Genomic DNA, 1,152,961 nt, shown 5'->3' with positions numbered 1-1,152,961 from the left:
GAGGCTCACCGGCTTGGTTGTGCTACGTGCGACTGCCACGGTCAAATAGTGCTGGGAAAAGTAAAAGCCTAAGGCTACAAAAGAGGGCAATGCCTCCAGAAAAATGCTGTTTGCTCAAATTTGACTTAAGAAAAACGGTGTTGACTTTGTCTTAAGAAAAATGCTGTTCACTTAACTTTATGTCGATGCTATAAAAGTCGACAGATAACTAAGGGTGGGAGCTGAGAGCCTTGTGGCAGCGGAAACTGGTTTCCTAGATGAGAGGGAAACTACTAATCCACAGAAAGGGGATCACCAGAAATACCCACATCATACTCTGGCCCAGAAATACCTCTCCCTCTGCACTGGCTGCTGTTCCAGTTCTCTTTGTTACCCATCTACCAGGCACACCCAAGGCTCCTGCTGGTTCATTCCCGTATCAGGGTTTCTTTGCAGCAGTTTCTGTTCATCACTGCTTACTACGACCAGAACATCTACCTAAAACAAACTACAGCAAATGGAATGGTTCTGACCCTACTTCTAAACAAGGGGTGCCCAGACCTGAGGGAGCACAGACAGGCCAGCCAAGCACTCCCAAAACACACAGTTCACATCAGCAAACACCAAACCTCAGCCCTTAGACCTATGCTATACTTGAAGGAATGCCTCAAACTGAGGCTCACCCATCCGCACGCACTGATCTGGTGCGGATGCCACAGGAGTTTACACACACAGGTATTTAGCTCCATGTGTTTACTCTGCAAGTGTCCATTGCTTATTTTTCCCCTATAAAAAGCCGGTATTTATCCCCTACATAACGTGCTACTTTATTCTGAGGTCTGCTGCACACACAATACGTGGTTTTACTACCACATGTAGTTCACGCAGATGTAGATGTGACACTTGCTACCAGATGGAGAAAGGTGAAAACAATTCTCTCTCACATGTCAGCCTTTTAAAATGAGCAAAAAGGGAAAAGGAGGCAAGGTTGGGGAAGAAAAATAACCACCCATTTCCTTCAATATAACTCATATAAACAGAATTTCTGGATGAACTCCTGCATTTTAGACAGATTGCAAACGATCACCTCAGAGGAGTGTGTTTTGTGACTCCTGATATACCACACTGTGCAGATTAACATCAGGGAACATGAGCGATTTCCAGGTTGGAAGTACCTGTTTCAAAGCTGCTGTCAGCGAAGGCTAGGGCTGTGGGTGCTTCACACCGTGCACTACAGCATCACTGTTAAGTCTGCCTTACAGACACACAGGCTAAATCCTCCCTCCTAGGAGCACTGAATGAGTCACTTCCTGACAAAAAGCACATGTCCACCTGCAAACAGTTTCAAGATGATGAGTTTAGATAGCTGTCATCATCTCTTCCTGTAAGAGAGAGTGCTAGAACATCGCTCTGGAGACAGGAGTGGATTTGCTCTGTCCCACATGAGTGAAAAGCAAACAGGCTGAATGGCTGACTGTACTCTCGCACTTATCTAAGCCACAGCAAAAATACCAAGGTACTTTTTCTTCCCCCCTTTAAAACCCACCAGAGTAATTTCAGGCAGTCATTACTATTTTAGATGTTCTAACTGACTGCATTTTACAGAATTTCCCCCTGCTGACCGGAGCGTTAAAGTACAGCTAAAAAGCCCTTTCTGTGTTAGGGCTGCAAGAACATCATGTTATGTGCCTGTTCGCAGACACCTAAGCTAAACCACTGCACAGTCATTACAATATTCCCATTTGCCTTGGTGTCTGTGAATGGGGAAGGTGTTTTGGGTGAGCAGAGGAGGCAGGACACCTCTCCCTATCAGGGACTGTTTCCATGACTAAGCTGTTCCAGAGCTTAGGAGGTTGACACAGAAACTCCTCTTGATTCAGAATGATTCATACTGTGCTACTGCAGTATGAGAGTTTATGGTCTGCAGCATTAGAGCATGGTTAACATGCTGTGAATACAGTTGGGTTTTCGTTTGTTCCCCAGGTGAGAACTGGGACTTAAGCCCCCCCCCCCCCCCCGCTTTCCTTTACCCAGACTTGGAGCATTTCCCCATTGCTTTATGCTGCACAAATACAACTGCTGCCCTTAAGAGCTTACTTTAGAAGACAGAACAGAGAAGGATAGGATGTGAGTATTACGTGCTTTTCTCTCCACAACAGAGCTTGAGAACACACAGGATATATGCTGGACATGGAAGCTCTTCAGTCTCAAGATCACAAGATGCTTAATCTTCAGCCTCATTACACACAGGCTTAATCTGGTCCTATCTGTACAAATTAAAACCCCATTAAAAACAAAACTGGAAATACGACAGTGGCAGAACTGGATCCTTACTGTACCTGCAGGAGATTAGTACTGCTTAATTACAGAATACAGGCCACATCTTTAAGAGAGACATTTTATTTAACACACAAACCAGCTACTTTGCTGTTTAAGTTCTGGCTTTGATAGTGCATTAAAATCGACAAATTAGGCATCAAAAGCTCTGAGAAATGAGAAACATTACGCCCTGTTCTATGATTTGCTGACAAAGAAGAACATGGCAATAACGTTTGCACAAGCTCTCTTCTGGGTAGTCTGAGCCTGCCTGGAGGGGAATTTTGTCATCTATATGCTTGCAGGATCAGGCACTGTGTTACTTCATAACAGGGTAAAGAAAACCCAGTGATTTCAAACCCCTTTTTAAATCATGAGTGGGTCATTTCAATGACAGCAGGTTATCACTCCCCAGGAAAGCTGCAGAAATATTTTGCTAACTTACTTATTTTCAAGTTTTGAACCAGTAATATGAAGTTTATGATTAGATATAAGGAAGAAGTTCTTCCCTGTGAGGGTGCTGAGGCCCTGGCACAGGGTGCCCAGAGAAGCTGTGGCTGCCCCATCCCTGGCAGTGCTCAAGGCCAGGCTGGACACAGGGGCTTGGAGCAAGCTGCTCTAGAGGAACGTGTCCCTGCCCGTGGCAGAGGGTTGGAACTGGATGATCTTTAGGTTCTTTCCAACCTGAACCATTCCATGATTCTACAAACTTTACGGCTAGCATAAGCTGATCTGCACACCACAGAAAAATTTCTCCACTGACAAACCGACCCCGATTAGGGACTCAGTGGAATTAGGCTGGCAAGGAGTGAAAGACGGGCACATCCTGGGACCTTGCACACAAGGAATATGACTGTAACCAGAAGCCACATAACTGCAAACTCAGCTCGACTATGGCAGCAGAGACAAGAAGCAGTACTTCCATAGCAAAGCAGCTGGTAAAGCCAGGCACCAGGAAGAAATTAAGTCCTACACATTCCAGTAAACAGAGGTATTTGCAAAGCCCAATTTACGTATTTTCCATTGCAGAACAATAAATACTTCTCATCCCATAGTCGCTAAAAGCAGAACGTGTTTTGCTGTGCCACGTCTTTGCTTGCTCAGCCAGGGCAGCCAAGTTAGACACATGCTGCACTCTCTGGCACTGCAGAAGGAGCAAACAGGATATGGCATAGGTAAACACACTCATTTTCTTTGCTAGCCTACAAATGTAATTTGTGCCCTTAAGCACCACACATTCATCTTGATGTTGGAGCATTATGTTAAGAAACTATCTTTTGCAAGCTTAAACAGACCACTAATAGTGGCTGAACAATTTTACTGCTAAATAAGCTAATTAGTCTCTCCACTTACTAAACCTGATAAGGATCTCGATCTTCTAACATTTACTTTAAAAGATACAATTTTTATAACAAAACACGTTTTGTCTGCCTGTTGCTATTTGCACAGTGGGAGCAAGTGAGTAGGTAACTTTCCACAAGTGATGGCAACATCACAACCTCTAGAACAGTTGAGGTTTTGGGTTACTTTTCACACACACAAAAATCGTATGAAAAGCTTTTTAACAAGACTGGTTCAAATGAACATTCCTGAATTCCCCAGTTACAGAGCAAGGGCAGACAGCCCTGGTGAGCCCCATAAGGAGGTTTAGGGGAATAAACATGTAATATTTCTATTGCACAAAAAAAAAAGTCAGGCAAGAAACTTTACTTTGGCCTTTCAGTCTTGAGTTTTATATGAAAGAACATAGGAAAGACACATCATTTTTAAAGCCCATCATTTCTTGCTTAAGACATAGTACAAAGCAGAGCAAAAGGTTTCTTTTTTGAATGCAGGGCATTTAATAACTTAGTGGACAAATTGCTTAAACTGATGATACATTTTCGCAGATGTAAGAGTGAAACAGAAGGCAAATTTGGTTGTTCCTCAGCACAAGGATAGTTTACGTACACCAAGAGGTAACTACTTATTTGGCCACAGAGGATGCCAGCTCACGTAGAATTTGCTTCTTTCTCCACGTCATCATCGTCGTCAACAACCTGAAATCAGATCCAGAAGTAGTTTAGGTAAACAGTTTAAACTCTCAGTCCTGTCAGATTGCACAGAGAATTTATTACACTAAATCCTTGCTGGATGCAAGGGGAACAGCAGTTATTCTACATCACTGAACGACAATGGTCACGTGAAGAAGGTAAGAAACACTTGCTATCAATAATACCAGGAGGAAATGTGGCTATGAAATGTGGCTAAAGATTAATTCCAGATTAGGAGCTGGTGAATTTATTCCAGAGGCCACCAAACAATCACTACAGGGTATCAGATTTTTAATGAGAAAGGAAAAGACTGAGTCTTCCCTTATATGAAAGAACTTGTTCCTTACATCTAACCTGAACTTTCCCTGTTTCAGTTTGAACCCGTCACCCCTTGTCCCATCCCTACAGTCCCTGATGAAGAGCCCCTCGCCAGCATCATTGTAGCCCCCTTTCAGACACTGGAAGCTGCTCTGAGGTCTCCACGCAGCTTCTCTTCTCCAGGCTGAACAGCCCCAGTGTTCTCAGCCTGGCTCCATACGGGAGCTGCTCCAGCCCCTGAGCATCCTCGTGGCCTCCTCTGGACTTGCTCCAAGAAGTCCCCAGCACATGTTGGTGCTCCGAGCTGCACAGGACACTGCAGAGTTCTGTACCTTTAGCTAAGATACAGCTTCTGACTGGGAAAAACTGCATCTACAAATCCCCTACTTTTGCTTAAATGCTGGAAAGGGACAAAGACCTTTTCCGTTTGAGAGCACGCAGCTATTACCTCTGACCAACCCACCTGTTCCACGCCTTCTACTTCAGGGATGTAGAACTGGAGCATGTTCTGTATCCCATTCTTGAGGGTGATGATGGAACTGGGACAGCTGGTACATGAACCCTGCAACTTCAGCTGCACAATCCCATCCTCAAAGCCTTTATAAATAACATCACCACCATCTTCTTGCACTGTCGGCCTGGTGGAACATGATACTCAATTTAAAGCAAGTATAGCTGAAGTATGTTTCCTTCCAGAAATCTTTAGTAAAGCTAAATTTAATACACACAAAGAACTGCCAAGACATGGGAACTATAGCCCTTTTTCTCTAAAACCATCCGATTCAATGTCCAACAACTCATACTTTGCTGGACCTTCACTGCTGTTTTACCACAAAACATAAAGCAAAACATATCGGCAGCAGCAGCAGACAAAGGAATCTCTGAAATTCTAAGGCTGAGAGCAAGCACCTCAGAGTTGAGCTTGATTCAGTCTGCAAAGCCGTATGGGTTTGCCTTAAGGCCCTCCCCACACATAATGCTGATTGCCTCATTTATGTGCCAAATACAACAGAGGTGTGTCCTACCACACCATGTACGTGCATCTGGTACCTGAGCAGGGACAGTGATAAGAAGTCCTTAAGTGCTTCCATAAATAAATCCAGCATTCATCAGAGTTTACACAGGACAGGAAAAAGCTCCAACTAGGAAAGCTTAATCCTGCTAGCAGGTGAAGAAACCAGCATCTGAGAATACATCCCGGTACCATTAGCATTCTGCAGCAAGGGCTCCTTTTGCAAGCCACAAATGCCCAGCACTGTAACTGTATCCCCACAGGAACATTTCTCCAGACCAAGCTAAAACCATCAGGTTACTCTAACAGAAGCTCTTTATGCTGCTTTTCAAAGTCACTCTTTGTGAGCTACACTCCTAAGAGAATAATCTACACATTTATTAACAACTCACCATAGAAATTATCTCCATTCCAGAAAGCCAAAGACTAAAAATTCCATTTTTCTTACTTGAAATTAGGTTTTTTAAACACACCACGGGACCTTTGAGAGCTATATTCCCTCCATCCTGCACTTTCTGACAACTTCTTTGCACATATTATTGATCAACTAAATAATAAAAGCTTTGTGTGTACACTGGTGTATACATAGCTTCTGTAAACTATCCTGCTCTCAAAGTAAGAGACACTACTGCTAATGCTCTTATCAACAGCTTCTTAGTCCATTGAGGGGACAGGGGGAAGGAAGTGAAAGAAAAATGTGAGGAAAAGCAGAAATTTGGGCACGAATTCTGTGACCATTATGAAAGAGGAAATCAAGGCCTAACAGAATCATAGAATAGTTAGGGTTGGAAAAGACATACCTGAGGGAGCTTAACCAACCACATACCCAGCAGGAGCAGGGCCTCCCGAATGAGGCTTTATACGACAGTATAAAGTATATATACGACATATATAAAGCTTTATACAACAGTATACTTGGGATACATGCTTCAACACTCAATAAATATGTTTGGGAAAAGTGCTCCAGCTTATTCCTGCTTTTCTCCTCTTTCCTTGCAGGAACATTAACCAATACCATGTGTCAGCTGTGAGACAACCACATTTTGTCATTCATACCCCTTTAAAATGCAGCAGAATTAAATAAAAAGTCCAAGTTTGCCATAAATTCTGGAAAAATTAAACTGAATTCCACGATTTTGACGCACATACAACTTCCTGCCTCCTGTAATTTGTGAGCTGGGGAAGAAGTCACCAACAAGTATTCGACATGAGAAACATCAGACATTTTCCCCTGCATCTAAAATGTCAAGCTGCTTACTCCTTTCAGTTCACTTTGGAAGGCAATTAATGAGCATAAAAACACCCTTCAGGTACACATCATGATCCACAGCCCCCCATGAGACTTCATTAGTTACCACCAGTCTCTAAATTCAAGCCATGTTAAAACACCAACAAAACTGCAACAGAATGCAAGGACAAAAATCCATTGAAGCCCAGACAGTAAAGGAAACCCACTTGTAAATTCTCCTTTAGAGTACTATACAAGAATATAACCTAGTTTGGAATACTCGGAAGGGAAGGACATGTACAATTAAGACACAGACTAACACAACAGAGGAAAAAAATACCTTAATAGCAAAGACTGTGCTGTTTTCACTTTTTAAAAGTAAACCAGGTTAAACCAATGGACCTGCTCAAATGCATTACGGAGGGTAAGGCTATATACTGCTCTAAAGTCACTGAGCAATAAGGACTCTGTTCCACACATAGTTTGCTTAAACAGGGAAACTAGACGGAAAGCTTTCAACTAGACGAAACAGCACTCTCAACTCTGGCCCATTTTGCACTTTAACTGGATACTGGACGATGAAATCACACATATCCAGAGAAAAACACATTGTTCCCTAAATGAATCCAATCCCCAAGACTAACTCACTCCCATCTCACACTTATGTTCCCAGTTGTCGTGGTTTAAACCCAACCACAAACCTCGTTCACTCACTCCCCCCCCTTCTTGCCCTCCCCAGGACACCAGTTTACCTTATTCTTGTATCCAGCAGTTCTTTAATCATCAATACAACTTCATCATCATCTTCTGATGCACCTTGGGAAAGGCAAAAAGTGCAAATCAGAACTTGGAGAGAATTCTGATGATTACTAACAGTGTATATCCATTATGGCAGAATGGGAGAGCATAAACCCCATCACTGAGGTGACTGAAACCAAAAGGTATAAGTCTCAATTTAGAGCAGCTTCTTCTGCATTGTCCTTATTTACATCCCAGGCCTCCACCAACAAAAACCAGTATCAGTTCAGAGTTCTCAGCAGGCAAAGGCCATAACAGACAATAGCAGTCCCACCTTTTAAAGGAAGCAACAACTAACATTCAGTAAGGATTAATGGATCAAGGCAGGGTCCTCAAAAGGTTTTAGCACCAAGAAAACAAAGCAGGAGAAGAATTATGACCATGGCTGGCTTTAGCAGTCCTGGATGCAATTTTGAGCTCAGTGTTAGTCTCACAGAAGCATTTTTAGGACAACTTTTCCAAATAAAATAAAGCCTATGTGAATATTGAAATCCAATCCAGACATAAGAGAGGAACTCAATAGCCATAACCTTCCTTAAAACAGCGAGAAAATTGTTTTAAGTTGTTAAGTTGCAAATGAGAAAATAAATAGCAAAATACTGCCCCTGAGCTAAATATTCAGTTAGTTTCAGTTCCTCTCATTACGGTTTGGAAGAGACTTCTTACAATTTCTTGTTCATTTGAGACCATAAACCTACCATTAAGCTTGGGCACGCTTTTTGATTTAAGGAGGGAAATAAAACCCTTTGCAGGTGCCCATACAAGAAGGGTCTGCCACAAAACCCCACAGCTTTCTAAAGCCTCAAAAGTATTTCACACACAGGAAGTATATGTGAGGAACAAGCAGAGGCTCTTCTGGATGTCACATAAACTAACCCCAAAGCCAGATACCGGCCTCTTCCTGAGGAGTTTGATTTACCTGTATCTGCCCTAGGTGCCTCATCGGTGACTACAGGTAAGCCGGAGGCAAAGAAATCCATTATAGTTGCATAAATATCTGGTTTGAGTAAGTTCCAATCCAGGTCTTCGCTATCCTGTGAGAATCAGGTGAAGAAAGAAAGAAAGAGTAAAACCAGCCTCCTAAATTAAGCAGAGATTCTTATTTTAAAGATACCATAATGGGCTCTCACATTCAGTGCATGGATTTGACTTCATGGTTTTGTCAGGTCCAGGTACAGCTTGGCCAAAAAAGTCCAGTAAGACTCATCTTATAATGGTCAATAGAAAGGTTTCCTTGTTTGCAAGCAAAATGCTATTAAAGCATTAGCTAAAGAGGTGAAAGTCTCCTAAATACATTATTTAACACATATTTCTACCCAACCATTTCAGAGACTTGAGACTGTTTGGTCCCATTTTGAGCCAAATTATCATGCCTTGACTTAGCCTGTGCTCTTCACACAGTGAGAGGATACCTGCAGGGTTACTCCCACCACCTTATCTCTGTTGACATGAGCTCCACACCTTGGGTAAACACAGTGAGCTCTGAATCCATCCCCATCACACAGCCATTCACTTGGAAACCTTCTGGAGGTCATCCAGTCCCAATTCACATCTAACACTGAGCCAGCTTCCAAGCTACCATGTTGCACAGGGCCTCATGCTGACCATTTCCAAGATCAAGGACTCTACAGCTTTGGGCAACCTAATCCAGGGCTCATACACACTTTATCATGTGTTTTGCTTTTATACTAAAGGCAATTCCCTTTATGCTGCTTGTGAACATTGCCTCTGATACTTTCATGACACACACCCAGGAGTCTGACTGGATCTTCGCTATGGCCATTTCTTAAGACAGCTGGATCTCAGCTCATCTTTCAGCACATCCGAATCTCTGCTCTGCTTACCTTGGTGATCGTGATGAAGTCTGGTCCGAAGAAAACACTTTTAACTCCTTCAATTTTGAATAACTGTCTGTTAAGAAAACAAAAACCCAAGCCAACACACATTTCAGGCAAACTCCTAAGATTTATTTAATCTGTCAGAGAAAAAACGTTCTAGAATATACCTCTAGACAAAAATAAGCACTAAAATCAGAGCCATTAGGAGAAACAGTTACTTCACCTACAGCTTAGTAAAAGCCAGGAAATCCTGCTGTGAACCAGTGTATGAAGTAAGACTGAACACATCTCTTACAGGATCCGTGTTACTCTCTCTACAGTTCTTTGAAGGCAAAATCATAATCTGTATAAAAAGCTGTTTGCTCAGCATCAAACCCTGTAGGTACCTATTGTTTCAGAGAGGACTAGTGCAAATATAAGGAATGGTCCTGAGATTAAAGTTATTCAAAGTAACTGAGCTCAAAAAAAGCTCCCTTCAATTCTGATGCCATTAAATAAAAGGATTAGTGCCAAGCAGTCCACAAGGCTTTAACACCCAACTCACTTTGTGAGCAATCTTCAACAGTTTTAGTCATTCAGGTAGTAAAAGCTAAAGATTCATATTCAATTGCTTGAGAGGGCTCCATACAGCATCCAACAACCAGGTCATAAATTAGCACACAGCCAAAGCAACACAAGAGCTTAGATAGGAGGCAAGAGCAGATGTTTGACAATGAAGTGCAAAAAGCAGAATGAGAATGCAAAAGCCAATTTCCACAAATGGTTATATACACCCCAACAAATTCATCCACAAAATAAAGAAATGATGCTACTCCTGAAAAGGCATTTTTGTAACTCTGTGTGTGTGTGCACGCGTGTGTGTGTGAAATCTCCTGTAAAACATCAAAAATGCAATGAAGGAATTGGAAGTCTCATCACAAAGGTATGTGTGATGCAAAGAGATTTCACAATAGCCATCCGAAAGCATTTCTACACACGAAACAGTTACACATGTTCTGGGTTTTTACATCACTAAATCAACTGCATTTTAAGTTATTCAAACAATGACATTATGTAAGTGCACCAAATCACCCTGGATCAACCAAAATGATACTCCCCCATTCATCCCCTTCAGGAAGCTTTTAATACTTCTTTGGAAAATGAATATTCCCTATTAAAATAAATGAGTATTCCATTTACAAAAAACATAATCTGGGTTTTAAGGATATAGACAGTTTTTTCCCCATTAACCGGCATGATACACATAACCAAGCTGGTTTGCCAGGGTACACATTCTACCACATACATCCTCTTCAATGAAAATGTCTATTTGCAGGTACATGACAACAAAACACTCCTTTCTGACAGTTGACTGCACTCTGCAGCCTGATGTACTTTGGCACACCCTACAGCTTCAGCATCCCATCAACACGTGATGTCCTCACAACCCATTCACGCTGTACTTCTTTAATTAGCAGAGCTTCGCTCATAAATATCCTGTTTGTACAAACAGCTCTACAACAGTTGGAATCATCAGAGCTGCGTGTTTGATAACTCTACAGCTCCTGCAGAGTGCCATGTGAAACAGCTTCTACTTTTGCATATAATTCTTCCAACATATAAAGATGACTTAAACTGGGATCTCCAGAGGTAACCTACTGCAGCACCTCTGGGGCTCGGGCTCAGACTGAAGCCCTTCCACCCATATAATGGATAAGGGTTCTTTTCAGAGGCAAATGTGAAAGCAATGATGCAAAAGGGATGATTCCAAGTATTCCCAGAGAGACTTGTGAGGGTCTGTTTCCCAACTGTGAGAAGTTGCGTGATTTCCAAGTAACTACTTGAATTAAGAGTGTTCTGATGGGAATGATTTTGTGAACTCAGGGCCAGAGGTCTCACTGTTCAAGAATGCTGATTTATGATACCACTCAATCCAGCTACATGAACTAGAGCACAATGATACAGAAATGGGGAGTACAGACACAGGGAAGGACTCCTTTAGTAACAACAATCCTCCCAGCTTTAATTTTATGCACAAGGAAAGCATCATTAAAAACTGAAATCCAACGAAGCTGTTCCTGAGTATAAGGAGCAGAACGAGCTTAAAAACATCAGTTGTCACCACACAGCCCATAGTGATCCCCCCCCCCCTTCCCCATTTAATAATACCTTGCTAAAGGTGAGCAAAATGCTGCAGCTGGATTGGAAAACTCCATAGTCCTTGACCCCAGCACTTCCTTCCCAGGAATAAACTTCAAACTGTTTGGATTTGGTGTGTCCTGAGTTTGAATAAACATCCCTCTTACTGGAAATTAAAGCAAACAAACAAAACAAAAAACAGAAAGAAGAAAAACAGTGTAATCAAACCTAAGTAGCTTAAATGGAATCGAGGATCCTAATTCTTCAGCAAGCCAAGGGCAATGGCTGTGCTATAGCAAACAGCAGCAGTGACAGTTTAAAGCACAATGCAGTGGGTTCCACAAAAGCTTTCAGACACAAAGACTGATAAACACAGGAACATCATCTCATGGCAAACAAGATGATAAAGGGAAGCTTGTCTTTGCTCCTTTTGCTAGCTTTTTATTTACTAAAAGCCATCCTACTACAACAGCAGGAGGCCAGTCCCATCCTCCCTTCCTACTGAAGGCCAAGAGAAACAACCTTCACATCTGTTGTGTTCAGGTTTCTTAATTTTATGATGCTCAAATGCTGATCAGTCCCTCTTCCAGCATTATCATTTCCTCTTGAAAGCATAGTCAGTTTTATAAACCCTCTCTTGAAGACAGACATGATTTATGGGGTTTGGGCTTCATCTCATTTTTCAGCACTATAAAAAAGAAAACCAAGTGCAACAAGAGTTACAGCGAACCACCCCTGCCTATACTTTCCACAGTGAAAAACTATTCTAAGCGATCACTTATCCTCCAGAAACTGAACTGACCAAACAACTCAACATAAAATTACTTACAATTCACTGGCAAAGATGTTTAAAAGATTCATTTTTACTGAAGTTCCTTTTATGGAGTGGGTATGCCTTGCAACAGCTGAATGTAAATAAACTGGTCTTGACTGAAAGTTAATACTCTACATTTAATGGTCTACATTTAATAGTGTATTTTCCTGCAGACGTGTCCACTCAGCATATTCCTAATGGCCCACTGAAGCTGAACACCAGTTAGGGACAGTCTCTTGTCTTCTTTCTAGTTCTCCTCCTTCCTAACTCTCCCTGCACATCAAAGAACACAATGATAGCCAAACATTCAGGGAATAAAAACGCATTTTAAGCCAAAAAATCTCTAGGAACTAATATTTATAAACAAACACTAGTTGAGAAACAAACTCACAGAACTCAAAAACATGCAACAGGGATTTAGAGCAGCAAAAAGAGCTGACATTTTCATTTCTGCAAAGTGCCATTTTGCTCATGACTCTTTAGTATTAGATGACAAATGACACTACTTATAGGTTGCCAAATTGTTACTGTATGTGTCTGTCATGGTAACAACCCATCTGACTTCAACATGCACAGTGGCAAAGCACACACACGCATTTTCTAGCATGGATATTCTTAGTTTTAACATGGAAAGAATAATCCCAACGGAGCAAGCTTTACCCACAGGGATGGAAAAAGTACTCATCTTCCAAACCCAGCTGGCATCCAAAATCATATCCAGTGTAACAGTGTAGTTTACAAATGACCAACAATGGGGGATTTGGATGGTGTAAACTGAGTACAATGCCCAGTTTTTGAAAGCAATGGGTCACATTATTCATCTACCATCTCTAACACCCTGAAACACAAATGGCTGCTAAAAGGTATCTGTGTGGGGGGCCTCTGTATTTAGAATTGACTTCTGCAGTTGAGGATCTGCCTTCCTAAGACCAGGATTTTCAATCATGAATCAATCTGGAGAGTTCTTTGCACAGCTGTGAAAATAACTCATTTGGAATTTATTATTGCATACTTGGTAACTGCATTTACATCAAATATCTACAGTGCTTCTTTCAACCCTCTGTGAAACACTTGGTATATGCCCGTGCATGCGCCTAGAGCATCAGCCTAGAATCAGCTCAAGGTAAGAGGAAGATACCAGAGGCCACTGTTAGGATACTTGCAGAAGCAGGTAAAATCCTACATTTACTTGTCAGAGTCTGTCTGTTGAGTAAAACTGGGAGAGGAAAAATGGTGCTGGAGCTGATAAGACAGTACTTGTCTGCAATCAAAACCAAAAAGAACCTTCTGCCTGAGCAGACTCATTTAAATTAGATTTCCACTTGTGACTAATGCCATGCAACAGCACCTGCAGAACGTGTCTCACACTCTTCCTACTGGAACATTAGCCACGTTGTGGTAATGGCACATGACCACAGGCAATGTGCAGGCAGGTGCAAACCCACTGTTTTTCTGCACGGCAAATTTCAGACTATTGCTAATTTTTCTGAGCATCAGAGCCTATCCCCAAAACTGGCAGGAACAGCAAAGTCAGTCTGAAACATTGCTTTTTCAGGATAACACCAGGTTGCAGACAATTTTAGCGAAGCATGCCAAGACGGGGGGAAATTAAAACAAGAGAGTATTGCAGGCTTAGGAATGAAAAGCTTTGCCCCCATCCTTGCCAGGTTCTAGCTGGACAGCCAGCAGTTTTATCTGGCAGAACTCAGGAGCTGAAGCTGGACAGAAGGCAACGCAAAGTCTTTCACAACAGATACACTTACACTAAGAAATTAAATTAAGAAGGGCAGCAAAGCCCAAATAATACTTTGCACTAACAAAGCCCCTCGTAAGCCTTGGCAGCTGAATGACATAGAACAAACATGCATAATCAAGCACGAAGTGAGCCATCCAAACCTCTCCAAGCTCCAAATGCACTAAAACTGCATTAAAAACCACGTAGGAAATGTGACACCACTCGGCTTTCAGAAGGAGTAACAAACCATCATTACTGCCGCAAGACACAAAGCCACAGTACATTCATCTCTTCATTTTTAACCAGTATTTACCTGCATTATGCCACACTGCAGGTGGAAGAAATGTTTTCTTTTGCACAAGCTGGTGGAAACACTGTTGAGGTGTCAAATTGTGATCTTTCACCATCATACGACAGAACCTAGAGAAAAAGAATTTTACTAACAATTCCCAAATTGCACTACTCCACAGACAGAGCGTTTTGCATGCTTCTCTCTTGGATAATGTAGCAGGCTGGATCACAGAGACAGAGCTCGCAGGTTTTAGCCCCCTAAAACATTAATCCAGACTCCTTCAGTCTCTAAAGCCAGGCAAATCACCATACTTACTTGTGACAGAAGAGGACAAATCACCCTAAAGAAACCCTTTGTCATCTTCTTGACAGTAGCCAGTGCCTAGAAACGTAGCTTGGACTAAATACTTGATTTTCAGAAGATTACAGACAGCTGAGATGAATCCAGCATCAAGCACCCGAGGCTGAATCAAGGCCAGAATTCAATCCTATACTCTGTGGGTTTAGCTGGTCAAAGATAAGGGTCTCCTATGGGACTCTCAGAAGCTACAAGCAAGCTAAAAAGTTAATGCAATGGCTACCCTTACACTAATTGCCGTAAGAAAAACATAGCAGGACACTTGGATAAGAGATAAAACCCCTCTCAGCTACTCACACCAAGCCATACCTCACCCCTGTCCACCTCTATCCACTTCCTCCCTTGGAGGAATAAAGAAACTCAGTACATTCCTGTACAAGTATTGCTCCAGAATTAAAACAGACCAGTTATAAAGAGGCCCTGCTCCATGCTGGCCATTAGCAGCCAAAACAGGGGTGGTGTCATCTGCTCAGATGGGGTTAAGAGGGGGAAGAGCAGAGAGGAAAAGAACTATAAAAGAAAAAGGAAGGGGCAGCGATGGAGTAACAGGCCTAACTTTCATAGAATCATAGAATAGTTTGGGTTGGAAAGGACCTCAAAATCATCCAGTTCCAACCCCCCTGCCATGGGCAGGGACACCTCACACTAAACCATCCCACACAAGGCTTTGTCCAACCTGGCCCTGAACACTGCCAGGGATGGAGCACTCACAACCTCCCTGGGCAACCCATTCCAGTGCCTCACCACCCTCACAGGAAAGAATTTCCTCCTTAGATCCAATCTAAACTTCCCCTGTTTAAGTTTTAACCCGTTACCCCTTGTCCCGTCACTGCAGTCCCTGACAAAGAGTCCCTCCCCAGCATCCCTATAGGGCCCCTTCAGGTACTGGAAGGCTGCTCTGAGGTCCCCACGCAGCTTCTCTTCTCCAGGCTGAACAGCCCCAACTTCCTCAGCCTGGCTCCATACGGGAGGTGCTCCAGCCCCTGAGCAGCCTCGTGGCCTCCTCTGGACTTGTTCCAACAGTTCCATGTCCTTTTTATGCTGAGCACACCAGAACTGCACAGAGCTAAGGTATCTCAGAGCTAAGTGACAATCAGAAGATGAACCAAAATCCACCTTGTTTCACAGATACCATGTACTGAGGACTCATTACTTCTGGTTTCTCTCCTCCGTTTGGGATACAGGGGAGGGAAAGCAGGTAAACTAAATACATTACAGTAACAGGGGCTGGTAAGAGAGGCAGCGACTCTCTGAGGGGGTCATAAATCGGAGCACAAGCACAATACCAGGTCCAGATTCCTCAAACATGGGAACAGGAGGAAAGCTGTGTCAGGAATGCACCTCCTCACTGTGAGTGAATGAGCACGAACGCGGAAAAGGTCTGAATCATGTTGTTTGCTTACTTTCGCGGTCTTGATAGCAGGTAGCGAGGCCACAATGGGATGTGAGGAAGGGCCCTCAAGTTCTCCTTTCCCCCTTAGGTTTGGGGAATGACGATGAGTCCATTTCACACCAGATGTGCCCACAACTACACTGCCCTCTGATTTTCCCCTTATTACAGTCTCTAGCACTTGCGCTGGGGGGAATTTCCCCTTACTGCTTGGCCCTAAGGACACATAACACGGAAAGGGGGTCCAGTGCCCCTCACTACACGATCCTATGCACATATCGGGGCGAATGACTCCTTGTAGCCCTATGTGGGGAATTCCGCCTCATTCCTCACACCTTTGTGCGTAGGAGACCGGCAGACCCTCAGGGGAAGGCCCTCAGCACCTGGGTAGTGGGTAGCGGGGGGGGGGGGGCGGAATTAACCCCTCGCTGTTATAATGGTGTAGAGAGAAGAAACAGACTTTCACTCCCCGTCTGTAACGAGGGGAGGCAGGAAATAACTTCACCCTCCTCCGCGGCGCGGAAGGGAAGCGGAAGAGAGACCGCGGCCTGCGAGGTCGCGGTGCCGCTCGCTGCGACGCAGCCACCCCCAGCCGCGTGGGGCGAGGAGCGAGAGGGGACCCCTCGGGGGAATAAACCCGGGTTCCCTCCTCCGGGCCGGGGCAGCGCGGAGCCCCGCGGTCACCTACCGGGAGCCCAGCCCCGCAGCCGCGCCGAGCCACCGCGCGGCCGCCATCTTGCCTCTCCTCAGCGCCGCTCCCCGCAGGGCTGAGGCGCGGCGGCGGCCCCTGGCGGCGGCGGGCGGGCGGGCGGGCGGGAGTGGGGCCTTGTGCTGCCCCTCTGCGGCTTCGTGATCCGAGAGAAATTAACGTTTTTTAGCCCTCCAACCACCACTTTTCCCTTCTTTTTTAATATTTTATATCATTGCGGCGCATTCCAGAGCGATGAGGCCCCACTGTGCGCATCCCAGCCGCTGGCATCGCTTCAGCACCCTCTGCAAGCGGCGGGGTTACCACACACAGCGCTGGGCTGGGCTCACCGCAGGAACGCACGAAAAGACCCTTTTTCCCCCTCCCCAAATCTCACAAACCATCAAAAAACTGCGAATTCAGCCCCAAAACCTCCCAGACGGGGGAGGGTTGGGAAAACTAAAGGTGTGTTTGCTTCGATTAGGAGGCAGTTGAGGGAGAAGCTCTTGCTTTTGCGGTGCAGCCGCTGCCATCGCTCAGGGCTGTTGCACAAGAGGAATGAAGGGGAACTGAGCAAGACGAAGACTCCCCTTTAATCTGATTAATTCTGCCAATTTTGGACCAAAAAGTCCCTTAAATTAGGCCAGTCACAGCTTATTCTGTTAAAATTAACCAATTTCCTCTAAAAACGCAGCCCAGTTCTTTAAGCAACCCTCCAGTTCCAGCCGTTCCTCGCTGGATTCGCTGTTCCTTGGCACGCTGCTGCGCTCACATCCAACACGTTTTCCCTTGGCTTTGCCAAAACCTGTTCTTGGATCCCCCCCACCGTGTTCCCCCACAGCTCGGCACGGATCCCCTTTGGAATGAGCTCCGGCTGCCCCTCGTCTGGGTGTGCAGGGAGGGCTCCATAGCTCTTCATTGAGCCCCATCCAGCTCCATAGCGGTGAGCTGGATGTGACGGTTTCTCTGTGGTAAAGTGGGATATCCACTCCTAAAAGATCTTACGGCATTAGGATCAGTTTGACTTCCCAGCTGGTGGATAAAACACATTAAGTTCAATACCTCGGTGCGAAGAATTCCTTGTATCCCGGGTAACTATTGTGCACGGGGAGGGGAGAAGGAATGCACAGCGGAGATGCATTGCAACCAGATACAGCTTTAATAGAATGCACATAGGTTTACAACTCCCAACAGTTCTCCATAAGGATGACCAGGAACGCGGATGATCACCCCTGGAATGTGAACGTGACTCCATGGAATCTGCGAGCCAGATCCGGGTACTTCCAAGGATTGCCTCGATAACAGTGCGGGGTGAACGGGACACGATGCCTTGTCACAGCGGGGACCATGGATGCTCCCAGCTCCATGGGGAAGCAAGGGAGTTGCTCGCACTGTAGCATGGAGTAGCTGCATCCTACATCAGGGCAAGCCCCTGCCCGCCTCCACGCTGCGAGCAGTTAATCCTCTCTTTGGAGAGGAGGGATTGGGAATGGTGGAGCATCAATACCCCTCTAATAGGGGAGTATCTATAGGGGTGGTTGAGGGTATTTACCCTACCTACAATGGAAGCTGTAGGCCATGGCTTATCCTAGAAACACAGCTGGCCAGGTTTCAGGAATGGGGTTCAGAACTGGAACAAGATTTCATTGTCAAGATATAACTGCTGTAAAAATGCTTTGGAGTCTTCAGGTGCATTGAAAGGCCTTGATTTAACACCACGGGAATAAAAGAACCCAGCAAAAACCCCACAAGGATTCAATTCCCCAACGCAAGTCTTTGGTGGAAGCTGAGTTAAAGGTAACTGGTTACCGCTTTGGAGCAACGGAGGGTTCGGCCATTAACCACATCTCGCTCAGCCTTGCTCTGCGCATGGCTGACACGGGTTTGCTGTTCCAAGCCCCGGCTCACCCGCGTGCTCCATGCAGAGCGTGCATTCCAGATGGAGCGGGCGCTGGCTCCAGAAGGACTTCAGGTTGTAAATGTCACACCATGTGTGACCCGTGCGGAGCTGAACGGGAGGCAGAGACGTGGGGCAAGCCCCATCAATACTGTAGCATGTTAACAGAAGGGTGGCTGGTCGCTTATGTGCTGTCTGACCCCCGTGGCAGTGAGGCACACAGAGCCAAGCCAACCGGAGGTTTAGAAGCATAGAATCATAGTTCATTTTTCACAGGCAGAAACTCTGATGAAGCACTTCAACGAGAGGCTCCAGATGGGTAAGGACCAGTCCCTTTGTCAGCATGAGTGTAAGATTGTCCCAGGGCTGGGGCCCTCTGACCGTGCCTGAGGACCAGGGCAGTTAACAACATACTCCAGCTTTAAAACCAAGACATGACACCAATGGTTTGTTCAGCAAAGTGGCCTCAAAGCGCTGCAGGGAGGCTGGACCAATCTGGGTTCAGCAGTGGCAGTCATTTTGCTCCTTCTCAGTAGCTGGTGCAGCCTGAAAACAACGCTGATAACACGGATGTTCTGAGTTGTTGTTCCACAATGTTCACTCTGACCAAGGACATTGTGAGCTTCATGCTCTGCCAGGGAGGAGGGGAAATTGGGAGGAAGCAGAGACAGGACCCCTGACCCAAACTAGCCAAAGAAGCATTCCATACCACAGCACATCATGCCCACTATAGAAACTGGGAGCAATTACCCAGAAGGACTAGATCACTGCTCGGGTCGCGCTGGGTATCGGTCGGTGGGTGGTGAGCGGTTGTATTCTCTTCCCTTGTTATTCCCTTATCATTATTATTATAGGTGGTAGTATTGTGTTATACCTTAGTTACTGCACTGTTCTCATCTCAACCCATGGGATTTACATTCTTTCCATTCTCCTTCCCATCCCTCCAGGAGCAGGGGCATGAGAGTAAGCCAATGGCTGCGTGGTTCTGAGTTACCAGCTGGGCTTAAACCACGATGCAATCTGATTAAGATCACCAGCTGTGTGGCAAAGGAAGCAATTCCCATTATTCTTCCACATTCACTAAATCCAGTAAGCTCCAGAGAGCATGGAAATCACATTTCCACTTACAACTCATCACGCTGAAGCTGCAGCACTGGTAGTGTGGGCTGAGGAGGAAATCAGGCTGGAAATGAGATGGAGATCAACAGGCATTGAAATTCAGTTTTCTGCCCAGAACCAGAAGTCCCATCACTTTACAGGTCACATGCAGAGACACAAACAAGCTGCCTCCACCCCCCAGAATTGCTTTTAGACCAGTTAAGCACTGGATATACACTGGCTTTTGGGGCAGGGTTTGCTTGCTCTTTGTGTAAAGTGCTTGAAGTACATAAAAGCTGCCAAACCTGGAGATTCAGCCTGACCCGAGGTGAAGCAGGGCTGCAGCAAGCCCGCACACCCCACTGGGCCTTGCTGGGTTCTCCCTTCCACCCTTGGCTGGCAGGGCAGGAGAAGGGAGGGCTGAAGAACCCACAGCTCATCTCCACCTTGCCAACAAGGGGCAAGGAATCCGAGCATGAAGGGGAGCAGGATGCTGCTCCTCCAGCATCAGCTAAGGGAGGCCTGGACATGGCATCGAAGGACGTTTCACAGAATTACCCAAATGCAGGTTTTCAAGTAAAAAAGCAGGAAGGAGAACCTGGATCCAGTTTGCGGAGGTAATGCCTTGAACCCATCTCTTCTTTACACATGGGACCTGCTCACTCCCTTGTTGTATGGGCCTGATCTCCCTTCCAGCAGCTTCCAAAGCCAATTCTACAAGTCAAGGCCAAGTTCAGCCCCATGGCACGAGTTGTGTCCTCACACTCATTGTCCTCAGTACCCCCTGAATTCACAGCTTGCATCTCGCGCAGATCCAATCCAGCAACAAGCTACTTGGGGTGTGCATCATGTGTGTATTTAGAACAGAAACAACCACCTTCCGGGTATAGATTGAAACAGAAAGGCAACAACAAAACACAATCAACAACAGCCTCAGCATTGCTGAAGGAACATCTCCGGGGAAATCCAGGGAATTCTTTACAGTACTTCTCAAGGCATGGTGACAGAGGACACAAAACCCACCAGTGTGCATCAGTATTTCACTCCCAGTGCAGCAGAGCAGAACTGGACCTGACCTGGGCTCAGCAAGTTGCTATTTGCCAGCAATCAGGCTGTGCAAGCCCCCCTGCTTCCAAGTGTTCTCCCTCCCCATCCCAGGGCTGCAAGGGCTCGGCCCAAACTCCTTCCTCTCCCTTCCAGGCGATCCCCACGCCAGGCACGTCCAGCAGAACATTTGGCTCATCTCTTGCAATTGGAGATGGTTTGGAGGGGACGGAGTTTGGGGAGGGGAACGGAAACCTGGAGCAGTTGGTAACTCCTATTTGCACATGCTTTGCTAGTCAGCTCCTGGCATTCAGAGTTTTTCCATCCCTCCTCCCCTTACACTGTGGGGTTAGGAGTCAACCCTGGACTGTGCAGTGCTCTGCTTTGTTCCAGCGGCCTTCACTTGTATCTTCAATATGCCTGTTGCATTCCTCTAGGGCTTATTATTTGGACAAAGCTCTGTACTAGAGGTAGTATCAGGGGGTCTCTTCCCTGCCAAACTAGACTGAAGTCTGGTTTGAGCTGCAGAAGCTCTCCCGAGTGGGCCTCCAGTGAGTTAGGAGCAGCTGTACCTGATCCTTCCATCTCTTACAGGGACAGTAGTCCCAGTGCCATCGCATCAGCAAGTGGGCAGGGGAGGGACCTGCTCTACGTCCTGATCCCAGCAAGCCACCCATTGCTCGTGGGAGACCCCCAAAGGCGAGATACGTCCTTACCCACAGTGCAAGGCTCAGCTCACACCGTAATGAACAAACTCCCTTGGGAAATGGCCACCACGAGGCTTTTAAGAGGCTTGGCCAGATACCACTGGAGTCAAAGGGGATGTTTTCCATAGAAGTCCTTCAGATTAAACCCACCAAAATCTTCTCTTGGGAGACATTGTGCAGCACCAGCACCTCTCAGGGGAAGGATGACTGCACTGCGAAGATCCATCTGTTACTGGGAGCCCAAAGACTCCCTACACCTGGATCTTTGGGAGCCACTCCACACTTAAATAGCTTTTGAGGACCAGAAATTGAAGATCTGAGACAACTGCAACCAGCATTTTGCAGAATCAAGCTGGGAGGTTTCACTCTCATCCCTATCCTACCTCAGTGGAAGGAGAGGGGAGCACAGTCTGCTTGCTTTCTGCCCATCAGGGCTGGTTTTCCTCCAAACACTGTACCGAGATTCCTTACATCAATGACTGAACAACCAATAAGAAGTTGCCTTTCTCCTTGGGAATAGGGTAGAATGCACAGTATTTTGGAAGCAGAGCAAACATTCCCAAAGGAGCATGGATGGATTTTGTTCAGGTTCATCCTTTATCACCAGGAAAACAAAAGGCAGAGTTCACAAACAGAGGGGAGGTTCTCTATAGCTCAGTATAATCGGATTGCAGCCAGCGCTCAAGTGACCACATGAGGTATGGAGCTCAGGACAGCCAGGGAGGCGTTTGAACACTCAGCTGTTCGGTAAGGCTTACGTTTAATACTGTAAAACTGCTGCCCAGCTCCCTCCTGCAACACCACCATCAGCAGAGCCCTGCGCTGGCATAAACCAGACAGGGAGCATGCACATGAACTGAAAGAAATGGCTCTAACACAGACCTGGTGCCACCATCTCCTGCATGGCATCACCTATGGATGCACATGACAGACTCCGGAGCACGGCTGCCAGGTTTGCCATCGCGGCCAAGCAGCAGGAATATACAACATTGCTGTCTTGCACTGATAGGAAAGAGGGAAGAGGTCACAAGAACCCTTTAACCTGTGAAATCACTTCCTTTCCAGAGCACTAGCAAGTCCCGCTTGACTTGCTCTGTAATACATAAACCTTTTCATTCATCTTGTAATGCGTTTTCCCAGCCAGGACCAGAAAATATGGAATATTACTGGTTTGGGAAAGCATCTAAACAATAAATGGAGGGGAAGACAATGAGAGGAGGAAGGTAAGAAGCAACTGAAAAGGATATGAAGATCCTGAGAGCCAGGTCTGATGCTAACATAACTTAAAATGGTTCAGCTATATAGCACTGCAAATAGAGTTCTGACCCAAAAATAATCATTATTTATATATATATATTGCTATATCATTCATTTCAACTACGAGGTTCAAGGTCCTGTGGGAGGTGGTCCTAGGGAAGCACACCTCCCAAGCTCACAGCAGATTAAGGCTTTTGCTTTCCTGCTTTGGAAGGAAAGGGTGCTGCAGCAAAGGGATCCCCGCCGGGCAGCTCCGTAGTCCTGGAAGACAGAGGGACAACAGAGACAGATCCTGCTATCGCCTGTCTGTTGGTCTGGGAAACCACTTTGTAAGCAGCGATGGGCTTTACGTCGAGCCCCGGCCCATCTTCCGGGCTGTAATGACGGGAGTATTTGGACAGGGCTTGTGGACGGAAAGGCTTGGTACCCACAGAGCCCAGCACGGCCTCCTGCAGCAGCGCGGCTCCTCCCGGGCTCCTCTCGCCGGCAGTGCCACCCTGCTCTGGCGGCACACCGCCTTTAGCAGGGATGTGCTCCTGGGGCTCTGGGGCTCTGATGGAAGAGGGATGAAGGTTTCCTGGCTGATTAAAGCCAGCAGTGGGATACTGAGCTCTCGCTGAGGCTGTGGGATCCAGGCTTGGGATCATGGGGTTAGCTCGGTGTTGGCCATCGCCTCCCTGACTCAGGAGGATGGGAGGTGTGAATGACTCTTTAGATGTACTATGGGAAGTCAGCTCTTCCACGCTTTTCTTTTTAGTGAAAGGGGCTCTCAGAAACACGTCTGCTTCTTCGGGATGCCTCAGAGCCATGTTCCCCTTGGAGATAAAAGGAGCTTTGGTAAAGACATCCACCTCATCAGGCACTTTCCTCATGCTTCGGAAAGGAGCCGTGGCAAAGACATCCGGCTCATTAAAAACCTCCCCGGTGTGTGACTGGAAGGCAGGGAACAGCGACTCCCCTGCTCTAGGCTGGGAGCGGGGATCTTCTTTGGAGGCCTCATGCCTTTCCCTGGGCACAGACTGCAGGAACCCTGGGCACAACTTGCAGGTTTCTTCCTCCTCTTCCGAATCCATCAGCAAAGGCCTGGACCCGCTGCAATCCAGAATGTCCCCTTCATGGTCTGTCCCCTCTCCTTCGCTGCTGTAGAAGGAGCTGTTGCTTGAAGGACCATCTCTTGCCAAGTAGTCTGACTCCGAGTTGTGCTGCGTTTTCACCTCCCGCATCTCACACCGACCCTTGTACAAAGCCAGTCCATCACTGCCAGAAGGTCCTTTACAGAGTTCAAGAGCTACCACTGGGAATAGGGCTGGATCCCTCTGCAGACCTAAAAACGCAAGAGAAGAGTGTTACTCAACAAGCTCCATCTCCTCAGTCGTACATAAGAAGGGTACTTGTTACACAAGAAACATCATGCTGTTCAGATTTAAACCACCATCACGCGTGGAAAATGAGAAGGAGAAGGAGGGCAAATGAAAGAACATACAAATGCCAGGGAAGGGATTGAAGACACACGAAGTGACACAGCTCAGCACCGCTCACAACTCAGGGACACCGCTTCCCAGAAAGAGATGGAAGATGTCTGACACACGAATGGGCAACCCCAGCACCCTCTCAGCACCATTCCACAAGGTTTTCTCTCTGCCACCCACGACAACGACCACCACAGGAGAGGTTTTCACTTTATAACGTGCTGCTGGAGTGGAGCTGCAGCAAACAGCCACGTTCTGTCACCTCATTCTGCACTGGTGTTTGCTGACTGCCCTACAAGCAGATGTACAGCTTGGCATAGCCCCTGTTGCTGTGAGCCATCCCACGGGTACATGAATTACACTCACGTAGATAAAATACAAAGGGATGGATCCCTACAACCTGCAAAAATAACACACGTAGTTCAAAGGATGAAGGTCAGCCTGTAGCTTTTAATAAACCCTGCTAACTACAGCAGCATTATTTAAGTCACTGCAAGGCAAATGATCTTCAACACTCCATACCACAGCTTCAAATCAAGCATCTAACATAACCCTAACAACCTGGCTAGCTTCTGTGTTAGGGTAACAAGACGGGGTGGGGGGAGAGGCTTGCTGTTCTGGGCTCCTCCAGGTAGAAGAGCCCAAGATGGGGTTGGCTTTGCCTTACGACTCACACAGACAGAACACAAGATATCTTACCTTCAGAGAACTACTGGCAGGTTAGGAGTGTGTCATTGGGCTCTTGTTAGCAAGGGGACAGGAAAGAGGCATGTGAAAAAGAAGCAGTGTGAATCGCAGGAAGAATGAGGAGGGTAATGACGGTATCTGATGGGTAAGTGAGGTACTAACCAATACACCCTGCTATGACAAGAGAGCATCACCCGGTGAATCATTCCCATTTACAGCTTCTCCATCGCCTCCATAGCCTCCATAGCAAGTCAACCCCTTCTCACAAGTAAAGACACAGCAGTCATTCATTAGGCATCAAAACCGGTATTTATTGGGAAACTATTCACTTGGATACATTACACTGCTACGGAAAGACAGTGTAGAGATAGGAACATTCCATAAGCGACTCTACAAAAATACTATCGCTCATTCCTGAAGCCAATGGTGCCAGCAGCACTTTAAGCCCAGATGCTAACATCAGCCCTCAGGAACAGTACGTGCGTGGCAGGGTTTCCTTCCAGGAGGCTGGTTATGTATTTACCAGGTGTTACTGGGAGGGCTGGAGCACACAGGTTGAAGCAGAGCAAAACCGGTCACCGCATCACGCGCCCGCCTTGGAATGCCCCGGTTCTCACGGAAACACAGCGTGCAGGAACACAAGGGAAGGAACAAGGCATTCATCATGGGGAACCTTGACGCAAACCAGTGCCCCTCGGTGCACAAAACCAGTACAGACCAGTCATTTGAGCTGAATTCTCCTGTTTAAAGAGCTCCTTGCGTTAGTAGGTGCCTACATTTGTGCAAGCGATGACACTTAGGGCAAGAGGAGGGTTGACATGGTATGAGCCTGTTTGCGCAGGACAGAGCAGCACGTGTCTGACCTTGTGTAATAGGCAGAACGCTGGGTTTGGAAAAATGACTTTTCCCAATGCTTTCTTTGCCCATCCCGAGCGAGGAGGGAAGCGGTTTTCCTCCTCCCTGAGGCCAGAACTGGTGGCTGAATTACTCTGGGAGGAGAAAACAAAGTGATGCTTCAGTGGGAGCTCCTTCTGGCCTCCAGTGCTGAGCTGGTTTCAGAGCTGCCAGGCAACACAGCAGGAAGGGAAATGGCCACAGGAATAGCAACATGCACTGGGAAGCGTGGGGATCTACTGGCAAGAGAGGAGGAGCACCAGCTATAATCCACGTTCTGTTTTCCTGATGCTGAAGGAGAAGGACCTGGCTTCCAGATACCATCGCACAGCATCTGACCTCAGGCACCTTTCCCTTCCCATGCTCTTGGGTTCTCGTCTGCTTCCTTTGGCAGAAAGCAAAGGGACAGTCACAGAAGGAGCTGCAGCAGCATCGCTACAAGGAAGACATCCCCATGCCAGCATTTTCCTTTGGCTAACATCTGGGAGCATGCCTAGGCAATGGCTTAGACATCTCCTCTTACATGTTAGATAAAGGTCTGAGCTACGCTTAAGACACCAAAATATGCAATCCCATCATAAAAACCCCAAATCCCTTTGTGTAAAGGTCAGGTTAGAGCTAATGAGACACAATCGGTGCACTCCCTCCCACAAGCAGCCACAGCTACAGGCTTTGCAGAGGAGGTTTCAGAGGACAGGGAATTGGAATGAGCCAGCGCTGAGAGATGCTTCCGAGGTCTGAGCTCAGAGAGCCTGGGATGGTTCCACGTGAGAAGGGTACGTTTGTTCTGCACAGCACAGAAAGGGTCACTCCAGGGGCTGGTAAAGGACAAGCCCTGCGAGACAGTGCCTGTGTGTGTGCAGCCCTGCCCCTCCTCTGCCTGACTGCGCTCCCATTCACATCACGCAAGAGGCCTGAAAAGAGCCAGGCAGATGGTTTGCCTGAACGGACACACAAAGAGATGCCTCTTCTGCAGAGGCAGCACTTCCTAACATCTGCCTAGGCCAAGATGGACACAGGCAACGGGCAGCTGCCTCTTTTGTCCCCGCCTCCTCCTCTGGGCTCCAGGATCTGTGCGTGACTTCATGGGGAAGCATCCCTTAGGTTCTGAATGAACCCAGGTTGTATCACACAGACGCACTCCTGACACTACTTTACAGCACTAAATCTTTATTGAGCTTGAGCTTACAGCTTGGGTTCTGCCCTACCCCTGTGCCCATCAGTTTGGATTCCAGGCTCAGAGGTAAGTACTAAGGACAGGTACACTCCAGCTCCCTTTCTGCAGGGCAAACCTGAGCATTAAACCCACTTATCACCTGGTAACCTGGGAATGCCCCATCAGATAGCATTTACAAGACCATTTACCCCCAAGCTACAGCACTGACCCATGGAGTTCCCCCATCTCCTAAGGAAAACCATGCCCTGAAGAGGCCAAGTACTGGAATAAGTGACAGGAAAGCTGTACAACGCTTACTCTTTCTATGATGGGGCTGAAGGAGGCAGAGCAGCCACCGGGATGATGAGCTCATTGCTGGAGCAAAGCCCAGAACAAGAAAGGGGAGATGGAGGCATTCCTAGAGCCTAAAGCTGCTCTTCCACCTGATTTCAGCCAGCCAAAGTCAGGGAGGTTTCAACAGGCAGGAACAGGGATCTAAAACTCAGCACCATTACCAGCAAGCAGGATCACTGGTTTGGCATTTGGAAAGGGTCAAAGGACTCCTCATGCCTTTGTTCCTGAAATGCTGGAGTTTCTCCTTGCATTCCCATTCCTGGAAGCAACAACCCTCAAGACAGAGCATCCCCGTACAACGCTCTGAGAACACCAAAGCTCAGCATCACCATGACCGTGTCATCCGGGGAGCAGAATGAAGTGTTTGTACCCCCATTTGTACTGTGCACAAGCCACGTGTTCCAGCCACAAGAACACAAAGCGAGCTTCTAGGGGTTAAACCTCGAGAAAGGGCAGGAGCATGAGTCTCACGTGGGTACCATCCTGCCAACAACCCACCCCTCCGCCCGAGGCACAGCGATAGCCGATGCTGTGCAGAGAGCCCGTGCTTCGGTGCATTGGCACGGCTGTCCCAGAGCACAGCTCCTGCCAGGGCAAGAAATGAACACAAAGAAAACCCCTTCCCACCCCATCCCATGTTTCCTGCTGGGTGCTGCAGTTCTGACGGGCAGTGCCCATCACCTCAGCAAAGAGAAGTCACAGGAACTGGTATCACCCATCAACTTCATTCATCTGAGCCCTCCATCCCAGCACATCCACACCGACCATTCCCAACCCTCATCCCTGCGAGCTCCTGAACTAGGAAACGTAACGGCTAGAAAGGGAACGCCATGCTCCATGCAGACACACACACGCTGCAGCACGCCCCGTGCCTGATGACCTTCTGCAGTCAGAGGCCCACATGCTCCACACTGGTGTTTGCTTGGACACCCCAAAACTTGCTGAACTCTGGCCTGAATCGCATCTAAACCTTCACTGTAATAAGTATTTCTTTCTTTTCCAATCCACTGGGAAGGCAGGGGGGGTTGGAAAGTCTCTGGAGCCAACATCCTGCAAGCTTCCAGGCTGAAGGATGCCATCCTCATTCACTTGCCATCACTCATTCAAAAGAACTTTGCACAGATTCACTCCAGCTGCCTTTCACTTGTGTAAGTAAGTGGCCTGTGAGAGGCTGAAGTTCCAGCTACTCCATGCAGTACGGTGGTTGCAGCTGTAGTACCTACAGCTCCTACCCGGAGGATCCATCTGAACAGGTAATGCCAAGAACACCACCGTAAGCTCCAGCCTGTTAGGGCAGGAAGGAGCATCCACTGTGATTCTGCTGCCAGTCCACCTGTGTTAGGTTCCTTACCACCACCAACCCTGCGGCCCTCACACAAACATCTCCCACAGCTTCCACGAAGGCTCCAACCATCGCTATGAGCCTTAATCTGGCACCCCAATGTCTCCCAAGCAGACAAGTTCACTTTGTCCCTTTGCAGCAGCAGCAGCTTTCACATCCAGCAGCACACCAGCACCTATAGGGCAGCCACAGGGTTTGGAGAGCTTAAAACGAATCCCAAATCTCCACTCATTCCATCTCTCGTTTTCCATTCATTCCACAAGTCCTGTTGGATGAGGGAGGCCAAGATAACAGACACCTCTCAAAGGTAAGCTTCCACTGTACCGTTTCCCACCCAGCTCCAGGAACAGCTACTGGAAAAAGCAATAAAATAACCATTCACATCTGCTTATTTAATAGCATTATTCACAACCCAGTGCATTCAGAGTTCGTTCCAGGACAACTCCCTTGAACAAGTGCCATTCGATTTAAAACCTTAAACATTCTTTAAAAGTACTTTAATTCACAGAAATCTTTGTTTCTAATATACAGTAGATGGTTACTTTGTAAAATCCATTCTCTTTTCATATAATCTCAGTATCTGACTATACAATAACTTTCTATCTATAACATCTTCATGGGTTCCAGTCCAGCTCGCCTGTGCTTTAGGAATATAAACCCAAAAAAATAATGAAGTTTCTATCCACAATTGGACTAAGGTCATTTCCAACAGTTCTCATGTAAAGCTTCTCTTGGGAAGTGCAGTATACACAGGGAATGATACAACACACTTCAGCAATACTTTTATTAGTAAGTGTAAGGTCGGAAAAGAAGAGGAATGGAGAGCGGACACCATCCATGGTGGTTCTATGTACAGGATTTGTTCAACTAAGTGTCGGGGTGGGGAACAGCAGAGAGGCTGGAGATAGGAAAGGAGGAGTCACGAGCTTGGATTTCTTTCCTTCTTAGCAAGAGGTCAGTACATACAGGTTTCAGTCGTTCCTACTTTCGCACATGGGAAACTGCACTTAGTACTAATACAGCTACGTACACATACACAAGGTTAGCAGGAAGCTAGGAAGTATTCCACTACAGAGGAAGAGTCCTTCTGTTCAGAAAGAGCTTTCAAATACAAGATAGGAATTCCAGACTTCAGGACCAGAAGCCAATGAAACCCGGGTTAGTGTATCCAGCTGATGGACCAACTAAGCGTGGGAAGGGAAAAGGTAAAACCCCATCGAGTTGTAGCAGCACTGAACTTCAAACCATCCGAACCAAGTGCATGCTTGTTCCACACAGACTGAGGAGTGAAGTCCACAGTAATCTTTGTCTACTGAAACAAATGTGTTCCATACTCAACTGGTTTGCACTATATGCAGGTACAAAGATAACGGGGAACCCAGAACAGATACCAGATGCTTGACTAAAACCAGGATTAAAAATAGACAAATGACCGGAGGACGATTTGATTCATACACAATTTACAGGTGGTTGGGGGGGGGGGGGATTTGCTTTTTCTTCCAGTCTAACACAGGAAAGAAGTCACAGAGAATACATCTGCTGCTGCCACACTGCCCTTCTCATCCACATGAAGGTCAACAAAACGCAAGTCACAGCCATACTCACATGGATTCGGTTCAAAAACCTTCTGAGATCTCCCTTTGGGTCATTTCTGCAGCTTTACCAAGCAGGTTTGGGTGCGTTTTTCCCCTCCCCAGGGAAGTGCAGTTCATTCACAAGCAGGGCTGTTAAAGAGCTGGGGGCAGTCAGGAAAGCTCTCTTCAACGCACCATCACCAGAGGTACAAGGACAACTTCAGAGGAAGTAACTGCACCTCCTCCGTTGGCAACTGAGAAACCTGAGCTCTCCTAACCCGTGCTGTGCAGGAGAGGGACATCCCCCCTGCCTTCCCCTGCCCCCTTCCTCCTGCCCATTCAGCAGAAAACAGGAACGAACCAAAAACCAAACCCCAAACCCAAAGGCTGAAACACGCCCTGCTCTAAGGAGAAAGGAGTCTGTGGATCATACATCAGCTCCAGTTCTCTAATTCATGTAGTGAGGCTTTCCATGGTGCTATGTGGACATCTCAGCAGGGTGGCTAAGGATGGTGCTCCCTTTACACACAGGCTATAGAGACACGTGCAGAAGGAACCAGAACGGGCTTTGACCAGCTTTAGAGAGGATGGGGCTACCTGGAGACCTGAGACAGACTCTTTCCCAGGGCCCGGGGGGACGGGGGGAAAGGTGGGTGAGTGGCTCCTGTCGGCAGATTTGGTTTCCTTTGAATGGAGGAGAAAAAGAAAGCAACAAAAGAAGCAAAACCAAAAGGCCAAAAGAACCACGCGCGAAGGGAACTCTTCTGGAACTGAAAACGGAGGATTAGGTACGTTACAGAAACTGCGTCTGCTACTGTGTCACTGCTACAGGTCTATGAGCTGATCCACCAGCAGCAAAGACCTGGCTATGTTGGGAAGACTGGACTCAGAGCTTCCACTGTTGTTTCTAGAATGCCCACCTGAAAGTGTGAGAGATAGGAATTCAGTAGTGAACAGGACACGCACACACGACAGTTTCAGATGTTCAAGATCAAGCAAGCAAGACAAAAGTCAAAGCAAACCAGCAAACTTGCCCAAGCTCTTCTCACTGCTTGTATCACTTGTATCAGCATGCCCCTGCTCGCTCTTCCACCCGCTTCCCACCACCCAATCCTAACTGGCTTGCATGGCAAAACATCACAGCAGCAATCGTTTCCTCTTCCCAAGGCTTACATCTAAGCTGCAGAATTCTGTCCTCACTGAAGGATCTATCAAGTGAATACAACTCCCAGAGTCTATAGAAAGGACTATTAAAGGTTTTATATCTATAGAAAGGACTATTAAAGGTTTTATATCTATAGAAAGGACTATTAAAGGTTTTATATCTATAGAAAGGACTATTAAAGGTTTTTAATCTATAGAAAGGACCATTAAAGGTTTTAAATCTTGACATTTAGCTGCTGTTTGAAGAGCATCTTTAAGTTGGCAACCACTGCAAGGAGAGTAGAGCTGTCACGTGGCTTTCTCTAACTGGTACTTTGATACTGAAGGGGAGATGCTCCTCTTTATTCAAGGTATATATGTATATATGCCTTGTACATATACCAACGTATATATGGCCCAGCTTTGGTAGAAATCTCTGTCTTCCAGTAGGAGCAGGGTTTCTACCTAATGAGTGTCAGTCTTTGCAAGCTAGCAGTGGAAGCAGAGCAGGGGTATAGCACATTCCTGCTGCAAACAAAAAGGGGCCTTAGGGAAGTCAATGAACTTCTACAATCCAACTTAAAAACCCAACCAAACCAAAGACAGAATCAAAACAGGATCAAAAGGGAGCCCTGGAGTTTGGCTTTAAACCTGCATTAGCATAATCCAAACCTTTCAGCTGCAGAGAGACCTATTTGACTGATGGGACAGCAAAAGGCTGCCTGCTCCTGTCCCCAGAATAGCCAGGAGATGCAGCACTGTTATCTGCTGTAAGGGAACAGCGCTGCTTATGTTAACCCTAAGTAAGGCTGAAACTGGTTGCAAAGATCACAACAGCGTGATCCAGGCCACAGGAATGCTGTGAAATGAGAAACTTCCCAGTCTGTGGCCTAAGGACCCTGCTTAAAGCTCTTCAAAGGAGGGGGCTGGCATCTACCAAACTTCTTGCACCCGGCTCCCACAAACACCTTTGAAAGGCATCAGCATTCCCTTTCAGCAGGAGTCTGAGTGTTATAAAGGGTTATCATTATCTCCCTTCCTTGTGCCTCATGCCAACTTAGCTTAAAAGTCAAAGGGCCTCCTTCCATTGGCTTCAACAGTAGCTAAGGCATAGGAGAACGCTGTTGTGCTTTAGCCACAGAGGTATCTGTGCCCTGCCTGGCTTCATGGGCTCTAAAGATGCTCCCATGTCCATTGTCTTTTTGGGCATGCAGTCTTCTCACGGAGTCTGGACAAGCTTCAGGGCCAATGGACATCAGAGGAAGACTAAGCTCACTAAACCCTGCAGTGCTGGTCTCTTACACAGTTTATGATTCGAACTAGTTAATACGTGCTGCAGCACCACTGCCCCACAACTGATTTACAGTCATTGCTTTCCTTTTTCCTACCCTTTTCACCCCCATGGCCTGGCTTACCTTGTGAATTTTTGGATATCAACACTGGAATTGGGTCAAACTCATCTTCTGTCACCTTTTCAGAGCCCTCAGGAGCATCAAAGCCTGATATCAGGTTAGTATCTTCTGCAGCGTAAAGGAGAAACAGAGGTAAAGAAGCAAAGACAGCAGAGAAGGCTGGTTAGAATGGCTAAAAAGGGTTAGAGCATCTTTTATGTTTTCAGAGGCAGGGTTTAGAAGCAGGAGTTTCATTGAAAAGGTGAATAAAGCTGGTAAGCCTTTGGTAAACAAGGTAAAGAGTAAGAGACACGAGTGGAAGGCAGGCAAACCAAAAGCAAGCCAAGTCATGAGAGCCACAATAAAATGTGGCTAATCTGAAGGCTTAGCCATTGCCATAGTTCAAAGCTGTGGTAAAAGCCCAGGGCTTAAGCTCCTTAGGACTGAAGGTGTTCTCCATCCTCATCCAGTGGCTGTCAGGTATTAGGACAGCTTGAGAGCAGTCTGGCTACCAGCCCTCATAGAATCATTGAATAGGTAGGGTTGGAAGGGACCTTAAAATCATCCAATTCCAACCCCCATGCACAAGGAGAAGGAAAGGGCTGGAGGGGAAAAAGAAGCAAAGAGAACCATCATAGAAAACTCCAGTCATCTACATGAGACAAAAGCCCTGAGCTTTCAGCTGGGGTGATAAAACAAGCAGTGCAACGTGCAGTCAGATATAAAGTGCCTGAAGACATCACTAGAGAGGGTTTCAAGGCCTCAGGAGCAGCCCTGACACGTCAATTCCATTGATCCCAAACCACGTCAGCTGCACTGAGACACTTGGTGGGAGGCACTTTCAACCAGCTCCACAGTAGCTGAGACATTTATCTGCCTTATCAGGCAGTTACACACCTTTAGAGGCTCTCGCTGTGCATCACTGCATATTACACCTTAGACACCTAAAATACCTGCCAAAATCTGGTCCTCAATCACTACATGAAAGCCAAGCTGATGGTTTCTAAGGAACGATGAAATTGCTGTTTGACTCCCATCAAGAAGAGAAGCTCTTTACCTAAAGCTGACAAATCTGATAGGAGGTTTTAGGTGAGCTGAAGAAAGAAACCACTTGTGGAAATACCCTGTCCTCTGAAGGATGAGACCCAGAGAACCACCCCACACATCTGAGAGGAGCCTGGCCTGTGAGGTGTCGAAACCATGAAGATGCTTCATCTCAACACAAAGCCTCATCTTGCCATCACTCTGGCTCTGCCTCTTCTCAAGCTACCTGGGAGCCTTTGCAAGCCTCCTACTTCCATTTCCCTCTCTTTATCCACACAACAGCTCACAGTTTGCTGCACAAGAAGCTACTGAAGGGGCACTGAGCTGTGGGCTATAAGGAAGGAAAAGGCTGATGAGCGGCCCTGTTTGGGTAAAACTCCTCCATAGAATCATAGAATAGTTCGGGTTGGAAAGGACCTTAAGATCATCCAGTTCCAACCCCCCTGCCATGGACAGGGACACCTCACACTAAACCATGGCACCCAAGGCTTCATCCAACCTGGCCTTGAACACTGCCAGGGATGGAGCACTCACAACCTCCCTGGGCAACCCATTCCAGTGCCTCACCACCCTCACAGGAAAGAATTTCCTCCTTAGATCCAATCTAAACTTCCCCTGTTTCAGTTTTAACCCGTTACCCCTTGTCCTGTCACTGCAGTCCCTGATGAAGAGTCCCTCCCCAGCATCCCTATAGGCCCCCTTCAGGTACTGGAAGGCTGCTCTGAGGTCTCCACGCAGCCTTCTCTTCTCCAGGCTGAACAGCCCCAACTTCCTCAGCCTGTCTTCATATGGGAGGTGCTCCAGTCCCCTGAGCATCCTCGTGGCCTCCTCTGGACTTGTTCCAACAGTTCCATGTCCTTTTTATGCTGAGGACACCAGAACTGCACACAATGCCCCAGGTGAGGTCTCCCAAGAGCAGAGCAGAGGGGCAGGATCACCTCCTTCGCCCTGCTGGTTACGCTCCTTTGGAAGCGGCCCGGGATACGAAAAAAAGCCTCTGAGCTCTCCTCGGGGACTGAACCTCACCAGAAGGAAGAATTCTCCCTTCTCCCATACCTACAGCCTGTGCTGCACTTAGGAAATGAGAAGAGAAGGGGCCTAGTGAAGGACAGGGCACACTGTGGCTGCTCTTTCACATCCTCCTGGTCCCACCATAACCTGCAGCATTGCAGTGCCACAGGCTGGCTGTGCCCATGGACAGCAGCATCTGCCCCAGAGCTATCCTCCAAGCCAGGAGTGCACAGACAAAGCAAAGAGAAGGGGGCTGAGAGGGATGTGCAGTGAAGGATGACACCCAGAGCTGGGCTGGAAAACAAGCCAGAAATGAGATTTGGGAAGGTTTTAACATCTCAATGTTCCTTAGGAAATGCGAGTCCTCATCGCAGAGGGAACAGCAGAGCAGCTCAGGAGGTCCGTTCATTCCTTGCCTCATTAAGTCCCACCGATGGTGTTTGGGCTTTGCTGTGCTCCACACATGGAGGAATAACTGCTCCACGTACATTCCAAGCCATTTACTCACAGTGTATTACAGCAAGGAGCAGTTAGAACAAGTGCTTGTTTAAACCCAAAAGCTCTATGAAGAAAGCACGAGCTCATTTTCAAGTGCCATCAAGCGTAAGAACGGATTCCAGACTGGTTTTCCAGCTACCCTCCGAGCACAGACCATTCTCTGTTGCTATAGGGATACTCACCAAGTGAGCTAAGCAAAACCCAGCATCGAGGGGCACTCAGCAGTCAACATCTGTGCTGTGGGCCTCTGTTGAAGGCAGCAAATAGCACAGAAGTCCTGGTCTTCCCTCCCACCCGGGTAAGAAGCACCCCACAGTCACTACAAGCCTGGCTTTATGTCAGTCACCCCCTACCATCTGCCATTGCCCCCACTGCTCCCAACTGCGTTAGCCCATAATAGGCAGGTGCCACTTGGAGTTAGGACCCAGCTTCCCAGGGCCCTCTATTCTTGCTTGGTGGTGGAAAGAGAACTCCAGTCACTGCACAGTATTCCCACAGCTCCCCTCGAGCTCAAACACCGCAAGAGCTGATCCGCAGCTCCTGGGATGTGCCACACAGGGGTTGCTTCTCTTCTCCAGCTCCGCTTTCTTGGGTTCCTACAAAGCTGTTCCACTTTTCAGCTGGGTATTGCACTTGCAGGCCTGCTTTCACCACTGCTGCGAGGCTGAAGTTGGACTCGAGAGCCTTCTCCTGCTAACCTCTGAACAGGAAAGCAGCTTTGAGATCTGGAAGAGCTCAGTCCCATGCCTCACATGCTAACAAACCCCTTTAGTTTCACAAACCCGTGTCACTGGTACAGAGGGGTATCAGGCTCCCTTCCAGAATGAATAATGCAGCCCAAAATCAGGTCTTAAACACCATGTACAAAGAGCAAAACCAGAGTGCCTTCACTTATGAACGTGAAGAAGGGCTGCATACAAAAGCCTGCCCTTTAAACCTATTGTATCCCTTCTGCTGCATCCTTGCTTCATGGAAACCTTGTCTTTACAGTCAAGCTGAACGCTTTCATTTATCCTTTTCCCTTCGTACTTCAATGTGTGTTCCAAGTTTAACCAGCTTGGGAAGGAAACAAAGCAATGGCCTGGGGAAAAAGAAAAACCACCACCGGAACACGGATGAGAGCATCTGATTGTGTGAACTGGGAGCAGCTACAGAGCACGTCCCAGGACCAGGAGGTGTGAAGAGACAAAGGGACAGTTTTACCTTTGTGAGGTTGAGCTGCGAAAGCTACCGGAGCAAACTCATCCACGAGGTCAGCAGCAGGGTTAGAGAGCAGAGAACAGTCAAGCAGAGAGTCCTCCCCAGTGAGAGAGTCTGAATCCACGTTAGCATCCACAAGGCAGCATTAAACAGGACACAAACACTGTTAAAGCTCATGTTCCCACAGCCCTTTTCCCAGTACCATTTGTTGGGATGGAAACACTCCCTGCTGCTCCGCAGTGAGGGCAGGGGGGGTCCCAACACCTTTAGCGACATTCCCTGGGTCTCACTGCCCTCTAAAGCCCAGGACACAACCACGAGATCCCACACAAGTGACAGGTTAAAGTAGGGGCAGCGAAGGGGAGTTAGGGAAGGGAAGGGAAGAGAGATGCAGGCCAAAACTCTGGCAAAAAGAATGGATGTGCTGCTTATGTCATAGGAGATCTTTGAGAAGATGGACCTCCAGTCCACCTGCAGCCAGAGTAGGCAGATCCCAGAGTGGTTTGGGTTGGAAGGGAGCTTAAAGCTCCTCCAGCTCCAACCCTGCCATGGGCAGGGACCCCTTCCACTGGAGCAGCTTGCTCCAAGCCCCTGTGTCCAACCTGGCCTTGAGCACTGCCAGGGATGGGGCAGCCACAGCTTCTCTGGGCACCCTGTGCCAGCGCCTCAGCACCCTCACAGGGAAGAGCTTCTGCCTTATCTCCAACCTGAACTCCCCCTGTTTCAGTTTGAACCCATCACCCCTTGTCCCATCCCTACAGTCCCTGATGAAGAGCCCCTCTCCAGCATCCTTGTAGCCCCTTCAGACCCTGGAAGCTGCTCTGAGGTCTCCACGCAGCTTCTCTTCTCCAGGCTGAGCAGCCCCAGTGTTCTCAGCCTGGCTCCATACAGGAGCTGCTCCAGCCCCTTTATCATCTCTGTGCCTTTCTCCAGACTTGCTCCAATTCCATGGCCTTCCCGGGAACAAAGGGATAGGAACTGTTTCCCACAGCATCCCAATCCAACAGAAAAGTCAGTGACTGCTCCAGATTCCTAAAGCCCTTCATTGGAGCAACACTCCAGCACCGACAGCTCTGTAGTGGTGAGCTGAAGGAGTCCAGTACTGTTGTACAGGGAGACGAGCAACCCTGACCTCCAAGGAACCACGTAGCATCTGCTTACAAGACACAGAAGCAAGCCCAGTTTCCACTGGTGGGCAAAGCAGCAGGAGAAGGGGTGCTTATGCGATTCCCACAGCCCGCACCGGTACGACACAACCCTGTGCCCCCAGCACCCTCCTGCCTCACCAACCTGTTCTGTTGGAGGCCACTGACTCAGTCTGCGAGACGAGGCGCTGGGGCAGCGGAGCCTCCAGGCCCGGAATGAGACTCTCCACGGCTACGTCAGCTTTTCCTTTCCACACGTGCGGAGCAGCGGAGCAGAGGAGAAGCCAGAGGTCAGTTTGCAAGAGGCAGCACAAGGAGGAATGAAGGCAGCAGTTGTCTGAATCCTTTAGTGACCCTTGAACACATGGCAGCTATGCTGGCAGCAACACCAGGCTGAAGTTAGACCGATGCTAACGTAATCCTGAAGGAGGGCTCGGACACATCAGGGTTTGAAGGCCTGAGGCTGGGTAAATAACTAGATCTTTATCCAGCACAAGGGAAACATTGACCTTTAAAATGTCCCCTTGCATTAGAAGTAACAGATCATGCAAATTCCTACTGTAGAACCCTTAATGTATTCCCAGTTAAGCTTGTCAGAAGCCAAGATGTGGCATCTTTCTGTCCCATTTTGAGTGGAGCACCCTACAGAGAGGCGGTGAAGACCTGGAACTCAGTATCTCAGGGAGAACACAAGTCCCCAGCATCATTTAATGCTGGTGTCCATTCTGCAGATCCAAACTGAGATATTTATAGAGGCTGGATAGAAAGATTTGTTTTGATAGACACCATAAAGGGAAGGGATAACTGCCACAGCCCTACCTGTGTGGGTCTCCTCCGCCAGGACCAACATCAAGGTAATGACCAAGAAGTTAAAGAACAAGGATGCCCTCAAATGCTAGGACCAGAAACGGTCTGATTGCTCAGCCCAGGAGAGATTCACGACTCTTTCTGCTTGCATAGCAGTGTGTGTGATTTGCAGGGTCATTATCTAAGGGTATTCAGACAACTGCCCAAGACTGTAGAAGAGAGAAGAAGAAAGAACAGGACCCATTTCCCACCTTCCTATTCAGAGCTACAGAGGTTGCAACCAGCTAACCAGGGGACATGGCTGGGACCCAAACCCACAACAGGAGCTGGCTGCAACTGACTGCAGCTTGTGCTTGTCAGCCTTTAGTACATCTGGCAAGTAAAGACATGATTCTGAAACACATATGAAGCCAGTTGTGTCTGGGCACATCGATTCCCAGCATATGCCCCAGGCCAAAGGCAATGCTCCCTCCTCACCCTGCTGAGGGTTGATGGAGACATGGACCACGGTTCCACACTGAGCTTTTAGCAGAAACAGGGGAGTTTTTGTATCTTCTTCAGCCAGCTTTTAACTTTCATCAACCATGAGCAGGCAAACACCACAGGCACAGCCATGGCTCCTGTGCCACATCAGTCAGCTTAGACTTCAAAGGTAAACACCAAGTCTTTGCTGTGCTCACGGAGAAAAGGCACATCTGCCTTTGCAGCATGGAATGGGTTGGAAGGGACCTTAAAGCCCACCCAGTCCCAACCCCTGCCACAGGCAGGGACCCCTTCCACTGGAGCAGCTTGCTCCAAGCCCCTGTGTCCAACCTGGCCTTGAGCACTGCCAGGGATGGGGCAGCCACAGCTTCTCTGGGCACCCTGTGCCAGTGCCTCAGCACCCTCACATCATCCATAGCTTCCCATTGCATTGAGTTTCCCCAACAGCAGCGGCTGTTTGGGGAGCCCAGGGGGGTCAACACGCAGAGGCAGCATGCAGGACAAGACATGCTGTGTAAGACAGAAGGGAAGGGACACCCTGGGTTTATCTTTACCATTCACAGCATCTGAGGTGCTACCGAAGGGGTCAGCGAGAGGCAGGATATCAGGGAGCAGAAGCGCAGTCTCAGGAGATTTGAGTCCCTCAATCAGTTTTTCTGGGTTAAAGCAGGAAAAGGAGGAAAGCAACAGAGAAAGAGAAGCAAACAGAGGAGACAACGTTAATCAGGTGCTCAAAGTCCAGTGTGGCAGCCTCCAAAGAGCATCTGCACGGTGCTGTGGGCAAATACACTATCACTGAGAGATAGCAGAGGGCAGCTCTACACCAGCCATGGTCAAAGACAACTGAGGATATCCTCCTCCACTGTGCACTGCTCTCCCTAAGGAACATATTTGTTTGCTCAAGAATGGAATACTTACAGCTTAAGCAAAGGCAGGAATCCCGGACACACTGAAGTGCCAGACACTGGAACCTGCCCTTGGGTTAAACAGCTCTTTAGGTACCAATTCATTATGTCAATTATCAGGTTTCAAATCAGACGCATCGTTCTCAACAGCACGGCTCCTGTGGTTCCCATTATCCCTCACACACAGAAATGCAGATAGCTGGGCAAAAAGCTAATCTCAGTCATTAATCTGGGGGATGAGTGATTTCACCATCAAACTAAGCAGGTTTCCACGACCGAGATGAATGATTCAGCTTTCCCAAGGGACTCTTCACAAAGGAAGGAGATAAAGAATGTCCTGAGGGCTCGCTAGAAGGAATCACCTTCAGCAGAACACCTCTGATAAACTGTGCTCCAGATGGACACGCTCAACTTGTGGAAATGATGCATTTCCAATCCAACGTTAGAAGGAGCTGTGGCCCTGCCTCTCCTTTACAAAGCTTTTACATCCAGGGTCTGTGTTCTGAGTTCAGATGCTGGTGGTGTTATTTATTATCCATGTGCTCTTAACAGCTCAGGCTCTGGAATCCTGCTGTATAAAAGACAATGCTGAGAAAGCCAAAGAAGAGCTTAAGCTGCGCTGTTCCATACATGGCAATGTCATCCATCTTTTTTATTGCCCTATATAAGTAATAACACAGCCTTGTGGCTTTGGAGCTACTTAGTCAAAGCAGGACACCTTCTACTCCCCATGGAACACTTCACAAGCCACTAAAGCAACCAGGAAGGGAAGGAAATCTAACAGGCAACCCAAGAGGCAGCTGTTGAATCATTATGGGCCTGAAGAAGGTCAACTGAAAGGAAAAGCCTGATGTACTTGAATGTACTTGCACCCTTGGATGTACCTGCAACCTTCCCACCTCAGTGAGGAATACACAGTATTAAAGGTTGCATTTGCCAAAGAAAATGCACCCTAAGTGCATCCCATTGGATGAGCAAGCAGGCTGGGAGCAGGGGCTTGGCAACAAAGAGCGGTCTTAATGCTATCAAAAGGGGACTAAGAGGACGGAATTGATTATAGGGTGTTGGGAAAGCACAACACAACAGAGGAGAGAGGCCTGGTGACAACAAGGAACGTGCTCCGTTCCGTTGCCCGTAAGTGAAGCAGTAGGTAACAGGCATCCAGCTGGTATCAGTTAATCCGGAGAGCCAGGCACAGGACACAATGTGGGAGAACCTATGGACTGCCCCAGAGTTGAGCAGGTTCAGGCTGGGTTTGGCACCTACTTTGAGATGAAGTTTGTCAGCAATGAAGTGACACATGGGACACGGTGAACGCGTTCCCGTTTCAGGCCTAAGACAATCCTTTCAGAGCAGTATGCAGTCAGAGCACACGTACAGGAATCACCCCTTTTACCATCCCATTGCCAAGTGTCTTGCTCCTCTAAGGCCCTCTCCTTCCACCTTACCTCTCCAAACAGCTTCCTCATTTCCCATTACTGCAGAGTCCCCATTTAACACAGTGGATCTGCCTCTTGGTCAGGTACTAGATAGCTGCCTATTGAGCTCAGTCACATTATGAACATGCACAGACTGAGACCAAACAGGGTGCTCCCTTCTCCCTATGTGTTAGTTTTAAACCCTGGCCCCTGGGCTCAACAGGGTTTATGCAACGCTTTAGGCTGTCAGTGGTTCTTTGTGATATCTTGCCTCACGAGGCCTCCTTGCTTGTTTCCTCCATCGTAGCTGCTGTTACTGGCAGTCACCTCACCACGATTCAAGGAACTTTATCCCTTTTGAGTGTGGCTGGGAAGTCCAACAAGAACAAGGTGCCAGGATGGATGGGAAAGGAGATACCAAAAGCAGGAGAAAAATCAGAGGCCTCAAGTCTGCTTTGAGGCTTAGCAATTCATTCCCCTGCTTTACTTTGTGCTGCATCTTGTATTAACCTGAGGATGAAGAGATAAAGGAACAGCAGTTGCTTTAAGTAGTGGGGAAACTCACGTTCAACTAAGAGCAAAGGAGAAGCTAATGAAGGCCCTGTGAAATCCATGGCTCCACATTAGTCAGCAGGAACACCTCTACAAGAGCCAGGTTTGGTCTCTTTGGCGTGACACAGTTATTAAACACACACATGTGTCTTCTGAAGCCACATCGGACACTCAGGTCCAAGGACCCAACGTGCCTCTGCAGTGGCAAATAAACCCAGCTCTTGAGCCCCTGCTTCACCACTGCTCCAGTGACCAAAGCAGTGACTCAAGGAGGGCATGAATATCAGCTGCAGCTCAGCTCCAGGGAGCCCTAGAAAGAAAAGCCGCCTCCGTCATGATACTGAGCTGCAGTTTGGGTTCTGCCACCAAGGCAAGTCTCCAGCAGAAGTTTAACTTGTCATTTCCAAGGGAAAAGCTGCTCCACCTGCAAGTGAAGTCATGGCAGAGATGGTGAGCAGGTAGCAATGCTAACTAACCTGAATGAGTAAGGAATACAGCAGTGCAAGGCGAGAGGAAACTGGGGTAAGTAGTCTCCCTTCTGGTATCTGTACTAACCCTACAGTTCCAAGTCACGTACAGGTGAAGTGATCATCAACTGCAGAGCAGACTGCACCAACAAACTGAGGAATTTATGCCATCAGAGTCCATCTGCCTCAAACCCAATGGACAGATCCTGATTATTCCTATGGAGACAAATGCACAAGCCCAAGGACAAACAAGGTCAAGAAAATGTAACCCAATACAAAGGTGTTTTCTGTCATAGCGCTCCTGAAGGGCTTTTCTCAAACTCCAGGTGCTTTAACCGATACCTGTGCTCCCACATGAGGCTGCCTCTTGGAGACATCCTCTCCCCCAGGCTTTAGGGGTCATAGGGGAAGAAAGCTTGGTTCTGGTTCAGGACTGAGCTGACCATTCTCAGGCCCGACAGGATAGCAGCACGTTTTCCATGGCTTTGCACCAGCGAGTAAGGACAGGGGCTGAGTGAGCAAGAGTCAATAGCAAGCCTTAAGAAGGTGTCCGAGCTTGCAAGTGTGCAGGGGGGATTAAAAAGTGCCCCACCAGCCCTCCCCACAGCTGAAGCCCAGGCACACACTGCAGCCTTTGGACAAATGTTTCACGTTCTTCTGACGTTCCAGCTCCTCCCGGTAAGAAATGAGTGATTATTGCCTCTCAGAGTCACAGTAAGCAAAACCCACTGCAGAGAAAGCAAAGCAAGAGCCTACAGCTAACAGCTCTCACAGGCATCCCCATATGAGAGGTGCTGGTAGCTTCGGAGACTGCAAAACCAAATCAGTTCCTGCTGGAATGAAAGCAAGAGCCTTTCCTCTGCTTGGCACCAGCATAAGAAGGAGGTAATGCCATTTCCCATCAGCAGAATTAACTGTGATTTATACCACGGGACCAGCAAGCAGGTTCAAACCCCATGCGTAGGTTGGGAAGCACAGCTCTGGACAATCCAGGGAGAAAATCCTGACCTTTTCCTTCAGATCCTTTCTTTTCTAACACATGCAACAATGCGATCTTGGGGATTTTAGTCCATTTGCAGACTTTGCCTCTGCAAAGCCTCAGCTGGCATGCTGCATTTGTACTTGGCGAGAGTGATTTGTCAAGCAGGAAAGTATCTGCAGGAAGCATTTTAAGAAGGACAACAGTTATGAAAACCTATAAACCAAGAGCCAAGGGTGGCAAACGGGGTTTCAGTTAGAGCAGGGCATTAGAAAGAAGAAAGACTCCTGAAACACTCGAAGTTAAAAAGGGAACAGAGGGCAAAGCTCTGCCCTCAGCTGTAACACAGCCAACAGCCAAGATGCAACATCTCAAAGCCAAAGGAGATGCCACCAGCCAGGCACAGCACACAGCAAGAACGTTACTCACTCGTGTACTGGGGAGGAAGAGCAAAAAGAAAGACAGCTCAATAGAGCACACAGCAGAGGTCTTTTCTTCGGATGTCAACTGAGGAAGAAAGACAAGGGTGTGAAACTCCTGCCAAGTCAAGTGTGCTGCGAGTGGGAGGGCAAACCACCAAGGTGGGCAGGGATTAGTCAGATTCTGCCTATTGATTAGCCAAGGACTAAAGAGTAAAGGAGGCCCTGCATGTTATGCAGCAGCAGAGCGCTTGGACTCATCAAGGGAAGGCACTGGACTTTCATTTTCCTAATGGAGTTCTTGTGACACGGGATTGTTTCTTATACAGCAGAAACAGAAGGGTAACAAACAGGAGGAGTTGGCATGCTTTAAACATCACTTCGCAGCACCGCAGAGTGTAACAGGACAGCATTTAACAGCGGCTCCCTAAGAGATGAGAATCTATCTTAGGTTCTCTCTCCAGATCTCAATATCCCTTTGGATCAAACGGAAACCCCAACCAGAAACGATATTATGTGCACTTCTTTAGCTGGGATTCCTGTAGCCCATTGGCTTTGTTGCTCCAACTCATCCAAAACTCATATTGCACTCTCAGTTAATAACATGGCAACAAGTTCAAGTTCCTATATGAGTAGCTCCCCTTTTGCCTCTTCCCAACTCAAGATGTAAACTCAAATCCTTACACATCCATAAGTAACTCCTCCATCTCAGTGTGTCACAGAATCCCAGACTGGTTTGGGCTGAAGGGACCTTAAACTGTCCCTTTTCAACCCCTGCCCATAGCAGGGCGTTGGACCTGGATGATCTTGTTTTGAACCTGCACTGCAAGATACCTACTCCCTTAGCCCTTTGATGCGCATCCTCTCAGACTAACACCAAAACGCATCAGACCGTGAACATCTGAAGCAAATAAAAAGGCAAGAATCATCCTTAAGCGTTATTTAAAAGCTTTGGAGAACTCCAACATGACAATGACTCTATAATAAGCAACACTGTTTGCTTTCCCATCAGAAATGAGAACCAGCGTGGGCCCAGATGGCACAGGGATGCTTCCTTGGCCTGTGTTTCCTTCCCCAGCTCTATGTGTGTGTTTACTTAGCTGCGCCAGACATGGAACGCCTCTTGTCTCACTTTCTGTTATGGTCAAGACAATGTCACAGAGGGCTCTTGGTGGTGCTGTTCCTCAGACAAATAACTCCACTAAAGACACATTTGTCCCTCGGTTGCAGTTAAGCTGCTGAATTACTGCAGGGAGTAAATGGTTGTGTGAATGCACAAAGAAGGATTCATTCTCCTTTGAGAAGGGCTATAAAAGATGGGCTCATTGTGCAAAGATGGCACCGTAGTCAATTCTGATGCAGGGAGGCCCCCAGGGACTCAGCCTGTGCGATCCGCAGCACGGGGGAGTTTGTCCTCCAGCCAGAGCCGTGGGGGGGGCAGAGCTGCTGTTTCTCAGCTCTTACACCTCAGTGCTGCTGCTCCACAGCTTCCCCGTGCTTGCTCTGCTGCCAAGGACCCACTCCCACCACCTCATCTCTGCCTCTTCTGCAGAGAGAATGAGCTGGGAATGCTGACAGCACAGGGCACCCGCGGAAGGACACGTATCTGGAACTAGAGTGAGGAGGAGACAGGGCCCTCCCATCCCAACCAACCCTCAAGGCACTGGAAAGGCGTGGGTTTGGCAGGATCTCAGAGGACATTTCACTTACCTTGGTTATCTCCACACCTTTCTACACTAAGAGGATCTAAACCCTTTCTTGACACTAATGATGACTGCAGCATTCCAATTTCAGTGGTTAACAGGGGACATGGGCCAAAGCACAAGTATTCACACACTGGGTCAAACCTCCCATTAAACACCCCTGCAAAGCAGGCTTAAAACCCCAGATCTGGGACTATTCACAGAGCAAAACCTCAATGACAAAGGGAAAGAGCAGTCTGGAAGCTTCAGAACTCAGTTTGGTTTCAGGTCTCCTAAATACCTTGTGCAGGGTTTAGCAGTTAATTCCTCTCTTTAACCCCAAAGCAGGGTTTAGGGTTAAATTGTCCTGAATTCATAGCAATAGACATGAAGAAGCCACATGTAGCAGGAAAATCACTGTTCCCCATTCTGATTTATCAGCAGTGGAGCCTGCAATAAGCTTCTTAAGAAGAACTTAGCTGCCTTTCCTGCACATGCACAAGGAAAAATGTCTGCAGCAGGAATATTTCATTCTCCCTTATTTTAACAGATGTTTTGCCATATTTTTTTACATCCCTCTTGCCAGCTCCTCTTCCTAGTTACAATTCCATTAAGACTTGCAGCATTATATGCAGGAGAAGGAGGAATATATTGAAAACCATTCTACTTCCACTTGATTACTGGCCAGAGCTGGTATTTCTGCCTTCTGTGGGTGCTGTTACCTCTTCTCCAGAAGCACTTTATGAGAAACCTGGTACCCACAACAAATGAAAACCCATCTCCTCTAGGACACTGAGCATCTCCAGTGCTGTGACCCACACAAACACTCTGATAGGGCCAGCACTCCAGTTTGCCTCTGACTACACAGACCCCAACCTGTAATCTCACTAAAGCAAGCAGCCCTGCCTAGAATCACGGAATGGTTTGGGTTGGAAAGGACCTTAAAGCTCCTCCAGCTCCAACCCCTGCCACGGGCAGGGACCCCTTCCACTGGAGCAGCTTGCTCCAAGCCCCTGTGTCCAACCTGGCCTTGAGCACTGCCAGGGATGGGGCAGCCACAGCTTCTCTGGGCACCCTGTGCCAGCGCCTCAGCACCCTCACAGGGAAGAGCTTCTGCCTAAGAGCTCAGATCAGTCTCCCCTCGGGCAGGTTCAAGCCATTCCCCTTGGCCTGTCCCCACAGGCCCTTCTCCCAAGCCCCTCTCCAGGTTTCCTGCAGCCCCTTTAGGCACTGGAGCTGCTCTCAGGTCTCCCCTTCAGGAGCCTTCTCTTCTCCAGGCTGACCCAGCCCAGCTCTATCAGCCTGGCTCCAGAGCAGAGCTGCTCCAGCCCTCACAGCAGCTTCATGTTCCCCTATTAGGGCCACATCTGCTGGCTGCAGCTCCAGAGCTCCTCCATTCTGCAGGGGGGCTGCCTGCGGATGCACCCTATGGGTGTTCGTTGTGTTTTGGGCATCACAGAATCATAGAATAGTCAGGGTTGGAAAGGACCTCAAGATCATCCAGTTCCAACCCCCCTGCCATGGGCAGGGACACCTCACACTAAACCATGACATCCAAGGCTTCATCCAACCTGGCCTTGAACACTGCCAGGGATGGAGCACTCACAACCTCATTTGCTTGTTTCTCCTGAATCTGTTACAGGAAGGCTCATGTGCCCTTCCGAGCATCCTGAGGAAAGGTGGGAAAGCCTAAGGAGGTCCCTGGCCACCATTCAGGCAATGCCACCTGCACCCTCAGGTGCCAGCGAAGGGAACAAGTTCGTAGCATAAGCAGAAAAGGAAGCTGAGCCCTCAACAGCCCCTCAGCTGCCGCAGGTCTAGAGCTGACAACACGGGCTCTGTATGACAAATAGGGAAAATACCAGATAAAAGCCTTCCTTATGCCTGCACTGAAAGCCTTCCCGAACAACACTCCTCTTGTGAGCACAGGGTGAAGGCTCACACTCGCTCCTCAAAGGGCTCCGCGTGCTCCCAGTCTATGAACCAGACGTGCAATGGTTTCAAAGCAATGAGATTCACTGTCAAGGCTTGAGAAGAAACGAAAATATTCCAAACAGAAAGCAAGTACCCAGGCAGGAGCTCTTCCCTGTGAGGGTGCTGAGGCGCTGGCACAGGGTGCCCAGAGAAGCTGTGGCTGCCCCATCCCTGGCAGTGCTCAAGGCCAGGTTGGACACAGGGGCTTGGAGCAAGCTGCTCCAGTGGAAGGGGTCCCTGCCCGTGGCAGGGGTTGGAGCTGGGTGAGCTTTAAGCTCCCTTCATCCTAAACCAGGCTGGGATCCTGTGATTTAGAACTTGCAAAGAAATTGAGCTGCTTCTGCACATGACGAAGGCATCCTGGAACCATGCAACTGGAGATGCTGCTGTACGAAGAGACTGAAGCTCCACTAAAAGGATGCCTTTCACATGCAAGTCAGCACACCCCTCTCTTCCAAGACCTCTCTGCTTGCTGTGGGGATGTTTCTGCACAGGTAAAGTAGACACAGAGAAACAAAGATGAGCCTGTTCTGTGTGACAGACACAGACTGAAACCCCACATCCGTTCTGTTGAATTCACAAGCACACACAGCTCCCTCCCAAGCTAAGGAGAAATCTGTATCTCTGGTCCTTGAGAACATTTAGGAGCATCCGGCCTTAAGTTTCATATATATAAACCAGAGATGTCTTTGCAGGAAGCCAACAAACCCACATCTACACACACCACAAAACCTGCAGACCGGTTACTTGCACCCATGGGCAGGGTTGAAAGAAGCCACTGCAGAGGAACTGCCCCTGCTATGAAGAACTCCAGAGCTCCCACAGCCAAGGGTCCAAGTGCTGCTGCGTATGGCTGTGCTGTACCAAATGCAATAGGCAATAAGGAAAGCAACCACCTCAGCGTGCATCTGTCTGCATTGAACACACTGGCAGAGCTGACAGACTTCATGGCAGGAAAACCAATGTTTCCAATGGCATTTGGGGGGAAGAAGAGCATGCAGGCAGCTATCTGCCTTCTGTAGGCTTGTTTCACATAGGAGTTGGGCTGGTCAAGTGCCGTTAAGTTCTGTTTCTTCTCTCAACCTGCAGCATTTATGAGTAAAATCCCTTTGGAAGCAAACCATGTTTCTCGTGCTCTTTGAGCACCCACCAGAAGGAACCAAGCTCCACAGTCATGGAAAGAAACAGATACTTCTTTTTTTAACCCCGAATTGCTTAACTGTTCATGGAGAGATGCCACCTTTGCAAGCACAGCTTGAAAGCCGGTGTCCTCCACCATCAAACCACCAGGGAGCCACAGCTTGAGGGAAGGATGAGAGCAAGAGCTGTAACCAGCACTTGTCCACCAGGGCTAGCAGCCAACAAGGGACCCGAGACATACCCTGACAGGAGAAACTCCAAGGAAAAAACCAACATTCCCATATTCCAAACCCCACTGAGTCGCAAACAAGCTCCAAGGCACTTACATAATCTTGTGCTAAAAAGTGTTGGCAGAGATGCGCACATAGGAAAGGCTCTGAAGCAGCACCGCAAAGCAAATGGAAATAGCTACCAACTGCACCAGAGGCTTTTGCCAAATGAGGAAATGTTCCATGTTAAACTCGTGCATCTGCAAGAGACCCTGGAAGCTAAAGAACCACTGACTCTAATGGCAAAGAAAGAGGAGCAATAATAAAAACTACCCTTTCAAACCTGGAGCCTGATCGGAGCACAGCTTAGGTCAGAACAGGCAAATACCCAGGCATTATTTTTGCCTTTGAATGCTGAGCCTTTCAAGACACCAACACTGTTGGCATTAGAAACAAGGTGATAACCCTACAATCTGCCATGAAAACGAAGGGCTCTGCACTGCTCCCACTGATGAAAGGCTTACGCACCATTACAGCTTGTCAATGCCCAGCACTCCTGGCTGAGGACCAGGATTTCAAGTGTGCCTAGAAATAGCAGCAGATTAAGCATACAAAACAAAGACCACAAATGTGCCCCCCTCTATAAAGTCAGCTCCAGTTACCTGGCGTGTCGGATAATGGGAGAGGAATGAAAGGATCAGGCACAGTCAGAAGAGAAGGGCTAGCGTCCAAGCTCAGAATGTCTTTCGTTTTCTCAGCTGGTACCCAGGAAGAGAAAAGGCAGAGTGAAACAGAGCAGAGAAACAAGCAGAAAGCATTGAGCAAAATCTCAGTGTCAGAGTGCAGGCTGTGGCCTGACAAGAACACACACACTCAGAACCAGTTTGTGCTGCCAGGGAAAGGAAAGAAAGAGGGAAAACCCAACAACCCCAAACAGCTATTACCATGTAGCTCTCCAACACAGCTGAACTCACAGACCTCTAAACACTCCTTGAGAGGGAAGTACCATTCCCTCACTTTATAGCAGGACAAAAGGTGAAACGCCTTCACAAAGGCCACACAGCAGCCCCATATTGGGCCTCTTTGTCAGCAATATACAGCATCTTGCATCAGGCAAGCTGTATCTATCAGCAAAGAGAAAGAAAAGGGCTAGAAGTGCCTAGTGCCAAAAATACCTCCCAGACACCTTCCTATGAGAGAACTACTGAAAGAATCAAACATGCTGCAGCATCCAGAAAGCTCACAACATGCAGATGCTTCTCAGGCACATTACAGCTGAATCTGGAGCTGCTGCAATTCAACATCACTCCACAAAGGCTGATGGAACATCACAAACTGAGCACAGGGCACTGAAGAGCAGCCCCCCGGAGCACTCCTGCATCATGGACTTCAACTCCATTATTAGGTAAGAGTCAACAATACCAAGCTCAGTTATAAGCTCCTCTAAATCTCTTTTTATATATAGAAATAAGCACAAATGGATTTGTCACTTCCTCAGGGCTCCTGGAAGCAGGTTTCCAACAGTGAGAAGCGATGCTGAAGATGCAGAACCAAGCAGCAGCGCTCACTCAGCTTCTCAGCATAGAAGGGGCTGCTCATGGCAAAACCTTGGCACCATCAGATGAGGTCACACATGCAGAAGCCTCTGCATAAAAGCCTCTTAGACCAGCCAAGGACTTGTGGCCTTTGGACCCAGACAGCAGAACCAGGGCAAAACTTGCCTTCATCACCTAACGTGTCAGTTATGAGACCCACTGTGCTCTTCCCTGAGGATGTTCCCTGCTCAATCCTGGCTCTGCAATTCCTGCAGCAGAGACATTATCATCCCTGCTCCTCTCCTCCTCCATATAGCCAAAGAGCTGCAGGCATGTCTGTCCTATGGCTTCGAGTCCAATTCCCTTATTGCACACCCTGTATTTCACTTTTAATTAATGACTTACTTTTAATTAACACTTTTAGTTATGAGCTGCATGGAGCTGCAACACATGAAGAGTTTTTCTTGTGAGCTTAAGGGGCTCACTTGGTTTCCTCCCTTACCAAAAGCCTCACCTCTGCCTGCAGACAATGCCTCCTCTCTCTGCTACCCAACTGTGAGAAGCACACATCATTCCTACCTTCCCTTCTCCACTGAAGCACCAACCCTATCCTACAGCTCTCAAAGCCAAGGCCCAGCTCTATTTCTATCAGCTTTACCATCCTTTCAAAGAGGCTATGACAAAAAGTTGCTGTTTTCCTGCAGTGCTTCTGCAGGGCATCATCCTCTAGGACACATTCATACACTTACCTGGTCCAGCAGTGAAGGAAGAGCCACCAAATGCATCCGGCTGGGCCACAGATGAAGCCGGCTGGAAACCTGGAATCAAGTTCTCTGTGGAACTGCCCATCTTTTCTGGAGCTTTCCCTGAAATGCCAGGTGCACATTTAGGGATAAAACTTCCATTCCGAAGGTTGGGTCCTTCCCTAGACTTTTCATGATGCTACTGCAGGATGTGGCTTTAAGCCCCTTCCTGCAAATCCCAGCTCACAGATTAAGCAGAGTTTAAACTGTAGCTCCTACACCAACTGATCGGGGCTGCTTTGGAAGGGGTTAGTACCTCTGCCTTTGACAATCACGCTCATTTAATTGCAACGGCTCAGGAAAGAGGACGCGGACTGAAAAGGGAAACTGGAAGGATTTAGCTCTTACAGGCACAGAGGACCATGGTAATAAGGGAAAACCCCAGCAGCATCTGCCCAACAGCATCATCACTCCATGCTACCTTCTGTTCTGAGAGCAGGCGGGTATAAAACCATCTCCATGAACTTACCATCACCCAGCTTTGCAAAGTCCTTGTTCAGCAGCTCCTCAGCTGTGAGTTTGGAGAAGTTATCATCATCAAATGGATTCCACGTGGAGACATCGGGCGGGTTATAGACATTCTGCTGTGAGGTCCTTGGGGAACCCGAGGGTGTGGTGGAAGCAGATCTGGATGTGATCATCCCAACCAAACAACAGTCATTAATAACCCACCTGAAACCCTCTGGCCAGCACTAGGTGCTGGTCCAAGCTACTACATTAGAATTACTTCCTGCTTAAAACACAAGTCATTGTACTTGCACACTCAGGGACCTATTCTTAACATGGTTGTGCATCCTGGAATTGAGGATTAAAACCAGGATCAGCAGCACCCCATTTGAAACAGTTCCCTGCGATGCCCTCATGGAGACTTCCTGCCTGCAGACACTGTGAGAGGGAACTAGCAAGTATCCCAGGGGAGTGCTGATGCTAAGCAGCAAGCGTGAAGCATGCACCAGGGCTCCTGGTGGAAGAGCTGAGACATTAGCTTCTGTAATGCAGAGAAAGGCCCTGTCTGCTTAGCTTTTAGGAAGCATGGAAGCACTCAGGACTTCTGCCCTTGGGGAAGCTTTTCAGCCACTTTCTGCCAAGCCCTAAACTTCTGGTCTTCAGAAGACAAAGACTCATTTAGACCCCAGTTTGCTGCCTACCTTCATCTTTATGCCTAGGGAGTCTCAAGAACCTCACTTTCCCCCTCCCTCCGCACCCTTTGACACCAAGTGACCAAGCACCTACTTGGACTTGTTGAGACTGGCCTCAGCAGCAGCTGCCTGCAGGAGCTGGGTGGACTTGCTGGCTGGAACCCCGAATACCGCGCTGTGGGTCACGTCGCTCAGAATCCTCCTGTGTCCTGCACGCTGGGTCTTGGGGGAGGATGGAGGGGTGAGAGACCCCAGCTTCTGACCCTGCGCTGCTGGAGGGGGGGTCGTCTGAGGCTTTTGCTGTGGCCTCATTTGTGCCTGCATCTAGGAGAGAAAAGAAAGTAATATGTCCCTGTTCATGAAGAGCAGGCGCGATGAAAACGCAGCTCCGTGCTGAAGGATCTGAGCTTCAAGTCATGGATTGGGAATAGTGAGGAGGGGAACAAACACACGAAGTAACTGGGGACAAGGAGGAATTCACTGATCCACAGAATTCCAGTATTACAACTGCACAAGCAGAGGCTTTCTCCTCCTTCTATGGAACAGCTTCCATAGGCAAAGCCTCTGTTAGTGCTTGGCATTAAAGACCAGCTGGTCTCAGGAGCTTGAACATGGATGAAGGGGCTGAGATCCAGGGCAGAGGTAACAAAGCATCAGTTCAGAGTACGCAGGACTCCTGCTGTAAGGACACAAGGAGCGAAGAGCAGCGCTTCTTCCAGCGGATAATGTGTGACTGGGGTCAAATCCCTAAAGGGGACACAGGGTTTGTGCAGAAATCTTGTGTAAGAAGCTTTCTTTTAGGACAACCCCCCCAGCGACCACAGGAGCATCATTTGTCATTAAAACAATGGAGGAGAAACCCAGGCACGTTTGGTTTGAGTGTTTTAAAGTCAAGATAGCCAGCAACAAACCCTTTGGAAACTCCTCACACTGATCTTCTTCCATTCCCTTAGTCTTGTGTTAAACTCACATCCCTCTAAGTACTTTAAATACTGTTTGGTAGTGGCAAATAACAGCATCCCTTAGAGCTGTGTGAGCTTCCAGACTCTGCAGTGAGATATCATGGCTGGATTTAAAGCAGGAAAACTGGAATGCAAAGAGCTGTGCACATCACCTCCACTGCCTGGGCACTCCCTGTATCCTCTCTGACCATATCCAAGCAGGGAAGACAGAGGAAATACTTGGGAATACCTAAGAGGGCAATGAGAGTTATATCCCCAGCGTGGTACTTAACCACAGTGGGGCAAGGCAAACAAGTGGTTAGCTGCCTTGCTTTTCATCTGGCATCCTGTCCAATTCACTGAGGAGCAAGCTGACCTGCCTGCTCCTGATGCACCCACCTTGCATCTCGCTATATAGGTCACTGCAGAACAGTACATTTGGTGCTGAGAAATCAAAGGGCAGTGCCAAAAACCACCACAGAAATGAGCACAGAGCTGATTAAGCCGAAGTCTCACAACGTGAAAAGGTCCTGATGGGTCCTGGTGTGGTATCTTCTGCCCAAAGGCTCTGCAGAGACCATGTTTCAAGACCACTTTTTAAATGAGCCCATCACTGCTTTTGCCCTCCTGACTGCTGCAGGAGTGGAAAAGAGTCCAGATGCATCCATTCAGAGCAGCCCTCCAGGGGGATAAAGCTACCTTTCCATCTAGCTGATGGAATAACACTAAGGCCCTTTTTTGTGCTTGTGAATCACAGCAAAGCCCTTTAGAGATGCTCTTCATTATCATGTGTCCTGGGTTCAGCATTTCTCCTCTAAAAGGACCAGGATCATAATGGGCCTCATCCAAAACCTGCCTGCATGCACTGAAAATCTCCCACCACCTTTAAAGAACTGACTTGCCCCAGGTCATTCAAGAACAGCAACAAGCCCAGGAACACAACAGTTCCAAGGCTGTCACCTCCCCTAAGCACCAGCTTAGCACTAAGAATTACTATAAAACAAAGGGGTGAGTGTGACAGAGCCTTGAGACACATTGGAGGGTAAAATGATGCTTCCCCAGCACTGCACAGATCGCTGCTTATGGACTTTTATCAGTCAAACTAATCCCTGATGTTACTTCAAAGGAAACTTACTTGAGATTCATCAGGTCCTGAATACCTGGCAAGTCATGCACAAGCAATGACGCCTTAGTCTGGACTCAAGTTCTGTGCTCCTGAAGTGGTTCCTTATCTACTGCTTGCTTTGGTACAGCACTGGAACAGGCAGCTTCCTGTTGCTGCTGCCTGCACATGCTTTCTGTCCAGCACACAACTAGAGTTAGGGACATCCCTTTGCACTTCCAAAACCTGGGATTATGCAGGAATGAAAGGAAAATGCCCAGCTTCCTCCCATATGCACTGCAGAGACACTTTGGCAGAGGGGATCCTGCCCTCTGGCGCAGCTCCCTGCCTTTACCACTGCGGGCAGCTACTTCCCTGGAGCAGACAGACAGATTTGCTATTAAGTAAAGAGCATTTATTTTGGATGCACGTTCAGATGATTAAAATGGAGGATTTGTTTCTTTATTTTTAGGGTTTGGGAGTGGTGTTTTGAAAAGGCTCCTTTCCACAGCATTCATTTTGGAACAAAGTTATTCCAGCACCAGAAACAGCCAGGAAAGGCTGTTGAACCTCCCTCTGCATCAGAGCCCTGAATACAGGATGGAAGATATCCAAACAAGCAGCAACATAGAATCCCAGACTGGTTTGGGTTGGAAAGGGCCTTAAATCACCCAGTTCCAAGCCCCTGCCATGGGCAGGGACCCCTTCCACTGGAGCAGCTTGCTCCAAGCCCCTGTGTCCAACCTGGCCTTCAACACTGCCAGGGATGGGGCAGCCACAGCTGCTCTGGGCACCCTGTGCCAGCGCCTCAGCACCCTCACAGGGAAGAACTTCCTTGTATCTAACCTGAACCTCCCCTGTTTCAGTCTGAACGCATCACCCCTTGTCCTATCACTGCAGTCCCTGATGAAGAGCCCCTCTCCAGTATCCCTGGAGCCCCCTTCAGACACTGGAAGCTGCTCTGAGGTCTCCACGCAGCTTCTCTTCTCCAGGCTGAACAGCCCCAATGTTCTCAGCCTGGCTCCATACAGGAGCTGCTCCAGCCCCTGAGCATCCTTGTGGCCTCCTCTGGACTTGCTCCAACAGCTCCGTGCCCTTCTTATGTTGGGGACATGAACAATGTTGTTCTGTTGCCTAATGCTCTTCATGATGCATGAAGTACAAATAAGTTCTAGAAGTTTACTGCATAAGGCAGCATGAGAAGGGAAGGGTAGGGAAAGCTCCATTAAGCAGCTGCTTCTATATCTCAGTTGCTTTCTGGTCATTATCTACTCATCTTCTTCCTATGGACACAGAGAACAACTCCCATGTGCAGCATCCTGTTGCAAAGAGTAGTGCAACCAACTGTACAGGTGCCTGAGGCAGCAAGGTTAGCGCTGACATGTGCGCCCAGACACTATGGACACCACACTAGGGACCAGCAGGCCCCAGAGCACCCATTGCCTGGGCTCTGTGGGTCAGAAAAGCCCTGCTGGGCTGCTCCTGGGATGTAGGACCTGGCAGGAGAACACTCACCAGCAACTCCAAATGCCTTCCCACAGGGCTCTTACCACTTGCTCCTGCGGCTGCGCTGGCTGGGCTGCACTCTGCTGGGGCTGGGGCTGCGGCGGGGCTGGGGCTTGCTGCTTCTGCTGACCTGCTGCTCCTGCTGTCTTCTGCTGCATTGCTGCCTGCTGGGCCATCATCTGCTGCTGCTGCTGCTGTTGCTGCTGCTGGTAATAGTTCTGCATGAGCTGCTGCTGTGCTGGCGCTCCTTGCTGCATCACTGGGAACTGGGAAACGAGCAGTTGTAGAGCTGCTGGGTGAGCAGCTGGGGACTGGGGTACCACCACCCCAACTTGGGGCCAGCCACAGGAACAGTTACAGGCACTGTGAGTGGCAAAGCAGTCACAGGCTGTGATGGCTTGAAGGCCAAATACATGGTGGGAAGTGGCCTTCTGATCTAAGGACAGATGCTGAGTTACCCCCATAAGGTGCTCCCTCAGGACAGACTCTCCTGTGGTCCCAAACTCCTTTCTCCACTTTTATCAATTCTAAACCTTTCCCCAGGATAGGAAGATTTACCATCCCTTTGCTTCCACTGTTAAATATGCTTTAGCAGGGATCTCTGCTGCTATAAACACCTATAAACAGCATGCAAGTCTGTCATCTACACCCACCCCATCTAACACATCTCGCGTCCACAGGCCTCCTTATCACTGCTGGCTACCACAAACCCAGACCTGAATCTTACAATTCAGAAGACATGCCAGGCTCCTTGTATCACAAGAGCAGAAGAGAAATTGCACCCTTCTGTTCCTCAGCTGAACACTGACCTCAAGACTCCGAAACAGTTGGAGCTGTAAAACCTTCACTGCTTGTTTCATGTTTGTGTGTGACTAAACTATCGCAAGGCCTTTTAACATTACCAGTTAAAAATACCAGCCTTGTGTAGCAAAAAAATCTCACTAGAGAACTGCAGACACACTGGAAAATGTCCAAAACCTGCCCTTTCTCCCCCCCAAAACCAGAGGGCTTGCCCTAAATACACAGATGCAACCTCACAGGCCTCTAGCACAGTAAGCATGCGACAAACACAGCTGTGTCCATTTACCTGCTGCGCCTGCATCATCTGCTGCTGCTGCTGGTAATAGGCAGCCTGTTGTTGTTGCTGCTGCTGGAGCTGCTGCTTCAAGAAAAGCTGCTGTTGATGCTGAGGTGTGGCTTGTGGCTGAGTAGAGGGGACCTGGGGCTGCGCCTGCGGGGCTTGCTGCGGAGCCGGTGCTTGCTTGGCTTGTGGCTGTGCTGGAGCCTGTTGAGGTGCTGCTTTTTGCTGGGGAACGCTTGCAGGGAGCGAGGGCTGACTGCTGCCCAGGGCGGCAGGGCCTGCAACTGGTGGGCAGGGAGAAACAAGACAGCTCAGTTAGATCCAGGTGCACCACAGCCCCGTGGTACTGCACAGGGAACATCGCCTCACCTTGCGGCTGAATGGCTGCTGGAACCGTGGGTCTCTTCCTAGGTGTCAGGGCTGGCTGAATGGGCAGAATTCCAGGGTTGGGTTGTGTCTGTCCTGCTTTAGGTCTCTGGCGGGGTGCTATGGAAGTTTCTGTTGTAGGGATGGGATCTGTCAGCCTATAAGGTAAGGAATAAGAGTGGGAAAAGCACAGTCTTTGTTAGCCTGATAGCTGGTGCATGCAACACACGCTAGAGGTTTGAAATATGTGACGGATGATGGTGACATCCAGACACGCACACTGACTCTCTCCAGAAAGCTGCAAGCACAGTAAGACTGAACAGATGCATCTCCAACAATTGATCTAACACCGTCCTTTTGACTACTTTGCCAACTGTGGCATCTTCTCCCGTTGGACAGCTGGAAGCTGTTAAAACCACTCATTCAAATACTTGATACAACATATTGTTTAAATCCACTTCTGGATGAGCAAAGGAAGGGCATCATAAATCAGATTAAGAGCAGCTGGTACCTTTGGGCAGAGTTATCTAAATTGGCATCTTTAGAAGTATCTTAACTTTAGTACATCTGCCCCAGAATAGGTCACTGCACCTCTTCTGATCTCTGCTCAGCATTCGCTGAGCTCCAACAATGCACACAACAGAGCCAAGCAGCCAGACACCCCCCTGCCCTTCTGTGCATTGCTCATTAGGTCTCAAGTTGTTCTACTAATGTGGAAGTAACTGCACTCAGTTACAAACCCAAACGAAGCAGACTCCTGGGACTGACAGGCAGGAGGAGAGATTCCCTGCTCCAGAGTGAAGGAAGCTGCTGGGTTTGCAGAGCCCACTGCTGCACTGCTCACTTTGCAGGAAAACAAGGGGCAAGTTTTGTCCAAGAGCATTTCCAAGTCTCAATCACAGTATCATAAGCAGAGCAGCAGGAGCAGGAGAGGATTAAAACCACAGCAGTACAGTGGTTTCCTCACTAACTGGGTTCTTCAGATGGATGGAGCCTCCTTGGGCTTTCATGTGCGTCCCCCAGAAGAAATTATAGGGCTCTTGCAGAAATCACAGCAATTTCATCCAGTAAGTACTGGGTTTTATCATCTACCAAGGGTCAGACTCTAACAGCAACAGTCCCTGATGCAGTTTCTCGGCAGACTCCTGTTCTTTGGGCCAATTCCAAGCCCAGTGCAGGCCAGCTGCAGTCTGCCTCCTGACTTTGCTCTCAGGTACCCCGGAGGGATGACACACTACATTCATCTAAGTGCATGAACCTCAAGTGCTGCTGTCAAGCAGCGTCTCCAGTACAAAAAGCTAAGCTGTTGAGTCATGCTGAGTATCACCCAAGTCCTCCCCATGCAGAAAGATTTCCTCTAATATCTGCATTTTCTGCCTTTCAGGTCAATGGGATCAATAGTTATTTATGTCACTGAAGCAGAACCCTCAGGACTGCAGTGTAGATATAAGCCCCCAAGGAAGCAGCTAAATATAATAGGCACCCTTCCTAAAAGCAGAAGGACAACAGGCACTAAAAAGGGCTGAGCATAATGCAGATGTGGTTACCTGGCCTTGGGTTGACTCTTCTTTGCAGCAGCTTCACTTGCTTTAACCGGGTCTGGGAGTTTAGTGGGGATTGGCGAGTTCTGCAGATCCCAAAAGCACCACATTTAGTGTGAAAATAGAACCAGAAACCATTTGCACAATGAAACAGGCAGATTGGGGGAATCCCCAAAGCAACTGTTCCTCATGCTGGACAAAGGACAAAACCCCTCAATGTTAATGTCATGAGGAAACAGGAGTTTGGGAGAGTCTTTACAGGGGAAGAATACAGTTCAACTTTTTGGCCATTTCCTATAGGTGGACACAAAGCTTCATAGCACAACCTGGGGACAAGAGCAACAATACTTACTAATACTACTGTAAAAAATACAGGTAGAATAGTGCCATAACACCGTAAGAAAACACTTGTCAACCCTGTTTTTCAATTGAAGCCTATAAAGATAACACTAAGATGGTTGTGGAGGGTCTGGTGTAGTTCAAACAGAAGCAGACACAACCTGCTATGTCTAAACCCAACTGCAGCACAAATTACACACGCAATGATGAATGTGCCTGGAAATCCAATCAGCTGCACAAGCATGGCCTAATTTTCCATGCTCACATGCACAAGATCTCTTGCTTGACCTCACACTGGTAACTGGGTGAGGAGGTAAATCAGGGACAGAAATATACAACACAGGAAATGAAACCCTGATTCCTGCCCTTATTCCTCCCCAGAAATATGCCAAAATCCCAAATAGCTTTGCTAATTGAAAAAGAAAGACCCTCCTAACGTCAGAGCTTGGCAGAATCCAGCAGAATACTCAATATTCAGCAAATGCCACCCCCAGGCTGCTCCCACAAAGCCCTGCATCGACCCACTCCTTTGCCACTCACCTGGACGTTCTGGACTGGGCATTCCTTCTTTGCCAGTTTGAATGCAAAGTAGGAGACCTGATAAATATCAGGTCTCTTATCAGGGTCTGGTTCAAGCATATACCCTTTAAGAGATAGAGATGCTAACATCAGAGCAACAGAACAGACAGGTTGACAAGCCATTTGTGGCAGCGTATCAAGAATAGAGATAAGGAAGAGAGGTGGAACATGTCCCATCCCTGAAAACATTCAAGGTCACACTGGAGAGGGCTCTGAGCAATCTGATCTAGTTGAAGATGGCTCTGTTCATGGCAAGGGGGTTGGAGCAGATGACCTTGAAAGGTCCCTTCCAACCCAACCTATTCTGTGATTCTACATTTGGCACAACTGATGCTAACGGGGTGCTCTGCCTCTTACAAAGGGCACCTCAGCAGGGCTGAGCTGGTCACCAGTGGTAGCTCAAAGAGGGGCAAGACAGAGTCAGAACAGACTGGGCTATATCTTCCAATGCAGCTATGAACAACCTGTAGCTGCTATTGAAGGTTCTAGGGCAAAGAGGGAAAACACAGCCAGTCTAGTCAGGGAATAGCACTGGTTTTGACTTCTGCATTTCCAAGTGACCTTGCAGGAAAAGAGCTTGATGCCAGGCTGCTGTGTGAGCAGGGCAGGAAAACAGGCCAGCCACACACACCACTGCATATCCACCACACCACGTAAGCAAAGAAAATACCAGGCTGCTCTGCAAACACATCCAAGTCTGTATTAGTCAAGATTGTGGCCAGGCAAAGAAAAATAAACTCAAATGCTGTGCTGGAAACAAGAGAGCTGCCCCAGCTTTGCCAAGAGCAGCGCGCATTGTCCCCTTCATTCCACATTCACTCCAGTCAGTGGGTTATTTATAAATCATTTCAGTTCTGTTCCTCAGTTCACAGAAGATGAATTCTTATCGCTCGTCTTAAGTCACTGTGGGTCCTTTCAGTTCCTTATCCAAATAGATTTATTACTGGAGAAATACGTTTCGACATCAATGGGGTTATTGTGCAAGTTCCTGTGGGACTCCTAAACCAAATGGTTGTCTGTTTTCCTGTATTTCCAGAGCTCATGACAGCCTGGCCAAACAGCAACCTCTGTCACAGCCATCTGTCAAAGAGTGATCCCTAAGCTGCTAAAAGATCACTTCAACCACCCTTGTGTGCAAGGAAGTGTCTTAAAAGAAGACAAACACCAAGAGTTTCACTGTAGGGGCAGGAGATACAAGAACAAAAGACTTGAGTTGTGCAGAAGGGGATCAGAACTCACGGATGAGGCAGTGCATGTCTTGCGAGTGCCGGGAATTATCTGGAATGGTGAAGTTGCCATCACAGATTGCCACCTGACTCTCTCCAAAGGGCAAAGTGAAATAACACAGCTTGTACAGCAAACAGCCAAGGGCCTGAAGAGACAGAACAGAGCAATGGATTTAAACTGGGAATGCTACAATTCAAACACCCTCGTGGATAAGAGGGGAAGTCTCCAGCTCGCCCTGTTGCATGGGTCCCACGTGGTATCCTCTACACTTTAACATCCCTTTGATGCACTTGGAAACAAGCGGAGTTACACAGGTAGGTAAACACGTGAAGAGCTCTCCATCTCCAGGCTGAGACACCGTAACCTGGGGGACTGCGTGAGCAGCGTCACACAGAGAGCTCCAAATACCACTATACAGCATGACCATTCACATCATGAAACAGGCAAAGCCTGTTTCTGCCACATGCTGGGAGGAAAAGGCAAAGCAATAGCAAAAATAAATGGTACCCATCATCCTTAACACATTTTTTCTGACACAGAAAGATCCAAACTGTGTTCAAGCTGAAGTTCAACCTTTCAACCATTATAAATATGCTCCAGGGAGAGCCACACGCGTACGGCTGCAGGCTGCTAGGTTCTATCACCCTGCCATCTATTCCTATGCTGCTTCTGACAGCAAGAACCACCACCTATTGCAAAAGAAAAGCCACGTTTTGCACAAAAGGCTAATTATAAAACCCTCCCACCACCTCAGAGGGGAGAGGGGGAAGCATTTCCCCATCCCAAGCAACTCAGCAGCAGCTTCTATCTTTTGTCATAGGATTTCACAATCCAGCTGCACTCCGGTTTAAAATAACCTTGATAAGATTTAAGGAGAGGGAGGTTTCCAGCAGGACAAGCACTGCAACAGCCTTGAAGTCGAGGCCCCACTGTGCAGAGCACCACATGCTGGTTTGGAAACACTCAGTGGGTTACTGGAACAAAATTCCTTCCATGTCAGGAAGAGGAGAGCCTTTGGGTCTCCTCCCTTCCATGTTATCACAGGAAGGAGGGCGAATCCTAGTACCTTTGAGACCCTGGCAATCTTTCCATGCTGTTCTAGTTGTGAGTCCCTCTCCAGCCCTCTAACCCCAAGAGGAGTGACCCAGCACTGGTACAGAGCCTGGTCCTACAAACCTCCTGCTGAACCCAGGAGCCCCACAGGAGCTGCTGCTTTCCTGCCTCCAAGCTCAGCTCAAGAGAGGACAGAGGACTCTTCCCAGCAAGTTTCCCTCTTGTCTATGCAGATGCAGAGCTACAGAGGAGACATTAAACCTCTGCTTATACTGCTCCTGCCTTGTTACTTCCTAGCTCAAGGCCTCCTAAACCCTACAAACATGCTCTGAATTTAAACACCTCCCATGTGCTGAATCGCCACTGCACTACAAACAGCACAGACTTCTTTTCATCTCCAACCCTACTAAAGGGAAACCTTCCATCCTTCACCAGCTTAGCCAGGAATGGATTACACCCCAGCTGCATTTTACTCTCAACATGAAAAGCATGGCAAGACTGCACTAATCATTAGAAACAGCAGTGCAAAAGCTTGGTTGTTGGCCAGGTTTGACAAAGTAACTGTGTGACACTAGCCAGGATAAGCATACTATTGCTCCTGGGGGAAAGGTCTGTTTTCTCTGTTTTCTACTTAGCTCTAACCAGTAACTTTGCCTTCACATGCTTGCAAAGCAACTCAGGCACAAGTAGTCACAGTCCTCTGAATTTCCCATTTCAACTCCTGCTATGGAATCAGGTTTGCACTGTTCAGCCCTGGGATTTCATTCATCTCCAAATTAAAACCACACTGCAAGTAGCATGCGAAGAAGCACACATGTTTTATCCACACGGCATCCTACTCAGCAGTAACTGATGGGAAACATCAAGCAGAGAAACTCTGTACTCAGAAACTGTCCAGTCTCTTAAGGAAACTGGGTTAGCCCCAGCCAGAGAGTTACCCCGTCATTATGGTAATGAAAACAAGCTGCCGCCTGGCTGTATGATGGTAAGTGGGTTTGATACATACCCATATGTCTGCTTTTGTAGTAATAAGTTTGCCACTGTACAGGTTGACCATTTCTGGTGCTCTGTAGGACAACGTAGTGTACCTGTAGGAGAAAAGTCTATCAGCAAGTTGGAAATGGCTGGAAGATGCATTTGCACTGTGTCACATTTCCAGATGATTCCAAATTCACTCTTTCCCTATTCATTTTAAGGAAAGGGATAGTAAAGATGACCATCTATTGGAGAAATCTTTCAACAACTGCATCTGCTGCATCCCTCTAACAGTAAAATACCAAGCACTGCAAACTGCCCTGTGGAACCAAAGCAGAGACCAAGATCCTGCCTAAAGCGAGCAATGCACTCCTAAATCTGTGCAGTCATTTTAAGAACTAGAACAGGAATATCCAAGGATTCAGAGTATTAACAAGGTCAGCAGCCAAATGTCCTCTGCAATGTCCTCACTGATGGGGCTTTGGCCAAGTGAATTACAAAGATTGTAACTGGATATGTGGCTCCTGATAAATAGGCTTCCATACCCAGAGTCCTGCTCAGAGTCATTGTACACAAGGGAAAGGTTATTCTGCATCACAAACATAGGTAGAATCTGCCTCTTTTTAACAAACAGAAAAGCTGGAAACTGCACCACAGTTGAAGAGAGTCCTATGAGAAGATTTCCTATAATTTTGGCTGTGGCACCTCACATGCTCTTTACCTTGTTCACAAGAAAGCATTGCTAAAGGCAACGTTTCTATAGGTTTGTTAGTAAGTGTACAAGCCTATAGAAAAGGGCTCGAAAGGGGCTGCAATGTCAGACTAGCAGCTTCAGCCAAAGAAGCCTAAGAAATCCATGCAGGTGGAACTGAATCCTAACAAAAAGGAGGCATTTGCTCTTTTCTAACCAGAACATTGTATTAACAGAATTGGAACATCTGCAGCAGAGATGTTATACAACTAAAGCAAGACAAAGGACCCAGACAGTGCCCCATTCCTCACCTATGTCCTACTGAACTGCCACCTAAGGCCCCTTTTCAAAAGCATCAGGGTGCACCTCGTTGCTATCATACAGCTGGTTGTGCATGCAGCAAGAGAAAGAGCCAGATGAAACACCTCAAGGATCCTAGGGGCTGAGGAGTCAGGCCATGAGTTCCCTTAATCACTGCAAGGATTTATGCTTGTGGAGGACAGGGATTCTGTCATCTGCTGTATCACACAGCTCAAAGAAGCCAAGATAGAGGAAGGACAGAGACAGACCCCATACATAACAGAACAGGTCACTACCCCCTCAACGTGGGCAGCTTCTCTGCAGTAATGCCTCAGTCTTTCAGGTCCAAAGCAATTACATCAAGCTCAGTTTATTGTTTCACCTTCCCCCAGGCACTTACCTGCAGCAGATACTTCAAATACAAACTGTGTCTGAGTTGCAAAGGAAAAGCACGCTTACTTTTTGATCTCCTCCTCTACCGCATTCACCCCTTCTGTTTGAGGGTTCTGGAATTTGTTAGTAGCACTCCCAAAGTCACACAGGACATAGTGGCCACGGTCGTGCAGCAGGATGTTTTCAACCTACAAGCATCACAAAAAGACAAAAACTCATTGGTGTTCTTCAGATGAGCTTTTAGTGCCTGAAGACATAGGTATGTCTGACATAAAAGCATAACACGACAGCAAAGGAAACAGGCATCAAACCTCTGTCACATCTCCTGAAACAGAAGTCAAATCATGGAAGCATAGCTGTAACTAGGAACTGTCTTCCCTCTGCCACCTCTCCCCTCTCCTTTCGCAAGCACATTAGCTTGCCTCTGCTAAGACCACCAAGTGCTACTGAAAAGATAAGCCCTTTCTTTTCAGTATTGTTTGGAATGAGACAACTGAAACACATGCTGAAAGCAACACCTGGGAGAGCTGAAAGTCAAGAAATCAAGCCAGCAGCCACTGCCTTTCCCCTAAACACTCACACTTGACCATGCAGGAACAAAGGGTCAGTTTGCATCCACCTAGGAAAGCTGTCTGAATGGTTCACCACTGACCTAAGATGTGGAAAAACCTGGGTTCAGTCTTTGCTTTGGCAGAGCAGGCCTGTATTCCAGCTCCTCATCTGCACAGTGGCATTACCAAGATGCTCTCTCAAGGGAATACACCCAGGTTTGAATGTATTTCTCTTCAATCAATGTCAAATGCTCAGTTACAGCCACGAGATAAAACACACTGCTCAGCTATCTCCCCAAACCCACCCCAGAACTGCGGACTAACAAAAGCCTTTGGAAGCAGAGCTCCCCAGCAAGGCTGATCTTTACAAGAAGGAAAGAAAAAGAAGGAGTCAGCATTTGAAGCACCAGAAAACGCAGCCAAAGCAGAACAGCTGAGGGGGGAAAGGCTGGCTTGAAACCAAGGGTTAAACAACACCCCTTCCCCCTCCAGCATCCTTCTGCTTTGGATAAAGCACCATGCACAGATGTTCTCCCGAGATCAACACTGACAGTGTTATTCCCTATTCCCTGCAAACATTCCCTATTCCCTGCAAACACTTCCAGAAGAGCCCTTCCACTTTATCTGGCCGAGAAGTCCAACGTGACTTCTCAGTCACTTGCCAGCACTGCTCAACGCTTGCAACTCCAGCTGCAGTCTTTGATGTGCCGAATGTCAGGTTTTCATGCCTCTAAAAAACACCTTTAAGGGAAACTGTGAGTGTGCAGCTTCTGCCTTTACCCTCTGAAACAAATGATTTCCTTTGCTGAAACCTGAAGTCATAAGAAGACTCTTGGGGCTGTCAAGCTGGAGAAGATGAGCAAAGAACTCGGAGCAGCTTCCAGTGTCTGAAAGGGGCTATAAGGATGCTCGAGAGGGGCTCTTCATCAGGGACTGCAGGGATAGGACAAGGGGTGATGGGTTCAGACTGAAACAGGGGGAGTTCAGGTTGGAGGTAAGGCAGAAGCTCTTCCCTGTGAGGGTGCTGAGGCACTGGCACAGGGTGCCCAGAGAAGCTGTGGCTGCCCCATCCCTGGCAGTGCTCAAGGCCAGGTTGGACACAGGGGCTTGGAGCAAGCTGCTCCAGTGGAAGGGGTCCCTGCCTGTGGCAGGGGTTTGGAGCTGGATCAGCTTTGAGGTCCCTTCCAACCCAAACCAGGCTGGGGTTCTACAAGACTGTACAGACACACACTGGTGAGGGATAAGGAATAAAGCTGTCTTTAACTAGCAAAATCAACACTTATCATCTTCTCATGACAGCAATAGCTTCTAAGGCCAGTGCTTCTAAGCTCACATGATGATGTGGGTGGGATGCACAACCCAGGTACACTCTCAGCTTGCCCTCCTGCACCTTCCAGTCTCTAAAGAGACATTTCAACATCCCTTTCTCCTGTGGCACCATCCACTATTTGCTTCTGAAAGCTTATTTACTATTTCATAGCCAAGAAACGAATGCAATGTGACATCTAAGAGCACTGCCTGATTTTGGCACAGCCATATGCTTAACATGGCCGATACAAGGGTTTACCAATAGAGGACTCAAGAATTTTACATATCACACTCTGCACACAGATCCAGGCAAACACATTCCAGGCAGAAGCTTGTTGGTGGCATCAGGGCAAGACTTGGCATTACAAAGCAGGGTGATGGAAGACAGCGAGATAAGAGCAGCACAGCATGACTCCCTTATCACACCACAGAGAAGAGCAACACTGGGAAACGCTGCTGCTGCTGCAATAAAAGCAAAAGAAACTAAATCCTTAATGGGAGAGCACAAGATTCTTACTTCAGAAAGCAGAGAGAGGGAAGGACAAAGCTGTTTTGATCAACAGCATCCTCTGGGGTGACTGACAGAGTATTTTGGTGTATCCTGCTGGGTGTCTGCCGCAAGACAAATCAGCCACTCATCCACAAGCCACTCCTGGAGCAAGATGGGGTCAGACTTGAAGCAGCACAGGTAAAATGGGAGATGTCTCACTGTGGAAAGCTCCGAGCTGTAGAAATCAAAGCTGGCTCGAAGCTGGTGCTTTTAACAATGTGAGGTATAGGATGTGAGACTGGAAAGGTTAAATATAAACCACGTTACGCAAACAACTGCCACCAGGTAGACAGGAGCTGTGTAAATAGTTATCAGCAAGGATAGATAGATTTTGTGCTCCCCCCACTTCACTAACCCCCCTTCTCTGGGGCCTGACAGTTATAGTTTCTCTTACTAGATTCCAGCTTCAAAGCAGAGATTTCACAGCCAGGGTAATATTAACACACAGCCAGAAGAAGATTTGGCCATTTGTTCTCCACTATTAAAAGGCCTAACGTAAAGAAACGGGAATTCTTACTCCAGGGAAAGCTCTGCAGCAGCAATAGCCTGTGAACCCTGAGGGCAAGGAAAACACCTGCAAGAACAAGCAAAGGTAACCACACAAGGCAAGGCTGTAGGCTTACAGGGCCTCTTCTAGAGCTCCTAACTAGGGCAGGGGTAGCACGTGAGGGGCTTCCTAATTTCTAGGGAAAAAGCAGCATCAAAATACACCTGGTTCCATGGCAGTCAAAGCACATGGGAACAAGCATCACCCCCTGTACTGCACACCCTGCATCTCTAAGCACACAAGGACGGGCTGACACAGCTCCTCAGGGGTAGCCATTATCACTGTCTTCTGACAAGGGCCTGTAGGGACAGGCCAAGGGGAATGGCTTTAATCTGCCAGAGGGGAGACTGAGATGAGCTCTTAGGCAGAAGCACTTCCCTGTGAGGGCGCTGAGGTGCTGGCACAGGCTGCCCAGAGAAGCTGTGGCTGCCCCATCCCTGGCAGTGCTCAAGGCCAGGTTGGACACAGGGGCTTGGAGCAAGCTGCTCCAGTGGAAGGGGTCCCTGCCCGTGGCAGGGGTTGGAACTGGATGATCTTAAATTCCTTTCCAACCCAAACCATTCCATGATTGTATGATCAGGAAAGAAAACCTTAACACGCACCCTAGGGATCACACACTGTATTTTTCATGGCCGTTATTTGCAGTGAGTTGTCCATGTTTGCTTATAGGCAAGCTGCTCGAAGGTGTTGTCCCCAGCTGCTGGTTACATACCACCAGTTGGAGACTGTGCCAACAAGAGGTTGTTCTGCTTCAGGCAAAGCCTGTTGGGTTAATTCAGAATCACAGCTACAGGCCACTGAAGCTAATCCAGCTGCACTGAAAGGGCCTGGAGATTATTCACAGCTTCCCTTCTGCTGGCAGAGCTTTCTGGGCAGGAACCTCCAGCATTAGAACAACATCAAAGAGCTGGAAGGCAAAAAAAGCCCCCAGTCCCCAAAGTCAACATCTTCACCCTTCAACAGGGTTGTGTTCTCCCAGCAAAACACCTACCTGGGGATGCCTTTCCTTACACTCAGAACTCATACAAAGCTTTGCTGGCCCTAATGTCTCTCTTGGAATTACAGCTCCCTCTTGGCACTTGAGTTTGAACTCAAAGTGAAAACATATCTAAACCATTCATTTTGTGTTAGCACTTGGATTCCCAATTGTGGCAGGAGCTGCAGAGGCCATCCCAATAGAAATAACACAACAGTCAAGCGGGAAACATGCCACAAAGCAGAGAAGAGCCAACTCTTTTTCCTTGGGCACAGCCTACCAAGAGACAGGCCTTGCAGAAGCTTTACTGATCTAAGCACACAGCAGCAGGCTGGACATTAGACCATAACAGCCCCTTTCAATCACAGCTCAGTGTAGAAAGCAGCACTCAAGATCAGCTCATTAACCCACCACAGATGTCCCAGAATTCATTCACGTGCCACACAATGAGTTTGTTCCTTATGAACAGCAAAAGGTAACAGCAGGGTTAATATCATCTGAAGAGGTCCCTGTTCCCAAGCCTCATGAAACATGTTAAATCACACCAAATCCTGAGGATTTCCCCCCTCCCTGCACTACCTGGCTCTCGTTGGCACATGTGGGGTCTTTTGCTCCTATAACCAGCAGCACAAAGCAAACATCTGTTGAGGGCTCGGAAAGCAGAGCCTGACCTACAAAGCACATCTGAATTTCAAATGCACATGGGAGCCTCCTTCATGGCTGAATGTGTTATTCAGGCATTTTATGAGCTGCTCAAGAAGAAAGGGAACATCTTTCCGTTTGTTTGATGATAGGCATGGGATTTTTCCAAAGCAATCCCCTCTGTTCCCAGCTAAGCACACAAGAGCTTTACAATGCACTTTCATGGTCAACAGAGAGTTAGAGGCCAGTTTCAAAAGCTTCCAACGCCTCCTGCCCCAAGGCCAACATCTCCGGAGGGATCCTTTTAACGTGGGTCCAGGGAACAAATTTACAGCCTGCTTTTTGCTCCCTACCTTCTAACATCATTCCTGTTTCAGGTGGTAGAAAGTCTCCCTGAATAATTCATCCGCTACTTTCATCTGTGCAAACCAGAACTGTTCACCACCGTTTGTGTGCTTTAAGGAGATCTCTAGATGGCAAACATATGGTAAGGAGCAATGAGAGGCTCATCTCTGTTTTTATCTTCCAATACAGAGAGATATTTATGCCCGCTTTTCCTCACTGCTAACAGAAGCACAGCACCAGCATTCCAAGCCTGTCTGCCGTGGCGTAGGCAGCAGACAGACACGTGGAGGAGGATGCCCACTCCCTGCTGTACCAGTGGAATCCACAACTCACCTTCAAATCCCTGTGGATTATGGGTGTTTTACACTGGTGCAACCTGGCGACGGCCTCGCAGGTGTCGCAGAAGATCTGCAGGACCTCGGTCTCCGTGAAGCCTGTCTGCAGGCGCTGGTTCATGAGGTTCACCACCTGACCCCCTGAGCAGAAAGAGCACCAAGAGTGAGAGCAGGGACGGGGCTGGAACAAGGGAAACTGCAAGGAAAGCAAAGCAAAGCGAGGGCTGGCCTGGTCTAAGCCCCAGTCCTAGCAGACATCACCTGTCTTTATCTGCTCCCCACACTGTGGCTGTACAGTCAGTTCAAATGCCAAATTCACACCAAACCTTCCCCAGAAGCTTCTTATCTTGTGCTGTTCTCATGTCCTCATCTAAACCAAGGGGGGTCTGCATATCTGGCAGGAGGCGTTGCATCTCGTCTTCGAACAAGAGCAACAAGTTAGCTTCTAAGGCCCGCAGTCGCCTGGCTGCGTTAATGCTCAGATGTGATTCTAAGCCACATCTTTCCCTTTCTTCTTCAAAAGACTTCTTTTTGGCAGGCTAGAGAAATAAAAGGCTGAATATGGGGCACGCACAGTCCAAAGAGTAGTTTGCCACATATAAGCAAGAGGAGGGGGAAAGCGAGCTACTAAAATCCCCTATACACAACCAAGTGGCTTGGCTAAAGTCATAGAGTGGCAAAGCAAGCTTAAAATCCATCTGAACAAGGGAAACTCCAGACAAACCAAAGCAAGTTTTCCTGAATGAGTCCTGAATTTGCCTCAGATTTCAGGTTTTGTCGCTGCCAAGGCCTTTCCAAAACAATCCACTTCTTCCCCTCTCAAAGCACCCTATATACACAGGGGGAAAAAAATCTCCTTTCTGAACCTTTGGCAATGCAAAACCACATCATTTCACATCACAAGTGCCAGAAAAAGTCATTTGCATGGGACAAAAGGAAAGCTCAGCCTAATAAACAGCTGCGAACATTTCCCATTCCAAGCGAGCGCAGTTCTGCACACAAAGACACTGATTTGGTTTGGAAGCTGTTGGGACACAAAAGGGAAAAACCAACACGTAACAGCAATTCCTGTGCTTCAGTCTGAATGCTGGAGACAGAGGCAGATGTGTGCTGAGCAGGGCATCTGACAAAAGCAAACCATGTGAGAATCATGGAATCAACCAGGCTGGAAAAGACCTTTAAGCTCATCCAGTCCAACCACTCTCCAGCACTGCCAAGGGCACCACTAACCCATGGCATTAAGGGCCTCGCCTACAAGAAACAACCACCTTACAGCTCTCCGCCTTTCAGATGGAAGGAAACACCTTAGAAAGACACATTTTTAGGTCATTGTGGTACAGAGGGGAGGCTGATGTAGCTGCAGGGAGTGCATTCTCTTGCTATGGTTTGTACTTCCCTCCACCATGAGCTCTGCAACCTGGAGCAGAGTAAGGATTTACTAGCACTGCCCAGGCCTGTTTCTTACAGCTCTCCTTGTGATACTCAGGTTTAAGGCCTGCAGAGAGCTTAGGTAATGATTCCTTCAGCAAAACTCCACATAAGGCTCTTCCTTTTACCAGCAAACAAACCCAATGCAGTTAATCAAGATTCCTGCATCAAAATGAAGCAGCAAAGAGGTCATGGCAGAACACAAAGCTCTACCAGACATGCTTAAAAGCATTTTAGCATGTAGTTGTTCATGCTACAATGCACCTGGCTTGTGCATGGTGCCATGAATGCCTATTTCCATCAGCTGCAACCATCCAAAAGCAGCCACAGACTTGTGAAGTCACCTGGCCAAAACATTGGTTTTGCTTAACACTATTCCTGTGAGAGGCATTGGAACATGTTATTTTCCAACCACCACATCCTAGCCACAGGAGATCAAAGCTTTAGGACATCTGGAAAAGCCTGGAAGAGCCTGCCTGGCTAGAGACAGCCAAGCAAAAAGGTCAGAGGTAAAAGGAGTACTTCTTGGCTTCATGTTATTCGTTTCGTGCTTCTTCCAGAACAATCCTAAGTCAGGCTGAAGTGGAAAAAAGCTTGCAATCTGATATAAAGTGAAGGAGAATTTCATTCCACAGCCTGGCAGCTTTGTAACAGCTGCTTCCTGTGTAGATCAGCCTATGGAAAACAGCAATATATACATATTTAAGGATTGTCCTTCACAACAGAAAGGATTCAGGACCACCCTGGGCAGGGGCAAAGGCATTACAAATCCCATCAGCAGAGTCAACATCACCTCTTTTCCACCCCCAGTTTTAGCTTTGCATGGCAGTTCCTTGGGAGCCAAGGAAGGGCCAGGCCTAGGAAGAGGTTTGATTTTTTTACAGGAAGATGCTGTGCAAGTTTCTTGTAAGCACTGAAAAGAGGCAAATCCCCAAGGAACACCACTCACCTCGGCAGAAGTCCATCAGGATGAGCACTTCCCACACGTCCCCGCTGCTCACGGAGTTTATACTGGAGTCAATGTATCCCACAATGTTCTTGTGGCCAGACAGATCCCGCTGTAAGACAGATAAACTCAAAGGCCAAGCCAGCCATGTAGAGTGAGCAACCTTTCTACCTGGCTCCTCTACACTACTCAGCTTTCCCAGCTCTTCAGGACAGGCACAACTCTGGATTAATCATCATATGCGACTTAAACCTGAGGTCTATCACTACCTGTTCTCCTTCCAGAAGGATTTGAGGCAAACAGCCACCCTGCTGAACTAACTCATCCAAGGATCACTCCAGATCTCTGCATGCTCCCTTAGATGGCTCAGGCCAAGCCACCTGGAGCTGCTCCTCTTTCCCATAGCAGGGAGAACAAGGAAGGTGGTGGTGGTGGTGATGTGGACATGTTGTGCTTGCTTTTCTCATTGCCTTCCACTCTTCTGCTGGTGAACAGTATCTCAGATCTTCACACGCTCCAAAACCCCATTAGGGTAATAAACCTTAACCTTGGTTTTAGAAGAACCTTCAGTACTTCAATGGATCAAAGCACAAGTTCTCAGACCAATGACTTATTCATGACACATGCGGGGAAAAGTCGTTTCTTTGGGACACCTCCTTCACACACATTCAGCTTCACCAGCAAAAGATTCTGCTGGCCACGATCTGCTGTAATACTGTAGAGTTAAAGCTAAGTTTAAAGGAATTCTTTATTGCACAGAAGCAAGGAAAGAAGCAAATATTCCCTTTGAGTTATGTACTGGTTTCTTCAAGACAAAAGGTAAGTGCTTCTGATAGACTTCGGTATGGAAGCAAGTGGACCTGCCAAGTGAGAAGGATACTCCTCACCCTTGCCTTCCAGGTTAGCCACACATTCCTCATCTCACATGAAGGAGACAGCAGCAAGCAAAAGCAAAGAAGCTTTGAGAGCACAGCTCCAAGCTTTGATGTAAGATCTAATCTCAACTTTTCCCACATAGCATTAGCTACAGTGACAACAAACCATGCCCAAAAGCTCCACTGCGCTATCGCCCAACTCCAGAAGTTAAAGGTATTAACCTAATTTAAAGCTACTTCAAAACACAACCCAGAACTGCTACAGGTAAGAGCTGCTCTGAAGATCCTCTGCCCCAAACCTACACCTTGTGCTGTAAATGAGCAGAATCAGGACCTTAGATTCCATTCCCTGCCTCAGAGCTGCTCAAAGTGTTCATCAGGATCTCTGAATACAGCTTCAAATGGGGCACTTTCCATGTTTACCAGGCTCCAAGCAAGGCCAAGCAAATCTATGGGGACCATCTCAATTTCTTCTTTATTTAGAGATGTTAAGTTTAAAACAACTATTAAAAATATCTATAGCTCCTTGTATCCAATAATCTAGAGACACATCTCAGTGCTTATTATAAATAACTCCGTTTCACAAGGCCAGGCAGTAACCACCCCACAAACACTGTTTTAATCTATCAACCTCATCAATACAGAGATAACCATCCCAACCCCAAAGACAGGAGCTATCATGATACAAACTGATCTCGGGATGGAGGTCTCCCATTCACACACTGGCCGGAGTTCAGAGATGGTACATCAGCATCATCAGCCTTTTCTGATGAAGTCTAAAAGGGTGAAGACTTTAGCCCTGCCCTGAAGACTGTTAGACTGAAGTTTAACACCCCCTCTCAGCTCACCTCTTCAGCTCTTCCTTTTCCCAGGAAGAGGGAAAGGCTTTTCCTCCCCTCTTTTTCCTGAAATTCCCTCTGCTTTTTCACCTTCCATGATTTTCTTGTGCACTGAAACCATGTCCATTTTAAATAGGTCAAAAAGAGATTTCCACATAGCTGCTAACTGCAAGAGTTAGATCTTTCCAAAAGCAAGCCAATTCTGCTATGAAAACACACCGTTTGGGACAAGCTGCTACACAGATCACAGGCAGAATGTGACCCGGCTCTCACACCACCCCACACCCAGGCTGGGTGATGACTTACCATGATCTGGATCTCCCTTTTGCAGACCTGCAGGTCGTACTCGTTGTTGACGTACATCCGCTTGAGGGCACATTTCATCCCGTTGTTAGTCCTCACCAGAAACACTATTGCAAATCCACCTGGGGAAGACACAAACCGCCCCGTTCATTAGCAAAGAAACCTCTTGCTCCTTGCCTCCAACCCTGCCTCTGGAAGAGGGAGGACACGCAGCAGCCACCCTCACATGTCCTTAGCTCCCACTCTTCCTAAATGGTTATTTCTGGGAACCGAGAGGAATCCAAGGGGGAAAATCTTGAACCAAAGCTCACATTTAACATTACCCTAAACCCAAGCAATTACACTGGTTACTTGTCCTGCCAGACACTGCTCCATTAACTCCCATTATGAAGAAGAAAGCTGAAGTATAAACAGCAACGTTGCCTTGGACAGAAACCAGAGGCAGAGATCATCCACTGACTCACCAAAGGCCTGTACTTAAAAGGCTCCCCAGCTTTGGAAGCAAAGTCACATTACAGAGCTGGTTTGAGCCAGAAGCATTAGAAACTATCTCGCACCCATGGTTTGATGGCAGGGCTTTTAAGAAAGGCCAGAAGAACAAATCTCACACCCCAACCAACCGCAATTCATTCTGTGGGCATTGCTGGTAGCAATGTCAGGACTCCTGAGATGCTGGACTTGTTCAGGATGAAAGCTTTTCGCCTGGTAGCAATGCATCAAGATCTCAGGGTTTTAGGCCTGGATAGATGGAGGAAAAGCTGATGCAAGTATTCGGGTATCAAAGTTTCCCACCTGGCTTCAGAGACCCAAATACATCCAAAGAGTCTCATGTATCCAAGAAGTGCTGCACAACACTGTTGATGCCACAACCTAAGAGCACTTCATTTGCTCTGTTACCTTGTATGACAGCACATATTTCTTTGATGCTTAAGGACTTTTGAAGTCCCACTACACCAAAAGCTGCAGTTACAGACTAAAGAGCCAGTCACACCCCAAAGAATTCCCACTTTTAAAGTCTGAGCCCTTTGGAGAATCCCATTCTGTTGCCAGACACCATCAGGTAACAACACATACAGAGTTATATTGGACATGGTTGTACATAATTACTACGAAGGGTTATCTAACACTTAAATCATGTAAAACGGAACAAGCGAGAAAGCCACATTTGGGTAAAATTGAGTGTTAAAATAGGTTTAATTTGACAACTCCAGTCTTGCAGCAACTGGTGCTTAAAGCTGTTCACAAATCAATCACCAGAGCCTAAAGGCCCACTGAAGCTTTTACTAAAACTGGGATTTATTTTTACCAAGAAAAGACTGGAAAAGAGCAAACAACCAGACAGCACTGCTGTGCTCAAAGGACAGCCCTCCCCATCCCTCAGCACACAGCTCTACAGCATCCCATTAGAGCCAAAACAATCACAGGAGTTCCAGATGCAGATCCCATGCCTGTCAGCACAAGAGCTTTGAAGTAAAGAATCTCTCAGCATACAAACCCCCTAGTTTTACACATCATAGTTGGCCATAGGAAGTAGCCCGGGTTTGCCAAGGAAGCCCCATTGACTTTAAGGGGCAGAACTAACCCACAGCAGCCCCAGAGAAGTTGCAAAAGAATGCAATGGAGAGAATAAGAAGAAAGAAAAACAGGAGGGGGTTTCTTGCAGTCTCAGTTATCATTAAAACTGGGCAAGCACAACACTCTTCACTCTGTCTTTCACTGAAGGCAAAAGCCTCCTCTCCAGGGGTGCAGTTCCCTTCTCAGGGCTCCTCCTGCCAGGCCTGGAAGCCAGCAGGACACTGTACCTCTGTTTACACCACCCAGCAGAAGGAAACAAGAGCTGAGCAGCACAAAGAGCAATTCAACTTCCTTGAAACAGCAGATCCACTAAATTTAAGGCCCTTCTTCTTCAGCTGAAGTGGGACCAGTACCCAAGACCAACTGCTCATGTCTCATTAGCAAAGCGCCGGGCAAGGCACTTCTCTAGCCTGGATGCTGGGCTGATGAACAAAGTCACTCCTGGCAGTGCTCAAGGCCAGGTTGGATGGGGCTTGGAGCAAGCTGCTCCAGTGGAAGGGGTCCCTGCCCATGGTAGGGGGTTGGAACTTCATGATCGTACGGTCCTATCCAACCCTAACTATTCTATGATCCTATGTAATTTTCCTATGACTTTCCTATTGTGACAACTCTACAAATGTTGCAGGCATCCTCTTCCACCTGAAGGATTTGGCTCCTGCTTCTGTTTTGGAGACCATGGAATCCCAAACTGGTTTGGGTTGGAAGGGACCGTAAAGCTCATCCAGCTCCAGATGATAACTGAGACTGCAAGAAACCCCCTCCTGTTTTTCCTTCTTCTTAAACCATGTCACCCAAGGCTCTGTCCAACCTGGCCTTCCTTGTGTCCTCTCCCTTACCTTTAACTCATGCAGACTTCACGTGACGACACCACACACAGAAGCGCTGCAAAATCATTCAACTTCTTTTGTCTGCAAATACACCTACCCATTTGATTACTTCATTATTGAACTCCCACTGGCTGCAGATTAAAACATGACAACTTTGCTACTAGTAAAAGCGGCATGCTGCTCTGCAGAGAAAACAAGCATTGATTTCATCAGGGTGCACACAGCAGTTGTCACACAGCGACCTAGAGTAAGCGCCTGCCTTTGGAGAAGCAAAATTTGATGATCCACGTACACTCAAGAGAGGGTGCAAAGTCTTAACTATCCTGTAAAACTGCCCATGGCAGGGGGGTTGGAACTGCATGATCTTAAGGTCCTTTCCAACCTTAACTATTCTCTGTGTCATCCAGTCTGATTGTCTCAGTTAAACAGAGCACAATACTCCTTCCAAATTCCATTTACTGAGCCCAGTAAACAGTACCCAGAAAGGCACAACACAATCCCAGACTGGTTTGGGTTGGAATGGACCTTAAAGCTCATCCAGCTCCAATCCCTGCCACGGGCAGGGACCCCTTCCACTGGAGCAGCTTGCTCCAAGCCCGTGTCCAACCTGGCCTTGAGCACTGCCAGGGATGGGGCAGCCACAGCTTCTCTGGGCACCCTGTGCCAGCGCCTCAGCACCCTCACAGGGAAGAGCTTCTGCCTTATCTCCAACCTGAACTCCCCCTGTTTCATTCTGAACCCATCACCCCTTGTCCTATCTCTACAGTCCCTGATGAAGAGCCCCTCTCCAGCATCCTTGTAGCCCCCTTCAGACACTGGAAGCTGCTTTGAGGTCTCCATGCAGCTTCTCTTCTCAAGAGTGCCTCACTCCCCTCAGGTCGTCATTCCACATTTCAATCAGAGGAAGTGTGAAAAATACCACCTTCATTTGAATTTCTCTGCATTTATTACTCTTCCACTGCTAATTGGCTTCAGCACTCCCAGTTTTGCTGCAGAGAACAGGACTGCAGACAGTAAAACAGCAGGAGGATGAGGGAAAGGGATAGAGAAAGAGCACAAAGAACAGCAGCTTCTTGCCACACTCCTCATACACAAATGGCTCTAAAAAGCTCTGGTGGCTTTTCATAGCATCAAGCTGAAACTAAAACACTTACGTTAGCTTTTAACTCTCTTGTGAGAGCTGCTCCCCACTGGTTAACCCTTCCTCCTCGCACACCACCTAACTACAACATCACCACCTCCTCAGCCCCAAGGGCTGCTTTCAGCTTCCAGAGCCTCAGACCACAACCAATTTCTCCCTCATTATTCCAGTCCAACCCCCAACTTTCCAAATCTGGGCAAAGTTGAAAGGAACCAGATCAAAAGCAAATTGACAACAATTACGCTGAAACACTGCCAGATGCACATTACGAGACCATTTACTTCTATTCTCAGTGAGCAGCAAGCAAGGCAACCCTTCCAACAGGCACAGGCTGCCAGCTCTAATGCTCTATGCCAGCTCCAGTACAATAGACACGCCAGGATTTGGGTAACTCCAATCCAACCAAGGTCAAGAGTTGCCTCAAGTGAAGTCAGATATAACCGTGCTACACGCAGCCAAGGAGGGTGGGTCACACAAGGCAGAGCTTGGAAGCAAAGTGAGCCATGCACCGGGAATATCCTCTTTGCTGGTTGAGCCTTTTCCCCAGTATATGTATGGAAAGCAGAAGTCAAGAGATGAGTCCAGGCTTTAGATGCAATGGAGCAAATAAACCCACAGTGGCAGAGGGTTTGGAACTGGATTATTTAAGGTCCTTTCCAACCCAAACCATTCTATGAGTCTATGATTACCATCAGCTCAGAGTCAGCCACAGCCACAGGTCTCTTAGGAAACATTACTGCCTTTGGCTCTCAGGAATGCATCTACCTCTACAACAGCATAACACCACTTATCCTGCCACACACTTCTGCCCTGACTGTTGGTCTTGCTGAGGGGCTTCAGGATAAGCTGAAAATAAAAGGAGGTTCCAGTGATCTCCAGTGAATGCAGATGCCAGAGCCATTTTCCATGCAGGCTCCTGGCGGCGGGCTGGCCACCTTCCAGTGCTGGGAGTTGGATTCTCAGCCCTTCTGTAATTTCAGCAGGATGCAGAACTCCCCACAGCCGGGTGAGCACTTCTAAAGGAGGTAAAAGCAGCTGCACGTGATCCCCTCTCCTACCTCTGAGCAAGGGAAGAAGGTAGCACCCTGCTGCACTTGAGTGCCTGGAGGCCTCCCGCAGCCAGCACCACCAACCTGCAGACAGGCACAAGATGCTGCTTCCGAACAAGTTGCACTGATGCTGCGGTGAGGAAGTTCACACAGAGAAATGGGTTGCTCCTTCCATCACCCTTTTGTGAGGGCCTCTTCCAGAGCTGCCTTTCACTGTGGAACACACAAGTTAGCCAAGGTCAGTGGGTGCTGCAGCAGCAGATGAGCTGCACACCTTCATCCCGGATGGACGCCGCAAGCCTTCATCCCCGATGGACGCCGCACGCCTTCATCCTTGGACAGACACTGCACACCTTCATCCCCGATGGACGCCGCACGCCTTCATCCCCAATGGATGCCGCACGCCTTCATCCTTGGACGGACGCCGCACACCTTCATCCTTGGACGGACACAGCTGCTCTCCCACGCATCCCAGGTCTTCCAGAGCAACAAAGCCACCTTGCCCTGGGATGGCACCATTAGTGGTGGTGGTAAGGAACCATCAGAAATAGCTTGTCCTGAGAACCCCCTTCCTGCCCACACCGTTACTGTATCTTACCATCACTTACTCGGCTCTCTGAGCTGCATTTAAGTCCTGCTCCAAAGCTTCAAGCACATCCTATCAGGTAAGTATTTAAACACAGAGAAGGAAACAAGGTATTCCTGAAGGCAGGATTTGTGCCTGCAGACAACAGGCCCCCATAACAAAAGCCTGTTTTGTTCATGCTGAGTCAAAATAAACCAAGTTCAAGCAGAACCAGTGCTTGAAGCACCAGCTCAACGGATCACTTCACTCAAGTTAATCATAGTTCAGAAGAGGACGGGCTGGACTCTGCCCTGTACACACTGAGTAAAGCAGGTTGGATTTCACAGGATCTGCAGGACCAAAGGCCTTTTCACAGCCACCAGTGTCCCCAAAACACCTGCACTTTGTGCGTCACCCTGCTGTGCTGATCCACCACCCTCTACAGGAGACAGCAGGTACACTAACAAAGCAGAACCAGCATCTCCCTTTAAAATGCACACTGGAAGTACCTCCCAGAGACCTTAAGTGCTCTTTGCAGAGGTGGGAATGAGACAGGATGATCTTCCAGCTGCGTGCTTGAGCTCTGCAATCACAGCTACAAAAACATCTCCACCACTTGGATGCGTCTCCTCCCTGCAAACACTCTCAAGCTTTGCCTTAGATCACATCGCTTTCTCCACCTCCCCAGGGCTATGCTGAATAACCCAAAAGCAGCCCAGGTTTGAGGAGGAGGAATTACTCCCCTTATCAGTTAAGTTATTCAAATCATGGGGCTTCAAAGAGCCAAGTGCCAAATCATCAATTCCCACTTAAAAGAAACCAGAAAAATCACTTCTTCGTTTTGGATTTGCTCCACACCCTTCTACAAACAACCCAGCATTATCAGGAGTTCCCAGAGTTCCTGATAAACCTCCTGGATGCCACTAAAAACTCCGTTCTTCAGGGGTGAAATTCCTTCCCGAGCTGGACAAACAAGGCATGTGCTTTCCCACCAAATCGGTTCCAGCTTTCTGTGGTTCAGTTCTATCTCCTCCACCTTGAAGCTGAGGGACAGCCAAGTGCTTTTCAGACGTCCCCAACAACTGCCCTAGGGATACTGAGCCCCAGCCAACAGGGCATATTAAGCTCCAGTTGCACACTAGCACAAGGCACAAAGCCACTCCTCATCTGCACCACTGGAATACTTCCTGATCCTTATCCATCAAGAATGATGTCATGCTTTGCCTTATCTCCCAAGCTACAAGAGCTTCCGTAGCATTTAGTTTTCCTAAGTACAAGGGGCAGCCTCATTCCACTTTTTATTCCCCACCCTTCCCAAGTCAGGATGCTGTGATCCAGTTACAGGAAAATCATATCTATTCCCTTGCACGGGGTGTTTGCAATTCACCATTCCCAAAACAGACTTCCCAGCACTTATTTCTCCCCACAGGCATAGCCACAACCAGCCAACACAGACACTGCACATTACCCATCACTGAGCATCACCTCTTGGCAACACCAGCACCATTTTCACTGGGATGCTGTGCTGAGAAAGCCATCCTGCACCTCTGACACCTCCCTCCAGCTGGCATAACATGACACTGAACAAAATATAAGGTTTTCCCTAGCTGTATAGACACCATAATCATTCCTTCCAACCCAAACCATTCTAGAATACGATTCTGGATGATAAAGCACCAACACTATCAGGGCACAGTCCTTTATGCTCCATCCCTGGCAGTGTTCAAGGCCTTGGGTGACATGGTTTAGTGTGAAGTGCTCCTGCCCATGGCAGGAGGGTTGGAACTGGATGATCTTAAGCTCCTTTCCAACCCTAACTATGATTCTATTCTACGGTTTCAAAGGACAGAGATGGCTTCAGCAAACCTCAATTTTGGAGTCACCTCTTCTTCATCATAAAGAAAGAAGGCCAAGGAAAGCACTTTGGGTGAGGTTAAGCAATACAATAATCTGGTATTATTCTAGCTAACAGCCAAGTGCAGCTAGTGTTCGCACTGAGCTCTGCAAACAGGAGGGAAAAGCATCCACATGTGCCAGTGCCTCTCTCCCACAGCTCTGAGCACCAGTTCCCAACAAAGGTGAAGGAACAGCCCAGTCTCAGCTCTCCCCACCTATAAACCAAGGATGGACAAGTGACTTATCTGTAGGACAGGCAAAAACCACCAACGTGCCTTGGGATTTGCTCCTCGGGCCACACTGGGGCTGTTGAGATCTTCACAACCACTCCCTGTAACAGCTAGAAAGTGTCATTGTGCATCTCAACCTGAGTCCTGCTGTTCAGAGGATCCTTGCCTGGCAGCTCTTATAAAACACATCGCACTCAGCCCCAAGAACACAGCAACCTCCCTTAGTGGCCATGTCTCTTGGGTTACCCTCCCCACAGGCAAATATTTGCTGGTTAACTTTTATACAGGCTTTTTCTTTGAATTATAGCTCCCCTAGTCAGCTCTGGTGGGCATTAGGATTACAGGGCTATTTCTGTTGCTATTAATCTGCACTAATATATTCTTTCTGCTATCTTTTATTCCCCTCTTCCATTGCAGGGTATCACTGTGGCATAACTGCTAAAAATCCCATTTTTTCCCCTTTTGATGAAACTTCTCCATCACTTCAGAGCTCTGTGTTTCCAGGGCAGAATATTTCACCCCAAAGTAAGTTTTCTGTTCTAATATTACCCCTTTTATTACCAAATACACCCAGAAACTGGGATCAATATTGTGAAGTGTTCTGCTTTGATGTCTAACAAGGAATTGGAACCGTCAGGATCATTGCACGTTGTTTTTTTTCCGCCTTATGAAGCACCTACAACAGCTTTAGACAAAGATGTCAGCATTAACACCTTTAAAGAAAAATATAGCAACTCCCTCAAGATTTGCTTTTTCAAGTGGTTGGAGGTTTAATTAAGAAGCCACAGTAATGAGGCAGACTTTGCATTAGGGCTGCAACACCCAAGATCACAGCTCTATCAAAGACAACGTTGGTACCATCTATTTACCGAGTCCAGCCAGGAACGTTAACTCTGCTCCCACTTCCTTGAGGTGGAGCTTGTCACAAGCACAAGCAATTTGCAAGTAAATCCTCTGTTCTTTACATCATGGTCTTCAAAAGGGTGCTGCTAGGGTAGGAAAACCTGCAGTTAACAGAAAAGGCAGAGAAGAAAGCTGCCCAAAGACCATGCGGGTCAGTGGGCCAGCACACTGCTCACAGCAGCATGAAGGCACCGCTCACACAGCTCATGTCCCTGAGCTCTGCAGCCTGCCTCCAGAAAGCAAATCTCTGCTGCAAAGGCACCAGAAAAGACCCTTCAAACCACAGCATCTCATAGTAAAGATGTAGATATAGATAGATACAGATATAGATATATAAAGACATATAAGCTAAATCATCCTAACAGAATGGGACTACAGGTTTACCTTCTCATTACATTTGAGGTATGGCACCACACATTCCCAACAGGAAGAAACCCTTCTGGAGGTTTCCCAAAGGGCTCTGACTGTTGCCAAGAATCCAGTCTTAAAGTGAACATTAGCTCTGCTCCTCACCAGCTTGCTTTGGTCTGGTGGAAGATTAACCCTTGAGGGAGTCAAAGAGCATTTCCTACACCCTCTGCTTTTTAGAAGGCAGTAGAGTAGCTACTATACAGTAGAGTAGCTACTATAAAGCCTGGATGCAAAGGGCACTTCAGCCTTACCCCAGTGAAGACCCCAGCCTTGCTGCAGTTAAACTGGTAACTGCAGGATCACTACCATTCCTTCTCAATGGTCATCCCAAAATGCGAGAGCTTTGGGCCTTCACACTTACCTCTCCCTCCCCAGTAGCTTTACAGCTTTGTGACTAACATCCCAAATCCGCACAACATAGAGGATTTTCTTCTTGACCCAGTGGAGTTGAATGGACATAGGTGGAGGCTGACAAGACCAGCAGACAGAGGGAGGCTTTCTCCAGCCTCATTTCACCCTCTCCAAACAGCAAGAAGAGGCTGGTACGCAACACAGGGCCGTCCCAGTGTAAAACCATGGCCCTGTGTCACCACATCACTGCCTGCCACAGGATTTCACCTGACTCAGCGCCTTGCTTACAGGCAGGACTCACAATGCCCGCAGTCACTCCTGTCTAACCTGCTCTTTAACTACTCTGCTCACACATTCCCCACATGCTCTTGGAGCACTTTATTCCTGGGTTGCTGTTACAGTCAGGAAGTCTCACCAAATCCTCACTGACTTGATCTCAACCCCAGATTCTTACCCTCCACACCAGACATCAACTCACTGCCATCCTGCAGAGCTGGAGCTATGCTATCCAGAGCGTCTTTTCCAGGTTACCTAGCACAAAAAGGTTAAAAAGACTTGAAGCCAGTGATGGTTGTAACCAATCTGCTCCTTTGTGTTTGTATTTTACTGGTTGATTACTACACATCGGAGCGTTCATTGTCACACTTGGGGTTTGGGATTTAACTAATGCCTATGACTCACTCTGCCACCCGACTCCATAATCCTCTGGTTACATTAGGCTATTTCCATGTTGGTCTATATTGATAGAAGCAAAGATTATTCACCCTCAAGCTGCACGCACAGGAATCACACAGCTTGTCCTAGAAGCACAGGCTTGCATCACGTCTCCGGAGTACATGGAAATAACTGGTGAAACACAGGACACGCTGCACCCACAGCAGAACAAGCTGCAGGAGCAGGAAGGCCTGAAAATGGATCTCCTGGTTTTAGCACACCCAAGTTGCTCTAACTCCAACCAGAGCACATGTTCGTGTGTGTATAAACATGTGTGATAGAAACCACGGAGTCCAGCTCTGAGCAAGAACATAACAAAAGCCTTCATGCCCTGCCAAGAGGCTCTGCAACTGAGCAAAGCAGATAGGATAATGCTAAACTAAACAGGTCTGCTCTCAGCCCAGACTTTCTGACTCAAAGGAAATAACAAGCTTTACTTAGTTGGGTTTGGGGTTATTGTTTTAAGCTAGAGCTTAAGAGTGCCAAGTCTAAGGAACTACTTCAATCTAAAAGGCTCAGACCAGCATCTCTTAGACTAAGCTAAGCTCAGCTCTACATAGCAAGAATACAAACGACTGATCTCTGCAGGGTAGAAAGCAGGGCCTCTGTGCAGTACTGCAGGGGTTCTCCTTCAGCTCAAGGGCTCTAAAACACAAAGTCCTTATAGTCCATGCAGGCCTAATGGCTATGAAGGAAATAAGGCCACAGAAACCAAAGTACCAGGTTTCCTTTCATGCACTGGGAAGCTCCCCATGCTCATTTCCAAGAGCTCTCAGTTACCACATTCACCTGTGGCTGTAGGAATAAATCAGAGCTTCAGAAATGTGGGGAAAGTAGAGAGCACCTCGATAAAGTGTAAAGCACACTCAGGATTTCAAGACAGGAAACCTGAAGCAGGCACAAATAGCAGGAGAATCAGCTGAAACCTGAATCTCTCCACATGAGATACTAAGCTGATGGAAAACTCAGCTAAGCAGGTATATTTGCCGTAAGATCAGGAATTTAATAGTGATCCTATTCAAAAGGAGATTATAGCAGTGACACAACTGTAAAGAGTCAACAGAGCTCCGAGTTAAACTGAACTTACAGGAAATGCAGCTTCTCATTTGCTAAGTATTTCTAGTGATACTTTAACTAAAGAAACCAGACAAGGAACACGGGCACAGATCATGGGTCCAGGTGTGCGAGAGCAGCATCCTCCTGGTAACGGCACAGACCTTGAAGAACATTCAAACTTTGGTGGGCAGCAGCTCCATCACGTCACCCATAGCCTTCCCTCCTGCAGAGTGAACACACACACACACATACACACACACACACACACACACACCTGCTTCCTCCCAGCAAAGGCTGCAGCTTCACGGGTTGCATCCTACTGCCAGAGGAAAGCGGTGTTAGGAAATCATGGAATCATAGAATGGTTTGGCTTGAAAGGACCTTAAGATCACCCAGTCCCAACCCCTGCCACGGGCAGGGACCCCTTCCACTGGAGCAGCTTGCTCCAAGCCCCTGTGTCCAACCTGGCCTTCAACACTACCAGGGATAGGGCAGCCACAGCTTCTCTGGGCACCCCGTGCCAGCGCCTCAGCACCCTCACAGGGAAGAGCTTCTGCCTTAGATCTAACCTGAACCTCCCCTGTTTCAGTTTGAACCCATCACCCCTTGTCCTATCCCTACAGTCCCTGATGAAGAGCCCCTTTCCAGCATACAAAGGCAGGGTCTGCATTCACCTGGTTCAAATTCACATCAACACCAGTTCAGAGCCGAAGAGGTCACAAACTCACATTAATCCTCTGCTTCACACAGCCTGCGGCAGAGAGAATGCCACATGCAGCCCTACAGTTCCAGAGGTCTCCAGGTTTAGGTGTCAGGCTCTGCACTCCTGCACCGATAACCATTATAAGCAACAAGAAACCCTCCACTCAGCTCATGTTTGAGCTGGAAAGAATTGAGTCTTCACAAGGTAAATTTGCATGTCTGCAAGTAAATCATATGAGCAATTTGACTGTATGAGCAATCCGGTTTCCAGGTTCTACTGGCTTAAAAGAAACTTCATGCTGAGCAAATTCACCGGGCACGGAAAGCCCAGCACCCGTGGCAGCTTTGTGCTGGGTACCAAATGCATCCCAAATCACAACCGATGCAGTGGGAAGAGGGGGAAGAATAAAAGGAAACAAAACCCAAACAGCTATAAAGATACCTCTGGAGTCATGTGCACCCATTGACAACACCCCCGAGGCGAAGGTCTGCATCCAATACTGCAAAACAGTGCAAGGTGTGCAGGCAAAGCCCTGCTCTTTAGGGCTCCCAGCTCCAGCACTGCTTAAGCTCTTGTCTTTAAACATAATAAAACATCCAGCATATGTGACAGAGCAAAGGAATTCTCCCCCAGGTAAAGCAAAGGCTCTCGTAGAGCTCGTGGGTCAGGTTCTCAGCACGAATAAAGCAGGGACACTGATAGCCCTACAGATTTACCATAGCTGAGAATCCTAATGTGATTAGTCAATATTACCAACATAACTTAGCGACACTGCTGCAATATCTAGGCCATGACAACAGAGATTTAGATTTAGAGGCTCCACCCTCTTCAGGGTGCTTTTCCAACAGGCAGGATGGCACACTTCACATTAGTGTGGCCTAAACTGGGTGAAAGAACACAACCAGAAACATCCCCCACCACAGAACAGTAGCACAGGCTTTACCCCTCCTAATTGGAGGGGAGCAGGACTGGTTGGCTGAGGATTACTGTGGGGTTTGGGGGTGAATATTTCATTTCTTGGCTACGATGCTCACAACCACAAACAGCCCTGAATCCCAGAACCATTCCGGTTAGAAGGGCCCTCTGGAGATCACCCAGTGCAGGGGCACCCAGAGCAGGGCACACAGGAATGTGTCCATGGTGGGTTTGGGATGGCTCCAGAGAGGGAGACTCCACACCCGCCCTGGGCAGCCTGTGCCAGGGCTCTGACACCCTCAATGTAAAGAAGCTCTTGCTCGTGTTGAGGTGACACTCGTTGTGTTTTAGTTTACGGCCATTGCTCCTTGTCCTGTCACTGGGCACCACTGGGAAGCGTCTGTCCCCATCCTCCTGGCACTCACCTTTGAGCTATTGATCTACATTGATGGGATTCCCTCATATTTATATAGTCCCAGGCATTTTGCCTGCATTGATAACATGGAGAAAGCTTAACTGCCTCTTCCTTCTGTGGCGTTTATATAGGTCTGGTTTAAAACTGTTTCACTTTATCTCTTTGCACTTTCCAGGACCCTCTCTCAATACATGTCTTTAAGAGCTACTCCGCTCCCCTAGATGACACTTCAACACCTAACAGCTTCCATGGAGAAAGTCAAAAAGGAAGCTGTAAATCGTAATAGAGCAGAGAAATAAGGGGGGCAAATAAATGAAATTAATCTCTGCCATACAACAGCATATTAGAAGCCTAGAATCAATGAGCAAGACGCATCCTGTGCATTAACACTGCATTCCATTTTCAAAAGCTCTAGTTCAAAGGCAGCAATAGCTTGGTCACACTACCCCATCCTCCAAGCACACAGTCAGAGCACAGCCTGAGCACCTTCATTTAGGGGTATTAAAGTCTCACAGTACTTGTGACAGCAATATCATAGCAAACAGCAGCTCACTAAAGGCTGCGGAGCTGTACTGGCCTTCCCAGCAGGTTCAGATGTTCACGTGGGTAGGTTTGCCAGGCATGTGCTCTGCTTTACAGGCTTGTGCATCCACTCAAATTCCTCCCTGACAGACAGGCTTGGAAACCCAAAGCTGATAAAGCAGTGCTTTATTACTGCCTCCAAGCAGATTATTTGGCAAAGCAGAGTGAGTCCCTCTCTCCTGTGACAATTTTAGTCCTTGAACTTCCACTGTAAGACTGGAAAAAAAAAAAAGAAGAGTAATTACTGGGTCATGAATAACTCACAGCTTCAAAAAATACCATTTGTTTAGTTATCAGTCAGCCCTCTCCAAAGCACATTTCAGCTGCTATTATTCCAAGCAGCTGCTAATAGCATCTGAGACCTTGTTCATCTCCAAGTGAAATCAGCAGTGCCATAAACATGCTACAGAGCATGACTGTTCTGAGTGAACATGACTGGAAGTGCAACGCCAGCAAGAAGCTGCAGCTGAAAAGCTTCAGTGGAAAGGCAAGGAAGGGTGAATCACACTGACAGGAGAGGAGAGAAAACACAGGACTAGCTGAGCACAGAGCAGGTTGTAACTGGAGGTGCAGAGGAAGGAGAAAGCAAGACTAAGGTGGCCGGGCTGGGACTGGTTTTAATGGGACTTGCTTGCAAAGGCCAGCCAGCGTGGCTTTATGGAGACCTCAAGTGCTATGGTAACAGCAAACTCCATTTGGTAAGCAGTTATGCAAGGATCCAAAGATCATGGCAACAGCCAAGGCAGACATGAAGGAATTCTGATTACTATGGTAGCACTCAGACATCCCTGTGAGCAAAGCAGCATGGAAAACACAAGAGAAACCCTAATAAATACAAGTGTTGTAGGCAAAGCTCAGGTTTGCAGGTGACATGATACTGTACGAGCTTCACTACAGTGTATGCAGGCTTGTTTCAAACAAGGTTCTTCTGTTTAAACCCAGGAACCCAGGTTTCAGCCTTTTCAGGTCACCCAGCTACACACTTGAGCCACAGAAGTGAAACCTCACTAACAGGAAAACACACATTAAGGACTACATTATATTCCTCTAGAAGAGTATATGCTGATTGAAGGCTGAAGACAGCCATGAACTTTCCAGCTTCTCACAGCACAGAGACATCTATCACACCAGGCAGCTCTCAAGGGATTCAGTAACACTGGGTACAGCCAGGAGCACGCAGCAGCCATCGTTCAGCACAGGCAAAAAGCAAAACTAAATAAATAGTACAAGAAAATTAAGCCCTACATGAAACAGGCTTTGATTCCTTCCACATGTATGCAGGAGAAGAAGGAGAGAGATCATAGGATGGTTTGGATTAGAAGGGACCTTAAAGTTCACCCAGTTCCAACCCCCTGCCATGGGCAGGGACCCCTTCCACTGGAGCAGCTTGCTCCAAGCCCCTGTGTCCAACCTGGCCTTGAGCACTGCCAGGGATGGGGCAGCCACAGCTTCTCTGGGCACCCTGTGCCAGCGCCTCAGCACCCTCACAGGGAAGAGCTTCTGCCTTATCTCCAACCTGAATTTGCCCTGTTTCAGTTTGAACCCATCACCCCTTGTCCTACTGCGACAGTCCCTGAGGAAGGGTCCCTCCCCAGCATCCTTGCAGGCCCCTTTCAGACACTGGGAGGCTGCTAGGGACAGGCATATGCCTGTCTGTTCACTTGTCAGATGTCCAGAAAGGGCTGCGGGGATCCAGAACCTGCAGTCTTGTGCCCAGTACTCACAAGCGCCATGATTATCAGGGATTTAATTCATCAGCTCAAATGAACTTCCAGAATTGCTTGAGAACCCCAACTGCATACAATATATCGACAGATGTATTTCGAGGCTGCCTGGTAGCAGAAAAAGTTTCAAAGGTACAATTACCTGAAACTCCTGGCACTGGCTACAGCGGGGCTTCCCAGCTGGAAGTCTCAGCCTGGATGATGATTCAGTGGCAACTGGTGATGTATTTCTTCTTCATCTCTGTTCTCTCTATGCAGTAATGATTTGATACATTGCTAACATTCTTTGGTACTTTACTTATATACCTATATCACCGATTTGCTCTGATGTACTTATTCACTATATAGAGATATTTACCTAACTCACATCAGTGTGCTTGCTTAATAAACTCTGCATATTATACAGCTAGTGTGTGGTCACTCTGTGGCATACCCAGTCTGTCAGTACAACATGAATGCTGGGTGAGGAAGGACTTTGTGTGTCTCCTGGGGCCTGTGAATAACAGCAGCTCTGTAGAAGATACTGTGTGCTAATGATCAGCTGTAAGAGTACAGCTGCTTGTGTCTTTCTGAATGTGTTTCCTAAGGCAGCAGCACAGGAGCACACGCTGGTGCCAAACACAAGTGTTGAGCCTCAGCAGTCACTGACAAGGGCAGCCAGGCACCTCCCAGGAGCATTGGGAGTCTTTGGTCTACGTTTGCACTATGTGACACAGGGCCCTAGACCACGATAGAAGTTCCTCAGTACTATGGGGACATAATATTAATGACACCGTGGTTAAAACACCAGACAAGGACCTATTTGCATTTAACACAAGGCTTCCCTCCATAGCCCTTATCATCAAATCACTGCACCTTCATGGGCTTCAGTTTCTCAGTTGTGAAATACCTTCATATACCTTTATTCCACCATCTGTTTGTCTGCTCTGCAGAGAGAAGGGAACAGCCATGGGCAGAACCACAGGTTGTATGGGACACATAGGACACAGGGGTCTTCATGTTCACTGAGAGCAGAGGCTGCACAACAGCTCAAACTACAGCCAGTAATCGGGCATAGAAACAGAAGGGTAAACTCATATTCACAAATCTAAGTACATCTTCTAACTCCAAAGCAACAGGTAAGGGCCAAAAGAAGGGCTCTGACTTTCAGCGGAGCTTTTCTTGCCAGTCTGACCCATGTCTGCACTACCCCTTCCCTTTTCTCTCTGCCAGCCCCAATCCACACATCAGTGCTCTGGGATGCATTTCATTTCCTTGCAAACATAACCAGTACAAAGAGAACACCTGAACCATCATGATCTCACCAGTTGATAACTGGGACTGGATTCTTGTGTCATTTTACATCGACTGACTTCTGAAAGGGCTGTAGTGAGTATGCAGCCACCAAAGAGCTTAAGTCAGAACACACTCAACTTTGCAAGCAGCACTTGCTGAAATCCCCAGGGAACATTTCAGTGCACATCAGCTGCCCTCCAACACGGTCACAAGCATCCGGCTGACACTGCAAGGGGGAAATGAGGCATAGAGATGTTCCATGAGCGTAGCAGGCACCTCTCAAGTGTGTAAGTTGCCTAACGGGACTTTGACTCCAGTCAAAGCAACAGGGATCCTACAAAGAGGAAACCCCTCCATCCCAATCACTGAGCCATCCTTATCTCTGCTTACCTCCTACCCTTACCCCATCTCTCTCCCCACAGAGACATGGCACTGCCTCTTCCCTTCAGCTAACATTTCCTGTCTGTCACTGCTCAATCCCAGAGGGGTGGTTATTTCTTGTTACCCACCTAAACTCTACACATCACCCATATGCTGGCCTAACAAGAGATGCTACAACACCCAGGAGGAAAGGCAGGCATGACAGCACGCAGCACATGCACGCACAAACACAGATCCTTCTCTTAAAAGGATATTATTTTCTTTAGGAATTTTACCCTATCTTTCACCCCACTAATCAGTTACATACCCCCTGGTATCACTGACCATCAGAGCAGAACCCAAGGGCCAAGAGCAGCCACAAATATCTCCTTGTGACCACACTGCAGTTGTAAGGCAGGGATTTCCTAGTGCTCCAGCTCATCCCCCCAAAGCACCAACTCAACACCAGAGGGAAGGTCTTTATTTCTGAAGCACTTGCCAGTCAGAAGCAGTTAATCCTTCAAAGGCTTATGACAGGTAACTAAAGTATCACTGACTTAGCAGGTAGGCTGCATAGAGAAGGCACATAAAGCAATTGGTCTGTGCTACAGTGCTCCTCTCACATCAGCACTGGTTATTTGTGTTCATTTTAAGCATTTTAAGTCACTTCGAATGTCGGAGGTTGGTATCACTCACTCCCACAACATCCAAATAGCTTCCATCTCCATCCAGGACAGCAGTGAAGTCACAAACATAGGTGTATCCCATGAAACCAAGGGCTTCTCTTGCTTGCTACAGCACTTGGAAGAGAAAGAGCTGTTCAGGGAAAGCCCACACAAACCAGGCTACATCGTGCTTCTCCTGGAGCATCCTGTACTTGGGAGACAAGCTCTGGGTTTATTTTACTGCTGCCATTAGAGCTGTGCAGCAAAAGCACACGTCAACCTTGCAAGCATCATTTAGGTTACAGAAGTAAAGGAAAGACATGCTATCATCTGGTAACGTGCACTTAAACAGCTTCAGAAGACCACACGTTTTACTATCACACCCTTAAGAACAGCATGCCAGATTGCTTTTTAAGTTCACACAGGCACATCATGGGGTCAGCTCCCTATTAAAGCCCTACCAACATCAAATAAGAAGTAAGCCCAGCATATTTCTACTAGTGAATGAAAGAAGATCAGATCTACCTGTCCTCATTGCAGCTTCCAGCTCAGCTATAGGGCAGATGCATATGCATGCAAAGTCTGGCTTGGGGAGCTCAGTTGCTGATGGGTTCTTTTAATCTATGAAATCACCCATCCCTCGTACATGATTTGTTTCTGCAACATCATGAAGCAAACCAGATGCTATGAGCATCTTGTTCCAAAAGACGCCTTTAATGCAATCCTGTGACACACGGCCCAAGGTCCTGGTGTCAGCATGGGTTGTGCCACCCAGCAAGTGTAAATGTATGCCTAAATCACATGTGTGCCAAGAGCACCCCCATTGAAAACACACAGGCAGCACTGGAGGGAGAACACCGACTGCAATTAAAGCACTCAAGCTGGAAGGCCAGAGATCAATTCTGCACTTGGCCACACATACTCTTCACCTTCATATTTCGGTATATTATTTCCCAGCAGCCCTAAAAGGAACAGAAGGACATTTCCACCAACTGTGCCAGGGCTCAGATACTCTGGCAACAGGGTAGTGAGAGCTCCTCACGTTAGAGGAGCTGCAGCAGCTCTCTGCTTTCATGCTATGGCATCATACTGAGGCACCTACAGCAACCTTCACTTCATTTAGTGACACCTCCTACAAAAGGAGAAAAGGAAAATTTCCCTAATGCTAAAGCCCACAAATGAGAAAGAATTATCCTTCAACTGTGTTTCACTTAAGACTTTCCAAACCTTTTCCTTGTGCTTGTAAACCTCTGTCCGTATTGCTCCTACATTCAGGAAAGTACAACAGCCAGTACCTGGTTTAAGGAGGTGTTATTCCAGTATGGTATCCAGAGGGTATCCTGTGCTTCCCTTCATCCTTCCCTGGAAACAACTGGTTTGGTTACCTCTTGTTACCAGAGGAGAACTCCTCCATGAGCTCAGTTTGTTTAGGGCATGTTTCTCCTCAGAGAATTCCCATCTCCTTCCACATGTGAAACACGAGTAAACACTTTACAAAGAAAGGTAAACTGGTTGTGACTTCTCAGAGCAGCACTGAGTCCTACGGCTGCTTTTCCAACAGGCACAGCCTCAGTCTCTCCAAAGCACTATCTGCACTGGGAAAAGCCACCTTCCAAGGAAGCAGCTTCCAGTCGCAATGCAAGTGTGCAGCACCAAGTCAGTCCTGCCCTTATTAGCCATGATTAATGCAGGTGGGTGAACTTGGAAAGCAGCAAGTGCTAACCCCAAAGTGGATTCCAGCTTGTCTTCAGCACATTTATAACTTACCACCTGCTCTCTGCAACTGCTGACAAGCTCCTGTGCAAAGGAGAGAAGGGCCACAACACAATGAGAACATGCGCTGCCATGAGGTTTTCCTTAGATCCAAAGTGTCACTGCTGCGGTTGCAACCAGAGGTAACCTGTTCGTACATCACCACTAGAACACTCTGCAAGACCAGTGCTGGAGAGTTAAACCCTGTCATTTCCCCAGTCAGAATCCTAAACGTTTCTTACACTAAGGAACTGGCAACTTCCTAAGGCTGTTGTAGGACTGCTTGAATCAGAAACTATTTTGTTTTAACATGGAAAGCTCTTTCCTGGGAGAACAACTGCAAAAATCTCATCTCCCCATGACTGCAGAGGGCAATCCCTGCCATTAAATATACTGATGAAGTATATTTAAGTATATCTAAAGAGAAACCAACCACCCCCATGTACAATCCCAGACCCATTTTCTGACATGTTGCATAAAGCTTAGAAGTGAGGCTAGATGATGCCAGTCTCTATACTATAGAACTTCTTACACAGTTAAATCCATTAATATCTTCCTTTCCTTCCTGGCTACATCCAGGGACATGGCACATGCTCTAACCCAGCAAAATCTGTGCTGCTAAAAGCACCAAAGCACTTGGGACACCTCAACATTTACCAAGTAACTCACTGGGGATCCTTCACCAGTTTGCCTGGCTTGTACACTCAAGAAACCAGACTACTAAACCACAGAGGAGCCAGCATCCTCCCTAGCAGTGCAGAGCACACATGCCCTGCCCCACAAGGTACACAGGGAAAGCTAAATTAGAAGAATCCCACATCCCATTCCAAGAGGGGAAATAGTTTAATTCCTAACCCAAATGGCACTGGCCAGCTGCTTAGCAGCTGGCACTTGGCAGAAGCCAGAAGTGACAAAATGAACTTCAAAGTGATGCCTTCAACCCAACCACACTGCAAGTGGGGTGAGCCCTCTGCAGTTAAGCCCAACCGCACATTCAGGCAGCCCAGGGGATCACCTTCCCCTTTCGGTACAGGTTGTGCATGACCAGGCTCTTGATGAAACCTCCCCACAGAGCCCATCCTTTCAGCACAGAGTAAAACATACAGCTGGCAAATTGAAGCTGATTTTACATTGGTTTCTAAGGCCCACTATTGAACGCTTTGAAGTGGACATTAGCCAGCAGCACACACAAGGCATGTATCTGAAACCCATTCTGACACTTACTAACTGAATCTTATGTATTTTAAGGGGAAAAGACTGCAAGTAGCACCTTCAGAAGGATACTACTAAGGGAAAAAGTGACTTTTCACAGAGCTGAAGAAACAGCCTGCATCTTTTGCTGGGAATAGACCATGACTAACAAAATCCCAGCTCACACACACACCCCATCAATGCTTTCGTACCTTGGATCAATCCAGCACTCCCACACTATTGCATGTACAGAGGGTAACACAAAGCATAGCCCCCCAAAAACTGGATATTGGGGCAATCCCACTGGCTTGAGGCATCCAATTGGATCACACTGGTTTGGTTTCTTTTCACAAATGAAACAGTAAGATAGCAGCCTGACTCTCCTCCACACTCAAATACCTCCTGGGCATTCACCTCAGCTCCCTGAAACACCAGGCACCTTCCAAATGGGAACTCGAGTCCCCTTAGAGTTCCAGTATGGATGATGCCACTGACTTTAACCCTGACCTTGTAGAACTCCAAGGCCAGCAGTGCTGACTTCCCACAGCACGTAATCCTCATGCAAGCTTTGAGGGGAATTTCTCCAGGGTTCTGCTATTACATGGATCAGAGCAAGACACCTACAAAGACTCAACTAAGACTCATTTACTGCAATATACTTGTAAAAAGGCACTGATTCATCGGTATAACATCACCACAGACAAACAACCATTCAAGTTCCTGATGTATTATTCCCATCCACTTCCTCCCTGCCCAGGAAAGCAAGTATTCAGACAACTATTTTTAAGGGGGTGTGGAGCTGTACCTAACCGCAGCAGATATTTTGGGGGATCACGTGGAGACACTTGCCATCTGGCTCTGTGACTGCATCAAGAGCTCCCATCCTGGGCCAGGGAACGCTCATCCTCAGCAGGGTTGCTCAGCAGAATTGAGAGGGACCAGCCACAGCTTGACCAAGAGACGTAAATCCCAACACTTTAACTCCAAAAGCTCTGGTTCAAACAGATTCCTTGGCCTTGCAACTCAAATCTCCCCCACAGTATCTATCATTTCAGTTTCTTTTACATCTCATTTCTTTTCTAGACTCACATGATTTGGCAGGCCTGGGGTAACAGCTGGATTTGGTGATCTTAAAGGTCTTTTCCCAACCTAGTTGATTCTATGCTGCGCCAAAACACAGGCCTCTCCTCTCCCTTCTAAAGCAACAGAGAAGAGATGTGTCTCTTTCCCAGACATGATATTCCTCCTCCACCAAAGTGCTTCCCAGGAGACTTTTCCTTTTAGCAGAAATAGCCAAGACTTCACAAGTTGCCTTTTTAACACTGCTGAAGCACCAAAATTCACTGCAGACATGAGGAAGTTTTCCAGCCAAGGATTGGGGTATCAGTAATGCAGGGACCAGGTTGCCAGAGAACCCCTCAGGTCTCCAGCTGAGTCAATGGAAAAATGCTGTTTACCAGCACTTGGGGAGCACACAGAGCTACACCCAAAGGCCAAGAAGCGTGCAAAGCTGCTTTTAACCCATGCTGCCTCCCCAGATGACCTACCTTTCCATAAAGGAAATGGTATTTCACCCCTCTGTTCCCATCAACCTGCAAACCTACAAGCCACCCTGTTCCTGTCCCCTTGGAGACTTCATCGAGCACACAGAATGCTTTTGGACTGCACACACCAGGAGCCTAAGCATGAGGAAAACACCTGCATAGCACATTTCACCAGAAGAACTTCTTTTGCCTTGTAATGCAGCAAGGAAGAGAACATAGCACTCTTTTTACAGGCCTGTAGCTCGTCGCTTGGCTCGTGCACATAGATGTAATAGTTGCAGCCCACCCTAAGCCATGGTTTATCCCAAAGGCTGGCCAAGAAAGCAGGAATCATAGCGAAAAGCCCTCAACAAGCAGCAGCTCCTCTAGGACAACGAGGTATAGAGGGGAAGCACGTCTCCTGTGCAACCTGTGCTTTAGTGGCTGTAGCTTAGGGCTGTGGAGCAGAGAGCCCAGTGACACACGGGCTCACTTCCCAGTGCTGTCAGCACCAGGGCAGAACCTGCCAGCACATTATTCATCAGCAAAGAAAGCCTCTGGTTTCCCATGTTACCAGGCTGAGGCCAACGTGCGTTAAAGAAGACTGTGACAGCTTCTCAGGTTGAGCTCGTGTAGTTCTTAAGCTTCTAAGGCCTTGGAAATATCAGCCAAGGCAAACCTATATTGCAAATTTCAAGTCACGATGGAAAAGATCACTATAGTTACTAGCTGGAGGCCTGGTGTTGGTGCTCTTCTCAGCTCAGCACGCAGAACATATCAGAAACCATGTCTGAAAGATGGTCACAGCTCTATTTTCTTCTACACTGTGGCGGCTCTTTACAAACCTGAAGGCACACGGCGTACACAGAGTCCCTTTCCCATTTTAGGGCTTTCTCTCTGCAGAAGCCTACACAGGTCCTCCCACTCCGCTCTCACAAGCAGCTACCCCCTCCCTCACACTTACACCAGCAAAACATAACACTGTTTTGAGTGGAACTGCAAAGGAGATGGACCAGGAGGAGGCCAACGTCTCTCTGAAGGTCGAGGCTAAGGTTAGCAGCCAAAGCCATGCAGAAGGTTCCTTACATCCCAACCAAATGAAATGGAAAATGATAGTTACAGCAGCAGTGCTGGCCGCAGTTTAAAAGATACCACCACCAGCTTGCTGTGCACTGCAAGGACTGGACATGCAAAGAGTTTTATAACCTCTATTGCTCATTTTTAGTTCAATTGCTTGATTTTGACACCTCCTTAAAAAAACACCCAAATACACCCCAAAAACCCCCAAACAACTGGGATTACTGCAGAACCCCACACAAATGGAACCCCTCATCCCGAATCACAGGTAGCTCTACTCAGCCTACCTATGTGCATGACATTATCTACAAGGAATTTACTCCAGTGCTTTATTCCTCCCTGCTTAAGATAGGAAAGGAGGCTGAAGAAAGTTAGAATGAAGGCCACTGCTTGCTTTATTTACAGCACCTTGCTCTGCAGCGAAACATCTGCCATTTGATTTGGGTTTGGTTTGGCGGAGGGAAGGTGGGAAACAACTTCTGAAATCCCCCCAGTTTCTAAAGCACTTTAAATAAACCCCAGCAAACCAAAGCCAGCAAACCCACCCTGGGTTTCCATATGGGAAGACCACAAACGTCAGCTTGCAGGTGCCACTTCTGTCAAGGACAATACAATATATGGGGAGCTAGGGATAGAGGGGGAGGAGGAATGCCCAGGAAAGGCCAAAGCCTCCCGTTTCCAGCGTTGCGAAGGGAGAAGGAGCGGAGGCCTTGGGGTCTTACCTTCCGCCAGCACCTCGTCCACCGTCACCTGGTGCCGGCCGATGCTGAACACCCGCCCGATGTACCCGCTGCCCGGGCCGCCGCTGCCGCCGCCGCCGCCGCTGGTGCCCGATCCAGGGCCAGAGCCACCCTGCTCCCGACGCGAGTCGAAAAACTTCTTCATGTCTCAGGAGGCAGCAGCCGCCTGCGTGCGGGGCGATGCTGCTCTGACGGTCCCAAACCCCCTTCCCCGCTCCTGCTTCCTGCCGCCCGCCGAAGACGGGGGTCCGGGGCCGAGCGGAGCGGGCGCGCTGTCCTCCGGGGGGGGGCGAGGGATTCACCCCTGCGAAAGCACAGCGCGGAGAACGGGAAGGGGTTGGCAGCTCCCCCCCACAGCGCGGCCTGGGCCGCCGCAGCCCCCTCAGCGGAGGCCCGACTGACAGGGCCCCTGACACGGCCCCCGCCCGGTATCTCTGTGCGGGCGGGGGGGTGCCTCCATGCACCCCGCAGCGGCGCCCAGGGCCGGCCTAGCCGCAGCCCCAGCGGCTGCCCGCGGCGGGTCACGGCGGGGGCCGCCTGCCGGCAGGGCCCGGGGCCCGCATCGCTGCCTGGCGGCCACTGAGCCCGTCAAGGACCGACCCCGCCGCCCGCCGGCCCCATCCGACCAGGAAATGGGCTGTCACAGGAAGTCCCGGCTGCCGCCGGCAGCGCCGCCCCCTCGCCTCTCGGCCGAGCCCGGGGGACCCGGCCCGGCGCCGTCACCCCCGGGGGTCGCTGCCGCCGGCGGAGCCCCCGCTGCCCGGTAGCGCGGCCCCCACCCCACAGCGCGGCGGTGGGGAAAGTGCCCTCAGGCAGGGGAGGGTGGCGGAGTAGGCGGAATGGCGGCAGCGGCTCGCCGCACGGCACCGTGGGGGTTGTAGTTCGCAGTCGCAAAGCTATAGTGGCAGTGGGGGGGGCGATGCCGAGGTGAGGACTACAACTCCCACAGTGCAGCGCGGCTCTGCCAGGGCGGGGAAGCGGAGGGGGCGCAGGCGGGGGGCGACGTGTGGTGGGGCCGTGAGGGGAGACCCCGGTACCGAGCCCTCCCCTCAGTGCCCCCGGCCGCGATGGGGAGCCCGGCCGGTCCAGCGGCATCAAGGGGTGCCCGGGGGCCATTTCCCCCCTTCGCCGTGAGGGACGGGCGTTAAAATCCTGTCAGCGAGGAGCCGCGGCCCGTGTTGACGCCTCGCCTGGTGACGGTTCTTTACACTTATTTTACAGATAGCGCGCCTAAACTTAATAATGGTGATGATAATAGCAATAATAATAGCCCCCCCGTGGTGATATCTCCGAGTCTGGGTTGTCTTCACACAGGCCTTTCAAAATGCCTGGTTTGAGAGCTTCAAATTAAGTATAAACAAGATCCCGAGCCCTCTACACCCTTTGAGTGCTTTAAGCCTCGCAGTTGGGTTTATAAAGCCTTAAATTTACCCTAAATTACATCTTTCTCCTCACCTCCCAGAGCTGACAGCAAGATGCTCACAAGCAGCCACACCGCTCATCCAAAGAGCCCAAAGCCTTTGGGTCAAGCCTCAGAGCAGTTTAGCTTGAATCTGATGACATTTACTTTAAATGCACTTTGGTTTCTTTTCACCCTCTTTTTCCTTTAGAAGTGAGGAGATTTTTCCAGCCGACGGCATCCGCAGCAGCGGGCTCATTCCTGCTGGGAATGCCAGAGCTGGGATTCCAAACAGAAACATTCAAAGGGGGGGATTGGTTTTCCCAGCCTGCACCCCCGTGCATAAAGCCCTGCGGAGCAGCTGACTGCCACAGAAGTGCCTCCAGGACAGCACTGCTCCTTCCTCCCCTCCGACTGGGCAGAAGAGGAAAGCAGAGCACGCTGGTGCTTTCCCTATGACTATTATTTCCTGTATTATGGCAATAGCTACAGCCGTCCTGCTGACAAGCTCCTGTCCCAGGCGGATAAGAAAGGCAGGCCCTGCTTACTGTGGGATAGCAGAAATGTTTGCCCTTGTCCCTGCATTGCTCTTGGGCACAGGCTTCCTACAATGCCAGTAAGATTGGATCTTCATGTTGGAAACAGACCTAATTGTCCCCATCTCCCTCCCCCCTCCCTGTCTGGAGGCTTTTAAGAGGCATGTGGCTCTCTGAATAGGCAAAATGGCTGGTGGTAATAATCTTGAGCGTGTTGGATGTGCAGATGTAGAACTGCGTCGCTATACAGTTGCTTTTCTGCTGAGCCACCGTGCCTCTTCATCACAGTTAATGCTACAGCTCTTACCATCCTCCTTCTCAGCAGTTCTTGTATGCAAGGCTCCACAAACCCACTCTGCAGACCTCAAAGTCCTCTTTGACCACCGTCGTTCACCCACAGTTTGTGAGGGGCTGCAGAGTGGCTTCTATCTGCACTTCATTCCCAAGTCTCATATACATGGCACCCTACATCCACACAGCCACAACTGCAGTCATCTCAGCCAGCTAACACAAGGCTGAAAGCAGCCCTTTCTCATTTAATCTTCATTAAAGCTTGCTCAGCTGTGGTTTGGGGCTGCGTGATGAGGTGCCAGTGGTCAATACAGAAGGTTCACTTGCCCTTCAGATTAAACGTGAAGTGGGTAAAGGCTCAGTTGCTTCTATAGCTTTCCTTTTTTAATTACTCTGACCTGTGAAAGCTCCTTAGGGATCTATTAAGGCCGAGGTAAAACACCCAGTGCAAAATGAGAGTCCGGTAATCAGTGATTTTTGGGGACTCTGCAGAACTGAATGATTTCCAAGGAAATTGAGCATCTCAGTACAGTACAGGGAAATGACTCATTTCCAGCTAAAGGAGATAAAGCCTACTGCTGTGCAGACAGCTTGCAGATGCATTGCTGAACATCTAAGCTAGGCATTGAGAAGTACTTTTAAATGTACCTCGGAGTGCTGAACTGTAATGCAGATGAGTGTCAGACCCACACACAACTAATGTTCTCGCCAAAGGCACATAGTGACCATTCTGAGAAGCAAAAGCACAAAGCTGATCATCAGTTGCAGATGATATTCTTTATTCGAGAAGGCTGCACTGCTGCAATCCCAATGACCTTCATAGGGATCAGATAACTGACCCTGAAAGCTTTAAGTGAAAAAGCTAATCAATGACTGCAGGAGAGACATGGTCTGGTACTTCTGTGTTAGCCTGGAGCAACTCCATTGTGCTCACAGACAGATTTGTCCCACTGCAGAGAGAAACCTCACTCTGACTAATCCTGACAACCCTAAACACCAAATCTTAGCTGTTAGAATCCCATGATGCTGGGTTTAAAATATTCAAGGCCTGGTGATGTGGTCAGCAGAGGTGTTTGCATGCATATCATCTCCCTGAACCTTCTATGCTGCTAATAAAACGCATTCAAATCCCCAGGAAGCAGCACATGAATCCAGCTGCATCCCTACCCATCAAACTTTCCAGACAGCTCAGCATTTTCTAAATAAAACCAGACCTTTGGAAAGGTTTCAGGCTCTCAACCTAAAAGCGAGGGCACAGTGACCCCTCCCGAACAGTTTGGGAAGCGACAAGAAGGTAGAAAACAGCCTGCGCAAGCTTCCTGTGCTTGATTAACACAGAACTACCCACGGGCAACGAAGTAATGCACGTTTTCCTGTAGTCAGTGTGTAAGAATAAAATCTCGTCATTCAGTTATTTTTACCTTGATAAGCATTTCCCCTTCACCACACATATTTACTGCGAACATTTCTGTCAAGCTTCTCACCAGCTAAACAGTAGTAGAGCCACTATTTTATCCCATGAATTTCTTTTAAGTGCATAGCAGTGACCCACAAACACTATCAGCATGACCAGAAAAGCCATCGCTTTTCTTTACTACCCCCAAGAAAAAGTCGACTCTCAAGCATACCACCACATGGTCAGTAACTCAGCTAGGTTCCAAGCTCTGCAGAGACAAAAAGGCTCCAAAACATATATATACACATATACATATATACGCATGTTACCTGTTTAAAAACTCCCAATTCTTACATGCTTCTGATTACCCTTTTATGTAAGGCATACTCACTATATCCAGCAACAGCTCCACCTCCTACAGCTAAAAGCCATCCTCTTCCATCAGCAGGAATGGCGCATGGCCTATGTATGAATATAGAAGGCACACATGGAAATAATTGCCATCTAATTGCTGCAGGCTCCTGCATGTTTGATGCAATGCTACACACAGCCTGGATTGAGACTGACTGAGCACCAAGTCAACAAGAGCCATGCTTCTGGAGGAGCATGACTGTGCACTACAAAGAGATGCTCTTGTTTAAAGTAAGTTATTGTTACATTAAGAGAAATTTGTAGCTTGGATTATCACTGAGAAAGGATTTGTCAGCCGTGTTTCAAGTCTCAGGCTCTCATTGCCCCAAGCAGGCTCACCTGGGCCTCTACCCACCACCCTTTACTCATCAGCTATCACCTCTATTTAAGCACAGGCACAGGATAGTTATTCTCTTTAGAGCAGTTGTATGGGTGGTTTTGTTTTTGCTTGTAAAGCTCTGGACTTGTGTGTAAGTAGTGTTGTTCATTGGTGTTTATAAGTTGGCTTCCTGAGTAGGCTGTGGGCTTGTTGTCTTGGTTTGCCTCATGGTTACTGAGTGGTTGATGAAGCTGGTTATTGCTCCTGACTATCTTTAGGCATGGTAGGACTGGATCCTATTTGCAGGCTTATCCACAATGCTGTCAGCATCCTTTGCTCCTAGCTTGTTTTCTCTTGTGCAACAGTGCTGCTTGCTTTGCTTTCTAAGCACTAGATTCCTTATGTTAAGATCATAAGACTCCCAGGCTGGTTTAGTTAGAAGGGAACTTAAAGCTCATCAAGTTCCAACTTCCTACCACAGGCAGGGACACCTTCCACTAGAGCAGCTTGCTCCAAGCCCCTGTGTTAACCTGGCCTTGAACGCTGCCAGGGATGAGGCAGCCACAGCTTCTCTGGGCACCCTGTGCCAGCCCCTCAGCACCCTCACAGGGAAGAATTTCTGCCTTAGATCTAACCTGAACTTCCCCTGTTTATGTTTAAGATGCTTAACATGTCATCTCCTCTCTGAGTTCTCATCAGCTATCATGAGATTCTATTGTGTTTCCATCAAGGAATGAATACACATGTGCCTTAGAAGTCCCACTGAGCTGAGCAGTCACAGCCCTGTTTCCATCCCCTAGAGCTGTGTTAAAGCCAAATTACAGAGCAGACAAGAAAGATAAAGCTACATAGAAGCAGATATTAATTAAGAAGAAAAAAAAGAAAGATACTAATTTCCTCTTCAGATCTATATGTATGCTAATTAAAGCAAACATTCATTAAGCTCATTAAATGGAATTTAGGCTTGATAATGCATTTAAGGCTGCTAGAAGCAATGGTGTTCATAGCCTGCAGCTTTGGGGAAGGACAGTTTAGGTTGTACCATAGGGGCATTGGGAGTTTCCCTTACTGAATGTCTCCCTATGGAGCTGGCAAATATCCTAAGGCTTGGAGTTTAAATAATATCACTTACTCTTGATTTATTTGAAGAAAAATTAATATATTTGTACAAACTGTAATGTAAATGCAATTACAGTAGTCTAGTCTTGTCCTTAGTGTACATAAACTATACCATGATAAGCAGTGTTATCTCGATTGCACGGCATCCACACAATCCCAGCAAGGACTGGAAATGGCCCACTAAGACCAGGCAACCTTAGATCCTGTGAAGGCTCTTGTCTTAAGGCCACAGTCTGTGCCTTAAGCCCTGCTGTGGGTGTTGAAGCAGACCTGTTTTCCCCAGTTCAGTTTGAACAGTGGAAGGTGAGATAGCTGCAAGTTGTTCTGAAGGCAAAAGTGTCACCTACAAGTGCTTAACCTTCTTCACAAGCCCACTATAGAGGTGCTCACTGACGCCAGCCCCCCTTTGGATGGCATTCATTAACACAAGCAGCTGATGAGGCTGTCGGACAACCACTGGCCCAGGACTGTTTGTGCTCCCTGTTGTTCATAGCTTTAGTTAATAAAAGAAAACAGCAGACTGGGCTCATGGCCAAGTGCAGCCTGAAGTTTCTCTGTGAGAGGAAGGCAGAGTGTGTGGGCTCTTCTGAGATCGTGGCAGCACAGCATATGCTGTGGGACAGCAGTGTGGAAAGCGCTGAGTGTGGTAGCACCCCAGACGCTGTTATAGCTGTCACTTATAAATGGCAATAGCACCTAGGAGCTCCTCTCCTCGCTTGCAGAACATGCAAGCAGCCTTGTCTTAAAAAGTCTTGTGATTGAAGCACACTTGAAGTGAGGAGTTTGACTTGTGGCTCTTCTATACAGCTGCTCATCTCTGTCTCACCATACAGCTTACTTTGAGGTGTGTAGATCATTGTGTCTATGCAGTCTCTTGTTTTAAAGGCACATTAGGTTAAAGGGATTTTCTCAGATCAGTTCTGCTCCCCTGTTCCTTGGCCTTATGTGACATGCATGTTTATGTAATCAGCTTGGGTCTATGCAGAGAGCCCTTAACTTGCATGGCAGAAACTGGTTCAGGCCTTTGTGAAGCCCTCTCTGAATTGCTACAAGGTGGAGTGCTAAACATTCCCCTCATAACAATGTCTCTAATGGTCATGGTAAGTAATGAAGAGCTAAGAACACTTTAATTTCTTACATGAATTTGACTATTTCTGTTTTCCCACCTCAAATCAACACTGCTTACCTAGTTCTGGGAGTGTGTATGTCACCTTCCTTCCTCTCTTTGTGTTAAAGGGCTTCACTTCAGAACAAAAGCTTCAGGATGGCTGTTCCTAGGGTCTTTGCCAAAACACCACTGTTTCTACACCAAGGCTACCTCTGACACATGGAAATGGATGTTTCACCTTATACAATGCTGAACTGGAAGTAAGGAGTCAAAAGCACCCCTAAGCCTGTGCAGTGAGTCCTAATATCTGCAGTTAACTTTGAATAACCTGATATCAATATGCAGAAGGTGAGAATTCTTTACCCTCTTACAACCACAAGAAAATTGGCCCTTTAGAAAAGCAAGTGCTGGTTTTCAGCCTCCACCCCAACCTTGGCTACCCTGCTATAGAAACAGCAGAGCTACAGCATTGCTGCACAGCGCCAACAACACTTGTGCAACAGTTGAACAACCCCATCTTCGGGAGCTGCTGATTGCAATCTGCTGGTACTTGGGTATAAAAATGAACGTTCCCTTATGAACTTCCTGAGAACACCTGCATGATCCCCAAAGCTCCAAATTCTGGCCATCCTTAAACCCGTGGGAGATTGGCTGATGACTTCATTAGTGCCAGGATTTGGACCTCAGTGATTGAGGTGAGGCTGTTTCTCTAAAGCTAAAGGCAGGTATCTGCTAATCAGATTTCCCCTTCCAGCACCAGGCTCCTCTGCTCTGTGAGGTGCAGATTCGAAAGGGTAGGTCCTCAGGGCAAAAACACAAATGCTACCATTTTTCAGGAGATTCAGCTCTGTTCTCATTGTGGGACCTGGAATAAAAACCTCCTTCCTACCAGGCTGCTTGAACTCAGTTTATTTATCCATTACACACTGCCCTGTCTTTCTGTGACCTTTAATTTCTATTATGTCATTTGTAGAGCTGGGAGAACAGTAGGATGGAGAGGGAATACAGAGCAGGTATGCAACCACGGAAAGTCTGGAGTTTTGGAGAGCTTTGTAATAAGGGGGCTTAAAATAATCGATGGGACAAACAGGAGTTATCAGTGAAATGTGCTTTGTCACTTGCTACACTGATAAGAGCTATGGGCTTGTCCATTACTGTTGATGTAAGGACAGCAAAGCTGTGTTAGTGCTTCAGGCTGGAGATATTTAAGGATAGCTGTAACCTTTTCATCCTTTAAGAGATGAAGAGACATGCTGAAAGCTGAGCAGACCTGAGATAAAGAGCTCCTGGAGAGACAAAGCTTTGTCTCCTGAATCGTATATAGGAAATTTCTCCTACAGTAACAGCCCTTTGCCTTCCTGAAGGGAGCAGCTCATGGAGCAAGTTACAACAGGGTTCAGACAAACACTGCCCTACATCCCTCATCCTTCCATCCACCTTCCAGAACAGCTCCACAACTCTCAGCATGGTCAGAAGCTTTTGTACTTTGGTTTGGGCTTTTTTTTTTCCTCTCTTCTGTCTGAATAATTGAGATGATCTGAATTGGATAGCTATGGAGGCAGCATCCATAACCAGCCAAGGTTACAGGGAACTCAGGTGTGTGTTGGGTCAGGATCTGGCTTCTGAATGGACTACTTTTACATGACTAATTCCAGATGGCCAAAAGCATCCACACACTTTATCTTCAAACTTTCCTCTCTATTTAGAGCTTCTCCCAAGGGGAAAGCAAAAGTTGAATTATCCAAACCATAAATGGCAGGATTGGGGCAATATATAAAGGATAAATACAGAAATGCTGAATAACTTCTGGTCTTCACTAATTACTGTTGCATATAAATACTTACTGTTGCATGTAGCAGCGCTGCAGTGTCACAGCCAACCAGTCCTTGGGTTGAAGAGGCTGGAAAGCAGCAGAAGGAAACTTTGAAAATACACAGGCTAAAAAAAAAAAACCCAGGCAACATAAGATGGAGAAACAGCAGTTCTGGTGGTGGGTTAAAATGAGGGGTATGGGCTCAGAGCAGGAGACAGCTGACGTGAGAGGAAGGGCTGAGAATGGAAACTTTAACAGATGTAGGAAAGAGCAGAGCTTCTCCTTAGTGACTGTTGATAACATGCACTAATCCACACTGAATCCTGCACAGGGTGAAGTGCCAGGTTGTGCAAGGAAAAGGAATCTGCAATGGAAAAGGAGAGTGCTTCTGGCTTCAGCCTTGTTTTGTCTGTTCCCCTCTGCTCAGTGACCCCCTGCAGCAGCAGGGAGGGAGTAGATGCTCTTGGTGGCCTCTGTGGGGTTGTTTTTGGGAGCTGAGCTGCAGTGAGAGCTATAATAAGGCAGCTCACAGACATGCTCACAGGAGCACAGCCTGCATTCATCCCAGCTGCTAAATTTAGGTCTCTTGCAGCAGAAGAGCATGTGCAAAGAGGCACAGGGATGATTATAACTTGTACGAGTGGAAAAATGAACCTGAGAGGGTTGATTTACCCATTATAGTAACTGTACTTCTGGCATCAGAGGAGACCAAAGTCCCTGGGGATAAACACAAGGAAGAGCCGTATAACTGCAATGTTGATTTCCCTCCTTCAGCCTCATGATCTTGTCCATGGCTGTGTCACATAAGGGTAGTCCCTTTGCCTCCAAGTGTTTTGACGTTAAGGTGGTGCAATTTATTGAAGTCCCTTTGCCTCCAAGTGTTTTGACGTTAGGGTGGTGCAATTTATTGAGGCAAAAGTAATAAGCTGTATGAAAATAATCATTTTTCCAGAAATCACGGCTGTTACTCAGTTCTTAGACAAGGGGAAAAGGATGCTGAAGACCTAAGGAGGTGCTGTGGCAGGAAAGGAGGCACAATACAGGTAAGAAATCCCACAAACCACATGTAGGAATGAGCAGAACTTCTTACTGAGGGCTGTTTCTGCCTCTTGCTGTGTTCCATGCTGTCGTCCCCCTCAATCCCCCCCTTTGGGGTGCCCTGTTACAGGCAGCACAGTGAGACATCAGATGCGCTGGAAGGGTTTTGTGGAAGCCATCCCAGGCTGCCAGGCCACCTTTTACTTGCAAAAGTAACTTCCTAAAGGTGTGTGCTGCTTCCTAAGGAATCTCTCCCTGCTTTGGGTCACAAGCGCTTGGGGAAGGGCAGGGGAGGGCAGCGGAGCTGGATTGCCTTCCCGTCACGAGGGAGGAGTCCCTCTCTGCTCCAGGGCGGGGACTTCTCCATCCAGGATAAGCCCCGAGCACAGCTCTCCCATCCCTGCCAAGGCAGCCGCTGGAGGCATCAGGTGAGTGCTAAACCAAGCAGGGGTTCCCTCTGGCGTGGGGAAGGGGCTGCACCGCGAGAGGTGCCTGGGAAGGTGCCAAACTGGTCCCTGTTTGCCAGACGGCAGCGGCTGAAGTGCGGCTGTGCGGGAGCGAGAGCCCTTGGCTGGGTGGGTGCCCATCAAGGTCGTGATGCCAAGGCATTGGGGCAGCCCTAAAGGACACAAGCGTGGGGTGAGGAAGGACAAGGAAGGAAGGACTTCCTTTGGGAAGGAGGAAAATGGCTGACTCTTTCCAGGCACAGGTTTTGCTTCCTATGTCTGCCGTGCCCAAGCTGGCACGTCATCCTCGCTGGAGTATGAAGGGCATGGCAGAGGGTTGTGAAACGGCTTTGGGTGGGTGCACAGGCTGAAGTGAGGAGAACAAGGCTCTGCTACCTCACTGTTATGTTTGTATTCCTTATGAGGGCAGTGGCCAGGCAGAGGTCACAGTGTGGGAGGTGCTGGGATATTTTGGCTGGCTCGGGGCTCGCCAGCAGAAGGGAGATCCTTTCCTGAGCTGCAAACTGGTCTTGGGATCAGAGCCACTCACTCTGCTATGAGCCCCAGACTCAGGGGGCTACCCCAGGGCACTCTGCTGAAGCATAGCCAGCTGTGGAGGGAGCGGGCTGTATCCACACACTGGAAACCACTGGCGGTGACAGAGCCATGGAAAAGCTGAACAGGCACAGGGTGTGGGGCTGTGTTCCAGTAGATGAATGAAAGAACTAGCCAAACAAGTCCAGTGTTTGCCTTGCAAGGGGATGGGTCCCAAAACAGTGGTTTTCCACTCCAGGTCCTCGGTGTAGGACTGGAAACATGTCTATGAGCTTTTAGAGGAGATCGATGTGGGCTTATAACTGCCTGACTAGCTGATAGAGCCTGCCAGGAAACAGTCATCCATGGGAAAGATTTGAATAATGGGAGGGAAGCCTCATACACCTGCAGTCTGGCATCTGGGCACAGTGTTCTGAGCCTGTTCTAAGCCAGGTTTATTGTATTGTGGTAGTGCATCCTTCCCCCTCTTTCCTGGATCCAAGAATTCTTGTTAGCCTTTGCACAAATGCATGGAGTGGGTGGCAGGGAACCGCCTGACCATTAACTCTGATCACCCAGCAAAGGTGGGAAGGGTCACACAGTAACAGGAAGGCTGGATGCTCCCTTATCATATAACAATGGAAATCATTCCCTGGCAAAGATATGAGGCCAGGATGAAAATCTGCACTGATTTTCATCATCTCAAGACCCTATAAATAGTGGTCCTAAGAGAGAGTCCCGTTGAGCTCTCCTGGACACAGTTATCTCCCTCTGAGTGGGGCACCTCTCAGAGCCCCCAGACTCTCCATGTTTAGGAAATACGGGGATCATCTGCCTGGGCTGTTCCTGCTGCTCACTGGCACCCAACCCTGCTGAGGAAGCTGATGTATTTTATTAGTATAGGACAAGTATTGTGCTATATTTAACATTTATATGTGTATATATGTCTATCATCTATATATCCATTTATCTCCATCTCAGTGTGTTAGTTTAGCTACTTGTGAATGCATGTACCTTAGGTTCAATAAGCAAGTGTTGTTAGAAATCCTGTGATTCATTTTAACAATAGAAACTGCTGCTAAATGACATTTATTATGCTTTAAACATAAACCCTTGTCCAGGTCTGGGACTAAGTCTGGATTCACCTCTGAGAGGAGGCTTAGGAGGCAAAGTGGTCTAATCTGAACCTCATGAATCAATGTGGGGGGGGCGGTTCTCCTGTATTCCTTTGTATTTTCAGTTTCTATACACATCATTTCAATTCAATTCTGTATAAATCACTTCAGTCCTGTATAAATCATCGCCAGTTCTGACACAATCTCTTTTTTGTATCTAACAGAGTGAACCTTGCCGTTGAATTCTGTTGAATCACACATTTAGTATCTCTGACAGTGATTCCTTGAGCAACCTTAAACCCTTTGGTTTCCTGACATGTATCCACAAGCTCAGGCCTTTATTCTGGGCTGAAGCAAATAACACAAGGACAGGGATTAGCCAGGACACCTTAGCACTTGTGAGCTGCCTCTCTGCATGCATAGTTTAATTCTTCAGAACACAGTTAAGTGTTCCTATCCTGAAGCTGCTTTTCCCTATTTGAACCATGTTAAGCTGCAAAGTGCTGACAAATTTGGCTTTGTGTTCTTTATATGATGCTGAGGCTGGATGAAGAATTGGAATCTTACAGTCAATATTCTGTTGTGATTTGATATTGCAGGAGCATTTGGTCTATATCCAGCACACCCATCCTTTCCTCATGTGTTGGTTTGAACCAGCTCATTTGGACATAGGAATTTTCTGCCTCCCACCCCTTTTTCCTTGTTTATTGACCTTTCTTTTCCCTCTAAGCCAGGCTGTCAAATATTCCTGCTCCTGTGTACAAGCCAACTGAGTGGTAAAACTGCATCAGAAGCACATCTGTGAAATTCAGAGCCATTATTTAGTGTCTGGCTAAAGCAAACCAAGTTGGGTTTGTACTTAGAGAAGAGCAAAGATGACTTTTCTGTGGTCTAGATCAGGTTTTGACTGCTGAAATCTGTCAGCAAAGGAAAGAAAACAACACTAATAACACTAATAACTTTCCATATGTCGTCTGATTGCACTGGGTGGAATAAAGATGACCTAGAAAGCACTTGGGAGTGCCTGTGTGTAACACATCCATGGCAAATGTCACACTGAGCTGACTTGCCTAAACTGCACCCTCCCAGTGTGTTCTGGATTTGTAAGAGTCATGTGAGCTCTTACTCTTGCTCTTGCACAACTGTCTGGGCTCATTGATACCAGCTCTTACGCACCACTAGCAGGATTAAGGGGAGATGTCATCAGTGACTGGCATCACCCTTAATGGGAGAAGCTCAGCTCATGTTGGGCTGGATTTGAGGTGCAGGGAAGTGAACCTTGTCCTAGTACTGTTAACTGACCAGGCATGTGAGGAAGATGCTCTGGGGGTGTTCATGTGTAGGCCCTGTGCATGAAAGCCAAATCCTAAGCAGAAAAGATAACCCTGGGGAGATGGCAAGAAAGGGTTTGTCTCTCTTTTGAGGTCAGTTAAAGCTGTGGCCTACAAGGAATTACACATTACACCAACCTGAGCAAGGGTTGAATGCAGCAGATTTTAAGCAAGAGGGAAAATAGTTCTCCCATCCCACTCCTCAAGTGAAGGTATCCTTTGCATGCTCATCTACACTTTGATGCTGTCTCTGACTCCCAGGGAGTGTGTGTGGAGGCTGTCAGGACACCCTCACCCTAATTCATCCTTAACCTGACAAGGTCAAAGCCACGTATTTTGGAGGCCATGAGGATTGAGGCTCTTTGCTCCCAAGGCAATGCTACCTGCTTCTCCTTGTAGCCTCAGCCAGGCTGTCACACCAGTGATAAAAATGTCTTAGATCACTAGTGAGGGTCATCTGCCTGTGCACCACATCCTCCCTTCAGACAGGGCTGATACCCTGGCACTGATGTTGCAAGCAGCCTCTGTTCAGTACAAAGCAGAACTGGAAACACAGGGATGCTGCTACGGGAGTTCAGGTGTTGCTTTTAGTCCCCAGGGAAATGAGCTGGTTACTGAACCAGCCCCATTAGCTGGAGAGAGAAGGTATATCCTATTAATTATTTGCTAGAAAACTAACACTCCTCCTTTTTTATTACAGTTGTCAGCTGCCTGGAGACTCAGACAGTAACAGCCTGACCCCATCTGAGAGCCATGGTGAGTGTGTGTGTTGTGTACCATGCTGTGCCAAGCAGTTGCTCTCATCAGATAAAACATGGGGAGTGTAGCTCAGATAAGCACACAACAGGAAGCACACTATCACTGTTCCTTTATGGAGGGGGTGTTTATCACTTCTCTCTGCTTCCTTATTCTAGAGGAGAATGACCCACACAATTGGGCTTTCCCTGTTTGGGAGTTAATGGAAAATCCAATCAGATATTAATGCATGAATTTCTCCCGATAAACTTCCTGGGTATATTATTGTTTCCAGGTTCAAGCTGCAAGGTAGCCGTTTATAGGGTAGTTATCCCTGTTTCAGAAAGCCTATCCTACAGGAATATTAAGCAGTGTTTTGCAGATGGCTTTCCTGGGGCTATTAAGAGCTTTGGAAGAGACAGTGTAGTCCCACAGAAATGGCACTGGACAGGAGGCAGGAGAAACCTGTTTGTGAACCACTGTTTTGAGTAAAACGCTGTGCTTCCTGGCACCTGATGGCACAGAATGATGTTTCTCTTGGAGAAGTCAGGAATAGGGTAGGGCTTTGATGGGAGCAGCTTCATCTATGATTTACATGGAAAACTGCTGGGAAGAAGCCCCAGCCAGACTGAACAGAGATGTCAGGCTGTTTGCCATTGTCTCACTGGAAATCAGATACTCTGTGGGCAGCAAATGAAGTAGTGTCCCTGCAGCTTATTTCTTATGTGGCTGGGAGGTCCCTCTAGAACTGTCTCTTTTTAGGAATCCTGGTATAAAATCAGTCAGGCTTTGTCAGTCAACTTTAACAAAAAAAAAAAGGTTTTTTTAATTCAATTCTAATATGTGTGTGTCTCCCTTTAAGTCTGTTTTTCATATCTCCTCTACTGTGGGTTTAGGCAACAATCAAGGGGGTCTCAAGTTTCAGTGCTGAGCAAGAAGCACAGGCTCTAAGGAAGGCTATGAAGGGATTTGGTAAGTTGGTCTCCATCCACTATTAAACCTCTGTTTTTCCCCAAGCATTGGGAATGTTTTGTCTGCTGGTTTGTTAGAGGGGAAGTCCAGCCATTGTCATTGCCCCATGAGGGCACTGAAGGGAATTGAATGGCTTAAACCCAACTGGAAATCCAAGGCATGGCCACAAAACCATCCTTAGTCAGGCTCTTGTTCTTCCTGTGGTGTGGCACTGCCATGCTGCTGGCTGTGTCTGTGCACTGATCTAGGCCCCAGTGCCGTTGAGAACCAGTTGCGTGAGGAACAGAAGAGGTTGAAAACCAGTTGTGTGAGGAACAGAAGATACTGAGAACTAGGTTGTGTAAGGAATGGAAGATTAGGGCTAATGGCACACTCTGGACAAGACCAGATCGTGCATCTGGTTCTTGTGCAAGCAGCTTGACTGGTTTGCATTGCTTTCTTCCAGGCACAGATGAAGATGCCATCATTGACACCTTGACCAAACTAAACATTTCCCAACGTCAGCAAGTTCTGATCACGTACAAAAGCACTATTGGCAGGGTAGGTGGTCTTCAGAGATGTGTGTCTGTGGCTTTACCTGAGAGATGCAGGCATTCTGGGGTTATACCACTTGGGTGAAATGAAAGAAACATCCTAATTTCCACAACAGTAAGGTAAGCACAAGCTTTCCCTGGCCAAGTTTGGTTTGGCCTTGTTCTCTTCAGAGCAATCGTTCATCCAGGAAGTGTCAGAGCATGAAGAAAAGTGGTGAATGAGTTTGTTCTGTTCTCAAAAGCTGTTTTTCCCAACTCATTTCTCCTCTCTCCATCTTCCAGGATCTGATTGATGACTTGAAGTCTGAGCTGAGTGGGAACTTTGAAAGGGTCATTGTTGGTATGATGACTCCTGCCATCATGTATGACGTGCATGAACTGAGGAGGGCTATCAAGGTTTGGGATTCTCCCTTTTCTGTCGCCCTTTCTAGTCAGTTTAGTATGATAGGCCATAATTATACATTTAGCATCAATTTATTAGTATTAACTGCTATATAATTAGAGAAATATCCTAATGCTCATGGATCTTGTCTTTGCAACTCCCCAGGGAGCAGGAACAGATGAAGGCTGCCTGATTGAAATCCTGGCTTCTCGCTCCAATGAAGATATTCGGCGCATTAATGAGAACTACCAACTTGGTACATGGTGCACACTGCAAACCATCACCATACTGACTGAGAGTCACTGGTGTGCATGCATGGACATGTGTAGAGGAAGGAGAAAGGTCTGATAGCCTTTAGATGTGACAAATGAGCCAATACAGCTATTGCCATTTGTCCAGAGAGAATGCCTGAGTTAAACAAGTGTCAGCAGCAGCACTGCTAAAGCCTCAAGGGTTAGAATTTCACCCAGAAATTGAATTGGCATAAATAAAATGGGATGGAGCAGGGCAGGGATTGTCCCCCTGTGCTGGGCACTGGTGAGGCTGCACCTCGAATCCTGTGTTCAACTCTGGGCCCCTCACTACAAGAGAGACATTGAGGTGCTGGAGGGGGTCCAGAGAAGGGAATGGAGCTGGTGCAGGGCCTGGAGCACAGCAGTGATGGGGAACGGCTGAGGGACCTGGGGGGTTCAGTCTGGAGAAGAGAAGGCTCAGGGGGGACCTTATGGCTCCCTACAACTGCCTGACAGGAGGATGGAGCCAGGAGTGGGGGGTTGGTTTCTTCTCTCAAGTAAGAAGGGATAGGACAAGTGCTGGGTTAATGGTTGGACTTGATCTTAAAGCTCTTTTCCAACCTAAACAATTCTATGGTTCCATGATGTTTAGGGCCATGAGCAGATTGATATACTTACCTAGCTTACAGCTGGCAAATGCTGTGGACAAACACTGTCCAGGTGGTGGACCTGTTCCTAACAGATGTCATCTGTGTGTGCTCTTGCTAGAGTATGGCCGTACCCTTGAGGAGGACATTGTCTCTGACACATCTTCCATGTTTCGAAGAGTCCTCGTGTCCCTCTCAACTGTAAGTCCCAGCTAAGGGAAACAGGGAATCTTGCTGTTGCTGATGAATGTGCCTCTCATTTCAGTGAGGACGTGTTTCAGGCTGGCTCTTATTTCACTTACCTTGCTTTTCACCTCAGCTGTGTTTCACACATGCCTATTCCCCGCAGGGCTCTGGGTGTGCATTAATGCCATGTGCTCTTCATAAAATGGGCCAGTTAGAGTGTACTGCTGCTCATTTCAGAAGGACAAATCACATCTGAGCCAGACTTTGCTGTATTTGTAAGCCATCATTCCATTTTAAGGATCCCATTAAGCATCTCCAGTAACTTGTTTTGAACGGGGGATTTGCAGGATTTGCTTCCATTAGTTGTTCTGGTGAAGTGAGTTTTTCACCCTTCTGTCTCTGCAGGGCAATAGAGATGAGGGAACCTATGTGGATGATGCCCTTGCTCAACAAGATGCTCAGGTGTGTAACAACTTGCCTCCTTGCAAGAACTGCCTGTTCTTGTTCATGTGGTGTGTGATGAACCCCTGCTTTTTCTAGACCTCACATTTTTCAAGGTAGAAGAGTAAACCTGAAGCATCCAGAGCAGTGCCCTAGGTGGAGACCTGGGCTCTGTCCTCAGTTTTGACCCTTAGAGAAGCCGCTTTGCTGTTCTGACTCAGCTGATAAAATGGGGATAATGGTTCTAACCTCCTGTGCAACTCTGTGGTGAGAGGTCTCTACACAGGCTGGGGTTTTGGGAGGGGATGTGACACTTTGAGAGATGCTGTGCTTGGTTAGTAGTTGTTGGAAAAGATCTGTGCTCTGGACAAGCTTCAGGCCATCAGTGTTCAAGCACCAAGGATCTCCTCTGACAAGGTCATCTGCTTAGTGCAGGAGGGAAAGGCAGTGGATGTTGTCTACCTTGACTTTAGTCAAGCCTTTGACACTGTTTCCCAGAGCATTCTGCTGGAGAAACTGGCTGCTCATAACTTGGATGGGTGTGCTGTCACTGGGTAAATGGCCTAGGGACATGGTTTAGTGGTAGACTTGGCAGTGTCAGGTTAATGGTCTTTCTGGTCTCCTCAGTTAGGCTTACTTTGTCTATTCTTAATGTCTTCAAGTGCCTGTATGAAGCTGGGGAGCAGAAATGGGGGACAGATGAGGTACAATTCATGGCCATCCTCTGTACACGGAACAGATACCACCTACTAAGAGGTAGGATTCTCTGCAGTGTCCTGGATGTTTTTCGTTGTTTGAGGAAGATATTTTATACTTACTCATGAGCTGATTGTGAACAGCAGGTATCCTAGAGCCCAGTTGCGTTCAATTCCTTAAGATCATGTTATTCCCTCCTGAGACAAAAAGGGGCTGGAGAAAACTATTGATACAACCTGCCTCAGCCTATGAAGTGTAGAAGTTGAAGTGTGACTTCTTTTGGGGCAGAGCATTTAAACTGCCATCACTAACTAGCAGTTCTGTAGAATGCTAGCAGCAGTGGTAGGCCAATTAGCAAGGCTTGATTAATTAAAATGAGTTATTTCTGTGGGTCAAGCCCTGATTTAGCTTACGATGTTACAGTAATGGTACAGAGTGAGTATGAGGAGCTTGATCTTACAAAGTGATCCTCAATGGTTTACACACTGTATGCCCTGAAGCTCTTTTTGTCACTCCCTCTTCCTCCTAGTTTTTGATGCCTACAGAGGAATTGCTAATAAGGACATAACAGAGAGCATTAAATCTGAGATGTCAGGAGACCTGGAAGATGCTTTGTTGGCTGTGGGTGAGTTCCTTGCTTTTAAACTTTGGCTACAAAGTACTTAAGCAGTCAAAGATGTTGTATCTTTCCCTGGCTGGCTGCTTACACAGCTTCACAAGGCAGATCCATTTGGGGTTTTTTTGCAATCCACAGTGTTTTAATCTATGCAGATCTAATTGGGTGAGAAAATCCCATGCTTTATGACATTGTTTGCTTTCCCAAGTGAAGCTTTGGTAGCTGACATTTGCTGTCAGGAAGCATTAAAGCCTTGAGGAAAATATTACTGTACACTGGGCACAGAGACATCAATTTATAACAGGTCACTATGGATATCTGCATTGTCCTTGCTGTTTGTTGGCCTTGAATTGCATCTTTACAGAATAAACACCTGCACTGAGAAAGCACTGTAAATGTTTGGAAGATCCTCTCCTTCTGTTTTTATTAATTCTCTTGTTCTCATTCCCTTACAGTGAAGTGCATACGGAATAAACCTGCATATTTTGCTGAAAGGCTGTATAAATCCATGAAGGTAAAGAGCTTTTGGTGTCAGGTTATTTTCCCTTCCCTTTGCCTTTCCTTGCTCGAGTCAGTAGTATCACAACAATCCTGAGCTGCTAGTGGGTCACTCCATCAGTGCAAAGATGCTCTAACTAGGAACAGATCCCACAGAAGACCAAGTTATAAAACCTTTGTGTCTGTCACTGATTTATCCAAAATGCTTTGTACTTAGTTGTAAAGTTGGTTTATTTCTTTAGGGCTTGGGAACAGATGACAACACGCTGATCCGAGTGATGGTGTCCCGCTCGGAAATAGATATGCTGGATATCAGAAGGGAATTCCTGACTATGTACGGGAAATCCCTCTACTCCTTCATTAAGGTGAGCTTACCAGTGTTGGAAACAAGGAGCTGGATTTGCTAAGGAGCTTGAAGGAGACAGGTCCCTGCTTGACATCTATTGGGTGTTTCAGAGGAGGTGGACTTAAGGAGACTTTACATTTATGTACTGAAAATGTTCCTGAATGTTCTTAAATTGCCAAAGAGGACACAAACCCTACAACAGTCATATGTGCTGGGAAGAATCCAGCCTTGCAGGGAGATGTAAAACATAACCACGTTCCTTTTTCCTTCTCTTTCCAGGGAGACTGCTCAGGAGACTATAGGAAAGTGCTGCTCAGGCTCTGTGGTGGAGAGGATTAAAGGATGCCTGGTTACTGTCTGGGTGATGGGAAGTAACTGATCCTAAGGATTTATTTCTCTTAATTTTTTCCCAAATATCTTATTTGCAATGAGCATTGACCTGGGTTAATGTTCTGGTTAGATAATGGCCATTCCAGGTGACCCTTTCGATGTGCTTTTATGCTTGGAACACCCATTTGCCTACTACTTGGGCTAGTAAAGCCCATCTTAAACAGAATGCTGTAACCCTACATATAAAAGCTAAATCATTTCCTGACAAGCTGTCCCTTTGCTACTGCAAAAATTATCAACGGAGGCAAACTTCAATGCAGAATGTGAGAGGCAAAATGAACCTCACTAATGGAGAGTGCAGAATGCTTCAGTTCTTGCAAGATAATTAAACTACAACTCAATCATCTAAAATACAAGCATGTTTAGGTCTTAACTTGCCCTGTTAGTGTGGAGCATTATGCACTTAATGTATATATTGCCTATAGATCTGTAGGAAAGGAAGATGTCATGGGTGACATCAGAGGAATCTCTTGCTGCCCGGGTTATGCAGCAGCCCCACGTTCTTGGCCTGCCTTCCTTGATATAAATCAGGAGGGTTCTGTTACAGACCCTTCCTCTGGATAAAGTGATGCCATTAGAATGGTGCCTTTTAAGGACCAGCCTGTCCTCAAAAACCTCATCAGCACTCCCTGGTGCCTTAGAGGAGGTGCCTTGTCCTGGCCGGAGCCCTGTGTGATGCTGTTCTTAGAGGGTCCTGGTTTATATCTCCAGGCCAGCCCCTGGAAGAGGCTTTTCTCTCAGCCCCTACGCACCTGCCTGTTAAGCAGAGCATTGTTTTCACTACAAAAATGTGCTTCTTCCTTGGCTTAGCAATTCAAATAGCTTTTAAATAACCCCGTTTTGAAGGCATCAGACAGCGGTTGGAATTCAGAGGTACCAATACTACAGCCTACACCCAATTGGGACACTAATTTTCTTCTAACCTAGGCTACTGTTGGCTTGAATAGGAGATACTGCTGTGGCCTCAGCTAAAATCCTTTTCTTCCTTTCTGTGCTACAACTGGAGACACATTCCTTAGTTTTGGTGGGAACGGAGGCAGAGCTTCTTCCAATGGAACTTTGTCCAGTGCCACTGAAGCTCAGTGAAAGAAGAATTGTCTTACCCAGTGCTTACCAGATGTGCTCGAGCTTGGGTTTGTGTGTAAATGCCTTATGTTATGTTGCTGACTTTTTAATAAGGAATAAATGATTTGTTTCCATAGCTACTGCTGGGACTGTGCACGCTGGGGAGGTGATGGGGAAGTAACCACGGTCATCTCATTCTCAGCAACTTCCGTGCTCTGCAGGCACTTTCGTGGCCTCAGGCTGTGCTGGGACAGGTTTAGGCTGGATACTGGGAACAATTTCTTCACCAAGGGGTGGTCAGGTGTTGGAACAAGCTGGATCCATGAGCTGTGGGCAATGGGATGAGGTTCAACAAGGCAAAGGGCCGGGTCCTGCACTTGGGTCACAACAACCCCCTGCAGCGCTCCAGGCTTGGGGAATTGCGGCTGGGAACGGCTCACGGGAAAGGAGCTGATGGATGGAGCTGAGCATGAGCAGCTTGTGCCCAGGCAGCCCCCAGCATCCTGGCCTGGAGCAGCCCCGGTGCGGCAGCAGGGCCAGGGCAGGGATTGTGCCCCTGCACCGGGCACTGGGGAGGCCGCACCTCGAACCCTGTGCTCAGCTCTGGGCCCCTCACTGCAAGAGAGACATTGAGGGGCTGGAGCGGGGCCAGAGAAGGGAATGGAGCTGGTGCAGGGCCTGGAGCACAGCGGTGATGGGGAACGGCTGGGGGGTTCAGATGGAGAAGGGAAGGCTCTAACAGGGGTCAGCGGCGGCCGTGGCAGGGCCGGACCCGCTGACCCCAAGGCCTCCTCTCAGCCCGTTCCGCTCCAGGGCTGTGACAGCCCCGCCCCGCGCAGGCGCAGAGCCGCGGCGGCCGCCGAGGGCCTTGGTGGAGGCTCCGGTGCTCCTCCGCGGGCCGCGGCCATGGGCTCGGTGCTGAGCCGGGGCCTGCGGCGACACCGGGAGCTCCTCCCGCCAGCTGACGGGGAGCCCGGGGACAGCGGCGGCCGCGGCAGCAAGAGGGGCCGCGGGGACAGCGACAGCGACAGCGGGGACGAGCGGCTCCACAGCGGCCGCCGCAGGTCGGGGCTTGGGGGTAGCGGCCTGTGAGGGGGCAGCGGGCCTCGGTGAGGATCACCGCCGTGTTGGGTGCTCTGTGCTCGGTGGTGTTGATGGGTCTGCGTTTGCCGTTGTGTGCAGGAAGAAGTTCAAAAGCACGTCTGAGTACATCTACCTGACGCTGTTCTTGAACGGGGAGAACAGCGATATCAAAATCCGTGCCCTGGGAGAGGAGTGGAACTTGCACAAGATATATCTGTGCCAGGTGAGCGGCCCGCTACCCGCCGTAGAAGCTGTATAAAGGATGTCTGGGGAGCGTTAAGTGTGACTTGAGACAGTTTTGTGTCCTTTGTGTCCTGACGGGAGGTGGGAGTGAGCTGGGTCAGGCGCTGCTCCCGAGGAACAAGGGATGGGACAAGAGGAACCGGCCTCAAGCTGCACCAGGGCAGGTTTAGATGGAGCTGAGGAACAATTCCTGCCCCAGAGGGTGCTCAGGCACTGGAACAGGCTGCCCAGGGCAGGGCTGCAGGCACCGCCCCTGCGAGTGCTCACACACCCTCAGTGCCATTGGGGCAGTGGTGGCCTTGGCAGTGCTGCGTTAACGGTTGTACTGGATCTTAAAGCTCTTTTCCAACCTGGTTGATTCCATGATTCCATGATGTGTAGAACTTTGGAAAGGGCAGGAAAGGCATTTGTGTGTAGCCAAAGGTTGAGCAGGGGCAGCCAGCTCTGCATAGAACAGTGTTTGCCCAGGGGACAGCTGGCAGACACAGCTTTAGGTGTCTTTAATTGGCTTTAGTTGTGATTTTGCCTCTCCGTGCCAAAGGGAAGGTGTAAGTGGTTGGACAGCCTTGCCTGGTGCAGCATAAAGTAAGTCCGGTTGCTATTTCCACTTGTGTCTGTTATTGGAATGATGTGAGTACAGCGGAAATGTCTTTGGAGGTTAAATAACTCTCTGTGAATTACTCTGGATGAAGTGATGACTCCTCTTGTCTTGGTCTGAATGTTTCGGTGTCCCTCATCTCCCGCGTTACTGCATTGAGTTTGCTATATGATGGTAAGCATTTACTTGCTGCTCTTCCTATTGATGGCAGATCAACAGGTAGAGCCGATCCTCCAGAGATGGAGGATTTCCTTTTACTGATGCTCTTTAGTAAAACGATCATTCCTCGTGAAACTGAGGAGTTGATCTACGTGGCAAAGCTAATACAGCCTCATGAGCGTTGATTGATAAGATGGATAAGGCCCTGGCTTTGAGAGTAGGTTTGATTGTCATCATAGGTAGGGGATATGCTGAAGGTATAGAAGTATTTCCATCACTGGGTAAAATCAAAGTTGGATTGCATGTCACTTGCTGCCCTGAGGTGAAATGCTGAGGTAAGAGGTCAGGGAAGGTGGTGCTGTACAAATAGGCTTTATTGATCTCTCAGGTGAAGTTTGATGGGTGATAGCATCTCATAATGGGCACATCTGCTGCTGAGAAGGAGAATCATGACTCCTAGTAGAACAGTATGTTTCACTTCATTTGGTTGGAAACTATCTGATTCTAGTTCTACGTGCCTTACCCTTTAGAATAGAAGATCTCTCTATGTCAGTGCTGCATGTGTATGAGTCCTTGGTATGAGACTACAACCTTGTACCTTAGTTTGTATGTCTTGCATGCTTTCCTTTCCCCAGTACCCAAACTGGCATTCCCTAATGCCTGCAGGATTTGTTGTCCACCAGTAACATTAAGGACTTAGTTCTTGGACTAATTATATCCCTAATGGTGGTGTGATTCGAAGGAAAAGAGCTTATGTGGCTTTTCTGGCCCTTTAAAGCTCTTTACTTACTGTGATTACAGACATGGAGTCCAAATCTTCTATGCACGTTTTCACATTCAGAAACAGAGCAAACACAGTTCATCCTTTCTGAAGTATGTCAGAATGTTGGAGCTTGTGGAAAGTTCCCTTAATGCATTTTTGATCTGCATAAAGTTAATATTAACTGTTTTTCATTCCTTGTGCTGCTTTTAACAGCCTTAATTGGAATGAAATCTCTCACTTCAGTTCTTCTCTCATCTTCCCTCATAGTCAGGCTACTTTTCCAGCATGTTCAGTGGATCTTGGAAAGAGTCCAGCATGAACACCATAGAACTGGAGATTCCTGACCAAAATATTGATGTAGAAGGTGAGTGGGAACCTTTTATTCAAAGAAAACTCTGAAGCTAGAGGTTAAGTTGAACCTGGCAAAAACAACTGCAGATATATGCTTTATTTTTTAAGGATAACTTTGAAACTGGTAAGTAAGAAACTTGGGAGAATGAGTGCTGTGCTCATTCAGTTTTGAGCTGAACTGGGGTCACCAACAGAGTTGAATTAATTTCTGTACCTCCAAGCTGTGCGGAGCAACCACTTGTTTTGTTGTTTTGGCATCAGTGCTCTTGAGATCAGCTCTTGTGGAGACCCAGGTTTGAGGGTGAATCCCATCTTCCCCTCTGGTCTTGAAAAGCTCAATCAGGGCGAGTGGACAGAATGTTTTACTGTGATTCCAGTCACCATGGGGCAAGGAAGCAGTGTTTTTCAGAGGAGCAGCAGAGAAACTTGTAACATCATAGGAATGTCTCAATGTTCTGCTAGTGACTGGTTTCAGAGAAGGATCATGAGGTTTAACTTTATCTAGTTTTACTGCTCTCTTCGTTGCTTCGTGATGTGACTTTGTGGTTGGTTGAAGACAAGTATTTTGTTTAAGTAGTGAAAGGACAGGACAAGGGGAATGGCTTAAACCGGATAGAAGGGATAGTGAGATGTTCTTCCCTGTAAGGGTGCTGAGGTGCTGGCACAGGGTGCCCAGAGAAGCTGTGGCTGCCCCATCCCTGGCAGTGTTCAAAGCCAGGTTGGACACAGGGGCTTGGAGCAAGCTGCTCCAGTGGAAGGGGTCCCTGCCCGTGGCAGGGGGTTGGGACTAGATTATCTTAAGGTCCTTTCCAACCCAAACCAGGCTCAGATTCTGTATTTGATTGGTTAACACCAGGATTGTTTTCTGTTTCATGTGTGTTTGGGCTGGTAAAGACTCACTTTATATCTAGAGCAAATAAGATCGTAGAGAATGGGTGCACACAAGTGGTCTGGTTACATTTAAGGATGCTTTTATTTAACCTGTACTCAATGTCCTACCTTTGTTTGATGCTAGTACTCTTTTCAGCTCTACAGGTGGCTTTTGGCTCACTGTACAGAGATGAAGTGTTAATAAAACCCAGTCAAGTAGTTGCAGTTTCAGCAGCAGCCTGCATGCTGCAGCTGGTAAGTGATAAATATGCAACATTTTAATGCTTGTTTCTCAGATAAACAGTTGATAATGCACTTGGACGTGTGTACTGCTTCACCCAGAGAAATGAATCATCTTTTCAGACCAAGTAGGGGAAAAACCCCAAACATAATGCAGCGGTTTGATTACAAATGCTGTGACAAAGATCCTGTTGTAATATTAAGTGCTGCTCTGGGAGTCATATCTAGCAGTAGATTAAAACATGTTTTAACAGCTCATTTGTTCTGCCCTGAAGGTGTTCATTAAGCTTGTCTTTCACATGATGTATTCTTGAGAAAAATCTCTATTTCTGAGGAATGTTGGCTTAATATTTTGGATACTGGTCCTTGTAGCGTGTGTGACTTTGGTAACTGTTGAGGCATGGAAATCTGTATGAACTGACCAATCTTTGACACTTCCTGTTGGGAAATGTAAACTTTGCATTGTTTTTCTTCCCCGCAGGATGGCTTAATCCAGCAGTGTGGTGAAACAATGAAGGAAACCATTAATGCCAAAACTGTGTGTGGTTATTATAAGGCAGCAGAGACATACGGCTTGGACTCGGTGAAGAAAAAGTAAGGCTTGATTTCTCCAAGCTGCTTTGTCCATTGCTGTTTTAAAGTGTGAATTTACAATCAGTAGGATAACACCCAAGTTAATTGTTATTGGTTTAAAGCTCTCTGACTTGGGCTCTGCTTGTCCTACATGGTTTTCCAGTTTCTCCTAGGATAAATAACCTTAAAATTGGTGTAGATGAGCATAGATGGATTGGCTTTCGCTGTGAATAAATGGATTACTGAAGTATATTAGGCTTCAGTGTAAGACTGAAATAATGCGTCTGATCATTGACTGTTCTATCACAAAGCTGCTTTAACATGCAGAACTTAAGCTTAGCTCTGTTTAAATAGGGTGGATAATTACACACTGGGGAGCAGAATGCTGAGGTCAGTCCTAACTGCTTCCTTCTGCTGTGAATTACTATGCTCTCAGAGCTTTTTGTGCCATTATCAGGACTTCGAATTTAGCTTGCTTTCTACCCTGAGAGAAACTAAATGCAACTTTGAGAGTTTTAGAAAAAGTTGGAAAAATTGATGGTAAACTTCATGGGTTTTAAACACTTTGTCATGTTTTTATGCCCTCCTGCCTGGGGATTATGTGGTACATAACCAGGCTGCGTGAGCCTGAGCAGCTCTTGCAGGAATGTTGACATGTAATTAAAAATGCAGGTCTTAACTCCTTCTTTTTAATGTAGGTGCCTTGAATGGCTCTTGAATAACATGATGATTCACCAGAGTGTGGAACTCTTCAAAGGAATCAGGTATTGAGGCTTCAGTTAACTTGCAGTCATGAAGTACAATTCCTTCCAAAGTATACAGCTCACTACAAATAACTTCTTAGGCCGTTGGTGGTTGCTTGTCACCTAGCTAGCTTGCTTGGTTTTGTCTAGATTGTCTCATAGAACTCTGATGATTTTATGATCTTATTTGCTTGTTTTCAGCATAAACCTCATGAAACAGCTGATCAGCTCTTCAAACCTCTTTGTAATGCAGGTGGAGATGGATGTGTACACCATGCTCAAAAAGGTACTGTGCAAAGTGTCAGAATCTTTGTAGGAATGAATGCATGATGAAAATGTCCCTTTAATACCACATGTGTTCCTTACTTGAGAACTTCAATTCGCTCACTAGAGGCTGTTTATTTTACCTAGTGGATGTTCCTTCAGCTCGTGCCTTCTTGGAATGGGTCTTTGAAGCATCTCTTAGGCGAAGCCGATGCCTGGTTTGCTGAGCGTAGGAAAGGTAGGAGTAATTGCCATGGCCTTGGACTGGGGAATATGTGGGTTAGGAGTGAAATACATCTTCCTCCACTTGCAGGCTTTCTCTGTTTTCTCTGGGAAGGCTTGTCCCTGCCAGCACTGCCCAGCATCAGATTCTCAACAGCAGTAGCTTTTTCACTGCTTTGTCCACGTTTTCACGTGAGCAGAGATAGTCACTGGTTTTGCTTTGTTGCTCTTGCTGTTGTTCCATTAGGTTAACCTTTTGTTGCCTTCTCACTAGAAGGCACTAATGGAATTCAGAAAGGGAAAAGTTTGCTTTAACATTGCTGAAAGGATTTGGATGCAAGTGGTTTCATCATTTCAGCTGCAGAAAGTGGTTTGCCTGCCCGGAATAACTTTTCTCTGTTCAATGGCTTAAAACTCAATCTCAAATACAAATGGGGTCTGGAAAACAAATTGTAATACAGGTGCTGTGTCTTGCAGACTTTGACAATGACATTGCATTCCTGGAATCAGAAGAGGGGAATCAGTTCCTGTCAGTGTTCACACACTTGAGGTTACAGCATATCATCAGTGACTTGGCATCGGCCAGAATTCTTGAGAGAGATTCCCTCATACCCTCAGGTGAGTGAATGCTGGGCACTGGTGAGGCCGCACCTCGAATCCTGGGTTCAGCCCTGAGCCCCTCACTACGAGAGAGACATTGAGGGGCTGGAGCAGGGCCAGAGAAGGGAATGGAGCTGGTGCAGGGCCTGGAGCACAGCGGTGATGGGGAACGGCTGGGGGACCTGGGGGGTTCAGATGGAGAAGAGAAGGCTCAGGGGGAACCTGATCGCTCCCTACAAGTGCCTGACAGGAGGATGGAGCCAGGAGGGCTCTGCTCCCAAGGAACAAGGGATGGGACAAGAGGAACCGGCCTCAAGCTGCACCAGGGCAGGTTTAGATGGAGCTGAGGAACAATTCCTTCCCCAGAGGGTGCTCAGGCATTGGAACAGGCTGCCCAGGGCAGGGCTGCAGGCACCGTCCCTGCAAGTGTTCGCACATCGTGGAGACGAGGGCTCAATGCCATGGGTCAGTGGTGGCCTTGGCAGTGCTGGGTTAATGGTTGGACTTGATCTTAAACATCTTTTCCAACTTAAAGGAGCCTATAAATGTCATTTCACTCTGTTATAGATTACTGCCATTAACATCTTATTATCACTGAACAATAAAGGGCCTCATTCTCAGCTGGCTGCTGAAGTCTGAGTTCACAGAGCAGCTTTGTTCTCTGCTCAGAAGCTGTGTAAGCCCAGCTGCTGAGAGATGAGTAAGTCTGGAAGTGAGTTACCAAATTGGTCTCTCACTTGAAAATGTTTTCCCACTATCATTCATGTCTTTTACCATGGAAACCTGCCCTTTTTTCTCTATCTGTTTTGGGGTTTCTGTGGGCTTGGGTTTTTTCCCCTCCCCTCCCCTGAGTTAGCTGTGCTCCATGTAACAGTGTTTGGACTTATTGTGTTCTGCCTTTGAATATGGTTCCTGGTATCCTTGCTCCATATTTCCCTCTGTTCATTGTTCCTATATCATAGTTGAATCTTAGCACTGAATTTTGCCTCTTAACTCTGACAGGTTTTGTTCCTGGCTCTCATGTACTTTGGTTGACTTTAAGCACATCTGTCCGCACTATAACTGTCCATTCATCTGTGTCTCAGTGATGTCTCCTTATAGGTGCAATTCCCAAATGTCAACTAAGACTGCTTTTATTAGCTGTTTATCATTCTTGACGTCTGTGTTCTTGTCCATACTTGTAGCCTTGGGGTGTCCCTTTGGCCATACATTAATGCTTAACCTATCTTTGAGTTCCACTGCTGTCTCCTTGTAAAATGAAAACAGTTTTTCTTCATCTCATACTGGCTTTTTCCTTCGTGCTGCCATGGATGTCAACACAATGGTGATACAATGCCAAACCAGACTTGTCAGGGTGTTTCTTGTGAAGCTTGCTCAGGTTGTTAGATGGTGTTGAAACACTTTCCTTACCGTTAAGATAACACAGTGAGCATCACAGATTTGCCTTTCTTGTACTGCTGTATCCTGTCTCTGCTAGAAATAATGGTTTAGTTGCTCTTTGGAGATGAATGAATAACCTGAAGCAGCTCTTTCTCACACTTTAAAGCTGAATTGTAGCTCTTGATGATGGGGATAAGATCCTTTCCTCACTAGAAATGTCTTCTGAGTGAAAGGGAACAATTTCTGCTGCTTAAATGTACTGGTTTTCCATGCTCTGGTTTAAATTAAGACCTTAACGGATGGAGAAGAGAATCTTCTCCACTATTTCTGACACAGTGAAGTGCAAAGGAACTGGGTTATTCTATGCTCAAAATGTCTGTTGAAATGCCTTCTCTGAACAGTAGGTGGAGGCCGAGCATTAGACACCGCATCCAGCCCGGGCGCAGTGTGTGTGAGCAGCCTGCTCCATTATTGCCAGTAGATGGAGCAGGTTTTGACCTCAAGCAAGTGATAGCATCTGAGATGATGCCTTAAAATCCCGGCAGAACAGATCTGATTTTTGCTGTGTTGTATTTTACATGCTTAAGTGATGTATCAACTAAATACAATCCACCTTACTTAAGATTTATATTGGTACGGATCATAATCAAAGTGCAAATGCATCTTCATTCTGTAATAAACCAGAAGATAACTTGGTGGAAATGACTCTTTTAGATCCTGATTTACTGATAACACAGGAGAATTGTGGATTGTTTCCTGTTGAGGAGGAGATCATGTTGAATAGTTGAAGGAAATGGTGTAATTATTCATGTCTTCTATACCCTGTATGTACACAGGACCTGTGTTCGTGTTTGAATAGGAAAGATGTAAGAGACAGAAATGTGTCTGTCTGAAAGCCAAGTGTGTGTTGTTCTGTTTTACTTGGTAACTTCTGAACATTTCCTAAGCAGTATTTTCTCTCTTAATGTCTGCAAATTAACAGTTGAAATGTGCTGCATGAAATAGAAATAGAGAAGATGCTTTATCCTCCATTCTCTATTCTTTACCTGTGTAGTTTTCCTTAATTCATTTTTATACTTGTGCTTTGGTTAATTCCCATTTTGGCCCTATCACAGTCTGAATCTTAGCTCTAGAGTCAGTTGTCAAGTTTGCATCTGGGTCTTCTAAGACAATCTCACTTCTTCTCCCTTCTATCATATTCATCAACAACCTCTTGTTTTCATGGGAACTGTGGTTCTCACTGTTCCTCTCATCCATTCCTCCATAGAGTTTGTTCTGGAACGTGACCTTGCATACTTGCCCCCTTGCTTGACCAAGAAGAACGTGCTGTGCTTTTGGTTGCCTGTCATCCCTTTTGTGTAACTGACTTTAAGTTATGAGGTTTTGTTCCGCTTTATCTCTTGGTTGCAACTGTTACATTAATACAGCCAATAAAATCTTCCTGGTGCTGTCAGAGGAAGATGTGATTTATCTTTATTCCTGGTAGGAGACAATTTCTGCTTGTTTTTACCATATCCATTGTAAGTCGCTGTTTCCTTTTCTTTGATTCTGTTTTCTTCTTGTTTAACTCGTGCAGAATTCTGCTGAGGATTCAGAAAACAGCATCTTTTCCCAAGGGCTTTTAACAAGCTCCTTGGCTTAACAGAGCTTTGCTCACCAAGAAGATGTGTTGGGCTGCATCACTTCTGCCAATCGTGAATGCTTGATCAGATGAATACAGGGCTGAGTTATTTCGTGTTAGCTGTTTGTATGTTTTATCATGGAATCATAGGCTCAGCCAGGTTGGAAAAGAGCTTTAAGCTCATCAAGTTCAACTGTTCCCCAGCACTGCCAAGGCCACCACTAACCCATGGCACTGAGGGCCTCATCTACACAGTTCCTTGGGGAGCAGAGCCCAGCCCCCTCCTGGCTCCATCCTCCTGTCAGGCACTTGTAGGGAGCGATCAGGTCCCCCCTGAGCCTTCTCTTCTCCAGACTGAACCCCCCAGGTCCCGCAGCCGTTCCCCATCACCGCTGTGCTCCAGGCCCTGCACCAGCTCCACTTCATTCTCTGGCCCCGCTCCAGCCCCTCAATGTCTCTCTTGTAGTGAGGGGCCCAGAGCTGAACACAGGGTTTGAGGTGCGGCCTCACCAGTGCCCAGTGCAGGGGCACAACCACTGCCCTGGCTCTGCTGCCGCACTGGGGCTGCTCCAGGCCAGGATGCTGGGGGCTGCCTGGGCACAAGCTGCTCATGCTCAGCTCCATCAGTCAGCACCCCCAGCTCCTTTTCCATGAGCAGTTTTTCAGTTGCTCTTCCCCAGGCTTGGAGCATTGCATGGGGCTGTTTTGACCCAAGTGCAGGACCTGGCACTTGGCCTTCTTGAACCTCATATCAATAACACAAGTGTGTTACCAGGTGGTGGGTTTGCACTGGTTAATAAGTGTAACCTTATTATCTCACTGTGATTTTATTTCTCCATTTAACTGTTCATGAATGTCCCATTCCCAGCTCCAGAGACAACACCAAGCTTATTTATCCTATTATTGTTTTTAATTTTAGAATGGCTGTCCCCTGTTTACAAACAGCTGTGGTTTGCCATGCTCAGAGTAGAACAAGAGAATGATATTGGGTAGGTATATTACAGGCTTTCCTTTATTTATTTCTTTCTTAAATTAGAAACCTTCCTCTCCTATCAAATCTGACATGCTTAACTTCTGGAGATTAAGAAGAGCAGGGGAAAGGGGACTTCAGTGGTTTTAAACTCTGTTGCTCTTTGTGGAGCTCTGTGTTCCCTTGGGCTGGCTGATCTCCTTTCCTTTTAATAGTAGAACTCTGGAAAACTTGAGTAATGCAACCAGAGGTAAATGCTGGGAGGGATCTTCTGTATTGTCTTTTATGTTGGTTGCCTTGAAATACATGTCAAGGTTGTGAAGCAGTACTTCAGCCTTCCATGTTAAGGATGACTTTAGAAGTACTGCAGACAGAGAAGCCTCTTCTGTCCTGCTTCCTTCCTCCCTGGGCTGGGTGGACAAGAGGTTGTGGTGCAACGTAACTGTACTGGTGTAGAAGGCAATGTGTCATTTTTGGTTTAGGCAGGGATAACTCTACACTAACCTTTGCTCTGCCTCTCCCAGGCAGCGAGCAAGGGCCCAGCACCCAGCAGGGCTTGGCACCCTGGGACCTCTTTGCCTTGTTCCCTTCTAATATCACAGCCTTTTGCCCAGCCAGTGTTTAAGTTTGATACCACTCTGCACTGTCAGTGGCTCCAGCTTGTCCCAGCCACTGCATCCTTTGCCACTGCTAAGATGCTGCTCTCTCTCTAATCCTCCTATTTTACACCCCAACTTTCCTCCTTCCTAAACCAGATGCTGCATCATGGTGACATTGCATTGCCATTGAGGAAAATTCCATGGTGGCATTGCCATTGAGGAAAATTCCATGGTGCCATTGCCATTGAGGAAAATTCCATGGTGGCATTGCCGTTGAGGAAAATTCCATGGTGCCATTGCCATTGCCATTAAGGAAAATTCCATGGTGGCATTGCCATTAAGGAGTTTCCATGGCAGCTGTGAGCACACATGTCCTTTCTGTGTCCTTTCACAGATGTGCATGGAGCTGTGCTTTTTGTGACACCCTCACTGGTGTCTGTGTGTGTAAATGTGAGCCTGTGCCCCCCAGAAGTGGTGGTGGCTTGGGCAGCAAGGCGCGGTGATGATGTTACATGTGTGCATGTGATCGCGAACTGTTTGCCTTCCTTCTGCTTCATTTCTGTGTCTTGCATTGAGCCAGGTCCCGTGATCTCTTACAAAATACCGAAACTATGGCGAGATGCAGCTGGGGGAGTGTTTCCTGCCTTTGTCTTCTCTTCCTAGTTCTTAGTGTGCTTTGTGGACGAGGAACCTCACGTCAGGAAGCTGCAAAATGTTTGTTATCTTGCAAAAAACAATAAACCAACATCTTTATGTTCTGCCATCACTTCTGTTAGCCCAGCATTTGCTGCTCTGAAGATCAGACTGGTTTGGGTTGGAAGGGAGCTTAAAGCTCATCCAGCTCCAACCCCTGCCACGGGCAGGGACCCCTTCCACCGGAGCAGCTTGCTCCAAGCCCCTGTGTCCAACCTGGCCTTGAGCACTGCCAGGGATGGGGCAGCCACAGCTTCTCTGGGCACCTTGTGCCAGTGCCTCAGCACCCTCACAGGGAAGAGCTTCTGCCTAAGAGCTCAGCTCAGTCTCCCCTAAAGCCATTCCCCTTGGCCTGTCCCTACAGGCCCTTGTCCCAAGCCCCTCTCCAGGTTTCCTGCAGCCCCTTTAGGCACTGGAGCTGCTCTGAGGTCTGCCCTTCAGGAGCCTTCTCTTCTCCAGGCTGCCACTTGTCTGGCAAGTTGCCCTTCTCTGGACCTGCTCCAGCACCTCAGTATCTATCTTGTAGGGAGGGGCCCCGAAAAGGATCCTAAAGATCCAGCTCCTAAAGATCCATGTCGGGTGGTCACAGTTTGTTTCTGATACTACTGTTTTCTTGGGAAGACTTTGCTTGTAATGCTGTTGTTGATGGATTTAGCAGTAGGCGATTGGACATTGTGGGTTACTGCTAGCTCATATGGGAACCACAGTTAACATGGAAGTGAGGATTAGCATAGTCATCAAAGTTGCTTTTGCTTGTCCAGTTTTCTCTTTTGCAATATGGGATTTTCTTTATGTTTAAGACAGCTAAATCTGAAAATATTAGCTAGAGAAGGTTGTACTTAACAATAGACTGCGTTTGCCCAAACCTCTTATTCTGGCCTTCATTGCAAGGGCTTTCCTCAATAGCAATGGTAACAAGTGGGAGGGATATAGTGTTTCTTCTCAGTATGTCTTTGCTTCTGACTTCAGTAGTTTGCAAACTTACTGGTTCAAGGTGACATGCAGGTTACTGTTTGTTTAACAGTCGATAAGGGGTTGTCTTGGGACATGGTGTTCTCTGGAGTTGCACAGGAGGTGGTGGGAGTGCAGGCACGTGTGTGTGTAGCACTTCTCTGTAGCTATGCGCAGCTCGGCTCTAATGTGCCTAGTCCATAGCATGCAATCTCTTATTGAGGTCCCGAGATCCCTTCTCTGTATTCTGCCAAGCTGCAGTGCCACCCTGCAGCAGGATGCTGCTGGTTCCTCACTTGTGTCTTAGAAGGGAAGGCTTGAACTGTTCCATTGTATTAAAGCAAATACTTTGGGCATTTGACCAACCTGTGGTTGAAAGAAATGAGGTTTTATTAGACCATGCTGTTATCCAGATCTGCTGCCCTATCTCTTGTATTTACTGCCTCTTGGTTATCTTAACGCATTTTTCCCCTTAGAGATAAGGATGCAGACTTGGTAAGCTGAACAGGACGTGAAGTCTGGCTCCCAGCAAGCTGGAGTAAGCTCTGTTCTCACATCCCACCCTGGTGCACAGCATCATTGTACCTGCTTGTTCTAGGACTGCCAACAGGGAAATCAACGTTGCTTTGAAATGTGCAGTGGGGTTTCCTCTTTGATAACTGTAGAGAGGAAAAGCAAACGTTTCTCTCCTCCTTCATGTAGTTTGCATTTAAAAGGACTAAACATTTTATAGCTCTTCAGAATCGGAGAAGGTTTTAGTGTGACACTGGAGGTTTTGGCTTTGGGCTGCAGCTGCTCAAGGTTTACTTGATGTGCTCAAGTGGATCTGTCTGTTTTCGTAACTAAGCATCTGTACCAGATGCCAGACAGATCTTTCAAGGCCATGACTCGGTTCTGTAATAGGCATTTTGGCAGTGTTTAAGAATGGCATAGAATCACTTGCCTGTTCACTAAGCATATGGTAGGCCAGTGGAAGTGGCTAGAGCTGGAAATCCTGTATCTTCTGAGGCTTCTCAAGGGATTGAGTGAGGGGAATGCTGCTGTCTGGCTGAGCATTATCTACTGATGCTTCTGAAAGTTGGGACTCAACAGAAATATCACCATTTATCACCATTGCTGCATTTAGGCTACATAACCAGTTCAACTAGAAGATGTGGAAGGAGCAGACAGGAGGTTTTGGGATGAATTTGGTTAGCATGATTTGCTTAACTTCATACAATCCTTCATCTTCCAGGATTGGTTTGTACAGAAGCAGGGGGTGAAAAGACTCCAGACTGCGTTTGTAAAAGCTGTAGCTACAAGTGTGATGTGTGTACAGCAGGAAGAGAAGAGCTGCTGCTCCTTCTTGCTTCTCTAGCTTGAAGTGTATTGTTTGATATTGCAGGTTTGTAGTTTAATGTGGGGGGGATGTTGCCTTTCATTGTGAATTATAATACTCATTTTAAGTGTTCATCCTCAGTGTAACGTAAAGGCTTTCTGGCAGTAGTTGCTTCTTTGGTTGCTGATGTAATCCTGTCTAAAGTGAAGTGAGCAACTGGAAAAGTGGGGCTGATTTGACTTACACTGGCTCTGCAAGGCTTTGCTACACCTTGAAACGCCGCTGGCAAGTCGGGTGAAACAAGCTCATATTGATAGAGGATGACAGAACCAAGAGGCTTGTGGCACTTTGTGATCCTTGGGTGTAAACTTCGTTTAGACAAGTTGCATAACCAGGTACTTGAGAAATCATCTGCCTTCATGCTGCTGTTCTGCATCGGTTCCTTGGCTGCAGCACTCTCATGTCTGCACCTAGTAACTACGAGGTACAAGCTGTACCTGCTGTGTTTAAAAAGGACTTGGTTTGGGGCTTGGATTATGGATTTCATTGCAACAGCTATTGTTTTCTTATCTGGAAAGGTTCTTCTGTAAAACTCCTGCCTCTCACAGCTTCTCAGTTGTTGGAGTTGTTCAGCATGGAGAAGACTCCAGGGAAACCCTGTTGTGGCCTTTCAGTTCTTAAAAGATGGGAAAGGACTTTTTTGTTGTGACAGGATGAGGTGCGATGGTTTTAAACTAAAAGAGGGGGATTCAGGCTGGATGTGAGAAAGAAATTCTTTACAATGAGGGTGTTAAAACACTGGCACAGGTTGCCCAGAGAGGTGGTGGATGCCCCATCCCTGGAGGCATTGAAGAAGACCAGGCTGGATGTGGTTCTGCGCACCATGATGTAGTTGAAGATGTCCCTGCTCATTGCAGGCAGTTGGATGAGCTTTGAAGATCCCTTCCAACCCAAACTGTTCTGTGATTCTCCCTGAGGTGTCACAACCTGGTTTATAGGGCAGTTTTGTAGAGCAGTTGGGTGTTCATGGGACAATTTGGCTTGGAAGGGATCCTAAAAGGTTGCCTGGTCTAACCTCTACCCAGAGAAGGGTCAGTTGTATGGTCAGACCAGTTTGCTCAGGTCTGTTCACCTTTCCCACGTTGAAATTCCATCCAAAGCTGTTCAAGTGTCCTTAAAGATGCCCTTTTCTTTTTGTAGGCCTCAAGAAATAAATAAAGAGGAGCTGGAAGGAAACAGCATGAGGTGTGGCCGAAAGCTTGCCGAGGATGGTGATGTAAGTGTGGCACGTGGCTAACTGAGCACCACTTACGTGGCTTGGGCATGTTGGCTGTTTTCAAAACATGTTGCTCTTAATTGTCAAACTGCATCAAAAAGATGTGGTGGAGATGATACGTGCAAGAAATGAGTTTGTTCTCCCTGAAAGGATGAAAGAACTTTGCTGTCTTTGTGATGAATAAGGAATTAGTGGTTTAATTGTGCTCTTAGGCTGCAAGCAAGGCCATGTTTTGGGAAGACTTTAGGGTGTGAAAGGAGGGAATGGAGGCATGACTTGTTATTTGAGACTTGTAAAATACAGAGTTAAAATGTAGCTCTGATCCCTGATGAAAAAGACATTTTTAGCTGGAAAATGAAGTTTTCTAGATAAAAATGTGTAAAAGTCACAGCCAGAAGCCCTGTGTGTTCCATATCCATATGTATGTGCCTTTAGGTGATAGGGCCTGTGAAAAACCCCAAATTTTTTCCCTACTGAAGTTGCTTAACCTAAGGATTTTGTACTCCAACGAGTGCTTTAGGCATGAATAAGACCTGTAGTTAGGTGCTGCTCAGAACTCACAGAATAGTAGAATGGTTTGGGTTGGAAGGGACCTTAAAGCTCCTCCAGCTCCAACCCCTGCCACGGGCAGGTACCCCTTCCACTGGAGCAGCTTGCTCCAAGCCCCTGTGTCCAACCTGGCCTTGAGCACTGCCAGGGATGGGGCAGCCACAGCTTCTCTGGGCACCCTGTGCCAGCGCCTCAGCACCCTCACAGGGAAGAACTTGTGCCTTGGATTTTCTGTTGGAGAAGTGGTGCTTATCATTCGTGTTGTAGCCAATACTCAGACTGGTTTGTTTGGGTTTCTTTCTCTTCTTTTCTCCAGTACTGCTGGCGCTGGACTGGGTTCAACTTTGGCTTTGACCTCCTTGTGACTTACACAAATAGTTGCATCACCTTTAAGCGGAATACACTGAGTCAGCCATGCAGTGGATCAGTCAGTCTGCAGCCTCGGAGAAGCATAGCCTTCAGGTAAGCAGTAGCCAAGAAGCAGACCCTGTGTGTATGCCAGAATGTCTTAAGCATAACGAAGTTTTCCATCTGTGCTTGCAGTTTTGCTGCCTCCAAGTCAGTTAGGATTGAAAATGGTATTCTGTCTCCTTGGGAGAAACTCTTGGTGCTGGAAAAACTAAGTTATGGGAGACTTAAGTAATTTACCTGTTGTTACATCCCTAGGTTACATCTCGCCTCTTTCGACAGCACCGGAAGAGTTACTCGCAGTATAACAACAGGGTATCAGATCCTGAGCTTTGAGAAGGACCAGGTATGTTTGTGTGTTTTAGAGCTGTTGAACTTGAACTGTGGAGTCCAAAGCATGACAAAAATGCTGAGAAATCCACGAGGCTTTTGAAGAGCTGTTGTTGCTTATGTGGAATTTCAGGTATTCCTTTTATAGGTAGTGGATATGAAGCTGATTTGTGAAGTGTAACTAGAGTACGATAGCATGGGTTTCATTATTGATAATGATAGTCCCATGCAGCTGCTGAAGCTATCTGCTGCCAGTGTAGTGTTCTGCTGTGCTATTCCTTGCTTTCCCAGACTTCCAGCACTGAGTAATATGCCCATCAGACTCCTGCTTACTTAGAGGTGAATTTGGAGTTTGAAGACTCTCTTGTATTGGAAACTGAAGAGTTAAAAGAGTGTCTGCATATTGTTCAAGGCTGGCATTTATTGATTAATTAATTACTATTACAAAAATGAGATGAGAGCCTGTTACGTCAGCATTATTCTCAGACTAAAGCCAAAACACAGCACTTTAGGAAGAAAATTAACTCTATCACAGCCAAAAGCAGGACAAAGCCTCAGAGAAGAGTTTTCTTAAGAGAACTTGACCTTTTCTGCCCATCGGTGACAGCAGAATTCTATAAGGGATGTGAAAGACTTCATCATCAAGTCTCATAAATCCTCATCAGCAGTGGTAAATACATCATGAGTACCCAGAAAACTTCTCCTTGAAGCTTTATCCTACACTAGGGATGGCACGCACAGTTTTGCTACCCCAAACCCAGTTTCTAGGGTAAAACCCAACATTTCCTATCAAAAAGCTGTAACTTGCTTTAAAGTACATACTGCTCTGGGTTGCCTGGGTGGTTAAAGCTCTGGAAACTGATAAGAGGCAGAAAAGTCTCCAGTGTGCTTGAAGGGAAAGTTTGCTCAGCCATTTCGTATGCTTCTTATCTTGGGTGCAGCACTGGGTCAGAGGTTTATAAGCATGTTGAGAGTATCTTATCAGTGTTAATAACATAAAACATCTGCTGAAGGTGAATTACTGTCTTGGGTGATTTTTTTATCTTCTTTTTATTGTGTAGTTCATTAAAATATATGGAATATTGTCATCAATCTGGTTTTCTTTTTGATGTACTTCTCTCTAAGAGCATCACTTACTGTGCACATTCCCCTGTGTTTGCTTTGCAGGAGGAGGTAGTGATGTATTTGGACAGTAGACTCCTGATCTTCCCAGTCTATATCTGCTGTAACTTCTTGTACACATCACCAGAGAAGCAGTGAGGCACTGCCAGATCATTTGGGAGACCTCTTTGGTGGAATCCAGTAGCACTTCTCTAACTCTGCATGCCTGCTTCCCGTTAAACACCCTGCTGACGCACAAAGCTTGGCACCAACAAAGGCCTTACACTGTGGCAAAGATACATGGCCTTAGTATCCTCCTGTGCACTTCTGAAGAGCAGAAATTAGATAGGACCAAAACTAGTTCTCCCGTTCTTTTTTATTTATTTCTCTTCTGCATCTTCGAACAGGAGCCATTCCAGGTTTAAGGAATGTTACACTTCAGGCAAAAACTGAGCCAAATTGGAACTAGGGAATTTGTGTGAATGTCATCTTTAAATGGACCTGTTAAATCCTGAGCTCACATTGTAGGATGTGTAGGGTTTGTTACCATGTTTTGGCGGGATTTAATACCAGATCCATGTTACTTCCTTTTGTGCTCCTTTTCCATTAGGGTCAACCACGTCTGTCTTAAGTGTTGCCTGTACCTTCTGTTAGTTATTTAACTGTAGAGATTCTCAGTCTTTGGTTTTAAGCCTTTATTGCCTCTCATCCACATATATTTTTCTTGTTCTTGGGCTTCTTTTTAACATTGCAGCATATATTTCATTTTTTTAGCATGTAAATTTGCTATTGAGGATGTTCATAAGTGATTTGTTTTCCATGGACTGAAAACACTCTAATGTACTAAGCAGCATTTGAGTCTCAAGCAGCAGCTTACTCTGCTCACACAAACCAAGTACCAGTGTTTAAACGTTGCTTTTTGTGACTTGTTTTAACTGTTCTATTGGGATTACACCCTGGTTTAGCTCAGGAACCTGTGACCTTTGAGTGCCTTGGAGTTGTAAGTGTTAACCCAAACCTCACTTCACTTGAGCACGGTCACAGCATCCAAAGGAGGAGCTGGGAAGAAGGGATTCCTTCTGAGTTTTGATGAATGAGTCAAGTGTCAGAGGTACACTGTATCCTTGCTTTTTATGTGTTGAGTTTTATGTTTCTCTGTTGCAGTTTTGAATTCCTATCAACAGGATTTTTGGATTCAAAGGGAGAATTTTACCTCTTTAGTAGGCTTTTTTTTTTTTAATGTCAGAAAAGCAGAAACCCATTTGTACTTTTATAACAAGGATAAAAACGTGTTAGGCAAGATGGAAAAATGGGGCAACTTGTCAATAAAGAATTTCAAGTGGAATGCTCCCCCATGTCTACCCTTTTCTGCCATGACTAGCTTTTCCTATTGGATTCAGCCCTCGGATGCATCTCTGTATAATCTTGCCTTGTGTCATAGTTCAGAAGCAGGAAGCAAAAGGATGTTAAGGCATTTACCTGCTGTAGCATCAAACTTGGTACTTAGATACTTTAGTAAGCAGTTTTCTTGGGTTTAACTAGAAATACCAAGTCTTTAAAGCCAAGTCATGGGTTGAGTGGAAAGGAGTTTGCGCTGCTGGTTAATGGCAGAAATGGTACCTAAAACCCAGGTTGGTTTTAGAAACTCTGGTTTTTGTGTAATATAAAGGTTGAAATTTAAGCTTTGGTGGTGGGTTGTGCTCCACAGGGCTCCTGCTTTGTGCACAGGGCTCAGCACCACCCATTTCGGTCCAGATCCTGAGCTGCCTTTGCACTTTGCTGGCTCCCAGGGACAAGCCATTGCTGTGTGTGAACACATCTGGCCAACACATCTGCCCTGCAGCTGGGGAACCATCACCCTGTGGGGGAGTGAGGATGTGGAATGTGGAGCAAGAGCTTCCATGAAACTCATCTTGGTATTGTTTCTCAGATATGAATGAGTGTCCTGATCCTACCTGCACCCTCCCTCACCCTCCTGGTTGTGGAGGGACTGTCAGTGCAAGGGAACAAATCCCTTCCAAGCTTCAGTCCAGCGGGCAGGATGAGGGGTTTGGGATGAGGCAGTGGTGAAGGTGCCCTTCCTCAGGGGTAGCTAAGGAGGGAGAGGAGCCCAGAAACCAAAACACATCACAACTTACCCCAGAACATGGGTGGTTGGTTGGTTGTTTTTCTCTCTTTTATTTGTCACTGACTAGGAGCAGCAATCATGGCAAAGGGGGAGCTGAGAAGTACAACACCACACTCAGGAAAACGGTATGAAAAGTACAAAAATAAGGAAGCCTATTATATATAATATCATTGCAGTCAATTACTAAAAATAAATACTGTAAACACGACAGAACAACATCAGGTGAATCTACAGTCACTCGTTTCTGCTAGCAGCTGAACAGTCTTTGGCTTTACTTAACTCCCCTGCCCCGCACGGAGCCAACACCCACATTAAGATGCATTTTCTTTGCTTCAGGCCAGAAAGACTCCAGACTTGTCAGGAATGTGGCAATAACATGACTCTTCCTCACTCCAAATGCCCTTGTGACCAGGAATTGCCTCTTTTGTCTTCAGTGAGTGCTCTTCTACCAGAGCAAGCAAAAGAAGGTATTTCCCTTTCTATCTGCTGGGAAGGGAGGGGATTGAGGGGAGGTGGGGGACCAAGGATCCCCCCAGGCCAGTTTAGTTTGCTGCTGTGACCTCTTGCATGGGAAACTGTGGGGTTTGTCACTGATTTACACCTTTCCCTGCTCCCTTCACATGCACTTGGACCTTCACCCTCTTATCTCTGATAGCCTGGCTTGCTGATAAGAGATAAGATTGCCAGGGCAGCACCCAGGCTGCAAAAGCCTTTTGGGACAGGCTACCCCAGGGCTGCTTTCAGGCCAGAGTCCTCCACATCCCACATACTACTCATTATCTTGGGTGATGGAATACCAGCTTCTCCTGCTCTGCCTTTGAGAAGGAAAGAGGCAAATTCCTCTTGCAAGGCTCAGTAATTTGCTGTTTGTGTGTGTACACACATATACATTTATATATAACTTAAAATAAGCAGTACCAATAACATCCTGTCCAAACTACCAACAAATAGAGAATTGCCAGGGAGGAAAGGGCAGTGTCTCCAGTGTAGCAGCTACCACAGTGGAAGACACTGTTCTCCTGCTGCTTCTGGCCGAAGAAGGTGCCAGCACAAGGCCAAGAGTGCGAAGAAAATGCATCCTAATGGGAACAACCAAGCGAAACAAAAGCCATCCTAAATCCACAAAGCAGTGCTTCTTGCTGGAGAGAAGAGACAGCCTGGGCACATCCAGGTGATCAGTCTGTCTGTCTCTCCCTACATATAATAATTTGATCTTCCCTTCATATCAAGAGTTAGGATTTAATCTTCCCTTCTTCATTTTAAACACATTCACAGAACATCCCACGGCAACATTTTGGTGTGAGGTTACAGTCCCACCTAAGTTACAGTCAGACTGTACAGCAAACATCTCTGGTGCTCACCCCCTTTGAGACAAAAAGGAGCACAAACTTCTCCAAGTGTTGGATAAAACCCTTTCCTACAGCCACGGCCAAGGGCATAGCTGTGATCACAGGTTAACATGAGTGTCTTACAGCGCTTCAAGTATTACTCTTTAACTTAGGAACACTTCAGACCCTGCTTTATCTGAGCCAAAGCAAAAGGGAAGCAAAAGCTTTCAAGCTTTACAGGAGCCTCATGGATATCCAGGTGAGCATCCATCTGCCCAAGCCCAGCCAAAATCCCCCTTGACCTCACAGAAAGCTCAGATCCACATTGAGCTCCATGTGGGCTCCTTCCCTTTGTCAGCCCCGCAGAGCAGATGTTGCTCCAGGTAACTCATCCTGCCTTTACTTCCTCTGTTCCAGGAGAGGAGAAAGCACTCCATCACCACCCTGCAAGCACAGGGCTAATCCTTCCTGCTGCTGTAAAGTCCCAGCCCATCCCTGCTGCAGAGAAAGGGCACGAGGTTACCCTGCTCCTCCCGTCCTCGCTAACCAGGTACTTCACTACCCACGTTTCCTTCTCGCCCTTTCAGTCACCTGCTCCACCAATTCACTGAGCTGGAGCCTGACTCAGCTACCAAAGGGCTGCCCCTTGTCCCAACCCTTCCCACTTTCCCCCCAAAACTACCCTTGTATAGAATGCAGCTCGCTACCTGATGAAAACACTACCTACTTTAAAAGGGGTACAGCTGGATAAGAGTTTAAAAACAGCCACTAATGCAACCTCCTGCATGGTGCAGCAGGTAAAAAACCCATTTCTCCACGTTTTTCAGTAGGCAAAATGCTGGTTTTCTGGGGAAAGAATCACACACAACTGCTTGGTACCACGTTAGAGGGTTTCTGCATCAGCTTTCCAGATTTATTTAACATCTGCTTCAACTTCCACTAAACTTAGTCTCTTACATGGTTTCTATACACAGGCAGGTTCTATTGGTTAAAATTGTCTTGAGGCTTATAAAAAAATAAGCATTTAAAATGCCCAAAGAGTAATTTTGCTTTAAAGTTGTGCTGCTGAACTTGACCCTCGCCATTGAAGAGAGACTTTTGGTAATGAGGTTACCCCAAGCAGTAGAAAAATATCCATTAAAAATAGACAAAATCTCTATCCTCCAAACTGAAGGGCTCTTGGTGGGATTTAGGAGTTAAATTCTTTTTGTACATCACAGGAATTTCATTCTCTTCTGCTATATATTTACAGGAACATCCCCACCCCTATCTGAGCCTCTGCTCCCCCAGAGAACTGCAGCATCTCCTTCATCCATAGGCTTTTCTGTTGGCGAAAACGAATCTCTGGTTTTCCCCATGGCACACAAAGGGATGCTGTGGGCACGCACATCCCTGGGAATGCTCCCAAACAGCCCTGAGGATGCCAAATGGAACTGAGGTGACACCAGTTATTGCTGCTAACTTCATGGAATGAGTTGGGATCGCCTCTGCCTCGCCACATCACACTTGGGATGTGTGACCGGGATGGTGGCAGGAGGGATACAGAGTCCCTGCAGAGCTCTGGGATACTTCAAAGAGCAAAACGGCCCAGGTAGGGCAGGGGGACAAAATAAAACCTCTCCTTAGGCTAAACCCAGCCTCATTTCCCTGCACACAGCATCCCTGGCTTTCTGGTATCCCTTTTGTTGTGGTGGTAAATCCAGAATGGCCGAACCTCTGGTGTTCCTGCCCTCGGGAATTTGGGATCTCTTTGTCCAGTCTACCCCAAGAAAGTTTTAAATTAAAAAATAAAATAAGTACTCTGTACCCTTCTTAAACGACATTAAAAGGTGAAATCAAAACTAAGCAATATATCATCATCCCCCCCCCCCAGACTATATACATACAAAGACATAAGATCTCTTGCAACATAAATACACAGTGTTTGAATCCAGGTGTCACCTAAAAGGCTGAAGACACAGAACGATTTCACAGCCAAGAAGCAAACCCAACTCGCCACACAGGACCATGACATGGGGTGAGACCAACCCAGCTCGGTGGCGGCTCCCTCTGCCCGCACATGCACCATGGAAGGGTGCTAGTGGTTTCCAAGGGGGTGTAACACAACCCTAGACACATGCCACATTCCTACACTCTAGTCAGGGTACGGGAGAGAGGTTGGGAAATGGGATTAGACCCTGAGTCCCCAGTTATTTCCAGGCACATGCTCTGCCAGAGTGGTTAGAGGGGCACCTCTAACTTGGCCCAGCAGGTTCTTTATTATTGCTCACCACCAGAGATACTTGGTACCTCTCGGTGCAGACTCACGGTGGTTGAGGTTCTGCACCCTGTGCTTTTAAAAGTTACCATGACTTTCATGGAAATAATACAGCCTTGATCAGGGTAAAAGACTAATGGAGGTCTTTAGCCCAATCTTAAAGAGGTTTGCTTTCTACAGCACAGACACGCTAGGACTCCGACAGACATAAATAGGTACCAGTTAACAGTAAAGTGACAATGCAGCATCTCGATTATTCTAGCATTATCCTTTCTGCTGTTAGGGAAGATGTGAGAGCGGTTAGGAGATGTGGGGAGGAGAGCTGTGAGTGGAACAGGCCCAGCTCTAACTGGAAATGTAGGTAGACAGCCAAAAGACACTTTTAGCTTTACTTGAGAGGCGGTTTTATGGCATGCAATAAAACTCCTAAGACAACACTTTATACCAAAGCACACAGCGTCTCCAGTCCCACTTGGGAGGAGCTCGAGAGAACAAGTAAAGCTAAGAGTCTGCTTGCAGGGGGAGGCTGCACGTGTGTGTGTGTGTACGGAGGGAGGGAAGGAAGGGGAATGTCCTGCTTTGCTGACACCAAGCTCTTCGGCAACCCCTCCTTGCTCCTACCGCTGGCCAGCCTCCCGGATGCGGCATGCCACGGCCGTGATGAGCGCTGCGCCCTTGCCGCTGCCGTCCTCCGACTGCAGGAAGGTCACTTCGCACTTGGGGGACAACTGCTTCACTGTCTCGTGCATGACCGTGGAGAAGCTGCAAAGGGAGAGCTGGTGACTCAACCCGCCTCCGGTAAAGGTGCTTGCTCCATAAGGAGCAAAGCACATCACCCACCCCCATCGTGTTGTTCAGTCTCAGAGCTGCAGGGACTATGGGGTAGGACAAGGGGGAATGGTTTTAAACTTAATCAGGTTGGAGATAAGGCAGAAGCTCTTCCCTGTGAGGGTGCTGAGGCGCTGGCACAGGGTGCCCAGAGAAGCTGTGGCTGCCCCATCCCTGGCAGTGCTCAAGGCCAGGTTGGACACAGGGGCTTGGAGCAAGCTGCTCCAGTGGAAGGGGTCCCTGCCTGTGGCAGGGGTTGGAACTGGATGAGCTTTAAGGTCCCTTCATCCCAAACCATTCCAGGATTCTGCATACACAGAGGAGATGGATAGAGAAAGAGCTGCCAGATATGAGGCATTATAAAGCCGAAGTCTCCATGCTGCAGGCCAAGCCCACAGTTAGCACGATACAATCGTGCTCCCCCTCAGGACTAAACCAGCCCCTTCTCTAGTCCCACCAAGCCCTAATAAACCTTAATAGCCCTGACCAGCCTCACCTGGGGGATCTCCAGAGCCCTCCTTCTACCCTTGGGCCCTGAGCCCTATTTAGGGTCAGTCTGTGCCCTTAATCCCTGCTGACCGCCACTGTCCTACAAGTACCACCCTTCAGCTCAGGCATGGTTCTAGTATTGCTTGGCCATGAACCTTCCTGATCCAGATCATGGGTTGACTTCTCGGGTTAGATCTGGTTGAACCTGGTCACCATCATTGGGCCAACCCAGCCTTAGGTATGGTGGGGCTGGGTCCTGCCTGGTGCGGTGTTACCTGAGTGCCCCATCCTTTAGGCCCATCAGGCTGAGCACATAGCCCCGCATTAAACCCCCTTGCAGGACCCTATTGCTCAACTCACTGCGGGTGCAGCTTGTAGAGGGTCCCGTCCACGCCGACGGTGACCTTGAGGAAGTCGAGGCCGCGGTTCTCGCGGATCTTGTCCACCACGGCAGCCATGCCAGCGCCGCAGAGCTGCGCCGCGCGCCGCGCCACCACCGCGCACACCTCCTTCACGATGATGCTGTCGTCGCACGTGCTCTCCAGGCCGAGGTGCTGCAGGATGGAGCGGACCTGGAGCAGGGCTAAGCAGTCGCTATAGAGGATGCAAAGGGATGGGCAGTGTGAGGAGATGGAGCAACGTGGACGTGTGGCTTCACCTCCTCTTATCTACATCTTGTGTGGCTCTAACCGCTCCCCTTTAACTCGGCTTTCAGAGCTGGATGCGGATCTGATGTCACGTCCTAATCTGTGGGGCTATTCCAGGGCAGAGGATAAAGAGGCCTCTGTGTTGCCAACCCCAGGCACTTCCTCGTCTCTCAACACCGGTGCTGTCAGAACCACGTGGGTTTTGCTGCTGCATTGCACCCCCCTCTGCCATCCTGGCTCCGGGTTGAGCGCTTGGGACTTGTGCCGTGAGCCCTGGGAGTGCTTTCCCCCAACTCCATCTCTGATGCGCAGCTGGATCCCCCTGCCTCTCGGTCCTCACCTTTCAATCTGGGACAGGAACTTGGTCTCAAAGATCCCTCTGGTCTTGAGCCTCTCTGAGATCCGTCCCCGGAAGAGCAGCCCTCGCTTGGTGAAATCCATCAGGATGTTCCGGACGATCTCCCCCAGGTACATCCCACTGATCATCTTCTCAAACCTGCGGAGGAGAGGGCAAGGCTGGGCATCAGAAAGATGGGGACCGGCTGAGGGACCTGGGGGGGTTCAGATGGAGAAGAGAAGGCTCGGGGGGGGACCTGATCGCTCCCTACAAGTGCCTGCCAGGAGGATGGAGCCAGGAGGGGCTGGGCTCTGCTCCCCAAGGAACAAGGGATGGGACAAGAGGAACCGGCCTGGACACCCAGCCCTACAAAGCCACCACGCACCTTTGCTTCCCAGGGTTGAGAGAGAGCTCATCCACCGCCAGGTCGAACTCGGTCCGGATGTCATCCAAGCACCCATTGTCTCCGAACGCTCCCCACTCCATGTTGATGCACATCCTGCCCTCCTCCCCTTCCACCAGCTCCACGTTCCTCATCTCCTCCATGTAACAGGCGTTGCTGCCTGTGCCTGCAGAGAGAGCAGCAGCTTTCAATGGGGCTACTGAAGCGAGGAAAAAGCCCTCAGAGACTTCCTGCATCCAGGAACACCCCATGGGAGCAGGTTTGGGACCGCAACAAAGGAACTCCATGAGAACGTTTCATTCCTCACCAACAATCAGCCCAACTTCACAATACGGATCTTCATATCCACAGGTCATCATGGTGCCGACTGTGTCATTTACCACCGCCACCACATCCAGGTCAAATTCCTGCGGAGGGGTGGGATTGAATGGGGTTATTCCCGAAGGATATAGTGCATTACACCAGGAACAGCCCCCAGGGCATGCGCTTTGGGTGGTCTGCACTGAGGAAATGAGCTTTGGTGTCTCCCTGAGTCACATAGAGACAAGTCTGCTCCAGCCTTGGCCGGGAGCCACCTCTTAGCTCCGGGGTCTGGAAATCCAAGCTCTAGTGATGACTAAGGTTGTCTGTTGAAGCTCAGACACTCATTAGGCCTGTGCTCAGCCCATTAATTAGCTTTACAGGCCAATTAAAGATGCCAAAGACATCACCGGGGTGTGGGAGCGAGCAGCAGCCTCCTCGCAGCGATGGGGATGCTCACCTCCCTCCTGTGGATCGCCTCCTTCAGCAGGTTCACCACGTCCTCTCCTTCACACCCGGTCGCCTTGAAACCCTTTGTCCACTTGAGGAGAATTCCCTGCGGTGGGAATGCCCCGTGGTAAGTCAATCATCCCAGCTGATTGGAACAGCAGCCCCGTGCCCAGAGCAACCAGTGCCAGCCAGCCCTGGGTACCAGACACGTGTCCTACCCAGGTAGGTTGGGGTTACCTCATCCAGGCTGGTCTGCTGGCAAGGGAAGGAGAACGTGAATCCAAGCGGGAGCGATACGCCCTTCATTCCCATGTATTCCAGGAAGTCGGAGATGCAGTGGACAATGTGGTCAAAGAGCTGGGAGTGCAGAGCCGAAAGGAGAAGTTACCGTCACAGCAAGAAACTCAGCAGGATGCGGCCTGCCTGATCCATTCCCAACAGGGCTTTCAACAGAGCAGGATGCTGCCGTGTGAGGGGAGCAAGCCCAAACCAGCTCCTTTTCATCCCCTTCCCCAGCACCATGGTTGTATCCCTGTGATACCTCCCTGCAGGTCCCATCCTGCACCCCGAAGGGATGGAGGTGACCAGCTGGGAATAACGATTTCTAACCTGGAAACCAGCCTCAGGCTCCCTAAAGCTCATCTCAGACTGCAGAGCCTTGGGCAAAACTCGCTGCTCTAAAGGCAGGAGAGCAAAAGCCTTCCCCATCCAGTTGTCCACCTCGAGCTGCCCGTGCTCACCTCCTCTCCCGTCCCCTGCATGATCTCCACCGGGATGGAGTAGATCTTGTTGTGCATCTCCACGCCGCGCCTCATCCCGTTCCTCACGCGCACCAGCAGCACGCGGAAGTTGGTACCTCCCAGGTCCAGGGCAAGGAAATCTCCTTTCTCTGAAAGCCAAGGGGGAGCCATTAGGAGAGATCCCGACAACGATCCCAATGATCCCATCCTGAGCATGGCCCAAAGCTGATCCGATTCTTCCCTATTCCTGGGAAAGGACCAGAAACCACGACGTGGCTGGGAATGGAGAACGTCGGGTGCAGGCAGGAAGGTGATGGAGAGGTTTGCTCCGGACCCAGGCAGATCCCAGGGCTCCAGGCCAAGAGGCAGGAGCACACCCAAGCCACTGACGGAACAGGGAGCACAACCCAGGACAATGGTGGTGAGGAACCTGCGGTGGTGGTGAGACCACAGTGAAAGCCAGGCTTTGTGTTAAGGCAAGTGCAGAACGTCCTGGAGGCTCAGCTGCCTTTCCCAGTATCATACTGGAGGCTACAAAGCTTTGTGCCACTCCCAGCACAGAGGGAACCGGCCATGGCAAAGCTCCCAACCCTTCCCTACACGGATCGGATGCTGGGAGCAGCGATGCCACCTCTTTGCCCTATGCAAGGATGGGTTTATAACACACGAGGTGTTACCTGTGCCATCTGGGGTCGAGCACACGTAGGTGGGCAGCATCTTCACCGCCGCCTCTGCGTGTGTCTCCTTGCCCAGCCCCTTCTCCATCTCCATCCTCATCCTCTGCTTCACCTCCAGGAGCTGCTCGTGGCTCAGCTTGAGCGCCTCCAGGATCTTCTGCCGTGCCTTGTGCTGGGCAGCCAGTCTGTAGGCCACGGCCGTCACCATGGCGGCCCCTTTGCCGCTGCCATCCTCGGACCGCACGAAGCGGATCTCGCAATCGGGCAGCAGCTTCCGCACCGTCTTATGGAGGCGCCGGGCAAAGCTATGGAGGATGAGGGAGGATGCGGATTACAACCGGACCCTTTGGGGTTGTAACCGACTGCGGCCCCTTTGGCATCAGAGGGGTCCAGGGGAATAGTTGGAGATGCTCTGCTTGTGCCGAGCTTGACCCACTGCTGGCAGGAATAGACTGGGGGGGACCTGGTGGCTCCCTACAAGTGCCTGCCAGGAGGATGGAGCCAGGAGGGGCTGGGCTCTGCTCCCAAGGAACAAGGGATGGGACAAGAGGAACCGGCCTCAAGCTGCACCAGGGCAGGTTTAGATGGAGCTGAGGAACAATTCCTGCCCCAGAGGGTGCTCAGGCACTGGAACAGGCTGCCCAGGGCAGGGCTGCAGGCACCGGCCCTGCGAGTGCTCACACACCCTCAGTGCCATGGGGCAGTGGTGGCCTTGGCAGTGCTGGGTTAACTGCTGGATCTGATGCTCTTAAAGCTCTCTCCCAACCCCATTGGCTCTGTGGTGCTCTCACCCCCTCCCCATGGACTTACTGAGGATGCTTCTTGTAGACAGACCCATCCACGCCGACCGTGGACCGCAGCCGCTCCACGCCCTTGTTGTCCTTGATGCGCCGCAGCACGGCCGCCAGCGTGGCCCCGCACAGGTTGGCCGAGCGCGTGGACACGATCTGGCAGATGCGGAGCGTGGCCACGCAGTCCTCGTGCGACGGCTCCAGGCCCAGCTTGCTCAGGATCTCGTGGGCTTTCTGCAGCCCTTCCTTCTCCCTGCGCAGCGAAGGGCAGAGGAGCTGTGGCTGCCCCATCCCTGGCAGTGCTCAAGGCCAGGTTGGACACAGGGGCTTGGAGCAAGCTGCTCCAGTGGAAGGGGTCCCTGGGTTGGAACCGGATGAGCTTTACGGTCCCTTCCAACCCAACCCAGTCTGGGATTCTATGATTCCCTCGGCACAGGTGTCGGGATATGGGCTGGGATCCCAGGAAACCCTCTGGATCCTACTCACTTCTCAATAGCAGAGATGTATCTGGTCTCAAAGTGGCCGGTAGTGAGCAGATCCGGTGTGAGCCTTCCTCCAAACAGAAGCCCTTCCTTGGCCATCTTCACCAGGATGAGCCTCACCAGCTCTCCCATGTACATCCCACTGATCATCTTCTCAAACCTGGCGATGGGGGAAGCCCAAGGTGTGTTTGCTTGGCTGTGTGTGCCACGAGGTGGCCATAGTCAATACCATTTGCCAGCCCTCCAAACCCAAACGCCATCAGGTAATGTCTTTCCCTAGCTCTTTATCCCATCCCTGAGAAGATGAAGCCATGTTGACGTGGCCTTCATCCTGCAAGGACAACTTACGGCTACCTGAAGGGGTCAGTTTGCTGAGATACCCCCCAAATCCCACCCGTGCTGCCAGAATCCATCAGGAGAACGGGAGCTCGGTAGGACCTGGATGTGGACATTAGGTGGTGGTGTTTGCCGTGCCTGGCAGAACCCCTCACTGGCAGGGGGAAAGGGACAGGAATGAAGGCATTCAGCTCACGAGGGAAGCACGTGCCGAGTGGTTCGGCTGGGAGAACCAACCCAAGTGTGTGGCACGGCCCCTGTTTGCATCGGTGCAGCTGGCACGGGATGCGGTGACCCAGTTAGCTAGGACAGCCCCTGTGTGCTGCTGACGGCAGCGCGACGGGAGGATGGAGGACGGAGGGTGGAGGATAGAGAGGATGGGGGATGGAGGATGGAGGATGGAAGATGGAGAATGGAGGATGGAGGAGAGAGAAGATGGAGGATGGAAGATGGAGGATAGAGGACGGAGGATGGAGGATGGAGGATGGAGAATGGAGGATGGAGGATAGAGGATGGAGGATGGAGGATGGAGGATGGAGAATGGAGGATGGAGGAGAGAGAGGATGGAGGATGGAGGAGAGAGAGGATGGAGGATGGAGAATGCAGGATAGAGGATGGAGGATGCAGGGCAAACCCCGAGCTCAGCCAAGGCGCTGCTCACAGTTGCTTGCCGGGGTTGAGCGAGCCCATGTCGATCTCGTGGTCGAACTCGGTCCGGATGTCTTTGAGGACTCCATCGTCACCGAACGCTCCCCATTCCATGTTGATGCACATCCGGCCTTCGTCGCCTTCCACCAGGTCGATGTGCCTCATCTCCTCCATGTAACAGGCGTTGGTCCCGGTACCTGGACCGAGCACAGGGATGCAGTGAGAGGGGAGGCTGCCTTTCCCTTACTCCCCATAGTGATACAACCCCAGACTGGTTTGTGCTGGAAAGGAGCTTAAAGCTCCTCCAGCTCCAACCCCTGCCACGGGCAGGGACCCCTTCCACTGGAGCAGCTTGCTCCAAGCCCCTGTGTCCAACCTGGCCTTGAGCACTGCCAGGGATGGGGCAGCCACAGCTTCTCTGGGCACCCTGTGCCAGCGCCTCAGCACCCTCACAGGGAAGAGCTTCTGCCTAAGAGCTCATCTCAGTCTCCCCTCGGGCAGGTTCAAGCCATTCCCCTTGGCCTGTCCCTACAGGCCCTTGTCCCAAGCCCCTCTCCAGGTTTCCTGCAGCCCCTTTAGGCACTGGAGCTGCTCTCAGGTCTCCCCTTCAGGAGCCTTCTCTTCTCCAGGCTGCCCCAGCCCAGCTCCCCCAGCCTGGCTCCATCCATCCAAACACACCACAGAAAGCAAAGATGGGAGAAAACAGCCACTGGGCACTGCTGGGTTTTACCCCTCTCCCCTTCCTTCATCCCCACAGAAGCCCCTGAAACCTGCAAGAAGCATCCCCTCCTCGTGCAGTTCATAGGCAGACGGACCCCAATGCTCCCCCTTTGCTCACCAACAATGAGGCCAACTTCACAGTTATGATCATCATAGCCACAGGTCATCATGGTCCCCACGGTGTCGTTCACCACGGCCACGATGTCAATGTCAAAGTCCTGACGGAAGAAACTGCGTCACCAAAGCACCTCTGCTGCCCCACAGAGCCAAGCTGCAGGGCCTCAATGCCCACCCCACCGCCCCGGGGCTGATGGAGCTGCCCAGCCTCTCACCCCTCTCTTCTTGATGGACTTGCGCAGCATCGACACCACGTCCTTCCCCTCCACGCTGCTGCACTTGAACCCCTTCGTCCACGTAACGAGGATGCTCTGTGGAGGAACAGCAAGGAGGAAGGCTCAGAGGAGAGGCCCACCGAGAGCTGTGTCTTGAGGGCTTGGATGGATGGAGACGAAGCCGCGGGGCTGAGTCCCTCCCTGCTCCCAGCTGCGCTATCAGCAGTGATTTCCGCCTCTCTGTGCAGATAACGTTTATGGCTGTGCAACAGCCTGGGTGCAGCTCGTTGCTCCTGCCAGCAGCATGGAACCTGATTCCTGTGACTGGGTTTTATGGAGCCCCGGAGCAAAACCTGTTCCCAAGACTACAGAATGCTCCTTGACCCATCCCTGCGGATGGGGGTCCTGGAGGCACCCACTCAGCACAGCCCGGCCCGCGGCTGGGTGCAGGGAACGGGCTCCATCGCATCCGAAATCCCGCATCTGGGAGCCTTTAGCAAGGCAAACGCCTCCCTGCTTTACACATGGGGGAACCAAGGCACGGGGAGAAGCCGGGCAAGGTCACCGGGGACAGACGCTTCCTCTCCCGGCTTCTTTCTTTATGGTTTCACTTTTACAGCCCCGCAGCCACTACGAGCAAAGCTTCAACCTCCTTCCTCTCTTCAACCTCCTTCCTCCCTCTTCAACCTCCTTCCTCCCTCTTCAACCTCCTTCCTCACTCTTCAACCTCCTCCTGCATCACTTGAGCACCACCGGCCCCATCCCTGCTCACAAACGCCACCATCCCCGCTCTCCTGAGCGCTGCCAACGCTCCATGGAGCCGCTCTCCTGCCCGATCCCGGGAGCCGCGTGGGATAAGGGCAAGGAAAGCACCAACCCCAACCCCCCCGCGCCCCGCTGCAGCCCCCAACCGGGAGTAGGAGCGGGGCCACGTGGGATGCTGCATCCCGGCGCGCTGAGCGGAGCTGACGGCCCCGGCTCCCTGCTGCTCCATGCGGGATGTGATGCTCGGCACGTCCTGGCTGCCTCTGGCTGCTGGAGCTGCTCTCCTTGAGCTGCTGCTCCCTATGGAGGTGTCCATACAGAGCAGGGCAGGGAGCTCCTCCCATACCCCCCTGAGCCCCAGCGCTCGTCCTTTGCTCCCATCGGAGCCCTTGTGTGCTACCCAAACCCCATCAGCCATGGGGCACCTCCATCCCACCCATCCCATTGCATCCCAGGCTCGGCCACGAGGAGGTGAGACCTTCGCTCACCTCATCCAGCTTGGTCTGGTGGCACGGGAAGGAGAAGGTGAAGCCAAGGGGGAGTTTCTTGTCTTTGATTTTCAGCTTATCCATGAAGTTGGCCAAGCACTCGGCAATGTGGTCAAAGAGCTGCGGACAAGAGGGCAAAGAGTGAGCCCTTGTGCAGTGACCCTGACCGAGGTGATGCACCAGAGCAGTGCCTGCATCCTGGGACCAGTGTCTGCCACCCCCATCACACCTCTGTGGTCCTCACTGGGAACTGACAGCTCCAAAAGGAAGGGAAGGATTCCCTGGGATGCTGCAGCAATAGGATGCACAGCCCGGCTCCAGCCCCATTGCACAGCTCGGGGTCTAGGGAGGGATGCCCAGGAGAACGGGGATGGAAGGGAAGGGGTGAACCCACCTGCACCCCACTGCCTCGCATGAGCTCCTCGGGAATGGCGTAGATCTGATTCTCCATCTCCACCTTCTGCAGGCCGTTGTCCGACACCTTCACCCTCAGCACACGGAAATTGGTGCCTCCGAGATCCAGCGCCAGGAAGTCCCCATCCTCTGCGGGACAAGAGGAGCCGTTCAATGTGATGGATCTGCTGTAGGACAGACCCCGCCAGCCACATCCGCACGAGCCCGTGCCCAAATCCAAGCGAGAGGAGCTCCAACCTCAAGCTTCACAAGGAAGGAGGCAGCAGAGACCGCTCCTGACCCTATCGATGCTTGTGGAAGCTCCCACATCTCCCAAGTGAACGGTCCCCAGCGTGAGGACATGGAGCTGCTGGAGCGAGTGCAGAGGAGGCCACGGGGATGCTCAGGGGCTGGAGCAGCTCCCGTATGGAGCCAGGCTGAGAACACTGGGGCTGCTCAGCCTGGAGAAGAGAAGCTGCGTGGAGACCTCAGAGCAGCTTCCAGGGTCTGAAGGGGGCTACAAGGATGCTGGAGAGGGGCTCTGCATCAGGGACTGTAGGGATGGGACAAGGGGTGATGGGTTCAGACTGAAACAGGGGGGATCCAGATTGGGTGTAAGGAAGGAATTCTTCCCTGTGAGGGTGCTGAGGCGCTGGCACAGGGTGCCCAGAGAAGCTGTGGCTGCCCCATCCCTGGCAGTGCTCAAGGCCAGGTTGGACACAGGGGCTTTAAGGCCCCTTCATCCCAACCCATTCCATGATGAAACCCTGGGATCCGCTGCCTCCAAGACCCAAGGGCCGGGCCCGTCTCCTGTTTGTTGCTGTTTCACCAAGGCCGGGTTCCAAAGCCAGGATGTGGGAACAGAGCCAAGCTGCCTGCTCTAAACAGGGCGCAGCGTGGGGAGAGGCCCGGGGGAAAGCCCTCTCTCAGCACTGTTGCATTGCTGAATGCACTGAATGTGCTGTGCTGGCTGCCCCGGGGCCGATCACAGCCCCCGGGGGCCGCTTTGTGCCCGCCGATGCTTGCACAAAGGGGCTCCGGTTGGAACAAAACCGGTGGTTTATTGGTATTCCAATGGCACCAGGGCAGCATCCCCAGGGATTGAGCCGGCACGGCCCAAGGGGGTGTCCGGCTGTCCCGGGGCGAGGGAACTGGGACAGGGACGGACCCGGAGCCATCCCTCTGCAGCTGGAAAGCTCCATTAGAAGCAGCTCTGGTGCTCCAAGGAAAGGAGAAGATGGGGAACAAGAGGGGCTAGAGCAGGGTTAACAGCTTGGATGGAGGGCTGCGGGGTCAGCGCATCACCCCAGGGGGGATGCAGGGCAGGGTGGGTGCCAGCTCCCAGTGGTACCAGTCCCCAACTCATGCTCTGGCTTCAGTCCCATGGTTAGGGTTACACCATGAGATCAACCAGCCCCATGTCCCCACACAGCTCTGGCTGACCCTCACTTCATCTCTGGCCATGGGGTAGTGATGGGCTTGGCAGTGCTGGGGGTAACAGTTGGACTCAGTGAGCTTAAAGGTCTTTTCCAGCCCCATTGAATCTATGGGTAACACCCCCCCCCATCACCCAGAGCCACAGATCACCCCAAACCCGGCCCCCGTCAAAGCTTCGCAGCTCACCCCTCCTCAATAACACCCTCAGCATCGCCCCAAGCAAGGCAGCAAGGCCAAGAGATGTGCGAATCAGTGCTCGCAGGGCTGGAGAACGGCACCGATGCCCCAAGCATGAGAGCTCCAGCACTGGGGCAGCCGAGCCCTGCACATCCACTTCTCCTCCTCGCCTCCAGCCCACGCTGACCCTTTGCAGGGATGAGGTTTAAACCCGTTTGGCAGCTCCCTGTGCCTGCCAGCCACAGGGCATGTCCTGGCCACGTCTCTGCACATAGAGGCTGAAAACACCTCCGTGAAGCTCCTGTTGTCCTCGTATCCCTGGTGTGCCCACAGCAGGGATTTAACCTTGGCCGCGGGTGGGCAGAGCTGGATGGGATGCTCGGCTGGGTACCACTGGCTTCATGCTCTGCCCCTAACACGGGTCAAGCCGTGCTCCTGCTTCCCTTTGCTGCTGGCAGCGATGCTGTTCTGCTTGCTAGCAGAGCATGAAGAACACCTCAGAGCGCTGATAAATGCATTAGGGCTGGAGCCAAGAGCCTCAGGGGCTGCTCGGCTCCTTGGGGATAACTCAGGGAATCCAGGGATAACCACCCAAAAAGGCCAAGGAGCCATGGATGGGGATCCAGAATAACACCCAAACCCCCCTTGGAAGCGGCTCAACAGCCACGGGAGAGGTACAAGCGGTCTGAGTGGCACCTGCTGATGCCAAGGTGTGGATTCCCGGGATTTGCAGGAGGAAAAAAGGCAGCAAAATCTCCCTTGGAAAACCCCCGGGTGGAAGGGATGTGGTTGTGATGGGCTCCATTGGCTGGGCTCTGATTAGAGCTCCCTCGCTGTGTGATAACACAGAGGCGGTGATGCTGAGCTCCCAAACCAAACAGCGAGGGTAAACACGGAGCTCGGATTCGAGGTGTGTTTGCTCTTAGAAAACCACCCAGGGGGTGCGTTTGGTGCCTTTAGAAGTGGGAGAAAGCACGGGGATAGAACAGAATAACCCCTGGGTTGTGTTGGAAGGGACCTTAAATCCCAGCCAGTTCCAACCCCTGCCTAAGATCTAAACACAAGCAGGGCCAGGGGACCAGAGCATCACGTGTAGGATCATGCTCCAGCACCTTAGGGCTGCTCAGCCTGGACCAACCAGCCCAAACCTCATGCTCCCAACTGGCTGCAGCCCTGGTTTGGAAGGATCCTCACTCAAATTGGCTTAATAACTAAGGAGAGGAGAAGGAAAAGCAGGAGCAGCCCTTTGGGATGCAGGGGATGGAGGCAGAGCCCCCCGTGTTTCCCACTGCCTCCTTGCAGCAAGTTGAGCAGAAGGACCCTAAGAGCCCCGATGCATCAGCACCTCCACTAAATCAGTGCAGCAAAGGGGTTTATGATGGATTGGGTATGAAATTATGGGATGGCAGCAGCAAAAGAGTCAGGATTAACTTGGCAGCTTGGTTTTGGGTAGAATAAGGTCCAGCAAAGAGCAGCTCACACTGACCGCAGCGAGAGTCACCCAGTAGCGATTCCCAATGTGATTCCTTGCTGGGGAATGTGATAAATAACCAGGAGAGGGGCTCTGGGTGTGAAAAAGGTGCTTTCCTTAAGGCTTTAAGGACCATGGGTCATGTTTTCTTATAGAAGCAGCTGGTTATGGGCAGGAACGGAGCCCATAGCCCAAGGGAAGGGTGTTCCAAAGAACCATCCTTGGAATTCGCAGGGATCTGACCACCAAAGCGCTGCAGCAGCATCCTGAAAGCTGAGCCATGGATACCAGCTGCTGGGGCTCAGCAGAGGATGCGCCAGCAGATCCTTGTGTCAGCTTCAGCGTAGAGGAGGAACCGTGGTGACTCCGGCAAAGCCCAGGAAAACCAGGAGGGAAGCACGGAGAGCCCTTGCTCAGGATCACCCCCTTCCCAAGGAAAAGCTTGTTTGGGGCCTGTTTTCCCCCACCAGGAGCAGTGAAGGCACCAAGAGTGAACCCAAGGAGGAGCCAAGGAGGGGAAGAGCACTCGGGAGCAGGGGATGTGATGTGACTCCACGCTGCAGACGTGACCTTGGGTCTCCATGAGCTCCCCCCATCCGCCTGGATCCCAGGGAGCTGCCGGCTCTGTATGAGATCCCAAATCCCAATAATCCCAAAGCAGAGACAACTCCTGCTATGGCAATGAGAGGAAGAAGGGCAGGGATGCTCTGCAGGAGCCCCTGCAGCTGGGGTAGCATCGTGTTGGATGTGGCCACAAGCAAGAGCAGAGGAATAACCCATCTTTTGGGTGGGAACGGTGCCCATCCAAATGGAATGATGCCCAAAGCAGCCAAGGGCTGCTTCATATAAGAAGCATAAGCAGGAAGGACACTGAGCTGGACATTGAGCTCTTCCCATGCTGTTGTTACAAAGCAGTGAGCATCCAAGTGCCCCCTTCCAGTCCCTTCGCCTCCAAACCCAACAGCAGAGATGCTGATGCTGCGCGCATCCTGGATCCAGCTGGAGCCCATCGGGAATCCCAGGTCTTTATCCCCAGGACTTGCTTGGAAACCTCCTGCTTCCCAGCCTGGTGGCTGCCCCACCATCCCCTTTGCTTCCTGGTTTCCATGCTCGATTCCGGTGGGAAATGCCAGCCGGGACACCGGAGAAGCTGCAAACACGATGAGGGAAGCCGAGGATTGTCTTGGGAAGGCAGGGAGAGCGCCTGCACCTTCTCCCTACCACCTCCTGCCTCCGGAGAGCTGTGACACACGCTCCAGCACCTTTGGCTGCAATAGTTGCCATGCCCAGGGGCGGCATTCCGGCTATCCCCGTAATTACGAATATTCTCCACCATTTAAATAGATGGAAATCTCGATCCCGGGGCAGGGAGCCGGGGCCAGCTTTTGGGAGTCTGTGCAGCAGAGGGGCTGAGCACGAGGGATACAGCAGCAGGATGGCTCTGGGTGAAGGGATGCTCCAATACACATAAGAAAGATGGGGATGGAGGCTTTAGAAGGGCCTGTAGCTATAGGACAAGGGGTGATGGGTTTAAACTGGAAGAGGTGAGGAGTAGACTTCCTATAGGATATAAAGGAAGCCACGAGGGTGCTGAGGCACTGGATGGGGTCGATGAGAGCTGGCGATGGGGATGGGGAGGGCGGCGGGGTCTGTCCATCAGTGCCCTTCCTCTTTTCCCATCCTTTCCGCTGCCATCAGCACCGAGGTTCCGCAAGGAACCCCTTGGAGGTGCCAGCACTGGAGCAACTGCAGCCAATGGGACCTGGGGGCTTTGCAGGGGCTGCTGCCAGCCCAGCTGTGGAGCCAGGGGCAATGTTGGCTGCTCAGGGCGCTGTGTCCCTGACTCAGCAGGTCCTGGGCGCACCCACGTCCCATTCCCTGCAGTGGGAAAGAGGCGATGCTGCAGAGCACCCCCCCCTTCAAAGCCCCTTCCCAAAGCACCGAGAGGCAGACACCGGATTTCCCATAGGGATGCTTGGCATTTGGTGCTGAGAGGAGCCTGGAGCAGGGATGTGCCTGCAGGGAGCGTGCTGCAGGCAGGAGGAGCGGGCAGAAAGGCCGCATTGTGCGGAGCCGAGCGTGCAGAGCCCCTTCTCCTCCCGTGGCCCTGGTGCCATTCAGGCAGCAGCTGGCACTGCTCCCCCCTTCGCTGCCAGCGCAATCGGATGAGCTGGACCCGTGACTGTCGCTGTCCTGCCAGGGAGGGCACGGCAGGATCTGCCCCGCTCCCTCCCACCACTGGGAGCTGGGAGCCTCGCCATTCCCAGCACATGGGGGCTGGCCCCGCGCTGAGCACAAGCAGGGCGAAGCCCCAGGGATGAGCAGTGAAGGCAGCCCTGGTGCCAGCCCTGCCTGGGCACCGCCGTGAGGATGGGCGGCTGCAGACCTCGCTCCTGGCACGTGCTGGTACCAACCGAGACCTCCCTCTGCTGTGCCAGGAGGGAGCATCTCCCATCGTGATGGAGCAAGGCCACGAGGATGCTCAGGGGCTGGGGCAGCTCCCGTATGGAGCCAGGCTGAGAACACTGGGGCTGTTCAGCCTGGAGCAGAGAAGCTGCGTGGAGACCTCAGAGCAGCTTCCAGTGTCTGAAGGGGGCTACAAGGATGCTGGAGAGGAGCTCTGCATTAGGACTGCAGGGATGGGACAAGGGGTGATGGGTTCAGACTGAAACAGGGGGAGTTCAGGTTGGAGATAAGGCAGAAGCTCTTCCCTGTGAGGGTGCTGAGGCGCTGGCACAGGGTGCCCAGAGAAGCTGCGGCTGCCCCATCCCTGGCAGTGCTCAAGGCCAGGTTGGACACAGGGGCTTGGAGCAAGCTGCTCCAGTGGAAGGGGTCCCTGCCCATGGCAGGGGTTGGAGCTGGAGGAGCTTTAAGGTCCCTTCAACCCAACCCGTTCCATGCCCTCTCGGTACCTGTCCCATCCGGGGTGGATCTCACAAAGGTTGGCAGCATCTTCACCGAGGCAGTGGGGTTGGTGTCTGCTCCCAGCCCCTTCTCCATCTCCTTCCCGAAGCGCTGGGACACCTCCTGGAGGGTCTCCTCGGAGAGCCGCATGTGGTACAGGTACTTGTCAATCTGAAAGGACGGGATAAAGGAGCAAAGTCACCTGGAGGGCTGGAGACATGGGCAGAGCCCCTGTGACGCATCCAGCACCCTTCACGTCTGCGGGGGGTGATGCAAGAAGCACGTCATGCCCCATCCCAAAGGATGACAGCTTATCTACAGGCGCATCAGTGACACCCGCTGCTGCTCCTGCACCTGAGCATCCCCAGAGCTCACCGAGTGCCACCCCGCATCCCCCTCACCAGCATCCCCTTGGGTACCAGCTTGGGAACAGTGAACCCCGAGGAGCTCCGGATGCTCTTCCCCTCTCATTCACCTACGGGCACCCAAACAGGTTGTGACGGAAGGACCCAAACTGAGCCCAGCCCAGGCTGTGAGTCAGGAGGTTGTGGTGGAGCTTTTCCAGCTTCGGAGCTCTTCCTACGCCACGGTGGCAGCGCGCCTCGACCTTGACCCCCGGGGCCTCTTCCTACGTGAAGGATGCTGGGCAGCAATCCACTGCCCATTCATGTCTTTGCTGCTGAGATCACCCCTACAAAGGGTTACGGTGCCACTCAACCCCCTTGAGCAAACAACGCTGGGGTGACACAAGTGGGTGCTGTGGCTGGAAAGGGAAGAAATCCACCCCCTGCTCCTGGCCATCGCTTACACCCCGATGCTGAGGCTATGAGGATGCCCACCCCCTTCTATAAATGGCATCAAAGCATCGTGTCCTCCCAAGGAAAGGCACGGAAAAACCCCATCCCTTAGCACCGTGCGTGGCCGGAGCAGGGAAGGGGAGCGGGGATGCATGCAGGACAGGCACCAGCTCCCAACTATGCCCCCGTTGCCATTAACTTCACTCAACGTTAATTAAAGGGCAGCTGCAAAGTGGAGAGGAAAACTCCACCCAGGCAAGCTCACCTGTCTGCAGGCACGTAAGAGCGGGTCATCAGAAACCCAGCGTGATTGGGGCTCTTTTATAGGGCTACGCTATAGGAAATGGGCATTTTGTGGGCGAGTAATAGCGTGACCTCGCTCACGGATGCAGCCGCTCGGACCCAGCTCTGCTGTGGGTCAGGCTTGGGATGCTCCCGGTGTCCTTTTAACCCCCCACCTTATCCCCAGCTCTGTCCCTCTTTGCCCCGTGTGCTGCAGCGAGCTCAGAGGATGGGTTTGCTTTGTCCCCTGGGGAGCTGCACCCTGGTCAGTGCGATGGGGGCAGCCTCCTCCTTCCCATTAGTTGGGGATGGAAAGCAAGCAAGTGGCAGAGCAGGAAGGCGAGAGGGAACGGATCAGAACCAGGAACTCTGGATGTTTCCCGGTGCAGGCTGTTTACCAGCCTCTCCTTATCCACCGCAGCAGCAGGAAGTCAAACACTCCCCTCCTTCTCCTTCTATTTGCTTTCGCCTGCTGAACATTGCCACCCGTGTTCCAAGGTTCTGGCTATCGGTGCGGGAAAGGCGGCTGCTGCCGCAGCTTCCCAGGTCTGGAGCCCAGCTCCATCCCAGCCCCAAGGTTAGGAAATCTCCCATTGAGCCGCCCCGACAGTTATCAGTCAATGGCATCGACCCAGGACAGACGGCCCAGCCCCATTTCCAAGCTGTGAGACAGAGACAGCGCTATCTCTGCTTGCAAGGACCTTTCACAACCTCTTCTCAAGCCACCATCGCGCCCCTTTGGCACAGATCGGATCTCAGCCAGGCTCCCCCTGCCCTGCACCAGCACCTGAGCTGGCTGCTGGTCACAGGCAAACCCATTGGCACCGGGTGCTTTGCCTCCCTGCAGCATCCTGCCCCTATGAGATCTTCCTCCTTTGGTGATGAGGGGGGTCCTGGTGGGACCATCACACGTGGGGATGGGGTCCCAGTGAGGTGCTCCCCTTTCCGTCCCCTGGGTACCGCAGCAGCAGGGCTCAGCAGAGCTTCCCCTTGCACCAAACACGCGCCGGTGCTGTTCCTCTCCTGTCTGCCGCCCTTTGCTTGCTTTTCCTCCTGGACTCACAAGGTGCTGCCCCATCCCATGAGGATCTCATCCCAGAAGCTCAGAAGCACAAGAAACCATTGCTGTTTGCTCCTCCATTCCTGCCCAAGGCAAAGGGCAGTGAGGGTGCTGCCGAAACCACAGCAGGGGGGAACAAGGCAGAGGTTTCACTTCCTTTCTCCGGCGCAGGCCCTGCTCAGCACGTTCCCCATGCCAGGAATAACCAGCGCCATAAGAAACAGGGTGACCTTCTTCTAATCCCCAAAGCCCCTTTAAAACCTGGATCATCTCCTGCAAACACAGACGTCGTCCCACTCAGCAGCTAAGGCAGCTCAGGGCATCCTGCAGGAGCAGCTCAGCTCCTTCCTATGCGAGACCACCTTGACCCTCACCGAGGAAGAGCCACGGCCACCTTCATGCCCGAGGCTTCCCAACCCCATGGCCTGGTTCATTACTCCAGGTCCGCCCCCCCAGCACTGCACCCAAGCACACCTCAACCTGCAGCAAAGATTGAGTAAGACAAGGGAATTCAGTCTGTATCACCGGAGCACGAGCATCCTTCATCCTTCTCTGTTGTTTGACCTCTATTTAAGATCATTGACAGTCCCAAACAAATACACACACTGGGTTAAGAGCTGGAACTGGGATTTCTGGAAAGCTTCCACCCTAAATAATAGCGTTTCCCTGAGGAAATCTAAATAAACTGAATGGAAGAGGCAGGGATTTGAGTCTGGGCGCGCTCAGAGCCCAGGCCAGGGCACACAGGGCACCACAGTTCGTTAAAGAACTGGATCATTGGAGCGTGCTCGTAGGTGCAATGAGTTTGAAGGGATTTTGGAACTCGACCCAAGCAATTCCTGGCTCAGGGCTGTCTCCAAAGGCTCGGATAATTCCTGTGCCCAGCATCCGCTGCTGGAGAAGTGCCTGGTATTGCCCTTCCCAGCTGCAAGGCCACTGTTGGGCAAGCTCCGTCTGCCCCAAGGCTGAAGAAACCTCAAGTTGCCCAATTTCTGCCATCAGCTGGAAGAGGGAAGAGCTGAGTAACCCAAAAAGAGCTTAAAGTAACCCAAAAGCCAGCTTTGCTTTCGCATTGACGGTAACTTCCAGCTCCAGCACCAGCACTGCAGCTGGAGGATGCTCTTTTGCCTGAAGCCTCCCCTTTATCAGGACTAGACCCTAAGGGGCCGGTGCTGCAAAAGCATTGACTTGGGAGTAACTTCATCCCAACTCAATGCCACTCTCTATGGAGGAAAGAGTTAACCCTCATCGTATGTCTGCAGACGGTCCCATCAATGCAGCTGCTTGCAAGGCTGGATAAACCCACCCCAACAGATCTGTCCTGTATTGCTGCCCCCCTGCATCACGCACAGGCAGCGGAATGGCTCGAGAGCTCAGAAGCAGGGAGGATGAAGGATGCTCTTCCCCTTGCAGGGGTAGCTGGGACCCTTTGCCCCACCGCTAAGTGGGGATGCGGGGCAGGATTGCTCTTAGTGATGGAAATGGCAGCGTGACAGCGGCTTCCGGCAAAGCACAACCGTTTCCTGCCCAGCAAATGGCAGCGGGGCTGGGGGAAGGACTCGGGGTGGTTCATCCTCACGCACTAAGGTTTTGGCTGCATCTTCCCCATCGACGACCCCAGGCTCTGGAAACGGGAAGGGGCTCATCTTGAGCTTTAGTTTTGCTTTGGACCCCTCCAAACCCACGTGTCTGCTGAGGAGCAGACCCGGAGCAAACGTTTCCGGTCCCCTCTTATCTCCCCGCTGCAGTTTTGGGCTGAATGCGCCCGATTTCAGCAGCATCTGGGGGAAAAGCGTAAGGCTGGGAGGGGCTGGCTGTGTCCTGGGCCGGATTCTTTTCCTTTCTGGGAACGAAGTCAAGTATTTGTTGTGTATAAGAACAACAGGGAGATGTTCGAGTGTGGGGGGGGCTCAAACACTCCTAACCCACCACGTGCACGATCGAACCCTTCTCCAGGGCAATCTCTGCCTGAAATCATTTTCCCTTTAAATTCCTTCCCTCCCTATCCCAGTTTTCCACCTGAACCAAGGTGCTTTCCTGAAAACCGCGCCGTTTTCCCTGAACTCCAGCTCTCTCCCTGCTTCCCTCACAGGGGGATGGCTTTGCGAGCACCACCAGCCAGCAGCCGCGCTCCCATCCCGCCCGGGATACGATGGATTCAGGGCCACCGAGGTGAATCCGGGAACGCATCCAGCACACGGAGTGTTTCATTTCCTGGCTCGGGACTGTAACCCAGCACCCTGCAGCTTTATTGCCGGAGCGGGGCCGGGCAGCACGGGATGGAACCTGGGCCACGGCCGCAGCCCCTGCGCTCCCCGTGTCGCCGTTACCCAGCCCGGGCTGACTCAGTGCTGGCAACCGGCTCGTCCCCTTCCGCACCTCCGGTGACACAGGACTGATGCTGGGCCGCATCCCTGAGCCCACGGCAGCTCCCACCCCACGTCCTTGGCTGCTCTTGAGGGCTCTGCAGGCAATGAAGCCCCACGTGCCCTCCCCGCCGCAGCCAAGCCTCTGATGACACAGGCCCGGAGTCATCTCGAACCCAAGTGAGTCAGATGGTTTCCTGCTCAGCCGGTTCCTCCCCGTCCTCACAGCACATGAACCCCACGCTGGAGGTGGAGCCCAGCACCCATAGTGAAGAAGTCACCCAGGAACCCATCCCGGGCCGAGCCCGCAGCACACTGATCATCCCGGCTTCACCAGGGAAACGTTCCGGTGTCCAGCTCAGGAGCTGGAGACATCGAACTGCTCCCGACAGCCCCGAGCAGGCTTTGGGGCACTGCTCTAAAGCCAGGTCTCCGGAGCAGATGCGAGGCAGCATCTCCCCTTTGGGCGCTGTTTGATCACAAGCACTGGCACCAAGACCTCAACACCGGCAGCATCCCACCGTGGTTGGGGAAACCCGGGTCCTTGCAGCAGCTCAGCTGTGCGAGGAGATGGGAATGGGGAATGCTCCCCATAGGTGCTCCGGATGGGAAAGGCCGTCCTGCCACTGACCTTGGCAGGCCCTAGAGAAGCTGTTAAGTTGGTTTCCAGGAATTAGCAAGCAGGCGTCACTCCCACAGCCGCAGAGGAGCCGGGGAGGAATCAGCGAGACAAAACCAACCCCCCCAGCAAAGGAATGGGATAAAAAAGAGAGGAAAACCTGCCTGGGAACAGCCACAAACGCAGGAAAATCAACCCCATCGCCCATTCCTCCTCCGTTTGAAGGAGGAATTGCTGCCAGCCCGGTTACTGAGCTCGCTGGCCTCGCACGGCGAGGCTGAGATTTGGGGACCGGGAAAGCCGGCGTGAGCCGGCACATCCCGATGGAACACGGTTCATCCGCGGCGAACTGCCATCCCGGGATCTCAGGAGGATGCTGCTGAGGTCCGTTAAAGTCGGCACAATCCCATGGGGGTAGATAAGGGACGCCTGCAACCCACTGGGCAAAGCGAGGTTGGGGATGCGGGTGACATCCCCCGGTGTGGGCAGCGGAGCAGGTAAAGCCGCTCCGTGTTAATAGGGAAGGAAATCCCATTTTGGGGCTATTTTGAACGGACACGAATCACAGCTCCTAGAAAGGGCACTTTCTCCCCATGGCCGAGCTCCTTTTCTGCTCGATCTACAGCAAAATGATGCACGGTTCAAGCACACATCGCCCAAAAATCCCTTCCCAAACGGCCTCAAACTGGGGGTGAAAGCTTTGGGGTCGATACAACCCGAAACCACTGCTTGCCAGGGATTCCACCGCTCCCTGTGCTGGGGCCTCGGGAGATTTATAAGCCAGGAATCGTTTATGGAAGCATCCAGCTCGGAAACCCGTCTGCTTCCCCCCTTCTCCCCAGCTCCCGGGAGCGAAGCCGAGCTCTCGCTGGAGGCCAGCCCCAGCTTTGCCTTAGCAGGAGGATTCAGAGGCATCTGGTTATAAATAACCCAGTGAAATCCAGCGGTGGAAGCCGGGAGGGCAGAGCCGTCTCCCACAGCTTTTCCCTCCCCGCACGCACAATCTCAGCAACCCTTTCGGTTTGGGCTTTGGAGCCAGCTCCCGAGGCTTCGCACGCCCTTATCCCAATGGATAACGAAGGCGAAGATCCTAAACCAAAGCCTTCCCTCGCCCTTATTTCCAGCTCCCGATAAGGAACTCGTCAGCTGCCCCGAGCCCGAGCCCGGCCGCTGGCCTATTTCTGCCACCAGGTTACACAACCCCTTCCCGAGGCTGTTGCACAATCCCGGGACACTCGCGAGCGGAGGGAGAAGCCGAGCCCGTATTTCCTTACGGATTGCTTTGCATTGGGAAGTTATTTCTATGCACTTCGTTTGGGGTTTTTTTTCCCCTCTCTATGCCCTCTCCTGTTTTACTTCCTATTTAACGCAGGCGAAGGGCCAGCGTGCGGAGTTGCGTTTCTCCAGCGGCCTGATCCGATGGAGCAAGCCGGGGCTCTCCATGCGTTTGGGGTTTGGATTCGGGGTACTTTTAAAGGGAGTATTTGCAAATCCCAACCGTCTCACACCCGGCCTCTGCAACCACGGGAACAGGAATCACTGCACAGCCTCTGACATATCCTTAGATGCCCCAAACGCTGCCGGGAGGAGCCTGAGCTTCCACACTCCAGCATTATTTCCTTTTCCAGGAATGTTCCTGGTCGAACGCAGCCCAGCCACATCCCAGCAACCAGAGGAGCGCAGGAACTTGCCTTTCCCAAGTGCCTGAACTCTGGAATTATTGGCGACCAAAGCTCCGTGCATCCCAACGGGACGCTCGGACTTGCGTTTGCGGTCCACGGACAGGCTCTGGGCGTTCAGGACCCGTACATTAAGGACAAGGGGATGTTTTCCAGCTCCACCAGTGCAGGGGATGGGGGGACCCACACGCACAGAGCATGGGGTGCCCCATAGGGGACATGGGATGGGGGGAACGGGGGGGGGGGGGGTCCCGGTGCCGGGCTGGCTCCGCACCGCGCCGGCAGCACGTGCTGCGCGGGGGTCCCGAATCCCGAGGGAATGGGGGGGGGGGGGGGGGAGGGAGGGGGGACACGGACCCTTCCCCCCCCCCCCCCCCCCCCCATCCTCTTCCTCCTTCTCCTCCTCCTCCCCTGCTCGGCACCGCCGGCCCGCGGGGGGCGCCCGGCCACGCGGGGTCCCGCCGCCGCCCGCCCCGGCACGTACCGCACGGCGGCCCCGGCGGGGCTGCACCGGGGCCGGGGGGGCCACAGCGGAGCCTCCCGCACGCCCCTGCCCCCGCCCGCTGCTCCCCCCTCCCCCCCAACCCCGTTTTCCCTCTTTTCCTCGTTTTTTAAACTCTTTTCCCGTTCTTAGTTTTCCTTTTATTTGGGGGGGGGGGGGGGGTCGGGGGTTACCTTTTTCCCCCTTTTTCCCCCGTTTTTCCTTTTTTTCCCTTTTTCCTTTTATTTTCTTTTTTCCACTTTTCCTTTTTTCCTTTTTTTCTCCTTTTTCCTTTTTCTTTTGCCCCTTCGTCCTTTTTATTTTTCTTTTTTTCCCTTTTTCCCCCTTTTTCCTTTTTTCCCCCCACTTTTCCCTTTTATTTTCTTTTTTCCACTTTTCCTTTCCTTTTTTCTCCTTTTTCCTTTTTCTTTTTCCCCTTCTTCCTTTTTATTTTTCTTTTTTTCCCTTTTTCCTTTTCTTTTTTTCTCCTTTTTCCTTTTCCTTTTTTCCCTTTTTCCTTTTCTTTTTTCTCCTTTTTCCTTTTCCTTTTTTCCCTTTTTCCTTTTCTTTTTTCTCCTTTTTCCTTTTCCTTTTATCCCTTTTTCCTTTTCCTTTTATCCCTTTTTCCTTTTCTTTTTTTCTCCTTTTTCCTTTTCTTTTTTCCCTTTTCCCTTTTCTTTTTCTCTCCTTTTTCCTTTTCCTTTTTTCCCTTTTTCCTCTTCTTTTCCCTTTCCCCCCTTTTTCCTTTTTTCCCCCTTTTCCTCCTTTTTTCGGTTTCCTTTCCCCCTTTCCCTTTTTCTCCCCTTTCCTTCCCCCTCCCCCCTTTCCCCCCCATTTCCCCCTTCCTTTTTCCCCCTTTACCTCCCCCCTCTCCCCATTGCCCCCCTTGCCCCCGCTGCCCCCTCACCTTCTGCGCCTGGTCATGGTTGAGCTCGGTGAAGAAGTACGCGAGGAGGTGGGAGGCGATCATGGCGCGGGTGCGGAGCGGTGCGGGGCAGCGCGCGCCGCGGGGCTCCCGCGACAATGTGGCTCATTGAGGAGGTTCCCCCCGGCCCACGAGTGACGCGACGCCGCGGCGGCTGCTGATTGGCTGAGCCGCGAGGGTGTGTGGAAGTGTGTGAGAGAGGCGGGGGGGGGGAAAGGGGTGGGTGCGCGCCGCTAGGGGGCGCTACAGGAAGGGGGGTGAGGGGGGGGGTTGGGGGTGAATGGGAGAGCGGAGGGGGGGGGTCGGGTTGGGCATTGGGGGGAGCATTGGGGTGAAGGGGGGGTATTTGGGGGTGTGGTGGGGGGTGGGCATTGGGGGCTGTGGGTACAGTGGGGGGCACATTGGGGTGCGTTGAGTGCACCGGGGGGGGTGCATTGGGGTACACAAGGGGGGGACGCATTGAGGGGTTGTGAGTACTTTGGGGGGCTGGGGGTGCATTGGGGTGCACAAGGGGGGTACGCATTGGGGGGCTGTGGATACAGTGGGAGTGCATTGGGTGAACTGGGGGACTGGGGGTGCACTGGGGGGTGCATTGGGGGGCTGTAGGTACACTTGGGGGTGCACTGAGTACACTGGGGGGGTGCATTGGGGTACACAAGGGGGTTATGCACTGGGGGGTGTGAGTATACTGGGAGTACACTGGGGGTGCATTGGGGGTGCGTTGGGGGGCTCGGTGTGCACTCGGGGGGTGCATTGGGGTGCACAAGAGAGGTACACATTGGGGGCCTGTGGGTACAGTGGGGGTGCATTGGGCGTGCATTGGGTGAACTGGGGGACTGGGGGTGCACTGGGGGGGTGCATTGGGGGGCTGTAGGTACACTGGGGGTGTATTGGGTGCACTGGGGGGTGCATTGGGGAGCATAAGGGGGATATGCATTAGGGAGCTGTAGGCACACTGGGGGTGCATTGGGGGTGCATTGGGGGGCTGTAGGTACACTGGGATGCATTGGGTGCTCTGGGGGGCTGGGGGTGCGTTGGGGTGCAAAAGGGAGGGTGTTCATGGTGGGTGCACTGGGGGTGCATTGGAGTGAACAGGGGGGCATTTGGGGTTGTACTGGGTGTGTGCATTGGGGGGCTGTAGGTACATTGGGGGGCACATTGGGGTTGCATTGAGCGCACTGGGGTGCTATAGGTACACTGGGGGGCACATTGGGGTTGCATTGGGTGCACTGGGGGGCTTCATTGGGATGCACAAGGAGGGTATGCATTGGGAGTGCACTGGGGGTGCATTGGGATGCACGGGGAGGCTGGAGGTGCTTTGGGGGTGCATTGTGGGGCTGGAAGGGTGTGTGCATAGGGGGTGCACTGAAGGTGTGCTCCGGGAGGGGGGGTTAGAGTGCTCTGGGGGGGCGGTGTGCATTGGGGTGCACTGCAGGGTCATTTGAGGGTGCACTGGGGGGGGGGGCTATAGGTGCACTGGAGGAACTACTGGGGATTGCATTAGGTTGCATGGGGAGGCTGTGCATTGGGGGTGCAGGGGGGGGGTCGTGTATTGGGGCTGCACTGGGGGTTCTGCAGTGGGGACGGCTGCAGGTGCACTGGGGGTTGCATTGGGGGTGCACTGGGGGGGGGGTGTCCTGCAGTGGGGTGCGGAGCGGTGATGCATTGGGGGGTGCGCAGGCGGTGGTGGTTGCATGGCCTGGGGTTTGGGGGGGGGGGATATACACCCTGAAGGGGGGGGCACAGAGCATCATGCGTGTGAGCGCGTGTGCACGCGTGTTGCCGTGTGTCGGTAGCGTGTCCCCGCCATTGCCCTGCTCGCCTGCGTGCACGCGGGGCCCGTCACATTGCGCCTTAACGTGCGCATCCGTGCGCACCCGTCAGCGCGCATCCATCAGCGCACAGCCCCTGGCGGTCCCTGCGCCCGCACGCGTGACCTCCGCATCCGCGATGCTTCGGGAATCATCTCCCTGCGTTATCCCGGGGAAGAATAAACCGGGATGGGAAGGATGGATCCTTCCTCCCTCCATCCCCGCTCCATGTGGGAATGGAAGGGTCAAAGCGGAGGAGCCCTACGAGGGCCGTGGCACGTCCTAATCCCGCCTGGTCCTCCCAAAGAGTTCCTGCTGCCCGGATCCTGGCTCCCAGAAGAGCCGGTCCCAGCAGCCCTGGGGCAGGACTTACCCAACCCGTCTGCCTGCTCCCTGCCCCGCTTTCCCAACCAGTTCTGAGCAGCTCCAGCTCTTCACCTCGCAATGTTCCTATTCTAAGCGGTCATTTACATCATTCTCTTTCCAAGGAATTAAAACTCCATTTCAAAGAGAAGGAAGGGGGGGAAAACAACCAAAAAGAGAGGAAGAGAAGCGGAGACGAGACAACCCCATTCCCAGGCTCCTTTTCCCTTGGGTGACCCAGTCCTGCAGGACCCGGCCCATCCAGCCCCGGTTTGTCCCAGGTTTTGGTGCGAGCCCCGTTTCGGATGCTCTTTCACTCACCCTCTCCTCCTGCCTTTTTTTTTTTTCCCTTGTTAAATACCCAAATTCCCATGGGTTAAGATGAAATCAAAGCAGGATTTAGCCTAAAAATATCCGGGCACATCTGCCCACCTTCCCCATCTGCTTGGATGAAGGAAGGGATTGTATGAGCAGAATGAGGGGTCTGTCTCGTCCTTCTGTCCCGTTTGGGAGCCCGGTTCACATCAGGTTATTTAGGGAGGGACATTCCTTAAGATTCAGTGTGTTTGCTGGATAACCCCTTAGTCAAGGAGCAGGTCTCAGGGCATTGAACCAGCTTGGGCTTAAGGTGCTTTTTGACTGCAAAATGAGCTTTTATAACCTGTTTCCTAACGCCTTTCGAGCAAGAAACCTCAACATCTGAATGTTTCCAGGCCATCCCTCCCAGCTGCTTCCTGGCTTTTGTATGGACTTGTCCGAATCTATCGGCATTTGCGTTCCTTAGCAGAAGGAAATGGGCTGATTGCAGGCATTGAAGTTACAACCGGCTCTCATTTCTCTAATGGGATCCTTTCAAGGTGAATGACTGCGGTAATGACGAAGCCGGAGCTTGAAAGGAAGGGCCGTGCCCAGCGGCCGGAGAGCAGGGATGGAGCATCCCGGAGCCCCGGGATCGGCTACGGATGCCATCACATACAAGCAGCACAGTCAAGGATCCATAGGCAAAGCGCCATTAAGGGTGCACAAGGAGTTAATATCCCCCCTGTTAAAGGAGGCAACCATGGGATGGGGATGGTGGGATTGGGAAGCAGCCCCGGCGCAGGGACCGTCGGAGCTGGAGCTGCTCCGGGAGAGGCATTAATTCATCTGGGATCACCTGCCCCGTGACTCACGGCTCCATCGGTGCTCCACATAGTTTCCATCAACGTTTCATTTGACACACACACACACACACATCCCAACCGATCCCATGGGCAGCAGGGTGACACCGGTGACCATGTTATTTACCTTGCCTGCTCACCCAACGCACCGGAAACCTTGAACTGGGCCGGACCCAGCCCTGGCACAAGGTTGGGAATGGAAAACCGGTCGGAGAGCTTTTCCCTTCCCCGGCAGCCGTGGGACGGAGCGCGTGACCTTGGGGCTGAGCTGGGTGAAACAGCCTTCCCCCGGCTCCTCGGCAGGGAATGAGCGGTGCCCACTCCAAAGGGATCCGCAAAGGTGGAAGGAAAAGGGAGGAATGTGCCCTGTGTGTGCTGGGGGGGGGGGGGGGTGTCTGTGCATCCGACTGCTGCTCCTATGCGGATGGCAGGAGAAGCTGCCCATGACCCAGCACAGACCCCCCCACCCCGTGTGCTGGGCTGCACCCCAGAGTGTGAGCAGCAGCTCAGGGAGGGGATCCTGCCCCTCTGCTCTCATGAGACCCCCGCTGTGTGCACGATGCCCAGCATAAGGACATGGAGCTGGTGGAGCAGGTCCAGAGGAGGCCACGAGGATGCTCAAGGGCTGGAGCAGCTCCCGTATGGAGCCAGGCTGAGAGCATTGGGGCTGGAGAAGAGAAGCTGCGTGGAGACCTCAGAGCAGCTTCCAGGGTCTGAAGGGGGCTGCAAGGATGCTGGAGAGGGGCTCTGCATCAGGGACTGTAGGGATGGGACAAGGGGTGATGGGTTCAGACTGAAACAGGGGGAGTTCAGGTTGGAGATAAGGCAGAAGCTCTTCCCTGTGAGGGTGCTGAGGCACTGGCACAGGGTGCCCAGAGAAGCTGTGGCTGCCCCATCCCTGGCAGCCAGGTTGGACACAGGGGCTTGGAGCAAGCTGCTCCAGTGGAAGGGGTCCCTGCCCGTGGCAGGGGCTGGAGCTGGAGGAACTTTAAGGTCCCCTCCAACCCAAACCAGGCTGGGGTTCCATGATTCTATGATGCTCATAACCTTGGAGTTGACTCCCAAGCCATCCATCCTACAACATCCATCTGCATCCCAAGTCCATCCTTCCCTGAGCATCCCGTGCTCTCTAAAACAGCCAGAGGAATTCCTTACGGACCAAGCAGGGACCAGCAAACCAGATGCCCCTGGGCCTCGCACCGCACACAACCAGGGTAATCTCTGTCATACGGCCAGAAAAGGGCAGATTTAATTAGATCAGATGTACCTGCCTAATTTTAGCTCCCTCACATGCTTCAGGCATGCTGGTCCTGCTCTTCCCTTGCTCCTCTCAAAGCCATGGGGCCACCACCCAGGACAGGAGGAAACCAGACTGGCTTTGGCTGGGAAGTGGTACCCAGTGGTGTGATGTGCACTGGAGGTGGTGATGGTCACCCTGCACCGGTGGTGGCCATCCTCAGCCTTGGGAGCATCACCATTCCAAGCCCAGGGAATGCCTCCCTACCCATCCAGCCTGCCCCATTCATGCTGAGCTCCTGCTGCTGCTTTTCCCTCCACCTCCTGCTGAACTCCTGCAACGTGACAGGGACATTTGCTGTCCACTGCCTGCCCTGACCTCCCTCATGCCAGCCCTAAGCCCTTGTCTTGTCCTGCTGCCAGCTCCATCAAATGTCTCCTGATCCAAGGTGACATCTGATTCCTCATGGGACCAGCCTTGGATCAGCGCTGCGAGGCAACAGGGACAGAAGACATCTGAGCCCTGCGCTCATCATGAGCCGCACCATCCCCAGCATCCCAGCCGGGTCCCTACACCCTGGAAGGGGACGGGGAGGAAGGATGCTGTCCCCTAAAGCTATCATAGGCAAAGTGAGGGAGAGCTGGGGACCACCCCACATCCCAATGCGGGTCCTGGTGCTGGTGAGGGCTGTGCTGGGCATCACACAAGCCTGACAGAGCTCGGAGGTCAGAAGTCGCTGTGAGGACACAGGACCCTGAGTCACAGCATCCATCCCGGGATGAGTCAGTCCCGCGAGTGGCACTTTCTCAATCCCAGCGGAAGGAGGAGGTTTCTCCAGCATTCCCAAGGCGCTTTCCCAAAGGGGCAGAGCTGGGTCACAGCCACATCCCTGGTGTGGGGCGAGTGCACGTCCCCAGGGCCCCCACGCGGAGCTGGGGCATGAGGGCGCGCAGCAGCAGGCAGGGGAGGTGCTCAGTGCCGAGGGCTTTTCCTTCACCTCCTCCATGGGATCCCTGGTGCTTCCTCATGGATCAATGGGTGGCAGCAAGCCCAGGGGATCCATGCTAAGCATGTGGATGCTGTTTCTGTTTCTGATCCATGGATTTTGGGTGTTTAAAGGGACGCCCTTAAAGGCCTTTTCCAACCGAGTTGATTCTATGCTTCCAAGTGTCCCCTGTTTTGCTGCTACAGCAGGTTCCCAAAGCTGGATCTCAGGGATCCCATCCTGGAGCATGCCGGCAGTGGGATAACGCTGCCATTACCCCACAATGACCCTGTGCCACGGCCGCATCCAGCCCAGGCTTGGCAAGGGGTCAGTCCTCAGGCCCTGGCTTGCATAAGCTGGGAATGTGGGAAGTCTCTGGCTCTGTCGGGATGCTGCAGGGAAGGGCTGTGGAAGCAGCAGCCTGGAGCAGGTTGGAAGCTCAGGGGAAGCCGGTGGAGCAGGGTCCATGTCACCATGGCAAATCCATGTGCACCTCCAGGATGCACCTCCCCGCTCATCCTTGGTGTTCGGATGCGGCTCTTGAATCCCAGGTTGATTTGGGCACCTACCTCCTGCCCGTTCCAAAAGCCCATCCTAAGCACTAATAGAGGGATTAACACCCCACTGACCCCTCAAACCCAGAGCAATTCCTAGCCTGGATCATGGCCAGCTCTCCCCAGGATGCAGGAGCAGAACCGGGCTCTCCGCTGGACCATTGCTCACAAGCAGCATCTCGCATCCCTCCCTGCAGGGAGGACCACATCCCAGAGCACGAAACCACCCCCGATATTACATCCTACCTTGCTTCGACATCAGTCAGGGCCGGAGGATTGGGAAATAGCTTTCCAGCACCCTTCAATGGATTATTCCATGCATCCATCCTGTTATCCCACTCCCCACAGTTACTCCCCTTTCGATGAGCGGCAGCCGGATGAATTGGCCTCACATCCCTTTGTGCTCCATAGCCAGATACAAGGAGTAAAACCACCCCAAAATCCCAAATCCAGGGAGAAGATCCCCTTACCTGGCTGAAGCTCTCGCCATCCATCCCGTCCGCTGCGTGCTCGGGCATCATCCTTGGAGCATCCGAGATGGTTTGCTGGGACTGGGAGAGTTTTATCACCTCTGATCCCTGCGGAGGAAGGTCCCTGCCTGTCATTGGCTGGGCGCTGGGGATAAGTATGGGATTTTAGCAGCACTGCTGTAATCCCAGAGCTGTGGGATGAGCACAACGGAGCTGCCTGGGATGCGATGCTGATGGGGTTGGGTACCCACATTGCACAGTGTCACCATCACCGCTCATGGAGCATCCCTTTGCATGGCAAGAAATAGCTGCCGGACCACGGGTCACCCCCACAGTGTGCAGGCAGTTTTAGTGATGAACCCTCTCCCCTTTTTCCTAGGATTGGGAATCAAATGAGGAAATCAGTACTGGGATGGACGTGTTTGCAAAGGGAAGTTTGGGAGCTCCGAGCTGTGCTTGTGCATCCCCACACACGGGTAGATGCCACGCGTGTGCACGTGTGCGTGTTGCGTGTGCCCATGAGGCAGGCTCATGGCTCTTACCCGGCTTAACCGGGATCTGCTTAGACAGAGGTGGCTCCTCTGCTTATGCAGAGCTTCGGGAGCCCTTTAGAACCCCAAAACACCCTCACGGGGGTAAAACCAAGGGGGAAGAGCTGCAGTGGGAGCGCGGAGCCCCGTGGCTTTGTCCCTGTGTGCCCATGGGCATGCGAGTGCCCTCTCCCCCCTGCCCAGCAAAGAGGTTTAAGGCTGATGCACTTATTCCTTGTGTCGAGGGCAGATTATCCGGCTGGCGGGGCCGGAGCGCTGGCACGGAGCCCCGGAGCCCTTATCTGGGGCAGGCAGGGCAGGAGAGCTATGGGGAAGGAGGGGGGCAGAGCTGCAGCCCCACGGTGTCCTATGGCAGGTGGCTGGGCCATGATGGGGCTCGAGAGAAGGGACAGGGATTGGGTCTGGGGGCTGCAGCATCATTCCCCCCCCCCCCCCCCCCCCCCAGGGCTTGGGTACCTCCTGCATGTGCTGAAGGTTCAACCCAGCCTAAATCTCAGTCTGGCCTCTGGGCTCAGCACCTTCCCTTCACAAGGGGAGAGCCCCAGCCTCAGCCCTGTCCCCATCCTGCTCCCTATTCCATCCCTGTCCTCATCCTGCTCCCTATCTCATCCCTGACCCCAGCCCCATCCCATCCCTGTCCCCATCCTGCTCCCTATCCCATCCCTGACCCTCATCCTGGTCCCTGTCTCAGTCCTATTTTCATTCCCATCCCATCACATCCCTGTCCGCACCCTGGTCCTTGTCCCAATCCCATTCCCATCCCCATCCTCCCCCATCCCTGTCCCAATCCTATTCTCCTCCCTGTCCCTATCCCTTACCGCGCCCATGGCCCCATCCTGGTCCTTGTCCCAGTCCCATTCCTATACCCATCAAATCCTTGTCCCTTTCCTCATACCCTTCCCTGCCACCACCCCTATCTTGGTCCCCATCCTAGTCTCATCCTCATCCTGTCTCTGTTCCCATCCCATCCTTATCCCATCCCCACCCATTTCCCAGCCCCATCCCCATCAAATCCTTGTCCCTTTCCTCTTCCCTATCCCTGCCACCACCCCAGTCTTGGTCCTCATCCTAGTCTCATCTTCACCCCATCCCTGTTCCCATCCCATCCTTACCCCATCCCCACCCATTTCCCAGCCCCATCCCTATCCCTGTCCCCATCTCACCCCCACCCCATGGCTGACAGGGACAGCCCAGGACTATCCAGACTCCAACGGGAGCCGAGCCACGAGCTGCTCCGCTCACACCACGCGCTTGGCAGCACCTCCAGCCCACGGAAACTTCTTTTCTCTCCAAATCCTCCCCTTTAATCTCCAGAAAGATTCCTTTTATCTCCCCAAATCCCTTCGCTGCACAGGGAAAGCTCTGCCCGCTCCAGGCCGGGATCCTCCCTCCGCTGGCTTCTCCAAGCCGGGAAGGACAGAGCCACCTTTGTTCTGTCCCTGCTCCTATTGCTGCAGGAAATGTCACAGAGCCCGTGGCGCCGGCGGCCTTGCAATCCCTCTCCTGGCACGTCCGTGCTGGGAATCTCCAGGATAGGGAGAAGAAAAGGACCCACAAGCGCTGGGCGATGGGAGATGTGCTGGGGAGATGGGGTCAGGGCCATCGCTGCGTGTCCTGGCAGGGATTTGCTCCCCACATCAGGGCTTTAACTGTGATTTACATGGAACCAAGTCAGGGTTGTTCCATCTCCCGTCATCGCGGGGTCAATGGGATGCTGATCCCCACCCTCAGCCATTCCCAGCCTCCCCAAATCCTCCTTGCAGCAGGCACTGGATAAACCCCGTCATTGTCCCCCCTGCCTCATGTATAATTCAGCACATGGCAAGGGCAAGACCTGCCCTTTGCAATGTGGGACCCCCCCTTAGGGACCTCAGTGGGTGGCCGGGGACCATTCCCAACACAGCTTTATAAAGAGGCGATGGAGGAGCAGCCGGCTGGGATGCGAGCAGGAGGGTGATTCCCCATGGGATACCCCTTGGAACACACTCAGCTGCAGCTCCCATAGCGTTAGCCCCATGACTGGGTGTGAAAGCAGCCTCTGGACTTTCCCTCTCCAAGAGCTTCCCATTTCTGGCTCAAACAGGAGGGAAAACTCATCCAAGATGGAGCGCTCTGCATCCCGCCAGAGCGCGGTGATGCTGTACTGGGATAAGGCATTCAGACCCCGTATCCCCAGCAGCGCTGGTGGCAGGTGAAGAGGTGGTTTTATGGCTTTAATAGTGGGATAGAAGCTCTTAAGGAGGCCCCGATGGTTGTATGGCATTTCCCTGTGCTGGGAACCCATTGGAATTGGGATGTGTGGTCCCAGCGAGCCCAGAGAGTGGGATCTGCTAATTCAATGCAGCCCATCGAGGAATCCCAGCCTCAAACAATGCCTGAGTGCATTCCTCTTGGAGAGAGGGTGACTTGGGACACAATGGAACGGACATTGGAATAGTGGTGGAATCACTGTCCCTGGAAGCTATCACACACCACGTCTATGAGGCCCTCAGTGCCATGGGTTAGTGACGGCAGCGCTCGGGAATGCTTGGACTTGATGAGCTTAAAGCTCTTTTCCAACCTGATGGATTCCATGATTCCACGATTCTACGCCAGCAATAGGAGGAGGAGGGAGAGGTGCAACCCCTGCCCTTGCTCTGCCGCAGCCAGAGGTGAAGCCACCGCTCCCTAAGGCTTTCTAAGGCTCTCCCCAGGGATGGCCGGGATCCAGGCAGCAGCACATCACGGAGCCGGCACGAGGTCGGCAGCTCCGGCAGGGACCAGCTGCATCCGAGACGCCTGGGGCTGAGCCAGCAGAGATTGGGCTCAATCACATGTTAACAGCAGCCCCATGCCAGGATCCATCCCTCTTCCCTGACCTCCCTGGCTCCGGTAACCAGAAACCACCAGGGAATTTTTCCAGTCCCGTGATACCAGCAAATGTCAGATCCCAAAGGAGCACAGGCGTTGCCAGTTGGGTGGGATGGGGGGAAGCCAATGGGATGGAGCCGCACAGCTCCTGGAGGCATCCCGGGGACAGCAACCGGTGCCAGGGGTTTGGGATCCAAACCCGGATCTCGTTCCGGAGCGGGGAAAATGAAAGGGATAACTGGACCTAATGAGCTGGGAAACAGCCACGGCCTGAAGCATTCCCCATGGGAAAAGTATCCCCAGGCTGCTGTTTTCTAGGGATTCAGGCCTGGATGCTTCCCCAAGCACCATTGACCATAGTGAGGGGGAAATTGGGATGAAAACCCTAAAATGCATCAATCCTCGGGATACCCAAAGCATGGGTTGGATGTGGCGACTCCGAAAGAGGCTTTGCTGCTGGAGCTCTGGGACACGTTGGGCCCTCCTTTCGCTTCCTCTTTCCCTGGATCAGGCTGGCTCCAGGAGCAGCCCTATTGAGGGAGCTGTGTCCCAGCCCAGCAGCAGCAGAAATAGGGGAGGGGAAATGAAAATGAGCCCTGGTTGGCTTCAGAGCATCCTCAGCTGCGGCAGACGGGAGCAGGGGCTGATAAATCTGAGCCCTAAGAACTGCGGCCTGGAATAAACCATGGCCCCTACTAACAGCTGGGACCCCTAAAAGACAAGAACCCCCAAAACCATGGTCCCTAATAGCCATGACCCCTAATAACTGGGACCCCTAAAACCATTGTCCCTAATAGCCATGACCCTTAACAACTGGGACCCCCAAAACAGGGTCCCTAATAGCCATGACCCCTAATAACTGGGACCCCAAAACCATGGTCATAATACCCATGACTTCTAATAACTGGGACCTCAAAAACATAGTCCCTAATAGCCATGACCCCTAATAACTGGGATCCCCAGAACCATAGTCCCTAATAGCCATGACCCCTAATAACTGCGACCCCTAAAACCACTGTCCCTAATAGTCATGACATCTGATAACTGGGACCCACAAAACCATGGTCCCTAATAGCTATGACCCCTAATAACTGCGACCCCCAAAACAGGGTCCTTAAAAGCCATGACCCCTAATAACTGGGACCCCCAAAACCATGGTCCCTAATAGCCATGACCCCTAAGAACTGGGACCCCCAAAATCATTGTCCCTAATAGCCATGACCCCTAATAACTGGGACCCCCAAAACCATGGTCCCTAGTAGCCATGACCCTTAATAACTGGGACCCCCAAAACCATGGTCCCTAATAGCCATGACCCCTAACAACTGGGACCCCAAAAACATAGTCCCTAATAACCTAATAACCCAATAACCCTGACCCCTAATAACCCTGCCCTCCCCAAAGACATGGCCTTTAATAACCCCAATCCCTACTAACCCTGACCATAGCCATAGCCCCAATGAGTTTGACCCCTAATAACTATGACCCCTAATAAGCATAATCCCTAATAACCCCAACCCCTAATGATGCTGCCCCCAGGCCTTCTTGCTTCCCAGTGGGGTGAGATTCCTGCCAATCCTGGTTGCGCAAGCATCCCCCAAACCCCTCATCACCCTCTTCCATACTTCCCCTTTTCCCTTTGATTTGTCATCTACAAACACCCAATTTTCCCAGCTATAAAACAAGGGGAAAGGAGCACATCCCGGCTGCTGGGAGGTGGGAATTCTGCAGCCCTGATTCCCCCTTGGATACTTCCACCTTTGGGTTTGGGGGGGCTCTAAACCCACCTCCCCTCGGATTAATCCGTAAGATCCACTCCTCCGATGAGGGCAGTAATAATGGGATTATCCCGATCTGGCTGTGGGACAGGGAAGCTCATTATGAAGCATTAAAGAGGGGAAAATTGGGATTTCCGAGGTCTAATAAAAGCTCGTTTCCTTCCGGGCGCCTCCAAAGCTCATTTTGGGGCTCATTTGTGGGGTTTTTAACAGTTTGCCAGGATCTGGGAATGGTTTTCAGCCCATTCAGGTTTGGGGAAACTGAGGCACAGCAGCCACAGCGCTGCATGGGGACCACTTCCATGTCCCTCAGTGCATCCCATAGGGCAGCCCCCAGACCCAGTGGATAAAGTGGGGTGAGGCACTCTGGGGGGGCTTTTCCTTATGAAAACCAGGGAAAGGAGGATGGGGAGGGGGAAACCCCCCCTCAATGGGGGGCTTGGGATGGGGTCCCCCCCTAGAGACTGACCCAGCGTCACCGCTGGCCTCGGTTTTGATGGGGAAAGGGGAATTCGCCTCTTGTTCCAGCCGCCCTCTGGGTTCCAGCATCACGAGGACCAACAGTGCCACCTACCGAAACAGCCCTCGCTGCTCCTCAGCCCTCCCCGCTCCCTTTTCCCCATCCCAAAGCGCATTCCCACGTTTTCAGGGACGCGAGAACCCTCCCAGCCCATCCCCTGTTTGTCCCCATGGGGCAATGCCGGCTGCCCATCCCCATCGCATCAAGCCTTGCCCTTATAGGGGTCCCCTTTATAGTCCTGGGGCTGGTTTAGGTCCCTTTTAGGGCTTGGAAAGCTCCTTTGAACCCAAACCATTCCATGACCAAGTCTTTGCTGCCACTGACCCTGGGGGCTTGGCTCTTAGGGACACAAGAACCCCCCCAACCCATCCCCTGTTTGTCCCTATGGGGCAATGCCAGTTGCCCATCCCCATCACATCAAGCCTTTGCACTATAAGGATCCCCTTTATACTCCTGGGCCTGTTTTAGGTCCCTTTTAGGGCTTGGAAAGCTCTTTTCCAACCCAAACCATTCCATGACCAAGTCTTTGTGGCCACTGAGTCCCACACGTTCTTAGGGACACAAGAACCAACCCATCCCCTGTTTGTCCCCATGGGGCAATGCTGGCTGCCCATCCCCATCGCATCAAGCCTTGTCCCTTATAGGGGTCCCCTTTATAGTCCTGGGGCTGGTTTAGGTCTCTTTTAGGGCTTACAAACCTCTTTTCCAACCCAAACCATTCCATGACCAACTCTTTGTGGCCACTGACCCTGAGGGCTTGGCCACTGAGAGGGGAAACTGAGGCACACCCAGGCCTGTTCATTAGGCTGCAGCGAGCCCCACCTGCGGCTCATTGAGTACATCAGGGTCCCTATAGGAACCTATATAACCCCTTAACCCCTCTCAGCACCCGTTCTGCTTGACCCATGGCTACGGACGGAGCCGGGATGCAGCCGGCCCCGGGGGTCCTGCTGCCCACCCCGGCCCCGGAGGTGCTGGAGGGGGTGCTGAGGCAGCTCCATGGCCCCTTGCCCTGCGCTGCCTCCATCGCCCGCCTGCGGAAGGGGTCGGCCGGGGGGTACGAGCCGGCCGGGAATGCCGGGGATGCGCTGGAGCGGAGGCAGCTGGCGAATGCCAAGGAGCGGGAGAGGGTGAGGGAGGGACCCCGGCCCCACGCCTTGGGGGGGGGGATGCGGTGAGGGTGGGGGTGGCACCCGGGTCACTCCTGGGTGCTTGGGCCGTTGGCCTTAGGCCTGTGCTGGGGGTCATGGAAGTCTTTGCCTCTGGTTTTGGGGGGGTCTGGTTTCATATGGGGGGGGTATATAGCATATATATTATATTATGCTTATCATTCTTAATGCTATGTTATTAAATTCTTAATATAATATTTTATTACATTAATAGATTAATTAATGCTATTATAGTTAATATATACTATTATACTAAATATATTATTAATATTACCAATATATTATTATATTATTGTATTCAATATAACATTATTATATTGATACATTAATATATTAATAACATTAATATATTAATACATTATATTATTACTATATTTTCCTATAATATGGGGGTTCATATAGTTTAAGCCTAAAAGGACCTGTTTTAATCCTTGGGGCCTGGTCAGATCCCAGTTTAATCCTATGGGAGGCCAGGTTTAACCCTGGGAGGTTCTGGCTTAGTTTAGGGGGTGTCCTGATTTAATGAAGGGGGTTCCAGTTTAACCCTTCCAGAGCCCAGTTTAATCCTGAGGGACTGGGTTTAATCCTAGAGGGATCTGGCTTAATTCGGGGGGGCCTGGTGTGACCCTAGGAGGGCCTGTGTTAATGTGGGGGGGCCCTGGTTTGATCCTGGAGGACTCAGTTTAACCCTTACAGAGCCCAGTTTAATCCTATGGGGGGCCAGGTTCATCCTGAAAGGACCTGGTTTAAACTGGGAGGGAGCTGGTTTGATCCTAGGGGGGCCTGGTTCAGCCCTGGGGTGCCCAGTTTAATCCTGAGTAGAGGCTGGTTTAGTCCTAGGAGGACCTGGCTTCATTTGGGGGGGGCTGGTTTAATTCTGGGGTACCCAGATTCACCATAGGAAGGCCTGGGCTAAATTTGGAGAGCCCAATTTAATTCTGGGGGTGCCCAGTTTAATCCTAGCAGCACATGGCTTAATTTAGGAGGTGCCCAGTTTAATCCTAGCAACACAGGGCTTAATTCTGGGGGTGCCCAGTTTAATCCAAGGAGCACATGGCTTAATTCTGGGGGTGCCCAGTTTAATCCTAGCAGCACAGGGCTTAATTCTGGGGTCCCCAGTTTAACCTTAAAGGGTCCCAGTTTAATCCCATGGTGCCCAGTTCCCCCTTGGGGTCCCCCCCCCATGCACCCCAATGGGTTTTCCCTCTCTTTCTCTCTCTCCCCCTTGCAGATCAAGAACATCAACAGCGGCTTCTCCAAGCTCAAGGCCTTGGTGCCCCTGGTCCCTCGCGACCGCAAGCCCAGCAAAGTGGACACCCTGAAGGCAGCCACCGAGTACATCCGGCTGCTGCGGCTGGTGCTGGAGGAAACGGGGGGGCTCAAGGTAAAGGGGGGGGTCACCCCAACATCAACCTCCCCTGTTTCAGTCTGAACCCATCACCCCTTGTCCCATCCCTACAGCCCCTGATGCAGAGCCCCCCTCCAGCATCCTTGCAGCCCCCTTCAGACACTGGAAGATGCTCTGGGGGTGCAGCCCAGCGCATGGGGGGGTTCTCATTGAGCAACACCCCCAAGTCCTTGTCCTCAGGCTGCTCTCCATCACTTCTCTCCCCAGCCTGCACCTGGGGTTGCTCCAGTGCAGGAGCAATCCTTGCCCTTGGTCCAGTTGATCTCCATAGAGCTGGCATCGGGCACCCCTCAAGTGTGTCAATGGATGGGGGGACACACACAGAGCACCCCAGTTTGTGTTTTCTCCCCCCCTTCTCAAACCAGCAGGATGCTGATGCCAATCAGGAGCCGGGTGATGCCGCTGGGACCGGGCCTGGCACTGCCCCCCCATGTCCATGGGGTGCCCCTGTGCTGCCCCCCAACCCTGGGCTGCTACAGGAGAGTGGGGAGCTGGTGAGTTGGGGGTCAGGGTTGGGGTGACGGGGTTGGGTGCACCCAAGGGGGGACAAGAGGGGATGGGGGTACCCATGGGCCTTGCAGGGAGCTCCCACCCCTGAGCTCAGGCTTTGGGGAGCCTGTGATTGATATCAACACATCATATACATATATATGTACATACATATAGATATGCCCCAAAATACCCCAGAATGGGCAAAACTTTGTGTTCTGGGCCTTGTTTTTGAAGGTTTTGCCAGCCAATCCCTGAAAAACCCTGGAATCTCCTGCAGAGACCCGCGGGGGACCTGGTGTAACACCAAGTTTGATGCTCCAGTTCTTCTTTTGGGGGCTGCCACCCGTCCCATGGCCGGATCCAGCCCCACATCCCGTTACACTGCCCCTCAACCTGCCTATCCCCAAAACGGGGGGGGGTCCATCACTCCTAAACCACAATGGTGAGGCCAGAGCTGTAATTAATAGCTTTATGTGAATGTAATTAGCAATTAGCAGCACTGCTTCCCCCCCCCCCCCTTTTATTTAGTAGAACTCCCAATTCACCCTCTATCTCATAATAAAAGAGGATTTTGGGGGGTGTCCATGCTGCTCCTGTGTGCTTCCCACCGCGTTTATTTGCACACAGTAGGTGTCCCGGGGGGGTCTATGGGTCCCCCCCACCTCTATGGGGCGGAGCGTGTTGGCAGAAGGAGCTGGACCTGCGCGGGGCGGGGGGGGGGCCCTTTGTCAGGATGCTCTGAGGAGGAGGAGGATGCTCTGAGGAGGAGGTGGGTGATGGCAGCATCCTCCCGGCCGCAGCATCCCCGTGCATGGGAGGGTTTTGGGGGGGGGGGGACCACAACAAATTGGGTGACCCCCCATCCTTTTCCCCTCATTTCTCACCCTCCCTAAGCAGGCTGCATGCAGGTTTGGGGGGGGTTCATCTATTCCCACCCCCCCTTTTCCCCGGCCTTTATTCTCTGCGGGCGGTGGGTACCAATTCCCCCCCCTTTTCCCCCTTCAATCCGCATCCATGGGGGGTGCGATGCTGCATCCAGAACAAGGGAAATTCCCTGTTTTTCATCCTCATCCGCCATCCCTGCGGCTGCCGCAGCGGCGCTGGGTGCGGCGAGGGCGGAGGCGGCCGGGAATGTTGGATGGATGGATGGATGGATGGATGGATGCGGGGTGGGAGCATGGGGGTGTCGTTTATCCCCCTCCTGTTCCCGGCACGTTGTGATGCGGGGGGGCCTTTAGAGACCCCTCTGCTCTTCCTCCTTCCTCTTTGGGGGGGGGGGGGGGGAATTCCTGCTGGGATGCTCAGGATCCTGCCACCCCCTGACGTTCGCCCTTCGGTGGGGACCCTCCCAGGGAATTCAAGCCTGGAAAAGGCTCCCTGCTTCCCTGTGAGCCAGGTTGGTGTCGGAGCAGCAAAGCTGGGGCGGGGGGGGGGGGGGGACGACACACGACATAGGGGGGCTATGGAGGATGTGGGGGACTCTGCTTTTGCACTGGGGGAAGCACTGAGCGTTGGGGATGGGGGATGCTCTGTTTGGGGGGGTCCTCTGGGATTTGGGGGGAGCAGCTCAGGTTTGGACCACCCCTGCACCCCCTGTATGGGGGGCGAGCGGTGCCTTGTATTTGGGTCTATTTACCCCTTATTTCGGCGCAGCAGCACCCCTAAAACACCCCACTGAAGACTGTACAGGAAGGGGGGGTCATTGGTGGCGTTATGGGGTTAACAGCAGCAGGGCTCGGTCCCCAACAGTGGCACCGTGGCATCGATCCCAAATGCAATCGATCGGGGGCATCCCTCAGGGCAGATGCCATCTGTGCTGCTCCCATCAGTGCACTGAGCTGCCCGTTCTCAGCCACTGCTTGTTTTGGGGGGGGGGGGTGGTGTGTGTGTGATTTGGGAGGTTCACCCCCATCCCATCATGTCCTGAAGGTGCCAACTCATCGCACGGATGGGTTGTCCCTATGGGAAGGGCGGAGGCCGGATGGGGCTTATCTCCAGCGCGCAGCTTGGGGGTATCAGCGGTGCCTGCTTCCCAATCTGTATCTGCGGAGGGCGCTGGCGCTGACCCTGTCCCTGCGCTCCTGCTCAGGATGAGCTCCGTGGCCAGCCCCGAGCCCCTGCCCGAGCTCCCCGGCCCCGGGCCCCGCTACCTGGAGAGCTTGGCTGAGGAGGACCCCGAGTACCTGCGGGCGCGGAACATGGCCGCGGACCTGCGGCAGGACTTCAACATGATGGAGCAGAAGAAGAGGGTCACCATGATCCTGCAGAGCCCGGTAAGCGGTGGCACCTCCCGGGGTCTGAACCCCGGCCCTCTTTGTCCTCAAACCCCATCCCTCCTGGTCCCCAAATCCTATCCCTCCTGTGCCCCCAGACCCTGCCCCTCCTGTCTCCAACCTTGCTCCTCTTGCCCCTCTCCCTCCTATCTCCCTTTGGCCCCAAACTCTGTCCCTCCTTGTTCCCAAACCTTGTCCCTCCTTATCCCTAAACTCCATCCTTCCTGTCCTTAAATCCCATTACCCCTGTGCTCCAAACCTCATCCCTCCTTGTCCCCAAACCCCATCCCTCCTGTGCCCTCAAACCCCATCCCTCCTGTCTTCCAAACCCTATTCCTCCTTGTCCCCAAACCCCATCCCTCCTGTCCTCAAATCCCATCACTCCTGTGCTCCAAAACCCATTCCTATTTGTCCCCAAATCCCACCCATCCTGTGCCCAAACACCATCCCTCCTGTTCTCGGCCTTGTTCCTCCTGTCCCTCCTCGTCCCCAAATCCTATCTCTCCTCATCCCCCAGTGCCATCCCTCCTCATCCACAAACCCCATCCCTTCTGCCCTTACTCAGACCCTTCTGCCCCAACCCCATCCCTCCTCTCCCAAGCAAATGCCCATGTGTTGGATGGGGCACGTCCCTGGCTGCCTGGTAGCGCCACCACCGTGCCACCAAGCCAGCAATGTCACTGCCACTGAGCCCATGGGGCTGCTGTCACCGCATTATCAGTGGTGGCACTGCCAACGCGCTGCTCATGCCACCGAGCCAACGATGCTGCCACCGCCGATCCGGTGGTACCCGCACCCCCGGTGCCACCGGATGCTCCCTGTTTGGTCACCGCATCCCTGTGGTGATGGGGATGACACCGGTGGGGCCGGGGTGCTGCAGTCTTTCAGGGAGGAGCTGGAGAGCCTCATCCAGGAGCAGATGAAGAAGGGGAACAACTCGTCCCACATATGGGCCCTACGGCAGATCGCCGACTTCATGGCCACCACGTCCCCTGCCGTCCTCCCCACCTCCCCCATGGGTACGGCAGCAGCTTCTTTGGGGCAAAAAGGGAATAATTTGGTGAAATTCTTGAGTGTTTTCCTTAACTGATGGGTTTGGAGGTGAGGAAACGTCCCATAGCTCCATGCTCTCGTTCCCTGTAGAGAGGGGTGAGGGTGGAGGGAGGGGATCGAGGACCACAGGGACAAAGTGGGGATCACGCTGCAGACCCCAAGTAGCCTCTTCCAAAACCCTGGGATCCCCTAAAACCTTTGGGATCCTCCAAACCTTTGGGATGCCTTTATCTTCGGAACCACCAAACCTTTGGAAGCCATTCAACCTTTCGGGCCACCAAACTTTGGGATTCCCTTTACCTTTGGGATCCTCCAAACCTTTGGGATCCTCCAAACCTTTGGGATCCCGTTACCTTTGGGACCACCAAACCTTTGGGATCGTCCAAACCTTCAGAATCCCTCTACCTTTGGGACCACCAAACCTTTGGGATCTTCCAAACCTTTAGGATTCTCCAAACCTTTGGTATCCCTTTACCTTTGGGACCCCCAGACCTTTGGAATCCATTCAGTTTTCAGGACCACCAGACTTTGGGATTCTCCAAAGCTTTGGAATCCCTTTACCTTTGAGACCACCAAACCTTTAGGATCCTCCAAACCTTCGGAATCCCTCTACCTTTGGGACCACCAAACTTTGGGATCCTCCAGACCTTTGGGATCCCTTTACCTTTGAGACCCTCAGGCCTTTGGGATCCTCCAAACCTTCGGAATCCGTTTACCTTTGGGACCCCCAAACTTTGGGATTCTGCAAACCTTTGGGACCCCCAAACTTTGGGATTCTGCAAACCTTTGGGACCCCCAAAGCTTTGGATTCCCTTCAACCTTTGGGACCCCAAACCCAGCCCCATCACCCTCCACTCCCCAAGGGAACATCCCGGTGTTGGGAAGGGGGTTTCAAACCAATCCCCCCCCCCCCACTTCTCCCTCTCATTTTGGGGGTGACGCATCCCCAGGGCTGGCTTCTGTCACCCCCATCAATGACCTGCACGGCCCCGAGGCACCGGCGCTGGCCAAGGGCGAGCGGCTGATGCGCTGCAAGGTGGGCAGCATCCACCGGCTGCTGGACCTCTATGGCTGGGCCCAGCTGGGACACGCGGCTGTCACCGTGAGCATCCCAAAAACGGGGGGGGGGAGTTGTTATTTTGGGGGGGTTTGGGGCTTTTTTTGGGGTGCATTTGGGGTATTTTGGTCGGGTTTTGGGAGACAAAGGTTTTTTTGGGGGTTTGGGGCTTTTTTTGGGGTGCATTTGGGGTATTTGGTCGGGTTTTGGGAGAGGAAGATTTTGGGGGGATTCGGGGCTTTTTTGGGGTGTGGGAGGTGTTTGGGGGGGTGAGGGCTTTCAGGGCAGGGTGGGTTTGGGGGGTGCAGGGTTTTTTTGGGGGTGTTTTTAAGATTTCTCTCACTTTTTGATGTCTCTGTGGGCTTTTGGGGGAGGTATTTGAGGGTTTTGGTGGATTTGAGGACTTTCAGGGTGGGAGGGTTCATGGGGGGCTTTGGGCAGGGTAAGGTTTTGGGGGTACAGTGAGGGGTTTGGGGGTGATTTTAGGGTGTCTTTCCCACTCCTATACCCACATTGCTTTCTCCCTCCGCAGCTACGTGTCAGCAAGGAACAGGAGCATTTCTTGGTGGCCCCACAGGGGCTGGCATGCAGCGAGGTGACAGCGGCCAGCTTGGTGAGCCTCCCTGTTATCCCTATAGCATCACCCCCATCCGTGTTATTCCTATCCATCACCTCCATCCCTGTTACCTCTGTCCATTACGTCCATTCCTGTTATCTCCATCCATCACTTCCATTTGTGTTACCCCTATCCGTCACCCCCATTCCTCTTTTTCCTATAGCATCACCCCCATCCCTGTTATCCCTATCCATTACCTCCATCCCTGTTACCCATATCCATCACTCCCATCCCTGTTACCTCTGTAGCACCAACCCCATCCCTGTTATCTTTGTAGCATCAACCCCATCCCTGTTATCCCTGTAACATCACCCACATCCCTCTTATCCCTGTAGCATCACCCACATCCCTCTTATCCCTGTAGCATCACCCACATCCCTGTTATACCTGTAGCATCACCCCCATCCCTGTTATCCCTTATCCATCACCCCCATCCCTGTTACCCCTATCCATCACCCCCGTTGCCATCCCTGTCCATCACCCCCATCCCTGTTACCCCTATCCATCACCCCCATTGCCATTCCTGTCCATCACTCCCATCCCTGTTACCCCTATCCATCACCCCCATTCCCATCCGTGTCCACCACCCCAATCCCTGTTACCCTTTCCCATCACCCCCATCCCTGCCATCCCTTCCCATCACCCCCCCAACCTGGGATGCTGAAGGAGCTCCGAGCCCCCTCTCTGTCCCCCCAAGATCAAGGTGAACGTGCTGGGGGCCGTGGTGGAGCAGGGCAGCACCAACTTCACCCCGGACACGCGCAGCTTCAGCCTCCACGCCGCCATCTACGCCGCCCGCCCCAACACCCGCTGCATCATCCACCTGCACACCCCGGCCACGGCGGCAGTGAGATATCGGGGTGCAGGGGTGGGTTTTGGGGTGGGAGGGAGGGGTTTGTCACCCCCCGTGTCCTGCCGCAGGTATCGGCCATGCGCTGCGGGGTGCTGCCCATCTCCCGCGCCGCGCTGCTGCTGGGGGACGTCGCCTACTTCGACTTCAGAGGGGAGGTGGAGGAGGAAGCCGACCGCGTCGAGCTCCAGAAGTGCCTCGGTCCCACCTGCAAGGTGAGGGGACGGGGACACGGGCAAGGGGGGAGCCCATCGCGCTCGCCTCGTCCCGCTGATGGCCCCGTCGGTGCTGCAGATCCTGGTGCTGCGCAACCACGGGGTGCTGGCGCTGGGGGACACGGCCGAGGAGGCCTTCTACAGCATCTTCCACCTGCAGGCAGCCTGCGAGATCCAGGTGAGCACCCGGCCCTGCACCGAGCTGTGTGCGGCCTCAGCACTGAGCCTGTGGGGTTAAGCACTGAGCTGTGTATGGCCTCAGCATCGTGCCCATAGGGATAAGCACTGAGCTGTGTGCAGCCTCAGCATCGTGTCCATTGGGATAAGCACTGAGCTGTGTATGGCCTCAGCACCATGCCCATGGGGATAAGCACTGAGCTGTGTATGGCGTCAGCACCGTGCTCATGGGGATAAGCACTGAGCTGTGTATGGCGTCAGCACCATGCCCATGGGGATAAGCACTGAGCTGTGTATGGCCTCAGCACCGTGCCCATGGGGATAAGCACTGAGCTGTGCCAGGTGCCCGCTGTCCCCGTGGTGCCCAGCGCATCCACGGGTGCCGTGGGTGCTGTGGCCATGCCCAGCCCCACCAGCATCCCCCCCCTCCCTTGCTGTGCCGCAGGTGTCGGCGCTGGCGAGCGCGGGGGGCGCGGAGAACCTGATCGTGCTGGAGCGCAGCAAGCACCGCGCGCACGAGGTGGGCTCCGTGCGCTGGGCGGGCAGCACCTTCGGGCCCATGCAGAAGAGCCGCTTGGGCGAGCACGAGTTCGAAGCCCTGATGAGGATGCTGGACAACCTGGTGAGGATGCTGGGACGCCGCAACCCCAACCGCGCTCCCATCCCTGCCGTCGCATCCTGCATCTCACACCCCAACGCCGGGTCCTTCCGCAGGGGTACCGCACCGGGTACACCTACCGCTACCCGCTGGTGCAGGAGAAGAGCAAACCCAAAAGCGATGTGCTCATCCCCGCCACCGTGACCGCCTTCGTGTTCGAGGAGGAGGCCGCCCCTGTCCCTGCGCTGCGGCAGCATGCTCAGAAGCAGCAGAAGGAGAAGACGAGGTGGCTCAACACCCCCAACACCTACATGAGGGTCAACGTGGCTGAGGAGCAGCAGGGCAGCGCTGGCAGCCAGAAGACAAAGACGACGGTGAGGGGCTGCTGGGGCCGTAAATGTGGGGCTTGGGATGGTTTGGGAAGGGCGCTGGCTCTGGGAATGGCGTTAGCTTGGAGGGTGATGCATCTGTGATAAAGGGATGGATGGGGTCTCACCAGGAACGCACAGGGATCTGCGAGAAGCTGCAACTGCTGCTTTTGGTACCTTTATTAAGCACAAATTTCCTCCTCTATTCCCTGCCATAATAATAGCTATTGGAAAACCCCATCTGCCCAGCCTCACAGGGAAGAGCTTCTGCCTTACCCCCAACCTGAACCTCCCCTGTTCCAGTCTGAACCCATCACCCCTTGTCCCATCCCTACAGTCCCTGATGCAGAGCCCCTCTCCAGCATCCTTGTAGCCCCCTGCAGACACTGGAAGCTGCTCTGAGGTCTCCATGGGGTCTCCCCCCTTTGTGATGTGTTGTTTTTGGGGGTTTTCTCTCTGGATGCAGTGGCTGAAAGCAGACGAGGTGGAAAAAGGCAGCAGCGGGACCCCCATCCGCATCGAGAACCCCAACCAGTTCGTGCCCCTCTACACGGACCCACAGGAGGTGCTGGAGATGAGGAACAAGGTCCGGTCCTGGCCCCAAACACACAACCCCCCCGCACCGAGGCTTTGGGATGTGGGTGCAGGGCTCTTCCCAGACCCACGGGGAGGGGGCCAGCTGTTTCTCTGCCCCTAATCCCCATCTCACCCACAGATCCGGGAGCAGAACCGCCAGGATGTGAAGTCAGCCGGACCCCAATCCCAGCTTCTGGCCAGTGTGATCGCAGAGACCAGCCGCAGCCCCGTACGCCACCCCGCATCCCAGCCCCACATCCCCTCCCCACGGCATTCCACCCCTCACGGAGTGTAGGGGGGAGGTAACACTGCTCCGGGGCTGTTCCTTCAGTCCACAGAGAGCCATTTGGGAGATGCCGAAGCCAAAGAAGCATCCCGGGATGAGGCCCCCCCGGAGCCGGAACCCCCGAACCCCTTCAGCCAGCTGACGGACCAGGAGCTGGAGGAGTACAAGCAGGAGGTGGAGAGGAAAAAGCTGCAGGGTAGGAGGGGTAAAGGGGAGCCCTGATCCCAAATCCCATCCCATGGAGCCCGGAGCAGCTCCTGTCTCTGTTGGCAGGCGAGAAGGCTGCAGTGGCCGAGGAGAGCCAGGCTCCCCCTGCATCCCCACCGGCCCCGACGCCTGCGGAGCCCTCGGAGGGTGAGTGAGCCCATGGGGACACGTGGATGGGGTCTGCAGTGAGCAGGATGCGGGGTGGATGCAGCCGGACCCTGCTTGAACACGGATAAAGGTCTCCATCGGGCTGCCCGGCTCCAGCGGGGAGCAGCACTGATGGGGGCTCAACACCATAAAGGCAGCAAAGCCACCGCTCGCCCTGAATGTCACATCAGGAGCATCCACTGGTGGCTTTGCTGGGTGCAGGGGACGCCTCCATCCTGCTCCTAAGAGAATCAACCAGGATGGGAAAGAGCTTTAAGCTCATTGAGTCCATCCATTCCCAGCACTGCCAAGGCCACCACTGCCCCATGGCACTGAGGGTCTTGTCTACAAGGTTTGGGAACACTTCCAGCCCTGCCCTGGGCAGCCTGTTCCAATGCCTGAGCACCCTTTGGGCAAGGAATTGTTCCTCAGCTCCATCTAAACCTGCCCTGGGGCAGCTTGAGGCCGGTTCCTCTTGTCCCATCACCAAAGGATGCGGCATTCCCATTGTTATATGGTCCCAGGTTGTCACTTACAGCGGGTCTTGGGGGGGGGGGCATTGGGAGCTTCTGGCTTGCTCATCGTGTGCCGTGGTGTCTGTGTCTGTGTCCACAACCTCTTCCTTTCTCTTTCCTCCCCGTGTGGCTCTCACCCAAGGAGTTACCTCTGAATGCTTGTCACTGTAGTAAGTACGGAGAGGCCATCCTTAAGGAGGAGGGACACGGGTGCAGCTCGGGGTACCCTTGCTCTCCGTGGCCCCAGCGCTCTCCTGAGGGCTTTGCAGCAGGAAATGCCTTGGGTTTCCTTGTTCTCTTTGCTCCCTGCTTTCATTCCAGCCGCCAGGCCGGGATGGAGCCAGCCGCCCGCCCTGCCTGCCTCTTCCCGGCTCTCCATCCCACCTCTCCATCCCACCTCGCTTATCCTGCAGGGAAAGGGGGGGGAAGCTCAGGGAAGCAGCGCCTGAGGCAGGAGGGGATTGGGCCCCATTGTTCTCTATGCACAGAGGCCAAATCCTGCTCCTGCCCGGGGGGGGGGATTTAAACCTCCCCAGCACCGGGCAGTGATGCTCAAACCTCACCTCTCCTCTTTGCCGTTGCCAAGGTGACAAGAAGGAGGATGGGGACCAAGCGCCGGCTGATTCTGCTGTTGAGAAGGAGCCGCCAGCGGTGGTGAATGGGAAGGACGAGGAGCAAAGCACCGAGGAAAGCAAAGCCGGGGAGCGGACAACGTCCCCTGCCAACACCGACACGGATGCCCCTAAGGAGAAGGAGACGGTGACCAGCAGCCCCGTGTCCCCCGAAGGGTCCCCTTCCAAATCGCCCTCGAAGAAGAAGAAGAAATTCCGGACCCCGTCTTTTCTGAAAAAAGGCAAAAAGAAGGAAAAGATCGAATCCTGAGTGTCCTCCGAAGCCTCCAGCCCGGAATGCGCTCCGGATGGAGGCACCAAAGACACAGGGATGGCTCCTGCAGCTGAAAAGCCTGGAGATGAGCTGTTTCCTTGGGTATTCCCGGCACCAGGCACCTCGTCCCCTCGTCACCCGCTTACTGGAGGCGGTCACTGAGCTTAGGAAAGATTCGTGGCCCCTGTTTGCTGCTTGGGGAAACACCCGCTGCAATGTCCCTTCTCCCTTCTCCTTCCTGGGTACCAGCCCCTTTCCCAGTCCCGGATTGAGGGTTGCATTTGGGGGGTTTGTTCCCCCTTTGTGAATTGCAGGGCGCAGCTCGGATGCGCTCGGTTTGAGGAAGAAAAGGGTGGGTTTTGTTGTTCTTTTCCTACCTTCTTGTCCCAAGCTCCACTGGAATGGCTTCACCCCCCCACCCCGGGCAACATTGGGTGCTGCTTTGCCAAGGGAATTGGATCAGAATGGGGGGGGGGGGGGGATTGCTCTTCCTGAAGGAGAGGTCAGTGCCATGGCCTTGTGAGCCTTTCCTTTATGGATCGGAACCTTCCTCCTCTTGGGCTGGAGTCCCCTTCTCCTGGTGCTGCTGCCTCTGTGTGTGCGGGATGAGGAAGCGCAGCCGGATTCCCCATCACCAGACCTGCCCCGGAGAAGGGAGAAGGAAAAGGAGCCTCTGGGCAGGGTCTGTGCTATTAAAACTGAGCAAAACTTCACTAAGTGCTACTTCGGGATGAAGACGCTGCCACCTCACTGCCGATGCCGCCGTCCCCATCACGCCGTCCCCACTGGTCGTGCCACGCCGACACCATCCACACGCTTTTCCCGAGCTCTGGAATCCCAAGCACTCCTCCCTGGTTGTTTCCTTCCCACCCCGCCTCGCCTCCAGCTCTCCGTACAGCGACATGACCATCATTCCAACCTCCCGGCCGGGCCCAAAGGGAAGATGAGACCCAGCGATGCTTTGTCCTGACACTGCTCCAAGGCTGGTATTAAGGGGACAAAACCAATGGATCAGCCCCTATCCTGCTCCAACACCCAGGGATTTGCCATCTTCATGGGGACAGGGCTTCCTGCGGGTCCTGGATCCATGGGCTCTGTGTTTCCTCACCCCAATCCCATATTCCCACATGCCACCACCAGGTTTTCAAAGCCTTTTTGCTCTTGGCTTTCGTTTTCCCATCTGGAAGAGCAGAAAGCCAAAGGGAGGAGGTTTGGGAATGCAGGATGGGTTTTCCTTGCAGGGCAAGTGCGTTGGAGAGTGAAGCATCAGGCCCAGGGGTCAAAAGAGGGGACCCTGAGCTCCCACATACACCGTCCATGAGGACAAGCAGTGCCCATCACCTTTATATCAGCCTTTGAGATGCCCCCCGCAGCTCCATACCCATTTCCCATGGGATGCTGTTAACTGCCACTGGTTCTAAAGCTCTTTGGGGCCCCTTTTGCCATGGAGCTTGCATGTCCCAAGCCACAAAGCCCCATCGGGATGGCTGTGCTGCCTCTCGGGATGCCATGGTTGGTTCTTTACAACACTGCCGCACACCCCTGCGATGCTCTGTATCCATGGGCTGTGCAATTCCTTTTCTCCAGGGGTTTTTAGAGGAGACAGGGATTTATTTCCCCACTTGGAAGCCCGGGGTGTGTCAAGCATCTCAGGCAGCATAGGGAAGCAAGAGGTACTGGTGCCTTCACCAGGTCAAATAGCTGCCACCATGATGCTGGTCCTCGCTGCAGATACAGGGTTACATTGACATGACTTGTCAGGGCATCCCTCGGCCCATCCCATCCTCTGGATAACATGGATAACTCCCCCTCTATCCCCTACCAGCGTTTTACCCACTATTGCAGCCCATTGGCTTGCTGCTTCCTCCTCCTTCCAGCCCCAGGCTGGGCTCTGGATGTGGGAATCTTGTGGCAGGGAACCGGGAATGCATCCCTGGATGCAAACCATCGCTCCAAGAGGCGCCCATTGCTGCCCATGCAGCTTGTGCCCATCGCCCTCCACGCCTGCATCCCAACTGGAGAGGAGAGGCCAGTTCCACCGTGGGCAATGAGGAGGATGATGATGATGATGATGGGGTCCTATGGACCGGGGAGGGTCCCATCGAGGATGCGCGCGATGAAGCCGAGAGGGGGCTCTGCCGGGGGGGACCAGGGGGAGGGCAAGCGCCGGTGTCCGACAATCGCTGTGTGTAAATAAACCCCGTGTTTGGCACCTCCAGCGCTGCGGAGCTTCGGGGGGCGGCCCCGTTGTGGGGCTGGGGTTGTGGGGCTGGGGCTCGCACCCTGCTCGGGATGGGGATGGGGATGGGGTCAGCCCCGCTGCCATGGGGAGGTTGTTAGAGGGGGCGGGGGGTGCGGAACGTTTTGGCTGCGGAACCAAAAGGCGGTGGCACCGGTTGCCGGAGGAGCCGGAAGTGAAGGCGCTGAGGGGCGGCCATGGGCCGCAGCCGCTCCCGCTCGCCGCCGCGGCGCGGTGAGGAGGGGACCGGGATCGGGACCGGGATCGGGACCGGGCTGGGGGCTCTCGGAGCGGGTGGAGGCCGGGGGTGTGTGCATGGATCCGGGCGAGGAATGGGCATCCATGGGCAGCGCGGAGAGCGGGGCTGCGGCCCCGCTGGGCCCCGCTGGGCCCCGTTGCCCTGCTCCTGCCGCACGCACCGGCCCCGCGGGGAGCGGCCTGCGGGGGGGCGAGCACCGCGGGCCTGGGGCAGGGGCGTTCCTGCCGCCGTTCCCGGCTGTGGGGGGCTGGAGGGTGCTGGGGGGTGGAGCTGGCACTGCACAGCCTGGGCTGGGGGGAGGGGAGCTCAAAGCGCACCCAGCTCCAGCCCCTGCCACGGGCAGGGACCCCTTCCACTGGAGCAGCTTGCTCCAAGCCCCTGTGTCCAACCTGGCCTTGAGCACTGCCGGGGATGGGGCAGCCACAGCTTCTCTGGGCACCCTGTGCCAGCGCCTCAGCACCCTCACAGGGGAGAGCTTCTGCCTTATCTCCAACCTGAACCCCCCCTGTTTCAGTCTGAACCCATCACCCCTTGTCCCATCCCTACAGTCATAGAATCATAGAATAGTTCGGGTTGGAAAGGACCTCAAGATCATCCAGTTCCAACCCCCTGCCATGGGCAGGGACACCTCACACTAAACAATCCCACCCAAGGCTTCATCCAACCTGGCCTTGAACACTGCCAGGGATGGAGCATTCACAACCTCCCTGGGCAACCCATTCCAGTGCCTCAGCACCCTCACAGGGAAGAGCTTCTGCCTTATCTCCACCCTGAACTCCCCCTGTTTCATTCTGAACCCATCACCCCTTGTCCCATCCCTACAGTCCGTGATGCAGAGCCCCTCTCCTGCATCCTTGTAGCCCCCTTCAGACACTGGAAGCTGCTCTGAGGTCTCCACGCAGCTTCTCTTCTCCAGCCCCAATGCTCCCAGCCGGGCTCCTGGGGGATCCCGTCAGTGGGGTTTGCACCCAGGAGGGCTGAGGAAGCAGGAACTCACCCAGGCTTTTCCCAGCGCAGAGCGCAGGCGTTCCCGATCCGCCTCCCGGGACAGGGAGCGGCGGCGCAGGGAGCGATCCCGGTCGCGGGATAGGGACAGGAGGAGGAGCCGCTCTCGCTCCCCGCACCGGCGACGCTCCAGGTGAGAGGCAGGAACGGTGGGGCTGGGATGCGGGGCCGCGCCGGGAAGCGGGATCTGGGTAACGTCGCGGTGACGCCGCAGCCGGGCCGGCGCGAACCCGCCTGCGTTTGTCTCGTCAGGTCACCGCGACGGCACCGCTCCAGCTCGTCCTCCCCCCCGCGGCTCAAGGAGAGGCGGGATGAGGAGAAGAAGGAGATAAAAGACTCCAAAGGCAAAGAGCGGCAGATCACGGGTAAGGGAATTGGGTTTTCCTCTTTAAATATGGCCCCAGTGAGGCTGGGATTGGTGCTGCTTTAACGTGGTCTTGTCACAGCCTGATGGCTGCTTTTATCCAGCTCTTTCATTCCATTGCCTTGGCAGAGGAGGATCTGCAGGGCAAGACGGAAGAGGAGATCGAGATGATGAAAATGATGGGGTTTGCGTCCTTTGACACTACAAAAGTGAGTGTGGATGAGCACAATGGAACCTGCAGCCACCTCTTGACGCGCTCATTGTGCCCTTTTGGGGGATACTCAGAATAGAATCACGGAATCAGCCAGGTTGGAAAAGAGCTTTAAGATCCAGTCCAACCATTCCCAGCACTGCCAAGGCCACCACTGCCCCATGGCACTGAGGGTGTGTGAGCACTCGCAGGGCCAGTGCCTGCAGCCCTGCCCTGGGCAGCCTGTTCCAGTGCCTGAGCACCCTCTGGGGCAGGAATTGTTCCTCAGCTCCATCTAAACCTGCCCTGGTGCAGCTTGAGGCCGGTTCCTCTTGTCCCATCCCTTGTTCCTTGGGAGCAGAGCCCAGCCCCTCCTGGCTCCATCCTCCTGTCAGGCACTTGTAGGGAGCCATCAGGTCCCCCCTGAGCCTTCTCTTCTCCATCCAAACCCCCCAGGTCCCTCAGCGGTTCCCCATCACCGCTGTGCTCCAGGCCCTGCACCAGCTCCATTGTCCTAACCCATTGTTTTAGAACCTCTTTTTACTTCATCCCTTGCAGGGGAAGAAGGTGGACGGCGCCGCGAACGCGTACGCCATCAATGTGTCGCAGAAGCGGAAATACAGGTTCGTGCACCGCGAGGCTTTCCTTCTTCCAGTTGGGAATCCCAATTGGACATTCCCCCGGGGTCCTCAGACAACCCCGGCGCTGCCTTGGTGGGAGGTTTCCTGCCCTCGTGTGTGTAAATCCACAGGGAATTCCATTCCCTGATGCCGCCGGGTACCACCAAGGGTGTTTCCATGTGGATTTGCTGCTGACTGTTCTATCCCTCCGGCCACAGGCAGTACATGAACAGGAAAGGAGGATTCAACAGACCCCTGGATTTCATCGCTTGATGCTGCGCTGGCACCGAGCGGGATTTCCCTTCCCAGAGCCCGGATTTTGGAGGGATTTGGGATTATTCCCAACAAATCCATCATCCCCACAGCACGTCCTGGAATCCCTCGCTGTTTTTCATTACGATACCCCCCACGGGTCGTTCCTCGCTGGGATTCCATTGTGTTTCCCCTGTTATTTTCTGGCATTTCAATAAAACCCTGTGTAAATATTAGTACTTTTAATTCTTACTTTAATAGTCTTCACTTTGAAGCTTCTAGAACTGAACCAAACCACGGGGCACCTCCACAGCACCTCACTGAGGCTCTCAAATTGGGGGAAAAAAACCCTTTTTTGGCTTATTTTGGACAGCCTGGGTGCTGTTTGCTGCATCCAAATGCCCTCAGCCTGCTACGCTGCCGCCCTTAGGTAATTAACGCCTTCTGCTAATGAGCATCAAGCCTTGTTATACCTGCAGCTGAGGCCCCGCCCCCTTTCCCGCTTGCGGCCTCGCCATTGGCTGGCCGCGCACGAGGTGTGGCCGCTCGCGCCTCCCAATAGGGCGAGGCGGTTGTGTGGGCGTGGCCAACGGGCCAGACGGCGTGGCGCTCTCATCCAATGACAGCGCGAGGGAGGCGGGGCTTCAAGGGCAGGTTCCTCCATCCACCCTGCCGTCTCGTGCTGCTGCTGGGCGGGGCGTCTTCCCGGCGTCTTCCAATGAGCAACGGCGCCGGTGAGGCGTCCACCAATGAGCGCCGGCCGGGGGCGGGGCGGGGCGGCCGGTTGAGGCGGACACAGCCGCCGTTGCTCCGCCGCCGCCGCCGCCGCTCCCGGCCGGGCCTGGCCCTCAGGCGATGGCGGCCTGCGGCGGGGTCGGTACCGGTACCGGTGTCGGTATCGGTATCCAGCTGCTGCTGGAGGCCGCCGAGTACCTGGAGCGCCGGGAGCGAGGTACCGCTGCCCCCTCACCTCCCCCTCGGGCCCCCCCCGGCCCGGGCCCCGCCGGCCCTCACCGGTTGTGTCTCCTCAGAAGCCGAGCACGGGTACGCGTCGCTGCTGCCCGGCGCGAAGGACGCGGGGGCCGGGCAGCGCCGCGCCAAGGCCCGGAGGAGCGGCGGCGGCTGCAGGTAACGGCCGGGACCCGGGGCGGGGGGGGCGGATCGAGGGTCAGGGTCAGGCCGCCATTGGGGGGGGGGGGCCTGCGGCCGGGCCCAGTGCAGGGGGTGCCTGGCGGTGGCAGGGGGGATCCTGCCTGGGGGCGGGGCGGTTCCACTGCCATGGGGTGCGTGGCAGGGCTGGGTGGGACCCCTCTGTCCCTGCGGTGCTGAGGGCCCAGCACCGCTGCCATGGGTGTGTGGCTGGATGGGGACTCCCCTGTCACTGGGTGACCAAGCTGGGCTACATCCTGCTGCCATGGGTGCTTGGGATGCAGTGGGGTCCTGCTGGCACAAGGCACATGGAAGCACTGGGGGGGACCCTTCCTTCACTGTGGCTCCAGCACCGCTGCCATGGGGTGTGTGGCTGGATGGGGACTCCCCTGTCACCGGGTCACTAAGGCAGGTGATGTCCTGCTGATGCAAGGCAGGATCCTCCTGTCACTTGGATGCTTGGGATGCAGAGGGGTCCTGCTGGCACAAGGCACATGGAAGCAGTGGGGGGGACCCTCCTATTATGGGGGTGCTGGAGCTCCAGTATGGTCCCACTGTCATGGGGTGTGTAGCTGGATGGGGACTTCACTGTGACCAAGCTGGGCTACATCTTGCTGCCATGGGTGCTTGGGATGCAGTGGGGTCCTGGGGGATTGCTCCTGTCACTGTGGTGCTGAGGCTCCAGCACCGCTGCCATGGGGTGTGTGACCGGATGGGGACTTCCCTGTCACTGTGTGACCAAGCTGGGCTACATCCTGCTGTCATGGGGCACCCTCCTGACAAGATACAGTAGGGTCCTGGGGGGTTGTTCCTGTCACTGTGGTGCTGAGGCTCCAGTACCGCTGCCATGGGTGTGTGGCTGGATGGGGACTCCCCTGTCATGCAGTGACCAAGCTGGGCTACATCCTGCTGCCATGGGTGCGTGGGATGCAGTGGGATCCTGCTGGCACAAGGCACATGGAAGCACTGGGGGGGGACCCTTCCTTCACTGTGGCTCCAGCACCGCTGCCATGGGGTGTGTGGCCGGATGGGGACTCCCCTGTCACTGTGTGACCGAGCAGGGTGACATGGCACTGCTATGGGGTGCCTGGCAGGGCTGGATGGGACCCTCCTGTCACTGGGTGCTGGGGCTCTGCCCTCACAAAGCCCCATAGTCCTCCCCCCCCATCCCCATCACAGCTCCATCAACACGGCCCCATCAGCACCCACAGCCCCAAACTCAGCCTCACCAGGTTGGGCCGGTCCTTTTGGAGCATCCCGGTGGGATGTGAGGGGAAATCTCCTGCTTTGGGCACATTGGGGTTGGAGACATGCAAGTGTCTGACGTGGCGGCAGGGTTTGCAGCAGGGAATGTGGAAGTTGGGCTTTTGGTTTCAGGCATGCGCTGCTGAAGCTTGGGAAGTGAAACCACGCTCGGGGTGGGATTCAATCCCTGAGTGCTGCTGTCCTGGGGAAGTCCTCAATTGTCCTCCCCAGAATCCGTCCAGAGCCTCCACACGGGTTCGCCCTCACTGTTCTGGGGTCCCCAGCGTAAGGACACGGAGCTGTCGGAGCGAGTGCAGAGGAGGCCATGGGGATGCTCAGGGGTTGGAGCAGCTCCCGTATGGAGCCAGGCTGAGAACATTGGGGCTGCTCAGCCTGGAGAAGAGAAGCTGCGTGGAGACCTCAGAGCAGCTTCCAGTGTCTGAAGGGGGCTGCAAGGATGCTGGAGAGGGGCTCTTCATCAGGGACTGTAGGGACGGGACAAGGGGTGATGGGTTCAGACTGAAACAGGGGAAGTTCAGATTGGAGATAAGGCAGGAGCTCTTCCCTGTGAGGGTGCTGAGGCGCTGGCACAGGGTGCCCAGAGAAGCTGTGGCTGCCCTATCCCTGGCAGTGCTCAAGGCCAGGTTGGACACAGGGGCTTGGAGCAAGCTGCTCCAGTGGAAGGGGTCCCTGCCCGTGGCAGGGGTTGGAGCTGGAGGAGCTTTAAGCTCCCTTCCTTCCCAAGCTGGAATTCAGTGATGCTGAATACCACAGCACCTCCTGTCTGAGCTCCAAGCAGTTGTGCTGAGCAAGCCCCTCCAGCCTGGGGGTTACATCTTTTCCAGGGAGTATTCCATTATTCCTGCCAGGATTGCGGATTGATTGCTTTACCCTCTGGTTTGTACAACAGAAACCTTGGAAAACCTTGGAGCCAGTTCCTGTGTCCCTGGAGTCGCTCTGCTCACTTCTGCCTTTCCAGCGCCCATTGTGGCTTATTCAGGGTCACCATCAGCTGAGCATGGGGAGGGCTGAGCCCTGGAATGCTGCCTCTGCACCGGGATGTGCCCATTGAAACAAGGGAGAGCTCATTGAGCAGAGCAGAGCCTGAGCAGGTCCATCCGCACGCGTCACCGGGAGCCCGTTGCTGCCTGCGTTAGAGGCTGTTTGCCCAGGGAGGAGCACCAGCTCTGTCACATCCTCCTGCCTGGGAGCACCCCAGCAGCGAGGGCTGGACCTTTGAGAGCTGCCATAGCAGCAAACACCTCCTGGAACAACCCCTGCGCTTGCTTCCGACCCTGAATCCCAAGGGATGTTTCCTTCTCCCTCCTGCCATCACCCAGGAGGCAGCTTGAGGTCTCTCGGTCTCATCTCAAGCAGGTTCTGAGTGGATCCGTGGTGTTTGTGAGCCTGCACAGGCTCCGAATTCCCCTTCTGGAAGATTTGGAGCTTGTTGTGCACTTAAAGCCAAGCAAAGGTTTGCTTGGAGCAAGCTGCTCCAGTGGAAGGGGTCCATGCCCGTGGCAGGGGTTGGGGCTGGAGGAGCTTTAAGGTCCCTTCCAACCCAAACCAGGCTGGGATTCCGGGATTCTCTGCTTTATGACCAAGGGAAGAGCTTGGTTTCACCACAGTCATGAGGTTTGCAAGCAGTGGTGAAAGGCTCGGAGAGGGGGGGGGCTTTTATCCAGAGGAAAGTGTGATGGAGAGATCCCATGGGAGCCGAAGACCCGAGTCCTTCCTGGCTGCTTGCAGACACCATTCCCTTGCGTGTCAGGATAACGCCTGTCTAAGTGAGAAGCTTCTCCATTGGGATTGAGTGATGCTGGACTCTTTGGGAGCAGGTTGCTTCAAGCTGGGCCACCAGGAAGCAAATCCCAAGGAGCCAGGACGAGCATCAGAAAGGCTGTGCTGGCTTCCCGAGCATCCCAAAATGCTGCTGGTGAAGAAGACTCTGGCGAGTGTCTTTGGGGCATTCCTTATTTTCCCTTCAGGATCAGGCTCTGGGGCAAACCAGCGCTTCCAGAGCCAATAGGTTTTACTGGCCTCTCATTGCCATTTATCCTGGAATTTCTCCATTATATTGAGCCATCTGCATCCCTTTCTGCTGCTTTCACTGTCCCCAGGGTACCGAGTGGCTCTGGAAGCTCCCAAGGGTTTCAGTTTTCCAGGGAATGTTGACGAAGGCGGGCCTGTTAATGGTGGTGTCCCCAGTCAGACAGGAGTTAATGACTGGTTCTTTCTCTTCCAGGTCGACACACAGTGAGATGGAAAAGAACAGGTAAGGGTTTGGGTGAAGCGCTGCTTTTCCAGGGGTTGGGAACCAAGGTCGGGAGCCAGGGAGGTGCTGAGCTGCGGAGCGGGAGGGCAGGGATGAGGCAGCTGGATAAAGTGGCCACCAAGTGGCATCCCCTGGCACCCGCTTGCCTTGGTTAGAGCGGAGCTGTGCTGAAATCGTGTTGGTTCATTGCACAAGTGGGTGCTGAGTGCTCCGTCCTTCCCATCCCTTCCATCCAAGTGCCTGCCAGGAGGATGGAGCCAGGAGGGGCTGGGCTCTGCTCCCAAGGAACAAGGGATGGGACAAGAGGAACCGGCCTCAAGCTGCCCCAGGGCAGGTTTAGATGGAGCTGAGGAACAATTCCTGCCCCAGAGGGTGCTCAGGCATTGGAACAGGCTGCCCAGGGCAGGGCTGCAGGCACCGGCCCTGCGAGTGCTCCCACACCCTCAGTGCCATGGGTTAGAGGTGGCCTTGGCAGTGCTGGGAATGGTTGGACTGGATCTTAAAGCTCTCTTCCAACCTGGCTGATTCCATGAACAGGTTGGGAAGCTGAGCTTCGATCCAGGCGGAGATTAAACAGCCTCCTTCGCCTAATACCTTAAATCCCATCCTGTGGTGGTCAAGCCTTGGCTGGCACTGGGAGCAGCGATGGGCAAATGGATATCTCATGGGGTATAAGGGCTTGCACAATGAAACGAGCCCATGGGCTTGGAAGGTTCTTGCTCAGGAAATGAATCCTTTGAGGTTTTCCTTCTGCTGTTACATCCCAGTGGGAACTGGGCAGGTTTTTCAGCGTGCAGCAGGTTGGGCTGGGTGAAGCAAGGCACAAATGGGTCTGTGCCTGGGTCTGTGTGTGTGCCTCTTGCTTCGGAGCGGAAGCCCCAGGTTGTGTAGTGCTGGGGGCCGTCAATCCCAGCCTGGTTTGGGATGAAGGGAGCTTCAAGCTCATCCAGTTCCAACCTCCTGCCACGGGCAGGGACCCCTTCCACTGGAGCAGCTTGCTCCAAGCCCCTGTGTCCAACCTGGCCTTGAGCACTGCCAGGGATGGGGCAGCCACAGCTTCTCTGGGCACCCTGTGCCAGCGCCTCAGCACCCTCACAGGGAAAAGCTTCTGCCTAAGAGCTCATCTTAGTCTCCCCTCGGGCAGGTTCAAGCCATTCCCCTTGGCCTGTCCCTACAGGCCCTTGTCCCAAGGCCCTCTCCAGGTTTCCTGCAGCCCCTTCAGGCACTGGAGCTGCTCTCAGGTCTCCCCTTCACACAGCAGAGGGGCAGGATCCCCTCCCTGAGCTGCTGCTCACACTCTGGAGGTGCCCAGGTCTGGGCTCAAGCTGGGTCATGGGGAGCTTCTCATTGACCAACACCCCCACGTCCTCCTCAGGCTGCTCTCAGTCACTTCTCATCTCTGAGCCCATCAGTGCTCGGGAGCAAGGACCTCGTGCTCTGTTTGGAACTCAGCAGTTCCTCTGTGCAGGCAGGTGTCTCTTTACCCCTCGCACACCCAAACCAAGATAGGCAGGAACTTGCCAAACCCCAGCTCGCAGCTGCCCTTTGCTGATGGTGCGGATCGAAGGTGGGTGTTGCAATGATGTCACCTTCACCTTGGTTCTCCATGGAGGAAGGGACTTCCTGGAGGAGCCAGGCTTCCCCTTGGCAGCGGTAAAGGGTTAGTACTGCTGCAGCCAGGCTGGAGGGGTTCCGGGTGCCTGAAGGAGCCTGGTGCTGCTCGGGGCTGGTGATCCCTCAGGGACCTGGTTTTGTGGTCACTGTGTGCCAAGGTGATGGATCCGGATCCGGCTGCTTCCTATGAAACAAACACAGGGAAAGGAAGCGCTCCCAAGTGGGACCTGATGGCTCTGTTGTGATCTGCCTGCAGGCGAGCTCACCTGCGGCTCTGTTTGGAGAAGCTGAAGAGGCAGGTCCCGCTCGGGCCCAAGGACAGCAGGCACACCACCCTGAGCCTGCTGAGGAAGGCCAAACTGTACATCAAGGTGAGCGCGGGCTTGGTCGGTGCTGCTGAACATGGAGACGCAATCCCAGAATCCCGGCCTGGTTTGGGTTGGAAGGGACCTTAAAGCTCACCCAGCTCCAACCCCTGCCATGGGCAGGGACCCCTTCCACTGGAGCAGCTTGCTCCAAGCCCCTGTGTCCAACCTGGCCTTGAGCACTGCCAGGGATGGGGCAGCCACAGCTTCTCTGGGCACCCTGTGCCAGCGCCTCAGCACCCTCACAGGGAAGAGCTTCTGCCTTATCTCCAGCCTGAACTCCCCCTGTTTCAGTCTGAACCCATCACCCCTTGTCCCATCCCTACAGTCCCTGATGAAGAGCCCCTCTCCAGCATCCCTGGAGCCCCCTTCAGACCCTGGAAGCTGCTCTGAGGTCTCCACGCAGCTTCTCTTCTCCAGGCTGAGCAGCCCCAATGTTCTCAGCCTGGCTCCATACGGGAGCTGCTCCAGCCCCTGAGCATCCCCATGGATTAAAGTTGAACCAAGTATCCCAAGGCAGGGCTGCAGTCACCATCCCTGCAAGTGTTCACACACCGTGGAGCCAAGGCCTCAGTGCCATGGGTCAGTGGTGGCCTTGGCAGTGCTGGGAACGGTTGGACTGGATGAGCTTAAAGGGCTTTTCCAACTTAGTTGACTCCAGGGGCTTGACATCCTCTGTTGAAGCCAAGGAGCCTCTCAGTAGCTGAGGGTGGCTGTGTTTAGGTGGCTTGGGGACCAAAAGGGACATTTCACGTGTGGCTGGAGGCTGAGAGCTCAGGATCAGGCAGGGATCTCAGGATCAGGCTGGGATCTCAGGCTGCCTTCTCTCCCTCTCATCCCCTGCAGAAGCTTGAAGACGACGACAGGAAAGCCATGCACCAAATAGAGCAGCTGCAGCGGGAGCAGCGGCACCTCAAGAGGCGGCTGGCGAAGCTGGGCATGGAGAGGATAAGGATGGACAGTATCAGCTCCACTGTTTCCTCCGAGCGCTCCGACTGGGATAGAGGTGGGAGCCGGTGCTCGGGATGGAGGGGGTGGGAGCTCTGCCCGGCCGTGCTGTAACCCTGCTCCTCTTGCAGAAGAGCTGGATGTGGATGTGGAGAGCACGGACGACCTCCCTGCAGACCTCGACTGGAGCAGCAGCAGCCCCAGCGACTCGGATGAGAGGGGGAGCCTGCGGAGCGTCTGCAGCGACGAGGGGTATTCCAGCTCCGGCGTCAAGAGGCTCAAGCTGCAGAGCGATTGCAAACCCTCTCTTGGTCCATAAGAAGCAACTCCCGTGGCTGTTTCACCCCTGGCTCTTTCCCGTTGGATCCTGTTAGGTAGCACACCAGGCCTTCCCATCCTTCTCTTGCACCGACCGAAAGGAAGCCAAACTGTTTGGAACTCAAGTCCCAAAATGCCACTTGGGGCTGGGGGTGGTGAGTGGCTCCCTGGAGCTTCTCTTCCCATCCAGAAACTCCTCTTTATGAGATTCCCACATTCCAGCCACATTTGGAAGCACCTGAGGGTATCACAGCAACCTCCAAAGCCCTCCCTGGTGCTGTCACTGCCTGGTATTCCAGATCTACTCTGTGTTTGCCCGGAGACATCACATCCCCGTAGCTGACGGCAGGGCCCAAATGTAGAGGTTTTGGGGGGAGGATCTGAAGGCAGAGCCGGACACTCATGTAGTTTAGATCCACGAGGGAATGGAGGTGAGTTGTGTCTTGGGATTGCACTGCCAGTGTTAGTCGGGGGGCTCATCCCCACCGACTCTAAATATTCAGGGGAGCAGCACAGCCATATACAGCCCAGCCCTGCCGTGTTCCCAGAGCCACTTCCTCACAGCAGGAATGCTGCTCAGGGAGCAGTGGGTCCTTAGCACCCCTCTCAGGTCGGATGCTTTCATTCTGGGAGGTTTTGTGTCCTACCTAAAACCAAACAGCGCAAACCGTCCCCATCCCTCGTGGCTGCAACGGCGCTGTTCCAGGCTCCTGGAATTCCCTTTTCCGTGCTTCTTGTCTCTGGGACAAGACGTTTTTCTACCTCGGAGAGATGAACAGAGATTACCTCCATCCCTTTAGCACAAAGCCCACACAGACGATGCCTCGTGTCTCGCAGAAGCGATGGCGCAGCAATAACCCGGTGTGGTTGATGGCCCAGCAATAACCGGCGCATCCCAAGCACTTCTCCATCCAGCAGCGATCCCCTGGGCACTCCAAGGGGCTCCTGGAGGATTTTGGTCGCTGCCTTAAGGGACACAAACCTGAATATGCCAAGAAGGACCCAGGGCCCCAGTTAGAGAGCACAGAGAGCAGAGGAGCTATAGGCAGTGTTTGTTCATTTTCCTATGTTCTGGAGGTGACCTTCTTAGGACTTCATGCTTTTATGGATGTTCTGGATACTTTACACATAGGGGTCTGCTAATGGAGGTGTTTCCTTTTCTCCTCAAGCCAGGCAAAGGTCTTTTCCACCCCTCAGCAAACCTCTTGATCCCTGTTGGGCTCCAGCATTGGGCAAGGAACTGCTTCGTTCTGCCAGGATTTCTCCATGTGAAGCCTCCAAAGTGCAGGGAAGTGGAGAAAATCCAACTCAATTCCTGATTTATTTCCTTTTTATTCCTTATTTCCTTTTTATTCCTTACTTCCTTTTTATTCCTTCTTTTGTTTCCTTATTAACATCCCAAATCTGGCTTTGGATCATTTGAAGCCTCTGAGCAGTGGGAGGATGGGGGACGGAGCTGCCAAATCACTGCAGTCTCCCAAATCTCAGCTCTTTCTGCTGGGTTTTAAGAGAGGAAACCCAAAGCCATGGAGGATTACTTGGTTTAAAGCCACTGGAGTTTTCCAACATCCAGCGTGGACCCGGATGCCTTCAGCATCAGCATTCCCGAATCCCAGCATCCAGCCTTTGGCACCTGAGCTTTCAAGGCAGAAAGTGGCAAAGCACAATAAAAAGGAAGCGGAATATCAGCCCTTTGTTTGCCAAGAGCCCTCCCTTGCCCTCTTCTGGAACCACCCTGGCATTCCCAATGAAGCTCCAGATCGCACTACCTCTGAGCAGGGAAGGGTTGAATGGGAGGTAGGAAGAGGTTGATGTTTTGAGTCTCAAGGTTTCAGCTCAGCATCAGTTACTGGTTCTCTCAGTGTTGTGTCTCTCTGTTACCCTCCACTTTCTTGCCCTCTGCTCTCTATCCCTACCAAGGACCAGACCTTTGCACTGTTGGGATGTTCCCACTGCGGCCTGAGGGCAAAGAGAAACAGGAACCTTCCAAACGGATGCACTAACCTGGAATGGGGCTGGAAATGCGGCGCTGGATTCCTGGTGAGCAGCCAGGACCATCTGCAGCGGCTTTGGGTCTCTCCGGGTCCCCCCTTTGCCAGCCTTTTCCTTGGAATTCACTGATCCACCAGCATTCCTATGAACTAAGCTGCAGGTAGGATACTTGCGTAGATGGGGATTCACAAGAGGGGGCGAGGAGCTGCTCGCGCGCCCCACGTTTACGATGGTCGTGGCACAGACCTGGGTTGAAAACACGCTTTTTGGGGTTAGTTCATTTTGCCTTTTTTTCCTCATCCCAAACCACCATTACGGGAGGTGAGACCCATCTCCAGGCAGGGAACGGGAAGCTGATGGGAATGGAGGTCTCTCCAGAGGCAATGGCGCTTTGCTGCCTGGTTTGTCACCCTATAGCGATGGGTTTGGGCATCACCCACCTTTGTTTGGAGCCATTTTGGGGCTGAACACAAGGAAAACCACAGTATCCAAGCCCTGTGCTTCCCGGGAATCATCACCTCCTCACTGCTGAAAGCCACAAGGTTAGTTTCATCCTCTTGCTTTGTCCAGCCAATGAGCCATTGGAACCCCCTCACCAGAACCATCGCAGCACTGGGTTGGGGTTTGTTGGGCTTTGTTTTGGGCTCACATTTGGTGCTTTTCCACCTTTTCTGTTTCATTCGTTTCATCTTTTTGCTTCCCGAGAAGCCGATCCCGCGCCGGCTCCACCAGCCGGGAGAATGGGAATTCTCTTTCCAGCCGTTCTGGTCCTGCTGTAAATACCCCGTTGTCATCCCCAGTCCTGTGTCAGGACCATCTGATGGTGCTTTTTGCTGCAGCTGGCACACGCCTGTTGGAGCACGTGTTTGAGCAGGCGCTTGCTGGGTACCGGGGTAATTCTGTCTCGTTGGACTGTTCTGACTGTTGTTAGAGAATAAATTATTGCAGGATGACAGAGAACCTTGTGCCTGCATCCCGCCCTTCCCCATCCCGTTGCCTCCATCCCTCCCTTCCCCATCCCACTGCCTCCACCTCTCCCTTCTCCATCCCATTGCCTTTATCTCACCTTTCCCTATTCCACTACCTCCATCCTGCCCTTCCCTATCCTGCTGCCTCCATCACTCCCTTCCCCATCCCGCTGCCTCCCGTCTCTCCCTTCTCCATCCCACCCTTCCCCATCCCACCACCTCCATCCCTCCCTTCCCCATCCCATTGCCTCCATCCCTCCCTTCCCCATCCTGCTGCCTCCCGTCTCTCCCTTCTCCATCCCACCCTTCCCCATCCCACCACTTCCATCCCTCCCTTCCCCATCCCATTGCCTCCATCCCTCCCTTCCCCATCCTGCTGCCTCCATCCCAGTCTTCCCCATCCCACTGCCTCCATCCCATTTTGGTACCCAACAGGGCAGAGCTTTGCTGCTGGAAGGGTCTGGGGCTTTCCCTATGGTGTGGGGTTGTCCCAGGGTTTAGGGTCCCCATCCCTGGATGCAGCCTCTGCTGCTTTACAAAGCATGGGACAAGCAGGGCAGGCACCGACCTGTGTCAGGGTTCAGCCCCCTGATTCCAGCCCCTTGGAGTGGTCCTGGATACGGCCACAGTTCCTGTATGGAGCTGCCACGGGCAGGCTCCATCTGTTGCCATACCCTGCACCTGCAGGCAGCATCCTGCACCCTTCCCAGTGCATCCTCTTTCCCACATCCTTCATACCAAACCTTCCATCCTGCATCCCACATCTTCCACTCTGCATCCCTCCATCCTGCATCCTTCATACCAAACCTTCCATCCTGCATCCCACATCTTCCACTCTGCATCCCTCCATCCTGCATCCTTCGTACCAAACCCTCAATCCCATATCCCACATCTTCCACTCTGCATCCCTCCATCCTGCATCCTTCATACCAAACCCTCAATCCCATATCCCACATATTCCACCCTGCATCCCTCCATCCTGCATCCTTCATACCAAACCCTCCATCCCGCATCCCACATCTTCCACTCTGCATCCCTCCATCCTGCATCCTTCATCCCACACTCTCCATCCAGCACAGACTCACAGAATCAGCAAGGTTGGAAAAGAGCCCGGCTGGATCCAGCCAGTCCCTCAGCCTGCATCCACCCCATGCAGAAGATGGAGTCCTGGGTTCTGCTGGAGGATGGATGGGATGGGAGGGATGGAACAAGGGATGAGATGGGGTGGGGGGGTGGTGGTGGGGGGGTCCTCTCTCTGTTTTGGAGGTGGTGATGGTTTTACCATGGGCCCTGTGCTCTCACAGGGCTGCTGGTGGCCTGGACTGGGTGCCTCTCTTTCCTCCCAGGCTGTGCTGCAGGTCCTGCTGCTGGGCTCTGCAGTGTGTGGAGACCCAGGCTGGGACCCTTGGGGTCCCTTTCAGCCCCCAAACCCCCCTGGGTGAAGCCCTCCCCCCCCATCTTTCCTCCCCCATGGTGGGTGCAGGAGGCTCAGGGCATGGGGTGAGCGTGAGCTTTATTCTGTGGGGGCTCCCGTGCCCTGTCCCTGTGGTGCTGTCGGGGGGCTCACGAGAAGGGGATGGTGCTGAGTGGGGTGAGCTCCAGCCCCGGCTCCACGGTGCCCGGGGGCCGGTGCCGGGCGCTGGGCCGGGGGCTGCCATGGTGCCCGTACTGGAACTTGATGCGGAGCTCCCCGATGCGGGCCTGGGGCAGGATGTTGGGGATCCACTCGATGATGAAGGGGGTCGGCTCCTTCTGGGTGGGAGACGTGTTCCCTGGGGGGAGAGGGAGAGAGTATGGGTCCCGGTGCCCCTTGAGGTGTCGTGGTGGTGGTAGTGGTGTGGTGGTGGTAGTGGCGTGGTAATGGTGTTGCTGGAGTGGTGTTTGTACTATGGTGCTGGTATTGGTGTGGTAATGGTGATGGTGATGGTATTGGTAGTATTGTTGTTGGTACTGGTGTGGTGGTAGCGTTGGTATTGGGGTGGTGGTGGTGGAGTGGTGTTTGTGCTATGGTGTTGGTAGTGGTGTGGTAGCGGTGGTGGTATTGGTGTGGTAATGGTGTTGGTGGAGTGGTGTTTGTGCTGTGGTGTTGGTATTGGTGTGGTTGTGGTAGTGGTGGGGGTGGTATTCGTGGTAATATTGTTGGCACTGGTGTGGTGGTGTTTGTGCTGTGGTGTTAGTATTGGTGTAGTGGTGCTGGTGGTATTAGTGGTATTATTGTTGTTGGTACTGGTGTGGTGATGGTGTTGGTGTAGTGGTGTTTGCGCCATGGTGTCGTATTGGTGTGATAGTGGTGGTGCTGGTATTGGTGGTGCAGTGGTGGTGCTGGTATTTGTATTGCTGTGGTGGTGGTGCTGTGGTGTTGGGGCGGGGGTGGTTGCTGTTGGGGCGGTTGGTGTTGGTGCAGGTTCCTGGAAGCGGCTGGTGAGAGCTTTAGGGCCTTTAAGGGGTAAGAGAATGTGAGCTCCCCCTTTAATGCCGGGGGTGTCGCAGTGGGAGCCCCGCTTTGTGCAGACTGAGCCATGGGTGGCTTTGGGGTGCAGGTTTGGTGTTGCTGCAGGCTCCTGAAGCAGCAGCACAAGACCCTGGAGGGGAGGTTTGGGGCTCTTCTCCTCTGGGGGGGTGCGAGAATGGGGGTTCAGGTTGCTGGGGAGGAAGAAGAGCAAGGTCAGATTTGGGGGCTTTCTCTGGGGATGAAGGATGAGGAAATGGGGCCCCTGTGTCCCCCTTGTGCCGTGGTTTTGTGCTGCAGCTCCCTGGGGAAGGAGCCAAGGTGGAGTTCTGAGGGGCTGGGGGAGTTGTGGGGGCATTTTTCCCCCTGGGGGTGCGCATTGGTTGCCTCTGCAGGTTCTGGAGGGGAAGAGGAAGGTGGTGCCCACCCCGGCCAGGGACAGAGGAGAGGTTTTTGCTCTTCCTGGAGAACAGTGTGGGACCATCTCAGTTGTCTGAGACCATTCTGTGGTGGAGGGTAAGGGGCTGTGCCCCCCAGCCTGCCCCACTCACCCACTTTGAGGAAGGTCTGAAGCTCCAGCGGCCGGATGGGTGGCTTCTTGGGGTGCCCGTAGGCCTTGGCGATGCTCTCTACCTCCACCTTGGGGCACCTGAACACCTCGTAGGTCCCATCCTGGTTCTGGATGAAGCTGCGTGTGATCTCCAGTGGTAGCTGCCAATAGCGAGGAAAGGAGCTGGTGAGGGGCTGGGGGGGGAGTATAAGGGGTGGTGGTGGGGCTGGGGGCTGCCCCCCCGCCTTACCTCTGGTGTATCGAAGATCTGCTTGACCTGCAGCACGTTGGTGATGTGCCACGTGTACTTGGAGAAGGTGCCCAAGGGGAGAGCATCCTTACGGACAAAAGCTGCAGGGAAGGAAAAGGGTGGTGAGGGACTGGGGGGGCTGCAGCTCACTGGGACCTTGGGGTGCTCTCCTGCTCCCCTCTTGTGCTCGTGACTGCAGCTACCTGCCTTTGGCATAGAATCCCAGGCTGGTTTGGGTTGGAAGGGACCTTAAAGCTCATCCAGTTCAACCCAGGGACCCCTTCCACTGGAGCAGCTTGCTCCAAGCCCCTGTGTCCAACCTGGCCTTGAGCACTGCCAGGGATGGGGCAGCCACAGCTTCTCTGGGCACCCTGTGCCAGCGCCTCAGCACCCTCACAGGGAAGAGCTTCTGCCTTATCTCCAACCTGAACTCCCCCTGTTTCAGTCTGAACCCATCACCCCTTGTCCTATCCCTCCAGTCCCTGACGAAGAGCCCCTCTCCAGCATCCTCGCAGCCCCCTTCAGACACTGCCTTACCCGGAGCACTGTGCTCTCCCCTACCTGTGGTGGAGTTGGGCAGCCTCTTCTTTGTGCTCCCACTGGAGATCCTCTGCTGCAGCGCCTCAAAGAAAGCCTGAGGGATGTGGAACACCAGTGGCTCGGGCTTGCCTGTGTGGGTATGAATAAGAAGACAAGGGCTGAGGGCAGGGGAGAGGCAGGGCTGAGTGGGGACACAACTATTCCAGCCCTGCCAGCATCTGACCACCTTCACTGCAGAGCTCACAGCCTGCTGCTTGTGTCCTTTGCCCAAACCCTCCATTGCTGTCCTAGTATGCCTCCGTCTGCCCTGGCCTGGGGCGTGCAGTGATGGGGCCTTGTTTGCAAAGCTGGGTGGTGACAACTTCACTGTCTTTAAGAACACATCTGGGTTAGAAGTGACTCTTGGGATCATGGAGTCCAGCCCTTTACCAAGCACAGCAGGTTGGGCCTCTGCTGTCACTGCCAGCAGCGTGCTGGAGGCCAGTGATGCTCACACTGACGCGCAGCAGGATGTGTGGGTTTGCCTGGTGTGACGCTCACTGCTCTTACGGTGCTTGGAAAGGGCTGATCCCCCTCAGCCATTTCTCCCTTCTCAGCATAAACACCAGCACCAGGCTGCCAATAGTAAGTCCAAGTTAGGGAGAATGACCCAAAACAGACAGGAACTTCTCAAAGCAACTGCTTGGGCCCAGCAGTTGTTTCACAGGATCAGAATGGGTTGGAAAGGACCTTACGATCATCCAGTTCCAACCCCCTGCCATGGGCAGGGACACCTTCCACTAGAGCAGGTTGCTCAATGCTCTGTTCAGCCTGGCCTTTGCTGCCAAGAGCTTCATGATGGAGGTTGTGCATGGAAGGGAGAGGACTGATGCCCAAAGGGTCCCCAAAGCCGTACCCTCGAACTGGTAATGCATGGTTTGGTGGATGCGCTCGGTGACACTGGCCAGCCACTCCTGGAAGGAGAAGGTCACTTGGGACTCGTCCAGCAGCTGGGGACAGCCTGCAGGAGAAAGAGAATGGAGATCAGAGCCTCAGGGGTGTTAAGTTTATGGTTGGAATTGATGATCTTAAAGGTCTTTTCCAACCTAAACGATTCTATGACAGCGTGATCTGAATGGCTCCGGGCATCCACCCGGTCCTGAGTGCTCCCAGCCTCCAGTGACATGCATGGCCAAGGCTCACCTTGTCTTTTCAGTGAGGAGGAGGCAACTGCTGGCTTCTTCAGGCTGCTTCTCCTGGGGTTGCTGTGAGCCAGGTCCTGCGCAGGGAGAAGGCTGCTGGCCTGTGCCCCTAAGGGATGGATTAAGAGAGCATCAGGGCACAAGTCCAGGGGCTCCATGGGCACCCCACACAATGGCTCTTGCCTTCAGCCCACATCTTCCCCAGCCCCCAGAGCCTCCAGTTGATGCTCACCGGGTGCTGGGTCCTTTTTCCTCTTCTTGGGCTTGGCAGCAGCTGCTTCTCCACCCTGCACCAGGGACTGGGGACCACCGACCGCCTGCGGCACTGCCATCCCCTTCACACCTAGGAGAAACGCTGCTGTCCCTAAGAGCATCAACTCTGCACGCATCAGTGAGGCAGGGACATGGAGGGCTCATGTTCCCCTACCCACATCAGCAGCTGCTCCCCTGAGATGCCCCCAAACATCCTCAGAGAAGCCCTAAAGCCCTCCTAGCCTTGCAGACAAGCCTCTATGTGAGGAACATTGAGGGGAACGCAATGCCCTCATGTCACCTCTGTCACTCTCCTTGGGTGCCAAAAGACACAATGGGATTACCCAGGGGCACCTTCTGGGGTGAAGAACCCCCTGAGGGACTGCACCGCAGAGGCTCACACTGAGCTGGGCTTCCCCCAGCGCTGCTCTGGCCCAAGGGGAGGAGGACACCCAACAACCAGCTCAGAAGAGGAACTCAACTTGCCCTGAGCACAGCAAAGCCCTGGGAGATCTGCATCCATAGAACCACAGAACAGAATCAGATTGATTTGGGTTGGAAGGGACCTTAAAGCTCATCCAGTTCCAGCCCCTGCCACGGGCAGGGACCCCTTCCACTGGAGCAGCTTGCTCCAAGCCCCTGTGTCCAACCTGGCCTTGAGCATTGCCAGGGATGGGGCAGCCACAGCTCCTCTGGGCACCCTGTGCCAGCGCCTCAGCACCCTCATAGTAAAGAACTTCCTTACATCCAACCTGAACTTCCCCTGTTTCAGTCTGAACCCATCACCCCTTGTCCCATCCCTACAGTCCCTGATGCAGAGCCCCTCTCCAGCATCCCTATAGGCCCCCTTCAGACCCTGGAAGCTGCTCTGAGGTCTCCACGCAGCTTCTCTTCTCCAGGCTGGCTCCATACGGGAGCTGCTCCAGCCCCTGAGCATCCTCGTGGCCTCCTCTGCACTTGCTCCTCATCCCCACAACCGCTCTCAGGGGAGCACAGGGAGCACCCACTCTGCTTCCACACGCTGGGATCCAGGAGCAAGCTGCCACGTCCAGGAGGGATCATTCCATAAGAAGCTTTCTGCCTGCAGAGGGACGGGGCAGGAAATAAAGCCCCAGGTACGAGGGAACAGCGAGGAACCTGCCTGCGCATGAGGAGGAAGGAAGGGAGCAGGACAGAGCGAGTGGCCCCCCCAGATCCTCTGCATGTCACATCCCCCCTCACCTACCACCAGAGTCATAGGCGAGGACATCAGCAAACTCCTGTGCCAAGCTCTCATCGCTGGCAAAGGCACAGATGCAGGCGAAGAAATGAATGCAGCGCTGCGGTGCCGGCGTCTCCTCCTCACTGCCTTTGATGGGCTTTGGAGCCTGGCAGGAGCAGGAGAACCTGTGCTCTGCCAGCGTCTTGGTGCTCACCCTCTGGGCGAAGGAGGCGTGCAGGTAACCCAGGCTGTGCTTCTGGCTCGCCTTGCACTTCACCACCAGCACGTTCTTGGTGATGCGCTGCACCAGCGGCCCCGTGGGCTCTGTTGCCAGCTGCCATATGGTCTGCTTGGTCTCGGGTGAAGCCTGCATGGAGTTGAGCACCGAGCTCTTCAAGGCGAGCGGGGTGGCCTCTGTCTGGCAGTTCAGGGCCAGTTTGATGTGCTGGCACTGGTTCTCCACCACACCTTGCGTGGCTGCTTTCAGACACGACGGCACGTAGCAGCGGCCGGAGCTGAGCTGCGTGATGATGGTGCCGTCCACCGTCTGGATGGTGGTTTGGGACACCCCCAGCTCCACAAAGCACCGGTAATCCGGTCCCCGGTCCCTCTGCCTCACTGAATAGACCTGCAAGTCGGAGCCAGTGATGATCTTGACGGCGTCGACACTCGGCTGTTTGCGGGTGCTGTAGCGGAAGACGGTGCCGCAGGTCTTGTTCTTGCAGCTCAGGCCTCGCATCCCATTGTAGGTGCCGCAGCGGGGGCATTTCCGGATGCCCCGGAGCGTGGCTTTCCCCAGGTCAGACAGGAAGGAGGGGACCTTGGTCCTCACCGATGCTGGCTCCATCCTCTGGAGAACCTGGATGGGCAGAGATCAGGGAGCAGAGCGGGTAAGCAGCACAAGGAGGCAGCAGGGATGGGAGGGACAGCACCGTGAGGGTGATGTCCTCTGTCCCTGCAGTGTCAGACCCCCCGGTGGGACACAGCATCACCCTGTGTGACCAAGCACCCACCCCAACACCCATCCCCTGCCATTTCCCAGGCTCAGCACAGCAGGAGGTAAATGGGGGTGAAAAGGGAGGTTTTGGTGCATGCAAAGAGAGGTTCATCCCTGGGGGTACACGACATTAAATGAAAGATGTGGGATGCAAACAGCACTGGGGGATGCGTGACAAGGGTCTCAAAAAGACCCCGAGCAGCACTGGAGATGACAGAGCAGAAGGGATGGGGGGAAAACCCGGAGTCAATGGGGCAGGAATGGGGGGATTCCCCCCAGACCCACTCCGGTTGGGTTTCTGCACACGCTGCTCCCAACCAGGGCCAAAACCACCCCTTCCCAGGGCACTGAGCAGGGGATGTTTGTGCCGCGGACCCACATGAACCAGTTCAGGTTGAAGGGAGCTTAAAGCTCGTGCAGTGCCACGGGCAGGGACCCCTTCCACTGGAGCAGCTTGCTCCAAGCCCCTGTGTCCAACCTGGCCTTGAGCACTGCCAGGGATGGGGCAGCCACAGCTCCTCTGGGCACCCTGTGCCAGCGCCTCAGCACCCTCACAGGGAAGAGCTTCTGCCTAAGAGCTCAGCTCAGTCTCCCCTCGGGCAGGTTCAAGCCATTCCCCTTGGCCTGTCCCTACAGGCCCTTGTCCCAAGCCCCTCTCCAGGTTCCCTGCAGCCCCTTTAGGCACTGGAGCTGCTCTCAGGTCTCCCCTTCAGGAGCCTTCCCTTCTCCAGGCTGCCCCAGCCCAGCTCCCAGCCTGGCTCCACAGCAGAGCCGCTCCAGGCCTCCCCTGGGCTCGCCCCCGCAGCCCCACGTCCCTCTCGTGTCCGTTCTCACCTCCCGGTACCGGTGCCCCCCCCCCCCCCGCGCACCTCAGCGATCACCGCCACCGGGCCGCGCCGCCTCAGCACCGGGCACCTCAGCGCGGGCCGGGCCGGAACCGGCCCCAGCGCCCCAGGCCCAGCCCCCGCGCTCGGAGGCACCGGTACCGGGCCCCCCCCCCTCACCACACCGCGCCCCGCCTCCCTCCCGTGACGTCACTTCCTGCCGCCGACACCCGCTCCCGCCTTACCGGCGACGCGCACCCTCCCGCTCCTGCCCGCACCGCCGCGACGCCGGCCCGCCCCCGCCATGGCGCCCGCTCCTATTGGCCTGGGGAAGTCACGTGGGGGGGCAGAAGGGGATGCCGGGAGCTGTAGTCCTCGCTCATGCTGCCCTCCGCTGCCCCCGTGAGGCGCTCGAATTAACCGATTTCAGGCTTTTTCACCCCAAAATTACCCGAGCAGCCGCTTCGCTCCTGTTCGTTTCGGCGTGAGGAAAGCGCGGGTAAGACCAGAAAACACACACAGGCCGCCAGGTTTGGTGGGGTTTGCCTCGTTTTTGGTGTTTTTCTCCTTTCTTTGGGTGTTTTTTGGCGTCTTGCTGGAGTCTGGTCAAGAGGCCAGAAAAAGCCATTTTTAGCCTCTAAAAAGTGCCAAAAACCAGAGCTTTGGTCACTTTCCTCTACTAAGGGCAGTTTTATACCATTCTTCAACACTAAGCAAGGAGGAACACTGCTCCCAGTGCACATATTCAACATCCAGGGGCCAGAAAAGGCAGTATTTGAGGCAGAAATCACACAGACAGGACTCCATGTCCCACCTTTTAAAGAAGGAGACGTACAAATGGTTGTGCAAAACCTTAATTTGCTAAAATATTTTACAGAACCGGTACATGTCAATGTAGAAATCAGTAAAAAAGAACCCAACCAATAAGGAAACCAAGACCCTGCCTTCGTGATAGAGTGAAAACAGGAGTTCTGCTGTCCCTTGGTGCTGAGCTGAGGCTGAGCCCACCCTGAAAGACACTGAGCTATAAAAATGATGTAAATCAATAATTTAGCATCCAAACAATAACCCCCAGTGTAACAAAAGTGGAGGGACGGAGGCTTTGTACAAGAGGGGTGTTTAAAAGGCTTCAGGATCCACACGCTTTTGGCTTGTGTTTGTTAAGGATGGGTTTTGTACAGCGGTTTATAATACACTGGTGGGAAGCGCTGGGAAGGCCAACGGAACGTGCTGCTTCCCAGGAAAGCCAAGAAAACCACCCAAGAAACCCCCCAAAAGGGTTCAACATTGTGCAATGTGCTGCCCCCCGGTCCTGGTGGCACTTAGTCCCTGCGGTCGGCTGTGTTTCCAAACCCGCAGGGGTTTAAGAAGCACAGAAAGGAGGGAAAAGAAGGCAAAAGACGGCGGCTATCCAGCATCTCGTGTCGTGGGTTTCTCGTTTGGTTTTTAAACAATGGGGATGATAATTTCAGGATCAAAAAAATGCTGTTTTGTGGGGTTTTTTTCCTTTTTCTTCCCTCCCCCCCCCCCCCAACCCCCTGTTTCTCCTCTTGCTTAAATAAATACATGGCATCCAGCGCTCGATGGGATAAATCCTGGTGGTGACAGACACCTCTGGGAGTCTCCCGGTGCTCTCCTCCCTCACGGTGTTTCAAACCCTGCCACGCGGTATCCCGTCTGGTTGGTGATCATGCTCCCGTTCTGCCCCTGTGGTGGCTGCACGCTGTAGTTAGCGCCCATCCACGGTGCTGAAGACTGTGTCTGGCTGTTGGGGAAACAGTTCCTTAGGAGACGAGGTGGTAATGAGGGAGAAGGGAATGCAGAATAGAGGGGGTGTGGATCCAAATCCCATCCCAAATCATCATATATCTGAAATCGAACCACCAGTGTCTGAAGGGGGCTACAAGGATGCTGGAGAGGGGCTCTGCATCGGGAACTGTAGCGATAGGACAAGGGGTGATGGGTTCAAACTGAAACAGGGGGAGTTCAGGTTGGATCTAAGGCAGAAGCTCTTCCCTGTGAGGGTGCTGAGGCGCTGGCACAGGGTGCCCAGAGAAGCTGTGGCTGCCCCATCCCTGGCAGTGCTCAAGGCCAGGTTGGACACAGGGGCTTGGAGCAAGCTGCTCTAGGGGAAGGTGTCCCTGCCCGTGGCAGGGGTTGGAGCTGGATGAGCTTTAAGCTCCCTTCTGTGGTTCTCAGTAATAAAGCACAAGGTGTCTTGGCAGTTTGTGTACTGCTACGGACCTGGAATATCACCTCCCCCAAGAAGGGAAACCCCCCCTCACACAAAGCCCAAGTAACTCACCTAAACCCCTGCTGATTCCATGCTTGGCTGTACACACCATAGGCAGGGACCTGCCAGCCGTTGGGCACGTACTGCCCGATCTGGGCACTGCCGTACCACTGCCCCCACTGCCCATACGCCGGTGGGTAGCTCACTTGGCTCTGCAAGGGGAGAACACCCGGGTGTTAGGTGGTGGTCTGTGTCAACTGGTGGGACTCACACACCCCAGAGACCCTTTCTGAGGGGGGCTGGCTGCTACAATGACACCGGAACAGCCACAGAGATGGGTTCTTTGTTGGACATCCCTCTTGAATTCATTTACCAGCCAGGTTTGGAGCAAGCTGCTGTAGTGGAAGATATCCCTGCCTGCGGCAGGGGGTTGGAACTGGATGTGCTTTGAGGCCTCTTCCAACCCAAACCAGTCTGGGATTCTGTGATTCCATGATATAAGCCATAGGTGACATGCACTGTCTCAACTCCAACTGGCACACAGATGGATTTTACAGCCCCTTAATGGGTTTCTAGCAAAGACTCACGAGCAAGGCCCACAGTGTGGAAGTCCTGACCTGCTGGACTGGATTGATCATGTCTGGTGTCTCCTTGCCCCAGTAGCACTTCACTACGTGTCCTTCAATAGTCGTCCCATTGACGGACACAATCGCATGCGCGGCGCTCTCGTGGGAATTAAACCTGTTGAACAGAAGTTATGCCAACATAAACCACCACCTCCACGTGTAACTGCCAGCAGGAATGCCCAGACAGATCCACTTGGATCTGGGATGTGATGAACACTACCCCGGACACAGAATCCTTATCCCATTCCCTCCATGGTGGTGATGGGGATTATGAGGCCTTTTTCCCTGTCTCAGTGTTGGTTTTCCTGCATCATTGTCATAACCATCCCTAAACAAATCAGGAAATCTGGCAGCAAGGGGAGTAAATCAGTTCACAATTGGGTTTTATTATCTGGAGCCTCAACAACAAAGAGAAGATGCTTCAGAGAAAGCCTCTCAAGCTTGACTGTCTGCCCCTACTGTGAAATCACACCCAAGGAACAGACAGATCCCATGCATGGAGGGCTCTTCACCAGTTTAGACTGGGCCAAGAGGTTTTCTTTACTGGTGCCACAAGCCCTAACTCCCTCCCCTCAGATGAGGCTGCTGTCCCAGAAAGCTGCTGTGAAGCTTTCACACCCACCCACCCATGCACCACAGCACCAAAACGTGTGATACCATCATTGCCATCACCTTCATCCACCCACATCCTTTGCCTACCGTACGAAGGAGTAGCCTTTATCTGGGAAGACTCGGATTTCCATAATCTGCCCGAAGGGAGAAAAGGTCTGGCGCATCAGCTGCTCTGAAGCAGGAAGAAACAGAGCAGCAAAGTGAGGTGACTGTGGTGTTATTCACCATGCTCCATGTGACTGCAGTGTGAAGGCACAGTACCTGTGAGCCCCGAGGTGACACCTCCACAGTACACGGTGCAGTTGCTCGGGCTGGACTGATTGACCACATCGTCGTAAGACAGTTGTTTGGCGTTTGCTTAAAGAAGATTTTACAGAGCTTTTTAGTGGATCAGACAGACATTATGTAGGAATCCTAATCCTGACCAGAGCCAGATGTGGAGCGTGACCTGCCAACACCTATCAAGTAGGTCCCATACACCTAATTTAGGATCTCTCCAGTGAAATTTGATGCAGTCCCTCTTTGTGTCAAGGCCTAAAAGCAAGGGAATGGAGTTACAAAGCCAGAGTCGTCCTGCACAGCTGGAGGTTGGCCAAGACATGAATAAGGGAGAATCATGGAATCAACCGGGTTGGAAAAGAGCTTTAAGCTCATCCAGTCCAACCATTCCCAGCACTGCCAAGGCCACCACTGACCCATGGCACTGAGGGTGTGTGAGCACTTGCAGGGCCGGTGCCTGCAGCCCTGCCCTGGGCAGCCTGTTCCAATGCCTGAGCACCCTCTGGGGCAGGAATTGTTCCTCAGCTCCATCTAAACCTGCCCTGGTGCAGCTTGAGGCCGGCTCCTCTCGTCCCACCCCTTGTTCCTTGGGAGCAGAGCCCAGCCCCTCCTGGCTCCATCCTCCTGGCAGGCACTTGTAGGGAGCCATCAGGTCCCCCCTGAGCCTTCTCTTCTCCATCTGAACCCCCCAGGTCCCTCAGCGGTTCCCCATCACCGCTGTGCTCCAGGCCCTGCACCAGCTCCGCTGCCCTTCTCTGGCCCCGCTCCAGCCCCTCAATGTGTCTGTTGCAGTGAGGGGCCCAGAGCTGAACACAGGATTTGAGGACCTACATTCATATGTACTCTTTGGAGCTGGAGGTTTTCTCGTCGCCCAGTTCGTTCTGATTTGCCTTCCACCAAGCCACTGACCACCCATCTGCTGAATCGCGTTCTCTGCGTCCTGTCCATGAGAGGGAGAGAAGAAAACCTGTTGTTGACATCTCTTCCTTTTGTGATAGAGCCAAACTAATGACCCTCCTTGACAACTGTGACGTGCTGGAAGAAATCCTATTTCAAAGGAAGCAGACTTCAGCAGGGTGAAGGACATGGCGAGGCCTAAGACCCTCTTCACTGTCACTGTCACCTCAGTCCACCATCCATTTGGATGCCCCTTGTGTTTAGAAACACTAAAGCAGCAGTAGAGCACTGTGACAAAGAGAGAAAAGCATTCTCCTTGCAGGCAGGGAAACCAGCTATGGACATGGATTGGGACCAGGCACAATCCCTCCCCATAATGGCTGCTGAAAATCACTGCCTGCTTTCTGGGGACACTGGAGCCCATGCTGCAGCTTACCCATTTATTGAAGAAGGAGACGAAGCCATATCCTTTAGATTTCCCCGTTGCCATGTCCTTAACCACACGTGCATCTCTAAAAAGCAGAAACAAGACCCAGGTCAGCGCCTTCACCACCAGAGCCTCCTAAAAACGACAACCTGAGTCACACCCCTACACCTTATCTTCATGTTTCACCTTTACTAAGGTCAACTGCTTATTGCACCAGCAACACAGTCAAAGCAAAAGGCTTCTTTTCTACACAGAACTTTACGAATGCTTTGGCAGGTAGTAGCAAAATTAAACTTAAATGGTGTAAACATGCAAATCAAGAGCTTCTCTAATGTACTTTACAACAGTTGGCCCCCGCTTCAAAATGCTTTTACAGACTGTTAAAGACACAAACCACGGTCAAAGCAGCTACTCCAAAGAATCACTTTACAGCACGTAGCTAACATTAGCTCAAGGGCTCTCTTTAATCATGCAATCTTTAAATGCGCTATTCATTTGCCAACACATTTCTACCTTCTAATTCAAAGTATTAAATAGAAAAAAATGAAGAAAAGATAGGAATTAAAAGGCATACGTCGCCTGTTAACTGAATTCTTTAATTTTCTCGGGTCAATTCGTTACCCCCTTTTTGGCCTGTGGGCAGCTGTAAATTTTGAGAGATTGACATTTTCAGAAATTATTGAAGAAAAAAAAAATCAAAACACTGAAACATTCATGTCTTAAAAGAGAAAAAAAAAACAAAAAACAAAAGAGAACACTACATATCAGACATCATTTAAAGTGCATTTGTACAACAGCAATCATACAGGACTGATCGGAAACTACGAGAGAGAAGAAGGGGAACAAATAAAGAAGGAAAGAAAGAAAAGGGAAAAGAAATAAATGAAAGTTTATAAAAGTAAATAAGAAAACTACAACGTTTGTCCACTGTGAACTGTAGCTTGTAGTTAGCCATGGCAATTCTGTCCATTCTTCAGAGACACTCTGCAAAATAACCAGAGCCCTATTATTTGAGATTGAGTTAAAAAGAGAACCCAGCTACAAGAGCTAAACCCCACTCCTGGAATGCCACTCTACCCTGTTTCTCAGGCAATCTGTGGACACGTCAGCCAAGGGGCGAGATCCTCTTGTGTACCACAGGCCACCCTCTCCTCCCCTCCTCTGCCCCACATAGACAGGCGTGAAAAGAACGGGAACAACATAAAACCAGTCAGAAAGTCATGCAATGTCATTTACTGTTTAAAATAATGGGGGGGGGAGGGGGGGGGGGCAGAGAAACTATAGTGTTAACATGTGCACAATGTTTAGCATTCAGAGACTGGCAAGAAAAGTCACAATGAAGAGGTTTGTTATGCTCAGGGTGGAGGGTTTAAGCTTTTCTAAGCCTTATGGTAACTGGAAATGCTGCATCTTAAGTCTAATTCAGCCCATAGCACTGACACCATCACCAAAGGCCCCCAGGAAAATACTTCACCCAGAGCTACAGCAGAAATGCTCTTTCCCTTCTCTTGGTGAGATCCCCATTGCCCCTTCCCCCTGTCTTCTTCCCCCTTTCCTGGGTTAGGTTAGAATTTGCGTCATAGGCTACAAATAGCCTGAGAAAAGGCGCTCTGCTTATCTTAGCTGGGTTTGCTCTGAAGAGCCTATAGAGGGAGAGGGGGGAAAAACTCATCTCTACTTACCCTCAACTGAAAACGTTGAAAATAAAGACTTGAGAACAAGTGAAAACATGCGTACAGCAAGCATAAAAGGAAACCACAATGAAAGTGTGCTTTTACAGTGATTAAAAACCCCCAGATGCAAAGAATTACCAACAGGTCTTATGGGCTAATCATGCAGTAGTTCAACCACGGTGTCATTAAGAGAACAAAAAGCTGAGTTTAGCACCAACAATGTTAACAAAAATAGTAATGAAAGAAAAAATGATCAGGAAATATTCCATTAGCACCACATTTCCAGAAACCAGGCACTGATGAAGAACAGGAAAAGTCAAGTAGCTTCATTCCACCACTTAAGAGACAGTAGCAATGTTTTTCCTGGTTAAAATTGAACAAGTAGAAAATCTTTGGCTTTATTTAACCCCTTGCTCTTGGAACAAGAGTTCTAAAGAGTCATTGCAGGGCTAATACTTAAACTGCTGCTTTTGGGGGAGGAAAAGAACTTGAGTTTCACTTTGGAGAGTCAGGTTGAGGCAGGGCAAGCCACAAGTGCCCCACCATAAGCAAGAGCATCACTCCCCCTTCCCTGTCACCAGCATGTAGCAACAGCTCTGTATCCAGAAAGCTCTGCTAGAAAAGATGGGACGAGTGCCACAGCCCCACAAATCTGGACCACGGGCTGATGCTCACTGTGATTTCATACTCCCCCAGCCAACATTCAGCTTTGCTTTGGGCTCAGGAGGGGGTTTGGGGTTTTTTGGGGGTCATTTGTTAAGGGTGACTGTCCATTGAACCTCAGACACCCAGTGCTGGCTCAGGCAGGGGAAACTCTCTCACAGCTCCACCGCAGTCCCACCTATTCCTGTCTCCCTCTCACACTCATTCCAGCAGCTCAGCTCGACTTTAGAGCCCCTCATCCCTTCCATCCAGACTACATTTGGCCAGAGGATAAAGTGACTCTCCTTAGGAGTCCAACCCTCTGCACTTCCTAGATGACAATTACAAAAGATGCAGTTAAGCATTATAGTTGTCTGAAGCAAGTCACATTCAGATCACATTTTGTTTTCAAAACCTTATCATAAGAGGAAATCAAGCTGGCATTACAAGAGTAATACACTGGGCTCTGAGGGGGAAAAAAGACAAACAAAAAACAAACTTACTTCAATTAAATGTTCACTACCCAACACTCCAAAGCACTCTATGTTCTCTTACATCACCATCAAGAAACTTCAATGTCCAGTACAGACAACACTACAAGGAAAATTAATGGTTTACGTTTGGAGGATGGAATGAACGAACCGCTCCTTACTCAGCTACACCCTCAATACAACAAACTGGCAGGTGGAGACCTGTGAGCACCATTCCCCCTTTGCAACACATTCACTCGCTACACCATCACTCAGCACTGCTGGGATGAGGGCAGCTCCTTGACCCGAGATGCCCCATGGCTTTGGCTGAGCCCTTCGGGTCAAAGGCTTACACTGACCCAGCGCCAAATGCTTTGAGGCCGCTCTAACTGCAGCCTCCGGGTGCCCCAATGAGTCTGGTGCTAAAAAAGGTTCATTTTGTGGGAAATGGGAATTAAACTTGGCTACGGGTGGCTGGCACACCACGGCTAACAAAGAAGCTAAAGCCTCACACAACGTGAACGTGGACACGGACTCGGTCACAGACTGTACAGCGTGGTGCTGATGTGATCACCAAGAGGGGAATGCAAACCCCAGGTTTAGGAGTCAGGTTGTTTTGGCGTTGCTTTGCCAGATGAGGCAAGGAGTATAAAACCAAAGCAAGTTGGATGCAACCTGTCTAGGAAAGCAGAACAAACTACTCTAAAGGCTTTGGGTTCCAGGTCCCGGCCTCACACCCGACCGTTCACACTCAAGCCGCTGGATGAAGAGGTGAATCCTGCACTGCACCAACTCTCCTGTTTTACTTACTGAAACATAAGGCTGCCTCCATTTAGGAGAGAGAAACTTTGACTTCATCTGCCCTAAGAAACGACTTACGATATTCTTCCAAACGGTGCGAAAGCTGCTTTTATGTCTTCGGTTGTAATTTCAGGGCTGAGGTCTCCGACAAAGACATGGAAATGGTCTTTCAGGGCAAAAAGAGACAAAAAAAGGAATTTTAATGTTTGAAGGCGACACCTGAACACGCTTCCCAGCTACTATTGACAACTACATGAAGACTGGCGTTTACCATGAAAAAAGTTTAATGCTATTCCTAAGAGATCCTTTGCTTGGCAGTGCTAAGCCAGGGATTTTAAGGCTACTACAGTGACACGTGGCATTTATGGCTTGTGTTTTACAAACTGCTTTTCAGAACAACCAGCTTTTACTGTACAATCTTAAACTATTCTTTAGTCTTAAAACTACTGAATGTGTCAAGACTACAGGAGGATCTTTCTCTCTGTACACTAGTGTTATGCTTCGACAAGGCAGGAGATTCAAACAGGTTTCAGGATAGGGGTAACTTTTGTTCCAGAGCATTTTGAACCCGGCCACAATGTCTAGGTTAACACCAGAGGTGAAAGAAGAAGAACTCAAAAAATGACCTTGCATTGCCAACAGTTTGCTGTCAAAAGAAGTTTGAGTTCTCAAAAGCCAAAAGTTTTGGCTGCCCAGCCAACACACCATGGGAATTCAATGGCTGTGAATCCAGGAGTGAACTAAGACTGAAAGTAAGGGAATGGAAACAGAAACCCCTTCAATTTGGATCAGAGCCATAAAAAACATGCACTAAAGCAAACCTAAAGTCCTGCATCTAAGGTGTCTTCCACTACAATCAGCACGTCAAACATTATCCTAGTGATACACAGACTTCTTTGTACCACGGCAGGTACAAAACTCTCCAGCCTGCTCAGACGCTGATGTAGGTGAGCCAAACTGGCCTATGGAAATTCAAAGCTGGCCAGGAAAAGCAGCAATCCACAGGCTTGCTGTGAGCAATGGAACTCGATTTTGGAAGTCTAGATACTCCTGAGGAGCCTGTCTGCAGGAGCACACACCTCACAGGGAGCCAGCTGCCCCAACAGCAGGGGATAAGGGGCTTTGTGGCTTTAACTACTACACTCAGAACGAACTGCTAGACATTAGCACCAGAATGGAACAGCGGACACTAAATTGCTCTCTGATACTACAGGGAAATGAAAAGGAAGTCTTTCCATAAAACAAAAGAAAGTAATTAGGAACAAAACCCCCATAGAGAGCTTCAGGTGGTTAGTGAACACCCTGGCGACATTTCATTTTATGTTTAAGAAGACACAATTACCTTGTGAACGCTGTGTGCTGACAACGGTACTACCTGATGACAAAGATTAGATTTGTTCTTAAGTTTATTAACACAAACACATTCAATAATATCTTAGGATTATAATCAAAACATTACTGTTTCTAATTGTAGGATGCTTACTGCTTATGTTTAAAAGCTACTCATAGAAATCAAGTATGTACTCAAAGCACAAGCAACACTTACTGCTGGTATCTTTCTTCTGGCTGCTGGGGGTCGTCGCCCAGTTGACTTTAACCTCCTGCAAGCATTAGTTGCTCATGTTAGATCAAGCAAATCCCAGCTAAGCTCAGACACCCCCAGCACTTTGTTCTGATGCTACAGGGGCACCAGAACCTGTGAAGTTTGGGGTGGAAGCTCAAGTTTAAGATGTAGTTCTTGGGAGAGGGTTTGTTCTGCCAGGCTGTTTCACTGGTTAAAAGCAAAGACAGGAAGCAGACTTGTTCTGGAATTTGGTTTGGCTGGGTGGGTTTTTTGCAGGGGGAGAGGGAACATTATGCTGATAAGCTTGATAACTCTGATAAGAGTTAAAACACTTGTTGCACCCCCTGTCTCTAGTTTTACATCCCCACCTCTGTGTTGTTCTTCCTATAACAGTCTCAACAGCTTGCTCTCAGTCGTGTCACGTTAAGCCCTCTGCCCAAACCAAGTGCCTAATATTTGCAGTGTATCCACTTTGTCTCAAGCGGTATTTCACCCACACCACCTGAGACAGCCTGTTCTTCAACTCACCCTGTAGACATGACAGCTTACCTTACCCATTATCTTCCGGCCATTCATAGCAGCCAGTGCTGCAGCCGCATGCCGATGCTCATAGAACTCCACAAAGCAGTATGGATCGTTTCCAGCTGTCTGATAAAAGACACAAACAAAGGATTATTGATACAACCCTCTTCCAACTCTCACTGTTCTACTCAGCTCCTTATTCATTACATCTAAACAGCTCAAAGAGGACAGGCCTTCTTACTTTAGACACCAGTGAGTGCACTAATGATGCTCCAGGAAGTTTCAATTCTGCTTTAGAAAGGTTAAAGTATGGCAACAAATTTTGTCAATCTCCTCTATGACACCCACATGCATGAACATCTTCATTCCTTCTCACAATATCCACCCATCCTTACTTTTAACATCAGACACAAGGCAGAAATGATGGCAAAAGGACATGACTGTGATCTCCAGCCCTATTACATCCCATTAACTGTATTTCCAGTGGAATTCCAAAACATGCGTGCATAGCCCAAGGCCATGAGCTGCGAGAAGCATGAAACCCATTAGGTGAAGGCTCTTACATCCATTATCATTTTGCAGTTTTTGCATGGTCCAATCTGGCTGAAGAGCTGGAGGATGAGCGCTTCAGTCACATCTCTTGACAGGTTCCCCACGTATCTATGGGAGCAAACACAAAAGTTAGAAGCCATCCTCGAGTCTGCTCATCAGTAACTGAGCAAACATGGCCCAACGTTGCTCCCCCAACACCCAACCCATGAGGTTAGGGTGCTGACATGAAGTGTGTGGTGGGATTGCACCCTGAGTTGTGGAGCAACTGGGCACAAATGGCCTGGTGACAGTGGGTGGCACAGTGCCTGTCCTCAGCCCTTGGTCCTACCCAAGGTCTGAAACTGCACCCTGGTTCAAAGCCAGATGTGGACACCTCAACCTACAGATGCATTTCCACCTCTAGGAACAGCAGTTCTGATAAACCCATGGAGTCATTGTTCCCCAAATGCTACCTCCCCAGCTGCCTAAGCAGCTTGATCTTGTGTTTAGCAAGCACAGGAGAGGAGACTGGGTCAGTTCCTTTTAAAGAAGGATTCACCATCTGAAAGCATTACATCTGCCTGAGACAACCAAGCTCAAGTGTAGGCATTCCCCCATCCTCCTCCATTTGAAAGCAACAGCCTCCGCAAGCACAGCCCCGCTCTGATTTGGGACGCTGGCATCCTGGGCCATGAAAACTCCTCCTCAATCCACAAGTGCGGTTGTTTTTGTTGTTGTTGTTAAGCCCAAGTCACGAGAGTTTTAAAAAAAGCACCCAGAGAAACCTCAGCTCCAAAGGTGGGGCAGCACCTTTCCACAAAGGAACGTTCTGTGGTGAACCGCGGCCTCTGCAACCAGAGCCCCGGCCAAATCCTGCTGCTGGAGCCACGTCAATAAAGCAGCAATCCTCCCTGTCTCCATGCAAGAGCTGCAAATTTTGTTGTCAGAAAACAACAAGGCAGCAAATCATGGGACTTGCTGCACTGCTCCTGTTGACAGACGGGCCTGAACAGCCTTCATGAAGAGATTGGTGTGCTCCAATGTTGGGTTGAGGAAGACAGAATGGGGGAACAGGACACACAGCCAAAGGCTTTCAGTCAGAAATGACCCTGTATTAGTAATTGAACAACTGTTTTAGGTAGGAGTCAGAGCTGTTCTGTTTCTTGAAGTCCACACACCAGTATCAGATCTTCACGAGCTTCCTCTCACTCACAAAGCAAGTAATTACTGCACTTCTGAGGAGGTTTCCCTAAACAGAGGAGGGTTTAATGTGCTTCATTAAGGTAATTAACTTTGTGCTTGATAACACCAGGATACTCTAGATATTCTACGCTGCCATCAAGTTCAATTGAGTCATAACTCATAATTGAGACAACTTATTTTCTCTTTTTTAAAACAACTTAGCACCATTTGGATAATGAATAAGCCACTAAAGCGAGGAGAGTCTCAAGTGACCTCCCAGGTCTAAGTTTATTAACGGTTTATTTGTAGCTGAGCTTTACCTACACAGGAACCTTTGCACTCATGCTGGAGTTTCACCCTGATAATCAGACAGGCATCTCCTGAAGCATTCCCCATCTTAATGCTGGATTTGGCTGGAAAAAACAGGATTTAGGGAAGTGACCTCTGACAGCCCCAGGAACGTCTGCATGGCCACACCTTCCAAAATGCACTCCTCAAAATAATGGCAGCAAGGTATCTGTGTGCACCCACACAGAGAATGTGTAACTGCGTAGCAGAACCATGCCATCAACCAGGTTGGAAAAGAGCTTTAAGATCAGAGTCCAACCATTCCCAGCATTGCCAAGGCCACCACTGACCCATGGCACTGAGGGTGTGTGAACACTCGCACGGACAGTGACTGCAGCCCTGCCCTGGGCAGCCTGTTCCAGTGCCTGAGCACCCTCTGGGGCAGGAATTGTTCCTCAGCTCCATCTAAACCTGCCCTGGTGCAGCTTGAGGCCGGTTCCTCTTGTCCCATCCCTTGTTCCCTGGGAGCAGAGCCCAGCCCCTCCTGGCTCCATCCTCTTGTCAGGCACTTGTAGGGAGCCATCAGGTCCCCCCTGAACCTTCTCTTCTCCATCTGAACCCCCCAGGTCCCTCAGCCGTTCCCCATCACCGCTGTGCTCCAGGCCCTGCACCAGCTCCATTGCCCTTCTCTGGCCCCGCTCCAGCCCCTCAATGTCTCTCTTGTAGTGAGGGGCCCAGAGCTGAACATGGGATTCAAGGTGTGGCCTCACCAGCGCCCAATGCAGGGCCACAGTCCCTGCCCTGGCCCTGCTGCCGCATTGGTGCTGATCCAGGCCAGGATGCTGGGGGCTGCCTGGGCACAAGCTGCTCATGTTCAGCTCCATCAATCAGCATCCCCATGAGCACCTTTTCAGCCACTCTTAGATGTGAGCTACTCACTTCTACACAAAGCTGACAAACTCCAACAAAGTCCTGCCATACTGTCAACCATGCCAAGATGGAAAAAACAGAGCTGTAGCTCCCCAAACAACAATCCCTTGCTATTTCCTCCGATGGACTCTCTCCATGCCATGCTCAAGCTGTTTGGCCACCTTAAGCCTGCCATAGAGCTCTGTTGTGGCTCTCCTTCCCTATAGCTGACACAGGGGCAGGGTCCAGCACACCCGGACCTTGGCCAGGACCAGTTACACAAGAAATCACTGGGTGCTGAGGTGACCCTGCCAGCTAGAACAGGAGATCTCTCCTGTGTGGCATTCCTGTCGTCTCCTGCACCTTTCCCGTCCCTTTCTCCCCTGCTAATTGGATTCTCATTAATAAGCCAGCCAATGTTGCTTTGAAACCATGCTATACAAGGCAAACTATGCAGACAACTCTATTTATTCACTGCACAGTGAATACATCTTCTTGAGAAGTAATATCAGACTAGTGGATGTTGGCACCTCTGCATCTTTTAGACATACAGGGTAAATGAGAAGTGTTCTGCAAGCACCTATGTGTCAAACACAAACAGGAGGTCTCTGTAAATTCAAAAACACTGTCTGCCCTGTAACTGCTCTTCAGATTCATAATCTCAGCCGTTGAAAAGCAGCTTTCAAGGAAGGTAACGCGCCACATGAACATGGGCTGCCTATCCAGGAAATCATTTACATGAGCAGTACAGCTCCTGAAACACCAAGGCTCTAACGTCCCCCTTCAAAGAAGGTGATGCAGAAACAGCAAATACTTTCAACAACATCCAGAACCTGCTCTGGAAAAACGACTTAAAAGGTGCTAAAGGAAAAGGCACGTGGTTTGCAGACCACTCTGGCGGCCCCTCACAATGCTGCATCCAAGGAAGGAGCCCTGTAACCCACATCCAGACGGGGTTTCTTTAGCACTACAGATGGGAATCCTCACACGAGCAAGTACCTCACCCACACTACAGAGCAAAGCTGGAAAAACATCACTTTTAGATGCACTTTCTTCCTTCAAGCTGCTCTTTCCCAACCCCATCTGTGACATTCAGCTCATGACAATGCCTCCATACGACTGGAGAAAGTCACTCGGAGCGATCCAAAGGAGCATCATTCTGGGTCCATTGCTCCATATTCAGCTCATACGTGTTTGTGCAACGAGCCACACGTGCTCCAGGACAGATAACTCCTTCCCTTGAGCAGACCACTTGGCTCCAGACAACGGCTTCATTGGGACAGGGGGACAAACACGTTCCTAAATCAACATGCAGCTATGCAAACAGGTCTCACCGTGTTTGCAGACACCAAGAATAGCTCCCGAAAGGCACACACCAGAAAGACAACGGGATTGTAAACGCAGGGAGCGTGTAGCACTGGGGGAAGCCTGGACCAGAGGAGCTGGCTTAAGTCACATAAGAGCCTTGTTTCACTGCACTCAGCCACGTCATTGAGCAGCCCTTGGGGTAGATGCAGCCGCTGTCCAAAGGCAGAACTTTCCTCTCACCATGGAAAACATCCCATCTCCTTCCTGTCCTTCCTCCCCATAGCTCCAGCACTGAAACAGACAGCAAAGCTTATACAGAGGTGGAACAGAAACACACTAGGCCGGGATTTCCTGCTCTCAACACGGGAAAGCCATCTGAGAGGCACACAGAGCCAGGATGTGCCCATTGCCTTTCAAACACCACTTGGAAAGCCCAGATCCCTTGACAGCAGCAGGCGTCTGCCCAAGACCGACACAGAAGTTGCTTGTAATTAAAGCAATTGATAACTTTAACACATCGAGGAGCTGCCCTGCAGCTACGATGAGCTCTTTGGGAAGTAACGTGCTCGCAGGGTGCTTTAAACACCCGCTTTCATGGGCAACCCCCGTTCACTTCCATGGAGCTGCTGACCCAGGCTCCGGCTCCGAGCCCAGGGCACCCCCCACCCCCCTGCTGAGCCGGCAGTGAAGGAAACGGTGAAATTCCGCCAGATCCTCGCTAAAACGTGCCTGGAGCGAATACCGAGCGGGATAAACGTGTCCCAAGCCCCCTTCCCTCCACATGGGAGCCCCGGGAAGGGGGGGCTGGAAGAGGGGAGCACCACTGGGAAGCAAGGCAGGGAACGGGAATAGCGGGACTGTGTCCCAGCACTGAAGGCGGCTGAGGAGCCGCCGCTGCCCCGCCGCGGAGGCCCGACCCCGCCGGCCGGGCCGTGAGGGGAGCGTGTGTGAGGGGAGCCCGGGCCGCCCCTCCCCGCAGGGCCGGGAACAATGGGCGGTCTCGCCCCTTCCCCACTCACAGGGTCTTGGGCATTTCATCCTCCATGGCACCGCCCGGCCCAGCTCCTCACGCCGAGCCGCGGCCCCGCCGCCCCGTCAGCGCCCCGGGCAGCCCGAGCGCCGCCGAGCCCGAGCGGCGGACAAAGCCCCCGCCGCTCCTCGCAAGATGGCGGGCGAACGGGCCCGGCCGGCCGAGAGGGGGCGGCAACACGCATGCGCGCACCGCGGGCGGCGGGATGGCTCCGGATGAGGTTTCCCGCCAGCCGCCTCTCCCGCGCATGCGTCCGGCTGCCGGTAACAGAAAGGGTTCGCTCCCGGTGTTAGCGGGAAGCGAAAAGAAGGGAATTAATAGCGAATTAATGGCAATTAATAATGAATTAATGGCAATAATGAATTAATGGCAATTAATAGTTAATTAATGGCAATTAATAATGGCAACTAAAAGTTTCTGCGCCGCCCGGGAATCGAACCCGGGTCGCAAGAATGGGAATCTTGCATGATACCACTACACCAGCGGCGCGGCTGGCAGGGTCCTGCCGCCCGCCCGCCCTCACGCCCGCCCGCCCGCCCGCCCGCCCTCCCTCACGGCCCGCCCGCGGCCGGGGCGCTGCTGAGCCCGGCGCCGCCATGGTGGCCCCGCTGCTGCTGCTGGTGCTCGTCGCTCTCTGCCCGCCCGTGCCGGGCCTCGGGGGGCAGCGCGATGCCCCCGGCAAGATCGGTACAGCGGGGAAGGGGTGAGGGGGCCGCGGGGCGGGCCGTGAGGGGCAGCGCTGACGGCCCGCGCCCGTTCCTGCAGCCGTGGTCGGCGGTGGGATCGGAGGCGCGGCCTCCGCGTACTTCTTGCGGCAGAAGTTCGGGAGGAGCGTGCGGGTGGAGGTGCTGGAGAAGGCGGCGGTCGGGGGCCGCTTGGCCACGGTGGAGGTGGAGGGCGCCGGCTACGAGGCGGGGGGGTCCGTCCTGCACCCGCTCAACCTGCACATGAAGCACTTCGTGAAGGAGCTGGGTGAGTGGGGACCCCGCGGGGATGCGCTGGCTCCGGATCTGCTCCGGTGGGGGCACGTCCCCATGAAGAGCCAGCCTGGGTTGTCCCCCTTCCTTCCACAGGGTGTCCCCCCCATGTCTCCCTTCCCCAATAGCCTTCTCCAGTATCCCCCCAGTATCCTCCCAATAGCCTTCTTCAAACCCCCCATATCCTTCCCTCATATCCCCCCAATAGCTTTCCCTTATATCCTTCCTCCATATCCCCCGATGTTATTCCCTCATAACCTTCCCCGTATCCCCCCCATATCCTTCCCCAGTATTCTCCCTTATATACTTCCTTCGTATCCCCCGCCCACCCAGTATCCTTACTTTATATCCTTCCCCCATATATCACCCCCAGCATCCTTCCCTGATACCCGTTCCCCAGTACCCCCTCGTAGCCTTCTCCCCCATATCCCCCTGTGGTACCCCAATCTCCACCCAGGTAAAAGCAGACCCATATCCCAATGGAACTGATATACCTTCTCCCCCATGGCAATGCAGTAAGGCCATCATAAAGGTCCAAAAGTCACTGCAAATAACTGCTTGGCTCCTTGTCAAGAATGAATTCCCCTTTCTCAGGGATGCAGTCTTCAATCGCTCACCTGTATCAACACAGAGCTAGAATCAAAGTGCAATAGGGTTTAGCTTCACACCATCCTGGCAGTGCTCAAGGCCAGGTTGGACATGAGCTTGAAGCACCCTGCTCTAGTGAGGTGTCCCTGCCCATGGCAGGGGGCTGGAGCTGGATGAGCTTTATGGTCCTTTCTGCCTCAACCCATTCCATGTTTCTATGGCACAAGCTCTGCCTCTCATTAAATGATGTTTTCTCCCCAAGGCCTCTCGGTTGCCCCAGGACACGGCAGCCTCGCAGGGGTTTATAATGGGGAGGAGTTTGTGTTCGAGGAGAGCAGCTGGTACATCATCAACCTCTTCAAGCTGCTCTGGCACTACGGGCTCAACCCCCTGCGGATGTCCATGTGGGTGGAGGACATCCTGGACAAGTTCATGCGGTAGGTCTGGGCCCTGCTAGGGATGAAAGCTGCGGAAGGGTGAAATCTGCTGCTGAGCTGTAAAGATTGGTGTTGAGAAAGGAGCCTCTGGTGCCCTTTCTCCATCATCAATCAATTTTCTAAGGGAAAAAGTCAAAATAAGCACTGTCATCTTCAAACAGCAATAACGAGAGGTGGGAACGTGCACTGGATGTGGGATGTGCCAACGCTCTGGCACCTGGGTGCTAAAGGGAATGAAATTCCTACCTGTGCACAAAGGGGTTTTGTTAGGAAAGATCAGGAAATGAATAATGAAGGTCCAGGTCTACTTAGGCTAAGGCTTGTCTGGAAGGACAAGCCCTGCTGTTCCATGCAGGCTTTCAGGAGCTGCATTGTGAGATCATGCACAGCTTCAGCGAACGTAATTAACAGCAACTGAACGCTAATTTCTTGTCTCTGATTAAAGGATCTATCGCTACCAGATGCATGACTACGCCTTCAGCAGCAACGAGCACCTGCTTCATGCCCTGGGAGGGAACGACTTCATCCAGATGCTGAACCAAACCATCGACGAAGCCATGCAGAAAGGTGGCTTCTCCCATAAATTCATAAATGAGGTGGTTTGTCCAGTCATGAGAGTCAATTATGGTCAAGGTGTCAACATCAATGGCTTTGTAGGTGAGTGTTTCATAGGTTAACCTTCCAGTGCGGCTGGAATCCCACCCCACATCCCAGTCCTGGGGTCCTGGTGCTCCTCATGGGCATGGGATTCCAGCTCCCTGAGCTGGGGTACTGCTTCACTCCAACAAAGTGCTGGCAGCCTGCTTAGCCCTGGCCTTCAGCAACCTCTGTGCCTCAAAAGGATGTTTCCCCCCCTTATTTTCCACTGTTTCAAGTGTTCCCTCCACAGAACTACATCGAATGAATGGCTCTAATGATTGTGGTTTCCTTTGTAGGTGCCGTTTCTCTGGCAGGGGTGGAATCGGGCGTTTGGTCAGTAAAAGGTGGGAACAAACTTGTCTGCAGTGGCCTTCTCTACGCCTCCAAAGCTGAAGTTATCTCTGGTACAGTGTTATCTATAGAGCCAAAAGTCAGACCCAGGCCCGCAGGTGAGTTGGGTTTCCTTTCCCTTTGGTGGGGATGGGAATGGCTCATTCCAGCAGCTGGAGAGTGGCGTTGGCCTCCATCACTGCTCTTGGCAGACCAAACCAATGCATTGGGTCTTTTTTGGGAATATTTTAAGATGAAATTAGGGTTCTGCTCAAAGTCCCATCTCACCACCCTCCCACAGCTAAGCTGGTACTAGTTTATAGAGCTACTTCAGCCTGCAGCAAGGCATCATTAGCCTGAATGTGGGGCACTTTAAAGGGACAAATGGGATTCCCTTCAGCCATGGAGAGGGTTAACGGAGTTTTCTCCCCCAGGGGACCCTGTAAAGCTCTACCAGGTGACGTACAACACTACTTCAGGACTGACAGGGGACACGTATGACATCGTTGTCATCGCTGCTCCGCTCAGCCCCAAAATGGCCAACATCACCTTCAAGAACTTCGACCCTCCTGTCCCCGAGTTCCTAGGCCTTTACCACAAGACTGTGGCAACGTTTGTGCACGGACGGTTGAACACCTCTTTCTTTGGTTACCGCGATCCAGAGGCTTTTAATTTCGGTGCCATCTTCACTATGGAGAACCCCAACCTGTTCTTCAGTAGCGTGGGGGTGGTGTCTCCCGTGGAGGATGGAGGTGGTGAAGGCAAGCTGACCTTGCAGTCGGCTGTCTGGAAGGTGTTCTCCAAGGAGGTGCTCACCAAAGAGCAGCTTAACCTGCTCTTCTCCTCCTACGACTCTGTCAAGGTGAAGACGTGGTTGGCCTACCCCCACTACAGCCCCCCTGAGGGGTGTCCTCCTATCATCCTCCATGACAACATCTACTACCTGAACGGCATCGAGTGGGCAGCCAGCGCCATGGAGATGAGCGCCGTCGCTGCCAAAAACGCTGCCCTGCTGGCTTACCACCGGTGGTACGGCAACACCGACAAGATCGACCAGGAGGGTTTGCATGAGAAGCTGAAAACGGAGCTTTGAGCCACATAGAGCCAACGGCTGGAAGCATCTGAAGATACGGATCATGCACTATAGCTGTTTAACCACAATTAGAGCTAAGGAATGATTAACTCTTCCCTTAGCCCCTAAGAAGGGATGTGCAGCCAGCTCAAGATGGACTAGGATGACAGAGGAAGCTTTCCCATGCGAGCTGGCCCTTCCCCAAGCAAATTCCTGTGGTCCTTCATTGGGAAAACTGCTCCATCTATCCCTGTGTGAGATTAAAGTAGTTTTAAATGCAATATTGACCCCAAAACACCCTCCATGGTAAGATGTCCACTCAGGATCTGCATCACTGTGATCACTGCGATTAAGGCACATCACCTTCCCAAGTATTTCAGGGAGGGAATGTCAACTTCTTGACTGTAAATCTCTCCACCTCAGCTATTTGTGAAGGGTTTATCAAGTTATTCCTATTAGTGTGGTGGAAATCAAGGTTGTGTTTTTAATTTCCTTCCAGAACAAATACTGGAGCTTATGGGTTGGGGGGATTGGTCTGCTGGGAAGACATGAGTTGCCAAAATGGACTGTAAGTAGCCAAAGCCCCCCTGTCCTTTCCTTTATTAAGATTTAAAAGCATTAATAATTTAGATGAGAAGTCTGTGTCCCATAACTGCCTCTAATAATGCTGCCATACCTCAGCTGTGTCTGAATATTGCCCTTACAAATGGCATCCTTAGTGGTGCTGGAGAAAGCACTTGGCACCTTGTATTAAACTTGAATTGAATTAAAACAACAGTGGTAAAAAAGGGTTTCTGGCTATAAAGACCAGTATGTAGAAGCACCTTTGCTCACAAAAAACATAACCAAAAGACTTAATTTGGACCCATTTGGGGGAATGATTGAAAGGTTTCTTCAGTCCCAGTCAGCTCCTGCAGGCTTTGGTTCCTGCATCACACATCCATGGTGCAGAAAAAAGAGTAAATATCACGATTTCAAGAAAATTCCTGCTTTCAGGCATCCTAGCTTGGCACAAATACTCCACACCACTCCTCACAAAAGGCAAATGTCACCATTTTCCTTCTGATTCAGAACCAAATAACCCCTGAACATACATGACACAGTGCTATAGCTCATTTCTGAAACAGGAAGGGGACGGCCACCAAAAGTAGCATCAATTTCACACTTGCTTTGATAAATCCCACCTCCCGAGAGCTTTCCCTGTCTTTAAATGTGGAACATCCATCCCAAAGGCCAACAATGCTTCAGCTGCCCTGTTACACCCCCCAAAACATAAAAGTACAACTTAATTTATGTCAACCATTACAAAATTTATTTAACAAAACAAAAATAAGTTTATGCTCAGGGTGCTTCATGGCAGATTCAAGGAGTAAACAGAGCAGGTTGGTCAGGGCTGGTTACAGCTGGTAACAACGAGGGTTTCCCTGGTGCTATACTCGTTCCAATGCTTCCAGCATGATGATGCTGTTTCCTCTTATTACCTAACAGCACAAGTTCAGAGCAGCTAGTGAGATGCAGCACACTCAGCACCCTCCCTCCCATTTATTATCCCAAAAAGCTGATGCTGCACCAAGAATTCCCACGGATTTTCCTCCCCAGCAGATGAACACTGAATGATTTAAGTCTAAAACCTCCTAGGTTATTCCATGCTGTTGAAATCCAGGTTGTTTTCCACACACCAGCTACAGGCTGAGCGTGCCCTTCCCACAGCACTCACCACCATGCCAATGTTGTTCTGCTGTCCGCCTGGTGCCATCTCCACGCACTCATCAATGACCAGGTTCATGAAGGGATCAAACCCCCGCAGGATCCCCTGGACGTGTCGGCCACCATTTAACTTCACTATGAGAAATTGGGAGCACAATCAGAGAAGGGAAAAGCGCTGGATAGGAGGATTCCGTGTTTTCTCACCGGAAGTGTGGCTTTGAAACGGAGTGGGGCCACAGGGAGGGAGGTTCTATTGTTAATCAGAGGCATTTAGAGCATCACAGAATCAATCAGGCTGGGAAAGCCCTGTAAGCTCATCAACTCCAACCATTAACCCAGCACTGCCAAGGCCACCACTAACCCATGGCACTGAGGGCATTGGCTCCACGGTGTGTGCACACTTGCAGGGTCGGTGATGCCAGCCCTGCCCTGGGCAGCCTGTTCCAACGCCTGAGCACCCTTTGGGAAGCAGAATCTTCCTTATCACGTCCAGCATTGCAAGAAGACCATTTTAAGAGTTTAGGAGCGTGAATTTTCAATCAATACTGACCCAAATGAGTGGATTTTGAAGAGGAGTCCGAATTATAAATCAATATTGATCCGAATGAATGGGTTTTGAAGGCTGAAACCAGTCAGGGCCCACTCCGGCCCTCGCTGCGCAGCAGCACCAGCGCACGGTCCCCACCACAGCGAACCATGACGGGGGCACCACGACCGCCCCCCTTCCTCCCGCGGCCGCGCAGCCCCTTTACCCCGCCGACACCCGCGGCAACGACGGCTCGGGGCCGGGAGCAGCTCCGGGACTCACATGACAGCTTCTTGTCCATGAACCTGCAACGAGAGAACGGCGGCGGCTGAGCCGAGCAGGGCACCGCCATCACCGCGACCCGTCCCCGCCGCCATGACACCGGCGCACCCGCGGTGCACGCCGGGACACCGGCGGACTGCGGATCGCGCCGGGCCCCGTTTGTACGTCCCCTCCCGAGCCCCCTTCTCCTCCCGTTCCCGTTCCCGTTCCCGTTCCCGTTCCCGTTCCCGGCCGCACTTCTTCAGCTCGGGCGGGTGTGCTTTGCTCATGGCGGCTCCTCAGACCCCGCTCCCCTCACGCTGCCGCTCGCGCCGCGCCCCGACGTCACCACGCCGCCCGCCGCACCGCTCCCCCGCTAGCCAATGGCGGACCAGCCTTGGTCCCCCTCCCGCCCTGCCTTCCCGCCGCTCCTCGCGCCCTCCCCGGCAGCCAATCACCGCCCGCGGGGCCGCTACCGTACTGCCGCGAGCAGCAGCGCAGCATGGCTGCGCGGTGGGGGCAGCGCAGGGAGGGGCGCGCGGCTACACCGGGAAATACGGCGGCACGGCCGGCAGGAGCCCCCGGCGCAGCCCGGGTGTGCACGTGTGAACGTGTGTGCACGCGAGAACATGTGTGTGCACGCGAGAACATGTGTGCGCACGTGAGAACGTGTGTGTGCACGTGAGAACATGTGTGTGCACGTGAGAACGTGTGTGTGCACGTGTGAACGTGTGTGCACGTGAGAACGTGTGTGCACGTGAGAACATGTGTGTGCACGTGAGAACATGTGTGTGCACGTGTGAACGTGTGTGTGCACGTGAGAACATGTGTGTGCACGTGAGAACATGTGTGTGCACGTGAGAACATGTGTGTGCACGTGTGAACGTGTGTGTGCACGTGAGAACATGTGTGTGCACGTGAGAACGTGTGTGCACATGTGAACATGTGTGTGCACGTGAGAACATGTGTGTGCACGTGAGAACGTGTGTGCACGTGAGAACATGTGTGTGCACGTGTGAACGTGTGTGCACGTGAGAACGTGTGTGCACGTGAGAACATGTGTGTGCACGTGAGAACATGTGTGTGCACGTGTGAACGTGTGTGTGCATGTGTGAACGTGTGTGCACGTGAGAACGTGTGTGCACGTGAGAACATGTGTGTGCACGTGAGAACATGTGTGTGCACGTGTGAACGTGTGTGCACGTGAGAACATGTGTGTGCACGTGAGAACATGTGTGCGCACGTGTGAACGTGTGTGTGAACGTGTGTGCACGTGAGAACATGTGTGCGCACGTGTGAACGTGTGTGTGCACGTGTGAACGTGTGTGTGCATGTGAGAACATGTGTGTGCACGTGTGAACGTGTGTGTGCACGTGAGAACATGTGTGTGCACGTGAGAATGTGTGTGTGCACGTGTGAACGTGTGTGTGCACGTGAGAACATGTGTGTGCACGTGAGAACATGTGTGTGCACGTGTGAACGTGTGCACGTGAGAACATGTGTGCGCACGTGTGAACGTGTGTGTGCACGTGTGAACGTGTGCACGTGAGAACATGTGCGTGCACGTGTGAACGTGTGTGCACGTGAAAACGTGTGTGCACATGTGAACATGTGTGTGCACGTGAGAACATGTGTGTGCACGTGTGAACGTGTATGTGCACGTGAGAACGTGTGTGCACGAGAACGTGTGTGCACATGAGAACATGTGTGCGCATGTGTGAACATGTGTGTGCACGTGTGAACGTGTGTGCACGTGAGAACGTGTGCACGTGTGAACATGTGTGTGCACGTGAGAACATGTGTGTGCACGTGTGAACGTGTATGTGCACGTGAGAACGTGTATGCACGAGAACGTGTGTGCACGTGAGAACATGTGTGTGCATGTGAGAACATGTGTGTGCATGTGTGAACGTGTGTGCACATGAGAACGTATATGCACGACAACATGTGTGTGCATGTGAGAACATGTGTGTGCATGTGTGAATGTGTGCACGTGAGAACGTGTGTGCATGTGAGAACGTGCACACGTATGAACATGTGCACGTGAGAATGTGTGTACATGTATGAATGTGTGAACATGTGTGTGCACGTGTGAATGTGTGCACGTGAGAACGTGTGCACATATGAATGTGTGCACGTGTGAACATGTGTGTGCATGTGTGAATGTGTGCATGTCAGCAAGTGTGTGCATGTGAGACCGTGTGTGCACGTGAGACCATGTGTGTGCACGGTGAACATGTGTGTGCACGTGAGAATATGTGTATGCATGAGAGAATGTGTGCACGTGAGAACATGTGTGTGCATGTGTGAACATGTATATGCACGTAAGAACACGTGTGTTCACGTGTGAATGCGTGTGCACGTGTGACCATGTGTGTGCACGTTTGACCATGTGTGTGCACGTCTGTGTGAGTGTGTGCACAGTGGGGTCACCCCAGCCCTTGCACATCCGCAGGGGTCACCCATGGGCGCACGCGCAGAGGCCAGTCTGTGCTGCACGCGCGCCGGGTGGCCCCGTGCTGTGCGCACGCCTCGTGCCGTGCACGCGCCCTGGGCCTTGCACCCTTGCAGGGCTGCCCCACGCGGACACCGGGGCCACCCCACGGCGCGCACACACGCAGGGGCTGCACGCGCAGGGCACATCCGCAACCCCCCCTCCCCAGCCCGCAGCGCATCCGCTGCTCATCCCCCTGCAGAGCACGGAAGGGACCTGAAAGCTCCTCCAGCTCCAGCCCCTGCCACAGGCAGGGACGCCTTCCACTGGAGCAGCTTGCTCCAAGCCCCTGTGTCCAACCTGGCCTTGAGCACTGCCAGGGATGGGGCAGCCACAGCTTCTCTGGGCACCCTGTGCCAGCGCCTCAGCACCCTCACAGGGAAGAGCTTCCTTGCATCCACCCTGAACCTCCCATTTGAGCCTGGCCCCATCGCCCCTGCCCTGCTGCCACCCGTGCACGAGCACAAGCACCACCCCACAGAGCACACAGGGGCCAGCCCCACACAAGCAGCACCCGCACCCCGACCCCGCAGCACGTGGGCTCCTCCTCGCCTTTAATGAGCGCGGGGTGGTGGCGACGGGGGGCCCCCATCACTGCTGCAGGGCCCCCAGGCTGTCCTTCATCTTCTTGGCCATTGTGGGCACCAGGCGGAGGTGGTCGTCACCGCACGCAGCCAGGCAGGCGTCGAGCTGCCCGCGCACCCTTGTCTCTGCTGTCCCTGCATCCAGAGCATCCTTTGCCTTGTCATTGCAGTGCAGCGTGCAGCGGCTCAGCCGGTCCTGGGGACACACGTAACGGGGTCAGTGGGTACCGGTGCATCCCGTCCCGGCGCGGGCCGGGCCGTCCCATCCCGTCCTCACCTGGAAGCTCTCGAGCTCGGCGGTGACGATGGCCTGCGCCTGGGCGAGGGGCGCGTGGCAGCGCTCGATGCAGCGCTGGACCTGCTGCATGGTGGCCGTGCTGTCCTCGCAGCACCGCGCGCTGCACCGGAACATGGTGCCCTGTGGGGATGTGGGGTGAGTGGGGACACCCCAAACCTTTGGGGGGAGTGCCCTGTGCATGGCAGCTGTAGGGGGGACATGGGGGTGCAGGGTAATGGGGGGCACAGGGTGTGATGGGGGATGCAGGGCAATGGGGGCACAGGGTGTGATGGGGGGCACAGGGTGTGACGGGAGATGCAGGGCAATGGGGGCACAGGGCAATGGGGGCACAAGGTGTGATGGGGGGCACCGGGTGTGATGGGGATGCAGCGTAATGGGGGGCACAGGGCAAGGGGGGCACAGGGTGTGATGGGGGGCACAGGGTGTGATGGGGGATGCAGGGTAATGGGGGGCACAGGAGATGCACTTGGGGAGCACAGGGCATGTGTAGGGGACACAGGATGTTGTGGGGGGTACGAGGCATGTGTGGAGGGCACAGGGTGCTGGAGGGGCACAGGAGATGCAATGTGGGGGGCACAGGCTGTGAAGGGGGTATAGGGCAAAGTATGGGGCTATGGGGGGCACAGGGCAATGGAGGAAATGGGGTAATGAGGGGGGTACAGGGCAATGGAGGGCACAGGAGATGCACTTGGGGGAGCACGGGGCACATATAGAGGACATAGGACGTGTTGGGAGACAGAGAGCAATGTGTGGGGGCACAGGGTGTGCAATTGGGGGGCACAGGGCGTGTTAGGGGGGCACAGGGTGTGTTGGAGGGGCACAGGAGACGCAATGGGGGGGCACAGGGCAATGTGTGGGGGCACAACACATGCAGAGGGGGCACAGGACGTGCTGGGGGGGCACAGGACGTATTGGGGGGCACAGGACGTGCTGGGGAGCACAGGACGTGTTGGGGGGGCACAGGACATGTTGGGGGGCACAGAATGTGCTGGGGGCACAGGACGTGCTGGGGGGCACAGGATGTATTGAGGGGCACAGGACGGGGGGCACAGGACGTGTTGGGGGCACAGGACGTGCTGGGGGGCACAGGACGTGTTGGGGGGGCACAGGACGTGTTGGGGGGCACAGGATGTGTTGGGGGGCACAGGACGTGTTGGGGGGGCACAGGACGTGTTGGGGGGCACAGGACGGGGGGCACAGGATGTGTTGGGGGGCACAGGACGTGTTGGGGGGGCACAGGACGTGTTGGGGGGCACAGGACATGTTGGGGGGCACAGGACGTGTTGGGGGGCACAGGACGGGGGGCACAGGACGTGCTGGGGGCACAGCGCTTGCAGAGCGCAGGGTGCGGGGCACGCACGGGGCTGGGGGCTCACGGCCCGCACGGGGGGGTCAGACTCTGCCCCGGCCGCACTCGCGCTCACACACGTGGGGCACGGGGAGGGGGGGGGCAGCGGCTCCCCCTCGGGCCCGGTCCCGTCCCCCCCTCCCGGCCCCCCCGGTACCTGCAGGCCGCGGATGCGCTCCCGCTCCAGCTCCTGCACCGCGCCCTCCACCGCCGCCTGCACCCGGGCCTGCGCCGCCTCCGCCATCGCGGCCCGGCCGCGCCGAGCGCTGACACCGCCCCGGGGGCGGGCCCGGAGCGGGGCCGCGCAGCGCGGGCACCGGGCACGGGCACCGGGCACGGGCACCGGGCACGGGCACCGGGCACGGGCACCGGGCACGGGCACCGGGGCGGCCGCGGGTCCACGGGGAGGGGGGGGGGAGGAAGCATCGCTCCCCCCCCCGTCCCTGTATCCGCGGGGCTGTTGGATGCGGCCAGGACCGCGGGTGCGCGCACCCGGGCTGCGGAGGGGCCCCCAGCAGCACCTCCTGGTCCTGTACTGGGGGTATCTCCCTGCGGAGGGGCCCCACTGGGAGCTCCGGGGTCTGGTGTGAGGATGGACACACACACACACACACCCAACCCTGCTCCCCGTGCAGCAGGAACAGGATCAACCGCATCTGTCAGTCCGTCCTTCCATCCATCCACCCGCCCATCCATCCATCCTTCCCTCCAGCCATCCATTTATCCATCCATCCACCCATCCATCTATCCATTCATCCATCCAATCCACCCACACATCCCTCCATCTACCCATCTGTCCATCCATTTAATCCATCCATCCAATCCATCCATCCCTCCATCTATCCATCCCTCCATCTATCCATCTCTCCATCCATTTATCCATCAATCCAATCCACCCACCCACACATCCCTCCATCTATCCATCCATCCCTCCCTCCAGCCATCCATTTATCCATCCACCCATCCATTTATCCATCCATCCACCCATCCATCTATCCATTCATCCATCCATCCAATCCATCCCTCCATCTATCCATCCATCCATCCGTCCATCCATTTATCCATCCATCCAATCCACCCACCCACACATCCCTCCATCTATCCATCCGTCCATCCATCCCTCCCTCCCTCCAGCCATCCATTTATCCATCCACCCATCCATCTTATCCATTCATCCATCCATCCAATCCACCCACACATCCCTTCATCTACCCTTCCGTCCATCCATTTAATCCATCCATCCCTCCATCTATCCATCCATCCATTTATCCATCCATCCATCCAACCCACCCACCCACCCATCCCTCCATCTATCCATCCGTCCATCCATTTAATCCATCCATCCATCCCTCCCTCCCTCCCTCCCCTCAGGTTTTGGGCTGGAAACACAGAGAAACAGGGCTGAACCCAGCACCAGCTCATCAGTGCTGCCCTGTTTGGGCTGCAATATGGTGGGAGCAGCACTGAGCCCATCACCAGGGTACCAGTTCCGCGCCCTGGGGATGCTCCCCTTGCACCCAGCATCTCCTTTGCCAAATATCCCCCCAAAAGAGCCTTGAAACACGTGTTTTCTGAAAAAAAGTGTCCTTTATATCACTTAAATAACTCTAATCCAGGTATTAGGGGAAAAAAAAAAAAAAAAAAAGATCAGCCGATCACAATAACATATTATAGAAATCAACATTAATTTAACCACACAAAATAAATTAAAACATTAAATATTAACTTTCAGTGCAACATATACAGAAGACATGAGAGTAACCATGACTTTAAAACAGAACAAAACCAAAGTGAACCATGAAAGCTTCGGGCTGGTTACGAGAAAAAGACTATGGAGAGGATTAAAGGCTGCGCCGGGAGGTTAGAGCACCGGTTCCTAGGATTAAAGTTCATTTGATTATTAATAAAAAGCTCATTTCTGTCCCCAAAGTGAGCAACTGCCGTGGGGCTCTGTCTCTATAGAAAAATAAAGCCCCCTCCTGCGGGGGGGGGGTTCCGCTGTTAAAAAAAACCCCAAATAATCCAAGAAATAGGAAAAACAAACCCAAAAGCCAACCAAAAACCCCAGTTGCGCGTTGCTGGGTTTGGCTCTTTGGAGAGGGTGATGCTGCTGCCAGCATCCTTATGGTGCTGCCGACCGCATCTTGTGCCGGGGCGCTTCTTGTCATCTTCCATGGTGGGGAAAAGGGGGAATAAAGGCAAAAACAAGGGGGAAAACCAACCAACCAACCAAGAAAGAAAGAGGGAAACCAGAGGGGAGATGCTGCGCTGGTCCCCGGCGAGGGCTGTCCTGGGCGAGGGGCTCCATCAGACCCCTGCGGGGAAGGGGATGGGGAGCGCGGTTACACACCAGCAGCCGGTGTCCCACCGTGGTGCCCCGCGGTCCCCTTACCCATCTCAGTGTGGCAACAGGAGGCTCCCCCTTTCAGGAGCCCACCCGGCTTCTCCTGGCCTCCCCCGGGCGCCCGGCACCATTGGCAGTGCTTCCGCAGCCGGCAGCAGCTACAAGGGAGCAAGAAGAGGATGCTCAGTGCCTGCATCCCAGCATCCTGCCCTGGAATGGGCCCCCCGAGGTCCCCAGCGCCATGTACTTACTGTATGAGCACGCAGACGCCGATGAGCAGCGCTGAGGCCACCACTGACACCACCACCAAGGCGGTGATGGTCTGCTTCTTCTGGTTGGCAGCCACCACGGCCAGGAGGTCGGCGTGCTCGCACCGCGTCCCCACGTACCCCGAGTGGCACCTGCACCAATGGAAGAGCGTCGGCGTCATCCCCAGGACCGGAGCATCAATCAGAGCCTGCCAAATCCATGCTCACCCCCAGTTTTAGGGGTTTCCCAAAGGGAAGACACAAAGGACCCGTTCGGATTTGGATTGCGGGAGTGTATTCCCAGCACTTACACGCACGCCGGCTTGTCCTCCTGGACCAGGAACCGGCAGGTCCCATGGAAGCAGAACTGGCTGTGAGAGTCGGGACAGTCATTGAAGTGGGACCTCACTGCTGCTGCCACCGGCGGGCCCGGAGCTGGGAGCAAAAAGAGGAAAAAAAAAAAAGGCATTTTGGGGCATTTCCAGGCATCCCCAGCTCTGTTTTAGGGCTGGATGGGCTTATTTTGGGGATGCGAAGCAGGATGCGGTCCAGCGGCTGCATCCTGGCCAGGACCACCCAAAGGAGCTCAGATGGGTCCTACTTAGAGCAGGACTGAAACTAAGCCTCGTTGGCACTAAAGGAATTTCCTAAAGAGCTTAAGGCTTAAAACAGAGGAGGAGAGAGTTAAATAACGCCAGAGCCGGCTGCAGCTCTGGACCGGTGGCTTTGGGATGCTGTTTCCCATTATATCCCGCGCTGGTTTGAATTATCCTCCGCAGCAGAGACGGAAAACAAATATCCTGCTTTCGGATTAGCCTGGGTATAAAGCACATCCGATCGCTGTCGTTTCAAAGCCACCTCAAGTTCCTGTTGCTGTGAATTTATGGCAGGCTGGGGTAATTAAACCCACGTCTGCCGAATGCTTCCGGGTCTTCGAGGAGGTGAAGCAAGGGAAGATGGAGCGGGGTCGGCTCAGACAGGGATGTTTCCGATGTTCCTGTCTCCGATAGTGAGGAGAGAGGAGGTTTGGAGGTGTTGGAGGTGGTGGCAGCATCCTTGTGGAGCCAGGAGCTGGGATCTGGGCTTTGTGGTGGGAATTGCTGCTGTTATTGCATCGCTGCTGAAATCCACGCCTCGGCGCAGAAAACCCCAACACCTCCATCCTTAGGGATTGCTTTATCCCAGGACTGCCCCGATTCCCGACTAATCCCATGAAAAATAGCCCTTTTTGGGGTTTTAACCCCAAAAGCCAAGCCCTCAACACAGCTTTGCACATCCCTGATACCAGTGCCCACCATCGCACCCAGCCTCAGCAGTGGAGGCTATGCCCTGGCTTTGTAGCACCGGTGGGGACAGCATCAGCACAGGGCAGTGCATCCCGGGATCCAGGGCTGGCTCCGGGGTGTCCTGGCTTGCATTAAGCCTTAGAGCGCTCACAGCTGCCAGCCACATTGCAGCTACTTCATCCTCCCTTAGCCCCAAGCTGCTGCCTCCATGGACCCTGTCCCCATCCACGAGGTGATCCCAAACTGGTGCTGCACCCCTTGGAGCAGCCCCTTTCCTCCAGCCCCTGTCATTGGGCACCAGTCCATTGGGAAAGGGGCTGAGCAGTGCCTGCCCTGCCATAGGGTTTTGCTCTGAAGCCTCCTGGCACTGCAGGAACACCATTTCCTTTAACGCTTCCCAACCGATGCCATTGAACTATCCCATTTTCCAGCCCCAAAAGGAGGATTTTCCATCCCTTGCCTGCAAACAGCCCTTTCCGGAGCCTCACATCCCGATGGATGGCAAACCCCCGCGCTGTGCAGGGCAGGGGGAAGCGAAAGGCTCTTGGCTGCTGCTGCCCATTGTGCTGCTTTTATGAATGAGGCGCATTATGGGATGTGACCGGCTCGGTGCCGCCGGGAGCCGGCGTCAGGCACCGGCAGCTTCCCTGTGGGAGCCATGGTTAATGGGACCACGGTCCATTCAGCCCCCACCGAACACGGAGCACGGGAAATACCCACTGCAGAGCGCTGCTTCCCGGTTTTCCCTTAGGGATAAAGCACCCACAGGGTCAGGATTCCACCTGGAGACCTGTTATCCCCAAGGGAGGTGGATGGGATGCGGGAGCATCCATCCCGCTGATCCAGCACACATGTGGCATGACGATGCTTTACCCACACCCGCGCTTTGCTGCCTGCTCCCGGGCTGGTCCATAAATCCCACTGGGATCACACCGGCTCCATCCCATCGGCAAACTCACCGCTCCGGTCTGCTGTGGTGTTCTCCAGCGCATGGCACGCAGCGAGCAGCACACCTAAGGAGAGGACAGAGAGATGGGGTCAGTTGGACCACGTCCCTGTGCGGAGCCCGGTTGATGGCTTGGGGGTTTCTACCCCAAATCACCCCAAGATTTATGGGTTTTGGTAAAAAGAGAAGGCAATGGTGCCTGTGAGAGCGCTTTATAGCCAGAACAGACTGAAACCAGCCTGTCCACGTGCTCTCCCATCTAACAGCTCCATGCAGCATCGCCTGCATGGCTCCTCCTGCCCGCATCCGCACAGTGGGACTGGATCCAGCCTTGATGCAACCGCTCCATCAGACCCCTAAACGCTTCCTGGGCTGGAAGTGCTGCTGCTGTGCAGGCAGCAAAACCCTCTGCAGGCAGGAATGCCCACGCACCCCAACCTCAAGGGGCTGCAGATCCAGGCAGGCTCAGAACAGCCCCCCTGAGCCATCCCTTTGTGGGGGCATGGAGAGCACTGGGGACCCCCCAAGGATCCACAGGGTGGGTGAAGCCGGATGAAGCCAAGAGCCCCTTCGCTGGGTTTGACCCAGTTTCCACCATGGAGTTCATCAAATCATGCAGAAAGGCGACGGGTGAGAGACCAATGCATGAACCAGCCCTTGGGGTTCGCATCCAGCAAGGCTCAGCACCAACCAGCAGCTCCAAGTTGTTATCACAGCAGCTCCGTTATCACAGCAGCATCCCTTGTTTCGGCTTCTCCCCATCGGTCCCCACTGCTCCTTTCCCCACGCCGCCGCAGCCCTCGGGCATTTTCCTCCCATGGGAATTCAATCAGAAATATCCCGTTTCTTCCCAGTTTTCCTTCCTTTTTGTGCTGCCACAGCAGCTCGTGGCTGGAAGATGCTTCATCCTCCTGCTCGCGCCGATACTGCATCTCCACATATGCATTACGTGGGAAATGGCTCATCCCTGTGTCACCGGGCGGCTCTATCATCCCCTCCGGCATTCCAGCTTCCCTGTCCTCCTGCCGGGACCCTGCTCAGCTCCAGAGGTGCCTCCTCCCAACCTCCCTCGGCTTGCGGGTATAGCACCAGCGCTCTTCCATCTCCAGGGGCTCCTAAGAGGGGACCCTGGGCACGCTATGGAGACACGGAGCATCCGCACCCTTGTGACCGGCCCAACCGGGACCCGCAGCCCACGTCCATCCGCTTGTTTATCATCAATCCCATCCCAGCCCCGTGCTCAGGTTTCTCTCTTCCCAAACCTTAAAGATCACATCCTGCACTGCTTTGGTTTTATCCCAAACTCCGTGCTTGGCCACACCAGCCAAGCCGCTGCCCCCAACCCCATCCCCATCCATCCCCTGCTCCCCCTGCTTTGGGCAGGTCTCTTTGCCACCCCCCCAAGCCAGCAAAGCCCCCCTGAACTCACCCAACTTGCAAACACGGCTCCATCCCCAACACGCCATTAACCACCAGGCACCAGTGAAGGGCTCAGCCTCACGCCCGTTCTTCATGAGGAGCTCCCTGTTACTGCTGGGTTCTGTTCCCTGCTCCAGGCTTTCCCTCCTCATCCACTTGGCTCTGCTTTTCCTCTTGGCTTCACGGACCAGCCCTTGGCAGCCGTCAGGTGAACGGACGCTGGGCTGAGGAGGTTCCCCTTTTCCGTTGTGCTTCAAGCAGATGCTCCGAGCTTCTGGTTTGATGTGGTTTATAAAGGGCTCCTCTCCCTGTGCAGCATCTGGGGTGGCTTGGACCCATCCCAGGCTGGAGGCCGGGAGCAGCCATCTGGATGCGGGATTGAGGTGGGAAATCCACAGCTCAGCCCCTAGAACGGGTTAGAGAGGTCCAAAGCCACAGGAGCAGGGAGCAGAGGGGACATTGGCATCCCCAGAGCGAGCTGACCGGACCCTCCGGAGGAGGAGGGATGGGGCTGACGGAGCAACCGGCCCCTGCGGCGAGGGATGCTCCGGACGGAGCCATCCCGGAGGAGCGGATGGAGGAGGCACCTCGGCTCCAGAGCCAAAGCGGCCGCGCTGAGAGGAGAAGGGCTGGAGGGGGGCCAAGGCCGGGCACTTTCCTGAGCCCAAGTGCTTCAAAGAGCCTCTCCCCGCCGGGCTGGCGCTGCCTCATCCCCCAGCCCCGGTGCTGCGGGCGACACAGGCTGGGAACGCACACCGCTCCCTTGGGACAACCCCAACCACAGCGCAGCGAGCGCTACCCCACACCGGCCCCAGCCCTGGGGTCACCTTCCCCTCACACACACAGACCCCGGCAAGCGGCAGCCACCGCCGGCTCCGCGCTCTCTGTAACGACCCCATCCCCGGGCTGGGCAGCGTGTCCGGATCCGTCCCATCGCAGCATCCCCCAGGTCTCGCTCGCCACCGCCTCAGCCCGTTCCGCAGACCGCAAACAACGTCCCCTCCGTTCCAGCGCCAGCCCCGAACACGCCGCGGTTCATTCACCTCTACCCTAACCCAAACGGACGGGACCGGAGGGCTCCTTGTCCCGCCGGGGCCGCACTTCCACGTCGTGGCGAAGGCGAGGAGCGGTTCAGCAACGAACTCCGGGCAGGGACCGCGGCCAAATACTCGGGAGGATTTAAGCGACCGATTCGCAGCGTGACCCCCCCGCACTCAGCACCCCCCTTCCCCTTCCAGCCCTCCATAGGGATGCTGCGCCGGGATGCGCGGGGGGCTCCGTCCCAGCCGAAGGGAAAGTTTTGGGGAGCGCAGCCCCAGTCACCCCCCTCCCTCCAATCCCACCCCAAACGGGGCTGGCGGCGGCTCGACCCCTGCCTTGAGCCGCCGGTGGGCGCTCAGGGTACGGCGGTCCCGGAGCCCCAGGGTACCGGAGCCTCGGGGTACGGGGGTACCGGTTCCCCCCCCCACCCCATTCCCGCACCTACCCATGGCCAGCGCGGCCGCCGCCTCTCCGGCCATGCTGTCGGTGCGTCCGGGAGCCGAGGCCCGCAGCGAGGCCCGGGGCCGGTGCGGGGCCGGTGGCGGTGCCCAGCAGCGCGGCGGGGCGAGGGGCCGGGCTCCGCGCCGGCGGAAATGGGCGCGGACTCGCCGCCAGCCACTGCGGCCCCGGGGCGGAGCCACCCCCGGCCTCCCCCCCCCCCCCCCCCCCCAAGGGCCATGGGGCTCGGTTCTTGCGTTGCCCCCCCCCATACCGAAAGTGGGTCCGGTTCGCCCGGTGTCCCCATAGAGCCACGGCCCGGGGTGGGTTAAAGGGACCTTAAAGCTCAGCCCCTGCCATGGGCAAGGGCTCCTTAGACTGGTCCATAGCGGTCCCATCGTCCATTCACACCCCGCTTCCCCCGGGTTGGGGTTCACGGCACCCCCCCGGTGCATCCCCGAGCACCGATTGCTCGCGGACCACAGGCACATTCCTTCATCTGGCCCATGCCCCTTCCTCACCTCCCACCCGGCCTTCGCCATCCCGAAATCCATAGGTTCCCATCGAGCCGGGGGGGGGGAACGTTGCATGGGGATGGAGGGGGCAGCACATCCCGGTGGGGTGATGGGCACCAACACCATGGCCATGGCCAAAGCGCCGCAGTGCATCGCGCTTGGAGGGTCATTCCCCATGGACAGACACATTAGGAGCATCCTGAGATGGGGCAGAGGACCCCATGGACCCCCCCCGGTGCAGGGACCCCCCGCAGCTGTGCCGGTGTTAAGCCAGGTCCCTGCGGGAGCTGCTCCCAGCCCTGCGGTTTGAGCCTTCCCGGTGTTCCCAGGTGATACCATCTCCCCTTAGCACTTGAAAGCAGCTCTTTGAAGGGGCTGGGAGCTGTTTGTTCCCAACGCTGCCGATCCCTGTATCCCCAGCACCGAGTTTCACCCCCAGATCCCAAGCGCTCCAGTGCAGCTCCCATCCATGTGGAAGTGTTTGACCACAGCGCTCCCACCCTTTGGGGCTTGGCCTTCCCACCCCAACCCTTGCACCCATCTATGGTGCAGTCACTGGGGAAGAACAAACTCCAGCGCCTCTCCCAAGGTGGCTGCGGAGATGGGCAAAGCTTCCTATTATCCCTACAAAAGGGCCACCAATCCCTTCTGCCAGCACCAGTGAGTCACCTTCCAGCCATCCAAAGGGAAAACAAGCTGGGAGACGACCCCGGAGCAGGCAAGGTTGTGTTGTTCCCTTGATTCTTGCTTCCCCCTCCCTTCCCTGCCCTGATAACCGGGATATTTATTTGTAAATAGAGGCTTCCTCCTGTGCAATATTCCTCCCACTCCCGGTGTGAATCACTTGGTGGAAGCACAAGAACTGGAATGGTGGCAGCGGAGCGGGCAGGGAGGAGTGCGCTGCAGGCAGGGCAGGCAGGAGCGAGGCACAGCAGTAAGCCCAAAGGAATCTGGGGATGCTCTCCAGATCCTAGAAAGCCAGCCGGGAAGTCAGGGGTGAGTTGTACTAAGAGCGTGTAGGATGCGCTGCAAGAAGCAGTTAATGGGGCAAAAAAAGCCTGGTTTTGGGGGTGTACGGCACAAGCGATGGAGATCGGTTAAAAGGAAATAAGTGAGCTTATTGATCTTTTAGTTTTCATTTGTAACCTGCCTTGGAAAAGCAGGAGCAATTCCTCAAGGGAATGTGTTGTATTTGAGCAGAGAAAACCAAGCAAGAAGCTTGCACCCATCAGCATCCCTGACACCCACCAGCATCACTGATACCCACCAGCATCCCTGATGCCCACCAGCATCACTGATACCCACTGGCGTCCCTGACACCCACCGGCATCCCTGATGTGCACCAGCATCACTGATGCCCACCAGCATCACTGATACCCACCAGCATCGCTGATGCCCACCAGCATCACTGATACCCACCAGCATCCCTGATGCGCACCAGCATCCCTGACACCCACCAGCATCCCTGATGCCCACCAGCATCCCTGATGCCCATCAGCATCACTGATACCCACCAGCATCCGCAATACCCATTGATATCATAGAATCCCAGACAGGTTTGGGTGGGTAGGGACCTTCAATCTCTGCAGGTTGGTTTTAATTCTCCTTTTTGAATTGCTCTTTATCAGTGGCTTATTCTGGGTTTGGACATTGAAGGGGTTATTTCTCTCCCCCCCCCCCCCCCCCCAATTAACTGGGGGGCAAATCTTGTCACTCCCAGAGCCAAGCAAGCAGCAAGCTGAATCCTGCCCTGGCAAATGGATTAACATAGGGCAACCCCCCTAAACAAAGGTGATAACTCCCTGTGGGGAGGCTGGTTCTGGTATTCCTTTAGTTTTGAAGCTTTCCTTTTGCATTTCATCCCCCATCTCCCTGCCTGTGGGCAGGTTTTGGGGCTGGAGGGCAACATTTTGGATCCCTCCGCTGCAGGGGCCTGCGGGAAAACCCATCCAAAGCACAGCCAAGCACAGATTTAGGGGCTGGTTTAGGTGATCCCCCACTGCAAAACGCTCTCTGTGCTCTAATGGTGCAAGGAGGAGCCTCAAGACCTGTGCTGGATGCTGCTGAACGCCAGCATCCACAGCCATGGCTCTATCAGCTCGTCCCTCTCGTGACAGAGATCCCTTTAATCTCTGCTTAAAACCCTCTGACGTGGCGATAAAAAGAAGGGGAAAAACCCTTCCCCATCCATATCCTGCCCCGAAGCAGCGTGCAACAAGGGGGCTGTGTGCTGGTGTCCGGCATAAAAGCCTGTTTATGTTGGATTGTGGAGGTGAAAAATGAGGCAAAGGGAAAACATCGCCTTTCGCCCGCCCCGAGGGCTCACACAAACCCAGATTGTGGCCGTCGGGATGTTTTTGGCTTCTCTGTTGAGCACAGAAATCAATCAGGCCTTGGGGGGGGGGGGGGGGGGGGGGGGAATCACTGTATCCCACCCCATTTGCTTAATGCATGGGATCTGGATAAAGCCAACATTATACCTAAGGTCAGGCACTGATTGCAGCTCATGCATCCCAACCTGCGATGCTCAAATCACTGCAGCACCCTCGGTGCTCCCCTAACCCCTCATTCAGACCTGGAATGCAGGGCTGGGGAGGGGGGGATCCAACCCATTCCCGGTGCTGCTGCCGGTTGGGAAGCGCCTGTGACGTCTCCTAACCCTTCTCCAAATGGGGCCTTAGTGGAAGGAGTATTTTTCTTTCCTGGCTTTATCTTACAGCCACCGGTTCTGTTTTGCTGCCGGTTAAAGGGCTCTTTCATAGCTGGGATTTTCCCTTGGGAATGTACATTTTATCCGAGGGGTTTTTTTTGTGTGTGTTTTCTTCTTTTCCTAAATAACTTCTTGGGGTTTTGTTCCTTCCCAGACATTTTCTTTAGCTCCCCCCTTTCTGTTTACGGCCTTGCTTTGCAGAAAGCCTCTACAAATAAAGGATTTTGTGACCTACGGGCACCCTGGTTCAAGCCACTAAAAAGGGCTTTGTTGGCTGCAGCAATGCAGCTGGTTCCAGGCTGGCACCTCTCAGGCTAAAGTCAATAGCGGGCCGGTTAGCACGAGATTATGTTATATATATATATATATACATATATATTGATCTTTATCCAGCAGAGAGGGGGGATAAGCATGCTCCAAGCAGGGATTCTCCATGGGAGCACCAAAGGGCCGATGCCCCGTGGCCGGTGCTGCTCCCGACAGGTCCCTGTGCGAGGTGCTGTGGCTGCTGTGGCTTTACCAGCTCTCCATAAGCCGCTGTGGTCACAAGGAGCCGCGTTCCTCCGTGCCGCATTGGGCAGGCAGACACAAGGGGCATTGAGCTGCGGTGGCCACAAAGGCAACGAGCACTCGAGTGGCTGCACGTCGGGCCGTGCCCTTAAAATCCCGAGGCCGTGCGCCTTTGGATGCATCCCAAGATACAACCGGCTCTGGTTTTCCTGCTCCGCGGGGTCCTTCCGAGGGTTTGGCAATGGGAAGCCACAGCCAAGGGGGATGCACGGAGATGGGAAAGGCAGGAGGGTGTCGGGGGGCTTCTCATGGAATGGTTTGGAAGGGACTTTTGGGGCTCATACAGATCCAGCCCCCTGCTATAGGTAGGGATATCTTCCACTAGAGCAGGGTGCCCAGAACCCCAACTCTCTCAGCCTGTCCTCATAGCAGAGGTGCTGCAGCCCCTGAGCATCCTCATGGCCCCTATTGCTCCAACAGCTCCATGTCCTTATGTTAGGGACCCCTGCACTGCACACAGGGCTGCAAGTGGGGTCTCCCTAGAGCACAGTAGAGGGGCAGAATCCCCCGCTTGCCCTGCTGGCCACACTCCTTTGGGTGCATCCCAAAACACAATTGGCCTTCTGGGCTGCATCGCCCAAGTCTTTGCAGGACACGGGGAAAAGGGGCTCTGGATACCCTTACAACACACACGGGATGCACCAAACAAGCTGTCCGAGACATCGATCTGAGGTATTCCAGCTTGGGAAGCTTTGCCATGCCTTTCCTTCTGCCCCGAGCCACCGGAGCAAGAGGACCTCAGCGGGAATAAGCAGCCAAGCGCAGCCGGAAAGCAGGCGGTGGCTGAACAGAGGCCCTCAGTCCCTGGCCCATGAATCCATCTGTGAGCACAGGCAGGTCACAATGCACGGCCCATGCCCGAGCTGCCTGCATTGCCCTTGTTCTGCCTGTTTATCCATCATTTGCATTGTGCCTTGCGGCCGCCGGCAGCGCTGACTCAGCGCCCGCAGCCCCGTGTCCCCACGCAGCGACCTCCCGGGCATCCAGCCCTGCTCCCGAGCCAGCTTTTGGGATAGCATCGGCACAAGCGGAGCCCGGAGCGTGCAAAGGAAACACGGCTTTCCTTCGGGAATGCGGGCTCCCGCTGCGATCCCCGGCGCAACAACCGACCCCACCTCCCACGGGAATGACTCAGGTGGAAGCGGACATGGAGGTGAAGGAGCGAGGCTGGAGGAGACACGGGTGACTCAGCCCGGCAGGAATGGCAGGAATGTACCTGCCCAGGGATATCGCGCACAGGTAGAACAGGTCCCGGCGCTCTCTGCTGCCCTGGGAAGCAGGGAGAGACCCTGCAGGGATCGGATGTTCCCAAGCGCCTCGGAGATCCTCCGAGATCTTGCAGCATCTCACACCTGCCTTTCCCAAGCGGGATGAAATGGGAGGGGAAGCTCCAGATTGCGCTTGAGCCCTGCAGAGAGGCACTGCGGAGCTGCTGCCTCTGCCCCCTGAAACACGGCCCGGACCCCAGAACACTCAAATAGCCTGAGAAACACTAAAATACCATGGAAAACACTTAAATAATATGAAAAACACTTAAATAACCTGAGAAACACTTAAATACCCTGAAAACACTTAAATACTATGAGAAACACTGAAATACCCTGAAAAACACTTAAATACCCTGAAAGACACTGAAGTACCTTGAAAAACACTTAAATACTATGAGAAACACTAAAATACCCTGAAAAACACTTAAATACCCCAAAATCACTTAAATGCTCTGAGCATTTGGGTTGTTCAGCCTGGAGAACAGAAGCTGCGTGGCGACCTCAGAGCAGAAAGGATGTGCTGATGCCACCATGAGAGTCCCCTCCATGGCTGATAGATGTCATCCTGCTCAGTCCCCTTATGGATGGACCCCCGAGACCCCCTTTATGGCCCACAGAGGGCCAGGAGCCCTGAGGCCGAGGGGCACAGGCCCTGCAGCACAGCGCTCTCGTCCCGGCCGGACCTGCCAGGGCAGCGGCGTGAAGGCAGATGAAAGGCAAACATTCCATAGGGAAGAGCCAGGAGCTCCGTACTTTGCTCACGCTCCACAACACTGAGCCGATTCTGCTCGGCTGCAAAACAAACCCAGGGCTGGGACGGGGCCAAGCCTGGAAAATTTCGAGTGCAAGGAGCAAAGGAGCGGAGCGGGAAGAGCCGGGAAGGCAGTGGCTGTGGATGGGACCGGCTGGAGCAACAGCCGGACACCGCTGCAGCCCTTGGGGTGTTACAACAGCCGCTGGAGCTGAGGACACGGCAGTGCAGCTGATGCAAGAAGGGGGGATTCAGGCACGGATCAGGGGATGGGTTTCCTGGGATGGTTTCTATTCTGGGGTCGTGTCGCAAGGGTTTCCTGGCTGCGATGCTGCGATGCTGCTGCCTTTCACAACAGCGGCCCCAGGAAAACGCCCTTGGCAATGGATGCCCCAGCTTCCCCTTCGGCAGCCCCTGGCAGGGTTGGGGTGGGTCCTCGTCATCATTTCCCTGCCATAGGAAAGGTGATGGGAGCCATTCATCCCTTCGGGGGGACGCACCGGAGATGAGTGTCTGGAGGTCTCCAGGGATGCGGAGATGCGGTCCATGGTCTGCATGCTGCGAACCCCTGCTCAGAACCCAGGCAGCGTTACCAGACAGCAAAACAAACAGGAGAATCATAGGATCATGGATTCAACCTTGGAAAAGACTAAGAGCATCCAGTCCAACCATTCCCAGCGCTGCAAAGGACACCACTGCCCCATGGCACTGAGGGTGTGTGAGCACTCGCAGGGCCGGTGCCTGCAGCCCTGCCCTGGGCAGCCTGTTCCAGTGCCTGAGCACCCTCTGGGGCAGGAATTGTTCCTCAGCTCCATCTAAACCTGCTCTGGTGCAGCTTGAGGCCGGTTCCTCTTGTCCCATCCCTTGTTCCTTGGGAGCAGAGCCTGACCCAGCTCATATAATTATATATATAAGTAAATAAATATATATATATAAAAACAGAAATCCTTTTCTTCTCCCATCACAACAAACTTCACCGCATCCATCAGGGCTATTTCCTGTTCCCCGGGGCTGACACCCCTGCTCGGATGAAGGTGCAAACTCCACCTTCAGGCTCCATGCGTGGTTGCCCCTCACTTTCTACCACCGTTTCCAAGCACTGCACGGCCCCAGGAGCACGGAGCTGGTGCTGGAGCATCACCGGAGCCTGACGTCAGGGCGCGGGGAGGCGAAGGGCTCGAGGCCAGGGGAAGGGAAGCTTTCTGTCTAGGAAAGGCCGGGCTGTGAAAGGAGCCCTTCTTCAGCGCTCGCCAGGAGCCCGGCTGTGGAACAAGACCAGCCTTTGAATGGCTCGGCGGGATGCCAGCCCGCCCGGCCAGAGCCCGCCGGAAAAGCCGATCCACAGCCTGGCTCCGGAGGCAGGGACACATCCCAGCTCCTTGCTCCGGCTTTCCCGGTGTCCCACCCCGCTTGCCTTGCTGCCTGCATGGAGGGCAAGGCCAGTGCGGCAGCTGGATGCGGGGCCGATGAAGAGCCCCCTCTGCAGCATCCTTGCAGCCCCCTTCAGACACTGGAAGCTGCTCTGAGGTCTCCACGCAGCTTCTCTTCTCCAGGCTGAGCAGCCCCAGTGTTCTCAGCCTGGCTCCATACGGGAGCTGCTCCAGCCCCTGAGCATCCTCGTGGCCTCCTCTGGACTTGCTCCATATCCTTATGCTGAGGACCACGCACACAGTGCTGCGAGTGGGGTCTCATGAGAGCAGAGGGGCAGGATCCCCTCCCTCAACCTGCTGGTCAAGACACATTTGGATGATGCGCATCACATTCCAGCTCCGTAGAGCCCAAACGACCTTGAAACAGGGCTTCTCCTGGCATCTGGGTCTTTTGCATGGTGCCAGGACACCGAAACACTTGAGGGGGTGACACAGGGATGGGGAACAGCAAGGACCATCCAACACCTTCCTTCGCTGGGTGAGCCGGGCGGCATCGCACAGAGAGCACTTTACGTCACCCAGCTTTCACAATTCTCCTGTTTCTCTCACATTTCTTCCCCAAAACACCATTAACCACTGACCTCCAGCGATGAGCAGATAGGAGGTGATGACCTGGCAGGCTCTCTGGTACCTCCGGTCAGGGCTGCTCACTAGAAAGCAGAAATAAAGCCTCTCCCTTGGCTGTGGTGGGTGGCAGAAGCCCAAACGCCGCTTCCCACCTCCCCGTTATTCCTCTTTAGGCTGAAAAGGGAACCAAACATCATCAGCTCGGGGCCGAGGGTGAGCTCAGGCTGCTCTGAACTCATTGCCCTCACCCTGCAAGGCCAAGTGCCCAGCAGTGCAGGACTGCGTGTAGTTTAGCAGGAGGAAGAGGGGTTTATGGGGTGCATGAGGTTTTATGTGGGCTTTACATGGGCAGATGTCCTGTGGGGCACTGGTAGGGCTCAGTGTGGGGCCAATGGGCCAACAACTCCTGCAGAACCCTTCAAGCCCTTGCCCATGGGTGCTGTGGGGAGCGGGACACCCCTTGGCCACCCTATGGGGAGCAGGACACTTGGGGCTCCCCCAGAGCTGTGCCAGGAGGATGGTGCCATCTCCTGGCATCGCCAGGCTGGTCCCCATGTCCCTGCAGTCACACCTTGGAGCAGCAGGGACCAAGGATGCTCCTCTCGGCAAAGGGCCAGAGCTGATGCCCAGGTGGGGAAACTGAGGCAAGGATCAGTGGCAGCCCATAGGCTCCTATAGCACCTACAGTGTCCCTGGCTGTGACCTGCATTTCATCCCCAGCCTCCTCCAGGGCCCTGTTGAACATTAACTCCCAGTGAGCAGCAATGGGGCAGGGGAGCAGAGAGGAGAGGGGAAGCACAGGGCTCCAAGGGGCTGGTTCTGCATCACTTAGACCCAGAAGTAACCTCTTCTTACTCACTGGAGCAGACAGGAATGAGGCCATTTCCCCATCCACATCTGGGAAGAAATCCTTGTTTTCCTTCAGCCCATGTACGGAATGAGGGGATCCATGGTTCAAAGGACGAACTGCAAGAAATGAGCTCCAGAAAACCACGCTTTGTAGGTCAGGCTGGCACCAAACAGGCAGCTTTTGGATCCTCTGGGAAGAGCCCACACAGAGCTCCAGCTCAACCTGGGGATGCTGCTCAGGCAGGGAATGTCACGCTCAGGTTCTGCCCCCCCATTCAACTTCCCCAGCTTTGCTTCAGGGCCGTTCCCTAATGGAAACCTGCTTCCGAACGAGGCCGGTGCTCCCGGCCCGAGCGCTGGAGCCTGTCCAAAACGCATGGTTTTAATTGTCACATCGGAATGTTTTCACATTTGCAAGTATTCCCCCTCTCTGGAATTACAGCGCCACTAAAAAGCGGGATCCCTTTCTTGAGGAACGGGCATTGTGTGGATAGGGAGTAATTACATGGCAGAGCCAAACGATTCCTCTCTGCCCTGATTGAAACCTACAGGAGAATCCGTCCCCTTTGCGCTCTCCTAACACCTATAAATTACCCGGGATGGAAGAGGGCTCGGAGGCGGGATAGATCCCCAGGGAGCACTTGTAGGGAATTGTTTCCATGCATGAATAATGCAGCACCAGGTAGCCTTTATTTGCTTTCCTTCTCAAACCTGCTTTAAAGTGGAGAGGAGCTGGCGAGAAGCCACAGGGCTCTGTTTCCTATGCAGATGGGGTTGAGACAAGCGCCTGCGTAACCCAGCTACTGTTAAGCAACTGCTTCCTCTGCATGAGAAACCCCGGGCTGCCCCATGGGGAAACCAACCCCACCTCTGCTGTGCTGGCCGCTCAGTGGGATGGCCAAGAATTCCCCCTCCCGTCATTCCTGGAATGCCGCTTCCGTGCCTGCTGCAAACAAGCGACACATTATCCTGTGCCATGGGTCTGCTGCTGTTATACCCTGGGTTTGGGGGGGAACGGGGCAGACTGTCGCAGTCCTTTGGCAGGCACGCAGGGCACAACCACTGAATCCGCTTGCAGGTACCTCATGGGTAGGAAGAGAAGATTCCCTCCCTTTAGCCAGCTCCCTGGAATATTTCCATCCTGCTTTTACACGGATTTGCTTCCATCTCTACCCAAGCTTCCCGATAACCAAGCTCTGCTTTTCCTGTCTCACTGCTTCCTGCTATTCATCCCCCAGGCCCAGGGTCCAATTCTTAGCATTAAATATCATCAATAAGCCCCGAATATCCAGACGTGATGAGGTTTTGATGTGGGTTTAATCAGTTCTAACGCACAGTGACACACTTTGGGAGGGAGTTACCGCAGCTTTCCTGCTCCTCAGTTAGCTCTCCCCTGCCATCAGTTCTGCTTCCTCGTGGTCCACAGCCTGAAAGAGCTTTGCCTCCCCCTCTGACACTCGCACACTGGTGGCTTTGGTGTTCCTATAGGAAAAGAGAAAGAACATGGAGATCCAGAGAGGTCTAGGGGGGAATGGGGCCAGCGGGGCCCAGCAGAGCCTTAAGCAGCAACACAGGACAATAAGTCATCTTATCCATCCCTAAGGGCACATCCTGATCAATCACAGCAAACGCGAAGCAAAGCGTGGGCAGGGAGCTCTGTTACTGTGACACAAAGAGGGGAAGAGCCAGTCCTGATGCGCAGGGAAGTCAGGAATGGTGCAGGGAATGAGGATTTGCTCAAGGACAGCAGGGCTTTGGCACCTCAGGGCAACAACAACAGGGTCTGCCCTAACTCAACCCATAGCCCATGAGGACTGGGTGATGGGCAGCACTTTGCTTCCAACAGCTAGCAAGGAAATGTTTGTATCAGAACTGGCTACTGGTAACCATGGGGAGCAAGGAGCCTGAAGAAGGATCCAGGTGATGAAGCAAAGCCCAGACCTCAGGCGGATACAGGCAGGTTGGGATGCTGAAGGAAGTGCTGGGGGAATTTGCGATGCTATTACGGTTTGCAGAGTGCTCCCTCCTCTTCCCAGGAGCTAAATGGGGAAATCTAAGCACGCCTTACATAGACTCATAGGATGGTTTGGGTTGGAAGGGACCTTAAGATCATCCAGTTCCAACCACAGGCAGGCGCGCTTCCCGTTTCTCATGCAACCCCTGCATGTATTAGAAGGGCTGTTTTATATTCCCCAGAGAGGCTCAATCCCAAGGTTTCATCCCTCTGAGCTGTTCAGAGCTTCTGTTCTGTTTCTACCTAAGCAATGAAATCATTTTCCCCATGTAACCCAGAGCGTAAAGAGGGCAGCGGACACCAGCACCATCACTGCTGGCAGACAATAACCTGTGGGTAAAGGAAAAGCAAAACCATCACAGCAGGGGAACCATTTGATTCCCATCCCACTTAAATCCTTTCTATAGCAACTAAGGAAAAACTCCAGCTTTACTCAGGAGCTTGTTACAAACAGCACAAACCCAACCCAAACGGTGCCACTTACGGATGCTTTGAAGGAGGGTGTCAGGACAGAAGCTTCACTAGAGAGGAAAGTCTTCCTGTTTCTCTATCATGAGATGCAGGGGGGACACTTCCCTTTTCCTTGGGAATGCTTGGCAGTAACAGGGAATGCCATGAGATGTCAGTGTGCTCCCGGCTGTAGGACAGACCTCGGTTTGCTCCGCGATAGCAAAACCCAGCAGCTTCCTTCAGTGCAGCTTCTGGGGGTCTCGGAGCGTGATCGGTTCCCCGGAAGGATGCTAAACGTGGGACACAGCCGCCCCCTGCAGCGCTCCAGGCTTGGGGAATTGCGGCTGGGAACGGCTCACGGGAAAGGAGCTGATGGATGGAGCCGAGCATGAGCAGCTTGTGCCCAGGCAGCCCCCAGCATCCTGGCCTGGAGCAGCCCCGGTGCGGCAGCAGGGCCAGGGCAGGGATTGTGCCCCTGCACCGGGCACTGGGGAGGCCGCACCTCGAACCCTGTGCTCAGCTCTGGGCCCCTCACTGCAAGAGAGACATTGAGGGGCTGGAGCGGGGCCGGAGAAGGGCAACGGAGCTGGTGCAGGGCCTGGAGCACAGCGGTGATGGGGAACGGCTGCGGGACCGGGGGGGTTCAGATGGAGAAGAGAAGGTTCAGGGGGGACCTGATGGCTCCCTCCAAGGGCCTGCCAGGAGGATGGAGCCAGGAGGGGCTGGGCTCTGCTCCCAAGGAACAAGGGATGGGACAAGAGGAACCGGCCTCAAGCTGCACCAGGGCAGGTTCAGATGGAGCTGAGGAACAATTCCTGCCCCAGAGGGTGCTCAGGCATTGGAACAGGCTGCCCAGGGCAGGGCTGCAGGCACCGGCCCTGCAAGTGCTCACACACCCTCAGTGCCGTGGGTCAGTGGTGGCCTTGGCAGTGCTGGGAATGGTTGGACTCTGATCTTAAAGCTCTTTCCCAACCTGGTTGCTGCCATGATTCAACGAGCACAGCTCCCGGGGCACCTGGAAGCCAAGGAAGAAGGAGAAGGTGTTTGCAGGGAGGAAGGGCAGCTCTGAGTGGGCTCCAGCACAACAAGGGCAGTGTTTAGGGCAGTGAAACAAGGCAGGAGTCAGATGGGGTCATAAGACCCATAACTGGACACTGAGTTCCTACCACTGGTACCTTGCAAAAGTCACTGCCTGGTTTTGCCATGGGCCATCATCCTGCGGGATGCTGAGTGCCTTCTCCGGGGCACTGTAACCTTTGTGGCCAAGGCTGTTACAGAACCTTGGTCATACTCAAGCACTTGGCAAGGCCATAGACATGTGTTAAACCAAAGCAGGGATCTTATAGCACAGCACTAGGAGCTCCTCACCAAACGCCAGCGTTAGGCTGAAAGTGCCAGCCGGAATCTCTCCACTTATTGACTGCAGGAGCTTGGGGATTAGAGCTGGACCCAGCAACACTGCTCAAACCTAGTCCTGAAAGACAGTGCTGATTGACTTTTCTGTAGATGCAATGAATGCCACACTGCGCCTTTGGGGCAGCGGCTTTTTGTGGCCTAGAGAGTGCGAATATCCCTGCATTGCCGTAACAGAGAAAGGCTTCATTTCTGCCTCTTTTATTCGGAATGCAGAGGAACAAAGCATCACAGGAGCCGCCTTGGCTGCTGCGGCACTGGAACAAAACACAGCCGTGCATCCCGCTGCTCCCCAAGTGCAAAGCTCCCTGTGTATGCCAGGGCTTCAGTGACACTGGTGTGGAAGCTGGCAATGGAAGGAGTTGCCTTCACACGCAGAGTATGGCAACCTGCTGTCTCCTGAAGGGATGCGCTCGCGCTGTTCCTTCCACCCACTGCTTGGTATTATCACATTCGCAGGAGCGAGGAGTATCCGAACACACGGAGCTTTGAGAAACGCTACAAGCACCACCTACACCTGGCTGCAAACGTCAACAGGAATCAAGAAGTTCATTTCCTATGCAAGCAAAGGCTTCAAAGCGAGCCCCCCTCCTGGTTTAAATCAAAGGGAACTGCTGCTGCTGACTGCATGAGGCTCTGGAAAGACACAGCTGGGATAAACAAAGGGATGCAAATTTCCCTCGGCATCCAGCCCTCTTTCATTAGGTGGCTTGAATCTGACAACCCTCCCTCCCGAATGCCTGCATCTTCATTTACTTGAAGTTGAGATGGCTTCGTGCGATTGCCAGTCCTGTCCTGGGACTCCGCCTGGTGCTGGGGGCTCCAGTGTCTTTGGGCAGGGTTGCCAAACTCTAGGCTGGCAAACCCTTAGGTTTTGGCTTCTGCTGGGGTAAGGGAAAGCTTCTTTCCAATGCCAGGGTTTGCATTTCGTACTTGAGCTACTTTAGGGATTCAACGCTGGAAAAAGTCAGGAAAATGGAGCTTTTTAACACTCTTGAGTTCATAGAATCATGGAATCAACCAGGTTGGAAAAGACCTTTAAGATCATCAAGTCCACCCTTTATCCCAGGACTGGATTTCTTCACTTCTACCCATTTTCTGTGCTGAGATGATGACGCAGTGATGGCAGAGGCTGTCATCACACAGGTGCCCTCCTGCTGCTTTTGGAAGAGGAAAGACTTCTGAAAAGCATCATCTCAGACCACCCTGACACGGGCCTCGCTGTGATTCCCCAGCGTTGCTCACCTACAACCCAGGACACGCAACAGCATTGCCCTGGTTTCAGCTGGAGCTCCTAACTCTGCTGATCCAACCCTGCTTCCAGAGCCTGAGGGATGCTTCAGAGCCTGCAGCATCCCCTCACCCCCCTGGGATAATGGGACTGCAGCCCTTCTGCTCCTCTCTGATGTGTCCTGCTCCCTTTGATGTGGCTGAGCGAGCCCTGATAGGGACTCACAGCCTCTGGCGCTCGTGCTGGGAAAATTAAACTTCCCCGATCCCGAGGACACACAGCATGGAAAAACGTGTGGAAAACGGAGCTGACAAGGTTATTCAGGGTGTTCCTTCAAGGCAGCTTCAGCCTGGATTGCTGGCGAAGGAGCGTGCCTGAGATTCCTGTTTTACCGAGGGGGATTTCAGCATCTACCGAAACCCCAAAGCCCTTCTCAATTTATGGACCAAATCTGATGCTTCATGGGCATAACCCAGTTTTTGCCTCGGTTTTCTCTTTACCTTCTTTCCTACTTCTGTCTCCAAGCCTTTGTAAATCTATCACTGTCCCTTAACGGGGAGGTTCGTTGCTTATGGACCTTTCCTGCTCATTCCACCAACACTGATCCCAATACCAGCAGAGCCGGAGCGCCCTGAAGTCCTGGTTCCTTCAGCTCCGTCCTGGCTGAGCCTCTGAGCTCTGCAGGGATAAAAACAGCTTTTCAGAGCCTTGATGGGTAGGAAGTCAAACCCCATGCAACTCGCTTTAAAGAAACCCTATTCCATTTGATTGTGGGGAAAAGTGGGAATTGCAATGGGGCTCACGCTGCCTGCCCCGTGTGGACCTCAGAATGGGGATGGGGAAGGGCTTAATCCTACAGCTACGAGGCCCAGCTGACCTGTTCCAATGGAGCTGGTATCAGTTCTTCTGTCTCTGGAGCGCCAGAGAATTAATCCTTTCAAGTATTCCTGCATGCAGACGACTTCTTTTGTTGGAGATTTGTGGGAGAAATCCCGTTCTAAAGCAGCTTTTCAGGATGTTATCAGAAAGAGCCTTTAAAGCCACTGTCATTTAATTAACTTTTCGGGTTTTTCTATCTGTTATTTGGCAAAAGGGGTTGATTTTTTCCTTTAATGAGAACTGGAGGAGTGCTTTTGGTAGGAGTGCGAAACAGATGCAGAAAGTTCCCCAACTTGGGTATTTTTGTCACAGCAGGAGCCTAACACGAATAGGCAAAAGCTGTCAGGAAAGGGACTAATAAACTGTACCCTTTTCCTAATCCATTCCCTTTACTGGGCCAAATCATGGTGCTCATCCCTGATTCTGTAGGATGTGGGGAACTACAGCATGTGCCTAAGAAAGGAAGGATGAAGGCGTAGGAAAAGGGTCCATGAAGCTAACAGGGCACACAGGAGAAGCGGAGAGAGGATGTGCTTTGGGATGGGACTTGTACTGAACCCCCAGTGATGCTCCATGGGGTGAAGTTATTAAATCATTTCCATACCAGATGTTGGTGATACAAAACCTATCTCCCCTTTGTGTGGGCAACGTGCTCCTTCTGTACCCCAGCACACCTCTGATGGGAACACGCTCTGTGCATCAGGAGCCTGTCTAAACACTAAAGCTGTTCAGGTAAATACCAGCGGATGCTCTGTCCTGTTGGCAAATAAAAGGCTCTATTTCACATCAGTGTGGCGAGGAGGAACGATGTTTAAACAGTTCCGCTGCCTTCCCCTGGAAAAGAAATAACAAATACAAATGGTACAGTGAACTCCGGGGAAACGCTCCTGCTGAACCGCTGTATCCCCAGGTCAGCATCACCTCCGAGCTGAGCCATGGGGAGCCAGCGCCCACAAGAAACCTGGAGAGGGGCTTTGGACAAGGGATGCAGGGACAGCACAAGGGGTGGTACAGGGCCCCTTGGGGCAGAGGCCTTGAGAGCCTCTAAACCTCGTCCTGCCCGCTCAAGGTTACCTGTTGCAGGGGGAGGCTCTTCCCAAGGCTCAGGACCGCTGCTGAGCTGCAAAGCCATGGCCACGGAGGGTGAAGGACACGGAGCCTGAGCTCTCCTCACCCCTCTTCCCCCATGGCTGCTGCCAGCTCTGCTCTTTCCATGTGTTTGATAAGCACTAGAGGGCTGCAGAGAACTGCTTTTGCAGCTGCAGGCATTGACATTCAAGCAGGCTCTGCTCCCTAAAGCGAAACAGACAAGAAGGATGTGGAGATGGGATGGTTTGGTTTTCCTTACCTGGAAAGCGGAGGCCGGGGTGTTGAGACGCAGGCAGTCACAAAGCAGTGCCGATGGTGGCTCACATCTGGCAGGGAAACAAGAGATGGGGGTTATGCTGTTAAATCACAGTTCAGGTTTGTCCCAATCCAACCCCTCTGCTCAAAGCAGGATGCATTCAGTGCCATGTCCTGTTGGGTTTTGAGCATCACCAAGGACAGACACACCACAAGCTCTCTGGACAACCCCTTCCAGTGTTGAAAAGAGCTGTTTTCCTAAACAGCTTGCATGTTCAGGAAAGAAAAAACACCAGGAAAAGCTTTCTCTGTGTGTAAATGGAGTCCCTGCATTTCAGTTTGTGCCCATTGCCTCTTGTCCTTTTGTGATCACTCCTGAGTCTGGCTCTGTCCTCTGGCTGTGGCAACGGCAGTGCTCTGGTTACAAGGCAACTATGCTACAGGAAAACACTCTATTGACTTAAAAGAGAAAACCAAGACAAGCTCGGTGTACCAAGTTCAAACAGGGAGGCTGGTATAGAAAGGACCTGACTATAACAGGGAGATTGACCCTCACTATCCCAGGCACTTGTCCTCTCTGATGCCTTCTTCCAGTTTCCAGCCTTCATTTATTCTGCAGCCACCCAGCTCCCTCCTCCCACTGCAGCCTCTCTGGTCGCTGGCAGAGCTCTTGTGTTATCCTCTGATCCATGCGCTGGCTTTTTCCTTTGCAGCTCCTTCCTGAGCACACAGAGAGCAAACCCCGCTTGCGTACAGCGCAATTACATCCTTATTCCTTTTTAATGCCTTCCTAAGGGCACTCCTCTGGGCTTCTGCTTTCTTCTGGCTTTTGTTTTTATTATCAGGAAGCTCTGTCAGGTTCCCCATGGCTGGTTTAGTGCCTGAAGTCATCAGTACAAGTATGAAGCCAAACAAAGCTCGGCTTTGATGGTCCTCAGCATCCCTTACTGCGAGCCACTCCCCTCAAACCCACACAACCAGAATGCCACTTGGGACACGAGACCTCTTTCCTTCCCAATGGTTTGGGAATAGGATCAAGTGCAGGTAGACCACAAAGGCTGACTGGCAGGGAAGGAGCCTGTTTCTTCCCAGCTGAGCATCCTATAAACCCAGGCAGGAGAAGCACCTGGCTTCTTTCTGCTATCAAATAAGACAAATGTGAACCAGATCCTTCTTTTCCTGTTGTTTTGCAGCCACCCTTACACCTGAATACTTGAAAATCTGGCCTTGAAAGCTTTGGAAAGAAGCCCCTGCATATACAGAACTGCTTTTCCTTAGTTAAAAGTGTAATTAGACAGACACAGCAGGACAGAATGTTCAGTGTAATTATGCAAACATAAGTCACCGAGGCCAGCGTCTGCTCTTCAGTCAAGACAGGCAACATCTCCCCCTGCAATAACCTCAAGTAACAGAGGCTGATGAATAATACAAGTTTCCTATATTTGCTTTAGGGTGCAATTCACCCATCTGCAGAGGGTCAGCTCAAGAGCTGTGCTCTAGAGAAGTCTTATTTAATACCTATAAATAAGGCATAAGTGATGCGTGGCCTTGCACTGTCCCTTTACACGGGGGTGAAGTACAGCCTTATGAAACCCAGGTCTCAGCATGTCCCTTCGCCTTGAGATCCTGTTCAATACCAAGTGGGCAATAATCTATTGCATTTCTCCCTCTGCTGTCGCTGTGTTTTCAGTAAGTCAGTTCACACTGCGCTGTTGGCAACCGACTTTATCTACGCAATAAAACCCCCCATCAATCTCCCTGCTTCACTCCGAGCTTAAATATTAGAGCATTAGAATCAATTATTGATAAATTGATGCTACAGAGAAACACTCAAATCCCCTGATACCCATTTCCTTGTTTTCTTCCTCTATGAGAAAGCAAAAATGCGTGGTCATTTTCTGGCTGTTGACTTTGATTGCCAGTTTTGATTGTTTCTCCTCTTTCTTGTTAGTTCATTTCTCCACTGAAGGGACGGCAAAGGGAAAAAGTATGAAAAGAAGGGGAAAAAGCCAAGGTAATGGGGGAAAAGTGCAATTGAAAGCAAAGAAAAAGGGGCAGTTTTAATCGCCAGACCTTGCAGGTTGCCTTATTTTTATAGTAAGAAACCAGAATACCTCTACAAACTGCTGCTTCCATCGGAAAACAGCCTCCTGGAAAAATACTTACCAGGAATCAGGCTTGTAACACGCTAAAGCTTGTGCTGGAGGATGGAACAAGGGGTTTTAGACTGCTCACCAGAGCCTATTCTCCTGCAAGTAGCCACATTTAAGCTTTGGGTCCATCCTTTAATAGCCTTTTTCTTGGCAGAACTAACGTAAAACATCCTTTCTTCCTTCCCTATCTGCCACCAGATGGCACGTACACACCATGGAAGGGCTGGTGGGTCAGGGCAGGACAGCCTGGCCCTAAGCGCGGTGAGACCCCCCTGGGCAATGCCTTGGAGAGGCTGATGCTGATGCTGGAATGAAGCTTTTGCCTCTGCAGCAGGAAGAGGCTTGAAGGGAAGTTTCTGTTCATACCAAGCGACCACGAGTCCCTCCAGGATAGATTCCCTGTGACCAACGTGATAACAGAAGAGGGGTTTCCATTCAGGTTGATGATTTGACCATCATGCACCAAAGATGCTTTCCCTCTATCCCAGTGTGAAGCGTTCTTTCTCCCTGCAGAGATGGGGGGCTCGGGGTGGCTGCAACCAGCACAAAATTCCCGGCAAATCTGAGCCAGATCCATGCGAAATATCCCAGAGCCCGTGCTGTTCTCTCTTTTAAACTCACATTTACCTGATGCTGTGCAGAGTTTCCAAGGGAGGGAAGCCGCCGTGTACAAGGCCTGGGCACAAGGAGGGGTGTGAGGATGGTGTCAAAGCTCTGCTGCTGCCTTTTGCTCCCCCTTGTAGCTGGGAAGGGATGCAGAGAGATGTGCAGGGAGAAGCAGGGCTGGCATTCGTGTCTCTGCTCACTGCTGAACAGCACGAAAAGGTCAAGATATCCAGCAATCAGCATCCTATCACGGTCTGGGGTTTGCTTACTGGAAACACTCCCTTTCAGCATCTTTCTTTTGTGCCTGTCATACACTAAATGCAAACTCCAGCAGTTCTGGAGACATTTAATTACTTTTCTTTGTCTCATTTATGTTGATTATGGGTTTTTCGTTGGGTAAGAAAGCAGGGGAGTGCCTCACACTGACAGCAACTCACTGGTAGATTGGCACCGCTTCCCAGAACGGCTTCTTCTCCCAATGCTAAAGATGCTAATGCTGTCCTGAAGCAATACAAGGCTTCTCCAGACATATGCCTTTGCCTTCTCTGTTGCAGGCCACACACTGACAGAGGGAGCTCTTCTGATGCTCATTGCCCTCAGTGTTTATGGCTCGGCCCCAAGGTCATTCTGCTCTTCCTACTATGAGGAAGACTCAGCTCTGGCCTTCCTCGAGAGATGCTTGTTGAAGGGTCCCATAAAGGGGCTGCAGCATCTTCTCCCAGAGGGATTTTCCTAAAGCAATAATGCAACTCCCCTAATTGCAAATTAAGCCAAGGCTGTCACTGCCTCACTGGCTACAGAGCACATCTATGTGCTCTGTCTTCCCACTGCCTTCTCCTGCCAGTTACCTCCCGCATGATTCCCAACCTGAGGAAGTATTTCCAAACACGTTGTGACCCCAAGTCTGCATAAGGGATAGCAACCTCCATGTCTTACATGCAACATGATGCTTAATACCTTTCTGCATTTGTTTCCCTGTTACTTGCTTTGGTAGTGTACAAGCATCATGGTGTTGGCTTATTCTACCGGCTGCGCTGTTACCCCCTAATCCCTTTCTGCATTGACACTGCATAGCCAGGTATTGCCCCCATTTCTCCACTCACCTGCCTTTATCTTCTCAACTCCAGGACATTATTCCCATGGAGAGGATCTGTTGGAATCGCCATTCTCTCTTCCAATGGGCTCCGATGCTCCCCCTTCTCCCAGCAGCAACACTTCCCATGGGACAAACTCTTCAGGCCCCCTGCTTAGGAGACACAAACACAAATCTCATTGCTTGGGGGGTTCATCCTCTCCCAGCCTTCCCAACCTTTTTCCTTGTCACTGCAGCTCCTTCCATGACACAACATTTGTCACCCAGTGGGAGAGGAGCTGCTGGGTGATGGGTGTGAAAGGACAGGACCATAGGAGGGATATACCTGTTCCCTGCCAACATCAGCCATGGGGGACTCAATTTCCTTAACCCATTTCTCCCCCCCGACCCATGAGCCTCATTTTTATGTCCTGTGGTAGATGTTATGCCTTGAACAGACCCCCACATGGACACAAACCCAAGCTGTCACACTGCCCTGCTCCTTTTAAAGAGGAGATGCTTAAAGCAGCAAGAAGGATGCCTGATCTTGGGACTCCGGGAATGCCTGTGCGAGTGGGGGAGGCGGGGGTCACTGCAGTTTCTGCTCATGAATAACGAATCTGATGTTGTAGCCATGCAAATGTAACCTAATGAGCTCCACACGTAATAAGCCCCTTGTTTGTTATGGCAGTGATTCACTCACTTGCATTTTGGGGATGGAACTGATTTATTTGAGGAGGTGGAAGTGGGCGATGGGATGCCCTTATGGATCCCGGAGCTTAGAGCCATTTGTGCAGCCTATACACATGAGACAGGATTCAGGGGTTGAATGCGCACAGAGATCAGGTTCTTTCCAAGCCTTCGTGGCCTTCTCTAGGAATGACTGAGAAATAACCAGCGCTAGGGAATTTTCCCTGCCATCAGGTTATTGTACAGCTATCACGGAATTGTGTGGGTTGGGAAACACCTTTAAGATCATCGAGTCCAATGTTAACCCAGCACTGCCAAGGCCGCCACTAAACCATGCACTAAGCACCTGTATCAACCAGATGCAACTCCAAGATGATGATTTGGGAATAGGTTGCCCAAAGAAGAGGTGAATGCCCCATCCCTGGCAGTGTTCAAGGCCAGCTTGGACAAAGCCTTGGGGGACACGTTCTAGTGTGAGACATCCCTGCCCATGGCAGGGGGTTGGAACTGGATCATCTTAAGGCCCTTTCCAACCCAAAACCTTCTATGATCAAAACCAAGGATGCTCAATTCAAGACCAGGAGATCCTGGGGTGCTGCGGTGCCCTTCACCCATCTCCAGCTCTTTCTTGCCTTCACCAAATGCATCGCCCAAAGGAATTTGAACCCCAAGCTGCAGATGTCATTTCTCTCCCTGTGTAACCTTTATAGCTCTGTTGAACAGTGTTTTACAGAGCTATTGCTTGACGAGACGTCAAGTACCTCTGTCTCTTGTCAGGAAGACGCTGGAGTAAATTCCCCTTGGACACCTCAGTGAAATCCTGCTGATCCTTGCTGTTTTCTCCCCTTGGAGCATGGGCAAAGATTGTGCCATGTTATTGATAAGGCCAGATCAGCTTCCACCTTCTCTTTTCCTCTTCTTTTGGCACCTGTATGTACCTGGCTTCATCTGTGTTTGGTGACTTTCCATTTCAACCAGTAACACAACCTGCCACCAAGGCATTCGCATTGGGACAACTGGGTCTAGGTCAGTCTGTCAGCTCTTTTCCTGCAGAGATAAACCATGCTGGCTGGTGTTTGCCATGATGAGCAGCTCTGACTTACGGGCGATAGAGCAGAGAGAGGGAGCAGGTCTGTATGCTGGATACTGGTCATCTGAGTGGGACAAAGCCTCAGTGCTACAGTCCCACTCCTCTCCCAGTGTACCCTGTTGGAGCTCATGCTCCAGTTCCCATGTCTTGGCCCAGCACCTCACCCATGGTGGGTGCAACCCTAAATCAATCATTGTGAAAGGGAGTTTATAGCTGGGAAACCACCAGGGAATTGAGTTTGGGTTCTTTTTCCTGCTGTCCCTCTGGAGCTGCCCAAGAGAGGAGTTGGCAGATGCCCCACGGGAGACAGGAACAGCTTGGATTGTGTCCCAGTGCCAGAGCTCTTGTGATGAACAGCCAGTGATCTTCCTTCCCTTCACCTGATAGAAATGATGCCAAGCAATTACTGCAATTGAGTGTGATGGACTGCCTGATGTGGTGCTGCCCATGCTGGAAGGCAGCCCCTCTCCTCCCAGGGCCACCGCATTGGGTGGTGAGGTGGGACCTCATCTCACAGCTTCTTCCCTGAACTGTTGCTTGGAACCCGGCTGCAGCTCTTTGTGGCTCAGTACAAGACCAGGAGGCAGATTTACTCATTCCGTAAGTTGTCAATCCCAAATTCCATTGAGCTCTGGGAAAGCCTGGAGAGAGCATCCACGCTGTGCTTGTAACTGCCCCAGCTCCTCTGCCATAGGGGATCTGTGATGTACAAGGTGGAATGCAATAATTCATGTCCTGTAAGGATGCTCACATCAAGGCTGGGTTATTAGTCCAGGAAACACTGAGAATGGGAGCAAGAATTCCCTCAAAGTGAAATTTGCCCTCACTTTCTGGGAAATGGAGAGGAAAACAAAAAAGGGGAAAGGCTGACATTAGGAAGATTGAGGCTGCTGAGATCAGAGGTGCAAGAGGCTGGGTCCATGCAGGAGGTGTTTAAAGGTGGTGTGCAGAGTCCTCGCCTCCCAGCTCTAAGAGATTTGCTATTGGGTTGTCTCATTTAGATCCAGAGGGATGTGATGGCCTCAGCTGATCTGCCCATGTTTGAACTGGGCAGGGGATTAGAACTGGATGAGCTTTGAGAGCCCTTCCAACACAAACCAGGCTGGGATTCTGTGATCTTGGGCTCACTGAGGGACCAAGAACTACAGAAGAGAAGCAACGCAGTTAATACAGACGTTAAGAACATTACGGAAGAGATACCTCTGAGTCAATCTCTCATATAAGTAACAGTACAGTTCTGTAGGTGACTGGAAACTACCCACTGAAATGCTTGGGCGACAGCCACGCTGGAGGGAAAGGACCAACTTTGTGTCTGATCCGAGATGAGCTGCTCATGGTGTGCCAAAAGCTTGGATAGAAAACTACCTGGAAACCCCGTGCATTCTGGCACAACCTAAGGAGAGAGCAGTGGAGCACTGCGACAAAGGGAGGCTTAGGAGCCTACCCGAGACCATTGCCACTGCTTAGCTCATCACAGCATCCCAGCCTGGGTTGGGTTGGGAGGGACCTTAAAGCTCCTCCAGCTCCAACCCCTGCCACGGGCAGGGACCCCTTCCACTGGAGCAGCTTGCTCCAAGCCCCTGTGTCCAACCTGGCCTTGAGCACTGCCAGGGATGGGGCAGCCACAGCTGCTCTGGGCACCCTGTGCCAGCGCCTCAGCACCCTCACAGGGAAGGATTTTACCCTCATATTCACCGATAGCAATAACAGGAACAAATGAATACCAAAGCCCAGAAGCCAGAGGCTCGGTATGGAACAGACAGGTTAAAACCTTTCTGTCCTTTCCCCTTTGCCTTAAGCCTGGTTCCTTATTCACTGGAAACACCGTTTGTGAGAAAGCACACAAAGAGTGAGTCATAGCCCAAATATTTAGGCATTTCTGCCTTCATCTTGCAGAGAAACAAAAACAAGAAGGGAAAAAGCAGGCGCTTGGTTAGTGAGCCTCCCGCTTGCTCTTACACCAAGGGCTGATGTATTCTTGTGTCCTTTGGAACAACCACAAGACTGGCTGATTTGGGATGCACCCCCTCTAAAAGAAGGTCCTGAGGGCTTCTGCTGTGCCCAAGGTGTAACAGCACAGAGGTGGGAGCAGCACCCCTCCAAAAAGCCCCAGAACAGGGCCACACATCCCCAGCCCACTGGGTTTACCCATAGAACAGAAAGAGGGATCCATACCCGTGCTACAACAGCATCCTCTGAATCAAGCACAAAGGCTCCCTCTCCAGCACGCACTGTATGCATGTTTGCCATTCCTGCCCTCCTCATTTCCACTGCAGATCCCAGAGGAGCTCTGCAAACAAGGAGAGATGGGATGAGGAAAGCTGATAATTGCACGTCACATCCCTCGGCGCCGGCACAACGGTGTTTGCTGTGATGAGGAGCTCGGTGCATCCAGCGAGCAGCAACAGCCCTGCACTGAGACCAATAATGAGGGAAGATGCTGCTTTTACACAAACCAAAGCCCTGCTCTAAATGACAGCAGCAGGGACGATGCCCACAGCCTTACAAAGAACTCTGTCTACACATGGGACTCTACCAGCAGCTCTCCTGCCTTCCCTCCAGCTTTTGTTTGCCTTTTTCCCACTCCAGGTGTTTGGAAGCCAAGGGAACACGAGGAATACCACAAAAGGGATCTTTTCATGGAGGCAAGTGTGAAAACAGCTGCAAGCACCCAAATACAGACACAGGTCAAAGCAAGGTGTTAGCGACCAGCACACCAAGCTAAAGGGAATGGGTGCTGAGGAGGGAGATGCCTCTAACATCTCAATGATGGACAGGGGATTCTGGCTGGCTCTTCATTAAGTAAGATCCCTAAAAGCTGGGAATACCAATGGATTTATCCCTGGCTGATCTCAAATGAGAACAGGGGGAGTTTTATTCCTTATTACCTTATTATTGCAGGAAATAAATCCGATCACTCTGCCAAAAGCCTTCCTCAGGCCCTGGGGATGTGCATCCAGGATGCAGTCAGTGCCTCTTGCCATGGCTGCAGCTTCTCAGAGCACTGGCAGTGATTTCTTGGTGCTTTCCCCCTGCACGCACTGACAGGATGAACACCCTTGTGAGCTCTGCCAGGCAAACTGCAGCCACTTCCATAGCTTCATTCATTAAGGGAGTGAGCAGCAGAAACAGCCAAATGTCTCCCATGGCATCCATGCATGCTTTTTAAGGTGATACAGGCCTGATCTCGTCAAAATTAATGGCTTATGGTTATTCATGCTATTATTCTTAATGGGGCCAAGCATACACTGTACCCAGCAAGAAGCAGTGCTTGACTTACCAAAGATTTGTGACACATCATGACCTGCCTGGGTTAACTGTAAAGTATAAAAACTTCATTGCTAATAACGAGGCTGTGCTCTGAATACAAAGGGATAAGGAGGGGGAGATACAGCAGGGTCCCATCCACCCGTCCCAGCACCTTCCCAAGCTGAGTCAGAGGTTGCTTAGAGGCATCTCTGTCCTCTGGAGGCTGAAAGATCACAGCCTGGTTTGGGTTGGAAGGGACCTTAAAGCTCATCCAGCTCCAACCCCTGCCACGGGCAGGGACCCCTTCCACCGGAGCAGCTTGCTCCAAGCCCCTGTGTCCAACCTGGCCTTGAGCACTGCCAGGGATGGGGCAGCCACAGCTCCTCTGGGCACCCTGTGCCGTGTTTGTAAAGTATTACCTGGTGCCTTATGATGCTCATCAAACTCAAACTGGGGCAAACCACTCTATAAAGCCACTGATCTAGGAACAGACCCTTAAAACACCTCTGGAAAACCACCTACAACATGGATGAGAACCAGATCCCAAAGGGTGGGATCTCTTTTCACAGGGTCTCTTCTGACGATGGGACGAAGCCATCACGTGAAGGCATCACTTTCAAGGACCACAGCAGATTCCCTGCATCCAAGATGACATCTAAAGAGTGAATATTAAACCCCTGCCATGATAGGGAAGGGGTGAAATCAAGCAGAGCAGGGGAACCCCATAATGATTAAAGCTCAGATGCTGAAAACACTCGCAGAGTCTAAATGATCATGGAAAGATGCAGTGAAACTGTGAGGACTTCAGAGGGGACAGACTGAAAATTGCCTTCATTAAATAAAAGGAAAGCAAAGGCACAGGGATTTATAAGCACTGGAAAGCTCCTGAATACTAATTCCTGACTGCAGGAAAGGTATCTTTCCATATGTTTATTAAAAAGATGCCTCTGCCCATTAGGCTGCAAGGAAAATGATGTTTTATTCTTCCACAAGAAAGGTTTTCCTGATTGCAAGTAAGTATTTTGGGAGCAGAAGGAAACCTCCTAGGGAACAGTCTCCTGTAGGAAAGGGTTCGGGTTTCTTCTCTGCTCCAATTGCTTCATTCCTTACTTTTAATCAATGCATTAATTATTGTTAGCCTTACAAACACAACATCCCTAATTGCTTTACTCATCCCTAATAAGAACTGTGAGGAAGATAAAAAGGGCAGGTTTGAACCGGAGACTGGAGGCTTTCATATGAAAGGAAGAGGAAATTTGCTTCGTTTTGATGTCTTAGACACATGGGTCCCCATGTTCATTATGAGAGAATCAGCACTGCCCATGCTTGATGAAGAGCTGAAAGAGCCTTGATCAAAGTGTTCCTATCTCTGTGTCAGAGCAAGAGAGAGATTTAAATTGCTATTAAACTCTGGGGTGAGGCTAACCTGCTCAAATATAGGGCTAATACCCCCTGGCTCATGGAGCTCTGTGTGTCTGAATGGGAATTCCAGGCTGGACTGGCAGTTCTGGAGCCTGAACTTCCCTATGGGCCATGGAGGAGATGCAATGAGGGCAGCCAGAGCCAAAGCCTTTCTCATGTCAGGCCATTCATGGATGACAGCAGTGCTGCCAGTACCCATAACCGTTACACACACCAGAGAGGCACGGCCCTTTATGGGGTGCAGTCATGGATGGAGTGAATGAGCACAAGCAGGGTCAGACGCTGAGGAACAACACATCCCTTTGTTCCCATTTCCACCCTGTATCGAGTAAACCGGATTTAAATCAAAGCAACCCTTTGGCAATTTGGCTGAAGGTAGGAATGGAGAACTGAGATTGCCTATTACAGCTACGAAGCCTCCTCTCCTATTCAGTGCACAAATATGACTTAACTTTTATAGATCCAGGCTATGTGTTGATTGAAGTGCCCATATATTTTCTTGCACCCCTAAATGGTGCATGGAAACGTTTGGCTGCTGTGAATGATGCTGAAGTGGGAAGAGTCCTGCTCTTAGACCAGTTAGAGAGATCTGCTCCCAGTAAGAGCTCAGGGACACACAAGGCTCCTTCAACAGGGAAGCAAAAGAGGAGGCACAGAGAATGTCCAACACTTCTGGTCCCAAGAAGGGTAACTCCAAGTATTTAGTTGCATAGGCTAACATAATTCATAAGCAAATCATTTTACTCATTCATGCCTCAGCCTCCCCATATGAAAAGTCCTTTTGAAAGCTCTTGAGAATCACAGATACAGGGAGTTCTATAAAACAAAGACTGTGGTAAGAATTAGAGCGGGTGTTATCGACGTGTCTGGGTGTAGCACGTGAAACATGAGCCAGAAAACCAGAGGAGAGATTCTAAGTGATTTGTAGAACTCCAATAAAGCCCAATGAGAAGTAACTTCCAGCAACAGCATCGCTTTGAGCTGAAAAAACTCCTTCACCTGTGGATCAGAAAACACCTTGCTTCTGGATAATGATGGTTTACAACACTGACACACTTTGTTATAGCTGTATTGAGACTGCAGCAATGCTAAAGCAGACTTCAAGGTGCAGGTCTTCTGATGGCCAACACTGTGTGGACACGGAGTAAGAGGCACTTCCAAACCTTGGAGAGAATATGAATTATCCAGATGGGGAAATAAATCAGAGACTGAAATCGATCTTTTAATGCTCAGAGATGTAAATGGCCAAAATTTACACCTGGAATCCTGTGTTCAGCTCTGGGCCCCTCACTCCGAGAGAGACAATGAGGGGCTGGAGTGGGGCCAGAGAAGGGAATGGAGCTGGTGCAGGGCCTGGAGCCCAAGTGTGATGGGGAACTGCTGAGGGACCTGGGGGTTTGGTCTCTGCTCCCAGGGAACAAGAGGAACCGGCCTCAAGCTGCACCAGGGCTGGTTTAGATGGAGCTGAGGAACAATTCCTGCCCCAGAGGGTGCTCAGGCACTGGAACAGGCTGCCCAGGGCAGGGCTGCAGGCACCGGCCCTGCAAGTGCTCACACACCCTCAGTGCCATGGGTCAGTGGTGGCCTTGGCAGTGCTGGGAATGGTTCGACGTTATGGGCTTAAAGGTCTTTTCCAACCTGGATGATTCCATGATCCTAAAATCAAGCAGCATCCTACTCAAACCTTCCTTTCTGTAGGGTCTTCGTATAGTTCCATGCCCTCAGGTGGCCAAGGGTATCGATTAGCTGAGTCTTGATACGCTACTAAATCTCCCAAGATTGTCATCAAACTGAAAGTTGGATTCCATCCTATTAATTGTGTTTATCCATCTGCTACCACTGCTCTTATTTCAGTGGTGCCAGAGAATTCCTGATGCATGTCTATGCACGTTGCACACTTGGAGGAGCCCGGGTACATCTGTGCAGTTCTCACTGTTAGTCCTGCCAAGCTCCTTCCCTCACTGCCCTATTTATAAGTGACTCATTTATGAACGTACCTACTTGATGTGTGTTTCAATTAACTAAGACCTGGGGAACTCTTCTGCTTCAAGCTTGTCAAAAGATCGCTGTGAGCAACCCGAACATCTCAAAGCATCCCTGATAAAGGGCACAGACGCAGGCAGCGTTTAACCAGCACTCCCCATGCCTTAAAACACAGTACAAGTGAAGGAATTAAAGCAAAGCACAGCAAAACACGATGGTGAGCATGCATCTTTGTGCTCTGCCTCAGGTTCACATCTCGCTGACTGCAGTAGGGAGCTGGAACACAAACCCAGGGAAGATGTGCTGACAGCAATGGAGCAGCACGTTGCCTTGGAACCGGCTCACGCAGCGCACTCCTTGGCTTGAGGTTTCTTCCTCCTTGTAGCTGTTTCTGTGAAGAAAGGAGCCCTAAATCTTATGCAAACTGTTCCTACGGCGTGGACAAGGAGGGAAGGCTTCAACAAGCCCTCTGGAGTGGCAGGGATCCACACGCCATCTGTGCCTCTGCAAATGCAACCACTGCCTTTGACAAACAGGCTCCGAACAGAGGGGGTATTAATGCCAACCCAAAGACTGCTTTGGCCAGCCACCACGGCACACAGGCCACCATCGGGTGGTGTTTGGAGCCAAGCCTTGCGATGTGCAGGTTATGGGTGGACAGGAGATGCCAACAGAGACTTTGCAGCTTTACAGACGGGTTAACTGGCACCCAAAGGTGTTCTGAGCTCCCAAAACTCAACCCTGGCTGATATGGATATAAGCCCATGGAATTGTGCCAACTGCACCCACACCAACCAAGAGATTGATAATGAAGAGGTGGTTACTGCTAAAAGGGCAGCAAAATGCATATTATTAGCTTTTGGGAGATAGAGAGGGAAGGTTTCACAAAGGCTTGTGCAGTCTATGGAGCTTATAGTGGTGATACGAAGATACTTAATACAATGAAAATGATCTGCAGTCCCTTACCTGGACTTCAGTACAGACGCCCAGTCACCGGTACTTAAAGAGATGATTTTAAGCATGTATTTCTGCATGCAAAACTATTAACAATACAAGGACATCGACCAAGGAACCACCCAGCCAAGGTTACTGGATCAATGCATATTTGCATGGACTTAGCTCCTAAAGGCATTGCTGGAAATTGCCACCCAAACCCAATAGCTGAAACCATCTCATCCAATACCTGGCTCTGGATGGCTCATAAGCACCAGTCAACAGAACAGTCAACAACAGGAGGATTTAGGCCTTTCACATCAAGGTGACTTAGCAACACACAAGAAATGCACTGAACCCAGCTTGGGTGAGTTCCACCCAATGTGATGGCTCCCATCTGTGTTTTTTAAGTCAGGGTTTTCCTTCTGGGTTCAGCAGAGACTCAGTGAGCCTGTAACAGTGACCGCAGCAAGGGAAGGAGCCCACACTATGGACAAAGAAGCCCATGGTTCCTTCCCTGTGAGGGTGCTGAAGCTGTGGCTGCCCCATCCCTGGCAGTGCTCAAGGCCAGGTTGGACACAGGGGCTTGGAGCAAGCTGCTCCAGTGGAAGGGGTCCCTGCCTGTGGCAGGGGTTGGAACCGGGTGAGCTTTTCCAACCCAAACCAGTCCGTGATTCCATGATTCTCCATCAGCAGCTGGGACACGGACAGCCTTGAACAAAGGTCTTAAATATACTGTAATTAGTAAATAGAGACTACCTGTCACAAGCTAATTGTGCTGTCTGGAACTTTCCTCTTAGCAACTGCCAACGTAGGAAAATAATTAGTCTTTTGTTATCTCTGATGTTCCTTCACACAAATGGACTGTAAAAAAGATCAATTGAGCTCTTTTTTCCTCCCCAGAAAAACCTGTCCTGGAGAAACGTGATGTATGAAAAGGCAGGAGCTGCTCTCAGGCTCAGCAAAGGGGAATTGTTCTCTTGCAAATCCCCCCAGATCCCTGAAAGCCAACTGCCACCAAAGCAGAAACAAACTGGGGAAGCTGCTACCTGTAGGGACTGCCATGGAACCCATGGTGGGTAAATAGCCCTGGGCAGAATTGAGCTCAGATTCATTTATCACACAATCCCAGAACCATTCCGGTGGGAAGGAACCTCTGGAGGTGACCCAGTCCAACCCTGCCGGAGCAGGGCACCCAGGAACGTGTCCATGGTGGGTTTGGGATGGCTCCAGAGAGGGAGACTCCACACCCGCCCTGGGCAGCCTGTGCCAGGGCTCTGACACCCTCAATGTAAAGAAGCTCTTGCTTGTGTTGAGGTGACACTCGTTGTGGTTCAGTTTATGGCCATTGCTCCTTGTCCTGTCACTGGGCACCACTGGGATGAATCTGTCCCGATCCTCCTGGCACTCACCTTTGAGCTGTTGATGCACTGCTGGGATCCCCTCTCAGCCTGCTCTTCTCCAGACTAACCAGGTCCAGCTCCCACAATCTGTCCTCATAGAGAGGTGCTCCAGAGCCCTGAGCATCCTTGTGACCTCCGCTGGACCACCTTGTGCTGAGGAGCCCAGAACTGGACACAGGACTCCATCGAAGTCTTAAGACTTTGGAGGACTTGTCATAGGAGTGGATGAGTAACACAGGCTCTCACTAAGACCCCTGTCAAGAGATGCACACAGCTCTTACAGCACAATGCTAAGATGCTGATTAATTAAAAGAGAAATTAAAGGTCTAGATAGACCCAGTATCCTGTTCTGCAGCACACCAGCACTTTATGCCCCTTCACCACATTTCCCATTCTCTACATCTAAAACATTGCTGCAACTCCGTTCTTGCTACAATAGGAACCACTTTAATCTCTTTCTTTTATCCATTTTATCTTGTTTGTTTATGCTATAGCCTCTCAGAGATACACTCTTAAACGTGCACATGGACACATAGAGCACTGCAATAACGGGCTTTCAGACAATAGAGCGGTCTGAATGCTCCACGCGAGAAACACTGGCATCTCTTTCTCTCTTAGGTGTGGTTATAAAATGAAAGGCTCATTGTAGAAGTCTGCCTTACTCTTTGGATGGAAGTTATCAACTTCTCCCCTCATCTCCTGTTGTTTTAGTCTGCGATTTGCATTTTGGGGAAGGAAAAAGAAGCTTTTCCATAAGGCTCCAGTGTATAAATCTCAGTTTATTGTTTTCTATCAGGACAAAATGCTCGCTCTATGCAGGTGTCTTAAACTAATAGGCTACAGGCTTAAAGGAAGGAGAAAATTGCCAAGAATGTGCCTGCATTTGTTCTAGTCCTGAAAAGCACTGATTTAATTAATCTTCCTTCATCAGAAGCAGAAAGCACGGGTCTAATTGCAAGCTCAGAAGCATCAGTTGTCCAAGTGATTGGGTAGTAGTTAGAGATGAGCGTAAAACAAGGCATTGATGAATGCAGGTTTATTAGGAGCTCTGTCTCATTGACTTGTCTTGTGAAGCAGTTGGAAATGGGCTCCAAAGTAATAAAAGAAAATTAAAACACATAAAACTTTGTTAAAGTAACGTGGGAAGGCCCGCATTAAACCAAAGAAAGCCAGGAGCTAGGAAGTGGGAAGTAAAACACATTGTAAAGACTTACTGTCCAATCCAAAGCCCATTGAAATCAATGGCACAGTGATATATGGAGCTGAAGCCCATTACCCAGCTATTAGAGGTCTATTTGGTGCTGTGGAGCACGTGTACCTCCTGCTACAGAGCTGGCCACCTTGGGAAGAAACACCTTGGGCTGGGTAAGCAGACGGGCAGGTATAGGAGCAACATACAGCAGATAAAGCAGAGGGCAGATGATCAGTGCTGTGGTGACTGTGAGGGTCCCCAAGGCCATTGTCCACCTGGAGCAAGCTTTACAGAGGATCAGTGACGGTGAATTGTCCCCCGAGCCACGTCTGAAGCACGGGGTGATGGAAAAAGGCACTGCTCTTTCAATGGCAGCTCCAAGGTCCAGCTCCTCTGCAGTGCCTGCGCCCTGTCTCTGATCGAGGATGTACACAGCTTGGACCATCACCAGAGCACACCTCTGGCTTAAAATAAGGTTCTTAACATCAGTTTGCTTCTTCCTAGCAAGTTTTACCCACCATTGCTTCATTCCAGTATTCACTGCAACACACAAGAGCCTCACAAAACTCCTGCGTCTTGTGGGGAGTAACGTTTGGAATAAGAACGGGAAAGTCACTTTTCAGTGGTTTGATTTCTGCATACCAAGACTGAGAAACCTGGAGGTGACACAGACTGAAACAGGGGAGATTTAGGTTGGAGATAAGGCAGAAGCTCTTCCCTGTGAGGGTACTGAGGCGCTGGCACAGGGTGCCCAGAGAAGCTGTGGCTGCCCCATGCCTGGCAGTGCTCAAGGCCAGGTTGGACACAGGGGCTTGGAGCAAGCTGCTCCAGTGGAAGGTGAGCTTTAAGGTCCCTTCCAGTCTAAACCATTCCAGTGCTCCACGCCTCAGCTCTGTGACTGCAATTCCATGCGAGGTATCCTTTTCTTTGTGACACTACCCATGGAGTAGTCCCTGCCCTGAACCGCTCACAACCCTTCCCTGTATACACCCAGGCGCACCAGAGCTGTGAGTCCAGGATACTGGGCTTGTTCTCATTCTTGCCCTTCCCTACCTGCACGGATACAGACTTTGTCCTTAGTGCAGTTCATCGGAGCAAAAAACCTCATCTCAGCCCAGGGCTCCTGGGTGCTCCTGGAGTACTAAATAAAAAGCCTCCAGTTTGGGTAATAATGCAGCTGACATCTAAATGGAGCAAATGCAGTGGGAGGAGAGCAGCGAGGAGGTCGCAGTGGGAATTAGTGTGCCTGCCTAAGTCAATAATCACAGGGGTCTCCCAGGTGCCTTCTATATTTAGCAGATGAGATGGAAAATGATGCCTCCCCCAGCACTTCCCCTCAGGGGACTGCTCCGGCTCAGGAAACCGGCTCCCAGTAATTAGCACCTGTGTCTAACACAAATCAGCCCCTGCCATGGCTGCTCCAGCAGGGCAGTGGGGAGCTTGGCTGCGTTCGCATCTTCCCTGGTAACAAATCTGCGCTCCCGAGGATGCAGCCGCCGTTCCCATGGGCTGCGGGCTCAGCCCCGCAGTCCCCAACAACACAGAACCATCTGGACCTCTGGAGAGCACCCAGTGCAACCCCCGGCCAGGGCAGGGGCACCCAGAGCAGGGCACACAGGAACGTGTCCATGGTGGGTTTGGGATGGTTCCAGAGAGGGAGACTCTACACCCTCCCTGGGCAGCCTGTGCCAGGGCTCTGACACCCTCAATGTAAAGAAGCTCTTGCTCGTGTTGAGGTGACACTCGTTGTGTTTTAGTTTATGGCCATTGCTCCTTGTCCTGTCACTGGGCACCACTGGGAAGCGTCTGTCCCCATCCTCCTGGCAGTCACCTCTGATCTGTTGATGCACTGCTGGGATCCCCTCTCAGTCTGCTCTTCTCCAGGCTAACCAGGCCCATCTCCCACAATCTCTCTTCATAGAGAGGTGCTCCAGAGCCCTGAGCATCCTTGTGACCTCCGCTGGACCATCTCCAGCAGGTCCTTGCCTCTTGTGCTGAGGAGCCCAGCACTGGACGCAGTGCTCCAGATGTGGCCTCACCAGGCAACTCTGGCAGCCTGCTTTTCAGCAAGGCAACTGCATCCCAGCAATTAATACTGGCCCTTTAAAGGAAGCTTGAGTTTACTCTAGATTTGATCTGTGAATGTAGATCCATAGCGGATTACACCACCAGCTCTGTCAGATCTTCCAGTCTTTTGTAGTTGAGAAGGGAAATAAGAAGAGAGGGGACAGGGAAATAAGAAGAGAGCTTTCAACAGCGCTGAGTGTTCCATGGAGCTGTAATTATTGATGACTGAAGAGGCAAAGGGAAGTGAAGAACACGTCTGCTACCCTGAACATCAGAGCAGCCACACTGCATACACCAACCTGCCTGGAAGAGAGATCACCATTATGTGATTTGGGATTCATACTTAGGCTCACTCCAATTCCAGAACACAATTTAAAGTCTATCTCAGGTGTACGCCATGATCTCGACTCACACTAAGGCTTCCTCAGTAAAGAAAGGGAGGACCACGATGTCGCTTACAACTCCGAAGCCTCTGCTCATACCTGCTGGGTGAGCTCTGCTTGGTGAATGCAGACAAGTAATTGATGAGCATGGAGTCACAAGGGAGCTGCCTGCTTGTAAACTGAGAGAGCCGGCATGCTGGGAATCAGGAAATGGAACTGGAATAACAAACCTTTCCCCCTCCACTGCTTGCTTCCCTGTTTTCACTTGCAAATCCTAAGCCAGACCAGAAGGATCTGCGTTCTCCTTGGAGATGCTGAGGAGCGAGGGATGCAGGCAGTGCCAGGTAGCCATCAACTCAGCACGACACTAGGAATTGGGCAATGGAAGTAAACTCCTTGTAAAACCAACCTCCCCCATGCAGCTAAAGTACTTCATACACTTGGGAGTATTGGATCACATCTATAGATGGCTAAATGTAAGTATGACACAATAGGGCCTTTTCTTCCCCCCCCCCCCCCAAGCAAACGTACCTATAAAGAGATCTGCTACAGTACTATCATCAATCCACCATTTGAATGAGGAGAAAAGGAATTGATTTTTAACGAGGTACTTACTTTTCTAAATGAATCCCATTTTCCCCCAGCATTTTGATTACAGCCACTGCCTAATCCTCAACCATCTCCTGCCTCAAGAATTACTTAAGAGTAGTCTTTGTGTATGGGAAGTGATGGATTCCTTTATGTATTTTGCAAACCCAATTTTGCTGCCTCTGTGAAGATCACACCAGGTTTTATTTTGCTGCTTTGTCATTTCATTGCTTCACAGGAGGGGGAAAGAAAAGGAATGTAATTATTTTGTGCTAGCGATTAAAACAACTGGAAGTAAAGGCCTTTGTGGTAAGGGCTATAAACTATCGGCTCATCAGGACTGCAACGGCTTTAAATCTACCACAACTGCTGCTTGGAATGTGTTCATATCACTGCATCAGCACTACAGCAAGAGAGAGGGTGGGATAATTATCTGAGAGCATCAGCACTTGTCGCCAGCTCGGGTGGTTTTGGTTTTATGTGGCCCATTTGCCCCTTGCAAACTCAACCCCCCCCAATCTGCTGTGGTGTAAAGTTCACAGAATCAAAGCATCCCAGAATGGTTTGGGTTGGAAGGGAGCTTAAAGCTCATCCAGTTCAAGCCCCTGCCACGGGCAGGGACCCCTTCCACTGGAGCAGCTTGCTCCAAGCCCCTGTGTCCAACCTGGCCTTGAGCACTGCCAGGGACGGGGCAGCCACAGCTGCTCTGGGCACCCTGTGCCAGCGCCTCAGCACCCTCATTGTAAAGAACTTCCTTACATCCAACCTGAACTTCCCCTGTTTCAGTTTGAACCCATCACCCCTTGTTCCATCCCTGCAGTCCCTGATGCAGAGCCCCTCTCCAGCATCCTTGTAGCTCCCTTCAGACACTGGAAGCTGCTCTGAGGTCTCCATGCAGCTTCTCTTCTCCAGCCCCAATGCTCTCAGCCTGGCTCCATACGGGAGTTGCTCCAGCCCCTGAGCATCCTCATGGCCTCCTCTGGGCTTGTTCCAACAGCTCCATGTCCTTCTCATGTCGGACCATGTAAAACAAGCGCCTGTTTTTCTCTTTCGGCTTGAGAAGCGTCCTTCCCAAGAGCAGAGAAGGGAAAAGCATCCCCCCTCTATGGGTCAGCACCCTGTCATCTCAGTGCCACGCGTCCTAAGGCACACATGGCTTCAGAGCTCCATCCATGTGCTGGGCACCGCGGGGGATTGGGCCCACGGCTTCTTATTATCCAAGGGAAAGGGAAGAAAGACATCCAGCAAGCGGAGATGCGCATTAACGAGACAGGAATTATTGCCTAACGCTGCTTCCTTTGGCTTCAGTTGAAGCAGGACTGCGACCTAAGGCACCATTTATTTATTCTTAAACCCACAGATTTCTAAAGATGAAGGCTTCAAAACCCAAACCTTGGTGGAAAATCTGCATTCAAGATTTAATCCAGGGCTCCTTATCCCACAACGCTGCGGCTGCAAAACGGGGCGGATAATGCGAGCTTTTGTCATTCATTCCTGAGGAACCTTCAGGAAGCAGAGACTTTCATGTGCATCGTGTCAAAAAGGCTCCTCTGCAGAACTCTGTGGCTAAGCAGGATAAAAAGTAGCTCAACTCCGGAAAGGGCATCGCGTTGAACAGAGGTAGGATAGCGCCTGGCAGGCCTCAAAAGCCCTTCTGAGCGCTCATTTAAGTTTGCTAAACCTTAAAAAGTTTTCCCTTTATTTACATCAGAGCTTTTTTTTCCTCCCCCCCCCCCCCCCCCTTTTGATGACAATCACTGTCGGAAAACCCCGGTTAGCGCGATTGTAAAGCCAATGATTGAAAGAAAACTGCCACAGAAGGAGCACAGCAGCTTTGCTGCATTAAAATCCTCCTCCTGCAAGCTAGAGCGTGTATCCAACCCATGCCCAAGGAGAAAAGATGGGATATTGCGAGATTGGCTTGCAAAGTGAGATCCCTCTGGTTGGAAACACAAGAGACATCGGGTCTAAATCAGCATCGCGCTGTTTGCATCATGACAACCCCAGCTCCTATGGCATATCCAGCATCCACTGCTCCTGCTGTGAGGCGTTAAAGCACCAGATGTAAACAGTAAATCTCTGTTTGCTCTTCCTGTAATGGGGGCAAATGCAAAAGACTCAGCACCAAAACTGTTCTGGAGTTGGGAGCAAACTTTCCCCTCCTGCAGTAAGCGTTAAAGCGTGCTCCGAACTTCCTGATTAGTATTATCCCTGATTAGGCTGCAGATAGTCCTCTGATTAAAGTGCTCTTGGCTATTTTGGAGCTTCCCATAAATATTCATGGATGTCAGAGACGGGAAGAGAGTAAACAGACAACAAAACAGGCTGGCAGCTACTGCCCGGAGATCCATGGGGAGGATCCGGGTCCTAGGCGACAGAGAAGCGGGATTTGAGTTGGGATGTGCCCCTTTGGGAAGGTTCATGGTCTGCGTGAGCAGGGACCTGTCGGAGCCCACCAAGTGCTCCCATCAGCCCTGATCAGAGTAAAATTGAGCTTCACACACTCAAGAGGTGTGGAGGAGCTATGGGTGTTTCGGGTTCAGCCCATTGCTGACAAAGAACACATCCACCATGTACTGGGCACTGAGGGTTTACACTCAGGTTTCTATCCCAGGATCGAGATTGGCATTTCAAGTTCTCCATGGGGCACCTTAGACCTTCTCTACCACAAAGCAGAACTCCATTTTCCTACAACGTCCATATTGCCGCCCCTAAATCCTATTTCCACTTCTTGGATATGAAGGGAAAGGGTAAAGCTGGCCTGCGGTACCGCAATCACACTGAACTCACAACTGAGTTGTGAGTCCTTTGTATCACAGGGGATACAAAACCTTGTGACTTAGGCCCTGAATCCTTCTCTTGCCAAGAAAAGGGATGAAGCTTCACGAAGGGGTTGCTTTACCCTTACCCCACCTTCAGTGGCTGGAACCCAAGAGGCGAGACCCACGATACAATCTGGGCTGTTAATTCTTCCCTCTCCCATCCTTCAAAGCCTTCCCATTAGTACCTAAATCAGATAAAAAGGAAATGAAAGGCAAACCAGCTGTCACTTCCCAACACAACGGAAAGTCAATAACAGCGTAATCAAATTCAGTCACTAACATCACATTCTCTACCCCTTCTCCTGCATCTTCCCACTTTTCCAGCAGCTTCTGAGCAAGCGGATGCTTCCCCATCACTGCCCTGTAAACAGCAGCCCTCTCTGCTGCTGCCGTTGCCTTTTGATCCCAACACAAAGGAGCAAACACTCCTCCCCGCAGGGCTGCTTTTCACTTCAGGTCAGCGCAGCGGGCACAAACCTCCCTCCTTCTCCTCTCTCCGACACCCAGAGAGCTGTTACCAATTGTTTCCTCCGGAGGCTTTTCATCCTGAGCCCTTGTCTCTCGCCGTGACCTTTATTCTCACCAGGGTCTTATTTTTATCTCTGCTTTCCCTCGGAGGCTTTGCCAAAGATGAAGGAGAACTTGTTCCGCTGTAATAGTGAGCAGCCAGGCTTTCAACCCTGAGCCTCAGCTGGATCCAGATGGACAAACCCCAGGCAGTTGCCCCCATGTACCTGCAGTGTGCGTACCGAGGTGAACACGTGTCTTCAGAGGGAGATGGGAGCCCTCTTTGGCTCTTCAATAATAGAGTTTCTGCTTTAATTTACAGAGTAGATGTTCCCGCTGCAATAGGGGAGGACTGCTCCAGCATAATTGATTGGCACTGGTAGGGCTCCACCGCGCTGCAAAAAGAGGTGCTCAATATCTCCAAATGTCAGCGTGTCGAGCTGACAATGCTGAGCAACACGCAATTAAGGTTTCTGGGAAAGCTCCTCGCCACCACTGCAGCTGCCTCATCTTTTAGTGCTCAGCTCTACTTGATAAATCCTGAAAGCTGGAATGGAGGAAAAAGAATGCCAGCACCCACCGCTTCCCAGCCCAGCTCCCATGCGCTCAAGCACAGCCAGAAAGGAGGAAAGTAGGTGGCATCACTCAGGGAAGATGCTCCTATGTGTTTCTATGGCAGGATGTGGCAGTGACACCGTGGCCAGAGACACGGGTCCATGCCCGTTTAGTGACCAAAAGCGCTATCATGGTAAAGAGAAACAAGGAGCTACCTATACGTGCAGCTTCCTTTGTGCTCAGTACACACCACAACCTTTAGGTGATCACAGAATCATAAAGTCAGAGAACCACAGACTGGTTTGGGTTGGAAGGGACCTGCAAAGCTCATCCAGTCCAAAACCCCTGCAATGAACAGGGACATCTTCAACTATATCAGGTTGCCTGGAGCCACATCCAGCCTGGCCTTAAAATCCTCTCTGCTGCTCTCCCTCAATCTGCATGTTATGGATGGGGAGACCAGCCAGTGACCCAGTCAAAGTCACGAAGAGATGCCCATTGCAAAGTGCCTCCCGAGTGGGGAGGTTGTACCCTGTGCACTGAGGCATCCACTATCCCAGCTCACTATTAATGGCCTGCTGAGTCTTTGTTCTGACTCCATCAATTCAATGGCCATTTAATAATGTTCTATTTTTGTAATGTGGATACATGCCTACTGGGAACTGGACTGAGACCAAATCATCTTATGCTGGCCCTGATCATCCATCAACTGTTTTACAACCGACAGTCATTTCTGGCCTAAGAGTGACTCATGGCTATGATCTAGAAACCAAAGAAGAATTCTACCATTAAGAATAATTGCAATTAAGATGAGCAAAGACAACATTAAAACCCACCCGCTTCAAGTTTGGTTGAAAAATACACATCACAGGCCCCTTGATTATCATCCTCCTTAGAGTCAATCTTTTCCTGCTTGCAATTAAAACCAACTGGAATTGTACGTGCAGCTTGTTGTAAGGAATTACCTGAGTTGTATCTGATCCAAGCAGCCGGGTCGCTTGTTCTATCAGTAGGGAGAGCATACATGGAAAGCTGGTGTGTGCAGGGAAGTGCTAAGGGAATAGCTGGAGAGCCAGGCGCGACTCTAATTACTGCTCTTTAGCTGTACATGTCTGATGCGCTTTGTCACACTACACAGGGCATCTCTTCTCAGCACTTCAAGATTAATGAGTAACAGGAAGAGGTTCCCGGTTCCAACATGTTATGCTATAGATCAGGCTGAGAATGTCCCTAGGTCGGTTTGACAGGCTGCATATTCAATTGCTCCTCTTGAAAAGTATTTGCATCTTTGAAAGCAAATATATTGTGCAGAGCAGGAGGAAAATCAAGTTTTCTGGCAAGACACGCACGCTCCATTCTATCAATGGAGGCAATTCAATCAAGAATGTTGGCCATTTATCGCAATATACACCTTCTCTGGAGCACAATTCCATTACGCATCTCTCTGAGTCCCTGCCTCTCTAACTTTGTTAGGGACTGCTCTCTTTTTGTGACCGCAGTTCAGTGCAGACAGAAACCAGGGAGCTCTGCAATGAGATAGAAGCTGGATGTAAGAGCAAACCCCCCACATCTGGATTAGATAAAGGAAAATGCACAGCCAAAAAGGATGAATAAAGCAATTTGTCTGCATAGAAACACTCCAGGGTCAACTCATGCAACCTGATGACCATGTCAGTTAGTGCCAGATGAGAAACAGGTTCCACACACGTCAGCTTAATACAGCTTTTACTGCTGCTGCGCTTCCTTAACATCAGCCCTTTTCTTTCTACATTAATCGGAGTATTTGCTCCTCAGCCATGAATAAACCTTCCCTTAAGAATGGCTCCATTCTTTGCAGCTTGCTCATCTCCTTGACTCTTCAGCATCATCCGGAGTTATGGAGTGGAAGAAAGCATGAGAATGCACCGAGGAGCACTCTGATGAAGATACTCTCCCCCCTTGCCACCAGGGTGAAGACAGAGGCCTTTGCAGGAGACCTTTGTGCCTCTTCAGCTCCACTTCAGCCCTTAGAACTATGATTTGCAAACACTGAGTCGTGTTGAAGCACGTGCAGGACTTGAACAGATCCTCCCCTAACAAACACAGATCCATAGGCTCAGCTCAGTACTTCTTGGAAATAATACAGGACAAGTGGATTAATAATGGATTTAAGTCTGTTTTTTAGGAGCGGTGGGATCATACTTCAACCATCACCCAACTGCAGCGGGGGTGAGCGTATGCCCCCACATCTTCCTTACAGATCTGTCTTCAAGCTCGATGTAGAAATGGTTCTGATGCAACTAATAATTCAATACAGTCATCCGAATTATAAGCAAACCTCTATCATCCTAATGACTCCCCCCCAGTGATAATTATGTATTTAAATAGCTCCTGTCAACCGAGAAATATGTTCTCTTCTCAAGGCATTCTTTTGCTTTCTTCTAGGGAAGAGACAAACTCAAGGGCTGACATTTCATTGCTGAGCTACGGAACACCAGAAATCGTCTGTAGTGGAGAAGGGGATCCTCATTTCGCCATTAAACCCAGAGAATAAACCACATCAGCATCAACAGATGGACAAGCCAGGGGGAGGATTTGCAAGAGCCACCTGAAATACACTAAGCTGATCAAATCTGGCACTTCTATCGAAACACATCTTGAGCAAAAGCTTCTAAATTCAGCCTGACACACATTTACATGCCTTTTACCAGGGTTTTTTTCCCTGAATAATAACATATAAACAACCCAAACCGTGTTGCTAGAGCTACAGCGGCACCCTGCATAGCCATTGCCACCCATCAGCGCATCCCAAACCAAGTCAATAGCCTATATGCTAAATGATGTTGATTTTGGGTACCAGCCTGCGTCTGAAGAGCCGGGGTCCTGCCATGCTTGCCTACAAACCCAACATCCTGCGTTAGGTATTGTGGACAGCCGGGATTACCAACTGATCAAAGACTTGCTCATCTACAGAGAAGAACCAAGCTTGAGACTCCCAATTTCTTTTTGATTAGGCCTTTCAAAGCATCCCTCAGGAATCAAAAGGGAAGAATATAACATTATTCTATGGCAATTCTGACATAAAAGCTGCAATATTAGACTCTTTAAAACAAAAAGGGGTTGATTCCCCCCCACCCCCCCTCCCCATTCCGGAATGAAAAGCACCTTATTACAAACACCAGAAAACCCAACCATCTCCTGATGATAATGACTCAGCCAACTCATCACAACAACCTGTCAATGTCACCCATAGAACAATCACGCAAGAATACTTCAAAACCAGCAAAAAAAGTGCTGCTGTGACTGTAGGGGTTGCTGATGGAAATGCTGAAAGGCAGAGGCTTAAGTGATTAAGTCAACTACCGAGCTCATTCATTTGCAATTTGATTTTAACTACGGACAAGATGAGGGAAAACAAGAAGGGGAGCGTCTGCATCATAATATTAATAAAACATAATTAGCAGAAAGATTAGCATAGGAGAAAGAAAAGCATCTTAATTCCCCTTCCCTTAGCCTGCCAATGTGTCTCTTGCAGTTGATTATTATTTTCAGGGAGCTGGTGTTTACAAAGGTTTGATTAGATTGGAAGAATGCAAATTAAGAGGGAACTCGCTGACAACGTATTCCCCTCCGCGTGCAAGAAGGCGCCTTGTAAATCACTGCAGACACCACCGCGATATCCCTGGGCCAGCCAGAGAACACGGATGGGGCTGGCTGTTGGGTAGCTCCATGCCCAAGTCCCAGTTCGGAGCGGTTGATGGGCTTTTAAGGTCCCAAGCTCAGCCATTAAACATTGATTTTTCTCCTGGAGTACTCGGCAGAGATGAATTATTGCTGCTCCTGATTTCCAGAGAGGGAAACCTGAGGCTGTGGCAGAGAAATCTGTCTGTCTCCTGGCGCATTCTGGGTCAAATGAAGCACAATGCACGTGCCTATGGACTCCCAGATCTACGCATTAGCCAGCCGACCAACAACCACAAGCAGCTTCCATCACGCAGCTCTGTGCAAAGGCCAGTCCCTAAGAGGTTTCAGGCCCTTTTAGAAATGCTAAAGGAGGGGGGAAAATACAGTGGGCAGAGAAAGTTGTGTTGAAGAAGACACAGATACAGCAATGGGAAGAGGCCACAAAGCCAGGTCAGACGTGGCAAAGTTGAGCAAAGCGAGTGTAGCAGGGAAAAGACAATATATTTATTACAGAGAGAGCATTAGAATAAAAATGAGGGGAAGCATCCTGTGTTTTCACTGTTTCCTCAAGGGGAAAATGTGCTTTTCCTGCCTTCATTTCCTTCAACGCGAGTACACAGCTTGCCTTTGGTCATACGGTTTAGTTTCCATTTAAAAGACTGTTCCTAGAACAAAAAGTGCTTCCTGGGCTTCCCGTAGTCACTTGAGAGGGGTTGGGGAGATGAAAGATTTCAAGTCCAACAACAGATTTAGAGAAGAACGAAAGGGGCTTTTTTTCTATAGCTGGAATAGAAGGGCTGAAAATGGTCCTTTCCAACCCTAACTATTCCATGATTCTATGATTCTATGATCTTGACTTGTGCACAATGGCACAAACTGAAACAACCCCCCCACCTTATCCAGGTGATGGAGAAGGGATTCTGGGAACGGCCGTTCAGGTTCCTTTATTCCTCCTGGTCCCCCTCTGCTCTAACACCCAACTCTTTATTCCTGGGGGGATTTAGCAAAACCTTCAAGGGCAGAAAAAGAAGCCCCAAGCCCATCTTCTTCAGGCTCCATCCTGCACCTTTTGTTCCACTATGAAGACCCCTAATCCGTAAAAATCATTTCCGCACTCCCCAGCTGAGATTGGCAAACTGACAGCTTAGAGAGAAAGCCACTTGCATGTTATATTCATATAACAGTTGGAAATTATCTAAGCTCTGCTTGAGTCTCAGCATTGAATAGAGGCAAGGAAGAAGTCCAGCTTTTTGTAACTGCTACCAATAACTTGGGTATTTGCTGCAGAGAGATGTGATAATAAAGAACAAAAGATGGTTTGATTTCTAGCTGCAGTACACGTTTCCTTACAAAACAAGAAGATGGAACTACACCAAATCTTTTCACAGTCACTAAAGCCATCTTTGACCTTCGTCTAAAGAGCAAATCCAAGCCATTAAAACTACAAATGTGACCTTTGTGGTACCCGGTCTGTCATGTCCTCTTTGTGACCTGCTGTAATGATGATAAGCAACAATACAGTAATTACTCTGTTATCCATTCCACTGTGTTTTCTATTCTATCAAACACATGGACAAGTTCTTTCCCTGCAATAAAACTAGGGCTTAATTAAGAGTCCACCCACTATTCAGACATGATGTCCTGGTGCTTTAAAATTCACCTCCCACAGCTACTATCACCTGGCTCACAAACCCCTCTTGGGCAGGCATTTCCCATCAGCAGAACTGATTTGTGCTTAATCACCCTGAATGCAAAGATCGATTTTTCTGCCTGGTTTACGTAGCATTCTGAGACCTCGGAGGTTTTAGATGGCATGCAAAAAGTGATGCCCTTCCACATGACACTTACCAGCAGCAACGTTTTGACCAGAAAGCCCACTACGGTCTGACGTTTTGCCTCATCAGATTTATCATCATCACCTACAGTTTTCCACTTCTAAGGGGGCTGCAGCTGGTGCAGGAAAACCTGTCCTGCCTTTGTAATTCACCCTCACCAGGAAGCTGTAAGAACATGTGGACTGAGCCAAGAAGTTATCACCACTGTTTCCCCAGCCACTTGTACCCCCATCCCACGAGGGCCAGTGCCATGAAGTACCAACCCCTCCAACACAGCAGCAGGATGGTTGCCAAGTGGAGAGTACCAGCTATGAGTACTCTAACTAAACTACTAACTATACTACTCTAACTTGACTATACTAAAGAGTAGATCATTGTCATCTTGAACGTTAAAACAGGTTGGGCTTCAGAACGGACACAGCCAGTGAAGCTCTAGTGGGCTCACCATCACCTTACCTTGTACCACTTTGATTTGGCCATCATTTAGATGGCCATTTCTTTAGTATAGAAATGTTTAGGTACGTTTAGGAAGCAATAAGCAGGGTAAAGCTTGGGCCAGCCCAAGGCTTAATGCAAAAGAAGAACAGCTCTCTGCCTGTGTGAATCCTAAGCACGGGCAAAAGGGAGCAATCAATCCTACTGCACCCTAGGAAGGAAGGAATCAGGTGCCTCACATGTGAAGATGTAAGATGTGTGAAGTGACAGCATAAATACAAGCTGTGCATTTGATATACAAATCAGGGAAGACTGAGGAACACACAAGGTTAGAGAACATCTCAAGCAAATTAACACACCTCGAGGCATTAACATGCAAAGAGACAGCTTTTTGTCAGCCTTTGATGCTGACAAGCTTTGCTGTTGCCCGCTCTGCAACACCTACACTGAAACATGCATTCATATATGAGCTTTAGAAAGAGATGTGTTTCATGTACTGCCAGGGTGACATTTGGGTGTCCCCTCCGGAGGGCACTGACACAGGCAGGATCCCTGATAGAGAAATTGCCATCACTACTGCATCTTTCTCCCTTTATCAAGCCAAATAAAATGACACGGTGGAACAGCCTCCAGAGCTGAACCCCAAAGGGCTCCCATGCTTTTGGGTTGCAGAGGCGCTTCTCAGTGAGCTGGAGCCTCTGCAGCAGAGATGGCAAACCCTCCTGGGTTTAGCTGCGCTAGCAGAAGGATGCGCAGCGATGTGAACTGCCCAGCTGTGAACAGCAGCACAAATTGGAACTGAACATCAGATGGGTTAGCAGTGGTCTGTTCTATTCAGCCTGTTTCCACACATTTGCACAGGCTGTACAACCGTATGGGCATACTAATGCCTGCAAAGCCCAACAACTGATATAAATGAGATGTTAGCGGAACATTTAGTCATGAACTGATAACTTTTCAATTGAAGATTCCCCCACAAATTTAATAGGACAGAGGCTGTCAGGAACTTTACTGAAAGGGCCTAAATTTGTAGCTGCTGCTATCTGTAAAGGAAAAAAATAGGTGCTGCTGCAGCTACTGCCAGTCTTGCACATGTCAGCACTGACAAATCACTTTCTGTACGGATGGGCTTGAGGCAAGAAAGCAGGCAAGATGGGGAGAGGGGCAGTTCCAAAGTGTCGTGGTCCATATGTTATGTCCATGTAGGCAAAGGAGGTCTCTGCACATGGGACAGGAGGCACCACGGGGCACAGAGAGGGCTTTGTCCCAAGAAGCTCAGCTGACGCTGCACCAAATCACAGCACACAACAGGAGCCGTGAGGGAGCACACAGGGATTCAACCAGGAGCTGAAACCCCAGCAAGTACAACTCTCCAATTCCTTGTGTTACTCAGCGAGGCAGAAGTTTACCTACAGCCCCAGAGGTAATAAAGCACAGTGTCATCCACCAGATATGATAAATGAGCTCCCTTTTCCAGGAGCTGCGTTTCCAGTTGCTGTATTTAATGAGGAATACGCCTCGCTACGCTTGTCTTATTTGCTCCTTCGCTCTGCTTGCACGTCTGTGTGTGAGGCAGAGGATGTGTCTGGTAACCCTCCTCTCCTCGAGCAGTGTCACAGCCCTGCTGTCGCTCCAAAGGCAGTGTGAGCCCTGCTCAAAACAAGAGGGTCCCCTAGGGCTCGGGGTGTGGGGACACCTCTCTGTAGTGACAATATCTTCATATATCCCAGATACTGGGACTTCCAGATGGGAGGACATTTGACAGCATCTCCTCATACTCTCCTGAACCCTAGCAAAGGATTTACACACACCTGAACCCCACAGTATGACTTGAGCATCCCCCCACCAGCAGCACGGCACCAATGAGTGACAGAAATAACAGCATTCACTTCGGGCATTGTTTCCCATTTAATTAGGTCTACTATGTGCTTGATTAATTAGACACACACCATTTGAGATCTGACGGATGACACTGCCTGTTTGGAGAGGGCTTCTTGTACGTGCTGTTCCCCATCGTGGAGGCAGAGCTGCTGCCAAAGCCTCTTTGGTATCAGCGCTACTACGCAGCATCCCACACGGGGTTCCTTGCCCAGCATAAGCAGGAATCAGCTACAGCTGCAGGAGAAAGAAGCTCATCCCAAGTGGTTCGAGCCCCCTGAAGAGAGAGAGGAATAAAGGCAGAAGTATTGATGTCTGGCACAGCAACCTCCCTGCCCACCACTGCAGCTCCGAGTACTGAGGCAGGATGGATGACTGCAGCTCCACAAAGAGCCAGAGATGATGGATAGGCCCGAAGAGAAGGACAAGATTCCTTGCTTGAAACAGAAACTAATTGATGGGCTTGGAGATGCCAATGATGGCTCTTAAGCTTCCGACCAGCCACAATGAAAGGTGGGTGGATGGAGAGCCAGGAAGCGCTGGCTCAGCAGGGAAAGGTGAAAGGAAATGAGGAACTTGGGGGGCATCGGTGTCAAACACTGGTAGGAGAAGACTGGAGTCAGCAGCTCTTTCTCCAAGCATCCTGAGGGGCCTGTTCTGCTCACATGAAAAAGCCTGAGCAAGGACTCTTCAAGGATGCTCAACGCTTCTCCAGTGTTCAGGTAACCTGAATTCACAATGCTTAGCAAATCTGCAGCCAAAGCTAAGCCTGGAACGGCTTCTCTGCCCATCGTACCTCACACGTGTGTGTAGAAGATGGGCTTCAGAAGAAATCCTGCCTATTTACTTACAGTTAGGTTATCACTGTAATGCTGGAACGAGCCCACGTCTCCACCTCAGCACTCAGGAATCACATCCTGCCAGCTTTCACCATTTCCTCCACAACTTGGAATGAAGTTTTCCATTCCTCTCCCTGTCAGATCAAAATGACCCAGTACAATGAAACTCTTTGCCCCTTCGCTTCGAAGGCAGTGGTGCCTTGGAACCAAAGTCTAACCATGGGACCTGCTCTTTGCAACCACAGGAATAATCCTGCTCAGCGGTGTCCAGGAGGCTCAGCTGTTGAGCCTGCTGCAACATCCCCTTAGCAAAGCATTTTGGCTCCTGATCCCCAGCTAGAAATGAGAATAATATTGTCTTTTCCTCTCTATTTAGATGAGAATCTCTCTGATTGAATGAGTCTCCTTGTGCAACAGCATCCTGATCTTTGATACACGCAATACCATCAATATCAAACTAAATTAGCCCTTCGTTCGTTAGCGTGCTGCATCCAGAAAACTCCCTGCAGTATCTGCTAAGGAAGGCCCAATGTGGTTTTAGAGCTGCCGTCATTTATCCCCAGTGACCCTAAGTTTGAAGCTTCTTTACAAGCTTAATGCGAAAAGTGAGGATTTACAAAAGTAAACCTCACAAGTTTGGCTCTAAGAAACTCAAATTTAGGTCTAAAATAGTCTGCAAAAGCTTTTGGAAACCTCAGTGGGGGGGAAATCCATCAGGAGCTCCGAATGAATCTCAACAATCTTACCTATTGATTTTTGGCCTTTTATCAATGGAAGTTCTTGTTCTTGAATAACTCATTTACAGGTAACAGACTGAAATAACAGAGTCCTACACAGTTCTAAATGACACCATTCCCTAGCCCGTGTTCATCAGAAATTACTGGTCTAGTAATGATTTGTCAGATGGCAAAATAGGCAAAACAAACTCCAGGCTGCCATAAGGAAGCAGAAAGCTTAATTAAATTGCATTTCAACCCTCAGACTCCAGCACCTTTTATCTCCACCCTCTTACAACCAGGGCATCCCCCTTCTAATTCCTGTGCGTGGGAAGAAATGACCCATTGCGATCATACTAGAACAGAGAAACTGTGCTTTTTAACCCAGAGTTTGTACAAACAGCACCTCTCTTCTGTTAAACCTCATTTTAGAGAGCTGTAAATAGCAAAGGCTGGACAAAGGGTTTCAAATCTATGGGTAACAAAGCACCGAAGCGTTCAGGAGCGGTGAACCCTATTGAATTTGTCATGAAAACCAAGTGCATTATCCTCTGTTGAGGAAGGAAAGACGATTGCCTCCTTCGCTGCTTTCTTGGTGAGACTTCAGTGAGGTCTTTTCCTTAAGGGGAGTGAGGGAACTTTGTTGAGCCCCTTTATTTCCTTGCTTCTTGTTCTTTGATTGATTTGCTCCCTGTGGTGATACAAGGAACATGCATTACAGAGGTCATCATTGAATCCCAACTGCTTTCCAGACTCTTCTTCACTATATTATTTCCATTGCAGCAGGGTTTAGAAGCCCGGGACAAGATTACGGCACATTTATAAGCACTCTATACAGGCACAGTGAGAACTGTCATTACCCCCGAGGAGCTTCCAACTTCAAGTGTCTGAAAGGCAAAGGACAGAAGAAGGAATAAGAACTATTGTACTCATTTCGGAATGGGAAACGAAGGCATAGAGAAACTCAGTGTCTTGAGAAAGAAGCTTTGAGAAAACATGGAACAGGCAATGAAAGCTGCATCCAAAAGTGCCATTTCAGGCCTTTAACCTACAACAAGCCAGAGGGACAGGAGGCAGCAGACAACGAGAAGTACCTCAATAAGAGAAACTGGCAGTGATTGATGGCTCTCTTTGGAAATGCCCTGACAACATGCAAATGCACCTACCACCCTGTTCTCCCACCCCAAGCCATCCTGCTCGCCCTCCCTAAGTCATCACAGCCCAAGGGAAAGGGAGCTGGAAGAGGCTGAGTGGGATCCAGTCACGTCTTCCCAATTCCATTCCAGAAGTGTACATGGATTTAATGAGCAAAATCTACTTTGGAGTTTCCATTTTGCATCCTGAATTTATTATGCTGGTGGAAGCAGCATCGGTACAAGCCCACTTCCACCTCCATCATCACGAGGATAGAGCCTGCCAACGTGAAAGGGAGCTTGTGCTAGGTGAAGCAGGAAGCCAGGCCTATTCTTAATCCCTACACTTCCTTACTGCGTGCCAGCAACCTCAACTGAAACTAATATGTGAGCAGCACAGGTTGCACTGGGAATTGTCAAGCATCAGACCCAGGGAAATCATTAAATCCTTTGGGTGTCCGTGGCAAAGCTGGGCTCTGAAAGAGGCTGCTTGTTGCTGCTGCGCTTCAGGGTACGGGAACAGTGTCAGGGAAGATCCAGGTTAATGATAGCATTTAAATAGAGCCGAAATCTGTGTCAAGCCTTTAAAAGAACCCTCCCAGGCTGACTTAAAGGCAACCACACGACACATAGCACCGGCTCGGACTGGAGGGAGCGCCACAGGCTGGGCTGTGGGTCAGTCTCCATAGCCACATGGTTTGTGCCTTGAACTGGATGCAGGCTACAGGGACCCAAGTCCCATGCAGGCAAAGGGAATTCAATAAGCGAAGAGGTGAGGAGGAGGAGAGACTGTAATGAGGGCAGACATGGGAACAGGACACAACAGCCCCACCTTCCCAGCCTTGCCTGTAGAATGCTGCCTGCTCTTAGTGGTATCAGGTCTGCTGGGTGGTACACAGCCAGGATCCAGCCCCATCCGTTCACTGGACGAGAGGGAACACAGGCAGGGAGAAAAGCCTTGTTTTGGGGGATGCTCAGACACTGGCACTGAAAGCAGAGCGTGGTACCAAGCAAGCATCCCCTGTGGCACAGCAGCAATGTGCTGAGACCTCAGGGGCTAATGATGGAGATCACTCAGGCTGTAGCAGCTCCGTGTCCCCCACTGTGAAGTGACACTAAAGCAGCGCTGGTGCTCTCTAGGGTCAGAGCATCAAACAGGGGAATGTAACCTGCAAGTGCCTGGCTCTTCCCTAACCTTTTCCACACAATGGATTCTGCCAAGGCCTTTCCAAGGAGCATCACTGTCACCATTGCTTCTTTCTTAACAGAAGAAATGTGCATCTCCTCCTGAACTATGCATCCTCAAGGATAAGAGCAAAGATTGATGGGCAGCATGACACTTAAATTGCTCGATTATTTGACTTGCTTCAAGTCATCTTCCTGAGTTTTCTATGCTGGATGCTTTAAAACCCACATTCTTCTGGGCCAAACTTCCCTCAGTTTTAGTTTTAAATAAGGACTTTTGAGATTAGAAAACCCCATCATGAATAAGAATTCTCTACTTAGGTAAAAAAGAGTTCCTAATTGATGATAATCAATTCAGTGCGTTCAGCTATTGTCATTAGGTATAAGTCTGGTATATATGGTGCACAGAGTAATTGCTGCTGATGAATGCATCAAAAGGCAGTCCATGTTTCATTTGTACTCTGTCCTCTTTTATTTGCATGAAACATTATGGAACTAGACAATGATTAAAGAAATCTAAAACTCACTGAATGGACCCTCTGCATTAAAGGCTCATCTTCTTTCATTTTCTCCCTGTGTTTTCCCAAAGCTTATCTGTTGGGCCACCTTATCTTTGCATTTCTATTTAGTCAAATGGATTCCACGTCTGCCACTGCCACAGAACAGATTGACAGAGTGACAGCAGCAGCAAAGAACAGAAAGAAGGGGTGAAATAATAACAAGAAGAGATGTTTATTCATTAAACAGAGACAAGGCGAGAGGTGACTCTACAAATATGAGCTAACAACAACGGAAGGCAGTGGTCCCCTATAGAGCGGCCTTGGGGCTGCGAGAGCAGCAACCGCCCCACATTAATGTCTGACAGATGATTAGAGGCCAGAAAAGAACTGGAATTGCCACTGCTGTTACTTGTGGCTCTTGCTGGGGAGTTTTCCACCCATTAGACCTTTGATCCAGATGAACATGGCAAACGGGAGTAAAGAACTCAAGCTTGAATATGGCCCATGGGCAGAAGGAGGGAAGAGGGGAGCATCTGCTCAGCCTATGTGAGGAAGATGAAGATCCCTCTGAGGGAGACAGAGATCACCAAGTGACAGTGATTTGCAGGCCAGCAGTGGGACAAGCATTTGAGGTCTTCACTGTTCTGCCTCCTCCCCAGCCAAGTCTCTAATCCAGCCTGTATCTGGTGTCACATCTGTCCATGAGCAACCAATATACCCCCAGCAAAGCAGATACTTTGGCTTCCAGATGTGAGAATCAGCTGGTGAACTGATTGAGATGGAGTTTCCTGTAGTGCCCCAGTGGAGAGCTACAGAGTTCATAAAGGATAAACCCCAAGAAGGAGAAATAAACCCCAGCACTGGGCCATTCCCACACTGGTACTGGTACTGGTACACTAAGGTACTGCACCAGAGATGTGAAGTCTCTCCTGCCTCCCTGGTTATTCCATCTTCCCCACTGAGAAGGAAACAGCAGTTGCAGCTTCTGCCCTTATGCAGTCCCAATTTTCCCCTGAGACAGCATCTCCAGCTTCAATTAATTCCTAAGATCCTACAGCACTGGTTCTGGCCAACCTTTTAACACACCTTGGCAGGAAGCAAAAGCCTTCTTATAGTCAATGGCAGCTGGGGGAGCCCATGACTTTTTGATGCCGAACTGTTTGAGATGTCACTGCCACACCAGTTTTATCCTCACTGTGATTTGCAGTGTAGTAACAGACCCCTAAAAGGATGGAAAATGGTTTCTGCTGAGTCTACCCATGCACTAACAGAGGCCTGAAGAGGCAAGAGGTGAGAAAAGGAAGAGAAATCCTCTTTCCAGAGGGTGCCTCAGTGCCAGGCTGGGGTATCCCATGGATGGACCCACACAATGGGTCCAAGCCCATGGAATGTATTCCAAACCCAGCCTGCCCCAGCCCATCAGGAAACTCCACTTTCCATGTTTCTAGCACATCTGCTTGTTTAAATGATCTCTAACTCCCCAGAAATCAACATAAATACAAATGCGCATCCTCTTAGCAGCCCTATTTCTTATTCCGTTGCTGACAATACCTAATGAAGTGGATAAATGATTAATTAAGAAACAATATTTCTTTACAGAAAGTAGCTCTTGGGGTGGGAAAAGAGAAGATTCCCTCGGCACTATTGCTCTGGTGTGTTTGCCACTATTTATAGTAAGTGAAGGAGAAGCTGAAACAGCGTGAAAGGAATCACAGCAGTGTTTGATCAGAGGAGGAACAACAAACAGCCCTCCAAACAAATGGCCAGGCCCTGTTTAATGCACAGCTCCCTGGCTATGCAATTAACTCCTCTGCCATTCCTGATAAATACAGAGCTCCGGGAATGGGAATTCATTGTTAACATCAGACTCTGGGAAAATCATCAATCTAAAGCGGGGGGAAAAGGGGTCGCTTTGTGCCAGTCACGTTGCACTTGGGAAATACAGAGCCTGGAGCAACAAATAAGAATAATAACACAATGTTGAACCTTTCTCTCAAAGAAAATCATCTTACAGCCTTCCCATACCAATATGGGGTATTGTGTCAGGAACATCGGCAGGATACTACAGCTCTTAAGGCATTTGCTTCTGGATAAGTCCAGACTCTTATTAAAAGGCATCCAATGAGTAGCTTTAAAAAGACGCTTATGGAAGCTGTAGTGACAAACTGTGATTCAGTTCCACCCTGTCAGTCATCTGCAATACTCCATAATCTCTTGTAATGAAGACACTCATAATAGTGTGAGGCAAGAATTTGGGGGAGGCATTTTATGCTTTCCATTCCCATTTAGGAAGGAGATGGCAGTGGTCAAGGCCTGCGGTAGAGCTATGAACAGCCCGATTAGCAAGTTCCCTTTGTAACTTTGCTTTATGTTCCAAAGCTTTGCTTCCTTCTATGTTCCAGCAAAGTAAGAAATGATTAAAGCTATAATCCACAGCTCAAACTGCAGCAATAACAACAGCAAACCAACCATGCTATCCCAGGTAACAAATCCCAGACCATTTGATTTGAGCTCTGCATTTCTGACCTTGAAGTCTTGAATACATCCATTGAGAATACTGTCTTGCAGGCTACCACCAAAGCCAAGGAAATACCTCAACGAAGCACTGCCACTACTGGGTTTAATTTCTTATCTAAGGAGGTTGACAAACCTCTGAGCACTTCCAGTTTCCTTCCCATTCCTGACACTGGTTTTGGGGAGAAGCTCTTCTTTAGAAAGACATGCTCACATTTATCCCACCGCAGCTCCACCTCTGCAACATCTGGGCTCCCATCATGAAGAATCCATCATTTACTCTCCCTTGATGGATTTGGAGAGCTTCTCATCTCACACGACATCCCATGCTTAGTGTTGAATATCTTTCCCAGCAGCATCAACAATCACCTCAGCTTTGCCTTTGGAATCGTTCCATCTCCATTTTCTCTGGCAGGAAGCAAAGAATGAGAGCTGCTGGGATCAATGTGTCTTTGCTGTATTCCCCTCCCTCCTTTCTCATTTCTCTTTCCTTTCTCCCTAGAGAGCAGAGGTGTAAAAAGCCATTTCTTGGGAGCTGAAATCCTTGGCATGAGTTTACACTTGGTATTCCTTCCTTGCCTCTAGCTCGATACTATACACAGTGCTACTACACACAGATGTCTCCCACCTCACCGCCCCACAAGGCTGCTCAGAGTTGTTAGCTATGTATTCCAAACTGAACACAAACTCCTTGCTCTTACATCCCTACTTGGGATGTAAATGGTCTTTACTGCCTTTTCCCCATTGGGGCCCCACCGAGTGGGATTCATGTTGCATCCTCTTCCTCCAGCACTTGTTTATCCTTTGCCATTCCAAAGCCTATTTCCCAACACATGGTTTGGCTCCTAAGCAGATGTCCTTGGGGTACTTACTCCTCTTCTCCAGGCAGCAAGCTGGGCTGTTTCCCTGTGTGTGTTTTCCTCCTAAGGTTTCCAAAGCCAATAGCTCTGGATAGACATCATTAAGCCTTCAACGACCTATAAATTCCTATTAAAAGGAAGTTATATTTAATTCATTTCCCAGATTTCCACCCAAAAGTGCCTCTGCCTGTGTCAAACTCCATGAGGATCAATAACTCCAACCCTGGCTGCTATTACATCCCTGCACAGGAACAATTAATACCTATCTTGGGGTTTTACAATGCCTCATTGCTATAGGTTACAACTGCTTTCTGCATGAAATCAACCACAACAGCAAGGTCCTCAGGGGATACCCAAGAGCCTCCCAGAGCACTGCCCTTGTGTGGCAAAGCACTTTCTGCCTGAAATGGGTTTTGTTCTACTCTCTTTTCCTCAAGTAGGTGGAAATAGGGAAGTAGCAGGGAGGCAAAAGTCTCTCTTGAGCAAAGCATTGGATAAACCACGTTTCCCTTGGGTCTGAAGCATCAGAACCCTCTTGCCAACCCTTGGAAAGCAGAGGTTTTCTTTCTCAACCACAAAGTTATTTCCAGAGCTCATTTTGTTTCAGCAGAGGGCAGAGAAAACTCCACAGCCTCCACCTACAACACGCATCAACCCCTTTGATCAACCCATGGTGCACCTTCAGAGACGACCTCCACTGGCTCCCAGCATGGCCTCGGTTTTCCTTGCGGGACTCCTTTGTCATGCTACAATCCCACCTGGAGGTTGCAAGCGTTGGTTTCTCCTCGCTGCCCTGTGGTTGCTCCCCATGGGACGTGACCCAGATTTGGCTGACGCATGGCTGTAGCAGATGGCTGCATAGAATCATAGAATCATAGAATAGTTAGGGTTGGAAAGGACCTTCAGATCATCCAGTTCCAACCTTCCTGCCATGGGCAGGGACACCTCACACTAAACCATCCCACCCAAGGCTTCATCCAACCTGGCCTTGAACACTGCCAGGGATGGAGCACTCACAACCTCCCTGGGCAACCCATTCCAGTGCCTCACCACCCTAACAGGAAAGAATTTCCTCCTTAGATCCAATCTAAACTTCCCCTGTTTAAGTTTTAACCCGTTACCCCTTGTCCTGTCACTGCAGTCCCTGACAAAGAGTCCCTCCCCAGCATCCCTATAGGCCCCCTTCAGGTACTGGAAGGCTGCTCTGAGGTCTCCACGCAGCCTTCTCTTCTCCAGGCTGAACAGCCCCAACTTCCTCAGCCTGTCTTCATACGGGAGGTGCTCCAGCCCCTGATCATCCTCGTGGCCTCCTCTGGACTTGTTCCAACAGTTCCACATCCTTTTTATGTTGAGGACACCAGAACTGCACACAGTGCCCCAGGTGAGGTCTCACAAGAGCAGAGCAGAGGGGCAGGATCACCTCCTTCGCCCTGCTGGTCACGCTCCTTTGGATGCAGCCCAGGATGCGGTTGGTTTCTGGGCTGCGAGCGCACACTGCAGCCGGCTCATGTTCATTTTCCATCGACCAGCACCCCCGGTCCTTCTCCTTGGGCCGCTCTGAATCTCTTCTCTGCCCAACCTGCAGCTGTGCTGGGATTGCTCCAACCCAGGTGCAGGACCTTGCACTTGTCATGGTTGAACTCCATAAGGTTGGCATCAGCCACCTCACAAGCGTGTCGAGGTCCCTCTGGATCCCATCCCTTCCCTCCAGCGGATCAACCGAACCACACAGCTTGGTGTCATCGGCAAACTTGCTGAAGGCGCATCAATCCCACTGTCCATGTCAGCGATGAAGATGTTAAACAAGACCGGTCCCAACACCGATCCCTGAGGGACACCACTCGTTACTGGTCTCCAATTGGACATTGAGCCATTGACGACAACTCTTTGTGTGCGGCCATCCAGCCAGTTCTTTATCCACCGAGTGGTCCCTCCATCAAATTGGTGTCTCTCCCATTTAGAGACAAGGATGTTGTGTGGGACAGTGTCACACGCTTTGCACAAGTCCAGGTAGATGACATCAAGTGCTTTACCCCTGTCCATCAGTTCTGTAGCCCCATCATAGAAGGCCACCAAATTGGTCAGGCAGGATTTCCCCCTAGTGAAGCCATGCTGGCTGTCACCAGGCACCTTGTTGTTTTTCATGTGCCTTAGCATGCCGTCCAGGAGAATGTGCTCCAAGATTTTGCCAGGCACAGAGGTGAGACTGACTGGTCTGTAATTCCCCTGGGAATGCTTCATTATTTGTGTTTTCTTCGGGAATTCAGGCTGCACCCAGCACACACAAACACAGAGGAAAAAACCCACCACAAACATTACTTTTTGGTTCTGACTGCTTTAATGGCTGATTCCACAATACTAGCTGTATATTTGAAATGACTTTTCCTGGGATACCTATTGCAATTGAAATGTTTTTTCATAAATAAAAGATCAACTGGTTCACTTGAACTTTTGCACAAATTAGTGAGATGGACGGTGAAATGGTCACTATTTCAGTGTGTGCATTAGGAAGCCATTTGAATTAAACCCTGTTGGAGACTGTTCCATTAACTCAAAGTAGCACATGCGTGTTTTCTCAGGAGATCAGATGGTTTCTATATGATGGGTCTGGTCTCAGGGCCCTAACATAGGCAAAGCCCACGTGGACCCGTGTGAGAGCGTTTCTCGTGAAGGCTTTGGGGGTGCCCTTCTGATCTCTAGAACTGGTTACAGAAACGTGTGCTCCAAGCTGCTGTGAGTCCCACTCTGCCCAAAGTTAAGACCCTCGTAGTCCTGGTGACTCCTGTATCGTGTAAGAGACTCATGTACGCGTTTAAGTTTCAAAGCGGGGAGAGATGTCGAGTTCTGCCTGTGCGATAATCTCTATGGCAGAAGATGCGGATTATTGTGAAGGTTTCGTGTCCTGGTTTGGTTTGGGGTTTTTATTGGCAAGAGTTTGGGATGACTGCATTATGCACAAATGGTAAATCTTACGCCCTGACTAAGAAATAAAGACCTTTCTGACGGTTTTCATGACTGTCCATGCAGAATACGTGTACAATTTCATAACAAACTCTAGCAGTTGTTCTGCAGAACATGCTGCGGCAGTTACTGATGCCAGCCACGGAGGCTCCAGTCATGCCTTTCAAACAGAAATGCATCGCTGGGTAGGTGAGGTCGTTCTATCTGCAAAAAAACAACACCTTGAAGCCTTAAAATGAGTTGGGTACAAAGTCTGTTTATTTTAAATGGGCGACGTTAAAAACAACAGTGCAACTGCGGTGGTAGACCAATTTTATAACAAGAAGAGTAAAGCAGCAGAATAACAACAACAAAAACTCCAAGAGAACAACGATAAACAGCAATAAACAACAAGAGAACAACTGTGAAACAGCAAAACAGAACAACTTCAGAACGAGAAACTCTTAAATAAACGTCAGGAGCGCCGACGTTTCGCTGCTGGGGGCTGGAATGGCCACTCGGCATCGCGGTGGTCCTCCTCCTTGCAGAAGAACAAAAAAGCAAACAGAACAGGTTTAGTCACATCCAGGAACATTTTAGAAGGCAGGAGGTGCTCTAAGAGCTGCAATACGAAAATAAACTGCTATTTCATTAAAGAACATTTCAATCGATGTAAATTTTTCCCCATTTCAGACTGCACCCAACATGCACAGGCACAAAGCTCGGGGAGTAAAAGACCTGGCAGCGAAGGCTTCCGGGCAGTGGTGGGGACCCCATGGGCGGGGGGGCAGCTCTCAGTTCCCCCTGTCCCAGCCCAGGCGCCGCCACCCAGCACGGCTTCTTGCCGGCAGCAGGGATGGAGCCCGGCCCCACCGCTCCGGTCCCACCTCGGGGCTGCTCTGGACAGGAGCTCCTGGGGGTGAGTTCAGCAGCACTGGCCGTTACTGATTGCAGGAACGATGGATCCGCGCCTTGTGCCGGTCGCAGGCTCTGTCCCCGGATCCTGAGCGGGTGGAAGAGGCAGAGGTGGACGAGCCTGGAAGCACAAACATTGATCAGATTACGCCGCTGCCACCCCTGCCTTTGGGGAGCACCATAGGTGCTTTGTTCAGCCCACCCACCTGTGCTCGAGCACGGAAAGGCTCCTCTGGCTGCCGTTGCCAAGGCACTTCTTTGACCTTCACCTTCCGCAAAGTGGGTGCTGCAGCAGCATGGGGAGCAGCTGCAGTCAGAGGGGACACATAGGGATGGGTCAAGCAGAGGGTGCTGGAAAGCAGCACCTGTGCCCTGGCCCAGGAATCAAACACAGGGAGGGCAGATGTGAACATAGTCTGTTCATTTGAAGTGGGGGACGTAAAACGGGGGACGGGGGTAAGGTGGTGGGGTGGGAATTTTACATTGACAGTAGAAACATGAGGAAATGACAGTAGAATTAGGGTAAAAAAGACTGGTTTACTGGAGTTATTAACAACAAAAGAACAGAGTAACAGCAAAAAGGCACAGTAAAACAGAACAGGTACAGAGTGAGAACAAAACAGCAACAGTAGAACAAGAATATTAGAACAAGTGTACAGTAAACACAGAACAATAAAAATCTTCAACAGGGCTCAAAATCGCCGACGCTTTGCCGTTGGTGGCGCAAAAGGCCACTTGGCGTCTCTACGATCCTCCTCCTTCAGGAAGAAAAATAACCAAACAGCCCGGGTTAGTCATAGCCATGTACATCGCAATTTAGAAGGAAGGAGATGCTGCAACAGCTCAAATGTAAAACCAAAGCGGGATTTCAGTAAGGAACGTTTCAATGCTGGTGGCTTTTTCGAGAATTCAGACTGCACCCAGCACCCACAGTCACAGGGCTCAGAGTAAAAGATCGGGCAGCGAAGCCCTCCTGGGGGTGCTGGGGTCCCCCCGGGCAGGGGGGAGCAGCCCTCGGGTGACCTCTGGCTCCAGCAGCCTCTGCCCCGCTCCCACTGAATGGCACCAGTGGAGACGGCACCGCAGCTCCTGGGAGCTGGTAAAGCCCGAACGGGTGGGGATGAGCCACAAATGAGAAACAATTTGGATTTGGGAAGGGGGAGGGCCCCGTGCACTCTGGACTCCCCCAGTGGCTCCAGAGCAGCCTGACATGGGGAGGGGGCACCAGCAGAGAGGGGATAAGAAGGGACGGGGGAGACTGCCAGGGCTGCATCAGAAGTTTGCACCTTAGGACACGTGGCAAAATAAAGCCAGGGCGGAAACGCTGCCCAGACGCCCAGAGGTTCACCAGCCTTGGCTGGGGGACCCTTCCAGCAGGAAGAGTTCCCCCTGTCCCAGCCCAGGCGCCGCCACCCAGCACGGCTTCTTGCCGGCAGCAGGGATGGAGCCCGGCCCCACCACTCCGGTCCCACCTCGGGGCTGCTCTGGACCGGAGCCCCTGCAGGTGAGGGCCAGCAGCACCGGCCGTTACTTATTGCAGGAACGATGGATCCGTGCCTTGTGCCGCTTGCGGGCTCTGTCCCTGGTTCTTGAGCGGGTGGAAGAGGCAGTGGTGGACGAGCCTGGAAGCACAAATGTTGCTCAGGTCTCTGCAGCCGCGCCCTGAGCTGGCAGCAGGGCTACCACCATCCCTATCCCTGGGGGAATGGAAGGTTTTGCATCCCTGGAGCCCTGGAGCTACCACCCGAGCCGGCTCCTCCAGCACAGCCCGGCCCTTCCGCCATCCCCCAGCCCGAGGGGACAACGCCACCCATCAGCTCCTCAAGCGTGAAGCACCAGCCCCGTCCTCACCAGGGGAAGCAGCGTCTCCTGCAAGGCCTGAGGGGCCCTGGGCAGAGAAGGGCGCAGGAGTCCCTGGAAAGCAGCACAGCGCTGTGAGCCGGGGTCGGCAGAGGAGGAAGAGCCTGGCTCTAGGGAGCTGGCAGCACCCGCAGGAGCCGATGCGTCCAGCGCATCCAGAGGGGGCAAGGCGCCGCGTTTCAGATTGCCCTGCACCCCCCAGGGCTGGGCACTGGGGCAGCGAGTGAGGGAAGCACCTTCCCTGTGCACGGCAAGGCTCGGCACGGCCCCAGCCCCAGCCCCAGCCCCTTGGGGCTGCTGAGCCCGGGCAGCTCAGCCAGGCGGGGCAGGAAAGCTGCTGCCTGAACAAAGCCCTGCCCTTCGCCTCCTGCAGGAGCCCCGTCCCCGCCACTCACCTGGCAACACGGGCGCGCTCCCGCTTCTGGGCTGGCTGGTGCCAGCGAGGCCGGGGCCGGTGGAAGCGGCTTGCCCGGAAACGACCGATGCTGTGGCCGTGGACGCTGCCCCTGTGCGCCTGCTGCCTGAGGAGCTCTTGGTGGTGGCTGCTGGGAGGGAGCAAGAAAGCAGCACCCGCAGCTTGCATCGTGGGACTACCCCTTAGCAGAGCCTCCCGGCGCGGGCAGCTCGCAGCTCCGGGCATGGGGAGCGACCGCGGGGCACGAGGTCTGCGCCCGAGCCTGTGCGAGTCTCTAAGAGCATCAGAGCCCAGGAGCTTCCTCAGCCTGCGCTACGCAGGCACCCACTGCCCGGCCAGGCCAGGCCACGGCTTTCTCCTCCCTGCCGTGCCCTTCGCATTCCCAGTCTGCCCTTACCAGCCTTCGAGAGCTGTCGATAGCGCCGATACGCTGCCTCCTTCTCCTCCTTTAGGATCACCTCCGTGCCGGGGTAGCCAGGAATAAGCTCCGGGTACTGCCAAGAGAGAGCAGTAGCTTAGTTCCTCTCCGGGCAGGCGGCAGAGCCGCTCTGAGGGAGGTGTGAAGCAGGCCTGTGCCCGAGCCATGAAGCCGTGGTTCTGCCACAGCCACTGCGGAGCTCCGGCACCGGGTTGGCGCTGAGGCCACGGCAGCCTTGCCCAGGCCAGCCCCTGCTCCGGCAGCGGGCAGCAGTCGCGCACAGCCGCCACACGCTGGGGCAGGGGAGAGCATCAGCTCCCACCCAGCCAAGGACGAGAGCTCCTGCCCCAAGGCAGGCAGCTCAGCCTGCCCCAGCCCTGCAGGGATCGCACTGAGCACCTTCTGTCCCCAGAGCAGGGCAAAAGAGGCCGCGAGACAGCGACGTACCAGCACCATGGGGTGGGTCTCGCCAGGCACCAGCAGGCAGATGCTCCTCCTGCGTGGCCTTCCGTTCAACGGCGAGGGTGGTGGGCTCGGGGACTGCCGCCGCTCCTCCTCACGCCTCTCGACAGCTACAGGAGGAGGCAAGTCAGGAGCAGCTCCCAGCAGAGGCCTTTGGCCTGCACCAAGGGGTTGTCCCTTCTCCCTCCTCCCTGGATGCCCGTCCTGGAGGGCAGAGCCAGGGACGGGGCCTCAAGCCGAGGACAAGGCTGCGATGCCCTGGGGCAGCAGCTTGGCCACAGCAGATCCACGGGGAAGCCGTCGCAAGAGCCCGCTGGGGCTCCGCGGGCCAGCGGCCCCTTCCCTCCGCCACGGACGCCCCTTGCCCGCTGCCCGCCCGAGCCACAGACCACACGAGGAGCCACGCGTGGCCACATCTCGCACTGTGCACGGGGCCCTCTCCGCGGCGGGCACACGGGCTTTCCTCTCCTCTCTTTCCACCTGCGCTCACCTTCCTCCGTCTGCACGGCCTTGTTCGCTGTCCACGGGGCGCTCTCCTGCCATCGCCGCAGTTCCTGTTCCCTGTGCAAGTAGCAGAGAGCCACTCAGGGCCAGCGCCGGGCTGGGACAGGCCATGCCCGTGCCACACGGCACCGGCACCGCTGCAGCCGTCTGGGGCTCCACAATGAAGCCATGGAGCCGTCACCCTTCAAGCTCCAAGCCGGCCGGGCGAGGGGCAGGGCAGGGAGGGTGCCGGCCAGCGCTGCCGCCAGCACTGCAGCGGAACAAGGCAGCGGGGATGCTGGTGGCCACATCAAGAGGGCTTCGCCAGCACTGGGGGCCCCAGCAGCCATGACTCACGCGCCTGGAATATCCCAGCTCCGGTGGAGAGCAGGCCTTGGGCACCGGCTCAGCTGGCAACGCGGCTGCTTCCTTCCCGGCTGCCATTGCCAAGCAGGCACTGCCTGGCCGAGCGGTACGTTACCTTCCTGTCCGCGGTGGCACCTCCCGGTAGGATCCTGCGCCGGCCTCCGGGGTCTGCGTCCTGCACATCCTCTTCTGTTGGAGCGTGGAAAGAGACCAGGAGTAACCAAGTGGGCCCAGGGGAGCGCGGGCTCCCTTCCTCCTGCGCACCAGGAGACCCGCGCCCAAGTGGGGACCCAGGGCTCCCAGGCGCGCTGCTGCCCCCGGCTGCAAAGGGGCCAGCACGGCCCAGGGATTCGGTCCTTCCCTGTCCCCGGGCGCGTGCCCCGCAGAGCGGCCAGGGCAGAGCGGGGACAGGAGCAGAGCTCCGCGCTGGGCCGGGGGCTGCGGAGCGGGGCTGGGCGTGGGGCCCGTGGGGAGCCCCCGGCACCGCACTGCGCCAGCGTACCGGCGGGAGAACGGGCTCAGGGCTCCGGTGCTGCGGCAGCGGGTCCTGGCGGCGCACGCTCTGCGGCGGAGCTCTGCTGGGGCACAACGGTCACAGTGCTGTGAGTGGCAGGCAGACCCCATCCCATCCTCCCCCCGAGCTCACCAGAGGCCGCAGCGGCGGGACGGGCGCTCTCCGCACGGATGGCGCCTGCGCTTGGGCCACTGCAGGCGCCATTTTGCCGCGCGGGCGGCACGAAGACGGGAGCGATGCGGGCTGGCAGGGTCGCATCACACACCAGGAGCCCTGCTCCCAGCAGCCGTCCCTGCAGCACCGCGCAGGGCAGCGCCAAGGCCAGCAGCATGGGCCGGCCCCGCCATCGCTAGGCCACCCGTGTCCCCATCCCACCTCTTTCCGTGTCCCCATCCCACCTCTTTCCGTGTCCCCATCCCACCTCTTTCCGTGTCCCGATCCCACCTCTTTCCATGTCCCCATCCCACCTCTTTCTGTGTCCCGATCCCACCTCTTTCCGCGTCCCCATCCCACCTCTTTCCGTGTCCCGATCCCTCCTCTTTCAGTGTCCCCATCCCACCTCTTTCCGTGTCCCCATCCCACCTCTTTCCGTGTCCCCATCCCACCTCTTTCCATGTCCCCATCCCACCTCTTTCTGTGTCCCGATCCCACCTCTTTCCGTGTCCCCATCCCACCTCTTTCCGTGTCCCCATCCCACCTCTTCCCGTGTCCCCATCCCACCTCTTTCCCTGTCCCCATCCCACCTCTTTCCCTGTCCCCATCCCACCTCTTTCCCTGTCCCCATCCCACCTCTTTCCCTGTCCCCATCCCACCTCTTTCCGTGTCCCCATCCCACCTCTTTCCCTGTCCCCATCCCACTTCTTTCCGCGTCCCCATCCCACCTCTTTCCGCGTCCCCATCCCACCTCTTTCCATGTCCCCATCCCACCTCTTTCCATGTCCCCATCCCACCTCTTTCCGTATCCCCATCCCACCTCTTTCCGTGTCCCCATCCCACCTCTTTCCCTGTCCCCATCCCACCTCTTTCCCTGTCCCCATCCCGCCTCTTTCTTCCCGTGTCCCTCCCGTGTCCCGGTCCCACCGCTCTCCCTCGCTCACCCCGGGCAGCCGCCGCGGCTCGGGGCGCTCACCCCTCGCCCGGTCGCGGTGGCCGCGCTGCCGTTAGCGCCGGCGCTTTCCGTGGGCAGGGGCCAAGGCGCCCGCTGCCCAGGGCTCGGGAAGCGGGCGGCCAGGCTGGGCCCGGGCCCGCGGGGCGGCAGCCGCAGCGGGGGAGAGCGCCCGGGGGGCAGGGGCCGTGCGGGAGAGCGCCGGGGCAGAAGGCGCCGGGCGGGCGGGCGGGCCCGCAGCGCCCCCCAGGCGCCCCCCGCGCCCAGCGCCGCTCCCCGCAGCGCCCCCTGCAGCAGGCCGGTGACCGCCGCCAGCAGCGCCGCCGGCAGCGCCGGCCGCCAGCGCCAGGGGCAGCGCCGCCCGCCCGGCAGCGCCATCGCTCTCGCTCGCCCTGCGGCAACGGGCGGCGGGCAACGGGCGGCGGGCAACGGCCCGGAACGCGCTGCGGGAGCCGCGCCCGGCCCCTCGGCAGCGGCCGCGCTCTCGAGCTCGCGGCCCTGCGCCACCGGCCCCGCCGTCCCGCCCGCCTGCTGCCCACGGCCCCGTGCCTGCAGCGTGCACAGCCCCGCTGTGTCCTGCCGGGGTGTGCGCCCGGCGCGGCAATGGAGAGCGCCCGCTCGCCGCAGCTCCGCATCGACCCTTGGAGGCTTCTCTCAGCCGCACTTTCGCTCGCAGCCCGCCGGTTGCGGTGCTGCCCTGGACCGGTGCTGCTGCCCAGGCCTGAAGCGGTGCAGCCCGGGAGCTGTCGTGACACATGTCCCTGCCAGGGCAGGGCAGGGCAGGGGCACCCAAGTGCCCAGGAGGGAGCTGGGGCGCACGGGCAATGCCCATGGAAAACAACCGAATGCACATGGCCGGGTGTCTGATCTCAGCAGCTGCCAAGCGCCGCGCCTCAGGGTCAGGGGAATTTGAGTCTGTGCTCAGAACCGGCCTGGGTTTTAGCGCAGGCAGAGCAAGCTTTGGTCTTTACAGCTAATGTGGGCACCGCGGGCTCCTCCTGAACTCCCAGGGGACAGCCCAGCGCTGGCACCCGCTGTAATTTAGGATGCCCTTGCTGGAGACGAATGTGTTGTATGGAGACGTGCGGCCCTCACGTCCCTTCGGGCCTTTGTGTTGAGAGCCGGGGGCAGAGGAGGATGCTGCTGCTGTGCTGCCATTTCAGAGGCGCTTTGCAAGGGCCCCTCACACTCTCCCTGTGGGAGGCAGGGCTCCATCTCCAGCCCAGTGGTTTCCCCACGGCCAGTGCTGCCATGCAGCGGGCACAGCTGTAGCCCTGGGGCTGGCTGAGGTCCTCGAGGGGGCTGCTCAAGGGAGCCTTTGCGGGTCAGATTCTGGGGGAGCTGCAGGTGACTGAAAGGAAGAGGTCGTGCGAGGGCCGGAGCTCTGCACGTGCAGCCTGCGGCTGCCCCATCCTGGCTGCGCCTTGCCCCAGCTTCCCCACCTGCCCTCTCCCAGCCATACAGATGATGCCGCTGCCACCCCTGCCTTTGGGGAGCACCACAGCTGCTTTGTTCAGCCCATCCACCTCTGCCTGAGCACGTAAAGACTCCTCTGCTTGACGTTGCAACCTCGACCCTCTGGAAAGCGGCTGTTGCAGCACCAGGGGGAGCATCTGCAGTCCAAGGGGGACACTTGTTGATGGGGCAGCCGACCTGGCCCTGGCTCTTCACTGTCCTCTCATCTCAGAGCTGCCTCCAGAGCATCCCCAAGGGCTCCCTGCTGCCTGCCTCTGGGCTGGGCTGGGCCGGAGACTCCTCACGGGAAACCCTGACTCAATACAAACCACAGCGTGTCCATCTGACAGCCGCCGGAATGTCTCCAGCCCTCAAGCCTCAGGCCCTGCAATCAGAAGCCAAGACACGAGAACTCCATATTGACAGTAAAAAAATACTAAAATCGTAGTCCAATTGGGGTAAAAACGCTGGTTTGCTATTGTTATAGCAACACCATGACAGTGTAACAACAGGAATACTACGATAAAACAACAAAAGGACTACAGTGTAAGAACAAAACAACAATAGTAGAACAAGAATATTAGAACAATTGCAGAACAAGTGCAGAACAATAAAAGTTGTCAACAAATATCATAGATGCCGATGTTTTGCCCCTGGTGGTGCAAAAGGCCACTTGGCATCTCTGCAGTCCTCCTCCTGGGGGAAGAACAGAAAGCCAAACAGGCCACATTTAGTCACAGCCATGGACATCGCGGTTTAGAAGGAAAGAGTTGCTGCAGCAGCTCAAATAGAAAAATAAAGTGTGATTTCATAGAATCATAGAATCATAGAACAGTTCAGGTTGGAAAGGACCTCGAGATCATCCAGTTCCAACCCCCCTGCCATGGGCAGGGACACCTCACACTAAACCATCCCACCCAAGGCTTCATCCAACCTGGCCTTGAACACCGCCAGGGATGGAGCACTCACAACCTCCCTGGGCAACCCATTCCAGTGCCTCACCACCCTCACAGGAAAGAATTTCCTCCTTAGATCCAATCTAAACTTCCCCTGTTTCAGTTTTAACCCGTTACCCCTTGTCCTGTCACTATAGTCCCTGACAAAGAGTCCCTCCCCAGCATCCCTATAGGCCCCCTTCAGGTACTGGAAGGCTGCTCTGAGGTCTCCACGCAGCTTCTCTTCTCCAGGCTGAACAGCCCCAACTTCCTCAGCCTGTCTTCATACGGGAGGTGCTCCTCGTGGCCTCCTCTGGACTTGTTCCAGCAGTTCCATGTCCTTTTTATGCTGAGGACACCAGAACTGCACACAATGCCCCAGGTGAGGTCTCACAAGAGCAGAGCAGAGGGTCAGGATCACCTCCTTCGCCCTGCTGGTCACGCTCCTTTTGACGCTTCCAAGCCAGCATTTCTCATTCCACCCTTTTGCTCCCACATTGCTTCTAACCCTTCCCAAGCACTGAACCTGGACAGAAATACCCCTGTTTGCAGCACTTCTTTACACTTGAGAGACTTGTTTGAGTGACAGTTCCTTTGCTCATTCCTTATGGATGTGGTCACTGAGGAACAGCAACCAGAGGCCTTTCAGAGGTGACAGGCCCGTTATAAAACTCCTGTACCCTCTGTAACTTCCCTCATGTGGATTTATTGAGGGAAGTTTAATCAGCTCAAAGCCAATCTCTGCAATGTGAGCTCCCCTTAGTTAATGCCATTGTACTTCTTCTTCCTGCTTCAACAGCGGACTTGTTTCTCTGATGGAAATGCATGGGAAAACAAGAGAGGTACTCACCTCATCTATGGAAAATCACGGTAGCTTACTGGAGCAGAAATCACCTTCACTGCAAGGAGCACCACCAGTGTGGAATCTGCAACAGAACAATCTGTGGGGCTTTATCAGCACCCATTGCAGATTAGAGGAGCCCCCACTGAGCAATGCCACCGATTTCAATAGCTCCTTCAGGAAACAGGTGCCAAGGGCCAGATTTTGGGCCATCTCTCACAGCTCTGCCCCATTACCACCACAGGAGACCACTGCTTTTGCACACCCTAAGACATGGACTTAGTGAGCTGTGGAGTACGACTCTGGATGCATGTCCTGGATCACCGGCTCCAGAGGAGGGCTGGCTTCCCCTTGGCCACAGCTGAGCAGCTCAAAGTACAGCTGCTCAACTGCTCTGCTCCGGGCTGGCCCCTGCAGATACAAATCTATTCACCTGACAGGCAGATCTGATTCCCAGCACGTCCTTGCCCTGCGCTGCTCTGAATCACTGATGTCCACAGTTCACAGCACCCGAACCGTGCGGCCAAAGGTCCATCTGCAAACGGCTCTGCTGAGCAGACAGCAGCCTGTGCTGTCGGGATGTCAGCCCTGAGCAAGGGAAGGAGAGCCTGTCCCTAAGTCCACCCGGCTCTTTGCAGCTGTTTCCATAGGGCTGAGACAGTTTAAGGCCGTTCTCCCATGGAAGCAGATATCCCACGTGCATGGACAGCGCTGACAGGAGCCTGCATGGGAAAGGCAGCGGGAGCCCAGGAGCTCTGCAGATGTCAACAGCTTTGGATACTCAGTCAGGCTGACACAAGGGTGTTCATCACCCCAGTCAAAATAAAGCTTTACCATGCTTCATTACTGTTAAACATCTAAGTCAAAGCAACGCTGACACCACACAGATACTCCCCTTTCCTGCTAGCCCATTAGATTGATGCTTTCTTACTCAGGATCTTCCCCACCACCTTCAAAAACCCTGGGGAAAGCATTACGAGATTAAAAGAAAAGCTATTGCTTAATATTAGGTTGAAATAGATCCAAACTCACTTGCTTTTTATGCAACAATAATTACAGCCAGGACAGCCCCAAGTCCTCAAGCAGGTTTATGCCTCTAAATGAATTTGACCCATAAACAGTTTTAGTAAACCCCTTGCCAGTCCTGCATTGTCAATAAAACCCATGGAATACAACAGGATCAAGGCCAGCAAAGGCTGGATGCAGGTTTAAGGTAGGGTTTGGAGCTCAAATTCAAAGGTGGAAAGCACAGCAAATGCCTCAGAGCACCGTGTGCTGCAGAGATGAGATGTGTGGCAGGTCCTACCCATACAGCGTCAAAACACACATGGCTCGCACAGAGATGCTCTTTGCTCCCTCCTGCCTGGTGCATCTCAGGATCAGCCAGAACATGGATGCAGGAATTAGGATGTGTATCCCAATGGTCGACTGAGGATGGATGCTTTCACTCTGGAATTCCTCCCCATGTTTGCTCTTGTGCACCAGCAGACAGGCAGGAGGACCCCGTGATCCCCTGCTCTCACTCCTAAAAGATGGCCAAAGAAAATGCTTTTCCACGTCGGTTTGCACAAAACTGAAAAGAGAACTGAAAGAAACAGAAGGGGGAAGTGAAGCCCAAGATGGATATCCTCAATCCTACCTTTGACAGCCCTGTTTGCAGGGGAAAGAGGGAGGTTTTATCGTGTAATTAAAGGTTTAGTGTTTTCAACCATCGCTGACCTACGGATGGCTGCGTTTCGGCTCCACTTCCATCTGCCTCTCCTCCCTTCCAGTCTGGTCCCCGGGACTTTACTGGCACGGGGAGAATAGAATAAATGTATTGTCTGGCTTTGTTTGGCCTAAAGACACCTGAATCCTTCACAGGTCTTTAGCGGGTCTGGAAGTACTTGCAGCCAGGCATCCATCTGATCTAGTTTGCTCTGGGCTGTCTCTGAGACATCAGAGTAGCTGGGAAGGGAGGAGGTGTTGCTCTGTGATGAAATGTCACCATCGCACTGGAGACAGTGGCACTGTAAATACCATCCCAAAGGATGCCTTTGTTTTTCTCCCATGCAAACGGTGGGGAGGCAGGAAAAGAGAAAGGAAACAGATGATTTGTTCCAGATGATCATGAATGTCCCATTAGAAGCAGTCAATTAACTCCATCCTTCCCTTGGTGTGTGCTGGGTGTGCACAGATTTATTGGGGTAGAAAGACCCCTGACAGATGATGTGCCAGCAAAATGCTCAAGGTTTTGGGGCTTGATTTAACATAGGACCACATGTAGCTGCCGTGGATGAAAGTGGAGCCTGTGTAAAGGACACACTTCGGTGCCCACATTACATAAATGTCTCTACAGACAAACGTGTGAAAGAATCATGTTGCAGCTGAGACATGGGGAAAGGGAGGGCAGAACTGATCTGGGGTCGGTCTGTGTCTCTGTTACTAACACTGGGGGATGTCTGGCAAGTATCTGAATTGAAGGAGGGGATCCTGCCCCTCTGCTCTTGTGAGACCCCACTCACAGCACTCTGCAGTTCTGGTGTCCCCAACATAAAGACATGGAGCTGCTCAGAGGAGGCCATGGGGATGCTCAGGGGCTGGAGCAGCTCCCGTATGGAGCCAGGCTGAGAACATTGGGGCTGCTCAGCCTGGAGAAGAGAAGCTGCGTGGAGACCTCAGAGCAGCTTCCAGGGTCTGAAGGGGGCTACAAGGATGCTTGAGAGGGGCTCTTCATCAGGGACTGTAAGGATGGGACAAGGGGTGATGGGTTAAAACTTAAACAGGGGAAGTTCAGGTTGGAGATAAGGCAGAAGCTCTTCCCTGTGAGGGTGCTGAGGCACTGGAATGGGCTGCACAAGGATGTTGTGAATGCTCCATCCCTGGCAGTGTTCCAGGCCAGGCTGGACGGAGTCTTAGCTGCCATGGTTTAGTGTGAGGTGTCCCTGCCCATGGCAGGGGGTTGGAGCTGAATGAGCTTTAAGGTCCCTTCCAACCCAAACCATTCTATGATTCTATGACTATTCTGTGCCTCAGTTTCCAAGGCAGAAGATGGTTTCTCACTGACTCTTAGGGACAACCTTAAGCAAGCGGCTCAGACTGAGAATCGCAACTTGCCACAGCATGAGGAAATGCATTTACACCTGGTATCAGCGCACTGCACTCAGTGCATCACTTCCAGCCTCACCCAGCCTGGAGGGGGCCTTGGAATCACTGAGGGGAGCACAGAAACATCAGGGGAGGGAATCCGTGCTTCCTTCGAAACCGTACAAACTCCTCCAAGCAGATGACTGCTATTACTGAAGCGTCTGGGAATGTCACAAGCATTTATTATGTCCGCCCTTCCAACCCATGATTTCTTCTTTCTTGTGCTGCTTAAACACATGGTAAGACAAAATCCTGGCTCTAAAGAACTCATACGTGAGACGTTCAAAGGAGCAAGAGAACATTCACCTTTTTACTTATACAGACTATCCACAAGGAAAGAAAGCGTCTGTTGGCAAGGGAGAGCAGGGCAGGAGCTCAGGGCTGCACTGAAGGCTTTGGGAATCAGTTTTCCCTCTGAACGCCTCATTCCCCCCATTGCATGCTCTTCCACAAGGATGTGATGTGAATCAAAAGCTGTGATTGAAATGTGGAACGTGTTTTATTGTGTTAATGCCTTTGCCTTTGACCATTAGTGCAATCTTGTCAAAGCCAGCCCTGAAGGTATGTGTGGTGTTGTATATGAGGCTAACAGCATGCACCACAGACTGGAGGTCTATGATACAGCTGTGTTGTCTATGGGACATAAAGAGACAGCTCTGGATACAAGGCAGATGTCTTTGGGGTTTCACCATTTCAGATCTTCATGGTTAACTAACATAATGAGCCTGATGTTCTGCAGATCAGAATGGTCCCACCACTTCAGCAGATGATGGAGCACATTCGGTTTCATTGCCCAAACCAAGGCTTCTGGTTTGCGAGCAGGAATATGCACAACTGCAGCCCCAACCTACAGCAAACGTTCAATCACAGCAGATGGCATTTGGAATGTGAAGGAGATGGAGTTCACCAACAGGTTTCTGACCCCCTCTCGATGCAAAAAAGGAGGCTGATTCACCTGGGTCTATCTGACTAGCATTATTTCAAGCAGCCACAGGATTCCTATCAAATAGCCTAAATTCATCCTAAGGAACATTTGCTGTTAAAAGACAACCAAAATAGCCCAAGCCCTTCCCCAGTGGAGTGACTCACCGCTGCCTGCCGAAGCAGGGGGTTGAAGAAGATGCTACCCATATGTTCCCAACTGAAATGTATTCAGAGTGTGAATGACACTGAAACCTTGTCACAGTTTCCTCTGACTCACTCCTGAAGGTAGAAGTTGGCAATTTTAACATCATTCCAATGAAAAGGAGCCTGGATCTTCTTTCTAAGTGAGCAGTAGGAAGTTCAGTCCAAATAAGCGAGGCCAACACCTCCCAACTCCAAGCTCAGGCGAAATTGTAGCTAAATGAGGTGGTTTTATAGCCCCTGGGATGAAGGTTCTGTCACTGATGAGTGGTTTCTGTCACCCTCGGTGCCCCTGTTCCAGCAGATGCGAATGAAACAATCAAAACACCCACTTGGTTTTCCTCTTTGTGTTCCATCCAGAGCCACTTGGTGCTGTTCAGATCTGCTCTGTACCTTTTCAAGGCTACAGGCACACTTTGTTCCCCATCTGACAAGAGTAGTACTCAGTGGCTGAACTCCCAAGTCCCCTATCCTCCTAAAATACCCGCATGCTTCCATGTCATCCACAGCCAAACCCAATAAGAAGTGAGGAGTGCTGAAACTCCTCGGAAGTTATGAAAGAACCCAAACCAGACTAATATATTACAGAGTTCATGTGATGCAAGTGGTATATACTGTTTTAATCCCTAATTCCCATCAGAGAGAACAGTGAAGGTTATGGGGCAGGGGAAAAATGAATTTAAATGACAGATGACATCAAAACCCCTCCTGTTCTAGCCCAAAAGGGATGCATAAATCTGAAGAGGTACCTATTCTATTTCTCCATTTGAATTAATACACTTCACCAGCTTCATAAATACCTAAAATCACACTTTAAACCTTGAATAAGTTTTACCTTCAGCCTCTGTGGCCAAAGCCAACTGCGGAATCATCAGATGTATTCAGGCTAGTCCTGATGCCCCACTGGATGGAGTGCAGGACTCACTGGTAAGACAGGGTGTTTTCATAGGACTTGGTGTTTCCCTTCAAAGCCTTAGGCAAATATTAACGAATGAAGTGTGAAAGCAGCTGTGTGGAGCAAGGAGGCATTATTTCTAATCCCGCTTTAGGAGGCAGAAAACACCCAGGCAGCAAAGCTCTGCTCCTGCCTTCTATCACCCTATTAGATAGGCAGGCACATTTGGCGGATCAGGACATAGATGTCTTGTCCACATCTGTGCAGTTGCCACTGGAAAGCTGTGATTAGAGCTCAATGTCGCTGCTCCAGGCCCAATCCCATCCCTCCCTCAAAACAGATTCCTGCTGCATTGCAGGACTGGAGCTCGGTCAATCTCCAACACCAGTTTCTTCTATCCTCCCATCCAGTGACCCTTCTTCTTTACCTTCCCTGCCACCCAAACCCTTTATACATTACTGTAGCCTCATAGCCGCACATTGTGATCCCGGTGCTCATCTGGATTTTCCTTATGAAACCCAACAGGAGCTCTGCTCACGTAGGATCAATCCCTGAAAGTTTCTCTTGCTCCACGTTCTCCTTTCTACACATCCCACAGGGCCTTGTCTTCCTTGGCCACCACCCGTTCTGTCTCAGTGTCTGCAGTGGGCACCTTCCCAAACCAGAGGAGCATCAGCAGCAAGGAGCTCTCTGCTTCAGGACAAGAGACTGCTCTGCCTTGCAGAGCTTCCCACAGGCTGCATTAGGAACTTCTTTCCTGGCCCATCTCCTACCTTCAGCTTCCAGCACCTGATGTGGGTGCCTCACCCAGATCACTCAAAGGATCAAGGCACTAGTCAAGTTCTCTAAGACAACCGCCCCACCTCCCATCCAGGGTTTTGTCTCTTTTTCACTCAGAAACACTGTCAAAAACATGAGGAGGTAATGACAAGTGACTAAATGCAGTGTGAAAAGGTAGCACTTGACAGCTGAGCCACTGACACTGACAGTGCTCGTGCTTCCAGCCCTTTCCAAGCATCGGATGTGTCAGCTTAACCATTAAACCTGGGTTAGACATTCAAGCCACAGCCTAAACCTAGAAATGTTGTCAGTAAGAAAAGGCAATTGAGTGGGCTTTGGGGGTCATGAGCGATTAGGTGATTCTCCTAGCCCTAAAACATCACATACAGTGCTCATTGGTCACATCACTAATATACGTACTTACAGGATGTGTTGCCCAAGATGTAGGCAATGTCTACAAACTGCTCAAGGTCTGCACCAGTACTGAAGCTCCATTTAGGGATCTCAAGTCTCTGGGTGTGTTGTTCACATGTACTGTAATGAAATATAGTAGAGTGCAAATAAGGAGTCAATATTCTCTACCAATAAAAGGCATCAAGTTCTATGTAAGTGATGGGGAACAGAGATGGGAGATTCAGGATTAGCTCAATGTCATGCAGGACTGCAGAGCAACCAAACCTTGTTTTAACGCCTTCACAACAAAGCCATTTTCCTTCCTCCTCACAACCATTAGGTTTTATCTTTCAGGCTATGCCATTATTGCTACTGGTCTTTATTTAACACTGGTGTTTGCCAAATACCATCTCCTCTGGTTCATCCATGCCCAGAGTGGCAGCAACCTCCTGAGCATCTCTCAGTCAGAAAGCTTTGCTCTGGCACATCCTGATTTTCCAAACCAGCTTAGTCCCAGGTTAAGAATCCAGAGGGCTAATTACAGAGGGAGCAAAAGCCAAAGGGCCACATGTACTGCCATAAGCATTTCTTTGTCAAACAATGAACAGCGACTGCAAGTCATCAGCGCTCATACAAAGCCAAACCTAAAGAAGGAAAAGCTTCTGCTCTTCTAAAGCTTAAGCCCACATTTTGCATGACTGAGATTGCCAGAGTCAATCTAATCTGCAAGTCAGAGGTGAAGTTCAAAGGCAGACCTGAGCCTCGAGTTCTACCCGATCCCACCATAGGTTTATGCTGTCGAGAACCAGGGCTTTGGATTAAAATCCCCACCTAAAGCAGAGTGAAATTTGGATCTAAAGCTGCTTGTGCTGCCCATCCCCATTGCCATACCCATCTGGGCAACTCGCTCCGTGCTGGTTTTGTCCCACCACTTTTGCTGATGTGTGCCTAGCTCCTTAGTCACATTTAGTTACTGAAAGGTAAGCATCATTGATTTACTGAAATAATAGTGTTAAATCCACTAAATAATATTCATTTACCAAAAGGTAAAGAACTAACGTTAAATAATCACAGGCGAGTTTCATGTCAGCCACGCTGGAGTTTCAGAAACCAGAGAGAGGTTGGTAGGGGCATGCAGTGATTTAAGAACCCCATGAGCTTTCTGTGCACAGCGACAACGACTTCAAGCCACAGTTCTGAAGTTCATCTGCTCTGGTTATACCTGCCATATGCAGCCAGGCTTGCAATGCCTCACAAGTCTCATGTGTTACATTCCTTGCCTTGCTTTTCACTAAGAAGTAATAAACTCCCTTAAAGCAACAAAGTTTTGCTGGGGAAGAGCCTCATCCAAGACTGACAAATGGTCTCTCTCAGCCTTCGTGTACCTTGTCCAGTGCATCAATGAATTCACATCATCAATCGCCCCATACTCCAGACTGATACCAAGTGTCTAATGCAAAAGAAATGCTCCTCTGACGTACTGTTGACAGCACCTAACCATACTGACTCATAGAAATGATGGAGAAGAGCTCTCAGAGCTGCCTTTCTATAGCCTACCCTTCTGACGATGAGTGAATGCTCTCAAGAGCATTCTTTATATCATTGTCTGGTGCAAATCCCATGGGAGGCTATTTCAGACCTCACTTCTTTGAGCTCTTCCTGGTAATGCAACCTAATTCTTTTGTTTCCTGTCATCTCATCAGTGCTCTGTAGACTTCCTCGCCTGAAAGTTGCTTTTTGTGGTGTTTGGAGCCTTTATATTTATGGGCTGCCATCAGGTGATACGGAACCAGAATGTTAAGGAAAAGCAATAACATTCATTCCAAGATACCTGTTCTCCTGTACCAACCTCACAGGGTACCCACAGTAGCTTTAAGGGCTCCGGTTCATCCTTAATTCATTGCAGCTTAACAGCATCAGCTGAGCTGTACTGATGCTCAAGACCCTCCCGTTGCCCTCAACACCAGACCTAAGTGATGCTGTGGGTTTTGCATCTGATTTCACTTCATCCCTTAACACTCAGGGACCATGATAGTTTCTTCCTTCTACATCACACCCCTTGTGTCGTGTCCTCAGCACCAAGACCTGTGCCCACTGACTGCACTAGGCAGTGCGTTTTCCTTCCTTACCATACCAAGCAGCCCTTTGGAAGGACTATTTTCCAAGCCACATCCTCTTTAAGGAAACTAAAGTCTGTTGTCATGCCATTTGTTTTCCAGACTTTACTGCAAAAAGACAAAAGTTCTGTTTAGAGTTACAGACACGTCAGACAGAAGGAGACTGCCTGAAATAACCACCACCTAACTAACACAGGATGTTCTCACCCATAGCAAAGCTTCCTGTGATACCGTTTGGGCTGTGGAGATCAGTCCTTCTCCAGCTGACACCCCAATGACTGCCTTCTGAAGGCTTTTTCCTTTGCTGGAAGAAGGACCCCTACACTCATGCACGTTATTGCTCCTGTGAGAGGGGCCTGGAGTCATTGTCTTAAGGCAGGATGCTGTCCCAAGGTGTCTGTCTCACAGATAGGTGTGAGCCATCTCCTCGGCACGGTGACAGCTTGGGTGCATGGGTGCCAGCCTGGAGGTTCTCAGCTCCACCTCTGAGTACCGGTGCCAACTGCGAGTGAGCTCCCACAGCTCGGATCCTCCTCCTGCCTCTTGCCTGCCTGACGGATTTAGCCCGAGCTCGTCAGGACGGGAGCTCTTCCCTCTCCGTGGGTGCCAGACATGGCAAGGTGAAGATGCAGAGCTGGGTGCTACGTGGCAGCATCCTTCCCAACGCCAGCTTTCCCTGCTGCTCCGTGGGACAAAAGATTGACAGCACCCCTTATCCCTGTGGGTCCCTTCCAGCTCAGGATGCTGTGTGATCCACTTTGCTTCCAGTAGCAGCATCTACCTCTTACATGGAGCAAGCACAGCCTGGGGATCCAGGAATTCAGCCATCGTTGTCTCTTGTCACTGTTCTCAAGGCACCTCACCCATGTCCACCTTCACTCACACCAGATAACAAGAAATAGCTGTTTTCTCACAAGAACCAACCTTCTGGTCCATGGATCCCAAAGCGCTCCACCAAGGACAACAGTGACATCACGGTTTGGGTTCTTTTAACCAGAGCAAAACCAAGAGGGGAGTAACTTGCTAAGACCTTCCTCAGGGCAGAACTGGGGTGATAATGCAACCTGTTCACTATCCTGGCACTATCACATCTACACTGAGAGCTCTACCAAGTTATACCTAGTGGAAAACCAACTTTCTTTTGCACTCAGCCTAACAAGTGACAGAGTGTGCGTGGAGAATAAATAAATACACAGAGAGGAAAAGAATGGTGAGCCATGTCAGGAAGCCCACAGTATTCTATCTTAAATCTCTCCCTTTGACAGACAGTGGATTAAACAGAAAATGAGTTACATCTCCCCAAACCATATAAATGCGAGTCCCACATTGCCAGGTAGCGTGACAAATAGCTGCTGATAGAGAGGAATAAAAATAAACCATGTCTGAGATCAGTGCAGGCATCGCTGCTTGTATCTGCCATGAAAATCAACTCGAAACCTTGGGATAAGGATTTGAAGTGCCTGGTTTCACTGGCGTAAAAAACTATGAAACCTTAAAGAATGAAGAAGAAAAAGATAGTTCATGGAAAATGGGTTTTTACTCTGGAAAAGCAGTTAAGAAACAGGGGTGGGTTTCAACTGCTTCCAAAGGAAAACATCCCTAGGAAGTTAAGGAATACAAATCAAAGGTGTTTCCAGAAGCACAAACGATCTGTACTCAGATGGCAGCAATGCTAAAAGGAGATCTGGACTTACAGAGCCTTTGAAAACACACCCTGTACCTCTCAGCTTCCTCAAAGGCATCTTCTCTCCCTGACACAAGTTGTACAGTGACAAATCGTGCCACCCTACAACAGAAAAACCAAGCTAAAATCTCAGGTTCCTAAACCACAGCCCTTCCACATGGACACGGACAATGCTGGCAAACCCCATTAGCAATGGTCTCTGCCTTCTTGTCTGGTCACCTGAGCAAACAAATCTGTGCCAATGCCACTAAGCCAGGACTCTTCAATGGTGGTGCAAGGTCTTTCAGCTTCATCTGTAATGATAAAAATGGGAACTCCTACTTCCCTAATGGCTCCAAGATGATGATCTGAAAGACTTCAGACCTGGTTTTGGATAGCACGAGGGAATTGCTTGGAAAGGGGCTGCTAGAGGTGTGATCACCCCAGTACCCTGCAACATCTTCTGTATTCCAAACCTTGCTAGCTCTGCTTCTGCTCATCTGTAATGTAATACACTGGTGACAAGGATTTGGCTGGGGTTTTAGAGTCATCCTGGATGCTGGCAGTGCTCAAGGCCAGGCTGGATGGGGCTTGGAGCAAGCTGCTCCAGTGGCAGGGGTTGGAACTGGATGAGGTTTATGGTGCCTTCAACCCAAACCAGGCTGGGATTCTATGCTGAGTTTGAGATGCTGCAGAAGGGGTTGGTTGTGAGGAAGCAATAAGCACTCGTTCTCTACACACCACGTTGTCTTAAAGCACCTCAAATCAGGCAGCTAAGAAATGGCACGTCACCATTGATATCAACTTGAAATACACTCATCTTCTTTGCAGAACGCCTGCAGCACCCAGCAGCAGAACCTATGCAATTGTATGGTTTGGGGTTGGTTTAACTTTATTCTTTACTAATAGGGCAGGTGAGTGCTGCAGAAAGCAGTGTGACACACCAGGCAGCAGCACAGTGGGCTTTAGCACCGTCTCGGGCCACTAGAAACCTTCTACTTAATCCCATGTCATCTTCCCTCTTCTAATCTCCTCTGACAGGTGCTAGCTGAATGCAGGAGCAGGGAAATGGATGGTGTTCACTAGCTGGAAAGATTCATCATAAGCACTTCAAGCCTTCTTGTGGTGTGACTTCTCACACGCTGCTCTCTGTGCCTTGAGCTATGGCAGAGTCATCCTGCCCGGTGCTGGACCAGCATCAATTCCAGTGACCAAAAGACTGAAAATAACATTTGACACTAAGCAGGATCAGGCCCTCACAGTCACACCCAAGCATCGCATCCCTTTAGTTGGGTATTTCTAACACATTAGAGCACGAGTAACTTCACCAGCCCATGTGAGCTTCAACACAGACAGTCTCAGTGTTAACACTTAGCGCGTTGCAGGCTGGAGGCTGTTGTTTCTTGGGATGTGTTGAGATCTGCGAGACAACGTTGTGCCCATGAAAAGGCCAATCCTCCCCTTTGCAAACAGCGCATCCTTTCACACTTAACTGCTCCCAAAGGCAGCAGAGGGTTATGAGCTCTGAGAATGAAGCTGCGAGGCTGGGATTCCTCCGTCTCATCTGAGCTGGGTTAGTCAGCAGTTAGTTTTCTACCAGCTGAAGTTTGCAATGTGATGATCCCTGCCTTGTGTGGTGCGGTTGGATTCAGCCTGGAGAAGAGAAGGCTCCTTAAGGAGAGACCTTAGAGCAGCTCCAGTGCCTAAAGGGGCTCCAGGAAACCTGGAGAGGGGCTTGGGACAAGGGCCTGTAGGGACAGGCCAAGGGGAATGGCTTTAGGGGAGACTGAGCTGAGCTCTTAGGCAGAAGCTCTTCCCTGTGAGGGTGCTGAGGCACTGGCACAGGGTGCCCAGAGAAGCTGTGTCTGCCCCATCCCTGGCAGTGCTCAAGGCCAGGTTGGACACAGGGGCTTGGAGCAAGCTGCTCCAGTGGAAGGGGTCCCTGCCCGTGGCAGGGGCTGGAGCTGGAGGAGCTTTAAGCTCCCTTCATCCCAAACCAGGCTGGGATTCCATTATATTCCTTCCCTGTAGCACCAGGTCTCTGCTCCCTCCCTATAAATGACTCTCAGATCTAAAAGCACTTGAGTCTCTCAGCTGACTCAAAGCCACAGTGAAATACTTAAGGGCGCTGTAGACACAAGCATAATTACCCAGATTGTTACAGGAGGGCATCCTTCTCCCCCTGAATAATTAAAACACATCCCATTTCGGAGAGCAGGGCACGGGATTTGAGCAGAAACGTTTGGAGGCAGAAGAGCAAATCCTCTGTTTCTCCTTCCTCTCTGCTATTGCAATCTCCTCTTGCTCTCTATCTGGGGATGCAGCTAAATGAAAAGGTTTCTGACAGCTCCTCAGCACTCAATCTCTCGGCGACGTTCAGGCGGTTAAAGGAACTGCCAGCACTCTTTTTTGATTGTTCCCTTTTTTAAACCAGAGATTGGGATTTTCACAGAAGAAAGTTTCTGTGCCCGCATCCGATTGGGTGGCAATGGGATTTGCGTTCCTAACTTCCCCGGGTCCCTGCCAGAATCCCTCTCTTAGTCTGGATCTGCATTTCAGCGGAGGAAAGAATAGCTTGCGGTTAATGTGCAGCAATAAGGTTGAGACTGTTTCCAAATGAGCACAGATTTGGAAGTCAATGAGTTACTCCCCGTTTACACCAAACCAGCTAAAAGCAGAATTTACATCCCTCCTTCTTCTTCCCCCTCCCAAATAACACGAAGTTGCTGTTACAGAGGAAAACTGACATTTATATTGAGCTTCCTCTCCAGCAGAGACTGGTTTTGTCTAAGCAAAAATAACTCTTCTGGACCACATTCTACTCCCACGTCAGCTCCTGTAAGCCTCCAGAGACTTCAGTGCAGTTGCTCTGGCTTTAGCTGGATTCAGTCACCCCGATCCTTGATGATGAATGGAGGAGCTGAACATTCCTAGGACAAAGCCTCACCTCAAGGTCTCTCCGCATAAGGAGGGATCAGCCAAGCCACTCACTTGGTACTCACCAGCTCGGACGGCTGCTCACGTGTTACTGGAAAACAGGCATCTCCCTAGAAATCCCTGCTTGGAAAACAAGGCACAGGGCGGGGGAAGCATCTCACTACAGAGCCTGTTTCCATGAAGCAAGCTGCATGAGATGCTACTGATCTCAGCAACAGCAGCAAGACAAAACACAGCAGGGTTTCTGCTTCATTTTAAGCCAAAAGATACAGAAATCCTGGGCTTTCTCCTCTCAGTTACAAGGGAGGTCTCTGGGGGCTGAATTCTTCCCTCACATTTACACCTGTGGAAACGCTGAGTAGTTTCTTTCCAAGTGGTTATTTAATCTGCAGATTTTCCAGGAAGAGGATCTGATCTACAGAAAACCCAAATCAATACCAGCTGGCTGTAGGTCAAAGACCTCCCCATTAAGTCTACCTGTCAGCGAGACATATACAGACATACATCACAGCCCGCGTGATAATTACCTCTTATTCCCCCAAGACAACTACTGGGTAAGTAACACGTAATTAATTACTGTAGTTTTCTGGCCTTTTATAACAAGGATAACCAAGTGACTGATTTTCCCTCAGCATTGCCATAGCTACTTCATTAAGGAAGCAAAATTCCTTCCTTTCCTTTTCTTTGCACAGTCGAGTTTATTCACACAGAAAGGGACGTGCCACGAACAGCTCCACCGAACGCAATCAACCGCAAGAGACAAGCGGGGCTGTCACAAATCTATAAAGCATCCTTCCCTTCTGATGTGTCACTCACCTCCCAGTTGCTCCTGCTCTCGCATCTCACGTCCTTTCCTTGCTGGTGAAAGAAATGCTAAATTACCTTCATCCTCTTTGAAACGCACCCAGCTTTGAAGGCCTGTCAGATGGGGAAGATGTTAAAAGTAGTGCCTTGCTCCCTAAGATCTCCCCTTTCTCCAGACAAAACCTTACCTCTTTACAGAAGAAGCAAACCTCAAAGCAGCTGCCCTACCAAAACACTGGCAAAATGAAAACTCTGGAGTTGATATCATGATGGTGTGGTTGTCACTCCCTCAGTGCCACAATAAAGTTCAGTGTCCTTTCGATAGGCTGGATCAGGTGGCTTTAACATATTTATGCCATTATTACCCACAAAATGTCTCAGAACTATGCCCTGATGATTAACAGACGAGCCTGGGATTTGAAAGAGTTCAGGTTTGGTTACTGCCATGCCAAGAACTTGCCCTGTCAATCTGCAAGTGCCTTCAAACAACACCTCTACAACAGCCGTTTGCCTTCAGCAGAGCCTTTCCCATCCCTAGCATGAGGATTAAAACTCCTGCTTAGTGATGGTCTGGGGAGGAAAAGCCCACTGAAGCAATGTGTCTGGAATCACATCATGGCTACACAAATACCTGCATCAGTTGTTCCTTCTATTTATTTCTGCTCAGGATTATACCAGTGTACAACCAACTGCCATAAATCTCTGCTATCCTCTGTGCCATAGAGTTATATGGAGTATTCAATGCAGCCTTTTACCTCCAAACATGCCTTAGTTATATTTTATGACTCTTGTTTCCCTTCCCACTCCGGAGTGGGAGTCTGGGAGGCAAAGGGAGTTAGCACCTGGCGTTGGGAAGTCCAAAGCATCAGGAGCCAAGAGGGAAAATTTATCCTGTTGATGACTGCTTCTGACTCTCACTTCCCCCAACTGGTAAGAGATGCAATTTCCAGCTCTGCCTGAGGCTAAACTCTCTGTTTAGAGAAACAGCAATAAACATCCCCAATGCAAACTTAACTGGTGTATACCAGCGTGTTCTGGGAGCTCACATCACTTGGCAGCTAATAGGGTTTTAGGGAGCTCATTGACTGATTATTGTCAGGAGCTAGCAAGGTTCATTAGGTAAACCGGACAGCTGGAAGCAAGATTTGGAGGCTGCGCAGGCAGCATCTGGAGATGGGAAAGAACATCTCGGACAACCATGAGCCTATTCTGGATAGCTCATGCAAAGCTTGAATTTATCCTGATGTAAGAGATTTCCCCATTTTACTGAGCGCTGGGTGAGGGTTGTTGAGGTGGATTTCACTGAATCACACAGAAGAGCTGAGGCTGGACAGGACCCTCTGTGTCAAAGCAGGTCAACTGCTCCCATTCTTTTATCACCTCTATGGCCTTTGCATTTGCTTGGGTATATCCATGTCTCTCTCATACTGGGGAGCTCCGGGCTGAACACACTGCTCGGGATGAGTCCCACCAATGCTGAGGAGAGGGGAATAATCATCTATCACCACCCATGCCTCTCTAATCAGGCTCCAGAGTGCAGTGTCTGCAGCTGGCTTCCCCAGCAAACAATCCTGGGGCAGTTCTGTGCCATTAAGAGCAAAGTCTATGCAGAAGGTTCCTCTTCTGTGCCTCAGGAGCTCAGTTTCACATCCTGTCATCTTGCCACGTGCATGAGATGCTGAACCACCATGAGTGGACTGGGTCTCCAAGAAGGTTCCAGAAAGATGACTGTCTGCTTGGACTGTTTTCCCTGTATAGTTGCACTAACCCATCAGTCACCAGCACAATTCCCATGCCTTTGTAGGTATCCATATTTTAGCACATTATCTAATTCACAGAGGTCTATTGATTCACAGCTTTGCTCTGAAGGGCAGTGACTCATCTTTCAGTGCACACAATAGAAAAGCTGCTAGTAAAAATAACATTTAACATGTAGAGCCAGAGTATCTGGATGCGAAATGCTCCTCCATCGCAGACACGCGGGCACTGTGACCTGGATTCAGAATCGGGTGGCTTTCCCCCCCTGCCACGATGCTGAGTTCATGTATGATGCTGAGCTGGATTTCACAGACTCCCAGACTGGTTTGGGTTGGAAAAAACCTTAAGATCATCCAGTTCCAACCCCTTGCCACGGGCAGGGACACCTTCCACTAGACCATGTTGCCCAAGGCCCATCCAACCTGGCTTTGAAGTACTTTTGCCCTGGGAATGCAGCCCTCTGGATTCACAGACATATTCCATGTGATGCACAACCTCGACCAGTTTATAGGAACTTTCTGTTAGTGTTTGAATGCTGGAGAAGACAGGGAGGGTTTCTGGAGAGGCAGATTCACCCTTTCCCACTAAAGAACACAGCCACACTGTTTTTATCCTTTCTGAGCATTCAAAGTGGAATCTGAACAAGACTGATGAGATGCACAGACCTTGTACCAGGGTGATTCTTACAGAATGAGTCCGTATTTTTAAACTTCCCAGAAGCAGCTTTCTTTTTAATGCTAAAAGGATGAGAAAGTGGCTGGAGACAGAAAACTGCATCTACAAAAAGGGAGATACTGCTGCTGCTGAAAAACCCAAGGATCATCTATCAGTCACTAATCAATACTCCCTGAGCAGCACCACTCGCAAAACTCTCATTGATTTCAATAGCAATCTTATTCAAAGAGACTCAGTGCCACCTACTGTGATGATTTCTCAGGCTCACAGCATTTTTTCTTAATAATTATTAAAGCATCTTTAATTTACTTTTAAAGCCAGGCTGGAGGACCCATGAGATGAGGTGAGCACCTCACCTTTTGATGCACGTTTGCCTTCCAGTGTGTGTGGCTGCAAAGAGAAACTCAGAGGATGCTGAAGGAAACTGCAGAGGGCTCAACCCAGGAGGCAAGCTATAATAGCTGGCTATTTCTTTGGCTGCACACATCTTCTTCCTCCTATGACCTCATGAGGGCTTCTGCCCAACTTAGAATCCTGCCATGGTGCATGCAGTATGAATGCAGAGAGATTAAACAAGTAGGTGTGGTGACTCCACGTTGGGAATACAGCATTCCTCCTCTTCTACCAGCAATGTGACTCATGTGGCACCTCCCATCATAAAAAGAGCAGAGGGAAACTGGTTTCACACATCGTAGGAAACGGGGACCGCAGTTTGATGAGCCCTTAAAACACCTCCTTTGGCCTTTTATTTGGGGTTTGTTTGGACCTGGTTAGTTTTCAGCTAGCACAGTTCAATGGGCGGCAGCACGAACAGCTTTGCTGGGTAGGAATAAGCGGTTGGAAGGGAAGGCAAAGGCTGGTGCTTTTGCAGTTCAAACTGCAAACACTTCTGTACAGGTACAGCAATTTAGTCTCCAGTTTGACCTGACAGTGCTGTGGAGGTTTCATACCTACTAACAACTTACTATCCGAGCTCATAATGCACTTAATTGGCTTAAGTGTTGCACGTAAGTCCTGGAAGAGGCTCCAGTCAATTCAACCTGCACCTTTGCTCATCTAGGAGAGAAGAAAACCACCCCCACCAAAAGCTTTAAGAGATGGAAGCCAGGGACACAATTTCGCTTGCTTCTCTGCAGGATTGACTCACATGACTGATAAAGGGTGTGTTACAACGCTGATGCCAATGCCTCTTGTGCTGAATTCATCAATTCATAGAATCAATAGTTTGGGTTGGAAAGGACCTTCAGATCATCCAGTTCCAACCCCCCTGCCATGGGCAGGGACACCTCACACTAAACCATCCCACCCAAGGCTTCATCCAACCTGGCCTTGAACACTGCCAGGGATGGAGCATTCACAACCTCCCTGGGCAACCCATTCCAGTGCCTCACCACCCTAACAGGAAAGAATTTCCTCCTTAGATCCAATCCAAACTTCCCCTGTTTAAGTTTTAACCCGTTACCCCTTGTCCTGTCACTACAGTCCCTGACAAAGAGTCCCTCCCCAGCATCCCTATAGGCCCCCTTCAGGTACCGGAAGGCTGCTATGAGGTCCCCACGCAGCCTTCTCTTCTCCAGGCTGAACAGCCCCAACTTCCTCAGCCTGGCTCCATACGGGAGCTGATCCAGCCCCTGAGCATCCTCGTGGCCTCTTCTGGACTTGTTCCAGCAGTTCCACGTGCTGTTTATGTTGAGGACACCAGAACTGCACACAGTGCCCCAGGTGAGGTCTCACAAGAGCAGAGCAGAGGGGCAGGATCACCTCCTTCGCCCTGCTGGTCACGCTCCTTTGGATGCAGCCCAGGATGCGGTTGGTTTCGGGGCTGCGAGCGCACACTGCAGCCGGCTCATGTTCATTTTCCATCGACCAGCACCCCCAAGTCCTTCTCCTTGGGCCGCTCTGAATCTCTTCTCTGCCCAATCTGTAGCTGTGCTGGGATTGCTCGCACCCAGGGGCAGGCCCTTGTACTTGTCATGGTTGAACTTCAGTTGGGCAGACCCTATGGGATGGGTCCAAAAGCCATTCCATGAAGCTCATTTTCCAGCCAGTGGAACAACCTAACTATCTAAGCATTTTTAGTTTGCCACTTTGTTGTACTTTGCATGCTGTCAAATGGAAGCCTTTGTCACAAATAAACCACGATTTGCTAAAGGAAATGAACCTTGACAGGGTGAATGTGCTATCTCGATCCTTCAAACACTTCTGTTCTCATTGCCCTCCACAGAAATCCTGCTGCTCTCATAGACTTTTGATTCTTCCTGCTCATAAAGTAGTGATGCTTAAAAAAAATGCCAACTCCACTAAAGCTACCATAAGCACAGAAACCCTGCGATACCAACTGATGCTATTAATTCTAAAAGAGGATGTGAAGTGAAGGGCTTTAAGAGTCAAATCAGCTCAGCAAATTGGGGACCATGATGCAGGATTTTCCCAATAGCTCCACCTTATTTAATCAAACACTCAACTCCATGCTTATCCAGGCCAGCAATTAAGTGTGGGCTTCAATACATCTTTTAATGAGGATGCTTTCCAGGATCGGGGCCAAGTGAGCTAAATTCATCAGTGCTCAGAGGTAAGTGGAGCACTGTAAAAGGGAAAGGAGAATCATTAAGTTTCCTATTTGGACTAAACCTGAAGCATTAATTAGGACATTAATTTAATTTCTCTTCCTATGTCAGCTTTTAATTAAGCATTAATTTACCCTCCTGTGTTGGCTTTGGGGATTGCATGGAATTGCCATGGATTTCATGGCATCAACCCCAGTACCAAGTCCTGGTGGCGGCTGGGCAAAGGGAAAAGGACATTTCCATCACCAGGGCTGGTTGCTCAGGCAGAGGGAGCGCAGAGCCTCCAGGGCTGCTAATCCAGATCCATATCCTATTGGAAATGCTCAGATCCTCCATTAGCACAAGTTTACTCTCATTTCAGATCTGGCTCTAAAAATAATGCAGAAAAACTACTAACGGTGGCTTAGTTAAATTATCCCTCACTTAAATGCAGCTCTTTACAATGTAATATTAAACTAACAATGTCTGGTGGCTCTGAACTCATTACTGCTCTATTTCAACTTTTTAAGGCTTTCTTTTCATTCCAGGATATCAGATTTGATAAAACAACAATGGCTTTGGTAGAGGAAGAAACTTCTTTCCTAAATAATCTTGTACTGCTACAGAAAGAGAGCTCTTCACAACCTTCATTTTCATTGTATGATTCCATTACTCATTCCTATTACGCACTACAGTTCAAAGAATAGCCACAGCTACTTGGGAATACAGAAAGACCTTGGCTATCCTCTCATTTAGGAGCTTTTAGGGAATTAGGACCTTGCTGTGGATGAGGCACAAATTGTGTTGTGTCATAAGGCACAAGAGTGGGTTGGGTAATCGGGACTGCAATCCTGTTTCTGCCCTGGATGATGCTGGATGAGCCATTTTATGGGTTTCTTGTGAGGGTGTAGTAACCGTTTCTAGCCCCAAGAGACTGCTAAGGGGATTCATTCATAATCCATATGGAATGTGGGAAATACTTCTACCTCCTACACAAAAGTAGGTATTCAACCAGGAAACAGAAAAGGCGTTGTATGATCTAACTGGAAAGGTTTGCGACCGGGGAGCTGCACACACTTCCCTGTTGCTACAGCCAGAGTGAGCACAATGAGCTAGGTCCTGTGTTCTACATCCTCATGTAGCTGCTGTGACTCATGCCAAAAGGCATCACACGTTGAAGTTCAACCAACCTCATTTACACAGTGAGTACAGGACTGGGAGCTTCGGAAGGACCCCATGGATAGCAAAGAGCTCCTGCCACAGGCAGGGAACACAGAATGGGCTGGTGGGGGGCTGCTGAGCCAGCAGAATAAGCTCATCGGCAGGAAAACATCGCTAAAGGACCTCCTCTTTCAGCCCACAAGAGATCAGTTGAACACTACTGGGGTGTTCTGACAGCCCACTCCAATCAGTAGGAACCCACCATGAGGCCAGATAGGATATTTCTCATCACATACCCAGTTATAGTAAAGAGATTATTGACACGCACAAGCATGAATCAGCAAAGTCCCTCCCCATCACCACCCTATTTCCAGCAAATCTGGCCAAGCACAAACTTTGGCATGGGGGTTATTCAAGTGAATTATAGTTGGCCATATAAAATTAAGAGAGGAATCAGTTAAAAATCATTTTAATCAAGGAAACAAATGGAAAAAGAAATGGAATGATCCCTTGTGGACCGCTTTTGACATCTGTGGATTTGTGTTGCATTCCCTCTCAACTCAATAGGAGGATGACTGAGTTCATTTCACAGAAGATGGATTGCATTTTCTGCTCTCAGCTCCGTGATGTCCATCGAATTCAACCAGGAAAAAAAATTACAGTGCTTAAAAACCTCATGATTCCTGCATTATTAAAGTCAAACCGCACACCTGGGGCAAGGGGCAGGGGATGGATACAGCCTCCATGTACAATAGCTGCGATTAATAACGGCGGTTAATATTTAGGGGAACTTTTAAAGCATATATTCACTGACACATATAAATGAAGCCAAAACTGAATAGCTGAGTTTATCTATAAAGCTGTTACCCAACCCAAATGATTGTTTTCGTGGGGTTCTTTCTTGTGAGTCAGTTTGGGACTGGGACTTGTATGTGCTTGCTCACTGAAAGACAACAAAGCAAATGGCATCAGATGAAAACAAGACAAGAAAAGACATTAAAGGCCAGTTCTGGCCATCTATCTAATCCAGAAAGGTCCCCACCACAGGGCTCTATGCCTTTGGGGTGAAAAGGTTGTTCCATATTGAGGGGAAAGGAGTCTTTATTATCTTTCTACAGCCACAGCATTAAGCAAGGGGTCTCTGTCAGTGCAGCTCCTATCAAAGCCTCTGCAGCGACTTGTATCTGCCTTGGTATTTTCACAACAAAAGGCTGCAGAGGAGGGTGAAATTAAGAAAGAAGGGGAAAAAGAGAGAACAAAGAAGGAAAAATAAATAAAACCAAACCTGAAACCTGCCTATTCCTGGCAGAGGCTGAAAACAGGGAGAGATTGCACCCAGGAGGTCTTTACGTGTAACAGACATGGGTACTGGTTTAAGACCCTCAGTCAATCTGCAGCCTAGGTAAGGGACCTGCAATACAGATCGCAGAAAGTCACATTTCTGCTTCAGGATTTGGGCATTTTTATGGGGAGATATGGAAAATAAACACTGACCGTTTATCAGCAGAATGATCAGTTCTATCTCCTGTTTCTAAGCTTTTGTGCTTGTTGGATTATTTTAAGTCCTCTGGTGCTTAAGGGCACCAGTGAAACACAACGAGGGCATTATTATGAGTGTATGAGAGAGCATCCAGCCAAAAGTAAATCCTGACTCAAGGTCTTCGTTCTACAGTTTCAGCATTGCACAAGCCTGACTCCAACCCCTGCGCTGAACAGCAAGCAGCAAAACGTTACCAAGAGCATCCCTCCTGCCTCCTCTATCAAATCAACTGCCCACCTCCACATCCACTGATGTTCTCCTTCCAGAGCTGAGATGTCAATAAATACATTTCCATCAGGGTGTTTTTCCCACTTGGATTTCTCTATTATCTCATAGGTGCCAAGTGCAGATTGCGCAACAAGGAAAGCGCCTCCAAGCTGAGTCACACCGCTGTGGCCTACAAGCCTGCACATGCCATCCTCCACTTAGGAACCTGCAAATTGGTTTCGCTATTGAGAGAAGGTTGTTAAAGACTGAGCAGACCTACTGCCAAAAAGCTACTTTAGGAGATTGTTTGGGGTGGGTTTATTTGCGTGTCTTCCATGAAGGCTCATTTGAATGCTGTTACCACACATCACAGACACTGATGACAGGGAATTATTTCATGCCACACACCTATCTCGGATAGGAAGGGCAGAAGGAAACGTTTACTTCAGTTGGGTGCAGTTGCTTTATACACGATATACGGTGATGAGACAGGCACTAGGAAATATTATGGGAAGCACGTCTTAGGGAATTAGCATAGATCCCTTTCGGCCACCCTTCTCTGCCTCTCACACACCCGATTCCCAGCTCTTCTGTGCCCTGATAACACTGTCAATATTACTCCTGCTCAAGCCCCCCTGTGTTTGGGTGTTTACTTCCTCTGCAATAACAACAGCTTATGTGGTTCTCTACAAAGCAAACAAAAGGGCTCTATTTTCTCCCCTCATTCAGGTGAACGGATGATTCCGGGTACTCGAGACAGAACTTTGCCCATGGGTAAGTGGCCTTCATTCCTTTCAGCCTGACAACAGCCTCAGATGGTCACTGTCCCTGTGTCTGCTGCACCTGAAAGGAGCTTGCAATCTGTGTTCACTGCTTCTCAAGTACTACATTAAAGTTGAACTAAAGGTTCTAGGAACACCTGGATCCACCGAGCTCATTCTTCGGGCAGATACAACACATGACAACAATGCCGATGCAAAAAGTAAGTAGGAATTGTTCTATTGCCCCCATTCCTCCATGGAAATAAGCACAAGATTAAGCAAAATGGGCAAAGAAACAGGAGTAATGAAGAAGCTGTGAGGATGGGGCTACACCTTCAGCAAGATGTCAAAATTTGCCCTCTTAACTATATACATGTATATATGTGTATTGCCACTATATTTGAGCTGCAAAAAGCCTAAAACCTTCTGTAAATAGGATGTATTTCAAACAGTCACTCGTTCTTTCTTTCTATTGTCCTGGTCAGCCTCAGCTATGAGGATCTTGTGATTCACACCCCTTAAATACGTGAAAGCACGAGTAAGGGCAAGGACACAATCAGATCAAAGCACTGCACTTGCCTGCTCTTAGCTCCTTTCTGAGGAAACACAAGGGCACAGTTCAAGGCAGAAAGCTCCAGTAAGGCTGTGATCAAGCTGCCTTCCCCGTCTACTGAAACAGGGGTGGCTATTAAATACTTTGGGAGTCTCTCTTTGGCAGACATCCTCAGATCCTCACGCGGTGGAGTTGCAGATAGGATGCTATAAGCATGGGAACCTGTTATCTTGAGAAACGCAGTTCTGAGATCACAGCAAAAGCATTTCCTCATGGAAATGCAGAGAGATGAGTTACCAAGACTTATTTGAGCGATTAATCGTTTCAGGAGCACTCCAGGCCATGCTTTTAACACACTGGCAACAAAAATGAGGGCTACATCTTCAGAACAGTACACTCTTCACTGGACTAATAGGCATTTTCAGGCATATTCAACAACCAAAGCACTGAGCTAGTCAGGAATCTGAAGTCCTTTTGTCAGTGCAAAATTAGGCTGAAGGCCTTGGCTTGAATGTCTTCATAAAGACAGATGCAAAGCCAACTTGGGAATTCATTTGGAATAGCCATCCTCATTGCCTAAATTTGAGAAGCACTCATGGAATTTAGCACAAAGGCATTACTTTTATATGCTTTAAGAAAGCCTCTACTCTAGTATCTCCTGTCTTCAAACGCCTTGTATTATCAAGGAGAAGCCATGTAAAGCCAATTAAAACCTATTTGTCAAAGGATAGAACCAACATCATAATACGGTCTGCTCACAGCTCACTAGCTGTTAGTCCAAGTCACAAATCACAGTAAGTATTCTGTTGAAACTGTAAGAGAAGCTGGAAATCCTGCTAAACCCAATGAGCCATTAAATAGTTGACAATATTCTTTATAGGAACCTAGAATAGTTAATTAGTCCCAAAATAGAAATGGAGAGCGTGAATAATTACTGCCATAGATTCCAATCAAGATATCCCAGGCTAGATCTGCAGCTAGCATAAACTGACACTGCTTCATGTACAATGCCAGCTCCTACCAGCTGTGAGCCTGGCCCTAAAAGGCTGGGTTTGTGCTTAAAAGACAGGCGTCCTAGATGAGGATGCCCTGGCTCTGTTCCCAGTGCTGCCACTGACTTCCATGCCATCTTCACAGGTTTTGGTATCAGTTTACCTGCTTGTGTTGCTTTTGCCAGCACAGTTCTCAACACATGCCAAAGGATCTGTCTATTCCTTCATCTTCCTCACTATAACAGCTTCCCCTGGCTGCTCTCTCTCCTTGTTACCACCCCTTCACCTCTGTTACTCCAGGTGCTCCATTCCCTTCCCTCTTCCTTCCTCTCCATTTTGGCATTTCCAGACTGGTGTTGCTCTCTTCAAACCTGTAAATCTCTGCTTATTGATGAACGTTCTCCCCCCTCCAGTTTTGTTCTGATGAGGTCTGACATTCAGAAGTTATTGCATTATACAAAAGCAAACACAGAAATGCCATCAAGTTGAGTGCAGGGAATTTCTCAATCAGTTTATATTTGCATATCCTTGCATGAAAGATATCAGTGGTACAAAGTACTATTATGAACAAAAGCCCACCGAGAACCTCCTGTCAAGCAAACACAACCGGTGATGTGTCTTGCTTCCTGCCTTGGCATCCCACCCAGTTTCACATGGGTTTCATGAGCTTCTTGCTCAACCCACAAGGTCTCACAGAGCTGGAAGGAGGAAGGGGTTTAGGTGATCAAGCAGAGTTGGGAAAGGAGGAAAGACACACCTGTAGCACCACAAAGGTGTCACATCTTCACACCCTGCACTGAGTGTCACAGCAGAACTGTCCCTTTCCGGAGACCCCTGCCTTCATTTCCCTTATGCAGATCTTGGTTTCCAGACCAAGCTGCTCAGCCACATGACAATAAGCTACACTTGAACATTCCATGGCTCAGGGTCATGGGGCTCCTCACTCCTTAGACAATGCATGCTGCATCCTTTTCGACACTACCCAACAAACAGCAAAGTGGTGGCCCTGGTCCTGCCAACAGTCACAAAGCATTAGGGCTACCAAGATCCAGCTTCTGACCAGGCTGTCCTGCCTAGCTGGTGCCTGTGAGCAAACCTGATGGTGGAGGCTTGAAAGATAGCCTGGATCGAGTGAAAAACTGCCTTCTATTCACTTGCAGCAGCTCAATGACCTATCAAGCACCTTTGGCTTTCAAAACAGACTCAGGTGCTTGAGCAGGGTATATCTGAGGACTTGTAAACAGTTTCTTCATCTTTTGCTGCTGCAGTGTCCATAGAGAACCAGCTGCCAGAATGTGCTTCTACAAATGTATTTGCTACAGTAAACAGCCTGAGGCAATCTGCTGCATCCAAGAGCCTTGTGTGGACTCCTTGGAGGATGTGTTCCTCCTTGCAAATGGAAAGATATTGAACCTGGGCAGGACCAGAACCTTGTCCCTGTACATTTGCTGGCCTGAGGCCAGCCATGCAAAATATATTCACAGACACTGACAATTTCATGGGGCTACAGCAAAAAAACAGGGCGATAAAAACATTTAAAGCAAGTAATACTTGAAGAAAACTGGAAAAAGGACCAAATGCCATTTCTTTTTATGGATGCCCCACAGCATCGCACCTTAAGAAAGAGAAGTTGCTGAATTGGTGACTATTTGAGAAAGACAAGGAACGTTAAGAAAAAACTCATCTGCAGCAGCTCTGACTTCCTGCCCTTACCTTGGAGCACACGGCTCTTGGTCATTTCAATAGGACTATTCATGCGGTTAAACCAAAATGTGTCCTCAAGTATTTCAGGGCCTCAAGGAGAGTGATAACGGCCCGAGGGATGTCAGTGGTGAGGAGCCAACTCCTGGCATGATCTGTGCTCTCAGGGATGAAGAGACTGCCCATGATCTCTTGCCAGCATCACAGTGATGAATGAAGGCAGAGGAAGTAGGTAGGTCCGGTTTGGATAAGACCGCTTGGCACTCTCTCAACAGTCAACCCTCCCATTTTACATTCCTGAATGTGCAGCCAGAGAGTTTTCCTGATGCCACAGAACAGGTCAGGAGCTCACTTCCATAGTTATCATGTCCCTTTCCCCCCTCTTTCTTTCATTATCACCATTGACACCTATTCTGACCCCTCTAGCACCTCTCAGCTGCTCCTCTTGTAGCATCTCTACCAAGGTGGCACAACTCTGGAATCATCAGTGATGCCAGCACTATTGAAAAGAAGGAAATCAATAATGCAGAATCAAGCCCTCTATGTGCTTTATCTGAACTCTGCTTATCAAGTCCCCAGCTTTGTGCTGAGGCTGGCAATGAGTAGGCATCGGTAGCAAGAGTTTCCTTGTGGGTACCTGACTTCAGTTTCTCTTTCAAAAGTCTCTGTCGTCTTCCCCATTGAAGCAACATCAGATAAGAAGTACTTAAGGCTTTGGGAGCTGTGAAAGAGAAATAAACAAACAAAACCTTGGTGGCAATGCTGGGACAGGCTGAGGCAGCCACTGTTATCACTTTGACACCAATTCAATTAAAACCTTGAGTCACACAGTGATAAGTTCCTATTGAAGAACAAGGATGTCAGTGAAAAGCCATTGAAGAGCCACCTGCAGCCTCCCCTTTGTCCTTGAGAAAATGCCATGCTACTGATGTGGCCATAGCGGTTGCAAGCTTTGGGTATCATATGTAGCAAGAACAGATGTCCCAGGCCAAAGACCACAGGCAATGGGAAGAAGTTAGGATGGCATTACACTAAAGAGAGTACTAACCACTGCTGGATTTGAACCTGGAGACCTCAACAAGGTTGAGTTGATTTTTAAGACATCAGAAAAGCACCCAGGTTTGCAAAAGGCACTTAAAACCATGAGAAAATCATCTGGTCATAATGCCCCTTTTTTATGGTGTTTATAGCAAGCACAGAACCACAGCAAGAAACTCAAATCCTGCCTGCAACTTAGTTCTGATGTGCAGCTCGACCTCAACTTTAACCAGCTGTGCACAGCAATAAAGTGCTGCCTTGAACACAGCCTAATCAGCTCTGAAAACCTGCCACGTCCAAAAGACCAGCACATACTCATGTGGAGCATCCAGCTTCTGTCCCAGAAGCCCAGTAGCTACAACACTCCAGCATCAGTTTGGAACGATGGTGTCTGCAGCGCTGGATCTGGTCTCCCTGTGCAGCTTGCATCAGACACTATCAATATAGCTTAGAGATAGAGAAATCTGTCAAGTTCTTTCCAGAGTTAACAACTCGGGCTGTTTAAAATACACATTCCATGCCTAGCGTGAATTTGGCTGCTTTCAGGCTCCCACTCTTGGGTCTTGCTATGCTTTTGTCAGACAGTTTAAATACTCTGCTATGATCAGAAACATCCTCCCCACATGGGCACTGATAAACCATGACCAAGTTACCTTTAGAAGGATTTTCTTCTTCTAATGAAGGTAACGGGGCTTCTTCCACTGTGAAGCTAGCTTTAACAGAGAAGGTTTTCAAAGGCACAAAGGCCCATTTAAACGCTCATTTCCCACTGAAAATCATTGGGCTCCCGGGTGTCTTCCTCCATTTGCAAAGCTTTGGAAGTCTCCTCCTCTGTCTTGGACACCATTAATGGAAAACACCAGAATGCAATTTAAACCTGGAGTCTCAGAGAGGTGATTCAACCACCAGCCCTAACTGCCACAGCTGTCAGAAAATTAGTAAGAAAAGGAACACAAAATCACCCGTTTCCATTCGCTTTAATTACGCCAGGATGCTTCTTTCCCTCCAATAAGTGATTCTGAGAGCTGTTCCCATCAAGGAAGTGAAAGAAAGGAGGAGGAAGGGCAAAACAGGACACCCCTAGCACTTCAGCAACGTTTCACAGGACAGAGAGGAATCTATTAGTGGATATCTGGTCATGTTGGTCATTCAGCAATGAACACACTATACAGAGAAAGGAAGACAAAGAAGAGAACACAACAGATCTCTCCTCTGAAAAGGGAAATTCACCTTCTACAAGCCTGGATAAGTTGCTTAACTTCTCCATGCCTGTAATTCCCATTTATACTGTTGATTAAAGAGCATTTTCTTCCTTTTGAGACCAGACAATAGGAACCCTAAACCCAGTCACTCACAGAGTCCCAGCCTGGTTTGTGTTGGAAGGGACCTTAAAGCCCATGCAGTTCCAACCCCCTGCCATGGGCAGGGACACCTTCCACTAGAGCAGCTTGCTCCAAGTTGGGAGATCTTTAACGGCTGCAACTGCCTACAACTTCACTGAGAGGACCAAGCCTTTCTTTCTAGCTCTTTGGGTGTTTTCCTCCATTGGTTGTCTAAGGTCTGGGCCCTATTCTAGTCAACAGAGGGGGGGAAAAAAGCCCTCCTACTCCACAAGAAAAATGCACTTAATTACACAGCACAGTCCCAGTGCCTCCGGCGCTCTTTGGTTTAATCTTCACAGTTGTCCATTTTTGATGGAGAATTTGTGCTGATTTCACGGTGGCTGCTTGGAGAAAAGTCACCCACTTCATGGTTATTTCATAGCCGGGGGCTGGGGGCAAGTGGTGAACAATGATTTAATTAGGTTTCTGTAATAACATCTCAAACGGCTGCCCGTATGTATTAGCATGGAAGGATCTCAATTACTCTATTTCCTTTAATTCTGCGACTTTCATGCCAATGGAAACGGAGGAAAGACATCATAAATTAAACTAGAAACTCTTTGCCCACAGAAGGCGTGTAACACCCATAGAGCAGTCAATGCTTCCTCTCACTGCAGCCACATCCACGTGCAGAATCTGTGTTCATATCTAATCAGAGCAAACATTTGTATTGGCGACCATGCTGCCGGATGGAGCCCACCATTAAGAACACAACCCTGAAGAAAGGAGTATCCTGATGCATGGCTCAGTGAAGACAACGGAGACTGAGGGAAAGGTCAACCTAAAGCTTGTGGCATCCCCTCAGTCTTGACTTCAGACACCATCTCCCGAAATCCTAGCAAACATCCGTGTTCTACCATCACAGCTCCATAAACCAGTGTATTTTGCCCGTGAATGTCAGGAGATGGCACATGCCCAACTGAGCAAGTCTTGATGATCCATCTCCTCCATAGGACTGGGTCAGACTGTTTATGGATGTGTTACTGTTGACATAAATAAACCATAAATAGACCCCACAGAAAAACCCAATCAGCAGTGTCTGCCTTCTAGCTCCTCACTAGAGTGTCGAAGCCTCGGCTAATCTCATCTTGCTGTACAATCCCTCCATCTGTTCCAGCCTCTAATTTCAATATGAATTGAAATAAACGCAATTCCTGAAAATGTAAAAACCATCCCAGATTTCCAAGCTCCTTTGTCTCGGAGCAGGTTTTACACCCTCCTGTTTGGCACAGAGAGCTTCTCAAGTGCTACCAAGCCGCCTGTATTAGAGACTCCTACAAATTGGATAACTCGAAACCCTCCTAGAGAGCTCTCATAAAACTCCATGGTTGGATGGAAACTGGAACAGATGGGCGAGCTCCACCAAGAGCTGCATTAACCCTGCTGCTCTCTGCCTGGTGGCCAATAACACATGCAGAAAGCACAGATCCAAAAATAAGCCTCCAAACCAGAGGATGACCCAAAGTATTTAATACACGGCAGCAAGACAGAGGACCACTTGGTGACATATTCCTGCTATGATTGCAAATAACTTCTTCCATGGAAATAGAAGTCTTTCAGCATCTCAGTGTCCAAAACAGAGGAAGCATTTAAGAGGGACAGACATGTTTCAAGGCAAGTTAGTGGCCATTCGTCCATTACAGCTGAAATACTTCAACCATCACCTCATTACGTATAGAGTAATAGCAAAAAGAGTGCAACAAGGGCCATAACTGGACGGGAGAAATGGTGCAGAAGTCCTGGGGGGAGATTTGCAGTGCTCCAGGCTATAAAAAACACCTCTATTTTTGCAGCTGAGTACACAAATTCCCATTAGATTCAAAAGGAGCTTTGGGTGCCCAGAGTCTTTTCATCTCGGCCCATTTGAAGCTTTAAATACCCATCTTTCATCCCTGCCACCGGTGAGTTGAATGACACAGTTGGCCCCTGAGTTCTTAGCTATCACAGGGTGAAGCTTTCAGAGATGTCAGTTCAGAGATGTCAAAGGAATGCAGACAACCCCAAGATGCTCTGAAGGGGTCTGATGTGGAAAGCGCTCTGTCTCTATAGTGAGGACTATTGTGGAAACTGATTTCTTCCATAAGCCACCCCTGCCAGGCAGCACTCTCATCCCAGATGCAGATCCCTCTCTCCCATTCCCATTCCTGTAACACTATTCAAACCCCTCCCACGTAACATACTCAAGTCAGGTATTTACTGCTGGGCAGACTCCTGAGCACTCTACACAGGTAGCACAACACAAACAACGGAGCGCTGAGTCCCTAAAAGCCAGCCCTAAGGGAACAGCCTAGTGCTGGAGGAACCAGGCAAATGGAAAGCCATTTAAACCTCTATTGCCCTTCCCTGATTACACACCCAAACCCCTCATCCTGCAGCCAGCTCCAAAAGGAGATCTCTGCACTTGTAGATGTAACTGGGAGGATGATCATTCCCCCAGACAAACCGACCAAGCTCTATTCTTCATTTTTGATGCTGACAAGCATGAAGGCTAATTGTTTAGAATTGCATTTCAAATGGCCCAGATGAGATAAGTGCCAGGAGATGGAGGTAAATCACACAACTGCTCGCTTGCTGCCTCCCAGTTGAAATCAATAGCAATTCAGGGCTAATTAATATTTAGGAAATGCAAAACTTGTCATCTTAAATCAGGCTGAAACACAATAATCACATTAAGTGCTTACTTCAGCAAAATACCCCTGCAATGCTAACTGTTAGTGAACTATGTGCATATTTATCCACTTAATTGACTCCTGCCTCTGACAGAACTCTATTACCCAGGAGTTAGAAGGAAATTTAACTCTGATCTGTGTGTTTGCACTCAAGGACTTCTGTTTGACTCCAGCTTATTTGCAGTGGCAGAGCTGAAGGGCTACATTTTGTTCCCGACCTAATACCACTAAGCTGAGCAACAAATGTGACATTTAAGCTTTTCACGTGATGACCTTCCATTCATAGCCTGGAAGGTTTTCATCCTGTTCTACTTGAGTTTCATTTCCAGGCATCCTTTAAATAAAGATGCTACTCGGTGCTTTAGCAGGTGCGGAGGCTGGTAGGAATTACTAATGCAAACAGCCGACTACAGTCCCTCTCTTCCTAGACAAGAAAGCATCCTTGCTGTTATTTGGCACCTCAATTTTCATTGAATCACAGAATCCCAGACTGATTTGGGTTGGAAAGGACCTTAAGATCATCCAGTTCCATCCCCCTGCCATGGGCAGGGACACAGTATGTATTGCAATATACTGTGCCACAGACATGCAAACTTGAGCTTGTTCTGCACAACCTCCTTATGTTAGAGAAGCTGCATGGAGTAAAATCAAAAGCGTTTCAGACTTAGGCAGTAATTGACTGTTTGACCATCGCCTTCTGCACAGGCCATAGCTCTGGAAACCCAATGCCCCTCCATATATGCAGGGTGGATGGCAGCTCTTGTGTAAATGCCTTCAAAAGCCACAGGTCATGCAACAGCCTGACCCAGCCGAGAGCTGAACAATGCCTCTTGGAGAAGCCAGACTAAAACCCCCCTATTTAACAACCTCTCTGCTGTAGCAGGATGAAGTGTGATCACTTCACTCATCCGACAGCCACACAAAGGGTTTGCTGTGGGTTTCACAGCAGACTGGGACCTCAGTTTGCAGGCAGCAGAGGTCTGGGCTTAGGCAGCTCCAAGGGGATTTTTCCATTCTCTTCCCGTAAGTGATCTGAAAACCTGCTTCTCTCTTCCCCCAGCACAAGGCTTGGGCCTTTCCCTGCTGCTCCTTTCAATTCTATGACCCATTTCAATATCGGACAAGCTCATGAGGTGTTTGCCTTGCCTGCGCTAATACACTGGTATGAAAATGCTCCCATTGCCTGCTCGGCACCTTTCAACATGAACCAAGACCAACCAAGCTGATTACACATGTTGGATTGAAAACCCAGTCCAGCAGACGTCATTCTGAGCTTTACCACAGTCAGGATGGAGCAGAACAAATGCACGAGACTCAGCACACACAAGTTCACCGATGAAAGGCAGTGCCTTGAACTGCATCAGGAAGCAAACCAAAAACTCATGGAGGAATGATGTTGGTTATAACCATGCAAAGAAACAGTATTGGAATCAATGGGACTCCCTTTGCAGACACAGTGAGTGCTGAACCAGATCTTGAAGCCAGTTTCTGGGTGTTTTCAATGAAATAACCTGGCCTCAGAGGCCAGGAAGTTGAGAGTAGTCTCAAATTCACTATTCCCAGGTACCGATGTTAAGGAATAAACAGATGCCAACTCCTGGTTGAAGAGAACCCCCTCTGCAAGAGAAACGTGCTGGCAGATAACTGGGGAGCATCGGGAGCTGGTGTGGTGAGGAGGAGCACACAACAGGGGATAGCACGATGCCGCTGACAGCCTCAGTGCTGGCAATACCGGGCAAAACAGCATCAGGGATTCCTTGTCTAGCTCCAATGCTCTGAGCCAAGCCAACTGCAACAAAACTGCCCCCCTTCCCTGCTCGAGGATATCAAATAAAAGATAGGGAGCTGGGTTTTTCTGCTCAGCGAGGAAACGGAGATAAGGTTCATGCGTGAAGCCAGAGTGACACTCTGCTTCACTGGACAACAGGAATCCATGCTTCAGATCCCTTTTAGAGACCACCCCATAAGGACAAAGCTTTTGATGGCTGTTCCAGCCCACATCAGTGCTGCTTCTTTGTCCAGCAACAGCAGGGCTCTGTTGCACTATTGCAAGGACAAAGATCTCCCCTTAGAATCCTGGAATGGTTTGGTTTGGAAGTGACCTTAAAGCTCATCCAGCTCCAACCCCTGCCACGGGCAGGGACCCCTTCCACTGGAGCAGCTTGCTCCAAGCCCCTGTGTCCAACCTGGCCTTGAGCACTGCCAGGGATGGGGCAGCCACAGCTTCTCTGGGCACCCTGTGCCAGCGCCTCAGCACCCTCACAGGGAAGAGCTTCTGCCTAAGATCTTTTTCACATCCTAATACATTCATGTTTGGTTTCCATATAAATGAGCTGCAGAAAAGACCCTCGCAGGGCTGCAAACAGGGCCTGGGAAAGCTCATTAAAGGCAGAGCCCAGCAAAGTCATTATTACGTATATGTCAATTCTGCAAAGAAACAAATGGCATGCGTGCTCCCCAGGTAATCAATACAAACCTCATATCTAGCCACAACAGGGAACAAAAACCGATGCGGGGGGATGACACTAAACAAACCACGCACACGTTCATGAAGTCTAAGTACTCAGACTCCCTTATTTCCATCCTATCCCTGCTTGAGTCATTAGGAGGCATTTTGTACTGTTCTCAGCCACAAAGACTTGCCGCAGGCCAGGATTAATGAGTCTGACTCGTATTGACTCAACTGCACCCAGAGCAGAAACACTGGAGCTCCAGCCTCAAAGTTCCAGCCAATGCACGAATCAAAGCTCTTGGCAATGGAATTGAGGACCAGACCCACGACAAGACCGGAGCTACCAAGGGCCCCATCATTTATTTCTGGCTTTCACCAGCTCGCTGTGTGACCCTGTGTAAATAGCTCTCTCTGCTTTCATTCGGCAACTCAGAGCAATTCACAGCAGGCTGACCCACCACACTCCTTGCTTGCACTCACCTACCTACATGTGCGTGTGTATAAAAGCCCCAAATTATGTGTACCTCTGTATAAGCCTGTGCTGAATTAAATGCACATAAAAAAGGGGGCCATGATGTTGATAACGGAAAATTACACTAACTGCTTGTTCACTTTACAACATCCATTCCAAAACAACCCCACCAAGCCAAGCTGTCAGCCTTGTTTGCTGCAGATTCCCATTCAAGTATTGTGGTAGGGGCTATGAACAGGTACACATACAATATGCTTAACAGATCCTACTAATAACCCTTGTGCTTTTAACTACACATGCCTGCATTAGAACACATGCATTTCTTTATTTGTTGCGTTCTGATGTTTCCAAATCAAAACCTCTCACTCAATTTAGTAGTAAAGCAAATGGGGCTGGCTCCATCCCAATAAAAGTGCCTGCCAAATAAGTGGAGCTGCCTATCCACTCCATCCCTCTCCTTTTAAAGCGTCAAATCCCACCTATAAAGGTAAGTAAACAGAATTAGTGTGATTATAAACACACCATCATTCCACGCTGGATCTCAGATGAGCTCAAGACAAAGCCCCCTTACACAGTAACCTCCTTGTTCCATGCACCTATGTGCTTGGTTAAGTGGCTCCATATGCTTAATGGAAAAGAAATCTAATTACCTTAATTCACTCTCCATCCCAAAGTAGAAGGGTAAACTATATGTTTAATTATAAACTTTCCACTTCGAGCAGCTATAATTAATGAGTCAAGGAATCATGCAATATGCCTCGAGCAACCTTTATTACTCCTGAGGTACCCGAGCACCACTTGCAGTTTAGAGCAAGTCACTTCCTATTAGTATTAGGAGCCAAAGTGCCTACCTAAGGCATTAATCACGGAGTGCTACAGCTCTAAGACTTTTAATTACATACAGTGGGTGTGCTACACATGGACTGCACACATAGGGCGATGTTAATAAATAGCCTTCCCGGGGCTATCGAGGGCCTTGGTTTGCTTTATTCCACATTGTGAAGTTTTATGCAGACCTAGGCAAGGTTGTTCGACAAATGAGGCTGTGATTCCCATCGCTGGTCTAGTGCAGGGCGGGCTGAGCTGCGAGTTGTTAATAGTGGAGTACAAGCAGTCCAGGAAGCAGGATGCTGATGGGGCATGAGGGAATCTCACCTCTTCCAGCTCTGCCACTGTCTTCAAACCAGCTTCTCCCTCTGATAAAGCCTTGCCTCCCAGTCCCTTCAACAATGGATTCCTCTGGAAATACCTCCTCTGCCTCTCCCCAGGTTCTGAGCTTAAATTCATGCATCATTTAATCCCTTGTTTCAGATAAAACAACAAGTCAGCCAGCACAAAGATAACGGTGTCAAGCAAATTCAGACCGCCCCCGTGCTCTAAGGAAAGCACTACAGGAGAGACTAGATGGCTTCCCAGATTCACCACTTTTTGTGCCTGGATGAACGGCTTTGCTGAGGTTATTTTTCTTCAGTGCAAGCAGAGCCACGGCTCTTCTTGAGCACAGCTTGAAGGCTGACCCGCAAAGCTATCAGCATGAAGAAGAAAGTCCTTCACAAAGTATAGACACAAACAGAGCAGCCAGGAAAAGGGAGAGGAGAGGTGTTGAGATAATTACATGGTTTGTATTGGTGCCAAATGGGGAAAGTCAGGGTGATAATAGCTAGGCTTATTGCTTGGATGAGAAATAGAGCATCTTTGGTAGCCAGTTGGGTTTATCTTTGTACATACAAAACAAACATGACTGGAAAAAGAATCTGCAGGAAAAATCAGTTCAATATTTTCCCTCAGTAAAATTAAACAAAACCATAATAAACCCCCCTCTGAAGTGCGTATTCCCCGAGATCCTCATCTGTTTTACACATTTCCCCTTTAAGCACTTATCCCATTTCCTCTTCTGAACCAACAGAAAACAGTGCACGTGCTTCCCAGGCACAGCCTGGGTGCTGGCTCTCCGCGAAGACTGCCCAGGTTTTGGTTGCTGTGGTCGGTCTGAGCTGCACTGATTGCAACAAGGCTTCCAAGGATGAGGACTGTGGTCCACGGTGCCTCTGCCATGCTCTCCTAGCTGATGCTCCAGACCTGTGTTTGGGGTGCAAGTGTTCTGCTGCTTTCTTGCTTTCCTTACCGGGTTGTGGTTGCCCTACACAAACTCTGCACTAAATGAATGGCAGAGCGCACCAGGCATCCAACTGGGACCCATGAAATGTGTGCTCCAGCTTCACCTGCAGATGGTGAAATGGGTGGAAAATGGGTTTCCAGGGTTGTAAGAACCACCAGTACCTACCCGCACCTGAGCACAAGCTGCCTATGAACATGAGACACGAGCTCTTAAAGATTTAAGCACAAGTCTCTCAATTTCCTTTTTAAACTGGTACAAAGGTGTTATTAGTTGTAATATTTATACCCTGCTGCTCCTCCTTGCCCAAGGCTGCTGAAACTTTCATTCCAGACAGTAAAAGCAAGCAGTTCTGTAAACTGGGAGAGCGGGCTCCATAAAGGGGGGGGCCCTAATCTCAGGTCTTGTTAGATGCTCAGCACAGGTGTACATGCAACTCTTCTATCCTCAACAGGCCCTTGAACAAGAAAGCTGTGAAAGAACAGTCAATCAGCATTCACTCGACTGTGATCTGCCTATAGGCTGCCCTAGGAGCAGCTGTAATTGTGAAAGCCTCCCCTTTGAAACACAGTGGGTAAGTCCCTTTGTTCCTCAAGCGCATCATGCATTATTCCGAGGTTCAGGACAAATGCCTCTGAAGAAAAGATCTCCAGAAAGCCCTGTCACACTGACTATGCTCTGAAGAGCTCTTAAACTATTCATACAGCCCTGCAAAGCGTTTTCCAGGCTGCCTTTACATACATGTTACTTGAGGCCACCCACTTTGTTTCAAGTACATTAGCAGTTCCTCAGTTTTTAGGTGCATTCATTACATATAGTCCCTCAAGCTGAGGAGGGGTTGAGGGACACGGTATCATTACAGCTGCCAGTAGCAAATCTGCACCAGTTCTACCTGCTCCCAGGAGGGAAATTAAGGTATTTCCCTGGTCATCACAACCACAGGACTCAAATCCTCCTGTGAAAAGGATTTTGCCCCTTTTTTAGGGCTTGTAGGAGAAGAACTCAGTGACTTACCCAACATCGCAGAAGAAAGCTGCTGGAAAGCTTGAAACAGCATCTCAGATTAAGGATAGTCCCTCAAATGCTTTGTAACATGAATGAAGAAAATGAATAGAAAGGAAATAAACTAAGAAGCTTTCTATAACTTCTCCCTTTGGGACTGGCTCAGGGTACCTCTGCAGTACCTAAAACCTCTTTTGTCCTCACTATTTTGATGCGCTTGGACACCAATGAGTTTTTAACAGGAGCTCACTGATGCACACATCTCCTCTCGGTGAGATGTTCCTGCACTAACAGCCACAAAACCACCCTGACTCCCCTTTTCCTTCTTTATGTGCTCAGCTGTCTCTGCTCTCAGCTCATTACTACTGAGGGCCCAGCAGTGCGCAGCTGTGAGAGCTTTCCTATGAGGAAGCAGCGGGACAGAGGTCCTGTTTGCAGGATTGGGTCCCTTTTACGAGAGCATCCCGACAGGCAACTGGTTTATAGCTGCAATACACAGTAATTCAGATAATAACTCTCAGGAAAGACTTAGTGCCAGGAAAAATGAGCACCACTGGCACAAAGCAAAGTAATCAGCTAAGGAAGATGTTTCGCAGGTGATTTTTATGAGGTGGGTAGTCCAGAGAAGCCCATTAAAGACAACAGGAGTGTCTGTCTTTACTAACACGCCTGAAATCCAGCTTTCCATCTCAGAGCCTTTTACTGGCTGGCAGTGTGTTCCAAGTGCAGTGTAACCCTGCTGACTTCAGCTTGCCCTTTACAAGGAAAGCTGTGCTGGCTGTAATGCTGGAATATCAGCCCCACCGGGCTTGCTCCTGCACTGACCCCACTTGCTCTCTGCTCTTGGGCAGACAAGCTGTCACTGTCCCTGTACTACAATGTGCTGCTCACCCCAATTGTTTGAGTGCTGAGATTCTGTACTACAACAATGGTCTCAGTCACCCACTGTGCTGTCACTTACCATGGGATCTTATGGCTTTTATAGCTTCATTTTGAGTACCTGGAAACTCCAGGCTGCTTTTCCTGTCAGTCAGTGCATTACTGCAGTTAGAAATCTCAAGCACATCAACTCAGAGATGGTTCCTATTCTGAAAAAAAGCTGAATAAATGAGATATCTAAATAAGAGAGTGAAAAAGGATTGTTCAGCCTGGAGAAGAGAAGGCTCCTGAAGGGGAGACCTGAGAGCAGCTCCAGTGCCTGAAGGGGCTGCAGGGAACCTGGAGAGGGGCTTGGGACAAGGGCCTGTAGGGACAGGCCAAGGGGAATGGCTTTAGGGGAGACTAAGCTGATCTCTGAGGCAGAAGCTCTTCCCTGTGAGGGTGCTGAGGCGCTGGCACAGGGTGCCCAGAGAAGCTGTGGCTGCCCCATCCCTGGCAGTGCTCAAGGCCAGGTTGGACACAGGGGCTTGGAGCAAGCTGCTCCAGTGGAAGGGGTCCCTGCCCGTGGCAGGGGTTGGAGCTGGAGGAGCTTTAAGGTCCCTTCATCCCAAACCAGGCTGCGGTTCTATGATACAATTCTATGATTCTCCTCACTTGACAGGACTGAAAGGCTCAGCTGAAGTCACAATGAGTCGTGCGAGAGAGCCAAGGGTAGAGCTCAAATCCCCACTGGTCCAGGTCATTACATCACCTGAAAACCCCTACAATGGGAAGGGGTCCTTGCAAAACTGGTACAGCAAACCCTGCAGAGTTACCTGACAAAGAGAAACCCCAGAGGACTGAGTTCAGTGTTCCATTTGCATGGCAACGTGCACTTACTTCAGTGGGGCCCATTTCAGTGTAAACCTGTGGAACTCCTGTGCAATCAATCAGGTTGTCATCAGCTGAGCTCCCTCAAACCCTCCTTTTCCCACCTTCAGGAACAGACCTACATAATGACTGTCTATAAATGTAAAACAGCATTTACCCGCTAATTATTACTACATTTGATTGCCTATAAGCAGCTACAGTTATATTTGTGCTCCTTGATGTAAAGGGGGGAAAAATCAGAGCATCAATTTGAGGCACAGTTCTTCCTGGCTAAATTTAACAGAAACTTTAAATAAGGCAGGTTTCAGAGAGAATCTTGGGAACAGGGAAATCACGACCATTCCTTAGATAGCTGAGGTTTCTTTTGGCCTTCATTAACTATTTCTATTTATGATATTTACCAAGGGGGAGAAAAGAAAGTGTGATGGCGATTCTCTGATGTGTTCAACATACCCTCTGCCTTCAAAACAAGCCGTGCTTCACAATGATGCTTAAACCACTTCTCCTCAAAGTTTACCCATTCCAAGCAGGATCAGGACCCCCCCTGGCTTACTAAGCCTAGTAAATGGTGAAGGAAGAGGTAGCTCTTGTTCCACACAACATACTGTTTAATTATACACCCATAACAGCCCCAAACCAGTCGTAATTTGAGTTGATGAAGCCGCAAGACCAAAAGAGAAGTCATGTTTGACCAAGCTTATAGCCTTCTATGAGGAAGTGACTAGGTGGAGGGATGATGGTAGAGCAGTAGGTGTGTTTTTTCTTGATTTCAGTAGGGCATTTGGTACTATCTCCCACAGCATCCTCATAGATAAGCTAAGGAAGTGTGGGCTTGATGATCAGGTAGTGAGGTGGATCAAGAGCTGGTTGAAGGGAAGAAGGCAGAGAGTTGTGGTCAGTGGGGCAGAATCTAGCTGGAGGTCTGTGACTAGTGGAGTTCCTCAGGGGTCGGTGCTGGGACCGGTGCTGTTTAATATTTTCATCAATGACCTGGATGAGGGAACTGAGTGCACCCTCAGCAAGTTTGCTGATGACACAAAACTGGGAGGAGTGGCTGACACACCAGAGGACTGTGCTGCCATTCAGCGAGACCTGGACAGGCTGGAGAGTTGGGCGGGGAGAAACTTGATGAAATTTAACAAGGGCAAGTGTAGAGTCTTGCATCTGGGGAAGAACAACCCCATGTACCAGTACAGGTTGGGGGTTGACCTGCTGGAAAGTAGTGAAGGGGAAAGGGACCTGGGAGTCCTGGTGGATAGGAGGATGACCATGAGCCAGCAATGTGCTCTTGTGGCCAAGAAGGCAAATGGCATCTTAGGGTGCATTAGAAAGGGAGTGGTTAGTAGGTCAAGAGAGGTTCTCCTCCCCCTCTACTCAGCCTTGGTGAGGCCGCATCTGGAATATTGCGTCCAGTTCTGGGCCCCTCTGTTCAAGAAGGACAGGGAATTGCTTGAAGGAGTCCAGCGCAGAGCCACAAAGATGATTAAGGGAGTGGAACATCTCCCTTATGAGGAGAGGCTGAGGGAGCTGGGTCTCTTTAGCTTGGAGAAGAGGAGACTGAGGGGGAACCTCATCAATGTTTACAAATATGTAAAGGGTGGGTGTCAGGATGATGGAGCTGGGTTTTTTTCAGTGATATCCAGTGATAGGACAAGGGGCAATGGGTGTAAACTGGAACACAGGAAGTTCCACGTTAACATCAGGAAGAACTTCTTTACTGTAAGAGTGACAGAGCACTGGAACAGGTTGCCCAGGGGGGTTGTGGAGTCTCCTACACTGGAGATATTCAAGGCCCGCCTGGACAAGTTCCTGTGTGATGTACTGTAGGTTACCCTGCTCTTGCAGGGGGGTTGGACTAGATGATCTTTTGAGGTCCCTTCCAACCCTTGGGATTCTGTGATTCTGTGATTCACTCCCAGCCCTGATTTTCCTCAGTGGCAAAGCCTGAAACGAGACAACTTCTGATCCCCAATGGAGGGCCAGGAAAATCAATCCAAGCAACAGTCCGTGAGATGGCCAAGTTCTCGTTTTGCTGTTCCACCGCTGGTGTTTGGTGCTATACAAAAAGACGATGGAAAGAATTACCGATGGTTTCTTTCCCTTTCCCCACCATCAGCCTCTCCTGATAAATCTGACCTAAATTCTTCATGGTCCAGAAGATCTGTCTCAGTTGAACAAGAACATTTCCACCTGAGGAGCCATCTCAGGCACACGTTGCTGATAAAACCTGCATAGCTGATAAGCGATTAAATGCCAATCACAGTAACATGGTTTGCTGCTTTGCTGAAGACAGGCGTGTTTGTGAACCTTATAATACATGATCCCCAGAACTGTTTCCCTCTAAAGTGGTGGGAACGTTGCCTGGGAACTACAGAGAAGCTGATTTCTGTTTCAGAATAAAAGGAACAGATTAAATGATGCCCTGGTTGATTTTCCTGCTCATTCAGAATCATTCTAAGCACAGAAGAATGAAGCAAATAAATGGACAGCGAATATAGAGGAGATGAGAGCTCATTCTGCATCCTATCCGTGGGCATGAATAGAGAGAAGAGGAATCTGGGCTGGTGGTGGAACATGGAATGAGAGTGACTTTATCTCAATGGGCTGTGCTGCAAAACCTGGAATGGGGCCAGGATGTTGCAGCAAAGTTTTCCAAACTCATCCCACCAGTGCTAGAGAAGCCTTGGTCATATCTGTTTAGCTGAGTGAATCTCCTTGATTCTGTCTGAAGGTGACACATCAGAAGAGGACGAGGGTCTGAAGTTACTGGGCTCAGACCTATCACACTCAGACATACCACTTGAGCTTAAAAGCCTAACACAGCCCACCAAATAGCCACCCAGACCCACTATATATCCTTTACACACATAAAACAGAGATGTCCTTCATAGCAGGAGACTCACTCACTAAGTGACTGAGAGTAGTTCCCCATCTCTTAACGGGTGCAGTAACCATGCTGACTTCATCGTCTAAGGTGACAGTTTCTTGGTGCAAGGATTTACTACAGATTTCCACAGCTTTACTTCATAGTGAGCCAAGACTTTGATGTGATTTTGGAGTTTTCTCCATCCTCTCTGTCATCATTTGGGGGTCTTAGGCAGGAATGAAGTTTTCCACCTTCACCTCATATCTGAGCTAAAGACGAAGCACACATCATTTATTGACTATAGAATCTCTTTTTATATACATTTATTAATGGCAGAGTCTCGTGTGAGTGCTAGCCACCTCGGTGCTAGGCTTTTCACTCTTGCATTCATTTAACCAGGGCCAGAGATTAATTTCCTCTGCATTATCATTGCAGTGGTGACCTGCTGTAAATGTTGAGTTATGGCCCAACTTATCACAAGCTACTGTTGCTGTTCATCATACCTAGCAATAATTCTCAGTTTTACTCCATAGCTCAAAATGGAGAAGCTTTGAGGTTCCTACAGTAAATCTTGCAAGATATTGTCTGTTAACATTTAATGCATGTCACCATGGTGTAGTAAGTAATTCCTTCTGTGAGAAAACTACAGCTTACCCCATTTTATTATCCTTTGAGCACTGGCAAAGACAGAAACAATCCAACTTGCACATTAAATACCTATGAGATCTTAAGAAAGTCACGATTGTGTCCAATTAGCATCCTCCATCTCACATGCATTAGCACTGAGTGATGTTCAGCTAGAAAGTATGGGTTACTCAGCATTGGAGATGTAAGAATCACCATACTGGTTCTTACTAATAGTTTACGGTGATGTGTTTGGTGGCTTTTATATCCTGTCAGGGGAAAAATAAGCTGCAAGAGGAAGCATGACTCAGCCTTTTGTGTAAGCTGTCAAGAGACAGAAAGCAGGAATAATGTGAAGACTATGCCACAAGAGGGATGGTCGCTCCTGAGCAGGATGCTCTTGGTCACAGCACAGGCTACTCCCTGTTTCTCCTACTCCCCTGTCATAGAATCCTAGGATCCCAGACTCGGGTTGGAAAGAACCTTAAGATCATCCAGTTCCAAACCCACTGCCATAGGTGGGGACGCCATGCACTAAGACCATGTCACCCAGGTCCCATGAAGCCATCGCTCAGTGATGCAGAACTTGATTTTGGGTCTTTCCAGCCTGATGATTGAACCAACCTCAGTATTTTCAGTAAATCCCAGGCTAGAATAGGGCAGGATCGCTATCCCACTCTCTTCTCCCTGGACAGCCATTTCAAATGTGTCTTTTCCAAGGCTCCCAGTGCTGCCCTTCCCTTTCTATTTCAGTGGAACCCACCCCTGTGTGCTGTGCATTCTGCCTTACACAGTCATCTTCACTGCCTGATGCTATATACTACAATGAACATTTTTACAGTCTGAAAGTCATCATCTTAATGACTTTACAGAGCTTAATAGCTATCATAACATATACCTTAAATGGCTGTTTTGGGGAGATATGGCTTCATCATTTTCACTTTAGAACCAAATCACCTCCTCCCAAATAAAACAATACAATTTTATTCAACTGATTATTTGCTTCCATGATGAGTTTTCCATGACATTTTCATACGTGCATTTCCTTCTTCAAACCCCACTGTAGGGATGTACTGAATTATTTACACTGAGATATACCCCAGACATAAAAGCTTACAAAACACCTTACAGGCTCTGATTCCCCATCACTGTGGAAGTGACCAGTTCTGCCTCTGAGTGGCAATATGAGATGCTATTTAGGCACAACATCCAATTCAAGCCATTTCTTTGCTCTGTTCCCTTGACGTTTCCACAGCGTCCAGAACTGTTGCATCAAACAGCTCTTCTGGCACCCGTTTATGCACCTACTGCCTATGGTTTTGTGTGATCACTGTTTGACCCTCCATACTCTTTGCCTTTACAACCTCCTGTGACAGGGAGTGCCAGAAAATCACATCCCTCAGAGTAAGGAGCTATTAACTGGTTTAAATCAACCTCCTAACTTTATCTAGTGATGAAGCTGCACCCTAAGTACACAGATTTCGAGCTGACTTGCTGTGAACTCCATCTGTAACTTAAGTTTATAAAGAGCTGGGGTCTTAGCAGACTCAAGCATTCAGTTATGCTGCTTTCTTTTCCTCATACCCGATCAGAAAAGTACCCTGCAAGCATTTTAAAGCTGAACTATCACTTCCTCTATTATTTCAGAGAGAAAAATGAAAACCAATGGGAAAGCATAGGACTGGAACTCACATACAATGCAAACACAGATTGCAATCTAAGTGTGATTGGGAAGGTTTGAGGGAAGAATACTGGTGCTGAGATAGCAGCATCAACACAGAATTCAATAACTAAAGTCATAGAAAATGGGTATTTTGTAAGCAAAGTGAGGCTACAAAGGGCAGAAGGGAACACTACATAGTGGAACAAAACCAAGCATCAAAATCCTGCCCCAGCATATAACCACAATGTGCATCTTCCTCTGCTTTGGGCTTTTGTTCCTTTAAAAACAGGATAAATATTGACTGCACTGAACACACACAAAATGACTATGCTGTGTGCTACTTTTAGCCAAATCTCATCTCCTCAGTATAGTACTCCAACAAGATCCCATCCCGTATTTAAACATATGCTTGCTTCATTAGCACTTACACTCACTTGGGAGAGAGACTGCATGCAATTGCTGTGAATATTGCAGAAGACGTATGCCAATGTAGATGGAAATCCTAATACCCTGCAGTGACAAATCACTGCTTTATTTGAATCTCAGAGTCCTTTATGATAGATTCGAACAATCTGATTTTTTGGATACCCAGGCACATCCAGACCTAATCATCATAACTGGTAGTGAGAATGTCGCTGGAAGAATGTGTTAAGACTGATCACAGAATCTTAGAATAGTTTGGGTTGGAAGGGACCTTAAAGCTCATCCAGTTCCAACCCCTGCCACGGGCAGGGACCCCTTCCACTGGAGCAGCTTGCTCCAAGCCCCTGTGTCCAACCTGGCCTTGAGCACTGCCAGGGATGGGGCAGCCACAGCTTCTCTGGGCACCCTGTGCCAGCGCCTCAGCACCCTCACAGGGAAGAGCTCCTGCCTTATCTCCAACCTGAACTTCCCCTGTTTCAGTCTGAACCCATCACCCCTTGTCCCATCCCTACAGTCCCTGATGCAGAGCCCCTCTCCAGCATCCTTGTAGCCCCCTTCAGACCCTGGAAGCTGCTCTGAGGTCTCCACGCAGCTTCTCTTCTCCAGGCTGAGCAGCCCCAATGTTCTCAGCCTGGCTCCATACGGGAGCTGCTCCAGCCCCTGAGCATCCTCGTGGCCTCCTCTGGACTTGCTCCAGCAGCTCCACGTCCTCATGCTGGGGACCCCAGCACTGCACACAGGGCTGCAGGGGGGGTCTCCCCAGAGCACAGCAGAGGGGCAGGATCCCCTTCCTGAGCTGCTGCTCACATTCTGGGGGTGCAGCCCAGCACATGGGGGGTTTTGGGCTCAAGCGCACACTGAAACCGGGTCATGGGGAGCTTCTCCTCACCCAACACCCCCAAGCCCTTCTCCTTGGGCTGCTCTGACTCACTCCTCCACCCAACCTGCAGCTGGCTTTCAACAAGGAATCCTCATGGTAGGCAGCATACAAAGCTAGCAGTAGTGGCAGCCGATTCCCATCTTAAAGATCTTGTGACCTCAGTATGAAAACGTCAGTGACAGGGGCAAAAGCAGAACCTAAAAATCAGGAAAAAAACAAAAGTCCCAAACTGGAGATACTTGGACCCTGCCCAATATCCAGAAATCTCTCTGCAGGCTTGGAATAAAGGAATAAAGCCCCACAACACCATCAGCTTACAAAACGCTCCTGCTCTCAAGGCTAAACCTTTGGGAAGAGACATGACTTCGTATGCTTAATATCATCAAGTCCACCAAGAGAACACTGAGGCATCTAAAATGATATCAAATGTATCAGTAATAAACCTCAGTACAGGGATGCTCAGAACGCACATGGACAAGCTGGACTTGCCCAAGATGAGAAAAGGAAACAGGACAAAGGACATCAATGGGAAGCTTTCCCAAGGGATTAGTTAATTTTCCAGATAAAACATCCACCTCGAAACAACCAAACCAGAGCAATGGAGTCAAACTGAGCTCAATTCAAGAGGTACCTCAGTGCCTGCAAACCCATCTTACTTGCCAGAAAACACCTCAGGTGGAGAACCCTCCATAGCTCTAACTGAGAGTCAAAGGCCCCTGAGGTTACTTAGGCAGTTTCGAAAGCATTGCCTTAAGTGCTTTCAGTTGCCTTCTCATCCCATAATGCAACTTCCAGTCCCCACGTAAGCTTCCGAATCCTCTCGCAGTTACAGCTACAAGTTGCCAACTTAATTTGATGTTTGATCCCCCTGCTCTCACAACGTGCTGCTGCGCAGCAGCTCCGAATGCACTCTGTTAGCACTGACCATGAAATCACTCGCTGGGATTTGTTTGCATATATATTGAAAAATCAAGTGATGTTAGCTCAGATTTGGGAAGGAGGGGTAGGGGCAGAGAAAGGGGAAAATCTCAATCGCCTACAATGCATAAACTAAGCAACCTGCTGCTTCACACTGCAGGGGCTCTTGTTCTTTCTCTACGCTTTGTCTCTATTTACAGTTCGCAAAGCAACACCTAGTAAAACAAGCTTAAATTTGAGTTAATGCAGCAGCAAGTTTACTACAGATCTAAACAAAAAGGCCAGAGAATAGGTCAAAGAAATGGCATCACTGAATTTCAGTCTAAACCCATAAGACAAGAAGCTGACGCTGTTGTGCCTGACCCTTTGTTAACCAGCATCCCTTCTACTCACTGGGTGGTTTTATATACACAGGCTGCAGATGATTGCTAGTGTAAATCAGTGTAGCTGCACTGACTTGTGTGGGATGATACCAACTGAGGGTCTGGCACAAGCGCCATCATGAGAAGCCAGGAATGACAAATACTAAGGAGAACAAAAGAATTCAATCCAGGAGAAAATGAGAAATCAGTATTCTTCATTGTGAGCCCTGCTTGCCTCCACCACCTGATCGGTCCAAAGTGATGGAGAATAAATTCAGGCCTCAGCAGCCCTGCTGTATTGTAAATCCAGGCTGATAACTCCACTGCATCCAGCAGGGTTGAGTTTATAGGTAGGAATGGTCCTAGCCAAGGACGGAACTGGTGGGACTTCGTCACACTGCTATGGCCTAAGTTCATCACTAAGCTCTGACTCTTAAAAGCACCTACAGAGTTTGTCTCCTCTAAGCCTCTAAACTGCTCATGTGGGGAATATTTAGGAGGAGAAAGAGGAGGCAAGGAGCAGGGTGCAAATACTGAGCCAATGCAGCAGAGCCCTCATGAAATCTTGTACGTGCTACAGTGCTCTAGATGGGATGTTTTCCAGCTGCCTCCATCCGATGCATCCCCTACACCCAGAATTAAGCAGTACTGTAGCTGTGAAGGTTAATAATCGACAATGGACAGTAAAGAGTATCTTAGCCATCGAGTTGGAAGTCAATGATGCTAAACACATCATTGTCCAGTACAGCTATATTTGTTTCAGGTATACTGCAGAACGTTTTCTCATGCCCAAGATATTACTCTCCTGTGCTGGCAGGAATATCTGAGCCAGATCAGCCTGCAAATGCTTCTTGAGGAAATTGGGTTTCTCCGCTCTATTAGGAGCATTTCATTTTTATGATTAAAATCAGAAAACAATATTCTACCCAGTTAAAGGGAAACGTGCAGAAGACGACTTTCCTCTAACTAGGTTTCCAAATACTTATCTAAAGTGCTCTGAAAAGGCACTAATAAATAAGGATGAAAAATGAAAACTACATAGCTAACATGTTTCATGAACTGCGTTTGCTGTGAGTTATGGACAACATGCTTTAGAGGAATAATAATAATAGTTCACACTTCAGCACAGCACCTTTCAGTGGAGAGACTCCCATAAATCAGCATACAAAGCTTTAAGCAGAGAGGAAGGCATCAACTTCTCCATTACACAAAACCAGGTAAATCAAGGCAAAGACTAATAACCAGCCAACAGTTCAAACCATAGTAGATGAATTTCTGTGAGACCCTTATTGACTGGAAGTATTTTGATGTGTGCTCATGATCTACCCAAATCAAAGGGACATCAGGCTAAAATTAAGCCTAGTCCTATGTGGTTGGAGTTTGTGTGTTCTGGAGATGATGGGCTGCTCCTTCACCAACAGATAGAGGGAAACACAAATTGATGGATGGAACAATCACGACTATCGCATTCCAGAGAGCAAGCTATACTGGAGGATGTCTACAGCAGAACAAGGAAGGACTTCTGACAGATCCTAAAGGTGTTCAGCCAACTGGTTCCTGCCATCATGATAGAAGTTAGGTACCAAAATACTTGTGATTGTCTGCACCACAATGATCTAACCAAATGGTATATGGGGAGGCTTGGACCGTATGAGGTCCCTCAGGCACCATGTTGCCAGCTGGACTTATCTCCGTCTGCATCTATGCAGCTAAGTCAGCTAACAGCCAAAACTGTGTGGTTGGTGACTCACTGAACACGCTGTGGGGAAGAAAACTGCCGTTTTCACTCTAATATGTGAGCTCAGACCTTACAATGGCATCCAAAAGGAGAAGTACACACAGAAAACGTAACACAACGGACAAATGGAAGGAACCGAGAGGCCTTCTCTTCAGCCCTAGGTTCCAGGGCTTTGCATCTTCCAGATCATAAAGAAGGTGAGAGCAGCAGATTCATGCAGGTTATAAAGGTCTAAAAATGTGCCACTTTGCTTGTGATGAAGGACAGGGAGAAGAAAGGAGAACAGCTCAATTCTGAGTTCAAAAATAATAATAATGAAAGTCCTTGAGGCAAAAAGGGGGGAAAAAAGGAGGGGGAATTACTTGGCACATAGGGATATGCAGGAAGCTCTGAAAGACCTGGATAATGCACCATCAAAATACAAGCCTTTTAAAAGAGTACCTTTTCTTCCCTGCTCAGGTTGTCGTCTTTTGTTCCATCTCATTTCAGTGCCCATCAATACATCTGTCTTTTCCCTTCTCAGCTGGATGGGGTTGACAGTAATCCAATTGGATCTAAGCCCAGATGCATTTCTTTCTGTCTTCCTTCTTTGTAATCTGTATGAAAAACAAAACGCGCAAAAGGCTGGCACTACTTCCCATTCCAAGTCAACCCCTATTTCAAACCAACCCCCCGTGCTAACAGTAAGGGATAAATCCCAGGAAATTCATTACAGATAAAAAGAAATTCCTTTCCCTCAATGCCTGTGCTCTTTTAGCATAGCAAGGTAATGCGACTCTGCATATGCACTCACACAGAATGCACAAAAGAGTTCTGAGCCATCTTTAGCTAGTTAATAATGGCCAACCCTGCAGTGAAAAGGTGGACAGCTTCTCAATTTCATACCCAGAAGCACCCAGAGATTGGAAGGGTTCCACTGGAGAAGGTCTAATCCAACACCCCACTCAAAGCAAGCACTCGTGATCTTGTCTGATTGAGCTTTGAATATCTCCACGGATGAAGCCTCTGCAAACCCTCTCTGGGCAAACCTGTTCCTGAATGTGATCACCTGCACATTAAGAACAAAGCTTCTATAGCCACAAGTCACCAGCATTCAGTTGTCATCATGAGGTGAGTCTCCACTTCCCAATTGGCCAAGCACAGTTGCTGCTGGCACTGCCTCTGGTACAGCCAGGGCTTTGGGCAAGGTCTCAAAGACCTGACTGCTCTCTTTGCCATCACCTCAGAGGCAGCACAGCCTCCTGATTTCCCCCTGCGGCTCCCCTCCATGCCAAGAGACACCGCTCCATGGTGACCATCTCTGCCCTGTCCCAGGCTCCATGCGGGACATCAGGCACTCCCTGCAGCCCAAGCCCTGCCTGGCATCTCCCCCCAGAGCAGCTCAGTCTTCACTTAGGTCTCTGACAATGAGAAAGAGCTGCTGCACACCACGCCAGTGTCACCACCGCTACTGAGCACAGGGATGGTGCCCCTTCTCCACAGAGCACTGTGGCTTTTGGCTGCTTCGGATGCATTAAGTGTGGCGTTTGCCAGCTCTCCATCAGTTGGACTCCAAGCCAGCACTTAAGAGTCAGGCTCTCCTGCTATAAGCAGAAAGGGTGCCTGACCCTCTCCGTTGACCCTCAGCTTGATTAACTGCTTTTGTAAATCGTTCTTCCTAATATATTTCCTGGTTGGAGAGAGCAAACTTCAATGGTGTGGTTATAGAAAAGGACAAAGGACAAGCAAACAGATCAGAACTGGACCCCTGAGAGAAGCCTGTGCAATCTCAGCCCTGCCTGCAGCCATTCTGAAGATGCACTGAACTACCCAGGGGCAAAGGCCACCATGCTATTCTCGGTTGCTTCCTGTAAAATTCAGTAGCTGCCAATTCAATACGGCCACGCTTTGGTGCCTGAGAAAGCATCCTTGAGGTTCCCACCCCCTCTTTCCCTTTGTAAATAAATGATAACCTCCGAGTCTTCAGAGAAAAGGCTGAACATGTAACTGAAGCGTACCTTAAGCCTCAAAACCCAGGCCAAACCTGACATCTCGCTCCCCATGCTCCCTCCTGGTTCAGCACACCTGACTCCGGGTTTGCGAGCAGTCAGAACTGATAACGCTGCTGGATTCCTTTCAGCGCAGGGCAATGGGGCTGACACATGCCTGCTGTATTTTTTATAACAGCTGGTCACATCTGTGCCTGCGGGAGCCCGGCAGGAGCCAAAGGCCATCCACACAACGGCCATAGCAAACAACCAGCCAAAGCACCAATGCAGGCACCGGTGCTCTGCTCGTGCTGCTGCAGGGAGCAGCTCCAGAGCCAGCCTGCTGTGCAGCACCTGCAGAGCCATGGGGACCTGTTAACCACAGGATCCCAGCTTCTGGAGCTGCTTGTGCTTTGTTTTCCTCTGGTCTGTGTCAGTTGGCACTAATGTGAATGCAGTCAGAGAGAATTTATACATCTCTGGCTCTGCCTTCCATCAATTTAATGTGCCCTGACTGTGTGTCTGCCTGCAGGACGTTCCTCTGGCCTCACAAACTCTTTATTTACACCTCCTTCTCTAGCATATGTGTTACAAACCACACTGTTTTGTGCTCTGCAGAGCCAGCTAGCAGCTCTCCTTACAAAAGGGTACAGGAGACAGACATTCACTGAATACATCCCTCCCTGGGAGCCCGAGCTGACTGAGGTTTCCAGTTCCTCCTTCTGTAATTCAGCCTGATTTGAATTAACCCTGAAACAAGGGAGGCTAGAAAGGTCTCAGCAGGAATCTTTCATATGACATAATGGTCTTGGCTAAAAGAAAGAACTTAAGAAAAGCTCAGGAAACAGAAATGGAGCCCCCATTCCATCCACAGGACTTCAAAGACATCACACAATCTTTCTAGGTGCTGTATTCTCAACTAGTGCAAGCCATTTAAGTAGTTCTCCATCCTCAGCGCATCAGTGTTGACTCCAGCAAAGGGGTGCTTCTTCTTGCTAAGGGTATCGCAGCTCTAATACAGGAACAGAACTCATTGCTAATGGCAAACAAACCAGGGAACACAACCATTAGGATTTCATACCCTCAGGTTCATTGCTCTTCATAGCAAAGCCAGGACATATAAGGAACAAATTTCAATGCCTGATTTTCCTTTAGTAGTCGCTAATGGCTATGGACAACCAACTCCCAGAATCACAATGCACAAGGCCCCTCATTTTTCATCTTTATGGGAGATGGTTAAACCTCAACCTCCATATTTACGAAGCAGGTACCTTCCCCTCTCCTATTGCCTCCTTTGGGTCGCTCAGTCCTGATAGCCATTCATTTTAAACAGCACCGATCGCCACCTTTTGGCCTTTCAAAGCACATCTCACCCATCTGCACTGGCAAGACCTTAAACACAGGAAAAAACAGGGTTTTGAGTCTTGTCAAAGCCAGGGAGGATGACAAGGGAGAATGTGCTAAGATACACCCAAGCTGGTGAAGAGGAGGTGTAAAAGACACCATCTGGATAGCCCGCACCACAGGGTGGATTCACTCAGAATTAGGATAGGCAACGCTGAAGTGGTGATGTTACTGCCCTCCTTCAGGGCAGCCACAGTTACTTTAATGTCAGCACTTAGTGAGCGATGGCTTTATCAGGTCCAAAGGTCCATCCAGCCCTGCATGAGCCTGGCACATCAGGAGAGTGGCACAAGAAGCCAGACAGGAAGCAAAGAGTAAACCCTCATAGCCACCAACAACTGGGCTTGCAAGGACTGCATTGCCTTATCTTATTATATCCCACCTCATCAGCAGTCACTTTGAAGCTCTTTTAAAGACCCACACATATAACAGAGCATTTGCTTTCCCAATTCTGCTCATGGTCAGGAAATCTGCTTATTTCCAGGAGGCAACCAGAAACCAGGAAAACCCACCAGCTACTTCTCTATGGAGACAGCCCGGTGAAAACAGGGACATCACACAAACTTAGAGGCCAGTGTGGGGTAAAAGGCTGGTAAGGTCCCATCTCCACTCTTCTTATTCAAAGATAATTGAGTCCAATCTATTTCCGACACAAGCCCCTGCCCAAAAGTCAGCTGGACTCTGGCTCATGTAAATCAATAGTTTAGGACAAAAAGGAGTTATTGGCTCCCCTCGTGTGACACGCTGTGGAGTTGCTCAGCAGCAAGGCCAAGCTAAACAAATCCATCCCCAGGCTCAGAAGTCAAACCGCAACTGAAACTGACTTTGCACATTCCCGTTGTATTTGAGTTTCTTCCTCTCATCTTTGGTCATCTCTTTGTGCCAGTGAGTTCCTAACAAGGGAAGAGATGGAAACTGCAGCATCTTCTGACAGAATCTGTCCTCCACTTCATTTACAGCTCCGTTCTATACACCTCAAGAGCTCTCATGCTCCAAATAAGCCAAGGACAAACTGGAATATCTGAAATGAACCTCCAAACCTTTTGCTTTTTCCCCAGCATATGCAAGGAAGGCAGCTGCCAATCTCAGTGCACATCGAGTCAGACTGGAATATATAGCAACTATTTTATAACAGAGCCTTGCAATGATTCAACTTAAGCTCAAGTTTCCATATTCTATAGCTAAATATTGGTTACATAAGAAGAATGTTGGCCTGGGTTCTTCCAGTGCTGCTCATGGCACCTATTTGCTCCATGAACTGATAGTGGCACTGATTTATCTTTCATTTGTGCAGCTCATCTGTTTAAACTGCTACACATTAATTTCCAATGCTGTTTGTAGAAGCTGGAGTGCGTTTGAAAAGCGCCTAATCCTGCTTCAACCTACACTGGTGGGATCAGGGCAGTTCTGCCAGGGAAAAACCAGTGCTGGATGCCAGCCTGGCCATTTCTCTTTGGGCTGAGAGCTAAACTTGATGGTCCTGACCAGTTTTTGAGCCTTCAGACCTTCTGTGGCACATAGGCATGTGAGCTGTACCTCTAAAATGCTGTGCTACTCCCACCTCTACAAACACACATTTAGGTAACACCATCTTCCTCTCCCACTTCCTAGCACTGTGATTTACAAGGTGAAATTAAAGCCACACGCATCCCAGTGCTTGGGGTTTTACATCTTGGGTCACTGAGTTATAAAAGCTGCCAGTGAATTTTAAATGCTTTGTTTTGATTTAGCAATCCCTGCATTTATCTGGAATATTCAGCTGCATTGCACATCACAGGAAATCTGATTTAGGGATTGCAAAGTGCATGAAGAGAGACTACAAAGCGTATTTCCAGATCACTCCCCCTAATAATAATATATGCAGCTCACCCACCCAAAAGATATGCACATATTCATACAAATGTGTAAATGCATAAATGTGTATGTATCTCACATATTTCTATTAAATCCTTCTCTCCCTAACTACATTTTTGATGGCAAGATCAGGTACCATGTCAATATATAATGAGAGGCTCTGCAATTCCTCCCTGCCACCCCCTCACCTCATCACCCCTGCTAGCACGTATCGAATTCAGCTTTAAGCTCCATTTCCAGCTCCCTGGGTGCCTTTTCCTCCTGCTGCTGCTGTCAAAGGCGGAAAGACTGGAGCAAAACCAGGCCAAGTATTCGCATCCTTCATCCATCCCCTCGGTGAGGGTGTGGGATTGCTCCTGCGGTCCTCTGTCCCCACCCAGCTTTCCCCTTGCTGCAGGGCTAGAAAGAGATTAAACACAACCATGGGGGCATTGCTTCCCTTGAAACGGAATGGAAAAGACCTGCTTTTCCTTCTGGACTCATCCCATGAACACTGGAAGAACAGGGGGAAGGCCGAATCATTCACAGGAAAATGGAAGGATGCACGTTCCGTGAGAGCTTCATTTTCTTTTCCCAATCTCATTTCTTCAAAAGTCAACAATTCCTGCTATTTCATCTCCAAAGCACATCACCTGCTAATGGCATCACACAGTGCCTCATCACCCACTGGGTTTTATTAAGTAAGCCCAATGGTAGTAAAAGTTGGGTCCTATTATGTCAGATGCTCTCAAAAGCTGTGGCCATGTGCAGCTTTTGTCACCAAACACGGTGACAAAGGGTCTATACACCCCCTTTTGCAAGTAGTGAGGTGTGGGAAGCGATGGGATGATTAAAACCATGCAGAAAGTACATGTACACACTATTTTAGTCAGTCATAGGCACTAATCCCAGGTTTTCCCCACCCACCCAGCTATTTTCAGCTTGAACTCTATTGCACTTCATGCTACTGGACAGGGGACATAGGGCGGCATCGCCCGAGGGCTCGTCATGACCTGCACCAATTCAACCACATAAATCCACATCCTCACACCCTCCATTCACACTTGTCATTGCATCCTCCTGCTTCATTGCCACAACTGACACCAACTGCACAGAGTAGTTTGTTAGCAAAAACATTCCTGAAGCAGCATCCCTGGTCCCCGACAAAGCTGGAATCCCTTCTAACTGCTCTGACACATTTGTTCTGGGTACTTGTGGTTTTCCCACTCATCGGCAGCTCATCTGATCCCCTTTATCCGCCTCCTGGGGATGCTGTAAGCCTGACTTGAGCTTTAAGGCCCTTTCCAACCCAAACCAGGCTGGGATTCTATAATGAATTGATTTCTACTGCAGAGTGCCTTGGCATCATGAGACAAAAGGCAGAGAGAGATTCAAAAAGGGTGTTTAGAGCGTCTCAACACCGTGCAAAGAACCGGAGCAAAAAACAAGCAGGAAACCCTATTTTGCAATGGCTCCTCCATGCAGGGGTTTACTTCACCCTCTGCTCATGATTAAAAAATAGCTAGCCTACTCGTTTGCAATTATTTATAGGCTGAAGAGGTGGTGTACATTGTGCTAGCAGCTCTTTTCAAGCTGATTAGGTTTGCATTACAGCTTCATGTACAGTGAGGTTTGCTGACAGCTCGTTGTTCTTACAGGTTCAACATTACACTTTCCATCACATCACAGCCAGAACTGCATTATAATGCCTCCCCTCTTCCCCAAAGGCCAGTGAGAACACCAGGTAGCTGGGGTAGGATAGAAAAAAGGAAGATCCTCTTCCATCTGTATCATATATGGGAATAGATCAGGAGATCCACCATGAACCTACCTCACCAATCTGGACTCGTATTTTTCCAGCTCCTCCTAAGGAAGAGGTTTCATTGTCCTTACAATGGCACCGGGAAGCACAGCTTTGTGTCTACAGTTAGGTTCCTACATAGTATAGCAGCTGTGATTTTAAGGGTGAATCAGCATGGCACAATGTGGTCTGTCCCCTGCAAAGGGAGGAATTTGTAGGACTGAGATTCAATTCATCCTTTCTATATATTAAAGAGATGGGGCTTATCCATGGATAGGTAGTGGCAGTTCTCAACACTGTCTTTAACAGAGGTCTTAGTGTTTACTCCACATTTGAGAGCTGGAAGTACTGAAGTTGTTGGGCACCTTGGGAAAGCCTTTGCAAACCTGATGCCAAAATGCTTTGACTCCAAATCAAGACGTTTGCATGGACCACGCAACGGCACTGTCCTCCTGCTCTGTATCTCCTATAGTCTTTTCCATCAGCGATGGAGAACACTGCAAGTTCCCTTCTTCATGTTGGTGTTAATGACTGCAGAGATTGCGGAGCTAAGAGAACTACAAGCAGTACCTCTCCCTCCCTGTTGAGCCCCTTCAGTGCTAAAGTTGACTCAGAGGAGAAAACGCACACATGGATGGAAGGAAGGTGAAAACAGACATTTGGGGTAGTTATATGTTCAACTTACTGTACAACAAATGCCCTACGTAGAGTATGTTTGGAGAGCATTAACAGGTATTTAGCCAGCCAGAAGGCAGGTTTATGAAGATACCTATAAAATTAAATGTTGAACTGAGATAAATAACAATAATGTAACTATACTATAATGTAACATGGCTCTGTTATCTGCCTTAAATCAAGGTAATTAAAAGCTACATGTTTCAGCTGCCAAAAGTGGTAGTTCAAGGCATGCTGCAACTTTACGGACACGTTTCCACTAAGATCCATCAGTTATGAGTAATATAATTTCCTCTTCACTGAGCACTGCTTACCCAATTTCACCTTTCCCTTAATAATAGGCATTACTTAATTCTCCAAACAGCTGTGTAATTTAACTAGGCGTGGTAAAAATCCACTGATGAGCCTGCCTGCAACTCTGAACATGCAATGGAGAGAGGAGGCTTCTTCACCAAAAAGCCTTTACATTTAGGACAGCATCAGGATGTGGGGCAATGGTCTAAAAGGTGCAATTATGATAATATGCTTGGAAGGCAAAAGATTAAGCTTTTTATTATTCTGTAACATTTTTGGTTATATTTTATGGCCCGTAATTACAGAGGTTTCTTTTTGATTTTCATTGCCTCAACATCTCCCAGGTTAATTATGTCGTCAAGAGGATGTCAAAAAGCCACGGCTAAAATGATGATTCTCATTACATGATGATCTAATCAATTTTGTGGGGTAATTTTGGTCCAACCTATTCTACCAACACACATCCTCTACATGGAAAAATCTGTCATGCTATATTATACTGTTGTTCCTGTGCTACTACAGTTAAGAGCCTGTCAGCAGTTGTGCTACAACCTCTTATACCCGAGGTTTATAAAATAGATACAAAATCATTCCTGGCTGACATTTGACAGGCATTTTCATTATGGAAACCAATTATATTTAGTTGGAATTTTGGTTCCATTTGAACAGAGAGTGTCCATTTGAATAGATAACAGTCCTACCTGTTATCCAAAGTGCTGTTAAAACTAGGGATTGAGCCAGGAACCAGAACCACAGGTCTAAACCACCCCTGAGAAAGGGAAAAATGCCTTGCCTGATGCTCTGCCTCTGCTCTGTCTATCACATAACTAAGGGTCTAGCTTTACCAGCATCATAAGCTGAACTACGTGGCATTAACCAGACGCAGTTACGAGAGGATCTGCACCCTACAAATGGCAGAAAAAGCCCTGAAAGCATTCCAAACCAAGTAGTTAAAATGGTCCATGTTCTACGTGAAGAACTTGGTCTTATTGCTGATAAAAGATGAAGACCTGTTTAAATCTGTAACCTATACAGGATGTATATAAATAATTGAATCATGGAATGGTTTGGGTTGGAAGGGACCTTAAAGCTCACCCAGTTTCAAACCCCTGCCATGGACAGGGACACCTTCCAGTAGAAGGAAACTACCCCTAAATGGGGAATTACCACTTCATAAGCCTTGTTCTGGGACATTTAAACACTTCTGATGTTCAGCCATAGGTGAATCCGTGAAATAGAAGGTCAGAGCTCAGCGATGGCCAGCTCGAAAGAGAACCGCACAAGCAACCCGTCACACTTTCTCATTGCCATGGTTAACCAGACATATTTCAGTCCTGCCTGCATGCCCACATCTTGTGTTTGCTTCCTACCAACACTGCAGTTGGCTTTTCACTGCCAAGAATGTCTCGGGGAGGGGACTTTGCAAACGGCATCTGTGCATATGCATGGCGGCAATGTTGTAAAACATACCCGCGCTGAACTTTCTGCTCCAGAACAGGCTGCACCATCAGTAGTCAAGCATAGTGCTGAGTGGTTTACCAGGCTTGTCAGTGAGGGAATGACAGAGCCTGTGCCACAGCTCCTCCAGGGAACAAGAAAGATGGAAAGAACTGAGCCACTGGAGACAAATGAAACATGCTCAGGAAATGAGGCTCAATCCCATTTCTATGCAAAGGGCAAAAAACCAAGGCCTAAAGCGTTCCTCCAGCTCCACCAGGATCCAGGCAGTGCAAGGAGCTCAGAGAATACGTCCTGCTTCAACTGAATTATTCAGCACAAGATTTTCCAAGCTGTAATTACCTTGGCACACTTTGTTCCAAGAGGGATGCAGGTGGAGGAGGTATTCAGATCCTAATCTCTGCGATCACAATGTGCTCAGTGTCTCTCGAGCCCTAAACAGCATACATAACAATTTAAAACACGTGTGATTCCAAAGTGGAATTCAATATATATACAAATAAGAAATCAGGCGTATCATTAGAAAAGATGGGTCAGATCTGCTCAGAGCAGCCTAGCTCAAAGGGATTCAGAAGTAGCAAACCATGTATTAGGCAAGGATCAGGCAGAAGTGGTGGTGAGTTCTACTGCTGGAAGATACATGTTTTAAACAGGCTTTCCATCTAACAATACATTTCAACCCCTATATGAAAACAAGAGCATTCCCTCCTTGTACCACTTCAGAATCAGAAGAAAACAGGTTTGTGCAATACCTGCTCTGAATTATTGTACATTTGTGTAAAAAATGAGAAATAAATAGGAAAAACTGTTCATTGGAAGGGGTAAAAAATGATTTCCAGTTAATTTTTAAGTCATGCATATGCTGTGGGTTAAGAGCAGCAAAGGGGTCCATGGGGACCCTCTAGACACCTACCCACAGAGCATGATGCTCTGCAGAGGTGCATGTTGGACCAGGTTTCAAGGCCAGGCTGGACAGAGCCTTGGGTGCCATGGTTTGGTGTGAGGGGTCACGGCAGGGGGGTTGGAACTGGATGATCTTAAGGTCCTTTCCAACCCAAACCATTCTATGATTCTATGTACAGAAAGCTGGTTCACCCATCCCAGCAGCATGGCCGAGCTCACACACTCTCAAATACCTTGCCTAAAAGCCAGCTAAACCCCAGTTCTGCAAAAGGCTGAAGTGCAGATGGGTCAGTAGCAAGCACAGATTTAAAGGTGGGGAGAAGAAGCTAAAGGACCAGTGGTTCCTCCCTTGGCACCAATGCATCCAGTGGCAGAGCAGCAGTCACGTAGCAAGGCAGCCCTACTCCTCTTCCTCTTTCTCTCCTCCCATCCCAACCTGGGCTCATCCACATTTGGGTTTCACTCACAAATGCAGCCCTGTTTCTCTTGTCCAGGACAACTATTGCCTCTTTCTCTAACATTGTGCCCCTTCTGGACGTACTTTGCTTGTCTTAGGCTTCCTTTGAAGAGCCTGGGCTGACAAACAGACCCCTTCTTGACCTGCGAAAAGCAAGGAACCAATCCTCTGCTGAGGTTTTCCACACATGATAAATATACTCCATACAAATGAGAGACTAATGCATTTTTTCCTGCTTAGGCAATGCCTCTGTAGCTCTTCAACTGATAGTCCATCAGCAGGGAAGTGTAAATAGGTTGCTCTGCGGATTGGCCAAGCTACCTATTAGTCAATCAGATTAAAGAGATGATGGCAAATCTCCAATAATTATGCAGCATAATTAAAAAGCTGGGAAACCTGACGTAGGGCTTGTTAGCCCTCTAAGTCCTTCATTAGCCACATTTGTTTCCTGCACTGGATCCCAAAGGGAAAACATTACTGTTGCGCCAGGCGTCACAAATATCTGACCAGTACATTCAAACATTACATCCACTCCTCAATTTCCTGACATTTGGAATGTCAGTGTATAAACTCAAATGGTTTTGCCCTACACTCAACGTGGAGAGAATACCCACACATTTTATGGCAAATACCTTTCTTGGTAGGGAAAACCTAAAAAGAAATCCATGGAGAAAAACCTATTTTTATCCTAAGGGGAGCACCTCTGTTCTGATCTTTAAAATGGGTGAAAGATCCTGATCTTGTTTAATGAAACATTCTGACCTGTATCTGTTCTTTTTCATCTTATGCATATTCATATTTGTCAGCTACCTGTGGGCTGTGGGGAAGAAAAGAGCAGGGAAATCAGTGACTCCCCCTCCACAAAGGCAACCAAACCCCAAGTCCCATCACGTAGCCTTGCAACGTTTGTCCCTCTTTAATGTTAACTGCTCTCCTCACATTTGCCACTGAAACTTAACATGATGGAGGCAAATGTAGATGCCAAGGGGAGTCTGCGCAAGCTGTCCTGTACCTCAATCCACTTTCCCATGTGTAAGATCTACAGAACAAAAGGTAATTCCTCCCAAACCTATATGCTAAATAAATAGGTCCAATGCATTGAGGTCAAAGCAGTACCAGGAATCTCCAGAGATCTCAAGTTGCTCTGTGGATGGGGAGGGAGTTTACCTGGGATCAGACAAGGCACTTTCACACAGAGCTCACCTCGCTGAGCTGGATTTCTGCTCAGCTGCATGGGCTCGTCCCCTCCCAACACTGATGAGGCAGAGCTGTAAATTGTAGGACACAAATGCCAAAGCAGAGAAGCTCTTAACTGCACAGACAGCATCTGGCGCCTTTCGATGGGCTGTGTAAGCAGATGCCATTGCACAAATGCCAGCACTTCTCAAGTGGTTCACCCAGTGTGATATCAACTGGCTCCCTTCCCATTCCACTGCCAGCTGCCAAGGATGCTTCCCTGCAACCTTCTCACCTTTGAGCAGGAGCTGACATGCAGCTCTAAAGCTAAGGGTGATATGTCATTGTTTTCTGCAATAAAAACATGTCGTCTGGGTCAATGGACACTGTTGACCAATGTCTCCCAGTGTCACCTTCTCATTTCCCCTGCTGTCTCACACATCACACTGGAATCTCATCCCTCACCTTTGATGACATGGCCTAGCATGAGGCATCCCAGCCCATGGCAAGGGAGTTGGAGCTGGATGACTTTAAGGTCCTTTTCAACCCAAACTATTCTATGATGGAAGCACAACCAGACACTCAGCAAGGAACTTCTCATGCTGTAAGATTGGGTACACATTCCCAGACTACCGCCCCTTTGATTAAACAAGCACTGTAGATCAGTAGATAACAGTTCCTATCTAAACACAGACAAACAGGTTCTGTATTTGCCCTTGTTTCACTCTTTCAAGTAAAAAACCCCATCACTCCACAACTGTGCTGCTTCTTCTGTCTCTAGACTGCAGCTCATCTTTAGGCTGCAGGCCGACTTGGGCAGGCATTGGCACAGACCCTGCTAGCACAGTTCTGCTCTTTAGTTCTTACTGAACTTTGTCTTATAATAGTAATTGTTTGCATTTGGTGAGAAAAACTTTATGTCCATGATCAGATGGAGGCTTCCCTGACAGAACCTCTCAAGTTACTCCTCTCAGGAGTTACCATTCAGCTGAGGATTACCATCCAAGTCCTGCCATCTAAATCAGGACAGGATCTACCCCATCCATCACCACAGCTGCCCTACTCTGCTATGAAATTCCTGCCTGTCCTCCAAGACACCTGTAAACCACGCAGCTCCTCCTGTCTTCCCCCCCAGTGGAGCCTTCCAAGCCGGATGAGTTATCATTTTGGCTGGGCCAGCACTAAGCTAATCAGAGCTGCTTGTTTCTAAAAGCCTCTAAAGCAAGATCCAGATTGCCGCTTGTCTCTGCGGTGCTCTTCCTAGCGCTGAGGACAGTGCTCTTCCACAAAACAACATCCCTGCTGGAAGATGTGAAGGGATCTGTTAATTAAGTCACATTGCCAGTGGCTCCTGGTGGGGAGGCAGCTGCACTGCATGTTCCAGTGGTTTAAAAGCATCCTGGTGTTCAAGAACGTTGTCATTATTTTCTGGGTAACATCCTGAACACCATTAAACACACTGAAGCAACACGCTTGCTCGTACATCACGTTGCAGGTGATGAGGTCTCACTGGAAGACTGTGACTGTGTGGCGCGCCTACTTCAAAAGCATCCTTCCCTTCTGCTCTTCCAAGTGGGAAGAGATGGTCCTGCTTTTAAAGAGCTTACAGCCTAAATGCATGGAAAGAGGAGGTAACACCCTTTCCTATGCATGAACACCTTCCTTTCTCTGGAACCAAGATCCTACCACACAGGGCCTCATTTTTGTTCTGTTCCCAAAACAGTAAGAGAATCACATAGCTCCCATGGAACACCACTGCCAGAGGGGCAGAGACAATGGCAGTCTCTGTTACTCCCAATCCTGAGACATACCAAGCAGGTCAAATAGCTGAAGGCAGTTCAATGGGATGCAATTAGATCAGTGCTCCTCTTATGCTGTTCAATGGAAAGGAAGAGCTTGATCAGCGAGAGTGAATGAGGTGTGGAAACTGAGAGTTGCCTTCCAGCACCAAATAACAGGGATGCCTTTAGCTCAAGAGAGGATAACACAGTTAAAGCTTATTCTGCTGGTCTATACTGGACCTATTTAGGCAGAACACCCGGGTTTTCAGTTAAAGCACGGCCAAGAGAGAACTGCTCCTATTACAAATAATTGCCAGGAAAAGCAAATGCATTAGGGTAAGAAAACCCAAAGCACGTAAAAGCTCTCATTACCCTTCTTTATACATGCTCCTGAATTTTATACAGGGTTAAATGCATTTTTTGGTGACTGACACTGCAAGGCTGAGGATTAAAAAGGATAATGCACGATGTGATTTATGAAGTTTTAATGGAAAATCCCCATGGGTTGTGTATAAATCTTATTTATAGCTTTAAAAGTATGTAATATACTTCTTGTATAGTTCAAAAACTGTGGGAGTGCAGTCCCTGTCATAGTTAATCCATTAAAAAAAGCAGCTCCCAGGGGGCTCCCAGGGATAAAGCATTTGATATTTTAGAGACTATTAGCGTGTTCAGTGTGAAATGTCCAATGTGATTTTGTTAGCGGGGGAGAAAAGGGGAAATAAAAGGACCCAAACTGTCTTAAAGGAAGGAACAAAACTGCTGGTTTAGGAGTAAGCCTGAACCATTTGGATAAAGGTGATGAGTGTGTGGGGGGGAATAACACAACTTGCTGTGGGCTCTGTCCTGATGCCTTTGCTAGCTAATCTCTGCCAGAGGCCTGAACTTAGAGCTCTGTCTTTGCTTTTAAATTAGAAGAGTCACTACAAGGCCTTGCATCTCAGATGTCAAATGATGCACATCCTCCTAAACAAAGTTAATCACGGTAAATTGAAACCACAGAATCCAGTAGCTATATCTGGGCAAGAAATGCATAGAATCATAGAATGGTTTGGCTTGGAAAGGACCTTAAGATCATCCAGTTCCAACCCCCAAATGCATGGCATTTTCTACCTGGTTTTATGAAGTTGTTTCCTGTTATCCATATGAAAGTAGCTGGGCTTTTTTCCCCCCTGAAGGTTATGGAATCAATTTGACATCAGTTCAGGATATTAACTCTTGGGCTCTGTGTTTTAGATATGAAAGAAGGGAGCCCTTTGTTGACACCAATGTAGATCAGCCAATAAACCAACTAACTTACGCATTTGCTGCTTCAGTCCATGCAAGTTTCTTGTTTTCAGTGCTGGATGTTCATCTTTTGGGCATCAGCCCAAAATAGCCACACAGCTCCTAATGAAGTAGTACAATTATCTTGCAAGATAAAATCAGGCTTTCTCAAAGATCCTGACATACATTGTGTTAAGCTGTTGTTTGGTTATCTTCAATCATAGGAAAAAGTCCTGGGGTCCAGCCAGGGAAGCTAAATCCCTAATCTCATCTAAGTTAGGTACCGAGGATTGAATAAGGGTGCCTGAAAGTTAATTTGCTTTCTTGTATTTCTTGCCGTTTCTTAGAAGGCTGTAGATAAATGGGAATTCCTAGACTAGACAATCAGAGGCAATGATTCATTTCCAACGTGCCAAAATGAGCTAGCATGGTACTTTGGCTGAGAGCATTGCATGAAATCAGATTTCTTCTAACGATGTTTCTAAGAAATGATGATTCTTCTCTCCTAAGACACTCCACTCAGATTTATTCTAATTATATCATGTTGCTCAACATCATTGCTAGCGCTTTAATAACAATGTGAGGCGTTCAGACATATTTCAGCCTAACCAGGGAATAAAAGGTAAGCATGTGTAGCACACGCTTACCTTCTGAAAGGTGCTAGGCATGATCATCCAGGGAATATTTTACATCCAGATGGACTGCTTAGTTTCTACTTCCACAAGGCAGCATGAGGATACAAAGTAGGATTCAGTGCTGCTGGAATGGCAAAGAGAATAAAGAGCAACCTCAGGAAACTGGATGCTGAATGAAATCCATTATTTCATGCAACTGTAATAAATCTGGTCTTCAATGAAGTATAGACATTATAGCAAAGACTGGGCCCCCCCTAGGCCAAACACACCCACACGGAAAGTCAGTCCCCACTTGGATTAACCAAGCTAAATCAGCTGAGTAAATGAAGGGAACATTAACATCATCATAACAGAAGGAGCGCAAGTCTTCCCAGTCTTACAGGGCCACATCTTATCAGCGCATCACACTTTTTCCCCCAAGGTAAGACTGTGATCCAAATCTGCTGTCTCCCTTTCAAGTTCACACGAATAGATATAGCTCATCTCTTTTATGCACAGGTCCCTGCAAAAAAACCCCAGCTGGGGATGATGCCAAGGTTTGAAGTGTCAGATGCAGTTCCCATCTCCAATAAATGTACTGGAATCCTTGCCTAGCGCAGTCCTCACCTTCCCCCTTGGGGGAATAAATCAGGGCCTTGCAGAACAATGCGAAGAATTGCTATAGAATTACTCCCTCTCAGAAAAAACGGTCTGGCCCTTCCTCCACCATCCCTTTCCATGGTGCCTTCCTTGCCACTGTTTTTAACCTTGATAAATTGGCATGCACAGTCTGTTTCTTCTTCCTGTAGTAAATGACCTGCTTCAGCGATGGTGCCACGTACCAGCTGCACTCAACATATGGCACACAGAGGACTGCCAGTGAGGCCCATTATGTCCTGATGTTCAGTTCATTTGGAGAGATGTCGTGCAGCACAAGCCTAGGCAGAACTGCCACTGTGATCCCTGGAGAAGGCTTTCACACCATGGATACTTCAAGGATCTAAGTTAGGTGAAACTCAGTGGATTTGAGAAAAGCTCCCTTTGGAGGGGAAGAAGGCAATGGTGATACAGGAATGAGAGCGTTTAAGATGGATCAAAAGTAGTCTGAATAGCTCTTGGACTGTTTCCACAGCTTGGGGCAATTTGGAGCTTGAGAAGAAGGGTACCCCAAGACCTTTGCTACCAAAGGAGAAGGGACTAACCAGCATGTGTATCATGGCAGAGAAGCAACAGGGAGAAAAAAGCCAATGTCAACACATAGCATTTCCTTCATCACCTACAAAAACTCCTCCCAAAAGGGATCACAGAATCATGGAATGGTTTGGGATGAAGGGACCTTCAAGCTCATCCAGCTCCAACCCCTGCCATGGGCAGGGACCCCTTCCACTGGAGCAGCTTGCTCCAAGCCCTCTGTCCAACCTGGCCTTGAGCACTGCCAGGGATGGGGCAGCCACAGCTGCTCTGGGCACCCTGTGCCAGCGCCTCAGCACCCTCACAGGGAAGAGCTTCTGCCTAAGAGCTCAGCTCAGTCTCCCCTCGGGCAGGTTCAAGCCATTCCCCTTGGCCTGTCCCTACAGGCCCTTGTCCCAAGCCCCTCTCCAGGTTTCCTGCAGCCCCTTCAGGCACTGGAGCTGCTCTCAGGTCTCCCCTTCAGGAGCCTTCTCTTGTCCAGGCTGCCCCAGCCCAGCTCTCTCAGCCTGGCTCCAGAGCAGAGCTGCTCCAGCCCTCACAGCATCAACATAACCACCACTCAAAGACACAAAATAAAGCACACAGCCATTAGATTCCATGCATGTTCCCGCAGCAGGAAAGCAGAAGCAAGGCGCTGGTACAATAACTGCCAACATTTTATCAACCTGGCCCAAAAAAGTTCTGGGGGACTTCAAGAAGTGCTAATTTACTGGGAAAGCCAAATCATCACCTATGAAATATTTACACTTCTGACAGCCTTATCATCTCAAATGCAGGAAGAGAGATCTCATCAGCATTTTTCAGCATGCCAAAGACAGCTGAGAAATTAAAGGAGGGTGATAAAGTTGTACCAGATAATTGCAAAAAAGCAAGCTTGAAAACAGATACATTACCCAGCAAAATGGGCTCTTGCTGTTATTGCAATAATCCTTAGGGGCATCTTCAGTCCTATAGAGTTTAATAGGAATGAAGCCCAATAGGATTTTGGAGAAAGTGCATTAAAAGTCCTTATTTGTTAGAGAAAATGATAACCTTTCTGTAGGGTTTTAGAAGCTTCCCAGCAGAATTCTATAGCACAGCCAACATTTCCTATTACGTTCAATGGGATGATTTAAAGCCTTTTTTCCTTAACACCCATGCTACAGATATTGAAAAAATCACTAGTGTTTACCTTAGAAAGGAGGAAAATACCTAATGACAGAGGGAAATTATGAGGAAATAATCCCTAGGGAAAACAGAATGTACATCCCTTGATGAAGTATTAGGATAAATATAGTTTCTTTCAACACCATATTCAGGTACCATGGAAAACAAGAGGTCAGAATAAAGAGTCAGAATAAAGAACATCTGCAGTTACAGGAGGAGGGTTACAAGAATTAACACTGGGGGTCTTTCAAAGGGGTAGAAATGGTCACATGTCATAGAACATCCTATATCTCATCTATGGGGTAAGGAGATCTATCACAGAATCATGGAATGGTTTCGGTTAGAAGGGACCTTAGAGCTAATCCAGTTCCAACCCCCTGCCACGGGCACGGACACCTTCCACTAGAGCAGGTTGCTCCAAGCCCCATCCAACCTGGCATACATGTATATCTATAACCTATTGTGGCTTCATGCATCATAAAACCCCACTAATTTCTTGTGCTTTCCCACAAACCAGATGCCAGCAACCAAGGTCAGCAACAGCCTAAGGCTTCTCTCTTGCCTCTCTTTAGGGTAAGAACTGAGGAGACAGTTGTTTGAGCAGTGAAAGCTATAAAGAGGAGCCCAGGTTTCTGAGCCTTTCATAGCACTTGTGGCTGTTTCCAGGTCTGGACCTTGGGAGCGCAAGATTCGTGTCATGCACAGATATTCTTGGCACGAAGGAATTTGACACAATAGGGCAGGAAATGGCAGCAGCAGCAGCTCCCCCCCCCCCCCCCCCAGATTAATCAGCAGAAATGGGTAGTTCAGGTTAGGACAAAGCAAGCGGCTGGCTCCATCTGCATCTCATTTCCACAAAGCCACTTGACAGCAGGCTCAGACTGGAGATAAATGACAGGTCCTCAACATAAAAAGGACATGGAGCTGCTGGAACAAGCCCAGAGGAGGCCATGAGGATGCTCAGGGGCTGGAGCAGCTCCCGTATGGAGCCAGGCTGAGAACATTGGGGCTGTTCAGCCTGGAGAAGAGAAGCTGCGTGGGGACCTCAGAGCAGCTTCCAGTGTCTGAAGGGGGCTGCAAGGATGCTGGAGAGGGGCTCTGCATCAGGGACTGCAGTGACAGGACAAGGGCTGTCACACAAAACACACAAAATAATTCAGTACCAATAAGTCAGTTCAGATTAGCCTGATCTTAGGGCTCAAACTGAAACAGAGGAAGTTTAGATTGGATATACAGAGGAAATTCTTTCCTGTGAGGGTGGTGAGGCACTGGAATGGGTTGCCCAGGGAGGTTGTGAATGCTCCATCCCTGGCGGTGTTCAAGGCCAGGTTGGACAGAGCCTTGGGTGCCATGGTTTAGTGTGAGGTGTCCCTGCCCATGGCAGGGGGGCTGGAACTTGTTGATCTTAAGGTCCTTTCCAACCCTAACTGTTCTATGATTCTAAAGAGCTCTCTATTCGGCCAAAGGAACAGCAAGGTGCTTTTTCAGAAGATGAGAAACAGAGCCTACAGTTTCTCACTGCCAGCTCTGAGGTGAGACTGGTGTAAATCAGCGCCCATCCAAACCAAAGGACCCTTTAACACCAGTTCAAGACATTGCCATCGGTATTTCAAAGGGAGGTCTGTAACGCCAGGAAGTTCTCCCATGAACAGGTTTCACACACACCTCAAATACGGTTGAACTGAGAGGGTTAAAACCTGCCAGAGCCTAAAACATTTGCATGAATTAAAGAACAGCAAAAACCCAGTGCCAAGATCCCCCTTTCATACTGGTATATTGCTCGTACATCATTAGCTCCGGGGAAGTCTGTTCTGATTTGCAGCAGAGAATGGGAGAAGTGAGACCTATTTATCATTCTGTTGGAAAGTCTCTCCTACATTAAAGGAATCTTCTTCACCCTTTGCTTTTCTATTGAGTTTTCAATGCTAGAAAAGCATTACACCCAGAACTGAGGTTTTCTCCCTTTATTATTCAGTCTTTCTCCCATGGCTGCCATCGCAGAGGTTACATTAAAAACAGCAGCAAACTGGGTTAGAGGATTAAGGAGCAGCGAGCTTTCAAGGTGCCACACATCTGATTTCCCTGCTTTTCACCTCAGGTGGAGATGTTCTGTACTTGTGCAAAAGGAGCGCACAACCTTATCGAAGCGGTGGGGAATCAAGTTGGTGGTTTGTAGCTAATATCACTCCATCACCAATGGCAGAGCTGTTATGAAGGGGGAGCCTCCTGCCCCAGTTTCCTCCTAGTCACAAGATTCAGGCAGGCAGAAGAAGGAAGAAACTTGTTTAAATGCACTGTATATCTGGGAATACAAGTAAGTCCTCACCTCCGATGGAGCTGGGGCGTTTGAGGCTTAAGAGCAGGGGTGTGTTTGTGCAAGGACAGGGAGTACTGCAACTACAACCAGCATGAAAACATTTGAAAGTCAAAACGATAGAGCTGGTCTAGTGGAAGGTGTCCTTGCTCAACGCATAAGGTTGAATCTAAGTGATCTCTAAGGTCCCTTCCAACCCAAACCATTCTGGGATTCTATGAGTTACAAAAGCAAATTAAGACTACTTCATTATGAATTAAGGGGTCTACACAGGGTTCCAATATAATTTAACTCAAACTAGGTCAACTTCAATTCACAGTGGGCTGGGAGTCCCGATTCATTTAACAATCTTATTCTTCCCCTTTGGTGGCACTCTGTGAAGTCCAACAGAGCTCTTCCTACTAAAAAAACCATCAGGACGCAACTGATTGATAGAAGAATCTAGCTGGGATGCTGCCTGCACTTCAATGGACAGACAGTAACTGAGGGCTGGATGCGCAGCAGAACTAAGCACTGAGAGGTTCCTTAGATGCGCAGAACCGAGTTCATTTCCACCAGCTGAGAATCAAACCTGGGAGCGGGGTGCAGAGGTGAAATCTAAATGAACCATTGAGAAAATGCTCCCTAACCAAGCTGATTGTGCCAGTTGCCAGCTTCCTGTAGCTATGATTCACCCCTTGTCATTGTCCAACATGGGCAGCCAAAAGCTGGGAACTCCAAGTTCGTACTAATGGCAGATGGAGAACCAGGTCAAGTATGCCGAACGTAAGTATTTCTAACTATAAGCAAGTCGTAAACCAGTAAGGAAATGGGGCTTGTGGCTGGTGAAGGGACCAGGCTAATAGGCACCCGCTACTCATCTGCCTCCCAAATAGCTCAATAGTTAACTGGACATGGACTGCAAACTGCAAGCTTGAAGTAACTACTTCAGCAAGAGCGAGAGCCATCCACATGTGCAGAGGGCTTGGGACTGGAATGTCTGTGTTTGTGCATTTAGGCAGCAGGAAGATTTTCATCCCCACGGTTTGTAGCAGATGTCCTCCAATCTGCAAACACAACCCTCCTGCCATTTCCTTTTGGATGGGGTGCAAAACTACCCGACCGCACACTTGGGATCATTAAGAGATCCGACGGCATTTAGCAGCCCCAGAATCCTTGCCAAACTCCAATTTGCTTTATCACCTGCTGCCTAACTAGGATCTTTGCATGTAAAATCAGTGTATGGCTCTTGACACGAAGCCAAGTAAAACCCTAACTGCAAAGTTTTGCAGGCTCTGGACCATTCTCAGGAAAATAAAATGAATGGATACGAGGGAAATCCCACTCTCCAACAGGGTATTAAAAAGAAATACAAGCAAGGCAGAGAGCTGGGGAAGAGAAGAGCTTCCCCAAAGCTAAAGATTTAGCTTTTATCTTCCCTAAAGATTTGATCTCCAAAATCAGTGAAACAGAGACTGAGATTTGGTTGCCCCATCCCTGGCAGTGTTCAAGGCCAGGTTGGCCCCAGGGGCTTGGAGCAACCTCCTCTAGTGGAAGGTGTCCCTGCCTGTGGCAGGGGTTGGAACTGGATAAACTGTAAGGTCCCTTCCAGCCCAAGCCATTCTGTGATTCTATGATAAAGAGATTCTGATATATTTATTAATGCTACAAGATCTATGGTAGGTGTCAGAAACGGACCCTGATGTCCCCATTCAGTTGACTTAGCCACAAGACTAACCTACAGTTAATGTTATAAACACACAAAATAATTCAGTACCAATAAGTCAGTTCAGATCTTAGGGCCAATCTAAACAGGACAACAGACTTGGACAAGCTGTTTCCATGCAGGAGTCCTGCAGATGGAATCTCTCGTGGTGACCTAGTTCAGCAGCCTGCTCCAACACGAGCCCTCAAACACCCCACAGGAGCTGGGCTTGTGATGTGCTTTTGCAGCACAGACACATTAGCTCTGCACCGAGCATCAGCATCGCTGAGGCAGCACCATGTGGAAACCAGCCTCATTCCCCATGATAAGAAGAGCATTATCCCAGGCAAAGGACCATAATGATGTTGCTTCTGGGACATGCCAGGCTGTCTGCTGAACAAGGAGAAGGTGGAAGCCAGCGATTCCATTCCTCCCTCCTCTCACCAGGGCATCTGCAAGGTGAATGTGTGAAGAAGGGAGACAGGCACTAAGGCTCAAGCAAGTTCTTCAGCTCTGCAGAGCTCCTGGCTTTCAGAAATGCCCTTTGCTCTGGTGCCCAGCGGTCTGAGCTTCTGTTCATACCTGGTTCCCAAGTGAAACCAAGTAGAACAGCAGCTCTAACAAAGCAAACGGCAGCAGCACACCTCTATCTCTGCATTAGTTAATGTTTCAGAACCTGCAGAGACCTGCTGTTGTGTCTCCATCCATTAACTTGTGTTTTATAGAGTCTTCTTTCTCATTACATTCATTCTTCTGAAATCTCAATCGAAGGCTTTTTAAACATGGTTTTTTTTAAGCAGATCCGTAATTTACGGCAGCAATAACAAGAATTCATCGAGAGGAATAAAGTGTTTGGAAAGGAGAATATGTGGGAGTGGAGAGAATGAAAACAATGATGCTTTGTGGGCAGCTTTTATCCGAGAAAGCAAAGTGGGTCACGGTGGCAATGTATAGAGTGAAAGTCAGCAGCAGGGAGAGTTCAGGTCCGTGTTAATGAGGCGTCCTTGATAAGTCCAGGAGGAAGCGTGGTAGCAGAACTTCACTCTGAAAACTCATAAACAGAGCTTGAAAGGAAGCACACAAGTCAATGATCCCAGAGAAACAACGACAGCAGCCTTGCACGTATGGCTTTACACCAACAGAACATAGCAAACAGAGGGAAGTCCCTCTCCTCTCAGTTTAAAATGGGGAAACTGAGGCAGAGGAGTGATGTGAAGGCAGAAGGTCACTTAGGAAGTGAGCGCAGAGGCAGAAACAGCTCCCGGATCTTGGTGCTGTTCTGCTCTGGTTACCACATGAAGCTGTTTCACACAAGCTGGCTGCAGCCTCGGCGTGGGTTGTTGCTGCATCTTTCAAGTGATGGATAAACCACAACTGCAGCAATTTCTCCAAATACTCATTTGTAAGAGTTTGCACATGATTTCTGGCATGGGATGGGATTTCTTCCTACACAACTTCCAGCTACCAGAAACTGTTATTTCATTATCTCTCAGAATAAGCAGCCCTCTATAATCACATAACGGCTCCCAGTGGGGATAGGCTGTGATCAACTTTCCTTCAGCAGTATTTTGATTAACTTAATAAATTGAACTCCTTAATACTTTTGTTGCAAAGGGTATTTCCACCCCTTTTCTCTCAACCTCATCTTCAGAAATAGCGGCATCCCTGAAGAATAAAAGCCTGGTTTGCTTTCAATCACGGAAGTCTAATGACAAAGGAAAACCTGTTGCTATGAGTGTTGCACAGTTTGGCTGGAGAAAGAAACACAAAGCCTGCAGCTCCCAGCAGAAAAAGACCATTTCTCCATCAAGAAACAACCAAACAAGAATGCCATTTGCAGGGGAATTCTCTTCTACGGCATACTGCCTTCAGGATGCCATAAATTCAGCTCCCCAAGTTGTCACACAACCCTCAAATGCCTCCAGAACCAGTAACAACAGCAAGTCCTGTGCTGGGACCAAACACCGAAGGTATAAAAGCCTGTGGTGTGAAGGAGGTGCCAAGTGCTGATGCAAAATGTTTTCCCTCACAGACCTCAAAAGCAAAGCTTGCTGGGGATATGTTACCTGTGTGTTAACAAACCTGCATCTCCTGGGCTTCCAGTGTCATCCTGGCTCCTAAATCATCTTAACGGGATGCAGCCAAGAGACCGCCAAGGTTTATTCGGGTTTGATTTTCATCCGGAGCTGCAGTTAATCCCAGAGCTGCTAATTCAGTGTACCCAATACTGCACAGTCTCAGCAGGAATCTCTCTTGCTATCACTACAACTGGAAGGATTAGACTCATTAGAAACCCTAACATTCAAGTTTGCTCCATGCTAATGATAACTGGAATCGGAGAGACTTCTAATTCTGCCTAGACTAGTCCTCAGTTTTTCCCCTCCGTTACCTCGCTCTCTTTGGATGAGTAAATTCCTCTTGACATTTGAAATATTATTTGTTTCCTTCTTGGGTTTAACATTTTATTTCCTTTAGCTGCCTCGTGAACCACTCAGACAGCACTGAGTTGTGTTCTTATGGGATTCGCAACTCACTTCAGCAATGCAGGCTCATCAGGATAGCCAAGAAATGCGGGGGATATGTAATCCAAAAAGAAAAGGCATAGAAAATGAATAGGAAAGCAAACCGTGGTAGGAATTTTATGGCACTAGAAAGATATCAAACTAAAGGAGGAGTCAGGAACGTGATTATTGCATTAATAGTCTCCTATGGGGCCTGCTGGGCTAAGAGATCTAAACCCAAGACAGACGCCTTGTTTCAGTCGAAGGGGATACGATTTTCAGCAATTCGCAAGCTAGTAACTGGTGCCAGAATCCAGCCCCTCCTCCCTCAAGGTTAATGCCAACTGTGGGAAGATTCCAGAGTTTCTTTCACCAGGCAATTTAAACTATTTATCTAGTTGCAGGCTGCTAATGTCAGTGGTTCAGAGAAACCATCTGGCTTATACCTCCTCGATAACACTTTATCCTGTGATACAGAGCAGGAATCGTCAATTCAGACTCCAGACTGAGCATCCTAATGCATAGGAGAGTCTTTTTCTCCAAGGACCCCAGTTCAAATGTTGCTGTCAGCCCACGTTATTCTCCTCTAGACACACATGCTGGCTTGCTTCTTACTGCAAAGGGATGTACATTGATTTTCCTGTCCTAATTCTTTGCCTTGGAAAGTATTAATTGCCTAATAGAAAACCAAACCCAACCCAAAAGCCCCCCAAACAAGCCACTGTGCATTCATGTTAGTTTATATCTTCAGTATGGAAATGACACTGGAAGTGCTGGATCTACTTTAACTCCTTCGGTGATGGCAGAGGATCTACTCCCTACCCCTCTGTCAGAGCCACAGCACATTTGGCAGGAACTTTGTCAGTCAAACAGCATCAATACTGGGACTGGCAGGAGCCTGGGTGCGAGAAAGACAACATTTCAGCAGAGCTGAAGTTCACTGAGTGTGAGGAATGAGTTCTCCTGCCTGTTTCTCAGTAACTTCCACACGATCAGTGCAGACAATTGCTCCTGCTCTGTCAGCAGAGTAGCCAAAACACTTCACATAAATCAGAACTGGCCTCTTTCACAACAGGCATGTCCTGTGTGTTTGCTAGTTCCAAGCGAGGGTGCTCAGGCTGTTGCTATTTATCCCCTAGGACCTCATTAGACAGAATATTCAAGCCTGAAGCAACCTATCTTTTGGCATCCTCTATAGATAGGAAATCAAACCCATTTCCCATCCTTATAAATTGCCATTAAAACCCACTCTTCTGAAAATAGGCTCAATAATTAATCCCTTTGATTGCACAGGGAAAACTGTTGAATCTGTCAGGATACATTTCAAATGCCAGCTTTCACTTTCAATGCAAGGGAAGGAAACGGAAATTCCCAATACAGCAGCCACACAATCCCAGGTACCACTACAAAATTAATGACTTCTCCAGGCCACCTGATGCTAAATTGAACAGAGACAGGTTTTCAACATCCCTGTTACTGTCTTTTTCCAGATGGAATAGGCTTGCTGTAAATGAGTAACACCAGAAACCTCGCGGTTAGTATTAGCTCTAAGCATTCAGACTGTGGTCTTACCGAGACATTCCATTTAAGATTGAGTACTGATAGACACTACAGAAGTAGGGAGATTCAACAAGAAGGATATAATCAGCCTTGTATGCAAAGTCTCTAAAAAGGAGTCAATAAAGTGTTTATAATGCAAGAAACAAATGAAATGCAGGAAATAAGTTGTTAATGTTGAGCAGTCCTTTACTCCTCCACTGTGCAAATCACCTAACCCAAGATCCATGATGATTTTAGGAATCCCAAGTCTCACTGACCTCAATGAAAGCTGGATATTCCAGCATCCTTTAGCTGCCTGATCAGAAACAGCCTGTAGAAGGCTCTGCAAGAATGCTTAGCACCAGAACCATTACAAGGCTCCAGATGTATAGGATGATGAAAACTTCAGCAGGCACCCTTAGGTCATGCTGTACATGCAAACCAGTCTTGCTGCACCCATGCAAACCAGTCTTGCTGCACCCAGAGAGCAATAGATTAGGCATATTCCCAGTTTATCAGAGCAATGACAGAGATGGTTGTTCTAAGAGTGTGCTGGACAACAAGAGGTTCTCTCAACAAAGGCACAAACCCAGTTCATGGAAACAAATTCAAAGCCAAAGTGACAGATTTATCTCCACACTTCCCACTAGCCATGTCTCATAATATTATCTACAGTCATCAAGAGGTGGATAACTAGAAACAGAATAAAGATGTTTCTTGTGGGTGAAAAGACCTAAACCAACTGGAGTCTGCTAGTGATGCTAGAGAAGACAGGCAAGCAGTAGGTGAGGGGACCATTCTCCTGGATCTTCCAGGGGATGCATAAAGCACAAAGGAATTCATTGCCCTTGCAGTGGAGTCAGGGATCAAAGTCCCATCTCCTGAATGCCTCTTATACATCTTATACACACGTTTTTGTCTTGTAAACCTCTACAACGACAGTAAGCAGTGGCGGTAACTGTACTGACAAAGCCTACGCAGATCTGTTCAGCAACAGCATGGTCATCAATTCATTCTGAAACACACAAATTAAACCAGAAGAGTCAGTTATGAAACTGCCTGGATAAACCCAAGACAACCTCACAACAGATGGGTAGGGATTTCAGCAGCCCCTGCTCAACACGCTCTAACTACCCCCCTGATTTCCTTCTCTCTCTCCCTTCGAGTGACCACACAAACAGTGATGCTTGTGGTACAGTCAAGACAGAAGACAACTGCTGACAATAATAGGACATAGCAGGTTTTTAGAACAGAAGGCTGGTACCTACAACTGCCATAACTGCACTGGCAACACAGATCTAACACCCATTTACATTTTAATGCTTTACGGGGTAACTGCAATATTTGGCAAATGCTTTTGCTGGCAGTATTATTTTGCTTCTTAGTTCATAATGAAACATAAACCATCTAAAATGGGAGATGGAGAGGGATTTTTCTAATCCCACACTTTTGACACCAACATTCAGTGTTCAGTCTGGACATCAATGCAGCCACCACCAGCTGTGCCTATGGAGAGCTGAGATTGATCACGAAGCCATTTTTCTTATGAACAGAAGCTCAATCTCTTTGTTCAAGAGTCCAGTTGGTGACTTGATCATCATTTGCAAGGTCTTATTTTCTCAGCTTTCCTAAGATTTGGGAGCTGTGTATTTATCTCTTGGTACCAGCTGGCAAAAGTTGGTGGCTGACTGATTAGATTCAGACTAACATGAATCCTCAAAAGTACTGAAACTCTGATTCCTATGGAGACGTTGGAACGCAGCTGCGTTCAAAGGGATGGAGCGAACCAGCCTTCAAATGCATACACAAAATTATACAGATAAATATTTTATGTATTTATAGCAACAGCAAAAAATGCTGCTCCAAAAAAGACGGTTTCCAGACCGACAGATAGAGCTTGTTCCACACCGAAACACATGGAAGTTAGAGAACAAGTTCTTAGAGCTGAAGAGGCACTGAAATAGCTGCAGCTTCGGAGGTTGCAGAGTCTCTGATGAAAGAGCTACCACAATAGCAGAGCCCCCCCAGTTCAGCAAAACAAAAGCTGATGCCTGGAAGACCCAAATTCAGGTAAAAGACACCGTTTCTGAAAGCACTCAACGACTTCCACAGTGGATTTAGGAAAATGGGAAAGTCTCTCTCACTTGGAGTCTTAAATCAAGGCTTTCTTTCTAAAACACATTTGAGAGCTCTCAGAGACATTAAGTGTGTGTAAGGCAGATGTTTGGGAGGGAAGGTTTCATGGGATGCAGAAGCTGATTATCAGAATGATTCCTTCTGAAGCAGCACCTCTGAACGAGAAGCTGCAGAATTAAAAATCACATAAGGGGCTTCTTTTATACATCTGAGAATGACGGCATCAAAATGCAGGTCTTGAGGTAAATCACAGCATTATTCAAAGTCCATGAGCAAAGCATCAGCTTGCAAGTTAGGAGAAATCAGATGACAATGCCAATCCTTCAGGCAGCAGTGCGCAGCTAGCACTGAATTCCTGTTCATTATCCTTTAATTATGATTTCATTAACTGTACGCTGGAAAACATATAAGCTAAGGGCTACATACTAAAATAACTGGCTATAGGATGTTACAAAGAAGAACCCTGAGTTTCCACAAGTGACACAGGGGGAACAAGTCCTGCGAAGCTCTCACCAATTACTACACCATGGAGGAATTACACTAATAGGGGTCTTTAATAAATAATAAGCATCCTGGATGCTTAATAGTTCGCTGGGTTTCTAAGGTGCTGCTTATTTCCCAACAAGGGCTGTCAACATGCATACGCAGAACTACTCATTAGCAGTATTGAAGGATGGTTCATAGAAGGTCAAATAATGGGCCATGACAATGCAATTATGTTCCCTGCCATAAAAGTCACTTTTACTCATCATACTGATTATCTTGACAGGACTACATTTACTTCCACCGGTTTCAGTGCAGGGACTTCTTCAGTACCTTAGCCTTTCTGATTTCAGCAATGCATTTGCCCTCGCTGCTCTTTCTAATGCATGCTTCTTGATGCAAGGCAAACAACAGAACCAGTCTCCCACGGAAAAAACCCATCACCATCCAGCAAGCACTGCAATTAAAAGTTAAATAACAAGTTAGCTTGCAGTGTCAAGGACACATTTTCACATGTAGAGCTTCACTGCTGTGTGAGGAATCATTATGAAGCAAAAGGCAAAGATTCTCACAATAGCACAGAATCACACATGCCTTCGAAAACCCACTTGAGTTCTGTGGGTCCCAGATTGCCCAGCCTATCGTGCCAATGGGATATTCAACCAGTGTCTTGAATAGTTAATTTGTTTAGACTGATCAATTAATAGAAAAGGGCTCGTGCAACCTTGCTGGATTGATCCTCCCCAATAATATTGACCCATCTCTCAAAAGTGAACTATTTTCAGAGGTACAGAAAGCCTGAGCTGGCTCCTACAAGCTTCCTGCATCCCATTTGGTCCTGAGAAGCAGTCAAACGCCACAGAAGTGTCCCCAATCAGCCTTAGGGCTTGCAGCCTTTTGCTCAGTTCAAAGAAATAGGACGTGGGTGTTCACAAGTCTCTTTACCCTCCCTGCTCCTCATCCTGACCCCTAAACAGAGATTACTTACAACAAAGAAGGTAGGAGGAAATTTATCCCATAAACCCAAGAGGTCAGGGACTATTAGGAACAGAATATATGTTTTATAATTCATTTTCTGATATGGTGGGATGGAACAAACTCATAATTGAAGTTAAGCTTTACGACTGAAGGAGAAACCAGGCTAGGAGGAAGACTTCTGTGAATGGCTATGAATAAAAGAGACAAATAATTGCTGGAAGTAGATAACTCATGTTACATGCTTTCATTATGGAAAAAATGTATAGGTATTAAATTATGTGCAAGTAATTATGTGCAAAGCTACAATGAAGCCTTTGCAATGAGCTGGTGATGTCTACAACTCCCATGGCATTTGAAAGGCTTTTGACTTGGGGAATAAAGGTAAATACATACAGCTTTCACAAGCTAGCTGGATCAGATTGTCACACGGGGTAGATAACACTATTCAATTTAAGATGGTGAGCTACATAAATGGCTTTCTTGTTCAACAGAGTTTTGCTAATCAATCCAAGCTAAATATAAGCCCGCTGTGATCTAGACCTTGCATATCAGCAGCAGGATTGGGCAACACACACACTGATGTCACGGCACTAAGGGGAATGCAGAGAGCTGGAGGAAAGAATAATACAAGAACGTTCAAGCCAAGAGAAAAAGCACTTGTTTCATAGAGGGGATTCATTTGTCACAGACAACAGAGGGCTGCCTGCGACAACTTTCTGGGTGCAGCAAACACTGAAGCATCTGTTCTTCCTTTCTAAACCACTTGGTCTCCCTCTGTAACCCCTCGTAACAATCAGCAACTGCTTGTGACCATCGAACCATCAAATGGTTTGGGTTGGAAAGGATCTTAAGATCATTCAGTTCCAATGCTCTGCCATGGGCAGGGATGCCTCACATTAGACCAAGTCACCCAAGGCTCTGCACAGCCTGGCCTTGAACATGCCATCATGGATTTTGTTTCCTTCCTTCAGAATAGTCACGGTGCTGTCACAGGGAGACAAAGAGCGACAGGGCATCTTTGCTGTGGACACTAAATGGATAGGCTGCATGGAGCCCACAATAAGTTGTTAGAAGATTCTTTGTTCCCTGCAGCTCTCTCAATGCCCTTTCTCAGCAGCAGGATAAGCATAAAATAACTAAAAGATGAAAAGTCCTTGATTTTTCACTACATTCAGGACTATGTTCATGACTCTATAGTGGTACATGGCCCAATTTCAAGGCCTGAGCAGTGAAAAAGTGATACTGTAAGAGAATGAGGCAAATGCAGATATCTCTTCCCAGCTATAGCCTGTTTAACTCCCTGTGGCTCAGTGAATCTGGTTGGTTTATGGGTGATTTAATTAAGGAGATGGCAAGCGTGAAGAAAGAGGGAGAAAAGCACTGCTTCCCAATAATGCCTTCCAATATTGTGCTCAGATGTGTTTGCGGCATCTCTGAGACACAGCAGGCTTATGTTCATGACTCCTGAACACTTGAAATCCCCACTAAGTTTAGGCTGTGCTTTGAGTCCCTCTGAAAACAGAGGCTCAGTGTTTGTTACCGCTCCACCTTTCATTTTAAGGTCACTCTCAGAACAGATTCTCATTCACTGACCAGCTCCAGTCCAGGCAAGCCCCTGCGCTGCTGGATGGGGCTGACCTGCCGCGGACAGAATGACCGAGTCCTTGATTTTGCAGGCAGAACACTGGGTCTGTTCTGTGATTTGCTATGCTGGGTCACCACAGACGAGTCACTTGACGTAATGTGGCAATTATGACATTCACATTACTTTGTAAAGTGCTTCAAGGCCACCTAAGAAATGAAAAGTATAATTAACGAGGCAGTAACCACCTCTTTCAGGCAATAAACCTTTTCTCTCTGAATTGGACGTTGATTTGCCCTTATTAAACCTCAAGCAATTCACTTGAAAAGGACACACAGGCCTCGTACATGGAGGATGGGGGCTGCAATAGGATAACATGACGTAAACAGCCCCCACAAACACAGGGAGGGCTCAGGCACAAAAGCATTTGCCCTCCTCTCCAAGCATCCTCCGCACTGCCAGGAAATACAGGATCGATGGCGAGGAGCCCTCCGGTCAATGGTTACACGCTCACAGAAAGGTCAATGATTTGTTTACAGCCTTCCTGGCACCACACCATAAGAGCAAGAGGAAAAATAGTTATAGGTATGGCTCATATAAATCATCCTAACTAAATTACTGGCCGGCTTTATTCCATACATCATGAAGCATACTTCACCGAAGGGAGAACCCACTCTCATTTAGCAAGGGAAAAAAATGAAGGGAACTAACTCCTTCTCATATCACAGTAATATGGTCATGATCCCATAAATGTGTCATAGTTCAGATTGTTTTTAAAGTAATCTTTATAGGACGTTCACATCCTGATTTATGGCCAAAGAGAAAATGCTGTGCAGATACAGCCCTGAGGGCTGAAGGGAAAAGGTAGCAACGTTTCTTCTCCTGATCCTTCAACCCTGGTTTCATATAGCAACGAGGAAATTGGGTCAGAACAAGGTAAGCACGTTATTCAGGAGAAATGAGGCAATTATAGCACATCAATTCCCTGTTCGGCATTGAAATGGTGAAATTAAACCACAAATAATGAAACAACCAACCCCAAAATGGAGCAATCTGAAAGCATAGGCATAGATATTCCAGTGGGACTGGTTTGGAAAGTCCATTACTGGTATAAGTTTGTAATCAAACCCTTTTAAAACCTTAGTGGTCACTGTGATGAGCACAGCACTTGTGGAACACAACACGCTGCCCATCTGCCCTTGGGGGTATAAGGAGATGGGTGAGGGCGTGATTTCCAAAGAGCTAAAAACCTTTCATAGAAGCCAATGAGGCCCCTGTGAAACCCATCAGGCAGGATCATAGGAGCTGTGAACAAAAGCAGCACATCAGGGGAAAAGAGCCAGGCTTGGTTTGGAAATGAGCTCTAAAAATCAAATCAACTTAAAAGGAAGAAATGGGCAATAAATACTGCTTCCACACAGAGGCCATACAAATACCCAGACACCCCTTTCCTTCCCAGATTGCTTTCCCTGCTTTTCCTTAACTATTACCTTGAACACCTTGAATCATTGCACAGAACCCCCTCCCCACCCACATGTAGTCTGAGGGAATAAAATACATCCAATTTCTCATTACCTGTTTCTATTTCTGAGGCTCCCCCAATCTGCATCTAATGGTACGACTATGAAAGAGACCCGAGGAATATGGAAGCCGAGTCATCAGCTTCACTTTGGCTTCCTTCTGGTCTTGCTGTCTTTCTTACTATCAAATCAGTGTTTTAATCGGTAGCAACTGTAGGACACTTACATACAGAAATTACCAGATCTTACTCCTCATTGCACCAAAGCAGTGAGGCCTTCAAGTACTAATTGCATCTTAAATTGCTTTCTGGGGCAGAATGACTGCTCTGGTTTTACTGGTCACAGAAGCGGTACCGAAACCAGCCTTTGTGACATGCCCAGAGCCATTCAGTGAATCAATGCGAGGTCCAGAAGAAATGATAGAGAACTGAAGAGTCGAGCCTCAGTTTTCCCCTGCAAACACTCCAAACCTGGGAAATGAAATGACTGAAGCAGCCAGAGAGAGCAAAGTGAGGACAAGACAAAAGCTCTGAGCTCACACCGAGAGGGCAAATTCTTGTTTGTCCAATTATTGAACCCAGGGAAAATGAGACGGGGACACAGAGTGAAAAGGATGGGGATGATTACAGATAATGGGGCTGTTTTTCATTTACAGTAAGATCTCCCTGTAACAGCCTTCAAATGACAGAAAAATAGGTCCCAATAACTTCTTTTTTTGCAGAGACTGTTACCTCGGCAGCTAATGTAAGGACTTGCCTCTTGGTACTATTCCCAATTCCAAGGTGAAGTGAGGAGTAAACCAAGGACACTTTGAGAGAGTCATTACAAAGGATGCTATGGGCATCTGCTGGCTTCTGAGACACCACCACCCTGAGATCATGAAGAGATTCTATGGCCCTGAATGATGGGAAGCAAAAAGATGTCTCAAAACTCTGTTTGCTTCCTACTCCCTCTTTCCAAACAAGTGTTAGAATACTAGCTGAAGAGCAGGCCAAATACGATGGCAGCTCAGACACCAGCCTCCCAGCAGGAAATCCATTATGGAGCAGATGCCTGGCATATATTTTTCAGCCTTGCCTGAATAAACATAATTTCCTAACACTGAGGGACATCTATTTTCCCCATAGACAATAGATTTATATTTACATACTAATTAGGAAACACAACCCCAAAACAAAGCCATTTTTGTTTGCAATCACACATGCCACCAGCAACACTCATGGCGATGTTCCTTTATCATTCCATGTCCTCCTACAGAGACAAAAGGCAGTCTGATCCATCCCTGGCAGTGTTCAAGGCCAGGTTGGACACAGGGGCTTGGAGCAAGCTGCTCCAGTGGAAGGGGCCCCTGCCCGTGGCAGGGGTTGGAGCTGGATGAGCTTTAAGGTCCCTTCCAACCCAAACCAGGCTGGGATTCTACAATCAGAGTGTTCAGAATTATCCAGCCTGTCTCATAATGCACTAATAGCAAAAAGGACAGGTTAAAAAAGCAAGAATCACCTCAGCTTCACTCATTTCCAGGCTCACAGCAACCTCATCATCAGGAGATTTCTTAATCTGAGTTTATTTTCCAGGTCATCAATTCAATTTCTCCACTTCTTGCAGTTCCTGGTACTCTTTGTTAAATAATGTCAGGTCACTCAATCATTATCTCCAGGGCTTCAATTTTCCTTTCAAGACTCTGCCATTTTAAACACTGAGTTTTCAGCCCCCTTTCCTTACTCCTTGCCTTAAATTTACCTACTTCAACTACTCAATATATTCAATTGTCACCTTCCTGATCTTAGTTTACCTCTGTGTGCTGGGTTGGCAGAGATAACACACGCGCGAGACTGGATTCAATAAATCTCACCTGCGCTTCTGGCCATTCTGTTTCAGTGAAATGACTTATTAAAGGTCCAGGAAAAACCAGGAGGATACTAAAAATCATAACTGGTTTGAAAAGAAACAGAAATACTTGATTCAAAAACCTGATGTGTGGGGAAAGGGAGAAGAGAACACACCACAGATTTAAATAACGCCTTAAATTCCACCATGCTTCAAATGTAGGACTCGGTCAAGCTCAGCTCTCACCTACAAGCTTCAAAGCACTTCAAAACAAGACTCCTTGAAACAAACTCAAAGACTTCAGCCATGAAGCAGTTGCTAAGAACTCACTCTGAGCTCTTACGGTACAAAGGCCTGTGTTTTCAAGCTGCCAGAAGGATGCAAATCTCAGCATTCACTCAAACAAGCCAAAACCCACCTAAACCAGAGCAAGTGAGATTCTGAATCCAGAAAGGAAGGTACTGAGTGGCTGATAACACCAATGGCAGGACACAGCTATTTAGCACTAAGATGGTCAGCCCGTACATCATTGATACATACAGGCTTTTGGTGCATCCGTATTTCCAACACACATCTGGCTTTCTCGCTCAATCAACAACTGTTCCACACGATGTACATCAGATCATGCTCTTTTTTTTGCCTGGTAACAGAATTCTCAGCCTAGCTGCTTGCTATTGCGTATCTGTCGTTGGTAAACTCCTGTGTCACACCTCTCTCAGCCTATGAGTTCTTTGAGCAGGGAACCCTTCTTGCATATGGTGCAGAAAGCAGTGTGCAGCTCTACTGAGTAGTAGATACTAATCTGATAGCGGGTTGTTTTGCACTATTTTGGTGTAAAACCGATGTAGAGGTGAAGCCTGCCTCTTCTGGCACATATACTAAGGGGCTGTGGAGATCCTAAACCAGTTTGAGCTCTGCACAGTATCTACAGAGTATCTGAATACAAGGTCCTTAGGAAACCCTGAACCACAGCTTGTGAAAGATGAAGGATAAGTGCGTTGATGCTTCGAGTTTGATACACAAACATGCAGAAACCCCTCAATTACATATTCTTACAAGATATTTAGTCAAGAAAATTATTTGCCTAAGCTGCTTCAGCAGCTTCAGCTGCTTCAGCAATGTGAAGAAATGCAACATCCAAAGCTGGGGAGGAAAGAAACCAAAAGAACCCAACAATTCTTTTCCTTCCCAATCTTTCCTCCCCTAGATAGAATAAGAATAGTTAGGGCTGGAAAGGACCTTAAGGTCATCCACTTCCAACCTCCTGCCATAGGCAGGGACACCTCAAACCAGACCATGTCACCCAAGGCTCTGTCCAGCCTGGCCTTGAACACTGCCAGGGATGGAGCATTCACCACTTCTCTGGGCAGCTTCTTCCAGGGCCTCACCACCCTCACAGGGAAGAACATCTTCCATGTATCTAACCTTATATATAACACTGACCCTGTCAATGGATCCTTAAAACAAGACATAACTCAAAGGCAATGGGCCTGAATTAGACTCAAATGCATGAACAGAGCCACTCTGAAGCAAACACTTTTTGTTCACTACATCATGAGGGGTTTTTATTCAGGCTTGAAGTGGGACTGCAGCTTGCTGAAACACACACTTCACAGCAGCGTTTTCAAAGCTCTCAGAAGATTTTGGGGCTCACAAGAACTCCAAGTATTAAGTAGTGTTCAGAAAGACAGCGTGAGAGGCAGGATTTAGGTGGGTGAGTTATTACATTTGACAGAGCATTCCATCATCTTTATTTATCAGGAGAAAATTCCAGAGTAACCTTTGCAGGGCTGCTTAGAAGAAAACCTGCCCTGATAAAATGCATTTCTAAGGCTAAAATACAAGTTGGGTAAGTATTTAATTGGTTACACACTGTTGGGAATGTGATGGATTTATGCGTGTTCTGCTGAGCTGCTACTTTCCTGTAGTCTACAGAAGAGATGAATTGTCCTAGGAAGAACCTGGAAATCTTCCAGAACAGCAAAGGGTGAACACAAAGGATTTGTTAGTGAGCTGCAGCTATTAGGTTTCAAGTTGATTAGTAGCAAAAATTAACATGCCATTAAACCCTCTGACAGGAGACAGGACCCTTTTATTAAATGCAAAGTATATAATTAGCAATAATAAGTATACCTGCAGGTTCTTTGTGCATAGCCCATTCATTATATACAGGATGCAACAGGAAAACACTGCCTGCACCGTCATTGTGACCTGGAAGACACTAGGGCATTACACATTAAACCTTTTCTATAATTAGTCCTGATCGTCAGGTTTTCTTAGTTTTAACCATCCACAACAAAGAAAAAAGAATCCCTGCTGCAAACAGCTAACAGTTTAGCTCTAAGTTACACATATTTTATGCCATTAAACAACTTGTCTGGGTCACAAGGGTTTTAACTGATGCCATTATAACTCTTAAAATTTAGCAGTATGCATCTGAAGGAAAGGCTCTGCATTTCCATGTGTTTTAATGATCTCGTACTTAGTTTATCACATTGCTTAGGACTGCTGAGACTCTCCATTTATTTAAACCAGGAGTTTAAACAGTACAACCTAGCCCTCTTTCCTAACGGGAAATCCAAGCTATCTTCACACATAACCAGTGATGTCCCTGCCTGCACTCAGAAGCCCCTAAGCTCCAAGAAGTCTCTTGGCAGAGGCCAAACCTCATGAGGGTGGTGCCTCAACAACCGAGTCCATAACTAGACACCCAAAGGTTCCATTTCTTGATGGAAGCAGCCTCTGAATGATGCCTTAGGAATGAGGCTGTCAAGGAGCTATGTTTTATATCTGCCCAGTTCAAAACAAGTGTGTATTAGCAGATGTCTCCCTTTTATCCAATTCTTCCCTGCAAGGGCTTATCAATTTTGTACCAGATTCAGTCAGAGTCCATTTCTGTCTCAGACTTATCAACACGGTAATTCAAATGTTGCAGGTACCACGACACCTACAGGAATACTGATGAGCCAGAAGTCTGACAAGACTTGGAAAACCGTGGACTGATTGCAAACTGCTCTGACTACTCCCCGTGTCTTGGCAATGTTAATATGCAACAGGCAGAAAAAGAGAGGTGCATCGAGCATGAACTTTCGTTTAGGACATGGACCTGATTTTTGCTAGATGGAAAATAACAGAACAGTTGCCGTTTCCATTCATTTGGGATGACAGAACGCTCAACATTGCTGGCGACGCTGTCATCAGATTGGATTGAAAGCACTGTCGATTTGGGAGACGAGGTAAATAACAACAGGACCCTGGTCCCATGTTTTAATGAGTCCCAGAGAACATAGACTATTCAATATTTGCAATTCATTAATCACCTCGCTGGTTCATTGCAAACAAGGATGGACACTAGGCTGGAATTCAAATTGTTGAGAAATCCTGGAGCTCTGGAATTGGAAAGTTAACAGTCTTCCATGGCAAACACTGTATTGGAAGAAAACTGTTATTACAATAAGATCAGGAATAGTTTAAGAGTGGGACTGGTTTGGTTCCTGTTGCAACAGATAATTATCAGGGAAGGAGTCGATAGTAGAAATATCCGCATGAGAATCACTGCAACATGTCAAGCTGATTGTGCCAAAACATTTGCCAGGTACCAAACACAACCATGGAACTGAGGTCAACAAGATGGACAGGACAAGCAATTCTGGTACCTAATACAACATGTCACATCAGCCTAACTTTGGCATCAATGTCACTGAACACCGCACTCATTTGGATGGGCACTCAGTAGAAACAGTTACTGCTGAAATCAAAGCCTCAAACATTGGAGCATGGTGCAAAGCTACTTCTTATTTATTTTATTCATTCTTTACGTGGACAATATTTGATACTGACCATCCCAGCCGGTATCAGTTAAATATCCCATCATTGGCACACCATCCTGTAAGCAGGACAGAAGCCGTTTAGAGGAACTGGTTCAATGGTCTGAATTTCACTGCTGCCACTGAATCTACTTTAAAGATTCCAAGAAAAGCCCTTTCCTTCCTCTCATTCTCTCCTTTTCTTATTTCACAATTAATTCCACTGTTTTATCCTCCAAAATAACCGAGTCAAAGAGGTCAGTTGCTCCACTGCATTTATGGGAGCTGTACCATTTAGCATCAGTTGGGGTTTTGGCCTGTATTATACATTAGCAGAAGGAAAAAAAATTATAAGAATCCATTGTGGAAACTGAAGAAAAAGATCCTGTAAAATGTATTTTCACACATATTTGATGTATTGCCTCTGTGGACACACTGTGACCCTTCCAATGGTCCTCCTTGACATTAGCAGTTACATACATTACCTAATCTAACATATATTACCTAATCTCTTTTCCACTTGTCTTTAGGATGCAAGTCAAACTTTTTAACACCAAAACTGCATGGCAATAGCTCAAGCAATAATGCCGCTGTCCACATACTGCTCCCTAAATGCTTGCTATACAATAGGACTGCCAGAAAGAGAAAACTTATCAAGACAAGAGACAGAGGGAAGATCTGTTCCCCGAGCTCCTGCTATCATCACTGCAAGGTGTCAGGCCAAATACATAGCAAGGTTATACAGCATCCTTGTAGCCCCCTTCAGACACTGGAAGCTGCTCTGAGGAAGAACCTGCAACCAACAAAGATCTCCACAACCTGAAAGATTTTAACACTGGCACAGTGGGGATGGAGAATCCCAACTCTGAGCCAGCTTCTGTATTCTGTATTTGCAAGACCTTCCAGATGGCCTCCTATGCTATTACCAGCCCTAAGTCGCAGGAAAAGCTTACAAGGGATGAAGTTAAAACACAAACCAACATCAGAAGACATATTATATATATATGTACAGTGAATGTACCTTCAACCATTTATGCTTTTGAGGATTTTTTCCCTCTCAGGTCTAGACACTGCAGGTAAAAGTACAGCATATGCAAAATCAGAGAGGGGTTCTTGTGTAAAGCTTCTTAGCAGATGAGACTTTGAAACAGACATATAATGGTAAGAGCTGGCAATGCCTCATTTAACGCAGGGCTTTGACTTTAGCAAAGGCTTGAAACGCTGCTACGATAGAATAAAGGGACAATACTGAAGTTGCCGGAATGTGCTGGCCCAGATTTCGGGTTGCACGAAACATCTCAAAACCAGCAGAAACGATGACAAAAAGAAGCCTTTGAGGACTCCGAACCAGCTTCGACGCTCTCCAACACTGAAGAAGTGAAAGATGAACTCAAACCCTCCCACTGCTGCACTCGCTGGTCTGTGTGCAATGACTCTGAGCTTCCCAGCTCGCTTTCCTTTGTGTCCAACAGGAGAGATTTCAGTCTTCACGTTAATGTGAGTTCTGAGGACCACCACTTATTGTCAGTGTCAGATCTGCCCATTCAGCTGCACGCTGAATACCTGATTTTCCTGGTAACAAATACCTTATTTTTCTGGAAGGTGCCAATTTCATAGAATCCCAGCCTGGTTTGGGTTGGAAGAGACCTTCAAGCTCATCCAGTTCCAACCCCTGCCTCCCCTTGACTGCACCATTTCCCTCCACTTTTGCCTTTTCCAGCTTGTTTAAGGATTCACTGCATGACTTCAGCTGTGCTTCCAGAAACCCCTTCAGCTCCAAGCCTTGCCAATCGTTTCTCTGTGCTGACTGACAACGCTCCAAGCTCACAAAAAGGCAGATGATGGGATTGGCTTACAAAAACTCCAGCACTTCTCTTGTTTCATCCTAACTCCCATTGCTATGCAGCATGAGCGAGCTCCAAATGCACACAGCAAAGCAGCAGAGCTGTGGGAGGGGAGTACTTATTGCTAAACAAGGCTGTGGTGATAATAAGACCAAAACCCACATAACAATGGAATAATAACAGCAAATGGATGTTCCATTCAAGTGACAGGCCTCTAGCTGTGGATACACAAAGCTCCCAGCAAGCTCACATGCCAACCAGGTCTTGGAAACACTTGAGCAGGTTTATAGCTATAGGAGACGCTGTCGCTAACCTGACATATAAAGAGACTCCCACTTGGTTTCTTTAGGACGGGAGCCTGCCTGATGTCTAATTATGGCCTCTTTTGTCTAAGCAGCATAAAGAAACTTGAAGTGCAATGCCCTTCAGAACTGCATACCCCCCCTGGTCTCCCTCAGCCCACCTTCCCTACAGAACAGGCACAACAGCTCTTGCATGGCATCACGTCAGATTACCCAGGTACCAGCACATTCCTTCCACAGCTTCTCTCAGGGATAGGGGTCAGACATCTTTCAAGGCAGTCCAGTGGCACTGTTAGCTCCTGGATATGTCCTGTGTTTGCTTCTACCCTGTCCTCCCACCACTTTGAGTGAACCAGGCAAGGAGCAAAGGCAGCTGCAATCAGTGCCGACAGCTCCAAGCTGTTCGGTGGGATGTCCTGCCTTTATTCTCCAGCTGCTGGATTCATGTGAACCCAGAACAAGAGGCATAGACTTGTTTAGTTTCTGCTTTTCATGGTGGACGAGGTGAGAAAGATGACCTAAGAGGGAAAAAAGGGTAAGAATAGAAAGCCCCATCCCTGGCAGTGCTCAAGGCCAGGTTGGACACAGGGGCTTGGAGCAAGCTGCTCCAGTGGAAGGGGTCCCTGCCTGTGGCAGGGGTTGGAACTGGATGAGCTTTAAGGTCCCTTCCAACCCAAACCATTCCATGATTCTATGAACAGACAAATTATAACAACGGATAAATCTGAGTAAAGCATTATGACTTGAGCACAAGGAGCACAGCAGAAATACAGAGTTGCCATATTCTCTTTTTCCAATGGGGAGGGGTATACCTTTATTGGGCTGGAATGTAATAAAAACTCCACTGACTGGAAAGGCTTCAGGGCTCTCTTCCATTCAGATGAGGTGACACAAAGCCCTATCTTCTGTTTTAGGCAGTTAGAGCACCATGAGACACAATCCCAACCAGTCTATCAGGGGTATGTGTGCAATGGAATTCATTTTAGGCTACCAGGACAAAAACATATTGTGCTAGAAAAGCCCTGGCAGTGCCACTCAGAGAGGCTGCCTTCTGGGAGAACATCAGGAGAGGCTGGTTTGGGGTAAATTGAAGGCTAAAGATAGGCCTGGAGAAGTGAGCAGAGAAACCCTTCTCTGCTGCTCAATTCCTGATGTATGGAGGGCAACAGGAGTTCATATATAGACTGTAATAAATAAGAATGGAATCCAAAGGATACCTGACCTCAAAACCCATTTCTCCTCTGCATTAAACCAACCTCCTAGACCTCAAATGCCAGGTTTTGGCTCGTGTCAAGCAGGGTAATGGTAAATTTTAATTTATCTTCTCAACTAACTTAGACTTGAAAGACCTTTTCTGGATGTGCATCACTTTGCTTTCGTTTCACACAGGCACAAAAGCCTATCCTTAAGGAACATTTTCCGTGGTAAACAGGTTCTGTCTATCAGGTTTTCCCACCTGCCCACGAGCCTGCCCAAAGGTCTAATTTTTGGTGCTAACAGACTGTAAGGAATAAATTGCTGGAATATCTCATTACGTGGGATGGTTCCATCAAACAATTTTCTTGCCATTAAGTGCTCTGTAGATGCACTTTATGGGCAGCACTCAGAAGCTAGCAGAGAAAGAGAACCAAACCCTGCTGAAAACTAACCCAAACTAGTTATTCATTAGCTTAGAACACCTCTGTAATAGGCAATTACTGAAAGAGCACTACCTAACGCTGGATATATTTTCACCCAAGAGGAGTAATAACTGATTGAGAATGGTGGTGGTGCTAATATGTGTCTCTGTAAGCTTCACTGATTATATTCATCTCCTCCATAGTCCCTTTCTAGGTCCAAGACTACAGACAAGACAAGCAGCAGAGAAAAAGCTGCTGAGCTCCCTGGGGTTTCCTACAGGGATTGCAAACAGAGGGCGAACAAATGCTCCTGCTCGTTCAGCATCCATTCTAGAACCCAAATAGAAATACTACTGCAAACACAGCTCTTCCTGCGCCATTGCTCTTACAGCAAGGCCCAGCTTAACAAGAGCAAGATCCTTATTCAGCTCTTGTGCATTGGGTTGGTCCGATAACAGCTTGAATGAGAAAAGAAACCAAACAGAAAGAGCATCTGTAAGAACAGCAAAGATTCCTGGATGGGAGCACTGCGCTACCCAGATCTACTTGGTTTTCCCTCAGTACTCAAAACCATAAAGATCTAAAAAGATCCCATTCTATCCGTATGTTTAGGCACTCTTTCTTGCTCCTAAGGAAAACTTTAAGCACAGGAGTCATTGTCAAACCCTGGCAGGGTTGGTGGAACTGGAGCAGCAATGCCCTCCTAATCATAAGTAGCTCAATGGATTATTCTGTACCGTCACCTCCATAATACCAAGGCTCTGAGATTTTATTAAAGCACAAAGTGAGCTCTTGTTGCTTTTATTAAACTGCCATATAGAAATCCCAATCACAGGCCCGTTCCCTATAATGAAAGGCCTTACGCAAGCATAAAAATAAAGCCTCCCAGAGAGACAAAACCAGAGGCAATCTCATTTTCATTCTAAATCCCAGCCTTTCGCAAAGGCCAGGGACCTTTAGGAAGGACCCTCTGTCACCAGGGTTGAATCAGTGGTGCTGCTTTGTCCCAAAAGGAAGAGACTTCAAAACCCACCTCGCAATCGCATCTCCCCCTGTTACCTGCCAGGTCCACAGCAACAAATAAGAGATTCTCTGATGAGTTTTTCAGAGCTGCTTTGCAATGTGTGCAAGCCCCTGGCCACTTGGATGGCTCACAGCAGTTCTCCAGCTTCTCCTATAGGCAAGAACCAAGTTCCCTCCTTGTGTAGCTCAGTGATGCTCCATTAAAACCCATGGAACAACCACCAGGAGCGGGGCTGTGCTTCGCTGACCTTCTTATTACAGTCTCAGGGCAAGCCCTTTATGTTGCCCTTCATTGTTCTTTCCTCCCTGCACTCCCAGGTAACACCTTTTCCTCTATTCTCAGGAGATATGGGAATCACCCCAGCTAAGCCATCACTTCAAAGCACCACTGTCACATATCCAGCCTCTTTTCTCCCCTTAGAGTACAATGAGATGAGTACAAAAGTGCCTTGGTATTCTAAGCCACTGTGCTAACTTAAATTACCTTAATCTCAAACCATGCCTGCTTTAAAATCTCTTTTTCTTTCTTAGTAATACTAATAAGGAGCTAAATTCCATGAACACAGTGGAGACAGCGCCTTAGATTTAATACAGCACATTTAAATTAAATGGGCCTAACACATGGCTTTCTTTTCCTTTTCAAGTTCCATCTTTCATCTGCAGATCCTATAGCTGTTCCAGCCTTGATAGACTTGGAAGAATTAGCAGCTCAAATATATACATATATTAAACATGTGAGGCAGGTCTAGATCCCAAGGGGAATAGCTCAGCTTTTCCAATACTCACATTTGATTATTTATGCAGTTAAATAAGAAAGGAAATTGCTAACGAATCTATGCATAGGTTTGGTGCACTGTTCCCATTTGCCTTTTCCCTCTCTCCTTTTCTAATTGCTATCTGATTAGGAGTGAGGAAGAACATTCTCGTTCCACATACTGGAGTGGGACTTGAGAGCACATTTCCTAATTCACAGCTCTGCCAAAGACATCAGACGTCCATAGATCGGATCCCTGTGAATCCATATTGCCCATCCATAAAACCAGGAAGCAGTGATGCTTCCTTCTGCCTCTGTTGGGGCACTCCAGTGGCAAGGGCTTTGATGCAGCAGCTACTCCCCATAGCAAAACCCTTCTTAAGCAAAGACACCAACATGCATTTGCTCTGCCTCAGACATTTAATCACCACATTAAAAAGGCTTTAACAGGTAATGTCCCTCTGTGGGGTCTGGCTCTTCAAGGTACTACTGCAAATCTTACCCTTCAAGGTCATCTTCAGAACAGGAGATAGAAAGAAAGGATGCTTCTGATACAAGTTTAATAAGCTGAGAACAACCTAATACAACCATACTGCCCAATTACAGGGATTCAGCTCTAAAGCAGCATCATGTCTCACACTTGCATGAATCCCATCAGTTGTAATCTCAAACCAATACCCACATCCGCTATCGCCACTGCCATCAGCATCCCTTCTGCTTTCTCATGGCTTCTTTTGCCTTACTCTTGACACACTGGGGTGGAAGGGGGGGATCAACCTTTAACCTGCTTTCTGGAGCTGTATTTTGGTCCCATACACAAACATAGATAAGGCTGAGAGCTGAAGGAAGGCCCATGAGCCACTGAGACCTTTATTAACCCTGGGAAATGATGCACAGATCAGCCTAAACGCCTTTTGCTAAACGCATGTTTGGGATCTATTTCCATTAGATTTGTGTCAACTCCTTCTCTCTTGAGCAACACTTTACCTTTCTCACTACATTTGCCTAGTGCTGTATAAGATACTTCGCATGAAGAAATATTGCATCAATCACTTAAAAATTAGCCCTTTCTTCCCCTTGAATACTTACCTCCTCATGTTTATGAATAAGTTCCAGCTATGAAGAATTTACTGGCATCAGTGAGCGCCTTCTGCTTCTGTTGTTATTCTGCTCAGATCTCAGTATTCCATTTGAAACATTTGTTCTGTAGTTTTGCAACTTGCAAAGAAATAAATTGGAGGGAATGAAAGCAAAACCATGCCCATGTTAATTCAGGCCTCTTCAGAAGCAACACAACAGCACTTTGGTGCCTATGTCAAGATTGTTTCTAGAGATCATCTTGAAAATACTCTTGGAGTAGCTCACACTCTTATTGTCCCCTGCTGCTTATTGCCATTGAGCACCATGACAACAGGAGTGTCCTGACAGTGCTACTTACATAGTGTGGTAAGAAACCAGTTAACCTTGCTTAACCCATGGGTAACAACCTCTATTTAAGTTGCCTAACCGCCAGACAACACCCACTCACACAACTCCTGCTGTTGGATCTATCATAGGGTCTTTGCAAGCCTCAGGAGGTTGGGACATAGAATCATAGAATCATAGAATAGTTTGGGTTGGAAAGGACCTCAAGATCATCCAGTTCCAACCCCCCTGCCATGGGCAGGGACACCTCACACTAAACCATGGCACCCAAGGCTTCATCCAACCTGGCCTTGAACACTGCCAGGGATGGAGCACTCACAACCTCCCTGGGCAACCCATTCCAGTGCCTCAGCACCCTCACAGGAAAGAATTTCCTCCTTAGATCCAATCTAAACTTCCCCTGTTTCAGTTTTAACCCGTTACCCCTTGTCCTGTCACTACAGTCCCTGACGAAGAGTCCCTCCCCAGCATCCCATTCAGATACTGGAAGGCTGCTCTGAGGTCTCCATGCAGCCTTCTCTTCTCCAGGCTGAACAGCCCCAACATCTCCAACTGCCACAACCGCTGTCACCACAAACACTTCCCACAGCCTTTGACACTTTGGGATTTCCACACAAAAGTGGATGTGCAAGCATGGAACTTCCCTTGCTTTCAGTGGAGCCACTGGATGATGCTTTGCAGTTCTGAGAACCAAGCCCCACAGCTGGTATTGTTACTAGGAGACACTGACCACTGCCAAAGGCTACGTGTATCCGCTTGAAAGCAGCATCCTTGAGAAACTTCCAATCAGAGATCAAGGAGAGACCTAAGATGGGCAACCAGTAGGCAATTTCTGTGTGGTTGAGAGCACCCATTACACAGGGAGCTGCAGGAGTTACTTTTCAGGAAGGATGGGCAGGATAAGGACTTGATAGTGGAGATCAGGAAAATCAAAACATTCTATCACTGTACCATCACATTAATGTTTTGAACTCACTTTCTAGAGTTTAACTTATTTGCATTTCATTTTTCATATTAAATAAGTGCTAGAATGGCAAACTTAATGCTACCTCAATTTCTTGGCTAATACACTTGCCATCTTTCTGTCACTTCTCTTATCTTCTTCTGGTATCTAGCATGTCAGCTTCCAAACTGCTGACTTGCTTGGACCAATGCATGCAAAAAGATACTCACACATATGAATACTCAGAATGGAAGAATCTCCTCCAGTGTCCATTTACTTCAGCAGAGACCTACTAAGTCGCAGCAACCAACCACTTGGCCTGTATTTAGTAAGCTTGTCTTCCAGTAATCATATTCTTGATGATCTACCATAGACATGAAGACAATTTCCAACTATTGGCTTCAATTGTGCAGGGTTTAAACCTCAATAAAAGGACTTGAGACTGTCAACCTCCAGCCTGGCTTCTTATGTATCTTGTATTCTGACAAACACAAAAATGAAGCCAAAAAAGAACAGAAATTAGCTCAAGAGTTATGATCATTTTACTGGTATATATTAGGTATGTTCCATAACATTTAATAATGCATATTTTTGGGCCACATTTCTCAGGATGTCAAAAGGTAACATGTTGAATTCATCATGATGCAAGCCTGACACCTGAATGGGAATCTTGAAGGATTCAGCCCTTTAAGATTTGAGGAAAATAGCAGCAAATTAGAACTGACAGGATGTTACTTTGATCTGACAATCATGACTGTAACTCACTTTGAATATTGAATACCAGTTCCCTTTTAGTTCCAAGAAGAGTGGATACACACTCTCAGTTTGTGCATCCCATCATGTAACAACTGACAACACCAATAAGCTTTCTGAAAGTGGAGCTGCTTGGAAGAACTACGTATTATTTTGCCTTATTTTGACACCCACATACTCAATAGAATATAACTGGAGATATATTAAGAGCCACGTGCACGGGCAAAGCTGGTAATCTGTCACTCACCGGGAGAGCTGTATCTTCTATATAAATAGTTCTCTTGCTGATGCAACAAAAGGAAGTGGGCTGAAGCAAGAAGAATTTTCCATCGGCAGTGCCTCTGTTCTGTGTGGTTTATACCAGGTTGGCTGCAGTTAACAGCTAAATGATAACTTGATGCAGGGTTACATTATCAAAGACTGAAATGCCATTTTCTCTTTACTAAACATCCTGGAATCAGCCAACCTCCTGCTCAGTTGAGTGGGAGAAAAATATTACCAGGAGACCTACCACAGTTCCAGGGACTAAAGCAAGGGAGGAAGCTTTAGGATATTCAATTCTTCATAAACAGGAGCTAGATGAAATTTTGGACATGACTCTTTTGTGTTCTTCCTTCAACAAAGTAGCTATAAAGGCACAGAACGTTGTAATTCACACTCCCTTAAAACACAACCAACCAACACATGTGCACACAATGTGGGGTTATACACCCCATCTTTGCTCTGTTTTTGCATTAGCACACTCTCCATCCCCCATACACGATATTGTTCTCTTCAGGTTTGTAAGCTCTTACAGCAGGACGCTCTTATCTGTAAGCAGGACACTACTGCCATGCCCCTTGCTGAAGGTTTGACCGAGGAGCATAAGTAAACGAGAACCATAGAATCATAGAATAGTTAGGGTTGGAAAGGACCTCAAGATCATCCAGTTCCAACCCCCTTGCCATGGGATGCATCAACAAACCTTCCAACAGCCAGCACTAAGCCTTCAAACAGCAGGAAGAATGTGTCACACACACTGAGACTAGCAGCAATGAGTGGGAAGTCTCAATGGGCCAGTTTCCTTGATCCAGTCAATCTCCAAAACTAGGAGTATATTTGGATTTAGTAAACATGGGAAACCAAAGCAAACCTACCCCAGTTGTAACACTTCAAAGTCACAGACAATGCCTGTTATTCAAGGAAATTTTACTCTGCCACACCAGTGGTTTATCACAGCTATAAACCAGTTTAACTTCCTTTTGTCCTGCACCTCACATTGTCATTCCTACAAGGAGGACAGCATTATCGTATTTGGCTACAATGATGATCCATTATCATTTAATACCTTCAGCCACTACACATGTCTGAAAACCAGCTCGAGTATCTACATGGAGTTAAATGTTTGTATCAGGACCTCACTACAGGAGAGATGCGGCTAAAGGTGGATGATGAAATCTACCCCAAATTACCTGCCTAAATGTTCCCAAACAAAGTCTAAGCTACTGAACAAGTTCAAAGTCAATTTGTGGTCTCAACTCTACACAGAGCCTGATGTTTCTTCTGCAGTCTCAGATCACGATGATTGAATGCATCTGAACATAAGAAAACATCACGTAGGGGTGGTCGAATATTGGAGTAGGTCACCCAGAGGTGGTGTGGAATCTCCATCCATGGACACATTGACTGGACATATTCCTATGCACACTGCTTTAGCTAGCCCTGCTTAAGCTGAGTAACCTCCACAGGTCCCTTCCAACCTCAACAATTCAATGATTCTATATGTAATATTCAGTTAGGCTGAAAACTGGACAAGATCAGACAAGCAGCTATTTCCATCAATTTTCCACCAAATATTACTATTTCATCTTAGTAAGCATTGGACATAAAAATGATGTTTCCATACACTGCACAGTCCACATTAAATGCCTCTTTAAATGTGCTAAGTCAGGGCAAACTTTGGGATTTAAATAGACAGCACCGAGATCATTACAGGACCTTCTTGACCTGAAGACATATGGGACTCTATCATAACACTGAGCACTTCCATCACCCTTTAAGTCTTCAAAGTGTCTGCAGACATTCATTCATGAAACATTAGCTAAGCCCTTTCTTACTCTCTTTAAGAGACACATCCATGCTGGCATCATTTCACATAGGAAAAACCAACTAAAAAGTCACAAATAAAAGTAAAGCCATACACTTACTGCCATGACTTGCACTTCTTTGTAAGCTCAGCTTGCTTGGAATCATTCAGGACATGGACTGGAGATCACAGACAACGGCTGGAAGTCAGATGGAGAGGCAATGCTAGTTATAGCCACCAAGGTCCTTGCTTATTGTAGCTTCACGGTGTCTCTGCAGCTTCTCTTCCAACTGAGGCAATGATGCTCCTGTTGCCTTCAGCACCTTCTAAGCATGAGGAGCTTTTTGAAAGCAACTGGATTGACCTGGTGACAGAAGACTGATTCTGGTCCTCCTGAAAGAAAATAATGCCTGCAGGCTGCAGTGTGTCCTTTGGTGCAATAGAGGCTGCTTCCTCTCACAAATAGGGAAAAGGCATTTTCCAACTAACCATCAGGTTTATCTACTGGAAAGAGAAATCTGCAAGCTGGCCTTTATGCATCTCTGGCTGCTTCCTCAAGAGCTGGTTGTCAAGGTACTGGCTAGGAACAGAGCAGGTACCACAATAGTCAACACATCTCCATGGCTACTGAGGGCTTCTACATTCCATAGCTTAACAGAACTGGCCAGAAGCATGAAGATGTGAGAGATCAGTCAGGAAGACAGATCCTTTTCATAGGCTTGGTTGAAAGAGAGTGACAACACCGAACTGGGCAGAAATTCCTACTGTGATCTCCTCTTCTGTTATCAAGACAGAGGCAATTATGCTTGAGTAAGAGAAGTCCATATCATGGTGTGAAGCAGCCTCAACTTAGCAGCACTGCATCTTCCTGGTACTTCAGAAACTACAAACATCAGAATTGCTTTGCTGATCTTGCCGCACAGCTCCTGACAAACAGAGACCCAAGATGAAATTCAGTATGTTGCTGCAACTGGCAGCCCATTAAAACATTCCCACTTATTTACAAGGGGATGACACCATCAGGAAAGGCAGTAAAGTGTCTTCACAGGTCAAAATCTATTTGTCATCTTTGAGCACAACTTTGACACATTTGGCTGCAGAGGAGAAAGCCTTTGGTCAGGAAGTGCCTCAGTACAGTTGTTTTAAGGCAGATGCAACATTTGGACCTTCCAGCACTTCTTCTCCTCTTTGAAACACTTCTCAAAGAAACACCATCATCTTCCATTTGCAACACATGCCACCCAGCTACCCACACAGTGTAGTTTATGTCATTATCTCTTATTGCTTGATAGATTGCACTCTGACTGTACACACCAGATTACATCAAGCGGCTTTGTCAGCTAATGTCAAGCTTGATCACAGAACCCCTGACTGCTTTGGGCTGAAGGGACCTTAAAGCTCCTCCAGCTCCAACCCCTGCTATGGGCAGGGACCCCTTCCACTTGAGCAGCTTGCTCCAAGCCCCTGTGTCCAACCTGGCCTTGAGCACTGCCAGGGATGGGCAGCCACAGCTTCTCTGGGCAACCTGTTCCAATGACAGGTTGTCACAGCCAATATCAACCCATACTTCAGGAATACTGTATCTCCCTCTAGTGCCTGCTCGACTTACTGGATAACGACCTGCTACTGCTGCCAACCACTGAATGCCCTTTACATTCAATGCTTTGAAAGGAGCAGAATTCAGAACTTCCATAGCAAAAACCTCAAGGTTTCCAAGCAAAAACCTCATCTTTGCCTAAGGAACAGATGCAGTCAGGTCAGGTACAGTTGTTGTGACAGAGTACACCCTTAAAAAGTCAATTTTGAAGACAAAGAATTGAAAGCTGGGAAATATTAGCTTTACTGTTGCCTAATACATCCCAAAGTTAGCTTCATTGCTCTAATGTGGACCAGTTCCATCTCTCATGGTCATACTCTTCTTTCATCTCTTTTGTACTCTCATCAGACGTAGGGTCCATAATGTACAAAGCAGGTTCTCCTCACTTAACCAACAGCTATTCAGTATACTTTGTCATGTCTTTTATTGTTCAGTGAGAGGTCCTATACCTTATTTACAGCATATTACTCTAAACCTTCCCTGAAGATACAATTAAGCTCCTCACTGGGTTTTTTATTGCTCTCAGCACTCTATTTTTGAGGTTTTCAGAAACGATTTCTTTTTCCTAGCATCTCTAAGAGATAAAAGACATCATGTCCAGATGACAAAGAGCAAACTGAGAGAAAGAATGCCTTTATGGTCAGGGGAGACCACTAACTTCAGGTGTTTAATTTCCAATGCCCTAGAAGCTGATGTAGACAGTAACACATGCTCAGCTCAGGGGTTTCCATCATTTTCAAGCACAGTTCTGACTGCTCAGCACTTTGTGCTTGAATATGCAAACTGCTAATGTTTTTACTGTAATAGGTGTGAGCGTATGAAGGAAACTACAGACAGCAGGAGAGAAATCTTCTGCAATATTAGTTATCCCCCAACCAGTACCTTTGCTTCCAGGCACACCAGCTCCCCAAAGCAATTTATTTCAATCAGTACAGGCATTACTGTGAGATGAAGTTTTTCCCTATAAAGAGATACAAGACAAGCTCCTATAAGCAATTTAGATCACATTTTGAGGCTTTAAATGGTACCTAGGCCACGGGATGACACTTAAGGCAGTAAATTTCATCTTGCGCGCTCTATTATGCTATTTGCCATTCAACATTGCCATGTTTCCTGTTGCTTCTCAATATAAAATGCTCTTAAACAACTGCTATTTTGAGTGTGTATTAAAACAGTAACCTACTGAATTGTTTGCCCTCCAAGTGGATATAAACTGGTAAGACCAATTTGCATCTGCGAAGGCAATTATACAGGTTACAATGCACCTAAAAGTGCTAAAAGTGCTTTTCTATCTTCCTCAATCCAATGAGGATTCAGCATATGAGACCAAAGACACACAAGACTACCAAGTCATCAGAAGGGCTATATCCAGCATCCAGTCATTTCTGCACTCACAGTGACATCCCCCAAAAGCCAGACCTGTTGTGCAAGACCCCACACATGCACAAAGCAGATATAAGCTCCATTCAGAATTGCATACCCTTAACCAAGACAGTCAGAGAGACTGGTCCTTAAGTGACTGAAAGCCTGAATAACTTGCCTAGAATGAGAAGGGAGCATGTGGCAGAGGTCACATTTCAGACCCTCACAGCAAGCCCTTTAACTATACTATTCCTCCTAGCCTCCAAAAAGGGTGTAGATGAGGTCCCCAATGACACGGTTTAGTGGTGGACTTGAAGATTCCAGAACTAAACAGCTTTCCTTCCTGTGAAATCATCTCCCTTCACAGGATTTTCTATAATTTACTGTATCTGTTCATAAATATGGAGTTTATTCATGTGTGTATAGGAGACTCCCTTTTGCAATCTAATGCTTCACTGAGCTATAAAGGAAGTGCTTTTCCATCCATTTCTTATGCCCTCTCTATCCGAACCAGGAATCCAGGTTAGAGCCTTTTTAACTTCCAACTTGGAGGCCCACAGGTATGATATGGTAACAAACAGCATCCTACTTGTCCAGTGTCCTCAGGAATTGGTACCCTCATCACCTTGAAGATGACTTTGTCTCAGAGCCTCTAGCAGCATTCTCATGCCCTTTACTGCACTTCAGGCAACAAGACGAGTACCTTGCAGAATAAAGTGAGATTTTACACATATGAGAGCAAAGGGAAGAGACTATTACATACTATATTATATAGTGTGCATTTGCCAGCATATTGGCCCATTGGCATTTGAACTGCAGACCAACCACCCAAGTTTCATGCTCAGCTGTGTTGTAAAAATGGGAGGGAGAAATAGCAGGCTTAACTTATCTTCTAATTTCAATAGTCACATCCTCAACAACCAACTTGGCAATGCATTTTCCTCCACTGAAAGCAGGAAAAACCCTTTTCCTCTTCCTGCTTTCTGGTAACAGGACCACTAAGAGGACATTCACAGACCTGCAGACTGATCCTTGCCCAAATTAAGAACTATCAGCACAGTTGCATTCCCCCCTTCTGTATTTCAGTACAAAACTGCAGCAGGAAACCGGCCAAGGCAGAAATCAGCATCACAAACAAAAGATTTAAGATGGTTCCATGCTTCAGGCTTCTGCCTTGTTCTCGGCATCACTTAACCAGGAAGAAGAAGCTGGTCTGTGGCTCAGATGAAGCGGTTAACCTCTGCGCCCCAAGCTTCCTCAGATCTAAGAGCACAGCACAGCTGGAACCCACAGCTCAGAAATATCTAGCTCTGCACGTGTTTGTAAAAGCACATTAACATCTCATTCACAGCACTGCAGGAATGGCTTAGAAATGGTATTTGGAACAGCAGTCGTTTCATAGTGCCTGTAGAGAGATGGTGTTTGGGAACGCTGGACAAACCCACTGCTCCACAGCTGCACTGCTTGCATTATACAGCATCTACTTCAAGAGGGTTTCATTTTGATGAGGTCTGGCTGGCACTGATCTGGTTGCCAGTTTCTGTTTGCTTCAGGAATGAACACACTCTGCTGCAGTGGGTGAAACAAAAGTGGGTTCATCAAAGAGTAGTTTATGCAATACTGAAATACTCCCTCAAATCTTCACCCTTTTGGACCCCCAAGACTATTACCACAATGGAGAGTCTTCTGGTCCAGCCAATGATGCTCCCAACCTCCTGCCTGACAGCATTAAACTGAAATCAATCAGAAAAGCAGCAAAGAAGGGCCAGGAGGAAGGAGAAAAGCCACATTCCTCACTGTAGCATCACTCTTAGGGATGTTACACTTGTTTCTCAGCTGTAGTTGCCCCCTTGGAGCAAAACCTCACTTTCAATCTCATATGTTATAGTATTTATTCTTTATTAACAGTTTGGTTCTCAACACAGGGATGCCTGTTTATTCTGACCCACACATAGGGATGTTTGACCCTCACAGAGGTGGTTTACTCACCTGCTTTTTCATCCCACATGGATGAAACCCAGACACATGAGTGCTCCACAGCACCAGCAGGCCAGCCAGCTTCACAGAGAAGCTAGAGCATGGTGCTGCCACGAGAGGTATGTGACTGAGGGCACATTGTCAAAGGGCTTTACAGAACCCCTCTCACCCCCCAGTAGCTGCCACACAGCCCTCCCCATCTCAGCTTCCTCCAGCTTTTGCCATTCCTTCCATTCACACTAAAATGCTGCCGTAGCCAAGCTGGCCTCAAGCACGGCCGAAAGCTGAATTCTGGTCTTGAGTTCTCCTTCCCTGCATCCTCCCAGTCCTTGTTGCTCTCCTCCTCCCCCGCAGCCACCTCCATCCCGCTCCCACCACTTTCCTCTTTCAGCAGCTCTGCTGACAAACCCGAGGGTTTATTCCAAGTTCACCAGCTGAGAGCTCTTCAGCGTTTATTGTGGAGGCCAATACACACCACTGAGCTTCGGTTTCAAGAGATCAGCTCAAAATACACCGCGGAGAGAAACCCAAACCCTTTGAGAGGACCAGACCTGGCCTCCCAAACACAAGCAGCGGCTTTGATCTCCGCATGGCAGGGCATGGAGACTGCTCCTGAATATCCAACAATACAAAGAGCTTGGGAAAAGAGAAATTGAAAACTAATCCAAAATAAGCAGGGAGGCAAGCAAATATCAAAGCACAGATTCAAGGGTTCGAGTGCTCTCAAGGGAGACAGCTCAATCTGAAGTGTCCTTTAGGCAGAGCCTGATGTCTTTGATAGTTCACCATATTTGATCAACTACAGCTATTGATCCCTAGCATGAAAGTTCAATACAGGCTATCAGTGCTGTAAAGAGTAGTACAATAAAACCTTCAGTCTTTTTGATCTCTGCTGAAGCATTTCATCTAGACATTTGTTAAATGTATCAGCAGATTGCTTAAAATGAGAATAGGGCTTTAAAAGCTTCCTGGAAAAGCAAAGCTCACATAAAAATATTCAACTTTTACATTTGTTCACTTTTACATTCCGTGCTTTTCATTAACTGGATTGCCCAGCCAGGTATTATCATCCAATTCCATTTTAAGCAAGGTGGGGAGACCTAAATGGATTTCTAAATGTATATTCTTGGCTTCATGCTTACAAGTGGTTTTTATGAGGGTTTATCTGCCTCTGCACCTTTTGGAGTTCATCATTCCTTCAGACCACCTTCTGACCCCAATCCAGCAACAGAAACAGGGGATTCAGACCAGAATATCCCCAAGGAAGACAGAAGCCAAACGGCAACATCAGCAAGCAAGTACGGAAGAGAGGAATGAAAACAACATTTCCCATCATCTGATTCCCTGTAACAGTGGGACAGATTGCTGCCCCAGAGACACCAGTGCAAGCCAAAAGCAAATAGCAAAGCCATGGATTTTATTACTGTTTCTCGGGGCACGATCTTGTGAAACTGGGTATAACATTCACCCACATACAGGGCACGCAGGTAACGCAGTCCAAATTGCAAAGGTATCTTTACATCTGTTGGAACGACGGTACTGCCCGGCACAAGCAATCCAGGAGGTTCCTTGATTGTGTGGAAGACAACTTCCTTCTGCAAATAATAGAGGAGCCGACAAGGAGAGGTGCCATGCTTGACCTTGTGCCCACCAACAGGGAAGGGCTTGTTGAGAATGTGGTGCTCCAGGGCAGCCTTGGATGCAGCGATCACGAGATGGTCGAATTTGAGATCCCCAGGACAGTGAGAAGAGCGTGCAGCAAGCTCACTGCCCTGGACTGCAAGAGAGCAGACTTTGGCCTCTTCAGGAGCCTGCTTAGTAAGGTTCCATGGGATATAGCCCTGGAGGGCAGGGGGGCCCAAGAGTCTTGGTTGATATTCAAGGATCACCTGCTACAAGCTCAGGAGTGCTGCATCCCAACTAGAAGGAAGCGCGGCAGAAGGGCCAGGAGACCTCCTTGGATGGATAAGGAGCTGCTGAGGAAAATTCAAAGGAAAAAAGAGGCTTATAAAAAAAGGAAGCAAGGACAGGCGGCCTGGGTAAAGTACAGGGATGTTGTCCGGGAAGCTAGGGACCAGGTTAGGAAGGCTAAGGCCCAGTTAGAATTAAACCTAGCCAGGGATGTTAAGGATAACAGGAAGGGATTCTACAGGTACGTAGCAAACAAAAAAGACTAGGGACAACACAGCCCCCCTGAGGAAGCTCTTGCGAGAACTGGCTACACAGGATTTGGAGAAGGCTGAGGTTCTGAATGACTTCTTCGCCTCGGTCTTCACTGGCAAAGGCTCTGACTGCACCACCCAGGTCTTAGAAGGAAGACGCAGGGACTGTGAGAATGGAGATCTTGGGCCCACTGTAGGAGAGGATCTGGTTCGAGACCATCTTCAAAATCTGAACGCGCACAAGTCATAGAATCATAGAATCATAGAATAGTTCGGGTTGGAAAGGACCTCAAGATCATCCAGTTCCAACCCCCTGCCATGGGCAGGGACACCTCACACTAAACCATCCCACCCAAGGCTTTGTCCAACCTGGACTTGAACACCGCCAGGGATGGAGCATTCACAACCTCCCTGGGCAACCCATTCCAGTGCCTCAGCACCCTAACAGGAAAGAATTTCCTCCTTAGATCCAATCTAAACTTGCCCTGTTTGAGTTTGAACCCGTTACCCCTTGTCCCACCACTACAGTCCCTGATGAAGAGTCCCTCCCCAGCATCCCTACAGGCCCCCTTCAGACACTGGAAGCTGCTCTGAGGTCCCCACGCAGCTTCTCTTCTCCAGGCTGAGCAGCCCCAGTGTTCTCAGCCTGGCTCCATACGGGAGCTGCTCCCGGCAGGACACAGCGGGGCTGTGCACGCTGCAGGCCCGGGGCCGAGGCTGGGCTCGGCGCAGCGGTGGCCCGGGCCCGCGGGCGGCACGGGGCCGTCGGCAGCAGGCGGGCGGGACGGCGGGGCCGGTGGCGCAGGGCCGCGAGCTCGAGAGCGCGGCCGCTGCCGAGGGGCCGGGCGCGGCTCCCGCAGCGCGTTCCGGGCCGTTGCCCGTCGCCCGTTGCCGCAGGGCGAGCGAGAGCGATGGCGCTGCCGGGCGGGCGGCGCTGCCCCTGGCGCTGGCGGCCGGCGCTGCCGGCGGCGCTGCTGGCGGCGGTCACCGGCCTGCTGCAGGGGGCGCTGCGGGGAGCGGCGCTGGGCGCGGGGGGCGCCTGGGGGGCGCTGCGGGCCCGCCCGCCCGCCCGGCGCCCTCTGCCCCGGCGCTCTCCCGCACGGCCCCTGCCCCCCGGGCGCTCTCCCCCGCTGCGGCTGCCGCCCCGCGGGCCCGGGCCCAGCCTGGCCGCCCGCTTCCCGAGCCCTGGGCAGCGGGCGCCTTGGCCCCTGCCCACGGAAAGGGCCGGCGCTAACGGCAGCGCGGCCACCGCGACCGGGCGAGGGGTGAGCGCCCCGAGCCGCGGCGGCTGCCCGGGGTGAGCGAGGGAGAGCGGTGGGACCGGGACACGGGAGGGACACGGGAAGAAAGAGGCGGGATGGGGACAGGGAAAGAGGTGGGATGGGGACATGGAAAGAGGTGGGATGGGGACATGGAAAGAGGTGGGATGGGGATACGGAAAGAGGTGGGATGGGGACATGGAAAGAGGTGGGATCGGGACACGGAAAGAGGTGGGATGGGGACACGGAAAGAGGTGGGATGGGGACATGGAAAGAGGTGGGATGGGGACACGGAAGGAGGTGGGATGGGGACACGGAAAGAGCTGGGATGGGGACATGGAAAGAGGTGGGATCGGGACACGGAAAGAGGTGGGATGGGGACACGGAAAGAGGTGGGATGGGGACAGGGAAAGAGGTGGGATGGGGACACGGAAAGAGGTGGGATGGGGACAGGGAAAGAGGTGGGATGGGGACAGGGAAAGAGGTGGGATGGGGACATGGAAAGAGGTGGGATCAAGACACGGAAAGAGGTGGGATGGGGACAGGGAAAGAGGCGGGATGGGGACAGGGAAAGAGCTGGGATGGGGACACGGAAAGAGGTGGGATCGGGACAGGGAAAGAGGTGGGATGGGGACAGGGAAAGAGGTGGGATGGGGACACGGAAAGAGGTGGGATGGGGACACGGAAAGAGGTGGGATGGGGACACGGAAAGAGGTGGGATGGGGACACGGAAAGAGGTGGGATCGGGACACGGAAAGAGGTGGGATCGGGACACGGAAAGAGGTGGGATGGGGACGCGGAAAGAGGTGGGATGGGGACAGGGAAAGAGGTGGGATGGGGACAGGGAAAGAGGTGGGATGGGGACACGGAAAGAGGTGGGATGGGGACACGGAAAGAGGTGGGATCAAGACATGGAAAGAGGTGGGATGGGGACATGGAAAGAGGCGGGATGGGGACAGGGAAAGAGCTGGGATGGGGACACGGAAAGAGGTGGGATGGGGACACGGAAAGAGGTGGGATCCAGACACGGAAAGAGGTGGGATGGGGACATGGAAAGAGGTGGGATGGGGACATGGAAAGAGGTGGGATGGGGACACGGAAAGAGGTGGGATCGGGACATGGAAAGAGGTGGGATGGGGACAGGGAAAGAGGTGGGATGGGGACACGGAAAGAGGTGGGATGGGGACATGGAAAGAGGTGGGATGGGGACACGGAAAGAGGTGGGATGGGGACAGGGAAAGAGGTGGGAATGGGACACGGGTGGGACAGGGAAAGAGGTGGGATTGGGACACGGAAAGAGGTGGGATTGGGACATGGGTGGGACACGGGAAGAGGTGGGATGGGGACACGGAAAGAGGTGGGATGGGGACATGGAAAGAGGTGGGATCGGGACACGGAAAGAGGAGGGATGGGGACATGGAAAGAGGTGGGATGGGGACACGGAAAGAGGTGGGGTGGGGACACAGAAAGAGGTGGGATGGGGACACGGAAAGAGGTGGGATCGGGACATGGAGAGGTGGGATCGGGACACGGAAAGAGGTGGGATCAGGACATGGAAAGAGGTGGGATCGGGACTCAGAAAGAGGTGGGATCGGGACATGGGTGGGACACGGGAAAAGGTGGGATCGTGACATGGAAAGAGGTGGGATCGGGACACGGAAAGAGGTGGGATCGGGACATGGAAAGAGGTGGGATGGGGACATGGAAAGAGGTGGGATTGGGACACGGGTGGGAGAGGGAAAGAGGTGGGATTGGGACACGGGTGAGACACGGAAAGAGGTGGGATGGGGACACGGAAAGAGGTGGGATCGGGATATGGAAAGAGGTGGGATCGGGACACGGAAAGAGGTGGGATGGGGACACGGAAAGAGGTGGGATCGGGACACGGGTGGCCTAGCGATGGCGGGGCCGGCCCATGCTGCTGGCCTTGGCGCTGCCCTGCGCGGTGCTGCAGGGACGGCTGCTGGGAGCAGGGCTCCTGGTGTGTGATGCGACCCTGCCAGCCCGCATCGCTCCCGTCTTCGTGCCGCCCGCGCGGCAAAATGGCGCCTGCAGTGGCCCAAGCGCAGGCGCCATCCGTGCGGAGAGCGCCCGTCCCGCCGCTGCGGCCTCTGGTGAGCTCGGGGGGAGGATGGGATGGGGTCTGCCTGCCACTCACAGCGCTGTGACCGTTGTGCCCCAGCAGAGCTCCGCCGCAGAGCGTGCGCCGCCGGGACCCGCTGCCGCAGCACCGGAGCCCTGAGCCCGTTCTCCCGCCGGTACGCTGGCACAGTGCGGTGCCGGGGGCTCCCCACGGGCCCCACGCCCAGCCCCGCTCCGCAGCCCCCGGCCCAGCGCGGAGCTCTGCTCCTGTCCCCGCTCTGCCCTGGCCGCTCTGCGGGGCACGCGCCCGGGGACAGGGAAGGACCGAATCCCTGGGCCGTGCTGGCCCCTTTGCAGCCGGGGGCAGCAGCACGCCTGGGAGCCCTGGGTCCCCACTTGGGCGCGGGTCTCCTGGTGCGCAGGAGGAAGGGAGCCCGCGCTCCCCTGGGCCCACTTGGTTACTCCTGGTCTCTTTCCACGCTCCAACAGAAGAGGATGTGCAGGACGCAGACCCCGGAGGCCGGCGCAGGATCCTACCGGGAGGTGCCACCGCGGACAGGAAGGTAACGTACCGCTCGGCCAGGCAGTGCCTGCTTGGCAATGGCAGCCGGGAAGGAAGCAGCCGCGTTGCCAGCTGAGCCGGTGCCCAAGGCCTGCTCTCCACCGGAGCTGGGATATTCCAGGCGCGTGAGTCATGGCTGCTGGGGCCCCCAGTGCTGGCGAAGCCCTCTTGATGTGGCCACCAGCATCCCCGCTGCCTTGTTCCGCTGCGGTGCTGGCGGCAGCGCTGGCCGGCACCCTCCCTGCCCTGCCCCTCGCCCGGCCGGCTTGGAGCTTGAAGGGTGACGGCTCCATGGCTTCATTGTGGAGCCCCAGACGGCTGCAGCGGTGCCGGTGCCGTGTGGCACGGGCATGGCCTGTCCCAGCCCGGCGCTGGCCCTGAGTGGCTCTCTGCCACTTGCACAGGGAACGGGAACTGCGGCGATGGCAGGAGAGCGCCCCGTGGACAGCGAACAAGGCCGTGCAGACGGAGGAAGGTGAGCGCAGGTGGAAAGAGAGGAGAGGAAAGCCCGTGTGCCCGCCGCGGAGAGGGCCCCGTGCACAGTGCGAGATGTGGCCACGCGTGGCTCCTCGTGTGGTCTGTGGCTCGGGCGGGCAGCGGGCAAGGGGCGTCCGTGGCGGAGGGAAGGGGCCGCTGGCCCGCGGAGCCCCAGCGGGCTCTTGCGACGGCTTCCCCGTGGATCTGCTGTGGCCAAGCTGCTGCCCCAGGGCATCGCAGCCTTGTCCTCGGCTTGAGGCCCCGTCCCTGGCTCTGCCCTCCAGGACGGGCATCCAGGGAGGAGGGAGAAGGGACAACCCCTTGGTGCAGGCCAAAGGCCTCTGCTGGGAGCTGCTCCTGACTTGCCTCCTCCTGTAGCTGTCGAGAGGCGTGAGGAGGAGCGGCGGCAGTCCCCGAGCCCACCACCCTCGCCGTTGAACGGAAGGCCACGCAGGAGGAGCATCTGCCTGCTGGTGCCCGGCGAGACCCACCCCATGGTGCTGGTACGTCGCTGTCTCGCGGCCTCTTTTGCCCTGCTCTGGGGACAGAAGGTGCTCAGTGCAATCCCTGCAGGGCTGGGGCAGGCTGAGCTGCCTGCCTTGGGGCAGGAGCTCTCGTCCTTGGCTGGGTGGGAGCTGATGCTCTCCCCTGCCCCAGCGTGTGGCGGTTGTGCGCGACTGCTGCCCGCTGCCGGAGCAGGGGCTGGCCTGGGCAAGGCTGCCGTGGCCTCAGCGCCAAGCCGGTGCCAAAATGAATGGGGCCCGGAGCTCCGCAGTGGCTGTGGCAGAACCACGGCTTCATGGCTCGGGCACAGGCCTGCTTCCACACCTCCCTCAGAGCGGCTCTGCCGCCTGCCCGGAGAGGAACTAAGCTACTGCTCTCTCTTGGCAGTACCCGGAGCTTATTCCTGGCTACCCCGGCACGGAGGTGATCCTAAAGGAGGAGAAGGAGGCAGCGTATCGGCGCTATCGACAGCTCTCGAAGGCTGGTAAGGGCAGACTGGGAATGCGAAGGGCACGGCAGGGAGGAGAAAGCCGTGGCCTGGCCTGGCCGGGCAGTGGGCGCCTGCGTAGCGCAGGCTGAGGAAGCTCCTGGGCCAGTGCTGCCCGCTCCTGGGTTCTGATGCTCTTAGAGACTCGCACAGGCTCGGGCGCAGACCTCGTGCCCCGCGGTCGCTCCCCATGCCCGGAGCTGCGAGCTGCCCGCGCCGGGAGGCTCTGCTAAGGGGTAGTCCCACGATGCAAGCTGCGGGTGCTGCTTTCTTGCTCCCTCCCAGCAGCCACCACCAAGAGCTCCTCAGGCAGCAGGCGCACAGGGGCAGCGTCCACGGCCACGGCATCGGTCGTTTCCGGGCAAGCCGCTTCCACCGGCCCCGGCCTCGCTGGCACCAGCCAGCCCAGAAGCGGGAGCGCGCCCGTGTTGCCAGGTGAGTGGCGGGGACGGGGCTCCTGCAGGAGGCGAAGGGCAGGGCTTTGTTCAGGCAGCAGCTTTCCTGCCCCGCCTGGCTGAGCTGCCCGGGCTCAGCAGCCCCAAGGGGCTGGGGCTGGGGCTGGGGCCGTGCCGAGCCTTGCCGTGCACAGGGAAGGTGCTTCCCTCACTCGCTGCCCCAGTGCCCAGCCCTGGGGGGTGCAGGGCAATCTGAAACGCGGCGCCTTGCCCCCTCTGGATGCGCTGGACGCATCGGCTCCTGCGGGTGCTGCCAGCTCCCTAGAGCCAGGCTCTTCCTCCTCTGCCGACCCCGGCTCACAGCGCTGTGCTGCTTTCCAGGGACTCCTGCGCCCTTCTCTGCCCAGGGCCCCTCAGGCCTTGCAGGAGACGCTGCTTCCCCTGGTGAGGACGGGGCTGGTGCTTCACGCTTGAGGAGCTGATGGGTGGCGTTGTCCCCTCGGGCTGGGGGATGGCGGAAGGGCCGGGCTGTGCTGGAGGAGCCGGCTCGGGTGGTAGCTCCAGGGCTCCAGGGATGCAAAACCTTCCATTCCCCCAGGGATAGGGATGGTGGTAGCCCCGCTGCCAGCTCAGGGCGCGGCTGCAGAGACCTGAGCAACATTTGTGCTTCCAGGCTCGTCCACCGCTGCCTCTTCCACCCGCTCAAGAACCAGGGACAGAGCCCGCAAGCGGCACAAGGCACGGATCCATCGTTCCTGCAATAAGTAACGGCCGGTGCTGCTGGCCCTCACCCGCAGGGGCTCCGGTCCAGAGCAGCCCCGAGGTGGGACCGGAGTGGTGGGGCCGGGCTCCATCCCTGCTGCCGGCAAGAAGCCGTGCTGGGTGGCGGCGCCTGGGCTGGGACAGGGGGAACTCTTCCTGCTGGAAGGGTCCCCCAGCCAAGGCTGGTGAACCTCTGGGCGTCTGGGCAGCGTTTCCGCCCTGGCTTTATTTTGCCACGTGTCCTAAGGTGCAAACTTCTGATGCAGCCCTGGCAGTCTCTCCCGTCCCTTCTTATCCCCTCTCTGCTGGTGCCCCCTCCCCATGTCAGGCTGCTCTGGAGCCACTGGGGGAGTCCAGAGTGCACGGGGCCCTCCCCCTTCCCAAATCCAAATTATTTCTCATTTGTGGCTCATCCCCACCCGTTCGGGCTTTACCAGCTCCCAGGAGCTGCGGTGCCGTCTCCACTGGTGCCATTCAGTGGGAGCGGGGCAGAGGCTGCTGGAGCCAGAGGTCCCCCGAGGGCTGCTCCCCCCTGCCCGGGGGGACCCCAGCACCCCCAGCAGGGCTTCGCTGCCCGATCTTTTACTCTGAGCCCTGTGACTGTGGGTGCTGGGTGCAGTCTGAATTCCCGAAAAAGCCACCAGCATTGAAACGTTCCTTACTGAAATCCCGCTTTGGTTTTACATTTGAGCTGTTGCAGCATCTCCTTCCTTCTAAATTGCGATGTACATGGCTGTGACTAACCCGGGCTGTTTGGTTATTTTTGTTCCTGAAGGAGGAGGATCGTAGAGACGCCAAGTGGCCTTTTGCGCCACCAACGGCAAAGCGTCGGCGATTTTGAGCCCTGTTGAAGATTTTTATTGTTCTGTGTTTACTGTACACTTGTTCTAATATTCTTGTTCTACTGTTGCTGTTTTGTTCTCACTCTGTACCTGTTCTGTTTTACTGTGCCTTTTTGCTGTTACTCTGTTCTTTTGTTGTTAATAACTCCAGTAAACCAGTCTTTTTTACCCTAATTCTGCTGTCATTTCCTCATGTTTCTACTGTCAATGTAAAATTCCCACCCCACCACCTTACCCTCGTCCCCCGTTTTACGTCCCCCACTTCAAATGAACAGACTATGTTCACATCTGCCCTCCCTGTGTTTGATTCCTGGGCCAGGGCACAGGTGCTGCTTTCCAGCACCCTCTGCTTGACCCATCCCTATGTGTCCCCTCTGACTGCAGCTGCTCCCCATGCTGCTGCAGCACCCACTTTGCGGAAGGTGAAGGTCAAAGAAGTGCCTTGGCAACGGCAGCCAGAGGAGCCTTTCCGTGCTCGAGCACAGGTGGGTGGGCTGAACAAAGCACCTATGGTGCTCCCCAAAGGCAGGGGTGGCAGCGGCGTAATCTGATCAACGTTTGTGCTTCCAGGCTCGTCCACCTCTGCCTCTTCCACCCGCTCAGGATCCGGGGACAGAGCCCGCGAGCGGCACAAGGCGCGGATCCATCGTTCCTGCAGTCAGTAACGGCCAGTGCTGCTGGAACTCACCCCCAGGAGCTCCTGTCCAGAGCAGCCCCGAGGTGGGACCGGAGCGGTGGGGCCGGGCTCCATCCCTGCTGCCGGCAAGAAGCCGTGCTGGGTGGCGGCGCCTGGGCTGGGACAGGGGGAACTGAGAGCTGCCCCCCCGCCCATGGGGTCCCCACCACTGCCCGGAAGCCTTCGCTGCCAGGTCTTTTACTCCCCGAGCTTTGTGCCTGTGCGTGTTGGGTGCAGTCTGAAATGGGGAAAAATTTACATCGATTGAAATGTTCTTTAATGGAATAGCACTTTATTTTCGTATTGCAGCTGTTAGAGCACCTCCTGCCTTCTAAAATGTTCCTGGATGTGACTAAACCTGTTCTGTTTGCTTTTTTGTTCTTCTGCAAGGAGGAGGACCACCGCGATGCCGAGTGGCCATTCCAGCCCCCAGCAGCGAAACGTCGGCGCTCCTGACATTTATTTAAGAGTTTCTTGTTCTGAAGTTGTTCTGTTTTGCTGTTTCACAGTTGTTCTCTTGTTGTTTATTGCTGTTTATCGTTGTTCTCTTGGAGTTTTTGTCGTTGTTATTCTGCTGCTTTACTCTTCTTGTTATAAAATTGGTCTACCACCGCAGTTGCACTGTTGCTTTTAACGTCGCCCATTTAAAATAAACAGACTTTGTACCCAACTCATTTTAAGGCTTCAAGGTGTTGGTTTTTTGCAGATAGAATGACCTCACCTACCCAGCGATGCATTTCTGTTTGAAAGGCATGACTGGAGCCTCCGTGGCTGGCATCAGTAACTGCCACAGCATGTTCTGCAGAACAACTGCTAGAGTTTGTTATGAAATTGTACACGTATTCTGCATGGACAGTCATGAAAACCGTCAGAAAGGTCTTTATTTCTTAGTCAGGGCGTAAGATTTACCATTTGTGCATAATGCAGTCATCCCAAACTCGTGCCAATAAAAACCCCAAACCAAACCAGGACACGAAACCTTCACAATAATCCGCATCTTCTGCCATAGAGATTATCGCACAGGCAGAACTTGACATCTCTCCCCGCTTTGAAACTTAAACGCGTACATGAGTCTCTTACACGATACGGGAGTCACCAGGACTACGAGGGTCTTAACTTTGGGCAGAGTGGGACTCACAACAGCTTGGAGCACACGTTTCTGTAACCAGTTCTAGAGATCAGAAGGGCATCCCCAGAGCCTTCATGAGAAACGCTCTCACACGGGTCCACGTGGGCTTTGCCTACGTTAGGGCCCTGAGCCCAGACCCATCATATAGAAACCATCTGATCTCCTGAGAAAACACGCATGTGCTACTTTGAGTTAATGGAACAGTCTCTAACAGGGTTTAATTCAAATGGCTTCCTAATGCACACACTGAAATAGTGACCATTTCACCGTCCATCTCACTAATTCGTGCAAAAGTTCAAGTGAACCAGTTGATCTTTTATTTATGAAAAAACATTTCAATTGCAATAGGTATCCCAGGAAAAGTCATTTCAAATATACAGCTAGTATTGTGCAATCAGCCATTAAAGCAGTCAGAACCTAAAAGCAATGTTTGTGGTGGGTTTTTTTCCCTGTGTTTGTGTGTGCTGGGTGCAGCCTGAATTCCCAAAGAAAATACAATGGGTTAAAACTGAAACAGGGGAAGTTTAGATAGGATATGAGGAAATTCTTTCCTGTTAGGGTGCTGAGGCACTGGAATGGGTTGCCCAGGGAGGCTGTGAGTGCTCCATCCCTGGCAGTGTTCAAGGCCAGGTTGGATGAAGCCTTGGGTGGGATGGTTTAGTGTGAGGTGTCCCTGCCCATGGCAGGGGGGTTGGAACTGGATGATCTTGAGGTCCTTTCCAACCCTAACTACTCTATGATCTTTACCATTTGAGTTGGTTCTGCACTGAAGTTACTGCATCTGCCTCCTTGAAGGAGATGTTCAGAACAAGAGGAGACCTTTGACAAGCCAGTCTAGCTCTATGGTGAGGAGGAAGCTGGCTGAATTGATGTGCAAAGGTCTAATCTGACACCTTCTACGAGCTCGTGACTTAAGATTCTAAAGACACAAGAACGGCGATGCTGCCACATTAGGTCATTGCTCATTTCTCTCTCCTTACCTCAGCATCTGTCAGGAAGCCAGGGAAAAACTCTGCTTTCTCAGACATCTGGCCTGGAATGTGCCAAATCTGAGGTAGGACAAGTGGAGCTGAGGATAATCAGCTTTACAGGGCCAGGCTGCTGGGAAGTCCACAGACAACACTTGCATTTCCTTACTGTCTGGCTTACAAACTTGCCTGGAAGAACAAACTGCAGGCACATATAAAAGCAGACTGTCTTCAATTACACAGTCCCAGGAGCAGCAGAGTATGTTGGGTTATTACCTCATATAGTCTATAAGTTATTCTCTGCTGAGGTGATCTCAACTGTTCCAATGCTATTTTGTTATTCATACACACGCTTCTTCATTCCATTAAAGCATGGAACACATCAAACACCCCAACAGGTTAGAGCATTGCACTGACCCGATGTTCACTTCTGCCTGTATCCACCCTGGAACATCAAACCTTGAATGTGCCAGTACGTCATAGATCCTAAAGGCTGGGAATGCACTATCTCAGGGTTGCATTCTCAGCTGGAATAAACTGATATAGGCCACAGAGGTTTATTAGTTTATACTCTTGAAGGCACTGACACCTAATGTGCGTCTTTTGAGAGGGCTGAGATGTCAGAAATAGCTTTCTGTTTGATTTTAAACCCAGTCAAAGCACTGTGCCTGACATTTTGATCCCGGCTGTGCCACCCCTGCTGCTTTGTAGAATGGAAAGAGAAGAGACTGAGGAAGGCAACGTGAAAGTGTTCTGGAAGTGAGGAGTCTTGGAGAAAGAAATGGAGATGGGAGGGGAAAAAAAGATTACAATAAAGTATATTCTCTTGAGAAACCAATACGATTGACTTGATTCTTCCCTGCTATTCCCCAGGCAATGCTAGGCCCATATCAAAGGGATATCCTTGGGGAAGGAACAGGTTTTATCTATGATTACCACTCCAGCCCCATACACAACCGTGGTGTAGCAACAAGCTCTGTATACAACAATACAGCCCAATGACCTCTAATGCTGCTTCCTATATCCTCACATTAGCAAGGAGAGACTTAAAAGCCTGTTACAGCCACCCTCCCGCCCAAGCTTGGTGCTGCTGTCTTCCTTGAGGGAAGTCACCTTTGGAAGCAAATGGTTCGGAATTACTACAGCAGGGCTGTGTGGACAAGTCTGTGTGATTTCAAACACGATCTCAAGCCTAGAGGAACAGTCAGAGCTGCACGTACGCACCTTGAACTCCTGATGCTCCCCCACCATTAAGGACACTTTCTGAGGCAATGGAAAGAAAGTCAGCAAGTAACTTAAAGTGTTTCTTTCCCTTCTCTGCAGCCAACATCCAAGAGGCCCTGCTGAATAGAGAGCGGGCTCAATGACTGAAAACAGAAACACTCAGGGGAGCAGACAAAAGAAGGCAAAAAGAAAGCTCTTCTCCCCTTTCAGCGAAGTTTGTAACTGTGTTGGAGAGAAGCTGCAAGAAGTTCCTTTCGAGATGAGAGGGCAGGGAGCTAGAGGAGAAAGAGGCCAGAGTATTTCTCTCAGGGCTTCTTTTTCTTCCAGTAATAATAGTATCAACCCACTGTTGGACTCGCTTTAATGCTGGGAACTGGACTGAGATTTGCTACTAAGCAAACTAATCAAAACAATACCTGCAGGTAGAGTTGCACCTCCCAAAGCAGGAGTGGAAGAATTCTGCACTTAATGGGATGTATCTTATAGAAGAGTCTATAAGTAAAACGTGATGACAGGTCAGATTTCCATAGAGACCTAAACCATCCATCTATGGGTCCAGCTTCTTCCCTGAGATTGTTTTGCAAGTCCTGTACTTGTACAGGTGCCGTGAAGCTGGATTTCTGCTGCTATTTGCAAATGAGACAGGTTAATACCCTCTAGAGCATCTTCTGCCCTCGAATGGAATGGAAGGAGTCTCAACAAAAGCTGTGCCTAGGTACCAGACAGGCTTTCCCATGACACCAAGCAATGACACACTGTAGTCCAACAAAAAGGGGGAAACTCAGAGGTAGCCAGGAAGCATCCAGCAGCACCAGCCAAAGCATCCAAGTCATCTTTAAAGAGAGCCTGGAGGGGAGCTGATTGCAGTAATCCTGCCTGGAGATCATATATCCAGTACTGCTGGGAAAAACCCTCCCAGGAAGAGCAGCTGAAGCAGAACAACACAAACCCATGAGAAAGAACCTGCTTTGCTTTGTTTTATAGTGGTTTTGTGCAAGAGAGGGACCAAAGCACACCGCGGCCATAGTTCTACTGAAAGCAACACTGAGCACTCAACCTCTGCTTTGGGATGAAGGGGACCTAATGTGAATGCTGAAGAGCCTCAAGCACAACTGGAGCAAAGTCAGCAAGAACAAGTGAGAGTCTTGAGCTCACTCTGCAGGACCCAGCAAGGTCTAGTAGATGTATCAGTATCACAGTATTGCCTAGAGAGGGTATCTAAGACTCTTATAGGAGATGCTGTAAGAACAACCACCAAGATCATCATCTGTATTTGCCAGACTTTCAGATAGGAGACAGAAGAATTGGGACTTTACACAGCCCAGTAGCAAAGCAAGGGATAAACCCCAGGAGACCTAACCCTCAGTCCTTGGCCTCTTCTGCAACACTGCCTTTAACAGTCACAGAATCATGGAAAGGTTTGGGTTGGAAGGGAGCCTAAAACTCATCCAGTTCCAACCCCCTGCCACAGGCAGGGACACCTTCTACTGGAGCAAGCTTGCTCCAAGCCCCTGGGGCCAACCTGGCCTTGAGCACTGCCAGGGATGGGGCAGCCGCAGCTTCTCTGGGCACCCTGTGCCAGCCCCTCAGCACCCTCACAGGGAAGATCTCTATCTCCAACCTGAACTTGCCCTGTTTCAGTTTGAACCCATCACCCCTTGTCCTATCCCTACAGTCCCTGATGAAGAGCCCCTCTCCAGCATCCTTGTAGCCCTCTTCAGCCACTGGAAGCTGCTCTGAGGCCTCCATGCAGACCTCCCTGTGACAGAAGCAGCTGAACCAAACCGTATCATTTCTTCCTCCCTCTGCTTTTTCTACATCTTTGCCCTCTCTCTCCGCTGTTGTTGAGAAGCTCCATCAGAGATGATACTTTTAAATCTCTTCTTGGCAATGTTCCTAATCTGTTTATTATTTCCCTGTGAAAGTACAGCCCTGATATGAAGTCGAACTCAACCAAAACGCTTAATTACATCCTTTCCCTTGGGACAGGGAAACCATTTCAGCCTCTGTGAAAGGGAGGGCAGTCTTAGTGGAGAACACCTTTATTAGAGAGAACTGAGCAGCACACTGCAGGAGCAAGAAGGGAATGTAACTTCTAATTGAATGCTACTACTACATTATCACTCAAACCCGGATACTGTATAAAAGATGGAGTCCTCCTGTAACACTCATGATGTACTTGTTAAATGTCAGTTCTGGCCTCAAATTTTTAGCTTTACAACTATTTAATGAGTTCTCTGTTTCCTTGTTTTCCTTTAAACAAGTGAAGCAATTCAGAAAGTGCACTGCCAAATGAATAATCACCATAGATCTCTTCCCAAGTGCCTGCAGGAAGATAAAGAATAGCTCTTGCACTGATTTCCAAGACAGTGAAGTCAAGAACAGAGACACCAATGGGAAACTCAGCCAGCCTGAGGCATCCTAGTTAGAAACGCAGTTGGCCCACATTCTGTCTGGATAACCGGTGGAGAGGCATTCCCAGAGGATCGTTCCATTCCAGTGCAATGAACCAGCTTCAGGAACAGCCACAGGTGCACCACAGGGCAATTTTTGTGCCTAAAATGAGATGTGGTGAATCTGTGGAAGTTCTGTACCTGTAGCCATAGAGGAAACACATTGGCAGTGTAGAGGATTAAACCCAAGCCTCTCAAGTCATTGTCTTAACCACACACTTTTACTACCCAGTGTAGTCCTAGACAGATTCATTGGCCATGATCTCCTGTCTCAGTGGTGTAAATGGAGTCTCAGCACCGGAGGCAGCTGTGTTTGACAGAGCTGAAAGCGAATGCAAAGAGCACAAAACCTGGTATTTGGTTATGTTGGCTTAAATCTAACAGCATAAAACTTGTCTGTTGTTTGGAGGAGCTTGAAGGGCGTTAAATCACACTTTGGGAACCTCCACTGCTCTCCTGGATGGAATTGCTAAGCTCAGAACGCCTGCATGATGTATTATAGCTGAGAGCCTGCCTTGCCTGTGTCCTTCCTCTTCTGTAGAGCGTTCCCATGTAATGCTTAGTGTTAAACTGCCTGCAAACCACAGGTAGACAACTGCTGGAGTATCTCAGTAGTAAATTAAAGTGACTAACTCTCAATAGCAATTTGTTTCCAAGAGGTACATTGTCAATAGATTTAATACCTCTGAGCATCGATGCAAAACCAAATATATGATCCTTCTCAGCTCAAAGTACTGCTAATTTTTCAGCAGGCATCTGGATGAAGATACATAAAACCAGATCCCTTCTGTTTGCTTAAATGGAACATCCTCAGTGGATAGTTATTACTTAGCAATAAAATAAATGCTTGCACTAAATTTCTTTAGTCAAGGGCCAGTCCTTCATGTTGCTGAATAACAGAAGCTCCAGATCCTGTCAAGAGCTGGAATGTAACATGGATTTTCCTTGGAAAAAGCCCTTAGGATGTTTTAACTGGAGATTCTGAGGGTGAATTGCCAAATGAACAATGGAAATAAAATATTCCTGACAAGCTCATCAGATATTCTTTGGGAGGTCTTAAACATATTCTCACAATCTAAAAACCAGGAAGCGTCTGAAAATGATTCCTAACATTGGGAAAATGTTCAAGCCACTTTAACTGGAAATCTATGAGAAGTGCATGAAGCCAACAGTATCCCAGTGCTTCCCTTTGCACCCTGAGTTAGGAAGAGAACCCAAAACGCAGGTGCTGAAGACTCTAAGAATATTACTGGCCAAGTGACCAGCCTAAGGTCAGTAATAGAATTGGAAACACACCAAACAATGGCAGGAACACAATCCAGTATCGGAACATTTCCCTCTTTATCAGGTCCTGCAGCAGCAGCAGCCTCAACAAAATTATGAGTGTGTTTATTAGCTGATAGATCCAGGAGGAAAAATGTGCCATCCAGCTAGAGAGAGAAATAGCGTCAGCTATCTTCATTGTCATCTGTGAGCACCAACATGCAGCTGCACATTAGACTCAGAGTAAGGTCAGCACATGGAAGGTGTTGGCATTTATCAGTGCTTTATCATTTATAACCCAGTGCTGCTCAGCTATCGCTTGCACCTGCAACCAGGAGGCTGCTTGGCTTGTGTTTGGAGCCAGAGCTGAGCTCGTTACAATAGACATGGAACTGCCATCCAAACCCAATCCCAAACCCAAACCAATCACAGAAATGGTGCCTCCTCCTCTGCTTTCCAGGGATCCTCCTCTTCTGATTCAACCCTGGAATTGAGACCACTCCAGAACATCTCATGCCTGCTCCTGCAAAAAGACTGGATGAAAATCCCTGTGCTTTGGGTATTCCTCCCTTCCTTTGCAATAACAAATGCCCTCGGGCTCAGTTCTGCATTAAGAGCACAGCAGACTCCAAGCTGCTTCATTATTTACTCCTAGTATTAAGTGGATTAACAAACCAAGAGGATATTAACTGTATCTACATACCTGTTATAAGTATTAATCTGTGTGCCGTTGTGCAGTGTAAAACAAGCTGATATTAACTCAAATGAGGAGCTAATCTCCCAAAGGGTACAGCCCTTTAATAGCCCTGTCCCCTGTACTGGAAACATGCCATGTGCATAACTCACTTTTCCTTCAAGGTATCTCAGTTCTGCCACATTCAGCTAAGAAAAATGCTTTTCTACAAGGCTCGAGGGATAAAGGCAGGCAGGCTCAGATCAAAAGCCTCACATCAATTGCTGGAACAGCCAGCACCATGCTCCCATGACGGACTGATTCGTTTTCCACAAGTAGGAGGATGAGGAGGAGGTGTAAAAGGGCTGGGGCATGAGCCAGGCCCCTGCTCTGGGGCACGAAGCATGTGAGATAGTTTTGCATCTACTCCAGCCACTGCATCTTTGGAGAAGCAGTAAGCTGGCAATAGGCAGGGAACATCTGAGGGCATAGATCTGAGAGCACCTTTGGGACTATGCTGCAACAACAGAAGGTCCATTAAAGCCCCTCAGCTGACAGTACAGGGCGAAAAGATGTAGGACATCCAGCATACTATTAAGCAGTTACAACTACATCCTAAGCCAGCACTCAGGTACCATCAACATCACTCATTACCAAAGCGACAGAGAAGCTGACGGAGGAGAACAAGGACCTCATTCACACTGGCATAAACCAGGAATAAGAGCACCATTATCCCAAAGTCAATGAAGTTAAGATGAGAACAGACTCGGTCTCACTGAAGAAAGCATTTGGATGTATTATGCAGGAACCTTTACGATGTAATATTTGGCCTTGGAGATGACACTGCAATTCCATCAGGTAATTAAAAGACTGAACCAAATACTGCTTTAAAAGACACTAAAAAGATGCTCCTGCACCTAAATAGTACTAATGTTAGGCTTGAAATAACATTAAAGGGAGACTTTAATCCTGACCTTACTTCAACTAATTGAGAAAGCGTTCACCAGATGGTTTTATTAGGCAACCAAAGGTAGAAATTGCCACATCAGCCGTCTCTATCTGACTTAATTAAACAACACACACAACTCCAATGCACTGTACAGAGTCTCTGGGGAGAGCAACTGTGGAGGAAAAGGCCATGGCTAGCAAAGGTTAATCACATTGCCTAATGCACTCGCAATGCTCCAGTGGCCAGGAGGGTAGACAGTGAAGTAATAGCCCTGACAGCATATAGACATTGCAGATCAATGTAGGACAGATGCAGCTGAGTAAGTAAGATGGGAACAACCACTTTGTGGTTTCAATACAGAACCACTGGAAGGCCTCCTAAAAGACATTAATGTCTTTAACCAGATACTGGGGCTCCAGGAAGAGAATTTAGACAAGCAACTGGGTTTATGGAGCAGAAAGACTATTTATGATGGACTGCAACCAGTCAGCTCAGAAACAAACCAGGACAAGAAAGCTGGGATTAAGATGAAACAGTCCATGAATGTCAGGAACATCAGGAGAAGCTTTAAGTACAGATTATTATCATCATCGTTTTAAAATCAGTGGCCACTTACTGGTTAAGGGGAATCAGACTGGGAATTGCATCATGTAAGGCTGCACACCCCCTCCCTCCTTGGAGTAGGGGTGGTTTTGACAGTATCTAACTATAAACACTCATTTGTGCCCAAGAAGAAAGTTTCTCCAGTCCTCCAAACATTTTCCTCCTCCTGAAGATCCACAATGAGCTGTCCTGCTCCTTCACAATTACCTTCAAACTTTGCAGCTAAACCTTAGAAACACTGGTCCAATCCATCACCCTCTACAAGTGTCAGAGAGGAATAAACCCTGCTGAAATGAAGGGACTGGATGATACCACCTGAAGATGAAAAACAAGCGTGTCTTTTTCAGCTGGTACCTAAAAATCCAGGACCACACTTCCAGTCTACCATGTCCACATAGCTGTAGGTGCCTTGGTCCATTGTAGGCGCTTGGTCCAAGCACTGGCGCGGTTACAAATGATACTTGCACTGTGTAATTGATGCCATTAACAAAATAAACAGCTCCTCTGTTTGGCTGCAGGATAAGAACTATCTATAGATCTTTTGCTGGAATTCTGCTCCAAGATAGATCCAAGGTGACAACAAAACCCTCGGTGCAGGGGCTCGTGTTAAGGCCGTACCATTCAGCCTCCTTGGAAACAGCAATTCCTCTTCCAAATCTTTGCTAGAGGTCAGGTAAGATGTTACTGTACTGCAGCCCGCCTTGGTTCATACCACCCCCCTTTCTAAATCAATCTGAATGCACTTCCCAGTTCCATATAAAACAGTTACCTGAGGCTTTGCAGAAATGCAAATATTAGTACAATAACTCCCACTATCCTACCTAATAACACCCATCCTTTATTCATCCAACTCTGTGTATTGTTCATGGATCTCTGGCTGACCTGAACTCCCCCCATTTCAAGAGCTGTACCCTTCCAACTTGTCACAGGCCTGGCTCACTGTATTTGCAAGGTGGTAACATTGACAGTAACTTTCCTCTCTGCTTTCAAAATGCAATCTGAATGCAGGAAGAAGCAGAGTGCAACAAAATGACCTTTAGGAATGAGAGCTACAGGGTCTGGGATAGTTCCACAGAGAGTAAAATGAATGCTGCTCACTATTAAATGGCACTTTTAAAGATGGCAGACGAGTTACAGGCCTATTTCTGGCCAACATGCCCACAAAAAGTATGCTTCAAACCCAGCCCAAGTTACATGCTGTATGATTTCAGTGCATATCACACCTGAAAGAAGAGCTCAGCTTGCCTTTCCAGCAGGCAAAATATCCCTATATACAACTGGAAATGGACTACACCCTCAACCTACACCCACGGAAGTCCTTAAGGCTGACATTCCTTAAACTTCCCGGAGTTTGAAATATAACTTACTAACCCTAATGGGCCCAATTTTCCCCTACTTATAGCCACACATAGTAAAGTATGTGCAAAGTAACAGCTAAGTGGCTGAAGAGCTATTACTGTGATTTGGCTGCATTTTGCATTCACTTTGCACTGACTTTGCACAGGGCTTAAATGACTACACTAGAGATGAAGGAAGAAAAGAAAGCAACCACACGGAAGGCAACACGGTTATGTCTGACTCAGAGGGGATTAAGTTTGGTCTGAACAAGACTGCTGTGTACGTAGACGGCAGAACGATTCCCAGCTTCCCATCCACCCCCTTCGAACACTTGGAGGCAGGGAGCTATGGGCAAAACACTACCCAAGAATGAATCATGATGAGTAGAATCATAGAATCATAGAACAGTCAGGGTTGGAAAGGACCTCAAGATCATCCAGTTCCAACCCCCCTGCCATGGACAGGGACACCTCACACTAAACCATCCCACACAAGGCTTCATCCAACCTGGCCTTGAACACTGCCAGGGATGGAGCATTCACAACCTCCCTGGGCAACCCATTCCAGTGCCTCACCACCCTAACAGGAAAGAATTTCCTCCTTAGATCCAATTTAAACTTCCCCTGTTTAAGTTTTAACCCATTACCCCTTGTCCTGTCAGTACAAGTACAGTATTAGAACATGTTTCCTTAGCAATAGGTGCAGATCTTCATCCAGTAACAAGCAGTAGTTGGGCTTCTCCCCTCAAATCATTGAGTTTGAAAGATGCACATGGTTTGTATCAGTTAAGAAAAAGAGCTTATGTGGGAGGGTGAGACCCCATCCTTCCAAAGGATGCTTCAGCAGTAAAATAAGAACAACCCTTCCAACATCTCATGGGACACTGCAACCTTTCACTTTCTGTGGCCTGACAAACCGAGCCCATAAAACATGAATGAGATCCTAGTCAACCCAAGTCATTAGGTTTTGCTGCCCTGAAGCAAATCAAGCCCAGAGCTGTCTCCTAATGTTGCTCAAAAATGCACACATGAAACGAAAGGAATTTATCCTCACCGGGATATTCTGGGTGAGGGGGTTTTGTGAGACATTCGGGAAAGTAGCTGCAAAACCCAGCACGAACCATGCACATGGATACAGCTCCTCCGTCCAGAACAGGGGCTTATCTTTACTAGTGAAGTTATATAGAACTGCAGGAAAAGAGTTACAGCTCTGAATAAAGTGCAAGGTTATGACCCTCATTCTTTGCTGCACTTTACAGAGTAATTTATGTTAAGGCACAGAGAGTGCTAAATGCTACCAAGTCAGCACGGTGGCTTTTTGTTCTTATAGATGAATGTTACTCCAGGGAAGCAAGAGATGCCATTCTGCCATGGGGCTGAGACACCCCGGAGTATCATTGTCCTTTGCAAAGCAAAGAATGCAATAAAGAGAAGGGAATTTGACTCTTGATTTCTTTGGGTTGAATCAAGAGCACAGAAAACCGTGATGCAACAAAACAAAGCACGCAGAAGTAAGCAGACAACGTCTTTCCAAGAGAGGTCTGGGTATCTGCTTTTTAGGGACATGAAATATCCCCTTGTCCTGTCAAAATAACTCTGCTTCCACACTTACACACATTATCTGGTTCAGTGGCTATTTCTGTAGATCTTCAGAGGCAGGCAGGGAATCCTGTTTGCAACCACACTGAGCCGTGGGCTACAGAAACAGCTAGCCAGATAGCTGTGATTGCAGCTAATCTTGGCGAAGTACACTGAAATAAGCAGTTCCATCAACGGTGGAGCTGTGCAAGGTCAGAATCTGGTGCTGCGTGGAACAGAGCATCTTCAAACCCAAGCGGAGTGGCTAAAAACGTCTGCCTTAAGCAGATGATGACTATTAAATACAGGAAGATACTTGGTGCCTTTAAAGCAGTCTGAATGATTCCATTTTAAGAACAGAATTAGCCATAATAGCTCAGACATGACACGGTTACAGGAGGGATTCAGCTCCGACAGAAATCCCTTATGCCTTGATGGAGTGATAAACTAATGACTGATGATACAGGGAACTCTCTCCATATTGAACCATCATCATTCTTTCTAAAAGGAAAACCAGGGTGGACACAAAAGTTGCTGCAGAGAATAGAAAGATGCTGTTGCTGCGTTCTGAATAGGGCTGTCTGGAATAACATCACTTCCTGGTTTAAAATCAGCCTTTCCACTGGCTCAGAAAGATTTCGGAATCATTTATTCTCATAACATGGTTTCAGGGAGAAAAAGCCTCTCTGAAGCCAAAGCAGCAGACAAGGCAACTGTCAGCAGCCTGTCCCCGAGTCTGCTGCATAGGCAGACACTTCCACGCCTGGCAATGCCTTTAGACACGCACACATTCCCTCCTGATACTCTCCCTATTGGCAAAACTGGATTGAATGCTATAAAAAGCTGCTGCAAAAACAGCCGGTAGCTAATGCAAGTGGGAGTAAGGCTACAGAATAATAGAATCCACTGGAAACTGGAAAAGACCTTTAAGATCGTCAAGTCCAACCTTTAAAGAAGAGCATTCTTGTTGTAGGGTATACAAAATCCATGACCCAGAAGAGTCAGGACTCAACAGTGGTGTCCCCAAGCACTGCCACATGATCCTAAGTCAGCTACTTGAGTGCATCACATCCTGGCTTCTTCCTCCATAACAAGGCATAAAAATAGTTGAGAATCCATGTTCCCCTAACAAACACGCACTGAAAATGCAAGAAACAGTGGCATTACCTGTACAAAAACCACAGAGCTGAGCTTCATTGAGAAGCCCACCCCCTTGTCACAGAAGTGCTGGCACATGAATGCCACTTACCCAGAACATGAACCAAAACAGTTTCCACCCTAAACCAGAAAGGCACCAGAAGCTCTGCGGAGGTCATTTAGCTATTCTGATTGCTTATGCACAGGAGATGCTGGAGACAACAGTACAAAGCAATATAAAGCCTTGAGAATGAGGAAAACACCTGTATGGATAGAATTGACAACACCATCACTTTCCATTCCCTTCACAGTGATGTGACATGATTATGGTTTAGTGTGAGATGTCCCTGCCCATGGCATGGGGGTTGGAGCTAGGTGATCTTAAGGTCCTTTCCAACCCTAACTATTCTATGATTCAGGTTCCGGTTTTGTACCGCCACAGTAAATACAGATACACAAAAGGGTACATCCTCTCTGCACAAAGATAATCCATTTTAAAAGATGCTGCTGCGCAGTTGACTTTTATACCCACACAAACTGGTCATTTTGTTGTCACTTTCTGTTCATTTAAGTGCCTTGTGTGCCCATCAAGTACTTTCAATCATTGGCCATCCATGTCCCACTGTGAATGCAGGAGATGGTTGGCTCACTGTGTTGAACGTGATATATCAGAGACATCTGCAGAGGTAAAGCTTGAACCTAGTAATGAAAAAATAATCAAAAACCCACCCAAAGAGGCCTTCAAACAATGAGAGGTAGGAAGAAGAAAGGTAGGAGGAGATTATTTAGGGAGAACAGAGAGAATACTACAAATACCTTAGAGAAAAAGCTCAAAAATACCCTTTTCTATTCCAGCACAGTCTAAAATAGAACACTGTCTTACACTTTAAATACTTAATGACTGAAGTGACTGGATACTCCAACTTCCGTCCTGGTTGTCAGCACAACAGCTGAAAATGAGCTTCAATGTGTAATATTCTTGGTTCAACTGTTACCTATGCTGTCTGTGCTGGCTTCAATTTGCAAGCAAGCAAAAGATGGTTTTGTGAGGTCCCCACGAAGTAACTGAGGCCTCTCACATATAAGTCCAAGTCTCCACAAGCACCTCAGGATCAGTGAGAAATGCCCATTTAAGCCTTGATCCAGCACACTGATTTGAATAGAAGCCTTGAAAATTGCATCTATAAAAGACCAAATAACAGTAAGCATAATTCTGTCTCCTCTCCAGTCCCACCAGTATTCAGTGTTCCAGTACAGCTCCAGCACAGCTCTGAAGTGCATTTACCCTCAGCTTCACACGCTTATCTGAACAGCAGGCAGTACTGTAGTGAAAGGAAAGAAGGGGATGCTCTATGGGCTCATGTACACTACTGTAAGTGCTGTATACTACAGGTACTCAACTCAGCAGCAAGACTTAACAACTACTGGGAAGCATCCTCTACACAAGAACTGGGCAAACTCGAGTAATATTCACAATCCTCCTTGGCTTCAAGACCTTTCCTTTCCTCCTATTAGTCCAATCTCAGAGCAATGAATTTTTAATCCCTCAAACTTCTATGCTAGCAATTGCCGGAGTTTTGAAATATGGAGAAAATTAACACAAAGTTACAAGGAAGAAAAAACCCATCAAGGTTCAAATAAACGTCCGGTAACTTTGACTGTTTGCAGTAATAGGATTTGGTGCAGTAATTTATAATTCTTGTGCAAGCAACAGCTAAGATTAATGCTGGTAGTTATTATATGCAATAATTATAGGCTCTTTAGAAGCTGCCTGGCTGGAGGGACGCTGCCTGTTTGCACAAAAGATAATTATGGGACAAATCTAATTTCCCCATTCCCTTAGTTAGGCAGCTGCTGGAGATAAACACATAGCTCATTTTCAAGTGCTTGTGCCTTTGAAGTGGCACAACCCTCACCACAACCTGCGTTTTCACACAGCCGAGTTCATCAAGGTACTTACACATCAGTGTTATGTCAGCCTGAAAATCCCCTCTCTCAAATCAAGGGCTGCTCCTATTAATTTCCTGCCACCAGGCAGGAAAGCACTGCACAGTGTCCAGCTCTACCTTGAGCCTTAGTTTGTGCCTGACACACTGTCAAGTCCTGCTGCGGCACTCCCGAGAGGGGAAACACAACCACACACATAATCCTGGCATGATCCCACCTCCAGGTCTGGACCTGCTACAGCTTTCTTCTCCCCTACACAAACAAACGAACCAAGCTTTGCTTTCCTGAAGCTGTGGAATGCTTCGGACTGTATCAACATCAGCAGTTGCGTTTGGAGCAGCAGAATGGAGTTTGAAGCAATTCCCAACTGTTTTCATTTACAACACATTGGTTCAGTCCACTGAGCAGTTTTGGCATGAGCAGAACAATCTTCTTCCAGTTTAGCTCTGGAAGCTCTGCTCCCAAGACTCCGCAGTGATTTAGTGGAGCTGTGACCTTCCAAGTCGGCTCACAGGCAGTTCTTCCATCATCCAGCAATATCCTCACTCGCAGCACACCTCAAATCCTGCTGGATGTGAAAAGCTTGGCTCAAGACACCAGACTAGGTGCTACCTGAGGTGACCTTCCTCTGGATCACACATAACGCACTTATGGAGCTTCAGCACCAGCTAATCCAACCTACTGATCTGCTCCTGCTGCAACAACTTATCTGTCAATATAGCCTTTAAGTCAGATCAAGAGCAATACAATAGGAAAACACACAGATATGAGGGTCCACAGACCTCCATCTGCCAGCAGAGTGAAGTAGGAACATTCCGTTCTAGTTAAGAAGAGAATAAAACACTCGCTCTATTTGGGTCTTTTATTTCCTTAACACATCCCAGAGACTCATACCTTTAAAACATGGTTTATAACCCAGAAGGAACCTTGAAGGAAAGTAGCTGCTGCATGGCTTAGCCTTTCTGATCAAGCAATCCCATCTCTAGCATTTGCCCTTACTGAACTCTGTTCTCATCTCAAGACAAAGAGTTCTGCCATTAACTTCATGGATTCAAAGCTGAATGAGGCTTGCAGCCCAGAACACTGCTGGCTGCTACCTGCACGAAGAAAAGCCTTGAACCACCCCTCTTGCTGCTACACAATGAATTCCTTTTCCTGCAGCCTTTCCGAATCTATTGAATTTTACCTCTTTTCCCCTCTGCTGACTCTTCCACCCTCTCCAGAAAGAGGCACAAAGACAATTAATGAGACAACACAAAAAGGCTCCAAGTGGTTTCCTCATTCACAGCAAACTTCATCCTCTACAGGGCTGCCCATTTCCTGTAGTCCAAATCAATTGTCAGTAAAAACAGGGCCTTTGCAACCAGTAATTTCCTGCTATTTCCCTTTTTGTATCAAAACATTTACTGGCCTTTTTATTCTTCAGCTCTGCCACCCCTAATTCTGCTCTTCAAAACTGCTGTGGTGTAGGGAGCTGCAAACCAGGCTACCAGGCATTCCCATCTGCAATCCATGCTCTTGGAATGAAATTCACCTCTCAGGGCTCCACTTTCCTGCTGCTTTACAACCACGAGCTGCTGGCAACTCCTGATTTCATCTCCAAGACATTTAATCGAGCATTCTGAATATCCCCCCCCCCCCCCGTAAAACAGACATTTCTATGATTCTTTTATGCATTTTGATTATAGAGTTCCTGCGCCAAGGGGCCGTTTCTCACCCCATTTCTATCATGCCCATGTAAAGATATTGGTTTGAAATTAGATCTTACTATTAATATTCTGTGAACTACATTGAAATAAATGTCCAGAATTACAACCCAGTTCGTTTCAGATTACAGATATAAATCACTTGGATGACCGGGGACTGGGATCAATACCCAGGTTAACTTCCCAAACAGTTACAAAAGAGTTCATCACTGCTTTATCTCCAGAGCTTTTCCTCCCAGAACAACATCTGCTCCTAGGAAGTGTCTGCAGCATTAAACCCAATTTCCCTGGGTGCTCGTTTGCTTGCTTGCAGGGCTGTATCACAGCAGAGCAGAGCTGCACCAGACTCACCCCCGTGAACATTGTTCTCTCTACATTTACCCTTGAAGTCCTTTTAAATAACACACACTCAAAATTAGGTTCCAAATTCAGCCTTCAAGATGAGAAATGTGTAATTTGGAGCTTGTTCCCAGAAAGATAACGAACATTAAAGCAGCTGCGAGTCCAGAAACTCCAGAACAAAACTAGTCTCGGTATCAAACCCACATCTCAGTATAATGGACCGCATAATTAATCCATGAACGAGACGACAAAGTCCCTAATCACAGAGTCAGCTGCTGCTTTGTCGATCTGGTTACTAACTCAACTGTTTCATTTAATACTCTGAGTTAATGAGGGGTCTCATATCCTCATCAGCTGCACATTAGTGCATTTCTACACTGACTGGAAGAACCTCACAAGGTTTAGTGGCAAACACAAGGAGCAATTACTAAAATCAGACGGCGACAATGGTGTGGGGAGTTTCTGCACGGGATGTGGAGTTCACTCTGGTTTCGCACCAGAAATCATTACCTTGGAAGTTCAGGTTTATTTACTGAGAAACTCATCAGAACGTGGCTTCAGAGCAGAGAAAGGAAACTCACACAACTGTGGGGAAAGTCCTCTCCTAGGTAGGAAACAGGTTATGATCTGCAAATGCTTCCAGCAAAGTTATTGGCATGTTTCTTCTTCTTAGCCCATAGTAAGTGCTGTGACTTCCACAGAGATTAATGAGCTGGCATTGCTATAATGTTGTTCAGCATCCCCAGTTAAATGCCTTTTTGGTAATGCCAATTTGCATAATTACACTGGATATTTCAGGCCCTAGTTCTCCTTACCCTGAGCCTCTATTACACCATCTTGATAGCATTAAGCTTTACACCAAAATCTTACACCTGAGTATCTTCTCCTCCTCCTTGAATTGCCTGTCTTGAGCTGGGGACAGAAAAGTCCATAATTTACACTAATATTGGCTAGAAAAATAAAGCAGCAAACTGGGTAACAGTGTGGAATGCAAACCTAAATGAAGGCTATGGACAGCTGTCCTTGGGATGTGTTGTTGTTTAGGATGCTCTAAAACATCATTAGTTTAATTGCGTATATGTTTAAATGGAGTGTTTCAGTGGTTATTCTGAATGTACAGCTCGTTGGGGAAAATTAACACCATCTCTTTACTTCAAAAGGCTTCGGAATGAGTAAATCAACATCATTTACAAATTATATTATAGCACTTCTAACAATTTATGGCACTGAATCCACAAGTGCTGCAGGGAGCAGTTTGGTTGCAAATGTTCTGGGGAACAGCTTAGGACTTTGGGAGCTTAGTGAGCTCTCTATAAATTCTCACAAGAGCTAAAGCCTGTGGCCTTCCCTTGCTCCAAACACATTGGTTTGGGGCTTACACTTTAAATAATGCTCCCTCCCATAAACGTGCAATTGTTGCAGTTTCCATTTGTTAGTATATTTTGCATAAGCTTGCATGTAAGAACTCAAGTTTGGAGCTCTGACCTATCCCAGTATATCAGAGGGACTGTCTGATTTCATAGCAGCGGGGAATCAAGGCCCAGAGCCTGAAGCAGAGCTTGGGCCAAGCTCAAAGGAACGGCACAGGACTTAGGTTCCATAGGCAAAAGTGCTGTGGTGGAAGAGCGTGCTCATGTAGGGCTTTGAGAGAGGAGAGCAAAGCAAAGAGACATTACACATCACAAGGCCAGGAATGACATGGGCAAGAGATCACTGCGCCAGTGTCTGAAGGCTTCTCGACCATCAAAAAATACCTGGCAGAGAAAATTCCTTCCTAGTCCTCTTTGCCTATGCCAAGGATGAGCACTTCAGCTCCTCTTGGACTTCCATGGATCCAAAAGGATGCAGCTCCTTCAGCCCCTAATCCTTCAACTTATTCCAAGGTAACTGAAGAGTGAACCCACTTAGATGCACCAAATCTGAAGATTAACAAACTTATTCCTGCATATTTCTTAACCTGGCTCAATGCTTGCTAAACAAGAGTAAACAACAGCGTGTGTGTAATGGGATGGGACACATCGCTGCTTTACTGTCTGCTCATTTGTGGGATAAGGCAAAGCTTCTGGTCAAAAAGCCGCTTAAAGAGACACACATTCAGCAGCTATCGCTATTACAAACTAAGTCAAGTATTTCCATCCAGCTTATGCTGTAGCCACAAGCCATTATTGGCATTTTTTATGGCTGATGTATCTGTCCAAAAGCAACCCGGAGAAGCCCAGTTTATACCTAGTCATTCACAACATTTGGATAATTAGATTATGCTTTGTGGCCATTGCTTTGTTAAAGAAGCTGTTGCTTTTAGGCACCAAAAGCAAATTGGGTTCTTACTCAAAAGATGATCCAGTGGGTGCCATTGGAAGTCATAAGGGACACAGAACAGTTAACAGCAAAAGGCTGCCTTCCGGAGGGACAACGGACACATTCCCACTCCTGGTAGCTACACGGGGTCTATATCCAGCTCTCTCCATGGGCTTCAGAAATCAGACATCTCTATATGTGGAAGTGAGAAGCTGAAGTGTGGAGTTTGGACAAGACACCACAGAGCACAGCACGCCCAGTAATGGAAGTAGCGACTGGTCCTAACCATACCCAGCAGTGGAGCTCTATCAGCCCAAGACAAGACTTTATTAGAACACTGAAACCCTGCCACTGTCATCAGGACAGGACTACATCTGCAGGAAATGGCTCCTAAGATTTAGCCTGATGGATATCTTCGTTTACATCCCGGAGCACCCCTAATGGCTTGTGAAACAAGAGTAAACAACATAATGGATCAAAGCTGGGATAAGACTTGCTTTAGATAATACGATGAAATAAGCTATAACAATTTAAAACCACCCCTGTACAAAAGCAAGGCAGTCACCAAAAGGAGCTGCCAAAGCCAGTGCTAATACTTTCCTTCTGGTACCCCACTGTCAGTAGTGATCCCTCTCAAACCTTAATTCTCCTTGCATAGCTGGTGGGCCAACTGAAATCAGTGGTAGTATTAGTTAGAATCATAGAATGGTTTGGGTTGGAAAGGATCTCAAGATCATCCAGTTCCAACCCCCTGCCATGGGCAGGGACACCTCACACAAAACCACGTCACTCAAGATTCTGCCCAACCTGGCCTTGAACAGTGCCAGGGATGGAGCATTCACAACCTCCCTGGGCAACCCATTCCAGTGCCTCAGCACCCTTACAGTAAAGAACTTCTTCCTTAGATCGAATCTAAACTTCCCCCGTTTCAGTTTGAACCCATTACCCCTTGTCCTGTCACTGCAGTCCCTAATGAAGAGTCCATCCCCAGCATCCCTACAAGCCCCGCTTCAGATACCAGAAGGCTGCTTAGATACAGCCAGATGTTCAAGGCACTTTGCCGGACTGGGTCTTTCCAGAGAGGTCAACTGCATGGCTTTGCATGGAGGTCCACAAAATGAGGCAACAGCATCATGTCACCAAATTTCTACCTTAAGTATTGTATAGCTTTGGTATTTCACATATGACTGGATAGGACCGAAACGGTTTTCAATTCATTTAAATGACAGAAAGACCCTTTCTTAATATCACGGAAAATTATTAGCGCTAGAAAACTGCACGAGTATCTCATAACTTGGGTTCAAAATGGCTGTATGATCCCAATATTTAATTAAAAAGATTAATCTTTTGGAGTTCTGAAGAAAACCATGGCAAACAAAGCCTATTAATCTGGTTTAATGCTGTCCTACACCAGTCACCCACTTACATGGTAGGAAAAATGTGTGTTAACTCAGCTATTTTTTGTTATCATCATTTTAGAGAGTGGTTATTTATTCCAGTGAATGGCCTTATTTTTATAGCAAGTATACAGAGCATTAATATTAACATTACTTAATTGTTCTGGAGGAAAGGCAAAGAAAAAGGGATGTAAAAAAGAGGAGAAAAAGGAGGAAAGTCGTGATCTAAAGCCCAGGAGAGCCAACAGGAAAAGGCTATGGACCAAGCTGTAGAATCACTGTTATTCTCTCATTTCTAACATTGCTGCATGGAATTAGTAGCTGGACGGTAGAAAAGGCAGGAAACTTCTTTAAAACCCACTTGAATGAAGTGTTTTGAAAAGGAAAATGATGCCTGTGGATGGATCCTCCCCTAAAATAGCCACTGATTCTATTCCTTTCTTCCCCTCCCTTCTGTACATTATGAAACACAATAAATCAATGAAACCACATCTGGGCCTTTTATACACGAAGCTAACAGCAGGGTCCAGTTTGTTTGAGGAATTGATCAGACTTTCCTGGCAAGGGACAGGAGCTTGTGAAAATCCCAAATTAGGGAAAGATGCTCCATCCACAGTGGAGCTATGCCAGCGGGAATGTGCTGAGGATCCCACCTCTCTGTATTGGAGGGGAAGGACCTTACTTAGAAGAGTTAATATGGGGACCATTAAAAGGTCAGCACGGGCCAACTCTTGCCATGCTGTGGGAGCAGAGATAACCATAATCTGTCTCTGCATTAGTCTCCGAAATGACAGCTGTGTGATCTGTTGCTTCAGTTCAAATAGCCACTACTAGCCCAGCATGCAGAGCAAAGCACTCACACAGGGTTCCAAGGAAAAGCAAGGTGGTGGTGGGGGGAGAAAATGATTTATTTTTTAATAGCAGTTAAATGTCACCATATTAATTCTTGCAGGGTAGAGAACACCCCGCAGGCTTAACCTTTAGGATTACTTCATTCCTGAAAGCAATAACAACCCTCTGCATCTTCCAGATAACCAGTGGAATGAAATCACCATTTACACACTCAGTATCAAGACGCATCCCTGAGTGCGTTGGGTTTGGTTGCAATACCATCCTGTCCAAAGCTTCTTTACCAACAAATCCAGAAAGCAAGAGGGACGATGGTCACAAACGATGCCCCAGAAGAGGGCTGGGTGAAACCCGAGGTCACTGACAGTCATCACTGTTTAGCTGATATGAGAATGGAGACCTCAGAGCCCAGGACCGCACTGGAGTAATTCGGCTGCGCACTGGTCCGAGAACATCGTGGCCCAGTGCTCATTTTCCAGCATACATCAATGTCATCTCTGATCACTCTGATCCCAGCTGATGGAGCCAAGATCCCTGCTTTACCTCTCACTGCCCTGCATATCTTATTTGCCAACAGAATGGCCAGAAAAGCCTATGGCAAACGGTATCAGGGATTAGCATAAATTGCTCCCTAAAGTTTGCTTCTCAACAGGTTGCAGGGAGGAAATGTGCCAGATGGCTCAACTAAAGCTAAGTTAGACCCTGTTTATACAGCCAAGCATCTGCTTTATTATGTTTTAATATTTCTTTAGGTGCAGCATACTGGAAAAGGTCATTACTAACCTCAGCATCAAATTTCTGCCACGTGGAAATCAACAGAGCTTCAAGGTGTCTTTCTGCTTGCACAGCATTAATTAAACACCAAGCCCAATAGCGGTTAATCAATATGTGGAGAGACATTTGAGTTGTAAGATACTCCTACATTGCAGGATGTCTGACACAAACCTCACCATGTTTTGCCTCTGAGCCTTGAGGCATTTGAAACACAAGTTACTACAGATAGTGTCAAACAGGCAGCACTGGGGTCTAGATAAAATTGAAGCCATTTCTTCTTAAATACCATCATTTTATCCTTTTCCTGCATGTCCATCCCCAGCACATGTTCATTTAAAGCAAAACCAGCAGTTAAATCAAACCCAGCCTAAGCTACCAAGCTACCCTCCTTCTTACTGCAATGAAGACCTGCTTGTTTCTTTAACCACCAACTTTCTATTTCATGGAAACTAATACGGCTTGAGTTTTTAGAAAGGCAGAAAGGAGTGCAGGTAAAAATAGCTTGAGAGGAAACTGCACTAGGGAACCATGTCCCAATCTTCTGTCAACACGTCACTGCAAGTTACTGGTATAGCTCTGCTGAAGGAGAGCTGCGGATGTGGTAGCAGTGGAAACCACGTCAATCAAGCTGTGCAAGTAAGGAATATATCCTGCCTACGACACATCTACTTAAGTCAGAAGTTGGAAGTTTTACATACAAAACTGCTGCCGCTCGGAACGGTTTTTGCTATCGTGCCAACACAAATCAAAGAGAATGGAGAAGGGAAGAGGCTGTGCTGGGCCACAGCAGTGCCGTTTGGAAGCTGAGGAAATTTGGCCTCAAGGATTGCATTGCTGATAGACTGGAGATGAGCTGACACACCAGGCTGAGAGGGTTGTGCCAGGTTAAAACTGCACATCTCCCGTAAATCATTCCAACCCTTTCAGCAGGCTAAGAGCTAAACAGGCCCCAGTTAACCCTTCCCTGTGCGCTCCCATTTCCGTCAGTCAGGACACAAGGCATGAGGCCTCGAAGCCTAAGATTTGCCAATGGTCTTGGAGGAAGCAATCTGTGCAACTCCATTTAATGGGAAGCGGTGGGAATGCCATCATTTGAGCTGGGATCTTGGAAAGAGATCCCTGCTTTGTTTCAGAATTAAGCAGTAAAGAAGCATAGGCTAAAAGGAAAGAATGAATTTAAAAAGATCAAAACATGAGCTTTACAATGGAATGATACTAATGAACAAAAAAGGTGACTCTTATATTAGGTTTTCATCCACAGGATACTACTAGTTTTTACATAGCCTGACTAAAACAAGAGGAAAGAAAGTGGTAACTCCGAGCTATACAGAGAATACAGGGGGATGGGGAGAGCTTCATATCAGTTCCTGCACCCTGTTGAGGGCTGTACCCTATGAACCATCTAATTAGCTGCCCAGCTGGTCCAAGAGGGTCAGGAGAAGAGATTACAGACACATCTGTGCCTTCTTCTTAGTGGCACCGAATTCCCCCAGGGCAGAACAGATGAGCAGGCTGCTGTTACTCTGCATGTCTAAGTCATTACAGTGCTGCCCTAGGGCAAAGGCATAACTTATTCCTATCACTCGCTGGTGTAAGAAATAGCTTAGGTTTAATCCTAAACTGAAATTAAGAAGTGGTTGATCTCAGCCAGATGTCAGAGTGACAGTGGAGCAGATCCCATCTAAAATACAATGCTATTTTGGAAGAGTTTTATATAGCAGCTAGGCAGACAAGCTTCCTCCCCGAGCCTAGTGGCTATGGAGCTGTATGTATGCAGCAAACACATTTACTAACACATTGTATCTGCACAAGCCACATATTTAATCCACAGACACCGATTTCTCAAGAGTTCTGCATCCATCAGTTATTTTCAAGCCTTTCAAAAATGCTCATCTGCTAGAAACAGGTGACAAACACCCAGAAAGCTTTCAGTTTTCAGTCAGATCTCAAAGTGAAGGGGGTAATAACTGAGGTGGGCTATTAGAAGAGTCCTTCTTTCCATGTAAACACAAAGGCCAGCAACCAATCTTCCCTCATCACAAAGATACAGTGAAGAGACTCAAATTATTCTCTCCTTTGTTCTAGCAAACCTCAGCAGCACTTGAGCAATGGTTTTCCCCACCTTCCACTGGAAGCTAAGACCCTCCTCATGACATGATGATGTTTCTCCCATCCATGCACACATCCTCCACAGAAATTGAGGCTGTTCCTTGGGAAGAAGCCAGGAGCTATGTGGCATGTCTGGGAGGATCAACTTCACCCTTATTTTGCACCAGGAAGCATTCTGAGGACGGCAGTGTGATGCAGGCCACAGACCAGAGTATCTATCACATTTGAAGCCTTTTCCTTTCCCAAATCACTGCTGTCCTTTACAGCCCTCTTCCCTCTTCGGAACTTCTGATGTTATCAACTCTTTGTGTCTCTCTGGCTGCTTTGCTGGACATCAATCTCTGTGGGACCCACAGGAAGAACCCAAACACAAATGGGCAGCTGATGACTGCACTGCTCCCACTGTTGGCTTATTTTCTAGTACCTGCCACCACAAAGGGGTTATACTTGGTTCCAGGGCTGTAGCCCAGCTCTCACCCGTTGCAAGCACACCAGCCTACTGGATGTGAAATGCTACGTGCCTGAGCTTCAAGGGGAATGGGGGGAGGTTGAACTTCAAAAGGAAAACTGATAGTTTTGAAGGGTTGTTTTGGGTTTTAAAATTCATTCTGGTAATGCAGGCAATTGCCTCACTGCAAACAGACTGCAGTGTTAAGAGACCATTTGATTTTCTAATTCCAGAGCTTTTTGCAAAGGAGCCGCTTCCACAATTTGGCTGATTACTGTTAGAAAATAGAAACATTTGATCTATTATAAACACTACACACAAGACAGGTTTTTCTCTTGCCCTTTTCTGAAGTGCTAAACGACTGATTCAGGGCCTTCTCCTGAAGAGGCTTTGTCCCATCTCTTTGATTTATTGCTCTTCCATGACAGGATTGAAATCTCTTCATGTTTTCATGACTCAAAGATGCTGATTAGGAGTTAGCAGCAGCCAGCCTGAAAAGGTGGGTTATTTTGGTACTCACCGTTTGAAAGACAGATCAGTGTTCAGCAATGACTGTTTTTTTCCAATGCTCTCTGGGGAAATGTGTTGCCTTTATCACACACTTTATCAATATTCATTCAGAACTGTTGAAAGAATCAGCATAATATTCCCTTCCCTCCATTATCTTTTCTTAATAACTTTTTTCTGCTGAGTGATTTTTTTTTCCTAGGCACTAGTTTAATATTCTCTTTGGACAGTAAGAAATATTACCCCTGAATAACGATTTACTAACTTTGTCCCTTTATCCTTGACTCCATTATTATTCCTCCTGGATTTCCCTCCTCCTGCCTTCACTGAACATATGTATAGTCTGGGGGGAAGTTTCACCACTCTCTCAGTGCAGAAGCTACTGATGGGATGCCCTCAGCTCTACACCCTTTATCAAGTAGACTTTTCTCAATAGGGTTCAATGGAAGAGTCAAACCCTGACTCAAACACTTGGATTTCATTCTCCATGCTGCACATGATCAGGTGCTATCCCTCCTGCTATCCTGCAGTTCAAAGCAGGAATGCCACTTGCCTTGCATAATAAAGCACTGTGAGCTCTCCACACTGTTTCAGATAAAGAAATAAAGAGAATTCTTGTCATTAACACTGCCTTTTTAGTAACTTAAGTCAGAGTGAAGGGAAAACCTGCAGGAAGTTTCAGAATTGAAAGACCAGGGAGGAACATCTTCTCTGAACTCCTCTATAGCACAAGCCATGCAATTTCATCCCTGAGAGCCTTTGCAGTGACATTCCCAAGGTCTAGGCTGGAATATTTCAGGGCTGGCATTGGTGTCTGAGGAAAAACTCTGACAAGGGTTTTGCTATGTAGCTTGTACCTGACCTGACACAGAATCTTTCCAGAATAAAGGTCTTTATGTTCTTCTGTGATGGAAACAATAAATAGGGCAGACTGTCTATGGTACCAGTCAGCAGCGGTTCTAATACAGGGATTAATGAGAAATGAGAGCAGAGATTTGCTTAAAAGAGTGTCTTTAACAAGCGGATTAGTGAAGGAAAGGGTTTGTGTGACTCAAAGCCTTGTCACTGTGCATTTCCCATCAGCAGCATCCCTAATGCCTGATTCTCACACAAAGCAGGGCTCAACCAGACTATTCCAAAGGTGTTTCATTTCAGGTCTCAACAGAAATGAAGCACAAGCACACACAAGCACATGTCTTCACCCACTAACCGCTGACCCTACGCTTACTATCCTTGTGCCACCTCCTGTTACTACTATGTCTCCCACTCAGCAACCATCAGGAGATGCTACATCTCGCAAGTACCCAACAGTGGATCAGAGATAAAGGGAAAAGTTGCTGTTGAAAGTCAGTAAAAAACATCCTAGTAGGGTAGAATCACAGAATCCCAGCCTTGTTTGTGTTGGAAATGACCTAAAAGCTCATCCAGTTCCAACCCAACCTTCCTCTAGAGCAGGTTACCCCAAGCCCCTGTGTCCAACCTGGCCTTGAGCACTGCGAGGGATGGGGCAGCCACAGCTTCTCTGGGCACCCTGTGCCAGCCCCTCAGCACCCTCACAGGGAAGAGCTTCTGCCTAAGAGCTCATCTCAATCTCCCCTCTTTCCTCGTAATGCCATTTCCTTGATACCCCTCCAGTGCTGCCCATTAGGAAGCAAAGAAGCTTCCATTTAAAGGCTGCTGCCATGTCTGCCTCTTCCTTCTAGAACTGATTTCTCAAACCAGTGGAGCAAGGCTTGATGGAAGGCAGGTCCACCTGCCAGCACAGCAAAGGCATGAAGAAGCAGAGAGATGTCACCTAAGGTCAAACAATCTGACAGCATCTTTAAACACGCGTGTTAGAATCATAAAACCATAGAATAGTTTGGGTTGGAAAGGACCTCAAGATCATCCAGTTCCAACCCCACTGCCATGGGCAGAGACACCTCACACTAAACCAGGTCACCCAACCTGGCCTTGAACACTGCCAGCGATGGAGCATTCACAACCTCCCTGGGCAACCCATTCCAGTGCCTCACCACCCTTACAGTAAAGAATTTCCTCCTTAGATCCAATCTAAACTTCCCCTGTTCAAGTTTTAACTCATTACCCCTTGTCCTGTCACTACAGTCCCTCATGAATTTATCATCAGTCTTTCTACAGCACACAAAAGGGATTATTTCTCACCCAAGTAAGGAAAAACCAGGGAGAAGGTGGAAGACACCAACCCAGAAGCTCAAACATGCAATCCCCAGGAGAAATCTATTGCATTTCTATCCAAGCCGCAGACTTCCTGACTGATAAGGGGCAAAGCTGCTCGGGGACAGTTTGAAAATTGGATGGCCACCTCCCAGCTTTAAACCTTGAAAAGATCTCTGCAGCTTGCCTGTGCTTGAACCCATCTACGACATCAAATCACTCTCCTATTTTCGGGCAGTGCTTTGTCTAGGTTTTCTATTTAGACTCCGAAGCTCTTTCAGGAAGGCACAGCCTCACCTTTGCTATGCACTGCAATGCAAATTTGAATTATCAGGTTTCAGTTGCCTGCTGCCATGAACTTGGGAGCAGCGAAGCAAAGCCATGGGAAGTAGTTAAAGGCGTATTTTGGTATGCGTGAGCTGCACATCAGCAAGTGTTATCAGCTGCAGCTTTGCATCTTTTTCCAACTGCCTTCAAGCAACCCTGGCCTCCCACATCATGAATCTCTGGAGCTTCAACCAGAGATTTCCCCCCTTTTAAAGTAAAATAAGTAGCTGCAGTTTTAAAATTACCTTTCACCCCAAAGTAACACCCTCCAGGATGGGGCAAGAAGGGAAGAAATGATGTGCTCAGGTACTAGAAGCAATAGAGCTTTTTAGTAAGGAATGAAAGAGTGATCATCCAAGCGCACCAACTGCAGTGTTTGGCATTGACTCTGCCTAGAGTAAGGCAAAATACAGGAAAATCAAACAACCCTACAGTACTTCATTGGTAATCACATTGGTTATACACAGGCAGACTATGCCAAACCAGGGAAAATATCAGCCAAAATACATCTATGTCGTGGTTTAAACCCAACCACAAACCTCTTTTACTCACTCCCCCCCTTCTTGCCCTCCCCCTGCTTCTGGTGGGACGGAGAGGAGAATCAAAAAGAATGCAACTCCCACGGGTTGAGATAAGAACAGTTTAGTAACTAAGGTATAACACAAATCACTACTGCTACCACCAGTAATAATAATGATAAAGGAAATAACAAGAGGAAAGAATACAACACCTCAACACCAGCCAACCAATAACTCACCCCACTCCCCCCAGCCAAGCACCGACCGATACCTTCTCCAACCCTGCAGTCCCTACCCTTCCGGGTAACTCCCCGTTACATCCTGGGCACGACGTGCTGTGGTATGGAATACCTATTTGGCTAGTTTGGGTCAGGTGTCCTGTCTCTGCTTCCTCCCGGCCTCCCCTCCTCCCTGGCAGAGCATGAGGCTCAGAAAGTCCTTGGCCAGACCAAACATTCGAGCAGCGACTGAAAACATCGGCGTTATCACCACTGTTCCAAGGCCAAAAGATCAAAACACAGCACTGTACTAGCTCCTAAGAAGGAGAAAACTGACTGCTGCAGCTCAAACCAGGACAATCTATTAAAGGGGGACAGGAGGTGCACTCGCAGACAGGGTGGTGGTTAAACAGTGCCGGATGAGCTGTGACTACAGCACACATGGAAAGGGCGACCTGCCAGTATCCTGACAAAGCCCATGGAAACCAGCTTTCTCATCAGCAGAACAAGCTCTGGGAGTCACACTAAGCAGCAGTGTAAAGGAGACACGAGGAGTTAATGAGGAAGTGAGATGGGAGAAGTTTCGAGATATTCCTAAGGAAAAAGCCTTTTGAGAGAATCACAGAATCATCAGAATCCCAAACTGGTTCAGGTTGGAAGGGACCTCAAAGCTCACCCAGTTCCAACCCCTGCCACAGGCAGGGACACGTTCTGGAGCAGCTTGCTCCAAGCCCCATCCAACCTGGCCTTGTTATGGAAGTTTGGTAAGAATGGGAACATTTCCTGTCCCTCCACTGTACTGGCTACGGAACCAGCAGGTAGGGAATCAGATCTGTGTTGTCTAAAGAATAAAGCAGAAGAGAAAAATGTGTTTTTTTCAGCACATATTCCCTCATGGGAGACAAGATAGGAGCTGAAGCGTATCCAGTCTGCCTGTCCAGTGATGTCAGGAGCTAAAGTATGGGTATATGAGAAAATAGCTAGCAGCCAGAACATAACAGCTCAAAAAGTGCATGTTGGAATAGCTGAAGACAAGCTGTAAGACTAAACAGAAGCAATGGCTCAGAAGATCTTTAAACCCCTTCCCTGGACTGAGCACAACGTAATTCCCTCCGGGGAGGGAAAAGTACTTCTCTTTTCACCACCATATTCTTGAGGGCACGAGTTCTCAAAGAGAGTGGAATGAAAAGGATAAAAGTTTAATGCATTAAGTAAGTCAGCAAAGAACAGTCTATGGCTAATTACAATATTCATGATAAAGTCATCTGAGAGACAGTGATGCAGAGGAGAACTTACGGGGCACTGCTCACCTCTCCAGAAGAGATGGGAATAAACAAGAGCCGAATATGCTCATTAATCTCAGTGTATTTCCTATGGTCCTTAAATTCCCTGTTTTAGCAAAGGCTAAGGAGAATATGCTAACTAACCTCATTACTCTAATTACCTTTTGCTAATGGGCCCAATGAACCTTAAAGAAAAAAGGTTAAAAATCTCTTCAAACTGCAGTACACAAGCTATTTTTCTTGCATTCAGTAGTGATACTGAAATGAGGAGACAGTTAACTTGCATGGTTTGGATGAAGTGAAAGGCCGGAGTGCAAAGAGGCCCCATGTTCCATAAAAAGGTCAAATGCAAAGAGTTATCATTTGTTGCTTACTGTGCAACACTGGAGTCTACAGAATGGACAAATCAGCATCATTCCACCTCTAATTCAGACCTGGCCTTCCTCTGCATTAGTTCATTTGTGCGTAAGCTAAGCCAAACAGGTTGCTCTTTTGCAAACATCAGCTGGGCAGGGGAAAGGGTGAAACACTGCAGCAGGGCAGACAAGGTGTTCACTGAGCCAAATATCCTCAGGCTGACGTGCCAGAAGCACCAGGAAAGACTCGGGGTTTTCTTGGTACATGACACACGTGGGTATTGCCAAAGGAAAAGAAATAGCAAAGCAAAAGTAAATGGCAAAGCAGCAGCAACCATTGGTCAGTAAGGAAAACTGAGCTTTGAGGAGATGCTGACACAGGAGGCTTCACATTTGCAGTCAGTGAAATCAAGATTAAGACAGGATTCTCCTTTATGGTTGTAGCGTGGTTTATGGGATGAAAGAAAAAGGCAGAAAGATCCGATTTATCTGCTCTAAGAGAAAATGGATAGATTGGAGCTTTCAGGTAATGTGGCTCCAATAGTAATTAACTCAGAACCCAAAGAACAGAGTAAGTGACACAAAATCAAGGTGTTTTTGCCTGCCCAGTATTAAATAAATAAAGCCTGTTTATCAGCTGAAGCTGACATTATCACTTCTATCAGAAACTGAGGCGACGCTCATGATCATTTGTGCTTATCTATGCAGCAACAGGATCGAGACCCTATTTTATTTCTAAAGCTTCCTTAGTGTTATCTCTCGCCCTTTTAACTGCACTCACCATCTATTAAAATCCCCAGTTTGGAAGTCATGTGCTGATGCCCAAAGCCCCACATTTTTAAGCCTCCCAGCTCTAAGGAATGAAAAACGTAAAACTCTCTCCTAAAGGGCTCCACATCTATTTTTCATGCTTTCTGGGGGACCAAGGGAGGGGAGGATGATTTATGGTTCTTCAATGCTTAAGTTGTCACAGCTGCTTCCCTTTCCTCCGTTATTTGGTAACATAAGTGGAGCGATCCATTCTTAACGCATGAAGAGAACAAGAATGTTCATGTTCTGCTGCATAATGCAAGGAGACAGGCTCAGAAAAGGAACCACAAAACTTTGCCCAAACATTTGCGGAGTTGTGACCTGATTGTTGGCATCCCTCTGCTGTGTGAAGGGGGAGGACCAAGAGCCAGGCGGTGTAATCCGGGCACCAGGCTGTCACCACGCACAACAATTACAGCTAACAAGTGAAGCCATTCCAGTTTGCTCCCGCTGAGCTCCTGGCCTCTGGTGGCAAAGCTGGAGGAACAACTCAGCTTCTCATGTCACTTTGGTGAATTGTATTTCCCTGTATGTGCCTGTGCAACCAGCTAGTGATTGCAGCTCTCCTGCACATCTCCTCCTCACTTACAGCCATACCCTTCTTAACTGGGCACAATGTATTAGTTAGACTATGTGGACTAAAGTCACAATGAGCAATCCAGCTACACCATCCCTACAGCTTTCATTAAATCCACTTCATTAAACCTGCTTCTTCGCTTTAATAATCTCTGTTCTTTTAGGGACTTTTGACAAGTGCATGCAGGGACAGGCCAAGGGGAATGGCTTGAACCTGCCCGAGGGGAGACTGAGCTGAGCTCTTAGGCAGAAGCTCTTCCCTGTGAGGGTGCTGAGGCGCTGGCACAGGGTGCCCAGAGAAGCTGTGGCTGCCCCATCCCTGGCAGTGCTCAAGGCCAGGTTGGACACAGGGGCTTGGAGCAAGCTGCTCCAGTGGAAGGTGTCCCTGCCCATGGCAGGGGTTGGAGCTGGATGAGCTTTAAGGCCCCTTTCAACCCAAACTGTTCTAGGACTCTATGATTATCTCTGACAGCAATAAAGTCAAGCTGAAGTAATAAAAAAGGCAAAATCCACAAAAAGAGAACAAACCCATTGCAAGGATACCTTTCTCTTTACAATATAAGAAAAAAGAACCACGCTGGCCATGAAGGTGGCAGGCACTCTCCAGTTGCTGCTGTAAGGTCAGTGGGGTACTGCCCTTAGAGTTTCCTGCTGAAAACTCTATGCCGATGTCAAATAGCAGCAGGAAAAGGAATTACACGGGGACAGTCCCTGCAGAGCTGGTGTGTGAGGTTTGGGCAGGAGAGCAGCACAAGGAACAGACATCTCTAGTTCCATTTAACCCAGATAGCACAAAGCTTTCAGCTGTCCCCATTTCACCAAAGCACTTCAGCATCTCTCTCTAAACCAGCGGGATTTACAGGACATGCAAGTGAGTGATGCTGTAGTGGATTCCGTTCTCAGGACCACAAAACCTATGGGAGGGGACCACAGGCAAATTTCAGGTCACCTCTTTCTTGTACAATTAACAGCAGGTGCAGCTGTTTCCAAAGTCCAGTGAAGATGGAAAACCAGGACAGTTACAGACCCGAAACACTCTTCCAGCTGTACGTGAACACCTACACAGAATCACAGAATCCCAAGGGTTGGAAGGGACCTCAAAAGATCATCTAGTCCAACCCCCCTGCAAGAGCAGGGTAACCTACAGTACATCACACAGGAACTTGTCCAGGCGGGCCTTGAATATCTCCAGTGTAGGAGACTCCACAACCCCCCTGGGCAACCTGTTCCAGTGCTCTGTCACTCTTACAGTAAAGAAGTTCTTCCTGATGTTAACGTGGAACTTCCTATGTTCCAGTTTACACCCATTGCCCCTTGTCCTATCACTGGATATCACTGAAAAAAGCCTAGCTCCATCATCCTGACACCCACCCTTTACATATTTGTAAACATTGATGAGCTCACCCCTCAGTCTCCTCTTCTCCAAGCTAAAGAGACCCAGCTCCCTCAGCCTCTCCTCATAAGGGAGATGTTCCACTCCCTTAATCATCTTTGTGGCTCTGCGCTGGACTCCTTCAAGCAATTCCCTGTCCTTCTTGAACAGAGGGGCCCAGAACTGGGCGCAATATTCCAGATGCGGCCTCACCAAGGCTGAGTAGAGGGGGAGGAGATCCTCTCTTGACCTACTAACCACTCCCTTTCTAATGCACCCTAAGATGCCATTTGCCTTCTTGGCCACAAGAGCACATTGCTGGCTCATGGTCATCCTCCTATCCACCAGGACCCCCAGGCCCCTTTCCCCTTCGCTACTTTCCAGCAGGTCAACCCCCAACCTGTACTGGTCCATGGGGTTGTTCTTCCCCAGATGCAAGACTCTACACTTGCCCTTGTTAAATTTCATCAAGTTTCTCCCCGCCCAACTCTCCAGCCTGTCCAGGTCTCGCTGAATGGCAGCACAGTCCTCTGGTGTGTCAGCCACTCCTCCCAGTTTTGTGTCATCAGCAAACTTGCTGAGGGTGCACTCAGTTCCCTCATCCAGGTCATTGATGAAAATATTAAACAGCACCGGTCCCAGTTAAACAGCACCGGTCCCTCTAAAGGTATGAGACAGTTCCTTTCTGAGAGGCTTCCTGTACCCCTTTCCAAAAGTACCTGATGCTTGCTGTTAGAAATAGGATGTGGGACCATGACCCATCAAGTGTTCAGGTCTGACTGCCATAGCAACCTGGCTGGTCCTGCCTGCAGAAACCTGGGCATAGCACAGACCCAAAGCAAAACTGGAAGAATGGTTTCCAATGCAATTCCACCTATTCCGCAGTGCTGGCAATGTGCACAGACATCTTTTGTATCTGTAAGCAGAGAAAATTTGATCTGGGAGTCATGGAGAGAGCAAGTGGAATTTATGGCACTCCCCAGGTCATTTATTTTTCATAGCATCATTTTTCTGACCATAACTACGCTTTAAATGGCAACAGCAGAGAGCCACTGAGGTTTCTAAATTAAAATGAAAAAGCCCCATGGTTTCTTTCTCCTTCCCTGAATAAACATATTTAAAAGTAGAAGAACTGAGCTAGAAATCACTAGTAACAAAGAATTTTCATCACTGCTTATCTGTGGTAGCCTCCAAACAGTCTGATGCCATCTGTACTTTCCTGATTTCAGAAAGCAGCAGTGAGTAATAGCGTCTGATTGTCTGTAGGAGTTGGGAGGAGGAGGACTGAACACTATGCCACCACTAAACTCGTTGTGTTATAAAGATCAAGGAGCCTTATTCTGATCCTACTTGCACGCTGATGTAAAGTGACTCCCAGTATAAGCTCTCCTGGGAATCAAGTTGCTGTGGATGCTCAAGGAGCTCTGCAGAAGGAGCCTGATACTGGCCAGAGTTCTACGTTTTCATTGAGAACAGACCCTTTTCCCTTACTCTGTGTCAGGCATTCCTGCTTCAGGTCTTGTAGAGCCTCTACAATCCACTGCTACAGGCATCACAAGAAATAGTTCTGCTACTAACATAGGATCAAAACCCTCAACTAAAGCTTGGAAGTAAAACATCTTTTGCATCCATTCCATTCCATTCCCTTCCAGTCCTCCTCTTACGCACGCAGCGAACACCACTACCATTGATACCAGCTTTTTGTTCAAGAACCTTATCTTCAGCGATAACTATCTAGCCCTAGAATTCTCTTTCAGCCAGCTAATAAACCATTCCTACTCCCTGTTGCTTCTCTCCTTTTGTCACTAAGCAGCATCAATCCCCACGAGAGAACCTGGAGCGGAGCCTGTACAGAAAACAATAGGCAAAGCCATGTGGCGATGCCTCCCATTCCTTTGGGAGCTCGCCACATGCACCCGCACACTGCTCACAGCTGTGCAAAAGGATCAAAAGGAAAAGCTGGAAGCAGATTGTCTTTCCAGCCAGCACTGGGGTAAAGCACATTCCTTGCAGCAGGAAAGGAGCAGAGGAGGCTCCTTCCTATCCCATGCTAAAACCACAATCAGTGCCTTAATCAGCAGGAGCCTCCCAGAAAGTCTGACTGAGTTTAAGATCCCTACTAGTGGATCTACAGTGTGTTTAGTGCATGCAGAAACACCTGCCTAGGAAGGATGCAGGGAATTCACCTAAGAGAGTTAAATTCACTGCATGGAACAAAAGAGGCAGCTGCCACCTTCCCTTTGCCTTTTAAGCAAGGAAGCAATCAAAGAGACCTAACTGGACTTTAAATGGTCAGGGCTGAAATCAAGCACTGCAGCTGATTTAGCAGCATGTTCACCTCCCTGCCTAAACCCAGAGTCATTTAACCTTCCTATATAAATCAAGAAGTTAAACAGAAATAGGTACAGGCAAAGCGGCTACCGTAAATCAAGTGATTGAGTGAAGGAACCCAGGCAGAGCACAGAGCTCCTCAGCCACACAAAACCACTGCATATGTAGTCTCTCTCTGGAGAGTTATGATCCCAGATTGGCATGCTGAGTAATAGCTTGAGTTTATACAGTGCCTGTCATTTGGTAAAAACAGAGAGTGCTTCCCTGATTATATACAGATAGAGGTCAGTCATCTCCAAATAAAACCAGCCACGGGCGCAAGCGGAACACGGCAGCAGCTCTGTGCAAAGCAAGCCAAGGGATTCTGAAAGGGGAAAACAAGGCAAACATCCCTCTCCATGTTCTGGAGATGCAGAGTAACATCACCTTGGGAACCACTGAGCTAAGGGAGCATGCTCACTACTTCCGAGAAGCAGACAAGGTACCCCAGTGGACACAGGAAGGATGAGAGCAGAAAGGAGCTTTACGTCCTTCATTTGCAAGGTACCCACTTCAGCTCCATCCGGTATTAGGCAGCTTCTGGGTCAAGAAAACAAAGCTGAACGCCAAACAAAAAGAACCGCAGGAAAACAGATCCACATGATCCAAGGCACTTAAAGATCCCTTGGAAAATTCAAGTCAAACCCAGGAGAAGTTCTCTTTTAGCTTACAATGTCAGGCCTGGTGTATGGGAAGCAGACGCAAGATACCAGGGTCAGATCTTGAGGATACTACTCTATCTAGCAATACAGCTTATTTCACTTCTGTCGCTGCCACTTGTCATACTTCTATGATGCACGTTTTTGTCCCTAAATCCAATTTCTACAGTAAAAAACCCCCTCAAACCCTAAAAGAGTATCAAGGAAAAGAAAAAAGTGATTGTTCCAAGGCTGACGGGCTCCTGGTATGGGCTGTGGCAGGAGTCGTATATTTTGCTTAATTAAGATAAGGCTGTTGCTTCTTTGCAGATTTCACTAATACAGAATTTATTGATGCAGCATTACACAGCGGTTTAAAGTGATAAAATACAGCTGATGCAGAAGCCAAAGGCACCCTGAGCTGAAAACCAGAGAACACGCTAATAGAGATGGATCTCCATGCTTCAGCCTAGCAGGAGTGCTTCCCACCAAATCCAATAGCCAGTCCAGACTCAAGGAAGCAAATACTTAATGTACTGATTCAAAATGAATTCCTGCCAGTTTTAACTTAGGCAGCAGTGTCTGCACTCAGCCACATTCCTACAGACCACCTGAAGCTGTTCAGTGTGCCACCAATTCAGCATGAAACCATACAGGCACCAAGTGGTGACTCTTCTGAAGCCCATACCCCAAATACCTGTTTGATGATCCAGAACTCCTCCGTTGTTGAAGACTACCCTACCACAGCTAAATGTTCTAGCTGTGTCTTAGCTCTGCACGTAAACCCAACTGTGTTCCCTGCAGAACCCTGTTTGCTTTGGGGTCCAGGTTCCTTGTTGCTCAGGTTCCAAGCTCCACATTACCAGGACAATGAGCCTTTATGACTTAAAGTGACAGCTGGTAACAGCGGTGAGATAGAGTCCTTGGGCGGGCTCAGAATTGAGCATGGTATTAACTAGCACTGGTGTCTGACACTGGGCCTTTGTCACCTGTACCTGAATCCCATGGCAAGGACACAGGCTCAGCTAAGGAGAAAGCATCACTCGTGTGTATCTCAAACTCAGAAATCATTTTTAGACAGCTTTTAATCATGTTGCATTTTGTAACACAATGTCTTGATCTCCTCTGACTTGCACCTCTCTGTGAGATACCTGATGGCATGATACATTTCCCTTTGTTTAGATTGGAACAGACCTAGTCCCAAAGTGTCAGGTGAAAAAGAAGACCTTGATTATGCTGCTTAACTTTAGTTCCTAATGACTCATGTTCACTCTTGGCAGCAATGACTGATTTGATTTCCATTTAAATTCCTACATACAGGTGAGGACCCAATCATACTGAACAGCTTCTTGGGTTTAAGGGTTTCTGGGTTGGATCAAAATCAAGATTAAAATTGAGGTCTATGGATGGTAATGTTCATTCTGCAAACTGTTTTCAGGAGAAGTCTGCTTAAAGTGATAAAAGCCGCTTTTAAGACCTGCTTCATGTAGTCTAAATGGGACATGGAGGCTTCAGACTGCATACTTGTGTCAGAACAGGACACCCTGGGAGCACGTTTCTGGTTTACTTGTGCATGCCCAGTTTCTTTCCATAGCTTGGGGGTCAGGAATGGGTTTTGGATCGGACAAATTCCATTCATGTGTTGTGTTAACTATAAATATGTGTACTGTATTTTAATCTGGCACTGGATGCTGAACTTGGCATCTTGAGCAGTATTTTTATCTTTGTTTATTCTTAGATCTATTTTGCATGAAAATCATATATATTTTTGTAGAGAGGGTTATAAATTTATCCAGGACACTAACAGAGTTTGGCTCCTTAGGTGATCTCTCACTTGGTCCCCAAATTCCCTGAGCTATTAGTTTATTTACAAGGCTAATGAATGCCCTACTTTTTCCTTTATCCTATGTCAACAGCATAATGTTACTCTCTTCTTTTTAAATTAACACTTTGCCTAAAAATCTTTTTATAGTATCTTCTTCTAATCAGTAAATAATTGGTAAATAACTCGGAGCTGTTCCTATAATAATGATAATCATCCTCATCAGCTCACTGGGGTGATTTCTGGCTATTCCCCATGTAGAGCTGCACTAGCTTTAAGGCAGTATCAGGAGCAGCAGCGTTTCTGCAGTGTTTCCAGCATGATGGAAAGCAGAGAGGCTGCTGGCAGCTTTGGAGGAACCTGTGCTCATAAAGCTTCCCCGTCCAGTTGGCAGATCCATGAGGTCTGTTTAGATAAAGCTCTGCTGGAAGCGTTGGCATTTCAGGGCATTTATCTAAACTGGGCCAGGAAGTCTGACACTTCGTGTTGCGTGCTGCCTTGTGCATTTTGATTCAAGCACCTATTCTGAAACAACAGCACACAGCGTGTATCAGAACAGGGATTTGTGTCGAGCCGTCAGACAACCGCTAAAATAGGGCTCTGAATGCTCAGTTTAAAACAATTAGACAGCAGGAACATGCTTGATTTTTAGTTATCTTTTCCCTCGCAGTTGAGAGGGGCCGTTTGTGGTTTCGAGGCTTTTATTTGTTCGTGGTCGCAGACCTACTGCTTGCTTCTAGTGCAGTAAACATGCAGAGCAGATACTGGGCTTGGGGAAAGGCTGTCACCTTCGACAGACACCTCTTTCCCTTGAGAATCGTTTGAGGGATTGCACAACGCATATATGGCATAATATTCTTATTTGAAAACAACTGGAACAAGATAGACTGAACAGTCGAGGCGTTAAAGAGAATAAAAAGGAATTTCGATTAATGTGACATAGCACTTCCAATGCCTGGGAGCGAGTGGAAACAATGATGAACTTCATGGAGCTTAATCTTGTTTGTCAAGCGATTTATCACGGTTGTTTTTGTAAATCTCAGAGATCATCAGCATCCATAGCAAATGGAGACTGGATTAAACAGGAGCTAGCGCGTTGTTCTGTTAAAGTGTGTCATGTAACACAACATGTCAGGTTTTAACCGGGCACAATGCGAAGCGACACAATTTCAGTGGGGTGGTGTGATGCAAGGTGTCGACCATTGAAGAGTGTAGTTGGAAGTGTGATGCCTTTTAATAATTCTAACAACAAGCATGCTTGCATCTACTTCTACTCACTTCCTGGGCTACTGGGTAACTACATGTAGAAATAAACCTTACCTTGACATCTGAATGCCCATGGCTTGAGTTCTGGATGCAGGCGATTCTAATCAGCATCATAGAATCACTGCCTGCTTCTCTGGGCACCCTGTGCCAGCGCCTCAGCACCCTCACAGGGAAGAGCTTCTGCCTAAGAGCTCAGCTCAGTCTCCCCTCGGGCAGGTTCAAGCCATTCCCCTTGGCCTGGCCCTACAGGCCCTTGTCCCAAGCCCCTCTCCAGGTTCCCTGCAGCCCCTTTAGGCACTGGAGCTGCTCTCAGGTCTCCCCTTCAGGAGCCTTCTCTTCCCCAGGCTGCCCCAGCCCAGCTCTCTCAGCCTGGCTCCAGAGCATCTTCATGGGTTTTCCCACCATTGGCCTCCAGCTGCCAGGCTCTGAGGCAAACTTCACATCCAGCACTGAAACATGCCTGTGTGTACAAGCAGCAGCAATGACAATGGGTACCTTAGGAACTGATAAGTCTCCTTTAATGTCACCTTCTCCTGGATTTATACAAGGGAACCATAAGCCCGGGCTGCCCATTGCTCTGTGGGGCACAGGACAATAGCTGAGGTTAGGAGCTCCCCCTGAAAGCAGCTGCCCTGCCATGAATTATGTTTCCAAACTGCACCCTTCGCAGTGCTTTGAATGCTGCTTTATGTCAGCTGCTTGGGACTCCAAATGGGAAAGAAGAAAGAACAGAGCTGATGATTATGCTCAATCCTATGTCCTCCCCATGCCCTGTACCCCAGGTTTTTTGAGGATTAGTCTAAAGCACCCCGGGTGTCTCTAATTACTGCATCAAAGCAGTGCGACAAACAATGGGAGAGCCTACAGCATCCAGGAAAACACGAGCTCAATGCATTTTAAGAGGAGAGAGGAGGAAAAGGAAGATGCTCCCCAGGCCCACAGCCTGCTGCACATGGTCTTGAGGGATGTAAGGCAGCACACGCTTGTTTGAAGGTGTTACTATCCTGGTTTTGTGTGAGAATTCCCCAAGCTTTATCCACACACATTTGCAAAGGATTCTGGCTTCTCCCTAAGGATTTATTTTTACCCAGAGAATTGGGCTTGCTGCACTTCTCATGGGCTGCATCCTTGGCAGATGGGAACTGGTATTGCTCCACTGACGTCAGCACTCACAGCTTGCAAGGAATCACTGAGACAACAGTTTATCCTGAACTAATCTCCTCCTCCTCCCCTTTCTATTTACTCACACCAGGGAACACAGCTCATGTCTGGCACGGGCCATAACAACACTCAAGGCAACACCCCTCATCCCTGCCCTTGAGCAAAAAGCCTCAAGGCACTGCCTTCCAGGTGAGAAATGGGGCTCTGCAGCCCTGGCACATCCTGTGCTGATGTGACAGTGGGGTGGGTACCTGAGCAGATGTGTCTGCAAGGGGCTGCCCTACACCACGCAGCTGTAAGAACACCCCTGCAGCCAGCTCAGCATCCCTGAAACGTGTTCTTATGTAGCATCCAGGTACATGATTACAAACAGAATTGTACCATACAATCCCGGACTGGTTTGGGTTGGAAGGGAGCTTAAAGCTCATTCAGTTCCAACCCCCAGCCATGGGAAGGGACACCTTCCACTAGAGCAGGCTGCCCCAAGCCCCATCCCCGATGAGAGATGATGGCATCCGACATGCCAGAGAGTGTCTGTTACCTTTGCACATCTTAAAGAACAGCCTTGTACATTACAGCTTCTCTAAGGAAAACGGTAATTTTTGAGTGATTTGATTTGTTTTCTACTTATTAACACAATACACTTCGTGGTTACTCCCTGCAGCTGTAGACTTAGCTCTACAGTAGCAGGTTGAAGTTCTGACATGTGCACAGGGTACATGAAGATCAAGCTTTAAGAAGACAGCATGTATTGATGCAGGGTTTGCCACTGAGTTACATCATGGGTGGAAAACCGGGGCAGTAAGACAACACAGCACAACCAGGTTTACTGCTGCTTTCTAGAATCATCTCAAGTCTTGGCATCGCTTTTTGATGGACTCAGACAACAAAAAGCTCACAGAATCCCAGACTGGTTTGGAATGGAAGGGACCTTAAAGCTCACCCAGTTCCAACCCCCTTCCCACAGGCAGGGACACTGGGTGCAGAACTGCTCCTGTAAGCAAGCATTAAGAGATTGTGGAATGAGCCAGACCATGGAGTCACACAGTGCTTACTGGTGAAGTCAGGGAGCAAGGAGACAAGGGGTGATTTCAGGCCTGTCATTTCCAAGTGCCTGCTGCATGACGCACCAACAATACATCTCCTGCATTCCGGCGAATTACCCTGATTCTGTTCTGTGAATCCATCCCTATGTAATTAAGAATACTTAATGGCCTGGACAACTGCTGGCAATCAGCACACAAATAAATCAGTTGCATTTTGGAGCTAAAAAAGCACTACCTATTGAAAGCTTGTAGTATTAACAGTGCACATTTAACTACCCTAGTGCAGCTATCAGGGTGTCATTTAAAGAGCAAAGTGACGGGGAGGGAAGGATTTTAAATGATTCCCAACAAGACCCTGACCCTCTTCTTTCTTGCCATTAGCAAGTTTCTGAAGCCTTCAGAGCAGTTTCATTTGTTCTCAATCACCAGGAGTTTTAACTGTGGAATTTAAATGATTCTCTCTCAGACAGACCTAATTTTAAGAGCCATTCAAGTGACATCCCTCTGAGCTACAGCACTTTGAGAAGACACTCCACTAGCATCCACAGAGCTGTTTGCTCCACTGGAGCAAAGCAGACAAATACGACTTATCAGAAGAGGAGCAGGGGCTCAGGGAGAGAGCCGAGGAGCTCCTAACAAAGGACATCACATTCAAAAAAGCCCTGGCACCCGAGTTTGCAGCTAGAAATCCCCGTGGGAGCAGGCTGGCGTTCAGAGATACCAAGTACCTGCAGCAGCCCCTAATGACTCCATAGAAACATGAAGGTCTTCAGCCCTTCGGAAAGATCCACGAGACGAGGGTCTGCCTAAAGGAGATTTGAGCATCCACACTGAGATGAAAATGCTTATAAACCAGTTATAAACTCTTTGGCCCAAGTGGTCCAATCCAAGCCAGGATGTCATTTGCAGCAATCAAAATGACCTTTCATAAAGCCTTGGTATGCAAGCCAGGGAAAAATCCAATAAAAACCAGAAAATGAATGAACTTCGGAGGATCTGAAGCATGCAAAGCTCACATGAAGCACAGGAGCCAGTGGCCTTTATTAGGTTGCAGAATCTGCCCCCAAAACCTCTACAGCAAAAAGAATAGCAAGGATCTTTAAAGCTCTGACCCTGCTGGATGCAGATGTCTTCTCTTTAAGAAACCTGTCTTTCTCTAAAACGTTTGATCTGAGCCATACAAGCAAATCAGTGCAGATGTTGAAGCTGTCAAAGAACACAGCAAACCCCAATAAACACGCTGACAAATAATTGCATGCATGTTGAGGAGGAGCCTGGAGGCTTGTACCAGCCCTGTCTCGCTGCGAGTGCTGTTCAGAATCACCATACCTAACAGAACATTTCACTTCAGGAGGCTCAAACCACTGTGTAGTGCTTTGACATCATGGTTTCAAGCAGATGTCAGAGTAGGACACAGTCGTCTCGCTCTCAACTTGGCAACTGTCGTCTTGTGCTGTGTTTTACACAGAGAACATACTTTAAACATCTGCAATGAACACATCAAGGAAGCTCAGCGTCTCCATCGTGGCAGTCTAATTTACTCCCTAACCTATTTCTGTCCCCGTTCCTCTCCTTAACATGAAGGAAATCAGCGTGAGCAGGCTGGGTCTTGAATAAAATTGGTCAAGTCCTTCGCGCTGAAATTCAGCCCTTGCTCCAGATACGGTTCAGGTTTAGTCCAAGACTTCAACCCACAGGGAAAATGCCACCAGCTTCCTTATACATTTTACACACTGTACTCACTGAGAAAAAGGTTTATGTGAGAACATTCCCCCCTGAAAACAGCATCACATTCTGATCCGATTCTGATCTGTAAGATACAACTTGCTTTTCCTGCAACAGTACAATGTACAATGCATATATAATTTTCCAGCAAGAAGTAAATCAGCTGCTTTGAACAGAGTATGGCATTCCAGCTCCAGATGTTAAGATAGAATATGCAGTAAGAGTTACACAAGGGGCCAATAAATCTCTCCATGCTGATAAAGACCTGGAGGTGTACTAAACCCAAGATGTCCATGATAGATGTGACCGAGCAAGCAGGAAAAGGCCAGAGAAGAGGGAAGGTGGAAGCAGTGCTGTTTCTCCTTCTGCAGGCTTTCCTGTTCCAACTGCTGCCCCATTGTAACTCCGAGCTGCAAACCTCCTTGGAGAATTCAAACCTGACTGAAGGGTCTTCCAGATGAACATTGAATATCAGAGCATCAAACTGTTTTGCATGAACGAAGCATCTTTTATAGATGCTGTGGTACCTGGCTATGGACGTGAACTCCATATCCAACAGCTCTTTCTTGCTGCAGTCTTTAATCTTATTAGACTTGACTGCAGATACTTACTTGGCCCTTGTCATTATGCATAAGATTATATATTGCTTTCTCATTAGAAAGAGGAAGAATATCCTCTGCTTCCAAAGTAGACTGGCTGACAAAATCTGGCATGCCTTGCTTGCAATGCCCATTGGAATGACGCATTTATGTCCCTGCCCTGCTCGGAGATGTACTCAGTACCACCCCTGTCCTCCTATCCGGGAGACTCAGGGGTAAACACTATGAAGAAACCACAGAGGAGATCTTCAGAAGTGCCTCAAATAAAACAAGCTATTTTATTAAATATCAGCTCATTAGCACATCCCAAACACATTCTTTCAGGTTTTATGTATCAGTTTATAAAGTGGACTTCAAGTAGGTGCATACTGGGGGTGTTTAAACTTAGGGGTCTTTTGGTCCTACTTAAACACAGCTTTCAACACGTGGACAACAGAAGGCTGCGAGTTCTTCTGTGACTAGCTGATGCCATGGTGAGGGAATCCATACGGAGCAAATCTCTCAAACACAGCAAAACAATGGGAACGAGGCAGCATTTCCTCATCTGAGCCCGTGTTGTGGCCACATGGGACCTCCCTGGCACTTGCATTTATTACCAGCACCAGCAACTACCACACACAGCAACTAAAGGAATTACTAGGCAAATACCTGCTCACGAAGCTAAAGGGATCATCAGTGCAATTAGTCATGAATCCAACACTTATTTCAGGGGAAGAAGGATCAGTCCAGATCCTCACGTATTTGCAGCTCAATCACAGAATCAACCAGGTTGGAAAAGCCCTTTAAGGTCATCAATGATGACAGCCAAGCTGTCATAGTTAAAACAGAGGATGTTTTACAAGGCAATATTATGGATTTCAATTTGTTGGTCATATTAATCCATATACTTGCCGCTTTCCTCAATGTAGACTGCAATGGATCTTCATCAGCTATTAATTAGAAAATGCATTTAATCCCATTAGCAGTGAAAAGACGTTTGCAGTGTAACCCTTCCCTGTACAATTTTCCCCTCCTTATCACCATTCTCTGAGCGGTGGTTCGTAGCAAGAAGATATGCAGCAGCAAACCTCCCCAAATAGGAAATGTTCTGAGTAATTCTGTCACAAGTCTCCCAGGACAACCCAGTCAAGGATGAACAATTCAAAGCCCTACAGAACAGCAGAGAAATTCATCATGCATTTTTAAGTGTTTGCAACCTGCCGGTAGGAAGAACTCTGTTGTGTTTTTGAAGGCAGAGGGGGGGAAAAACTCTCACCTAAGTCTATAAATGAAGTTTTTGGTATAAATTAAGTTGATCAACATGAGAGAAAATCCCATCCTAACTTAAGGCAATGCTTCCTTGACTTCCTTCTGGATGGTGTGATATTTTTATGGCATCTCCTTCCACAGAAGCCAACAGCAAAGGCGGCATTAACTCCTGACCATAGAACTTCCAAATACTCGTTCAGTCTTTAATGGTCCAAGAGTGGGAATTATCCACCGGCTACTCCGTAAGCTGGAAGTTTTTAGCATCATTAAAAAATAAATGGTTTCCCTACACAAAGCAGCGAGGAGCTTGCTTCTGAAATCAACCCTTTCATTTGCAGTTAACAGGCAAAACTGAAAGCAGGTATCAAGTGTGTCATTCCTTCCCCGGGAAGTGCAGCGGGCCCACACTGTTAAAACTTTATGAAGTGGCTGAGAAATAGCCTTTTCCCCTCAGATGAATGGGATTTGCTTTAAAATACCCTGTGCGCTGGCATATGACAGTAAATGACAGCAAATAACTGCTGCGGAGGATGTCATTTCAGGGTAAGAGTTTAGTCAAAGTCACAGAAGGAGTTGTAGGGCTAAAAACCCACCCGGAATTGTTGCCTATAAACCCCAAAACTTCAGAAATCATAAATCCCCTTCTTAATTCAAGGAATGAGCCAGCCTCTAACTGACTGAGGCCAGGCTGGAATCTCCCCTTAAGGGGATGCTCTTCTGTGACTGCAGAACAGAGGGTATTTTTGGTAGCACTGATTGCTGTCTAAGAGGATGCTGGAACAGCATCTGATGCGCAGCAGCACCACACACATTCAGGAAGACTGCAGAACAAAGAGCTGCCACCAACAGTACAGGTGAAATTCTGGATGTTGAATCATTATCCTAATGCTTTTTAATGGCATGCAAAGACTATGTCAGTAGCACTTTTCATTATCCACTTCACCAGTCCAGAACTACTTGGTAATTATGCCCATCCAGTCTCCTTTGACAGAGCTAACTACCACAACATGAGCTTCTGATAATACACAAGCTTCTTATGAAGAATTCAAGTGAGAAGGCAATAACCTAAATAGCAAAGCTGATGAGTTTGCACAGTGCTTTGCTCCAGGGAATAGGCATTTTCTTTAGTATAGAGCCAATATCTCATACATGGGGAGCAAACAGAGAGGGACTAAGATGCAACTACTTTAAACTATTAAAGACAACTCTGACAGCCCCTACCTTTGCCAAACAAGTTTGTGAGAACTACAGAAACAGCTCAAAATAAGCGATTTGCTTCTTGTCAACCCCAAACAAGGCAGTTTCCCTGTATTTTTAGATCCTCCAAAGAACACAAAACCCCCCTACTATTCCTATTGAGAGTATTAAAAGCCAGACACAGAAATAGTAATGAAAAGCCAAGGAAGTTTCTTTCACACTGAAGTTCTCTGAGCATAAAACTAGATATAAATCATAAGCCCTGATACTAAAGCCTGATTTAACTTCAGTTGACTTCACTTAAATCCTCCCACTTAAACAGCTATTGGACTTGCTTGTTCATACTAGTTCCAATGACCATTTCTTTTCATTTTCAAGCTATGTCTGCAGAGCAGAGGAGGAAAGACCTCGTGTCCCAGCTACAGCAGAGACCCAGCCCTGGAAATAACACTGAAGCAGGGAGCAAATGCCATCAGAACCTACCTGGCTGTGCCAATTAAAGGAAGTACTGTAGCTGGTGCTTGCTGTATGGGTATGAATAGGGCTCCCTCACTTATGCGGGCACAACTCACCCTCTGCAAACTCAGTGATACCATAAAGATGCTTAAATGAACTGGAATGTGTTTTGGAACAGATGTTCCTGTTTGTGTCCCTCTCATCTTCCCCTTTATTCTTTAAGCAAAGGACACCAAATCACAATCACCCCCTCTGCGTAAATCTCACTGACAGCTGCCAAATCCCTCATGTGCTCACCTTTCCTCCATCCATGACTGCAGACAATGTATTACAAAATGCAATTAAAACCACGTCAAGATAATCATAAGAGAAAGTCTGTAAAGTCTCAGTCATAGGATTCCCCACTGGCAATAAAATGGATTTAAAATATGACAAAGATCCTTAGAGCCTTCCTTAGTTTCAGTATAATCTAAAGCACTCCTTTAAGATGAGCACAAAATCCATAGGAGCTTAAAAACATTTTCTGCTGGATTTCAGGAATGCAACTTCAAGAAACTGATTGAACGTACCAGCTCCAAGCTCCCCACCGGCGCAGTATAACAGCCAAAGTTCAGGCTAGACAAACTGATGCATCAATTGGCCTCAGCCCTTGTAAGGTATCTGAAGATTAAGCTTCTCGGCTAGATCAAATTAGATTAGCAATAATGACATATTTTAGGTGTTTTCAACCTATATTCACAGACCAATCTTCCTAATGCTGCCGATAGAGCTGCCTCATTAGACAGCTCTTCATACAAAGGCTTGGAATGTTTCAATTTTTCATCTTCCTCCTACCTTTAAGCCAAAAACCAGAGAGATACCTTGTTAAAGAAGGAGAAAAAGGAAATTTTTCATCTCTTCACCATGACACCAGACAGGGTTTTGCACAGACGACTTCGAGAGACCATAAAGAATCTGTGAGAAACAGCAGCTGGGTAAGAAATCAGCCTCTTAAAAAGGGTTTTTTATGGGCAAAATATCAAGCTCTAGGTTTGACACCGAAAATGCTTCAGCAGACTGATTTCCTAATCCAGCCATCCACAAAGGAACAAGGATCTACTTTACCCAAAGAACTATTCTGGGGGTTAGCAATGTTTTGTCATCACCTCTAAAAGTGGTACTTAAGTGATCCATTATTTTACACACTTCACTTAATCCCAAAGCTCTGTCAGACCCTTCATCATGGCAAAAGGCAGCGCTTGTGCCCAACCTGTCACATCCTCCTGCTTGGTGTCAAGGCAAATTCTTACACTTCCACTTGCTCACTTCATTATGGAATAGCGTTTTCCAGAGAGGTTTTTGCTTCATCCTCTGGATGTCTGTCTGTCCTCAAGAAGCAGCCCCGAGGTTTCTGCCCATGAAGCATCTCCCAAGACATGAAGTGGGGAGGGAATTCTTGGTGTCCACACAAACAGAGCTCACTGCACTTGGGCGCAGGAGGAGGAAATAATTAACATTCCCGAAAGCACACAGAAGAACTGGAGGCAGAAATGGGGAGAGAATCAAAACCTGAGGCTAGCTCAGAGCCTGAGCACTGCTCTTGATTCCCTTCAGCACAGTCCCCTAGAGACCACCTTCCATCAGCTGAAAACACCCATCTAATCAACTTCCTTAACTTCAATTGTCATTCACCTTTGGGGATACAGACTTCACTTTATATCCCAATGCCTTCTTGCTAGTCACCCAAGTATTTATACCATCTTGTACATTTTATTCTATTAGGAGAGTTATGAAGAAATAAATTAGAATCACAACACATCTACAGCTTGTTCTGAGAGACTGTTAGCACTTAACTCACCTACTTAGATGTCAATTTAGCACTCTTAGCTGGATTTCAATGGAGTCAAGACTGATCTGCTTAAGACAGAACCTGCATTTGCCCCCCCAACAAGATTAGGATGAAACTATTAGTATGGAAAAATACCCCTCAATTATTGCTGTAACGTGGGAACACTCACTAATCCAGAGCACGACAGGTTCATTCCCCTGCCTCATTCACTAAATTTGAGTGTTGCCCAAGCACAGAATGAGCTTGCAGTGCTGAAAGTCCCTGCTGCAGGTACACCCTTCTGAACAGGGAACCCTTCCCGCGCATCCTTAGGGAAGGGCAGGCTCAAAGGTAGAAATTGCCCTGAATTTCCCACTCCTTGAACACAAGTTCCTCACAAAATGACACTTTTATCGCTGTTCCAGGCTGTGGTTTTCAAAGCCATCTTTCTAAATACAAACCGTCGAAGCTTTTCAATCAAACAGCAGCCAAGGGATAAGAGGTAGGTGTCATCTCTTCCCTCACTGCATGGCTCAGCATGGCAGCACAGCAGTCACCGGCAGGTATCACTTAAGTCTTTCCCGGGAAGAACAGCAGCATGTGAAGAAGCACTTAGTGCTACTCTCAAGTTCCTCCTCTGTACTCTTTCCTTTCTTTAGCTCCTTAGGATCTCTAACACTGGCCACCATTACTATTTTTCATGTTTCCTTGCATATGTGTTAACACTTTGGTGCAGAGGAGGCTCTTATTTGCAGTAACTAGCACAAAGATGCTCAGTCACTAGTGGGATAACTCCATTACTCCTAGGAGCAGTGATGGAGTGCGACCACCAGTACAAATATAGACTCTATTTAACCCACATTACCAGCCAGAAATATCAGCTTCTCTAAACTATGGGTGTCTGAGGTTCAACTATGCATGAGAAGGTAGGAGTAAGATCTTCAGAAGCAGCCAATAATTACGTCTATGTTCTTGCTTTAAATAAAAGGCCCCAACACAGAACCTTTAAGAGACTCATTTTTCAAGTGTATCCAACAAGTCCCCAAACCAGGTTCTTGCCATACTTCTGATGCAGTCACTTTGGAAGGTTGGTCTGGATGTTTAGTTAACTGAGGAAAAAACCTCTGAGCAATTCCAATTCCACCTACTTGCTACAAACCACAGTGTCTCTGCTCATATCATTACCTGCAACCACTCGTCCGCACATTACTGCAATATAAGCCTATCTCTAGAGCATCTCTGACTTCTTCCATATGCAGGTCTCTTAAAGCACTCATGAGCTGACATTCAGCTAACCAAGGGGATGTTTAGTGCCTCAATCACAACCCTGGCTGGGCTCAGGATTACAGTAACATTGCACAAGTTTGGTTAAATACTCCTTGTCACCGACTGCATTGCTTTCATAAGATTATTCACTTTAAAATGAGAGGGTTGAATATCAAAGCAGAATCTTAACTATTAAGTCTAATAGCAAAACAGACAGAAGACACATGTATGCAGCTACAAGCAATCAGCCCAAGCTCAGAGATGGAACATCTTAGGAGAAAAACCCCATCTTCTTGCATCAATTCAGTAATTCCGTGTATTAAGGGCTGTGTTGTTCTTAATCAAAACAGACAGTGCTGTTCTATAAAGCAAATTGCTATTTCTTATGTAGACAATACCAAACACCTACAATTGACATTAATGATAAGCATACAGAAAATGTGTCTAAAAAGGATGCACATTGTCCTTTACCTCTTGAACAGAAGGGAGGATGTGCCAATCCAAACATATGCTTACTAATAACATCATGCCTGATACAGTAGTTACTTCCAGGGTAATTTATCACCATTTACTCAAGTTGAATGCAACACCCCTCCTCTTCCCCTATGTAAAAATAAAGCCTGTTTCTAAGGTAGTTACTCTTTTACGTCTCAAGGCTCCAGTGCTTTCACAGCTCCCCAGCTGTTCTTCTTCAGTGTGGAGCCCTGGTTCTCACCTACAAAGCCATTAGAAAGCCAGCTCCTCATGAATCACATCACAGCCCTGCTGCCCTCACACCACAGCCAAGCTCATTCACATCCTCTGCTACACCAGGTCCTTCTGGGACTGTCCACAAGCAAGTTAGCTGCTTAATACCCAGCACCTTTTCCCATGGCAGAGTTCAAACCCATCCATGTAGACTAATTCTGAGCGCTGCACTTGAAAGGAGTGAAGCCAAGGGGATGCTCAGCATTATCCAAACATTATCCAACCACCTTCCTTCCTACATTAACGTGGCACATCCATTATGTGACTCCAGCATATTTAGAACCAAGAAGGGTCTCTAAATCACAACCATGAGCTCTGCTCCTCCACTGAAGAGCTAACGCTGTTGGGATGGGTTTCCACCTTTGCAGACCCTCTGAGCTGCAGTGGGAGGGATGCTCAAGTTTCATAAGGAAGCATTTCTCTGCCTGGGCATTCCCACAGGAACCCACCACCCATCTACAGGAACATGCTCCTTCCTTACGGTGCCACAGTGGATGTAATTTTCTTTTGAAGATAGGGCAGAAGTAGTGATTGCTCCTCATTACACAAGCCTTTGTAGTAAGGGCACATGCCTAAGGGCTGGGAGATCAAAGCTCCTTCTCCTTGTCTGCCAGAGGGAAATCCATAAACCAAAGCTGCTCTGCATGGAAGCACTCCCTCTCCTATGGCTGACCGGTGCTGTTTGGCAGAAACTCATCCCCACGATTCTTTGGGCTGGGCTGTGACACAGCAGACTGCTGTGATATGCAGAAAAACCCACTTAAAAAAGGAGGAAGAAAACGGAGTTGCCAATTTTTGTCTGTTAACGGCAGCTTTGGTTTCATTATCTGCCATCCCCATGCTCAGCTCTGGGTGCAATTAACATCATCGAAATAAAATACGTGACGGAAGCAGCAACATGTTTTACTGGCAATGAAATGTTTATGGATCAATTTGGTACCCGAGTAAAGAGCGAATGAATTTAGTTCAGGATGGGAGAAAACAAAGTGTAGATAAGCGCTGAGAAACACTCTGACTCCAGACATTCACACAATGTTACTGCTGTTATTACACCCCCCCCCCAAAAAAAAAAGAGAATATTGATTGGGAATCATTTGGACAACGACAACGATGTGTTTTCCTGAGAGAATACAACCCATTTAGCAGACGCCTGCCCAGAAAACAGCACTGACCGAAATCAAGCTCCACATTTAGAACCTCCTTTCATAAATACCCAGAGGAGAAGACCTTGACATGACCCCTCTTCTCCACAGTTCTTCTCTCTCCTGTCACTGCGCTTAAAGGACCGCATCCCATGCCTACTGCTCAACACGTGACAAATTTTGCCTGTCCCTGCTTTAGTTTTAACATGGCCTAAACACTGTTTGCATACTTAAGACAAAATGAGAAGATTAAATCAGGTTCCTAAGGGCAGGAGCAGAAGGAGAGAGTGCCCAGAATAACAAAAGCCTCAGCTGGGATGAAAGGGAAACGGCTTCTCCGCTGGAGCAACCATTTAAGAGAGGTTTTGATCTAACGTAGTTTAACACGTATCAGAGAGGGGGGAAAGAACCACAGAGAATTTTGCTGCTTCTATCAAAGCTGAAACGCTCCCTCTTCTTCTGGGTTCGGGCACTCTTAGGAACAGCATCACATCCCAGCCCCACAAACGGGTAACAGAGCTTTGGGTGGACTCGGCGGGATTCCCTCACTGCTATTCTTACAGAGAGCTTGGGAAGAAAAGGGTCTCTCTCACGTGCTGGGAAATGAAAGAGTTCCAGGTAAATCACCAGGACAGATTCCGGCTTTTCCTCTAAGTTCCCAGAGGATTCACAGCTCCTCCTTCCTGCACTCTCCGCCTTTGGCCTCAGTGTTCTTGACACTGCTCAGACCCAGCTTGTAATGAAGGTGCAGAATGTAGCTCATACAGCAATAACACCAGGGCGAGGAATGAAAGGAAGAGAAAGCAAAGACGGCTGGAAATGCAGGAGAGCTGAAGAAGCTTCGTTCATCTCCACAGGACAAAGGGTGATGCATAACAAGCATCAAATCCTGAAGAGATTTCAGCACTGCAGGTCCCAGGAATTCCTGGAAATTCTCTGGACTGGGCCAGCCCAACAGCTTTTGCAGAGGGCTTGAGGACAGGCTCAGGAAATACACAGATCACATTACTGCTGTTGGCCCAGAGAGGTGGCAGGTTAACCCAAAGACAAACTTCGCCATCCATCACATTTAACCCCCAAACCAGTGGTTCTCATCAGGTTTTGAGCCTGGATTCATACTACTACATACCAGCTACGTAGTATGCAGCGTATAGCAGGTGTATATAGCGTGTAGTACAGTATGCAGTATGTAGTATGTACAGCTACATACTGCTTTATACTAGCTACAACTGATAAATGCTGAAAGGCTTCACCAAGGCTCCCACATGTCACCCCTCCACTTTGAAACAGGGAAGGACAAAGTCACAACAACCCCTGACATGTCTGTGTGACCTGCAAGACAAACCCCCCTTGCAGGGTTAGGCCTCAGCAATGAAAATAACTGATTCCAAGTCTGGTAACAAGGTGTACTCACTAACAAAGGCACTTCAGAAAAGGCACCTAGCTGACCATCACACCCAGATGCTGACCATCACACCCAACAGCAGCTCTTGAAGACCTAAAGCAACCTAACCTGTCTGCATCCACTCTGCTTTTTTCCCCTGAAGCATAACACAGTTGAAAAGTCATGCTTCAAACTAACCAGTGATGCTTCAGTGGAGGAGCCAACTTCCCCAAGAATCCTGACAAGCAACGAATGAACATGGTATAAAATATGCAAAGGAAGACTCATCTTTGCCTAAGGACTGGAAAAGTTACTGAATCCCAGCCCACACACCTAAAAGAAGACTTTTCCAGAAGACTTTGTAAGTAATGTGGATCCAGACTCTGCACAGGTTAACGCTCAACATGCCAAAATAGAACATAACCAGAAACAGCTCGTTCATTAGGTGTTCACCTAAAAGTTCATTTAACTTTCCAGTTTCAGGAGAACTTTTCTGAAGAGTTTCAGGTGATCATTCATGGAATGTTTCTTTATGCACAACCTGTTGTTATTTTAAAGGATATCTGACCCTGAACAGGCTGCCCAGGGCAGTGCTGGAGTCACTGGAAGTGTTCACACACCGTGTAGACAAGGCCCTCAGCGCCACGGGTTAGTGGTGGCCTTGGCAGTGCTGGGGAAATGTTGGACTTGATCTTAAAAGCCTTTTCCAACCTGGTTCATTCTATGATTCTAAACAATGAACATTATTTGGTTGACTCCAGAAAGAAGGATGAAGTTAACACAAGGAAGAGCATCCAGCCATTCCTCCATCCAACTTATACCAGCCTGGAATACAACATTTCATACACCTTCAGTATCATACAGACTTTCACTGGTTGATGAATAAATGACCTTCCTACAGAACTCCTCCATTGGATTAAAAGCCTTCTTTTATTTTGCCACTGTCAATTTCTCTATTCTCAATTTATTTCCAAGTTTTTCAATTGCCTTCGGGGTAATAAGTTTGATCTTCGGATGAGCCATACACCTTCTTAAGGAGTTTAGCAGCCTGTTTATTCCTTACTCAATTGATTTGTCCTTTACTGGGTCACCTGCCACTTGAAGTCATCTTCAGGGAACCTAATTAGTCACCCCACTGAAGAAGAGATATTCAACCAGGTTTCAGCACAATCCCCTACCTTTCAAAAGCACGAAGCATCTTCATGTCCCAGTGATTACAGAAGAATTTAGAAGGACCCAATGGCTTCAAACAATCTATATAGCTTGGGTCATGCGTCAATTGCCTGCAAAATTCACTAGTGAAGCCATAAGAGGGAAAGCTGCAACACAAAAATAGATGGAAAAGACATATGCTCAGAAAAAACACTGCTCAAAATTTCAACAAATTCAAAGATTTTTGGTTTACTATTCATAGAGTTTCTCCCATCAACATGTCAGAAGAGAGCTCTGACTGTTGCACAAAAGGTTTGCATTATGTATCAGTGGAATTTCAAAGAGGTGCAAGCTGCATCCATTTGATACAAATCACACCGTTTCCCCCTTCTCTATATTTTGTATTTCCATCCTGATGCTATTTAACGGCGAAGGGAACAGATGCAAAATGTGCTGGGACTTGGTGACCCCTCCATGGCAACTGAGACGCGTGTCAACTTGTGCGGCAGTAGGAATGCAAATGTGTGCGTGTGGGCAGGGGAGGTCATGTATAAAAAGGTATGTGTGTGTTTTTTTCGAGGCTAATAAACTCATTGCACCTACAGCTACCGAGAGAAAAAGCATCCTTTCAAGAATGATATGGCCACTGCTATCAGGTCACCCAGTTACTCCCATTGCTGCCACATAGTACGGGCAGTGCAAACAGTTCTGTACTTTGAAGCCAATCCCAGTCTTTCTGGTCCATTGTGTCTGAAATCAAACTCAAACATACTGCTGTGCAAGTCCACCCCTTTACCATGCAGCAAAGGCCAAGCTGACAACCCCAAAAGCATCCAACCAATTTGTGTGTTTTCCACACTGTGAAATCTCTGACAGGTCAATCCCAAACTTCCACAGAACACAAAAGTGAGACTTCAAATCAAGATGAACAAAATGGCTTGCTTCCACCCTGGGAGGACTAAAATTAGCTTGTTTTGAACAGATTGCTGCACTGAACTAGGAAACAGAATGCTCAGAAGGATGTTCAAACCTCACAAGCTGGTTCTACCCCATGCAATAAATGTTTCATCCACACGACTCAGTTGAGCCCATTGCCAGGGATCTGCTTCCCATCTGACTCCACCTGCTGAAGAATTCACTTGTTCCTCAAACAGAAATGGAGCCACTACTGAAATCAAAGCCACAGCATATTTATATCAGCTTATTTCTTAATGAGGACTATAAAATACATAAAGGAATTCCCAAGTAATCCCTCCTTCCATCACCCCAGCTCACAAAAGACTATAACACCATCATTTATCCCTGTCATCTTGCTGTTTAAACTCTCTCTTTAGCTGCAGAGGGTTTATGAACTGAATACAACCTGCAGAGACTCACTGCGCCACAGATGATGGCATCTGAGGGTACAAATGCGATGCAGAACTAATGGGTTAGCATATGAGGAGCACTTAGAGATTACTCCTCCTTGGAGTGCATCAGGATACTTCTGAAAGTATCTTTGCTCTAGAAAAATGTCATTTCATGGAATTGTTCCGGGAAAGCTGTCAATCCTGGTAAAAACAGTTGTCCTTTTCAGAACATGTGCAAACACTGTATTTAACTTACTTTCTTCTCTCATTTTTAAGATCACAAGACTGTCAGAATGATAATGAAGTGGGTTTTTATGCATTTCTCTACTTTTGAGTCCCCAGTCGCAAGGAATCCTGACTGCCTCCATCCCAGTGGATTTCAGCCGCAGAAAATGGATGCGGAAAAAAATACTGGCGATAGCAAGAATGGACTAGACCACAGAAACTGAGAAGTGTTGCCTTCTTTTGTTATGCATAACATCAATACAGGAGGGACCAGAGTAAACAGAGATAAAGATTAGGAGGATGGCAACACTAGCAGCGCTTCCTTAGTTACTTGTGGTATTTTGGGGATTGCTCAGACTATAGACATCAGTATCACATCAGTGCCTGAAATAAGCCTTGGTCCCATCCTACATCGTGCTGAGAAGCTTCACTGGGAGCTGGGGGTACTCTGCAATTCAGTCTTTTCCATTTTCATTGTTTACAGGTGAACCAAAGCACTGCATAGAGATGCAGTAATGGAAAGAGGGAAGCAATAATGGAAAGCAAAAGGGTGCCAAGAGGAGCCCATCCTGGACTACACGGTGTAACAGCAGTTTTGCTGATGATTTCAATAGCAGCAGGCAACCTAAAAAATGGGAATTCATTTCCAGGGCAACACTGGTAGGAGGTGAAACATAAAAATGAGTGATGGGTTAATGAAAATAAATGGTGTGAAATAACAGTAGTTCTGCAAAGCAGATATTTATCACGTTATCCAAGTTGGCTACATGGGAGTTATTAAGTTAAATCAGTCCTCATAGAAGCTGCATAAATGGAGAAAATTCTGATGATCCCGAAGCTTTAATCTCACTGTTCAGAGTATACTGGGGACAGAAAGAGCAAGAAATTGTCACAATGAAATACCTTAATTTTTAATGCAAACCTTTCCACAGGAAGTCACTGGAACACAGGTGTATCACTTCCACTTCTAATTAGGACATATTAAAGCTATTATAAAAGGAACCATTTCATACTTGCAGAACCTATTTGTCAGCTTAAAAGACTATTCAGTTGCAGGGACAACGAGGGGAGCACAACAATACCACCAGGAAAAGCAACAAAGCAACATTTGCTGTTCACTCCTTACCTTCCAAGGACATGGATTCTCTGTTATCAGCAATATTGCCAAGTATATAAGTAAGTTTGTTCAGCAACAGTGAAAAGATGATGGCTGTACAAGGGAATAACACCAGGAACTTTGGCTCTTAGGAGATCAGTCTTGAGATTCTCACAAGGATAAATAAGTGAAATTTCCCTTTCAGCTCATGCTTTTATGAAGCTGTGTTATTTATGCTCATCCTCTGGTCCTGCTACTGTATCAAGAGCAAGGGAGGCCTGTCATGTGGAAAGGTATCAGTCAATGTGCCACCTCCAAAGAGAAGGGGAAAAAAGACGGCAAAGAACAAACCCCCTCCCACAGCCTCCTATCCCCGTCCCAGCTCACTGAGAGCTCAAGGACAAACACCACAAAAGGTCTGACTCCAAGGTTTGGAGGAAAAGAGTTATCTCCCCTTCTCTCAAAAGCATTCACTGTTATCTTCTATGTTTCATTACACGTTTCAGTTACCCTGGCTCAAGGCAGCAAAATAAAAGCAAAATAGGCCAGGCAGAAGGGCCTAGAGATCCCAAGATCCCTTCAGCGATCTCAGTAAAGGCAGGTAGGAAACACAGACAACTAATGATCCCTTCTTCCCATTTACTCTTCCATTTTCCATGGAAACAGCAGTTTATAGAGTTTCCAAGCCCGAAGAACTTAGGCTGTCATCTTTGTTTATTGCTCCCTAGAGGCTGCTCTTTTCTTATTTTCCCTCTGAACTCAGCTGAAACCTGCTCCTGTGGCAATGAGTTCCCCCACTGGAACATGCTGCAGTGGGGGGAAAACCCCAAACCTTCCTTTTTGCTTATTATTTTTAATCCTGCTGATGAGTTTTAAAAGACCACTGCAGGATGCCCTGCAGATGCTTTCCAGTTTGAAAGAGAAGTAAGTGGCAAACCATCATTCCCACCTGGAGGCTGAATTAGAGTTGCTCTTTTGAGTTCAGACGGCATTTCCACCAGCGGTATCATGAAACTGCACCTATGTAATTCTTCCCTAAGTACATTGTCCATAAGGAAGAGCCAATAATGGACCACTCTGCACTATTACATCAATGTAAATCCAGAGCAATTTCATCTACTTTGCTCAAACATAAATTTAACCAAGCCCTGGTTTTACTAAAAGCAGACTTTTCCCTAGCAACTCGCTTGTTTTCTCCTTCCAAATCCCCTCAGTGTTTTAGATAACAAAGAGCATCCACTGCTTTATGGACCAGATTATATATCAAAGCTACACTCGATGTAATCAACCACTGAAATACAGACACCTCTCAAAAGTTTACAGTGGAAAGAACATTAGAGTAATGGCCTAGGTAAACTCAAAGTAGCCTGTTAAATATCTCCTTACAGGTTTACTGCTGATGGCCACTTCCAGACCACTGCAAATACAGAGGAATTCTAAAGGAACTGAACACTGTCAAGTTCTTTTTCATTGCCTTTTACCTTACTGGCTCCTAATCCATTATTTCTAGAAGACATCCAAGGAAAAATCTACCTTACAGACCTGCTCCCATGAATCAAGTTTTCAGGCTAGAGTTCATGAGATTTTGACCATCATTAATTCCCACAAGAGATGCTGCCCTGCACTTCAGTCCACTGCTGTTCTGTGGTCATTCCTCTGCAATCTTGCAAAGGGCACAGTACCAACTGTTGAGATAAAAACGGACCTAGAAAACTGGGACCTCCTCACTCCTGTAAATCAAGAGAAACCAAGTGTGAATCCATGCCCATCCAGGAGAGCAAAGCACCTATGGGTATCATCAGCCTTATTCATTTAAGAGTTCACCGAGTCTATTTACATCCCAAAGACACCACTGGGAAGGTATGCTGGCTCTCAGACTTCAGAATTTGTTTTAGTGGCCATTCTGCCACAAAATCTAATGACCATTACAGAAGTCGTAAGAAGCATTCTCATAAAATACTATCTTCTGCTGACACTGTCTTTTCCCAGGGCCCTGGTCAAGTGCTTGGGACCGATCTCAGCATTTCCTCCAAAGGCCCATTCCCCCTCCAGTTGCTGCTGTAGTGACGTGACAACCTCGTAAAAACTCTAAAGGTCAGTCTTGAACTTCAAGGAACACATCAGCAAGAAGAACCTGAGCTAAGTCACAACTGGCTGCACAGACAAATAGAGTGCACAAACACCAAGTAGGAAATTAATGCCCAGCAGCTGTTGCCACCTAAACCCACAAAGTAAAATCAAGCCAAGGTGAACTTGTCCTATGAGACAAACATAGCTCGCTGCTTTTCCCTCTCATTAATACATGACTGTGGTCCCTTTCTGGAGAGGATGCTGTTGCAGTGAAGAGTAGCAAGGAATAACTACAAGATAAGTAAGCTTTGTATTAACACCACTGACCTGTCACTTACTAATCCTACATTAATTAGGCTAGAGGCTACTGCTGGTCTCACTTTTGATCTGAAACTCCAGCTGGATGCTGGTTTATCTAAAGTCTGTATTCTGTTGGAAAAGACAAGCTGTCCAAGTGTTACAACTAGCTCGACAGCGAGCTGCTTCCACTGCATCGGATCAAGCAGCCTCTATGGTATCAAAAAGCTTTGAGCTCGCTGGGCAACCTTGGATGAAGAAAAGGAAGAAGTCCTACAAAGTTACAACAGCCTCCCCAACCTTTGCTCTGTTAGTACACCATCCTTAGCCCATGGCCCCGAGAGCACACGACACCTGCTGTGGACAAGGAGGATCTAACAATAGGGCAAGTCTCATTACTGTATCCACCACGCGCATCTTCCGCCCTCCAAGGCCCCCAAGGTCAGCCAGGTTCTCCTTGTTGTGGCTCTCCACAGTTGATCTGAGGATGAGAACAAAGCCACAGAAGCTCTACTGATGGGTGTGTCACACCCTTGCTCTCTGAAGCGCTGACTTCTGAGCTGTGACTGCCTTTCATAGCGGTGACTTTTAGGTTCTCTCTGTAGTGGCCTCTTCAATGCCCCTTGCCAAGCCTTTTCATGCAAGTCAGCCGGTCACGTCTTCTTGCTTGGGTAGCTTTGAACACACTGTTGTAAGAGAAGGAAAAGCTCAGCTGTTCTGGACCTCCGCTCCATTTCATTTATTGTGGCTTTAAGAGCTGCACAGCACCCAGCTCTGAGCGGCAGGTCAGGAGGTTAAAAAGGAGGTTCAAGAAAACACACCAAACCTCCCCGAGATAGAAATTAGAGCTCACAAAGATGCATGGGGGCAAGACTTACGACAGGAAAACCTGGCTACACTTATTCCAGGGGCTGCTGTGACTTCTTTTAGTCCAAGGCCCGTTGAAACTATCTGCAACTGAATGAGCACTCCACAACCAGAAGGCAAAACCTTGTCAAAGTAGGGGCTAAAAGTTGACACAATCCATAAACATGACCTCCAACAACAGAGCTTTGCACACAAAAACATGAGTAAGAAAACCTTGTAAACAAATCCAAAGATGCTGCATATTGGGACATAGCAAAAATCATGCTCATTGTCCACAGCGCCTCATCAGATCTGAAGTCCATAGAAGTAACTGAATGAACATTACATTGCCACCATCTCCTTATTCTTCACATTTCCTTTTTCTGCTTCCATGCTATTAACTCAGGCACCTAAAACCTCACTAAAAGCCAACCGCAGGAACATCCTTCCTATCAGTCCATGCAAGGCAGCTCTGCTTGGTGATTTCTTTAAGGCTTTGCCAAAGCCTGAGGCCTTGTCACTTGGAAAAGGTCAGGCAGGATTTACACTGCTGGAACACGGCCTCGGAGGCATGGGCTGTCCCATGCTTCTCTTAAACCCTGGCTGCATTGCAAATGGGCAGCAGTTATGGAAATCAGGTCATGGGAGTGTCAAACTTGTAAGGGCTGCAAATTCAGAGCAGGTTACCCAGTGAGAGGATCACTGTTCAAGGGCTCGAGCATCAAGATGAATTCATCTCCTCCAGCAAGGCAGAGCTTTTTCCAGCCCCCCCATGCTGGGACTGGTTTTACTGCCTCTGAAAGCATCTCCTCTCTTCAGGGTTTTGCAGAAGGCAAGAGGTCATTTTACTCTTCATGTCAGTGCAGCATCCTTGTTGAATGTTAATACTCACAGACACGTGCTTCTGAATGAGAAGGATCAAGAGCTGCTATTCTGGAAGTGACCAGGAAGCCAGGCTGACAGCAGGGTTTACAGCCTGAGGCACTGATGTCTAGCCTGGAAAACTGCTTGTATTTGCAAGACAATACTGAGCTCAGATGCCTGATCGAGATGGATTTTATAATGTGAGATACAAGTCCAGGAGGGGAATAGGCAACAAGGGAGGAAAAATAATTCTTTAGCAGGATACAAATACGGGTTTTATCAAGAAGATCCTACTCGTAGTTTTAACTTTCATCTTGGCTATAGTGAGGCATTTGCTCCTCTCCCCATGGTCAGTGATAGTGAACGCAGGGAGGCAGGAGAAGGGTTCATTCACAAACAGGAGCTGCAGTCAATCCATCTGCTGCTACCTTTGCTATCCATGCTTTAACAGAATTTCTCCCCATGACTAGCACAGGAGGGAATAAAACCCCGTTCACTTCCAGCACTGTCCAAGAGTGAAACCATCTGCAGCAGTAGCCATACCACAGCTTTATTTTTAACTGCTCCTTGTATTACAAGTCCTCAGTTCAGGGGGTGTCAGGAGGCTCGACCATACCAGAACAGGATATGCATGTTGTACTATCAGTGAGAAGCCTGAAGAACACCAAGGGTTTAGTAAAGGATGCAAAGGCATGAAAAGGAATATAGATGTACATATTAGTACATATAGACGTACATATACATATACATACACATAGATGTACATATTAGTAGATCCTTCACTACCTAAACCAGACAAACCTTATTAGGTTGAATTACTTTATTAGGATTCTCAGATGAGTAGGGATTGAGGATTAACCAGCTTCTACTACCTGTCCATGGGCATCAGCTAAGTGTGACATTTCCAGCTGCAGTGTGAAAGGATTATACCCAAACCCCAAGTCACTGTATAATGTGGGTGAACAACAGCATCCATAGAGGCAGCAGAGTACGTGACATGGTCAGAATTCAACCTACAGAAGGTGGAAGAATCACAGAACTTGATTTACTCCTGTTTAACTACAGTCATTTATGTGATGTTTGGCCATATTTACACAACTGCTTGGTCCAAGGATGCTTAAGCACAAGCTGAGATTCAACACTGGGTACAGCAGGATTTCATATCACAGTTCCTGAAAAGAACTACTTCAGCTGGACCTATGAGTGCCCTGGGCACCCTGCAGCTATGATTTAGGTAGCTCCCACCTCAGAAGATGACTTTTCACTATACAAATGCAAATACACACCATACACATGAGGAATACACAGTTCAAGTATTCGAAACTGCCTGAATTCCCCTTCAATACAACATTAACATTTAAGAAGCTTGGAGATGGCATTGAAAGTGTTACCCTACAATATATTGCACTCTGCATTTATGAAATGAAGGGATAGGTAAAGAATCCACTTTGTCAAAGGATCTTGCACAAAAGCCACAGTCTTTATATGAAGCCAACCTAAGGGTAAACCTCCAATCTACAATCCCCATCTACAACACAATTATTAAAGCTGAGTTTTGGGGTGGTTTTAAAGGCTTCACCAAGCTCCTAGGAAATGAAAACGTGTGTCGTGTTCCCCCCCCCCGAGTTTTAAGGCTGCTGGAATATGGAGACCATATTTTCTCTGATAGCTGTTGCCAAAGATGTGTAACCACCAATGTAAGAACAGAGAAAAGTCCAGATTTCAGCAGTGCTCAGCACATTGACACCAAATGCTTCTGACAACATCGTTTGTGGACAAAATGCAAAGTGCAAGCAACATGCTGAGCAATCTGGCAAGTCAAGCCCTTAAGGCTGAAAGGAGAACATGGCTTCAGAGCTGTACTGACCCCCAGTTAGGAACACACAGAGCCCAGTGACTGCAGCATTTACAAGTACTGACGATGTAGATACGTACAGGAGATGAGCATAATGTGTACTGAGGATGCGGTTTTAGTCCTGTGCAAAAAGTAAAGGTAACTGACCATATGGAAGCTGAAATTTGAGCAACATCTCGTGTCTGCTTGCCTGATGGCTTGACAAAGCTGAGGTCTTTACACTTCATGGACAAAGAAGACAGCAAAAGGCAGTCAACAATGTTCAGGGAACCATATTTGTTGCTGGGAAATGTGATTCTGTTGAAATCAGAGTGGTTTGCAAGAGAATTTTAACTCAAAATAGAAGAAAGGAACAGAGTAGGTATTCATTCTCAAACTGAAGACATTTGCAGACACTCAGCTTTAGTCAGTAACTACAGAGCACACAGCCTCCAAACACAAAAGGCCTCAGCAGTTCATCCCAACACAAACCATGACAACCCCCTCTCCATTTTCAGCTCAGCTCTCAACACTATTTATAGGAGCAGACAACTCACAGGACAACAAAAAGAACATATTACCTGTTACTTAATTTAAACCATTACACACGCAGATACCCAAAAGTACTGAATTTGTATAAACCTAAAATGGGCCTAAAACCAGAGGAACCGATTGCCAATTTATAGGAGACCGCTGACATCAACCAACTTACACACCAAGATGAACATGGTTTTCAGAGTTAAATTTGGATGATATGTTAACAGGCACCAATTTTCCACACTGTGTATTAATAGGCAGCTTCTGCCTGCTCACTGAAGCATTCCCGGAGGTGGAGGCAGCTAGATGACAGAAGTGAACTTGACAACGGTACCAGTGTTGGTTGAGCACATACGCGGCTCTTCGTGGGCACACGGTACCCTGAGGAGCGCAGCGGGAAGCAGCCAAGAGGGTGCTAATGGGAGAGAAACTTTCTGCAAGAACGACCCAAGTTTGAAAGAAAACAGTGGCCCAAGGGTTTAAGTAAAGGAGGAAATCCTGGAATCACAGAATGGTTCGGGTTGGAAGGGCACTTAAAGCTCATCCAGTTCCAAGCCCCCGCCACGGGCAGGGACCCCTTCCACTAGAGCAGCTTGCTCCAAGCCCCTGTGTCTAACCTGGCCTTGAAACAAGCACTGCATTGCCTTCATCACATCCCCACTTCAGCAGAAGCCCTTCTCTTTGCCAGTGTAAAACAAATCCATCACAAAAGCCTTATTTATCAGTACTGCATCCAGAGATCTGTGCTTATTTGGGAAGCTACGTGTGACAGATCTTCCTACTGGATCAAGACAACAAACTGGTCACAGCAGTGGGATCGAAGGTGGGAGTGTCAGCTTAAGAAGACATTTCAAACCCCAGGTCTAGTTGCCATATGATGTGGAAACATCATCCTCCCTCTATACAGCCAGTATACATGCTGACAAATCTTAACAGAGAGGGCTCACACTCCCTTGCTGGTAGTGGTTTCATGGGAGCTTGTGGAACTCCTAGGATCCTGGAAAGAGGCCCTGCTGTCAGCAGGGAGAACTTCAGCCAGTACCTCCCAGTGGGCAGCCTTCCGGGTGGTTCAGACCCCACGCCCTGCAAATTATCAGGCTACAGTTGAAATCCATCAATACAGACTCTTGGGTGACACACGCTGCTGATCATCATTGGGCATAATCGTACAATCGTGCACAATCCTCCTCTCCACATCCCACAGCGTGAAACGAGAGGAGAACATAAAGAAGATAAAATGTCCTCTAGCGTTTTCAACCTTTTCTTTTAAGTCAGGGCAGGGAAGCAGAGGCAAAGCAGGGAAGGTTTCCAGCTAATGCTCGGTGCATTTTTGGGAAGTCAAGGCCGCTGTTTGTTAGTTCCAGTGGAAAACTAAAATTGACTTTTAGCTGGTGCCATTCCAGAGCACTGGCTTTCAGCGTGTGCTGTCTATTTGCATTAGTGCAGCCAGCACGAAGACAGAAATCCTATGTACTCACCAAAGAGGCACAGCGGGGGATGCAGCAACTCCTCCCAAGGAGCCTACTCTGCAGGTACCGATCCCATGGGCAAGTCCCTGCAATGCATTCACTTTGCTATCCAGGATACTAACAAGAGGGAGGATGAGCAGGAGCTGACTTTGAGGGGTGATTCAGAGCCTGGTGCAGGTCAGCCCTCAGATGTTAGCAGCATGCACAAAGGCAAGCTTCCCCCTGAGCACCAGCACAAGGCTGCAGTGACAACTTCAGTGAGATGGGAACTGTGTGTAGGTCTCCTACTGTACTTACCAGGGAAGCATTTAAAAGTGTATATATATACACACACACTTTTAAACCCTTATATATATTTATAAAAGGATTTTATATATATACACTATATATAAAAGTATATATATATATAAAAGGACTGAAAAGTGTATGATTTTTATATATATACATAAAGTGATCCTGGTATCCATGTTGAAGTTCTCCAGCAAAATTTACCTTTCAGGTACAGAGGGCACAGGGAAAGGAGAGCCAAATGGAGACTGAACAGTGAAGGTGCCACTGATTTCAGTAATTTGGGGGTTGGAACCAGCTGAGCTTTAAGGTCCCTTTCAACCCAAACTATGATTCTAATTTGATTTCTGTAATGGGTTGAGAAACAGAACTAAAATATTTGACTTTCACATTTCAAAATCACACATTTCAATTTTAATCACTCAAATACGTTTTTTCTGGGATGCAAAAAAGACCATTAAGATATTTACACATATTTTGATCTCTGTGAAAATAAACCAAACTTCTTGAATCCAAGCAGCTGTGTGCCTCTGCTGAAACTACTGGCATAGCAAAGCGTGGGTTTATCTTTCCCCTCATACACTTCTAGTGCTGATGAATATCTTACTGCCTTCAGACAGGATGCTGGAGACCAATCTAATCAACTTGGGCACAGCCCCTGTTGCAGAACTTTTCATCTACATTGCTTGGATTATTTAGAGGATCTTCTAATGCCAGATGCACAGACAGGCAAATTATGTCAAATACACTGAATACACATTTCTTGAGTTTCCTCCCAAAATGCACTGAGCAAGCATTTGTCACTCCTTAAGCAGAGGTTCCAGAGGAAGCTCAAAGGAGAACTGGGTACCAATCACTGTGTTTATGAACTTCTTGCTCTCAAATGAATCCTAGAAATCAAACTATTTTCCAAAGCTGGTATCTTTACTTTGAAACTTCCCATGTAGTTTCAAACCAGATTCCAACCTTCCCCCAGGAAACACAAAACCAAGCAGCCAAGCCTTCAAGTTGCATCTTTTTTCTTCCTACCACTGAAAGTCAAGTTCAAATCTGCTCCCTGTTCATCATGACCTGTCAGCCTGGTGCAAGAAAGCCCAACAACAAAGCCAAACCAAAGGATTTCTGTTTCAGCATGGGGAAACATCACATTTACTTGGCCAAAGCTGAACTCCACTTACTAAACGCTAAGGAGAAGCTATTCAAGTTCTCCATATGCTCAGCAGGGCGTGCTAATCTGGGCAGCACCCACGTCACACATGCTCTACCCAACTCCTCCTCCCTGCCCTGCCTGCAGCAGATGCTATGAACATCTCTGCATCTGCTGCTGCCTTGCAAGTTGCTTTGATGTGCTTTGGGATTTGAAGGGTATCTGCTGTCAAATAAACCTGTCAGGGCAGCTGGAAAGCACAGAGGGAGATGGAGATGGCCACAATTGCCAATCATGGCCACAAGTGCTCAACAGGAACCACAGTTAAGCACAAAACCATCTGCTTCTGCTGGCATCAGGAGTGAGGGGAGTCAAGAGATTTACCTCTTCTTGCAGAATGGGGGCCCTCACTTCTTGCACACTTCAGGTCAAAATGACAAATCCCCCCCTTCTTTTTTTGCTACTGCCACCAAAACACTGCCATTCAGATGATTAAAACTCTTTCCTGGTACCTCTCTCTGCAAGATTTGCAGTGAATAAGGGTGTCTGCTTTGCCCAGTGTGTTGAACATATTCAGATGTTCACATGCACCTGGCTGGCTCCTCTTTGCCAGGCTCCACTGTCTCCATGCCCTGTTAATCCAGCTGGGGATCCAAGTTAACAGCACCAACACAGATCCTCTCTTATATCTTAACATTTTGCTTTCAAACCCAGCGACTTTCAGGAACAAAACCCAAATATTCAAACCGTGGAATGTTATTAATGTTTGCATTTATGCGCTGATGTGCTTTAAAGCCTCTGGTTCCACAGCTCCCTCTGTTCTACCTCTAAATGCTAAGTTCGTACTTGGATCCTAACCCAATTTCTATTACTCAGCAAGACCCCCTGGTAGTGGCAACTGGGACACATTCCTGGTATGAAAGTTGATTTTTTTAGGGTTTTCTGTGGAATAACTGCTTTAAGGAGCTGTTGCAGCCAGGGTTATTGCTGCATCAGCTCATCTCTGCGGTTGGTTCCATGAGAACATGCCATGACCAGACCATGATCCTACTGTATGCCCAGCTCTCCATTCCTTGCACCTGATGTCACCCACCAGACATCAGAGAAAGCAACAAGGAGCTGAGCCTCACTTTACTCCTTTGGATTCACCAAACTGCCAAGATACAACACCAACAGGCAGAACATCCACCCCAGCTGATGCTATTATCAACTCCAAGTTTACTGGCTTAAAACCGTATTGCTGCCCTCCCCATGTGGCACTGGATTGAAGTCTTCAGCTCTGAGAGCAGGGGCAGCTCATCTCCTCCTGAATCAGTTCCTAAATAGGCACTTTGCAGCCCAGCATGTTAAATCAGCTGGGTTAATCACAGGGTGCTAATGGGGGCTGCAACACCTCCACAATACACTGGAATACATCAGTCCCAAATCAGCTGAGGGACACATGTGCAACAGTAAACCCAACAGCAAACATTGAAGCTGGTTGTTGTGTTCTTATAACTCAACATGGAAGTTCCTCAGGGCTATTAGTGATGGGATATGACTGGAAGGATTAGATGAGACTGCTCTATAGCTGCAATGGGATGCACCAACCCAGTAACAACTGCATTACAAAAGGTGCATGAAATAGCTGCTTCTTCTGGCCTGTCCATGACTTAATATTGTTACTATCCCCCATCCAAGATCTTCCAGTCCAACTGCAAATGCAGAAGGAAATAAATAGCAATAAAGAACCTTCAAAAGCAAAGTGCTTTACTATTTAGATAGCTGAATTAACCTGACTCACCAGCAAAGCAAAACAGCATGTCCATCACAGACCAGAGCAAGTATTTTCCTGCCAAGGGTATTTCTACATCACTAGCTCAGCTATCATCTTTCACCTATCTGTGTGCACACACAGCGAGGCTTCAAATCCGGTGACATTTGCTCCCTAGGACAGTCAGTCATCCTTGGAGGGATGCTAAAATGCAAACCAGAGCTGTCACTTAAACCGAGAGCCTGCCTTTCCAGCAGTGAGGACGTCAGCTCAGCTCTTACGGTGCTCAATGTCTTCCCAGTGGGCTGGCTGGGAAAAAACAAGTTCTGTTTCATCATTTCATGAAAAAGCCATGGTTTGCAACTTGTCTCCATGGCACGGCACAGCAGAACCAGACCTTACCAAAGAGGTTTTAAAAACCAACCACCCGACCCAGAGGATGTGGCTCCTCAGTGGTCAGAGAAGCCACCTGACAGGATGGATAAGAGATTTAAGTTCAGATTCACTTCTGGCAGATGTGAGGGAAGAAGGTGAAGCTGAACCTCTGCTATGCCAAGGGAATGTCCTGTATCTAAAGTATGGGATCTGCCTTTGTAAACCTATGCAGAACAAGCTTAGTCAGAGTAACTCGGTGTCTGATCGACAGTTTGGTGCTTAAAATGCTTCTCTGGGATATGGGAAGTGAGCAGAGCAGGATCCGGGTGCTCAGCTCCTCCCTAGTCCAGGGGAACACACCAATACCAGCGGCTGTCCTGCACCTTTGTTTCTGAAAGACAAATAACCTAAGAAAACCACCTTTGGTCTCCAAGTGTGAGATGTGCAGTGTACATGTGCACAGAAGGCAAATACCCTCTCCAAACTCTGGAAAAGACTCAAAGAACAGCGCAAGGAATCATAGGCAGAACACCTACAGATCCTAGCAAATATATCACAAGTGAGAACACAGTAGAATCTGAAATTGCTTTGCAAGGTGGTAATTTATAGCCAGGCTGAGGCCATGGTTCCACACTGGTACCCAAGTTTAACACATTCGCTCTACCCCAGGCGCCTGTTTCCCCTTCCCCAGCTGAGGATCACTGTCTACCACATTACACCCACATGGAGCAGCAGGGAAACATCCAATGCTACAATTCAAGTGTTATTTTAGCCTGTTGCATGTGGAAGATGTGCCCCAGCTGAAGCGCATCGGACTTGGAGCAGACACTGCTGAACTTCCCGCAACACACTGAGGGCAGTTTGGATGCACCAATCCAAAATCCAAAGCTCTCACTGCAAGCAAACACCCACTTCAGCACAGAGGCATCCAAGTTACTCTAATCTCATTAGGCCCACTCTCTAATTGCCATCCGTTCTGCAAACCTACAGCATCTCCTCCCTGCACCCACACACATCTGGTCACAATCCCTTTTCCTTCCGAAATAAACTTCAGGGAGCAAAGCGAAGTTCCTAGGGCTTGAGCTTATTTCTTTATTTCTTCTCTCATCTCCCCACTTCAGCTGCCCATATCCCATTAAGTGTGGCTGTTCCACATCTGGATATGCTCTGTCAGGTGTAGCAAATGCTACAGAAGAGAGAACCAGCGTTCAGCCCCTCTGTTTTGCACTGAGGGATACACGCAGGCCTATGGCAGTAAACGTCAACTCAAATCAATCATCACTTTGACTCCACTGCAGTTTGCCTGTGCACAGCCCTTGCAGGATCAGAGCTTCCCCTACCTCCAAACATAAAGGAAACCTTGGTAGTTACTTGCTCAGTCTGGCTCTTATTAGCCTCACAATCCACATCTCACCTTGGTGCATCACAGCCTCCCTCCTCCCTTGGAGATTCACCCCAGTTAAACCCCGCAGCGCCTGAGCAGAGCGATGCTGCTGCCTGAACTGGGTAACACTCTGCAATGCTTAAACCCACCCTATCGCTCGGATGAACCTGAGCTCAGTTTCAAGCAGAGACACCAACGCCAGGCATCACTTCAAATCAGCATCATGTCTCAGGTAATTCCTTTCCAAGGGAAGATGTTCAGCTGTGCTCCTGCAGCCCAGTCTGTCCAAGCCTGCTCCACAGAACGAGTTTCATTGACACCTTTAAGCAAGCTTATTGCACAATTGGAAAACAATCATGCAGCACACGGCATATTTCATCCCCTGCAGACAAAACACAGGGCCCTGCTAACTCAATTAACCTGACAGTTGTTTCTGGGCTAGGTGAGGCTTTGCTTACTGCAGAGGACGCAGGAGGGCTCAGGCAAGGAGTCGGGAAATGCTGCTCAAAGCAGGCGGATTTTGTGGGGGGAATTTACAGAGATTAAACAGCCTCAAGGGCACACAAGTCAGGTGGAAGAGAGACTGCGTGAGAACACAGGCTGGGGAAGGCATCGCTGGCAGGGCTCTGGCAAACTCCTCTGCTATATACACAGGGGAGGGGGAGAGAAAAGCTGCAGCGTTCGGGGAGGCTGAAGAGGCAACTTCTGCCCAAGTGAGCAGTGACTGCTCCTGGTGCTCACGTGAATCATCATCATTAAAGAAACTTCATTAAGAGATTTGCTCTGTTACACAAACCCCTCCTTTTTGCAAGGCCCCAGAGCTGGGTCCCATCCCCACTGTAGCTCACCCAAGCAAAACAAAGACCTAAGTGCAGCGTGTCATGCATCGCAGAATGTGGCAGGAGGAGGAAAGAGCAGGAGGAAGCAGATCAGTCGGCTCCATCCCCACAGCACACCACATCACAGCAACAAGTATCTGGTCCCGTGAGTCTGAGCATGGACTGAACCGAAGACCTCGCACCTCCTGGCACCACTACTCCTGGTGAAGGACAATGTGGCAACAAAACCCCCCAGCCTCAGCAAGCACAGTTGTCAAGTGCGTTTTAGAAGGACCGAGCCCTGACGGGAAACAAAGGCTCTTCGTATAAATCCATGGCCCTAACCATGCAAATGCGACCACACAAATGCATCCAGCTCTGGGGGCAACAGCACCAGAGGGACGTGGAGCTGTTGGAGAGAGTCCAGAGGAGGCCATGGAGCTGCTGCGAGGGCTGGAGCAGCTCTGCTCTGGAGCCAGGCTGAGAGAACTGGGCTGGGGCAGCCTGGACAAGAGAAGGCTCCTGAAGGGGAGACCTGAGAGCAGCTCCAGTGCCTAAAGGGGCTGCAGGGAACCTGGAGAGGGGCTTGGGACAAGGGCCTGTAGGGACAGGCCAAGGGGAATGGCTTGAACCTGCCCGAGGGGAGACTGAGCTGAGCTCTTAGGCAGAAGCTCTTCCCTGTGAGGGTGCTGAGGTGCTGGCACAGGGTGCCCAGAGAAGCTGTGGCTGCCCCATCCCTGGCAGTGCTCAAGGCCAGGTTGGACACAGGGGCTTGGAGCAAGCTGCTCCAGGGGAAGGGGTCCCTGCCCGTGGCAGGGGTTGGAGCTGGATGAGCTTTAAAGATTCTATGCAAGGTATCTGCACAGACTACTTCCACCCTTCCCTCAAAGGGACTGAGCAAACTCAGTGTTTAAATCATGGGAGTGTCAAACACTTCATTACTCCAACAAGAGATCAAAAGATTTTCAGATGACAATCTATTAAACAGAGTAATGGGTACCTTTTATTAACCTCTATTTTATACACATCTATGCTGGCACTCTTCATCAGGTCTTTGGGGTTTTTTGTCTCAATTTTTGCAGCCAGTGGTACAATTACTTCACAAATGTTGAATGACAGCAAACCCACAACTTCTACAGGGACCTCATCTAAAAACCACAGCAGTTCACTCAATAACAGATGGGAGACACTGAAAACTAACAGGAATGTACATTCATCTTGAACGATACCTGTAAGTGCAGACCTCAGCTTACAGAAGGTGAAAATGTAAGGCAAAAACTACAATGGGACATGGGAAAAACAAATGGATTTAAAGTAGATCTGAAGCTACCATAAAATACCATTATCAAGCCCCAGCCTGCAGGGGTTAAGCTGCATTCCGGGTGTTCACAGAGGGCTCTGTTGTGTGGGATGGATTCCTTCATTTCTCCTGCCTGTTGCAGGTTTGTCTGCTGGCCCTGGTAATCATTAAAGATCAGAGGGTGCTGGGTCTCAGCAAACACACGCTGCTGTTCACACACAGCTCTCCATTGTGCTTGGCCAACAAAAAGCCTGAGCTCTTCAGGTAACACAAACCAACAATAACCCTTTCAAGTTACAGCATCAGACCCAAGCACATCCTTACACAAACCTGAGTAAGTGACATTTCTTCATCAAAATAGACCTTAGGGATTGAAGGCACAGCTGGATTCACTGAAGGTACCATGACTCTTACACAAAGATGAGGCTTTTGATACATCTCCGTAATTTCTGTGCATCACCCAATAAGCACCAAGTAATACCCAGTACAGTGTAAGCAAGTAAAGACCTAGGTCCAGTCTGCTCTCTCCTTTTTACAGTAACCCATTGATTTTAAGAGTCAAATCTGTATGCTTAAGACATCAATACTCCTCTCTAAGGTCAGTTTGGAGACCCTGGACACAAAAATAGATGCCCTAAACACACACAATACTCTTTAATACAGCATCCAGTGAAGTAAAATAAGTCAATAACAGGCTTGGCAGGAAGAAAAACTCCAAACCCACAAAACCCAACCCCAGACTTCACAGGTATCTGCATGCTGGGCTATGATCTGTTAAATACTGAGATACCCATTAACGTAACTGGACAAGAGGGAGCAGCTGCCATCCCTTTCCTCCAACATTTCTCAGTGGATACAGCATGCTATTGCTTTTTCAAGTAACAGACACCCACTATTCCCTCTTGACATGTCTGGGAGGACACAGAGCAAGGGGATGGCTTCCAGCACCTTCACTCAGACCCAAACTGAGTCCTTAGGTCAGCAGGAGAAACTCCTCTCCCTCACCTCCCAGCCTTATTCATTTCAAGTAAGTAAATCAGGGTTGCAAAGCAAGACTGGCACAGTGAAAGCCCTGGAGCTATGGTATGATTTAGGCAACATCACAGATTGTAAGTGGCACAGCAATTCAATCCCAATTTCCAGCCATTTGCCTACAGTTGAAGCTCAGGTTCCAATCCTGAGACGCTGCACTTGCATTCCTGGTGCTGGACAAGGAGCAAGCGCTCACTCAGGCTACTCAGGACACATGGAACAGCCTCATGTCAACTCTAGTGACCCCAAACCTTTGTTTACACCTTCTGCTCATCACCCAGCTCCACAAACCTGCAGCGATTTAACATCCTGTATCTGACTGAAACTGGTGACGGGGTTCAGAAGCACTCGGTTAAACAGACACACACAACGTGATCCCGTGGGTCATGTTCCCTTAGGAAAGCAGAAGACATGACTAGCTATTTTCTTTCCTTCCTCTCAGTGCGTGGCTTCAGGCAACCCATTCTCCTTCTGTTTATCCATCTGTGAATGTGAGAGAGCACCTACCTTCCCCACAGCGACAGATGCTGGATTCATTCCGAGGGTGAAACCCACCCCCTTGCAGCCAGCCAGCACAGGACCCACAAAGCCTGTCCTGTTCCCAGGATTTCAGTGAAGCTCAAGGAGTGCACATACAGCAGCACATGGAGAGGTTACAAATGTGAAATCCCAGTCTACTTCTCAAGTCAGCTGAAGCAGACATCTGTTATGGAGCCAAGAGCAGCGTTCCCATCGCTCGGGGGCAGTGGCTGAAGTGCTACCACCCTGCCTCATCTCCACATGCACGTTTGTACTCATTAGCAATCACCCCCTGTCACCTCCTCCTTGGAACCAAGATCTTCAATACCACCAAGTCTGTGTGATGCCAAATGCAATCCACCCAAAATCAGAGCCCTAAAACTCCTCTGTAACACAGCAACACCAAAGACTCAAGCCCTGGCTTCGAACTCAGGTATATGCTTTGTGGATGTGAATCCAAGTTTGTTTTACAAGAATACAACAGTCATAGGCAAATGCTTCCCTACACATCCACCACTATTTGCTGTACTCTACAGGACTATTGAAACACTTTTCTCCAGAGAGCAGATGCCATATGGGTGTGTAGGCTCAATGAGCACATGCTGACAGATAGCAAGACACTTAAAAACAAACCCCAAAGTCTTGGCAAGCTTGAAAAGTTACTGTATTGATTATGTCATATTGCATCTTGTGGTGCCTCAACTTCTGAGCTTCCTGTGCTGGGAAAGGCAGGAAACAATCAGAGAAGCAATAGGAGAGGTTAAAAGGAAAAGGTGGAGGGGGCTGTTCAAGGAGGCACCAGGTTGGGAGCAGTCAGCAAGCGCCGTGGCACAGCCCATTTGCCAGCTTCCCCTTGCCAAGGGTGGGCAAAGGCACCGCATGGAGCAGACGTTTTATTACTCACACATCTCTGAGTACCCAAACTGATCTTAAAGCACTTTGGCACGTCCCAAGGGTCATTAGAGACGACTTCCTCCCTGCATTAATAATGAAACAGCTCTTAACTAAAATTAAACTGGAGCAGCTTAATAGCATTTTAAACCTGACAAATCTGAAAGAGCTGATTTCTTATTCCCCTCTTGCCCATACAATTAGCAATGGGAGGAAACGTCAAAGTTTTCTCTCTTAAGAAGTGCTGAACAATCTTCAGAGCTTCTACAGGAGACAGAAAAGAGCAGTGCCCCCCCCCCCCGAATACAGGATGTGACACCACCTTTACAGGGGCTCCCCAAAACCTCAGGCAAAAAGGGGCTAAAGTAAAGCCAGAAACGGTGGCTGGTTTTCCCAACCGGAAAACTGATGGAATGCCATGTATGGGCTCACCCTCTGCTCTTCTCACACATGGGCGATTCATCGGATTCCTTCCTGCTGGGAAGTGCACGCATTGTGTACCTGCCACCACATCGCACAACCTCAGTGCACATCTTGCGGTGAGCACCAGCTGGACAAAGCACATGACCCTTTGCCTCCTGGTAAACGACCATCTGCCCCTGCAGACACCATCACAGACTTCCATTGGGGAAATAAAAATAGGAACAAGGAACAATTCTTCTCAATCCCACCAATGTGCCCTAGAAGCCACTTTCAGTTGTGAAGTGAGTTTTGGTATTTGTAGCTCTCTTCTTCCCTGGGATAACACTGTCACAAGAGCCTGGTTGCCTTTTCCATGGGAGTCTTGTGGCTGCTTCTCAGCACAGGAATTTATGGAATGCGAATCCAAAAGTCACTTGTGCTCTGGGAGGGAAAGGGAAGGCACCAACTAAACACAGAGCAGCTGATGCAGCGAGCCAGGGGATGCTCTACAACTCAGGCATTCCCATGTCTGTTTGACTCTTCCAACAAATGAAGGGAGTCCCTTTGACACCCCGGGAGGAATCAAAGTGCCATTCCAATGACCTGCGGTAGGCAGTGTCCCTCCTCCAGAAACAGCACCCAGCTCCACTCCACAATGTTTTTGCTACAGCATCTGTTCCAACACACCAACCACCTCATCTGGAGAAGGGTGAGAGCAGGGGAGGGACAGAAAAGGTTTTCCTTCCTGTCAGTCAAACACAGGAAACAACAATAAAGGATAAACCCTGCCCTTCCACGTGAAAACCAAACCTGAGTAAGGAAAGAAAACAAAATACCCTGGTTTGGGTTGAAAGCGACCTTAAAGCTCATCCGCTTCCAACCTTCTGCCGCAGGCCAGGACACCTTCCACTAGAGTGGCTTGCTCCAAGCCCCATATGCCAGAACAAGTAAGAACTTGGACGTGTTAATCACCTTGTGACAAGATCACTGCATGCCAGCAGGAAGCACAATAAGTACAGGGTTGGGGAGAGGCACATGCAGCCTTTCCAACAGACCTGACAGTCAATGCCACTCGAGCAACCGACGCATTCATCCCTGCTCCAAACAAATGTGGTTTGTTTAATCCATTCTGAATATATGAAATAATCTCAGCAGTGAAGCCTCACAGCACTGAGTTTATGCACAGACCTGTGCACTAAAGGACATCATACCTGAAGGTCTCAGCACTGGCAGCCTTAGAGGGTGTTGAGCCCGTCTTGGTTTCATCTCAATGGTTAAATATGGAGCTGGACTATGGTTCTGTGAAGAGGCACTTCAAAGCTTGGAGTAAGCTCACTGTCCCTAGACATGAGGTGCTCTTCAAACTACAAAGACTCAACTACTTGTTGCCCCAGTACTGTAGGGAAATAGATGGAGACTCGCTGATCAAACAGCAAGAGGGAGCAATCCACTGCTCTGCTCCTAAAATCATGCTGAGAACCTCTCTCACACACCTTTATAAGCATCAACTTGAGGGAAAGGATCTGAAGATCAAGGAATGGTCTCACATCTGAAGATGGGGACAAATGACCTCTTCCAGCTTTGATGAAATAGCAAAGGGGAAACATCCTTGGCTGTTTTGAAGGCAGGGGAAATATATGGTCATGAAAAGAAATAAATTTCTTAGATGAGACAAGCAGAAAAGCACGGTGCAGAGCACGCTGCCAGAATGTTGTCAGAAACCTGATGCAAAGCCTGTGGCAAGAGCTCCAGCCTTTGCTACCACACTGGCTGGCAGCCTGCGAGCAACCTCCTGCTGCTCTCAGGAGCAGCTTTCGCCAGCAAGTTCTCCCACCTGATGCTCAGCAGCTCCCACCCCTTCCTCACTGCTGTCCCCGCTGCTTCGTGCGGGCCTAAAAGGGGGCACAAAAAGGAACAGTTGTTTATCCCAGAGCAGTGCCTCAGTCTTGATTCACTGCCAGCTCCTTTCCCCCTCCCCACCTTGGTTTATGGGCTGCACAGATGTTTAACTCGATGCCTGCTTATGTTCTCAAGTGCCTTATTGCAGCAGCTGGTCCCCTGAGACAAGCTGTTTCCCCTCCAGCTCTCCCTTCTGTTACCAGCAGAAGGATGCTTGCTGCTCTCCTGCCTTGGCACGTGGGAATGCTGAAGCCCTCCACGTCTCAGATGAACTGCAAAAAGCCTTCAACTAGGTTATTTTCCTCCCTTCTTCACCTCTATTCTTCCTTTAGCCTGAGTCTATGCCTGGCCCAACAAAGCCTCCATCTCGTACCTGGCTGCTGTGCGAACACCATGAAGTCCACCCATGGTGGGGAGAATGCTTCTGGCATATTTGGATGCACTCACATGCAGTAAAATTGAATCAGGGCTGAGATTCAGTATAACACCAGTGTGCCACTTACTTCCATAAAACAAAAGCTATGGGGAACTTAGCAAGGAATGAGAAGAGAAATGGTGTGGTGGTGCCTATGGTGCATAGCAAGACATGAGATAACTCACCTCTCCCTGCTAGCCTCAATCAGAAAGGTTTCAAACTGTGGTATCCAACAATAAGATACTTTGATGGGAGCAATTTTTTCTCTTCCTTGGGAGAATATTAACTGAGACACAAAGAAGGAATGTTGATTTAAGCAGCAATCCAAAAAACCTATTCTGTTCTGCATCAATAACTTCTGGATAAACCGAACTTCTCTGCCAGCTTAAGTTAAATTTAAGTCATATTTCTTTGCTTTTATTAAAATGGAAAAGCAGTTCATCAGAGGGGTATTTTCATGACACACAGTTCTCAGGCACTATATTTTATGTGGATGTAATTATTCCAGCTATTCATCACAGAACCACAAATCCAACCTTCAAAAAGCATCGTAATGCAAGATTCATTGAATCCAGCTGATATTAAATATCAACAGGACTCCATTATCAGTTTTTGTATCTGAACACTGTAATATCAGCTATTACTCTTTTATATTAAAGTTGTATCTTTGCAAGAGAATTACTTCTCTTGGCAACAATGGTAAATGTTAACTACCTTGAATATTTCAGTCACATATACATTATGTATAAGACTGTGATCTGCTAAACAATAATGGAGAAAAACAGAAAGCGACAAAAAGATTTGCTTTGTGAAGGATTTCTTTCTGTTCTCAGAGAAAAAGCACTGTACAAGGGAAAAAAATACATGGAATAATGTGTTGAAGTCTTTTTCCACTGGGATGCAAGAAACCGATCTAGTATTTCTGAAAGAAGGGAGTTCTGCCTAGCAAAACAAAGCATTAGAACAAAATGGTTAACGGGATTCGGATGACAGTAATGCCTAAGGACTCCAAGAACCACTGCGGTGAGTCCTGTAAAGCACTACACAGGCAAAGCAGGAGAGGCATTAATCCCATACCCAGGATCCCATGAGAGACGGCCAGTCTCAAGCCTCAGACTACCATCTGGGTACCTGCGATCAGACCTCTCTCAGAAGATGTATGCAAATGCTGCATCTCCCTGCTCGCCCAGAAAGTAAAGTTCTGTGTTAGCATCAGGTTTAAATGAATGTTTACCCTGACAAGTAAATTGGAAATCACATCACTTGCATGCATTACACCAGCTAATTCCTCAGCCCTGTTTGCAAATATTTACAAAGCTCTAACTCAGTCATTAGACCAGATACTAATGACAAATCATTTGGAAACCACCAGTTTATGTCAACTCCATTTTTCCTGCGGTGATATTTAGTCATTCCTTGATCAAATTCACAAGGTAGGAAGGTGGTTCTCAATAGTAGGGGTGAAGCTGAAGATTCTGCTGTGATGCTAATGATGCTGCTTCTCTTTCCTATCCCATTCCTGACCATGTTGCCATCTGATCCAATTTCTAGCTGGATTCATCAACCCTCCACAGAAGCAGGTATCTTGAGGCAATACACTGAGAGGCAAAGGGCTACTAAAATGAATACTGCCACCAAGAAGTTGCCATGCCATGCCCAAACACACAAGCCCCTATGTGTTCTGCCTTTATGAACCCATAGACTTCAACTGCTCATCTAAAGCAAGATATGGCTTTTGAAACTTGTGGGTCTGTATCATTCATATACAGATGCCAGAAGGAAGTAATTTAAAGTACCAATGATGTTGCAAAAGAGCCCGTTGAAACGTTGCTTTTAGGGATACCACATCTATTCCCTACTGGAGGAGGATCAGGATGCCCTTGCTCACCACAAGTAGTGCTTGACTTTTCACACACTCCACCTCACTGCACCAAGAGCACTCGTGCTAGTCAGCACCAGTATCTGCACTGCAATCTAGAATGCGATAGCTTCATGTAAAGCTTCTAAGCATATAGATACACTTCAATGTAAATTACAGGCACAGCAGGTAACCCTTGCTCATTTAAACACTGATTTCATCTTTAGAAAAGCACCTGTTATGAATCAGTGCGAAATGTTACAGGTGCTCTTAAAACCTAAAAGGTCAGAGGATCTTTAACAGTGTTACTGTTATAAGAATATATATTGAATATATACTCAATATACTCAGTATATTGAATTATATATGCAATGTTAGCCATACTTTCTGAAATAATCTCTATTTTTGAGATACAAAAGCATCTATAAGCATTTTAGTTCGGTATCAGAGGCAGAAACAGTCATTGCACCACACTGCACCCTAAAATCTTACTGTCTAATCAAACTGATGTAGGTTTGTACAAAGATGAGTTTTTAAACAGTAATAGATTTAAACCTATTACTTCAGCTTTTGGCCACCTATGATCAGTCTGGCATGAAGTTAGAGAATCACAAGCTACACACACCACTGTGCTGAACGTGCACACTAAGTAGTCCTGCGTTAGTGTCTGCTAAGTTCTCTGTTCCCACCCGTATTCCACTTCAGAAGTCAAATGAGAGGAGCACTTGTTCTGCAATAGAAGTAAGAACCCAAGCAGAGGAAATACTGTACGAGCATACCGATCCCTAAGTTCTTTCCTAAACATCAGGGGACCACATGGGACCAGCTCTGAGCACATTTGTAGGCAACCAGCGTCCCCAGAACAAATAAGGACAACAGAAGGGAACAGATGGGATTTTTGCTCCCTGTTGCATGAAGAGGGTGATACCTTTCAGTGCCCATCACTTTGTTGCCACTTTTCAGAGGAACATTTAAAGGTCTCTGTAACTCACTACTGAGGATGAAACACATGAATTTTGGCTCCTCCAACGTTCAGCATAAAGCTTACCACATAGAAGCCAAAATTGAAAAATCCTGTCAAAAGAGAGCCCAAACCATTCGATAGGGACAATAGAAACAGCACAGAAAAGAACTGCTGCCATTTCCTTCAGATTCTTTCCCAGCTCGACTTGCAACAGCTATTGATTTTGTGTTTTTCACAACTATATATACATTATTTAACACATCTGAACACTACGTAAACCAACTTTCTTGTGCTTCTGCAATATTGATGCCTTTTAGAAAGCTGAAACCTCTACTGAAACCCCCAGTTCCATGTGTAAAGCCTGAAATACCGCAGCTGAAGCTGTACAAAAGCAAAAACTAAGTGTTTCTTAATTACCAGGGGGCTCTTCACCTGTTGTTGCCCCAGAGCTGGACAAGTACTGCAGGGGGGGGGTCTCCCCAGAGTGCAGCAGAGCGGCAGGGTCCCCTCCCTGAGCTCCTGCTTTGGGGGTGCAGCCCAGCACACGGTGGGGTTCTGGGCTCAAGCTGGGTCATAAGAAGGTTCTCGTTGACCAACCCTCCCACGTCCTTCTTTTCAGGCTGTTCCATCCAGTCTCTGTCCTGGCTGTGTCTGTGCTTGGAACTGTCCTGACCCACATGCACTTGGCCTTGCTCAAACCTCTTACAAACTCCATCAGACTTTGGAGCCCCTGAACAGCAGGGTTAAAATGGATGTTAAAATAGAAAGTGTTTGAGTTTCGAGACAATCTCCACCCACTGGTAATACCAATCAGCACTTCTTAAAGGCTCTTCTGGCACAGTTTGAGACTGAGACTGCTGCTGAGAACCTGCTAAAATTCAGTGTACTCTGTTAATACAAACAGCTGTCGGTGTTTTCCATGTCTTCTTTCATTCAGATAGGAAGCTACCTAAGTGAAATTGAAGCAGAGAGTGTGAAGAAGCAGCCCCAAAGGCAGAACTTGGAGGAAAAAGCACTTTTACAAACTCAATAGATTCAGTCTATAACAGAAAGATGGGGAGGATAAGATTAAACAGTTTACCTAAGAGCACCTAAAAGCATTTCTACCTTTTAATATTACATAATCCATCAAAGATATCAAGAACATGTATTTTAGCCACTTGTAAAGATTGATATGATTATGTTTCAAGGCTCACTTGTTCACTGCCTGTGCAATCACACACATCTGTGGAAGGCCAATACAAAGCACCTGGTGATCTCTGTAGCAGGATTTTACTCACCTGGCACTAAACTAACTGCTGAAAATAGGACTCTGCATTTAGACAGGCACCCCCAGGCCTGTTCCTGCCTAGCACAGCAAGCCCTGCCTTGCCTGTTGCCCCAAACCAGCCTTGTACATAAAAAAGGAGCAGAAGCACCATCTAAGGCTCCTGCTGGGGAGAACCTCACATCCCTGCTTTGATTTTACTCCCCAAACCACAACCTGTGTGAAGGTCCTCTCAACATGGAGCCAGTAAGAGATATCTGCTAGGGCACCAGCCCAGCATTGCTGTTAGCCCTCACTCAGCTTTCCTCTCCATACCAGATGTAGTAAGCTGATGCACACCACATCTTGTTGCTAAGTTCAGGCTGATGTGTGTATTCCCATGTACTTCTCAAGCTGCCTAATGTGGATACAGACAGAAGTTTCCTGCTTGTAGCAGATCTGAGTGCGGGTCTCTAGGCTGGCACAACTGAAACCTTCACAAGAAGTTCACACAAACCCTGTTCTGTGCAGCTTTAACTAGCATCCCCTTCTATCATGTACATCAGTCAATTTAACTCTGAACTCCCATCACCACAGACTTGAGCTCATCTACATCTTTACTCACCTGTCTTCATTGTCTGTCACCTCCATTATTCATCAAAGTCTGACAGCACGAACAGTCCTGCAACAAAACCACATGCTAAACCAGGCAGGCCTTGCCCAGACAAGCTTATCATCTAGGCTTCTCCCTCAGTGACACGGTTTAGTGGTAGACTTGGCAGTTCTGGGGTAATGGTTGGACTTGATAATCTTAAAGGTCTTTCCCAACCGAGTTGATTCTATGATCATCTAAAAGATAGATGACACAACATGAGAGGAAAGCCAGGGGTGTCACAAAATGCCTGTCAGAAGGTACTGAACAAGACAAAATCAATATATAAGCCTAAATGTACAATACTAATAATCTAACACCTGTGGAGAGGTCAGGGATGCTCCCAAGGAAGAGACAGTTCCTGTGGTGCTTTGTACTGAAGCTCTACCTGGTACTGCATCCAGGTTTTAAGCTCATTTTCCATGTACATACAACATTTCCCAGGTGGACCATCCAGGGCTATCACTCAGCATTTTCTTGTGATGGTTATGGTCAGCAGGACCCTGCTAACACCCAGCAATAACCAGAGTCTGCCTGTTCCTGTCCCCAGTTCATTCAGTGACCTAAAGGCTGTTCTTGTAGCTAAGGAAGTGCGAGCACAGGAAACTGTAATGAATTCAGATAGCCCCATTTAGCTCTAACACAGTTTTATCTCTACAGAGCTGTCCTCCAGAAGTCTATTTCCAAAGGGAAAGTCAGAGCAAAACAGAACTACACAAATCCTACCTGAAATTTCCCAAGAGAGTGCAATTAGGACGCCTTTACTCAGAGCCAGTTGGTTGTGGCATAAATATTCACCCAAATCTTTACTAAATGTGAATAAACCCTATTAAATTAACAGCCAGCAATCAAAAGACACTAAGTAAGAGCATCTGGGTATATAGCTATGTACTCTAGTGTCCTCTTGTTGACAACAGTTAGCATGTTTTACCCTGTTTGTCCATCCTCATTAGGCCATTAACACTCATCTATATGTTCCTACCACGTCAGAAAGGCCATCCATTAAAAAAAGCTAACTCCACACTTAAAGAATAACTTCTTATACCTGAAAAAAGCTGGTTTATTTATGTACACAAGCACATACACAGACAGGGATGCACACTTTACAAGCACTCTGTTACTACAAGCTGTTTTCATTTCTAAAGTTCCAAAACCAACTACATTTTCAACCTCAATGAGTTTAAGCAAGAAAACGACTCCACGCTGCTCTGCTGGACCAGAAGGAATTTCAAGCACTACTCCAAAACTTAATTGCACAGATAAATAGAAACCAGCAGCATTTGCATCTCAACAGGTACAATTCCAGTTCTTTAACACCCTCTTATTTTGATGCATTTTACAAGTTACTTACTTGAGGTACTTCGAAGGGTGAGAAGTTCATCCTTGCAGATCTGCTGCTAGAAAACCCCACAAAGCAACTGAACGAGAGCATGGTAACCACAAACCCCCATTCACCTGATCTGTATCAGGTGAAGGGATTGAACCACCCAGTCCTCCCCTCAGCTGTGTCTTACCTTCCAGCTGCTGCAAAAGGGGGCTCTTGCTTTTTTATCCACATGAAAACTCTTCACTAAGGTAACAAGTAGCTGTAGACTTTGAAACATGTATTAACAACCCAGTTTCTATGGAACAGCTTCTAAGACCTCTTCAGTGCTCTAAAAAGCAAAGGTCAAGCTTAAAAACCCTCCTGTGTTTTGCAGAAGGTTTATTAACACCTCTATTTTAACCTTGAAGGGTTTTTCCCTACATGTTTCCAACCCAGAAAAGTCATTTCATGCTTTGCAGGAAGAACAGAGGATATTACAGAGGAGTCAGCTTGGCTTTAGGATCTTGTAGTAAAGTGAGAATCTCAGCTCATGTTACAGTTCTTGTTGGTTTCTTTTCCTGAGTGAACACTGCCAGAAAACTTCTAAATCTTTAAGGTCCTTGCCAAAGAATCCCTTCAACAAAGCTTCTAAGAAGTCTGTATGGAATCAGAACAGACTGACAACCAAGAGATGATAAGAAGAGAAAGACATTGTCTTCAATTTGAAGGTGGAGAATGTGGCTGGAAGCACAGAAGAAGCTCAGAGAAGAGACTGGAATGGTGACTGAACTGAACTGCACACTAAACTGCTGATGAAGGCTCGCAGGGTTATGCTGTCTTCCATAGCATCTATAGATAATTCAATTTGATCTTGGTTCCCAAGTGCTGATACAATGAGTTTCCAATGAAGAAAACCAGGGAGAGATTCAGTTCCAGCCTGAACTACAAACGTGGACAATGAGTAGGTATGGTCCATCACCGGAGCTAAGCTGCAAGCCTTTTGCTGCTTGGGCTAGTGAGAAAATGAACTGTAAATCATCCCCAAAGCACTTGCGGATCATCTGCAAACTAATTAATATCAGAATTATGGATGCCTGGCAAATATCTCACAACAAATTTATCTGAAACTGTCACCGCTTTCCAGCATTGATTTATAAATCATTGAACAAACACTGACATGCCCAATAAATACTTTATGAATGTTTGCCAACCATTTATCTTACATAATATGAGATAAATACATGCAAATACTGCACTGTTTGAGTACGCTGCTTGTAAATTACAACGTGAGTACCATCAACTACAGTTTAGTCCTTCCTCTGCCCAATACAAGGAATTTAAAGGGAATTTGGCTTCACGTTTGGGGTGTAGTCATATGAAATGCAAGCCTTGCCTCTGACTATTCACTGAGGCTAGTCTCTGCTACACTTCTGCTGTTATTATCAGCCAAGGGCGTGTGTTTGTGCCTTTCATGAAGCTTTGGAGGAGTTCCCACTACCTACAGGCTCCTTCACCTGAGTTTAACAGCAAAAAAGCTCCTTGACATTGCTTAGAACTCTACTAGCTACAAACTGTTCCTATTTCCCAACACTCCTTAAAGCCATCGCTGTGTTCACAAGCTCTTTTGTATGTCTACATCCATCTGCTTGCCATTGAACGATCTTCAGATAAGATGTTCTTCAGGCAAAGGTTACCTTTTCCTTACACTCTCTATAGCAGTTAGGACCATGGATCCAGGACTGTGGTCGTATGTGGGGTAAACACCGATATTAACTCAAACAAGGTCTGATTCATTTTCTTATTACATCTCTCCAGTGCCCAGTGCTCCCACTTCAGAGAACACGAGAAACATGACTAAATCAGTTAAACCTTGTCTGCCATACCCTCAAACATGCCCTATAAATACACACATACATATACAGAGAGGAAAGCACAGATCCCAGGGTTTGAAGAGCACAAAGTGCTACTGTGCTGAGTGTGAGCGCAGCCAAGCTCACTCAGCCTGGGATCCTCTGGTCACCGAAACCACAGGAACTTCTGGGTAGCCAAAGCAGGTTGTGAGCAACCTGACTTCACTGTGAAATTAACCCTGTGGTCACCAGGAAGATTTCCAGAGGACTTTCCAACCCACGCTTTCCTACCAGCCTACGATTCCATTTGAAATGCAGAGAAGTTCAACCTTCCCCTGAAAATTCAGCCTGACGAAACAAGCAACTCACAAGACGGTGATTTAAGACAGATGTTGGGATGTGCATTCCTCGCTCAGCACAGCACTAACCTCACAGCCTGCTCTCCTTTTCAACTCTAAGTCCCAGGATGACTTTGGAGGAAAATGCTTTTTTATTCCTTCTTTATCATCCTATCAAGATCCCCTCACTCCTGCTGTTCTGAGAACACACTCTGAGCAAACAAGAGTGCTTCAGATCACTGGGGAGCCCAAAGCACTGATTAGTAGTCACGAGCTACCATAGTTGCCGCATTATCACGTTGATTTTGCTTGCCTTTTTAATACACAAAATATCACAGGGGGTGAGGGGAAAGGGGGGAAGACACAGACGGCTTGTTTGACTTTCTGTTTTGCCTGCACCAAAAGCCATCACTGAGACCAAGGCTGGACAGAAGATGCAGGCTCTGTCCCAAAAAGCTCACAACTGAAGTGAGGCAGGCTAACAGCTAGGAAGGAATTAAAGAAGAGGTATTCCCCAGGTCATAGAGTAAAGCAGAAACACCTGAACCCCACACCACTGAATGAGCAGGGACTAATGCAACGAGCTGTCTTAAAAGCCAGTGCTTCACCAAGGTCAAGGCCAGTCACGTTCTCCATAGTGTTCACAGGAATGCAACAGGAGTAAGATCTACTACCTAGCCAGGTGGCAGCTGATCACCTGCATCTTGCCCCCATGAGAGGCAGTAACTCCTGAGTTACTCAAGGCTGCCCTGCAGATGCATGATGGCTCAGCTGCCTCTAAGTTTGGGATGATTCCTTTCTTTTTCTGCCCGATTCTGGATACTTCCTAGAGGAAAAAAAAAAATACAAAAGTTACTAAAAGAAGCATGAATACATTTAGCAGCTTATTTGTAGCTATTCAGAAAACTTGTCTTACCTGTACTTCAATCATGCAACAGAAATAAACACAAAATCATATATATATTGCTCACTTGATTTGAAGTCATCCAAGTAATCAAAAATCCCAGCCTGGTTTGGGTTGAAAAGGACCTTAAAGCTCATCCAGTTCCAACCCCTGCCACGGGCAGGGACCCCTTCCACTGGAGCAGCTTGCTCCAAGCCCCTGTGTCCAACCTGGCCTTGAGCACTGCCAGGGATGGGGCAGCCACAGCTTCTCTGGGCACCCTGTGCCAGCGCCTCAGCACCCTCACAGGGAAGAGCTTCTGCCTAAGAGCTCATTGAATCTCCTCTCTTTCATCTTAAAGCCATTCCCCCTTGTCCTATCACTGCATGCCCTTGTCAAAAGTCCCTAATTGCCTAGGGTGACGTATCTCAAAGCCACTGAAGCTCATCGTGTCTTGGAAGCTGGCAGATAATGTCCACATCCATCTCTACGGTCCCTTGAATACCTCAGAAGTGCTGAGCCAGCACTGGAGGGCTGCTTGGCAGCGGATCTGTGGGAGAGAACCCTGTGATCTGCCTGCCTCAAACATGGTTTTATTTTTGCCATGGTAGAATATGTCTCGACATAGCAATGACAAAGGTGTAATGTGTCCCTTGACTCCAGTAATGACTGATATAATTCTCTTCTGTAGACTAATTTACTTTAACCTGCCTACATATTAGTAAAGTGCCAGCCACCAGGGCATCAGAGCAAATAATGGGCATTAATACTAGTGAAATGAGTGCCTGAGAAGCAAAGGAAGGATTATTTAGTACTGCTACTCCATTTAGGACCCAAAACTGCTGTGGTTTTAGGTTTCCTCCTTGCATTTGACCTATCTACTTAAGCCTTTCTGTTTAACTCTTACCAGGATGCAGTTAGCCTGGCTGCAATTTTAAGGAAAGGGCTGATTTATTCTTCTTTGCCATTGATACTGACCTTGCTAAAATAATGACAATCAAAGCTCCTCTTTCCAGTGATGAGCAGGACCCTATGGCGATCAGAAAGAACATCTTCAGGGCACTGGGGAGCACTTTACGTGTCCCTAAAATCCAGTTTTCCTTCTGTTTTTCAGGGAGCAAGGAGAGGTTTTAATTCTTGCCTTTAACCAGCCCAAACTCAAAGTCTGTCAGATCTTTTTTTACTGCTCTTCACATTCTGGAGAAGGCCATTCCAATGCTTGTGCATGGGTAATCACATCAGACAGGTCATTTCTTTCTCTTAATTTAAGGCAAGGTTCCAGCCTGATGGACTTACAGCGTTCTCACCCCCCCTTGCCTTTACATAGGTTTAAAAAAGTGACTAGTGACATTTAAAGGAGCCCAAACTGCAAAAAACACCCCTAAAAATTAATAACACAGTACATTAGGCTCCTAAATCTTCACACAGCTTAAAAATACCTATAAAAGCACTAGATTTCCCCTGTACAACGTGCCAAATTCCTTCAGGGACTGTTTTTCCAGTGGGGAGTCAAGCTGAAACTGTGTTTATCAATCTTCAGAACACTTTCAATTCATTATGGGAAAGGGCAGCTTATTCCAAAAGATTTCTAAATCTCAGAGCAAAATATTGCCAGCCCTGGCAATAATTCCAAGTGGCAGATTGCTTTTACAGGTTTCTTTGCCATGGTTGCAGATCATACCCCCAGCATTACCAGAACACTGGGATTTCAGTGCCCCACTGATATTTGGAACATAATTATTAGTTAGAGAGATAGGAAGCAGGCAATTTTCCTCCCCCGAAGGCTTCCAGAACCTGTTATTTGGTCCCATCAGTTGTCTTTTACACAACACAAAGTTCATCAGCTTTGGTTTGAAGGTCAGCCTCAGTCTGTTGCTTGTCTGGATACAGCACAAGCGTGAGCTCTCACAGCAGTGTTGGGAGCGCTTAGTGCTCACTGTGCCATGACCATGAAGATGCCACCACAAGCAAACACTCAGCAATGAGCCCTGGCTGCTCTTTGCAAGGAGAGGAATCAATAGGGACATTACAAAAAGGTATTTCTTGTGTCTTACCTGGACATCTGGTGGGCTGCTCCATCCTCTCTTTCAGAGCAGCCACTTCCCTCACAAGGGCTGCATGAAGAGGAGCAGAAAGACCTTCCCTATGAAGAGCTGGGACATATTTTCAAGCTGAAGTTGTAATACAATCACAGGATTCCAGGAACTGACGCTTTAAAAACAAAAACCAAGTAAGAAACTCGTAAGAACAGACTGGTGAGCAATGACAGTCTTGGGCTTTTGCATCACAGCTGAAGAGCAAGCTCTTAATCAAATTGCTTTGGCTTTAATTGCAGCTATTGTAGCTTAGGTTTCAATTTCTGTTAGATCTAGAGTCCCATATGGGCTGCTATAGAGCCCTTTGAGCTTGACCACAACCCACATTAGGTCAGGTAGCTCAGCTCATGCTGCAATGACTTCTCCTTTGATCTAAAGCAATCCACACATAAGTATTTTGCTCTTCATGACCTTTAGCACTTAAGCAAGGTATAACTTCATGCCTTCAAACCATTCTTGGAACATTACCTCCTTAATTGTCAAGAACACAAAGAAAAGTAATGGGATTGTTGCCCAAACTGGCATCAATGTATAAAGAGCAGAAACCCGCAATGTTTCAGGCAGGAGCATGAACTGATCCAGGAGACTGCGCACAGTCATGTATTTGTTCTCCTTGGGCAGCACAATTCCCAGTAATGGCAAAGAAAGTCTGTGATGTGAGTCTAGTGCCAGTTGCAAACATCCCCCAAACCAATGCTAACGTTATTCTGAATCCAGGAAATGAGAAAATGGAGTTTGTTTCATTTTACCTTCCCTCTGAGGAGCTGCAAAGTTCATTTCTCACAAGCCTGGGGGAAAGCTGCATTCATGAAGATTACAACTGGAATTAGCAATCACACAGGTATTCTCCACTATTCACATGACCTCAGCAGCTGAGGGTTTAAGGAAAATACATATTAAAAGACAATAAATATTCCTGCTTGCAATTCCTTCTCTGATTTTACTAGTATCAGAGTGGCAGATACATAACCGTCCTCGTAAAACCAGAATTAGACAACTGTCTTTAATGACCCTTGTAACAAAACACCACCATCCACATCTTTTAGGAGCATGGGAATGCCATTACACTTGTGATGCTCATTGAAACGTGGCTTGCTGCTGATATGGAGCTAACAGGAATCGATGGGAGTTCTTCCAGTTTCAGCTCAATAGGCTGTGGGTCAATGTTTTAAACTCAATTTGAAGGAAACCAGTGCTTCAAGCAGCTTTCTCCCTCCATCTGTAGCACAGCTAAAGCTGACAGATATCCCCATGTCTAACAGAGCTGGCTGTAAACTCATCACCGAGCCCTTCATTCCATTTTCTATTCATTTCCTGTCTAACACTGAGCTCTAAATATGTTACCTTTGATGCATCAAGTTGACTTTGCACGTCCCGGTTTCCCTGCAAGCTGCCTAGCACACAGAAAGGGTACATCCAGACATATCCTTCCTTTCAGAGAAAAAGAGGTATGATTTTCAGGCAAGGAAACACAGAAAACAATATAATATCATATCATGTATGTGAAACAAGACTCGGCACTTCCAGAAATTCATTAAGCCCTTACCTTGTGGCCAAGTGTATTTCTCATAAAAACACCCAATACCTGAAACTATCACAAAATTCATTACATCCTAAACCCTGCAGTTGCATTACTCAGCCTCCAGTTAAAAACTTACAGGTTATGTTCTAATCTGAATTGCTTTAGCTTCAGCGTGGGGTTTGCATCTGAAAAGCCTGACTTCTGAGAAAAGAAACAACAACTTTGGTAATAAAGAAGGTTTCTTCTCTCTCGTCCCCCTCCACAGGCCCGTATCAAACAATCACAGAGTGGTTTATGTTGAAAGGGAGCTTAAGGCTCATCCAGCTCCAACCCCTGCCACGGGCAGGGACCCCTTCCACTGGAGCAGCTTGCTCCAAGCCCCTGTGTCCAACCTGGCCTTGAGCACTGCCAGGGATGGGGCAGCCACAGCTTCTCTGGGCACCCTGTGCCAGCGCCTCAGCACCCTCACAGGGAAGAGCTTCTGCCTAAGAGCTCAGCTCAGTCTCCCCTCGGGCAGGTTCAAGCCATTCCCCTTGGCCTGGCCCTACAGGCCCTTGTCCCAAGCCCCTCTCCAGGTTCCCTGCAGCCCCTTTAGGCACTGGAGCTGCTCTCAGGTCTCCCCTTCAGGAGTCTTCTCTTCTCCAGGCTGACCCAGCCCAGCTCCCAGCCTGGCTCCAGAGCAGAGCTGCTCCAACCCTCTGTTCTGATGAAATCACCTTATATTTCCTAAGTAAACCAAATAAATTGAGCTTCTTAAGCCTCAAAACAATTCTTGAGCTCCTCCTAAGAGCCAGGCTGGAGGTGAAGCAGGACAAAGCATTGTTCCCCTTGGCCACGGAGCCACCGGGTCACACAAGCAGAGAAACCATTCAAACAGTAGCTTGGCTGTGGTGTCCCAACCACAAAATCATAAGTTTATTTTTTGTTGTTTTTGCTTTTTCCACCACTTTTGTTGCTGTTGTTGTTGTCATTTTATTGATAAAAACTACACAAAAACTAACTGATCATAATAATTAATTAAAAAAACCAAAACCCAATGTTACACATTCTCCTGTGGTTTAGAAATGGTGTCAGCCAGTGAGTTGCACCAAATACTCTTTTTGCTTTAAAAGATTTTTCCTTCTGATCCATTCCAAGCACAGCACTTCCGTTTTGGTTCCCAAATGTCCATTAATTTTGCTCAACAAGCACCGCTGGACTGGAAATAGGAGTCGATATTCCGTTCCATGTTTTCCCCTTTTTTTTTTAGAGCCCGGAAAGGAATTAATAGTGTCAACAATGAAGCACAATGAAGATAGGCAAAATCAAAAGCACCCTCCATAGTGTACAGCCTGTGTCTTAAATGTACATGCACCCAAGTTTCTTTGTTTCTGCTGCATCAATTGCCAATGTCCTTTTGGTTCAACATAAGCTTTAATGCCCATGTCTGAAGGTTGAAATATTAGTGCTTGACCACTAAAAAAAAAACCACCCCAAAAACCAACCAAAAAGAAACCAAAGCCCCAAAAAGAAAACCCAGAAAATAGAGATTTATCTGTTGTTGCTTTAAAAAGAACAAAAAAAATGAGACAGATCTTTGTCGAGTAACAACCACTGAAGAAGGGACCATGGTTGACCCACCCTACCCAAGCCCTCGCCCTCCCCTTTTGTTTTCACCTGTGGTTCTCCTTCCCTGGAACCGTGCAATGTAGAAAAATCAAATATACAAACAAAACTCTTAAATCCATCCCTTTATGTAGCTAGAGTGAAATCTATTTTTTTTTTCTCTGTTTTGTTTTAATAAGAACTTGACAATCTCTCTTTAATATTTACATTGAGGAATTTGTTTGAAAGTTTAAAGCAAAGAAAATCCTGAAGTTCTCAGCGGGTCCCGCAAGGTCGCACTTGCACAGTCTGTGGAGGTTGCTTTAGCCCCTTCCCTTTGTCTCTGTTGGAACATTTGTAACTGGAATGGTAGATTTGAGTGTCTTGCCCTGGTCTCTTCTGAGATGAAAAGTCCCCTCAAAAGAACTCCTACTGTGCCCCTGAAGAGGTTGTCTCCACTGTTAGTTTGGTATTCTCTCAATGTAAATGGCTGGAGCAGCCGAACGCGCGATTGTAGCTATGAAGCTGTGGTCTCGACTGAGTTCCAGGTTGGTTGTCTCAGCCTGCTCCCGGGACATGGCATCGTAGCCCTTATTTACATGGAGAGGCTTATGAGCTTGGCAGTATCCGATCACCGGCTGGTCATAACTGTAGTAGGGTAAAGTCTTCATGTGGTGAGGAACCTGCACCAGAGAAACAGAGATCGAGAAAGAGAAAGCTGTAAATAAGGTGCTCAGGCATGCACTTGTACAGCATCTATCACAGCACGGCCTCAAACCAATTGGGTGCTCAGCACATCCACACTCATCACACCAAGATAAACCTTTGAGGCTTCTAGGTTGGCTGAGGCACACACACATCCCTCTTGAACAGGACTGCCTACATCTGGATTAGCCAGTGGATCCCCACTTGAGCATGGACCTTGTATCTGCTGCAAGCCTGTCGTGACTGTAGCCTCCTTCTGTCCCTTTTGCCTAGAGAAGCTGTGGCTGCCCCATCCCTGGCAGTGCTCAAGGCCAGGTTGGACACAGGGGCTTGGAGCAAGCTGCTCCAGTGGAAGGGGTCCCTGCGCGTGGCAGGGGTTGGAACTGGATGAGCTTTAAGGCCCCTTACAATTCAAACCAACCTGTGATTCTGTGATTTGCTGTATGAAGACAAGTTAGAAGGGACTGCTCTCTCCATTTCAGCAACTGTGTGTGTGGACAGACCCTCAAAGCAGTCCCGAGTGCTGAATTCTGGCCTGTTTTAGACCATCCGGCTCTGGCTGACAATCCTAGCTGCTGGCAGAGTCACAGAACGATTCAAGTTGAAAGGATCTTAAGATGATCCAGTTCCAATCCCCTGCTATGGGCAGGGACACCTCACCATAGACCATGCTGCCCAAGGCTTCATCCAGCCTGGCCTTGAACACTGCCAGGGATGGGGCAGCCACAGCTTCTCTGGGCACCCTGTGCCAGCGCCTCAGCACCCTCACAGGGAAGAACTTCCTTCTATCGAACCTCAACTTCCCCTGTTCAAGTTTAACCCATCACCCCCTTACCCCTTGTCCTTGTAATACAAACCTGTTAAAAACTGGCCCTTCCTCCAGTGCCTTTAAAGTGGCTGAGCATTTCCAGCACTGGGGAACCCAGCTGCCAGCACACGGAGCTTCCAGCCCAGCTTAACATGCGTTTGTCGCTCTATGGCAAAGCTGCCTGCCCCAGGTCACCATTTCCTCAGTTCTTTATCTTGCAACCTCCCCCAGATAAACACTATCAAAGCAGCTCAACAGCACTGAGCAGATGCACACCTTGTGAAATGGGTCACGTAGCTGAGCTCTATCCTGAAGCCCATCTCTCTGCTTCATGTAAATACTCAGAAACTGCCAGCCTCTTCCCCCAACCTTCGCCTTTTCCCATAAATGATCTATGCCTGCAAATGTTAATCCTGCAGCTAAATATTATTTATGGCCCAGCATCAGCTACAAATCTTTGCAGATAATTTTATCATCTGCAAGAGAGGAGCTGATCAAATAGCAAGAAATATGCTCCTAGGGAAAAAACCACACACTGCAGGAGATACAGGCAAGAGTTTATTGTAACACAGAAAGCCTAAGCTCATTAGAGCTGCAGATATCCTACACATAATTCAATCTTCTAACAAATGCCTTTTTATTTTCCATGCCCAACTTTAAGAGAGGACTACAGAGCTAATTTATCACAAGTTTCCATTGCAGGGCATGGAATCCCAGAGTGGTTTGGGTTGAAAAGGACCTTAAGATCATCCAGTTCCAGCCTGCTGCCATGGGCAGGGGGGCTTCACACCAGACCAGGTCACCAAAGGTTCTTTCCAACCTGGCCTTGAGCACTGCCAGGGATGGGGCAGCCACAGCTTCTCTGGGCACCCTGTGCCAGCGCCTCAGCACCCTCACAGGGAAGAGCTTCTGCCTTAGATCCAGTCTGAACTTCCCCTGTTTCAGTCTGAACCCATCACCCCTTGTCCCATCCCTACAGTCCCTGATGAAGAGCCCCTCTCCTGCATCCTTGTAGCCCCCTTCAGACACTGGAAGCTGCTCTGAGGTCTCCATGCAGCTTCTCTTCTCCAGGCTGAGCAGCCCCAGTGTTCTCAGCCTGGCTCCATACGGGAGCTGCTCCAGCCCCTGAGCATCCTCATGGTCTCCTCTGGACTTGCTCCAAAAGCTCCCTGTCCTCATGCTGGGGACACCAGAACTGCACACAGTGCTGCAGGGGGGGGTCTTACAAGAGCAGGATAGAGAACAGGCACGCTTGGCTCAAACACGTATGAAGAACCAAGGGCATTACGGCTAATTGTAAGCTTTGCAGGGTTAGAGTTCCTCCTGTATTTGGATCCTCTCAGCAGCTCAATTCCTCCCTCTGCTTCTCTGCAGAACACTGGAGAGACTCCAAAACTCTTCCACTGGATGGAATTCAGCTGCAAACATCATTTTACATGACAGCTGAATGGCAAGGATGCAGGAGATAGGCTGCTGGGCACAATTTGATGGGACAACTGTGTTCGCTTGTGGATCAGATTCAGCCACAGTAAGAAACTGTGACCCCTTTGGATACAGTGGTATCTATGCCAATGCCTATCAGGGCCTGGATTTGTCCTCAGCCTTTAAGGCAGCTCTTTATGCTTCTATAAAAGCCAAGGACCATTTGTGTTCTGGAGAGCTGAGAGATTGAGGTCCCAGCTTTACAGCAATAATCCACAGGACATTAACCTGGGTGCAGCACTGTTTGCTTGTTTTCTCCCTTTCTCCATACAGGAGTCAGAGGGATCAGGATCTCAACAGCATCCCTAAGCAGGGGATGAACACGCTTCCTTTCCAGCTGTTTCTCTGTAGTTTTATAGAATCTCTCACTTGTTTTCACTTCAAAATCAGGTTTGTGTATGCCGGAAATGATATTAGGAAGGGTCTCTGTGCCCTGTGAGTGGAGGGAAGGTGTAAAACATAATAATAGGTGTATTGGGCAACGAGGGAATTAAAAAGCTGCAGGTTAATGTGTAGAAAGCATTTCTAGGATAATGAAGGCCAGCAATGGATTTGCTGCTCCCCATTTTCAGGCCTGGCCCTTGTACGACTCTTCCTCTTCCTCTTTTCAGTGCTAGATCCTACCAAGGGAAGTGAAACAACAATCACAGAATCACAGACTGGTTTGGGTTGGAAAGGACCCTAGGAGCATCCTGTTCCAACCCCCTGCCATGGGCAGGGACACCTCACACTAGACCATGTCACCCTAATCATGTCAAATGACTGTAAGCTGCATCATCCTTAAGGCACCTCCAGTAAAACTGGGTTAAGAAATGCCACCAGCACCCCCCAGGTTAGCTCTTGCATTGGCTCCAGAGTCGAGGTAACAACCACAGGAAACATGCAACAAAACAGAACCTTCCTGATGGCAGTGAAAGGCTCCCAGAGGACTATCCCACAAGATGGAGTGTCCTTTCCTTCCCTGAAATTCCTTCTCTGAAACAAGACTGGAACTGGATGAGCTTTAAGGTCCCTTCCAACCCAAACCAGTCTGGGATTCTATGGGTTTCAGAAAGACACAAGAGATCATTTTCATGTATAGTGAAGGGACCCTACCTCAAACCTAAGCCCACAAAAGCTCTTTCAGGACACAGCTTTGACTGCAGATGCAGACTACTGCAGATGTGGGCACATTTGTGCCACCACTCAGTGGTGCAAGTAAGAAGGATGGCAAGTACTGATGCCATTGCTCATTAAACAAAGCTGATACTACCCAGCTTTCTTCCAATTCGGAGATCAACAAAACATATTCAAGAATATCTAAGATGTTGAAAGTTGATTTTATACGTCTTTTTACTCCAGGATCTGAAGCAACTTCTTGTTTCATTATAGCTATGGAACTAATACCTGAGATACTGAGATGTGACCTTGGAGAAGCCATTTTATGAGCTGGAAAATGAGAAGATTAAGTCCTGTCCCGCTTGCCCTTGGAGACGAGAGCTGGTTGAGGCAAGGGCTGTTTGTGCAGGGACTAAACCAACAGAACTGTAACCTAAGCTGGGATCTTTCAGCTCCTATCGTCTCCAAGAGACGACAAAGCAGAGGAGGAGAGTGAGAAAAAATCCAGGCAGGTCACTAAATGCCTCAGCAAATAAATACAGCCTCTGGGATTGTGTCATCTCTATCTCAAGGCCTTTGCCATGGGAGACACATTTTTCACTAGCTGGAAAATGGAAGTAAGGCTGAAAATTACCCGCCAGCAAATGAAAGGCAGAGCCAGGAGCAGAACAGGGATCCTCCAGCCTCCTCCACGCTGCCATTCACCACAGCCACTTGTGCTACAGCTCTCTTGAAGTTTAGTTTCTGACTAAGTTCAATTGTAAATGAAGATAAAGAGTTGCTTACATGGAAACAGAACAGATATAAAACTCTCTTTCATACCACAGACTGGTTTGGGTTGGAAGGGATCATAAGGCTCGTCCAGTTCCAACCCCTTGAGCAGGTTGCTCCAAAGCCTGCCTTGGCAGGTGAATTTACTGACTTATTCTATCAATTTCTGATAGAAGAGAAAGTTCTCTATAAGATGTCAGTGCTCAGGATTCATCCTGGACTCCTGCTGCAGCACGAAAACCTGGAGTTTTATCAAAGCAGCTATAAAAAACCTTATTCTGGAACTTGGAATACACATCAGTAAAGATGTAACCTCACCATAGAGCCGCTGAATGCAGTGAGCTCTAAAGACTATTGGATTGGGGCAAAAGTGAGCATCTGGTGACCTTATTTAAAATACCATCCTCTACCACCTCTCATAGGGTGTTAAACACCCTCATACACTCATAATTACTTCCCTGATTCCTAACATGACGCTTCAGACAACCTGAAATTCAGCCCTGATATGAACTCCAAGGTAAGACACTTCTCTATCAAGTAATGCCAAGAGACTCTACCAGAATGCCAAGTTCTCCCCACTGCAACTCCTGCTTCAGTGTTTTCTTCTGCGCTCACAACAGACTCAGTGTAGCGAAGATCAGGTGAGGATCAGAGAGAGAGGAACCTTCTGCCTCACTCAATCTGTTGCAAGATCTGATCACCAGCAGTCCCAGTTGGAATAATTTCCTGGTAAACTGTTACATCACCTTTTGGAAACACAGGTTTCCCAAACAGATCTGTTTCACGTTGGAAATATTACTGCTTTTGTCGTTATGCTCCATTTTGAAGAAGGATCTCTCACCATTCATCACCCTGCAGAGAAGGAAGCTCTGTCTTGAGAAACACAAATGGTCTCAGTGACTCGCTACCAGAACCATCAACAAGGGGACAGGAATATAACGTAAGGCAGGACTGACAATCCCAGCACGGTTGCTGGGGGTATGGATGTGGTGGGATGGAGTGTGCTTTATTTTCTTCCCTGAAAGGAGAATGGTTTTAGGGCATAAACTGTCACAGGATCCTCAAACAAGTAACTGCTTTGGCAAGAGCCTAAAGCCTAGAGCCTGGCAATAGAAGTGATGGATGTTCCCAGAACCAGACTTTCTCTGTTCTCTCAGTCTGGGCACTTTGGCTTTATACAGTCACTGTTTAGACACTGCACTTCATAGGTCTTCCATTCTGTCGCTTGTGTTTTCAAAGAGAAGAAGCACTCTGTTCTTAAACCTGAAGACATGCTCCATTCATTCGGGTGGAAAATCACCCCTGTCCTGCAGGAGACGCCTTTTCCTTCTGAAAACCAAAACTGAAGCATGAATAATCTCAGGCAGTTGAATGCGATCTGCTTCCATGTTTGCTGGTACTTTATAATCCAGGTAAACTGATTTGTGTGTAAGTATTCGCCTAGTTGATGATTAAATGATGAAATTACAACTTTAGAAGTTGTCCATACATAGTGGAAACTCAAGAGTTACAAAACATAGAAGCTATCTTTTCTCATTAGTGCTAATATTTAGTCTTAGAACACCACGGCCTCATTGCTGAATTAGCATCATAGCTGTTGATAAATCAAATCCAGAGTTCATTTTAAAGCCTATCATAATTTAGAGTAAAAATAAGCAAGATAAACCATCCCAGCTTTACGACTAGCGAAGCACAGCTTCACATTCGAGGTGGATGGATCAAGCACATTAGCAGACAGAGCTGGCTTAAACTATGCCAGTGGATTTCACACTGCTGAAAAATCACAGTTCACAACTCTGGAACACCCCTTTGGAGTCAGCTCAGGAAAACATTCCTATTCAGGAAAAGGCCCAACCATACACTTTTTTTTAGACCCACTAGAAAGGACATTGAAGGTAGTTCTGGAATATGAGTGGGCACCTGTTTGCTTCTGTTTCCAATGGGAACAAACACAAAAGGGCCTGGCTAGTTTTTAAAACAGGCTTTTTGTTCCTAAACTCTCTTCCTAAGGTAATTCTCATACTGACAAAAGAATCCAAATCTCATTTATTGTAGTTCAGAACTCGGCTGTCTGAGGGCTCAGTTCTGAGGTGGGGTGAGGTGGTTTGGTACTGCTCTTACTGAGGTCGTCTGTGAGACATCTCATGCTTGTTTCTCATGTGAAGGTCTTCACAATCTTTAATTAGCTCAGGTTCTCTAAGAGCTACAGATCCGCTGGGATTTGCCTGAGGTTGGTGTGCTTACATTAGGCATGAGGCATGGAGCAAGAGTCTTTTGGTAGCTTGAATTGTAGGTGCAATTCCCACTATCAATCTCCTGCAATTTCACGTTCAATTTCCTTCCCACTCCAGACAGAAACCGCTTCTTTGCCTCCTCCAGCTACTTCTCACCAACTCAGATTAATGGTCTAAGCAGCTCCCCCGTGGTGAGGAGAGAAATGAGAAGGAATCTTTAGTCTGTAGGTGAAGGTCCCACATTGCACGGTACTGAGCCCACGGCCCCAGAATCCTTCGTGACATGACAGGAACCCCCAACTCCTTATCACAGACTGGTTTGGGTTGGACAGGACCTTAAAGCTCATCCAGCTCCAACCCCCTGCCATGGGCAGGGACACCTTCCACTACAGCAGCTTGCTCCAAGCCATCCCCTTTACATACAGGAGCCTTCCCTTCTCTAAGAAATTGAGGACATACTTCTAAGCATCCACAGAGGGTTGGTGTTCCACAGGGATAGCTCCTAACCTCTTGCACTCTTGCACGCACACATGCAAAGGTGCCTGTTCTAAAGTGACAGTGCTGTACAAAGTAAGCTTGTCTTCTAGTTAAAGCACATTACGTCTGCTGATTCACTTCTCTGAAGTCTTTTTTGTTACCTTATGCTTACATCCATCACAACAGTCCTACAAACTGGTCTTATGAGCATCCTACATCCATTAAGACTTGGATCCTACCAGTCCAGTTGGAATTGTGGCTAATGCAGAGTCCTGCAGACACTGCCGAATATGCTTTTGACCAAACCAGAGAGTGAATTTAGCACCCTGCAGCTTCCTACCCAAAGCAAGCAGTGAGAGGCCAGGGCAAAGACAGCTCTCCTGACCAGATCTGAGCATTAAATCAAGGTCTTCAGAACCAAGCCTGAAGTCTTCTAAAGGATGTAGGGGTTGGGCACAGGACAGCTTCTTCAACACATGGAATGGAAGCCTTTTCTTCCTGGTATTGACAGCAAAGACACTATTCGTAGTAAGACGATGACTCTATGATTCTTTACCAAACATTAAGCTGGAGATAAAAGGTTATGGTTGGCAGATCTCACACCTTGTCCTAGTACAAAAAGCGGGTATCAGTGGAAATCTGGAGCCGAACTACTACAAATGACTGACAGATGGGTCATTAACCTTCCTCAATTCTTGTACTTCTAGCTGGAGAAATGGGATCCCAAAATTGACACGGACTGTCAGAGCAGAGGTGTTAGCCTGACAGATGAGAAGCAGCAGAGAGGAGACGGAGGGCAGACGGTAGCGCAGCCACCAGCTCCTCCTGCACGCCCTATTAGAGGTCTATTTATAGTTCATAAAAAGTTAACTGATAATTAATAACTAGAGAAATTAAACAAACATCATCGTGTCAGATATGATTATAAGCATATTAACCCAATAAATTATGTCACGTTAATAGGCAACTTATGGATAGATGAGGCTACATAATACTCCGCAAAATTGATTGATTTCATAGAAAACAAAGTTAATTAGAGTATATCTATTAATTTCTGATGTGGCAGTAAAATATTCCCCAACCTTTTAAACCATCCATAAGCTATACAGGCTATCCTATAAAGACAGGAATTGATGATTTATTCATCCTTGCAGAGAGTATTTTGTAGTTTAAACCCTGATACAACATCACCCTGTCACTTCCACTGACACTATGAAGTGGATTTTAAGCTTTCCTGTCCATCCCTACAGATAACTTCCTAATCCTTCTACCCCATCACACAAATAGCTTTCCCTTTAAAGAGGAACCTCTCCATGGGCTGTTTAACCAAGAGTGTTTTTCCAGAGATCAGGAGAAGTATCATGCACACTCCTCTGCTCCCTCTATGGGCCGATTTGATCTTTCAATCAGGAAATGAAAAGGCTTCCCTAAAGGAAACCCTGAGAAAGAAGAAAAGCCTTGTAAGCCTTGTTATTGTTCCTTGGGCAAAATATTTCCTGTAAATTGCTTTATGTGGTTGTTACGGAGTATCTGGCTCCTGACAAAAAGGCCCCACTGATGGAAAACTTCAAGTGAGATCCACGGTAACCTTTGATTTTCCGCCTTGGAAGGCCAATAAAATAAACAAACTATCCAGATAGCTAATTGGAAACCCATTAATATTGCTTCCAGTATTATTAGGATAACTTCCTACAGAATTCAATAGGGAGAGAAGCCTGGTGGTTCAAAAATGTTTCTACATTGCTTAGGGACAGATTAGTTCTTCAAAGGTGATGCAGTACGTTGTAGTAGTTACCTACCTAGATGCAAAAGAATCCTTTTGGGTGCCTAAAGAGATGTACCTTCAAAACATATAGTCTATTTTAAGGCAACTCGGCTTGCATTTGGCCATTTTAAAGAGCTCTATTCTCCCCAGGAATTTCTGCTCCCTGTGAATTAAGAGCTGCAAAGGGTGGATCGGTTGTACTTAACCTCTCAGGACAAGGCAAAGGTCCACCTAGCCAAGCCTCCAAGGGATCAAGAGGAAAGAGTAGAACACAGATCAGCAATCCAGTAATAACTCCCACAGGGCACTCTCCTGACCTCTAACACTCCCAGCTTCAGTTAGCTTTCTGAATTGCTGGCATTTCAGGCCCCAAGTGCTACAGAGCTGGACCTGCGATGTATTTAGGAGTCTGAAGCATCCTCCCAACCCCCAGGTCCAGTGCAGCACTTAGGAAAAGAAAGGATAACAATAAGGAAAAAGGCAGAGCTGTAATCATGAAGATGACAACCTGCTCCAGCCATTACAATAAATAAGTATATATTTAATATGAACATCTGATAATGTTGCTGCCACAGTGACAAATGAAGGCAATGGAGAATGAGTGAAATAAGTCCTTGTCTCATATTAAAACACTGCATTTTAATTAGGTCTGCCTAAAGTTTATAGTGTGCAAAAGAACTGGAGGGCTGCTTTAAAGGTTTTTAAATACTATTTAAAGTTGTGCATGGATTCTGTACATCAAGAGACCAAAAATGTACTGCCTAAGCTGGAGAAATGTGACTCAAGTTGCACAATACGCTGTCCTTAAGACATGAGTAGGGATAAACAAGGCAACGTGATGGCTTATGTTTAAAACCCACACCAGTGCTAGGAGAAAGGGATCTGGGGTGTCTTATCAGGCTGATAAAAGAAATGGAAGCTTTTCCTTCTCTGTTATCCAGTTGAAACTACACCCAGAAGGTTCTGGCTGGAGTCAGAGGCCAGTCTCAACCCACTATTTGAGTTAACAAAATGCTTAGAGCCACATTTATAATCGGCACTAATTCCCTTTAACATGGCAATATTAAATATGCAGGTAGTATCCAGCCCCTGCATCCCCAACAAGCTGTAACATGACAGAGTCCTCCTCCTCTGTCATCATTAAAAATTCAATGCTCGACATTATGGCATTGGCTTAAGAGAGCAGATACTTTATTTTTCAGTCAGCTCAAGGCAATTTGAAGGGGTCCTTCTTTACAGAAACTGGGCGCCAAAGAGAAGAAAACATGAAGAAATAAAATGCTCATGCTACTGTTTCACCTGATCTGGGGATCAGATGGTTACATCAGGCCATCAACATCCAGAGCTGTTGATCTGGAACGACATAAACTAAAAGAAGAGGAGCCAGCAAAGCATCACGATTGTAAACTGAGCACAAGTTCTGGGATTTACTCATTTCTCCTGAGAAAACAGTGAGATAAATTCCCTCCCATGGGAGAGATGGAAGAAACTCCTGGCACCACAGACCTTCCTGGACACGGGAGGGAGCTCCTATTGTACTGAATGTCTCAGCAGGGTTCTGTTCATGAGAAATCACAAGATTTTAGTTGCCTCCCCTGTCTCCTAGCAGAGGAATCAGTGTGCACTGACATACAGGTGGCACAAACATAGTGGTGAGAGCATTAATCCAGGAGCAGAAGGGACAGCTCCTGATGTGCGGATGTCACTTCCATTAACACTGACGGGAGCCAGGCGCCTACACCAAGAGGAAGCTGCAACCCCCCCACAACCCCCCCCGTTTCCAAAAGGTGCTGAGAGATGACTCATGTTGGGGTGAGGATTTACATAAGCACCATCTTCCCTGAAAGGGTGAGCATCAGTCTCTGCCTCTTGCTGCACCATAAGTTAAGGTAGAATAGGGCTGAGCTCGAGGGAAACAACTATTTTAGGCTGTGGGAGAGAAAATAATCCAGGGATGAGGATGACAAATAAGCAGGAGTGTGCCCAGTTGTGGGTGACACGCTGCCGGGTATCAAGGCTGGGGTCAGGGCTCCTGGAAGGCAGCACCTTTAAGGCAGAAGACAGGGTGGAGTGGCTGGAATGGGACACAGCGTGGCTTAGGTGTGATGGGGAACAAACACTCAGCTCTTTTCCCAGCTCCTCTGTCACTGAACCCACAGACTGTGATGGGAGAGTACGTTCAAATCTCTCTATCTGAACCTCAGAGGCTCCCAGCCTCCCTAGCTATATATATATTACTAGTAGGTATGGCTACGTAGCTCCCTCCCACCTGCCTGTGTCAAAACAAGATGCTGCAGAGCAATGTAAGCACTTTAATTAAACTCAGAGAAAGCCTCGAGACCCTTGGCTGTGAATTATAACAGCTCACTGTATTCCTAAAGCCTCTCCTTTCTGTGACAGGGCAAGCACACACTGCCACTGCTCATCTATGACATGCAACAGCAGCATCGTCTGAACGGGCTCCTGGGATGGCAAAGGGGAGAGATCAGGGCAGGGAATCACAGAGGGCAGTGTTAGAGAATGAATACCAAACGTGGGGCATGCTTGAGTCACCTACAGAATCGCTGTATAGCAGAGGGAAGCAAGCAGAGAACTAATGCAAGACTGTCCAGCATTGCAGGCAAGGGCACTGCACAATGATGACATTATTTTTTAATGCTGTACAGAAAACAAATGACTTTTTCATTCCTCTGGGCAAGCTTTATAATATGCAGGGAAATAATCAGCAAAGACATACTCAAAATCCTCGAGAAAACTGGAAGATGAGTTAGGAAATCTTGGCTTAGCAATCTTTGCTGCCACAAAGCCCAGCAGATCAATTCAATTATTTCATGAAAGCAAAAACAATGGGAATAATTACTGAGCAAAAGTCGTTGCTTTTAAAGCAGAAAGGAATGCCTGCATGACAGGAGAAAACCAGCCAAACCCCCCAAACCACTTGCTAAATCCTCAAAGCAGCCACTGTCAAACGTGTAAGGAGAGTGCAGCAACTACCCAGGAAAAAGACTGAAACACAAGAAAACAGGGTTTAGTGGTCAACCTGCTGAGAACTGGCACAGAAACTACATGGTCAAATGGTTCAGAAGCAGAAAAGCCAGATGCTCCAAGCTGCGTTTGCTCTGCGGAGATGGGCATCAGCACGTCTTCCTTATTCTGTCCCATTTCTAAGCACCAACAGAGCTGCTCCAGCCCCGGGTCCAGGATGGAAGAGCTCTGGGACTGCTCTGTGTCAAGATCACCCCTGTCCCCTTGGAAACAGCTGTCAGCTGCAAGAGCCAGAGCTGTAATTACCGGCAAACAGATTGGGATGTGTAAATCTGAGCGGCAGCCTGAGACCAGCTCTGGAAAACAAGAAGCAAAGAGAAATCAAGCTCCTTCTCTGAGCAGCCAAGCACTATTGAATCTGGCCAGGAGAGGGCTGCAGAGGACATGGACTTCGGAGCCTGCTCCCTAGTACAGACTGGCGTTTCAGACAAGCAAGAGCAGTCTCGTCCCTATTCTGATGCAATGAACATTAATAAGCAGAAGTAGTTGCTGCCCACTCGGTCCGTTTCTGTGCACAGCAGTCGCGATGGAGTGTAAATGAAAAGAACCAGGTTCAAAGAATCCTGCAGCTCACATCAAGAGAGCGTGCTTCAGCACTCGACCAGCCAAGCATAAGCTAAATGCTTTCCAGCTACTTGGATATTTAAACTTGTTCTGCTGGGAAAGGTAATGCCAGTGGGTCCAAAGGGACAAAGAGACTAAGAATTCAGCTTCTGGTGCATTACTGGTGTGGTGGAACATGGGGCTGCAACCATTAACAACCTTCAGCATGGGGTCTCACCCTTTGATGTATCTATACCAGTTGCAAACACCTAGAACAAGTACCCAAGGCAAGACGCAAGTGGTATCATGACCTGATCCCTGACTATACAATGGTGAAAGAGTCCAGGAGAATAAATATGAAGAGATAACCAAGCCTCTCATCATCCTAAATCTGCTCCTTATTTGCAGTGCCTGGAGGCCTCAACAAGACCTGCAACCACAGTGTGGCAACCAACGCTCATGCACTGGGTAAGAGCCCTGGCCCTCAAGAGCTTGTACTCCAGACAGGCTGACAGATGAAGGGTGGGAGAAAAGCAAACAGCAAACAAGAAAGAGATCTCGAAAGTGAGGCACAGATTGAGGGACAGATTTTTCCACAAGCTAAATACATGAATACAGATCTTTTATCCCTAAATGACTTCCCTCATCATGTGGCCACTGTGACTGTGTATCTATCTGTAAGCTATACAGCCCAGTATGAGCAAACCTGCTGAGAGCAAGAGTTGGTGTTGAGTACACAGTAATCACAACAAACACATTTGAGAGGATTTAGAGGATTTAAAGTCCTCTCCAGCTCAAACCATTCTATGATTTACATCAAACAAGATCCGGTCTGATCCTATAAACTCTCAGAGCAGATCCAGTTTAGCTTCATCTCAAAAGGAGTCAGTCTCTGTTCTCTAAGACTGCTCTCAGATGTTAACTGAAGCACATTAAGGTCCTTTAAAACCCAAACCACTCAATGATTCTACGATTCTATGAATTAGACATGATCTTCCAAGTCAGGAAAGTGAAACTCTGATACTGTGTCTATAGCCCCTTTTATTTCACCTCCATCCAATTTGACTGGTTTCTCCTTTATCAAGCCAAAAGGACTTCCCTATGAGGTGCTCTAAGTGTTCTGGTGATCAGCTCTTCCCCAAGTACAACCACACACAGCACCCAGCAGAGCAGGGCAGTGATCACAGCAACACTTTACAGCATCTGCTATAATCCACTAATAATCCCAACACTTAACAGAAGGGACACAAACAATGGGGGCCTTGGGAAAAACAGAGTCCTCTGCGTGCCACCTCACTTTAAATACGAAATACAGCCTTTTTCTTTGCCCTGTGTGTTTTCCCACTCACATGAACAAAACCAGGGGAAGGTTATTTAAGTATCCATTAGTGTCCCAGTAATTGTTCCCTTCCTTATTCTTTACCCTGGAATAAAGTACATGGGATTGCATCAAAACACAAAAGCAGAAAGACCAGTATATACAGTGATTATAACCAGCTATTCACTGCCTTGACACAGTGCTCACTGCTCTGAGGAAGAGCCTCAGAGCCTTCATCTCTGTATTATAAACAAGCTACATAGAAAGATGAGGTATGGTGAATGATAGTAATGCAAAGTATTGGTTCCCAGCTGGACAATGGTTGACATGGTTACCCTTTTCCTTTTTGTGCTGCAGGTATGTAGTAAGTTCAGCTTCAAAACCTTCCTACAATAGAACACAATGCTGCGCAGTCTCTTCCTATTACCACGGAGGAAAAGAATGTGCCATTGACAGACTTCTGTGCCCTTCTGAAGCAGAACGGCTCTGACATCAAAGCTCACAGCACTCCGCTGCGATGGTTATTCACTGCGCCTTTGTGCTCAGGAACTAAAACATTTTTATGAAGTTCTAAGGGGAAAAAAAATTATCTCCTCAAAATGAGTCTCTTGTAGTAAGTGCTGCAAATAATGAACAGCGGCACTGTTTCCTTTGGAAGGTGAACTGAAGGAAATGCACCTTAATGTGCATTTAAAGCCGGACCGGGTCAGTCTCCGAGATGTTTATTGGGCATAATGGAAACATTCAGTTGTCAAAGGAAACATTAAAAGCAAATTGACAGCGTTAGGTAGGATGCATTATTTAAACACATTTATCTAGCCGAAAGCAAGCAGCTGCACATTAGAGGGGAGTGTGATCAACCATGGCTCAATTGGAGCCTCAACCATATGGGTTTTGGCTGACAGATCAGGGACTAACAGGTTTGGTGGGGAATTTTCCCCTCTTTTGCAAGTGGGGCCTGGGCAGCATAATAATGAAGTAAATATAGCCTCGTAAAATGTCCTTTCATGGAGGGCTCTGCTGCCACTTGTTGATATCAGTGACAGTTCCCGCAGCACACCTGATGCACCGTGGATTTTACATTAACGGCACACGGGCAGTGCCTGTGTTCAGCCTGTGCTGAAGAACATAGAATTCTTCATAGAAGAATGTTCAATGAAGAGCATTCACAGAATCCCAGCCTGGTTTGGGTTGGAAGGGACCTTAAAGCTCATCCAGCTCCAATCCCCTGCCACGGGCAGGGACCCCTTCCACTGGAGCAGCTTGCTCCAAGCCCCTGTGTCCAACCTGGCCTTGAGCACTGCCAGGGATGGGGCAGCCACAGCTTCTCTGGGCACCCTGTGCCAGCGCCTCAGCACCCTCACAGGGGAGAGCCTAAGAGCTCATCTCAATTTCCCCTTTGGCAGATTAAAACCATTCCCCTTGTCCTGTCCCTACAGGCCCCTGCCCGAAGCTCCTCTATAGGTTTCCTATAGCCCCTTTGGCAGTGGATCCCCACTTAAAACATAACGTAACCTAAACCTACTTTTTAAATGCAGCATAAAATACTAGTAATTCATGCTCCCTTTGTGATACACGCTGTTGCTGTAACTCCCTGAATTTTGGGGAGAAAGAAGTCTTCAGCAAAATCCTACATGTTAGAAGTAGACACAAATATAGGGCAGAAGAGAACTGAATGACCTGCATATACAAAACACTCGAATGGTCTTCCAGGCATTCCCAGTATTCAATTCCAAGCATTCTATTACAGAAACCTTCTAATACACAAGTATATTAGGTAGAAACTACACAAAGACAATATATGGCAAAGCACGTTTGCTTCTGGTTTTGGCAAAGAAGGGAAGGGACAGTTAACCACTAACCACTGCTGACTTACAGATAGCCATGGAATTCCTTAGGCTTGTTGGAGTTGCTTTGGTATGAAACACTGTTTGACCAAGCTCAGTTGATGAGGCCCTCAGTGCCATGGGTTAGTGGTGGTCTTGGCAGTCCTGGGGTAATGGTTGGACTTGATGATCTTAAACGGCTTTTCCAACCTGGTTGATTGCGTGATTCTATGATGATCTGTGCCCAGAGCACAGAGGCTGCCATATGGGAGCTCTGGTCCTAGTGTGAGACCTTGAGGAGCTTGGGTAATACAACACAATTCATTCTGGTCCTCTGGAAGACTAATAGGAGCTTTGCAGTTGATGCTGCTGGCTGCAGGATGCCCTCTCAGGCATAAAAAGAACAACAAATTACTTTCTCCTTTCCTTTCTATGGAAATCAGACCTTTCACGTGGTGGCAAACATGATCATCAAGCCACAGCATCTCTTCTGTTTCTACAGTTGTACTTTACCCAACCCAGATGCGAGGCAAGGTCCTCATTCTGCAACCTTCAAGCTTTCCTGAATATGAATAGTCATTTGATAACCAACCTTAATGTTGTATTATGAATACATTCGGTATAAAAATAACAGCCACAAAACACATTCAGGCCAAACCTCATTTCATTCGACATCCACTGTGAAAACAAACTACTGCACCCCCCCCCATCCCTGCCTTTCCCTGTAGATCTTTGTGTACCCAAGTCTGTGAGCACAGACCTGTTAATACAATTAGTACAGTTCATTCTGTTTATTCTATTTATACAGTTTATTCATTATTCTGTTGTCTGGCAAATGAGCTCCACGGCAATTGGAGCCTGTGCTGGGTTATTCTGACTAAGTAAATCTCTAGCTCAGTGTAAGCAGTACGTAGAGGATGATGACTCCATCTTCTCAAACCCTCCAGGAAACACACTTCTGTCCCTGAGGAGCTGATGTGCAGAAGAGGGACAGTAACATTTTGAGGGACAACTGAACAGAGCCATTGTGACAGAGAGAACTTTCTTTTAGAGAACTGGAACCAGCTGAAATTTGTGTGCAGAGATTTCTGCTCAGTTTGGTTTAGATTTTACAAGCCTTTTTAATTGATCTGGTTAAAATGATGTTCCCCCTTACAGTGAAACTGTGTAATCCTTATAAAACGTAATAGCATCTTATAAGGTTACAGTTTTCCTCTCATCTCCCCTCAGTCATCTCTTCCCCAAGCTGAGGGATGCTGTTCGTTTACTATCTCCTTCCATGTAAGCCTGTTCATAACTCTCATCTTCCTACTGCCTTTCTCTCTCTGTTTTCCAGTTCTCCTAGATCTCCTTTGAGGTGGGTACCCAGGACTTCAAGAAAGCCTCACAATAAGTGAGTAAAAATAATGATGTTTTCGGGTTTATTCTCAACTTCTTTTCTATTTCTAACAACTTAATAACAGTTTATTCAACCACTGAGCTGCTTTCAGAGAACTGTGCACAGGAATTCCAACACCACCCTGAGTGGCAACCTCTGTGTAGTTTTAGGAGCCCTACTAAACAAAAAGAAGATCTTATACTTGTTCCTTTTATTATTCTATGACTGATACAAGGAGCAGACACCCCACAGTTGTTAGCTTGGTAATTCCATACTACAACAGTTCTTCGAAGCCTGGAGTGAATACATCTAGCCCTAGGATATTGCTGTGTTGTAAAACCCCTGCTACAACACAGTTTTCCAGATGCTGTGTTTTAGCTGCTCATTTCCATCAAGTATCATGTGGCTGCCCCTCCCTGGCAGCGTTCAAGGCCATGCTGGAGCAACCTGGTCTAGAGGAAGGTATCCCCACCGCCTAAGGCAGGGAATTGGAACTGGATGAGCTTTAAGGTTTCTTCCAACACAAACCAGTCTGGGATGCTGTGATTCTATCTTTACTGAATCTGAAACTAGAAACTGAGCTTGTTTCCATCTCATTATGTAAAATGTATGCTTATATTTTCTATACACACAAGCAGAAGTAAGGATAGGGGGCTCATACTCCTTATGCTGACTGTGTTGATGCTGATTTATACTGGTATAACCACCAAGAGGACCATGATGCATATTTTGATGTGCACAGGGAAAACTGCAAACAGCATTACATTTCCATCACAGAAATCTGATGTCTCTAAAACTCCAGGATTGGTAAGATACGGTGTAAGCAGTAAAAAGAGGTTCAGCACGTCCCCTTCTGCTGTATAACCTCTTTGTACTAACCACAACCAGCCTCATTGCATTTCTTTGTTCTTTGCCATGGTAACATGGGATTGCTTTCACAGAGCTGGTTTTTAACATTGTTTAATAAATGCAAAAACCTGTTGAAAGGTTGCTCATCCTAAAAAGCAGTCCTTCACGTCAGAACACTCCATGCATTTTCTTATAAATTGTATGTGAAAATAGTAGGCTGTTTGAGGAATAAAGGGATTGGTGTGCAGTAGCACTATTACCACCACAGCCAACTTTCTGTAACCAGGATCATGCATTTGAGTACAGGATTGGTGATTTTGTACCTTAAACTATTTTTAACTGGGCTGTGCATCCCTGCCTCTAACAGCAAACTCATGTTTCAAGGAGGATTTGGAGCAGAGTTGCACAGCGCTGAGCTATTATCTTCAAAAGCAAGTCTGACCCTCCCGAGTTCAGCTCATTTCCATCAACTGTTTGCCTCCTACAAAAAGCTGCTTCCCATTAATTTGTGTTCTTTTGATGTTATCAAATCACATCCTGAACTCACAGTATTCAGCTGTCCCTAATCATCTTTAACCTCTCTGTCCCCGTGGCCTTCTTGCATCCCCTTCCCACCACTTTATCCCCACATCTACACTCTTCTTGGTCCCACAACTGCCCTTGGGAAAGCCTTGTATCCAGAACCTGGGAGCAAGGTTTCTATTTCTAAGCTCCTTCCAGTTCTTAGCCAAGGCTTGATCCAAACTCAAGAGCAAAACAAAACGAGCAAAGTTAATTCCAGTCCCGTAAACAACCCTGGAAAGAGCTTTTAGGTTTGAGACACTAATGTAGATGGGCAGCACTTAATGCAAGTGGAAGAGAATTAACTTGAAGGCTTTCCAAAGTCTGATATTTATGGATACAGCACTTTTCAACACATCACACACAGCAATAGCCCCAGCAGAGCACAGGGAAAAGCAAACTGGTTTCTGAGTGACTGGAAGCGAGTAGATGCTTACGCTGCAAAACCCTCCTTGCTGACACCACTAGAAGATGTGTCTGCTGCTTGGGATGGATGTGCCTCCCAGGGATCCATTTCAACTCACCACAACCCCCCATGTACCATATTTCCTTGTCTGTCTGTCACCGAGGTTTCTGCTGTCTCATCTACATGGCAACACTGGCCCCAGCTTGACCACCAGTCAGAGAAAAGACAGCCCTCTATTTCCTATGAAGCAATGGGAAGGGGGAAAGGAATTCCATAGGCTGTACCTATCTGTCACTCAGTTTGACAGGTTTAACCTAGTGCTGGCTTCCTTGGCTAGGCAATGAAAACTCTCTCCACAAAAACAACTTTGGCTGGAAAATACACTGTGTAAATGAGGCAAAACACGACCAGTTTTGTGCTGTTGGAGTTTTACTGTACATTTCCAAGTAATTTCTCCTCTTCGTGGCTAAAGTTGGAAAGGAAGCAGCTCCTTATGTGTATCTTTAGTTCATATTAATATATAGATGGGAAATATTTATATGGAGATGGGAAATATATTTATGATTTCCAGGACATAAAAACAAACTAGTCACCTATTACAATCAATGGAAAAGTTATTATATTATATTATATATATATTATGCTGCAGTTAGTAACTCACAGGCTCTTCAATGTAAATATGAGAATGTGAATATATCCCTCAATACAGAACACCTTGGCATTTCAGAATTCAGAGATCATAGAATTAATCCTGGGATGGATTGCATTGGAAGGGACCTCAAAGCTCATCCAGTTCCAGCCCCCTGCCATGGGCAGGGACACCTTCCACTAGAGCACCTTGCTCCAACCCCCATCCAACCTGGCCTTGGCACTTCAGAACTGAAGAGAGCTCCTGTTCAGTTCAAGTCAACATGCTGAAATTTCTCAGGGAATTCCATGAAAATTCAAACGCATTTTAAACTGGAGTTTGTGCTCAAAACCACGCAAGCGCTTAGGAATTCCTGCCTAACTCTGGAGGTGTGTGACAGTCAATGCCTGTGCTGAGAGCAGCACAATGAGCTGCTCTATGTACCAAGCACAAAGAGATTACTACAGGTGCCTTACAGATGTCAGGACCACATCACAGAATCCGAAATCAAAGATAAGAAAACACAACATTCTCCTATCAATGAGGAATTGTCCTCTAGGGTATATTAACAAGGATGATAAGCTCCTGTTTCTAGTTGAGGATTGTTTCCTTCACAGGGTTTCCTACATGCGGGTACTCAAACCCCTTCCTAAAGAGTTTCTTGTTGGGATTAACTGGTTTGTGACTGTACTCTTGAAAGCAGAGTGATGTGAAAAGTTTCCTTTATACTTTGCTAGGGATATTCTGTGGGGCATAAAGAGTTTGATAAAGATGAGAACCGCATCTTTGCTTTTTTCAGTTGACTCAAAGTACTACATTCCTACTACAGAGTCATCAGCCTTGTGATGCCTGTTTAACAACTGCCACATCAGTGATGTTACAAGGGCAACAAATGTCACAACGCTCCTCTCCAGAGGAAACTCTTCCTACATTTAGGTTTACGCCAATAGGAGCAGAGAGCACACATACAGAGAGGCAGCAAAGAGATGTACTCGAAGAACAAACCCCAAGTACAATTACAGAAGCCAGCAGGAGCCCTCAACTTCTGGAGAGTGCCGCTAAGTGAAGCAGCAGCAGCCCCACAGACACACTCAGTACGGTGAGAGGCCAATCTGTTAGCGAGCTAATTCCATTCTGCTCACAAGAAGGCAAACGGCGTCGAGGGCACAATGCTCCTGGGAATGTGGGATGCTCCAGGGAGGGATCAATCCATTCGGCTCCCTGCACTGCAGGAGCTAATGAAGGCCAACAGGGACCATCGGGACAAGTTAGCTCTTGCCGTCGCAGGCTGCTACACCAGCACGGTGCGCTCAGCTCCGAGCTCTTCTCTTGGTAGTGCTGCACCATGTGGAAGCAACAGGGCTTTTTCCCCAGGGGATTTGAGCTCCATCTGTGTCAGCCCATCACTGCTTGCTGCTGCTGCTGCTTCCAAATAAATGGCACTTAGAAGAGTGAACGCACAGCTCTTATATCATTAAGTGCACCCTCTTAAGTTCATCTGCTCCCTTGTTTTTATCTCCAGGTACTACCACAAACTTAGAAGGGTAGAGAAAACTGAAGACCAGTAAAGCCCAATATCCTCTCTCAAAACTGCTGACTTACCATACAGCTGGTTGCTAAAGGCCCCAGTTCTCCAGTCATTAAGGAAAACTTAACCCACGAACTTCTTATCTATTGATGAGAAGCAGCTTCCCAGTGACCTACACACCACAGACCACATAGAATGGGAAAGAAAATAACTCCTAGAATTAAACCAGCAGTTTCAAAAGGAACACTGATCTTAGAGCTTCTTATTTCAAAGACACCCTTTGCAAATATGGAATTCCTTAAATAAGTACATTTTAAGGTTTTGATTGAAATTTTTCTGCTTTGAAGAAATGGTTTCTAATGGCACCACTAGCTAGAAACCATGACTGGGCCTCAGAAGACCTGCCTGTGTCTCAGCTGTGGTAGGTGTCTCTGGACAGACCAGTTCTTTCATTGCTTCTTGGGTTTTGAGGGTTTCAAACCAGCACAGTTTTCACTGAGTGCTTTGGGATATCCCAGTGAAAAGGGCTGAATATCGTGTCGAGGGTTCTGTGATTTCTGGCTGTAGAAAGGAGGCAACTATCTGTCCATAGAAGCTGTGAAAGCTCCCTCCCTGGCAGTGCTCAAGGCCAGGTTGGACAGAGCCTTGGGTGACATGGTCTAGTGTGAGGTGCCCCTGCCCATGGCAGCAGGTATGGATGATCTTCAGGTCCTTTCCAACCCAAACCAGTTTATCATTCTACTATTCTAGGACCTCAGTTTCAATGCCTAGCTGCATGCTAGTAACTCTACAAATACTTTGCTTACTCGCATCACATTCTAGCTAACCACGAGGGCAAACAACCAATAAAGACTTGTAAAGCCTTTGGCAGATGTGCAGTGGAAGTGTGCAGTGGTACGTGTAGTAGAACAACTGCTCTGCTCCCTCAGAGGCCCAGCTTAGCAGAGAGGGCTTCCTGGAGACTGATATTCATGCAACGGGCACATCCTCCTACACAACAATGGCTTTTCAATGAACAATCTACCAACAACAACCACTTTGAGGATAATTAGGTAATTAATTATATTTTCTAATCTATTAAGCCTTGATTGCTTATCAAAGCATTCAGCTGGATCATTTTCCTCTTGTCATTTCCAATTAATTTTGCCTTTATTTTTGGTAAGCAAAGGAAAAAGTCTCTCAAACTTCCTGGGGAACAGGGGCTTCAACAGAGCAGAAAGAGGAGCTGCTATTCTGTTCAAGATATAGCTTACCAAGGGATGATGACATACACGATTCCACATAGGTCGGGTACCTGATAGCTAGAAAGTATGAAGTCATTATCTTCTTCATCAGTGAAAAACTCATAATGCTTTTATGGCTTTAATAATCCCTGAAGCTATGCAGTTGCCTTCACCACAGTGCAGGATTAAACACAGCAGCATGGGGTAATTAGTGCAATTAGGAATTAAACTCATCTGGCATCACATCTGCAATCGATACAGACTGATAGGGGATGTTGGAAGTGCTAATGAAATAAAAATACCAACATGCTCTCTGATGGCAGAAACTTGCACAGCTCCATCAGAGACCACAGGACTGTTCTGCTTCAGGAGAACTGGAGATCCAGCCCCCAGTTCAGTCTCGGTTGGTAAAAATCATGGAATGATTTGGGTTATAAGAGACCTTAAAGCTCATCCAGTTCCAATCCCTGCCATGGGCAGGGACCCCTTCCACTGGAGCAGCTTGCTCCAAGCCCCTGTGTCCAACCTGGCCTTGAGCACTGCCAGGGATGGGGCAGCCACAGCTTCTCTGGGCACCCTGTGCCAGCGCCTCAGCACCCTCACAGGGAAGAGCTTCTGCAGTTTTCTCACAAAATAACCCTTTTTTGGCCACTAATTTGTCCTGGGACTTTCATTAAGCACAGAAAACAAGTGAATATCCAGTAAGGGGGAAGAAAAACCTGGTTGTTGCAGATCCTGATTGTATTTGGGAAAGAATTGTTTAGGAGAAACCCCAAACAGTTGTGCATGAAAGCACTGCTGCAACTAACTTTTTTACCCTGTACTAGTATCATAAGGCATTTATGAAGATGAAATTTGGTCTAACAATACAACATTCCGACCTGCTGAGGACTTAAACCTCTGGAATCAACCTGGAAGCGAATAGTTAGTAGATTCTCTTACAGCCCCCTCATTTCTAATAGCAGCAAATTACATGCCTCTTTGCATGTAGTCATCTATTAACTAACAAAAGGTAAAAGAACCAGCTTTCCTTCTTGCTTCTTCTCCAGCTGGACCAGGAATGCTTTTGCATCACAAACAATCCAAGCAAGTAGATGATTACTTAGTCCCTCATGGGCATATAATCCAGCCATAATGAACAGCACAGCCACATATGAAGTGCTCTGCTTTATGCTCTGCATAAAGAAGTATCCGCACAATGTACTACATATAAAATACATAGTGCATATGATACAGAAATTGTAATCTCAAATACATACGATGTACAAATACATCGTGTGTATAAACAGATGTCTGTGATTACCGTAAGAAAAAGTGATCCCTATATGAGATGTAAAATACAGCAATGAGATAGGAATTTGATGAAAGAGGATAATCTCACTTCTATTGGTATGGATCCAAAGTTTCCCTGCTGACTGTGCTGTGAAAGCAGAAGATGTGGCTTGTCTGTTATTTTTGCCTTATGAGTGACACCAGGATTTCTCGGGTGCCTGTAGGAGTACGGATGATGGCACGTTTCCTTCCAGCCATGGAGCTCTGACAGTTCCTTACATTCTTTATGGAATTGTATGTTCTCAGTTCAGCCCCAGGATGCTCTTCCTCAGGGCACTGCAATGCTGCAGTTGTGAAACCCTCTGCAACTCTAACACGATACGTGGGAGTGCATTGCTTCAGTGGGCAAGGTGGTTACAGTTAGAGTGAAGCTGGGAGAACAGGACTGGAAAATCACCCAGCTGGGTACTGATACATCCCCTCTAAAGTACAGTCAAATGGAATAAAGCAGACAAAATTAACTGCATTCACTTCTGAGGATAATGAGTTGAAAAGATGCTTCATAAAATAAAATGTAATGCTAATTATGCTTTTATGGAACAGGATTATGTTGCTTTGCTAGCTATGGGGAGTGGACTATCACAGCTAACACTCACTGGAGACACATGCTGTATTCCTGAACACTGCTTTCCTAACTCTTTGGACCCTGATGCACCATCGTGCAATACTTACAACATGTTTGGGAACTTTACTACCTATACGAGTCCATGAATCATTCAGAAAGGCTGTCTTGGTAGCTGCAAGTTTCCATTCAGACCATCCATTTCTCTTGCTTGGCTGATAGCCTTGAGCACCCCAGGAGAAAGAAAATGGGCAAAATAGAGAAGAGAGAGAACTGAAACACTTTGCTTTCTATTGAACAACACTACTGCAAAAATCAAAGGCTCTCCTAGGTCCTGATTACATTCTTAGTCAATTAAACTCAGAATTTTATTCCAATTACTTTGTTTTATAGCAGATATAAAGAAAAACATCCTTGCACTGGTTTTCTTGATATACATATGTAAAACCCCAGAAAGTATCTTGCAAAAATATTATCCACATGAACAGATTTCAGCAATCCCACAGGAAGTTCCTCACATACCAAAACTGTGATTTTTCACTGCACCTCACTATAACCCTTACCCAGTCTAAACTTCTCCCCTGCTTATGCAAAGTCACCCCTTCCCCACCTCACTGTGGGCTTCAAACAGGGCCTGGAATGGGCTGGACGTACGAGGCACATGGATAAACTAATTCCAAACCTACTCCTTTCCTCTCATAGAATCACAGAGCCCCAGACTGGTTTGAGTTGGAAAGCACCTTAAAGCTGATCCAGTTCCAACCCCCTGTCGCGGGCAGAGACACCTTCCCCTAGAGCAGGTTGATCCAACCTGGCCCTGAACACTGACAGGGATGGGGCATCTCCCATGCAGGCAGGGAAAAAACAGCATTTCTTTTAGGAACCTCGGATCTTGCAAATGGGGATGATCTTTCCCCTTAAGTGACAGTTACATTTGGGGTATTAATGCCATAGAGAATGGCCCTGCGCTGTTCTCATGCTAAAGAAAGGGATACAGAATACATAATTCACTTTAATTGCCTCTTCTAGGCTCAACAGTGGAAACTTCACAGGCACAACAGAAAAATCCCATAAGAAAAATAATCAAATTTATGTGTGAGATTCAGCTTGTTGAAGAAATTCTTTCCTGTGCCAATACCTGAACAAACAGGGTTTCTCATCCTTCTCCTTGGTATTGAAAGTCATTCATTTGAAAACAGATATATAGATGTATTGCTATTTCCACTGCAGAAACAACGCACCAGAAAGACAGTTAAGTTACTGGATAGGAAACAGACTTCCTGCCTTACTGAGTGAGGTGAATACAAAGAGATGAAGCACTAAATCCTGCCCACAGCATGCCACCTCTCCCTGACGTTGTCATTCCAGCCCAATTGTGTCTAACTCAGTCCAAGTAAATTGTACATCAGAAATATTAAATACACTGGAGAGGGTTTGTCTCTCTGCTAAACCTGCAAGCTCCTCAGCACGGGGCTGGATCCAGAGTTTAAGATACTGACAGCACCATTCTAGAGAGGAGAATTCCATCTGATGTCCTCAGTAGCTCTCAATGAGCACTTCAGCATCAGAGAGAGAATCTGTATGAGCAACTTAAGCTACGTATCTTGAACTCTCCAGGTCACTGTAGAAGAGAAAGCAGTTTGAAATACATAGTTTCAGAGAGTTATACTCTAGTGTATTAAATAAATCATAATCACTTTAATACCTGGTACGTTCCTCTACAGACTCATTCAACATCCCCAATCTTCCTGTAGTGCTGCTTTGCTGCACACACAAGACTCAGTTACCTTGGACTGTATGTACAGAATAAACCCTGAAAACAGTGCTAAATGAAGAGATCAACTGCAGGATCTTAGGTAGCTGCAAAAAGGAACAGGTCCATATCCAAATGCATCCAACTGCTGTAACCAAAAGCTTTTCTCTCCTCCTCGCCACTGCCCAATTCCCAGCCTGGTGTTCCAGCACAGCATTAGAAGGTGCACCCTGAGTTTTCTCTTCATAAGAAGAAACAGACAAACAATTAAATATATATATGTGTGTGTATATATATATATACACACACACACATATATATAAAAAGAGAGCATCATTTTAAGTGACTTTACCTTCTTCTGGAAGAACAGTGAAAGCCTTTAGGACTATTTAGATTTATGTCACCAAACGGCAGAGTTTTTCAATCACATCAGCTAAGAGATAGAGATAAGACAGAGCCAAAAAGGGAATTACATGGGATATACCTTGGTATAATTCAGCTTTAGGGCTGGGGAGAGGAAGAATACCCTACAAAATCAGACCTAAAAAATCAGAGGCAGCCTCTGAAAGGCCTAAAGATTTTAAGATTCCATCTTTAAAACTTATTTACTAGGAGTCAAAATTGGGGTAACTTCAAGAAGCGTCTCTGTGGCTTAAAAACATCAATCTGGTTGTTAGGCCTGACTTAAGCACTCATTTAAGCACTGCCTTAACACATTTTAGGGTTTGGGGGTTTAGAGGTGTTTTTTTTCCCAGAGAGGTTACTTACTGCCTATATCGCATCTGGAAAGGAACCTTTATATTCCTGAACACTTGGAAAACTTAAACTGGAATAGAATTTCTAAAGGCTCAAGAGCTATTTTTTTGTGACAGCAGCTCTGACTCTGCTAAAATAGGAAGGTTGGAATACTCCAGGGGAGGAATGTAGGACATTCAAATGCGGCCTGCATTACTCCTCAGGTTAATGACTTCCCTTTAGATGTTTTCTCTAGCACCTGGCACAATGAGCCCTGGTGCTAACTGGGGTCTCTGGGTCTGATGATGAGGACTAAATGGCTATGTGACCCCCTCAGAACTGCAGCAGATGAGGGGCAGCCTCCTTATACCTGCTTTTTCCATGTCCCATCCTCTAACCATCAGGGTGGCAGCTGCTTCTGGCTGAATGTCAGTTTGGAACTAGGAAGTGAAGAGAACATTAACAACAGGCAGCTAACACTGAGTCACAGCAAGAGCTTCCACTACTGGAGGCTCACGTTGCTTCCAGTGAAGACTTCTTGCCTCGCAGCCTTCCCGGGTTCCGTGTCAGGCAGCAGACTGCTGGACTACAATCAGCTGCAAACCTGCAGCAGCACCTCCTATGAGCCAATTAGTTCTTCCTGGCTCCAGAACAGTGGCTGATTTAGGGTGGGTTTTACCTTTATTTCCTTTCTGAACTTCGTTCAATGGAGCAGGAGCCAAGGGTCATTGGTGCTACGTAAAGGATTGCCAGGTCAGCGTTAAACCATATTCCCAGCTATAGGAAACGTTCCCAGGCAGGACAGTGTGTGAGCAATAAAGAGTGAAAGAGAAGCAGTGAAAGAGAAGCAGTGAGCTCAGACTGGTTACTATGGAGAAGATATAATCAGGTTTCATACACAATGAGTGCACCTGGAGCCCTCTGGTTTGTTTTGTTTGGGTGTTTGTGAAAAGCACTTCAACTTCCCCCAGCCTCACCTTCCTAAGTCTAAGTTCATCCAGACAAAGATGTAAATCCCTGCAAAGCCACCAAAAGGGAAAAGGCCTGAGCTTATACACACACAGTGTGGATGCCGTCTCACCTGGAGCTGAGACCTACAAATCAGAACACTAATAGAAATAATGTAGGTGTACAGAAGACTGGATACATGAGCTCTTAGGCAGAAGCTCTTCCCTGTGAGGGTGCTGAGGCGCTGGCACAGGGTGCCCAGAGAAGCTGTGGCTGCCCCATCCCTGGCAGTGCTCAAGGCCAGGTTGGACACAGGGGCTTGGAGCAAGCTGCTCCAGTGGAAGGGGTCCCTGCCCGTGGCAGGGGTTGGAGCTGGAGGAGCTTTAAGGTCCCTTCCAACCCAAACCATTCTAGGATTCTATGACTGAATTCACATCTCCATCCTCAGAGCTACCAGATTCTTTCTGTGCTAAAAGCCTGGTATCAAGTACTGAAGTGGAGGAATTCTGCCCCAGGTGATGTCAGGCTCTGTCCAGCCAGGGGAGCTCTCACGCAGTGCAGCTCACACCTCCAGTAAGCTACATCCTCCCATTAGGAAGTACTGGTTATCTCCTGAACCTGTGATATTATCCAAGATAGTTGAGAGTGTATGAGCTGTGCCTCTCAAAATGAGCTGTGACCGACTCCTCATAACAAGCCCAGCACAACCAGAATTAAAACTGACCAGGAGTAAATTCCCAACTAACTCACCGCCTCTAGCCCTCTACAATCAGTCCCTTTTAACCCATACATCGCCTTCAGCTCAGTGCATGCTCAGGGAAGTAGCTGAATTAAGATACGTTGATGATTTTAGCTGTCTTGGCAACCTAATTACACACACAGACTAATACAGTGATGTGTTGTCTCCAAGATAAGTTGAATGATGAAGCTGGTAATGAGTATATGACCATCTACAAGGAAGAAAATAGAAGCTTTATAGAAACAGCAAACCAATCAGCAGATGGCAAACAGATGGATACAAGATTCAGAGATGTGTACATACAAAACTTAATTGAAATTAAAATTATTATTCATTGCAACAAATGCAGCTTGGGCGGATGAAACGCAACATCCTGAAGTAAGGAAAGGGAGAAAATGGGTTTAAATAATGAAGGCTCTATTTATGAATGTCTCCTGAAGTATTCATGAGAATCAACTCATAGGGATAATAAAGAATATATTGCTTCCATGCAACAAGCAAAGGTATTATCTGAGCCATAACCCCTCCAGATGAAGAGTCTCTGCCAGTCTGGAGAAGCTATAGGACAGCTAAGAAATCCCAGCTTGGGGGTTGGAAAACCTGTGCTGGGCTCAGGCAAACTGCTGCTCAAGCACCAAGCATTAGAATCAAGATCTCTGACAGCCCTGTTCATCTATGCTTTTAAAAAGGTCACATAATACATACTTGTAGCTATGGTGCTCATCACTCTGCAAATGTTAACTAACAGTAAGCAAACGATCATTTTGTGCCTTGTAACAGAGTGCAGATGCAGTTAATTGTAGCATTGCTCTACATTATCCAAGTACAAGGAGATCAAACTTGCCCCCAGGAACCCAGAATGCCCCAGCACACCTTGTAATGACCCACAGCCTCACACACAGCTAAGCAGAACTTCCCAGTCTCCCTTGATTCCAACAGAAGCTGCGGGGCTCTGGCAACTCGCACAATGTTCCGTGAGGGACTCTTCCTCAGGGGCTGTAGTGATAGGACGCTACACATTGAGAGGACAAGGGGTGATGGGTTCAAACTGAAGTTCTTCCCTGTGAGGGTGCTGAGGCGCTGGCACAGGGTGCCCAGAGAAGCTGTGGCTGCCCCATCCCTGGCAGCGCTCAAGGCCGGGTTGCACACAGGGGCTTAGAGCAAGCTGCTGTGGTAGAAGCTGTCTCTGCCTCTGGCAGCGGGTGGAACTGGATGAGCTTTAAGGTCCTTTCCAACACAAACCAGGCTGGAATTCCTCATCATTTGCATTATAGGTTTCACAGGGTCTTTCTTTGAGGATTTGAATACTTGGAACCCTCTGGGATTGCAGCACAGCCCCAAGGGACAAGCTGTCCTTGGGATAATCCCAGAACAGCAGCACAACTGCAGAAGGAAGCAGTGAAGCCTGGCAATGAACATCAGAGAGCACGAAAAAGCATTCCAAATCCTGTCACTCATATGTATTATAATACAGCACTAAGACAGACAGATTTATTGTGTGTTTCCCTCCTTCCAGGGCAGCAGCTCCAACAAGCAGCACGTTCTGCAGGGACAGAGACATGAGCTGTTCTGGTAAGTGCCTTGACACAGCCCCAGTGCAATTCCTGCAGCTAGCAAAGATCTACCATGTCTGCAAGCTCTGCAACTCGTGTCTGAGGTGGTGCTTCTGCTCTGCTGCCCTTCCTCTCACCTACATGGACAGGGTTAGATCAGCTCTTAGTTTGGCTCTCACCCAGCCTGGAAGCTGCTTTTACTCTGCAGAGAATGGGAGACAGCCCCTACACACAGACCTGTCCCACCATGGAGCACTCACCTCTGCCAGAAAACACTTGAACTCTGCCTCTAGCAACTCAAGGTGCACAGTAAGATTGAAGCTGCAAGCAGAGGAAAGGGAGTTGGGAGTGTTATTACCTGGGCTGGAATGTGCTCCGGAACAATTCCCTCCCTTCTCTTTAAAGGAAGGAAAGGATAAACCAGGTGCTCATTTCGGGGATGCATATAATGGAGCAGAACTCAATTAGAAAGGTTGTCAATCTCATGTTCATCTCCTGGAAGGATACAACAGGTCTCAGGTTGTACAGATACTTCCCTTACTGCAGGTGGCTGCTGTTTAGACAAGGGAGCTGTGTGCCAGTTTGACACCCAGACACTGTCTAATTGTAATGTATTCATACCCAAATCCATTTGCCTACAAGAACAATTCAGCCCTCAGATAAATAAGCCCAAGTTCAGGCTGGGAAAGAAAGCTGCTGTTCAGTGTAAGTCAAATCTGGTACCTATGGAACTGCCCATGGATGATGCTCTAGGATGGGACCTGGAGAGCCTGGTTCTGCATCCCTGCAGCAGCCCCGAGCTCTGGGCTGCTCCTGACACTGCAATATCTGCCCCAAGGCTCTGAGTTCCTGCAGACACCATCTACCCTTCCCTTGGGGTACATTTCCTTGTGCTGCACCTACTTTTGCTGGCAAACAGGCTTCCAAGAGACGGTGAGAGAAGTCAAACCCTCCCTATAAGGACTGCAGAGAGCACGCACTGGCCTGATTTGCCATGCAAGGAATTGTAGGTTTTAGTGGACCAGTGACTTCCAGAAATGAGGGAATTCATTACAGAAGCATCCAGAGATGACGTTCATTTGTTCAACTCCAGCATGCTTCACCTACTCACTCTGCAGCGTGTACTGCAGGCAGCACAGCGCATCCTTCCCTCGCATCCATGGCATTCCCATCCTGTTACCGCTGCTGAACCAAGCACAGCCACTGGGCTAACACCCTGCCAGGTTTCTCCCTTCCTCTCCCTCTTCTATAATGACAAAACTGGCCATTCTGAGTGTGCCTGCCATCCCCAAAGCCAATTTCACACAGTGACAGCCTAATTAATCTTCTTCTTTTGTTTCAATAGCATACGGGCTCCACTCAGCTGTGGAATATGGTGGAATCTTGCTGAGAACACATCTGTCAGGAATGCAGTGTGAAGAAAGGCATCGAGCTGGCTTTTGTGTGATTATATCTGTATTTATATAGCTATGTGCCTATCGAGTGCTACACACACACACACAAGGAGGATAGAACAATCTATATAGTAATGTTCTGAATTTAGAGAAACACCTGTGATCCCAGACAATCCAGCATCAAAATGCAGCAGGAAAACTGTCTTTTTGCTCAGGGAGACATCATTACTCCCTCACACAGCACTCAGGTAAAGAAAGATTACGTGACTTGGCCAAGGTCACCCAGACAAACTGTGACAGAGCTGGGAACTAAGCCAGCGTCTCAGATCATGAACTGAACTCCAAAGACTTCCTTTGCCCTTGTTTTCCAGGGTCTGCCTTCTCTCTTCCCTTCCAGGCCGGTAATTACAGCAAGTGCTGGCCCGGCATTAGCACTTCTATACAGCTGTGAAACTGGAAAACGCCTGCCGAGAGCACAGCAGCAAACTGAGATACTTGGTCACGAGGAAATTCCACTCACCTGAATGGAACCAAACCCACTATTTTCGTTCAATCTTTACTCATGCATGAAGAAATTTTATACCCTTGGGTGCCCAGGCCTTGTGTAGCTGTCCTAACCAGCTAACCCCCTAACCAGCAGCACCCTGGCCTGGCTGAGATGTGAAGAGGTTGACTTAAATCTCACTAAAAACATCTGTCCTCACAGAACCATAGACTGGTTTGGGTTACAGGGACCTTAAGGCTCATCCAGCTCCAACCCCTGCCATGGGCAGGGACACCTTCCACTGGAGCAGCTTGCTCCAAGCCCCTGTGTCCAACCTGGCCTTGAGCACTGCCAGGGATGGGGCAGCCACAGCTTCTCTGGGCACCCTGTGCCAGCGCCTCAGCACCCTCACAGGGAAGAGCTTCTGCCTAAGAGCTCATCTCAGTCTCCCCTCGGGCAGGTTCAAGCCATTCCCCTTGGCCTGTCCCTGCAGGCCCTTGTCCAAAGCCCCTCTCCAGGTTTCCTGGAGCCCTTTTAGGCACTGGAGCTGCTCTAAGGTCTCCCCTTAAGGAGCCTTCTCTTCTCCAAGCTGAACAATTGCTAGTTGGTTATTTCTGGGAGCAACAACATTGTCAAGTCTCAGACTGTGTACAGTGCTGAAGAATCTTAGGGTTTTATCATGTCTCCTAATACCTATTTTTGTTCTCAATACTGCAGTTTCCTGGTACCATGAAATTAAGAGATAACCACAAGTTTCACTGAAAACAAAGATTTTAAGACCCTCCACTTAAAACATGACCCTGAAGCAGACCCTCAATAGCTTCAAAGAAAGCAACTTGCTATGGTCTTTTGATTGGGGTTGGAGGCTGGGGTTTGAATGTCCAGGGCTGTCAGTGCTGCCCTTCAATCACTGCACCACAACATAATGAAAGGTCACAGGATTTCAATCGAGATCCTCAGCCAGTGTAAATCTTGCCTCTCCATGAAAGCACTTGGAGGTACGTGGATTTCTACCTGCTGAAGTCAGGCTCAATTTATAGTTTCAAGAACAATCAATAAAATTTGGTCTCTTGGTTTTAAATAGGAAAGCTAAATTTGTCTCTCCTTCAAGCTACGTTACTTTCAGTGTAGCTTCTTGCGCTTACACCAATAGAGAACCTGATCTACACCAGGGAAATCTCAAGGAACGAGCTCTGCTTTGCACCACAGGATCCTTCCCGACTTGGCTGCCTCCATTTCTGGTAATTACTGAAGAAATGCTTTGGCTAACGAGCAGTGATACCACCAGTTCTCATGGGGAGCTGCTGTGATCATTAGGAAGACAAAGAAGGGGGAAGGGAGGAGGAAGAACCTACAGCTTCTTTAGGATAATTATCATTTGTGTCAAAGAAGACAAATATTTCAATTTTGGGCAACATGTACCTTCAGAGTAAATGTGGGCTGGTTTAGTCACAACATGTCACGGGAAGCAGTCTGATCCAATGCTTGCAGTCATACAATTAAACCTGGCATGTAGTAATTAGGGAGGCAGGTGTACTCGATACATACTACAATGTTCCTTACTAGCTGTTGTCTTACATTAGCCCATTCTTGGTTAAGTGATCATGGAGACAGAATGCAACTGCTTACAAATACTCAAAGGGTACGGAATAGAGGCTGGAGAAAAATTATTTATGGTGGGTACGATTAAGAGCAATGTGAAGTGACTGGGAGGAACTGGGAATGAGTAAGTGGGGCAAATCTCCCTGCCAAAGACCATGAGAGCCTAACGTGCTCCCAGTGGAGAAGAGCAGGATAACTAACCCAAGTGAGACAACTTCATGGGAGCTTATGGAGTAGGTTCCTGAACTGTAATAGGGAATTGTCCAATACATGGTATTTTTCTAATGCAATGAGGTCCCCTGGAAGTGGAGAATGATCTACAAGAAGAGCTGTTATGATATAGGCAGATCATATTATATATATATATATATATATATACATAGATATGTAGGGAGAGAGAGAGGCTATTCTAAGGGTGACCTTAGAACAGCTTCTAGTGCCTAAGGGGCTACAGGAAAGCTGGAGAGGGGCTTTGGACAAGGGCCTGCAGGGACAGGCCAAGGGGAATGGCTTGAACCTGCCTGAGGGGAGACTGAGATGAGCTCTTAGGCAGAAGCTCTTCCCTGTAAGGGTGCTGAGGCGCTGGCACAGGGTGCCCAGAGAAGCTGTGGCTGCCCCATCCCTGGCAGTGCTCAAGGCCAGGTTGGACACAGGGGCTTGGAGCAAGCTGCTCCAGTGGAAGGGGTCCCTGCCCGTGGCAGGGCTTGGAGCTGGATGAGCTTTAAGCTCCCTTCCAACACAAACCAGGCTGGGATTCTGTGATTTCTAAATTGTCACTGTGACTTACAGGTTATTTTTGCAAAGAGTAAAGTTTTTCTAAACCTTTCTGACACTGAATACAAAATCTTGCACACATCCACCACCAGTGATGCCTCCTGAAATTTAGGCACCCGATATTGCTTACAATAACACCACAGAACAGCCACTAACAGCAAGAAACACTCAGGATAAGCTACCACCGTGGAGAAAATTCATTCATCTCTTAAGCACGTTCCCCTACCCGTGAAAGCTGCTGCTAATGAGAGCTGTAGTTCACATGTCAGTGCACAGAGAAACAATTAGGAGCTTTGCCCTACTTCATAAATACCAATATTGATAAAGTAGTAGAACTTAAACCACCATTAGACGTTTTTATGGTTACTAAGAACTTCCTGAGTTATATTAAGTGGGATGAGGAGTTACAAAGGAGTACAAACACCCCAGCTTCAAGCCAGCAATGAAGTGCTAAGAGTCAGGAAGAAACTGTCACCTCCAGAGCAGGTCATTACAATTATCTGTAACAGGACGTTTTTATCATCTCATGTGGAAGTATCTAACACTAACGAACTCCACAAACAATTCAACTAATTCTAATGGGGATTTTTATGTCTCCCACTAGAAGAGAAGATTTTTCAGACCTACCCGGGGCATTTAGATGGTAAATTCCCATAACAATTAATGGAAACTGAGCCTCCCAATTCCCTGCGCATCTCTGAAAACTTCAGACCCAATATATACAAGTTCTACTCATTCTGAAGGCTCCTAATGCACTTTACAAGCATTGCTACATGGAACATATTTCACTGAGATGTAGCTACCTCTGTGATGAAACATGGCACAGAACACTACATGAAAGTTTAAAGACTGGAAGTGAAGAATACCCAGAGGTAACTGGGGGAAGGTTAATGGTTTGTAATACACAAGTTCAGAGGAGATGATCTAATGGTCCCATCTGCCTTTGGATGCTACGACATTAATGTGTCAACACAGCCAACCATTAAGCCCAGGAAGGCCAGGGGAGGTGAGATGGGTGCTTGAAGAAGACAGACAGCTCCAACTTCAACCTTCTGCAGCAGTAAACCCGCTGCACAGGACAGTGCTTGTGCAGTGAAGGAAGGGGCTGGCTGCCTTCACCTCCTCTTACTTAAGCCACTTTGTACTCAGCTGGAATTGCCAGAACATCAGAAGTTCCTGTATCGGTTCACAGAAGTCTTTGAGTGTTGTACAAAGGCCACACAAGGGTCAGGAGCTCAGCACTTGTGTAGCCCTTGACTGGGAGATCAACTGGCAACACTGCATGGCAGAGGGTGGCCTTAGGAATAAGCATTTATACTTAGTCTGCACTAAAAAGTGGCCCCAGTCGTCACCTGCAACTCATTGCTCCTCTCCTGAACTCAAAGGATCACAGAATCCCAGGCTGGTTTGTGTTGGAAGGGACCTTAAAGCTCATCCAGCTCCAACCCCTGCCACGGGCAGGGACACCTTCCACTGGAGCAGCTTGCTCCAAGCCCCTGTGTCCAACCTGGCCTTGAGCACTGCCAGGGATGGGGCAGCCACAGCTTCTCTGGGCACCCTGTGCCAGCGCCTCAGCACCCTCACAGGGAAGAGCTTCTGCCTCAGAGCTCATCTCAGTCTCCCCTTGGGCAGGTTCAAGCCATTCCCCTTGGCCTGTCCCTACAGGCCCTTATCCAAAGCCCTTGTCCAGGTTTCCTGGAGCCCCTTTAGGCACTGGAGCTGCTCTCAGGTCTCCCCTTAAGGAGCCTTCTCTTTTCCAGGCTGGCTCCAGAGCAGAGCTGCTCCACCCTTCTGGCATACCTGAACAAGCATGTGTAACACCACCTTGTATTTCAGGACAACAACTGATGTTTCCTCTGAATGGCAAGAAAACAACTGCCCTCTTTATACCTATGTCACCTCTCTATCATTTTCCTGCGAAGGTGTATTTCACCAACAGTATCGCTTTCTTCCTGCTGATACTGACACAAAGGCAAATAAAATCCTGCACTGCCCCATGTACCAGTACAGGTTGGGGGTTGACCTGCTGGAAAGTAGTGAACGGGAAAGGGACCTGGGGGTCCTGGTGGATAGGAGGATGACCATGAGCCAGCAATGTGCTCTTGTGGCCAAGAAGGCAAATGGCATCTTAGGGTGCATTAGAAAGGGTGTGTTTAGTAGGTCAAGAGAGGTTCTCCTCCCCCTCTACTCAGCCTTGGTGAGGCCGCATCTGGAATATTGCGTCCAGTTCTGGGCCCCTCTGTTCAAGAAGGACAGGGAATTGCTTGAAGGAGTCCAGTGCAGAGCCACAAAGATGATTAAGGGAGTGGAACATCTCCCTTATGAGGAGAGGCTGAGGGAGCTGGGTCTCTTTAGCTTGGAGAAGAGGAGACTGAGGGGTGACCTCATCAATGTTTACAAATATGTGAAGGGTAGGTGTCAGGATGATGGAGCTAGGCTTTTTTCAGTGATATCCAGTGATAGGACAAGGGGCAATGGGTGTAAACTGGAGCATAGGAAGTTCCACGTTAACATCAGGAAGAACTTCTTTACTGTAAGAGTGACAGAGCACTGGAACAGGTTGCCCAGGGGGGTTGTGGAGTCTCCTACACTGGAGATATTCAAGGCCCGCCTGGACAAGTTCCTGTGTGATGTACTGTAGGTTACCCTGCTCTTGCAGGGGGGTTGGACTAGATGATCTTTTGAGGTCCCTTCCAACCCTTGGGATTCTGTGATTCTGTGATTCTGTGAAGTCTGAATACGTGCAATTACAGATGAATGTATTGTTTGGAGCACACTGCAAAGGATTATCATCTAATGATACCAAAAAACTATAATAATACTACCCACAATTTCTTGTACTTTTATTTTCTATCACAGGTCCTCTTTTGGCAAAGTGAAATTGGTGCTTGCCGCCTTGACAGCAAAGGACAAATTCCACAACAGCACATAATGCTTCTCTAAGAATAATTAAATCCAAGCATGGTGTAAATCCCACGGGTGCCTCTCCATTGGTAGTATTTCTATCAAGAATCTTCAAAACCTTAAATCCAATATTTAAAATTGATGGCTTTCACCTATGGCTTCAAGGTGAAAGGCAGCTGTAGCAATGCTTTGGCACTTCTGTCTATCACCCTTTTTCTTTCAGGCTGATAAAGAGCAGAACAAAACTCACCTGCATGCCATGGCAGTCATAATTCCTATCTGAACAAACACAGGGAAAAGGGTAATGAATAGAAATATCCCCATAAGCCTGATGGGTAAACAGAACTATGGTATGAACGTAATCGTTTACACTGCATTCTAAATGTTGTCTGAGTAGGGGCCTCAGGCAAGGTCAGGAACGTGTGTTAGGAGACATCACAAGCAGACGGGTGGAACAGAAGTCTCATTATCTTTGCTTAAAAATAAGGAACTTATGCACAAAAAGGTTCAGTAAATTGCCCCAAATTATCCAGGTTTCTGTCAGAGAACTGGCAAGTAACTAAACACTCTCCATTCAAACTCCCATCAGAGGTAACTGAGACAAAGAAGAGACACAAGAGACAAAAGTTATTTATGCTCCCAGAAAGGGCATCGTTACCTGTAGCAAAAAGAAGGGGAAAAAAGGGTGTTTGCATGGAGAATCTTCTAAGGTTCCTTCAACCATCCTGATAGCCACCACAGGAACCATTAATCAGTAACAGCAGGACTGTGGGTGTCACAGTATCTGCTTAGATGAGTTTCTGGTCTAGGCTAAAGTCATAATGTCCATCACAATGATACCAATCTTTGGAACAACCTAAGTTCAAACTTTTTGTTTGCACCTGCACATTGCTGAATTCTGGACCTCTCTGGGTTCAGGTGGTAGCAAAACAAGAAATCCTGTGCCAGCAGCTCTGGGATAAATGCTGGATCTAAGAAACACGAAGGATTGTTTTCCTGTTCTCATAGTTGTTGCTAACAAAGGCCTCCATTAACCTCTCCCACTCAGCTTTCCCTTCATCAGTACATGCAACTTGAAGACCCTGAAAACCTTTTCTCTGCCCCTCCTGCGGTTTTAAGAGCTCAAATTGTGCTCTGATCTTTGCTTAAGAGAACTTACTGGAGCGATGGATTCTAAATGTTACAATCCAAACGGTCATGGTTGGATGCAAATCCAGTTTATTCAGTAATGCTCCCACCCTGGCATGCAACCGTATTCACTTATGAAACCGTTGCTGCCTGATGGGTTGAATAATGAAACTGCAGGAACATCAGCTTTAAAGATGAACAGCAGTGGGGCACAAGTTTTGCTAGCTTTAATAAAATCTCTGCAACATCATTTAGGAGAAAACCAGCTCCTTTGATAAGGCAGTCCAGATCGACACAGTGAGCTTGATTTTCACCTCCAAATCGACTCTGGGAGTGTGTGCCAAGATAATAATTGCTTTTACACCTTATCCATGTTGGGATTTTGGCTCCCAACTGATGACCATCCCCAAAACAAAGCCCTAAGTCCAGCTGTTCAGCTTTCACGGGTGAGCTGCCTCTACTTCCATGAAGGCAGGAGCTCTGGCAGTTCCCATCACCTGAGCACTCAGCCCCATTGCTGGCCAGGGAAGCAGTGATGTGCCTGGGGACCATCTGAAGCCCAGATTCTCAGTGTTCAAATCCTTCATGCTTGTCCATGTGCACAAACATGGTCTGTAAACAGGCACAGTCCAGACCATTTGCATTCTGGAGCAGTCCAGAGGGACCTGGAGAACTTCATTCCTCAGAGTGAGATGGATGCTTCAGTCCAGTGAGCTTTTACTGGTAAGCCCAGGCATCAAAAAGAGCAAGGGCTAAGCTAAGACAGTGATCTATTCCATTGAGTTAGTTGGTACACAAAAGGAAAAGATTTGATTAGAAAAGCAAGTTAACATCCTGATTTAATCTATACTGACACACGACACAAGCTCTCTGTCATCCTCCAACTACCTGGGGATTGCAGCCAAGCTCTGACTGATGCTTTAAGCCTCATAGAAGTGAGTAGAGAAAATGTGGGAGCAAATATAAAGCAAATATCAGGGAGGGGGAATTTTTACTCTTGTCCACAGCAGCTCCTAGGCCAGCTTTGCTGGGGCTCTGTTCTTCCAGTCCTGCAGATGCTGCAGTACCCTGCTCCTCCCCTCACTGTCATGAGCAGGATGGAGAATGAGAGAATCACAGAATCAACCAGGTTGGAAAAGACAACTTTAACAGCACCAAGTCCAACCCTTCCCCAGCACTGCCAAGGCCACCACTGACCCATGGCACATGGTGTGAGAACACTTGCAGGGCCGGTGCCTGCAGCCCTGCCCTGGGCAGCCTGTTCCAGTGCCTGAGCACCCTCTGGAGCAGGAATTGTTCCTCTTCTCCACCTAAACCTCCTCTGGTGCAGCTCGAGGCTACTGTCCTATCACTTGCTGCTTTTGAAAAGAGACCAACCCCACCTCACTAAGAACACGAGGTGCTGCACTTGGAACCTTGGTGGAAACACCCAAGGAAAGATCCTATGGCAGCAATATAGTAAATTAAATCCTAAGAGCCCAAAATGCTGAACAAGCTGAAAGTAATGAATGAGAGATTATATTTGTAACCACTTAGCAGACACACTAAGACAATTACAGTGATGAAAATCACACAGGCAGGACTGTACATTAGACTTATTTTGCACAAGTCCATAAATAGGTAATCTGACTTGGTAAAGCACTCTGGGATGGCCTGGGGCTTGGGAAGTGATACTAAAGAAAGAATCTACGCGTACACATGTAGCTTATTATACTGCAGCACAAGCAGTTTCAGACCTCCTCATTTTATTTACATTGTAATGCAGTAAGAATAACAGAATCCCAGACTGGTTTGGGTTGGAAAGGACCTAAGATCATCCAGTTCCAAGCTGCTGCCATAGGCAGGGACACCTTCCACTAGAGCAGCTTGCTCCAAGCCCCTGTGTCCAACCTGGCCTTGAGCACTGCCAGGCATGGGGCAGCCACAGCTTCTCTGGGTACCCTGTGCCAGTGCTTCAGCACCCTCAGAGGTGAGAAAAGCTTCTTTCTTATCTCCAACCTGAACTTCCCCTGTTTCAGTTTGAACCCATCACCCCTTGTCCTATCGCTACAGTTCCTGATGAAGAGCCCCTCTCCTGCATCCTTGTAGCCCCCTTCAAACACTGGAAGCTGCTCTGAGGTCTCCACGCAGCTTCTCTTCTCCAGGTTAAACATCCCCAAATGTTCTCAGCCTGTTTCCATACGGGACCTGCTCCCATCCCCTTAAGAGAGAGGCTGGAATTGAATGGTGGATGCCCCTTACCGCTTATTTCTTCAATGGAAAACAGTTTTTTTCTAAGCAGAGATCTGTGTTCAGATGGATATTCTGAGATATTCTGAGAACCACAGGCTCAGTTCTGAAACCATTTGCAAAGGTCACATGGAGAGAGAGAAGCAGACAATGTAATATAGGAAATTCAGAATGTCAAATCTAAAGTAAACTTCCCAAAGTCTTTTCACAGGGGATGCTGAATGAGGATGCTGAAAGGATGAACTGAAGTGTAGTGGAATGGAAAATCAGGTGCCAGTGATGTTAAAAGTACCTGGTTAAAAGATTACTAAACTATGTTAAAATACTCATCACAGGAGAACAGAAGGTATCTGTAAAACATCTAAACATCATTGGAAGGTGCTTAGCAAGAACTTTTAAGGGACATGTATTTGTTGAGTGCGTTAAGAAGGGATCTCTACCATGAATTGACAAAAAGCTGTATGTACAGGTAATAAAACGTTAATACAGAACCAGCACCTGACCTACTGAACACATCTCCTTCAAACAAATGACTTGATTTATTGGAAACATTTAATGATCCCTAACTGATCTTTTACATGCTGTTAATAGATGACCGGTTACTAGAGCATATGGCCGAAAAACCTATTTAAGAAAGACCCTGGGGATTCTGGTGCAAGCCTCACAGGTCTCTGTTATTACTCAGTTCATTTTGCTCTCCTTACATCCAAAACACTGTAAGAATCACAGGCTTGATCCAGAGCTCGCTAAGGAAATCAAGGGGCATGTTTTGATTCTCTTTGGTACCAGGAGGGTTGAAGGGGAGGCTGATGGAGAACATTATCATGCTCACAGACAAAAAAGACATTTTACTCCTCAGATCTCCTTTTTTCAAGGACAGAGATAACCCTGTGACAGGAAACGTGTATGTTCAGCTGCTGCTGCACTTCAACTAAGTCAAAAGGCCAGTGCAGAGGAAGGAAATGTCTCAAGTGAGGCTATTCCAGGGTCACCTCATCAAGGGAGACACAACACCACCATTTAGAGGGGTCTGACTGCACACAACAGAAAAAAGAAACCCCAACTAGTTCCAGTAGACCTAGAAGAGTAGATTTTAAGAATAATATAGTTATTTCCTTAGCCCTACCTCAATGCTTGATCTCCATGGCAGGCTGTGTAACATCACCATTTTATGTCCTCCATCTGCATTTTCTCTCTAACATGCCCACTCTCTCTCTCCCACTGCTACATCACCCCAGGGAGAGGAGACTGCAGGCAGAACTAGAGAGACAAGCAGGTAGATCTGCACCATCTGACAGGCAGATGACACCCATGCCCTTCTGTCGCCTGGGACACCCAAACACAACTCACCCTGGCAACACTATCAGCTCTGACAGCCAAACTACTCCCTTCATCTCAGCAGCACTGAGTTAATGCTTTGACCTCTGCTCATGGTACTGCATTGCAGCTCTCGTACTCTGGGGAAGTAGAACACCAACAGAAGCCTTCCCAGGCTCCACAGAGAATCATGGAATGGTTTGGGCTGGAAGGAACCTTAAAGCTCATCCAGCTCCAACCCCTGCCACAGACAGGGACCCCTTCCACTGGAGCAGCTTGCTCCAAGCCCCTGTGTCCAACCTGGCCTTGAGCGCTGCCAGGGATGGGGCAGCCACAGCTTCTCTGGGCACCTTGCACCAGTGCCTCAGCATCCTCACAGGGAAGAGGGCGTTATCTCCAACCTGAACTTGCCCTGTTTCAGTTTGAACCCATCACCCCTTGTCCTACCCCTACAGTCCCTGATGAAGAGCCCCTCTCCATCCCTGTAGCCCTCTTCAGACACTGGAAGCTGCTCTGAGGTCTCCATGCAGCTTTTCTTCAGGCTGAGCTGCCCCAACTTTCCAAGCCTGTCTTGCAACAAGGTCCCAAAACAGGCTGGTGCTGTCCTGTTAACATCAACATCCAAGAATCATTCCCTCTGACTCCAGCCCATGTCTTTGCTTCTATTATAATCAGGATTTCATTTCTGCCTTTAGCCTGATTAATTTGCTATACATCATTAATTTTCCCTGTAAACTTTTTCAACACCTCCCTTCCCAAGACATTTTAAAGTCCAGCAATTAACTTCTCTCATCTCCCTTATCACGCTCCCACCTCTGCTGTGTGCTCACAGTTGGGTTATTTGGGTTTATTCTTTAGTTACTGACAGCCAGTGCCACTGTGTGAATGACAGGCTCTCATTAATTAATATTCTTACATTAGGAAATAAAGAGGATGAGCATCTAGAGGGAAAACTAGAGTATAAGAACTAAAAATACAGCTTTGCCTGTCTACTCGTGATGTATGGTATAATGATATATTGCTCTTAATAGAGTGCTAATTGAAAATGTGAGTTTGGAATGAAATAAATTATCAGCTGCTCTTTATTTTCACAGAAATCAAACTCAAGTTGCCCCGTGCCATCCACCACAATTCACAGGGACTGCACCTCACTGCTGTATGAATGGGAGAGAAGGAGCGTTTGGAGCGGAGGCTGGGGAAGAAAGAAGCTGAGAAAACCCCCAGCTGCTCAGGAAACAGCTCAGAGCAGCTGTAACATCAACAACAAACTCAATTAAAACTTGAGAAAGAGAATTTCAGGGCTGCTAAAAAACTCTATCAGGGAATTGTCTGGTTCCTGAGCTCAGTCCTGGCACATTCAGACACACACAGAACCCTGTTCCCTGTGGATAAGGCTACATGGTACCTCCGGCCTCAGCATCTCTGAGCCCATGATAATGAGCCCTTTCCCTGGGATTCTGCCACATGAAAAACATTATCATAAAGCTGCTTCATGGGTGCTGAGGCGCTGGCACAGGGTGCCCAGAGAAGCTGTGGCTGCCCCATCCCTGGCAGTGCTCAAGGCCAGGTTGGATACAGGGGCTTGGAGCAAGCTGCTCCAGTGGAAGGGGTCCCTGCCCGTGGCAGGGCTTGGAGCTGGATAAGCTTTAAGGTCCCTTCCAACACAAACCATTCTAGGATTCTATGAAAACACCTTTATCAGTTCACTTCAGTTTCATTTCAAAACACCTATTATTTGAAGGAAAAGAGCATGGAGAAGTGACCCAAATTATTACCAGGTATTGTACTGCACATGAGGCTTCCGTAAAGTTCAGGTATCAGCAGATGAAGTCACATTCCTAAATCCATGTACACACAGACACAGTGAGCCCATGGCTTGAGGGATGCAGTGATGCTATGTGTCATACAAGGGCCTGGCTGTGCAACTGCGCTGAAGCTTACGAGGAGCCCAGCTTCTGGAAGTCACACAAGGAGCACATGTTATCAGGCTTCCTACCTCCAGCAGGACATGGAGCTCTGCATTCCAAACCATACTTGGTCCCAAGAATAAGGCTTCTTAAGCAGCTGCAGTACAAACATTGTGTCTGCATTACACACATTCATGGTGTTAGTGCTTAATGCAGAGATCACAGGAGGGTTTGGGCTGGAAAGGACCTTAAGCTCATTCAGTTCCAACCCCCTGTCACAAGCAGGGACACCTCACACCAGACCAGGTCACCCAAGGCTCTGTCTAACCTGGCCTTGAATGCTGCCAGAGACAGAGCATTTACCACTTCTCTGGGCAAACTGTATCAGCACCTCACCACCCTCACAGTAAAGAGCTTCTTCCCTTTGTCTAAAGCAACCCAAATCTGCACTGACTTAACTGCTCCCAGTTCCTTTGGAGGAACCAGTCAGTAATCCATGGCTTAACAGCCCCCAGGGTCACAGTTTGGTACCACACGCTGTATTTAAAAGCATGACTATAGGCATGTCAGTCAGAAAACAATTCCAAAGTTATGCTAGAGAAAAACTAATTGACAAAAGCTACATGGAGATAAAAATGAGATGCTGCATTCAAGCACAGTTTACAGGGACATACAGTGATAAATGAACCCAAGTTTGAAACGGAAACTGCACATCCTAATTACATGATTTATATTACATAAATAATGAATTAATAGCAATTAATGCCAGAGATCTGGATTCTAGTCTCAGTTAAGACAGCACAGTTTCTAGGCAAAAAAGACTTTCATTCCATCTTGGTCTGTTGAAAGAAAACCACTTTTAGCACTTTTCTGACTGTGACTGTTCAGACTGCAAACTCCTAACAGCATTTATCTTGGCATTAGAAAGCACCTTGAGACAACCTCAGCACACCAGAGGCTGAAATTACCAAACCTGGGGGGTTTTGCAAACACTACTTCATTTTATTTTCCATAGAGAAACAAGGGCATTAAAGAGGGAAGCAATCCACATGAGAACACAAGCGCTGTGCTTCCCATTGGATCTTATTATCTCATTGGCTCTGCCTTCCTGTGCATCCCTGTTAATGTGTTGCCAATATAGATGTTAGGCTGGGTGTGCAAGCAAACAACGTGTATGTGACAGCACTCTGATATTAAATCATGGCTGCAGTGGATGACATTTCATTGGGATCCTGACGATAGGCAGCTCTTGGAATGCCATGTACCAGCAGAACCAGCCAGGCAGAGCAAAGTAGTGGCACATTACAGACATTGTGCTCCTGCCTGTGGGAGAAGTGCCTTAGCTCCAAACAGGGATATTTTCCTGCATAACCGTGCAGCCACTGGCCCTGCAAGGTGCAGGGTGAAATGGAGAGCACTCCATCACCAGGCAAGTGTGAATGAGACGGCATTTCCCAAATTACTACTCACTCTTTGCTAGAAAATTAAGCCCACTCTAATATATTTGTGTTAGTGAACAACACTTGCTTGGTGCACAGGGGAAATCATAGAATCGGAACTGTGTGGGGTGGAAGGACCTTCAAAATTCACATAGTTCAGCCCCCCGGCAATGAGCAAGGACATCTTCAACTAGATCAGGTTGCCCAGAACCAAATCCAGCCTGGCCTGGAATATCTCCAGGGATGGGGCATCCACCATCTCTCTGGGCAACCTGTGCCAGTGTTTTACCACCCTCATTGTAAAGAATTTCTTTCTCACATCCAGTCTGAATCTCCCTCTCTTAGTTTAAAACCATCACACCTCATCCTGTCACAACAGGCCCTGCTAAAAAGTCTCCCCCCATCTTACTGTGCTGGGGAAACATTACACCCACCATATCGTGCTTAGTTCCAGCTCCTCGCATATAAACCTGTATGAGAAAGGTAAAGCTAGGAAAGAAAGGAAGAACAGGGCAACAGAGAAACCTGTTACATCAAGAGCGTGCTGCAACTGGGAGCAGTGACAGTGATTTATAATGCAGCATTAAGTGTCAGAGTGCAACCGTCATGTTGGCTGTTTCAGGAGCTGCAGACAGAGCCCTGACCACAGAACAGTGCTGCAGAAGTGTGATGGGATTTGATACTTTCAATTCCTCTCTGAACTGGTACAATTCAGAAATGAAATGTCCATCACACTGCTGCTGTAATTTGGAAGCAAATTTTGTCAGCAGTGTTTGGAGAACAGTTGGGATTCAAGTTTTAAATAAGAAGTCAGCCTGGAGGGGAGGATGCAGATGAGGAACGTGTGAGACCATCAGCCACACACAAGTTGAGTGCATTTCCAGCAGAAATCCCCCTGGACAGACCAGTTTGCTTTTGGAGTCACTAAAGCACAAAGGAAATTACAGAGCTCCCAGCATTTTCTTTCCAGGGAAGCCCTAATCCTGGCACCTCCTGCAGTCTGGGCTGGTGACAGGCACTGAGGAGGCTCTGCTGACACGCCAGGACAGAGAGAACAGAAGAGGTTCAGCACTTCAATCCCTTCTCAAACACAATGTGCTGGAAGAATGAAACTTTTAGAGTCCGTTCCTATGAAGAAAGGTGGAAAACATCAATAAGGAATTTAACCAGAGCCAGCATCACGTTGTATTACATGGCAGGGCACCACCGTGCTCCTTTGCTAAGGAAGAATGTAAAACTGGCAGAGAAAAGCAGAATCAGGATGCTGTTGATGGCTGTTTGAAAGACTACTGGTGGAAACTGAATTTTACCACTATCAATGAGATGAGTAACGGGAAAACTATTTCCTGTTAAGAACAGCTCCATGGGTTTTCAACTGGCTTAAAGATACCTACACAAACATACGCATGCATTGCTGAATCCAGTACATTCAGGTAACTAACCACTGGGAGATGAAATCCAAACCCACATCCATCCCCCAAGTTGGAGGGGGTTTGGAGCAACCTGCTCTAGTGGAAGGTGGGTTGGAACTGGATGAGATCTATGATCCTTTCCAACTCAAACCAGTCCATGATTCTATAAATGCAAAAGAAAGAAAGAAAGGAATCTGTATCTTCCAAGGGCTTTATTAACACTTTAACTATTACTTTTCCCTTCTCCCTCTAGAAAACAACTAATGTTTAACTTGCTCCTCAACTAAACCCCCTACCCAACATACACACAAAATGCACCTTTCTCCTTCCTTGAGTCTAACACTCCTCTGGGAAGGGGCAGGAAAACTAAAGATATCTGTATTCAGTGTTATTTTATTAATTATCAGCTCTTGCTCATGTCAAGGTCTTACGGGTTTGTGAGCAAAGAGACAAAGTCTAGATTTGACGGTTTTCTCCTCCGTTGCTTTCAAATTTGAATGCCTTTGATAGAAAATAGAAGAAAGCAAAGCAAAGTAAATCCATCACTGAGAAGGCTGGCATGAAGTAAGATATAATACATATGCCATAGGTGATTTAGAGGATTCTGGCATCAGAACCAACTAGTGAGGCTCTGCATGGAGGTTCATCGATAACGCAGTAATTTATGTGACAACACTGGGGAGGGGGGGAACTGATGAAGGAGGAATACACAAACATGAATTTCCTTCAACACAGCCTAAATTTAATAAAGCAATCCCACAAGTGCCAGCAAACACCACAGCTCCTGAGTGATTAAACAAGTACAAGCATAAATTATGCAGCACAGTTCATCAACTTGTGTGCAATTGGGAAAAGCACCCACTGCACGGCAAAGCCTCTGCAGCACCGGCCCAGCGCATCCACGTGCACACAGACTCATCCTCAGGTCAGCACTTCAATCCTACATTGCAGGGGGAGTTTTGCCTTCACAAGAGGGTTTTTCCCTTCACATGAGAGTTTTGCCCCTTCATATGAGGGTTTTTCCCCTTCACAGCACTATCCATTACTGGGAACAGGCCTTTTGCAGCCGTGTTGGAGGCAGCAGGACTTTGCTCATGCCTTTAACATAAAAAAATGGATTTCCTACCCACCCCCTTTCTGGTTTTGAAAGATTAAGGCTAATCCGAACAGGGCCCCAGTGGAAATCTAGGATTTATTTTCCATACTTACTTTTTTTCCACTTAAAAGCCCAAGCTTGAATTCACAACACGTTTATCACTGTGTTCAGCATCACCGACTAGATCTATTAATAGCTTTCCCAATTTCTAATGTTAACATAAGTTTCTTCCCATACATACACGCACACATTTCTCCCTTTGCTGTTTTAAAGGCATAAATTTATGCTGGCACTTTCAAATGCATTTTGATGGCGTTAAAATGGCATTTCAATGAGACAAGCAGCTCAGACATTCCTTCACCCACCAAAGAGACCAAGGTTGGTTTCGATGTCTGTCCAGAACTGGGGATGTAGATTGCTCATGGAGGCCCTTATGTTCGCAGGGATTTCCATGTTACTCCCTTGTAGAAGTGTCAAGACTCACGTAACTATAATCCTTCAAACATCTGAGCCTGGAACTTTCCTGCTCTCCATACATTACTTTTGTCGTCTTTAAAATTCATGTTAGAGTCCTAAATTCATCAGGATAATGAAGGATGTGCGTGCTGGAAATCATGAGGTGTTGGGTTAATTTTAATCTAGCTGAGACTGACAACTGTCAGGCTCCTTGGAAAATCACAGGTTTAAAGTAAAACCTTTAGTATTAACAATTCAGGGTGGGAAGTAATCAGGGCATTATAAACAAAGACCTAACCTTCTATTCATTGATGCTGTGCCACTGCCATTAATGTGAACAGGATCCAAATCTATACACTTCTGTATAATAAGCAAGTCCCTAATTCATGGATTCTTGCTTTTTTCTCTCTTCTAATTCAATCCCAAATACCTCAGCTGAATCAGTGAACTGATCTCATACCAGAATGGGATTTCAGCATCCTGGTCCACTTCAGCTCTGAGTCTGGCCAAGAGCTCCAGGGACAGGTTCCTTTTGAATAAGTTGCCCCACTCCACCAAGCGGTCTTTCTTATCTGCTCTTCAGATGATGCCAAGACCTTCCACAACCAAAAATCTCTTCCGTATTTGAATGGGATTAGCAAATGGATTTTCTTTAGTGGCTGATTAGAGGAAAATACAATATATTTATGTCCTGAGAGGGCTGACACAGATTTCACTGTACAAAGAGTCAGTGAAGTGACAGGATGCAACAGGTAGCAAATACATGAGTCAGAAAGGCAATGACACTACACTTTGAGATAGAGGGGCAAGCAGAATGAGCACTTTAAATTCCTTAGCAGTTGTAGACAGCTACCAAAACCTCATGAGAAAAAAAAAAAAAGACCATTTAATATACTTTACAGGCTAGGGAACAGGTTGTAGATAGCTTATCTTACATCCTTTGATAAGCCAGAGCAACAGAGCCCCATGAAAATCCTACAGCTTTTGATAATACATATCTTTTTTCTAAGCAGCAGGTCTTAACCTTGGCATAAACCTTGACAAAATGACCTGTAAAACACTGCATGAACTACTGCCAGTGGTGGTCACCACAAAGATCCCCTTCAGCTTTACCTACAACAAACACCAGGCAGGTTCTTCTCACCTTTACCTTCTTCAGGCCTAAACACTTAGGTCTCCAAATAAACTTATTGTGCCAAACTCAACACTTCCCAATCTATGTCACTGATTTCCCTCCAGCCCCATGGCAGGAGCTGGAGATGGATGATTTTAAGATCCCTTTCCAACATAAACCATTCTAACAACTCAAGTGCAACACTTCGCAGTTAGCTCGACAAAGCAGTATCTTCCGCAACTTCAGTACAAGTTTAATTCAGTTCATCTCATTTCCCCTCTCCCAATAGTAGAGATTAATACCAGTGTTTAAAACCAGGACTCCTCTAGACTTCTGGCAGTGAAAGACAAAACTTGCTTTACCACTGTGACATCAGAATTTATCACACTTTTCCCTGGGTTTTGGAAGAAGGTCCCCTGCAGTTCCTGAATTTCCAGTCTTCCTATAGTGATTTATTAATTATGCAACATGCCCAAACAAACTAAACCCAGTTTACACACAGGGCTGCTTTTTCAACAGTCACACATTACCTTCAGAAACAATCAGACACGAGGTGGAATTCATCCATATGACCTTGAGCCATAATGAATCAGATCTGCAGTGAATCGCAACCGATTTATTTCAGGTGACCATCCAAGACTGTGCTAAGTAGTTTTACAGGGAAGTGCTGAACAACAGGCCCAAAGCTTGGGAGATCTGACATACACCTTATAGCTGTGGCTGACCCCTGCCTATATCCCAGCACCTCATAGGAGGGGGGAGATGATTTGTGTCCTCTCTTGGAAGACCTAACACCCAGGTAACGCAACCAACAACATGGCCCTGCAGTGCAGAAGGCCATCAGCATTCAGGGCTGCATTTGGCAGTGCTGTCCCTCTACTTGGCACTGGTCAAACCACGTGGATCTGTATGAAACAGTCCCATGTCCAGTTTTGGGCTTCCCAGGACAGGACACACATACCCACACTGGAGTACAATCACAAAGGTGATGAGGGGCTAAAGAATCCAACATGTGAGAGGCTGACAGGGCTGGGATTGTACAGCCTGGAGGAGGGAGCTTACCAGTGCATACACTTATCTGAGAGGTGGTGGAAAAGGAGGGGGTGAAGACAGAATTTGCATAAAGACACTCTGATATGCAACAATGGAATGGCGAGAGGCAATGGGAATCAACTGAAATAGACAAAACTGCATGGGAACATCAGAAAGAGTTTTGTACAGTGAGGGTCCTCAAGCACTGGGGCAGGATGCCCACAGAGGCTTCAGTCTCCATCCTTGGAGATGTTCAAAACCCAATCCTAGGTGACATTGCCCTGAGCAAATAAATGATTTCCAGAGGACCCTTCCAGCCCCAATGACTCTGATTCTGCAAGGTACTTTCAAGATAAGCACACTAGATGAGGAAGTTTCCAAAAGATAGAAAAGGTTGGTACTACCCCACCTATCCCCTTCCTGAATGTCAAAGGGGTTGTCACTGTCACTTGAAACAGAGTTCTAATGAAGATTATATTGTGTTTGCACCTTGTCTCCAGTAAACGCTGCTGTTGTGTGCAGAGTGGTGACTACAGAGCACAGACCAGGGCATAAACCAAGCTAGAATTTACTGCTTACATAGATTTCTTACTGTAAGGCCTCCATCTGTTTTTCTCTGTGCTTGTACTTTGGAAGAGCTGAAGCCTCTCCACTGCCTTTACCCTTCACTACTCAAATTCAGATCCATGTGACAGTCATAGCTCCGGTTTGTTCTATGCCTCTTGCTCTGTATCACAGGAAGATGTGTATGACTCTCATAGGCAGTTTCTGTACCCTTCACAAAGCAATCTTCCTAATCATGATCTGAAGCAAAATCCAATTACAGGCCCACTCTTCTGTCCATTAGATTACTATTAGCAAAGATAAAAGCTATTGCTTGTAGTGTTGCCCTCCCTCTCTGCTATCCTAAAACCTCCCACTCAGACAGCTCTAGAAATAATAGCAGCACACGCTGCTATGGAAGGGTCCATCAAGGGGAATATCTTCCTTTCCAGTTAGCAGAAATGAAGGGACCAGCTGCTTTTGTAACCAATGGGGAATGTGAATCATGCTCATTACAGTCTGGATCTGAGAGGAGCTCAATGCCTGATCACCATCTCCTCCAGGCACCCACAGGGGCAGTCAAGCTTTCCAAATCCACTCTGAACTCCACAGTTCCTATAGAAGTCTTCTGGAGTTTGATGCTTGGTGCTGAGTGCTTTTGATTAAAGAACATTCCTGCCTGCAACCACAGCTGTTGGAAGCTCTGCCCAAGCAGTGAACTGGATACAGGAACACTCGCTTCGGCTTCTGGATCTTGCTGACCTTCACAGCTGTAAAGAACAGCTGCAATGGACTCACTGCACAATGACCAAAGAGACCAGCTCATGAGCAGTGAGAGAGAGCAGCACAGCCCTGCATGAGGACCACAAAGATATCAGAGGGCTTGATCAGCTCTGCTCTGGAGCCAGGCTGAGAGAGCTGGGCTGGGGCAGCCTGAAGAAGAGAAGGCTCCTGAAGGGGAGACCTGAGAGCAGCTCCAGTGCCTAAAGGGGATGCAGGGAACCTGGAGAGGGGCTTTGGACAAGGGCCTGTAGGGACAGGCCAAGGGGAATGGCTTGAACCTGCCAGAGGGGAGACTGAGATGAGCTCTTAGGCAGAAGCTCTTCCCTGTAAGGGTGGTAAGGCGCTGGCTCAAGGTACTCAGAGAAGCTGTGGCTTCTGGGCTTCTAATGGAGACAGTAAACCTGGCTCTGCCACTTTCTTCTTGTGGGATCTGTCACTTCCCAGGTCCATGCCACTCCCCTCTCTTCCTAGCAGAGACTGAATTCTCCTTCAGCACCTGGACATGGCTAAGCACAACAGGGCACTAATCTCAGGACACCTCAGCCTTCCTCTGATTTAATGAATAATAGGCTGAATTCTATCTGTAGATAGAGTGAAAAGATCAGATAAACACATTTTACATAACCCTGGCACTCAATCTGCTGCTCTAAGAGTGCAGAGATTCCTTTGAGCTACTCTGGAGGGGAATCTGATCCCTTTGAAGCTTTCTCATCCTTTCGCACTGACTGAGCTTCATAACACTTGTTTCTGAATCACAGCCCAGCACTAAGTGGAGCACTGCAAGTTGCTTCAGATGATTTTCCATCCATCTAATTGTAACTGTCTGCCTCAGATATATCCATAGGACATCCAGTAAGGTCTTTTCCCTTTTTAGTACATATTACCCTTGTAAATATGCATTACACAGGTAGCATTCACCAGGACCGAAGAATGCAGGAGATACAACTTCCTGAGACCCCATTGCACTTGTCGGGATGATCCTGGCTTAAGGATCTGAATTTTCCTTGACAAAGATGTCAGGGGTGGTATTTACCCACCTGAGATGTATCAGAAGCCTCATTGCTTAGGAGCATTCACAGGTTACAGTCACAGAATCACAGAGTAGTTCGGGTTGGAAAGGACCTCAAGATCATCCAGTTCCAACCCCCCCCCCGCCATGGACAGGGACACCTCACACTAAACCATCCTACCCAGGACTTCATCCAACCTGGCCAGGGATGGAGCACTCACAACATCCCTGGGCAACCCATTCCAGTGCCGCACCACCCTCACAGGACAGAATTTCTTCCTCATATCCTCATATCCTCTCTAAACTTCCCCTGTTTAAGTTTTAACCTGTTACCCCTTGTCCTGTCACTACAGTCCCTGATGAAGAGTCCCATCCCCACCATACCTATAGCCCCCCTTCAGATACTGGAAGCTGCTCTGAGGTCTCCACGCAGCTTCTCTTCTCCAGGCTGAACAGCCCCAACTTCCTCAGCCTGGCTCCATACGGGAGGTGCTCCAGTCCCCTGATCATCCTCAAAAAAAGAGAAGTCCTCTAATCGAGGACGTATCAGATATTAAACTGATAAGAACAGAGAAGCGAGTCACTGCAACAGAGCTTCCTGTTGAGGTGAAAAAAAAAGGAATGACAAAAGAGGCAAGGAGAACAAAATGAGGATTCAGAAGGAAAGCTCGAGGTCTCATTTAGCAGCAGTTTCTCACACCCTTCATCAAGCTTAGCTTTTTACATTTATCTTTGATGTATCTGCAGAAGCTTCAATCTGCCAGAGGTACAAGTCCAACGCAAATCACACTTACAGCATTTTAAAGCAATGCCATGTGAATACAGGCTCATTTGGTGTTAGGTATTTCCTACCCCCAGCACAATGAGATGTGATATTGCTTCTCGTTGCTAACTCATGCTTCTTTTTAAAGCTTGTAAAACAAAGCAGGAGCCATGGCTTGTGGAAACTTCAGGTTTGCTCTACAGTTGTGCTAAACTGAATTAGTTTAGGAAGTGTGCGGCCCATTTCTTTCCAATTTCCAATAGCACTTGCAGTGTACCTGTCACTGCAGGGCTCAGCATTCAAGGAAATTTGTCCAGCAGTCATCAGATAGAATCACTGAATCATGGAATCCACCAGGTTGGAAAAGACCTTTAAAAGCATTGAGTACAACCATTCCCCAGCACTGCCAAGGCCACCACTAACCCACGGCGCTGAGGGCCTCGTCTACACTTCACTGTTCCTCATATCTACCTAAACCTCCTCTGGGGCATCTTGAGGCCGTTTCCTCTTGTCCCATCCCTTGTTCCCAGGGAGCAGAGCCCAGCCCCCTCCTGGCTCCATCCTCCTGTTAGGCAGTTGTAGGAGAGGGATAAGGTCCCCCTGAGCCACCTCCTTCTTCAGGCTAAATCCCCCAGATCCATTCTCCATCACACTTGTGCTCCAGGCCCTGCACCAGCTCCATTGGCCTTCTCTGGACAAGCTCCAGCACCTCAATGTCCTTCTTTGCAGGATTCATTCCTGTGCAGATTTAGGGAGGAAAGAAGAGTTTCCAAATCATTTCACAGCACATCAGTGTGCTGCACTGCTACACTTGGGCATCTTCCTTGTTGGGTTTTGATGTATGCTTTTTGTATTCTTTTTATGCATTCATTTTTATGTTCATATGTTCTGAGAGAATGTAGATTGATAATTTTTTTTGGCAAAAATCATCCTTAAGGAATGTATCTGTATCTATATAAAGTACTCTCTAATATGCATGGAAACTGCATAACATGGAAGACATTGCAGAGGGTTCTCAACATGCTGTGCAAATTATCCAAGGTTTTAGCATCCTGTCTTACAACAGCTCACTCCACTCAAGGGGGATGGTAGAGATGGGTTTTTGGTTAAAAATAAGGGTAATTTGTTCAAACCCTTTTTACATAAAAGAACACTTGAAGAATTTCCCATTCGCAAACCACAGCGTGCAAAGCTCGGCTACTGGTACTTAATTCCAAGGGTAGGATTAACCTCATCCAGGTTTATAGCACAGGTATATATGTGGATGCACATGTCTGTATGCTTATGTCAATGTCTAAAATCAGCTGTTGTAAATGTTCACTAGCATCAGTCTGAAAGACCCAATCAGGCTTTTCTTAGTGACACTGTGGGCTTTGGCTGCCTAAATCTTCCCACTGTTAGCTAAATCCTCTGCCCAGTAAGTAACAAGTGCAGGATAAAACTTGCTTCTGAAGTCAGGGAGCAAGAAACTAAAGTTCGAGGGTTTGGGAAGGTTTTGTGTTTGTTTGGTTCGGGGTTTTTTTCCAGTCTAAATGCATTCTAAACAGTAGGTTGCTCTTTTATGCTAACTGTGACTGGGAGAGAATAGAAATGCTTGCTGAGAGAAAGGCATAAATAGCTTTGATATCAAAGGCACTGAAAAGCTTTATTTACATTCACTCTGTGTGAATAGCAGGTTCCATATGGTCAGAGCCATAGATTACAGCTCTGTGGGGGAAGGTGAATAGGTTATCTAGAGCTTCTTACACAAATTGTAGTCTTCCAGCAAATAACACAGTTCTCAGCTTCTTGGGCTTTAATAGGTCTATCTGAACTACTTTATCATTCAAATCTGATGTGAGCTGAAGTAATGTGGAACTGCATAAGTGCATAAAACTGAAAAGAAAGCAGAAGAGGTTGTATTGCTCTTCAAAGTCATTATACCAAGTGTGGGTTTTCTCCAGTGGGGATTAATGGAGGGGACTATTAAAAACAGAAACAAGTGGAAAACCACTTCAGAATCCTCTCTTACAACCTCCTCTTATGCTGCTGTAATACTACAGAGCAATACACAGCATAATACTAAAGACTGGCTGACTGAAAGTAATGAAGCTGCAGCTTTTGCTGCTGTCTGAGTTGGAGAATAGCTTTAGCCAAAGATACGGCATCCTGTGCATGGCAAGAAAGCTTTTCTGCTGGACCTGTAACAGTATGAAAGAAAGGGAGAAAATTCACTCATCTGTGTATGATGCAAGACTCCACATAGCCATCCTGGATCACCTCTGCTAAGGAGATCTGTTAGGCAAGCTGCCCACGGGTCACTATCTACAGCAAAGGTCTAGAGAAGGTGCAGCCATACTAGTTTCAGAAATAGACTATGAGAAGACAAAGAGGCAATGGCCACAAGTTGCAAGGAGGGAAATTCTGATTAAATACAGATCTATTATTATTATCATAATTATTATTATAATTATCATTATGATCATTATTATATAAACATATATATAAAAAATTGCCAAGAGAGTTATTAAAGACTGAAATATGGCCCACAAAGGCATACAAACAAGGCCCACCTGTCAGACTGGTAGTGCCTTCAGAGAAAAGAGAAGCTCTGGATGCACATTGAGAACAGCCCCATAGCCTTCAGACATCCACTGCCTCTCATATGGAGTATCAGCATGACTATGGACAGGGGTAGGACTTGGATTTGTTGCACCTAAGTCCCAGTTCAGGAGGTTAACTAAGGCACACTCAACACAAATCTGATCTACTCACTGAAAATCTCTGAGGAATAAAGTGATGACACTCCTCATTTTAAACCTTCTATTGACTCAAAAGCCAGGGTTTCATTAGATATTTAATATTTAGCCCCCATCCAGCCTGGACTAGTGAAAGGTGTCCCTGCCTGTGGCAGGGGGCTGGAACTGGATGAGCTTTAAGGTCCCTTCCAACCCAAACGAGTCTGGGATTCTACTGAAGTTTAGAAGTGCTTTGGAACTCTAACAGAAAGCAAATAAATGCACAGAACACTGGGTTTTCCAGTCAATGCAATAACAACTCCTCATCATTATTACAAGCTTGAGATAGGCACTGGTGGTAAAGGATATTTCTCTGTGTTCTCCAGAACACTTTAGTAGCGACTCTCTTGTTAACCCAGGGCCTTCTCCCACGAGGCAGCACAGTGCTCGTGCCAAACAGCTGATTTCCAGGCAGCTGCATCATTTCCCACACAGAATTATTCACAGCTTGGTGATGGAGGAGATAATCAACATATGGAATAAGATGGTGAAGGGCTGGAGACAAGAGGGCAGAAATAGAGATTCCAAACCTGCCAGCTGGGGAAATAGGAGGGATGAGGAAGAGAAAAATAGGATCAAAAAGACAAGAGACTCAGCAATTTTCTGACTGGAAATCCCTCTGTAACAAAGAAAATGAATGAAACATCAACCAGCCCCAGGCAGGAGTAATATTTCCAGAGTACTCATCTAAGTAGAGAGCTGAAGTTTCCTTTTTAGAGACTTCCCAGTTGCCAGTCCAAGAGAAATGTCAATGAAAGTGTATTTTATGTGCCAAAGTGCTTCCAAAAATCAGTTTTCACCTATCCTGTTACTTTGTTCTGGAAAAGTATACCTGGAAGCTGAGCTAAGAATTAACAGAAAACATCTTGCCATATAAAATACCCTATGGTAGGAACAGGAATCTCATAGATCAGCAGCAAATACATACAAAGAGAGCTATACACATATTACATCTTCTCATCCATACGTATCAGTTGCTCTAATAGCTGAAATTCACAGGAAAGAGAACAAAACACAGGCAGGGAAGGCTGTTCAGTGGTCTAGGCAGGAAAAATAGCTCCTTCTTACATGCTTTTCCTTCTCATTTCCCATAAAGCCTGCTGAAATCACACTGAGCTTTTGACTGCTGAAGGGCAAGCGAGGACAATATTGTACGGATGGACAAATGAACAGGAAAAGGGATAATGGAGGAAACAAAAAACCCAATTCTGCAGTTCTCAAGCAAGCCAGACGTGCAATTCAGACTGTACCAGTTACAGCAATCAGGCTGCGAGAGAAAAATCATACCAACAGCATTCCCAAACTTCTGGCTCACAGAAAGAGCTGACAATTCCCCTGTTTTTCAAGTGTCAGGGTGGAGTAAGCAAAATACAGCATCTCTCCTGACACCATAGGAGATACCCAGCTCCGTTCCTAACCACACCATCTGGGCTGCCTGCCTTCTGCTGTACTAATTTCCCACCTCTGCACACAGCTCCTCTTGCTGGAGGCAGTTCTGCTTCTTAGGAATGCCAGAGTTACACGGGCCTTGGCACAAGGAGGCACCAATTGAAATGATGAATGTACACCCTGGAGTTTATATCCCAGGGTTCTGCGTGCATGAAGAACACAGTTTGTGTTCCACAAGTATTTACTCAGATCTGCATAGGCCATACCAGGAAATGAGAAACTGCTCTGATTTCCACTGGCATCAGCATGAGTCAGCTTAAGTAAGACAACAAAGCACAATGGAACAGGCACAGACATCAGACTTCCACCTGAAAATCTTGAAGATAATGTGTTCCATTTAAACCACTGCTGCTGCAGGCCATGGAATATTTGTTGAAGTTTGATGCTCATGTTAAAGATCTCATTCTTAAGAATTTCAGCTGTCCCAGGCTGGCTAGGATGATGCAGGAATTCAGGCTATTTCCTCTGGTATTTTACAGCATGTTTGTGAAACAGTAGGTTACCACAGACTTCCATTTAGGATACAGGATTTTCTCCTGTTCCACTTAAACCTCAGCACTGGTATCCCATTTATGCTAAGCCTAATGACAGAGAAACGGGAGCCTGGGACCAGGGAGTGAGGCAGTATGGGGCTTTTCGGGATAAATACCGGGTAATACTACAAAAGAGCTCTGGATTCCTGCTCACTTGCTCCCAGACTAAACACATGCTGTGTGTACCACTGGCCTGGACACCAGCTATCCCTCAATCCTGGTTTAAAACAACCTACAGAGAGATTACGGAATGATGTGGGATTTTGTATTGCATTCTCATCATCCCCAGCAGAACAGAGACAGGAAATAGCACTCTCTAAAACCCTCAAAATTTTACAGACATAAAGGTAAAACTAAACCAAGAAAGTTAATGGTTAACATCTTGAAAAACCTTCATTGCTTACTTCTGTGCTGTCAAGAAAAGGGCTGTGAGGCAGGAGGATGAAAGTGCCTTTCAAACAGGGAGTAAAATGAACTGGACATTTGTAAAAGAGCTCAACTCAAGTGTTGTGCTCAGCTAACACTCCAAAGCATGATTGCAAGCTTATACCCACCCTCACAAGAGTAATTTCAATGCATTTGACAGAAATGTGTTAGACTCCAATCAATAAGAAACCCTGTAATAAGCAACATCTACAAATAATGGCTTTACTCGTGTTTTTCAAGATATGGAAACTGCTCCAAAACACAGGGATGTGGGAAAACAAACACTTTATTCTCTGCTCTGCCACAAGCAAATCACTTAACCCTATGTCTGCTGGAGGTACATCACCCTGTAATGTGGGCACTCTGTGAAGAGGAATGTTGCAAATGATGTTCTGCACCTTTAAGGTAGGAGAGTGTGACGTATCACAGAAATACTGATGACATTCACAGAATCACAGAATCACAGAATCCCAAGGGTTGGAAGGGACCTCAAAAGATCATCTAGTCCAACCCCCCTGCAAGAGCAGGGTAACCTACAGTACATCACACAGGAACTTGTCCAGGCGGGCCTTGAATATCTCCAGTGTAGGAGACTCCACAACCCCCCTGGGCAACCTGTTCCAGTGCTCTGTCACTCTTACAGTAAAGAAGTTCTTCCTGATGTTAACGTGGAACTTCCTATGCTCCAGTTTACACCCATTGCCCCTTGTCCTATCACTGGATATCACTGAAAAAAGCCTCGCTCCATCATCCTGACACCTACCCTTTACATATTTGTAAACATTGATGAGGTCACCCCTCAGTCTCCTCTTCTCCAAGCTAAAGAGACCCAGCTCCCTCAGCCTCTCCTCATAAGGGAGATGTTCCACTCCCTTAATCATCTTTGTGGCTCTGCGCTGGACTCCTTCAAGCAATTCCCTGTCCTTCTTGAATTGAGGGGCCCAGAACTGGACACAATATTCCAGATGCGGCCTCACCAAGGCTGAGTAGAGGGGGAGGATTCATCATTCAACAGGGACTGCAGTGATAGGACAAGGGGCAATGGGTTCAAACTGAAATAGGGGAAGTTCAGGTTGGAGGTAAGACACAAGTTCCTCCCTATGAGGGTGGTGAGGCGCTAGCACAGGTCAAGTACCTCTTGGTGGCTTTCACATTACCAGATAGCTGGAGTTTTCATACTAATACTGAACGAGTTAGAAAAAGATGCGCTAACTTCAGTGCTCCTTGCTTTGTGCTTGATTATTTTTAAACACTAAATGGCAAAAGCAGCTTTATAAACTGCAGCTAAATGAACTACCACTGTTGACCTCTGAGTGTGCAGATGAGCTCCTCATCCCAGCTCTGGCGGAAGCTGCCTCCACATAGGGAGAATAGGAGTAAAAGCCAACAGAAAAGGCAGGTTAAAGCCATTTCCCCTTGTCCTGTCCCTACAGGCCCTTGTCCCAGACCTCTCTCCAGTTTTCTTGTAGCATCTGCTTTAAATTACCCTCCACCTTTCTGTGTTGGTTATTGTGTGGGGGGCAGCTTTGCTCTGTCTGCTGCTACATTCCCAATGGGCTGTGCACTGCTCTCATACTTAACATCCCAAAAGTATGATGACCACAACCAAAGGTGCTGTGCAGTGATTTCTCTCTCCCTAATGCCATTGTAACAGCTAAAGACCAAACACATTTAAATGCTTTTGGCGTGAGACGGACCAGCAGGTAACACCAGAGGCACCTACATTACAGATACATATTTCAACATGAACACACTGGAGGCCAGAGCCCTCTCCTCCTGCCCACAGACCTCAACACACCTCTGTAGACCTACCCCCAAAGCACACTGCTATGTAATGGACATCTGTTTTCTGCAGGTGCATGAACTGCTGTCATGCAATATGGATTTTAATAGAGAATGCAAAACCACACAATCAAACACTTTCTTCTCTTTATCTGATGAATGTATTTTTCTTCCTTTTATCTAATTCATTAAATTCCAAAGCAAACAGAGAATTTCCGTACCAATCTCAAAGGGTTTATGAAGCAAAGACTCAGTGGAGCTAAATATACCTTAATTCACCTGTTAAATCATACTATTGATTTAATACGCACAATCCAACAGCCTAGCTGGATCAGGATGGATTAGATTATTCACAAGGGTAAGGTGGAAGGTGTCACATGATGGCAGGAAGAGATAAAGGATTAGTTGAATGTTCTGACTGTGATGTGGGTCATATTTTAACTTGTGCCAGTTCGAATACCTGACAATTCACACTGGTGTCCTGGGTTTTATCCTTACTATTGAAGTGAAGCAGATGGAGAAAGAAGTTCATGCTTGAGAATGCTCTTCAACTTGAGACACCGAAGATAAGGAGCATAGTATAATCTTTGCAAGTTTCCCAGACCATAGAATCCCAGCCTGGTTTGTGTTGGAAGGGACCTTAAAGGTCATCCAGGTCCAACTCCCTGCCATGGGCAGGGACACCTTCCACTAGAGCAGCTTACTCCAAGCCCCTGTGTCCAACCTGGCCTTGAGCACTGCCAGGGATGGGGCAGCCACAGCTTCTCTGGGCACCCTGTGCCAGCGCCTCAGCACCCTCACAGGGAAGAGCTTCTGCCTAAGAGCTCAGCTCAGTCTCCCCTCAGGCAGGTTAAAGCCAAAGTACTCATAAAACATTCCATTATCCCAAGCACCCCACTCCCAGTTTACTTTCTGGTCTTTTCCCAGATGATCAATGCAGGCAGAGGAGGGGTGAAACAGTCTGAAAACACTCTTCAACTTGTCAGCTGCAAGCCCAGAGACGCCACATGAACCTGCCTGCTTTGAGCTTCTCTCCTCTGACTACAGGACTCTCAGTCTGCTATTGATTTGGTACATACAGCACAGCAGTAGAAATCCCAGACTGAGTTTCACAATTAAATATAGTAATCCATTACTGCTATGGACCAGTTGCTACCAGCAATATCAAACCAAGAAGAGCGAGCAAGAGAAGTTCCAGCAATGGCTTATTATCATGCATGGTGGCAGTGCCTTGATGTGGGAATGGTGCATATGGTGCAGAGTGAACTCAGGCAATGCACTTATGCTCGTAACTCACATGGAACAGCCGGCACTAAGAGTGTTACCTTCCTTCCTTCCATCAGGACAGTACATGCAGTGGTGCTGGAAAGCCATGCTCTGGTTTGCACACCGCAGCCTTGCAAATGGCTTACAGGCCAAGTGCTTTTATCCCCTCCAAATAGGGAGGTAAAGTATTATTTTCTCTTGCAGAACACATAGTATTTGAAAGAATCTAACACACTTAACACTACCCTGCCTTAGCTGCAACAGGAGCAAAGAATACAGCTACCTTTAAGGATGTGGGCCTCTCTGGTTTCACTGACATCAGTAGTCCATCACATTTTCACCTGAACAATACTGAGATTCCACCCTTACATGTCCATGTGCATGAATAACCTTCAGCCAAATGCCAAGCCTAAATCCTTGTCTGAAACCATCACTGTTACGCTCATTCCTGTTCTTCAAGCCTCAGTTTCCTTCACCAGAGGCCCACAGCTATGCCCAATCACTTGCTATCACAGACAGCAGTCACAGGATCCTTTTCAAACAGATATTTCTCATTTACTACCCACAAAATGAGTGATTTTTGTTTGTCTCCAGTGTTCTCAAAACAACACTTGTATGCAAACAAGCCCAGCCCTTCTCTCCCACAGAGAAATACAGTCAACTACAATTATTAATCCTCCATTGTCGCTGTGACTTTAAACCGTGCTTTAAAGCCACTGTGATCCCTTTCAAGCAGTGGAAGGAAAGAGCACTTTAATCACTAAAAGCGCATTAAAAATTCAGCACTGGAATCTTGCCTAATAGACTGATATCTCCCAGGAGCTGTCAAGGTAGGACTGGCTATCCAAAATTCACTGTCCACATGCATGTTAAATCTACCTGACACTGGGCTCTGCTTGCTTTCATGTTTAAAGAGAGGCTTAAATTTGGATCTGTTCACAATTTAAATAAATCAGAGAAATTTAGTTGTGTCTTTTTACAGTGTTGTAAGACCAACTTCTATGTCAAGAGCCAGCAGACACTGGGTCCTCCTTGTCCCTCCCAACTGTCAACGCTGTCTCAATGTCTGTGGCACACCCCAGATATGGAGCACAGTGTAACTGTTACTGCACTGACTTAAAATTTCAAGCCATGTGTCTTAAATTATGCTTTGCCACCACCAACTTCTCCATTAGCTGGGATGAGGCCTAAACTGGAAAAGATACGCAAACAGATACAGAAAATAAGGAAGCCCAGTTAAAGCTTTAATTAGCCTCTGAATGTACATAGAATCACAGACTGGTTTGGGTTGGAAAATACCTTCAGATCACCCAGTTCTAACCCCTGCCATGGGCAGGGCAGGGACACCTTCCATGGGAGCAGCTTGCTCCAAGCCCCTGTGTCCAACCTGGCCTTGAGCACTGCCAGGGATGGGGCAGCCACAGCTTCTCTGGGCACCCTGTGCCAGCGCCTCAGCACCCTCACAGGGAAGAGCTTCTGCCTTAGATCCAGCCTGAACTTCCCTGTTTCAGTTTTAACCCATACTCCTCTGCCCTGACTAAAGAGATTCAGGCAGGAGTCCATCTAAATTCGGAAGCAGGTAGAAGCAATCCACCCATTCCTCAGTTCTTCCTCCTACAACTACAAATAGTTTTCTGTTTCATTTCATGGTATTTCTTCCCACCCTGATGTTACAACCAGAAACCACACTGGGAACAATTTGGGATTGAACAGAAAATGATAATGTCTAGACAGCAACTATGCCTGAAGTATTTTCAAGGAATATAAAAAACAAGCATTACCATCAGCTCTAATAGCAAGAGCTTAATAGGGATGTTAATTTTAACTGATTCAAGGTGGCTATTCAAAAAACCTAAACCAAACCAAAACCACAAAAGAAAATCAATGACCTGGAACAGAAATTCCAATTTTCAAAGCAGGACAATTATTATATACAGGTAATACTGAATTTTCTAATGAATAGTATTAGAATATACTATTTATAGAATAGCCTGCAAGAAACCTGGAGAGGGCTTTGGACAAGTGCCCGTAGGGACAGGACAAGGGGGAATGGCTTGAACCTGCCAGAGGGGAGACTGAGCTGAGCTCTTAGGCAGAAGCTCTTCCCTGTGAGGGTGCTGAGGCACTGGCACAGGGTGCCCAGAGAAGCTGTGGCTGCCCCATCCCTGGCAGTGCTCAAGGCCAGGTTGGACACAGGGGCTTGGAGCAAGCTGCTCCAGTGGAAGGGGTCCCTGCCCGTGGCAGGGGTTGGAACTGGATGAGCTTTAAGGTCCCTTCCAACACAAACCAGGCTGGGATTTTTATGCTTTATGCCCCTATCTGGTATTCAAACACTTAATTCATTTTTTCTTCTTAAGAAGTAAACAGAGCTGCAAACGGTTTGATTTACAACTAAAAGGAGACTCAAATCAGGCATTGGATCTCCTTCTGCATTTGAGAAAAACCATTCCCTTGAAAAAGAATGTATTTTGTTCTAACACTCCAAGGGTTTGTTGCGCTGGATCCCATCTGCACACCTTCTTTTTAAAGGAGCTTGCCAAATTTTTTATCCACAGCCCATTTTCCCTGCCTGTCTGTGGACTGCGATGCTTGGTTAGGTTCAGGCATTCAGAAAGAGGTCTGCAGGCAAATATTTACACACCGAATGACCCAGACTAAACCTCAGCAGTTGGCTAGGGGAAAATATTCCTACAAAACCTGCTTCTGTGTACCAGAAGAAGCTGCTTTGACTGAGAGTACCTATAGGAGCACATAACATCAAATAATGGCATGAGAATTTCAAAGAGGTTGGTTCTCCTGAGGTTACATTAAGTTAAACTGGCAGCATTTAGTGATTATTTCTGGTTTATGGAAAAAGCTGCACACTTGGATTTAAAAACCAAGAAAATATAGATTTGAAATTGAAGAACTTCATGTTTTTAATGCAAATCCTGTATTGCCAGATCAAGAGCCATAGTGAGGGCTATTGTAATTCTCTGGGTCAAGATGCATTAGAATCTGGTCCTTTATGTCCAAAACAAACAGCACATTTTTAAAAGAGCTTGTCTAAGCTTTGCAGCGCAGCTCCTACAATCAAAGCTGTAAAGAGCTTCTTGGCTTTGCCCTGAGTAAGCAAGAAAAATTACAAAGAAAAGCATCAAAACTCCGGATCCTGAAAGTGGCCAAAACCTTTACAACAGCGAACAGCTTCCAGGCCAACGCTGGCATTCCAAGGGAACAACAGAAGTGGTCTTCAGGGTCTCTAAACCAAGTGCCTTTATCAAACGCTACTCTTTCCATAATAGTGCCATTATATTCTATTGGTGGAGTCTCTGCACGACTGCACTGATAATGAAGTCCATAAAGGATGCAGTCTGCCTTCTGCAGAGACTGGAGCAGGCAGTGCCTGGCAGGGAAGGAAATCAATGACTCCAATGCAAGCACCCTGTTGGCTACAGTGTGGAGTTATCAATTTTCCTCCCAGCTAGACAGCAGCTGCTTCAGTCACCAAAAAAAAGGGGAAAAAGAGGAAAAAAAAGTGAAGAAAAAATAAGAAACAAACCCCCGTCCTCCACAGAGCAGCCACCACGCTGTACATCGCGCTAGAAACATGGATATGCAGGAAGCTCATATTCATGGCAAGCTGAAGATCCAGCTTCTTTTGGTAAGATTTTAATTTCCAGATCTTCAACCTTAAGTACCAGGACATCTGTTCAAGCTTTCTACATGGACATAACCCCCAAAGCAGATCCCCTCAGCTTCTGTGGATAGAGGGATAAGCTTAGCTATGGAAGGCTCTCCTGCTAGGTCAGTGCCTGCCCACTGTCTGCAATAACATTCCATTTAACTCTGCTAAAATGAGTCAGTCGTTCACAGCCTGATTTTCCCATTAAGAGAAAAATATTAAGAGAAATGTTATCTGTAACCAGGCAATGAGGAAACAGAAAACCATACTACAGCTTCAGCTCCCCTAAATGTGCTGCCTATGCTGCTATCAGTGTGCTGGTTTCCAGCACTGAGCCAGGCACCGAGCTGGTTACAGCACCCACAGAATTGAATGGTGTCATGGTTTAGCTGTGGTTGCTCCAAGGCCTCACTCTGTACACATCTGACTGTTCATTTCACAGAAGAGCAGAGACACATACAGCCAGACCAAGATTTGGGCTAAATAAATGAATTGCTCTAAGGATCCCAGTACAGGTCAGGACAGCACTTCTCAGAACAAGCATGCTTTTAGAGTGTGAGAAGGTTTCTTAATGTGTTTTCCTTCATAAAAGGAACATAAAACCACACTACGTTAGCACCACTACACTGAGAAAAGTGGTGAAATAAGCACAAACTCATCCCTTAACACCTCACAGACAAGTCATACCTGGATTTCCCATAGTTACTTGGGAAAGTAGTTTGCAGAGTAACATGTACTTCATGAATCCTGATCACAAATGAAGTCTGAAACTTATTGTCCATAATGGTAATTACCCATGTGTGGGCATTTATCCTATGGTGAGTTCTAATGGCATCTTTCTTGGTTAGGAAGGTAACACAGTGCTTATTACAGACCAGGATGATAGCATAGACAATACAGATGACCTGTACTAAATATATACCTTGGTTACCTTGTGGACAGGATCTTGCTTACCTGCCCACATACCCAACTCACTGTCCTGGCAAGTTCACAGCATTAACACTCTCAGGGCTTTTCTATGGCATTGTTTGTGCTTTTCAATTTGGTAGACTTCTGAGTTAATAAACCTGCTTTTCCCTTCATTGGAACACAATGGATAATGAGAACCATCACCCTGAACCTCTAAAATATCCTAAGACACTCAATAAACTTGGTACAGCACTGCAAGCCCGTAATTTGCAAAAGAAAAGTAGCAGATATTTCATATTTAAACACTGCAAGTGTCAACTCTGGGTACATGCATCAGCAAGAGACTTGGTGAAGAAGAACAAATAAGACACTACTACATATATTTATTCCAAACAGAGCAGCAGACAGCACTAACTTAAATATTATATTTAAGTTAAAGCTTGGGCTGCTATACTAGAATCACCAAAGTTATTTTATACCACTGAGTATGACTGTATGGCCTTTATTTTAATATTCTGCCATTAACCAGTTCTCTGTGCTAGTTCAGAACAGAGCCGAGTGGAAGCCTGAACACAAACACTATGACAACCTGTGCAATTTCTCATCCTCTTACAGAATCATGGAATGGTTTCACTGACATAGTTGGAAGGGACCTTAAAATCACCCACTTCCAATCCCCTGCATGGGAAGGGACACCTTCCACTAGAGCAGCTTGCTCCAAGCCCCTGTGTCCAACCTGGTCTTGAACACTAGCAGGGATGGGGCATTTACCACTTCTCTGGGCACACTGTGCCAGCACCTCAGCACCCTCACAGGGGAGAAGAACTTCTGCCTTAGATCTAGCCTGAACTCCCCCTGTTTCAGTTTGAACCCATCACCCCTTGTCCCGTCGCTACATTCCCTGATGAAGAGCCCCTCTCCAGCATCCTTGTAGCCCCCTTCAGACACTGGAAGCTGCTCTGAGGTCCCCACGCAGCTTCTCTTCTCCAGGCTGAAGAGCCCCAGTGTTCTCAGCCTGGCCCCATACGGGAGCTGCTCCAGCCCCTGAGCATCCTCTTGGTCTCCTCTAGACTTGCTCCAACAGCTCCATGTCCTTATGTTGGGGACACCAGAACTGCACACAGTGCTGCAAGTGGGGTCTCACAAGAGCAGAATAGAGGGTCAGGATCCTCTCCTTCAACCTGTCTTTGGGGAGGCAGCAGCTCACTGCAGGAGCTAACAGGGTTAAGTATTCATCCACAAGAAGCTTTGACTTTCAAGTGGAAGCCTTCAGCATCAAGACAAATCCATCATTCTAATGCTCAGAACTAAGCTGTTGAAACCAAAGGAAATGAATCCATCCAGGGATCATTAGCCATGTGTAAAGCGTTGCTCCCAGAATTAATAGATGCTATGTCATGCCTTGGGACTACTTTCAACCCATTCCCAGTCAGCTGGAAAAGGACAGAGGAAAATTTCTATTCTATTTTTTCCCTGCTCTCTCTTTCTTCCTTCCTGCCTCCTTTTGAGATCCACACTGCTGAGAACTTCTCTACAGAGCAATTCATAATCTATTAAAATAAGCACTGCTGCTGCTAAGCATAAACCCAAAGATGAATTAGCAAAACAGGAGAATAATACTAACATTGAGGAGCTGAAAGCTCTTTGCAGGCATGGGAATAGCTTGCACCAAATGTCTGCCTGCCCCCTGAAACGAGTACTCCAAAGCACAACATCTGCATCAGAAAACAGCCACCAAAAAGGCTGATTTTATTGCTCAAACCTCAAACTTCAGCACCTCTTCTGGCCACAGACTGACCATGGGCATAAGGAACGCTGCTTACTCTGGGTCAGACGCAATAATAAAGTCTGTGTAGATTATACAACCGCTAATGAACCATTAACATATGCTTCCTTTTACTGAGAGGTTTCAAAGGTTTCTAAGCCTTGGGATCCATCCCAGGGAGCATCAAACAAGCAGCTCCTTTTAGATTGCTGAATGCTGCCATAACCTGGCTGCATGAGAAGAAAAAACCCCATGAAAGTCATTGTGTAAAGCAACAGCCCTCGCAGCTCGCTCAGCTCCAGCCCTGCTGCACTCCAGGTTATCCCTGCACTTGCTCAGTGTCTCACTTCTTCCCCTCTAACACAGTCAAGGGCTGTACAGCTTTAACCATAAGCCAGCACACAGCAATGAATAACCATAAGCCTGCACACAGCAGTGAGTAACAGTGCATTCCCAAGAAGACTTGCAAACATGTTTGTGCTTTCCGATTTGGTAGACTTCTGAATTAATAAAACTGCTTTCTCCTTCAATGGTACACAGTGGATAATGAGAACAATCATCAGTGCTCTCTTCCCAGTGCTCTTAAATAAGCAGAACCAGTTTGGCTTCTACATCAGTAGCGAAGATGGAAAATAATCCAACATCTTCACTGCAATGGTCTTCAAGATTTTGTGTACCAGAGAGCGAATGTTTCAGGATAGAGTGCCATGAATGAAACTGGGCAAATCAGGAGGATGGGAGGAGGTTGTTGCCAGCATAGGCTTTTAATTGTACTTACAGGAAAATCAGCCCCAAAGGTCTGCTTCCTAAAGCACTGCTTTTTGTCTACAAAGTTGCGTATCTCAAAAAACTATTGGTTTTAGACCAAGAGGTGCTGCATTGCTCCAATGGCAGGGGGTTGGAACTAGATGATCTTTAAGGTCCTTTCTATAATGCAGCTGTAGTTCAAATGCCTCAGCCCCACGCAGACCAGGGACTAAGAGCTGCTCTGAGGAACCCCTTCCCAGCATGTATATACGAACTGCTTTCAGCTGGAAGTGTGCACCCAACCTAATCCCAGACGGTTTAGATACCCCATCTCTGTACAGAAAATAGTTTACACTGCTATAACCAATTAAAAAAGCCACCATCAGAGTGGACCAAGAATTGATCTGCTTCATGGATTAAAGTTTGCAATAACGACCTTCATTCTCGAGAGGCTTCCTGCTTTTTGAAAACAGAAAAGAATCAAGATCTCCCTTCAAAATTGTTCCAGCTGAGAGCTATTTACCATCCTTATCATTTCAATACTTACTGCTATCAAATTATTAATCTGTGACTTCTAATGATGGCAAGTTTCCTTTTGTTCCCTTAAAGCCACTGGAAATACGGTTTTTAGCTATATGCATATATACAGTGTGCATATATATGTATGTATGAACAGACTCAGGAGCAAGTACTGAGAATGGGTAATTTTGGTTCTGAAGTCATATAAGGGAATCCAAGTGCACTGAGAGAGAACTGCAGCACACAAAGTACTTCACTTGATGCTAGATTTACAGTCTGAGTGAAATTAAAGCTACTAAGATCAGCCTTTTAGGTCCTTGATACACAGTAACCTTAACTCCAGTACAGCTTGGTAGATCTCAAGGCATTTCTTAAACTGATTGCAGACGGAGGGGATGAAGTGCTCTTTCACAGTCATTGAGTGAACTATTAGCACTATAACAAACCCAGCTCCACTGCCTTCCACTCTGGTCATCTTCACCAGCATACACTGGTGCTGTCCTCCTTTTAAGCGTGACATACACAATTTTAACACACTGAGCTGCTTGTGTGACTTACGGAGGCCAAGCTGTCAATAGGCTTGCAGGCAGTGTACTTTCCACATGCACACCGGGGATATCGAGACGCTACGGTCACTTACATACAGACCATCTCTTTTTTATAAAGCACAGATATAAATACTATTCTGAGTAATCTGTATGTTTCCTCACTTATTATGCTATTACTTAATTCTCCTACTCCTCTACTTCACTGCTGAAGACATTTCAATTCTAGACTACACTGGCTATCTTGTAACCAGAGCAATTTTGCAGGTAGCCAAGCAGACACTTTCCCAGATCATGCTATTCTGCATGTTTCTCCAAATGTATCCATTAAAACTTACAAGTACAGTTGTAGATTCCAGGGAAATGATTCTTGGCATGTGAAAATACATGAGCTGCCAATATTTTGTTCACTGCTACAACAGAAGCATTCCCCTAAACTGGAACCAAAATTGTGCAAGACCTCTAATGTGCTCTCTAATGCAACACGAAGGAAGAATTCATCACACGTCTGCTCCAGAAACAGCTCATCCTTGATCCCCACTGGTGACTTGTGCAGATTTCACTCCTGATGTGTGCAAACATTTATTTACAAGTGTATAATCTCATATACTAGCAATAGCCTCAATGCCAGTACCACCAAACTGAATGGGAACTGATGGTCAGAGATTCTGGAAACAGATACCTTTAAAAAGGAAGAAATAGCTACAAAGAACAAGCTGCTGGAAGGGCAACGAATGCAAATTCCTGATCTTCTGATTTTATTCCATGCTCTTCAAGTGACTTAATGAACAATCAACCACAGTCAAGTCACTCCACGTTGTTTCTCAATACATTACTTCTGAGTAAGAACACTCATCTCACACCCAGCTCACACCTGAAAGATGCTGTGTGGAAAAGCTTTCATTTCTATGTAGTTTAAAATGCAACAACACCTGGAGATACAAACAATTGGCCTGAATTCCACACATCAAAACAACCAGCAACTCCCAAAGAATGCCCGAAACAGTAACAAGCAGCTTTCTGTACACTGAAGCACTGAGCCAAGTTCATTTGCCACCAAGAGCTACATATTCAGGGCTGTATTCTGGTAAATCAGGAACAAAAAGTCTCAGGAAGTTTAACAGTAAAAGTTTTTTCCATGGCTAACTATCCAATTTTAAAGAATATATATATACACACACACAAATATAGACTTTCAAATTGCCAACACTTAAAATTCTTGCTGAAGGCAATTTGCTTTCCATGCCACAAAATGGAAAAGGAGCCTTAGAAGCTGAAGCCATTCAGAACACTCCGGTACTGCAGCAGAGAACACAACGGTGGATTCTTGTCCAGAAACACTCAAGTTTTCATCTTACTAAACAGTCAGCATGCCCAGAGCATCCTTTCTCGTGTAGAGGAGATTAACTATGGTGGCCCTGCTCGACAGCATGCTTACATAGGCCTTCATTTAGTATCCCAATAATTGGAAAATGAAAGGGTTCAGTTATGGTTCTATACAACAGATACAGAACACTGCATAGATACAGTGAACATACAACAGATCAGAAACTGGTTTTGCATTTGATTGCATGGTTTAAAGACAAAACAAAAGTGATTTGATCCCTGTTACAGTTTTGTTTCATTTCTTATATTCCATTGTTGAATACTGTATCTGCTGTAAATAAAGGAAAACATCAGCTCAGCACAAAGAAAACTGCAGGGCCTGCATTTAAATATCACATCTTCCCTTACTGAGTTTTTAGCCATCAAAACTTTCAGCAAGTACACGTTGTGTCAAAATGCTGTTCTGAAAGCTTAAGCTTTGTACTAACTAAAGACATTATTTGCATCAGCTCCAAAAGAACCAGTCAGGATGATGTAACAACCCAGCTAAGGAAGGAAAATCTCCTTAGAGGTACCAAACTCTGCTGTGAGCTTCCAAACTTTCCCAAGACAACAAAGCTGCAGAAGAACAACTGTCCTGTACCTACAGAAATAAGCTTAAACAATCGGCACATTCATTAGTAATTTGCTGAATGTGAGATGACCACTCACCTTGGATGGATGAAGAAAAGCTGGAGCAGAGAGTTCAAAGCCTTCGTATAAAATCTCACCACAGCCTGGCAGCCCCTGCAACAGAAACAGGTTCCTCTACTCTAAACGCTAAACCAGATTCTGCCCTGCATGAAATGATGCTGAACCCCCCCAGGAAGAATTCAACCCTACTCATGACACAGATGGCTGTTGCTTTGAGTAACTCATGCTTTTAACAGCTGTAGTAGCTATCAGGTGCCTTTAATATCAGAAAGGTTTGACTATCACTAGAACACACCCAGTACTGCAGGTGAGTAACATTCTATGGAAACAGAAAAGATAATACAATTATGTTATTAAAATGTCTCATAGATTTAAGATTAAATTGACTTTTTACATTACATGTCATCATCTTTGATCATTCTAAGAACTCTTTAACATACACCTCTCCAAACAATATAATTATACATAATTATAACCTGCAATCTGGAATTTCTGGTACTATCAAACTCTGGGTTCACTGCTTCAGTGAATATCATGGTTCCATGTTTTCTAGACATTTGTATAAATGAGGAAGCATTACTAGACAGAAAAGGAAATCAAGTCACCTATTTGATACTAGATTTGATCACTAAAATGATCTGAGGTTGCAGGTGATTCATAACTAGTAGATCTTTCCTTGCAGAAAGTATATTCTGTACTGAAATCAACAGCTCATCTTGTGCCATCCCACTGTGCCAGCCCAGCCCCATGTTTCAGAGGACCCCTTTGTTATTCCAAGCCTTGATGCGTTCAGTCTTCCATACCACAGTCACAGGTGGTGTCTTTACCTTATACCACTAGAACAATCCTGCAGAAATTCCTTGTCCAGTGGGAACTCAACATATCACAGCAAGGCCCAACCTCCCCCCACCCTTTCTGATGCAAACACTGCCACTGAACTAAAACACAGAAGGTGCCAAAGAAGCAAACCTACCCAGGAAAGGAACTTCTTCATTGCTTATGTATAATTAGATGTCATAAAAGAGCCAAGCAGGATCTGACCCTTTGCTACAAGGACACGGCAAACCTGAAAATAACCCCCCCAAAACCAACCAAAAAAAGCCCCACAGTACCCACTCCTTTGACTCTGGAGTTCATTTAGCAAATGTAAGATGCGGGTGCTTGCAGCAACCAAAGTAACTGAACACAAGTGTTCGTACAACGCATCCAGTCAATGATTTTGTAATGGCTTGACATAAAAAGTGGCACCCGCCACACAGTGTCTGCATGATGACAGGAACCTGGTTAGGACCTGCTGCCCAGGGACACATCTTTGTGCACAGCCTGTAGTTCTCACTGGGATTTGCTTTGTTGCTGTTGTCATTTTCTTTAAGTGAGAGCAAGCAGAACTCTTACTTCACCCATCTTTCTGAGCCTTAAATCTCTTACTGTGTTAGAATGAGCTCCTCTCCTGACTAAACACAGGGCTCTCTTCTACTCCATCATTTTCAGTATTATCACCAGGAAGACAGACATAAAAGTCTCACTATAAATGAGTGAAGTTCACAGGGTTCAATGAGCTCAATTCTCACTGCAGCCTGGCCTGACACAAAGCTGACTGGCACCAGCACACAAAGTCTGATTTCAGGGTTTGGCTCAGCCTCCTACACCAAAACCAGTGTGCATTCGAGATCTAGGCTTCCTCATAACTGAATATTCATTAAAACAAAACTGCAGACACAAAAAGAAGACTATAAAGAAACAGTAGATGACTCAACAATAAATCATCAATTCCACTAACCTTACTTCAACCTGTTTACACAATGGAGCAAGGCTACAAGGAAGCCACACACAGACTGCAACAAAGCACACAAACCACCACAAAAAGCTTGCAAAACATGGGATTGTTTAGGCTGGAAAAGATCTTTAAGGTCATCACGTCCAACTGTTACCCAGCACTGCCAGCACTAAACCATGTCCCCAAGTGCCACATCTACATTTCTTTTAAACCCCTTCAGGGATGGGGACTCCACCACTGTGCTGGGCAGTCTGTTCCAGCTCCTTTGCCCTTCTCTGGATCTGCTCCAGCACATCAGTGTTTCTCTTATAGTGAGGGGCTCAGAACTGAACACAGGGTTCAAGGTGCAGCCTCAGCACAGGGGGACAAGCCCTTCCCTCCATAGAGCCTCCTGTCATCTAGCAAATCAACACTCCCACTCAACTTGGCTTCACCTGCAAACTCATTGAGGGTGCTTTCAATGCCCTCATCCCAATCACTAATAAGGATACTAAAGAGAACTGGCCCCAGCACTGAGCTCTGGGGAAACCACTTACAAGTGGCCACCAACAGGATTTAACTCCATCCACCACCACTCAGGCCTCCAGGCAGCCAGTTTCCTACCCAGTGAACAGCACACCCATCCAAGCCACGAGCAGCCAGTTTCTCCAGGAGAACACTGTGGGAAATGGTGTCAAAGGCTTTACTAAAGTCTCAGTACGCAACATCCACAGCCCTTCCCTCTTCCACCAGCTGCCTGGCTAAGCTAATTATTCTCTTCTTTCAGATTAGTCAAAGTAGCTGTATTAACTGTATGGAAAAAAGCCTACTATGCCCTTTCACATTTCCTTTCACTAACTTTAAGTTCATTCTCTCTTCATTACTAGGACCTGCTCTGCATTGTCCCGGATGAATATAAATATTCAAGTCCAGGTATTTTGTTCTCAGCTATTGGGAGGTGTTTTCTCTCTTCTGAATAAGGAAAATTGAAGAGACACGTTTGTTCATGACACCAACAGAATAGCTGGTTTGTAACAAGACAAATATTATCCCAAGTTAATGTGAAGGTAGCATACATAATGCAGAATATCAATTTTGTATGACATATGAGCTTGTCCTGAATAACAACAACTTAAACCCAACATTGTGTTGCAGTGACAATTACTACACTGTAAACTGTTGCAGTGGGACACACATTAATGCATTGCAGCATGTAGGGTGGCACACAGAGAAAAAAAATCACTGCAAAATGATGAATGCTTTACATTTTACAACATAAATGCTTCCTCCAGGACTACAACCCCTTGTCACGACAGAAGGACCTTCTGGTAATACTCCAATTTATTAAGTAAGCCCCACCGCAACAAAAAACAAGTACAGGAGAACCACAGAATCACACAGGGGTTTGGTTGGAAGGGACCTTAAAGCTCATCCAGCTCCAACCCCCTGCCACGGGCAGGGACCCCTTTCCACTGGAGCAGCTTGCTCCAAGCCCCTGTGTCCAACCTGGCCTTGAGCACTGCCAGGGATGGGGCAGCCACAGCTTCTCTGGGCACCCTGTGCCAGCGCCTCAGCACCCTCACAGGGAAGAGCTTCTTTCTTGCATCTAACTTGACTTCCCTGTTTAAGTTTAAACCCAACACCCCTTGTACTGTGTCCCTCATATGGATGCAACAGCAGAGAAAGCATCCAGGAGCTTTCAACTAAAAATCCTGGAGAGTACTATGAAATACAAACCTAGAAGCATATCTGTTCACAGAATCACAGAATCACAGAATCCCAAGGGTTGGAAGGGACCTAAAAAGATCATCTAGTCCAACCCCCCTGCAAGAGCAGGGTAACCTACAGTACATCACACAGGAACTTGTCCAGGCGGGCCTTGAATATCTCCAGTGTAGGAGACTCCACAACCCCCCTGGGCAACCTGTTCCAGTGCTCTGTCACTCTTACAGTAAAGAAGTTCTTCCTGATGTTAACGTGGAACTTCCTATGTTCCAGTTTACACCCATTGCCCCTTGTCCTATCACTGGATATCACTGAAAAAAGCCTCGCTCCATCATCCTGACACCTACCCTTTACATATTTGTAAACATTGATGAGGTCACCCCTCAGTCTCCTCTTCTCCAAGCTAAAGAGACCCAGCTCCCTCAGCCTCTCCTCATAAGGGAGATGTTCCACTCCCTTAATCATCTTTGTGGCTCTGCGCTGGACTCCTTCAAGCAATTCCCTGTCCTTCTTGAACAGAGGGGCCCAGAACTGGACGCAATATTCCAGATGCGGCCTCACCAAGGCTGAGTAGAGGGGGAGGAGAACCTCTCTTGACCTACTAACCACTCCCTTTCTAATGCACCCTAAGATGCCATTTGCCTTCTTGGCCACAAGAGCACATTGCTGGCTCATGGTCATCCTCCTATCCACCAGGACCCCCAGGTCCCTTTCCGCTTCACTACTTTCCAGCAGGTCAACCCCCAACCTGTACTGGTACATGGGGTTGTTCTTCCCCAGATGCAAGACTCTACACTTGCCCTTGTTAAATTCCATCAAGTTTCTCCCCGCCCAACTCTCCAGCCTGTCCAGGTCTCGCTGAATGGCAGCACAGTCCTCTGGTGTGTCAGCCACTCCTCCCAGTTTTGTGTCATCAGCAAACTTGCTGAGGGTGCACTCAGTTCCCTCATCCAGGTCATTGATGAAAATATTAAACAGCACCGGTCCCAGCACCGACCCCTGAGGAACTCCACTAGTCACAGACCTCCAGCTAGATTCTGCGCCATTGACCACAACTCTCTGCCTTCTTCCTTTCAACCAGTTCTCGATCCACCTCACTACTTGATCGTCAAGCCCACACTTCCTTAGCTTATCTATGAGGATGCTGTGGGAGACAGTATCAAATGCCTTACTGAAATCAAGAAAAACTACATCTACCGCTCTACCATCATCCCTCCACCTAGTCACTTCCTCATAGAAGGCTATAAGGTTGGTCATACATGACTTCCCCCTCATAAAACCATGTTGGCTGTTCTTAATGACCCCCTCATCCTTGATATGCCTAGTGATGGAGTCAAGAATAAGTTGTTCCATCATCTTTCCAGGGATGGAGGTAAGGCTGACCGGTCTATAATTACCCGGGTCCTCCTTCTTGCCCTTCTTATAGATTGGTGTGACCTTTGCCATCCGCCAATCCTCAGGCACCTCGCCCGTTTCCCACGACTTACCAAAGATGATGGAAAGTGGCCTAGCAATGACCTCCGCCAGCTCCCTCAGCACCCGTGGGTGCATTCCATCCGGACCCATCGATTTACAGATGTCCAGTTTGCATAGCTGATCCCTAACCCAATCCTCATCTACCAAAGCAAACTCCTCCTTTGTCCTGACTCCTTCTGGGGCTATAGAAATCCGGGGCCCTCGGGGAGAGTCTGCAGGAGTAAAGACAGAGGCAAAGAAGGCATTCAGCACCTCTGCCTTCTTTATATCCTCTGTCTCCAGGGTACCCACTTCGTTTAGCAGTGGGCCTATATTGCCTCTTGTTTTAGTTTTATTTGCTATGTATTTGAAGAAGCCCTTTCTATTGTCTTTAACCCGACTAGCAAGATTGAGTTCCAAGGAGGCCTTAGCTGTCCTAATTGCCTCCCTACATCCTCTAACAACTGTCCGATATTCCTTCCAAGCGGCCAGCCCCTCCTTCCATAATCCATAGATTCTCCTTTTCCACTTGAGTTTGCCCAGCAGCTCCTTGTTTAACCACGCCGGTCTCCTAGATCCCTTACAGAATCACAGAATCACAGAATCCCAAGGGTTGGAAGGGACCTAAAAAGATCATCTAGTCCAACCCCCCTGCAAGAGCAGGGTAACCTACAGTACATCACACAGGAACTTGTCCAGGCGGGCCTTGAATATCTCCAGTGTAGGAGACTCCACAACCCCCCTGGGCAACCTGTTCCAGTGCTCTGTCACTCTTACAGTAAAGAAGTTCTTCCTGATGTTAACGTGGAACTTCCTATGCTCCAGTTTACACCCATTGCCCCTTGTCCTATCACTGGATATCACTGAAAAAAGCCTAGCTCCATCATCCTGACACCTACCCTTTACATATTTGTAAACATTGATGAGGTCACCCCTCAGTCTCCTCTTCTCCAAGCTAAAGAGACCCAGCTCCCTCAGCCTCTCCTCATAAGGGAGATGTTCCACTCCCTTAATCATCTTTGTGGCTCTGCGCTGGACTCCTTCAAGCAATTCCCTGTCCTTCTTGAATTGAGGGGCCCAGAACTGGACACAATATTCCAGATTACTTGACTTCCTACTCATTGGGACGCTCCGATCCTGAGCTTGGAAGAAGCGGTCCTTGAATGCTAACCAACTATCTTGAGCCCCTTTACCGCCTAGTACACTTTCCCATGAGACTTCCCTTAGCAGTTGACTTACAGCCAAGTATCTACCTGTAAACCAAGCCCTGACTCAAGAAACACTTCACATGACACAGTGGGCAGCATGCTTTGCTGTGAAACTTGAAGAGTTGGAGTCATTTCAGTTTGACAGATACCTGCTTTAATCCCATCAAATGGTTGTGTCCATTTTCCCAGTGATGCTAATATATGCATATGATGCTAATATGTACAGTTCTGAAGGCAAATATCCTGATATCACCAAAGAAGTGAACAAACAATTCACATTCCTGGTTTTGGCAATGGACCACTGAAATTACTATCCTGTTGAGGGTACCAGCGTCTTCAAGCTGCTTCAGAAAGGTAGTAAGAAACCATCACAATTAATCTGTTCATTTAACAGTTCTGCTCTTAAACTTCCTTTCTTGTTCTTATTTCCACATGAAATTCTCTCACACAGGAAGAGACTATATCACATTCAAGTGGAAGGGCCCTTGCTTAGTGTTCGAAAACAATAGGAAATGCAGAAAAAGAATCTGAAATCACAGGGTCTTCAGCCAAAACACCATGGGGGAGAATCATCCAGTGTTAAAAATCGGTTGTAAAAGCAGAGAAACTTTCTACATGTTCTACACAAGCTACTGTCTTTCTCGTCCTTTCTGTCAACTATTTTAAGCCATTCTGTCTCTGCTGGCGTCAGTTGTTGCTAACCATAGTAATCTCCTTTTACAGGAAAATAAAAAGGCTTCATGTGATTATGTAAAGTCAACCAAGAATAGAGATGAATATAAATACCAAGGAATGTATCAGCTGTTAACATTCAAGACAAGCTGTAAGCTTTTGGAAGCAACAATGTTTAGATGTCTTTAGTAGGCATACACCATTTGTGTGAGAACTACAACATCTTGAACTGATCTATTTAGATTTCGGGCCAGGATTTCAAGAGGGGCTGGTGCAGCAACAACAGCTTCCTACAGGACAGGGGCAGCAGTTTCACAGTCCATGACTTGACCATGTGGACCGAGATTGGCAATTTCTAGCCTTATTGCCAAACTGAGACCAGGTCTGTTTGTTCAGGGAGGAAAAGGGAAGTTACCTGAGCAAGTTTCAGTTTTTTACCGATTTTCATACTTTTTAAAAACAATACTTCTTTCTTTTTGGGGTGTGTGCACACACTTTCCAATTCTCTTCATCATCACAGTTTCTCTTTTTCATGGCAGCACAAACTGAAGATGACAGTAATTCCAACCTGAATCACACAGAACCCTGATTGCATGGAAGAGCTTTGCAGAGATTAGCTGGTTTCCAGTTCTAATGAACCAGCTTAAACAGAGAGAGTGTTTACATGATGGAGGACTAAACCCATTCAATTACTGTCTTCATGCGAGGTGCCCAGGGCTGCCAATGCTCTTTTGATGGCAGTTCCCAGAGGTTTAATTTACAGCTTTATGATGCCTTTCCCCATAGCTGCTGCTGGACCTGATTAGTAGCTTGCAAAGGAAATGTAAGTGTAAGCAGTCAGAAACTGTAGGTGGTTTGGCTCTGCAATGCAAGGTTTCACCTCAGCTTTCTGAATCATTCTAGAAGACTGAAAAGGTAAACTCTCATGTTGCCCATATTTCTGTTGATCTACTACAGTGCTCTGCAACTTTCCTTTAAGAAAAGCTTCCATAAAAAGTCTGCCACAACTGACATACCCTTCCATCACCCCCAAAACTTCAAACACCAAGCAGTGACTGACTGTATCTGACAAATCACACGTAAAATGGTATGGGTTGGAAGGGGCCTTAATGCTCATCCAGTTCCAACCCCCTGCCACGGGAAGGGACACTTCCACTACAGCAGGTTGCCCCAAGCCCCGTTCAGCCTGGCCTTGAACACTGCCAGGGATGGGGCAAATGTTTGCTTTAAGGGAAAGGAATGATTAGCACTATGACCAGACCACGTGAACAGGGCACACAAGTGCCTTCCTATGATGTATTATAACGAAACTTGCAGTGAAATTGTCCACAATACTTTGTTCCTCTCTAAATCTTGTATTGCAAAGTCCATGAACTCTGTAGCTTCCATAACAATATTTCTTAGCATGTGGAGGTCACACCACTATTCTCAATGCACAGACTTTTTTCTGTGACAAAGGATCTCAAACATTGGCCATTCCAGAGCAAGGTATAAAACAGAACAGTGGAAAACCAGTGAAGTAGATGAAGCAAAATACAGGGATGTGCTTCTTTGAGCAGCATGTGCATAAGCACTTTCTTGACTGATGGCCTTAGCTCATAATCTCGTTAAATCAGATGAAGGTGCTGAAAGCCTTCCCTGGCTTTAGCTCCTCAAAGCCACTGTAAAAACATTTTAGGCATTTTGGAGCCTGTCTCCTCAATTTATGGTTCCTGTGATCACTGAGTCATACCTGCAAGTTGACAGAGCCTTGGCACCATGCTGTGGCAACAGATTCTTGCCTCCAGCAGAAAGCTACCAGTCCACAGTGTCAAGCACCAACCCTCGTGAGCTAAACCAGGTACAGTGATTTCCAGACATGTTAACATGCCACACAGCAAGCTGATAGCTGACAAGCTGCCATTCAGGTAGTCCTTCCACAGGGAAGATAAGAGGGCAGCCTGACTGCAGGGAATGACTGCTGCCACTGCAGATTTGAACCCAGAGCATCTCAACTGGGTTCAAGTCAGGGGTTAAAGGCACTTACAGCTACAGCCAGGTCTGAATCTCACGGAGCACAAGGCCCTCTGGTGTAGGGCTGTACCCCTGTGGTCACCCTGATCCCTGCAGCAGGTCCCTTCACTCAGGGTACAGTGTTATGCTGGGCAACTGTTCCAGATGCAGCTCAGGCTGCATTATCGTACTGAGCTGCATTGAACAGTAACAGAGTGACAGGAAAACAGAACAGGTCTGTAAGCAGCTAAGCTACACCAGAAATGAATTCTGTACCCATCTTGTTCAGCACTAGATACTTAAGTGCTTACAAATTTGGCTGTAGAGTCACAACTGAAAATGTTATCTTTCCTCCCCCTCCAAAATCCCTTTCAGTCCAATGAAAACCAACAATGTAAATGTCAATGCTAACCCAGTATCAAACACTTGTGCAGTATCAGCCTGACACTCAAGAGGGGAATCAAGTTTAAACCAGATTTCAAGTCACCATGATTAAGAACTTTGTGACAGAACCCTCTTTGAACATGAAAAGCCAAGTAAGACATACTCCATTTTTAATTCATGCCACTAGTTACAAACAATACAGGTGCTTCAGAACAGTGAATTACGTTCTCTCTCCTACTCTGAGCACAGCAGTAAGAATGAACAATGAGATGTGACTATGATGGAAAACCAGCCTCTACATCTGAATTTTAACCGAGGCGTTTTTCTGCATATAGCATTGCACACTGCAAGTACTACAATGCTATCTGTAAAGTAATTAATCTTCTTCCTTCTCTCAGTTGCTCGTCTACCAAACTATGCTGAAAAATTCTTGTGCCTCTTGTTTCTGGAGTAAAGATATTACTCCTGAGTTATCTGCACATTGAACATTAGTGATGAGATGCCTTGTACCTCTGTAGGATAAGATGCCTCCAAGTTCAAAGCTTCTAATAATTTCCTTTGTGAAATAAATCTCTCTGCCTGATAAAAGCACTCCTCCATCCCTGACAGCCTGCATCTGTACCATCAGGCACAATACAGATGACAGATCTGTGTTTGCAGAAAAGCAGGGTTATACCCTTGTGTTTTGTGGTCTTGTAGCCACACAAGAGGGTTAGAAATAGCCCAAAGCAGCAAGGCCTCCCCTTCCCATGTGCCTGCTGAAGAACATGTACTTACTTGGTATAAATACTGTAAGTATCATAGAATCACAGACTGGTTTGTGTTGGAAGGCACCTTAAGGCTCATCCAGTTCCAACCCCTGCCACAGGCAGGGACACCTTCCATTGGAGCAGCTTGCTCCGAGCCCCTTGTGTCCAACCTGGCCTTGAACACTGCCAGGGATGGGGCAGCCACAGCTTCTCTCTGGGCACCCTGTGCCAGCGCCTCAGCACCCTCACAGGGAAGAGCTTCTTCTGATCTTCTTCAGCTGACCCAGCAGCATTTCACCTGGGGAAGCTGATACCCCACAGGGTTACAGTTTCATGCTGCAAATTGAGGCAAGGATCACACAGAGGAAAATGTGACTTGGGAAGAAGCGTCTGAGAGAGCTCTTGCACCTTCCCGAAAGTAGCACTAGAAGTGAAAATCAAAGGACTCCAGGAGCTGATCTGCCCCACAGCACTGGCAGTAAACACGCAGCACTCATCTTACCCATCTGCAAGAGGACGCTCCTGGAGGCAGGCTGGACCCCTGGGAGCCATGATCTACCTCACAGGGCAGCACTGCTCTGTGGCTGACTTGGTACCTCCTCTTCTTGGTTTTGATCCCCAGCCAGGGATCAAGCCTTGCAAAAGAGAACCTCAGCTATTGTAGTTTCCAGTTCTTCTTTTCTCCCCTCCCTTTTTTTCATATCATCCTGGCTAATAACTGTGAGTGGACAAAAGCAGATGCTGTTTGCCAGAGATAACAACATGGTCATCAGCAACAGAGTGCCAAAGAGATGCATCTCAATTAAAAACCAAAGCAAAACAAACCCTGACCAAACCCCACCACTATCAAGATGAATATGTTTTGCTGCATCTAGAGTTGATTCGTGGTCCCTCAGTGATTTTACCAGGAAATTGAAATAAATATACCTGAAATTTGCATATGTGTGTATTATAGATTTCAATCAGTGCGGCTTCCAAGTTTTTTATTAAGAAAGCAAGGATAATGACGGAAAGAAATGCACCAATTTGATTTGCTGGCTCACTCTCCATTCAACTCCACTGATCAGACAGACAAATTAAGAAGGATAGTGAGCTTACCCAGAAGCCATTTGTTAGACATCTTCAAAAATCAATGCTTGACATAACTGAGAATCTTTTTGCAACAGAATTTTATTTGTCATGTTGGGCTCGAAGCATCAGCTAATAATTCACTCCACAGTTCCATAAACCTCCATCACTATCTTTCACACAACCTTGCAGTTTCACAGACTGTTGTTAAGAGTAGCTTAAAATAGTCTGTTATCAGTCCTGACCGTCACTGTTATAACCAAACAGATGCACTATCTGTGATCGTTCTGACAAGGAAACAAAACAAACAACCCAGTAACTTTGAAAAGGACATAGGCACACTGAATACATACACAGCTGATGGCTACCCACTCACCAGCTCATACCATGAGCAATGAAAGGACAGATCTGCTACCCAGAACTGCTGTCCCAAGCTTATGATGAGCTGGGGGATGGGAGAACCGTAGAATCACAGACTGGTTTGGGCTGAAAGGACCTTACATCTCATCCAGTCCCAAACCCCTGCCACAAGCAGGGACATCTTCCACTGGAGCAGCTTGCTCCAAGCCCCTGTGTCCAGCCTGGCCTTGAACACTGCCAGGGATGGGGCATTTACCACTTCTATGGGCACCTCAGCACCCTCACAGGGAAGAACTTCTGCCTTATACCTCTCAGTTCTAATAATTCAGATTTGAATTTTCTCCCCAAGTCTTGGCTGCCTGCACATATGCATCTGGTTTGAATGACAGGGTACAGAACATTCAAGCTGCAGGTCAAGGCAGCTGTAATTCCCATGGTTTGAGTATACAGGCACACTTCCAAAGCAGGCAGGCCTAGTGAGCTATGATGTTCTCCACAGAAATAGAAAACCCCACAGAATAAATATCTTAAGTAGACAAACCAGTTTGGAAACAGCACCTCCTTTGAGTCAAACACACTGTTGTTAATTCTGCAGCGTCAAGAGACTTCCCATCTTCAGTCACAAATACATCACATCTGATGTATTTCAGCTTCCCGATTCCCAAGCTCCTGAAGGAAGGCACCAGCTAAGTGCCAGCCCAAACTTCACTGCACTAGAAAGGCTACAACTTACACATGCCTTAAGTCTTCAGCCCAACAAGTAACACTCTCTCCAGAAACAGAAAAACACAAACACAGTCAGAATTCCTTCCCACAGTCATGATTGAATCACTGCAGGGCTCTGCACATGCCCCAGGCCCTTCACACACAGCTACTTCCAGTTATTTCTGCTGTAGGCACGCCCTGTGTGAGGGTAGACTGTGGCATGTAAGCGCTCCACCTGCGAGCACCTCAGATAAATACTCCTTGCCCACTCAGTGGGCAGCTTAGGCTGTTATCCAACAAAAATCTGCCAGATCTGTTCCTTATAGTTAGTTATTGCCTTAAGTCATTACAAGAAGGTCAGCCTGAGAGTCAACAGACCCCAGCTAAGAAAGGGGTCGCTCTGTTGACCACAGAGATGAAGGAAGCTTCAGAGCACAGGGACTTGCTGTGAAGGTTTCAGGATGAAGTTTCACTTCTCCATGTCTGTTGTTGTTGCTGTTGTTGTTGTATGTGCTCACTGTGTTTCTGCAGTAGGGACAGAACCTGCTATTGCTACTTGTTTTGACAGCACAGCAAACTCTCTATTATCTATCTTCCACTTAACAGGTCCCAATAATGTAATGTTGTCTCCACAGGCCTGCGCATCCAACGGGCAAGCAATTGCAGAAGCAACTCCACATGCTACCCTAGGAAATGGGGAATTACTGGTATGGGAAATCAGAACAGAAATAACTGGTGAGCAGTGCACAGCAGTCATTTATAAATACAGAGGGTAGGACACCGCTAATGTAATTTAACATAACAGGAGTTCCTCAGATACCTGACTTCGATGGATTCTGTACAAGCACATGGATATACCTGTGGATGTGTGGACTGTGTGGTTTGGGCTACGTTGTTTACAGTGTAAGGAAACAAAACCTAGTAGAGTGAAGAAACACTGAGGAAACAGAGAAGCTAACCTAAATTCATTATCTCACTATTGTACCCTGCCTTTCAAATGCAGGATATGCAGACAGATGGGAGTGAGGAGCAAAATCCATATGTTTCCTTTACAAAATCTCACAGAACACTCTCTGAAGTGAGTTTGTGGAATTAATCAGATGAGTGGCAAACATTACACATTTGTAACGTGGATAAACAGTGTTGCTACAGCTAACGCTGAATTGTTCCATTACAAACTCTGATGTTATGAATTTAATATTCCTAGCTGGGAAAAAAACCCACCCACTTTGGGCTGAATGCATGGGGAATCATACTGTAAATGCACCTATCTGGATTCAAACTTTGTGGCTCTCGCCAAGAATGTATTTACTGCTGAGCTTAAAATCAACAGCGGAAAACACATTCCCAATCTAGGCAAGGATTAAACTAAATGTGTATGCATTCCTAGGAGTTTATAAGAATACAACTAAAAATTCGAACCACTGACCAATGTGCAGGCAGCACAAACAAGCCTGGGCAGGGATTTTGTTGTCATTGTTAACAACACTTCAGAAGAAAGATGCACCTCTGGTTTTAAAGCTTGCAAATTTGGAAATAAGTAGATATTATCAAGGAAGGGAATGGCAACAGCAAACAGATGCTGCTGTGATTCACAGAGAAATTAAAAGAGAAGTTGGGCACATATTTCCCATTGTAATTGAGATGCTGTTACTCAAGGGCATCTAAAAAGTACTTATCTGGTTATAGAATAAGCTCTTAGGGGTAAGTTAATGGTGAGTGAACCACAGAAGTTGTCTGGTCCCACATTTAGCAATAGAAACACCTGCGTGTTCTGCGCTGTTTAAGCCCCAGGACAGGTATGGCTCCCCATTTTTTGTTTTTAAATGGGAAAGGAAATCCACTCCTTTTTATGTACATCATTATCTGTTGTAAATATCTACCTGGCTCTGGAATAACAGCATCACAGCAGTTGCTTGTTACTGTTGACTCATTTTCTCTCCCCTTGCCTAAATCAGGTTTCAGCCAGGGGTGTTTCTGAAGTGGAAAGAACACACAATTTCTGTAGTTAGGAAATGATCAGAAAATTAGCCTTATGGAAGGATGGAGGAAAATACCACAAATCTGCCAACAGATTGTATTTAATTTTCATATATTATAATAAAAATCTTTATTACAGAAACCATCCTTTCTCTTAGCAATTTTATTGATCACTGCAGTGATGCACAAGTGAGCTCTATCTTGGGAGATCAGTAGCTATAATTTTATGGTGCTGCCTACTGGAAGAGACCTCAGCAAAACTCTCATCTTCCACTGCAAACACAGCACTGTTTCTAGAACTTGTATGACAAATAAAACACTTTGTAAAGAATATAGGGAAAAGCTTTGTGCTATCCTCCTTCTCATTATATAAAAGCTTTTAATGTATTACCAGTTTTAAACAAATCTGCTGAGGGGATATTGTCTCTGCAGAACAGTAATGGATTCAGATTACACAATCATCAGGAATCTCTGGTTGTGTGATTGAGCACAGGCTAAAGGCTTAATGCTTCAAACCAGAGTTGGCCTCAACATAATCAGCATCTCCCAGTTACTATGAAACTCGTGACTTAAAATATAATATACTCCTCAGTACTTGTCTTATATACATACATACCCATTATATGTGTGTATGTACATTACAATGAAAATCTAAATTGAAAAGATAGCAAGCAAATATGTAGTTGCTCATACGGGGCCTGCAAGGATGCTGGAGAGGGACTCTTCATCAGGGACTGTAGAGACAGGACAAGGGGTGATGGGTTCAAACTGAAACAGGGGAAGTTCAGGTTAGATATAAGGCACAAGTCCTTCCCTGTAAGGGTGCTGAGGCGCTGGCACAGGGTGCCCAGAGAAGCTGTGGCTGCCCCATCCCTGGCAGTGCTCAAGGCCAGGTTGGACACAGGGGCTTGGAGCAAGCTGCTCCAGTGGAAGGGGTCCCTGCCTGTGGCAGGGGTTGGAGCTGGATAAGCTTTAAGGTTCCTTTCAACACAAACCATCCTGTGATTCTGTGATTCTGTATCACACATTTGAGTACTTGAGGACTCATTTTCCTAGTTGTTAACTAATTGCTAATAATAGCAGCAAAGTAACATTACAACAGTGTCCTTAGGACATGCTAGGCTCAAAAGATACCCCAGAGGACAAGCTATATGGTTATATGAAAGTGGGGAAAACAAAGTTCAAAGGCAAACCCCCCCAATCCTTCCTCCTCATTCAAGCAGAGTTAGAGCCCTCTTTGCATGGCACCATATGGGCCTAAGCTGGAGGCTATGCCAGGAAAGAGGGATTTAAAAGCTGAGAGAATGAGTAAGAGCAGACACTTGCCTGTCCAGTGTACAGTTAAATGAACAGTGAGGAGCAGTTAATTTGCTGTCTTGGTTACATTTAATTAATGTCATTATTCCTGGCTGCCTAATAGATCAGATCTGTAATTAAGCAACTACTCTCCCTGATTAAAAGAAGAAGTTACTGTAACTAAAGCTCTGAAACAAAGATAACTATAGTTGACAACAACACTGTCTGTTCTGTATCTCCACATCAACTCTGAGCACAGTGTGAGGCATCCCTGCTCATGGTAGGGGGCTGGAACTGGATTATCTTAAGGTTCCTTCCAGTCCAACCCATTCTGTGATTCCGGTCTATAACTGAGCCTCACTTTCCCAAAAAGAATATTCATCTATCAAGTGTTGCAATTCAGATTCCTAGTTTAAAACTGGATGCTTTAACACATGGAAAGGTTAACATTTATTTCCTTCCTTTCAGCAGCGAAAGAGTTTGTATCCATCTTTTCCTTCAAGCATCATCAGATTTAGCCTGAAAACTGGAGTTTAACAGACTTCACTGCAGCACTTTATTCTAGTATTATTTATATTTGAATATAGATAGAAATATTAGAATATAAATATTAAGAAGTAACAAGGTCAGAATGAGCAGAAGCCATTTTAATCTCCATCTCTTTTATGCTGGAGTAGTTTGATCACCTTAAGGGGATTCAGAATCAAGGTCTGGAAGCCATATGGGCCCACACCAGCATTAATCTAGTTTGCCTTCCATGCCCTGCTCACTCTCTCCCCGCCTGCCCACTGGATGCACTTGATCTGTCATGTTCAGCAAGGACTCAGCTGAGGTCAGACAAGGTGCAGGATGTAACCCTTCTCTCCATGTTCCCATGGATTACCCCAAATGGTGAGATTAGAGCAGTGCAGGCAGCTGGAAACTTCATCCCCCTCTCCCCCTGCTTCCGTCCACTGTGGGAGGAGGGAAGATGTGCACAGAAATATTCTTACACATAAGCAGGCTTCTGGTTTTTAGGGGAGGGGAGTATAATTCATCTGTATTTAACCTTTAGCCTTAGTTCTTGTATCTTCAAAAGGAGATAAGTGACTCGTGCATGAAGACAGAATTGGCTTGAAAAAGATCTCTGGGCTCCATCTAGGGTTAACAAGTGAAATCTTTCAGTTAGAGAGGAGACGAAAGTGGATTATCTAAAGGTTGCTTCTGGCTTTAAAAAAATACATCTAGAAAGCTGTGAGAGGCAGCTGATAATCTGCTCAGTGTCCTAAGCCTAAACACGGGGCTACTGAAGGAACAACTGCAAATCATCAGTTTAGAAAAGCAAGAAATGGAAATACAACAGGTTGCAAAAGTTTTCTAATTGTTTTTACCACTGCCAGACAAATGCTGCCCCGAGGTATGCTATGTATGCACTACTACTTGCTTTCTAACCCATGGGCAACTGCATAGCAGCAAAATTATGTCCCACAGGTTCACGTAAGAGCAGAATCCACTGTGTGGCCAGCCTGGTGCAGTCTCTTTCGTTTCTATCACTTACATGATCGGATCCTACTGAATTTTACCTGATTTCTGTAGAAAAAAAAAAAAACCCACAGTTTTATGAGTATCATGAAATCACAGAATCCCAGATTGGTTATTATTGGGAGGAAACTTAAAGCTTATCCAGCTCCAACCCCTGCCACGGGCAGGGACCCCTTCCACTGGAGCAGCTTGCTCCAAGCCCCTGTGTCCAACCTGGCCTTGAGCACTGCCAGGGATGGGGCAGCCACAGCTTCTCTGGGCACCCTGTGCCAGCGCCTCAGCACCCTCACAGGGAAGAGCTTCTGCCTAAGAGCTCATCTCAGTTTCCCCTCTGGCAGGTTAAAGCCATTCCCCTTGGCCTGTCCCTACAGGCCCTTGTCCAAAGCCCCTCTCCAGGCTTCTTGTAGCCCCTTTAGGCTCTGGAAGCTGCTCTAAGGTCTCCACCTGTTCTTCAAGTTTTTAGGAAGCTAAAGATTTATCACTGCCATCCGTTGTTCCTGAGCCAATAAAGGAGCATGCATGTGACAACCTGCTATACAGCAGCAGGCAGTCACACCAAGCACAAGAACACACAGGACAACACACAGGAAAACCACTTAAGTCCCTAGGTCTCTGCAGAAACAGATGACAAGATGCAGTGTCATCTGCCTGCTACGATAAGACTGTGGCAACACTGATTAGACATAGATGCAAATACTTAAAAGCAAAACTTCTAGCACTAAGGGAGAAAGGAAAGAGAGAATAACTCCACCAGGCAAAGACAGAGACTTCCTTCAATGAAAATGTAAGGCACAAGTAGCTTATAGAACTTTCTGATTAGCCTGGAAAAACTACTGTGTATTAGAAGACTACAGAATGTATTTCATTTCCCAGTCCAGCACAGGAACCAACCCACACTCTGCCATTTGTTCATTTAGAGCAAATATTAACATGGAACACAGTTTTCTGCCTGACACAATCATTTTAATTTTTACCCAGACAAATGTTTTGAACAGCAAAGAACAATTAAATCATTTTCTAGTCCAAAGGAAGCCTCATGGCCTCATCGGGTGTTTGCACCATTCTGTAAATCTTCTAATGATTTTCTGCTAGTTTAAATACTACCTCCCCATACCAAACTGATTACCAACATGAAATACAAGCGGCAGAGGAACTTGCAGGAGGCACCATGTTCCTAAATCATCCCAACATTTCCTGCCGCTTTGAATGTTACTCGTCCTATGAGTCACGACAAGGCACAACAAGTCCAAATTCCAGGCTGCGATGCTTCTTGCTCACTTGAAATCAAATAATCTGCTCCAAAAAGAGAAAGGAAATTGCACCTTGAAGCTCAAATTCACTCTTCAGTCACTAGAAAGAAAAACACCTCCCAGTTTGCCCAAGATGAAAGCTGTAATATGCATTTGATAGGGACAGACAGAAAACTCGAACTATAGACATAAACTGGTATTTTAAAGTAATTCGAATCTGATCTACAAGGGTCCTAAACCAGTGAAGAGTTGTCATTCTCACTTTAAAATGCTTGGGGTGTGCAATGAGTAGCTATTTCTTTCATCAAGAATATGGTCTGTGTTTCACTTCATGTGAAGCATGTAAAAATAGCAATTTCCATATCAGGCCTCTCATTCTTTGTTTTGCTCAAAAATGAGGGAATAACAGGCTCAGCTCGAGCCCGAAAGCCTGACAGAAAAGCATTTTGACGCTTTTTGCAGTGCATGAACCTGTAGAAAGTTGGATCCTTTAAGTGGATGAGGATATGCACTACCACTGAAACCAGAAAAGCCTCATGACACTGCCGTCTCACAGCTCTCCAGTATTCACTTGGAAGTTCTAACAGAGATGTTAAGAAATACTGACCCCAGTTTCATTTAAAATCAAGCAAAATTGTTCATCCCCAGGAATACTAGAAAAATCTAATCATTTTTCCCCAAACTTTAGAAACACTGCCCCCACTAAGTCATTTTGATCTCTCTCTCTGCCACTTTGCATCCATGAAACACTAGACAGATGACCATTTCTTCCCAGTTCTCCATAAGGTTAGATAACCAGGAAAGAAGGAAGGGAGGGAGGAAACCCTGTCAGAAGGAAACCCTTTTTTTCCCCTGCTGGATCTCAGAAGCAAGTAAAGCTGGCCTGTTTCCAGGTATCTGTGCAGCAAACACACCCCACATCAGGAAGCCTGCTGGCTACTACCTCTGGAATGGGCTCAGATTGTTCACAGGTAGGGGATGGTTGTCAGGCTTAAGGACACAACTCTGACTATATCTGATACATCAAAGCCAGGTTAGAGGGGTTTTGGAGCAACCAGGTCTAGTGGAAGGTGTCCCTGCCCATGGAAGGGGGTTGGAACTGTGTAAGCTTTAAGGTCCCATTCAACACAAACCAGTCTGGGATTCTATGGTTAATGCTCAGAGCTGCAACTGAACAGCCCAGGTTAGTGTATCATACCTGCTACAATGACAGGAACACCATCCCATCGATAACGCATATTCATTTCTGGCACTCTTTTGTTGCTATATTTAGCCTGACTCTTCACCTTAGTCTGACCTCTGTGCCTTCACCAAGGGATAGTTCAGTTCAGAGCTCTGAAGCTTTAATGTAGTTTTGTGTGATAGGACATGGAGACCACTACTGCGATTCAGTCAAGACAAAGCTCCCAGGCTCATACACAGTAGCTAACTTGGCATCTGGTTTGCAAATGTGAAAACCTGAGAAACTAAATGAATTTCTCAAGGTCAGAGAAGGAGTCGATAGCAATTTCAAACAGAGCCCAACTGACTGACACCTTAATGACAGATTGGCCATTAATTTGCACTTTGACTCACTCACAGCACTGCAAGCACGCGCTGAAGCTTCGAAGCCGAACCATTACATTTTAATTTCACTTTGCACTTGTAAAACAGGGACACAGGTATGGGACAACAGCTAATCCAATCTCTACAGAGTAACTCCATGGAAGCACAGCTGCTTCATAATCAGAGTATTTTTGCCTTCTCCTTGCATCCTGCCTACATCCCGCTCTTAGTCCTGCTGGATTGCATCAGTTAAGGAAGGGAGAGCCAATTCTCTTCTGCAGCATACATGAGGCCTCCAGATAACCACAGTGATGGGAGCAGCAGAAAAACCATCCCAGGACAATGAATACATTGTTGTGCCATTGTCAGAATGGAAGTGGAGAAAGTAGATTTAATCCTTTGAATTTCAAAAGAAGTTCATTTCTATCAGAAACTAGAGAGAAGGACCAGAGACTCCTTTAATTGCAATGTAAAGAATGATTCTTCTTGCCATAATGAATGTGGAATTCAGGTGATAATCTGAATTTTAAAAGCACAAGCCTAATATACACACACTCCATTTTTAAACTACTGGGTTTTTTGGAGAGTTAAGTATCACAAGTAAACAGCAGTTACAAATTACATTAAACCCTTACTGACAAGAAAGTAGGACTGGATCACATTTCCATGCAGCAAAACTGTGCCCTTCCAAAAGCATCATTGTTCTATTCTGCTGTTAAAATGACAAAAAAAATAACCCTCCACCCCAAGAGATGATCCAATTTATTGGTATTTCAGTGCTGAATGCACTTGTCAAATACTTAATCGTCTGCTCCTTTACATTAAAAACTGTGCAGAGGGAGCTGCCCCTAGGGAATAGTAACAATCCACAGAAGAGGGAATATTTCTGAAGGATACTTATCAAGAAGAAATGAAGATATCGGTCTGAAAGATGGTACTACTGCTATTGTATGCTGAGGAAAACATTAGAGGTGGCTGGGGAATAGAATATGTGAGAACAGCAGGGCTTATCCATGCCGTGATTTGCTAAATGCACACTTGAGAGAACTGGTTAGAAAAGATTTGCACACCATAGTCTAGGTCTGCCTCTGCATACAAAAATAAGAGTGTTTTTTTCAAGGGGCATAGAAGCAACAATCCCTTTGGCAATGCTGCCCCCTTAAAGCCTGCTGGCTGTAGATGCTCCAGGGAAGTCATGATCTCTGCTCAATCATGGAGATAAAGTTGGGAACTGAAGTTGCTCAGAAACCTCTTGTCAAAGCTTCAGACCTCTCACTGAAGAGGGGGGTACAGCCATGGAGGCAGAACTGAAGGAACAGAATAGGACAGAAGGGAAAAGCCTCACTCACACTAATTACATTCCTAGATTTTCCTTTGGCTTCCAGAATGGAACAGAATTTAACCTGATGCAACTTCTTTAGCTTTGTATCATCATCAGTCTCTTCTATCATGGGTTTGGGTTGGAAAGGACCTTAAAGATCATCTAGTTCAAATCCCCAGATTTCTTCCCTAATCCTTTCTTGTTCTACCAAATTCATTAGTTCTTTCTTACTGCTTCCTGCCAGCCCCACCAGTTGCCTCTCTTCACAGTTGGACCATTTTTCCTTTACCAGCAACATTAACAATGTAAATCATTAGCACACAGAAAACCTAAGTGATAAAATAACTGCTTACTTAGAACAATACAAAATCCTGACCACTGACCTTTCAAACTCAGTCCATTTGTGCTATAAAGTTTCAAGTCTACCTTGTAAGAGGAACTGAGGTGGGTTACACCGGCAAAGATTTATGTCTACAAACTTAATATTTATTGTCTGCTGTTTGGCTCACTGTGTAAGAGACCCCTTTGAATAACCGGAAATTTAAAGTGAAGTCTTCCTTCAGTTAGAAGCCAGTCAGATTTGTTTATTACATCAGTCATGTCACTTACATCCTAACACCTTCAGTGCTTATCTAGCAGTTACACTTCATCGGCGCCTCAGCCTCCATTTACACATCAGGATCTATAGATATTATACGGACAGATCAGAAAGCTGACTCCCTGACCCAGAACATCTATATTCAAGATACCAGACATGAGTCAGGAGATAAAAAACAGACCACAGAATATAGGAAAACACTTATGAGCCTCTGTGAGAGCTGCCCCCAGAAGATGGTATATCCCTCCCAGGGAAATTGTGCTGTTCAAATTTAATTTTCCTCTAACAGAGGAACAAGAAAACACCTGCTACATTCAGCAACAAAGAGCTGCACTTGTTTCAGCCCTTGCAGACAAAAGGCTTTCAGTGTTTCTAAGAACAAGTAACACAAAACCTAAGAACACCACCACACACTTCAGGTTTTTTTTACACATAACACCCCAATATTTGCAATTCACGTGTAAATCTATGCAATTTATACTGATTCATCTGCAGCCTGTGAACAAAACTCAAGGCCTTTATATTCCAGCAGGGATCCATGCTGTGTGGCTAATTATAAATCATGTCTCTTCCCCCCTGCAAAATGGGAAGTGTCAGAACTATGACACAGGTAAGAATATATCTGAAATTCATCAAAAAATACCTCATGCTTCATTTGCTTCACAGTACACGGTAAGAATTCATCACCAGGACAGGAAAATAAGACTTTGCTCCTCATCATTCACTGGTATTCAAAGAAGCAACCTTAGCTCTTTATGTTCTTTTCACAGTGATCTGAGAGAGGAACCACAAGGGTATTTTGACACTATATTACACCTAAAGAAACGTGCTACCTGTGTCAAAAAACCCCAAACCAACTCCTTACATGAGTCAAAGGCCATTCAGTGAGACGAATGGAAATGAGAAACACAGGGAACTCCAAGAAGCCTCAGATTTGAGATTCCAGGCAGAAATGCCTCTTGGGAACACAGTGCTGCTTTCACTAGTGCTTTGACACCAGACCTGAGAACTGACACTGCTTGCTTCTAACCCCCTTCTGCCTTCTAGGTTAGCTCCTAGACAGGCTCAGGTTTGAGCACTGTCTGTTCAGTCCTGTGTGACTGAAATAAAACCTCCAGCCAACAATGTGAGAAGGTGCCACAGCCTCACTGCTATGGGGAATTTATCAATTAGTGTCACTGAGACTTAATCCTCATCAACCGAACCTCCTTCTGGTGGAGTTTTCCAGCAACCCTTCAAACAACTGGACTATGGTATTATCATAGAACCACAGAATCACAGACTTGTTTGGGTTGGAAGGGACCTAAGGCTTAATCCAGTTCCAACCTGGCCTTGAACACTGCCAGGGATGGGGCAGCCACAGGATGGGCACCCTGTGCCAGCGCCGCAGCACCCTCACAGGGAAGAGCTTCTGCCTAAGAGCTCAGCTCAATCTCCACTCTGTCAGTTTAAAGCCATTCTGCCTTATTACTGGTATAAGCAACATTCACAGCAGCAACAGCAGACAAATTCCAGAGTAAAAAAGACAATCACAGTGCTCACAGTCTTTTCAAACCATCAGGTTCTAGGTGTTAAATTTCCTTTAATTAGACATGTACGATCCAAGTCAGCTTGACTGTGACAACTCCCAGATTACTAAGAAGGCACATGACCCCTAAAAATACCATACCTCTAGGATTGAGTCATTCTGCCCACTCCAAAGACATTCTTGGCAATGAGCATCAAGGCACAACTACTTTTTCAAAATAATCTTATTTTATCCATTTAGTTTAACAATAAATTCTATAGTCCCTCACTGAAAATGCAGCTCTTTGCTATCAAATGCAGTAAACGTGGTCTGTCACATGCAATTTATTTCCTTGAACATCTGAGATTAAACAGCCACGGGTTTAGCATGAAAATGGCCAGAAGAGGAAGAAATAAAAGCAAGGTGTGTAGTCTACATATGTAAAGTGTCCCAGGAAGTACAATGGTAATATTAATACAGAATTAACCTGAGACATTTTGTTATGACTACAGGATTAGTTATCAGTGTATGGGGGAGGAAGGAAAGGTAATAAAAAATGACAATAAAGGCATAGATAATTCTGAGGGATTAGCTAGTGGAGCTGCAGGGGATAAGTCACACATTCCCCTTCCATAGTTACTCTACTATAATCATGGTTTTGATCTATGTTACTGCCATTTACTGCCCTGAATAAGCCATTAAACCTCACCCGCTGGATTAAAGGAAGCCATTCCAAGCATGACCCCCAAGTGGCCTTTGTGCAGATATGCACAGATGTAAAACAAACACCACCATCACTTGGTGGTAATTAATTTCAACCTCATTTGCCTCATGCCAGCCCATCAAGTCCTCCCTCAGAACAGTACTTTCAAGGAGTCATGAAGAAAACGTTGCTGAAGTTTTACCTGGTTCAGCCATAACATAGTATCAGCTTCATTTCCAGCCGCGCAGATGCCCCATCACAAATAAGGAAGTAACTCATGGATCTACTCATTAACTGACAGAATAATCACTTCACCAGGTGATTTCATCCCCAGCAACTGGGTAAGCTCCTACTGCTGTTGGGAAAGACAAGGTAACATCACTAAACCTTGGTAGTGTTCAGAATCCAACCTGGCTCTGTGAAGTCAGTGCCAGGCTGCACTAAGTCCTTGGTTCCCCTTTTGCCAAACTTAAGTATTGGAAATGTAACTTTGTTTACTTCCCAGGATGCTGAAACAGGAGAAGAAAAATAAAGTAAGTTCCCCAGTTAGTAGCTGTGTATTTTTCCTGTGCTGCTCAGTGCCACTTGGACACTGTGCGGTAAGCCAGGGGCTGGAGGTTTGCTGCACAAGACAATGTAGTTTTAGCATTCAAACCACAGCTATGCTAAGAGCTCTTTGGATACAAGGTCTTCATTTGAGACTCGAGATAAATCATCCTAGCTGCTCCTTGCAGCACTCGACTGCATTTGTAATGTGCAGTTATATTCTAGTGACTTTTAGCTTTGTTTAGGTTTACAGTTCTGCCTGACACTGTGAATACCAATTCCTGGGTTTCTGAGCAGGCACCTGCAGTACTAGGGAGGTAAGTGACACAATTACACCGCAAGTCAGTGATCAAAGCCCTGGTTGCTTTACAATTCTAGTCACTGGACTGCTTCAGCTCCTCAGCAGTGCTCTCAGATCAAAGGAGCCTTGACAAAGGCCCACGTGTAGAGTGATGCAATTTGTACAAACAGCAGGATGTGAACCTTAGTGGTTGGCACAGGTGACAGAATATTAGCTCTTGTGGCAGTTATACCTAAAGCAAGAGCTGTTCCGGACAGCCCTACAGGCTAACAAACAGGATGGTAACTGCCTGAAGCCACTTAGCATAAAGCTCAGTCAATCCTCCAATACAACAGAAAATCAGAGGGTACCAGCCTAGTCCAACACAAAGTCCTGTCTCTGTTCTGATGCTGTAAAATACCTGTCATCGATTACCCATTTCAATGACACACTGCGTGCCCCTATCCCTTCCCAAGAATCTCTGTACAGAGGCAGGGACAACACTACATTATGCACCACAGCAGAGCATGAGGCATGTCTAAAGCTGGTGTCTCCATGTCACACTTCGTGTCTGAAAGTAAGACACTTAGCCAGTTGTATCTAGAACTCAAATGCTACTTTCCTAAAATTAAAGGAGTTACTGTGAGTGTTGGGGAAGGCAGCGCTGGAACTCTAGAAACCAGTTCTCTTCCTCCTGCCATTTTCTATAGGACTCGAAGTTTCTACTTCAAACAAGCCCCTATTTTACTGTAACATTCTGATCACTTCTTCCTCATGCTCCTGCACAGCATATTTTGACATACTTATTTTATCTTCATGAAAAACTGTTGTCATATGTTTAATGAATAATGAAACATAAAAATATCAATTCATTTTGCAGTGAGATTTCCCTCCCTAAATTAAACAACCTAATTACTCCCTGCTCTCTTTAAATAAGTCATTTTTATTAGGCTATTTTACACTATAACTAACAGAACTTGGCTCCCAACTATTCTGAACCCAATTATAAACCAAAGGTACCATCTTCATTGTATTCAGCCAGATTATGCCATTATAGTCCTGGCATCTGAAGACAGCTTTATATAATATATTACAAGAATGAAAATCAACATTGATACTCAACCAGTAAGACAATACCAGATCTTTAACAGAGCAATGGGGAAACTAAGCCAGAGTGTGATCCCCTGACCACCTACTTCTGACCTTTTCTAAATGGGTAGATTTTGCACACAGAAGGTCAGTCATACCCCAGAAGTTAACACAGAACTGGAAACTAAACTTTCAGATTTCTTAGTCTCAATTTCGACATAAATTTATTACTCAGTGAACTGTACATAACCAAACAGAAGTGTTCAGCCCAAACATCCTCAGGTTTTCTGCATATACACAACAGCTCAGTTTCACTGGCTTCCCAGTTAATCCTCAGGTACACTTGAGAAGCATAGGCCTACACAGACAGGCAGCTGCCCAAGAGTAGCAATGCACAGGATCCACCACTGAAGTTGCATTCTAGGAGTTGCTCTTTTTAGCCCAGAGCAGCTGCGGCTGCCCCATTCCTGGCAGTGCTCAAGGCCAGGTTGGACACAGAGGCTTGGAGCAAGCTGCTCCAGTGGAAGGTGTCCTTGCCTGTGGCAGGGGGTTAGAACTGGATGAGCTTTAAGGTCCCTTCCAATACACACCAGGCTGGGATTTCATGGTTCCATGATTACAGGAAACAGGAGAGACATCAAGCTATAAAGTCACACAGTAAGCAGATAGTAAAGCCAACACTGCAGTTACTGTTCAGGGCCTCCATTTCTCCCACTGCTTTCAACTGCAAACACTGTTACCATCCCATCAAAAGCATTACTTTATTTCCCTGGCATCAGAGTTTAAGGACAAATTTTAGAATAAAGGACCTTTTCCAGTAAGATTTTCAAACTTCATGGGTAAAGCAGATATACAGACATGCATTTCAAGCACTAGAAGCATTTGAAGGAGTAGTTTCCGAAGTTTTTCTTACACATTAAACCAGTCTTGGTTCTTGGTGCTATGGGGATTTGTGCATGCTAACAGTATGATTCAGCACTGCACACGGTTTTCACGAGGGGGTGGGAGAAGGCAAATGCAAACTGTCAAGTCATATAGATGAGGGCTAAAATCTCAATCGAGCATTTTGAAAGCTTGTCAGGAAAATTAATTACCCTCTTGATTCAAGGAGTTAATTTTTGTCCACACAGACAAAGGCAGCATTTAACTATTAAAAGCTTATAGTGGTTGACAAGTGACATCCAATTCATAACGCAGCCAAAGGCAAAGTACAGTATATTCAAAACAGAGATCCCTCAGGCACCCCGTTCTTTACCCCTTTGGTGTGTTGTTTTGACTTCTATCAGAATTTCCCTAACAGTAAACCCTATACTGGCACCATAGATTTGTCAAGAAGTTCCATGATTCATCGTTTTATGTCCTCAAGAGTGATTTTTTACCTCAAGTTTTCTGTGATAACAGGACACTTGAAAAATTAAATGTAACCTCCCCATAACAGACCGAAAATGTTTAATGGAACACAGAACACCTGCACTTCATGCCCTGCCTCAAAAGGAAGCTGTCTTAATTGGTAGCTAAAATTCTTAACAAAGAAGAAAATCAGGGCTTGCTTCCTTCCATTCACCTGTGTCTATTAAGTTCATCATGAAAAGAGAGCCCAGTGAGTAATAAGGTCTAATGTGAGACACTGAACAGGCAGAAACACAGTGTGCAAACATGAGATGAAACAGAGCCCCTGAAATTAAACAGGACTTTTTAATGAGAAAAAATGGGTCATAGTCTATTTTGGAATGTGATTTTTTTCCTTCCCTTCAGAAGGGAGAGTTAACCTAAGAAAACCTGGAGTTATGTGTACTCAGAGAGAGAAAACAAATACGAAACACACACAGAATCTTCCAAGTACGTGCAAGGTAGAATAAAAAGAATTCTGTTGTTCAGCCATCAACACCCCCCCCCCCCCAAAAAGTGACAGCAATCACAAAAGCGGAGAAACTGTGAAGTACATATAGGAAAGATGTAAGAAATGTAACCTGGCAAACAGAGATGAAAAGCACATAATAACAACAGTTATTTTCAAACACTGCAAAAGCCTTGCCCATTTGAGATCAGAAATGCTGACAAACTCATAAGGATATCTTTTTCTACCTTCTACATATGAACCAACTCCTCACCAGCACTGTCCAGCCAAAACTGATTGAAGCCTCAGCAGTACCTGATGCAGCAGGTAAGAATTAGCAGCTATCTTTTAAGAGCACAAAAGGATTTCTCAATGTCAGCAGATGAGTCAGTAGTGAAGTGAGGCCATCACACAGCTTACTGTATCCCATAAATCATAGCAGGATGAATCAACCCGTCCAACTTTATGCCCAGTCAAGAGAAGGGTTGCCAATATCATCAAGGAAAAGCAGCCCTCTAATATCCTTTTTCTTTCCAGATCTTTTAAACTCCTCATCTAACAAGCCAACCATCCCCATTCCTTCTGCCTTATCTGCATGAGGCTGACTTCCTGTACAGGAGAGGTTTCTTACACTGCAGCCAACTCAGCATCAGATTCCCAGCTCTGATTTGTCTCAAGCCCTTCATACTGTAAAAGTCATTGAGTGATGACTTTGACACACAAGCAAGGCACCTTATATTAAAACAAAACAACAACAACAAAAAAAAATCACCCAGCACTGTCTTACAGGAGCTATGATTAGAAGATGCACCCCAAAATGTCACATAACAATACAAACGTTCTTACAGGAGTGCTGAGCCAGGAGACCTTCATACATTTACCTCTTGTCCTTCATGATATTTTTACGGACTCATGCAAGGAGAGTATCAGCACTTGTTCTTTGAGCTGACTGACAAGCACAGTGTTTCACAGTCTCTATGTGGTTAGATATACACAAAACCACTGGAAGATTAGGGGATTTAGGCTTGATATCTTCTCCCCTCCCCACATGATTAATGCTAGTTTAACTCCATCAATGAATCAGGTTGTAAAAGTGCCTTAATGCAGATGATACAGTCTGCAGTTGTGCAAAAGAGTAAGCGGAAGACTCAGCTAATTTTACTACCAAGATTGATTTCTTGTCACCATATTAGCTTTACACATGTAAAATAGCACATATTTGGGTTTACCCTGTCAGCCAAGCAGAAGTGGGAATATAAGCATCTGGAGTCAGCCTTGAGGGGAGAAAATAAAACAAACTGGGGGTTGTGACAGGAGAGACGAGGGACAAAAGAAGGGTGGCAGAGAAGTACTATTTCTGGGTCACCAAACGTGACCCATCCTAAAAACAACAAAAAGCCCCAAAAGACACATATAAAGTAAAAAATCCAGGAGAAATTCCTACACATTCAAATGAAATTTCTCCAGCAAAGGAGATGCTAGAGTTGTAGGTTCATTTTTTAGCTCCAGCACTCAGCACTAGACTGGCAGTGTTGGGAGACTGCTGGTTTCCAGAGCTCCTTTCTGGTCTCATTATTATTGGTCCCATTTTGAAAGTCTGGTCCCATAATTATTTTATTTGCATCCTACTTTTTCGTTTCGGTCATGCTCATGATTTCCTCCCTCCCTTTCCCTTTCCCCCAAACCGACACGGACCAATCCTACAATAACCATATTGAGGGCAGGCAATTACCAACCTGCCAAAAGGAAACTCCTGGATACCTCATGTGCTGCAGGGACTCTGCAGCACAAAACAGAATGAATCATGTGTGCCCACTGAAATTAAACCAAATACAATACAATCTAAGTAGAGTCATTCATCATTGCAAGGGCCAAAGGGACAGTCGTATTGTACAATATACCAGCAGCGTTCTGAAGAGAGTATTTTCTCTTTGTAACTGGGGATGGACAGGGAGACTGGAATGCAATGGCCACAGCAACAAGAGAGCGTGTAGTCATCACCTGAGTAAACCTGAAAGAAATCAGACAGATATTTATAAGCCTACAAAAAAGCTTGAAAGGGGCTTTGGACAGGACAAGGAGGAATGGCGTTAACCTGCCAGAGGGGAGACTAAGATGAGCTCTTAGGCAGAAATTCTTCCCTGTGAGGGTGCTGAGGCGCTGGCACAGGGTGCCCAGAGAAGCTGTGGCTGCCCCATCCCTGGCAGTGCTCAAAGCCAGGATGGACAGGGCTTGGAGCAAGCTGCTCTAGTGAAGGTGTCCCTGCTGGTGGCAGGGGCTTGGAACTGGAAGAGGTCTTTTCCAACCCAAACCAGATTCTATTCTATGATCCTTTGATATTTCTTGAATTATTTACAAATGATTATGAATAATTTCATAGAATTTAGCAAAAGACCACATGTACTGCAGCAGCAGTTACAAGATGATCAAGATACTTTTTGGTAAAGCACCAACACAAATGAATGTTCCAATAAAGAGATGTTTTCAAGTTACTAATTGGACTGAAGAAGACAGAAACACAGGAAGAGTGGTAAAGCAGCAGCAGTCTGCATGATGAACTGTCAGCTTAGAGCATTGCCCAAATGCCATTTTAGACTTTTTGCAGACAGCGTGTTGAAGGGAGTTTTGAAAGAGCAATCACAGGGTTATTTTGCAAATTACCATGGAAAATCTGCAAGCACATGGGGAGAAGGCATAAAAGTGCTCGTAAATTTAACATAAAGAAACAAACACAATTATCCAAGACAGAGCCATTTGAATTGCTACAATACTTCTATAATACATAACATGATCTTAATCACTTCAAGTCCAGTGCAGTAGGATAATGAATACCTCCTGCAATGTGCTGAGCACCCTCATCACTCCATGATAGCAACATGAATTGTTCCTAAAAGCTGCCAATTTACAATGTTTTTAGTAGGTAATAGTTACCTGCTTCCAAATCTGTCCACAGTAATTGATTTAGTGCAAGCATGCTTACTCAGCCTGGCCCCAGCCAGACTCTAGCTATTCTGCTCGCTGGTCTGGTCAAAACCTACCATGATAGCCATCTTTTCTGGGTGCAGTACATCCCAAGGAGATATGAACACCAAATCCATTGTCCTCATTGCAAACTCTTCCACAACAATCTTCAGGACATTGAAATCACTCTTTCAACTATACTCCTTAGGAGGGGATGCTTTTACACACCTGAAAACAGGATCTGTCACACGATGCTTCTCACCTGAATGGATGAGATATAGATTTACCCCACTGGCACACGCAAGGGTTGATGGTCTGCACAATGCAGTTGTCTGGACACACCACTGAAAAGTGAAGCCTATCAGAAGAGTGAACTGGTTGCCCTCAGCAATAGTCAAGCACTTGATAACAACATTCATTACTCTGTTAACACCTCTACAACAGGAAAGTCATACTACCAGTTTACAAACAGAGAAATAGGAGAAGATGAAATAATTTGATCAAGCAAAATCCAACCTGAGCTGGGAATACAACTGGTCTCTGCTATGTCCAGTTTTGTGCTCTGCCCACTGGGTCAAACATCAAATGCAGTGAGACTATCTACACTCCATGGGTTTCAGTCCTCTTACAGCTTTGCTTGTTGGAACAAATCTCCCCGTTACTGACAACTGTTACCTGCTCAGCAGGATGTTCTACTCAGCTTCATTCTCCTAAATTTCTCTTAAAGGAAACACACATAATGTCTGACTGTAAAATGTGCACAAATAACCTGAATAATTGATGAGTTTTGCACTTTTTAATATTGTGCACTGAGTACAGATTCTTTTTTCCTTTTTTCCCTATTTTGAATAAAATTGAGAAGAATAATTGATACATTAGTAGCATTTTGGAGGATAAGAAACCTTCCTTCTCCACACACCCCAATGAGATGAAGGCTGATGGTTATGGGATGCAGCCATGCTATGATCAGGCAGTTTCTTCTGTCGCCTGGGAAGAAGGTAACTATGGAGATAGTCAGCAAAATCATCAGCATAACTGGCTTCATTACTGCCCGACACAGATCACACAGACCTTGAGCAGACTCAGAAACTTTCTTCTTTCTCTTTATTATTGAAACAACATTGCTTTTATCTGGAACTGCTAAACTGAAGGTGGCAGTTTGCGTTTTACTCTGAAAGTTTACTCCATTAAAATGGAACGTATTTTGTTTATGCTCATTTGAAGAGACAAGAAAACATTTAATTCTAATCTGTCCTTGCAACCAACACTCATAGCCTGCAGTGACTGTAAGCTATTGGACTGCATATGCAGAGTTTCTAAGGGATGGAGAAGTAGACTGAGGTCAGTCTGTGGCATGCCATGTACAGAACAAAACAGAGAATTAACAGTGACTTGCACAAACAGGACAAAGCAGAGTCAACATTTCAATCTCACTCCATCTTGGCAGTAGAGAAAGCTTTGACTCCACCATCTAAACTAATACTTACTGCAGTTAAAGCAGTATGGGTAGTCATTTTAGCCTGCTGCAGGTATGTGGGAGCAGCTGAGTTGCAATGGCATTTGGAGTTTTCAGATGATATCTATACTGCTGCCTGGTGACTGATGGATGTCAAACCAGAACATGGGCTAATGGATTTTCAATAAGGTGCCTTGTCCTGTACCACATTTGGGGATCTCAAAATGAGCCCACACTTCATAGTGAGGGCCCAGCAGACACTGGTTGCACAGTAGTGTTCTGTGCTTTCAACTATGGCTGCCACAACTTGGAACCCACACAGTCCAGGTTTTATTGAAGCTCTGCAGTAACAAAAAGGGAGTCCAACACGGAATATCCTTAACATTCATGTCCCTTAATGATTTCTGGTATCAGTGCCGACTGACACAGCTTTTTCAACTACAAGCCTTAAAACCTGAGAAACATTCTTTTGCAGGAAGAGAACAGTGAATCTCTCTGGATAATTAAGAGCTGTGAATATTTAGGCCACAAAAGAGGAATGAATTATAAACAGTACCATCCTTCTCAAGAAGGACGACACTGGGCATGGCAAGTGAAACAATGAGAGGCAGTAGTGGATTTCTTAGAAAGGGCACTACTAAAGGAATATGGCAAGACAAGGTACAAATACTTTCCACATTTCTCTTCATTACTCAACATGAAAGTGGTCAGAAAAAGTGAGTTTTCTTCCCAATGTGCTCTTAAACCATAACCAGTGATAACAAAAAAATTCTGCTGGCTCAGAAAGGGAAGCAAGGCTAAAGATAGGCTAAAAGAAACAAGATGACACAGTAAAGGATAAACTTTAAAGATGCTGACAAGAATCCCAAAGCAATTTGTGTCTCTTACTTCCACTCGCACCGTATGCCTCAATTCAGGTCATGTTTTGTACTTCAGACTGTAAAGCACAAAAACTACAGAGCAGAAACCTCCTATGGGTTTTGGTCCTCCTCCCCACCCCACCCTCATGACAGACAGAACTCCATTATCTTCAGTTAACTAATATAAACCATAGCAGGAGGTAGTATTTGTGACACTAACCTCACTAATAGAGGGATAAAACCCAGAAGCACCACCCCTGGGATGGGCAGACATTGCAGTCACACACCCTCTTGCCAGTGCAGAGGCATCACTTGCTAAGCAACTGCTTAGTGTCAGACACTCCATAAGTGCCAAACATACCTACTACTGCATTACACTTGCCTTAAGACATGTGCCACCGTTAATCCTTAATGTCAAAATACTAGCTACTAATGAATATAAAAGGACACAACTTCTTCACCTACAAGAAGGCTTAAAACCTGAGGAACATTCTTCTGCAGAAAGAGAGCAGTACATCTCTGATGATTAAGAGCTGTCAATATTAAGGCTGCAGAAGAGAAATGAGTTATAAACAGACAGCCACAAACCTTGAGCATCCTTCAGTTTGTAAAGTGCTCACCCACTTTTTAGTAACATTTTTCTTCATTAAACCATTTTCCTCTCTCCCCCCCCAACCCCTCACAGAGATATTATTGTTGGAGGATGTCATCAGTGCTGTTTCAGATCTGTCAGATATAATCTTCTAATCTGCCAACTTTTCACAAGGAAGAGATGAGCTCATGTACTGACTGACAAGATGTGCTGAAAAGTCTGGGCTTTCTCGAAGCCTGTTAAAAGTTTAAGTTCCCCCATTGTGTGAATACTGTCAAACTTGGCCCTGCAATTTTCATAATGACAGCTGCTGTCAGTTTAAAAGGGTAAATTATTCAGTTCAACTGGGAATGCTGACAGTAACTGTAAAAAGGGCCTTAGTAGTGGAGAAAAGAAAAAGGTTCCAAGTATCTAAGGAAAGACGTAGTAAAATCACGAAGACACCTTAGAAATACTCAACACCAGCTCTTCTCTAGTCTCCTTCCAAAAACTTGGGAAGGTGTTTACTTTGGCAAGAAAAGAATACCATGAAATTACACCACATCAGTAACAGTTTGAGACACCTACAGTTAAGTATACAAAGACATTTTGCTGTCTCTAATCACGCATCTTTACACCATTTGCAAGGCCACTGTGCAATTCAAATTGTCCTACCCCTGGCGCTTTCAGTGGGAGATCTGAAGTTACTTGATATGTCCTTTAAAGTAACTTTAAAAGCTCTATTAGATGCCTATCTGCATTTTTTTTTAAATCTGTTTCCACTATTTCATATTATAAAGGGGAATTACCACATAGATTTTGTAGTTTCTTTTCCGCACTACTACAACAGAGCTAGAGATCTACCTTTGCAAAACACATTTTGAGATCAATCCATTTTGGAGGTGGACAGAGAGAAATAAACTGCAGTTTCATCATTCTACTTGCTTGAAGGAAAACAAAAAAAAGCAACCCATGACCTCCCAGCACTGCAATGGGCAGCATTCGTGCTCTGTGAGTGCATGCAATGTCTTTGTGAGATTGTCCACCTGCTCTTTCAACAAACTGTGCAGGCATATAGGATAACAAGTAGTAGCAAAAGGTAATGAACTTACTCTCCACCATCTACAACCTCCAGCTTCCTTCCAGACTAGGTGAAACAACTACTTTCTGTTCTTACTGGGAGGAACAGCAGTACTCTAAGCCTGAAGTTTGCTAGGACAACTGAAATGTGAAAAAGTAGTGTAATAGATACAGAGTGTTTGCCATGTGCTGTTAATGGACTGCTGGCTCCTAACAGTCAAAAAGGATGTACATAAACTAATGAGGATGCGGTTTTTTTGAAAACGGGGGTTCATTTAGACTGAAATACATTAAGTCAGTCTGGAATAAGATAAAATAATAGCATCACTATACACCAGCCTGAATAAAGCACTATCTAAACCCATTACAACTTGCACCATCTATTCTCAACTGCAACAGACACAGTGATACTTGTAGATGAGCTAGCAGAAACATTAAAGTAACTATGAAGTGAGATAATCTCCCTCAGTAAACGTAGTCATCATCTTTCTGCTCTCTTAAGAAACAAATCTTTCTGGCATGTAATTGCATGTTCAGAGCATCTCTCTTCACCTGTGCTCCTGCTATTTCCATGCTCCATTATCCATGTCTCAACAGACTCATTTACCTATTTGGAAATAGGATTTCAGCCTTTATAAAAGCGTAAATTCCATACTGAGAGGCTAATCAATGCTTCAGTTCTTGGGGTAAGGAGAGGTGGAACATTTACAGACTTACGTGGTTTCAACTCTCCATCATACAGCCATATTTTAAACTTGACTGCTGCAACTGTAGATAGGCTCAGTTACATGGATTCAACCCCAGAAGAAATGTAACACCCAGTCTGTGAAAGAAAAATGGTTAATGAATACCCTAAAGTGGTCTGCAGCCTTTTTCTACTGCCTAGGTCAAAAGAGCACTCACTCTGTAAAGAGATTTGTTACAAGCTTTTAACCATTCCCTTAAGAATACAGCACTTTCTCCTTCTGAACTAGAACTCTCATAAATCTTCTAAAAATGATGCTAACTTCAGAAAACTTTCAGAGCAGGCTTGAATTTCAGTTTTGTTTCTCCCTATAGGTAACACTGAATAGGACCATAATTTAGTGAGAGTATCAGCCAGCCCACAGCATGCTTTCCAGCACAGTCAGCTCAGAATGCTCCACTGCTTCCTTTACCTTCTCACCAAACACTAAAAACAGTTCCTCTCAGTACCTAATAGTCCCATTACATTAAACAGATGATGATGATGCTGGTGAGATTTTATGTGGCTCCCAGAGCCACTTTTGACTGATGCTTACAAAGTTGTGCTTAATCTGCAACATAATTTTTAGCAAGTAAATCATGCCTCCTCTTTAGCTCTTCATAACGTGCCTCCTTAATAGTTACTTGATGGCTATATTTAAACTTGGCACAAGCTCATGTATACAAACATGCCTCTGCTACATGAGGCAACAAGGCCCACCAAACAGTCCCTAAACACCAAAGTAGAAAATAAAGCTTCTGCCATTAACCAGCTGCCTTAATGAAACTCAAAGGCTGTGACCCTGTTGCAAACAGAAGTTGGGTTCAGCATGCCTGAGCCAAAGGTAACAGTGTTGTATAGACTGTCTTAGTTGTTTCTTCATAAAGTCATCAGGACCCAAGGGCATTTAAGAAGCTCTCTCAACAGCTACATCAGTGACACCACGCCCTGTGTTGCAACCAAGCTTCAGTGGAACATGGCAAGAAGTTTTTTTACCCGAAGCATCTCTATGTGATAGCCCTGATCAAATGCACCTCTGTTAAGGAAAGGGAAGATCACAATTCAAAATTCATCCTCTCTTATGGAACAGATTAAAAAACAGACGGGAAGCTCTTTCCCCAGATGTGGAAGGAGCCTCTACCAGATCACGGTCCAATAGCCTAAGGTTTCAGACTCCTATTTGACAAAGAATCCCAGACTGGTTTGGGCTGGAAAGGACCTTAAAGCTCATCCAGTTCCATTCCCCTGCAATGGGCAAGGACACCTTCCACTACAGCGGGTTGCTTCAAGCCCCATCCATGATGGAAAAACTGCCCTAAAATAAAATCTCAAAGATCCAGATGACCAAAAAGCCTTGCATGATTTTTACCTCACCAACAGTTTTCCAGCTGTTTCACTTGCAATAAACAACAGAACAACATTTTGCTAGATCTCTTTTTACTTCTAGTTCTACAGGAAGAAATTATGAATTAAGAAGAAGGAGAAGGGGGTGCTTTTCTTTATCAAGAACAGCCAAAAGAAACAAAACCCCTCTACATTACCCCAGTTCTTACTCTCACCAGCAGTACAGTCATTAATTTTTTTCAGATCATTAGTTGGTTTCCTCTGTCCAAAAAGATTAAGAGATTGATATTTGACCAGGATTAGAAAAAGGGTTTAGTTATTGTTTCTAAGCACAGTACACTTCCCCCTTCTGGACCTAGCTGTTGTCTCATTAGAACAATTCTGTTCCTTTTCTTCTTTCACAGTCCTTCAGGCACTCCTCTTGCGGATGATCAGATGGCAGTGCTACACATACAGTGGTTGCTTGTCTAGTGATGTTAAGAGTATCTAGGATAAATACAGTTCTATGTACATAGTACTGGTGCTGAAAATAAGGAGGAGGAGCTGATCTTACAGGAACAAGCTCTCCATGAACCATCAGTGACCTACAAATGACAATTTAGGAAGCTCTGAGAATACAAAAAAGGGTGGTGCTTGTATTTTGTCCTTGATACTGGGCCGTTGCACAACAGATTCTTCTGTATTGCAGACAGAGCTGGAGAATGCTAATATCATCCATGACGGATGCATTCTCAATAAAGCCAGGCTTACAGGATCTTTCAAGGAAGCATTATGGCTACTAATGATTTTGCAGCATCATTATACTTCAAAACAAGCAATTTAGGACTGGAAAACCAAATAAAAACCCCTCTGTACACATGCCAGTACCCGAGATGATTAAAAACTGATGGAAGCTGAAAGCCTCTCTGCTGAGAAAACTAAAAGGAAACAATACAAGTGCCGGTTTTACAAAACAATCCTCCTCCTTTTCCCCTCTACACTGTTAAACGTCTTTTAGAGCAGATCTTGAAAAGACTGCTGCCGTCGGCCTCAGTTCTCTTCTTTGGTACTCATCTACTAACAAGAGTAGACCTGATCTCCACAGAGCATCTAAGCCCCTTCTGGTGCTCCATTAACAAGACAACATGGGCAGAAGGATACACACCTTAAATGAAGAAACGCGGAAGACTAGTGATAAGCATCACCCCTTTCCATTCACAACGCCTTTTCATTTCCCCTAAACCCAGATTTGCCTCCTCTACTACAGCTTTGTAAGTGTATCTGACTAAGATCAGCTTGCCCTCAGTACTGCTTTTCCTGGTTTGTAACATCTGACAACAGGTTCACTGAGATCATCAGGTTCCAAATACAGCCTCCTGGAGCAGTCTACACCCCACGCTGGAGTACATTACACTGGAGTACATTACCTACTCCAGCGTGGATTTGATGCTTCATCTCTTCATTTTATTTTGGTATCATTTCCTTTAGTGCTTTTAAGCACCGTAACAAAAATATTTAGCATTTCATTCTCCATAATTTCAATATTTCATAGCAAACAACTTCATTGAGATGCAATTTTAGAAGAGTCTTCAGCATCATTTTAGTTAGATTTCTAGCCAGTCAGAAGTAAAAAAGTCTTCTTTTCATGTGACACCCAGTGCCTGATACAGTGAAGTGACAAGCGCTAAAAGCTCCAGCACAAGCATAGCTGGCTCAGAATCTTAACAGAAGTTTCACATCCTACCAGTCAGATCACAGGACCAAAATGTAGTGATCCACACTTAAAATCTGACAGACTGTAAGAGTGGACTGAGGACGGTAATTTATCTGGTTTTCCCCCTCAGTTCCCTACCAGTCCAAGCTTATTTCATCAGCTTTTAAGTCAATTTTGGCACTTCCCTGAAAACCATGGATGCTGAGTAGTACAAAACTATTTACCACTGAATGCTTACAGGACTGTTTGCTGTCAGCTGAAAAAGAAGATTAAAAACATCACAGATGTTATAGCTACAGCATTTTAGAATTCAGACTTTCTGTATTGCAAGCAATGGACAAATTCACTTTATGATCAGCCAACCAGTGAATGGGGACCCTATATCCTTTCACATAACAACAGCCCCACATCCAACAATCTCCTGGAAACAGATAGATCAGCCTGTGACTCTGTACCAAAAACTAACTGATAGAAGCTGAAAAGCTATTAAAGATGGATCTCTTAATTTTCTTTGTTCAAAACCATAACTGTTGTTGCCACAGGTTATTTATAGTACAGTAAACACAGCACTAACAACTATGGTGTGGAAACATAAGTTTACAGTCCTTAAAATGAGTGGAATACATCAAGGAAACAGATTACCCTTTTTAAAATCAATAAAGTTGCAATAAGTGAATTAGTAGCAAATGTGCAGCCATGTGCCAGGTTCCAACTTCTTTCTCAGAGAGCTTTTGACTCATATTGTATCTGGATAACAGACAGGAAACTCTGTCCAATGACTCCAGCACCTGAGCACAGTTTCTTGCAGGATGTTTTGCTGTGTGCACAAGGCTAACACTGAATGGACACAAAGAAAACTACAGTGTAGAGAAACATACCTGAGAAGCTGCCTCCCAGCAAAATTCCACAGGAAATCTTTCCTACTAAGTCAATCTTACAGGTAAGATTCATTGCCATGTACAGGTCAATGCAAGACTACAACTTTCTGGTCTTCAACATGCCTCATGCTGAAATGCTCCATTTTCCAAAATGGATAATATCCAACTCTCCTAAGCACTTACTGTAATTAAAACTCCTCTTTAGGCCAAAAATCACCTGATTTACTGCACAGGGATCTTTAGAAAGAGATAGGAAAGGATGTGCCTTGAGGGCAGGCCTCTCCCACCCCTCACTAGTAACTAAACATCACAAAAACGAGTTCTACGTTGTTCCATCTGAAGAAACCATTTACCTTTGTTGTAGCACCTGTGTGAACCTTTTGGTCTCTGGCTCAGAATTTCTCAGCACTGTATTCTGGAATTTTCTTAATTCTGTACTTACAGAAGAGGGAAGGAATCCCCTGTTTGCTCTCACTGGGTCTGTGTGCTCTTTTTTTCCAATTCCACTGAGAAATGGTGGCATAAAGAGAAGACAGCAGGTAAGAACAGAAGGATAAGAATCTGGACTCTTGAGTTCACAGAATTACAGAATCATGGCACGGTCTGGCTTCGAAGGGACCGTAAGATCATTCAGTTCCAACCCCCCTGTCATGGGCAGGGATGCCTCACCCTAGACCGTATCATCCAAGCCTCTGTCCAGCCTGGCCTTGAACACTCCAGAGATGGGGCAGCCACAGCTTCTCTGGGCACTCTGTGCCAGTGCCTCAGCACCCTCACAGTAAAGAACTTCCTTATATCCATCCTGAACTTCCCCTGTTTTAGTTTAAACTGAACAGTTTACAATTAAACAGTTAAAATCAGGGAGTTCTGTGCCTGATCATTACCTGCATATTACATGAACTGAAGATTTCATCTAGAGCAAGATCTGCAGAAAACATTCCAACTTCCATCTGTTCTAATTCAAGTCACTGAGAATGGTAATTGTCAACGTGAGTCCAAGGAGAGCTAGATCAACATAGTGGGATTTTGGAAATCCCATATTCAATATATTCACTATCATGCCTTGCCATCTTATGGAGGTGTTGAGAACATTTAATTAAAGCTGATACAACTCAGAGGTCCCAGTTGTGAAAGGCAGCAGATCAATGCAAAACCTGTTAATTAAAGGCCATTTATACACAGAGCTTTCAAAATGTGTCCCCAAAAGAGGGCAACAAACACAAAAGCTGCAAAAGAGATTTCCTTGTACTAAACTTTACCAGTCAACTCCTGTACTAGCTTTTCCCATTGTTTTCCTGAAACACAGTTTATTATTAGTTTCTTACATCATTACATCTTACATCATTATTTACTTATCAGTACAGATAAACACTTTGTAAAGAATCTATGGACAACTCAAAAACATTGAACAAATTAACAAGGGGGAAGTTTTGAATGCAGTGGTGAAACAACAGATACATTTTCAATAGAACTGTCTTTCATACCAAGTAGTCTGGTCTGAGTTTAATGATGGTGGTCAAGAACAGTGCAGTGTGCTGGAAGGGTGTGTTCTACACTGGCAGAGCTGTGGGAAATACCAAAGCTTAATAACCCCTTTTTTGCCCCCTTAATTTGGTGTCATTTGTGTAGGTGACACAGGGGAGGAAGCAGGCAGTCTCCTGAGCAGGGGACAAATAAAGTGAGAGATTTTAACTTCCTCTAACAAAGACTATATGCTTTCCCTTAGCTCACTCAGCACATTAACTGCAACTAACCTTGAAAGACCTGTGACTGCATTGTTGATGAGGTCTCTAGTACAGTGACAGACCTACAATCATCTCACACAGTGAGTGCAAAGGCTATCAAAAAGGCACACATGAAAGTCACATATGATTCTGGAAGCATTCTAGTTTTACAACAGTGCTGGTTTTACAATAGGACACAGAAATACCTAACAAAACCCCAGGTTCACAGGCCATTTACAGACACAGGGAAATAGAGGTCTCCATTCAGCTGCAGCACTCCAATTCCACTCTGGACTAGCGTGTGGTTGTGTGGCTCAATACAGGAAGAAATACAGAAATAAGGCCTGAATATCTGTGTGGAAGACAGATTTTAAGTGATACAACTTCATCCTCTAAAATTACACACGATATTTAACGTATCATCTTTCTTCCACTATTGTTCTCTTGAGAATAGAGATATTCACTGAAACTTACCCTGCAGCATCTGAGTACTGAAATCCCATTGAAGTCATTGAGTAGCAATGAGCCACCAAAGGCCTGGCAACTGTTTGTTAGCATTTGTGTTTCCTCTGAAGCATGAAGGCTGTTATATGCATGCCAAAAAAGGTTATATGGAGGCACTGATACCAGAAGCAAAGTTTCAAAGTCATACATTCATTTGAAATAGCTGTATTTAAGGTATCAAACTTCAAACACATCAATATTTCCAGAGATCGAACCCTTCTCAAACAGAGGCTTATGGTGTTTGTTTAAGTTCCAAGACAGGATGACAAAGCTGAAGTCAAACACTCACAATAGCCAGTTTCAAGGTCAGTCCATAGCTCTGGGAAACATTCTCTGTCATAGAGGGGAGAAAAAAACCCAGAAGAATAGAAGGGAAAAATAACCTCAAGAGCAATAATCTCCATTTTATCAAATGGAAGGAAAACAGTGAGATGGATTGTCATATAAGCATTAGTGAATCACTACATTTAATTCTTCATGATATAATTCTGTGTGAGAGATTCAGGTGCTGCCCACAGTAAGAGTGGATCCAGAAGTATTTCTGCTTCTAGGCACCACAAGGACATTTGTAAAACAGTACTTTGAATTCTTGGTAAACATCCATCCTTTTGTATTTTACTCAAAGAAACGGACTAGAAAATGCCTGTCTAACAGTGTTTACCAGCAAGAAAAATACCACAGTTCATACTCTGTGCCATGGTGTGACAAAAGCAGTTAATTTGCAGGGTTGAATAAATTTGTGCAGGTGTACAAGGTTTTGTAAACTATCTGCTGAAGCACTTTTACGGTCTGAGTGTCACTGTGACAAGTACCATAGAACGTAAATAAATATTCAGAAAGAAGCTAGATAAGACAGACTTAGATCTGCTGAAGCTGCAGAAAGCCTGTGGCTCCTGTGCAACTCCTAAATCAGAAGGATAGAATACACGGCTTAGCTATTACTTAGTCATACACATAGGCATACACCCTCCTCCACTCTCCATTCCTGCCAACAAACTCCTGCCTGATAGCCCTAGACATTACAGAGAAGCAGCAGGCTCTTGAGCACTAGAGCTTTGGTCTTAATGCCTTCCTGTACCTAAATCCTTCATACACTGAGTTTGGTGAGGCAGACACTTCTGTGCAAAGGCAATTCTTGCCCTGCTGAGGGCTGACAATTCCTAACACAAACGCCATGCTCCACACTTACCTTTTAATACACAAATGAATCAAAGCCTGAGATATACTAAAGGATAACGTGAGGTGTAGGGGGTTTATTGTGTTTTCTTCTGGTGGGTTTGGGTTTTGGTGTTTTTAAACAAGTGTAGTGTTCCCCCAAATTGTTGCTGCTTATCTTTTAACACAGCTTAAAAGCACACACCTAAAATGTATTTAGGATACAAATGCACACACTAGAAGCCTTGTTAGCATCCTCCTTTTTTTGGTGAGAACAAAGCAAGTATGATTTTAAGCTGCAACTTCAATAAAAAGAAAAAAAGAGAAATGTTATTACAGTTAGTGGGATAAAACACTCTGCAAGGGCTTGACAGCTGAGAGAAATAATGTACGTTGGCTGAGAGTAATGGAAATAATTAAAGGGAAAACATGAGAAAGCAACACTGCTGTAAGTAAACTGAGTGGATGTGTCAGAAAGCTACTGTATATGTCAAAAAACTCATCCAGGCCTAGCTCAGAGCTCAGGGAGGTGATAGAATGAGCAAAGTGAAATACATGTGAAGTAATTTCAGAGTCGTCAGCATGCTGTAAAGGTCTGCACTGCATCAAGCATTATTGTCAAGGCCGGCAGCCTGAAAAAACCAAACCTACATAACGTGATTGATGCTGAAAGCAACTGGTGTATCAGCCACCAAGGTCAGGCATACCTGTGAGGTCACAGGAAGGGACAAACAAGCAACACAGCCTGTGCTACCACATTCTGTCTGAGGAGATTCCAAGACACATTGAATGACACCAAAAGGGAAGTAAGAAGATTATAAGAGTGAAATAAAAGGGTAAAGGTTAACAGAACACTCTCCTCTACCCCTCTACTCATCCTCCCTCCTCTCCCAAGGAGGATATTACAGACAAAGAGACAGCATTCCCAAACCAAGCTACTGATAAACATGTGAGGGAAGGCGGTGTGAAATCACACTCCTTCTCCTGAAGACAGGGAACAGCTGAACATATCCCCCTGTATGCACACAATGAGAGGTAGACAGGCATTCAGCCCCTACCCACTCAGGCTCAGTACACAGGGAGAGTCTTCTGCTGTTATCAGCATCCTATAGAGTGGTCATCTCTAAACTGGCAGTATCTAAGTGAAGGAAATGGAGAAATAACCATCTGAACAACCACTTCTTCATAACTCTGAAGAAGCCATGGATGAGGGATGTGATTTTCAACTCTTCATTTTGTGGATCTCCTACCCATCAGCCCAGCACTTCTAGGCTTTTATACCAGCTATTCCAGCTATAACAAAGCACATCTGGTCTGGTTCTGGCGATGCAAGAGAGGAGAAGATTGCACTCCCCTGTATCTCCCTCCACAATTCATCATGCATACAGGCTGTATATTACCAAGGCACAAAGGCTGGTATCAGATGGATGAAGTACAGAACTGCTCAAAATTGAAGGATGTCTCTAGTTCCTGTTGCTCAGCCCAACTAAAACAGCTCTACTGTGGGAAGCAAATCAGAGTGAAATCAGTGTTTACACACACCCCAAAATGGAAGTAGGTTTTCAGCTTTTCCCAACATCCAAGCAGCACGTCATATATGCATCAGACAGTGCCAGACCTCTTCTGGGGTGTGACACCTCTTCCAGACTAGCTTATTATTTAAAACATTGAACCTTCATGCTTGAAAAGCATAGAGCCTTTGGGACATTATCAAAGCAACAGCAGTAATTAAAACCTTGAAAAGAAAAAGGAAAAATTAAATATACCAACTAATGTTGGATGTTTGACAAAAGTTTCTGACCAAAGAACCAATATCAAGTCATCATTTTTTGCATGGTAAGATTGAATAAAGTGAGTTGAAGTGATATTTGAGAGTGGGAATGAATTGTTGTTTAATAAGACGTGACACAGAGCACCCAAGGGTGCTGTTTTCCTCCATTACTGTGATTAACAATGTTGTCCGCAAAGACTGAAACTTAATTAACATTTTTAAATTCTGCTATGACATTTTTAGCTCTTCCTATGAAAGCACTTGTGCAGCTGTGTCATTAGAACAGAGAAGCTTCACAGCTTCAACTGTTTGAACCACTCACCCACTGGAGCCTGATTGTGTTTAGACTTCTGGCAACAGAAAACCACTTTGAATCCAGACATAGATTTCTGGACATTAGCAACGTACATCAGCATTTAAAGAACTTGCTACGAGCTACTGAGGTAATTCAGTGACCAGTATTGGGACTCTTCCTTCTAAAACAGGATTAAATCACGCAGAAAACATGATATTAACTTTGGTAATAGAGTTTTGTTCAAATATTGTCTCTCAGCACCTGAGAACAGTTAGCCTGACCTTGAACTGGTAATACACCTAGCTTTTGGTGAAAAGAAAAGGAATCCAAGCTTCTCCAAGAACTTTCTGTTCCCATTGAACTCCCAAAGTAAGCTTCCCAATTAAAGCGGAAGTACCAAAATAGATGGAAGGGACAGGAAGGACCCAAATGTTTCCTTCCTTGTGAAAGTGCCGGCAATCCACTCTTGTTCTCCTCCCTGCTTCCAGTAATAGCAGCGCAATGCACAGACTGTTGCAGGCAGGAGCTATGGGAACAGTCCCACAGGACAAGCAGAAATGTACAACCGAGCACACTTTCTTCTTGCTGACTCATGAGCTCCCAAGTACCACCCAAGACTTTCACTCTTTGACCTAAGTTTATGAATCGGCAATGGAGGTTTTTGCGGATGTCGGCAGAAACCGTGCATGGCTGCTGCAGCATGAAACTCAGAACTATATTTAACTTTGACTTTGGGGTACTGCGGATAGAATTCCTCATGAATTCCTGGTCTCCCAACAGTCTCCCCTCTTGTACAAGTCGCTCCTTTATGGTTTTGATCCAAAGACAGCCAGTACTTCCCCAGTAATTGTCTTTGAGTATTAAAAAGCAGAAGAGAAAGACATATACACTGGGAAAAGAAGGAAACTGAATCTTCTGAAGACAGAATTATGATTCTGTTAAAACAGCAAAGGAAAAGATATAACTGCCATGTATGATGCATGGAAAAGCAAAGGGAAAAAAAGGTTGAGAGGAAAACCTTTTTTTCTTTTTCTTCCTGAACTCTGGTGGAAATTTACAGTCCCTTCAAGCCTCTCAAATGCAATGGAAAACGTGTCTCATCTCCTTTTGACTGGGAACTCAGTTGAATTCAATAAAATTCACTCTATTGAGCAAAGGACTTTTAAATAGCTGGTTATACATACACTGCAACAGGTACTCACTGTGATGTGTACATGCACCAAAAAGAAATGCTACAGTAAACAACCGTCATTTGTTTTACTGAATATTTAGCAGCTTCATTTAGAAAGCAGAGCCATTTTACCTTTTCTATGTGCACTAGGTGTCAAGACACAATCACATATCAATCTATTCAAATCAAACCTAAACCAGAGCCCCTTATATATAACTACAGAATGTGATTAGAAGGAAATGGTCATCTCAATATTGGCACACTAATGAGAACTGCCTCTATGAAATTACTATATTCATTTAATTAAAAAGCCCATTCTGGATCCCATTCAAAATGCTGTTCATTGAACTCTTTCATGTAAATCTAATTTGCTTTTGTAGAATGTCAGGAGTATTATGTTTATTTGTATAAACAGGCTCTGAAGAACAAAGTCTTGGGAAAATCCAGGCAGCCCCTCATGAAAGGGTTTTAAAAGAGCCACCTATGAATTTGAACACTAATACTTGCAGCTCAGATTCCTGAGTAGCACGGATACAGGAGTTTCCAAGGCATCCCTTTCCCTGAATACCTGTTCCACTCCAGTGGCAAGGCCAGCTCAAACTGCACATGCAGCAGTTGCTGAATCCCCACAAACTCCAGTCAGGCTGGTTTAGAAGCAGCTGTGTCACCCTGTAGTGGATAAGCCCCAGCAGGATCAGCTGCAAACCACTACAGCACTCCCAGTGCAAGCCAGCCTTCACTGTTAGTAAATGCATATGGGCAAAGATGCATTTATCATACCAAGTTACTCACATACGGAACAGAAATAATGAAAAATGCATCAGGAAAGAATTAAGGATGGAAACAACAGGAAATGACATTTTTCAACAGTTTCATTGGTTTTTGTCTTCACTGAAAAAAACAGCAGTTGAAGCTGAAAGACGCTGAAGAATATGAAAACTTGGGGGGAAAGCACTGTAATTTGTTGGTACAGAAAGTTAAAAAGCTACTAAGCAGCCACATCTACTTGTGCTTCAAAAAGGCACTGCAGAGGTAAGCAGTTGTTTGGATTTTCTCTCCCTTACCTCAGAGGCTTAAGTAACAGAAAATAAGACCACGTTCAATATGCAGAATCACTACTTTAACAGACAAGGCAGCCCCAGAAAGGTAACCCCAGCATGCGGGTATCTGCAAGGTATTTGCTCTGCTAAAAGGATGGACATCTTCAATTCAGCAACACTCCTTAGCTGACCTAGCTTTAAGAAATGCACAGACTAACCTGGAGGCTCAAAAGACTGCAGCACAAGCCTTTACACTGCACTGCTTTGCTTACTACAGACAAACCCCTGTGTACTGAATGACCAATATATCCCTATTTCTTAGTCCCACCAGGCCCCCATTACCGCCAGTTGAGCAGGAATGGCAAAGCAGGAAAAGGGAAGAAAATGGGACATGCACCTATTTAGCTTTTCAGAGCTTTGGAATCAAATGTTGCCCATGCAGTATGTGCCTAAATATGCCAGGACTCTAGTTTTGGATATCACCTCAAAGTTTGACAGGAACATAGAAAAGTTATGGCTTACATGTTAAAGAGACACTCAGTTCCAGGACTGAGCTGTAGTTTCAAACATTAAACTTAGATCCAGACATCACAACACTTGAATTATTTATGTGATTGCTAATGTTGAGACCCAGCATTTAAAATGAATGCCTTATGCCCTGGTCTTTGGCACACACATTTACTGCTAATGAAGGCATGTAATGCCAATGACCTCCATTACAGATTTCAGCTACACTTAAAATTTAGTACACTGGAGACTGAAAATCATAGGCTGCCTGTATTTACATCCCTTGCAATCCTCTTGAAATTAATAGAGCTTTGTAGCATACATAGCAGGCAATTTGGCTCAGAGTAAGCAGAAGGCACACTTTCAGCTTTCAGTGCAGATTATGGCACATTTTGTTAAGCTGTCAAGCATCTCTGGTAAAAGCAGGCTCGAAGAGTGACAAGCCAGCAGTGCTGCCCTTTAATACTTCACATTCTGCAATGTTACTCGTTTCCACAGCCCCTTAGAAAACAGGATTTCAGGAGAGCCTCATTAGTTATAATGTCTATTTCTTGTCAATGCAATTATGTTCTACCAGATGTTCCTAAGTGTTTTGGATAGTTTTTGCTAACCTACAAATTGGTATTGGTGGCCATCACCACAGCAGCTCAGGATCTTCTGTATCGAGTAAGCATCAGGGAGGTTAAGGTGCCACTAAACAGCTTTGGCACTTTTCTGAAAGGAAATAAAAACACAGAGAATACAAAATAGTGATAGAAAGGATCACTCTGATGGGAAGCCTTTGTCAGAGAGAAAACCATTTGACCATCCCTAGCAAATGTTGCCAGTCTAGATATGTTCTGTTTCTTCTGGAAGCTCATTTTCTGATCTCATGAATAAGAACATCTTGTCCTCTTTCACATGTTAAAAATGAAAACCTTGGAACAATAACATAATTGTTTGCTTCAGAATTCAGAAGCTTCATTTTCATCTCATGCAGCTTTCACATTACCAACATTAAAGGCTGAATATCTTTGCTACATGTCTGCAGTGGTAATTTAATCTAGAGAAGCATGAGTGGGAAAATCTGAGGCTACAATTCAGGAAGTAGCACCAGGTCTTAGTTTTTCTCAAGTTTCCAGCACAGAAGTGATCAAAATATACAAATCATCTCCCTATTTATGCAAGGATAGATGGAAGAGGGTAGTATGCTATATCTGACCTGCCTAACTGTTATTACTCTGTAAGGAAGGGAACACAGAGTCAGAAATGCAGCTTTTCTCCCTGCTTTGCTATCCTGCCAGAATGAAAACTTCCTGCCTGAGGAACAGAACAAGAACAGACCTACTCAATGAAGCCAAAAGCCGACTCAGTCAATATCCTGTCTCTGTTAGAAGAACTACATGCTATCAAGGAGCATAAGAACATGGTAAGCATAAGCTATCTTCTTGCGGCAATGTGACTTTCTGATCCAGAGCCGTCACTGCTGTGCTCAGACAGGATGCAGCCACACGTCCCAGACGTACTACACAGGAACCCTTGCAACGCTACAATAACAAGCGGGTAGCACCTGTAGGCATCCTTCTTTAAGTTAACTCAAAGAGAGAAAAAGGCCTATTTTTAAGGCACTGTTAAAGGATTATATTCTTACCAATAGCAAGCCCTAGCAGACAGGTCTCAACAAGCCTCTTCCCATTCACTTTGGGAGAAAGTTAAACTGGGCAACAAGTTAAAAAGAAGGCTTTTTGGTTTGGATTCATGTTATCATTAAGACTTTACAATTCCTGTGCCCCCCAGAGCTCAATTTAGGCAATCTCTAACTGTTATTCTGCAGCAAAGACTTTAGGGAAGGCAAAGCATTAAATTTTGCCTCATCTCCTAATGACTAACACAGGAACCTCAGCGCTAAGACTGCCCTTCCACACCTGGCAATCTTTCTTCGTGGACCTGTCTGCACCAGGATAAAAACCAAGCAGTTTCAAATTGTATCAAGTGTTTTAAGGGAGCTATTCAGAGGCAAGGACCTGTTGAATTCACAGCTGCACTTACGAGCTATTATAATTTGATTTCAAACTCAGCCTGCACCCAAGCAGTTGTCAGTATCAACACAAAATGGCCACCACACTCCACTCAAAATGGCTCCGACTGAGAATGTTCCTGAAGGAAGTAAATGCTGGCAATGGCAATCACTTCACAGCGCTGCTGTGTACAGCACCTAGAAACTGCAATCAGTACCCAAATACAAACAGAAACAGAAGGTAATACTGACTGTGGTTTCTTTTTCTTTCAACGAGGCGACACTCGACTGGGAAGCAGCCACCATTTTGTGCGCCTGCACAATAACATCGCTGGTGATTGCAAGCAAACATTTCCAAATGAGCTCAAAGCCTCAAGTTTGATGCTGAACAACTTGTTCTGGCTTACGAATTGTTTTCAAGGAGGTTCAAAGGCTGGGATTTATAAAGTTAATCAGGTGTTTCCATGTGACGCTAATAAGTCAAAATTAAGGTGTGTCAATAGGTTTTGACAGAAAAGTGATTACCCACATTATATAAAACACATCATTTCATATTATGATTTCTTCGTGTATCATTAAAATACATTGCCATTTCAATTTAAACCATCTCTGATACTGCTGTGACTCCTTCAAACTACTACTCATGCTAACAGGGAGCGTGCAGTGGAAGAGAAGGCAGTGAGCTCCCAAAGCACCATCTTCCATCACACACAGCACCCGAGGATCGCAGCCACCCAAGAACCTGTGGCAATTTGCTCTTTTAGCACTGAAACACAGGGAGAGAGAAGGTGGCACGAGCCAAGCATGGGGAAACAGAAGACTTCGCAGTCAGAGGCCATGCTCCACCCGCACTGCCACAGCTCCTCCACCACGAGCCCCTCACACTCGCCCCTCAACGTCGCGACATGTTCCCAGCACACATCCCCAGTGCTCGCCCGCTCACCCTCCCGCCAGCACGGGACTCCCCTGGCTCCACATCACCAGGTCGAGCCGGGGGGACCACTCGCGCGCTGTCGCGACGGCCAAGGCCCCTTGCTATCGCGACAGGCGGGGCCGAGCACCACAGGTTCCAGAGGGCTCCCGCCGGCTGCCCGCGCACGGCCAGGAAGGGACGGGAGGGTCCCGACGGGAAGGACCGGCCCCGGGTCTCTGCCCCCTCGGTAACCGGTAAAGCCGCCGTGAGGGGCGCCCCGAGGGCAAGAATCCCGTCTCGGTCATGGATAACCCAAAGGTGAGGAGTCAGAGAGAGGGGGCAATGTGTGAGGTAAATGGGAGAGACACTGGCTCCTGCCTTATGTTAAAGCTTGTCCATCTCTGTGGAGAAAACTGTTGTGCCTGACCTCGAATAGTCAAGGGCTTTGTGGCACTGCCAGAATCACAGCATCCCAGCCTGGTTTGGGTTGGAAGGGACCTTAAAGCTCACCCAGCTCCAACCCCTGCCACGGGCAGGGACCCCTTCCACTGGAGCAGCTTGCTCCAAGCCCCTGTGTCCAACCTGGCCTTGAGCACTGCCAGGGATGGGGCAGCCACAGCTTCTCTGGGCACCCTGTGCCAGCGCCTCAGCACCCTCACAGGGAAGAGCTTCTGCCTAAGAGCTCAGCTCAGTCTCCCCTCGGGCAGGTTAAACCCATTCATTCCCCTTGTTCTGTCCCTACAGGCCCTTGCCCAAAGCTTCACGTTTCCTGCAGCCCCTTTCACATACTAGAATTTGCCAGCTTCCATGTCTGCAGCTGCTAAATGTTGGTTATTCCTGCTCAGATCAGCTGCAGATCAGTGGCAATTATACCAATGGTCTGTCACCTTAATCAGCCCAAGAACAGGACAATCTATTTTCAATGGAACATTAATTTCAGACAAGCTGAAGTGAAACCTTTTAGCAGCTTAATGCAAAAAAGGGGGGGAATGAGGATGTCCCACTAAACTCAAGCAGTTAAGGATAAAAGGTAAAATAATAGCTATCATGGGAAGTAGTGGAGAAGTTCATCCCACCTCTAAGAGAATAATTAGTAAGATGTAGAATGCACAGTCAGGAAAAATAAGAAAATGTATTAGGGCTTATATATGGGATTAAATCCAGGTCTTACAGATAATAAGATGTATTTTTGCTAGGGTTCAGTTTCTGTTTCTATAAATACACACTTAAACATACGTATCTCAAAGTGAAGGTTGGAGATTTACGGTGGCAGAGAGATGTGTATGCACACATGCATGACAAGAACATCATCATGGAGAAAGGGCTGCATGCATTTTAAGCCAACTTCTCTCTTGTGAACATGCCCTGAATTATACAGACAATTATACAGAATATTATTCTAGACACATTTTTCAGAAAATTTAAAGGGTTTGCTTGGCCAAGTCCCACTAAAGTTAAATATGAGATAGGGATTATTCCTTAGGACTGTCTTGCAAATCTTAATCACAGATATCTATTAAGTGTCTTGAATCATGAATCCCTTAATCAGAATGCAGCTGACAAAGCAATCTGTAAGATGCTATTATGTTTACAGACTCTTACAAGGTTTTCCATTAATGTCACCTTTGTCATGATGCACAATTTTAAGTTATTATCACGTTGACTACCAGGTCGTGACAGTTCAGTTTTAGTTATATCAATGCAACCCTTTTGTCTGTCATATTTGAAACATACTGAGTAAATACTTAGCTTTGGTAGCCACCTAAAGCCACCTGAAGTCCTCAGAAGGAATGGACTGTACCTGCACTTCTGCCTGTGTCACCAGATAGGACTCTGTAACTGTGGTTATACAAAAATTACTAAGTATGCAAAGCCAACAGGCAAATGTCCTACTCCTAAGCGCTGATATAGCTTCAAATACTGTAGAGTTAATGAAGACTTCTAAAGGAACTGGAGAGGGACAAAGTTTAAAAGCTCTGAAGCTGCTTTGAAGCCACGCTGAACTCAAAAGTTTCACCAGCAAGAATGGACACGATCTTTTTTGAAAGAGAAAAGCATTCCATGCTGACATTTAAAAAAAAAAAAAAAAGTTTTTCATCTTAGAAATACCAAAACAGTTTGAGGGTTGGGGTTTTGGGGGGTTTGTCTTTTGGGTTTCTTTGGAGACTGTACAATCAAGAAAATCCGTGGAGCAGTGTATTGGAAACTAGGACTGATTCACTGTGATGTTCATTGAGCTCTTTCTCTTACAGCTGCTCAGCAGCAAGAATGGGTCAAGCAATGTTTTTTTGTTAGCTTCTTTTTAACAATTCTTTTAAACATTCTTTGGACTCCCAAGTAGCTTTTCATCAGCTACTGGATTCAAGAAGCTTCCACCATTTGGGGTTCTATTCCACAACCTCTTTTCTAACTTCAGGTTTGTGCTTCCTAAAAGACACTTTATTCTTGTCATATATGAAGAGACTAAGTGAGACTTTCTTCCCTATGTGAGACTATTGGCAAGCTGAGTTCTGTAGCTACAGTCTGCACCCAGGGCAGAGATTTTGGCTTTTCCTGCTAAATGCAAACAGCCTGCTGCATGTATTTAGTAGGAGCCATAATGGTCATTTGCACTGCAAAATTTGTACCACTTTGCTGTAATTCTCTGATTTTCACCAGACTACAAATACCTGATGGAAAACACCTGGTCACTTCCCAAAGACCCTGTGTCTTTATGATTAATATTTGATTTTCTCCCAAAATGCCACCAAAGTGAGCTAAACATATTTCAATCCTATCTGGCTAACAAGAGGTCCATTTAGTTGTAATTATCACCTCTGTCACTGCACACATACATAGAAATCAAAAGCTGTACATCAGATTCAGTGTGAAATGCAGAGGAGGAACTGACATACCCAGGGACACACGGCAGTTAGAGGTGGCAAAGCCAGGAGCTGATGCTCAGCTCCTCAAGCATCACTGCCCCTCTCACATCCATACACAGAAATTATTAAATACATGATCAGTTACGGTCTCCATCGACTAGAGGGAATCTAACAAAGAACTTTTACCACCTCTCTTAACAGCTCTTATCTCAGCTCAAGCCGTATATACTGTTTCAGCAAACCAATCCAACCTCCATTTCACGTGGAATTTGAAGAAGGAAAGCTGCTCATTCTAAAGTGAATACAGAATTCTCTGTGTCAGGGAGTCAAGAGTATATGGTATTGGTGTGCTATTCCCCCTCCTCTATCAGGCAAGTCCTTTAAAAAAAGAAGTTCCTTTTCCCTCTTTTCTACTTATGACCACTTAGCACTCTCCGAGTCATCTGTATCCCTGGGCTGATACAACCACAGAGGAGAGCAGGCAACAACTTGCAAAACTCACTCTAATCAGTTACAAGAATGTAAAGACAGCTCTAGATAATTTGCAGACTGAGAGTAAAGATGCCATAATGAAAAGTGTATGCAAGATTTGTACTTGTTGGCCCTTGTTTCGTTGGTGCTGAGTGACCTTGTCTACACTTACTTGGAAAAGACAACAATCTGCTACCGATACAAACCAGACCGTGCTTCGCTCCTTCTGGAATAAAAGAGAACTGAGATTCATGCTGTAGGGAAGAAATACTTGTCCTGTGGGTCAGATGGTATGCAGCCAGCACATGCTGTGCTCCGTGAGCATCCAGAGGTGCTAGTTTGTCTTCAGGGGACAGGCAGACAAATTTAGAGCAAGCCCTGGGCAGCCCTTGAAGCACGAAGCCAGCATGGAGGTTATTTCAGGCATTTTCTAGGAGCAGATCTGTTCTCTGTTCTCTCCCTTACATACAGAAGACAAAAAGAACAGTATGATTCTGCTTATGAATCAGCAACACTTAGTTCTTGAAAATATGATCGACTAATGAAAGTAGTTCCTTTCTGTGTAATTCCTGTATTTAGTGTAGGGTTATAGTTAACACTGAGGCACTAGAATGGGTGTTAAAGATTGTTGCTTTAGCCTTCCTCTCCATAGCCATTATAGTATCCACCAGATAATACAAACAGCCTTCACTTAACAGGCAAAGGAGGAGAAATGACAAGGTCTGGCATTACATTATTATATTGGAAGGCATTCTATTATTTTCTTCAAGTATGCTTTTGGAAAATTGCTGTTGAACTGAGGATATGTTCAAACCCCCTTCGTTCTCTGGACAAAAGTAATAGCTGCCAAAAAGCCTCACATATGGGCATGTCACGGAGTACCTCCAACTTGCAATGTTCTATTATTTATATCTTGCAATATTTACATAAGAAAAAGCCGTTATTTTAGAACTTTCATGGCTTTTGTCAATTCCTTTTTCTGTCAACTCAGGGACTGACAGATAATGGTGGTAAAAATCTGATGCCAAGGAAGTGAAATGCAGACCTGTAAGAAGTGGACAGCTACAAAATGCCAGGAGCTTACATGAGTGGTCCCACTGCAAGCAGCAACATCAGCATGAGCTGGGCACAGAGAAATGTAAAGGATTCTAACCTTTCTGTGCAACTGTAGCCAGATGAAAGCAAGCTGTTTCTTTATATAAATAACATGATATTGGATTCTGACCTGAGAATCACATCAGAATTTTAATAAGAGCTGCCATGCATGCATTAAGAATTACGTTTGATAATACTGGTTCTTAATTTGTCCTTCTATGCGTCATTGAGGTTATTCTCCCCCATACTCCGATTCCTTAATGCCAGAAGTAACTGTTTCATCCACTTAATCTGTTGACATATTTATTATAGACAGAAACAAATCCTCAATAAGTGAAATCAGAAGCCAGTGAAGAGTTAAATGAAAAATACCCAGCTCCTGGAAAAAAAATACATACCATTTCTCCTTAGTTTTCCCCAAAATAAAGCAAAAGACAAGACTGAAAGTGTACCGCATTTAATGCCACATAAATCAAACTGTTTAAAAAGGTCTAAGTGTATAGCCTGTTAAAAAATCCATCCCTGACCATACAAAAGGTGGTGTTCAAACTCAAGATTTTATACTCCAGAACAGAAACGTTTCCCTGTAACAACACTGCAGCAGACTAAAGGCACAACCCATGATCCTGACAATAGACATCTCATTATCAGCCTTTTCCTTGTGGCTCATTAACTTTTTAAAAGGGGGGAAAGAAATGGAGGAAATACTTAAGATGTATTAGTGGGGTCTGATGTCTATTACAGCAAACAATGGTTCCTATCTCATGGTTTCAGACTCAGAAAACAAGACACAAGCAAAAAGCTGTGATTCATCTAAGCTGAATTCTTTCTATAAAGAAACATCTTTCTAAGAGAATTTTGTGTTGAAACAAAGGGCTAACAGGATTAAAAACCAGGTATGAGAAAGGAAAGAAACCTGCATTGGCAAAAGTGAGAACAATGCACACCCAACTTATTCGTGCTTCTACTGAGGTCAGTGCCTTCAGGGTGCAGTTACAATACCTGTCTCTCCTGAGGTAACTCCAGAACTAAACACTTTAGAAAGATCTTTAAAAGATTTTAATCATTTAAGTCCACTTCCATTAACTAAACAGCATTCTACCCATCTACTTCATAGGAACAAAGCCGATACAACAGCAGAGTGCTGGAAATTGCAGCCTGAGCGGCCAGAATTTCAAAAGAAGTTGGCATGACTGGGTGCACTTCCGAGTGGAAATGTCAGAGTAGCTGTAGTTCTTCCTGTGTCCTACAGCTACAGCCCCTCTACCAGATATCAGAGCTCCTCTCAACTCCTGACTGAAGGAGGTTGAAGATTCAGCCTCTTAGGAGAATGCGGGGCTGACCTTGGTGAGTCACTACTGCTTCTTACATTATCAAGCCAAACAAGTGAAGATGTTTGTTCACATACACTTCAGAGAAGTACCAGCAAATGCTCTATTTATACCGACAACTGAAATAATGTGCTTTGTCTTATGAAACTGCATCACCCTGGACCTCAAAGCATGTTAGTGGCATTACTGAATCAAGCCTCCCTAACAATGATCTTCACTACTTCTAAAATTGAAGCTAACACAAGAAGTGCAGAGCTGTCGAACAGGGAAAAAAAAAAGAAAGTCAGGTTTGTGTGTTCTGGCTCCTGCCCTGCCAGACAGTACAATCCCAAAGGTTTCAAATGATGAAACTGCTTCCCCTGATCCCAGACTCTACCTTGGTGAAGTGCATCTTTTGAGTGGACAGTACAAGATACATTAGTGGATAACCAGTGAGATGCTATTCTTGTGCTACATGTATACCGAGCCTCAAATGTGATCTGAATGACTCCCTAGAGTTTAAATTTATATGCAACTTGGGGACACTGGATATTGTGTGTTGCTACACAGAGCTAAAACATTGCAATCTCTGTTTATAAATCTTGGAGAAAAATGCATTTTCCTGAGCTGCAGCTATGGCAACAAGCAACCCAATATTGAGCTGGGTTGCATAGTGTAATATACAAAGGATTTGTTTGTTAACTTCTGAAATAATTTATTGGAAAATCCAGGGCAATTAGACTGGTGCCCATGGATTTACACAATATGGATGGGTTTCATGTTCTGCAATGCTGGCCAGTAAAAACTGAAGCTTTATTTTCTCAGAGCTGTTTTGTTTTACTAAAAAATCAAAACAAATTTAAAAAAGCCCCAACTGGCACATCCCAAACTTCAAATTCTGAACTTGGGTGAAAATCTGTGATTTCACAATTGGCCCTAAAGGTCTCAGCGCTTCCAGAAAGGGGACACCTGACTTCATAATCCTTCTGAACTCTGGGGATATCTGTTAACCATTACATTGTTTTGACAGCTTAATGAAATGGATGCAGCTGTTCCTGAACTACAGCAAAGGTGGGGATACAGATGTAGGCCTTAAGCCTGTGTCTTTAGTAAGTAGAGCTCTAAAACATGTCTACTTTTGTATTTGAAAGATTCAACTTCTGGCACCAATGTTTCAGTTAAAAACATCCTTCATATCACCTGCTTACACATTCTTAGGATGCTGTCATCTGACTTTATCACTTCACAGGGGAAAACAGTCATTCTTGTCCTACTTTTAAGAGAAAAATTAAAGCAACCTCCGCAAATCATTAGGGTATAGTTATGTGACCAAGGGAGTGACATTCTATGCTTACAGGCAATACACAGCAAAAGTCAGTCAACAAATCGATATATGTCTCTGTACCTCAATTTCCCCTTGTTCAATAAGGATTACAGTGCTGGTTTCCTTTGTAAAATACCTTGAGATCTATCAAAACCAGTTATAGAGTATTACTGGCAATATCCAGTTGGAACATGAAATCCCTAAGTGTGTTTCCTGCAGTCCCAGGCAGTCATAAAGTAATTGAGAAACCGTCCGCATACAAATTACCAAATAACAGCCTCCAAATGTTGTGTTTTCTTTTATTGACTCCTAATACTGATGCAGAAAGTGCAACCTGTTTCTGATGTCAAGTACCTACGTTTGCCTTTACCCTGTGTTTACCCAGAATGTTATTTTCACAGCTGCAGAAAACATCATTATCAAAGAAACAGCCTGTCTAAATTATTAAGAAAACGGAACAATTGATGTTTCTATAATACACAGTATTCCCCATCTGAGCCTTGAAATCAATTATGGAAAACATTAGACTCCTCTGTCTTCCCTTGGACCAATTTCAAGATCCAGTATTTTATCATCATTTGTTCCAACATTACAATTGTCCATTGACTTTGATTAAGCTCTTTTTAGCCTAAGCTCTTGAAGACTCTTTCTTACATCTGAATGCATAAAGCAGCTTGCTTTGTAGGGGGGTTCCACCCCCTTCCCCATATGCTTTATTTTTTCCTGCAAGGGAATTGGTTATTTTCAAAGTAACTTCTGCAAACTTCTCTCCCATAACCCCCTTTTCCCCTTTATTCTCAGTCTTTATAAACAGACGTAGGTGCTATTCTTCATTGGGTTTCTTTTCCCCGCTACACAGTCCTCAGAGTTGGAAGCGTATCAAAACAAAGAGATGCTCAACTGCTGGATACCTGTTTTTTTGAGTTTCAGGCTGGATTTGGCATTCCTTGAACCAAATTACCATAATAATTGAAATTCTTTGCAAAATTACCACTTCTCTGAGTTTCTGGGGTGTCCACCATTGGTGCAGATTCACTACCTTAAATGCAAAGCACGCAACGTGCCAACTCACCCCCACCAGCTCCAATGCACTCATTCCATCTGCATGTCAAGACAAAAGCAGTTTGAGCTGAAAACCAGGTTCTAAAACTCTGAGATGACCTGTGAAAATTTTGGTCTATCATGGTTTCTGGAAAGTTCTAGATAAAAAATGATGTTCCTATGCCATAGGGACTTTAGGTACTAAAAACATGTCAGAAAACATTTCACAAACATAAAAATACTGTAACATGCCTGAATGTTTCCAAATGCCCCATTTCGCTGTTTCTGTGACAAGATGGAGAGAGAAGAAATCATCAGGGATCAGGCAGGAACAAGTTCTTTGCTTAACTGTTAACAGCTGATGGAGAAGGTGGGCAAACACTGAACACCCAGAAACTAACTGTCCTCTGTCACTGCATCCTAACTATCTTCTTTGATGCCTGTCCCTAATGAAAACAGATCGCCCCTGTCCATCTCCACTGGTTCTAACCTTCATTTTCATTTCTAAGGCCAAAATCCTGTAAATTGGAGCAATGAAAGGTAAAAGTAATTTTGATTTAGGAAGCAACATGAATAAACCTTCTCAACCTTAACAGGACCCTCAGGGCTTTGCTGTAGTAGCCACTTGCCCTGCCAGATGTTTCTTTTGGCCTGAATGAATACAAAGAATTAAAAAAGTTGCCTGTTTCCATCATACGCTTGGTCTCTGCCTTGTTTGGCAAGGTATTTAAGCATATACCTTACTCTAAGCTGAACCTTTGGGGCTATTTCTGCATGCTAAGTAACTTATTTAGTGACCATCGCTCTTACCACAGTGTAATTCTCCATTCCAAACAAATTAAATCTATAAAGCTACAGTTGGATGACTGAATTTCACCACAGAGTGGGCAAGGAACAAAACAGAGGAGGAAAAGGAAGGTTAAGAGGATTTGTCAGGTCTGCAGGCCTCATGGGAGAGGTTTAGATTAGAGCCCAAATCCAGACTTGCATGGTGCTGACAGAAAACTGCTAAGGCTTGGAATGAATATTGTTTAGCTTCCTTAAAAACCAGTCTTTTTGCTGGCTGCTGCTGAGAGTAAATCCTATCCACTTGGGTCAGGGCTGGCTTAAAATCATTACCACTCAAGCAGAAAGTCCATTATCCATTCATTCAGACATTTGGCCTATTCCTTTTTCTTTTCTTTTCCCTTCTTAATATTACTGCACATCAGATGATTGTATTGACTCATCCTCTTACAGAAATTAACACTCTTGGATGTTAAGAGCATATTTGAAATCAATGTCCTTCTTGACTCACTGCTGCAAATATCCAGATCTTTGGGCTCATTTGGGGTCCTTGCTAAACCAAAAGGCAAAACTTTTATTAGAGACTAATTGGCTCCATAAGTAACACAGGTGCCTGAGACCCTATAACGTCCTGCAGAGGGACCTTCCCTTGCAAGTGCCAGTCAAAGTGCTGATCAAGAAAGGCTGGCATTAGGCTATTTCAGCAGCAGTGCGGACACACCAGCTTTCTGAAAAAGCAGAGAGGATGTGAAATAGCATGAGCAGAAAGCCTGGAGAAGGTTAGCCTGGAGAAGAGAAGTCTCAGGGGAGCAGTCTTCCAATACATAAAGGCAAGAAATCTGGAGAGGGGGTTTGGACAAGGGCCTGTAGGACAAGGGGAATGGCTTTAACCTGCCAGAGGGGAGATTGAGACAAGATCTCAGGAAGAAGTTCCTCCCTGTGAGGGTGCTGAGGCGCTGGCACAGGGTGCCCAGAGAAGCTGTGGCTGCCCCATCCCTGGCAGTGCTCAAGGCCAGGTTGGACACAGGGGCTTGGAGCAAGCTGCTCCAGTGGAAGGGGTCCTTGCCCTTGGCATCCGTGACTGGATGAGCTTTAAGGTCTCTTCCAACCCAAACCATTCCATGACTCTATGATTATTTCCTCTTGTCGGTGATTCTATGATGAGTCTGTGATTCTGTGATGATTCCATGAAACAATAAGTGGGCTTATCTGATGAGAAAGTTTTATGTGAAATGCGCACCTCAAGTTTCCCCTCTCTCCTTACACCTGCTTGGAGACCCACACAATATAGGCCAAAACCAGCCACACACAACTCCAGTCTCAGATCCTCACAACTTGCCTCGTGTTCAGGCAAATTAACTTGTCTCCCACTGACTGGCGAGCAGACTGCTCTGTATAACACAAAGTTACACAGGCTCTTCCTTATTCATTGCTTTTACCCCGTGCTTGAATGCTTGGTCCTCACACAAGGGATCAGTAGGATCCTGGAATATGGAGAAAAGGCATGTAAGAAATGGAGGGGAATTACGTGGCGGTGATTTGCAGTTTTGTACTGCAATTTGCAAAGGATTTTGGAAAATTGGAAAAGTACAGTAAAACACGCAAAAATGCCTGGTAGGCTTGAGAAAATGTCCTTCCACAAGAGACCTTAAGACCTCAATCTATTTACCCTGTTAAAAAAGAAGAGTGACTAGCTTATCATGTATATATTCCTTTTGAGAAAGCAAATAGAAAGTACGAGAAAGCTTTTTAAAAATCAAGTGTAGAAAGATATCAAAAGAAACAGCAGCCAGCAGTGAACTGCCAGACTCATACAAACTAGAAGCCAGGATTTATGCAGTTACTTATACAGCAAAGATTGTTAGCCACTGGAACAACCTGCCAAGAGAAGTGGAGGCATCTCTGTCTTTTGGAGCATTCCAGTCAAGACTGAATGGCTGCCTGGGCTGCATTAATCATAGAATCATAGCATGGTTTGGGTTGGAAAGGACCTTAAGATCATCCAGTTCCAACCCCTGCCATGGGCAGGGACAACTTCCACTAGATCATGTCACCCAAGGCTCTGTCCACTCTGGCCTTGAACACTGCCAGGGATGAAGCATTTATCATTTTTCTGAGCACCCTGTGCCAGCGCCTCACCACCCTCACAGGGAAGAACTTCTGCCCTATATGTAACCTGAACTTCCCCTGTTTCAGTTTGAACCCATCACCCCTTGTCCTGTCGCTACAGTCCTTGACGAAGAGTCCTTCTCCAGGATTATATCCTATATATTATTTCTATATTGTGGTAAGAACTACTGCTAGCTATTAGAATAAGAGTTTCCCTCTGTAATTCTCAGATTATCTTGAATCTGCAATACATTTGGTAGAAGATGCGTTAAAACTGCATTCCAAAGAAATTTTATACGGCTGGGATACAAATGCTCATATAGACATACACGTATATACAGTATCTGTATGTTTAGAATGTGCCTGTCTCCCACACAACCAAGAACTGCATTCTCTGCAACAACTCTGTGTCGTGGTTTAAACCCAACCACAAACCTTGTCCACTCACTCCCCCCCCTTCTTGCCCTCCCCCTGCTTCTGGAGGGACGGAGAGGAGAATCAAAAAGAATGCAACTCCCACGGGTTGAGATAAGAACAGTTTAGTAACTAAGGTATAACACAAATCACTACTGCTACCACCAATGATAATAATGCTAAAGGAAATAACAAGAGGAAAGAATACAACACCTTAACACCAGCCGACCAATAACTCGCCCCACTCCCCCCAGCCAAGCACCGACCGATACCTCCTCCAACCCTGCAGTCCCCCTACCCCTTCCGGGTCCCTCCAAGTTACATCCTGGGCATGACGTGCTGTGGTATGGAATACCTCTTTGGTCAGTTTGGGTCAGGTGTCCTGTCTCTGCTTCCTCCCAGCCTCCCTCGTCCCCAGCAGAGCATGAGACTCACAGAGTCCTTGGCCAGAATAAACATTCGAGCAGCAACTGAAAACATCGGCGTTATCAGCACTGTTCCAAGGCCAAAAGATCAAAACACAGCACTGTACTAGCTCCTAAGAAGGAGAAGAATGACTGCTGCTGCTCAACCCAGGACACTCTGTCAGAAGAGTACCTTGGATTATGTTACTGGATTCTAACCAGGAAGATTACTTCTACTGGGAATCAAGATAATAAGGTTTCCTACCCTCCCTTCCCTGTGCATGCACGTACACATGCTGAGAAAACAATAATTTTCTTACAAACTAGAACCATCCCTTCCAATAACTGCTGAACAAACTACTTCTTAAAAGATGTTTTGCTGTCCTGATTGGAATCAGCACAGTCCCTTCAAAGACTGCTAATGTGGAAAGCAACATCTGAAATACATGAGGCATCTTTCCTTTGCTTTAAATGAGAATCTCTCTCTTTAAAAAAGGCTCATTGGGAGATCCCTAGGGATAGTATTGTCACATGTCTTCTGTGCAGCTTTTAATGGAGACTCTTAAAGCTAAGCTCAGGAGAAGAGAAAATAATCATAGAGTCATGGAATGGTTTGTGTTGGAAGGGACCTTAAAGCTCATCCAGTTCCAACCCCTGCCACGGGCAGGGACACCTTCCACTAGAGCAGCTTGCTCCAAGCCTCTGTGTCCAGCCTGGCCTTGAGCACTGCCAGGGATGGGGCATATCTTACAGAAAGTGTAGAGGAAGTAAGATGCAGAGTATCTTGCACACCTTAAAGGTACCAAAGGGCATTTACCTGCTCCTACATGTAGGCGATTTAAAAGTATAAGTTAGCTTTCAAAGTCAGTCAAATAAGAACAAAAACGAGAATAGGAAAACACAGAGTCATGCTAGTAAATGAGAATTTAAGCCTTTCTATATAAAACCCCATACATTCTAGATTATGTGGCTAAGCAAAAAGGTATACCCAAAACCCTTATAATCTTCAAAATACTGTACTGTACGTGCCTATCTTACGATCCTTTCATCAGTCATCATCTGACTTCTCTCCACTCAGACTTGTTCTGTGTCATAAAGCATCTTGCACAAGGGTGAGCACCAGACACAGTAAATAACAGTAACATAGATCCTACAAGATATTATTTCCATGTACTTCAGTGAGAGTTGGAAGGCATTCAGTACCCTGCAAAGGAATTCAGATCCCTTTAGGTTGGGGTCTAGTGAGCTGCGTATACTTCACAACACAGAAGATACCACCACATCAGCTTTTCATCTGGCACCGCGTGCAGCCACACTGGTTAATGAAAACTAGCTTGGTATCTCTGTACATCTGTATATACATCTGCTGAAGATACATGTTGGAAAAGAAAATTTCCTTTCTTGACCTGTTTCCTCTGCATACTGTACACGTTACAAATCTGAAGCAAACATGTTCAGAAAGTGGCAGGTAGAAACCAAGACTGGAAGAGTCAGATTGTTAATAGCTGCAAAAAACCCCTTCCACTTCTAAGCACTGCAAACCAGCAGTGTTGACAAGAGTGATGGAAAGCTGACAACACCTTGCCAAGCAGGGTGAGGCTATCATAACCCAGCAGATGATTAGTTTTAAAACTTTTAATGGATCTCTGTCCACTGCAGTGTGATGGAGTGAACAGCACTGACAACCTCAGGGAAATGTGAAACTATTTTATATCTCATTTGCAGGAATGAACACCCAGGAGGCACTTTCTTTCAATGGAATACATCAGACCTACCTGAATGCTTTGCATTAGCTTTCTGTGCTGCTCCATACAGCAGATGCTAATATTTTTATCCCGGACTGGCCTCATTAAGCTGCCTGGCATAGGAGAGAAAAGTAAACCTAATAGAAATTTTTAGTTCTGCTTTGTGTGTTTTGTATACAAAACACATTGGCTGTGTAGTAAATAGCAGCAGTAGGGCTTAAGATAAGGAGTAAAGCAGGAGAGCTATAAATGAGCTTACCTAGAAATGCACTGAGAACTGAGAAAAGTATAATCTGACTTAGTATTGACAGCATAAAAAAGCCAATTTTGCCCCACTCTAGGAAAGGGTTAATGCCTGTCTTAGCCACACAGGGTGTATGTTTGTAGGTAAGTCAACTGAGAGAACAGTAACTTCTTATTAGCTGTTCACTGCTTCTTTAGCTTAAGTGCCAGATGCCTGGCCAACAACATTATACCTACAAGCAGGCCCTCCAGCTGAAGAAATAAACCACACAGAACATAAGATACTGCGACAGAGGAACTAGAGAGGCTACAGAGTGTAGGCTGAACACAGACAGACTACGAGTAATCCATCAAGTTGGACATAGCTGGAACATTGTCCTTGTTATTCACTTGCTTGTTCTCAGATCAGACTTACAGATGGCTCTTACTTCTTTAGGACTCTTGTAGGAGCTCACAGAGTTACTACGTGACCTACCTCTAAGGCAGCTGAGAAAGTGGCTCAGGTCCCTAAAGTAGTCACTTTTCTGCTGAAGCTCACAGCATCTGCATCTTCACTCTGCTCCTGCCATAGCACACCCTGAATATTAACACTGCACAGGGCATGCAGATTGTGTCTAAAAGTAAGCTAAGAGTTATCTCCAGTTCAGTGTCTATAAACCATTCAACAACTGGCCCTATAGGCAGTGAACTGTTAATTTTGCTTTTTAGCCAAGCTCCACTGGTTCTCTTGTTACCTCCTCATGTGTTTCAGCTGCTTGCAGCCATCCATCTCGTGAGCAGACAGCTAGTTCTCTAGGGAAGTGACTGTGTGTTTGTTACGAAGCAAGGCCAATGCCAGGCACACTGGGGGCCAGACTCTTGACTGGGGCTATAAAGAAATTTCACATTTGCATTAACCCAAAATGCACCTACTTTACATAGCTAACGAGCTTCCCAAAGCAATCCCGGAGATTTCAGAACAACCTGTTCCCACAAAGATCCTTCACCATACAGGATCACTAGAGGATTGCATGTACATAATGTAGCAAACAGGATTAGAATTCCAGAATGCGCTTCTTTAGCCCAAAGGTACAATCTTCCCCTAAACAACAAAAATGATAAAAACATTCAGAACTGTTTTCTGCATTCCCTGTGTCTCCCCAATGCTCAGAAAAACAAACCATTACAGCAGATTGAGACCACATCTACAGCATTCCTTTAGCCAGTTCTCATCCAGAGGTGTGTAGTCGTCAGTTTGCATTAGCTTGCAAAGCGAGTGTCGATCCACAATTATTCCAAGGGAAATGTAATGTTGTGAAAATTACCAGAGCTATCCTTTTTATTACCATTACTTGATAAAATGTGAGCGGGATCACGTTAAAACTATTACATTAATATTCCTCAGAGAGTTGTACTATAATTTTAGCTTCTCTTTCTCACTCTCTCGTTTTGCCCTGTGAGTCAACACAGGAGGATGGTTGGCAATCAGCTCCTGCAATTATCTTGCTCCCTAGATTTGAATTTTTAACCGTAGCTTCCACTAATAGAACTGCAAATGAATAGTATCCTTTTCACTTGGATTTACTGGATGAACATTATGCTCAATGACTCTTGTGCTGGAGGCATGATGCTAAACAGAGGGCAAAAAGGACAAGTTGGATTTCTATTAGCTTCCAGTGGCATTAAGGAGAGGAACAGAAACCAAAGGGCCAGACTAGTATGTCCAGGGTGACCTGGGTAGCTCAGAAAGACCACAAATGGATGGCAAAGATTTTCCCATTTGGGGAATTCTTGCACATACACAGATGGCATTCTTTTCTTCTAATAGCTATGTATCCAGGGAGCTCCTGGCAAGTCTCTGGCTCCTCTGGGGCAGATTCAGCAGAGACTCCTCATTTCCCATTGAGTTCATTTGCAGGTTACAAACATAAAGGCTGGTGAATCTGGGTCCTTTGCATGCAAGTCCTTTTGGAAAAATGGAACTTATAATCCAAATTCAATTTTGAGACACTTCACTTGGTAAAATTTCTCCATGAACATACATGGGGGGGAACTTCAATTAAACAATCTCACAATCTTCCTAATTTAAACGCTAAACGCTTACTTCAGAAGCATAAAAAGATGGAAAGGACTACGAAAAATATCACCTCCATCCTCTTTCCTGGATGTTCCAGGAACAACATATACAGCAAAAGACATATTAAGTACATTATATACCTTCTTTGCCAGTTTGTTAATAGATGCTTTTAATAACCTGCTTTTTTAGCTTGCAGACAATATGCCTTTATGCCTTTGAATTCAAACTGTGCCAGGTATTGTTCTGCTTGACCACATGTGGTCATCTACCTACATAGCAAAATGGGGCATATCAGAGTCCTGAGTATGTCCTTGGGTACAGAAGCATGTACAAAGACTAACCTGAGAAACCTCAAGACTCCACAACACGGAACAATGTGAACATGCTGCAAAGAATGAAAGAAGTCCACCAAACCAATTGGCAACAGTTGGCTTTTTCTGCCTGCCAAGCACACAAGACTACACTGCAAGCCCCAAGCCCATCAATTCAGCTGCCCTTGGAGCTGCTTACATAGGTCACGAAATTCCAGTCAGGAATGAACACTCGATGTCCATGCCCGTGTTTTGTTACATATGACAGCAGTAATTACACAATCATACTGCTGCAGGAGGGTTCTGCTTATTGTATCACGCAGGTAAATTATTGTTAGCAATGCTCTTTGCTGGCATTTGGACTCCTTTGACAACCCAAGACAGACACTGCAGGGAAGCTATTCTAGGCTCAGAAAAAAGAAGCTAGCTTTCAAACTAGAGATTGTTACAGTAAAAAGAATAAGGGGAAGGAGAATATCACAATGCATTTGATGATGGCACATTGCTTTCAGAACTCAGGTAATTACCTAGCTCTGGAAAATGTTCCTCGGAGAGAGGATTTGAGCCAATGGTACTATAAATCTCTGCAGATCTATAAATCGCGCAGCCTGTGGAAGTTCTGTACTACAGCCCAGAGTCACCCATCCCTTGTCGTCAGCTGCTGGCAGACAGGCTCTGAGATGACGCAGAAGTTAAACACGATGTTAATGCTGGTTTGAAGCTTGGCTCTCACATTATTCATCCTGACTCCTGAAGAAAGAGTACAACACAGATTGGAAACACAGGATGTGAAACATTGATCCTAGGCCTAGAAATTCCAGGTGTTAACATATTGCAGCGTTTTTCTAAACGAAGAGCACTGTTGGAAAACATCCTTGTGCCATGAGTGCTGCTGCATGGCTACAGTGCTCCAAGGTCAAACAGTTGCACTATGTTGTTACCTGATCACCCGGGGCAGGGGGAAGTCTCCTCCATCTGATTGACTTGCTCCGCTTTTCCTAACGTCTGGTGCTTTTTAGATTGCTTGTACATCATAATTCCTGTTCCTTCCTGTGTTTCCTAAATTTAAGCAAATCAAATCTGAAAGATGATGTTTTTCACTTTCATCACAACTTTCAGCAGAGGAAAATAATTTCCTTTTTCCCACCTCCTTTCATTTCTGATAGGCTCTAATCAACATCCCACATACTAAACTCTGTTGAAAATCCAAAGTGGAATTACATGATTCAAAATACTCAAGTCCCATTTGCCTTCAGCAGTCTTTATTCACAAGATACTTTGTTCTTTGGAAAAATCTGGTACATAATGACTAAAAATTATCTTCCCTTTCTGCTGTTTGGCTCTTTAACACTCAGGTCTTTCTGTCCTGCTGCCTGCTCCCTTTTAAGACTCCATAAAATTGCATCTATTTTATACTGTTCTCCCCTGACACTTAAGTGTTCCCTACACCAGAACATACATGGACTTTTGTATTCATAAATAGGAATCAGTAAATCCCAGATCTGCTCATTACTCTTTAAAATGAACTACTAGTTCTTCGAGTTGGTTGTGAAGGCAACACCACTTTGATCCCTTAGCACAGATCCAAGCCACAGGAGCCAAATACCAACCCGCATCAGTGCCAAAACTGGCACTTGCTTTGGCTGAAAAGGAAACAAGACACACGAGTTCCCACTGGGAACTTCTGCCCTGATTTGAATGGAATGATCTGAACTATCAGCTAGCCAAAAAAAGAATTTATCACAAAATCAAGAGGTACATCATTATCATTTACTTGTAATCAATTAGCCCCTTCCAAAAAGACGCACAGAAGAAATGGGGGTTTCTTCTGTATTTAGATAGTCACAGGAGCCACATTTGTCAAACTGCTTACGAGAAAACAAGCTGATACATTTTAACCCAGAAAAATTATATGCACTGGATCATGTAATTCCTATCTATAAAGCATTCCAAACAGCAGAATTCACTGTTCATTCAACCAAGAAGCAATTCTATAAGCAGAGCAATGGGGAAGCATCTTCACAGCATCAACAGGATGGAGAACAGACCAAACCAGGAGAAAAGGAGGTCAGAACTTACATTTCAATGTCACTGAGTCTAAAGCTGGTTTTGTTATATGGGAATATTTGGTTACTTTTAAACAGGAAGCCTGCAGAATCTACAATGCTCACCACTGCCCAGAAGCCAGAAAACACATGGATTTGTTAGATTTAGCCTAGAGAAAATACTCAGTGGAATTAGTAAAAACAGGACATCTGCATGGTGTTGATGGTCTTAAAACCCTTTCCACTGAAGCATGTACTTGTCTTTGGCATTTCCTTACATAGAAGATGACAGGGTCATCACGAGAACGTTTCGCTATCAGGAAGCAATGTATTACGTCCTGAGTCATAAAAACCACAGCAAAGCAGAATATGGTCACTGCCAGAATTGTTTGGAGATCAGATGCTGTACTGAAACTGAACTACTGGAATTAATTCCATCTTCCACACCAGATCATACAATGGGTCTAAAAACTCGGTGGTTTATCACGGTTTGTTGGTATCAGGTTTACCAGCCTAATGATACTGACAAAATTACACTGGTAAAATAATTTAGCTCAGTGGGAACTTTCTTTTAATGTACAGATTTTTCTTTTAATGTACAGAAATGTACTTTCTTTTAATGTGCAGATTAAAGACTTCCAAATACAGAACTATAGGCACAGTTTTAAAAGTAATCAGTTCCTGTTATCTAAAAGGAATGATAAAAGGTACTCACAGTGTTTGGTTTGTCTACAAGTAGTTGAATGCTGAGTAGTTTTATGTTCTTATTTACAAGGGAGACTGTCAAAGTATCTATATGCTCTCTGAAAATCTGACCACTGTGACCATCTCTGCCTTAGCAGCTCATGGAAAATTGCAGCTGACACGAACTCCCTGTGTGTATTTGCTACATATTAGTCATAAATGCTTCTGAATATTTCTGCCAGCACATCTGCATGGAAGGGCCTGAGTTTCTTCTCAAAATAAGATGAACTCAGCATAAAAAAATACAGATGCTGCCATACAAGCAATATCCTCTTCTCCATAGATACAGATCCTTAATATGCTTTTGTCTATTTAAAATGGGCTTCAAGAAGTCTTCATAATTGAAGAACACCTAGAAACTCTATTACTAAAAGCTCCATCTACTGGCTATGAGTGAGTAGTAAACTCAACATATCAATGTCCATCTTGCCAGCAATTCATAAATGATGGCAGAACGTGATTTAATTCTTATTCCCTCACTTCAGATTTTCTTCAATGTGTCCCCAGGCTCCCGTAAGCTACTCTCAGTGGTAAAATGGCTTGTATGGAGTTTGTAAATCATCAAGGGAAAACTTAAGTTGTAAATTCCATATCCACACCATGCCTTCTGACAACATTAGAAGAGTAAATTTTAAGACTAAGATTATTCTCATAGCTACTTCTCCACCAGAAAACATGCACACAATATAAACTCCTGTTCAAATCCCAAACTACAGAGACAACCATCCAAGGACATAGATGCCTTTATACCACCACTGATACCAGAACACATCAGCTGTGGAACCAATGTCTTACCTAACTTCACATTTTGAAGCAGAACACCTAAATTCAGTGTTGAACACTTTGCTTGTTATTCACCACTCAGGTTTCCTACTGCCTTTTCAGCATGGTAATTATTGTCTTGCTTTGCTTATTTTCCAGATATTACTTAGCCACTAAATGCATTCATGTTCTAGAGCATTCAGAGGGTGAAAATTAAGAAGAAAAGAAATATAGCGTACAGCTCAAGGAGGGAAAAATGTTTTGTGGTGGTGAGACTACCTCAATATAGGGGTTTTCCAGGAATAATTCAGTTTAACAGATTACTACTACTCAGAACAGCACTTCTCTGATGACTGTAAAAACACACTTTAAGTCCCCTTTTTCATTCTTTACTCGTAATGATTGTTTTTTGGCAGTGACCTCATGGGGATTTGGGCTAAAAACTGGAGTGTGCTGTGGAATCAGAGTGAAAGAAGAGTCTCAAAAGTCTGAGTTTTCTTGTACTGCTTTGTGAACCATTTGAATAGTCCCTGAAAGCTTCCACTGCTTTACTGGGTTCAGCTTAGGACAGAGACCACACAAACCACACACTTGTGCCACTGCAGGAGTCACCTACTGATGAATCACACCAGTCATGACAGGCCTCAGTCACTGTCTCACCTCAGCCACATTGGAGGACACTCCAGAACTACTTCCAACCTCCCACTTTGACTGATGCAACATACTGAGTACTTTGTGTTTCTTCAGCACCTTTCTCTGCAATTGTACCCTGCATTTTACTGGCTGTAATTAAACTGTCACTCCCTTTCTGACTTCTATTTGCACTTCTTCGCCACATGCAACTCCTGAGACATGAACACACTAAGTTATTTATTCAAGGGCACACAAGAAGCCAGGGACCAATTCAAAACCTAAAAATCCTGCCTGATCTATCCACTTGTATCAGTCAACACCCTTGCTTTCACACCACTTTTGTGCGGGCTTTCAAAGCTCCATCAGCACACCTCTTCACTGCTCCTCTGCTTCACAAGGCTGTCAGATATCCCCAGAATGATCACCACTGTTAAAGGAAAGAAAAAATCAGCAAAGGAATATAATACCAGAGCCAGTGAGGCATCTTGGAAATCATCTGCATTTTAAGGAGTAATTAATAAAGAATGGCATTATTCATTTACAGTGCATGGAAACCAAGGCTCTGCCTACAACTGCTGGAGAGAGCTGTCAGATGTATCATCACAGGAAGCCATATAAATCAGATATTACTATTTACTTGTTCTTGTAATACAAGGAAAAAAAGGAACATTCATCTAAACAAATGCAAACTGTAGAAAATAGCATTTTTATTTATTATTTATAAATAATACTAATATCTGAGAAGAAAAAGCCCATGGATCATGACAGCTACTGTGCAGATTTCTAGTAAAGGAGGATGTTTTTTTCTCCAGAGAGTTTGTAATCTAAAATGAATCAGATGAACACATTTGGGAAGGCTTTTTCCAGGCACATAAGACAGATCAGCAGCAGAGCTGGGTACAAAGCTCTCACTTTACTTATACTATCCACTAGATTTCCTTAGTTCTTGGGTTTATCTTTTAAGTCCTCAAGACATGCATATTTTGTTTCACCAACATAAACCACAACAGGCTTCCAAAATCTGTTTAGAATCACTGCATGTTCCCTGCCATACAAATAACAAGTGAACCGAATCTATATTTATAAGGTTGGACTAATGAACTTGATTTTAAATCCATATTTATGACAAGTGCTGATCTGACTGTTTGTGAATGATCTTTTAGGAGGCTGTAGTCACTGTCAATCTGAATGAACAAAAGAGAGGCAGTCTATAAGAAGTTCATAATGGCTTCAATGCTGAAGTTCTAATCTCGGTAATTCTATTTTGGGATTGTTTTTACCATTCTGAAACTTCTATGTCTCAAACATCTTCTTCCTCCCTTGCTCCCAGCTAAAATCACGTCTGTTTTCTTTCAGGCAGCAGAAATAGTCTGTAAGAGATTATCTGTGGCTTGGTAGAGAAAGAAAAAGGGTTGACTTTGAGGACATAGGTCAATGATACAGCAAATCTAGCTTTAGGCCTTCTACAAGCAGATGGAAACCATGGTGGCCACATGATGCAAAGCAATTATTTGGTAGGAATTCACTCTTGTGAGTATAATTCGATTACAAAAAAACTGATGCTTTAACCGTACCAGTATTACAGGCTTTATGCTAGGTCAGACACTGTTTGGCTTTCAAGAGTAAATTAAACGCTTTCATAGAATCATCGAATCCCAGACTGGTTTGGGTTGAAGGGACCTTAAAGTTCATCCAGTTCCAACCCCTGCCACAGGCAGGGACCCCTTCCACTGGAGCAGCTTGCTCCAAGCCCCTGTGTCCAACCTGGCCTTGAGCACTGCCAGGGATGGGGCAGCCACAGCTGCTCTGGGCACCCTGTGCCAGCACCTCAGCACCCTCACAGGGAAGAGCTTCTGCCTTATCTCCAACCTGAACTCCCCCTGTTTCAGTCTGAACCCATCACCCCTTGTCCCATCCCTACAGTCCCTGATGAAGAGCCCCTCTCCAGCATCCTTGTAGCCCCTTTGAGACACGGGAAGCTGCTCTGAGGTCTCCACGCAGCTTCTCTTCTCCAGGCTGAAGAGCCTCAAAATAATTCTAGCATAATGAGTATGTTACATGTACCAAAAAAAGTAAAGAAAAGGTTTCTTTTTCAATGTCAAAACTTACTTACTTGCATTTACCCTGCTCTTAGTAAGCAGAACCAAATCCTGAAGACCCTATCATATTTACATCAGGAATTTTGTTAGAATTAGAATTAGAACTTCCTTCCATAGTCTTTCCAGGAAGCGGGGAGCAGGGCAGGGATGGAAGCACTAGCTTGTACCTCAGAAAATAAGCAGCAGTAATGACATTTTTGCATTTCTGTCAGTCTGTCCATCTCCAAGTGCTTCACAAAGGAACTCTCTGACATTATCACCATTTACGAGCAGGGAGATGGAGTCACTGCAGTAAGCAGATCACGTTCACTCATCGATGAGCTGAAGACAGAAACCAAGTTTCTCCAGTCTTAGTGTAGGTCTCTGTTGTGTTCAGTGCCTAGTCCAGCCAGACACATGTCCTCACAGCAAATCAGCTTACTTTCTCTGTAAGATGTGTTATTATTTTCCTATCACCTATAAGGTTCTCAAACACTACAATTTTAGAAGTTATGGAGATATTTCCATTTCACACCAATCCTGTCTGGCTGCAATTTCCCACAACTGTATCAAATGTGCTAAAAATGGATCTATCCAGCACAGAAACATCAGTCAGGAAATAACGAAAATTACTTTCCAGTCTCCCTGAGCCACAATATTCCAGTTGGGAGTTAATATGAGTTGCCTGAAGAAGCTGCATGCTACAAGTTATAAAAGTCCTACAAAATGCAAAAACCTTGCTATGTTTTTAGCACTATGTACTGACCCCTCATGTGTTACAGTCCTGTCTGTAACCACAACCAGAAGCTCAGCTTCAGAGAACTGCTGCTTTCTGTTAGTCCCCAGATCTGGTTCAACCTGCACCACTAAAACACTGTCCATGAAAGGACTGTTTATTTGAGTGTCATCACTCAGGCACATCAGCAAAAAGCCCATTGACTTCTACTGGCCTTCAGTACATGCCTAAAATTTAGCATCACCTTGACGAGTTTTGAAGAGGAAACTTCCCTTTGCTGACGCAAGCCCAAGATTCCCAAACGAAGTCCCTGTGTTTCCTAAGATGTCACAAAACTTTCTGTGTGAAAAGCACTTTGAATTCCCTGGAAGAAAGATCCTGTGAGTAGTATTATATTCAGCTCTCCTTGGAGGAGCTGATTATATGACACTAATACTTCACAAAGAACCTTCACTCCCCAAAAAGCTTTCTTGCCAGCAGAAACTGCAAACTTAAAGCATTTCCTTTTTACACTGATCCATTTCTCTACTATGGCTTAGGAAAGAAAAAAAGAAATCCCAATCTGTTTAGCACTTGCTGATTTCAGTCCTCCCATCCTGAGTTCCAACTTGGGAAGAGGAAAAGAAACACGTTCCATAGAGTCACCTTGAGAACATATTTGAAATATATGAGAGTGCAAATTAAAATGACTGATGAGAGGGTAAGGTGCTGTGAATGTGTCATATTTATAATGATGACCATCAAATCAATCAGCACTCAAGGAAGATTAAATGACTGCTGGGTAAAAGATCTTTGTTCTGGTTCTCTTTCCAAGGATTGGACCTGGCGTCAATACTGTACTTAACCTTCCCTTGAGATTTGTACTGCTTGAAGCTATTTGTTTAGGCCTCATCAGAGAGGTTTGAATAATAATTAGAGTTTCATGATGGAGAACCACGTTGTTGGCTGGATTTATAGCACACCAGATGGCTGAGGGATGCCAGAGAGATTCCAATATTTGACTGCAATGAAAAGTAAATTTAAGATTTCCCTCAATGACCTAACATAGAGGAGAGAGATCACCATGGCAATTACTCTGTGATTCCTGTCACCCCTACAACACTTCGTAAAACCCCTGGAAATGCAATTAGTTTTCTGCATGACCCACCTTATTTACAATGTGCGCTGTTGTGTTAAATTATTTGGCAGAGGGCAGTGATTCCAAAGCACTGGCAGCTCCAGGTGTTTACATCTAACAGAGATATAACAAGATATGGTAGGCACAGAGCACAGGTTGTAAGTTAGAACGTCCACTCAAGTGACTTGGATGAGTGAGGTCAGGATGACTTCTGTTCTCCTTGCCCCAAACAGCTGCTCCTTCAATGCTGACACCACAACCTGAGCTCATAATCATATTACACCACACTGACACTATTGATGTTACTGCATTTATCAAACTTGGAATCTTATTAAAACAATAAACTGGTTTAGTAAGACCTATACCTGTGGTTCAGGCTCTAGGGAAGGAGCAGATGGTCCTGTGAATCATTCTGCTCTATGCTCATTTAGGACTAGGGTGGGATAGGGTTGTAAGACACCACTGCTCCTTTCAGCCCTATGTTCCTGGTCACCAGCACGTACCCCATGTAAACCAGACTTTTGGGGAAGCTTTTGTCAATACCAGTATCATGATTGCAACAATATTAGAGAGAGAATGAACAGGAAAGCAATTTACATACAAGGCCACATACATGTGTTAGATTTTTCTGTCACATACCATCAACATGGGTTTAAACCATGGTAGATTTTAATGAGCTCTTAGGCAGAAGCTCTTCCCCATGAGGGTGCTGAGGCGCTGGCACAGGGTGCCCAGAGGAGCTGTGGCTGCCCCATCCCTGGCAGTGCTCAAGGCCAGGCTGGACACAGGGGCTTGGAGCAAGCTGCTCCAGTGGAAGGGGTCCCTGCCCCTGGCAGGGGGTTGGAGCTGGATTAGCTTTGAGGTCACTTCCAACCTAAACCAGTCTGGGATTCGATGATTCTATGACGTACAAAACATCTCAAAGCAACAGAAACAATATATAACCTATTCACTAAACATTCAAAGGTCATCCCTTTGTTAAGAAAACATTTCCAGTGAATTCTTCATCTACTTTACTCTCAGGTTGCTGATTCCGTGGTTTTCAGCCAGAATCATCAGTGTCCTCCTACAAGATAAGGTATTCCCAACTCTCAATTGGTGCCATTTTTTTCTCTTCCAGGACAATTTCTAGTTTTATGAGACATGAAAAAATGAAGCCAAAAGGAACACGGGTCTATGCAGAAACACCTTTATACTGGAGGTAGAGAAAACATTGTTCCTTATGTGTGCATGAACATGGGCACAACCCCATTCACATGGTAATCTTTCAGCTGTCCCATGTGGGACGACATCAGCTGGAGTGTTACAAACTGTGAGCCAGAAAATAGCTTCTAATTTTCCATCTCCAGTCAGCTCTTTGCTAGCTGAGCCTTCTCATTTCACCCATCTATATAATGCAGATATCTTAATAGAAACTCATTTCATGTCTGTGGAGGTTGCTATTCTGTTGCAACCTCAGTGAACACAGTATTGCTTTTAGCAAAACACTAAATCATAGGTTCTTTCATTAAAACACTTTCAAGATGAAAAAGTATTTTCATTATGAAGTATCAAGGTATCTTTCAAAGTAACACCAAAACTGGAATCTGCACTTTAAAAGAGGCGAATTAACAAAGGGCTAGGAAAATTATGAAGTTGTTATGAAAGTGATGAACACTGCAGGATGCATATAAAACGCTCAGGCTTTCTGAAAACACTCCATGGTACTTTGCTTTTCAGTGGGAGTTGGTGATTTATAACACCACATTACGTCCACAGACAAGAATCTAGAGGGCATTGGGGTTTGTTTGTAATAAAATCCAGTGAAGCAAAGGGCAAGTTTTTCTGGAATGCTTCCCCTGCCCTGACAGTTTCCAAATGAATGAAGACATGACTTTCAAACATCGAAAGCCCCAGTGATGCTACAGGCCATTGCAGCAAGCTGCTATCTATACAGAAAGATATGTATAGATTATATAGATTAGTCCATAGCACTTTATATCCTTTAGTGGGAACTATGGTAAGATCTGTTGCATTTCTCCCACCAGGGCAACTTGGGGGGAGGGTGGTGTGTGTGTGGGGGGGTGTTCTTAGCTCATTACTGAGCAGGGCACCTTAAAATTGTTTAAACAGTATGTTAATGAATTGGATGTGAGGAGTTGAATAGTTCTTCTCATTTCAAGTCTATCACTTTCTATTTGGGTAAAAATCTGTCTCTTACGGCTGTCATCCTTCACTGCACTACCTGTCTCAGAACATGGGGACACTGAGGACACTGGGCTCCCCTGACCCTAACACCTCCTCTCTCTCCTTTGTGAGAGACCTGCTTAGTAAAGCACTGACAAAATTCTCCATTATTTGTTTCCAAGTTTATCTGAGGTAGTCATTGGTTTATCCTTAGCTTGCACCTGTGTAAAGGTGCCTATTGATTCTTGTATTGGATGAGTCCAGTAACCAAATGGAATCATTTGTCTCAGGCAGTTATTTGTGCAGGGATACACAACGTAGGTCCATGATGAGCTTTTTGGGACAGGGCCACCCTGTCCATCTCCGCACAACTTCTACCCCAGCAGGCTTATGATCAGATACTCCCTTTGAGTGCCACCGTAACAGTAATAACAGATGAACAGTACACCTGTGCCTCTCCAAACAACAAGCCAGGAATTTGCTGTACAAAGACAGTGTTTTCCATCAGCAACAGCCGATTTCTTCCATGTTTTCAATCTCCAGTGGACCTTTCTAATTTACTTACATAGCCTCCATTACCATGGCAACTGAGCACGTCACAGCCTTCACTGTACTTATCCTCACCACATAACTGCACAATATGGAAACACAATCATTCTGGGGGTAGATACTCAGATTACTGGTTCACCCTCCAAACCTGTCACTTCGCATTCACTGCTATTGCCCTCCATGCTGACTACACTGAAACCAGTGTGCAGATGGCTACTACATAAAGATTTTCCCCATTTGCTCTGGCGTCAGTCAATACCCAGAGACTGCAGCAAGCTCATCCAAGTCCAGCACAGGACAATCCCCTCTTAAAACTGCAATCTAGAACTACCTAGGTGAAAGATGCAGTACTATCTGCATCTCAGTTCTATGTTTATCTGCTCTGCAGAAATACCCACAGCACTGTGAAATTAGTTTTCATTTTCTCTTCCCAGCCAATACACCTATCTGCCCTGTGTCACAACGTATCCCAAGACGTCCTAACGCTGAGGCACAATAGTATGCATTTATGCCAATCCAGCCATTGCAGCTCAACTCTGAGCTGTGACCAGAATAGCAAATGACTAACAAATGCTCCTCCAAAACACTCTCTCATTAAGAGCGTGTCCTCATTAAAAGGGGCAAATTTACCATAAACAATTGCATCCCTCATGCACAGACCTCAGCAGCAGCCGAACGTAACATATAACATTTACCCCCTGCTTGCCAGTAGACAGTAACACTGAATCCTGTGGAGTTTTAACTAAAGATCTCTTGCTCCAGTGCAGCCAAAGATTCAAGGAAGAAGATCCAAATACAGTGGGCTCTGTTTATCCTTCGTTTGGTGTAGGTACCACATCCTCCCATACAGTTTACACTGAAACAGGGGAAGTTCAGGTGAGATATAAGGCACAAGTTCTTCCCTGTGAGGGTGCTGAGGCGCTGGCACAGGGTGCCCAGAGAAGCTGTGGCTGCCCCATCCCTGGCAGTGCTCAAGGCCAGGTTGGACACAGGGGCTTGGAGCAAGCTGCTCCAGTGGAAGGGGTCCCTGCCCATGGCTGGGGGTTGGAACTGGGTGAGCTTTAAGGTCCCTTCAACCCAAACCATTCTATGATTCTGTGATCTGTTCTGACATACATGAAACTTTCTGCAATATACGGCTGGAATACTCAGGTACTTTTAGAAATTCCACAAGGCAAGGGATCTGAATATTTTAGCACATTCAGCACATTGAGCAACTGGGCTTCAAATACATTTTTAAGGTAAGTCTTAGGCACTGAAGTCCCCTGCATTGAGTCCCTGCATTGACCCAACAAAAAGTCCTTTTCTCTGCTGTATGCACTCGACAGAAGGAGTCTGCACGTCAGTGCAACCATGCTGAATGAAGATTATCAGAGTACTAACACGACTTGGAGAGGCAGCAGCCTTTTGGGAGAAATTGATTTATTGTATATGAATAAAACAGGGCTTTCAATTATTTTCAATCTTTAAAGAAAAATTAGTCTTAAGGGTCAGGTTTATAGAGATTATTAAAAGATGGACAAGTATATTAATGCTCTATCCACATGATGGCCCTTTTACAAACCACAGTAATAGAAAAGGGCTTTTCTAAAAGCAAGAACTGAGCTCAAAGATTTTTCATTCCAGTTACACACATATTTGCAAATAACTCATTTGCTGGACAATGAGCATATAATGAGAACATTACAAACCAGATGACTGGAGGGAACCTTGATCTGCTGAAAAGCCACAGTTTCAAAGGCTAATCTACAGTATAACATTTTAAATCAAACTAGTAACAGCTCAGCACAGAAAATATGTGTAGAAGACAGTCTCACAATTACCAGTTGTAGAATTAACATGCAGCATTTGTCTGAGTGGTGAAGAATGAAGCTGTTTGCCCTCTGGAGTGAGGACCTCATGACCTCCCTCTCTCCCATCTCTAGGCTCTTGTCTTTCAAAAACCAGCTCTGTAGATATCATCTCCTCAGGATTTCTGGATGTTTTCTGGACATACTCTTAGTGACACTTGGTTATGCTCTATTCCCATAGCTCGCTGCTATGAACATTGTGTTCAGTTCATCTCCTAAGACTCTGTCCTGGGTTCAGCAGTAGCAGTTATTTTTCTCCTTCTTAGTAGCTAGTGCAGTGCTGTGTTTTCATTTTTTGGCCTGGGAACAGTGCTGATAACTCCGATGTTTTCAGTTGCTGCTCAAATGTTTGGGTCTGGCCAAGGACTTTGTGAGTCTCATGCCCTGCCGCGGGCGATGGGAGGCCGGGAGGAAGCGCAGACAGGACACCTGACCCAAGCTAGCCAAAGAGGTATCCATACCACAGCACGTCATGCCCAGGATGTAACCGGGAGTGACCCGGAAGGGCTGGGGGACTGCAGGGTTGGACGAGGTATCAGTCGGTGCTCGGCTGGGGGCAGTGGGGTGAGTTATTGGTCGGATGGTGTTGAGGTGTTGTATTCTTTCCTCTTGTTATTTCCTTTAGCACTATTATCATTGGTGGTAGCAGCAGTGATTTGTGTTATACCTTAGTTACTGGGCTGTTCTTATCTCAACCCGTGGGAGTTGCATTCCTTTTGATTCTCCTCTCCGTCCCTCCAGGAGCAGCGGGAGGGCAAGAAGGGGGGGGGGGAGTGAGTGAACGAGGTTTGTGGTTGGGTTTAAAGCACGACAGACTCCATGCAGGAAACCTCTTGGGGCACACAGGGGCTGTCATTTGAACATGCAGTTAGGTTTCCTTCGCAATCATGGGATATGGGACATGGCCATAAACCAGAAAACACTCCAGGTATGTTGTCTCACCGCAGACCACGTCCTCCAAATGCACCTCACCACTGCCTCCCCATCAGACTTTCTAGCGAGGGACCAATGTAGAGTACTACATCAGGACCGAATGGGCCATCTCTGCTCCCTGGGAGCTCTGAACCTGTCATGGCACAGACAAGGCTTTGGGAAAAGAGGCCACATGAGGCTGGAGCTCAGAAACACATTTCTCCTACTAAATTACCATCGCCCATCACAACTGAAACTTGGCTCTTCGGTTTCTCCTACCAGCTTTCGCTTAAAACCAAACCCCAACCAACCGAGTAAAAACCCCCACAAAAATAATCCCACACAGTTTTCACCAAGATCTGTCAGGATTCGGTGGTGGTGAAAGGAGTTCATAAAAACTACAGAATAAATACCTTTGCTTTGCACCAGAAACACACTGGGGATTAGGAATGTAAATGCAGGGTAGGGGAAAAAAAAAGGGTTTCGACATCAGAAAAATCTGGTTTGATCCTAATTATTCTTAGTGAAAGAAAACAAAAAGCATATCCTGACAACTGCAATTCCCAATCTTCCCAAACAGGGACTCGCTTGTGTACAGGATCTACTCCAGGAGTTCTCATTCTCTGGAGACTTCAAGCACTCAACTAATAACAACAACAGATGAATGAGAAAATGTAACACTCAATGCAGCCTGAAATAATACTGCATCTCTTGAGGTGGATTAGCACCATTGTAATGGCTGCCAAGAGGGAAGTAAAACTAAGAGACCTACTCAGTATAATCCCAGTTCCCTCACAGTAATCCAGCCAGACTGAAATCAATACTTGAAGAAAAAGAAATGTGATGAGTCTGCAGACATCAGCTGTGCCACCTGATCTGCTCTGAACTGGGACACCCCTGGAGCAGAAACTTCTGGGGTGTTTTCATTGGTTCTCAGACATAATGTGATATAACGGTAACTCCATTTATCACTCTTTCTCCTTACTTTAAATGTGTACCTTTAGATGCTACAGCTCAAAGCTGGTTCATTTCAATCCCAATACCTAAAGCGGAGGCTACAAGAAACCTGGAGAGGGGCTTGGGACAAGGGCCTGTAGGGACAGGCCAAGGGGAATGGCTTGAACCTGCCCGAGGGGAGACTGAGCTGAGCTCTTAGGCAGAAGCTCTTCCCTGTGAGGGTGCTGAGGCGCTGGCACAGGGTGCCCAGAGAAGCTGTGGCTGCCCCATCCCTGGCAGTGCTCAAGGCCAGGTTGGAGCAAGCTGCTCTAGTGGAAGGTGCACCTGCTGGTGGCAGGGGTTGGAACTGGATAAGCTTTAAGGTCCCTTCCAACTCATGCCATTCTAAGATGCTGTGATTTCCAGCTTTTCCTTTATATACATTATCTGGATTCTTTTTCTGCAGTTACCATAAAAAATACTTGAGTCAGAAAAAATATAAATGGATATGTATTATATCACCCTACAGTACAAAGTAATTATAGCATTCCCTACTGAGTGATGGGCTCAGATAAAAGCCTCACAGCCTGTATATTTAATCACATCCATTTCTATGAGCTTTCAAACAACAGGTACTGCTATGTCCAACTTCAGCACTCCCAGTAGCTCAGCACCCACACTGCTGTGCCTCCTCAGGGCCTGGAATAAAGGGGACTGCTGCTCTGTATCATCAGAGAGAGATAAGAGCAACAACACCTTAATGATGCAGCTCATTTAAGTACTGAAGTCAGTGAGGCCACTCACATGAGTAAATGCTCACCAGCAGCAGAAAAACATCTCTAATTTGGTCCCTAAATAGTTTCTGCTTTTGTTTTTCACACACAAACAGAAAGAAACAGATGCAGGCCAGTAATTTATAAAGGGGCCACCACTCTCCAGCTTTCATCACAAAACATGACATGAAGAAAGTCAACACTTGGAGGCTAGAAGCATCGCAGATTCCAGGATGGAATGATGGAAATCACAGGGTTCCGTGTTCTGAGTCATCCGTTCTAGCTGGGTAACACAAGCACACTTTTACAGGCCAAGCAGCCTTCAGTTGAATGCATCACAAGTTCATAGCACTCTTTAAGAAGGGGAGAGATTCCAAGACTTCCATCCTCTTTTGCTCCCTCATTTCATTTTTATCACTCAACAGCTTTGTGTTCCCCAGCAGGAGAGCAAACTCAGCCTTGTGAGCTCACAAGCAACATAGGTATGAGACAATGGGCATAAGCTCCTGCAGAGGCTCTGGCACCAGGTACAGTCTGGTTTTAGGGCTGAACAGCTGGAACTTTAACCTCTTTCAAGCAGTCCAGCTTTTCTGGACCTTCTCCCACTTGTCATAATCACATTCACTCTGCATATGCCTGAGTGATGAATTTTCAGAGAGACAAATTAAAACAGGTTTTTATGCAAGTTTTATGCATATCTGAATTTTCTCCCCCCAAAAGCCTTCATTCTTCTTCTCCTGAAAGCTCTGCCAAACTTAGGTGCTATTTCTGGTTAGCAATTAGCAAAAGAATCAGTCCCAAAAATACTGCCGTTACCAAGCAGCAGGGTTTAGGAAGGAGAGGAAAAAAGAGGAAGAAAGGAGCACATGCTATAGCCCACTGGCATATGATATTCTCCTAGAGTATGAACAGGATTTCACATCACATGCTGTGCTTGAATTTGAGAACCCACTTCTAATTGTGTGCTCTTTCTCCTCTGCACCACAATTGTATCTCCTTGTGTCCTCCCATGTGTCTGATGTCCCAATCCATGGCACATCCAGCTAATTGCCCACCTACATCTGCCACCATCTGACACGTGGGGCAATGGAATGTCTCTTCCTAAAGTTCAGCTGCCACTAAGCCTGTGCTCTGCCTGCTGCAAAGTAACCCACACACTGCCCTCAATGAGCTGGGGGGGGGGGATTTTTGCAGGCTCCATAAGGACAACACATCACTGTCAGATACCAGCTGCATTAGCAAGTCCCAAGCACTTCATGGTGAAAATCATTATCCCTGCTTTACAAGTGAGGAAAGGGGTACCTGAAGAAATGTAATTACTTGCTCAAGGTCAGTGGACCAGTAGCAGGGACAGTGATGAAACCTGGGATTCTGGAATTCCAGGCACATGCGTGTCAGGACTTCCTGATGATGCAACATCAACAAAAAGATGATACACAGCACACATCCTCAAGCCACTACTGATTGCATTTACCCTTGACTCCAGGACACACTGCATCTGTCACAACTGTCAATAAAGCTATATCCTGCTTCCTTGGGGAGCCAGGCCCCTGGGAGTCAGAGTGGAGAGGAAAATAAAAGGTAATACGTTCAAGATGCCTTATGTCAGAAACAACAGAGAAATTCAGAAGCACTTTCTCTCACTGACAACTTCATGTAATTCTTTGTTAGCTTATAGGAGAAGTAATTTGCTTTCCACTTAATGCTGGCAAACAGGACGGAAATGGAGCACAAGAACTGTCTGGTTCAGGCCCCAGCTGTGCCAGAGAAAAAGCACAGGCAGATGGCTCTTCCTACTCTTTACGTTATTCATTAGCACAGAGGACAGGTATTCACAGGTGTCGTTGCCTAAGATAGGGTTAAACAGGCCAACAAGCTGTGGTGCACTCTCATAGAATCCCAGAATTCCAGACTGGTTTTAGATGAAAGGGACCTTAAAGCTCACCCAGCTCCAACCCCTGCCACAGGCAGGGACCCCTTCCACTGGAGCAGCTTGCTCCAAGCCCCTGTGTCCAACCTGGCCTTGAGCACTGCCAGGGATGGGGCAGCCACAGCTTCTCTGGGCACCCTGTGCCAGCGCCTCAGCACCCTCACAGGGAAGAGCTTCTGCCTAAGAGCTCATCTCAGTCTCCCCTCAGGCAGGTTAAAGCCATTCCCCTTGGCCTGTCCCTACTGGCCCTTGTCCAAAGCCCGTCTCCGCATTTCTTGTAGGCTCCCTTTAGGTATTGAAAGACAGCTCTAAGGTCTTCCCTGAGCCAGCTGCAAGCCCACAGATTTATAAGTAAAAAACCCCACAGCCTTTGTGAAGATGCTGCAGATCCTGTGCTGTGTGTAACACTGATTCACACTTATTTCCCAAGTAGAATAACGAGCACATAGGAAATATTCAAGACATGGAAGGAAGGGAAAATCCACCCATGACTGAACTCCAGAGACAAGAGTCTAAGACACCACTAACAAGGTTTAGCAAAGCTGCCTCTCCCCATAGGCCAGAAGACAGAGGCCTGATTTGCAGCCTGCGTCTCCCGCTGACAAGTAACGCACGCAGCAGAACAGAGGACTCCTGCTCCAGTTAGCAGTGGGCACACACAGCCTGTTAGAACACTTGGTGATTAATGGGGCTTTCCTGGCCACTTCTGATAGCAGGTAGCAGGACTTGTCACTGGAGAGCTGATCAGTGTGAAAAGTATGGTCATGCTCCACTAACCAGCAGTCATGTAATTCACTAAGTAAGTTCTGTATGTGAGATTCAGCTACCGGCTGCAGCAAATTGGGCCTGACTTATTTTGATACTGAGCGTTAGCAAACTGGCTTTACTTGAAGTCTCAGGTTTTTATCGCTTGGCTGTGTTTGGCTTCAGCTGTAACTCACAGAGCCTCAAGTCAGAGCCTGCAGCAGCACAGGGAGATCACAGCAGCAGATAGGCAAATACCCTACTTCACCACTTGGGCACATACTGTGGTGAGCATGTTGCTTCTTTCAACACCCAAAACCTTTTAAAGTTAGTCTTTGGCTTCTATGAGAATGACCAACTCTAACATTACACACTGGACCAGTCTTGCAGAGCATTCTATGTTCATACAGGATCTTACAGCATCAAGCACCTCAGTAGGAAATGAAAAGCAACAACTCCCAGCCCCTTCAGGACATCTCCCCTTTGGGTGTCTCCTATTTTCACTTAACAGTGCCTGCTGACATGATGCTGCAGCTGGAAAATGAAGATAAGTAGATAAACGAAGGATGTAAATTGACTTCTCTTGAGTGAGCACATGCAGTGACAGACATGCCGTAATCCCAGAGCAACTCCATGAGAAAATCACCACAGACATCCAAACACAAAGACACGGAGGATTCACTTCTTGCACTGTGAGGGGAAAACACAAGGGTGGAAAGAAGTGGGGGACATGGGTCCTGCCCCAGAGCATTGGTGGAAGCGGTAAACCACGCCGCCAAAGGAAAGGCCTTCGCTATTGGAAGATCCATCCTTATCACCTCAGTGTGCTCGGTGTTAAAACCATATACTAAACTCTTGGTGAGTAGCCACTTGGAATAATCCACAGGTAGGAACTGGGACAGGAGTACACTGCACGCTGTGAAGGATGTGCTCTTGAGAAGAGCCACAATTAGCACTTAGATGGATACCTAAGTAATTCTTTCAGCAGGAATTAATCACTTGAGAGTGGATGCACACAGGGACATAAAATACTCAATTTAAATACATGGGGATGGTACATATGACATATACATATGACGCAAGAAGGGAATGCCAGAAGCAAGTTTGTCAACTGCCAATTGAGCATCCAAGAGAAGCAGGAGAGGTAAAGGAGATGGTGGCTTTTCAGAGCTGCCTTGTGGGCAGCTGGAGACCTGGATACTTCTTAACATGAAAATCAAGAGATGACTGCTGACAGACCTGAGCTTGTGATCAGCAGATCCCTTCGTGAGATCAAACCTTGGAGCGCCCAACTGCTCTCAGACACATCTGAGTGCCCAACAAATCTTCACATGTACATGTTCTCACTGCCACCTGCCCTGCTGGCATCATCTACCTCAAATGCGTGCAGCTTAGCAAGGTCAATCAAATCAATCACAGGTAAAGGAGGGAAAACCAGGATAATGACAGGTAACCAAGCACGGTATTAAATGCTCAATGATTAAACTGGGAGACAAAGGAATGATGGATAGTGGGGTGTCACTGAACCTGCAAAACCAATCACAGGGGAACAACTCTAATATGGCATGCCAGAGTATGATAAAGAAGAAATAATCCTGAATAGAACTGGGGAGAGGAAAGGGGAAGGTGCATGTGAGGAGGCAACAAAGAGAATTTCCTGACATCAGGCCATAAATTTACTTGGACAACTTCTAAAAGAGCTGCTATCTGAGCAGGAAATGAGTTTTAGCCTATTATTACATATAAACAGAGACATAGTACAGAGTGCAGGAATCAGGTGATGTCAAAGGTGATGGATAGCCAATAATGCCCACTTGGGGACTCTCTGGATGCTTTTCAACAACAGACAATCCTGCTGTTGCTACAAGGTGCACTTGACTGCCTCAAAGTACATGGTTTATGTTGCTAGAAAAACACTGGACAAAAGATTTGTTACAGTTTTCTGTGTATGTGCAAAAGTGAGAGGATACAGAAGAATGCTCCCAGGACAAATAGCATCTCTTCTCAAGATACTCTCTCAGAAGTGTTCAAGGTTAAGTGCTTTGTTTTGCTGTTACCAGGTTGGGAGCATAAAGTGTTTTCAGCATACAAATTAGCTCATAGAAAAATGACACCGTCCCTTCATCTTTGCACAGCATTCAAGAGACTGAAGTCACATCAGTTGGACACTTGACACTACTGTCATCTAAGTTAATATTAAGAGCTATATCAATTATTTCAGCTACTGAAAAGCTTATGCTGCAAATCTTCTCCTATTGCTTGTGTTCTTCAAGTTTCATAGGTGAGAATTTAACCATCATTTGCATGACTAACAACTGATTTCACATCACATCCAGTAACATATTTCAACTTCAAGGAACTCAAGACAGTTTCAAAGAACTACATAAGCAAAGAACATGCCTGTGTCTCCGAAACCCCACGGATGTCGGTATGCAAAGCTCTGCCAAGTCCACCTGCCTGCCTGCTGGAGCCACCAGCAGAAGAGATCCCACCAGTCTTTGACTGAAGGTTCCTCCCAGAGAACTCAGCCACTTCTGATCCTCCTCACGTCTTCAGCAGTTCATCAGAGGAATTATTCTAAAACTTGAAAGCATGGTATAAATGAGAGCTACAAAGTCTTTTTCAACACCATTAACTAGAATTAGCTCAGTCAAGCCACTGCACATTGACTGCATACATTTTTCATACATAAAAAGCAGAGGGTGGGTAGAAGCAATGCTGGGGATATGCCATGCAGTATAATTTTAGTTGTTTTGATGTAGAATTAATTCAAAGGCTAATATTTTCGGCTGCGTTGCTGTGCATGAATCCAAGTGCAGCAAGTTCCTCTAAAAATAAGTCTATGCAGAAGAAATTAAAAGAACAAAAAAGAAAGGTTGGAGGTGTGATGAAATGACTAATGGTTCTATAATAAGTGAGCAGCTTACTGCTCAGCTTCATCGTACATTTGCCTGTTATTTCTGTCAGTGGATTTTATGCAACCAGCATTGCAGTTGGTTATTCACTTGTGTCTCGAGAACTTTGTTTTGGTTTAGGTATTTTCATGAGTCTATTTTCATTACCAGAATTATGAGGAGTACAAATGACTGTCGTATTACCATATATATCAAACAGCCTTGACCTTGAGCCCCTGCAAACTGATCAATATGGTTGAGAGAACTTGAGTCTGGATACAACTCCAGCTCCATGCTGAGAGTGTCTAAAGGACTCAAGGCACAAGCATCAAACATGTGTTACTCCAGACTCTATCTGCAGCGAACAGCTCAGGCATTGCTAAAAATCTCTATTTCCACTGGATGATGTGTGGGTATCTCTTCCGATGATAGAGCGTATGTACAGAAGTGATATGAAAATGCCTCACTAAAGTGCCAAGCATTACCTGGAGTGAATAAAAACAAGAGAGAACTGATTTAAAGCTCTTAGACAATGAGCACTGAATACAACAATAAGAACACAGGAACACTGAAGCATTACACGTAAGAATCACACAAGATGGGTATTAATAAGGGCGTTAGCAAAAGTGCTAAGATTTCCCATCAGTAGATCTGTTCACTTTTGTCTCCTCACTGAGTTTCCAAGAAATTCCCGACAGATTTTCCATTAAGGTTTCAAAATCCAGTCATTTTCCTGTAGCCTTTGGAATCGCGTTGACAATCGTCTATCGTGCCATAGATGTAAAAAGATCTAAAGAGGCAAATTTAGCCATGGTATAAGCACAGAAAGCCCCATGGGTTGATTTTTGTTGCACTCATCCGTCATCTTCACACACTTATTCAAGGGTTGGATTGGTCTTAAAAGCCAAACCCCACATACATAAACCTCGGCACTTCACAATGATACTGAAGTGGCTGTTCTGCACACTGGTAACACTGGTGTTTGACCAGATCTGTTTGGTCTAACTTGGAACAGTGATAATCTAATTTTCAGAAATTCTGGTTTGATCAGCTTTGAAATTACCTGGGACAGCTTCCTGGCAACCTGAAGAAGTCTATTTCCATATATCCAGTGTACAAAACTGGCCATCGGTCCCTATTTAAATAACTGCAGATATGGGTAGATTTTGAAAGCAGGTCCAAAAAGCACACACACACACACACACCACTTGTTAACACATCCAGTCATTTCCTTAAGTGCAATGAGCAGAAGCCAACTCTGTAAATATCCTGGTTGTGTTTGTAGTTGTAAGAGGGTCGCAACCTTTCTGTGACTTGGACTCTTCTTCACAGAACAATAAATATATCTAATTCTTTTCTACCAAGGGCTCTGATACCAACCAACACTAATAATTACTCTGATCAAGTGCTTTGAAATCTGCAGCTAAAGCAGGGGCAAACAGCATCATAGAATCATAGAACAGTTCGGGTTGGAAAGGACCTCAAGATCATCCAGTTCCAACCCCCTGCCATGGGCAGGGACACCTCACACTAAACCATCCCACACAAGGCTTCATCCAACCTGGCCTTGAACACTGCCAGGGATGGAGCACTCACAGCCTCCCTGGGCAACCCATTCCAGTGCCTCACCACCCTCACAGGAAAGAATTTCCTCCTTAGATCCAATCTAAACTTCCCCTGTTTTAGTTTGAACCCGTTACCCCTTGTCCTGTCACTACAGTCAAACTTGTTCCCACTACATAAGGAAGGATGGCTTTGGTTTTATGCAGACCTAGGAATGTCTTTTGCTTCACCCTTAGTTCAAGCCCTCCCCAAAAGAGATGGCATAGCCAACTGTGACGGAAAACATTTTCATTTTATTGTGTGATATGTATTTAGGTACTTACTCATTCTGGAAGCATCCTGCTTTGCCACGTGTGAAACCAATGATGAATATGCAACCTAATTATGGTGAGCTTTCTAAATTCATTTCTCTTCCCATCACCTTCATGACTTCTCAGGTGAGGTCAGGCATCTGTTCCCTTCTGACTCGTGTCACAGTGAAACGCGGGCTGCTCCTACAGCCAAGTATCTCAAGGAAAACTGTACATTTTGCAGTAGCTGCTTTCAGAGTCACAGTTTATTAGAAAGAAAGAAAACTTGCTTTTCTATTTATGGTCTGTTTCAAAGCGATATGCTCACTGTTATTGTATTTCCTATGTAAACCTTCTCAAATCACGCACAGCATCGGTGAGTAGACTCAACAGTTTAAGTGCTTATGGTTCATACAGGTTGTTGTATTTCTCACCATAGTAATATCTGAATTTCTTTTAGCAGATATTGAACTATTTTAACATTAGCCAAAATGGGGAGCTCTGCCTCCCTCTAATACCAGCAACAGAAGTGCTCTGACTTACACTCTCATTAGAATCTATTGCCTTAGTAATGTATTTTGAAAGCAAATTCTGTGAGGCAGCTCCTCTGTACGTGTAAAACACCTACCACAGTGCATGTAAGGAGGGAAAAAAGAAAGGAAAGAAAAGAAAATCTATCAAAGAATGCTGTCTTGACAGGAAAATGGCCAGATTTGTGAGAGTTACTCATCCCCCAGAGGAATTGATGTAGAACAGGGAGGAACTGGCCCTCGGAACACATTTGCCTTAGTTCTGATGAACTTTCTACAGCAGCGTTTTTAAAATCGAGAGAAGAATCCTCAGTGCTTTGTGAGGATCATCGTCATAGCCAATTAGTCTCAGTGCAAATTAATATGAATATAGAGTACAGAGAGAGGCACTGTGTGACATAGTTTTGGCAGCCCTTAGGATTCAGTGGAATTGTAATGCCAGTGTCTTCACCAGTTCACAGCAGAACTTAAATAAAGATATCTGCTGCAAGAATAGCATGCACCACTTATCCTTCAGACATTAAATTACACATAAAGTGGCACGGGTCTTACTGGAGAGGGGCTGGCTACATACAGCAACCCACACTGGACCTCATCTACTGCTGCAGCAGTGAGCATAGTGAAGGAAAGAACAGAGGGAAGCTAAGGCAGGCTGAGTGTGTTGTAGGACTGTGCTGCAGGAGGAGCAGGGACACAGGGGGAGGGACAACACAACGGGGAGAGGCAAGCACTACCTCTGGGAGTTAACAGTCACAGAATCCCACGCTGGTTTGTGATGGAAAGGACCTGGAAGCTCATCCAGTTCAGTCTGTGAGTAGGTTCCATAGGACACACCCTGTGCTTTAGTATAGGAGGAGAGGAAAAGGATGGTTTGGGGCCTGGTGAAATGCAGTGGGCTTGCCACAGATCAATCTGTACAACTCTTCATTTATGTTCCTCACTTAACCTATAAAATGGGCATAATAACGGACTTTTCTGTCTTGCCCCTGTTGGTTTTAAGTTCTTAGGCAGAGAATCTGTCCTCTACTCCCTGAATCCTATTCACACGTTCTTAGCTGGATACTATTCCGATACGAGTAGAGTCATGTTACTACTCAGCCTTGTTCTACAACCTAAATTAAAGACGTGTTCACTTCTAGCAGTTTTTATCTACTGTGGTATCCAAATTAAGCCTCTTCTTTACAACAGCATTGTCATAAACAACTAAAGCTGCAAAAATGTACTTATTTTATTCCACACACAATACTGCACAATTATTGTCAAAAGCTCTTTGATTTACTGGCAGAGAAGAGGAAGATTGTGCTCAGTTCCAGCCAAATGTGGGGTTTTTTTAGTATCTGGCTTGCCCACCTACCCTTTGGCACAAATTGTTCTAGAAAGTTTAATGCTACTGCGGCTTCCAAGGGGGTGGGAAACATTTCAGGCTATTCTCTTCCAGGAGCAAAGTCAGCATTGATGGAAGCTTGCTTCACTTGAATTACCAGATCACGAGAAAGCAGCCACAAAGTGTTGATGGGAGGACAAGAATGAAGGGAAACCTGTCTCATGGTTGAGGAGATTGTTTGAATGGCTCATTCTGGTGACCTTGCTGTCTGGAGCTCATGCATTTACATGAGTGTTCTTTTACACCTACTGCTTGTCTTCATCTGGGAGCAGGTTAGAATTCAATTTGCAGTCATTGCTCCTTAGCGTTTACTCCTGCTTCTACTGTGTAAAAAAGCTGCTTCTCCAGCTCACAGAGGAGCCAGGAGATCAAGAGTTAATCAAGCAAAGAAGTGGAGGCCTCGCAAGGAGAACAGAGGCAGATCATCTGCCCCACGCCAAGAGAGGAACAAGACAAGCTCAGAATCACAAATACTACAAAACATGAGTGCAGGAAGAAGCTGTGTTGTGGGAAACGGTGCTTTTGAGAGCTCCCCTTTGGACAGTCTCTCCCAGCTCACTGGAAGTACTTACTTCTTTATAATGCTTTAAACACCTATTATTACTACCATGCAGTAGAAGGTGTCCCTGCCATTGGCAGGGGGTTGCTCCCTTCCAACACAACCCAGTCTGGGGTTCCGGGATTATTTTCAAACCCTTGGATGAAAGGTGTCAAGCTGCTGTTCAAACACCTCACAACAGGCAGTTGATGGGAGTGATCACTACTGAGGCCCTGTTCATAGGCATTTGCGGTGCTGTACCTGTCAGATGAGTCTGTGCTCTGACCGGGTTAAACTTGGTTAACCCTCGGATCACCTCCTTACAACTGAGCTGTTAAATGCTGTGTCCTTGCCAACGTGAGGAGAAACTTCCAGATAGGCGGACAGGGAGCACCAGCAAAGACACCATGGGAATATGAACAGATCAGAGCTATTGACTCTCCAACCCCAACCACAGCTGACAAACTGGATCTAGCATAAAACACAGGAAGTAGGGAAGGGAACTGCTATGGGTTAAGATTTATTGGCTATTATTCTGTTATCAGCCACCATGGCCTTCCAGACTGGATCCCTTGTGACTTAGTTTATGTCCTTGAAGGCACCCCTACCAAAAATGTCTTAGAATAGTACTTTTAAACCTGCATATCCTCATTAATCACACACATACCTTTTGAAACTGCATTATTTTTACACCTTGTTGCTCTCCGTTTCAAAGCTATCTCACCGTCATGAGTTCCAAAGAATGACTTCATGTTACATAACATGAAAAAAATACACTGAAAAGCTCTTGTTTAAAATGCTTCTTGTCAACTGCTCACAAGGTTCAATTATTCTTTGGGCTTTTAAATGGAATTCAAGTCCTATCCAATGCTTTAGCTGCCCTCCTTGATGAGCAGACTTGCCCTTAATTCAGAGCACCACAAGTTAGGTGTCAGATGAAAAGCTGATGGACATTTTGATGTAAGATCTAGCATGTTATAGTTTTTAAAGCAAATTAGATCAGGCAAAACCTTTCTATAGCCTGTCTAGATTCTAAACCCTAAGCTATTTTTTATCCCAATTAACATATCGGTTAAATATTACCCAGGATCCAAGAAGCAGGATCTTTCCGTGCGCAGTGAGCCTCGGTGACAGACGAAGGTGCAGCAAAGCCTCATATTTTATTTATTGGTGAATGGGAATGAATCTGTGTGCTGAAGTGTGACCGATCAAATCAGGCGATTCCAAACACACCTCTGAACTCCAGTCACACAGAAAAACTCCCACCTTTTCCCAGAAGCAATGGCTGAGCTTCACCTACAGATGTTTCCTATTCCTCGCCTTGAGTTTTGTGTACGATTTCCACCCCAGCAGCTCCACAAAGATGGTAACAGATCATTTACAGCCTCCCCTGAACTGACTAATGGATCCAACCCACTCAGCAAAGATAGAGCTGAAAATCAGCTGGAGCAATGGAGTAGAAAGAATGGAGCTATATAATCAGGTTATTTGACCCCAGGCATAATGGAGAGCCTACCTCTCTTTTAAACCAGACTAAATTTCAAGCACGATGCATCCAAGAAGTGAACTGAGCAGAAAGATACAGGCAGTTAATGTAAAGCACTTAATGGGGAAAAAACCCAACTCTTTGATGAGTTTTCCCCTGATCATTTACAGGGAATTACCTCCTCCACTTCTTTAGCTGCTCAGACTAGCACTACTCCAAGCAATCCCTCGATAGCTCAGACTCACTGTGCCACACCAAAGCAGCAGAAAGACCCCTCAGATTTCAGATCTTGTTCAACCACCTGCCAAACACAAGGAAATCTGTCTTAGGTGCAAGTCCCTGCATATGCACCCTAACAACTTCTGTTTCTCCAACAGAAAGTGATGGATGTGTAATCTATGGATATGTGCATTTTAAAAAGCCAGCTTGTCTAACACCACCATTACTATAATGCTGCATATAACTGCTAAATGCAAATAACTGTGCATTCCATCCTCTGCAACAAAGCTTCCATCACAAGAAATACCCTCAACCTCCTTCCACTTCAAGAGGAAAACTCTAATACTGGTTTGGGTTCCCTCTCCCTCCATTCAAACTCTGAAATGTTTATATGGGGTACCTTTAAAATTGCTTTGCCAAAGGCTTCATCACTCCAGCTGGAATTGGAAGCTAAAAAGCTGGAAATATCAAATAAGGGCTCTGAAGCTATTTCTGTTTGGGGTCAAGAGCAGGTGAGAGCAGAATTCCTTCACGGAAACCTCCTCTAAGATTCTCCAGTCTGGGGTGGTTGACTTGAAGAGCTGCTAAATTCCGAACTTCTGAGTTTCAACTCTCAACACCTAACATGAACTTGATGGAACAAGACTACCGAGAGCTGTCTTCAGAGTCAGACATGCAACCCTCCATCTGGAACCTGCTATTTCAGAGGCAGTCAGACGTCAAGGAAAACTAAGGCAAGTGAGGCCAGGGGTAACACAGGAATACTGTGGTGCATTCTCATGGAATCACAGAATCCCAAACTGGTTTTGATTGGAATGGAACTTAAAGCTCATCCAATTCCAACCCCTGCCACGGGCAGGGACCCCTTCCACTGGAGCAGCTTGCTCCAAGCCCCTGTGTCCAACCTGGCCTTGAGCACTGCCAGGGATGGGGCAGCCACAGCTTCTCTGGGCACCCTGTGCCAGCGCCTCAGCACCCTCACAGGGAAGAGCTTCTGCCTAAGGGCTCAGCTCAGCCTCCCCTCTGGCAGGTTAAAGCCATTCCCCTTGGCCTGTCCCTACAGGCCCTTAACCAAAGTCCACTGTAAAGAACCAAATGGGAATTCTGGGCTCATCAGGAGGATCTGAGAATCCTGAAAACATTATTTCTAAAAAATAAGTAAGTCTTTTGCTCTGCAACAAAAGCAACTCACGCTTAAAAAGCTGTAACAGCTGACACTGAAAAATACCAACCCAAACACAGCCAGGGAAATCATCTTCCTCACAGCATCATTTTATACAGCAGTACTCACATTATACCAGATTCAAGTAAGGAGCAAACAGCAATATTCCAGTTTGGACAGGAACGTCTTGCTGCACTTCCATAAATGCAAGTGAGACACAGTGATTTCAAATCTATGTCTCTATAAATTGTATTTTCAGACATACATTATATTTCAAATAGGAAGACAGGGGATTTTTCTTTTCCTATTTTCCTCTGCAGTTGAGCCCAGAACTGACTGAATTCCAGTGAAATCTGGACAGTTTTGCTGCTACTGTTGGGGGTTTCATGGTTCTTTCTGAGCAGGGCTCACCCCACTGGGATATGGACGGTGCAGACAGCTCAAGGCCAGAGCTGGAACTGATCCACCTGATCCAATTCACCAGTGAAGGCCATGAAGTGCTGTTATAGGCATGACCTGTGGCTGCTGAAGCTACCAGCTGAGTCCCAGTGCAACGTAAGGGCAGGACCTGCCAGCACACATGAGCCCGTATCCATTCTGCTTCTGGAAACAGCCTGGTGCTATTTTACTGTCCTCTGCAACTCACATCAGCCCCATCTTTTCCTTCAATTCTCTTTCCTTTTTCCACATAAAAAGTAAATTGTATTAATTTGGGTTTAATTAGTTTGAGGTCAATAAATCTCAGCTTTCAACTCTTAACATCTGCGGAACCAGAGTGTTTATAACAGAGCTCTTAAATTCATTATGAGACTACTATAAATCAAGTTTACACCTGCTATGTACTGAAACTCATCTCGTTGCTGCTTAACCAATTTAATTCACAAGTCATGGTGGCAAGATCACTTCCAGAGGGAGCTGCAGCCTGCTTTTTTTTGCTCAGCCTGGAATCTGCATGTTCTGAACACACGATGAATCTGTGCCCACATTTCATCTGCTCATATAAGGGAGGTCTGTGCAAATGGTTACTGCTGCTTCAAAAGAACCCAACCAAACAGCAGACTCTTACTCTATCTTATACCATACTCTGCTCCGGGTCTGAATTCTAAGGATATGGAGAAAATTCTGGGAATGTGAAGGGAGAATGCTCCAAACATTCAAAACATGAAAACAAAGGGTGGCAACTTCAGATCCAGGACTGCCTGCTTCTGAGCTCTGTCAATTTAGACCAGCTTTGGGATTTTATGGAATACATTTAAACACATGAGCTACCAATGTGGGGATTAATCACTCTTGCCCTCAGTCTTTCACGAGGTGACACGGACTATACACACTATGCGTCACACCCACAGTTCAGACTGGCTGCAGCACTCCCACGTTCAGTCTCTGGATCAGGGATGGTTTCAGATCTGCTCCTGCATTTCCCATTCATTTCGCTCAGCAGGGCTGTATTCATTGTAACTTAAAACATTCATCTAAAACACCATGTTCTTTAGAGGTTACATCAGTGCTTGCAAAACATGCAGTCAAAATACTCCCTATAGTAAATTAATGGATAACTTGTGTCACTGATTCAGTTACCTACAATGATTTTATTAGGCAACATCTCAAAGATGGAATGAATGTGCAAGGAAGTTACCTAGAACATGGTGCTCTTACAGGATCCAAGGGTGCTTGTTACTGGTAAATGATCATAGAATCCCAGACTGGTTTGGGCTGGAAGGGACCTTAAAGCTCACCCAGTTCCCACCCCCTGCCATGGGCAGGCACACGTTCCACTAGAGCAGCTTACTCCAAGCCCCATCCAAGATAATGAATACTAATTAGTACTAATTAATACTAATCATTAATACTAGATTTGCGCAGCAAATAAACTAACTTTGAGAAAGGAATATGCCACAGACAAGTTACTTTTTCTTTGGGTAAAACGAATTCAGGTATTTACTCGGATTAGGAGCCCAGCTTCCATTGATACTTAGTGGTGCTTAACCTCTGAAAACAACTGGGCTTTGTTAAGTATAACTCACAAGCACTGAAAACATCTCTTGGACGCACAGCCTAAGCTTGTCTTAGCTGAGTGCAGCACCGTTAGCTCCACTCACACTCTACTCAGAACATGTTCTAGCCACAATATCGAATGTGGCTGACGTAGTTCTATGTCATCATAAGGTGAAAAACTAAATGCCTGATGTATCCCCGCATCACATCTGAGTCTTTCCTGAAGTGGGATTTGCTGGGATACAGCCAGAATCAAGTGGCAGCTGGGAGGAGCAGCTCAGGTGTACTGGCCCACACTGCTCCCAAGCCATGCCAGTGGGACACTGCCCTGGAAAGAGCACTGGGGAAGAGGAGCTTGGATCTGTCGAAGTCCCTGCTACTCAAACCTGCAGCACACAATGTTTTTCACAAGGAAGCCGCCTTTCACCCCTGATTAATCTGCAAACCAGCTGTGTTCTGCCTGTACACTGTATCTGACCTCATTATGGTTGTGCGCATGGAGGAGACTCGATTCAAGCCTCACAAACCCTGGCACTGCTACTCACGTACAGCAGTGGGAATGAACAGAAGAACATGTTCTGGCCAGCGGCCACCTGGTAGTTATGAGGTATCTGTGCTTCCTTCTCATGTCACCACTCACACATGGACCTTTAATCCAAATGCTTGACCCCACCTCAGATCACTTATAAACACTCAGAGGTTCTTCGTACTGGTTTTGTTCACATCAGGGTCATCAGAATGAAACATTCGCCACGGGGTGCAGGACCGGAGAGGAAAACGATGCACTGAACATGTTTGACACCTCGCATGTTTGGTAAGTGCAGAATTTACCTGTTAATTCCATGTTAATTGATGCTGCTGTTCCCCAAGGGATGTTTATAGAATTGGGATGCTTTATCCCTTAACATCCTTAGGAACAGTCATCAGAAGGTACTAAGACAACAGCCCAGCTCTTAAATACTGTCATTAATAGTTCCAAACACTATTAACATGCAAACAAATCTAACCCCAATCCCACAAAGCAATGGGTATCGTGATGAATGTGTGGATCCCAGAACAGAACAGGTCTAGATACAAAATTGAGCCTAACTTTCTGGATTCTAAGAAGAATTCTCTGGGGAATTGTTTTTTCTCTTTATGGGATCTGGTTTATGGGAATAGAAACTGCGAAATTTCATGAAGCTGAAATTTCAGCTGCAAATGCTGAGCTCATTCTGGTTTAATCAAATAATAAACATCCTTTTGAGTGGAAAATGTTATTAAATCCAAATTAAAGATGGGATTTTTGTTTCTGGTTTTTGATTGCCTGGTTAGCGGTGGCCAAGTCAAACACAGTGAGTCGTCACAGAAAGCTTTGCTTCTGAAGTACCTTCTTCCTGACAAAACCCAAATTGTTCCGTTACTTTTTTCTCAACCCTTTTTTGCAGCTTCACGGTAACTTTCAAATCCTAGAATCACGGGATAGTTTGTGTTGGAAGGGATCTTAAAGCTCACCCAGTTCCAACCCCTGCCACGGACAGGGACACCTTCCACTAGAGCAGCTTGCTCCAAGCCTCATCCAGCCTGGCCTTGAATACTTCCAAAAGTCAGGCACTGCAACACTGGGCAGTTTCGAGCTCTTGCAGAGGACCAGGCAGAAAGAGAGGTCCAGAAGATGGAGACACACTTTTCATGGCTGTGCCTGGAAGCAGGGAAGTTGTGAGGGATGCACAAGGGCATTGCTGGCTGCCACTGTGCTTTCTATGGGAAGAGATGTTCAGATTGCAGCAGCCTATTGAGTCAGCAGCACATCCCCAGACTAGGCTCTGGTTCTGCAAGAAACCAATCTGGTTAAAATCTATTGGTAAATGAAGCTGCTGATTAAATCACGGATTGATTAAATACTCTTTGGTCATGTGAGAGCTGAAATACAGAAGCCAGAGCACTGGCTGCATGGCAAAGGCTACTCAGAAGCCAGGCTACCCAAAAGGAATTCCCTTAGGGACTAACAGCAAGCATAAGGTATTGACTCCAAGAAGCCAGATGAGTGTTAGGCCTGCTGGGGTCAAGTGCAGGAGGGAAGGCAAGACAGCGTTTCTGGAGGAGCAAGGCTGGAAAATACAGCCCTGGAAGTGTCTGTATGTCTGGTTTGTCTCTGGTTTGTCTGTTTTCCAAGAGCACTGCAGAGCTGCCCTAATAAACTGCCATCTCAACAGTTCCTCTTCCAGCCTGAAGTCCTGAACTTTGCAGACGGTGACGTTACAGGGTTCTGTATCTACAAGATCACAGCTCACTGATACCAGGCATGTGGTACCAGCTGCGCCTGCACCTCCAGCCTCAGCACCTGCCATGGTCAACACACCATGGGGCCAGCACTGCTTATGGCAAGTCATCAACCACATCAGCAAACTGCTCCCACTGAAAAAGGGCCTCTTTCTTAAACCAAACCAAACAAAAATAAAGCCAGGCCCATGTTGCTGGTCCCTATTGCTAATCTGGATTCCAAGAGGGCTGGAGATAAGGCAGAAGCTCTTCCCTGTGAGGGTGCTGAGGCGCTGGCACAGGGTGCCCAGAGAAGCTGTGGCTGCCCCATCCCTGGCAGTGCTCAAGGCCAGGTTGGACACAGGGGCTTGGAGCAAGCTGCTCCAGTGGAAGGTGTGCCCGTGGTTGGAATTGGATGGTATGGTCCCTTCCAACCTAAACCAGTGTGTGATTCTATGATATGGCATTTGTTAACTTCCCATTAACAAGTGAGGCAAAAGCCCTAATTCCTTCGATTACTGTGAAGGCTAGTACCCTTCAAACCAGCTTTTTCTGTCCTCACACACACACAGACTGCCAAAACCAAGACCACCCTTTCTCCTGGTATCAAGACACTTCCTGTCAAGTTTCATCTCATTGCCAGTGTTTCCTGCCACCAACACTCCTGAAAACAGAGCTGAGAACAGAATGCCAAAGGCTCAGTTGGAATGACAAACTCCCCCATGTTAGCAGGTCCTCTCCTCCCCTTCCCCACCACAGAGCCTCAGTGACACCTCCATGAGACGACATTATGCAAAAGAGCTGTCACTGCAAAGCATTTTATTATGCTTTGCCTGATTATGCTAATTCCAACTCTGTGGAGCCACTTTCCTTTCTCCCTCGCTCCTCTTCCCTCCTCCCCTCTCCTTCCTGTGCTGTTAGCAAATGGTTTTTATTGAAATGGGGAACATGAACGCAGTTATGAAACAGAACAAATTAAACCAAACAGTTGGGGTCACTTTTCTTTACCTCATGCACTCTCTGCTTTTGGTTTTCAGCCATTCCCATCACATGCAAAGCAACACCGTGTTGAGGGGCCAGGTTCTCCATACCCATCACACCCTGGTGTGCAGGCAGCCCTCAACCTGGCACTGCTGACCTGCTCCAGCAAACCCTGCAGGACCACAACATCATCTAGGGGCTCCCCTGCTGAAAACACAGAAGCCATGTCCATGCACACAGGTAGAAGAGAGGTTTCTGGTTCTGGAAGCCCCATGGTATACCTGCACAGGTTTGTTCATGGGGTTTATTTGACTCGCTGTAATGAAAGGTCCCCAACTGTCGGGATGCTCACACTAGCAATATGAGGCTGGGGGTGACAAATTCCTGTCCCCGATAACCCTGAGGCGAATAACAAAACAGAAATCAGAACTCACAAACATTCTACTCATACAAGTGCCACAGGTGAGACACGACTCCAGAGCAAAACGGATGTTTTGAAGTAAGAGAAAACACTGCAGAAGGGGCAGAAAGATGCTTGTGGGAGCAGGAGGTCTGATGAGGAATGAAATGCTCCAGCCTTGCCCCACACTGCAAAGGAGGGTGGAATATCATTGGCACCTGACCCTCAAGGAAATATTCCTCCTCGACTCTGAATACAAAACTGGCTGAGTCCTGAGCTCAGAAACAACATGTACCCAACAGGCACCTCATAAATTTTATCCTAAACTCAGTTTGCGGCCCTTGCCAATCGCAAGTACTTCAGAGCAAGGAATGAAGCTCCCTGCAGAAGCTGTCACACAGCAAGGAAGGGGGAGGGCAGAAACATATTTGCTTCCTGGTCTCTGCAGGCAACCAGCAAAAGCCTCAAAGGATGGGATTAGTATAAAGCAAACATGGTGCGAAGAGACAGGAACTTAGTTCCCTGACGAAGTCTCTTGTAATACCAATGCATTAGGCATCTAAGGGCTTATATGAGAAGCTTAATTATTTCTCTCCAGGAATTCCCCTGTTCTGGAAAGAAATCTTTTATAACATTACAAATCCTTAAAACCCCCTCAGGATCCAGTTGTAGAATGTCCATCTCCAGCCTGTTCTACAGCTTCCCTCCCACACACCATCCTTACTTCTGGCCCAAGCTGAAAGGAAAAAGCAACATTAAAATCAGGTTCCAAAGCACCAAGCCGAGATTGGTGCTGGAAAGATGAGGAAGAAACAAGGATCCTCCCTACCCTCAGCAAGAGCCGCTCAAGGTCTGCTCTTAGTTGACTTTGCTCCCCTCAAAGGTCCCGGTTCCATTAACTGGGGTGTATCACTGACATGCTCCCCACACAGACACCAAGGTGGCTGTGCAGAACTTTTACAGGAGACGTGCTTGTGGGGAACAGGAAACTCCTCTGGGAGCTTCTCGGCAGGTAAATGTGGTACAGACCAACAGCTCCCATCACCCTCTTTAACACCTGCAATTTTTACTCTCAGCACAGAGCATCTTTCTCCTTTTCCCGTACCATCAGTCCCTATTCTCCACACAGTGAAGCCAAATGTTCTGAGCAATCTCATTTATTTGTGAAGAGTATTTTCTCATATTGCCCTCTAAGTCTCACAGGCTTTCAGGTCGTGACTGCAAAATTCATGATGAACACCTCAGTAAATACCTCCCTGAGAGAGGTCCAGCAAGTCTGATCTCATCCCATGCCAGTCCTTTACTGACAGCTGTGGGTTTGGTCGCTGCCTGTCAGTCTGTCGAGCTGGACACCCAGTGCTCCAGGAACTCTGAAGGTAACAAACCGATCACCTTCCTTTTTAAAGGCACCGTTGTTTAATGTAGACATAAAAATCATAACCACTGCACCTTTTATGTAAATAAAATAAGCTTTAGTGTGGGAAAGTAGTGACAAGAAAAGATGGATCAGTGAACCCACCGCTCGGCAGATCTGTTTCCATGCTCATACTGCAACACCCCAACTGCTTCCAGAAAACATACATCCTGATCTCTGATCTTAGGAATTCTGCTACAAGGACTCTTCACAGACAACGACAGGAGCTCATAAGACAGGAGCAGATGTGGTCAGGGGTAACAACGGTATCTGGAAAGCCCAGGTTACTGTTTTCCTGAGGCCTGACTATCAGGCGTCTGTAGATGCTCCATCACGCGCATCCCTTCCACGGTTAGAAATAAAACTCAACCATGGCATTGATCAGAAAAGGACTGATGCCCAACAGCATCACTTACTGCTTCAGAGACCAGAAACTTCTTCGCTCTTTCTACCTGTAAGCTCAAACTCTCTGTATGTGAGGTTTTCTTGCGGTCAACAGTGACACTTCAGCCATTCTGTCACCCCTTAATTCCTCTACTCAGTCTTGACCATCCGAACTTCTGACTTGTAGGGGTGGGGAGGGGAGAAGCTGACCCACCACATGTCCCTGAGTGGAAGCCATTCTCTGAATCACCACATCTCACTTTGAATGTTCCCTGAAATTCCCAATTCTCTTTGCTAACTTGTGTTTCAACCTCTCCAAAAAGAGAACAATCCTCTGCCAACCAGAGCTCAAGGTGCAGCAACACCTTTTTGTCTGTGGTTTTGGCTTCATTACTTCCTCTTGCTTAACTGGATCTCCCATCCCATGTTTTATCTCCATCATTAATTAAGGATTGCTTAAAATCTGAATCTATACTGTATGGTCAAGACTTCCATCTACTTTGATAGATGTTGATAATTCCTTTGATCCTCCAGTTGTGCAGAGCTTTCTAGGGAACACATCTGAACATCAGATCTTTCCCTTCCCATGGGACAGGAGTCAGCTACATGTTGGAACAGAGCCTGCTTTTCTGCTATTCAGATTAATTTCTCTGGGGGTGAAGAGGAAAAGGTATCCCTGAAAGCTCATTTAATAGACTTAATGTTTCAGAAGTACCTAAAGACCTTCTGGAAAAAAGAATTCCTTTGCAATCCTAGCAGTGTTAAATAGTGTCATATGAATCACTTTTATAACAGCAATGCCTCCTTTTGAATATAGAATCACAGACTGGTTTGGGTTGGAAGGGACCTTCAAAGCTCATCTAGTCCAACCCCCACTGCAATGAGCAGGGACATCATCAACTAGATCAGGTCACCCAGAGCCACATCCAGCCTGGCCTTGAATGTCTCCAGGGGCAGAGCATCTACATTCACTGACACAGAAGAAGCCAGTCTATTGCAAAAACCCCAAGTTATATTGAACGTAAAGGAGGTTCAGAAGCAATACCCCAAACTTCCAGTGTTTTGTGATGAGGTTTGATATTCCTGATTAACTGTGATAAATTCCCTCGAACATTCTCTTCCCATTTCCAAAGCCTGCACAAGCTGGAAATTCCAGGCCCTGTCGCTGGAGATAGTGCTTAACAGATTACTTCAAAAAGCTGACTGAGGGTTGTCTCTTCTCCTGTCACTGCTATAACAGAAGAGTAAGTAGAAGTGCTGGTAACGATTCCAGCATTCCCAGTGCCACCCTCAGGCATGAAGCAGTACATCTGCATGTTCTGGAATGCATCTTGCCCATTAGATCAGATTTATAGAGAGTACCTCTCTGTTTCTATTTCTTCAAGGGAAAAAGACTTGGAAGTGTTCTTGAGAGGGATTTACAATTCATATTCTGTTCACAGCTATCCTCCCCCAGCCTGGGAAAAGTAACCAAATCCAAAAGGAGTTGGAATTTACACACACAGGCTTCCAAACACCCTTCGCCTTTCCCTTCATTTAATTCCAATCTACTCGCCTGCTTGTGAAGACACTACTTGTACAGCCTCCATCAATTAAGAGCCTTGTGATATTCCCAGCACCCATTTTTGGAGCATTCCATTTTAAACACAGAGCACTGAGGTACAAAGTGTCGGTACGAGCATCTAGGAGCCACGAAGGATTCCGAGATCTGAATTGAAGTTGACCACAGCTGACTGGGTCTGTTTCTTTCTCTGGCTTACCCAGAAGTGATGGGCTTGGTCTGAGCTTTGAGCTTGGTTTTAGGTTTGGTTTGTTTGCTTCATTTGCAGTTTAAAGGTGGCAGGTACAAAGCAAGTCTAGCTTAGACTAAGACTACCTGCAACATTAAGCCAGTTACCAAAACAGCGAACACAGAACCCCAAGATGGAAGAGAGATGTAACCACAAAGGATTCAAAGGGATCCTCATCAATCACATCTGCAGATATCAGCAAATACATGCTCAGAACAAGGTTTTAATTAGAAACTAAACGAATTAAAGTATCTGAGTCCTAAATCCAACAGTCTCTCACCAAACACTCAAGGATTCTGGCCTCTGCACCTCACAGGAAGATAAAGCATGGGCTGCAGTCACTTCTGCCACAGAACAGCAGCAGTTGAGATAATATCTTTCTTTCTTTCTTTTATTCATGTTATTCATTGCCCTCCGAGTTTGAGCTGTGGTTTAGAGCAGTGACAACAGGACGTTAATCATTATCTTTCTGACAGAACACAGATTTCACACTTTAGTTCTTGTCCTGCATAAAGGACTTCACATCAAGAGCAAGGGAAAACAAAGAGTCTGTCCTCTACCAGCTGAGTTTAAGTGGCTTTGACTATAAGGTGGGCTTTATGGATAGAGCAATGACAGGCCCCAGGAGTCACTGTGAGAGGGATGTCAAATTCTGGCTGATGAGCAGGAACAAAAGGCAGAAGTGAAAAAGCAGGAACTAGGCCTTTCCTGCTAACAAATCTGTGTGGCATAGCCCCACATCCTTGTTAAATCTTAATAAACCACTTCAGACCGCATTGTGAACTGTGTTCAGTTTTCAATGCAGGTTAAAGAGAAATCAGAGTCAAGAGCTTGTCTTAATTATAATTCAAAGCTGACTGATACATCCATAAATAATGAGCCTGCTGCAAAGGAGAAACACTCTGATCTCTTCCATTGCCTGGCTTCAGCAGCAGCTCAGGAGCAGAGCTCTGCATCCCTTTAAGGACCAACATATACCCACCCAATAACTGATACCCAGCCCAGGTTTCAGTAAGATAAATCACTTTTTTTCTTCTTGTTATACAGATTATCCTACTTTCTACTTAAAACAGATGCTTTTGTATTGTTTTGTGCTCTGATTTGGTAACACTTCATCTTTCAGTGTTATTCTCCTGATAATGGAATGACAGAACAAAAAGGAATATGCAATGAAGTTAATATGAGCTACAAGAGATACAGGTAGGTGCGAAAATGACAGTGTGACCAATCCCTGCTGTCAGCTATGGAGAATTATAGCTCTAATGTATTTCAGTTGGCTCCCTGGTTTCAGAAATGGTAACTTGTTTATCATTTCACCAGCATAAGAGTTTTCTCATTCTTATCTCTGGGTTTCTACATGCAAATGATGATTTCTGTTCAGCAAAGATGAGCTGCTATAGCACTGCAGTGCCAGTCTAAGGGCAGCTACCATGGAAGTGAAGGAAAGTTTTGCAACTCTTCATCAAAGGAGGTGAATAAAACTAAAACCATCCAACAGGTAGCGGCTCCAGCTTCAAAATGAGCAAGTGCTCTCTCTGAAGCGAGGACAGGCAGGTAATCGATTCCCTTCCACATAAATTCCTTTCACGGAATTCCCTACTGGACTATTATTGTTCCTCTACTCACTTCAAATGGAATATTGGTTCCATTAAAACCAACAAGAAAATTTCTCAGACACATGATTTCATTTCATCTTTGGCTGCTACATACCCAGGAAGCACACACAGATAATAGTGTCAAAGGAAAAGCAGCTTCTCTTCAGATTCCTGACATGAAAGGAGGAAGAAAGTGCAATGAGAGGCAAAAAAACACGACTGAAAAGCAATGGGTGCACTGAAAGCAAAACCTCAGCCCAAGCCTAAGGAGAGACACGAGGGGAGGCCACCTACCCAGGAACTCATTACCACAGCCTCATCAGCAGCTTAACCTCTATGAGGGTCTAAGTTCTCCCTTAACAAGGCTGGGATTATCCCAGTCATCCATCTGGTAGAATCAGTTGTCTCCTGTCCGCAAACATGAAGGTAAAAATACAGGAATGAATGAGTAGCCCAACACAAACACATGTATGTGTGCATACATCTCAGAGTGCCAAGATAACAGGATGAGCAATGTTTAATTCAACAGACTCCCCAAATAACGTATCATGTAGAAGAGATGTCACACCAGAATCATCTTGAGATCACCAAGAGCCAGCCCCTGCTCAAGCTGGGTCAGTCACATGCCTACAGGGATAAGATCTGTTCCAGGAAATAATTATCTGGAATTAAGACCATCAAAACCAGTCTGAGCAACACAAACATTTCAGTTCTCCACAAGCAAAATAAATTGATCTTGCAACATATTCCAGTTCTTAATAAACTGTTGCCTCAGATGAAACCAGAATGTATTCTAACAATGATTGTGTAACGTGCCCCAGCAGCAGCACCCTCCTATTTACACCAGGAGGGTTCAGGCCAGAGCTCTCTGCTGACTGTAATCATGGGAGAGAGGTCACCTCCCAGCCAAATTTCAAGCCATTCAAGACTTCAGAGGTCAAATCAATACCTCGACTGGAAACCAGGTGATCATTTCTGATCCCAGCATATCAGTGCTGCACAACACCATCATGACGGGCCATGGTACAGGCAGGACCACACACTGCCTTCACTCGGCGAAATGCTGGTGGCCAAAGCCAGCAGAGAAGAGCAGAGCTGCCAGAGAATAAGCACAGCGTCAGCCAGAGCCTCACAAAACCTCCAGGTGAGGCTTCCCTGTTAGGGGGACAGTCATGGCTCTATCAGGGTAAATCCAGCTCTATGAAACTGCCCTATCTATGTGAGTTACTGTGGGGTTGTAGCAATATAAAGAAGGACTTTGAACATATTGCAGTGTCCTTTAACAACACTGACAGAAGGGCGAGACTCAAGACAAAATACAGTTCGGGTTCTGAAATCAATACAAAATACAGTTTTCATGTTCTGACATTCAAGAGGGATCAATCACCAGGCGCAAGTGTTAATCCTCTACAGTTCTAAATAGAACGCAACTCCTGCTCTGCTTCCGTCTCTCCCCATCACAGTATTCAACTTATATCAGTAAAACTTCAAACTCAGTCCCCTGCAGCACTGGTTAAAATTAAAATCTATTGTAATTATGCCTGATTGAAAAATGGAATTTTTGCTGTGTAGAGAATTCAAGGGGTTTACATCTTATTGATAAAAAAAAAAAAAAAGAATGAAACAAAACATCCGATAGAATGAGAAATTCCACAAAAATCTATTGGAAAATAGTTTTTCATGTGTTTCATCTGAACTTTTCTCCACCAGCCCTTGTTCTTGCTTATGCATCATGAGGCTGCAGTGCTGAGGGCATTCTGAGTGCCCTCAGAATCTCTCATTTCAGTGTGGCAGGGGGATTCAGGCTCCCACCCCGGGCTGCAGCGCTTGCTGCTCTTCCAAGGCAGGCTCTTCTCACCCCATCTTCTTGCACTTGCTTTTTCTTTCCTGCTTGTCACTGTATGTAATTATGCACTTGCATTTCATTATCCAAACCTCTTTGAGACGGGAAGTGAACAAAACAGCTTTAAAAATGCTGTTTATGGGATGGAAGGAGAATCTGCACCAACTAACCTTGACCTGGACCCCAGATCCAGACTCAGGCATGGCTCTAACCCAGAGCAGCAAGGCCACCACGTGCTACAGTTAACAGGTACATGGGGATCTGGTTTAATCCTCAGCTCCTGACTGCCTTATCAGGCAGTGAACTGCAGATAAACAAAATTAAAAAGTGCTAAAAATTCTTGATGATTATAATAAAAGGACTCATACTCCAAAGTCCCATAAACTCTTCTGAAGATCTGGTGATAGTATCCCGAAAATGAGCACACTCCTCCAATTAAGGCTTCCTTATAAATACTCTTTATGCCCAAAGGTGTCATTTCATTTACATATTTATGAGCCTAACAAGAAAACTCTGAGGCTTGTGTTTCCCTTTTAGTTGCTGAAGGGAATAAGCTCCCTCTGAGAACACAGCCTGGTGAGCTTTGCTGCACCAGGTCATGACAGAAGGCGGCCGTGCAGGCCAATGCTCCGGCCTACCATGGCCACCTGTGGTGCTCACTGGCCCACTCTTAACTTCCAACGCTCCCATTTAGTGATCCGGTGATAAAAGCTGCTTCACGAGGTGATTAGGGGAACCGAAGTATCCCTCTAACTCTTGCATCAATCCCATGGTGTAAAAGAGCCCAATGGGATCAAAACCAGCCCTACTTAACCAGGGGCTGCAAGTTATAGACTAATTGGAAGAAGCGAGACAAGGCAGTATAGATTTCTCCCTAACTAGCCTTTCTTTTCAATGTAAAAAGAAAACATTAAATTAAAACAGTGACTAAATTTCTAACTATTTCAAAATTAGGTTACGAAAGTCAATTAAATCTGCAGTCTTGAAGCTCCAATTCCACGTGCCTGGCACCTTGCATACAGAACACCATTTTCTTTCCTTGTGAGCGCTCACCACGAGCTGTAAACCTGCCTTTAAGAAATCCCCCAGTGATCATCCGCAGTGAGATAACAAAGCAAATAAAGGTATCTTATTTTCACAACTCCCTGTGAACACTGAACCCTCCACAAATGCCCGCTTGGTACCCAAAACCAGAGCTGCGCTTTAATTTGTTATGGGAATGACTCTATTAACAGGAAGCGATTGCAGATATCTTTGCTGAGCTCCATCCCTTAATGAATATGACCTTTCAGTGCTGCTGTTCAGCTACATTTCCACTTGGCCAACACAGGGAGCTCCTCATCAGCTAAAGACTTTCGGATAGTTAAAGAAACTAAAACACATCAAATGAAAGTAGAAACACCGAAAGAAGACAGACTTGTTCAAATATGCCCTTCAAAGCCCAGAAGACCGTTTAAATTATGTCTTCGTTCGCCTCATGCAGGAGGAATTTTTTTGTACCTTCCTTCCTCCTGCTTAATGAAATCTATTTGTTGACTCATGCAAGGAAAGAAGGTGATTATATTCTCTCAACTGGGCTCAATTTTGAGACAGGTGTAAAAGCAGCTTGACCCAATATATGAAATGCAGCAGTAACATCAAGAGCACTGTGCTCTTATGAAGAATATAATCCTTCCTGGTGCCAAAGCATTCTGGTAGAAAAAACAATGTTCCTGTTAAAAAGCACATAAAATTACAGACCTTCCTGCTTGCAGCTGCCTCTCCCTTCACCTTCCTCTGTGCTGAGGGGTTTTACATGCTTTATGGCCTTGAAAAGAAGGATGGCCCATGCGTTTGGGGCCAGCCTTGAGCTCAAAGCTTGCTGCTCAATTCTATACCCCAGCACTGCTGCAGCTTTGGGCAATTAACCCCCTTCATTTGGCTCTCATCATCCTGAAACCTGTCAGAACACAGACACTGCTCCACATTTATCCCTTAATTTCCCTGTACTTTAGTTGATCGGAGCCACGCAAATAAACCAATGAGTTAAACCCAGAAGAAAGGAAGGACAACACAGAATTCACAGCATCACAGCAAGGCAGGGAAAGGAAATCAAGAGGGGAAATCAGTCTGGGCTCTGTTACTGCTAGTTTGTTTTTTTAATGTAAAAGTTAAACAATTCGAAGAGGACTGGACTCAAAGGCCTCCCTAAAGCTGGAAATTGCAGCATCCCTAATTTTAGTCCATTTTAGAGATATTAACTTAATATTTAGTAGGGTAGGTTAGAAAACAATGCACAAATATGAATATCATAGAATCATAGAATGGTTAGGGTTGGAAAGGACCTCAAGATCATCCAGTTCCAACCCCCCTGCCATGGGCAAGGACACCTCACACTAAACCATCCCACACGAGGCTTCATCCAACCTGGCCTTGAACACCGCCAGGGATGGAGCACTCACAACCTCCCTGGGCAACCCATTCCAGTGCCCCTTTTTCCATGAATTTCAGAGTGTAGTACAACTTTCCATCAAAAGCACAAGATTCTAATCAGCCCTCATTAGTACCCATGTCAGATGCATGGAACAGCAGATTTCCATATGTACAAAAGGACATCAACATGGTTCCTCCCATCCCATAGCCAGAGAAATTAAAAGACATCTATGTCTTTAATGCAGCTTTGTCAGATAAGCCCTTTGTAATATTCCTATGATCATTTTGGGACTACTTCTGTGAGTGGAAGGAACAAAGCACGGCTATGCATACTTGTGTGCCTAAGAATCATGGTATAGTTTGGGTTTGGAAAGGGCCTTAAGATCATTTCGTTCCAACCTCCTGCCATGGTTTCTTTTCATTACTAATGAAAAGACACATGGATCCCAGAGCTACAAGAACCTGTAAGGAGAACAAAACTGAGCTAAAGCCAAGTGAGGTTTAGACAAGTCTAGATAGTCCATACAACAACCCGGAACAGGCCTCAGGTCTTCTTGAACATCCTCTTCCCTGGGAAATTTGGCTGTAAATTGGGCTGAATCCTAAAAATATTTATCAGTTGACCAATCATCTGTTAGGCCGTGGTTGTCAGGGAAACAGACACTTACGAACACCCCCTTCAGACACGCCGTGCCAAAGCAACGCATCTGAAACGTGGGGCAGCAGCCAGGCAGCCCTGTCCTGCTCTGCTCTGCCCTGCTCTCCCTCTTCCTCACTCACACTGCTCAGAGCAGCACCAAGCCCAGCACCACACAGGGTGTTCGGGGACCTCCCTCTATACAGCCCAATCCCTCACAACCAGACTCCCTCTCTTCAGCCAAGGCTTCCAGTGCAGCAGCTCCCCAGTGCACACAGGTTGATGCCTTTATCCCAGGGATCACTCTTGGAGTGAAATCTCCCTCGTTGGCCACTGAACAGCAAGTTTTCCAGCCACAGTGCTCAGAGGAATTGGTGACAGCCAGAAGATGCCCTGGCTTCCACTTCTGTGATCCCTGTTGTAATTCCTTTAACTTGAGAAAGAAACCACCTCAGCACAGAGGCTGCTGACCCACTGTCAGAGCAGTTTACTTCTTGACAAGATCCATGCACAAGAGCTACTTTGAGGTTTAATTAATGCCTTTTTCTCTGAAATTCTTTGAAGATCAGACAGGGAATTACACCTGCATGGAGCAAGCATGGATCCTGCAATCAGAGCAGACACGTTTATTTCTGAGGCTTGGCTGCCCTTCCTTTTATTTTCTCTATAAAATCTTTTTATACTTTTTTTTTTTTTTAATAGAACACCATTAAAATCAGTCAGTGTCAAACAATGAGGAACAATTCTGGAAAGTATGTTCCAGGCAGATATAAATTCACTGCATTTGACAAGAAAGTGGCATTTTCTGATACTCACTGCAGAGAGCACAAAAACCCACCCAGTTGCTGTGGTTACCCTCAAGATGCTGTGCCCACCATGATAATCCCCAGAGCTTTCATGCAGTAACATTTGGGCCATATTTGTGTTTTCACCTCCTCTGCTTTAAAATAGAAGAGAAAAAAAATGACAAGAGGAAGGAATGAGAGACTCCCTTGCAGCTCTATTACCCTCAACCTTCTGTTCCATCTGCATTCAGCACAGAAGATGAAGTGGTAATTTTTAGTGTGTGGCTCTGAACAGCAGACCAAAATCAGAGCAACTGCGAACAAAACGTGTGAATATGGCAGACAGGAGAGGAGGGCCCAGAAGAACTACAGAGAGAGCAGCACTTTCCACACAGCAGAACTCCCAGGAGCCTTTCAGCTCCATCATACAGGCACAGGCAGATCACACAAGGTCACAGGAAACTCTACAGCAAGAAGAGGAAAAGTCATTTCCCAAACAAGAGAATCATCTTGTTCCTCATGATCTGAGAGGGGCTGCAATGTGAGGAATGGTATTTTATATCTGTGCATGTTTCAAAAACATTACCTATAACATCTTTAGTTATTCTTGCTCCCTTGAAAGCAGGGAAATCTCAACCTCTGCACCTCTCTTCACAACGACTGCCAGAGATTTCTGCCTTTCAGTGGAAAAATGTATTTTTTTCTTATGGATTCTTTTTTTAGTTCCCTATCTTTCAGCTTCACTATCTTCTAATTTGTGAGTAATGAGACACAAGTGAAGCTCCAAATAACTATCCTCCACATCAGTCATTATTGAGAATACTTTAATCATCCTTCATCTCAGTCATCTCTTTTCTAAGATTAAACGCTTCCAATCTCACTCATGCTCCAAAAAACGCTGGGAAAGCAACAACCATTATACAGCAAATATGAATACAGAGACATTTGAAAGGGTACTGACAGATTGTACTTCACTCCTGGTGTGTGCGTGTGTATATATATGTATATGTGTGTGTGTGACTGGGTACTGCTCAGTGGAAGGCTTCTCAAGGCAGCACTTCAGCACTGGAGAGCAGAGCTGCTTTGGGCTGCCCAGGCACGCTGCCACGTCGGCTCTTTGCAAACAGCTTGTAAAACCAGAGGCAAAGCATCTCACACAGAGCAGCAACTCAGGGGCTGGAAAACACAGGGGCCCCGTCTGAATAGTTGCCTCTGTTCAAAAGGCCATGTGCCTCCAGCACCACCTTTATGCCTCAGAACACCCTGTGTCAAGCCAGTAAACACTGACCTACTTTAGAGATAAGAAAACTGAGATTTGGGGGACTGAAGCAGCTACTGTGACATTGCAATGAATTGTTATGACCTAATTAAAAGCAAAGGTGTCGTCTAAGGGAATGGATTTCAAGAAAGCTGCATTTAATTCCCATATAATCACACAGAATGGATTTACTCGATACGCTCTGCGCTCGTGGGGCAATCTCTTATTCCTTCCCTCGGTATCCATTTCCCTTCTCACCACCTTGTTCCTTCTCTTCATTGCAATTCAATGGAGGCACATGTGCAGCACCTTGCACCAGAGGTCCTACACTCAACAGAGGCCAGAGTGCTGCTCTGGGCTCTGTTGAGTGTAAGAGTCACAAACCAGCATCCAATAACTAAAGGAGCTGATTCCACAGAACATAAAGGATACCCTTTGCTACCATTATGGCAAAGGTGAGATCAACTACAACCACAACACCCAGGAATATTTTGCAAACAAATTCACAACAGTAAGGGGAAAAATAGCAAAATTTGCTGGATAATTTATTCACAAGGAATAATTCTTCCAGCTCTAATAGTAATACATAATTACATATCATGACGGCGTATTATGTATTAGTTGGGGGTACTAATTAGTTAATGTTTGTACAGCTTCTTGAAGGTGTAATGTGCTTAAGCATTATTATTAAGGGGAACACTGAGTTTGAAATTATTTTTACCATAACTGAGAGCAATATCACCCACACCCTTTCAAAAAGCTGTGATCAGTTGAACATGGTACCTACTGAGCCTTTGTCATGGAGGAAAATTCACAGCACAAATTAGGTACAAGGGGGAAGTCTTAACAGCTCCCTTGTTGCTGAGCAGATTAAAAGTGAGCTCATTTACTGCCTTTGAAACAGAGGTGTGACTGTACCTGACACGCATGAGATCGCACCAGTTCCAGCTCATCAGGTATGACACAATGCCAGAACCTTCCATGGACTTCAACAGCATTACAGTAGATGCTCAGTGCCACTGATAACCAGGCTCCTAAAGTGATGACACTACACAGGTGTCTCATATGGATATTTCTTAGATTAGAAAGGTTAAAAACCATGAGATACACCTGTACTTGTCCAAGCCTGATCAACCTACTGTTCAACTACTACAGGAAGGAGGAAAAACTGCCCCCAAACCTATTTGATATTAAAAGCTTTAATATCTGCTTCTGAGGCTCAGAAAGAACTCTGAGGAAGACCATAAAGAAGAGCTTTTAATTTCATAAAATCTCCATTATACACAAGACAAATGTAATGGCCATAAACATCAGAGGTTAATACACTCCGAACAGCCATGCCAGACAGTGCATTGCTTTTATTTTCCCCTCAGTGACAGAGACAAGAAGTAAAGCCAGTGGAAATTTTCAGTGTAGATGTAGCCTGCTATCATTTGGAAGACAGTACATTGGTATTTGCAGCTGTCACACTCAGTCCAAAGGACACGAACGCAAGCAAACACGCTGGCATTTTGCTGCTAAAAGAAAGTAGGATTATTTTTCATGAGGAGTTTCATCAAAAATCGTTATTTGAAGCTTTCTTTCAAAACTTCCAACATTTGCATTTTGTAATAGTTCTGGGCCCTCAGTAAATGATCCATGAAAGAGAATAGAGTGCACATCCATTTTATGCAAGATCCACAGCAAATGCACACCACTCTCCAGCCCAAAGGCCAAGCACTTCAGCTTTTGCCTTTGGAACTTCTCCAGGAGCATCCCACGCTAAACATCTCTGGCACTGGGGAGTCTGATCTCACTGGTGCCTTTGGTACATGTGAGTAACTATTCATGGATCAAGGAAATGGCTAACAAAGCTGTTACACTTAGCTTGCAAATACCTTGCACTGCTTCATAAAGGGGTTTGGCCTCCTCTTCTAATGCTGGAGAGCAGATTCATGACAGGACTTGCAGTCACGGGTCAGCTCCTGACAGTCTATTTGTGTACATACATTACTCTTGACAGATGCTAAAATGAATGTCTCCTAAATCAAGTGCAGTGCAAAAATGAAAATCAAGTATTTTATGTTTAGATGAGTCACTGCCATTCATCTCTTGTATCTGCTCTCCTTTGGACTCCACAGTCTTATCCCAGTGTATTTTTATTAAATGTATGTGATGCTAACATAACTGGTGGCGGATCAAGATGCTTCCCAGCTCCCTTTGGGAATCCAAGTTTAGACACCAACATGCAACCACGTGCAGTTTGGTCCAACTGACAGCTAAGGGACGCATTAGCACTGTCAGTGAGGAGCTGCTCGGTTTAAACTATGCAAACAGTGAGTAATGGCCACGGAGGGAAGAGATGAGCTGGCACATTTTCAGGCCAAATTAAGAACCTGGAAAATTACACTTGCGGATGTTTGCATTCATTTCCCTCCTCAATGTTCCATCACTCTGTGATAGCCACTGATGCAGCTTCTATTAATTCAACACCATCACAGCCACTATGTGCTTAATTTGGTGGTGTAGCACCTTAGCTGAGCTACAACTCATTGAAGCATAAACCATCATTTTAATGATTGAGGCAACATCACATTCTCACCAGGAATGTGACTACCTGCTCATAATCATCAGCCAACTCTTGCATCTCCAACTCAACAGCCTCTTCCACCTCTGGTTCTTCCCCAGCCCCTCAGTCAGAAGACCAGACACTGTGGACATAGAAACGAGACCACGCATGTTCTTGGGCGAGCTGTGCTGGGAATTCTGAATCAAATCAGAGTATGTTCTGAGGTGGGAAGAAGCCACAAAGCAAACAGGCAGTGCAATGACCAGCCAGACAACATACTGGTCTCCAGGATGGAAGCTTTCACCAGCACCGTTAACCACGGTGCTGCCAAGTACGTGTGGAAAATCCAAGTCAAGCCCAGGAGCTGTGCAGGTACTCCATTCCAATGTTCCTCTGTCTGTCCTACAATAGCAGTTCATGTGAGAACAGAAGCTTTCTTCCCTGCAGGAATAAACCCACTCTGAGGTTGTCCTGTATCGCTTCCTTGCAGTGATTTCATCTGTTAGACTGGTTGAAAACAACACCCAGGTCATGCAAGTACCTGGTTACATGTATGTCTGCAGATGCTGTAACACCACATCAGACACCCTCCTGATGATTCATCTGACCTAAGTAACTTAAAGCCTTTGCAGGAGCCAGACCTAAATCTAGCACATAAAGCACAGTGAGGTCAATAAAACATACACACGACTGTCTTTAACCATATTGCCTTTCATTCTCCAAGCAATTTTTCATTAAAGCTTTAATAGTGCAGTCATCTATATAAAAATGACGGATATTTTTTAAGTCCTTGCTTAAAAGTTGATGCCCTCTAGTCAGGAACCAAGTGCAGCATGTCACTTCTGATAGTATCTATTAGTATTATGAATACTTTTGTGGTTTCCTAGTAGCACTTGTTCACACTTGGCTAAATCAATAAGCAATTTCCCCCTACGTATGTAATATACAGTCGCTGTGACAGGAACCAGATGGCTTCTTCTACCTGCAATTGAGTTTAGTATTTTATAAAAATAATGAGAAGAATAAACAGAATAAATACTGAGAGACAAAAAATACCCTTTGCTTAATTCCTCTTGTGCTGCCTACCATGGCAATAACAAACCCAACAGTAACATCAGCATAACAAGGTAGTGGGGAGTTGGGGCATCGGCACCCTGTGCCAGCGCCTCAGCACGCTCACAGGGAAGAGCTTCTGCCTAAGAGCTCAGCTCAGTCTCCCCTCGGGCAGGTTCAAGCCATTCCCCTTGGCCTGTCCCTACAGGCCCTTGTCCCAAGCCCCTCTCCAGGTTCCCTGCAGCCCCTTTAAGCACTGGAGCTGCTCTAAGGTCTTCCCGTAAGGAACCTTCTCTTCTCCAGGCTGCCCCAGCCCAGCTCTCTCAGCCTGGCTCCAGAGCAGAGCTGCTCCAGCCCTCGCAGCAGCTCCGGGGCCTCCTCTGGACCTGCTCCAACAGCTCCACGTCCCTCTGGTGCTGTTGCCCCAGAGCCCAGCAGAGAGGGAGAAGGATAAAAGGATGAAAATAAGGATAAAAAAGTGATAAAAGCTCTGTGAAGGCCAGCACAGACCACACACAGCTGAGACGACAAATCTCAGTACTTTGGTTTCCCTTGCACAAAAGGCAGATCAGTCCAGCCTCTGCCAACTGCAGCTGACTCAGTGTGTAATAGGGAGAAATACACAGAATCACAGAACACCAGGTTGGAAAGTCCAACCCTTCAACCTTTAGTCTGTACACAAATCCCACAGGGAACTCAGAAAACAACTGGCAGAACATAAACTGAATTGTTGCTCTTTCTTGCTCTTACAGCACTTCCAAGCACTGGGAACAGCCTATTCCAAACTGAGGTCCTGAGCCCTGGAAACTCCAATGCTTCAAGTAAGACCCAAAGACTTACTACTAGGTACGCACTGTAACTTCTAAACACTCACAGTAATTGTTTCAAATCCATTGAACACCAGCTTTAGTTTTAGATTGTCTTTAAATCTTTTCTTTAAGCATTAAGGAAAATGAGTTTTGTTCAATTCCTTTGAAGAAGAAAGGCCGAAGCCCACCACAAATGAAAAAAGAACCACCAAAAAATGAGAAGACAAACTCAGGCCCATAAAAGTCATGGGAGGACCGGGAAAAAAGGGGAATATTGACAAGGAAGTCTTTTTAAGCATCTCTTCTTTTCTTTTAAACAACCCTGACAGCCCCCTTGTCTCCAGAGCTTGTTGATCTGGTTTCCCTCGTACCTTCCCTAAGCCTGTTCAGGATCTTCCCCGGTACCAGAGCACCCAATGCCTCCCATTTCTTAGCTGTGCGATTCCTGAACGCATCCCATGAAAGCACAGAGCCCTGGAGAGGTAAATGTTTGCAAGTGACATTTTCATATGGTTACGTGCTGGCTCCTTTTCTAAATGACACCAAAAGCTGAAGACTAATGTGAAAAGGGCACATTTATTATGACTTTTATTGCTGTAGCCCTCAGAGGCCCCAGTGGAACAGGAGGTTCTGCCCAGCCCCATCCCACAGCAGTTCAGTGGCCAAACCATGCAGAGGCAAAGGGAAGACTGAACTGCAAGGAAGAAACCTGTTCAGACAGGAGCAGAGAGAAAGCTCCATCAGCTGTTTGTATACAGTGAAATAAATATCAACAGCTTGGGACAGGCTCTATTACTTTATTTATTCATCTGCATGTAATTTAGCAGAGACTGAACTAAGCTGCAAACACGGTTGGGATGTGCATGATGGCAGCAGATGGATTCCAGCACTCCAGATTGCCAGCTCTAGAGGCACAAGTCCTCTCTGTAGCCACCAGACAGGTACAACAGCTGTGTCATCCCCTCCATGGAGTGTTTCAGACCTAGGCTGGAAGGAATAATTAGTCTGTCAAAGCTGTTTTCTGCACTAGACTGCTTCTACAGGTATCATTGCTTTCTGAAGACCCATGGATCAGGAACCTTCTGGGTGCGATGCTGGAAAACCTTTCCATTCATCCTTGAAGAAACTACCTGCGAATGAGTAAGTACTTTCACATAGGCCAGAACCCTGGATCTTTCCACCTGTAGTTCATGTGGCTGGATTTAAACTATAAATTGGAGCTAAGACCTGATGCACACTCGTTGCCCACTGGCAGTCTCCTGTCTTTCCAACTACACTCCTAGAGCACCTCCCCTTCCTGGCTCCCGTTCCTGGAGCTGCCACACCACTCAAACCAGCCAGGGTGCTGGTGGGACCAGCATCCAAACAGTCCTGCTGATAAACAGTTTTATCATCCCAGAGTGGTTTGGGTTAGAAAGGACCTTAAAGCTCCTCCAGCTCCAACCCCTGCCACGGGCAGGGACCCCTTCCACTGGAGCAGCTTGCTCCAAGCCGCTGTGTCCAACCTGGCCTTGAGCACTGCCAGGGATGGGGCAGCCACAGCTTCTCTGGGCACCCTGTGCCAGCGCCTCAGCACCCTCACAGGGAAGGGCTTCTTCCTCACGTCTAACCTGCTTCCCCTGATTAAGTTTAAACCCTGCTTTGTTCCCTTTAAGCTACTGCTCTGTGCTGTGATGACTGCTTCAGGAACTGATCCTGCAGTGCTCAGCCCCACACACCAGAGTGGCCAAAGTGGGTCAGCACACCCTGAAGCCAGCACCATAAAGAGGTTTTCAAGTTCTTTCTGTAATTTGGACTGGAGGAACTGCTCACCCCAATTTTCATTTCTAGGTTTTGTTTCCATAAATACTTCTTGTGCCCCATTTCTCATACTGCACATATACATAAAGCTACAACTTTGTGGTAAGCCTGTTCTAAAGCAGTTCAAATGAAGGGCCTCTCCTGAACAGCTCACTCCCCAGATCCTTGGAATATGCAGATAATCCCTTCACAGGCACGTTTCTGCTGTGGTATCTCAGTAAGAAGATTCTCCTGCAGACCCATTGCACCCATATCCAAAAGGGATGGTTGGGATGGACACCAAAGACAGTGGCCAGTGAATCCCCGGACATGTCCATGTGCATTAAAAGGAGTCAGGGGCAGTCTGGAGCCTTCGGCCATCCCCATGATTAAAGGAATATCCATGAACAAGAATGGTGAGCTACCGAGCTGGCCTCAATCTGAATTTCTCACATGCTTCTCAAGAAGGACAGCAACAGCTCCCAGTGAGGCTCTGTAAAGGTCTTGGAACAGATTCTATTCCAGAGAGCAAAGCTACTTTCTGCTAAATTCTGTATAATATGAGCTCTAAAATGGGAATCAGACCAGAGGTACTGGGCATCTGCATGGCTTAAAGAGGAAACTTGGTTTAAACCTGGTAAGTCCTGATCCTGTTGTCCAGCTGCATGCTTAAAAGACATTACACAGTATTTTGGCTCCAACAGGATTCTGTGCATTAGAAAGGAGATTATGAAAATCAAATTTATAGGCCAAAGGTCTGTTTAATAGCACAAGAGGAAAAAGTCAGTGACAGAAACCTTACAGCCTGGTCACTAGACTAAGAAATCAAAGAGAGCCTCTGCAGACCTGTCTGGCCATGAGACAAATACATCTCACTGCATCTCTAGTTGGGAACAGGAGGATAAACCCTCCTACTGCCAAACTGATGCTTTGGATGTGGCGAATAAGCAACGGAGGAACTTTAACAGGAAGGAAGGAGAAACCAGCAGTGGGAATGAGCAGTCCTGTTTGCTGTGCCTGGGGAGACCAGGGCTCACTGCTCTGAGCTGACACAAGAACACACTGACCCTGCAACGGCTGTAACCAGTCTGGAACAGCCCAGTGCCATGCCTGGAACACACTGAGCTCAGCTTTGCCTCCCTTGCCTGTACAGACCTGCACTAAATAGAAGTGAGGGACAATTTGATTGCAGTTTGTAAGTAGTTTTGCATTTAGACATCAGTTCACTGCAGCACAGTCTGAAAGCACATACAGCATCTGGCACAGGGGGTCAAGGTCAGTAGAGCCTCTATGATCGTACACAACCATAACTATAAATCAATGCTATGAAAAGCAAAAATGGGAGGAAAATAATGATCAAACTTTTTAAAATACAATGAGGAAAATATCATTTCAAACTGCCTTGAAAAGAAGAGGAAAACCTAACGAACTAAAATTGAGCAGCAGCAGCCTTTTCTAAGGATCCTTATGGTAAAGAAGCGTACCAAGTTCAAGGACATGCCTTGAAGAAATCAGATAAGGCTCAGAGGTAGGTAAAAACAGGGAGAGAAGGGAGAAAAAACCCCTTCATATGATCAAACATCAAATGGATGAGAAGTTGAAATAAGGTATAAAAACCCCAGAGCGTCCTTCCTAGGAGGGAGGCAGCTGCAAGCAAAGCTCAGAATGGCTCTGCCTGATGTTTGTGCTGCTGTCTGACTCCAAGATGATGAGAAAATAGTCCCAACCAAATGCTTGCAAAGGGAAACAAAGCAAACCTTGCATCCATGTGTAATTAGCAATCAGCACAAGGAGAGAGGAAAAATACTTAAGTGCCTACCTGAATGAAAAAGCCTATTGCAGAGCTCTGAAACAAAGCCCCGGCCTGCTGCCCAGGGAAAAGCAGGCATAAACACGGGCTTTCAATGAGATCAGATTATCCAAATGTTGATTCACTAAACATAAGCACAGAGAAAAGCTGGTTTTTTTTCTTTCTTTTCCTGTTTGTGAAAGGTCTATAAAGACTCTGCAACTCAAAGAACAAATTGTGCATGTTATCTGTGAGTGCCGTATCCATACGTAACTAACACCTACAACATCACACACTCTGCTCTTCCCCAAACACAGCTACTCACAAGTGGAGTGGTTTTGGCAATAACAAATTCACTTGAATCTTTTCTATCATGGAAAAACCACCACGTGGTGTTTCTTCTATTTCACAGAACCCTGGAACGGTTTGGGTTGAAGGGACCATAGGAAGTTCCACGTTAACATCAGGAAGAACTTCTTTACTGTAAGAGTGACAGAGCACTGGAACAGGTTGCCCAGGGGGGTTGTGGAGTCTCCTACACTGGAGATATTCAAGGCCCGCCTGGACAAGTTCCTGTGTGATGTACTGTAGGTTACCCTGCTCTTGCAGGGGGGTTGGACTAGATGATCTTTTTAGGTCCCTTCCAACCCTTGGGATTCTGTGATTCTGTGATTCTGTGATTCTGTGATTCTGTGACCTTAAAGCTCATCAAGCTTCAACCCCTGCCACAGGCAGGGACCCCTTCCACTAGAGATGGGTGCTCCAAGCCCCTGTGTCCAACCTGGCCTTGAGCACTGCCAGGGATGGGGCAGCCACAGCTTCTCTGGGCACCCTGTGCCAGCGCCTCAGCACCCTCACAGGGAAGAGCTTCTGCCTAAGAGCTCAGCTCAGTCTCCCCTCGGGCAGTCGGGCACTGGAGGTCTATACGGGCAAGGAATGGTGATCTTGCAGGTGCACTGCTTCTGTGGGTTCCAGTTCTAACACTCCCAGAGCTTTCCTAAGTGTAGAGAAATCAAGTCTCATTGCATTACATTTCCCACACAAATGTGTCTTGCTCTCACTTCTGCAGCAGACTGGATCTCAATCCCAGCTGGATGCAAGTCCAACATGAAGTGTGCAAGCAAGCATTTCCAGAAGCTACATCTGCCATGTTCTGCAGTATGTTTTGTATCAGGGTGAGGTTTTTGCCACCTCAAGTGCTCACTCCCGTCTTTCTCCCCATGGATAATGGGACCTTCACTGCAAACAAAGTCTTTTTGTTATGAAGGTGCCCAGAAGCAGCGTAACTTAGCAAGCTACAGTAAGGCATCTATTCCATGCTGTTTCCATGGAAGAGCTGAGGTAGTGAGCCTCTTGACTACCACAAGGCAATTCAAACCACACAATTCCCCTCTTTAAAAGTCCTGAATGATGCAGACTATCCAAAATGAAACCTCAAGAATGGAGCTGACTTCTTAAATCACTGTTTCCAGACTGGGAACTGCCTGATGGGTGCCACCGTCTCTACTTTTAATCTCAGCATCAAATATGAATAATTATGAACCATGTTTTGTTCACTGCATGTTACAACCTAATTTCCCTGTACCAGTGACCTGCTGGTTCTGTGAAGCAGAGGTTAGGTTTTGGAAGTTTCTATTTGCTTTATCACTACAGCTCATTTGAGTATATTTCAGATCTGGCATGTGGTTGTAAACAGCTTATCAGGAATTGATAAATAATTAATCCATACTGTAAGAAATGATCAGAAATCACATGTGACCTCTTATTTATGTGCTTACCCGGTTTTAAAATTCATCAATGATTTAACTCCTGCTTCTTAAACCACTTCCAAAGTGTACACAAGAGCAAAGCAGTAATTGCTATATTAAGTTTGAAATGCGGCCCACCAATACGCTGCCCACCCAGGGGAGGTTCCTACTAACAACCAACAGAGGTGAATTGCAGAAACAGTAACTAAAATCTAAAGGAACAGGTCAGGGTTTGGGTTTGTTGGGGTTTGTCCCTATGTTTTTTTCCCCATGTCTTCCTTTGGTTTTATTACTCTGGTTTTAGAGCCTTTGCTAGCAAAGGGGCCTTGACGCAACTCAACATGACTTTAGCAGCATAATTTCATTTCAAGTGTGTCAGTGAGAGAACATATTCATGTGCTAATTTCACTTCATCTCCTTGATAGCAAGCACAAAACAAAACTTGAACGTTACCACTGTTACGCTGCTCTGACACATGGTTTAGAGGCTGAGGAAAGAAGCAGGAAAGAAGAGGAAACTCATCAGTACTGGCCAAGAGAGACAACAGCAGCTTAGTACTAAGCAAACAGATGAATACATCTCTACTTGAAGAGGACCAAGACTCTAGTTTTACCATATAGTAACTAATTGGCCCAAAACGCTACTCAGGTCTCCGTGTTTTGCTAGAGGTCCCTCCAGTCCTCTCCACTTACTGCCTGCTTGCACCCTTCCCATGTTGTCAGTTCATTTCTGTATGGCTGTTCTCAGTGTTAATACCCTCACATGGAGACCCTGTGGCCCCTGTGACCCTATGGTCAGTCTGGTCGTGTTCTCCAAGTGCAGATTTTACCTCCTTACTTCCTGTGCTTATGCTTCTTTCTCACAAGTAACACATTTGCTGTGTCCCAACACTGCCAGAGTCCCTGGACAACGTTATTTCTTGGATTAGGAGGTAATGTAGCTGTGCCTGTGAGCCAGGGGCATTTCAGGAACACATCACCTTTCTCCTTTGCTGTTGTTTGTTACGATATGCACATACACCCCAGGATACACAGCATGAAGTATCTCCTGCTATTCCCACCCTGCTTTAACCATAGGGTTAGGATTTATCAGTGCTGCTTCCAAACCCTGTGTCTGTGACTTTACTGATGAAGACACAAGACCTCTGCCTGCTTGAGAATGGTGCTGTAACAGAGAAAAGAGCACAGGAATCTAATGTACCTCGAAATGCACCTTGCTGCTAACAATAAAATAAAGCCATTAAATAAACAGGAAGTAGTGCATCTCCAGATTAGGAATGAAGTTATTGCTATTTTATACATGCACATAGAGAGAAGCCTCTATTTCCTTTGAGCTCAATTCAATCACATGCTGCTCATTTTGATTAATATTTAATCACTGCTTAAAACAGTGAACATGAAATAGTTAAATCATCCAAAGGCTTTTTTCCTTTTAGATAGCAGGCAAGATGAAAACAGCTCTGCCAATGCCCTGCTGAAGGGAGGGAGGGAGGGAACACTTGCTTGGGAGGAAGAGAAACCACTGCCATTTTTTCACCTGACACATTTTCAAAGGGAATAATATGTTTTCCTTCCTGGTATTTCTGCTCAATGATGATCTAACATGCTGTTCTGGTGAACACTAAAAGACGGGCTGAAGCCCTTTCAGGTAAGGATTTATTTTATAGCAATGTTCCATGTCTATAAGATACCTCATCACAAAGCAGGACCTTGACCATGAACAGGAATTCTAACTACTGCTGCAATGAAAAGAGGTAGAAAGAAGTCAGCATCTTCAACTCCTGCCTTTAGCAGCCCGGACTAAAATGTCACTGTTGTTTCTTAAGTGAAAACAGCATTTTCTATTCAGAAAGCATCCATAGGAAACATCCATTCCTGATAACAGAAAAGAAAGAAAAAGACAATTCCTGGGTTAGGGATACGGCTAGTTGGGGTTTTTTTCCATTTGGCAGGTTCAAGTTTCCACGAGGATACCAAAGCCCCAAGATTTGATGTTTCTGGAAAACCAAAGATGCTTCTAGGAAAAAAAAAATATCTTTACAAAACCTATTTGTAATCCTGCAATAATGTTCATAGGATCACAGAATCCCAGAACCATTTGGGTTGAAGGGGCCTTAAAGCTCATCCAGTTCCAACCCCCTGCCACTAGAGCAGCTTGCTCCAAGCCCTGTCCAACCTTGAACACTGCCAGGGATGGGGCATCAATGACAAAACAAGTGCCTAAAAATGGAGTTACTAAGTACAATATATCAATTCAAATGCATGCCGTCCCCAGGATAAGTATATACGAATATCTGATACATCACACAAAGTCTTTATCTGTAGCTCTTCAAAAGCAGAGGAATGGTTAATGAAGAAAGGAACAGGAAAGCCTGTGAGGATGACAGCAACTGTAGACAATAAACCAGGATAAGAGACACCTAAAGAAGCTGGGTGCTAAATCTGACTTTCCAGGTCAATGCAGAAAGATGCTATTGAGAAGTATCTCACAGTACTTAATAGGTAATTTAGACAATGCTGAGAGCTAGGTGGTAGGTGGAAAGACACGTGCTTTAAGGAGAGAACAGTGTGATGAATTGAGACAGGGAGAAAGAAGCACCTCAGAAGTACTACAAGATGGTTCTAAATGGAGCTTGATCCTGCATGGCTTGTTGGGTATCCCTTGACTGCTGAAGTAACGGAGAGCTGAGCTCTAGTAAGCGTTTGGTAAATTACTACACTCTCCGATATCAGCTCTGAATGCACCTTCAGCAGTTTATCATGTCAAATTAATGGGAGGAATAAAACCAGTGCGATTCCTGGACTATCAATGATTTTTAATTAATCACCTATAATGGGAACATTTGTTAATTCTGTAGAACAAGACAGAGTTGGGCTCTTTGACAAATACCTTCATTCCTCAGCTCAATGACCAAGACCCGCTATTTACAGAAGATCTTGAAGACACCTATTCTAGAATAATACCTCTCCTTTGGGAGCCTGTTTTCTATGGGTACATAGCTAACTGAGCAAACCATGAGCCATCATATCCCCATCACGGCAGTTTATCTCAAGCAAAACAATCAAACTCCATGTAGTTGAGACCAATCCTCCGCCATACATCAAACACCAGATACATCATCCTCTCGGATTAAGCTTAATATCATTGTGGAGAAAGGAATTATTTAACAGCTGGACAAGTTCTTTTCAGTGTGAAGGTTATTGACCTTTGGAACAAATCATCAGAGAAGTGGAGGTGCCTCTCCAAGTCCTCCAGTGACTCTCTGGAAGCCCTTTGCAGTCAAAAAAAACTATGGGGTTTAAAACCAGTGCCACTTTTGAAGTTGTGTGGCCCTTGATACAAGAAGGGAAAGCAGATGGTTAAGTGCTTCTTCTCCACTTGATTTTTATGGGTTCCAGGGTAAGATATCCCCCCTCCAGCCTCCATTAGACATAAGAGGTAATGAAATACAAAACGTTACACCTACCTTTTACTCATAACCTATGTGGAAAACTCACTGAGCCATGTTAATTCTAGTCCCTTGTCTATTGTGGCAAAACAAAACAGTCTAGACCTTGCTCTCAAAAGCTAATATAATAAACATTTGGGAGCTAATCAGAAATAGAAAAAGGTTAATCAATTCCTCACATTGTGGAAGCTTCGTGCCCACTGGGACTCTTAATATATTCAACAAAGAAAAGGCAGCAAAGGAAATAGCCATAGATTTTCTTTTCAATTAAAACTTTCTAATAATTCAAAAGTGCCAGTGGGTTGGTTCCTTTCTGCATTGAGCAGTTTGTGTTCCAACGGCAGAGCACACCAGCAGCCTTCATTTCCCCATTTCATTTCGCATGCGACATGGATGGGGCTTTTCAAGCCAGAAGCCTAACATAGGATTTAGAGGCTCTGGGAATGAAAATGATAATGTTGGGGAAAGGAAAGGATCCAAAATTTACATTGAAATCCTGCCATTTTACTGCTACCAGGACAAGGGAGCACCTGAGTAGCTGTAAGTCAGTCTCTCTTGCATGTGAATATAGTATAGACGTTTTAAAAGGACTAAATAGGCATGTGCTAATACCACACCAAGACAAAGCAGACCACTTCAGACTGGCTTTTGTGCCACGAACAAAACATTCTCAGTAGGAGTCCCTTAAGGCTCCAGACAATTCTTCTTTCTTTCTGCTGAAGTAGTAGCTACAACCCCAGCACTGTTCTGTTCACCACCATGTAGGAAGGGAGTGAAAGGAAGTCCTCCAGCTGACCCTCCAGTAAGTAGATGGGAGGGAAAAGACTGAGGCAAGAGACATTTTCAAAGATTTAAGGATGGGTTTCAGTGCTCAAATCCTACTGAAAGTCACCGTGCCCTTGCTTTCCTTTTTCCTTTGGCAGTGTGACACTTTGCACTGAAACCATCTCTCCCACATTACACAATAAATTAACAGCAGAGTTTAGAATGGTTCCTAAGTCATAAAATGGTTTGGGTTGGAAGGGACCTTAAAGCTCCTCCACTTCCAACCCCCTGCCACGGGCAGGGACCCCTTCCACTGGAGCAGCTTGCTCCAAGCCCCTGTGTCCAACCTGGCCTTGAGCACTGCCAGGGATGGGGCAGCCACAGCTTCTCTGGGCACCCTGTGCCAGCGCCTCAGCACCCTCACAGGGAAGAGCTTCTGCCGAAGAGCTCAGCTCAGTCTCCCCTCGAGCAGGCTAAAGCCATTCCCCTTGGCCTGTCCCTATAGGCCCTTGTCCAAAGCCGCTCTAAAGCTTTCTTGTCAACCACCTTTAGGTATGGTGCCTCCGGCCATAGCTGACTGGTGGATCACCCTGCTTTCCAAATTCACGGGGAGGAAGGACATTCCGCAGTCTTGGAAAAAAAAGGTTGAGTTGTAGAAGCTCTCCCCTACATATCTTTGAATCTTACTTAACTCTAAAGCATGCTAGCCAGCATGACACATCTCTGTACTCACAAGTTCAAGCGCTAGTTTCTTTTTGTAATTGGAAGAGTAAGAAGGATCCAGAGCAGCAGGCTGAGATCTAGCCTTAGGTTCTTCCACAAATCAGAGCTGTAAACAGTGTGCAGACCTACATTAAAGGGAGCAGTGCAGAACTCCCTGATGGGATTATGCATAATGCAGGCCTGAGGATGCTCCCACTAACATCACTGCTACCTCACTCTCACACATGGGACAGAGCTGCTCGGAAGCGAGGGCAGATCAAAAGCTGCTGGAGAGCTTTGTACAAATGCTTGGTCAACTTCAATATTTGCAGCACATTTTCCTTCTGAGCACTAAGAATGAAGGGAACTGCAATCAGAGCTGGTTTCCAAACTATGTATAATCTGATGAATAACTGCCTTCTGCCAGCTGCAGCACAGTGCTCTACACCAAAGGTCTATCCCATGGGAGAAACAGAGGGACATGATGTGAGGAACACCGAGGCTTCTGTTTCCACAAGATCTTGGATGGGAGTTGACAATAAAATTACTACTAAAAATTATAGTTGGCAATAAAATTACTACTATAATGTCTTAGTCTCAGGATTTGTTCTATGTTCTCTGCCATAGGTTTGTGTGTGTATACACAGACACTGAACATCTGCCCCGACCTTCAGGGCTCCTTAATACACATTGTTAAATTAAAAGGATAATAATGGCCCAGAAAAATCACTGTGCTCATCTTTAATGTGAACAGTGATGAACCAGCCTTTAAGAATGACACTGGCGATTACTTCAGGACAATCAAGTAACAGCAGAGAAAAGGAGTCGGATGGGGAAGGACAGTGTCAGATGCACAGTTGAAACAATAGCTGGTTCGCCTGTCATTCATCCCAAATCACTGCAGGAGGGGGGAGAAACACTATTTATAACCTGTCAGTCTCAAGGAAGGAAATTACCATGATTTAATTAACACATGGAGAGGCTTCGGGCAATCACAGCGTTCTGGATTTCAGAAGGAGCACGTTTCAGGCCCAAGATGATTTAGAACATTAACAAATGCTAGCTGAACCAGGGCAAGAATTTGATGGCCTTGTTGGTTCCTTTTAAAGCATCCATCACGGCACAAAGATAATACAAATGGATGTGTTAGTGAAAGATGAGAGCAGTGAAGAATCATCTGGGGCTTTAGAGGCCATCACACAGGAGGAGAAGCTGATTGTTAATGAGAACTGAGTTTGAAAATGAGCAAACCCACACAACTCAGAACTATTCATCAAAGAAAGTCTATGCGTTGGAAAAGTCTGGGAAAAAGCCAAGTGAGGTTGCAGGACAGTGCAGGCAAGACACAGAGACTGACCTTCCCATGGAGAACCTGAAGCCAAGTAAGTCGTTCTTTGGCTTGATGCCCAGGAGTGAGCTCTAACCTACGCACAGTGCAACCAAAGGATATGGGATGGCCTTATCGCTGCACAGTACAGAGCTGGAGTCACCCAAGAAACAGGCTCTTAAAACCCAGACTGCCGTGCTCACTGGTCAGCTCATCTCCTGCAAGGAAATCATTCTTCATGTCTCCATCTCCTCTTTCCATTCCCTGCTTGTCCACACTACCTGCTGCATCCTATTCCCCCAGGCACAAATGATTCCTTCCATACCTTCATACAGTGATTAAACCTGGTAGTTGTCAGCTACTACCCAAACACAAAGAGTCATAATAACAACACTCCCCTTACATAGAGCTCACCACAGAACCATAGAATAGTTTGGGCTGGAAAGGACCTTAAGAACATCCAATTCCAAACCCCTGCCTTGGGCAAGGACACCTCACACTAAACCATGGCACCCAAGACTCCATCCAGCCTGGCCTTGAACACTGCCAGGGATGGAGCATTCACAGCTTCCCTGAGCAGCCTGTTCCATTGCCTCACCACCTTCATAATAAAGAACAAAGATGTTGAATAGGATCAGTCCCAACACTGACCCCTGAGAGTCACCACTCGTTACTGGTCTCCAATTGGACATTGAGCCGTTGACCACAACTCTTTGTGTGCAGCCATCCAGCCAGTTCTTTATCCACTGAGTGGTCCCTCCATCAAATTGATGTCTCTCCAGTTTAGAGACAAGGATGTTGTGCGGGACAGTGTCAAACCATCTTTCCCTTTGTATTGCTACTTCTTAATTGGATTAACAGGAATCACACACAGGGAAAACCTACCTTTTCATCTATGGAAATGAAACGTGACCAGAGTTTATGTACAAAAAGATATAATGAACCTTCTGCTTTAAAAATGGTTCTTTCGTTCTCTGCCCAAAGTTGGGGATTGCAACGCAAAGGGACTTAACAACCATCTGATTTTCCTCCTGATGTAACACTTCTGCAGTGCAGCTGAAATGCTTGGGCAGAAAATACTATTTTTATATGACAAAAAACTCACAAAATCCAGTATCAAAATGAAGATTAAGGTCAGCTTTCCCACTGAGGTCTTCACATACACAAAGCACACACTGATACACACACAGCATCAGTGGTCCATTGTTTATAATCATAAACTGATCATGCTGGTTTCCCCCTATAGGCTAAACCCCAAAACATTGTTTTTCTTTCTATTGTGGTGTATGCCAGAGGAAACTGAATAACACAGTGATGGTGAAAGAACAGGAGAAAGAATGGAGCCTTCACAGCAAAAAGCTGTTGCTTCAGATGGTGATGTATGTGACACAGGAATTAACTATTAGGAGAAAAGTTATTTATCTGACGAGTTTGGAGAGCTTCAGATGCTAAGTGCTGTGAAGAAAAGTGAACAGGAAACAACAAAGAGAAGTTCCAGCATCCTCACAAAGTCCTGTCATGTTCTGGAAGCTGCCCACTGACAGAGCCTCAGCCTTCAGGAAAGGCTCTGCCTTGCCAGCATCCACAAGCTTCTCATATTCCAGCCAACTACATTCAAATGTATCCAAAGAACCACATAAATATAGCTATACATGAGCTAAGAAACAAAGCTGGAGATCCTGCTGTAGCAGAATATACCCCAGATGGTGAGAAATTATAGATGATCAGCACGTTCTGGCCTTTCCTGCCTTCCCCATTCTTGCAGGTGGAACAATTCCCATTCCAGTGCCCGTGACAACAGTTCGATGGATACATCTGCCAGGAAGAGCTTCTGATTTCCTTGTGACTTAAACAGGCAAAGACAAAACACATTCACTAGGCCAAGAAGCAATATTCCCATCACCTAATGCCCTCTCAGGCCATGCCTTCACTGCACACTCTGGCTTCGGACAAAGCTGGAATGCTGCAGCTAGGAACGGAGATAACTCCCTGGACATCCCTCAGAACTGATCCAGTCATCTTTGTGTGCAGATGGACAGATCTACAGGCAATCTAAGCTCCTCTGGCTGCACAACAGGCAGATGTGATAAAAGCTGATTAGTGTCAAAAATGTTTACTGCTGCAGCCCATCTGTGCTCAGCCCTAAAATACCTGCCTTGAAATGACCAAATTCCAGGACTTTAGGAGTGCTAGAAACACAAATCGCCCTGGAATTTTTCACATCCCAATGTTTACAACATGGACAGCAGAGAGCTGCACACTTCCATACACACAGCAGCTCCTGCTGGAAAAACACGGGAGCTGCTGGACACGACAGGTCCCATCGCAATGGGAGTAACACACCAGCACAGCCGAGACCTCAGCTGTCACCCCAAAGGCTTTGGAACGTGAAGGTCTCTTCTACCCGGAGCAGACAGTCTGCCGAGAGGAGTACGTGTGAACAAGGTAAACTCGTGCACAGCTCTGGTTATTCCCAGCACCCAGCCCAGCTCACATTGCGCTGTGCTGTGAACAGCCCTTGGAGTTTAGATAACAGTTCAACATCAAGAATCAGCTCAACTCGTTCATTCTGGTGGAGGGTTAGGAACGTTTCAGGTAGTGGGATACTTACTAAGAAGACTGCTTGCCCCTTTGGTGTGGGGTTCTGGAGATTTTGTTTGATTTGGGGGTTTTTTGGTGTGCGTGTTTTAAAGGAAAATACCCACAAATGAACAGGTTCAGCAGATTTCTTTGCCATTTCTTTTTGCCTTCTCCCTCCTGGCACAAGCTACATAACGGAGTAGAACTGATTTTTTTCTCCTCCCTAAAATAGTGGCAGCACATCAGAGAGTTTGAGCAAAAGCAGAAGAGGTGAGAGAAAGGAAAAGAGGGATGGAAATGGCAAACTGCGCCCGTCACAACACTGGCAATGCAAGAATCCTTCATAGGGCCTCAGCAATGAATACAATAGGAATACAATAGGAACACAAGTATCTTGCACAAAGGTTTTACAATGCAGCATCCTCTCCATTTGAGCAGTTCTCACTGTGTGTAACTCAAACCATGAGGTCTCTAGGAAGTGGCAAAAGTAGGGAATTAGCTGCATTATCCCAGAGTAAATCACTTCCAAGGTCACAGCAGCACCTGTAGAGCAACAGCAGATCTCAGACAAGCTGATTTGCACCCAGGCACCTGAGGAAGGACTTTGAGAAGCATTCAGCATCCTCCTGCAGTTTCCTTTTCCAATTGACAGCCCGTGTCTCAATTGCTGCTGATGCACAGCTGGCAGAGCTCTGCCGGAAACACGGCCACTCATTTGGGGAATATCTTTGTGAAGTCTCACACTTTACAAGTGCTGAGCACAGGGAAATTCAGCCCCGTGTTTATTGCTGCATCACTGGTACTTCTATAGCACAACTTCCTGCATATTGACAGTATCCTTGCAGTAACCAGGATGCAATGCAGTTCAGCTCTTTCCTGTGAGGGTGCTGAGGCGCTGGCACATGGTGCCCAGAGAAGCTGTGGCTGCCCCATCCCTGGCAGTGTTCAAGGCCAGGCTGGACACAGGGAAGGTCTCTAGCAGAAGGTGTCCCTGCCTGTGGCAGGGGCTGGAGCTGGATGAGCTTTAAGGTCCCTTCCAACCCAAACCAGGCTGTGCAAATGACAAGTACGCAATGCTAAGGAAGGCTCTGAATAGGAATAAACACCCATTTCTACCTTTGGTCCTAATCCTGAAGACATTTCTAAAATCACCTTCTCCTCAACCCTCCCTCTGGCCTTCTGCCTAAAAGATTTCACCTCTGAGCCACTTCTGACATATTCTTTCCAGCTATACCGCAGGAGGAAAAGCAGAATCAGCTCAGGCTCTGCTTACTCTCCTGACGCAACCAGAGAGCTTACAACAGAGATTCATTAGATTGATTCACCCTTCAGTTGACAACTCAAGCAAGAATTCAAGGTCCATCCATAGTCCCAGGGAGGTGGAGAAAGCAAGGCAGGGAAGGATCCACAGCACAGACAGATATAGGAAAGCCAAATTAACAATGCCCATCCTAGTGTGTTCCAAAGCAGTCACTGGATAGAAAACCACAACACTATGGCCTGTAGTGATGACAATAACTGACAATTCCTGCTGCCCCCTCATGCTTCACCTCCCATATTCTCTTTGTAATGGGATCACTTTCCTTTTGCATTCCCCCAAGCTGTAATGAACTCACACCTCTCCTTGGAGTGCTTGCTGATACTCCTTGTAACAACATCAGGTTGATGACCAAAGGGAACAGGATCACTGCTTGGGTGATTTCCCACACAAAGTCACAAGATCCCCTGAGCTCAGGCTTAGCCCCTGGGCAGCCCTTCAAAGGTGAGTTACAGAACCATGAGCCCCTTCCAGAACTGAAGCTTCGGACAAACAGTGTCTGGAGATGGAGACTATGTTGGTTTTGCCTTCCTGCATCTGTTCAGAACACCACAGTCATGGTGTTTAATAACTAAATAACAAACATAGTAGCATGTCAACATTTCCTTTGAAATAAGGCTCAAAAGGAGGAGGTCAACAGCATCCCACCACATCTGCATGTGTTGCATTCCTTCCCAATCTGTGTCTGCCCACTGGCAAGAGGGGAGGAAGCAGAATTCAAAATGAACATAACTTTGTGTGATGGATTTAGCATGTCTGAATACAAGTGACAACTGCTTTACTGTTCACTGCTGGAAAACACAAGAGCATCACCACAGAGATGGGTTGTTTGCGAGGAGGTGGGCTGATGTGGAGAGATATAGAGAAGGAAAAGTGTAAGAAGTAACCTCACAGGGTCTGTGTCAACCATCCCTCAAACGGTTTCATAGCGACTGTGCTCAGTTAACAGGGAAAAGATGCTCATTTGTTTGGTGGGTGCTGTTGGGTTTGTATCTACTAGCCTGAGGAACAGGAGATGAATGACCTTCCAGTAGAAAGAAGGAAACATTTCTGTACCAATGTTCCTTCTCCCCATGTACCTTCCCAGTGTGCTGTATGCAGCTATTTTGTGTGTGGTATGTATGAAATACATAATATTACAGCTTGGTTTATGAAACTGCTTTTTATGGCCCCCAGATCTTCAGCAAATGTACAAATAAATATGAAGGAGAGAGGGAATATGATGCACATACACAAAGCAAAGCAAATACCAAAATGAGATAGCAGCAGTCTGCTAACTGGATGGCGAGAGCCAAACTCATCAGCATCCAGTTATTTCACAAACCCTTGCCAATAGACTAAATAGAATTCCATAGGCCAGGTGTCAGTGATTATAATCCCACTGATGCCAAGAGAGTTGCTCCCATTTACAGCAAGCCTGGCTTTGGCGCTGTCTCTGTAGTACAAGGAATAATTCATGAAGCATAAGCTTGCAAAAGCAGCCACACCAAGTGTACCTGTAACTCCCTTAGCTGCAGTGGAAGGACCCAACACAGGGCAGCTCTCAGCTGCCTGTGTTCCTTTGTTATACCCTAGAAACCTCACAGAGCTTAAACCAACCACAAACACCAGCCCTGCTCGCACGTGCAGTGCTGGGAAAAGAAGAACCTGCATAAATACCTGGGCATGATACTTCAAGGGCAGTTCTGCCACAGAAAACAAGTGATTTATCATAGAATCCCAGACTGGTTTGGGTTGGAAGGGAGCTTAAAGCTCATCCAGCTCTAACCCCTGCCATGGGCAGGGACCCCTTCCACTGGAGCAGCTTGCTCCAAGCCCCTGTGTCCAACCTGGCCTTGAGCACTGCCAGGGATGGGGCAGCCACAGCTTCTCTGGGCACCCTGTGCCAGCGCCTCAGCACCCTCACAGGGAAGAGCTTCTGCCTAAGAGCTCAGCTCAGTCCCCCCTCGGGCAGGTTCAAGCCATTCCCCTTGGCCTGTCCCTACAGGCCCTTGTCCCAAGCCCCTCTCCGGGTTTCCTGCAGCCCCTTTAAGCACTGGAGCTGCTCTCAGGTCTTCCCGTAAGGAACCTTCTCTTCTCCAGGCTGCCCCAGCCCAGCTCTCTCAGCCTGGCTCCAGAGCAGAGCTGCTCCAGCCCTCGCAGCATCTTTGTTCATGAATGAGATAAGCTGGATACCTCTAAACCCCAAATCACCCCTGTGAATGCACTAGCCATGCTCACACATTCTAAGGCCCCACTCAGGAGCCATTCATTATCACCCAACTGCCAACAACAGAGTATGCTCAGGCATCCTTCCCAGGTTAAAATGGAGCTAAGCCAGTAATTCTCCTCTGAAAGACACACCATTTTGGACACCTTGGCTGCTTACAGAATGTGTGGGGTAGACATGTGAAAGCAGGCAATCATTTGAAAAACATCACTGAGAAAAGGAAAATCAAGAAAGTCATAACCAGTGCGTCCTGAAAGCCCTCCTGCCTCCCTCGTGTTAGCAACCAGACCCTCTTCTCCGCTATTCATGGTCTTTGTTAGGGGGAGAAACGCACTGAGCCCAGTGACTGACAAGTCAGACCACAGGAGGATGGGCCTGAGCTAGGACCCACTTTAGAAAATAACACTTTTCCTATTTCCTACAAGTATGTACTTCTGGGTAAATGAGTAAATAATGACATGTTCCACTTTCTTTTTTTCCCCTAAATATAAAAGCTCTCCACTGCTGAAGCCACTACAAGATTATTTCTTCTCACCATTTTTAAGTACTGTACAGTGCATATCTATCCTTTTACAAGTGGAACCTTGTAGCTATGGAGACGAAGAATGTTACATCCAAGCTGAAGACAGTATTTCAGTGGGGGCCTTATGGTTGCTACATGTGCCTTCAATGATCTGCTGTGTTCTGTTGCCTGAAGTCTTCTGCAACAATCATACCAAGCCACCGCACAGTCACAGCGTACAGTCACAGCACTATCATGTGCAGTACAGTCTTCCTGATCTACAACCTAACCAAGGATCCCACAGACAACACAATAAACAGCTTGAGTCGATCTTAATGCCACCTGAGCAGAGCAGTGGAAGAAAGCTGTTCTGGAAAGCAGGCAGACTGGGGTCCCCTTGTGTTTAATGCTGGGTCTAACAGTCAACATGAAGAAATGATACCACACTGACCTTCTGTTATAAGCCTTCTTCAGCTCTTCATCTATCTGCCATAGCCCAAATTACCCCAATTTCAGTCACCCAAACGACATCACCCATTCCCTGTCTCTGTGTGCTACAATCGCGATCTGAATTTCATTACAGATGATGGTTTCATGAAATGGACTTTCAGTTGTGTGTGCAAATTCAGCTGCCTGCACATCACCTTGGTGTAAATTAAACAGCAGTTTAGTCAAGCTAATGAAACTTCAGCATTGTTAAACCTGAGCATGAAGAGGAGACAGCCCTTCAGGTCAAATTAATGCTCCCTGTGACAGCCAGTGAAAATGCAAACTAACCCAGTTAGCATCACTTACTTTCTACTGCTGCTAACAGAGAAAAAACCCCACACCTTCGTTCACATGGTACTGGCAGACATGACAATGGTCTGACAGGTCATTTTCTTTTCTGAAGGTAACACTGCTCCAGAGAAAGTAATGCCAAAACAAAGCATATCTGTCTACCCTTTAGTTCTGTGGCCCACAAACTAAACTAGCTGGGGATTTCAGTGCCAAACAGGAAACATCTTAAAGATGCCTGTCCTGGTACTGGCATCTTATTGTCAGAATGGAAAACCATCTACTTTTAAAAGCTCAGGATCCAGAACTGCAGCCTGTCCAGCTCTGCTCATCTTTAACAGACCTTTCACACTACCTGACTGTCAGAGACAGGGGTCAGAATCTACCAGAGACAAACCCAATGTGCATAAACGGATATGAATGTATTTCATTAAGCACTCTCAGGTAGGATGTCCACAACACTGAGGCAAAATCAACCACAATCCTCTAATACCTCATGACATGCAGGAATAAGCAACAAGTACTGAGATGTAGTTGTGCAAATCTTCCTTACCGGCTATATAAGCAAGCAATGGCATTCACAAGTAAAAACATCTCTTGCATACACATTAATAGAGTCATTGACAATAAAGCAATGAAAACCCACGGTATTCTCTTGTCAAAGCTCAAGAGCAGACAAAAGAAGCACTGAGAACTTCTCCTATTTGTATTTCCCATGCTGCTGACTCAAAATCATAACATGGCCTTAAGCGTGTGAAGCTATTAACTCCAGCAGAGCTCTTCTCAAGCTCAGCCTTCACTCATCACTAAAATGGAATTAAAAATAACAAGAATCCCCCTCTCCCGACCCAGATATTTGCAAATGTACTGTTTGCCTCGAGGCCTTGACAAGCTCCAGTTCAGCAGAGCGAGTGAGGCAGCAGGTATGCTCCTGCTCCTCCAGGAAACCAGTGCCTGCCTCTAAGGTTGCGCTGCAGTCCTGTTGGCCCCACGTTTCCTCCTGAACCAGACAGAACACGCAGAAAGTCTTTGGTGTGCCTTTAACTAGGCCATAAACCCCTCAAGATCTGAGGTGGGGTTTTGAGTAAAGAGGTTTTCAGATTCATTTTTAAAACAGAAGAGGTTCTTAAACTCCTCTGTTTCTACCAACACATTAAAAATGGGACTCTTATGGCCACTGCTAATAAAATGGGTGCAAGAAGGAGAAAATAACACTCCAAATTCCTCTGTCATAGTTATTTACTTCAACTTACTCTACTGATAAGTCTGAATTATTCAGTATCATCCCCATCCCTTCCCTGGCCATTGCTATTTAATGAGATAACCTTTCACACTGAGCAAACCCAAAAGCACAAATTCTCATTAAACTTTCTAGTGTTTAGAGATACCTCAAGAGCTTCAAACATTTACCTCTCCTTCCCAGCAGCTGAAATGGTTTTAGGAGGATCATGGTTCATACCTCACATTCCCTGGAGCCAGAGATGGTATACGTGCAGGGCCCAGATCCATTAACCGATACATCCATGGTCTCAGAGTTTGTTGGCTTGTAGTCCACGTAATATTCCTGTAAAGGGGAGTTCATTTGCCTTTCAGACTCTCGGGCCTTTTTCCTGCGCCTCTTCATGAGCGTGTGCTGCTGGAGCTGTTTCATGCTGGCTGGATAACGCTTCCAGGACACGTAGATAACCAACAAAATCATGGCCACGGAAAGGAAGAGGGCCACGCTCCCAGCAATGATCTTGTGAAAGGAAACATGCTCGTACTCTGGTTCCACTCCAGGTGTTGGGAGCTCTGCAGAAGGGCTTGGCACAATAGATGTTGGCTGGTTGCTTTCCAGTTTGGAAATGGTAGGTTTGGGAATGAAGAAAGGTCTCTGGGGGGTTTTGGGTGGCTGGTACGATCTTTCAGTAACCACCACCTGGATTTCAGCACAGATATTATATGTTTCCACAGCATCGCTCACTTTTTCACCCTGGATATGTTTAGGGCCTGCACATATCATAGTGCTTTCCTTATTTCCCTTGAAATTCTTAAGCCAAGTAAACAGAGGGCAAATGCTTCGAGTACATTCCCACATATTTCCGGACAGAGTGATGGAGATGAGCGAGATCCACGTATTGATGGTCTCTTGAGAGATGTTGGTGAGTTTGTTGGAATCCAGGTTCAGCTTTTGCAGGTTGGGGAGGCACTGGAAGGTCCCAGGTTCTACCCCTGTAATGTCATTTCCTGATAAATCCAAGTTGTGCAAGGAACTCCAAGTCCAAGTTAACCCTTGGCTAATAGAGCGGATCCGATTCCACTGCAAATAAATGGAGCGGAGGTTGAAGAGGCGTGGGAAGTGGGCAAAATTGATCTTAGAAAACTGGTTGTGCTCCAAGTGGAGCTCTGTCAACTTCAAAAGGCCAGCGAAAGCGTTACGGGATAAGCTCCGCAGGCGGTTGTAGCCCAAATCCAGGAAGTCCAGGTTCCGGCAGTCCTGGAACACTCGGATGGGAACGGTTTTCAGCGAGTTGGACCGCAAATGCAGGATCAGGAGTTTCCGGAGGCCCTTGAACTGCTCAGACTGCAACACCTGCAACTTGTTGTAGGACAGGTCCAGGTTGCGGAGGTTGGGGACTGGGTGGAACGTTTTGTTGTGCAGATGGGTGATTTTGTTGGAGCTCAGAATTAATTCCTTCAGCCTGCGGATGCCCTGAAACGCATCCTCATCCACGGAGCTGATGTAATTATGGTCAAGATAAAGCCATATGAGCTGATTGAGGCCCGCAAACTGATTTGATTTCAGCTTCTGGATGCTGTTGTACCGTAAGGATAAGCCTTGAGACCCTCCAGAAATGTTCTGAGGGATGTCTCTGAATGCATGGGACTCGCAGTACACGATCTTGCCATCACATCTGCAGTTCTTGGGGCAAGCTCGCTGAGCCCCTGCGAGCATCACAAGCAGCACGGTAGGAAGCAGCACTAACACCACACTCATGCCTCTCAGCTGCTTAATTAAATGGAAACCTACAATATTAAAAAGAAAACAAATGTGCATTGTAAAGCTATTAAAAGAAATTACCAACAGATTACAGACGTCAGTGGGGTTTCTAATAAAACATTAGTGAGGCAGTGGATTTGGAAGACAACCTGTTTGCCTCCTGTCTTGAGCTTTTGTTGCGTAAATGCCTGTCCTTTTTGAGTTTCTGGCTTGCCATCTCACCGTCCCCAGTACTACTCTTGTTATTCAATTACTTTTGTGTGATTTATGATGCTTTAGAAGGACCCTTAGAGCCTGTTCTCTATTCATTTTCCTCCTGTACATCATCTCTCAATGTAGCTGGTATATCTTTACCGCTAGATGCTGAGGTTTTAACAATAAACATATTTGTCAAGTCACTGTGCTGAATGCTCCATAGTGCTGGAAAGGAAATGAACCAAAGCTGCTGGTCTTTATATGCTGCTAAATGTGTTCCTTCATAAAATCAGCTTATAGTCCAATGCCTCCAAAAATTACAGCAAAAAGTGAGAAATCTACTCATCAGGAAGTTTGATCCATCTTTTAAATGTATATTTATTGTAAAATTAGACTCTAAGTAAAGGCTTTCCTTTTTGCACTGGGTCATTTGTTTGTAAGAGTAGCTTTAAGGAGGTTACTCATCATTTTTATGTACCTAAAATACATAAACAGATGCACAGAAACAGAAGTTCTACCATACCGAGAAGTAAACCATGGAATGCTAGTATGGGACCCCAATATCAGAAGCATTGTAGAAGACATTTCTATCAAACGAATCATAGCTTTAACACATATTCATTTCAAGTTGTCTACATGTAGCTGTGAATACCTAAGCATTTTTTATTTTGTATATTCATTATATACTCTATGAAACACAAATAACGCTGCTTCAGAGCAGCAAAGCACGGAAAGTTTAAAGGGGTATATTCCTATTTCAAGTCCCCTCTCTCTTCCCCAGCTCTACTGATGTAAAGACTGCATTTGAGATGTCACATTTATCACACAGGAGCAACGCTGGTACGTGAGGACAGGCACATTTCCCCCATTCTTGGAATAAGGAGGAAAGGAGGTGGAGGGGTTGTCAGAACACCCAACATCCATTCGCACGCTCGCCTTCGCCTGTGATGATTTTAGGACTGGTGCCTCTGTCCAGAGTTGCAGCCTCGCTAAGACTGAAATGCATTCCTCTAACAGGAAATATTTTAAGGGTGGTTTCTTATCAAGAAATAACTACTTTATTATTTGTCACACACACAAAAGCACCCCTGTGCTGCAGTTATTTAATCCCATTTGAAGCCAAGGGGCATTCTGCAAGATAATTCTTGATCTAAAATGCCCCTGACTATGTCACAGTCATATATGATACGTCTATTTATATGACTTTCACTTTAATGGCTAGCTCTTTAATTGAAATCCTCATCTCTTTGCTACTGCCTATGTGCCAGCAGCAGTCAGCTCAAAATCTGTTCTGGCTGTTCCAGACTTGGGGGCTGGCGGGGGGGAACGAAGGAAGGAAGGAAATAAACCTGTCACACTTGAAAAAATAAGACTGGCAAATGCCTGCTGGGGACCTACAGCAACCTTGGGTGATCTTTTCAAAGCCCAAACAAGCCTTTTCAAAACCATCTATAAAAGAAAACCTATCCCCCCCCCCCCCCCTTCCCTTTGCTTCCCACATACTGCAAAGTGTTAACGGTCCTTTCTGACAGCCTGTATAATAATACCAGTAGAAGCTCATTGAATAGGGATCTAAACCCAGCAGAAATGCTGTGTGAGCCTCATGCATACATGTACTTATCTAGACGAGTGCAGGTGTGTAGGTGGCTTGTGCAGGCAGCAAACGTCCTCTCTCCAGCCCTCAACTCAGTGCATGCATGTACAGACAAATTACATACAGAACCACTGCAGGAGGAAAGGTGTGTGTGTGTGTGTGTGTGTGTGAGGGGGGAATACATGATCTAAAAATACAATAGCAAGTACAGTGAGTCACCTGGCAAAGGAATGCACTGCTGCTGCTGCTTAGGCTGTTTCCCCCTCCGGAACAGCTTAATAATCCAGCTGAAAAATAAACCATCCAGCTGCAGCTCTGCTACCAAACAAACAAGAAAAGTTCACTTACCCATCCTTCTGTCATCCACAAACGTCCTCCTTTGCCTTTCTCCAGCTGTTTTCTTCTCTCTCTTCCCTTTTCTGCTCCCCCCTTTGCCTCTCTCTTTTGAAAACTGGTCTCTTTTCCTTAAACCATCAGAATCTTCATGTCACGGCACGGCTGCCACTCACATCACCTCCATCCAGCGTGCGTGCCAGAAACCCACACAAAGTTCCCTAGAGAGGACAAGCAAGAATTTTGGGGATGAGGAAGGGAAAGGATAGGGAAGGGGTTGGGGGTGGGGAAGACAGGACGAAGGATGGAGGGGGGGAGTTGGGGGGGGGGGGGGTAGGGAGGGACTCTAAGCTCTGAGAGCCATTGTGTAAGTCATCAGAGAACCATCAGCATTAAGTGGCAATCTGCAAGGCAAAGCTATAGCAGGCGATGAAGGTAAACCAACTTCTCTGGGAGAAATGAAAAGCTCTTCCCCGGTACCTAGCATTTGTCATTCTGCTGCCTTTAGCCATTCCCAGGCACAGCATTCCATCCTCCGGCTCCCCAGCTCCCGAGCAAGGCAGGCCTCCCGTGCTGGGGAAGACCCCAGTTTAAAAGCTACGCAGGAGAGGTTTATCCATTTAGCTGCTCAGGTTTAAAGTGTTTTGTAGCTGTGCTGAGAAGCAGCTCTTGTCTAATTCAGAAGGCTTTCCAGAGAGTGATGATGCTTTGGAGCTTGTTGGTGCTAATGTTCTAGTTTGTGATACACTGAGTGCCCTCCACTGGAGAAAACAGATCGCACATTAAAGGCATGAACAAGTGATCCTGTCATTGCTATGCAGACTTTCTTCCTTTGGAAGAGAAAATTAAAGACACAGCATTGCCTTGCCCATCATTATCCCCTCCCGTATCCCTCTGCCCTCCCTAGATTATGAAGTGGTTATATTAAGGATTTTCTGGCAGAGAGTGGAAAACAAAACTCCTGTTCCCTGGGTATTTGGCAACCTGCTCTTTTTCTAACCCACCTGACCTGTATGTTTTTCTTGGGCTAATTCTGAACTGTTTTGCTTTTCCTGTATGCACAGGGTGAGAACAGGAGACGGATTAAAAGTGTAAGCAGCATTAAAGGGTTGAAGCGCACAAACTGATCACACCAAAGGTACTGAACTGCACTCATCAAATCCAGTGCAAACATACTGAAAACAGCAGAGTTTTTCTCTTCTAGTCGAAGTGTCTGAGTCTGATAAACAATCCAGAACTGAAGCTGCAGACTTAGTGACACCTTTTTTCTCTAAGCCCCTCCTATGCCCCAGCTCTCCCCCATTCAGAAACAGTGATTTCTCGCAGCCATGACGCTGGTCTGGACCTCAGCAGACTTCACCCATAGCCTGAGTGGTGTGATCTAGGGTATGACATTGACACCCTCTCACCCCCTGCTATTTGGCTGGATCACTTGGGCTTGAATTAATGCTCACCCAGTTCAATGGGAAGAAGTCAAGGGGATTTGGAGCAAGCATGGTACCACACAGAGCTCCTCTGAGCTGGTTCTGGTTAGTCCTGGTAACCAGTATCAGCCTCAGCAAAGCCCCACACAGACACACAGGAACCATTTTGGGTTTCAAAGCAAATCTGGGCTTCTCCAAGGGCAGCACCACCTTGCTCCTGAGCATTCCTAACCTGCCTTCCTAGAGCTCATCTATCTGTGCTGTCTGTCCAGCTGCTCCCTCCTTTCCCTGTGCCACACAGACAGTAGATATGCCAAAAACAATTCCCCACCCAAACCTTGAGTTTAGATGCCAAAATGGTGGCAGTGCTTTTTAGGAAATCTGTCAGGAGCTAACCATTATGACTTAGTTTTTTTAGTACTTCTCATTCTGACTCAAGAGCACCCTGCTCAGCATGTTACAGCCCATATCCCTAAGGCTTCTGTGTACTACTACTTCTCATTCTATTCTAGAACAAAAATGAAACTTGGGTGAATCTCAAGGTCAGATTTTGGCCTCTTTTGGTTTATATATTCCTTGTTCCTGGCTCAGATCAACAGACCATTGCCTGCCCTTGCAATCTATCCCAACCGCAGTCAGCCCTGCCCAGCCTAAGTACGTGGTCTTGATCAGGGATCCCCACTGGAGTAAAAAGACTGGGACACAGAATGGGCCAAGCAGTTCAACTCCATTAATAAAACAATAAAATCCACAAAACAAGCCACAGAAGCCAACTTTTCATCTCCTGAATCTGCATCCAACTGCAACAGCTTAAAGCTTCTGATTAAAATAAAATGGGTTTCTTTGTCCCCTAATGAGACTCCGTCGCTATCTATAGATCAGAGATTGATCTATGTGAGAAAAATACCATAATTAATCACTATTTTTACTCTGAACTGGCCTGCAATACACACAACTCTCTTAACAAGATGCAGCATTTCGTTACCATAAATGATGCTGAAAGTGCTTTTTTTCATCTCTCTACTAACTACCTCTGCATTCCAGTCAGTCCCATTTTAGCGACGTTCATATTTATTCATGCTATAATTTCCTAATAAAAGTAAAAGCTAAAGTATGCACTTATTACACCTGGCATTGATAATTCTCCAGGAAGAGTCCATTTGAAATTCTGCCAGGTCTGAGAGTGATGTCAAAAGAAACTGTTCCGTTTCCAGGGGAAGTCTTTTCCCGGTTCCTTTGATCCTTCGCAAGCTGAAGCGGCGTTGTCATGAGCTGTCCTACTGCCACCTGCTCACTGAGCCTCAAAATCCCTCCATTCCTACTCAAAGCTTTAAATAATTTTGTTTTCATAAAACCCCTGTGATACTGTACAGGAAAATGTCAGACATTCCCAACTGGAAAACTTCAGCCCTAAACCCAAGTGAGCTTTCACTCAATGGCATGAATGTGCATTCGCCGTCCCCCTTTTGTACATTTTCTCCTAAAACAGAAAACAAAACTACCTGAATATTTGCCAAGAGGAAGAAATGGGGAAGTTTTAATCAGTGACTTTAAAAGGGAAAAACCTCATGGACAAAAGGAGGGTGAAAAAGCCCGCTTGTGGTTAGGGCTAACCCTAACCCGTCATGCAGCAAGAGGCAGAAGATCCCTACCCAAGACACCTGAAATGTTCTAAGTGCTCATCTGGTCCTCATCCAACCGGCAAGTTTTCCCACCACCTGACCAAGAGTTCCTTGGGTACATTATCCATACTAATAAGCTGTGTGTCATGGGATCTATAGTTTCTCTTCCAGGACAATGGAACTGCACGTCTCATTAAGGTGTTGATCAATAGGAACAGTTACATGGTATGCTGACACTGCAGAACACATCAAGAGCCCTCACAACCTGCCTGTAAGGAAGAGAAGGACATATCCACATACTCCTCTAGTACCAACTGGTGGGATACCAGAGATTTACAGCCCTGAATAACTTCTCCTAGTAGCATCATCAGTAGAACTACTGCTGAAAGGAAATGAGCTGATGCTCTTTGACCGGTTTCCTGCCCATGGAGACCTCGCAGGTTTGCACTGCCCTACTTAAAATGCTCCTTAGTGAGAAAGACATGAGGAAAATAAGCAAATTTAAGAGGTGCTTGGGCCTACCCAAGGTATTGCCAGATCCAGGTTTACAAAGCTCAGGACTCAGGCAGCAAACAGCACTTTATGTTTCCCTTTCATCTACTCAGCCATTAGATTGTATTCCAGTTGTATTTTCAAGGCTTTACAAAATCATTTAGACTCCCTGGCTAGATTTAGAGGTTTCAGGCACAAAAAGAACAATTGCAGTCATCCAGGCAGGATGTAAAACAAGAATCCTCCCTGAAATATTTCCACAGCAGACCCATAATTTCTGCAATGACATCCGTTCCATAAAGATGAGTGGCCTTTATCTGAAATCCACAAAGGATGGAGGAGCCACCCCATTCCTGGGCAAGCTGCTGCTGTGTACAACAATCCAAGTGATAAGAGTCAGAGCTCTTGGAAGCATCTGTGTCCAACATGAGCCCAACATCAGTGTCTCCCCCCAGCCAATGTCAATCTTACATCAGGCACAACAGTCACACACAAGCCTTTGCTCCTATTGTGCAACCAAAGACACAGCCCTCATACAGCATCTAGGAGACCTCTTGCCCTTTAGTGTATCTACAAAGGTTGAACTAACTCAAAGCATTAATTCAAGTTGTCTTGGCTGTGGTGAATCCGATCTTCAGTCAGTGCATCTCACCCAAGACAGCAGAAGACACTCCAGGACAAGCTGGACACTACACCAAATAGTGGGTTTAGATGCTCTCCAGCTCTTTTCAAACCATTATTCTCACCAGGATTCATTTCTTCTTCATGGAATTGAGGTTTTACTTAATTCTTTCTCAGACATGTAGTAACTTTTATTTATACATTATCTGCTTAGTGAGAAATATCTAATCTCAGCTTCATTGCTTTTAAAGCCTCTAATATAGCCTTAGACAACTCAATCTAAAAATAAGCAGGCAGCCCAACAATACAGACATTGCACATCCTAAGATTAACGAGAGCACAGCTCCTCCTCAAATGCAAGCCCTGCTTTTCTATCCAATGCCAAACCCTTAGTTTACAAGTCTAACAAGCAGTTTGCAGGATCATGTATCAGAATTGGCTGGCAGCAGGAGAGAGCCACAAAACACTTAAAATGTTTACTGCTGTCAACATTTGGGAGTCTGAAACAAAAAGATGGTTGCAACCACAAGAGTTCAACCACCCTCCATGTATGCTGGGTGTGTGGTACACTGGGCAAAGTGGGAAACAAAATGCTGCTGCTGATTTTCTGGAGTACGTAGAAGCCCATCTGTGATCCCCAAGTGAAGCACAGAGCTATTTAATTAAAATAACAAGAAGAGAACATTCCAGATGGATAATTATTCAACACAGGGTTGACTAGAGACTGTTAGAGGTATGAAGTCATGTCCATGTTATTAGGAACTGCATCTTTAAGCAAAGTTCTTCCCAGTTCTGGGATTCATGGTGAGGAGGTGCCTGTTATTGATCCCTAGCAGTGCTCAAGGTCAGGTTGGACACAGGGGCTTGGAGCAAGCTGCTCTAGTGGAAGGTGTCCCTGCCCGTGGCTGGGGGTTGGATCTGCGTGAGCTTTAAGGTCCCTTCCAATCCAAACCTTGTTCTTTTCCTGCAATGGTTTGCCTTCTTTGGCCTCAGCTGCACCCCCATCACTCACTCTTTCCAACCACTTAGCATTATTTCCAATGGAAAGTATTGACACCTCCAATCAGCCTGTTCAGCTTTCAGGTAAAGATCTTCAAGTGCCTGCATTCTGAATGAGCTTGCACATTCTACATGCTAAAAATGAGTCTAAATTCTGCAAGCTAATCTGGCACATTTTGAATGAAACAGATGTGTCCACATTTGATGAGTGCTGGTAATGTCCATCCCCAGATAAGCAGGAGCCTTTCTGCCTGAAAATGGGGGTCTGTATTTCATCAAGTAGCTTGCACATCACATTCTGCTTAACACCTACTTTGCACAGTGCTGCAGACATCTGTGTAATTGGCAAGCCTTTCAGTACAGGACTGCCTTCAGTGCAATTCACAAGCAAAACAGTAATTAGGGGGGCACAGTTTTGTGATTTGAAGGTGTATACACTGTGGTTCAAAATGCAGCTACAAATGAGTGTCAAGTTCAGAACAAAAGGGAAGCCAGACCATGGCTTTCACACTTGAGTGACAGCATGAGCCAAATCAATCCAAAAGCTGCTTCTGAAGTTTCTGAGCCACAAAGGCTCCTAAAGCTTCTGGTTTTTTCGGCTATGAAGGGTTGTCACAATCCTGCAAAGAAGACACCCGGCCTCTTCGATGCCAGAGCCATCCTCTGGAAGAGGACAAGGATTAAAAAGTCATGTCCTTTGCCTGTGCTCCCCAACTGGTAAAGCTTTTTCCAGGAATACACTGGTTAACAAAGGCACACAAGAAATGACCACGTCTTGCTGTTCTGCTGACACAGCAGCTAGAGCAACAGGTCAGTATTTTGGCGTATCTTCATCTCATTAATACATTTTAATTCATGGTGAGTATTTTTGTCGGGATAACAGTCTTCACAAGAGAGATCGGGAACCAGCCAACAGGAACAGTTCCATTCACAGGATTAAACACTACAGGCTCAGGGTGGGTTTTTAGGGAAATGAGCACATGTTTCCCCATATCATCCTGAACACATGACTGCCTGCCTTTTGTTAACATTCAGCTCCAGTGGAATGATCTGGAGATAAGGCCTACTTGGAGTCAATTTATCTGGGCTGTATTCACTTGCTTCCTTTTAATCTAGTCTCATTCACCACGGCAGAAACAGATACACAACTCAGAAATCAAATGCTGCAAATAAAGCTGGTGTGCACCTTTGTTTCAAGGGCTCCTGAACTCAGACCTTCGGTTTTCCTTTCCCCCTCTCCCCCCACTGCTAGTAAACTATGACTAAATCAGCAATTGGAGTGTAATGGCTGAAGCAACTTCATTAATACATGTCACCCTGTGCAGAGGTACAACTTCTGACATTGAGGCTCTAATGTCCTGTGAATTATTGATAGAATCTAAGTTCTTATCTTCAACTCTTCACGTGTGCTAAGTGTTTAATTGTCAGCAAATCATGACCACTGCCAAAATATCTACCATACTTTGAACTGAACTAACACCTTTTCACATTCCATCCATGGCTTATCCATGACTACCCTTCTTGTAGTCCAACTGAGCTCTCAAGTTGTGACCAAACAAAAAAAATCCCTGCAGGAAATGGTCAAGTTCCCTAATCCTGGACTACATTAAATGTGTAGGTTAAAAGCCATACTAACCATGCGCCACAGAAAAGGGAGGTGCACAGCAACAGGACAAGAGGTAACAAACAGAAGACACAGTACAGGAAACAGCAACGAGAGGGAAGGAGGGATGTTTCCATCACGGGATGGTCACAGGTTGCTCACAGAGGTTGTGGAATCTCTACCCTTGGAAATATCCAAACCTGACTGGACATGGGCCAGGCTGAACTGCTTTGAACAGGAGGGGCGGGACTACAGGATGTACACAAGTCCCTTCCAGCATCAGCTACTCTGTAAAAGGAAACTTAAGCACTTGGAGATTTTAGGGTGAATTAGACTCATACCTTAGTGTGTGATTCTATCAGGCACCAGTCAGCATGATCAGCAAGTAAACAGCTCTGTAAATCAGGGCTGAAGTTCCTCATGTGATACTGTCAGATGAAAGGACAGGATTTCAGATGGGAAATATCCACAGCTGGAACCTGAAACGGAAAAGGAAAATGCTCAGCACTCTTCCAGAACTCTGAATGATCAGATGGGTAAATGAACAACACATGAACTCTTCAGATACTGGAAACAGTTAATTCTCATTTAAGTGAAAGATTCCAACTGATTCTGACATTTAATTGCATATCTATGGATCTCCATTCAAAACAGGAAGTACCCCAACAGTAAAAAAGTGTTCATCAGTGTTTATTCCATCTGACATATACAAACTGGAATCCCAGAAGCATTAAGCCTTGCTATGGTTTTCATTTGCTCAGGAATTGAGAAAGGCTTTCTGAATTTCTCCTTTCCACCCTACTACTGATGCTCCCCAAACCCTGTTCATAGGAAGTGTCCAACCACCTCAGCAGATACATGACTCAGATGATCAAGAAGGTAGACACCTACCGTAAGTACGTGGATTGACTATGAACTCCACAGACATTACCACTAGGTTGTTTTCTCACTAAGATGAAAAGGAGTAGGAAACTACTGGCCTCTATCTTAATTATATATTGAAACTCTGTAAGAATCAGCATTCACACCGGGCAGTTTGTGGAACTGTGCTTAAAAGACAAGACAGAAAGGCAGGCTACTAAGGATGATTTGCAAAAGAAAGACCTGTTCCTACCAGCCTGACCCTGTTCAAGTCTTAGCATGGGTGTACGGACCCCAAGCAAAGAATCATTTAGGATGGGGAAGACCTTGAAGACCATGGAGTCAAACTGTAAGCCGACAAGAGATTCTCTTCACATGCCCCACAACTGCACTCCCAGGCACCAGCCGCAGTATGAAATCTGTCTCTTTCAAGCATTCAGAATTTATGCAAAGGTAATTTCCTTTTTATTCCTTGATTTCCACAGGAAAGGCTGAGAATGGCAGCCTGTAGCTGTTCCCCTCCTGCAAACATTAGAGGAAGCCACTGGGCTCCAGCTGCTGCTGCTGGTCCTTTTTCCTGCCTCATTAACTTCTCTTCTTCTTGTAGAGCGCAGTGGAATGACAGCTGAAGGGTTTGTGGTATGAAAACTTCCTGCTCTCCCTGTACCCACTGACGGCAGGTTTCCTCACTGATCCAAGCTAACCAGCATCCAGCATCAGAAACAACTGGACCTTTTGTGTTAGTCATTGGGAAAATGCTATTTGGAATCGTTCTGGAGCATTATGCTACAGAGGTGGCAATTCCTAGCCTTGATATTAATTCAAAAGGACTGCCCTACCCTAAGCTAATTAAATACAAACAAGCTTCACCTAAGGACCAAGTCCTAAGAGACAAAGCTGCTCTCAAATTTCCTGATGAAGAACCTGATTTTGGTTGAACACGTAAGTCTTCATGAACAGGAACATGGAAAAAAGCTGAGAAATTTCCCACAGGAAGCATGAGATGTGAATGAAATACCAAGTGCACCAAGAGGAGGATTTTGCCTTGGCACTTATCATTATTAGAGCTGTTATCAGTGAGGTTAAAGCTGAGTCCAGAGCCCAAGCATCCTTAAAACCGATTGACATCAAGGGCACTCAGCACCTTACCAAATCAAGCCTTACTTCCTCAGAGTAGTTACCAAAGAAGCCTCTTCTACAATTGTGGATTACACTTGAAATAAACAACTGAACACATCATATAGGAGAGATACTTCATATAGGTTTTTTCAATGTAAAGATAATGCTACAGTAAACCATGGGCCTTGCTGTGAATCCTCCCGTTTTCACAGCAGAAATTACAACAAAACCTAAAGCTGATTTACAGAATCACTGATGTGTATTTCTGAATGCTGCTATCACGTATGAAATGCACTTGAAGACAACTCAGGCCAAATGAGTTACCTAGGAGTAAATCCAGAGCAGCTCATGACAAACACTCGGCCCCATGTCTTTAAAAGAGCAGTAGAAAACTCTGTTTAGAACTAACTCTACCTGTTCCAGCACAGGCTCTGCAGCATTTCTCACTCCCACTGCTAAGGGCAGTGGCATGAAGAAGCTCATCTGCCTCTGCTGCTTATCCCTCACCTGGAGTTTCAACGCTGTGGTTGTGCCCCCATAAGCATTGCTCCCACAGCAACACAACCAAATCTTCACCAAAAGCCTCTGGGACAGAATGCTGAAGCACTCTTAGAATCATAAAATCATAGAACAGTTTGGGTTGCAAGGGACATTCAGAGGGCCTCTTCCTGGAGGGCAGATCCTGGATCTCTCTCCTGTTGGCTTACTGTGGGCTCTGTGATAACACAGCAGGGTTCACCCCCCTTCAGCATTAAGCCTTGTCTTTCCTGCATGATAACTAGTTACAGATAAGACAATTTGGTTTCAGGCTAATGTATCTCATATGACCCTTGCAAGAAATGTATATTAAATGGGCATGCAGAGCTACACTCTGTAGAATACAAGAGTAAAGGAGTGCAAGTTGCCAAAAGTAACTGTTTAGTTGCTAAATAGTAGAAATCCAAACTATATAGAATTCTAAAAAGTACATAAAAATGGGGCTAAAGCCATTTTAAAAATAAAATATATTTAGTGGAAAAGGGAGTCGAAGCACCAGCAATGCTCAACCCTGTCATCTAGGTGCGGTCAGAGGAAATGCTGTTATTCAAATCCAGTGGGTAACTGCACAATTTGATCCTGCACGACTTAAGACTGCACTAACCCACAATGCCTGGCTTGTAAAGAAACGGACTGAACTGGAAAGTTCCCTTTAGTATTCTGCAGCACATACTCATTTGGAGTTAACGGTGAGCAATCACAGTCGAAGAGGCTGTCACTGATGAACCCTGAAATAGCCATTTAGCAGCAACCACCAGCAAAAGCAAAACTAAAGGTCATTTATTTCATTCCACAATGTACCTCACTCCCCCCAGTGTATTAAATAAGCTGTGAGGGTGACAATTAATTGAAGTAGATGCACATCCTGCCAACCAGGAAAAAACCCACCTTTTATTTGCCTCTAACCTTTGTTATTTTCATGGCAATGTCTGCATTTTCTCACTTTAACACACAAACAAGTCAATGCGAGCATGGCTGGAAGGCTGCGATGATTACAGGATCATTTGTGTTTGCAAGAGCAAACAAAATCAATTGCAATTGTTTAAGAACCAGACACATTAAATGGTGGTGAAAAGATATTTGCTGGACTTTTACAACATCCCAACAGTGATAAGGGATAAACTGACAAAACCCCTCAGGAACTGCTTCAGAAACATCCCCACCTCTCTACAGAGGAGCTGAATGTATCTGCTGCAGATGAAACACGAGCAGATTTGGACAATACCTAAAACCCAGCAACAAAGACCAAATCCCGTCTGAAAAAGACTATGAGAGAGAGAAGAATTGATTAGTTCAGGAAGTCAATTGAATTCCGTGTTATAACAGATTAAATGCAAAATTACTCAATTAACTTCAGATTAATTCTGCCTTTCAGGTAAACATGACGACTCCGGTCCTGGCTAACACGAGGCACTGAATCACGAGGTACTGAATCAACAGCTTCTCATCAGTTATCTAAAAAGCCCAAATCATTCCCCTCCCCATATATACCAAATATACTCCATAACTGGATACACATGGTTGAGAATTCCTGTTCTGCCCTGTAGATCTCACTGATTTTCTTCCTAACAGCTGTTCCTTAGGCATGACCAATGGTCACGTTCCAGTTATGTACCATGATCTCTGCTTGAAACTAGGAATGTGACAAGAAATACGGATCAAATCCAAAGCACATAAGCCAGGAGAAGGGGAGAGCTGGGAATGTGTAGCCTCAGAAGAGAAGGCTCAGGTGAGCATCATCTACATGTCTAAGTATCTGATGGGAAGGAGTAAAGATGACAGAGCCAGACCCTCATGCTGCCCAGAGACAGGACAGTAGGCAATGGGCACAAACTGAAACATGGAAAATGGCATTTAAACATAAGAAGGTTGTTACTGTGAGGGTGATGAAACACTGGAAGAGTTTCCTCCGGAGGACACAGTTCTGGGCAACCTGCTCTATTGCTGACCCTGCTCTGAGCAGGGGACTTGGCCTGGCCGATCTCTTAGAGACCCCTTCCAGTCACAGCTCTTCTCTGATTCTCTGAGCTTTCTGTGTTGGCAATCCACCCCTAATACAAATTACACAGATAATGAAGGAACTTCAAGGTGCCTGAGGAAGGGGAAAAGAAAAAAGTTCTCCAGTAATGTGTCTTGCTTTAATTATTTATGGTGATGCTTGATGGTCCCATTACTGGGTCATACATGACCTCTGGGCAATGCCTTCATCCTTTCAGATTAATAAGTTATTTTGACACAAATAACTTTGGCAATTACTTATTCTTTAGTGCCACAGAAATGTCTCATTTTTGCTAAAGAAAAAGGTTGATTTTAACACAAGCAAATGTCCTTTAGAAACAGAAAGAACCATTATACTCAAGAGGCCAATTATTCATTCTCTATTCATCTTTTAATCCTAGTCTCTGCTTTATAAGACATGGGCAAGTTGTGAGGGGTTATCTTCACTGAGGTCCTTTAGATAGTCTGCACCAAATGCCCAAGAGCATTTGAACATGTAAGAAATTTGTCAGACTGTTGTAAAATATGCACATTGTCAGGAAGCACCACTTTTCAGGCACTGATTCATATTTTAACATAATAAATTCATATAGTTTCTAATGTATCTACAGAACTCCTCCATAATATAGAATCCCAGACTGGTTTGGGCTGGAAGGGACCTTAAAGCTCACCCAGTTCCAGCCCCTGCCACGGGCAGGGACCCCTTCCACTGGAGCAGCTTGCTCCAAGCCCCTGTGTCCAACCTGGCCTTGAGCACTGCCAGGGATGGGGCAGCCACAGCTTCTCTGGGCACCCTGTGCTGGGCTGTCTCACCTCCTTCCTGCAGTGTGTAAGTTCCTGGTGCTCTTCATCAGGCAGGGCTAAGACCTGATGCACAAAGCAGCAATGCTTAAGACCATTCCAAGGAAGCCATTCAGTGATGGGGAGCTTGCTGCATCATGTGGCAGCTGGCGAAACTCTTGATCTATCTACTCAAAGGACACAGCTATGGCTGGGGGGGTTATCTCTGTAGCTGGCTTCTTCCCATCTCTGTCCAAGGAGGGACTTTGATCTAGTTGGAATGCTCTTGTATCTTTACCTACCAGACACCTCTGACAATATCACTTCTAATGCTCGTTCCCATCCTTGCTGCTGTTTGTTATGCTCTAGAAGCCCATCACTGGGGGTAAAGTTCTCTCACAGCATGAGAGTGATTCAAGATTATGCTCAGCAACAAGTGCCTTGGGGGAACAAAAAGCAAAAAAACCACTAAAGGGAATGATGTGATCTGTAACTATTCGGGTCAACATTCAGTTGTGATTATGTACCCTAAAAATGCTGACCTACACCAGTCTGGGGGGGGAGAAATAACCAGGAAATAAGGTACAGGAAAACACACATTAAAAACCCATCATCCAGCAGACAGTGTGGGATGAACCTGGGAATTTGGTTTCTATTTCTGGCTACATTTTGACAAGTTCCCTCCCTTGTCTGCTCTCACCTATTCTCCTACTGGGACAAGGTTTCTTTCTTGCTATTGGTTACTTATGGCTTATGCTGTGCTGGTGCCTATGAGTGTAAACCACAGGCTGTGGCCAGAGAACCTCAAGAGATGTTCCCTGTTCAAAAGAAAGTGGCACAAAGACACCTATGATCTTGCCTGGCATCTGTTAACACCGGCTTATCGAGAAAGTCCTTGAATTTAAGCAAAACAAACACAGTGTCATGCTGAGAAATGTTCAACCCAACTCTTCTCAGCAGCACTTCCTTACCAAGTGTATGTTCCTCAGGGAGCTAAACACAGAATGACACCAAAGTTGAGGAAAGCGCGAGGAAAGCTCTTGCCCAGTGAACAAAATCTAATAAGTAAATAGCATTTTCTCACATTTATAAGCATTTCTCTTTACCAAGGTGAAATATTTCTGAAAAGGCTGCTTCAGTCTATTGTTTAAACATAGATTACAGATGCCCCCAAACCTGCAAGGCATAAGGAAATATCTTCTATTAACACATTTATTTACCTGAGAGGTTGGAAGTGCCCATCACAACTGTGTTGGGTTTTACAGGTTTTTAATGAAATCAAATACAGATCCTTCTCTTTCTATTCATCATCTGGGCAACAGAATTAAACAGTTCAGCAGGAGCTTTGGTCTGTCCTATACAGTGAGTAGAAACTGTTCCATGGACACACTCTTCCCTCCCCTTGAGGGCTGGGGTTGAGCACTCAGTGCTTACACGGCAGGCAAAGCAGTAAAGAAAATAAACCAGTCCTCAAAATAAGCTGTTATCTGAACACTCAACATGACAGGATACATCTTGGATTGCTGAGGATCCAGGAACAAAGGGAAGTTCAACTGAGGAAGAACCGGATGGATGAGACCAAAGTCCTCCCCGTTTGGAGCTTTGGAGACTTGGAACGTCCTCCATGATGTGCTCTATATTATCTCTAATCTGTGCCACAACTGCTTTGGCAAAATTTGCTTCAGCTCTTCTCTTTAATAGCAGCAGTAATGAAGAATCTCTTTTGATCTTTCCAATTCAGTCTCAGATCAATCCCCCAAAACTCCAAGGCTGTGCCTGGCATCCCTTCATGTAACTATTCCATTAAAATACACTGTTTCCTAACGGACTGATAACAAGGAGAGCTCATCAAACAGCTATATCATCCTAATAGCTACAAGAGAAAGAGCTGAAGAAAATGGGTGTCTGGATTCCAACTCTGTCAAAGATTAGAAGCACTTGCCAAATTGAGCGCTTGCTTGTTTCTGGCTGAGCTATATTAAACAGGGATATCTGCACTCCAACTGGGCTTCTTTGGGAAGATACCGATAAAAACATACCTATGTTCATCTCCTTGCTGCTGCCACCAGCACAAAACTGGGCTGCAAGTGACATCCTGCACAGGCATCCCTGAGCCACCTCACAGCCAAGTGAATCTGTTACAGTCATCAGACCACGCTGTAATTTACTCCACACACACCATCCGCCTCCTGCAGGTTTCAAACCTGCAATAATGGACCACTTGAGTTCAGAGGAATCAGATGTTTGTCAAAAGGTTCTGCTTTTGGCTTTCATTTAGGCCTCAATTCATCAAAGCATTTCAAATATGCTTACCTTTAACATATGGTTAAACCCCATTGAAGCCATTCATACACACTAAGTGCTGCACTGAAGAGGACCGGAAGTAACCACGAAGTAGAAACACCAGGTATGTACTGAATGGGTCTAGCTTTCTACAACAGTGCAGAAGTATTCAGTCTTTTGTTGTTACAAGCACAGATAATTCCTTATTGCACTATTACATAGAGGAAATGTGGTTTACAAATAAAAATATTTACTTTCTAGAGCTGTGAGAAGCCTCTGGTCATTGGTAAGATATAAAAACAGTACAAGAGACAATACATAGCTGAGGGTCAGCATTTTCCTCCCATCCTATGCAACTCCTTGTGCGTTTGTCTTCCTGGGGCGCGGTTGATGCAGAGCAGGGACATTTGAGCCACATCAGCCACAACCTAATTCCTGCCATAACTCAAAGCCACCGAGGCACATCAGCACAAGGCTGTCTAGATTAGCCTTGCTGAGAGGCAGAGCCCACGTGCTGCCCTACTACCACTATTCTACTTTCAGACAAACCAGCCTGCTCTGACCTGCGTGGCACAATGTGGACACAACCAGGGAGACATGGCCCCTGGCAGAGAGACTGAAGAGAACGTGTTAAGAAAACAGTATTAGGGGGTTCATGTTGTGTCCTTTCTAGTGCTAACAGGACAATGATCACTACATCCCATTCAGTGGGGATAAACAGGAAAAAATGGCCTTGCAATAATTAATGATGTGGCTAACAACAGCATTGATTCGTGTAGGAAATACTAATTCAGGGCATTTTCAGCATAGCCTCTTCTGCCACCCTCACCTTTGGCATGTCCCTGACTGCTCCTGCTGCTGTGCCTGCGTGTTCTAAGCACGTCTCCAAGCTACTTTGCTGGACAGATGAAAGGTTCATTTACATGCCTGGAGGAGCTGTAGTGGAATTAAGTTGGTCTCATTATCTTAGCATAGGATGTACAAGCCACTAGTTTTGCAATGCATACTGATGCAATAAGGCGAGAGGAGGAAGGCAAAGCAAGCTGGCTATTTGAATTACGAGCGATAAGGCAAGGAGTTGAGGAAATCCTAGAAAGGAGAGAGTTAACCTGGATTAATACCCTGAGAGCTATTAGCACCTAATGCAATTTATTACAAGGAATCTGTTGAAGTACATGGTCTATGCCATAGTGGTTTTAATTAAAAGGTGGAAGAAAAGTGAAATCATTTATCCAAATCACTCTCCTTAAAGTTCGGGCCCAGTTTTGAAACATCCATTTCCACACATCTGCAGTATGGGTATTACCAACTCCCAGATTTAAATATTCGAGAGACTATTAAAGAAGAGATTTCTGGATTGCTGCTCCTCAATGAGCCCATAGGATCCAATGAGCTCAGCTTTTCCAAACCCTTGTCCTACAGGTATGGAGAAAAAAATCACTGTCTTGGGCTGGGGGATGTGAAGTGCTTTAGACATTAAGAACTACTGAATGTCATGGAACTTCTCTGCATCAGAAATTGTTGGCATTCAACTACCAAAGGAGAGGGAAAGGAATGGGAGGTTTAGGTGGACTTCAGGAATAAGTGCATGGTATTGTACTCCTCCACAGATCATCTACTACGTGCAGGAACATCCCTCAAACACAGGGTCCTACAATCAGTGGTATAATACGACCCTGTTTCCTTGGTGTCAATGCTGTATGAAGAGGGACACCTTGAGAAACATGTCAAGTAAGACACTGTTAACTACAACGAATCCAGATCTCCCAACTCAATAGTTACGCTTCTACCTTTTGAGATCACTGCACATAAAAATACAAGGCCTGAATCACAGCCTACTCCAGGCAGTCATCTCCTCATTGATTTCAACGGATCTAGACCAATCCCATCAGTATGCTGTGAAACATCAAACCAAACAGAGTTTAGAGCTGACTACACAACAGAGAAATGTCCCAACTGTTTAATGATGGATGAGGGAAATGGCAGATGAATTATTTGCCAAATGATACTGGTCCATCTGTTACAGAATTTTGCATGCAATGACAGAAAGAAATTAAATTATATCTAGTTCATATATAGAAACATTCTAAATTGTGAATCTTGGCTCTTTTAATAACGAGTCCAGCATTATTATCCCCAGTATCCAAGTAAAAAACTGAAGCAGTAGTGGAAGGGTGGTCACAAGCCTCAACTTCAGAGACACAAGGTGCCTAAATTAGGAAGCAAGTCTAAGAGAGCAGAGGCAGTGAAAGGAGCAATGGGTTACTCCAGCAGCAACTCAAAACTCCCTCCTTTGGCAGAGGCTGGAGCTATAGAGAACGTGCCCTACCTTCAGCTGAGCATCTGAAACTCAAGAGATGCGAGTGCCCCTCAAATGTCTTTCTCAAGTAATGTAGCAGGACACCAGTAGAACCAGTCAGTTCAGGTCTGTTGAGTCCCCAGCCTCAGTCCCTCTACAGAGCTGAGCTGTGTGTTCATCAAGCGGACTTTTCCTCCAACTTCAGTTGCCTCAACTCCTAAGTCCGCTGGTGTGGTAGATCAAAGCGGGTTTCAATTAAATACCATTCAGATTTCAGTAACACTGCAACTGCACCACTTAGTACTTTTTTCCTCAATGTCATTTTTACCTCCACGTTAACTGTTCCCTCTCTGCTTTTGAGGAATACAAAGCACGCATCTCTACAGTCTCACACCACGTTCTCTGTAAGTTTGATTCTCCATATGCATCTTCAATCCCTTCATGTATATGGATTTCACAAAACGAGGAATTTACTTCCAATGAAGGAATGCAGATCACAAGACATTAAATTTCATGAGATCTAGAATGACACAGCCCTCCCAGTAAAACTCAATTACTAAGACTGTTCTAATATTAGGGCAAAAATCATCTTGCAACAGGAGAAGCATCACTGCATCCCACTGTTTAAATGCACAGTCACTAGTGCAGTGGACCAAAGGCAAAATACCAACATATAATCACAGAATCAGCGAGGTTGGAAAAGACCTTCAAGATCATCAAGTCCAACCTTTACCCCAGCACTGCCAAGGCCACTGCTAAACCATGTTTTTAACATCTTACCTTCTTTTTAGCCTGGGAATAATAATTTTATCCTGAGCAACATTCTGCCCTGATTTGTTCTGGAATTCAGCTAAACCTTCCATCCAGGCAGAGATGGTATCATCTCTGTGCACTGCTGAGATCTAGAGACCTTTACATTCAGAGGGGTTTCTCCTGTCCCGTACCAAAGAGTCTTCGCTGTATTTCAGAGCGATCCACATTTCTATACAAACAAAAAAATCCAAAGCAGTAACTTGGCCTATTCTAACCTAACTACGCTTGGTCCTCATTTTTAATTCATCTTCCTCCTTTGACTCCAAAAGACAATCCTTTACAGCCCATGAAAAATTCAAAAGGTAGAGAGAGGAGAGACTGAAAGCAACCCAGTAAAGAACGATTAGGCCAAGCCAGGATTTAGTGTGGGATTGAGCATGTCACTGGGTCTGCTTCTGCTAAGTCAGGGAAGTATAAATCACTGTGAACAAAAGATTTCAGATAGCAGATTTTCAGCTTTGAGAGAGGGTTAGGGCAGCTTCAGTTCCACTTGTAGGGCAAACCTTGCTCACAGGAATTGCTGAGATGGATGAATTAAAAGACAACAAATCAACCCGACCATCTCTCTCTCAGTGCCAATATCACCTCTTTCATGGGCGCTCTCTCCGAGGTTTCTGGCCAAGAAGTGCACCAGATATTCAACTGTGTCTGTGCAGAATGTGACAGGTTCCTAACAGGGGTAAGCAGATTGAAGACTTGGTTTCTCTAAGCACCAGCTCTCAGTGACTGAATCCTAAAGTACACATATAAGAAAAGATTTCAAAGGACAGCAAGAGATCGTAATATCAAGTGAATCCAGATGGATTTAGGACAGCCTTTCTGTACCAGAGGGCAGCTTCCACAGCAGTTTGGAATGCACATGTTTTTCCATAGCAAATCCTGTGGAACTGAGTTTCTGTTAATGATTGCATCCAGCAGTGCACTTAATACACTGCTTAGCTGCAAGCAAACTGGACTCTCTAAGCCTGCTCACAAGCTTAATGCTAAGAATGCTTTGGGGTTTAGTTAGGTCTATCCAAAGTATCTTTTAAACAAATGATATATCAAATGAACATTAAAGATTATAAAATTGTTTTCAACTGTACAGGTATGGCCAGAAGGCACTGGGCTTATTCTGAATGCAGAAGTAGTGGGTATTATCAGGGGCAGTAAATTCCATACACTGAAGATGAATCAGAAAAAAGGTGATTCAAGAATTGACAGATCTGATCAAGTGGCATAAAGGAGACTGAAAAGATTCCTGACATCGGTGCCATTGGATTCAACCACAAGATGAACTCTGAAGACTTCAAACTAAATATTAGAAGCCCCTGAATTTCTTCTGCTGCTGCTAATGCAGTCCCTTATCTGCCAGCATATCTTTATGATGCACACACACAAATTCTAATGTACTATCAGTGCTGCTAAAAGGGGCCACCCACACCCATTAAGAGCGAGGACATGCCAGTAAATGTCTGTGGGCACCATCTGTCACTGAGCTCTTCTCATAAATCCATCTGCTGTTAAGTTCTTTCTTCCCCAGACCTGTCTGGCCAAGTCACATACACTGAGAATCCAAGGGCTGAGAGGGTCAAGAGGCATTTGCTCTCTTTTGGTGAGGCAGATCTCTCTCTTGGAAAGCAAAGGTCAGCAGTTTTAAGAATCATATGTGGAAGCAGCGTGGGTCAGACAACCTCCATGAAATGATGAAAGATTTGTGTGCCCTCTATACACAGCTGGAATTAAGGATGTGTAGAGTGAGTTGGCTCATACCGCCAGTGTTGCTGCCTTGGGATGGATTTGAGTTTGGTTTGTTTTTTGTTTCTTGAGTGGAGAAAACGATGAGGAAAGACGTGAGGTAAAGAGAGGAAGAGCAGCAGGGAAGGAAGGGAGGGGGGAAAAGGAAACGTAAGCTGCCTGGTCCTGAAATATTGAACCCGAGAGCTGTGGCACCACTGACAAAACACTGCTTTTGTCAACTTAGTTCACATCAGCTGAGGAACTCGTGTAGCAATGCCAACAGAAAAAGTTTTGCTGGCATATGCTGTAGTTCTACAGGGAGGATCTGCCAACACAGTTTTGCAGAAATAATTATAAAAGCAAAGCTGTGTCTTTGCTCCCCTTCAGCTCCTGAATCGCAGAGCTCACCTACCTTATCCCTACCCCTTTCTCTATTACCTCCAAACACAATCCTGGAACAAGGCAAGAGAACCAAGACAAAGGAAGTTTAGTGTTCTTATCTGATTACTGGCTGCAAATGAGATTTAGCAAATTGGTTTTTGCTAAAAAGCCCAGGAATTACATAGCAATAAAATAATCCCCAGCACTTCCCAACCTCAAGCAATACTTCAGCACTGTTACAGCTGTTTACAGATGAGTAGCTCTCAGCACAAGCAAACAGGGCTCCTTCCAACACACTTGTCCACAGAGTGAGGCAGCAGCATGCCTGAGGACAGCACCCACATTTCAGAGTGACAGCCAAGGCACAGTTAGTAACATTCCCTGATATTCCTAGAATCACAGAATGGTTTGGGTTGGAAAGGATCTTAAGATCATCCAGTTTCAACCCCCTGCCATGGGCAGGGACACATCATCCTAGACCATGTCACCCAGGGCTCTGTCCAACTTGGCCTTGAACACTGCCAGGGATGGAGAAGTCAAAGAAAAGAACTTCTTCCTTATATCTAACCTGAACTTCCTCTGTTTCAGCTTGAACCCATCACCCCTTGTCCTATCACTACAGCCCCTGATGAAGACCCTCTCCTGCATCCTCGTAGGCCCCTTCAGATACTGGAAGGCTGCTTGCTTCCCACCCACCCCAAGCCTATTTAAATAGATTCAAGATCAAGACTAGAAGAGAGAAATGGTGATTGTGAAATGCTCCTGCATCAGTTAGCGAGGTGCGACATGCCCTCTTGATTGAAAACTTCTGCAATCCAGAGTTCAAGTCACACCATCATAGCAAAGAACCCCACGGAACCAAGACAAGTTCTGCACTGTTTGAGTCAGCCCACGTGATGTGCTTTAGCAAAACTGCCCATGGAAGCTGGGTGCTAAAAACCCAAGAGGATAATTTCACATTAGGGTGACACAGCCTGATTGCAAGTCTGCAATTAAATTAGTCACAAACAACTTCTATTTTTTAACACATTCTAGCACTACATTTAGCAATGTGTAGTCCCCAAAACCTAACAAGATAGAACAATTCCTACATTTTTATACAGGTTTTTTTTCAGTAATCATACACATTTCTGTATCAATACAGTGAATTTCAGCAGTTGCAAGCTCTGGATGTGGTGCTAAGTATAAGAGCAGAGAAATGCTGTACTGCATGTAAGCGCTGCTCCATTTTCATCGTAGTGCATATAGAACAGACTAATACAGCTCTTTTGTTTATGAACTAATCCTGTTGCTGCTAATAGGATTAGCATCAAGAACAGATGCAGAGGAATTCATGGTGCATTCCTTCCAGACACAAAACTACGCATAGTGGTTATTCTAACAGTAACAGAGAAGGTAAATCAATGCCTATAGTTAACTCAAGCACAATCAAACCTGAAACATGCCTGTGTCACTCCAAGTCTCATTCTAAGCAGACAGAATGCTAGCGCAGGGACAAAGCAGATGCACTCATTGTCACACACAATGGTAGAACCTGGAGGCTAAAGTGTTCCATAAGAAATGATGCTTTTTTTAAAAAAGAAAGCACTTTTTAAGGTATTTTTGGACTGTAGTTTTGGAGATGATAATACCTTTGCTGGTGACTATCTCCAGGCTGCTTAAAAAACACCCTGCCTTGAAATGACATTTCCATTACAGAATGTATTAGAATCCCTGTGTCACTCTTGGGTGCAGTCCACTCTCTGAAATTCTCCTGTCCTGTTCAAAGAGAACTGTCGACCAGTAGACTTGACTGATACGTTTCTAAAAAACTAAACCCACAAAGACAGAAATTACCATTTTCAGAGATTCCCATTTTTTGCCAACTGCAGCCACACAAAGCAAGAGAACTGCCCACATTTCCCCTTCCAAAAACTGGGTTTCTCAGGTGAGCTCAGCATTGATTTCATTGTAATTCAATGTTTCTCCCATGCTAAGCATGACTGTGCTGTTTGACTGCAAAAAACCTGACACACAGGCTTTAATTATGAAACATGGCAGGACTTGGACACATTCACTAGTAAAGAATCTCTCTCTCTCAAATATATTCTGAAGTGCAGAAGTGATGCTATCATTACCTTTACATGTAGGAAATAAGGAGGTAAAGCCCAGCAGTGTCAGGCTTACGGTTGCTGTATCAGGTCCTAATGCATCCCCTCTGGTTTAGATTCTGGGGTTCTGTGATTATACTACAAATAAAAACTACAATTATAAATGTAAGAGAAATCAAAGTTGATCTTAATGTGCAATGTGTGTACTAATAGAAACAATGAAAGCAAGGAGCACAGAGCTGGAAGAGGTATTTCTTATGGATAATCCACATTCTAATAGAAAACACTCTTTCAGTTTTATTATAAACCAGGTAGAGGGTATAGAAAGAAGCAATAACTTTGATTCTTTCTTTACTGCAATCTCCCATTTTACACCACAATGCCTTAGGAGGGTGAGCCAGCCAGACATGCTGTCAACAAATGCAAATTGAGATCAAGTTATCTCTTAGGGAATTTGAGTTCACATACAAACCCTGTAAATTGGAACCACAATCTCAAGTTATTAGGGCATTAGTAGTAAAGAAGTAATAAATAATACTTAGTATTTCCAGCATGCTCCTCACTGAACAAGCTTAGTGATACATTACATGAATTTTGATTTATTAAGCCTTCCATGGGCAGAGTATTACATGTTTTTTATTACTTAAATCAGATTGACCATTGCTAATTACATTAAATAACAGCATCGAGGACCTGTTTGGACAAGTCCAGGACTGTACAAGTAGTAATAAATGACAGCCCTCTGAAGAACCTGAGATTTAAATACAGAAGAGACAGGAGATTAAATAATCCATTGCCTTATTTAAATGGAGAACTGACAGGCAGAGATAGAGGATGAGATTCTGAAGATATCATACTGTAATACAATGAATATGAATTTGAGTTTCTAACATAGTGTGTAGGGTTGTAGTAAGTCAGACTTTCAAAAGTATTGAGCAAACACCAAGTTCAATAAATGCCCAGCACTCCCAGTCTGAAAAATCAGGCCACGTATTTCAGGCTTCCTATGAAGGCTCCTATTTTCCTTTCTTCGCCTGAGTGCCACGTCAGAAGCAAGGCTGCCTGCCTGTCACATAGTGTTGTGAGTGACAGCTTCTCAACCCCATCTCCATTGCTGCCTGCAGATCCCAATGCCTCCACTTGTGCGCTTTAATAGTGAGAAACTCTTCACAGGTAGAACCTGTGAGTAAGGGATGACCCACTTCAAATTTATCTGCCACACAAACTGAGGAACAGCTCAATACACAACAGAGCTCTGACTTACAAAAGTACTAGCAAAGGGAACTGCAGTGATAGGACAAGGGCTGATGGGTTTAAACTGAAATAGGGCAAAATTCAGGTTAGATCTAAGGCAGATCTTCCCCGTGAGGGTGCTGAGGCGCTGGCACAGGGTGCCCAGAGAAGCTGTGGCTGCCCCATCCCTGGCAGTGTTCAAGGCCAGGGTGGATGGGGCTTGGGGCAACCTGCTCTAGTGGAAGTTGTCCCTGCCAATGGAACTGGATGATCTTATGGTCCTTTCCAACTCAAACCAGTCTATGATTGTGTGATTCATCTCCTATACATTCCTTGTTGAAATTCCAGTCATTTCTTTCAAAGCACAAGCTTTGTGGGAAGTTGGCTTCTTATGCATTGAGATTTTGATTCAAAGCTGTATTTTACTCTCTTGAGGGATGCCACACGTGCTCATTTTTCAGTTATTAATATTTGCTAACAGTTCAATCTCTGCAAGATCAAAGATAGGATCTCTATTTAGGTCAGCCATATTTTTCCCTAAATGAACCAAATGAGAGTTTATGCACAGAGCTATTTTAAAATAATAATTAAAAATAAAAAGTCTTTCAGGTCATTTTCATGCTCTGTCAGAAAAAAAAAAAGTAGTAAAAAAAATACGGGGAAGCCTGTTGCAATAAGAACCATCCCAGTACCGAAGAACAAACCAGGCACAGGCTATCCTATGAGCTCATTGAGCTAATCATCTCTATTCATACAAGTTGCCCCATCCCTGGAAGTGTTCAAGGCCAGGTCAGACAGGGTTTAGAGCAAGGTGCTCTAGTGGAAAGTGTCCCTGCCCATGGCAGGGGGTTGGAACTGGATGAGTTTTGAGGTCCCTTCCAACCCAAAGCAGTCTGGGATTCCATGAATCTATGAAGTGTCAGCCTATACTTGCTGCTGCACTTCTCTGATAAACCCAGCCTGAGTTGCCCTCCACACCTCCACTCATCATATCGATTTTCTCCCTGAAAGTCACTAGAACTGCAAGGAGTGAAGAACCCTTTCCCTCCCCACCTCAGCAGGTATCAAAACTCAGTTCCATCAATATCACCCATGAGGGTGAGAAGTTTCAAGTAAGTTTTTCTTGGCTGATAGCATATTGTTCCTGGAGCCACCCTGACTCCACATTAAATCCAGGAGAGTCAGTCCTTTGTAAGTGGTTTATCCACAGGAACTCAGCTTTGCTCTTAGTTTCAACCAACAGAACTGACCTGAGCCTAGAGACTCAAGCCTAGAGATGGTGCTGGGCACCTAATATCTGTGCAGGAAGTCCCAATAAAAGCAGGATTATTTTGGCATCTAAACAGCTTGTGGGCTCTATGAACGGGTACATTGTCTAAGAAAGCCCTTGGATGATGAACCTTCATAAATCAACCAACATCTTCCTACTTCCCTTCTGTACTATCCACCCAGAGCATCCATTCAACTTTTCCCTGTTGCATACTATTGCATGGAGTCCTAAAAATTGAGGGTACAACATACCTCTTCTACAATATCCTTTTATAAGGATGTTTTCCAATTTTAAACATAGTCCTTGTCACTATACAGTTAACTCAGCTCTTAACCACAGATTTTCCTTACTATTTTATTAGATGTACTAATTATTCACATAAAAGTTATGCTAGGTAGTCTTTCTGATGGCGTAATGCTGTCCATTCATTATGCTGCAAAACTAATTAAAGGGAGCTAAATGATACAGGCTGCTGAAGGCTAAAAACAGGCATGCATTTTCCCAATAGTTTCATATTCTGCATATACATCACGACTAAAAGCCCAGAAACGTTATTTAAGGCTGCATTTCACAGAGAACACACTAACCCCATTTTGGGGGCGCAGCTTCACCTCAAGTTTGCTGGGCACACGTTTTCTCTGGCAGTGTAAACCTTCAGAGCAGCAGCACAAGGGAGAGTTGGCATAGCACAGAAAGCAATTTAGTAGATTATCATAGCGCTAAATTGCACCTCCCAAAAAGCATATGTGGACGTTCCAAAAATAATCTGACAGTTTATCAAAAGTGGCAGGCGCTGCCCTGGGTCATCAGCATAATGGTGAGGAAGACAGAAACCATCTATCACTGGTAGGATGGCCCAAGTGGAAAGCAAAAAGGAAGGGAAGGGATGGGGGGAAGGAAGAGCAGAAGAGGGCAGGGACTCATTAGCATGCCGTGCTGAGGCTGCCCAGCCGAGGTGGCTATGGAATACTAATAGATGTATACTAATGCAACCAGGATCCAAGAAGGATCAATTTGAAGTGTCGTACCCCTTAAAGCCTTACCAAGCAACAAGGCTGCTGTCAACAAGCCGATTACCAAATACTTCATTACAGCATATCAAAGCATATGCAAAAAGATCAGGCTTTTTATTCCCCTGCTATTTATTCTCCCAACCATCTACTCCCTTCTGAGGTTTTTTTCTTTACTGAGCAAAAGCACAAAAATTCCCTCTGCTTTGCATTATTTTAATTAAATGCAATTCTCCCCAATTGTCATTGCAGGAGGAAAATGGTAATGGGAGTTAACAACATAGAAAAGGAAGAGGCTTGGTTTGCTTTTTGATAAACATCAACAGCCAAGTGATTGTGCTTAGTAAACAGTAATACAGAAATGCTTTTAGGAGTGGAAAAGAATGCAGACATAATGAAAATATTTAATCTCCAACCCCAGATGATAACATCACAGTCATTACTTACACAAAGCTTAAGGCAAAGTGCTCTCAATATCACAGGTTCCTGTTCCAACACAGAGTTCAGAAGGCTTTTTTCCCCTCATTTTTGGTGATGTACTGCTTCTCATGCTGGGTGAGGAGGGTTCTGTGCCTGGCCTGCTCTTCACCAAGCAGATCTGGAAATCCAGAGCCCGTAACAGGCACGATGAAGGCTTTGTATTTGTTCTATATATTTTTAAAAGCCCAAGCACCAACTGACTTGCCAAAGGCGACAAATTCTGTAGGAAAGCCAGAAGTCGCTGCCAGCCCTCCTGGATCTTTTTTCATTGCCACATGGCCCCTCTCCTTGCAAAGCCAAGTTCAGTTATTAAAGGAAAGGGAAAGAAAACAGTCTCTCCTTTAAGGAGAATTACAAGAGGAATTGCCATGTTATGTAGAAAGAGCTTTCCGTAGATGCTGGCAATGGGGCTGCTTTCCTATAAGGAGACGCCTGGTTTTGACATCTTGAAAAATCTTAATATGAGCCTGTTTCCATCTATTTACATTTTTGAACAGCAAAGGTTAATTCCTTCCAGCAGCAAGAGATATTAACAGTGATTACCGTAAGGGTGCTGAGGCACTGGAATGCGTTGCCCAGGGAAGTTGTGAATGCTCCACCCCTGGTGGTGTTCAAGGCCACCTTGGACAGAGCCTTGGGTGCCATGGTTTAGTGTGAGGTGTCCCTGCCCATGGCAGGGGGGCTGGAACTGGATGATCTTAAGGTCCTTTCCAACCTTAACTATTCTATGATTCTTCACTTCTTCATATGCTGCTGAGTGAGGGCGTGTTGCAAAAGGTGAGACACGGAACAGTTGAGTAGTTCGCTGAAGTGACACCAGCAGAAAGAGAATCCACCAGGACCAGAATCATGGAATGGTTTGTGGGAAGGGACCTTAAAGCTCATCCAGTTCCAATCCCTGCCATGGACAGGGACAGCTCCTACTAGAGCAGGCTGCTCCAAGCCCTGTCCAGCCTGTCCTTGAACATTTCACCCTGTCACAGCATCACTAACAGGTCTAAGTGCTGTGGGAGAAGCAAAACAGCGGTGAAGCTGAGAACTCACTTGAGTAGTTGCAGCCCAGAGCTCACCAGTTGGTGCTGCAGCTTTAACACGCTGGGCTCAGAGACAGGGCACAGTCTGCTGAGCCAAATCTCACACAAGCTCCTTTTATTTTGTGTGCTACTCACTGAGGGGGGAAGGAGAGCAACTGTGGCAGAAACAACGTGTGACATGAACACAAAACAAATGCCTGAATTTCAACTAAATTCACTAAATTCACTGAACTTTATGGCAGAATATAGAAAGAGTGAAAGCGCAGGACAAGAAGGGTTTGTGTCCTCTGCTAATAGAACAAAAGAAACCAGTAATTCAGCTCCAGGATTTCCAGCAGCGATTTGTGTAGTGAATCCAGTCCAGAGTTCGCTTCCATAAATTAAATATCCCGATTAAATCTATTGACAGGGCAACTGTGAGTGTCAAACCAGGAGCAGACACAAAGAAACAAACAGGGAAGCCTGCATCAGCAAACAGCACATACACTTGAGCATAGGAACAAGTAATGCAAACCACTACTGTACCCCCTGAAAAGGTGTAAAGACTATCTAATGATCCAAGAGTTACTAACATTTACACACCTAATGTGTTTGAAAATTCCATGCCGCTTCCTGCAGATCCCTGTGGCACACCCTCTGATGTAAAACACTGCTTACAGATAATTATTGTTACTACTACAAACTTCATACATAATTCACAGTATTAAAGTGTTTCAGGCTGCGAACAGTTCAGAAAACAAAACTGGGTAGCGGGCATCAAAGGAATGTTTCACAATGTTTTGTAACAATTGATGAACAAGTTTGGCTGTAGTAATGTGTTCCCTCTCTGCTCTTTTATCAAGGAAGGGAAGCTTTGATTTGCACAGAGCCGCTCACAAAACTGAACATGAAAACAAGAGCTCAGGAGCTTGGGATTTTCAGAGCCAGATGACCCGAGTTTGGGAGCTGCCTGAATTGAGACACTTCAATAGATCTTTTCCTCAGTGTAGAATGGTGAGGCTGAAGGTAGCATAACTAAAGCAGAAGATGAATTCTAACCAGCGTCCTGGAAGTTGGCATCACTGCACCGAAGAAAATCTACCAGAATCACACTTGTTATCAACTCACAGAATGGTCTGGGCTGGAAAAGACCTTAAAGCTCATCCAGTTCCAACCCCTGCCACGGGCAGGGACCCTTTCCACTGGAGCAGCTTGCTCCAAGCCCCTGTGTCCAACCTGGCCTTGAGCACTGCCAGGGATGGGGCAGCCACAGCTTCTCTGGGCACCCTGTGCCAGCGCCTCAGCACCCTCACAGGGAAGAGCTTCTGCCTAAGAGCTCATCTCAGTCTCCCCTCGGGCAGGTTAAAGCCATTCCCCTTGGCCTGTCCCTACAGGCCTTCGTAAACAGGGCATCTAATTCCTTTACCATAAAGTATTTTTCTTTGCCTTGAGAGGCGACTCTTCTGTGAAGGTTTTACATTCCTTGGTAGCCTGAATTCATCCAGTACTCTCCTGGTGCTCTACAAATGCAGGGGATAGGGCACATCCTTAATGTGAGTGAATAAAGTGAACCACAATGATATCACAGGGTCTTTTTTAGAATTGATTTTGTTACTGGTACATACTTCATAGATATTTTTTATTATAATGGCAGGTTGAATTAATTTAGGTTGGTTCATGTATTTAACATATTGCTGATGACTGCCCCTAGCTTCTAGCTAGGGTGTTGAAAGTCTGTGTGTGTGTTTGTATGTATTTGACAGAGGGAGCCAGGAAAAGGTGAAAAAATTCCCTCTAGTGACACCTGAGCATCGTCCTCCCAGGAGGAAATCACTCTAGTGTAGTAAGAGAAAGCCCTGCAGCAGTGAAGAAGGTAATAGCAACATTTATTGAATCTGCTTGCTACATTTTCTGGGCAGAAAATAAATAGTCTGTGACCTGAAGATCATCTTTTAAACTGGTTAGACTATAGACAGAGATGGAAACGGTAGCGTTGGAAAAGGTGTTTAGCCCCTGCATGGGGCAACTTCCAGTTTGTTGGTCAGTCCAGAGAAAGAAAGCCAAGGGACTTCTGCCTCCTGGACAAGATTAGGGTGCAGAATTGATGAGCAGAATCCTCCTCCCCTATGGACAGTGGGAGGGATGGGTGAGGCTAAGAAGGTGGCCACAGATGAAAGTCCCCTAGAAAGCCAGAGGCTGCATTAAAACCTGTGACCTCTTTTGCTCTGAAGACAGTCGCAGACAGAAAAGGTCCTTTGGATCTTTCAGTGCATTCTCCCACCCTTGGTTTCTCCCTTTCCTTCAAAGCAGCAATTTTTCTTTATGCCCTTCTTTTTTCCCTTCTCAGTTCTGTTCAGCAGACTCTCCCGAGAGCCAGGGCAGAGTTGACTTGGCACACGCAGCCAGGATGATGGCTTGAGCTCCGTGTCTGCACGACTGTCCAGGATAAACTGCTGTATTCATATTTCAAATGATTTCCTAATGCAGTGTGCACTGTGGCAGGGATCCAGGGAGCAAGGTTTTCCTGGTGCAATCTGCCTTCTCTTTTTAATGTGCAGCTATAAACAGTTTATTTTTAAATCTGTTATGAGGAAAGAGCAATGTTTTTGTTAATGGAAAATCCTGACACCCTTCTTTTGGCCTAACACCAGGTTTGTTTCTACTTCTCTGGAATTATACCAACTTTTAATGAGTGTAGTGCTGGAGAATCTAGCCCTGTTGTTTTACAGCTATGTCACTGTAAATCTCTTCAGAGTGGGAGTATCTTTATTAGTTAGAACGTCACTGAGTGAAATCTCTTACCAGACAGGTTTAATTTAGAGTTACAAAGCAGGTTTTTGTTATGTTGCCCTAAGAGCCTGTCCAGTTTGAGACCTGAGGCTCTGGTGTGCCTCAAAGCAGATGCTGGGTTTTGGTTGGTTGGGGTGTTTTTTACCCTGAGTCGGTGTTGAATGGGGATAAAAGTGAGATCTTGTCCTCTTCTGAGAAAGCAGTTTATCTCCAGGACAGAAATGCAAATTATTGTCAGGTGAACTATGTTTTTATATCTATGTCTATCTATATATATATACACACATACACACGCATATATATACACTCTGCTAGGAAGAAAAGAAACTTTGCAGCACAGAGTAGTTGATGATTTAGTCTGACCCTCCTGCTCAAAGCAGGGTCAACCAGAGCAGCTCACTCAGGTCTGTGTCTAGTTGGGTTTGGAGGATCTCCAGGGATGGAGATACCACCCTCTCTCTGGGCAATATTGTTATGTGTGACACCCGCATAGCAAAAACCAGTTTAGTTTCTCTTCTGTTTAAATCAGATTTCCTGTATTTCAGTTTGCATCTGTTGTCTCTTGACATGCCACTGCATAGAGAAGAGCCTGCCTTGGTCTTCCATAGTCTCTACCCTCAGACATTGATTCACATTGATAATATTTCTTCTTCCCCATCTCAAGGCTAAATAATTCCAGCTCTCAGCCTCTGCTTACATGTATATTCATGCAAGTGCTTGCGTATCATGCACATTTCCTTTTAGCTTGCATTCATGAGCAGGGATATGAAACGAGAGCCCTCAGAAGACCAGGACACAGACACTGGCAGGACAGAAGCATGAGACGAAGATGTGTGAACAGTCTTTTTCTGCAGACTGCTTCTAGAGTGGGAGAATTCTCCAGCAAGAACGTATTTGTCAAAACTCCTAGAGCTGCCTTTTCTTATGCTCATTTCTATTTCTTATTTCTAATGAAAAGAGCAGAGAATGCTGACACTAAGTGTGTTTGAAAACCTGCAACAGCTACCTTAAAGCCTGACTGAATAGCTGTTGAACCTGGAAAAGTCTTTGACTCTGTTTGGGTTCCGGAAGCATTGAAAAAGTGTTGTACATGTAACTAGATGAGTCATTTCATAAAACCACATGGTGAGCTGGGCCTCAAAGGCAGTTATTACCCTGTTCAAACAGTTTTACCAGAAGGATACTACTGTAGGAGTTGTCTGGTTTAAGTGATTCTGAACTTTAACATTAAACTTCTTCTTGGGTTGGGCTTTATCTTGCTTCTTCTGGCTTTACTGACTCCAAAGCAGTTGATTCTCTCACTGCAAGATCCTTCAGGTCCAAATCCTGGCTGTGAAATGTCCCATTTATATTACTCCTACCAGAATTCACGATGACAAGTGAATAAGATCGTTGTGACAGCTCTGAGTATGTTTTTATTGTGGAATATTCCTACTTGCACACATTCATAGGCAGATGTTTACCTAATGTACACCTTTACATAACACACATTTTGAATCATGCTGTTAATCCCTCAGAGGGATGAATTTTCTTAACTCTTTTAAGTATCTAAGGCTAAAAGGCAGAAAGCGACTTCCATTTATTCCAGTTGGAGTCTGGACAATTGTACTGGGGTCAGTGAAATGAACTATGAAGCGTATCTGCATAGAGGAATTACATCTGAAACCTGAATTCTGCCAGAGAAGACTCACAGTTTCTCAATGCACTGTTTCCAAAAGCCCTGAAATCTGTTGGCTGAACTATGTCCAGGATTTATCAGTAGTCTAATGCTCAAAGCAGTTTCTGACCCAGTCCTGAACAATGCCTAAATGTTAGCGCTAAGACACTCCTGAATTCCCGTCTCCCTGATTACTCCCCGTTGCAGAGTTTCTAGCTACCAGAACCGTAGCACTTTCCTGTGCTACTTTATATTCAGGAACTGAACAGGCATAGGATGTTTGTTGTGCTGTTTGCCCTGCTAGAGCCTGGACCCTGGAGGGCTCATGCAGCAGCACAAAAGCAGGTACTTCTCCTTTCCTAATCTGATGAAAAGAGAGCACAGTCTGAACTGCAGCACTGCCCAAATGAGCAAAATCAAGGAAGGCTGCAGACAGGAACAAAGCATTCCCCCATCTCCTGAACATCAGTGTTTCTCTCAGCCATTTGATTTAATGAAGGCAATCACCCTGCCACTCTAATTATCTCTGTGGGACCCACAGGGCACATAAAGTAGACCTCTGATTTTTAAGAGGAAGAGAGTACCCTGGTGCTGGCATGCCTGTTAGTCCATCCTGATGCACATCTTATCAGAGGAAAGCATTTGGAGGTTGCCCTGATAACACAAGCAGGTTCCTGGCATATGGCAAAGGGTTATTTTTTTTATTATTTACACAATTAATGGAGAGGAAACATTGAGTGTCTTTGATTAGAATTAATGGTTCATTAGCCTGGGCTGTCATCGCTGGTAGCACTGTGGATCTGGATGGTGAAGTTGATGAATTATTCTGGCTAGAAGAATAATAGTGGGGATAGGGATTTACAGAGAAATACTGAGTCTGAGTAGGGAATGGCTTCTGAGGGCACTACTCTCACTCCAGGTGTAGATCAGTGTGTGTTTCATGAACAGTCATGCCTGTGGCAGATGTTACTGCCTGCACTGCCTTCCTGCAACACTACATCCCGTTACTGCTCCACTGACAGAGTTCTTCAATCCCCAAGTCTGCTGGCAGAGCTACTTGTGAGTCGTCACACTGTTCCTAGGTTGGGGTTATGTGAGGAGGAGGAGGTGGTACCACAACTCAAGTCCAGAGGGCTTTTTACCTAACACGTAGTTATCCCATTGCTGTTGGGTGGTTTCGTAACTCAGTTACTCCGTCATAATTTACCATGTGTAAGAGGGGATTTGGAGCGTGTATTTTTATTCAGCTACCTTTGTGGACTTGCAGAGTCTTTAACATCTTGAAGCAGGAACTGTCTCTTCACACTGCACTATGATAGAAGCTGTGGGTCCCTGTGCAGAGAAAGGGGTGACCCAGGAGCTCCACAAACTCTGCTGACATGGACCAGGGCAAGGTCTACAATCAGACCTGTACTGAGGAGTCTGTTTCACAACCAACCAAAGGCTGATCTAATGAGGGGTTTAGGTTTGGGTGTTATTTCTATCAGAGAAAGCAGCAGGGTTGAGAAAACACAACTGGAAGGGTTTTTAGGGACACTGGTGGGAAAACGAGAACCCTCATGGCAAACAGACTAGCCTGCAGCGCTCCAACACTGGATTAGCAGAGATGGCTTCGCCTTCTGTGCTGGTAAGTGCTGAGAGTGGGTACAGAGCTAATGCAACATTCAGAGCTGGTCTCCGTGACAATGCAAATGTAATAATTTTCTTTCTAATACATATTCTCAGTATTAATAGCAAAGAAGCCAACAAACAAAAACTAATCCATCACTTTGTGTAAAATAGCCCATACAGACAAAACACCCCCACTGCTCCCTGTGCTGCTGCTCTTAGTTCTGTTTTATTGTTTCTATTTAATGAACTGGGAAATAAATTACAAAAACCCGGTTTATAAGGCAGTTACTTATTAATTCCATATTTTCAGCAACAGGTTCCTAGATTAATGAATCAGGGAGATGGAAAAGCCTGCTAATTTAATTACACAATTACAGTGCTGTAGCATTTATTTTAAGGACATGACATAGCTAATGGATGTTTTCTTTTATTTATTTCAAGTCAGTGATCTTAATATTTGCAATTTTATTTTATTTCTTGCTTTAGGTATTTCCTCTCCTTCCCATTTTGTTTGTTTGTTCGTAGTTCTGAAAAGTATTAAAAAAGGATTGTTGATGTGGCTCACCCAGCTGCCTTCTTGTGCAGATCTCACTGTGCTCACAAACTGCAAACTGGTTCTTGCTCTTAAAATGATTTCATTTAATGATGAGTGGAAAAAGTGGTATAATGGTTCTGAATGAAGACTGAAAGAGCTGGGCTGGTTCAGCAGAAGAAGAGAAGGCTCCTTAAGGGGAGACCTTAGAACAGTTCCAGTGCCTAAAGGGGCTGCAGGAAACCTGGAGAGGGGCTTGGGACAAGGGCCTGTAGGGACAGGCCAAGGGGAATGGCTTGAACCTGCCAGAGGGGAGACTGAGATGAGCTCTTAGGCAGAAGCTCTTCCCTGGGAGGGTGCTGAGGCGCTGGCACAGGGTGCCCAGAGAAGCTGTGGCTGCCCCATCCCTGGCAGTGCTCAAGGCCAGGTTGGACACAGGGGCTTGGAGCAAGCTGCTCCAGGGGAAAGGGTCCCTGCCCATGGCAGGGGTTGGAGCTGGATGAGCCTTAAGGTCCCTTCCAACACAAACCATTCCATGGTTCTATGATTCTATGAAAATCCCTTCCCAAACTCAAACCTCTTTATAGGAAAGTATTCCATTCTAAAGCAGCAGCAATTTTACTGTTTCCTCAACAAAACAAAGGAATCAGAACTTAGTACTATGTTATTAATACGATGAACGTCCCACATTGACACATCCATATGCTACATGCTCTCCTGGATATCCAGCAACCAGATTAAGCACATGTCTCAGCCGGAGTGTAAAAATGCACTTGACTGAAACAAAGGGAAGACGTTGCATGTCCATGTGTGTGAACATGATAAATGAGATTTGACAGGCTTTAGCAAAACCCTTCTTAAACTATTGTTAAATAACCAAGACCCAGTTACATAATGAAAGTGCTCTTGTGCTAAAGAACTTAGAATTGTTCACGTTTTCAGGCTGTCTTGAGGATGGCTCAAATAAAAGCTTCTAATAAACATGAGCTTTCTTCTCCTGTTCAATGTGTAAATATGGTTTTCTGCTTTTGCCTAATTTTTAATTTTCAAAGATCATCTCAATGTCATTTTACTGAATGAAGCCCTCCTGTGTTGAAACTGTAAGACAAGCAGGACCACACAGCAGTACCTCAGGTAACATTGGCTCACGCTATTCAAACTCATATTGCATATGACCTTTTCCATCTTTCCAGGCTCATTTATTTTTGGACACTTTCAGATCATGTCAGGATTTGCAGGCATTAGAGGGTGAAGGATCAGAATAAATGCTGATTACAGAGAACAAAAGATCCATGCTTATAAAGAGAGCAAATATCAATTTCATAATGGAAACAAATCTGAAGCAGCTAAAGCAAACCAAAAACACCTATTCTCCTTTCCACACATCATTTCTCTTACAGTCACTGCAACATGTTCTCATGGGTTTTGCTGTTTGCTTTCTTGAGTTTGAATATTTTACAAAGCACTTTTAGTCTCTTTGATACTAAAATGTAACCAAAACCAGATATGGTCTAATCAAGTCTTGCTGGTTCGATACACAATATTTCTTATTGGAGATTAAGAAATAGGGATGAGCAGTAAAAACCAATATGAGAAACAAGTGTAATGATAGAGGGAAAAGATTTGCCTTGTGAGTCCATCTATCTGAAATTCACCATCTTCAGCATTCACTTTTGGATTAATCTGACTCGGCTGCCTAGAGGCAGGAACACTTGACATTTTATGCCAGTATTATGCCAAATGCGACTATAGCAGACTATTGTCCAACAGTTGCAGACAGATATATTAAGCATCAACATTATTTTTCCCATTTCTAGCTATCACTCCTAGTCACACTCCTGTAATACCTCTATTACTGCAGTGCTGAATGGTAAAGTGTAGCAAAGACCTGGATCTGTCTGTTGAGCTTTAGGCAACTCTTTTCATTTCACTCTGCCCATGTGTGCTCATTTCAGGAAAAGCTCATTTTTTTGCCTATTTAACTTGCATATTAATCTCCATTGAACTATACAAAATGAATTTCAATCTTGATGGAGGAAAAAGGGACGATGGTTTTTGATTTGCACCCGTCTTGATTTTCATCAATCAACTTTTCTGCTTAAGTACACTTTAATCAAAAAAAATCCCAGATGGCTCCTAAGATCTATCACAGCATCATTGAAATAGCAAATACAGCACCTCAGCTCCCACATAGTCATGTAACGAACTTAACCATGTAATATAGATAGATAAATAGGCAGATAGATATAAAAGCAAAGAAAAATACCCCATCAAAACAAAAAACCCCAAACCTGTAATTCCTTCTGCCTCTGAGGGAAGCCACAGCCTTGTCCCTCACGGCTTGTGTACAGACATCTCACTCGATTCAGCTGTGTCCTCAGCAGGACACCCCAACTCCCCTTCCAAGGCAAGAAGGCCTCCACGTTCCTCATCCACGTCTGTGATGCATCCAGAACATCCATCCCTCCAGCAGACATTGCCTCAGTAGCACTTCAGATGAAAAGAGCCCTGGTTTCAAGCAGCATGATGCAGAATTATCACATCTCATATAGAATCCCAGAATCCCAGAATGGTTTGGGTTGGAAAGGACCTTAAAGCTCATCCAGCTCCAACCCCATGCCATGGACAGGGACACCTTCACTAGAGCAGCTTGCTCCAAGCCCTGTGTCCAACCTGGCCTTGAGCACTGCCAGGGATGGGGCAGCCACAGCTTCTCTGGGCACCCTGTGCCAGCCCCTCAGCACCCTCACAGGGAAGAGTTTCTGCCTAAGAGCTCATCTCAGTCTCCCCTCTGGAAGGATAAAGCCAATCCCCTTGTCCTGTCCCTATAGGCCCTTATCCAAAGCCCCACTCCAGAGGGTCAAAGTCACACAGCTGTGGCTAGTCTGCAGTGAAATAATTATATAGAGAAAGTTAACCCCACACATAAAGTGAAATAAAACTTACTTACACAAAGTACAAGGGTAAGACACTTCTGTGTTACAGACTATGCTCAATTACATTAAACATTAGTATGCTGTAGTGGCTTTCATAGTGACATATGTGTATTCAATACCATCAAATTCTGGTCCATGTTATACTATAGGTAACACATATTGCTGTATAAATTTAAGATACTGCTAATTCAAGACCTTTTCCAAAGCTCAGTGGAGTCCTTGAGTGCCTTCATTCTCCAAGTCCATGGGGTTGAGTCATTACAGATCATTAGGAATCCAAACTGGCAGTTTCAGAGGTGCCCAGGGGACTCAGGCACTCAGCTGCCATTAAGTTTCAATTTAACTTAGTTATCTAAGATCCCACTGAGAGCTGGAAAACACCAGCATAAACAAGATCCAGGGTAAGCTGCAGTACAACACAAGACCTGAATATAGAATAAACAACCTTACATAGTGCTGCTGTTTCATGTTTCAGAAGTGTCTTGTCAAACTATATGGGAGAGTTGTGGGCTGTTAGAAATCTACCAAGTGCCCAGTGTAGTAGTTTTAGCTGGGAGAGAGTTAACTTCCTACTGCCTACCAGGGTTAAACCATGACACCCAAATTATCCAGGAGTTGTCTTCTCCCAGGAAACTACGAACTGTATGTTCTTCAGCCTAATTCATGGTATTAGAACAACTGAGATCATTTGCTTTCCTCTCGCTGCCTGGAGAAAGCATTGGTAAGCCAGGAGACTGTCTCTACTCAGTAACAATAAGCTACAGGAAAGGTTTTGTCAATGGTCCCTTTGTTAATATTTAAGTTTACTACTGAGAATTTCTATTTTAAAAAGCAAACCATATAAAATTGACTGAAAATGTACGGTTAAAAGAACCAGAATGAAACAAACAATATACTGCTGCTACAAATGCTGTTCCATATGCCATGAGATTGCTCACGTGTCAAGATGTTTTGTGCAGGGGTTATAGACGGAACAGATCTATAGCTAAAGACAAACATGCCTTGGGACCCATTGATTTTCGTATTAGGACTGGCTGAAGATTCAAAAGGACCATCAAGTACACACAGATGCACAGGCACATACAAATGCTCCTCCTGAGGGCAACACCGATTGCCAGAAAGGGTAATAACAGCAGCAGAAATCCTGCCTCTCTCAGCGTTATACACAGAGAGCTGGCAAGGTGTCTGGAATACGTTGTGGAGGTAAGAACTCAGACACTATGTCCCACAAATTAATGTTAACACTCAACACATGCAAATAAACCAGGAAAGAAAAATTGTTTACAATCTGTTATCATTTTCTAGACCTAATCTGAAAACCCAACCTTCCAGTTTGAGATTTGTCCCTGATTGTACCTTTGGTGACAGCTCCCCCTCCTGCCTGTGCCCACATGTCCTTCCAACAATGGTCAGAATGTCCTCAACTTCCATAGTCCTTAACAAAAGGTGAAACAAAAGGTGAAATAAAAGGCGAAACAAAAAGCAAAAGTAACCGGGGACTTTAACCCCTTCTTAGCTATGGCAGAGATACAGTAGGTTCCCCCACCCTCCTGAAGAGCTCCAGACAGACTGTTTCATATGTGGCAACAAGCATGAGATATACCTTTTATCACAATAGTTCATCACGGTTTCCCCTCTTTTCCAAGAAAAGGACAACAAAATCATCAACTGCATCACAAGTACCAATTCTGACAGAGCACCAGCACTTAACACTGCAAAAGCTGCAGACTTGCACCGTCCTGCAAGCACTCCTTTTGTGCTGGCAGGACCTAAATGCACCTGTAGCTGAGAGCAAGGTCTCTGCATCAGGTTCTGTGGGTACATGTCTCCAGATCCATATCGTGAAACCCGAACATGAAAATCTAAACCAAAGGTCTCTTTGGGGAAGGAAGCGAGGTACCAACTGATTTGCCTGCGGCTGCACTGCTGCTCACAAGCTTCTGTTTCTCCCCAAGAAAGTAACAATTGGTTCTTTATTGCTGGGCTTCTTATAGAAACATTAGAATAAACATGGGAAGCAATATCTGAGTCAGCAAGTCTGAAGCAATTGTATTCACTTAATCTGAATACAATACTGAAGATTCAGGTACAGAAAGGTAATAATTCACAAACGTTACAGGAATTCTGTACTGAGCTCTAAAGGTGTATTTTTCCTGTGAGTAACAATCCCAAAGGACTGACCTCTCAGTAATTTTTTGCCCAGCTACTGAAAATGAGAATTATTAAAGCTGGGACAGGAAGAGCTCATTCCAGCTCACTGTCCCCAACAGTTCCGCCCTCCTGTCTCTAACAGCGAGTGAAACCCCACGTAATTAAGAGAATACGAGAACAGGTCACACACAAAATGTACTTTTTCTTCTACAGTCCAGTGATTTCAGCTAATTACTGGTGTAGGGACCTCCTGAGCCACAGATGAGCATGAGACCACTGCCTTAAACAACCTGGAACAGCATCTGCAGTATGGGTCTGATCTGAACCAGCTCACACCGACCACAGAATCCAGACAGCCTCAGGTTTCCAGGCATTGATCACAAGGCAAATGAAAAACTCCTGTGTTCTCAAGATGCTCTCAATTCAAACTACTTTGATTATCATCTTTATAGCAGGTTCCATTACTTCTGCCACAAGCAAACAAAATCACTATAAATGCTGCATTATCCTTTACTATCTCCCATCCATTTTAAATACATAAAACATTTCTCATATTTGGCTTTTGTGATCCCCCCTGATAGTTCCCATCTCAGCTCCTCCCATACTACTATACAGAACTTGATCTGTCTTTGCACCGCACCATCAAAATATAGATAAATGCTTCGTCTCACTTTATCATGAAAGAGCTCCTGTTTCTCAGATTTACCTGCAGTATTAAAACTCTTTGTTTTAATTAGCACTACTGGATGATTCATGAAATCGCACAACAATAAATAGCTGTTCTTAGCAGTTCTTCACACAATTTGTGTCAGTGCACTGCTTTTCGAGACCTGTATCAATCAAGAGCATTAACCTCCAAAGAAAATTCGCTTCACTTAAAGACTGCTCCCCACTAGTGATGGAGTCAAGTTGACTGTTCATCATGAGCATTAAAGTGAGGATCTACATGCCTCTTAAAGCCCTGCCTGAATGGATCTTTTGCATGTGTCCTCAGCATCGTAAGGACATGGAGCTGTTGGAGCAACTCCAGAGGAGGCCACAAGGATGCTCAGGGGCTGGAGCAGCTCCCGTATGGAGCCAGGCTGAGAACGCTGGGGCTGTTCAGCCTGGAGAAGAGAAGCTGCGTGGAGACCTCAGAGCAGCTTCCAGGGTCTGAAGGGGGCTACAAGGATGCTGGAGGGGGGCTCTGCATCAGGGACTGTAGGGATGGGACAAGGGGTGATGGGTTCAAACTGAAACAGGGGAAGTTCAGGTTAGATCTAAGGCAGAAGCTCTTCCCTGTGAGGGTGCTGAGGCGCTGGCACAGGGTGCCCAGAGAAGCTGTGGCTGCCCCATCCCTGGCAGTGTTCAAAGCCCAGGTTGGACAGAACCTTGGTCCTCATGGTCTAGGGTGAGGTGTCTCTGCCCATGGCAGGGGGCTGGAACTTGACACAGTACAGAGTGGCCTAGAAGTATTCTCTGACACTATTAAATAATCACTGGGGAGGAAGGGTTTATATGTCAGGATTTAGAACTCCGGAAAATAGACAGCTCTCCTGAGACAGCACCATCCATGGAGTTAAGCCTCACAATCTATTTAGGACTTCCTTTTGAACCTTAGTGAGGTTTTAAGCCTTATTTGATGAGCATAATGATATTAAACTGTTTTTCATTACCCATAAAAAATGAACAAAAAGGATAAAGCTACTCACATCCCAGGCTATTTAAAAGGAATCAATAGTCTGAATCCCTTAGTCTATCCTGCTCATAAAAAAACATTTTCTTTAAACTGAAAGGAATTACTTGGACATGAGAAACTAGTTTCACACAAAGTACCTTTGGAAATAAAAAATCCTAGGATTTATGAAATGTAAAACATGCTCTAGTTGACATAGATATAGGATATACATCTATATGTATGTCAGTACATACACACATAATGCATTCATACACATGTATAACACACCAAACCACATTCACCAGACTGAAGGAGTTCTGGGGTCAAACACTTAGGTCACAAGTTAGGGAACCCGAATAGAGCTAAACCAGGATACAAGAAGCTTGAGGCATGAGGCAAACAAAAACTACTTTGTATCTGAATACCTTGACAAATACATCCTTAGCATTTAGCAAGTCCCCATTCACTGTGCTGCACTGTGCCGGCAGACACATAACCCAGCAGCAAGATACTCGAGTGAGGAGCCACGCTCCAGAGCAGAGCTAACTGTGAATTTCCCAGTGCATTTCTTGTGTCAAAACCCATTGAGTTGTTGACCTTTTCACAGGAATGCATCGTTTCAAGAAACAGCCATCATGAAGTTTATTCACACCTGACAGTTTCAGGTCAAAAATGCGAGAGAGAATGGTTGTAACAACCACTACCTAATTTTCAGACCATTTGCATCACTCTAAAACTAAAATCTACTCTTTAAAACACACACTGAATGATTAACATCATTCTTTGAATAAAGAATTTCTACACATTGATTTAAGATATTCAAATTGAAATCATCCAAAAATACAGAGGCTTAATCTTCCCATGGTGTAAATAAGGGTGATACCTTTAAATTCAGTGAAGCTCAGCCTATGTATAGCAACTAAGGATCAATCCTAGTGCCTCCAAGGCTTGCTTAACTCTGTGTACCTTTTCTATCACATAGTGCTCTTAGATGAATTAATGTTTCAGGTGTTATCACCTTTAAGATGTGGAGCATCAGAGCTGCAGGAATGGGATATTATTCTAGCCTTACTCATGTGATCATTTCCCAGACTCTGAGTGAGCTCCCACTGTGAGGAGCAGCAGCATTTACTGTATTTACACATTCAGTTCTATGAACAAACACACAAAAGCATTCCTGAGGAGCAAACCTGTCCATAGGAGTGCTTACAACTGAATTCTGTAACTCCAAAGACAATAGAATCCATACAGCCATCTGCCTCCAGGAAGCTGAGGGCCATAGGGTATTCATGAAATACAAAGCAAACCTAAGCCTGCAAACACAGCTCAAAAACGGAAAGGAAAAAAGGAATCTTCACCCCAAGTCTTTGTTACTGGAAATGAAACATCAGAGATGATGAATTTTGCAGCCATGAGAAAAACAACAGTATATGGGATTATTCTGCTATTTTTATCCTGTATCCAGTATTAGGGGATGGGGTTGAGGTGAGGAATAACTGTCAATATTGATTACTGAGAAGTTCATCAAGGCAGGTATCCAAAACCTGGTTGTCATCATTAGTATCACGCCTTTCTTGTTACAGCTGTGAAAGCAACTCTGGGACATCTGTACTGTTTTTAAAGGGTTTTAATCCTTATTGCTTCCATCTTTGCTTTATTCTGGCATATTGTCTCATAGCAAAGCAAAAAGCACCATGTCGTTCGGAGGCTGGCATATTAAATCCTCATATGCAGCTACTGGAGACAGATTTATAAAGCAATTAAGTATAACAATCTCCTAAGCACTGGTTATGTCTGATGACTCTCCTATCAACCAGCTAAGTCATTCCAATGGATAAAACCCTCACACTTATTCAATAGAACGTTTGCAGAACCAGGCCAAAATGCTTTTCTCTCTAATGTAAATCAAGCCATGCGCAAACACCTTGCGCAAACACCTCCCCAAGTTATTAAATAACCTGACTTGAAAAAAAGAAAGCTCAGAATCATTGATACATTCTTCTGTCTTTCCCTCCTCTATTCCTCCAGGCACTTACCAATTTGCTTCTGCTACTAATTCAACGAAAACTAAGTTGCTTAACACAGCAAGAATTGCCACCTTTCCCCTTATTGAACTGTAATATTCTGCTACACTGGGGATGAGTTCTGTACAAAGAGCAGCTAAAACTGTTTTTATTCTTATCTTCATTTTTCAGTTTGCTTCTGTCTGTTGCATGCCCGGTCCTATGTTTAGCACACACTTTCTACACTCTCAGTCACTTCAACCTGTGTGTTCCTCACAAAAATTCCATAACAATCTGTATTTAAGAACCTATTTCTCCTACTGCAATTTTATTATAAACAGGCAGAAGCTATAAATGTCCTTTAACTGCTGAGCAAACACCTCAAACTTTTTTCAGTTGTTTTTCCATCAATACAGCCCATCAAAGAACAGTCTTTTATGATTCCCTGTTATAAACTTTGATTGTCTACAATCTATTTCCAAAAGGAAAAAACTGCCTTCCATACAGAACTCAGCTCCTGAATGCTATCGGTGTGGGTGTCCTTATGTCCGAGAGACTTCTGAAAGTTCCACATTTAAAATGGGCTCATCTTCTAAAGCTGCACTGACAGCACCCACGCCACTGAATAACCCCATCTGCTGAGGCAGCTGAAGCCTGACCCTGGGGTCCCACTGGCTGCACTGCGGAGAGAACGTTTGGAATTGCTTCCAAAATGTCATTGTACTCAGTGTCTCCAGGCACACCATTAGTATTGATTAACTGTGTGTTGGCTTTGTTTGGCAAGGTTCTGTTGAAGCTACAGGGGTGGCAGCCCATGGTAAGGCAAACTGTTTCCTCATAGCCCGTGGAGGTACACATTATAACAGATATCCACCTGCAGCACATGGAGGTCCACACTGGAGCAGATACCCACCTGCAGCACATGGAGGTCCCCATGCTGGAGCATGGGATACCTGAGGGAGGCTGTGACCCTGTGGGAAGCCCATATTGGAGCAGGCTCCTGGCAGGACTTGTGGCCTGTTCGTATATGAACTTTTGATATACATGAATCAGTAAAATATTGGTAAGTAGAATCACACCAGAATAAACCCATTTATGGCCTGCTCCTACTGACAAAGGTAAAGATTTAGCTAAGCAACTACTTGACTTAGAGCTGCTTTCCTGGGTATGCTTCACTTAGCATACATCAAAATAAAGTCTGAGAGCCTGCCCAGTGATTGATGGGCTTCTATTACTGTTATAGAGTCAGTAATATATAACCTATTGTTTGGGTAATAACTTACATGTTTTCTTACTTTACAAGACTGTTCACTGTGGAGTTTGATATATGAAGAGTTTTATGCACTTCATCTATAGAAAAATCCAGGTAATTCATTTTCATTAAAGGAAGATCTATGTAAATAATTCTGACATGTTGATTCTTTTACATAAATCTGTAACTCCATAACCCCTCCACTGTCCTGAGTGGGATGGTTTCCAATGTCAAAGGATTCCCGTTTCCTCTCTTTTTTTCCCTTCTCTTTTTTCCTCTCTTCTTTCCCCCTTGTGATATTTAAGGGACTTATAAGGTCTCCTGGGAGGCTCTAAGCACCTACCTCATCCAGCCCATTAAATTTATTTATGAAGCACCTTGAAACTGGTGATATTTTGCCTTTGACAGTTTCAGAACCTATTTTCATGTGCAGGTAGGTGTTTCTCCAGTGTTTTAGACTTCTCATCCAAATGAGCTCCTTGAACTGTTCACCAAACACCAAAAAAGATACTTGCTCCTACATTTAGCATGGACCAGGGAAGGGTGATACTGAGAATTACACAGAAAAAGCCTTTTCCAGCACAATTAACTGATTTTCATCAAGCCTACAAAACCCACTAAGTGTAAGAAGAATATTTTCTATACTACATTACATGCACAGTATTTTCTGTATCCTACATGTGCATATAAAGTATAGATACATATTCTGTATGCACATTTCAATAATTCATGTTAAGTCTCCACGGAGATGAAGAATTTATTTGAAAATTCTCAACAGATTCTGAGATTCCTGAAAGACACCAAGGCCCTGGAGCTGCAGCCAGGGAATGTCACTGTAGCCCACTCAATCCAAAGGGTTTGGGTTATGCTGCTGCAAGAACAGGGAGGAGCAGAGCTTCACACAGGTATTCATCAGCTCAGATCCTAAATGAAAGTGGCTGCACTGGATAGAACAGATTTACAACTAGTTTGGCACAAGAGCTCCACTCAGTTCTCACTAAGAATCACTATGGAAGAGTGTAATAGATTTAGAAATGCGTATGTGTGTGTACATATATATATATATATATATATATATATATATATATATATATTAGATTTCTGTGTTTCTAGAAGAGAGCACCACAATGTACACATATACCTGGCAGTGATTTGCAATTCAGGGACTTTCTGGACAGGTATTATCTGTGTGCTAAAGAGCATCTAATGGATTTTTTTCCCAAAATACTCTTCCCTTTATTTTGGCATCCATAGCATCACATGGCAACACTGTTTTGAACTGCCAACTTAGCAGCTTCGTTTCACAACCTGTAGTTCACAAGCAACTGTGAAGAGTAATTCCTTAGGATTATTTTATATACATCTACTAAAATGTTCTCTTTTCAAGGCTGTAGAATCTCCTGCTGGTTTATTTCTGGAGCTTTTGTACATCAGGACAAGAACAGATCCTTACATATTATAAATGTGACTAATTCAATCGAAATTAAGATTTAAGACTGGCTTAAGCTCCAACTTAAGTGACTCCAGTAGTCTCTGTAAAGCTTAGGTCCATGCCAAATTCCTTCACCACAGAGCCCACTGCTTCTGTGATCATCGGTCACTGCTCAATTGAGGCTTATGTGCAGGATGATGTGAATTACTCCAGTCCATCTCAGTTACTACAGCCTGTCTTTTCCTTGGATAATGTGAGAAACTGACACTAAAATGCAAGTATTTTAGGGTAATGAGCCTGTGTGCACATGGCCTTGCTTATGGAGCCCACATCACCAGAGGCATAATTGAAAGACAGACCAATTTTCATCAAGGAAAAGGCTTTTTCGGGGAAACCATTTACAACAGCGACAGAACAAGGACAAAAGTGGTTCAGATTCTCCTCTCCCATCAGAAGGGAGCAGACTGATTGCTATATTTAAAGAAGTTTTCTAGGTTTATATTGACAGAATAGAATTTGTCCCAAAGTATCTCAGGAACAACCAATTGAGATGACGATAGAACATCTGTCCTCTTTCCCAAAATCCTTCTCCTTTGCTATTTAAAGTCAGAATAGTGGAATAATGCACAATCACATATAATTGCTGGGCACTTGCTTACTGTAAATCTGTTCTGATTATAATCTCCTATTCCTCTAGGTGACATTGCATTCAGTGGAGCTTCTAACTTCTAATTCATTCCTAGTGTGCATAGTTCTGTTCTGTTGACCTTCTACAGCTCTACCATTCCTCTCATTCCTCTACAGGATGATGGAAATGTGGCCACAGATCAGACATTTTACAATAAACCTTCTAATTTTTGAGAGGAGGTTGGCTATAAACAGGTATTTGTATGTTCTGCTCTCAGTACTCTCAAGAAACATGGGGATTTGACGGCAGATGGGCAACCAAATTCACTTTGAACTTCAAAAAGCCATTTGGAACAAAGTTGGAGTATTTAAAGCAAAGCAATTTATGTGTTTCTAAATCATAGTTTCATCTCACCCGTTGCTAAAATAAACCACGTGCATTTTTAAGTAATCTTATTAAGAAAAAGGTCTTAAAGGCTTTAAGGGGTGGGGGGGGTATTTTATTTTGTATTCTTTGGGGGAATATGGAAGGAATTTTGAGTTTAATTAACATCAAAAATATATTCTATTAGAAGACTGGGAAATTGCTCGCAGAACACTCACTTCTTATAGGAGGAGGAAAAAACCTGTTATTCCTTCCCTGCTAATCCCCAGTTTAAAAAGTCTTTTACTATTTCTGGGTTTTTTCAGCAGCAGAGTGAATCCATTAACAAAGATTGAGAACAGAGCTGGAAAATCCACAACTTGCTCCTCTGTGCATTTCCCTCCTGTTTGCCTACTGTCATTTCTACTGCTAATTTAATCAACTTCCAACACATCTGCAGTATTTATCATAAGCTCGTCTACTTTAAGCTAAAGACTCTAAAAAAGACATAAAGTCCTGGCATTACATTGATCAGAAAGAAAGCTTATTTAAGCCAAAATACTTCTCCACTCATTTAAATACTAATGAGGCTGACAGTTACAGAGTGGCAGAATGAGAACAGGAGCACAGGAAGTACCTCTGGCCTTGCTGTGAGCCCTTTAAGGGGACTGGTTTTACCTGCTAAAGAGGATCTTTATTGCTGTTTAACTATCAATGGAATAAAATCAGAGTTCTGCAATACATATACTTTCAGTTTGTTTCTGGTACGAACACATAACTATGCTTGGGAAGTGAATGTGAATTTTGGGGCAGCTAAAATCAAGACCTGTAAAGTTTAACTTGTCTATTCTCTCATTTCATTGCCCTAGTGGGCTCTCAGACTATCGCCCTTCCAGTGCTCATAGGAAGTACTGTGAACATGCGACAAATGGCTAGAGAACCTGTTACGTGTCCCCTTGTAACACTTGACTATTGGAAAGAACAGAAGAGTATCACAGTACCGTATTAAATGGAAGAGATCATGTTTTCCTTCGTAGTAGACTCAAGGGCTCATCAGGAAATTGCAAGTTCAGGACTGAGTCTGACGCCTCCTGCTTTTTGGTCTTTTTGTAGATGAGGAAGTGTGCAACCATAAGGCCTTGACCAGCCCAGAAAGCCACCTGCTCCTCCTTTGCATCAGCCTGGCAGAACGAGCAAGCAGCACACCAGGAATGATGCTATCTTTTACTACAAGCACACCCTGAAAAATGCCGCTTTCCAAAGGTCTTTCATAAAGCAAGAACCCTACCTGCTACACTACTGCACAGATTCACACTATACATCTACCCTATCAGTAAGCACTATCAACACCTCATTGAGCCTGAGTTTCATAGACGAGCTTTAATACTAACAGGGAGGGGATGAATTTGAAAAGCTAAAAGATGTGGACATTTTTAAATCTACCTGTCACACCAACACAGAACTTCACTGACTGGAGAACTGGGGTTTGATAATCCTGGACTTGCTGTTTGAACATACGTTGCTTAAATACTGCTTGTATTTTGAGAGAGCCTAAATGGTCTGAACTAGAACGCAAACTCCACTAGGCACTGGATGCAACGGAACACCAGATTGTACAGGAAGGGACTTAGAACACCAGTGTCAGCTGCCATAGGAACTACATACAACAAAAGGAGCAAAAATATTAATAGAACAACCTTTGAAAAAGGAGGATTTTCCAAAAAAGAATATTCTGCAAATTCTTCTTTGCAAACAAAATCTCCTTTGAAATAAAAATTCAGAATGGGAGATGTGAGGAAAAAGGTTTTCCTATTTTTATCCTTAGTTCCAGTTTGACTTCTAGAGCTCTCCCCCTCTTCGTTCTATTCCCTTTTGCTTTAAAAAGTGATGCTTGTATATTCCAACTATCAAAAAACAGTACAGTTCCATCCAGTTTTGTCTGAGACTCTTTAGTGATCATGCATGAGGCTGATGAACATTTACATTCCTCCAAAACTGGACTTTAGGGAATAATTTAACAGAAAAAAATAACTCCAACTACAGCTGCACAAAAACAAGCCTCAAAAGACAATGAAAGTAACAAAGGATTTATAGACTGAAAGTTTTATAGGCTTAAAAAGCTTTCCAAATTGCAGCATTTTTACAGCAGTGACTTACTGACAGCACACAGACAGTGCTTTGCTTCTCTGAAGAGCCCCTGTCTGAGTGAGCAGCACACTAGAGGTCATCCCAACTGATCATCATTTCATCTGGTACCCAAGAAGTACATCTGGAAGCTGTCGGCAACCTCCAAGAGAAAAATAACTGCTAATGCCACTGTAAACACAGAAAGAAGCACATCTGTATCAGTACAGATTAAGTCTGCTTTATATGTAACTCTGAGAAAGAAAAAGCTGAGTTTGGAGTTCATCAAAACCTGGACTGCCACATGCAGTTTAATTAGAGGCAACAGCACCTATATTTAAAATAGATGCAGAATATATTTAACTAAGAGCTCAAATCCTTTCATCTTCTTCCTGACCTTCTACTTCTACTTTCCAAAGCACCTACCCTTTTGCTCACCTCTGCACTGTCCTTTTAGCACTGCTATTAAATGTTTGTATTACAGGGAACTCAAGGCTTAAATCAAAAGCAAAGCTCTGCAGTAGGAAGCGCTGTGAATGCACATAAAAGCACAACTCTTGCCCAGAACACCCTTTAATTGAAGTAATGATCATGTTGTAATATATTAAGACAAAAAGGATGTATAATCAGCAACACGTTTAACCCACAACTAACTGGCAAAGCTACAGGATTACAGGCCTGCCCGGCCTAGGCACACCTGGAGAAGCACCACATGGGAATTTGCACTTTTCCACTTGTCCAGTTGCAAGTCTAAAATGCACAAGCAGGCAGGTGAATTTTCAGCTTCACTGGCAATACAGCAAAACTCCATTTCCACAGTAATTCTTTTAGGCTATCAAAATACACGATTGACAGAACATAACCTGTGTCCATTGGCACATGATATACCTCCAAGTAAAATATACATCTAAATACCGGTGTTTTAGTGAGGCTGAAAATGCACACAACTCAGTTGGTATCTGGTCCAGGTTAATGTGATTGTGGTATGCCACTTGCAGTAATGGGGTTTGGTTCATTTATATCAGATGATCTTGTGCTTGTGAGGATAAAGTGATACTTGAGGAAGAAATTTTTTACAATGACATGGGTAAAACACTGGCACAGGTTGCCCAGAGAGATGGTGGATGCCCCATCCCTGGAGATATTCAAGGCCAGACTGGTTGTGGCTCTGGGCGACCTGATCTAGTTGAAGACGCCCCTAGTCATCACACGGGGTTGGGCTATATGACCTTTGAAGGTCCCTTCCAACCCAACCATTCTATGATTCCACATACTGTTACTGAATGTTAGCCAAAAGTGGAATCTTACCTGAAAAATACACAGCTTCAGCAATGAAATATGAAAGCACCAAGAAAGTAAGAATAAATATAGTCAGTAAAATAGATATGGACACAACAGCTACAGTTCACATTGCTGCACTCAGAAGACTTGGTTCGAAGTTTCCCATGTGTCCTGCAGTCACTGACTTGTGTAATTCATCGCTACGGCCAGAACAGAATAATCACTGCCTTATGAATCTGCAAACTTACTTAATTTAATCTTCTTTGTGCATTTTATTTCATTTAAGTTCCTCACTGTCCTGGGGAATTGATAATCTTCCTCCTCAGTGCCAGTAAAGCCTAATAGGAGTAGAAATGGGTTACAAGGATTGTAATTTCAGTAAGATTTGCTCTTTGGTTAGGGACAGACTTCAGCTCTCAAGCAAAAAGCAACGTCAGATATTCAGATTCAATTGCTTCTTAAGAAGTTATTGCTCCGCATTTGAATATTCTCATCCTCTACACCCCTTTTTGCTGTTCTTCCCATTCACATAATCTATTTCATTATACATATGAAATTCAAATGATCCTAAAATCCATACAGCAAGTCCTTTACCACTTCCCATCCATTCTCATTTGCACTGTCCTAGTCCAACTCCTCTTGTCACTCCTAGGCCCTTTACCTTCATTTCTTTATCTCAGATTCAGTTGAGTGATAAAAACATAGCAGCCTCCATTTCAGAAGCTCACCTATGTGCATTTCTGTTCCAACAGTACCTGCACATCAAACTCGGACACTATCTGCTTTAAGCCTCGTTCTTCCCTTCGAGTTAATTTCCCATGTTTGGAGAAAACAACTTTGAAGATATTTCTTCAATGTACAGGACAGCCCATGCATGTAAGAATCTATATTGTTAGTAAATAACTTGATGCTACATGAAAGGAGACTTGCTGGTTGTCAGTAGGAACATCGTGGGGTTAGGGGAAAGCTGGACTGGGAGATGTAGGGATTTCTAGTAATTAGTGCCCACCATTTAGTTGTCTGGAGCACAGCCCTAGGGACTGTTTTCTTCTTTCCTTCTTCTTCTTCTGTTCTCCTACTCCAAGGCCTGAGACTTGACTGTATTCACTTCAAGGTTATTTTCTGTTCATGTTTTTCATTAGTTCTGCAGCACAACACCCTAATTGGACACTTTTACAATCACACTGATTCTCTTGGTTATGTTATGACAATGACTGGGGGGTACCTGTTTCTCCTCCCCTTTCTATTTACATCGTATTAATCCAAGGCTGTATTTTAAAAAGTCAAATAAGAATGGAACAGAAGAGTGCTGCTTTCAAAGCAGACGCTCTCAGGGAGCTTTGGACAACACAATCTTTCTTTCTCTTTACCAAACATTTTGCAATGGTTATTTCAGTGTTAACCACCCTGTGAAACAGTTTCTCTATGGGAAGAAGTCAACGTTTCTGAACTAGCTTCACACAGCCACACAGAATGACAGCACCACTGTGGCCCTCTATGAAGTTACCAGGTACAGAATACACCAGGCAACCTCCTTTACAGCACTGCTTGAAAGAAAATATTACATTCTTCTACATATAATGTACTGAATTCCAGAGAAACATCTTAGGTTTGGAGCCAGCCTCAGGGTTTTGGAAGATATGGTCTAGAAGAAGGTGCCCCTGCCGCAGTAGGGGGTTGGAACTGGATGATCTTGACAGTCCCTTCCAAGCCAAACCAGTCTGCGATTCTAAGGTCTGTATTTTAGATTTAGGGCAGCACGGTGCTTCTAGAAGCAAAGGAAGAGGTCATGGGATAACAGAGGCACCACATGCATCATCTTCTGCATGCAAGTTTCAGAAGTGACAGACAAGGAGCTAGCAACCTCCTCTTCTCACAAGCCAGCAAAACACTCAGCTGTACCCAAACCACAGGGGTTTAATGTCTTTTTTTCACACCCAACACACAAAACATCAAGAAGCAAAGCAAAAGCACTCTCTAAATCATGTCCATCTCCCCATTCACAGCATTCAACTTTCCATGTCCCCCTTCACCTACTGGGGTCAGGGTGATGCTAAAAAAATTACTTATCTATTAATAGGGGCCTGGAAGTTCATTTCCAAATTTATGGTTCCCGTTTTACAGCATTAGAAAAGATATTCCCTCCTTCATCAACAAATGGGATTGATGGAAAGCCTCCAGGAAGATTTTCCTTATACTGCTGATAAAATGAAGAGCTCAAAATGCTAAGCCACAAGCGAAAATAGTGATACAGCCTGAAGAGGTGTTCCCACAAAGTACACAAATTCTATAAATGAGGCACCCTGAGAGATTATGAAACTTTGAAGAATTAAATAATGAATGAGAATTAACTATATTTCCCCCAGGGGCGTTCATGTGGCTGCAGCGTCCTTTGAATGCAAACAACAAACAGCAGTTTTCACTAATACAGTATCTAGTGCATATACTGAGACAGGACAGGCAAGAAAACTGGTATTATTTTGTTTAGACACTCCCTCGCCCACAGAGAACATTGAACAGTTCTGCTTGAAATTCTATATACATGGAAGAAACCAGATTCATAAAATGATGCTGTTTTTAAGAAGTATTTCCAGGAAAGCTGCAGCTTTCAAGGATTCTTTTGTCCCAGATTAACAGTTTTACTTGTCTTAAAGTTTAGGTTTTATTGTTTATATGATCATGTCTTGAAAATGTTCAGGACAAAAGCCAAATGTAGGCTTCCTCTTCTCTCAAAGAGCTCCAACAGTCTCTAATGCCAATTTGCTCACTCTGTTTTATTAACTAGCCCAGAGCCAGATGTTTAGTTCTTCCAAAGGAAAGGCACATACACCTTAGGTGGGAGACAGCGGAGCTATCAGCTGCAAATCAGCACACCTCAGCCTAATTCCTGACCTCAGGAAAGTCACTCCACTTTTATGCAGCTGACTATCCAACAGGGATGCCAACAGCAGTTTGTTTAGAAACTTCTATGATCTACTGATGGCAACCTCTACGAAAAGAACAATTTGCATGCCTTAGATAACCTCTGGACACACTGCAAGTCCTGGATCATGGATGAAAACAGAAGGAAGAGGAGCAGTGGGGCTGTTCAGGCAGAGAAGTGACTGATACAAACCTGGGCTCAGCAGGGTGTTAAGGAGAAAGGTTTGTTTTGTATCACCCACACTAATGTGGAATATTCAAAGCCAGGTTGGACAGGGCTTGAAATAATCTGCTCTAGTAGAAGGCGTCTCTGCCTATGGCAGGGTGTTGGAACTAGATGAGCTTTAAGGTCCCTTCCAACACAAACCAGTCTGGGATCCTATGACATTGCTGCTACTAACAAGCATGTAATGCAAATAAGAAAACACTTAAATGTATTTGTAAAAGGATGGTCCATATTTAATTGAATACACTTTTCTGTGAAGAGTTCTCATAACAACATTGCTTTGAGAGCTGGGAGAAGACAGAATTAATACTTTCTAATAGCATATGAAGATTATGCCACAAAGATTGACAGAATCACTGGCTTTATGTCATAGAATATAAACGCCTTCTTTCTTCTATATGATGGTGCCTGCCACAGAAATCTCTTGAAATCTGGGAAGAAAACATGCAGGGAAATTACGCTTCTACTAAAGAGAAGCTGAAGCAATGAACATTATTAGTAAAACAAGTTTGAATCTAACAACACTATTCTACTCAACCTCAACAAATTGCTTTAGAGTACTTAATCCCCACGTATCCAGTTTTCCCCTAGAAGAAACCTCTCTGACCAACAAAGCCTGTGTGGATTGACACAACCTGCATGCAGGTTTGCAATGACAGAAGTGAATGGCAAGATTAGCGATGAGAAATCTAATTACTGGAGGCAAAAGGAACAAAAGCCCCAACTACTCCCCCTGGGAGCATAACTCCTACCAGATCATGGAGAATACTGAAACACAGTCATCATCCCCAACTGCAAACAACAGGCAAGTGTTTGAAGGCACCCATAGCCAGTCTGTAAGGAGGACCAGGGAGGTTGGGCTACCACAATTAGCACTTGAAAGCTTGGGTCTTAAGCCTGGGAAAACAAGATTGTTCTGCATGAAGGATCATCTCCTTTTTGCTTCTAATCACTTTCCAATCGACAAGATTCAGGTCCCTCGGAACGTTACTGGAGAACATTCCAATGGTACAAGGTTACAAGACTCACAGCAGGTTCCTTCACTGAAGAAAATGGTCCTTCTTATTTGAAAAGAAGGAATAAGACCCTCACTTCAGAGGTTAAGAACTTCCATTCTCAGACTTTCAGTCTCATTCTTTGTAGAAAGTATGAAGTAGGATAGAGGAAAAAAGGTTCTATTAGTACTGTTGATCCACGTTTTGATGAAAGCTAAAAATGTAAATGAAAAGAGAGAGAATAGGGATGAAGCATCTTTAAACTTGCAACAAATCATTTTATATTGATAGAGTCCTGGGCTTAAATCCAAGCACAGCTATTGCCTTAATGCAGACTGATTTCAGGAGACTTAAAAATAGCCAAGATACTATGGTGACTGGCAGCATTGTAGAGCCCGCTGCCAAAGGCAAATTGATTTTTTTCCTCCCTTTTGAAGGACTCTGGATTATTTAAGCACAGCTACAAATTAAAGCACACACATATGACTCCTTGATGATTTAAAAAACACAGTTCCCACAGGAAGGGAGCTTCACCTTTGAGAAGCACAGGGAAGTGGTGTGCAGACTGACCCCACAGCGCTGGAACAGGCCCAACCCAGTGATGTGCTGCCATCATGTATTGGATGTGGTCAGGCCCAATTTAGCTGCTGTGCCCGGGAGTTCTGACAAGTATGAACTCCATGGCTTCAACAAAGAGCAATTCCTGGTATTACTTGCCATTAGCTGATGGAACTATCTCAGGATTTCACTAGGCAAACAACTAAATTACACTCCGCATCTACCCAAGGTAGAGCTGCGACAAGAGGTCACACAGGCTCACAGATATGTACAGGTCACTGGCAGTACTCACAGGGAAAAGCTCCACAGGTTGCTAAGCAAGGGAAGGGCCAGAGGGTAGTGAGGCATGAGGTCTGGTATGGTGGGTTTTTTCTGTCCTCATATTAAAACTTTCAGTTTATACCAGAAGGTCAGGCAGGCAAAGGCAGAGAGGAATCAGAAGAGGAGGAGAGGGTGGTGTTTTGAAGCATTTTCTAATCCACTTGAGAACACTGCCGGTTTACAGCATCCACACATCTGCCCAAGGCTCTTGAGATATTGCTTCCAACAGCAATAGAAATGAATTCAAACATGCATTACAGGTCTGATTAATTTCTAGCTAGTGCCATTTTAAAAATAAAATACATGTCAAGTGGTCTCTCCATCATGGGGCACACAATACATATCCAACCGCTTGTACCTCCCGTAGGTGGAAGGGTATTAGTTTCCTGATAATAGTAAAGCTCAAGCCTTCAGGTCTTGCTGGCTCTTAATGTTCCAGAGAGGTTTTAAATAAATTATACTGGATATTGTTCATTGTTTCAGCAGTGCAGGTAACAAAAATGAACACCAACCCATTCAGCTTATGGGTATTTATATGGTCGGAGTATACGGAGTACTACTAGATGTAGAGCTTTTACTTACAACGTTTGTGATACTCTTGGCCTTCAGTTTCATGCTATGGAGATGTGACAACCCTCACTAGATCCATATGAAGCAGAACAGTGCTACATCACTGCACATCAAAAGCATACAAGTGGGTTGCACAAAGACTAACATTGACCCTGTTAAAATAATCTCCTTAGTTTCTCTTTACACTCTTAGAAGAGCTCAGTGCAGTTATCAGCATTCCCCGCTGTATATAAAAGGAGCCCAGGAAGACAAGCCTCACAGTGACAAACATTAGCCATTAAAAATATCACTTACAGACATGAAGCAACTTGCTGGAAATGACAGGAGAAAGAAAGGACTGTTACACATCAGAAGGTACTAACGGACTGCCATCGTGCCGCTGTACCACGCTCTTTCCACAGTCAAATTCCTGCCTTTAGGGATAGCTGAGATGTCCCTCACTGAGATCTTGACTTGCTGAGTCCAGTATCAAGGGTGAGTTCATTCTCCTAACGAATCTGTTGAGGCTTTCATAATTGCAATATTAGTATCTGCACATGCATGTACATTCATATGTTCTCTAGAGAATGAAATGTCTAACATTAAAAATTCTAACAGCAAACCTCACTAGACTGAATAAAACTGTGAATCCAGAATATGAGACATAAAGGATATAAAATATTAAGGTTTTCTTTTTAAAATGCATTATAATGTATGATGCATTTCTCTTCCAATGAACAGATAATCATAACTATGTGCTTAACACTGACATCTGAAATGCAGATACCAGCTCTGAAGATACTACTGAAATAATGAACGCAAACATTGGCTTTGGTCAAACTGACTTTCTACAGGCAAAGGTGAAGATTTGACATGGTGAGGCCTGATCCAGCCCCCAGTCTTTACTTTCAGTAATTAAATGCCCTCTGATGTCGTTGGGAGGTTGGTTCAAACCTCAGGTCTCCTTCTCATGGCCCTGCATTCCCCTGTAAAGCCACTCCAGCAGCACCCAGCATGTATCACACTCTGTAATTCAGTTACTCCTTTTTTGTCACAAATCTTTCTATGGTGGGAGGCACTGGCTCCCCATTGTAAATTTGCCTATGCTAAATGCATCCTTGGTACAATCACTAAGAAGGATGCACATTTAAAGATCACCTTTACTCAGTCCCCCAAGACCATTAAAGCATAAGCATCCATTACATGTTCTGCCCAGCCTATTAGGAAGGTCAAATGTTGCAAGACAGCTCCCCTTCAGCTCCAAATGTAATTACACTTCCTGAAAATCATACTGCTGGCATTCTTTTTGAAATACATAATGAGATTTTCATACAGAAGCAGCACTGTAGAAATGATAAACCTTTTATATCATACCACGACCAGAAAATAAGATCTCTGTTCAATTCAATAACGCAGCAAGAACAACGAAGTCACAGGGAAGATCACTGTGAACGTTTAGAGCCACAGCTAGAAGGGCTCATCAGGAATGGTTCCATGTTGCTTTAGAGGAATAATTACAATTAAGATCAAGTTGTGTGCAGGCACCAGAAGGGTTGCAACAAATTGATAAAAAAGACAAATGAGGGTGGGAGATGATGAGGTGAAAGTGAGAAAAGGCAACAGCTCACTACAAACCTTGCCTCTCATTTATCTTTGAGGGCAAACTCAAGGAATTTATTACTTGAAATTAGATTACATCAAAATGTTTTCTCCATGCCAGGGAGCACTGCCTGAGTGAAAAAAAAAATAGTTGGGAATAGAAACTTTCTCTCCCTTTCTTTACTACTGTGGAAATTAGCTACTGGAGTTGGACTTCCCTCCTCCAAAAAGTTGCACATCTCTCAGAGACCATCCTGCTTACAAAGGGGGCTCACCTCTCCAACAGAGACATCAATATCACAGAATCACAGAATCCCAAGGGTTGGAAGGGACCTAAAAAGATCATCTAGTCCAACCCCCCTGCAAGAGCAGGGTAACCTACAGTACATCACACAGGAACTTGTCCAGGCGGGCCTTGAATATCTCCAGTGTAGGAGACTCCACAACCCCCCTGGGCAACCTGTTCCAGTGCTCTGTCACTCTTACAGTAAAGAAGTTCTTCCTGATGTTAACGTGGAACTTCCTATGCTCCAGTTTACACCCATTGCCCCTTGTCCTATCACTGGATATCACTGAAAAAAGCCTAGCTCCATCATCCTGACACCTACCCTTTACATATTTGTAAACATTGATGAGGTCACCCCTCAGTCTCCTCTTCTCCAAGCTAAAGAGACCCAGCTCCCTCAGCCTCTCCTCATAAGGGAGATGTTCCACTCCCTTAATCATCTTTGTGGCTCTGCGCTGGACTCCTTCAAGCAATTCCCTGTCCTTCTTGAATTGAGGGGCCCAGAACTGGACACAATATTCCAGATGCGGCCTCACCAAGGCTGAGTAGAGGGGGAGGAGAACCTCTCTTGACCTACTAACCACTCCCTTTCTAATGCACCCTAAGATGCCATTTGCCTTCTTGGCCACAAGAGCACATTGCTGGCTCATGGTCATCCTCCTATCCACCAGGACCCCCAGGTCCCTTTCCCGTTCACTACTTTCCAGCAGGTCAACCCCCAACCTGCACTGGTACATGGGGTTGTTCTTCCCCAGATGCAAGACTCTACACTTGCCCTTGTTAAATTTCATCAAGTTTCTCCCCGCCCAACTCTCCAGCCTGTCCAGGTCTCGCTGAATGGCAGCACAGTCCTCTGGTGTGTCAGCCACTCCTCCCAGTTTTGTGTCATCAGCAAACTTGCTGAGGGTGCACTCAGTTCCCTCATCCAGGTCATTGATGAAAATATTAAACAGCACCGGTCCCAGCACCGACCCCTGAGGAACTATCCTTGACAGTTTAGACTAGAAATGAATATAGCTGGGTTTGGTGCTATGCAATACTGAAGATTTCTCTTGGTTTATTCACGACTTGAATGTTCATAGATTACAATTTGCTCTGTAAATCAAAGATGCTGACCTACAGCTCTTGCCTGCAGAGATAGCAGAGAGAGTCACTACTAGTGTCAGGTGAGCTTCTCGTCCTCAAGAATAGCCAAAGCCTGAATTGCTCATCATAATGCAATGAACAATTTTACATGGAAGTGAAATCTGAAGGCTCAGAAAGAACATCCACTAGAGAGGAAGACTGCCGTAGTTCATGCATATAATATGAAGTATCTCTTTTAAACACAGTTAAGGAAATATAAATGCTCTGGGTGTTCCTGTATGAGAAATTCACTTTGACAGAAATATGCTATACAAACACCACACTCAGGACAACTGTCCTCTCCCAAGCAGGTCAGCCAGCCAGCTCCTTGCAGCTGTATTGTTACAGAGCCAACAGGCTTGTGTGTTCAAACTATCCCATCCATCTCTGTGCTGACAACTCACAGCTTAGAGTTACTTATAAGGTGCCTGGAGATGTCTAGCTGTTGGAAAGCTGTTGGAAAGCTGGCTTAATGAATTAACCACGGGCCTAACAGAGGGACTGCTGAAGTCAACAGGAAAATACCTATTCTACTGGGCTTTGTATCAGTCCTGATACACATTTCTTCTTCTCAGCTGAGAGACAAGCTTCACTGGCTGCAAACGTCCCCACGCTTCCTAATTCGTTATTTAAAGGTCAAAGTTTCCAGTTGCCAGATAAAAGCATTACTTGTATACATGCTCCCTATTGTGGCAGCAGATAGAAGCCCATGCCAAAATCAAAGTCCCTAATGTGGAAGAAGGTACACGTCCCAGTCAACAAGACTCAGCATAAAAGAACCAGCTCATAAAAGAACCAGCTCTAAAGTGAGGTTTTTTATTTCTATTAACTTTCTCTATTCTGTCCAATTTATGTGTTTGCAGTTTTCTTTCCCTACTAAAGGCAAGAATCCTTGTGCTAGATCAGCTCAACAGCCCTAATTTAAATAACCGGGAATTCTAATTCCAGCAAAATATCCCTTAATTCTCCCAATAGCTTTAGATCTGACAATGCTTGAGTATTGTAAAATATACAGATGTATTATAAATATACAGATATACCTGACAATACACAATCTCTGAGTATTGTAAAAGCTCCGAATAGGGATGTTGCTGCCAATTACACCCAGAATGGAATAGCCTGGAGAAACTTAGCTAAAAAGATCAGCTTTTAAAACTGTTATTAAACTAGCAGTAACCCCAAAGCAGTAAAGCACGTCCCTCTGCAACAGAAACTTCACCGTGTGCGAACGAACAGCAAAGCAGTTCATGAACACGCATTAACATCATTTTGGCAATAGCACATTAGGGAACACAAGGGATAAAGTAAGTGATATGATGCTAAGGGTTAATTATGCTAATTTAGAGAGACAGAAAAACATCTGCATGCAGCTACAGCTCTCCAAGAAAAGTTTCACCACCTAAGCCTAGGATTTACTGAAATGAGCACTTCAGCCTCTGCACGAGCTAAGGAAGGGAGAGCTTTTGTGGAAATTTAGTTGAAATAGTTTCAGCATTAACCTTATGTAGTCAACAGAACAACATATTACTTTGAAAACATAGATTAAAGATGACTGAGTGACAAAGAACTTCCCAGCAAGCAACAGCACAGTGCCAGGCCTGGGAGCTTTTTCTTCCTGGACAGCAGTGTTGTCTTCATGTAAAAACCAGCTAGCCCATTCATGTAGGCACAGTTAAAACTCATTAATGTGTACATATGAGGAGCCTACTACCATCAGAAGCAGTGAAAATGCAGTGACTGTTCATGCTAGTATGTGTTCTTCAGCCTTAGTACTGAAAAGGAATGTTTTAATGTGTGATAAAACGGGAGGAGAATTTAAATCAAATGTACCAGCTTTCTTCCTTTTCCCTACCACTGGTGCATTAATATTCTGATAAATCAGAACCAAATGTTCTGGAACAACAAGAGTTCACAGTGATAGACTTGCCTGTTTGGTGATAAGGAGGGACTCAATTTAAGATCTCTCGCCAGATTAAATTGCACACAACTGCAGCTTGACCCGAGGTGCTAAATATAAAGAGTAGGAACCAAAGCAGAGTCACATCCTCCATGGATCCAACTACAAGAAGCTGCATTAACAAACTAGTTAGAATTAGCTTTCAGCTGGATTTTGAATCCCTGTACTGTAACTGCAGTCTCCCAGGTTCCTTAAATCAGCGAACAAATATTTAGGCATTATTTGCCCTGTTCTACTTTGCAGAGAACATGAGCCATTTTGTAGCTCATGTATTAACTCCCTTATATTAAATTGCTGTATATGCAATATTCCCAATCACAAATCTGTAGAGAAACAGGATTACCCTGAATTATTTGACAGTGCTAAACAGTATATTTTGGTTCCTCAGCCCTGTGCTGATGCCCTGACAACTGGAACACATATCTTCTGCCAGACTTGCATATCTCCCTCTGCACAAGACTGGATGAGGAAACCAAAAATGATCCTGGAGTATCACATAGGAGCAGGGGAAGAAATGAATTTAACAGTTTTATACTTGTGTGGTCACAATACCAATTACGGTGCTCTGCAATGGTGGTAATATTCCACATCTGTGCTTTACCAAATGCAAGGAAATACAATGGAGGGATTATAAAAGGATGATTTTTTTTTCTGCTCAAGAGTTAGTTAAAGTGCAGGGTTTGGCTTTGGCTTATTTTATGGCTTGAGAAAGTGACATTTTTAATGTGAGAAAGGTCAGTCTTGTCAACTTATAAATAATTAGGTGTTGTACTATATGAATTGCATGTTACTTCATAGAATCCTTCCACTTAAAGGTCTCTAAAGAAGCATGTACACACATACACACATGTGCAGGCAAGGTAGGGGTTTTTCCCTTCCTTCAGGAATGCATAATTTCTGAAGGAGTAAGAATCTTGGCGATTTCTTTCTGTATATGCCAGGAAAAGTCCTCCCCGGGTAAAAAGGCTTTGGCTGTCTAATTAATGCCTTATGACTATTTGATAGACAATGTGCCCAAGATTGACAGACAGGAGACAGAGTTCAAGGTATAGCAGTGGGAAGAGAGTCCAGTATAATTTTCTTAGCATCTTAATTGCTCTTAAGATACAGGATTCAGTATCACCACCTCACAACTATTCCAGAGCTCACTAATCCCTGCAGGCAGTTGTAGCAATGCTGCAGTGGAAACCAATAGAGCAATTTAAAACCAACATTATGATCATCTCATCTACAGGACTCTTATTCTGAGTGCTGCCACACAGCAGGACAACAGTTAAACCAGGAATAGAATTGAGGTCCTTGTCATATAAACATTAATACCATTGGAATATTGAGGAACAGAACAGCCAGCATTGCACATCCAAATATTATCACCAAGCCCACACAAAAATTCTAAAAGATGTTGTCATAATTAGGTAAAAAAAGAGAAATTATTACCTTTTAAAGCCTTTAAGAATGTTTCTGAATTTTTAGGTTGTTGCAATATACACTATTTTCGTCTCTATCCAGAAATGCTGCAAGCATGGAGGAACAGTAACAGACTTGCCAAGGTCACACAGAGCCTAGCACTGCAAATGTGGGGAGGAGAAAAAGTACACAAAGGAAGAAATGCTGGAAATATTATGGTTGGCAAATACCACTGGGTTTCATTTCTAGACTACAGGAATAGTAATGCATCTAAATTTTCAACTAATGGTATGTCCTCCCATATAACTCCTCACAGGGATGAGAACCCCCCGCATGTGTGTTGAAATCCAGGGCTGACACTGAGCAATCACTGAGTTTATCTTACTAATTCAAAGACACATATGATGAGAGTTTGACTGCTTACAGGACAGAGTAAACAAGAACTAGTACGGAAGAGAGCTAATCCAATTCTGACATTCTATTGTTGGAAATACATTATAGAATCATAGAATAGATAGGGTTGGAAAGGACCTCAAGATCATCAAGTTCCAACCCCCTGCCATGGACAGGGACACCTCACCCTAAACCATCCCACACAAGGCTTCATCCAACCTGGCCTTGAACACCACCAGGGATGGAGCACTCACAACCTCCCTGGGCAACCCATTCCAGTGCCTCAGCACCCTCACAGGAAGGAATTTCCTCCTTAGATCCAATCTAAACTTCCCCTGTTTAAGTTTTAACCCGTTACCCCTTGTCCTGTCACTGCAGTCCCTGACAAGGAGTCCCTCCCCAGCATCCCTATAGGCCCCCTTCAGATTCTGTATCAACAGAGTTACACCCCCGTGAAACCCAGAACAGGCAAGTGGGAAGTCACTCACTACCAGACTGGGGCCATCTCAAGGCCCCCCAGTTAGTGCCTGACCATTCTCTTGTTTGCCTGTGCAAATGCAGGCATCCTGTCCCAGGGAGACTGCCCTTGCATCAGACTCCACACAGGTACAGTGCCAAGCACGACACATTTTTCTTTCCTAACAGGAACTTCAAGGTATCTAAAGCAGTATAAAAAGCAGTCATGTAAGGACATGAGAACAGTGACGGTGCAACACAATGCTCCTCATACAAATTTTTCTAGACTACGTCTTAATATCTTCTATTAACAGAACCCTATTACTTTTTAACATAAACACTTATTCTTGCAAAATGCAAGTTTTAGATTGGGGGGGGGGGGGAGGGGATGGGTGGGCTACATGGAAGTAAACTTAAGATCTGAAAATACACCGTGGAATTTCATATTCTTCAAATATGACTCATGTGCAAGCAGGGCCTGTCTGGACAGAAAACGTAGTGGAACTGTGAGAATACTCAGTAGCCAAAATGAACGCACACCAGAAGCTGTGATTTCCAAATGTCCTCCCTGATTTACAAACGTGTCTTGCTTGGCTTTAACTAAAGTTGTGAAAAAATCTCATTAATCCTCAGCTAACATTTCCTCTCCTCTCCACTATTTTCTGTTGGCTAAAAACCTATTTATTGAAGAACGTGATTTAGAGGTTACTTTGCTGTCCTTTATGCCTTAAAAAACCCAAACAAGAAACACCCACAACCCCCAAACTCCAGCATATTAATGCAGCATTTTACATTCCCTGTTAATGTCCCTGGCTCCCCTGAGGAGTTCTCCTTCACATATTGTTTCATCATTGAAGACGGTTCCAATGTGACCTTTTCATTCAGCTGTCCTGCTGAAGTAAGAAGGTACTATGAGAAGACAGTTGCAAGTAATGGTCAAATATGATTTTCATTTACAGTCACATCAAAGTGTATTTTCATCCTCATCAGGATGACATGTTAACCTTGAAAAAATGCTGGAAAAAAAATGAGGTATTTGACTCACATGAAAGAAATCCTGTGGAAACATTCCAGTTCCTTTATCCCAATAAATCCTATTATATTAAGATCTGGTACACTATACAATATTTGAAATAGAAGGGTCTGAATTTCCATAACTTCTGCACTGAAAAGTAACACTAACATATTCTGAGGTACTTCAGTATCAAAGGCTCTCGCCCTGTAAATCTATTCCATAAAAAAAGAAAGCCAAAATACTGACTAAGAATACTAAGAGAAGACAGGACATTTTTCACTGGTTTCTTGCATTCACCAAGTGGGTTTCCATCTTAGCTGCTTCCCCATGACCTGTGCTGCTCTTGTCAAGGCCAAATCCTTAGAGATGCTCAGCTCATAGGAGCTGTCTTTGTTGCCCTTCACAACCCTGGGTACAATGTTCTTCCACAAGTTTGCCTTGCTCAAGGGGTTACTTCTTGTTATACTGTGACCTCAATCACATCCATTGTGATATTCTTTCTTCCTTCTTTTCACATGAAAGTTTTTCTATGACAACTACTTTAAAGGCCCTTCCTGCTAAAGCTCTCCCTCATTCCAATTCTTTTTAGGTGAATGGATGAGCTTTTATAAACATTTTTGGGTGCTGAATAGAAAGGCCGGAAAAGATTCATACGAACAACTTTTGTACAAGAGCTTAATGCATAATGCTCATCAACTCTGGCATATTTCAACTCTGGCAACTTCCATCCCTTCTCCAGACTGGTGGATAGGAGGGAAGGGAAAAGAAGGCCTTTAACTGAATCCAAGGTCAGCATTTAATACTCTTTAATGCTGGACTATCAATTTTGGAGGCCTATTTAATTCCTTTTAAACTGTCAGTTAACAAGTGTAATCCTTGTAAATAAACAAACCCTTGTGTGAACAGGCTCTTTTGATGCTTAAGAATAAGGCTAAACAAGCAATGAGACACATCTGAAGTCTGATGTATTAATCAAAGCATGTCTTCTATGCTGCTTCTGAGCTGAGAGCTAACAGCAGCTTCAATGCACCTCCCAAATGGCCTTCATTCTTCAATACTTCATTAAAATACAGTATTTTATTTAAACTTGGGGGGATCAAGCTTTATTTTGCATCTCTGAAGTCTCTATCTACCCCTCTTCACAAAGGAATGCATTCACAACTTTGCTCTGAGTATTGGAGAGCTCCCCTTACTCTACCTCATTCTTATTCAGATTCAGAGCAGCCCTGCAGAGAAAGACTTGGTGGTGTTGGTTGATGAGAAACTTAACATGAGTCGGCTTCAGTGTGTGCTCGCAGCTGAGAAAGCAGCCGTATCCTGGGCTGCATCAAAAGTAGCACGACCAGCAGGTCAAAGGAGGTGATCCTGCCCCCCTCTACTCTGCTCTCGTGAGACCTCACCTGGAGCACTGTGTGTAGTCCTGATGTCCCCAACATAAGGACATGGAGCTGTTGGAGCAAGTCCAGAAGAAGTTCATGAGGATAAGGGGGCTCAAGCACCTCCCGTACGAAGACAGGCTGAGAAAGTTGGGGTTGTTCAGCCTGGAGAAGAGAAGCTGCGTGGAGACCTCAGAGCAGCTTCCAGTGTCTGAAGGGGGCCTACAAGGATGTTGGAGAGGGGCTCTTCGTTACAGCCTGCAGTGACAGGACAAGGGGCAACAGGTTCAAACTTAAACAGGGGAAGTTTAGATTGGAGATAAGGAAGAAATTCTTTTCTGTGAGGGTGGTGTGGCACTGGCACAGGTTGCCCAAAGAAGTTGTGAATGTTCTGTCCCTGGCAGTGTTCAAGGTCAGGCTGGACGGAGCCTTAGGCGACATGGTGTAGCATGTGGTGTCCCTGCCCATGGCAGGGTGTTGGAACTGGATGATCTAAAGGTCCTTTCCAATGCAAACCATTCTATGATTCTGAAAATAACTGGAATCAAGCCTCAGTGGTTTCACTATTACTTTGCAGTGTACCACCACAAGCTGAGCTTTCACTACCTAATTTTGGTACTCATGGCCTTAGCTCCGTGCTCATTGTGCTTTACAAGTCTTAATGCCTGCTGCACATTAGATTTCATTATGTGAACTTGCAGCAGCAGCTGTTTGTTCTTGACATGCACCACAGCACATTTTCTATCAAACACTACAGAAACCATTTGACCCCATCTGCATACAAACCTTCATAGCTATCCCCATTCAAACTACCCCCTACACTCACTCTGCTTCAGATTCACAACTTACTAACAAAACCCAATTCTATAATTAATGTATATAAACCTGACTCATTTCTGACATATTTTTTCCTGCTTTTGGTTAGCGCTATCATTAGGTTAAAACTTATCAGGAATACAGTGAAATCACATTAACTGTCTGTTAAGAGATCAAGACAGTAGCATTTAACTTGTCTGAATGGCCAAGATAAGCTATCAAAAGTAAAATGTAAAATCACAGATGTTAAAGGTCTAAACTTTTCTGTAGGAACACATGCACAGTTCCTACCGAGATTACAAAAGCCCACATACTACACATGCTCTAATACACGTAACACATGCAGTGCTTTCCTATTATTCAGGTGCTAAATTTGGAGGAAAAAGATAACTGTTTAGGCACTAAGACAACAGGCATGAGATTAAATCTCTATTAAGACTTTTCAGATAAAAAGTAACATGTTTTCATAAAACAGAAGCGAGCTGTGGAATGTGCTGTCATAAGAACTCTGCTGAGGACAAGAATTTAAGGTCAGCAAAGAAACTGATACAATTAACAATGACAGTAATTTGGGGGGAATACTGGACAATCATGTAAAAGTGACACTTATGGAGAATTTTTATTAGAATAATAACTCAGCTGAGGCCAGATCTTCAGAGCAAATCTGCCTCAAAGGGGTCTAAAATCAAAGACAAGTATATACTATTACTTGGCTTGAGGAGTCCCCTAATGGGAACACACAGTCCAAACTTTTTACAACAGTCCAAACACCAGGCTGGTGCAGGAACACCAAGGAACACCTTCTGTTCTCAAGGAACAGAAGCAAAAATCCAGTCCTACCTGCCAATTATTTCAGAAAAAACTAAGTGGAAAGGTCACCATACGTCCACGTTCGCCTTAGCAAAGTGAAGACAATGCCGAACTGATTTGGGCTGGGAGGAACGGCAGAACCAACGCACTCTGGTTTAAACAAAGCCTGAACCCCATGAGACTGCAAGTCATTTTGGGTCATCTCTTCATTTAGAACCTAGTCCAACACTCATTAGGTTCAAAGCCCAGTTCAGACTTGACCGGAGATAATGGGTTCTCCTCTCTTGCTATTAAAGCAGATCATGACCTGAACCAGCAGTAACACTTCATCTGGACCTTCACACAAACCGTCCAATAGAGATCTCATGATACACATGGATTCTATGACACTCAACATAGGTACACCTGCCTGTATAGGCATAGAGAGAGCTAAGAAATATTGTTCCAGTAAAACTGTACACAAAAAATTATATTGCACAGTTCTTAGACCTTGTACAATCACTAAAGCCTGTGCACTTACACTGTAAACAGCTTCCCTTCAAAGACTGGTTCAACACATCCTACCCCATTCTCCTTAAAATTAAACATCATCTCCATTGGAGTCGAGAGGTTGCAGCCCAACTATAATGTAGTGGTGTGAATATATTTAAAGTAAAACACCAAAACCACAGGTGCTCCAAATTATCTTGTTTTGCTCTCAATTTTGCTGTAGTAGGCTGTTGGAGTACTAAGTCTATACACACACTTTACTATGATGGCAGCCTTCTGCAGTACAGAGGGGGAAATGCAAACTGAGCCCTCTAATCCAGCCATTAGCCTTTTTAATGATTCTGAACCACAAAATATGCTAAGATTCTAATAAGCATCTCAGTCTGCTCATCCTGCCTATGCTTGAGTCATAGATGCTCAGTAGGCTCCTGATTTTTGGCCTTCCATTAAGCTGAAGTCTGGATGGGCATGAGACCTAAAGGAAAAGGATTACAGGGCTTTATTCAGTGCTGTCAGAGACAGAAAATCCCTGTCTCACTGCCAGATGCATTAAACTACTGATCTCACAATTGCATAAAATTATCACTGGCATTAAATCTATGCTAATTCAACCCATAGCAAGGAAAGATGATTTAACCCAGAACCCTTTTGCAATGTCATTCAAAGCCCTAATTAGAAAAGTGCTCCTGTTCTCCCCTCACGTTCTATTATTATAGGTATTATTCAAAATGTATTATTCATATTCATTAACCAGAATGAGAATAACAAGGGGACACTTCCTATATAGTTGAGGAATGCTGTTTAGACATTCCTGGTCACAGTTTCCTTTTCTTACAGAAACATTAAACCCATGTTACATAGGTTCTTGCTTGTCATTACTAATGGAAACAGCACAAAAGCAATGTTCATTTAACTGCTACATATATAATTTCAACTGACTGAAGAGCAAAATCCTTTTCTTCTTTCCTTTGTAATTCTCCCTTCTAAACTTTCAGGTAGCATGAACTCCCACCACTGAAAAAAAATTCCTTAAGCACACTCCAGTTGGCTGTGGAACGCGTCATGATACTATCAGAAGACAAAGAACTTCATAGAAACACAAATACACAGTTGAAGACAGTGTCTGAATTGGGTTAAGAATGTATCTTAAATCTAACAGCACTACTAGAGATTCTGTAGCACTTTTCATTTTTAAGTCTCAAAATCTTCTTACAGAAAGATAATCTATATCATAGAACCCCAGCCTGGTTTGGGTTGGAAGGGACCTTAAAGTTCATCCAGCTCCAGCCCCTGCCACGGGCAGGGACACCTTCCACTGGAGCAGCTTGCTCCAAGCCCCTGTGTCCAACCTGGCCTTGAGCACTGCCAGGGATGGGGCAGCCACAGCTTCTCTGGGCACCCTGTGCCAGCGCCTCAGCACCCTCACAGGGAAGAGCTTCTGCCTAAGAGCTCATCTCAATCCCCCCTCTGTCAGATTAAAGCCATTCCCCTTGCCCTGCCCCTACAGGCCCTTGTCAAAAGTCCCTCTCCAGCCCCTTTAGGTATTGTATCATTTACCTAATTTTATAAAAGAAACAATCAAGGCTCAGAGGATGAAATAATTTGCCCACAAGGTGCTTGGAACAGAGACAGAACAAAAGGTACCCCACGTCCTACTTCCTGCAGCTACTATGACCAGACACAGTACAGAAGGGAGCAACAAACCAACCCATAGTTTTGAGACAAAAAGAGATGAACTTTAATACTTTGAAGATCAAATTAATGTTGAGTTAACAATGAGTAGAACAGACTTTTCCATCAGGGAGATTTTTCTACAACAACTGTTTCTATAGAGGCCTATTGTTGGCCTTTACATTCCCCCTTAATGTGCTTGGCACACATTCCTCTTCAGACAGCCTGTCTGGCTAGACAGATCACTAGTCTGATCTAATATGGCAATTTCTATGTTCTTAGGGGAAAAAATAAAAAGCAGTGCAATAACACACTCCAGGGAAAAATCCAGAAAAATCTAAAAATTAAAACAAAAACATAAAAATTGCAATAAATTCATTTTGCCCTCCTGTGTTGCAATATGATTTTATGTGCAGCATTAAACCTACAACATGAGTTATCCTTTACTTGGAAGTGACTATGACTAGGGGCAGGCAATTGAAATACACAATCCTGGTGGGTGAACTGAGTTTATATCCATTCTAATTACATTCATAATACACTCATTTGAACCACCGTAGGTATTATTTAGATCTATGCTATACATTCTGTCTAAAATAAATTGAAATAAAAATATAATGCATAGCTGAAAAATATACTCTGTACAAAGTACTGCATCTCAGTGACAAGTACTTAAAAAAAAAGGCTAAAAGTAATAAAAATTACTGCTAGAAAAATCGAAGTGTTCCATTCCTAGATTTTATGGGGGCAGTAAAAAATGAAAAAGCAGCTCTAGTTAAGCTAGACTGATGAAGTGATATACTGCCAGAAAGGCATTCAAGGTTGTGTTGAAACAGATTTAAAATTGATATATATCAAATACAATAATTCTGGTGCATATTAAATATAGAGTCTAGCTGGAATGCTAGCACACACTTTCACTGGATGATTGTTAATGAAATAAAACACCAAAGTCTGAGGTGGACAAAATTTGAGCTGGCTGAAGCTGTCAATAGCAGGTTTAACCCATTAAACATGGTGCATTTGAGCAATACTGACTATTTTATTTGCAGGAGTTTCAGGAATGATAACTTCTGCCATTTAAACGCTCTAGTTTCTTGTAACAAAAAGAAAAGTTTCTAAATGATGTGTAGAAGACACAAAAAGAGTTTTGCCTTTAGCCAGGCCAAGTGAGAAAGGGCACTCGTGTGTTATAAATGTTTTAAGAGCCTGTCTTCTACAGGCACAGCTCAGAGAAACACGTACCTGTGCTGGGCAGTAGTGAGCTCTGACACCTCTCTCTGACACACACCAAAGGGATGAGTCTATCCCCTTCATCTGCATCTCTGCCTTGGTGGCAGGAAAAACACTAGGCCAGGTAAGAGCGTTATAGCACTGGGAGTAAGACTGCAGTGTTTGATTTCCTTGTTATGGTACAGCCAGTGGAAGCTGAAGATAAGAAGTACTTTATGTTCATACCCAACAAGTGAAAAACAAGTGGACCATTAACATTCTGGCCACATTCTGTGTGGGTTCAGGTTATGACACCACATTTATTCTCTTAAGCAAGGTGCTTTAACCTAAGTTTACTGGGAAGAACGAACTGATCTTTCCAACACTACCCAGTATTCATCTTCCTCCTACTGGAATTAGATAAACTAAAGAACAGGCTTTGAAAAAAATACCCAATGTGGCTGTCCAAAATAATAATGAAAAAGGTTTGAATTGCAGAGTGTTCTGACGCACACATTTGCTTCGCAGTTAATCATTCTGAAATTCATCTTCAGCAAACAACCAGCACAATGGCACAACACCACTCTGGTGAAGAAGGAACTAGATTTTGATAAAACAAAGAGTATTTGGAATTAAACAGGCTTTGTACTCTTCCTCCACAAAGGGAAGGATTTCAGTTTCCTCTCATTTTCACAAGGATTTAGCTCATTACTCTGGTCAGGACTATGAGGAGTTGTCATCACTTACAGGAACAGAGGCCTCTTGAGTAGCCTCTGCAACACAAACAGCATCCCACTCTCTAGTAGCATGGATGCTGTAGGAGTGTAGTATGCATCACCACCTTTGTTCCTATGTGTAAAACCTTGTCAGAGTAATGATTTTAATGAGTAACTCACATAGAGAAGTCAAGAACACGACACCGTTACCTCAATGACTAAAAACACTTCCCCCAGCTACTTACCTTTGGTGATGCCCACACCAGCATGACTGTCTACAGACACACTGGCAATGTGAAATGCATCAATCATTACCAACAGCTTTCCACCTGTATCCCAACCCCATGACATGAGGTAGACAGAAAAAACATGGTATCAACAGGCACTAGGGGCCCCAGCATTCTATGCCTACAAAATAGCTCAATCCATCCATATCAAGGAACGCAACTGATTTGTTGACAGCAGAAACTGAAAAACACTGTCAAAGATAAAGCGGGCTGGTATCTGACAAGCTGAGTGTGCTATAGCAATTATCCCAGAGAAATTCTAACTGCAATGTCAGCTTCTTGCAGGGCACTTGTGTGTGCTGACAAAGACAAAACAGAAGTCTGCTTCTGAAACCTCCACACATATAAATGCTCACCAGCCTAAGACATCCTGCAAAAACAAGTTGCTTTGACAGTTCAAAATAGAAAGCGTCCAGGCCTTACCTACACTAGGAAATGCTGAATTATTAGTAACAAAATGTTTTAAACTCGCTTGCTTGACTACTGATGTTGAAGAGACTATACCTTCTCCTCCTCCCTTCTATGGCCTACAGAGTGTTTTGTACTAAAAATCATATGTGAAAAAGCACATGTACATAAGGTGTGTTTGTGCACCCCACCATGCTCAGCCTGGCACCTGCATAGATACACATGCACACAGCCAAGCCCCGCCTGAGGCAGTTCAGACGCAATACTGCTGCTCTGATTTCTCACAGGCATGGAAAATAGAGTATTCCCTCCTTTGCTGCAGAAGCTTTCTACTTTTTTGAAGACTTCAATAAGCTTCCCCTCAATTCCCCATGCCAAGCCAGCCAGGCTGCTGCTCCTGCAACAAAATTCCGCTTTACAGTACAAATATTTACCATGGATACATGAGAGAGAGCATGAGATTGAGCTATCACATGGAGCAGCATTCTACTAGCCATTTCAAGACTATGGAAGGCATTTTTGGCACTGTGATTTACAACAGACTTATACAGGAGAGCTATAAAGGTAGCATTTTTTTCTTCTTTAGTGTTACTGAAATCTCTTGTGGTCCCATTGCCATGTGACTTAATGTATTTTTAAAGGCCAAGCTCCAGAGTTCTTTGAACACGAGGTAGATATGAGGACACTTTCAGTCCTCCTCACTGCAAAGAAAGGATTTGAATCACAAACCCCCGAAGACCATAAAGCAGATAGTTTCCATGATTTTTAATGCAGCCTTGCAAATATTTGAGCCATGCAGAGAAATTACTAAACAGCAATTTTAAAATAAATAGAACACATTATGGGATTTAAAAAGAGATTGGAACAAATCCTAAAGGACACATTCACTCAGTGCATCAACTGTGAGATAATAAGAACACAACTGTCTAGATGCCACCTTCACCTCCTGAAGTTTCTAACTGCTATTTCAAAGAGGCTGGGGAGAAGCTTCAGGAAAGGGATTGCTTGCTGTTCTGTATTTGCCCTGGTCTCATGTTATTTTACTTCAGCATCAAGTATTAGATGCTGTCAAAAGTGGGACTGCTGACAAAGATGGACTTTCATTTATGAACACCACCAGTACACAAATGCCCCTGTAGAGCTTTCTGGCCAAGACAGTGCTTGTTAAATGCATTACTGTCTTTAAGATCACAGATGAAGGTGGTTTATCTCTAGGTGTAAAATAAATATCACAATAAAGAAGAACCAGATAGAAAATACAAAGGCTTGAAAATCACAATGGAATAAAGCACTGTGCAGATAAGAGATCAGTCTTTCAAAGTAAACCAAAGGGATTAAATCAAACTCTGAAAGAAGACAAGGAAATGATAAATGACACAAGACTGTAACTAAACTAAATCTTTGGTGTCTAAATGAAATATAGAAGGCTGAGGAGATTATGCAAATCAAAATGAATCAGGCTGAATCAAGACTTAGAGCTGACCTGAAGCGTGAGGAACATGCTGCATTGTGAAACCAGAGCAATTATACAGCCTGAGATTGAATAGTTGACCAGAAGGAAAAGGATGGAAATTGTAAAGGAGGAAAGGGGGGTCCATTCCCATAGCTGCCCATACAGGCAGCTGCATGAGGGGCAGAAAAAAAGGAAGAGGAAAGCTGTCCAAAACGTGTATTACTGTTTGCTTACTTTAATACAATCATACTCTTAATTCTTGGCAAGCCAGCTGAGATATCAAAGCCACACAGAGTAATCATCTACCAAGATTCTTCAGTTTCAGTATGTTTGAAATGGCATTGCAGGTGCTTTGTCCAAAATTCACTGTCCTCAGCAGGCAGTTGTATACCTTCTGAGCAAAAGGTCCTCCTAAGGCAGATTGTTCTGCATTGCCACCTCTGATCACTGCAGCTGGAATTCACATTCCAAATGTCTCAGAGGAATTTCATAAGAGTTCAGATCACAGAATCACAGAATCACAGAATCCCAAGGGTTGGAAGGGACCTCAAAAGATCATCTAGTCCAACCCCCCTGCAAGAGCAGGGTAACCTACAGTACATCACACAGGAACTTGTCCAGGCGGGCCTTGAATATCTCCAGTGTAGGAGACTCCACAACCCCCCTGGGCAACCTGTTCCAGTGCTCTGTCACTCTTACAGTAAAGAAGTTCTTCCTGATGTTAACGTGGAACTTCCTATGCTCCAGTTTACACCCATTGCCCCTTGTCCTATCACTCTCAGCTTCTGGTTTATTTCTCCTCTTCCAAACACTTGTATGAGTATGTACTGATAGTCACATAGTAGAAGTAGTAACACAGAAGCTAAGCAACAAGTTAAATGATCCAAAAGGATGCTGTATTTATTTTATTTACTACTACTAGCAATTACAAATCATGACACAAGGGTCTTTTGACCTTTAGAATAACTGATGCAGTCTTTTGCAGGCTGCGCAAACCAGCCTCCCCAAGAACACAAGGAAAGGAAGGACGAAAGTCAAGTGCTGTAATTAGCTGCATAATTATTTTCCAAAATAAAATGTGCAGTCTTCACCTCTCTGGCACTGAATGGCATCATTGGGCTGCTATCATTAAGCTGCCATCACTGCACTATCATTATAGGGCTGATAAGGGAAGACAAACACTTTGAGATGCACTAGAGGATGCATTCATTTCCCAACTTCCCTCAACTAATGTAGTTATCTACTTAGTTTTGTGGATGATGGGGTTTTGAGGACAGGAAGGAAGGTCACTGACACTGGAACCAGCTGGGGCAAGAAGCATATTTCTCACCAGGAATTGACTCTGATGTTCTAATAGAGATTAGACTATCTATCTCTTCTTCAGCATATGACAAAACTCTCATTGACTTGAACAGGACGAAGATTTTACGCCAAGCTCGCAGCTGCAAGAATGAAGTCAAGAAAAGAGCTAAAGTCAGAGGGAAGGAAGGGGAAGAAGGCAATCCACATCATAAAGAAACATTGCTTAAGTGAAATCCTTTCCTCAATCTATAGGAAACAATTTTATGTCAAGCGGGTCCGAGCTACCCAATATAGCTGAAAAAACAAGATGCATAATATTGTTTGCATAATAAAATAACTGAAGTAATTTAATTACTGTTGTCTCAGAAGTATGGCATTACACAGTGTCGATCCACTTCTGGGTATTTCTAATCTTGGATGGCATCTGAACTAGGACTCGGGAACACAGTATTTGCTATGCAGTTGACATGCATTAAATTGTATTTGCATGTGTGGAAGGTTTAATAGCTTTCCTTCATTTCCTGTTATTTCCCAGGATCCTGATTAATGCTAATAAATAAAGTTTTCTTCTGGTCATTTGGTCTGGTTTTTTGAAGTCCAGAAAAACCAGCAGCAGGCAGAAAGGGCAGGATCGCACCAAGGCAGACCCTTCCATGCAGACAAAACCCTCAAGAATTTCTGTCTCCCCAAACAACAACAGAAAAGAAACAAGGCAATTCCCCACAACTGCGATGTAATTTCATATAGAGAATGCGAAAAACTACAGCCACAGATTATCTGTGTTTACAAAACACATGACAAAATGTTTAGCAGCTCACTGTGGTATAAACAGACAGGGACAAATGGAGTCAAACAGTTGCAAGTAATCACATGCATATAAAAATGAGAAGATCCTTAATTACATTTGAAAGGCTGGTTTAGTGTCATGACCTGTTGAGAGTACAGTGGAAATGGATGTTTTTGCAGCCAGAATCTCTCATAGCTACCAGGCATCAAATTGAGATTTATCTGCTGAAGAATTGAGTCGCTGAACTAAATACTGAGCTGCTATTATCCATTTATACCAACACCAAGGTTACTCTCTGTATTACAGAAACAGAAGCTTCCCCCCCCATATTATACAAACCAAGCATGCATTGGAGAATGAGTACTTAAACCTAATTCAGGAACCCTGGGCTTTTTTGGCATCAGAGGAACTCCACTATGCAGAGACTAAAGCCTAATGCTGAAATTATAGCATCCCTGTCTCCCTGGTTTGAAGTGCAAAATACCTACAGAAGAAGGAGCAGTGGGGGATACCAGTTCTTACAAGACCTAAGAACTTCAGGGAAGCAGGATGGGATATTTTTTTCTTGAGGCCAAAAAGCAAAGAGAAACTCTGAGAACAGGCAACTGCAAGGGACAGAACACAGTAAGAACCTCCACAGGTTTTGAGGGGACTGGGTTTTTAATGAAGATAGAAAGATGTAATTATTCAGAACAAAAATAAAGAAGTAAAGGAGCCTTAAGTGACTAAGAAAAGTTGTTCTGAAATACGTAGCAGAGAATGCTGATTTTTTCATGTCACAAATTATCTGTGCTTGTGATAGAGACTGATGTTAATAAACAGAAATTAATACAAACATCAAACGTAAGCTTTCAGCCTCCCATAGAGGTAGAGAAGCAAAGGGTTTGTCCTTCTTCACCAGGGTGTCAAAATTAACACTAACAAGACCAAAACTCAGACCCATCTAACACAATTCTCATGTCAGCACATCTACCCACAGATGTCCCAACAACACTGAGTACCAGCTGCATTAAAATTTGTTTCCAAACGCGAATTCCTTGGCATTTTGTATCTAGTCCTGACCAAAACTACTTTATACTCCTACAGGCCACAGAGATTAACTCCAGGCTTCTGGTTAGGAGTCTTTCATTGACCTTATGTTAACAGGCACTTTAAAAAAAAAACAGGCTTTTAACTTATTATTGCAACACTGTATTTTTTTCTAAGAGAAAAAGCAAACAAAAAGTTGACATTCACATAAGTTTCAAAATGCATCCAAATGGTCAGCAACATTCCTTTATATTGCATTTTTTTCCCAGCATTTTCCCCATCTTTCTGCACCATATTTTCAGTTTCTAGTTCATTAATCCCATCAAGTGTAATCAACAATACTAATGCTAACAGTACTAATACTACCTGAAATCCTTGGGTAAATTTATACATCTGTGGGAAAAGGAGGTTCCATGGCAGCTGACTAGGGAATAAATTACTTAAGTAGCAAAGCAAATACACTAATTATTTTCATTCGGATGTTGCATCGCTCCCGTTTTTGCATCATTATCAACCTGTTTTGTCAGCCAGTAAATTGGATTCCCTTCCAAAGCGCAAGCCAGGCTACTAGACTGTAAACTCCAAAAAAACCCCGCTTCCAACACAGATTCAATTTCCAGCCCATAAGGACTCTCTGCCACAGCTTACACATTAGGTAAGGCTATTCTTTTCAGACATGAAAGACTTGCTATACTTATCAATTCAAACAAAGTCTGAAAGCCAAATATTGCTAACATGCATGAAAACACAAAGCCTTTCCAGCAGACCATTCTCATGTTTGAACTACTTCAGATACACTTCACTATAATTAAGAGCGGATCTGTTCTTCAGACATTAGGTAGCACTTCTCTGGCTGAGGACATGTTCACAAACATCTCGAAAGAGCATTAACACACAAACATTATTTTAGGTGTGCAGAAATAAATCTCAACCACAAAACCTGGTATCTCACTCCTTCACAAAACAGAACAAGCTCTCTTAATTAAAACCAAGTAAAGTATTCCTGCTTGGGTACGGCAGGCCACAGCTATTTTATAAAAGCAAGATGGCTTTAAGAAAGCCATCTAATTTCTAGACTCTGGAAGGCATAAACTCATTTGTTTTCTTCTGTAGAAACAGAATCCTACCTTATCAAGTAGCATCATCCTATGTCCTCTCAGACTCAAACCCATCTTGATTCTCCACACTGCAAAGATGAGCTGGAAAAAAAAAAGAAGTAAAAAAATCAGTTAATTGCTTCTTTTTGTGGGATTTTTACTGTTACCCATCACATATCCCCACTATAAACCGGAACATTACAATAACTTCAGTAACACAAATTACTCGGTTTGTGAACCGTCTCTAATTTGTCCATTCCCTTTCCTTCCTAATCAGCCCCGGTATCTCCTTATGAAAGATTACAGCAGGTTTTTTTGTTCTTCTTCCAAGTATTTTATTAGGTTTTGGTAAGGGGGATGAGTCTCCCCACCCAGCGTTACATTGCCACTGTACATACACAGTGACAGCAAGACATGGAATGACTTCCTCCAAAATCATGCAGCTAGCACAGCATGCTATCCACCAGCACTACATCCTGCACCTGCCCCGAAGCTTCAGGCTCGTTTCTACTTTCTGAAGTATTAATTCCTACACATGAAGTGTTGGGTATTGCTTTGCCTTCTGTTCTAGGAAACAATTTCAGCTACGTATCAGAGCCGGCCTTGGAAGCCATCAGGACTAAGGGCGTATTTTAAAAGGAAAATAAACTGCCCCACAATCACACAACTATAGGAATTGTCAACATAAAAAGCATGCAATTTTATGGCAAGAGCCCTAGGAAACCAGTAACACTGACGAGGATTTCCAGCGTTACACAGACACTTAACGGAAAGACAAGGAAGTCCAAGGGAGGCAATAAATAGCAACCGGACAGAGAAGAGCTGCTGCTGTTTTGCAGCAGAGGCCCTCAGAGGAAAGAAGCCCCTTTCTGTACCTTTCACAGTGCTGTATTCACTGCTCTCAGACAAGAACACGGTGAAGCAGGCTGACCCCTCACGACATGAGAACACAAAACTCCTCACACTTTGAGCTCCAACAGGGGGGATCAAACCAGGCAGCGAGGAAGCCTTCAGCCCCTTCTCCGAACAGCCATTTTATCCAGCGCTCCCCAAACACGCATTTCCTCTATTGTGTGCAGAAAGTTACCACCCAAAGCATTTCTGAGCCCAAATCTCCACAGTGAGACTAGGATTTTCCACTCGGAAAGGGTTTTCCTCCCTCTCTGTGGCAGTGTTTTAGTAACACCCTGAAGTGTTACTTCCTCTCAGGGATACCTCCATCAGGAGGTGACACTTCCCAGCTGCGGCCTCCTCCTCAGGACAGGCTCTGCTTGGTCCACACACACAGAACAGCAGCTCCTGCTCCTCTTCCACAGCTGCCCTGTACTGATCTGAGCCGTGCCTCACTTCCCTGTCCCTCCCCAGCTCTGGTACTGGCCTGGCCTCATTTTACATTCACAGGTTCAACCCTGAAAATGCAGAAGTCGGATGCAGTATGTTCTTCACCCTGAAGGTGCAGACTGAGAGTAATGGAGGGAGAGGCCACCTGCATGCACATGCAGGCCCGGTAAGGGCAGACCCCAGCAGTTATCAAAGAATCATAGAATGGTTTGTGTGTGAAGGGACCTCAAAGCTCCTCCAGCTCCAACCCCTGCCACGGGCAGGGACCCCTTCCACTGGAGCAGCTTGCTCCAAGCCCCTGTGTCCAACCTGGCCTTGAGCACTGCCAGGGATGGGGCAGCCACAGCTTCTCTGGGCACCCTGTGCCAGCGCCTCAGCACCCTCACAGGGAAGAGCTCCTGCCTAAGAGCTCAGCTCAGTCTCCCCTCGGGCAGGTTCAAGCCATTCCCCTTGGCCTGGCCCTGCAGGCCCTTGTCCCAAGCCCCTCTCCAGGTTCCCTGCAGCCCCTTCAGGCACTGGAGCTGCTCTCAGGTCTCCCCTTCAGGAGCCTTCTCTTCTCCAGGCTGCCCCAGCCCAGCTCTCTCAGCCTGGCTCCAGAGCAGAGCTGCTCCAGCCCTCACAGCATCTCCATGGCCTCCTCTGGCCTCGCTCCAGCAGCTCCAGGTCCCTCTTGTGCTGCTGCCCCAGAGCTGGATCAGGACTTTTGCAAAACCTTTCCCAATGCAGGCAAGACCTCGAGCTTTTGCTGAAATGCCCTTCCCACAGAGCAGCCGATTTAATAATATTTAACCTAGAGGAAGGCTGAAAACCATTCAAACACAAACTGATCCGTTTGCAGGATCCCGTGTGAGACATCTCGCTCATCAAACCTGAGCAGCTTGCAATCTATAGAAACTCCTGGAATTATCTTAAATATAGTGACTTAGCAGGAAATGAACACCGTTAAGCAGATGAAGGTGAACCTATTGCTGTCGTTAGAGGAAAACAAATTATGGCATGTGCCTTTCTCGCTCTCCCTAGAGAACTAGTCATGTCTACAGGGCACAAGTATAACAGCAGCATTCATGTTAATATACTTAACTGGGGCTAGAAAATGAGTTATCTTTTGTTTCTATAAAGAACCCTCACCCCCAGGCAGGGAACTTGCTGTGTTTGACAGTATGATTAGGCAAGTACAGCTGTCCTGGCTTCCGACATCCTTTTACACCAAACACATCTGAAGGAGCAAAAAGCAAAGTGTAAGTTCTGGAATAAGACCACAATACTCCTAGTGAAGGTCTATTTATATCAAATTATTGCAGGTTTTAAGTGGACTGCTTCATCAGGAGCATCGTGGGCATCCTATGTGAAAGGTTTGGGAAACATGACTGAATAGATGAAGCTCTGGAAGACGAATGCCTAAACATGGGTTTGATTTCTTTGTGATCCTGGGCAAGTTCTGCAGTAATGCTCATTGGTCTCTATATGAAATGGAGCTCCGCATCCTTGTGAGGTGTTTTAAACAGGCAGGCTCCAGGTACCTTTTTCAGGCACTAAAGTAAGTAAATATTAAGTTAATATTAAGTAAATTTCAACAGTGACTGCATAATGTTCTGTATTTAGCATTACAGCTTCAGAATCAGAACTGTGTGTAAAGGAACTGGGAGAACTGCATGAGGAAAAGCACTCGTGAACAGCAAATCATGTAAGATCTGTCAGTGCAGGAGCTGCACTCACTTAGACTGCATCTGCAGCGACAGTTTGCTCCTGCTCTGGAACAGGTTTCTTGCTGCCCTTGTCCATCAAAACTTGTCTTTTCTGTACTGCTGCTTCACTAACACGGTTGGATGCACTGCCTGGGTTTGGTTTGCAAAGTATTATTAGGAAACCTGGTGAAGGGGAAAAAATAGGAAGCAGTCTGCCAGCACATGGATGATACTAGAGAAGGAGCAGCTATCTGACAGATATTTTGGAGAGGATAAGGATTACATCCTGTTATTATGAAAGGATCCAGAGGGGTTTTCTCCAGATGTCAGGTGGGCTGTTGAAATGATGAGTGCTGTTGGGGCAGTGTGTTAAAAATTGTACTGGGGCATCGAGAGATTGTCTGCATCACACAATGCCTTCATGAGCTAAAAGAAGGAACCAGGGCTAATTAGCTCAAATGAACTATTAACAGCTACACTCTTCCTGGCACTGAAGCGAACACCCTTGCACACACAGAACTGTGCTGTGAAGGAATACAAGCTCATTCATCACTCTCTCAGGTACCTCTGGAGCCTTGAATAAAGGTCTCGTTATTAAAATTCCAGTGCTTGATCCTGACTGAAAGACCAGGCAGACAACTACAGTATTTACTGTAGCAGACTCCTCTCAAAGTGAAACAAAGGGGATAATCACAAGGTATTTGTGCTAAGTCAAATTCCAGTCCTCCTCTTGTATTAAATTTTACCTTAAAATCAAACATATAATTCCTTCTCCTGATCTGGCCGTTTGCCATGGAATGCTACTTCTATGCACTCATTTTGCCCTGTCCCTCATTAACTTCTTCCCTTTACTCCTCTCCCTTCCCTTACCCATTTAAAGCAAAAATCTTGTGAATAGATCTTTTGCATTGGCAATACATTAACACAACTTCATCCTGGTCTCAAAATCTGCTACAGCTCTTCCTCCACAATGAGCAATATTTCTCCTTTTCAGAGAATTTGTCTCTACAATTCCGTCACTTAAAAAGAAGATAGAGTTGTTTTCCGAGTGCTTCTAAAGCAGATATGCAACAATCCTGCTCACGTCAGTAACATAAAAATGCATAATTGCCAGCCTTAAAACCATAACTTGCATTAATATTGTGAAGTCAACCAGTTATGCATGCAGTGCTGTAATGGTAACCTCAGCACTTGTGCCTCCTTCTAGATGGGCAGGGAAAAATACTGCTGAATACATACATCATTGCTGACCATCCTCGAACAGAACTTCTCTGATTAGATTTGGGAACCGGCGAGGAATTGACTTTATCCATGAACTCCATTTCCTGGATAATGTTATTAATTTATTCATTAAAATGTTATCAAATTATTGCAAAGAAATCTCCATCCTGAGTGTTAGATAACAGCAGCTCTGCTTCCCATCTCAGCGGTACATTCTCTTTAACAGGACTTTTAACTAGCAATATTGTTTAGTGATTTTATTATTACCATTATTCAATTCAGCCAAGCTTCCCCCCCCCACCTTCTTTGCTCTCTGTTTACACTTTTTAATGAGGTTTTAATCTTCCCTGACATGTTTATTCAGGTTATTTGTTTTACAAAAGGAAAGGGCTTTAAGTACAACTGAAGAAATCGATGCTTTTTTCAGCCTGGGTCCAAATCTCTTTCTAATTCTCCTTTTCAAATATTCCTCAGCCTAGGGAAGGGGAAAAAAACCAGTGACAGTTCTGGAGAGTGCATGCAAGAAGGTTAGATGGGTTTAGATTAACTCAAATAAAACTCAAATTCTTAGGGGAAGAGCCGTGAATTCTACAAATCCCCATAAGAATAACTGATTCCAAAATATGAAATTGAGCCCTCAGAGATTCCTGGATAAACTTAAAGAGCATTTTTAAATGATAATGCATTAAAGAGCATGGTAAACCTTAAGCTGGCACTGATCACAGCAAATCAGCATTCCCTTACAACCAAGCAATGTGCGTCCTTTTCTGTTATATTCCTGCATTGTTTGCGTATCGCTTTTGGGTTTGGGCTTAAAGGGTGGACAGCCTAAAAACTCCAACTGCAAGAGCAACAAGTGTGAGAGGCTGGGCTTGATGTGAAATACCTGAGTTCCAGCTGTGGATCACTAGCTCTCCAAACTCTCTCTCACTGACTGAAGTTTCTCACACAGGAAAAAAATCTACATCCATGGAAAGCCATCAGAACACTGGCATTGAGGCAGACACACCTAAGCCTTGAATCACTGATGTTTCAAGTGAATTCTATCTTTAGAGATTAGAGCAGAAAAAAAAGGTTGAAAAGGTAAATTGTCTGGAGGCCTGTTCACAGATTTGCTGAATCAACTCCTCTAAGAGGAGATTTTGCTTCTGTCCTTACTCTGTGAGCACTTTCCACACTGCTGAAACAGAATGACCCATTGAACTCCTTCCATTGGGGCTGAGAAAATACTGGGATGCAGTGAACTACATGAAATTTGAACATCTAAAGATATTGTATATTATCCTGCTACCTGGAGTAAAAAGCCTTAGAGCCTCATGCAAACATCCTGAAGGCAGGAAGGACCATCATTACTGCCTTTGACTAGCACTCTAAGGTTAAATGCACACTCCTTGCTCCAGACCTGCTATAGTACCTTTGCAAGAAAAACGTGCTCTAAGTTAATTTAAGGTCCTTACTTACAGTGACATCAATGAAGGATTTCTGTCCTGTAATACTTGTCAGGCTGAATGTACACGGTACTGCCTCATATGCAAAATAACTAATAAGATGCTTCCCATTTAATTTTCTGAGCAGCAGAAGTATTTAAAGAACATTCATGCAGTCAGACTTAATTTACTCTCCCTCCCCATAACTTGCAATCATTTTTCACCATCCTCATGCTAGTTAGCTATTATTTTGTAAATGAATGACTTCATTTAATTTACTTGCAGATTTTAATTGTTCCTTATTGGAAATGTCAGCTTTCACAGTTCATTAATAAGGGCACTTGGTGGAAAGAAAGCAAGGAAAGAAGTGGGGGTAGGGAGAAATAAATAATACTCCTGCACGTAACAAAGAGCTTTAGTTAATGTTACGCTCCCGTGTCTGCTTTAAGTCCTTCTTGAACCTTGGTCTCTGGATTAACATTGCCGGGGATATTTGCTGGAATTCAGCAGACTGGATTCTCCATCAGATGCTGCCTGCTGACAAAGACATACAATATAACCCTTGAACTGTTCAGACTCTCCTCCCAAGTCGCTGGCAGGGAAAGCCAGAGGTGGCAACCAGCCATCTTCCTGCGACAGCGGTTTCAATATGCAGATGTAAAATAGTTCTTCCAAATTCTGCCTGAGCAGAACTGGGATTTCCCAACTGAAATGCATTTCGGATCCCTTTTGACAACCTGTGGCCTAGCTGTACTTCTGGTCGAGGAACAGGATCCCACTGCATTAGACAATCCAAAGGTGTCACCTGTTTCCTGCATCTACAGACTGCTCAATGGTGACCACCTTCCTTAATGAATACATCAACACTGCCTTTAATCACCGTTGTACCTCAGTCACTCATAAAGATATGAGCGAAACCTACTCCAGTTTATCCTGATCTAGCAATTAAAGCCAAGCCATTAAATATTATTGTACCGAATTCCTGGAGGTAGTCCAAAATTATCATTTGGGGGTTTTATTTTACTATATTTACTCAATGTGCCTGGAAAAATAAATAATGAAAACATATTTCTTTCTTTGCCAAGTACAATGTCACTGAAATGATGCATTGCTTTAACAGCTTTGTCATTAGTGATGACATTAGAGTGTTTTCTAAGTTCTGCAGAACCAAAGTGCTGAGGTTTTTTAATGCAGTGGAACACTTGTGATAATGATGAACAAAGACTGAATAAATGTCACATCCATCCACCAACTGCAATACACTACAAGTTTAATTTTGATCCAAATTTGTCACTCCCACCACCAGTTAATAAAGTAGATTACTGGCAGAGCAAAAAAAAAACCAATAATAATCTATGAAATCTTTATGACATAATCAAGACTTGTAGTAAAAAGCGACATATAAATCCAGCAACGAAACACTGCAGTAATATATTACTAAGGGAATGGATCTTGCAACCCGTCCTGTACTTTCTCTATAAAATGCTTTCTAAGCTCATTCCGATCAATTAGCATTTCTGAAACACTTTCTATGAAATGGCTTTGACTTTGTGTTATTGGTCTCCCTTCTGCTGCTTGCACATGTTTAAATGAAAGGCTCCCCACAGCTTTTGGGGAAAAGAGGAGAAAAAGGAGGCAATTTCATTTTTAAACAAGTAAATAGCACATGGAGAATTGCATGAGGAAAAAACAGATCAAATTAGAAATAAGCTTTTGTATGTTTATGCAGAGGCTCCAAAAGACAATAGGTGAAAGAAAACAGAGCTCCCATATGAGGCATTTTATATACATCAAAAGAGGCAAAATTGGCTTTATTTATGTGTGAGGAGAAAGATGGGCTGTGTTGCAGGTATTCGAAGATATTAACAGCTTGACTGAAACAATAGGGAAAATCTCCACCATGAAGTGTGTTGGATCAGGCCCCAAGAGCTGCACAGCTCCATCCATCCCCCCCACAGCTCCCTACATCCCCAGTTCCTTGCCCTCCAGGTCAACAGAACATAAAGCACACCCTCAGCATTCAACAGATCACATAAGGAAATGCTTCGTTTTAAGTAGATCTGAAGTCCCTTTTAAGAAAAAAGATTATACATGTGAGAACACAACTGAGCTGGACAAGCAGATTTGATCTCAGGGCCTGATTTGCAGGTCCTCTTACTGCTTGATTTACCTCTTACTGCTTTGATTTACTTCAAAGAGATAAAAAAACCACCCAAGTAACAGAAGAGACCCAGGAAATTCTTACCTCAGATTTCCCAAGTGTACAGCATTCGGCTAATTTTACATAATGGGGGGTATGGATAGGGTCAAACTAGCGTTTCAAAACCACATTCAGATTTTAAAATAACTACAATATAAATGCAAAAGATTTCTCTAGTAAACACTCAGCTGTACAAACCAGAACAAGCTTCAGTTTTTCCTTCCCAAACAGCAAAGGTAACCATAATACACATACTTACCAAGGTGAAATTACCCTATCTTAGAGAGACTATGAATGGAAAATTCTACCATGGTATTCTCCTGGATGAAAGCTCCCATGCAAGTGTAAATTATTATCATTAAAATAATGAATTCTTTGCCTGGTTTAAGCTTTGCAGCTCGCTCTTGAATTGAAAAGTGTTCTCTGCTCAATGAAACTCAGGGGTGTCATGTAAATTTTCCACAGCATTTGGTTTTCAACTTAATTCTACAGACACATGATCAGGAGACAAAACCCCATTACAGAAGGCTTGTGAGTAAGCACCCAGAATAGTTGTCTTCCAATTATAATCCCTGGATAATGTGGAGGTTGAGCCTTATTACCACATTTTAAATACTAGCTCATCAGTTCAAATCTGGGTCAGGCAGAAAGTTAGAAAGAAGAAAGCTCTTAGATACGCTCTATCCAATACATTACTTTTGGGCAATTTCCCTATATATATATATATATACACACACAGTGATATATAAAGAAAGCACCAGAACATCTCACCGATTTAGGGAACTCTTGTCATTCTCACCCAGAATTAAAACAAGCACCAAGCTTGAACTGACCTCAACACCTAAAATTCTCCCTCAGATGTCCAAGGTTGAAATGCATTGTCCAGCACTGCATTCACATTCACATTTGACCCTCACCAGGATCACAAACGCTGAAGAAATATGTGAGAGAACCATTGTAAATTCATTTTCACACACTGCTTGAAGCCAGAGCAGAAGGAGGTTTTTAACGTGACTTAGCAATAGGAAGACCTGTCCAAGAATCACGTTGCTTTTGGTTAATTCAAATCTCTCACTCTAACTATTATGGTGCAAGATTCCATTCAAAAACATAGGAATGAACAAATCAAGACACTACCTATTCTGTCACTGAAAACTCTCACGTTTCTTCCTTTGCTCTTCTGTTTTGGGAAGAAATAAAACTTCGAAAGATCAGGATGAAAATTCCTTCTATTTTCCATCTCAATTTCTAGATTTCACCTCACTCTTTATGTACAGCAAAAAGCCTAGCCTTTGAAGCCTGTGCAGGTAATCAGCACTTACTGATTAGATTTGGGACTAATAATGTTTGAAATAAGGCCTAGACTATGTTAAGCTGCACATATAGGATTCAAAATTAAAGGCCACCTTTGAACATATCTGAATTACTTTGAAGAATTATTATTCATGTAAGAGAGGCTCTAGGACTAGTTTATCAATGATAAACAGATGTTATTAGCATAATGGCAGCATCAGTAGTAGCCCATTTAGACAAGTTATTACATATGAGGATAACACATGGTTCTAAGCAACATTTTCACTGATTCCATCTCGTAATTACAGCAGTCAATTAACATTAATATGGCAGTTCTGTGACCCACTTTGTAAAGGGGTCAGATAAAGTGATTGAATGGTCTCTTCTAGTCATCAAACCTATAAATAACAATTTATTAAGGCAGTTGATAAGCAAGTATAGCTACAGGGAGTGTAGAAACCCAGCCCTGAAGATCAGCCTTCCACTGCCACTGCTTAGGGGATGGAACTGGGTCAAGCCTCTGCCGTCCCACATCCCTCCAGCTTTACAGGAAGTGTGAAAATCTGCTTTCTCTTCATGTTTTAGCAACCTCAAAAACATTCCTGGGATGGAAAACCAACAGCCTGTTCACTTTGGCATTAATCCTCTAAACCCTGTTTATAACTGACACTGAAATTCAAATTTTATTACAAGGATTTTGAAAAGTTCTTTTGGCATTTAGAACAATTTCTTTGTTCCTCTTGCACATCACATTTAGAAAGTAAATTCATTTACAAAACACTGTTTAATGAGGGAGTCTTCCACTCTTCCCTCAATCACTTCTCGCTTTTGGTGGGTTATATGCCAACAAGCATGCCCTATGCGCAATGTAATGCTTTCATGTGTGGTAGAGAGTTGTGCAAACCTTGGCTAAGAAGCGTTCCCTTGTTTACTGTTTATGGAGGATTGTGTATCTCTTCGCTAATGTTCTTTAACTGCTATAATTTGATTGCTTTGTGTGCTGAAAACAATAAAAAGTTAATTAAAAATAAACACAGAAAAGCAAGAGGAGTTAGACCCTTGTACCATCAACACACAGTTGTAAACTGAAAGCTTCGATGGAACCCAAGCAGCTAGAGAGATTTTAGATGCTGTTTTGATGCTATGCAAGCATCACCCACAAACAAAAGGTGCTGCATACTTGAGTTAAGTACCTAAATATTCTTGTTGAGCAAGGCAGCTGCATAAAGAAGGAGATGCAAAACTAGTCAAAAGATAATGATCGTAATTTCCACTGTTTGTCTTCCGCAGTATTTGTAGCTGTAGTAATTGCAAGAGATAATGTGCTAGACTGGCAGTAGTTCTCTCCTTGACCCCAGTCAACTGCTGTACTTTCAACAAAGCTATTGTTAGCTGAGGACGTTCTATTTCTACCATGATGCAACTGAAAAATGCCTCTGTGCACATTCATCTGAGTATGTGCAAGTTTGCTGTCCTATTGCTTCACCAGGCAGGTTTACCATAGAATCACAGAATCCCAGACTGGTTTGTGTTGGAAAGGACCTTAAGGCTCATCCAGCTCCAACCCCTGGCATGGGCAGGGACCCCTGCCACTGGAGCAGCTTGCTCCAAGCCCCTGTGTCCAACCTGGCCTTGAACACTGCCAGGGATGGGGCAGCCACAGCTTCTCTGGGCACCCTGTGCCAGCGCCTCAGCACCCTCACAGGGAAGAGCTTCTGCCTAAGAGCTCATCTCAGTCTCCCCTCGGGCAGGTTCAAGCCATTCCCTTTGGCCTGTCCCTGCAGGCCCTTGTCCAAAGCCCCTCTCCAGGTTTCTTGTAAGCCCCCTTTGTCTGGGCAGAGTACTCAGGCAGAGTAGCAGTTATCCCACTCTGTCCAGCTTTAACATATTCACAGCTTGTTCCTCTGCTTGGTATGAGGATGTACAACACTCACCTCACCTGTAGTTAAAAAATGCACTGCCTGCATATCCTGTTTCCCCCCACGTTCAGAACTGCATTTTTCCTAACCCTGGAGAATCGTTATGCTCTGGAAAACCCTCCGGAGCTGAAAGGTTTGTGGCCTTTGCCGCATGCTGGGGAAAGCCTGAGGACTAAGTAAGGACATCATCTACATACTCTTGGGAGCAGGAGGAGTTGTACACTTAAGTGAGGTTCAAACCTTCCCCTACCGCAATATAACTCTAACAGGAAACCTGACTGCAGGCAGGAATCCAAAGCCCACTTGGAGCCCATATGCTTGCAGGCTCTGCTCCCCCAGTCCCCTCATACTTCCACTTCTCTGTGCAGCAGCAGCTTTTCTGCCATTTGAAAGAAAAAAGCCTGTGACTCAATATTCCTGTAATGTGGAAACTCAGTAAGAGAACATCCCTTGGCATCCACAAAGAGGCAGGCACAAGCAATATGAAACCCAAGTTAAGAAATAGGACAGGTGAAAGTCATTCCAGAAACTCTAAAATGTGTTTTCCAATGATTAGGGGAAAAAGAAAATTGATTGCTAGCCTGCAGATGTTCCTGAGCAATGCAGGAACAGGGAGAGCAAGTCTATTGTGACTACTATTTGAACTGCGGTGCTTGGCATTCAGTAAGTCAGGTGCTTCCATTCACAGTCACCGTTATTTTGCTCTCTAAATGTTGACCAGATGGTCAGTTTTGTGTGGCAGCAAAAGGGGAAGGGAGGTGTGTGTGAGGGGAGAGGACTGGAATGACAAGATTGTGTTAAACTCCACAGCTACCACTGCAATACAATGCCTGGAGTAACATCAAATTCAGATTCCGTGTGCATGTATTTCATATGCAGACAGCAGCATAACTGCCTGGAAGGAAAAGTCAGTTATTTTCTTTTCCTAAATCCTTCTTCCTTATCAGCTATAAAATGTTACAATAAAAAATAGTAATCATCATCATATTGGGGTGAACTGAAGTCCCAGAAGGTGCTTCTCGAGGAGAAAAGTAATTGTTAGCTAGAGCTGATTAAACAGCAATATTTTAACAGAGACTGAAAGGAATCATCCAGGAGATGGTAGCTGGGTATCCTCCACTTGTCAGGAATGGCTGATTTGCTCAGAAATACATCCTAGGGATGCTGACGCCACATGTACCATACCTCCCCAGCCACACTTAATTGTGTATTAGCATACAAAAGATTCACTGACCTTTCCAATGGATGCTCAGTGTCCCTCGCAGCAGCAGGAATGAGCTTTGGCACAGCAACAGGGCTCATTCCTTTTTATTTTTAGGAAAGTAACCTTTTCAGCAATGAACTCTTCATCAATAGTATTTCACAGTCTGTATTTAATAATCATGGAACTAAGCAGAAATGTGTTATTTTGCCACTTCATTGAGGATTCAAAATTCAACAGCAAGAATTAAGGTTATTTCAAGTGTTAAGTAATAGTTGTATAAATGGGAAGTATTTTGATTTAAAAGATTTAAAAGCATACTAGAAACGTTTGGAGATGTTTCATATCAAGCACCAGCACTATACAGTTACGTGGAGGGTGCACAGAACTTGGACACTACTCTTTTCAGAGCATCACCCCTTACTCCTCCAACTCAGCATTGTAACTGACTGAGGAGCTTGACCCTCATCTTCAAAAGCCATCTGAAACTCTGGGGCACTTCTTTTCCTGTCTTTCAGGATCACAGAATCCCACACTGGTCTGGGTTGGAAGGCACCTTAGACCTCATTCAGCTCCAACCTCTGCCACGGGCAGGGACACCTGCCACTAGAGCAGCTTGCTCCAAGCCCCGTTCAACCTGGCCTTGAGCACTGCCAGGGATGGGGCAGCCACAGCTTCTCTGGGCACCCTGTGCCAGCGCCTCAGCACCCTCACAGGGAAAAGCTTCTTCCATATAAAGTAAAATATGAAACAAAATCAAGATTGGGCTCCAATCTGCAGGTTTGACTTACCAAAATTACAGCCCTCTGAAAGACCCTGTCTCTCTTGCGCTGGTTATAAGCATTATAGGAGCAACCTTTACAGAGAAACTATTTAATGCATCTATTAACTACGTGAATATAATGAAAATGATGATGTGACTTTATTTCGTTTATTCCATAACAAGAGTATATTGAGGCTTGGTTAAAGGTATCCACAAGAGAGGCAGTTTTCAAGACCTGGAGGAGACCAGGCAATCTGTTAGATATGAGAGTCTTAGTCCATTAACTTGCTGAGCCAATTCATGATAATGTTATTTAGTGTAAATTTCCATTTGGATGAATAGTAAAGAGCTTGATCTATCACATTTCTAATTAAATTAGCAACCTCTTTGTTTCCCTATTCTCTTTATGGCCAGGGCATGTGTGCATTTTGTGAGCATTCTGAATTACAGCAGTCAAGCCATTAGTTGGGGAAAGTGCCACATAATGCCCTTTTGGAAGCAGGGTTTTATTCCATTTAACTTTTTTCCTTCCTGCAAAAGTGATGTTTTGCCATTCACTGCTGCTATCCAGCAGCTTTTATTTAAACCTGCTTTCTTTGTTTCACTAAAAATTGGATTAGTTTCCATACATCTCCTCTGCAAGGCTGATCTAGCCTGAGCCTTACAAGCCCAAAGCGGGGGTTTCAGGATTCATTTGTTTTCCCATTATTTTTCTGGACAGGAATAGTAATGGTAGATTAAGAAAGAAAAATATAAGACATTAATTTAACAAGGGATTTAAACACCTGCTTAATTACATCAGTGCTGAGGGCAGCACTGATTCAAGTGCTTAACTGGGTGTTGTTAGCAGAAACTATGGAAGAACTGCACGAAAAGAGGGTTGTGAAAGTACCTGAATGGATAACAACATTCACCTCTTCTTGTAGCGCTCAGTATTAAACAGTCCTACAGTTGGAATCTGTCTAGTGGATCCTCACGCTGGGCTAAGAATTGCTGAAGAAAATAGATACCTCTATAAGATGAAGGATTTTCTGCTTTTTACTCCGGATATTTGTCTACAGTCGCATTTCAGTTTCAAAACACAACTTGAGAAGCAAGAAAACTGAACTTTCCCAAGGTTCCAAGAAACCGTGATCCATTTGCACCAAGTATCTGCAGGCTCTCCACCAGGACCAGCACCTGAGGTGCACAATTACTGTGATCAGTCGTTACTAAAAGGAGTACTGTCAGTTTACAAACGGGGAAACTGAGCTTAAGAGTTAGCAGAGTTTAAGTACAAGGAACAGCGATACCTTAGTAAACCTGAACAAACCTCTAACAAACCATATGCATACTGCTTACATGAACATATTATTATACACACACGGGTAGACCAAAATAGCTTTTCTAAGAGGTTTAAAGGCTAATAAGTGACATGAAGCCAAGGCTGAATAGTGAACAATAAAAACCTGACAGTGAATTTACCCTCTGAGAGTAAACCAAATTTACTCCAGTTTGGGGAGGTTTTTTCCCTTGCGGGCATCTCCACTGAACGGGGCTTTGGATCATATCAACCTGAGTCCTCAACTTCGAGCCCTCTTTCCCTGCTCCTTTGAGGTGTCAGTCCTTAGGGCTCCTGCCAAATGTATTGCTGTGAGGCAGCTATGCAAAACAAGAGCCAATACACACACACAGCAGCCAGAGAGAGAACAACCAACAGCCAATTCCTTCAGGGCCCAATTATTTGCCACAGACTTGAAGGACAGGGATAAGTTTTTGACTTCAGACACTTCCAAACCCACTTCCCTTTTCTACTGCACTTCAAATAGTAAGAAATGAAAAAAAAAAACCCAGTTTACCGATAATGTGATGGAAGATCCTTTGCTGAAGTTGAGGCTATTTAATATTCAACTAGAAACCACTGGTTATTCATGTCATCACCCTGATTATCCTGAAGATGATGTTGCTAGAAGCTGATGTGTGTTGGCCAGACCTGTTCACATCACAGAAATGTCTTTCCAAACCACAATTGTTATTTATTAAACCAGTAAATATTTGAGTGCCTTGAGTCAGGACTGCTGTAGGAGGAGGTTTAAAAGGAACCCGAGTTCTGGATTTAGGTTGTGACTTCAGAACTGCTTCAATACCAAAAATGGCTGGATTTCACCTTCAGGCAACATTGAACTCAAGAACCAGCTTTTATTCAACTCCACAGCTAGAAACTCAATGAATACACATTAAATACTTACAAATCAGTAGAAAAGATACCTGTATCTTCAGCATCTTTGCATATCTCAGGTCTTTATACCCTGGCTAATACCTGGAATGACTTCCACTATTTGTTCTAGCATGTCCTCAATTTATGTACTGCTTTATATTAAGGAAAGAAATCCAGAAAGGACAGACTGGCAGGACCTCAAAGAAGAAAACTGATTTGCACACTGTGACAGAATAAAAATTACACTATAGGGACTCACAGTGGCTCTATCAACTCCTACAGCAGCAGCAGCGAAAAGGAACACTAACCATTGATACACATTAACTTAGGTTCACTTGGAAAAAGATCCTTGAATCACAAGCTTTACAAATACAGTGAAAAAACAATAGCTGATGTTAGCTAATGTAAGAGAAAAAAAGACTAAGCCAATTCCTAGCAAACTGAGCACTGTTTTGATTGCATCTATGGAAGGGGAACTGTAGGCATAAGGAACTGGTGGAACATTGACTGTTGAGATAATGGGAAGAGCAGAAAGCTGTTCAAAGTCAGGCAGGGTAAGTCAGAGAAGGAGGAGTGGGACAGGGGGCATTCTCTAATGGATGAAATACAGTTAAAGGGAGACCTTACACGATTTTTCCAGTGTCTGAAGGCCAACAAGAAATCTGGAGAGAGGCTTGGGACAAGGGCCTGTAAGGACAGGCCCAGGGGAATGGCTTGAACCTGCCCGAGGGGAGACTGAGATGAGCTCTTAGGCAGAAGCTGTTCCCTGTGAGGGTGCTGAGGCGCTGGCACAGGGTGCCCAGAGAAGCTGTGGCTGCCCCATCCCTGGCAGTGCTCAAGGCCAGGTTGGACACAGGGGCTTGGAGCAAGCTGCTCCAGTGGAAGGGGTCCCTGCCCATGGCAGGGGTTGGAGCTGGGTGAGCTTTAAGGTCCCTTCCAACCCAAACCAGTCTGGGATTCCGTGCAGCACGGTGTTTGTGCCTACAGATTCTCTTGAGTCCTTCCCTCTGTTCATCTTCCCCTTTAGACATGATATTTGACTTCAAGCAGCCCATTTTGTTTCTCCATGCTGCACTCTTTACATTTTAATCAAAACAGACATAAAAGGGTATTGTAAGAAGCAAAAAGTGGCATTGCTATCTTCAAATAAGACACGCTGCATATCTGCAATTTAATCAACAGGCATATGTTTGACTAAATTAAAATTCAAAGACACATGCCAAAGTCAACCAAATAGCAAAGAAATCTGTAATATGAGTTAAAACTATCAGAATTTTTTATATCCTTATTAAATTTATTATTTTTTAGGAATTAAAAGGCAGGAAGATAGGGGCTGGTTTCTAAGAGAACAGCTGAAGGAAAAGAAGAATTCTCTGGATAGTGTCATTTTCACTTGGGGGGTATCCAAGATCTCAAGATTTAATGTTATCAGTAGGAATTAGAACCAATGAAAACAAGAAGATAACCAAGTAACCGGGCTGCTTGCTGCCAAATAAACAGAAAACAAACACCGTGCATATTGTGGTGAACTGAAAGATAAGATGAAATAGATCTGTGGGATCAGAGAATCCACAACAGTGCATTATATCAAAGCTGGACTACAGAAAAAAGCTGGAAATGATACTGAGCGAAGGATGCTCAGTGGTGCCTTGTGTGAAAAGCTGGCCACTGCCACCATTAGAGGTTTAATATCATGCCACACCACTTTAGTGACTTTCCTTCCAATCAGTTTGTAGTGCAATGCATCAGCAGAGGCCTTGCCCTGCCTCATGACCCAACGTATCAACAAGCAGATTGTTCCACAATGGAAAACGCTGTAAAGGAAGGATTTATGCCTCATGGTGTGAAGTCCTGCCCTTAAGAGCTGCGCAGAAGAGCTGAAACAAGGAATTTGCTAAGCATGGGAATAGGTGTTCAGCTGTAGGACACTGTTCCAGCTTCCAGAGTATCTGACAATTTGAGTGACGGCCAGGGAAGGAGAGGGGGCTACACTCCGCGCACCAAGAAATGAGGGGCTGGCTGCAGTTAAGATGGGCAAGAACAATCCTTCAGCAATAAGAAAAGTACAGCTATAAACATGCCCACTCATAAATAAAGTATTCAGGGAGAATACTGGGATTTCCTTGGGAAAACTGAATACCTACATTGCCCTCCCTTCCCTCTCCCACTTTTCTTTCACACACCCATACAAATCCGATGTAAGAACATTTTGGTGTTCACATTCAATTATAAACCTCAAATTTCTTGCAACAACAAAGTTTTCACCTGCAATTTCAGCATTTTCCATGGAATGCATCACTCTGTTATGGCCAACAGCAGTTACAGTAGGACCTTTGATACAGGAAACAGGCAAAACACACAGCAGCAGACCCTCTCCCAAACACCTTATCATTCATACACTTTCCTTACTAGTCCAACTCTTTGTTCAATAGGCCAAGAAGATACATATTCCTTACCATGCTTTTTCTGAGGGAACTTGCCCTGAGGCTTCCTCATTTATTTTTCTATCTAACAGATTTTTACGACGATCTGCTGCAGTTCCAGCAGCTTTTCTGTTTGTAATTTATATACAAGAAATTAAATTGTCTCATTGCATTCTGATGATAGGAGGAGGAGAGGAGTGAAAGAAAACAAAGGCTGCGCAAGTATGAAGCAGCTGTTTTCTGCTTGTGTGATACCTACTCATATCAGAGGGGCACTGTGGATGGCACTCCCAGTTACGGTTAGACTCTTTTACATCGCTGTGCAAGGAAAGGAGGTTACAACACTTGAAATACTGTAGTTTAGTGCCTAAACTCTGCATGGACCAGGGACCCGATGCCCTATGTTTCTTCTCATATACTGAAAAGCATTGGCAGATTTATCCAGTCCCTGTGCCTTGAGTTTCTCTTGCTATTTTTACACCCACCTTACTTTGCAGCAGGTAACTGGTTAAGGCACTGCAGCAAGACTCTCTTGGTGTACATGGGCCAATGTGACTATGGGAATGGTGCCAAATTTACCCCTGAAAAAAACACAGAATCCCAGCCTGGTTTGGGTTGGAAAGGACCTTAAAGCTCATCCAGCTCCAACCCCTGCCATGGGCAGGGACCCCTTCCACTGGAGCAGCTTGCTCCAAGCCCCTGTGTCCAACCTGGCCTTGAGCACTGCCAGGGATGGGGCAGCCACAGCTTCTCTGGGCACCCTGTGCCAGCGCCTCAGCACCCTCACAGGGTGGTACCCCAAAAGTTACGTATCAGCTGATGTCATTCATGTCTGAATAGGACCTGGAGAAGATGATTTAGGGAAAAAGAAAGCCTCAGCTGGAAAAAGCAAGTTAATGCTGCAGGTGACTTCTTGCTAAACCACTGCTGTTATGAGGACATGGGAGACAGTTTAATTTACAATGGAAATGACTGAAGGGAATACCAGCGGATTCATCTGTCACATCTATCAGACCACCAGCTGTATGCATTGCCCATGGCTACGGTGGCATTCCTGGTTTGATTTGTTGTTGTTGATTGCTTGCTTCCTGCTAATTCATTCTACTGTAGTAGAATGTTGCAGGGGCTCATCTGTTATTATTAATATTAATAATCCAAAGCGCTTTCATCCAAAGAACTCGAGGCACTTGACAAACATTAATTAAGCTTCACAACACCCCCAGGGGTAAGTAAACTTTTGAGATCTCTTGGAAAGGTCAGACAGGGCTTGGTTTAAAGCAGCAGCTTTGGTTAGAATCAAAGGACTGAGGAACAGGAGACACGAGTGCAAGTGCCACTGTTAACACAGATGCTCTCCTCAGAGCAGGAACGCGCTATCTCTGTGCCTCAGTCTTCCACTGAAAAGGATGGATTTTAGGGCAGTTTTAGCTTACAGGACCTGCTGAAAGGAGAAGCTCACAAATTATCAGGAGAAATATGCAGACACTGGAAACACTGGACAAGCAAAAAGATAGATAGTGGTCTGCAAACCGGGATCTGGCACCTCTCTTTTAAACCATGAGCTTGTACTGCTCCATAAACACCATAGAGGCGTTCCTCAGGTGTAAGAGAACATAATCCAAAAGCAATGAAAACAGAGGTCTTTAAAACCTCAAAGAGATCACCACAACCAATGTGCCTGGAAGAAACCCTACCAGCTGTGTTAGCAACGGAAACATAGCCTTTCCCCTTTAAACCCTCTGACACTGGAAAATGTGGGAATGAAGAAGTCCTTATCTCTTTCAGATCTAAAATACAAACCCCATCTTCTTGACCTGAGCACTAACTGTCTTACATGCAACTGCTTCTCTTCATTAAGCTTTGACATTCTGGATTTCTTTCTATTGCTTTTCTAAAGCAAACAACCTGCCCATTCTCATCATCAGCATTTCAGGGAAAGAGATTTTACTTTTGATGGGAAGACCTCAGACGCTAAAGCGATGGGCGGCGAGATAAAACCTGAGGTAAGTGCGTGCTAAGTGCCACAGAATCCATTATGGGAGGAAACACCGAATGACTGCAAAGAACTTTTTAATATTTCCATATTCCAGGAAAAATCTCTGCTGTCTGGAATGTGAGAGACACGTGGGCCACAGCTGGGAAAGCTGCAACGGTGAACTACAGATTTCTGAAACCATTAGCTGAAAAATGAGACCCCTCGATGAAACTGGTTTTCAATGATTCAACAGGAACCTGCCTTGGAACACAGGGCTCCAGTGAAATTCCTATTTAACCTATTTGAAAATCCTGTTTCTGACCCTATGTAATGTTGATATTCACGGGCCTGTTTTCTGAACAGCCCAAGCTCTGCTGTTTGCTGCTCTCCTAGTGAGGATTTGTGAAGAACAAGGGCAAATTTCTCATAACATTCACAGAATCAGAGAATCCCAGACTGGTTTATGTTGGAAGAGACCTTTAAAGATCACCCAGTTCCAACCCCCTGCCATGGGCAGGCACCTTTCACTACACCAGATTGCTCCAAGCCCTATCCAATCTGATTCAAGAACACAGCCCTTGTTACCATTCTTACAGACATGAGTCAACCAGAATACCCAGTTCATGAAGCTAAAGTGATCTGTAAGCCCCAAGCTGGGAATCTAAAGCTTCTTGCATTGTTGCAATGTGTTATTCTACTGAAAAACCTGTTTCTTCAAATATATTGCAAAACTGATCAAGCAGGAGTGGTAAGTTGCTCTGAAGATAATGTCTTGGTTTGTGTTTGAACTCCACTACTTACCTTTAATACAAGCACAGGAACACTCCAACTCCAACTCCTCACTAAAGAAACCAGATTAAACCCAAACCACACACCCCTGAATTGACACGCCAGCTTTCTGCCACAGCTTGAGCCTTGTCTTGTAAGCTCTACAGCTGCAGAACGCTCGCTGAAACCAGCAGCAGCTCCATAAATCAAAGGCTATCAGAGGATCAAATATTTACAGCAACACTCCAGTACTTCCACTGATTTCAAATGGGAGGGCTGGGTTCAGCCCTTAAACGACTAATTGCCAGTGAGACAGGTAGACTCTGCAAAGACAAAAGCTTCCCAGTAGAAGTGCAGACACTGGTCAGCTGCTTAATACCTGCAATTACCTCTTCCCAAGCACTCCTTTCATTTTTTACTACGTCTCCTCTGCCTCCAGCTCCAAGATAAACTTCAACCTAATGAAGACCCAAAGAAAACAAAGTCGAAACCACTTTCATTAAAATGACCATTTTAGGGTCTTTTTTCCATCCAAAAGACTAAACAATTTGACAGGCCGGTGCGCACTTCCATGGTTCTATGATTTTTCACTGCTCTATCTTCAAAAGTTAAGAATTCCCAAACAATCAGACTCCACAACAGCAATTCACAGGACAGTGTAAGTCTTCAATAAGGTACATAAACACAGCCTCTAAGAAGACTAAATGTCCCCATGTTCTTACTGCTGTTACAGCATCCGTTAAGACACCTGGACCCTCCCAGCCATTAGCTCCAGGTGTGTGCAGAACACAAACCAATGATACCTTCTCACTCAGCTAAATGCTTTGTCAATGCTGACAACTGCAAGGCAAGGGACATCTGCAGATCTTACTGGAATTCCTCCTCTGAGAGCTCCTGGACCCCTGGTTGCATTCTCAGCTATGCACCCAGAATTGTGTCTTGCTGTTTGTTACTTCTGTGATACGGAAAAATACAAGTAAAATAAGGTGTTCCTTTCTGGTGAAGAAATGTCTACAGTTCCAAAAGGGAAAAAGGGAAGAACGCTGAATAAATGAGCTGTGCTATGATCCATGTGGAGTAGGTCATCTTCTTTCTAACTGTGTGCTGAGGAAGCGCACATCTTGTTGCTCAGAGGTGGTGGATGTGCATCCCTGGAAATATTCAAGGCCAGGCTGGATGTGGTTCTGAGCAACCTGATCTAGTTGAAGATGTCCCTGCTCATTGTAGGGGGTTGGACTAGAGACCTTTGAAGGTCCTTTCCAATCCAAACTGTTCTGTGATGCTACGATCTTCACCAAACATCTGCTAAAGAGTGAAGCCTTCTCCCTCCACTGCCAAGGTACTGCATTCCTTCCTTCTGGACCTTAAGTCCCTTAAGTGCTCTTGGTAGCTCATTTAGCTTTAAACACAGAGGAAAAAGAAAGGTTCTTTTATTCCTCCCTCCCCCTTCAATGATCATTTGTTATGTGTCAGAGCCATGTCCTTTCTCCCGTTCACTGGGAGCTCAAAGTGAATTGTCACTGCCAACTAGTGACAGGTATTAATAATACATGGAAAATTATCCCGACTGATTTTGTAAGTTATTCTTAAGCAAGATTAAGAAATGAAAAACACAGCCAACACAAGTAAGAAATGTCAGGTTGCAGCGATTGTAGAGATGCTGTAATGTTATTACGTGACCTTCAAAACCCCAAGAACCAATCTGAGATTCACATACAAGACAAAAAATACAACATTTAGCAGGTATTTAAGATGGGGAATCCATACTGCAATTGCACCAACAGAGGTGGTGACTTTCACCAGGACTGATGCTCTCCTGCATGACCCAGACGGGGTTCAAACTGGAACCATCTTCAGTAGCAGTGAACAATTAAACATGTACCCACCAGAAAGCAGTCTGACTCCTTGTAACTAACTCAGAGCTGGGCTGCTACAGGTGGGTGGATTCTCAACCTCTACATACTTCAAAATGTCAAGTAATGAGAATGATGAGAACACATCCAAGAGGTTCAGGAACATGTGGTGATCTGGTGGGCAAGGATCAGAACTGGGTATAAAATAACTGAGTCCCTAACTATTCCTGCAGCATGGGTTGAAATTGAGGAGCTAAAAGTGTCCTCTCACCCCATGAGCTTTTCTTCCTTCCCCTTTAGCTCAGCTGTCAATTCTCTAGTTGTTAGATCTCGAGGGGTGAGATGGGCCAGGCTCTGACCAGTGTTTCTAGGTCTGCTGTGTGTATTTCTCTCTTCAAAAGACACTCTGGGAAATGAAGCCAAAAGTGGCAGTCATTTGCTGAACCTCGTGGCTCCCAGGAGGCAGGAATAAAAGTCCCATATTTTTGTCATCAAGCTGACAGCAGCAATCTCGAGACCTGTGAGTTCCCAAACATTTACCCGGCAGAGTCCCTAAAAGTCACAATAAAAAGATAAGCCCAGAGCAAATTCCATTTCCCTGGTAGTGTTTCTGCTCAGAGCTGTTTCTGAGAAAACATAAACAGGAGCTGTGGCCAAAATTGGCCACTTATTGCTTAAACCACTCTCAGGAAGTGGCAAATTCTGGCTCTTTAGTGTCCTCTTGGCAGCTACAGCAGACGGGTAAGTACAGCCAAGGTTTAGGAGCTTTCTTTTGCTGACACTTCTCTGAAGGCCTATTTTTTTCTCCCAAAATATGAGGTGAACTTTGGGTCTTCAAACAAGAAAATGCAAGTTTTGAGGTAAAGGAATAGGTCTTTCAGGTGATTGTTTCATGCTTCTACACTACAAACCAACCAACTATTTAACCTGCACATCGCACAGACATCTTTATTTGGGCACTCAGGATACCACCTCTGTTGTTCCTTCCCAGTGCATTTCCAAGCAAGCCCCATCATTGATTTGTGCCTCATTTTTCCATCTCTGCAAAATGGGCAATGACACAATTTTCCCTGAGTGGTTTGTGGGTGACCAAAGCCCATAAGGAGGAATCACTCACTACCGGTGAAAGAGACTAGATAAGCACCTAAAACAAAGCTGTGAAAAATCTTTACATTCTACTCCTCACCTGAAGTCAGCCAGGACAAGGCTCCTTAATATAGTTTCGAGGATGCATTTTCATAGAATCCAAGATTGGTTTGGGTTGGAAAGGACCTTAAGGCTCCTCCAGCTCCAACCCTTTCCATGGGCAGGGACACCTTCCACTGGAGCAGCTTGCTCCAAGCCCCTGTGTCCAACCTGGCCTTGAGCACTGCCAGGAATGGGGCAGCCACAGCTTCTCTGGGCACCCTGTGCCAGCGCCTCAGCACCCTCACAGGGAAGAGCTTCTGCCTCAGAGCTCAGCTCAGTCTCCCCTCGGGCAGGTTCAAGCCATTCCCCTTGGCCTGGCCCTACAGGCCCTTGTCCCAAGCCCCTCTCCAGGTTCCCTGCAGCCCCTTCAGGCACTGGAGCTGCTCTCAGGTCTCCCCTTCAGGAGCCTTCTCTTCTCCAGGCTGCCCCAGCTCAGCTCTCTCAGCCTGGCTCCAGAGCAGACCTGCTCCAGCCCTCACAGCAGCTCCATGGCCTTCTTCTGGACTCATCCTTTTTGTGTTCTGCCTCTTCTCACCGCTGTAAAAGCTTATTTTGAAAACTCTGATAAAAAGCTCTTTGCATTGTATAGATATGTTAAGGAAACATATGAGACAGTGAAATCCGAGACAGTCAGAGATCTTAATATACCAAAACAAAGCAAATATCATCAACACATCCCAAGTCCTAAGTACAAATGACAGAATGTATTGCTGACTATGCCTAAAACTGCTTTCAGTGTATCTGCAACTTGCAAAGCAAAGTAATTCCATTTTCATTTACTTCATTCAATAGCTTTCTATTTCTTCTTTCTGAGCTCTGTTATTTACTGATTGAAGAAAATACTGGTGGTTCCGTTATCCCTTGTTCAGGACTAAGAAGCAAAAAGTTTCTCAATAAGGAAGAAAGTGGGAAAAACAAGGATAAAAAACTCCCCACCTGAAACAAGCTCTACGGAAGCTTGAAAACCCATTAGTAGCCTGTAGATGGTGCCTACCTGCTGCATCAGGAGAGGTTTGTATACATGCAGAACTTTGACTTCACCAGAGCAACAGTTAGGTGGAGCAGGAGCAAGGCAGGTGAGGAGGCTGCTCCTCCCCTGGGCTGCAGTGTTTAATGGAGAGGACAAAATACCCTGAGGAATCTCATACACCTCTAACAAGAGCTCTTAAAAATGGGAAGGTAGCACCACGCTAAGATGTGAGACACCTACATAATGAATAAAACATCTGATACATTCCAGACAGGACGGCTCATTTCTGATCACAGGAGACAAAAAGCAGAAGCTCATCTCCCATATTTTGCTGTCTAGAAAAAAACAGTCTCTCCACGTGCCACTTTGCTGCCTGTAGAAAACAAAGAGTGCCACATCCTGAGCTTTTCCTTCCTTTTGCCATCCTTGCAAGAATTTGGAGAATGGGAATACTCTGGGGATAAATGATTCACCAAAGGACCCTCACAAAGTCTGCGGCAGAGAGAGGAGGTATGCATGGCACTCCTAAACCTCAGCCTCCCCATGGAACCATGTACAAAGTTCTTCCATAGAGAGCACCAAGAAGCAATCCCACATATCTAATACGGGTAACTGAAGCACAATCTTAAGCAAAGTAGTCAATTAGGACCTAATCTACTATTTGCTGATCTTAGTTTAGCATTCTAACATTCACAACAACAATAACCATTCAGAATGATCCAGTGTTATCATACAAGCAATATGGAATGTACAGAAAAAGCTGTTGTTGCTAACAGTAACCACAAATATAATAAATCACTTGAGAATATTCTCTGTAGCACTGTGTTATATTGGCAGTTTGGGCAGTGTAATCTTTCATCAGAATTTGTCAACACAATGCAGTATAATCACTTATAAAAACCTATCTCTGTTCTGACCCTGGTTTAGCTTCTCATCTAAGGAACTTCCAAAAGCACTTTTGAGTTATCTGTGTTGAAGTCAAAAGTCTCTCAATCCCCTTGTCGTGGTTTAAGTCCAGTCAGTAACTCAGAACCACACAGTTGCTTGCTCACTCCTCCACCTCTTCCTCCCCCCTCGCTCCCAGAGGGATGGGGAGGAGAATCCAAAGAATACAACTCCCATGGGCTGAGATAAGAACAGTTTAGTAACTAAGGTATAACAGAAACCACTACTGCTACCACCAATGATAATAATGATAAGGGAAATAACAAGGGAAGGCAATACAACCGCTCACCACCCGCTGACCGACACCCAGCCCAACCGAGCAGTGATCTAGCTCTTCTGGGTAACTGCCCCCAGTTTATATACTGGCATGGCATGCTGTGGTATGGAATACCTCTTTTGCTAGTTTGGGTCAGGTGTCCTGTCTCTGCTTCTTCCCAGCTTCCCCCCCCTCCCTGGCAGAGCATGAGACTCGCAAAGTCCTTGGTCAGGGTAAACATTACAGAGCAGCAACTAAAACCATCGGTGTTATCAGTGCTGTTCCCAGGCTGAAAGTCAAAACCACAGCACTGCACCAGCTGCTAAGGAGGGGAAAAATGACTGCTACTGCTGAACCCAGGACACCCCTTATAAAGATGGACGAGTAACTTCAGGAGAAAAGACACAACTTATTTTCTGGGAGCTACAAGCCTATTCTTGTGGAGCCTTTATGGAACAACTACATATCTAACTGCCTCCACGCAGCCTGAGTCACCCACACCACTGAACAGACCTTCATCCTGTCTCTCCACTGGAGCAGGAGTCCAACAATGGACCATTGCTTTGATTTTAAGAGTCAAGGCAGAAAAAAAGATAGGAACTAAAATGAAACAGAAGTTAAATTAGAGGAAAAACTAACAGGAAAAGAAATGCTTAACAGGAAAAGAATGCTTAATGGAAACCATCTTCAAAGGCAAGAGACACAGACATCAAGATGGATAAGGAGCTCAACAGAGACAGCTGTGGGACTCAAACACCAAGTGGGTCAGGAAACCAAATACATTCAGAAATAACACAGGTGATGACAGAAGTTGCTCAGACAATGGAAAACTGCTTTGCTTTCCAAGGGGAAGACAAGTTCTCTCTGGAACTCCTCACATAGAGCCTGCTGTAGGTGTACTCAAGGGATTTCTTACTGTCTTCTGTATAGTCTCAGGCTGGGCAATAAATCCTCAAGGAATTCATCTCATCTGTTCCACAGGGGGAAGAAGGCTGCACCGCAGAGGAACTACAGGCACCCAAAGGAAGCCTGCATCAGTCATCAGCCAGCATCTCCCAATGGAAACAGGGTTAGAGAAGTTCCATACAAATTCCCTTCTCCTTTTCCTCCAGCACAAGAGAGGGAAAAACCATCACTGAAAAGAAAACATATTTTTGCAAACCTAAAATAAAACATAGCAAAGAAAGGTACTGAGAGTGTGCCAAGACATCATTTATCAACAGAAAGCCATTGCAAACACCATTTGTTATCAGTACTGCTAATCAAGACAAGCCACAGCACCAACTTCTCCTTTAGCCAAATAAAAATACAGCCTAAGACAGTCCTATGAAACCACCAGCATGAGCTCACTCAAAATTGCCTTTTTTTTTTTTTCTCTATTTTCCCCCCTTACTTTTAAGATTTGTTATATATTGAAATAGGGACAAAATTTTCTTGGGATCCTTCTTCAGGAAATCAGCGAACGCAATGGCATTCCCAGAAAGCCACTTCATTTCTACAAAACCTACTGATTGTGAGAAAAGAGATTGCAGTGTTTAACTCTTTCAAATCCACTTCCAAAAACACACATGAAGAACATACTGAGTAAGTGTTGCAGTTGCCAAATTCAGTTCTTTAGTTACTAGAGAATTCCTACTCGAAGCTGCACACTGCACCTCCCTGATGTGAAGCTGCACAACCATAGCCTCAGCCCTCCTCAGCACTTAAACCCTCTAAACATAACTGCATGCAGAGGTCCCCAGACTTACCCAACAGCAGTACTGCCTGTGTGTATGCAGAGCAGACACTCCACAGGGAACTTTGAGTATATATAGTATTCTATACTACTCAGACACAGAAACGCCTATCTTGACTGCTGCTTGAAAAGATCAACCTCACTTTGCTGTTGCGAACCTGCTATAAGAATACATCAGTGGAAAAAGAGCTAGTTAAAACTTACCAGATTATCTCTGCCCAGGATAAGATATCTAATGGATACAGAATGAAAAAGTAATTTTTTTTTAAGCTACTTTTAATTATCCACAGAAGGTTCTCTGCTGCAATCCTTGAGAGATAGTGTTTGATATGCATGACACATAAACTCTCCCTGTGTGTGCCTTGTTCTCTATTGCAGTTCCAGGTTACAAAAAACAGAAGGAGGAAGAAAACAGATCCAAAAAAGCACAACCAATAGAATGTGTTTGCATGTAAAAGTCCTTATGGATAAAACCAACCAAGTTTAAGTTATATTCATACTTAGTTTACTCTGGGGATGAAAGGGAGTGGAAAGGACAAAGTCAAAGGGCAGTACAGCTGGGCTTTATTCATAGAACTATTGTATGGTTTGCATTTTGTCATTTTTCTCCTGCAGCCCTGATGCTATTATAGAACAGCCTGCAAGAGGATTTACTCCCTGTGATAATCCTGAGCTGGTTTTCTTCTTCTGCTTCTCTTCTTTGAAAGAAATCAGAAATGAGTCAGATGATCAATTCTGTCATTCGCAGTTGCCAAGCAGCTCTGAAGCAATTTAGTGATTTGGGTGCTTATTTCCTCCTTGTACCCATGGCACGAGATGATATAAGGATATTGAGTCTTAATAATGTATTCACTCCCCTGATCAAACTGACGGAACAAGAAGCAGAAGTATCTTTCTGCTGTTAATTTTGCTTTTACAAGAGCCTGGGTTTCTGTTGTGCATTGTCTTTACGTTCATTGAAGAAAGCTCTGGAAAACAAAGGCTCAATTCAGAGAAGCATCCAGAGCCCCTCCACTGAGATCTTGCACTCATCCAGAGATGGACGCTCATTAATTAAAATGGTCAAGTTAACAAACATAAACCAAATGTGAGCACTGCCATTCAGAAGCAAAGTATCCTCTATTCACTGCAGTTTAATCCTCCTCCAAGGATTAATGTCAACAATAGAATTTAAACTCACTAAATACCTTATCAGATGGGCATTTACCCAGCCATTAAACATTTCTCACAACACCAAAAGCCTCTACCTAATTCTTCGCATCCACACACCTCAAGTTATTTTGTAAGAGGTCTGCACATCATTCCCTTTGGGACAGGATGCCATGGAAGAGCTCCAGGAGCATAGTACAGGAGTGACTTGCTTACAATCACTTGTGTAAGTGGATGACAGCACTGGAGCCCTCTTCTTGACAGAGAACCCCAAGCTACAGGTATGTCTTATATCCTTGTCCTCAAACACGTTATATTCTCTTCTATCATTTTACATGGCTATCTTTAAATTTTGCATCTTTGAAGACAGAGGTGACAAGCTCTACCTAGGTCACCCAGTTCCATTCTTATTACTAATTCGTTGTCACCTCTCCATAGCAAACACTTGCTTTGCACTCACAATAAAATGCTTGTTCACTTCTTACTCAATGCCATTTCTTGTTGTCTTGCTCCTGTTACTACATAAATCCAATTCAATGCAATCTCTCTGCCAATGAGGGCATTCTTCTGTGAAGTATAACCCAGGACTTGCTCTGAGCCACATTTAAAGATACCCACTAAAAAAGCTCCCCTTGAGAGTCTATCGCACAGCTTAGCAGATCTTTAAAGCATTTCCATTTCCGAGGAGTATGGATTTTCAGCTGGAAGGGGGTTGGTTTGTTGGTTTTCTTCCTTTTTTAAAGCTAATTTCTAAGTTTTAGGAAGTGGAGAATTGGGAGGGAAGCATCAACAAGCCATTGACCCAAACAGCTGGCTACCACCTTGAAAAGAAAGGTAAAATCTGATCTCTTGAAGAATTTACTGAAGTACCCATGTGTGGAGAGTGAAATGGCAAGTGAGCAAGGGATCAGAGTAACTATCTCTGTAGAAAAACAACCTATCTCAAAGGAACTTGTAAAGATTCTTACTATTTTAAACCACAATGTTGTTAAGATTGATTTGTTTCTGCAGAGATGAAAGTAAATGTCTGCCAGCCAGAGGTCTGTATTACTGTGCTACAACTGAACCTAACAAGTCAGGTAACACTGACACCTTAAAAACATAGTTTTTGCCATTTTGTTTTTCAAGTTGTTCTTCAAGGAAGATATTTGCTGTAGGCTCCTGATTTTCTGTTATTAATTCTTTATTAATGGCATTATGATAGAAGCCTAGAGAGGCCTTGAGCAGCTCGGCACTCAGCTCTTTCAGCACGGAATTACTGAGTGACAGAGTGGGAACCCTGTGTCAGCACCAGGGACATCATCTCCTCTTCCAGGGTGACCTTTGGATACTGTAATCAGAAGGCAGCACTTTGCTTGTGCATAATCCCTCGCTTCACCCCTGTACGCGCTTCCAACTCATGCAGCAAATAAGGAAGAGACGCTACAAACCGTACCTTTAGTATTTGTATTTCAGATGTAATGATAGAAGGTGAAACATCTGCAGGGTGCTTACAGTTAATCTCAACAGCCTGGCCTGGCAGGTACTGTGGCAAGCATGATTCATGTTTTAAGAGACACCTGCCAGGTTTTTTCATGATTTAAAAATAAAACTCTCCTCTTCGCTTTGCTGTGTGGCAGAAGCCTCTCAAACAGTAAATGGATTTCTTCCCTAAAGTTTCTTTGTATTCTCTTTGTGCTCAGGCCACTTTGTTACTGCTCCGATGACCAGGAGCACTGAACAATCCCATCTGAAAGCCAGGATAGCCACTAAGAACGTATTTCAGTGGTAAAAAGCAACACTGCTACTCTTCAAAAAGCAAAAGAAACTTTATGCCTCGCACAGCCCCCAAAACCACCCCATTTGTCGAAACTCCCTTTTTCTACCCAATGGTTTGCAAGTATCTTTTAATACTGGCATGTATCATCTACAGTAAACCCTTTGTAGCTGTATTCCTAAGCTCCGCTCTGCAGAAGCATCAAGAGATGAGACATACCTTCATAGCTACATGAGCACATAGCACCATACACTGTTCAAAGTCCTTCCAGGATTTGGTAGTCCATACCCCCTGGTCTCCTGTGGGCTGATCTGAACCTCACTCTATGTCAGCAAGAGATTACATCCCTTTACAAAACTAGAACCAGGCTCTTTCTGCTAGGGCTACAAATGAAGTGATAGATTGGCTTACATGATTCCGGAAACCATGAGGAGCACCAAATCCAACATTTCTTCAGTTCAGTGAAGAATAAGCTCTCAATAGCATCCTCATCAGCAAGTCCTCTTTTTGAGCCACATTTCAAGGTCTTTCAGCCTGCAGTGTGCAGCAACACCAACTCCTGCCTCCTCTCCAGCTTCCTAAAGCCCTAATGGCGAAAGCCATTGGAAGATGCAATGTTGACAGAAGTAATGGCTGGCTGAACAGATGGCAGAGAAAGTTAATTGATCTACAGGGGCAGAACGAGTTGGCCTCATTGAGGAGAATATGCAAAGATCCATAATGAACTTTCATTAGCGATGGAGAAAGTTCTGTCACACGGACAGATTCTATTATGGGCATTTCATGATGCAAATCCAAATTCCAGCTTAATGACTTCTTGTATCCAACTCAGAAAACTTGGCTCCCAAAAATTACTATGGAAAAAAATAACGTGAAAGCTTTGCTTTAGTTTTTGCCAACGTGAAATTATTTCTTCTGCTTCTGTTAAGCCATCCTCCTCAGTAATAAACCCATCATTACACCGAAGAACAAGACTGTTTCCCTCATGCCCTTTTGGGGAGGGGGCGGGGGGGTCGAGGTTTCTTTAAGTCTATGTGAGAAGGAAAAGCATTTCTGCATTTTGTCGCAGCAGGTCTCTGACAGGAGAGAAAGAACCTCAAAGAGGGATGCTGGAAACATCAGAAAATGGAGCACTGACAGCAACATCAGTGAAAAATTTTACTCTGAAAAACACACCGCAGGCACATCCACAAAGAAATCATAGCACAGGGCAGGGAAGAGAAGTGATGCAGAGGCTCCTGTTTCTGGCTCCAGTACTTGCTGGAGGTGACCCTGATGTAAAGCAGTTCATTTTTCCATGTCCCCACAAATCTGCAGCATGGGAGCAATGGTGCCAAGTCCATGAAAATCCACTGATGAAATGTACTCCAAGAGGCATTTTGAGATTAGTGAGGAAAAGGAAGCTTTACTCTAGGCCTGGGATCAGCTGATCATCTGTGATCAGCCCTGGCACCACTAGGCTCTCTGAATGGACTAACGCCTATGTCTATAAGACCAGTAAGCAACATTACAACCATCTTTTCCTCTCAGAAAGCCAAGTGTGTCCTGGGCTGCACCACAGCACTGAGACACCACACAAACACACACGGAGTCCAGCTCTGGGAACAACACCACAAGAGGGATGTGGAGCTGTTGGAGCAAGTCCAGAGGATGCCATGGAGATGCTGCGAGGGCTGGGGCAGCTCTGCTCTGGAGCCAGGCTGAGAGAGCTGGGCTGGGGCAGCCTGGACAAGAGAAGGCTCCTGAAGGGGAGACCTGAGAGCAGCTCCAGTGCCTAAAGGGGCTGCAGGGAACCTGGAGAGGGGCTTGGGACAAGGGCCTGTAGGGACAGGGCAAGGGGAATGGCTTGAACCTGCCCGAGGGGAGACTGAGCTGAGCTCTGAGGCAGAAGCTCTTCCCTGTGAGGGTGCTGAGGCGCTGGCACAGGGTGCCCAGAGAAGCTGTGGCTGCCCCATCCCTGGCAGTGCTCAAGGCCAGGCTGGACAGGGCTTGGAGCAAGCTGCTATAGCGGAACGTGTCCCTGCCCAAGGGACACCTTCCAGGGGGTTGGAGCTGGATGAGCTTTAACGTCTCTTTCAACCCAAACCAGCCTGGGATCCTACGATTCAGATCTCCTACATAATGCAAGGAGCACGACTTCATCCAGTAACTTCAGCAGTGAAGTCAATAATTTATGTTCTCATAACACTACATATATATTTTATCCAAACTGTCATTCAGTCCCTCAGAGCTGGAAAAACCAAGACAAACATTACAGAAAAGTTTATGATTCCCTTACTCGGAGGATTTCCACTCTGCACTCGTTATTGTTGGCAGACTCACTGTTGGGAGTTTTTCTTCTTCTCCCTGGTTATAAATATTCCATGCAGACTTTTAATTAGAGCAGCATGTTTGTTGGCTGAGACAAAAGTAATTGGATACCCCCTTACCACTTGGGCTTCATTCAGCTGGATGGACTCACACTAATACGTAAGAATCAAATCTCTGCATGAATAAAACGGAGTGTATTTGATTGAATTAGAAGTTTAATTGCTCTTACCAAGAGGTGTTTCATTGTTTGAAAGCAAAAGAAATATCTGATCTGGTCCTGCCTTTAATTAGCAAAGGATGAATTAGCAACTGAAGCAAAATATGCACTTTATAGCCTGCTATTGTCTGGATAGAAACTGATCTTGTAAAATGCATCATTCAACATCAACTTGCTTATAAAGTTGCCCAAATTAGTTCCAGAAAGCACCGAGGTCTCATCCCAAATTCCACATGAGCAAGGCAAAAGGAACTCTATAGGGAAAGATGAAGAAAATAAAAGAGAGCGGCAGAAAGGAAGGAACTGAGAAGCAAACACAGAAGCAGCATTTTAACTATAAAAGAGATTATTAAAGCAGAAGACTTTATATTTTTAAAGGCTGCTAAAAGAAAAAAAATAAATGGAGGCTCAGATTTCACTTTTCTGACTCATAAACTTATAATGGGAAGAAATCTCCCCAAACTCTATTTTCTACACCACTTGGTGCATATTTACACACTAAAGGCTCTTGCAAGAGTTCTTGCCACTTAACTATAGTTCTGCCTTGTTGGTACCACAGTTGCTCAACAGGACTACTTTTTTTTGCTTGTTTCTTAAACTTACCTCAGTGCTCCCTGTATTTTTTAATGGATTGATACATCTCTGGTATTTAAAGTCCTAATTTTTTAGAATACGAACAACCTTGCACAACTGTGCGCATTACAACTGCACTGCCAGAGAAGTTACTCAGCCTCTACACTGCACAGCAGATGGGATTTATACTTGGTCCCACAAGACACAGAAGCCCTTTCCCTGCTTCCCAGGTCCAGAAGAGAAATCCAGAGCCTTTGTGGCTGACAGGCTTGGGTATCCCCAACACAGAGAAGGGGAGGAATGGCCACTAGAATGAACACAGGGCTGCAGCACACACAGGACAGCTTTGGAGACACCGTGGTGTAGGACACAACCACCAGACACACACAGCAATCAGAGTTCAGAAGGATAAGGATGTGCATATGCTCTGGTAGGCTGAAGATGATGATGATGACATTATTATTATTAATATTAACAGATTATTAATGATTATATCATCATTATAATTTATTCTGTTTTGAGGGGTTTATTACATTTCTCAGACCCCCATATTTTATGTAACTATTTTCTACCATTACGAAGAAATAACTTCGCTGTTGTTATTTTTTCTTCTTCCTTTCATCAAAGATCTTTATGCCCTGAAGAAACAACAAGAAGAGGAATTTGGAAAAGCCATATTTGGAAGGCAATCTTTCTATAACACAGACAAATGCAATATACACATTCACTGCTCAGCCCTCTTTACTCTGTACAATGCCTCCGATTCACAAGATGCGCTCGGTTTTAAGTGTGATGATCTTGCAGAAGTTTAGACCCAAACTGCTTCCATGATGACAGACAAGCTGGAAATCACTGCTCAGATGGATGGTTCCAAAGGGTAGGGGTATGCTAAGTCTGAATAGAACAACAGTTTCCAGAGGCCACCACCTGTGCCACACTGAGATAAGTTACCCGGCTCAGGGAGATCCAAGAGCACTGCTTGGGGGTTCATTATTCTCCTGTGCATTGGTCCAGGGCACACAAATGGGATTTGGAGTTGGTATTTCATATGCAAATGTGTGGTGACTTTCTGCATTGCTGGCAGAAGGAAGGGAAGAAAAGCAGCTGCTGGGGTGAGAGCATGTCATATTATTTATTCATGAGCAACTGGATGGAAAAATAGATGGGCCTTCCACTGAGAACAGTAAGATATATATAAGGGTAAGGGACTACTTATTATATCCAAAAATCTTAGCTTAACACTGATATACTGAGGTCTCTAAGTCAGTTTTATAAGAGCCGTACAGGAACTTGAAGTTGGATTTGTACTGGCAAATAGTTCCAGGCAAAACTGGCATTCAAGTTGTCAGAGTCATCCACAAAATGCCATCAATAACTCCCCTTCCCATGACATAAAATTACTGTGTTTCATTTAAAAGTAGTTAATGATACTCTGAGAAAGAAAACAGGAAATTCAGTGACCCAAAGCATCTTGACAGGTTTACAGACTGAGTGTTTAGCTTGAACCCGAATGAAAACTCACTACTAGAGGAAGCACTTTGGAATGCCCAAAATTCATCACATCCTGAAGACCATTTCCAGTTACACTGTGCCCTTTTACACCACTGTGACAGTGCCAAGAGATACAACCAGCAGTGTGAGCCGCCCTTCTGACAGACACCTGATTTCACCTTGCTTCAACTACTTGTGCTTGCTGAGGTCTCCTTACCCATTATAAAAGGCTTTCAAGTGATCTCTTTGCATTCGAGTGAGTCCTAAACTTCACAATACTTTCAATTCTGCAGCTGTTCTATTTTTAATTTAAAACCAGATTAGATGGACACAAATAATATCTTTTTTTCTCACTAGTCTCCAACCCATGCCAGGTAAAATAGCCCCAGATGCTGGTCAATCTCTTGTGTACGGGGCTCCTCAGTTACAGGTGCTTATTTAAAAGTATCCATGAGCAATGCAAATCTGCAGCAATGAAATCAAGACTTGAACTAATGTCTGTTGTTTACACTGTCATATTGCTTACAGATCATCGACAGCACAAGGATAGACACTTGGTCAATGAGAAGATTTCTACCCCTATGGATTTCCCTGCAGACAAACAAAATGGGATGAAAAAGAGATACCAGGAGAGAACTGCCTTTGAACACATAACGCACAGATCAATAGCAGAGCTATAACCAGGACAACATGTCCCATTCCCCAGCTCAGTGCTCTACACACCGGATGCTCCCACATTTAGGTCTGAGTTCTGACTCCAAACATGTGCTCAAACTTTGTATCTGTTCAGCAAATCTGGGCCAGTCTCATCTTTAATTCTTACCACAGACCTAAAAAGCATTTCAAAGAAAAAAGGTACTTTGGAAACCATAGAAATTCGTGTCCTTGTTCTTGTAATTTTCTCTCTGTGTGTCACCCCAGGCACAGAAACCATTTGGGTTTATAACGAATTCTGCTGCAAGTGTTAAGGGCTTCTTCATTTTGTTTATCACACAAATCTAACTTGATGCCTTCTTGAGCACTCCTGTGAATGTTTGGTTATTAAAAGGTACAAGTGTTACTACAGCCCTATAAGCATCGCAGTGACAAGCTCTTTCCTTACAGTTACAGAATAAATAACACAGAACCAGAGAACCAGACACCCCCTTGTTCAACAGGAGACTGTGGCTCTACATGATGCAATTAGGGATGCAGTCTAAATGTTGTAGAGCAAAATAAAGCTAAAACCACAGTGCCTGCAGGGCCAAAGGGCAGCAAGTTATTGTAAGGTCCTGTTAGTAGGTGCTATTGTCCAGTGGCTTGCCCTTACACAGTCGTTTTTACCATACAAAATCAGTATACACTGCAGCTAATGCCATGGAGCACTGTTTTGCAACTGGTGCCTTGCTAGGGTTTGAAACCTCACTATGAAAACCTCCTTATGCAAAGAGAAGTCCCACACTGGGGGGAAAAAAGCACACACAAGTCTCTGAGGAATGCTGTGATCTTGGCAAATCGCAGCAGTACCACACCAATAGATTTGTGTTATTTCTTATTGTAACAACTGATTTCAAAGCACTTAAACATAGACCAGTCTCATCCTCCTCATTTTATAGCTGGGGATAAAAGCAGTGAAGTGAACAAAGACCATTCAGAAAGCAACAGCAAACGTGGGGCCCACAAGTTTCAGGCCAGTGCTGCAGCCTATCAATAAGCTCAATAGGCTATCAATAGCTCAATAGGCTACCAATAGGCTACCAATAAAAACATCTGTAGTGTTACCAGTAACAACTTCGGGATCCTTAAATAATGAGCAATATTCAACAGCAATGAAATATTTCCTTCTACTGAATCCAGGTATTAATCATAGAATCCCAGACTGGTTTGTGTTGGAAGGGATCTTAAAGCTCATCCAGCTCCAACCCCTGCCACGGGCAGGGACACCTTCCACTGGAGCAGCTTGCTCCAAGCCCCTGTGTCCAACCTGGCCTTGAACACCACCAGGGATGGGGCAATATCAAGCTTGCTTTAGCTCTTTCTACTACAGCACATTCCCACACTGGCTTTTCTGCAAGGCACAAGAGGCTGCAATGCCAACGCTGGGTCAGCATCGACGACCTTTGCTCACAGGAGTCATTCAGTAGGATACTTTCCTGTGGAGCTTGTAATGTATTAGAGAAACAATTCCAACTCCATAAAAAAGAGAGCAAGCTGCTCACAAAGTAAGAGCATATTATTTCATGAGCAAAAATAGAAATAAAATTTAATCCGCAAATATTAGCCTCACTATCCTATTACTTTAGAGACGTGTTGATTAAATTAGCCTGTATAGCTTTAAAAAGAATGAGAGATGAATTCTAAAGAAAAAGAGCTTAAAATTGAAATTCAAAGAATAAAAACCTAAGAAAGATGCATAAAGGTGAAAACCCACAATACTGCCCATACCAACAAACATTTCTGTAATCCCATGATACAAGAGTGTGTATCAGTCCTTTCAGACTGGAGAATGTGCCCTCAGGCCCGTGCTCTGACCCACTGAAGTTGCACTCAGCTCATCCTGACAATTTACAGCGTCACTGCAATATTCTAGCTTGTTTTCCTGTGTTGTCCTGCTACTTGCAGTAGCTGATTTAGAAGATCCGTCCCTCCCATCCCACACTGTAATGGATGAAATATGGAGAGACTTATTGGACATTCCAGATCATACTAATTGTGAGGAGGAATAGGCAGGTTGGTGGGTTGAGCTAATACTGTCAACAAGGCCTTTCTCTATCTAACACTTGAAAAATCCTTATTGCTACAAGGTAATAAAGGTAGAACCTAAGGCTGGTCAAGTAGGAGTTTTTGTTAAGTACTGCCATGTAAAAGATGCCTTGAGTACCATATTGCTCTGATTTTCTTACATGGGTTAAAGAAGTAAGAATAATAATCTAATTGTCATATCTTTGCACAAACATGAATCTATATGTAAATGCACTGAAGCATGAAGATACTAATAGGAGGTTTCTCTCCATAATATAGCATTGTAACTCCAAGCGAGCACAGTTTATGCTGCAAAGAGAGAATCTCTTCCTGACCAGAAACTACACCACACCAGGGGAACATCAGGCTCATGATTCCCTTTGAAAGAAGCAGCACAGTGGCTTTGGCTTGGCTCTGTCTCATTAAATCCACACTATACAGTACAAATACAACAGGAGAAGAGCAACAATATTTTCTCCTCTTTAAACTACACTGACGTTTTCACTGCTCTGCACTAACTCTGATTGCTGTTCTCACCCCTAGCAGAGCTCTCCACCCACCGATCCTCTGATCACTAACGGAACTTTGGGTAATGGGGAGAAAAGATTTCATTGAAACCATATTCCAATTAGGAACTGTGGTTATCTGAACACAAAAGATCCAGTAATTTTGGCTGATGTGATCATTATTGCAGAGACTTAATTGCCCAGAACTGTCAATGGAATTAAAGGCATCCAGTTGCAGCTCTCGGAGGCTCAGTGACTTACTGTATGTTTTTAAAGCACCCCATTGGTTCAGTCACACTGGATGACTGTGATAATGCCTGAAAACCTGAATTCCATCCTATGATAACAGAATACCCAACAAGCAAATCTTGTATAATCAGTAGTTTATAGGCTGCAATCATTTGCCTTATCTTTGTAGAGAGAAACTGTGCTTTTAGTGGATTTTTTCACTTGTTGCTATGGGAGGTTGCTCCAATGGGAGACTGTAATTACAACTGCAGTGCACCACTGGAGATTTGAAAGGTTGGAAACATCAACCTCCTGGGATGCTTTGCTTTGAGAGCTTTCTGGCTGGTAGCCAAGCCTAAGCTTCTCTGAGTTCAACTGAGGGGTTTAACCTCAAAAGTTTTACAAAAAGGAACTACCAACCCAAACCCTGGAGAGTCAAAAGGGTGGGACAAATGACTCAATGAATAGCTTGGAGAGCTGGTGTGAAAAGTTGTCCAAGAATCCTTCTTCAGCCTGATAAGGTAAACGACATTTGGGAAACAATATGTGACACAGTGGTCTTCCAATACCTAAAGTAGCTACAAGAAACCTGGAGAGGGGCTTTGGCCAAGGGCCTGTAGGGACCCCCTTCCCAAGGGGAATGGCTTTAACCTGCCAGACAGGAGACTGAGATGAGCTCTTAGGCAGAAGCTCTTCCCTGTGAGGGTGCTGAGGCGCTGGCACAGGGTGCCCAGAGAAGCTGTGGCTGCCCCATCCCTGGCAGTGCTCAAGGCCAGGCTGGACACAGGGGCTTGGAGCAAGCTGCTCCAGTGGAAGGGGTCCCTGCCCATGCCAGGGGTTGGAACTGGGTGTGCTTTAAGGTCCCTTCCAACATAAACCATCCTGGGATTCTCTGATTCTATAGCATCTATGACTACAACATTATTTAGTATCAGTAATAGAACACACACACAAATGCAGGTCAGGCTCCAGCATTAGACATTCTCCAACCATACGGAAGCGCAGTCACTTCCTAAGAACGTCACACATGGAGGTTTAACGCAGGAGCGGCTGCAGCAGGCGTGATGACAACGCTCATTCAGAAGCGTATGGCAGAACCCTCACTCTGACACATCAAGGACACATCTAAATTAAAAATCCCTTCTGCATTTGAATCGGTGCCAGTCAAAAATCCAGGACAGCAAATGTGTGCTTTAGGAGGAGGGTAGAAAAGGGGGAATGCTATTGCTGGGTTGCCTGTTTCATGGATTTACCCTTCCTTCTGCCTTCAGCCAGCCAGCAGAACACCAAGCAATGGTCCATATGGCTTATGTTGTAAAACGGGTACACACTTGGTAGATGCAGGAGTGTGAATTCAGAAAGACATCTTCCCCCACATAGGGTACCCACTTTTTAACAAATTATGCCTGCCTTTTGAATACTGGTGGCCATGAATCAATGTGTAAACTTCCACCTTCCTTTCAGGAGGGCCAGAATTCTCCTTGAAGACCTGAAAAAGTTAGTCTATAGAAGCAGGATTCTTCTTTGTTTTCTGATTCAAGGGCTTGTCTATCACAGGAAGTCATTCTGATAAATTACAGTTTGCATCATGGTGTTTGCTACCTTGCCACTGGATAAGAACCAAATCATACCAACACCTCTGTGCACACTGCTTACTCTTAGTTATATCCATGCTTTTTAACAACATCATACTATAAACCACTGAACAAGAAAATATATCATTAGTGTAAGAACTGGAGAAAAGAATAAAAGGGGGAGACACATCCAGAGCTCAGTGAAAGCAAATAAAACCACTAAATAAATCACTACAAAACTAGGAACCTTTACGCTAGTCCGGAAGAGTGCTGCACTTCATAAAACCTGACGCTGTCAGGAGTCTCCAAAAAGGAGATAGCAAAAGAGAATTTGGATGCTAAATCTGCCCTTTATTTAGAGTCTGGAAATAACATCACCAATTTAGAATAAATCAGTCAACTTCAGTCCCTTCCACTACAGGCATTCTCTATTATAGATTGTCCAGTAGATACTAAAGAATTTGGAAGCTAAATTAGTCCTTCAGTTAGAGCCTAAAGATTATAACTTCATAGATGAGGAATAAATCAGAGAGCTCTGGTCCCTTGCACTAAGGCACTCTGTATTATAGATTGCACGTTAGATACCACGTCTTAACAGTCAGATATTCCTCCAGGATAAGGCTTTTTGTGCAGTCTTCATTATTCTGCACAATTAGGCAAGGAGCTGGGAAAAGGCAGCAGGATTGGCTTTGTCACTGGTATTTCTACTTCCAGCCAGAGCAACAACAAGGAAGAGAAAATATAAAGTGCCCTGACCCTGAGGGACTTGAATTGAACAATATTTTTAGCAACTCCTCTGAAAGGCACAGTGCAGAAAGCATTAAGGAGGAAGAAAAAATATACACCAAAACTTGGTTCAAATGTGACTGAAAGCAAGGCAAATATCTACAGGGGAAAAGTCAACCATCTGCACATAACTAAGTGATTTCAGGGTCTGTTTGAGGTGTTGGCTCCTTTTTCTGCTTCTCTGTGGGGTGTTTTTGGGGTGTTGGTTGGTTTGTGGGGGTTTTGTGTGTTTGGGTTTCTTTAAGAAAAAACCAAAGGGATAAAAAGTTAAATACTGGAAACCAAAGAGGTTCCAACACTCGGACAAGTGAAGTTGCTTCACTGTTCATCTTGGGCATTAACTCTCAGAAGTTGCTATTTACTCACAGTTGCTCCTCCAGCTTCATTAAGTTCCAATTAATTAAAGATGCATGACCTTGTTGAGAATCTGATCATAAAAACACGCGTGTGTGCAGTCTTGTAGTTGAAACCCAGACACCTTTAGCAGGGAAATGCTTAGGCTGGTGAATCCCATACCTGCCTGAGACTGCTTCTTGTACATAACTTCTGTTTGCAAGGCTGGAGGTCAGCAACAGCATAACAAACAGCATCTTGGCACTTGTCCTCTGATACAACCGGACATATTTGAGCCATGCTGTTAAAACATGTATTTTAAAAGCAATGATGGAACATCTTCAGGCAGAGGTATGTGTGAAACAGGAGCCTGCTTCAAGGGCTCCTGTGTTCAAAACTCCCATAGTGAGGATGGATTTGAACCTAAGCCTCCGCTTTGGAGGTAACAGGCCCTTCACTTACTGAGTAAACAGAGTAGCGTTCTCCTCTTTCTGTGTTGAGAAATACACATTCTGGACCCAATACTAATAAATGTGACCTGAATGTGCAAGTAGTTTCTTCATGATCCATTCTGAACCCTTCACCAAATATTTCATGGAAGCACAAACCCCTCTACCCAGCTGTACGTGCCACATAGCTACCAGACCATGCTCCTTCCCCAGCACCACTAACACCTCTGAGCACACAGCTTGGTCCGTCTCCCAGACTGCTGCTCTAAGGGAGTGTGAACAACAGAGGCTGTGCTTAAAATCTTCAAGCTGTGGAGGAGTAATTGTACCTCATATCCAGCTGCCTTAATCAAAACCAAATTCATTGTATTCATTGCAAGCTAAATCCTGGCGGACAAAGGGAAACAAGAAACATTATAAACAACCCATTTCATGGTACATTGAGAACAAAGCTGAAGCAAGAGCAGAGTAGGGCTGGCCCAGGGCACGTCAATGGGTTCTCCTGTACTGCTGCCATGCAGGACGGTTCTCACAACCTGTGCTATCAACAAAGACTTAGCAGCAGTTTCACACAAGTAGTTGTGCCTGCGATGCAGGATTTTGCAGAAGACAAAAGGAAGGCAGCCCAAACGGTGAGGTCTGCTGCACAGACAGAGATGGACTTCTTACAAGGACTTTCTACAGGGGCCTGTAGGGACAGCATAATGGGGGGAATGGCTTTAAACTGATGGAGGAGATACAGTATAGACATTAGCAGAAGCTCTTTCCCTGTAAGGGTGGTGAGGCACTGGCACAGGGTGCCCAGAGAAGCTGTGGCTGCCCCATCCCTGGCAGTGCTCAAGGCCAGGTTGGACACAGGGGCCTGGAGCAAGCTGCTCCAGTGTGATGCATCTTAAGTAAATCGTTATTTCCAGAAATACTCCTCTCCCAGCAATGTGAAAGCATTCCTGGGGACGGATCTGACTTTCTTGCTCCAATCCCAAGTAAAGCGAATGCACTGTTTGCAAATTCAAACATCCAAACCACTTTTACCTTGCCAGTTATAATCTCGGTTTCTACAGAGATCCTGATTTGAAGGTTGAGAGAGGAGAAAACATGAACTGGAGAAATAAATACAATGGATGAAAAACTGCAGAAGAAACCTCAGAGCAAATAGGACACAGCTTTGTAAGAACCTACGGATTTTTGGGGCAAAATGGATGGAAAGGCAACACACTAAACCTCCCACTCAGTCAGTGAACAAAGTACGGGAAGATGCTGAGAGATGTAGCTCACATTTTGTGAACTGATTTTCTAGAGGTCAGAAAGAAATTAATTAGGCCTATAAGGGAAAAGCATCCACAGAGTAATTAATGAAAACACCACATTGGACAGGTTGCCTAAAAAGCCAACAGTACGGGCAGGATTTTGAGATATGCAAGTGTATAAACTCTTCTTTGTGGTCTTGAAAATCTGCCTAAAATGAGGCCGAAGGGACTGTGCTGAAATCAACACACTATTGCAGCAGACAGTGCTGCTGTATTAACTGTGTGGAAAAGCTTGTGATAGAAAACAGAAAATGAAATGGGAATATCAGAAGACGGAAAAGGCAGCCAGTTTCCCAGTTTAAGTAACCTGGAACAGAATTCACACAAGCAAACCCCTGACAAACACATTAAAAGCTGGATGTGCTGATCCAACGTTTTCAACCACCAATCTGGCCTATGGGAGTTCCAAGTAAGAACAACTCCTTGAAGCTCTGCTGTTACAAGCACACAGTAAAATGCAGTCACATTGCTTTACAAACTATTTTCACCCAAACGTTTCATTTTTCTCCTATGACAGCAGACAATGTGGTGAAATGCTCCCTGAATTTGTAAACCAGGTGACTCTAATGTGGCATAAACATGTTCATTATGCAAATCTGATTGCTTAAATCTTCAGATGTCGCTCATTTATTTGTATGAGACAGAAGATACTCAGTCCTTTGCCTCTCCTTGGCTAATTCACTAACAGATCTCTCTAGATAATTGTTCATATTCCACCAAAAGTTATTCACTTTCCTGTAAAAGAAAGCACCTTACCCTTAAAAACACTTCTGATACGGAAAGAAAAAGTTACCTGGGGTTTCAGCTTGATTTTGGCTGCCTAATTCAGTGGGATGGGTTGCAAAGATAAGAAAAATATAAACGCCTCATCTTTGAGATATTCAGATTTAATTAAACTCTTTGGATATTATTGATGTTGTGTAGAAAGAAACTCAAATTGGAGGGTAGATACTAAATAATTGCAGGCTGTAAGATAACAGGAGGACTAAGAAGGGTTCACTTAGAAAACACCTCCTTAGAGGCAAAAAGATGGATGCTTAGTCCATCACAACAATATCTGATAAGACTCTTCAGCCTCCTGCATCTGGGGAGGAACTGGCTTCCTTCTCCAAATTATCATCTTCTTTTCCTCCAGAATCATAAAGCCCCTACTGAGGCCACTGGAGCTGCTTTCATGTGAGTCCGCAAAAGGCAAAGCATGTCCTGACCTTGGTTTTTCTGTAAAGGTCTTCAACATTTGGGCACAGCCACAAAGCTGCTCCCCTCTACTGTTTTCCTCTTCCAAGACAATGTGATCCTGTTCCTTATGTTCTGCTGTGTAGTGGAAATGGAGTATTTGTGACGCATCTCCTACAGGCCATAAATATATTGTTGTGAGTGCAGGTGCTGACTCTGTGAAATCATTGTAGCTGGCTGTGAATGAAGCATGAAATGAGAAAGCCTTGTCCATTCCACAGAGAGAATACAGACAGTGCAATATCATTTATTACTCTGTGATAAAGATTGTGTCTATATAAACAAAGCAGACCCTGCTACTTTGAAATTCTTTTCCACTTCCCATTTCTAGTCACTCCATTATTCCCTCCTTCCTTAACTAGTTCAAAAAATCAGCTAAGACAGATTCACTTCGAGCAACCAACTCTCTCCAAATAAATACAGCGGGGCCTGATTCATACAAATCAATGTTAACTTATTTAATGTTAGAATGAAACAGAATCACAGAGTGGTTCGGGTTGGAAAGGACCTTAAAGCTCATCCAGCTCCAACCCCTGCCACAGGCAGCGACACCTTCCACAGCTTGCTCCAAGCCCCTGTGTCCAACCTGGCCTTGAGCACTGCCAGGGATGGGGCAGCCACAGCTTCTCTGGGCACCCTGTGCCAGCGCCTCAGCACCCTCACAGGGAAGAGCTTCTGCCTAAGAGCTCAGCTCAGTCTCTCCTCTGTCAGGTTAAAGCCATTCCCCTTTGTCTGGTAATACTGGCATGTAACACTTAGAGCATGTACATAAACAGCACCTTTGTCTAAAACAAGTTAAAACTGTTATTTGAAGCTTTTCTTCAGTTATACTTTTCCCACATGACCCACTAAGATGATGTTTTATCTCACCTATGTGGCAGAAGTCTATGTTTTGACACGTCTTTCAGCTGTACTGGCCAGAGACAGGCTGATGCACTTGAAGCAGTGCTCTCAGGCAGTGCAGAAGGCAGGTTCAGAGCCTGCTCTGCACTGAATGCAGAAGACACAGCTCAAAACCAAATGGTGAAATACTCCCAAGTTATACACTAACAAATGTTTGCAGAGTTTGCAAATGTTTCTCAGGAGCTCAGAGTCTGTTGGATCATTAAAGACAAGCTAGGGAGCAAGCCCTGCCTTTGAGCTACACTGCAAGGGCAGGCTCACACCTCCCTCCTCACACCAGCCTGCCCTGCGGCATGGCTGCCTTGGAGAGCACCAGCTGTACCAGTCCAGGGCTTGGCTTTGCTCCTGGGCCCGCACTGTGAAGGTACCCCAAGGGACTAAAGCTTCAGCACAGGCTGGAAGCCTGACCTTCTCTGCCCAAGGCTCCAGGTCTGCTTTGGAAATGCTGATAGGAGGAAAATACACAGCATCGACTGCTGAAGAGAAAGAAGCTTTCTGTATGAGCCCTAAAAGATTACACACTATATAGGACATTATTCAGAGTGAAGATAACATGACAGCAGAAGGCATGAAGACTTGCATCAATAATCACAAACTCAGATGAAAAATATACTCATGCTTCAGTTTGTGGAGATGTACTTGTTCAGCCTGCAGTTCAGATCAGCAGCTTTGCTGTTTCAGAGCAGTCTCTGGCCAATTTTGATCAGATTAAATAGCAAAACTAAGCATTACTGGGCATCGTGTGTATGCAACCGCATGACCATGCAGAACTCTAAATCCTATCTCAGCATTTATGGCTTCTTAAACATAATATGGCATTACAACAGCCTTTCTCTTTGCTGTACATGTCCTTGCCAGGAATAAGATTGCATCAGCACTAACATGGAAAGGTCACCACAGAAGCACAGAAGAAGCTGCAGGAAGATCAATCCGAACGGGAATCCAGTGATGGCAGCAGTGGTGAAAGATGAGACTATCCTGCCACTTGGAGAAGGACTGCTCCTGGGCAACGCACTCGCATGCAGAAGGTCCTCCACTGAAGTATGAGGTTGTGGAGAACCATTATCAATCAGCAAACACTGAATTATACTGGAGGTCCACTAAACAGAGATGGAAGTGAAACTTCAAAAAGTTTAAAAGATACTTTTTCTTTATTAAACCTCCATTTTCTTACCAGAAATCTGAAGGTCTCTGAAGGTTGGGATCTGAGACATTCTTCTGAGCATTATTTTGCAGTGAGATCTGGTCTGCATCCCACCTTCCTATCCTTTTTGATGTGGCAAAAGAAGCTAAGAATTCCAAAACCCAGAACTCCTCTTCAAATTTCAGTTTGGGGTGAAAGGCCTGATAAACCATCACGATATATCTAAATAGACCCACTCCAAAAGCCACATCTCAGCTCCTCCCTCGGCTCCCTGTGAATGTGCTTGTTCTTGTCAGCAGGTTGCACTGGGGACAGAGCAGCAGTAACTAGATGTGTACTGAGCAGAGATACAAGAGCAGGATGTCAGGCTCTGTTACACTCCAGGCTGTAAAACAGGGCAGCATTAATATTTTCTTGTGATGAAATAATCATCTGTGGGGTTTTGTTCTGGGTGAGGAGGCATGTGTTAGACAGTGTCTCCTCAGTGTTAATCACCCAGGAGTGAAAAAGCTGCCTGTGCAGTGGTTCTGGGGTGTGATGCTGCTTATGGACTATGTATGCCCCAATGATTGCAACTGGAAGGGAAGTGTGGCTTGCTTTTTTCTCAGTTCCATCAACCAGAACACTCAGACAACCAAATCCTCACTAAAAACTTCCCTTTTCCCATTTTTTAGCTATTTTATTTATAGATTACAACCACTTTAGGAACACTATGTCTGGGTGTGTGTACAATTAAGTCCAAGGTGTGACTGCAGTGAGTGCAGTTAGAGCAATGACAGCAATACGTGTTGTTCGATTGCCAACACTTCATCACCTGGTTTACCCAGGGTCTGAGAACACACCACATCCTGCACTGAGCTCTGTGCTGCAGCAGTATATCCTTCATCACACACAGGCTACCCCATTCAGTGCTCCAGGATTTCAGCAGGTTGGAATAACATTTTATTCAGCAGAAGCATCTTAATTTATCAGAGAAGGGGCCTCAGGACATCTTCTGAAAGCAAAGAAAGAGGCTATGTTGTGCTGAGCTCTGCAGACAGCCGGTTGGGGAACAGTTCCTGCCCTGAAAGCTCACAATCACGTACCAAATAGAGGCAATGATATTAAAAACAGGATGGTGCACGTAAGGAAAAGCAGCAGCACCAATACCACTGCTAGAGTGTTACTGCTTCTCAGCCCTTCCTTTTGCCACTCTTCACTTACTGAGTGTATGGAAGTTTAAATGGAAGAACAGTTTCCTCTTACATCTCAGCCTGTGCAGGTGGCCTCAGGAATTCATTAAGCCCTTTCAAAGTTGCCACACTGCACACATGTTTATGTATTTGTATCCACATATATGTGTTCCTGTATTTACTTGAATCCAGTCTTCACTCCAGCCCTTTTTGGCTGGTGTTTTCCCAGTAGCAGTGGGATCTATGCAATCCGTACATGGAATCAAGCATCAGACACATGTATACCCAATCCTGCCTTGTCTTCTCAACCTGCTGATACTTTCAGTACTTTATATTCAAAGATCCCGCTCCTGCTATCCTCAGCCAAGCAAAGACCTCCAGGGAGCAACCGTAGGATCAAACCCATGATGTGATACATGCCCCTTGGTCTTGATTTATTATTTAACTGCTGAGCAGAACGGCTGGAATTTGGGCTGACAATAACAAGCCAAACTCTCTCTTTCGTCCAGGAATTTACTACCTGTCCTGGGTTCAGCAGTAGCAGTTATTTTTCTCCTCCTTGGTGGCTGGTGCAGCGCTGTGTTTTGATTTTTTGGCCTGGGAACAGTGCTGACAACGCCGATGTTTTTAGTTGCTGCTCAAATGTTTGGTCTGGCCAAGGACTTTCTGAGCCTCATGCTCTGCCAGGGAGGAGGGAAAGCTGGGAGGAAGCAGAGACAGGACACCTGACCCAAGCTAGCCAAAGAGGTATTCCATACCACAGCACGGCATGCTCAGGATGTAATGGAGAGTTACTCGGAATGGCTAGTTCACTGCAGGGTTGGACGAGGTATCGGTCAGTGCTCGGCTGGGGGGAATGGGGCGACTTATCGGTCGGCTGGTGCTGAGGTGTTGCATTCTTTCCTCTTGCTATTTCCTTCATCATTATTATTATTGGTGGTAGCAGTAGTGATTTGTGTTATACCTTAGTTACTAAACTGTTCTTATCTCAACCCGTGGGAGTTGCATTCTTTTCGATTCTCCTCTCCGTGCCTCCGGGAGTAGGGGGAGGGAAAGAAGGGGAGGAGTGAGAGAGCGACTGCGTGATTTATGGATGACTTTTGTTTAAACCACGATGCTACCTAATGTTTCTAAATGCCTACTATGATTAGAATACCCAGCACTGCACCCATGCAGAAATGACAGAGAACTGGGCTTTGTCTGGTTGGAATTCTGCACAGCCTGCATTTGGTGATAAAAATTAAGCTAACTCATATACAAAAATGAGTTTCAATAAAAAAACCTGCTGTATCCTTAGTATTTTAATTCCCTGGGAGGTGATGATTTTTCACCCAAGTAACTCCTACATCTCTACTAAAACAAAGGCTGTTTGACATTTTACAATAGAATTAAAATACATGTAGTGGGCAGAGGGTCAAGAATGAGTGTACACTTTTGTTAGAAGATATATATTCTCTAAGCACAAGTGAATGGAATAAAACCAAGGACTTAATGGTCAGATTTACAACTGTTACTATTGCCGTCACTGAATGCACCATTAACTTCAGCATATTTCATAACTAAGTTGGAAAAAAAACCTAAATCTAGCAAAAAAAAATAGTATCTACTTTTTATTTTCATCCTTGCTCTGCAATTGCTATCTGTGTGCTTATCTTGCCACAAAGCCCCTAGAGATTTCCTCAGCATATAGAGAGATTATTTGATAACCCAGCTTCCTGGTGTTCAATTCCCAGAGATAAAATGATTCTCCAGCAATGATAATACAACAAGTAACTTTTAATGTGTTTTTCATCTGCACAAATCATCACCTTGCTCTTTGTTCATTACGTGAGTAACACAATGAACATGCTTCAGGTTGGATGGTAAAAAGCAGTGCCTCATGCTTTGCATCTTTACCCTTTGCATCTGTATCTTTTTAAGGTGAATTTACATAGTGATGGAAAACAGATTTGTGGGCCCTGAAAGAGAAAGTTTAACAGGCAAAGAATAAATCCATGTTGAGCTGAGAGATAATTAAGTCTTGTTCCATGCTCTTCACTGGGTTTCAGGCCAGCACTAAGTGCCTCAAGCAGTTGGCGTGATAACTCAAGACTCTGAGAACCACAGTCTGCTCCAGTACAAACCTTCTGCCCCATGTTGGGCAAGGAGAAAAGTTCTCAATCTCTTGGTAATAGTACTTTCAACTCTTACTGGGGGGGTAGGGAGGGAAGAGTGTTTACATCTCTAAATAGTTCTCTTCTATGGCAACAGAGAGCATAAAACAGGTAGGTAGATCGGACTACTCAGGGTGGCCACACCTTCAAGTGAATGTAGACTGCATATAGTTGTACGGACCTTAGTAGAAATACATGAGTCTGAGCCAAGGGAGGTTAACACAGACCATGAACCTTTAGAAAGTTTCTAATTACTTTAAGAACAGTCCCCTCATTATCCCAGCAGGTTTGTTGGACCTGCAATACCCGTAATAAGAGCCTCTGGCAATGACTTTATGCTTATTGGGCTCTATATTCTGTATCGAGATGTCAAGCACTGCTCCAACTCAACTTGGAAGCAACTTCAAATGCCGGTTGTCAGCAAAATTTGAGACAAAAAACCAACCAACAAAACAACCTTTAGAACAAATCAAGCAAAGCGCAACCTGCTCTCGTGGAAGGTGTCCCTGCCCGTGGGAATGCCTTATGAGAGGAAGGAAACCAAATGGTCTTCAGGGGTGTACATTGAAAAAGCATTCATAGTCTAAGATGGGGAAATGAGTCAAACGAGGGATCTTTATGTGCTCATTTTCTAGAACAATATTAGGGTGAAAACACCCCACTTAGGACAACAAACTGCAGATTTCAGATCAGTCACGAACCAGAACAGCTTTGTCTCCTTGCGTCACAGCATCCAGCCTAGGACGTAAAGCAGTGACTCTGAGAACTTTAGTTCACACACAGAACACGTTTACCACTTCTAAGACAAATCTGTGCCAAGTGAAGAAGTTACATGTCATAAGTAGAAGTGATATGATCACAGTAAAAAAAAGGCGATAACACAGCTAGGTTGTGAGTGAGCAAGGAATGGGGGAAGCCGAGTGTCCTCCTGCAATCCAGCAGACATAAGACACGCAGCTCCACACACTGATTTTGGCACTCTAATCTGGGACGTGTTCATCTCCCAAGTCATCCCAGGGATCTGAACCTGCTTCCTCCAGACCCATCCATTTCACACACTGTAACTGCTCATCGCTAAAAACGTCAGCATGTCCCAGCTGCCTGACCCAGTTTGGGTGGGTGGATGCGAACACAGCTCAGTTCTGAAACACCTTAGAACAGCTTCCAGTATCTAAAAGGGCCGACAGAGGAACTTTTGTAAGGACAGGACAAGCAGGAAAGGCTGTACGGGCCTTGGAGCTGGATGAGGTTTAAGGTCCCTTCCAACTCAAACCAGTCTGGGATTCTATGAACTTGTTATTTAAATATCCAAGCTAAAGACTCTGCCATAGTGTGAATTCCACATATACAGATGCATTCACGTATCTTTGAGTTTTCTGCTCTTTTTGGCTATTAAGAACATAATTCCATAGCTAGCACTGGCTGCACTAAGTTCCTTATCCAGCACTTAAGAAGTTTATATGAAATTCTACATTCTTGGACCCAAAATAACTCTGGAGGAGATAAACAGCTCTATCCTGTAAAAATTCCTGCAATCCTATAAGCAAAATACAGCAAATAACACCAAAATATTGGTAGAAACACAACCTTGTTACCAGAGAAAGAGTTAACAGCCTGTGTTTGGGCTGCTCCATATGCATTGCATGCCCTCTCTGAATAGGATTATGCTCAAATTCTCTACACTGGTAATTATTATATGTAAATACCTAAAGTCGATTTGCCAACTGCATGGTTGTGCCTGACATCTGCATATTTCTTCCATCCGCCGTACCTCTGCATGCAAACAGTTGCCTGCTTGTATAAATCTGCCTTTTGACTCTGTGATTCTCAGGAGTTGTGGTTTAAACAGGTCAGATTTTGTGGAAAACTTTGGGAATTAATGAGACCCAACAGCGCAGGTATTTTGGGATGAGAGGCTGGAGCTGCTGAAGGAGGTGGTATTTTTCAGAGGTGAGAGCACTAAATCCCTAATAGTTAAGATAGAGGATTCCAGTGCTATTCCAATTAAAGTTAAATGCTTTAAAACACAAGTTAGTTCTTGTTTTAAAGAACAGATGCCTAAAAAAATCACCTCTTGCACTTCATTCTTGTCAAAGCTGCAGCATGCCCCAAAGGCCACAGTTGGTTTGCAGTTATTAAGTGAAGCTGTAGAACACATGGTTGGGAATGCAACTGGCATTGCTTTTACAAAAGCAAAGCCATGAATGTTATAGGCCCATTAAACAGAGAAACTTTGACCTGTTTCTGAAATGAAAGTCAGTATCTCCTTCATCTGATCTTATGTAAACTGTTATTTCAATCCATGATCTATTTTTATTTTAAAGAAATAATAGGAAATATTAAAATAGAAACGATATTGTAACAAAACGCATTCAACAGTTCTGATTTATTTTTCCTTATCTCTTGCTCAAAGACATTCGCTCAGGAAGCTTTCCCTAAGGGATGTTTGGCAGGAAGCTTTCCCTCAGCTCCACAATGAGCTGCCACTTTATTACGGATCATTCAATAAATGCAATACAATTTCAGGTGTCTGAAAAGATCTACTCTACAGTTTGGAGATATGGTGCAAAGCAAGCAAAAGGGCTCCTGACACAGAGCATACCTCAGCTTGTGATGATGTAGTTATTGCGAGGATTCCACTGAGCAAAACTGTGTTACTCAGAGACGCTGAACAAAGCCATTATGGAAAAAAACAGAATGAATCAAGGACTCTTCCTAATCAAACTCAAATCACAGAATCACAGAATGGCTTGGGTTGGAAAGGACCTTAAGATCATGCAGTTCCAAACCCCTGCCCATGGGCAGGGATGCCTCACCTTACATGGAAAGCACTACAAGATTACTTTCAGTTTCTGAAAGATATTGACTACTAATATCTTCAACAATGATCTCGGAGGCATCCCAAAGGTGTCCATACTTCTTTATGCATCGTGACAGAAAGAGAAATAAATTATTAAAAAGGATAAAAAAAGGGATATTACCTCCCCCCCCCCCCCCCACCTTGAAGAAATTTCAGCCCACAGGATCCTCTTGCTGCCATGAATGAAGGAGGTGACAAGGTCCAAGACAAGGTTTCAAAACCAGGAGGAAGAGAAAGTGGAAAAGGAAAGATTTATACGTTTCATCCCGACAGCAAGCAGGATTCTCTTTGCCAAGGTTAGCTGACACCAGCACAAAATGTAGTAGCTATAAATTTGTCTCCAACAAGATCTACTGTCACTTGGAGATGATGGAACCTGGTTTATCAGCTGGCTTTTAAAATACATACGCAGAGCGAGACATGCTATTAACCTCTACAATAATACTGGGTTTGAAGTTTTCAGAGAATGCATATACCCAGTATGGATTACTTAAAGTATAAATGAGTATGTGGTCACTGTTTCCTCGAGGAAACAGCAGGAAGTGTGCAAGAAACACAAGGCCTTGTTATCCATGCAAATATTGCTATATAAATCAGCATTTCAAAAAAGACAAATGCCTTCACAAAACACCAGTTCTACTGAAAGCACAAAACTAAACCCCCTGCATGAACAGAGACCTTCCTACTGAAATCTCTTTTCATAGGGTAAAGGAGGATGGTAGACAAACTAACACCTACTTAAGAAATCATCTGAATTTCTTTAGCTAAATAAAGTCAAGCAAAGAGTGGCTTTAAAAAGCTGAAAGCTTTCTGTAGAGGTTTATTCAGGCTGCACTAGCTGACCACTTTTAGGGTTGTGTCATTAATCCCCAAAATAAGAAGAACATGCAGCTGTTGGAGCAAGTCTAGAGGATGCCATGGAGATGCTGTGAGAGCTGGAGCAGCTCTGCTCTAGAGCCAGGCTGAGACAGCTGGGCTGGGGCAGTCTGGAGAAGAGAAGGCTCCTGAAGGGGAGACCTGAGAGCAGCTCCAGTGCCTGAAGGGGCTGCAGGAAACCTGGAGAGGGGCTTGGGACAAGGGACATGAGTATGAAGTAAACAGATGCAGGTGACAGAACAGTTTGCATACATGGACCCCAAGCATGCTCCTTGTGTCCTGTACAACACTGAACTGCTTGTATGCCAAATTAACAATGGAAAGGGACTAATGGGAGACCCTTCTGCCCTACCCTGCAGGGTGGCATTGCTGCTGCTTCACTCTCCCTAAACCAGGGTGTTCCCACAGGTTTTTCCTCTTTTTCCCTATATTCTGCTAACACATCCCATAGGAAGCACTGTGACCTGTCTTTATGGCACACTGAGCCTCAGTATAAGAGAAGGGAAGTTTCTGGAGTTCCAGTTTTCAGGCTATAAGAGGACATCTGAAGTTGCAATAAGCTTTTATTTCAAGACTCAGTAGAATGGAGCCCAGCACGCTGAACGTACCAAAGTATTAGTGGAACTGCCTGCTTCCAGTCCCACTATAAAAGAAAAAATATAGTCTATAAAAAGACCTCCTGAAGCAACATTTAACATAGCAGAGGAAGCAAAGCTTTGTTTAAACAGATGCCATAAATTTAATATGGTAACATTATTGCCACCCAGGATTTTGATTGTATCTTTGCAAGTTACTTATCTAGAAATTTATTGTGTGTGTTTCCACCCTTATTTAAACATGATTCCTGCAATGAAGTTATTAATGAGCTGTTATCTGAGAAAGGAAAGGGAAAGTGACTTAAATAAAAAGAAGCATCAAAGGCAAATGCAGACCATGATAATGTCATCTTTTTGTCTCTTTTGAATATCCTAATACAAATTTAGAGAGGGACCAGCTTTTGGGAGAAGACTCTGCTATTTTATTCCAGTTACAGCACAGTGGTTTCTGCTTTCTCCCTCCAGCTTCCCTTTTCCCCTTCTCTCTCTGTTTCCCACCCTTTCCAGTCTTGAGAAATCTTTGCCTTAGAGAAAGCACAGTAGGTGAAGTGCCACTGGGATTACTGTCCACACCTCAGATGACAGAGGGTGTTAATTTGCCCTAGTTTGCTCATACAGTGCACTGATGAATGCAGGTGCCCATCAAATAATATCTGGGAAGTAACACTGCAGGAATTGCTGCAGACCCGGTCAGTGCCTGTGTTCTGGGCACTCCCGGAGAGGACTCAGCATCTTGGCACAGATGCAGAAGGGAAAAAAAAGGAATCCAGGAAAGCTGCTCTACCAGCACAGGTCAGCTGCCTGCACCTCTATTCTGCAATAGTGCTCGAGGAAGGTCCCAAGAAACATCTGACCTTAAGCTGAGACTGTTGGTGCTGATTTAGGTCAGCTGGCTGGGTTCTGTGGTGTGGAATAGCAAGCAACCAGAGAGGGGAGCAGTCCTTAGAATGGTTTAATCTGCTAGAGGAGAGACTGAGCTGAGCTCTTAGGCACAAGTTCTTTCCTGCGAGGGTGCTGAGGCACTGGCATAGGAGCCCAGAGAAGCTGTGGCTGCCCCATCCCTGGCAGTGCTCAAGGCCAGGTTGGACACAGGGGCTTGGAGCAAGCTGCTCCAGTGGAAGGGGTCCCTGCCCGTGGCAGGGGTTGGAACTGGGTGAGCTTTAACGTCCCTTCCAGCCCAAACCAGTTTGGGATTCAATGAATGCATCTTCAATTTGAGGATTTGCATCCCATAAACAATCTTTAGGGAAGATCCAATCTTAGCTTGGAATGTGGATTCACTGGGCAGTTTAGGACAAGTTGCTTCAGTTCCCCACCAGTGAAGTGATGACTGCTTAAAGCTCAGTGCCAAGCAGTATTGTCCGCATCTATCTACAGCACTTGGGGATTTAAATGTGGGGAGCACAGGATAGGAACAAACCACAACCTGTTTTATCATACTGCAGAACACTCAACAAAGTATTTTTCTTGCTAAATTAAGATGAAAATACAAAATATCAATTTCCCTCTAACTTTATGTATATAAAAGAAGGAGGAATTTCATCCAGGTTACTTCTTGGGCTATAGAATTACTTAAAAAGGAAAGAGGGGGGAGGAAAGCAAGATGCACCTCACAGGTTGATTCAACCCACTGTAAAACAGGTTAGAATTTTCTTTTATGCCTTAGTATGGAAGGAACCATAAGAACACTCAAGAAGTCTTAAAACTTGCCTACCCAGCTCATATTGACAGAGATTAATTTCATTCTAACAGAAATCCAGACAAGCTTTAATTTTAGATGAACCTTTGACTGTCAATCACATTTTCTCAAGCCCTTTACTTCATTTTCAGGTATCTGTATTCCCACCGAACAGTTCCTGACCAGCTCTGATGCATAAACTGCAGATTTGTTCTCTTTTCAGACATGGTGTTTTTCTACCACTTAATTCATAAAACAAGCATCACAGTAATCTGAATTATAACTGGATCAAAAGCTTCTGCCATGTTTTTATTGTCCATAGGGCTTGGAAAAAGTTGCTTTCCCTCCCATTAATAACATTCTATTTGATGCTCACTGATTTGAGTTCAACTGTACTTTTATTTCCATTATTTCTGCTCTTGGGGGCAAAGGGAAGTGTTAGTCTCTAAAATAAAGTCCTCTCGAGATTCGCCCTCCAACTCCTAGTGACTTTTTATCCTCTTCATGTTTTCAAACTTGTTTCTCACACAAGGCAATAAATGGCAGAGGTCCCCAGTGTGGCACTGCTGGAGTGGCTAATAGGAAGGAAAGCCCTTTACACTCCTTATTTTCCCATTAGATGCCACTGAACAAACAGCGATCTCCTAAGTGGAGTCTTGGCTTGATTCGCCTTTGTAATTAGAGGAGTTCTCCAGTTCACAGCCCTATAAAACCTATCCGCTTGCTCAAACACATCTTACCCAGCCTGGGAAGATTAAAAGTTAAAATAACAGGTCTGGTCATGCAGACCAGTGTTCTTCGGGGTGGGAAGGATGTGACCCCTGCAGGCTATCACGGGAACCTGTGTCAGCGATAGTGGAGGGATTGTTCAGCATTTCTCACAGTACTAAAGCTAAGAGGGAGCTGATGAATTTCAGATGTAGGAAAATGAGAGCAGACAAATGCTGTGTAACTCACTGCCATGGTATACAGTGGAGGCAAAGTTCAGAAGTGGCTGTCATTGAAGACTGTAGCAATGAATACCTATTTATTTGCTGAGTAAACACCCTATGTCAACTTCACCTCTCCTTTCTCAGTACCATACAAATATTGATTAGATTGTGAGGAAGTTAAGCTGATACAGTTTGATTTCTCCCAAACATTCTGAATTTACATGTTATTTCAACACAGTTAATAAATAGTTTTGCTGATCTGTTAAACAGTCCTTTTTGTGAACAGACAATTTAACTATTCTATGATTCTAAGTGTGTTATTTGCCTCTATATACCACAGGTGGAGCATCAGTAAGTAACTATCACAGCAACAGGATAATGCTTTTGAAGCTCCATTCCTTGATTTCCCTCCATGTACTGTCCCTTCTTCAGCAGCCAGAATACATCTCTACTACAAGCAAAGGTATACAAAACCAGTCATAAAATCATGCCCTAATACTATCAAGTGTTGTAAATCCCACGAGGCAATGCAAATGAGGCTTTTTGCCCAGAATAGTTAAGTCCTAAAGAACCAACGCACAGATAAGGCAGAGAAGGGATCAGAGACCTCACAGAACTGACCCTTGCAGTAGACAACATGTTAACTGAAAGCAGCACAGTGGCATGAAAATACTACAAGAGCTCACTGACAGAAATAAAAGCTCTGTAAGATTAGGATGCCCTTTAACAGTTGCTGCTTTAGGACTTTTCTGCCTGGAGAAGTAACTACTCAACTAAAGCATGTATCTGTCACATGCACTACTTCACAGTGATTTCCTCCATCAACTTGCTGGACAGCTTGCTTTAAAAAGGAAGTACAATCAGCAGGTAAAATGAGTGTGTACATTACACAAATCAAAGAGGTCATTGTAAAGTGTAGCACAGTTCCTATTAAATATTAAGGCTACATATAAAAACTATAGACAAAACCTCAAAGTAAACTGTGTCATACAAAGATGTCCATGAAAAGCAACCAAGAGAACTCTGAATTCATACAGCGTGTTACCTCATGCTTTCAATGCCACAAGAGCTCATGCTGTTATCCAAATACAATAAGAGTTATTGGCACCTTTGAAAGACACTGAAAGCCCCCAAGACATGGGAACACAAATCGTAGTTGCCTCAAGCTGCCGGTCCATGAGCTGGAGAAGAAAACAGAGGAATAAACGGAGCGAGGCCAAGCACACAGCGAGGGGTGAGCAGATGAAATACAAAGGTCGAGACCTCCAGTAGCTGTGTGTCAGCCCTGTCGTGGGGACAGTCAATCTGCGGGTCTGAGATCAGGTGCTGGCATGAAGTGATTTATTCTAAATGAACAAAGTGCCTTGCCCCCTGAGGTCCAAACATAAATAGAGCCGAGCTGCTTTTAGCCAGCATCCCAAAAGCAGTCATATAAATTGTGCCTTGGTTTAGAAAGGTGTTTTCAAGGGGAGAAACAAATAAAATACATATTTTAAGACTTCCCTCAGCTACAAGTACATTCCCGTGTTTTACTTCCATGACAAAATGCTGTCAGGCTCATGCCCCAACTCTACATAAAGCAAACCTCTTCATTTCATGTAGTTCTTTCACCACAGAGCATTCAGTTACTGTAAATGCACTGAAGAGAATTCCCTTCCTTCCTGCCAGTTTTTGGGGACAATCTTCCCAAACAGGAAAAAATCATATCTTTTTTAAGGATGTTTAAAGAAACACATCAACATTCAAGACCTGAATTCCAGCAGCAGCTTTCCTAAGCTTCCGGTTGTTGTAGGCATCCTTGGCTTACAACAGTCTTACTAAAGACAGACAGACAGGAAGGTAATTCCATAGTACTTGGAGCTGTGCTGTACTCCATCAGAAGTGAACAAACAAAATATGATCACAAACTTTGAATCATGTCACCAGGTATCTTCTATTTCTGACTTCTAACAATGTTAAAGAGTGGCGTATGAATGATGTAGATTAATGAATACTGCAAAATATTCTTACAGTGACATGCACAGGCTGAGAACTTCAGCAGAACTGAATTAAACAGGCAGGAAAACTGGTTTTGCAAAGCATGCCTGTGATAATCTTTTGCAAAGAGGAAAATGCAGTCTGCTACATAGGTGAGCTTTTCTTCCCTGAAAAGTAGGCATCCTCAAAGCACTATGCTCTACAGCAATGGGACAACACACTGTGTCCATACTGATGGTGGAAAAATATGCCCCTGAAGAAGCAGCAGATACTTGCAGGAGAAGCATGCTGCTGTTTTTCAGGTGTCCCATTCAGCCCAATTGACTCATTTTGCACACAGAACCTCAGGAAATTGTTTTCTCAGGTGCAAACCACAAAAGCTAAATCCATAGCATGTTAAATAAGCAACATGCAGATTTTCAGCCTCCATCATTCTGCCTTTTTCCCTGCTTTCCCACAGGGACTTACAGCTGCCGTTGTGAAAAAGCAACAGCCCTCAGGTAGTTACCAGATGGAGGATCTCCTGCAAGCTCAGAGCTTTCCCAGCAGGTACTGTGGTTTTCTCCCTTGGGTAAGCCTCATACCACCCACTCAGCTCCACACCAAGTTCTCACTTTCTCTTTGCTTAACCAAATCAAAAGAGTAAGTTCACACAAATGTACTGGGCTGAATTACAGACTTTTGATTCTCAGCCAAGGGAACAACCCCAAACGCAACCTATACAACCCAAACCACAAACCTTAAGCCAGACCCATTTCACCTACTGCAGAGTGAGACGTGTACAACTCCAGGAGGTATTCGTATTTTCAGAGCTGCAAATCCTGTGCTGCAGGTAACAGTATTCCTCCCAGTCTGAAAGACAGCCAGGAATTAACTTGAAGCAAAAGGAAAGATAAAGATGATCCTTTTAAGGATGAATATATGGAAAGTGCCTTTGAGCTTTTCTGTTCTGTCAGCTCAGTCTTAGCATGAGAGACTAAAGCAAACAGAACTGCTTTAAATAAAGGAAGAAAAAATAAACAACAAAAAGGATACTGAGAACCAGTCCATCTGCAGTGTAAAGTGATGCTGCCTCAATGTCTTCAGACCTCTAACGTTTTACATTCCCAAGGACCCACTTCACGCTGTGGATGGTCTGTACACAGAGTTTCTACATCTCTAAATCACTGACTTCAACATGCTGCATTACACAGGAAGCTATTTTATATTACTGCTTTCCAATTTGCTTTTTTCCTAAGGACAATAGCTAATAAACAGGCATCCCAAGGGATAACAACCTGAAAGTTTCTCTCATGTATTCTTTGGGGGCTTGTTTACTTAGAGTGAAAGCAAAAGACCTAATGTTCAGCAAACCGATGTATTTCAGAGCTTGATTCTCCCAACCACCTGCATCAGGATCAACCACTGGTAAATCCAGCAAATCCAACACAATTTTCCATACCTAAATTACAGTCTTGTAGAGTACAACAAATAGCTTATTTATCCCCCATACATTATTCTGAGTATGTCTGAATATAATTACCCACCTTTTTGCACTGAATAGAGCTAAGAAAGGCTAGATACAGAATGTGCAGCTGCAAAAGAGAAACCTGCTTCTTATATCAGCATTCAGCTTCTCTCTATTCAAGGTTAGAGCAAGTGGGCTTAGTCCTCTGCCTGCATCATCCCTAGGCTCAGGTGTAACGGGTGCAAAGGAGGTAAAAACCTGCCCCTGTGGTAAATGCCCAGGTCACATCTTCTGTTACCTGTACTCACAGCTGTTTGGGAGGAAGGGACAACTGTAATTCCTATTACCGCACAATGCAGTGGATTCTCATGCCAACACGAGCCTGGCTGAAACCCCCACCACATACCCTTGTCCTGGTCTGCAGCTGTGCTTCATTACTGACTCCAAGCTCACAGGTACCGAAGTGGTGAAGGTGCTGTGTTAAAAAGCAGCAAGCTATGTAGTAATATCTTGTAACTTCAAAGTCGATCTACAAAGCCCAGCACAGGGAATCTTTCATGCTAAGCCTGTTTTCTTGGCCTGTGATTTTACACGCCACATTTTCTACACTATTTTCCCCAAAAGGGAAAACCCTCCTTGTTGGAGAGAAGCAATAGTTTATGGCTTCCATTTACAACACTAAACTGTAAGAGAGTGAGACAAACCAGCTCGAGTTCCCCATTCCCCACCTGCTTGTTTCCTGCAGGCAGGCAGCTCATACCAGCAGCTTGTAAGCCAAGACTTACAGCGCAGTATCTCATCAAGAGCCGTACCAGAAGAGCTTAACAACTCTTTCACTGCAAGGAAGGGACAAGGAGTCAACAGCACAGTCTAACCTCTCACATTCAGTCTGAATTATTCCTCTTCAATTTTTCTTTGTGCTATTTTATCCCCTACTGAAAGTTATATTCCCTTAGAGGACCCTAAACCCCTTCCCTGGGGGTGCGCATACCTTTCGACAGCTCTCAGATAACTTTTATAGTCCCATTTTAAAAATTGTTTAGCAAGGCCATTCCTACTTTGTCACTTTAATCTCTCCTTATAAATCAAACCCTCCATCTTCATCATTTTTCCTGTCCTTCCAGAGCAGTCTGTTCCTTCTTCATTTCTATTCTTGTTGGGAAGCTCATAAAGGAAAACAGCAAATAGTTGGATGTACCCTACATTTTGCCAACTGCAGTAGTAATTTTGCTGTACTATTCTGATCCATTATGTTGTTTATTCTTCCTGTTCACTACATTCTTCAGCTTAAAATCTCACTTACCTTCCAGTAGGGAAAGGATAACTAGGTACTAAAATGATGGGGCAGCCACAGCTTCTCTGGGGAACTTGTGCCAGTGCCTCACATTAAAACATGTCCCTTGTTAATCCTTGAGCAAGCCGAGGCATTTATTGAGAGTACAACAGTGTGTGGGCTGGCTAATGTGAGGAAGAAGCAATGTCTAAATGTCAAAGAGCCAGGATTAAATCTTCCTTTCTGGGAACAAAGCAGAATTTGGAGAGAGCTGGGGTTTCCTCCATGGTCACTGGTGAGCAGGAGGGTTGTGGACCCTGATAGGGTCCAGGGTTGGCAGCTTCCCCAAGAAACTATGTGTTAGCTGGAATCCATGCTCCCTGTTAATCAGGATTTAATTCAAAGTCATTGTCTGTTCCTTTATTTCAGCATGTATGCCACTTCCTCCACTAATGAGATACCTAATTCTGTGTAAAACTGCCTACATTAAAGCTGCTCAGAACATTCAGCTGCTTTTTGCATACCTTTCTCCCCCTGTAAAACAAGCTGTGGCCTTGTCTCAGGAATAGTGTAAACACATTTTGGTGAGCTCATGCAGGTCAGAACTGCTCTTGAGGCTGGGAAAATGAGCTAGTATGGTCCCACAGAACAGAAAACCTCCCTTAAAGTTTCTTATTCCCACATGATTCTTACTTATTTCTGTGTTAGTGTCTTTAGTAAGCACATTAGTAACAAAGCAATGCCATTTTCAGGGAAGCTACCCCTTGGGAGAGCCTTTCTATTCTCGTACCCCTGACCTCTGCTCACACCTCTTGTAGTTCTGTGTTGCTGTAATCCATTTTATGTGCATGACTGCTCAACCATGCCTCCAGCATATGTCTCTGATAATCCATTATAGCCTATATAGAAAATGGGATGTAGAGGGAAGGAGATGGAGGGGAAGGAGCTCTTATGGGATCAAAGGCATCCAGTGCTCCTGGCAATTAGCTGGATTTTAGAGCTCATGGCTTTCTGAAAGTCCTGTTAGTTCGCCATGGCTAATGGGAAGTGCATCTGAGTTTGAGCATATATGCTGTGGAGAGCATCCATAAAAAACTGCAGCTGAAGCAGAGCGAGCATAGATTCAGTGGCATGAAAAGATCTGTCCTGAGAGATGTTTGAACCCATCACCCTTTGTCCTATCCCTACAGTCCCTGCTGAACAGCCCCTCTCCAGCATCCTTGTAGCCCCCTTCAGACACTGGAAGCTGCTCTGAGGTCTCCACGCAGCTTCTCTTCTCCAGACTGAACAGCCCCAATGTTCTCAGCCCGGCTCCATATGGGAGGTGTTTATAAACTCTTAAAATACGCAGATGTAGCCACAGACATGAATAATTCTCTATGTCAACTGTATTTAACTTTACAACTTTTTGTGTAGGACTTTTTGGGGTGGTACTTTGTGCAGGGGTCTAATCTGCCCTCTGCATGTGCACTGAATATAAGGAAGCCTTTCTGAATAACTGCAAGTACAGGAAGAATACAACAGGGATACAAGGAGGAAATGGCTCTGAGCAAGCACTTTTCAATTTTTGGATAAAAACAGCAAGGATGATTTCTCCTGGAAGAGAGTGGATGCAGGGAAGTACATCACTGGGTTAGAAGCTGGCATTATCCTGAGCTTTGTTTCCTCGCTGCTCCACATCAAAGTCTCCAAGCTGCTTTGAAGAGGGAACTTCCTGCCACTGTCACAGCTTTTGGGCACCTGCAATGATTTGCTACCCAGGCTTAAAGTGTCTCCTAAAACCAAAGAGCAGGTGTTTATGTTCCAAGTATCCAGGCTCGTTGCAATTGGAAAAAAAATAAAAGGCAATGGAGGATATTAACTCTCTTGTTTCTTGTTTTTATTGTCCTTATTGATCAGGGGAATTAGTGTTAGGACAGGAACTGTCCTGTGAGGGCTCTCTGTGTGCATCCCAGTGTGTTCTGTTCTAGGTGCATGGGTTCTACAGGATCTAAGGGAAATCAAAAACTTAAAAAACAAAACCAAAGGGATTTTTCTATAACTAAGAAGGCTCTGAAGAAACAATTCCAAAATTTTACAGGGAAAGGGATTTTTCCTGTAGAAGAAAAGCACCTTTGTCATTGCCTTTAATCAATTTGGGATTAAAGTTAACCAGCAATATTCCACAAAACGTGAATAAACCAGACTGCTTGAGCTCCCCTTTGGAAAAAGATTCCTCCTCATGACACACACAGACCAAATTGCTCTGTGAGCTCTTGGGACATCTCTTCACCGCCCATCTCCAGAAGTTCTCCTGTCTGTGTAATGACACTTCACACAGTATTCACTCCCAAGGTTTCCTATCGGTGGGATTCACCACTCACAACTGCAACATCACAAACCCGGAGTTAACACTGGATCAGAAAAAGATGGGAGGGAAAAGCTGAATTATACTGACTAGTTCCACTACTTAGAAAACCTTGTTTCTAGCAGCTTAGAGGGTGGGAAATAATGCATCATACTTGATACCTGCCAGTTTCAGTGCTCCTTTGACATACTTCACACAATCAGTGCAAGAGACAGAGCCAAGAGAAGAAGTCGTGAGAAACAAAGGAGAAAAAAGATAACTGAGGGGCTCCTCGTGATTTTGTGATTTGTTGTAGTTGTTGCAAATGTGAAACAAAAATCAATTTTCTTATTGACAGTTTTCTCTCTCCAAAATGTGTGTATTCTTTTTTATTGCCAGTGGTTTGTCTGTTGTGTGCTCCTGCATTGATTTTTCTTTCGGTTTTGGTAAGGATAAAACCCCTTAATTTGGGGAAGACAGCATGAAGCATAAAGCAGATAAACTCCTGCCACATTGTGGGGACAAGGGGGGATTTCTGCATTACTTCTAAGTAGAAAAATTTATGCAACTATCTAAGAGTATCTGAAGATCAAAGAGGATCGTTTACACAGTGGCTGGACAGCTCTAATGAGTTTGATAATCAGGGTCCTGGGAATTTGCATAGCCACATTTACATTGTAATGGTTACACTGACATTGCATTGGGTGTGAAGGACCCAGTGAAATGATGGATGGCAGAGAGAATAAGCTAGAGACCTGTCCCTGTCTGTCAAGTTCACTTTCTGCTAGCAATAGTAACTTTTGATTAATGCCTAAGTACAGAATTTCTGTGTATTCACCCCAGTGATTAAAAGAACTCGCTTGATTTTTCATGCTGTAGTAGATTAAAAATAAAGTTTTGTGCTTAAAGCCTGCTTAGGACTTTGAAATGAAGGTGGAAGTTCAGTTCCCCCAGTGTATTTTAGCGTGGCTAGTTAACCTTGTGCAAATTACCACAGGATTACCTAGTGGGTTGCCTTCATCAGCCAAGTCACCTTAAGAAGTTCCCATTCTCTCTCCTTTTCCCCCGACCCTTTCCTGTCAGGCTCTACATCCCATACACACACAGATCTTTCTTTCAGCCTCAACTCATGCTCCAAAGTGCTTGAAAAGCACAGAAATCTTGTTTTCATTCTTTCCTATAGCTGTATACAGCTTTTCCTTTCCGAAATGCTTATTTTTCCTTAAAAGGAGTTACGGGATAACTAAATCCCATATTGGATTTGGCCGTAGAGTATTACAAGGCATAAAACCAGCTATACTCCATTTACTACCTTGTTTGTTCTTAAGTGCATCCAGGAGGTTACATCCCCTATTAACCATAACAAAAAGTGAACATGCTAAAACCTGACTTCTAATCACTTCGTTACCATACTAAAAGAAAGCAGGAAGAATAAAGTAAGTACTACTAGTAAGTAGTACTGAAAATTACACAGGATCATACCCACACACACCTCCTCTCCCCCACTCAGGGTAAAGTATTCACGAACTGCAGATGCTTTTCCTCATGACAAGTCTAATACTACTTGACCTGGTTACTACTGGTAGTAATGGACTGAATAAATCTCATTTCTGTCATGTCAGCAAAGCCTGAAAGGGCACAAGGAGTTTGGAAGATTCTCCATTGGAGCAGTAGATAACAGCAACGCACAAATCACGATGGGAAGTCATCACCTTGTAAACAAGGCAGTAGTTCTCCTTATGTTAAAAGGAAGGGAAATAAAACCAGATTAACAGAGGACCCGAAGTATCAATAAGGGATGCCAGGTATAAAACCACAGTAGCAAAATCAGGAGGTATGCATTTATTCTTAAGCTAAACTGAACATTGAAACACAGATATTGGTCCATCACATTAATGGCTGTTGTGACTACAGATTATACAGAACACTAATATATAACACTGCCTGCCTGCCAAGCACTAACTAAACATGAAACACCATATGAATAATGGAAAAAGTATGACAGGAAACTAGACAGCCCTGACACCCAAAACCCAATTCTGTATTAATTTCCAAGGCAATTCTGTCCCTCACTTGAATTTGGCAGCCCGGTTTTTACTACAGCAGCGAATACTAATAAACACGGGCTGCTTGCTCTGTCTTTACAATTATCCTGCCTCCCCCAAAGAAATAGAATCAAAAAACCCCACTTGATCTTGTCAGTGAGAAACAGCAGTAACCTTCCCTCATCTGTCAGGCTCTCAGGTCTGCAAGTAATACACGTCAGCAGCACAGGCTGATGTGTTCTGCTGAGAAAGATGATGTAGCCACACGTGATTAGTAAAGATCAATATTACTTTATAACAAAGCCACCTCCAGGTCCCCTCCAGCCAAGTGGGTTTAAGGAATGTGCATTTTTACAGAGGGCAGAACAGAAAGCCCTGCTCAGGCAACCACTGGATCCAGCACCAGACCCAACTGCCTGCCCCAGTGCACCCGGGCACAGTGAGGCTGAGCCATGCAGTGATGTTGCTTCCACAGTCAGATCCATAGCAGCTAAAAGCTCACAAGTACACAGACGTCCTTTTGTCTCCAAATTCATCCCTGCAGCATGTTAATAAACACATACTCAGTATGTTTTTCTAAGAATAAATGCTCTGGTAGGGCGTGAGACTCCTACCCTTGGCAGAGGGGTCAGGACATAAGCGCCTCTGCAGCAATTCATCTCCTGGATTAAAGCAAAGCAGTTCCGCACAAGGGTGATTTCCACAGTGAGGATCTAGCTGGGCACCAACAAAAATCAATGGAAGTTTGTTGTCAGCATAAACAGAATAACATCCTCAGGCTTCCTTGTCTTGCAATACAAAAGCAACCTGAACCAGAGAAACAACCTGATGTAGATTTAAGGATTCTTCCCTGTGAGGGTGCTGAGGCGCTGGCACAGGGTGCCCAGAGAAGCTGTGGCTGCCCCATCCCTGGCAGTGCTCAAGGCCAGGTTGGACACAGGGGCTTGGAGCAAGCTGCTCCAGTGGAAGGGGTCCCTGCCCATGGCAGAGGGTTGGAACTGGGTGAGCTTTAAGGTCCCTTCCAACACAAACCATTCTATATGATTCTATAAACGCATCTTCAAGTTAAGCATTTACATCTGCTTTGCTGAGTTGAATCACTGCGATCTTTGCAGTCTTGAGCCTGAACTGCCACAATGGCACACGCAGAGCCAAGCTCTGGCTGACCCCATGTGAAGCTGGACAGAAAGGGAACAACAGAAACATGCCCAGAGGCAGCTTCCAGCTAAAATGCTGCAGAAGTTATAGCCAAGGCTCCACCGCACAAACAGATCCTTCTCAGAGCAAGGCTGGGAAGAGGCTCTTGTAAGAGATACAAAGAGCCACTCCATGCCTTCCCAACCAGATAAAGCATAGAAACAACTGTTTCCAACACTGGCTGTTCCCAGTGAGGTGGGAGCCCTCAGGGAATACCTCTATGCAGTTCCCAAATAGAAACCTAAGCAAACTAACCGTCTGTAGCCAGACAGGTCTCTTGAATACATTCCCACCAAATTCCCTTGGATATGAAGCGAGATCAACCACATAAGCCTGGAAACAGGAGGTGCAAACAAGAATGAAAGAAAAATAAGGCTAATAATTGTACTTTAAAGTTTATAACGCCTACCTCTGTATTCAGAAGAAAGTATGCTTGTAAGACCTAGACAGCCCAAGAGGTCTTTTATCTCCAGATTATAAATTTAAAGCCAATTTCTGTTAATAGCCACTTAAAGTTCATTTCCATTCAAAAGCCATTAGGCATCATATGAATGTACAGGCTTTGACACAAAATTAGTTGCAGAGGTGAAAATCATCTTGGAAATATCTACAAGAAAAAGACTGACAATACAGTGTTCATAAGTAGGTAATTCAAGCTATGGACCGACTGTATCATCTTCTGGATAACCAGTGCTGTGTAACAAGATTCTTCCCATGCTAAGGAGATGAAAGTAAATGAAAAGTACCAAGGATTGTCTTACTAAACACCATGTATATGAAAAATATAAACATTATTCATTTAAACGCCACCAGGTTGGGTGGGAGTGTTGATCTGCTTGCTGGAGGGCAGGATGGATCCTACAAATGGATCTGGACAGGCTGATTCCATGGGCTGGGGCCAGTGGGATGAGGTACAATAAGGCAAAGTGCCTGGTCCTGCACCTGGGCCACAACAACCCCCTGCAACTCTCCAAGCATGGAGAAGAGTGGCTGGAAACTGCTCATGGGAAAGGAGCTGGGGGTGCTGATTGATGGAGCTGAACATGAGCAGTTTGTGCCCAGGCAGCCAAGAAGCCCCCAGCATCAGGGCCTGTATCAGCACCAGTGCAGCAGCAGGGCCAGGGCAAGGATTGTGGCCCTGCACTGGGCACTGTTGAGGCCACATCTCGAACCCTGTGTTCAGTTCTGGGCCCCTCACTACATGAGAGACATTGAGGGGCTAATGTAAAAAGGGGCAGATTTCAGAGTTGGGGATTCTAATCCTGGCAGTTTTACTTGCCTGTGAGTAATTATTGTTCCATGATGTATGTGGAGATCTAGGTGAAAGAAAAAAATAAGGATGTGAAAGCTACACAAAACCTATGATCTCCCCCAAACTGCCATGGTTCCTGTCCCTTCTGTGTTTAAACTTACAGAGATTCTACCTGTGTTGTATTCATGGAAACCCTTTACTGTCTGAGATACAGCTACATGTGTAAGACAATTTATGACCTAAGGAACCAGCTCCTACGCACAAGCTGAGTTATCAGAATGTTGCAGCAAATTCCTTTCCTCCATTCCAGGGACATGGCTGTTTGGAAGCTGTTACTGATTTTAAGACAAAGAGACGTAGATAATGGGCATGTAAGAGTTGAGAGGTGGCTCAGAATCTTACTAGATGCATAACAGTAGCTTTTAGCATAGCCTGTGAAGTCGAAGAAGTACAGAGAAAATAAAGAAACAGTGTGGTTGGATTATCATAAAATGGTTCAGTGGGATGATCTTGTCAGACTGGACAATAGCTATTAAAATGGCTAAAAAGGGATTTGATTACAAAAGCGTAATATTCTAAACATCAATCATATCCAGTTATGGACTATATAGCCATATAGGCCTCATCAATCAATTTGCTGTTTTTACAGGATTATAAAAATGGAAGACAGTTGCAAAATGTTGATATAATCTACACAGACATTGGTAATAAATTTGGCACTGGGTGACCGCTTCAGAAATCAGAGTAATGTTAGATCAGAAAAACATTAAATGGCCTTGCTTGTATATAAGCAGGCCTCACACTGTTAACAGAGCTGTGCGGGGAACTTACAGTACAAATTCCAGCAGAATACAGGGGTGATTTGCTCGCTGTCCTGTATGAGCTAACTTCTTTATTAATGACATACAACAGAGGTACGTGACCATCATACTGATGAGACAGAACACGAGATAGGGAATGATTCCTGACAGACGACTGGAGAAGAGTATGAAATTAAGGAAACCAATAGAATAAACCAAAGGAAATGCAGTTTTAGTTTCCTGCTTGTGCCTTGGAGGGATGTTTCACATTTATGAGAAAACACTTTCAACAGCAGGATCAAGATGTGGATTCCCCAAAGCTCAAACAGTTCTTCCACCACTGCACTTAGTCACACACAGGTGAATGAACCTGATGTAAGGAGCTGATACCAGGGGACTGGGGTTTGGGCTGCTCAGCACATGGCTTTCTCCAGCCTTCCCTATTTTTAAATGGTTCGAGCAGCTTGTGCTGCCTATCTGCTGTAACTGGGGCCCAAGCTAAGGAAAGATGGCCCATTCCAATGCACTACAAAAGTGCTACTAAAATGCTAATTATTATTTTAAGTTTCGCTCTGAATAAACCTTATTAATGGTTTCTTCCTCTGCATGCAAATTGCAGCAACTCACACACCATAATTAAATTAGCATTGTTTATGCTTTGGAGTATTTAAAGTCTGAAATTACAGGCAATAACTATAAAATAGAGTGATAATTAATGATAATAACTCATTCTTGCAGAAACTGGGCTGATGCTTTGCACTTACGACACTTTATTCCCAACAGCTACTTTATGGTACTTGAAATTAGTTAGTAATTCTCCTAAGCTAATTTTTACTACCATGCAAAACTTCCAGTAGTACAGGGGCAGGTCATCTGTGTTCACATTTAGATTGCTCGAGGTTTAGATGATTTCTGACTGCTTTCTCCATGGCACTAAAACATACCTCAAAAGTGGATTTGATTCTAAGTAGATGCCTTGCCCAGATGCTAAAGACCTTGACGGAGGCTTTATATTATGTTATGTGCTGTTCCCAGTTCAGCAGCTATGTACACACGATGCTGGACAAGACCTTCTGTGGGTTGGGTAGACCCTTTGTCCTGCCATAGCTCTGGCCACCTCCAGCCAAACAAGTTTTCCACTGAATAAAACTTCTCACACAACTTCTGAACAACAAAAAGTCTCCTGGAAGAACAAGTCTAAATCCTCCTTGTTGTAAAAGCTGGTATAGATCTAAATCTTCTCAAGTTTTTTTGTGTTTTAGCATGGAACAAAGCTTTAAATCATGGAGACTACAGTAAAATTGCTTTTGCTTTTTAAAAAATGGGGCCTCATACACCGCAAAGTCGAGGGCAAGAGATCAGCACGGCAGCAACGGCAGCTGAGGGATGGCTAGAGACACTCAGATCAACGCTATTAACTCTCCAAGCTCCAGATGCCCAAAAAACACAGGACTGAAGGGATTTTCAATGGTTCGTCTCTTTGATAGAGATCTGTCATATTTTAAGCTTTTGTATATGCAAATAATAAAGTAGTTACACAGTGAATAAACAAAAAATATTAACCATCACTGTGTCTGTGCTTTCAGGATCTGGGTTTATAAACTCAGTACAGAACTACAGACTCTCCCAGGTGCAGCTATGTAATTCAGAAACAAACAAATCCTTCACTCATTTTAAGTGCCAACTACCTGGAAAGTGCAATTACTTTACTCAAGACTAAGATCAAAACTTCTACCAGAACAATATTTGTGAGAAAATTCTCTGTAGAATCATAGAATGGTTTGGGTTGGAAAAGACCTTAAGATCATCCAGTTCCAACCCCTCCGCCATGGGCAGGGACACCGCACACTAGATCATGTCACCCAAGACCCCATCCAACCTGGCCTTAAACACTGCCAGGGATACAGCATTCACCACTTCCCTGGGCAACCTGTGCCAGTGCCTCACCACCCTCACAGGGAAAAACTTCTACCTTATATCTAACCTGAACTTCCCCTGTTTCAGTTTGAATCCATCACGCATTGTCCTAACTAGGAGGTTATCTCCTGAGTTAGATATCCCTACAGTCCCTGATGAAGAGCCCCTCTCCAGCATCCTTGTAGCCCCCTTCAGACACTGGGAGCTGCTCTGAGGTCTCCACGCAGCTTCTCTTCTCCAGGCTGAACAGCCCCAGTGTTCTCAGCCTGGCTCCATACGGGAGCCCCTCATGGCCTCCTCTGGATTTCCTCCAACAGCTTCATGTCCTTCTTATGTTGAGGACACCAGAACTCTACACAATACACGGGGCTGGAACTGGATGAGCTTTAAGGTCCCTTCCAACCCAAACCAGTCTGCGATTCTACAAAGATTCTACTCCATGGAGTTTCAAATGACTCAGCTTGAAAGACCTGAGCTGCTCTGCCATACTACATAAATTCACACAGAAACACCCAGATACTACTGCTACTAGTGCTACTTTCTTTTACCATCTGTTCAACTGAGAACTGCTCTATATAGCATCTCCACATAGGGTATTTTGCAAAACATGAACTAAACCTTTGATTATGCGCACACACAGTTCTTGTACACACAGTAAGTGAGAATCAAGTGCCACCCATCAATCCAACTACTGTAGACAGCTGAGCACACAGGAGGAGAGAAGGTGAACCACCTGCTTTTATGAAAGGAAGCAAAGTGTGAACAACAGTTCTTGAAACAGCAAGGATCAGTTCTGATACCTGTCTGTGTGATTTGTACAACATGAAGTGAGATAGGTCCCTTCTGCCTTGTAAATGCCTAATAAAAGACAGGCACTGAAGAATTTATAGCCCAAGCAGACAAGATCGATACAGTGCGAGATTCCCCTCTTGAAAAGCGAGGAGAACTAATTGCTGATATTACAGCCCAGAGCTAGGGCAGAAAAGCACAAGTGCTGGACAGGCGCTCCTCAGCAGCTATTCAGTTAGCCAGGAATCTCTGCTACTTTTCCTATACAAGAAGGATTTAAATCCAATTAGACTCCCCATTTAGTTGGCAATGTCCGTGTATTTACAGCACGCTTCTTAGTGTGGTATCTCAGCATCTGTTCCAGGAAATCTTCCTGAGCACAGCTAGGTCACACTGTGTCCAGCCAGGCAATTATTTTAGGAGTGGTTAGAGATTTCCACTTTTGCAAAAGTAGTTTCTTGGCAAGTAACAGTGCTCTGAGGAGACATCCCTCTTGATTAGAGCGTAGATCTTCACCCTGACACCCCTCAACTTTTATGGTTGGTTGGAAGTTCTGCAAGCACAGGAGAGAAAAACATTCCAACCTTTATCTGCTGAGAAATGAACATTTAGCTGCTACTGCCACCTTGCTTCTCAGGTGGACACAGAAGTGTATTGGTCATCTAGATACCACCTGATCCTTTGCCTTGCTTGGGGTGAAACGATGACTCTGCAGTATTTGATCCTGGCTTCCTCCAGCCAGCCATTCCTTCCTTCCCACTTACCACACCAACTCGGATGTGGTGCATGCGTGTAACACATGAAGTCTTTTTCAGTCAAGTATCTGGACTAACAAACCTTTTCCAGTCAAGTGTCTGGTACTTAAAGCTAATCCAGCTCATATAGACTGGAATGGGTTTAAAGAACAAGCAGTTAAACAACCGTCTCTCAACCAAACATCTCAGGCAGGAGATCCTGGATAAGAGGCCTTAATCTCTTCAGCCAACACATCTGCAGCTAGAGAAAGCAGTGTGAATAAACCTACCAGGTACTCTCCCTCACTCCTGTTTCCTTCCTCTGCTAAACGAAATTTCCATGAGTCCATTAGTGCAGAATCCTCTCACAAGCATCAGTTTAACTGTGCCACTTTGTACGCCATAGGGAAACTTGTGACTAAGTCAGCTCTTCCCTATGTACACATAAAGACCTTGCAGACAGGCAGCATCCTCTCCCCAAACCATGAGCTGGTTTGTTCCAAACTCGGGGCTCTACCCATAACTTTTGCTCTTATTGTAAGCCTAATGCCTATAAAATGCAGATAATTTCCCATGTGCAGCTGCCGAAGGTGTTGAGCTGGCAGAGCAGGAAATATATGTGTTGTTTATTTGCAAAGAAGGTACAGCAGGAGCATCACCGGTCCCAGCTTCCTCAGGCTGTGCCTGCCAATGTATTGTACCTCATCCATGTCTGGGCTAAATTCCAGCCAGTGATGGCAGAATGAATGGGGCTGCATCCTATTATCAGTCCTTGGAGCCATACAATCCCCTCAGTTTACGGGCTGTAAAATATGTACTTCTGCCTAGTGGCTTCCTAAGGCGAGCACCTTCTGCACTGGACTTCGTAGAGCTTTGCCAAGGTACATGCTGAGTGCAGGGGATGCCACAGTGGGGCTACTGAAGGGACATAACACAGACAACTCCTCTGTAAATAGGCCTGCAAGGGAAATGGATTTCCTGGCATTATTGCTGTGCATTAGATGTGAATGAGAAGTGGACTTTTAATTTATTTTTTTTCTCATTTTATAATTTGTCCTATTTTATTTTGTCTTCTCCCTACAGGCCCTTGTCCCAAGCCCCTCTCCACGTTTCCTGCAGCCCCTTTAGGCACTGGAGCTGCTCTAAGGTCTCCCCTTCAGGAGCCTTCTCTTCTCCAGGCTGCCCCAGCCCAGCTCTCTCAGCCTGGCTCCAGGGCAGAGCTGCTCCAGCCCTCGCAGCATCACTATTTCCTAAAAGTGGGGGCCAGAGGTCCCATGTAAAATCCAGGCTCGCGTTCAGCAAACATCCTACACACTGACACAAGCAGCTGTTACTGATCTAATATATACACTGATACTTTAACAGACAGGCCAGAGAAACAGAGATGAATTAAGAGGCCATGGTCACACATAAAGCAGCTGATGGAAGCAGGGCTGTATCAAAGTCTCCTGACTGCTAATCCCATAGCCCAGCACTAACACCTGCTTCCCTGATTTGGGACTCCAGCCTCAGAGCGAAACATCTTCTGCACACAGCAAACACTGTGGATTCAAGGTGATAGCCAATTAATTTCCATGCTTCCCAATCAGGGTTCAAGCACCGAAAGTCAAAACAGTCCAGCTCCTCCTTTCTATACCAAGTGGCATCGGGAAGGCTTCATAAATAAGATTCTCCAGCTTCCCAGTTTCCATACCTATTCATTTCCAAGGAAGCTGCCACCCACAAGTAAGTATCAGTTCCCCTTTTTAAAATTAAGGACTTCCTTCTCTCCATTAAAAACAAAAAACTCAAGCAAACATAAATGACAGCAGGGGAAGGGATCACCTGCAGCACAGCTGCACACACCAAGCTGGCCATTAATGTCAAGAAATCACAAGGAAAGCTGGAAGCATATTTCTGTGAATGGGAAACCTATACTCAGGCACAGCGAGCAGAGAACTGGCTGACACAGCAGCCACAGTCAATGTAATGGGTCACCCATACAGGCTCCTTAATCTCAAATCCAAAGATAGAATTGCTTCATCCAGTTCCTGCTGCATTTCCTTTTCATTCCAGGAAGCATCAAGCCCACTCCATTTCTTTTCCTGACCTTACCTCCTCCACTTCTTTAAGAGTGCTTTGTTTGTTGGGATTTTTAAACCTTTCTTTAATATGCAATACTGAAATACACCTGCTATTTAAAAAGTACAGTGAATTCTGAAATTAAACCTAAGAGCAGTCGTTATGAAACAGCAAATAATGGCTACTGATTTATTAGATTGCTGTAGTTTGAGATTACACACTGTTATAAACAACAGATTCTTTTACTTTCCTTCCTCCATCACAGCTCTGATGGGTTTCGTTAGTGCAAGAAATCTCAATGTGCAAAGAAAAATATCCCCATGTACATTTACAGTCTGCGCATCTTTCACTGCAAGCTGCAGGTAGCTTTTCCTGCTCTGGTGTCCCAATGCTGCCTGCAGCTCCTCTGCACAGCATGGAGTGCGCTTCACTGGGGCTGGTTTGGGAGTGAATTCCAAACACTCTGGTTACAAAATCCCACGGGAAGAGGACTGCAATGCTCTTGGCACCTGTAACTCCAAGTAAAAGGTTTGCTTTTTTGACCTTGCTTGACAAAGATAGTAAAAAGACAGAAAAATACCCCAAAGCAATGACAAAAGCATGAACAGAAAACACTTTTCTAAGTACACAGAACCCTAGAATGATTTGTATTTGAAGGAACCTTAAAGCTCATCCAGTTCTAACACCCTGCTGTGAGCAGGGACACCTTCCACTTGAGCAGGCTGCTCCAAGACCCATCCAACCTGGCCTTGAACACTGCAACAAGTAACCACACAACAGAGCTGTCAGTGATCCTAATTAATACAGCATTTAAATGCACTCAAACACTGCAATAAGAAGAATGATTAAAGCTGGACAGAAATACTCAGATTCTCTCAGAGCTCTCACTCTGGGTACAGATTAAAGAAAAATACCAGCCTACCAGGATGATTGATTACAATTTCATTTGGTAATGAAAATTCTTCTAATACCTCTGTTTTGCCAAGGAGTGCGCAGTTTCTCTTCTGAAAGGCCAGTTCCTGTTCAGAATACGGAGAAAGCAGGAGAGAGGAAGCTAACATCTGTTTAATTTATCAGACTGCTGCCTGCAATAGCCTTACAACCAGTCATATTTTAAGTGAGTTAACTTCAGAAAATGCCAAGAAGTTTGGTTAGCATGCTGTTTATCTGCTACCAGGACACAGCACCCGGGTTATCTATCTAGCACTGTACCCCCCCCCCCCCCCCCCCCACCAGAAGATGCTAAGATGACACTGCAGCACTGAAAGAAACACCAAAGTTACAGAGAAACTGTTTCTCTCTGTATTTTACAGGAGATGGATTCGACTGACTCCAGTCTCATCATTTAAGCCACTATTCACATTCCTTGGATGAAGTATAAGATTATTTAAAGCTTTAATGTTGTCATTATTTCTTCCCTGCAAGGGTAGGAGGAGCTGGCACAGAAGCTGTGGCTGCCCGTGGAAATGTCCAAGGCCAGGTTGGATGGGGCTTGGAGCAACCTGAATTTTGGCTTGGAAGGGACCTCAAAGCTGATCCAGCTCCAACCCCTGCCATGGGCAGGGACACCTTCCACTGGAGCAGCTTGCTCCAAGCCCCATCCAACCTGCTAAATGGGCAGCACCAGTGTTGAGTCCAAGTTACAGAGACTCAGCTTCTTCACCTGCGCTCTCTCCAGCTTCCCTAGGAAAAGGCTGTGCTAATTTAGCCAAGATTGATCCACTCAACTTTTCACTTTTGCCACCTGAAATATTAGCAGCCACAGAAAGATTTCCAAGGCATCTGATTCCTCATCAAAGATATCATATTCTGCAGTAACCTTCAAAGCATTAGGGAGCATTTCTGAGAGGTGGTGGTGAGGCACCAACTCCAGGACAGGGCACAGAGATTTAATGCTGTGCAGCCACTGAAAACATGGGGAGGCAATTACAGCTCCTGCAAATTAGACTGAGAACATCAATAGATCAAGGCAGTGATCCAGCAAAGCACTTAAGCACGTGCTTAACTTTAAGAGATCACTCCTCCTCCCAGGCCTGAGTCTGCACCATTTTAAACAAACAGCAAAAATCCCACCAAAGGAAAGTTCTCTGTACTGGTCACACACGAGACAATTCCCAGATTTACAGTAAAGAAAGCTTGTCAAAAGAGTCGCAAAGTTGCTTTACGGTTTAGCCTCTAAATCCCTCACCCATAAGAGGAATCAATAGAAAACTCCTGACCACGGCAGCAGATCAAATGACTACAGTAACTGCAAGAAAAAGTGTTTCTAATTGACAGAGGGCACTTCTAGAGCAGTAAAGTGACTCTTAAACAAGAGAGAGATGTGTGGTATTAAAAACAGTGCTCTGGCTTTGCATGTGTGCACTTCTGCTGAAGAGAAAGTGTTCCAAGTTAAGATTCATAAATCATTTCGTAAATTCTGAGTGTGCCACTGTCTCCCTGTGTCTGTTTTAATGCATGACTGATGGTTTCTGAGAATTTAAGCATTTTGGAATGTAATTTCTTGGAGCCAACAATTTATACACGGGACCAGCACTAAAAGCAGGCAGACAAATTATAAATAGCACAAACCTAAGCAATTGGATCTTCTTAAGGGGAAAGGGTGGGGAGGGAAAAGGTGTTGATCCTGAATTTCAGTGAGGTCTAAATTCCAATTCAGCCATACTCAAATTCCAGCCCCATTTTTCCAATTCTGTCCTTCTCTATTCATACATTTTCCGTGTGAAGATTCCATTTTGAAGCATTTTCTGTGATTCAGAACTGCTCAACATGATTTATTACAGGTATCTCTGATGACCAATTGCCCATCATTATGCACTGCCATCGTTCCTTTGAGCAGTGGCAACATGCAATTTGTTGCCTTAGTTGTGCTCTTGCAACCAAATCAGGGAACAAAAGAAAAGTGAGCAAGTCTGGAATTAATTCCTTAAGATGAAGAAACCTTTTGTAACATCAACACCTCAGTGGAGGTTCCCTTCACACAACCACTCCCAGGATGAATACATCAAGCAGAATTCTGGCCCATAGTGTCCCTGTGCTCAATGGAGCTGGCCAGTATTCTGTCAGAAGAGCTTTCTTCTACAGAGCAGCAATAAAAGCCAAAGCAAATACACTTCTTTCATTGAAATCATGCAAGAAATTAATTCAGAGGAAAATTAGTACTTTAAATCATTCAAAGCATCAGAACAGTCAAGTCAAAGGGCACTCATTTCATCTTATAACAAAACTGGTAAGGTCAAAAGTTCCAAGTGAGTTATAACCATTCTGAAAACTCTCTTTAAAAGCAGACCCAATTTTGGAGATGCTCCAATTAATGCAGAAGGAGTTATTTTTCTAGTGTAATATGCTGCCATCGCCCCCACCTCCCAAAACCATGAGAGAAGGTTTAAGTGTAGGCACTACAGAATTAAGGCCTAATTAAGTTTATTTCAAACAGGAGAGGTGAAAACTCTCCAGCATGTACCTTGGGTTAAAATAGGATCAACAGCTTTGCAAAGTCAGTAAGAAATTCTTGGCAAGACAGTTCCAACAGCCAAGAGTCCTTCTCCTGCCAGCCATCCCTCCCCGGTTCTCTCAAACAACTGCTTCATTAAACTGAAATGACAGTACTGAATGGCATTTTAAAGAAAGAAAATGTTTTCAGTCTATATATCCAGAACATAAAAGCAGAACACACACACGTACCCCCCTCCTGAATGAGCCTCTCCTTTGGCAAGCAGTCAACAGCAGGATGTGCAGGTAGGTCGAGGAGCAGAACATCCTCTCTGGAAGCCACCCAGTTCGTTACAGACGTAGGTGCAGCATCCACGTGAGACCAGTGGGCTGGAACATTTTGCTGGCACCAGCCAATTCCTAATTGCTACTGGGCTCTTCATCAATGTGCTACTGCCACCAGCAAAAGATAACTTCATCCATGTCCTTGTCAAACTGCATATATATATTCAGGATATATAAAATGCACACATACATACAGACTTGATTTTCTCCTTGGAGAATTTATGTACCATTACATTCCATTATATTTTTGTTTGAGCTGAACATTTAAATGATGTTGAATCAGTGATCACTAAACCAAGCCCCTTTTTATTCAGCAAGGTTGGGATCTTTGACCCACAAATGCCTCTAACTAGAAGGCAAATTCTTTTATAATCATGATAAATTATTACTTTTCCTCCTTGACTTTTAACTAAATATTTGGAGTCAGCAGCTGCCAAATCACGACTCCCACACCAGCTCCAAGTTCTGAGTTCTATAAGTGACATTCTGTCTTCCATCTTCCCAATGTGAGAAGCCAAACACCCTGAAAATGAAACACGTTCATTATTATGCCTACTTGTGATTGAAGAAATGGCTTTGTTATTTCATTTTCTGTCCAGAAGGGGATGATCAATTGAACGCATCAATTCATGACAACACTGTAATGCATTTTTGAAACGTAGCTGATATTCCCAAACAAACACTTTTCAATTTGTAAATTTTCTGCAAAATACTTTCCTTCAGCTATTCATTAATCAAAGGAAACCGCAGCAGAAGTTTGCTGTGGTGCCATTTTTAACAGCTTCACACATCCTCAGGGGTTTTTTTTTTAGGCAAAGAAACTTCACCTGCAATGACAGCACACACTGGAATGCCAGTGAGACATCAGAGAGAATCTGATATAGCCTACGGGGCTTGATGGCAAAGCTCGTGCTCTCCAAGGTCCCACTGGGACTCTGGGTCACATCAGCTGTGGGAGTATCTGCTTCACACTGCAGTAAAATGATGCCAGTCTGCTCAGTGATGGCAACTTCTCACCATCAATCTCACTTTGTGCTGCAGCTCAAGCCAGAAGCCCTGCTCTTGGTGGGAGCAGGTGACCAGGTAATTCTTGTCCTCATGCAAGGCCACAGACCTTAGAGATGCTGAATTTCAGGCTCTGATTCTCCCAATGAGAAGCCATGCCCTTTAGCACTTGAAGCATTGCATGATTAGCTTACAGAACACAAGGGTCTACAACAACATCTGAGGTCAGGGAGAGCAGCCTCCACTAAAGCGCTAACAACCTGAAAGGTGCTAAAACCTCATCGTGTCAATGTAAAAACAAACCCTGCGGTTCAGTGCCAACCTCCCTGGGAGCAGGATACAGTACACAAGTGAGGTATTATTCTTGTCTAGACCTACACTGCAGGATTTCAGTGACTCCAATTTCTGGTTAGACACGTTCAAGATGGTTAAAGATGATGCCTGCATAAGCATCTCTTAGGCACAAACAGCAAGTACACAACTACCTCCCATTAACTTCCCAGGGAAAGAAAATACAGAGATTCCATAGGTGCTGCCCAAGCTAGTCTAACTTTCTGAGATAAGGTAACACAAGCATAAAAGGAATGGTGTAAGGTATACAGAAATTTTAGCATACAAATGAGGAAAATGCAGTTTCTTCTTCCAACTCTTATTTAGGAAATCCCATGGTATTACCAAGCCATTATTAAAAAGGCTGCAGGAAAAGGAGGGAAGGAAAGACAGGAAAAGTCACTTTGACAAATTAAATATTCAGTGGGGAGAGAAACCACATGAAGGGATTAATTTCTTTACACTGGATAAGCAGTGACAAATACCTCAACATGTCACTGTCTTCTTTCCACTTTGCTGCACATGTAGATGATAGGTTAACTTGCATAGGACAATTTTCTCTTCCACCATTCTTTTCATGGGCTTTCTTATTGTGGGGCATTTGGAGTCTCCTACTGCAAAACCACCAACAGCTTAGCACATGCTGTCTGCTCAGTGATCACCACCTCAGGGTTTTAACTACAGACATATGTATCCGTAAACCTCTGGCTTCATAAAAAACACAGCACCAACAGCTTAGTTGCAAAATAAGAGCTAACCTGCCTAGTGAGAAAGGTCAACTGAGAAGACAAGGAAACTGGGATGTTCTAGTAGCTGGTTAAAATACTTCAGTGCAGTTGTTCTCTGCACAGTAAAGATGATCTGGGTGTTAATTCCAGTTACGTGTGACTAAGAAACCTGGGAAATGAAATCCCGTGGAAATAATTATAACTCTTAGAAAAAACCCAAACTGTAGACAGCAAAACAAAGCACTTCACCTCCTAAATGAGTCAGAGTGTCATTTAAGTGCAGAACAACCTATTAATCTTAACTCTAAGTGTAAGAAATAATGCCAAACCTGTTTGCTTCGTTAATAAAAATCTAGAGCTGCAGAGAAAATACTTGTCACCTGCTCCTGCAGTTTTTTTGAGAACTTATAGGTAAATTGTAATTGTAGAACATGCATCTGATCATCTTAACCTGCATGTATCAGTGTTTTTCATACCTGAAAACACTCTTAAACACTACTGAAGTCAGCCCAATGCTTGTGGTGCAGAATATCCCCAAGACTCCCAGAATGATCCAGTAGAGAAACTAGAAGCAAGAAGGAGCAACTAACCAGTGGGATGGCTTACAACCAGCTTGCCATGGATTTCCAAACACTGCTCTGCTTGGTAAGGCATAGATTCACAGGTGAATATGCTTGTTTTCCAAAACAACCAAGTACAGTAAGTACATACCTAAGTCATATTCATTCTCCAGAAGTGTTACCAACTTGCAGGGAATACTAAGTACTTAAAGCAAGTATAAAAATAGGAATTCTACTCCTCTGAAAACTGTACTCCTAGCTCTATCTGTAAAGAAACCCATATATCTGTAATGTAGGACAGAAGGTAAAATCAGTCATGACTGATTTACCTTCAGTCCAGACTAAACATGTCTGGACCAAACCACCCCTTTCAGCATCCTTTAACTAGGACAATTTCAAAACACAGACACTGTTGGACTCTGTTAGTTTAACATCTTCAAGCTAATATTCTGCTTTTCTTCAAAGCAGCTCCTGCCTTTCGTAGGGAGTTTTATAGCGTCCATCATAAATCAGGTGTTTGTCAGAGCTCATGACATTTAGTGATATAACAGACAGAAGGATGGAGCAGGGAGGGAGCACTGGCCTCACTCAGGTGCCCAAGGGAAGAAAGATTTATATGGATAAACAGACAGCTTCAGACAGACAGCCATGTGCCTCCAATTCTGTCATACAGCGCTTAGTGCTGCAGATGGGGCTCCTCCAATTCTCACTTGGGATTAGGTATGCATGGCAGCGAGTAAGAAATGCAGTGTGAAGAGCCAAGTGACTGAAAAGGAGAATATTATAATCAGTTATGAGAAATGGATCTTTTCTGGGAAAGACCTGAGAAAGGGCAAAACTAGATTAAAGAAAGGGAAAAAGGGGGGGGGGGGGGGGGCGGGGGAAGAAACATTCCCCAGTTCCCTTTTCACCTGAGGAACGGTTTCAAATCAAACATAGCTATTTGCTCAAACCAAATTAAATACAAGCTTTAATAAAGTTGGACAGAAAGCTTATATCCCACTACCAGCCTCCTGCACCACACACTGTTTACACTTCACAACACCCCAAGTTGTAAAGAAATATTTATAATCCCTTTCAGCGTGGAAAACAGTGTTACTAAGACATAAATTGCCTTGTCTGAAGTTAGGAAAAGCAAACTGGGAGAGAGAGGGGAACATGATCTGTGTTTCTCTCAGCTGAGCTGGTGTGAAAACAGCTCTGGGTTTATTTTTGACTCTGACACTTTCCACACACCCAAGTTTCAACAATCAAACTTTTGGGTTTCTAAGGGTTTCTTCCAAGGACAAAATACAGGCTCCATCCTTTGTTCCAAAAGGATTCAAGGGGAATGTATCAATGAGCACTGTAACTGAGCCCCTGGCAGCTATCAAAGCTCCAAGCTGCTTTTCCACAGCTTTCCCTTCATCTTGTCTGCTGTCTTGTCTTCACCTGGCTTTCACCCCCGCTAATGGAAAGGAACATGATAACAACCAGCAGATAAATCAAGATATGACAACGACCTTCTGAAAAGACACTGCATCCAATTAAAACTCGGATTTTGCTGTACTAATTGTTCCCATTATGTTAATACCATAATTGCTGCCATTTTCTTACATAATCTTCTTACTCCTAACAAAAAAGGAGAGCAATGGTAGGAAGCTTGAGCATGCCATACGAAGCTTTCAAGGCAGAGAATAGGAGGTACAGTTAATTTGTGAGCAGATTTTGCTACACTACTATGGAATAACTCATTACTTCTTCATTAAGTTTAGGAAGCCAAGCTTTTAAATCATAATTAAACAATACTCTCCCCCTTCCCCCCGCCCAAAAAAAAAGGTCTGTCAAGAATGTACCTTCTGAATAGACACTGTAATGAAGTTTTCTGCAATAGAATTGCTAATGGATTAGTAATTGCGTAGTTTGCTTAATAGAAGAGTACTTATTATGAATAGAATTGCTAACAGTACATGGTTTGGGGGACAAAAAGTCTAGTTAATGATGTCTTACTTTCAGAACTGACATACAGAAGGTGGTACATTGCACAATCCTGCTGAGAGCATCTATCCCCTGTCCTTCTGTTCTCCTACCTTAGCACTTGCATGCTCTGTAATTGGACAGTAAGATCATTTGCACGTGGATGAGCTATTCAGGAGCTTAAAATGTTATTAACTAATAGGAAAGGAAATAACCCTCTTCGATTCACAGGATGCCAGAGAAGCTGGGATAGAGGGGACATGTTGTACACAATGCAGAGGAAGGCAGTATCGGAAGTCCCTGTCAGTGATGCTTCTTAACTGTTCCTTCTACACTATGTTCTCACGCTGCTTAATGCTACAGGGTTGTGCCAGTGTGCAGTTGCAGTGAATTTTCACATTCTGGGTCAGTACAATAAATACACTGTACTCCAGTAAATACACTGGAGAGCCATTTCCCAGTGGAATGTCAGCTACCTCAGCCAGTATGCCTGGTTTAGTTGAAAAGATCCTTTCCCAGTAGCCAGGCATGTGTCTTACACATCCCCCCTGTATCAGGCAGCTTGTGACAGAGTTTCACCTTCATATACTCCACAGGAGGGAGAAAGAAAAAAAGCAATGGGGGACCATTGGGACCAAATGGGGGACACCAATGGCACTGCTTGAGAAGGATTAAATGGCACCTGAATTCATGATGGTACCGAAGCATGTTCTCTGGAAAGGAACAGTTAACAGAAATGTCTCAAAGCTGTTTCCAAAGTCAACTGGAACTCCCCAATAATTTCATAAGTTCTCTCCTTACCCCCAGAATTTAGCTAAACCATGGCAGGTATGGATAGTGAAAATAAAGACAGTAACCATTGCCTTGAATAAGCCGGATAACAGCTAAATAAATGGAGATGTTCCTCCTGGAATCAACTTTCCAGCTGTGATGCTTATGAAACATAACTGCAAAGACTTGTAAACTGTGTAAATAATGAGTGAGCCACTGTTAAGGCAGCCTAAATGAATTAGCTGTCCTGTGGTTCCCACTGCAAGACCATTGATAGAGAGGATCTGATTGTGGTCTACTCTAAGGTTGATTTAGATCATTCTGGCAGTGTAAAGGGGAATTAAGAGAACATAAATGTGATCTATGTCCACTTTAAGAATCCCTTCCTGCCTCTGTGGTGAATAAAGTGAGCTTACTGTAAATAAGGCTGAGAGAAATGACATTCAGTTTGCTACTTAGGCAAGAGAATAAAGTTATTTAATCCTCAGGGTAAGAGGTCTGAAGCACAGTAATTTTAGCACCTGACCTGTGAAAGGAGAATGAATCCTCACGAGGTATTTGGACAGTAAACCCACCTCACTCCCTTCAGCCAAAGAGACGGGGAAAGCAGGTTTGGATTCCCTTCCTGGTTAGTGAATGGAAGCTGAGAAGCATAAGGGACATCACTACCAGAAAGAACTACACCATCATCAAACTTAACTTAATGATCAGAAAGTACCATCAGTGCACTGACAAGAAACAAAGTTCAACATATTGAAAGTTAAAAAAACCCAAATTTTCAAGGCAGGGTTTAATGATCCTCTCCATCAGCCCACACATAGAATTTAATTATTAAGGAGTCCAGCTCAAGATCCAACACCTCAGGTTCACTTGTTCCTTCAGGATTGGAGGGGTTTTCTATGATTCAAAGTCCCAGGGAACTCACCCTGGAGCATAAAATGATTTAAAACCCTCCTTCCACCTCCTATAATTCCCAGAAGCAAACTGAGGAAATATAAAATTAAGCAGATTTAAAGGGACAAGTCTGGAGGAGAAAATAGCAATGTCCTATTGGTGTCCTCTACCCTTTGCACTGGGCTCAACAGAAACTGCAGCAAATTCAATGCCCCAGTCACTTCTGTGTAGGCAGAGGGCAAACGGCATGTTTCCTTTCTGATGAAGTTCAGCTCATCTGTTCATCCAGGGATACAGGAGAGAATCATGAAAGTATCAACTACTTGAGATAAAAAACCTTAATGAAAAGCCTTAATGAGAAATGGTACCTCAGCCCTTGCTAGGAGTTATCCTACTATTTCCTTCAAACTCTATTTTAACACTTTATTTTTTGTTCCACAGTTTCCTTCAACTCCATCTGTCTATACCCACCTGCTTCCTTCTGGTTTCTATTCAGACTGTCACACCAGGGGATACACAGTACTTTGATATTCAGTATTTCAATAAACCTCTTGTCACTCGCTGACTACCTTCGGTCTGCCTTACGCAGGTTGTGCTGGTTCAGCTCTCTGCCTGCAGTGTTACAGGGTATGTTGACATGGTCTCTTTAACCTCAGCAACACCTTTATGAATGTTTTGCCAGCAATAACCACCATAGAGAAAGAGGATCCAAATATCCTGCATTTTGCAGGAACTCAGAGCAAAGAGCTGCAGGTGCGTTGTATCTTCCATGCTTTAAGACAACACATAGTTTCCTTCAAGAAACATTTCCTGACTCCAGGGAGACAAACACATGGAGAAGAAAGAAACCAATAGATGCCAGATTCCCACCTGATCAGCAGAACACAGCATATTCCAAGATGCTTTTAAACTTTTTAAATGAGGACCCAGCACATCAAGTGCACAAATGCCTCACATTCCTGATAAGCACCAAGGCAGGAGCTGTGGCTGTGTGGAAGGAAGAATAGCTGGGCAATCACTGAGCTTGCAGCTCCTGTACCAGCTTGTTTTCATCAAGGCAACCTGGTTTTCATTCCCACCTGCACTACATATTCATCTCCGAGATGCAAAGAGAGCAAAATAGAGCAGGTCACATATTTAGCAAATGACAGTAACTCCCTGAAGATGAGAAAAAGCAGCCTGTCTATCACCAGCCTCCTTTTGTGTTTGACTCTGAGGCACATTCTTCTGCAGAAAATAAAAGTAATGAAAGAGAGAACAGAGCCCGTAAACAACAAAAAGCAAATCTCACAGGCTAACAAACTTAACTAAAGTGCAAGGGGAAGCTGAGTGCCTGCCAGCTCTGTGTACTACAATGGGGTTCAGCACTCCTCCCAACACAGGCACTCACACGCCTCCACCATAAAGCACAGGAGAGGCAGACAGCGCACACACCGACAGCAAGAAACTTGCTATGCTTGTCCTAAAATGCTCTTAAAATCCTCATGTCCCCCCTTCAGGCTTCCTTCCCTCCCACAGATATGCAGGCTGCAACAATCACAATCACGTAAGCTTGACAACAGTCTATTATACTGAGTTGCCTTGCGTTTAATGCCTTAAATTTTCCCTACATGACATCACTTGTTACAACATGCACTACTACTACATGTAACATTAAGCTTGAGTTTAACATGCTTTGTGTCAGGGCAGAAAATCCTGGTTTTGCCTCTGACTTGAACCCAAGCACAGAGCAGATGACAATGTCTGTTTTCTTAAAGAGTTCTCCTGCTGCTGGGGTGGGCAGTTACACCACTACTTCGACTGTATTTACGAGCCATCTTTGTCTTGTCCGTACAGCACTTAATGGAAGGGGTTCATGGACTGTTACAGTGGATTCTGGATGTCACTGTCAAACATAACACTAATAAACTTAGTGACTAGATCACTGATCCATACCTCCTGCTCTCATCAGCTTCAGAATGTCAACACCACATACCATGACCAGGTCCACCGAGTATTTACTTCGGCTAACAGCATCTTATACAACAACGCTCTTCAAACCCGAGTCCCAGCATGAGGCTTTATAAAGGAATTATTACAGAGGATGCTATTACACTGAATTCACCTATCACACTACAGTCAATCAGCTACATTACACATATTAGAAAGTCCCCATTGGTGCACGGAGATTTTGTACACTAGAACAAGAATAATAATGAAGACCCATTTTTAAAGCAGTTTTCCACAATATTAAGGCATTGGAGCAAGGATTATGAAATACAGAGTGGTAGTTGAAAAGTAAAAAAAGCGGAGATCTCAATCAAGACACAGAGGTGTCTCTCATTTCCATCTTTTAAGAAGAAAAGCCACCTGAATGAGGATGAACATATGGATATAAGGCAGCACTGGAAGACAGTAATGAATAGCCTCAAAATTAAAAGCACAAGAAAGCAGAAAAATCTTGTCGCACTGATTGCAAGTGACCACATCATAGTGGAAACAGTCTTGTGGTGTATGAGAAGCAGTCAAATAGAAGCCTATGATAAACTGGAAGTGTATGGCTGCAGACAGCTGATTTTCTTCCACCAGCGCACTTTTTGAAGTTATGCAGTTGTGTTATGGCGGTGTGCATTTCATTTGCTACAGTTTCCCCATTACTTTCAGTTGTTTGTGTTACATCTCACAATTAGGCAACATGTAATGCAACCAGACATTTAACTGTGCAAAACTGAAAATGCAAACAGCAGAACCAACGTTGTTGAGGAGGCAAGCATGAAATGCAAAAGCTTGGCTGTAGCCCCAGACTCACCAATGGAACACTGGTATTATCACCACGAGGTCAAATTTCAGAAGCTGTAGCTGAAGTGACATTAATCCTTTCCAAATGAGCATGTCCAACACTGCAAAATGCACCTTATACCCGCATTCCAGCTCTGTGCAACCCTATCTCCCTGTTGCTGATGTTCTATTTGTGTACAAGAAACAGATCGCTAAGAGAGAGAACTTCTGTTTCTGCAAATCAAATTCAGATTAAATCCCCAATTGTAACATGAACAAGAGGTTAAATCCAAGTGCAAAGTGCAGAAATGGGATTTTCATTTCACCATTCTGTTAAGATATACAGAATCACAGAATCATGGCATAGTTTGGGTTGGAAGGGAGCTTAAAGCTCATCCAGTTCCAACCCCTGCCATGGGCAGGGACACCTTCCACTGGAGCAGCTTGCTCCAAGCCCCTGTGTCCAACCTGGCCTTGAGCACTGCCAGGGATGGGGCAGCCACAGCTTCTCTGGGCACCCTGTGCCAGCGCCTCAGCACCCTCACAGGGAAGAGCTTCTGCCTAAGAGCTCATCTCAGTCTCCCCTCTGGCAGGTTAAAGCCATTCCCCTTGGCCTGTCCCTATAGGCCCTTGTGCAAAGCCCCTCTCCAGGTTTCCTGGAGCCCCTTTAGACACTGGAGCTGCTCTGAGGTCTCCCCTTATCATATTCTTACTTAAGGCTCCAAACACAGTTCTATTAGAACCAAGCATCAGGCACAGCAGACAACTTAACCTGAAGCTAAATGGTACCCCTTCACTGACACAAGTTTATGGCTATGGAGGACATGGCCTATGCCATGATCCCACTACCCTGTTGTTCTATTTTAATGGCACCACCTGCCATCATTATTGATAAATAAACACAGTAATTCAGATTCAGTCTGCATTACCTTCAGCAACCCCTGGTCCTCACCTTTGCACTCTTTGGCAGCTTGAAATATAACTTGTATAATAGAAGATTATTCACTGGGCAGAATCTTGCCTATCATGTGAATTCCCATGTGACAACACATTAGTCTACTGTAATGGTTGAGACTAATTTTATATTTAATGGTGTAATATTTTACATTTAATCTTTGAAAGCAAACACCACCAATAAAGACTAAGTCAAAAGCAGACAGTCATCCCCTCAATAGCCTTCCCTCCTAACTGCAAACAATAAATCAGTTCATGTAAGTACTTTTAAGCCATAAAACTGCAAATAAGGCATTCTGTACTGAAAATTGATTTCTATTGAGAACTATACCTCCATGCAACTTAATTTGTAACTGACATGGACTGCCAACAGGCCTTGATAAAAGAGATGACAGTAGCTAATCTGCCTGCATATTGGTAGTCTTGCATCTGCAATATAAATGGAACTTTGGGGTGTTCTTTTCCTAAATGCAAAGCACCTAAATCAGAAAGCTATTTGTGCAGGATTGGAGCGCACGTTAAAGTGCTATTGCAATACATCTCTGGAGTTCAGCTACGGGGTACTTTAATTTTTCTTTTCATTTCTTTTTAACAGTTATTACAGCAGGGTATGATCACACATTAGGAAGGTGAGATTTAGTATTTCCCAGGAATGGGAGCAGACCTGCACACAGAGCACTTGTACTGTGATAATGCCAAATAATATCTTTGCCTGATGCTAAGATACACTAAAAATAAAAGCTCTGCATTCATGCACTACAGCAGTGATGAAAAGGAGCCCCAGAGAGCATCTTATTCCTGCCGTATGGATTATCAAGCTGCCAAGAAAGAACTACTGCAAACTAGTTTTATGCTGCTTGTTTGTGACTGATAAAATTTATGTTGTCACATAGGAAACACAGATTATTAATACTTCTATAGAGCAGCAGTTGTCATAATGCAACCAGCCTGCCTGTAAACTGAAATGGAAGTGAGATTGTGCTCTAGACTTGTACCTATGCTGGAGTTTCTGAACTCCAGCATAGGTTCAAGGTGTTAAGAGACCTGAATTTACTCATTACCAGACCTGGATTAGTGGTTACTTGTTTGCTTGTGTTTCTTGTCTTTAGTGAAGCAAACGGTTCAGTATCACCAGGAATGAGAACTGAGGACACCCATTCCTATTCTACGTCCTCAGGGAAAGAATGCAAGGAATAAAGCAATACTTGGATTCCTGAATCAATTACAGTACTCACACAGCTGAAGTTCTGATTCTTTTCTGAGTTAGATTTAAACTGCCCAGTCTTTTGCAAGAAAAAGTACTACATGGATTATTCTCAATGACTGGTGAAGGTACCAAACTTTTATCTGGAATTTTCACAGAATGAACCAGGTTGGAAAAGACCTTTAAACTCATCAAGGCCAACTGTTCCCCAGCACTGCCAAGGGCACCACTAACCCATGGTACTGACAGCCTCGACTACATGGTGTGTGAACACTTGCAGGGATGGTGACTCCAGCACTGCCCTGGACAGCCTGTCGCAATGCCTGAGCACCGTTTGGGGAAGGAATTGTCCCTCAGCTCCATCTAAACCTACCCTGGTGCAGCTTGAGGCCGTTTTCTCTTGTCCCAACCCTTGTTCCTTGGGAGCAGAGTCCAGCCCCTCCTGGTTCCATCCTCCTGTCAGGCAGTTGTAGGGAGCCATCAGGTCCCCTCTGAGCCTTCTCTTCTCCAGACTGAACCCCCCAGGTCCCTCAGCCGTTCCTCATCACACTTGTACTTCAGGCCCTGCACCAGCTCCATTGCCCTTCTCTGAACCTCCTCCAGCACTTCAATGTCTCTCTTGTAGTGAGAGACTCAGAGTCAGAACAATGAAGTTTTTGCCTCACCAGAAAGAATTGTATCACCAGCTTCAACATGATTTCCCCAGAGTGTATTGTGTGCCCAAGTACACTTCATGTAGGGACTTCTTCTGTTTTCCCTAAGCTGTAACTTTAATGCAAAGGTATTTTAAGCTAACTACACAAAAGGGACACGCACAGAACAAACACCCGTCACCGCTCTGCTGGCCCTTTTGCTGATGTGGGAACCTTACATGCCCATTAATACATTTATGCACTCTGTAAAGTTTATAAAGCAATCACTGAATATAATTAAAGGTATAATTTCTTCCAAGTGATTTTTTTTAAAGTAGGTCATCCTGTTGATTTAAGTAACTGAAATTGTGCCTGTGAATGTTTAATGAAAATAATGGTGTTGGTAACATGGAAGCGGAGACAATTTACTGCCTCATTCCCATTTCATGGGAGTTTCTTATTCTCAGTGACAAAGACAGTTTCTAAAGTTGTAATAAGATCGCTTCCTCTCCTCTTCCCTCCCCTCTACCCTTTTATTTTGTGAAGATTAAAAAGAATAAAAGGATCTGCTCATAAAACCTGAAGGATACAAGATTCACAGTTAAATGCCTCTAATCCTGCTCAGCTGCAGAGCAAGTATCAAATGGTCTCTTTCCCTTGCACTAACAACATCCTCAAGTCACCAGTTTCTAAAGCATAAGCCCTTCAGCAGCCCTAGAAGACAGTTTAGATCCCTATACATTGCATAGCGCAAACTTCAAAGCAAGTGTGTAAGTACAACAGTGGTAACGCAGTGGTGGCACCAAGCTTTGTTACCACCCTTAAACTCAACATTCCCATCAGCCACACAGGTAAGAACGACGTGAATACAGTGTGATCTCCTGGAACTTACACTGTAGGGAAGAAGAAATATTGAAAACCACAATCACTTTTGCACTCCTTCAGTTTATTTTACATACACAGAGACCCTAAATTTCCCCATACACTTTAAGCTGTGAAAAATCAGCATCACCTAAAAGATTTTCAATAAAGCAAATCTACAGTGATTTTTTTTTCCAAGAGAGCCATTAAACTTTTTGTTAAGCACAAGAACACTAAGCAGCACCTGCTGAATCACAGTTCAAGTGGCTTCCAGAGTTGCAGTGATTCACCTTGCAGAACTAAAGCTGGCAACAGCTCCCAGTTCCAAGGAGTCTGTCCTCTAGGCTGGGAAAAAGCTGGTGATGCTGATTTGTCCGTGGCAACAAACCCCTGAAAATGACTTCATTAATAACAGTTTGCTTTATGAGCCTTGATCCATGTTTTCATTGTTACAGTGATTTTATGAACATCTTTGGAAAGGGAAACAAACTCAGAATTCAGATTGAAATTACACTCATAAAATGCACAAAATTCTTCCACTGCAGCCACCAACCACCTCCTAAACTATCGTGACCTGAAGGGCATTTAATATTTAAAGATTGCAATGAGTAGAGAGGCTCATGTAACAGAAGATACAGACAAATTTCCAGACTGGAAAACCCCATCCACACAAGTTCAGACTTGCCGCCCTTTAAAGAGACTTTTCCTTCATTAACAAAGGAATCCAGAGTAAGAAAAGGTCATTTCAATGTCCTCCCTTGGTGGATAGTTTAGAAACTCACATCTCCTTTTTCCAGCCTTGCCTGACACCTGCTACCTCTTCAGATTCACTTCCTGGTCAACTGGGAATTTATTTACCCTTATTTCTAAAGCAATCGTCTGTGAGGCAGTGCAGGATGCTTCAAACACACACTGACAGTCCATCACCTCAACTCAGCTTTCAATGACTCTTTTTCACACTCATTAATTCAGAGTTTAAGAAAACTGAGAGTTCATATTTAGATTATCTCTCAGAGCATGTTTTTAATTCCACTCTGGGAAATGAGACCCATGTTGGTTGCTGGATAAAGCACAAACTGAGCTTTTTATTCCAAATTCTGCCATTTCCAATCTTCCATCTCTGGCAAAGATGCTCCAGTGACAGGAGCTCTTCTCGCAGGCTGCAAAGTTATTTATTGGATGGCCTCAGGGAAGGTCACTTTTCCTTCTCTCTGTTTTATTTACTTACTATACGCATGCTGTATACAAAATGCTCCTAACTACTTCTGAAGAGGTTTTTTGAGGTCTGTAAATGAAAATAAGGTGGTATTAATATTCTTAATAGGGGTCCATCTGATTCTGTCAGACAATTCCCCATCTTTCTTGAGGGGAATTCAGGAAAAAGAAACACGAGGGTTTGCGTAAGTGGACCTTGAAAACATGCATCACTGTGGATGGTTATAGAAAGGAGCACATTTCTATTGTGTCTCAGTGTTGGAGAAAATCATCTTCAGTGATGGATGCTTGAACTAGAGCAAAGCTACAGAAGTAATTTCTGAAATGAGTTAAACCAACAAACCAAATACTAATTCTTCTAACAGAGATTAAAACTAAAGCTGACAGCATGTTGCCAGCCAAAAAGAAACACAACACATGCACACACTGTTTGTTTCAGAGAGAGGCCCCTAAAGTATTAAAATAAGAATGAGATCACTTGCAGCCCATGCTGCTGGGCACATTGCTGTGACACATCTGCTGCATTCCAGCAGTGCTCAGAACTGAGCTGCACAGCCCTGGCAGCGCCTGTGACCAGAGGGGATGACAACAGGCGAACACTGCAGCTTCCTCGCTGCCCATAGTCAGACCCAGTGTGTGCTGTGGAGTGATGGGCAGCGGCAGCCACCAGCCCATCTGCGTTCAGCAAACTTCCCATAGTTTTCCCTTCTCGCTGCAGATGTGACAAGCCAGATGGAGACGTCTGACCTGGATAACAATGCTTGGTGAAACCATTTGAGGTTAACAGGAATGCAGAAGAGACACAGACACCTAACAGAGCCCAGCAGTACAGGAGAACAGGCACAAGCTCCAATATTTGATGTAGCTACTAGCTCCCTGCAGCCAAAGGCAATGCAAAGATTCCTCCAGTAACCGGACCCAAGATAACCATGAGTCAGTGCAGAACCACACAGATCTCATCACCTTATACAGCTTGACACTCAAGCAAAGAAGTCTCTTGAAAGTTCCTTCATACAAATAGAGCAATTTAGGTATCTGCACTTAGATACTACAGAAATAATAGAGAGTACTGAGTTCAGCTGCCCCATCTGTCACACATGCAGCTATTGCACCTTGTAACTTTTATCCATGCTTGTGCATATAGCATATGTCTCCAGTTCAGCTTCAGTCACAGCAAACATCTCTCTTAGTGAAGGAAGATGAAAGCATCGAACACAGAAGGATGATCTGTCTTTACAAAACCCTGTCTCAAAAAGAGTTGTCAGAGACAGGCCAAGGACTTGGACACTCTCCTAACATGTTCCTCCCTCTGAAGCTGGCCAACTGAACTGTTCTGTTCTTTCAGGTTAGTCAAGAGTTACCAGGCAACTTGCACTTATGGTAATCTAACAACACACAGAATATGTTTTCTGGAAGAAAGGCTTATGCTTCCTGCCTGAGCTACATCAGCTGAGGAGCAGAAAGCATGCAAGGATGGGCCTCAAGTAACTTTGCAAACAAATTATGCAGATGACCTCTGAAATCTGTCCATGGCTTTTAGGACTGTATCTAAATGAACAGTGTATAAAGTGAAGCAAAAAGCCATTTGCAACAAGACAGACTTTAGTCAATGAGAAGTATCAGACATATTGATGCTAATTAATTGGTGACTGATTACAGGGCTTTTAGGTGTCAGGACAACTTAGCATCGAGTTTAAGGAACAAAGCTGGAGTAGAGTTGAAGAGCTACAGCTCATGTCATACTAAATTAGCTGTATGTTAACTGGATTAAGTTACAAAACATTTGACCAATGCTGTCATGCAACACCATGTTAAGAGGTGACATTCACCAGTGTGACAGAGCATTACTGGATGAGCTGTATTGGATGAGTTAGAGAACCCCTGATCAGCGATCACTCAATACACTTGCATGGAGAATGAACCAGGTCCCAGATGTCTGTCTCCTGCCCTAAGTGTACCTTCTGTTTGTTATTCAGATTGGGCAAGATCTCTCCCTCAAATTAGATCCCTAAAAATATTCCCACATCAACATATTGCAGCCGTAGTAAAACACCCTGCCATACACAGCATTTCCCACTGAGGGAAGAGGGATTTCTGGGAGCATTCATTTCTTAAATATTATGTCATTGTATTAGGGGAGCATCTGAAACCTCACAGGTAAAGATGCTTCTTATGTTGTAACAATCCAAACGTTTGACTGGAACCAGCATCTAACCATAAGGACTAAAAGCTGAGGGAACAACTGACTTGTGCTACAATTACAGCACAAGAGCAGCAAACTAAGAACAAACGGGTCAATTTTTTTCCCCATCCAGTAGACCCTAAGAACGTTCGACAGCAGCAAATGTCTGAAAAATAGGATTTTCTCCTCTTTTCTAACAGAAAAAGAATACCTTCAGTGCACAGTAAATTAAGGCCACTCCAGCAGATGTGAACTGCACAGCAAGCAACGCACTGCAGAATCACGTATGCAGCGATGCTCAAACCACACAGCAGAAGAGAAACGGCTTTGAAGGATTATGTCTCTGGAACAGGATGCAACACAGCCTGGCCTCAGGTAGCATCATTTTCCCCTCCAGGGGTGGGAGTGTATTAATGCCTTTACCCTACTGTAACTGAATCTTTAAAACTGTACTGGTGAGGGTTTACATTTAGATTCAGGACTCTCAGATTCAATTCCAGCAGAGCATTTTTCCAGGCCTGTTGATGGCGAGATGAATGCATTTGGAGCATAGCTTGTCACAATAGGGGAATGAGAAGCTATCAATTTATGTCTTAAACAGAAGAGAAGAGGAAATGGAACTATTATTACAAACTATTTCCATTCTATCAGAATAATATGTTCCAAGTGTGGAACCAAGCTTGGCTTTAAGGGTATTAACAATCCTTTGCCAGTAACATACTGTGCTGTCCAGTACTTTGAAAACAGTTTTAAATGGCTGAAAGATAACATGTGGCTCCTGATACCTCCAGAACATGGCCAGGGTGTGTGACTGATGTTCAGGATGGGCAGAAAGATGCTGCTTCTCAGCAGATAAAGTCTAAGGTCAAACCAAGCAGAGACAGTGACACTTTCAGGGCTGGCTGATGTCAGTAGGAACTAGTTGTCTTGAACACAGCTGAAAAAGCAGCTACACTTCTCTTTCTGTTCAGTCTTATCAACAAGAAGTTTTCAAACTGGTTTTAGACTAAAGAAGCTGAAGTAATCATGATTTGTGGGTGCACACTTGTATCTTATCTCTCTTGAAGACAGGGAACAACTGATAACCAGTCTCCATCAAATTTCTCAGAAGAGATCCCAGAAGAGCAAAGCATCTCTGCTTATGTCTTTCCCCATCCCAGCCCACCCAGAAATTCAGAATACCTCTAAGTTTATAATAAGAGAGAAGAATCCACACTCAACCACCCTTAGTTAAAAAGTATTACACGCCAAGTTACATAAAAGATTCCCCAAAGTAATAAATTTCCCAGGGCAACTAGATTTCACACCCATTATTTAGCTGGGATACCTCTCAACACCACTGCTTCCTCTCAAAACATTTTGTTTGCTCCAGCTCAAAATATAGAGTTTTTCAGTCCTCTTTCTGTGTATGAATATATACGTCCATGAATACATTACAGGTTTAAAAATGGCAAAAGTTACCAGCTGACACACAACAAAGCTCTGCGGAAATCTTTTTCTTCTTTGGCTAACTGTAAAGATCTTTGTAAACAGCAATATAAGTCTTACTTTTCAAAGTGCATCATCTTACATGGGATATTTTTAGTGTATCTGATGCAAAGCTTTCTCTTCTGTTGCAGAGCTGTCTCCCGAGCACTTCAGCAGAGGCAGAGGAGTTTGTTCAAAGCAAAGCTGAGTGCTCTCCCAGGACACATCTGGCCTGATTCTCCACTCACTCAGAATGATACAATTCCAGAATAACTTCCATTTCTTTGTTCAGACTTTCTTGTTATTCCCAAGTACTTTCCTGTTACTAAAGAAAAATATGGGTGTTTTCCTAAAGGCATCAATATACACAGAACATCGTTTCCACATTTCTCCATGCAAGCCTAAAATTCCAGTGGGTGTTAGGAAATGAACATGTACATTTAGGCATTTTCAAGATGCCTTCTGAGAACCAGTACACAAGGAACAGAAATTACATCTATCCAAGGTAACTTAGATGTTAAAATGAACAAAGAATGGCCAATTTGCTAGGAATTGTAGCAAATGTTTCTTACAGAGCCTGGAGTTTCAGGCTTCAAGTTAGCAGCATGTAGAATCTCAGCTGCCAAGGCCAGCTCCCAGTGTATTTATCTACCAGGAATACAAACCTCTGCACAGAAGTATATACATGCACACACACAAATACGCACCTAAACCTCAGAATTAAATCAAGTATTTTATCTATATCAATGCATAAAGTCACAGAAGTATACTAAAATGCCAGCCTCTTGACTCCAGAGCTCACAGAAAGCTGATGGCTTTGGCTGCCGCCAGAAACAGGCACAAAGTCACTGTATTCTACCTCTGATTCAGTATGTTACATTCTGAGAAATGGCTTTGTTACCCTCTATATCATAAATGACAAACATCCTATCAGACATTACTCAATAACAACAGAAACCCCTTCAGAACCATTCATATTTACACAACAGAAGAGATTATCCATCCCAGGTTATGGGGAAAGCACCATCTAGGTGATCTTTGGTCTCGCATGTAAACCCCTACCTCCCAACAAAGAAGAAATATCAACTAAACATTGAGAGGAAAATAAACACATTCACTAATAACATCTGACGACTGGGAACTGTTGCTCAAACAAGCCTCAATACTCAAAAGTTGTCCTTGATGATGTCCTTTACTGTGAGGGTGGCGAAGCACGGGCACAGGTTGCCCAGAGAAGTGGTAAATGCTCCATCCCTGGCAGCGTTCAAGGCCAGGTTGGACAGAGCCTTGGGTGACCTGCTCTAGTGTGAAGCATCCCTGCCTGTGGCAGGCGGCTGGAACTGGATGATCTTAAGGACCCTTCCAACCCAAATCAATCTGTGATTCTATGATTGTATGAGTGCTGCGCATAAGCAGACATGTCTTACGTTTTCCATCCTGACACTGCATAGAAAGAAACGCTAAAATCCTCTCCGTAATTTCATCACAAGTGCTCAGAGGCAGAAAGCAGGTAATGAACACTGGCAGAAAACCCCCTCATCAGGAAATCTGCCTGCAGGGTGTGCTCCAACTGCTATGCAGCTCATTCAGGAAAGATGAAATATTCGGAGCACTGGAGGGGCTGTGACATAAGTTTGGACACTTTATTTTAAGCTCTCATTAAATAATGAGAAATTACAATGAGAAATCTGGATGGAAGATGGATTCTCATACCCGTTACAAGCATTGCCAGAGAGTATAATCATATTAATGGCAAATATCATTTGAAATATTAGCTCTAATATTTACATGTATATGACATATGTAGGATTTTGGTAGTTTTGAGCAAATGTTTATGTTGAATTATGGAAAGAAAGGAAGGATTTGCTCAAGTAGTTGAGGAGAATTGGGCACCCGTACTCAGGATCTGGAAAATCCCAGGCTAAAGACATCATCTCCTGGAGGATTTTTCATAAGCTATCAGAGAAAAGGTATTTTATTCAGTTTGTCCTTTGTTATGGTCTTTGATGAAACATTGTGGCTGTCAGGAAAGAAAGGCTGAGTTAATATCGCTGCATTAGCATGAGCAGGGCTGAAAAGAATAAAAGGGTTCTTATAGAAGATGACAGAATTATGGCACTGGCCACACCATACAACAGTAACGGAATGACTGCGTGCTCATTTCCTGTCCTCCCTCTCTTTGCTTTCTAACAATACACTCATTTTTAAGTGTCTTTTAAAACAAAAAAGTTTTGCATGATATTTTATTTGTAGTAATGCACAGAATGGTTCTGAACATAACACACGGAACAGGGATGTGACCTTCTGTTACACTTTGAACTCTGCTAGACAAGTCTCTTACAGAGTTATGTATGTTAATAAAAATGCTTTTCTACAAGCTTTCTGTTGACTTTTGGACAGTACAAGTCTGCTTGCTCTATAAATGTCTCATTTTTCACCAGAGGGTTTAAAGGCATAATACTTAAGCTAAAAATCCAGAGATTTTGACTGTGCATTCCCATACTGCTTCAACTTTTTTCCCTTCTCGAAGGTGCAAGTGTTCTTCAGTCTTCTTCATTGCAGCAGGTTAACTCAACTGTTATGGCACACCACAATAACACAGAAGTCTCACCAACCAAGCTCTGCTCACAAGAGTAGAGGAGGAGGAGGAGGGAGCAGACATGATCAAAGCACCCATATGAATCACAGAATAGTTAGGGTTGGAAAGGACCTTAATATCATCCAGTTCCAAATCCCTGCCACGGACAGGGACACCTCACTAGACCATGTCACCCAAGGCTCTGTCCAACCTGGCCTTGAACACTGCCAGTGATGGAGCATTTACCACTTCTCTGGGCAACCTGTGCCTCACTACCCTTACAGTAAAGAATGCATAGAAACCAACAGTCACCCTTCACTCAGTGTTAGGTTTCCCTCAATGCCTTGCAACAGATGATCACTGAACATGAAAAAGATGAGCACAACCTGAGGTACTGCAATAGAATTATGTATTTTTAACTTCCCCCAACTCCACAGAAAGAAACTTGTTTTTCATTAAGCTTTGTAAACAACCAGTTGCAAACATAGTCTACATTTAAACACCTACATGACAGCACAGAATGGTCCAGTGCCATTCCTTTATCAGTAAGTTATCCATTTGGGAGGCAAAATAATTAAAAATAAACAAGCAAACAAAGCAGGAACGTTTGTTCCTGATGCACTGCAAATCTGAATGGCAAGTTTGTGATATCAACTATTTTATTAAATGAAAACTGAGATACAGATTTAGTCCATATGACTGGCATCACTTTGTCCTCTTGGCAAGAAGAGGCACCTCTCTAGTACGTAAAACCACACTGTTCCCAATGGGGAAAGGCAGCCAATTATCCAGAACAAATTGTGACTGTAACAGTGAAGATCATTTTATTATTGCCTGGAGGGTTTTTGAAGCTCTCCCTATGATATTGTCTCGTAAATAATTCAATGAAAGTGATTTATTTTGGTGGGGAGCTTACAAGGGAAAGCCTTTCAAAAGAGGATTCTGTCAAAACTTATTTCATTTAATCTTAAATTCCAAGCAATTTACTTAGATCAAATTTCAACATCAATTAACACAGACTGGTAATTTCTCTGTGTGTTCAGTTAAACAGCTAAAAAGGAATTAACAACATGGTTATGTTCACTCTATTCCTCTCCATAAATACTGTGACATGTTACTAAGAAGTAGAAGCCTCTGATCATGAGCCATGAAGAACTTGCAAGGACTTGAAACTGGTTTCTTTAAAGCTCTGCAGTGTACCGTACGCACCAACTGTGATGCATCCTAAACCGAGTAACCCACAGCACAATATGCTGTGATTAAAGGTATTGGCTGGATGTGGAGCTACTCTGAAGCTCACAGCAATGCCATTCAGAGATAAACAGAACAAAACCTCCTTTATGTAACATAAATTCACCCCCATGACAAATAGACTTTTCACTTGAAACTCAAGTACCCACCCACATCCTGTACGTATCGCATTCCTCCTAAAAAGCCAAAAATTTAAACAACAAAATCCATCTCTCCAACCCCCAAACAATGGTGCACAAAGGAGAAAAGCCAGCGTGAACACTGCTCCATCTAATTAAAAGCTATTAGAACAAAAAAAGGGCAAAAAGTCCTAAATGTGATCATTTCATTCCTTGCCAATTCTGCTGAATGTAACAACACAATTTATCCCTAATTCTACTGTATTTTGCCTTGGGGGAGTTTGCTTGGAAAAAAAGGTATTAAAGTGTTTTATTTAGTTGGGAGGCTAAAAGTACCGTGCCCCATATTAATCCCAAATGGCGTTAGACCTCCAGCTTATTCTCCTATAGTGCTAACACTGTTGTGTAAGGGCCATGTACACTGGCATAGCTTCCATCCATGGCTATGAAACTGCAAGGGGCAGAATGAGAGCCGATGTCCTCTCATAACTGATGAAGGAACATGACCAAGAAAGCATCTAATGTTAAAGATCTCAAAAGCTCTGGATGCTAGTACAGATTATGGTAGTCTTAAACATGTCTTTAAGTGATTTACTTAAAAGGGAATGTATATTTCCATGCCCAAATAGCAACCGTTTGTCTGAACGCATTCTGAATTACAGCCAGCAGAATGGAAAAAGAGAATACCTTCATAAAGACAATTTATAGCTGTTACCTGACCGGATTCTTTTCTATCCTCTGCTATTTTTTCTTTCAGCTTTTGCTGCCAGCTACCTTTTAGAGGCACACCAATATTTGCAAACCAGCTGTAGACCATCCTGTGAAGCCATCTCAGACTTGTGCAAAATTATCACATGCTATCAAACATGCTGGGTATTGCAGGCTGCAGTATGAAGTCCTCTCAATATAGAGAAGCACATTTGCAGTTACCACAAGCTATCTTTCATGAACTGTCGATCCACCTTTTAACAGCCAAGGGCTTGAGAGCCTGTGAGCATGGTTATCACAGGCCCCTGATCAGAAAATCTGATTTTCAGAAGCTCGGATTTTCAGAGGAGATGGGGAATTAGACTTTTCTACAAAATACAGTATAGTAAAATTTTTTTTTTCTTTAACTCTCTCATAGGGTTTAACAGGAAAAAGAGAGTAGTAAAGGAATAGTAATGCTGTGTTAACTCCCTCTTGGAGTTTCTCAGTAGTTAACACAGCTGATGGGAGGTTGCATCAGTTCCCTTTGTAAACTGAGCTTTCTTTTTCCTCCCCCTCCCTTTTGTTTTATATCTGGTTTTACTGGAAAACCAAGTATGCTTAAATGACAATAGCTATGATTAAACACAAGGTAACAAGGTTTAATATGTACTGAGGATGAATACAAAGGGAGAACACAAACTGCATCAGTTTAACATAGTGCTGATATATCACACTCAAGGTTGATGGCTGGGCCACTTCAAAAGTGAGAAGAGCAATTACATGGAAATTGGTTTACTGGAATAATAGTTCTTCACATCCTCCTCTCACCACTGGAGACGCTTCTTCTGTCAGGATTGCACAAAAAGCTGGTGAGTGACCTGCCCTATATCTGCATGAGGGAATGGTGCAGGAGAGGCTTTCCTCAGTTACTTGCAACAGTGGCACTCTTCACCTCCACCTTACACATAAAAGAGGCAGCAGATGCTTTTCATGAAGAGAGCCTCAGAGAAGTGCTAGGATGCAATTAAAAACAGGAACTGTAGATGGTGAAACAAATGTTCAAGCCTGATCTGACCCAGGCACAACAGGCATATCAATCTAGTTTTCCCCATGCCCCAGCGATAACCTTAACACTTGAGCTTCCATAGCACTGATAAGCACTCTTCTATCAGTTTCATCATAACTTGAACTCAAAACATTTACATTTATTGTCTGCAAGCTTTATGCAGCATTCCTGTAAAACAGTTCTGTTTCAGTATATTGACATGGATAAGTAGCAATTAACTTAAATATTCGTGACCATGTTTAATTTCAAGCAAGCTAAGGTATAGCAGTTACATCTCTGGCCTCATTTACATCTCTGGTTGTACCTTTTTCTCCACCAACCATTCATTTTCATTATACTGATGGAATTAGGGCAATCCTTTCTAAAGCTGTGGACAACACGCAAACAAATACACGGTAACCTGCATTTCACAGGGATTTGAACTCTACATCTAAAGGACAAATCTCTAATATAGTTTTTAATAATGGTGAAACTTTGACATGACGGTTTAGAAAATAACACTATTCTACTAATCCTCCTCATCAGATGGGATTATATGACAAACATTACATGTTTTAGTACTGCAGTAATCACAAAAGTGGAACCTTTTATAGAAATATTTTAAAGCTCTTATCAACTATATGCTGTTATTTATACCCAAAGCCCCAAATTCATGTTTTATGCAACTTCCAATTACTCTTCTAACACAGTACTTATTAAAAGCAGCAAGGCTTATCAATTTTGGTTCAGACAGATGGCCAGTAGCTCTGTCATCTGTGGGCACAGATTAACTCTTTCCAAGTTTCTCACCACTTTAAACACCTCAGATGTTCTTTAAGCACTCAGATGTTCTCTAACCACAATGCAGAACTAGTCCTCTCACATGCTAGTGACAGAAAACAAGTATGAGATGCTCGGGTAGTCCATATGGAATACAGTAGTGAGGCAGCTGCAGAGAGTCCTCTTAGTTTAGAAGAGTTTTGGTGGAACTCAAGGAAGAAAATGAAGCGATTAAGCAAGTGGAACAATACACTGATGAACAAATAACACAGGGAAAAATATAGAGGCATTGAGAGACAACATCCATGTCTGTCAGAAACAGGCTGACTGGCTTCACAGTGCTGGCGAAGTTTAGCTTTTACAACTCTTGAACAACCTGATCAGCAGAACTGGGATGAAAATGTTCCCTTTTTTTCTATAATGCCCATCAAAAACTCACAGTCACGTCTTGCCCTAACACTAACAACCACAGAAAAAAGCTACCAAAAGGAAAAGAGCTTAACCCATGGAAAATCTAAATGATCAGCAGCAGCTATGTTTAATACGAGGTTATGAAGACAAACATGGCCAGTGCAAGAAAGCTTTGTAGCTATGCATACTAAAAACCCCCTGACAAATACTAAGTTTGAGGAAAGGGGTTAAAGAAGTAATTTTTGATTAAAGCATGAATGGAAACCAGGAGATCTAGGTCCTTTTCCCTGCTGTGGGTGCACTTGCACTAACTTCCAGAAAAGACTTCCAGACAGCTTATACCAAACAGGGTCTAAATCCAAAGAAGGAAACATTTGGTTGTTATGCTTCTCCTCGGAAGCCTTAAAGACTAAATAGAAACTGCTAAAAGAGCTCTGAAACAATGGAGGAGATCATACCCATTTTCAACAGTTGTATTGTAAACTTGAGTGGCATGAAACAAATCTACAGTGCTTATGGAAATTCCACTCTCTGAAAAACGTGCTTCAAAACACATTTTCCTCTTCTGAAGGTCTTCTACAAAGTTTTCCCTCTCACCCTCTCAAAACCCAAATTAAATACCAGCACAGCTTCGATAAACAAAGATTTACACATGAAAATCCTCTTAGGGAGGCAGATTACATGGTTAGCAACAGCTACAGGTCCCAGACAGAATTAAGCAAGTCGTGTACTTCAGTTGTGTTCAAATGATGTCTGAACTGACTGCTTCAGGAATTTCCATCATCCTAAATGCTTCTGGAACAATAAATAGGAGGAGATCCCTCAAAGACTTGAGCAGCAGCTTCAAAAGAGCACTGAGGTGAGATGACCAGGTTACTAAACAGGACTAGTAAAAAGCGACCTCCTGAAAACAGAAACTAAAAACACCCCATCACCCAGTTCCTTCTGAACAGTCATCCAGGTCCCCAAAATAACAGGTTTCCAGTAAAGTGAATTCCTCACCTTATTATCTATTCCAATAGAGGAGAAGCAGAGAACAGGAAAGCTGAAGAAAGATTTACTTTGTGCTCTGCACTAATGATGAGTAGAAAGTAGCCTGAGAAGTAACAGACTTAAAATTACTGGCGGTTGTACCAGCTACTCACTTTAGGCAGTATTTTGTTGAATGTGAATAAATTGGTAGAAGATTATAGGCTTACTGCTCATCTTCTGCCTCACCAGAAATGAGATACAAGATTCTCCATGTTTAAAGCTGTTTTTCTGGATAGCCTACGACATAAATAGAATGCTTAAAAAAGTGGTATCATTCAAATCATGAGACTGACTAATGTGGTAAAGAAACATCGTTCAAAGCATTATCCAAACCTTATTTGCAGTAGATTTGTTCCTTGCAAGACTAAAATAAAATGATTGTGTATCTGTCTATTACACAAAAACATTAGTCTGAAGGTTAACTTAAAAAGTACAAAAACTGGAAAATGCCTTAAAAGTTTGACCAGGAGAAAATGAGGGCTCATCTATTTGAATGAAATGATATTGGAAGAAGAAAAGCTCATTTTAGGTGATTGATACTTCTGTAAACTTGCAGAGTTAGCTTATTGTTGAAATTTTCAATGCTTCAGAGGCTTAAGGAACAATTCCACTGCTCTGTCCCTTAATTCAAGGATTATGATGTTTCAGAAGTAAAAACACAGCTGTGTTCCAAGTCCTGGTTACTGGTTTTGGCTGTATACTGTGTGAATAAACTACATATATCTCTGCAGTCACTGTCATAATAACTACCAACTTCAAAAGGGAGGAGAAAGGATAACAACCATGAGGAGAAGTCCTGCTGCAGTATTACATCTTCTACTGTGGTTTGTGCAACTGCATATGAAAACACATAGCTTGGAAACTGAGAATAGCTCATAAATACTGAAACAATAAAGTTCTGCCCAATTTTCCTACCAAACAGGACTTGAAAAATTCAGACCTTGTTTTTCTATCACCTGAACAAACAGATGAACTCCTGCAAGCCAAAATACTTAAATCAGTGTGAGAATATGAAGCACTTTCCTTAGGTTGAAGGCAAGAGGAAAAACATCCACGTTTCTCCGGACTACTGGGAATATGATCCCCAAAGAAAGATCTTTGTCTTTTACCATGGATATCCCCATATTAAGAGAATTAGGGAAGAAATGGATGGAGAAAGCAGAAGTTCTTCCACTTACTGAAAACATGAAGTACTGAAAACATAAAGATACCCTGTATCGTGCTCTCTCTGTTAAAAAAAAACTTTGATTTTAGGCTGTGTATCGTATAGCCAACAAATAAAGGTCATTTCAGAGTGTGCAGAGAATCTCACTTCATTTGGTGAAAAAACAACAAATAGGTATAAATGAGCCTGCAGATTAAAAGAAAATCCTGCCTGAAAGGCTTATTAAAAGTCATTTGTTATGTTTTCCTCCTAATTACTGTAATTAATAGTAATAATACATCCTATCCTCCCAAGATTAATGGGAGGTGTTTCTTTTCTTGGGGTGCATTTTTTCAGCAGTAAACCATTACTTAAAATCACATTAGTTTCACTATGGAAGCTTCAAACAGGTATGAAATGAATCAAATGTTAAATGTTTCTATATGACATGATGGATATAGATATATAGAAATAATATGCTTCTTAGTTAAACACATGAAGAGTAGAACAGAAAAGCTTCTTGCATGCCTGACATCCTCAGAGTTGATGACACCTTCAACTGAAGGAAGTGCAGCCCTCTGTCCCCATTCTGAAGCAGCTCTCAATCACTAAACAGACACCTGCAGGCTGTGGAGAGGACCACTGCATCTAGAACTAAACACCTAATCCTGTGTCTCCCAAATCTCCCATCAGCGTCTCCTGGAATAGCATTTAACCATACTAATGCAAAATTACAGCTTTTAACTTCGCATCTTTTTTTCAGACAACTACAGCAGCAAAAATCCCCATCTCCTTCACAATTAACTGTTTCTCAAAGCAACATCTGTGTTTTACCATAATAACACTTTCTTTAGGCAAATGCTTTGGCCTAACCTGCACAGCATCTCTGTCTTCTCCTGGCAGAGTCCTCACTACTGCAATGATGAGACTGCTACTGCCTTGGCTAAACTGGATTTTGGTTTTCTTTACTGTACAAGCAGTATCATTCGGAGGTGGCACAAAGCATCTTTATTAAAGAAGTGTGGTATTTAGTCATGCGGAGTTCATAGAATCCCAGACTGGTTTGGGTTGGAAGGGACCTTAAAGTTCATCCAGTTCCAACGCCCTGCCACAGGAAGGGACACCTTCCACTAGAGGAGCTTGCTCCAAGCCCCTGTGTCCAACCTGGCCTTGAACACTGCCAGGGCTTCTTACTCTAACATTTAAATGCTAAACCCCAAGTCCGACAGCAGTATATAAAAACAGTGTATAATCGTAATTAAGTGTATGGAAATCATAATGAAAAGCATTTTATTAACATGAAATAGTGTTGCTGCTATGTTTTACCTGTGCTGCTCAGATCAATATATAGAAAATAGCCCAGATGCGATGAATTGAGTAGATGGTTACAGGAATTGGAACTTGCTGTATGTAAAGTTGAGAGGCCCCCAGATGTCCCAGTAACAGGTCATGCTACTGTCAATAACTGAAGTGGTTTGGGTGTCTCGGCCTGCTTCCCATTCATTAGGGTGTATGGAGGAATGAAACTGGCATTCAGACTGTTTTGTGCTTATATCTTACACAACTGTTGCAATATGTTTAGTGACGGAGTGTCACATTATGTGTTTACTGCTTCTTGTGTGCTTACAGCTCTGTTGGCTACCTATACCTCTAGTCAAAGTGCACCCCCTTCATTTTTGATTCTCAGTTGTCCAAAAGTCATATTTGAACCTTGACTTGGGGAAATGGGATTACCAAATGGGTGTCAGTCTTTTATAAATGTTTAGTTATTTTATGTACGCTTTTTATACCAAGCTGTCAGAAAAGAGGCTCAAGCTCCATAATGATAAATGCATCGAATTTCATTGTTGCTCATCTGATCTTTCTTGGACTTGCTTCATTTAAAACTATCTCCCCAAAATACAAACTTCCCAAAGAGGGCCATTAGATTATCTTTCATAACCTTCCTACTGGTGCAGTACCTGCAGATCACATAAAACTTGGGTAATATATAGTGAAAATGATCACGGGCTCATGTTTATGACAAATTCATTCATTCAGTTCATTCAGATTTATTCTGCAGTTAATCAAGTCAGTTGTTCTTAGCTTCTCACTTCAGAAGGGAATTAACTTTCTAATGCAATAAGATAATTTTACAATTAAGCAGTTGCCTAAATAAATAGATTTGTCTTTGTCAGAAGGAAAATAAATAACTGTTCAAACTACACCTTACAAATTTGCTTAAACTAGAGACCATTGGATGAGTTGGAGACCCAGGAGAGAAATGATGAAGCCCTTTGGTCATGTGGCTTTTTCAGTCAGGTGCGTTTCAAGGGCTGGTGGCACAGCAGCTCTCAGCAAACTTGTTCTATAATCCTTTTCCTGGTGGGGTATGACAACTGCCACCTTCTTTTTGTTTGAAAATCACTGTCTCAGCTGGCTAATCAGAGCTTGTTACTTCTAAGTTGTCATTACAGGTTTTCTTCTCCTGGGTAAAATTTGTTAACAAGAACTTTTTCTGTATTATATGACAGAAATTTATTGAAACAGGATTTCTCATATCTAACAACTTGATTATAAGCAGAGGCTGTTGTCAATCCTGCTCAGAGCTCCCTAAAAGAGTACCGTGAAATATATTCTCCCTGCTGATTGTACCTTAAATAGAGCTGTGCTTGAGCAGTTTCACCTTTCCTTATGAAACACAATTTAGGATGCTGACTCGATACTGAGGCATATTCTTTTAAGATGATCTAACTCAGACAGATCTCCAGTTTTTGAAACTGCAGGTTTGATGATGCTTACTTCTATCAAAATTACACTAGGAGAAGGGTCCAATACATAGGAATCTTAGTGTGGCTCACAGAAACCATGTGAAATTGGGTCCCAGTAAGTAAGTGACTTAATGACAAAAAATAACCCTGTTCCATCACAATCTGCCATAAAATGCTAAAACAGGCGCAAAAATTGAACCTTTTCATTCAATGTATTAACTTTTCCATCAGTTCAATGAATGGCTTTTCAAGTTCTTTAGTGCTACTGAAACTGTTTCAGTGCAATAATTCCATTTTTCCTTTGCTACTTTACAGATAATTCTGATTATTCACTATCATCTGGGGCAAGAGATACTTCAAACTCCCAGCCTCCAATAGAACAGGTACCCTGAGCTTCACTTCATGCTCAGGTTAGAGGGGAGACAGAGACAAACTAAAGAGTAGGTCCACAAAAAAGAAAGTAAAATAAACTTTGGGATGAGTATCTTATCCATATTACAATGCAAGTATTTATCGGCACAGCTTAGCTCCTTAAAAGGCTGCTTGCAGAGTATCTCAGAAACTCTTCCAGTCCCTAAGTTTCTCCTTTAACACCAACTTCTGCTCCCTTTTCATCCTTCAGGTTACAAAAGGCTCCTCCCAGCTCCCAGCTTTCAGCTGAATTGCCCCTCCAGTTGTCCACAGTAAACAGATTTGGAGCACAAACCTCCCAGCACTGAGCTCTGCAGTCCCTAGACCTGTGTCCTTCTTGGGTGACTTCAGTGAGTGCCACACAAGACCATGCCTCCCGTATGAAACTCAAAAAACCTGGGTCCTTCCATCCCCATCCTGCCGTTGAGTTTGCTGCTGCAGAGTAGCCCCGTTCAGCTTTCTGTATGCAAAAACTGCTCTCAAAGTAATGCACAATCCACACAGGATTTAATGAGCCAGAGATGTGAACTGCACTCTGTAGCCCCTCCCCAAATCAGGTACATTTAAAGTAGAAAGGAGATGTCATATTAGCCTTTCCAAGGATCAGACCATTGAAGCTTGTAAATGAAGACATCCCAAAGCTGACATTTACACAGTCTCTTCATCAGTAGTAATACAAGCACAAGTTATGCACAATGATCAAACTGGAGCTGAATTTCAAGGTTAATGAAAAGAAAATTCATAGTCATGGAATCACGGAATGGGTTGGAAAGGCCCTTAAAGCTCCTCCAGTTCCAACCCCTGCCACGGGCAGGGACACCTTCCACCAGAGCAGCTTGCTCCAAGCCCCTGTGTCCAACCTGGCCTTTAGCACTGCCAGGGATGGGGCAGCCACAGCTTCTCTGGGCACCCTGTGCCAGTGCCTCAGTACCCTCACAGGGAAGAGCTTCTGCCTAAGAGCTCATCTCAACCTCCCCTCTGGCAGATTGAAGCCATACACATAAGCTTTTAGGATTTTCCCTTCTCATGGCTCTCAGCAGTGGACATCTATGCTCACAAGGGATCCCTGTGTACCAAGAACTGGATGCACTTAATAGTACCTGAGCTGGGGCCAGTTTGGCATGTCACAGCACAGAGCAAGCTTTGCCATTCTCTGTATGATGGTTGGGTCATATTAATACCACTCCTAGGCCATGCTGATCTAAAACACCAGCTTTGCTCTCAGTTCAGTTCAGCAGCCTCTATCAGTACCTTCACAGCAGAACAAGAGGCTTACAACACAGAAACCTTTTCCACAGCACCTGACTTCAGTAAATGAAGTCATTTCCATAGGGTCAAGAACAATTGCAGAGCACTCATCCCACAGACTAACTGCAAGATGCGTACTCTTACAGCAGCAATCTATAACAAGCATATCTTGGCTGAAAGCTTTTGAGGGGAACAATCCAACCTCACCACTATCAGAATTCAACCTGCTTCTGTAGGGAGAAAAGAGTGATGAGGTCAAATATAAAGAACCCAGATACAAGGAAAAAGGGCAAAGCAATTCTCAGAGATCAGAACTATTTTAAAAGGACTATGATTTCTATGCAGGTGCACAGACCTTCTCAATGCTCAGCTCCACCAGGTGCCATTACCTGGCCATCCAGCAATGGAAGGGTGGATTCTTCAATGACATGCCTGACAAGTCATAAATAACAAGCTCTTTTATACTATTGCATTCCCCAAAAACACTCTGTGCTAGTTGTTGCCAGAGAGAATAATGAAATGGAAATGCTTTGTTTTGACAAGCGCTGAGGAAAACTTTCAGTCCTGTTTCACATAACAGAGAAGTTAACCAAAACACATGGAATCAAGAGAAGAGAAACCCCAAATAGTCACAAAAAGGCAAATGTTCCCTCTGTTTCCCACACGGATCAAACACAACTTATAAATACAATTAGGCACTAAAATGATTCCATACAAAGGCTGAAGGTAGACAATGTTCTTTATGTTTCTGCATTTCTGGATGATTCTCCCGATTTGGCTGCCTCACCACTGATGTATCCATCAGGTGCACCAGGAAATGAAAGATAAAAGCACAAAGGTTCTGCTAAATGCTCCCCAGCAGCAAGAAAATAGAACCTGCAATAAAGTTACCCAACAGTCCGGCTGCGTGGTCTCTGCTAACCCTACTTCTTCTTAAACAAACTGCATGCGACTTGCTCAGAAGATGATGGAAAACTGAATGAATCCTACTACATCAGGTGCTAAATATGATAAATATAATAATAATTATATTTATTTATAAGTAAAGAAATTATTAAATTATTATAAAGAAATTGTATTTATTTATAAGTAAAGAAATTATATTTCTTTACTAATAGTAAAGAAATAGCATAGGGATTTTCTTAATGTGGAACACAAATTACCTACACTGAGTGATTTATATGAGTGAAGTTGTGGGGTCTACACAGCTCTTATGCAAGTGCACATCCTATTCATTGAGAAATGCAATCAGAATTACTGGCAGCTGCAGCAGGTTGCCTTGAGTAATAGTGGCTCGATAGGGAATGCTTTTTTTAGATGCTTCTATGCTGGAAAAATTCCTTGCAGAAATGCAATTATACCAGCAAAATATGTTTTTACTGGTCTACTTTATGCTGCTTCCCTGAACTCCCCTTCTAGTGTGTGTGCTCCACCTGCAGCAGAAGCATTTCCAACACTGGATTTTTTCTGGTGTATGTTACTCATTATTAAAAGGAGACATTACCAAAATAATCAGGTAGGAAACAGCCCCCAGGAACTATTCTTTGCAGGTTCTCATTAGAGCTGCCTTCAACTTTGATTTTCATTTTGGTTAGAAGGAAGTTTAACGTTTCAAACCACCTGGACAATATATGAAATAGATTTCTGAAAACCTTCAGAGCATCCCATTTTTGAAGGTACACACCCAGAGAAAGCAAACACACACAGTACCACAGGAGGTAAGGTAGATGTGACAAAGAATGGAGAAACTACACAAGCAGGAAGGAGAATTAACAAAGATGGAATCAAGAGAAAGGCCAGCCCCCAGAAGATAAAGATTTGTTCACAGCATCTTCATCCCTTCAGCCAGAGGAAAACAGGACAACAACCGGGAAACTAACGCAAGTGATTGTTTAGAGCCAGCATAAGAACTTTCAGCATAACACTTTTCTGCTGTACATTTTTAAGACATCCCACCTGCACAACTGAGGTTTCTAAGTACAAAGATGCATGTAGAAACTGTACTAAACTGTAGGTATTTCCAGAACACCATCACAGCTCCTGACAGCTTTTGGAAATAACAACCACAGAACACTATTGCCACATTTAGGCACTGAACTCTTGCAGGGAAGGACACTGGGAGCTGGAGTGCCTTTAGATTAAGCCCATGGCTGGGTGGGCATGCGAAATACTCAGCTCCGAGTTCCTCACTGGCACAATGATGCAGCAGTCTCCAGCTTGTGTCTGTGCTCCCATTGCAAGTCTACCGGATGTGACATTATCTGTAGTATCACTTGCTTATCTCTGTTTACAGTTGTACCTGTACTATTTTTCATGTGGAGAGCAGTACTGTAACATACACGACACGCAGTTTGACCACAGCCACTTATCTGCTTCCCACAGGGAAGATCAGTGAGGCAACACTCAGTCTGAACAACCCTAAATCTGAACATCTCCCCTTGACCCCTCTAAAGTCAGTGGAATAGGAGGAACTTACCCAGTATAATAAAGTTACACCTCTCATGTGCTGCCTGCTGGAAAGATGCATGGAGACATTCTTGACTACAGAGATTACGTAAAGAATTCAGTCTCCAGTTTAAGTCCCTGACAACAGCACACATTCACAAGGAGAAAGTTGAGAACTGAATCCCTGGACATCCAAAACACTTGACCTGAGATCCCACAGGGAGATTGTAGGGTATCTATAGAGTAATCTATGCCCCAGACCTGCTCCCTCACTACTGAACCATTCTTTTCCATCACTTTTTCCAATGGCTTCTGAAATACCAGCTACCCAAATCTGGTTTTTCTTTTTTTGGAACCCATGCATTAATTCCCAATGCTATTTGCACTATTTCATATGACACAGAGAAAGCCTAATGATAGGCAAGTTTGTTGAGCCAGTAGCTAATTTAGATCTGGCCTTCCTTAACAAACCAAGATTCTTCATCTGTCCTTTTAAGTTATCCTCAAATGACTTTATTTCAACACTGCAGATGAAGACATGGTCTTTTTAAGTAACTGTTTTATCCTCTTTGGGAGGCAATTAAAGAGTGCAAGAAATTACCACCTTCTGTTTCAATTCTTGTCATGGCTGGATAATTGTTGTTTTAGGAGAAGGAAAACAAGTCATTGCCAGTATCAACATTTCTAACTGCTTAAAGATTATCAGTGCAAAAGCAGCTCTGTCAGATTGAAGGACAACCATTCTAATCAGTGCCCTGAGCTTACATGCAAGCAGATGCACCATTCAGGTCCTCAGCAGATGTCTTCATCAACGTGGCTCCTGACACCACCTTTCTTCTGTCTGGGTCATGGACAAATTTATAAAACAAACACAGTGATGTGTCTGCAAGATCAGGACTCAAGTTTGCTTTTCCTTTCCTTATTACATCCCTGCAATGTCACCGAAAAAGCAGTTCTACCTTACATGTTCAGGCTGATGAAAAATGAAGCACAAAATGAAGCACTACAGATTGCATCCAATTATAACTCTGGTTGACAAACCTTTCATGTTTAAAATTCAGTCCTGTGGCTTCAGTTTCCTGAGTTTCAGTAACTCTCCCCAGATTAGGAGGAGGTTAAAGAGAAAATGATAAATTACAAATCCAAGAGCATGCCTGTTGCCCTACCCAGCCCATGCAGGAAGGAAGAAATTATGTTCTATTTGCCTTTCAAAGCAGTTCTGCTCTACAGGCGCTGTCAACATCAATTAGAAGCATGACCTATGTTAGGTCTTTGTCAATACTGTAACTAGTTTAGAGATCGCTCTTTAACTACAGTCTGAGAACCAACTTTTGGAAAGACAAATCTATCCAATCACCACAATTGATCAAGAGTGGACAAGGGAATTGCAGAAAGTTTCTGAATTGGATGTATCCACAGTACACACACCTGAACTTGAAGGCTTTGAAATTCAATTACAGAAACTAAAATAAATGACCATAATGTTTTCTATTATCAGATTCAGAGAAATCATTTTCCCTTCCTTCCCCTGCCCCCAATAAAACAAATTTCAATTACTTTTTTGTAATCAACAAACCTGACCTTCCATCAGAGTCCTTCAGTAGTGGACAGCTTTTAATGTTACATAATATATCATACCTGTAGAGCAGAACACCAGAGGGTTTTCAGTTTCAAGGTACAGCATCCCAGTTTAAAAGGCAAGGATTAGTTGCTCATAATGCATCTGGACTAACCAGATCAAAAACTGAGCATGGCATGCTTGACGACACTGTGGGACACCTAAACCCTGGAAAACGTACATGCACATAAGGAATTCCTCATGTTCATTCAGTCTTTTAGCACAGAAATTTATTTCAATACCATTTTAGATGGAATTAAAAACTACCCATGCATCAACGTTGACAAAATAATGCTATTTCAAACATTACAGTCAAATCTAAGCTGTCTCAGCTACTCCAAAGCTTTCCTTTATAGGTATATAAAATATGCATTAGAAAAGCCTTTTTCTCTTCCTCCTTTAACACAATGTGGTTTGGATTACAGCTTGACACCTTCACCAAGAAAAATAAGGAAAAAAAGGGCATTTTCAGTTGTCACAGGAGCAGGGGAGAAAAGAGAAAACAAATACAGAGTTGCCAAGGTTACTGACAATCCTGCTGAAGAGGTGAATGAAATTGATAGGGAGGAGACAGGTACAAAAAGAGCCTTAACTCTATTTTTACAGTTCTGCTATTGCAGATGTGACTAGTTCTACACATTTTGGGGTTCTTCCTACTGGAGAATTTACATCAATTTGTATTCAACAGAATTCTTCACATCTGCACTGCAAATGTAAGGCTCAAGCTGTGTACATGAAATTGCCCTATCCTGTAACAGTGCTGATCTGTGCAATTGCCCATACACAACCTTATATTCGAATGACAGAGGTACATTGGCACTGTCTCAAAACCAGAAGCCAGAAATAGTAAAGCTAAAAATAAGGTTTTTACTTGTCCTACAAGGCAGAAGAATGCACAAGATGGGATTCACCCCAACCATACTGAAATCAGTCGCCTGCTCCACCTGAACATTAAGACAGTAATTTCTTAACCATGTCTCATAAACCTGCTGCAAACAAGTTATTTCCCCTTGTTTTAGAGACAGAGAACATCTATTTTAAACCCTGAAGATAAAAGTTGCCCAATCATGGTATTCCATGTGGTCTGGATCTAAATCTATCAAGGAATATCCAGTCCCGACAGGAAACCGCTTTCTGGTAACGGTATAGTGAATGAAATTATCTTCCTACCAACCAATATGCTGCAGCACTGAGACTCGTCATCCCTTTGTAGCGACTTTCTAGTACAGCAGATTCTTAGGAGAGGGTTCACAACTGGTAACTCAACAGCAACCCTGAAAAGAAGAAATTCAGCTGGGTTTAGTTTACACATAAAGCCACACAGTCTGTCTGCAGCCTCACAATACCACAGCTCTATTAACTCAATATTTTTAAGGTACTACTGGATGATTAGGATGTTCATGTCTCTTTCCTCTTTCAAGGACAGAGATATTAAGAGTTGAAGCCCAAGATCACTTGGAGTATTGTGTATAGTTCTGGTGTCCTCAACATAAAAAGGACATGGAGCTGTTGGAACAAGTCCAGAGGAGGCCACGAGGATGATCAGGGGACCGGAGCAGGCTGAGAAAGTTGGGGCTGTTCAGCCTGGAAAAGAGAAGGCTGCGTGGAGACCTCAGGGCAGCTTGCAGTATCTGAAGGGAGCTTATAAGGATGCTGGGGATGGACTCTTCATTAGGGACTGTTGTGATAGGACAAGGGGTAACGAGTTAAAACTTAAACAGGGGAAGTTTAGATTGGATCTAAGGAGGAAATTCTTTCCTGTTAGGGTGCTGAGGCACTGGAATGGGTTGCCCAGGGAAGTTGTGAATGCTCCATCCCTGGCAGTGTTCAAGGCCAGGCTGGACAGAGCCTTGGGTGCCATGGTTTAGTGTGAGGTGTCCCTACCCATGGCAGGGGGTTGGAACTGGATGATCTTGAGGTCCTTTCCAACCCAAACCATTCTATGATTCTATCATTCCGTAACATTAGCAGCCTCATGTATGGAACAGAGCAGGGCTGGAAGACAGACTGGCTGATGGAAACAAGTCACCTCTGGAAACAGTCAAACTCAACTTGCCAAACACATCAAGGAGTCACCAGTTTCAGAACTGTTGTAGTCCAAGGGCTCTCCATCAGCCCCTGCCAAGCTCTCAAAACTCAAAAATCATTTATTTGTGTAACATATTGCACAAGACAAGGACTGAGGTTGTGTTATGAATAGCAACTAAGAGGCTACAGTTGACTTTACTCCATCACAGTCCCAAGAAAGTCAGTTCTTATTCCAATGCACATTAAAAATCTGTGGCCAGCGTGGTAAATATCTTACAGGCAGTTTTATTGTAGGCTGCTGACAAAGTGAAGACAAATCATTTTATGTTTTTGGTGCCTTGCTTCCAAACAAAGAAGGAGCTCTCAGGGAAAAAGTATACTTTAGGATGAAAAAGAAAGCATTCTTAAGGATTTCTAATTTTCATTATGAACCACAAAGATCATGACCCCTGGCAATACTACAACAACAGGAAGCTCATTCGAGGGAATAATCTAACAAACTAAGGTAACAGGAACACTGCTATTACTCAAGCTTTTGAAACAAGAATGGTCCATAAAAGTAAAGCATAGAACTGTCCTTCAGAGAAAGGACCTTTGGAGGAAAGAAGATAAACCCCTCATAAAAGCCTGGCTCCAGACACCAACATGTTCAGAAAAGTAGATTTTCAACAGAATTATAAGAATGCATCACCCTGCAAATAACATTTATCATTACAAGAGTCTCTCCAGTGGTGGAAAAATGTTATCCCTTTGCAGAAGGGGAAGTGAGACCTGATTCATCCTAATGAAAGTGTCAGAACTTGGTGTTATAACCAAGAGGTCACCAGATGCCCTGCATGGCAGACCAGCACCTTACGGGACACAGATAATACAATGATAGCTATCAATGGAGAAGACAAAGAGTTAACTTCTTTATTTTAGTAGATGCTGTTCTTAAACTCCCTCAGCACACCTGCAGGTCCACAACATGCTATATAGTCTCCTTATGGCAGCACCCATATTTAACTGGGAGGGTTTTTGTTCCTGCACTGACTGCAAACATTCCCAGCACAGCCCAGAGGAAAGAAATTCTGTACTAAACAGTACTTCAGTGTCTGCCTGAGATGGCGAGTTCTTTTATAGTGAGTGGAGTGCATATTCTTTGTGCCTCTGCAAATATCCAGGGTTTTGTTTCTCCAGCTCCAATTTGAGCAGGGAATTGTAAGCAATGGGAAGGTGCAGCTGACAGCCAGCACTGATTCTGTGTCTGTGCAGTGTCTTCTGTTTAAAAGTGTTCTGCTGTCCCTGCCTGGAGACAGATGTACAAACAGTTGGGGGAGCTCCCAGTGCAGCCTTGAGGGGAAGCAAAACTCCACTGTGCTTTTAAATTAGGAAGGAGAATCTGTTTCCAGTGTGTCCCTGTTACTGCTCATATCCACTCCTGACCCTGATTTGAACTGGCCTGAAGGGTGAAAGGTGCTCACTCTCATTGCTGATCCCCAGCACAAGAGCTGTAACAAATCCTGACCTGAACTCATCACCCTTAGGTTTTATTTACTCCGATGATGGCAATTTAAACATTCTGCTTTCCTGTACTCATTGCATCCTAGTCTTCCTGCAGCCACATAAATCCCACTAAATCTTCTGAAAGGAGATTAGTAACTGGCAGATTTTAAAGTGTGTAGAGCCCTAAGAGAAGAAAACAAGGTGGATGTTCACATTCCAAGTCTTTTCCCACCACTGCACGATAAGACACATCCTGAGTTTAATCTGCCTCTTGAAAGGAAGATTCAGAATGCGGTCTCTCCTGAGAAGGGCATTCTCTTCTTCTTGATACTACTACCATTGACTAACATCTATAGCTGCTTCTGCTGTATCAGCTGCTCACTGCTGTATTCTTTTTTGCATTTACTGCTCCACCTTTAGTTTTGTTACAAAATCCTTGTTGACTTCAGTGGGCTTTGTATCAGAGAAGACATCAATTGCTACATGCTACCCTTTAGCTTGAACTCTGTTGCACTTAAGTTCCCACCCACTCTGTATTTTGAGGCTAAAACAGAGCAACAGAATCTCACTGAGGAATTCCTGAGGAAGCTTCTGGGTTTTGAGGCAGGTATCTGTGTTTGTTCAGTGTTCTCATGGACCTCAGCAGGAGCTGCGTGGGGATAATGAGCACAGAGTATGGCTGTGGTGCCTGCTGAGGTCTGGGTCTGGTCCTTGTTTGCTAGCAACTGCTGATGACTAAAAGTAACCAAAAGTAACAGGCAAACACCACCAAAGCACTGACTTAATGCAACTGCAGATCTGCAGGTTCCAAGACACCTACAGTTCTACTCTCATACTGCATGTTCTTTAAATACTACTTTATGTCCTCCTAAGACCAAGTATGTCTTTAAATAGTACTCAAACCAATATAATCCCTTTGTCTTTTATATTCCTAAATGTTATTATTGATTCCATCCGTGGCAGTGTTCAAGGTCACATTGGAAGGGGCTTGGAGCAAGCTGCTCTAGTGGAAGGTGGCCCTGCCTGTGCAGGGGGTTGGAACTGGATGAGCTTTAAGGTCCCTTCCAACACAAACCAGGATGGGATTCTGTGATTAAAAAAATCATAGCAAAAGCTACAGTCACATTAGAAAACTCCTAGAGATTTCTTCTGTAGTATTCAGGCAGAGTGAATAACATAATGTGTGCCAAGACACTGTCATTGTCCTATTGATTTTACATTCTTCACAATAGTGAGTGAAGCTGAGGCTTCAGAATGGGCTGCTGGCCTAAGGTCCTTATTTTGTTCTGGAACAATCCAGGCTCAGGAATCACTTACAAGAGTCTGGGTTTTCTCCTCTGAGCTGTCCTGGCTTTCCTGTAGATGGCATTTACTTGTGGGTGTCTGTTACCAGTAAGTCAACTCTCAACTCATTGCTCCAGTTAACTTGAACACTGTTCCATATGTGCTGTCTTCTTTCCTTCATGGGCTTTGCTAACTTGGGGCCAGCATGAGGAAGCAGCCAAGTTCTAGTAAGAATGTCTTCAACAGCTTCTTCAGTCTGTGACTTGTGCCAAGCTGATCTATCATTTCCCTTATCTGCCCCCTCCCTCTGCTGGAAATTCAGCGTGGGGAACACGCTTGGAGACAAGAGGAACTTTCTCTTCTTTACTGTAAAACATACAAAAAACCCTTTCTGGAGACCCATACAGCTCCCTCCTACATTGCTCAAGGACTTTTTCCTATTTTTACCTCAAAGTCCTGTTTATGCAGGGGCAGGAATGCCTCCTCTCACTCTCACCTGTTTGTAATCAATACAGTGACCTTCACTGAAGTTGTAATTACATTGGGCAGGGATGCATCAAACCCTAGAATATTTGATTTGTCCTCAACCTGAGGTGAGGCCTCTGAATGTATTTCTTTTAATACCTGACCCTTTGCCACTGTAATTCAGTTTAAAACTGTGGGGGTCAGTTTAAGATCAGACTAATAAAGGAGGCAGCTTAATACCTCTGCTGTGCTTGGCTTCAGTGCAGGCACAAGCAACAAGGGGCCTCATTAGTGTTTGGGTTTGGTTTTGGAGGTTGCTCCAAGAGGAACTGGACTGACACCATGAAACTCATTAGACTGAGGCCTTCCAACACTGTGCTTTTGTATTGAAGAGAAAAGACATGTAGCAAGAAGGAAGTCGAGGGAGAGCAAAGCAGGATCCTCATTAGAGTAATTAGCCTAAGCCATTAGTTCCTAGAAGCCTCAAATGGCCATGTTTATTCCAAACAGATGCCAAGGTGCTGCTGGCTGTAACTCCAACATCTGCCTTGGAGAGGGAGGAGAAGGCTGGTAGTGGCTGCCTGGGTCTGCTTACAGTGTCTGGCTTAGGTGATATGTGATCCTATTAAGCTCAGTACAGCAAATCCTCTTTCATGGCACTTTTCTTGCCATTATCTTTATTTGGCTGGTTCTTTCCCTTATGGTATTCTTCTACTATCCCAATGTTTCATGAATAGCTTGAAATATTTCTTGAGTAGCCTGTAGGAAGAATCCTGCTTGGCCTGCGTCAGCATCTCTGGAGGAAAAACGGGCTTAAAATAAAGACATGCTTAAATGTTGCAGCTGAAACACTTAGAACTTTGCTTTTGCCTCTGTTGAGAAAGAGCTCTTATTTGAACGATTTAAAAATACATCAAATATTTGTCCCATCTTTTGGCTGCTTATTACAGATTATAGAGTCATAGAACAGTTAGCATCGGAAAGGACCTTAAGATCACCTAGTTCCAATCCTCCTTCCATGATCTGCTCCTGGTGTTCCCTTCTCTTGTAGGAGCTGCTGTTTTCTAGCCCAGAACTCCTGGCTGGAGAAAATCAGGAATACTGCAGCAAGGAGAAAGGCAAACATTGTGTTTAAGAGGATAGTTTTTGCAGGGTAAAAAAAATGAAATTTGAAATTTACCTTCCATATTTCAGATAGGGATGACAGGGTGGCACAAAGGTTTTCTTTGGGTAAGACCCTTTTTATTTGTATAGCTGCCAGCAATGAAAAGAGAAAAATGTCACTTCACTTAGCGGGATCGGCTGTTGGCTTCACTATAGACACAGAGTGAGAGATTTGTTTTCTCCATCTTCATCTGGATTTCAGATAGACTATTTCCCTATGGTGGGAAAGGATCATGCCTCTCACATCCCAGTCTATGCCTGCAGCTCCTCAGTGCATGCAGTGCAAGAGAGAACTAAAAACTTCTTATATAAAATCCTGTAGTCTCTTACTGAAGCCAAACATTCTTTGTTTTTTGCTTCAATTCTTTTCAAGTAGTATGCTCTTCTTCAGTGTTCTTTGATAATTTATGTCATCTCGTTTCTATCACTCTATACTGCCTGCCCTCCCTTCATCACTAAAATAAAGAGGGTGATGGTTTCACAGTGGAAACATTTTTCTTCCTTATTTCTTTATTCTCACCATGGAAGAGCACAGTTCCCAGCACTGTGGTTGCAACATGCATTGCAAGTAATGGATGCCAAAGCAGAGGGAGAAACAAATAACCCAAGTGCAGTTAGAGATAATGACGGTTTTTAAAGCTAATTTGTCAGACTGTGTTTTCCCCTCTGCTGTCCTTGCTATCCTCTTACAAATCTATCTTTGTTTTGGCGAGAACAGGTACTGTAAATGCAATAGGACTGCATTTGGAAAAGATCAAAGGGGTGTGTTTTGACCTGGAGATAAAATGTGTCAAATGAGACCTTTCAGCAGGGAGATGCTGTGTGGTTTTAACGTAGTCTGTCAGACCCATCTGAATGGTTAACCTGCCTTTTGTTTTCACAGCTTATTAAAATCAAAGTACAGCAGTAATTATGATGCTCTCTGACTGGTGGATTTCCATCACCCCCAGGGAGCTCCATGCACCTACAGGATTAGCTGTGCTGTGAACTATTGCAGGAGGTCAGTGGTGCTTCTTCCTAGCATCAGAATGTCAAACCAGAGCTTTGTCATCTTTGCTGTACATCTGTTGGAGTTTTTGAGTGGAGGATCTGACCTACAGAACCCAAAACCATGAGCTTGCTGTTGAATATGTTTCACTTCTCAAAGAGAAATTGAAAATTGAGCTTATATTGAACTCTGCTCCTCAGGAGAATTCATCCTCTGTCACTTGAAAAACTGAAGAGCATGTTTGTCCCTACGGATCTTCACATGTTTAAAGCAAAGATGATGGGCTAGAATAATACCTGAGGGAAGACTTCATCTTTTAAATCAATGCTCCTGCATCCTTGCAATGACATTATGTTGTTTATTCTCTATTATTTGGCCTCTATTTCTCTGTATTTGGCTTTACGTGTGTTTTCTCCACAGTTGTTTGACAAGCAGGGATGGAACTCTTAACTTTTGATTTAGGTTCCATGCATTCATGCAGGATTTTTTCAAAAGCTTTGGATGTGGTCATGAATTTTGTGGGGTTTGCTGCTTAAACTGGTAGAATCACTACAAACTGCTGCAGTCTGGGGATCTAGTTCAAAGGCCTGAAGTTTCAGGAAGGTCTTTTGTTAGTACTAACTGAAACAGGTCTGTAACTAAGGCCATTTCTATAGTGGCAGAATTAATTTTCAGGCTTAAATCATTCTGCCTACTTAAGACATTTTTCTGCTCATGTAGATCACAGAAATGAGTGTAACAGGTAATTCCTGAAAGATGTAAATACACAGATTTTCACGGAAATCAGTAGAAGGATTCCTGTTTGCTTTACATCAAGCCCCAGAAGAATGTGTTTATAGCAGAGCTGGTATCTGATCTTGTCCTTGCCAGCCAGGGAGTTTGGAGTTACAGAATAAAGACTTTGGAGGGGTGGGAGGGCAGCTTTCCCACATGAAGAGCCCTGTCTGGCTCTGTATTGGGATTTTGAAGCATTGACAAAGCAATCAGTGTAATTCTTCAGCACAGATTATGCTGTAAAAGCAAAAAGAAACCCCAGTATCATTGATTTGGTTTTGTAATAAGATGACGAGTTTGTAGTGATCACCATATGGGGAGATTAAAGATTTTCTGACATTGTCAGTATCTTTCTCCAACTGTTTTGAACACCTGAATGGGTTTTATCCTAAAATCTGGTTTAGAGTAAGGTAAGTATGGGAAAAGCTAGATCTGCCATTGAAACAGTGTCACTTAACAGAAGTTCCAAATCTTTCTGCGGCTGATAAAATACCAGTATAAAATAGTTTATAAAATCCAAACGAATAGGGGAAGAACCTTGTGCTCCACATCTGATGGCGATCTGACCCCGCATTGCTTGTGTGTCTGATTGTCAGTAGTCAGGCAACCATCGAATCCCAGAGTGGTTTGGGTTGGAAAGGGCCTTAAGCTCATCCAGTTCCAACTCCCTGGAACTTCATTCATGCTGGCTGTTTCAGTATTTTCCTGCAGAGCATGAAAATTAAATGGAAGTTCCCCCATTCTAACTGTTTAACAGAACCAAAAGTAAGCAACAACACATAAGTGGACTACAAATTTCGACTCTTAATATAGCTGATGAGATACTGCAGCTGTAACGCTAAGAAGAGGAAAAAGCAGGGGATGGCAGGGACAGCCACTGAATGACATTAAAAAGACAAGAAAAAAAATAAAAACCTTTTGGGCACTGCTGATTTAAAAAAGAGGTTATGAAGTATTAATAATAAATGTTCCAATATTTGACTGCAGTTTTCTTTAGGGAAACTTGAACAGATTACATAAAACACACCTGACTCTTCTCTACTTGTTCTCAAAATGGAGACTTACAGGACCAAACCACTTATTATTCAAGTCCAAAAAAAAAGACAAAGAAAGACAAAGAAAGAAGTTACATCTCCAACACAGACATCCCTGTTTGTCCAGACATTAGTGCATGCAAATATTGAGTATTACAAATCAGTTTTTTTAAATCAGTCATTATGAGCCAAAATCAGCCTTAGTACCTTGCCAGCAAAATCAATGGAATTATGTAGAAAGTTATTAAACTAAAATAAACACCGAATCTACAACAGTAAATTGCATTCACACAACTGCTGCAATAAACCTGCCTTTTTCTTAAACAGGTACAAATCATTTTTCATCTTGTAAACACTGTTCTTTCACAGCCATTTTACCTTACACTTGTATCATTTGCTGCCTCAAGCAACTAAGCCTGGAAATTCCTGGGTTTGTTAAAACAGCTCACTAGAGCAGTGTCGTAGTCAATACCAATGCCCACTTTGTCTTTACCTGTCAGGTCTAGGGCCTGAGTGGATTAGTTGCCCCTAATTCCATTTTACCCAATATGATGTGTTACTATCCAGAGGCAAAAGTAGTGGAGAGGAAAAAACCAACCCAACAACAGGGAGAAGGGGTGACATGCAGTGTCAGCAGAAACACACAGGAACAGCACAGCAGTTTATAATAGCAAGGAAAACATCAAAGAAATACAATACTCTGCTGAACAGGAGGCCTTCAGTGTAATTATTAATGCAAAGAATGAACATTATTACCATAATGTAACTCAAGATGCATCTGAACAGGGCCCCCTGAGGGAAACAACTTGATGTATGTTACATCAAGCGTACTGGAGAAACAAAAGGACACTAGCTAAAGAGACATATTTATCTGTGCAGTGTTTAGAAATGGCAAAGATAGAGAGCATCTTCCAGATAAAGCATCATCTTTCTAGGAATAGTGTCTTTGCTTTCAATAACAGATAAGGCAGGTGTCCTGGGTTCAGCAGTAGCAGTCATTTTTTTTCCTCCTTGGTGGCTGGTGCAGCACTGTGTTTTGACTTTTGGCCTGGGAACAGTGCTGATAACGCTGATGTTTTTAGTTGCTGCTCAAATGTTTGGTCTGGCCAAGGACTTTCTGAGCCTCATGCTCTGCCAGGGAGGAGGGAAAGCCGGGAGGAAGCACAGACAGGACACCTGACCCAAGCTAGCCAAAGAGGTATTCCATATCACAGCACATCATGCCCAGGATGTAACAGGCAGTCACCCGGAAGGGCTAGTGCACTGCAGGGTTGGATGAGGTATGGGTCGGTGCTCGGTCAGGTGGGGTTGGGCGAGTTATCGGTCAGCTGGTGCTGAGGTGTTATATTCTCTCCCCTTGTTATTTCCTTTATCATTATTATTACTGGTGGTGGTAGTAGTAGTGATTTGTGTTATACCTTAGTTACTAAACTGTTTTTATCTCAACCCGTGGGAGTTGCGTTCTTTACAATTCTCCTCTCCATCCCTCTAGGAGTAGAGGGAGGGCAAGAAGGGGGGGATTGAGAGAACGAGCTGTGTGGCTGGGTTTAAACCATGACAGCAGGCTCAATTTATGTTAAAGTTACACCTATAAAGGGTACACAGACTAATAAATGATTGAGATGTCACAGATGAGAGTGGTGCTTTTAAAGCACATCAACAAGAACTCTTTTAGAGGGTTACAATCAACTTGCAGCTCCACAGCGTGTTCAAGCATTTGCTCAAGTGTTTATCAGTTATTAAAGTTTTTAAATATTAAAAATTAGGAGGGTCAAATTCACAGATTGAGGAAGTTGTTAGGGATTAGAAGAGAGAACCATGAAGAAGAAATCATGGGCTTCCAGTTAGAAAACAAAGCTTAACTCTTCCTACAGGCTTCCTGCCACTGCTACAGACCTGCTACAGCCACTTCTTCCTGGAAGGTCCTTCAAAACTGCTTACAGACCAGAAGTTTTAAAAATAAGCTAAAATACTGAGCATTCCCATGCATTCTGTTCAGGCCACAATGACTGTATTCTGCCAGCATCAAAACATGCCAGCACGTTATCATACACCTGAAACATTAAGTTATAAAAACCTTAGCGAAATGAACTCTGTGAAAGCCAAGCTAGAGTGCTGAAGCGATGTGTTTTGACAATTCTTCCACCTAAAACTTCAGCTAAGCCTACATCTTCCTGGTTTGAAATGTTTTGATTCTGACAAAAACATGTTTTCCAAAGGAAAACTGTACATGCCCAAAACGTTTGCACTGACAGACCACTGCATAAACCTGCACTGAGTCCTCTGCAAGCTCTTTGAGGTGTTACTGCCACTGCTGCAGTATGTCTGGCATGAACCTGGAAGCAAGCAGTGGCCTGAAGGTCTTTGTTCAGCACAGTGCTACTGTCTGCCTACACATTACTCTCTTTTAATGCTCCAGCATCTTAACCTGCCTGGTCTCCAGACGTTAATACTTTTGTCTCCTGCAAAATGGTAACTCACAGCTACCTCAGCATAAGCAAATACATCTTTATATCACTCACTCTTCGGAGAGGTTTCGGGAGAAAACTGCCCACTGGTCCACTTAGAAAAGCAGTGAATACAGTGCATGAATCCAAATTAGCAGAGTTACATGACAGCTTGTATGAGTCCGCCTAAATAAAATGGTTCTATTCATAACAAGGTGATGGCTTTGTTGGGTTTTTAATGCTAATAATAAAGTTTATTAGTTATAAAGATTCACTGAAGAGGGTAAGGGGAAAGGACATAAGTGCTCTCTAGGCTGAAGGAAGCCTGCAGGCACCATGAGTGTTAAAACATATTAAACAGTGCGAGCCCAAGAGCCCTCTGGAGTTTCCTTTGAATGTATTACTTTTAAATTAGAGATGGGGAATTTTCCCTGTGGAAGCTGGACAGAAAACAGCTGTGCTCATTAAAAGAGGAGGAACTGCTAAGTAGTTATATAATCAACACTGTGTAATTAACAGAGAATTATAATAGTAGAGCTAACACTAAGCTGGAGCTGTGCACTGTGCTGAATGCTAACAGCTTTGCAGTCAGCTGCCCTTAATGTTGCTCCGCTTGTTCAACCACATTGCCCAGGCTGCAGATCCAAATGGTGCCTTGTTCCTCAGGCTCATGTAGCAACTGAGACATGACTTCTCCACACCAGCTTGGTAAAGAAAGGCTGCTCAGTGGGGTCAGCCAGCCCAGCATTTTCTTAGTGCCAACAGGAAAATGACTACACTGGTAACATGAATGCCAGGTAGCCAAGAAAAGCTTCCACAGAGCAGGAGGTGGAGGAACACATTGTGGAATTATTGTAGCCTTCCACCTGAAAATTTCCATGTGCTTTCAGCCATTGTAAAAGCAACATAAGGAGTACTAAAGCAGTCCCAGATTTAGAGCTGTGGTATGAAAAATCCCATATGCAGCATGTGAAGACTAGATATGAAGATGTCCCCAGCTCACACCATTTATTCCCTGTGGGGATCACAGAGGCTGTTTACTAATGGGATCACTGAGCCAGTGAAAGCTTGCTAGCATGAGAAGTCAACAAACCTAAGAGAGTATCTGCCATACCTACAGCCAATCTGAATGTCAGAAGAGAGATGAATGTAAGGACTGGCCGCTGAGTGAATGTTAAAGGAGCAAACAGCACTAGTACGCAACATGAGAGATGAGGATTCAGCTGCTTCTGCCATCAGGGAGCTTAAACAAACCTCTTTTAAAGCTATTCCCACTGCATAACTTCCACTGATTTTAGTGAGAATTATATAAAGAAACAGTTAAAAAAATCCCTGCTTTAAGTTCTTCTGTACCTATTTCTATTTTACAGATAAGAAATCAATCACTCTTTCCTAAACCATATATGCATCATCTATGATAAAGGAGTGTGATACACTCCAGTACCACGGAAGCTACAAAATCCAAACCCAAATGAAAAAAATAAAAAATAAAAAAATATCAACCAATAATCCCGTGTCATTTCAGTTTAAGGCTGCTGCACTGTGTTAGCTTGAGGGCACCTCATCCAAATTCACTCCTTGGTGCCAACAGTTTACAGCAGGAAGGCTTGGCTGTGCCATTACTGTTCACTGGAAACCTTTAAAATGCAGGGAGAAAGGTTGTTAACTCTAAATTATATACAGTGCTCTGCTGCTCTTGTCCTGCCATCGTCCACTCCCAACTGGCCTACAGGACAGGATCTTCCTAGTTGGACAAGTGTGCATTGCAAAGCCAGGTATCCAAGATGCCATAAAGATCCACAGTGACTACAAGGCTGCAGATTTACCCTACTAAGGGTAAAACTCTTCTCATAAAGGGCAGAAAAGAAAAATCCATTCCAGCATTCCTCTTCCCCAAATGCACCACTTTCTGGGATTCAGCTCTACTACTGCATCCTTCATCCCAGCTTGTTTGCTGCCAAGAGCAGCAGGAGATAATACTGGATTGTAGTTGATAGAAACAAAAGGTACAGCTGGGAGTCCTCCTCAAACTGCTGACACTGGAAGTGATCATTAGCAATGAACAAATGTACTACACAACCACCATAAAATGCTTCTAAGCCACCTACTAGTGAATACATACACAAACCCGCTTGGTCTTTCCTCCTTATCCACAAGCAGACTGACAAGCAGATTCCTTAGCCTCTGCCTGGATTTGGCACTCTTGAGATAGAAAACTGACAAATTCTGAATTGTTCTGGTCCTATTCAAATACAAAGACACCAGAGGTATTCTCCTTGCATTGTCTGAAACAGAACTGAGTTAGTTTCAAATCTCCTTGGTACAAGAGAGTTCTGATGGTGGCACACACATCTTCTACATTTAGCCTTTTGCTCTTTCAAAACTGAAAAGACAGTTTGGCCAAAAGCTCATCTGTCATTGTCCTCCTCCCTTCCCTCAGTCAAATGGCATACTGAGATTCCAAGTAAATTCATCAACCAACAAGTAGGTAGTACATTTTAGAACAGGACCCAGGAGTCCTGATTTCCTGGTCTTTCTCCTTAACCACTAGATGACACTACTTCCCCATACAGCAGCCCACTTTTCCAAAGTTTCTGAGCACTTCTACCTCTCATTGGCTCTAATGGAGTTCTGGGTATCAGTTCTTAACTTTAACACAGAAATAGAGTGATTGACAGAAAACAAAGTAAGCAGCTCAGCTACACTGCAAAGGTTTTCTCTTGTACTTTTTCCTTTACTTTGACTTCTCTACCCAGCCTAAGCAGCCTGTTCCAGTTAGATGGTCTGTGCATGTTTCATTTTTCTTGTCACTGAAAATTCCATTAATTGCCAAGGGATAACCAAAGCAGATAAGTAAATAACGGCTAATATTAACTGAGCCTTCCAAACAGCTCCTTAAAGACTTCTGGATGAAAGGATATTCTTATGAGTCAAGACACATGAGTTCTGGAGGGATTCACTCATGATAGAAAGCTATTCTACAACAGGATCTGCCAGAGCAAGTATTGAATCATAGGATCTGGATCCAGTGAATGGGATGCCAAAACCATGACTTGGAATTAATCACTGCTACTTCCTACTTGCCCATTTGTAGTGATTACTCAGTAGCTCACATCAATGCTGCAGTATTGCAAGTGCCACATGATGCATTAAAAAGTACTTCATCAGCTGCTTTGTATGGGTTTAATGATGAGCACTGGACAGACTATTTCAGCTTCCCATATTAAAACAGAATTGTGGATTTTATTTTATACTTCAAAATCTCCTTTTCCTCAAGAGGGTTTTTCTTGCTTTTTTAATTGCATATGGAATAGCACACTGTCACTTAACCCTCTTGTTCAGTCTCATTTTCCATCTTCTCTATTTTCACACACAATTTAACTGACTTACAGCAAAATAGAATTTATTAAGCTGAAGACAATGTGGGTAATCAACATAATGCACTGGCTGCTAATCCCTGGTTACCCCAGTCATTTTTCACTGTTTATTTGACTTTTGGTCTACGTTATGTAGAGCAGAGTATGCATTTTCTTCACTGAGAAGAATCATTCCACTGGAAAATGTGTGTGATACTTTGTATGTTGTATGCACAAGCACCAGCACAGCATTTGGTAAAAAGACCATCAATCAAATCAGTGCAAGGAGCTTTAATTCTTAAGGCTCTGAAAATTCCTCCTGTACAAAAGCAGCATAAGGTGTAGCAGAAAGGTACCTAAGCAAAAGCCTGGTCAGAAGGTTGTGATATTCATTTCAAGAAGCACACACAAGTCCAGTCAAGATGTGGCTGCCTTAGTACATGGATTTGTGTATGCATATCAGTAGAGTTCATATGGGCTGCATTAGCAATCAGTTTTCTGGACTCTCTGAAGTAGACAAAACCACAGAATAATACTAGAAAGGGTAAGTGTTGGGTGCCCCAGATGGTTTGCTTCACATGCAAGCAAACAAAAATCACTGTCAGCATAGCAAAAACTATCCTACAACACAGTATTAGCTTTGAGAAGCACAAGCATGGCAAACGTGAAGCACCAAACAAAACCCAACCCATGTCCAACTTCCCCATGTCAAGGCATCTCACTTGAACAGGCAAACATCTAACTGGAATTACTGCTGATCTGTAGACACCCAGATACCAAATTACAAACAGCAGATCCAGTCAAGTGAATAACAGAAAATTAAACCCAGCTCTTTTATACACATCTGACTGCAGTATCTGCCAGTGCTTTCTGTAATGCAGGGGGTTCAGGGGAAGGAACATGCTAGTATTTAGAGGAGATGAACAAGCTGAATTGAAACATTTTATCAAATATAGCCTTATGGAGATCTTCAGCCCTTTTTATTTTTCATTTTAAGAACTGCTATTTCTATTTGTATTTCATTTCACTTTGTTTCATTTCTAACTGACATGCCATTATGCTTCAATTTGCTCTCTGTTGCAGAGCATTCATCATTAAAGGGAATCCACAATATTCTAAGTAGTGTGAGAAGACTCCACAGACTGTATGCTAAAGCAGAACAAGCATCCACTCTGCTCACACTAATGAGCTATGGGAGAGTGCTTCTATTCTAGAGCCCTCATTTCAGACAGGGAAATTCAAAGGGCACTGTCAGAGTTAACAGTGAAATTTCAATGTCAGTGCATTGCCTAATGTTACCTGCTGGATCCAGACAAGCCACTCATTTCCTCCTATCTCAGCTTGTGACTGCAATGCACCTTGCTAGTGCAGTGAGGAGGGAAACAGACATGCTTGTAGAGACTAGCTGCTGAATTCACATAGTTAAACCATCATGTCCTCTTCCGGTCCATGGGACTCCCAAGGGCACTCAATAACAGCGCACTTGGGACTCCCATGGGAAGTTCTATGAGTTTAAAGGTGTCCGCTGAAATCTAAAAGCAACCTGCTAACAGATACTTGATGCAGCATCTCCAGCAAAACCAGAAGGGTTTGAGCATTCAGAACCTATTTGAAGTTTCTGGAATTAGACACCCATGGCTATTGCTGACCTTCAAAAAGCCCAGGTTGCTTCCAGGAACTGAATAAAATGTAACAAGTTCTCTCTACATTTTTCCATAATCTTTATGACAGATAAAAGGTTTGAAAAGGGACATAACACAGCACATGTTTTGCAAATTAAATATTAACTATGTGTTTGTGAAGGAAATAAACAACTTAAGAGAATTCTCCTCAGGTTCAGCTCACTATCAGCTAAATTGGATCGTGTCTATGAGACAGATAACATCAATTCCCTATCTTTCATCTGCGATTTAATAAACCCATTTTCTTCAAAGGGATAAGGAGATCTGAATGCATTTCTGTAGTTTGTCAGGTGTGGAGGGTTTCTGTGGGGAGTGTAGGGGAGTGTTTTCTTTGAGTTCACAGCATCTTCCCCTCTGCCTTGAGCCAAAAAACAATGTTTAATGACCTTGATCCCTGATTCTGAAAGCACATCATCTGAAAACAGGGCAAAGACCCACAAAAATAAATATCACAGGAGCTTCTATAAGACCTAAGTGATTTACTAGAAACACTGGGAGACACTATGGCAGAAGCAAAACACCCCCCTGAAGCCAAACCTCACCAACACAAAACCAACCTCCTGCCACATTTCTAGGTAGTAATTTGTCCTTCCAAACTTACAGAATAACCCACCCAGCTAATGGAGGATTTCTTTAAGTATTTATTAGGTTGCTTGCTTGGCATTCCCTTCTCTCTGCCAACCAGAATTCTCTCTTAATTTACATTACCCAGACCTGCCCAATTTGCTAAGTTTTATGTTCACACCAGAGGACACTGGGAACATCTGACTGGGACAATCAGCATCTCCATTACTCAGCATACAACATGCTGGGGAGACCACCCAAAGACCAGTACACACTTCACAACATCTTTGAGTCACAGACCATGCTGCAGATTACCATCACAGGGTGCTAATATTCCCTCATACAACATCTGCATGTTTACTTAGAGAGGTTTTGTCACCCTTTCCAAAGAAAAATGCATTTTCAGACACCTTTAAGTTCAGCCTATTGGTCTGTCCTTCCCAACCTCATCTTGTAATGTAAGTACTTCTCTAAATGCTACATAAATCTGGTTTTCCAATAATGGAAAACTAAGTTGAATCTTCTATATCTCCAGTGGTATGGATTTCTTGGAAAACCTCTGTCATTTTTGACAAATGCAATCTCTCTGCTTTGCTGTGTAATCCTGCTATAGTCCTAGCAATCAAAAAACTAATAGGCCCTTCACAGATTATATCTGAACTGGAATTACTTCTTTATAGCCTATGAACATGTTTCATATTAAAGCAGTGATGTCCATCTCCAAAAAAAACTTCTGCTTGTCATTTTGTGTGACTTTTACGTGTGCGTAACTTAAAGAATGATAGCCTTTAACCCCCGCACCTCAACATGCAGTGAGCAACACAATATTATTAATGAAGTTCTGTTTCACTGAAGAAATAAACCTCAGGTTCAGGCCTGAAGCTGAGGACCTGCCAGGCTGATGGATATTTTTCTAGTATAATTTATGAGCTGATGGCTACCCACATGGATCACAACAAAAGCCTAAGTGCCCTTGAGATAAGAGCAGGGTAAATAGATAGGTAGGTATGAGGAATAGGATGGATTAGTAGCATAATAAAAAAGATACAGATAACTCCTCCAAACCTTGATTTTTCTTGTTATAGTCACAGATCTGTAGTTGCAAAAAAACGTGTTTTACCACATAAAAGGCACTGTGCCACACATAATTGGCCCTTTTACAATTTTTAACCTGTTAGCCAAAAGCTGAAGTATTTTGTTTCTACTTTGTTATTAAAGTCCTATCATGCTATTTCATTACACTGCTTATCATATTTGTGAAGGGCAATCTACTCTCCAGTGTTATCTCAAGATAAGTTTTAAGTTGGTATCACCAAGATGAAATTCTCCCAGAAGAACTCCTCTTGCAATGAGAGAATCTGACTGTAATTTAAGAAATGCCTGTATGGGAACACTGACTGGCTCAAAGTGTTATTCAGTGAAGAACTCTGGTCACCTTTGGGACTGTATCTAGAAAGATCTTAAAGATTTCACTAAATGCCCTTAAGGAAATGGGTTAGTTTCTTTCTTGGTTCAAGCTCGGAGCTGTTGCAACTGTTATTCATTTCTTAACAGATTTAGGGAATGTCTTCTCCTGCATCACCCGGTATTTCTGTGGAAGAGATGGAAACCAAATCCAGATCTTCGGCTGCACTTCACAGCATCAGTGATGAGCCACATCACCTCATTTAACACAAGGCCACTACCAATATTCAACATAAAGCAATCTAAATTTGAACACACCTAAATGCAAGTAATAATTTACTCCATAAGAGTACTGCAACTCTTAAAACCATTTTACCATTCCAAACAATTTCTTGTTGAAGCAAAAGTTCTAGTTGGTTTTTAGCAGCACGCATGAATACACAGAGCCTCACACATCAAGAATCAGTTATACTTCCATTCCTTGTAACCCATGAGGACACACCATCCAAACAGCTCAAACAGACCCTAATAACATTTGAATTGTCATTTGTTTTAATTGTACTTACTGTGTGAATCAATACCATTCATTTCTTACAAAATACTGGCTCTGTCATGCGGATATTAGAAATGGACTCACTAAATCATTGATCCAAGTTACATATGCATACATGGGTTTTAAATTTACTTGGACCACCACATTTTAAGGTTAAAAAAAAAAAAAAATAATTTTTTCTCTTCTCTCCCCCCCCAACTGAAATTTGACATCTGCAAAGACCCATTAATTTATAAGATATATTGAATATGTATTTCAACATTCTACCATCACACAGTGATGGAGATCTTTTGTTACTGAAAACGTCATAAAGGACAAGTGGATTCAATATTTTACATTACCATCTATTACTGAACATGAAGAGGATACTGAACCACAATGGTGAAAAAGCATATTTCTTCAACCCAAGAATTAATCTGACTTCAGGTGTTCTAATATGCCACAGTGCTACGCAGACATAGCTGCTGTTGTTCAAGCATCAGCTGCTGGATGTTCACACACAATGTGAACTCTAAGTGACATTTTGCTGGAGCCAACAGACTACCAGCTCGGGGGAGGGGGGTCCATCAGGTAACACAGGTAAAAGTGCAACTCTACTACGTCCAGCATCAAAGCTATAATGTCCTTATCCTCCTGCTGCAAGAAATGATCTCTAACATAGCTTCCAGCATAGTTACAATTTAAGCAAAATGCACAAAGTTATGTGAAATTAAACCTCTGTCCTGAATTTCTTGCTAGCATCCATATTTTTTTATTTGCAATACAAACCCCAGGCAAGGGAACAACAAGAGGCTTACAAAGTACTTAAATCTATTTCAAGAACTCAAATTAGAACATAGAAAGATATTCACAGACCATCATGCTACCACTAAAAATCCCTACATATCAGGAGGATCCCTTGCAATGCTCTACGTATAAACCCATACCTTATAGCTGGTGTGAAATAGCTTATCTTTGAATGCATTTAAGCTCTATCCAGTGATCTGACTCAAGGTGAAAATGTCCATGCAGGAAGTGATAAAATAAACAGCTGTATCAACTTCTCATTCCTGGTAAGTCACATTTATGTCAAAATTCCAGAGGGGTGTAAGACTCCAGTCTGAACATTATGGTTTCACCTCAACTTATACACTGAGGCACTAGTAAAATGAGGCTAAAATTTATAATCCCTTAAAGAGCAGTTTTACTTACTGAAGAGGAAAAGATTAATATGTAAATCATATTTTTAATCATCTTGAAGTAAAGCAATCCTGAACTGAAGGCAAGCACAGGGAAGACTGAGTTTAAGGAGAGAGAAAAACACTTATGCCCAAAGACTTCTGAAAGAAATGGGTTTTTTCCAGCAGCTCTAGACAGACACACAAGGGATTAGTGAGTCAGTGTGTGGCCAGGGCCAACTGATCTCACCTGAAATAGAGAGAGGCCAGAAAAAGTAGTACCCGAAATAGCCAAGACATATAAAGGATACTATGAACTACACAAGCAAGGCACAGGGATTTGGCAAGTCTTTCAGACAACATTGTTCTCTTACCCATCTAAACAATTCCTAGGACAATGATGTATTTAACTCGCTGGTAAATGTCAGGCTTTTACATAGTCAAAAAAAGAAATTAACAAGGAGGCAAACAGCACACAGGGATGGAAACAAGTTCAATGTATATGAAAATCTGAACCATTTTCTTCCAGCTGGGCTGTTTATTGCAATTACTTCACCATACCATATCATCTTGCTAATGATTAACAACATTGTATGATGATTTCTGACCTCTTATTGTAATCAAATTCTGATTAACTGAAGCTTTTCTCCATTTTTCCTAAATCTAAACACATTCAGGCAAGCAGCTAACCAGAAAGAAAAAGACAACCTGGAGCAGTACATCTTTGCAGATGTCTGCAGCAATTTGTGAGCTCAATCTTACTTCCCTAGGTGTCAAACAGCACCCACTCCCAGCAGAAAGTAATTAGCATTCCTTCCCATGACCATGGTTAAGCTGATTAGCATATACAGCACCCTTTTGGGTTGGTGATTCACAAAGCAGCACAGATGTTGCCTTTAGAGGCAATACTTTCCACATACCTCTTCAGTTCAAGTGAAGGGATTTCCTGTGGCTAAAAAAGGCAGTTGTAAATGGATACTGCCTGATTAGAGGAGGGGAAAACTTATGAACTCCCAAGAGCTTAAAAGTTCCACTGTATTTTCAGAGTCAGTATAACTTCTCAAAATATGCCTCCAAGCATATTACCATGCAACTTTCAACTTCAGGTGCTGCAGACAGAAGCTTGGGCAAAAGAGTTTATTAGTTTTGTTCATTACTGTAGGCATGGGATTTTTGGGAAGTTTCAGTCAATTGAATATGTTTCAAAGCACAGTAACAGGTTTGACACAGTTGCTCCTATGTGTTTCAAACACTGTTCCAAACTCTCTTCTGAACATAGAGCACTTGCAGCGCCTGTTGAGCCTAAGAGTAACCCTGTGAACACAAATACAGTGGCAACCAATCCACAACATGGTGCATTTTCCCAAAGAAAGATTCGGCAGTGGTAGTTCGGTCTCTGAGTGTTTCCCTCCCACACCTTGGTTTAGGTAAAACATTTTATGATGAGACTCCTGGCCATGTAGTATCAAAGGTGCTGGTCTGGAGCAAGGCGTTTTATTTTCTCCTCAGGAGGGTAGCTCTTTGATGGACCATGAATAGCCTTAGAAATAACTTCATTTAGACAAGTCTAGTTAAAGTACAAAACAGGCTGCTTGCTTAGTCATGATGGTACACAGCTCTGGTCGATCTAACCAGTGAATAGAGCAAAAAGCATTATGGAGCTTTAAACAGTAAATATGCACTGAGTGCATGCTCTTTTTTTGATGCCCCAAACCAACTCTTCTCACTTACTGTTCAATATCCATGGTTTTAACTGCAGCCTGCCACACACTATACACACTTGTTTTTGAAAGTCTGCACCTTTAATGTAACTGCAAAGTGCCAAGATGATCTGCACTACTGAGCAGTATAATAAGTGCTAGGAATGCAAAATAAATCCTCATAAAAATCACCTTTTGCTGTTAAAACTGTACTCCTTAACTGTGCTGCTCTGCTTCCATTTAAGTTCTCTTTATCTTTGCATAAGACACTAGCTGGTTTAAAACCATTATAGTACTTCAAACTGTGGCTTCCACAAATAATGTAAGTTCAATTGCTGCCGTTTCATTTAGAGGGACCATATCTTTTTTTCTCCTGCTGCATTAAAAGCTTTGTAAGAAAAAACAGTAATGTTTATAGACACATACAGCCGAACTACTAAAAAGAATAAAGGCTCTTGAAAGCTCTGATTCGCTTAAAGTTTCATAGATCAAGGACTTTCCACATTGGAATATCCTTACCACAAAAGCCAAAGACACACAACTCTGTCCATTACAAGAATTTGGCTACAAAACTGTATGTGTCTTGGACAGATACAGACAGGTAAAAGATACACACATCAACTGAAAGAAGTCCAGAGGAAAGCAGCAAGAACAGAAATACAACCTGAGTGGGAAAAGAACAGGTTGATTTGTTTTTTCCATGGGCTGTAAAGGAAAAGGCTGGTTTTCAGCACCCAGAAAGGGGCTGCAAACTAGACAGAAAGAAAAAAATGGCAGTGAAGATAACCTTCTTGCCACTACTGATAAAGACCAGCTGATACCACCAGCGTTTTTTCTTTTCTTGGGCACAAGCAGCTTGGTTTTCCCTTCCTCCCAGCATTATATTGAGCTAAAAGTCAAGAAAAGCCCTACAATGCAAGACAAGTCTTTCTGTATTGGCACCTCTCTGATTGCTAACCAGGATATTGTATTGCCTACGTAAGATACCAATACGCATCTGTAAGATAGTCTCGCTGGCAAAAAAATAATAGTTATCCCATATAGCCTGTCTGAACTACAAAAGACCTTTTCTATGACATCTCATCTCTACAAAAAATGAAGTTTTCTGCATGAAAATGCAGGTTTCTTGAAGCACCCAATTATGACCGAAAATGCATGGCAATCTCATGCTTAGTCTTCTCAGAACTCCTTGGAAAAAACTCTCAGTCATAAGAAATCATCATATTGTAATTTATTACCTAGTACCTGCAACATGTGCTTATTCAGTATATCATGGGCAACATAAATACATAAATAGCCAATGGATACAATGTTTATTAGTGAATCTCAAAGCAACTAAAGAAACCAATTAAAGTATAGAAGTAAAACCAAGTTATTTGACTTGATCTACACACTGCATTAGAGTCCTGGCACAGGCTGCAGGAGAAATCCAAGCTCTGGAGCCTCAGTCAGTCCCACACTCAGTGGACACATACGACACAAAATGGTACTGTAGGGATAGCGCCTGTATGCTGTAAATAGGGATTTTTTCTTCATATTGAGGAAAACCAAAGCGTGTTTACAAGAAATCATTTCCCTTGAGAGGTCGCATTTTGATGAAAAGTTGTTTTTTCAAAAAGACATGCTGACAAAACATTTTCAGTCAACATGGATACACTCACAAATACACACAACACACTGCACACCAGCTTTCATTAGTACTGCTAGTGCAAGTAATAAAGCTCTTTTTCTTTCCCTGATTCTTATAACCTCCTCCTCTCAGAAAGAGCTCTGGAACTACAGAGTTGAATCCCCCAAAGACTTAAGAGCGTACGTATTCTGTTCCTTTCACAACTTGTAATTCATTTTTGGAGACATAATTGAGAATATCTATCAAAACCTACAAGCATTTGCTGACCTGGGGAAAAAATGTCTTCCTGGGACTCTGAAGTAATACACTGCACTAAGACTTCAGGCACTGTTGTAAGTTTTCTTGTTTCTGGGTCAGAAAAATCATAAAGTTCAAGCCATATAGAATGAAAACCATAAGCCAGTTACACAGTTTATTAGCTTTAAGAAATCACACTTGAAATGAGGGCTCCATCAGGAACGTACAATCAAGTTATATGACAAAGGCAGGAGTAAAAATACATTTATTTGTATAGGTGTTTTAAAGAGGTGCCAGCTCAACTGGGGAAAAGGGAAGTGTACACTTGTGTCCTGGCAGCTTTGTAAGCCATGTCTGAAGCACAGCAAGCCAAACCACACAGGTTCTGCTTCTAGGGAACAACCACATAAATGGAGACTCAATTTTATTCACTGGCCCAACAAATCTCAGCACACTTCAGTTAGTCTAAGCCTAACACAGATTGCTTTACTACATCTGGGTACTAAAGGAGTGTAGGGGGGTTTCCCCTACACAAAGCCAGCTACAGCCTGCTAGAGTGACAACCCAAAGTGATGCCTTGACATCAAAGTTTTTCTGTTTCCCCTTTCTATATTTAGAAAAATCACTCTAAGTAATTTCAGATTTTGAAGGTGTGCTAATTTCAGATTTTGAAGGTGTGCTATCCCAGACATCATAGTATATAATCCCCCTAACTCTCAGCCAGTTCATCTAAAAAGCAGTCCAGGCTCTATCTACTTTCCAAAAAAAGGATTCACTCATACCACATATTAAAATCAAATCATTTCACTTTCACTGACTTAACCCAAAACATTCCTTACTCACTGGTCTTCCTAATTATTTTATTTGTTAAAGGAATTTAGATGTCGCACCAATTAGTACTGCACTACTACCAAACTTAAATGCAGACAGAGAAGACATTTGGGTAACATAGTTTTCACTCACATCAAGGCAAAGAGCCTAAAAAGAAAATCTCAGGCTGAGCCTCTTTGTTCCTTAAGTCTTTTCTCCTAAAAAAGGATCATAGAAGTTCTGTAACTCACAGGGGTGTTGTCAGAGTAAGTACATTTAAGATTAAGAGTTGCTTAGATAAGTATTGTCCTCCATTATTGTACTAAGATATCATTTCATTTATTCGAGCCTCTACAGAAAGCTTCAGAAATCCTGCAGTATACAACTAAAATGTTGAAGTATTCTTAAATCTTTCTAAATATATATTACCAAGAAAGAACGGTTTTGTGGCCAAGTGTAAAATAGCTTTGTTCTTTAAAGAAAATACAGCTCTTTTATAATCCCTTTTTATCATTCTCCCACTTTTAGCCCTGTGTTCATTTCCACTCTACATTGTACTAGAAGTCAACAGTGTAACTCAAAGCTTGTGAATATATGTTTGTTCAGTAAACAAGTTAAATGTGTTTGCATAACTCTTACTAAAAGAAGATTCAGCCTATACTGAATGGCTACACACTGCCCATTTTCCTCTGCAGATACATAGCAAAACTAGTGAGGGTAAAATAAACACATGGAAACTTTTTTGTGGTCTAACTATGAATCTTAGCACAGAGAGGAGGAACAAGCCAAATTATGCCAAGGAATGTGAGAACAGTGTAACAAAGCATCACTCATAAGATTCAAATATTTTCATGACAACTCTGCATGTACTAAATACAAGGACAAAGAGAAATAGGATGTAAATGTTTAAAGACTAAGAAACAGATCAGAAAAAAATTTTAAATACCCAGATTCTACTACTGACTGAAATGGAACCAGTTATGAGATACTGAAAAAGGTCAGTAAAATTAGTTCAGAAATCTTAAATAAAATCACATGCAAAAGCATTGGGTAGTGGCCTAGTTCTGTTTCCATTGAAAAAGTTAATCAAAGTACGCTATATTTCACTTCAGCTTTCATTTCCCTAGGGGTTTGGTATTTTGATAGTGTTTGCTTTGCACAAATGTTCGCAGAAGTACAGAAAAAAACTTGCCTAAATCTGTCACCTTCTAGCACATTCCATCAGGCATTCAGTGACTAAAACCGGTTCACCTCCACCCCTTCCCCCAAAACAATTCCATGAATCTTTGAAGCGATGAGGAAAGCTGCTTAGCAGAACACTATTATGAATGTATTTAACCTGCTTCTTACCAGTAAAACATCTAGAATGGACTGTCCCACCCACAACCAAAAAAACACACACGCTTCCTTTTTTCCTTTTTAAAGACTCCAAAGGCACCTATATTACAGGTAGACTGGGGCTGAACAACAGTCTGGAGCTATCCTTACACTTCTATCTGATCCACTGCTGCCTTATTCCAAGCTCCCTGCTGAATTCCTCCTAACTGCTCTCCCTCAGTGAAGGAAGAATGACATGGTCTGTGTGTAAATATTCCTAGTTTAAAGGCAGCTCTTTGAAGTTCATAATCTCTTCCCCCTTTCATACTGCTTTTCAAGAAAAGAACATGTGTGTAAATGCTTTATCATGGTGACTGTGACTTGGCATTGTCTTTGATACTGTCTCAGTTTGTGTTGTAAAGGTAACAACAATTCTAGTGCGGGGAACCTGGACAAGTCCCCACATGTTTTTTTCACTTCTCTGCTATTTATACCATCGGCTTTTTGCAAAGTGTTTACATGGAGTATTACTAGTGGTACAGGTTCTGTTAACACTGCAGCAAGGGCTGTTTCTTCCCTAGCATTCCCAAGGAGAGATGCAGTCCACGGGTAAAGCAGCAGTGTTCTTCCTTTCTTTTGCACCCTCATTTAAATCAGTAATGCCGATTTTATTGTGCAAATGGGCTTAATGCTCTTGTAGAGTAGGGCACAAGTGGCTAACATTAAAATCTCCACCTCTGCCTTTCCAGTTACCATAGCTGTATCAGAATATTGGGATACTTGTACAAGGGAAGTTATGCTTATACTTAGTCTCATTTACTACGTTTGCACTGTACTAAATGCAATTAAACATAATTACACACCATGTCAAAAACAACTGTAGCTAAGCAGAACTACCTCTGCTCCCACTCATTTTCTCCTTCTGTTAAGCATAAGCACTAAAAATCCTGCATGAATGCAAATGATGAGCTTATTTACTCAAAATGATTAATTACAGTAATAATTAATAACTGACCAATTTTAATAACAAACTATGATTACTGCAGCTCAGAAAACAGCATTCCAAGTACATCTGGGGAAAAACACTGTACATCAACATAAGACATACTTGTCACAACTGATTAAAGCTCGTCACAAGAATTCCTACAGGACCACAAACCAAACAAAAACCCCTTTCCAAAGAGTTCACTGGTTCTAAGGTCTCATACAACATTCAAAGACTTTTTGCCTACATCTGCATCAACAAAAGCACAACACAAGCTTACCTTTACCCAACTTCCAAAAACAGGGCTTTAAGAGTTCAGACTTCCACTTAGGTTCTCCCCTTAGCAAAGAGGAAAAAGACACTTCCCCAGCATTACCCTTGTAATTACTCTATGTAATGTGGTGAGTTGTAACATGTTTACTCTATGTAACCTTTAAATAGATAAATTTTGTTGATAGATTGTTACTTCAATTAGCTCGCTGATTTTCTATAATTACAATAGTTTGTCACTCGGTTGTTTTCTCTAATTTGTTGCCTCAATTACATAAATTACATTGATTCACAAAAGCATATTTATAACATACCTTCAATGAAGGATCTGCAAATGGAGCTCTCTATAGGCTCTTCAGCTCTTGGTCCACATGGTACATTTTCCATTATAAAGCATCCCCTCTCAGTCTGTGGGAGACAAGCAATAGTAACACCACTGACGACAACATAAAGCAAATATTCTTTATGCAAAACTTCTTTCCTCACTGCTTGCTATTTTGCCTAGCCTGTATTTTGGAACACGTCCTCTCCTTAAGAAGTAAAATTAAAAAAATTACCAGTTCTGTCTATGGCTAAGACAGGCACCGTTTATGTTTTAGTCTCAGCTCTGCCACCAACTTGTTGTGAGCCCCTTGAGAACTCATTCAGCCTTTTGGCATCTCAGTTAACTCAAGTACAACATAATTAATTCAAATATCTAATCACATATTCACTTTCATCAGGGGACCACAAAGTGACTCCCAAATTATTATTATCAATAGCTTCAAATACCAGAGGTCACAGCAATGCTGTTAGGCTGCTCAAGGCCATCATTTTAAAATGCTTCACTAAACAGATAATCTAAAACATAAGGCATGTTGGCTCAGCTGCTGAAATGCAAATGCCACCCAGAGCCCAGTCCTCTCCTGCGATGCACCTTCTGTCAACGCCTACATCAGGACAAAGTGAGCATGAATTGTTACTACAGCCAAAGCATAGAATCCTGCACCAAGCCCTAAAGTAAGCACAAGAACAGCTTAGGATTGTCCCAGCTTTCCCACATAATGCTCAATTTCCATATTCTCACATCACGCAGCATAATATCACGTAATATATTGCTACTACTAAAATAAGGGAAACTTAGTCATATTAAGGTTTTTTTATTCTTTAGGTTCATGGACTAAAGCACTCTGTTCTTCACCAAGACTTGTCAGACAGAAGTGAGTTGAGTGCTTCAGAATCATAGGGGAAAAAAAGTAAAACACACACACACACAAAAAAAAAATCCCAATTTCTTTCAAGCTTAAGCTGTACCATACAAAGAAATGTGACCCAAAAGTAAATTAGAATTGAGAATGGCTTTCCGTCAAACACAACATCAATCCTATAACCTGTAGCATTAATAAGCTTGCATAGACCTTTCTGCTGAAAAATCAAAAAAGGTCAAAAGAAAATGAAAAAGGATTTACATAGAACTCTTCTCTTCACGGATGCTATTCTTATTCATAGCAGTGCAACTCTGGAGTCTTTTGCTTTGGAGAGACTGAACTCACACTAACACAGTTCTGTGGCAGAAGTAACCTCAAATAAAACCTCAATCTTTACCTCAACATATTTTACCTTTTGATTCAGCAGGTTACTTAACAGCTTTGGTAACAGTAGAAAGAAATTTTAAAGTGATTTGGTTGATAACTTCAAACTGAAACAGAGCCATGAGAAAGACCCACATAACCTCCAAGACATGGATTCAATTTGACTATGCTCAGCATGTACTACCCGCCCAGAATAGCTCAGTAATTGTCATGTTGCCCACTCACATGCCATCTGGATGCCTGCCCCAGAGCATAGGTGCTGAACAGGAAGATTTTCCCTTGCAGCATGTGCAACATCACAGTGACGGTTGGCTCATCAGCACTCAGTCACCTCTCCCCAACACCAGAGCCCACGCATTATTGCCACATGCTGCTTCGCATCCTCTTCCCCCCTTGGGTATCAGAAAGACTCAAGTGTTGTTATTACTCTTTAATGTTGCTTTTCAAGCTTCAAGACAGATAGCAATTGCTGTACATTGCTAATCCCTAACCTCTTGGCTGGATTACCTTTTGGCCATGTTTTCTCTTTCAGTATGTTATTAGGAATAGGAACGGGAAGCCTGGATTTTCTCCTCCCAACTGTTCTCTTCTTAAACACCAAAACAATATTGTAAAAATCCCTCTTGCCCACACATACACACTCCATGCTCTATTTTGACATGATTTGTCCAGTTTCTATAAGTCAGAACCACCTAACTATGCCAGTCTGCATGGGCTGCAATGAGGAAAGGCCAAATGCTGTGTCAGTAAAACACCCGGCTCACCCGTTGTGCCTCCCTCTGCGATCTCCACTCCTGCCTCCTCCTCTCGCCGGCGTCACCCCGTGTGAGGGCCCAGGCCCAGGACACGGCGGCCCCGCCATGTGCTCCCTCCCCGCCGACGCCTCAACCCGACACGGCGGCCATTTTGCGTGCTGCTGTGAGGGAACCGGCGGGAACCGGCCTGGGCCGGCTCGGCCTTCCCCCACCGGCCACCGCGGCCGGCCCGAAACCGCTCGCTGCAGGCAGCCGGGAGGCGAAGCTCGAAGGTTGGCTCTCTCCTGTTCAGGTGCTGCCACCCGCTGTCCCGCAGCGGTCCGAGCAAAACCAGCGCCGGCAGCGGCTCCTCTGCTACTACAGAGGAGCAGCGAGTGCTCACAGGAAAGGGGTTTAACCCTCACCGCGTATAAACCAGACAAGGGCTGCCCAGCCACTAGCCTTCAACACAGCTGCCATGGCCGCGCCTCACAGGCAATACAACCAGCCCCAGCTGTGAAGCTTCCCAATTTAAGTCAGGTAACTTAACCTTTTATGCATTCTTCAGGCGAATACGGCTCGTTTACACATTATAGACACATCCTGCCAGCTATCACATCTAACAGTGGGTGCAAAAACCTCACTGTGGTTGGCTTGACCCACCAAAGCAACAGATACGCAGTAGAGACGCCCAAGATTCTTTCTTCTCTTCCCAACTCATGGATGCTTTGGAAAACAGTCGGGATCTTTAATTACGGCTTTGTTTTGAGCCACCAGCTGCTTCTGAACACTGCAACCACCTTGAAGCATCTGAATTAGAGGCAAACGTGTTGTGTGTCAGCTTCTGGAGATAACAGCTTTATTATGAAAGCCTGTGTTGTGTACTCACACCTTTCCAACAGCTGAGGAAAGTAATAACCCACTTTGAGAGTAATAACCCACTTTGTTCATATTATCGGGGAAATAATAAGAAAACAGCAAAGGAAGGTGTTTACAAGTCAATGCTGGCTCTCTGAGGCCACAGTGGTCTGGCAGAGGACAACAGCATGTAGTGTTGTAGTAAAGAGAAGGGCTAGTGCTCAGAGCTGCTTATGATCCTGCAAGCCCAGGGCTCTCTGGTTTATACCTGGTTGGGCTGAATCTCTTCTGCTCTAAACAGAAATAAACAATTTGAATTAGGTGGCTGGGCTCCTCCTCGCTCAGTGGAATGAGCTCTGGCATTGGGTGGAACCCACGGAGGGACTACCCGAGGTGCTCTAAGCACAGTCGTTTCTGCACTATGGAGGTGTAAAATACGAACTCACTCCTCTAAAGAAGATAACAAGGTTTTATTGAGGGACAAAGTCAATAAAGCAAAAGCAACAGCGCTGGGTGCATGACCGTAGCCAGAGGTATGAGTGATTAGTATTTGTTACAGGTTTATATACTTTCACTATTGCATTAGTTACATACATATTCATAATTGCTGCATATAGGCAGGGAATATTATAACTAGCTCCAAGAACTTTTTATCATAAGTCTCCTCCTCTTGGCATCTGCGCACTGCTCTCTGGTGATTGTGGGCAGGGGTCTTGAGGATGAAGTAAGCAGTCTTCCTCACAGTGTGCTTTTCACCTTTGGCACAGTTGGATGCCCCAGTAATCACACAACTAGCTGAAACCAGCTGTATCTGTGATTCTTCTGATAACTAGCAAAGATTTAGAACAGTGTGACCTTCCTGCAAAATTTATTGCAGGATGGGCAGACAAAGAGTATCCCAAGCTAGCAGATGTTTGGGAGGCTCTGTCTCTAACTGATAAGTAGAATCATAGAATCATAGAAGAGTTAGGGTTGGAAAGGATAGTAGAAGGATGGTGTGAAATAACTCATTCATATTTAGTGGGGCCACTAAATCCTGTTATCTCACCACAGACTTACAACACAAACATTGTTCTTTAAAGATACTTTAGAAGACTAGTGTGAAACAATTAACTCATGTTTAGTGGGGTCACTATATTCCACAGACTTACAATAGAAACATTGTTCTCTTTCTACAACCTAAGTTAAGCTAAAAAGTACTTTCTGTTTTCCAGGCACTAGCTTTTCATATATCAAACCCCCACACACACCTTTCTTTTACCTTTACAGATTCTTTTGCTATGTGACTCTGTTTTGCTCAAGAGTTCTGACCCTTTTTAACTTGTCTAATCTTGTGTCTTTAGAGAGCTTTGTTTCTGTTACTGTAAACTCATACAGTTATATCCACATAACCACACCTATGATTTGCGAAAGCCAATACATTTCTGTGTTTATCACAGAGGGAACCTCAGTTTGCTGAGTGCTCATGTTCAGTATGAAGCCCAGCCAGGGAGAGTTCTCTCTCATACTTTAAAGGACACTGGATGAGACGAGCGTAACTACAGCTTGGCTACAACACTGCTTTGAGCTGCAGTTCCATGGCAGATGAAGTGGATCCATTTCAAACAGCTAACCTGGCATAAAACTAACCCCACCAAAGCAAACAGTAATTAGCTTTCTGATAAGCTTTCTGACCTCCAGCAGGTCTACACAGGGTCAGAGAAGCACTTGAGCTGGCACAAGTGAGGCTAGGGGACCACAGCACCCAGCAGTTAGATTAGCACATTAAAGGAAAGGCAGACCACTACAGAGAGCTGCAAGCTTGAAGTAATGATGAAAGTTTATGATACCATACCCACCCTGGAAGAACTCCAGGATTCCCTCTAAGGGACTATATATTCTTTATAATGAAGCTCTTCAGAGCTGGGATTGTGTCTGTCTGTGAGGAGAAGGTAGCAATAAGAGAAAGTGGTAGAGAGGATGAAATACTGGATGGAGACAGAAATGATCTGGGTCTGAGCCTGTTTCCAGCTGAGAGAATTCAGACACTTTTATTCACATATTTAGAATGAAAAGGAAAAATTCCTTCTGCTGCCCCGTTAAACTGGGGTCCTGAAGTTGTTCAGGACCAGAAGGGTTTTCCAGTGCCTGCCTCAGCTAGACACCATTTAAAACACACTAAAGCAATATTAGAGATTTGCAATGAAGAGAGAAAAAATACTGGAATACAGCTTAAGAAAAAAAGTGGCTGAATACAGTTTGTATACCACAAGAAATCCAATTTGGAGCCCAAAGCAGAGGAGAAAATGATAAAGGTAATATACTTGACAAAGTTTCACAGAAAGATACACTGGAGAAATCTATCCAGACCATTTATTCCTCTGTGAACAACTGGATAGACTCATTACAGATTCTGCCTTTGTTGCTCTATAGAAATGAAAATGCTAATTAGTTTACTTGAAGTTTAATTGAAAATTAATAGAATTTCACTAGAGATTTGCAGAATAGGACTAGAGTTAAAATGACATTTGATTAAAGTCACACTCAAAACATACTCAAGGACGTTGTGAAGACAGCAGCAATGGCATTCCTTTTTAAAGTGGAAATAAATATTTATCATTAGTAGCAACCATTAACAAAACTCACTGTTTTTAAAGGAGTACAGTTATGTGTCGTGATACTTCAGCAAGCCTGTGCCTTTCTCAATGCCTGTGCAACTCAAAGGGGAAAAGAAACCCAGAACTTGTTCCTTTCCCTGATTAACAACATCTCTTCATCCCTTGTTGTGTCTTCAGGGACACTCCTCCAAGCAGCCCTACCTTCCAGCTGTCATTTCTCAAACAAAGATCCTGCAGTTTGATGGAGTTAATGAAAGAGAGAAAGATAATTCACGAAGAGCTACATTTCTGGTCTTTGGGTGAGATGAGGCTCCTCAATAATTGCTCAATGCTTATAAACATAAGCAACATCAACAGCTGAAGTAATTCAGAGGAAATGTAGTCATCAACTTTGCAGGCACAGATTCATCATCATATGAGACCATTAAAGGACTGGTACCAGGGTAAGACTTGGCCCTTTTAGGAATCTGAAAATACAGAACAGAAAACTGTAGTGCTGCCAGGTGGGTTTCAGTGTAACACAGCTTCTGGTTCTAAGGGGCCTGGAGCTTTTCTATTAAAAACAAGATGGGGGGGGGGGGGGGGGAAGGGAAGGGAAAAAACAAAATCTCCAAACTATACCAAATTCCATGCTTACTGCTGGGTTTTTATTAGCTTAATCTAAATGCAAGCCAGGCCCCACTGCTGATTTGCATAACCCTGCAGTACTGGACGCTACTGCAGAACCTGGAAAATGCAAGACCTTGACTTTAGACTGTAATTGCAGCAGTTGTAGCTGACTGGGTTAATTCCATGAACACAGACCCTTTGCCCTTAAAAATGTAGAGCATGAGTCACTGTTGAGAAACAGCTTTCTGAACAGTCTATTGAGTACCAGACTCTGGCTGCCAGACTGTAGGCTTGGATCTTAATATTTTTAGGTTCTAATGAAGTTCAACCTTTGACATGGATCAGAATAATCAAAACAATGAAGAAGAGTAATCAGTGTAAGAGAGCACCAGAGTTTTGGACCAGTTGTATTAAAAACTGTACTTGAAGCACCATCTTTGATTATTTTTTCTTCTGAAATAAACACATCACACAGCCACTCCATTTCAGTCCTTTTTGTTTTGTGAAGCTTTGGTAATAGATGCTTAAAATTGGTAAATGATGCAATAGTGGAATAATTTGGGTTAGTGAAGCAAAAACACCATACAAGGTACATCCATCTTCTTGCCATCTCTAATACATTCTACTTGAAGTCACTGCCTTTATCCTAAACAGGATATTTCACAAGGAAGATGAGTTTGCAAGCTTAAGAACGGAAGCCTAACCAAGATCATACAGGAAATTTCCAGGAAAGTCTTGAACAAATCAATTGGAATTTGTCCAGTCATCTGTACATGACAGATGAAAACTTCCTGTTTTCTAATGCTTGAGAATATAAGGAGGACTCAACTGTGAAGTGAGCCACTTCCTCTAAAGAAATGAGGTCAGGCTATAAGTTTTTCCCAAGCAGCATTCTTAGACACTTCTATTGCCACTGACTTGGCTATCTACCTTCATAAAGATATAGAAAACTAATAAATATTGAACTCTGTCTCACAGTAACAATGCAATTGGCACATGTTCAACAATGGTATTTTCACAAAAACGATTTAAAAGCATTTCAATAAATGCTTTTAAGAAGAAAAAAAGCGTTGGCCGACTGCAGAAGAATCTGTGTTCAAATATCATCAAATACCGGTATGATTTGAGTGTAAATACCTTTGTGGAAATTAACTGGATTAACTCAATATTCATTTGATTGACTGAAATTAAATTCCTTTTATCATTACTATGGTAACTATTTGGATGGCATTTGCTATTTACTTGAAACACGTTACTATTTCAATACTATTATGAAAAGTGGGTCATCTAACTGCCATCTCCATGAATACATATATACACACAAATTCTCCACGCCTGCGTTAATTGCTTTCCTTTCCAGTCAAAGCTAAATCGGCACTAAAAGAAAATACCTATTGATCTGAAGCACGGGGCTCATCCATTCTGAATATTGTAAGTAGTAGGCTCCCCAGAAAATAAAGACATTCTCTTACATTATCAGTTGCAATAGCGTTAGTATAGAATCCCTTCATCAGTTTTCCTGGGAGGTCAAAAGAAGAGAAGAAATTAAAGACTTAGCAGAAGTTTGAAAGTGTGCTTTAACTATGCCATTTCTGTTAATGATAATCCTGGGGTTTTCAGGATATTCAGTGGATTTTCTATTTAAAGACCTGCTTGGGCACCCACATTTTCCAAGGAACTGGCAAAAAGACAAAATCTCCAAGGTGTGCTGATTAGGTAACTATGAACAGTGTCACTCTCCAGCCCAGTAATGGCTGGGACATGGACTAGAATTTGAATCCCACTTTAAATCTCCTGTTTATAACCTCAATTTTCAATAGTTGGGAATCATTAGCTTTTACTGCATACAAGTTGCCAATACTTACAGTGACAGAGGATTAATGTCAACTCATAAACCAGCCAACACAAAATTGTTGCACCCCAGGTTTTGATAGACTGGCAGACATTTGTGTCTAAAATCTGTGCTTCCAGTTTTCCACTCACTATTGCTTGTGTATAATTTTTATTGCTAATAGAAGGAACTTAGAAAAAGTGTGTACCTTCAATGTAATTTATAGCAGAAACATGCACTGCCAAAGCTTTAACTTTCATTTCTACAGAGGCTCCTTTATTCTATTTCAGCATTACAAAGAGTCAGGAAGATTCTCTATCAGAATAATAGCCTTGATAAAAATGGGTTTCAGGTCTATACAGTCTATTCCCCACAACTAAATTAAACAAGGGTGAAGCCAGTGAGCTTTGCATCTCTGGGGTCAAACAGAAGTAATTACATTATAGAAGTCTATTTCTTCTCTGAGTACTTTCTCCATCAGGATGAGTTCAATACACAGTAGGGCCCTGCATATTTCATAATTTTAAGACTACAAAGCACCTTCTCTTTCTAGTAAATTCGTTTCTGGTCCTACATCCCAGAGAACACAAAAGTGCCTGTCTTGTCTCTAAACTACCAAGTAATCTTTTGGCACACAAACACATCTTGTCCATCATCTTCTAATGTAGTAGATAAGAGATGCAAGCCCAACACTAAAGCCTCAGCTCACTGAAGTCGTAGAGCACATAAGAAAACTTTAAAAAGACACAATAAAGATACCGCATTTTTGCTATGATTTACAGAACTGGATCTCTCATCCTCTAGAGAATAGAAGACACCAGAATTCAAAATTGGTCTATCGTTAAGAATTACAGTTAAAGCACTATCTATATCAGGAAACAAATGTTACTATTCCTTTCGCCAACTAACACCCCCTGTCTCCTAATACATCTCTGCCCTGCAATTTGGCCTTCTAGAAATAACTTCCCAGAGAAAAATGAATCAGAGAGGTGTGAGAGTGCTAAAACAATTCTCAAGAGTTCCCAGATGAAAAATGTCTGAGTATAAATCACTGAGAAACTCCACAACTATTTCTCCTCACACAAGAAGAAAGTTCAGAATTGGAGAGGTTCCTGGCAAGGACTGGCTGCATGCTTCTGCTGCGACTCAGGCTTGTAAATAGGCACTAGAATAGAGATGAGTGACAGTTGTAAAATAGATCTTGGCCAGGTTAAAATCCAAGGAGTCCCTTATTGTGTATTAAATTATAGCAGTAACACAGTCCCAGTACAATCTTGGCCATCAGTAGCCAGCATACGCTGAACAGAGAAAAAGCCCTACATAAAATTCCTTTACATTGTCACTTAAGGAAGTAACACATTTACAGTTTGTGTCAGGAATCTAAATCCTTGAGCTGCCATGGTATCCTCTAAATTCTCAGCAATGAACAAGGGGAGCAAAGGAATTTCTGAAACAGTTTTTATTAATTCCCCCTAATTTCCTTTGGGTTTTAATTCTATTTTCATACTTCTTTTTCATGCCTGTCTTTCGTCAAGAAAATGAAGGCAATGTAAGTAAACAGTACAGAATCAGTTCTCCATCCCTCATTGTATTTCGCAACATTCAAGCTACTACCTTAATCTTCACAGCCCTTACTGAACTTCAGAACCTCCCTTCTCCAGATCTCCCAAATTAATATTGTTTTGCTTCATGCTACTTCTTTCCCTCAGCTTTCATTTCAAATTCATGTGATTGTTAAAGCCTCTTATTTCACTGTTGTGCTGCATCTGTTCCAGGGCCAGATTTCAGCCTTCTACTCAAGTTTTACACATCACAGCTTAACCTGTTGGATATATTTTGGCTATAACAAAATCAATCTTTGTTTTTCATTAACATTCATCCTTGTCTCTTAATCAGAGGACACAGTAACTACCAGCAATGAACTTCATAGACTTAAGGTGAAGGTTAGACTGAAGAGGATCCATATGGGACATTTTGCACTGCTATGACATCCATCAGAGTTCACAAACAGGAAGCTGTACTAATTGAAGCTGCTGTACAGATTGTACCACAAATCCCTCCTTTTAATATCCAAAATACATCAGTGGAAGGAAAAGCCTCATGCAGTTTCTGAATGAAAAACTGTGAATTTCAGCTCCAGTAATGTTTAATCCAATGAGTTTATGATGGCAGTGCAGCATAAAGAATCAAAACACCCAAATTAGATGCAGAGACTCAGGGCAGAAAAGAACTCGCCTGCATGAAGATGCTCATTGCCTTTGACTGGTACCATAAGCATTCTTCTAATTTAGAGCACAGTACATACTTCTTGTCGGTGTGTACCTGACCTAAAACATTTTGCTCTTTAAATATTTCATGAGTCCCATCATTGGGAAGTTATCAACACACCACTGGTATACATGACGTGTTTGAATTCCATTGTCCCAGAAGGCACTCGCTGATCACTAGACTTCTAAGTAGAATAACCCAAGTGGTACATGAATCTTTGATCAAACATGAAGAGCTGGTGTTAAACAGCTGTAAAAAAGGCAAGGAAGAAACAGCGAACAACACATTACTCTCTGCTAGTTAGACTATGGGCTTCATTTTCACGAGGGCCCTGGGAAAAGAAGAGCTTGTTTGGAACTACTTAGAAATTACAAAATAACTTAATAGACATCCGTAGATTTATTTTAATAAACATTTCCCTTTTCAATTGAACATCTTTTCTAACACACGTACATTACATGGACAAACCAAGGTGATGTAGAATCAGTCACCATCAGCACGATGAGGACTTCAGAGTTTCACTTCACACTTTGGTATGCTTTATTAAGTGTCACTGTGAGGGGGACACTGCCACATGGAATAGGTCAGCTGCCCCAAATAAACACTCATTTCTTTTTCCAAGGCATGGGGTGGAAGAAAACATGAATGGAGATCTGAGAAGAAAGCACAAAAGTGGCAGGATGGCACAAGCAGCAACAGATTTCACAGCAGTGAGCAAGGCTTAGAAACTCCACGTTTCTGAAAGGCTCCTCGCATCTCATTTCTATGCGCAGCATAGGTATGTGTATAACACACACACTCCTAAGCCAGCTGAGGATCTGCTGCCACTCAGCTTGGTAAAGAAACAGCACTGCTAATGGGAGAAACTCACCATCTTAAATCATAAAGTGACTATTCCCAGCGCTGGCACTGACCAGCCATGGAGTCTCAGATACAACAGTACTTGTATTCATTCCTTTCACCAGGTGTTTCCTTTGTCTGTTTAAAAGCAGCACCTTCCCTCCCCAGACCTTGTGCAGATGCACACTCAGCACGCTGTGCATTGAGGCCCCCTTGTTTTGTGATTCTGGGAGTGAACATAATACAAATCATTAAATAGCAGTAAAATGGACAAGAGCAGTAATTATACCATCTAATGTGAGATCTGAGCTGGGCAGTCTGTGTACATTATCACAGCCATTCAGTTCAGAACATCTTAACAACAACATCCTCTTATGAATATGCCTATGCAAGGTCAAGCAAAAATAGGAGCATGGTGAGAAGGAAATCTTTAAGATGAGCACTCAGGGAGCCATCACTAATACAGGCAACATCGAGCACTCAGTGCAGAATACAGGGTGCCCAACTGAGTATTCAAATATAAATTGGTCAACCAGGAACATTTGAAACCAATTACTTCTTTCGCAAGCAATTGTAATGGAATGATTATGCAGGCGGATGGAAAGGAGAGAATTAAATGCATTGGAGGAAGCGTGGGAGGACAGCAGCTCACTCAGTAATAAGATGTACTGTGTGCTTTTAATAAATAGCAACAAATTGCACGTATCCAGTTAAAGTCAAGCAGTGAGGCAAGTACTTTCCTGAACTCAGTCCAAAAAACTATTCTCATCCTTGTTGGCTTCAGAAAAAAATTACCATTTCAGGGAGCATGAAGGTGCCAGGGTATTTCTCGTTATCTGACATATCACAGGAAAGGGAGCTTGTCAGCAGCTCCTCAGTTTGAGTCATCAGTACTGAAATGGCTACCTTAAAATACTTCATTTTCTACTAGATGATGCATGCATGTGTGTGATTCTGAAGGGGGGTTTAATGCATGTTACAAAAGATTTATTTTTCTAAGCAATGCAGCAGTGAAGCACGAAGTTCTCAGGAGAGACTGAGACCAGGGCTCATCCTGAAGCTCAATTTAGTAGTGGTTTAGGTCTTGGTTTTATTATTATACATAACCTTTTCACTCCATCTGACATGAAACAATTCTGACAGGTTTATTAAAACCTTTTGTTATTACACTTGACATTTAGGAAGGGGAGATGATAAATAAGCAGAAGAATGACACGTTTGCCAGAAAGTCAGACTCTGGTGAGAGCCTTCTCCCTCGCCTCCTTTGTAAATGAGATCTACCCTCTTCAGTCAGGCATCTCTCTAGGAAAAAGTAGTTTTTCTCTACTTGAACTACTAAGTTTGATCTTGCTTTTGAATTCCAAACATTGTGACTTCTCTGCTTTCAAACCACAGAGGGCTTAGGCAAGTAAAGATTATTTTATTTAAGGCACAAGGCAAAGGGCAGCAAGTTTTACCATAGTAAAATCATGCTGAAATTTAATATAGTTTGACACCAACTGAACTGATTTGAATTGCGTATTGCCTGAGCTGCTCTTCATTAGCCATTAAACTGCAGTTGCATAGGGAGCAACATGGGGAGCATATCACTCTCCAGTACACACATAGAATCATAGAATAGCTGAGCTTGGAAAGGACCTTAAGATCATCTAGTTCCAACCTCCCTGCCATGTGCAGTGACACCACATACAGAAAGCATGCAATTAATTCTGTATTATGAATTGCATATATATAAATACTGTATTGCTCCACAACTACATACTAGAAAATTACATTTAGTAAGTAAAGTACTGCAAACCCAAAATTTGAGCCACAAATAAAGAATTAAGAGTAGATGGTTTTGGAGCACACCAGATGTGCTCATTAGAAACCATGTAGACACATGCACTGGTTCAAAAATCACAGCACCAACATTTAAATCACATCAGATGGGCATCACAGTGAGCTCTACAGACCTAACCCCATGCAAATACAGGCTTGTTCCCTTTCAAGGGCAGGTGAACAGGAGGCAGGGTGGGCTTTGGTCTTAACCCAGCCCAAAGTCACAACATGAACATGAAGGACACCCAGATTACAGAGGTCAGAGTGTTCACACATCTCCATATTTGCCAAGTCCTAAGCAGCTTTTACATTAAACTATAAAGTTGAATTATTTTTCCTTTCAGTTTATGTTTTAAATAAAGGAGCCTGAGCATTTTTCGCATGCTGCCAAGGAGATGCTTTGTTTGCTTCTGCCTGTTACTGTGTTTTGCCACTGCTGTTTAATACCTCCTGGGTCTCAGTTCTCTGATATTTCCACATTTCTATGTTCTGGTGCTTTGGGAAGGCAGAGAAAAAAGCTTGAGGAATCCAGACTGGCAAGTGATATACCACAGCGAGCACCATCCTTCAGGCTTTGTTGCTGACCAGCTGTGTGAGCAGCTCAGAGATGCTTTTCTCCTTCTATGCTTTATTTCTCTAGTTAGGTAAGTGCAGCACAACAGGAGCTGTCATTCAGTGTATGTTTGTACACAGCATCTATCTTGGGGATCTTGATCAGAATCAGCAGGCACTACAGTAATAAACAAGCAAACAATAGGGGATATTCATTTTGAAATATATAAATTAATCCAGAGGCCCATCTCCTACATACACTTAGCTTCCACTTAGATTGTAAGCCCAGTGTGAGAAGCCTTTTTCTTCCTGTCTCTGTGTATAGAGCACAGGCAAGAACCTCTCTGTCAGTTCCATCAGTCACTGCTCTGTGAGCTGTACCTGTACACTGTGCATGTAAAACCACAGTTTTCTTGGAAGGGGCTGATATTAGGCAATAAAGGAGAAGAAACCCAGACAAGTTCGGCACGGCTCTGGTGCAGTGTTAGCAAATCCAGCCATGCTCATTATTCCCAGTTAAAAACGACTGCAAGAGACTTGCTTGGATGGGCTCATCCTGCCATAGAGAAATGTTTAGAACCCCAATACACATGGGGTTGCATTTAAGTTTCAGCACATTTTGGTTTTTGCTAGAGTAACTACAGAAAGCAACAAAAAATGGTGAATAGAAAGAAATGTGACATCCCCAAATGTCGCCAGGAACATGGAGCAACTCTAAAGATCTATATTTATCACCAGTTTCTTCCAGTGACTGCATTCTTTAGCAATTAGAGCTGGGTTGATGAGTTATTTCCTTGGCATTATTGTATTATTTAAAGGATGTTAAAGCATCACAAATGAAAGTGATCTATGCCTGAAAATGTGCTTTGGGCAAGCGAAACAGCTCTGCGTTGATCAAGTTTGTTACAATTTCTATGGCATTTTCTAGTAGAGGAATAAAGCCTCAACCATGTTTCATTTTGAGTCAGCATTATCAAAACAGAATCCTATCACATTGCTCAATAAAAGTGCTTTGGAGAACCTGAATTCATGAGAGCTTGAATAAACTGAGTACTTTGCTTTCAAGTACCAAGAATTAAGTTCTGGTTTTGGTTGTGTCTAATATTGTGAACAGGCCCAAAAGGACAAACCTAAATAACAGAGGAGTAATACAGCTGAGCAAACAGTGTGAAGTTTGTACCACCTGTATTGGGAATGAAGGATGCTGAAAATGCGCAATTCCTGAAAGTGTTAGATACTCAAAGTTTAAAGAAAAATTTGATAACAATGTACGAAATATTGATGTTTTCTGTATTTAGAAGAATGTCAGAAAGCATCCAAAGTTTACTGAAAATCCATTTGTATAAAAACATAACTGTATACTGAGAATCATTCACACTGAGAAGGAGGCAGAGCAAAGAGAACACAAATCCCAGGTGCAGTTGCATTATAGCACCAGCATCCGCAGATCCTGGAGTTTGCATTAGGGAAGGATGTAAACAGCCAGCCAGCAAAGCATGACAAGGATATTTTCTTCCATGTCATGCTTAAAAATTGCAATAAGACCATTTCAAAGACACCTTAAAGACCCTCAGAATTTATTTTGATGGAATTTAACCATTCAGTTTCCAATCATTTTAAGAACTAACTCTAACATCTGCACCCTGTAATGCTTCTTGAGCAATGAAAAATCTCAACATAATCTCAAGTCTGCGTGAAGAATGATGAGCCTTTGACGCTTGCAATAATGCTAAATACAGCCATAGTGAGATCAGAATTACTACTGCCTTGGCAGTGCTAGAAATACTGGTTTTAGTTGTTACAAATTAAACAGGAAAAAAAAAATTAACATTTACCTTACAGGAATTTTGGCTTTTCCTAATAGGAACTTTCCAAGGACTGGATTCTTCAGCTCTAAATATCCTGACGTTTAACACTACTGCTTTTAAATTGCCCTTATACCTGGTCATAAAAGTTTATTCAAAAGACAAATTTCATATCATCTGTAATCATACAGCACATCCTGAGGTCACATTATCCTCTGCCGCAGAGACATTCGTCTGCATTTCATATGCAGATGCCAATAACAGAGACTGAAATCATATTAAATACTGAGACTGTCATAAAAGCATATCTAGTAGATAAAGAAAACTTTTACAAGCAGTGCGATGGGCAAAATCTATGACAGGAAACAACCCAGGTTATCGTACCCATTCAGCGCCAAAAGATGTGCACGCAGATGCCTTTGAAGTGATGGCCTTTGGCATCTTGCTTTAAAACTGAAAGTAATGAATCTATGAGAGAAAACAAAGCCACCAGGTACTTAATTTGTGCATTCCCTTGACGATCCAAACCTTTGATTCATAGTAATTTCGATTTAACAAGCTATGTTCTCGTCCCTAACCTAATCTTTAAACACTAATATCATTGTGGAAACATGGCAGAAAATGCCCATTATTCCCTGAAATATAGTTCCAACACATGTACTGGGATAGGGATAGATCACTCTTAACACCTACTCTTTCCAACTGTCTGCTCTATGTCCTGCTGCAGTCACCCAGAAATCAGCACAAATAAAATGCTGCTGAAAGAAATTATTTGATACTTGCCAGCCACTGGCTCTCAACCTGTGCTGTCCAAGAGAAAAATCACACCAAGTATCTAAACAACTGTGGATCCAACATCATCAACCATTGACACATACACAGTAGGATGTACAATCCCATGCCTGGGAGGGTCCTGAACTCCTAAGAACCAGGAAACTATTTGTATGGAGCAAAGGAAGTTTCCTTTTTGCTTATCAGTCATTCAGTGCGTTGCTATCAGATAGGTCACGATGACTGAAGAGGTCTGTCCTAGGACTAAATGAAAGGAATTGGTAATGAAACAACATTACAACATTGATGAATCACTTAAAAAAAGGAAATTAAAAAGAAATTCTCTTGGCAGATGGAGAAGTCAAACAATCAGTACCAGAACAGTGATGCACCAAATGAAGGTAGCTGGATTGTCATGGAGCTTAAGGCCACAACCATGCAAAGGTGTGAGTATCTGTGGATTTGGCCTCGTGTGTACTGATCGTAGTGGGATTAACTGCCTATCAGTTGGTACAGATGGTGAATTGTTATTTTTATTAAAGCACAGAAGTTACAGAATTCCAAACTAAAAATAATCAAAAGACTATTTCTGTAAGTTGTACTTCTATGTCTCCAAGTTTGAGTTGTGATATCTAATACTTTGCTGTATGTATGGGGTCTAGAACACTCACATCAGTCTTCTGAAGGGGTGAATTTCTTTCCTGTTCCCAAAAAAGCAGGTCTCAACTTTGAAGTGGTTGGCATCGACCAAAAAGACTGAGGATTTGCATTGTAATGACAAGGAAGCTCACAGGGAGAGTGATGGTCTGGCAGTAAACAAGCTGGATAGACAGATGATTTGTATTACTGAATGAGTGGCTTTTCCTTTTACTCAAGACTTCTCTTACTGTTCCGTCAGCCAGGGAGATGACTCATTAATCCGGTGTTTTGTGTTATGTTCTAAGTAGCCTGGCTGTATCTCCTCTGTGTTTTTAAACTGTCAGTTAGGTGTACAAAGCCATTCAGAAAGCTGGGGGGATGCTGCTAATTATCTCTGAGAACAAACAACAGTCCTCAGCTGGAGCAGCTCAATGGGAAAGTCTTTGTTATTTTTAGTACAAAGTCTCTCCTGCTTCTCAGACTGTTTTAAAATATTGCTTTGTTCTGCATATTGAATTGTTGGAGCCTGTGCTGAAGTGCCCCCAAGTGGGAGTCAGGACCACGTCCCTTGGTTCTGGCATTCACCTGCAGCAGCTCAGAGCCAGCTCTGAGACTGTGCATAAATAAATCCCCTCACCAGCCTAAATTTTTAAGATCAAAGCCCTAAAAGGTGGGGGGGGGGGGGGGTGGCAATGCTCTTAGAGTCAGTTAAAACTCATGACTGAAGAACAGGTACAGCTGCCACTGCCTGAAACTTTGGACTTTTCCAAACATAAGTTTGGAGGAAAAGAAAATCCAGCTGCAAAAAAATCCAGCCTGCTATTCCTCTTAAGAATATCATCACGCCACAGGGTTAAATGGGATGGAAAATGAAAAGCTAATTAGAAAGTAAAATGCTAGAAACAGGTTTTAAAAGGAAAGACAGTCAAGTTTAGTCTGTGAAAGGAAATACAGAATCATGGAATGGTTTGTGCTGGAAGGGATCTTAAAGCTCATCCAGCTCCAGCCCCCTGGCACAGGAGGGACACCTTCCACTAGATCAGGTTGCTCCAAGCCCCATCCAGCCTGGCCTTGAACACTGCCAGGGATGGGGCACATTCATGAAATATAATGCAAAGCAAATTAATAGATATAATAAGGTAAACAGATGTAATTGTCAGGTTCAATTCAGTGAGTTAAATTAGTTGCTGTTTGAAGTTAACGTTAAGAAATTCAGTTCTGTTAACCTTAAATTAAGCAAAATTTATTTGTCCATTAGCTCACACAACCTGCGGTGGAATTACAGTAAGAAATAGCAACGGCATTTGACAAGTGAGGTATGCATTTCTTATCCTTTATTTGGATTTTCTTATCCTTTATTTGGACCTTCTCATCTCTTTATTTGGAAATAACCTCTGTAATAAGGAGGACACTGATACAGGTGATCAGTCCTTGGAGTTTACTGCAGCATCTCTAACAATTACCAAAACTAAGTTTCCCAAGTCAGATTGGGAAGAATCCCTTTTCTGGAAGAATCCACAATACAGAAACATTGGACTGACACAAACCCCACAAGGAGAACAAAACTCACCTGGCAGCAGTAAAGCTTGAAACCTACTGGCCCAGAAATGTCTTTAAAAGAGAATCAAGGGTTCAAAGTCTTTACACTAGCAATGATAAGGGGCAGTGTGGATTTGCACAAGTCAAAGCTCTTCTCTTAGGGATCACGAGCATCTCCCAACAAAGCTGAAGAAACACAGTCCCTATCGCTCTGCGTTACATCTTAGGCATTACCCAGGTCATTACTGAGCCCACAGCCCACTTTCTATTTCATCCAGGTACGTTTGAATAGGTCCACACAAGCAATGTACGGTTTAGAGACCCAGGGCCTGACAACATTCCGTTATTTTGACATTTACCAAAGAGTCTTAAACTCTCTATTGCCTACAACAGTGACAGTCTCACTTAAGTACTCAGTCCATACCACTTTAACTGTGTTTTAGAAGAGCACACACCTAGGCACTTGCATGTTACAGGTTCGGTCAGTTTATTGTTAATATGGCAAAAGATTTCTGGGACCAATTTCTACTAGTAGCTCCTGTTGTTTTTGCTCAACCATCTAGAGTTGACTGAAATAAAAATCAGCTAGTTTTTCCAGTTTGTCTTACAAAACCCCTTGCCAGGAGACTCAAATCTTGTAATTCTCTATCACTATCTTCTGCAAGACATTAACGGATAAGCGTAAAGACAAAGTCAGCACCCTATCAAACATCAGTGTCCTGAGGCTCCACATGAACTCTGTGTCCTGCCCTTGGGCTGGGGAATGTCAAGCAGTACACCTTTCAAACAGCAGAGTGAAGAATCAAACACAGCTGAAACTAATGCCTTCACAGCAAATCCTCTGCAGATTGACTTATTCTCTCCTGTGGGCTCAAGCAGATGCTCTACCCAATATATATTTGATAGACACTATATAACCAGAGATCCTCCTACTTGCACGCGTTCACTTGTTTCATGCAAATAACCCTTCCTCATCTCCCCACGACTTTAATCTCCATCTGTGCCTCAATTTTTTGTCTGCTGCCTGCTTGCAATGAAAAGGTAAACAAAAGATAACAGCTCTCTGTATATCGGAGTTTTAGCAACATAGAAATTGTTCTTCATGTTTGAAACTTTAACCTTTAGCCTTCTTGATTCACTCAGAAGTTATTCAATGAAGGAAGACCCAATGCAAAAAGAGCACATCCAGCTATTCGGATACTGTCGAGTTATGCCTCTCCTTTCCCCAGTGGGAAATTCATGGGCTTTCCTTTCCCCCCTTTCCTGCACACACAAGTTTGTCAGCTTGTTGTCCACGTTTCTTGACAAAATTGTGCCACTCCAACCAAGTTCTCCACTGCTCCTCACTTCTGCAACTATAACTTTCAGCAGTTCAAAATGGTCTAAAGATAAGCCAAATGAAAGTGTTGGAACTACACAGACTCTGAAATATCTACACCAGGGCATTTTAGGGCTCTGAACTCTAGGAGACTGAATATACCCTGGAAAAAACCTGACCATTTGATCTGCCTGTCAGCAGAATTCCACTTGGGAGTTTCAGCAATGAAACAGAAATCAAGTGCCCATAACAGTCACTTGAACAAGATTATGACCCAGATCCTGAAAGAAAAAGAGATACCACTGAGAGCTAAGTATGTAAATATCTTTATGGATATAATTATAATCTCTTAGCTAATTGGTTTGGCTATGTTAGATCAGGATTTCCCAAATTGCAACAACCTCTTGTAGCCAACTTGGACAGAACCATCTGGGTGTCAAAGCTCCAGAGATGACCACATCCCTGTGACACCCATCTGGGCAATCAGTGCATACTGTGTAGGTGTATCCCAGGGCAAGCTGTCCAGAAGACTGGTCCATGTGTGCTCACCAGCCTTCCCTTGCTTACTCCCAACTCAACTGCTTCCTTTCAGCCCTAAGCAAGAGGACAATGAAGAGCCCTTACGCTCTTCCTTGCAAAGCAGTGTCTTTGTGATCACAGGGGAAGGACACTCCATTCTCTTATAGTCTCATTCTTCTATTCTTCCCTTCTACTACAGCTGTATAAACCATTGTGTAACTCTTATGCCAAACTCTTAAGCCCCATCCTATTTCTCTTCTTGCCCATGAGATGAGGATATTTCATTATTAGGTGAAATAATCCCCATTTACAGAATTAATCAAGTTCTTTGCAACCTCCAGAAGAAAGCTGATCTGTTAAACATGTATTAACAATAATAAATGTTTCCAACCCCTGGGTACTGCTCCACATCCACAGTAAAAGCATTATCTTTAAAAACACACCCCTAAAATTCTTAAGAGATAAAGCTTGGAATGGGTTTGGTTAAGATGGTTCAAGGCAGGGATATCTATCAGGAAAACCCACTATAATGAAGAGAAGCACTTCAAGCACAGACGGGTTTTAACAAAAAGCAGTCAAAACATTTTCATCACAAATAATCTACGTGCAATATAAATCCCAGCTCACAAACGCACAACAGACACAAAAGACTTTTCCATTTTATTTGCATTTTGTTCAAGTGGTCACCAGAATGTTGGAGTTATTTTCCCTGTCTCTTCCCTTTAAACAGTATTGCACATAGACAGCTCGCCACCTCTGATTCCCAAGTCACAACAACACAGGGATCTTTCTCCCGGTTCAATCCAAATTCAGTGGAGTCCCCCAAGTTGCCAAAGGGAAGAGGCAGGTTACGTATTTTGGTTAGAGAGGAACAGTAGCTGCTCAAGCTCCAACACCAATAAACTTCTATAATGGCATAAATGAGGATTTTGTGTTTTTTAAACTCTTCTCCTTTCCCACAAACCTATCTTAGCAACACAGGGAAATCTAGAGACAGTGGTGGTTTGATTTCTTGTGCTCAACCTGGATGCATCAAGGAAACCTTGAAATATGGGTTTGGAAAAAGAAAAATAGAAGAGAGAAAGAACAGAAAAACAAACCAGCATCTCTGCCTGTATAAATCTTGACAATTCAAAGATGTCTGAACAGCAAAGGAAGTAGAAGCATATAAACCAAAACAATATTGACTGTTTCTCTTCAGTCTGCCTTTCTCCAAGTACAAAGAGGAACAGAAAGTCAAGTCAATTGTTATATATTTTGTTGTGGAATATAACACTTCACCCATCATGTTTCTTTTAAATGCCTTATCCGATACAAAACACTGCACCGAAAGCATCGTTTAGTTTACACGCTAGCAATGCGGGTCCCTGTTCTCTAAAACTGATCAAGTATTGAGGGCCCTGTTATTCAAGGCTAATTCTAGGAGCAGGCAACTGCAAAGTGATAGTAAACCCTGCTACAGGCAGGGAGAAAAGCACTGCTGAGGGAAACTGCTGCAACAGCTTCTTGGAGGGGTTGGTTACTGATTTCTTTCTATAGCCTTCATTTACTCCTTTCTTCCCCCAAAAAAATACAACAGGAAAACCAAAAAAGGGCAGAATAAGCCCTGAGAGTTCCCCGATGTAGAAAATTAAGCCAGGCTGAAAAAAAGGCACAAGGCAGCACTGGCTGGGGAAGGATCCATGGGCAGCCGCTGTGTGCTGTGACAACTGTTCCCAGGCACTGCTGGGTCACTCTGCATCTGTGGAAGCAGATGGAGAAATTTAGAGACTGAGAAAAAATGAACAATCTTCAAACGCTTTTTTTTTTTTTTTTTAATCAGTTAAAACCGAATTATTCAGTTCTCAAAAGAGAATTAATTCAGCAGCTGAAATGATCCTGTTGACTGAAAAAAACACAGAGGCTTTAGGACCTTCCTTCGACATCAGTACATCAGTGAACACCTTCAAAGGGTTCCCAAAGGTTTGCCACTACAGCAAATGTGACAATCTGAACTCAGAAGCCACACAGGTGTTTTCCCCCCAGTATATATTATTGCACAGGCAAAGGCAACCGGGTTGACTGCAGACCTCAGGACAGATCAGGGATCCACTGGCATCAGCCATGGCACCAGGGTACCTCCAACATCTGTAACCCAGGAAGTCATCAGTGCAAGGCAGAAACCAATCCAGAATCTAGATCCTGATTGCTCCAACACTTATTCCAGGATCCATTATGCAACTGTGAATAAACCCATTAAAAATCCATTAAATTCAGCATATTAGGGGAACAAGTACTTCTGCTTGAAGCTACAAGCAAAGCTAAACACAAACACAGTTTGGGAAGAACTAACAGCTGAGCCAAGAGACCTTTTGTGCCGCACATTTATCACGGCATGCATCTTGCTTAATACATCTCATGCATTTTCACATATGGCTGTATCTTTTTAAAGGGTTTATGCGTTTCACTTCTTTCTTGATTTTGCTGCCTTTCACGATTCTTCTGCCTCCTAGAAAACTCTGAAATGTGGATTTCATTAATAAGAACTGTCAAAAGAGAATATTCCTCTCAATTTGTGAGAGAAGCCATTACTTTAACCTCTCCTGAGACAAATTATTGTGAGTAGAAAAGGGAGAAGAAAAATAAGAGTACAGAGCTGGGCTTCAAAGGTCTGGTTTCCATATGATTGAGCCCGAAATAAAAATATATCAAACAAAACTGTGTGTTTGAGAGCTCAGCATGAAAGAAGTGCACAAACTGCGCCAAAAACTTTCCTCCAACCCAGCCTGTTTTTCTCAGCACAGACCTTCAGAAGAGACCCTTAAATTCTGGCTTTGCTTCACACTCTTACCCCATTTATTACCTGTATTTTCAATATTCCAAGAGACACTTTAATCACCACACTGTGCTTTAATTGTTATTAGCATTTAGATTATATGGTAATCTTGCAGCCAGAAGTCAATATTAAATTACTGTCCTTGCTTGCTGAAGAGTAATATATATAGAATAGAGTTGAAATGTGGTTTAAAGTTTCAGTTCAATTTTATGTCCTAATTACTCGGGAATGTTATGAAAGGACTGTAACATCACACCATATATTCTTGTCAACCCACAGGCAGCTTTATAGTAACATTACAGGAGTATATTGAACTCATTACAGGGGACCATAATTGAAATGATACAAAGAAACCGGTAGCTGTTAATAAAGCCACGTTGGGGGGGTTGTGTCCTGTCTACCCACCTTCCCTGTTTTTTCCGGGATTGAGCTGGATTGTCAAAGGAACAGACACAAAATGGAAGCAGATGCGTTTCCAATGCTCCATCTGCTGATAGAGAGCTAGATCCTTCACTTGAGTCAATGGCATTTCAACTGCCTTGGGATGTGGCTACAAACTGCACCAGTTCAGAATTGGACTCAAAGCTGAGATTTTATTTAATTTTCATGAAGACAGGCTGAGAGAGCTGGGCTGGTTCCCCCTGGAGAAGAGAAGGCTCCTTAAGGGGAGACCTCAGAGCAGCTCCAGTGCCTAAAGGGACAGACAAGAAACCTGGAGAGGCACTTTAGACAAGGGCCTATAGGGACAGGCCAAGGGGAATGGCTTGAACCTGCCAGAGGGGAGACTGAGCTGAGCTCTTAGGCAGAAGCTCTTCCCTGTGAGGGTGCTGAGGCGCTGGCACAGGGTGCCCAGAGAAGCTGTGGCTGCCCCATCCCTGGCAGTGCTCAAGGCCAGGTTGGACACAGGGGCTTAGAACAAGCTGCTCCAGTGGAAAGTGTCCAAAATATACACACAGAGAATATTTCACTGAATGAAAACTTAATATCCAGTTTTATTTATGTCATGACTAGACAAAGAACAAGTATAATTGTCATCCTTTCTCCTGTGCTGCCATACACAAACCTCTCCAGATACGCTGTAGCTGAGAGTATGTCCTGTAGAACTTTTTTTCCTATCAACACCACATGGACATTTCCTCTCACTTCAATCATTCTGACAGAATTCAGACACATGTTCAGCTTTACATGCCACTCCCATCATAAAAATATTGCTTAGGACATTCAACTGAAAACTCATTGTCCAGCCTAAGCTTAAGGAAATCCAGTGATACAAGTTTTGACACTTTCTTCAGGTTATTCAGATGGCTAATACACACCGTGTGTTACTGTGCAGCTTCAAAAGCCACAAAAAACCCACAACCCTGCTTTCTGTAACACCGAATCCCCATGCTTCTTTACATCTTGCTAATCCACTTCCTTCTGCTCCAGCCCAAGTGATACATAACCATGTCATGCCACAGCTATATATGCTCTGTATATTCATTCCATAGAACAGACACACGTTACCAAAAGGTTCCTGGAAGTATCACTACTATTTGGTGTTTTTTCTTTATTATTAAGAGTCTCTGCTTCAAAGATTTCCAATTCTATATCCTAAGCCTACTCAGGAAAATGGCCTTTCACAAACAGCTTTTAGGTTCTCTAAAACCTGCTTAAACCTACACGCATTCATTCCAATTACATCCTTTGATTCTCTTTAATCCAGTTTAACACCAATCAACAAAAACTACATTTTGCTCTTTCTCCTTTTGCCTTTGGAATACTTCTCAGGCTGACAGCAACAGACCAGGCTGCAAAGCTACTTTTAATAAAGCAGGTTCTCATTACTGCCCAAAACCCCAGCATATCTTTTAAAGGCTTCATATAAAGAATTACCCTTTGATATTTTTTATCACATGGCAATTAAAAATCAGTAGAAAACTGGGAACTTTGCATCTCTCTGTTTGCAGAGCTACTGATAAGCAGTAAATTGAGGTGAGCATACCTGCACAGACCTTCAGCTGGTCTAGGGCAAGACATCCCTGCCCGTAGCAGGGGGGTTGGAACTAGATGATCTTAAAGGTCCTTTCCAACCCTAACTATTCTATGGATCAGGACCATTTCAGAGCACAGACTTTGGTCAAACACTGGTTCTGTGAAACTGTATTGATCTCTCATGGTATTCATAGGTGCGAAAAGCTGCTTCACCACCTTACCTCAGACTCAGCACAGTTTTAATTGCTTTAAAACACATTCACTTGAACAGCTACTCTGCATCAATGGGAGCGATCTTTAATAGGACAGAGAATCTATTCCGTCATACCAAGAGCAGTCTTGCTGCACTCCTACAGCAACTGTTATAAATGCTTCATGATCCCAAATATGAATGATATATACAGCCAGTATAATTCTGACTAAGGGTTATTTATTCTTCTATACTACTCATGTAACATTCACAATTTAATAAAAACATCTAGTCTAATTGCTGTCTCTATAAACACAAATGATTGTTGACAGCTTTATAGTCATCTACTGCAGGAAGATGATATAGCCCATTATTATTAGCCTATGATGATCTAGAAGTACCTATGGAAGAAAGATGTCTTTATAGATATCTAGCAAATGCTGGGATTAAAGTACTTTCTATGAAGCTAGCCGCATCCTGGAGTCAGACATCTGTTAGTGGGAAAACTGACTTAGCAAACAACATATCCAAGGATGCAGTGAATTTGCCATTGTTTTCAGACTTTAAATAAAGACATGATGTATTTGCAACAGACACCATCTACACCAAACAAATTGCTGTCCTGGCATGCAGGTTGCTGGCTGAGACTCAGTGGACTTTGTGTAGGAAGCTCCAAGGAAGTGACCATAACTAGTGCTTGCTGCCTTGAAACCTGTGAGTACTTTCAGTTTCACCCTCCAACACCTGGCTGTGCACATGGCAGAGGGTGGGTGCTCCCATCATGTCTTACATATTGCCATGACTGATTGCTCAGCTCTGTTAGGCTATTTTGAACACTTGGTATTAAGCTACATCTGAACTGCTAAACTCCTGTTTTTATACCTGCTTGGTGGCCACAGACATTAAGAAATTCATAACTTGGGTGTCAAGAGACTTCACACCACCACAATAACTACATGTCACATTTGCATTACCTGGGGCAGCCAACAGTAGTCAATGATTTTCTCAGGAATATCATTCAACAATAAAGCGTTGGATATCTTTAGGTATGCATGGTTTAGAAGCAGCACAGCATTCTACCACTAATATCCATGTAATCATGTTATTTATGGAGAGGTTTTGCTCTCATTTGTACCAACATCACAGCAGAATAATTCTATCATTTTTTCCATGGCATTCCCTTCAATTCCCATCAGTTTAAGGATTCTGGATGACAGTAATGCTATGAAAATGTTACTCAGCCAAAAGTAATTTTGAAAGCTAGCTTAAATGTCAATACTATTCTTGCAGTCCTCCCAAAAGCATGGTGGACAGTGTAGCAGGTGGAAACAGATGAGCTGACAACACTGAAGAACACGTGGCTTGGAAAGTGTCCCTAAAGCAAACTGAGCCCTGTAAATAAGGACTTGCCATTTGTTTATTCTGGGAGCAGCTTAGGAACCATCAGGAGAAGCCAAGGAAGAATTTTATGAGACATTGAAGTCCAGCTGACAGAGCACTGGACAAGAATAGAAGACTACACGAATCATTGTTTCTTTCACATCTCTTTTTATATCTCACTGTTTTCCATTTCTGTTTTGTATTCTAGTCTATTTCTTTACATCTCTTAAAAGTAACAAACCCAAACAAACAAGTGTCATTTCCTTCCAAAACCCACATCAGGTCAAATCTAAAGCTCTGATTCAGAATCACAGAACAGTTAGGGTTGGAAAGGACCTTAAGATCATCAAGTTCCATGGGCAGGGACACCTCACACTAAACCATAGCACCCAAGGCTCTGTCCAACAGGCACACCTCAGTTCACAGAACAGATTGATCAAGTCCTTATCTCTTCACTTTGGGCAGGATACACACCTGGACACAAGTTAAAATCTGCAATGCCTTCATCTTCAGGAATATCCTCTTAAAACTGAGCCTATAGCCAGATCCCTAAATTCAGCATATGATTGAGCATAGACGCATTTTAGGCTCCTGCCCCAATATACAGGAGTAGATAAAGTGATCTGAAGTCCACACACAGAAAAATATTAAAGTGACATGTGGTTAATACAAGATGATGTGAGAAATGAGATCAGTAGAAGAAATTGCTTCCAACATTACATTATTGCTGTTGAACTGAGATTTCTCCCAGTGAGAGCCCACTGGAAAGAGAGAATAATTTGAGAACACTTAAAATACTATGAATTAGACAAAAGCAGTGTCACATCTAGTATTTAAGTTGTTAGAGCTCATGTTCCTCTTTTCATTGCAAGATCCTCACAGATTGGATCACTTCTCAAAAGACTTTAGTTTTATGTGTCATCCAAAGGGTGGTAACTCAGTTACTTCTGTGCTCCAAAGCACCAATTCAGAGAAGCTCTCACCAGTGACTCACAAATGCCAGTTCATTTGCTTTCAGATTTCTCATCCAGGTATTGACCCAATCTCATTTGGCCTCAGTTCATGAGCAGTGACAAGGCAAGAGACCAAGCAAAACCAGCTCCAAATAATAAAGATTCCCTGTATTCAATTATTTTTTGAGGATACAGAAGTGCAGAAGCTCACAAAATCCAGGATTCCACATTAATTCTCCAGCACAGGGCATAACATCCAAGACCTCGCTTAATATTTGGTTACAGTACTGAATAGGAAAGGAAATAAAGACAACCAGTATCTCAAGAGGAGAAAGCAGAGATGGAATATCATAACACCTTTTGCCTTCAGAACTAACCTGACTCGTGAATACACAAAGGCAGGGTTTATTTAATTAAATTTTAGTGATAAAAACGCCTTCAAAATTTCTAACACTAAAAAATGTGGTTTTATTGGCTTTTAATTAAGCATTTACTGAAATTGACTCAAATTATCATTTTAGATTTGAAAATACTTAAAACTGAAGATGAGCTTTCTGACAGATGTAAAAACTCATCTGTTTGTGCAGTAACTGGGAGGCGAGAAGCGAGACAGTTGCCATCACAGGAAGGCAGCTCTGCAGACTTCCACAGCCACCTCTTTTGAAGCAGCTCTGCTAATGACAAAGGACATGACTGAAGTTCCCAAGAGAAAGTACTCCTGTGTCCTGATTGACAGGCACAAAGCTGCAAGGGTGCTGTAGATGGCAGTTATTAATACTGCCAATTCTACAACCTGAAGGTTTCCAAGTGTTTTGCAAACACAAGTAGATTCAGTTTCATAATTCTTTTTGGTATGTAATTAAATCCTATCACCTTTCCACAGACAGAGAAGCTGAAGAATACTAATGTTGCTAAAGGTTATCCTGGCTGCCTGGAGATGAAACCTCTGGGAATGCCTCTCCCCATCACAGCAGCTGTATTGCGGAACCAGCTCCAGGACCCACAGCCTCATTGCATTAGGTCTCCTTTCAAAGAGAATTTCAAGAGCATCTACTTTTACAGCACAGCCTCTTCCTTCAGCAGGAAAACAAAAGCAAACAACCCCCCCACCCCCAGAAGATGCCTTTATGCTTTCTTTTCACTCTCAGCAGCAATCCTTCCTGGAAGGTTTTCTATTACTGCTCATTATTGCCTCCAGCCCACAGTTGTAGTAACATTGTGCTGCTGTTGCTGCACCATCCCACACATCAGCACCAGCTCTATGACGCGCACAGACTGTTCTTCTCAGTGTATTTTCCTAGATAGGAGCAGTATATGGAACGTAACTCCTGACAGAGCCCACAGGACTTCTGAAAAAGTGAATTTCTTGAATACTGAATCAGGACAGATTAAAGCACATAAAAGTAATGAGATAAGCACCATGTACAACCCGCAGCCTCAACATACAACATAGGCAGGATTTGTCCCAGGTATAACCTTCGGCTCTTTGAAATATGGAAGGATCTTCTCCCAGCACAGTTGTACACATCTGTTGCAAGTACAATGTATTAAAAACTGCAAACACATTACAAACAAACATTAATAGTTTGGCTAGAAGGCAAGAAAATCTAAAGTTAAGGCTGTAACTCCATCCTGTGGTATGTAGGTATTACAACACATGGGTTTTTATGCAGGGACACAAATATTTGAGTTCTATATTAATACCAGGGCAAATCAAGAGAACCCTTTAAGACTGCCATGTCCCATCCCTGGCAGTGTTCAAGGCCAGGTTGGACACAGGGGCTTGGAGCAAGCTGCTCCAGTGGAAGGTGTCCCTGTCTGTGGCAAGGGGTTGAAACTGCATGAGCTTTAAGGTCCCTTCCCACCCAAATCATTCTAGGATTCTATTTCCTTTTGAATATCCTTCCTCATGTATGTGACCTAGTATAACAAGCCTTACCAAATTGTGTTTGCTCAGAGCATTCCATTGCTGCTTCACTGGGGATACTGAAGGCAAACAGGTTTTGTCCAAACAACTACGACTCCTCAAGTTTCAGGTAGACATGTGCTTATGGCAGATCTCAATCTGATTGTATAACCCCAGGTTTCTGATTTAAATACAGAGTATTTTCCTTGTTTGTGTGGAGCAGCTTAAAGAGATGGCACTATCTCCATCAACTTCAACATGCCACTGGAAGAAATTCAACCTGCTTTTGAAGGAGATGCATTTGGAGGAAAATTAAATCCGTGCCAGGGCTATCTGTTCAACCTAAGCAAGTGCTAAAGTAACCTAGATCCCAATACTGAATCTCTGAATCCAAATGTACACTGTTCTGGAAAGCTGAAGAACGTTAGAAACCTGTCTTGACCTCAGGACACCACTCAAAGTTCTGATTTGTCTGACATCATTGCTCTCTTGCACCAATTCAGCAGCTGAAATGAAGATGGCCAGCCCTGTACTGGGAAGGTCAGCAAACAGACACACATACCCCTTGTATTAACACTGTTCTCAGCTGGGGCTCATGTCTGTCTGCTCAGCAAGGGAGGGGGTACAAAGCTGACCCTGGAACATTTCACATCATTCAAACAGTGTTCTTTGGAGCCCGCCTGTCAAAGCTTACTGGGAGTTGGGCTATCGCTCATCTTGTCACGAGTGCGCTGTATTTCTAAGCAGTATTTTTCTCGAGATCCCAGTAGGTGAAATGTGAGAATGGAGGAGTTTTAAAGAGAGCCTTAGAGCTGCAGAAAAGAGCTTTATGAACTAAAGGACTGGGAATTAAGAGACACATGAAATTAGCCTACCCTGATTTTAGGGTAATCTCTAGACTTTACTGCAGTGAAGGTCCAAGGTGTGCTTTTGTTCATGCCAGTACTGAAAAACACCTGCTAATGTAATAAATTCTTTCAAAGTCAGTCTTTTCTCTGATTTAACACTTCTACTAAGGCAATTCAGACATCTGTTCCATAAATGGCCAGCTTGGGTAAACATGTTGTTGCATTGCAGCATAAGCCATGGGCTGGAGGTTACCTTCTGCAAAGATCTACAGGTAGGGCAGGCCGTGCTCCTTACTCTGCCATAAGCAAAATCAGCCAAGTTAGCTTAATAACCAAGACCGGGTTTGTAAGCGAAGTTGGCTGGCTTCATTCAAAGCCGATTAAAGCCAGTCTGCATGATGCCCGCAAGGAGCAGAGTGTAGGACAAGGGTCTGTGTGTGCACTGATAACTATCTAAGGGCAGGATATCCATCTGCACAATCTGGTCCAGCAGAAAAGATCTGCTCATTTCCAGTCAATGTGCATCTGCTCAGACATTAAGTGGTACTGCATGGAATACCCTGTTATTGAAGACAGGCAAAAACATCTGAGGAAAAGCAGATGATTCCACATCTCCCCCTTTTTCCTTTAGCCTCATTTTGTCCAGCTGAATTGACTTCCTGATTTGCGGCATGTTGCAATCATGCATACAAAGGCCGTCATAAGGAAAAAAACATCCTGCTCACTACAATGGATCACCTTCAATTCTCTTCTTCCAGCAACTTCTCAGCATCATGATTCTTAATAAACACTCCTCGTACTGAGAAGGCTCTGACTGACAGTGGAAGGTTAATCACAGATGTGTATACCCATGGAAATTTGCGGTTTAAAGACAGACAAGCAAAGCAAAAAGTAACAGTTATATAGCAAAACAAAGCAAAAGGTGACGTTTCCTCTTGAAAGGAAACGTCAGAGCAAATAGCTTAGATTTTCACTCATACAGACATTAAAAAGAAATCTTCTCTCTTAGCTGGAAAAGAGACCATCCTGTCTTGATTTTTCAAGCACAACTCATATATTGGAAGAGTGGCTGTCAATTTAGCTGAAGACAAGAAGTGTCCTTTTATAGCAGTTTTTAACATGCATTCATGAACGCTGTATGAACACAAGTGTCCTTGTGAGCTTATCAAGTTCACATTTACATTCAAAGCAAAGCAGAAACTCAAACAACGCTTCAGCAGTGGTACGATCAAGTAGGCTTGTGCGCTATCAGTAGCTATCAGCCCTGAAGGGAGCTGCCAGAGGAGCAGTACAAACCATGGGTACTGATGGTAACACTGACCCAAAAGCAATAAGAATTTCAACAAGAAGCTACTCAATTTCATTTCTAAGCCTCCATGAAGTAGTGAGCTATAAAAACACATCAGCTTTCCAGAAAACTGAGGAAGGATGTGAAGCACTCGTATGTTTCGTATGTCTCTCATATGGGAAAGCCAGAACAGCTGAGACACTCTGACTGTGCTGCCTGCTTCAGTTTGCAAATACTCTTGCAAATACTGAACATAAATGCAAGCCTGATACCTGCTCTTCCACCTTAATTGTCCAGTCTGTAACTGAGGATTTCTTTAATGCTGCAGCCCTCTGTCGTCTGCGAGAGCTTAGCTATGAGATTTGGGTAATCCATTTAATTCCTTCTTAGATACCAGCTATTTACATCACCTCACTGCAAGAAGAATACAACTTCCACTCCAAAAACTATGCAGAATCCAAACCCTCCCTGGTGCCTGCAGATATTTAAAGCCTAGCTTCATCTGAGCTCCTGTAATCACTGCAAAGGAACATGACTTACATAGTCACGCAGACTCAACCACACAGCATCAAGCCTTATCTTTCTACTGACCAGCACTGTTACAGACCTTTGATCACATCACTGGATCCCTCAGTGGGGATCAATGAACCCAAAACCCCAAATAAATTCACTTTCTGTGGGTCTGTCCTTGCAAAATCGAAGGAAGCATTGGGATTGAAGTGTCCTGCATCTCTCCAAGTCTCTTACTAACAAACCATTGCACTGCTCCTTCCCAAAAGGAGGGATGGTTCCCTTTCCTACCCTATGCTGCTTCACCATAACCAACCACTCTTACTTCTTAGGCCAGTCTTTGTCATAGGTTACACCACAAGGAACCACCAACTACAAGTATTTGGAGACTGCTAATTCCCTTCTAACTTGCTTTGATTTCAGGTAAACTCCTTTTCCTTTACAAAAAAGCAGCTCTTAGAGCCAGTCTCATGGGTTTAAAAAAAAAAAAAAAAGGTAGAAAAAGCTAAAAATAGGATATTCCCATTCACACTCAGCAGTAGAAACATTTTGTACAGATACCTATCGTAAAATTAAAAGCCTCAGGGCAATTTAACCCTCAGTCCCTGCTTACCTGAGGAGAAGAAAGACTGCTGCAAGCATGGCTGGGGCTCGACACAGTGCAGATTGCCTTCCCTGTGTCACTAGTGTAGAAAATTGTCATTGCCCTGTCAGAGGCAATTCCAAAAGCTGTAACTGCACTCGGATGTTGAGGAATTATCCCAATTAGCACCCTACCAGCACTATTTACACTGTCAGCACATACTAACAAGCCTTGAGGATGATTCCTTTTTCTGCACAGGTAAATATGAACTATTTGTGAGAATGTTTTGCTCATGCCGCATGCTGACAGGGTGCGTGGATCTGATACACATCAGTGAGCAAATGCTATTTAATGGGCCTGCCACATTTGAGGGCCACAAGCTGTCATTTATTACACTTATTATTATTCTTTTACCATCTATTCCCTTAATTTCTTTGTGTTAAAGCTTTATTATTACACTAGAAATAGTTCTCAATTCACAATTTAAATAAAGTGAAGTCATTCGGATTTTGCAATGTGATGAAAACATCAGCCAGGATGGAGATGTCTAACCCCTAATTGTAATACCAAGGAAGAAGGAAATTCATAGGAATAATCTGTGCCCTCTTGCTTCCCATTATTTTTCAAATCATCAGCTTTATCTGCTGGTCAATGATAACACGGTGTTAACCAGAACACTTCATCCTGGGGAGAAGAATAAAACAGAGAGGAAGTCAACCAGCCAAGTCTCTCAGCAGGACTCTCAACACTGCGACTCATGGTAGGTTTGAGATTATTTTTCCTTTGTGTTCTGTGTAATGGTTTGCATTCATTTATTAAGATTCCTTTAATTATGGTGCACATGAGGATAATTAAAGTGGACTGGATTGTTTTGCACAAGAGTGATTTTTCCCTCTCTGCCAAGTGTTCTATAGGGTATTAGAGAGTATTACAAAATCCATAAGGTTTGCCTTCAAAGCCCTATACATTTTAGAGGAAAATTCACTTGACTTATTTCTAGGTTGCTCTCTGCTTATCAAAGTGAAAGTTATCATTTCATTTATATTAACTGCTGAACCTCCTCCCCTTCCTCTCCCTCTTCCCCTGACCTCAATTACTCCCACAAATCAGATTAGCCCTGTTGACTTTCATCACTTCAATAATTAAGATACAGAAGCTGAACCAAATGCCTTCCAAGCAATTGTCCTCGGAGCTCTAATAAGAGCACATTCTAATAAGTTCTGGCAGCAGAATGTGTTTTCTCTGCATGAACTTTGAGGCACCTGAAGATGTATTGAATTTGGCATGTTCTCAAGAAGCCCTTTAGGAACTCTTCAGTAGGTGCTCACCTTGGATTTTATGATTTTATTTCATTTCCATGGTTCAGTAGGATAGATAGCAGAATGATCACACAGAACTGCTATTTGTCCTTGCTTTACATTCCCCCACTGAGTGCCCAAAACAGAAGCCAAACATTTACGTGCCCTTCTGCAATCCCAGGATTTTTCATTGGCTGGGACACTGTGGAACTCTGCTTCCCTCCTCTTTTCCCTTGCACATGAACACACGTATCTTCCCATGATGATGCAGCAGATGAAACGGACTCGTTTACCTCTGAAAGTTCAGGATCAGATTCTCAGATGGTTTAAATTGTTTAGCATCAGAGACTTCGAGGAGATTAAAGCAATTTGCTTGTTCATTAAAATAAAGAACATAAGATTATAGCCCTCATATTATTGATGTTTGGGTTTTCTTAATTAAGTTTAATAGAACAACATCGATCCTCCAAAAAGTGATTTGTTACCTGCACACTTCCTGTTCGGAAGCTGTTTGAAACAAATATTGAGGTTGCTCCAATTTCTTCCCAGGTCCAGATTTGGCCACAAGTCAGTGAAGTCAAGCCCAAGCTGTGCAACCTTACAAGTAAAAACCAAGAGTAGCCACCACTTCGTTGTGGTAAAGTTACTGCTGACCAAGAAGAGGACCATCAGCCTGATACAGCTTTAGCCACTGTTGTTTCTGCTCCCTGGAGCTAGATAGCATCTATTCAGCACAACTGTGCTCTGAGCAGAGGTGCCCACAACAACTCCATAACTTCCAGGACCAGGGGCCATGCACCTTGTGTCCATGAGGGGCTGGGACTCGGCCGTGGGTCCAGAGCCCCTGGGAGTCTAGCTAGTGCTTGTGGGCTGTACTTGGCCTCTGCATGTAGATGTGCCATATCCGGTACCTCTTGGTCACACTCCACTGATCAATGCAAGTTCATACAGACAAGCATGGACAGATAACCAAAAGGGGATTTGGATTCTGGCCATCTGCTTATTGCTTATGCTCCCTGGACCTGGATTTTCCCATCTGTGAAATAAGGGATCAGACGTGGTCTCCATTACAAAACCTTTTGCTAAGTCGTGATAAAATGATGCAAAATAAATAATGCAAACCACTCAGTGCCTATGTGGTACCTATTTTGCCAAATATGGATAAACATGGCCCAGGAGACAACAGTAAAGCTGTTTGTAACATTCTTAAGATTTTATTGTCAGACTTCAAGAAACAACACTCTCAAAAGTGGAAGGAAGAGCAAAGCTCACCACTACTTCAAATCCCTCTTTTACAACAACATAATGTGGTCATCTAATGCAGTGCTATCATAAAATTAAATCATGCTCACTTGTCATTTGGTATGGTCTATACTGACAGATTAAAAACTACATGGCAAAATGTAATTTCCCAAACTGAAGGTATAAGGGGAGTTTGAAATATCTTCCTGCACAGAGTCTGCTCAGTTCCGAGTCCTCGTGATAATAAAGCAACACTCACAGGGAGATAGAATTTAGCACTGCTGTCTGCCTTCAGGGTATGAGCAACACGTATCCCAGCAGTGCCAAGGGGAAGAGGAGTGACAATTGCAGAGCATGCCAAGGTTATCTGTTTTCTTTAGAGAAAACGGGGAGAGCTTTTCAAGTTTAAAATCTTACAGATACACAGGTAAGAACTGAAAATGGTTTTTCCCATCCTGCTTTCGAGTGCAGGGTACAACTCTTACTGCAGCTACCCAAGACAGAGACACTGAGTATGGGCTACACCAGTCACCTCCACAACACAACAAGACAGCACAGTGTCTCTCTACAGCAGAAATCACTTTGGCTAGATCAACCTCTGCTTCCACAAGAATCATTCCCATACAGAGCTAGCAAGATGATAATAAAATGCCATCTACAAACTACTGGAGCAGGAGCTGTGTATGCCCAGAGGGAGATGGCGAGCAGCCTGAGTACCTCTGCTTCTGCTACATGTCTTCGTGGACAGGCTGCTGTCACAGGCATGGACAGTGGGTGCCAATTTGTGCTCTCATCCACAGCACAAACCCCATCAGTACAGACCAACTCACCCAGTCAGACTCAAGTCAGTTCCAAGGTACCTGGAGGTGCTAAATCTGTTCTTACATGTAAGCAGCAGCGGGAACTAATGGAATGCCAAAAACATCAGGGCTGAAAATATGGAAGAACTCTGTTAAGTTCAGCCTAAAGCTTACCAAACTGAGCTAGAAAGTTACATCACTGATGTTTAGCTCCTGCCCATAGTGATATGCAGGGATTTTCAGTCCAGCACTTAAGAAGATCTTGGAAGTGGCCAAAAGTTGCACTTGGAAAAGTGAGAAATGGTGTATAATGGAGCACAAGCGTCTCTGTGCACTCACACACATCAGAATTAGCACAGCCATTCCAAAGACCTGCTGCTGTTACAATAGTACCCCGAGGTTGTGACACCTGACAAACTCTAAATTGGGAGGAAAAAACACCCAGCAATTTAAGCTTACAGTCAGCTTTAATTCTACCCATAAAGCAAGGATAGAACATCTTAGATACTTATCCTAAATAAACTGCAGGAATTCTGCAACTTTACCAGAAGTCGTATATATTACAGCTGGCTGTGTGCTCTGGCACTAACTCTAAGCTATAGTGATTAAAAGGTCTGGTAAGATTTATCAGGCTTGATAATGCACTCTAGTTGATTAGGATTTTCCAGCTTCAAACCCAGAGTCGATGCAAGTTTTCAGATGTGATGTAAATTTGGTATGAATTGCCTTAGTCCCAGTATTGGAAAAGCAGAAAGGCAGCCCTTCAAAACTCAAATGAATCCACTTTTTGAGCAGAAAGGCACCTCGTGCCTGTCAGGGCTATAGGAAAACCCCTTAGCATAAGTGAGAATCACACTCTGTAAATAGGAAGTGAATGGGAAGTCAGGCCTACAGAACAATGATTCTTGTTACTTCAATGATATCTCAAATCCTTCTCTCTGCATTGAATAAGCCTCCCGCTAATCTTCTACAGCCTCTTTGTAAAGGGATTTTTACTATGTAATGGAATGATACTGAAAGAAATTACACCTTAATTAAACAGCACTGAACAGACAGACACCTAACAAAGAAGTCAATGTGTAATTCCATTCCTTAGGAGTTACATATGCACCAGCCTGTACAAATGGGTTCGTTTTCAAAAGGATAAACCCAAGTCAGACATGCACATCCGAATTCACTCACATACTCAGCCAGATCCTTAGGCTCTATGTAACTGACTGTTTAGCACTTGTGGTCAGCTGCATCAATATTTTTGTGCCCACCCAATCACAGACAAAAAATGAGAACATTTTAATACTTAAGCTGCATTTCAGGCACGGTGAAATAGCTCCGTGTCAGTTCCAAAAGGAGAATACATTTGTATGGGAAGCTGGATGCTTATGCTGATGCTCCCTCATTTAATCTGGACTCAAAATATTTACAGCATGTGGAGGAACCTTTTGAAAATCACCTGAAGATGGACTAAAAGCTACAAGACTGTAGCCTCAGCAAAAAGAATGAAGTCCTTGGAAGAAAGATGGCTTAAAATTCAGTTTAGGAATGAACCATCTATGAGACATTATCATGGTCATGTACCCTAGAAACTTGACTGATGTGGTTTTGGTTTTATTCTTTTTAGAATCTTTCTCACTGTCACAAGTGGCAGCATCTCTGTAGCAAGCTTTGTGAAGGAATCTACCTTATTTATGCTTAAATGCATAGATAAATGTCCTTTGGGATTTTCAAAAACGCCTTAAGCACAAAAAAATCCCACAAACCCAAACATCTTACACCAATAAGCTTCTTTAGATGCCTAAATACCTTAAAAAGACTCAAAACTGTGCAGGAATGGTCAAACAAGGTGCAGTGCTCAATGGAAACACCATCAGTCTCCTTCAGAAGCCCAAGTTAGGAGGGAAAAGAGAAAGTCACGTATACATGAATCATTACAGAGCGCAGTATTAAAGCACTCGCATGTCTGTGAGGTGCTCTCGAGACTCGGCAGCATATGTCATCCTAAAAATACAGACCAAAACAACATGTTAGCTTCAGTTTTGTTGTTTACATTTGTTGGCAACGTTGAAAATATGAAGTGGGATTTAATAGAGCTTAAAGCATCTCACTGATTCATTGCTCAAAATCTGGACCTCAGCATTCTCTTTGAGTCATGCGTCTTATATTTAGCAACAAGCAAATGCCTTGTGATTCTTAAAAATAACTGTGAAGAGGCTTTAATCAAAGCTGAGCAGAAGAAAGTAGAACTGTCCTGCAGTTGTTCCCTTTGAAACCTCTCTTAACACCCCAAAAGCCCCTATTTCTTTCATCAAAATGCTGATAAAAGCTTAACTGCTCTTCTTGGTAGTTGGCTGCAGCAGAGATGTGATGTGAGCAAACACTGTTAGGCTCTGCTGACACACTAAGGCCACCTCTGTTAGGCAGGGCTGTAAAACCCCACAGCATCCACATCCAAGCTGCCAGCCCCCAGAGGCAATAGACACAATAACTGACAGATCATCTGAATGAATTTCAGCCCCACAGACCCTCCCTATCCCTCTCCCAACCTTTTCTCCCAGTTAAGATCCGCAGAATCCCATCAAAATACCCAAACACTTTCCAGTGTAGAGATCACATTTCCATCAATGGTAAAGCCAGAAACTGAACTACTTTTCCCAGGCCAATCTTGCTGCACCTCCACTGGCCCCATTTAAAACCCAAGTAAAACCCTGGCGAGCAGTCTTATTTTCCTTTTGAAGCAGCCATTCCGAATTTCACTTAAGGTTTACATAAGATGCTGGCAGAGCCATTCCCATGCATTGGAATGTATTCTAGGAGCTACATTCCTACTCAAGGTAATTCAGACACTGTTTTCATTAACATCAGCCTGCGTTCTTTACAAGCTCAGGACAAAGAGCTGCACATGCCCTTGGAGCTGACACAGCCACAGCCACATCCATACCACTGTCCATGCTCTCTTTTCCCCAGCAATCATCTCTGCTGGAGAGCTGCTTAAGCAGTTATAGCACTCCAAGTATTGGCTTCCTTGGTTGCTATTAGCATATATTAGGATGCCTTGAGCAGAAAAGTATTTGTGGTGCCCACTTTACTCATTAACATCTATTTTCACTGCCCTAGGACACAGCCATGCTGACACCAGGTACCAAGAACAGAGGAATTCATTCAAAGACTATAAAAACTTACAGGCAGCTCATGCTGACATATGGAACCAAACACAGATTCTCTCATCTCCATCCAAGTCTTCAGTCTCAGAAATATCCTCTGTACTGTGTGTCCTTCCCATATGTTTACCTGCAAATCAATCTCACCCTCAGTCCTACCACTGAGTCTTGGCACCACCTCCTGAACCCTGGCACTGCGGACATTCCCCTCCATGAGCCCTTTGGCGATATGTGATAACTTCTAGCATATTCCAGAATAAGGATCCTACATTAACTGATTGAAAATCAAGGATTTGATTTAGGTAGTGTAAGTCTGCTGCTAACTACAAAACAAAACTTCATCACATCCATTTATCTGCAGATAATATGGCTGATGGGACATTCCTTTTCCAACTGCATCAGCCTGTTATCCATACAAAGCGTGCAACTGCTGTTCAGCACCTCTGCGCAGGCCATATTCCTTGTGGGGAAGCTGATGTGGTTAAAGTACCCAGCAGTGTAACAGCCCTTGTCAATATTTGTATTGACAGATTGCCAGTACAGAGAAAACCTTCAGGGACAACCCCTGTGGCAAGAAGCACCGCGGCACCAGATGTATTCCCAGCTGCAGCAGCCCACTGGAACAGGCAGTACAGTGCCTTTTGGCAAAGTGGAAGCAGTGTAGGGGGATAGATTGGCTCTTCCTTGTGTTTCTATCTGCCTCCTCCTCATCTAATAAGGCAGGGAGACAGATGCCCTCTCCTAAATAACGTAAGCTATGCTGTTGGTACTGTCCAAGTAACAAGAAATTCATTTTTAATCACCAGATTCTCTTCTTGGACTGAATATGCTGCCTACAGCTTTAACTGCAGACCTGCCAGAAAGTTACTTAAAAAGCAATGAAGTTTTTGCTAGCTATATTTAAAGCAAACCATGAACACCCTCTTGCAAATCTCATGTATTCAAATTAATCAGATTTACAGTCCTGAATGGATGACAATCCAGTAATAAAGATTCCTATACAAATAATGAATTAGCTCAGTCATCCAAAGGAGCAAAACCATCTCTGTAGCTCTCTTATAGATGTAATTGCCATCCTTGCTCCAAATTAAAGGCTTTTACCAAGAACCCATAAGACCACCAGGGAAGCTGTTTCTGATCTACAAGGGTGAATTAAGGTTCTTAGAAGAAAGAAAACCAAACCCCTGGGTCAAATGTAAGTATGACCTGCCTGGAATCCTTGTCTTAGTAATGAGAGGGCTTATTTGCATGCTCCTAGAGGCCATGGTTTCCATAATGAGACATGAGGATGAGATGTCAAGTGTTCAGGGCACTGCTTGACAATGCAAAAGTCACAGCTCTTCAACTGCTACGTTTCAAAGATATCACTTCATACCCAACACTGAAACATGATCACAACTCTTGAGAAAACAGCACAGAAGAGTGTTTAAGGAGAAGGAGTGTTTGTGTCAGCCTATTGCTGCTAACACAGAAACATGTTTGTGAAATACTTCAAGATCTGGTCTAAAACTTCCTTCTACAGAAGTTTCAACACATCCAGCGTTAAGATCCAGCACTACAGCTCCATGTATGTGTTTTGAGAAGGTTCTTCTACAAAATCAACCCCATCTGCTGACATTTTCACCATTACCATCATAGAAACTGGCTTAGGAACCATTTTATTATTTTTTAATTCGTCTTGTACTGCATTTATTCAAGAGGGCCCCAGGCTGTATGACTTGGTTCCCTGCATTCCCTGGATGCAAATAAACTGTCACTATGATTTCTAATGCAAGCACTTGGCGTAATGCTGCCACTGAATTTGGTCCTGGGTGTTCATTACAAAGACAAATGGCAACTGGCTGTTTTCCAGTTATTCACCTACCCAGCTCTTAACCTTCATCTCTTCACAGCTCCCTTCCCCTTTGGCAACTGCAGTCACTTGGCACAAGCAAAACCCACTATCGATCTGGAGCTGGTATGAACACCACTGTCCATCACCTGGATGAGGAAAGCTCCACTCACTGCCCTGATCATTCCCCCAGTGCCAAACATCACCAGCCACAAAAGCTGTTTTCCACAGAAGGAAAAATACAAGAACACTACATATCATCATGGGCAATAAAGCCAGCAATGTTTGGTCAATCATGGGATGTAAACCCATCTCAGGGCTACAGATCAGCATTGCATTACACAAATGATTCCTTATAGTATCATTTAAGGATGTGCTTTAATCCCGAAGCAGTACTCAGGCTATTACTTTCTTATGAGTGACTTCATAAATGGTGATTACCACTAACCCACTACAGTAAATAGGGAGAAACAGACAGCTTTTATTTTCCCCACAGCAGAACTGTGGGAGAATACATGGATATTTTATGCTTATTTAAGCAGCAATGATCCATTCCGAGCTCCCTTATTTCCCAGACTCTGCCCCTCAGGTGGGCTTCAGTCATTGCTGGGGCAAGATAACTCTAAGGCAGAGCTGGACGTGATTTACAGCAGTAAATGCCTTTAATTGAATGTGGACAATGTCTTCCACATCCTACACCCCATTCACCTCCCTGGACCTCAAATCAGGTATCTGTTTTTCATTACAACACATCCATTCTCATTTTGGTCATCACAGGAGCTAACGTGTAAGAACAGTAAGGAGAATCCTCACCAAGGGCAGCCTGGCAAGAGAACACACACATGGAGCAGAGCAGGGTTGGACCATTTTTAGCAAATAATGGAATTTTGCTTTAATGAAGGCTCTGCTGACAAGAAAGGCTATTTTTAATATTGATAACTTCTTCATGCCCAAACTCCTCCGTCAACTGTGCTGTTACAGACTTCAACCTGAAACAAGCGCTCTGATAAAGGCCGAGTTACCATAAATCATAAGAGGAGAAAAACCTTCTTCTTACTAAAACCTTATTTGCAAAGGAGAAGACCAGATTTGTCAGCAGCACCAGGAGCCTTGCTAATTCAGAATTATTTTTAACTGCACATCAAGAAACATGGTTATAAAACTATCATCTGGGTGGACGCACACTGAATATCTTCATTTTGCGTAAAGCTGCTTGGCTTACTTCATACTCGCCTGAGGCTGAATAAAGATTTTGTTTTCTTTTGTTTTAAAAGCACTTCTGCAGAAGCTTGAATCATCTTCTGGTGGTGCCAGGGTCACGCTTCTTTTTGTTCACTGTGACAGGAGCCTGATGTCTACCACACACGTCCTAAAGCACCACAAAGAGCCAGGCACATTGCATTCAGGTGCTCAGGTGTTTAACTTGGCCTCAAGTCAACCTGAATTTGGCCTGCGCACACACTTCCTAAATAAGCCAGGTTATACTCAACCTGTTCCTGATGGAAGAAGTCTTGCAAAGCCCCGAGTAACAGTTGTTTGGAAGGCGAGAGCTGCAGACTATATCAGGAAACATCACCTTTCATGGGGAAATGAAGCCATCATCAATATTATGATCTCAGTGTATTGGCTAAATGCAAGCAAATACTGAACTGCAGCTATTGTAAGACAGATTTTTCATACCCAAAATAAATCATGTGGATTTGGGTCTCTCAGAAACTGCTATGAATGCGCAACATAACCAGAGGAGGCCAAGCAGGGGCGTTTTCCTCCATAATCTGCACTGCAAGAGAAATTAATGTCACGTTTGTGGGTTAGAAAGCCTGTGTTTTAGCAGCTTTAGATAATTTGAAGCTTCTTGCCAGGATGTGTAGCCACAGACACACTCCAGCACTTGCAAAACACCAGCCTTCCCTAATCACTTTGACATTTCCAATCACTGAAATGCATTGTATTGAGTAATGTGAAATCCACTTATACAGGAATCAGAAGGAAGAGGCACTTTTGCATCCTACTGGTGGGCGAAAATACTATTGCACTCTTTCTGATGTAAAAGTGATGATAAAAGAACATCTCTCATAATTTGGTTTCTCCAGCTAAACAGAAGCACTTGCCCACAGCGATAAATGGATGGCAATGAGTTTTGGGGGATTCTCCTACAGACCTGAGAGCAGCAGCTGGCTCAACCTTTATTCCTGTACCAGCACCAGGAATACATTAAACCCAGAGCCAATGCAATAGAAGCTGAAGCATAACATTGATCAACTAAAAAGATCTCAGGCACAACGGGGTGGACAACACATCCCAACACATTGCCTCCTATACCATGCAGGTGATGTCTGAGAGGAGCTTAGGTGCTTAATTCCTTTTAAAGATCTGACTCTTACCCATAAAGATCATCTCTTTTCAACAAAGTGCTTGAAATACATCAGAGGGACACTGCAGAACCTGGGTAATAAACATATGCCAGACAATAAGACACAAAATCAAAGCCTCAGTGGAAAGATACATATTAACACTACTTCAGATCCACAGCATAAAGCATGGGCTTTCTGCAGCTTATTAACCACAGCAAAAACAGAAACAAACCACCTCTAAATGCTTTGGAGGTGAATAACTTGGCAGAAAAATTTGAAAGGTTTTGAGATCTTCAAATGAAAAAACCCATCAAAGGCAAAAAAGAACGAAAAGCAATCGGTGTATGCACGCAGGAAAGACTCTCAATGGGTGTAATCCTCCTAGGTCAGGTCCTTCCAGACTCTCAAAGGGTACAGAAATTAGGCACAGGCTCAGTTTTTATGGTGTTATAAGTAAAGGTGGCACAGAACTGCTTTTATTCTTAACGCATTGCTAAATGGAAAGAGGAGCTCTGTCCCTGAGCTGAACAGCATCTGCAGTGGTACCCATATGAATGCTTTCCTTCCCAGTGCTTACCCACACAGCAAAACATGCAGCAAGGCAAAGCAATGTAAATGCCATTTCAGCTAATTACAAGGCTACGAGCAACTAATCACAGCACGTCAGTCACTTGAAAAAGTCACCCTGAATGCCAAGGGTATAAATTAGCAATCGAAATATTTACATTTGCTGAAGATGCACTTTGCCCCAAAGGGTAAACAGAGAGAACTGCTGCTGCTTCCTCCTGGTACCTCACCCCTGGAAGAAAAGCCAGCAGAAGCTGAAGCAGCTCAGAACCCCGGGAATGATTCAGTGCATCACAGCAATGGGCACAAAGCAAATCCTGCTCCAAATGCAAGTGCAGAGGCCCCATGCCAGGCAAAAGAGCTCCAATTAATATTATCAGCTTCCTAATGGGCAGCCTGCAAAAACACTCAGCAGCTCAGCATTTACATTCCGTCCTTTTAATATGAGGACATGATCCTCTCCTGTGTAACCGTGGAAAGCTCCTTTGTCTTGCATGAAAACACATCACTTCCAGCGGCTGGGAACGGGCGCTTAAACGTTTATTTTCCTTTGAAAATGTTCCATTTTCTAATAAAAAGATTTTTTCAACTAATTGGTATCTCTCTGTGTATTTAAAAGGAACATTAATTATACTTTAAATAGTTTCCAACAAATGCTCCCCATCCTTGCAGATTCCAGTATTATCTAGTAAATTAATCCTCAGCCACTTATCTGACTTAAGGTTAATTGATATATGACTCAATCTCCTTTCTTCCCCCCAAAATAAAGCAACACACATTCTTTATTGATAGGTAGCTAGCTCCTAGTCACAGATTCCTATATACAATTACCTGTTCTTATTCACAACTCCTCCTCTCTCGTATCTACTATTATCAATCTTCCTGCATTCAAACAGGAATTCTCCTACAAATTCCTTCACACTACATCTTGCAAGGAATTATTCCAGATATTCTGGAATATTCTCTTGGGGAGAGGGGAAGGACTGGGCAGAGATGTGCATGTGTAAGGAAATGGCCGCATGGAGGTACTTAATGCAAAGCTCAGCATGAGCTGCACACCACAGATGCACAAGTCAAGACCTTTCTGTCATCTTGGTAATGACCCGGCTGTGCTGGCAGGTATAAGAACAGAAATGCAGAATACAGGACATTCTTACAGCTCTACAAACCCTCAGGAAAGAAGGGCCTCCAGGCTAAGGGATTAAGAACGTGTGATGATGATGAATGGCTGCAAGACTATGGATAACGGCGCAATCTGACACTGTTCAGCCTGTTGAGGTGAGGACATTTTTCCTGCCCACAAGGTAAGTCACTTCTCTGTAGGAAAAATAACCTAGAGAAAACCTGACACTTGGTTGCCTTCACAGCCAAGAGAAGACTCTTTCCTGCTGCCTTCTGCTGCCCTTTGCTCATCACCTCGACAAACTATTTCGCTGTCAGCATGCACGGGAGCCTCTACTACCTCCCATAAATACCTGGAGAATTTATTACCTATGAGAGGCACAAGCAATTTTCCAGCACTAGATATGTATCTCACTCGTGTGTGCATGTGTATAAGCACAACCTATAGCCTCTCTGAATTATTTATAGACAAACAAGTAATTAAAATTTTTATTCTGCCCATTTCAAAGGGTGGAAGAAAAAAAAAAAGCGACTTCTTTATTCTTTCATCAACAAAGCTGTTGCCCAGCCTCGTAACTCTGTCTACATGTTGTAAAGAACTGTGTAAGTGGCTCCTCATCAAATACACTTTGCATTTTATGTGATGTACTGAAAAAGTAAGTGGCTTAGTGACTTCTTCCAATGTCAGAAAGGAGAGTGCGCAAAACACATCCTTCCACATCTCATAAACCACTTTCCAAACACCCAGCTTCCCAGGAACATCGGGAGATGTTGCCCAGTTTTGGCTAAAAGGACTCTAGGGTCTGGGGGACGAGTGACCAGCTCAGCAGCAAGAAACAAAGTTTGTTCTTGCTTTCAAAAGCTGTGGGCCTTGCTTAGTCTTCCTGTGCATTTGTGCTCTGTTCGGCTGAACACCTTTGCAAAGGCTGCCTGCAGAGGTGGCAGGGGAAGGCAGAGTATTTATGAGCATGAGACAGGGAATCAAGACTCTCGGCTCCTATTTCCAGCTCATTTTCTCACTTTGTGACCCTGAAAATAACTACTTGGCCTTTCAATACAGAACTGGGCATAACCAATCCTATCTACTACACACCAGCAATGTAAAGGCAGCTGCTCTCTTGTTTCAGAAGAGCTCTGGGTTTCTTCTAAGAAAGCAAATCCTGCCATGGTAGGATAACTCCCTGGCTTCATGGAAGAGGAGTCTGCAGTTACATCTACAATCGATCACCTTGGTATTTCAAATGTCAACGAATACTTAGAAAAGAAACACTTGGAGCTAAGGTTAGGGCTGGGATGCACCAGGAGCCATGGTTCTACTCAGGGACCATTTCTCCTGCATACATCCAACAACCCAACCATCCAGCACAGGACCAAGTGGAAAGAACTTATATCCAAACCCAAGAAAATCACCTTTAAAGAAAGTAAAAATAGGAGAATAAGAGTGGGGCCAGACCATCAGGCAGTTAAAGATAAATTAGTAAGGGTGTTTGGCAGGTGGGTTTCTTCTTGAAACTGGTTAAAGTACAAAATCAGTGCGAGTCAGTTATTTCCCCTTCAGATCAATTCCCTCTGGTGGTTCCAAGTGTCAGGAAAATTTGAAGAGTGGGAATAAAATGAAGCCAGAGGCTTAGACAGTGCTTGAGCCATGACAGTACCTGTCTTCTCAAGCCAGTAGGACTGATCTTTCACAGAAATGTTTTTCCACTGTGAAAGGATGGAGAAGCAAGTGGTTTAGTGCCTAGTCAAATGCCAGAAGCAATGCTTCCCTCCAGGAGCTGAGACATGCAAAGAAATGTGACTCACAACAAGATTTTTTCTTTCAAATAATAAAAAAAGCCCACAACCACTATAAATATCACATCAGCCACCTAAAATGATGGTTTATCAGCCGCCCAGAAATGAATGGCTGCAGAAATCAAATCACTCTATGCAAGCAGAAGTTCTCTGTCGATTACAGACTCCAAATGTCTCACTGAGTGATAAGGTGTTAACATTTTGCCTGTTTAATTGTGCCAGTGGATAGAAAGAAGATAGTCAGCATTTAACAGAAGTGCCCCATGCAGAGAAAAAGTGATTTACAGGTCAGAGTGGAACAGTGCTTTTACTAATTATGCTAAAGAGAAAGCTGCTGGGCGCTCGCTGGCTTTGGAAGAACACCGCACTATTTCTTCTGCTGCGAGGCCTCCTTGGCAATATTTCATTGCAGCACCATGAATTTAATCACATCAAAAAGTCAGCAAAGAAAAATGAAACACACACAGGTCTCTTTCCCTGCATTGATACTTAGCAAGAAAAATAGACATTTTCTTAAAGAGGCAGTGGGCTACATGAGATTTCACACCTCTGATTTCACCTTTGGGCTCAATTTGGCTTCCCCTTCCCATCAATATAAATCAAAAGTAGTTTTATCATATTCAACACAGCTTGGTTGCAACTGATTTTTTCCCTGCGTTTGTTCTAGCACAGCAGGGATATGAAATGATGGTGTTTATATCCCAGTGGGATATCCAAGGTGGCAGAGGAGCTCCCTTCACACAAGGGACGGGTTTGGAATGCCTCCACGCATCATGGCGAGTCAAAAAGACATGGAATCACTAACATCAAACACCACTGACTCAACCCTCTAACTGCAAACTCTCATGAATCTTGGCTCTTTCCACAGAAAACCATTAACATCCAAATGAAAATATCAACGTATTTAAAATATAAGGTGTTGACTGTCATACCCCTGTCTACGGACACAGAGCTGACACATGATACTAACAGAAACAGCAAAAGAAAACCATACAGCATAACTGAAGAATACTGCTTCTTAAGGCAAGCTGCATTATCTCCAGCAGCACATGAATTCCGCTTCCCTCAGTATCTCCTTCTACATCTAATCACACCACTAACCTATACCACTGCTTTTTAATGAGCTGTACCGAGCTAAATACCTGCCTCGAAAACCAGGTAGGATTAAATGCAGTTGCTCCAACTCGAAGTGTAATTAAAGTGAATTTATATTAATCCAGGAGAGCTGAGAGAAAGGACAATGATTCACGAGCAAGATTGCTGGCATTTGCAAGTGATCTAAAAATCATTAAAAATTAATGTCTAAAAACTCTTAGTTAGGAAATCAGCCATAAGTGGATAAGCAATCCAGGGTCTTCAGGGCATTTGGTTCCTATAGGAGACAAACACCCAGCTAACCTTTAACAAAAAGAAAACACACATTTGCAACCTTAATTTTCTTTTAATGAAAAGGACGAAAATGACTGCTACTAAATTACATTTACTGCCCTATTCACAGTGATTATAAACACCATCACAAGCTCTAATTACTGGTCTCGCTGGGGAAATCTGTTATTTTTGCTAAATTCACTCTTTACAACAATGATGGGTTGAGTTTACTGCAAGTTTGGCAGAAATTTTGAAAGCTTTTAAGTGACTGAAGACAGTTTGGTCCAGGTTTCCTGACCTGTTTTTCTTTAAACAGACAAGAAAATCCTAAACTGGAAATGAAATTACTTGCCTCAGTGCAACCTAAATCATTCAAATTCCGAACTTGCATTTATAGGCACACAAGAAAGGGCAAAGAAAAACCACAAAGATGATTATGGGATCAGAGCATCTGTCAGATACAAAGAGGGTGAAGTATGTCAGGCTCTCCAGCCTTGAGGAGAGAAGGCTCAGGGGGGACTCAATGTGTCTAAGTACCTGATAGGGGAGTAAAGAGCCAGATTCCTATCTGCTGTCCAGAGACAGAATAAGGAACAAGAAGCCCAAGCTGAAGTAAAGTAAACTCAATTTAAACATAAGAACGTTCTATTTAAGCATACCTTCCCATGAGAGTGCTCAAACACTGGAATAGGTTGCCCTCAGTAGTTGTGCTATCTCCATCATTGAGATGGTCAAAACCCAAACGGACATACATGGTCCTGAACAACCTGTTCTAGTTGACCTTGCTTTGAGCAGGGGAGAAAGGACAGGACTACCTCCAGAGGTCCCTTCCAACCCCAGCCCTTCTGTGGTGAAGCACATGTACAGTTACTCCTGTGATGCACTGAGTGACCTTTTACAGTATATTAGAGCGGCATGGAAAGCAAATCTAATCGTCCACTTCACCAAATATTCACCTTTCAGCTTTGTGCTTGTCTTGATGGGTCATATCCCTTTGGAACATCTTTGACTTTGCCTTTAAATAGATGTGTACATTCACCAAGCAATCAATATGTCCTGTAGACATATTTATCGGTCCCTATTCTCTGTAATTAAACTCAGCAAGAGCAATAACACCACCATTAGTGTTCATCCTTTCAAAGTTGTTCTCTGGTTCCTTTAATCTGTCTGAACAGATGGAGTCTTGCACTATCACCTTGCAAACTTTTTCCTTAGCTATTAAGCCACAGAAGACTTTAAGAGGAATAAATTAAATGCTACAAATGCTTAATAATCACTGTCATTTATTTCTTCACAAGAGCTAATGAATAAAACATGTTCATAGAAGGCTAGTCTCTGCAAAGCAAACACAAAACGTCCTACTGAATTCATCACTTCATGCAGGAGATGTATCCCCAATACTTGCTTCTCATGGAACATTCATCTTGCTATGCTAACCCACCAGAAAACCCTACTGAACTGGGACCCCAGCCCTGAATCACAAGTAAACCAATGACAAGTCCTATATTTGATAGTTCTAACCTATCAAGGATGCTAATAACACTGCAGTTCATTCCTTCTCCAGTCTATAGATCAATCATGAGGACTGAAAAGCACTTTAAATGCCAAAACTCCCATCACATTGGCAAGCACTCAGTTGTAAGATTACTTGTATCAGACTTGGTAAGATTATTCACTCAATCAAGTAATTGCCAACAAGAGGGCATCTACAGCTTGGCCCACTGTCAAAACCAAGTGCTTGAGACATCATTTGGGGTTCCAGATTACAGTATCTACTCAAGGCACAACTGCTTCTACCTTTATCTCCATAAACCTACCTAAACGAATACAGATGCAAATAAAATGCAAATAAAGCCTTTATCACAGGCACTGTTTTGTGAGGGAGACTAAGTTTTCTGAAGTCAATGGAAATACAGGAACATTATGAAAGAGAACCTTCTTGTGATGCTGAATGATAACAAATTTCTCCCGCATGCACAAAGTTAACACCATGCCCTCTCTGTACATAGGATTTCAGCAGTGTGACATCTAAGGCAGCTCATCTAAATATACCAAAGATGCATTAATTTTAATTGGTTTAGCCTTTAATTCATTAAAACGAATTCCAAAACCTGTAAACAGGAGCTGGACTGATCCCTATCCAAGGTGCCCAACAGAAAACACAACTACCACGTTGCCAAATGGAGATCGGTTTTAATGGCAAAAAAAAAAAATCAGGCTCACTTCTTGTGGGTAGTTTTTCTGAATATGGACATATTAGTTGTGCTCCCAGATTACACATTACGCATGCAACTCTATAAAAGAATGAAGGTAAGTATACGTGGTATTGTCCCAGACAATTTTAACTACAGCTCATCAAGAGGTACTTCACTGATCAACACCCAAAAGTGCTAAGATACAAAAAGAAATCCGTAAAGCAGATCTACACTAAACCCAATTAAGTTTATGGGGTCTTGGCATTGGCTTTTACAGGATTTAGATAAGGCTTTAACCTCAGTGTGACTTAGATCACATACTCGAGCAGACAGCTAAATTGGCTCTCTGCGTATTGGCAAGCAGAATCCAGTCTTGATTGATGTGAAAAGCTCTTCCTGCAATGGTCATCTCAGTCCAGAGCTTTACAGGAGGAGAGGAGGGAGAGGGGCTGGGGCGGAGCAGAGCAGCAGCCTTGCAGAGCTTTTTAAGAATCCCCTGCCTCTACCTTTGGTTTTGCAGTGAAATAAATGCTTATTTGTAAAAGAGGCATTAGCAAAATCGGCTATGGGTCTTAAATTGAAACAGAAGGACTCTTACTTTCACATTTAGCAAATCCACTACTATGCCATTTAATATTTAGAAATTGCTAATAATGAACACTTTTGAGTGAAGGAAAGGATAAACCTATCAACGAGCTTACCTCGTGCAGAGACACACCACAACATTAACTCTCCACATTTACAGGGCAAATGCATTCCTTCCCATCATAATTTGCATCTTATTGCACTACTTACACTTACTCACAAGCAAATAGAAAAAGATGCCTTCTACTTGAAATCTTCAACTGTAAAAATCAATTGTGGTACAGAGTAACTTACCGAGCATACCCTACCCTGGGTTTATAGCACACAGACATGACTGCTGGCTGTTAGCTTCTCTCGTGTTCATTAATTACGTATTTATAGACACCTCATTCATACAGAATGATTTTTGAGACGTTTCACCAAATTGAAGACACACACCATGCAGCCCATCATCCTCGTGCATACGTTTAATGCAGCTAACATCAGTAAAAACTTCAGGAGAGGGGAAGCGTAACACCCCTGGATACTTATTTTGGTCACGTAGAATGTGCTGGAGGCTCATACAGATTTTATAGGCTTTGTGCCAGGTTGAAAAATACTGATCTGAGCAAACAACCTCCTGATGGTGCAATGGCTGCACAGCCCTGGGGAGCCAAGCTCTTCCTCCAGGATTTGGATTGGCAATACTTCCTGGTGCCTCTATCCTACAAAACATGCTCCTTCACTTATCCTCAGTACTGAAGTTATTTTGCCTTTTGAATTAGAAGCTGTTTACAAATACTGGAGAGTCCCTTGGTAAATGTTCTTCGTGGGTTTCACATACAGCATCTTCCTGCCTGTATTAACTACTACAGGCTCACATCATTCTTCCTGTTATTTCCCATTGAGGTAAAATTCACTGAGAAAACATCCAGCCAAGACAATTAAAAATGGTGCATAAAGGGTTTCATTGGCACTCTGGAATGCTGTTGACAAAATTAAGACATTGCTTACAATTACACTCCTAGTAATGTATGCAGCAGGGAGATCCTGCCAGCGCAGGCAATGCCAGCTCTGCTAATGAAACCCAAATCAATCTGACAGCAGAATGATGGTAGGCTTTGCAAACAAGTACCAATGGTTTGCAGGTGGTTTAGGCAGCTATAAAAATCTGATTTATAGAGGCTCTTTAATCCTTCTTTTAATTCACCTTGGGGGAATGGATCCTAATAAAACATCCTGCCATGTTACAAATGCCAAGCTGGTTGAGAACCAGTGTGGTTCAAATACAGTGGCTTCTAGAGATTTCATTGCCATTTGCAATTGCTTATACACCAGCTACACTCCCTTCCCCACTCTCAGATACAGGTTTCATAGCCTGGTATACATATTTACATACTCCTGCATTAGGGAGAACTCAAATAGAGGCATAGCCAGCCTTTAGGTGAAGTTTAGCTATGCCTTGTCCTTAAGAGGCTGTAATTTATACAGCTAGCATTGTATATGGAGGCACATGGCCACTATCAATCTCACTGCAGCACCATTTCTGCTCTAAAGTAATGGGCAGTTCAGTGTTCCTTGGTGTCCTGTCTACATAAAACTGGATAGCCCAAAGGGGACCTCTGAAATAGCCTTTTAAACTTGGCTATGCAAGAACACTGTAATGCAGAGGAAGGGTTCACAGCACCAAAAAATAGAGTGCAGAAAAAAGGAGGATGAATTTTAAAGAGGCAACTGGTTCCCTGTGATTACACAGAACATTCCACCTCAAATAGATGTCTAATAGCTCCGATTCCCTCTATATTGAGCTGCCAGAACACTAGAACTCTCCACTTCCTGCAGCATTTGTATTCCTGTTGCCTACTGCAATCGATTCAGATGAGATCTTCTTGCTGCTGTTCTCCTCTGCAAACACCTTCACAATAGAGGGGATTTCAGAATTAGGTTTTAGTTTATTTTGTAACTACTGATCTCTGTAGGAATTAATGCATTTGAAAAAGGACCAAATATTACACAAGATTACGTTTACTTAAAGCACGTGAGATGAAAAGAGAGGACTTGAACAATCACATACATGTGAGTGTTAGTGTTCTCCTCTCCTCAGCACTAGATAGAAAACAAGAAAACAGGGCTTGAAGTCTCCCTGGGACTGGTATTGCTGCTGGCTGGAAACAAACAGGAGGAAGGGTGGAAAGGAATTGGGGTCTCTAGCTCAACCTCAGTGCCACATAGGCTCTTGAAACAGAGGTGCTGATCCTGTCTGAGCTCCCAGACAAGCAGACAAATCAGTCTGGGTGGCAGAAAACTTATTAATGTCATTTGTCACGAGCAGATTTTACAAAGTGACAGCATAGAAGTTGAGAAAGGCGAGTTACACACAGAAACAGAAAAACAATAGCACTTCTGCACGGCCAGATATTACAGAGGATACCCAGAGAAGCTCCTGAATTGCTACCAGGGGGTGGAAGAGAGGGATTACTTTCCTCATCCCCTGACTGATAGAAGCATGTACTGTGAGAGTCCACAGCTCTTAAAGGGTTTAAAAAGGGATATCAAGGGAAAAGCAGGACAACAGATGCCACCATCAACTGAGCTCCTGGTCAGCAGGACATGATGTGATCCTAAAACATATGTAAGAGCATAGGGCACAATCTTGTTTGCCTGCCTAGCAGCTAGAAGATTAGATCATGATATGGACCTTCTAAGTGGAAGAACTTGATTGTATTCTTATGCATTCTAATACCATTATAGACATGTAAAAGGTCCTCTAGTCTTTGTAGCACTGTAAAAAGTGGTGTAAAGCACAATTGAAATAAATCAGGAGTAGTCCCAGAGCACTCCTGCTGTCTTAAAAGATGTTTCCTATAAACTGTATGGATAACAAAGGAAGACAAAAAGGTGGTAAACAACACCAAAATCAAGGGGAAGACTCACACTGTATATGAGCACTGCCAGTCACTTTTACAACAGCAGTTCCTAAATAAGCAACAGGGACCCATCCTGTACCTATCAGAAGAGACTGTCAACATGCTCATTTGATAACGTAGCACAGGCACAACAACTAAGGGGCTGCTTTGATCCCAAACATACTTTTCAATTCACAGGCTGCTCAAGAAGAAGGCTTGGCTTGGTTCGGTTCATCAAAGACCTTCAGACACCAACATCTCCAAAGCTACAGCAAAATGAACTTCTCCCTACCTGAAGGATGAATAAGTTGAAGAAACGTAAATGCACTTTAGCTTCAAACCAACGAGCAGCAGAAGCACCGCAGCTACACTCACCACAACACATGGCACAAGCAATCCTGCACTTCTCTTCCTTTCCAGCTCCTCCTGGGGCACTGATTAAATACCTATGTGGAGAATGAGCAGCACCTGCTGAAACAAAGCATCTGCAGCACCTGGGTTCTCCCTCGAGGTCTCCTATCTTGCTGCTAATTCAGCCAAACCTTGTTTAGTTTCTCTAACTTGCCAAGTGCCTTTTGAATGGTTACAGCTGCATAAGCCCTTGGGTTTAGTGCTTTCTACATCACCTTCCTTTCCTACCCTTTGGGCAATATTTTCCCCATTTTCTTGTTTAATTTCTTGCATGTTTACCTGCTAGACCACACTAGGAACATGGCTACGTTTCCAGCTATATGATAGAGGGTATTGTCAGCGTGACTCCATTAACAAATAGATCCAATTGCAGCCCAGCTCCCAGAAGAAGCTCTTGGTGTGACTGCCATGATGATCTCCTAAAAGCAAATTAAACAGAAGAGAGTCTCAGATGCTGTGCCTACTGCATAAGTTATCACCAGAAGGAGGAAGAATGATGGAACAAAACAGTGAAGAAAATCAGTTCCTTAACTGTGTTTGAACACTTCCTAAATCTGGGTAGTGAAAAGTTATTTCACCTTGGTCAGACGGACTATTTAAAGGAACAGTCCATTCACACACATCGTAGACGTGTACTATTATCACAGCTGTATATTTACAGTAGCCCTGTGAGGACTGTATGATTAAAAATAGGGAAATACTATTCCTGCTAGGAAAGGATACCATTCTGTATAGAGAATAAATGAACAGTTTTCTCATGAGGAGGATGGAGCTGGAGAACTCAAAGGGGTGGCTTGTTGCTATGGGGCAGAGCTGAAGGCTCTCATTAGTAACCATTCAGCGCAAGTCAACCCATGTATCAGTACTAATTAGGTGCATTTCTGAACAGGAAGCCCAGAACCTGCTCTCCTTGGATTTCCTCTAAGTCAAAGGGTCTCATGTTCTTCATAAATTGAAATAGATGCAGAAATGACTGCTAATTTTCTGCCGTTCCCCTAGATCTCGTATTAGCATCAGCAACTGCTTTTAAGAGAAAGGAAAGCAGAGTGGACAGGCAAAGGGCATCTGTTAGTATACTCCAGTCAAGTAATAGGAAATTATAGTTCACTCCAATTACAGCTAATTGAACTTCAGGTAATGAATTTGACATCTAGATTCAGGCATACCCACCACAGCCCTTTGTAGCTGAAAGGGCACAGGGCTTTGCCTGTGTTGTTGTATTTATTCCCCAGCATGACTTCACTCAGGGTGTGAGCTCTGTCCAGGTCAAGGAGGAAGTGGAATGAGAAGCTTGGAGCTCTCCAGCATGACAGCAGGGACGAATCTGAAGCCTTAGTCTGACAATGAAGAAAAGCACAACAGCATTTTGCATATTTTCTGCCAACCAGGTCAACCTTTTACTGTTTGCAGCTTCCTATTTGCAAGTTAAAAAATCCCTTTTTCATATTTGTTGCCTCTACAAATTCTGTCCTTCTCCGACACTGTGACATGGCCCAAAACATCAGTGCCACAAAACACATCCTCAAAAGCTCTGAGCCCGAGCCTCAGCCAGAACAGTCATTGTAGTGCAGCATTTCTATAAGAACTCCAAAAGTTCAACAGCCTTTACCACGTACCTGATCTCTAAACAGCAGTGTGTTTGTTTAAAGCTGTCCACATGTTCAAGGCCAGGTTGGATGAGGCTTGGAGCAAGCTGCTCTAGTGGAAGGTGTCCCTGCCTGTGGCAGGGATTTGGAAGCGGATGAGCTTTAAGGTCCCATCCAACACAAACCTGATTTAAAACCTGATTTACCCTAAGAAGCGGTTCCTTAAAGCTTACGTGAACAAACTAGGTCAATAGTTGATTACATTTTTAAACTCTATTTGCTACAAAAGGGGTAGATCTTACAGTGGGTAACTCTCATCTCTGGGTTTAATGGCGCTCAGGTGAAGAAGAAAGTGATTTCTGTTTAGCAAACATTCCTGTGCTGACACAAGAAAATCAGAAAGAATAATTGGGAATACAAAGAGAAAGTGGAATCGATCCCTGTGTTTCACTGAGCAATGCTGCACCATAAACGCATTACAGAGATAAAATGGGACTGAGACACTGCCATCATCTCCGTAGTGATAGAGGGTTTTGTTGATTTAACTGCAGCATCCCACAGATCTCCTGGTCCCTTCCTCTGGCAATGAAATCTGTGGCGGCCTCCAGCAAAATGAAAAACACAGGCCATGGTTATTTCTCCTCATGCGTTAAGTGGCTTCTTCTGCTTCCTGAATTCTTAAACCTTAATTCTAATAAAAGTAACAGGTTGGCCAATAAAACTGTACCAAAGCCTTGCGCCCTCCACACAACAAGGGGTGCAGTCTGAAATCTCCATTTTCAGTCACTCTGATTCTCTCTTCTAAAGAAAACACGCAGCTGATACTGCTAGAAATACGTTCATCGCTTGTTTTCACCCTAAGACCTTGCCATCTGGACTGCTGTGCATCTCAGGAGCCTGGTCACGCTGATCCAATTGCCCTTAATCTACCCAGCTCTTCCCTCTGCACTTCACACGGGCACTCAACCACCCCAGCTTAGCTCGCATTCTTTAATCCCTGGCACTAAATGCATGGAACAGATGAACCATGTCCAACTCTGACCAGCTGAGACTCACAGTATGTCTTTGGGACTGAGCACGGAGCAGAAAGCTTTCATTTCCACATATGCTTTTTTATAGGATTCACAGAATTTTTGACCTTGCTCAGTGCTTCAGGACCGCCGGAGCCGTGCAGCAGGCTCACTGGCAGCTGGTGGGAAGAAGACACTGTCCCATCACATCCTAATTACATCGAGGACATGCAGGTGTTCGCCCTTTTACAAGTCCACAGAGGAAGAGAGGAGATGAGGCTTTGCCAGCCCCTGCTGCTACTGGCTGATGTTGCATGAAAGGCAATCTAATGAAAAAGGGGTTTGTTGCACTTGGGGAAGGATGGATGGGGCAGGAGTTGTCTTTAAAAATGAATCTTTCCTACCCTTAGGAACATCTGTAATAAAGCAAATAATAGCTTTAGTCTCCTATAGCTCAGGGCAGATGGACAAACCCACAACAGAAACTTTTCCATGAGCTGCTTTGGCTTTCTGGAGTAAAATAAACTCGATGATCATAGAACCTGAGACTGGTTTGGGTTGGAAAAGACCTTAGAAATCATCCAGTTCTAACCTCCACCATGGGCAGGGACACCTCACACTAAACCATGTCACCCAAGATACCCCAGGTCTGTTATTTTTAGCAGGTTCATCTACTGCCGGTGGAGAGGTTCATTTCTAAAGGAAGACTACAACTACCATAAAGTCGGTCTTTACAGTCACCTCACGCACAAGGATGGTGGAACTCTCACACCCATTTTTTTCTCTCCCTTTTTTGACAGTCTCTGAGATTTCAACATCAACAAAATGACAGTCTCACCGCTGAGGTTTGAGTAGTCAGTTCTAGTCGTGTGCTTTAGCTATCAGAGGCAGAGGATGGTTCTTACTATTCTCATTGCTGACTGCACAATGCCCCCCAGTTTCACTGATACATCCATCTCCTTTGTTTCCACCTCTATGACCTCATTAAGATTTAAACTTTTAAATTTATTTATAGTTGAGGTTAATTTATTTTATTAATGACTAAGGCAGCAGGAAGCATCTGAGCATCTCAGATGGAAAATTAAGAGCTATATTGTGATCTGCATTATAAAAAAGCTCCTCGTTGTACCTCGGCCTGAAGACTCAACACCTTGAAAAGGCAGCTCCTTGGAAACCCCATTCAATTCCACTTAGTTTCATTTACTGGTGATGAATATCTAATTCCATGTCAGCACACACATAAGGAACAAGGGAGCATCTAAAAATGATAAATCTGATCAGAGACTCACACAAGAAAGGGCTTCCATGCTTCCCATTTCTAAAATAGAACTTGTTTCATATTAAAAGTTCCATTTTCAGCCCAGATGGAAACAAGCTGTGGGCCACTACCAAAAGTCCTGATCCACAGCCACTGGCATGTGCTACTTGTATGCACAATCACGGTATGCTAACATCAGAAGCACAGCCCTGCTGGCCTTTGGTTGTCACAAATAACACGTTTCTGGTAGTCCATTGGTTCATTTAAAAGCAGTCATGCACGAAGTTTTCCATCGTAAAGAAATGCAGTGCACCAACACCAGCCAATTACCCCACGATGATCATGACAACACGAGGTGAAAGACAACGTTACAGACATTTAACATGAAGGCTTCCTTGACACAAATAAAGGCAAGCGTCTATTACCATCCTGTGGCAACATCTGCAACATTTCCCTTCCAAAGGAGTTTTCAAGGTTCAGTGCTGCGTCCTGTAGCCCAAATGCCCCCTCACGTTCGAGATAAAAGGGTATTTGACTAATGCATTTAGTAAGAAAGAGCTAATTAACTCTCCACGTTCATTAGTGAAAAATAATACCAGAGTGATCTTGAACAAGAATGATCTTGAACAATTAATGTTAATTGCTTCTGCTTGTACCAAAGACCTTGACAAATCTACAGTCATGCTTTAACTTCCTTTCAGGAGCAGAAAATAGGGAGCCTTCCTTAGGCGCTAGGGATGTGGTAGGACGTTGACCCTTAGTTAACCATTTGAGAGCCTATTAATGTATGTGTGAAAGAGGGGGAAAGAAAATAAGTGCTTTATAATAAAGATAATACAGACAAATGTAGCCAGAAATGACTTCATTTCTTTCTGAATCTTTTTAATGCATTAAAATGAAGATATTTAACAAGGGTTATAAAAAGAGCAACTTCAGTGAAAGGAAAAGGAAACTGATAGTCCCTCTCAAGAGCAATTCATAAGGCTTCTTAGTAGGAAGCTGTCAGCTCCATCCATGTAACTCATTTATGGGCTGTTAGAATAAAAGAAACTAATCAAAACGTAACCTAGACAAAGCTCTGCACAACAGGTAAAAGAAAGAGCTTCAATTAGCAGAGTTATTCTCAGCCAAGATATTAAAGACAACAGAAAAATGTCCATGGAATATAAAGAGTGAAAGGCATTACTTTTGCTTTCAGCTCCCTCATCACTGAAGCCTGTTCAGTATTCAAACACATTCAGTATTCAACCCATTCTTCGACAAATGATATTGAGATATCGAAGCAGCACTTAGATATTAAAATTCTCATGAAAGATTTCTTACACTCTTCCTGTTCCCTGCCTGCTTAATACATGGTACAGAAAGATCCTAATCAGTGCCCGTGGATGCTCCCAAATATACTGCAGGCTTCTCCTGTATGAAATGAAGAGGTTAAGTAATTTCCCCTTCTCCTTGCTGTTGCACCAGAATAAAAGCTTCATTTCTCCCAGCTCCAGTTCCTGGTGTTAAAATGCAAGTGCCAGGATGCGGGCAATCTTATTTTGGGTACAGCAAATCCAACAGCTGCCTGGTGTGGATTTACAGCTTGGGAAGCTAGTGCAATTGCATACACTTGGCATGCTCAATGTATACACAAGCTGATTAAAAAATGAGGTTGTACTTTAATAAAAGAAAATAGAATTTGGGATCAGAAGGACCTTTAGAAGTATGTGGCTAGTTTCAAAGGACAAAAATCTTGCAAGTTATGTGAGGCTGCTCATGGTGCAAATCACACTGTTAATTCATCTCTGTCCTGGAAAGTGTAGCGGGTCCCTTTAGGATGTCATTCCCAATTGCAGTAGGGAGGAAAAAACTGCTTCACAGACCACAGAATCACAGAATGGTTTGCGAAGGGACCTTAAAGTTCATCCAGTTCAAGGACCCCTTCCACTGGAGCAGCTTGCTCCAAGCCCCTGTGTCCAACCTGGCCTTGAGCACTGCCAGGGATGGGGCAGCCACAGCTTCTCTGGGCACCCTGTGCCAGCGCCTCAGCACCCTCACAGGGAAGAGCTTCTGCCTAAGAGCTCGTCTCAGTCTCCCCTCGGGCAGGTTCAAGCCATTCCCCTTGGCCTGTCCCTACAGGCCCTTGTCTCAAGCCCCTCTCCAGGTTTCCTGCAGCCCCTTTAGGCACTGGAGCTGCTCAAAGGTCTCCTCTTAAGGAGCCTTCTCTTCTCCAGGCTGGACAAGTCCAGCTCTATCTATGGCTTAGCAAGGCCATTATCTCAAGTTCACAAATTCTGCCACTCTCAGATGCCAGCACATAGCGCATGGCAGTTGTTTGCTTCACATCAATGTTCCCTCAGGACCATGGAAGAATTTTTTCCTGGGCTCAATGCTGCAGCAGCTGAAAATGCTGCACTTCAAACACTGGTCACTCATGGTAAATGAGACAACAACCCAAGAAGCTGTCTTCTCTTCTGACATTGCCACACTCTGAGAAAGTCAGCCCTCTCATCAGGCATCTTACACACCATCTGTCCGTGTTGAGAATCCATTCCTAAAACTTGCTGAGCCTTATGATGTATGTCCCCTGCTAAAAGTAAAAACGCTGCATGGAAGATGATGAATGGGACAATATGCTTGCTTTAAAGCTTCAGCCTGCTTTCAGAGTGTATGGAAATGCCAGGCAATTATTACACACCTCTGTAACTCTTCCTCAAAGAGATTTCCAATTTTAATTGTCTTCAGAAGAAGGCATTAACTATTTGAGTCCATGGGAATTAGAAAAGGAGAAGAGAAATCACTTTGCAATATGCATGGTAAAAAGAAGTAAAATCGGGTATTTCCTCTTATGCCCTTGAATATTCCTTGTTTTGGGCTACTTGATTACAGAACTGAAAAGATAATAAAAGTGTAACAACAGCTTACGGGAAGATTCTAATAGATTGGGACTTGCCCATCCAGGTTGCATTCCTGATCCCTCCTGTACTCCCTGCTGTCAGAATCAGCCCCCCTGTACCAGCTGCTCCCAGGAAAAGCCCTGGAGCTGCTGTACTAAGTCCTCCAGAAGAATTACACCCAGACCTTCGGTATTTCACAACACCTAATCACCAGCACTGTTTTAGCTCTAAATTTTCTCTTCGTGCACGTCATCTTCCAATGCTTCATTTGATCTCCTGTTCTTCTTGTTCTTTCAGATTTAAAGAGCTTTTTGTAGTATAAAACCAGGCGATCAATTCCTGCACAACATTTATGGGAGATTTGGCAGAACTGAGGCACTGAAGTTTATTTTATGGTCCATGAATAGAGTAACAAATTGCTGGTCCTAATGCCACCCTCAGGAAGACCTGACCCTGAGAATAAACATATATAGCTTCCAAGGTAGTGCATGGCACCTACAAAGCTTGAAGTGTTCTCAGCTGACAAAAGAGCAGATATGTGTCAAGGCAACTCAAGAACTTTCAGGATTACATCTTCCATTTTAGTGTGGCCTCTAGGACACCATTTCTATTAAATGAAAATTACCCCATTTGACAAATGTGTCTAAAGAACAACTTCGAGTTGACCACTACTGGAAGCATTGGAAATAGAGTCTAGTGGAACAGAAGTCAGAAATCCTTCCCAAAAATCACATTATTAACGGGGGGGGGGGGGAAAGCATTATTGTTTCTATGAAGTGCTTCATATTTCTGGATCACACAATCATTTAGGAAGCTATCAGTAAGAACATTTTATACATGGGAAAAAATGGAGTAACATAACTAAAAGGATTCATAGAAAAAGGAAAGGGAAGGGAAAGAGAAAGGAAAGGGGAAAGGAGAAGGGAAAGGGAAAGGGAAAGGGAAAGGGAAAGGGAAAGGGGAAAGGGAAAGGGAAAGGGGAAAGGGAAAGGGGAAAGGAGAAGGGAAAGGGAAAGGAAAGGGGAAAGGAGAAGGGAAAGGGAAAGGGAAAGGAAAAGGGAAAAGGAGAAGGGAAAGGGAAGGGGAAAGGGAAAGGGAAAGGAAAAGGGGAAAAACCCACAAAGCATTCTCAGACCTGGAAGCACACAGTCAAGCAGTGGCAGGAATTTGCTGGATATGATATGAAATAGTGCTTTCACTCACGGCCATACAGGCTACCAGCCTGAAATTCCATCAACCTCCTCGCTCTGTACCTGTGCTCAATTCACAGCAGTAATGCCTTTGAGCATCACTACATGTGTATATTTTCTATCACAACAGCCCTGTAAATACTCTATCAGTAGCAGTACAGCTAAGGCACACAGATGCTAAGGGACTTCCTCTTGATTACACTACAACTGCTTATCATTCTCCAGGAAACACTTCTATTTGGGAGCAGATAAAGGAGAATATACTTAAGAGTCAGGATGCAGGTAGTTAAACATCATGTCTCTCTAAGATCTCTCTGGTGCACACACTTTAACATACTGATTCCATCTCTCATTAAAGGAACACTATTACAAGCAATCCAAGTGTGCTTCAAAAAATTTCTCTAAAAAAGAGGATTACCCCAAAGAGGAAATACAGAGAATTAGGTATTAAAATGCAAATTTGTTTTAATGCTACATCAAAGTTACTTGGTAATAAAGCCAAGGGATTATCCTGCTTTCTGAATGCAAGTGATTCTATAGCCTTTTCTTCTGTTTAAACAACATTTCCTGGACATCCCCCAAATGGTTCCTGACAGGCCGCCTACTTTGTCTGAAGGCCCGGATTTAGCCAAAGCTGTCTCATCAGGGCTTAATTTTAATAAATATGAAATGCAGTCCTTCACATCTTCAAATACTTCATTAGCTTCCTTAAAGAAGATTAATGCTTTCTGTGTGTGCATCCCTAAGAGGTGCGTCTTTTCCAGCAGCTGCCTTTCCTCACTGCAGAGCATCACATGAGCTACATCCAAGCTACTCCAACGTTACTCATATCATGGCATCTATTGCGATAAAGCATTAATTGATAAGAGAAATCTAACTTAACTGCAGCTGCATGGTGAGGCAAGATTGGCTATTGAAGGACTGATGGAATAAAGGAGTCTCCTGAGTTCACTCAGCTTTGGGACAAGCCTCTGGTTTGGAACAAACCACTGCAACTGGAACTGTGATCAATATGGAAACGCAAAACAACCTTAGGTTTTCAGGGAATCCTGACATGGGGCAGATCCAGTGCTATTTACAGCCAATGGGAACCTTCCCAATGACCTTTAAACACTGGATTGAGCCCTGGACCATTGCAGCAATATTCACCCATTCCTGCTAGCTGCAGGCATCTTCTTCCTATCACAAAAACCCAAGTATTAGCCCATCCCAAGGAATGGCAATTTTAGTCCCAAAACCTAAACCTCATATGAAAAGGAGCTGGGATTGAAAATGGCATCTTGTAGAGAAGCCTTCCAACTTGGCACGCCTTGCTGCAGGCCACCCTCTGACACAGCCGTATTTGTAAGTTTTAAAGAGCCAAAACACAACCGCAGCCTTTCCATAGAATTTACTTCATTCTTACCCCCAAAATACATGGTGCAGACAGCTGCCTCAGATCTATACCCTTCAAACTCATGATCTACTCTTCCGAAGAAGTCAGGTCACACCTGGCTACTTGACTGCAGTAGTGCTGTATAGGTACTTGACTGCAGGGAACAAGAACAAATGAAAAGAGGACTTGATTCATTTCAAGCCATTCTTGAGGCCAACAAAAACATAAAAGCATAAACCCCAGAGTATTCTCATATGCTGAAGTCTGCTGAAAGCACTTCAGAAGCAAAACAGTCAGAATTGTTTGCTGAGTAAAGAAAAGTGCCTAGTGGTAGGTATATTAACTTTGTTCTGATAAAAGCAACCTACATAAACTGTGAGGAAGATGGCCTTACTAGTGTCAACATCAAACCTTTTCGGGTGTTCTTGTTCAGCAGAGCTACAACTCACTGACTGTAAACAAATCAAAAGATACTGCTTCCACTTCAAGCAATTTTACACTGCATCCTTTTCCACGTCATAGAATCATCTATGGCTAGCAGGGACTTCATGTGGTCATCTGATCCAACCCCCTGCTCAAAGCAAGGATAATGAGTCATTTCCAGTTCTCTGCTTCCTGAATAGTAACGGATGTCTTTTTCTAGCCCCTTTTCTTATAACAAGGCTGCAGTCAACTGCAGTGTCAGTCTAAAGACTCACGGACAGAGAGCACATAAATCAGGGGGATGGGGGAAGACTACTCAGTAGCTGGCAATGCAAGTGCGTTGAGATAATTTAACAGGGGAGCCCCATTATATTCTGCCATTTGTGCACTGGTAGAGTTCTTCAGCAATCAGCAGTCAATTCTACACTACTTTTTTAATGTCAAAGTGACTGAGTTACCAGCACTAATGATTCCTCTGGTGAATACCAGCATTTGAGCTATTCAGGGAAACACTGAAAGGAGAAAAATCTTACTTAAATCTAAGATCCATTCTCCAATCTTGCCCTCCTCCCCCATTCTGAAAGTGATTCTTGGGGCCCACAAGGCAAACGTTTTGAGACACGCTATGGAAAGGATCTAAGTTTTCACTCCAGGCTAATGACAGAGCATTGCTGACACTTTAGAAGAACTTCTATAGTAACGACAAAAGACTTATTTTAGGAATTTACTGAGTCTCTCAAGTGACATCTCTTTAGGGAAAGAAAAATGAAAGAATTGCTTTCTGCATAGCTGCAGTAGGCATCATAAAATACTAATTTAGGATAACCTTTCTAGAAGAGCTTAAATGATCCATGAGTCTGAACATCACTGTCTTTCCAGTACCTTAAATAACCACTTCTTCAGCCTGTACTAAGTTAATCTTTAACTGTTCATTAACAGCTGAAACCCAAGCAAAACTGCTTGATTTTAATTAAAATATTATTTCACAGCTGGTTTAATTGCCAAAATGCAAAGTTTGGGTTGGATTCATTCACTGTGCGGTGGCATCATAAGACACAGAGGTATTTTTCCAAGTGTGCAATTGAAACATTCAAACAGGCACTGATAAGATGCTTCCAAATTGGCTGCAATGCTGAAGATGACTGGCAAAGAAGATCCCCTCTGTGTCTTCACTTTCTTCTATACCTGTTAAATGTTCTGTGTAATTCACAGTTAAAAAACTCCAATGTGTTTTCATCTGGTGAAACGGGAAGCAGGCTTACTCTGCCAAAAAAACATGGAATTCAAACGTTCAAATTCACATTTTGCTTTTCAAAGACAGAAGATACAGTTTCAGTTTGTTTCTGTCATCTAGGATAAGCTTCCTTGGCAAATATATGTGGGTGCACACATACATGTCCAAATCATTTCTGCTGGACAAAGAAATATTCCCCTTTATGAAAAGCAGGCGGCTATGGAAAACACAAGTTTGCCTTTTTCGGTTCCTTCTCTCTTACTAGAACACTCCTATAGGCTTTTAAGAGAAAGTGGAAAAACTTGTAGCAGTTCTGATCCAAAGAGAATAAAATTATCTTGAATCCAAATTTTACTCTAATGCAAGAGGTCTGTAGGACTCCTCCCTCCATGAAATTACACTTGGCTCTTATCTCAATTAAGTAATACACTAAGTAAACCCAATCCCCTACCAGCTTCAGTTTGGCATCTGTAAGCGATAAGGACTAAGATTTCCAACATAAAGTAACATAGATATTCCTTTTGGACATAACCTTAGCAAAACCAAATAAATAGTTGAGATATAGGCCATGCAAATGGGGGGGAGTGTGTATGTGTATGGAAAATGCTGAGCAAGACATTTTTGTCCTAGGTAGAAACAGTGAAGATATTCCTGGTGCAAACACATCATTCTGTTCCAACACATTACTTTATTCAATTTGATGAAAATTGAATGACCAGAACATAATTAATGGTTGAAACTCTTTCTGTTTAACAAATTGAACTGCTTTGAATACTAACTAGCCATATGTAAAGCTCATCAATATTAATGAAACTTTCTGAAATATACCATTTTTTCTTCATGGACAGAATAGATATTAATGGGAAATAAGGCTTGTAGGTTAAGATTTCAGAGGCATAGGGAAAAATTCACTGTCCAAGAGGTTTGGAAGGCTAAGTTCCAATTTAAATCCATGAATTTCCTAGAAACCCCAGTTACCTGCCCACACTGAATGCCCGAACAACCTCATGAAAGTGGCCGTCAGTACTGAGAATCCGACTCATTCACAATAAAACACAGCATGTGAGATCTCTTTGACTTTAATAGGCTGGTGTTGGATGCCCTTGGCTCATCTAGTGTTTTACAAAACTGCATGATACTATTTTGCAACAAGAAAACAACAGACAATAAGGAGAACTGAACAGATGTGAAAAAAGGCTGCGGATATGTGAGAACAGGAGCACACTGAAATGATCATTAAATAAGATGCACAAGGCAGGGCTGGAGCAGCTCTGCTCTGGAGACAGGCTGAGAGCATGGAGAAGAGAAGGCTCTGGGGATACCTTAGAGCAGCTCTCAGTGCCTAAAGGGGCTACAAGAAACCTGGAGAGGGGCTTTGGAACTGGATGAGCTTTAAGGTCCCTTCAAATACAAATGAGTATGTCATTGTAACAGCCTGCCTTTACAGCCACCCCCATCTGCCCCCACCCCAAATTCTACTTGTCAGGCATTACCAGAGATGAAAATGTTTGCTAGGATAGGTATGAAAAAAGCTCAGTAAGTTCTTTGGGGCTTTTTTTGTTACATACAACCCAGCATTTTAAAACTGAAACAGAAAATCAGCAGCCCACAACCTTGCCATCAGATTCTGCCTGATGCAATGAGCAGGTTGTTATCCTCGTTAAGAATATGCAATTCATTTGCATGTCTTCAGGTGCAGTCCTTGAACACTGATGTAGGACATCATGTTAATGGCAAAGGCAGTGTATTACCATAACAATTATTTATTCATCTCGTCACGTAATAAATTAGAATTTATCTACCATTCTGTGAATTACTTGAGCGATAACTTCAGATTATTCTGCAATGCTGTGGATTGACTCTTCAAATATGTATTAACACAATTCTGTCATTAAGCAATTGCCAGTGGAAAGTTTGTTGTTGGCTTTTATACTTCTAATATCTGTCTCAACTGTTTACTAGATTAACTTTAAGAAGGGTGAACGAAACATGAGTCATTAAATCACCTCAAGGTGCTTCCTGTTTACGAGGCAATAACCATTTTCCTGGGCTAATAAATTCAAGGCCCGCAGCTGAACATTTATTAGCCCAAGATACAGTTATTGTTAAGTTAATTGGAAGAACCCTGAGAAGCTGTTATAATGAAACTTCTAATGATTAAATATTCGGGAGAAATCATCTGTTTTAAAGTGTGAGGGGGGTAATTAGAAACTGAGGAATTTGGGCAACACTTACACTCTTGATGAGTTCTAGCACCAAAGGGAAGTGATTGTATCTGACTTGATCCAAGACCAGTAACACACATATTTGACATGGAATGGCTTTGATCAAGCCAACACAATCATCTAACCTGCAGTGGTACCGCCTGTGACAGCCATGGACTGCAGTGCACCAAGTGCAGGAGAAGCTGCAGTAACAACCGAGCTGTATCAAAACAAAGATACCGATATCAGATTGAGCTATGAACCTCCAAAGGCAAAAATGGGTTGAGATTTAGCTCATTAAAAATCCTATTGATTGTGGCATGGATTTCAGGGCTAACTTGTATTTTATTGGAAGGATGGAGGCTTTTTCGATGATAGCCCATGGCATGAGGATCCCTAAGCAGGGTTGATGCTCCCAGCAGGTTGATGCTAGGAAACAAATTTATACCACAATAACAGAGATCTGCTGAAACTTTAAGTCTGCCCTGGGGTTCCCCAAAGAACCAGAGCCCAAATCCATTGCCATGGGGACTGCACCTCTTTGCTGCCTCAAGCAGCCAGCCAGCTCTGTAAGCCAGCAAGGACAATGAAACAATGAAAATCCTACCTGAGGGCAGAAATACACTCTGCAAACCAGCTGAATAGAGAGCAACAAATGTTAAGAATAGAGTAAATAAGAGAAACTCACCCTTCGGCATGCAGGCTTGGCTTGCTTCATCTTGGCCTTGTTCACCTTTGGTTCTCAAAGCATCAATGAACCTCTAAGCCAGTGTCGCTCCAGTATCCTTTATATTCAATATGATCACTTTGAGAGACAAATCAATTTAAAGTATCCCTTGTGTCTTTTCCCGACAGCTCTGGGGGACAGTGAATGCACAAAGCCAACTTCCCCACCAGTGGGATGCACCGGTGGCCATGGTGCTGTGCCCGCAGATCAGAGCTAGTGCCCTGATGACTTGCAAACAGTGGAGAATCCTCCTGGAAAAACACACTGATGAGATCTCCCTGCACATCACCACTTTCCTCTGTTGCGTATTTTTAGACAATAGCCATTTCTTACTGAGCTGCCTTTTAAACAGAGGTGTTACAGTATGTGGCACAATGAGAATGTGCTGAGTAGCCCAAATAACTTTTAAACCGGTAGGAGCCTGGATGGGATCATCAAGGAGTTATTCCCTATTTCAGCAGCAGTGAAGGGGTTTTGGAAGCTGTCAGTGGAATTCCCAGCCACAGGAAAAGTGAACAGGAGCACTAATACTGAAAGTTCCTGAAACTTTGCAGGTATTCCAAGGCCTGAAGTATGTACAGCTAGGGACAAGTATTTGTCCAGAAATCCTATTTCCATGCCCTTTAAAGCAAATGCCACTTTCCCCCAACTTCAATAAACACTAGATGTGATGTAAAGTGATCTGGCTAAAAGGCATGTAAATGCAGCTGTCATTTCGACAATCATTAACCCATCTGAGCTGCTGTTTGAGCAGCGGAATGTTTTTACACCCTTGCAAAGCCCACACACTCCGGTGTTGCTATCTACTCCTGACACCACAGCAAAGCAACACTTGCACCGATTGTCGCAGTTCCTATTAGTAGGAGACACCTTAATAAATAACACTTGCAAGCTTATAGCAATGTTTGAACCTCAAAAACAACAGTTCTTTTTTCCCAACAACTCCATGTATTTAATTTCAAACTCCACCTATTTAATTTCACAATCCAACACGCGTATAAGAACACCTGAAATTATCTGGATATCAAGTTTTCAGCTTTTCCTCAGCTTTTTGGTCTATTTTCCTCATCTAATCACCTTTAAGAAAGCCTTGTCAATGTTCAGCTTAGTCACACTTGAAATATTGAACTCTGATCCTGTGAAATAAAGTAGGTAAATTCAGTAGCTGTTTCTTCCTCTAGCTCCCCTATGAAAATACAATCCAGACTTCTATTACTGCTGAAAAGGTTTGCAGGCCCAATGAAAGAGGGAAAATAAGGTAGTGCCCTCATGGTAAGTGCATTAGTATAAGGGGGCACTTGTGCAGGACAATTCCCAGGTATTTCATGGGTTCTCACTAAAGTTTTGTACAAGCAAAGCGGTTGAATATATCAATGGGAATTGTGACAGGAGCAGGTCCCACTGCTGGAGGTGACAGGAGCTCCCAGACCAGGCACACAAGGTCTGGACACTGGGGAACAAGCAAATTAAGGCTGCATTTGGAAGAAACGTGATAATCACAATAGGCTCTGGGTTTGGGACTGAGACAGCTTCTTGTATGTGAAGCAGGAAGCTACAGCTACACCTTTTTCTTTCCCCTCAAGAAAGCCGCTTAACCTTGAAAACGCAGCTTAGCTCACACACACACACACACAAAGTAGTTTATTCAGAAAGTGGTAATTAATTTTCTACAGAGGCTGAAATCACTCTGCCTAAAGCAAAATCCTTCTGACATTATTAAATGTCACAGTGCAGTTAAAGCACAATTATAAACTAATTCACAGAATAAATCTCATTAGTTTCCTGAGGCCTTATGAATAAACTGAAAGAAAAACGTTACCACATTTGACTTTCATCTTGGCTTCCCTGAACAGACATCCAATCAAAAAGCATAACATTTTAATAATTACAGATGATTAAAACCAGATAGTTTGAAGGAACAGCTGGGTAAAAGTGACTGCTGTGTACGTGTGGATGGAGCAATGGGAAAGTGCTCCACCTTTACCAACCAGCACTATAAAATGACAGCCATAGGTGCACTTGCGCACAGCCCAGGTACACACTTCCTCCATCAGATGGGTGTCAGCTCTGCTCCAGAACTATTCACTGCTGGAAAACAAGCTTCATTTCACATTAACAGTTTAGAAAACAAATGCATTTGAAGCAAGTGCTGGTTGCAAATAGAAGTATTTTACAGGTCAAACTGTCAAATTCAGTATTTCAGTATTAGGAAATCTTGATGTCGGCTTCTTGTTTGCTTTAAACTTGCATTATAAAGTGTGAAGCTTTTCAGTTTCAGCTGCCTTCACGTTTGTCTGTCTTACATGGTGGGGATGCAGCAAAGAATGCAGGGACTCAGTGGTCTGAGTTTGCTGGGAGACAGTATACCTCAGTTACTCCTTGCTCGAGCTCTGCGCACAGCTTTCACGTCTACACTAAGGCATTGAGGTCAAAGTTTTCCATGGGGATGGGTGCTGGGCTGAATCTAGATTGTTACCTACTTAGTATATAAATTAATTTCTGATGGAAAATTAGGATGACTCAAAGTGGCCACTAAAGGCAAAAACTTGCCCTGCTGAGTTAATGACAAGGGATTCATTCTCCTAAAGTCTTTCAGACCGACTCATGGGCAGCACTTTTTTGAGCAAAGTAACATGACGAAAATACATTTATTGGAAAATCCATGAATTGTAAAGACATACAATCTCCCTGTTGGATCCAATTTCAAAGGACTGATTTCCTCCTCCTCAGTAGCAGATACACACACGGTGCTGTCTCTTTGTTTAAATAGGGATGAACCTTCTGGGGCTGGGAATTTGGCTTTGATTCAATTACTGCTAAAGGCTAAGCGGCTTACCCGCAGCTTAGCTGAAGCAGAGATCCAGCTGGCCCACAAAGCCCAGGTGACAATCGTAGTTTAGAGCTGAAAGTATGGATCCAAACTTGGTTTAATCCACGGAAAAGAGAAAGGCCAATGGGGAATGGTGATGAGGACTATCCTGTGGGCTCAAACATCGGAATGGGGTTCAGAAGGTGGGATTTGGGTTCCTGCTTGTGTTATAGACTGCACAGAGAGATAACTCAAACTCTGTTCTGCAATTCCACTGCTGCAAAAACAACTCAGTGTTCAACTCAGAGCCATCCATCAGTATTTCCTTATACAAGAAAGTATTTTCTGTTCAGCCTGGAGAAGAGAAGCTGCGTGGAGACCTCAGAGCAGCTTCCAGTGTCTGAAGGGGGCTACTAGGGTGCCAGAGAGGGGCTCTTCATCAGGGACTGTAGGGATGGGACAAGGGGTGATGGGTTCAAACTGAAACAGGGGAAGTTCAGGTTGGACATAAGGAAGAAGCTCTTCTCCCCTGTGAGGGTGCTGAGGCGCTGGCACAGGGTGCCCAGAGAAGCTGTGGCTGCCCCATCCCTGGCAGTGTTCAAGGCCAGGCTGGACAGAGCTTTGGGCAACATGGTCTAGTGTGAGGAGTCCCTGGCCATGGGAGGGGGTTTGGAAATAGATGATCTCAAGGTCCTTTCCAACCCAAACCATTCTGTGATTCCTAAAGAACTAATATTCCTAAAGAACTTCCGCTGATATCTGTACACAACTTAAGTATTACAAATATGGGACCTGCCCATGAAAGTAGATAAACAAAAATTAATCTCTTCTAATTTCCCTCTGTGCAAAAGCACAAACACGCATCTACCAGAGCCTTACAAAGCCCCCCAAACCACAGACCAAATACTGGACCTTAATGCAACAGTGGCAGTTCACAGCAGCAGAGAACCTGCCTGATCCCATAACAGCAACTGCAGAGAGCATTTCTAGCTGCGGGGTGACCATAAACAACTGGCACCTGAAAACATAATGCAAAACAAATAAAAAGATGGTGGAAGAGTTCACTAAAAGAATATACAGAAGACTTACACACCGCAGTAAAGAGAACACGTTTAATACCATACTATTAAATGGAAGAGTCACATTTATTTTTGCACCATCTTTGTGTGTTATTTATATCAGAATCAGACTCAAAAGGTTCCCTCTTCTGGGTTTTTCTTTGTGTGTGGGTTCCCCCCCCCCCCCCCCGACTGCTACGGTCAATCGAAAAGCATCATGTAGTTGGAAATACATGCAACATTTGGCTAAATCATATTGGATATAAGAGGGAGAAGAAGTATAATCCAATCTTATTTACATTGTGACTAGAGTCTCCTGAGACTTCCTACATGCCAGCTATTTTTACTCAGCATCCTAATACATGGATATTTTTTGGAATAGAAAACCGAGTCTAAAGATTTAAAACCTTGCTAGGATTTTTTGTTTGTTTGCTTTAAAATAAGTTCATCTCTTAAAAGAAATAATCAAAACCAGAACAGAACATAGTAAGGACTTGGCTATTTTTCTTTCAGCAAAGGAAAGTGACAAACAGTTGCTCCAAGCCAGAGAACCTGAAGAGAACCGCAACGAAAACACCAAAGAACCATGGCAAGAAGATGAACCCATTCATCCAAAGAGACACCTTAGAGAACAGAAATCTTTGCAGCTTTAGAAGCACACCAGTCAAGTTAGCATCATCCTATGGATCACTGTTTATCTGAGGAACTGAACAAAGTGCAGCAGGCACCTCTGTCACGTCACATTCACACTTACTCCTGGACTCATCTAAATTAGGAAACTGCATGTGGTAAACTCAGTCAACAGCAGACGACGAGGGGCAAGTCCCAGGCGAGTCAGATTTGGCGTAGGAGTGCATTAAGCAAGGCTGACTACATTAATGCCTAATATCAGATGAGACGGGTTTAATCTTAGTGCTTGTCTGGGACAACCAATTTTAGAGATTTGAGAAATTGGTTATAATTCAGCCCATACAGCAACTGTGTTCCGCACAAAGCTGCAGCTCCAGTTTAACTCAACGTTGCAATCATCTTGAAGTAGGTGGATAGATCTTATGAATCAAAATCTAATCATTTTAATGATACTAAAACAAAATTAGGACTATGCACTTGGTAACAGAGAGGAAAGAAAGCGCAACCTCAGAAAGCTGCTACAACAAGAGGGAAACTGCATTTATTTGAAGTCATTTCCTACTGTGGTAATTATCTCTGCAGATTTCATAGGTCTCTAGGAAAGAGTCACTGAGAGCTCTAACGCATTATTCAGCAAGTGTCACTGTGGGGGAATGGAACCGGGGTGTTTGCAAAAGGAATACTAATTTCCCTGCTGTCTCTGGGAAAATCTACGATCTTCATCAGGACTTTTCTAAACCAATAAATCCTGTGCAAGCAAGAGGACTGGAGAAGATGCACAGATCTTAGTAACTCATCATAATCCTTTGTAATGCCTTTAGAAATACAACCTGCTTACAAGGATGCACGACTCGTGCTCTGCAAAAAATATTCCCAGTCATTCTGGATTGAAGAAGCCGAGGGCTTGGGTTATTTGCTCAGAAAAAGGCAGTGATTCACAGCCTTCAGGGACTTGGCTGCACCAGGTGCAGCAGTTGTAGAGCACAGCAAGACAGCTGGGAGAGGGACTACTGCCTCCAACCCAAGAAAATTTACACCTTTACAACTCAAATCAGACCCTGCTTGTATCGTGCCACTCCACCAGCTGCAAGGGGAAGAAAGTCATTAGGGCAAGGCGTTTGCAACACAGTGCTCACTGCCTGGGAAGCTGTGTAACCCTTCTGTGGATAGCAGAGCTGGAATTTAATCACTAACTTCAAGCACAGAATATCAGGTTGGAAAGGACCTCAGGGATCATATGGTCCAACCATTAATTTCAATGCCTCTGTTGAGCATACAATCCCAGATTGGGTTGGGTTGGGTTTTGGGTTATCCAGCTCCAACCCCTGCCACAGGCAGGGACCCCTTCCACTGGAGCAGCTTGCTCCAAGCCCCTGTGTCCAACCTGGCCTTGAGCACTGCCAGGCATGGGGCAGCCACAGCTTCTCTGGGCACCCTGTGCCAGCGCCTCAGCACCCTCACAGGGAAGAGCTTCTGCCTAAGGGCTCATCTAAATTCACCCTCTGTCTTGTGCAGGATTGGAAGACCTATGAATATACCTATTCTAATGTATCAGAATAGGTATATGTTGGCCTAATTTGTCATATTAGTATTTTCACTCCCATAAATGTATCCTTATCTGAGACAAAGACAGAGAAACAATAAAAACATTCTTTGAACCTAAAACCCTACAAAATCAGTGAGAATCATGGAAAGAATCCAGCCTCAGCTGGTAAACCAGACTGAACAAAGGCTTCTCAGGGTTACAGGGAAAATAAAACTTGCCCTGAGCTGCAAAGCTGCGACAAAGACATTTGGTTAAACACCAGTACAAGCTTTAGAAAAGTTTGGGTTTGGGTTTCTTTCCCCCTGTAGATTTCAAATCAGATGGGAAAACAGTTAATTGACTTTGTGATACACAGAGAGAAAAGGGGGGGATAAGCTAATCCTTAACCAACAAAGGAAGGCCAATGGCAAGTGCAAAGGTAGCTAATTTATCTTCCAAGTCAACACAGATTCAGGCTCTAGGAGAACTGCATAATTAACACTGCAAGGGAAGCTGCACCAAGCAACACTATTGATGAATCTGTCCTGCAGGTATAAATTCAGATTCAGAGCTGACAGGACAGCTGATGTAGATCAGTGCAGCTCTGTGGCTGGAGGCCACTGGCATCAACCAAGCATCTCGCCCCAAAACTGCAGCAGAGCTCTGGAAAGAGGTTGGTGTAGCTGCACCTCAACAAGGATTTCACTCTTGCAAAAGTTATTCCAGCCATCAACTGAACTGGAGACAGCTCTCTCATAAATAATTGTGTTAATAAGAAGATGTTAATTATATTCATGGGGCTTATTCCCCCCCCCCCCCCCCCCCCCCAGTTTGTTATCAGTCAAATGAACCAAGGTCAGAGATGTACCAAACAAATGATGCCTGGAGCAGACAACTCAGAAATCAGTGGTGCTTAGAGACTAGTAATTAAGGTCTGATGTTCTGCCTACCTGACACTTTAAACAGCAACAACTCCAGTGCTGCTCATCTTTAAATGAAGATATTCATTTCCCAAACCATATTCAGGGAGCCTTACAAGACAAGTAGTTACTGTTAGCTATGTTCTGGGAAGTTTAGGGGAAGACATAACTGTACACCTTAATAGCAGAACTTGGTTTAAAAAAGAGCCAAACCACAACAATACTTCATCTACTGAGTACATTTTATCCCAAAGTTTGTACAAACCAAATGCCGTACAAAGTGTTCTTTTTAGAGGCTGGCTGTTCTTAGGTTTCAAAATGCTTTACACTCTGAAAGATGCAGAAAGGCACAGGACTTTGTGAAGAAACACAGGAACAGACCTAGATTCCCAAAGATCAGATGCATAACACTCCACAGGATCCTAACCTGTAAGACACTTTAATGCCTAGTAGGAACTGGAGCCTAAGTGTATTTGATGTTCAGAGACTATTTTTAATCCAGAACTGATTTCTATGGAGTTAGGCATCTAACCCAAGCAGGTGCTCCTGAAAATCCCACTAACGCACCTGCATATTTAGACACATACACATCTCCACATGGTTACATCTGAGATTTTCCATTATCAAAGCTCATAGAATGGTTTCTGACTGTGTGTTGGGACATCTAATTATATAGCTATTGAAATGGATGTGGCAGTTCTGCAACAAAGTCATTTTATACATCAACTCACCACTAATGTTTTCTGCATTTCTCAGAGGGGATGTGCTCCCAAGCTTACTGGAGACAACCAAATCACTGTCACTGGTTTCACTGGTGGTAAGACCAAGTATGTTGCAGAGAACTTTCATCCAATCCGCAGACCAAATCAACTACCTTGTATTATTATTACAACTACCTACCATGTATCATCAGAAACAGGACAGCTTGAGACAGTTATTACCTCGTCAAACAACTTGCACAGGAGCCACATGCACTGGTCATGAGTCAAACAGGACTTCTTGAGTAAACTTAGCATTTAATATAACTTAACTTCATCATCAGGATACACATGCAGGCTGGGAAACATGAACTAACGCTTACCATATACCTCTGATACAACATTGGTGTGGTCTGAGGCTTGACATCTACAGCAGAGCCATGGGAGGAGTCCTCAAACACGTATTCTGCAACATAAATAAAGGCATTTTTAGTATTCAGGGAAGCTGTAAGTAATAGAGCAGAAACTAAAATGTCTGTATGTGGTAAATATCCATGCTGGCCATTAGTAATGGCAAATAAAGCTATTCTTACAAAATAGGCCCTGTGAAACAGAGGCATAAGTGCACTGGAGTGCAGTTACAGCTCTGTGTGTGTAATAGAGTATTTTTGGTTTGCTGGAACAAGAGAATTTATGGCTGAGCCTTTGAGGTTTTGCAAATGAGAAATGTACTGTTTATTTTCTGGATATCCGTTCATAAAGAACATGACTGTATCTGTAACAACAGGAGGAGAACATTTCCCAGTCAATCACCAGTATGATTGGTTGTATTTCTTACCAGGAGCATGACTTAAAGCTAGAGAAATTGTGCGTGTGTGTACGTACCCACATATACAAAATGCACCTTTGTACACACATACACAGAGTTTAAAAACCACATGGGTGAATATCTCTTCCATATACAGCTCTACACAGCCATCACCTCACTGCTTTCAGTCAGAACTGAACTGGGAGTAATGCACTAAGACCAGAACAGAGACAGGATTTTAGCCTGAAGTGATAGTTGACCAGATATGAAGCAGAGGACACATCATCCATATTGCAAGTGACAGCTTTTCACAAGAGAGGAAACATTTTGCTACTCTATTAAAAACAAATAAAACAAAAAGAAGGAAAAAAGCCACTTTCAAGCTTTGGCCAAACTACAGCACAGAGAAAATCTTGATGCTAATGACTTGCCAGGCACAAATGGGACTGAAACCACAACTTGAAGGCAAGAATGGCAAAAAGCTTTGGAAGCCAGTCCTGGTACAGGGAGCAGCGCTGTCCCTTGGCACTGAAATTCTACCCACCCTCTGGCATCATGGCATTTTAGCAGATAAACTGTCCGCAGCCAAAGGGACTTTTAGCTCAGGTCTTGGAGCCAGCAGCTCTGTTCTCATCTTCTTCCATGCCCCCACAGCGATCTTCAGCAGCACAGTTCCGGATGTTCATGCCATCCACAGAGCGTGATGCTGCCACTGATGTGCATCCATTTGGTTTTTGGCTTTAGCTATGCCTGGCCTCCAAAGCAAGGCGAGTTCTACTATTGGCAGGAGCAGAAGCAAGGCTTAAGGGTCTTATTTTTTGGAAACTGGGCTCCTCCAATTCATTCTGTGCTTTGCTCAATACCTGGGAGGATTGAGTCCAACAGCAAAACACTTAGGTATAGACAAACCTCAGATTTTATGGGTTGGGCTGAAAATGATTAGACAGCTTCTATGTTCCCTCTTGTGTACACATTTGCAGTGTCTGTCCCTAATAAAGTTAGTCCATAAAGGTGAAAAGAAAACAGAATCAGGGCTCTAAGACTGCCACTTCCTGGGACTCAGCTTTGCTGGAGCCCTCAGTCATTGGTACCGACTCCCACCAAAAGCACAGCCCCACTTGCTGGTGATTTGTGCTATAAATAAGTGTGCCATTGTATAACAAAACCGATAAACATGGGAAGCCTTGATTCAGCAATGACATCTAACCTCCCTGTCTGATACAGATCTGTCGCCTTAGGGAGGGTCCTTGAAGTAGCTGTTAAGAACTTCACAGAAATCCAACTATTTTTAACAAATCAAAACACAAGATATTTCTACAGAGTTTCTTTTTCCTACTACACTTCCACGTGAAAGATTTAGTTCTGCAGGAGACACCTCCAACAGCCGTTTGAGCCTTTGCTGCGCAGCAGCTAGCCCCAGAAAATCATCAGCACTGGATACAGTCTAAGCACACACATCTGTACCCATTCCATTTTTCAAAGATGCTTTGATTAAAAATACCAGGCTGGCCTGCAAGCTTCCTCAGCACCTTAAAATGCAGGTCTGCTCCCTCCTTGCTGCACACAAGGGTTACTCTTACACTGTTTATCACCAAATAGCTGCACGTGGATTCTCCCAGGCAAGCAACAACCCTGGCAGCTTTTACCTGTTGTTGGCAGGAATCAGTTCCTGCGTTCTTTGCTAACTGATGCACACAATGCCTGCATGATTGCTCTTTGAGATCAGTCCTTGAGGTGCTGAGCGTTTCCTTGACTCCCCTGAATTCAGTGGGAAATAAGCAGATACAGAAAGCCAACGGTATCTGTGTTTCTCTCCAACATCTTTACCTAAGAGAACATTTCAGGAGGAAAGGTGCTGTCAGTACCAGGAGGGCTGGAGCAGGTTGGGTCAACAGGGTAAGAAAAGGATGGCATTTCTATATTCAGTCAAATCTGGTTTTGGGGGAAATCAAGAAGCCGTTGGCTCCAGTACAGTCGATTCAGCATTTTACACATGAGAAAAGAGAAAAAGCCAAACCAAAAAATGTTCAGAGCTTTCAAAACATGCTCTTTTGTTATCTCAAACAACCTTAGCGGGAGCCAAGGACCTGCAGTACACATCAGACAGATGTGCATTTCAGCCCAAAGCAGATTGCATGTTTTCAAGCTGCTGGTTTCCATCTGATTTAATATTCAGATTTGCTGGCATACACCAGCACTGAAAATAAAGGCCTTCCAGAGACTCAACTCTTCAAGTCATCATACGATTGCTCATGTGCAACGTAACAGGAGAAGCATATGGGGGCAGCACACCAGTGCTGAGTGATTTCCCTCTTTTTATACAGTTCTGACATGCAACTGGAAAACATTGTGAAATAGGGGGTTTGAACAAGGCAACCAAACACAGGTTTATAAACCATTTGTTACATGTGTTAGGAAGGAAGGATGTGTTCCAGAAGAGGGCTATTCTGAACTTTGTACAGCTGCGAGCAGAACTCATCTGCTCAGAGCAAAGAGATTCCACACGCCCAAATTCCTCTGATTACAAAAGCATCACATCAGCCCCGAGTTGGATTTCAGATTTAAAGGTTATTCCGAACACAGCCATATGTAAGTCAAAATTTACCATGGACACATATGATGGTATCGGTTTTATTCAGGGTGACATTCTTCACTATACTATAGTAATTAGATTAAGTTTTGGGATACAGCTGTCTCCTGCAATTGGAAAGTCTCCCTAAGCTGTCATTTACAGAAGGCACTTTTCCATATTTCCCATGTGGTCCTTCATGCTTGTAATCTGAATAAATAATGCTCCCTAGACTTCCTTTCAGCCACAAAGTGATTTGAAAATTATCACTCTGATCATGCAAAGTCTCTCCTGATTCTAAAGAGCTGTCAAGAGTTTGAAACCAGCAGTGCAAGAAAGGTCACTAGTGGGGGCAAGGAAACAAGAAGCTGAAGAACAGATGTCCATGCTATCCATTTCATGCTATCCATTCCTCCTTGCTATAATACACTGCTTTGATGCCTTCCAGAAGGTTTTGTCAAAATACTAAGACTTTGATAGGATGCCAAAGGAGAGATCTAAAGCTACGAGGTGCACCTGCTTTTGGACCAAAAGTTAATGTTTTACAATAATAAAATACTGTCTCTGTATTCACCAGTAGAAAAAGAAGACTCCTGGATGGGAGATGCTATGCAAACAAAGTGAAAAGGACACTAGAAGGAGGTGGAAGCACTCATGTGTTCCATGTTTTACTAAAGCTTTACTTAGAGTACAGGCAAAGACTTTGCCACGTAAACCAAGCCTTTACAGTTTCACCAGGGTAGCATAGACTGTAATAGCACAGAAATACAAAACCTTATTAAAGACCCCAATATAAGCCCATATCTTATTCTCCCTGTACAGAAACCAGGCTGCCCATAGATTGATTTAGCAACACATTCGTATCTTTATCCTTTCAGAATAAATCAAAAGTTTCTGCTGTCAGCAAACTCTGCCACTGAGTGTCGAGTTGAACGTTTCACTTTAAGCTAGGCAGAACCTTCCAAACAGCCCTACAAAGAGCAAGACAACAGTTGCTGTCTTGTGTTTTCTGTGGGGTACTACAGCTGAAGACTTTCTTCCTGACAGCATGGAGCAGCCATCACTAGATGACTTTGTGCAGCCAAACGCTGTGGATATAAAGAACTCAAAACTCAGCCTTTGGAAACTCATTACAGATAGATAAATTGCCTTTAAAATTCCCCATACCTCTTATGCTTCTAAGACAAGCTCAATGTTGGAGCATGATTGATTTTCCCAGAGATGTTCAAGCTAATTTAACAGGAATAATCTGTTTATTATAACACATACAGCTCCAACCCATCAACTGTAGTGTGGCTGTGTGGCAAGGCTGCTCCCTTGGGTACCATATGGCTAACCACAGCGTGTGCTTCACACACACTGGTTGGCATCATGCGGCATATCTCCAGCAAGAAACTGTATTCCCAGTGGACCTTCAACTTAAAAGAATGAGTAGGAAGAGTGTAATATTGTCCTGGGCCTGTGTGATGTTACTTAAGTCTCTCAATACCAATCACTGTTTCCTCTTCCATAAGATAGAGAGTACCCCAAAAGTTTTAATTCTTGAAACTTTTGGAAATTAAAAAGATATAAATTCCTCTGTATTTGACATAGCAGAACTACCACAGCTTTTCATCTTCACAGGCAGCAGAAGAAATGCTTGTAAACGTCAAAGATACTTGTAATTCCTGCTTACTCAGTGGATCCATGAACACATACATAGATACAACAAGGGTATTTGCACATGTATATTATTTAGGAACAGTGGGCAGAAAAATGTTTTGAGACACTGAGAAATTAAGGATAGATACTTATTTTTAAGAATTTAAGAAACCCAAAGAGACAGAAGTTCAATGCAATTTTCACAGCTGAGGCTTTTAAGTTATTTTAAAATGTTAGTCTAGTTGGTTGTTGGTATCACACAGAAACCCTGTAGGAGAGCTCTGTCTCTCCCCTCACAAATCAAGTGCCAATTTAGTGCCTAAATCATCAATCAGCCCTTCGTTTAGCACAGCGCATAATCAGACTTAGTGATTTCATCTTTATTACACACAAGCTCCAGAGGATGGAGAATGCAAAGGCCTCCAGAGTTCATGCAGTCCATGAAACCTGAGGATCAAAAAGCTAGCAAACAGACAAAATAACACGAATGGATGCAACTAAAAACTATGAACAGGAGAGAACAAAAAAAGATCCAACCTACCCAAACAAAAACAGCGCTATTTTAAGCATATTTTTTTGCCCTGAAAGAATGAGATGGGTAAAAAAGAAGAAAGAACTTGTAGTAGGGTTATTGATTTTACTGAAGTACATAGACTGCAGTGATTATCATCTATGCACAGTGCAGTAGTAGAGCACAGTATGTCATGAATGGTCAATGGGATCACACATCTCCCTGAGAAAGGAGCACTGGGCTCTACCAGGTCCATGATGTAAATGCCAACGTCCCTCCTCTGGAGCTAGCAAAGGCTGATGAAAATTCAAGGGGATGTCTAAAGAACTGGACTGCCCCTGAAGGCTGGCAGGATACATGAAAGAAAGGGCTCTAGAGATCAGAAAGGATAAGATTATACCTGTTCCTGCAAGGCCAAGTGTTTTGAGGGTGCCGGGAGAAGTTCTGAAGTATGCATAGAAATGTTTAAACAACGCATAAACAGCACTGTGATGTACAGGCACATAGAGAACCACACAGTTTAATTTCCTGTTAAATGGTACTGTTTTATAAACTAGATGTACAGTTCATCCTGGTTTGTTAGTGGAATGGTTCACGAGGAGATAAGTAGCAAGAGTGCTTTTACACTTCATTGGTGAGACTGATCTCACTCCGCACAATGCCAGGTGCTGAAGTGCTCATCTGCAGCACTTCAATCAGATGATCCACACACAACCCAACAGCAAAGGATGTGTAGACAGAGGAAGGAATAAAGCCACAAGTATATTTAGGCTGGACCAAAACCAGAGGCACATTAGGGGCTCCTAATTTCCTCCGAAAGATTCAACACAATCAGTCTATTTCTGATTTTTCTATGAAAATTCCAAATAAGCTCCCTACAAAAATAAAAAAGCCGCAGCAAAATAGAAATTGGAAATTGAAAATTAATGAAAGTTTCAGTGCTGGGTAAAGTTTCGCAGTGGAATAGGGAGCCCACGCTGTCAAACACTTATCAGTGATTAATTTTCACACTTCAGGAGATTACAGAAGGTTTTTTTCAACACATTCTTCACCGCCTTAAACCTTGTGGAACTATTTATAACCATGAAAAGGGTATATACATCATTTCCATTCTGATCTGATATTACACTGCAATGGCTTTTCACTAATCTCTCTAACTGTACGAAGCTCAGGACCCCTCAGCTTTTCTTTCCATTAATCATTTAAACAGTGATTTCTTTTTTTTTCCCACTGACCACTAAATAGCATTAACTTACTGCTATTATACAGTTTTCTTGGGCAGAAAGGCAGGTAGCGATTTGTTAGCAGGCTTGATACTGCATCAGTAAGCGTGGTTTAGGTTTATGCCAGCATTGCCGAAAGAGAAGCAGCTGTATTAGGTAACAAATACTATCAATATAAATATCCAAGGCCAGGTTGGACTGGGCTTGGAGCAACCTGCTCCAGTGGAAGGTGTCCCTGCCCATGTCCCTGCCCATGAGCTTTATGGTCTCTTCCAATCCAAACCATCCTATAATTCTATGGTATGTAAGAATATAATGATGGACCAGCTCATTAAATACCAAGTAAGAAGGAACAGAAGAAGAAATGTCCTCAAGTGGCACCAGGGGAGGCTTACACTGGATATTAGGAACAATTCCTTCCCCAAAGGGTGCTCAGGCATTGGAACAGGCTGCCCAGGGCAGTGCTGGAGTCACCGTCCCTGCAAGTGTTCACACACCATGGAGACAAGGCCTCAGGGCCATGGGTTAGTGGTGGCCTTGGCAGTGCTGGGGAACGGTTGGATGAGCTTAAAGGTCTTTTCCAACCCGGTTGATTCCATGATTCTATGTACATCTGCAAGCTTTAAAACAATTCAGAATATAAAAACTACAGTATTTCCAAAAGACATGGTTAAAGCTTCAAAGTTAGAGATTTAGATTTAAATCTTTGTGGTTTATACAGCATCTTGCCACTGACTTTAAAAAATCAGGCACCATGGAAGAGTCTGGAGAACCGGCAAAAAGGGACATCAGTCAGATTCCTACCATTTCCATCATCCCCAAACACTTCCCTCCCTTCCACAGATATCCTTTCCCCATTTAACTTAGCAGTCAGCACCTTCTTACGGCATTTTGCAGCTGTCAGCTCAATGCAGAGTCGAGGCTTCCGTAGCATGTCAAGCAACAGAACAGTTACTTAATTATCCTGCCAGTTTTAGCAGATATTTGATAGAATCATTCATAATATTAATTACTTTTCCAGGGAGCATGAACATTCCATTTAAAACACCACAATGTACAAACATCAGCAGTTCCCAATTACTAAGTGCCAAAGTAGGAGGCCACTTAACTGCAATTAGCAGCAGCCAGATTAGGGTTTTGTTTCTGTTTATTTTTACACTATTAGAGCTTAATTTATGTCTAATATGTGAAATCTGGGTTTGAGTGATGTGGAGAGAGTGAGGAAACCCCAAAGTAAATCATCCAGATTAGTCACAATGCTTGTAAGAAAATTATATGCCATCAGTTTGCCTCCCAATTGCAAGAGAAAGAAGTCTTCTGTTCTACATCAATGGCACATTAGTTTTATTAGAGGTAATTGTGTGCATTTGTTCTAAGTGAATGTGGGGGTGAAAAAAAGTCTTGAAAAGATCTTTTTTTCCCCCAATTTTTTGTAAGTGGTGATTTAGACTATAATACTGCTTGATTAGATTTACAGTTTACTCCAAAATAAAGCATATTTCCACATAAAAGGGGAAAGTGTTTTATTCTTCTTTTTTTCTTTACTCTGATTACTGAAAGTTGAAGTTTGTAAAAACATCTTAGGTTCACATGCTATTAACATCTTAAAACCCATTTATCAGGGTGCAACCACCAAAATCACTTTCCACATAAAACTTGATCTCCAGACCTTTCTATCATAAACTCCATCACCCAGTGGGCAGTTTTTAGGGTATATTCTGTGAAACTGAGGAGCTAAATAAGGCTTTGTATCTCAAATGACTGGTTTCTCCCCAAACTAATGTCCACTTTTATCCTTCTTAATTTTTGCCTTTAAGTTTCTAGTCACTTTTGGTGATCACTGCCCTTTATTGTTTTAACCTTTACATATCTATACATAGGCTTCTGTTATACAGGGTTATACTATAGATAGTATTACACCTTCTACGTGTGTGTATATGTATATATATACATACATATATACACACACATATATATACATACATATATATACACATATATATATATGTACACATATATATAACTGTCGTGGTTTAAACCAACTCCTTTTCATCCAGTTAAGGCTGCAGAAGGTGGCTTAAACCAAGGAAGGTGTCCTGGGTTCAGGTTTCTAGAGGTTTCTAGAGCAGGAACACTGCACAGAGACACTAAGCTCAGCTCTCCTCAGGACCTTACAGCTCATCCACTTCCAACTCCCTGCCATGGGCAGGGACACCTTCCACTAGACCAGGTTGTTCTAAGCCCCGTTCAACCTGGCCTTGAACACTGCCAGGGATGGGGCGCCGTATCAAGCTGATTTCAAATCAAAGAAGAAAAATATTTATTAAATATCCAGTTTTTAACAGTCTAGCAGAAAAATGGTGTGTTCATTTCAGGCTCTGTGTCGGTCAGCGTGTGTGTGATACACATGGTCAAAACCTCTTCTACACCAGCGTATGTAACCCTCAACAGACAAGAGAGATGCAGTGATTTAAGTATGTGGAGGAATGAACTCACATATTTGGGCTTTGTTTTTACTGCATGTGCATGGACCTTGCTTAGCAGAAGAAATTCTTCATTCTGAAGCAAGGCTAAACCTGGAAAAAAACCCAAATCTCTGCAAACTTACAGAATATTAACAGAGTGCATCTGTTTTGTATCTATTTGCGAGTGAGATTTTTAATATCAAATCACATTTTGAACTGCAGAGTGGCTCAAAGCAGACAGGTGGACTTAGATCCATAACTGACACACAGATTTCTTTGCTATCACTGTAACACTACAGCTTTTTGATGGAGGATGGGAAGTCGTAGCTAATCTATCACTAAGTCTTTCTCAAAAAGCTCACTTCAGTCAGAAGTTATCATGAGGATCAACTCAGGAGTTACTAGTGTGGTTCTAGCACACATTTTATGAGCAAGCTTAAACCACAGCAGCCTCTGCCGACCTTAAAAATCCAAGTCTATGAAACTAATCCTGCTAAGCCACTTGCTTTGCTGCTGTGGGTGAGGATAGCCACATGCTTTAATGTTTATGGGATTAAGACCCAAGACTATGAGCTATATCTCACCTCTAATTAAAGCAGATCTAAAACGCATCTAAAACCTTCAATGACAGCATTGAAGACCGTCACTGACTTGGATTTGGCTCACATTCCCTACTCTTACAGTAATGTTAGAGCTGGGTACTTAATGGGAATTATTTCTCCCTCAAGAGCAATGTGTTCGTGACTCTCCCAGCTCCTGATTTGCATTTAGACTGCAAGTAAAACAATTCTCTTTGCAACAGTCATCTCCCCGTTCTTCACCATTTGAATATTTCTCCCCTAATTAATGTCACTTAACGTAAAATATTATTCCATATTCCGCAGAGTGGCTGTAAATTATTTACTTGTAAAACATGTTGACTTTGCCCGTGTTGTTTGTACAGTAAGCACTGCGCCATCTAAACTGTAGGGGGAGAGAGAAATCAATCATTTGTAATAATACCCAATAGGAGGTTTACCACATGTTATATCAATTTTTATGTCTGACACAAATAGCTGCAGCCATTACTTTGGATTTTTATTTTCTGAAGGGAATTTGAAATTCACTGGTACCTTCTGCTTCTCTCAGGCTGCCCTGCAAATAACACAATTTAAAGGTGTTTGGAGCCTTTTTTCTCCACTCATTAAGGTGGCATATTAATAAAACACCATTTTAGAATATTCATTAAGCCCACAGTCTATATGAAGCGAAAAGCTATTTTGTATATACTTAATGAACCCAGAATAAAACAACACTATAACATCAAGTTAATGAAATGCTTTTTAAAAACATCACATTTAAAATCACTGCTCGCTCCATACCCTATGCATTTTGTGTTACTTTTTCATGTATTAAAGTTTAAGGTATTGATAACTTCTTCTTATTTGGGAATACTTAGCTTTGTTATTGAAACATGCCTATATTAACCTGCAAAATACACCCGTCATTCCAAGACCTGGTTTATTGCTGAGCACTTCTGGTGTTTTTCCTATGGGCAATTATGCGCCCCAGATCCCTCTCCATCTACAGTAAGAATTCATATCCATGGCGGATAAGCATAAAGCCATCACAATAACGCCATGGATTTCAGGATTCCCCAGGGTACCAAGATGCTGTTACACTGTGTGACAGCTGATCTGTGTTGAATGATGGATCTGAGGCTGTTCCTCTTGCAGACATTAAGGCTGTCAGTTGCCTTGGGCAGCATTGACCATCTGAATACCTAAAAGATCATCTACCGCATCTTGTGCCAACACCGTGCTTGACAGATCCACCCCTCAGGCACAAGAAGACTTTCTGGCATAAGGATGAACTTCATCCCTCCTTAAGTCAGGGCACTCAGGGAACAGGTAGGAGGCACAAAACAGACAAGGAGTAAAACAAACTGGCACGAGCCTCACCACACTGAGTCAAGCCATCTTCTGAAATACCAGCACACAGCAGTGTACATACACAGAAAATCCTGCCAACATGCTGTTTGTGAGAGGAAGTATCTGAAAATCACTATAGGAGAAAGAACAGGAAAATCAGAATTGGAAAAAAAACAGTAGGAATAATAAATCTGAATCTCACAGCTATGTTTTTCTCTTCTCATTCAGGTTTGCTGAAGGAATGAAAGGCTTTCAGACTGGCCTTTGCAACACCATGGTCCTCTGCCAGCCACCAGCACAAGCTGGAGAGATTGCAGGAGTGCTCAATTTAGCACTGAGCTAAACCATTGCCTACCCAGAACTCCTCTTCTCCCCCAGTGTGCTTTCTTCAAGCCACAAAACGGGGCAGGAGTAAAGTAATTCCATCGAATGTCTGCTCCTTTTAGGCAGAAAGCACCCTCTGAAGGCTGATTCCACTTGTAATGTCATGCCTTGCATGTACCAGATGTGTGCTGAAAAAGGCAATTGAGAAGCAAGGTTGAATGTGACAGCTCATAGACCTGTTGTTAAGATGCGAACTTCTGCAGCAGTATTTCACCTTAATCCCAAGCCTGAACCAGAATTCATGGTGATCAGTGCAAACAAAGCACCCCGCCTGCCAAGCAGTGAGCAACTTCTCTCTCTCACCAAAACCTCACTCTCCATCCCCTGATGTTTTGCTGTACATCACAGGTCCCATGTCAGCAAGTTCTTACAAGCATCAAACCAACCATGACAAACTCCACACTTCTATTTTTGCAGCAAGGCAGAGAATTACGCTATGCAATTAAGTGTATGGCATTTAGCATACTGAGAAGCTATTAAGATATTTATCAGTCAACAGCTCAGTGTCAAAACATTTGTTATAAAGCTAAAGCACAAAGCAGACGTACAAAATTGCATCAAGGTGAATCGCCAATACTTTGTGTTCTGGTCAATACTTTTGCTCTGGTGAATTATGATAGCAACAAAAACCAATGTTGAAACTGTAATTGAAGCACCAGAACTGCAGGAGAAGCTTTCCACTCGGAATATTTTAGAAGGGTCCTCAAATTCACACTATAGGTAAACCTATTTTCTCTGTGACAATTGGCATAAATTTAAAAGAGCTTTTTATCTCCATTGATGCTTAAAGCGCCATTTGATCCAAATTTCACTGACATTTTCCTCTTTTCCAGCAAGGTTTTAGAGGACCTAAGTGACTTCAGTATAACTAGCATTGAACCAGCAATGTGTCTGACAAATAGCAGTTCAGACTCTGTCCTCAAAAATTAATGAACAATGTCCCTATAAATATACAGTCTATTCAGAATGACATTGGATGGTTATTTTCCTGTTCTTAAACTAATTTACACAGCATGATAAATGATTCAGAAAACAATTTCAGCTACAGAAAGTCCAGTTTATCCATTATTTATAAAAAACAAACCAAAAACAACATTACAGCTACTTAAGTTTCCTATTAAAGCTAATTTAATTTATTACAGAGAGAGCAACATCGTACGATTTTGATCTATCACAGGTACCAAGAAGTAATAGAATGCTAGAGGATATTATGACCATCAAACACGAAAAAAAAAAAAGGGAAAGAAGTCATTTCCATTTATAGTGGAAAGTAAATATTTCAGATAATAAACTGGCCAATGTAACTAGGATTAGAATTAGAAATGGAACAGAAGAAGTAGAGGGGTTCCTGTTGGTTATTTATGCATATGCTATAACTACAAGTTATAAAAAGAAGAAAAACAATCTTGTGATAAAAGCTGCTTATTGGAACTAAATCTGAATTCAGATTCTGACTGCTCTTATACGAGATTGTGGAAGTTCTTTCAACTGCCTGTGCTAAAACTCCCCAGCCGTAAAATGGGAATAATATTTCTTTCTTTGCTCAGGTTGCATTCCTCTGGCCTGTTTAAACCTGACACCCTGCACAAAAAAAAAGACCGCTGCTTTCAAATAATCATAGAATCATGGACTGGTTTGAGTTGAAAAGGATCTTAAGATCATCCCGTTCCAACCCCCTTCCATGGGCAGGGATACCTTCCACTGGAGCAGCTTGCTCCAAGCCCCTGTGTCCAACCTGGCCTTGAGCACTGCCAGGGATGGAGCAGCCACAGCTTCTCTGGGCACCCTGTGCCAGCGCCTCAGCACCCTCACAGGGAAGAGCTTCTGCCTAAAAGCTCATCTCAGTCTCCCCTCTGGCAGGCTAAAGCCATTCCCATCTTGTCCTATCACTGTATGTCCTTGTAGTATCTCGGTATTTTAGTGATTTGTTCCTGATCAGATACCTTGACTCAGCTTAGCTAAAAGGATGAGCTCATTTATGTTATCCGACACGGGGCAATTGACAAGTTACCAAAAAAAAGAACTTATTTTAATCAAACCACAAAAACAGATTGAAGCCAACAGCTGGAGCAATGAAGGGAAGCTGAAACCCATTATACAATTTAGCAAGCATCAGTGAGCAGCCTACAACTAACTCAGTTCTGCACTCCAGCAGGTTTTTTTCCCCTTCTGTTAAAGAATTCAGTGCTTCATTGCTGGTGATCTGAAAATGGCAATTTGCTTTTCTTTCCTTTAGAAATTACAGTCTGAAAAAGAAATGGGGCAAGAAGTCCAAGACTATATCTAGATGACTGTTACACGATAACTAAGGAAACATCCTCTAATTCTGTTCTTCCTGATGGGTTTTCACTTAAATACAAAGTGAATTGTACCACAAGTGTTTCTCACGGTTAATGCTTGGCCATCCTGATCAGCACGGGGCAGAAATATAATAAACCATTTATATTCAGATCTTTAGGAGTTAATTCTGTTACTGTCTAGACTTTCCAAAAAAAAAATCTGGTCTAAAAACTTTAGACATTGAATTAGTATTCCTAGAGTGAAATGGGACAATTCACCCTCTTTAAATTAAGGATTTTGCACGATTAGAATATTTGATTACTTCTATTTTAATACTATTGCCTTTCCAGATTGTTACTTGGACACATACACCTTTTCAGCTTGTAGCTGCATTACACCAGGAGCTGTACAAATACAAAACAGATCAAAAAGACAAATGAAAAAGCAACGTGTTAAGTGTTTCTGATATGTGCTTTTGGGGAGAGTCATGCAGTTAAAAACTGATGTTAGGAACTGCCTCAGGCATAAAGATACAGAACCATGGAATGGTTTTGGGACGAAGGGACCTCAAAGCTCATCCAGTTCCAACCCCTGCCATGGGCAGGGACCCCTTCCACTGGAGCAGCTTGCTCCAAGCCCCTGTGTCCAACCTGGCCTTGAGCACTGCCAGGGATGGGGCAGCCACAGCTTCTCTGGGCACCCTGTGCCAGCGCCTCAGCACCCTCACAGGGAAGAGCTTCTGCCTAAGAGCTCAGCTCAGTCTCCCCTCTGGCAGGTTAAAGCCATTCCCTTCTTGTCCTGTCCCCCTCTCCAGGTTTCTTATAGCCCCTTTAGGCACTGGAGCTGCTCTATGGTCTCCCTGGAGCCTTCTCTTCTCCAGGCTGAACAACCCCAATATGTCATTAATGGTAATAACATTGTAGTTACTTCAGTTCATACAGAAATGAAAGGACTGGGTGATTTCACAGTGGATTCCAAACAGACCCTTTCCCTTCTGCAACCCTAAAATAAGACCCATGGTCAAACATTATCCACTAAGCATGGCATCAACAGCTGGATAACAGGGCAGCTTTGCACAGGCCAGACCCTAGCACCAACAGAAACAGATTGTCTTAAAACATCCTATGGGCTTATATTTAAACATTCCAGGATTAATATCCATTGCCCAAGGGGTACAAAGGCTTTTCTGAATGGAGAGTACGTAACAATGAATCTGAATCTTGGCTTACTGTAGGTTGTGTGCAAAGTGCTGGAATATTGATGTTGCTTTCCTCCTCTAATACCACGTATTAATTCAGGTAAGCTGATGTTAGCATCTTCTTGGCAAGCAATCCACAGAGAATCAATATATCAAACAAATGGATTCTTTATTTATGCAGCACAGCTTAGCATAGGAGATTAGTTTTATTTCTCCACCTGCCACTGAAGTTAACATAACTCCATAAACATGCTGATGTCATTATCTGAAATGCTGGTACTTCAGCCCTTTTTTCCTATATCCTTGAAAATAACGTAGTTGATGTGTTTGCTTACAGATGGCAAATTTCCAGAGTAGGCAGAGAAATTAACCTAAAGCCAAATGTCATCCTGTAATTGTTTATATATTGTAAAATAGCCATTTAGTTTGTTTGCTCTCTGGGGTCCAGCTGATTTTATCACTGCAGTTTACATGGCTAGGCCATAGGCAAAAACTAAGGATGCAACCAGCTGCAATTCTTCTCTCACATTTGTGCTGAAGACACCCTGGCAGGAGGTTTGATTCATGTATTTCTTTTACAGAAAGATCCTTTTTTTAAGGCAGCTAATAAAATTGAGCCCTTGTCAAAGCAGCCTCAGCAAGGAGTCGAGTGACGAGGCTTAGAAGATGGCCCTTTCCACAGAGTCCCACACTGCCTGTAGGAAAGCTAGCTTCATTTTCTCCCAGGCATCCACAATGACCCTTTGCCCATCCATTAATTCCACAGCAGAACAAGCTGCAGAACATTAGATGTGATATTTTGCAGGTAGTTAGACACTTTGTGGTATGAATAGCCCAAAGCCTGCCAAGCTCTCCTCGTGGGCTTAATCCAAATCCCTTTTACAATCCAAGAGAGATGCAACTTTCCATGTTGAATAGTGTCTAGCACAAGAGTAGCTAAAGCACCTAACCATTAAAACCATGATCTGTCTGTAAGCATCCCATGAGCAGACAGGACAGAATTATTTCATCTTCTTTAATAGGCAGCTTGGGAGTTAGCTCATCTGGAAGATCTCCTGGGAAGCATCTGGAATTACTCATATACTCCATCAATGCCACCAGAAAGAATCTTCTCTCCAGATTATTTACTTATTTATTTTCAACTGAACACAGTCATTATCTCCTGAATCTTGGCTTTCCAAACCAGCAAATGTTCTTCCAGTACAAATCCACACAACTGAGCAGCATCCCATGTGGAAGGCCCCCAACTTCTGGCCTACAGAAGCCTCAGTAGTCATCGCTGTAGCATATTTTGAAACACGAACATGGAAATCAGGGACAACACCAAAACAAGGCCCTGAAAACTTTTCAGTAGCAGCTGGAGGCCCTTAAAATCTATTTTCCATGGTCGTTTTAGGGATAAAACTTCAGACATCTGGAAAGGAACGCTGCCAGAGAGAATCTTCACAAAATTTCACTTAGTAGCTAAAGCCAGCAGCTTCATTTCTGACTTCCAACAGAGATTATATCAGACATTGATTTTAACTCACACAAGAAAGTACGTGTTGAGATGCCTGCAACAAAAGCAACTGATTGTACCTTTCAAGAAAATACCACTTAAAAGGGGAAGAGAAAAGAGCTTGACTTCTCAGGGACAAAAGTTCTATCTATCATGCCATTAACTTTAAAAGATGGAAAAATCATCTTATTGCAAAGCTGCCAACTTTAATCTTTCTGAAATGGGTTGAAATACATCTTTACAGTGAAATGAAATATGTGGTTTTGTACATAGTAATTTCTAGACCAGGGGGTTCTTCCTTTCTTCGCCTTTTTTTTCCCCCAATTGAACTTGTTTCTAGCAATTTCCTGCTCTCCAATCATTGCTGAATAAAGGCCACACCATAATATTCGCTGAGCAACCACAACTCCTAAGTAAGTGCTAAAGACTTATAAATGGTGTATGCTTTTATCATTCACCAGTAGCCTGAATACATTGAATTGACGTGACTACAGCAAAAGCCAGCATACAGCAAACTTCTTTAAACATCGAGGGTGTGCTCAGGATGAGTGCCTCTCCAAGAGCAGGCTTTTAAGCAAATTTTATTATTTTATATAGAATCATAGAATGGCTTGGGTTGGAAGGGAGCTTAAAGCTCATCCAGTTCCAACCCCCTGCCACAGGCAGGACACCTTCCACTAGAGCAGCTTGCTCCAAGCCCCATCCAGCCTGGCTTATAACCCAGTGTAGGACCAGAAGTAGCTATAAGAGGTGCTGGGAAGATGTTATTTGACCAAGTGAGGGAGAAAGGACAATACAAACAACAGTGAGGAGGACAAAGACAGAAAACCATCCTAACATCGTTCCAGTGAGATGCAAAGCCAAGGTACTTCTCATCTGCCCAGTTGTGTCCTATTCTCTAGGTGTAAACATGCCTAAAGAGTTGAGGGTGACTCTATCCCAGCAGGGTAAGGCCAGGTCACCTTCACTTTCCCTTTGAAATGTTCTCAATCTCCCTCAGAATTCCTCCGCTAAACCTATTGTTGCATCCACTGTAGCGATGACTGTGTATTAGTGACTGGCTGCAGTTACATGTGGTATTATTCAGGTTGCTAGCCTGCCAGTTCAAATGCTTTCAGAGAAGACCTCCTTGCTGAAAACAGGCAGACAAAAAAGCACTTTCCTTTCATTTTTATCTCCACTTCCACCAAGAAATACCTGCATCTGCCATTGCACAAAACTCTTCCTGCATAGCATACATCCACCTCTTACAAACACACATTAGTGCTGGAACAACTCATATGTGTGTATGTATATATATATGATTTTTTAACTATAGATAAGAAAAATGGCTACATATAGATTCATAATCATATGACCTGCAACTCTATTGACTGTGTTCTCCATAAGGATTTTTATTTAAAAACTAAAGGCATAGATTAACCTGATAAAAATTCTCAAGCACTGAGGAACGGTTCAAAAGTAATTTTGCCTGAAGCTTGTATCTTATTAATAATTTAAAATGTCATTCAGAGCTTGCGTAACACATATGGAAAATACATGAAAACAGTTTCTCTGCTCTGGAGAAAACGAAACCAAATAAAGCAAAGAAAAGATTTTGATGATCTGCTCAGTTATTTTCTCATACATAACAGAGGTTTTTAAGACTCTGACTGGCACATACAGTACGTGCACTTTTGGCTTTCCTAGGCAATACATTAAAACGCTGGTATATCCAAGTGGTCTGTTTGCAAAGATTAGAGGTCCTCCAGTTTTGGAAGCTACATGGTATGTGGCTGGGTTAGCAGGGAGATGGGGATTTTCCCATCCAAAGGCAAGAAGGCAAAGCCACGTAACTACAACGCTACACACGACTGCATTGCCTACATGTAAGACTAGATCTCCTCTAACCATTCCACACCACCACCATCTTCCTTCCATCTGTTTCTCATGCCCATTCTATGGTTGTGGAAACTGAGGCAACAAGATGCATTGAACCGATTGCCTTTAAATTTGCTAGCAGCAGAAAGACAGCAACTGCTTTTCTGGAGTAACTGTTCCTAAATAGATTTTTTAGTTACTAATACTTAAACTAAAAGAACTCTTATTATTAACTCTTAAGTATTTAATTTGCTTATTCTCAAAGCAAAGGAGGAGTGTGCCAGTCCCGTAAAAATTTTGGCTTCTTTTTGATGTTTAAATACCAAATCCTGAGATTTTGCTGTTTCACTTTTGCGAAGCTCCTTTTATTCTATTCAGCCCTCGGTGCTGCCTTTGACAAGGTGCAAGTTGCCATGGCAACCCAAATCTCCATGGCAAAGCCATCCCGGTGTCAGCACGGACACAGCCCACCAAGCGCACACCCTGTGGGATTCCCAGGAAAGAGGCTGGGAGACTGTGTGTCTGTTTAAAAATGATCCCATGATCATTTTTAAATGTAGGATAGGAAGAAGGCGCAGTCGGAAAAAGCAAAATCAGAATGAGGAAAGAGCTAAGGGGAAAAAGAAAAGCAGCTCTTGGAGTTCAAGATCTCTTCTAAAGCAATGCTTGTATTACTTGAGCCTGTTTAAAGTACAGTTCCACCTTGCACAGTAGACAGCTCAGCTCTTAATTAACCTTCTTCATGTTACCCTGCGGGGCCTTAGAATAAATAACTTGTCAGTAAGTTATTGAGAGCAGTCACTCCTCACCATCAGTTACTCCGCAAAGGGTCCCCCATTGCAGTCTCCATCTCTCAATACGCTGTGGAGTTTGGGGTTTTTCGCTGCCAGTGGCTCATCTTGTTTTGGTTTTCCTCCTTGGACACTCATTCCTATCCTGTAGCTTTCCTCCTCCTCCCCAGCACAGTCTGGGGAATACCCTCCCCTCTTGCTCACAGCCACACTGATTTCATCCTATGTCCCCATCTCCCTTCCATGGCACACTCTTCCCTTTGATCCAATACAGCTGCTTCCCTCCCTAGATAGTTCAGAGGTACTTTACTCTCTCAATAAATAAAAAATTAGAAGATCTTACCACACTTGTTTTTCCAGCTAATGCCTCATCTCCATTTCTTTTCTAAATTCATACAGATTATTTCGTTGTTTCTGCCCTCCCGCATTCAACTGTCTGTATGGAGAGAAACCGCTCCCGATGTCCTCTTCTCTATCTTGTACATCCTGTCCCTGGGGAATCTCATTCAGAAGTACAAGCTCAGCTATGCTGACAGCTTGCAGATCTGCCTGTACTTCTGCCTTTTCCCTTAATGAAAATTACATAGGCTCTAAAGATTAAATCACTCTTGGGATGGGATTTTCACAACTGCTCATTCACTTGGAAACAGATTAGCAGATATTTCCCTGCCCATCACCCATTGCCATTATAAATTACTGACACTTGTTTTAAATAAACGACTGGTATGTATGCAACAAAACCACTTGTGACATAATTCATGACTCAGTCATCAGGAAGCCCAAGAAATACGGACCAATTATTTTTACTAAGAGTATCTTGCATATCTTTTCTCAACTCTAAATGTACAGCCTGAACAGAAGAAAAAACCCATTAGGATCTCCTATATATTGTCCACATATTTGAATAAATCTAATCTCTTTCTAGTACTATTTCTCTTTCTAGGCAAGGGTGACATTTATTTACCTAAATACCCTTTCAGTTACCAGGTACCTGGCCAGTACTTGATAGCAAATATAAATAAAGGTATATGTAACATACTGCTATAAAACACCCCATAAATCTGCCATTGACTTACAACTGAAGCCATGCAGGAGAAAATTGGTTTTCTCTCCATATGGAAAATCTGTTGGAATAAAGTAAGCAGGAACGAAAGGGATTACCAGAAGTTATAAAATTGAGCAAAAGGTTGAAAAATTAAAACTTGGGAGGGAAATATTTACTCAGTCTTTCTACTAGAAGATAGCAGACCTTTCTAATGTGTTTAGGAATATAATATTCATGTCCACTGTTATAATTCCACTGCTTTGAATCGGGACAAGATTTCACCACAGCCGTTATTGGCTTGCTTCTCTGCATGGCAGAAGCTGCAAAAGCTGCTTGAGAGATAGTAATAAAATAGTATCAAACAGAACAAGCCTAGATTTGAAGTGGCATTCAGCTTCATGTATAGACACAAAACCTCTACACAGGCTATCTTTTAGCTAATTAGTATAACAACTGGTAGCATCCAGGACTGATTGCTCCTGAAGATCAGCCATAAGTGGACCTCCAGAGTCAGCCAAGAAGGCAATCCCTGCTATGAAATGCATCACGGTCCCAAGGGCTAGGCAGTCAGAGGGGGCCTGGCTCTCCTATCTCTGGGGAAGGGGTAAGAAGGCGAGACTGGACGGTGGAAGAGAAATGACCATCATGTTTTCCCCAAGTTTCTCTTGTCGTACATATTCCCAGCTGCCTCCCACCACAGGGCAGCTGAACAGCTGAGATACTGCCAGGAAAAAGTCCCTTCATGTCAACGCACAAGTTTGGTACTTGTAGAAATGGCATTAAAGGCAGTGACACTGTCACGAGGGAGATTACGCAAACACCTCTTACTGCATTCCACTGCTCTACTTAGACATTCATCTAAGTTCCTCTGCAGAATGAGTCCCTATGCTCAGAGCAAATACCATCAGAGACTAATGAGCATTTGCCTACAGAGGGGTTCAAACGCCTGGGCCACTGAACTACTGGAAACAGTGTTATGACTGCAACAAGGGGGCCAATTAGTGCCACTTGTAATGGCAGGTTTTGTAACCTGGACAACCATCCACTGGGAACTGAACTGGGACAAAGCTCCTAACGGTCAACTAATAATAATCACCTCTATGAATTTCATTAAAGTCTATTCCTTGAATTCAGGCTTAGTTACACTGGCAATAAGCTGCTGTGGCAGAAAGAATTCCAGCCTCACTCGGCTATTTCAGAAACAGAACAAGGGCACACATATATCTAATTGCATGGGGATACATGCATGCCCAGAATAACCAACCAGTTTCAGGAGTTCAAATTTAATAGCACTGAGCCAGCTTCTGTCCCCATAATATTCTACCACTTATTTTCACTTATTTTCACTGCTAATCTAAAGAAAATCTTTATTATTACTGTATGAATAATCGACTCAGAAGAGGAAAAGAATAGCTGCACTGCTGAAAGCAAGCAAGTAAAGTTTCCCTAGAGGCCACTAACAAATGCTATGTTGTATTTGCTGTCCTTCCAGGTGAAGTCCATAGGTGGGATTCTTGCCTGCTTTGACACTAATTTTCACAGGAAACAGACCTCTGGATGTTTGCAATGGGATAAAAACCTTACACGTGCTTGAAATCGTCCTTCTCAACATTATCCGCACTGTATTGCAACCCCCCAAGATAAAAAAGCCTGGATACGTTCATGTTTTACCGCACCTACAGGCATTGAGGAACTACTTAGCTGAAGAAAGCAATGGGAAAAGCAGCATTCAAAATTAATGCAGAAGGAGTCAGCATGAGATTTAATACAGTTACTCTGTGGAATGTGTTAGCATGCCTAAGGCGGATGGACTTACAGGGAATATTCTCCTACAGTTTGAAGGACCTCCAAAAATAAACAGGAATTTTACGGAAGAGCAACACTTACATGGTACTAGAACCCGCTGCAGCCTCCACTTTTCCCCTCATAAGCTCTTTTATCTACAGAGGAGCACATCAATATCCGGATTTCAATCCCTGGCTCCAGGGGTGCATTTATTGTTTCAAAACCAATCGCCTTTCTGCCCAAAAACAGTTAAAGCAGCTCCTGCCTCCTTATTTCTATTTTCTCAACTGCACTTCCCCCCCTGCAGCTCCTGCAAGAGCCTCCCCATGCATCCCTCTGCTTTGCGAGCTGATTGCAGCTTCCTCCAGGAGAGCAGCCGATTAATCACAGCCACTACTGTGTTCACCTCCTCTTTAGAGCTACCACAGGACCTGTAGCAACCTTATCAATACGGGCTGAGGGACCTTTTCCTGAAGGCAAGTTACTACAAAACCAGCTACTGCCACTTTCTTTGATCACTGATCAGCTACTGGATGGCACAAATCCCTGTTTCACCCAACTTTCACCTCCTACGATGCAACAAAACGATGCAGCCCTCCCTTTATCTTCTCCATCTCATTCCTTCCTGAGTGCCCTCTCTTTGGTTTCTCCCCCTTTCACTTGTAAACCCCATTCAGTATTTCACACGATGCTCAAACACAACCACAGAGTTTACAACGTCTCCTTCCATCCAGGGAACACCAATTCATTGGAAAGCTTTTCGCATAAGTTGTAACTGTGCCAAAAGGATGGAAAATGAGAAATACTGGGAGATTAAATCTATCTTTCACATCTAAGGGAGTCAGTCCTTTGATACCTTTGAAACCTCCTGTTTCAGAATGTGAATTTAGAGCTCAAAAATCTATAGCTGAAAGATCCCAATAATAAAACAGTGTAAGCAAATGGGTAAAATTGAAATGGTGCTGATAAATTTTACTATGCCTTAGGTGCTTTGTGACTCAAATGGCTTTTGACCATGCCACATACTTACAGGACGTGTCAAATATTTATTGTACTTTGTCACTCAGTTCCTGCTCACTTTTATTGCCAGTTGTTTGCCTTCATTTCCATAAGCCATTCAGTTAGCATAATCTACTGCATATGTCAGAGGAACACAAATTCAAATTAGAAAGGATTTTTCCTTCCTCATATGCCTACCTGACAAATACCTGAGCTTCAGAAATCTCTCCAGCCTTAAAAATCACTACATCTTAAGACTGTATTAGCAAGAAAAAGTCCATTTTACTTTCATCCTGTAAACATCAAGCACTCACATCACCCTATGGCTCTTGCAAGTAAGTAAAAGAGGCAAATTAGATACAGTGCAGCTATATTTTAATATTAGATAGGCACTGTTTTCTTATTTCTCACCTAAAATGTTGGCTAATGCAGTGCTTTATAGATGAACCCACTGCAGTGACACAGGTTTCCTGTTGTCCAGTAGGGAGGTTCTGAGTGTTTAGGGTTTTAGTTTGGTTTCTCTCTTTTATTGAGCTCAGAGACTGGGGACCTTCAATTTTTACTGGAGTTAATGCAAGTGGAATTTTGCATTTAAAAGGCAAACCCCATATTTGATGAAATCATCTATGTGCACTATAAAAAAAAGCTAATACAAGGCATAATTGGCATCTGGGAGTCAATTACTTTGTTCATAAAGTGGCTGCTTCTATACAGTTAGTGACAGAATTCAGGCTACAAATCACTTACATTGCTAATCCTTGACAGGCCTCACCAGCATGATTTGCCTCAATAATATTTATTTCTTTAAGTTGCTTTCATGTTTCCTGGTTTCAAAGCCACCTCTTAATTATGTCCCCACCTGGGAAGTACAAATCAGGAAATAAATGACTGCTAAGGAGACCCAAGGTTTAAAAGATGTAATAAAGACACAGATTAGCAGCACTGATGAAGTACAGGGCTCTGAAAATATATCACAGCAGCTTTTTGAAGTATTTGATGCACACAACCGCCTCCCCAGATTTTAGATGGAGGCAGAAAAATAGGCTCTGCCAAAGTGAGGAATAACTTCAGCCAGCTCTGAGTTACAAACTAAAGGTGAACCGAGCCCTAAGTCTACAGAAAGCTCTCAGACTGATGTTGTAACGAAGTCACAGTCACACCTAAATCTATTTTCGCCTACTTTCCAGTGCTGCCTATAATTCATGAGGCTGGGCAAGTCACTAAATCAATGGTTAAGTCTGAAGTGGAAGAGCCCCAGTACCAAGTAGGTATTTTGGCTGATACCATACAGGAACATCACACTTCAAGTACCTGTTAAAACAACAAGAAGCTGCAACAGTCCCGTCTCAAACTGGCAGTTGCTAATTGCTCCCTTTCTAATTTGCTGAGAGCAGCATGTGCTGGATGAAAAAGTGCCTGTTCTGATAATTCAATTATAACAGAGTCGACAGATACTTGTGAAATTTACATTTTTATATCAAAGATGACATTTGATAGTGACAATCCAAATGCCTTGAAATCTGTCTTTTCAGCGCTAATGATTCTTACAGTAATAAACACCTTGTGCTGTGACCCTTGCCAGGCTCTTTGTAAAGTTGAAGGGACATTTATTGCTATGTATATGCCCATTCTATTACAGTTATTGCCTAAAATAACCATATTCCTCCAGTTGCCTTGGTGGATTTATCCAAGTTTTCTGATTTTATACCTTTGCGGTGGAGAGACTGCTTGCATGAAAATTCAGTATGCTATATAACTCCCCATGAAAAGAGATTGTGGAACATCTGCAGATGCACAACACGGAGCTTATTAATAATACTCCTGGAGCTAAAGGCTATAGGCACAATTAGAGACCCAGATACTGAGCATTTTGCACACACGGAAGGATGCTAAATAACCATTTCTGGATATTCTGCTTTTTGCTAAATGAGTTATCTGCATCATTGAGCAAGGGTATGAATATGAAAAATGAAAAACCTTCTGCACACACACGTAAGCAGGTCCTTATTTCAGTACCAGTACATATTTCTTTTGTAAAACTGTTCCAGGAGAGAACAAAAAAGAAAGGAATAAGCCTATGAAATATATTTTTTTAGACCTGTTCCCAATCTCCATTCCTCAGCCAGTTACTACCTGGATATGAACTCCTGAATGCGATGAAAATTTCAGTCACAGCTTTGCATCCTTAGTGTGCTACAGGGATCCTATGGTGTCATCTCTGCCTGAATCCATCACAGCTATAATTAATTAGAATAAGTAAAGGTGCGGTTTACAAAGCAGGTCAATGACAGAAGGGGGAAGAGAAGTGCTGTGATTTTCTGACCAATGGACAGTAGGAGAAGCAGGGAACCTCAAATAAATCTGCTTGAGACCTTCTGAATTCCATGAGCAGGAACGAGGTGGGGAGAGAGGGGAGGGGAAAGAGAAGATGATGTAGATGAAAAGGCAAAGGAAAGAAAGAACCAGATAAAACTGCAAGCTCCAAACAAGCTTCGGATTAATTCAGGGAATATTTAATCAGTGTTGACATTTAAATTGGGATGGGGGATAAAAGGAAAGTGCAAAGCACCCAGCTTTCTAAGTGCATTCTTTGCACCCAGCCCTTTGCCGCATGTGTCTGATGTTCTGTTTCTTTGCAAATCTCATTAGGAATCTCATCAATGTGTGGAGATTTTACTTGAGAGTGGGAGCATGCAAGCAAACACAAAGGTGCAGTGGAAATGTGCTTGAGGACAGAGAAGAGGCAAGCATCAGGGCTAACGAACCACCAAGAGAAACTTGTCGAGATTGGAACAAGAAAGAAATTTACTCAGAGAGCCTTAAGTAAAGGAAATAAAGGACATGCCAAAAACATTATCCTAAACTGTGAAATATATAATGTCAGCAAAAGGCAGATAAGGCAGTGTTACTGTAACTGAGCCTTTATTAGTGCCGCTAGGAAAAACAAGAGATTCCACATCGGAGCACAACATCATTTTTGCGTTGACCTTGGTAACTCATGCTTAAGCTATTAGCAAATCCCATGACAAGAGCCTGATGAGCAAAAGAGACTGGTGTAAGAAAGTCCAGGCAGCTGGATGCTAATAAATACATTTGGAGAAAAGACTTTTTGGCAAAGCAATGAAATTAGAACATGTCAACACATGATGATTTAGACTACAGGAAAGAAGAAAGCAGAAGAGAAACTCAGAAACTATGTTCTTCTTCCTTTCCTCATTCGTGGCACCTCCCTCTCAGTCATTTTTGCCTTGCCCATGCTCAACACAAGCCCTGAACTTTGGGGAAAGAGAAAGGAATGGTATGAAAATACAACAGTTGTCCAATGAGACATTTCCATTAAACATTGACTTTACCAGGAGCTGAGCTCTTGGCACCTTGTGGCACCAGCCACCAGCATCAGCTTTATCCCTTTTCACAGAATCTGAAATCGAACTTAAGCAGCAGAAAGCCTCCGGCTGGGAGGACCACACAACACTCCAGACCACCCTTGGGTTTAGGTTAAACAGCTGGAGGGCATGAACACATCCAGGATCTCCAGAGGCCATGGGAATGCTTTGAGGACTACATCTATCTAGGGAATAAAAAGAGGACAGCACCCCATTGCTTTTACAGCTTTAAAACAAGAGGCAAAATATCATCACCTTTAGTTTCGATAGCACATTGTCACAGCTCAAATTCTCCTGGGCAGAAATCAATAAAATCAAATGCAAACAGCCAACAAGGCTGATGAACGCCACATCTGCACTTCATACGTTCACTGCCTTCCTTGGCATCCAGGTAAAGCTTTTCTTCCAAAGGAACAATCAAATGGCAGAGTACTCCCCATGGGAGGTGGATTAGTTTTTTCTCTTGCTTCTGTGATACCGAACACTGCTTCCCTTACACAAGGAGGCATTTGTCAGTGTTATTTGTATGGGCACCAATTAGTCCTTTATTAGATTTTCTGAGATTCGTTATGTGGTAATTAATATACTATTCAAACCAGCATCTAACATTTATGGAGGAAGTGAATTAAAAATACAAGAAACCAACCAAACAACAAAAACCCCACACCTAGAAAAAACCCAGTCATACAGAAAGGTTCCTCCAAGACAAATGACAATACTTGACTTGAAACAAAAAGTCATAGAATCATAGAACAGTTAGGGTCAGAAAGGACCTTGAGATCATCTAGTTCTAACCCCCTGCCATGGGCAGGGACACCTCACACTAAACCATGAGGACCAAGGTCATCTTAAACCTGGCTTTGAACACTGCCAGGGATGGGGCAGCCACAGCTTCTCTGGGCACCCTGTGCCAGTGCCTCAGCACCCTCACAGGGAAGAGCTTCTGCCTCATATCTAACCTGAACTTCCCCTGTTTCAGTTTGAACCCATCACCCCTTGTCCTATCACTCCAGTCCCTGATGCAGAGCCCCTCTTCGACATCCTTGTAGCCCCCTTCAGACACTGGAAGCTGCTCTGAGGTCTCCACGCAGCTTCTCTTCTCCAGGCTGAGCAGCCACAATGTTCTCAGCCTGGCTCCATACGGGAGCTGCTCCAGCCCCTGAGCATCCTCGTGGCCTCCTCTGGACTTGTTCCAACAGCTCCATGTCCTTTTTATGTTGAGGAAACCAGCGCTGCACACAGGGCCATAAGTGGGATTTCAAGAGAGCAGAGTAAAGGGGCAGGATCACGTCCTTCGACCTGCTGGTCACACTCCTTTTGATGCAGCCCAGGATACAGTTGGCAAGTCATATAAAAATAATTTGTTGATAAGGCTGGCCCGCATAAAATCTGTGCAGGGGTTTTGAGTATTCAGTCATCTAATCACTGAGCCCCAAATTAGCTAATGGAAGATAATGATCTGAAATTATATTAACATACACATATTTTGCTGCTTTTGAAGTAACTCTTGGAAATCGCTGAATCTCTTCTCCCGGGAGAACTGGCACCTCTGACTGCTATTCCTCATCTATCCTTTTGACTCTGGCCTTATATAGGTACTTTTTAATAGTGTCCATGAATAAAGCATCAAAAGCTTACTGAAATTAAAACTATTCACTTTAATTGTGAGCAGTTTTTTTAAAGGTGCTTAATTACACATCAGAAACATGCATGATAATAAAACCATTCATACTGTATATTAAAGTAAAAAGGTTCATTCAAGCAACAAACGCAGTCCTTAAAGAACCCCCATATTTAAAGGAATGTTTTCTTAATGGAAGAAGAAATCACGATGCCACAGTTTATTTGCCTTTTTTACTTGAATCCTGAGTCCTTGACCCTCTACTCACTTGAAATTAACATTCACGTTTCACTGAAACATCCTGCCTCAGTTCAGTGCACATCTTGTCTGATTTTTCAGGAGCTGGCTCAGATTTCCCCATGACAAAACCCCTTTTCCCTCCATGCCTAAAAGACATGGATTTTCTCTAACTCTTGGACACCTCAGTCTCCCTTTGGGATGACTGAACTTCAGCTAAGAGATGGGAAGAACAATTCCACTAATCCAGTACTCCGGTACTGCAATGAAAGGGATTCTGTGGCTATCAAAAGAAGGCAGGTATAGACCATAAGCAAGCTGTTCACTATACTTCAGATTTAAACAGGGAGATTTAGGTTATATATAAGGAAGAAATTATTTACTATGAGGATGGTGAGGTTCTGACACAGGCTGCCCAAGGAAGTTGTGGCTGCCTCATCCCTGGAAGTGCTCAAGGCCAGGTTGGACGGGACTTAGAGCCACCTGCTCTAGTGGAAGGTGTCCCTGCCCATAGCAGGGGGTTGGAACTAGATGACCTTGAGGTCCTTTCCAACCCAAACCATTCTATGATTCCAAGAGCTATGTGAATGATACAAATCAAAGCTCACCCAAAAAGGTTCCTGCATTTGCTCCTTGCACAGTTGGTTCGGCTTTCACAGAAACAGCAGGCTTTTGAGAGCACATTTACTTGGGGTGTCTTGCTCTTTCTGGACCCAGCTCAGTGCAAGATGGAAGAAGGGAGCTGCTAAACGTGCTGATTTGCAGAACGCTGCGTGTGGCAGATTACAACAGCATGGTGTCACAGCATTAGCTCCATCAACTACACCAAGTGTTAGGTTCCCTGCAAAACAACATGGGACTATTTTCAAACCTGACAGACACACAGCATGGGAGCTTGGAGAGATGAATTCAGTAAGGCTCTGCTTTTCAGTGGAACCCAGCCAAGATTCTGGCAGATACCTATTAAGAATTCAAGCAAAACTAAAGCTAAATATTGAACCCATCACTTGGAACCAGTGATAATATCCCCCTTTCTTGTAGTATACATCTGTCTTCCCTTTAACTGAACACCTCACCCTTCCCAAAGCATGGAAAACATCTCTGGAGACATACCTGACTGAACAAGGGGTCAGTGTGTACCTCTACCAGGCAGCTCACAACCGAACATGTGAGTTTATTCAGCTTTCATCCAGGGCTTTCTCACAATGAGGACAGTCCTTCCAAGAGAGGCACCACCTAATAACACACATGGTACTACTGTTCCTGACCACATCTACAATGTGTGTAAACTGCAATGATCATATTCTGTTTGGAGAAATTCCTCTCCAAAGTCTGAAGCGTACACCCAGGTATTCTGGATTTTGGAGGAGTGGTGCTTAAACACGATAGAACACACTTGCCCCATTGCTCCTCAAACAAAACAAATCAGCAGCATTTGTGCGATAGGGATATTCAAGCGCATTAGGACTATGACGTATGAACTCTGGGGTCAAAACCCCAACTTAAAATAATGGTGTATTTGCCTAAAAGGACCTGGCTACAAGGTCTGTGCAATGAAAATGATCCCTCAGCTTTTACCCAGCCCTTAACTCCTGGGGTCATCAACCTGGATAAAAGGCCTTTGGGTAACATATAATGAATTGCTTAAAACAAGTAATTGTCAAGAAAAAACCAAACTGGTTTAACACTTCATGTAAATGTATTGAATTAGCAATGTTTCAGGGACAACTTCCCTTCTAACCCCTGACAAAATAGCCAACAGTGCAATTTCATTACAAGTCACAGGACAATCTGCTGGCAAGCCCTTTCTCTTGTGGGAGCAGGACTAATCAAAGGCACTAAAGCATTCACATGACACATCTTTCGGACTTACAAACCCAAAGCTTACCTCAAAAAGGCAACTGTAATTCCTACCAAATAACTAGAATCCAGGCAACCTGGTGCTGTAAGCACTGTGAAGCAGTGTACCACTTCTTCTGGAAGCATTTGTTAGTGGTACCCAGCCTATGTCATTAAAATTGCTTTGAAATTAAATAGAATAATACTGCTGAGTCTCTCCCTTCATTGCTGCCATCTGGTTTTTGTGCTGCACTGTTGTGCTCGGAACTCATGAGGCTGAGCATCTCATGGACATTAACAAACTAACGTGACACTAATCCTGCACTGGGGAAAACTACATTGATATGGAGGAACAGAAATTCAGAAGGTAAAACCTTGTCTGGAGTCACACTGGGTACTGTGGCTGAGCAGAGGATGGAATGTTTTGCTCTCCAACTCCTGATGGTTGCCTTAAATCCATGACCAGTTTTATTTAGTGGATTGAGGCTTTCAACTCCGGGGACATGCAGATTCCCACCCTTCTTCCCTTTTTCTTAACATGGGATATGACAATTGAGATTTTCTGCCTAGACTACCTGGAAGGATGCTTTATGAACTGTGAATACAGGGGCCCTGCACTTCAGGAACAAGCTAAACCAGCTACCATGAGAAGATATATAAGTTTAATGACATGGCACCAGAATAAATACAATGTGTGCAGAAAGTCAAAGAAAGACCCCTTGGATTTTCTAGATAGGTGGGATTTAGAGCAAAGTATAAAATTCAAGCACTAATAGGTGAGTTAACCTGGATTTTTAATGGAATCACGAAGCTGTTGTATTTCTATGGGAAAGCTCCAAACATTGCGGCACTTGGACAGAACCTTTTCTACATTGACTTGATTTCCACCAGAGTCTGTCAGAAAACACCAAAGGGACAATCAAACTAAGTGGAAGCTTAGATTGGATCTAAGGAAGAAGTTCTTTACCGTAAGGGTGCTGAGGCACTGGAATCGGTTGCCCAGGGAGCTTGTGAATACTCCATCCCTGGCAGTGTTCAAGGCCAGGTTGGACAGAGCCTTGGGTGCCCTGGTTTAGTGGGAGGTGTCCCTGCCCATGGCAGGGGGTTGGAACTGGATGATTTTAAGGTCCTTTCCAACCCTGACTATTCTATGATTCTGTAAGTGTTGAAAATGCCAAAATGTATTTCCTATCTTACACCTTTTGCATGATTCAACCCTTTATACATCGATGTTAGAAAACATACACCCTTGCTTAAATTTACCCCTCTTTTTCTACTTCTAATTACAAGTAGAGAGGTGCTCACCCATGCTTTCTTCATGAATGATAAAACTGTTGCTCATTAGTATGAAAAAGCTGAGAGCTGGATCATCAATATAAAGTCATTTAGAAGTAGCAGAAAATTAGAACTGTTATTACTTGCCAAGGAATAAAATGCACTTAGAGTAGGTGCCAGGCCATTTGCTGGGATGCAAACAACCCTGCTCCCCACTTCAGTGGGCTTTTTCATCAATTCAACAGATTTGTAACCATACTCATTTAAATTGCATTGCTTCTGATTTTGAATGGTATCACTTAAAAAAGAATCAAACTTAGAAGAGAATGATGTTTTCTGACAGGATCTGAATTTCCTGAAAGGGAGAGAATAAAGGCAGCTTCATTGTATGTGTCTGCCATAGGGTCCCCTCACCAAAAGGTATGTTACTCCACTTCTTTACCTTTGGCGTTTCTGGCACCATTATGTATCAGCAAGTTTAGCATTAGTGTATCTGAAGACGATGGCTTGCCACATCTTTGCCTAAATGCATTTAAGCAGGATAAAAATAACTCCATTCTAGGTGACAAAAATAAACTTGTGCGCTATTCGAAACAATAACATCTATGAAAAGGGAATTAAACACATTGTGTGGATGGTGATTAACACATGCAGTATGAAGTTAATAGCTGTCATCTTCTGACCTGCGCTATGTGGGAGGTCCAGCTGTTACATGGCTGCCTTATGGGCTTTATTTCATATTCTACAAATGAGAAGAGACTACAACTCACTCCCCACAAACCAAGATACAAAGTGCTATTGTGAGAAAGCTCAGCTTGGTGCACACAAGATGACAGCCACGCACACAGGCTCCAATTTTACCAAGAATGAAGAAAGCAAGGGCCAGAAGGACAAACACCGACTGGTGCAATGGCCATTTGCCTGTAGCCAGACAACTCCTCTAACACACAAACCACACTGGCTACTGCTGTCCCTTCCACAATCATTTACCATGTATGGGTCATAGCCATGAACCAGCAGCTTATTTTCCTTTGCTCTATATAACCCTATGAAAAACAAGTGCAACTCAGTCTAATGCAGGGAGCGGGGGCAAAATTTCATTGCACGCAGTTAGCAACGGCAAATATTATTCCAGATGAATGCAACTAGAAGAGCTTGATTGTAGCTCAGTTTAACGTTTTGATCAAAAGCTACTGAAGTCTTTCATCACGCTTTTGTTTTTAAGAAGAAAAGAAAACACAAACCCCAGAAGCCCCAAACAGCTTCATTTTCCTTTGTAAGCAATGCAGAGAGACATTAAGTACTGCAGAGTCAAAGACTGAGCTATCACCTTTATCACTCCACATACCTTAGTTTTATTTGTGCATTCATATCGCATATCCACAGGATAATTACGCCACAATCACTGAACAGCCTCCAAAATTTGCACTTATGCTTATAAGTCAGCATCTTCTAGTATTAACATCCTCCAGGACCCATGAGGACTGCTGGTGTCACCAAACGTACTGGGAAGAGATGGATGCCAGACAAATTATTCCTGTTCTGCATGCCTATGTGCCAGCCATTGCTTCCTTGCAGGGATCATCGTAAGCAGAAATCTCTACTAGCTGAGCTGCCAAAACCTGAACTGGCATCACATCCAGGAGCCAAACTGAGTGACTGAAGCCCTGAGATAACATTCAGGAAGGGACTGCTTTGCTTGCTCCAAATGGGGTTTGTTCTGAGGGTGTACTGCAGGGTGAGGATTAGCTTAGATTGCTTTCATGTTCATAGTGTTTGAAGAGAAAAGAGAAAACAAGGAATACAAAGGGACACAGCAGGTGAGATGAGATCAACAAGCAGACGAAGGAGGGTGAGGACAGAGAGGAAACAATCAGAGAGAATATGTTTTTGCATCACAGCAGCACCCCCAGAGCTCCAATGGGAGAAGGAACGCCCCTTCAGGCACAGCACAAGGTACTGAACTGCAATCTTTGCCCCAGGAATTAGCCGAGCCCATTCGGAATCTACAATGGAAATACAATGATTTTTGTGTGAATATTCTTATGCCAGTGAAGCACGAAAACCCACGTGGCCACGCTCCACAGCAGCTGGAGAACATGAACCCTGTGCAGATGGTGACTCGCAGTGCAACCAGGGCAATGTAGATCAGAAGAAACAGCTTTCCTTTTTGCCAACAAGTCTTTCCTACCCAACCTAGCACTCAGAACTCCTGGGACAACGACAGAATTAAAGACCTGAAGGAAAACCCCAAATCTGCTCACTTCCTAAATTTAAAACCAAACCAAACAAAACCCTTACTCAAACAAACATCATCCACGTCCAAACTTTTCGATGCACCATACCCACAGTTCATATGAGAGTTTTCGCAGCTCTTTATCAACAGTCTCCACTTTTCTATTCCAATTGTGAAGCAGAGCAGAGCTCTATGGAAACCTTGTGCCAAATGTACATTCATTCTTCATTTTCATTTTCCCCATTTTTTCTATCAGGCCAAACCAAAGTTAGGTTCTGACCTAACTTTAGGCAGCACATCAGTTAAACAGAACAAGTACAAAAGCTAACTTCCAAGCCTTAAAGCCTGTTTAACCATAAAGAGAAGTTTCTTGACCCCAAAAGTAAGATTAAGCCTCAGAGGGCTATCCAAATTGAAGCACAAAGTGCCCTAATAATTTTCCAGACACTTCTCTGGCCAGCTTTTCTCCTGGAAAAACCAATCCCAGATGTCTAAGCCTGCATTGAAGGTATTGCCCATCACATAATGATGTCTGTATCTTATCACTAGGTACTGGGGTTTTTGATTAGTGCAAACGCTATTAATCAGACGGGCTGCAACACAGACCGGCATTTCACCACAGAAAGAATTAGTGATCAAAAGCTGGAAATAGAAACCAGGACTCGTGAGGCAGGCTGAAAAGAGATCTGGGGACAATCGGCTTTGTAATCACCTGAAATGGAGAGAGTCTGAGCCTGAAAGGCTTTTTTACTTTCTGGTTCAGAATAAAAAGAGCAGAGTGAGACTTTAGAGCCTGTTGGAAAGAAGAGAAATGAGGTACAATTTTGGCAAGCAGAAAAAGAATGATGAGACGGTCCTCATGAGGCCCCAGTCTGTGATGCTAAAATGCAATCCCTGTCAGCCCAAGAGCCATGACAGAGTCCATTCGATGTATTTTTATTTATTAGTTTCTTATTAATCTGCAGTAATCACAAATGTTTGCACTTCCTCTGTCCCTCGGTTTGCCTTATCTGCGAACAGATAGGACTGCTCACAAGGACTGCATAAAGCCTCCTATACCTGGATGCTTTGGGGTAGTAACTCAGGCAACACGAGTAGCTGTTACCAGACCAGCCACACTGTTGGTACTGAGCTGAAGAGCAACAAGAGATCTAAAATATGAAAGAAGCTACATGAAATCACACAGCTTTCTCTAAAAAGAGAGTAACTGCTGAGCTATCCAGAGGCAGCCCATCTTTGCACACACTGTTTCTACTCAGAGAACAAAAAGAGCCTGTTGTGCCAAGTTATTCTGATAATCATAGCAAGTCATCTTCGCTTACAGGGCTGATGCTGAGCTTCAATAAAGAACTTAATCGCAGAGAGCCTGACAGTGACTCCAGATGCCTGAACCATGTGTTATTTAAGTGTCAGACTCCACTGGGGCTTTAGCCTTGAGTTTCTTTATGGTAGCCTTCCAGTATGTGAATGTACAGTATTAAATAAAAGGCCCCTCTATTAATACTGTAATTTTAATAATTACCCATCTAAGTCTAACAATTACATTAGTGGTGGGCACAAAACAGCACAGGCACATGAGTGTCTATTCGGTATGTATGAACTGACAGGGTAAAGGCATTAGTTAGCAGAGCCCAGCACTGAGCTCATGTCTCCTGGCTCCAATTAATGCCTTAATCACTCTTTTAGCAGTTATAAAGAGGAGGGGAAAGGGTATTAGGCTTAAAGCATGCACCTGAAAATGCAGATATTCCCTTTCCCAATTTTAGGATTTAATAAACACCTGCATCTCCTATTGATTTAGGTACCTCTGGAAATCAAAACACCCCTGTATCATATTTTCTCCTCACTCTACTTCCCTTCTAAACCCCTCAGTTTCAGCTGCCATAAATAACTAATCTCTCTTCCACATTATAAGATTATTTATTCCCCCCCACTCCCCTCTACAAAGCATGACAGCCTCTGGGATGTTTTTGCTGGTAGTCCTGTAATGATGCATTGCTTTCATACATTATCAAAACAATAGCACATAAATGATGTATTACAACCATGGATTATCCAAACGACGATCCCAATGACAGAGTGCCCCAGTGCTATTAGAGCAACACTGGCAGGAATATTGCAGGCATGCCATGGGACTTACACTTTGGCCAAAACACGGATTTATTTTGTGATGTGGGACCAAGCTCAGAGGGGAAAAGGAATGTAGCTATAGAGCAGTTACTGTACTTAACATGGCAATGAATTTACAATGTGTGTGTTTGATTGGGAAATATATTACCATTGCTCCATGCCTGGGTGCTAAGAGATAATACTGCCCATTCACCAGTGACAGCCACTTGAAGTTTATTGCTTACATTTCATAGCCTGTTTTTAAATATATACATATATATATGGAATAAACTAGCAGCCAAATCTAGTGGTTTAAAGCTACAGATGCCTTCAGTGTACATGCATAAACAGAGAGATACGAACTGATAGCCTGATTGTTATCTCACTCATTTAATAGCTGTTCCATTTGTCTAATGCCTTAATCTATTTTTCCAGAATTACACCACCCTAATTAAGACTGCAATTAGTCTTGTCATTTACAGCATTTATAACACTGCAGCAGTGAATACTCACCCATTTCGACCCATCTTCCACCTGCGTACGACTGCTGCCATTTAGGTGGCAGTGCCCCATTTTCACTTTAGAACCTCAGAACCCAACACAATTAGGAAACTTGTACTGTATAAACCAGTTGAGACACCTACTAAGATGAATATAAACTGGTGAGTTTTCCAGCACCCTGCATACCACAGACCCCAAGGCTGTTTTCTTTGCTCTCCCTCCAACAACATGAAAAACTGCACCAAAAAAAAGGGTAGTATTTGATATATTCTAACCTTAAAAAGAAAATCTGCCTTTGGAATTCTTAAAGACAACACAAACACTCTCAACCCCAGTGCTCAGTTTAGTCTTGGGTGAAAAAAAAAGCATTATTCATTGTAAAAAGAATACTTGGTATGGGTCAGCCATAAACTTCCCATGTCCTCAAATTCACACAGAACACAGCATGGAGCCACTACAGAACTGAAGTGAATTCTCTTAGAAGCATAAGGTGAATTTCCTGTTCTTGCACACAAAGCTACTTTCTTCCTATTAGTGTCTCTTAGATTGTATATCTGTTATGTGCAGGGGTGGGAATTGATAATTTCAATAACTGAACTGCCATATATATGTGCTTATTGTTTTAGGGCTAAATTACCACAGTACTGAGTATCTAAAAACGTCTTTCCCTTAAGAAATAACTGTAAGATTATGTAGAGTACATCAGATGCAAGCAGGCATCCTGTCTAAACCCCGTGCAGAGTGGAAGAGCTATTCCCACCACACAGGCAAGGTACTCGGGTGCTTCACTAGCCCTTTTTGAGCACCACACATGGGCAGAGGGGTTCTTTGGTTTCTAGTGATTCTAGCGCCCTATTTCAGGCATTTTTTCCTTCCTCTGCAGACATCCTTTCTTTTGCTAAGAGTTATAACGACGGGTTTATTCTTTCCTATCTGCAAACCAAGATCTCCCTGCACATCCCCATGGTCTTAGAAGGTTTCTGCACTCACATTTTCTCGCTGTTGCAGCATCAGTTCTACTCCTGACCACCCACACCCCCTGGGTTTCTGGGGTGCTTTTCTTTACGGCAGCCTTTCCTACCTCACGCTCTACTTTCCCCTGAAACATGCCATTTCCCAGGCACTGCTGTCAGCTTTCAGGAAGCACAAAGATCAGAGTTCACCACAGCAGCTTTCTGTCACGAAGTACTGCAGGGGAGGAACAGAACACGTACAATCAGGTCTCAAGCAGTCTATATCTAACCTGAAGAGAAAATGAAATGTCCAAGACACATCGACAGCAAACTGAGAGTTAGAATCAAGAAAGACTTGATAACTTCTGCTCAGTTGTGGGGTTTTGGGGGGGAAAAAGCGGAGAAAAATGGAAATTAACGTGGAATTTTGGTCCTCATTTCAGCCCCTCTGTGAAGCAAGGTTACACAACACAGGGAGCAGGATGGATGGGAGTCTGGGCTCTGGAACTGCACAGACCTGTAACAGATTCGGAGTCTGTCATCTGGCTGCTGGTCAAAGTATTCAGGATGGTGTTAAACTGCTTGCTCCAGGGCATGCCTGACTTTTTATTTATGCATAGCAGAGAACAGTGGTACTACTTATTTCCAGAGAATAAAACCATGACAGAAATGTATTTGTGAGCCTGTTTCAACTCTTCCTTTTGCCTTTAGTTATTTTCCTTTGAACTTCTGGATTTGTCTGATAAACGGGTTGCTCAGATAAGAACTAATTCTTGACATTTAAGCAGCTGGGATGAAAAAGCCTCACCACTGCGTGTGAGTTCCAGAGTCTGAAAAAGAAAAGGGGATTTAATTCCACTATGCAATGACACGTTTCACTTTCAGAGCTCCATCCCCCAAGTAAGCTCAAATCACTTTACAAGCTTTAATAAAGGCACACTGCTAAAGAGATTCCATCTACTCTAATGACTTTTAAATCCGTTTTTATACATAACACTTTCCATTTTGTAACCTAGTTTTTCCTATTCCTCCCCACCTCTTTCTTAACTTCCATTATAAGCTATTATTCAATTTTCTTTTTTCCTATGCTTTTTCCTTTCAGGGAATTAATTTTCAAGGAAAATGGTGAAATTACACACATAAATTTTGTCAAATACAGAAGCTAAAGAGGAATTGGCCAGCAATTTCGTATTAAGAGCCCAAATTTTATTAACACATCACATGAAATTCTTAATGAGAGCTGGTGAGGATTGAGCACCTGGGCCCTAAATCCATTTTTTCCATCCTCATCTACAATGGTGATTGTAATACTTTATTTCTTCCACATACAGTCCAGTTTTGCTCACTTTCAGAAACTACAGTATCAGGGACAGTCACTCTTTTGTACCATTTCTAGCATTGTAGAGCTCTGGTTTATTTTAATTACATAGATATATATATATTAATTAACATTTCCTCACAGTTCAGGCACACGTGTGTTCACCCCCCCTCTGGGATACCGAAATCCTTGCAGCTCATGCCATTGACCCAGAAAATGGCATTTTAACTTCACTAATTGAGTCAGATGTAAAGCGAAAGAATGAGTTAATGATAGGCTCTCAGAGAAGCTCTCCAGAGTACCCCAGTGATCTCATTCCTCCCAGAACAACCCAGGACCAAGTCCATGCCTTCATTAGTGCCCATCTGCTGGCATTTTCCCTATTTACCAGCCATCTACCCACACAGCTGCTGAGCTCTCCAAAGACAGAGAGGAGGAGAGCTGGCCAATTTAACCAAAATCCCTTGCTTTGTACAAAAACAGAGGTTAGGAAAAGTTTCTTGTCCTCCCAAGCTGGTTTTGCATGTTACATTACAGTCCTTTCCTTTAACCAAGCTTAGTCCTTTAAGGAGGAGACAGCACATTCTGTTGTTTCATGGGAGCCCCCAAAATATCACCACTTGAAAATTTTGGAGAGCAATTGCTGCAATATAGCTTATCTGTACCGTGATACAGTTTATCTGAACTGGCATTGTATATATCGAAGACTCCATGTGAAAATTACACCGCAGTATTTATGGCATGCTTGAGGTGAACACAACACTGCATTATTGCTTTCAGCACAGCCTGGATAAAACATGCTTTAATGGCAAACCATCACTCAAAGGTCTTACAGTGCTCTGGATTATATCTTGTAACTGTAGATATGATAGAAAGGAAATGATGAAAGCTAGTGGAAACCTGGAGCATCCTAGGTGACTTTACCATTAGTGCAAATGCACAAAGGTGGGTTGTCAATGACCTTTTTAGAAACCATTATTCAAGAAGATACTATTTAATGAATGAATATTAACACTGCAGAGCCTAACAGACTGTGAAGAGCTTCGGGAATTGAACAGTACTTAATTCTAGATTCAAATTTAGCAATTGCCAATGCAGTCATGGAAAAATGTAATTTAACTTTCTAACACCATCTGCATGAGAGGTGCTAATAGCCAAGGCTTGATCAGAAGCTGAGGCTGAGAAACGAAGGCAACACGCACATGCCAAAGATTACATCTGAAGGAAAGGAGAGCGCTCAAGTTAAGGACACAAACAGGTAACCACAGAAAGGTTTACAGAATCAGGACCAGTATTAGATCGACTTTGCGTTATGATTCAGGTGAGGGAGACTTTGCTGGATCCCTTCTCTACAGAGCTGAGGAAAGACAGAGCCAAAGTCCCAATGGGTTAAACCAGGAAATAAAAAGTCTGTCTCTCCAGACTCAGACCAATACTGCAATGTAAAGACCCTATTGCTTCTTCACAGGCTTACATGACCAGCAAGACTATACACAGCACATGAAGCAAAACCAGCAACCCCTTCATTTCCCCAGTTAGGAGGGAAATGAACCAGAAAAGCCAGGAGGATACTGAAGACCGATCGTGACTGAGAGGCAGCAGAAACTGCATCTCTTCATTAAGTCTAAACCTGTTAATGTGATTTTAAAACAAGTTTCCCAGCGTTCAAGAGGTCTGAATGTTGCTTTTTGTTCACTGTATGCTTGTTTGTTTCAGAAGAAGCCAGCAAAGCACACGCTCAGGGAGGCAGCCAGCAAGACTGTTGCCATACACATCTGCTGTGTTCAGTTGGTTATAAAGATCACACAGACCTGGGAGCAGCAGGAGGACCTACACAGGAATTTCCAGTACCTATTACAAGGATGGGCTTACAGCCAAAGAAGTAACCCGGGGTTCAAACCCAATGTCTATTCCCAGATCTGCATCCCTTAAAAAGAAGAAATGGCCTATGAGAGGCTACAAGAAAGATCTAGATATCCCCTTTTTAATGATGGAGACTATGACCTAGGGCTCCCAACAGTAGCAGCCAGGAGCAAAGGCAATAAAATCATCCTTCCAGGACCTTTCATGAGTCCAAACAGGAATAATAAACACAAAGTCCATTAAATTTGCTAACTGTTCTTGCATAGAAGCTACTGGATGCTGTTTATATTGAAGTACTAGGGTAAACATAGCAACTGTTTTTCCTCGTAAAGCTGGTACTATAGCTATTTAGAATTCAGGTGTATGGTCAATACCAGGCTGCACTGATTCAATCATTTTAAGTCCAGAAGGAATCTGATCCCTTACTCTGCTCTCCTTAAAAAAAAAAAAAAAAAAAAAGAGAGAGATTTATATTTAGTTCTTTGTCTATTTTTTCCCCTTTTTTAAGCTGCCAAAGCATTTTCCGACTCTGCTCTCCAGAAGCACCTACATGAAGTGATTTGTCCAGGAGTCTTGCTTCCTGGACACATTATATCACATCTGGGCTGTATTAACCACACTGCGTCAAAAGGGTCTGGGCAAGGCAGGGGGAAGCCAGGACCTTGGTGTCCCATTGTGACAACAAAAGTCTGACACACATTAGTCATAGGCTGGTGAAGCAACGTCCTATCTGCACCCTCCAGCCCAGTCAAAATAACAAAAAGCACCTTGCAAGACAGAGCCTTAATACAGAAGATAACAACTGCACCCAGGATGGTTGATGCAGTCAACTGAAAAGAATTGTTTGACCTGGACATCTAAATCAGCTTGTCACACTGTATGGTGTTGGAAATAGGAGTGTGCATTTGGGCAACTTCTGTTCATCACTTTCCAAACATCTGTGACCTGAGCGGTTCAGGTCAGAGAAATGAAAGACAAAGTAGTTCAGCATCAGAAAAACAAGTTCAAGAGGGCAGAGAAGCAATGCAGTTCAGTCTTCACTGGAGCGGTTGTGTCTTTTGAGGATGCTATTTAAACTGGCAGACGCAGCTTTTGTAAATGGTTTTCCTTTCAGATGTCCTGCATGAAGTGCAAGGTCTCCAGCGAATACAGTCAGCTCCAGTGAGCCCGTCAGAGCAGTATATAGGTGTTACAAACCTGCATATCCCCACTGTTTCTGCTAGTAGTTTGCAAAAGAGCTGTAGTTTGGTTGGCAATTAAAGCCAAGCTTGAGCTAATGGGGAGGAAGGATAAAACAAAAGTCACCCCATAGCCACATTCCTTCTTTCCTCCATCACAGCAGCACTGAGAAGCTTAACTGTTAAAGCTCTGTCTTTCTGACTGGTCTTGAAAGGGTCATTTTATCCTCCTCAGTAGCTTAGGTACCAGCATTGCTGCCCTGGTCTCGCACCAAATCTGAACACTCCCTACCATAAAATATTCATGTACTCATGTTTCCAACATCTCTGTGTTGCAAGGCAGCATTAGCAGACACTGCAGATGGAGAATGGAGGCAAGGAAAATATTTAAATACCGTTTCTGATACATATTTGGCAAAGCTGAAAACTGTTTGGAGGCCACCTGTGATTTAGCTATGCTCCTGGAAGAGAAGACTGCTCTTCTCCCATAATGCAAATGAAGAAAGCCGTATAATCCCACTGCAGTTTTATTCAAGCCTAGCTATAGTCATTCCTCACTGCCACTGCATTTTGTGCTATTGCTTTTTCAAAGCTTTTTCAAAAACAAAAAGAAGCAAATATATTTGGATTGAAAGGGGCAAACATCGCAAACCCCATGCAAATGAACTATTCCTTAACCAGCTTCCCTGCTCCAGGACATGACAGGACAGATTGCGACAAAGCAATGTCACTGCAGCGAGCAGGAGCTCCAATACCAGAGTCTGACACAAAACTCTTCCTCCTCAGCTCTTTTTAGAAAGCTGTGCTGAAGTCAGTCCCTCTCACACTAGTCAGAGCTGTCTCGCTGTTTCTTTGGGCTTCCTTTTAGTCCCTCTCCCTTCTCATCTTTTATTTTTGTACATTGATAAAACCACAAACTGCTTTGTGTTGGAAGGGACCTTAAAGCTCATCCAGTTCCAAGCCCACAGGCAGGGACCCCTTCCACTGGAGCAGCTTGCTCCAAGCACCCAAACCTAGCCTTGAACACTGCCAGGGATGGGGCATTCACAACATTGCCTGTTAGAGCTCTTTAAGGCTAGCGATTCTGCAGCTGGGTTTCTGTATGTTCAGTGACCAGCCCTAAAAAAGGCTGGCTCCTTCAGTTAAAGCAGTGCCTGACAACCACTCACCACTTGGCAGGAAGGAATTCTGTGTGCAGACCACAGCTTTGACACTGGACAGGGTCACTTCAGAGCACTGAAATACTCCTGTCCAGGCCACAGCACCAGATGCTTCCCATGGCAAACATGAGGTGATGCAAACTGATTTCACCACCACTAAAAGAGGACTAAATCACCCAGAATGACACTGCCCTTCACATGAATGGCATCATGAAGCCACGTATCAGTTGATGCACAGTAAGTTATTTCCCCATAAGGTTTTCACCAAGTGCCTGTGCTTTGAGTCTAAAAGGTATCAAAGACTCCTTCCATTATGCCAAGTTGCCAAACAATGTTCCCTATTACCGGATTCCAGTGCTAAGCATGGGCAAGTGGGTGAAAACCTCACTATATGCTGTTCTTGACTCTAGGATAGTGCCAAACAGGGCGGTGCTGACAAGTCAAACAAGACCCCTGCACTCTCAAAGGCATTCTTCCATTAAAGCAAGAACTTCCTCTGTATTCCCAAAACCTTCAGCACTTTTTCCCCTCCCTACTCTAAAATAAACTGTGCTCATTTCTGGGTCTCTCCCCAACATGATGGAATAACCACACAAATGCTCCCACCCTGATGAAGCTGCAGGAATAGTAAGCTAGAAATTAAGCATGCCTTGTTCTTCTCATGGCAGGTTTGGATGTTGCACACAGCCTGGTCCCTCTGGAGACATTATACACTAAAAAGCACAGGCTTTGGAAGGGGCACAGACAACAGATTTCATTCTAGGCATCATGTTGTGTTACTGAGGTAAGCCTAGTTGTTAGCATCTTATTTCCTACAGGGTAAGCTTCATTAAAATCCAAGATGTCAAAAGCCAGTATGAAGTACAATATACCTGTGGGCACTTCAAGTGAATTAAGCATATCAGCAACTGATGAGCGGGCTTCAACCCTGCATTTGAAGAACAGATTAGAAGTATCAAGTAGAACGTAACTCCTAGCCAGAGGAAAACTCTTTGCTGAGCCTTGTATTTGACTGCACTCATCAGCCTTTTCTGTTGCATGCACGACAGACCAGCCTCGATTGTCTGCACTTTAAATGCACTGTGTATGTCTGACACATGTGTATTAGACTGTTTCCAAACCCCTTATTTGCAGAGCTTTTCTGCATGACAATTTAGCCTCAAATCTAGCTCAGGATTTTTGTTGTTTGGGAGAGAAAATACCACTTACTGATATTGATTACTCACGCTGAAAAGGAAATGCAATTAAAAGAATGGCAGAGATCCACAGGGTCAATGCAGTCCCATTAAAGGAAAACACTTTTCAGTTATTGCATATTCCAAGGAGACTCCTGCAAAACCCTTTACTGTACTTGCTGAAATTAGGCAACCCAGGAGGCTCCCTTCTTTGCCTGCCCTGTTCCTCAGCCTCTGTGCAGAAGAACACATTAGAAAGCTAAAATACTCTAAAGTACAGCACAAAGAGCCATACGTGTGCCCTCCAGCTTGACAGGGAGAGATTCCACTGGAAGCAGCAAGTTCTAAAACCTCGGAGATTTTAGTTTCATGTTTGTAGCTTGGTCAGATCAGAGCCCAGCTTCCACTTGGAGAATTATTGACGTGGCTTTTAAGTTATTGGTACTTCTGAGCAATAGAAGCTTCCTCTGAGCAAGGAAGCTGGTTTGAATACAGCCGGGATCCTCATGGTCTCTATGTTGCAGAGAGCATGAATAAAGCAATGTCAAACCCTACTTGATGTCAACTTGCATGCCCATTTCAAGTGATGGATGCTCGCAGAGAAAAAACCTTCATCTCTTCAGTGTTCTGCTGACCTTTTTCATCAAACATGTGGGAAGACAGAAGTGAATGCCATGCTTCAGAGCAGCACCTCACAGCCTGCTGCTTTTTTTAAGCAGAAAGATGCCATTCACATGAGAAAGCAGAGGGATTGTGTGGCATCTACTCCATGGTTTTTCAGAGCAGTGAATGCCTGCTGCATACCACTGGAGAAAAACACAAATTAATCCTGGGGAGTAATCCCAGTGAAGCCAATAGCGTTATTTCAATGGATTTAGCAAGTTGTTTCAGTAAGCATAATCACAGACACATAGGATGGTTTGGGTTGAAGGCAGCTTAAAGCTCACCCAGTTCCAACCCCTGCCACGGGCAGGGACCCCTTCCACTGGAGCAGCTTGCTCCAAGCCCCTGTGTCCAACCTGGCCTTGAGCACTGCCAGGGATGGGGCAGCCACAGCTCCTCTGGGCACCCTGTGCCAGCGCCTCAGCACCCTCACAGGGGAGAGCTTCTGCCTAAGAGCTCATCTCAGTCTCCCCTGTTTTAAGTTTCCACCTCCTGCAGCCCCTGATGAAGTGTCCAAACAAAATGTATTGTTCGAACTCAATTACAGCTGCACTAAAATCAACCGCAGCTTCGGGATGACACACGGGCGCCTGCACCGTTACAGCCAATGATCCAAAACATGCCACCACACACCTAAACGGAGGGCTCCGGACGCCAGATTGCTCCCTTGGCCGCATCCCAACCTCGGGGCAGCATCCCTGCAGACCCTGCCTGCACACAGCTGCGGAGCCGCTGGCTCAGGGCCCACCTCCTGCCTCTGTATCTGCCAGCGCCCCCGTGTGGTGGGACGAGAGCTGCGCAGGCAGGACTGAGGCAGGAAGATGCTGCCAGCTTTGGCTCGGTCAGAGTGGGTGAACTCACCACAGAGCATCTCGGTGCTGGCAAACCCAGAGCTCTGCTCTCCGAACCCCGTGCCTGGAGCTCGCACACCTTTATTCCTTCAGCATCTCACAGAATCATTCGGGCTGGAAGGCCTCTGGAGGTGATCAAGTCCAGCCCCCTGCCAAGGCAGGGCCACCTAGAGCAGGTCACACAGGAGCACATTCAGGGTTTGGAATGTCTTCAGAAAGGGAGGCTCCACGACTTCCCTGGGCAGCCTGTTCCAGTGCTCTGCCACCCTCAACATCCACCTTGCAAAGCCCTGTGGGTGGTGATCAGCTAACCTGCAAAGGCTACGCTTCCCTCAGGACCCCCAGTACCAGGCTATGCCTGTACAGAGTACAGGAGAGCCCCCATGCAAGCCCATCCTGTTACAATTCACATTTCTCCTTCCAAAACCCTAAAGTGACTGCATAAGAGTCTCAAATGCCATGCACAGGTATTGTAACGTGTAGCATATCATGACATTGAACTGTTTAGTAAAGAGTTTTTCACTGATATTCTGTGACAAAATAGTAGTTTCCAAACAATACACCATTAACATCTGAATATGTGACACAAATGAAGAATGAAACGCTGCTTTACATCTGCATAACAACTTTAACCAGAGCTCTGTTCAAGTGTCTTTGCAGCCTGAAAACAGCCAGAGAAACCCTGTCATAATTGCTGTGATTTGAAAACAACCAAAGGACATACAAACCTGTACTGTATCCATCTGAAACTACAAAGGGAATTTAGAATACACAGCATGCAATTATGCAGATGTGATTTTAATGAGGGCTCCCCAACCATTCGTTTATTGTCAGACTTTCTAAGGTTAAAATCTAAGAAAAGGGCCTTCATCCAGACTCAGCTCACTTGGGCTTGTGGCATCATAATTTGTTCCATGGTTGCCATGACACAACAGACCAGTTAACACCTGAATGCTCATCACTGCCAACCTGAATTGAATGCAGATTCCTACTAGCAACCCACTAGCACCACTGCAGACAATCACAGGCATTGCTTAACACTAAAAGAAAGCGAAAAAACAAATTACTGTTTAGTACTATCTAATTCCATGGGAAAAATACATAAAGATGGCTACAATTGACATCCATTTTATTAATCAGACTATTTTTAGTAGCTCAACCAGTCACGAAAACAGCAGGAGTTTAATAAAGTATACATTAGTAGAACAGTTATGGAGTAGTTGCAGCAGACTGTTCCTTCTGATAGCAAGCAGGAGGAGGCATTGTTCAGTTGGAGCACAATATAGGAATGCAGTATTTAAGTGAATAATACATTTCATGGTGAGTTAGCCTCTAGGTTATATTCTGCAAAGCACGTTTTGAAAAAAATTAGGGAATGTCTGATATGTTTCCATTTTCCATCAGCCCTTTCAATAGCACATTTTCCAGTGAAGGATTTCAAAACCATCACTGGTTTCATAATATACCTTTTGAATGAGGAGGTATTAATATACAGACTTTGCAGACAGAGACACAGTCTAGATTTTACAACTTAGGTGAAGCCAGAGTCAGGACCTGAGCCTGTACGTCCAGAGCTCCTCTCTTTTTATATGAGCAAAGCCTATTCCACACATTTAGGCTTAAATGTCCCAGATAAAGGCATTTCAAGAGAATAAAAATACAAAAATACATCAAGCATTCTCTTCAGCTGAAAACCAGATCCTTAAAGACACATCTGAAAGTGCACTTCCATATTGTACATCTTTTGACCTACCAATATACCAGCAGAGTCCCCAAACCTGGAGGAACGCTGAATATGTGACAGGCATCCTAGACAAGTTATGTTTAAGACACTCATGGAAACAAGATGCTTTCACCTTCCAAACTGCCAACTGGGCCCAGACTGAGTTTTAATAAACCTGGTCTTAATCCAGAAGTCCCTAAAGATAATAGAGCATCATCTAAAGATAATCCAGCATCAACTGGATTAGTCCCTCTGAGCTCAAGTGCTAACAGATGCACAAAACGGTTGTAAGAGATGGAACAGAGAGGAGTTGCTCTGGCTGTGACATCTCATTTCATTCCCTTTGCCTCTACATTTAGGTAACCACTCACTATAATTATTGACGCTCATAAAACATAAATTTCATATTGTAACATGTTGGCTACACCATTTTGGTTCAAAATAACTTATGGGTACTGTATTCCCCCACTGCAATATTAGTCCATTGCAGCAATAAAGTTGTCAGATCCACTATGTGATGGACCACTTTGCATTGCTCTAACTGCCTTTCTTTTTGGTATTAGAGCAGTTTGCAACTTCATATCATCTTCATAAATGTGATCGATAGCAATAATAAAGTCAGAAGACAGCCTTCCCCCCCACCCCACAACCCCAGGAGTTACCTTACTCTCGGTGGCAGCTCCGCTTTGAGTTTTCCTCTAAGTTTTTACTATTAGTCTGGTGAACTTCCCACAAACAAAACCCACCCCGGTGTGCTGCTGCAGCCCTTCACGCCGGAGCAGATGCCGAGTGTTAAACCTCCCACTACAACTCTGTGTACAGCACATCGTAACTCAGTTTCACTGCGCTTCCATTGCAAAACACTTGGATACAAAGCTTTTGAGAGGGAGATAAATATGTACCTGCATTCCTTGCTGGATCGGGAATAGAACACCTCAGCCTCAAGCTTCCATGGGGCGTTAGCCACATGACCCAATATCTACCTTGAATGCTTCCTGTTCCCCTGTGTCCAGTACAAACCAACCTGCCCAGTGCAAACACCAGTAAGCCAATGATGGGAGATCCTCAGCAGGAGGAAAAAAAGGAATAATATCACTTCATACCTATCGAAATGGTGACCAAGTAGCTAAATAAAGCCACATCATTTACATCTGTAACTGTACAGCTGGGTTCTATGTACTAGAGGAAGTACTAACAACCTCTAGACAGTTTGCAAAAGCACTGATTTGGGCATAACAACCTTTTTCAGAAGCAAACAGTAATATTGAAGCTGAACATGACCAGTCAGGTTAATCAGCACAGATACTGCTAAAACTTGGGCATGGCTCCACCAAATACACATTTGGTCATATATTAACAATATTAACAAATACATATTTGTTAAAAGAAGCCTAACAGGGGGAAAATGACCCTTGTGCGTTATTTTCCCTATCATTTTCTTAATTACTTCAAAACCCACATGGTTTGGTGAATTGGAAATGGAAAAACATCATTGCCAACCTGCAGGTTTCTAGTCTGTGAAGCTTCTGTGGGTCTTCTGCTCCGAATAGTCCCATTAGTTTCAGCCAACTCCTACATAAAGCCAATACACAAGTCTTTACAGAGCTACAGCCTGAAGAAATGCTGCCACAGAGAGGAAATATTTGCCAACAGTGTCATGCAGGATAACACCACAAGCAATTCCATCTCAGAAAGATCTATCATCTTGATGCCGCAGGCAGATGGATGGCTGTGCCTGATATTTCACAGGTACTTTGAGATAGCCCTGTCAGTACAGGAAGTATCTGCCACACTTGTCAGTTAACCTGAACCGATGGATATATAACTTCTCAGCTGCATCCTTCTGCCTCCCTTCACAGCTACATGACCCTCGCCAAGGAAAGAGCATGCATCTCCAAGCTGGTTGGCAATCAAGGCAACAGTTGGAGCTAGACATGTCAGCCTTCCCATTCCCTTTGCAGCTTTACCTGCTCTGTAACAGCTACAAATCAGTCCTGGCCCTTCCTTTAGCTCTACAAAATTTCATTCAGTGTATCCTTACTGTGACCTGGTTTTTCTTGCTCCATTTTCCCCCTAGGCATTGAAGATAGGGTTTTTCTCCTTCAAAGCAAGATATCTTCGCTGCTTTTACCATTGTTGCTTTCTCCCCCCTCCTTATACTTGCACAATGAGTCCTTAACAAAGCTGTATTCACCATACACACTCAGCTCATCCTGATTAGTGTGACAGCTTCTCAGCAGTAAGCACCAGGGTGCAACAGCACAGAGAAAGGTAACCGCTTCTTCAGAGAATTGCTATTATTAATAAGGATTTATTGCAAATTTCCTTATATAACTCTATAGCACCAGGAGGTGGCTGAAATGCAGCCTGTGGATTTAGTCAGATTTACGCAAAACTTCCTTTTCCACAGGTTTATGTGGACCTCGATTCAACTGTGCTTTGGTTTTTAACAAATTTGCCGGTTTTTACATGGTAGTTTTGTGAGAGATCAGAAGAGTTGCGAAAGGATATGCTGGTGGCTTCATAGAACCAAAAATCTTCCCCCAACCACTAACCCTATTCTCCTTAAACTTCCAGCCATTACATTTTATTAGCAGCTGTGGATCCCAATAAATCTCTAAGATCTGGAGAGCTGACCGAATTACTGCTTGAATCACAGGGTTTGAATTACAAGTTCAAAAAGGAACTTGACAGAAGGGGTCTCATGTAAAAACTCAGGATAAAGTAAAAGGAAACTGTGGCCGCAGGGAACGTGGTGTAGTGACAGTGTGATGGATGAGGAGTAAACCCCTTGCAGTGATCTTTTTGTTGATAAGGAGTTTCTGAGTGCTGGGCACCAACAGAAAGTAATGTTAATTTTAGACAGAGCATAACCTTGCAGAATGCAGGCTGACGGCCCTGGCTCAAGTGACAGCTCTGCAGACTGTGCCTGTCATTGTACTGACACCATGAAATACAGATGATGGCAGAGCATCTTGATCTATGGTAGAACTGCTCCACGCTGTACAGCTGAAGTTAGACCCCGATGAGAAAAAACCCCACAAGGCTCACCTGGAGCTGGTCAGCTCTTGCTGGTTTTAAAATGCAGTAATTGGGTTCATGCTACCCAAACATGTCTTAATCTTAAATACAGAGCTGCATGCAGAGGAGACAAACCGCAAGATGATTGAATTTAATTATGCTTGCATGCCTAGTCCCATGCTTGTTTCTATTTAACCTTAAGAGCCTCTTCCCCAAAGACCTTCCCTACCACAAGGACGTCCAAGGCTGCATAGTGTGTTCAAAGCAAAAGACAAGTTTGTATGCAAGTTGTTGTCAGGGAACAATATCTCTTCATCAAATGTAGCCATTACAATCAGAGTTACTTGAAAACATGGGGAAAGAGAAGAAAAATCTTGCAATAACGCTTAAGCTGGATCTGCAGTTTATCCTGTCCAGTGAAACAGAATCATCTTCGTTTCAGAGCAAGAAATGAGACACAAGAAGAAAAAATGACTTTGAGCTCATACAGAGATTCTGTCACAGGCAGAAAATTCAACAGAGAACTGGTTTGGAGAACAATCTATTCTGCCTGGCCCTGCTTGTGTTCAGGGTGCTGGTCCTAATTTCATCTCATTCTTGACATGCAAAATCATTTTTACTGAGCTCCACTTACAGGCAGAGGACAGACTGTAATTATCTTCATATCTCTATTTTGACAGTAATAGCACCATTACAGACCGCTCATTTTAATAGCAAATATTGCTGCTGTTCAAGTCCTCTTTGCAAGCCGCAGGAAGCGTGTATGAAGTGTTCTCCCGTGTCACATCTAACAGGCCTTTGGTCTTGGATTGCAGCCACTCATGCTTCTAAGTTCACTAAAGCAGAACAAGTTTCCCTTATTTCATGATGTGATGACTGCTAAGCCTGGGGGAGCTGCGGTTTCACTTAGGAGCCTGAGGTACATGTTGGACACATTTGTTTGGATCTAACTCTTTGGATCAGTCCAAGGTCAGGCAAGAAGGAAGGCTAACAGATATTAGTGAAAGGCAGTTAATAGCATAACTTAAAGCCAAAACTGCCCAGATACATGGGCCTTTTTAATGTCATAAAAAGTAAGACCAGAACATTCAAGATTCTGGCCATGACTCCTTTTCAAAGCAACTGCTTGCCCAAAACCTTGACTCAGCCCTTTGAACATGCTCACAAGATGCAATTTTAGCTTTCTTGGGAAGTCTCTTAGCCTTTGTAAAGATTTCTGATCTGTAACACATTGAAGGGAATAGCTAGGAAAAATTAGCTATTTGGCCATGAACGAGGGGATGTGAGCAGCCTCATTGCAGAGACCAAAGCGTGACACAAGAATACACTAAAGAAAAAAGCACTTTGAGTCTCATACTTTCAGCTAGAAACTGAGTTCTCTTAATTCCAAGCAATACTTTACTATGATTAGCAAGATTTGGGATGAGGAGAATAAAACTACTCAAGCACCTCCTATTAGCTATACCACCATGATAGTAATTCTTAATTTGAAAGAATTAGCATAGACAAATACCCAGGCTGAGCAGTGATATGCTGTTAACAATAAATTAGCGGGCGTGGAGGCATTCAGCGATTCCCCAAAGGGCCTGTGCTCTACTGTTTCTCACTCCACTGCTAAGATAATGCAATCAGCCAAGCAACACAGGGGAATCCAGAGCACTTCCCAAGATGCCACCATGGTCCCTGATAGCTTGCGTGCTGATGGCTCTATGTGCAAAGAATTAAATTAAGTAAAAAAACACCCCAAAGACAAGCCAAAAAGAGCATTCTCCAATCACTCATCCCCAAGTTTCATACCAGTGAATGTGTGCAAGTACTTCTAAGAGAAGGAAAGCGTAAGGGACCAGAGAAAACTGAAAATAGGAAAAGTCAGATTTTAGTCACATGGATTGTAAAGATAACTGCTGGTAAAGCAATTACTCAGAGATGCACAAAACAAATACGAATCAAGGGCATAGCAAGGCAGAAAGCAAGATGCTGAACAACAAACAACTACAGAGAGATGCAATTTGTCATACCCCAGCCCTTTAAGGCAGAGTGACTGATGGACATAACATCTATATTAGCTACGTGTTTTACCCGAGGTATCAAAGAATCCAACACTGTCACAGTTTGAATGACAATGAACCTATGAAGAGGTTTGATTATGAAAAGGATAGAGTTATTTGTAGAAATGAAAATCATCTGATGAAAAAGCTCCCAAAACCAAACAGCTACACCTGGGACACAAATCCAATTTGATCAACTGCTAATTTTCATCCTATAAATTCAGGCCCAGGAACAAACTGCAGCTTAATTGTGCAGGTTCCCAACCCATGATGACAGGCTATGCTTGGTTGTCAGAAGAGCCTGCTCTTCAACAGGATTAAATCACTAATCACAAAATCACTAATAACTAACAATCTTTAAGTCATTTCTACTTTACAGAATATTTTCCGTTAAGATAGAGATATTTCTCTAGGCTACATCCTGGCTTTTTCCAAGCAGATGTAAAGCACTAGAAAAGACATTGCATTTGACCCCCAGATTGTGAAGACGAAGGAAAAAGACTTTATTCTTTAAATACTAATAAGAAGGACTAAAATTAAGTGAGTAAATTGACAGAACAATCTGCAAGCTGTGATTGAGGACAGCACTATGTATTTCACGCTTGTCATATAAGAGAGACAATTAGAGAGCAAAAGAGCCCTGCTGCTATGGGAGTGTGTCTTAAACTGCAAATTTATGCTTGGTTTATATGTATTAAAATGTACATGAAAACCAAGAACTCTAGAGGATTTGTTGATGCAACAAATGCTTTGATGACATTTAAGCAAACAGGCTATTTACCGCTAAACGTTTGTATTCTAACACATTCAGTTACCATCTACATTGCTGTTTGAAAACGTCCTGTAAGCCCTCCGAGAAAATAAATGGAGTTTGTGTAAGTTGTAGCTGCTCCTAATAAAAGGAATTCTGCTGTGCACTGAGCAAGGCCACAAATATCTATAATTAGCAAGCTTCACTGAAATAATTAAACACTTCGGTTTTCAATCCACGTAGCCTAAACTGCTTCCCCATTATATTACAGAGGCACGTCAGGAATAGAGCTGCTGGGAGAAGTTCTGCCTGAAGGAAAAGTGAATGTTCTAAAAGGTGTTATTTCTCCCCAGACTGGATTAAAAATAGAGACTTTGTTTCCTAAGGGGATGCTGGGCTAAGAGAGACAATAGCTACTGTAAAATGGATAAATACGCACTGGTTAAGGCTTTACATCTGTTTGCCTTAGAAGTCATGGGTACAAACCAGCACATCACCGATGTACTCAGGACAGATTAGAGACATTAGAAATCTTCCCGTGAATCTTACTCACTGAGAACAGTGGATGGGGTTTTTTAATGTGCTTTGAAATGCTGTGGTCTAAGACTTAATGAATCAGGTGGCCTTTCCAACAGCTCAGCAAGATGCAATTACCTTTTAGAAATTATTTTATTTCTTTCATTCCATCAGCTTTAGAGATAATGAGAAGACATAAAAAATACGCAGTAATAGCCAGGTATAATCAGTTGTTCTGTACAACTCCGACTGTTTCACAACCCCCTTTTATACTCCACTTTGTGTAAAATATCAAGGACAACACCGCTCCCAATCCTTACCTTGCTCACTGAGACTCTAAGCAGAAAGACTGGAGACCTCAGGAGGTGAAAGGATTTCTAGTCTTGTAATATTGCTCCAATGACAGTGCTATCATGCTCCACAAGCAAACTTACTGCATTTAAGCAATTTAAATAGGTACTTTCTGCCAGATAGCAAAAGAAACTAAATTAAGAGAAGACTTTTTGGTCACTTTTTTCCTCCAGTGACATCTTCCCCAGTCCCTCTTTCCCCAACCTAGCCACATAATTAAATGGCATATAAGGCTTGCAGTGACCACTGACGGTGATTTAAAGGCACCCTCTGAAAGCTGCAGCTACTGAAGACAAAGTGAAAATTGGCACAAGCCTCAGGTGGGTTATAGGTAAAAATCAATGTAATTTCAGACAGGTGAGGCTGAAGTTGGCTGCAATTTGTGGCTGTGCTGTGTAATTAAGAAACAGTAACAGGGTCAGGTAAAGTTTAGCAGATGGCTGGGTTTAGTATGGACACCATGACTAGCTGACTCGATCAAAGGGCTTCTTTCATACCGGAATAAGAAACCTAGGGGTAGCAGTGGCAGCACTCATCAGCAATTCACTTAGGAAGGTCAGCCATTCCCAGGAAATAAAACAGAATCTTTCACTCTAAATCCCATTCCACGATTTTACTAATTCTTCAGAATATTTGCCTCTTTTTCTGCTGTTGAGAACAATATGTTCTCTCCAAAGAAACCCTTGTAGCAACGTTTGCTTTTACATTTGTGATTAGCATCTCAGATGCAGCTGTAACAGGGGTCATCCCTCTGAGACCTGCCTCTGAAAATAAACTCTCTGCCCCATAGGGACTGCAACTGCCCTTCTCATTTTCTCCCAGTTCTCTTCCAGGCAAAAGGACTTCAGCCATTCAGAAGTGACATGCCCTCTGCAAGCCTTCCAGACCATTAGTGCACTGCATGCAGCTTTGGAACGGGTATGTTAACTCCTTTATTTTTGTTAGGAGGTTACTGTATGCCATCCCTGTGATAATGACCATTCATATACATCCTTCTATCCAAGGCTGCTCATCAACAAATCTCTATACAACACATGTGGGGTTAAAAATGTTATTTTTAAATTCATTTTTACCTGCCCATGACATGCCACTGAATTATTTTAAGCATGTGCACTGGTTTAATTCAGCAAGGAGGTGAAGGGTAGCGAAGAACACAATAACACTCATGTACCACATCTGGCTATTAATACTGAAACATAAGCGGAGAGCAAGAAACAAAATAACCCCAACCTCACAAATAATCCTGGACAGGAGAGTTACCAAGGTGCAGCCTGAGCTCCCATTGCTCAACATGATGTTAACCAGCATTTACTTGATATTTATCTACCTGCCAGTGCATGTAATTCTATTCACACTGAAACCATGATCACAGTGGAAGTTGGGAGGGAGGGGTGAGGGATATTTGGCTAGCAATGCACAACAGGGCATGCTAATGTGTGATGCTTGGTGGAACCTGCCTGGCTGTAGGTCAGGTCTGACATAAGGGGCATCACAAGAGTGCAACCTGAGCCCTCAGATCTGATGCTCTACCTGCATCCATAGCTCTGTTGTAACATCACTTGTACTGGGACACTTGGGTAGGAACTCACTGACTTTAAAAGATGAAGCAGAGCCCAGAAACCATTTTTCTGACATATTTCAGTTTTCCTTTTGCTTGTTTCATTGCTCTGCATATGTAATGAGCTGTCCTCAGGTTAACCCCAGACCTGCACAGCTGGCACTTACTGCAGGTATCACATCCTGGCTGGGCTGAAAAGATCCTTCCGTGCTCACTGTGTCTAAGTTCACCAATGAAAGAGGGAATTTTGACAGCAGCATGTGCTGAAATCCAATTTTCCTGTCAGACTGATGCTACCAAAGTTCAGGCTCACAAGCCTGAATGCATGGGAATAAAAATGTACCTATCAGCTGTAAAAATGGAGATTCATTAAAATTACTCAAAACACCCAAGTAAATTTAGCTGATCCAGTTTTCTTTTATCCAATTGAATAGTTGAATTATATCCCTGCTGTAGAAATCAAAGAAATCTTCATTTTCCTTTTAGGTAGCACAGTACACAATCGCTTCCCCAGCTACCTAATTCTGCCACCTGGCATTGAAAGAGTACACTCCATTCACACTAACCAAATGGAATAAATCATCTAAAAAAGACGTTAAAGAAGTTAAGCATTCAAGCAGGTTCCTAAACTAAAAGCTATTTCGAGGTTGCTTGAAGGAAAAGTACAGGAAAATAAAATCCCAAACTCTTCATCAGTTTTGTATTTAAAAACAGAAGTAAAAAAGATATCACATCTTCAATTAAGATTTCTCATCAATGACCAGTTCAAATAAGATTAGAACAGCTAGTGTAAAAAGACTGGACTATAGATAATTTGGATAGGTTATATAGATGTCAATGGGTTTTAATCTAGCCAGATACTGAAAAATACAATTATAGCTGAGATCTAGATAGAAGAGTGGATATAATTCGTGCAACTACCCATTCACAACTGTGCAACCATATTCTGTAGCACAAGAACATCCAAACTGACATTCCTGTGATTAAATACAGGCCATCAGTGTGCCTGTAAGTTGATACCTACCTTAACCGAAAGCTCATTGTAGCTGCCAAGAAGCACAGGTATTCTGATGAATTACCCCTGTCCACAGCTCAGACCTCAAAAACACATTAGGAGGGCCACCAAATACACCGGATCCTTAGGGCCTTTCCAGTTGCTGTGGTCAGTGTTTCGCCATATGCCACTGGACATGGTCTCTCTCTGAGTATATGTCAGTGGGCACAGCACGGTACATTGGCTCCTGGTGGATCAGCCTGGAATGACTCTGTTCCTGAATCACACAATGGGTGGCATCTGCCACTACTGAGAAAACACCTTGAAGGCTCATGCTTCCCACATCTTCTAAAAAGTGGGATCATGACCCATGAAATGGCCTCTCTGTTCCCATCTATCCATTACGTGATGTCCTTTCCTAAACAGGAAGACTCCTGAATTTAGAGGCACTAAGGTCTCCACATAGTCTAAGAGGATCGTGCTTGTTTCCTCACATAAAGCCATCCAGCTGCCCCAGTGTACTGTCTGATGAGAATTTCTCTGTTTTTCCTTGGAACTAATTCCTTCCTAATGCTTGCCTTAATGCTCCACATTGTTAATCCTGTTCTAACCTGCAAGAGATGTTTGAGGAGGTTTTCAAAACCTTAGGGGCAGCTCGTGTGTCACATTGTCACAGAGGTCTAGTTCAAACAAAGCTCCCATTAAACCTACATTAAACTGGACACCAGTCCTACTGGTCAGTACATGGTGGGTAAAAACCTATCTCTACCTACCCAGCAACTTTATTAAAGCCCATCCCAACACACCTCACTATCAAGCAAAAATATTGGTGTCAAGGATTCTGGCTGGAAATATGGAATAACAGTTAAATATTTCTTTCACTGTAGCTGGTTTCCAGATGTGTCACACGTGGCTTTGCTGGGTCCATGAGGATTTCTTACAGACAGGGCAGCTCTCGTGCTCCTCTGCTATGACTCTCAGCAACCTGGTTTTTAATTGAATTTCATTCCCTCGTTCTCATCTTCGGATGGAAATATATAGATTAATTTCCTGTATGTGCAGCAGAGCTGTGAATAACCACATGGGAAAGGGTGGCATAAAAACTCAGCAACTTCCAAGCTTGGTATAATACTGTGAGCAGTGAAATCTCAGTAGCAGAATAATCTCAACCTTCTTCTGCCTTCTACACACAATTTAGCTATGAAAATGCTCTTGTGTATTGCTGCCTTTGGGAAAGTGATGGCTTGAGAAGACTAAAAGGGACATAAACTCTCCATATTCACAGCGTGAACCAATTATTGGGAGATAAAAAGAATCTACAGGTAATTCTCCCCCACCTTATTCATTTAACATAAATAAGAGCACTGACAACTAAACTATGCTTCTGCTGTGGTTTAAGCCCAGCCAGCAAGTAATTCAGGACATGAAACACGAATGTACAGAGCACCCTTCTCAAACCTTCATTTTATCATCGGTCCTCAGGTGTCTTTACATGTTTTTGCATTGAACTGAATCAATTCGGTTTGGGGTGCTGCTGTTTAATCGTTCACTGGTTGAGAGCTGGCAATGCAACATTTCAGGCTGGTTGCAGGACTAACTATGGCAGATTTATAAGGGAGATACTGACAAGATCTTACTTACAGAATTGTTAATGTATTGTTACAGTAACCCCAGCAACATTGAGTGATTTTTATTGGAACATACGCATTTCGTCAAGGGGGTTCATGACATGCTATCAGATTTGCTTCTGTAAAGAAAGTTTTCGTATTATAACTAAGCCATCTTATTGTTGCTGTGGTAACAGCACCAGTTTTAAAAGGTAATCACTGAATAGATGCAATTGCTATGTAAAACTCACAGCCAAGTTTTCTTTACTGTCTAAACAAGGGAAGAGCAGCGACAGAAATATATACGTATTAAAATTCAACAGCAATAGCAGTTGGAAATCTAAAATTAAAACCTCTGCTTTTCAATTCACTGTCCAGCATCAACTACTTGTCTTCCACAGGATTTTTATTGGTATAGTGTTACCAGCTGCCGTTTGTGGTTTTGAAATCATCACCTATTTTGTTGCTTAGGATCCTGACTTCTTTCAACCCCAGAATTTCGTGGCCACAAACCATCAGATTAGTGATCTAAATGATTTCTCATGATTTTTTTAATACTACTTTGCTATCAGGAAGCTCTGTTTGCTGCAGGTTAATTTTCTCTGCCTCATTTCCCTTTAAAAATACTATACTTTGCACTTGTTCTGTATTTTCATTCCCAAATCTCAACACACTGCACAATGTAGGGCAAAATGTGTGCATAAACTCCTGGCTTCATCGAAGTGAACTGAGGCTTTGCCCATCACCCTCAGTGTCGCCAATATTTGCCCAGCCTTACCAAATCAAAAGAAATATAGAGGAAACACCGAAATCCTTCAAGTTTATCCTAAGTCCAGTATTAAGTCAGACCTTATGTAGGAGTAGAAAATTTGCAGCATTCTCTTCTGAACTATGACAATGGTTTCGTGCATTTCCTACTATTGGTGGCTAATCTGTTAAAATCTGTGTTGTACGCACAAGAAAAACTCAATTGTGAAGAGACTTCCCTGAAACAAGTCTGTGCTACCAGGCTGAGGGTTACCATTATAGTAACAGCACCCCAGAACAAACTGTAGTACCAGAACTCCCCTGTTACCAATGACCATGCAGACATCGCATAAATACGTGGTCCCTAACAAAAACCTATGAGCCTAGACTTGTTAAATCAGGATGTGAAAGGACAACTGAGACAAAGCATCATGTTTGAGGAGGCATATCAATATCAAAAGACCCAGGGTCTTTCTCCAAGGACTGATTGTTCCTAGGTATGAGCAGAGGTAAAAGGGATAGGGGTGAATTGACAAGAAGACTGGAATAATGAAGACTGGAAAATTTACACAGTGGTATTAAGTTTGAGAAAGAAAAGCTGTTGAACAGCAATACCCTGTAGAACCAACACCATCTGCTTTAATCAAGGAAAACAACATTCACAAATCATTTGGTATTTTAACTTATTCAACAGTGATAGTTACAGTCAAGGCAGGCTATTTTACGGCCTCTGTTGACTGTCACATGCAAATGAGTTTTTCTTAAGAGTGTATGACAATAAATATTGCATAAAGATACAACAATGAATACTGCATACAGAACTATTGGATTGCTTCCACTTCCTTGAAATGAGCGGTTGCACAAGGTTCTGCTCCAATATCTGCACCACGCATCCCTCAGGACAGATTGTGGGATGTGCAAAACTCACTTTCTGTTCTCAAGCCTACTAAAGAGTTGTAGTTTTCCTTCCGGTTCTGCGGGACACCTCCCTGGAAGGGTTTGCACACATGTACAGTAATGACAGGAGTTAATTGCACAGTGGCTGAAATAATGCATGAGCCTCTGGGTATGAGACCTCAGCTCTTTGTTTTCTTTTGCTTCTGTGCTCTGCCCTTTTTCACCCAGAGAAAACACTTCTGAATGCTAATGCCACCGGGCTTGGCATCCTCTTCACCAGTCATGTCAGCGTAATTAATTAGGATGGTAGAACAAACACCAGCTCACACAGGTCAGGTAAACCCAGTTTGACACCAAAGGAAGAGGAGGCACAGCAGAACAACAGAGAGGACCTCAACACATTTCCAGGGCTCAGGAAATAACAGCTGGGGAGTAATAGGATGAAAGAAAGGAAAATGCAGCCTGCCTCTTGTTGAACGTGTGGAGTCACCTCCCAGGAAAGATGCTGGAAACCAGACTAACTGCAGGTTTGAAGCTCTCCATAGGCAGCTAGACCTTGCCTTTAGGCACAATGTGAGCAGCAAGTAGTGTATGAAAGCATTTGTGGATCATTTTCCCTTTTCCTTCTGCTGACTGTCAGCAAGATTGGCACTGAAATATTTTCCTACTGGTCTGATTGCTCCTAGACCTTATCATTGCCTGCAAACCCTTTCTGGGGACTCAGCTAACTAGAACAGAAGTATTAATCTGTTTCTTTTCATCCTTCTACACATATGCTCATACACATATTACAAAAAGACCATTCAAAATAATGTAGCCTTTAATATTTTATAGATTCTTTGCGTCTCCAGTGACCTAATGGTGCTCCTCAAACATAACCTCACATACACCACCACCTCTGTAAATATTACCATGTAGCTGAGACTAGCCTTGGAAGCAAAAAGCATGCTAATTCTGACAATCAGAAGCAAATCACTTATCACTGCTTACAAGATGTTAGTCATGCTGAGATGCCAGTATCCCTCCTCAGTTAACTCAGGCACCTAAGAGAGATGCTGCTGCTATATTTTGGGCTTATAAATAGAAGGAACACCCTTCGGAGTCAGAAGTCACTCTGACAGTCAGACAGTTGCCCTGATGGGAGGTTTCTAAGCGATATTCTTGCAGGGAAAAGCCTTCCCCAGAGTCTATCCAGCCATGCCATCAGCTTGCCCTTACTGCACAGTTAAGCTTCATTAAAGCAGATCTTCCCCAGGACCCCATGCCTCGGTGTCAAACTGGCAATCACTGGACCAACAGTAGAACACTTAATGAGGAAAACTGCCTCAGCACTCCAGACTTGCTCACCTTGGTGTTTCTTCACCGTTTGTGAAGCCCTTAACATTTGATCACAACTGACCTAAAGTGCTTTGAATCTGGCAGCATAGATGCTCTTTACCTCGGCGCATTAGCCCAAAACATACAGTGCCAAAGAATAACTGTTTTGACACATCTCCCCCTATATTACAGCAGTAGGAGTGCACGCAGTTATATTTCAAGAGCTAACCTAAAGGCCAAAACCATCTCCCCAACATGGACATTTATTTATTTGCTGTTAATCTCCCTGCAGAGGGAAGGAAAAATTGCTCTCTGTGCATAGTAAGAGAAGCCACTAATATAAATATCATGTTTTAAAACGTTCTTAGATAAGCTGAAGTTTGGAGAAGGAATGTTAATTTCTGGATTTCTCATCTGCCTGGTCACATCCAGTATTTTTAAATAGAAACTGTAAACTAAAACACTTCAAATGTCAAAAATGTTTGCTTTGTGGTATTAATATATTGATTCTTGCACCCTCTGACACACGAAGAACACGATTCCACTGATAGAGTGGAGAATTACATTTCATTTAAATGTCAACGTGGTCAAAATGCTACATCTGATATCACGTCAAGGAAAGACATGATATTTCCCTTCCTGTGCTTCAGAAACAGATTGTATCTATGTAGGGGAGCAGAATACCTACTTTTGGGAACATGGAGTTGAAGGAAAACATCTGAAACATGAAAGCCTGAAGACAGAGCTTTGAATTTTCCTGTCATGTTCTTGCTGTCTGCAAGCCTTTAACAGAGCAGACTGAACTCAGAGACTTTCAGGAAACAGACATTGAGACTGAAGCACAGAATGGACAAACTCAGAACTGGATTGTATTAACCAATGGGACAACCTAAGAGAAAGGAAGAATTAGTCCTCTCAGATAGACAGAAATGTTAGTAAGGGAAGAAAACCAAGTCTTTACTGCCTTTGGACAGAGGGAAGCAGACCAACAACTGATAGGCATCACTGGTGAAACCCACTGCTTCAATTGGCAGATGGGATGTAGGTACCAAAACCCAACACAGCTATTGACACTATGATTTTTTGTATTAATTTTGACTTTTGGGTCAACTTTGTACATGGATTTTAGATCTCCCTTGAAAATCCACTAGATTACTATAAGACAATAGAGAACTTGCAAAGCATCTATGAAGTGTGTAGACTCTGTAGGGCTGTGTCATGCTGCAGAAACGGAAGCTATTTCCATTTGCAGTTGCCTTCCCTGCCATTTCTAATGCTGCTGTTGTAAAGGTCCACATCTCTATTTCACACAGCACATGAGAGAGGCTCTAGCACAGCTTCTCAATAAACTGAGCTGCTTGAGCTGCTTCCCACAGCTCTGTGGGAATTTATTTCTTTCTCTCAAAAAAGATGCTTTTCAGTTTCAAACAAAAATGGGTTTGTCAACTGGATGGATTTGATAGTTAGATAAATGTGTTTTATCAACAGAATGGATTAGGCTGTTTGCATTTCGTCACCACAATCTCAATCCATCCTGCCAATAAAACGTATTTCATCAACGCTTTAGGCCACCATGCTAACAGAACGTGTTTTGTCAACAGCCTAAATCCATCCTGTCAACAAAATCCATTCCGAAGGAAAATAACTCAATCTCTTCTGTCAACATCAGGAGTAAAATCTAGGTTGTTAGTGCATGAAAACAAAACCAAACCCCACGGTTAACCATATCCATATTTTCAGCCTGAAAGAAGAAAAACACAAAAGTATCCATCAGCTTTGCATATGTAGATGAATACAGGAGGGAAAATTAAGTAATGCATTAATATTTCCTGGTGTGACTGGGATGTGATCAAGCTATGGAATTGTCCATGCTGAAGCCTGAGGTTTCTACTGCCCAGACCTCAGAACTGAATTGAACATCAAGATCGCAGAGATGCTGGATATGGAATATGTATTTATTAAGAGAACTCAAAGGTTCAGTAGGCGACTTCCAAACATTCACAGAAGACTGTGATCCAGAAAGCTGATTTCTTTTGCTGTCAGAAAATCACAGCAGGAGAACCATTAAAAACATTGTATTGTAGGCTCCATCCTGCCCTTCATGCTTTAATTAGAACTTGCAAATGAAATGGACTGATCCCACTGTTACATCACATTATTCCCTAGATGTACCTTGGCTTTCTGCAGTCCCTCTGGGGTTGAGTAAATCCTTTGTACAAGGGTCTTTACCAGGGCAGCCAAAGAGCCTTTCGTAGGAAGCATCGGTGTTGCTGGAGGCCTTCTAAGATCACAGGCACAGAGGTAGAAAAGAAGTATGTTGAGTTTCAAAGGACACAGATAGGGAGCAATCATGTTTGTGTGCACAGACATTTACATATAGTTATTATAACTTCTGCATTGCACAGAAGCAACTACAAATCACAGCCATTTCTGTGCTTCTCCCAGAGAGCTGATTCCAATGGCACTGTGGTTTTGCTCCTCCTTTCCTTCCTCTCTTTCGCCTCTCAGGAACGTAACATTCATTTCCAATATTTATTAAGATAGTCTCAAAGCAAGATTGCAGATATTAAAGTCTGATCCCTCCAATCCTTTGCTTGCAATGAAGGCCTGTCTCCTCCTCATTCACTCGCTCCCAAATGTGTTGTGAATATTAGCAGTAGTTTTCACTTCAAGCCCTTAGTCAATAAAGATTGATTGTTATCATTTAATAAAACTCAGATAGGCTTTTATAAAAGGTTTAGTGGCTTTGGATGCCTACCTTGAGATGCTGCAAGAGACCCCAATTTTCCTAAGGCGCAAGCCATATTCAGACTTCCAAAATTGATTTGTTCAATGATCTCAGGTTGGGCATGCAAAACCAAGCACCTTTTCAAAAGTTATATTCACTTGCTTTTCTCCGGAGTTCAGAGAAAGGCCCTGCAATGTGTTATGTGCACATAATACGAAGGATGCAGTGCAGCCATGAGCGCTTGAAGGAGTTCGATATAACACTGAGATCGGGCTTGTTGGCAGGATACATTTGGCTTTAGGTACAGTCGGATCTGTATCATAGATGCGAAATAGCTCATGGATTTGTTTTTATAATGAATAATCTCTCTTAAACTGCAGTTATTTTTTTCCCTTTCAACCCCCAGCTCATTGTAAAAGACAATGAAAATCTGAAGTTTATTTTAAAATGAGGTGTTTGCTTCTCTTGTGCTTAAGTGAAGATCAGACGAGATGGAAGACTTTTAGTAATCAAAGGCAGATGAATATCCGACAAATGATATATTTTTCAATAACGAAGCAGAATATGCAAATACTGAATGCTGGGGCCATTACAAAGCAACTTTCATTCTGCATCTTAGCCTGTCCCAGCTCCTGATGCAAGTGCAGATGAAACGAAAAAGACCTGTGTTGTGAAACATGCTTTTGAGTACTGCATACTCAATAAGAACTCCATCTTGAGCAACAAGCTAGCACATAGATCATCCCCAGTTAAGGAAGGGTTTGCATCATCACACTTACTCATTTCTCCACTTCAGGTGAAATTTCTGCTATTTAAAATTGGCTTCAGGCTCTTATTATAAGGATTCATCCCTTAGTCCATATGGTCCATGTTAATTATCAGCCTTCTGAACTGCACTATTTGGGGATGTATTATGAAGTGAAAGGGCTCGTTTTAATCACACAAAACAGAGGAATATAACGACCCGCACAGGAAATTCCACAATGGGTTTTTGCACCTACAAAATAGTCTCAAGTGTTTAATGACCTATTGATGTAGTTGCTTTGGCTTTCTAAGCTTTGTTTAATATTCGTACTGTCTTCTAGACCCTTGCTTACACCACTCGCCTTGATCATGTACAACTTCAGATCAACTCAGCAGGCTCTTCCCCAGCTCTTTTTCATAACACTTGGCAAATAGATACAAACAACAGCAGTAGGTATTCAGTTTTCCTGTTAGTAGGGGGCTTGGATCTTGAATTGTGACCCTTAAGAATAGGATGCTGCATGCTCAGCAATACCAGGACTAAGTTATTTGGGACAGGGATCATCTATTAATTACCTGAAGAGAAATTCATACCACTGCAGAAATGCTGTCTTCATCTGATCAAAAGAAATGGTTTCTCTGCCTGCCAAATTCTCATCTGGGTCACGCAAGCACTAATCCATTGACAGGTTTGCAGAATGATTTCTACTCTCTCTTATTAAAATCTTCTATACATAGATTCACTCATCCTCTGTAACTTGTTAACAAGGGATATTGTTCAGACCAAACAGCTTCAGGAATATCAGAGCTGACCTGGCCACTAATACAAAGCTTATTTAGTGCAGTCAAAGCTGTCAGTCACAATGACAACATGAAACAAAGGGAAAATCAAAACTCAGTAGCAATGCAAAGCACAGTAATGAGCTGTCACGGTAACAGTTCAGCATCAGGACCAGACAAAAACATCAGAAGCAGAAGCAGGGTGTGTGTGCATGTGTGTGTACATGTGTATGCAAATACTATCATCTAATATATACCATCATGTCTAAAAACAAGCAAATAATTCCAGGGGTACTATGAACAGACCAATTTCTGTGACAGAAAGCTGTCACACTTTGAGGAGCAGTGGAAGAATCACTGGGAGAGGAGAGCATTGGACAGCTCAGTAATTGAGCAAGGTGCTAATTGAAACCTTGGTTAGCTGAATAACCCAGCTCCACAGTGACAGGCATTTACAGAGTCCAACTGCACATTTGCTTTCTTTCAGACCCAGGGATTGTTTCACTCCCAAGTGCCCCATACTAACGGATCTCACCTCACCCAATTCCAAACCAGTCAAACTTCATACACTTTTGGTAGGTTTTCTGGCATCTGCAGTTTAAAACTCTGCTTAGTTCTGAAAAGACATCACTTCCATCACATGCAAAGAAACAAACCACACAATCCTTGTCCAGCCTTTAACTCATGTTTGCTTTCCTGATCAAGAACGAAACAATGCATCCTCAGCTTTTGGCACCTTGCAGCACTATTTGTTCATGGTACCTCTGAGGAACCCCAGGCTTGCTCCCTTTGCCTCTAACACAAATCAGGGGCTTAGTCCTGTGTTGACTGCCACAGTTTTACTTTATGAGGATTTGAGTAGCATCTGAGGAAAGGAGGATTTTTATTTCCCCAGTGAGCAATTGCTTGACATTCGACTTCCATCAGTCAAGCCCCAGGTAGACTGTGATACCTCTTGAATCGCTACTGAAATGCTGGGATTTACAAGCCATTGGAAATGGTTGACTACAAGACAAGACTCTCAGCTATAAGCCAAGAAACCTCAGCTCAGTCACTGACCTGCTGTTACTTTGGAAAGTCCTTTCGTTTCCGTGTACCTACTGTTTTCTCTCCCATGGTTTATAACATATTAAATACTTAGACACTAAATTTTTCCAGGCCAGAAAATGTGTGTGTGCAGCAATCTCTGTAACATAGTCTTCATTTCATTTGGTCCCTCTCTAGACTGCAGCAGCCTTCAAAGTACAACTGCAATTCCTCCATGACCATATTGCCTCAATATTCAGATTACACCCCCCCACCCCCCAAAAAAAAACCCAGCATGGATTCATATTCATCCTCATCATGGCCAGAACAAGTAGATTATTTTACTTTTAAGAACTTACTTCTGGCTCATACTCAGTACCTGTGTATTTCTAGCGCAGGATTATTGTATTTGCATTTTTATTAAAACCTTATCAGGTCTAATTCCTCCATTTGTCATGGTACAATTATATGAAACTGGAGATTAGGCAGGGTCTTATACACATTCCATTTTTGAAGGTATTTTATCATGACCTTGTAGTGATGGCATTTATCAAGCCAACACCAAATGGTCCTCTCTACCATCATATGCACTAATGGTTGCTTTGCTCCTGCTGCCTGTTACCTTTGTTTTTCCATTGCTGCTTCCTTGACAAACTGCTTGTCAATAAGATCGGAGCTGCCATTAGGAATTCAGCCACGTGATTTGTCCAGAGCATTTGCAGAAGGGCTGGGTGGAATAGACTCCAATTAGAAGTGAACTTGAATAGAAAACATCCAGATAAGGAACCAAAAGAATCACTGTTAGCCTTTAATCCTAGCAATTTAGAAGCTAGAAGCAAAACAGAAGCTGCAGGTATATAATTCATGGAAGCTTTCTCTGCAAGGGCAAAGGATATTGTGTGCCCCTGCAAAATCCATAACGTTCATTCAGAGGTCTGAATCATCTCGGCTTAAACATCCCTTTTCTTGGGGGAAAAAAAGGCTCTGTGATGCTCTTTGCTTTATGGAAACAAAACACTGTGTCTGTAACGCTCTCCTGGAGGAGGGATTCAGCAGCATGACTTCATCCATTAATTAGGATCCTGAACCACAGCTTTGAAATTGTCACTGGTTGCTATTAAATGTGTTTCAGCATTGCTTGTTAAGACACTACATTAAAATCTCCTTAATTTAAAGACAACAGAAACAATACCTAAGCTCCAGCTCCTAAAGCATCAGTAAACTTGAGAGGTTATTTCAGCCCTTATAGACTTTCTCATCGCTTTTGTCCTCTCTAGAGATGCTACCAGTAATGCCCCCATCCTGGAAGAAGTGCAAGAAACGGATATTCAGCACTGACGTGTCAAGCTTCTATTTTAAATCCCAATGGAATTTTTCCAACCACTGTTGCATTTGTGCCAGAAGAAAATACTTCCGTGAGCTGCACCCTGCAGCAGTGAGAGGGAGAAATGGAACTTCTGCTGCCATCACATGTACAGGTAACCCCTGCCCTCATCTAATCACCGCAAGAGAGTCCCATCATTAAACATATGCAGACAGAGGCAAAACCACATGGAAAACCTTTCAGGCTGACTCACACAGAGGAAGGATTTTGCAGGGCACACGAGTGTGGTTTTCAGAAATATATGCCAAGAAAATGCTTGCTGTAAATCTCGCTGCTCTGGAAGCAGACAAATAGAGTAGCCAGATGCCATCAGCCCTAGGGAAAAGATGTCTGATTGCTCAAAGTGCCTTTGAAAATTCACCCATCAAGACAGAAGATAAGACAGTAGCCAGGTATCCTCAACAGGGAAACTTCTGTTCAAGCCAAGGCCCTTTTCTTGAGGGTTCATGTTGTTAACCTCAAAGCCATACAAAAAAGCCTTAACTCCCAGTGGAGTCAATGGGAAAGCTTGAACTGAAATTATCAAGGGAAAGGCTGAGTGGGCTCAAGTCGTCTTTTAGTCTGATGTGGCTCCATTAAGCTCAGATGAGTAACTCCCAGGTAAATGAGAAACTGTCTTTATCTGAAGCCTGCCTGCCGGCACGGTGGCTTAATCAAAAGGAGATACAATAAGGGATGTCAGCAACCATTTTATATGGAAGCTCTACCAGCTTGCTCTCAAACTTGCTTGGTTCAGCGAGCAAAGATCTGTATTACCAGTAGCTGGGAACAGCTTAACAGACTAAGTATTTCAAAGCAGACCTCTACAGATAGGTAACATCATTTTTATTACTGAATTCTCTAGAGAAGGAGACACCTCTCACCTGAGCTACTACCTAAGCTTAATGAAAGAGAAAAGTGGAGAGGAAAAGCCAAGGACTTGTGTCTCTACATTTTTAAGTGTCCTTTTATCCCTTCAGTGAATCACATTATAGGCATCGGGCAGAGTCACAGAAGGACACCATGAAATGATGAACAGTTACCTCCTCTCCCTACTTCCTTTCAGCTCAGAAAGCATCTATTAGTTCCATGCAGCAGATTTCCTTTATGGAGAAGAGATGCAAATTGATCCACAGTGGACAAAGAGCTTCCAGCTGATGGGACTGGGGAACAATGGCAGGGTGACATCTCTTCTGTCTTCTCATTTCAGTTATAAATATGATGCTGCTATTGTAATTTATTAACCATGGATTAATCCCCATTCCCTTGAACTTCATCTGGAAAGCATCCTCTCTAATTCCTGCTCCCCTGCTCCTAACCAAAGTCTTTTAAGATCTGCAAAGTTACTTCCAATGGGAGCAAATTGCACCCCCCGGGAAAAAAGTGCAACAAATCAGTGAGGCAGGGCAGGCTGATGGTGCTTTGACTCAAACAGTGGCTAAATCACTGGGAAAAACCTCACTTGGCACAAAATACTCTATAAGCAGCAAAGCTAGTTTCTAGCAAGCATAGAGGAAAAGAGGCTTAACAGCCCAAGCATTACATTTCCAGCACTGTAAAAGCTGGTCAAATAATGGGAAAATGTATGCAAGTATAAAGTCACTTGGTGATAGATGGGGAGGATTAAGCTCTGTTGAATAAGTTATCCTCTGCAAAATAAATCTCAGCCTTACCATACCGCTTGACAAATAACGGACAGATTAACTGGCTAAATTTTGCATAATGTATTGTTTCCTGAGGTTGTAAACTACCCCTTTAACACACACACACACAGACATTAAAAGTATTTTTTTCTTTTAGCTTGAAATTATTTTCCTGAAAATTCCTCCCCCTCCCTTAAAAATCTTTATCTTTATGAAAGAACACAATAAAACTAATCTGCAGCAAGTCCTAAAATGGATTTATTAGACTGTATTAAATCCCCACAAAGACTATTTGTTCAGTGCAGTTTAATATCCTTCATAAATGGAATACAATAAATTGGCCTAAGGCTACTCTGAATCTAGATGAGCATTAGCAATGTGGTTTAATTAATCCATTCCAAGTTAAAAATTTCTGGTAATGCAAAAAAATTAAATTTTTTTGTAATATATTTTAGAAGATTTTCTGCAATGTGGCAGTCACAGAACTCCATGGGAGCCAGTTACTAAATCCCTTCCATGTTTGAGAACATCTGCTTTAAGACTGACTTCACCATCCAAGGCCAGCTTGGACAGGGCTTGGAGCAAGCTGCTCTAGTGGAAGGTGTCCGTGGCACGGATGAGCTTTAAGGTCCCTTCCAACACAAACCAGGCTGGGATTCTATGACTTCATCCTGTATTATCATCAGACAACCCATTACATCTTGGAGATAGTTCAGGATTTGGTTCAAAATGGGTCTTCAAGATTAGATCCAACCCAGTGTTGCCTCTTGAGATTAACATTGTTAAAGAGATGTGCGGTTATAAATCAAACCCACAATAAATAACTTCTGTTTCTAAACACAGCATTGAAATGCCATGTGGTTTATTGCCTTTCATAAGGACACACAAGTGAAGAGTTTCCCGTTCAGGCCACACCTACATCTGTGTTTGTTATCTAAGGTGGATTTTGTCTATTTAAAAAAATACACTTCCATGCATATACGGACCTCAGAGCTGTCTTTTACCAATGCATCTCAATTAATACCTAATCAACTTCAAAAGATTTTTATTGCAAGGCAAAATGCATAAATATTATGCCAAATCACGCACTAGGGAATATTTTCACATAGGAGTCTTTGTTACAGCCAAGTAGTGTAAAAGACACAATAAATGATCTGCACGCATCTTACTCAAGTCCTCTGCCTGAAAGTGAATAGCAGTAGCATCCACTTAAATCTTCTAAAGGGAGTAAAGCCGTATTTCTTACCTACCTGTCTACTTTCTCCTCCTGAATCAAAGACATTTTAGGTATTTAAGTGAATTAAAAGGTAATAAATCCTCACCTGAGAAATGATAGAAGTGCATAGCAAACACTGTGCTTAAATAATTCAGAAAAATGACCTGCAGTGATATTATTCCTTCTGAAGTTCAGGTATTTATTAGATTCCCTTCCTTTGTGCTTAGGTTCTTTCATGAATATCATTACATCAGAAAGGTGCCCCATGCCAGGGTAATGGTTCAATGACTTAGTGAACCTTTAACAATTCCTTACATCCCTTTCTGCTGGCTGTGGCATCTTGAAAGGAGGAAGATATTGTGCATAAATTGCATGAGGCCTAAACAAGAGGCAAAGAAAGGTAACATTCTTCTGTGCTGAGTTATGAATCATCTCAAAATCCCCCCCAAAATCTCAACTAAAACCCAAGGCTAGCCAGCTTCTCCTCCAACTCCAACAAACTATGCCAGATACAACTTTTATCCAAAGCAAAACAGTTTAAGCCTATATATATCCATAAGGGCTAACTGTCCACGGCAAGACACTAGAGCTCATTTCTACACAGGTTAATTGCAAGAGATCATAAAGCCCCAATGTATTTACAGTGCTGCAAAGGGAAAACGGCTGCAAGGTGGTGGAGAGGGTGATTGCTAACATCATGTTGTTCCACACTGAAATTATGTCCTTATCTCCTCATCTCCTAACTCAATACAAAGCTGAATAAGAGCAAAATCAAACCAGATTTCAAGAAAAAAAAGGTAATTTTCCATTTTCATGGGAAAAAAAGTGATTTTGCTGTTTTGACAGCTGCTTTTAAAATCAAACAAGTTTATTTCCTCATCTCTTTCCAGACTCCCTGTGTGATTCTAGCAAACCATTTTATTTCCATCCTCCCACTTAGGCAGGAGGAGTAAATAACCCTTCCTTTTTACCACTCCTTGCCTTGACTATCATTTTTGGGGGGTGGTCTGCTTCTTTATATGACTCTGAATACAGATGAGCAGAGTGAGCCCTCGTCTCTGTTGCAGCATCTGTACATCAGAATCATAGAATCATAGAATAGTCAGGGTTGGAAAGGACCTCAAGATCATCCAGTTCCAACCCCCTGCCATGGGCAGGGACACCTCACACTAACCCTTTCCACCCAAGGCTTCATCCAACCTGGCCTTGAACACTGCCAGGGATGGAGCACTCACAGCCTCCCTGGGCAACCCATTCCAGTGCCTCAGCACCCTCACAGGAAAGAATTTCCTCCTTAGATCCAATCTAAACTTCCCCTGTTTCAGTTTTAACCCATTACCCCTTGTCCTGTCACTACAGGCCCTGATGAAGAGTCCCTCCCCATTAATGGGATACAGGTAAGCAAGCACGCTTCCTAAGAGCATTCACACATTTTTCTACATTCTAAACATGCTGCTTAGACTCCCCTAAGTGAATTTCCATAGCAGAGGTCTCAGAAGCAAGTAATTTGCTGGAAGAAATGCAAACTCCAGCTCTTAAAACAGCACAGGAAGTAGGAAAAAGCTAGAGAATGATCGATCTTCACAGAACATTGAACTGCCATAAGGCTCTGTCAGGGTTTTTATATAACTTTCCATGAAAAGCTTCTATTAAAATAAGCAAGACAAGCAAAAGCAGGCAAAACAGGAGGCTAATTCCCTTAATTTTACAGAAGAGGCCCCAGCTGAGATCCCCATCAAACCCTGATCACTTCCACTAACCCTTTTCCCTCCTGTCCCAGCCTTTTCAGCCTGGCAGATGCAACTGCTTGTAAGGCTGTTATGGTGATCAGATTAAAGAAAGAATTAAAAATAAACAGAACTGGGTCAATAGCAACCCTTTCTTATCGCAGGGTTAATTTTAAGCTTCATCAGTAACCTTATTATTTAGTATATCAGCCAAACTAATGCTCGAACTTAAGCCAGCATCCCTGTCCTTGCACAAACTGTTGCTAGGGCGTCAAATATTATATTCCTTATCTCACTCATCAACCACATTTCAGCTCAGAGCCTTCACCTTGCTGATGCTCACAAACAAGGCATTTAATAGGCTTTTTATAATAAACTCTCACTGACAGATATTGAGCCCACAGTGGTAGGTAACTTAATCAATAGTCAGGTCTCCAACAGTCTGTATAGCAAATTATAGCTGGCATTTAATAGGACTGCAAAGCAGAAATAGCTTTAACACACCAGTCAGTATTTTAAGCCACATAATAAATTCAGTGCTACCCAGTTACATATCAATTAATAGCACTAAACATCCTTACTGTATTAACAAAGATGTCATTCAGATATTAAAATTCAGTTCAATTAAAATAGCAGTGAGGTTTTAAATGCCCAGTATTTTAAAATTCACCTGATCTTTAGAGTCATTACAAAAGGCCCTTTAACCGTCACCTAACGGCCTCATAAAATTTACATGGCAGGTCAAATTAAAACACGCACTTGCAAATATTACTACAGCACATTTGACTCCAGATTAACACAGAATACAACAGCCAGAGCCAGAAGCAGCCCCAAACCAGCAGAATTAACCAAAGAGCTGCTCACAAACTGTATTATTATTTGACATGATCTGTACTTGAAGCAGTTCCCTGCGCAAATGGAAACCAAGTAAACTGTTCAATTTATAACCTCCCAAGTGGCTCTGCTTTTCTGATGTATTTACCCAGCAGTTTCTGCTTGGCTGGACTACACCCTTAACAGGCAAAAAAAGCAAACAGAGGCACAATAGAGCCAAGTCTTAAGTGGGCACCTGTTGACCTGTAAATATTAAAGCAAAGAAAGGCAAGAATAATAGGCCAGGCTTATCCTGACACCACTTTCAACGCAGGTGCCTCCAAGATGATTATGGCCCACTCAGAGATGCAGGTTTTTTCCCACCGACAGTTTCACACTTTGCAACTTGTCTATTTGATACCAGCCAAGGAAGTTGTTTATGGGGGCACCAAAACCGGATTTTTCCTCAGAGCACTTTACTTTCATCACAACATCAAAGGAACCATGCTCACAACAGGCCTCTTACCCTTTATTCTTGGGACCCTTCACCTGGAGAGTTCACAGACCTGAAGTCAGTGTTGAAAAGCTTTCTACTCTCTAGGACTAACAAATTATACTAGCAAATTCGGCATCATTTTCCCACCCCTGCCTCATTAGCTAGGACCCCAAGTTATACAGCTCAAATCATCGCCATTTACATGCTCATGCTCTCTCCCATGTAGTTGTCTCTCTCCCTTTTCCTGTAGGCTCTACAGAAGCTGCTGATGCCCAGAAATATTTGCCTGTGCTAAGGGCAGGCTTCAGCATCTTTGCTGCCAATGCCAGAACTACTAATAGGGATAAAGGATAATCAGGCAGGACTTCTTTCCCTCCATTTGTTATTATAGCAGATACATCCTAAAGCCTTGCTGTACCACCGAGCTACACAAACCTTCAACCCCTGGTTCCTCCCAAGCAGCAAACTACCACCACACAGTTGCCTTTGTATAAAACCAGTGGGGATCAACTGGTTTCGTGGGGTCATCTCAGTCAGATTGCCTTCTGCAGCTGTCCCTAAAACTACACTGAGCCTATTCCTGCTGTGCCTGCACTAACATCCACAGCCAAATGCCCACTGAATTCCTATGTATGCTCTGGTTTATGTTAAATTCTAAGGCTGAAAACAGTAAATCCCCATACCTGCTGTGATTTACTTTCCTTTTGAACAGCACTCAAATTGAGCTTGACTTTTTACTTTGCTGCTTTCAGGTGGGCACCCATGGCTGGGCCCTGCCACTTTAAGCAGGAGGTGTGTAATCAAATTGAGTCGGACAGTGATTGATATTTTGCATACCCTGTAATTATGTTATTAAAGATCTGGCATGCTGTTTGATGTGAAATGATGTGTGATGGTTAGAAATGAAACACAATGCATTTCTTCTTTCAGAGAGGGGGGGTGGGTGAGAAAGTCCAGTAATGGGTTATGGGAGACTCCCTCCTGTTTAACATTATGGGAAGACTTAGTGGCAGTTCCTTATCCCTATGTAATTCCTATGTAAGTTCCTATCCCTATATAACTCATTCTCTTCCCTTTCCAAACAGGAAACGCCTTAATCTAGGGGCTTATCTACACCTGAAAGTTAACTTAAGGTTACAGTCAGGCACAGATTTAAAGAGCAATAGCTATACTTTTAATAACCATACAGAGACAGCTATTCTAGACTAAAAGCACTTTTCTTTCATTTAATACACTTTTCTTTAGTCACTAATCCTAAACAGGTGATCAGCTCCCTATTAACACGCTGAAACCATATCCAAACCCTTCAAAAGCCATTTCTTAGAATTCCCTGGACAATGAGAGGGGCAGCAGCCCATAATTAAGCTCAGAGTGAGAGCAATGTGTTGTCTTGCAGAACAAGCTGGGGGGGGAAGTCAGCCTGAAACTACACTCCAAGTCCCAATCAGTTCATCTTTCTCTAGCTATTAATTGTGTGTTCCGGACAAGGGCAAACTTCTCAGAACAGCCCCCTTGTTCATTTACACGTTCAGGGGAGCTTTAGAAATTAGGTTTTTATGATCTTTTGTAACAATCCACCAGTACAGAGCCCTCAGCAACCAGAGATTTCAATTTATTTGCATTACCATTTAAGAACGAGCTGTCCACACCAAAATGCCTTTAGAGCATCATAAATAACTCACTGCTGAGCCTGAAGCTGTGTGAGAAATCTCTCGGCAGAGGAGAATGAAAGAAATTTACAGAAACTCTGGAAATACAGAGATTACACAGCAGAAATAACAGAGTCAGGTGGTGCTCCCTTCAGCTTTCACAAGGATCTAACAGCATTTCATTCCTGGATGATTTACTCCCTTTATTTAAATGAGAAGCATGCCTGCAGAAAGAAAAAGTCTTCCCATGTTTTTTCCAAGACTTATGGCAGAGTCTCACAGGTCTGGAAACTTGGCCCTTTACTTAAGGGTAGGGGCCCTAAGGAATCAGGACCCCCCTTCTCAACGCTTCCACAAAGCCCTAAAGTGTCACGGAGCAAGCCATGCGAGTAGAGATTTTGAAGAGCACTTGTGCACAGCATCTGCTTCCCATGGACTTAGGACACTTTGGGAAAAGAAAAAGCACAAATCTGTGCGACCCGCTTGGTTTTTTCAGCCCTTATTGCCCAGGGGTACCGGGAAGGGTAATACTTCAATGCTGAGAAGATACTCGACTACTTTAGTAGGAGACTTCAATACATATGAAAGAATTAGCGAGGGAATCTCAGGGCTTCACAGGAATCACGCCAAACAGGCAGATCTAATTCATCATATAGATTCCTTTAAGCAAGATGTTCTTTTCCACTTCTAAATGGTGGGGGGGAAATTAAATTAAGTTCAACAGGATTTTTTCAATCCGACCACAAGAAGTCCAGCCGAAATCCAACAGTGGATTACTGAAGTGGATACTCAAAGCTTGGGAGCATTTGAAAATTGAATCCATATCTAAATTAATTTATATTACCTTTGTAAAGCAAATTATAAGGACTCCAGTCTAGAAGCAACTGGTGCCAGGAGAAGAACCTGAGGTTTTAGTGTGTTACATGAACTTTCAGATCACAGATTGATCACTGCTACAGAGATGAAGACCTGGATTAACTCCATCCATTCCAAAGGTGCTATGCCAGACAATGCCTGTAGGATCACACAGCACACAATGCGAGCTGTCTCAATCTTAGCTCCTCAATATGCTTTTAACTTGTGTGAGATCACTTAATCCCCTGCTTATAAAGCATTACAAGCAGTAGAAAGGGTTTAAGAGCAAAGTTGTACTGTTCAAACTGAAAAGGCCCTTGCTATAAAGTCTGGAGTCATATTCAGGTTCGTTATGTTGAATACAAAGTTTTCATAGGTCTTGGGTTGCTTTTGAAATTCAGATGCAATTCTGGACATTTAAAACAATTACAGCAGTATTTATGGGCACATCCATCTCTAAAATCAATAAACAATGAAGTTCTTTATTGCAAATTCACTTGGCACGGCAAGTCTGAGCATTAAACAGCCTCCTTTCAAGACAGGCTGAAACATAGGTGCTGACTCCTGATTGCAGCTAATCTTCATCTTGAATTTCCCAAATATGCCTATGAGGTGCTTATGGACAATTCCAGGAAATGCGCCACACAAACCTGAACGCTTTCCACAAGCCAAAGCCAAATGAGGAAGTGCTGAGCTTCAACCTTCCTCAGCACTCGATCATCTGCTGGTACGCAGGGTTCACCATGCTCTCAGAATGCTTCTGTTCAACCTGTTTCTTGTTTGCATTTGTTTCCATCTAAAAGAGTACTGGGAGGGGACACTGCTGTTCCGGATGCACCTAGCCCTTCCATTGTATATCATTTATGAACTAAAGATTGGTGCTCTCAGCTTGCTTGGAGCACTCTAGTGGTCCGTAGCTCCTTCCGCTACAGAAGGATTATCTCCACTACAGCTGTTTGAATAACTCCTAATGATGCTTTACATAAAGAATAACTACAGCAAAACTGGTGAGAAATGGTGATTTCAAAGCCTGACAGCCTGGGTTTGCTTTAGAGGCAACCAGCAGCTTTATGGAACAGTCTGAGAGGGGAAAAGGATGAGCAGGAGGAGAGTATGTTCTGCATGAGACAACTGAACAGTCTTAGTATGTATGGGACCACACTGGTTTTCAGACCAGTGATTGCCATCAGCCCACTGTCTCCTACCCAGTGACTGTGTACAACCATTTCAGGACGACAGCTCCATCACAGGTCTCCAGGGGATTTTATTCTCTATCTTCCCATTGCTTTTATCAAAAAAATAGGTAATACATAGCTCAGGTCTTATTTAGGACAAAATGCGTGTGCCTTAACGTGTGACAGGGACACTCGGGTTTCTCTACATATTCAGCAATGTCAACCCTCATCATTGGTACTGCCGACTTTTGTGATTTATATCAATTGAAAGGGATCCTCAAGCTGCTGCTGTTGGAATGTATGAGAATACAAGCTTTGTTCAATTTAAAGATAAAAGACCAAAACTTGCAACTATGATGCCAGTGTGCCTTTAACACTGACAAAGCAAAAGATTTTTACTTATTTCATAACTCATTCCTCAATATTTTGAGACACCCTGGTCAGTGATTTTGGAATATTTGGGATGCTAAAGATACAAATTACAAAGTCTAACACAAGGCTGAAGGCTTCCAGAGCTGGGCCTTTTATAACATTTCTTCTCACAGCATCATCTGATCAGAAAACGAGGCAGAAAATAACCGGACAGAATCCCAAATCCAATTCATGGTTGTTTGCTGCTTTTATTCTTCCTGTTACAGGTCATTCTACCTGCAGAAGCTGTTTGTCATGTCTATGAGCATACAGGCATTTCAGAGAGCCTACAAATGTCATCAGCCAGACGAAATCACATTTATGATCCAGCAGTAAATATCTGTCGCAGAATGAACTAGATCTGTGGGTTCAATCCTATAAGATGCTGAGCCTTTCAACTGAATGAGTAATACAAACTGATTTCTTGCACACTAGAAGCTAAACACATACTTGGAACACTGGAGGAATCAGGCAAGCTCAGGATGTTCTAACCTCCCCCAGAATCAGAATCAACATGAGGCTTAGATACCTAACTTATCTTCATTAAAAAACACTGTGGGGACTGCATTCATCTTATCTGGGCTCTTAATATTTCCTCAGACAGACTGTAACAAAGCTGCTTTCACAACCTCACCTAAATGCTGCCAGAATGATGCTAATACTCGAGGCCTCAGCATTGGGCATTCAGATTAGCTTTAATTCTTCATGTGAAAGCTTGAGAAGAGCCTATTTTGAGGGAGCTATTCTTCGGGCTGCAAGGCTCAAAATCGTGCCTGGGGATTAGTGATTGGAAAATTCAATAAAATCTGAATCTCCAGTAAAAAGGTTAATGGGAAATACCTGTTTAGCAACAATACCAGTGTTCAGCTCCAGTTCACATCATTGGCCACAATGTTATTCAGTGCATATGATGATGTTCATGAAAAGCTCTTAGTTCCTTCCTCACCCTGCCTCTGATCTGGTTTCTCTGTCTCATTTATCTATGAAGAATTAAACTGTTTCAGGACAACACGTTTACTTCTAGGACTATAAGAAAACTCCGGTGCCAAAGAGTTGTGTTTATAGTATATTTATATCAATATATAAGTAATAGTACATTAAGAAAGTTGTCAAGCATCCCATGTTTTTAAATCCACAATTTATTAAAGTTAACACCACCATCTATTATGCTACTGCCCATTCAAACAGTTCTTTTTACTTCTCATACCATGCCACGCAAAGTAAATGTTGGCATATTCACAGCAAAGACGCGATAACAAGAGCCACAAGGTATTTACATAACATGAACCAGGTCAGCAGCCAGAAAAGCAGCAGAACAGCAGCTCCCAGCACAGCAAGGTACCCATTTTCTCCCCTATTCTGAGATATTCTCCAGAAAACAAGGTATTAAGTCCAGAGGGAAATGTTTCAAAGTTTACTGCTGCAATTATCACTTCCACAGAATGTTTAGCACCCTGTAGCTCAATTAAAAATAAATAGGTCAGCTGGATTGAATGAAAAGGCTCTAATTAAGGCATTTTTTAGTTTTAATTTTGCCCATAAGAACTGCATCCGGAGCTAGTTGTTTTATTGAAGCTACCTGATTTATGTAATGCTGGATTAATTCATTTTGAATCACTATTTGATCTTTTATGATACTGCTTTGCTTTCTTCCCCCTGCTCACAAAGAATGATTAGGCTGTGCTGCTAATGAGAAACATTAATTTAATAGTTTTTAAATACATCATTAAACTCATTTCTTGAATACATTACTATTTCCGACTTATTCTGAATTCAAACACCAGCTTTCCCCCTTGAAGCAATGAAAACTTCACTCTCCATTTCTAACACGATCAGCTGATGGTGTACAGGGAGAATCTGTCTGCCTGGCCCTGCTCCTCTTTATTAAAGCCCAGAAACTTCTACATTCAGTCACAGACCTGCACTGTCTTTATGAGAACATCAAAAAGAAAATGGTAGCAGAAGTCCTAAGGTATCCTGTATCCCTAAATGTTCCTAAAGTGTACTGTATATTTCAACTGGAAATCCACATACGGACGCATCTCTAAATGACCCCACTCATTAATCCTTAGGATAAACAGCACTGCACCAACACGCAACAGCCAAGGAGCTTGTCCTGGGTTTTAAGTATTGCCAAGAAGAGTATTTGCCCCCATCGCAGATCCCTGAGAGTCTGATGAGAAACCGCTTGGGTTTATAAGCATTAAAATAGAAAGATGAAACCAACTATTTTACACAAGAAGGGGGTATTCAGCTTTTCTTTCTGTTAAGTGAATGTGTTATTATGTCTCTATTGCTTGGTATAATACACTGCTCTCATTACACTGGAAAACAATCTGGAGGTGGAAACCAGGAAAAAGAATCATTATCTTTCTTCTAGGGTTTGCTTAGCTCCTCTCCTTTTGATGTGGGAACAGTTACAATAACGAGGAATATAATTCCATCAGCACTTCAAACAATGATGAGTCTTCAAAAGAAGGGGCGTTCTCAGCTGTCTTGTTCACTCTTTCTATCAACGAATAATGCAAAAGAAGAAACATGACTGCTACCATTAGGATCACATTTGGTAAAGAGAAGAATGAGCACAATCAAACCTTGTATCAGCTGCTGGGGAGGACAGTGGGTCAGAGCCGAGGCAAATGGCAGAGAACACCTAACACTACCTTTACCATCAGCTTCCCCTTTGATATCGCCTCCTGAGCCAATCTCACAAGGAAGGTTCTGGGATTTTCAGTTACATCAGTTGCTTTGCACAGTTCATTGCCTTCGGATGTGCTCGCTTTAGATTTTGTTTGACTGCATCTGGAATTTATTTGGTGATGGATTGCATCGAGAAATGTAAGGAGGCATTTAATAGCAATCACCTTAGATTGTTTAGCTTGTGCAGTCAGACAGAAACATACTGATCTATACCAGGGTAATGCAATAATGGATTTAGGAAAGAGGGCACAGACACATGTGTATTTGTGACAGCAACCAGTATCTCTGAGCTACATCCTTCTTTTCCTTTCCTCATGAAAAAATGCATTACCTCGTTAGACAAGACCCGAAGAAAAATGAGGTGTCAACACACTAAAGCTGAACATCCCTTCTGTTGTTGGATAACACAAAGCAGCTGAAGCAGATACACAACTTGTTCACAAAGTGAACCCAATTCTGATCTAATGACACTAGTTTTATACAATACCTTCCAGTTATTGCCAGTTTACCCAGGCACATGGTGCCAGTTGGGGAGCACACCCAGAGCCACTGAAGACCCAAACAGGCTGAACGTGTTCAGTGCACATTTCAGTCCTTCGCTGCACAGACAAGTCCTGCTGCGTACGTTCAAGTGAGTGTGCTTTGCCAACTGACTGTATCAAATAATCCCATGCTGTATTTTCTCTCTCCTCCCCTGCTGCAGTAGGTAGATGGGACTACGTCTAAAAATGGTTTCTACTACATGGTCCTTGGAACACAGCCTGAGGCTTCCTAAGGTTGATTCCTGCCCAGTTTTGAATACTCCTAACAATCGGATGAGTCTGAGACAGGGAAGGGACACTTGCATTTGGGTGCTGGGCTCCACTTTTATCCTATTATAGAGACTGATGGGTTAAAAACCAATTGACCTTTAAATTCTTTGCAAAGCTTTGCCCTCTTTAAAGGAAAGCACCCTGCCTCTTCCCCCTTCCTCCTCACTCCCTGGTTATGTATTTTAGGCAGGGATGATCCATATGTGCATCCAGCTTGTACCACTGTGCTGCCTCAGTCTCCCAGCTGCACTGTAATAAACAGCAGCAACATTGCTTTGCAAGATCAAACCCAGGAAGGGTGGTATTTTTTAATGCAGATCTAATTTATTGGTGAACAATAAGGGCTATAAAAGCAGTCATTTCAAGGTTAACGTGCTACTCAAACATCCAACAGTTAGGCTGAGTGAATAATCCATAACTAATTGCTTATTTAATTGCACATTCTTTGTACATGAGGCAATTATAATACTCCTGAAGGCTTTAGTTCCCCCCCCCCTTTAAGTAAGCTATGAAACTTCTATATCTGTTCTTCAACATGCGTACTTTGCTGCTTCACTGTATCAAGCAAGTAATATTATTCATATTCCCCAATTGGATTGCTTCTCTAGCCATTAATTAAATGGTAGCAGCTCATGAGAGCTCCGCAGAGGTTCTGTAATGCATAGAACAACCAACATTATTTAATGTATAGTCAAGCAGTACAGATATTCCCCATTACCCAGAACTGAAGGGATAGTGTGACACAAGCTGAATTACCAGCCTGGCTTCAATCATTCCATTGTTCATTGCTTTATGTTTTAAATGAAAACAGAACATTTGGTTTCATTACCTTCCAAAGCTGCTAGACTTTTGAAACTTAACAACTATTTCATTTACTTATTAATTTAACATACAGGAACATCAATATTTAATAGCAGCATTTTAATCTTTCTGAAAACTACTACAGAATATCCAGTCATCAGACTTGACCATTTAATACTGATTCAAGTAATTCTTGCAGGCCAGAACTTCCTTAAAATTGATATCCCATTATTCTTAGGATATTCTTTAATAAAATACAATCCATATTATTATTTATAGATTTTTAGCTATACTTTGGGACAGAAAAAGCTGACTTGAGGGTAAAAAAGCTTGTACTTTTTCAGATTACCTCCTAACATAAGTTGAGTTTCTCCATTTCACCAAGAGCATCTTTTTAAATCAATGCTTGGAATAAGCTTTTTTCCTTATCAGGCTATCCCAATGCAGAGTCACAGACCCTCAGCCTACCACACTCACTGACATCCTTCAAGTGCAGTGTTTATAAGAGAATTCAATTTAAACTTTATTAACTTGGTAAAAAACTTTCCTGCACTCTGATGCAATCATCCAAAATTAAACAGTTCACAAGAAAAAACAGCCCAGCTCCATTTATTCAGTTCACATTCCCATGCAGTAGAAGTGACCAGCATGTTAAACAGCAACTCCCTCAAGTAGATCACAGCATCCAGGAGAAAATGTCAGGAATAATTAAGATGGAAACCTAATTTGGCAAGCACTGCTACCAGACACTGGGTGGAGGAGAGAAGAGGAAGAAAGGAGATGTGGGAGCCTTTATCAATAATGCCACTTACATTTCTGCTCTCTTCAAATAACAAGAAACCAAACACACCAACGCAGCATCACCAGTTGATAAAGAACAATTGCACCCTTAGCAAGATTTTTCCTGTCAATGGAAGCTTTTGCTTTAACAAATATCAGATTTAGGGATTACCTTTCATTACCCTTATTGATATAAGTTTTGAGGAAGAGGTGGGAGTTTATTCTCATCTGCTTTACACAGATCACAGGCAGCAGCACCCCAACTCATGTTTAACGCAGGCATGTCAACACCAGCAGCTTTAGCTTGGTTACAACTCCCCTGTTCTTGAAACAAGGTTAGTAGACATGCAATCACAATCCAACTGCTCCTCAAGAGAAGGGCCACACTCTCAAGGGTGTGACAATGAGTGATGACAAGTGCTTCCTGCCACAGGAGGAGAATTTGCCATACAGGAATGCCCTCTGTGCTGCCTTCTAATAAAAAGCCAGAAGTGGTTTTGCTGCTGTTCTGAGTTCCTGCCATTATTGTCATTACAATGGCTCTGCCCAGCTATGTTAACCTTTATTAGCCTTTATCTGTACCAATAGAGCTTCGACACACTTGCCCTTTGAGTCATGAAGATGCCTTCTACCAAAATAGCAGCCCCTGATCCCACAGGGACGTTACCTGTATAAGAAGCATTTCTATACCAATTTCTCTAATTCTAGTAGAAAACGTGCGGTTCAATCACACCAACATCATTTAAACAGCAGTTTTCCAGTGCAGACAAAACTTCCAGCATCATTTCCTGCCCACAGAATGCCCTTTTCCTTCCCCTTCTTTCTCCATGCCCTTTTCTAAACTGACCTCTAGCAGCCAAAATATCATCCCCACATCTGGGTTATACCCACAAGTGCTTACAACAGAGCAATGACATTTTACCACTAGCCAGCTGCGTACCTACAGCAGAAGCGTGGTGATATATAAAAATTCTAATTCTATTCATTCTGACATTTACTGTGGAATTCCAGCAGTCAAGAAACCCTCTCCTTTTCAAGCCTTGCTTATAACCAAACAGCCTGAAAAATGAGGTATAAAAGTTTTCAACCCCTGCAAGGAACTTGCAAAACCAACTGATTTCATACAAGAAAACACCAGAGTTTTCATTAATGAAAGTAAAATATGTAAGAAGCTGCCCACTTACCTACTAAAGATCAGTCACCAACAATACATTGGGTTAGGGGAGTGTGTGCTTGTTGTCTTTTGTTTAAAGCCACTATTATTACAGGACACCAATTCAGTGGAAAAGGACACATCTACCTAAAAAAAGACTTCAAGAAGCTTTTCAGTGCAATACCCCATCTAATCATGGCAGACAGCACCAGCTACACAAAGGGTCTCACAGCTGGAAATAAGAGAACAGTTTCTTCTGACAACAGTGGTGCAGGAAATAATTTGTGGTTGCAGCTCACAAATCCAAAAGCAATTATTTCCATTCTGAATACAGTCTTTTACTGACCGTATCCAACCCAGGGAGCAGCACAATAGAAGAACCATAGAGTAAGGCACCTTCTGCAGGATTTTAAGGCTTTAAACATAAGGGCTGGCCACCCATTGGAGCCAGCCCCATCTTTTTAGTACATGATATTTCATTCAGCAAGGTTATTAACATAGCATTTAAATGCAGAGTGATAAACATGGGCTTTAAGTCTCAGAAGTCATTTAGGCTCACCCCCTGTGTTTAGAATTGAGGAGACGCATCATTGAATCAAATAACATCTTATTCCTCTACATTACACCAACCACTTCTTTGAGGAAAGATGTTGTATACTCAAGTAGCAGCTCCAGTCGCAAGAGACTGATTCGGGAATTGCAAATGCAAACAGGCTTTTGCTGAAACAGAGGTGATAAGAGGCTGTCAAGAGCCTTAGACAGCATTTCCTTATCATATAATTCATTCATATAGCTCAAGCGAAAGTGAACCTGCATGTTTGACTGGTCTGACACCTTTTACCATATGTACGCTAAGGGAATTGTGAGGGCAGTGACATTCCAGATCAGTGGTTGGGTTTCCTGCACATCTTTTCCTCTTCCCCACCTCCAGTTTCATAGAGGTTTCAGCTGTGTCTGTTAGGGCAGCACCAGAGCAACACACAAGTTTCCTGTTCTGAGCTGGGACATTATCTTATTTTATAACCTCCTGCAGACACTTTAATTCTCATTCCTAAGTGTCTCTAAGGAATTTGTCCAGTTCTTGCATCTAAAGCCTGCAAGTAAAAGCACATCCTATTTCCTTACGCTATGTTGCATCAGGATTTAAAAGAATGTTGCACAATGATAAGGAAAACTTTTCTATCCTGCATTTTTTATGAGGGAAAAAAAACCCTGGCTTAGCCCACTTTTCCCAAAACTCATGTGGAAGTAGAAGTCAGGTGTTCCCTTAACTTCAAAAGGTCAAACCCCTTAATCCTCATGAAGTCAAGTTACTGATTTCAGCAGGGAATTGAAAGAATTTAGCCTCATCCAAATGCAGTCACTCGGTTTGAATCCATTCAGCCAGCTGATAATGATGGATTAGCAGCAAACAAATACCCATTCCAGTACTCCTGATCATGCCACATATCTCCTCCCTGGGCAAGAGGCATCTGCGGAGCCATCACTCCATCCTTTTCTTCTACAAGCGATGTAATTTCAGAAGAAAACTGGAGAGGAACAATTACAGCTTAAAACATCAATGGAATTATCTTTTTAACCCCAGAAATGCGATGTTTAAGTTACTACCCGCCTCTTGGCAGTCATTTACATGGCGATGGATTACAGGGAGTTTTAATGTCTAATTGTCTTGTAATTCCAAATGAACTGTTGCCATGGCAATCCCTCCACGCTATGTAAGATGTATTATTAGTTAAGTGCCTCCTTAAAGTAAAAACTCAGACACTCCCTGACGGCTCCAATGAGAGTCCATGAGCTAACCCCTCCTTCTCAATGTCTGCACGCTTCAGTCATCTCAAAACCTGAGGGTTGAGAAGAGGGAGGTCAAGAGACACAACCAGAAGCATTTAGCCACTTTTGAGTTCTCTGCTTTACGATAAACCGCTGACAAAACTGATGTATTTCCTGTATCATTTTCTAGCAGGGAATGGGTTTGGGGTGTTGGTTTTGTGCATGGGGTATTTTTGTCTGCGTTGTCAGCCCGACTTCTGCAGTTACATCAAGAAAATTCCTCCTCAACTATGACATTTTAATCCTCAAAAGGATTAAAGTCCCACTATCAGTCTATTAGCAGTAGCCTAGAAATGCTGCTTATTTCTATCAGTCACTTCTGTCACAACCAGAAATAACTAGGTTTATGCTTTATTTACCTTTTTAAACACAGGTTAGTAAGACCAAGACCATGAAGCAAACCTGGACGTGATATGAATACACTGTATAAACCAATGTGCTGAAAAAGGCCTTTGCTAGTGTTGTGGTTTAAACAAAATCAGCCATAAATCACGCAGTCATTCACTCACTCCCCCTCTTCTTGCCCTCCCCCTACTCCCAGAGGGACAGAGAGGAGAATTGAAAAGAATGCAACTCCCACAGGTTGAGATAAGAACAGTTTAGTAACTAAGGTATAACACAAATCACTACTGCTACCACCGATAATAATAATGATAAAGGAAATAACAAGGGAAGAGAATACAACACCTCAGCATCAGCCAACCAATAACTCGCCCCACTCCCCCCAGCCGAACACGGACCGATACCTCGTCCAACACCGCAGTCTCTCGCACTTCCTGGTAACTCTCCATTACATCCTGGGCATGACGTGCTGTGGTATGGAATACCTCTTTGGCTAGCTTGGGTCAGGTGTCCTGTCTCTGCTTCCTCCCGGCCTCCCCTCCTCCCTGGCAGAGCATGAGGCTCAGAAAGTCCTTGTTCAGACTAAAACATTTGTGTTATCAGCTCTGCTCCCAGGCCAAAAGTCAAAGCACAGCGCTGCACCAGCTACCAAGAAGGAGGAAAATTACTGCTACTGCTGAACCCAGGACAGCTAGCAATAAACAACATTGTGCTTGATGACAGCACACCTCCTGCCAGTCTCCACACTCATACCCTACCAAAACTAGTTGCCTTAAAACTACATGATACTGCTAATTAGCAATGGAATAATTTCAGCTGGTGGCTACAATAACATTAAGAGATTCAGTAATATACCTTGGATGATTAAATAAATAGTACCTAGAAACAGAATCTATTGTCATGGTATTTAATGTGCAGGGATCATTCTGAACACGGGCATTTGCGTATGTGCAGTAGCTCTGGTCCTTCTCCTGAGTGTCGACTGATTCTGGCATATTCCATAGGAAAAGTTGGCAAGAGCAACTAGAATGAAACAAAATCCCTTTCTGAAGAGCATGGCAGCTGGATGTGCGTATCAAATGCTTACACACATTTGCATTGATATTTCAATGCACAAATGCTCATTCTAAGCTAATTAAAAATGCCATTAAATAAAATAGAGTTAGGAAAAGTTACTCTGGGACACGTAAGCCAATTAGAGCTGATATTAATTGCTCTTCCAAATGAATTCAATTGAGCAATTCACTGCGGAAAGTTTATACAGTTCAGCACAGACTCATAGTTCACTCAACGTACACATATTTCCCATGAATTTAGCACTATGACTTTCAGGTTAGAGGAGAAAAAGGAAAAGCATGAGCAGAAACTCATCTCAGATCCCAGGAATCACATAACAGAGTGGATTTTTTCAGCTGTTCTGTTATCCACAGTAATGAAGAGCTGTCTGGAGTCCCAACACCAGAGTTTTGCAGCATCACAAGTGGTATTTCTTAGACTTCAACAGTTACAGAGGTGAAAGGGAAGGAGTTCTTGGTAATGCCTTACCAGCTAGATTATTTGCAGATCACCACATATTTAAACATTTTTAAATGCATTTAACATTTACCCTGCTCTACATAGAGCACAATAAGTAAATGGACACTGTGCTGTCATTAATAAACGTGGCCACACTCTTGCATCTTTAAATTCTCTTCTATGCTATTCCTACAACTAGTCATGTAAGTGATTTGTGGTCAAAGCCCTTTAGATTTCTTTGCTAAACTACAACAGCCCTCCTTTACAGCTCCCAACTCCCATTGCACCATATATATCAAACTACTCTTTCAACTCCTGCACTTCCAAACATTTTAAACACCTTAATGGCTTTTCTCACTGAACCATAAAAATTATTTATAAATTCGTTTTAAGACATTCAAACAACAAGAAACTCATAACATGTCGTGCAATACAAATTATGGTTACTGGAGTATAAATAAAGTCTTTGGATCTATGTTTATGTAATGAAGGGAAAAGCTTCTCAAAGTGGACTCTTCTTATAAGCAATCACCAAATGCAAGGTGAGAAGATAATGAATTATTTGCTCCAAAGTAGTTACTTAAACAAACAACTTGACAGCAAAGAGCAGCATCTTCTAAGGCTTAATTTGAATTAAGTGCATTTTGTGCAGTTGCAAAGAATCATACTACTTTATCCAGTATTTTTCACAACTAAGTAGCAGCAGCATCTGCTTTCCTCTAAAGTTAATACTAACATCATGGTCTATTAATCTTTGTTACTACTCTGTATCTAAGTGAGGGAAGTCACCTCAACACTGACATTTCAGGGGAAATGTTTTTAATCAAGATTCATACATTATTAGGGCTCCAGAAGAAGGAGAGGTTGGTTTTCAACTAACTAATGATACGTGAAACATGGACAGCTAGTAGCCATTTTGGAAACCTTCGGAGTTTGGAGGCAAAACTACACAAACACAACTGCAATGAATCTGAGATGTAAAGTTGTAAAAGGGAAATGAAATACCTAAAACTTAAAACCACGTTCAAACTCTGCAAAACACAGACAGCAGTTCTGACCCAAAACACATGAGAATTGCGTGTGCCCTGCTTGCTCTGTAGGTTACTACACAGCCGACTAAAAACAAGTCATGCCTTGGGCACGAAGCCTTGCAGTTGGGAGAAGGTCTCTCTTCAATTCTGTTTGGTTCCATACTCCTGAGCCCCAGGCTGCCCTTCTCAGAAGGCAGATATGTATAGCAGAGGTGCTCAGATTCAGCTATTAGCTAAGAACTCTTGGATACACTTTCATGCCCACCTGGCCACCCTTAGGGCATCACCTCAGCCCACTTTGTCATTGCAGACCTTTTCCCAGTAAGACATCCCCTGTAAGACACATTCTCTTTCCCTTCAGTCGATAGCACCTACAAAGAAAAAGCTCATCATTATCACCAAAGGACCCTTATAGCAGGGCTACTTGGAGAGAGTGACCTGTATTTTTAGCAGTGATGGACTGGGGTTCTTTGTGGCAAAATGGGTCATAACATCTCTTTTCTACTTTATAGCCAAGTATTTCAAAGCAAAGCTTAATCTGCCAGATCCATAATGTAGATTTTCAGTAAGATCCTTTCTGCACGGAAAAGGACATAAACCAGCTGCCTTTGAATTCAGATGGAAACACTGATGATCTAAATCATCCAAGCCTGGTATATAAATGAAAAGCAACAACCAGACTAGGGATTGATCCCTGGAGAACTCACTTATGATTCACTGTAGAAGATGAAAAGCTGTCTATGTAAACAAATTGTTTATGGTCTGTTAAGCAAAAGTAAAACCAATGGAGTGCAGCAGATGCAATTCCAGCTGAGGATTCAATCTTACAAAAGTGCATGGGTCTGACCCCACAGCCCTTTTTCATAAGAGCAGTCTCCCTGCAGACACTGGGACAAGCAAGGACTGCAGTATTTGCCATCTGTGCACCATCAGTCTCCGATGAAAAGAGTCAAAGCCTGAAGAAGCACTTTGTGATGCCATTTCAATGAACACAGAGATGCTGCAGCCAAAGGCAAGCTCTGGGACTACAACAGCATCGCTCGAGTCTTGACTCTTGATCATCCAGACAAACCTTGAACAACTCTGCTCTTTGGAGCTCCAAACTTAACTCAGTTCAGAGCGGTCTTATCAATTTGATGGACATCGGAGCAGGCTCATGAGGGACCTACAAAGACAACAGGGATTTAGGTTATAGTTCTTAAGAGTGAATTTACTCCTTGCTCCACACCACATCACTTAAATTCTCAGGGAAGGGTATGGGACAAGTGCAAATGGGCACATGATCGAACACACACAGGTTTCAAATGCTCTCATGGTGGCAGGTGTATTTAAACCCTGCTAAAGACCCTGATGTTCTTTTTAATCCACCCTGCCTCATTTCCGCCAGCCTGCCATTCCTAGTTTGTTTTCAGACATCATTACCTTCCACCTTGGATTTCTTTGTTAATCTAAGGAGCTGGTATTTCCAAGGCTTGAACAGCAGCTGCAGCACACTGAGCAAAGGCTGTAAAACATCTGCTTGAAGTGTCCTCATTTGGGCAGATTGGAGTTATGGGGATTCAGCTTATAACCCCTGATGTGCTTTCACGCTCACCTGGCCACCCTTATGGCATCCTTTTGAGCATTACCTCACACCGCGTTTTCACTTCAGCTTTAAAATTAATGAACCTTTGGCATTTCTTACTTACAGGTCATGATAATTGGCAGTGCTCTTTGACACGAGGAAAGGATAAATCCACTGCCTGCCACGGCTTCAGGGAAGGGATGTCTGACTGCATAGGAAACATCAGAGACTTCCAGTCCATCCTCCCACCTATCATGTAACTGAGTTTCAGGGTTTGTAACCATGAGAACTAATTAAACTGATCACTGCAGACTTACACCACAAGAAATATCAGCAGTCCTGGCTGCAGAGGTGTAAGTAAGCGCTCGGCATTGGAAGATATTCAAACAAAAATCCAATCAAGTGTGAAAAAGAGGGCACTGGAAATAAAACCGCGTAAGTGAGCAGTAAATGATAACTAAAACCAGGCATTCATTGCTCAAACTCTGGCCACTGGGCAAGGGAGAGTTTGCTTAAACCAGACAATTGTCTTTAGAAAAACTGGCAGAGATTATGGAATCTGCAGCATTTTCATACTTGTCTGAGATGCATACGCACATAAAACAGTTGTTCTAATTACTTCTGAAGGGGATAACATTCATCTCGTTACTAAATTAGTGTCAACAGCAGATAGGGAAGACACTATGCCAAACCAGCTCTTAATTCTCAAATGTGTCTTTAAGAGTATTGTCTAAGCATTCGCATCTCCAGAGGGCAAATAAGACTCAATCACAGGATAAATCTGATCTTAATAAGCAGGAAATCATAGGAGCATCCCACATCTGTTTTCCTCTTATTAGATTAGCAGTGGTGTCACATCTGATGTCATGCTGTTATACCCTGACCTTCAGCAACTTAGCAGATAGGCTTTTAAACAGCCAGAAAGCTTTTGGGAGCTACTTTTCTTGGCGAGGAGCATAAATATGCACATCGTGTAAGGATGGATTTCTCTAGGAAGTGACAGCACTGCATGACTGGGGATTTAGGGAACCCAACTGCAAATATCTTCACAGGATTCAATGGTCAGGACTGCAGAACTCACCAGTTCTTGGAAATAGCCATTACAATTATTCCCAGTGTTGGCATTTCCAGAACCTAGGGGTATATTTCGGTGTATTTGTGTGACTGAATTAATACAGACGCTTCACACTGACAGTACTTACGCATTTGTTTGTAGCAATGCACCTGACCTAACATATATTGTCAGGTAAAATTCTCTCTGCCAGGCTGATTGCACTGGGATGGCCTCTGGAACACAGGCACTAAGGATTCAGGTGTGCAGCATTTCAGTTGCCAGCCAAACTTAAATCAAGTGGCGAAAGATCCGGATTTTCATCTTTTCTCTGGGAGAGCTGCAGGAATGCAGATGGCCTTCAGACCCTTCCGAGTTCCCTGTAAGTCAGATATCTAAATACCAGTTTAATTTTGCTGCTTATTATAATTCCATTTCAAATTGGGCTCTTTTCTTCCCATTGAGGGACTTTGCAAGTAGCATATCGTTCAGTTTTTATTTTACATTGAGAGAAATTCCAGTCCTCAAAACCTTACTTTGAACAAATATCACCACAGACTTAGCTTAGCACATCACAAAGCATTCCTACCAACAGCTAGACAAATCCAGCTCCGGTTTTCCCTTGTCTTCCACTAAAACCATTGAGGCTTTGCCCCATGACAAGAACCATGAACAACAATAACAACATTTGATTGCTGCTTCTCTTGCAAGTGTGGAGCACACAGGCAAAGAATATCCAACACCCGTCCTGCAAGCAGAGGGGGTTTGTCTGCTTGTTGCCATTCTGCTGGAAATGGCAAAACATCCAGGCTTCCAAACATCCTCTTCCCCAGTACAAAGCAAATAGATCCCCCACGAAACAAGCACAATAAACGCCCCTGAAGTACTCCTCTTCTGACACATCAAATCAACCTGGTAACTTCCCCATTAATTGAGAGAACCATGGGTTCAGTTACATTGCTCATCAAAACCTGCTCAACCACCATGTGAAATGTTTCAGTAGATCTGTGTTTTCCAAGGGAAAACGGCTGTCTTTGGAAGTACTCAGCTACAGCTCTTTACCACTGCCACAAGCATATCTTAATGACAGTCTTGAAGTCCTTACAGCCAGATAGAATGCGTTTGGGTGGGTCAGTGTTAATGCCATCTGTAATCTCATTTTCAGAAGTATTTCCTACAGCTTCATACTGAGGATCACAAAGAACAGATTTGTTTCGTTGCTTCCTACAATATTGACTGTGTAAACCCCATTCATAGTGATAGCAGGTCCCAACAGCATCAGATCATCTGCTTCATCTCTGTGGACCTCAGACGAGGGTGAAGCACGTTTGTCAGGGACAAGCCTCTGAATTAGACAAACAGCGTTCAGCAGCCCACAAAGTTCCTCTGATCCTTAACAAGCATTCGCCTTTAAAACCATTTTCATACTATAGTTTTGTGGATTTAATTAAGCACAGAGAGAGAAAAGGAGGAAGGGAAAAACTCTAGAATCCAACAGGAACAACTGGGCAATTATACAACTAACTACTTTACCTTCCAGAAAGCTGCTGTGAAACACAACCAGAGACTTTTCCAAGTTCACTGCAGACATCCTGGAAAGCTTAACAGAAGGTGGTGAACAGTTAAGTCACAGACATTCGAGGCTGGCACAGCAGCCCTAGACAGGCTTTTGCTACAGGCTGCAAACAAGGACAGCCTGATTTAGGGCAAGATGTTGTTTAGTGACTCAGTGTATTTGAACTTCATGCTATTACTGGAGCTGTAAAAAGGTCTGACGGCGCTGCAGCAGCAGCGAGGTTCTCATTAGTGCAGGAAGGGACTATGTGTACCAGGGAAAAATCCTTGGAAACCCTCATCACAGAATACACAACCAGGCTGGGACTCTCAAAGGTGTTCGTGTGAATTCAACACCCCTTCATGACAGGCCCCAGCACAAGGCTTGTATCGCTTCCCTGGGCAGAAGCAAAGCCCACTGGTGCAGCAATTGCGGTTTAAGGCAGCAATGCTTCTTTCGCAAGCAAGGCTGGCAATACTTGCTATGCTGTCAGGGTGGAAAAAAGGAATCATGTCATTGATTCTCTGTGATTGATGCTCTGTTAATTCAATTGAATGGGTTAATATTAAATACCTTTCTATATCTTCACTGGAGTTCCTGGAGGGGCTTAAAAGGCATTATATATATATTTGTCGATAAAGTAATATATCTGAAAATGGCATAACATTTATTGTAATCAGGCAGGAAAGCTGAGGAACAGGTGAGCTTTTCATCTTCGTGGTCCTCACCGCGGATTTCTCCTAAAGCTGTAGCTCACCCCAGAGAAGCAAGGCTTTGTTCGATACGTAACTTATTGCAGAGTCTGGGACTGCTGATTTGGCCGAGGTGACATTCCTGTTTCCTGATGTTCCCACCATTTCAGAGTTTAGTGAGTTTATATCATCTAATGAATTATCGTCATTCACAGGAGTTTTAACCAAAAAGTCATACACTTGGCCAAGCAGTGAAGCAAGCAGTGAAAAGCCATTCCAGACCCCTCTTCTCCATTGCCTATTAAGCCCTTTATAATCCATTCCGGAACATAAGAGGTGCAGAACGAGCCCTCTCCAACTGTTTTTAATATGGCTTTTGAACACGCATCTTTGACGTGGTTCTAAAACATATCAATCCTTTATGCGTGTATCTGTGCTGATGAGCATTATGTTCTGCTTCAAAAATATCTATTTCTGCACTCGGGTTATTTTATTCCCTATTGTTAAAATGAGAGATTGGCTAAAGCATTTTAGCACTGCCTGTCAAGCACTTCCTTTCTCCTGCAAATCCTAAAGCTCTGATTCTCATCATTAAGTCACTGACGATATAAAGACCTCTTCAAATAAACAATCATCAATAAATATCATCAATGCCAGGTTGGACACAGGGGCTTGGAGCAACCTGCTCTAGTGGAAGGCGTCCCTGCCCTTGGCAGGGGGTTGGAACTGGATGAGCTTTGAGGTCCCTTCCAACCCAAACCAGTCTGGGATTCTATGATAAATGCACATAAATGATACAGAAATTGGCCTGCAGCATCATTGCAATATAAATAGAACTTTCTGAAAAGGAAACACATCCACATTCACTACCCAGAGCTCAACACAGAACAATAATGACCTGCATTTTAAAAGCCCTCTTGTAGCAAATGCTATGCAAACATTCAAAAGCTTTTCAAATTTCATAGACTCTGTGGAAAAAAAAAAAAAAACAACTCTATTCCATGCAGATAGAGCCATCAACTCCACAGGACAACAAGAACAATACAGTTATCAACCACTTCTCCCTATGAAAATGCAAGTCCAGCTGAAGGTCAATCCAATAGTCTGCCTAACCCAGTTTATCTGGTAGCAGATGCTTAAAGAACAGCATAATCACAGACAAGCACACAGTGATTTGTCACCCAGCCTCCAAACCAGAGTTGCACTTTTTCAGAGCGGAAAGCTGCATCTGGAACGCTGGTGAATGCGTCCTTCAGGAAATCCCACAGTAATCATCCCCTTCGCGTCTTCTCCTTACCCATCTTGATTTGTCACTTCTATCATTAAATCTAAACTGGAAGCCATGCCCTCTGATCATCCTTCTTATCCTGCGCTGGCTTCCTTAGTAGAGCTTGGGCTAAGGAATACCAAGTAGACCATGGCACAAATGATCAGACTACAGCTCTAGAAACCCACATTTACACCTTCCCCAGGCGCTGGACATATAGTTTAGCACTTGTTCAAGCTAAGAGTTGACTTACATCCTGAAATAAGCACTTGGAAGTCAACCGGGAGATAACAATTGCTGCAATTAATCCAAGTGTAAAAAGATGAGCAAGAGTTTATCCAGCTTTTATCCTCCTATGACTGACTCCAGTTAATTCTACTAACACCTCCATGGACACACAGGCCAGACCCAACAGCAGCTTAATTGCTGCTCACTCTCTATATTCTTTGCTCCGTCTGGAGCGTAGCCTTGGATGCCACAGTGCTGCCAGAATATGATCATCAGAAAAAGACTCAGGAACAGAAGCACAGCATTAGGCAGATGGCTGAGGTCCTTCCTTCATTTGCTTTTCAAATTAAGTGTGCCCAAATGAGACACTTGGTATCAGTTTTCCTTTTCCCATATAACCCCACATAGCCATACCACAGAAGAACTTGATTTTTTTTGCCTTCCTGTGGCTGAATACTAGTCACAAACGCTCAGTTTATATTCAGGAATGAAAAGGCAAAGGGTGCTTCTGAACCTGACTTTATGAGGCCAGGTGTTACGAGACATCAAGTCTTTTTAAAGCATTTCCATGCAATAAACACTGCTTCTTTCATATTGTATCCGAAATCACATCAGTGAGTTACCACCAGAGATTGTGTATATGCCATGCAAGCTGCCTGGAACTGTAAAGTCTTCAAATGACACAGCTAGAAAAAGCGTGCATGGATAGGGAAGTGGTTTGAGGTACTGAAGTCACCATTTGAGGAGCTGGGGTACTAAGTGTGCTGGGGTGGCACGCCAGAGCAACATAAAGCAACTGTGACAGAACTAAAAACACAATGCAGAGTTTAGGAGGATCAGAACTAATCTTCCTTTTGCCCCAAACAGCTTCCAAGGTAAGAAAACAACATTGCAGAGGAAGGAGACACACACAAAACCCAGCACACCAAAAGGAACAAACCAAAACAGAAAAGCCATCCCCTCTCATTTTGTGGGACCATTCAACTTCTTTGTTAGAACATCTCATCTCCCCTTGCCCTGCAGATGTGCAGCAGCAGCAACTGTGCAAAACCAGATTTCTTGGGGCAACAAGCGCTTCATAAGCAAATAGCCACATTTTAAAGTACAAAACAACCAGATACGATTTCAAGTGTCTGGCAAGGTGCAGGTACATCATGACAGTGTGTTAAATGCATTATTCAACACACCACAAAGTCTAACATGTTAAAGGGATAATTTATAGTGCATTTGCCTCCTATCAGCAAAGGTGTTTGAACAGAACAGTGGGGACTTGAGCAGCAGAAATAACACACAGTGCAAGAGATAACCAACCTGGAACAGCAAAGAAAACAGCTTACCAAACTTGGATGGTAATTCCCAAAGGGGAATTAAAGGAAATACTTTGAGCCAGAATATTTTAGTGAACAAACCCCATCGCATTTAGTTTGCAGACACTGTCTCCCATGTAAGAATTTTGCCATCACATTTCTAATATCCCCAGAGCCTCATATAAAAGTGGGTTCCCAAATTATATCATCTACCATTTCTCTTCTATTCTTAATGATCCAAAGAACCCAAGGGGATTTTCTGCACTTAAGTCTACTCAGATACAGAATTAGGAGTTCCTTCTGCTGAGAGCACAGCCTAATGAACTGGGGCTCAATAGACCTGGCTTGTCTTCCCAGCTCTGCCACTGGCTTTCAGGCTCACCTGGCAGTGAGGAGGTGCATCTCCCTCTCAGTCCCTCCATTTGTGAATTGAGGATAACACCAATACTCAGCACAACTCTTAGAAACAAGCTGATGTGAAGCATAGTCTACAAGAGCAGGCGTTACTCTGCTGTAATTAAGCACAAGACCTTCTCATTTCCCTTTTCCAAAACATTCTCTCAGCTACAAGCAAACAAAAATGTTCTGGGAAAGTTATTTAAGCTTCCAGGCTTAAATTGATAAACAAGAAACCTGCCTGATGCAGGCACACAAACATAAAGGCAACGACTACCTTGAGAACTGAGGCAATCCACTGCCTTTATTGCTGCGGCAGCGGTCGCTGCTGGCCCATGTCATGCAGCCCATGAGCAGCAGCAAAGGGCCATTGCTTATGTTTATTGTCAGTCATTCACTAAAATGGATGTTACAGGACACTCAAAGTATGTTGGGTGTCCGGGTGCACTAAAAAATTAATTTACCATTCAGAAAGCTTCTCATTTAGCTCAATCAGCTGTGTTTCAGCTGCGTTATCTGTATGTTTCTAACATATTTATTCCCTATATTTTTGCAGAGCTAGCTCCAAGTGAGCTTTCTTTTTTATTATTAATTTAATGTAATTTCTATGTATCCCTGGGAGTAGGCCATGGTGTAACAATTCTACTGCCACATTGCCATCTCCAGGCAAGCCAAGGAACTGTACAAAAAGCTCTCAGAAGTGTATATACATACATAGAATCGTTGAATAGTTTAGGTTGGAAAGGGCCTTCAAAGGTTATCTTGCCCAGCCCTGCAATGAGCAGGGACATATTCCACTATGTGCATATATATATTTTAAAGGACATACCCTTTTCGGATACTCTTATTTCAGGGAATCCATGAGAAGGTGCCAATCATTTGCACTGTGTTTTACTTCTTGAATATTTCCACCACCGGAAGCAAACTGAGGCAGAGTTCCTGCACCCAGAGAAGCAGCTCAATGATAACTCTTCTGTCTGAACTTGTGCCCTCCAAAAGCTACTATCTGGTTCTAAGGCAGATTTTAGATGTACACAAGAGCTCCATTGATCTCTATTATTCCTAAAGTGACAAACCCCAAGGCAAGTTTTCTACATCCTCCCATCAAGCCACTTCCAAGAGCTTTGAGTGACAAGGACAAAAAGTCAGTCATTTCACATACACAACTTGTACTTGATTTTTAACGTCTCCTGTCGCATTAAGACTTCCAGCGCATTTATAAGGAGCACTACAAAAGATATGCCCGGTTTAAAGTTTTGGCTAGAAAAGGACAACTAACACTGCCGTGAGGGTTTCTCAACCTCACACTGAAACGCAGAGGCACAGTCTAGCTGTGCTGCCCTGTTTTCAAGATAATTAAGCTGTTCCAAGTAATTACTATACCCTTCAAGAATCATGATGAGAAATGACATATGTAAAACTTCTTGGAAGCGTTGTTCACTCAGAAGATTCCTTGCTTTAAACTAAGAGAGCAAAACCAATTGTTACACATCTTTCATTTAAACACATATATATTAAGACTATAACGTTTACAGGAAAATTGTCAGGAATTATCATGGCTCATAATAGAATAAGAGCCAGGTTTACAAAGGCATATGGGTCCATAATACAATCCAGGTGAGATGCAAAAGGAAACTGATCTTCACTAGAAGCAACAGATTCCCACATCACATCACACCCTCCATCAAAGGTGGTTGGAAAAAACAGAGCATAAGCTGTCTCTTCACTGCATGCTCCTTGTCGAGGAGGAATATGCAGGTATCATTGAAGACTTCAAGGATGGCAGGAGAAACCCCAGTTTATCAAGTTTTAGGTTTCTTTTTGGGGGTTACATGTTCTCTCAGAGGTAGAAAATTCCATCCTGATGTAAATCATCCAATGGACAGATCTCTTGACATTTGTAGTAAGTTTAGTCCCAATACCCAAAGAGCATGGAGCTGAAAAGAAATGATTCATAAAAAAAGTTTTCTCCTTTAAAAGGTTAAAAGCATCATTACCCAAAAAGGAATTAAAACCGTGGCCTTGGACTATTGTTAGTTTCTTCTCAACTGCTTCTTATGGGTAGAGGTGAAATAATAGAAAGATATATTGCTGGGTTCTTGTCTTTCCCCTGCTACTCAGACATATGTCATTATAGCATGTTAGCAATACCTACAAGCACAGATGCAGTGCAGTCCTCTAGAGCAGCCTAAACCTCATGGTTCCTCTAAGCAAAGAGATATCAGGAGATGATAGGCTGAGAAAGTTGGGGCTGTTCAGCCTGGAGAAGAGAAGCTGCTTGGAGACCTCAGAGCAGCTTCCAGGGTCTGAAGGGGGCTATAGGGATGCTGGGGAGAGACTCTTCATTAGGGACTGTAGTGACAGGACAAGGGGTAACAGGTTAAAACTGAAACAGGGGAAGTTTAGATTGGATACAAGGAAGAAGCTCTTTCCTGTTAGGGTGCTGAGGCACTGGAATGGGTTGCCCAGGGAGGTTATGAATGTTCCATCCCTGGCAGTGTTCAAGGCCAGGTTGGATGAAGCCTTGGGTGGGATGGTTTAGTGTGAGGTGTCCCTGCCCATGGCAGGGGGGTTGGAACTGGATGATCTTAAGGTCCTTTCCAACCTTAACTATTCTATGATTGTCTTTATGACAGCAAGCACCTTGTGTACGTATGGCTTCCCTCAAGCAAAAGCTTGATGTGCTGACCTGGCTCTGTTCCTACACAGGATGTTCCCTATGGAAAACACTTGTGCTTTCACACCAAGGACAAAGCAGAAAGGGGTTCAGAGTAAACCTCCTCTCAGTGCTGTGTGATATCACTGAGAATGTGTGTGGCAGCTTCATGAAACCTTGTCCACCACAGCAACCAGAAATGAGTCATTCTTGGAGGGATTTTGTTTCTTAGCCTGCACTTTAAGTGAAAATAAAACATTTCACTTCCATTGCAGGAGCAAAAGGCAGCATCAGGCAAACCTCCCTTGACGTGCTCATCACCTACTTCGTGTCAAACCAAAACGTTCTGCTTTGTTCTTCTAATTATGAAACCTGAGGACAAATTACCATTGCAAAAATCAGACTCTGCATATTAAAACCCAGGTCAAACGTTGTTGTTTTGGTTGGCAGCATTTTATGGAACCCTCCACTAATCATGAGAGCATCATCATTTTATTTAAACCAACACAAAAGTGGACCTGTTCATTACTCCACATCTTATTTATTCAGAATTAGTGCCTTGTAGGGGGTTGTAGCCTCATACCCTATGAGTACATCCACATTTCTAGACCCCTGAATTACTTTTTACCCCAATAAGTTTAAAACTCAGTTAAAATTCAAAGAAACTAGAAATAAGAGAAAGTTCACAGCTGGATGTCTGCTGAACAAGTCAAGTTCAGCTCTGATGTCTGCTCTAGAAGCCAGCCTTACTAGCAAACATGAGACTAAACAGAGGAAAATAGCAAGAAACACTTCATCTCCTCCAAAACTTAGCAGACGATTAAGTTGTACCTCAAACATTTGATGGATGCCTGTTATTTGTAATTTAAATGGAAGTACTATTGCAAAAAAACACATCTAGATTTTGATGCTAATAAACATCAAGACACTTCACAAAAGAGGACGGTATCATTACACCAACTTTATGCATTAACTCCCCTTTTCCCCCTTTGTTTTTAAGCCAAAAATCACTCTATAGCCCACTGGCAGAAGGGGTAACATAACCAAGCTCTATATGTCTAAAATATGCAAGGTTTCTATGAGCATTATAAAAGAGAATCACTCTAAGTCATTTCATTTTTCATGCTGCTTTCATCTCAACCTACTTTCCCCCCTCAGCTCCCAAACTGCTGAAGATCTTTCTTGTAGTTACCCCATGTTTGCAGGAAGCAAATAGGCTTTTAAAGCTGGGGAAACGCTTCTGAAGTTGCCATCAGTCCAAGTTTTCCTACTGCCTGTGGAACAGCATAGGAACTCTCCAGGAACCCCCCATTACTAGGTGCCTTCGGCAAAGAAGATCTCAACACTTGGAAGCATGGTGGGGTATTCCCCCCCATCAGGAGCTAGCAATAACTTGAACCAGCTACAGCAGAGGAGTTCTCTACTCTTTAAAAAGGCTGATTTCTGTCCCTGCCCTGTTATCCACAGCTGCATGCCTGACATTAATTGGACTTATCGACAAGAGCGTTAAGCGTTAATGCATCCTCATTAAGCAGATTTACCACTCCCCTGCCCTAGTGCTTTCAAAGGAGCCATGGAGCTACCTTGTTCTTCCTACTTTACTATTAACCAAGGAAATCAACTAGCAAAAAAGACCAAATAAGACCAAAAAATAGAGCATGATTCCAAAGAAGCATGTGGATCTACAGCTTCATAGCATACTGTGCCCACAGCAAGAGAAATCCTTTGTTCTGCAGCTCACACTGACAAAACTAGATATATTCATACAGCTGTCTTCGCTAATTGGCATTTGAGCCAGAAGCCCAAGCGTTGAAGCCTCTTTAGATGAAGCTTAAATACTAGGGGCACAAGGCCAGAATCCATGCAAGTCTCCAGCACTGAAACCATGGGCAGGCTGATTCATACCACTGAGCTGGCCCTTGGTTTTTAGACCCAACAAGAGCAATTCAATATCCCTGGATTTTCAAAGGTGATGGCTTTAAGTCCTTAAAACAGAAGCCATTTGTCTTCTAAAGCAGCATGTCAAGAATTATGAATGATCTATTGATCATTAAGTTCTAACTGTAATTTTAAATGCTCCAAACTAACCAGATCTGAATAAAGAGCACAGTTTGTGATGCCATTGATGCAGCTGCACACACACACAAGCTACATAAGAGCCATCCCCTCCATCCATAGTCTAAATTATGCAGCAGTGTAGAAAAGGAAGGCTAGCACCTGCCCAGCTTTTGGATTTAGCCTTCAGATATAACACTAGTTTTCACAAGCCATATGAATACAGGCCACTGAAGTTATGCAGACAAAGCACGTATCTGATTTACCCCAAAATACACTTACTTGTGAGTGCAGTAATTAAATACACTGACTACTAACACTTGCACCATGTTTTCAATAGGAATTTATTTACCTTTCACTCTCAGTCATTGAACCACATTATGTATTGTCTTCAACAGCAGAGCTCCTACTGATGGTTGCTACTGAACCTGCAAACACGTATTATGAGCATTTTACTTCCCGCAAAGAATGCAAACTTAAATGATTCAAGAAAATGCACTTACCAGTAGCTAAAATATGCTGGCTTGAACAGTAGCTAAAGAAATATCTTAGTTGTGCTCTTCCAGTATTAAATCCCTCTTGCCAAGTTAATTCCAGTGAAGAACAGAGTTCCTGTTAAAGAGATGAGGCCTGGCTCTGCATCTCCTCTGCACCATGCACGTGCTTTTGCATTATTGTTGAAACGCTATTTTTCAACACAATATTCGGCTTATATTCCAAAAAAAAAAAGAGCCTCCTTTTGGCAGAGGAATTCAAATTTTCACAGGGGAGAATCAGACTGAGAAGTCAAGAGATACATATGTCTACACACACATGCAAAAGCATCACTGCAGTATCTCCGGACTTCTATTCCCTAAGGCATATCTAAATTACATTTCTAAATTAAACCTCTCTTGATTTACTATGGCAAAATATAACAGCATTACACCACAGCAGCTCAGCAGAAAGGACAGTGTGATATATCACGAGTTGCAGTGCTTCGCCAGAGAACTGGGCTCTCAGAGAATATACCCAAAAAGTGCCTGACCGACAGCGCACATGTAGGAACCAGAGGAGGACGTTTGAAGTGTTTGCTTTCAGGCTGAAGAATCTTTTTTCTCTCTCATGTTAACTCTTCTGCCAAAGCAAACAGCTGAAAATATTAACAAATATTACTAACCAAGAAATTCATAACCACGAAATATGAATACAAAGCGGGTACAAAGTGATGGTAAACACTATGAAGGTCAAAAGAGCATAGGATTTGATCCATTAGGGTTTCATTTCCTTAATCAAATTTTGGGCATCCAGCCCTTGATAGCATCTCTACAAATGACACAGTTCTGCCATTTGGGGGTTTAAAACCTTTTTACTGTAGTCCAACGGCAAATGATCAGTAAAACAGAGATTACAAAGAGAAAAGGCTCACCATGGAGGACCCAGTTAACGCAGAACAGCAGTATGATGTGATCTGCTTTACCAGTGCTCTGTTTCCACAGAACACTGAGAGTCCAGGGGAAACTACAAATTAATTCAGGTATCATTTTCAAGCTCACTCCTCATTTTGTGGAATAACACATGTGGCAGAGAAACAAACAGTTACATGCTTCTGAGCATAATCAATGAGACCTGTTGACACAACAGTGCTGCTGAGGCCATCCAGGCCAATTTATTCTGACTAATTTCCATAATCTATTGTGCCTGCATCTGCAGGCATTTGACTCGATTGCTTTCAGAGGCAGCTCACTTTTCCAGACCCCTTATTTTCTATTCCACTTCAATAAATGCCTTTTTCCCCTATTTCCACTCACTCAATTTTATTACGTCTTTATGTGAAGAATTCCCTTTGGATCACTTGGAAAAGCGTGTAACAGTCCAGAGAGAATCTAAAGTAGCAATTTCCATAGGGATCCTTCTCATGAAGGGATCTAACCTAGCCATAAATGTTCCTCATGGCAATATCCAAGGAATAAGCCAAGGTAAGAAAAGCCTTCCCAAAGCATTTTTAAATGTCTAATGCAAGTCACACACACTGAAACTATATGGACGAAGAAAAAACAATCTTCTTTTTCCATAAGAGCCAAGTATGCTGCTTTTACGTTTCAGTGCAGCTAACAACCTATGATGCTACATTGCTTTCAGGCCCAAGAAAAATCTCTGCACAGCACCATCCTGTGCCCCCTGAGTGTGCAAGCGCAGGCAAAAGGAAGGTCGAAAGAGTCTCTGCTGTCTTCTACTGCATGCAAGTGCAACGCGAGCTCTCCTCTGCCATACAGATCAGTCCCAGTACAGCAGAGACTGTGGAGAAGCCCCAGATTAAGCATGGTAGCAATGAAAATATGCTCAAGAAAGAGCCTTGTGCCAAGTCTGTTCAGTGCCCTGCGAGAGGCAGAAGACAGCTTACACATTTTCTCTTGACAGATGCTCTGCAACCATTAATCAAGGTCTACATTGGCCTAGGAGTTCAACTTGAAAACAGAAGGCTCAAGGGGAACCTTAGAACAGTCTTCCAGTGCCTAAAGGGGCTACAAGAAACCTGGAGAGGGGCTTTGGACAAGGGCCTGTAGGGCCAGGCCAAGGGGAATGGCTTGAACCTGCCCGAGGGGAGACTGAGCTGAGCTCTTAGGCAGAAGCTCTTCCCTGTGAGGGTGCTGAGGCGCTGGCACAGGGTGCCCAGAGAAGCTGTGGCTGCCCCATCCCTGGCAGTGCTCAAGGCCAGGTTGGACACAGGGGCTTGGAGCAAGCTGCTCCAGTGGAAGGGGTCCCTGCCCGTGGCAGGGGTTGGAACTGGATGAGCTTTAGGGTCCCTTCCACCCAAACTATTCTGTGACTCTATGAGAAAGACTTGTGGACAGACTATGGGTCAACTGAATCACTCATATCAGGACAGAAGGGGTTTCTTCCCATGTTCAGTGCTGCAACTAAGCCAGAGTGCAAAAACTCAATGCACCGGGGAATTAGCATCTTGGAGCAGCAATCGGCTCCCTCTTGGAAGAGGCGTGTGTATCAGATAACCAGAGGTAACAAAGGAGCTGTGAACCTTTCATGACTTTGCAGAAAATCAGTTGTAATTCTCCCATCCATAAAACAGACAAACCTAAGAGGGCCCTGAGCTTTGTGAGTGAAAAGTTCCACGTACATTAGTAGTAGTGCTATTATTCCCAGCCATCAATCATCCATCTTCCAGCAGCACTAAAAATTCAGGCAAAGCCACTCTCAGCAGAATTGCTCCAGAACAGGTCAGGCTGCATAATGAGTGTTCTCAATTTCAGGACTGGTTGGCTGCTACAACATGTACCAGCCCGCGCTCAGCATGCTGCTGGGCTAATGCTTCCTCATGTACCCAATTATACTCTTGTATTTGTTAACGTTACATGAGGAATCTTTACCATTACAGTAAATCACCCACTATGAATCCTGGAGCTAAAATTCTTTTAATGAACAGTCGTAACAGGAAAAAATATCTCCTCAAACAAAATCATGGGAAAAAAAGTAGTTTTATGACACATGAAATTCTGGCTTTCCCTGATTAGTGTAATTTCTTTAGTAGCTTTAGCTCAGGATGCAGCTCTTGCATACATAAACAGGCAATATTTTAGACTCCATCCATTCAATTGGTAAGTGGGAAACTGAGCAGTGTCATTGACAGTTTGGATACATGATACAAGCCAAAATGCTTTGTCTGAGCTTGCAGTGCTTGGCACATCCTCTGGTCAAAGCAGCCCTGGCAAGGTTGGACCCCTCAGCTGTACAACACCAAGGAGCCAAAATCTAACACCCACCACTGCAACACGAATCAGAAGCAGCATGGACCAGTGGGAAGATCAACCTGGCCATCAGCAAATGTCATCCCAAATTTAGATGGTATTACTTGTGGCTGAGGTGAGCCATAGGGAAAGAATTGATTTGGGTATTTTGAATCCCCTGTAAACCCAAGACCAGTATTAAGCACTGGAACACATTTAGATGCGGGGAAAAACACAGTATGTTCTGTAAAATCAGCAGGATACCAACCAAAAAGTGTCAGCTGGTACAGGGATAACTGGGCATTGTTGCTGTTGAGAGGGTGAGACCTCCCCTACAGCTCCTCTTCCAACTATTGTGAATAACTGCAATGGTGAATCAACTGACATGCAAGAAAACAAATCAAGAACGTAAGTAGAACAAATAATGATGTGCAAAACAGCCCCTTGGGTGATGTGAGACTGCTTTGGGGATTCCTGACTTGGATAAAGTGCGTTTAACAATCAGACAGGAATCATGGGTTTGGTTAGCAGCCTCATGTCTTGAGGGTCTGTGACCACATGCAATACATGACGTTGAGGCTGGTCCAGGGATTTCGGTCATATAGAAAGCAGAAGGTACAGTATGGACATGAACTTCAACATGAGTGAAGGCCCGTGCTCAGCTGGACAGTATAAAATAGGATCATGCCACCTTCAGGCTAATCTGTGACCCGCCCTTTTGGCGCTACCGACTGTGATTTCCAATTCTAGTGAGTGAGCTTTATTAGGTTGCAGGATTAAAAATCATGGTCTTTAGAAGCAATTCACTGTTCATTCCTTAGGAGAGGGTATCAGGACCTTTATAAGTAGTGGGAGTAAAGTCTGGCAATAGCACAATTACAGTACCTGCTGGTACTGAAAACAAATCTATGTGCCAGAGGCATAAAGAATTGCAGCAGTGGCATGTATATGAAGACATTCATTCCAATGCATAACGGGGATTCAGATGGAGTTACGTATCATCACCATGAGAAAACTAAATGAGGAGTTCACTGCAAGCAGTGCAGTGGCAGCGACAACCAAACCATCTTAAACCTTCAGCTGGCGACTCTCAGACAGCAGCAGCACTGAAGACAGCAGGGTTCATCACATGGCATCACCCCAATGGGAAGCAGTTTCAAGGCACAAGGGCCACCTCAGTCTCAGTGGTGCTGCCAACTCCTTGGATGACCTTGGGGAGAACTGCCTCTTTGTTCAGCCATGGTCATGATGTATCACCTATTTCAAAGCGAGACCTCCTCCTCCTCCCTTTATTGTTTTAATTCAGCTCAGAGTTAGAAGTTTTCTGCGTTTAAATCCTTAGCTTGAAAACCATTCTACAGGAAATTGGCACGAATTTGGAACTAAATTTCCTCAGAAAACCATACAAGAGAAATGTTATACCAAACAGCAGTAGCTGGACAAATAACAGATTCTGGTGCACAGAGTAATAGATATTTGAGGCAGCATCCCTGCAGATGATGTGAATCAGTGATAACTGGTAAGTCCTTATCATACATCACCCTCAAAAAGGAGAAACAAAGGAATGGGTCAAAAGTGTGCGTAATGAATGAATGGTGGGGAATAAGAAGACTAAAGATAAGTCTCTGGGCCATAAAACGGGAAAAGTCTTCATACAGGAGCTTCTATCACCTATCTGTTTCCCACACTGCATCAAAACAACCTCATGCAGCAGAGGAAGAAAGTGTGGGAGCCGGAGTTAAACCATGGATTCAGAGAAATCTCCAGGAACTCGCCAACAAAGTTGAAGTTGACAAGCAGGAATTCTTTATTGCCGTGCCGGGAGACACGGGGGATAGCTCCTCCTAGCGTGACTCTCCCAAGCATCAACCAGGCTGTGATTATATTGTCCTTAAACACACATATTCATTGAGTTACTTATACATTACATCATAAAACATTGTCCCACGCCTTCATCACTCCATTTTAGGATTGTTGTCATGTCAGTAACCACCAGGCCAGTTCTGGCCAATTCTTGGGCAATGCTTATCTTAGCCATTTCCTTAGCTCTGTAGATGCTAACAAAGCCTAAGGTCCTTGAAGTTACTCTTTTACCACCCTGTTTCTTCAATCAACCCCATTCTTCAATCCCCCCTTTTCTTGTCCTATTGCAAATTCTTTTGCAACTGAGTTATTTCATTCTTATTTAAGTTTCCTGAAGTATTTCCCTGTTTCTACTTAATGCTTAGTTTTGTTTCACTTCCATTCTTCATAGTTCATCACGGATTGCTTGCAACAGCAAAAGGAGCATTGGACCGTTATACATGTAATGAAAACCATCCCTATTATTGCCAATACAGCTAAAAACAACTGTCTCAACCAGGAGAGATTTGGTACCCATGATGTTAATTTTTCCCAAATTTCCTCAAATCCCCAAGAGGTGTCGTCCTGTGACACCTCATGAAGTGTTTTAACTTGTGTCCACTTTTAGGTCAGTAATAACTCTTCCACTTTGATCTATATAGGAACAACAACTATCACTGATTACAGAGCAAACTCCTCCTTGGGATGCTAACAGTGTATCTAATACCACTCGATTTTGGAGCACTACTTTGGGCAGGCTGGTTATTTCTTCTTGTAATGCTAGAATACCATCAGCCGTTCGATTTTTCATTTCCTCAACTGCAGCTGAGATATTTACAATCACTTTTTCTAATTCACTAACACCTAGAGATGGAATAAGCCATCCAACAAAGCTATGGAAAGCAGTGTTTTGTTCTGCTATGGGATTATATTATATCCTCGTTTGATTCCTTTAATAAGACGCCAAACCCAGGCTCCAGAGGGATGAATGTCAATTACTGTAAAGCTGGAAACCACTACTCCCAATGTGCATGTCCCTTTCCAGTTAGGAGGCAAAGCCTTATAGGTATTTTCTCCACATAACCAATACCACCCTTTCCCTTCAGGAACATGCCAATAACCAGTTAAAGGTCTTTGAAGTTGAAGTTGCATTGCCCAGCTGCAATATGGGTAATTTCCTACTGACATGTTGCCTAGATGAAGAGTTTTGTTAGTGGTTACACATTTAACTTCTGACATATTTAAGGCTTGTATCCTTAAAACATGTAAACTTGTATGGCTGTCGTCAGTATATATGGGATCCCTCCATAATCTATTTCAATTTGTCTTAAAGGGGATGGGGAGGCCAATTAAAGGAATATCCGGTCTCTTTCCTGGTCTAGGTAGCTGAGTACAGATCCAACAATCACTCTTATTTAAGACACTAGTAACATGTTGTATCAATCTCAGATATAGATTTTGATTCCATGCTTCTACAGCTATTACTATACAAGTCCAAATTATGATCGATGCAGTCTCACATATGTGGGTCCTGAAGACTGGACGTGCCATACTTTTTCTCAGTTCTGGTGTTTCTCTGGTTCTGGCACCTTCTTGATTCTTGAGCAATGTATCCAAGCAGGTTGCTCTTTTACCCTGATTGCAGTAAAGGTGGTCAGCAGCACCTGGTACGGTCCGTTCCACTTTTCCTCAAGAGGATCACCTGTTCTTATTATAAACGCAATCTCCTGGCTTAAAAGGATGAATAGGATAATCTAAACCTCTGGCCCTGGTCCCTAACACTCTGCCATTTATTTCTTCTAACTGTTTTCCTAAGTTTACTAAGAACAGTTGAAGGTATCCTTCTCCTACTTCTTGAAGGCTCTCTCCTTTAAATTGAGATTGATATGGCCTTCCATATAGAATCTCAGATGGGCCTTCAAAATTCCTTCCTTTGACCATGGCTTTGTACTGATTCTCAATAAGGCCATGGTGATGCTTGGTACCAATATAACTCAGTCTCTTGACATATCTTCCCAAGCTATTGTTTAATTAAATGATTCATTTTTTCCACTTGCCCACTGGCCTGAGGCCTATATGGATCATGCAAGTGCCAGTCTATTTCCAATTTCTTGCTGACTTCTTGTAATGATTTTCACTGAAACGTGTACCGCAGTCAGAGGAGATAGTTGCTGATAATCAAAAATGAGGTATTTCATTTAATAGCACCTTAATCACTTGTTTTGCATTATTTGCCCTGCAAGGGAGTGCTTCTGGCCACCCTGAAAAAGTATCTGTCAATACCAACAAATATCAATAACCTCCTTTTCTAGGTAACTCAGAAAAATCTATTTGCCACTGTTGTCCCAGAGAATTCCCTTTTCCAATTGTCCCAACCTGATTCCTGTTTTCAGTCTTAGGATTATTTTTCAGACATGGTTGACATTGTTTTATCACTAATTGCACTATGGTATAGAAATTTCTTCTTATGATCTGTTTAAACGTTTATACAAGGCATTACTTCCCCAATGAGTTTTGTTACGTTCTTCTTGTATCAACTTCCATAATTGATTATAGGGGATCACTACTCGCCCATCACATATTTTTATCCAACCCTTTTCATTTTCCTGTCCTTTCCAAGTCTTCAATTAGTTTTACATCTTCTTCTGAGCACCTACCTAGGTTTAGTTTGCTCAGTTACCAATTTACCATGAGGAGTTAAGGACATAACCTCAACTCTTTCTGTTTCTGCCACCCATTTAGCCTCACAATCAGCCAAACTGTTTCCAATCTCTTAGAATCATAGAATAGTTAGGGTTGGAAAGGACCTCCAGATCATCCAGTTCCAACCCCCCTGCTATGGGCAGGGACACCTCACACTAAACCATCCCACCCAAGGCTTCATCCAGCCTGGCCTTGAACACTGCCAGGGATGGAGCATTCACAACCTCCCTGGGCAACCCATTCCAGTGCCTCAGCACCCTAACAGGAAAGAATTTCCTCCTTAGATCCAATCTAAACTTCCCCTGTTTCAGTTTTAACCCGTTACCCCTTGTCCTGTCACAACAGTCTTGATCAGTTACCTTTTTGATGTCCTTTGTAATGTATGATAGCCACTTCACGAGGTAATTGTACAGCTTCTAACAATCACAGACTTTCCACTGCATGTTTAATTTGTTCTCCCTGGGTATTTAAAAGTACTCATTCTTTCCAAATTGTTCCATGTGCACAAACTACACCAAAGGCATATTTGGAATCAGTCCGTACATTTATCCACTCATCCTTTGCCAGCTCCAAGGCTCTAGTCAGGGCTATTATTTCTGCCTTTTGTGCTGAGGTGTTAGAGGGTAATGGTTTAGCTTCTATTACCTTTGAAGTTGTAGTTATGGCATATCCTGCTCTTCGTTTACCATCTTTAATGAAGCTGCTGCCATTGGTAAATCAGGAATCTGCACCATCCAGAGGCTCCTTCCTTCAGGTCTGGTTGGCTTGAGTATACTGTTTCTATAGCGGCTAAGCAATCATGAACCAACAGTTCAGTAGGGGTTTCCTGAAGGAAAGATGCTGGATTCATAACACTAGTGACCACAATTTCCACATCATCCAGTTCTGCTAGGATGGCTTGATACTTCGAGAAACACAATGGCAATAGCCAGTGAGTACATTTTTGTTCTAGGACTGTTGATAGCGTGTGTGACACTAACACAGTGATTCTTTGTCCCAGTGTAAATTTTCGGGCCTCTTGGATGTTTAAGATAACTGCTGCCGCTGCCCTCAAGCATCCAAGCCAGCCTTTACTTGGTTCATCCAGCTGTTTTGAAAAATAGGCCGCTGCTCTTTTATAAGGTCCCAATCTTTGAGCCAAAACCCCCAAGGCTATTCCCCGTTTCTGGTAGGAATATAGCCAAAAGGGTTTAGTTATGTCCTGGAGCCCCAGAGCTGGAGCTCTCATGAGTTCTGTCTTTAAACTTTAAAATGCCTCTTCAGCTTGATCTGTCAAGCTGAAAGGTTGGATTTTCTCTCAGTAGCTCATATAAGGGTCTTACCAGAACACCATAATCATGAATCCAGAGGTGACACCACTGGCGACACCACCTTGTCATTCCCAAAAACATCCAGAGATCTTTAACCGTGGATGGTCGTGGTGTTTGGCAGATTGCTTCCTTCTGAGCTGCTCCCAGTTCTTGTTGTCGTCCTGTTATTTCGTATCCTAAATTAGATGCTTGAGTTCAAATTAGTTGAGCCTTCAATTTACACACCCGGTATCCATTTAGCCCTAGAAAGTTTAACAGTTCTACAGTCCATTGAACACATTCTGTCTCAGTTTTGGTAGCAATTAACAGGTCATCAGCATATTGCAGTAAAGTGCCTGTCTGGGTGGGTGCTTCCCAGGATTCTAATTCTCCTGCCCTTACATCCCTGAGGTAATACCATCCAAATGAGCTGTGTCAAAGGACAAGCAGATAAACATACAGACTGATTCCAAATATGCCTTTGGTGTAGTTCATGCAAATGTCAGGGTTTTCCCATTTGAAAGCAAACAAATTTTGACTTTCTTTGGACAGGGGCAGACAGAAAAATGCATCCTTTACGCCCAGACCAGTAAACCACTTCTGATTATTAGTCAATTTAGTCAATAAGGTATGCAGATTAGCTACTACTGGATGAATATCCTCCACAATTTTGTTGATTGCTCTGAGATCTTGAACTAATCTGTAACTTTTCCCATTGGATTTCTTTACTGGCAAGATAGGAGCATTATATTCCAATCCACATTCAATTAATAATCCAGATTTAAAATTTTTTTTTAATGATTTCTTTGGTTCCCTTCTGATCCTCCAATTTTCAGGAATAGTGTTTTATTCTAACTGGGCCGGCCCCCCTTTTTGTTTCTACTTTAATAGGCAAAGCATTTTTTGCTTTACCTGGAATTTCAGATGCCCATACTGCTGGGTATACCTGGTTAAAGACTTCTTCTTCTGTTTCAGGAAGGTTCTCATTAATTTTCTGTTGGACTAAAGATAAGCTCAGAATTTTAATCAACTGATCATCTTTCACCTTCAATTCCATTTCTCCTTCTTTAAATGTTATTACTGCCCCCAATGTTCTAATAAGCCTCATCCCAATGAGGATTTCGATGTATTTGGCATATGCACACCAATCTGTTTTCCCAATTTATATTTTAATGGTCTCAGAAAGAATGCCTTTTCCCAGTGGCCAGTAGCTCCCACAACTGTAACAAATCCTTTTCCAACTGGATTAAATTTTAATTTAGTACCAAATAAGTCACCCCTGTATCTGTCACAAATTCTATCTCCTTTTTCCCTTCCCCTAGCTTTAATTTAACCAGTGGATCTGCTAGGGTAGATTCCCCAGGTCCCTGTCAACCTAACTCTAGTTCACTCACTGGTGTTTCCTGTTGTTTCCATTGAGGACAGTCTCATTTCCAGCATCCAAATTCCTTGCATTTTAGACACTGATTAGGTTTCGCATTGGGAGAAAAATTTGCTCTCTCTCCTTTATTGAACATTCCTCCTCTGCCTCTTAACTGCTATTCCTCTTCCTCTGCCCCGTCCTCTGCTTCCCCTGCAGGTCCCTGTGTGCCTTAAAGCAGCTACTGCAGCAAGAAAGAACGATAGCAACTGCTATCTTCTTTTTCTCTTTTATCTGTTCCCAATTTCTATAAACTTTCCATGCCTCATCTACTAAATTTTCTATATTTCGACTGTCAGGTCCTGATAATTTCTGAAGCTTTCTTCTAATATCTTCTGTTTTCTGTCCTAGAAATAAGTTAGCGATTTGTAATTTCCCTTTGGTAGAAGAAGGGTCTACAGTAGTATATTTTCACACTGCTTCTCTTAATTTGTCTAGGAATTCGGTCGGTGTTCCTTTTGGTCCTTGTATTATTTCAAATAGAACCGACCAATTTACGGTGTTTGGTATTGCATTTTCTAACCCAAATTGAATCAGATTCTAATATCTCTTTAAAGCAGAGTAATTTGCCGGATCATCAGAGTCCCAGTCTGGTATAGTCAAAGGAACATGTTCTTCCATTCTTCCTGCTAATGCCCCAGTGATTATTTGGGCATTAACCTGAGCACAAACTGTTTTTATCACCAGCTGCTTTTCGGTTTCGGTTAATGCATCTAATATTAAGCCTATATCTCTCCAATCAGGATCCTGACTTTTGACAACCAATTCAAATTGTTTTGCTCCTATTGGATCATTTCAATAATTTTTCCCAATCTGTTTCCAAGTATCCAAGTTTCCCATTGAAAAATTTACTCTTCTTCTGGTTTGTCCCTCCAGTCTCACTGCTTCCGTTAAAGGTGCCTGTGCCACGGGTCCTGTTTTACTATGGACACAAGCAGTGATCAGCGTACCTTTAAATTCTTCCCTGCTATTATCATTACTATTCATTCCTTTCTCCTCATCAGAATCAGAAAGACTTGAAGACCGGATTTATTGGACCTTGTGGGTTTTGTGTCAGGAATCTTGGGGAGACATAATCTTCTATACTGTCTTCCTCCCTTTTTCTCAGTTTCAGACACATTTCACCTATGTCACATCCTGAACAACATCTTTCTAATTCGGGTTTCAGTCTTTTTCTATCCTTTTCTAAGGCTAGAATCAGAGGATCAGGGGGTGCTCTATTTATTCCACATTCTTTCTGCCACTCTGGGTGATTTCTCAATGTGAAAAACAGATCCGCACACATTACTTTATCCCATTTTCCTTGCCGCCTTAAAAATAACATTAATTGTAACAACATATTATAATTCAAAGTCCCATTTTTGGGCTATTTTTCCCAATCCTCTAAGGTACGTAATGGCCACCATTGTATACAATATTTAATTAAAGTCTTTTTATTTACCGAGCCCCTGGGGGATCCTCCTAATTCTTTCCAATGAGCCAAAATGCAGCAAAGGGCTGTTTTCTCTTATTTCTCCGCTCTGTCCATTTCCCATTATATTCTTATACACGCTACACACACACACTCAGGCGGGATCCCAAAAATTCCACTCACTTGTTCGCAATTTATAAAACAAAGACAAAAACACACACCAAGTATACAAATACTAATTAGCAGCACGATAAAACAAAAGCAAAAACATATGTCAGATCTACAAATGCTAATTAGCAACACGATATAAATATATACGGTTCACCATTCATTAATTACTCAAGCACAGCTCAAATACTGCGGTTCGGAAATTGGGTCAGATACCAGGAAAATACAACTGCGTTCCTGCATCTGATGTCTCCTATGCCTTACAGAACAATTCAGAATGTATACCTGGATACCAAAAGGATGATAGCAGTCAGGTATGCGCCTTTACCTATGAGATTTTTTTTATCCCCATTTACAGAAGGCTTTCTTATTCCTGCGTACACCTTATGGAATATTAACCACGTTCCTGCGTCGGACATGTCCTACACCTTATGGAACACTAATCACTGTTCCTGCATAAGATGCCTCCTATCCCTTGCAGAATGCTATCAAACAAAATAATCAAGGGAATGCCTTTACAATGATGGTGATGGTCCTTGTCTGCTCCCACAAGGATCCAAGTGAGTCAAGGGGTCCCTCCAAGGAAATTTTTCGCAGGGCCTTAGGGAGCCCTGTCCTCAGTGGGTCCTGCAGCCGAGCAGAGAGGGTCCCAAATTGATTCGGAGAAGCCTCCAGGGCCTCGCCAACAAAGTTGAAGTTGACAAGCAGGAATTCTGTACTGCAGCACCAGGAAACACAGGGGATAGCTCCTCCTCGCGTGTCTCTACCAAGGATCAACCAGGCTGTGATTATATTGTCCTTAAACATACATATTCATTAGATCACATACATATTCATTGAGTCACTTATACATTACATCCTAAAACATTGTACCACGCCTTCATCACTTTGTTTTAGGATTGTTGTCATGTCAGTAACCACCGGGCTGGTCCTGGCTAATTCTTGCACAATGCTCATCTTAGCCCTTTCCTTATCTCTATAGTTGCTAACAAAGCCTAATGTCCTTGAAGTTACTCATTTTCAACCCCATTCTTCAACCAACCCCATTCTTCAATGAGACAAGGAGGCACAAAAGTACACAATGGAATAGAAACCTTTGTAAATAAGTGGAATCAGTTTTAAGTAATGTTAAGTTTGATGGCTTTGTAACAGTAGCAATGGAAAATAACTGAGGTGCATGATTCACAAAAAAAAACCCACCCAAAAACGAGTGCAGATAGAGAACATATTGAGAATTCTAAGACAAAACCGTTGTAATTGACATAGTTTTAGGTCCTCATGACCTTAGTACAAAATAACTGTAAGAAAAACAGAACCTGGGGCTGGGGAGTATCTGGGACTAACAGGTGTCCAGGATGGGCGCAGTTAAACTGATAAGCAGAAGGACAGGATGATTGCTATGTCTGTAATGTTAACTAAACTGGTATTAACACCCACCGTGCGTGCTCCAAAGGCTGCCAGAAGTGATGAAGATTGTTGGAAGAAGTAAACGACCCTCAGAGACCACCACCACATTTTTGTATGCACGGGGGAAACTTTCCGGAAAGTGATGTAATTCATACGTAGCCTCATGAATATGTATGTATGCCCAGTGGCTATATAAGGGCTGCTTGTGTGGCAATATAGGAACACACGCTAGGAGCTGTGTCTCCCAGCGCCACAATAAAGGACCTGCTTGTCAACTTGAAAACCTTGTTGGCGAGTTTGTTCCTGGAGTTTTCTCCGAATCATCAATCAACCCCATTCTTCACCATACAGAAATTTGCCATGGGCTCTGGCTGCCTAAATCAGGGTTAAGGAGGAAGTTATCTGGTCTGACATGTTCTCAAATAACCCCGAAAGAGGTTTGTTAAGATCCACCCTTAGTGGATCTCCTAGGTCCTTCAAGCTGGTTTTGAGGTCCTGCACCCACCTTGGCTGAAAACAGAAAGGGCTTTGAAGTTTATAGACAGCTTTATGCCCCAAATCCATACCAATTGTTACTTATGCCATAGAAGCACTAAACAGCCTCACAAGCCAACCCTATGTAGCTTGCACCTTGCGTAATCTCTATTCAGAACACACAAAAGCCAGCTGCTTCACCCAGGAGCTGTGAGGGCAATTAGCAGGGCTGCCAGTTAATGGGCAAAATAATCCTTTTATCTGTAAATGTGTCTGACTTCCACATCAGTTGTGCAATAGGGGGTAACAGAATCTCATTGCATCATTTCATTTTAGTTTTGAAGAGAGACGACAAGCAAAATCTGAGTTTGAAATCACATATTTTGAGGCAAGTCTGTGTAATAACAGCTCCTCTCTAATGGTCAGCTGTATTTTCCATTGAGTGCACTACTCTTTCCTAAGCTCACTGCCCATTACATGAAACGTTTGATGGCTGCATAAGGAAAACACCCCTAGGTGTGGTTTTTCCAGGAGATTCCCAGTAGACCCAAGTGCCCAAAGTTTACAGACTCTTCAGCCAAAGTGAAGAGCTCACACACAAAAAAACCCTTTAAATCAACAAATGCTTCATCTTGTGTCTCATTACAGCCATTTGCAGGCACTCTGGAGTGACTGGACACAGATTTGAGGGGCTGCAGGGACAAAGACAAGGAGATGGGTCTGATTCTTAGCGAGGATTGCAGTCTTGTGCCTGTTACATTAGATTTGTGCCTGAGATGCAGTATCTTTGTGACTGTGATAAAGGAGCCAGGCTCTCAAAGAGCACAATGACAAAATGCTACCTCATTATTCTACTGTAGTTGAGCTCAGAAAAGGAATAAACCGAGACACCCTGCTTTGCCATGAATGGCAGGTACTGTCAATTCACAGAGGGAGACATAAAAAGCTGCCTGGAAATGATTATGCAGATTTCCTTGGTGGCTTTGCAGGAGGGAGGGAAATGGCATTAAGGTCATTTGGTGAGACCTTGAATATTTTTAATTCAAAATATGTATCACATTTTAATCAAACCAGTTCTGTGCTATTTCGAGCCAAGCAATTTGCATCCTGGCTATGTCATGGGGGCAGTTATGAGTCAGCTAAGCTCTCTAATATAATAACTATCAGAAAATTGTCTTGCATTATTCATGTTAATTATGCTGAAGCAAACACTGCAGACAGGAAAATGTATTTCCCATTGCAATATTTTTTGCCTCGTAGAGATTTTAGGCATTGATCGGACCAAGTTTCTTTCTCAAGATTAAACCTTCAGACAAAAAGTATGTCAGATACACCCGTGCCTTGGCAAACAACAGTTCTGCCTCTGGATTTTTGTTCCCTTCAGCTGGTAGATCTACAGTGTAGAGATTTTGCTTCTCCATAAGCAGCACCCTCAACACCTATGGGTGTCTGGATCAGTCCAAGAAAGCATGTGGTAACAGGTAGGGTGATTTTCCCCAGTTGCCTCCATGGCACTCAGCCTCAGATTTTGACTTTCAACTTCAAGTTGTAACAAGCAACTTGCTTTCTCCTGAGTAGCCTTGTTAAATGTCCCAGCCCACCCTGTAACGCAAATACAACATCTATAGCTTTTCTGCTTCTGCAATCCCAACGGACAAGTTGGCATCATCTGCACCTGTAACACGATTTTACTGGGAAGCTCTAGATGGAAAAATATCCTGATATTCTACACAAAACAATCTGTCCATCTACCCACCCCTTCTGCATTGAGACCATTCTCTGCCAGCAGCCAATACCAAACCCAGTACGCTTCAGAAGATGTTGGAAACCACCCCACTGCACACCAGTGTGTTGCCAATAAGCGTCAGGAACACTGTCAGTAGATGGCAGACAATGACCTGGGAACCATCAGCCAAAGCCATTAATTCCTCTGTTTGGTTTGGCAATTTAAATAAGCTCTTAGCAGGTTTCGGTTCATTTTGTAACATTTAAGAGATAAATTAATTGAGCTCCTTTGGTTGCTTGTTCTTTCAGAAATTCTCCTTCAAATTGCTAAAGAAAGCATTGATAAAGTAACCTGGCAGAACTGCAACCAGCTCATGTAAGGTGACATTTGTAGTCTTGTTGTCAAGGAACTTTCTGGAATGGCATGGGAATTAATGCGCAAGTGAAGATGTGGGAAGGAAAAGGGAAGAAAGAAAAAGAGGGATTTAAACCCCCCACCTTGTTTTTCACAACTGTGACAAACCTCAATGAAGGAGTCCCTAACAAGCATTAAGACACAGGGGCTGGGCTGGGGGAGCTGCTTTTGCTTCCAGAAGGTTGAGGGAGTTTTATGCATCTTTTCCACACCAACCTATCGACACCGAGTAAAATAATGAAAAGAAATTTATCAACATAAAGCCAGCCAGTTCACATCCATTTTGCTCCACAGATTCTCAATGGCTCTCTCGCACCCCATTATCGCTGTATCCTCGAGGATGTCTAACATAAAAGGCTATTAACTCCCGTTGTAGGTGGAGACCTGAACATAACCACTGGCAGATTTATGCTACTGCAAATACAGATGCTTAATCGAGGTAGAGTCTGTGATCAGTAAAAGAGATTGATAGCCTGAGCACACTTAACCCTAAAGGGCAGAGTGATAATACTAACTCTTTATTACAAGCAATTCAAAGGGTATGTTTCAGATAATTATAATTGGAGGTTGTACATAATTATAATTGAAGTTTCTGGTAAGTTTATCAGATCTGTGTGGATCCAGCAAGATAACATATAGGGAACCTACAGAGTATGTGCTACTGGATCGTGCCTGTACGTACCTTCAAAGAGGTCAGGAAGTCTTTTTGAACATGACAAAGCAGTAAGATACCTCCACTCTTTGTAGCTGATGCAAAAGAGACCATATAAGAAATTGAAGATGTTTGTGATCTAAACCTTGGCTGAAGGCCTTTTAATCCTGTGTTTTCCCATGGCTTTCACCAAGGAAACTTGCAAAAAAGCCCAAGCTCAGCATATGAACTTGCCCCTGAATCAAGTTTCAGCGAAGGTCTGTTACTCTCAGTTTTCAGAACACGCTTTGGGAGCAGCAAGCAATTCCAAGAGCAGCAAACTGAAGATAATAAAATAGCAAACTTAACATATAAGAATGAATACACATGATTAAGATGACACAGGTACAGAAACACAGTTGCCTGCTACTATCTCTGTTAGCCTCTGCAAAGACTGTTGGTTTTACCTTTATGGGAAATAATTGTGCTCAAAGTGACATCAAATTTTTACCAGTCAGGCTAAGTGGGATTTTCCCTATTAATCACTGCAATTACCTAGCCAGGCATCATCAGGAGGAACCCCGAGTACTCACTATACTACATCCTTATTTGTGTTTAGAAGGAAAGCTTGAATGCCGGCTAGGAAAGTTGCAAAGGACATGCCCTTGACAGAGCCAATCTCTCTCAGAAGCACCCATCAGCCATTAAATGGTTTGTTACTCCTTTTATTATTGCCTTACTTAACCTTTACTAGCGAATGATACTAGTTCTTGCCACACATACCTGTATGCCACATAGCTGCACACACGCACAGACTCCATGAGCCTGAATGCCAGCCAGCACAATTACCCCCAGCAACAATATACCAATTATCAGGTTAACTATAGATGTAGTAATTCTTCTTAAGGACTTAAATAACCTTTTAACCAGCTAAATAAAAGAAGAAGGTCAGCCAATGCTAATTAAATATAATGCTGCTTTGTGCAGCAAAGGCAAAAGATGAAGCAAGCCCATTAGTGAGCTAACAAAATCAAAATTAATGGTTTCTATGTAATAGAGCCTATCAATTATTCATAGTCAGCATGACAGGCAGCAAACAGCAAGTTACAGAGGCTGAAGTTTACTGTGCTGTTGTCAGTTTGACCTAAGAAACATCCAGGCATTAATCAAGGAATAAGGTCCCACATGTGGCAACTTGGGTGATTCAGAGTAACTTCAGCTTTGTGCTGCTGGTCCACACTCCACCCCCAGTTCACCCAGCAAGAGCTGTTTCTTACTACACAGCACCATCCTGCTCAAAAACTTCTGCTGGGGCTTCAAGCTCTAGTGATAAACACCAAGAGATGACTACGAGAAGCAGCTTTCACAAGTTCCTTTATATGAATGTCATGTGGAATTGCCGAGACATGGAAAAAATGGAGGAGAATAATGATTGTGCCACCTGGATAGCGCCTTACAGCAGGAATTCACAGTGCTTAAAGCCTTCATTAAGGCTCCTAATGGTCCAACAGCCAGGTATTTGGCTTTGTATGCTGGAACCAACTCAGACACAGCTATGTGGAGGATCCGATCCATCTATACTCTCTGCAACAAAGGGAACAAAAACTTGAGAGTTCAGATTTCTACTTGCCTATCTTGGGATAACATCGTGCCACTGAGAAACTCCAGTTACAAAAAACAGCTTTCCCTGGCCCTCCCTGGAGAGCAAAGCAAGGCTTTTAATCCTCAGCCCACGTTGCCTACAGTACAATATTGTATTAGCAGTAATTCCCCTAGATAGTTCTCATTATATTAAGCCAGCAAGAGTCAAAATTCATGCTGGTTTTTATGCCACTTTCCTCACTAGACAAAACAACTTTCTCTGTGATTTTCAAAGGCTTGCCTGTAGTGCTACATCCCTTCACATCTGCCACAGCCTCCCAAGTCCCTAAGCTAGAATTTAGCTCCAAAAACCAAACATGAAGACTCTGACCATACCACATCCAACTTGGATTTAGATTTCCAAAGCTTGATCTGAAGGAAATTCTTTCCTAGGCCTTTAAACTTCCTACTCTTTAGATCAAAACTTGGAGAGCTCTTACACATGTCAAGGTATGTCACAGGGATGCATACACAAAAGCTCTTAGAACTTCCTAACATCCAAGTCAGTCATTCAACACTTTCTTGTCTAAACCCTAAAATGCACTGCAATATTCAATATTAGAGGAAACTGGCTTTTTCCTTCTACCACACAGGCTGAATTTCCATCTTCAGTGATAATTGCAGGTAAGGGGGACAGTACCGAGGGTGTCAGGCTGGGACCTGGGCACTCACATGCAGTGTCCCTTTCCAGTGAAGAGGATCACTGTTGGGACTGTTGCCACAGCAGAAACACTCCTTTACTAGAGGACATAATTCGCTACAAGCCGACCCTGCTGGCCTGCAAGCACATGTTAAGTGGGGTTTCCTTATCTGTTTTAGTTACTTAAGGGGAAAAAATGAGTCATAACAGTGGCTTGTTCTTTCAGTGGGATCCACCCTCTTCAAAAAAAGAAACAAAATTCTTGTCTAAATGATGATGTATTTACCATAGTAAACTATAAATCAATCTTTGGGTACTGATGGCAACACAAACTGCAAAACCAAAACTTATAAATCAGCCTTAGTTCCCAAAGATGAAATTCACTGCATCTATCTCCACTCATTGTTCTCTCTATAAATCTCTTTTGCTAAGAGCAATACCAGCTTTCCCAGGGGCATCATCTACTGTTACAAGTTCCATTCTTCAGCTGAATTTGAGCACAAAATTATTCCAATTTAGGAAGTCATTTTTTAAAAGTTTGTAGCTCACTTTCTCAAATAAATAAACCAAAGCTTTAAACAAATTGGACTCAGATATCCAGCCCCAACACCCCATTTGTGTTGCTGAGAAATCTCAGACTTCCTTTCCCTCCTCCGCGTCTCCTTCTGTTATTTACCAAATGGAAAGTCACACTTCACCTACATGATATTTGAAACATATCTCTTCCAGATCTTAAGCACAGTTATATATACACCAACAAGAGATGACAGGGAAGCAACGCAGAGCTTAGAGCCAAATCCAAACCCAGTGTTTAGCTCTCCTTTTTAGAGCTGACACAGCTTCAAACTCTACTTCAAGTCCTCACTAAAGTTCTACAAAAATAAGGGTTAAAGTTGTAGGCCAGGAATGATCACGAGACAGAAAAAAGCTCAAGGGATTTCATTCAAATCCCACTTATTATTTACTCCATGCCATGAACTCACATCTACAAATGGTTTTGATACCCAGCTTGCCCAGGTATCTTTACATCTGTGCTCCTGGGCAGTTTCAAGATGTACGCTTCAACTCAAAGTTCCCTGTGGTGTGAACTATTTATTTAGGTCATAAACTCTGAGGCAAAAACCTCACTTATAATCACTTATCCAGCTGTGCCCAGATGTGACAAACATGTGGATTCTAACCTTTGTGCCTCATCACAGCCAACTTCTCAACACGATGGCTGCCTTGAATGAACTGCAATGCCAAGTTTGCTTTCCAATCACAGCAACCTGAAAACGCGTTATTTTCCTTATAGAATAGAATAGTTAGGGTTGGAAAGGACCTTAAGATCATCCAGTTCCAACCCCCCTGCCATGGGCAGGGACACCTCACACTAAACCATCCCACACAAGGCTTCATCCAACCTGGCCTTGAACACCGCCAGGGATGGAGCACTCACAGCCTCCCTGGGCAACCCATTCCAGTGCCTCAGCACCCTAACAGGAAAGAATTTCCTCCTTAGATCCAATCTAAACTTCCCCTGTTTCAGTTTGAACCCGTTACCCCTTGTCCTGTCACTGCAGTCCCTGATGAAGAGTCCCTCCCCAGCATCCCTATAGGCCCCCTTCAGGTACTGGAAGGCTGCTATTAGGTCCCCATGCAGCCTTCTTTTCTCCAGGCTGAACAGCCCCAACTTCCTCAGCCTGGCTCCATACGGGAGGTGCTCCAGTCCCCTGATCACTTTTTGGGCTATGTGACTACCCCATCACTGTTGACAGCGACTCTGAGCTGAAACACCCTCCTTTACCTTTCTGCATTGCCCTGGTGGCTATTTCCAAGCCACTGCAGCATACATCTGTCCAGATGAAAATGAAATCAAAATGGTAGCTGCTTCTGAAGTGTTGCACTTTGAAAAGCCCAACAGCATTTTCCGAAAGGAAGCTTCATTGGAGGAGACGAAGATGAGATGTGACAATTACTGCAGACCCATCCATCGCAAGGAAAGCTCAACAGCCTGAAAACATCAGCTCTTGTCATGTTGCTGACACCACCAGTGATTTTAATTGCCTCTCGTCCTTCTCATGTGGATGATAGAAAGGACAGGTGGAATATCAGATGTGAAACCTCAGGAAGTTTAATCCCAACATAACACAAATGTAAAATCCTTATCGTGTCCTTTGCAGTGAGAGTGTTCAAGAGCAACTTCACAAGCACATGGCCAAGAGGAAAACCTTTAATGGAACAGTTTTGGCCAGACCCCATTGAAAGTATAACACAGCAGGTCTGTTCTGCTTCCCAACCATTTACCACTTCCATGTTGTTTATCATAATCCAAGGAAACTGCTCCAAAACCCATATTTGTGTAGCTAAACACATCTATCCCAACATGGCACAGCGTAAGACGGGTAACAGGAAAGGACAGCTAACACGGTAGACCCAAATGGAAGCAGAGACCTGGCGCAGGAACAAAGGCACAAACTGCATGAGATATCTTACGAGGACCACACAAATCGGCATCGAATTGAACACCACAATACAGCGATCAGAAGTCAACACATTCCTACCTTAAAACTCTGGAAAATCGCTTTTGGTGAAGGAGAAAAGTGATGCGTTCCTCATCCCAGATCCTTTTCCCTAGAGCCTCTTTTCACATCGCCTTTAGTTTACTCCTTCCCTCACAGCCACAGGTAATGAAAGCATCCTGAGTAACAACAAAATGGGGCGGCACGTGTGAGGCCCCACAAGGCTCCTCCTCAACAGCTTTGGGTCATTTCCCTGTGATTTTGATTCAATTATTTTCCTTGGAGCTGAGGAAAATGTTGTAACTTTGATTTCTTTATTAAACAAAAGGGAGGAGGGAAGGAAGATTTCTTTCACATCCCTCAGTAACTCGATTCTGCGGGTTTTCAGCCCTGTTTGCTCCAAATTTATCTCAGAGAAGAGAGGAACTACTTCAGGGAATACAGAGACCACAGCTTGAAAAGAAAGGTTGTTTTGGTGTTGTTTTCCCCCCAGTTGCAAACTTGGAGGAATCTTCAGCTATTGGCTTCCTTTGTAAAGGAAGTTTCTACCCCCGGGGATATTCTGTAGTATGGATAAATCTAGAGGTAACTCATTGGAATTCCTTTCAAACAGAGCAGAAAAAGCTTTGAATCTGTGGCATCCAGAGAATATTTGCAACAAAAGAGGTGAATTAAACCTGAAAACATTGTTTGGAGGCAGCAATATCCTGACTTTAAGGTGGGACCGTCAAGAATCAAGCTGGGTTTTCTTTCAGTTTAAAATACAAACATTACTTTTCCTTTTATAGCTTTCTATAACTTCTCACTGAAAAAGCTATGGAGTACGCTCAGCACTTAAGATTTCTCTGTCCACTCAATCAGCCCTTGGATGGTTAACAATTTAGCTTTCATAGTATTTGTATCGATAAAATAAGGACATGCTCATCTATTTTCTAACTAGAGCAGAAAGTACCAGCAAAACTAATAAAACAAATCCTGCTTCTGACGAGTGCTGATGCAGAACCAAGCGATGAACCATTGCTTTAAAAGAACACCTTTATCCCTGCGACCTTGGACTTTGCTATGACCCAAAATAAGACAAATCTCAGCTTTTTAAAAAGAACTTCAAGGAGTTTTGAATGGAGTCTTACCTGCAGCACACACAGATTGTGTCAGATTAAAGGCAGAGTTTTAATACCATTTATTACAGCTATGCATATGCAATATAGAATCATAGAATCATAGAATACTTAGGGTTGGAAAGGACCTTAAGATCATCCAGTTCCAACCCCCCTGCCATGGGCAGGGACACCTCACACTAAACCATCCCACCCAAGGCTCTGTCCAACCTGGCCTTGAACACTGCCAGGGATGGAGCACTCGCAACCTCCCTGGGCAACCCATTCCAGTGCCTCACCACCCTCACAGGAAAGAATTTCCTCCTTAGATCCAATCTAAACTTCCCCTGTTTAAGTTTTAGCCCGTTACCCCTTGTCCTGTCACTGCAGTCCCTGACGAAGAGTCCCTCCCCAGCATCCCTATAGGCCCCCTACATACTGGCAGTGACTGACTTCTATACTGTGAAGAACACAGTGGGACGCCTGACACTTGCTGTGCAACAGGTCACATACAGTCTTCAGATGAAAGTCTTGCTTCCTTGATGCTTGTTACTAAAAACTGTAGCAACAACTTGAATTCTTTTCCCTGTTTCTCTGCCACACACATGCCAACAAGTTCTCCAAAGTTACTCATGCAATATATTTGTGGAGGTTAATTCGGGACAAAAATCCCAGGAAGCAAACAGTACAGAAACTACCAACATATTCTGTTTTTTATTGTTTCTGACAATCAGTAGTAAAATGTGTTGCTGCTACCAGGGGAGCCAGTTCTAGCATTACTCATTTCACATTAGGGTCCAGAAGAATAAATCCTTCCAGAGCTCTTGCTGGCATTAACCTAAAACATAAGTCTAGATTTGTATAGGAAATGTATTAAACAGATGGGACAGCAGTGGAATAGAGATTTAAAGGACAAGACAGACATTGTATCTTCCTTCCCTGTATACTATTAAAGAACAAACGGAAAGCAATCACATGGAAGCAGCTGAGCTGCAAATAACTTCATCAACTAATATATAGATATATAATAGAAGACATAAATCACTGTATTCCACTGTGTTCTAGTTAGATTCTGGAGGTTTCTACGGTAGCAAAAAAAGTGACCTCTAAGAGAGAAACTGCTCTGTTTGGATTGAAACTGCCCAGTGCCCAAAACTAGTTTCTTACAGAAAAATAGAGCACACACAAAATATGAGAGAATTTTTCTCTATCAAGCATGAAAATGATGCAAAATTAGGACTTTTGCTTCTGGACAAGGTAGAGGGACTTGCAGTGAAGAATCAGAGAGAAAATAAAGGCAAATACTTTGATAATTATGTGAACGGGTTTAACTGCACTTTCTGAGCCTGGAATAAAGATAACTGATGGGAGGATGGACCACAAATGCCTTTTTATCCCAAGGTTCACAGGTTCACTCCACAAATCAACTCAGCTGGCTTTGCCACGGTGCTAGCCGAAAGAGAGTATTAGAGGGAACAGAAAAGATGATCCGGTTGTACAAGCAAGGAAGGGAAGTTAGGGGACATGGCAGCTTTCATGGTCAGCTCTACCAGGTATTCCTCCCTCTGTGCTCCACAAAACACTGTTCCAGCAGTAAAACAAGTAAACATTTCCTCTTTGAACATCTAGTTTTAGCTTGAAAGCCTATAGGACCACTGCACAGAATGGCCACACCGGGGTTTAACCCCTGTTTCTTGTACTGTAAAATCATAAACTTGACCATTAAGCTTGCAACAATACTTGCTCAAGGAGAATCGACACGGCTTAGGCACTGCACAACACAGCAGAGAACCAGGATGCCCCAGGAATGGCACGAAACTACACTGGGGGGTTTATTTTTGTTATCCTGGACCATTTTAAGAACAGCAGCAAAGATCAAACCAAAGGTTTCATGGGCATATCACAGCAAAAGACTTGTTCCGGGGGTTTTTTGCTGTCACTACTTAAAGCTTGAAAGTCTTCCATTACTATAGGCTCCAGGTCCAGCAGAGCCTATTTAGAATGCTCAATCAGGACCATTATATGCAGTAAGCTATATAATTGAGACTGAAAGACTTCAGTAGTCCTAAGGGCAGTTATTTAGCAGCACAAAGTAAGTCCTAAGCACTGCCTGCAGTGTTCATGAGCTTGGTTGGTTGTTAACAGCTATGGTTGAAGTCCTTGTGACAGCTATTGTGAGTATTCATAGACAAATCAGTTTGATGCTTCTGAAGGTAAAAATAACAGAAAGACAAGACTACAGGATTTGAAGTGTCATCGAATACTAAATAATAAAAATAAAAGTAAAAAATTAGGGTTCCCAAAAGGTTTTCACTTTATTCTTCAGTACTTGGTTCCTGAAAGGTATTTGCTATTTTTCAGTGGAGGTTTTATCACCGGCGGTTTGTTGTATTGTACACGATGCATCTTGTGGCTTATCTTGTTATGATAAAATGTGAGCTAGGAGAGAGAAGATGCCCTCATTTAACACTGGGTACCACCAGAAACATTCCGGCCACCTCTGGTAAGGGGCTTGCAGCAGCTCTTGGAGTGAGTATACAAGTACCAGCACAGCCACAGCATTTCTGAAACCAAGACTTCAGTTAGAAGATTAAAGCAATGGGCTTTAATGGTCCCTTACACAAGACCCACTTGCATTCATTCAGATATCAACCCATATCAGAT

The 1,152,961-nt window shown here is 45.6% G+C and overlaps 16 protein-coding genes, 5 long non-coding RNA genes and 1 other non-coding gene across 64 annotated transcripts; 10 read left to right on the top strand and 12 right to left on the bottom strand.

The window, feature by feature from the left end:
* Window positions 1-4,112: 4,112 nt before the first annotated feature.
* Window positions 4,113-17,007, bottom strand: NFU1 (NFU1 iron-sulfur cluster scaffold). 4 transcript variants are annotated; one of them, XM_065659105.1, is made up of 8 exons: window positions 16,917-17,007; window positions 14,503-14,609; window positions 11,671-11,806; window positions 9,529-9,595; window positions 8,604-8,718; window positions 7,639-7,702; window positions 5,110-5,284; window positions 4,113-4,334 (listed from the first exon to the last, which is right to left on the bottom strand). In XM_065659105.1, exons 1-8 carry the CDS (start codon window positions 16,961-16,963, stop codon window positions 4,287-4,289), a joined length of 759 nt encoding a protein of 252 aa, XP_065515177.1. In that variant the 5' UTR covers window positions 16,964-17,007; the 3' UTR covers window positions 4,113-4,286. The 4 variants fall into 4 exon arrangements, with proteins under 4 accessions (XP_065515177.1, XP_065515178.1, XP_065515179.1 ...); XM_065659106.1 differs by lacking the exon at window positions 16,917-17,007 and adding an exon at window positions 16,242-16,569; XM_065659107.1 differs by lacking the exon at window positions 16,917-17,007 and adding an exon at window positions 14,797-14,815.
* A 1,049-nt stretch (window positions 17,008-18,056) lies between these two features.
* AAK1 (AP2 associated kinase 1) lies at window positions 18,057-98,486 on the bottom strand. Of its 14 annotated transcripts, XM_065659354.1 has the most exons (21): window positions 97,701-98,486; window positions 74,082-74,200; window positions 72,065-72,173; window positions 69,686-69,828; window positions 64,500-64,621; window positions 63,081-63,162; window positions 61,034-61,166; window positions 59,756-59,859; window positions 58,883-58,962; window positions 57,339-57,493; window positions 56,976-57,253; window positions 55,933-56,154; window positions 52,434-52,663; window positions 51,670-51,827; window positions 51,147-51,263; window positions 49,525-49,620; window positions 39,672-39,773; window positions 37,973-38,074; window positions 36,686-36,796; window positions 32,954-33,058; window positions 29,193-31,315 (listed from the first exon to the last, which is right to left on the bottom strand). In XM_065659354.1, the coding sequence occupies exons 1-21, from the start codon at window positions 97,861-97,863 to the stop codon at window positions 31,221-31,223; spliced, it is 2,826 nt and encodes a 941-aa protein (XP_065515426.1). In that variant the 5' UTR covers window positions 97,864-98,486; the 3' UTR covers window positions 29,193-31,220. The 14 variants fall into 14 exon arrangements, with proteins under 14 accessions (XP_065515425.1, XP_065515412.1, XP_065515413.1 ...); XM_065659353.1 differs by lacking the exons at window positions 29,193-31,315; window positions 32,954-33,058 and adding an exon at window positions 18,057-24,243; XM_065659343.1 differs by lacking the exon at window positions 49,525-49,620 and having other exon boundaries at window positions 97,701-98,485.
* A 3,691-nt stretch (window positions 98,487-102,177) lies between these two features.
* LOC136003452 (uncharacterized) lies at window positions 102,178-105,175 on the top strand. The gene is made up of 3 exons (XR_010608098.1): window positions 102,178-102,221; window positions 104,160-104,289; window positions 104,426-105,175. It is a non-coding gene; the product is annotated as an uncharacterized LOC136003452 (long non-coding RNA).
* Window positions 105,176-107,341: 2,166 nt separating this feature from the next.
* ANXA4 (annexin A4) lies at window positions 107,342-118,450 on the top strand. Its single transcript, XM_065659094.1, has 13 exons — window positions 107,342-107,576; window positions 111,275-111,330; window positions 112,206-112,281; window positions 112,727-112,821; window positions 113,097-113,210; window positions 113,362-113,452; window positions 114,198-114,277; window positions 114,668-114,724; window positions 115,366-115,459; window positions 115,929-116,024; window positions 116,471-116,529; window positions 116,756-116,878; window positions 117,139-118,450. The coding sequence occupies exons 2-13, from the start codon at window positions 111,328-111,330 to the stop codon at window positions 117,196-117,198; spliced, it is 948 nt and encodes a 315-aa protein (XP_065515166.1). The 5' UTR covers window positions 107,342-107,576; window positions 111,275-111,327; the 3' UTR covers window positions 117,199-118,450.
* An 85-nt stretch (window positions 118,451-118,535) lies between these two features.
* GMCL1 (germ cell-less 1, spermatogenesis associated) lies at window positions 118,536-137,564 on the top strand. Of its 3 annotated transcripts, XM_065659090.1 has the most exons (14): window positions 118,536-119,378; window positions 119,497-119,620; window positions 121,428-121,524; window positions 122,539-122,636; window positions 123,103-123,215; window positions 123,893-123,958; window positions 124,139-124,223; window positions 124,349-124,439; window positions 124,901-125,041; window positions 128,944-129,013; window positions 133,756-133,831; window positions 134,697-134,842; window positions 135,047-135,134; window positions 136,286-137,564. In XM_065659090.1, the coding sequence occupies exons 1-14, from the start codon at window positions 118,975-118,977 to the stop codon at window positions 136,376-136,378; spliced, it is 1,692 nt and encodes a 563-aa protein (XP_065515162.1). In that variant the 5' UTR covers window positions 118,536-118,974; the 3' UTR covers window positions 136,379-137,564. The 3 variants fall into 3 exon arrangements, with proteins under 3 accessions (XP_065515162.1, XP_065515163.1, XP_065515165.1); XM_065659091.1 differs by lacking the exon at window positions 124,901-125,041; XM_065659093.1 differs by lacking the exons at window positions 133,756-133,831; window positions 134,697-134,842; window positions 135,047-135,134; window positions 136,286-137,564 and adding an exon at window positions 130,174-130,359.
* An 813-nt stretch (window positions 137,565-138,377) lies between these two features.
* On the bottom strand, window positions 138,378-166,091 carry LOC136003449 (hexokinase-2). Its single transcript, XM_065659089.1, has 18 exons — window positions 165,939-166,091; window positions 157,756-157,918; window positions 151,760-151,908; window positions 151,366-151,485; window positions 150,113-150,208; window positions 149,899-149,998; window positions 149,074-149,257; window positions 148,081-148,236; window positions 147,614-147,847; window positions 146,804-147,108; window positions 146,127-146,275; window positions 145,624-145,743; window positions 145,397-145,492; window positions 144,944-145,043; window positions 144,619-144,802; window positions 144,237-144,392; window positions 143,610-143,843; window positions 138,378-142,694 (listed from the first exon to the last, which is right to left on the bottom strand). The coding sequence occupies exons 1-18, from the start codon at window positions 165,999-166,001 to the stop codon at window positions 142,550-142,552; spliced, it is 2,754 nt and encodes a 917-aa protein (XP_065515161.1). The 5' UTR covers window positions 166,002-166,091; the 3' UTR covers window positions 138,378-142,549.
* Window positions 166,092-179,119: 13,028 nt separating this feature from the next.
* Window positions 179,120-181,902, top strand: FIGLA (folliculogenesis specific bHLH transcription factor). Of its 2 annotated transcripts, none has more exons than XM_065659201.1 (4): window positions 179,120-179,365; window positions 180,636-180,788; window positions 181,181-181,306; window positions 181,539-181,902. In XM_065659201.1, the coding sequence occupies exons 1-4, from the start codon at window positions 179,141-179,143 to the stop codon at window positions 181,557-181,559; spliced, it is 525 nt and encodes a 174-aa protein (XP_065515273.1). In that variant the 5' UTR covers window positions 179,120-179,140; the 3' UTR covers window positions 181,560-181,902. The 2 variants fall into 2 exon arrangements, with proteins under 2 accessions (XP_065515273.1, XP_065515272.1); XM_065659200.1 differs by having other exon boundaries at window positions 181,178-181,306.
* Window positions 181,903-182,681: 779 nt separating this feature from the next.
* Window positions 182,682-191,840, top strand: ADD2 (adducin 2). Of its 2 annotated transcripts, XM_065659430.1 has the most exons (15): window positions 182,682-182,700; window positions 183,394-183,577; window positions 184,458-184,596; window positions 185,581-185,732; window positions 186,220-186,300; window positions 187,001-187,150; window positions 187,225-187,368; window positions 187,448-187,546; window positions 187,991-188,167; window positions 188,260-188,517; window positions 188,978-189,097; window positions 189,227-189,316; window positions 189,419-189,569; window positions 189,647-189,727; window positions 190,829-191,840. In XM_065659430.1, exons 2-15 carry the CDS (start codon window positions 183,395-183,397, stop codon window positions 191,122-191,124), a joined length of 2,121 nt encoding a protein of 706 aa, XP_065515502.1. In that variant the 5' UTR covers window positions 182,682-182,700; window position 183,394; the 3' UTR covers window positions 191,125-191,840. The 2 variants fall into 2 exon arrangements, with proteins under 2 accessions (XP_065515502.1, XP_065515501.1); XM_065659429.1 differs by lacking the exons at window positions 182,682-182,700; window positions 183,394-183,577 and having other exon boundaries at window positions 183,862-184,596.
* Window positions 191,841-193,517: 1,677 nt separating this feature from the next.
* On the top strand, window positions 193,518-196,292 carry SNRNP27 (small nuclear ribonucleoprotein U4/U6.U5 subunit 27). Its single transcript, XM_065659434.1, has 6 exons — window positions 193,518-193,600; window positions 194,643-194,763; window positions 194,883-194,995; window positions 195,124-195,203; window positions 195,743-195,807; window positions 196,023-196,292. Exons 1-6 carry the CDS (start codon window positions 193,564-193,566, stop codon window positions 196,075-196,077), a joined length of 471 nt encoding a protein of 156 aa, XP_065515506.1. The 5' UTR covers window positions 193,518-193,563; the 3' UTR covers window positions 196,078-196,292.
* A 540-nt stretch (window positions 196,293-196,832) lies between these two features.
* On the top strand, window positions 196,833-206,922 carry MXD1 (MAX dimerization protein 1). Of its 2 annotated transcripts, none has more exons than XM_065659431.1 (7): window positions 196,833-197,008; window positions 197,088-197,184; window positions 200,696-200,725; window positions 202,596-202,710; window positions 203,551-203,710; window positions 203,787-205,767; window positions 205,891-206,922. In XM_065659431.1, exons 1-6 carry the CDS (start codon window positions 196,912-196,914, stop codon window positions 203,969-203,971), a joined length of 684 nt encoding a protein of 227 aa, XP_065515503.1. In that variant the 5' UTR covers window positions 196,833-196,911; the 3' UTR covers window positions 203,972-205,767; window positions 205,891-206,922. The 2 variants fall into 2 exon arrangements, with proteins under 2 accessions (XP_065515503.1, XP_065515504.1); XM_065659432.1 differs by having other exon boundaries at window positions 196,877-197,008; window positions 203,784-205,767.
* A 1,504-nt stretch (window positions 206,923-208,426) lies between these two features.
* C22H2orf42 (chromosome 22 C2orf42 homolog) lies at window positions 208,427-215,483 on the bottom strand. 2 transcript variants are annotated; one of them, XM_065659262.1, is made up of 9 exons: window positions 215,420-215,483; window positions 213,378-214,212; window positions 212,133-212,243; window positions 211,902-212,009; window positions 211,615-211,719; window positions 210,741-210,848; window positions 210,180-210,280; window positions 209,931-210,090; window positions 208,427-208,702 (listed from the first exon to the last, which is right to left on the bottom strand). In XM_065659262.1, the coding sequence occupies exons 2-9, from the start codon at window positions 214,198-214,200 to the stop codon at window positions 208,494-208,496; spliced, it is 1,725 nt and encodes a 574-aa protein (XP_065515334.1). In that variant the 5' UTR covers window positions 214,201-214,212; window positions 215,420-215,483; the 3' UTR covers window positions 208,427-208,493. The 2 variants fall into 2 exon arrangements, with proteins under 2 accessions (XP_065515334.1, XP_065515333.1); XM_065659261.1 differs by lacking the exon at window positions 215,420-215,483 and adding an exon at window positions 215,220-215,301.
* A 532-nt stretch (window positions 215,484-216,015) lies between these two features.
* TIA1 (TIA1 cytotoxic granule associated RNA binding protein) lies at window positions 216,016-231,349 on the bottom strand. 5 transcript variants are annotated; one of them, XM_065659399.1, is made up of 13 exons: window positions 231,158-231,348; window positions 226,484-226,580; window positions 225,948-226,046; window positions 225,381-225,435; window positions 225,177-225,209; window positions 223,913-224,000; window positions 220,258-220,333; window positions 219,756-219,864; window positions 218,907-219,002; window positions 218,733-218,817; window positions 218,025-218,148; window positions 217,480-217,619; window positions 216,016-216,939 (listed from the first exon to the last, which is right to left on the bottom strand). In XM_065659399.1, exons 1-13 carry the CDS (start codon window positions 231,181-231,183, stop codon window positions 216,816-216,818), a joined length of 1,152 nt encoding a protein of 383 aa, XP_065515471.1. In that variant the 5' UTR covers window positions 231,184-231,348; the 3' UTR covers window positions 216,016-216,815. The 5 variants fall into 5 exon arrangements, with proteins under 5 accessions (XP_065515471.1, XP_065515472.1, XP_065515475.1 ...); XM_065659400.1 differs by lacking the exon at window positions 225,177-225,209; XM_065659401.1 differs by lacking the exons at window positions 216,016-216,939; window positions 217,480-217,619 and having other exon boundaries at window positions 218,058-218,148; window positions 218,733-218,812; window positions 231,158-231,349.
* A 237-nt stretch (window positions 231,350-231,586) lies between these two features.
* TRNAG-CCC (transfer RNA glycine (anticodon CCC)) lies at window positions 231,587-231,657 on the bottom strand. The gene has a single exon. It is a non-coding gene; the product is annotated as a tRNA-Gly (tRNA).
* A 92-nt stretch (window positions 231,658-231,749) lies between these two features.
* Window positions 231,750-236,002, top strand: PCYOX1 (prenylcysteine oxidase 1). The gene is made up of 6 exons (XM_065659398.1): window positions 231,750-231,855; window positions 231,934-232,140; window positions 232,996-233,170; window positions 233,616-233,827; window positions 234,106-234,258; window positions 234,574-236,002. Exons 1-6 carry the CDS (start codon window positions 231,765-231,767, stop codon window positions 235,230-235,232), a joined length of 1,497 nt encoding a protein of 498 aa, XP_065515470.1. The 5' UTR covers window positions 231,750-231,764; the 3' UTR covers window positions 235,233-236,002.
* A 498-nt stretch (window positions 236,003-236,500) lies between these two features.
* SNRPG (small nuclear ribonucleoprotein polypeptide G) lies at window positions 236,501-240,770 on the bottom strand. 3 transcript variants are annotated; one of them, XM_065659406.1, is made up of 4 exons: window positions 240,752-240,770; window positions 237,727-237,749; window positions 236,929-237,053; window positions 236,501-236,692 (listed from the first exon to the last, which is right to left on the bottom strand). In XM_065659406.1, the coding sequence occupies exons 2-4, from the start codon at window positions 237,743-237,745 to the stop codon at window positions 236,642-236,644; spliced, it is 195 nt and encodes a 64-aa protein (XP_065515478.1). In that variant the 5' UTR covers window positions 237,746-237,749; window positions 240,752-240,770; the 3' UTR covers window positions 236,501-236,641. The 3 variants fall into 3 exon arrangements, with proteins under 3 accessions (XP_065515478.1, XP_065515477.1, XP_065515480.1); XM_065659405.1 differs by lacking the exon at window positions 240,752-240,770 and adding an exon at window positions 237,964-238,068; XM_065659408.1 differs by lacking the exons at window positions 237,727-237,749; window positions 240,752-240,770 and adding an exon at window positions 237,280-237,652.
* A 20-nt stretch (window positions 240,771-240,790) lies between these two features.
* FAM136A (family with sequence similarity 136 member A) lies at window positions 240,791-242,710 on the bottom strand. Its single transcript, XM_065659404.1, has 3 exons — window positions 242,587-242,710; window positions 241,061-241,201; window positions 240,791-240,979 (listed from the first exon to the last, which is right to left on the bottom strand). Exons 1-3 carry the CDS (start codon window positions 242,671-242,673, stop codon window positions 240,791-240,793), a joined length of 417 nt encoding a protein of 138 aa, XP_065515476.1. The 5' UTR covers window positions 242,674-242,710.
* A 1,308-nt stretch (window positions 242,711-244,018) lies between these two features.
* TGFA (transforming growth factor alpha) lies at window positions 244,019-250,289 on the bottom strand. 4 transcript variants are annotated; one of them, XM_065659256.1, is made up of 7 exons: window positions 249,540-249,881; window positions 248,683-249,038; window positions 247,267-247,320; window positions 245,333-245,456; window positions 245,025-245,174; window positions 244,822-244,931; window positions 244,019-244,744 (listed from the first exon to the last, which is right to left on the bottom strand). In XM_065659256.1, the coding sequence occupies exons 1-7, from the start codon at window positions 249,569-249,571 to the stop codon at window positions 244,737-244,739; spliced, it is 834 nt and encodes a 277-aa protein (XP_065515328.1). In that variant the 5' UTR covers window positions 249,572-249,881; the 3' UTR covers window positions 244,019-244,736. The 4 variants fall into 4 exon arrangements, with proteins under 4 accessions (XP_065515328.1, XP_065515330.1, XP_065515327.1 ...); XM_065659258.1 differs by lacking the exon at window positions 249,540-249,881 and adding an exon at window positions 250,159-250,284 and having other exon boundaries at window positions 244,019-244,931; XM_065659255.1 differs by having other exon boundaries at window positions 244,019-244,931.
* Window positions 250,290-351,454: 101,165 nt separating this feature from the next.
* LOC136003486 (uncharacterized) lies at window positions 351,455-354,278 on the bottom strand. Its single transcript, XR_010608109.1, has 2 exons — window positions 354,002-354,278; window positions 351,455-353,458 (listed from the first exon to the last, which is right to left on the bottom strand). It is a non-coding gene; the product is annotated as an uncharacterized LOC136003486 (long non-coding RNA).
* A 70,275-nt stretch (window positions 354,279-424,553) lies between these two features.
* Window positions 424,554-425,450, top strand: LOC136003609 (uncharacterized). Its single transcript, XR_010608162.1, has 3 exons — window positions 424,554-424,747; window positions 424,819-424,891; window positions 425,205-425,450. It is a non-coding gene; the product is annotated as an uncharacterized LOC136003609 (long non-coding RNA).
* An 89,637-nt stretch (window positions 425,451-515,087) lies between these two features.
* LRRTM4 (leucine rich repeat transmembrane neuronal 4) lies at window positions 515,088-1,004,389 on the bottom strand. 10 transcript variants are annotated; one of them, XR_010608126.1, is made up of 12 exons: window positions 1,004,341-1,004,389; window positions 950,448-950,541; window positions 809,887-809,958; window positions 740,633-740,770; window positions 733,546-733,751; window positions 729,888-731,434; window positions 520,954-521,564; window positions 519,120-519,206; window positions 518,525-518,647; window positions 517,734-517,890; window positions 516,658-516,709; window positions 515,088-515,622 (listed from the first exon to the last, which is right to left on the bottom strand). XR_010608126.1 is itself a non-coding variant. In XM_065659276.1 (7 exons), the coding sequence occupies exons 5-7, from the start codon at window positions 733,547-733,549 to the stop codon at window positions 521,343-521,345; spliced, it is 1,773 nt and encodes a 590-aa protein (XP_065515348.1). In that variant the 5' UTR covers window positions 733,550-733,751; window positions 740,633-740,770; window positions 809,887-809,958; window positions 950,448-950,541; window positions 952,469-952,609; the 3' UTR covers window positions 520,947-521,342. The 10 variants fall into 10 exon arrangements, 1 of the variants encoding a protein (XP_065515348.1); XR_010608125.1 differs by lacking the exon at window positions 1,004,341-1,004,389 and adding an exon at window positions 1,004,077-1,004,133; XR_010608127.1 differs by lacking the exon at window positions 1,004,341-1,004,389 and adding an exon at window positions 953,102-953,158.
* On the top strand, window positions 690,067-714,746 carry LOC136003485 (uncharacterized). Of its 3 annotated transcripts, none has more exons than XR_010608107.1 (4): window positions 690,067-690,148; window positions 697,668-697,744; window positions 709,428-709,521; window positions 714,122-714,746. It is a non-coding gene; the product is annotated as an uncharacterized LOC136003485 (long non-coding RNA). The 3 variants fall into 3 exon arrangements; XR_010608106.1 differs by lacking the exon at window positions 690,067-690,148 and adding an exon at window positions 693,999-694,332; XR_010608108.1 differs by lacking the exons at window positions 690,067-690,148; window positions 697,668-697,744 and adding an exon at window positions 707,760-707,994.
* A 50,421-nt stretch (window positions 1,004,390-1,054,810) lies between the features above and the next one.
* Window positions 1,054,811-1,079,907, bottom strand: LOC136003608 (uncharacterized). Its single transcript, XR_010608161.1, has 3 exons — window positions 1,079,697-1,079,907; window positions 1,055,310-1,055,432; window positions 1,054,811-1,055,037 (listed from the first exon to the last, which is right to left on the bottom strand). It is a non-coding gene; the product is annotated as an uncharacterized LOC136003608 (long non-coding RNA).
* Between the last annotated feature and the right edge of the window lie 73,054 nt (window positions 1,079,908-1,152,961).

The sequence above is a fragment of the Lathamus discolor genome, chromosome 22 (assembly GCF_037157495.1).
Source record: "Lathamus discolor isolate bLatDis1 chromosome 22, bLatDis1.hap1, whole genome shotgun sequence".
NCBI classification, from domain to species: domain Eukaryota; kingdom Metazoa; phylum Chordata; class Aves; order Psittaciformes; family Psittacidae; genus Lathamus; species Lathamus discolor.
Note: the sequence above shows the minus strand (reverse complement) of the source record. Positions and strands in the feature narration are given on the sequence as shown.

Excerpts from the sequence above, each read along its gene's own strand:
- NFU1 (XM_065659105.1), bottom strand. The coding sequence starts at position 16,963 with ATGGCGGCCGCGCGGTGGCTCGGCGCGGCTGCGGGGCTGGGCTCCCG. Across the intron at positions 14,610-16,916 it reads GCTGCGGGGCTGGGCTCCCG|GTTCTGTCGTATGATGGTGA; the intron begins GTAGGTGACCGC and ends CTTTTTCTCTAG. Across the intron at positions 11,807-14,502 it reads TGCAGTGTGGCATAATGCAG|TAAGAGGGATGTTTATTCAA; the intron begins GTAAATACTGGT and ends TTTAATTTCCAG.
- ANXA4 (XM_065659094.1), top strand. Across the intron at positions 112,282-112,726 it reads GAAGGCTATGAAGGGATTTG|GCACAGATGAAGATGCCATC; the intron begins GTAAGTTGGTCT and ends GCTTTCTTCCAG. Across the intron at positions 116,025-116,470 it reads AGATGCTTTGTTGGCTGTGG|TGAAGTGCATACGGAATAAA; the intron begins GTGAGTTCCTTG and ends ATTCCCTTACAG.
- SNRPG (XM_065659405.1), bottom strand. The coding sequence starts at position 237,995 with ATGAGCAAAGCACACCCGCCCGAGCTGAAGAA. Across the intron at positions 237,750-237,963 it reads CACCCGCCCGAGCTGAAGAA|GTTCATGGACAAGAAGCTGT; the intron begins GTGCGGCCGGGA and ends CTCTCGTTGCAG. Across the intron at positions 236,693-236,928 it reads AGAACAACATTGGCATGGTG|GTAATAAGAGGAAACAGCAT; the intron begins GTGAGTGCTGTG and ends TTGTGCTGTTAG.
- AAK1 (XM_065659353.1), bottom strand. The coding sequence starts at position 97,863 with ATGAAGAAGTTTTTCGACTCGCGTCGGGAGCAGGGTGGCTCTGGCCCT. Across the intron at positions 63,163-64,499 it reads GTAGAGGAGGAGATCAAAAA|GTACACTACGTTGTCCTACA; the intron begins GTAAGCGTGCTT and ends TTTCTCCTACAG. Across the intron at positions 59,860-61,033 it reads AGACATGCACTGCCTCATCC|GGTATATGCTTGAACCAGAC; the intron begins GTGAGTTCTGAT and ends TATCTCTTAAAG.
- TIA1 (XM_065659399.1), bottom strand. The coding sequence starts at position 231,183 with ATGGAGGATGAAATGCCCAAGACCCT. Across the intron at positions 219,865-220,257 it reads TCTCCTTCTTCAATAAATGG|GACGCAGAGAACGCGATTCA; the intron begins GTAAGCTGCAGC and ends TCTCATGGACAG. Across the intron at positions 218,818-218,906 it reads TGTCACCTCGGGGCTCACAG|AGCAGCTGATGCGCCAGACC; the intron begins GTACTGTGCCTT and ends TTCCTGCTTCAG.
- SNRNP27 (XM_065659434.1), top strand. The coding sequence starts at position 193,564 with ATGGGCCGCAGCCGCTCCCGCTCGCCGCCGCGGCGCG. Across the intron at positions 193,601-194,642 it reads CCGCTCGCCGCCGCGGCGCG|AGCGCAGGCGTTCCCGATCC; the intron begins GTGAGGAGGGGA and ends TTCCCAGCGCAG. Across the intron at positions 194,996-195,123 it reads CAAAGAGCGGCAGATCACGG|AGGAGGATCTGCAGGGCAAG; the intron begins GTAAGGGAATTG and ends TTGCCTTGGCAG.
- FAM136A (XM_065659404.1), bottom strand. The coding sequence starts at position 242,673 with ATGGCGGAGGCGGCGCAGGCCCGGGTGCAGGCGGCGGTGGAGGGCGCG. Across the intron at positions 241,202-242,586 it reads AGCGCATCCGCGGCCTGCAG|GGCACCATGTTCCGGTGCAG; the intron begins GTACCGGGGGGG and ends ACATCCCCACAG. Across the intron at positions 240,980-241,060 it reads CCGAGCTCGAGAGCTTCCAG|GACCGGCTGAGCCGCTGCAC; the intron begins GTGAGGACGGGA and ends GTGTGTCCCCAG.
- C22H2orf42 (XM_065659262.1), bottom strand. The coding sequence starts at position 214,200 with ATGGAGCCAGCATCGGTGAGGACCAAGGTCCCCTCCTTCCTGTCTGAC. Across the intron at positions 210,849-211,614 it reads CATGCATTACCAGTTCGAGG|GCAAGCCCGAGCCACTGGTG; the intron begins GTACGGCTTTGG and ends ATACCCACACAG. Across the intron at positions 210,091-210,179 it reads AGATCTTCGATACACCAGAG|CTACCACTGGAGATCACACG; the intron begins GTAAGGCGGGGG and ends CGCTATTGGCAG.
- PCYOX1 (XM_065659398.1), top strand. The coding sequence starts at position 231,765 with ATGGTGGCCCCGCTGCTGCTGCTGGTGCTCGTCGCTCTCTGCCCGCCC. Across the intron at positions 232,141-232,995 it reads GCACTTCGTGAAGGAGCTGG|GCCTCTCGGTTGCCCCAGGA; the intron begins GTGAGTGGGGAC and ends TTTCTCCCCAAG. Across the intron at positions 234,259-234,573 it reads AGTCAGACCCAGGCCCGCAG|GGGACCCTGTAAAGCTCTAC; the intron begins GTGAGTTGGGTT and ends TTTCTCCCCCAG.
- TGFA (XM_065659255.1), bottom strand. The coding sequence starts at position 249,571 with ATGGGGTCGTTACAGAGAGCGCGGAGCCGGCG. Across the intron at positions 247,321-248,682 it reads GAGCCGTGTTTGCAAGTTGG|GTGTGCTGCTCGCTGCGTGC; the intron begins GTGAGTTCAGGG and ends TCCTCTCCTTAG. Across the intron at positions 245,457-247,266 it reads CACCACAGCAGACCGGAGCG|CTCCGGGCCCGCCGGTGGCA; the intron begins GTGAGTTTGCCG and ends TTTTGCTCCCAG.
- MXD1 (XM_065659432.1), top strand. The coding sequence starts at position 196,912 with ATGGCGGCCTGCGGCGGGGTCGGTACCGGTACCGGTGTCGGTATCGGT. Across the intron at positions 197,009-197,087 it reads CCTGGAGCGCCGGGAGCGAG|AAGCCGAGCACGGGTACGCG; the intron begins GTACCGCTGCCC and ends GTGTCTCCTCAG. Across the intron at positions 197,185-200,695 it reads AGGAGCGGCGGCGGCTGCAG|GTCGACACACAGTGAGATGG; the intron begins GTAACGGCCGGG and ends TTTCTCTTCCAG.
- GMCL1 (XM_065659090.1), top strand. The coding sequence starts at position 118,975 with ATGGAGCTGGTGCAGGGCCTGGAGCACAGCGGTGATGGGGAACGGCTG. Across the intron at positions 124,440-124,900 it reads GTTTGCTGAGCGTAGGAAAG|ACTTTGACAATGACATTGCA; the intron begins GTAGGAGTAATT and ends TGTGTCTTGCAG. Across the intron at positions 129,014-133,755 it reads GAACAAGAGAATGATATTGG|GCCTCAAGAAATAAATAAAG; the intron begins GTAGGTATATTA and ends TTCTTTTTGTAG.
- LRRTM4 (XM_065659276.1), bottom strand. Across the intron at positions 521,565-729,887 it reads CTGGCTCCAGGGAATGTGAG|GTTCCTCACCACATGAAGAC; the intron begins GTATGAACCATG and ends TCTCTGGTGCAG.
- LOC136003449 (XM_065659089.1), bottom strand. The coding sequence starts at position 166,001 with ATGATCGCCTCCCACCTCCTCGCGTACTTCTTCACCGAGCTCAACCAT. Across the intron at positions 145,044-145,396 it reads AGGCGATCCACAGGAGGGAG|GAATTTGACCTGGATGTGGT; the intron begins GTGAGCATCCCC and ends ACCCCTCCGCAG. Across the intron at positions 144,393-144,618 it reads CTCAACCCTGGGAAGCAAAG|GTTTGAGAAGATGATCAGTG; the intron begins GTGCGTGGTGGC and ends TCTCCTCCGCAG.
- ADD2 (XM_065659429.1), top strand. The coding sequence starts at position 184,182 with ATGCCCATGTGTTGGATGGGGCACGTCCCTGGCTGCCTGGTAGCGCCA. Across the intron at positions 189,098-189,226 it reads TGCTGGAGATGAGGAACAAG|ATCCGGGAGCAGAACCGCCA; the intron begins GTCCGGTCCTGG and ends TCTCACCCACAG. Across the intron at positions 189,317-189,418 it reads CAGAGACCAGCCGCAGCCCC|TCCACAGAGAGCCATTTGGG; the intron begins GTACGCCACCCC and ends CTGTTCCTTCAG.
- FIGLA (XM_065659200.1), top strand. The coding sequence starts at position 179,141 with ATGGCTACGGACGGAGCCGGGATGCAGCCGGCCCCGGGGGTCCTGCTG. Across the intron at positions 179,366-180,635 it reads ATGCCAAGGAGCGGGAGAGG|ATCAAGAACATCAACAGCGG; the intron begins GTGAGGGAGGGA and ends TCCCCCTTGCAG. Across the intron at positions 180,789-181,177 it reads AGGAAACGGGGGGGCTCAAG|CAGGATGCTGATGCCAATCA; the intron begins GTAAAGGGGGGG and ends TTCTCAAACCAG.